Source organism: Prionailurus bengalensis, chromosome A1, assembly GCF_016509475.1.
Source record: "Prionailurus bengalensis isolate Pbe53 chromosome A1, Fcat_Pben_1.1_paternal_pri, whole genome shotgun sequence".
Lineage (NCBI taxonomy): Eukaryota > Metazoa > Chordata > Mammalia > Carnivora > Felidae > Prionailurus > Prionailurus bengalensis.
In genome coordinates this window covers 5006640-6093100 of record NC_057343.1, presented here as the reverse complement: position 1 = coordinate 6093100, position 1086461 = coordinate 5006640, and the positions used below count along the sequence as shown (strand labels likewise).

Sequence of the window (1086461 nt, the reverse complement as noted above, 5' to 3'; positions counted from 1 at the left end):
GTGTGATTTGGACCGTAAACTTAAGCAGAGAAATTTATGTGCGAGGGAGGCTAGTTTGCAATTGGAATCACAGTTTGCGCCGCTTTCGAACTCCAGATGTTAAAGGGCATTATCATTATCGAAAAAAGTCTATATATTTGTAAACAGCTCACAGACTTGGTGTATTCTTGTCGTTCACAATCTGATAAGGGCTGCACAACGATATCAACATATTGACCCACATTACAAACATCAATAAAAATGAATCAATGACCAGTGGCCACGCTACTCCTGAATAGTTTTACTATTGAGAAAGATGACTATCTAAATGCTTCCCATCCATTGAGAGGGGACATTATTTTGAGTGTGGCCTTCTGCACCTCTGTCTATAAGAACAGCACATTTGAGCCATGATTACAACAACGGATCTAGATCACTGAAACTAATTTGTTGATAATTTTAAGGTAGGAAAGGTGCCAGCTGAAGGGGTCCCAATATCTTGATAATAATCTCTCATTTTGTCTAATCCGCCTTATTTAGATGTGTATCTTTAATTTTTTATTAATTGTAGGTTTGTATTTATTTTACATTTTCCAGTTGCTACTATTTCCACTAAAGCTCCCCACTCCCCAAAGGACATATAATCTCTCCCACTTTCAAACCCCCATAACCCTTTTTTTTTCTTGCCTTTCTTGTGGTAGTCATCAAATTATGTCTTATTTTTCTTTTGCTAGATTATAAATGCCTATAGGAAATCATATTTGCATCTTCCATAATACCTAGTAATATGCTTTGAGTATGGTGCACAGTAAACATTTGTTGAATTAATGAGTAACCATATTTATGTTAAAAATATCCATGTACAAGGACACCTGGGTGTCTCAGTCAGTTGAGCATCTGGCTTCAGCTCAGGTCATGATCTCACGTCTGTGGATTTGAGCCCCGCATTGGGCTCTATGCTGACAACTCAGAGCATGAAGGCTCCTTTGGATTCTGTGTCTCCCTCTATATCTGCCCTTCCTCTGCTCACGCTCTGTCTCCCTCCGTCTCTCAATTAATTAATTAATTAATTAAAACATTTTTTTAAGTTTAAAAAAATCCATGTACAGATAGATGATGGCAATGATACCATTTGAAAAATCCTCAGAGGGGCTCTTCTCTTATATAAATTTCTTTGGATCAAATTGCGACTTCACCACTGGTTAAATTGAAGTTGTTTTTACCTAGCGCATTAAATATTATTTAATGTTCAAGTACACTGACTGGTTAGGTGAGCCTAGGTTTGAATCCTGCTCAGCTGTTTATTACTGGTGTGCCCTTGAACCATCAGTTTCTCTCTTTGTGAAATGGAGCTCTAAAAGGCCCTAACTTAGAGGATGTTACATATTCTATTCAGTGATATATAGTGGGTGATTCTCTAGCAGGACTGTTCTTTTGCAGAGTTAAAGAATTCAACGTTAAGAGACCGAATTTTTCTAAATAAATATTGTACAGTTTTAAGAGGTACAACAGGGTGTGTGTGTGTGTGTGTGTGTGTGTGTGTGTACATGACTAGTGAAATGATTACTATAGTAAGGTAACTGACAGTATTCTTACTATCAGTAATGCTGGGATAGGAAAGGAAGCCAGGTTTGGACCAGGGCAGAGAAAGGCCTGCTTCTCTCTGCAAAGCTAGGGTGAAAGTTGGGGGTCCAAACTCCAGGTTGGAAGAATGTGGTGGTTTGAGGTAAGCAGACCCCTGAACACAGCATCAGGATGGGGAGCTAAGGAAGAGATAGACATCAGTGCCTTTTGGAGAGAGCTTGGCTGATGTGTTAGGAGCAGTAATATCTAATATCCAATTTTAGGTTTTTCTTTTCTGTGTGGTATGTCCCTTCTGTCATCACCAGGCTATCAGCCTGGCCTTACTTGTGTCCATGCTTGGAGACAATGGAAAGGGCAGCAGCCTGAGACTCAATTAGGAAAGACAGGAAGGGGCCAAAGCAACGAGCTAGGAAGAACCTGGCACGTGTTAGGATTCCAAAAACTTGAAGAATACACTCTGTTTTTAGAATGGATTTCCTGTGGATCAAAGGATGAGGGTTCATATTTGTTATTTAAATGAATTGAACATATCAAGAGCATGGAGCTGTCGTTTCCATTTGATTTTCAATTTCAGGTTATACTGATGCCACACGACCCTAGACTGTCACTGGAGATCATGATGTAGCAGAGTCTATGACCTTCATTGGTCCATGTTTCCATGTTCCAAACAATGTGCAAATAATGCTCATGCTTTTCATAAATGTGGTTTTATTTACATCCTAAATTTAGCATCTCCAGTCTTAACATGCCTCCCAAACACCAGCCCCACATTTCAACTGCCTCCTGCTCAGCCTGAGGGGATATTCTGCTGCATCTCCAACTTAAAATTTCTGAAAATTATCATACCGTGCCCTGTACCTCCCAATTGCAGTGAATAGCAATGCCAGTAGACAGACATTCTGTTGTTTTACTGCCAATCCTAGGAGTTCAGGCCGTCATTAGCTGCACATTGTCCTTCATCCTTGTGCCAAATATGCCTTTGTCTCGCCTGTTCTCAAAGGCTGGATGCTTCCTCATACCATCCCTGACCTTTGCAGCCCTACCCATCCTCCAAGGTACAGCTTAAATGCCTAACTTAGTCATGAACCTTTTCCTGGTTCCTTACACCTGAAAATGACCTTCTTTTTTTTTTTAAACCATGAACTCCTCCTACCATTGGCATCATTATACCTTATGTGTAACTTGTGTAGAAACATCCCAGCTACTTTGTATTTTAGTCATTTATGTACTTAAAAAAAATCTGTCCTTTTGGGGCGCCTGGGTGGCTCAGTCGGTTAAGTGTCCAACTTCAGCTCAGGTCATGATCTCAGTCTGTGAGTTCGAGCCCCGCCTCGGGCTCTGTGCTGACAGCTCAGAGCCTGGAGCCCGCTTCAGATTCTATGTCTCCCTCTCTCTGCCCCTCCCCTGCTCATGATCTGTCTCTCTCTGTCTCAAAAATAAATAAAAACATTAAAAAAATAAAATAAAATAAAAGAGGTGAAGGGAAATTTAAAGAAAAAAATCTGTCCTTTAATGAACACCTTAATGACTGAGTCTCTGACTTATTCATCACTGTATCTCCTAAAGTGCCCAGAACATAATTTGCATAATGGTATTTAATTACAATGTGTTCTATTGGATTGATTTCTCTAAAGGTTCAAATGGACCTTAAGGTGTGTGGCGGGGGGGGGGGGGGCAGTCATTTGAAAACATTTAACATCTTGCCCCAGCCTTGCCTCTGAACATGTATTTTTTTTGTAGTGTGCAAAAGAATTTAGTGCTATATATGATATATCATGATGTATTGATGGAAACACCCAAGTGTGTCTTTTCAGAATTGATCCCTTCTTGTCTCTACAACTTTTCATTGTTTTCTCACTCAATATTAAAGTGTGCTTTAAACAGAAAATATCCAACCTTCCATTCTGCAGGTGGAATGTTCATCATCTGTATCATCAAAAGCACATCTTAAATATCTACATTTGAGTAGTGTTAGACACAAGAAAGAACAAGTTAGATCAATCAACACTCTAGCCTTTTAACTTTTTTCAAAGAAAATATTAATGCGAAATTTCTCAATTAACTCTAAACACATCCAAAATATAATTTAAACCTTGGAAACAACCAGAACCAAAAAGCACTTTCAAAAATAACGTTCTTTCTCCCCTTCATCATGTGAATGTCATTTGTTCTTATAGACTCATTTCCACACGACTGGAAACGTGACCACTGACAGTTGCTGAATTTTGTATCAGACACCTGTCATGAGAGAAGAATTGACTGTGTTTCTCAACTCCAGTTCTAAAAATCACAGGAAAGGCTCCGGTCCAGCTCAGCTGGGGGGCCCGTCCTAGACCAATGAAGTGTTACGCTTAGGGGCAGTGTCATATAAGAATATGAGAGCTCCTTCATTCAGAGTGATGAAGAAGAAGCGAGTGGGCAGCTCACAGAAGGGAGAAAGTTCTAAGTCCCAGGAAGGATATAAAACAAAGCAATGCGATGGAAAGTGAGCCCAGAGGAGAGTCCTTCGGATTGGGTGGATGGCCAAGGATTCTCTGAGATGATGCTTAAGGGAGACCTGAATGATGAGGAGAAAATCCTGCTAAGGTGAGAGATCAGGGTGGTCCAGGTGGATAGATGGTGTGCAGCAAGTGCAAAGGCTTTAAGCTGGGAAAGAAGTCGTGTGTGATAGAATTGTCAGGAGTAAAGGGAAGGGGGCGTTGTGTGAGATGAAGCAAAGAGGTAGGAAGGGACCAGATCATACAGGTCCTTGTAAGACCATAGAAAAGAGGCTTGGATTTTATTTTTAGGGCAAGAGAAAGCCATTGGAAAGTTGTAAGGAAGGGAGTGGCCAGATGTGATCTATACTTTAAAAGGAATATCCTGGCTAGTATGTTAACAATGGATTCCAGGAGACAAGATTGAAGAACGGACAGACAGGGAGGCAGGGGACTTGCTGCTCTGTTGGATGGGAGGTAAGGAAACGCAAGGAATCAAGACGACTCCTGAAGATGATGCCAGTTACTGAGATGAGAAAGACTTTGAGAGGAACAAGTTTAGGCTAAAGCTAGATACAAGACCGGCCCAGATTCGAAGAGTCCACAAGTAGACTCACTTCTCAGTAATGGGGAGAGCAAAATATTGTGGCCATGTCCTGCAGATATTTCATGGATACATGTGACTCTGTGGATTTGGTAGAAGTTGAAGCTGTTCCTTTTCAAATGGCTTTGGTTTTCTAGAGAAGGTACAAGAAAAGTTGGCCTCTGTGAGTGAGGGGACAGGCGTGGAAGGAGAAAGCAGTGGTATCTGTTCATGTCTGAAAAGGCTACGGGTTTAAAACAAGCTTTGGGCAGAATGAGAGAGAGAGCTGGCAGGGTATCATCGCGGGACTTCTAGCCCATGTCGCAGGTCCACTTGCAGGCACAGCCATGCATTTATATCGATATCCATCTGCCCTGTTGTGAGATTTTCATCACCAGCACTCAACAGCCCAGGTGGAGGCCTGGCAAAGACAGATGTTAGATTCATCCAGGGTTAGAGCCTCGCCAGCTGGGTTTAATGAAAAGATGAGGCGACAGAGGTTGGAATTATTGGCAATAGCGTAGTTAAAATGACAGACCATGACATTTAAGCTGGGGAAGGAGGAAAATTAGAACAGAATTTCCCCCTTTTATAGCATAGCACTAGCGTGAAAATCTTTAACTTAATTTTTTTGCAGGATAAGTTAAAAAGTAAACACCCTCATTCCTTGCTTCTTTAATATGCAGGTATAGTAGCTAAAACAGACAGCTGAAGAAATAATACGAATACCAGGTTAAAAATGATTTCTTCTTTTCTTGGCTAATAGATTCCTATCACGGTGACTGGTAAGGGCATCCCAAACTGAAAATCTCTCCCATTTGTTGATGATGAATTCTGCTCTTGTGTTCTATTAAGTATTAAGGAAAATTTACCTCTTTACATTGGCAAGCAGTATTATACCCTTGTCCTTTTTTCTTCTTTTGGACCCCTTTTCTCTTGGAATAAGCATATTACTTTCTGTTTTTTCAGTTCACCATACATTTTGCTACACAACAGTATAGCAAGTAATCTATAGGAGCACAGTTTCATTTTATGTTCAGTTTTTCAAGGCTTAAATTACTCTTCTGGCTTCTCCTCCCAATATGCTTCACCCTTTAGCTAGCTGGACTGTTACTCAGGCCCAATCACCAGAAGAGCCAAGTTTTTTCTGGCTGGTTCCTGTACAAACATGGATCTCCTGTGAACTGCATAGCTCCCTTTCTCACACACAAACGTGGTTAGGTCACCTCTGCCACCACTTGATACTTGACACCCAAGGCTATTTGTTTCCGTGCAACTTCACGCTCAGAACCTCTGGAACTTTTTCTCTCTGTTGGTAGCCCTTCCCCCCTACCAGCCAAGGTCAAGTTCCATCAGGTATTGTCCTGCTTGCCCCCAAACTCTACATCCTGTTTAAATTTTAAAATGTTGTTTTATTTACATCATTCTCGTGCTCAAAAATCTTCAAGGACCCTGTGTGACTTTTCATTGCCTACAGCATAAAGTTCAAACTCCTTCATCTAATATTCCAGACTCTGTATTTACTTTTGCCTCACTTGGGAAAATGCTGGAAGGCAGCTTGCAATAGAAATGTTAGAATGAGATTCAAATCATTGGCTCCAAATAGCTAAAATTTCTACAATCTGAGCTCTTCCGTATCTCTAGTGTAGTTTCTAGTCAGTTCCTCTGAAGCTGCTTCCTAGCCAATTTAAAACAGTGGTTCTTAGCTCTGGGTGGCCATTGGAAATACCTGAGGAATCACCCCAGCAATTCCGACGTAATTGATCTGGGCTACCGCTGGGCATTGGGACTTTTAAAGCTCCCTGGTGATTCTAATGAGCATTTAGGGTTGAGAACTACCACATTAGAACAGTTTATTGATTCTCCCTAAAACGTTCATCATTCCACTCTTTTCCCCAGCAACACCCCCCACCCCCCGCCTTCTTTTCTGTACTTGTCTAAACCGTACCCACTCTGTGAGATCCAACTCAGGTACTCCTGGCATCTTTCCTTCCTGTGAGCCAATACACTCATAGCAAGTACCTTGCCTACACTTACTTGGCATTTAGCATATATACATCTCTTACCTTTGTGAATTTATCCTGTGTCTTCAGAAGAATTCAAGGGCGTGAAAGGACAAGGACTGTTTTTTATCCCTAGAACATGACACAATGCCTTTTATACTGTATACCATTGCGTGTCTTATGGGAGGTGATGATGATGATGTTGTTGTAACAGATGCCAAGTGAAGCCGGTAACCATATCCTTTCAGAGCACTGACTCGGGGCTGCAGATGGGGCTACCTTTAGGCTACTGGAACCCACCTTGCTTTCACAGGCAAAGCTGAAGTACCCGGAAATAAGCCACCCCCATCTTCAGTTAATAACTATAGGTACAAGTATGAATACTCTAGCTCTCATAGCCTCTGACGGGGACAACTGGGGGGACCTGCTCTGTGTCCTGTGCCCTCTATGAATTTAGGTCAAAGTTGACCTTGCATCCCTTACTTAAGCTCCTTTCCTTCCCAGTTCCACTCCCCTATTCCCTTATTGGTTTTTCCAGGGAACACTTCCTAAATATTTTAAAATGAATCCTTGTCTAAGGCTTTGCCTTTCTGCCGGGGTAGGGGGAGGATAGCCAACCAGAAACAGACAATAACACAACAGAAATAGCTATTATTGGGGCCCATGGGTGGCTCAGTTGGGTTAAGCATCCAACTCTTGATTTTGGCTCAGGTCATGGTCTCACAGTTCTAGAGTTCCAGCCCTGCATCTGACTGGGCTCCACACTAACATTGTACCTGGAGCCTGCTTGGAATTCTCTCTTTCCTCTCTCTCTCTCTCTCTCTCTCTCTCTGCCCTTCCCCTCCACGTGTGCGTGCACGCGCATGCACACTCTCTCAAAAATAATTAAATAAACTTTAAAAAGTAAAAAAGGAAATAGCTATTATTTATTGAATATTTTCTATGTGCCAGGTATTAACTCACTTAATCCCCAGAATTAGGTAGGTCCTATGGTTGTCATTTTACAGATTAGGACACAGAGGCATATAGAGATTAAGTAATTTGCCCAAGTTCACACAGATAATAAGAGAAGGAACTGAAAAAAGAACAAACTCAAAGGGCAAGGACAGTAGGAGGATCAAATTAAATTTTTAAAAAAGTTAATTTCAACCAAGGTAAGCTTTGTGGGCTAGACAGAAACGAAGCCACCATGGATACTTTTTTTTTTTTTTTTTTTGATGAAATGAGTTTTAAGTTCTGATCAGCAATTTACAAATTTTCAAACATAATTTGTAGATTAGAAACTTCGTTTCTTTTTTAAAAAAATTTTTGTAATGTTTTATGTATTTCTGAGCGCGAGAGAGCGAGCGGGGGGAGGGACAGAGAGAGGGAGGAATAGAAAATCTGAAGTGGGCTCCTCACGGACAGTAGCGAGCCTGAAGTGGGGCTCGAACTCTCAAACTGTGAGATCATGACTTGAGCCAGTGTCAGAACGACTGAGCCCCCCCAGGCACCCCAGAAACTTCATTTCTAAGTGACTGTCAGAAAATCCTCGTCATCTCCCCGCTCCCATCCCTACAGTACTTTATAGTACGTGCAGCTGATCACAGGAAGTAAAACCCACACTTAAGGGCGCCTGGGTGGCTCATTTGGTTGAGCGTCTGACTTTGGCTTCAGGGCACGATCTCGCTGTCCGTGAGTTGGAGCCCTCATGGGGCTCTGTGCTGGCAGCTCGGAGCCTGGAGCCTGCTTCGGATTCTGTGTCTCCCTCTCTCTGTCCCTCCCCTGCTCATGCTCTCTCTGTGTCTCAAAAATAAATAAACATTAAACAAAATTTAAAACCCATATTTGGACAATTAATAATTTACATCCACTGCAGATTAAATGTGTATTTGGGGGCTAGGCTGGGAATTACCCTGCATGATTTCTCTGGAATATGCATTCTGAATCATAGACAGTGATTATTGAAATGAATTTCCAGCACTTCCAGATTTAAGTTCTCGTCTCCTGTTCTCGTTCCCAGCCCAGTTCATTGTCGTTCTTTCCAGATATGATGTCCTTCATATTTTAAAAAGACAGTTCTCAATGGGGCATATGTGGACTCTTTCTTACACGGAGTGATTTCCTCCTCTCACCCACCCTCTCTCTGCCCCATCAGCACTCAGTCCTCCGACAATATTTACTGAGCTCCTATGGTCCACTGTGCCCTTTTGGCTGCCATGAAAACAGCTGGTATAGTGTCTGGAACATGGTGGGTACTCATAAATGTTTATTTCCTTCCCCACTGACGTTGACCTTCTTATGAACTCATCCATTCCTGTTCCCTTGCCTCTTCCAGAAAAATAGATATGCTTTAATCTTCCACTCATTTGCCAAAACTGTCTTTTTTTGAGTCTGGGCAGAATGTGGTGACTTTTAACCTCTTCCGGGAATATCTGTGACCATCAGAACAGAAAGTTTGCTTTGGTCAACTTTTTTTTTTTTTTTTAAGGTTTATTTATTTTGAGAGACACACACACACACAGAGAGAGAGAGAGAGCACAAGCAGGGGAGGGGCAGACAGAGGGAAAGAAAGTATCAAGGCAGGCTCCACATGGTTAGGGCAGAGCCCTACACGAGGCTCAAACCCACCAACTGGGAGTCATGACCTGAACCGAAATCAAGAGTCAGATGCTTAACCAACTGAGCCACCCAGGCGCCCCAGGTCAAGCTTATTTACAAATGTGATTTAATATTGTTAAATGTCTGTGTATGTCGTAAACAGGGAAGAGAATGCATTTCTCTCTCTACTTTTTTTCATTCATTCATTCGATATTATTTAAATCTTTTTTTAAGTTTATTTATTTACTTTGAGAGAGAGAAAGAGAGCAAGAGCGAGCAGGCAGGGGCAGAGAGAGAGGGAGAGAGAATCTCAAGCAGGCTCCACATGGCCAGCTCAGGGCCTGACGCAGGGCTTGAGCTCACAAACTGTGAGGTTATAACCTGAGCTGAAATCAAGAGTCGGATGTTTAACTGACTGAGCCACCCAGGCGCCCCATCATTTATTCGATATCATTGGATGCCTTCCACAGATACCGAGGTAGACCCTGGAAATATCTAGAGGAATAGGACCATACACCTGCCCCATGCACCTCACAATCTAGTTCAGTGCTTCTCAATCCTAATTGTACATTAGAATAATCTGAGAGCTTTAAAAAAAAAATCACTGACACCCAGGTCTGTTATGCCCAGAATTCGTGATCCCCAAAGACCACCAGGGAGCCGAGTCCGATGCAAAAGCAAAAGAGCCTTTATTCAAGCTAGCTCGAGCTCAGTCCCCTACCTGCACCGACGCAGCGGTGAGATACCAGGGAGAGAGAGAGAGAGTGTCAAAAGCACCAAGGTTTTATAGGGGTCTAGGGGCAGCCGATTGGCTGGGGAAGGGGCGTGGCCTTGGCCGATTGGCTGGGGAAGGGTCAGAGTCCCGCCACGCAGGTCGCTGGGCGTGTTTTGATCAGGAAGCTTGAATGGGTGAGCGGGAGGTCACTCAAAGGGAGGAGGCGTGGTCTAGGTGAAGGACACAGAACAAGATGGAGCCGGCTGGCGTAGGCCCGCCCTTTCAAGGTCCAATCCTAGACCAAGTAAATCTGAATATTTTGGCAGGCAGGCCCACGTACCAAAATTTTTAATAGCTCCTTAGAGGATTCTAATTGTAGCCAGAATTGAGAACCGCTGGGCTAGTGGATATTAAGGGATTCAGGGTAGAGCTATAAATATATCCGAATTATCTGTATGTATAACAGGAGTTATGTAAACTATATACCTATACCTATCCTTACCTACCTCTCCCCTCACCCTAAGGCATATTAAGACCCTCAGAGAGAGGAGTAACATAGGTGTTTTGGAAAACACTTCTTTTTCTCTTCCTCAAATAGGAAAACAATTATATCATGTGGTAAGTGATAGACCCTGGTTACTAGGAGTTACTAGAAGATCACACAGAAAGAAGACCTAACCAAAGTCAAGGCCACTGAATCTTCTCCAGAAGTAGAGATGCCAGAGCTAATGAGTGCTAAAAGAGTTAGCCACGCAGAGGGAGATCAGATTGATTTTCTTTCCCAAATAAAAGAACCACGCTACGTTAGACGTTAGCCAACCTTTGCTCAGCTTTCCCCCCTCCTCTTCTTCCCTCACTACTGAAAGATTTTTGCTGAAGAATCCTCCGTCAGTAAATCACTGACTCAGGCTCTGTGTCTAGGGAGTCCGACCAAAAATAGTTGATCCCTGGAGGAATCCCAGGAAGCAAGGATGAACTTTTGGAGCTGGATCATTTGCTGGGCGACGGGCCACAAAGCCCTCAGCGGAGTCTTGACAGCCCTGGCATGGGAAGCGGTGTGGCTGCTAAGCCCTTCACCTGTGGAGAGTTGGTGTGTGCCACAGGCGGAAGAGAACGCACCGGCTGGTTGCCTGGCAGTTGAGAGATATGGAGGAAGTGGTTATTCTAAGGGCTGTGCTATTGGATGGCCACCGCTGGGCACCGCTGATGTACCAAGGAAAGAAGATGGCGGGCTCAAGTCACTTCGTCGTGACTTAAAAGTGAAGCGTGAGAGTCAGAGGGCCTTCCTGACGGCATTTCAAGAGCCCATCATCACCTGCAGCCGACAACAGACTGAGCTGAGCGGGGGCAGGTGGAGGTCTAACTTGCAGCAGCACTGCAGGGAAGGCTGAATGCTCGGTCAAGGCAGATCTGTTCTGCCCTAAGGCAGGGCGCTGAGAGGGAGGGAGTGGGACCCTGAAGCACACGGATCTCTTTGCCCGGTAGGTGCGGCACGTGAACCCCCACCCTCCCCTGAATTAATGGGCCTGCAGAAGTGGTCTTTGCCCCTTGCTAGAAGATAGCACCTTCCTTGCCTTGCCACTCAGGAATCTCAGATGAAGGCAAGGATTTTCCACTGCCTACTTTTGGATACCAGACCAAAAACTTGGGGGTCGCATTTCACCATAACTCAGTTAGGGACATGCTGGTCATGCTGTAAGTAGAGAGGGGTTATAAGCCAAAGAACAATTGGACCTAAATAACTTTTCACCAGCAAAAACAGGGAGAAAGTGTCAGAAAGGACCACAATTGTGCTGGAGCAAGGCGGGTAGACCAGAAAGCAAGAGAAAGGAGAATTTGCCAGTATAGGAGCATTTCCCCATGTAACCCCCTGGGTGGTTTAGTTGGTTAAGCATATGGCTCTTGATTTCTGCTCAAGCCACAATCTCATGGTTCGTGGGTTCGAGCCCCGCATCTGGCTCTGTGCCGACAGGACAGAGCCTGCTTCAGATTCTTTCTCCTCTCTCTGCCCCTCCCCCACTTGGGCATACACATGCTCTCTCTCTCACAAAATAAGCATTTAAAAAAAAAAACAGATATTTATTTCCCACAGTTTTGGAGGCTGGAAATCTGAAATCAGGGTGCCAGCATGGTTGGGATCTAGTGAGGACCTTCTTTTTTTTTTTTTCAGTTTATTTATTTTTAGAAAGAGATAAAGAGCAAGCAGGGGAGGGGCAGAGAGAGAGGGAGACAGAATCCCAAGCAGGCTCTGTGCTGTCAGTGCAGATCCCGTTGTGGGGCTCAAACTCACAACCCATGAGATCATGACCTGAGCTGAAATCAAGAGCCAGACGCTTAACCAACTGAGCCATCTAGGTGTCCTGTGGACCCTCTTATGGGTTGCAGAATTCAACTTCTTGTATCCTCACGTGGCAGAAAGACAGCAAACTAGCTCTCTAGCCTTCTCTTAAAAGGGAACTAATCCCGTTCATGAGGGTTCTACCCCCATCACCTAATCATCTTCCAAAGGCTCCACCTCCTAATACCCCACACTGTGGGTTTGATTTCAACATATGAATTGGCGGGTGGGGGGGGGGGACACAAACATTCAATCCATAATAGCATGATAGGATGGATCTATTACAGAAGATCAGAAAGCCCACCAGCTGATTATTTTTCTCAAGAGTTCCCGGAGAAAACGAAGGCAATAAGAAATTCACAGGGGAGGGGCGCCTGGGTGGCGCAGTCGGTTGAGCGTCCAACTTCAGCCAGGTCACGATCTTGCGGCCCGTGAGTTCGAGCCCCGCGTCAGGCTCTGGGCTGATGGCTCGGAGCCTGGAGCCTGTTTCCAATTCTGTGTCTCCCTCTCTCTCTGCCCCTCCCCCGTTCATGCTCTGTCTCTCTCTGTCCCAAAAATAAATAAACGTTGAAAAAAAAATTAAAAAAAAAAAAAGAAATTCACAGGTGAAAGGGGTACCAGCATCACTAAGAGACTGTTCTCTGTAGGCTGAAGCTGGTAATAAGAGACAGTATTCCTGGGCTTCCTGGTAGCAAAGGGGATTAAAGAATCCCAGAACAGCAGAGGTCAGGTGACGGCACTGAGCCATAGAAGCACTTAACCATTAGAACCATTTAATTACTATGATGGGTGGCCAAGTTGGACTTTCAGGGGCCTGACCTTCAGGGATCCACGGAGAGGATTCCACAGAGCGCTTGTAGGAGCAAGAGAGATGAGCAGTGAGAAAGAATAGTGCTAAATGTATGTAAATAGAACACAACCCTTACTTAATAATGGGCTAGCAGAAGGTTGAGGTCAGGCACCACAATAGAAAGTCATGGTCTCTTGTGCAATCTCCAGACTGGAGTCATTTCTTAGACTCAAAACCAACCAGTTAAAAGAGAAATTGCATTCGTACAAGGAAGAGCCAACAGGGAGTCAGGTAATAACCGGAGCTCTGACTCATGCCCATCTCAAACTGGGTCTGCTGAGTCCATGGCCTCAGTTATTTCTCTGCTTCCCAAATGTATCATCAGAATTGGAATGCTTAGCTGTTGGCAGAATCCTCACATTGGTTCCTTGAGCTACTATAGTAAGAAACTCCAAGGAGCAGTCCCTAAAACCACCTCTCTTTTACCAAGATAGTAAATTAAAAGGTTGTATTGCAGGCCAGGGGGGATGGGAGAGATTCATACCACCCACAAGGATTTTGAAAATGAAGGCATGGTGTTCCTTGTCATAGCTTTATTTAACTTGCCAGTCTGACCTTTGCAGAAACTTGATAGATGAGGACATACGACAGTGGAACACCACAAACTTAACCAATTGTTGGCCCCATTGCAGCTGATTTGCCAGATTTTGTATCTTTACTAGAGTATATTAATACGTCCTTGGTACATGTATGCAGTTATCAATCTGCAGGGGTGTTCTTTCCTCTTATTCACCGGGAAGAAGGATCAGAAGCAGTATGCATCCATACTGTGTTATTTGGAACTTAGAAGCAAGAAGCGGCAAGGACTCTGAGTGTCTTGGTAATATACATTTGCTCCAGAAGGTGGGAGATAAGGCCTACAAAGGGTCAGGGGCCTGCCCCATCAGTGAAGGTTTTGGGGGTCCAGTGATCTAGGCATGCTGGAGCATCTCTGAAGCACAGGGCAAGTTATTGGACTGTGCATCTCTACCGCGAAGAAAACAGCAGAATGCTCAGAGGCCTCGGTAGGTTTGCACATTCACTGCACTTGGGGATTATATTTATCAAGTGACTTGGAAGGTTGCTACCTTTTAGGAAGGCCCAGGTAGGTACATCCCACGGCACAAGCAGCCTTGCTACTGGGGCCATGTGAGCCGGCAGATCCCATGGTACTAGAGGTATCTGTTGTAGAGAAAAATGCCACTTAGTGCTTCTGGAAAGCCCCAATAGGCGAGTCATAGCACAGACCCCAGGGTTCTGGAGCAAGGCCATGCCATCTGCAGCCCAGAATTATTCAGCATTTGAAAAACAGCTCCTGTCATGCTACTAGGCCCTCGTAGAAACCAGGCATCTAAAATGAGACACCAAGTGATTGTAAGTTGGGTTTTGCCGGATTTACTGTGTCAGCAGATCAGGTGGTTGCAGTGGCAGTGGGCTGTAAGCCATTTCACGCATCTGGGATTAGGTAGTGAGCTGCATAACAGGTAGCTGAGATCCCCATGTCACCTACCACTGTTGAACCAATGCTTCTCCCTCCACACATAGTCATGGCCTCGAGGGGGCCCCTGTGACCATTTGACACAGAAGGAAAAACCCAAGCTTGGTTCGTGGATGGGTCACCTGGGTCCGGATACAAGCTGAAAATATCTGCTGCTGTGATTTAGCCCCACTCAGGGGCGGCTCTGAAAGAGAGTGGTAGAAGGAAATCTTCCCAGTTGGCAGAGTTTCAGGCAATGCATTCAGTCATCGACTTCGGAGACAGAGGTGGCCAGGGTAAGGGGGGTACTCTACAGTGACAGAGGTTAGCTTAGCTTATTGGTCAGGGGTTGGAAGAAAAAAGATTGGGGAAGGCTGGAGAGGAGACAGATGGCTGGATCTACGGGAGAGCACAGAGTGTGGAGATTTTTATGGCAAATAATGCCCATTAGACAGTGTCCACTGCAGAAGAGGTGCTAACTCAAGCAGGATGAGTAGGCCAGCAGATGTTGGTCAGCCTACATCAGGGGTCACCCGAGTTCTGACACAGCAGGCCGGTGGATGGAGAAGCCATGGTGGCCGAGATGGAGGGATGAATGGGTCAAACAACTTGGACTCTCTCTCCAAAGCCAACAGAGTTAGTCCACCACTAAATGTCTGACCTGTCAGCAGCAGAGACCAGTACTGAGCTTCTAAGAAGGCCACACAACCGCTGGGTGGCAAGTTGATTGCACTGAGCCCTCCTGACATGGAAACAGTGACATTTCATCCTGACTAGGTTTGACATGTGTCCTAAGGGTGGGTCTGCTTTTCGTGCCCACAGCACTTTATCCAGCACACTATCCAAGGACTCTGACGTGGAATCTGACACAATACTGCCTCAGATTGAGGTCTGATATTCTGACACAAGACGTCACAAAATGCTGCCGCTGACCAAGGGGGGCACTTTACAGCAAGATGGTGTGGTGGCGGGCACTTGACCAGAGGCTCCCCTGGTTGTAACACATACCACACACCACACCGCTGGAAGCTGTCGGCTTGATGGACTGGAGCAATGGCCTGTTGCAGGCATAGCTGAGGCTCCAGGTTGGAAACGACACCTCGTGAGGTTGGATCGGTATTCTTCAGGATGCAATACACTTCTTCAATCAATGGCCATAACATGGGTCAAGGGTCCCTGGTAGGTAGAATACATGGGTCCAGAAACCAAGGGATAAAACTAGGAGTGGCCTGCTCACCATGGCTCCCAGTGATCCATTTGGAGACTTTGTGTTTCCTGTCTCTGCGACTTGAGGCCCTGCTGGCCTAGAGAGCCTGATACTCAGACGTGGGATGTTTCCTTCAGAGGACACTGTGAGATCCCCACTTAACTTAGAGCAATGTTTCTTCTCTGGTCACTTTGGGTTCCTAATGCCATAAGACTGACAAATCAGCAGGACTTGGGGCTGCCGCTACATAATGGAGACAGAGAAGAGTGTGCTTGGCCTCAGGTGGTCCACTGGGGCGTTTCTTGGTATCCCCATGTCTGGTTGTAACTATAAACAGGTAAGTGCAGCAACCACAGCATAATAACCAGGGTATTAAACCTCCTAGGGTACAGTGCCTGGGTCAGTCTATCAGTCAAGCCACCTATACTAGCAGAAGTGATAGCTGGGGTGGAGGGGAATCTAGAAAGAGTGGTAGACGTGGAGATAAGGAGTATCAGTTATGGCCTTGAGACCAGCTGCAGCAGCGGAGACTAGTTTGTCCTATTACTCTCCTCTTATAACATTTCCCAGAAATTGTGACAAATAAGAAGTCTGGGAAAATCGTGCTTGGATGGAGTAACTTGACGTGAAAAGTTAGTGATCTAAGCATTGCAAAGGGCCGACTACAGTGAATTCTCTTTGGGCTCTGCCCAAATCCACTTCATAGGCTAGTGCATCTATATTTCAGCCGCTCTGTTGGATGACAATTCACGATGCCACCTTCCCCAGAGAATGGTTCTCCTGCCCCTGCAGACCTCATCCAATGGCATGGAGGTACACAAAGGCTGGCCTTCTTGGATAACACCTGCTGGTGAATTTTTGGGATCAGCTGAGGTTCATTCTTATTTCTTTATCCTCCTGGCCAATCCTGCTTCCTTCACTTCCCCTTCTCCAGAGAGTACTTCCCTAATACATCACCTGACCAGGAATTCTTGTCTCAGACTCTATTTCTAGGGGGCATGACCCAAGACAGTCTCCGGCCTAACTGGATAGGTTGAGACTAGTTTTGGATGCTTTGGATTTCCTTCCTCAATCTCCATTCTTTGCTTCTGCTAGTGTACCACCTTGCATAAAGGCTGGAACGCTAGAAGTGACATCACCCAGACTTTTCTGTGACTACAGTTCTAATGCAAATTACATTCTGCCAGTTAAAGTGTGTTCACCAAGATGTGGAAAACTGAGCCAAAGCCGAGGCCGTATTTCTACCCGCCTTGGGCTGTTTTCTCTTGATGGTGAAGGAGTTGTAGAGAGGGGAGGATCTTCTGCAGTAGTGATTCAGCACCCAGTTACTGGCTTTGCTGATGTTAAGAGATAACCGATGGTGGTGGTGACAGAGGCTTTCGGCTGTTGGCTTCCAGATCACTGTACTGTAGCAACTGCTGCAGTACCTTCTTGACTCAGGACTTCAAGCAACCTTGAAGGTGGCAGCTTTGCTCTATTGGTTGGTTCTGTAAGAGAGGCTCCTTCCATAAGTACTTCAAGTGTTGCATTTCATGCCTTCCTGAATCCTTAAGGAATAATTTTTAAAGTTAACCATAAAAATGATTATGACGAATCTGGATTTCTCGTGGCTGTTCCAACGCTGTCCACAAACTCAGCACGATTTCAGCTGAAACTTAGATGTCTAACTCAACTACTCAGTTTTGCATTTTAAATTTTAATTAAGGTTGCCATTGTAAGTACTCAAGACACCAAAAATACAGAGGATCTTTTTAATGTCATGGTTTAAATTCTCTTAATACCTTTTTATTCTTAATTGTAAAAAGTCCTGAACTTAAAAGATGCATACAGGGGCGCCTGGGCGGCGCAGTCGGTTAAGCGTCCGACTTCAGCCAGGTCACGATCTCGCCGTCTGTGAGTTCGAGCCCCGCGTCAGGCTCTGGGCTGATGGCTCAGAGCCTGGAGCCTGTTTCGGATTCTGTGTCTCCCTCTCTCTCTGCCCCTCCCCCGTTCACGCTCTGTCTCTCTCTGTCCCAAAAATAAATTAAAAAACGTTGAAAAAAATTAAAAAAAAAAGATGCATACACACTAAGAGGCTAGGTACCATTCCAGTAAACAGAGATTCATTAGACCAGAGATTTGGGCAGGGTATGAGGCTTGGAATGCAGGTGTCCAGAATGATTTCTCTCTCTGTCCCAATTACCATATTGCATCTCCCTTTAGAGTTACTTTGTCTTGGGCTACAAAAACTGAAGTGAGGTATTGGATTCAAGTTACATATACTACCCATTTGGTCACAGAAATCTGCAGCTTTCCACCAGCTAAATCACTTGATAGGATTTTACATTTTTTGACTCTTAGGTTATATATATATATACACATATATATACATATATATACATATATATACACACACACACACACACACACACAATGTGTATATATATACACACACACACACATGCACACACACGTATGTGTGTGTTTTCAGTTTAACATTTGAAGGTATTTGCACTTGATGGATTAGTACTCTTTAAAACTCATATAGATACTTAAAATGACTTCTGCTTAAATTGTGGATATCTTACATGTGGCTTTCTCCAACTTGAACTCACAATTTCTGAGGTCATTGTACTAACATGCATTAATCCTGTTTGCAGAAAGTTCGCATTTTTCTCTGCTCATCCATGCAGTAAGCGAAGGACAGCGTGTCAGGGGCTACACTAAATTCTGGGATATAAAAGTGAATAAAACCATTTGTTCAAATTTAAGGATTTTAGACTCTTAGATGGAGGAGACCTATAATTTAACAGAAAATCATCGTATTTGCTCAGTGGCTTTTTCACTGACAAGGAGGGCAAGGACCTTGTTTGTCTTATTCCCTGCTGTTATCACTAGCACCTAATACACAATGGCACCCAGTATTTGTTAAGTAAATGAATACAAGCTAAGGTAGAGTTATACAGAGGGAGCTACGGGAGCCCCCAAAGGGACATCTGTCTAGTTTTATGTGTGAATACTGGGCTGAATGCTGGAGTGAGGGTGTTACTTCAGAGGTCTCAGAAAAAGTACCTTGAGGATGAGATATGATCTGGGTCTTGGGAAAGGAAATTAGGTAAAAGTGGGTTTGGGTGTTGCTTAGGAGTTCCCAGATGATTGTTGAGGAACTTCAAGTAGTTCTGGGATGCCAAGAAGAGATCGGTCTATAGAGGTATGCAGCAGACATATCCCAAAGGGCCTGGTAGACGTCGCTGTTTATGTATTTCCATTTTAGTATCTGTAACAATATGATTTTTTTTTTGACTTGGCCCATTTACCCCTACTAAAGCAATAACTCACCCATGCTTAAGACTATACATCTTCTTCACAGGCACTAAGCCTAATGGTAGGGATAGGCTAGCTCCTCAAAAGTTAAGGCAAGGGGCACCTGGGTGGGTCAGTCTGTTGAGCATCTGACCCTTGATTTTGGCTCAGGTCATGATCTCACCATTCTCAAGATCGAGTCCGGAGGCAGGATCTGCGCTGACAGCGCAGAGCCTGCTTGGGATTCTCTCTCTCCCTCTCTGCCCCTCCCTTGTGCACGCGTGCGCTCTCTCAAAATAAATAAACTTTCGGGGTGCCTGGGTGCCTCAGTCGGTTAAGCGTCCGACTTCAGCTCAGGTCACCATCTTGCAGTCCGTGAGCTCGAGCCCCGCGTAGGCTCTGGGCTGCCGGCTCAGAGCCTGAAGCCTGCTTCTGATTCTGTGTCTCCCTCTCTCTCTGCCCCTCCCCGTTCATGCTCTGTCTCTCTCTGTCTCAAAAATAAACATTAAAAAAGATATTTTTTAAATAAACTTTCGAAAAAGTTAAGGCAGGAATGAATGAATTAGTTAATGAACAAACGAATGAAGAATAATAGCAGTGTGAGCACTGTGCAATGGTTAAGCCTTCTGGATGGTAGGGAGGTCAGGAAAGGAGCCTACACCAGGCTGGGCAGAGTCCCAGTCAAGGGCTTAATTAACGGTGAAGTGAGTTTGGGTGTCACATCTCAGCATTAAAGCTAGAGACATGAATGCAGGGAGTTTCCAAGTGCATTCCTGGCAGGAAAGTGAAGAAACACAGATAAAAGCACTTTAGAATGATCGGGGTTGGTAGTTTCCAGGTGCCAGTGAGCAATAAAGAGAAGAGCCTGGCTGATTAGTTACGTGCTACCGGGGCAGTGAAGGGACAAGAACAGACTGCTGGGTTGCAATCTGTAGCCAGGCTCCGTAAACGAGCCACAACAAGGCGCAGAGTAGGTGCTACTACTTCCCAAGGGTGGAAATCAGGATGTGTCCCTGGGACTATAAGGCTGCAGGAGCGCTGAGCGGCCCCGTACTTGGACTCTAGAAGGAGGCCCTGGGACAACCAGTCCCGGCCGCGAGCCCTGACCGGGCGGAACGCGCGGAACGCTAGCATCCCAGATCCCGCCGGACGCAATTTTCAGTCGCACCAGCGAGCGTCCAGCCGGCGGGGCAGCGTCTGCGCTTGTCCGAGAAGGGACCTGGCAGCGGGGAAAGAAGGGCCAGGGCCTGTGTCCCTCCTCTAGAGCCTCCCCGTCATCTGGACGACCCCAAGCTGCTGCACGGGCTTCCGACTTCTCCCTTCAGTAGACGATTAGAGGGCGCAGCGGCCTCCGGAGACAAGCCCCTCTCGCCCACGCCCGTCGGTCACAACCTTCCAGGACCCGAGAGGAGCGCCGCCCGCCGCGAACTTTCCTCAGGGCAGGAGGACTGCCCAGCTTCTGGCGAGGTGAGCTGGGGGAAAGGCTCCGGGTCGGCCACTACTTCCGGGAGACGCTCAGGAAAGCAAGCCCTCCTTGGCCCCCGTCTCTCCTCCGATTGGTTAACTGCTCTCTCAATGCCCTCCCCTAACTGGTGATTGGCTCAGATGCACCGTCTGTCACCTGCCTCCCTGTGGGAATCCAGGTCGCTAAGGGAAGCGTTCCTTGAGGCTCGGTAGCGAAGAGGTTGGTTGGGCCCCTGAGCCCAGTTTGTTTACTGTCCTGCGAACCGTACCCCGGCGCGAGCTTGCGTCGCAACGGCCAGGAAAGGAACCAGTAGCGGGACGGAGGGCGGGGGTGGCAAGAAAGTGAAGGCTCAGAAGTAAACTGAAGACACCTGACCCTGGTAACATCTGAATGGGAGCAGGGTGGGAAGGAAGGCCTTTGAGGGGGGAGTTGTGATCCCAGGAGCTGTGGCCGTGTAGGAGGGAAGGCCTAGTTTCTGTTGCGGGAGAGAAAAGGGCCTAGCGGGGGGTTTTAATGACCTAATTGTTTGGGGGATCTGATTTTCTAGGCGAGCGTCTAACAGGATCCACTGAAGGTTTTGCTTTGACTTTGCAGCAGAGCTTTGACTTTGTTAGCCATTCCCGTCCTTCAAAGAGACCATTTATTGAATGATTGAATTCTCTCTTATTGCTCCAGATGGGCAGCGCTCCAAAAAAGCACAAACAATGGAAGGATGGACACCACGGCGTGTATTGAAAGCATGTTGAAAGGAAAATAAGGTATTCACTTTGTTTAGTTGTGGTTAATCGTGCAAGAAAATTACCTGCGAGCAGAAGATCTTAAAGTTTTGAGTGATTATCAGGGTAGCTTGGTTTTTATGATGGGTTTCAAATTTTGTAAATGTTTAGTACAAAAATTTTATTACTGCGCTCCCTAGCACACGTGCTCTTTGCTAATGATGGCCTTGTCGTGATTATTCTGAAAATGGAAACAAACCTTGAGTTTCTAGTAACGTTAATTTGCTTTTGATTGGGTAGTGTCATTCGATCTTTCCTTTAAAAAAGGACATAATAGTCACTGTAATAAAATCCCCAAATTTGGAACTTAATGTTAGAATGTACATGAAACTGGATACTTACACATAGTTCAGACTTGTAGACTAATTTACTTTGTGTTTAAAGTAGTTTGCTTATTAAACACTGAGTCAGAGGCGCAGCCATTGCTTCTCTGGTCACCTAGTTATTTGATCCTCCAGCCTCCATTATGTCATGTGCTATAATCACGCACACCCTTTATTGACACCTAGAAATTGTCAAGGAATAGTTTATTTCCTTCCACAGCACACCCAAATTAGCTTTTAAAGGTAGACCTGGGCCCTACCTTGGAAAATTCTGATCTGGGATTCGAGATGAGATCTAGGGCATCTTTATTTTTAAGAATTTCCTCAAACGAGTTTGATGTGCCTTCCCAGGTGAGAGCCGTTGACTTGCTAAATAGATGCGTTTAAGAAATTCTAAGATATTTGTGAAACAAGTAATTTCCCTCACTGGTTTCTCTTCTGTGCAAAAGTAAGCCTCTAAGGAATGACACTTGAGTATAATAAAAAAAAAAAATAGGGTTTGCCTAGGCAAGGTCAGGAAGTTTCACGGGCACTCAGAAACCTCTGGGACTAACCAGGCCTGAGGATGAGGTTTGCTGTGGGGGGAGACAGGGTGCTCTGATAGACATTCACAGTCCTCAGAGCAAGCGTGTGGCGTTTCCTGTTAGGTTTAAGAGACCAGCCGCCAAGTCTGTTCAGTAGATACAGTAGGCCAAATTATTCTTACCTAACAAAGTGCAACGGAGGGTAATATTACATACTGTGAGTTTTATTTGGGGGAGAATACCTTTGCTGGAAATAAATGTAAACGATAGCCTCCCAATAGCTCTGTGCTTATTAAGTAAAAAGCAATTTAAAATCATGCATAAAGTGCATAATTCAGCTTATGTTCTGTATGCTCACATGAAGTACCCAGATATTCGAACTATCCGTGAGGGTTTTAGATCAACTTTATCAGAGAGTGAAGGAGGCAGAAAAATGAGAGAAGCACTTTGGTATTCAGCTATGAGAAATGCGTGGTAAAACCAAATCCAGTCTGCTTTAAGTAGCGGCTTTAAGCAAAGAAGTAGGTCCAGTTGTGTTCTGTCTCCTAGAAGCTGCTTTTCGTTTCATGTGTGAGTTCTTCACTGCAAGATTCGGCATATGAAATATATGAGTAGGGGACGAACTTTAAACTGAAAGCAAAGAGACTGTAAGTCAAAAACACGAAGCTCTGTGTAGTCCATGACTAAGAGCCTGGATCTTGTACATCTTGTTTGAACAGAAAAGCAGGAATCTCAGTATGAATCCGTCTAGATCGAGATCGGACGATGGTAGTGAAGAAGCCTCATCTCAAGACCATAATCATCGTGAAAGTGAGAGAAGATGGCAGCAAGAGCGTCTCCACAGAGAAGAAGCCTATTACCAGTTTATTAATGAACTCAATGATGAAGATTACAGGCTAATGAGAGACCACAATCTTTTAGGCACCCCTGGTAAGATATGGGTAAAAGCGGAGACACCTTTTTTTATTATAGTAAGGAGGAGTTTCAAAATAAGGAGGGTTTTTCCCCCCCTTCTTCCCTCTCCCAAAATATAAGGCACTATTTTTGTGAATTTAAGAACCTTGTAATATGACAAAACAGAAAATCACTGGCTTACTTCTCTTTTTGATAAGTATGAATCTTAGACATGGAGCTCATAAATGTACATAATAGTGTCAATTTTTTACATATATGGCCCTGTTTCTCTTTTAAGTAATAGTTGTAAATTAGATATTTTTAAAAACCCAGTTCTGGGGCGCCTGGGTGGCACCGTTGGTTGAGTGTCCAACTTTGGCTCAGGTAACAATCTCGTGGTCTGTGAGTTTAAGCCCCGTGTCGGGCTCTGTGCTGACAACTCAGAACCTGGAGCCTGCTTCAGATTCTGTGTCTACTCTCTTTCTGCCCCTCCCCCGCTTGGTCTCGGTCTCTCTCTCAAAAATAAATGAACATTAAAAAAAAAAAACAACTAATTTGAGGTGTTATAATTTATTTATTTACTTAGCTGAATTAATAATGCTTCAAAAGTCTAGTGTGTTCCATAAGTTTTTTACAAATTTATTTCAGAAATGAACTAATTGAAACTTGTATGTTTGTACAGGATATATTTGTATATTGCATATTTGCGCACTGTATATTGATGACTGATATAATGACCTGTTGAGGTAACATTCAAGCAGATAAAGATTCAGAGTTTTTCCTAGAAATACTTCCTTTTAAATTTCTTTTAACTCTAATAAAAATCTATGAATTAGGGTTTCTAGATTCCTAAGTGTATCAACTGAGAGGATTTTTAAAAGAGTATTCAAATTAAACCCTATTTTTATTTTAATAAAACACAACCAAAATGATGTATGCTTGCATCAATTAAATATTTTTAACTGTCTATCAATGTAACAGACCATGAAAATAATAGAATGTCTTCTGCAGATCGCTAAAGATTATTAGTCTTACCCTTCACGAGTTCTCATAAAACAATCATTTAAGGTATTTAGTTTCACTGAGCAATTTTTTATTGTTTTTAGGAGAAATAACATCAGAAGAACTACAGCAGCGATTAGATGGAGTCAAGGAACAAAGAGCATCTCAGCCTGACTTGAGAAGTGGGACAGATACCAGAGGTACTGTGGACTCCTTTCCATTAGGAACAGGTTTAATTAGAGCAGTGGCAGACATGAACTTGATCTTGGACAGTACTTTTGTTTTTAATGTTTTCCAGTTTTAATGTGGTACTCATTCAGATAGTATTTACCCATCATGCGCAAAGCAGCCTAGTTAGGCAATATAGGACAGGGGTTGAATACAAAGACCTTTTACGCACACAGATTGCCCTTGGGGAGCTCATGTATGTGAAATAGTAGACAATGAAGTTAATTACCAGCATAATTCTTTTTAATCTTAGAATGCACACACTACTTCTTTTAAAGTAATGTAACTAAACTTAGCTTCTAAAATTTTCTACAGAGCAATACAGAAAGATTGAGAAAACATGTCTTTATTGTTAGTTTTATTATTTTTGTGTTTGTCGTGTTACTGAACAAACACTAAGTCATAAAAAGTTCTTATAAAAAATAAAGTGAAAAAATTTTCAAACTAAACAGAAGTCTATAGAATTAAAAGTAAAGCCAACTCAGTGTACCTCTTACCAGTTCTACTTCCTTCCCCAGAGGTATTCATTATTGGTAGTTTCACTTTTTTTTTTTTAAGTCATTTCACATATTAAGATTATCGTATTAGAGCAAAGACGATTAAAAACTCAAAAATGCAACGGCTCAGTGAGATACAAGTTTCTTTTCCTGTTAACAGTCCAGGGCAGATAGGCAAGCTTTACTCCATGAACCCTCTTGGAACCCAGCCAGCAGAGTAGTTCTATCACTGTACCATCCAGTACAGGAGCTACTAGTCCTCTGTGACCATTTAAACTTAAGTAAAATTAAATAACATTTAAAATTCAGCTTTTCACTCCTGTTAGCCACATTGAAGTGCTCGGTAGTCACATATGGTTAGTGACTTCTGTATTGGGCAGGACAGACGTAGAAATTTCCACTGCTGCATATTTTCATATTTGCATATTAAAAGTTTCACTGGACGCTGCTGCTCCAGGATATTGTGTACGTGATCCAGCTAAGTCACAACCACATCTAGGTTATAGCTGGCAGGTCTAGGTTCCAGAAAGAGGTCCAGGCACCAGTCCGAAAGTGAGATCTATCACTTTCACTCCTATTCCACCGATGAGAGCTTAGTCACATGGCTGCACCCAACGGCCAGGCTGTTCACGTGACCATTACAGTGCATTTGTAAAAGGAGTAGGGCAGGACGGTTTTCATTAGGTTATTAGTGAACTCTTTTACGCACACCATCATCATACGTTCTAGTAACTGAAGATAGAAGTTGCCTTTAGCATGTTTTTTTATCTGCCTTTTACTCCTGTCTCTTTCCAAATTAAAATGGAAATTGGATTTCCTTTTTTTTTTTTTCTGTATATGTAGATATGGAAGTTATACCATATTGCTATAGCTGGTAATGCTGGTCTTTTTACTATGTTTTAATGGAAAATGTACTTACCGCATGTAAAATAGCTTGTATCTTTTAGATATGGCTAAAGGTGGTTTATTTTATTGACACCAGCAGTTGATTAATAGCTTTAACTTGAATATTTAAAAATGGTTTTTAGGGGCGCCTGGGTGGCGCAGTCGGTTAAGCGTCCGACTTCAGCCAGGTCACGATCTCGCGGTCCGAGAGTTCGAGCCCCGCGTCGGGCTCTGGGCTGATGGCTCAGAGCCTGGAGCCTGTTTCCGATTCTGTGTCTCCCTCTCTCTCTGCCCCTCCCCCGTTCATGCTCTGTCTCTCTCTGTCCCAAAAATAAATAAACGTTGAAAAAAAAAAAATTTTTAAAAAAAAAATGGTTTTTACAAGAAATTTTTATAAGAGATTGAAACGAAATCAAAGCCATCTCATTTAACGGCCATTTTTGTGTAGAATAAACTTAAAGGTTAAAGTCTGTATAGTTCATGTGCATTAGAATGATTTTCATTGACTTTTTCCCTTTATATAATCCACTGGTTAAAAATGGAAAACTTAAGCTTCCCGTAGTAGCAGTGTTATGGAAGTTTATCAGGGGCACATTTTTCCTAAATTGGTTCATTCAACATTAATTGAGAGAGTCTGATTTGTACCGGATACTGTTGTAGAGGTGGGGATTTAACGGTAAATAAGATAAGATAAAACTCTTCATCTTCCTGGAGCTTACATTCTAAATGAACAGAAAATATTCATAATGGCTAACATTTATTGAATGCTTCCTATATGCCAGGTATTGTACTAATCATTTTGTATCCAGTATCTTATTCTCATGATAATCCTATGACATTTATACTTTTATTATCTCCAAGTTACAAATAAGGGTACAGTCATAGAGAACTTAGGTAGCATGCCTAAAGTTTCCCAGCTTCACATAAAGACATAATGTAGTGCTAATATGTATTCAGAAAGGCACATTTCTTAAAGTGTACATTTTTGGCAGTTCCTGAGAAATAGGATAAAATTCCTGAGGTCATGAAAATACCTCTAGCTGTAAAATGTTGACTTCCCTTTACCAGAAGAATCCCATTCACAATGAATTATATATAAGTTTTGCCACTATATTTTACTGATTTTACCATATGGCTAAAGCAATTTAAATGTACTGTTTCAGTATTGGCTGTATTTCTCATCTGCTTTAGTTTTTTTAAATATTTATTTATCTTTGAGAGAGATTGAGTATGCAGGCGGGTGGAAGGGCCAAGAAAGAGGGAGACAGAGAATCCCAAGCAGGCTCCGTGCTGTCAGCACAGAGCCTGACACAGGGCTTGAACTCACGAATGGTGAGATCATGACCTAAGCTGAAATCAAGAGTCAAGCACTTAACTGACTGAGCCATCCAGGCAGGCCTCCTCATTTGCCTTAATATTTTGCCAGTAATAGGCATGGAGAAAGTAAGAATGAGGATTTCTTCAGAGCTTTGCATAAACAGTATTTATAGTTTTATAATACATCAGAATGTATTATAATATGCATATAGTATATACTTTTCTTTTAGAAATTCCAACCTTTTGCCATTTTCATTCACTAAAATGCATAGATGTTCTTAAATATTACTGAATTTAATAAAAAATTTATCTTGTAAGCTTTAATAAAAGTCTAAAGATAGATTTTAGGAATTGCTCTTAAGTTGATTTGCTTTGCTTTCCAGACTCAGAAGTCCCTAGAGAAAGTTCAAACGAAGATTCTCTGCTAGAATGGTTGAACACGTTTCGACGCACAGGAAATGCGACCCGAAGTGGACAAAATGGGAACCAAACTTGGAGAGCTGTGAGTCGAACAAACCCAAACAGTGGAGAGTTTCGGTTTAGTCTGGAAATCCATATAAATCATGAGAATAGAGAAATTGAAATTCATGGCGAAGATCAGACAGGCATTCCACTTTCAGATTTTGGCAGGGATCGTACTACAAATAGGCAACAGAGGTCAGCCAGTCCTGTGGCTAGGCGAACGCGAAGCCAAACCTCCATGAATCACAGTGGTAGTAGCTCCAACATCCCAAGGACTAGGCTCGGTTCAAGGGGGCAGAATTCAGCAGAAGGATCTTTCTCAACATTGGGAAGATTAAGAAATGGCATTGGGGGAGCAGTTGGCATTCCTAGAACGAGAGCTCCGCGTGCTGATTTCGGTAGTCATGCAAACCAGTTGGGTGGTAGTGAACTCAGGCAGAGGGAGGGGCAACGGTTTGGAGCAGCACATGTTTGGGAAAATGGGGCTAGAACTAATGTTACAGTGAGGAATACAAACCAAAGATTAGAGCCAATAAGATTACGGCCTGCTTTCAGTAGTCGAAGCCGCTCGCCAATTCAGAGACAAAGTGGCACTGTTTATCGTAACTCACAGAGAGAAAGTAGACCTTTACAGCAAAACGTCAGAAGGTCTGTTAGGAGGAGAGGTATAACGCGTGTCTTTTTAGAGCAGGATAGGGAACGTAGAGGTACTGCCTATGCTCCATTCTCTAACTCAAGACTTGTGTCAAGAATAACAGTAGAGGAAGGAGAAGAATCTAGCAGATCTTCAACTGCTACACGACGACATCCGACAATCACACTGGACCTCCAAGTGAGAAGGATTCGTCCTGGAGAAAACAGAGATCGGGATAGTATTGCAAGTCGAACTCGATCTAGGGTAGGGCTAGCGGAAAATACAGTCACTATCGAAAGCAACAGTGGGGGCTTTCGCCGAACCATTTCTCGTTTAGAGCGGTCAGGTGTTCAAACCTATGTTAGCACTATCACAGTTCCTCTTCGGAGGATTTCTGAGAACGAGCTTGTGGAACCGTCATCAGTGGCTCTTCGGTCCATTTTAAGGCAGATCATGACTGGATTTGGAGAATTGAGTTCTTTAATGGAGGCCGAATCTGAGTCAGAGGTTCCGAGACATGGTCAGCATTTACCAGAGAGGCACTCAGATCTGAGCACCGTAGGTGCAGTTAATGACATCAGCCAGCACAGTGAAGGTTCCTCTCAAAACAGGCGGGCCCGAGAAGACAGCTCTGAAATGCGTGGTGAAAACGAGACTCCCCAGCCTCCCGCCCGAAACAGTGATAGCAGAGGTGGCCGGCAGTCGCGAAATTCAAATAACTTAGTTGAAACTGGAACACTACCTATCCTTCGCCTTGCTCATTTCTTTTTACTAAACGAAGGTGATGACGAGGATCACATACGTGGTTTAACCAAAGAGCAGATTGACAATCTTTCCACCCGGAACTATGAGCATAGCAGTATCGATAGTGACCTAGGCAAAATCTGTAGTGTTTGCATCAGTGACTATGTGACTGGAAACAAGCTCAGGCAATTACCTTGCATGCACGAATTTCACATTCATTGTATTGACCGCTGGCTCTCAGAGAATTGCACTTGCCCCATCTGTCGGCAGCCTGTTCTAGGGTCCAGCATAGCAAACAATGGGTGAAGCGTTGGGTCTGTTCAAATAGTACATTTTAGTAGAGCTGAGTATTTAAGCACCCTTTTGTTGAATTCTTTGTGATGAGCTAACCAGGATGAAAAAGAACGGATTATTATAGTTTGCACTATTTTTTGTGTGCTTTTTTAACTTGTTAAAAAGAAAATTTATATAAAACTTAAAATGGCAAATGTTAAATTATCGACAAGTACAGAATAGTCAATATTGCTAGAACCAAATAATCTTTAAAATGTTCTTATTTTGGTAATTTCGTCATGCTAAGCACTTTTGTATCTGCACAATTCAGTAGGTTAACAATCAATCTTCCTTTTCTTAATAGCACAGCAGACTTTATGTGGACTTTCAACTTCCATAGGCTTAGTGCCATGTCCAGACAGTGGTGTCTAAATAAGCCTTTCGTTAACTTTTTATTGTAAGGACAATATCTTTTCATGAGAGAGTGTTTGGCTGAATGTTTGCTCTATATATTTAAGTTACTTGAAACGTTAAATTTGATATGCAGCATACCATATATGTATATATAGATATATAATTTTAAGGGGGAAAATATTCCGTCTAAAAACTACCAGTTTGGTTCTTATTTAAGCTTTTGGGCTATTACTGCATATGGCACAATGTGTAACATTTACAGGATCATCTCTGGGAGGAAGTAGATATTTAAAAATAGAGATAATTTACTGAAGCGTCTCTGACAATCTTACTAGACAGCAAGCAATATGTAATACTGAACAAGTATTTCTTTACTCAGAAATGGAACATGGACATTTTAGTACATATAGATTATTTAACTTGAGTTCGGCCTTTTTGTGACTTGTTTGAATGTGCAAACAATTCTTTGGATTATATTAAGTAAGGTATACAAATATGCATGGTTTCTCAAATTTACTTTTGAAATCTAAAAAAAAAAAAAAAATGTCTATGAAGAATCAAATGCATAGATAATGTGTTAAGTTTACTTGGAGGCCAAAAACTCCAAATAATACAAAACAAGAAACCCTTAAGAGAATGTGGAATTTATATGAACACGAAGTATGCATTGAAGATCTATTTCTACCAATAAATATTAAAACAAAGCTGTATGTGAACTTCTTTTCTCTTGGTCCCCTGTGATTTATTTTTCAAAACAAGCAAAATTTCACACCTGCAAGGTGTCAGACAGTGTTACAGGTGCTGAGGATTCAGCTGAGGACAGAGTCCCTATCTTCACAGGAAGAGAACATTTAATGAGTTACTGAATTAAATGAATATATGACACAGTTTTCCTGTGGTGATACTGCTTGGGGAAAACCACAAGAACAAATTCCTCAGGACCAGATTCGGGAAGATTTACGTGTATCTCAAGATTGTTTTTCCTTCTGATTAAGTAACTATATTCGTCAGGTAAGATGCATACACAGGAGTTTTCAGGGAGTGCATTTAACACCTGGAGGGAAAGCTCGTAGTAAGAGTCATGACTTTGTTTGGAGTAAATGGTTTATGTAGGTCAATCATGGGGCTGGGAGGTTTGAATGCTTTAAATGCCAGACTAAGGAATTTTACTTCACCTTACAAACTTTTGGTGTCTCTTGGTGAATTTAGTGGCGAGCGGTAAGCTCATTTTCCATGTTTCAGGAAAATTGGTGTGGTGTAGTGTTCATAACACAGTGGAGTAGAGAGAGAGGGGAAGCAAAAAAACCTTAATAAAGGAACCACCGTGGTCATTTTTGTCATCCGTTATCATCATCCTCAGTTACTAGCTAACCTAGCGCGATGGCAGTGAAACTGGAAAGAGAGAGAAGAGAATCAAAATGTTGGGAAAAAAGGACATTATTTGGTTTCTTGTTCAGTATGAAGTGGGAGAGTGATATATTCACAGATGGAAAATCACCCGAATAGAAGAGAGAGAGTATGCCACTGTAGACATTTATCTTAAATATGCACCTCTCCCTCGTTTCAGTGATACCGTTTGTTCCCAGTATGACCAGAGACTAAATCCAGCATTTTTTTGCTCATGTGGAATATTCTTCAGGAAGTTCTACCTTCCCTGGCTTGATCAGTTAGGAAAATCAAGAGGAGAACAAAGAAAGGGGGAAATGAAAAAAAGTAGGGATAAAGGAAAAATACAAGCACGTTGATTCTTTGACTTAGTCCTTTGCAAGACATGGTAGGACCAGCATTGAAGGGACCCCAAATCGGCATTTGAAATAGAACTACATTGTACAGTTTATGGAAAATTCCCGCTAAGCAGCAGGCTTCATGTATTTTGTAAATTGGTATCCTAGTCGGGAACAAAGGAGTGTTTTCTGTAATATTTTCATTCATTTCCCAGTAAACAAAGCTGATGACAAATACAAAGGCTCTTTATCTATTTATAGCCTCTATTTAGCAATGATTGCATGCCTTATGGTTCCAATATAGAAAGGAACAAATAGTTTGCAACGCTTCATTTGAATATTGTGCTCCATGTTGTGTCCTTAGAGCTTCTTCTTTATAGTGTGGCTGCCTTGCACACTTGTATTTCAAAACTGTCAGCCTCCCACCTGCTTTCCCTCTTGTATCCCAGATGTGTATAGTTTCAAGTAGCATTGACCTGTACTTGACTACCTTTTATTTGCCCTGTGGTTATTTTCCTTTCAGTTTTTAACGTGAATTTATAATTTAAGCCTCCCAAGATCTTGAAGTATTATTGCCACTTCACATAGTGAGTAGCAGAGTTCAGAGTCACACACGGGACCGTTTGCCTCCAAAGCTTGTGCTTTTCCCCCTCAACTGCATTCTGGAAAAGCAGAAATGCTTGGTCCGCAAACAACGGGAGGACTGCTCCTGAAAGTTATAAAGCGGGATCTGTATTGTGAGGATGGGTCCAGAAAAGAGATGGGACCTGAAGACCCTGTGTGAAGGATCGTAGTTAATAAGTTGAGTCTGAGGCATTTTCACAAATACTACTCCTGGACAAGAACTTCCAGTGAATTTCCAGTCTTCCTGCACCTCTCCATCTGAATAACGTCTGGCCAGAGGAGGAAGACGTGGTGTGGAAATAGTACTCCACATACGTGGGCAGTTCTTCTTCCCTTTGCAGTGGCAGCAAGCTCCTCTGGGGTCTCCTCCTCAATCCTGTGGGACGTTGGAGGTCAGAGAGCTGGAGTACCTGTTAATACAGAAGATGATTGCCCAGCAAGCCATCTGTCACCGAGAACGCCAAATGTTCCATGTTCCACAGGACATGACTGTAAGTGTCAGTGGTGACTGTTTTTCTCAATGTCTACAGGCAGGTTGTGAGTTCTTTTCAGTGACTATGGAGGTATTAGGTCCTGAACATATCTGCCCTGAGAATAATTAGGGATCTTCAATTACTTTCAGCAAGTTTTTTAAAATTTATTTTGAGCATTAAATCTCTGAAGAGTCTGAGTTGGCCTCTATACTTTTCTTTTTCTTAACCGCCCCCCCTTTTTTAGTAGCGTAATCACATATCTTCTCCAAAGTAAAGCTTTCACGTGTATTTTTCCTCTATTGTAGTAATGTCTTGTTAGAAAAGTGTAACCTCTTGATTGCCTAGTATATATGTACACTTCCTTCTCACACATTTAACCTCAAAAATGCCCCTATTTATAACCAGAATCCAACTGTCTTCTGTGCAGTTGCAAAACATTTTCACATTCTCCCCGATGGGAAACGATACAAATTCATTTACAGCTTCTGTACTGTGAGGTGACACAATTTAGCCACTCTTAGGAGTTCAGATTCATAATAGTGAACTGCATGGTGTCCACTCTTCCATTAGATTGGATTTTTTTTTTAATTCTTTTTTTTTTTTTTACATTTATTTATTTTTGAGACAGAGACAGAGCATGAATGGGGGAGGGTCAGAGAGAGAGGGAGACACAGAATCTGAAACAGGCTCCAGGCTCTGAGTGGTCAGCACAGAGCCCGACGCGGGGCTCGAACTCATGGACCATGAGATCATGACCTGAGCTGAAGTCGGAGGCTTAACCGACTGAGCCACCCAGGCGCCCCTCCATTAGATTGGATTTGATTCATTGCGACTTCTTACCATCCAGCTTATGGGATAAATGATAAATGTGGCTCCTATCTACCTTGATAGAGTGAAGTGGAATAAAGATCAAACAAAAAAGGGGGAAAGAAGCGTCACTGATTACACTGATTACTAGTATAGAATGTGCACACATCTTGCTGAGCAAGCTTAGAAGGATGAATGATAGAAATAATGAGACTTGTAAGCATCTCTTTGTTGACTCTCTTATCTGGATGTAGACTAAGTTGTCTGGTCAGCCAATTTGGCTGGCCTAATCCTGAATTAGGGCCACTTTCAGAAAGCTCTCCAGCGAGAATTTCCGTACTGGTGGTGGGGGTGAGTGGCAGGGGCTCGAGGGTTTGAGAGGATGCTAGTGAACAGTTTTGATCTTAGCACTTTGATGTGAATCCTTGGTTCAGGAACTGCCAAGATGTTGAACAGGTCTCTGTACAATAGGTTAGGGGCTTTTTGGACAAGTGCCTTAAAACTTTAATTAGCTCCTTAACAGTTTCATTTGGGGTCTCATCTCAAACACCACAAGTCTTGTATTCTTGATTTACTAGAGGGAATAGTCATGACCCTTACAACACCTTTAGGGCTTTTCTTTTTCTTTCTTTTTTTCTTTCTTTCTTTTATTTTCCTTCTTTCTTTCTTTCCTTTCTTTCCTTCCTTTTCTCTTTTTTTCTTTGTTTCCTTCCTTTTTTCTCTTTCTTTCTTTTCTCTTTTCTTTCCTTTTCTTTCTCTTTTTTCTTTTCTTTCTTTCTTTCTTTCTTTCTTTCTTTCTTTCTTTCTTTCTTTCTTTCTTTCTTTCAGTATGTTGTTAAAAGGACGCTTCTATTGCTTAGCTAAATAGATTTTACTTCTGGTGTGGTTTGGGGGCTTTCTTTAATCTTCCTTTGAATGTTGCCATTGTCCCTTTGCTGCCTTTCAGACAGTGTGTTTTACAATAGGAAGGAGGCTTCTTCATTTTTGTCCAAAGGGTGATGCAGAGTGACCATTCCACTCTGATCAGTTGCGGTCAGGTCACGTGGCCAGTCCAGCGCAAGCACGTAGATTGGGAGCGGTTTAATGATATTTTCAGTCCCATCATTGAAGCACCTAATGTTCCTGATAACTCTCTGTTTGAAGATCCCAAGACCACCTCCAGGTCAGTGGTTGGCTAGGACTCATGGGACTGAGTATATAGTTGTGCTCACAGCTAAGATTTATTATAAGGAAAGGAGACAAAGGGCAAAGGGACATGGGGCGAAGTCTGGATGAAACCAGTCAAGCTTCCAAGAGTCCTATCCCAGTGCAGTCCTACAAGACACACATTCCTCCAGCACCAAATGGGACATGGAAGAAGTGTTGTTGTTAAGGAAGCTCATTACAGACTCAGTGCCCGAGATTTTTATTGGGGGCCGGTCATGTAGGCACCTCTGCCTGGCATGTACCAAAACCCCAGACTCCCAGAAGGAAAGCAAGTGTTCAGCATGAACCACATTATTTGCGGTTTAGGCACGTTGAGACACTTCTTTCAGTAGGGGGATGGTGGAAACACTCCCCAAATCAAGTGCCTAGACGCCAGCTAAGGGTCCGTCTTTCACGAAGGCCTTTCTGAGGATAGCCTAAGGCCTACTATGTGAATTCCGCACACACACCTCTATCTCTAGCTCAGAACATTCTCCTGAATTCTAGGACCACGTTTTTTTTTAAGTTTGTTTATTTTTGAGAGAGACAGAGACAGTGTGAGCAGGGGAGGGGCAGAGGAGAGGGGGAGAGAGAGAATCCTAAGCAGGCTCTGCACGGTCAGCACAGAGCCTGATGCGGGGCTCGAACTCACAAACATCATGACCTGGGCCGAAACCAAGAGCCGGACGCTTAAACTGACTGAGCCACCCAGGCGCCCCGCTAGGATCATATTTGTGGCTGCTTCGGTTAATGTCTACCAGGCTGCCTCTTTGGAACCTCAGAGCCAACACGTCTAGAACTGAAGTAGTAATCCTTTTCCGTCAAACTGTTCCTCACCCTCTTTTCTGAGCTCAGTCAATGCCATTCCCTGGCCTGGGTTCTTGAGTTTGGCCAAGAAAGAACTCAGAGCCAAACTCTTAAGCAGCTGTTTAATAGCAGCCACACCAAGGGGCGCCTGGGTGGCTCAGTGGGTTAAGCGTCTGACTTTGGCTCGGGTCATGGTCTCGCGGCTCGTGAGTTCAAGCCCTCTGCTGACAGCCTGGAGCCTGCTTCCAATTCTGTGTCTCCCTCCCCCCCCTCAACTCTGTTTCTCAAAAATAAACATGAAAAAAAATTTTTTAAAATAGCAGCTAAAGCAAAAGTACACTCTCAAGATGGGAGAGCAGGCAGGTCCAGAGGTGGCTACCCATCAGGGTTTGGGGTTGTCTTTTTATGTTTGAATAGGTTATGGGTCATAGCTGGTGTGGCCTCTGAGGTCTCCTAAGGGACTCCTCCTACCAACAGGAGTGGGGGTTTTGGGCCCTGTATGGTGCTTGTCAGAACTGTCGTGGCAGCCATCCCCCCACAAGGGGGTAGGGGTCAGAACTGCAGTGTAAATGTATCATAAGGAAGCTATAGGTCACTGAAGGGTAGTGATCCTAGGGAAGAGAGCATTCCCCCTCCCCCCGGGGTTTGCCAGCTCTCTGAAACTTGGTTTCCTCCTCTCTAAACAGAAAACACATGCCTGTTCCCTGCTCACACCTAGCTAACTGACTGCCTACTCTACCACCTCTAACCATTCACCGGTTCATTTAAGGCAGAAAAGTCTGATCCCTTTTCCCTGTGTGGAGGTCAGGTGGGACTGGCTTGGCTAGGATGGGCCCGAGGGGTCAGAATGGGCAGCAGGGGTACCTTGTAGTCGTAGCTGTGGACGCAAAGAATCAGAGGTCAAGTACAAAATTGTGACCAATGCACCGATACCCCTTAGAGATGGAGAACTGGGTTTCAATAGGGTGTCAGAACAGGAGGGACTGGAGATAAATCAAAAGGCCAAGAGAAATTAGTTTAATCAGATGAACAGGAGAGTGATCAGGAAAAATGCCTGTTTCCCATAGCCAAGTTGGTTGCTTGGTTTTCTTTGGTGTGTGACTGATGGGTAGGTAGTCAGGCACTAATTAAAGGGCTGAGAAGGGAATAAATAAGAACCCAGACTTCTGCATCTTTACTTCTGTCCTATTGACCAACCCGTGCTCTTGGAATCCTCATCATTTTCGTTCCCATTTCTCGGGTCCTTGCCTTCATCTCTTAACGTGGTCTCCTAGCCTTACAATCACTCAGGTGCAGTCTTTGTACGAGACACGTCTAGACGTGACACTCCTCAGCTGTTCTCCATTACTTCCTGCCTGTTCTTGGTACAACATATAAGATTCTTCATATTTTATCCTCTGCCTACCTTTACCAACCTCATTTTCTACCTTGCGGGGGCCCTTAACCTTGCCCTTCACACTTTAGGGTTTCGTCCATGCTATTCTTCCTCCCTGTGATGGCCTTTCCCCGCTTGCCTTTCTGGTTAATTCCTGTGTATCCTTTAACTCTGACCTCAAATGTTACCTCTGCAAACCCTCACCTTGTCATCTCCGGGGCTGATGTCTCCGTTAAGCACAGCAGGCACAATGTCTACAACCCAGGATAATTTTAAAGGCCCACAAAAATGTTTTAATTTCTGGGATGTCTGGGTGGCTCAGGTGGTTAAGCGTCCAACTTCGGCTCGGGTCATGATCTCACGGTCCGTGATTTCTAGCCCCGTGTCGGTCTCTGTGCTGACAGCTCAGATCCTGGAGCCTGCTTTGGATTCCGTGTCTCCCTGTCTCTCTCTGCACCTCCCCCGCTTGCATTCTGTCTCTCTCTCTCTTTCTCTCTCTTTTTTTAATTTTTTTTAATGTTTATTTATTTTTGACAGAGAGACAGAGCACGAGTAGGGGAGGGGCAGGGAGAGAGGGAGACACAGAATGTGAAGCAGGCTCCAGGCTCTGAGCTCTCAGCACATAGCACATGCAGGGCTTGAACTCATGAACAGCGAGATCATGATCTGAACTGAAGTTGATGCTCAACCGACTGAGCCACCCAGGCGCCTCATCTCTCTCTCTTAAAAAATAAACATTAAAAAAATTTGTTTTAATGTTTTAATTTCTTTTAAAATCTACAAGAGAAAAAAGAGCAAGTAATCCAAACTGTATTATATTTCTCTTTGATAACAGTAGAACATAATTTTAATACTTTTTATGGACAAAGGGGCCCAGCAACACAAAGCTGCTAAGAGCCCGTGAAAGTAATGATATGGCCCTGCTTACTCCCCATTATGCACTTCACTTACACTACATCTTCTGTAAAGAACTGTGAGCTCCTTGAACTTGTCCACAGCACCTGGTATGATGCCTGGTACCTAGTAGGTCACTAAGTATATATTTAATAAGGAAATGAATATAAGTTTCATATATAGGTAGGCCTGGCTTACAAATACCTTATACATTAAAAGCTTGTTTGAGGGGCACGTGGGTGGCGCAGTCGGTTAAGCGTCCGACTTCAGCCAGGTCACGATCTCGCGGTCTGTGAGTTCGAGCCCCGCGTCGGGCTCTGGGCTGATGGCTCGGAGCCTGGAGCCTGTTTCCGATTCTGTGTCTCCCTCTCTCTCTGCCCCTCCCCCGTTCATGCTCTGTCTCTCTCTGTCCCAAAAATAAATAAAAACGTTGAAAAAAAAATTAAAAAAAAAAAAAAAAAGCTTGTTTGTGAGATTTTTTTTTAATGTTTATTTATTTTGGGAGAAAGAGAGAAGGTGAGAGGGAATCCCAAACAGGCTCTGCACTATCAGCACAGAGCCCAAAGTGGGGTTCAATTTCATGAACTGTGAGATCATAATCTGAGCCAAAATCAAGAATTGGACGCTTAACAGACTGAGCCACCCAGGTGACCCAGATTTTTTTTTTTTTAAACTTGGAACCCATTTACCATAGATACAATAGCTACCGTATTTTTGTGGTTTGAAGCAAGAGGGGAAATGCCCCCAGGGCAGCCCCCCCCAAATCTACACTACCCAGAATGTTTCTGAAATATGATTTGAGTACAGCCAAAAGCAGAAAAATCTAATAATATTCCTGCAAGTTAACAAAGAATGAAATCGAAAAAATATTTTAAAAAATTTATCGCGAATGGTGGTATGGTAGTGCTTGAGACTCTATAAAGCGTGCCATTCTCTTTTGTACTTCTTCTTTTTAATGTAAGCTCTACCCCCAATGTGGGGCTTGAACCCAGGACCCTGAGGTCACTACCTCTGGAGCCAACCAGAGGCCCCAAGGATGCCTTTCTCAAATTTCAAGTTGCCCTTTCCTCAATGGCCTGTCGCAGCTGCTCTGTTTACTTACCGCAGTGGCCCAACTGGGTCGAGTTTCTGCATCAGGCCACCCTGTTTGATAAATGGTGGCTTTGGTTGTGTGCGCTCTGCCTTTGTATCTCTCACTGCTTCCATTTTCTCTCTCCCCAACCACCAGGAGGGGGCAAAGGGCCTTCCAGCCAAAGAGCGGGCAGACAGGCTGGTCATTTTGATTGTGCTAGAGCCACGCAGCCAACTGGGAGAGGAACCTAGTGGTTGCCAGAGCCTTAGAGAAGAGGGTGGCCCTTTTACAGCTTAATTCTGAATGTGTCTCACCATTAACTGTACTCAGATTGTTGGGGTTTTTTTCTTGCAAAGAAAAAGGTTTCAGGTTTAATCTTAAAAGAGTGTTTATTCCGTCTGATAGTAGAATTGTTTGTATCTTGGGAGCTGATAATAGCAAACCCCTTCTTATTCAGTGTAACATTATCATGAAGCTCTTTAAATAGTTTGTCGAGGTGAGAACAGAGGTTTAGGTTTCTTGACTCTCAATATACAGAGAGGGAGAATTACCACATCCACCTAAGGGAAGTGTACTCTATCCCTATGAAAAGGCATTTTCTGAAATAGTCCAGTCCTCATGAGAAACAAAGAAAAACCATAACCCCTTAACAGGGGGTGAGAATTACAACTTCAATGAGTTTGTAATGTTGACCTGCCATATACACAGAATTTTGTGTGTGTGTGTGATCTGGATGGCTTAAACAATTTATTCAAGGTCACACACCACAGTTGGTTAGAAGGAAGACATTGTAGCCTTGTAACTTTTTTAAATGTCTTACTTTATTAATTACAAAGAATTTTTCAAAGCTTGACCACATATTCACTGCTGAAGTATGTCTAACTATTGGTCTTGTAAGGCTGATGCCTCAGTATAGGGAAAGGCCTCTTTTAACCTGTGCAGGGCAAATAAATGCTGCACCAGGGACTGTTGGACTCTTTAGGACTCTGGGGAAGTTTGAGCTGAGTCGTGCTGCTCGAGGGATTCGGGACAGCTCCAGGGCTGGTTTGTGAGGGCTCAAGCCTGAGATCTGCAGCCATCTGTTTCTAATGAGTATTGGTCGCTGTTCACTTTTGCAGTCATTTTAATAGCATCTGTTAGAGCAGTGCAGGTTTCAGATCACAGATGGTGACAGGTGCAATGAAGATGTCATTTCAGGCGTTTCTCATTATCGTTCAGATAATACCTTAAGGTCATAATTCTTACTTTCGTAATACAGCGAATTTTTTTAAAATAAAATAAGCTGAGAACATTCAGCCTGTTATATTTACACCCCAAATGCAGACTCTTAGAATCTCAGGCCTAGGAGAAGATTGGACCGTCTTCTAAGCACATCCTCTTTGGGTCCCAAGAGCCTGTACTTTTTCTTAGTCACTGATTGCGATGCCTGCTTTTAAAGACGAAGTTATCATTTCCCTTTCACTACACACTCAGTATTGTATCCGTTTGGGTCTCTGAGAAGTGAACACCAACGCAGGATTATATACGAGGGATCTACTGGGGAAACACCTGTTAAGACTAAAGGGGAGAGAGCAGGAGTAGGCGAGGAGAACCTCCAGGCTAGGCTCTAGGTAAGATCCCTAAGGAAGGAAGGGAGAAGAAGGAGGCTTGGGTGGGAGACGCTTCAGACCACTGGGTGGTTCTGAGACTCTCAGATGGAGAGTCAGGGCTGACAGAGTGGTCCCCCATTGGGCAAGAATGGCCCAGCTCTTCTACGTCCTCAGGCTCGGTCATCGGCTAGGGGCGGCCCGGGGGCAGCCTGCGCCTGAGTGCCAGAGCAGACCCAAAAGTGTGACGCCTGGGGGCTGTCAGTCACTTACACAGCCCACACCAGGTTGTCTTGAATGCTGCGTCTTCACGACTGCCACAGATGTTTAGCGTCCGTCGCTTCTAGAAACAATCACAATTTGATTCTGGTTTACTCTGACTCCTCTGCTCTCCCAAACCACCCACACTGGTTTGCCACCAGACAGGTTAACATTGCCATGGATCATATCTTAGGTTTCTCTTCTCCAAGTTAAGTCATCTTATTCCTTTCACTGCTATCCTTTGAATCCTCATAAGGTTTGCCGAGCCCCTTTGCCAAAGCCCAGAACTGCAACCTGTGTCTACATGAGCAGGGAGCTCTCTGGGGGTCAGTTTACAATATGGGGATTAGGAACAGGATTTTGGTGACAGATACCAGCTCAAGTCCCAGATTTGCCACATAATGGCTAGGAGGACTTGTGGACATACTTTAACTTACTGGCCATCATTCTCCTCGTTGGTGAAATTGAGTAACAGTCACACCTACCCTGTGGGATTAAGTGCAGGTATACACTTAAAAGTCCATGGCACATAGTAAGTGCTTCATAAAAATCAGCAGAAAATATTATTAACATTGTACTCAGGCCTGAGCTTCCCTAATAAAGGACTTGCGTTGCTGACTCATATCCAATTTGTGATCCATTTGGCTTAGCCTTGAGGTACTTTTGTTCATCATTTATTCTTAGTATCTGCCAGTGTGATAATGAGGTCTCTTTTTTTCCTTTCCAAATGTACCATACTATTTTTATTCTTGCTCACTGACCCCCTCCGTCTCCTCCAGCTTTTCTGCAAGCAAAGTCTGTGTTTCTGGGAATCAGTTAAAGGTTTGCATTTTTGGTTTTGGTTTTGTTTTAGGGATGCTGTGAGGAAAGAGATAAGAAGCTGCCTTGTATCACTGTAAAAATATCCCGTCTCTGAGTTTTAACAACTGATGCCTCTTCCAGATTCATAGCAGTTTCCTGGGTTCTCAGGAAGCTGCCAGAGCCCCCAAACTCTCTGATCCTTGTTTCATGGACAGCAATGTATTGAAAGGTCATTCTCCAAATCCAAATGCTGCTTATTTGATCTTCTCCCATTGCCAATAATCTGGAAGGGAAAGGGAGGGTGCCAGCACCTCTCCCTCGTGCTAATAACTAGCATGTAATCTTAATTTTCTATGAAATTGTATTTGCCAAGAGATTTCATGCTTATGAACTCATTTATATAACAAACCAACTTGACAGTGGGTTGAGGAGGTATAACTTATGCTTGTGTTGGAAGAAAATGAAGTACAGAGAAGTGAATCATTTGCCCCAGTCAACCAAAAGGCCAGTGGCGGTGCCCAAAACAGACCTTGGTTCTCCCACATTTGCAACTGGAGGCTCTTCAGTTTGGGCCAGACTGTTACAACAGCTACATCCACGGAATAAGGGCAGAATGGCACTCTTTCTTCCATCATCTTGGGGTCTACTAAGGCACACCTACATACCCAGTTTGTCTTTGTCCTCCCCGTAGTGAACAAGTGGTCAGTACTGGAAGCTTCTAGATAGGTCCCACAGCTGGGTCACTGGGTATCCGTCAACTGGCTTTCCTGGTTTGAAACCAAACTTCCGGGTAGGAACATAAAATCATAAAAGCACTTCAGGAGCCTTATATTTATCATCATCATCATCATCATCATCATCATCATCATATGTTTAATCCATGTTTATTTGCCTCAGGTGTAATTTACAAAGCAATTCTTTGCAGAAACAAGCCATTTTTCTAGATAACGCTGTAACGAAGGCTTGAATCAAAGAAGAAAAGCTTCACTGAGGTGGGCGGGAAACTTAAATTCTAGCCTCGCCGTCTGTAATAGAATATCCTCACTTCTCCTCCCACCCTCCTCCTCCCTTTATCCATTTTCTGCCTCCATTAATTTTGGCTTGCTCGGCATTCCTTTCTCCATTCTTCTGGGGGAATTACTCTTCCTCCATTCTATGTGGTTCTGGTAGGGCTCCCAATCATACGATCTCTTTCACTTTCTTCAGTAGGGTGCAAATGTGACCGAGTTAGCTCAATCGGCTTCCCTCCCCAGGTCACGCGGTAAATGCGTGGCTGCCTTTACAAGAAACCACAAAACTGTTTTCCAGAATGGTCATGCCGTTTACATTCCTCCCAGAAATGTATAAGCCAGAGCCAGCTGCATAATTTGCTGGACCCAGTACAAATTAAAAACGTGTGGTTCACTGTTCAAAAAGCAGGAAATACAAAGCTCTTTTCTTCTGCAATCTCTCTCTTGACTTGTCACGGTGGTTTTTATTTGCTATTCATGCTCTTAATTATTAACATAAAGTTTACTGCTATTTCAACCTTATGCAGTGCCAACGGGGTTAAGATATATATGGAAATTTCTCTTTGCATTGCAACGTTTGGACATTTCGAAAGCGTTTCTGGCTGGGAAGAGAATGCTCCCTCCTAGCTAGCCGATTTATACTCTTCCAGGATCCATCAACTGTAGACTGCCCCCTGGGCCAGGCAGCTGTCATGTGATTTGGGACCCATTTGAATCTAAACTTCCACAAAAACAAAAACAAAACGGAAAACCCTGTTAAGAGACCAGCTGCACACCGTTCTGGCAACTACAGCCCGTCTGGGTGCTTTCACTTGGTTACACTCCAGTAAACATTTGTTCCAACCAAATGTGGCAAATGCTGAGACCCACATCAACTCCAGTAAGTACCCACTTGAGAAGAACACCCCAGTCCCACATCCCTGGCCCAGGAGCTCACCGCTGGAGAACATGTCATCCCAAATGACATGGTATCTGCCCAAGACTCACCACTGGAGATGACTTCGCTCCCTGTGGGAGAGATCCTTCACCCTGGATGCTAAGATCTCCACCCAAACAATGCCCATAGACCGACTGGGCAGAGAATACCCTACTGGGCTAGGCAATTCTTAGAGATAGCAAGGAACACAGACTGAGCATGCCTCTGATATATACAAGCTGACCAATCCAGAGCTGTCTCCTCTATCTGGCCCATGCACATCCAGCAGGCAATATTCCTTTGACTTAATCGTGCCAGGTACCAGGCAACTAGGGATCACCCCTCAAGTCTAAAGCCCACAGAAATTATTCTGTAGTCTATCCTACATTGTTCTCTTGTCCTGTCTTGACTTCTCCAAGGAAACACCAATAAGGGTCATGGCCTAGGTACATGGCTCCTGGTCCCACCCCCACCAACATTACAAGCACACATGCCCCCTGCTCTCCCGCCCTTCGCTCCTGTTTTCTGCCTCTTGCCCACCCTGGTGTCCTTCCCATTTGACCTTGTGTGGCTCCCGTCTCTAGGACCTGTAAGCATAATTAACTCGGTTTTGTCCTGAGCCTCTCCTCTGGCTCCACTTACATCTGTACCTGACCGATTGTCTCATAAAAGAATACAAAACAGCAAGTTTTAGGTGCCAATACAAGAGCTTTTGGCTTGCATGTGGACTCCCTAAAATTACACAGTTTGGATTTCACAGCTCACATATTTATTTCGCTCTTCTGAAAACAGTTGAAACACTGCACAAAACTAACTCAGCTGTTTCTGTTTCTCTTCTCCACACGTGCACTTTGTGGTAACTCTACCTTGGGCTTCCTGATGAGTAAGGAAGAGCTGAGAGGAAGAGGAACTAGAGGTTGCCTGAGCTTTTTTGTTCCTTTTATGGCTTACGTCTTCATTCATAGCATAAATAGTTGGCTAACACAGTGGGTAACGCAAGCGAAAAAGGAAATGGTAGAGTTCTTTGGGGTTTCGTGTTTCTTGGATCGCCACCTTTCTTCATTCAAAGCAAGTTCTGGTTCAAATGCAAAGTGTGGCTGGCCCCTTGAGGAGGATTGCCGGAGGTAGCAAATAAAAATACGAGGGGCGCCTGGGTGGCGCAGTCGGTTGAGCGTCTGATTTCAGCCAGGTCACGATCTCGCAGTCCGTGAGTTCGAGCCCTGCGTCGGGCTCTGGGCTGATGGCTCGGAGCCTGTTTCCGATTCTGTGTCTCCCTCTCTCTCTGACCCTCCCCCGTTCATGCTCTGTCTCTCTCTGTCCCCCCCAAAAATAAATAAACGTTGAAAAAAAAATTAAAAAAAAATATGAGATGAACAATTAAATCTAGGTGTCAGACAAACAGCAAATCATTTCTTTAGTACAAGTACATCCCAAATATTGCACGGGACAGACTGCATTTTATCTGGCAACTCTATTATATTCTATGGCTGTCAGTGCTTGCCCGCCCCCCTTCCTCAGTCATAGATATAATTACTTTTTTAAAACCTGTGGTAAAATACATGTAATCATCAACCATTTTTAAGTGTACATTCAGTGGCACTAAGTGCACTTAAACCATTGTGCAACCATCACCCACAGGACTCTGTTCATCTTGCAAAACTGAAACTCTATCCTTATTAAACACGAACTCTCCATTTCCCCTCCCCCCCAGCCCCCTTGGCAACCTCCATTCTACTTTCTGTCTCTATGAATTTTTTTTTAACGTTCATTTATTTTTGAGAGAGAGGGAGACAGAGCATGAGCAGGGGAGGGACAGAGAGAGAGGGAGACACAGAATTGGAAGCAGGCTCCAGGCTCCAAGAGCCATCCACAAAGAGCCTGAGGTGGGGCTCGAACTCACAAACCGTGACCTGAGCTAAAGTCTGACACTTAACCAACTGAGCCACCCAGGCACCCCTCTGTCTCTGTGAATTTACCTGTATTATGTACTTCAAATGAGTGGGATCATACAGTATTTTTTTTTTACAGCATTTTAAAGTCCTTTTGCAACTGGCTATTTCACTTAGCATAATGTCTTCGACGTTCATCTATGTTGTACTGTCCAAATAATATTCCATTGTATATACATGCCACATTTTGTTTATCCCTTCATCCACTGATGCTTGAGTTTCTTCTACATTTTAGCTATCGCAAACACTGCTGCTATGAACATGGGGCTGCAAAGTCTCTGCTTTCATTTCATTCTGGGTATAAGCTCAAAAATGGGATTGTTGGATCATATGATAATCCTATTTTTAATTTTCTGAGGAACAACATGATTCTTTTTTATTTGCTTGGAGTCTTGCTGAACTCCCATGCATTGCGTCCATCAGAAGTCTGCTCATGGGACACTGCAAACACCAGGTGTGAAGGAAGCATCAAGGAACAAACAGGTGTATTACGAGTGTCTCCTCTGCTCACATGCATTTTTCCATTGTTTCATTGGACTTCACTTACAGAACACTCGCTCGAAGGTACAGTTATTATCAAGAACTTCAGGACAGTGACAGCGGAGTGGAGCTCTTCAGGTGTGGAGCTCTTCTGAGCTTGGTGCCCAGGAAGCCAGCCTCGTATAAGAGTTCCAGTTGCTCTACGTTCTCCCCACCCCACTGCTGTCAGGCTCTTTGATTTTAGCCAGTGGTGTGGATGTGAATTGGTACCTCAGGGTAGTTTGGATCTGAGTTTCCATGATGATTAATGATGTTGACGATCTTTTTCCGTACTTGTTGTCTCTTTATACATCTTCTTTAGTCCTATCTATCTATCTATCTATCTATCTATCTATCTATCTATCTATAATTACCTATGTAATTGTATATAATCTCCACTGCCCCCATTGGTTTATCTTGTTATTATTGAGTTGTAAGAGTTCTCCATGTATTATGAATATCAGTCATTTGTGATCCATATCTATCTACCTAAGTATATCTATGTAGTTATCTATACTATATATGTATAGATATACATACACACTATATATAGATATATACATATTATAGATGTTTTCCCCTCTAAGTGTTTAACTTGCCTTTTCATTTTCTTAATGGCAGTTTTTTTTGTTTTTGTTTTTTTGTTTTTTGTTTTTTGTTTTTTGTTTTTTGTTTTTTTTGAGCATCAGGCAAAAGTTTATTAGAGCATAAGATTAGAGAGGAAGAATAGTAAGAAAACTCTTTTTACAGAGAGCGGACATTCGAAAGTGAGTGCCCCCTTAATGGCATCTTTGAAGGAGAATGTTTTTAGTTTTGATGAAGTCCAAATTATCAGTGTTTGTCTTTTGTCATTCATGCTTTTTGTGTCTTCCCTAAGAGTCTTTGCCTAATGCAAGATCACAGATTTCTTTCCTCCTCCTCCTCCTGTAATTCATCTTCCTTCCCTCCTCCTCCTCCTGTAATTCATCTTCCTTCCCTCACCCCCTCCTCTTTCTTTGTCTTCTTTAGCTGTTATGTTTAAATCTGTGATCCATTTTTGGCTTGTTTTTTGGTGTGGTGGAAGGTAAGAATCCAGATTAATTTGTTTTTGTTTGGTTTTGAATATGAATACTCACTTGTTCCAGCAGCATGTGTTGAAAAGACTTATCCTCTCCACCGAGCTCTGTGGTGCGTGAACATCAGTTGAGTATGTGCATGTGGGGCTCTATTGCTAAGTTTCCTATTCTACTGCATTGTTCTATATAGCTATTCTTATGACATTCCACACTCTTTGACTATTTTAGCTCCTCTGTGTCTTCCTATAAATTTTATAATCTGCTTGTTAATTTCTAAGTAAAAGAATGCTGGGGAGTGATGTTCCTGGCTGGCTCAGTCAGAAGAGCATCTGACACTTGATCTCCGGGTTGTGAGTTCAAGCCTTACGCTGGGTGTAGAGATTACTTAAATAAAAATTTAAAAACAACCCCCCCCCCCCCGCAAAAAAAAAAAAAACCCTAAGAATGTTGGCATTTGGGTTGGGAATGCACCGAATCTATAGATCAATTTGGGGAGAAATGACATCTTAAATATTGAATCTTCCAAGCTATCAATATTGTACACATCTCCATTTGTTTAGGTTTTCTTTAACTTTGGCAATGATCTGTATTTTTTTTTAGTGTATTTTGTATATTTTGTTAAATTTATGCCTAAGTTTTTCAGGTTGTTTGAAGTTATTGTAAATGTTATTTTTGTACAATTTTTATTGCCAGCTCTTCATTACTAGCATATAGAAATATAGTTGATTCCAGGGAGCCTGGGTGGCTCAGTCGGTTAAGTGTCTGGCTTCAGCTCAGGTCACGATCTCGCCATTCCCAAGTTTGAGCCCGGTGTCGGACTCTGTTTTGACAGCTCAGAGCCTGGAGCCTGCTTCAGATTCTGGGTCTTCCTCTCTCTCCACCCTTCCCTCACTCATGCTGTCTCTCAAAAATAAACATTAAAAGAAAGAAATATAGTTGATTTTTGTATTTTGAACTTATATTCTCTGATTTTGCTAAACTCACTTATTCTAGTAGCTTTTTAAAAAGATTCTTGGGGCGCCTGGGTGGCTCAGTCGTTTGGGCTCTCACTTTGGCTCAGGTCACGATCTCGCGGTCCGTGAGTTCAAGCCCCGCCACGGGCTCTGTGCTGACAGCTCAGAGCCTGGAGCCTGTTTCCGATTCTGTGTCTCCCTCTCTCTCTGCCCCTCCCCCGTTCATGCTCTGTCTCTCTCTGTCCTAAAAATAAATAAACGTTAAAAAAAATAAAAAAATAAAAAAAAATCTTAATTGTATTCTGTGTACCAATGATGTCATACGTAAATAAAATTTTTCTTTTTGATATCTATGGCTTTTTTTTCTTGCCTTTTAACACTACCTAGGATCCCCACTACATTTAGTTGTCTGAAAATATTTTATTTCTCCTCTATTTCTGAAGTATGTTTTCTCTGTATATAACATTCTGGATTGATAACATTTCCCGTTCAGCACTTTAGAGATTCCCTACCTTTGACTTCTGGTCCTACGTTGTTTCTGATGAGAAAAAAAATGTATGTTTGTGATATCTTCTTTCTTTTGCTTCTTTCAACACATTCTCTCTATCTTTGATTGCCAGCAGTTTGACTACAATGTACCTAGGTAGTTTTGTTTGAATTTATTTTGTTTGGAGTTCAGTGAAATTCTTGGATCTATGAACTTTAATAAAATTTTGGAAAATTTTTATTATATCTTTAAATATTTTTTATGCCTCGTTCTAATTCTCTTCTTCTTCTGGGTCTCCCATTATATGTATGTCAGTCTGTTTGGTGTTTTCCCCCACAGGATTCTGGGTTTACCTTCTCTGGATGTGACCTAAAAGAATAAATCATGTAACATGTCCAAGGAAAATTAGGTTCAAATAAATAATAAAGTCATCTTTAAAGAAATTACAAAAGATGGTCCCGTATATGAATGTGTGTGTGTGTGTGTGTGTGTGTGTGAGGGGAGATGATGGGGGCTTGCCTGACACCACACGATAGTACGGTGGTTAGGACTATTAGCTCTGGAGACAGACATACGGTTTCAAATTCTGGTTTTGCAACTGATTAACTGTGTGACCTTGAGCAAGTTACTTAGCCTCTTGGTGCCTTAGTTTCTTCATCTATAAAATGGGGATGATATTAGTACAGGCATATCTCAGAGGGAGATATTGTGGGTTCAGTTCCAGACCACTACAATAAAGCTAATTTTGCAATCAGAATAATATTGCAATGAGTCAAATGATTTTTTTGTTTGTTTGTTTCACGGTGCATTATGTCTAAAAAATAATGTACATACCTTAATTAAAAATACCTTATTGCTAAAAAATGGTAACCATCATCTTTCAGTAAGTTGTAACCACTGATCACAGATTATTATAACAAATATAATTAATGAAAAAGTTTGAAATATTGCAAGAATTACCAAAATGTGACATAGAGACAAAACATGCAAATGCTGCTGGAAAAAATGATGCTGACATACTTACTTGATGCAGGATTGCCACAAACCTTCAATTTATAGATGTAATAGCTACAAAGTGCAATAAAAGGAGGTATGCCTGTACCTACTTTATAGAGTTGTAAGCAGGAAAAAATGGTATTTTTTGTTTGAATTAGCATTTTTTTTAAATTAGTGAGGCTAAGCATCTTTTAATGTATTTATAGGTCATATTTTCTCCCTGTGAATTGCCTGCTTGTATTGTTACGCATTTGCATATATTCACTGAGCTTGTATTTATTGGGTTATAATATTTTTCTCATTACTTTAGATATATTATGAAGTTAAAATATTAAAATGCAATACTACAAATATGTCCTACTGATATTACTTCTTTGTTGATTATATGTGTTACAAAATTCCTATTTCTGGATGAATTTTTTAAAACTTTGTGCATTTTTTCCCTAAAGAAATAAAATCTGACAGTATTTCTCTTTATAGCTGTTGGACTCGGGGCCTCCATTCCCAGCTGGCTATTGGCCAGAGGCCGCCCTCAGTCCCTTGCCACATGGCCTCCCCAACATGGCAACTTGTTTCATGAAAGCATGCAGGCTGAGAAGGTGAGAGAGTCGGCTAATAAGACAGAAGTCACATTATTATGTAACCTACTCATGAAGGCAACATCCCATCATCTTTGTCACCTTCTATGGGTTAGAAGCAGACACTGGGTCCAGCCCACACTCAACAGGAGGGGATTCCAAAAGGCCCCGGTTACCAGGAGGCAGTAGTGCCTGGGGCCATTTTTGAGTTTACCTGCCTTATCATCCTTGACTCCTCTTTTTCTTCTTCGGACTGCACATCCGACCCATCAGCAAATCCTTTTGGCTCTGCCTTCCGCCTTCCGTATATTCAGAAACAGCCCTTTCTCACTGCCTTCACTACTACCGTCCTGGTCCCAGCCATTGCTCTCTTTTCAGCTGGAGGACTTCAATAGCCTCCTAACAGGTCCCCCTGCCCCTGACTTTGCCTCCATTGACTCTGTTTTCAAAACAAAAAATAGATTCCATTAAAATTAAAATCAGACCATGCTACTTCCTATCTGACTTGAAAAGGCCAAGGTTCTTATAATGGCTATCAACTTTCTATCTCTGGCTACCGCTCTGGCCTCATTTCCCATTATTCTCTCCTGTGCTCAGTCACATCAGCCACTCCTTGCTATTTCTGAAACAAGTGTACTCCCATTTTAGGGCTTTCTATTAAATGCTACCTCTGCCTGGAACGTCCCCCTTCCATTACCGCATGGCAACTTTTTCACTTTACTTAAGTCTTTACCCAGATGTCATCTTTGTAGTGTTGCCGTCCCTAAGCATCCTATTTGAAATTGCAAACTCCCATTCTCTATTCCCATTGCTTGCTTTGTTTTTCTCCATAATACATATCCCTACTAAAGTGCTAACTTTCTGTCACTCTGCACTAGAATGTAGCCTCCATGAGAACTGAGATTCTTGTCCGACTTACTACCTCCTTGAACATGGTAATGTCTTAATGCATATGTATTTAGTGAATGGATGTATTTACATATTTAATCCATCTGGAATTAATTTTTATGAATGGTTGGAGATAAGAATATACCTTAACCATTTCCCCTGAACAGGGCCAATTATTTAACACACTGCATTTAATAATATACCCAATACACCACCTCCTCCCCCCTACTTGAAAGAGAGGTCTAAATAGAGCGTAATGTTCCACAGAACATTATATATTTCTCCACCAGCTTTTTAAATTTTTTTTTTTCAACGTTTATTTATTTTTGGGACAGAGAGAGACAGAGCATGAACGGGGGAGGGGCAGAGAGAGAGGGAGACACAGAATCGGAAACAGGCTCCAGGCTCCGAGCCATCAGCCCAGAGCCCGACGCGGGGCTCTCCACCAGCTTTTTAAAAAATTTTTATGTTTATTTATTTTTGAGAGTGAGAGAGACAGCACAAGTGGGGGAGGGACAGAGAGAGAGGGAGACACAGAATCCAAAGCAGGCTTCAGGCTTTGAGCTGTCAGCACAGAGCCCGATGCTGGGCTTGGACCCACAGACCCCGAGATCATGACCTGAGCCAAAGTCAGATGCTTCACCGACTGAGCCACCCAGGTGCCCCGCTACCAGCTTTTTAATACTGTAGCTTTATGGCATAGTTTAATGAAGCTTGGCCTCATGAACACTGGAGCTGGATAATGATTCTGTATTCTCAGAAAAGGAATTCGTAGATCTTCACTCTAGTTCTCTGACCTTTCATATGACCATATGAAAATCCTTTGGAGTTTTGGATTTTTCTGTTTCATACTAAATGAACAATGAATTAAAACGTTGGTGGTGATGATGATGATGATGATGATGAAGAAGAACCCATGAATCCACCAGCCGTGACATCTTTTGGGTAAGAGAAGTAGTGAACAATGACAGATCAGATAAAATTAACAGTAGTAAACCATTTTTTACAGCCCTCACTTTCACTAGCATGATCTCCAGCTCTTCTCAAAGAAGCTTTCTGCTTCTTTCTATGAAACTCCTTGGAGTATCTCACATATGCTTGCAAACAAGTTTTCTCAGCTCCCACCCACTGTGTAAAGCTACAATGTCAGTAAGGATCTGACATTGTAGAGGTCATATCTTAGACCTGTCAACTTTGGAGCTGCCTCCAAGAAACAACTTTCTCTATGAGAGTACCCTTTGACATTTGGAATATTTTCTGTGGTATTTGTAGACATTAAGTGAGCAGGGCTTGGTTCACTCGAATTGTCTCAATCATGTTACATCTTTAAACAGCCAAACCTCTGTACAAATAAGGAAAGAAACCGAGTCCTAGGTGGTTGCCCCAGCAAGATTACATTTTCCCCACAGGAATGGGAACCACTGGTCTTTGCTACTCATTGTGCCCAAGTTCCCTGGCGTGATAGATGTAATAACAGAAGGGAGTGATCAGAGTTTTCCAGAACTTTGCAGAGAACCAAGAAAGAATAAGACACCAATGTTATACTGCTATGACTGCTATGTCAGATGATAGCACTACACTACCTTTTTGTTCTCATTTTAGACCCTGCTCACTTATATTGGGATTTGGAATTTCAAGTGAGCATACCCCTTAGGGACCCAACAAAATTTAAAAACAGGAAACACTGAGAGCAAGATTATCATCACAGGATACAAAACAATGCCAGAAACACTTCCAGCAATCATTCAGAAGGTCTTCAGACCTATGACTGACGTTAATCTGTAGCCAAACAAAAGTCCGAATCCTTCTGAATCTTAAGGGCAAACATGCCTAAAATAAATATACAAACTTAAACAATCATTTGGCAACAAAGCATTTTAAGAAGAAAGCCAAACTGAAGGAGAGACCTCAAATGTTAATTACAAAATGCATCACTTTCCCAACAATGGAGAAGTTGTGTCATCAGATAACTCAGTCCAATGAACGTCTTTTTTTAAAGTTATTTATTTATTTATTTTGAGAGAGAGAGAGAGAGAGAGAGAGAGAGAGCGCTGGGGAATGAGATCCGGGGAGAGAGGCGCAGAGAGAGAGAATCCCAAGCAGGCTCTGCACTGTTGGTGTTGAGCCTGATGTGGGGCTTGAACTCATGAACCTTGAGATCATGACCTGAGCAGAGATCAAGAGTTGTGTGCTCAACCGACTGAGCCTCCCCAGTGTCCCACCTTCATGTTATTTCTGAAGAGACCATCTGTTGGCTCGAGTTAACCTTCCTTTTGGGCATTACAAAGTCAGAATTCCCCATTCCAATGTGCCACTGATTATGTGAGAAAATATCTTTGGACTGGGGAGTCCAACTTTCCAAGTGCCTTGCTTATCCTCTATGTCTGACTTCTGGTTCTTTCTTGCTTTACAGAATCTTTGCAGGTAGTATGAGGAGATGCCAGAGGTGTGCTATTCCACTGCCACTGAATTCCTAGTCTTCTCTGTGCCTTTAAGAAGACTTCTATTTAACCACTAGAATAAAACATCCAGATTACACCCTATCTTCAGCCATATGCCCAAACTAAAAGGCTTATCTGCCCCAATTCTCCCTCTCATCTGGCTCCATGGTGTCAGTAGGAATCTACAGAATGTCCCCTGCCTAGTCTTTGCTTATTGAAATCTTGGAAGGTCATCTTGGAAGGCTCTACTTTTTTCCAGGAAGCCATCTTTGATTACTCTAATTGAAACTGTTCTGCTTCACTTACAACTATTTCTCCCTCAGGGCTAGAGTGAGACCTTCAGAGGACTGTGGCTCTGTAAAGCTTTTGGTGTTCTTCCATTATTAAACATGTAAACAATTCTAAAATATAAAATACATGTATAAAGGCCTAACCAGTTTTACCTGCCCCACCATAATTGCTAGACAGTTTTTTTGTTTTTTGTTTTGGCTTAAAACAATAACCCTTTTATTTGCTTACAATTCCACATATAATGGTTTGGGCAGGGCTTGGCTGGGCAGTTTTTCCTGATCATCCATACAACATTGGCTGGGATCATTCATTCTACAGCATTCAGCTTGTGGCTGCACTGGGGTCGTATGTGCAACAAGGTTTCACGTCTGGCTCATCAGCTTTCATCCATGCAGCCTCTCTTTTCACATAGCTAGTTTGGGCTTCCTTATGGCACAATGGTCTCTGGGTTGTCTTATGAGACAACTGGCTTTGAAGAGGGTGTGTTCGAAGTGATAAAGCCAAAAGTTGCAGGTCTCTGAAGGCCCAGCCTTGGAAGACACATAGCATGACTTCCACCTCATTCCATTGGTCAGAACAAGCCATAAGACCAGTCTAAATCAAAATGACTGGGAAGAGACTCTAGCTCTTGATGGGGTGGTCACAGGTCACATTAGGAAAAGGGATGGGCGATATCATTGGGGCCATCTTTGGAAGCACGATTAATCACAGTTATGGCTTGATGGATCAGGTGGTGACAGCCGATCTTTCCACCATGAAGTTCCCATCACACTTTCATCTAATGGTTTCCTTCATTGATGACCTGTGCTTGAGTGAGATCATTCATTACATGTTGTAAAAAGCCGACATTCTAATTAATTTTAATATTTTCCACATTTTGTGTAAAACATTTTCTTTAATCAACTAGGGCTGCTGCATTTGTACACAAAAACTAGGATAAATGTTTGATTCTTTTTTTTTAGTTGCCTGCTTTCAGACAAAGGACTTGATATCTCAGTACCTGGAATGGTTACTAACGAATTGTTTTGTATGGCTGTGGACATTGTTTTTTGTTGTTGTTTTTAGCCGCTTACTGTTAGGATCACTGAGAGTTTACATTTTTCATATTTCATGTTACTTAGTTAGCCATATTAAAACATTTTTTTAATGAACACAATGTTATTTATTTAAAAAAAATTTTTATTTATTTATTTTTTAATTTACATCCAAGTTAGCATATAGTACAGTAATGATTTCAGGGGCAGATTCCAGTGATTCAGCCCCTATGTATAACACCCAGTGCTCATTTCAACAAGTGTCTTCCTTAATGCCCCTTACCCATTTAGCCCATCTCCCCACGCACAACCCCTCCAGCAATCCTCAGTTTATTCTCTGTATTTAAGAGTCTCTTGTGACAGGGCGCCTGGGTGGCGCAGTCGGTTAAGCGTCCGACTTCAGCCAGGTCACGATCTTGCGGTCCGTGAGTTCGAGCCCCGCGTCAGGCTCTGGGCTGATGGCTCGGAGCCTGGAGCCTGTTTCCGATTCTGTGTCTCCCTCTCTCTCTGCCCCTCCCCCGTTCATGCTCTGTCTCTCTCTGTCCCAAAAATAAAATAAAAACGTTGAAAAAAAAATTAAAAAAAAAAGAGTCTCTTGTGTTTTGCCCCTCTCCTTGTTTTTATATTCTTTTTGCTTCCCTTCCCTTATGTTCATCCGTTTTGCATCTTAGATTCTACATGAGTGACATCATACATTTGTCTTTCTCTAACAAATTTTGCTAATGGAAAATTACTCATTATTTTATATGATGACTAATTTTATATTAGAGGATGTTAATTAATATCCTCTAGTTCCATCCACATAGTTGCAAATGGTAAGATTTCATTCTTTTTGATTGCCAAGTAATACTTCATTATATATATGCCACATCTTCTTTATCCATTCATCTGTCGATGGACATTTGGGCTCTTTCCATATTTTGGCTGTTGTCGATAGTGCTGCTATCAACACTGGGGTGCATGTGACCCTATGAATCAGCGCACCTGTATCCCTTGGATAAATACCTAGTGGTGCAATGACTGGGTCATAGGGTAGTCCTATTTTTAACTTTCTGAAGGACCTCCATAATGTTTTCCAGAGTGGCTACACCAGTTTGCATTCCCACCAGCAGTGCAAAAGAGATCCTCTTTCTCCACATCCTTGCCAACATCTGTTGTTGCCGGAGTTTTTAATTTTAGCCATTCTGACTGGAATGAGGTGGTATCTCACTGTGGTTTTAATTTGTATTTCCCTGATGATGAGTAATGTTGAGCATTTCTTCATGTGTCTGTTAGCCATCTGGACGTCGTCTTTGGAAAAGTGTCTATTCATGTCTTTTGCCCATTTCTTCATTGGATTATTTGTTTTTGGGGTGTTGAGCTTGATAAATTCTTTATAGATTTTGGATACCAACCCTTTATCTGATATGTCATTTGCAAATATCTTCTCCCATTCTGTCGGTTGCTTTTTAGTTTTGCTGATTGTTTCTTTTGCTGTGCAGAAGCTTATTTTGATGATGTCCCAAAGTTCATTTTTGCTTTTGTTTCCTTTGCCTCCAGAGACGTGTTGAGTAAGAAGTTGCTGTGGCCAAGGTCAAAGAGGTTTTTGCCAGCTTTCTCCCCTAGGATTTTTATAACTTCCTGTCTTACATTTAGGTCTTTCATCCATTTTGAGTTTATTTTTGTGTATGGTGTTAAGAAAGTGGTCCAGGTTCATTTTTATGCCTGTCACTGTCCAGTTTTCCCAGCACCATTTGCTGAAGAGACTGTTTTTATTCCATTGGGTATTCTTTCCTACCCTTTGTCAAAGATTAGTTGACCATACATTCGTGGGTCTATTTCTGGGTTATCTATTCTGTTTCATTGATCTGCCTGTCCGTTTTTGTGCCAGTACCATACTGTCTTGATGATTACAGCTTTGTAATACAGCTTGAAGTCTGGGATTGTGATGCCTCCTGCTTTGGTTTTCTTTTTCAGGATTGCTTTCGCTATTTGGGGTCTTTTCTAGTTTTGTGCAAATTTTAGGATTGTTCTAGCTCTGTGAAGAATGCTGGTGCTATTTTGATAGGGATTGCATTGATACGTAGATTGCTTTGAGCAGTATTGGCATTTTAACAATATTTGTTCTTCCAACCCATCAGCATGGAATATTTTCCTTTTTGTGTGGTGTCTTCTTGAATTTCTTTCATAAGCTTTCTATAGTTTTCAGTGTATAGATTTTTCACCTCTTTGGTTAGGTTTATTCCTAGGTATTTTATGTTTTTTGGTGCAATTGTAAATGGGGTCAATTGCTTGATTCTCTGTTGCTTCATTGTTGGTGTATAGGAATGCAACCTATTTCTGTGCATTGATTTTATATCCTGTGACTTTGCTGAACTCATGGATCAGTTCTAGCAGTTTTTTGGTGGAATCTTTTGGGTTTTCCATATAGAGTATCAGGTTGGCTAAACAGAAGATGTTTTTTAATATGTATCAAATTCTTTCAAAAATTATTTTGATATCCTTGGGTGGTATTCAAGGTGATGCTGTCTATTGGATTATCCATCCAGAAGAAGAAATGCATTATGTGATTGGAGACTTTGGCTGGCTGATTAATCACTGTGGGTGCCTAGAATAGCACCCACATACAATAGGTATTCAATTTGTTCAACTAATGAATAAAAGGGAAAACTTCTGGCTGTCTTCTGTTATTTTAAGAACTTCATATGGTGGATTGTATAAGTGGGGATACTGGTTTAGGTTTTCTCCTGTGCTTCTTAAGACAACTATGCATGGGAACTACAAGGACTGAACATAAGAATATTCTGACATTTAGGGTTGGTCAACATTATTACCCTTTGCAGCCTGGTGAAGTAATAACCTACCCATCTGTGGAAGTATTCATATTAGAGGAGCATCCATCAGGGAATTCCTTCTTATAGAAAAGAATTAGAAGTGATGACTGTGGTAAGTAGAATAATGACCCCCAACAATGTCTATGTCCTAATTCATAGAACCTTTGAGTGTTATCTTACATGGCAGAAGGCATTTCATACATGTGAAGAAGGTAAGGACCTTAAAATGGGGAGATTATTCTGAATTATAGAGGGAACAATCTAATCACATGTCCTTAAAACCAGACAATGTTTCCTGGCTGACGTCACAAAGGATGATGTGAATAACAGGCAGAGAGGCACAACATTCCTGGCTTTGAAGAAAGAGGAAGGGGGCTATAAAGCAAGGAATACCTTCTAAAAGAAGAGGCAAGAAAAGAGCACCTTGCCTCCATACATAGCCTCCAAAAAGGAACGCATCCCTGCTATCACTTTGACTGTTATGACTTGTGTTGAGTTGTTTTTTTTTTTTTTTAATTTTTTTTTCAACATTTATTTATTTTTGGGAGAGAGACAGAGCATGAACGGGGGAGGGGCAGAGAGAGAGGGAGACACAGAATCTGAAACAGGCTCCAGGCTCTGAGCCATCAGCTCAGAGCCTGACGCGGGGCTCGAACTCACGGACCGCGAGATCGTGACCTGGCTGAAGTCGGACGTTTAACTGACCGCGCCACCCAGGTGCCCCTTGTGTTGAGTTTTTGACTTCTGTTGGAATTCTAATGTACAGAACTGGAAAATAATAAATTTGTGAGTTTTAATCCATTAAATTTGTTGGAAAACTAATACAACAACCTTTAAGGTTATTTTCTAGATCTAAGGTTCCGTAATGCTAAATTGTTGGAGGAGGGACTGGATTAGAACCAGGAAAACAATTCCAAAGATGAGGTTTATTAAACACGGAGGTGGTTTATGGAGTAGACTGTGAAATCCCTATCTTCAGTGAGTTTGAAAGATCAGAATGGGTCAACATGATCTGTCTAGAACTCAGCCTAAATTTCCATTACCCAAGAGTTCTGGGGGATAGGCTAGGTGAATTCCTATTCCCTGGAGCCTATAAAAGGGCCCAGAAGTGAAAAGAGGCAGGGTTTCTATAAGATTGGGGCAACTGCATTCATTCGTCCGTCCATCCATCCATCCATCCATCCATCCATTCAAATTGCCTTTAAATGGAATTTCCCTTCTGCATACTTTGGATTTTAGGTGAAAATGTCCAAACTGAAGCAATTTAAAATCTCTATTTCCTATTTGGAATGAAATGTAAAATTTCACATAAACATATACATAAATAACACAGCGATTGATTTTATGCCTAAATGAGCCTGCCATTTGAGTGACTGAGCAAAGCTGTTCATTTGCATCCAAGGGTCTGTTACAATAGGAACCATTTTGATTATATCTTAAATTTAAGAAAACTCCCTCTTACCTCAGGGGAGTGCAAGCCTTTGTCTGCAAATCAGTTTTCACACATCCAGAACCCTCTTCAGGAATCTGTTCTGACTTGCCAACTAAGGGCCCCACAGAGAGGGAGAGAATAGCTACAGATTTCACTTAAAACTTGCCCACGTCTACACTTTTCTGTGTCACTGGCCTCTAGCTTCAAGGAAGTCAGTGAATGTGCCTAAGCAGTGCCTGTAAGGTCCTGCTCTTTCTTCTTCTTCTTCTTCTTCTTCTTCTTCTTCTTCTTCTTCTTCTTCTTTTGGTTACATTTGTTTTGGAAAGTGAAATGTAAATTCAGCTGGACTGCTGCTAATTGCAGGAGGAGCTGGTACTCAATCATATATGATGTGAGGGTTCTCTCTGAAATGATCAGTAGCATTTTGACTAGACTCATTGTCTCAAGAGTCAACCTCTCTTCCCATGTGGCACAGTTACGTTGTCTATGTCTGTTTGAGGGGAGGTGGAGAGGGAGTGGAGGGAGTGGGTAGCTCCCTCCTTTGCCTCCTTTGCACCATTAGCATTTCTCACCTGTCCTTGTGTACCAGTTGAGTGGTATAGAATCTAGCTTTGCATCAATGAGGCCACTTCACCTTGGAGCTGCTGCACCTATGCTTGAAAATCTGTCGGCCAGGAGCCATCATTAGGATGAGCTGGAGGGTGGCCTTCAAACGAACAGTTACCCTCCCCAGAATTCCTGGACTTTGGACGTTAACCCCATTTCATCCAGAGGAAACTGAAGATCAGAGAACTATAGAGTCTTGTTTTAGGTCACCTTCTGACTTCTGGTCCAGTGTCCTTTATGCTTCAGAGCACTGTGATCCAACCTGGTTTCAAATAGGGCTGAGGCTAAACATCTCAGAAAGAGATCTAGTATCTTGGTTGAGAGTACAACCTCTGGAGTCCAGGAATACTGGGTGTGAATCCTGTCACCTACTGGCAATGTGTCTTTTGGTAGGCAACTAAACCATGAATTTCCCCACCAGGTCAGAACTTGGTCTAATCCCTGGTAACCCCAAGAAGGACTGGGGTAATTTTTATTTTGTAACCAGCCGATTAGGTGGGAGCAGGAAACGGTGACTGGCTGTGGTTCCGAGGAGTCAGAAATTAACTGAGATCCAGAATATTAAGAGGCTCGATATTTCTTGCTCACCAGAGTTCGCGGCCTGACATTCTTACCAGCTACACCGGACACCCCAAGAACTCTCATACTCCACTATCCCCAAGACTATTAGACCCGTATGACCACCAAACAACCACCTTTTCTGAGCCGGCTTAAGTTTCGAGATCTTTTTTCCGTCGTATTGTTTCTTGCCAGGTTTCCAGCCCGAAGGCTGGGATCCCCCGCGTTGCAGCCAGGGCCAGAGGTGCCCATGGTGCAGCACAAGCTGTCCTCAGGCCCGTGGCTCGGCGGGCTGCAGAGACAGCACGCACCCCGAACCTCAGACCGGGCGAAGCTCTGCAGAAGTCGGCGGCGCGAAGGTCCGGTCGGCGGTGGGCGGGTGAGAAAAAAAGGCGCAGGGGACAGAAACCTGACGCTTCCGCCCTCTTCTGCGGTCTGCAAGCAGTGATCCGAGGACGGAGCGTCAGCACACCCAGAGCGCGGCACACATGTGGGAGCATAGGGCTAAGACACGCGCGACCGTCGGCGTCGCCTGGCCGAGCGGACAACGGCGGCCCAGGAGGCCCAGGAGCTCCGGCAGTTCAGGGTCTAGCCCTTGACGGGTGTGCGCGTGCGCGCCTTTGCGTGAGCGTGTGCGCGTGCGCGCGCGCGCGCCCTCCTAGCCGAGGCTCAAAGGCCGCCGAGCCGCGGGTGCGTCGGTGGCGGGCGCGGCCCCGAGTCCGGCTGGAGCGCGCGCTGGGCGCAGTCCCCCGAGCCGGCCGTGTGGTGTGACGCCAGGTTGCGGAGCCGGCCGCCCGCGACATCCCTGTCCCGCACTTCGTCCGAAGTAGCGCACCGGGGCCCCCTGCGAGCCCTCTGCAGAGAAACGCGGGCGCGAGAGAGGTAGTGGCTGGGCGCTCTGGGGACACGGCAGCGCCGGCTGGGTCACTTCAAGTCCGGTGACTGGCTGACGACCTGGCCTCCTGGCACCCACTTCATCTGTGAGCGGGGCGAGTGCCAGCACTTCTCTCACGGGGTTGTTTGTGGCCGGGGCTGGGGGAAGAGCGAGAAGCAGAGAGGATGGCTTCCCGCATCACGGGCCACTGGGAAAAGCGAGCCCTGCGTTCGTTCCGTGGTAGCTTGTGTTGTCGGTGCTTGTGTTCCCGCTTTATCTCCCTATTTGGAGGGTCAGCTTCTGGAAGGCTGTACAGGGGACAGCTTTACTTTCCCAGAGGCCCTTTACGAGATTTGCTCTGTTTTTTTTTGTTTTTTTTTGTTTTTTTAAGCTACGCATTGCAAAAACATTTCTTCTTAAGGCTGTATATTCCCTATAATGTATTATTTCCACTAATTACCGTGCTAGAGGAAACGAAGGCAATCAATGGTGTATGTATGAGAAGACTCATCGGGCAAGTATTAAATGGTTGCACAGGGGCAACTCACCAGACACCCAGCACTCTTGCATAAAGAACCATAGGAGCAAATGTTCAACTCTTTTAGGGATCATGGTTGAGTCTTCAGGTATTTCCGGTTAAATCTTGGGAAAGAATGTATGTTTGCGATTAGGCGGGCCCATTTTACATCTTAGAGGCAAGACTGATGGATTCCTTAGATGCTGCGTTTTAGGAAGTACCAGCCCATTGTGGTAGGCTGAAAAATGCACCCCACTCCCTAAGATAGCCACATCCTAATGCCTGGAACGTGTGAATGTTAGTTATCTCATTTAGAAAAGAGTTGGCAGCTGTGATTAAAAAACAAAAAGGCTCTTGAGATGGGAGAGGTTATCCTGGATCAGATGCGTGGGCCCTAAATACAATCCTTTAAGAGGGAGGCAGAGGGAGATTGGACACAGGAAAAAGAGAAGAAGGCCATGTGAAGACAAAAGCAGAGATTGGAGTGGTGTGGCCACAAGCCAAGGAATGTTGGCAATCAGAAGCTGGAAGGGACAAGGACCAGAATCTTCCTTAGAGCCTCCAGAGGGAGCAAGGTGCCGTGTGGACACCTTGATTTTTGGTTCACTAAAACTAATTTTGGATTTCTGGCCTCGAGAGCTGTGGGAGAATACATTTCTGTTGTTTTAAGCTACCAGGTTTGTGGTAATTTGTTACTGCAGCCACAGGAAACGAATACTTAGCATTGATTCAGAGAACTGATAGATCTCTGAATGCATACAACCTGGAGTTCATTGATACTGGTTTTGTCCTATTTTCCCTCTGTGTAATTCTTGACTTTGTGTTTGATGATACAGAGAATGAGTTAGTGACCTTGAGTAGGGTGGCTCCAGCCTATCTATCCAGGTTTTGCCGGGAACCAAAATCAGTTTGGTGTTGTTTGTCAGGGATAGGAATATAAACCGATAATGTGCCTATCAAGGTCACAAGGTCAACATTAGCCTATCAGTGTCAGTGTTGGCTCCAGAATGTTGAAGTTAATTGCTCGCTCTGGCTCTCCATGCACTGTGAGAATTGGATAAGCTTCATAATCTGTGTGTGGTTATAAGGCGAGCCAAGTGAAAAGAAACAAAAGGAAAAACACTTGGCTGTATATGTTTAGCATTGTGAGCAAATTTGTATTGTACTGGGTTTAGAAATCATAACGTAATAAAAAACCCATGAAGTCAAGACTGATTCAGGAGCCTGGCTCCAATTCCAGCTCTCCCTCTTTAGGCAATTTACTTAACCTTTCTGGAGAGATGAAATGAGATGTAATAACAATAAATATTATGTAATCAATGTATATGTATCAGAAACTGGGCTGAATGCTATACATATTCAATCTTCCTTAATATTTGTAACAACCCATAGCAATAGCTTATCTTCAGCATATAGATGAGGAAATTGGGTTTCAGAAAAAAATTAAGAAAACTTGCCCAAAGCTGCAAAATCAGTGGCTGGGCTGGGATTTGGACTCAGGGATGTGTTATTTCCAAGTACATACTGTTAATCACTATTGAGTAGTTCTTACGTGTAGTCCGTGGAAAGGTGCATCATTATGCATCATAGAGTCTTTATTGATGTCATTATGATTTTAATTTCAGACCATCAAATGTCAACACAATCTCTAGATTCTTCTTCCTAGATTCGGTGTTGGAGGTCCTTACTCTGGCCCCAGTAAACCAGTGAGGAGGATTTCTGGGGGTAAGGGCTTTGATAATGTATTTATTTGGGGAAAACCAGCTCAGATCCTACTCTATCAATAAAGATTTCTCTACCCATACTTACAGTGGTGAACTGTCGAGACCTAAAGATTGCTGTAGCTGCAGCCCACAGGTTTGGATACCAAGGACGTTTCATTCGCTCATGATTATCCTAAACAGTTTATAATTTCTTATTTATTTTCTCATTTAACTCAAGTTACCCAGGAGTGCATTTTTAAAGTTTCCGAACATTTGAATTTAATTTTTTTAACATGTTTATTTATATTTGAGAGAGAGACAGACAGAGTGTGAGTGGCGGAGGGACAGAGAGAGATGGAGATGCAGAATCCGAAGCAGGCTCCAAGCTCTGAGCCATCAGCACAGAGCCCGACGCGGGGCTCAAACCCATGAGCTGTGAGATCATGACCTGAGCTGAAGTTGGACGCTCAACCGACTGAGCCACCCAGGCGCCCCTGAATTTATTTTAAGCTGCAAGTCTTAACAGAGCTCCAAATGTGGATTTTTTTTTTTCAAAGTATTGCAGATTCAACTGCTGAACCATTGGGTAACACCTTACAAAGCGTGAGTGAGGGGTGGGGATAAGGAGACAGTGATGGAGTGAGGAACAGCCACTGTAACGGTGTGTTTGTTCTCAGGGTCACTACTGTGGTCAGTGGGAACTCCATTCCACGGGAATGTTCCATATGTCTTCTTGAACTACTTGTTTGAAGGATAGAAGTCTGCTTTCGCTTTCTGCCAGTGGTAAAGGTTTGCCCTTAGCGGGGGCGTGGTGGCAGGGTCTGGGGAGCAGAGGAAACAGCATTTCTCCCATGTTTCTAGGTAGAGTTTGAACAGACCAGTGGCCTTCCACTTCAGCTTCTGAGAAGGCTCTGAGGCGGAACATGTACAAGTACGTTCCCATTTTTAACAAGTGTTGAACACCTGCCAGTTTTCAGGCACACTGCCTGGCATTGGAGATAGAATGTTGAATTAGACACGGTTCTTGTCCTTATGGGAATTACGGTCTGTGAGGTATCACATGCCACAGTTTATAGGCAAGGAGGTGAATTGAGTGTGTACGGACCCGAAAGTTGTTCAATGTTTAATCTAATTGGAACATGAAGGGTGAGAGGCAAGATTAGGTTAGTAACCAGGGGTCAGGTCATAGAACACTCTTGTTAAGGAGCTTGGACTCCATTTTGAGGGCAGTAGTGTTTTTGTTGTTGTTGTTTGTTTGTTTAACTTTTTTTAAACATTTATTTATTATTGAGAGACAGAGAGAGACAGAGCACGAGCAGGGGAGGGACAGAGAGAGAGGGAGACACAGAATCTGAAGCAGGCTCCAGGCTCCGGGCTGTCAGCACAGAACCCGACACGGGGCTCGAACCCACAAACCGCAAGATCATGACCTGGGCCAAAGTCGGATGCTCAACCGGCTGAGCCACCCAGGTGCCCCAAGGGCAGTAGTGGTTTTAAGCAGAGTGGCATCGTATTTGTATTTTGGAAAGAAAGAAGCATTGTGGTATAGAGCATAACTAGAGGTAGGAGGGTCTTGCAACAGTGCAGGAGAGGAACAAGTGGCTTACAGTAGCCTTTTGGCAATGGCTAATGGGAAGGTATTTAAGAGGAAATTGTTTATAAGTTAGATGTGTGGAGAGTAAGAGAGTAAGCTGAAGGATGTTCGGTTTCTGGCAGCAGGATAGATTGTAGAAACCATTTCTCGACTTAATAGAAAATGTAAGGTGGAATAGATTTAGGGTGATTTGAATTTGGGCTTCTCTCATGGTTATGATGATCACCTGGGTGTTGAAGAATGGATGGGCTCTAGCAGTAGGAGGGCTTCAAATGAGAAAGAAAGGGAGCCAGGACAGAGTTATGCTGACCATTGATATTTAGGAGATGGGCAGAGGAAGAGGATGCTGCCAAGAAGCGACATGGGTTCTAAGAAGGTTCTATCAGAGCTTCTGACAAGTAGGACATTGGTGATCTTTGCAAGCAGTTTCTGTGGAGTGGTGGCAGCCAAATTTCATTAAGTTGAATGGTTCATGGGAGTTGATGAAGTAAGGTTGGCCGGTATAGACATTGCTTCCAGGACGTTTGTCCTCATATCAGTTCCTTAGAGCTGTTGTGTCCTGAAGTTTTGTGTCAGTTTCTTGGAGCACAACAAACCAGATGGCTTCAAACAACAGAAATGTGTTCTCACAGTTCTGGAGGATGCAGGTCTGAGATCAAGGTGTCCATAGACCTGGGCTCCATCTGAGATTCTGAATAGAATCCTATCCTGCCTCTTCCTGGTTTCTGGCAGTGGCTGTCATTTCTTGGTGTTCCCTTGCTGGTAGATATGTCACTTCAATCTTCCTGTCCATCATCACATGGCATTCTCTTTGTGTTTCTGACTTTATATGGCATTTCCCCTCTTATAAGGATACCAGTTCTGTTGGGTTAGGATCCACCTAATGACATCATCTTAACTTGATTACATCTGCAAAGACCCTATGTCCACATAAGGCCATGCTCTCAGATACCAGCCATAGGCCACCAACATATCTTTTTGAAGGACATAGTTCAATCCATAGCAGTCTTTAAAGGGGAGGCTGGAAAGAGCATGCTTAAAGTAAAAGTACAGACTAGAGAATACTAGGAAGTGAACTGAAGGCAAATTTCCCTACATAACGATGGCCAGTCCTCACCAGAAAGGTAGAATTTCAGTTCAGAGTTTACCAGCCCATTCGTCTGTCTTCATTCTCCTTCATTATTCGCATCAGGTCTCACAACCCAGGTGACCCCCATTGCCCTTAAGTGGTTTCACCTTCTCTTGGTCAGATCTTTCTCCAAGTTTCACTTCTAAAGAGTTGACATGGACCACTTTGTGTCCTAAGACTGACAGTTAGGTTCGTCCAGTGCAAGTATACTGCTGGTTTTCCCTGTATGGCGAGCACGCTGTGTTCCTACCTTTTTGTGGTCAAACACATAGACACTAAACCTTGAGCCTCATGAGTTTTAAATAAGTGTGAGAGCATCCTAAGAAAGCTAGCATTTTTGTTGTTTTCCATGCACAGTTTCAGATTGGAAATTGCCTTGCGTCTTGCTGTGACTTGGAAGTGAACGCTTCTGTACAGGGAGGTCACTGCAAAAGTGAAGGGACGGTAGAGTGTTTTCTGGCCCACCCTCTCTGATTCCCTTGTGGCACCCTCTTCTGGTTCTCCCACCCTCCCCAGTTTTCTTCACTTTCATGGTTGGCAAAGAAAGTACATTTGTAAGTAATTTTTTGAGATGCCAGGAGCTGTGATGGTAACCAGGGCACCAAAGATGAGTAAGCCAAGCTTTGTCTTAGGGAGGACAATGTGATCAGTCCTTAGGATATCCTACAGTTACCCACCAGGTACCTTGGAGAAGAGATGGTGACAATGCCTGGGGACCCAGAGGCTGGAGGTGCAAGCTCCCTATTCTTTGTGTCAGGGGATTCTCTTAAAATGCCTCTGATTCAGAAAATGAGCACCTTGATTGGTACTAAGCTCCTTGGCTGCTAAAGCATCAGAGACACCTGACCCCTTGACATTGTTAGGGGTTGAATTATGTCCTTCCCCCCCCCCCATTTGTATAATGAAGTCCCAATCCCTAGTACCTCAGAATGTGTCTATAATTGGAAATAGGGCCTTTCAAGAGGTAATTAAGTTAAAATGAGGCCTTCAGAGTGGGCCTTACTCCACTGTGACTGGTATCCTTTGTCAGAAGAGATTAGAATCCACAGAGAGCCACCAGCATGTGTGTCCACAGAGGGAAGACCACGTGAGAACACAGCAAGAAGGTGGCCGTCTGCAAGGCAAGGAGAGAGGTCTCAGGAGAAACCACCTTGGACTCCTAGCCTCCAGGACTGTGAGAAAATAAGATTTATATCATGTAGTCATGTAGTCTGTGGCATTTTGTTGGGGCGGTCCTACCGAACTAATATGAGAATGGGCATTAAGTCTCCCGGTGGACAGTCTAGGAGGGCGGCCCTGCCTCGCAGTCAGTTTCTCTCCACTGTAACCCATCACGTGGTCGTGGCATCCTATTGAGAGCTGATAAGGGGCTCGAAGCTGGGTGTGGTGTGGAGGAGCATATGGGGTCGAGCCGCTTTATCTCTCCCTCAGTGTGTTCAAGAGGTTGCCTTCCGCCACCTGGGCTTACATTACACTTCGTCTGGTTACAGGATTTGCTATAAGTGATGTTCCACTTGAAAAATACAGACTTAGGGGATGGAAGCTAACTGTTTCAAAGTGCTGGTTTCCAAGTGCAATGAACTCATGAGATGTTCCCCTTCAGGTTCATCCAGGGAAGCAAACCTTCCACATTTGAGACGAGGATAGTGACTCAGAAGCAAGCTGTCATGGCACATGAAGGGCTGACATCACTTCATCAACCAATACTCTGATAACTTAAATGTAGTGGTAGGAAGAGATTAAAACCATATATTCACGTGTATGTAATTCCCCTGGGAATGATGAGGCACAGGAAGGGAAGGACGAAGAATAAACCACTTTGTGTGTGTGAAAGAGCCGCATATTTGTTCTGTCCATCAGTGGTAGACGGCCTCACAGAGGAATCCATCCTTTGTTTGCTCTCGCCTTCTCGTGAGCCATACAAGATACTTATCAATAAGATACTTATCAATAAGCCATACAAGATACTTATCAATACAATGTGCTTATTTGTTCATTAACTGAGCAAACTCATACTGCACTCCTTCTTGCTAGATCCAAACACAAAGCATGAGACAGTCTCAGCCCTGGGGGAAGTCAGTGTCTGGCCTGGTGATCAGACACGTGTACTGAGGAATCATAACCAGCTGGCAGTGCTGACATAGAGGTAGAGGCAGAGTGGAGAGGGCCACAGCGAACAGCGGGAAGATCAGGGAAGGCTGCAGAGAGGAGGGGACATCTGAGCGAGGGTTTGCCAAGGGAGGGCAGTATTAGGTGGTCTGTACCTGTGGAGGAGTCAGGTGTGAAGGGGCTCCATGTGCTGAGGACGGTTCAGTGTCTTGATCCTCACGTGAAGGGATGGAGGGACAGGACAGAAGACCAGATAAGGGGCCAGTTGGTGAAGGGTCGGATGTATTCTGTTAAAGACTCTGTTCTTGATCCCGTAGGCCATGGGGAGCCAGAGAATTTTGACTTGAGAGGCGGAATATGCAAACATGATGGCCAGACCTAATTTAACAGTAGAAACCTGACCACTATCTGCAGCAACTAGCCCAGGAAGCCAGCCCAATATCTACAAGTCATACTTGTAGGAAGGCAGACCAGTAACAGCCCTGGAAGCCAAACAGGAACTACTGTATCAGTTGGCCCCCGGATGACCAGGCTTTGATTCATAACTGAGAGCTGCAATTTTTGTGTCCGCTTCCACTTTAGGACCAACTGGGGAAAAGCCAAATGTGCACGCCTAACAATTGCATAGGATGCCTACTTTTTGGAAGCCCGCCTACACATCCCCATGTCAACAGCCTTGAGTTGGGGCACACCTAGAGCCATCCCTCTCCTCCACTGTGAAAATTTATCACTTTTCTGCCTGCTTTTCAGCCCTGCCAAAGTGCGAGTGATGGTGGGTGTCTGCCTTGCTAGATAGAGCAAGCTCAGAAGAAATGGACTTTGCCTGTTCTCATTTGGTTGGTCTTCATTTATTTCCACAGAATCCAGGAAAGACAACTGAGACAGTATATGGGGAATTGACTAGAAGTTGAAGAGACAGTTGGCTCCTGTAGTTACCTTGGCCATGGGCAGGTCACTTCTGCTGAACTAGTGACTGTCTCTTGCTTTTTTTTTTTTTCCCCCCATTTTGCTTTTCCTGGCTGGTCCAGAGAAGGGATCAGGGCCCATGACTTGAGGATCAAAGACAGGACCCAAGTACCCTCCTCTCCAGGAGATAAGTATTCTCATCAGTGATGCTATAGGTCAGGGCTAAGGAGAGAGACTTCCAGGCTAGCCTTATGTGAAGCTATGGCTTGGGGACCATTTGCTCATACACTTGAGCAATGATGTCTGATCTTGAATTCCAAGTTGCTCCCTGCTCTGTTCTAATTTAGTACTAAGACTTTAGCAAAGTCTATACTACAAGGTAACCTGCTATCACCTGTTTTTTGTGGAGTGGGGGGAGGTGCCTGTTCCACTTTAGGAGGTGATAACAGCTGTCCAGCATGAAGGAGAAGCCCCTCAGCACTTGGCCATCCCATAGCCCAGAGGACTCAGGATATACTTATGATTTGCTCATTCTCTTTCTTCTGTTATTTTAGTCATGTAATCTTATGAACAGCAGAAAACCTCAGTGTTCTTATAATCATTGATTTTGGCTATTACAGCAATCACTTTTTAAAAAAAAATTGAGGCAGGGGAGCAGAGAAGGGCAGAGGGAGAGAGAAAGAATCTCAAGTAGGCTCCATGCCCAATGTGGAACCCTGAAATGGGGCCTGATTCCATGACCCTGGGATCATGACCTGAGCCGAAATCAGGAGTCAGATGCTCAACCCACTGAGCCACCCAGGCGCCCCATATTTCAGTAATCACTTTTGTTTATATCAATTCACGTAAAGTGTGAGGTGTTGTTTTTTTTTTTTTTTGCATATTAGAAATTCTCATTATCTGAACAGCTTAATGAGTATGCCCATACATTTTTACCTATATGTTATATTTCCATAGTGAAATGTAAGTTGGATGCGTTAATGTGTTTATTTCAAGATTTTGGGTCTTTTTGTGGGTAGTGCCCTAGAAATATCACAGCTTGGAGGATCATGAGTTGAGCAGCCACGATTTCATGTTTGTATGTGTTACGTATGCTCATGAGCATTATCTAGTCATGTGACTGGAGGTGGGAGCTGGCTTGGAAAAGAACAAAAGGTTTGCGGAGTCCACGTTGTCTGCTGGTGAGTGGCATGGGGCTGCTGGAAGTGGCCTGGGAAAGCTTTCCTTGCGCCCGTCGTGGGGCTCTCCACTGAAGCTGTCCTGTAGATCACTCTATGATCGTGTCTAAAACAACGGATCACATATAAGAGGTGCTCAAAATACGTGGTGATTGAACGAGAGCGTATAGCTTCCCTGTGGTCTGCTCTGGTTTCTTCCTTAGGAAACCGGGTAATTTCAGAGCCTCCCAAACAGTATGTTATAAGATATGTAATATAGGATACATACCTATGGGAATATCATAATGGAAAAGCATAATACAGAGAAAAATCAAAAGAAGTTACGGAAGTGATGTGTTTTGTAAGCTTTCTGTGTGTACTTAAGCATCTTGCATCCTGTAAAAATGTCACAAAATATCAGTGTAGAATTTCAGATTCACACATATTTAATTAAAAAGTAGTTCACTTGCACTTACAACTTTGCCTGAAATGTAATTTAGAATTACTCTGCTGAATACCAGGACAGCCTAACTTAGAAAAACGTGATAGTATATTTGTTCAACAGAGAAATTTTATTTTTTTCAGCATTTCTTTGAACTGTCCTTTCATATTATATAGTGTTTAACCTTATTCAGGAGAATGGACTGTTTCTTTTAAGGTCAGCTCACTCACGAATTCCTGTGGGATACTTATTATATATGCCCTATGAATAGTTTTATGTATGTATGTATGTATGTATGTATGTATGTATGTTTTTGAGAGAGAGTGAAAGAGAGAGAATCTTAAGCAGGCTCCATGCTCACTACAGAGCCTGATTCAGGGCTTGATCTCATGACTGGGAGATCATGACCTGAACCGAAATCAAGAGTTGGATGCTTAGCCAACTGAGCCACCCAGGTGCCCCTGGTTTTCACATTTAAAGAAACATTCAATCTAACTGAAGTCTCAACAGTGTTTCTGCTCATGTAAAGTAAGTGCTTTGTTTTTTAAGGATCTCAGGTGCTCAGAATGGAGTCATTCATTGATCATATTCCTTATTAGTAATACAAAATCATTGGCCCAGAAAGGCTACATCTTTGTTCTTTCATTTTACCTTAGCGATTTTTCTCTGCCTGCCTGCCGGCATTTCCATACTCCTCACTCCCTCATGTATTTAATGCTTTCCCCGCCCTAGTCGTCCCTGTTTTGAATATATTTCCTTGAAAAGCATATAATACTTATTTTGTATAAGTTTTACAATTTTATGTAAAGGATATTGTGCTATAAATCTCATTTGGCTAACTGATAAACTATTAGGTTTTCAGGACCTATTCATGTTACTTTAAATATTTTTTTTTTCAACATTTATTTATTTTTGGGACAGAGAGAGACAGAGCACGAACAGGGGAGGGGCAGAGAGAGAGGGAGACACAGAATCGAAACAGGCTCCAGGCTCCGAGCCATCAGCCCAGATGCCCAATGCGGGGCTCGAACTCACGGACCGCGAGATCGTGACCTGGCTGAAGTCGGACGCTTAACCGACTGCGCCACCCAGGCACCCCATTCATGTTACTTTATATAACATGCTTCTGACTGGTGCATATTACTTTATTGCATTCACATGCCATAGCTTATTTTTTTCCTCTACTCACACTTAGGTTATTCCCAACTGTTCCTGCCTCTATGAACTTGTACGTCTTGTATGTGTCTTCTTATGAATTTGCCCTGTAGTGTGTGTGTGTATGTGTGTGTGTGTGTGTGTGTGTGTGTGTGTGTTTGGTATATTGATCCTAGAGTAGATGGCAGAGGTTTGGGCTTATGCATTTAGTTTCAGTAAGCAGTGCTGGATTGTTTTCAGGAATGTTTGTACCGGTGCAATTTCTAATATGGTAAATATCAGTAGATATATGCCACATAGATGAAAACTCCTTGGGTTCTTTGCTATTTTTTGAGTCTGAAGGGTTCCTGAGACTCTAAAGTTTGAGAGCCGATGACTTACTCTATGACGCTATTGGCAGAAATCATCAGTTATCAAATCGACATTAGGTTCACATTGTTTCCAGTGAGGTATGGTCTTATCTTCATGTGTTCACCTATTAGTAAGGCACATTACATACTTTTTTTTCACCATTCGGAGGAAAAGCGAATTAGCTCTGAAGCTTGGAAAGTCTCTCTTATCCTTCTTCTAGGCTGAGTTGAAGCCTGGGAGGTACTTCAGAGGGCAAGGAAAGCACACTTGGTGAGCGTGGAAGGACGGGGAATGTGGGCAGCCCCATCTCAGAAGCGCAGTGCGGAGGGCGGTGCTGAGCCCTCAACTGTCAGAACTCCCAGAGGCAAGCTGGGAAGGTTTCAGCTCACTCCAGGCCAAGCCCAGCGGCCACTGTCCCTGATTAGAGCTGTTTGGGCTGAGGGAAGACATTCAGGATATTCACCCTAAAAAGGTCAGTTTTCCAGTCAAAAGTGGAGTCCGTAGCCTGACTGGTGAGTAACTAGGAAGTCCTTTGTTTCAGTGTGTTGTCCGTTTAAGCAGCAGCTGGACAACTGTTCCAGTAACTGAACTTGGGTCCATTCTCAGATGTCCCAGGCTCACCCAGGGAGTCCGTCCTTCTCTTTCATCGCAGATTCTTGCCCTTGAAATCTTGTAGGACACGTGTGAGAGGCTGGGATCAGTGTCCTCGACCCTAAGTGGCCAGAGAAAGATAAAGTGAGATGACAGATTCCTATGGAATTTACCTACTGCTTAAAAATGTCCCAGTAATTTGGACCGTCACTGTTTGGTGGATGCCACTGCAGTCAGTCTGTGTGATGTGTGTCTGTGCACGTGTATAAAATTCAACAAACACACAGACTGTCACCACAACCTCTAACATTTTATTTTTTATGTTTTTAATTTTTTATTTAATTTCTTTTTTTTTTTAGAAATAAATAATTGAGGGGCGCCTGGGTGGCGCAGTCGGTTAAGCGTCCGACTTCAGCCAGGTCACGATCTCGCGGTCCGTGAGTTCGAGCCCCGCGTCAGGCTCTGGGCTGATGGCTCAGAGCCTGGAGCCTGTTTCTGATTCTGTGTCTCCCTCTCTCTCTGTCCCTCCCCTGTTCATGCTCTGTCTCTCTCTGTCCCAAAAATAAATAAACGTTGAAAAAAAAATTTTTTAAAAAGAAATAAATAATTGAACATAAAACAAAGCAAAAATCACCTTTAACCATTGCCTCTAGGCTCAGCCCTCCTGTTTTCCTCCCTTGGCCCCTACTGCAGGTAATTACTATTGTGAATATGTTATGTGTGGTTTTAGTCATTTAAAGGTACATTTACAGGGGCACCTGGATGGCTCATTTGGTTAAGCGTCCAACTCGATTTCAGCTCAGGTTATGAGCTCACAGGATTGAGCCCCATGTCAGACTGTGTGCACCAACAGTGCAGAGCCTGCTTGGGATTCTCTCTCTCTCTCTCTCTCTCTCTCTCTCTCTCTCAATAAATAAATAAACATTTTGAAAAATAAAAACACATTTACATACATGCATTTACAAATATATATTTACAAAGCATAGATCCATAAGCAAGACACAATATTGTAGTTATATTTCTTAAAAGTTTACATAAATGATTTAGTAGTGTATATATCATTTTCACATCACTCTTAGATTTTTGAGCTCTACCTAGTATATCAATCATCTATCATCTATTGGTAGCACTCTTTTAAATGTCTCCACAATATTTCATCATATGATTAAGATGGGTTTTACTTAACTCTTTATTCATAAGCATTGAGATGTTTCCGTATTTTTTTCACTGTTACAAATGGTGCTGAAATACACATCCTTGTTCACATCTTCTTGTATACACATATGAGTTATTTTTTAAAAGTTATATTTAGAAATGGGAATACATGAAAACATTTCCATGGTTTCAGTCATCCGTGGTCGACCACAGTCCAGAAGCAGAGGACCCTCCTCTGACGCACGGTCAGAAGGTCACTGGTAGCCTGACATTAGGTCATGATGCCCACATCATTCATCTTGCTTTGTCTCATCATGTGGGCATTTTAACATCTCACATCATCACAAGAAGAAGGTCAGTACAGTACTCTCAGATATTTTGAGAGAGAGAGAGAGAGGGAGACCACACCCACATAACTTGTGTTAAAGTATGTTGGTCTAATTGGTCTATTTTGTCATGATTGCTGTTAGCTCTTACCCTGCCTCACTTACAAATTAAACTTCTGTAGGTGTGTATGCATAGCAAATAGCATCGTGGTTATAAGACTTGGTACTCTCTGTGGTTTCAAGCATCCACTGGGGGTCTTGGAACCCATCGCCCATGGATGTGGGGCGACTACTGTACTGGATTGTGGGACACCTGCGGTCTTCACTTACTCTCTAAAATGCTTTTATTAATTTACACTCCCACCTGTCCCCTCCGGGTTTCTAATGCCCCATGCCCTTACCCACCGTTGTCATGCTCTTTGGTTTTTAGCTTTAGCCTGATTGAATTTGAGCTATCTTCATATATTTATTTTGCTTTTATCTTTCTCTAAATTAATTTCCAATTCATACATTTTCCTTATGTTTTTATTTTTTTATTGATTTGTGGGAATCATTTAAAACATCTGGGTAGAAAACCTGTGTCAGTTATATGCATTAAAATATACTCTAGTGGTATGTGGTTTGTTTTTAAAATTTTTTAATGTTTTATTTTTTCTTTTTTAAAATATATATATTTTTTATTATTTTTAAATGTTTATTTATTCTGAGCCCAAGGTGGGGCTTAATCCCATGAAACTGGAGATCTTGACCTGAGCTGAAATCAAAAGTCAGACGTTTAACCAACAAAGCCACCCAGGTGCCTGTTTTACTATTTTAATGCACAAAAGATTCTTTGTTTTCATGAAGTCAGATTAATTAGTATTTTCCTTTATGGTCTGTGCTTTTGAACGTTTTTGAAGTAATCTTTCCCATACCCTGATCTCCTACAGATTTCATTCTTTCTTTTAAATATTTGAAATTTTGCTTTTCATACTTAGACAATTTAGCCTATCTGAAATGTATTTTTGTAAGTGATGGAAATTAGAGACATAATTTCCTCCCATACTGTTAACCAATTAGTCCAGTATGACTTACAGAATGGCCTTTCTTTTCCTGAAGACTTAATAATGCCACTCATTATTCTCCAGTATAGATGATCACTTTTCCTGGCTTATTCTGTTCCTAGTCACTGTTTAATTATATTAGTTTTATAATATCTATCGCCTATTATTTTATTGTGGTTAAAGACACAGAAAAGCTACCATTCAAACCACTTTTTGTTTTGTGTTTTTTCTTTTCAAATTTTTACTTAAATTCTGGTTAGTTAACATACAGTCCAGTATTGGTTTCAGGAGTAGAATTCAGTGATTCATCACTTACATACAAAACCTAGTGCTCATTGTAACATGTGCCCTCCTTAATGCCCATCACCCATCTAGCCCATCCCATACCCACTTCCCTCTATCAACCCTTAGTTTATTTTCTATCTGTAAAAGTCTCTTACATCAAATAACTTTTAAGTTTACAATTCAGTAGCATTAAATACATTCACAAAATCATGCAACTATCACCACTGTGTATTTCAAGAACTTTTTCATCATCCCAGACAGAAGCCCCATACCCATTCAACAATAACTCTCCTTTTCCCTTTCCCCCAGTCCCCAGTAACCTCCAGTCTAGTTTTTGCTGTCTCAATGAATTTGACTACTCTAGGTACCTCATATAAGTGGAATCATAGTATTTGTCCTTTTGTGTTTGCCTTGTTTCACTTAGCATAATATTTACAAGTTTCATCCATGTAGGATGTATCAGAATTTCATTCTTTTTAAAGGCTGAGTAATATTCCATTATATGTGCGTACCACATTTGTTTATCAGGTCATTTGTTGACGGACATTTGGATTGTTTCCACCTTTGGGCCATTGTGAATAATACTGCTGTGAACACTGGTGTGCAAGTTTCTGTTTGAGTCCCTACTTAAAAAAATTTTTTTTTAAATCTTTATTCACTTTTGAGAGACAGAGACAGAGCATGAGCAGGCGAGGGGCAGAGAGAGATGGGGGAAACGGAATCTGAAGCAGGCTCCAGGCTCTTAACTGTCAGCACAGAGCCCAACGCGGGGCTTGAATCCACGAACCGTGAGATCATGACTTGAGCTGAAGTCGGGTGCTCAACTGACTGAGCCACCCAGGCACCTTTTGAGTCCCTACTTTTAATTCTTTTGGGTATATATCTAAAAGTGGAATTCCCAGATCCTATGGTAATTCTATGTTTAAGTGTTTTTTTTTTAAATTGAGATATAGGTGGCATATAACATTAGTTTCAGGTGTACAACATAATGATTCAATATTTGTATATATTGCGAAGTGATCACCCACAAATCTAGTTAGCATCTGTCTTCATGCATAGTTATAAATTTTTTTTTCTTGTCATGAGAAGTTTTTTTTTAACTTTTTTTTTTTTAACATTTATTTATTGTTGAGAGACAGAGACAGACCGAGCATGAGCCGAGGAGTGGCAGAGAGAGAGGGAGACACAGAATCCAAAGCAGGCTCCAGACTCTGAGCTGTCAGCATAGAGCCCGATGCAGGGCTCGAACCCATGAACCGTGAGATCATGACCTGAGCCGAGTCAGACGCTTAACCAACTGAGCGACCCAGACACCCAGTCTTGTCATGAGAACTTTCAAGATATGCTCTTAGCAGCTTTCAAATATGCAATACAGTATTATTAACTATAGTCACCATGTTGCTTGTTACATCCCCAGGATTTACTTATTTTGTAACCAGAAGTTTGTACCTTTTGACCTTCTTTAAAAATTTGCCCATCTCCCATCGCCACCTCCGGCCATCATCAATCTTCTTATTGAACAAGCTTGTTTGTTTGTTTTTGTTTTTGTTTTTGATTCCCACATGTAAGTGAGATCATACGGTATTTGTCTTTCTCTGTCTTAATTCAGTTAGCGTACTGCCCTCAAGTCCATCCATGTCATTGCCAATGGCAAGACTTTCCTCTTTGTTATGGCTGAATCATGTTTAATTGTGTATATATACACCACATTTTCTTTATTATTCATTCACCAATGGACTCTTAGGTTGTTTCCATATATTGCCTATTGTGAATAATGCTGCAGTGAACATGGGTGTGCAGACATCTTTTAAAGTTAGTGTCTTTATTTCCTGCTTGGTAGATAGACCCTCAGGTGGCAGTTTTTAATGTATACAAATATGTGTAGTCCTTCAGGACCATGAGTGTAAGCTCCCCTGGCCACCAGACTCAGGCAATCTAGAAGCGTCCCCTGGGTAGCAGCAGCAAAGATAGTGCCCCTGTCTGAGGTCTCTGGAGAGGATTCCAGTTAGCCCTGAGCATGTGCTTAATTAGAAGGCTGTCCCCCAGGCTGCAGCTATAAAGCTAACAGGCCTGTTTTGCAGACTGTTGCCACTCTGCCCTGCCCTGGGGATGGTAGTTGGTTAAGAACTCTTTCTCTGTTGGTTATAGCCTTATGGGACCCACAAGCATGAGTCCTGCTGGTCACCGGAGCCAGGCAACCTAGAGTGTCCCCTGGGAAGCAGTCACAAAAATTGAGGTGCCAGGCGAGGGTACCAGCTCCTTTCTGGCAGATACTGGCAACCCGGAGTGAGGCAGAGGGAGAGCACACAGACAGCATCCACCAGCTTCTGTATCTGCAGAGTACTTCATCAGACCCCTTGTGTGCCAAACCAGTAGCTTGCCCTCAGGCTGAAGCTCCAGGACCAGCAGATGGGCCTTTTCCACAGAACCACCGGGCATGTGTTTCCGTGTGCTGCCTGTGACACGCCCTGAGAGTGGTGCTGGCCAAGAACCGGCTCTCTGATCGTTACAGTCCCATCCCATGAGACCCAGGAATGCAACCCCCACTGGCCACCGGAGCCAGGAAGTCAAGCAGCATCCCCTGAGTGGCAGTCACAAAAACTGGGGCACCGATGTACAAACTGGGGTACCAGCTGTGTGTAAAAGCTCCCCTCTGGGAAATATTGGTGCTCTGAGGGTGGCAGAGTACAAACACAGAACCCACCCTCCAAGGTCTCTGGAGAGGATGACTGAGTCTTTAGATATGTGTTTGATTAGAACCCTGCCACTCAGATCACACCTGTGAAGATTAGTTGGCCTGCTTCACAGAGAGCCCGGGCTCCTCAGTCTGTTGTCTCTCTGTTGTGACATTGGGGGTGCAAACTGGGTGCGAACTCTTTCTCCACTGGTTACGGTCCAGTGGGACCCATGAGCATAGCCCTCCAGCTGTAAAAATGAAGTCACCAGGCGGGGGTACAGGCTCCACTCTAGGAGATAGCAGAGGGCTGGAGTGAGGCAAAGGGGGAGAGCAGAGATTGTGCCCACGGGCCTCCGTATTTGGAGAGAAGTTCAGCAGACCCCCAGATGTGCGTTAATGTAGATGTCAGCCCCGTAGGCCAGTGCGTTAACATGAGAAAATAAATCTCTTTAACAGAAAGCTTAGGCACTTTCTAGTTGGCCGCCTCTGTGCTCGGCCCTGGGGTGGGTGTTTGCACATGTGAGACCTTTTAAGAACAATTTTCTCAGTTCACCATAGCCTTGTGAATCTCAGGGATGCAAGCCCCACTAGATGTTTTGGGGGCTCCTTTCTAAGGTGCAGGTAAAGTCGAGGTGCCACATGTAGGGTTCAAACCCTTCATGCCTCAGGGAGAAGCTCAGGTTTTTCGAGTTCCCTCCCGATTGTGGGTTGCCATACCTAGAGTGGGGTTTATAGGAAGGTAGTGTCAGCCTTTCCCACCCACTCCGATGTGGGTTTTTTTTTCGTTCACTTTATATGTAGGAGTTTGCTAAACTAGTTTTTAGCCTCCCCCTCCCTACCGCTGGAAACTGTTCCGTATGCAGCTGTAGATTCACTGTGTATTTTGGTTTCTCTAGAGACTCCTTCTTAAACAGGTTCTTAGCCACTTCTTCCAGCTGTGATAATCCTTTGGTTTGGTTTTGTTCTTCACAAGTGCTTTTTAGGGTGTTTTTCTTTTAAGTAAGACAGGAAGACTAGAAAGAGCTAAAGTTAGGTATTTCCCTTCTCCCATGTTGATGAGGCTCTGGTAAAACACTTTTCCTTGAGGACAAGCCCTTGTTGAGGAGAACACAGTGTGCTGAGCATATTTTACAATGGTCCCTTTTCCCCTTCCCTTACTGGAAGCATGAGGGGACTTTTCTTTGATCGTCACCCTGAGAGTCTAGTGGTATTCCTTAAGGTCCCCTTCTAGGACTTTATGTCAAATCTGGGGCATGGTTAAGCCTTCTACAATTAATCAATGACCCTCTACATGTTTCTGCCAGTTGCTGGCTGCAGAGATAAATTCTGGTTCTCTGTATTCACCTATCTCTTTAGATTTGGGGCTGGCAATTTGCCCTGTGACCTCAATTCTCTGATGGATCTAAGAAGAGTCATTGGTTTTCAGTTTAGTCATATGTTTTTTATTTTTCTCTTTATGAAGATGGGAGTCTTAATTTCCAAGCCTTTTTTTTTTACATGTTTCACTAGAACAGTTTTGAAAATAGATACTTTGAGAGTATTTTTCGTAGGCCCTCATGTAGTTTGCCAATAGACTTCTATTTCTTTCTTTCCTTTCTCTTTGAATTTTACTTTTCTTGCCTTTTTGCACTGAATAAAGCCTCCAGTACAATGCTGTATGTGTGCGGTGAGGAAGGACAGTCTTGCATCAGTACCAGTCTTAGGAAGAAAGCATTTGGTTTTCCACAATTAAGTCTGATATTTGCTGCATGTTTTTCATAGACATCCTTCATTAGGTTGAAGAACTTCCCCGATTTTCTTGGCTTGCTGAGAGTTTTGATCATTTGATGTTGAACTTTGTCAAATGCCTTTTCTGTATCTGTTGAGATTACCATAGGGTTTGGTTTTTTTCTCTTTAGTCTTTCGAGATGATAAATTACACCATTTTATGTTCAAATGATGAATCAAACTTCCTTTCTTGGAATAAACCCCACTAGGTCATTATCAGTTTCCTAGGCTCGTCATAGGGAAAGTGCCACAAACTGGGTGACTTAGTTAGAACAACGGGAATCTATGGTCTCAGAATTCTCAAGTACAGAAGTGTAAGATCAAGGTCAGCAGGGCTACACTCCACTTGAAATACATAGGAGAAGGGTCATCCTTTGCCTCTTCCAGCTTCTCGTAGCTCCGGGTGTTCCCCGGTTTGCAGCAGCACGACTCCACTTGGTACCTCCATGTTCACGTGGCATTTTCCTGTCTCTTCACATTGTCTTCTCTTTATATGTGTGTCTGTCTCTGTGACCGAAGTTCCCCTTTTCATAAGGATACTAGTCATACTGGGTTAGGGTCCACCCTATGACATTATCTCAATTTGGGTAATGCTGCAAGGACCTTATGCTGTGGTCTGAATGTTTGTGGCCCCCTCCCCCCAATCCATGTGTTAAAATCCTAAGCACCAATGGTGAGGGTGTTAGCAGGTAGAGCCTTTGGGAGGTGCTTAAGCACGAAGGAGCCCTCACAAATGGGATCGATGCCTTATAAAAGAGGGCCCAGAGAGGTCCTTAGCCCCTGCCACTATGTGAGGACACAATGAGAATTCACGAACCAGGAAGGTGGCCCTCACCAAAACCACCATGCTGGCACCTTGAGCTCGGACTTCCCAGCCTTCAAAACCGTGAGAAATAGGGGCACCTGGGTGGCTCAGTCGGTTAAGCCTCCGACTTCAGCTAAGGTCACGATCTCATGGTCCATGAGTTCGAGCCCCGCATTGGGCTCTGGGCTGATGGCTCGGAGCCTGGAGCCTGCTTCCGGTTCTGTGTCTCCCTCTCTCTCTGCCCCTCCCCCGTTCATGCCCTGTCTCTCTCTGTCTCAAAAATAAATAAACGTTAAAAAAAATTAAAAAAAAAAAAAAAAAAGAAAAACCGTGAGAAATAAATTTGTTTATGAGCTACCTGGTCTGTGGTATTTTGTTAGAGCAGCCTGAGCAGACCAAGACAACTTATTTTGAAATAAAGTCACATTCTGAGGTACTGGGGGTTAGGACATCAACGGATCATTTTTTGGTGTGAAGATGCAATTCAATGCATAAAAGTCATGATGTGTAATCGTTTTGCGTATTGGTAGATTTGATTTTTGCTAAGGATTTTTATATTCATGCTTATAATGGATTTGAATTTGTACTATTTTTTTCTTGTAATGACTTTGGTTTTGGTGTCATAATGCGGTTTCATAAAATTTGGGGGAAACATTCCTTCCTCTTATTTTTCTCTGGCCGCTTTTAAGATTTCCTCTTTGTCTTTATTTTTCTGCATTTTCACTATAAATCCAAGTGTAATATTCTTGACTTACTTTATTTGAGATGTCTTGGTTTTCTTGCCTCTGTGAAAAAGTCATAGCCATCATCTGCCAACATACTGCTTTTGCCCTATTTCTCTCTCTCTCCCTCTCTTTGTATGTGTTTTGATCTGCTTTTACCTTGCAGCACTACTAATTCTGAACCATCTTAAACTGACAGTACTTGAGATTTCTTGGCCAACTCTGATGATGCCAATTTGGGTTATTCTGCTAGAAAGCTCCTTCCCTCCCCTCTCTCTCTGTCTCTCTCTTTCTCTCTCTCCTTTGTCAGAATTATACCAAGGCCCTGTGGGAGTGGTTGAATGGATAATGGGACAGCATTCTTTCAACTTCACCCTGACCTTGAGATGAGTTTCTGTGACTATGACGTTTTCTCAGAGTCTCTGTCTTGGGCATGACCCGAGCCTTGCCTTATATAACCCCTGTTTCCCCACTGTTAATTTTGGTGTTAATTAGCACATTTCTTCAGGAGGAAGGTGCTTTTTGAATTTTTTACTTAATTCTCTTGAATTTTGTTTTTGATGAAAATTTGGCTTGATAATAGCTACTCGCGTGAGTAGTGAATTTAAAAAGCCTTAAAAAAAAAAAGTCACCATTTTAAGCTGTGTCAACAGAAAGTTCGGACACAATAAGATGGCCTATGATTACCTAAAGCCTTGTTTTTGTATCCAGGTAAATCACTGCTTTCTACATCTTGTTTATCAGCTTTTCCTTCATTTCTTGATAGGACATCTGGTCTCCTGCCTCAGTGATGACTTCTACGTGGGGCCCCAGTAGTCCCTCTCTTTCCAGACTTCATAAACAAGTCGCTGGTCTAATAATGATTTTTTTTCATTATTCTTAAAGTCCAATAAACTTAACCAGGAAGTGTCTTGGAATTTGTGTTAGATTTTTCTTAGTTGTTTTGTTCTCATTAAAGAAAGATCTATTCTACTACGACTTTCAGTATTTTTGTTTCATGTTTTAAATTTCTTAAGGACAAGAAATATGCATACATTGGATCCTTTGTCCCACATCTATAATTTTTCTTCAGTTCTTTATCATCTGTGCTCTTTTTCATTTCATTTTGCTTAGTTTTCATAGTCTGTGCAGGACATGCCTCTTTTCAGCTCTCTGTTATCTTAGTTGCTTCTAAGGTGGCTTTCCTTTTTCTTAAGATATTTCTTTCATTTCTTTTCTGAGCTCTTTCAGGTCACATTAAAAATTCTTCTGCAGTTTCATTATCACTTCAAAAAATAATTTAGTATTTCTATTTTTGACCTCTTGTTTCATAATGGCCATATTTAATTTCTTTTACAGGAAATGTATTTTCTGTGTGTTTTGTAACTTAATTCTTTTGATGTGCAAACAAGAATTTCCTTTGTCTTTTGTTCCTTAGGCTTTGTCATTTTTATGGGCAAAGGGCTGCATTACGTTTTCATAGATTCTATGTTGGCTCACTTTTTACTATTATACAATTTAATGGGGCCACTCTAAGAGACCAGTTATTTGCTGAAGAGACATGGTGTGGTGAGAGGCACCTAGTGTGTGAGCCGGGACATTAAAGGCTCAGGCCTTTCAACTGGGGACACTTGGTCACCAGCACCCTTCTGTCAGGTAGCAGCAGGTCAACAGGCTCCTCCTTGAAGCCTGTTGATAGCCTTGAAGATCATACATGTCTAGTCAGGTGTTTAGAGCTTTATTTATTTTCATCAGCAGCCCCTTAGTAAACTGTAACTCACTTTTTGTTTCTTCACCCTCACACATGGATGCGTTGTTAGGGAAACGCTTGAAGAGAAATAGCTCCCTTACCAAACATACAGTGATGGTGAGAAAGTTCATGACTCAAGGACTTGAATATCCCTATTAATCCTGCACTACAGGACCTTGGGCAAGTCTGAGGAAAACTGGGTACATGGACTCAGACATAAAAATGCTTCTTACTGTTGAGGGCACACTAGCCTCTATTTCTTGTCAGAAACAAATGAGACTTTCCTTGGCCCCTTGGTCAAAAATCTCACTTATTTTGGGGGTAGGAGATATCAAAATATACATTACCTGGGTGAAGTTAATGGGGCCAGGAAGACTATTCAAGGCTATTTCAATAGGGGAGAGAGATTGAGCTCACCTTGGCTGAAACAAAGGTGGGGGAGTTTTAAAAAGCTGGGGTGGGGAAGGAGGAGGATTGTTGGCCACCTGTGTCTGCTAACTGGCTTTACCCAAAGAATAACTACATTTTCTCTTATCTTCATGACATGTGAGAATTTTACACTTCGAGCAAGGCACCCCCTGAAGTTAGGTTCCTACCCTACCATGGAATGGAGAACTTCTTTGATGATTACATTTCAGGGATCTCCCAGGTCCTTGAGAAAAGCTTTCCCATGGATCTTAAAGCTGGCAAGGGGCTTTTCAGGACATTTCTATACATTTCAAAGGGAGTAGAATAACAACATACAATCACCTTTTCCAAAGTAAATGCTTCACGTTAGTAAAAAGGAAAGGGAATTCAGGGACTAGAGACAAGAAGACATCAATTTCCAATTTAGTCAAGCTGAGGGGAATGTTAAGGCCATCTTGGTCAGGGGGCTGCCCTCTGGTCATGGAGCTACTGTTCTTCAGCCAAGACACTCTCCCCTCCGCTTCCCCCAGCCCTATTCACCTTCTCCCCTCGCCCATTCTTTTTCTGAGGCCAGCTGCTGGGCCCTATCTCACTGCATCTTCCCCAGTCTCCTGCCTGGGCTGAGTGTCAGTGCCTACCCAGAGCCTCCAGGGCTGGGGAGGGAATGGGGATGTGGTAGCCATGAGGGAACCAGAACCGCCTCGCCAATGCAGGGTGATGGGGAGGTCTTGGATGTCTGGTCCCTGGAGAAATGGATGGGACAGGTGAAGAACTGGAGGCTAGGAAAACAGTCTCCTCCCTGGGGACTCAACAGAGGTCCAACATGCAGTGCACTTGATGCGTTCCCTGGAGCCTGATTTCAGTTGCACTTCTGGGTAACATTCCTTTGCCTTCTTGTTGTAGGACCTGTCGATTTCTCTTTAATCTGTCAGCAGGTGGAGGAAAAGATGGGCTGCCAACAGTCTCTTCAAGGATCAGACGTGTCCAAAGTCCGCACCATTTACCTCAATGAGCCCATTAGGAACAACTTCTGCAAAAACTCCATCAGGTGAGAAGTGTGTGTAGCTGGGAGGAGAGGAAGGAGGAGGATGTCGTCCTCACCTGCAAAATACACTTGGTGTAGATACTTCAGGGTGTAACAGTTGTCTCAAACCCTGAAAAACTTTGAATTCTCAAGTTCACTACCAAGAATAGGCTGTGTCTTCATCTCACCCTCAAGGTTTCTGTTTCTGAATTGGCCTCTGCTCTCACTTGTTCCTCCTGTTCATCGAGAGTGCCCTTTAGCAATACCTAGGAGGTAAAAGTGCTTTCCTTTCTTCCCCCCAAGGTTTTATTTAAATTCATGTTGGTTAACATATAGTGTAGTATTGGTTTCAGGAGTTGAATTTAGCGATTCATCACTTACATATAACACCCAGTGTTCATCCCAACAAGTGCCCTCCTTAATGCCCATCACCCATTTAGCCCGTCCCCCCCTCCACCCAACACCTCTCCAGCAACCCTCAGTTTGTTCTCTACAGTTAAGAGTCTCTTGTGGTTTGCCTCCCTCTTGTTTTCATCTTATTTTCTTTTTCCTACACTTCCCCTATGTTCATCTGTTTCGTTTCTTAAATTCCACATGTGAGTGAAGTCATGTCTTTCTCTGACTGACTTATTTCGCTTAGCATGATACATTCTAGCTCCATCCACATCTTGCAAATGGCAAGATTTCATTCTTTTTGATGGCTGAGTAACATTCCATTAAATACACATGCGCGCACATGCACACACACACACACACACACACATCTTTATCCATTCATCAGTTGATGGACATTTGGGCTCTTTCCACAGTTTGGCTATTGTTGACAGCTATAACCATTGTGGTGCATGTGCCTCTTTCAATCACTACTCTTTGTATCCTTTGGATAAATACCTGGTAGTACAATTGCTGGGTCATAGGGTAGTTCTCTTTTTAACTTTTTGAGGAACCTCCATACTGTTCTCCAGAGTGGCTGCACCAGTTTGCATTCCCAAGGTAAATGCTTTGCAGTGGAACCTCACAGAGCTGCTGAGTTCTCCACCATTATCCTCCATTGGGGAATTTAGCATTAGGCTTTTTTTTTTTAATTGAAGCATACTTAACATACGGTGTTATATTAGTTTTCAGGTGTATAATATAGTGATTCAGCAATTGTATACATTACTCAGTGCTTATCAGGGTAAGTGTGCTCTCAATCCCCTTTATTTCACCCATCCCCCCACCCATCTCCCTTCTGGCAACCACAAGTTATTCTGTATTTAAGTTTCTGGTTTTTTGTTTGCCTCTTTTTTCTTTATTGGTTTCTTATATTCACATATGACTGAAATAATATAGTATTTGTCTTTCTCTGGCTGACTTATTTCACTTAGCATTATACCCTCTAGGTCCTTCCATTTTGATATATACCATACCTTCTTTACCCGTTCATCTGTGGACGGACACTTGGGTTCCTTCTATATCTTGCCTATTGTAAATAATGCTGCAATAAACATAAGGGTGCATATAGATCTGCGAATTTGTGTTTTTGTTTTCTTTGGGTAGATACCCAGTAATGAATTACTAGATCATATGGTAAATATATTTTTAATTTTTCATGAAATCTCCATACTGTTTTCCATAGTGGCTGTACCAATCTGCATTCTCACCAACAGTGCATGAGGGTTCCTTTGCCTCCACATCCTTGTTACTGTGATTTTTCATTTTAGTCATTCTGACAGGTGTAAAGTGATATTTTATTGTGGTTTTAATTTGCATTCCCATGATAATTAGTGATGTTGAGCATCTTTTCATCTGTCTGTTGGCCATCTATATGTCTTCCTTGGAAAAATGCCTATTCAGGTCCTCTGCCCATTTTTAATCACACTAATTTGGGGGGGGTTGAGGGGAATATGTTTATATTTGAATAAGTTTATATACATAGGATGTTAACCCCTTACTGGATATGTCATTTGCAAATATCTTCTCCCACTCAGTAGATTGCCTATTCATTTTGTTGATGGTTTCCTTCACTGTGCAAAAGCTTTTAATTTTGGTGTAGTCCCAATGGTTTAATTTCGCTTTTGTTTCCAGAAGACATATCTAGAAAAATATTTCTACGTCCAATGCCAAATGGACATTTCTTTTAGGAGTTTTATGGTTTCAAGTCTTACATTTAGGTATTTAGTCCATTTTGATTTTATTTTTGTGTATGATGTAAGAAATTGGTCCAGTTTCATTCTTTTGCATGTAGCTTTCCGGTTTCCCAGTACCATTTATTGAAGGGATTGTCTTTTACCCTTTTTATATTCTTGCCTCCTGTGTCATAGATTAAGTGACCAAATAGGTGTGTGTTTACCTCTGGGCTGCCTATTCTGTTCTATTGGCCTGAGTGTCTGTTTTTGTGCTAGTACCATAATATTTGGATTACTATAACTTTAGTACCATAATGTTTGGATTACTATAGCTTTGTAGTACATCCTGAAATCTGGGAGGGTGATATGTCTGGTTTTGTTCTTCCTTCTCAAGATTGCCTTAGCTATTTGGGGTCTTTTGTGATTTCATACAAATTTGAGGACTATTTGTTCTAGTTCTGTGAAAATGTTAGTGTTTTTATAGGAATTACACTAAATGCATAGATTGCTTTGTGTAGTATGGACATTTTAACAATATTGACTCTTCTAATCCATGATCATGAAATATCTTGCCATTTGTGTCATCTTCAGTTTCTTTCATCAATATTTTACAGTTTTCAAAGTACAAGTGCTCATCAATATTTTACAGTTTTCAAAGTACAAAGTACAAGTACACCTCCTTGGTTAAGTTTACTTTTAGATATTTTATTATTTTTGGTGCAATTGTAAATGAGATTTTTTTTTCTTGATTTCTCTTCCTGCAGCTTTGTTATTAGTGTATAGAAACACAACAGATTTCTGTATAGTAATTTTGTATCCTGCAACTTTACTAAATTATCATTACTCATAGTCATTTGGTGGAGTTTTAAGGGTTTTTTCAAATATAGTGTCATCTGCAAATAGTGACAGTTTTACTTCTTCCTTACCAATTTAGATGCTTTTTATTTCTTTTTCTTGTCTGATTGCTATGGCTAGGACTTCCAGTGATCTGTTGAATAAAACTAGTGAGAGTGGACATCCTTTTCTTGTTTCTGATCTTAGAAGAAAAGCTCTTAGTTTTTCACCATTGAGTATAATTTAGCTGTGGGTTTTTCATATAAGGCCTTTAGTATGTTGAGGTATGTTTCTTCTAAACCTGTTTTATTGAGAGTTTTTATCAAAAATGGATGTTACATTTTGTCAATTGCTTTTTCTGCATCTATTGAGATAATATGATTTTTATCCTTTCTCTTGTTGATGTGATGTATCACATTGATTGATTTGTACATATCGAACCACCCTTACATCCCTGGAATAAATTTTACTTGATTGTGGTAAATCGTTCTTCTAATGTATTGTTGGTTTTAGTTTGGTAATATTTTGTTGAGGATTTTTGAGTCTATTCATATCAGAGATATTGGCCTGTTGTTTTCTCTTTTTGGTAGTGTTTTTGTCTGGTTTTGGTATTAGGGTAATGCTGGCTTTATAGAATGAATTGGGAACTTTTCCTTCATCTTTTAGTTTTTGGAATAGTTTGAGAAGAATATGTATTAACTCTTTTTTAAAAGTTTGGCAGAATTCATCTGTAAAGCTATCTGGCCCTGGACCTCTGTTTGTTTGGAGTTTTTTGGTTACTAATTCAATTTCAATATTGGCAATCTGTGTGCTCAGATCTTCTATTTCTTCCTGATTCAGGTTTTGAAGATTGTATGTTTCTAGGAATTTCTTCTAGGTTGTCCAATTTTTGGCATATAATTTCTCATAATATTCTCTTATAATCCTTTGTATTTCTGTGGTGTTGGTTTTTCTCCTTTCTTTTTCCTTTTTTAATTTTTAATGTTTATCCATGTTTTGAGAGGGACAGAGTGCAAATGGTGGAGGGGCAGAGAGAGAGGGGGACACAGAATCTGAAGCAGGCTCTTGGCTGTGAGCTGTTAGCACAGAGCCTGATGTGGGTCTTGAACCCACGAACTGTGAGATCATGACCTGAGCCAAAGTTGGTCACTTAATGGACTGAGCCACCCAGGCACCCCTCTTCTCCTTCATTTCGGATTTTATTTGAGTCATTTTCTCTTTTTCTTGATGAGTCTGGTTATACTTTATCAACTTTATCTTTTTAAAGAACTAGCTCTTGATTTCATTTATATTTATTGTTTTAGTCTCATTTTATTCATTTCCACTCTAATCTTTATGTTTCCTTCTTTCTGCTAGCTCTGGACTTAGTTTGTTCTTCCTTTTCTAGCTCCTTTAGGTGTAAGGTTAGGTTGTTTGGAATTTTTTTCTTATTTCTTGAGGTGGGCCTGAATTACTATAAACGTACTGCTTAGAACAGACTTTGCTGTGTCCCAAAGATTTTGGAAAACTGTGTTTTCAATTCATTTGTCTCCATGTATTTTTTGAGTTTTTCATTAGCAGCAATAAACGGTGTTGATGATGGGGACCCTGACATGATGTGACAAGAAGTCCACTTTACCTCTGTGTTCCATCCCAACAAATCACCTCACTCTGAGCAGGAGAAAAATGCCAGACAAGCCAAACTGAGGTCATCCTCATTGATCCATTGGTTGTTTAGGGGCATACTGTTTAGCCTCTATGGGTTTGTGTTTTTTCCAGCTCTTTTTTTTTTTGTAATTGATTTCTAGTTTCATACCATTTTGGTCAGAAAAGATGCTTGAGATTATTTGAATGTTCCTAAATTTATTGAGACTTGTTTTGTGCCCTGGTATGTCATCTAGTCTAGAGAATGTTCTACATGTACTTGAAAATAGTGTGTATTCTGTTGTTTTGGATGGAATGTTTTGTTTATATCTGTTAGGTCCATCTAGTCTGATCTGGTTCACAGACACTGTTTCCTTGTTGATTTTCTGTCTGGACAATCTATTAATTGATGTAAGTGGAGTATTAAAGTCCCCTTCTATTACTGTATTACTGTCAGTTTCTTCCTTTATTACTGCTAATGTTTGCTTTTTGTGTTTAGGTGCTCCTATGTTGGGTGCATAGATATTTACAATTGTTATTTTCTCTTGGTGGATTAATCCCTTTATCATTATGTAGGGTCCTTATTTGTCTCTTGCAATAGTCTTTGTTTTAAAGTCTATTTAGTCTGATTTAAGTATTGCCACCCCAGCTTTTTTTTTTTTTTTTTTGGCTTCCATTTGCATAGTATATGTTTTTCCATCCTTTCATTTTCCGTGTGTATGTGCCTCTAGGTCTGAAGTGAGTTTCTTGTAGGGAAGCTTATAAATGAGTCTTGCTTGTTTTTGTTTATTCAGTTACCCTATGTATTGTGATTTGAGCATTTAGTACATTCACATTTAATTATTGATAGATATTTACTTACTGCCATATTGTTGTTTCTGGTTGGTGTTGTAGTTCCTTTTTTCTTGCTCTCTTTCCTTCTGGTTTGATGGCTTTCCTTAGTGTTATACTTGGATTTCCTTCTCTTTATTTGTTGTGTATCTGCTGTAGGTTTTTGATCTGTGGTCACCACCAGGATCAAATATATGACATCTTATGTATGTTGTAGTCTATGTTCATAGTTATTTAAGTTCAAACACATTCTAAAAGCACTAAATTTGGGGGTGCCTGGGTGGCTCAGTTGGTTAGGCATCTGACTTCAATTAAGGTCATGATCTCACAGCTTGTGGGTTTGAGCCCCACGTTGGGCTCTGTGCTGACAGCTCAGAGCCTGGATCCTGCTTTAGATTCTGTATCTCTCTCTCTCTCTCTCTCTCTCTCGGCCCCTCCCCTGCTTGAGCTTTGTCTCTGTCTTTGTCTCCCTCTCAAAAATAAACAAACATTAAAATTAAAAACAAAATAAAAGCAGTTTTTTGGTATTTTTATATTTGTACATTTTATATTTTTATATTTGTACATTTTTACACCCCTTTATGTTTTATGTATATAATGTCATATTTGACATCATTTTATTTTGTATATCTCTTAACCAATTTTCTGTAGATAACTGATTTTACTGCCTTTGTCTTTTGGCTGTCATACTCATCACGTATAAGTGAGTTATCTACCACCTTTACTATATGTTTGCTTTTATCTGTGAAAATTTTTCCTTTTATAATTTTCTTCTTATTATGACCTTTTCTTTCCATTTAAAGAATTTCCTTAAACATTTATTGTAAGGTTGGTTTAGTGGTGATGAACTCCTTCAACTTTTGTTTGTCTGGGAAATTCCTTATCTCTTTTTCTATTCTGAATGGTAAACTTGTTGGATAGAATATTCTTAGTTGTAGGTTTTTTTTTTTTTTCTTTTGGCACTTTGAATCTATCATGCTACCCTTTGGCCTGTAGTTTCTGCTGAAAAATCACATGATAGATTTATGGGGTTTTCTTCTTATGTAACTCTCTGCTTGTCTCTTGCTTTTTAAAAAATTCTCTTTATCATTACTTTTTTGCCATTTTAATTATTATATGTCTTGGTATGGACGTCCTTGGGTTCATCTGGTTAGGGACTCTCTCTGCATTCTGTATCTGGGTGTCTGTTTCCTTCCCTAGATTAGAGAAGTTTTCAGCTATTATTTCTTCAAGTAAGTTTTCTGCCCCCTTCTTTTTCTCTTCTTTTTCTGAAATCTCTATATTTGAATGTTATTGATGATGTCGCAGAGTTCCCTTAACCTATTTCCATTTTTTATTATTGGTTTTTCTTTTTGCTGTTCAGCTGGGTTGATTTCCATTACCCTATCTTCCTGATCACTAATCTGTTCTTCTGCATCCTCTAATCTGCTTGTGGTTTCCTCTACTGTGTTTTTAATTTCTGTTACTGAATTCTTCAGCTTTCACTGGTTTTTCACATTTTCTGTCTCTTTTTTTGAAGTTCTCACTGAGTTCATCCACTCTTCTCTCAAGTTCTCTGAGTATCTTTAGGACCATTACTTTGATTTTTTTATCAAGCATATTATTTTTGTTTCATTTTGGTCTTTTCCTATGATTTTGTCTTGTTCTTTCATTTGTGACATATTCTTCTGTCTCCTGATTTTGTGACTCTGTGTCTATTTCTATGTATTAGGCAGGTTGGCTACATCTCCTGGACTTGAATGTAGCGGTCTTTAATAGGAGTGGTGCCTATAGTGCAATCTCCGTTGGTCCCCAGAACAACATCCTCCAGGGGTGTATCCCGTGTGGGCTGTCTTGCACCCTCCACTTATAGCTGGGCCTCAGTTATTCTTAGTTCAGACAGCTGCAATGACCCATTTTTTCTTCTGTTGGTGCACTGGACGGGGTTTGCTCCCGCACTGTGGAGAGGCATGTCTATGGCTACTGTGGGCTTGTTGGTGGGCAGGGCCAGCAGTCAGCCAACCTGTCTGCAGTTAGCCTTTCTGCCATAGCTGCACATGCACCCTAGGGCAGGGCTTGCTTTCTGCAGAGCCAGCCAAGACGCCTGGCTGCAGAAACTGTGGGCATGTTGTTATATGGGGTTATGTCTCCCTCTCTTCAGGGCAGGAGTCCCTTTGGAGCGGTGCTGGTCCCTGTGGGAGCTGCTCGCAGGGTCTGTGGGCAGCAGCTGCTTTGCTGGGATGCCTGCTGAAGAATCAGGCAGGCCGGATGGGGAGGGTCCACAGGGGAATGCTGGGCTGGGGCACCTGATGCTAGAAAGGTGGATGACGAGTGTTGCTGGCTCCCACAAGCATCTGGCTATCTAGCCTGGGGGAAGGAAAGAGAAATGGCTTCTGCCAGCACTCTTGTTCCTGGAAAAATCTCATGCAGATTCCTGCCCCTCCAGGCACATGTTTTAAGATTAGTCAGTAAATCTTCATGTATACCCCATGTGCTTTTCAAATTGCTGCTTCTGTATTGGGCCTTGGGCTGGATTGTTTAGTATGCTGGCCTTTTAAGGGCAGGGACTCAGCTTTCCCTTGCTCTCTGGCTCTCCCACAGTTAAGCCTGATGAATTTTAAAGTTTTTGGATTGAAGCCCCACTGGCCTTCAAGCCAGATTTTATGGGGACTCATCATTGTGGGTCCCCGGGGCTGGGGGTGCCCTGTGTGGGGTCACATCCTTTTGCTTTTTGGAACTTGCGCTGTCTCTCCCATTTGCGGTTAGTTGTGCTGGGGATTTGGTTCCCAAATGCAGCTCTGCCTTTCCTGCCCTTTTTGGTGTGGCCTCTTCTGTGTGATGGAGCTGTTATCTCTGTGTGTTTGTGGGACAAGGTGAATTCAGGTTTCTCCTATTCTGCCATCTTCCCCAAACTCCTGGTCTTTCCGGTTATTTTTAAAAGTTTATTTATTTATTTTGAGAGAGAGAGAGAAAGCGGGAGGGGGGGAGAGAGAATGCAAGCAGAGGAGAGGCAGAGAGAGAGAGAGAGAGAGAGAGAGAGAGAGAGAGAGAGAGAGAGAGAGAGAGAAAGAGAGAATTTCAAGCAGGCTCCACACTGTCAGTGCAGAGCATTACACCGGGCTTGATCTCAGGAACTGTGAGATCATGACCTGAGCTGAAATCAAGAGTCAGAGGCTTAATTGACTGAGCTACCCAGGTGCCCCTTTCTGACGTTTAAATGTAGTAGATTAATTAGAAAAAAAGAAACACACCCGTGATGGTTTTCTTTGTCCATGACATGTCCTAGGCATTTGGGGGTAAATGGATTTAAGATAACTTTTAATGATAAAGCTCCTGGGAGGGAGAGAAGGGAGAAACATTGCTGGCTCTTGTTTTCCTTGAACTATAAGACGGATGCTGATTAGGAGTTCTGTTATAAGAATTACAGGCCATTAGAAAATGTGGAATACCTCCTGTTTGTCTATTGTATTCGTAGTTCTTAGTTCCTGAGATGGAGAAAATTCTTTCTTTGTCCTGACATTGTTTTCAGGTAACAATGAGTGTTCAACAACGACAAAAAAATCTTCAGAAAAGAGTCAGTGTTTTATAATAATATTGTATCCACTTCTGGGTTTTCCTTTGGTGTTTTTAGAGTTCAGAGTGTGAACTGACAGTGGTAATTTTCTTTTTGCCTACAGCACAGCCAAGTACAGCATATGGTCATTCCTCCCTCGATATCTGTATCTGCAGTTTAGCAAAGCTGCTAATGCTTTCTTCCTGTTCATTACTATATTGCAGGTAATATTCCTGAACACATTACTGGATTATGCTTTTTTTTAAAAAAGAAAAATGTAAAAAGCTCATTTAGCTGAAATAAAAATTGAACGTACAGAATAAATTGAAACACGGCAAGAAGAGCTTCTTACAATATTTAAGTTACTCAGTAAGACATCAAAATTCTCATTTGGGGGATGTTGATGCCCAGTAGATGAATTGGCCCACAGTTCTTCCTGATTTAGATCATTAATGAGATATTATTGGACTAACTTTTATAATGTATGCCACCTCCATGAGAGGATAATTTTATTGTATTAAAAGAAAGAGTTTAAAGAAAGTCCAAATGCTAGTTTGAAATAGCTAATTCTCTTTTCTCTTCTTTTTTTAATATTTCAGTAAGAACACTTAATGTGAGATCTATCCCCTTAACAATTTTAAGTGTATGATATACCAGTGTTAACCATAGACATCTGTTGTACAGCAGATTTCTAGGACTTCTTAATCTTGCATAACTTAGACTTTATGCTCATTGAATAACAACTCCTTATCTCTCCCTCTCTCTAGACCTTGACACCATTTTACTCTGACTCCATGAATCTGACTACATTAGATATCTCACATAAGTGGATTCGTGCAGTATTTGTCTTTCTATAGCTTACTTCATTATAATGCCTTCAAGATTCATCCATGTTGTTACATGTGGCAGAACTTCCTTCTTTTTATAATTTTTTTAAACATTTATTTATTTTTTGAGAGACAGAAAGACACAGAGCGTGAGCAGGGGAGGGGCAGAGAAAGAGGGAGACACAGAATCCGAAGCAGGCTCCAGGCTCCAGGCTCCGAGCTGTTAGCACAAAGCCCAATGCGGGGTTTGAACTCACAAACCGCGAGATCATGACCTGAGCCAAAGTTGGCTGCTTAACCAACTGAGCCACCCAGGTGTCCCAGAATTTCCTTCTTTTTAAAATCTGAATAATATTCCATCGTATAGATGCCACATTTTCTTTATCCACTCATCCATCGACAGACATTGATGGTGTTCCCATATCTTGGCTATTGTGAATAATTCTGAGCTGAATGTGGGAGTGCTGCTATCTCTCCAAGATCCTGGTTTCAACTTTTGGATAAATACCCAGAAGTGGGATGGCTGAAGCATATGGTAGTTCTATTTTAATTTCTTTGAAAAAGTTCCGTATTATTTTCTGTAACAGCAGCACCATTTTATATTCCCAGCAGAAGTATACAAGGATTCCAATTTTTTCACGTCCTCACCGACACTCGTTATTTTCTGTGTTTAATTAATAGCCATCCTAACATGTATGAGGTGATGCCTCATTGTGGTTGTGAATTTCATTTGCCTGGTGACTAGTGACATTGAGCACCTTTTCGTGTACCTCTTGGCCATTTGTATGTTGTCTTTGGAGAAATGTCTATTCAAGTCTTTTGCCCATTGTGATTGGATTATTATTATTTTTTTTTTCCTGTTGATTTGGAGTTCCTTCTATATCCTTACCAGATGGAGGGTTTTCAAATATTTTCTCCTATTTTGTCGTCTGCCTTTGCATTTTTTGATGGTTCCCCTTGTTGTGCAGAAGAATTTTAGTTTGATGTAGTCCCACTTGTCTGTTTTTGCTTTTGTTGCCTGTGCTTTTGGCGTCCTATCCAAGAAATCTTTGCCAAGACCAACGTCTGGAAGCTTTCCCTCTGTGTTTTCTTTTAGGAATGACATCTTTTCAAAACACTTAAATTCAAGGCCTTCCATAATCTGGTTTATTCCTGTTTCTTCAACCTTGTTTTTGTCATGAACCCTACAACCCGACACAATCTGAGAGGCAAGTCTCCTCACAATTCTTCAGTTTCCTTCCTCTCTTTAGACCTTGGTTCATTCTATTCTCTAACCCAGAAGGCACTCATCTGGCTATCCCCACCCATTCTCTTAAAGGCATAACTCAAAACCATCCTCCTCCAAACTCCACTAAATGCCATGTCCCATGCTGATTTCTCCCTCCCTTATCTTCTGTAGCAGTAATCTGTGCTATGCATTATAATTGGATAATTGGTTTTATTTCTCCTGGCAAACTGCAAATTCCTTGAGAATAGAAACAGTGCCTTCAAGGGGCACCTGGGTGGCTAGTAGGTTAGCTGTCCCACTTCAGCTCAGATCATGATCTCACAGTTGGTAAGTTTGAGCCCTGCATTTGGCTCTGTGCTGACAGCTCAGAGCCTGGAGCCTGCTTCAGATTCTGTCTTCCTCTCTCTCTGCCCCTCCCCCACTCACGCTTTGTCTCTGTCTCTCAAAAATAAATAAAAACGTGGAAAGAAAGAAAAAAGAAAAGAAAAGAAACAGTGCCTTCAAAACGGCCAAGCTTTGAGATAAGAATTTAATGAATCTGTTGAATTGACCTTAAACAGAAGATTGGCATTAGCAAAAATTTATAGAGATCACATAGTGTGTACCAAAACCTGGGCATGAAATTAGTAATTCAAGGATGAATTGTCAGACGTAGTTCTCCCTTCGGAGAGCGGGTAGTCTTAACATACAAGTGCTTTAAGAAATATTTATAAAGTGCTAGGGGAACACGGCCTACTCTGGGCTTGAGGGCGAGTGGTTCAGCAAAACGTACTGAAAAAGAAGACATTTGAGCCAAAGACTAGAGAATGAGGAGCTCAACAGTAAGTAGAGGCCAGTGGAAGAAGAGAAGACCTTTGGGGCACCGAAGACCGTGTGAGCAAAGGCATAGCAACCGGAAACACTGGTCGCCTTTTGTGAGAACCGGGGACCCAGTGGGGGAGGGAAAGAGGTAGACTTTTCTCCAAGAAGGTCTTATATGTTTTGCATTGTGAAAATTTAAAGTGTTAAAATTTTCTCTAGCATGTGAAATGTTCTGGAAATGGTAAAAATTTTGTCTGGAGTGTAGAGAAGAAGCTAAAGATGTTGGCCGAGGCCAGGTAATGAGAAGCTTTGTGAGCTACATTCAGAAGCTTGGACTGTAGTGAGAAGGCATTGACAGTCAGGAGCTACAGTGAAGTGACCAGCTCCGGCGAGGCTTTAACTGAGGAAAAGAGAGAGGGGGGCCTGGGAGCAACATGACGGGCTTGGGGTGCACTGCAGAGAGATGGAGAAGTCAGGCAGAGGCGAGTTATTTGGAAGGCAGGTTTCATTGATAGCCTCAGCGATCCTAGAACCTCTCCCTTTCTTCCTCTGTGTCTGACTGCTTTTAAAGTAGCCACAAGAATTATTGAGCGCTTCAGAATAGACACTCTTTGGCTGCACAAAGAAATAACAAGCAGGAAATAACGCAGCATAGAGAGTATCCACTCTCTAGACCCAAGTCTAGAAATACAGGCCTGAGAGCTGTTCTGAATCTGTTAAAGGATCTCCTTTACAACCTCATCTACCCTTGCGTCCATCAGAAAACTGCCAGTCTGCTTGTCACTTTATTTCTCCTATCTTTAAACAGTGGGGCATAGCCCCAGAGCCCTCTCCACAGGTAATTTGTACCCAAGCAACGTTATTCTCCCAGGCCTCCAAAAAATTTCTCTTCCGCCTCAAAAAGAAGCAAGATTCGGTTAAGATAACTGACCTTCTGGCTTTAACTGTTTGGAAAGGATGCTATCTTAGACAATTAAGTTTTGAAAGCTTCAAATACAGTCAGCTTCAGAATACAGTCCAAGCCTCTGAATTCAAAACATAATAACAGTATTCTCTTGGGAAGGTGACATATGACTGAAGCGTTAAGTAGGCGCACTGGTGGCTTTCCCATAATGTAATGTTTCACACCATGCTCAAGGGATGGTTTCAATGTGCTAAGAGTCTCTTTCCCCTTTTTATTTAACACCGTGTGTTGTTTTCATGTCCTGGGTATGCCACAAGTAGCCTGGCTTTTAGTGTTAAGCAAAATACAAGAAAAATGTATCATAGAATTCATAGTGTAACTCTGTTTTCGCAGCAAATTCCAGATGTGTCTCCAACGGGAAAATATACAACTCTCTTGCCTTTGATGATTATCCTTACCATTTCAGGCATCAAAGAGATTGTAGAAGATTATGTAAGTTTACTGTTAGTGAAATGTTCTCAAAACTCTTGCCTTGAGTACATGAGGTGTATTTCTTGCTCTTTTTCCTAGCTGCGTGTTTTGCAACTGCTATAATTCTTTAAACCTGTAGTTGATGTGAAATGTGCATTAAACTCTAAGGTTTCAAATTTTAAAGTGTGTGTGTGTATGTGTGTGTGTGTGTGTGTGTGTGTGTTTGAGAAACCAGCAGGACTTAAGAGTGGTCATAAGAACTATGATAGTATCTTTGGGGATATAATGCAACCAGAGGTGAAGATCCTAAGAGGTCATGAATTGTGCAGTGACTTCATTTCTCCTTTAACCTTGTCAGAGCTATAATTTCACGAGAGCTGGCAAGTTTTAGCTGTGAAGGAAAAGAAGAGAGACATTTAAGATTGCTTTCTGTTTGCTCTGACCCTACCTCATAAAGACAGCTGGGCCACTCCAGTAGAGGCCCCTTCCTCCTCACTCACAATCCTCATGCTCATTTTCCAAAATTGCTATTTGTTATTCGTATTCTTGTGCCGAATTCCTTCATATCTTATTAAGATAGGACATCAGGAAAATCTGTTTGGTTGCTGGTCTTTTGATTGGTTTATAATATGAAAGAATTTCTCAAACTTGATTTAAAGCCTTGGGCTAAATTGGAGCGAAATCCACGATTGCTACTTATGTGTTTAACTATAAATATAGTCCTTGAAAGCAACCTATAATGTGCTAACATTTTCAGTAGCATTCATTATGTAGGAGGCCCTGTAAAATGTGCGTGTGCGTGCGTGTGTGTGTGTGTGTGTGTGAGTCTTTGCATGTGTTCACTTAAATGGAGCCACGGACAGGTTAGTGACCTGCGAAGCCTGCATTAGTAAAAGGCAGAGCTGGGATGTTAACCAAGGCAAGCCGTCTCCCAGGCCACACTTAGCCCCTCCCTTAGATGACCTCTCATTTAGGAGAGTCAGATAAGGGCAAAACAAAGAAGAGACTGACAGGTTTGCTGCCTCTGTTCTTTCTTAAACCTACTGTGACTTGTATTATAATGTGAATTATTCACTCTGAACTTCCGATGTAATGGATTTTTTTCTGTAACAGAAACGACACATGGCAGACAGATTAGTCAACACAAAGAACACAATAGGTAAGATATTAGACTGAGATTTTATCTCTTCTCACTGTAAGAAAATACCCAAATTGACCAAATAGATACACATACTGTGTTTCATAACGTTCCATTATTTAAAGGAATAGAGACACAAAAAACCAACAACCAGAAGGAAACTGTTGCCATATGTAAGAATCATCAATTATGTTAATTAGGATAAAAGAAAAGAAAAGAGATGGGAAGTTGGAATATTTGGGATATGAGCAATTCTTATGTCAATAGAAAAGATCTGGAGGGGCACCTGGGTGGCTCAGTCAGTTAAATGTCTGACTTCCACTCAGGTCATGATCTCATGGTTCAGGAGTTTGAGCCCCGCGTTGGGCTGTGTGCTGACAGCTCAGAGCCTGGAGCCTGCTTCAGATTCTGTGTCTCCCTCTCTCTCTCCCTCTCAAAAATAAACATTAGAAGAAAAAAAAAGATCTGGGTGTTACATAGTGTCTCCCAGTCCTAGTTTTGATATGTGCTATCTTGATAATTGATTAGAAATATAGGTTATTTTTTGGGCTAGCAGCCAGTATTTTAGCATGTAGCAGCAAACTTTTTCAGGAGTGGAAGTAACTTAACGTAGCTTCTACCTGTCATCTGTCTATACTTATGTTACATTATATTATACATATTGCTCTATTTTGGTGCAGTGTGTGTGAACACAGTTTACATATTTTTCCACTTTATGTCAAGGTTAAATTAATAAAGACAGTTCCTTGTAAAGAAACACATTTAGATTTTTGGAAAAGTATCTTTTGTTATTTTGGACTTTACCTAATACAATCGTTACAGTTAATATATAGCTATATGTTTTTCAGTGTTGAGAGAGAATGAATGGAAAGTGATTATGTGGAAAGAGGTAAGAACGTATTTGAACTTTTAGTAAGAAGCGCCTACCATATATATTTATTTATTATTATTATTTTTTATGTTTTATTTATTTTTGAAGGAGAGAGAGACAGAGCATCAGTGAGGGAGGGGCAGAGAGAGAGGGAGACGCAGAATCCGAAGCAGGCTCCAGGCTCTGAGCTGTCAGCACAGAGCCCGACGTGGGGCTCGAACTCACGGACCGTGAGATCATGACCTGAGCCGAAGTTGGACGCTTAACGGACTGAGCCACACAAGCATTCCTGGCGCCTACCATATTTAAAGTTACAGATTTTTATCTATGAAACATGATGAAGGAAGTAGAGGATCAAAGAGAATTAAGTATATTTTGCTCAAGGTCACACAGCCCACAAGTGGTGAAACTAAGATTTGAATTGAAGTCTAAGTGGTTGCAAGTCTACATGCTTCCTAATGTGCCTCTGGGTTACTTCTGTGTCATTTCCTGGAATATCTAAAGATGATGCTTCACAGACTGTTGCTCAGGGTAGAAGGCAGCCTTTGTATGGAGACTACCTCAGGGGATGTTTCCGTGAATATATTTTCCTTGGGATATAAATAAAAGGCATACTTTTATTTATAGTCAGGCTAGATACCGACTCTGTCCTCATCAATAATTAATTGCTGAGGCGCCTGGGTGGCTCAGTTGGTTAAGCATCCGACTCTTGATTTCGCTCAGGTCATGATCTCATGGTTCGTGAGATCCAGCCCCAGGTCAGGCTCTGTGCTGACAGTGAGGTGCCTGCTTGAGATTCTGTCTCTCCCTCTCTCTCTCTCTCTCTGCCCCTCCCTGGCTTGCACCTGTGTGTGCTGTCTCTCTCTCTCTCCCAAAATAAATAAACTTAAAAATAATAGGAATTAATTGCTGACCAGTGTAAAATTCCTTTGAAGGCTAATTATAAGAATGTTTTGATTTCTAAGTATCAGTGTTTCTTTCCCTAAGAGAGATAAAACAGTCATGATTGCATTTTCCTCCTCTCATTGAGATGAAGAGAGCAAAGCCACTGACAGAGCCACCCCATTCCTGATGGCAGAATGTCAGGGGAGAATGACAAGAGGAGAGGAGTGAGGCTCCAGGGGGTGGGCGGGGTGCTTCTCTCAGAGCAGAGGCGACTGCATGATTGACTTTTAATTTACCCCCAGTGCCTTCCACTGGAAAAGCAAGTCAAATAGCTAGAGCCAAGGCCCAGGAATTGTTATCTCTCTGACTGCTTTTATACCTGTACAATCAAATAGAGCACTCTAAATATCAGGGGCTTACAAAAGGAAAAGGGAGTTGATTTGGAGGTGCTGTGGGCAAAACAGAAAGAGAGCTTGTAAGACATGCCCACCCTTAGGGGAATGACTGCCTGCTGTCAGTTCCATGAGTGCATAATTTTCGGGGTCACTGTTGTTTCGGTGGGGGGGGCGGAAATCTAATTACAAAGTTTCAACTTGCCTCAGTCTAGCCATTGTTAGATCTTATTGTAAATTAGTCGTTTATGTAAGTTACAAATTTATTGTTCACTGCATTGTGAATTTTTATGTAATATGTAAGTTGTGAATGTTTATTTGTCAATCTATTTTTCTCCCCTGCTGTTGCACGTGTTCTCTGCATTTGTAGACACATGCAACTTTTAAGGTTCTCTCTTCACTTTGATACGGAAGTATTTAATTAACCTTTGCCCAATTAATGAAGGTAGACATGATCTGTGTGATCATGCCATAAAAAGGAAAATAGAGTCTCCTTTTCTCTTCCTCTTCAGAAGAAATTACTATTATTTTTTCCAACATAGTTCTAGAAATTGGTTTATGAGAAAATTTTGCCCTCTGCCCCTCTGCATTTCTAGCTGCCCAGGAAGGGCCTGCCACTTTTAAGACTAATGTCCTCAATACTTAGCACCGTGGAAATAAATGCTCAAGGGGTTTGTCAAAGAAAAAGTACACAAGAAGAAAGCATCAAGAACTCATATTGTTTTCCCTCTGTATTGTTCCTAGTATTTACATCTCTCTCTTACTTACAAGTTGGAATTCATTTATACATTCAGCCAACAAATATTTATTTATTTGTTCATTCATTCATTCACTCATTCATTCCCTGTTCCACATAAAGTTCACAGACCAGCAGAGAAAAACACATCATTAGGCAAGCAGTTACAGCGTGATGGTGTATGAACAACGTATCATGGGAAAAATACTAGTACCAGTAGGTCTGTTTGGATTTCTCAGCCTTGGCAGAGCTTACATTTTGGGCCAGAAAATTATTTGTTGTAGGGGCTGTCCTGGGCATTGTCGAATGTTTAGCAGTATCCCCGGCCTCCGGGCACTTGATGCCAATAGCACGACCCCCTAAAACCCCAACATCGTGACAACCAAAAATGTCTCCAGACATCGCCAAAGGTTCCTGGTGGAGGGGGAGGGCAAAAGAGACTCTGGTTGAGAGCAACTACTTTAGAGGAATGAATCCCTGAAAAAATAAAATTGTTCTAATGTAGCCGAAGTTTCTTAGCATGGCTTCAGGATTTTCGTATCAGAATTTTTCTTAAGAATATTTGACATATTTTGCCTCTATCTGTGCTTTTAGAATTTATGCTTCGGTTGTTTCTTTCCCGGTTTAAAAGGTCAAGGTGGGTGACATTGTGAAGGCCTCAAATGGACAATTCCTTCCTGCAGACATGGTTCTGATTTCTTCCAGGTTAGTCACGTTGGTGTGCATTTAAGGAACTTTTATTCTGAATGAGAAATTTTAAGGAAGACAAAGGCCTACCCTACTCACCCCTTTCTCCATCCATCTCTTTATAGTATAGACTAGCACCTGCAAAGTTTTACTGTGAAAGGACTCATAGTAAATATTCTCAGCTTTGGGGGCCATGCAGTCTCTGTTGTGGCATCAGAAATAGCCATAGGCATCATGTAAACAAATAGGTGCGGCCGTGCTCCAATAAAACTTTATTTATAAAAAGAGGCAGGGCTTGGATTAGGCCTGTGGGCCATAGTTTGCTGACCGCTATTCTATACTTTTATTATCTTTTTCTTTAATTTCCCTGGGCATATTTTCTTCTTTCCTAATTGTTAGATTAATTCCATCCCTTCTATAATTTCTACAGACGTTCAGCAAAAATTCAAAAAATGTCTTATTTTAATCTTATGGCAATTCTGAGATGTTCCCTTTCTATAAACAAAGTGACTCGCACAGAGAGTAAGTGATTTTTTTGGTACCATTAAGTGGGTTCATGTGAGACCCAAATTTAAAAACACAGTCTCTGGTCTCTTTGTAGAACTACATTGCTTTATTCACTGGCTGTTTTAGAGGAAACTTACACAGAGACTCCCTGCAATGGGTATTTCCTTCCCATCAGGTGGCATCTGACCACCTCCCTCATGCTTCTGTGTTGTCCCTCCTGGGTTTCCTCCTTCTTGTTCTCTGTAAGGAGAACGTAGTCTAGGGCATCTGTGGGTAAGAGTGGCTATAGTCATGAACACAGCTGCACTTGACATGTTGGGCAAACTGGTTTCCTAGATAAGTCATAATCATCTCAAGGTAAAAAAAAAAAAAGTTCCTAGCCATCTAGACACATGTCACTCTGCAGCATAGAGAGATTTCTTGGGAAGAGAAGCAGATTTGTTCTAGAGCTATTGTCCAAGCTTCTTGAAAAGCAGTAATTCCAACCTTAGCTCTTTTTCCTACCAGATGCACTTTGTTCTTTTGTCATGGTTGCATTAACCCACTGGACAGAGGAACTTAACTGTTGCTGATGTGTTTCTCTTTTGGGTTTGGTTAGGGTTATGGGGTTGACATAGGAGCCAGAGATGTACCATAAAGTGTTTTGTTTTTATAACCTCTACATTATTTGTTTGTGTGACTTTCTTTACCTCTTCCTTTCTCTCAAAAAAGTACTACTTATATAGAAAACAGTATTTTTTTGGAGTAGGAGAGAAGTAAGGGGGGGGACAAAAATATTCTTGGACTTTTTTCTGGCAATTTTATAGATTATATTTTCTAAGTATTCACCCTACCCCTGCTAAACAATTCAGATACACACATATGTGCACGCACATGCACGCACCTGCGCATGCGCGTGCGCGCACACACACACACACACGCACACACACAGCCCCCAGTGCTTATTTGATTGGGCATAAAAGTAAGAAAACCAAATTGAAGCCAAGAATGAACTGAGAATCTTGGAAGAATCTTCCTAAGAATCTTGGAAGGTAATCGTGTGCCAATATAGGCTTTTCCCCCAAGGGTTTCTGCCAAACCACGAAGACCATAAGCTTCCATTTTGTTGAGCTTAGTGAGTACAAGAGACAGGGATAAAGCCCGGGGGACACGCCTATGTGGAGAACTGGGTAGGGGATTCTTGCATAAAGTTGAGAATTACAATCTTAGTTTAGGTAGAATGAAAAGTAAAACCCGCTATGCTGTAGGGGCAATAGAGAAATGTGCTTGCCTTGACTTTGGCACAGAGGGGAGGGGAGACGTTCCCTGTGAGAATTCAAGCTGACTCATGCAGATATGATCTCTGAATTCACCTGGCCTGTGGGGTGAAGAGATTTTAAGAAGAGAATTTAATGTCATCATGGAAAATAAAGAAAAAAACCTCTAATTAATTAGAAGGAGATAAAACAGAGAAAAGAAAAGGCAACGGTCCAAAAGATAATGGCTGACAGGTTTTCAGAATTGTTGGAAGTCCATCCCTTGGATTCACTGGGTTTCCTGGATCTGAAGCTAGAAGTAAATAATAGGAAACATCAGAGTCATTGAGAGTGTGATAATCGGAATTGTGTTTGTATTGTTCAGAATGAGGATGAAAATACCAATTGGCTAGAAACCTTAAATTCTGGATTATTTGTGTAAAAATTTACTTTAATATCTAAAAGATTAGACATAGAGGATATAACTTCCAGCCATATCAAGGTGAAAGATTATTTGAGCAGAAGGAAAAAGCCCTCAAAGGTAACTAAAAGAATAGAAAAAAGAGGCAAAAAGAGGGAGAAACAGAATGCACATAGTCAGGTAGTAGAATGAAGAAAAATATATCATCAATTATAATTAAAGCAAATGGATTTAAGAAGTTAAAAAGAGAAGGTTATGAAATTATCCAGCTATATGTTTATAAGAAATTCACAAAACACAAGTGCTCACAAAGATTAAAATCAAAGGATGAAAAAATAAACACAGAAAATAGTAAAAGAAGTCCAGAAGAGACGGTATCACTAGTAAATGAAATAGGTTTTGAGGCAAAAAGCGTTGAGGTAAAGTCTCATTGAAGAAAAAGAAAAGAGCCATTGCACAATAAAAGTTTTAATTCATGGAGAAAAGAGGAAACTTACACATCTACAAGAAACTTACAAACCCCACATTATACTGTGATGTTTTAATATTTGCTTTCAGGAACTGATCAAATGGAGAAGAAAGTCCATATGGAGGTAGAATACTTGAAAAGCACAATAACAACCTTGAAATAATGGCATGTATAGAACAGAACTTTTTGGTGTATTTTACCAAAAAGTGATGTATACATAAAATTCAAGCACAGTTAGGAATATATGTCAATATATTCTGTCATAAGACAGAATCAACAGATTTTAAGAGGCTGGTATCCCACAGGCCACCTGCTCTGACCACAATGCTATTAAGTCAGAATTCAATAATAAGATAACTAGGAACCTTATGTGTTAGAAATAAAACGTACCTGTAAATCATGGGTCAAGGAGGCAATCATAATGGAAATTGGAAAATACTTAGATTTTAGTACTTATGAGAATGCATCAAATCTCCTGTGTTATAACTAAATTTATAGACATTTTCATTACAAAAGAAATAAATGCAAAAAAAAAAAAGAGCTAAGAATCCAGTCTAAGAAAATAGCGACAGTACAAAAGAATAAACTCAAAGAAATCAAACATAAGGAAATAATAGAGATAAGAGTAGAAATTAATGGGGTGCCTGGGTGGCTCAGTTGATTGAGTGTCCAACTCTTGATTTTGACTCAGGTCATGATCCCAGGATCATGGGATCGAGCTCTGCATTGGGCTCCGCAGTGAACATAGAGCCTGCTTAAGAGTATCTTTCTCTCTCCCCCCCTGTCCCTCCCCACCTCTCTCAAATTAAAAAAAAAAAAAAAGAGTAGAAATTAATGAAAGAAAAACAGTGGAGAAGATCAAAATGGGCAAAGCTTGCTTCTTAGAAAGAGACTAATAAATGAAAGTTTGGTAAGATTAATCAAGGAAGAAAAGGAAAGGCACAAATATGTGTATTTGTTTAAAAATTGAAAATTTGATAGAAATGCACCAGAGATTAAAGAGAGGATCTTATGAAAGTTTTATGATCTTGTTTTAGCATTTAAGTGAAATGCATAAACCCATAGGAAAATACAATATATACCAAAACTTATTCTAGAAGAGATATAGAGCCTGAATGGCCCTATAATCATTAAGGATATTATATAAATAGTAAAAAAACAAAACAAAATGAAACCAAAAAAACACATAAACTTCCCACAAAGAGACTATCAAGACCAGACACTGTAACTGTCAAATTCTATCATACATTCAGTGTGGGGAAAATACCAATTTTCTAATAAACTCCTCAAAGAAATACCAAGAATATCCTCTAATTTTCTGAAACTGGCATAAACTTGACACAAAAAAATTACCAAATACAGAATGAGAAAGGAAACTGACAAGTCCATTTTGCTGTTAATTTTAATATAAAATCTTAAAACCTGACAGTATAAAAGATGGTAATATGTAATGATCAAATGGGGTTTATCACAGGAATGTATATATATTTTTTAATAATAAGGAGTCTGACTCCATTTTTGGATCTTTGCTGACAGCTTTTAAGCCTCCTTTCCTCTTCCCCTTCTGCCCCATGTCTAGACTGGCTGACAGAAAAGCCTGCGTGCTCCCTCCTTTGGCACCTGCAGGAGTTTCAAATCATGTAAGCCTCTGCTTGAGTGGGGGCTTCCTCCCTAACCACCAAAAAAGCCCCACCCCTAAGCCTGTCTCCTTTACCTGCTCTCTTAAGGCATTTCTGGATCAGCTTCAAAGGTCTGCCCTCTTCTCCCCAGAAAACCTCATCATGTGTGTAATAAATCTTCCCACCCTTTTGGTGTGTTTGTGGCATCATCAGTTTTGACACTCAAACCAAATTTTGGGTGAGTGGCTGGCTGGCTGATCCTGCTTCTAAAGGGTAACCACAACAGTTTTTTTTTTCTTATTAGGAAATCAGTTGACTTTTAAATAAGGAGGAAAAAGTTACAAGCAATAAATTTATATATATATATATATATATATATATATATACACACATATACATATATAAGTATATATCTATCTTTTATATTTACTTATATAAAATATATATGTCATATATATATATATACTGTGTATATATATATATTACATATATATATATATATATATATGCCATATATGTTTTTTATATTTACCTACATGGTACTTTTAATGGTACTCTTTTTTTCTCCATGTGGATTGAGATACTGCCTTTTGACCTTTCATTTTAGTCTGAAGAAACCCCTTCAGTATTTATTATAGGGTAAGCCTGCTGTCAACAATGTCTTTGTTTTTATTTATCTGGGAATGCATTAGTTCTTCATTTTTTGAAAGGTAGTTTTGTTGGATATGGCATTCTTGGTTGATAATTTTTTTCCAGTGCTTTGAATATGTCATCCTAGTACCTTCTATCCTCCAAGGTTTCTGCTGAGAATGATTTGATAGTCTTTTTTATCATCTCTTCAAAGTGGTGAGTAGCTTTTCTCTTGTTGCTCTCAAGATTTTCTCTTTGGCTTTAATTTTCAAGTTTGATTAGGATTTGTCTAGGTGTGGTTTCTTTGAGAATATTTTACTTGGAGGCTTATTTTGTTGAGCTTCTTGGATGTGTAGATTAATGCTTTTCATCAAATTTAGGAAGTTTGGGGTATCATTTCTTTAAATATTTTTTCTGCCCCTTTCTGAATTCTTTTGGGACTCCCATTATATGTATGTTGCTATGTTTGTTTGTGTCCCACAGGTCTCTGAGGCTCTGTTTTTTTTTTCTTCTTTTAAATTTTTATTTCTTAGCCTGAGTTATCTCAATTGACCTATCTTCCAGTTCGAGTCTGCTCAAATCTGAGTAGTGGATTTTTCGTTTCAGTTATCATACTTTTCAACCCCAGAATTTCTATTTGCTTTCTTTTTTCTAATTTCTATTCTTTATTGATATTCCCTATTTGAGGGGACATGTTCTAATATGTTATTTCTTTTGACATAGTTTCCTTCAGCTATTTGAACATATTTAGTATAGCTGATTTACACCTGTCTGGTAAGTTCAATGTCTGGATTTGTTCAGGAAGACTTCCTATTGATTTTTAATCTGTATATGGTTCATACTTATTTGCTGCTCATGGTTTTCATGTTTCATGTTTTTTTGTTGAAAATTGAACATTTTAAGTAATATAATGTGGCATCTCTGACCATCAAATTCTCTCTCCTCCCCAGGATTTTTTTTTGTTGCTTTTCATTAGAAGTTTTTCTTTTAGGGGGCACCTGGGCGTGAGTTTGAGCCTCACGTCGGGCTCTGTGCTGACAGCTCAGAGCCTGGAGGCTGCTTGGATTCTGTGTCTCCCTCTCTCTCTGTCCCTTCCATGCTCATGCTCTTTCTCCCTCCTTCTCTCTCTCTCTCTCTCAAAAATAAATAAAAATTTAAAAAGAAAGTTTTTCTTTTAGGCTTTTTGGTTAGTCTGTTGTTTTCCCTAACTTATACATCACCTCAGATAGCTGCAACATTAAAATACTTTCCTGTAAATGTTCTCAACAAATGTTTCTCCCACACCCACCACTATTTACCTAGATTTGAGCACTGGGTAAGCTCTGGGTTAAGTCAGATAAAAACAAGCCCTTCAGGTGGGAGCTTCCAGAGACCATCAGACAGGTGAAATAATAACTTTTTGGGAATAAGGCTTTGAAAGAGGTCATTATCTTTTATGCTCCCTCAGTACTAGAAATGTGGACTGTTATTTTTTAAAGCTGCTACTGAGCCCAAAGCAGGAGGAAGTTAAAATATTACAAAGCTCTCTTTAAAAACAACAAGATTTGGCTTTTTTTTTTCTTGAATAAAATCTCCCTGGATTGATTTAAATCTTTAGTTAATTTTCAGAGTTGTGAAAAACTTGATTCTGATAATTTTTGTCAGTTATCTCATTGTTTTATAGAGGAGAAAGTTTTTGGAAGTTCTTACTTTGTTATATCACTGACATCCTTAATGAAGATCTGTTTTTATTTTGGGGTATATGGTCTTGGCTGGCAAAATTCATAGATTGTTTTATTTTAAACTTGATACTGCTGTGAATGAGATACAGTCAAAAGAGATAAGACTGAAATCAAGACTTTAATGACAATTTTTGTTATTCTTTGTGGCACTCCCCGCCTCCCCAAATAATTAATTTTCATGAGTGAGTTGCATTTGACATGGAGTAAAATCTGGCAAGACAAATGTTTGTTAATTCAGTGTTAATTTCTTCACTGGTGAGGTCAGATAGAAATGGAGAAGCCCAAGTGTAGTGTTTGAGGACTTCAGCTCTGTCCAGAGTTATCCTAAAGATTTACCCTCATTATAAAGGCCATAGAGCCTGAGCTCTTGGGAACTACCACGGACACATTTTAGAAAAGAACAGAATTTTAAGTTTGACCTCGTTGTGATGCTGGTCTGTTCTGGCCTATATAACATACTCTGTTCACCGTCAGCCATGTCTCTTTCTGAGAGTAAAGAGTAATCACACAGCTTTTGAAGGGTAGAAAGTTCTCTACTACAGGGTGAATTTTAGGCTGGTGGTATCAGACTTAATATCTCCCGGAAAAGTAACTGTGGTCTTTTCGGTTTTGAAGAAACAGAGCTGTTGATGTAGGTCCCATTTCATTGTTCATATTATTGGGAAATTAGTTTTTTTGACAGATATTCATTCAAGTTATTTGCTTTATTTTCCTTAGTGAACCTGAGGCAACATGTTATGTTGCAACATCTAATCTGGATGGGGAGACAAACCTAAAAATACGGCAGGTAAAGACACCTTTTTAAATCCTGATTTTATGCTTAAGCTCACAATGTCAAGTTTTGTCAGGTGCCAATTATTTATTTTTCATGAAGAAAAGTATCTCACTACTCTGGTGTAGATGTAATGAGTCCTCAGGAGTTATTTACAGGGTACTTTAAAAAAAACAAGTAGGAACTAGGTAAGAAAAAAGTGTCCTATAAAATTCAGGTCATAAAGGATAACATACCTTTGAGCATGCTCTTTTGAGGATATTTTTGTTAGTGCTTTGGTAATATAACTATCTTCATGATAAATATCATAATTATTAATCTAAATGAGCTCTGAGTGATCTTATATAACACTGCTTTTTAAACTATCATTTGAATTTCAGAGTAACTTGTGATTATGAATGGAAGGAGATAGTTTTCCAATTAACTTCCTATTAATGGAAAAAAGACATTGATCTTTAAGATCATTGAGTCTTGGGTGCCTGAGTGGCTCAGTCAGTTGAGTGTCCAGCTCTTGGTTTTGGCCCAGGTCATGATCCCAGGGTTGTAGGATTGAGCCCCGTGTCGGGATCTGTGAGGAGTGTGGAGCCTGCTTAAGATTCTGTATCCCTCTCCCCTGTTCATGTGCTCTCTCTCTTCCTCTCAAAAAATAAAAAATAAAAATAAATAAAATAATTGAGTCTTTGCTTTATCACTTGGCTTCAGAAAGGAAGCCCCTGATTTTACATTTGAATATTTACATGTCTGCTAATCTTTTTTGCAAACTTTAGTGTGATTGAAAGTGAAAAATATGTATTTAGGATTTATTAAAGTAATACATCATCTTTGTAAAAATAATACAAACAGTACAGAAACCTAGGCAGTCTATTAAACCTTCTCTATCTTCTAAATCCCATCTTTATCCCCAGTACTAATTGTTGTGATAGTTTGGTGGTACCTTCTTGAATTTTAAAAATGCAATTATAGACTTCTGTTTCAGGAGAAATGAAGTAGACATGTTTTCTTCTATTTTCCTGCTAAGTACAACTAAAAAGTTTGGACATTATGTAGAAAACAATTATAAGGAGACATTGAAAGTGTCATTGAAAAACATTGAAAGAGTGACAGAAGAAGGTAGATTGTGGGACCTTAGAACCTATGGAACAACATGGTGGTGAGTTCCCTGGGTTTTCCTTTTGCCTTGTATATACCAGGTTTGGGACTGAAGAAACCAAAAACCCAGAAAAACCAATGGACACAGACCCAAAAAAAGGATGGTCCAACAAAAGCCTCCTTTCTCTAGTCAAAGGACTGGGAAAAGGGCAGAGAGTAAGACAAAAACTTTGACAATGGCCACTCTACCCCAGCCAGACACGGAGTGAAAATATGGTCCCATTCCCACCTCTGCCAGCAAAGGTTGAATGTAGAGCCTTGACTTCCACCGTTACCATGCTGAAATGAGGCACCCAACTCCGCCACAAAGATGATGTCAGAGAAACCAAGTAGGAAGCTAAGACTTTGATTTTGTAATAAGGGTGGCAGTAAGGCCCTCTCCTCTTTCCACAGTGTCAGTGGAGATGACATGGACATCAGTAATAAGGTGTTCCAATCTTTTCAATGATGGAGGCGACAGGGCAGCCAGAACTCCCACTCCTTTCCAGCTGTAACAAGGGGCCTCCCCATTTGGCTGTCAACAGAGGCCAAGTGTGCAACTTGTCCTTCTACCCCCATCTTGCAGTAATGAGGCAACACCTTCCTCTGTCAGAGTGGTGTCAAAGGAAGCCACCTAACACAGAAAGCTTAAATGATATCCAGATCTTATAATACCCCAAATGTCCAGATTCCAATAAAAAGTCACTTATTATGCCAAAAACCAGGAGGATCTCAAACTCCTTGAAAAGACGACAGCTAATGCCAACACCAAGATAACGAGATGTTAGAATTATCTGGAAGCGATTTTAAAGGATCTGTTGGAAAAAAAAAACTCCAATGAGCAACTACAAACATTCTTGAAACAAATAGGAACATATAAAAAGTCTCAGCAAAGAAACAAAATCTCAGCAAAGAAACAGATGACCCAATGGAAATTTTAGAACTGAAAAGTACAAAAAGTACTTAAGGCATTAAAAACTCTAAGTGATGAACTCAACAGCAGAATAGAAGGGACAGAGGAAAGAATCCATGAACTGAAAGATAAAGCAATAGAAATTGCCCAGCTTGAATAACAGAGATAATAGGCTGAGAAAAAAAATGAACAGAGCCTCAGCGACCTGTGGGAATATAACCGAAGAGCTAACATTCATGACATGAGCTACTGGAAGGGGAAAAGATGGTGGAGCTGAAAAACTATCAGAAGAAACAGTGGCTAAAACTTCACAAATTTGCCAAAAAAACGTAAACAAGCTATAAATTTAAGAAGCTGAGTGAACCAAAAAGGGTAAACCCAAAGAAATCCATACAAAGACACGTTATAATCAAACTTCTGAAAACAAAAAATATTTTAAAGTAGTTGAGAGAAAAAAGATACTCCCTATAGGGGAAAGACCATTTGTATAAAAGCGGATCTCTTACTAAGACCCAGGGAGGTCAGGGGAGCCTGGGTGGCTCAGTCGGTTAGGCATCCGACTTTGGCTCAGGTCATGATCTCACGGTCCGTGAGTTTGAGCCCCGCGTCGGGCTCTATGCTGACAGCTCAGAGCCTGGAGCCTGCTTCCAATTCTGTGTCTCCCTCTCTCTTTCTGCCCCTCCCCCACTCATGCTCTGTCTGTCTCTCTCTCTCTCTAAAATAAACATTAAAAAATTTTAAAAAAGACCCATGGAGGTCAGAAGGAAGTGGCATAACATTTAAAAAATGCTGATAGGGAAGAACTGTCAGTCCAGAATCATGTATGGAGCAAAAATATTTTTCAAGAATGAAGAGAGAATTAAAACATTCCCAATTGAAGGAAAAAAATAACAGTTTGTTGCCACAAGACGTACTGTAAAGAATGGCTGAAGGAAGGAAACCATAAAAAAGGAACATAAGAAACAAGGAATAAAGAACATGATAAGCAAAAATAAGGCCAAATACAATACGCCTCTTTTCTCTTCAGCTTTCTAAATTATGTTTGATGGTTGAAACAAAAATTATAAAGTTATCTGATGTGGTTGTAAATGTATGAAAGAAAATATATAAGGTATGTAACAGAGGAGGGTAAAGAGACATAAAAGGAAGCAAGGCTTCTATATTTTGTTTAAACTTGTAAGATGACACAAACTGTGAGCGGTTATACATAAATAATGTAATGCCTGGAATAACCACTACAATAGTTATACACTGAGGAATATACTAAAAAACAATCAAATCAAAATGAAATTCTAAAAAAATGTTCAAGTAACCCAAAGGAAAGCAGGAGAAAGAAAAAACAATAAAGCAAAATCAGAAAAAAACAAACAAAATCAATAATTATATTAAATGCCCTGAAATATTGGATTAGAATATTATCTAATGGATTAAAAACATGATCCAAGCATATGCTGGATGATATAAGTTTTCTATACAAAACTCACTTTAATTATAATGGTATAGGCAGGTTAAAAGTAAAAGATAGAAAAAGATATGTCATGTAAAGATAAGTCAGGAGTGGCTTTATTAATAGCATATCAAGTAGACATCGGAGCAAATGAAACTGCCAGAGATAGAAGGGAACATTTTTTTATTATGTAATGACAAGAGAGTCGATCCACCAATAAGATATAGCAGTGTTAATGTGTATGCATCAAAATACAGAGCTGCAAATATGTGAAGCTAAAATTGCTAGAACTTAAAGGATAAATATGCATATCCACATTTTTAGTAGGAGACTTCAGCGACCCTGTCTCATTAATTGACAGAACAACCAGACAGAGAATTCTCAAAGATACAGAACTAAATGCCATCAACCAACAGGATCTATTTGATATTTATACAGCATTCAACAATACCCAACAAAAGAAAGACCTACTCTTTTTGGTGCTCAAAGAACGTACACCAAGATACAGAATACCTGTGTCATCAAACAAGCCTCATAAAAATGAAAAAAATTGAAGCCACGGAGAACGTGTTCTCCACCCATAGGAGAATAAAGCTAGAAATTGTGGCAAACATAACAGAAAAACCTACAAACACTTAAAAAGATAAATTGAATAGCCTGATAACTTCTAAGGAAATTGAATTCATAATTTAAAAATGCCCCCAAAAGAAATCTCAAGGCCCTGGTGGTTTCAGTGGAATATCCTAACAAACATGCAATGAAAAATGAACATCAATTATATATAGTCTCCTCCAGAAAACAGAAAAGGAGGAAACCCTTCCCAAATCATTTTGTGAAGCTGTTATTATTACCCTGATACCCAAACCAGACAAAGACAGTGGGGAAAAAAAATGTTTCAATATCCCTCAAGGGTACTGACACCAACATTCTTTAAAAGTACTAGTAAATAGAATTCAGAACTATAGGAAAAGAAACATAAAGGTTTATTCCATATATTCAAGGTGCATTTAATAATTGGAAATCCATCCATGTAATCCACCATTTTAGGTTAAAGAAGAAAAATCACATGGTAATATCAATAAATGCAGGAAAAGCATCTGACAAAATTGAATGTCAATGAGAAAAATTAGGGAAATGTAGGAATAGAGGGGAACATTCTCAACTTGGTACAGAACATCTACAAAAACTTAGAGCTACTATTAAAATATATGTAATGAAATGTAAGTGGTAAAAGACTAAATGCATTCCCCCCACCCCCACCCCAGATGGGAACAAGGCAAGGATATCTGCTGACATTACTCTTACTCACATAGCACTGGAAGCAGTAGAAAGTGCAGTAAAGAGGCATACATATTGGAAGGGAAGTAATAAGACTGTATTTGATTTTGACATAGTTGTCTACATAAAAAAAGTTGTCTACCTAGATTTCCAAGGAATCTAAAATAAAATGAAATAATGTGTTTTTGGCAAGGATGCAGGATACCAGATAAACACAAAGCACTTTCATTTCTGTATAGTGGCAATAAACCTGTGGACCCTGAAATTTAAAAATACAATACCATTTATAAGTACTCAAAATGTGAATTAGGTATAAATCTAACAATATAGACAGGGTCTGTATGCTGAAAATTTCATTACAATGTTGATGAAAGAAATTAAAGAAGATCTAGATAAATGGAGAGATAAACAGTGTTCATGGATTGGACGGCTCAACACAGTAAGGGATACTAATTCTCCCCAAATTGACATACCAGTTTAATGGAACTCGTAGGAAAATCCCAGCAAGATCTTTTGTAGATATGGATGAGGTTATCCTGAAATATTTACAGAAAGGCAAATGAACTGTAATAACTAAAACAATTTCGAGAAAGCAGCACAAAATGGAAGGAATAAGATTTCAAGACATTCTACGACAGTAATCAAGAGTGTGTGGTTTTGGTAAAGGGATAGATACATAGCTCAGTGAAACAGAATAGAAAACCCAGAAATAGATCCATACAAATATGCCCAAACGATTTTGTCAAAGGTGCAAAAGCAATTCTTTGGAGAAAAGGTAACATTTTCAACAAATGGTTATGGAGCACTTGTACATTCACAGGCAAAACAAAACAAAACAATAACCTCAAATAAACCCTTGACCTAAATCACACTTTATACAAAAATTAATAATTTGTCATGACTTAAATGTAAAATGTAAAATGATACAACTTTCAGGGGAAAGAATTGGAAAAAAAAATCTTCAGGATCTGTAGTAGGCCAAGATTTCTCAGAATCAATGCAAAAAATGTGATCCATAAAAGGAAAAAATGATAAATTGGACCTCATCAAAATGAACAGCTTTTGCTTTTGAGGATGAAGAGACAAGCTGAAAACTAGGAGAAAATATTTGCAAACCACATGTCTGACAAAGGACTGATATCTGGAATATATAAAGAACTCTCAAAACTCTACATAAAAAAAACAAAATAAACACACAAAAACAAGCAAACAAAACCTCCAAACCAATTCACTTAGAAAATGGGCAAAAGAGACAGAGACATTTCATAGAACAGGATATAAAAATGGAAAATAAAGCACATGAAGACATTTTCTACATCATTAACCATTAGGGAAATGCAAATTAAAATCAGAGTCGAAGTATCACCACACACCTGTCAGAATGGTCAAAATTTAAAATAGTTCCAACACCAAACGCAGGTGAGGATGTGGAGAAACTGGATTATTCATACATTGCAGGCGGGAATATAAAATGGCATAGCCACTTGGGAAAACATTTTGGCAGTTTTGTATAAAATTGAACACACAACTATTATATGACCCAGTAATTGCACTATTCCAGAGAGGTAGAAACCTATGTTCACACAAAAACCTTTATAGAGTTGCCTGTAGAGGCTTTACTAGACAGTTGCCCTCTATGGGTAACGGCTCAATTATGATACATCTACAGTTATTTCTGTTTATTGATCTTAAATCCAAACACCTTACTAAGTATTCCTACACATTTCTACAATTTTTAGGTCAAGCAGACAGGATTTTGTGGGTGATAAATTCTTTCTTTAGAAATTAGGTTATTTTTGTTGTTTACTTTCCAATAATCATACCTAATTTCTTACCGTCCCACCCCCCATCTTATGGCAATACCCAGAAACTCTCCTAGAACCCAGTCTCTTCTCGTTCCTAACATGGAAATGCTTTAACATTTTATAGTTAAGTGTGGGTAGTTGCATTTCATTCTGGTAAATAACCACCAACCTTGCAAAGTTTTGCTAAGAATTTTATTTTTCTAGAATGCATATTAAACTTTTTACTAATTTTCTCAGCCTCAATTGATACAATTTTTTTCTTTTTAATGTCTTTTAATGTTTGTTTATTTTTGAGAGAAAGAGACCGAGCATGAGTGGGGGAAGGGCAGAGAGAGAGAGAGAGGGAGACACAGAATCCAAAGCAGGCTCCAGGCTCTGAGCTGTCAGCACAGAGCTGATGCGGGGCTTGAACCCATGAACTGTGAGATCATGACATGAGCCAAAGTCAGACACTTAACCGACTGAGCCATCCAGGTACCCCTACTTTTTCTTTTTAAATTCATTAATATATCATTCTTGAGCATCTGCTTTTGAGCTTATTGGTGATACATATATTTGTACTTTTTATTGGTTTATAGGACTTCTTTAAATATTTAAAAATTTTTAAATGTTTTATTTATTTTTGAGAGAGAGCATGAGCAGGGGAGGAGCAGAGAGAGGGAGAGAGAGGATCTGAAGCGGCCTCTGCACTGACAGCGAGTCCAACGTGGGGCTTGAACTCAGGAAATGTGAGATCATGACCTGAGCTGAAGTTGGATGCTCCACTGACTGAGCCACTTGGGTTCCCCCATATTTTTTTTTTCAACGTTTATTTATTTTTGGGACAGAGAGAGACAGAGCATGAACGGGGGAGGGGCAGAGAGAGAGGGAGACACAGAATCGGAAACAGGCTCCAGGCTCCGAGCCATCAGCCCAGAGCCCGACGCGGGGCTCGAACTCACGGACCGCGAGATCCTGACCTGGCTGAAGTCGGACGCTTAACTGACTGCGCCACCCAGGCGCCCCATCCCCCATATTTTTTATACCAATTCTTTGTCAGTTATACGTGTCATCAAAGCTTTCTCCCAGTTGGTAACTTGCTCTCATATTTTTGTTAAGGCATCTTTTTTTTTTTTTTTAACAGAAGTGCATTCCAAGCTGTTTTGATGTAGGTTTCTGAGCATCAAAACTTCTAAGACATTTGCGTGCCTGAGAATATTTGCGTTAAACTTTCACATTTGTTTGATATTTGGAAAGTTATAACATTCTGAATTTAAAGGTCTTTTATTTAGATAATTAAAAATAAAAATTCACTCTCTTCCTGTGTCTCGTATTGCTGTTAAAAAAAGACAGATGGCAATTTGATTCTTCTCCTGAAGATGATCTTTTCCTCTCTGTAAAGCTGAGGTCTGCTTATTGCAATGAGACATTCTCTAGATCGGTGTTTCTCTGGGCATGCTCTCTAGACCAGCATCATCAGCATCCTTTGGGAAATGCAAATCCTAGCTCTCCACCTCAGACCTACTGAATAAAAACAAACAAACAAAAAGACCCCCTGGGGGTGAATCTCAGCAATCTGTGTTTCAACAAGACTTGCAGGTGCATCTGATGTATGTAAAAGTTTGGAGCCATTATTCTAGATCCTTGCTACTCTAAGTGTGGTCCAGATATCAGCCTCATCAGCTACAGCTATAAATGTATCAAACATGCCATGATGTTTGGTTAAAGTCACTACACTTTTCAAAAATGTTATTTTCATGTAGAGATGATGAAAATTTGACTTTCCTACTACCTCTTTGAACCTTATTAAAAATATTTGCAAAATACTCATATGGCAAACTTTTCTAACAAACTTTATGTTAAAGTTTGAGGTACCTTATTTGTTGTCTGGTAAGTGCAATACATTTTGGACCCTCATTTTCATAATTTTATTAACTACTAGGACACTGAACTTTGCCATTAAAGTTTTATATTAATTTTACTTTGACTTTATTTTACAGGCTTTGTTAGAAACAGCTGAAATGCAAACAGAACAATTGTCAAGCCTCTCTGGAAAAATAGAATGTGAAGGACCTAATCGTCATTTCAATACCTTCATTGGAACCTTGTATCTAAATGGTAAAAGGTATCGTTTTTCTCTTATTGAACATTTTTTTTAAATGGAACATAAAATATGGCCATTTTTGTTCTCTCAGTTTAATAGTTTTTTCATTTTTTTACTTGATTTTGAAATACCAGAGGCATCAATATACTGTTAAAAAGGTTCTTAAATATGGGAGGAAAATGTATGGCGTTTAAAAAAATTTTTTTAACGTTTATTTATTTCTGACACAGAGACAGACAGAGCATGAGTGGGAGAGGGACAGAGAGAGAGACACACACAGAATCCAAAGCAGGCTCCAGGCTCTGAGCCATCAGCACAGAGCCTGACACAGGGCTCGAACTCACAAACCGTGAGATCATGACCTGAGCCGAAGTCAGTTGCTCAACCGACTGAGCCACCCAGGCACCCCTATATGGCATTTTTAAAATTGGTATACCTGTAGATGGGCTAGAGAAGTCAGGTCTAAGTTCCCTTTGCGTAGAAGTACTTGGCACATCCCTTGGGCTAAGTTAGCGGGAAGAACAAAGTCTCGAAAGTCATCCAAGAAGAGAAGCCACTAGGAATTCAGTTTGATAATGATGAAGGATTTTCCCTAATTTCTGCTCCACTTCTGCTTAGCTTCCACTTAAGACTTTTATGGAAGCATTGTTTTTCATGTTTATTTATTTTTGAGAGAGAGAGAGAGAGAGAGAGAGAGAGAACGAACAAACACAAGTTGGGGAGGGACAGAGAGAGGGAGACACAGAATCCGAAGCAGGCTCCAGGCTCTGAGCTGTCAGCACAGAATCCAACGCGGGGCTCAAACTCAGGAACCGTGAGATCATGTCCTGAGCCTAAGCCTGATGCTCAACTGACTGAGTCACCCAGGCGCCCTGGGAGCATTTTTTTATATAGTGAGTGAGTCAGCCCAGTGCCAGAGGGGAGGAGGACAGGAAAATATGGCAAACCAAGGTTGCTTTGTGTGCTCTGAATGACCCCATGTAATCTTTTCTATAGAAAATCAAATTGGTAATACACAAGTATTTATTCCTCTGCCCAGTCTTCCTTGACATTAAGTTTCATAGTCACCCTAGGTATGAGAGGTATTATTTCTCTAGAACTTTTAATCAACTTACCTTTAGGTTAGTGAGAAATGGATGATAAAACCATTTTTTCCCCATGCTCCTTGTATGAAGACACATTTGTTTTTGTTGCTGTTTCCCCCCAAAGTTGAACTCGACAAAAAAGAAATATGTATAAGATGAAAGCCTAGGCTTGCTTCACTTTGTGAAAAGAAAAGAAAAAACTTTTTGGTAATGTATACATGCTCTTTATTTTTAGCCCTGTTGCAGTAGGGCCTGATCAGGTCTTGCTAAGAGGTACACAACTTAAAAATACCCAGTGGATCCTTGGCATAGTTGTTTACACTGGATCTGAGACCAAATTCATGCAGGTAAAATAATTTGTGATGACTGTATTGCCTCTAGATTTTTCCCTTTTTTATGAGGTGAGGGGGGTTAGCATTATATATCTCTTGGATTTAGGAGGCTCATTTCTGTTTACTAACCTGAAGTTTGAAGGGAGGTCCATATTTCATTTTAGTCTACATGGCTCCCATTAGTGGTAAGATTATTTTGGCCAAAATGACATTGGAAGTTCTGTGTAAGTTATTACTCTTACATAACATTCTTCCCAATCACTGTCTTTTGAGAACCCTTCAGTTTGTCCCTTCAGGACATCCTTCAAAACACCTGTTTTGGGGGCGCCTGGGTGGCGCAGTCGGTTAAGCGTCCGACTTCAGCCAGGTCAGGATCTCGCGGTCCGTGAGTTCGAGCCCCGCATCAGGTTCTGGGCTGATGGCTCGGAGCCTGGAGCCTGTTTCCGATTCTGTGTCTCCCTCTCTCTCTGCCCCTCCCCCGTTCATGCTCTGTCTCTCTCTGTCCCAAAAATAAATAAAAAACATTGAAAAAAATTAAAAAAAAAACACCTGTTTTGGACTAGGAATGTTTTGCACATTTCTTATCCTTAATACTTTGACAGTAAGTCCACCCGTTATTCCATCTGCTAAAATATAACATTTGGCTTTGACTGTTGCTTGCACAAGTATCTCTTTGGCACCTGTGTAATGCCAGACACTGTGCTAAGACCGTGGGGTATAGTAGGGCACAAGGCCTGTTTCCTGCCCTCGACTTACCTGCGGTCTGTGAAGGAAGACAATCAAGGTAACGTAATAGCCAGAGGTCACTAAGGCAGATTAAGTGTAGGACGCTGTGTGTTTATATAGGAGCTCCATCCAACCTGACATTGAGGCTGTTGTGGGGAAGAACGATGTAAGTAAACCGAGACCTGAAAGCTGAGTAGAGCAGATGAAAGTTTCAAGGGTGTGGGGAGGTTCAGAATGAAGGCGCGGTAGGTGGGAGAGCGCTAGACCAAGACTTGCATGTGTCCAAGGGCCATTTGGGGAGCGCTGCTCAGTGTGACTGTAGGGTAATGGCAGAGAAAGAAGGCACGGAATGGTGACAGACTAGTCCGAGGAAAGTTGGGGCCCTTGTGACTGGGGCCCTAGGTACATTTTCTTGCAAAGCTATGACTGGTCAGTAACATTCCACTCTCTCTTTGCTTCCTGATTTCTTGTCTCACTTTTCTTTTTCCTCTCATTCTTCCTGCCCTGGGATTACACCCTGCACTAGTGCGTTAATGTGTAAGTTTTCCTTACACTCTGTATACTAAAAACCCTGGACGAAGATGGCGATATAGACAGGGTCTACCCACAAATAGAAGTTTGTATCTGGACAGTGAACCAAGGGCAACATAGACCCACATAATCGTGACCTGTGATTCAACTGTAAAACGCACAACTCTCAAACGCTACACCCTTCTGACTTCAGTTGTCTTCAAATGATCGTGCTGTTATCACTTAATTGTATAGCTGGTGATACAACATTCAATCTCAAATTTAAATGCCTACTGTTGATTTAAGGAGCCTGTCCCATCATCTCCCCTGTGTGGCTAGTCTGTGCAGCAGCTCATGAGAAGGTGCATCCTACTATTCCACATTATTTTGTGGGTGTAAATCATTGCTTATTATACATGCTGATTGGGTCATTTCAGAATAACAAAAATTTCAAAGTGGGCCTTTTCATAACTTCAGGAAAGAAAGAACTAGTAAGTGTAAATATTTCCTTACTGAAAGGTTTTAAGCACAACACGCTTAGCTGAAAACTATTCTATGTTGTATAGCATTTGAAGACATTACTTATACCAGTTAAAAAAAGAGAAGGAATGACATGATTGCCTTGGAGATATTATACATAAATGTATATATTATATAAATTATAGTACGTACACATATATGCACGGACGTTCTCTAATAATATGCTTAATGCAGTTAAAACTAGGATTTCAATTTTTATTCCTGTGCTTTGTAAAAAAGCTGAGTAATTTAGATTACTAACTCATATTTTCATAACTAATAGACTTTGAGGATTTATGCTTCCACACTTAAAAAAATGTAGGGGCACCAGTGTGGCTCAGTCATTTAAGAGTCTGACTAGTGATCTGAGCTCAGGTCTTGATCTCGGGGTTGTGAGATCAAGCCCTATGCTGGGCTCTGCACTGGGTGTGAAACCTACTTAAAAAAATATGTAGAAATGGTAAATTTAATCTGGCAAAGTATGGTTGCAAAGTTAAATACCTATATCTGTTTATATGCTTGCTAATTATACATGTTATATATATAAGAAAGTTAAATATACATTTATTTGTCAATATTTTAATAGACCTATGCAGACAATTATCAGAAATTTATGGGTAAATTTGAAATGCTAATAGAAAGTTATTACTTGAAGCTCTCCTGTATCCCTAACCCAGAGCTTTGGTGTCCCTAAAATAAGCATGTGTTAGAATAATTATTGTACTGTTAAAACCTTTAAACATTTTTTTTTTTTCCAACGTTTATTTATTTTTGGGACAGAGAGAGACAGAGCATGAACGGGGGAGGGGCAGAGAGAGAGGGAGACGCAGAATCGGAAACAGGCTCCAGGCTCTGAGCCATCAGCCCAGAGCCCGACGCGGGGCTCAAACTCACGGACCGTGAGATCGTGACCTGGCTGAAGTCGGACGCTTAACCGACTGCGCCACCCAGGCGCCCCTAAACATTTTTTTTTAATGTTTATTTTTGAGAGAGAGACAGAGCACGAGTGGGGAGGGACAGAGAAAGAGGGAAACACAGAATCTGAAGCCGCCTCCAGGCTCTGAGCTGTCAGCACAAACCCCGATGCGGGGCTCAAACCCGTGAAAACTGCAAGATCATGCATGACCTGAGCTGAAGTTGGACCCTTAACCGACTGAGCCACCCAGGTGTCCCTGTACTGGTAAAATCTTGAATATTTCCCCAACAGACTCAGATAAAAGGTATCTTTCCATGGTTTTCAAACCAGAAATAATTCAATAACTATAAATAGTAAAGCCAATAAATTAGTACAGTCTTTTTTTCTTTGATCTGTAAGAAGATCACCTAGACTGTGTGATTTCCCACATTTGCTTTTTTAAAAAACCCTAGAACTGTGTGGTGGTAGGTCCGCTGTGTGAATATGTTCTCTGTGAATAAGTAGAAGATGCTTCAAGGACTGAAGTGGGAAAGCCACATCATTCAACAACATGGTGCTTTCAGAGTTGGTACTTACTTGGCAAAAACCATATTCTCCTTTTCAACTGTTGGGATTTTTGACCTCCTCTTACCATAAAAATATTCATACATTATAATTCCTTTGATTGTTTTTCATTCTCTTTGGTGTGTATGCATTCGCTATGGTGCAGAATTCCATCAAATTGCCTCTCAAGAGATCGACTGTTGAGAAGGTGACCAACGTGCAGATCCTGGTATTGTTCCTGCTGCTTCTGGCCATGTCCTTGGTGAGCTGTGTGGGAGCCATACTCTGGAAGGAAGGGCATAGAGGAGACATTTGGTACATCGGGACGAAGGGTAAGTGTCCGAGGGTGTTGACAAGCTACCATTTGAAGAGTGGTAACGCTTTGAAGTGACTTTAAACACTTGTTTCCATGTTTTTATTTGAAAGGGAAGGCCCTTGTTCTAACTGGTAGAACAGTTAGAACAGTTTTTGTTGTTTGTTTTGGTTTTTTGAGACACTGAGGATTAGTGAGTTTTAGAAACAGAGTGTTTCCTTCTTAAGATTGTTCTGCCAGTGCCACATAATCTTGGCATTCCAGAATAAAGGAGAGAAGACGGGTCAAGGCAGAGGAATGAGACAGTGAGGCAGACACACAGGGCCTCTGTCCTTGGCTTTGTCACTTAGTCACCAGGAGAACTTGGACAAGGCTTTTTACTTCTCTGAGCAATGCTTCCCTCATTTGAAAATGGGGATAATACCTACCTTATGGGGTTAGTACAGTGTTCTGTATACAAGGAATGATGCCCCCCAAATGAAGACAAGGGTCCCTGAAGGGGACTAGAAGGTTGGTAAAAGATGTAAACTGATACTTGGCCATTAAAAGTTCAGTCTTTTTTTTTTTTTTTGCTTATGTCTTTCCATGTTTTCACAATTAACCATCACATATCTTTCTACTTTTCTCATCTATCAACTGAGGATTTTAAATTGTTCTAACTTCCCTTGAGCAGATCTGTCTGGGAACATCTTAAAAATAAAGAAGCTAAGATACAGACTTTGTAGATTGTATCAGAAAACTATGGATTCATTCCTATGCAATCTTGGTTTCTAAATGTTACTTGTATGGTTTTTAGCTCAAGCTTTTAGATTTTCAGTGATTTCAAAAAATTAATCTCAACTTAAATGTGCTTGTTTAATTTATCCTAGCCCAAGACTGTGAATATTATATTATTTTGACACAGACATAAATTCTTACAGAAGTCACTGACATTTTGGTGTTGATAAAATGTCAAATTTTTTTTTCAACGTTTATTTATTTTTGGGACAGAGAGAGACAGAGCATGAATGGGGCAGGGGCAGAGAGAGAGGGAGACACAGAATCGGAAACAGGCTCCAGGCTCTGAGCCATCAGCCCAGAGCCTGACGCGGGGCTCAAACTCCCGGACCGCGAGATCGTGACCTGGCTGAAGTCGGACGCTTAACTGACTGCGCCACCCAGGCGCCCCTAAAATGTCAAATTTTGCATACCCTACAAATGACCTTTTCTTGCCTTCTTCGTCAGACTTCTTGAAGGAGACACAACCCTCACTGTTTCTATTTTCTTACCTCTTGGTCCCTTCCCATCTGCTAGCCATTTCAACCAGTCTACTGGAATTGTGGCTCAAGGCAATTCCTAATTGCGAAACCCAATGGTTATTTAAGTGGAATTTAATTGGATTTCTGCCACCCTCTTCTGAATTTTTAAAAAAAAAATTTTTTTTTCAACGTTTATTTATTTTTGGGACAGAGAGAGACAGAGCATGAATGGGGGAGGGGCAGAGAGAGAGGGAGACACAGAATCGGAAACAGGCTCCAGGCTCTGAGCCATCAGCCCAGAGCCCGATGCGGGGCTCGAACTCCCGGACCGCGAGATTGTGACCTGGCTGAAGTCGGACGCTTAACTGACTGCGCCACCCAGGCGCCCCTGAATTTTATTTTATTTTTTATTAAAGTTTATTTATTTATTTTGAGAGACACAGAGAGCAAGTGGGGAAGGGACAGAGAGAGAGAGGGAGAGAGAAAATCTCAAGCAGGCTCTGCACTGTCAGCACAGAGCCCGATGCAGGACTTGAACTCATGAACCGTGAGATCATGACCTGAACCGAAACCAAGAGTCGGAGGATTAACAGACTGAGCCACCCAAGCGTCCTACTCTCTTCTGATTAAAAACAAACAAGCAAACAAATCATCTGTTCCTTACTTGATCCGTCTCTTACATGCTGGTGTTTTGCAGGATCCTGTGTTCACCAGGAATGCCTCAACTTGGGTCCATAAATCCTGAAAATTTTGTGAAACTTTTAGTCATATATTTATGTGTGCATGTTTTTTCCTGTAGGATGGCCTTCACCAGCTTCTTAGGGGTTGTTTTATCCAAGAAAATCCTAAGAGAGCTCACTTGCTTTAATAATTTCAGTTGTCATCCATTAGTTGATTTCTCTTCTACCTGCTTGCCTCCAGCCCAGATACCTCTATGAATTATTAACTCAATGATGCCTGGAGATTGCTTTCCAGATATCTTGTAGACTTCTTACATCATGTACAAAACTAAATTCAAGTATTTTTTTCCCCAAATGAGTGTCTTTTTTCAGTATTCTCCATGTAAATTGTAGGTATTGCTATCCAACCATCATCCAAGCTGGAAACATGAATGTCACTCTCACCCCTCCTCGCTTCCTCCTCTTTTCCCCACTTCTATCCCCATGGCCTTCATCCTCCAATCAGTTCCAAAGTCTTATTGATTCCACCTTTTCAATATTTTGTCTGTGCACACTCTCTTTTTCATCCCTGAACTACTGCCACAGTTCTCCAACTGTTTGCCCAGCCCTCAGTCAAGTTCCACTCAGGTTCATTCTTTATACAGTTTCCAGAAAGATGTATGTAAAAAGTAGTTATGAATGCATGCAGTAGCTTCACTGTATCCTGTTGTTTACAATGGCTTGGTGGACCACTGCCTGATGGCCCATTGTTAGTTTTTGTAAATAAAGTTTTATCAGAACACAGCCATATTTATTTGTTTATGTATTACATGTGATTGCTTTCTTTCTTTTTTTAAAAAAATTTTAATGCTTATTTATTTATTTTCTTTATTTTTTAACATTTATTTTTGAGAGACAGAGAGAAACACAGCATGAGCAGGGGAGGGGCAGAGAGAGAAGGAAACACAGATTCCAAAGCAGGCTCCAGGCTCTGAGCTGTCAGCACAGAGCCCGATGTGGGGCTCGAACCTACAAACCGTGAGATCATGACCTGAGCGAAAGTCGGAGGCTTACCTGACTAAGCCACCCAGGCGCCCGTAATGTATGTTTATTTTTGAGAGACAGGTCATGAGTCGGGGAAGGGCAGAGAGAGAGGGAGACACAGAATCCAAAGCAGGTTCCAGGCTGTGAGCTGTCAGCAGAGAGCCTGACGGGGGGCTCGAGCCCACGAACCGTGAGATCATGATCTGGGCCGAAGTCAGATGCTTCACTGACTGAGCCACCCAGATGCCCTTACGTGTGATTACTTTCAATGCTACAACAGCAGAGTTGAGTAGTTGGAACTGGGACCGTATGTCTTGCAAAACCGAAATTATTTATCCGCTGGCTATTAGCATGGCACATCAGGACTTTTATATCTGGTCCTATCTCCATCATCTGATCCTTAGTCTGTATTCACAGAAGACTGACTTTTGTTCTGTTTCGTGATCCTTCCGTCCACCAGTTGCTTCAGCATCCCTAGGCCTTTTGTCTACAGTTCCTTCTGCCTCAATGCACCTCTGGTCTCTTCGTGACTGGATACCTGTCTCTTCTCCTTTCAGTCCAAGAAGAGGCATTACCTTCTCCAGCAGCATTTCCTATATCTTATCTCCCTCTCTTAGTTAGGAGGCCTCTTTGGCTTCTATAATGATGTCCTTAATAGATATCATTCCATTTCCATGTTTTATAATCATTGTTTGCCCCATCCTTCCAGCTAGATTGTGAATTTTTGAGGACAGGAATCATTGTATCTTTAACTCCAAGAACAGTGCCTTTTCATAATAGGAACTCAGTAATTAATTTTTTAAGTAAAAGAAATAATTTTTATATTTAGAAGCAGAACTCTATTCTGCTTCTAATATACAAACCCAGCCCCTTGTTTTATGAAAAAAAGCACAGAGGAAGTTACTGGCTTATTTGGAATAAAAATCTGTTATTGGCTCTGGACTGTATCACTCTGCCCAAGATATTCTAGTCTAAAAGAAGAGAAAGGTATTGGGTAATTAAACTATCACTGCATTTTCAGTAATTAATACATTTAACAAAGCACTAGAGATCTTTTCTCAACTTCTCTGTCCAAAAAAACGGTCCTAATAATATCTGCCTCTAGTATTCCTAAAAGAATGATTTATGACCATAAGGTAGCATAGTAAGTATAAAAGTGTAATCATGGCAAATAAGGGAAAGTTAGTAAACTCAAGGTGATAAGAATTTGAATTGCTATGATACTGAATTAAACTTGACCTTTAGGTTGATGGAATTTAGAAATCTAGATTTAACTACGATCGTTCTGAGTTACAGGTGTGTTCCCTTTTAGGAAAAATGAATATAAAATTTTAACTTAAAATTATTTAATTTTGTCTCTCAGTATACCTATTTGTGCTTAATTAATCTGACAAATCAATTTGTTTAGTTATTTTCAGTTGTAACTCAACATATAAATTTAATACATAAGATTGAGATGTAAGTTTTCAGAAGGACCTATAGAAAGCAGTCTGTATATGTCTCCTGAATACCTTCTGTATATTTTTCAGTAAATTTCTGTGAAATTAGATTGAACTTTTATTGGAAAATTACTCTCTCAAATACATGTACCTCTTTAAAAATGAGTACATCACTAGGTTTTATAAAGTATGATATTTATTTTTTTCTTTTCCTTTTGGCTTTACTTTCCTTCATTTCTTAAGTTTAAAAAATCATTCATTATCTCTTTGTCTTCAAGCCACGTACTTCCACCTAAATAAAATATCCTCTTCATGCTCTTCCTTTCATCTCCATTTAACAAACTCCCTTCCTCAAAACTGGGCTCACCTTCTTTTGTGCACCCTCTTTCTGGGCCCTCCATTTTGTGTTGTTGCAACTCTTCGTGTTCGGCGCTATCATGGATTTCATTGTGTCGTAATTCCTGACACATCTTCCTTTCTCAAGCTGCATCCAAAGCTCCCTGGGAGCAGGGTCTGTCTCTTGCTAGATCTTGTATGTTGACGCTTGGCACAAGCCCTATTGCAGTGTTGGTGCTTAACTGAGACTTAACTCCAGATGGCAAACAGACACATGAAAAGATGCTGTGTCACCCATCATCAGGGAAATACAAATCAAAGCCACACTTTGAGATACCACCTCACACCGGTCAGAGTGGCTAAAATGAACAATTCAGGAAATCATAGATACTGGCGAGGATGTGGAGGAACAGGAACCCTTTTGTACTGTCGGTGGGAATGCAAACTGGTGCAGCCGCTCTGGAAAACAGTGTGGAGGTTCCTCAAAAAATTAAAAATAGAACTATCCTTCCTAGCAATAGCCCTGCTAGGAATTGACCCAAGGGATACAGGAGTGCTGATGCAGAGGGGCACGTGTACCCCAATGTTTATAGCAGCACTTTCAACAATAGCCAAATTATGGAAAGACCCTAAATGTCCATCAACTGACAAATGGATAAAGAAGATGTGGTTTATATATACAATGGAATACTGCTTGGCAATGAGAAAGAATGAAATCCGGCCATTTGCAACAACATGGATGGAACTAGAGGGTATTATGCTAAGTGAAATAAGTCAGTCAGAGAAAGACAGATACCATATGTTTCACTCATATGTGGATCTTGAGAAACTTAACAGAAGACCATGGGGGAGGAAAAGGGGGAAAAAAAGTTACAGAGAGAGAAAGGGGCAAACCATAAGAGACTCTTAAATACAGAGAACAATCTAAGGGTTGACCGGGGTGGGGGAGAGGGGAAAGTGAGTGATGGGCATTGAGGAGGGCATTTGTTGGGATGAGCACTGGGTGTTGTATGGAAGCCAATCTGACAATAAACTATATTAAAAAATAATAAAACTACTTTATGTGTCCATTTAATTTTACCCTTAATAATTTTCATGGAGAAATTTTCACAATTTTAAAGCGTAATAATGCAAAGAAGAATAGAGGTATTGCCTGAAGCTGTGACATGATTCCTCTGATCTTCTTCCACAGATTACAGCTCCCACAGCTTAGGATTTGACATATTGGTGTTCATCATCTTGTATCACAATCTCATCCCCATTAGCCTGCTGGTCACTCTGGAAATTGTGAAATATATTCAGGCCCTGTTTATAAACTGGGTGAGTATGAAAATCAGAAAGTTTAAAAACAAGTTCTCTCTTGACCTGTGGCTTTGGTTTTAAGAATCAGAGTGCCTGAGTTCCTACCGTGGTGCACGGGTGAGTTGCATTCCTGACAGGAGAGCCAAACATCAGGGTCGGCCTGACTCAGCAGTGCCTGGGCCTCTCTGTGTCACTCTTGAGGACACTGTTTCTTAATATGTTTTTTCCTAGCTGATAAGAAAGATTCAAGAGTAGTGACTTAGTAGCAACTGCAAAGAGATGGCCCATTAAAATTTAAGATATTCTAGAACAGTAGAGTCCAGTAGACTTACAATAGATTTACGTATCTTGGCAAGAGTGACAGAAACAGCCATTCCAGAATGACTTCAAACTAAGGAAAAGATTTCTTAGGTGAAAACCATGCATTCACTTAAATTGATACTTAGTATCATGTGACTGAGCAAATTTTCTACTTTGTGCATTTGCAACTTTTAGTTATATTTAAAAAGATTTTTTTGTGGAAATAAATTTTTTGCTAGATGTCCTACTAAAATGCTTCCCTGTATCAATGAATTACCATCACTTGAAGGGTAGTGTTATTTTTAACAACCACAAAATGAGACAGAGTGCTTTTAAGTGTATTCTCATTTAAAATTCACAGTGGCGCTGTGAGATCCGTGTTATCGCTCCCATTTTATAAATGTAGTAGCTGCAAAGCATGCTCAGGATCTCAGACACTCTGTGGGAGCGTCTGAGGCGGAGCCGGGATTTGGAAGCCAAGTCTTCCAATACCAAACCAACGACACACTGATATTTGTTTCTATGTAGCATTGCCTGTCCTGAATCAGCTCTGCCAAAGCGTGTGAGAAACTAGCACCCAAGACTCTCTTAGTATTCTAGACTCCATCTTGAATTCTTTCTCATGTCAGCCATGTCAAAAGACCAGTGGCAGCCCAGTTGACCTGCAGACGTTTTGAGCTTAGTTCTGACTGCGTGGCTTGGCTGTTTTGCTCATTTCTTGCAGGATGAAGATATGCATTATGAAGGAAATAACGTCTATGCCATGGCCAGAACGTCCAATCTTAACGAAGAGCTTGGGCAGGTGAGGGCCCCTTCAGGGCCTGGGTATGTGACAAGAACTTTGAAGAAGGTGGATCTAGGGAGAGCGTGTGCAAAGTTAAAGTGTGAATTCAGCCATAAGCTGTAGTTGACATGATACCCATGTGGAGCTTCAAAAGTATAATTAGCTAAAAATATTGATAATGCATCATGGGTTTCAAGTCGAACGGACCTAATACAGGTTATTAATGTGCTTATGAAAGAGTAGAAGAGCTGGAGAGGCAGGTAGTGAAAGCGTCAGCTCTCAAGTTTTCAGTTAGCTTTCAGGGAGTCACAGGAACCTGGGCATCTGCCACTGGTGGCCATGCTGCTGCTTCCCTATGGCAGAGGACCCACAGGGAAGCATCTGGAGCCTGCTGCAAAATTTCATACCCATCTAACCCATGCATCTGCCCACAGCTGCCAATAGGGCAACGATGCAGCTTGTAATTCTTTACTGCAAGTTCCTTTCGGTGGTAGAATCTAAACTGGAATCCTGGGAGATAGGGAGAAATGTACCCTCAGGTCATGAGCCCCTACAGTACAACAGAAAGGGGCAGGAATGATGCCAGGTTACCAATGGACAGTTGGTTGCCTTCTAAGTGACAGTGGCAGCTTTACAAGTATAAATTGTTTTTAAAAACTCCCACAATTATTTGTCAGTTATACCTCAGGACAGCTGGAAAAACTCAACTAACTCCCACAGTCGTATGGTACCTGGAAGGATGGGACTTCTGATTGGTACTTTTTTGTAATCATTTTTGCTATTAGTGTTTTTTTTAATAATATTATAAGTTCCCATCTTTCAATTAATTGGAAGCAATATGTAAATTATGATAAAAAGCAGAATTTCGGAGTTAAACTTCCTGGGAGTGAACCTTGGTCTCACTATTTACCAGCAGCGTCACCATGGGCTTCTTAGGTAACTTTACTGGCCTTGATTCCTCATCTGTAATTCGGGCATGTCGATAGCAACTACTTCAGAAGGTTGTTTGGAGGACTGAATAAGATAATGTATTTGTAATACACTCAGCACAGTACCCAGTGTGAAGAAGGGATTTAATTAACCAGTATTTAGTTTATATGATTTCTAATTTATGGTCACATTGTATAGTATCATTTGAATAGTGAGTTGTCAGTAAATATTTATTTTAGAATATTTCTGGCTCTTGGAAATGCCTGATCTGAGAACACCATTAATAGCCTTTTTACCTTGGAAAACTAAAAATGAAGGAGGATGGAATAATCAGCTTTCTAGCAACTTTTCTGCTCGTGAAAATCTGATCATTTGCTAATCCTTTAGAACATATGTTTTCTGTTGACAGTTGGAAAAAAAATCAGTTTATCCCTCTTGCCTTGTCAGTCGACTCTAGCTACTTTAGAGTAGTAATTAAGTATAATAAAACTGGCTTTGGAACTCAAGCTTTGAAAATTAATTACACTGGGACGCCTAGGTGGCTCAGTCTGTTAAGCATCTGACTTCGGCTCAGGTCATGATCTCACCGTTTGTGAGTTCAAGCCCTGCATCGGGCTCTGTGTTGACAGCTCAGAGCCTGGAGCCAGCTTCAGATTCTGTGTCTCCCTCTCTCCCTGCCCCTCCCCACCCCTCCCCCGCTCACACTCTGTCTCTCACAAGTAAATAAACATTAAAAAAATAAAAAAAAAATTAATTACATTGTTTATGTAGGTAATACATAAAGATAAGAACAGAAATAAAACAAGACAATAAGTTTAATATTCAGAATATATAAAAACTAGTACAACTCAATAGCAGAGGACTTCTTTTTTTTTTTTTTTTTTTTTTTTTTTGTTTTTTTGTTTTTTTTTTTTCTGAAATTTATTGACAAATTGGTTTCCATACAACACCCAGTGCTCATCCCAAAAGGTGCCCTCCTCAATACCCATCACCCACCCTCTCCTCCCTCCCACCCCCCATCAACCCTCAGTTTGTTCTCAGTTTTTAACAGTCTCTTATGCTTTGGCTCTCTCCCATTCTAACCTCTTTTTTTTTTTTCCTTCCCCTCCCCCATGGGTTCCTGTTAAGTTTCTCAGGATCCACATAAGAGTGAAACCATATGGTATCTGTCTTTCTCTGTATGGCTTATTTCACTTAGCATCACACTCTCCAGTTCCATCCACGTTGCTACAAAAGGCCATATTTCATTTTTTCTCATTGCCACGTAGTACTCCATTGTGTATATAAACCACAATTTCTTTATCCATTCATCAGTTGATGGACATTTAGGCTCTTTCCATAATTTGGAATAGCAGAGGACTTCAATAGACATTTTTCCAAAGAATGTATATAAACAAACAATAAGCACCTGAAATGATGCTCAACATCCCTGATCTTTTTTTTTTTTTTTTTTTTTTAATTTTTTTAATGTTTTTATTTTTGAGACAGAGAGAGACAGAGCATGAACGGGGAGGGTCAGAGAGAGGGAGCCACAGAATCTGAAACAGGCTCCAGGCTCTGAGCTGTCAGCACAGAGCCTGACGCGGGGCTCGAACTCACGGACCGCGAGATCATGACCTGAGCCGAAATCAGCCGCTTAACCGACTGAGCCACCCAGGCGCCCCTCAACATCCCTGATCTTTAAGGAACTGCAGATCCAAATCATAATGAAATAGCACTTGGCAGCCACCAGGACACCTACTGTAAAACTTTCACACCAGAGAACACATGTTCATGTGGAAATGTAAGATGGTGAAGTCACTGTGGAAAACACTATGGAGAAACCTCAAAAAACTAAACCTAGAATTACCATATGTTCCAGCAATTCCACATCTGGGGATTTTCACAAAAGAATTGAAAGTGGGGACTCAAACAGGTATTATATACACGCATGTTCTAAGCAGCACTATTCACAATAGGCAAATGGTGGAAACAACTCAAACGTCCAATAAATAATTAAACAAAATGTGGTCTGCACATACAGTGGAATATTATGCAGTCCTGAAAATGAATGAAATCTGGAAACAGGCTACAGCATGGATAAATCTTGAAGATTATGCTAAGTGAAATATGCCAGACACAAAAGGACACAAATAGAACATGACTCAGCTTATATGAAGTACTTGGAATAGTCAGATTTATAGAGACAGAAAGTAGCATAGTGGTCGCTAGGGGCTGCAGGGAGGACAGAATGGGGAGTCATTGTATTGCTGGATTGGTAGGAGGTTTCAGTTTGGGATGAGAAAGATGTTCTGGAGATGGATGGTGGTGACGGTTGCACCACTATGTCAATGTGTTCAATAATAACACTTAAAAATGGTCAAAACGGTAAGTTTTATCTAAAAGCACTTTATCGTGATAATAAAAAAATGGTTTAACATTGCCTCTTTTCCTTTTTTTATTGAGTATAATTGGCATCTATGATTATATTAGTTTCAGGTGTGCAACATAATGGTTTGGTATTTGTATATATTGCAAAACGATCATCATAATAAGTCTAGTTAACGTCTGTCACTATACATAGTTACAGAGTTCGGGTGATGAGAACTTTTAAGATCTATCTTCCTGGCAGCTTCTGAACATGCAGTATGGTAGTATTAACTACAATCAATGTGTTTTCCATGACATCCTGAGGATTCATTTATTTTCTAACTGGAAGTTTGTACCTTTTGACCCCCTTCACCCATTTTGTTCACTGCTCATTTTGCTCACTCCTTGCCTCTGACAACCACCAATCTGTTCTGTGTAGCGAGTTTAGTTATTTTCCTTGTTCAGATTGCACAAGTAAGTGAATCCTGTGGCATTTCTTTCTTTGTCTGACTTATTTCACACAACATAATGTCCTTAGAGTCCTTTCATGTGCAAACAGCCAGATTTCCTTCTTTTTATGGCTCAATTTTGTGTGTGTGTGTGTGTGTGTGTGTGTGTGTGTGTATAATTATTACTGTATTACATATACACTACATTTTCTTTGGCCCATTCATTCATTGACAGGTTGTTTTATCTTGGCTATTGTAGATAATGCTGCCATGAGCATAGGGGTATATCTATCTTTTTGACTTAGTGTTTTCATTTTCTTCAAATAAATACCCAGAAGCGAAATTGCTGGATCATATGGTAGTTCTGTTTTTAATTTTTTGATGAGCTTCCATGCTGTTTTCCATAGTGGTTGCCCCAATTTCCACTCCCACCTACAGTGCACAAGAGTCCCCTTTTCTCTACATCCTTGCCAACACTTATTGTCTTTTGGTAATAACTGTTCTAACGGGTGTGAAGTGATATCTCATTATGGTTTTGATTTGCATTTCCCTGATGACTAGTGGTGCTGAACATCTTTTTATGGGTCTGTTGGCCATTTGTATGTCTTCTTTGGAAAAACATCTATTGAGATCCTCTCCTCATTTTTAAAATTGGATTATTATTTTGCTGTTGAGTTGCATGAGTTCTTTATATATTTTAGACATTAACCCCCTTCATCAAATATATTATTTGCAAATATTTTCTCCTATTCATTGTGTTACCTTTTCATTTTGCTGATGATTTCTTTTGCTGTGCAGAAGCTTTTTAATTTAATGTAGTCCCACTTATTTATTTTTGCTTTTGCTGCCTTGGTTCTTAGTGTCAAATCCAAAAAATCATCACTAAGACTGATGTCAGAGAACTTACTACCTATGTTTTCTTCTAGGAGTTTTATGGTTTTAGGTCTTGTGTTCAAGTATTTAGTCCATTTTGAGTTAATTTTGTACATGGTATAAGAAAGTGGTCCAGCTTCATTCTGTTGCATGTGGTTGTCAAGTTTATTGGTGAGATTGTCATTTATTTATTGAACACCATTTATTGAAGAGACTGTCCTTTCTCTGTTGCACATTTTTGTCTCCTGTGTTGTAAATTAATTAACCATATGTTCATTGGTTATTTCTGAGCTCTTTTTTCCGTTCCATTGACCTACGTGTCTGTTTTTATGCAAATCCCATACTGTTTGGATTTCTATAACTTTGTAATATAGTTTGAAATCAGGAAGCATGATACCTCCTTTGTTCTTTCTCAAGATTGCCTTGGTTATTTGGGGTTGTGGTTGCATACACATTTTAGGATTATTGTTCTAAATCTGTGAAAAATGCCACTGGCATCTTGATAGGGATTACATTGAATCTGTAGTTGGTTTGGGTAGTACGGACATTTTAACAAGGTTAATTTGTGGAATATCTTTCTATTTGTGTTTTCTTCAGTTTCTTTGATCAGGGGTTTTTTGCCTCCTTGATTAGATTTATTCCTAGGTATTTTATTCTTTTTGATGCAATTGTAAATGGAATTGTTAATGTTTCTAACAGTCATTATTAATGTATAGAAATTCAACAGGTTTCTGTATGTTGAATTTGTAACCTGCAGCTTTACTGAATCCATTCATTCTAAGGAGTTTTTGGTGTGGTCTTCTGCAAATAGTGACAGTTTTACTTTTTCCTTTTTAATTTAGGTGCCTTTTATTTTACTTGCCTAATTGTTCTGGCCAGGATTTCCAATGCTATGTCGAATAAAGTGGTGAGAGTGGGCACCCTTTCTTGTTTCTGATCTCAGAGGAAAAGCTTCCAGCTTCTCACCGTTGACCATTGGTGTTAACTTCAGGCTTGTCATATTGACCTTTATTATGTTGAAGTTTGTTCCCTTTAACCCCTACTTCATTGAGAGTTTTTATCATAAATGGATGTTGAATTTTGTCAAATGCTTTTTCTGCATCTCCTGAGATGGTTGTATTACTTTTATCCTTTATTTTATTGATGTGGTATATCACATTGATTGATTTTTTTTTAACTATTCTTGTATCACTGGAATAAATTCCACTTGATGATGTTGTGTAATCTTTTCAATGTACTGTTGAATTTGATTTGCTAATATTTCATTGAGTATTTTTGCATCTATGTTCATCAGGGATATTGGCCTATAAATTTTTTCTATAATGTCTTTATCTGGTTTTGGGGTGTGTGTGTGTGTGTGTGTGTGTGTGTGTGTGTGTGTGTGTGTCTATATCTATCTATATATACACTTAATGTTTTCTAGAGACCTTTGATGAGATTTCTTGTGGCAAGAAAAAGAACTTGGAGTTTTGATTTTCTTAGGTTGGATGGCCTGAAATTTACTTTGCATATTAACATAAAATTTCACCTGCAGTATAAAACAAACAGAACCTCTGAAAGAAGTATAAATATTAAAGGCAGAATTCTTATAGGCTGAACTTCTTTTTATTAAAAGTTCAAGTATTTTGAGGATTTAAAGAAAAGAACTTAAATTTGTCTTTGCTCTTAATTTTTATATTTATGTTGTTTATCATGTTTGCTTTTTCTTTCTTTAGGTAAAATATTTATTTTCTGATAAAACAGGAACACTCACTTGCAATATTATGACATTGAAGAAGTGTACCATTGCAGGTATAATTTATGGGTAAGTGGCTTTTTTTTTTGCCATACTCTGTTGAAAATTCTCATTTTTAAACAAATTAATAAGTCTTTATTTACTTCAAAACTTAAATGAATTTCTAATAACATAGTTATATCTGAATGAGACTGAAACTTAAATGAAAACTGGCAGTTAGTTGTTAAAAAATATGGTTTATATCTGCTTTTTTTATGTTTTTTTTAGAATTCCTGAAGTTTTTTATATTTATAGCCTTATAACCTCCCTCGTTTTCCCTCAGAAATCTGTCAAACAGAAGTGATACCATTTTGGACAACCTAAGGTAACTAGAAAACATTCTTTTCTACTTTGCCCATGTTCCTTTTCCCCTGTAATGGGCTTTTTCTCAGTACTGGAGTTCTGATATATGGTAACACAGCTATCCCTTGTCCAGCTCTCCAAAGGCAGTTCCCAGAAATCTCCCCTGGATGGATCTTTCCCATGTGATATTCAAAGAACCCAGAATCCAGACTTTGATTTATTGATTTTATGGTTACTCTGTCTTAAACTCTGTATAATTACATGGTTTTCAACACAGATTTAGGCATTTTCTAATGCCATTTTGCAACTTGAGGGCTGAGAGGATGTATAATTTGACAGAACCTTAAATATTTACTATACAGCTCACCCTTGAACAACACAGGGGTTAGGGGTGCTGACCCTCTCCAGGCAGTTGAAAATTCGTGTATAGCTTTTAACTCCCCAATTAACTACTCAGAGACTATTGTTGGACCAGAAGCCTTACCGATAATGTAAACAATCGATTACCACATATTTTGTACATGTATTATAGATTGTACTCTTAAAGTAAAGCTAGAGAAAAGGAAGTGTTACTAAGAAAATTACAAGGAAGACAGGGGCACCTGGGTGGCGCAGTCGGTTAAGCGTCCGACTTCAGCCAGGTCACGATCTCACGGTCCGTGAGTTCGAGCCCCACGTCAGGCTCTGGGCTGATGGCTCAGAGCCGGGAGCCTGTTTCCGATTCTGTGTCTCCCTCTCTCACTGCCCCTCCCCCGTTCATGCTCTGTCTCTCTCTGTCCCAAAAATAAATAAACGTTGAAAAAAAAAATTTTAAAAAAAAAGAAAATTACAAGGAAGACAAAATACATTTACCATATTGTACAAGAAAAATCTGTGTGTCAGTGGACCTGCACAGTCCATGTTGTTCAAGCATCCCCTGTAATTCTGTAGACTTCATAGTGTAACTTCCTGAAATCAGAAGATGGGGCTGCGTGTTCACTTTAGGTCCATTTGATCCCTGACTGGCTCTGTCAGGAACTTTTAATTACAGTAAATCTTCTCTGTTCTTCCTCAGTGCATCACCGTCTGCCATCACAGAATCCGGTGGATTTAATGACCCAACATTGTTGCAGAACTTTGACAATGGCCACGTAAGTCTGCTGTTTTCACTCCCATGTCCACACGGTAATGCTACATAACTTTAAAACATATATATGGCTTATTAAAAGGTATAATTTTCTGAGCCAGGAGAGAGAGGGGGTCTTGAAATTTTTTTGATATTAATAGAGTGAACAGCGGATTCCATACTGATGCGATGAGGGGAGTGCCAAACTAACTGGTGTGAATGAACCCAAACATCACTCAAGAACATTTTACTGTGTAGCAATCTGTGTAAGAAAATCTCTGAATGCTTTTAAGCGCTTTGGTTCTATTGTATTTTACCAATAACTTCACTTACTGATTTCAAAATACTGATCTACTTGATTTGAAATCTTGGTCTTCTCAAAAATAAAAGTGGTCTTTTATTTTCATTTATTTTTATTTTTAAGTGTATTTATTTTTGAAAGAGGGAGAGACAGAGAGCACAAGCAGAGTCAGAGAGAGAGGGAAAGAGAGAATCACAAGCAGGCTCTGCACTGTCAGCATGGAGCCCCATGTGGGGCTTGAACTCACAAATCGTGAGATCATGACCTGAGCGGAAATCAAGAGTTGGACGCTTGACTGACTGAGCCACCCAGGCGCCCCGCCCATCAAAACTAAAAGTGATCTTTTAAAACATGAATCTTTACGTGTTCTTCCTTTGCTTCAAAACCTTCAGAGGACTGGCACGCCACTTAAGATAAAATCCTAGCTCATCACCGTGGCTTTCTCTCCCACCTGATTCTGTGTCATTATTCACCTTGCTCAAGACGCTGGAGTCACACAAACTTGAAGCTCGCAAACCTATGAATCTGTCTCCTGCCTCGGAGCCTCTGAAAGTGCTGTGCATCCCCTTTGTCTAGCCTGTGCCACGGTCACATGTCACAGTCACACGGCTAACTAACTTTTCCATTTAGGTCTTAGTTTAGATATTATGTCCTCCAATTTCTCCCCCCAGATCACCTACCTAAAATACGCCCCTCCTTGCTCTGTGACGACCCCTACTTATTTCCTCCGGCTTTGAGAAAACCTGTTTCCCCGGGGAGGAGAGAAGCTCCGAGAGGGTAGGGTCATCTTGTTCCCTGAGGTCTCCCCGGCCCTGCACTGTCTGCCTTGGTAGCCACTCTGCAAACACATTCCGAGTGCCTGATGCGGTTTGCAGTCAGCGCTTGGCTCTCTGTGTCCCTGAGGTGAAAACCGCAGTTGTTGCTACCTGCAGACTGTATCTAACTCTTGTGCCACCAGTGTTGGAAGAGACTCACTGGCTCTGTGCCTTTTTTGTAGCCCACGAGAGATTACATAAAGGAGTTTCTCACCCTGTTATGTGTGTGTCACACTGTTGTTCCTGAGAGAGACGGAGGTAATACAACCTACCAGGCTTCCTCCCCAGGTAGGTGTCTGTCGCGTGCTCCTGGAGCACCCGGTAGGTGATGAACCCCGAGAAGAGGTGGTGCCGTCACTGATCCCGACTGCCCCTGCGTCGCTCCTTCTCAGGCGTCCTTATGGATCAGGGCCATTGATGGTACTGTGCGGTTTTGAGCCACGCTGCAGCGCTGGGGATCCTGCTCCCCACACCCCCAAAGACTGCCCTAAGGACGTTGGTGGAGATGGCTCTTTGAGCTAGGGCTCGGTGGAACATTTAGTCATAACCAGTAACAAGGCAGGAGTAAGGTTAAGGCACTGCGGCATTTTGTGGCGATTCTATCAATGGCTTGTCGAACAAAAACTGTAATGAGTACGAAGAAAGGAATTTAGGCCGGTAAATAGATCTCAGCCTCACTGAAAGGGGTCTATTTAAGCAGATTTCCTCTTTCATGAACGCTATCTGGTAGTTAGATAAGTGCATTTGGAGCCAAAAAAAAAAAAAAAAAAAGCCAGGTTAAAAAAATGTCATGGTATTTTAGAGCTGGAGAATAGAAATCTGTATCAAATTAAATTCAGTGTTAATATCTTCATTCAGTCTCCATTAATACAGACTTTTTGTTGGTAGATGAAGCAGCTTTAGTGAAAGGAATGAAGAAACTTGGCTTTGTTTTTACTACAAGAACGCCATCCTCTGTCACCATAAATGCTGTGAGTAGCATCTTACATTCTCATGATTCACGTGCCCCTTCCAGAGAGACGCAGTAGAGTAGTTGAGTCTGGGAGCTCTGGGATCACATTGCCTGGGATGCCCACCTGGACCCACACCTTCCCAGCCATTTGTCTCAAGTGTGTTCCTTCTATGTCTACCCCAGTTTCCCTATCGTGCGTGTCACAGGGTTCTTGTGAGGACTAAATGAGTTAATGTATGAAAAGTAACCGGAATTAGTGAGAAAGCACAGAGAAAGTGAACTATTCCAAAGAGTCAGAATCATCAGATCTTCAAGAAATACACTACTTTTTTTCTATGAAAAATTGAAATGTTTCCAACTATTTTTTTTGTGAGTTGTTATTATGTTGATTTGTTCATTTTATTTTACTCATATATATAATATATATATTCTTTATAAATATATATATAATATATATATTTATGTACGATATATATATATTTTGTCTCGATGACCACTTACCACAAGCCTTTAATATCATGGGGAAGGACTGATGCAATGCAAACATGATGCTCAACTCACTAATTTTTTTTCTAGTAATAATGCAGTGGTTAGGGATATTTACTAGACATTCAGCCCTTGGCAGAATGGACTGAATGATTCATCCTTATACCCAGAGTACATGCCACATGGACCACTCTCTAATTATTTGAAATTCTGCACTGCCTTCTTGGTGAACTGATCATGGCTACAGGAAGTCAAGAAGCTGTAACTGGAAAAATTTAGAAAAGAATTCAAATTTTACTGATATAAAATTTTATAGCATGCCGTCTCTTTCCATGCTTATCTCTTCAAATTATCTAAGGATTAAGGATTTCATTTGAACTGCGTGACTTTATGACAGGACTTACTTGTTTTTCCATTTCTGTCTGTTGATGGTCTCCACGTCCCCTTGCAACATGAGAGTGTTTATAAACTGTTTCTCGTGGTGCTGACTTTATACTGAAAAGAGGTGTTTCAGCCTTAAATCTGCACTCTTTTTTTCTAACTATTCCCCAGTTTGCAAACAATGTTGTTGCCAGAAGAGGGCGCCATCATTTCATCAAGTTTGTAAGGAAATTTCTGTTTTGAAAAAGATGTGTAGTTGTCGGGTAAAACTTGTTTCCGACTGGGAGAGTGAGCGGTTTTGCAAGATGAGTACTTTTTTCCTCAGGTAAGAATATGTTGTCTTACCTTCCTATAGATGGGAGAAAACTTCACATTTGAAATTCTTAACATCCTGGAGTTTTCTAGGTAAGCTACCTTTTCATTTTGTTCATGTATTCTCCAGGGCTCTTTCCATGACTCCTCAGTTAGGATTTGGAAATGTAAATCAAAGCTTTAATGCAGAATCATGAAATTCTGGTCAGCTTCCATCGAGCCTTAAATCTGAGCCTGGTGCTCACTTCTTTAGGCCTCATTAGGCCAAATCCCCTTTTGTAGCTGAGAGGGGTTCCCACACCTCTCCTTCTCAGCTCTAGTCAGAGTCAGACTTGAGATTTCACATCTGGGTTATTACTTATTGACTGTGTCGCCAACTAGACTCGGGATCCCAGGAACGTATGAGTCACCGTCTGTGGAATGTATTCAGTAAGTGCTCAATAAATACTTGATGAATAGATGAATATTGGACATTATTTTTACAAATAAACCCAAAATGATTTCTTTAAACATAGACTGTGAAGTAACTCCTTTTTTTTACCCCCAAAGGAGACAATGTGCATCCACATTGTCTTCTCTTCTCTTGGATTTCAGAGGGCCTTCTGGTCCAGCCACTGTGGCCTGGTCCCCATAGCCTATTGTGAGGACATTGGTGATGATTTTATTTTCATTGCACTGTTTTAAAGATTCACAGAGTCTCAGTCTCTTAGACCATCTGAGCATTTCTAATGTGGAATCTGAAAAATTAGAAAGAGAAGTGCTAGAAAATTAGGAAAGGAATAATTCGTTCTTCCCAAAGCCAGGTGATTTTAAAAATCTTTTTAAAAATATAATTTATTGTCAAATTGGCTTCCATACAACACCCAGTGCTCATTCCAACAGGTGCCCTCCTCAATGCCCATCACCCACTCTCCCCTCCCTCCCACCCCCGTCAACCCTCAGTTTATTCTCAGTATCCAAGAGTCTCTTATGGTTTGCCTCCCTCCCTCTCTGTTTGTAACTATTTCTCCCCCTTCCTTTCCCCCATGGACTTCTGTTAAGTTTCACAAGATCCACATACGAGTAAGACTTATTGGCCAATGGCATGCTTTAAAAAAAGCTTTGAACCTCAGAAGAGTTGTTGTTACCAACTTGTCTCTTGAGGACAGCTGCTTCTAAAAACCGTATTACAAGAAAATGTATCTCAGTGTTGATTCTAGCTCTCCCTTTACTTCATATCTGACTGTCACTACTACTAGAGCACTCGTTTCCTGCCCTGAAAGTACAAGCTCCTAGCTGGGTGACACTGGAATGACTCAGTTGCCTTTAGTGGCATTCTGACAGCTAGGCAGTTAAAGCAATTGCTGGCCCCTGTCCCTGTTGAGATGCTTTCTAGCTCAAGTGTTCAGGTGTGGGGCTACTCACTGGGACCCTCCCCCCCTTGGACTGTGCAACACATAGCATTGTAGGATATGATGAATATCTGAGAAGGTGCTGATTTGCAGGTAGTTTGTTTGAGTCTCTTGAAAAGTTGTTGTAAGCCATGGAGAGCCATCCAAGGTTAAGGTTAGGGAATGACAAGATGAGGAAAAAGGAAAAAAAAAAAAAGATTTTGGCCAGTTTACTTTGGCAGGGTGTGGGATAAGGAGGAGAGGGGAGATCTTCAAGCCTATTTGGGCTGCTAACTCAGGAATGAAAGCAATGAGTTTAAGTTCTGTCTATAATCATAAAAAAACACAAAGGAAAAAAATCCAGAGGACTTTGAGACAGAACCATACAGAAAAATAACTGGCATCTCTCAAGCCAGCAGTTGAACATCTCTGTGCAGCAGAGTGGGGACAGGAGGGTCTACCTGACAGAGATGTTGTGAGGCCTGAAAAATACACAACCAGGGAAGCTTTCCTCTTTCCTCATCAGTTCGTAAGTGATTATATTATATATGCTATATGTATATATAATTTATGTCTTATATGTGTAATGCATGATAAGTGTATGTTACATTATATATGTATTACACAATACATAATAGTAATAATATAAAACACAACATATGTTATACATATTACACTATGTAATTAACATGTAAATATGTATATATATACATATATGTATATATATTTGTGCTAATAAATTTCCATGGAAGAAAAGGATCGTAACTGAGAAACAGTAGTAGTAGAAGGTGGAGATTCAGATTAGAATCTCAGTTTAAAGAAACAGGTAAAGAAAAAAGAAATGGAGGCTGGCAAGAAACATGTTGGCCTTTTCACTAATGGTCAGCGGAGGACTCTGAGAATTCTTTTAACTTGGATTTTGTGTGTGTGTGTGTGTGTGTGTGTGTGTGTGTGTGTGTGTGTTAGCACCATGTACTGAGGAACATGGAAACCAATAATGCATTTCATATTGTCTTAGTAATAGAAAAAGGATGTCTGTAATTGTCCGAACTCCTACAGGAAAGCTCCGGCTGTACTGCAAAGGGGCTGTAAGTATCATGATTCATCATTCGTATTAACGCCTTCCCTCTGTTTCAACAACTTGCAGGAAGCCTTTTACAACTTTGCAATTATTTTTCAATGTTACTTTGAATCTGCTGTTACCATTGGTCATTGCCAGCATCAGCCAAGGCTGAAAAGTCCTTTCTAGGTAGCCCCAAAGCTTCCCCAAGACTCAAGTCATTGAAATTTACGGTGATCCACACCAGAATGTTTATTAAGCTTTAATGTCAGTGAAAAATTTGTTGTCACTCAATTGGTCTGTTGAGAACTAATGAGTAGATTGTTGATGCTAAGAGTTTAGAGCAGGAATTTTGATCCCCATTTCAAGCCCAAAGTGCTTGGATTTGGTGAATCTCAGGAAATGGCTTTGCCTCTGTAAACCTTTTTTTTTTTAAGCACGTATATATTTGTTCACAGCCATATGTACTTAAAAGAAAAACAGCTTAGAGGGTGCCTGGGTGGCTCAGTTGGTTGAGCGTCTGACGTCAGCTCAGGTCATGATCTCACGGTCCGTGAGTTTGGGCCCTGCGTCGGGCTCTGTGCGGACAGCTCGGAGCCTGGAGCTGCTTCCGATTCTGTGTCTCCCTCTCTCTCTGCCCCTCCCCTGCTCATGCTCTGTCTCTCTCTCTGTCTCAAAAATAAATAAAACATTAAAAAATTAAAAAAAAAGAAAAAAAAACAGCTTTATTGAGGTAAAATAAACTGCCTATTATTTAAAGTGTATAATTTGATACGTTTTGATACCAGTCTGCTTTCTGTCAACTACAGATTCATTTGCATTTATTAAATTTTATATAAAGTCATATAGGATATATGTAAGTCATATAGGATGACTTATTGTGTAGCTTCTTTAACTCATAATTATTCCATTTTTACTTACTTATTTTCTTCCAAGATTTTGTTTAAATTCTAGTTAGTTAACATAGAATGTAGTATTGGTTTTAGGAGTAGAATTTCGTGACTCATCACTTACATACAACACCCAGTGCTCATCCCAACAGGTGCCCTCCTTAAGGCCCCTCCCCCATTTAGCCCATCCCCCACCCACCTCCCTCCATCAACCCTCACTTTGTTCTCTGTTGTTAAGAGTCTCTTGTGGTTTGTTTCCCGCTCTTCTCTTTTCCCCTTCCTTCCCATATGTTCATCTGTTTCATTTCTTAAATTCCACATATGAGTGAAATCATATGGTAGGCTAGCTAGTTATTGGTTTTATTGATATTCCTGAAGAAAGTGCTTCCAGATTTGATTTTTCTTCAATGTTTCTCTGTTTCCTATTTCATTAACTTCTCTTTATTATTCCTATTATTTTGCCTACTTGTGGCTTCATTTGCTCCTCTTTTTCTAGTTTCTTTATTTTTTATTTTAACGACAGAGAGAGAGTGTGAGCAAGGGAAAGATGCAGAGGGAGAGAGAGAGAGAGAGGAAAAGAGAGAGAGAGAGAGAGAGAGAGAGAGAGAGAGAGAGAGAGAGAGAGAAAATCTTAAGCAGGCTCCACGCTTAGTGCAGAGCCCAATGTGGGGCTCAATTCCACCACCCTGGGGTCATGACCTGAGCCAACATCAAGAGCTGGATGCTCAACTGACTGAGCCACCCAAACAACTCAGTCTTTTTATAGTTTCTTAAGGCAGAACTTGATGTGAGAACTTTATTTCTTTCTTTTTTAATACAAATGTTTAGTCCTATACATTTCCTAATTATTGCTTTAGCAGAATGTCACAAATTTTTATGTGCTGCATTTTCATTTTCATTCATTCAAAATATTCTAAGTTTTGTTATGATGTCTTCTTTGACTCATGGGTTCTTTTTAAGTATGTGTTTTTAAATATTTGGGCATTTGCTAGAGCTATTCTTTTAATTGATTTAGAACATAATTCCGTTTTAGTAGAGAACATACTCTATATAACTTGAATCCTTTATTTTATTGGAACTTGTTTTATGGTTCATATTATGACCTATCAAATGTTAAATGTTTTGTATGCACATAAAAAGTCTGAGTATTCTGTTGTTGTGGGATAAAGTAGTTTATAACTATTAGTTAAGTTGGTTGATACTGTCATCCAAATCTTTTATATCCTTGATGACTGTCTACTTGTTCTATCAGTGATTGAAAGGGGGATATTAAAATCCCCAAATATCATTGTGTCTGAATGGTGATTTTTCATCTTCAAGTTCTTTTAGCTTTTCCTTCATTGCATTTGCTTCTATTAGTTTAAGCTTCATTTTGAAGCTATGTCATTAGGTGTATAAACATTCAGGATTGCCAATTCCTCTTGATGAAATTGACCCTTTTGTCAGTGCAAAATGATTTTCCTTATCCCTGGCAATTTTCTTCACTCTGAATTCTCTATTGTCTGGTTATAACATAGCCATCACAGGCTTCTTTTGATTAGTGTTGCTATGGTATATTTTTTTCTTTTTAGCCCATTTGTGTCTTCGTACTTAAAGTACGATTCTTCTAGGAAGCATGTAGTTGGTTATTATTATTATTTTTTTATCTTTAATCCATCCTGGAATTCTCTGCCTTTTAACTGGATATTAAACCATTTACATGTGCTTACTGATACAGCTAGGTTTAAACACATCATTTTGCCATTTATTTTCTATTTGTTCCAGTTCTTTTTTCATTTATGACAAGAATTACTTCAGTATTTTTTTATTCCTATATCTCTCCTTTTTAAAATTTGATTAGTTGTTTTAGGTCTTAGAGTGGGCATCTTTAATTTATTACATTCTGTCTTGGGGTGATTATATACCTTACAATTCTGTACTTCCATCTGTTTCCACCCAATCTTTGTGCTCTTGTCAGACATTTTAATTTTATAAATGTTATAAACTTCACAGTGTGTTGTTATTAATTTTGCTCAAGCAATTATCATTGTTAAAATAAATAAGAAAAATACTGTGTGTGACACACACTCATGTCATTATCATTTTCAGTGCTCTTCAGACTCATGTTTCTATTTGCTATAATCTCCTCTCTGACAGATTCCTTTACCATATCTTATAGCATGCATCTGTTGGCAATAAGTTTTTTCAGCCTGTTTATGTCTGAAAATATTTTTATTTCATCTTTATTTTCTCTCACCTTCATTTTGAAATAAATTTTTGTGGAATATAGGATTCCAGGTTGACAATTTTTTTCTTTCAGTTCTTTAAAGATCGTGCTTTACTGGCTTATCACTTGCATTGTCTCAGTGAAAAGTCTGTTACCTCTGTTCCTCTGTATGTAATGTATCCTCTTTGGAATTGTGCCTTCCCTGGGACTGCTTGAGTTCCTCACATCTATTGTATATGACAATAAAATTGTAATGCAGTATTTAGAATTTGGACTGTCAGGCTTAGATAAGATGTTAGTCACAGGAACTTTTTTTTTTTTTTTAATAGGATACAGTGATTTATGAGAGACTTTCAGATGACTCTCTCTTTGTGAAGGAGACATTAACCCATCTGGAATATTTTGCCAAAGAAGGTAAGTGAAAATTGTTTAGAATGATGTTTCCTTTTGAAATGCTCTTCTTAAATATTGAAATTATAAACTGAATGTTTGTCATTGATGCTTGGCTGGCAAGGGGAGCTCATTCATATATGTGACTTTGTAATGCCTTCTGTTTGCTTAAAAGTAAATGGTTCTTCAAATAAACCCTGTTGAGACATTATTTTGCCTTCTTCCTCTCTCCATGTGTTTTATGCTTATGAGCAAACACTAAAAAGTATGTTTCTACTGTGAAGTTCTTCCTTTATTCCAAAAGCAGTGTCTACAAAGACATCTATTATCTGTTTCTATTTGTTGTACTAGGAACTTGGCCCATAGTAGAGAAAAAGTTACCTATTTTGTACATATAACTCAGAAAGCAGACACAGTCAATGTTTTCCTGCCATTCTCTTATTATCCTTCTGATTTTGACTTATCACCCATCTCTTAAGAAATAAAATTTCAGGGGGCGCCTGGGTGGCTCAGTTGGCTGAGTATCTGACTTTGGTTCAGGTCGCGATCTCACAGCTTGTGAGTTCGAGCTCCTCAGGCTCTGTGCTGACAGCTTCCAGCCCAGAGCCTGCTTCGAGTTCTGTGGCTCCCTCTCTCTCTGCCCCTCCCTGCTGCTCACGCTTTGTCTCTTTCTCGCTCTCTCAAAAATAAACAAACACTTAAAACCTTTTTTAATTAAAAAGAAAATTTCATGAGTGAGTTTTGAATAAGAACAACACTAACTAAAAAGTTTACAGAAGTTTTGAAAAAGCAAGGTATCGTATCATGTAAGAGTAAAGCTAATAATACCTGGAAGCTGTATCCCCCTTTATCCTTTTAGGTTATAAGCTTCTGCTTCCCACAGCCATGTGTTTTGCCTAGAAGTGTTGGTATTTTGCAAGGTTGCACTTTGGGCCTTTTACTGCCATCTTAAAATAGATGTGAGCTGTAGGCAGGTTACAACAGGTAGAAGCATATAGGAACTGTATTGTAATGGAGCTCAAAACAATATAACAACTTCTTTAGCTTATCTGTAATGAGTTCATTTCTAGGGGATCCCCAACTATTTGAATGCTTTTCAGGGGTTAGCCTAAAATATTAGAGTAAAATATGATTTCTAATTTTTCTCCCAGTAAGTCTTTACAAAATGGGATTTAAATTCATGTTCTGTTATTTTAACAATTGTTTGACTTACTTGGAAATTGAAAAACTAAAGCCTCGTTCATTTTTTCCTTCCTTCAATAAACAGATACTGAGTATTTATTAAGTGTCGTGTGCTGTTGTGAGCTCCCAGGACAGAAGTGAACAAAACATAGACAGCTCATGCCCTGAGGGAATTGGCCAATAATAGATAATGTCAGGGGGGTGATAAGTGCCATGGAGAAAATTTAAGCAGGATAGGGGAACAGAGCGTGATGGTTGCTCTCTCTGCAGGCTGAGTTAGGCAGAAACTGAAGAAAGGGAAGGAGAACCATGTGGCTTTCCAGGGGAAAAGATTCCAGGACGAGGGCAGAGGAAGTGCAAGTTTTGGGAGGTAAGAGGACCAGCAGGAAGAGGACCAGTAAGAAAGCAATGAAGAGGGGAGGAGATAAGATCAATCAGTAAGGTAGCCAGGGACAGATCAGGGAGGGCCATGTGAAGGACTTCACATTCCCGTGACCTCTAACACTTTTGGATTTGTTTTCAAATTCTCTACTTCTCCCTGATCACTGACTGACGGCTTGATCAGGTTGTATTCCATTCTTTCTTGCAGGACTGAGAACTCTCTGTATTGCCTATACAGATTTAACGGAGAAACAATATCAACAGTGGTTGATGGAGTATAAAAAAGCAAGTACAGTTATACAGGACAGAAGGCAGAGTTTGGAAGAATGTTACGATCGTATCGAAAAGGTAACATACCCCATGTGTATGCTACAGGCCAAGTTAAAGTTTTGAAAACATGCACTCATCGATGTTTTCATGTCTTGATGTAATTTTAAAAACTCAGTTAAATTGTGTGTTTGTTTCTTCAGAAGTATACATTTTGTACTGCAAATTCATAAGATATATCTTGTAAAATATTAAAAATATTTCTTTCTTTTCCAAATCATATCCTAATTACTCCAATCTTGTTATCCCTTTTTTTTTTTTAATAACCTTTCCCATTCCAAAAGAAATACATGTTTTTCACAGAAAAATAAGCTGGAATAGTAAATAACCATCATCTGTAATGTTGGGCTAATGACTAAGTTCTAGTGTATAATCTTCCAGTCTCTTTCTTCATATATGCATGGTGTTCCATTGTAGGTATTTAATACACATATACAAATTTTTTCCTATAAAAATTAAAAGTAAAAATCTACCCTCCCCCGCCCTGCCGCCAAAAAAAAATCTCCATCGAATTTTCCCCATGAAAATACTGCTTGAATCATGAAAATTTTCACTTTGCAATAAATTGGGGATATTTTTTCCATATTACTGAATATTCTTCTGTTATTTTCTTAGATCAGTCCATGGTATTTCATTACATGGATGAGTATAATTTTATTGTGCTCTTCTCTGGTGGTTACTGTTCCAGGGGATCTCTTGCACCCTCGACTGTTGAGTGTCACTCGAGGGTCATTGTGAATTTGCTTGTTGTGGCCTCAGGGATCTTGTGGCTCCTGGGTCCATTCTTATCTTAGTTTCTTGACTTGGGTTCTTTTGTCATTTGGTTCCATGAACTCTGCATTTTATTCCTGCAGGAGCACAGCCAAAGCAGATTTAGACTCGGGGGTTTTCTTGACATCATTGGGTCTATGTTTTTGTTTTTGTTTTTAAGTTGTGTCTTGAAAGATTAGGAACCTAACCTAGCTTCACACCAACTACGTGAATGTGCTGCAGTAACCCTCACGGGTGATTACTCTGCATCTGTTGACGCAGCACAGCAAGGAGACTGATTTATGTAACCCTCCTCTTCCTTATGTTCCCAGCAAGTCGTCTGTTGCTCCCACACACCGGGAAGAAATCTGGGCAGTTGCAATTGGCCTCTGGCACTTGAGAGACTGTACAAGTATTACTATGCAATTATTTTTCAATCAAACCGATGTATTTTATATTTTAGTTTTAGTTTTAGTCTGGAAGTCATAAGTGGGAAAAGAGTAAGGAATTCATAGGATAAGAAAAAGAACAGGTAAGTTTGCCTTTCCCAGGTTATGTGAGATGGGTGGCAAGGTCAGGGAGTGCGGTGGCCTCAAGCTGACCGGTTTCTTCATGTTATTAGGTGAATCATCAGCTGAATGCTGGTCTCCAGCATGTACACAGTGCCTGGCAAACAGACAGCGTTTATTTTTTAATTTTATTTATTTATTTTGATTATTTTTATTTTTTTATTTAAAAATTTTTTAATGTCTATTTATTATTGAGAGACCGAGAGACACAGAGCGTGAGCAGGGGAGGGGTAGAGAGAGGGGGAGACATAGAATCCGAGGCAGACTCCAGACTCCAAGCTGTCAGCACAGAGCCCGACGCGGGGCTTTAATTCACAGACTGTGAGATCATGACCTGAGCCGAAGTTGGTCACTCAACCAACTGAGCCACCAGGGCGCCCCCATTTTGATTATTTTTAATATAACTTCTTGTCAAATTGGTTTCCATACAACACCCAGTGCACATCCCAACAGGTACCCTCCTCAATGCCCATCACCCACTTTCCCCTCCCCCCCAACCCCCATCAACCCTCAGTTTGTTCTCAGTATATAAGAGTCTCTTATGGTTTGCCTCTTTCTCTCTTTTTCCCCCCTTCTCCTCCCCCATGGTCTTCTGTTAAGTTTCTCAAGATCCACATATGAGTGAAACATATGATATCTGTCTTTCTCTGCCTGACTCATTTCACTTAGCATCACACTCTCCAGTCCATCCATATTGCTACAAAAGGCCATATTTCATTCTTTCTCATTGCCAATTAGTATTCCATTGTGTACATAAACCACATCTTCTTTATCCATTTGTCAGTTGATAGACATTTAGGCTCTTTCCATAATGTGGCTATTGTTGAAAGTGCTGCTATAAACATTGGGGTACACGTGCCCCTATGCATCAGTACTCCTGTATCCCTTGGGTAAATTCCTAGCAGTGCTATTTATGGGGCTTAGGGTAGTTCTGTTTTTAATTTTTTGAGGAACCTCCACACTGTCTTCCAGAGTGGCTGCACCAGTTTGCATTCCCACCAACAGTGCAAGAGGGTTCCTGTTTCTCCACATCCTCTCCAGCATCTATAGTCTCTTGATTTGTTCATTTTAGCCACTCTGGCGTGAGGTGGTATCTCAGTGTGGTTTTGATTTGTATTTCCCTGATGAGGAATGACGTTGAGCATCTTTTCATGTGCCATCTGGATGTCTTCTTTGGAAAAGTGTCTATTCATGTTTTCTGCCCATTTCTTCATTGGATTATTTGTTTTTTGGGTGTGGAGTTTGGTGAGTTCTTTACAGATTTTGGATACTAGCCCTTTGTCTGATATGTCATTTGCAAATATCTTTTCCCATTCCATCGGTCGCCTTTTAGTTTTGTTGATTGTTCCCTTTGCAGTGCAGAAGCTTTTTTTATATTGATGAGGTCCCAGTAGTTCATTTTTGCTTTTATTTCCCTTGCCTTTGGAGATGTGTCGAGTAAGAAATTGCTGCAGCTGAGGTCAAAGAGGTTTTATCCTGCTTTCTCCCCTAGGGTATTGATGGTTTCCTGTCTGACATTCAGGTCCTTCATCCATTTTGAGTTTATTTTTGTGTATGGTGTAAGAAAGTGGTCTAGTTTCATTTTTCTGCATGTTGCTCTCCAGTTCTCCCAGCACCATTTGCTAAAGAGATTGTCTTTTTTCCATTGGATACTCTTTCCTGCTTTGTCAAAGATTAGTTGGCCATACATTTGTGGGTCCAATTCTGGGTTCTCTATTCCATTGGTCTATGTGTCTGTTTCTGTGCCACTACCATACTGTCTTGAGGATTACAGCTTTGTAGTAGAGGCTAAAGTCTGGGATTATGATGCCTCCCACTTTGGTTTTCTTCTTCGATACTACTTTGGCTATTCAGGGTCTTTTGTAGTTCCATTAAAGTTTTAGGATTGTTCTAGCTTTGAGAAGAGTGCCGGTGCAGTTTTAATTGGGATTGCATTGAATGTGAGATTGCTTTGACATTTTAACAATATTTATTCTTTCAATCCATGAGCATGGAGAGTTTTTCCATTCCTTTGTGTCTTCTTCAGTTTCCTTCATAAGTTTTCTATAGTTTTCAGCATACAGATCTTTTACATCTTTTTTTTTTTTTTTTTAGCTACAAGAGTGTCTAATATTCTGCCTGGTGACTTGTGTTAATTTCCACAGTTCCAGCTGATGTTATGTTAATTAGTTATATGGCTACTCTCTATGGACTTTTTGGTAACTACTGGAACATAACACCAAAGATGTGTCAGGGTCAACTAGTTCTGTGAAATTGGTTCTTATAGATAATTCCATGCACATTGCTATGACTCTACTTGTTTTCAGTTATAGGGAGGGATTTTCTGATATTCCTAGCTCTTGTGGCCAGTAGCACTTCTTTTCTTCTTGAATATTTTTCCTTAGGACATTCATAAAATTTAAATTTGTTTCCTGTTGGGTAAGAGTAAGAGAGACAATCTCCACATTTGTATCAATAGTCAGTAAGTACATCATAACTTAGTAACTGCTAATTAATTTTCGTGTTGCCAGTATCACTCAATTGGTAAAATATGAATCTGACATATTGGCTGATTGAATTAGACTTGATTCTGAGGTTCTCTGGCCTCAAATTCCTTTGAATAATTCCTTTTTTTTAATACAACATCTTTATTGAGCTATAATTCACATACCATACAATTCCTCCATTTAAAGCATACAATCTACAGTTTTTAGTATATTCAGCTGCATAATATCTACATTCAATAGAATTGTGCAACCATCACCATAATGAACACAATATTTTACACATCCTTCTCAATCCCCATATCTGTTAGTATTCACTCTCTGGTACCCTCCTACTCTCTTGCCCAGCCCCATGCAGGCATTAATTTCCTTTAGTCTGTATAGATTCACCTCTTCTGGATATTTCATATAAATGGAATCATAAATATTAGTGACTTGCTTCTCTCATTTAGCTTAATGTTTTTAGGATTTATCCATATTGTAGCACGTACCAGTATCTCATTCATTTTCAGTGCCAAATAGTATTCCATTGTGTAGGTATACAATTGTTTATCCATTCTTCTGTCCAAGGACATCTGGATTGTTTCCACTTGGCTGTTGTGAATAATGCTTCTGTATGCACTCATGGAAGTTTTCATGTGGGCATTCTTTATTTCCTGAATATACCTGAGAATGAAATTGCTGGGTCATATGGCAACTCCATGTAACCATTTGAGAAGCTGCCAGACTAGTTTTCCAAAGTGGCTGCACCATTCTCCATTCCTACCACCGTGTATGAGGGTTCCAATTTTTTCACATCCTTGCCAACACTTGTTACTATCTATAACTTGGTATGGCCACCCTACTGGGTACGAAGTGGTTATCTCACTGTGATTTTAGTTTACACTTCTTTAATGATGTTGAACATCTTTTCATGTGTTTTTTGATTATTTGTGTATCTTCTCTGGAGAAATGTCTATTCAAATCCTAATTTCCTAATTATAATACGTTAGATACTATTCTCACCTTCTAAATGTTAACTCTCACAATAATTCTCTGAGTCATTTTCCCCCTACTTTGCCAGTTATAGATGAAGAAATGAAGGCATGGAAATTTAAGTAATGTGCTTCTGATCATTTGTAGATCGTAACTTGTAGTAATTTGTAGAGTTAAGACATGGATCCATGAGTCTATGCTTTTAACTATCATGCTACACTGCCTCATACTGTAACAAACTAGGGACAAACAGACCAATGGAAGAGACAAGAAAAAAGTATGTGTATGTACAGGTATGGGACATAATAAGTAGAATGCGTATCTTTTGTCAAAATTTGCCCAATTTATCCCGTCTTAAAATTTTTTTTTATCTTAACTAATAATAAAAAATATCTCTTTGAAAAAAACGTCTAGGAATTTCTGCTGCTTGGTGCCACAGCCATTGAAGATCACCTTCAAGCACGTGTTCCAGAAACGATAACAACTTTACTGAACGCAAACATAAAAATATGGGTCCTGACAGGAGATAAACAAGAAACTGCAATTAACATAGGTAATAGATACAAAGGTTTTAAAAATCTGGTTGAACAGGTATTCTAAATATATCCTAGTATCAAGAATGAATGAGCTGCCTTCAAGTAATTGTTTTATATGTCTTTGGGGAAAATGGAGTGCAGTGGAACCTTGCCGTCGCATGGCAAAAAATTTAAACAAACCAAGCAAAGCCAACTGTTGTGTCTCCTTCACATTGTTGAAATAGACACTGCAGAATGCTGGCATGAGTAGTATGTAGTTTCTAGTTCCTTTCCTTGGAAACCTGAAGTTATGGCATATTTTCTCTATAATGTGTATACCTATCTTTGTATTATATATGTTTATTCATAAATATTTTGATTATTAGAATATTCAGCTGTTTTTTCCCCAAGCTCCAATGTCACTTTTTTTGGCCCTTTTCCCCCTTTTTACTGTATGATTGTGTCTTAGGGTTGAGGTGTGCAGAATAGGAGTTGAAAAATTAACTGTTAGCTGTGCATATTCAAATTTCAGTGGTGACAAGGAATTGAAATTATTATGTTTTTGGGGCGCCTGGGTGGCGCAGTCGGTTAAGCGTCCGACTTCAGCCAGGTCACGATCTCGCGGTCCGTGAGTTCGAGCCCCGCGTCGGGCTCTGGGCTGATGGCTCAGAGCCTGGAGCCTGTTTCCAATTCTGTGTCTCCCTCTCTCTCTGCCCCTCTCCCGTTCGTGCTCTGTCTCTCTCTGTCCCAAAAATAAATAAACGTTGAAAAAAAAAATTAAAAAAAAAAAAGAAATTATTATGTTTTTTTTCATAATCATCATGGCATCCAGCTCTGTTTAGATGAACATATATGATAAAATGAGTCTGTGTGCACCAGACACCCTTCACTTGTTGTCTCCACTCATTTGTTTACTCTGCATTCGTTCATTTAATGAATATTGGACACTTACTAGATATGAGGACACTCTAGGAGCTGGGAATGAAAACTTGAGTAATACTCTCTTTCTTCATGAAACTTATATACAAGTAGAGAAGATAAAATTAATAAGTAAATCACTGCATATTATATTACAATCAGTGCTAAGAATAAAAACAAAGAAAGGCATAGCAAGAGGTAGAGAAGGTAATTAAATAGAACGCCTGTTAAGGAGGTGACTTTCGAAGCAGAGACCCAGATGGAAAGAAGGAGCAAGCTTCGGGAAGGTCCCTGGGATGAGTGTTCCAGGCCAGGAGTATGGTGAGCGCCGTGGCCCTGGTACGGGCGTGTGTGTGCTCGAGGAACAGTCGAGAGGCTGGTGTGGTTGGAGGACAGGGAGCAAAGCAGAGAAGACAGGACATGAGAATCTGCTGTAAGAAATGTGTACCCTTTCAAGCAGGAGAGTAATATGGTCTCATTTGCATTTCAACAATATCTGTTGGCTGCCGTGTGGAGGCTGGGCCGAATCAAGTCAGGAGATCAGGTAGTGAGCCTTTGCGGACGTCTAGACAAGAGACGGTGGCGACTTGCACTAGGGTGTGATGGGAAGGGGAGGAGGGACCAAATTCGGGGTTCATCTGGTAGGCTGATCCGTCAGCCCTCACTGATGAGGGTGCAGTGGGCACAGAGGAGTCTTTCAAAGAGTTTTGCTGCGAAGGGGAGCAGAGAAATAGGGTGTAGCTGGAAGAGAACGCAGAGTCAGTGAAGGGTTGGTTATTTTTGAAGGATCGATTTTAACATCTCTAAACATCAGCTTCTTCTTGTCTGTAAAATGGGGATAATGATAATATTTTTAACCTCATCGGGCTCTTGTGAGGATGCCTTGAGGTCGTCTCTGTGAAGACCTTAGCTCGAGGTGCAGCATTCACCAGTCCTTCACGAATGCTAGATATTCATGTAATTATTAAGGACTCAGAGGACGATGTCGTCACTCATTTATCCACCTGGCAAATATCTGAGGACACACTATGCATATGCTCTCCTTTGGCCAGCTCTCCCGTATTTTGGCTTCAGTGTGACTTGCTATGTTTCTTGATAACCATGACCTCAGTGACCACAGTAACTCAGTGTGTATCCTGTGAAGGGGCTCAGCTGACCCAGCACCACAAAGGAGAATGACTGCTCTCTTCCTATCTTCCTAAAGTGCACCCTATCCTTCTTTACAAACCCGCAACCTGAGGACTGTTTGTTTCTCCTAAGCCTTCAACTGCCTCCTCAGCTCAGGACTGAAACCCTACCTAGATGAGACACAGCCATTGTTATTAGTAGCGGAATTTTTATCCTTACTGAATGAAACTTATTTTTGTTAGAAGTCTGTAATTCATTTGAAGGATTCTTTGCTCAGAATAATGGATTCTTAGAAAACCGCCATATTGAATTGCATCCATTCAAAAAAAAAATGTACAGTAACTCTGGTGGACTTGAAGGAAGAAAGGAAACAAACTCTCTAATTTCTTAAAGCAGGGCTTGCAAACATCTGGAAGAGTCAGGCAGGACAAGAGTGAGGGGCAGTACACACGTGTCGGAGGAGGAAGTCCACAGGGGGAACACTGGCCCCCCAGGGACAGTGTAGTCTTGCCTTTTGGAAATGAGAGTCCGCTGTTGGCACAGGTTTTTTGTTTTTAAAAGATGATTCAGAATTCTGTATTTTGATGCGGAATATCTTGATACGTAGATGTGGGCTCAAATGTATAAAATTCTGTAAGGGCAAAGCAAAACATGTCTGTTGCCTGAATGCAGCCTACAGTCCCCTGACACCTTTTGAGTACTGGGTCCCAGAGTGAATTTTATTGTCCTCCCTTAGAGGCTACGCCTGCAGAGACCAGCTAAAAATGGAGTCAGTGAGCTTTGATATAAACCGAAGAGCATGCTGATATAATTTGTTTTCTTAGAGGCTTTCTGGGCCATTTTCTTTTCCAAGAAATGCAACAGCCTTTGGTTAGAGAGCTCTCACCTTACTTTCATGAGTTTGAATGGCTGGGGATTAGATTCAAAAAGAAGACTGAGCTGTGTCTGAGAGCTGGCATCTTTGTATCTTTCAAAGATAATCTAGAGCATAGTGGTTTAAAATCACAGACTTCGGAGTTACAAGGACCACGTTTTGAGCCTGAATCTTCTGCCTTTGCATTTACAAGCTTGTGCTTTTGTGGGCTTTTCTAATCCTCAATTTCCTCATTAACAAAATGGAGATAACCATGATACCTCTGGTGATGAGATGCACATGTACGGTTCTTTCTGAAATACTGGGTACAGTGAGGGCTTTAAAAATGTTGGCCGCTGCCTTTGTGAATGTTGTGGCAGTTCTAATCACTGCCATCTCTCACAGAGCTCAAGTTGGCTAATGCTGTGCACTTAAAAGACTAAACAGTCTTGTTACTGGTTACAAACAAAATTGGATCAAGGACTTGGCAGGAGGTTTACTTACTGACATACGTTCAGGAATCAGTATGTCAGGATCGGGTTTGAGGACTCCTGTCACGTTTGTTGTCTGTTTTCTAAGACTACTAGTTCTATTAACTTCTGAAAGCTTGCTTCCTTCCTTCCTTCCTTCCTTTTTCTTTCTTTCTCTTTCTTTCTTTCTTTCTTTCTTTCTTTCTTTCTTTCTTTCTTTCTTTCTTTCTTTCTCTCTTTCTCTTTCTCTTTCTTTAATGTTTATTTATTTTTGAGAGAGAGACAGAGACAGAGTGTGAGCGGGGAAGGGGCGGGGAGACAGGCAGACACAGAATCCAAAGCAGGCTCCAGGTTCTGAGCTGTCAGCACAGAGCCCGACATGGGGCTCAAACCCATGAACTGTGAGATCGTGACCTGAGGCGAAGTCGGATGCTTAACCGACTGAGCCACCCAGGCGCCCCTGAAAGCTTTCTGATAACACAGTTCAACACAATCTGCTACTTCTCAACCTCAGCAGCATTTATACTATTATATTTGGCTTACCAGTATGTTGTTTTTCTTCCTCTTTTGTGTTAACTTTGATTCCTTAGGTTTTAAGAGGCTTATAATACATACCTGTTGTAAATCTTCCTTTGCACCCAATATGATGCTGGGTACGAGTAAGCCATCAGTGCCTGCGTACTGATTTAAATTTTCATGATATATGGAGACTTTTAATTTTATTTATTTTTTTATTTCAGACACTTTTTGCTTCAAGTTTTTATTTAAATTCTAGTTAGTTAAAATATAGTGTTGTATTGGTTTCAGGAGTAGAATTTAGTGGCTCATCACTTAATATATAACACCCAGTGCTCATTCCAAGTGTCCTCCTTAATACCCATCACCCGGTAAGCCCACCCCCTCCCACCTCCCCTCTGGCAACCTTCAGTTTGTTCTCTCTCATTAAGAGCCTCTTATGGTTTGCCTCCCTCTCTCTTTTTCCCTCCTTCCCCTACTTCATGTTTTGTTTCTTAAATTCCACTATGAGTGAGATCATATGGTAGTTGTCTCTGACTTGTTTTGTTTAGCATAATACACTCTAGCTCCATCCATGTCATTGTAAATGGCAAGATTTCACTCTTTTTGATGGCTGAGTAATATTTCATTATGTGTGTGTGTATACATACATATATGTGTGTGTGTGTGTGTCTCACCTCTTCTTTATCTGTTCATCCATCCATTTGATGGGCTTTTGGGCTTTTTCCATTTGGCTATTGTTGATAATGCTGCTGTAAACATTGGAGTGCATGTGTCTCTTTGAATTGGTATTTTTGTATCCTTTGTGTAAATATCTAGTAGTGTCATTGTTGGGTTGTAGGGTAGTTCTATTTTTAACTTTTTGAGGAACCTCTCTATATGGAGACTTTTTAGCCTTTGTTCATATAGAGCCGGCAGCAGCAACAGCTTCAGGACAGATGAAGTTTCTTCTTGGGGGCAGCACTGGAACCCACAGGTAGAGGCTGGCTTGTCTGTGTCTGGCACAAATATTAATTCTCCAACCCGCATGCTGGTACAGAAACTGACAGCATTAGGCAGTTAACTTTGTCAGTAACTTATTACAAAGTAAAAGTGGAAACATGAACATTGCAATAAAATTTATCAGGAAATCTTGGGGCGCCTGAAATCAGTCATTTAAGTGTCTGACTTCAGCTCAGGTCATGATCTCATGGTTCCTGGGATCAAGCCCCACATTGGGCTCTCTGCTGTCAGTGCAGAGCCTGCTTCGGATCATCGGTCCTCTCTCTCTGCCCCTTTCCTGCTCCCCCTATTTTTCTCTGAAATATAAGTGAACATTTAAAAAATGTATCAGGAATCTTTAGAATTCTTAGAAAAGTTTAGAAACTCTGGTTTTGAAAACTGCTGTAGCAATGCAAAGCGAATATCCACAGGCTTCAAAACAGAAATTAAAGATCATTGCATTCTTTAGGGAAAAAAAAAACACGATTTACACAGGAAGCATCAGATGAACCAATAACTGATGAGGAAGATCATTTAAGAATGATTATCTCCTGGGGGGCCTGGGTGGTTCAGTCAGTTAGGCATCTGATTCTTGATTTTGACTCAGGTCATGATCTCACGGTTCACGGGCCCGAGCCCCACGTCAGGCCCTGCACTGGCAGCATGGAACCTGCTTGGGATTCTCTCTCTCTCTCTGCCCCTCCCCCACTTATGCTCTCTTTCTCTCAAAAATAAACTTAAAAAAATTTTTTTAAAGTGGTATTGTATAAATTTATCTTTAAACGTTTTCAATGTTTATTTTTGAGACAGAGACAGAGAGAGAGAGAAAACATGGAGCAGTGGAGGGGCAGAGAGAAGGGAGACACAGAGTCCAAAGTAGACTCCAGGCTTTAAGCTGCCAGCACACAGCCCGATGCAGGGCTCGAACCACGAGAACTGTGAGATCATGACCTGGGCGGAATTCGGATGTTTAACCAACTGAGACACCCAGGTGCCCCCTGAGGTGTATACTTTGATCATCACGTTGAATGCTTTGAGCATTGGGTGGGTTTATTTCTTTTAACCACACCTAGGATTTTATTAGTACAGTAGGAACAATATGTTGACATAGTGGCTTGATACAACAGAACTTGGATTCTTCAGGCGTGGAATTGATACCCAGTATGAACTGAATCTCATGTCACAGAGAGATAATAAAAATCCACAGGCATTTAAAGGTACAGATTTAGCCATTAGTTATATGCTGTTTCCCAGCCATTTCTACTTAAATTGCTGATTAAGATAAAAATGAAGCGATGTTTCAATTTTTTCCCTCCACAATCCCTTGCTCAGTGTTTGTGATAAGCCTCTAGACTTTGAACTAGTCGTAAGACAGTATGGTGAATAGAGAACATAAGTAGATTTTTCATTAAAAACAGGAACTTGTGGAAGGCAATCTGTGACCTCTTTCTTTGTCACTTTGTAGCATATTCCTGTAAACTGTTATCAACTAAAATGCCTTGTATTCGATTGAATTCAAACTCACTCGAGGTAAGTGACTTTAAAAATTCTATTTAATACGAGTATACCCAATTTGTTACTTGAGTGTTCCCCAACACCTTAAAATCTACATAAGTTGTCTTGAACTCCCACTCAAGTCCACTGGAACATTACCTCTGGTTCTGACTTCTTTCTTTATTTTTTTCTTTTTTAAAGATTTTTCTTTACATTTTTTTTATTTTTGAGAGACGGGGAGAGAGCACAAAGGGAGGGGCAGAGAGCCACAGAATCCGAAGGAGGCTCCAAGCTCCAAGCTGTCAGCACAGAGCCCAACGCGGGGCTTAAACAAACCATGAGACCATGACCTGAGCCGAAGTCGGACGCTCAACCGACTGAGCCACACAGGCACCCCTCTGGTTCCCACTTCTTGCCTCATTCTTAGGCTAGTCCTTCATCACCCTGTTCCCAGCACCATACCAAACCCAGCACTCAGATACTTGATTTTAAAAATGAAAAAAAAAAAAAAAGAAAAATATGTGCATATAGCAGTCTATACCAGAATTTTGAGTAGATACCTGGCATTTACATTGCAAGAATGAAAGGATTTTGGAATCCAATACTGAACATCCTTGCCCTTAAAAATTAAATGGCTACAGCCATTTATTTTCTGTTAATTTGTTTTCACTGTATAATTTTCATACTCACTTTAAAGAATTTTAAATAGATTTCATCTATTACATTTCATTCTTTTTTTTAAATGTAGTTCTGAGTTTCTGACACATATCATTATTATTCTCCATGAAAAAACTTTAAAAATATTTCTACTGGGCAGATCAGCTGGTGATGAATTTCCTGGTTTTGTGTGAGAAAGTATTTCTCTTTCACATTTGAAGGACAATTACACTGGATATAGAATTCTAGGTTGGTATTTCTTGTTCTTTCAGTACTTCCTTCTCAACTGTTAGTTTCTGATGAGAAGCCTGCTATTTCTTACTTTATTCTTCCCTTCTGGCTTCTTTCAGCATTTCTTCTTTGCCTTTGATTTTGTGGTTTGAGTGTGATATGCCTAGGTATAGATTTTTTTTTTTTTTTTTATCATGCTTGGTGTTTTCTAAGCTTCCTGGGTCTATGGTTATGTGTTTGCCGTTAGTTTGGGAACATTTTTAGTCATTAGTACTTAAAATTCTCTTTGTTTTGTTCTCTTACTCTTCTCCTTCTGGAATTCCAGTTGACTGTATGTTGTGAGATCTTTTAAATTGTCCCACAGTTCTTGAATATTCCATTTGGGATTTTTTTTCTAATTCTTTTTACTGTTTGTATTTCAGTTTGGGAAATTTCTGTTGACATAATTCAAGCTCATTAATTTTTAGACTGTGTCCAGTCTATTGTTGGGCTCAATAAGGGCAATCTTCTGTTACAGTGTTTTTTATTTCTAGCATTTCATTTTTATTCTTTGTTTCCATCACTCTGCTTATCTTCCCCATATATTGTCTATTTTTCCATTACAGTCCCTAACATGTTAATCATAGTTTATTTTATTTTTAAAAGATGTTCATTTATTTAATTAGAAAGACTGTGAGTGAGGGTGGGGCAAAGAGGTCATGAGAGAGAGGATCCCAAGCAGGCCCTGTGCTATCACAAACGGTGAGATCATGACCTGAGCCAAAATCAAGAGTCAGACATTTAACCGATTGAACCACCCAGGAGCCTCAATCATAGTTTTTTTTAATTCACTGATACTTCCAAAATCTGTGTTATCTTTGAATCTGGTTCTGATGCTTGCTTTAGCTCTTCAGATATGGTGCTTTTTCTTGCTAATTTTAGCATGTCTTGTAATTTTTTGTTGAAAGCTGGACATGATGAATCTGGTAATAGAAGTTGAGCTAAAGGCCTTTAATGTAAAGTTTTATGCTAATCTGGCCATACTTAATGTTTGTTGCAGCTGCACACACAAGAAGTTCCAATTTTTTTTTTCCATAGACATAGCAAAAACAGCCTGTAATTCATAAGGATCACAAAACACCCCAAATAGCCAAAGCAATCCTAAGAATGAAGAACAAAGCCAGAAACCTCATACTTCCTGATTTCAAAATATATTACAAAGTTACAATTATGAAAACAGTATGGTACTGACATAAAGACAGAGACCAATGGGAAAGAATAGAGTCCAGAAATAACCCATGTATATGGATTACAGGGATGCCAAGAATGCACACTGGGGAGAGGATAGTCCCTTCAAAAAATGGTGTTGGAAAAGCTGGATATCCACATTCAAAAGAAAAAGATCAGATCCTGTCTTAGTCCATTCTGGCTGCTATAACAAAATACCACAGACTGGCTAGCCTATAAACAACAGAAATTTATTTCTCACAGTTTTGGAGACTGGGAAATCCACAACCAAGGCACCATCATGGTCATGTTCTGGTGATGGCTGTCTTCCTGGTTCATAGCTGGTGCCTTCTAAGCTGTGTCCACAGGTGGTGAAAGGGGCTAGGGATTTCTGGAGTCTCTTCCATAAGAGCATTAATCTTCATGACATAATTACTTCTCAAAGGCTCCACCTCCTAATATCACTGGGCATTAGGATTTGAACATATGAATTTTGGGGGACACAAACATTCAGACCATAGCAGACTCTTACATTACAGCATACACAAAAGTCAAGTCAAAATGGATTAAATACTTAAACAGAGACCCCAAACTGTAAAATCCTAGAAGAAATCATACGGGGGAACCTGCTTGACATTGAACTTGGCACTGATTTCTTGGATACGATAACAAGAGCACAGGCAATAAAAGCAAAAATAGACAAGTACCACTAAACTAAAAATCTTGACTATATTTTGTTAAATTTGTCACTAGGTACTCTATGTATGTGGCTATATTGGAACTGGAATTGTATGTACAGCTTAATTTTCCAATTATTTGCTCCTAAAATACCAAAAGTTTAATTTTTTAAAGTTTAATTTGAGAGAGAGAGAAAGGGAGAGAGAGGAAGAGAGAGCATGAGCAGGTGAGGAGCAGAGAGACAAAGAGAGAGAGAGAAAGAAAAAGAAAGGGGGAGAGAAAGAATCCCAAGCAAGCTCTGCACTGTCGGTGTAAAGCCTGATGCGGGGCTTGATCTTTTGAACTGTGAGATAGATCATAACCAAAATCAAGAGTCAGGTGCTTAACTGAGCCACCCAGGCGCTCCAATTCTGAATTCTTGATAGTGATAATTTATATTCTCTCTTTTTCTGGATCAGTATAGTAATGGGTTTACCCATTTTGTTGATCTTTTCAAAGAACCAGATTTTTGACTTTGTTATTTGCTCCATATTTTGTCTGTTTTCAATGTCATTGATTGTTACTCCTGTCTTTATTACTTATTTCCATCTACTGCTTTGTGTTTAATTTGTTCTTCAGTCTTTTTGAGGTGTATATATATTAACCCTGTCTTTCATGATCTTTATTCTGATGTTTTGCTATTGCTGGGGGCTTTGCTGGGGAGGTACTGGGAAGGTCCCTTCCCTCCAGGGTTAAGCAACTCCCAGAGCTAGTAAACAACTTGCCCAGTGAATGTGCATTTCTTATGCAAACCAACCAATCCAGAGCCCGTACCCCTACCACCTACTTTATCAGGCTCTCACATTCTGGGCCACTATCCACTTGCCCTAAGCCCCAGAGCCGACTGAAATTATTCAAACTCGCAAAATTCTAGATCTGCTTACCCTGTCTCACCTATTCCTTTTTGTGGAAAGCACAATAAAGGTTCTTGCCCACACTTTCCTTCTGTTCCCTTTGCCTTCTGACTGAACTCAGTGCTGTCCCATGTGTCCCCCCCCCCCATCTCCACTGTGTTATTTGCTTCCGTATCTTGGGATCTGTGACTATAACAAATTGTCTTTTGAACGGCAATTGTCTCCTGATCTGTTGGCCTTAACTGTATCTCAAATTTTCTGTTAATACACTATATTTTAGAACAGTGTGTTACTTTCCAATTGCTGCATAGCAAATGACCACCAATTTAGCAGCTTAAAGCAACATAAATTTTTTTCATCTTACGGATTTCACGGGTTAGGAATTTGACATGTTTTGGTTCAGCTCAGTGTCTTACTGGGCTGAAATCAGGATGTCAGCTGGCTGTGTTCCCGTCTGGAGTCTCAACTGGGGAAAAAGCCACTTTGAAGCTCCCTTAGTTGGTTGGCAGAATCTACTTCCTTGTGTCTGTATGAGGTCCTGTCTTCTTGCTAGCTGTCAGCCAGGGACTGCTCTGGGGAACTACAGGTCACTCATAGGTCCCTGCCTTGTGGCTCTCTCTGCAACATGGCAGTTTACTTCCAGGCCAACAAAAGAACATGTGCTGCAGCTTGGAATATCTCTGTCCTTTTGTCTCTGACCTTTAATACCTCTTTTGAAAGAGTCTACCAGATGAGGTCAATGGGAATGGATTGTATGGAGCATGCACATTGGTGGGTGGGAATCTTAAAATCCTGCCTACCACGAGGCGAAAATTCAGGTGATTATTTTTCAACATATTTTCTAACTTAAGCACTAAAACCATAATTTTTCTTCTATGCATTGCTTTAGCTGTATTCCATAAATATTAGTGTTATATTTTCAATAAGGTTATTTCAAAATATCCAATTTTCACTAATTTCTTCTTTGACCCATGGCTTATTTAGAAGTGTGTTAAATTTACATATATTTGGCATGTTTCTAGATGTCTTATTGTTACTCGTTTTTAATTCAATTTAATTCTGGACAAAGGACATATGTTTTAATTGGTCTTAATCATTTTGAATCCATTAAGACTTGTTTTACGTTCTAGTATATGGTTTCGGTAAAATGCTATGTGCAAATATCAGTTGAGTCACGGTGACTGAGTCACTGTTGTAATAAACTGTCCTCATTGTATTTCTAGCCATTCTATCAATTTCTGAAAGAATTATTAAAATTACACTGTAATTTTGAATTTTATATTTCTCCCTTTTATTCTACCCATTTTTGCTTCATATATTTTGAGGCTCTATTGTTAGGAAATATAATTGTTGTTTCTTCCTGAAAAATTAACTTTTTAATCATTATGAAATGTCTCTGTTTTTGGTAATATTTTCTCTTTAAGGCTATGTTATCTGATATATCACTTCAGCTTTCTCATTATGGTTAACTCTTCGTGGCACATAATAATGGTGGTATCTTTTCTAATATTTTCCTTTATTTCTCAATTTAGTTTGCATATACTTTGAGGGTTGTGTATAGCCTTTGTACTATTTTATTAAATTAAAAAAAATTTTTTTAATGTTTTATTTATTTTTGAGAGATAGAGCGTGAGCAGGGGAGGGGCAGAGAGAGAGGGAGACACAGAATCTGAAGCAGGCTCCAGGCTCAGATCAGTTAGCACAGAGCCTGATGCGGGGCTCGAACTCACGGACCGCAAGATGATGACCTGAGCCGAAGTCAGATGCTCAACTGACTGAGCCACCCAGGCACCCCTAGTCTTTAATAAGTCTCTTAAGAGTATAATAAATATAGAATAAAATGTTATGTTTTGTTAACTCTTCTACTGTTAAATATTAGATGAAGGCTGAGTTATACTTTTTATTTCTCCAAATTATACACAGCAAAGGCAGCTGAGACATGTGTTCAAATTTGTGTTTACAAAGTCTGTGACTTTGTGGGTCTTGGTTGCATAATTAGAATTTTCCAGAAGCTAGTCTTGTGAGTGAAAGCTCTGTTTCACTTCCATATTGTGATTTCCATGGTGATCTTGGTACTTTGTTTCTTTAAGATTTTCTCTTATGTTTAAAGTTGTAAACTTTAGAGTTATGTCATTTTCAAAACTCATTATTCCTGAATGGATAAAGAAGATGTGGTTTACACATACAATGGAATACTACTTGGCCATAAGAAAGAATGAAATCTGGGGCGCCTGGGTGGCGCAGTCGGTTAAGCGTCCGACTTCAGCCAGGTCACGATCTCACGGTCCGTGAGTTCGAGCCCCGCGTCAGGCTCTGGGCTGATGGCTCAGAGCCTGGAGCCTGTTTCCGATTCTGTGTCTCCCTCTCTCTCTGCCCCTCCCCCGTTCATGCTCTGTCTCTCTCTGTCCCAAAAATAAATAAAAAACGTTGAAAAAAAAAATTTTAAAAAAAAAAAAGAAAGAATGAAATCTGGCCATTTGCAGCAACGTGGATGGAACTGGAGGGTATTATGCCAAGTGAAATAAGTCAGTGAAATAAGTCAGTCAAAGAAAGACAGATACCATATGTTTTCACTCATATGTGGATCTTGAGAAACTTAACAAAAGACCATGGGGGAGGGGAAGGGGAAAAAAAAGTTACAAACAGAGAGGGAGGGAGGCCAACCACAAGAGACTCTTGAATACAGAGAACAAACTGAGGGTGGATGCGGGGGTGGGGGAGAGGGGAAAGTGGGTGATGGGCATTGAGGAGGGCACCTGTTGGGATGAGCACTGGGTGTTGTATGGAAACCAATTTGTAATAAATTACATTACAAAAAAAATTTACCATGTTAGTAGAGATTTAAAAGCAATCTCAATGCTTCATATTCACACATTTATTGAAAATAATGCTGCAAAAGAAAAATGGAGCCTCCGATTATAACAAAAATTGGGAAGGAGTGTCATTTTCCATTTAGCAAGCCAGCTCACCATTCATTTCAAGACATCAAAAAATAAAATGTTTAATATTATAAAAAAACAGAACTCATTATTCCTAAATAATCATTACTGATACACTTGCTTTACATAATGAAGCAGATAATGCCATTTTCCCGTATAATGTGCTGCAGGTTGTGCTGTGCAGAATTTTACATAATTAACGTTGGCTCAGGTAGTCATGTTCTAGAGTGAACCATGTTGGAGGAATTATCTTCACTCCTGTTAACATTGGCAGCAGGAGGACTGGTGAAGAAAAACAAATAATTTAGGAGTGGAAGAAAAAAAATAAGATGTTAAGACTGTTAAGCTTTAGCTCCAAGCATTTACGTGTTCCAAGTAACTGTAAAATTGAAAGCAGTATATTAATCAGAAAAGCACCAAGTTTTGCGCTCAGTGATGAAATGAAGTATGAGAAGAGTTATTAACGTAGAGGAAAACTTCAATTTTGCCGGATTATTTTGGGGTCAACAAGATAACTGCAGTCATTTGAGATCACGGATGGGATATGTAGTCCGCTCTGTGGAAAAGTAGAAGTGGAAACGTTGAATATGATACACGTACAGTACGTATTATAGCTCTTACACAGTATGAAATCAAATTTTACGTGTCTGAATTTCATGTGTTTTTAGACCCGCAGGTTTCTATAAAGGCCTTGGTAAGTCAAGGATTATTAAATTACCTTTTATTTCAGGAAACACAGTAATTTCATTTGAGTAATGAGTAATGAAGGCCTTCTGAGGAAAATAGGAAGGAGGATTGTTTCATTAAAGCTTTTGGAGCTTGATACCTGTTATGTTTTAAATTTTTCCCCAGGTGCCACATCTTGTTAAAAGTTCATTCATTAACATGTTTAAGAAAAGTACAGATCATTAAAAAAAACCTGATTTCTACAGATGACTGAATATAACTGAAAAGTGTAGTTAAGCAAAATAGTTAAAAAATAATCTTTTAAATATGATTTAGTATTTTATGGCACTCATTTCACATAGTCAAAGAAATAAAAGAGTTGGCAACAGTCAAGAAATGTTTTGGCACACTTATCAGTTCACTAATCTTGCAACAGAAAGTGGTAACTGATACTATTTTTATTTCACTTGTATTTGATGAAGGAAATTTCTTTAGCATTAATCTGCATGACTTACAGTTTTATTATGTATTTTCCTTAAAATACTCCACCATCTGAGTTTTCTACTCTGCTACTGGCATGGGGAGTCATTTCTCTAAAATTTTGAGCTTTCAACAGTTTATGTGAATTATGAAGGAAAGGAAGGATGATCTGAGGAAAATAAGCTAAGGGAGGTGACTCCCACATATCTTAAATTGAACGAGTCTCTAAAACTTCTGTACTTCCCCCTTAGAAACCGGAGACTCAGTTTTGTAGAGTTCACTCCCATTATTTTGTTCCCACCCTTGACATTTTTCTCAAAAATTCTCTGAACTTTCTGGTATGCTAGCACCCATTTGTATTTTCCAGCTGATATGAATTCACTCTTCTATACCTTTTAAAAAGCAGCTTTATTGAGATATGATCCACATCACACACAAAAATTGTTTAATGTGTACAATCCAGTCTGTTTTAATATTTCCACACATACATGCAACCGTCACCACAGTCAACTTTTAGAACACTTGGATCACCTCTAAAAGAATCTCCCTACTCTTTAGTTACCATTTCTCTCATCTTCCTTCCCCTACCCTAAACAACCACTGATCTACTTTGATAGACCAGGGTCCCTATATGCTTCAAACTCTATGGGTTTGCTTATTCTTGACTTTCGTGTGAATCGAGTCATAATAACATAGTCTTTTGTGACTGGCTTCTTTCAGTTACTGTATTTTTAAGGTTCGTCCGTGTTGTAGAATGCATTAATACCTCATAACTTTTTGATGGCTAAAGAATATTCCATTGTATGGATATTCATACAGTATTTTGTTTATCCATTCATCAGGTTGTTTTCACTTCTAGACAATTGTGAATGGTGCTGCTATAAACATTCACGTACAAGTTTTGTGTAGACACAGGTTTTCACTTGTCTTGGGTGTAGAAGCCTACGAGTGGTGTTGCTGGGTCATCTGGTGAACTCACGCTTACCCATCTGTAGGACTGTCAGACTATTTTCCAAAGTGGCTACATCATTTTACATTCCAGCCAGCAGTGTTTCAGAGTTTTGGGTTTCTCTAAATCCTGATCGACATTTACTGTCTGGCTTTTTGATTCTAGTTACGCTAATAGGTATAAAGTAGTATCTCACTGTGGTTTCTATTGGCATTTCACTGGTGATCTATGATGTCACTCTTCATGTTACTTACTTTTTCATTTCAGTGAGATATTTGAAGGGAAGAATGAGGTAAAAAGTATGCCTCTGTCTACCATATTGATTCAGAAAGTCTTTTATTTATATTTATATATTTATATATAAAATGAGAAAAATAAGTGGTCCCTCCCCCCCGCCCCACTCTGTTTTAGGCGACACAACAAGCAGTTAATCAGAACTGTCAAGATCTTGGAGTCCTGTTAGGTGAAGAAAATGACCTGGCCCTCATCATTGATGGTGAAACACTGAAGTATGCCTTCCATCCTGAAGTTAAGAGGAGCTTTGTCAACTTGGCCCTCTCATGTAGAGCAGTACTATGTTGTAGGTAAGGATATATCCACTGTTCTTTTCCCTTCCCTGCTATATTTAACATAAACATGTAAAGAAAATGTAGACATGGAAATAGGAGTTTTTGTAGAGGAAAAGTTCCTTATTGATAAAATATATGTTCAAATTGGAGAGAGATATCTGAGTGTAATTCTAATTGTCAAACTTAAGATGTACTAGAAAACAGATTATAATTTTTCAATGATAAATTATTGGTGTATTGACCAGATAAAAGGTGTCTTCAGTAAGAACAAAGGTCCTCTATTTAATAATAAAATTATTTCTATTAAAAAAATTTTAATGCTTATTTGAGAGAGAGAGAGAGAGCATGAGCAGGGGAAGGACAGAGAAGGAGACACAGAATCCGAAGCAGGCTCCAGGCTCTGAGCTGTCAGCACAGAGCCTGACATGGGGCTCAAACTCACAAACCGGGAGATCATGACATGAACCAAACAAAGGCAGATGCTTAATTGACTGAGCCACCCAGGCGCCCCTATTTTTTTTAATGTTTATTTATTTATTTTTGAGAGAGAGACAGAGTATGAGTGGGAGAGGCAGAGAGGGAGGGAGACACAGAATCCGAAGCAGGCTCCAGGCTCCCAGCTGTTGGCACAGAGCCCGACACGGGGCTTGAACTCACCAACCTTAAGATCATGACCTGAGCTGGTGTCGAACGTTTAACCTGTTAAGCCTCCCAGGTGCCCCAAAGGTCCTCTATTTATAGTGAGGGGCGTATCTGAAAAAATTCTGACACCTAGAGAGAAATGAAGTTATCGGTGTTACTGGAAGTCTAAACATCAATTTAAAAAGGGAAATCATGTACCACAAAGATGGATGGAGCTAAGAAAATAAACTAAGTACAGAGGAATTGTTCCTTTCTCCTGAATAAAAATATTAACTGGGCCAATTATGAAGACATTTTGATGCCTTGGACTTCTCAGTATTGATTTAGACCGTTTTCTCAGTCGTCAGGTTCCCTATATGCTTCAAATGCCTCCCCCCGGTTTCCTTCTTTGTTCACATTCATTCAGCATCAGCTACAAGAATTCGGCAGGTTCTGTTCTTTATTGCACTCACTTGTCACGACTGTAGTTTAGCCTTCAGGATTCTTTGTGACATAGCCCTCCATTAGTTAGAACCGAAACGACAGAAAGCGAAGTCAAATTCGCCTTTGGGCTAAAAGGGAATTTATTAGCTCACATAGTTGAAAATTCTGTTGGCAAAGCCAACTTCAAGGGAAGCAAGCAAATGTATCAGCAGTTCGCCAGAATTATTTTTCTTTTCACTATTTAGACTTTATGGGACCATTTTCATTTTGCATTCTAACAATATTTTAAGGAGTGTTCGCGGTCTCTCCACCTGAACCTCCTACTCATGCTGGAGGAAGCAATGAAAGGACATCATTGAAGGGGAGAGAAAACATGGGCTAATTTTGCCACAAAGGATGGACATTCCAGCAGTTGGCTTGCAGTGACCTAGTGGTGGTTGGTCCTAAATCTGGTCCTTACTTGTGGTCTCTTGTAGGGTTCCAATGTTGTCTCCCTTTTGATCCGTCTGGTGCAGGCTTTATCCCCAGGCTAGATCCCCTTTTGGCAGCAAGTTAGGGGTTGAGAGACCTCGCATCTTCATAGGACTGCATCCAGGGGAAGTTTCACATCTGCTTTCTCCCATAAATCTCAGCAAATGGGACATCGTGCTTGGCTCTGAAAGATGCTTGCTGCCGGCAGCCTGAGATGAAAACAAAGGGATCGTATACGTAATGGTAACAGTGGGAAGAGCTGTTCTACCCCTAGGTCCAAAGGGATTAGGGGAGGAGTCACTGTGCCTGGATGGAAAGAGTCCTTCAGAGCCAGTTGCCTCTAGAGGAGCAGTGAGCGGCAGGAGACAGACACAGCCACCTGGAGCGGATGTGGCAGGGAGGAGCAGGGGAACGTCCAACTTGACCTCACTCTCCTCCCTGTCCAGCTCCTGCAGGGGTCACTTGTCAGCCCACTGCGACACCAACTCTCAATTATCCAGGTTTAGTTTTTCCCCTTAGTCCCGTCATCCCTTTAAGGGTCCCCATTGGAGGAACAGTAAACATAAATGAACACAAAACTGAAGTCTGTTGACTGAGGTACATCCTGAATGATGGAAACAATTTGGTATGGACCTGGCTGAAACTGTACTTTGCAGAGGGGAGTGGTGGTGGAGAAGGAGAGGAGAGTCTGTCTCTCACTTTCTTCATGGCTTCAAACTTTTATGACTGAGTTTTTCTGTATATTCTACTAAAGTTTCATGAAGAATTTCTAGTCTGTACTCATGAAAGACATCTGTCTGTGGTTTTATCTCAAGTTTTTGAGTGGCTTTGTTATCAGATCATTCTAACCTGATAAACTGATTTGGGAGGTGTTTCTTTGTCCTGTTTTCTATACTTTCTGTAGCGTTTGGTATGATTTCTTCCTAAAATGTTTGACAGACTTCACTGTCGATGATGCCACCTGGACCTGGACTTTGTAGGAAGGCTCTGATGAGTAATTCAATTTAGGAAGCAAATGTTTTCTACTACTTCTTCAAGTTTGTGATTTGTGTCTTTCAAGGGACTTGTCCATTTGTTCTAGCTGTCAAACTTGTTGGCACGAAGTTTCTCACAATATTCCTTTATTTATTTGTTACTTTTGTGTGACGTGTGGTGGTGTTCCTTCCCTTCCTCATATGGATAATTTACTCTTTTTTTCCTTGATCAGTCTAGTTAGGGCTTTACCAGTTTTGCTGATATTTTCAAAAGGCCAACTCCATGGTCTGTCCAGTTTTTTATTTATATTCTGATATATATTTATAATGTATATGTAATGTTATGTATATATAACATTAATATGATGTAATATATGTGTATTATAATATATAATGATATCATATTCTGATAGACAGTATAATATATACTCATCTGGATTATTTTCTACTTTTACCTTACTTTGGATTGAACTCACTTTTTCTCATTCCCTTAAGGTAAAAACTTTTATCACTGATTTAAAATTTTTTTATTTTCTACTATAAGCATTTCAAAATATAAATCTTTAAGCACTGATGTAATTACATTTCACAAATTCTGATATGTTGTGTTTTCATTATTCAGTTCAAAGTACGGTATTTTCTAATTTCTCTTGATTTCCTTTTTGACTCATGGGCTATTTAAAAGTATCGAATTCTCACACATTTGGGTATATTCCCTGTTATTGATTTCTAACTTAAAGCTATTATCAAAGAAAATACTTGGTTGATTTTTTTTCTTTGGTACTTTGTCACTCTCTTGTCTTCTGGCTCCCTTGTTTCTGGTGAGAAATTCACGCTGTTGTTACCCTGAATGTGATGTGTCATTTTCCTACTTTCTAGATTTTCTCTTTGTTACTGGGTTTCATTCATTTAGCTATGTTGGCTCTAAATATGGTTCTTACTGTATTTATTCTACTTCGGATTCAATGGATCCCTAAATTAATGTTTTGTTTTGTTGTTACCAGATTGGAAAGTTTTCAACCATTGTTTTCTCAGGGTTTTTTTTTTGTTTTTTGTTTTTGTTTTTGCTACTTTTGTTTCCTTTGCTTCGGGACTCCAATCACATGTATGATTGAATGCTTGATGTTGATTACAGACAGACCCGTGGCACTGCCACTGCATTTTCAATTTCAACTCCTTTCTTTTTGGATTGCGTATTTTCTATTGATGTAACTTCAGATTCACTAATTTCTTCCACTCAGATCTGATCTTAAGTTATGAAGTGTATTGTTCACTTCATCCCAGAGTTTCTAATTTTTTTTTTAATAGCTTCCATTCTTCTGTTGGGATATCCTGTTTGTTGACTCATAATTATCATAATTTTCTTTCTTTGAACATATTTTAATTCTGTGAGCGTATTTATAATGCTGCTTTGAAGTCTTTACTAACTCTTATATCAGGTCTATTCTCAGGCTGCTTTGTTCACTGTGAATGAAAACAAATACCCTTAAGTTTCTTGGCACATCTAGTGATTTTGTTTTTTTTAGAGTAAAAGTGGCTATTGTGGAAAAATACAGTGTAGTTTATCTGGATTCTAATTTATTCTTCTGCATTTTGTTGGCCCAGTGTTTTAGTAATTTGCCTGGACTCAGACTGTCAAGTATGTTTCCCTATTCATTTGCAGTTACTGGTATCTTTCCTCAGCCTTTTTTTTTTTTTTTTTTTTTTCCTTAAGCCTGCCTTCCCAGGAGTTTCTCCTGTGCCTGCAGAGTTTAGTCATCACGCAATTATTTGGCCAAGTTTGTGCCTAGACAAGTCATAGTCTGACGCTCCTACCCTTGATGCTAGGGCCATATGCTGGTTGGAGGAATGCTTTCAGAGGCCCAACATGAAAGCCTCTCTGGGCTCTTTCCTGCATATCCTTACTTTAGTGGTCAGTTCGGAATACGGGCAAGTTGATGACCTCAGCCCTCCCGTGATTCTTTTGTTGCACAATCTCCCTGTTACATTTCTAGCTGGTTTCCTGCCCTCCCTGAACTGAGAGAGCCACCCCAATTGGTTAAGATGTGGGTGTTCATTATCTGCTCCAAACCACGTCCGCCGTGTCTTGGGTAGTAAATCTGCAGATTTTCCCTCACTCCCAGGTCAGGGGAACAGGAACACCTCTAAGTACAAGGGTCACGAACTTGCTGCACTTCTCTGATTTTCATGAATAAACATGTCTCGAGTTCTTTTCCATCTTTGGGCATTTTCTGATGGGCTGAAATGTTTGTTCTTAATCACGTTTTCCAGTTTTATACTTGTTTACTTTCTGAAGGAAACTAATATCCTTATATGCCATTAACAGGTATAGAAAGTTTTCTTAAAGTTTTGACCAATAATTTGCTTACTGAATGTCATTTAGAAATAAAAAAGCTTAGATACTTGGAGGGTGTCATATGGTATTTGTTACAATTGCTTAATCAGTGGCACTCAGGTAAACATAATTAGGAGAGAAAAATCTAATCTAGAAAATTCGGTTTATCGGGGCGCCTGCGTGGCTCAGTCAGTTGGGTGTCCAGCTCTTGATTTCAGTTCAGGTTATGGTCTCATGGTTCATGGGATCAAGCCTTGCATCGGGCTCTGCACTGACTGAAAAAGAAACTTAAAAGAAAGTTCTTATCACCATATGCCATAATTTATGTTCTACTTGGTTTATTGTCTGTCTCCTCTCCACTGGAACGTAAACTTCATGAAGGCAGGAATGCTTATGTATTGTATTCTCTGCACTATTTTCTGTATCAAGAACTGTGCCTGGCTCCTATGTAGGGACATCAGTATTTGCTGAATAAATAATAATTAATGCATATCAGATTACCTGTAAGTAGCTTACGCAGAGAATTCCAAGCACAAATATAGCAAGAAAACTTGTTTTTATATACAAGAAAGTATCTATGCCATATAATATGTTGAACCTATTTTACAAATTTTGAATGGAAACCATTTTATTTTTTATTTCTAACACTGATTGTATTGATAAAGAAGTCAGTAGTGTGTGCCATGGAAAAACCATGACATTATTCCAGTCAATTGGTTTAGTTATCTTTGTAATTCCATGAAAACAGATGATAAAAATACTACAATTTTTTTTTTCAACGTTTATTTATTTTTGGGACAGAGAGAGACAGAGCATGAACGGGCGAGGGGCAGAGAGAGAGGGAGACACAGAATCAGAAACAGGCTCCAGGCTCCGAGCCATCAGCCCAGAGCCCGACGCGGGGCTCGAACTCATGGACCGTGAGATCGTGACCTGGCTGAAGTCGGACGCTTAACCGACTGCGCCACCCAGGCGCCCCCAAAATACTACAATTTTTAAATCAAGTCAAATGTGACTAGAGTGTTTGTTTTATAGATTGGAATCTATTATGTGCTCTTTCTACATTGTTGAATTCATTCGGTTCCATGTTATAGATTAAAACTCACAATGAGCATTGACACGTGAAATACTATGTTTTGGAAGGTTTTTATACTTTCATCTTTCATTCAGATGAAAAGAACAGAAATCAGCTGTTTAATGTCTGTTTTGAATTTCTCAAACTGTGTTTTAGGGCTGTGTTTTCTTATTACTTTTGTGTCCTGAAACAGCATATTGATTTTTTTTCCTATCCTGAGTAGACTTTTCACCCTTCAGTTTTTGTGAATAGATGGCTGTGGGGTATCTATGTTTTTTCAGCCAATAAAATGACAAGATAAACTTTGCCAGACATGAATGTAAAGATCATCAATTGGGTATAACCCTAAAATTTCAAGATTAGGGTAATTTGGCTTAATACACCCAGAAACATGACCTAAAGTGTTTTATTAATTTAAACTCATTTAACAGATAGGTATTAAAAGACTATTATTATTTTAGGATTTATTTTCATGTATGGGAGGGAGATCCAAAATCAGAATAGTGATAATCCAGTTCTATTCTTTTCTCTCTTTTTTTTTTTTGTAGTTTTAATTTAAATTCTAGTTAGTTAACATATAGTCTAATACTGGTTTGGGGAGTAGAATTTAGTGATTCATCACTTACATATAACACCCAGTGCTCATCCCAACAGGTGCCCTCCTAATACCCATCCCCCATTTAGCCCATCCCCCACCCACCTCCCTTCTAGCAACCTTCAGTTTGTTCTCTATAGTTAAGAGTCTCTTATGGTTTGCTTCCCTCTGTTTTTTCTCCCTTTCCTTATGTTCATCTGTTTTGTTTCTTAAATTCCACATATGAGTGAAATAATATGTTGTCTTTCTCTGACTTATTTTGCTTAGTGTAATATACTCTAGCTGTGTCCACATTATTGCAAATGGTGAGATTTTATTCTTTTTGATGGCTGAGTAACATTCCATAGCACGTATGTGTGTGTATATATGTGTGTGTGTGTGTGTGTGTGTATATATATATATGTGTGTGTGTGTGTGTGTGTGTGTGTGTATATATATATATATATATATATATAATGTGCCACCTCTATGGACATTTGGGCTCTTTTCATAATTTGGCTGTTGTTGATAATGCTGCTATAAATCATGGTGCACGTGCCCCTTCAACTCAATATTTTTGTATCCTTTCGGTAAATACCTAATAGTGCAATTGCTAGGTTGTAGGGTAGTTCTATGTGTAACTTTCTAAGGAACCTCCATACTGTCTTCCAGAGTAGCTGTACCAGTTTGCATTCCCACCAACAGTGTATGAGTGTTCCCCTTTCTCTACATCTTGCCAACAACTGATCAGAATTGATGTGGAGCTTTGGCAAAAGGCCCTGAACCACCTCACAAAAGGACTGAAGGATTCAAGGATGTTTAGCAAGGGGAGGAGAAGGCTTAAGTTGGGCCCCTGTAGTTCTCTTTTCATATTTGGAGAGCTTCACTGGCTCAAACGATAGAATTAAGATTTGACAGTATGAAGAGTCAAATTTGGTATTAATATGAGGTACTTTTTCTTTTTTTTCTTCACAAATATCATAGTTTAAATATAAAAGTACTTGCCAGACAAAATGGTGAAGTTATTATCATTGTAGTTATTGCAGTAAAAAAAAAAACAAAACAAAACAGTGTCTCTAGATGGAAACTAAACTTACAAATGGTTTCCGGAACATCCTCTACTTCAGCAACTTTTCACACTGTGTCTACAGTGTATTAATGTTAACTCACATTTTCCTCATTATGAAACCAAAGGTTTTCCGTCTGTGCTTCTGTCTTAAAATTTGGAGTGTGTTCTAGTCAAGGGAACTTTATCTCCTCAGTTTTTAATAATCTCACCTGAAATTTGAAAGGTTGAGATTTAAATTAGTTTTTAGGAGCTGTTTTGTGGGAAGGGGATGAACACTCACTTACTAGAAAATAAAACCTTTGTGTGTCCCTGAACATTTTGGATAGAGGTATGTAGCTAATTTATTTAGTGAATGAATACATAAGTGATAAATAAGAGAGAAAAAAATTTGCTTCTCTTTCCTTGGAATGTCTGTTAAGTATTTTGTGTAGACAGGGTCTGCTAGTCTGAAATATTTGAGGAATACGAAATTTGCTTTCGTAGCTTGTCTGGGTTAAAAGAGGATCAACAGTATCGTCATCTGCACTGGACACATCCACGGGAAAGAAGCAAACATGTGTTATTTTCAGTCACTTACCTTTGGATTGTTATTGTCACCACAGACTCCTGACTGAGATCTTCATGTTTCTCTGTCTCCTTGTAAAGTTCACTTGAGGGTAGTTTGATTTTCCTAGGCTACTCCACATATTTATCCTTTGGGGGAAATGCCTTTATACAGGTTTAGAAACAGATCTTCACTTCTTGGTCTCATGTAGCGAGATGATGTAAATTAAGATAGCAGGCCAGTGTTAGAAACAGGGAGCCGTGGGGAGAATGGCAAATTGAAGAGTTTGTCTCCATGTAAACTAGACAACTGATACTGTGTATTTCTTTGGGGGATGTTAAAGAAGTTACTGTGTGCTTTCTTTGCTTTACTTCTTATTTTGGGTGGGCGGGGGAGGGAATTTTTGAGTGTAGCTGATACACAATGATACATTAGTTTCAGGTGTACAACACGACTGGAAATCTCTCTGTTAGGCTGTGCTCACCACAAGCGAGCTACCATCTGTCATCACACAACATTACTACAATATCACTGGCTCTGTTCCCTATGCTGTGCCTTTTATTCTCGTGACTTCTGTTCCATCCGAAAGTGTGTACCTTCCACCCCCTTTCACCCCACACCCTCCACCAGCCATCAGGTTGTTCTGTGTTTATAGGTCTGATTCTGCTTTTTGTTTGTTCATTCATTTATTTTAGATTGGTGGGTGGAACGTTTTTATATCTGTTAAAAGCTTGATCAATGTATTGGAAAATTTATCCGTAGCTGTCATTTAAAGGTGGTTAGGTGTAGATTACCGTTGACTCCATGTTAAAGGCTTTTACGACAAGGTGAAGTAAAACGAACCAACATAAAACACCAGAAAGTGGTGATTGCTGTCTTCTTTTTCAGGTTATCTCCCCTCCAGAAGGCAGAAATAGTCGACGTGGTTAAGAAGCACGTAGGGGCCATCACTCTTGCCATCGGGGATGGTGCCAATGACGTTGGGATGATCCAGATGGCCCACGTGGGTGTGGGAATCAGTGGGAACGAGGGTATGCAGGCCACCAACAACTCAGATTTTGCCATTGCACAGGTCAGTGGTGTGGGCACGTCGAGTGCATGAGGTCTACCCTACTCTTTAAGCTGCTCTTCATACGCAACTACCAGAACATTTGGGGTTAAGTTTTGTCCTTATACAGTTTGCAGCAAAAAGGTTTTTCTTGAGCAGTTATGGATTTGGTCCGACTGATACCACTGAGGGTCTGTAGCTCTGCTAATATAATCTCTAAATCCCCAGTCTCTTCAATCTGTAATGTGTGCTTTACTTTGTGGCATCTCTTGATGAATATTTCTTGAAGACTTATAATCTCCCAATTTCTGCTTTTTAAAAGTAGGCACCGCCCCTTGGCAGATCTGAAAAAAATAGACTGTATATTTTAGTGTAGCTTCACAGCAAAATTGAGCAGAAGATATAGAGTTCCCATATATCCCCTGCCCCTACCCCCACCAGCCTTCCCCCCGCCATCAACGTCCTCTGCCAGAATGGTACGTTTGTTATAACTCATGAACCTACATTGACACATCATCGTGCAAAGTCCACAGTTTACATTAGGGTTCACTCTTGGTGTCGTACATTCTGTAGGTTTGGAGAAATGGATAAGGACAAGTATCTATCATCACAGTACCATACAGAGTAATTTCACTTCCTTAAGAGTCCTCTGCACTCTGCCTATTCATCGTTCCCTCTACACTAACTTACTTTGGCAACCACTGATCTATTTACTGTCTCCATAGTTTTGCCTTTTCCAGAATGTCCTATTCATACAGCATGTAGCCTTCTCCAACTGGCTTCTTTCACTTAGTAATATGCATTTAAGTACCCTTCATGTCTTTTATGACTTGATAGCTCATTTCTATTTAGCGATGAATAATATTCTACTTTCTGGATGTACAATACTTTGTTTATCCATTCAGCTACTGAAAAACATCTTGGTTATTTCCAACTTTGGGCAGTTATTAATAAAGCTGCTACAAATATCCATGTGCAGGTTTCTGTATGTGGACATAAATTTTCAACTCCTTTGGATTTATACCAAGGAGTGCAACTGCTAGATCATATAGTAAAAGTATAAAAGTACGTTTAGTTTTGTACGAAACTGCCAAACTGCCTTCCACAGTAGCGGTACCATTTACTGGAATGCATTTAAGAAGAGTGATGTACAGCCTGTGATGTACAGCCCCTGCGTATCTGTAATATCCAAGCTGTTTAATAAGAACACTTCCTGCTTCTACATATTAATATTTTGACTTTTGAAGAATATTTTAATCAATGTAAGATCAGCTTTTAATGGATACAATATTTTCACCACAGTTGAGCAACTAACAAGAAGACTTTTCATTCACTCTTGGTGAATTCGGGAGCCACATGTAATTCTTGAACAGCTCCCTAGGAATAATCTCATACTTTGAGTAGAACATCCCTGCTGGGGCTATTCTTGTGGTGGCTGTCTTTGAGAGGCTAGATGATTTGGTACCCTGCCCACAGGTAAGCAGGTGCCCGAAACTGGGGTGGTAACAAAACGGATTCCTAGGATTCTACAGCATAGATGAAGAGTGTATTACCCCAGTGTTTGAATCAGATCCATTCTGATTAAGTGTTCTAGTTTTACAACAGGGAAAACTAAGGCTCCTGTGTGCTAGAGTATCTGGGTTACGAGAAGTGTCAGTCAACTATGATCAAAGCACCTGTGTCTGTAAACAGGGAAATGACCACACCAAACTCTCCTGATCCTGTCCTAAACTGTTCTAAATGCCGTCGGGATACATGCTTCTGATGATCTCAGCAGTTATGTGACATAAGCCTTGAACTGTTAAACACTGTGCACACGCTAGGCTGGCCAGTTTCAGCTATCCTGGGGATCCAGGGAAATATTTCTCCTTTTTTGGCTTGTTCTTTTTAGATTCCACATTGTAAGTGAAATCTTATGGTATTTATCTTTTTCTGTTGGGCTTATTTCACTTCACACAACACCCGCCAAGTCCATTCATATTGTCACAAATGGCAAGAGTTTATTCTTTCTTATGTCTGATATTCCCATTACACACACACACACACACACACCCCACATCTTCCTTATCCATTCATCTATTGATGGACACTGAGGTTGCTTCCCTATCTTGGCTATTGTCAGTAACGCTTCAGTAAACACAGAGGTGCATATATCTTCAAATTAGTGGTTTTCTTTTCTTTGGGTAAATACACAGTAGTGAAATTACTGGATTGTATGGTATTTCTATTTTTAATATTTTGAGGAGCCTCCATACCGTTTTCCACAGTGACTGCACCAGTTTGCATTCCCACCAGCAGTGCTAGAGGGTTCCCCATTCTCCACATTCTCGCCAACACTCGGGATTTCTTGTCTTTTTGATTCTAGCCATTCTGACAGGTGTAAGGTGATATCTCATTGCGGTTCAGACTTCCACTACTCTGATGATTAGTGATGTTGAGAATCTTTTCATGTGTTTGCCTGCCATCATATATCTTCTTTGCAAAAGTGGCTATTGTCCTCTCATGTTTTAAAAAAGTACTTAAAAACCAGTTAACATACAGTGTAATATTAGTTTCAGGTGTAAATATAGTGATCCAACACTTCCTTCCATTCAGTACCCAGTGTACATCATAACAGGTGCCCTCCTGAATCCCATCACCTATTTAACCCCTTCCCCCACCCACTTTTGCCCATTTTTAATTGGATGTTTTGCAGCTTTTTTGGTGTTAGGTTGAGTAACTTCATTATATATTTTGAATATTAACTTCTTTTCAAAGACACCATTTTCAAATGTCTTCTCCCACTCAGTAGGCCTTTTCATTTTGTTGATGGTTTCCTTTGGTGTGTAAAAGATTTTTGTTTTGATACAGTCCCAATGGTTTATTTTTGCTTTTGTTTTCCTTGCCTGGGGAGATATGTCTAGAAAAGTGTTGCTAAGGTCAATGTCCAGGAGATTACTGCCTTTCTTTTCTTTTTTTCCTTTTCTCAAGTTTTTAAATTTAAATTCCAGTTAGTTAACACACAGTGTAATATTAGTCAAGGTGTAGAATTTAGTGATTCATCAAATACAACACCCAGTGCTCATCATTAGTGCCCTGAGTTTCAGGCCTCACATTTAGGGCATTTTATTTTGAGTTTATTTTTCCACATCATGTAAGAAAGTGGTCCAGTTTCATTCTTTTGCATGTAGCTGTCCAGTTTTTCCAACACATTTTTTTGAAGAGACTTTTTTTTCCCCACTGCATATTCTTGCCTCCTTTGCTGTAGATTAATTCACCACGTAAGCATGGGGGTATTTCTCAGCTCTCTATTCAGCTCCACTGACCTGTGTCTATTTTTGTGCAGTACCATACTGTTTCCATTACCACAGCTTTGGAATATATCTTGAAAGATATATTGGTCTCCTTTCTCAAGACTGCTTCAACTACTTGGGATCTTCTGTGGTTCCATACTAACTTTAGGATTATTCTATTTCTGTAAAAAATATTTAGTATTTTGACAGGGATTGTATTGAATCTGTAGATTACTTTTGGTACTATGGACATTTTAACAATATTAATTTTTCTAAATTAACGGAATATTAGCATGGAATAGCTTTCCATTTCTTTGTGTCTTTTTTAGTTTACTTTATCAGTGTTCTATAGTTTTCAGAGCACAGGACTTTTGCCTTTTTGGTTAAGTTTATTCCTATGTATTTTATAATTTTTAAATTTAATTCTCAAACAATTTTTCTTAATTTCTCTTTCTGCCACTTTGCTAATAATATATAGAAACACAACAGATTTCTGTATATTAATTTGGTATCCTGCAACTTGCTAAATTAATTTATCAGTTCTAATAGTTTTTTGGTGGAGTCTTTAGAATTTTCTATGTAGAGTATCATGCCATCTGCAAATACTATCAGTTTTGCTTCTTCCTTATCAATTTGGATGCCTTTTATTTCTATTTCTTGTCTGACTGCTATGGCTGGGACTCGCAGTACTATGTTGAAGAAAAGTGGTGACAGTGGACATTGTTGTCTTGTTCCTGATCTTAGAAGGAAAAACTCTCAGCTTTACAGCATTCTGTATGATGATAGTTGTGGGTTTGTCATACATGGCCTGTACATACATGGCCTGTATTATGTTGGCATGTGTTCGCTCTAAACTTACTTTGTTGAGTGTTCTTATCATGAATGGATGTTGTATTATATTTAATGCTTTATCTTCATCTATTAAGATGATCATATGATTTTTTCCCTTCATTTAATTAATGTGGTGTGTGTTGATTTGTGAATACTAAACTATTTTTGCATCCTTGGAATAAATTCCACTTGATTATGGTGAATGATCCTACTATATTTAATGTATTGTTGAATGCAGTTTGCTCATATTTTGTTGAGGATTTCTGTGATCTTTGTTCATCAGAGATATTGACCTATAGTGGGGTTTTTTTGTGTGGTTTTTTTTTTTTTGTAGTGTCTTTGTCTGGTTTTCGTATCGGGGTAGTGCTGCCCTCAGAGAATGTATTTGGAAGCTTTCCTTCCTTTCAGTTTTTTGGAATAGTTTGAAGAGAATGGGTAGAGTTCACCTCTGAAGCCATCTGCTCTGGGACTTTTGTTAGGAGTTTTTGATTGCCAATTCAATTTTGTTACACAATCTTCCAAAAGAAGAAAGAATATTTTTAGGAATTTATTTCTCCTAGGTTGTCCAACTTCTTGCCTTATAATTTTTTATAATAGTCTCTTATAATCCTTTCTATTTCTGTGATATGTTATTTCTCCTCTTTAATTTCTGATTCTGTTCATTTGAGCCCTCTCTCTTTTTTCCTTGATGGAAAAAAGACTGGCCAAAGGTTGATCAGTTTATCTTTTTAAAGAACAAGGTTATGATTTCATTGATCTTTTCTATGTTTTTTCTTGTTTTTCACTTATTTCTGCTCTGGTATTTATTATTTCCTTCTGCTATGTTTGGATTTTGTTCGTTTTCCCTTTTAGTTGTAAAGTTAGGTTCTATTTCTTGAGGTAGGGCTATATTGCTACACATTTTCCTCTTATAACTGCTTTCACTGAGTTTCAAGGATTTGAGGCCATTGTGTTTTCATTTTCATTCCTCTCCATGTATTTTTATTTTCCTATTTGATTTCTTCATTGGTCTACTGGCTGTTTGGTACCATGTTGTTTAGGCTCCATGTGTTTGTGCTTTTTCTAGTTTTTTGTTTTTTGTTTTTCCCTTGTAATTCATGTCTAGCTTCTTCATATCAGTCGTAGTCAGAAAAATGCTTAGTATGATTTTAATCTTCTTAAATTTATTTAGACTTGTTTTGTGGCCTAACACATGATGTGTCCTGGAGAATGTTCCATGTGCACTTAAAATGAATGTGTATTGTTACTGTGTTGTTTTTGGATGGTATTTTCTGTATATATTTAAGTCCATCTTGTCTAATGTGTTGATTTTCTGCCTGGGTGATCTATTCACTGATGTGAGTGGGGAATTAGAGTCCCCTACTATTATTTTATTGCTGTCAAGGTTTCCCTTTGTGTCTATTAATATTTGCTTTATTTAGGTGCTCTTATGTTGGGTGCATAGATCATTACAACAATTATATCCTCTAGTTGTATTGATCCCTTTATTATTATATAGTGCCCACTCTGTCTCTTGCTCCAGTATTTGATTGCAAGTCTATTTTGTCTGATAGAAGTATTGTATCCCCTCCCCCAGACTCTTTATTTTTTTGACTTCCATTTGCATGGCATATTTTTTTTTCCATCTATTCACTTTCAGTCTGTATGTGTCTTTAGGTCTGAAGTGAGTCTCTTGTAGGCGGCATATAAATAGGTCTTATTTGTTTTATCCATTTTGTCACCTTATGTCTTTTTCGAAGTGTTTTTGACTGTTTACATTTAATGTAATTATGGGTAGGGGTGCCTGGGTGGCTCAGGCAGTTGAGCACCTGACGTCAACTTAGGTCATCGTCTCACGGTTTGTGGGTTTGAACCCCACGTTGGGCTTTGCCCCTATAGTGCCAAGCCTGCTTTGGATTGTCTGTCTCCCTCTCTCTCTCTGCCCCTCCCCTGCTCACATGCATGCTCTCTCTCTCTCAAAAATATATACTAATAAGTCACTAATGCAGGAGAGTGAACTGATTCATGCTCAGGCCCCCATTAACAGGCTATTTCACAGCAATGATAATACTTTTTTTCTTTTTTTTTTAATGAAATTTATTGACAAATTGGTTTCCATACAACACCCAGTGCTCATCCCAAAAGGTGCCCTCCTCAATACCCATCACCCACCCTCTCCTCCCTCCCACCCCCCATCAACCCTCAGTTTGTTCTCAGTTTTTAACAGTCTCTTATGCTTTGGCTCTCTCCCATTCTAACCTCTTTTTTTTTTTTTTTCCTTCCCCTCCCCCATGGGTTCCTGTTAAGTTTCTCAGGATCCACATAAGAGTGAAACCATATGGTATCTGTCTTTCTCTGTATGGCTTATTTCACTTAGCATCACACTCTCCAGTTCCATCCACGTTGCTACAAAAGGCCATATTTCATTTTTTCTCATTGCCACGTAATATTCCATTGTGTATATAAACCACAATTTCTTTATCCATTCATCAGTTGATGGACATTTAGGCTCTTTCCATAATTTGGCTATTGTTGAGAGTGCTGCTATGAACATTGGGGTACAAGTGGCCCTATGCATCAGTGCTCCTGTATCCCTTGGATAAATTCCTAGCAGTGCTATTGCTGGGTCATAGGGTAGGTCTATTTTTAATTTTCTGAGGAACCTCCACACTGCTTTCCAGAGCGGCTGCACCAATTTGCATTCCCACCAACAGTGCAAGAGGGTTCCCGTTTCTCCACATCCTCTCCAGCATCTATAGTCTCCTGAGTTGTTCATTTTGGCCACTCTGACTGGCGTGAGGTGATACCTGAGTGTGGTTTTGATTTGTATTTCCCTGATAAGGAGTGACGCTGAACATCTTTTCATGTGCCTGTTGGCCATCCGGATGTCTTCTTTAGAGAAGTGTCTATTCATGTTTTCTGCCCATTTCTTCACTGGGTTATTTGTTTTTTGGGTGTGGAGTTTGGTGAGCTCTTTATAGATTTTGGATACTAGCCCTTTGTCCGATATGTCATTTGCGAATATCTTTTCCCATTCCGTTGGTTGCCTTTTAGTTTTGCTGGTTGTTTCCTTTGCTGTGCAGAAGCTTTTTCTCTTCATAAGGTCCCAGTAATTCACTTTTGCTTTTAATTCCCTTGCCTTTGGGGATGTGTCGAGTAAGAGATTGCTACGGCTGAGGTCAGAGAGGTCTTTTCCTGCTTTCTCCTCTAGGGTTTTGATGGTTTCCTGTCTCACATTTAGGTCCTTTATCCATTTTGAGTTTATTTTTGTGAATGGTGTGAGAAAGTGGTCTAGTTTCAACCTTCTGCATGTTGCTGTCCAGTTCTCCCAGCACCCTTTGTTAAAGAGGCTGTCTTTTTTCCATTGGATGTTCTTTCCTGCTTTGTCAAAGATGAGTTGGCCATACGTTTGTGGGTCTAGTTCTGGGGTTTCTATTCTATTCCATTGGTCTATGTGTCTGTTTTGGTGCCAATACCATGCTGTCTTGATGATGACAGCTTTGTAGTAGAGGCTAAAGTCTGGGATTGTGATGCCTCCTGCTTTGGTCTTCTTCTTCAAAATTCCTTTGGCTCTTCGGGGCCTTTTGTGGTTCCATATGAATTTTAGGATTGCTTGTTCTAGTTTCGAGAAGAATGCTGGTGCAATTTTGATTGGGATTGCATTGAATGTGTAGATAGCTTTGGGTAGTATTGACATTTTGACAATATTTATTTTTCCAATCCATGAGCAGGGAATGTCTTTCCATTTCTTTAAGTCTTCTTCAATTTCCTTCATAAGCTTTCTATAGTTTTCAGCATACAGATCCTTTACATCTTTGGTTAGATTTATTCCTGGGTATTTTATACTTCTTGGTGCAATTGTGAATGGGATCAGTTTCTTTATTTGTCTTTCTGTTGCTTCATTGTTAGTGTATAAGAATGCAACTGATTTCTGTACATTGATTTTGTATCCTGCAACTTTGCTGAATTCATGTATCAGTTCTAGCAGACTTTTGGTGGAGTCTATCGGATTTTCCATGTATAATATCATGTCATCTGCAAAAAGCGAAAGCTTGACTTCCTCTTTGCCAATTTTGATGCCTTTGATTTCCTTTTGTTGTCTGATTGCTGATGCTAGAACTTCCAGCACTATGTTAAACAGCAGCGGTGAGAGTGGGCATCCTTGTCGTGTTCCTGATCTCAGGGAAAAAGCTCTCAGTTTTTCCCCGTTGAGGATGATGTTAGCTGTGGGCTTTTCATAAATGGCTTTTATGATCTTTAGCAATGATAATACTTTAAGCCACATTTTGTTTTCCTCCATCTTGCTTTGACCCAAGAGCAGCTTTGACTGTAGAGATGTTATGCCATGGTGTGTGCCATTTTATACTTTTCCAAGAATGAGTGTTAGCCCAAGAACTGTAAATGGACATTTTCCTATTTCTGCCCCATCTGTCTCCAGTCTTTTGTATGTATTCTACAACAGTGGGTCTAACAAATACTTTGCTGTTTCATTTGAACTTGCCCTGATTGTTGTTTCCTTCTTTTAGTTTAGCTACTTGGAGAAGCTTCTGTTGGTTCATGGAGCTTGGAATTATTTTCGAGTGACAAAATGCATATTATATTGTTTCTACAAAAATGTCGTGTTATATGTTATTGAGGTAAGAAAAGATATGCTTTCTTTCATGAAAAAGTTAGGTCTTTCTTTGACATCATGTATGGCAGTTTAGTGTTTTGTTTTTTTCCCCATATTTGTATCATTTAAATTACCATTACACAATTCTGCTTTAGGTTTTTGCTCAAAGTTATTTGGTAAATTTGAGTCTTCTAACCACCATCCTGACTTAAAAAAGCATTTGTATAAGCCTTAAATTTGGCTATGGAAAAATACTGTTTAGTATTTTACTTTGAAATAATTATGGATTCACAGGAAGTTCCAAAAATATTTTTTAGAAGATCCCATGAAATAGTCACCCAATTTTCCCCAAAGATAACACCTTGAATAACTCTAGGAATTATCAAAACCAGGATATAACTGACTGAGATTCATACTTCACAAGCTTTACCCACACTTGTGTGACTCTATGTACTTTTATCCATGTGTAGATTGATATAACCATCACAGAAATCGAGACACACCACCCCACCTCGGCCCCAATGATACAGACCTGTTCCATCACAAGGATCCCACTCATGCTACCCCTTTATATCCACATCAGCCGTAGCTTCTGACAATGACTAATCTGTTCCCTATCCCTATCCTTCTTGTTCTTTCAAGAATGTTCTAAAATTAAGGGTGCCTGGGTGGCTCAGTTGGTTAAGCATCAGACAAGATCTTGATTTTGGCTCAGGTCATGATCTCACAGTTTGCAAGATTAAGCCCAATGTTGGACCCTGCACTGACAGTGCAGAGCCTGCTTGAATTTCTTTCTCCCCCTCCACATGCTTTCTCTCTGTGTAGTATATAACCTTTTGAGATTGGATTTTTTTTTTAGTCAGTATAATTCCCTTCAGATTGATCCACGTTGTTCCCTGTATCAATCATTTGTTCCAGACCATAACATTTATCACCCACTTATTGAAGAGCATTTGTATAAAGATTTTGGGCAAATGTAAGTTTTCACTTATTTAGGACAAATGTCCAAGAGTACAATTGCTGGATCATATGGTAGGTGTATACTTAGTTTTTTTTTTGTTTTTTTTTTTTTTTTAAAGAAACTCCCAACTATTTTCCAGAGTGACTTTACCTTTTTCGATTCCTAGCAGCAAAGTATCTGTTATTTTGTTTCTCTGGATCTTTCCCAGCATTTGATATTATCACTATTTAGTATTTTAGCCATTCTGATAGATGGTTAGTGGTATCTCATTGTGGTTTCATTTAATTAAATTAATTAATTATTTTTATTTATGTTAGAGAAAGAATGTGAGTAGGGGAAGGGGCAGAGGGAGAGAGAGAAAGAATCTTAAGCAGGTTCAACTCTGGGACTTGATCCCATGACTCTGGGATCATGACCTGAGCTGATATCAAGAGTTGGACACTCAACCAACTGAACCACCCACGCAGCCCCCTCATTGTGGTTTTAAATTGCATTTCTGCAGTGGCTAATGATGTTGAATATCTTCTCATATACTTATTTGCTATCAATACATCTTCTGAAATGTGTCTTCCCATCTTTTGTCTAAATTGTCTAAAAACTAAATTAATTTTTTACTGTTAATTTTTGAGAGTTCTTCACATATTTTAAACATTAGTCCTTTGGCAGATATGTAGTTTGCAATATTTTCTTCCAGTCTGTATCATGATGTTTTGACATATTAATAGAGTCTTTCAGAGTATAAGAGTTTTTAATTTTGAAGTGGTCCAATTTACAATTTTTCCTTTTATGGATCATGCTTTGGTTCTGTGTCAAAAAACTCTTTGCCTAGATCTAGATTCCAAAGACATTCCTCTGTGTAGTTTTCTAAAAGTATTGTGTTTTACACTTAATGTCATGATCCATTTTCAGTGAATTTTTGTGCAGAGTGGAGGGTTTAGATTTTCTATTTGTTTTGCCCATGAAATTCAATTACTTCAGTGCTATTTGATGAAAAGGTTATCCTTCCATTAAATTGGTTTTCTACCTTTGTAAAAAATCAGTTGGGCAAGTAATAAAGAAATAGGAAATATCAACAGAGTGTAACTAGTAAGGAGATCAGATCAGTAATCAAATACCTCCCTGGCAAATTATACCAATCGTTCAAAGAAGAATTAAAATCTACCTCAAACTCTTCCAAAAAATTATAGAGAAAGAAACACTTACTCATTTTATGAGTCTGGCATTACTATAAAACCAAAGCTACATTACAAGACACTAGAAAACACTACAAGAAAGCTACTGACCTATATCCCTGATTAATACAGGTGCAAAAATCCTTGGCAAAATACTAGCAAACTTGAATTCAGCAGCACATTAAAAAAGGAATAGAAACCATATCCTGGAATGCAAAGATGGTTCAATATATGAAAATCAGTCAACAAAGGAAAAAAAAACACATCATCTCGATGCAGAAAATGCATTTGATGAAATTCAACACTCTTACATGATAAAAGCATTCAACAGGCTAGAAAGAAAAAAAAATTCCTCAACATAATAAAGGCCATATATGAAAATCCCATAGCTGGTATTGTGCTCAGTGGTGAAAGACTAAAAAGTCTTTCCTCTGAGATCAGGAAAAGGCAAGGATGCCTGCTCTCACCACTTCTATTCAACACAGTACTGGAAGTCCCAGTAAGAGCACTTGGGCAAAAGAAAAAACAAAAAAGAAGAAGAAAGGAAGGAAGAAAGAAAAACATCCAAATCAGAAAGGAATAGGTATCTCTGTTTACAGAGGACAAGATCTTATATGTGGAAAATCCTAAAAATGTCAGAAAATGATCAGTACTAATAAATTCAATAATGCAACAGGATACAAACCAACATACAAAACTGTTGTATTTATATACACTAATAACAAGCTATCAAAAAGGGAAATTAAGAAAACCAAGGTGGAAAAACACTTGTACAGCAAAAACTACAAAATATTGCTGAAATAATTTGAAGATACAAATAAATGGAAAGACATCCCATGGTTATGGATTGTAAAAGTTTATATTGTTAAGATGACAATATTACCCCAAATGATCTGCAGACTTGTATGCAATCCCTACAAAAATCCCATGTTTTGGAGAAATAGAAAAATGCATCCTAAAATTCATACAGAGTCTTAAAGCATCTTGAATAGCCAAAACAATCTTGAGAAATAACTGAGAAGTCTCATACTCCCTAATTTCAGAACATATACAAAGTTATAGTATTTAAAAGGTGTTTTACTGGCATAAAAACAGGTATATAGACCAATGGAATAAAATAAAGAACCCAGAAATAAATCCTAGTGTATATGGTCAAATGATCTTTGAAAACACCAAGGTTACATAATGGAGAAAGGATAGTCCCCCTTTAGCAAATGCTAGTGGGAAAGCTGGATATCCATATGCAAATTAAATAAATAATCAAACACCTTAAACCATTTACAAAAGTTAACTGAAAATTGATTAAGGACCTAAAAATAATACCTAAAACTATAAAGCTTTTACAAGAAAATAAAATGGAAAATCTTCATACATTGTGTTTGACAATAATTTTCTTGAACATGACATGAAAGCACATGCAACAGAAGCAAATACAGACAAGTGGTTATACATCAAATGTTAAAACCTCTGTGTTGATTGTGACAATCAACACAGTAAAATACCTACAGGATATGAGAAAAATGCTTGCAAATTACATATCTCATAAGCTAATGTCTAGAATAGTGAGCTCCTACAACTCAACAACAAAAAATCAATCTGATATAAAGTTGGGTAAAGAACCTGAACAGACATTTCTACAGAGATAGAATATAAATGGCCAACAATATGTGAGAAAATGTTCAACACCACTAATCATTGGAGAAATGTAAATCCAAACCATAATCACGTATTACATCAATTAGGATGGCTACTATTAAAAAATAAAACAAAACCCGCAGAGAATAACAAATGTCAGTGAGGATGTGGAGAAAGTGAACCCTTGTGAACTGCAGGTATGAATAAAAATTGGTGCAACCAGTATGGAAAATAGTATGGTGATTCCTCAAAACATTAAAAATAGAATTACATGATTCAGCCATTCCACTTCTGAGTATGTATCTAAAATACTGAAAGCAAGAATCTTTTTTTTTTTCATTTTTTTAACATTTATTTATTATTGAGAGAGAGAGAAGAGAGCAGGGGAGGGGCAGAGAGAGGAGGAGGCACAGAATCCGAAGCAGGCTCCAGGCTCTGAGCTGTCAGCACAGAACCCGATGCGGGGCTTGAACTCACAAACTGCGAGATCATGACCTGAGTCGAAGTCAGACACTTAACCGACTGAGCCACCCAGGTGCCCCTGAAAGCAAGAATCTTGAAGAGATATTTACACACCATGTTTAATGCACCATTATTTACAATACCCAAGCAGAAGCAATCCAAACGTCCAGTGACAGATGAAGAGATAACCAAAATGTGATATATAAATACGATGGAATATTAGCCTTAAAAGGAAAGTAAATTCTGACACATACTATAATATGGATGAACCTTGAGGACATTGGCTATGAGTCACACACAAAAAGCCAAACAATGTATGATTCCACTTACATGGGGTATCTAAAATAGTCAAATTCAAAGAGACAAAGGAGTGTTGGTGACCAGTGGCTGAGGGTTGAGGGATATGGGGAATTGTTCAGGGGTACAGAGTTTCAGTTTTTCAAGATGAAAAAGTTCTGGAGATTGGTTGCACAACAATGTGAATATACTTAACGTTACTGCACTGTACACTTAAAATTGGTTATGGTTCTTACCACAATTAAAATAAGTTGGACATACTCATGTAGATACATACTATGTGTTTCTGGGTTCTCTACTCTAACTCCTTGATTTCTGTGTCTGTTCCTCTGCCAACATCACACTGTCTCGAATTCTGTAGCAATACCATGAGCCTTAACATCAGGTAGAGTGAGTCTTTTCACTATATATTTTTAAAATTGTCTTAGTTATTCCCAGTCCTTTGCCTTAAATTTTTCTATTCGAGTATAAATAATATACATTGTTATATTAGTTTGAGATGTACAACATAGTGACTCAACAATTCCGTCCGTTACTCAGTGCTCATCACGACAAGTATAGTCTTAATCGCCTTTACCTATCCTCTCATTCACCTTCCCTCTGGCAAGTCCCAGTCTGTTTTCTATATTTGAGGGTCTGGGTTTTTTTGTTGGTTGGTTGGTTGCTTTTGTTTCTTAAATTCCACACAGGGGTGAAATCATATAGTATTTGTCTTTCTCTGACTTATTTCACTTAGCATTATACAATCCAGGTCCATCCATGTTATTGCAAATGGTGGGATCTCACACTATTTCATGGTTGGGTGATATTCCATTGTATATATACCACCTCTCCTTTATCCATTCATCTACTGGTGAATAGTTGGGCTGCTTCCACATTTTTGCCATTGTAAATAATGCTGCAGTAAACACAGAGGGGCAGAGATCTTTTCACTGAAACAATGCATTATTGGACAATCAGATCTAAGCATTTCATTGAAATTGTTATTGTTCTTTCTCTGTCAAAAAATAAAGAATGAAATAAAAATTCTAAAATAAATGAACTGCCTTTCTGTTAAGCTCAAACACTCAAGCTTGATTTTATTTACATTCTGGCAAAATTCCATTTGATGACATGGGAAAAAAAGAATGATAAAGCATAGTATTTTAAGTACTTCAGTGAATGGAAACATTTAGGTCAGTATTGATACAAAACTTCATGAACTTTCTTCTCTTTCAGCTTTGGTTCGCCTTTGTTAATGGATTTTCTGGGCAGATTATATTTGAACGCTGGTGCATCGGCTTGTACAATGTGGTAAGCATTCCCTGTCTCTATCTGATAGCATGCGAAACTTCAGTGACATTCCTTTACTGTTTACGTCTGGGAAGTATATCTAAGTCAATCATCTGTATACATAGCAGGCAGCACAAATACATCTTTAGAGCCTTTGTTGCTGCGACACATCCCGCAGAAGCCCAGGCTCTCCACACATGGTTTCAATCATAGCAGATCATTCTATAGCAACTGCATTAAATTTGTACCAATGTATTTTGATAATACATCCAAAATCTCCTTACTGAATGCTTGCACAATGTTTTCAGGCTTTTAAGGCAACTAATTATTATTGAACTCTACCTCAACCAATTCCATTTAATACATATAATTAATATTTATCTATCTTTGTATATGTGGGTGTGTGTTCATAGTGTAACTCCATGGCCTTTTAAACCTGGAAGAAAATTTGTCCTTTTGTAAATATATCATCCTGTGTTTGTATGAAATGATGAATTTGATATCGAGTCCTATGTTAAGAATAAATGTAATAAATAAATGGAATTTTCTACAACTAAGCAATCCCATACCATTACTTAACTCATTTTAAATTCAAACACTGGGAATAAACAATATGGTTAAGTTCATCTTAAAATTTTTGGTTTATTTTTCTTGTATTATTAATTCCACTTTAAAGATTAGCAGTTAGGGAAACCTAGCGTAAAAAATACGCTCCCGGTGAGCATATCATGACTTTTCTTTTGTACTGCACTGTCATAGTCATGTTACCATCTGGATGCTGTGTGCCTTAATCCCTAAAATTCTGTCTTCTAGGAGCTTAAACTCTGAAACAGCACAGACACAAGTCCCGGGCCAGAAGTCATTAAGTATCCAATAATACTAAGATGTCTAGTGCTAGGAACAGTTACAAGTCAACTCCAGGCGCTTCTGGCTAGTGCACTACACTGATGAACCTGAGGTCATGCACATAGTCACTCTACCAGGCTCTTGGTCACAGACGACAACACTCGATGTGTTGTTTCTTTATTGTTTTTGAAGTGTCGTTACATACTGCGGTAGGGAGTGGCACAGTCTCTCCTCTCCGTCAGAAAATTCACGATGGGGGTGTCTGGTGGGCTCAGTTGGTCAAGTGTCTGACTCCTGATTTTGTCTCAGGTCATAATCTCACAGTCATGAGATCAAGCCCCACATTGGGCTCTGTGCGGACAGCAAGGAGCCTGCTTGGGATTCTCGCTCTCCCTCTCTCAAAACAAACATTCAAACAAAAAAACCAAACATTTTTTAAAATTATTAAAAAAAAGAAGAACATTCATATGAATGCATGGCCACAGATATTAGTCAATAGAGTCTTATTTTTTTCTTTAATGAACGGAAAGCACAGAAACTTTTTTTTTTATAAACAGTAAAATGAGGGCTACGGTGGGAAACTTAAAATTACAGACATTTTAGGACAATATATGATGACTTATTAATAGCCATTGACTTACTAAATCTTATTATGAATATATTTTGCAGATGGGAAAAAAGAGGAGGCCTAGACATTTTACATAGTTACTGGCAGTAAGAGAGAGCTAAATTTAAATCAGTTGTCATACTATTTCTGGAGGTCATATATTATTTCTGCTTCTTCCGCGCATGACTAACTGCTATAGGAAACCTCCTGCCAGAAATAACCTATCAGACAAAATATATAAAATAATGATTTTCAAACATTAAACGACAGGCTGCTCATGACTGTGATCCTTGAGAGAAGGCCTCTTCCAGGCCACAATGCAGGAAGATGGACCCAAAAGAAAGCCCAGGTGTCTACGCGAGTTGAAGACACAGAGGTTGGAGTGCAGGACCAAGGCAGCTAGAATGTCAGAGGGAACTATACTGAGAGAGAGAGACTGCGTGACTCCGGAGATCCGTAGCTGGCCCCTGCGAACTATTGCTTCTGCTCTGTGTCTGCATGAGAAAAGTCTACCCGCAGCTAGGGAAAGAACCACTATAAAGTGGGAGGCTGTCGCCAAAAAAGAAAGTAATATTTGAAGTAACAATGATCGAAAATGTCAAATGTGATGAAAGCTCACAAATCTAAGAACCTCAACAAAGTCCAAGAAGAAGAAACCTAAAGAAAAACACACAAATGTTCTTTATAACCAAATTGCTGAAAATCAGTGGCCAAGAGAATAATCTTTAAATCAACCACCTAAACCAATACTGTGTACAGAACACAAACGTGCGAATAAAAGCGGATTTCTCGCTGAAAACCATGCAGGGCAGAAGACAATGGAATATCTTTAAAGATCTGAAAGAAAGAAGACAAATCCATTAACCCCGAATTCTATATGCGGTAAAAATGTCTTTTGAAAATGAACCAAGAAAATAGAAAACTCATCACCAGAAGACCTGTAATACCTGAAATGTGGAAGAAAGCTCTTCAAACAAAAGGAACAGTACATCAGGATGAAGTCTGGATCTGTCCAAAGAGGAACAGAAATGTTAATTATGTGGGAATTTATAAGACACTTTCCCCCTTCCCCTCATTTTCAATCATGATGCCAGATAACTGTTTAAAACAAAATTAATAATGTATTCTGGGAACTGTCATTAATTTAGAATTAAAACATATGATAAAGATAGCACAAAGAATGTGAGGAGGGATTTGGGAGTGTATTATTTGAATTTTGTGATACACTGCATATGTATACTGTAAATTTTAAAGAACTAAAACCCCCAAAAGTTATGGCTAATGAACCAATAATAGAGATATAATAAAATCTTAATATTCAATTACTTCAAAAGAAGTCAGGATATAAGGTAAAACGGAAGACTGCACCAAACAGAAGAAAACAGGACCATGGTAGATTTCAACTGAACCACATTTATAATTACACTGTAATTATCCCAATAATTAGAAATCCTAAGAATCCGAACTATGTAACAATCGAATAACACAGCTTATTAGAAACTAAGGAGAAATGAAGCAGATCTTGATATAATTAAATGGCAAGTTAAGTAAATGGACTCTTGCCTTCAGAGGCTCAAACTCTCCTGAATGAGCAGGGTCTGGTGCCCGAGCCAGCCGACCGCCTCCATGAGCCCTGGGACATCAGTCTACACCGGCACCAGTCACCCCACCAAGGTGACAGAGGCACCAAGCACCATGAGACACACGAGGCCCACACGACTTCACTTCCAGACGACTTCCCGGGCACCCCCCGCGCAGTGTCCGTAGGACCCTCTGGCCTGCATCCTGCCTCAGGCTCTGCCACGGTGTCCACTCTGCAGAGAGCCCTGGGATCCTCTTGCCCACGCCCACCTCAGCGCCAGCCACCCCACGGGGCACCCCTTCCGGTGAGCACTTTGAGACACCCAGATTGCACTCACCTCGCCTGCAGCTGTCCCGCCAGGGTTCCTTCTGTGTGGAGAGCCTTGGGCCCCAGGCCTGCACACACTTCAGCTTCAGTCATCCTGCCAGGGGCCCCTCCGCGTGAAGAGTCCTGGGACCACCCCAGCCCAAGCCCACGTCAGCTTTCGCTGTCTTGCCGTGGTACCCTCAGTGCAGAAAGCCTCAGGTCCTGCCTTGCACTCACCTCAGCTTCAGCCGTCCTGCCAGGACACCCTCTGTGCCAAGAGCCCAGGATCACTCCAGCCCAATCCCATTTCGGCTCCATCTATTTTATCAGGGCAGCCCCAGTGTGGAGTCATGTGGGACTCCATCCCACACCAGCCACGGCTCCTGCCAGCCAAAGTCACCAGGCACACACAATCTACATGGGGGACAGCCAGACACAAGACCATCCCTTCAGGTTTAGGAGAAATAGCTATTCTACCTAATTGACAAAGACAAACACAGAAAGTCAAGTAAAATACAGAAGCGGAGGAATACACTCCAAATGAAATAACAAGACAAAAACCTCAGAGAAAGAACTAAACGAAAGGGAGATAACCAATAAAGGATTCAAAGTAGAGGCACCTGGGTGGCTCAGTTGAGCGTCTGACTCTTGATTTCAGCTCAGGTCATGATCTCATGGTTTGGGAGTTCAAGCCCCACATTGAGCTCTGTGCTGACAGCGCAGAGTCTGCTTGGAACTCTCTCTCTCTCCCTGCCCCTTCCCACTCACAGTCAGTCTCTCTCTCTCTCTCTCTCTCTCTCTCTCTCTCTCTCAGAATTTAAAAAAAAAAGGTTCAAAGTTATGCTCAAATGCATGCCCACCAGATTGGAGAGAAGAGCGGTTGAACTCAGTGAGAACATCAACAAAGAGATAGAAAACATAAAAAAGAACCAATCAGGTTCTTCATAATACAGTAACTGAAAGAATACAATAACTGAAAAATACACCAGAGGGAATCAACAACACATTGGAGGGACAGAATAACAGACCAGTGACCTGGAAGGCAGGGTAATGGAAAGCACCCCGAACAGCAAAAAGACAAAAGAGTTTCTAAAAATGAGGATAGGTTCAGGGATCTCTTGGACAATATCAAGTGAAAAAGCATTCACATTGTAGGGGTCCCAGAAGGAGAAGAGAGAAAAGGGCAGAAAACTTATGGGAAGAAATAAGAGGCAAAAAATCCCCTGACTTGGGAAAGGAAATAGACATCTAGGTTCAGGAAGCAGAGAGAGTTCCAGTGAAACCAGGGAGGTCTACGACATGACACTAATAATTAAAATGTTGAAGATTAAAGACATAGAGTTTTTAAAAATTTTTTAATGTGTGTTTATTTTTGAGAGAGAGAGACAGAGTGCAAGCAGGGGAGAGGTGGAGAGGGAGACACAGAATCTGAGGCAGGCTCTAGGCTCTGAGCTGTCAGCACACAGCCGGACGTGGGGCTCAAACTCACAAACCGTGAGATCATGACCTGAGCCAAAGTCAGATACTTAACCGTCTGAACCACCCAGGTGCCCGAAGACACAGAGTTTTAAAGGCAGTAAGAGGAGAGCAACTAGTTTGTACAAGGGAAATTCCATAAGTCTAACAGCTGATTTTTCAGGAGAAATTGCATGTGACACAAAGTGACATGAGAAACTCAAAGTGCCGAAAGGAAAAAACCTACAATCGAGTGGAAAAGAAAACGCCATAATTAGAAGAAGATTGTAAAAGAAAATATTTCACGGGTAAAAGCAAACATTCAGTAAAGGTAGTAGAACAATCGCTTGTAAATCTTGTATTGAGGTTAAAGACCAAAGAAATAGAACTAATTATATCTAAAAAGAGGACTCACAAAAAGATGCAAAATATAACATACACATCAAATGTGGAGGGGGGAGAAAAAACGAAATTCCTTTACAATGGGTTCAAGTGTAAGTAACCATCATTTTAATACAGATTCCTATATACTTAGGGAAGTTATATACAAACCTCATGGTAACCACAAACCAAAAACCTATAATACAAACACACGAAATAAAGAGAAAAAAAATCAAATATAATGCTAAAGAAAGTCATCAATCACAAGAAAACAGAACAAGGGAAGTAGAAAGGAACAGAGAACTACAAAAAAAAAATCAGAAAACAATGAGCAAAATGGCAATATGTACATACCTATCAATAATTACTTTATTATTTTTTTTTAACGTTTATTTTTTTGAGACAGAGAGAGACAGAGCATGAGCAGGGGAGGGTCAGAGAGAGAGGGAGACACAGAATCTGAAATGGGCTCCAGGCTCTGAGCTGTCAGCACAGAGCCCGACGCGGGGCTCGAACTCACGGACCGTGAGATCATGACCTGAGCTGAAGTCGGCCGCTTAACCAACTGAGCCACCCAGGCGCCCCTCAATAATTACTTTAAATGTAAATGGTCTAAATGCTCCATAAGAAAAGATAAATACCATATGATTTCACTCCTATGTGGAATTTAAGGAACAAAAACAGACGAACATAGGGAAATGGAAGGAAAAATAAGATTAAAAACAGAGAGGGAGACAAACCATGAGACTCTTAAATACAGAGAACAAACTGAGGGCCGCTGGAGTGGTGTTGGGTGGGGAGATGGGCTAAATGAGTGAGGGGCATTAAGGAGAGCACTTGTTGGGATGAGCACTGGGTGTTATATGTAAGTGATGAATCACTAAATTCTACCCTGAAACCATTATAATAATGTTAACTAACTTGGACTTAAACAAAATTTATTTTTTTTTAACTTTTATTTATTTTTGAGAGAGAGAGACAGAGCATGAATAAGGGAGGAGCAAAAAGAGAGGGAGACACAGAATCCAAAGCAGGCTCCAGGCTCTGTGCTGTCAGCACAGAACCCAGTGTGGGGCTTGAACCCACGAATGTGAGATCATGACCTGAGCCAAAGTTGAACATTTAACCGACTGAGGCACCCAGGCACCCCTGGATTTAAGTAAAATCTAAAAACAGACATGGAGAGATTCAAGGGAAGTTGGTGGCATAGGAGGCCACTGGGCTCACCTCGTCCTGATTGCTTAGATTCCACCCACATCTGCCTAAATAACCCAGAAAACTGCCGGAAGACTAGCAGAACGGACTCTCTGGAGCCAAGCGTAGACCAGAGGCCCACGGAAGAGGGTAGGAAGGGCGGCAAGGCGGTGCGCACTCCACGGACTGGCGGGAGGGAGCCTGGGCGGTGGAGGGGTGGCCAGCCCACCCTGCAAGGCAGAGCCCCCGAGTCTGGCTTGCAAAAGTGGAGGGGCCAGACTCTGAGTTCTGACAGCCAGTGGGACTTAACATCTGGAATGTTATAAGTCGACAGCTCTGCTCTGGAGGGGAGCCGGAGGGCTAGAGGACACCGGGGGAGGAGAGGTGTTGAGCCCCGGATGACAGAGCTCAGCTCGGTGGGGAACAAAGGCGCTGGGAAGCGCCATCTCCCTCGCCCATCCCCCAGCCGGAATCCCAAAGGGAACCAGTTCCCGACACCGAACTTGCTTGCACTGCTGCAAACTCCCAATGCTGTGCTTCTGTGGATCCATCCCTCCCACGGGCCTGCCTCCCTCCCTCCCGATGCTGCAGGGCCCCTCCCACAGGGGACCACCCACGGCAAAGCGAGCTGAGCCTGCCCCTCCCGCCACTGTGCAACCTTGAGGATCCACCCTGGCTAATATGCCCTTGGCCAGATCCCATCGAAGCGGCACCACAAGCCTGGCAGCGTGCAAGCAGCCCAGGCAGGGGCCACACCACTCCACAGTGAGTCCTGCCCCTGGGAGAGGGGAAGAGAAGGCACACACCAGTCTGACTGTGGCCCCAGTGGTGGGCTAGGGGCAGACATCAGGTGTGACTGTGGCCCCGCCCACCAATACAAGTTACTCCAGACAGCACAAGGGAAGTGCCCTGCAGTTCCACACCACCCCAGGGACTATCCAAAATGACAAAACAGAAGAATTCTCCTCAAAAGAAACTCCAGGAAGTAGCGACAACTAACGAATTGATCAAAAACTATTTAAGCAATATAACATAATAAGAATTTAGAATAATAGTTGTAAAATTAATTGCTGGACTTGAAAAAAGCATAGAGGACACCAGAGAATCTATTGCTACAGAGATCAAAGGACTAAGAAATAGTCATGAGGAGCTAAAAAATGCTATAAATGAGGTGCAAAATAAAATGGAGGCGGCCATAGCACGGATTGAAGAGGCAGAGGAGAGAATAGGTGAATTAGAAGATAAAATTATGGAAAATGAGGAAGCTGAGAAAAAGAGAGATAAAAAAAATCCATGAGTATGAGGGGAGGATTAGAGACCTAAATGATGCAATCAAATGGAATAATATCTGTATAATAGGAATTCCACAAGAGTAAGAGAGAGAGAAAGGGGCTGAAGGTGTACTTGAACAAATCATAGGTGAGAACTTCCCTGATCTGGGGAAGGAAAAAGGCATTGAAATCCAAGAGGCACAGAGAACTCCCTTCAGACGTAACTTGAATCGATCTTCTGCACAACATATCATAGTGAAACTGGCAAAATACAAGGATAAGGAGAAAATTCTGAATGCAGCTAGGGATAAACATGCTCTAACATATAAAGAGAGACTGATAAGACTAGTGACAGACCTATCTACTGAAACTTGGCAGGCCAGAAAAGAATGGCAGGAAATCTTCAATGGCAGGAAATCAACAGAAAAAATATGCAGCTGAGAATCCTTTATCCAGCAAGTCTGTCATTCAGAATAGAAGGAGAGAGAAAGGTCTTCCCAAACAAAAACTGAAGGAATTCATCACCACTAAACCAGCCCTACAAGAGATCCTAAGCAGGACTCCGTGACTGAAATGTTGCAAGGACCACAAAGTACCAGAAACATCACTACAAGCATGAAACCTACAGACATCACAATGACTCTAAACCCATATCTTTCAATAACAACACTGAATGTAAACAGACTAAATGCTCCAACCAAAAGACATAGGATATCAGAATGGATAAAAAAACAAGACCCATCTATCTGCTGTCCACAAAAGACTCATTTTAGAACTGAGGACACCTTCAGATTGAAAGTGAGGGGATGGAGAACTATCTATCATGCTACTGGAAGTCAAAAGAAAGCTGGAGTAGCCATACTTGTATCAGACAAACTAGACTTTAAATTAAAGGCTGTAACAAGAGATGAAGAAGGGCATTATACAATAATTACAGAGTCTATCCATCGGGAAGAGCTAACAATTATAAATGTCTATGCACCGAATATGGCAGCCCCCAAATACATAAAACAATTAATCACAAACATAAGCAACCTTATTGATAAGAATATGGTAACTGCAGGGGACTTTAATACTCCACTTACAACAATGGATAGATCATCTAGACACAGGACCAATAAAGAAACAAGGGCCCTAAATGATACACTGGATCAGATGGACTTGACAGATATATTTAGAACTCTGCATCCCAAAGCAACAGAATACACTTTCTTCGAGTACACATAGAACATTCTCCAAGACAGATCACATACTGGGTCACAAAACAGCCCTTCATAAGTATACAAGAATTGAGATCATACCATGCATACTTTCAGACCACAATGCTATGAAACTTGAAATCAACCACAGGAAAAAGTCTTGGAAAACCTCCAAAAGCATAGAGGTTAAAGAATACCCTACTAAAGTATGAATGGGTCAACCACGCAATTAGAGAAGAAATTAAAAAATATATGGAAACAAATGAAAATGAAAATACAACAATCCAAATGCTTTGGGATGCAGTGAAAGCAGTCCAGAGAGGAAAATACATTGCAATCCAGGCCTATCTCAAGAAACAAGAGAAATCCCAAATACAAAATCTAACAGCACATCTAAAGGAAATAGAAGCAGAACAGCAAAGACACCCCAAACCCAGCAGAAGAAGAGAAATAATAAAGATCAGAGCAGAAATAAACAATATAGAATCTAAAAAAACTGTAGAGAAGATCAATGAAACCAAGAGTTGGTTTTTTGAAAAAATAAACAAAATTGATAAACCTCTAGCCAGGCTTCTCAAAAAGAAAAGGGAGATGACCCAAATAGATAAAATCATGAATGAAAATGGAATTATTACAACCAATCCCTCCGAAATACAAGCAATTATCAGGGAATACTATGAAAAATTATATGCCAACAAACTGGACAACCTGGAAGAAATGGACAAATTCCTAAACACCCACACACTTCCAAAACTCAAACAGGAGGAAATAGAAAACTTGAACAGACCCATAACCAGCAAAGAAATTCAATCAGTTGTCAAAAATCTCCCAACAAATAGGAGTCCAGGACCAGATGGCTTCCTTGGGGAATTCTACCAGACATTTAAAGCAGAGATAATACCTACCCTTCTCAAGCTATTCCAAAAAATAGAAAGGGAAGGAAAACTCCCAGACTCATTCTATGAAGCCAGCATTACTTTGATTCCCAAACCAGACACACACCCAGCGAAAAAAGAGAACTACAGGCCAATATCCCTGATGAATATGGATGCAAAAATTCTCAGTAAGATACTAGCAAATCGAATTCAACAGCATATAAAAAGAATTATCCACCATGATCAAGTGGGATTCATTCCCAGGCTGCAGGGCTGGTTCAACATTCGCAAATCAATCCATGTGATACATCACATTAATAAAAGAAACGAAAAGAACCATATGATCCTGTCTATTGATGCAGAAAAAGCATTTGACAAAATGCAGCATCCTTTCTTAATAAAAGCCCTCGAGAAAGTCGGGATAGAAGGAACATACTTAAACATCATAAAAGCCATTTATGAAAAGCCCACAGCTAATATCATCCTCAATGGGGAAAAACTGAGGGCTTTCCCCCTGAGATCAGGAACACGACAGGGATGTCCACTCTCACCGCTGTTGTTTAACATAGTGCTGGAAGTTCTAGCATCAGCAATCAGACAACAAAAGGAAATCAAAGGCATCAAAATTGGCAAAGAGGAAGTCAAGCTTTCACTTTTTGCAGATGACATGATATTATACATGGAAAATCCGATAGACTCCACCAAAAGTCTGCTAGAACTGATACATGAATTCAGCGAAGTTGCAGGATACACAATCAATGTACACAAATCAGTTGCATTCTTATACACTAATAATGAAGCAACAGAAAGACAAATAAAGAAACTGATCCCATTCACAATTGCACCAAGAATCATGAAATACCTAGGAATAAACCTAACCAAAGATTTAAAAGATCTGTATGCTAAAAACTATACAAAGCTTATGAGGGAAATTGAAGAAGATACAAAGAAATGGAAAAACATTACATGCTCATGGATTAGAAGAATAAATATTGTTAAAATGTCAATAATACCCAAAGCAATCTACACATTCAATGCAATCCCAATCAATATTGCACCAGCATTCTTCTCGAAGCTGAAACAAGCAATCCTAAAATTTGTATGGAACCACAAAAGACCCCGAATAGCCAAAGTAATATTGAAGAAGAAGACCAAAGCAGGAGGCATCACAATCCCAGACTTTAGCCTCTACTACAAAGCTGTAATCATCAAGACAGCATGGTATTGGCACAACAACAGACACATAGACCAATGGAATAGAGATTCCAGAACTGGACCCACAAAAGTATGGCCAACTAATCTTTGACAAAGCAGGAACAAATATCCAATGGAAAAAAGAGTCTAACAAATGGTGCTGGGAGAACTGGACAGTGACATGCAGAAGGATGAAACTAGACCACTTTCTTACACCATTTACAAAAATAAACTCAAAATGGATGAAGGACCTGAATGTGAGACAGGAAACCATCAAATCCCTAGAGGAGAAAGCAGGAAAAAAAACCTCTTTGACCTCAGCCGCAGCAATTTCTTACTCGACACATCTCCAAAGGCAAGGGAATTAAAAGCAAAAATGAACTACTGGGACCACACGAAGATAAAAAGCTTCTGCACTGCAAAGGGAACAATCAACAAAACTAAAAGGCAACAGATAGAATGGGAAAAGATATTTGCGAATGACATATCAGACAAAGGGCTAGTATCCAAAATCTGTAAAGAACTCACCAAACTCCTCACCTGAAAAACAAATAATCCAGTGAAGAAATGGGCAGAAGACATGAATGGACACTTCTTTAAAGAAGACATCCAGATGGCCAACAGGCACATGAAAAGATGCTCAACATCACTCCTCATCAGGGAAATACAAATCAAAACCACAGTGAGATATCACCTTACACCAGTCAGAGTGGCTAAAATGAACAAATCAGGAGACTATAGATGCTGGAGAGGATGTGGAGAAACAGGAACCCTCTTGCACGGTTGGTGGGAATGCAAACTGGTGCAGCCACTCTGGAAGACAGTGTGGAGGTTCCTCAAAAAATTAAAAATAGGTCTACCCTATGACCCAGAAATAGCACTGCTGGGAATTTACCCAAGGGTTACGGGAGTGCTGATGCATAGGGGCACTTGTACCCCAATGTTTATAGCAGCACTCTCAACAATAGCCAGATTATGGCAAGAGCCTAAATGTCCATCAACTGACGAATGGATAAAGAAATTGTGATTTAGATACACAATGGAATACTACGTGGCAATGAGAAAGAATGAAATATGGCCTTTTGTAGCAACGTGGATGGAACTGGAGATTGTTATGCTAAGTGAAATAAGTCATACAGAGAAAGATACCATATGTTTTCACTCTTATGTGGATCCTGAGAAACTTAACAGAAGACCATGGGGAAGGGGATGGGGGAAAAAAAAGAGAAGGAGGGAGCCAAAGCATAAGAGACTCTTAAAAACTGAGAATACACTGAGGGTTGATGGGGGGTAGGAGGGAGGGGAAAGTGGGTGATGGGCATTGAGGGGGGCACCTATTGGGATGAGTACTAGGTTTTATATGGAAACCAATTTGACAATAAATTTCATATTCAAAATAAATAAATAAACAGACAGACAAGGGATAATGGAATTGATAAAAACAAAACAAAAGACCCATCTGTATGCTGAAAACTATAGAAAGCTTATGAAGGAAATTGAAGAAGATTTAAAGAAATGGAAAGACATTCCCTGCTCATGGATTGGAAAAATAAATATTGTCAAAATGTCAATACTACCCAAAGCTATCTACACATTCAATGCAATCCCAATCAAAATTGCACCAGCATTCTTCTCGAAACTAGAACAAGCAATCCTAAAATTCATATGGAACCACAAAAGGCCCCGAATAGCCAAAGGAATTTTGAAGAAGAAGACCAAAGCAGGAGGCATCACAATCCCAGACTTTAGCCTCTACTACAAAGCTGTCATCATCAAGACAGCATGGTATTGGCACCAAAACAGACACATAGACCAATGGAATAGAATAGAAACCCCAGAACTAGACCCACAAACGTATGGCCAACTCATCTTTGACAAAGCAGGAAAGAACATCCAATGGAAAAAAGACAGCCTCTTTAACAAAGGGTGCTGGGAGAACTGGACAGCAACATGCAGAAGGTTGAAACTAGACCACTTTCTCACACCATTCACAAAAATAAACTCAAAATGGATAAAGGACCTGAATGTGAGACAGGAAACCATCAAAACCTTAGAGGAGAAAGCAGGAAAAGACCTCTCTGACCTCAGCCGTAGCAATCTCTTACTCGACACATCCCCAAAGGCAAGGGAATTAAAAGCAAAAGTGAATTACTGGGACCTTATGAAGAGAAAAAGCTTCTGCACAGCAAAGGAAACAACCAACAAAACTAAAAGGCAACCAACGGAATGGGAAAAGATATTCGCAAATGACATATCGGACAAAGGGCTAGTATCCAAAATCTATAAAGAGCTCACCAAACTCCACACCCAAAAAACAAATAACCCAGTGAAGAAATGGGCAGAAAACATGAATAGACACTTCTCTAAAGAAGACATCCGGATGGCCAACAGGCACATGAAAAGATGTTCAGCGTCGCTCCTTATCAGGGAAATACAAATCAAAACCACACTCAGGTATCACCTCACGCCAGTCAGAGTGGCCAAAATGAACAACTCAGGAGACTATAGATGCTGGAGAGGATGTGGAGAAACGGGACCCTCTTGCACTGTTGGTGGGAATGCAAATTGGTGCAGCCGCTCTGGAAAGCAGTGTGGAGGTTCCTCAGAAAATTAAAAATAGACCTACCCTATGACCCAGCAATAGCACTGCTAGGAATTTATCCAAGGGATACAGGAGCACTGATGCATAGGGCCACTTGTACCCCAATGTTCATAGCAGCACTCTCAACAATAGCCAAATTATGGAAAGAGCCTAAATGTCCATCAACTGATGAATGGATAAAGAAATTGTGGTTTATATACACAATGGAATATTACGTGGCAAAGAGAAAAAATGAAATATGGCCTTTTGTAGCAACGTGGATGGAACTGGAGAGTGTGATGCTAAGTGAAATAAGCCATACAGAGAAAGACAGATACCATATGGTTTCACTCTTATGTGGATCCTGAGAAACTTAACAGGAACCCATGGGGGAGGGGAAGGAAAAAAAAAAAAGAGGTTAGAATGGGAGAGAGCCAAAGCATAAGAGACTGTTAAAAACTGAGAACAAACTCAGGGTTGATGGGGGGTGGGAGGGAGGAGAGGGTGGGTGATGGGTATTGAGGAGGGCACCTTTTGGGATGAGCACTGGGTGTTGTATGGAAACCAATTTGTCAATAAATTTCAGAAAAAAAACAAACAAACAAACAAACAAAAAAACCAAAACAAAAGACCCATCTATATGCTGCCTGTAAGAAAGTTCAGACTTAAACACATACAGACTGAAAGTGAAGAGATGGAAAAACATACCATGCAAATGGTATGGGGGGAAAAAAAGCCATAATACTTATATTAAATAAATTTTAAAGTATTTTTTTTAATGTTTATTTATTTTTGAAAGAGAGAGAGTGACAGAGCATGAGCAGGGGAGGGGCAGAGAGAGAGGGAGTCACAGAATCCGAAGCAGGCTCCAGGCTCTGAGCTGTCAGCACAGAGCCTGACGTGGGGCCCGAACCCACGAACCATGAGATCATGACCTGAGCTGAAGTCAGATGCGTAACCGACTGAGCCACCCAGGTGCCCCAGATTAAATAAACTTTAAAATAAAGACTGTAACAATAGACAGAGAGGGGCATTGCATAATGATAAAGGAATCAATCCAAGAAGAAGATATAACAATTATAAATATCTGTGCACCCAACATTGGAGCACCTAAATACGTAAAGCAAATATTAACATACATAAAGTGAGAAACTAACAACAAAACAATAATAGTAGGTACTTTAACACCACATTTATCTATCAATAGATAGATAATGAGATCTATCTATCGATAGATAGATCATTCAGGCAGAAAATCAATAAGAAACAGGGTCTTTAATGACACATTTGACTAGATAGACTCAACAGATACATACAGAACATTCCATCCAAAAACAACAGAATACACATTCTTTTCAAGTGCACATGGAACATTTTCCTAGGTAGATCATATATTAAACCACAAAACAAGTCTCAATATTTTAGTAAGATTAAAATCATATCAAATATCTTTTCCAACCATAATGGTATGACACTAGAAATCAATTATAAGAAAAAAACTCTTTGGAAAAAGCACAAACCATAGATTTTAAACAACATGCTACTAAATAACCAATAGGTCAAGAAAGAAATCAAATGGAAAATTAAAAAATACATGGAGGCATGGGATGCCCGGGGTGGCTCAGTTCGTTAAGCATCCAACTTTGGCTCAGGTCATGATCTCGCAGTTTGTGATTTTGAGCCCCAACTGGGCTCTGTGCTGATAGCTCGGAGTCTGGAGTCTGCTTCATATTCTGTGTCTCCCTCTCTCTCTGCCCCTCCCCTGCTTGTGCTCTGTCTCTCTCAAAAGTGAATAAACATTAAAACATTTTTTAAAAATACACGGAGCAAATGAAAATGAAAACACAATAGTCCAAAATCTTTGGGATGCAGCAAAGAAGTTCTAAAGAGGGAAATTTCTAACCATACACACCTACCTCAAGAAATAAGAAAAATCTCTAATGAACAATCTAAGCTTACATGTCATGGACCCAGAAAAATAACAAAGTCCAAAGTCAGTAGAAGGAAAGAAATAATAAAGAACAGAAAAAAAAAAGTGAAACAGAGAATAAATATATATACATACATACATATACATAAAAAAGATCACGGAAACCAAGAGTTAGTTCTTTGAAAAAATAAACAAATTTGATAAACCTTTAGCCAGAATCATCAAGAAAAAAGAGGACTCCAATGAATAAAATCAGAAATTAGAAGTAATAAACACCACAGAAATATAAAGGATTATAAGAGACTACTATGAGAAATTATATGCCAACAAATTGGGCCACCTACAAGAAATGGATAAATTCCTAGAAATATATAACTTCTCAAAACTGAATTAAGAACAAATAGAAATTCTGAACACAGTACTAGTAACAAAAATGAATCAGTAATCAAAAATTCCTAACGAGTAAGTCTAGGACTAGATGGATTCACTCTACCAAACATTTAAAGACTCTACCAAACAATTTTCTCCTCCAACCATCCCAACAAGAGGAAGGAAAGCTCCCAAATGCATTCTATGAGCCAGCATTACCTGGATACCAAAAACAGACAAAGACACTGCATAAAAAGAACTCTACAAACCAATACACCTGATAAACATAGATGAAAATATTTAATAAAACATTAGCAAACCATGTTCAACAATACATTAAAACAGTTATTGACCATGACTGAGTGGGATTAATTCCAGGGATGCAAGGATGTTTCAATATTTTCAAATCAATCAATGTTATACATCATATTAACAAAACGAAGGATAAAATTATATGACCATCTCAATAGATACAGAAAAAAAATTTTAACAAAATTCAACATCATTCATGATAAAAATTCTCAGGTGTGTTTACAGGGAACATACATCAACATAACAAAGGCCACGTATGACACACCCACACCTGATATGTCATACTCAATGGTGAAAAACACCTTTTCCTCTAAGACGAGCAACATGACGATGATGTTCACTCTAACCACTTTTATTCAACATAGTACTGGAAGTCCTAGCCACATAATCATATAAGAAAAAGAAATAAAAGGCATAAGAAATTGAAAATGGAAAGAAAAGCTGTTACTATTTACAGATGACAACACTATACATAAAAACTCTAAAGATGCCACCAAAAAAAATTTCAGAATAAATGAATTCAATAGAGTTGTAGGATACAAAATTAATCTACAGAAATATGTTTTTATACACAAATAATAAAGTAGCAGAAAGAGAAATGAAGGAAATAATCCCATTTACACTGTACCAAAAGGAATAAAATATCTAAGAATAAAGTTAGCTAATGAGATGAGAGAACCATACTCTGAAACTCTGAACCATACTCTGAAAACTGTGAGTCACTGATGAAAGAAACTGAAGATGACACGAAGAAATGGAAAGATATACCATGCTCATAGATTGGAAAAATTCATATCATTAGAATGTCAGACTACCCAAAGCAATCTATGGATTCAAGGCAGTCCCCATCAATACCAATAGCATTTTTCACAGAACTAGAACAAACAATCCTAAAATTTGTAGGGACCTACAAGAGACCTTGAACAGCCAAAGCAATATTGAGAAAGAACAGCAAAGCTGGAGGCATAAAAATTCCAGATTTCAAGATATACTAAAAAGCTATAGTAATCAAGACAGTATGGCACCAGCACATACACAGATACGTAGGTCAATGGGACAGGATAGAAAGCCCAGAAATAAATCCACATTTAAACGGCCAATTAATCTATGACGAAGGAGGCAAGAATGAAGAAAGTCTTTTCAAGACAGCTACATGCAAAAGAATGAAACTAGACCACTTTCTTAACACCATACACAAAAACTCAAAAGTGGATTAAAGATCTAAAAGTGAGAACTGAAACCATAAAGTTCCTAAAAGAAAGCATAGGCAATAATTTCTTGGACATCATCCTTAGCAACATATTTAAGGATATACCTCTCCAGGCAAGGGAAACAAAAGAAAAATAAGCTATTGTGACTCTACCAAAATAAAATGTAGAGCAAAAGAAACCATTAATAAAACAAAAAGGTAACCTAGAAGATATATGCAAGACATTGCAATAAGGAATTAATATACAGAATATGTAAAGAATTTATACAACTCAACATAAAAAAAATCTGATTAAAAAATGGGCAGAGGACCTGAATAGACCTTTTTCCAAAGAAGACATGCAGATGGCCAACAGACAACATTAAAAGATGTTTAACATTAGTGATTATCAGGAAAACGCAGATCAAAACCACAATGAGATATCACCTCACACATATCAGAATGGCTAATAACAAAAAGACAGGAAATAACAAGTGTTGGCAAGGATGTGGAGAAAAGGGAACCAATAGGGAAATCCCCATTAGGAATTTAAATCGGTGCAAGCATTGTGGAAGAAAGTATAGAGTGTCCTCAAGAAATTAAAAATAAAATATCACAGGATCTAGTAATTTTACTACTAGTTATTTACCCAAAGAAAACACTAATTCTGAAAGATATGTGGACCCCTATGTTTGTTGTGGCATTATTTACAATACCCAGACGTGGAAGCAACCCAAGTGTCCACCCACAGATGAACGGATAAAGATGATGTATATACACACAAAAGGATATTACTCAGTCATAAAAAAAAAAAAAAAAAAGACTGTGATCTTGCCATTTGTAACAACACGGATGGACCTAGCCGGTATTATACTCAGTGAGATAAGTCAGAGAAAGACAAATACCACATGACTTCACTTACATGTGGAATCTAAAAACAGAACAAGTGAACAAACTAACAACAGCAACAAAGCCAAAAGAGATCCATGAATACAGAGCATAATCCGGTAGTTGTCAGAGGGCTGGGGGATGGGCAAAATGCATAAAGGTGGGTGGAAGATACAGGCTTCCAGTTACGAATGAATAAGTCATGGGATGAAAGGTACAGCAGAGTGAATACTCAATGATATCATAATAGTGTTGTGTGGTGATAAGGGGTGGTTACACTTGAAGTGAGCACAGCATAATGTACAGAGTTGTTGCCTGCTATGTTGTATAACTAATGTAGCATCAGGAGTCAAGTATACCTCAGTGAAAGAACTTTCCTTTGACATTTATAGAAAATTCTACTCAACAACAGCAAAATACACAATCTTCTCAAGTTGCATATAAAACATTCATCAATAGACTACATGCTGGGTGATAAGGCAAGTCTTAGTAAATTGAAAAGGATTAAAATCACATAGAAGTTCTTTTGATCTCAGTGGATTTAAACCACATAGCAGTAACAATAAACAATAAAGGAATAACAGTAATTCCTTAGGAAAATACCCACATATTTGATAATTAACGAACACACTTCTAAATACATCATGGTCACAGAAGAAATCACAGGAATATTTAGGAGATATTTTGAACAGAAAAAATAAAACAAAAATTTTCAAATTATGTGAGATGTAGCTAAAGCAGTGCTTAGAGAACACTTACATTTTTTAAATGCTTATACCAGTAATTTAGGGTCTAACATCAAGCTCCAACCTGAAAAAACTAGAAAAGGAAGATTCAAAGAAGTCCAGAATAACAAAGCAAAATAAACATAAAAGAAAACAGCATGATTAAAATAAGTGTAAAGCAAAACAAAACAAAACAAAACAAAACAAAACAAAACAAGGCAGTAAAAACTGGTTCTTGGGGCGCCTGGGTGGCGCAGTCGGTTAAGTGTCCGACTTCAGCCAGGTCACGATCTCGCGGTCCGGGAGTTCGAGCCCCGCGTCAGGCTCTGGGCTGATGGCTCAGAGCCTGGAGCCTGTTTCTGATTCTGTGTCTCCCTCTCTCTCTGCCCTTCCCCCGTTCATGCTCTGTCTCTCTCAGTCCCCCAAAAAATAAATAAACGTTGAAAAAAAACCCAAAACTGGTTCTTAAAACAAGACAAATGAGGTTGATAAATCTCTATTCAGACTGATCAAGCACACTATAAAAAGAAGATAGAAATTAACCAATATTAGGAATGAATGGTAGAGGGGTCTACAGGTCTTACAGATAACAAATGACTATCAGCAAATATGAAGAATATTTATGACCTATTTTACATTTTGAATAAAATTGACAAATTCCTTGAAAGACACAAACTACTAAATATCACCCAAGAAGATATAGATAACCATAACAGCCCCATACCTATTAAAAATTTTTAAATTCTTAGTTAAAAACCTTCCCATATATTAAAGAAAACCTTCAGAAGTATTAACAAAACAAATATAGACAAATTTTTCCAGAAAAGGGAGGAGGAAATACCCCAACTGATTTATGATGCAGTATTACCCAGATATCAAACCAGACAAAATAGAATAGAATATTCCAATCGCATATCCCTCAAGATTGCAGATGCAAAAAATTCTAGCAAATCAAATCCAGCAATATAAAAAACTTTTTGACAAATTAGGATTTATCTCAGAAATGCAGTTTAAATTTAATATTCAGCATAATACACCTTTTTATAAGATTTAAAAGGAAGGGGCACCTGTGTGGCTCAGTCAGTTGAGTGGCAGACTCTTGATTTCTGCTCAGGTTATGACCTCTGTGCTGAGCGCAGGGCCAGCTTAAGATTCTCTCTCTCCCCCACTATGCCCCTCACCTCTGCACATGCACTTGCTGTCTCTAAAACAAACAAACAAACAAAAAAGATATAAAAGGAAGAACCATATAATCATCTCAGCAAATGCAGTAAAGACACTTGAGAGAATTTATCACTCATTCTGAGAAGCACTAAGAAAAGTGCTTCTCTGAAAAACCTACAGCTAACATCATACCTAATGGCAAAACCTGTTCCCCTAAGATCAAGAAGAATGGACGTTCTTACCACTTCGATTCAACATCATATGTAGGTCCTAGCCAGTGCAATGAGTCAAAAACCAAACAAAACAAAAGAACTGAAAAAGAAGTAATGCTTTATTTAGTTGCTGTCAATATTTTGTACAAAATTCTAGAAAATCTACATGAGTCGCATGTTGTTAGATTGTTACAGTAAATGTCCCCCAGGTGGTGTATCCCCAACTTTGGTGTACCCACCCACACCGACTCTGGGTTTGGTCATGTGACTTGATTTGGCCAATGAGACAACAGCAAACATAAGAGGCCCAGAGGTGTGAAAAGCACTTGCTCAGTGAGCCTTGTCGCTCTTTGTGAAGAATCCCTGGTTAAACTGGCAAAGGCACTGAAACCAAATGGAGCAGAAATATGTAAATTCTGGTGAGCTTCAAGCGTCCTTTATCCAAGGAGTCTTTTTGAAAGCACTTCTCAGTTCTCAATGGACATAGTTCATGCACTTCCGTCTTCCTGCTATTCTCCTCTCCTTTTCTCCCCTTTCTCCTTCTTAAACTTTTCCCTTACTTCCCCATTTTTCTCATGTTATTGTATCTGCTGTTACAGCGTTCCCTCCCTGACAAGGTCCAGAACTTTTTAAAGGGTCATGTACTTTTCATTTAATATGGTTGCTGGCATAATGATTGTTAACAAAATATTTGAAGAGTGAGTGACTGGGAAACATCTCTTTGTTTCTGATTATTATCAAGATAAAGAATTCTTTTTATATATTTTTTGTTTAATCTAACATTCACAAAAGTATTTACTGAGTAATTACTATGTGCCAGTCCTGTCAAGTGAACTAGCTTAGAAAACAACTGGTTGTTGGGGCCCCTAGGTGGCTCAGTCAGTTAAGCGTCCGACTTCAGCTCAGGTCATGATCTCACAGTTGTGGATTCAAGCCCCGTGTCGGGCTCTGTGCTGATGGCTCGGAGCCTGGAGCCTGCTTCAGGTTCTGTGTCTCCCTCTCTCTCTGCCCCTCCCCTGCTCATGTTCACTCGCTCTCTCTCAAAAATAAACATTAAAAAAATTTTTAAACAACTGGTTCTTATGAGGGATACGGATGTCATTATTGGTAGATATATTGGGCAGTATTATGCCTATTATTAAAATATCTAGGTAGTCAATTTGTCTTATCCTCATTAAACAGAAGAAAAAATGTATTCATTTTATGCTCATAAAGCAACATTTACACAGTTATAACCGCCTGAACCAAAGGGTTGGATCAGAAAATTAAGTCGTGATTTGGTAATGTGTTTGAATCTATGTGACTTATTAATATCTTCTTTGTAAATAATTTTTATTTTTATTTATTTTTAAAATTGTTTATTATTTATTCACTTTTGAGAGCCATTGAAAGACAGAGTGCAAGTGGGGGAGGGGCAAAGAGAGCAGGAGACCGAATCCGTAGCAGGCTCCAGGCCCTGAGCGGTCAGCACCGAGTCCTGTGGGGGGCTTGAACCCAGGAACCACGAGATCATGACCTAAGCAGAAGTCAGACGCTCAACCGACTGAGCCACCCAGGCACCCCAGTCATTTTTATTTTTAAATAGTTTAAGACTTACCAGAAGATGCAAAAATAGTTCTGTGTATCCTTCAACCAGCTTCCCCCATAATGATATCTTAATAGTAGTAATACATTATCAAAGTCAGGAAAGTGACATTGTTACAATATTATTAATTTAGTTACAGACTAAAAGTTCTTTTTAATAAATCCTTGTTTTCCATGTAGATTTTCACTTCATTACCACCTCTTACTCTGGGAATCTTTGAACAGTGTTGCAGTGAGAAGAGCCTGCTTAGGTGCCCACAACTCTATCGGATTTCTCAGGCAGGGAAAATTTTCAACACAAAGGTAAACAGAAGATTTAATGCAGGTTTTCATCTCAACTCCAAAGGTACCTCTTTTCCTTTTCTGATGCTTAAAAAAAAATAATTTAAAAACCAAGGATTGCAGCCTTGTGCAATCATTTACCTTGTAGTTTAGTTTGTCTAGGGAACTGAGATTTAAATAATATGTGGCAGAGGGAAACTAAAGAAAAAGCAGCAAGGCACCATGTGTGGTCCCACAAACTGTGCACAGAGCAGCTTCAGGAGGCATGCTGTGCATTGGGGCAATCCTGGAAAATACAAATGAGGGACTCAGGCCTATTTTTAGAGGAGACAAGCGATTCTTCTGGAATGCTTTCTTCCTGGGATCACGGAGTTGAGATTTAGAGTAAACCTAACTGCATCCCAGTCATTAGTGAAGCTTTAAAAATATATAGACACCTGCAAGTATCTTTTCAAATTAGTATTTTTGCTTTCTTTGGGTAAGTACCATTTGGGTAAATACCACAGTGCCATTAGACCGCATGATAATTATATTTTTAGTATTTTGAGTAACTGTCATACTGTTTTCCACGATGGGTGTACCAATTTGCATTTATACAGTACATGAAGGTTCCTTTTCGTCTACATTCTTGCAACACTTGTTATTTCATGAGTTTTTTTCATTCAGCCATTTGACAGGTATAAATTGATATCTCATTGTGGTTTGACTTGCATTTCCATGATGACTGGTGATGTTGAACATCTTTTCATGTGTCAGCCATCTGTATGTCTTCTTTGGGAAAATGTCTATTCAGGCCCTCTGCCCATTTTTTTTTTTTAATTTACATCCAAATTAGTTAGCATGTAGTGCAAGAATGATTTCAGGAGATTACTTACCCATTTAGCCCATCCCCCCTCCCTCAACCCCTCCAGTAACCCTCTGTTTGTTCTCCTTATTTAAGAGTCTCTTATGTTTTGTCCCCCTCCCTGTTTTTATATTATTTTTGCTTCCCGTCCCTTATGTTCATCTGTTTTGTCTCTTAAAGTCCTCATATGAGTGAAGTCATATCATTTTTGTCTTTCTCTAATTTCACTTAGCATAATACCCTCCAGTTCCATCCATGTAGTTGCAAATGGCAAGCTTTCATTCTTTTTGATTGCCGAGTAATACTCCATTGTATACATATGCCACATCTTTATCCATTCATCCATCGATGGACATTTGGGCTCTTCCCATACTTTGGCTATTGTTTATAGTACTCTATAAAATGGGGGTGCATGTGTCCCTTCGAAACAGCACACCTGTATCCCAGCAATTGCTGGGTCGTAGGGTAGTTCTATTTTTAGTTTTTTGAGTTTTCCAGAGTGGCTGCACCAGCTTGCATGCCCATCCTCTGCCCATTTTTAAATCACATTATTTGTTTTCTTGGTATTGAGTTGAACTTACGCTCATAAAAAAACTTACTTGTTCTTTATATATTTTGCATATTAATCCCTATGTACCCATATATTTATTGCCGCATTATCTGCAATAGCCAAGATATGGAAGCAACCCAAGTGTCCATCAGTAGACAAATGGGTAAAGAAGATGTGGTATATATAAGCAATGGACTATTACTCAACTATAAAAAGAATGAAATCTTGCCATTTGCAACAACACGGATGGACCTACAGGATATAATGCTAAGTGAAATAAGTCAGTCAGAGAAAGACAAATCCCATATGATTTTATTCATATGTGGAATCTAAGAAACAAGTGAACAAAGGAAAAAAGAGTCAAAAAGTAGACTCTTAAATACAGAGAATGAACTGGTGGTTTCCAGATGAGAGGTGGGTAAGAGAATGGGTAAAATAGAGAATCAAGAGTACACTTATCATAATGAGCACTGAATAGTGTTTAGAATTATTAGTCATTATATTGTACACTTGAAACTAATATAACACTATGTTAATTGTGCTTCAATTAAAAAATATATAGATGCCTGGAAGAAACATGGGTCTTTTTTTTATATTAAATACAATTAAAAAAATTTTTTAACTTTTATTCAATTTTGGGAGACAGAGACAGAGCATGAGTGGGGAAGTCATACACTTAACCCACTGAGCCACCCATATATTAAATATAATTTATAATTATAATATATAATTTATAATATGTATTATATGTATTATAATTTTATAATATAATTATATAATTTATAATATTTATTGTCAAATTGGTTTCCATACAATACTCAGTGCTCATCCCAACAGGTGCCCTCCTCAGTTGGAGAGGAACTAAAATCTCCAACCCAAAGCATGGATTCATCTATATCCCTCTGAAGTTCTATCAGGTTTGCTTCATGTATTTTGCAGTTCTGTTATTAGGTGTATAAATGTTTAGGATTGTTATATTGTCTTGATTGATCCCTTTTTCATTATGAAATTACCTTTATTATTTTCTTCTTTGATCTTGTCTATTTTGTCTGATAGTAATATGACAACTCCAGCTTTTTTTAGTGTTTTTATGATATATCTTTTCCATCCTCTTATTTTTATTCATTCATTCATTCATTCATTCATTCATTCGAGTCTTCTAGTGGGCAGTTTGTAGTCTTTGTTATCCGGTCTGATATTACGTCTCTATACTGCGTGTTTAAAGTATTTACATTTTCATATGTTTATTGATGTGTTTTGGTTCAAATTTAACCATCTTTCTACACATTTTTGATTTTTCCTAATTATAATTTGTTTCCTTGTTTTCTCTTGTTCTGACTTCTTTTGGATTAATTTTTGTGAATTCCATTTCATCTCCTTGTTGGCTTCTTAGCTATAATTCTTTTCTTTAAAGAATTTGCTTTAGGGTTTACACCATGTATTGTTAAGTTAGTGTAGTATGACTTCAAGTGATACACTAATTCACATACAGTATAAAAACCTTAATAGTACACTTCCATTTCTCTCCTTCTGACCTTTGGACTAATGTTGTCATACATGTTACTTTTACATATGTTAACAACCCCACACCATATGAATACTTGTGCTTGAACAATTATTTTTCAAAGTGACTTAAATAGTAAGAGAAACACTTAGATCTTTACCCATACTTTTGTTATTTCCAGTAATCTTCTACCCTTTGTGTGGATTCACATTAATATGTGTTCTAATTTCCTTCTGCCTGCAGAGCTTCCTTTAACATTCCTTGTAGTGCAAATCTGCTGGCAGTGAACTCTTAGTTTTTATGGAACTCAAAAGGTCTTCATTTGACCTTCATTTTTGAAAGTTATTTTCGGTTGGCATAAAATTCTAGGTTTGACAGTTTATTTCTTTCAGTAATTTCCATTGTCTTCTTACTTGCATTGTTTTGATGTGGAATTACTGTCATCCTCACTTTATACCTTTCATGTGTCTTTTTTCATCTGGATGCTTTGAAGATTTTTTCCCCCCCAGATTTGAGCAATTGGATTGTGGTGACTTGTTTCTTCATGGTTCCTGTGCTTGGGGTGCACTGAGGATTTGGATCTGTAGGTTTATAGTAAGAAGATGAGGGGGCCCCTGGGGGCTCAGTCGGTTAGGTGTCTGACTCAGCTCAGGTCATGATCTCACGGTTCGTGAGTTCGAGCCCTGTGTCGGGCTTTGTGCTGCCAGCTCAGAGCCTGGAACCTGCTTCAGATTCTGTGTCTCCCTCTCTCTCTGTCCCTCCCCCGCTCATGCTTTCTGTCTCAACAATAAATAAATGTTAAAAAAAAAAAAGATCAGCAAACTATGGGCTATAGGCCAAATCTAGTCCATTGCCTGATTTCATAAAATTTTATTGGGAGGGGCGCCTGGGTGGCGCAGTCGGTTAAGCGTCCGACTTCAGCCAGGTCACGATCTCGCGGTCCGTGAGTTCGAGCCCCGCGTCGGGCTCTGGGCTGACGGCTCGGAGCCTGGAGCCTGTTTCCAATTCTGTGTCTCCCTCTCTCTCTGCCCCTCCCCCGTTCATGCTCTGTCTCTCTCTGTCCCAAAAATAAATAAACGTTGAAAAAAAATTATAAAAAAATAAAAAATAAAAAAAAATAAAATTTTATTGGGAAACAGCCATGACCATTCATTCACAAATTCATTATGATTATCGTAGAGGTACAACAGCAGAATTGAGTAGTTGTAATGGAGATCTTGTGACCCCCAAATAATAAAATACTTTTTTTCCATCTTGTCCTTTACAAAAAAAGTTTCTTGGTTTATAGTTTACATCAAATTTGGAAAGTTTTCAGCCATTGTATTTTCAAATATTTTTTCTGGCCTATCTTCTCTCCTTCTGTTGCTTCCAATTATACATATGTTAGATCACTTGAAGTTGTCCAAAACTTCATTGAACCTATACCTTTGTTTTATACATCCTCCTGTTAATTTTGTTTTGTTTGGGTGTTTTATCATGTTGTCTTCAATTACTTCTGCAATATCTATGCCATTAATTCTTCTGCAATGCTGAATCTGCATTACTGCCATCTAGTAAGTTTATTATCTCAAAATTTATAGTTTTTAATCTATTAAATTTCTATCTGGAAATTTTTTATATCTTCTATTTCCCTACTAAGCTTTTGAACATAAAGAATAAATACTGTTTCAAAAAAAGAATAGAGTTATACTCTTTCAACATTCTTATCTGCAAATTTTAGTATGTGTGTTGGTTGTAGGTTGGATTTAATTAATTTTTACGTCCTCATTTTGGGTAGTGTTTTTCTGCCTTTTTTTTTTTAATGCCTGATAATTCTGAATTGGATTTGTCCTACGTGATAGATATTTTTGTATAACCATGAATATATTTTTTCCCTTTACATTGATTGATTGATTAAAGTATAGTTGACACACAATGCTACATTAGTTTCAGGTGTAAAACAGTGATTCAAGAAGCCTATATATTATTCTACCTACATCTATTCTATACAGGTGTAGCTACCATCAGTCACCATACAACACTATTATAATACCATTAACTATATTCCCTGTGCTTTACCTTTTATCCCCATGACTTACTCATTCCACACTGGAAGCCTCACCCCCCTCACCCATTTTTCCCATGCCTCCACTCTCCCATTCCTCTGGCAACTTCCAGTGTATTCTCTGTATTGATTTCTTATGGTTTTTGTTTGTTCATTTATTTTTAGATTACACATATAAGTGAAATCATATGGTATTTGTCATCCTCTGCCTGATTTATTTCACCTATCATAGAACCCTCTAGGCCCATCCATATTGTTGCAAATGGTGGGATCTCCTACTTTTTTACGGCTGAACAGTATTCAATTGTATATACATATCACATCTTCTTTATCCCTTCATGTACGGATGGACACGGGTTGCTTCCATATCTTGGCTATTGCAAATAATGCTGCGGTAAATATAGTGGTGCATGTATCTGTATGAATTAGTGTTTTCGGTTTTCTTGGGTAAATACCCAGTAGTGGTATTACTAGATCATATGGCATTACTATATGTAATTTTTTGAGAAAACTCCATACTGTTTTCTACTGTGGCTGCACCAGTTTGCATTGCTACCAATAGTGCACGAGGGTTCTTTTTTCTCCATCTCTTCACCAACACTTGTTATCTCTTGTCTTTTTGATTCTACCCATTCTGATAGGTGTAAGGTGGTCTCTCATTGTGGTTTTGATTTGCCTTTTTCTGATGATTAGTGATGTTGACCATCTTTTCATGTGTCAGTTGGCCATTTGTAAGTCTTCTTTGGAAAAATGTCTATTTAAATTCTCTTCCCATTTTTAAATCAGATTGTGTGTGTGTGTGTGTGTGTGTGTGTGTGTGTGTGTGTGTGTGTTTGTGTGTGTGTTGTACAAGTTTTTTTACAAATATATTTTGGAAATTTACTCCTTATTGGATGAATCATTTGCAAATATCTTCTCCCATTTAATAAGATGCCTTTTTGTTTTCCTGATGGCTTCCTTTGCTGTGCACAAAAGTTTTTTATTTTGTATCACCATGACTTTTCTTGAGTTTTGTTCTGGAATACTGGCACGTTAACTGGAAACAATTTAGCCCTTTTGGATCTGCATTTTAATATTAGGAAGGACAGGAGTTGTGCTAAGTCCAAGGATAATTTTTCTCCACAGAGACAGAAACTTCTATGTATTCTGCCCAATGTTCCATGAATCTTGAGGTTTTCCAGTTTGGCACTAGTTGTGTTTTTAAACCAGTGTCTTACATTCTTTCCTAAAAACAGCTTTACTTCAGGAAATTTAGGTCACAGGACAGATATGTTTTTTTCCACATATTTTTCTCCTCTAGTCCTTTATCTGTAAGTCTTCCTGGCAAACATAAAAATAACCGATACATTTAGACCCAAAAGAACAAAGATTTGTTTTCGCTGTTGTTCTACCGTCTCCTAACCAATGTACTCTTGTTTGACCCTAGAGATTTTATATTATTAATATTTCCTTTAAGAAAATTGTATATGGTTTATTAAAATTTACTTTGACCAAAGTCTGGGTGTCGATGTAAAGGTGCAGACTGTATTACATGAAAGAAATTATATTTAAAACACTACAATTTAAGGACTGAAAAATACTTTTATTTCTTTTACAAATTACTACTTCTGGTTCTTTTTCATTGGATAATTTAGGTTTTTATACTTTTTATAACAAATATTCTATATTTGAATCCTACACATTTATATTTAATGAGTTTTCAAATAATATCCTTTAATTTCATAGTCATTTCTTTTAGGAGTAGAAGAAATGGAATTTTTCCATATCTAGGAAAACATTTTGGCTTTATAACCGTGTTTCAAACTGCAAGTATATTTCCTAATGTCACATATTTTTAGATTTACACCAACATACTATCATAACTTTCTTGCTTTGTTTTCTTTTAGGTATTTTGGTTTCAATGCATAAATGCTTTGGTCCATTCCTTCATTCTCTTCTGGATGCCCATGAAAATGCTGGAGCATGGTAATGGCTTCATTGTTTCATATATTCAACAAAGAGCATGTTTTTCTCACTGGGGCCAGTATTTCTGTGTGTGTGTGTGTGTGTGTGTGTGTGTGCGCACGCGCACACGTGTGTGTCTCCAAAGAAAGACCTGAAGGCAACAAAAAGGGAATTTTAAAATATGTATAAAATTAAAGTCCAGCTGACACTTAACAGTGGATCTTTAGAAAGCATTTTCTTTGTGTCTGACATATATAAATTGAGAATTAGTGCTTTTATTATTCATTTTTAATATTTGAGTTGGCAGGTCTGATAGAAAGCATAATCATTTTAATGAATCATAGGTGCCTTCCATTAGTAAGTTTGAAGTTTATGTCTATTTTCTTATTTCACTTCCCAAACTTCATGCTACAATTTGGACTATACCACAAGTTTAATACACTTTATTATTAGACCAAGTCTCCTTTTCCTGATATACGATTTTCCAAATAACATTATGTATGAAGTTTTTCTACAGACTAATGTGGGTCCAATACATCTAAATGTAGGAGATATATTTATGAAGTGTGCTATTGTTGTGTAATGGGTTCACAGCCATAAATTAAGGTGTGAAATATAATTATTTTTCTTTAACCAGATTTAATTTTCATTGGGTGTTACTAGAAATATATCCTTTATCTTGGACATATTTTTTAAACATTGAGTTTGAGTTGTATGTGTTATTTGTTGGTATTTAAAAGAAAGGATCTGCCATTAATATAGCTAAAGGCCTTCACTGTAAAAACAATGGACAAAAGTTTCAAATGGTAACAAATATAGCAAAATCACAAGTTTACAAAAAGTTCCTTTTAGGATGGAGTTGTGAGGAGCTCCTTGGACCTGCCTCCCACCCAGATAAGCAAAACTGGTCAAAATTATAAAAACATGACTCTGCACCTTCTCTGGATATTGTCCTAAAGACAAATGAAGACACATTTATTCAAGCAAACCTACTACTCAGTAAGAACATTGAGAGTCTATGGCATTGTAGCCATGACCTACTCCTTCCCTATCTTAATCACACCCTAGCTTGATGGAAGCTCCACTACAGCCAAGTGTGGCCAAGAGGGTAGGAATACTAGTATTCTCAATGATCACTCAATGTTACAATATCTCACAGGAGAGCCAGGCCACCGGCATTTCTTATCCCCTGCCCCTAACTTTGAGTTGAAGAGGCCAAATTCCTGATGAGTGTGGCCAAGAGGTTAGAGCTCTCCTTTTCCAATCAACCTATGTCCATAGGAGAAAGTCTCTACAACAGGCACGATAGGCTAAGAATACCAAATCCATGACCGCTCTCCCCACAGCTTGCTTGTAGGGAAGAGAATCTCCAAGAGATTGCTGGGAAGGCAAGCCAAGAAGACCAGTGACGACAACCTCACTACCACCAAAGGTAGTGGCAATAAGGTTTTACCTACGGTAACAGGTGGTACATAAGAAAAGACAGCCCCAAAACTCTTTCCAAAGTAAGTGACTGTTTGAAACATACTGGGGGAAGAGTTCAAGTCTAGGGATGTTCTCAAAGATAATAATTCTTCTTAAATGAGACCAACAAGCTAAACCATAGGCCTGGTTCAGAAAGAACCAGGGACAGAAACAGATAAAAATAGCCCTCCTGAGGTGAGAACAAACCTCAAAGACCTGTCTCAAAATTAACCCAGCCTGAATTTAATCAGATCAGACTGCTGTACAATTAATGCCCTAGAACACTGTCAAAAACAATAGAATATCCCGTGGGTAATTAGTGGAGCCTAACAACTGGTGTAATACCAAGTGAGTCAGGTAGCTTAATGGAAAAATGAGGGAAAAGGAGTGTCAATGCAGACCAGATAAAACCAAGGTGACTGTGTGCCTGCTCAGGGCTGCACCTTCCAAGGAGCAATACCAAGGTTTCATACTACAGGGGCAAGAGACTTCAACTAAAATAGCCAGCCAAATCACAGAACAAATAAACATCAAAACAAATGTAAGCCTTGAAGACAGGGGAGGGAAACTAGTATCCAGAGTAGCTACAGTGTATTATGTAAGATGTCTAGTTTTCAGCAACACCAAAAAGTACAAGACATGCAAAGAGACAGGGCAGCATGACCCATATACCCAGTAACAAGTAGGCAACAGAAACTTCCTGTTTCTGTGAGAGGGCCTACATGTCAGAGTTACAAAGAGTTCAAATTAGCCAATACAAACATGTTGAAAGAACCATAAGAAATCCTTAAAGGTATGAGGGTATGAAGGCACATCAAACAGATTATCAAAAAAGAGACAGAAATTATAAAAAAGAACCAAATGAAACTTCTGGAGCTGAAAAGTTTTAATAACCAAAATGAAAAATTCATTAGAGGGGCTCAACAGTAAATGTGAACTGGAAGAAGAAAGAATTATGAAACTTGATGCTACATTAATGGAAAGGATGCAATTTGAAAACCAGAGAGAAAAACAGAATGAAGGAAAATGAACACAGACTCAGAAATATGAGAAGCCTTTAAACACACCAATATAGGCAAATGGGGTATAAGAACCAGAGGAGAAAAGGAATGAAGTAGTAAAACTATTCAAGGAAATGATAGCTAAAGAGCTTCCAATTAGCTGAACAACATTAATTTGTACATCCAAGGGGGCTCAGTGAACTTTAAGTGAGATAAATGCAAAGAGATCCATACCCAGACACATGTAGCAAAAATGTTGGAAGCCAAAAACAACAGGAAAATATTGAAAGCAGAGAAATAAAAGTGGCTCATGGACAAGGGAGCTCCAGTTAAGACTTACAGATGACTTCTCATCACACACACACAAAAATGGAGGTCAGAAGGCAGTGCTGAAAGAAAAAAACCTGTCAACCAAGAATCTTATGCCCAACAAAATAATTTTTCAAAAATGAAGGCAAAACAGAGACATTCTCATATAAACAGAAAAATGACAGGATTTGTTACTGTAATACATGCTTTTCAAGAAATACTAAAGGAGGTTCTTCAGATTAAAAATAAGTAAACCCAGTTCACAAAGAGCATTGATAAAGGAAATGATGTAATCATATAAGACAGTGTAAATGCATTATTCCATCTTCTGTCTTTTCATAAATGATTTTAAAGTAAATTTCACAAAATAGTATAGATGTAAAATCTTTATCAAAATATCAACATACTAAATCTAGAAATATATATAAGGTTACACACAAAAGCACCAAATGGGATTTATCTCAGGAATGCAAGGTTGGTTTAACACACAAAAATAATGTCATTCATCATAAAAATAAAGGACAAAAATTACATGATTGTCTCAATAAATTCAGAAAAAGCATTTGACATAAGTCAATACATCTTCATGATAAAAACATTCACACTTTAAAGTAGGGATAGAATTGATCTTTCTGAATCTGATAAAAGACATCTACAAAACTCCCACAGTTAACATGTTTAATGGTGAAAGACTGAATGCTTTCCCCTAAAATCAAGAATGAGGGGCACCTGGGTGTCTTGGTGGGTTAAGCATCTGACTCTTGATTTCAGCTCAGGTCACGATCTCAGTTTGTGAGATTGAGCCCAGCATCAGGCTCCACGCTGAGAACACAGAGCATGCTTCATATTCTTTCTCTCCCACTCTCTCTGCCCCTCCCCCGCTCATTCTCCCTCTCCCTCTCGCACGCATGCTCTCTCTCTCTCTCTCTCTCTCTCTCTCTCTCTCTGAAAAATAAATAAATATGCTTAAAAAAAGAGACAAAAATATCATTTACAGTACTTCTATTCATCATTGTTCTGGTAATACTAGGCAGTATAGTTGGGCAAGAAAATGCAATAAAAATCATCCAGTGTAGAAAGGAAAGAGTAAAATGATCTCTATTTGTATATGACATGATTATATATATATATATATATATATATATATATATATATATATAATACATATAATATATATTGCTAAAACCCCATGTTATATATATATATATATATATATATATATATATATATATATATAATGCTAAAATTAAAATACTATTAAAGATAAACAAATTAAGGTTTAGGGTACAAGATTAACACACAAAGAATCAATTTTATTTCTATACAACAGAAATAAGAAAACAGAAAGTGACACTAAGAAAACAATTCTATTTACCATTGCATAAAAATGAAGAAAATACTTAGAAATAAATTTAACAAAAGTTCAAAATTTATACCTTGAAAATTATAAAACATTGTTGAAAGAAATTAAAGAAGACTTAAATGAACATAAAGTCATCCAACGTTTGTGGATTGAAAGATGTAATACTGTTTAGCTCGCAACACCTCCCAAATGAATAAATGAATTCAATAAAGTGGCAGGATACAAAATTAATATAAAGAAATCTGTTGCATTTCCTTTTACTTTTTCTTTTTTTTTGGGGGGGGGAGAGGAAGAAGAAGGGAAGAGGGAGAGGGAGAGAAAATCTTAAGCAGGCTCCATGCCCAGTGTGGAGCCCAATGCAGGGCTTGATCTCATGACCATGAGATCATGACCCGAGCCAAAGTCTAGAGTTGGTCACTTAACCAACTCAGCCACCTAGGTGCCCTGTGGAAGTCTATTGCATTTCTATATCCTGCTAATGAAATAGAAATTTAAGAAAAAACCCCATTTAAAATTACACAAAAAAGAATAAAATACCTAGAAATAAATTTAATCAAGATGTAAAAGACTTTATACTCCAAAAACTATAAGACACTGGTGAAAGAAACTGAATTGACACAAAAAAATGGAAAGATACATCATGCTTGTGGATTAGAAAAATTAATATTGTTAAAATGTCCATAATACCCAAAACAATTTAAAGATTCAGTGTGATCCCTATCAAAATACCAATAGCATTTTTCACACAACTAGAACAAATAGTCCTATAACTTGTATGGAACCACCAAAAATCCTGAAGAGCCACAGCAATTTTGAAAAAGAACAAATCTGGAGGTATGTATTACAATTCCAGATTCAAGATATACCACACAGCTACAGTAATCAAAACAATATGGCACTGGCATAAAAACTGACACATGAATCAACAGAATAGAGACTCCAGAAATAAACCCAAGCCTATACAGTCAATCTACAACAAAGGAGGCAAGAATATACAATGGGGAAAGACAGTCTCTTCAATAATTGGTGTTGGGAAAACTGGACAGCTACATTCAAAAGAATGAAACTAGACCTCTTTCTTACACCATACACAAAAATAAATTCAAAATGGATTAAAAATCTAAATGTGAGACCTGAAATTATAAAATTTAAAAGAATACATAACAGTAATCCTTGGACATTAGGCTTAGCAACACACTTATCCACATGTCTCATCAGGCAAGGGAAACAAAAGAAAAAATAAATTAGTGGGACTACACCAAAATTAAAAGATTTTGCACAGCAAAAGCAACCATCAACAAAACAAGAGGCAACTTAGTAAATGGGAGAAGATATTTGCAAATGATATATTTGATAAGGAGTTAATATCCAAAATACAAAAAGAACTCAACATAAAAAAAAAAGGCATCTGATTAAAAATGGGTAGAGGACCTGAATGTCTTCCCAAAGAAGACATACAGATGGCCAACTGACACATAAAAAGATGCTCAACATGACTGATCATCAGGGAAATGCAAATCAAAGCTACAGTGAGATATCACCTCACACCAATCAGAATAGCTAATACCAAAAAGATAAGAAATAAGTGTTGATGAGGATGTGGTGAAAAGGGAGCCCTCATGCACTGTCGATGGGAATGTAAACTGGGGCAGCCACTGTAGAAAACAGTATGGAGGTTCCTCAAAAATGAAACATATAAACACCATATGATCCAGCTATCCCACTAATGGATATTAACACAAAGAAAACAAAAACAGAATTTCAAAAAGATATACACACCCCTAGGATTACTGCAGCATTATTTACAATAGCCAAGATACAGAAGGAACCCAAGTGTCCATCTATAGATGAATGGATAAACAAGATGTGGTATGTGTGTACACACACACATACACACACATACATACACACACACATACACATGCATATACATACAATGGAATATTACTCAGCCATAAAAAAGAACAAGTTTTGTTTTGTTTTTTTGCCATTTGTGACATCATGGGCAGACCTAGAGGTTATTACGCTAAGTGAAGTTAAGTCAGAGAAAGACAAATACCATATGATTTCACTTACGTGTGGAATCTAAAAAACAAAACAAATGAACAGAACAAATTGAATAAAACAATTGAACAAAATGCTAGACAAATACAGAGAATAAACTGTTGGTGACCAGATGGCAGGTAGGTGGGGAATGGGTGAAATAGATAAATGGAGATGAAAAATACAGCACAGAGAATGGAGTCAATAATACTGTAATAACTTTTTATGGTGACAAATGGTGACTAACACTTATTGTGGTGAGCACTGAGTAATGAATAGAATTGTCTAATCAATATGTTGTACACCTGAAACTAATATAACATTGTATGTCAATTATACTTCAATAAAAAAGTATAAATACAACCCACAGAATAGAACAAAGCATTTACACATTATATTTATAACAAGGATTTCTATCTGGGCTGTATGAGGAACACTTACAACTCAACAGTAAAAAGACAAAAAGACCCAATTTTCAAAACATGCCAAAGATTTGAATAGACCTTTCCCCCCAGAGGATATTCAAATAACTAATACATGAAAAGATGGTCAACATCATTAATCATTAAACAAATGCAAATTAAAACCACAATGAGGTAATACTTCATGTCCATTAGGGTGGCTATAATCAAAATGACAGACAGCAATGACTGTTGGCAAAGATGTAGAGACTGGAACCCTCACACACCGCTGGCAGGAATGTAACATGGTGTAGCCCCTTTGGGAAACGGTCTGGCATTTCCTGTAATGGTTAAGCACTGAGTTACCGTATTATTCAGCAATTACACTGTTAGGTATATGCCCAAGAGAAATGAAAGTCTATGCCACAGAAAAATTTGTACACATAGCAGCTTTATTCGTAATAACCCAAATGTTCATTAATCAATGAATGGATATATGATGGGTATGTGCTATATACATACAATGGAATAGTGTTTATTAACAAAAAGGAATGAAGTATTGATCATGCTACAACAGTGATGAATCTTGAAAACATTATACTAAGTGAAAGAAGCTAGTCACAAGACCACCTATTATATGAGTCTATTTACATGAAATGTTCAGAACAGGCAAATTATATAAAGACTGAAAACAGATTAGTGTTTGCCTAAGGCTGGGGGATGGATGGGGCAGTAATAGCCAAGAGGTCTGGGGTTTCTTCTGTGAGGGAAGGAAAGTGTTCTCAAGCTGATGATGCTGATAGTTGCCTGGTTCTGTTAATATACTAAAAGCCATTGAGCTGCACACTTTAAATGTGTGGATGTATGGTATGTAAATTATATGTCAATAAATCTGGTAAAGACTTATTGTATACAATAAATAGAATATATTTGGGGGATCTTAGCTCATCCTCAAAATAGAGAAAGGAATTTGAACCACTGTGGTAATAATGAATGCAAATCCAGAACAAGAAATACTATGGTTTTATTAAATTTGTATCTTACGGAATTTCTGTTGTTAAATGTCAAGTATTAAATACAGTAATTCTTGGGGCGCCTGGGTGGCTCAGTCGGTTAAGCATCCGACTTCGGCTTGGGTCATTATCTCAGGGTTTGTGAGTTCGAGCCCCACACTGGGCTCTGGGCTGACAGCTCAGAGCCTGGAACCTGCTTCGGATTCTGTGTCTCTCACTCTCTCTGCTCCTCCCCTGCTCACACTCTGTCTCTCTCTCTCTCAAAAGTAAAATAAAATATTTTAAGTAAATAAATATTTTTTATTTTAAATATTTTATTTATTTAAATAATTTATTTAAAATATTTTAAGTAAATAAATATTTTAAGTAAATAAAAGTAAAATTTGCTTTTAAAACAATTTTTAAAAATACGGTAATTCTTTTTAAAACATTCATTTTTAAGCATTTTTCTCTAAGATTCACTAAAATTTTCAATCTCATAACATGTAAAATGTCCCCCAGCATGTGCACGCGCACACACACACACACACACACCACCCTTACATTCTCTACAAGAAATAAACAATTATGATTATTTGTGCTTACTGGGTGGGACAGAGGAGTAACTAAGATAAAATAATCTTTGCAAATTTCCTTACAAATTAATGGGACTGAATTACTTAACTGCCCACAACACCACACAAATAGGTGTAGTACATGTTCAAATTTAAAGGCGTTCTGTACATAACAGGCAAGCAAACCACGTAATCACAAACTCTCACTCAGCATTGGGGAGTTCCGTGAAACGACAACCAGTGTTTCCAGGTTCCTACTTTGTAAATTCAGCCTAAATGTGTCATACTAAATGTAACTGACCAAACTTACATTATCTACATAGTGTTATGTTTTAACTTGTATCACATGAAATCTATTAATGCAGGACTTTGAAAGTAAGTAGAGAGAGAGAGGATCATCATCCCTACCATTTTCTAGTATATGCAGCAGTTCCCAAACTTGTCTGTACCTAAGAATCAGTGAGAGATTTTTTTAAAAATTCCAAAAGCCCAAACGACCTGAATCACAATCTCTGTGGTTCGGCCACAGGCATCAGTGGTTTGTGAAGCTCACCAGAAGATTCCAAAGTACGGACAAGTTTGGGAATTACTGCTCTAGTACAAGTGTAAAGAAATAAAGAAATAGGCAAGGAATGATTTTATATATATGTAAAAATGTTGGCACTGTTTTTAATGCTTTAATATGCTTTGCATTCTATGGTATTAACTGTATTTCTGGTGATTTATAGCTAATGAAAATCTTATATTCCAAAAGGTCATTAAACATTATTTAGAATTTGGGATGCATTTTCCCCTTAATTTACTTACAATGGCGTCACTGACTTGCCCAGATACCACTATTTTCACCCTCTCAGAGTTCACAGAGGTCGAGGTGGTCAGGTGCAAGGTGCAGTTGGGTATCTCCAGCAGCTGTGGTTTATAGGCTCTTATGGCAGGAAGGCAGGCGTGGTGATGGGTGCAAGTATCAAGACCTGAGCGCGACAGCCTCACAGAAAAGTCTTGGAAAGGTCCTGTTACCATAGAAGCGAATCCTATAGGGAGGCCATTTGCAATTTGGATACATGTAAATCAGGGACTACATGGATGATGTACATACAGATTCTACATGTTTGACTGTTTCCTATCAAATAATCTTAAATTAGAAATCCAATGTGCATAAGTTCACCCCATTTTATCATGTCTCACTGTTCACAACATCACTAAAATATTACACACTAGCTCTTTGTGATGTTCTTTTGCATTTTTCTGATGACTAATGATACAGAGCATCTCCTCGTGTGATTCTTTGCCATTTGTATACCTCCTCTGAGGGAGTTTTTTTTTTCCAAGTACTTGACCCATTTTTTAATTGAATTGTTGTAGTTGTCCCACAGAGTTGCTAGTGTTCTTTCTGGGTAAGAGTTCTTTGTCATGTATACACTGGAATTTTATACCTTAATCTATGGCTTGATTAATTTTCTTAATATTGTTAAAGTCAGAAGTTTTAAATTTAGGTCCAATTTATCAAACATTTTTATGGTCTGTGTTTTTGTTTTTATCCTAAGAAACCTTTGCCCACCGCAAGATTACAAAGACTTAATACTGTTTTCTTTTAGAAGTTTGTTTTTCAGTTTTCTGATCTTAATTTTTGTCTATGGATTGAGGTAAGAGTTGAGATTTATCTTTTGCCTATTGATGGCCAGTTGTTCCAGCACCTTTTGTTGAAAAGATTGTGCTTTTCCCATGGAATTATGTTGGCATCTTTGAAGCTGTATGAATGGATCTGTATCTGGAATCTCTATGTTTCACTGACATAAATCTATTCTTAGACCATACTGTCTTGATAATTATACTTCATATTTAAATCCTGACCCAGGTAATATAACTTCTCTGAAGAAATTCTGGCTATTCTAAGTCCTTTGAATTTCAATAAAAATTGTTAAAAATCAGTTGAAATTCTAATTAAAAATACTGAGATTTGGATTGCAATTTAGTCTATAGATTACCTTCAGGAGAAATGACATCTTAACATTATCAAGTTTTCCAGTTCATGAACATAGTGTATCTCTCCAATGATTTAAGTTGTCTTTAATTTCTCCTAGGAATTTGTTGTAGTTTTTAATGTACAGTCTTTGCACATCTTTTGTTAAACTTATCCATCACTATGCAAGTTTTGGATGCTACTGTAAGTGGTATTTTTATGTCTTATTTTCCAACTTTTCATTGTTACCATATAGAAATACATTTTATTTCTTACAATAACTTGCACCCTGTGATCTTGCTAAATTCACTAATTTTCCTAGTAACTGCTTTTTGCCTTTTTAGTATTTTCTATACATACCACATTGTGAATAAAGAGAGGTTTATTTCTTCTTTTCCTTTCCTTTCTTCTTGCACTAATGCACAGTCTATGACCTTCAAAACAATTTTAAACAGAAGTGGTAGGTGTGGACATGTTTGTTTTTTTCCCTAATATTAAGAAGAAAAATTCCTTTTACCATTAATTAGGATATTAGCTTTTCCACAGATGTCCATTAGCATGTTGAGGAAGCTTCTTTTAATTTCTAGTTTGCTGAAGCTGTTTATTGTGAACAGATTTTGGATTTGATCAAATTATTTTTAAATGCATCTCTTAAGGTGATTATTTTCAGATTTGATTTGTTTATATTTGCTAAGGATTTTGTACTTAAGTTTATGAGAGATATTTGTCTGACTTAACCCATAGTATTCTTGGTCTGGATTTTGAATCAGCGTAGTACTTGCTTCTTGATTTGGGCAGTGTTTCCCTTGTCTCTATTTTCTGAAAAAGTTGAAGATTAGCATTATTTCTTCCATAAATATTTGAGAGAATTTACTGATGAAGGCCCGGGAAAGTTTTTAATTATGAAGTTAATCTTATTATTAAATATAAGGATGGTCAAGGTTTTTTTTTATTGAATCTATTTTGTTAATTTGTATCTTTCAAGGAATTTTAAATTTTCATCCAAGTTGTCACCTTTATTGACATACATTTGTTTATAGTATTCCCTTATTATGTGTGATACCCATACTGATAACTACTGATAATTCTCTCTTTCATTACTGACATTGGTAATTCTGAATTCTCTTTTTTTGTGGTGATCAGTGCACCTAGATAACTTTATAGATAGTTTCAAAAGACCAACTTTGGTCTCACTGATTTTATATACTGTTTGTCTTTTTCCTATTGTATTAATTTCTACTTTTATTATTCCTTTCCCTTCTATTTAACTGAGATTTAATTTGCTCCTTTCCAACTTGTTGAAGTTGGAAGATTAGGTCATTGATTTTGTAGCCTCCTTTTCTAACATAAGCATCTAAAGATAATTTAAATTCTTTTTAAATTTAAAGAAAATGGATATTCTTTCAAATTTTATTTCTCAGAATACTTTTGCCTTCAATTTTGAAAAAAATTTTCTGTGTACAGAATTCTAGATTGGAAGTTTATTTTCTTCAACACTTGAAAAATGTTTGCTGTCTTCTGATTTGCACTATTTCATTGGGAAGTCTGATATTTTTCCTATTTGTTTCTCTTCATGTATTATGTTTTCTATTTTTGTGTAGTCTATAGATTTTTCTCTTCATTGCTCATTTTCAGCAATTTGATACTGACATGCTTTGGTGTTGTTTTATTTGCATTTATCCTTCTTGAGATTGCTCTTGGGGTCTGTTGATTTATAGATTCCATCAAATAGGGAAAAATTTGATCATTTCTTTTTATACATATTTTTCTCTCACTCTTTCCTTTTTTTCTGGGACTTCAACCACACATCTATTGGAACTCCTGATATTTCCCACATCTCTGTTCATTTATACCATCTTTGTTCTCTCTTTGGTTCATTTTTAGTTTCTTTTGCCGTGCCCAAGTTCACTGGGTCTTTTATTTAGCCGCCTCTCTGAGGTTAATAATAATTCAGTGACATTTTCCTTTCATGTGTTAATACTCTTCATCTTTAGAAATATTAATTAGTTCTTCTTTACGTCTTTCTCTCATTGCTTTCTTTCAAATGATTGAGTGTAATTGTAATAGGTATCTTAAAGATTTTTCTGCTAATTCACTGCAGTATCTGTTTTTTTCTATTGATTCTATGGCCGATTTTCTCCTGGCTATGGTTCAAAGTTTTGCTTCTTCATAGACCACAATTTTATAATGGGTGCTGGACATTGTGAATTTTATGCTGTTGAATGTTTTCTGTTGCATACATTTAAATACTTGGACTTTGGTTTTACAGGAAGTTACATTCCCTATGAATAGTTTGATCGTTCTAAGATTTGTTTTTCTTATTCTTCAAGTGAGTCTAGAGTATCTTTTACTTAAGAAGTAATTTAGTTCCTATACAAGGGCTATCTCTTCTTGGGTGTCTACTGAATGCTTCATATATTGAATAAGGTCTCTTTACTTTGACCCATGGAAACAAGAGTAATTTCTAGCTCTATATTAGATCTGGCAAGTTTTGACTCGCAGTTCTGTGGTAACTTGGTTTCCCACAGTAACTGCTGGTTGGTGGCCTTGTGAAATTTCTCAGTACACATATACAGATTGGCATTCAGCCAAAGAATTTCTGGAGCTCATTCTCTGCAGAGTTCCCTCATTTCCAGTGTTCATTTCTACAAATTCCAGCCGCCTCTCTAAGGTCCAATCTCTGTCTCATTAACTTAGCCAAAGTGTTGACCCGTCTTTGGGCTCTTCCTCCCTGCACAGACCAGAAGTTGCCTCCAGGTATGAAGCAAGGGCAGGAGTGGGTCTCTTTACCCTTCTCTCAGGGATCACAGTCCGGTGCTGCTTTTTACCCAATGTCTGAAGAAATTATTTCATATGTTTCGTCCAATTCTCTTTCTTTCTTTCTTTGGAAAGAGAGCACATACATAATCAGGGGAGGGGGCAGAGGGAGAAAGAGAGACAGAGACACAGAGAAAGAGACAGAGAGAGACAGAGAGAGAATCCCAAGCAGGCTCTATGCTTACTGCAGAGCCCAAAGCAGGGCTCCATCTCACGACTATGAGACCATGACCTGAGCCGAAATCAAGAGTTGGGCGCTTGGGGCGCCTGGGTGGCGCAGTTGGTTAAGCGTCTGACTTCAGCCAGGTCACGATCTTGCGGTCCCTGAGTTCGAGCCCCACGTCGGGCTCTGGGCTGATGGCTCAGAGCTTGGAGCCTGTTTCCGATTCTGTGTCTCCCTCTCTCTCTGCCCCTCCCCCGTTCATGCTCTGTCTCTGTCTGTCCCAAAAATAAAGAAACGTTGAAAAAAAAAATTAAAAAAAAAAAAAAGAGTTGGACGCTTAACCGAATGAGCCACCCAGGTGCCCCCCATCCAATTATCTAATTGACTATAGCAAGAGGAAAAGTACTGTTACTTCTTTATGGGTGGCAGGTAGAGTCCTGGTCTTGCTAATTTTCTTGTCACTGGTCTGTCATGTACTGAGAAAGGTGAGTGAAAGTCTTCTCCTACTAAAATATTTGTTTCCCTTTTAATTTCTCATAGTTTATGGTTTAGAAATGTTATTTGTTCTTCCAGTACGCCAAGTTGTTTCACATTCATTGCAATTTGTACCATTTGGCATTATAAAGTGCTTGTTTAATTCTCTTCACCCTCAATTTCTCAATTAATATTAATACCATGTTTTATGCTTTTAATTTGTATTTTCCTTCCCTGTAATTTGCTTTTCAAACTTTATGAATTACTTTTATTTTAAGGCCTGTTGCTTGTATACAGTATAGAACTGTTTTGTTCTTGAGATATAATCAGAGAGTAGTTTTTTTTTTCAAAAAAATAGGTTTTCTTTGCAATATCTCATTAGACTTCACATTTCCTGTTTTAATATATTTTTTTCTAATCTTTAATTATGCGGTTGGATTTCTTTGTGAGTTCCTTGTGTATTGTCTTCTGGTATTCAGGAAGGTTTGGATTTTTGTTCTTATGCTTATTTTTATTGTAAGTTTAATAGACATTGCTCTCTTTCTTTGGACAAATCCATTTGTTTCCAAGTATGAAAAAATTTTGTTTCCCATCCTTCCATTTCCCTTCCCTTTCCTCTAGCATCCCATTATCTCCTTTACACTTTATATGAACTTATAATTCCATTACTTGATTGTTAGCTTTGAATGTTCTTATTTGACTCCTAATTATAGTTGAGACAATCTGCAAACTTACTCTACTTCCCATCTCATTCACATATGCCCTCAGATATTGTATGAATTAACATCATTTCCACATTGTCTGGGCGCTGAATAACTACAATCATATTGATTATTCTAACACTATGTTTGTTTTTGGTTTTGCTTTCTTCATTTTAATTCTACAATTAACATATCAAATGCTCACAACAAGCCTTTTTTGCTCTGGCTTCTCCAATCATTTTTTTGTTAGCTGGGTAAAATAGGTTTTTTTTTCCAAAATTCCTTGGTGAGTATACATCATCTAATAAGTTTTGCTGATCTTCCATTTATTTGCTTTCAAACCATTTTCAAACATATTTTATACATTACACAGATGTACAGTATAGTATAGTAGATAATAACCATATAAATCACGTAGAATAGAATATCCTGCCTTTTTCCCTACAGTCTCTTTTCATCGATGCTGTGCCTGCTACTTTTGTATTATACCTCAAGAAATCAGATTTTTCTTTCCCAGCTACTGGAAGAAGTTTCTTTTAAGGAGAGTACTTTTGCCGATATTTTCTGAGGTCTGCTGCCCTCAGCCAGCTTGGTATTTGCTTTACCCTGGAGCTTTTACTATCACTTACCAAGCACAGCTTCTGTGCTCACCTTAGCTGCTTTGAAACCCTAATTAGCTTTCTGAGATTGTGGATTTTTTTTTTTTTTTGTCTCCTAGTTACTCCGACAAAGATTCTGTGGAGGTTTTCTCTATTTGCATCATTGATTTTGTACAGTATCCAGAAGGAAAAGAATCTCTGTTTCACATCACCATGTGCATAGTGGAAGTTTCCCTGGTGACCCAACAAAGCTTCCCTTTCTCTTTTCCCTTTGTGAATGTGCAGTTGGACAACATAAGTCAATATGGCCTTTTTTTCCCTTTTTTTGCAGTTTTCTCCCTGTTTCTAGGCAGTTAAAAGATTGTTCTCATCTATACTGTCACCCCATTCCCAATAAAACTCACCAAGTTAGGTCTATACACAATCCAGACTCATTGTCACTTCCCTAGGTGACCCCACATATTTACCTATATGTTCTGTCAATGAGATGCCCTAATATTCCACTGCAGATAATTTTAAGAAAGGGTATGAGCCTTGTGTATTTTTAGTGAGTTCTTAATCAGGAGAAAATGGAATGAGTGAGCTTCTGAACTGGTATTAATATCAGGGATTTGCACCCCAATATTTCCATATCAACCAGGACCAGAAGCACCAGTATATATTCGAGAATTTTAAAAAGGGAAAATAAGGGGCACCTGAGTGACTCAGTCGGTTAAGCGTCCGACTTCGGCTCAGGTAATGATGATCTCACAGTTCGTGGGTTCGAGCCCTGTGGTGGGCTCTGTGCTGACAGCTCAGAGCCTGGAGCCTGCTTCTGATTCTGTGTCTCCCCCTCTCTGCCCCTCCTCCACTCATGCTCTGTCTCTGTCTCTCTCTCTCAAAAATAAACATTAAAAAAAATAAAAAGTGAAAATAAGTGAAAAAAAAATCATCCTAATCTTGAGATAGTTTTGACTCTTTATACAGAATGAAATTCATAAGTTATAGCAGACTTAGCAATAATTGAAGAGACTATGAAATTCCATTGTAAATTTAAGTTACCTGTTAGGTTTATTATTTTAGTAATCCTGGAAAAGAAATAGTGTCAAGGTGTTATTTCAAAATCCTTAAAATCCTAATCTTGTTTTCCAGCGTCACTCATTGGATTGGACTTTCGGTTTCCCAGATGGCTTATTTGCATGTGAAACTAGGTTTAATAATCACATTCATGTGCTCCTTGCAATTTATTGAATCATTTGTTGCTTAATATATCTTTGGAGTGAGAAATGGAAAAGTGTCACACCGACAGGTGAAGCGAGCATCGTTGTCACTTTAGAAATATGACCAATAATTGAGAAACATTTCTGGTGGCCAATATGGGTACCTTTGGTAAAAATAAATTCAAATCTATATTTAAAACTCTATAAAAATAAATAAATGACTTTTTCATTTTTCAGATATGGTCTTACAAGGGGGTTATACTACAGACTATTTGTTTCTTGGAAATTTCATTTATACGGTAAGATTACCCATATGATTCAATCGCTTTTTCTAGTTTTTAATTGAAAAGTTCAAGCATTATAAGAATTCCATAAGTTTTAAATCTCCCTCATGCTCCCATACTTTCTCCAAGGAGGAACAGTGGTTGCATATGCATGTGTGTTGTGTGTGTGTATATACACACACACATATGTAATTTGTAGGAATGTGAAATACATGTACCTAATGTATATTATCCTCTCTTCTTTTGTACAAGTAGGGAGATGGTCTTTTATATCTTGTTTTTTCACTACACAGCGTACCTGGGTGATGGTACTTAACTAGTCTCCTATTAGTGGAAAGATTGTTCTGGGTCCTTTGCCATTATCAACAGTGTCTATTCTTTATGCCCATGGGTAGGTAGATCTGTAGGATAAATTTCTAGAAGTGTAACTGGCTGGATCAGAGAGTACTGTGAACCTTGGAAATTATTACTAAATTATCCCCCAAATAGGTTGTACACAGTTAGTCATGAGAATATCAGTTTCCCCAAGCCCCCAGTGGCGGTAAGTCTTACCACACTTTTTGATCTAGTAGGTAAAATGGTATTCTATTGCAGTTTTTGCTTTGAGGATAGTGTATTTGCATGAAGTAAAAAAAAACCCTTTCGTTTCTTTTGTATGTGTGTGTATAAAAGTTTGTTGAATTACTTTACCAATTGTCCTATAGGGTTGTTGGTCTTTTTATTAGTAGTAGTAGATATTTATGTGTTAAGGATGTTAATTTTCTCCCCATATTTGTTACATAAATATATTTCCAGTTTTGCATATTATTTTTCATGCCATTTTTGTCATGCATATATTCTGCATGTTGGTTTTATGTAGTTAAATTTATTGATATTTTTCTTTATGGCTTCTGAGTTTTGTGTCTTATTCACAATGTTGTATGTTATTCTTTTGGTCCGCAAGTGGAAACATATTCCTCTGCATGTCTGTTTTTTTTTTTTCATTTAACAACACATGTTGGAACAACAAAACCACAAACCATGTTTTTCCTCATGTTTTCTTCTACGTAAGAAGCAATTTATTGGCATATTGCCTCTTTTCACTTTAGCTGGTTGTCGTTATTACTTCATGATAATGGGCGTGGCTTTTAACTCTGTGTTGTATCTTCCTAAACATCAAATGAGGTTAGGTAGTATTTTCTTATTTATGTGGACATACGCATATAGTAAATTTCCTTCTTTTCAGACCTCCTCACATATAGACATGCATGCATACAAACAAACATAAAAGATATTCCTTGTTAAGATGACCGAGTAAATTGATATAAAGGAATCTCAACCTCCTAAGACAAAAAAAGAATATATACGGTAAAACCAGCAACAACAAACTACGGCAAAATCAACTCAGCACAGCAACCAAAGAAGTAGAGGGGACTGCACCAATGCTAAAAACCTCAAAATGAGATGTCAGGGGAGAGAAATGGGAGAGTTGGCAGGGTCAGCACGGTGACATCACTGATCCAGCTTTCCTGACATGCTGTTCCCAGTGCCAGTGAGTTGGAGGAAGCACTAAGCCAAAACAGAGCAGCTGGAGGAATGGAGTAAACCTCCAGGGAAGTAGAGTCTGCCTTGATGCTCTCAGGGAATTGAAGAACGCCAGTGGGACTAAAGCACAGTGCAAACTGTGTGGCTGGCAAGGGAGCCTCAGGATAATGGCAAAGACGAACTTGGAGTGGTAGGTAGGGGCCAGTGCCTTGCCACCTTTAAGGTTTTGGAGAAGCTTAGATGGGACGATGCAGGCTAGCTGCAATGCTGAGTCTAGAGCGAGAAGAGTGGACATAAAGTCTGCTTCAAAAGCAGGACTTTAAACACCCAGTGTATCACACGTCTGTTGCTGCACAGGAACCCACACTGTGACAAAATCATACTTAATGGAACACTGAAAGCTTTTTTTTTTTTTTTTTGAGATTAAGAATAGATGAAAAGTAAGAAAGTTGCTTGGTTTTCCCACCTTTCTTCGCCATCGTGGAGGAGTAAGATAAGGGGAGGAGCACAAGACGTTGAAAGGGGAAAAGCTGGTTTTCAACCATAGATGACACAAGTGTGCACGCAGAAAACACAAAAAAATTCTACAGATAAAATATTACAGTTACTAAGAGAGGCTGGCAGCTTGCTGGATATTGGCCAATATTTAAAAAATAAGAAATTCTATTTCAATATACCAACAATAAATATTTGGAAAATAAAAAATTTATGTACTATTTTACCATTGTATCAAAAATAGGAAAAACATGAATAAATCTAACAAATGACATCCATGACTTCTGAGGAAAATTATAAGACTTGATTGGAAACATTAAGAACGTCTAAATGGAGAAATATACCATGCTCGTTAATTGGAATACTCAATACTATAAAGGAAGTCAGCTGTCCTCAAATGATTTATAGATTTACTGTAATCCCAATCAAAACCCCCAGATGCCTGATGAGCTATTTCTAAAGTATGTATATGTCCAAATGCAAAAGGCCAAGAATAAGCCAAAATGCTTTTTACGACGATTTCAATCTCCCTCGTTCAACTGTGCTTTTTATTGATGGCACTTGGATTTCTAATCAGAAAGAAATCTTCCATTCCACTTATAAAGAATGTAAATATAAGCTCATGATAGAAGCATGGCTTTTGTCATATGTTGAAGGGCTTCTAAATATGAAGCACTTATTGAGAGGCAATACATTCTCTCCTTAATTAAAAGCTAGTAAAGCAATTAGCAACTATGGCACCAGAGTTCACTGGACATGGAGAAGGGGGGTCGGGGGTAGGGGGAGTCAGGGAGGGAGTGGGGTGATGTGGACCCTAATGGAAATTTTAATACATTTTCCCAATCTATTTCCCCTTTCCATCTCTTTGCACAGTATGTGGTTGTTACTGTTTGTCTGAAAGCTGGTTTAGAGACACTATCTTGGAATAAAGTGAGTATTCTTCAGGGTAGTTCCTCAATCCAGTATAGTTGTTTGCATGTTGATTTACTTTTTAAACTTTAGAAAATAAGCATCTTGTTCTGTTCTTCATATTTTACCTTCTTTTGTTTTGCATATTGAAATGATGATTTAAGCTGATGACGGCATGTTAGCCATCTAATGTTTTTAAAAATTCATTTCCCTGCCTTATATCTTAAATAGATTCAATTTATCATGATATTAATTGAGATCCTTAATTATTATTATCCAAGTACAGAACTATAATAGAAAATTTAGCGAATACAGAAAAGGAAAGAAATAAAAATTGCTTATACGTTTCAATGTCAATGACATGGACATTTTGGTTTCTATTTTTTCAGTCTTTGTTTTATTTATTTATTTTTCATAAAAATAGAATTCTAATGTACCTAACAGTTTATGATTTGCTTTTTTTCACTAGACACTAGATCTTTAACATTTTTCCATATCTTTAACATTTAAACCTCATTTAATGACTGTATAATATTTTATCACTTGGAGACTTATTATTTATATTTTTAGAATAATTGTTTTTTAACTTCTGTTACTGTAAATGATACATAATCAGTACTGTTATGAACACAGATGTACTTATGTATTTACAGACACGAGTAATAACTTCCCTAGGATATTATTAAAAGTGGAACTTCTGATACGTAGAATGTTTTTATAAACTGATCAGTAATTTAAGTGAATCTATATGTAGGTACATATACACCTATAAATAAGTTGTTTTCCAAGCTGCACTCAAAAGTTTACGACAGAAAATGAATTTTAACCGGCCCGTCACTTTTGGAGAGCTCAGATTATGTAGCATATCATGAGTTTCTGCTCCAGTGTAATCAACACAGTTCTCACTGCTACTGTCCCCATCTGAACATCAACATAAAGGTGGGACTGAAGTGTGCCGAACAAAAATTATTTTATTAGCAATTCATAAGGCACACCACTTGTAAATGTGGTACTATACTGCATTAATGTAACATAAGCAATTATTTTCTATTCCTCCTTTTAATTGTTATTAAATTCCCTGCAGTATGAATGTTTCTTAGATCCACGATGACCTTACGCTATCCACATACGGTGGATCTCATTTACGAATACGGCATCATTTCAAGGCCAAAGCAGACTTAACAAAACACAGAGGTCTCTTCTGGCCTACAAGCTACCAGGCTCCTGCCCTCCAGCTCACATGTTGGCCAGGAAGGAGCCTGGGGATTAGGGCAGCAAAGAAAAGGGACCAGTTCTCCCGTTTGGTCAGAGGCTGCTCTGCCCTGTGTGGACAGTCCAAGAGGGAGCTTGTGCTTCTTCACTGGGGAAGAAGATTCTGCAAGCCACTATTTAGGTACAGAGAAGGAGCCAGGGCAGAGATAACAGAATGTATCTTAGAGCAGCAATGGTGGCTTACTGCTGTCCCCCAGGGGATGGCCCGACAGAAACCCACCTGGGATCCAAGCCACGCAGAATGCCTCCCATTGCAGCTCGTGTTTATGCCAACTCTAAGGGAATGGTTACATGGAAATGCACTCAAGCGTTAGAAGAGTCTAAAGCTCACACTCTTGAGCGGATTCTCTTCTCCATCATCTCCTACGTGACCACAAGAGAGAAATCCTTTGAGTAAGAGATGATTTCCAAACAGTGTAAAAAACTGCCTTTGGAAGTGACTCATAAACAAGTAACAATAAATGCTCTAATAAACAGCAGATTGGGGTTTTTCCCTCCATATTTTTGTTGTTCAGACAGGATTAAGCAATGAGCAGTACCTGCTAGGATGACAGCACTTGAACCCTTAAGAAATTATCTCATCTAACGAACTGAGGGTTGACGGGGGGTGGGAGGGAGGGGAGGGTGGGTGACGGGTATTGAAGAGGGCATCTTTTGGGATGAGCACTGGGTGTTGTATGGAAACCAATATGACAATAAGTTTCATATATTGAAAAAAAAAGAAATTATCTCATCTAGCGAATCACTGACTTATGCATAGATGATAACTCTGAGGTACCCAGGACGGCCAGGTTTAGAGCACAGGTCTCCTACTCACTGTCATTACAATTCCTCTGCTAACACAAATCATACAAGGCAACAGATCAGATCAACAGAAGGACCTGCCTTCTTACCATTTACCATTAAGAACTTGGCAGTTTCTAGCCCCAGGCACAGACAGTGATCCTTCACCCAAGATTACCTTGATCTGACTGACATAGGGACTTTATATGCACAGAAAACCCTCCAGTTTCAGTCAAAGAATCACAACTTCTGCCATTTTCCCAGAATTATTCATGCAGGACAGATATGATAAGGTTGAATTTTTACCCCTCTCAATGATTTCTGTTCAAACTTCATTCTGAGAAGGATGTTAGAAAGGAAAGCTCAGGTGTCAAGAAATCAAAAGACTGTCATTTTCTTCATGTGAGAACATATGGCCCGGACAGTTGATAGAGTTAAATAATTTCTTCCTTTTAAATGGAAAAGGCTGAAGGGTTTCTGTAATATTTTTCTTTCTGCAGTTTAATCATCTGGCAATTTGGGGAAGCATAATTATATGGCTGGTGTTTTTTGCAATTTACTCTTTCTTATGGCCCACCATTCCTGTTGCTCCTGAAATGACAGGACAGGTCAGTTCTATTAACTATCACTGGTGAGTATGCTTTACATTCCTCATGAAAACTTATGTTTGTTAATAATAACAGTCTGTGGGGTGCCTGGTGGCTCAGTTGGTTAAGCGTCCGACTTCGGCTCAGGTCATGATCTCACAGTCCGTGAGTTTGAGCCCCGCGTCGGGCTCTGTGCTGACAGCTTGGAGGCTGGATCCTGTTTCAGATTCTGTGTCTCCCTCTCTCTGTCCCTCCCCTGTTCATGCTCTGTCTCTGTCTCAAAAATAAACATTAAAACAATTTTTTTTTTTAAATAACAACAGTCTGCTACCTACTTTCAAAGTAATTTGGAAAGAAAAGATGAAATCAATACAATTAGAAATAGCTGGTGACCCAACTAAATTCTGGTTGAAGTTTTAGTTATAATATTGTTTTATCGAAATCGCATTACTTCAAACTTCAAAATTACTTAGCTATGGTTTCCAAAATTGTTATCTTTTGTAACTGACTGATAAAAGGTATAATCACAATCATCTAAAATAGCTAATACTGTAGTTATATTTTTCATGTTAATGTGCTATATGCTTAAATTATTAGGTACTTTTTATAAAGCATGTATGGCAACTAAGAAACCATTTTTATTTGAAATGTTTAATCAGAATGGACATTCCTTGGACCTCCAGAAGCTCCAGCTTCTAAATATTAGAAACTTTTATTTCACTTATGTTAAACCTCAGAGGTGATACAATTTTTAGACTTTTACAATTGTTTACATATTTATAAATTCTACTTTGTCTATACCTATTATGGGGAATAGGCCTATGATGCTTACAAAATGGATCACAGAGTTATGATTTTAGGAGTAGAGGTAGCCTTGGTCCAAAGTTATTCACCTGCCACATGGAGAAACACAGGCCCAGAGCTGTCCGGTTCAATGCCAGGGGTCTATCACACAGTCATCCTTCACACTCCCTGTCTTTCTCTGTGGAAATGGGAGATGACCCTTGTACCCCTGGATCATGGCAGCCCACTTCCCAGGAAATAAGAATTTTAAGAGACTTCTTGTTTTAGCCACGACCAAGTGGCCAGCATTGGATGAACCTGACAAAAACAACTCTGAAAACTAAACAAGATATAAGCATTGTTTGAAGACACTGGCTAGACATGAACAGAGATAATACTCGAGGGAATGGTTCTTGAAGAAAAGGGAAGCCTTTTCCATCTTTTCCTTCTTTACCCTGGCTCCTTCCCTATGAGCATTCCTCAGCTTGTAGTGCAAGAAAAAAAGCCCAAAGTTAATGCAGTGATCTTACTGGGAGTGATTCTACTGGGAGGTAGAATTCAGAGTCCTAGGCTGCTGAAATGCCTGGACTTGAGGGACCAAACCCTCAAGAAGAGGCAGCCATAGAGAAGTGAGAAGCACAGTATCAGGGAAAGACTTTGATAGGGTCAAGGGTTGTTTGAAGTTTTGTTTTCCCTTGAGGCCATGGTAGTTATTATTCCCATGGTGTAGGTAGTACTTTCTTCTAATCTGAGGCATTTACATCTAGGCCATGGCTTTTCTGGGATCTCAGGAAGACCCCGAATGTTTACCAAGGGCATTCCCATTTGGCAAGGCTTAAACTACAATCTCTGTCTCCCCAGCACTGGGTGGGTGCCACGTCTTTTCTTGGTTTTTCAACCTGCCATCTCTTTTCTGCTGGGTCTCTGAAAGTCTCACCCCGCACATTCGCTGTTTAAGAGTGAATCCAGGAATTAAGGACAACAGACACACTTCATTTATATGTCAAAGAGGAAACTGAGCATTATGAACTCTGAAAATGAAAACATGACATGTCAAAATTTATAGGATGTAGCTGATGCATTACTTAGAGGGAACTTTTTAGCACCATAATGTCTGTAAAAAAGAAGGTTCTCAAATATCAGCTCTAGCTTCCGTGTTAAGAAACTAGAAAAAGGACCAATGAAACCCAAACTGAGAAGAAAGGAAATAATAAAGATAAAATGACCAAATTATACAAATGGTCAAAATATTCAAATAGATACTTCACCAAAGAATACATATGAATAACAAAGGAAAAGAAAAGATGCTTAACATCATTAGTTATGAGATAAATACAGATTAAACTGAGACAGCAGCACACAACTATGAGAATGGCTGCAACTATAAAAATGTCAACACCAAGTGTCCCTGAGGATGCAAAGCAACTGCCACCCTCATATGCTGCGCATAAGAATGTAAAACGCTTTCTCCGGCTCTGTGCTGACAGCTCAGAACCTGGAGCCTGCTTCAGATTCCGTGTCTCCTTCTCTCTCTGCCCCTCCCCCGCTGGTGTTCTGTGTCTCTCTCTGCCTTTCAAAAATAAATAAATGTTTAAAAAAAAGTTTTTTAATAAAAAAATGTAAAATGCTTTGGAAAGCAGTTTGGCAGTTTCATAAAGGTCTTAACATACGTGTTATAGCGTGTATTTAACATGCTATAATGCCCAATGTTTTAGCAGCATTATCAACAATAGCCAAACTATGGAGAGACCCCAAACGTCCATCAACCAATTAATGGATAAAGAAGATGTGGTATATGTACACAATGGAATATTACTCAGCCATCAAAAAGAATGAAATCTTGCCATTTGCCATGATGTTGATGGAGCCAGAATGTATTATCCTAAGTGAATTAGGTCAATCAGAGAAAGACAAATACCATATGATTTCATATAGACGAGCATATGGGAAGAAGGGGATAAGAGAAGAGAGGGAAACAAACCACAAGAGACTCTTAACGATATAGAACAAATCATGGGTTGATGGAGGGAGGTGGAGGGGAGATGGGGCTAGATGGGTGATGAGTATTTTTTTTTTTTTCAACGTTTATTTATTTTTGGGACAGAGAGAGACAGAGCATGAACGGGGGTGGGGCAGAGAGAGAGAGGGAGACACAGAATCAGAAACAGGCTCCAGGCTCTGAGCCATCAGCCCAGAGCCCGACGCGGGGCTCGAACTCACGGACCGTGAGATCGTGACCTGGCTGAAGTCGGACGCTTAACCGACTGCGCCACCCAGGCGCCCCAATGGGTGATGAGTATTAAGGAGGGCACTTGTTGTGATGAGTGCTGGGTGTTGTATGTAAGTGACAAATCACTGAATTCTTCTCCTGGAACCAATATGGCACTGTATGTTAATTAACTAAACTTTAAGTTAAAAAAAAGGGGAAAAAAAAGTATAACATACATATACCATAAGAACCTGTCATTCCACTCCCTGATATTTACCCAAAAGAAATGAAAGCATACGTCCACAAAAAGACTTGAATATAAATATTCAAGGCTGCCTTGTTTGCAACAGCCCAAACTGGGAACAGCGCAAAAGTGCATTGACTGGTGAATAAAAAGACAAATCACCATACAACTGAATTATTACTCAGCAATAAAAAGGAATAAACTGTTGACATATACAACAACTTGGATGGCTCTCAAAATAATTACGTTGAGAGAAATAAACCAGGCCAAGAAGTTTACAAACTGTATGGATCTGTTTATAGAAATTTCCAACAAATTTATAGTGACAGAAAGCAGATCAATTGTAAACTGGACACAGGGGTGGCGGGTGGTAAATGGCACACGAGGGCAGGAAGGGTGCTTACACTGAAGGATAAAGAGACTTCTGGGGGTGCTAGTTATATTCTTGCTTGTGTTAATGAGCTCATGGATATAATGTATGCCAAACATATCAAATTGTTCACTTTAAATATGTTCAGTGTATTTTAAGTCAAACTATGCCTTGATAAAGCTGTTAAAATCATAAAATATTTAAATGAGACTTAATTCATGAATGTGGTGGAACAAGCAGTGTAGTAAGGGAATGGTGACAGGCTGTTTTCCCATTTTAAGAGAGAATATTTATATTGTCATAAATTCTGTATTAAAATTGAGAACTTTAAGGAAAACCTGAGAACTTTTACCCTAAGATCAGGAACAAGAAAAGGATATCTACTCTCACCACTTCTTTTCAACATAGGACTAGAAGTCCTAGCCACAGCAATCAGACAAGAAAAAGAGATAAAAGGCACCCAAATTGGTTAGGAAGAAGGAAAACTGTCACTATCTGCAGATGACATAATACTGTATGTAGAAAACACTGAAGACACCACCAAACAAACAAACAAACAAACAAACAAACTACTGGACCTTATAATGAATTCAGTAAGGTCGCAGGACACAAAATCAATATACAGAAATCCACTGCATTTCTATACGTTAATAATGAAGTAGGAGAAAGAGAAATTAAGAAAACAATCCATTTACAACTGCACCAAAACCAAGAAGATACCTAGGAATAAAGTTAACCAAGGAGGTGACAGATCTGTACTCTGAAAACTATAAAACATTGATGAAAGAAACTGAAGATGACAAACAAATGGGAAGGTATTCCATGCTCATCGATTGGGAGTATAAATATCGTTAAAATGTCTATACTACCCAAAGCAATCTACACGTTTAGTGCAATCCCTATCAAAATACCAACAGCATTTTCACAGAACTAGAACAAATAATCCTTAAATTTGAGTGGGACTACAAAAGATACCAAATAGCCAAAGCAATCTTGAGAAAAAAGAACGAAACTAGAGGTATCACAATCCCATATTTCAAGATATATTACAAATCTGTAGTAAACAAAACAGTGTGGTGCTGACACAAAAACAGACACATAGATCAAAGGAACAGAATAGAGAACCCAGAAATAAACCCATTATTATATGACCAATTAATCTTCAAGAACATGCAATAGGAAAAAGACATTCTCTTCAACAAATGATGTTGAGAAAACTGGGCAGCTAGATATAAAAGAATGCAACTGGACCACTTTCTTACATCATACACAAAAACAAACTAAAATTTATCATTTTAAGTCTTGTACTTTTCTGAATGTTTTAAGCATAAGTTGAGTGTTAAGGTGAAGGAATATGCAGTTTGTTGTTTAGATATTAAATGAAATATTTTTTTCGTACTTGTTTCTCAGTTACTTTAAAAATCATTTCCCCAATACACCTTTCATGCATACGTCTAGAAGAAAGCTGTTCTCCACTGAGAGAAAGAGCCAAACAATAAGCCAGTTACTCTGGGCTTGAGCTACCTGCTTCTGGGTCCAGGGTGTTAAGGATATGTATTGTTTCAGTTCTTAAAATATACTCAAATCTAGAGAGTGAGAACTCCTTGACGCTTGTAGCAAAGACGTATTTAATTTCTTCCTTTCCTTTGATTTTTATTTCTATTCATAAATCATCTCTTTACCCTTGGCAAAGCTGCCAAGACTGCTAGCAAAGGCAAAGTGTTTACATACAGATCTATTGATTTTCGTCACGCACACGTCACAGAAAAGGTTTTCCACTCTGAGTTTGGCACAGCATGCAGGAAATCTATTTACCAAACCAGTAAAAACAAACCTCCCTACCAAAAAACTATTGGGATCAGGCAGAATACTGGAACTGTGGAACAGAAGTCCTGCAAGTAACTCCATTTGTGCTGAAGTTACCTAGTTTGATTACTTCTGTTATACATACAAAAGTCAAGAGTCTCACATACAGTTGGCCAACAGACACATGAAAAGATACTCAACGTTACTAATCATCAGTGAAACACAAATCAAAACAAGGAGATACCGCCTCAAAACAGTCAGAATGGCTACTATCAAAAATACAGGAAATGACAAGTGTTGGTGAGGATGTGGCGAAAAGAGAACTGCTGAGCACTGTTGGTGGGAATGTAAACTGGTGCAGCCACTGTGGAAAACACTATGCCTCTTTGCACCTCTGTGATCAGGAGCAGCAGTACGTGATCAGAGCAAACACCTCCAATATTTGGAGAACAGGGTCCTTTTCCCTCGGCCAAATTCCCCTAACCTGTATGCGAGATGCTTCAGAAATATGTGCCACTTGGCTGGGAGTACATGATGGGGAGCTTCTTTGCCCACAAAGAACTGAAATTGACCGAAACTAAACACAGTTTAATTTTGCAAGTTACCCCCTGGAATATGCAAGCCTTCAACAGATTCCGGAGTTCAAAAACAATTATAACAGACACATCCTATGAGTGCAATTACTGTCGGGGGCGGGGGGCATTGCTTCCTATTCTGCCATTGTCCTAGAATCCTGTTTTATTTATTTCTGCTCTATTCTTTATTATTTCCTTCCTTTTGGCGAGCTGTGGGCTTGGTTGTTCTTGTTTCTCTAGCTCCCAAGTTGTTAAGTTAGCTCATTTGAGATCTTTTTTTCTTGACGTAAACATTTATTACCATAAACTTCCTTCTTAAAACTGCTTTTGCCACAGCCCATAAGTGTTGATATGTTGTGTTTTCATTTTTGTTTGTCCAGAGACACTTTCCAGTTTCCTCTTTTGTTGTTTCTGAACTTGTTTTGTTGTTGTACCTTCTTTTTAAAGTATAATTAACATAGTGTTATTTAATTTCAAGTGTACAAGATAGTGATTCAACAACTCTATATATTATGCTATCTCACTTCAAGTGTAACTGCCCTCCATCACCATACGATGCTATTACGATATCCTTGATTATATTCATTCACCACGCTTTACCTTTAATCCCAAGACTTATTCATTCAATAACTGGAAGCCTGTACCTTCCACTCCTCTTTACCCATTTCACCAATCCTCTCATCCCCAACCCTCTGACAACCACCAGATTGTTCTCTGTATTTATGGGTCTGTTTCTGTTTGTTTATTCATTTGTTTTTAGATTCCATATGCAAATCAAATCATAGGGTATTTGTCTTTGTCTGATGTGTTTCACTTAGCATAATACCCTCTAGGTCTACCTGTGATGTCATAAATACCAAGATATCATTTTTTACTACGAAAATAATACACACACACACACACACACACACCCCATTATCCATTCATCTACTGATAGACACTTAAGTTGCATCCATGTCCTGTCTACTGTACATAATGCTGCAATAAATAGAGGGGTGCACATATGTTTTTGAAGTAGTGTTTTCTTTTTCTTTGGGTAAATACCCAGTACTGGAATTACTGGATCATACATTATTGCTTTTTAAATTCGAGGGACCTCCATGCTGTTCTCCATAGTGGCTCCATCAATTTACATTCTCAACAATGCACAAGGGTTTCTTTTCCTCCACATCCTCACCAACATTTGTTATTTATTTCTGGCCATTCTGAGATACAAGGTGATGTCTCACTATGGTTTTGATTTGCATTTCTCTGATGATTACTGACGACTAGTGATGTGAGGTAGCCTTTCATGTGTCTATTGGTCTGTAGGAAGTAGAATAAAAAAATTTACAAAAAAATATAGTAAAAATTTTTTAAAAATTTATAAAAACGGAAAATAAAAATAAATTTTTTTCTTATTCTGTATTCAAGATTAAGAGAAGAAAAGGGAAAAAAAACCCAAATAGATGGACCAGTGAACAGAATGAAATCGAAATGAAATTATGTCCAGTTTGCCCTGGAAGCCACACTATAAAGCACTGTGTATCTGCACACTTAGGAGGTGGAGAGACTTGTGGTCCTCTAGGGCTTGGTTGGTGCAGTTGGATGGGGCTTGGTGTAAGGGCTCCATTCTCCACTAGGTGGCTCTGCTTAGCTTACGGGGATGGACCGATGCACGTGTGTGGGAGAGGGGAAAATGGCATTACCCAGCTTCCCAGTCTGGCGCAGGAACACCGCCCTCTCACTGACCAGCAGTCAAGCAACCCTCCTATGTCTCTGTTTTCTGTCCACTCCCTGCTTCTACACTGTCTGCATTCAAGCCATCCTGCCGCGCAGCACCTCCGTCCAGAATTTTATTTCAGACGGGGCTGTTTCCAACCCCCCCACCCCCCCCCACCCCCACTTCTGAGGGCCCTGTGGCTTGGACCTGCTCCAACCCTCTGGGGGAGGGTCTCACTGAGCAATGGCTGGGTGCCGGCTCGCCCCAGCAGAAGTTCGTGCAATTGCACAGAAGAGGTTAAGGGGTTATGGTAAATGACAACGCACAACGGCACCATGTTTGGCCTCATCCCGACATCTTTGTTTCAATGCCAGCAAACGTGGCTGTTCCCTGGGGTCCGCTGGGACTTTTGCCTGTGGGGAGGTCCTCTACCAAATGCCCTCCTAGCAGGGGAACTGCTTCTCCCCACGTAGCCCCCAGACCTCGGACCTCACTGCCTGCTCCCGGGGATTCGCCCTTCCCACCAGAGTACTGCCAGGTATTGAGCTGCGGAATTTCTGACTGCTCTCCCCTGTTTATAGAGCCCTAATGGTATTGAAACCCTCTCCTTTCTCCCTTTCTTGTCCAGTTACTTGTGGCTGTTTCCACTCTTTCCCTCCAGCTACTTTCAGCAGGAGTGCTCTTCCTATACTCTGCCCCCTTTCTCTGTCCTCTCTCTGCAAAAACAGCTCTCTACCCTCCATGGCCTCTCTCCCCCAGTTTACCTCTCCGCACTGTGTACCTGCCAAGTTCTGTGGCTCAAGTTATGCAGATTCTTGTGTTCATCCTCAGATCAATTTTCTAGGAGTGCAAAATGGTTTGGTGCTCATCTAGTTGGATTTCAGGGACGAGAGAAGCAGAGAACTTCCACGCTGCTCCAGCATCCTGGCCCCCCCCTCAGGAAACCTCTATTGACCATCTATAAATCTTCCTTGGAAAAATGTCTATTCAGGTCCAATTTAGTTTAGTTTTGTTGTTGCTGAGTTCTGTAAGTTCTTTGTATATTTTGGATGTTAGGTTCTGATTGGAGATATGATTTGCAAATATCTCCTGTTCAGTAGGATGTCTTTTGTTTTGTGGATGGTTTCCTTTGCTGTGCAAAAGCTTTTCATTTGGGTGTAGTCCAAATAGTTGACTTTTGCTTTTTTCCCCCCTTGTCTGAGGAAACATATCTAGAAAAATGTCCCTAGCGCTGATATCAAAAAGATTACACCTGTGTTTTCTTCCAGGAGCTTTATGGTTTCAGGTCTCACTTTAATCCACTTTATTTTTGTGTATGGTGTAAGAAAGTGGTTCAGTTTCATTCTTCTGTGTATAGCTGTCCAGGTTTCTCAACATCATTTATTGAAAACAGTGTCTTTCCCCCATTTTATGGTCTTGCTTCCTTTGTCATAGATTAATTGACCATATAAGCAGGGGTTTATTTCTGAACTCTCTATTCTTTTCCATTGATCTGCATGTCTATTTTGTGCCATACTGTTTTGGGTACTATAGCTTGTAGTGATCAAAATCTAGGATCGTGATACCTCTAGTTTTGTTCTTTTCTCAAGATTGCTTCGGCTATTTGGTGTCTTTTGTAGTTCCACTCAAATTTAGTATTACGTGTTCTAGTTCTGTAAAAAGTCCTATTGGTATTTCGATAGAGACTGAATGGAATCCATAGATTGCTTTGTGTAATATGGACATTTTAACAATATTAATTCTTCTAATCCATGAGGATGGAATATCTTTCCATTTGTGTCATTTAAAATTTCTTTCATCAATGTTTTACAGTTTTTAGAGTACAGATGTTTCATTTCTTTGGTTAAGTTTATTCCTAGGTATTTTATTCTTTTTGAATAAAATTTTAAGTGGGATGGTTTTCTTAATTTCTTTCTGCTACTTCATTCTTAGTGTATAGAAATACAACAGATCTCTGTGCATTGATTTTATATCCTGTGACCTTAGTGAACTCATTCATGAGTTCTAATAGTTGTTTGGCGGAGTCTAGAATTTTCTATATATACTATCATGCCATCTGCAAACAGTGACGGTTTTACTTCATCCTTACCAATTTGGATGCCTTTTATTTCTTTTTATTGTCTGACTGCTGCAGCTAGGGCTCCCAGTACTACACTGAATAAAAGTGGTAAAAATGAACATCCTTGTCATGTTACTGATCTTTGAGGAAAAGCTCTCAGTTTTTCACCACTGCATATCATGTTAGCTGTGGATTTTTCTTACATGGCCTTAATTATGTTGAGCTGTGTTCCCTCTAAACTCACTTGGTTGAGAGTTTTTATTGCAAATGGATGTTGGATTTTGTCAAGTGCTTTTCTGCATCTACTGAGATGACTGTCTAGTTTTTTATCCTTTGTCTTGTTAATCTGGTGTATCACACTGATCGACAGGCCCTGAGCAATGCAGAGACCAAACCCTGCCCAGAGTGTCCACAGCAGGCAAAGGAGGTCACTGTAGCTGATGGGGCTAAAGGCAAATGTGGCCCAGCCATAACAGTAGGGTGCAGGCAGCCCACACGGGAGATACTTCTGGAACACCTAGTTCTGGTGACCAGGGAACGCTGTGCTGCAGGGCCCCACAGGGCCTCTCTTCTACAAGATCACTACTTCCAAGACCAGGAGACACAGCTGACCTCCCTAATAATACATGGAAACAAACACAGGAAGTTAGACAAAATGAAGAGACCGAAGAATATGTACCAAATGAAAGAACAGGACAAAGTTACAGAAAAAGATCTAAATGAAACTGAAATAAGCAATATGCCCAATAAAAAATTCAAAGTAATGTTTGTAATAAAGACTAGAGCAAAAATAAAAGAAATAAAGACCAAAAATAGAAAAGATCAATGAAATCAGGAGTTTGTTTCTTTGAAAAGATGAACAAAATTGATAAACCTTTAGCCAGATTCATCTAGAAAATGAGAGAGAGAGGACTCAAGTCAATAAAATCAGAAATATAGAATGAGAAATAACAACTGACACCACAGGAATACAAAGGATTATAAGAGACTATAAAAATTATAGGCCAATGAATCAGACAACCTAGAAGAAACTGATAAATTCCTAGAAACATACAATCTTCCAAAACTGAGTAAGAAAGGAAAAGAAAATGTGAACAGATGAATTACTAAGTAATGAAACTGAACTGATAATCAAAACACTCCCAACAAACAAAAGTCCAGGAATAGATAGCTTCACAAGTGAATTCTACCAAACATTTAAATAGGAGTTAATATGTATTCTTCTCACACTTCTAAAAAAGGAAGGAAGACTTCCAAATTCATTCTATAAGGCCAGCATTACCCTGATGCCAAAATCAGATAGACACTACAAAAAAGATAACTACAGGCCAATATCTCTGATAAACATAGATGCAAAAATCTTCAACAAAATATTAGCAAACCAAATGCAACTATGCATTAAAAAAATCATTCATCACAATCAAGTAGGATTTATTCCAGAGATGCATGAGTGGTTTCCCTTTTGATTTCTTTGACCCGTTGGATTATTCAGTAGTGTGTTGTTTAATTTCCACATTATTTGTGATTTTATCCAGTTCTCCTCCTAGTACTGATTTCTAATTAAATATAATTATGATCAGGGAAAAAAATACTTGATATTATTTCAGTCTTCTTAAATTTGTTAAGGCTTGCTTTGTGGCCCAACATGTAATCTATCCTGGAGAATGTTCCATGTGCACTGGAAAAGAATGTGTATTCTGGTGCTGTTGGATGGAATGTTCTGAATATGTCTATAAGGTCCATTTTGTCTATTGTGTTATTGAGGACAGCTGTTGCCTTATCGATTTTCTGTCCAAATGATCTTTCCATTGTTGAAAGTGGGGAATTGAATTCCCTATTATTATATTGCTGTGAATTTCCCCCTTCAGTTTTGTTTATGGTTTAAATATTTAGGTGCTCCAATGTCAGGTGCAAACAAACTTATAATTCTCATATCCTCTTAATAAATTGACCTCCATAATACTATATAGTGACCTTCTTTGTCTCTTATGACTGATTTGGCCTGAACGTTTATTTTATCTAATATTAATATAGCCACTCCTGCTCTCTTTTGGTTACCATTTACTTGTAATATTTTTTTCAATCCCCTTACTTTTGCCTATGTGGCCTGAAAGCTGATGTGAGTCTCTTATCAGTGGCATATTGTTGGATCTTTTTTATTTATCCAGTCACTCTATGTCTGTTGATTGGAGAATTTAATCCATTTACATTTAAAGTAATTACTTACTGGTAAGGACTTACTATAGCCATTTTAATAACATGTATTATTCCCACAGGTCCTAAAGATAAATCACAGCATGCCACATGGGAAAGAGACCAGGGTGGTCAGGAGGAGGAACACAGGAGCTGAGGAGTGCTTAGGCCTTGCCTTTATTGGGGCTTCCATGCAGGGTGAACAGCCCAGGAATGGCTAGTTTAAATGATTTTTTGCAGGCTTTAGACTATAGGGGTGGTTTCTAGTTGCCTGTTACCTGGTTCTGGAATGATTATGGCAAAGGAATAATGCCTCCTGGGGTATATGGGCCAGATAGAGGAGAGAGGCTGTGGATTAGTTTGCAGATCAAAGGCATCCTCCCTGCTGAGATCCTACTATCTGGAAGAACTGACTAGCTCTGGGAGGGGCAGTCTCCACACAGAAAGGTTTTTTGTTAAGATGTTGAAACATCAGCATATACAGAAAATTAAAAATATATACAATACAGAGCCTTACCCAGTCTTAAATCAGTACAGTCCTGATTCTCTCTGATCAGGCAGAGAGAAGAGTGATTTTTCGCAGGGGACTAGAATGGCACAACTGTCTTACACACAATGTCTAGAAGTTAAGTAAAGTTGTATTGCTAGGTAACATAAGGTTGAACCACGCTTGCATTCCTGAGATAAAACTTATTTGATCAAAATATTTACTTGGTTGACTGTTTATAGAATATACTATTGAATTAAGTTAGCTGATACTATATTTAGGTTTTACGTACTTATACTGATTGAGTAGTTCTAGACTCCTATGACTGCATCCACACCTGCATCTCGAGGTTTTTGTGGAGGAGAAGGAAAACTGAAAGTTACACGTGGTACTCAATACTGACAAACTAAAAGATTCCTATGTAAATACTCTTTATTTCTATTTATTTGCAGGTCAGTGTGGTCCTGGTTTGTCCACACTTCTGGCTGGGTTTCTTCATAGTCCCTATTGTGTGCCTGATTCTAAATCTACTATGGACATCGTAAGTTGAAAATTAAGGTAGTAACCAAAAAAATATACTGTCATGGTTAATTCTCCTTTTCCAATTATGTGGTGTTCAAATTAAGTTGAATTTGAAAATTTGCCACTTCATGAATATTAATAGTCATGGGACTTTTAGAAGTAAATGTCTTCTGCCTTTCACCACCGTAGATTTCCCAGCAACCAATTTGGGGGGAAAAAAAGATGTTATCAAAATACATGAGAGGTAAATTTGGTAGTGAACTACCTAGTTCATGATCTTTCCTGAAAGGTCATCCACTTACTCTTTAGAAGTGGGACTTCTATCCATTTTAGAGGAACCAAAACCTGATACCAGAGGATCACAGATTAAAAACTAATAACAAAATAAGAAACAGGAGAAAGATGTTCAAATTAGAAAGACATTCTTCACTTTTTAAAAACATGGGAAATAAGAATCTATTAAATATAGTTCCCCCAGAATATTTAGGTATTAGATGACAGAAACTCCCCTCCCCCCTTTTTTTCTTACCAAATCCAACAGGAAAAAAAAGCTTTTAACTAAGGTGTTAGAAATCCCTGAAATCCCTAATGTTATAAAGAACCCATGAAATTACAAGCTTTAAAAATCGGAAATAACTTGTACACGATCATTGTACATAATGTGTAACATAAACAACAGGGCTTTACAACATCATAGGGGAGCCTGAGTGGCTCAGTCAGTTGAGCACCTGACTTCAGCTCAGGTCCTGATCTCACGGTCCAGTCCGTGGTGTTGAGACCCACATCGGGCTCTGTGCTGACAGCTCAGAGCCTGCAGCCTGCTTCGGATTCTGTGTCTCCCTCTCTGTCTGCCCCTCCCCTGCTCACAGTCTCTCTGTCTCTCTCAAAAATAAATATTAAAAAGTAAATAAACATCATAAATTTCAAACTAAGAAGTTAGAGAAAGAAATATTCTAGAAGGGATAATACTAATTTTGCTTTTTAATGTCCAATCCTTCCTTAATTCCTCTATACATCAGGGCAAATGTAATTATGTATAGACCCCAAAGCAGAGGAGTGAATCTTTCTCAAATCCCCTCCCCCCCCCAAACATATTAGGTTCTTTTTCTCTTTCCGTGTGTTGTGTGTGTGTGTGTGTGTGTGCGCGCGCGCGCGCGCGCGTCGCTTGCGCAAGTGTGGGGGAGGGGGTCTTTTCATTCATTCCACCTTCAGCGAGAACTGTCTTTTAAGAAACTGTTTGAAGAACCCTTTATATCACTATTAACTCATCAACCAAAGTTAGCGATGGGAGGTGGAGAGAAAGCACTTAATACGTTTGTAATATGCATGTTTATTCATTCGATCCTGAAAGCAGGAGGCTTCAGGGCAGAGACAGCCGGTAGTGCTTACTCACGGCAACAGCCACTCTGGTGCCCCCCTGCTGGGGTCATGCCAGGAGAGCTGGATGGACAGCATGAAAGGTGTGTCACAGGGGAGGAAGCCCCAGACTGTGAACCTGGGAGTCTGCAGGAGAACGGCAGCTTGCCTCTCTTGTCTCCTGAGAAAGGAGAGAGGCTTTGCTCCTCAATGGAAGCAAATTCTCCTGGGGAAGAGGAGAAGGATCATGGGTTCCCACTCTTTGGAATGTGAGTAAAGCTGTGCAGGGGTGAGATAAAACCAGTGTCTCCGGGCTCACAAACCCTAGAATGTCTCCATGGCTCCGATCTCATCACATTCTGAAACATAAACGTTCTGCCCTGGCACACAATGTCTTCTCCGCAGTCCCACAGGTACATCTTATCTTCCATTCAGTAGGTTTTGCCGGTTGGGGAGGAAACCATTCTGATGTAATTAATAGTTACATACCCACCTTTGTATTAACAGATCTCAGACTTTAAAAAATAATTATAACAAAAAAAAAAAACCCTGGAAACATACCATTTCCCATTTTGGGGGCGCCTCCAATCTGAGCGCTCCAGGATGTGCTGCCCCAAAGGCATTTATTTACTTAGTACCAAAGTGTTCCTACTAGCAGAGTCGTGGCCAGTAGGGAGACAGAAACCTCAACCGAACTGGATACGTTGAAGACTCCCAACCTAAAATAACCATTTCAGGGGCGCCTGAGTGGCTCAGTCAGTTAAGCACCCGACTCCTGATTTTGACTCAGGTCATGATCTCACAGTTGGTGAGATCGAGCCCCACATCTGCACTGTGCTACCAGTGCAGAGCCTGCTTAGGACACTCTCTCTCCCTCGCGGTCTCTCAAAATAAATAAATAAACATGAAAACATTCTTTAAAATGAGCATTTCACATCTATACCACAGCATCGACTTCCCCAGTGCAATATGTACTGGTCTTGTTTCATTCCATACTTTGTTTTGCTTACAGAATGCAATTTTCTTCACATTGCTTTATTCCATCTCTGAGTATAAATATTTCTTTTTTTTTCAATATATGAAGTTTATTGTCAAATTGGTTTCCATACAACACCCAGTGCTCATCCCAACAGGTGCCCTCCTCAGTGCCCATCACCCACTTTCCCCTCTCCCCACCCCCCATCAACCCTCAGTTTGTTCTCAGTGTTTAAGAGTCTCTTATGCTTTGGCTCTCTCCCACTCTAACCTCTTTTTTTGTTTTCCTTCCCCTCCCCCTGAGTATAAATATTTCTATTAAGTTGGATGAGATTCTTTCTGGAAAGAAAAAAAAAAAAACCTTTCTATAAAGTACTCGATCTAGGGAAATTTTAAACTACTACATTTTAACGTGCAGTATATTTCTCCTAATTATTCCTCACTACATCCTAATCCGCATCCCATCCACAAGTTTTTCAGTTTAACCTCGGAAATAATTACTGAGGAACAAAGTAACCGACTGGGCATTAACTGCTGTCACGTAGATGAAGAATGTGCCACAGGCTGACAGTGCACAAGCGTGTCTTCCGTGCTGGTGTCACTGCGGAACTTGGAGCTTGAGTTTTTGAATCTTTCTGAAAGTGTGTTAACCTTTTTTAAAGGTGTTAAATTCCAGCACGTGGCATTACAAATATCTCAGTATGAGCTCTTCAGCACATCAGCTGCGTTATTTCTGCTCTTTCTTAGCTCACCATTCTTTTCTCCGTTTCAGAACTCAAACTCTTACGGGTAAAAAAACGTCAGAATGAAGTAGTCATCTTTTGCCCTGTGGCATCTGAAAACTTCCTGGATGGTCCTCTCCTATTAGGCAATAAGGGGTAGATTTGGATCTTTAAACACTCCACTTTTATCCTCTTAACCACCAGCACTTTCCTGTTGTATCAAACTTTGCTTAAAACACCTCATTGGGCACATGTATAATATGGATAGTATGTATTTCTTAAAAAGCATAAATTTGGTTTTCTCAAGAATTAATTTCTCAATTAATTCTTCCAAATTGTTTATCTGAGATGGCATCTGTATTTTTTTTTAACGTTTATTTATTTGAGAGAGAGGGTGTGTACGTGCGCATGAGCAGGGGAGGGGAAGAGAGAGGGAATCCTAAGCAGGTTCCACACTCAGCGTGGAGCCCTAAGTGGGGCTCCACCCCACAAACCTGAGCTGAAATCAAGAGTCGGTTGCTCAACTGACTGAGCCACCCGGCACCCCTGAGATGGCATTTTTAAATGAACTGCTATATACTCACAGCACAGCGAAGTTCATCTGTCAAGGTTGCTGTAAAATGCTGCCACTAAAGCCACCGGACTTTTAGGAACAGTTCTTTTGGCTCTGTTTTGCTTTTAACCTCAACATATCTATCTCCTTTACTACTCTACTTATATTTCCTGCTTATAAAATATTCTATGATCCAGAATGATTTAAAAATCTTGGTACAAATGGGGCGCCTGGGTGGCTCACTTGGTTAAGCATCTGACTCTTGATTTCGGCTCCGATCAGGATCTCATGGTCGGTGAGATCGAGCCCTGCACTGGGTTCTGCACCGACAGTGTGGAGCCTGCTTGGGATTCTCTTGCTCCCTTTCTCTGCTGCCCCTCCCCTTGCTCGCTCTCTCTCTCAAAATAAATAAATAAACATTTAAAAAAATCTTTAAAAAATCTTGGTATAATCCTAGGGAGATACTTACATGAAAATTAAGTAAAAATGTGAAATAATTCAAATATACATGTGATTTGGATTTTAAAAGACTGTATACACTACTAAAATACTTTCTTTGAGTTACATAACACTTACACTAAAGTACAAATTTCACAGTCCCTTTGAATTGCAGATTTTCCCACCTCTATTTACCATATTACAGAACAAAACAAAAACAAAAAATGTGGTATGCTAACTTATCTTTACTCAAAGAAAAAAGGGGGGGGGGCCTCAAGTAACTAAAAAGACAACGAAAAATTCAGGATTACTCTTACTTGCCTTTAAAATGCAGCTGGGAACTTGCAGACCACCTTGGCCATACTCAGTTACAGACGAAGATGCTAACATACTGAGAGGATGATTCTAACAGGACCCCTCAGCATCCAGCGCACCCTTCTCTCTCTTTGGAAATCTAGGATCTATGGCTAGATGATGACATCACTGGGGAATCAAGTGACAGAAGCACAGGTTGTAAAAGATCCAAGTTAAGACCTACACTCGACGCCATGGATCACTTTCCAAATAATTTTCAGAGCTGTTAAGTATTCCATTTTAGCCATCCTACAGTTACACATTATCAAGGAAATATTTAGGATCCTTGACATAACTATGGAATTTACTAGACAAAGATTCCCAGGAAAAAGGAGTGACCCATGCGTCTTCATCGTGACTTTCACAAGAATCCACGTAAATGCACGTAGGTGGTCCCGATAGCCAGTTATGTTCCAAATACTCAACTGCACATCTATTTGCATCTAAAGGCACATTTTCTCAAAGAAATGTAAGTAGCAGTATTTTTTTTTTAGTTCAGGCCACGAGTGGCTATTTATTTGATAACATGGATGAAATGAAACTCATTTCCGTGGGGGGAGAAGGGAAACAGTGTCACTGGAAATGAGCTGTATTTCAGCTCCTGAGAAATACTTTGCAGGGTACACAAGTGCTTGAAACTGTTGTCTCCCGGCCTGAAATCTAGGAAGGTAAGGAATGAAGAGAAGTTGCTGGAGAGGGCGGTAAGAGGGGGAGGACCTGAGGAGGCAGGTACACGTGCAGAAACTGGGGGTGTGAGGAAACCAGGGAGCCAGAGGGGGTTGCTTCTGCTTCAGATAAGACTTCAGACCTTGCCCCTTTGGACCTACTACCAGAACCACCATCCCAAGGCTCTCCCTCAGGAGCTGTACAAAGGACCTCGTCGACAGGATCCCAGAGCTAACGTGGTGAACTGCATCCCTGCTGCCCCCGCCCCACCCCCACCCCACCGTGTGGCTTCCTGCTGTGCAGCGAGGAGAAAATGTGGTGGCTTGAAGGGTGCCCTGATTATGTGGGGAGGGCTTTTCTGGACGGCCAAACTGAGCGTTTCTCTATCTGCTTTAGAGCCAGCATGGTTTTGAGTTTGGAAAGGTCCAAATATACTGTAACGAAAACTGATGTGGTTTAGGTGTCATTTTTAATATCTATTTTATATAAAATGTGTGAGATTTCAAATTCAATCTAATGTCAACGTACCAATCTACATTTCAAATGACAGCACTTGATCTCACGGAATTACGATTAGAACAGCTAATACGTATAAAGTGTTTAGAAAATTACCTGCCACATGCCGGTATTTATGTACGGATCTTTTTATTTATCTCTCATGCGTACTTCCTTGATAATTTAGTTCTATTGTTTATTCTACAGAAAAATCATAAGTGACAAATACCATATTTTACTATTTATAATCCATTCCCAGGAGTTAGAAGATGTTTATACTCTACCTTGAACTTTCTTTCCATAAAACAAAAACTGTTCACTTTCGAGTAAACAGCAAATATAGCCTGTGCCTCTATTTCAACTGCCTTACAAAATGTTCTCCTCCATCACTCTTCACCTTTCCTTACATTGTGATGTCCAAAAATGTCGTTAGATAGACATACAGTAAGTAAAGCTTTTTTATGATGAATAATCACGGACTTCTGAACCTGTCAAATAAAGTATGGCTTTTCTTTTCCAACATTCAAACCGTATCTTGTTAGCTACATTTCCTTTGTTGTTCGTTTGTTGTTAAGTTACTTCCCATCAGCAACTTCCTGATACACCGGAGACAGATAAACCTTGTAGTCAACATACAAAGAACATGGTAAAGTGTTCGCTTGTTGCATGTTCATAATTTTACTTTAATCCAAAAGGATTTCAAGAGAGTCAATGCAGTGCCAACACAGTGACGTCACAGTCACAGGTTTTAAGTTAAAATATCAGTAGAACAGCTGCTGACTAGAGAGAAAGGCAGCTTCCTTTGTTTAGGGAACAGCTTAGAAAGTTCCTAAAATTGAAGCATACCAGTTAGACACATGTGTTTTTCTTCAAGTATACATTAGTGTTTAGGCTTGTTAATTCTTTATTTTATTATTTTTTTTTATGCTTATTTTTGAGAGAGACAGAGCATGAGCGGGGAAGGGGCAGAAGACAGAGAGACAAAATCCAAAGCAGGCTTCAGGTTCTGAGCCCGCAGCACAGACCTAGACCCAGGGCTGGAACTCAGGAACTTCGAGATCATGACCTGAGCTGAAGTCAGAGGCTTACCCAACTGAGCCACCCAGGCACCCCGGCTTCTTAATTCTTTTATAATACAATTTTGAAGTGTGTGGCATCACGTTCTTTGATGGTTTTTGTTCCAAAACTTGACCACTGACGTCTCTAATAATTTCTCCCAATCACCCAATCTTCCTTCTTCCCGTGATTTTCTGCCTCAGCCAGCCTAAAATTTATAAACCACCAAGTCTTACTACCAGCCTAAACTCTTGCACTTTTTAATTGTACTTGTCTGGGGATGTGAGCGGCTGTGACTACCCAGGAGTCCGTGAGCTGTCCTCTGTGTCACTTCTTAGCGCCTGCCAGACCCCTCCCAAGGCCAGAGATGGCCTGCTCCAGCCCCATCTCCCCTGCCTCTCTCAGGTCATGCTTCCTGTGCCCCTCCCACCACAGGGGTTTCCCAGAGTGGGTCTCCTCTGTCCAGAATGCTCTCCCACACCCTCCTTCACTAACCGGCTTCTCCTCCTTCACCCCAGCTCAAACTCCACTTCTCCAGAGAAGGCTTTGCTAACACCCTTGGAAGCTTCTACCTCTGCCTCACACTGGAATGGTGCCACGTGGGGCCCCTTCCATCATACCTGTTTCCCTCTGACATGGCTCATTCGTGTACTTGTCTGTTGACTCTCTCTCTCTATACGTTGGAAGCGTTGCAAAAGCAGAAACCGGGGCTCCTGAGTGGCTTACTCGGTGAAGCGTCCGACTTCGGCTCAGGTCATGATCTCACGGTTTGTGACTTCGAGCCCCGTGTCGGGCTCTGTGCTGACAGCTCAGAGCCTGGAGCCTGCTTCGGATTCTGTGTCTCCCTCTCTCTCTGCTGCCCCTCCCCCGCTCATGCTCTGTCTCTCTCTCTCAGAAACAAATGTTAAAAAAAATTTTTAAAAGAGAAACTAGAAACAATGTCTATTTTTGCTTTGGTATCTAATTGTGGCTCAAAGAAACTTAAAGAATACTGGAGTGGATGAATGATGAGTGCATGAATACAGATAGAGACCCTAATGAAAACTAGTTGCCACAGAAAGGGGAAGCAATGTCTTGTCGGTTTCAAGTCAGAAACCCACACCTGTGGTCAGGCACTGACAGGACACATCCACTCTGCCATTACGACTGCTGTGAATGGCACAGGTAGTCCTAGGTCTCTCTGATGGAAGTGAGGGTTGGAGGCAGCACACAGCTGAAAACTTGAGAATCAAGATTCCCAACTAGTGACCATGGTAGAAAAAGTCATACGGAATCGCGTCTCAGTCCTCTGAACCTTCAACTGTCTGGCTAAAATGCATGCAGATTGACTCGTCCAGAGTCACGGCCCCTGCAACTCAGACACACACCCAGATCTACAGACTTGCACGGAGAGTCGGCAGTGTTCGGGGCGGCTGCAGCACCCCCTCCGGTAACGCCTCGTAGCTGCCGGGAAAGCAAGACTCTGGTTTCGCTCGGAGGCTGGGCACAATGCATCGCATCTCATTGTACAGCCTGTAGGCAAGAGATGTCCAGCTACCCAAGAGGGAGAAATTGTGGCTTACACCGTGTAAAGCTCATGTGTTCTTTTTATCTTTCCCATACGATACAGGATTAGAAATACCTGCAATGGAACGTTCCTAGAAGAAGTTCGTAAGATGGAAAGAGGCAGAGTTCAAGAACTTCATCTTCCAACAGCGTTTGAAAAGAGGTGAGGCTCTTCCCTTCATCCTGACTTTTGTTAAAAACCTGATCTCCTTGTTCTTTTTCTACCTTTCCCCTCCCAGGCACTTCCATACTTGTCATGATTCCGCAGGTTTATTAAGTGCATGTCAACAGGCTTCTTGAACTTCACACCCCCAGCCACACCAGCTTCCCGTAAGACCCTCCTTCCAGCGGATGGCAACTTCATTCTTCCAGTTTCTCAGGCCAGAAATCTTGAAGTCATTCTCACGTCCTCTTTCTCCTATCCCACCCCCATCGTGTCAGAAAATCTTACTGTTCCTACTTCAAAACAAAAAAAACAACAACAAAAAAACCCTGAGAATTTGATCACTACTCACAACCCGCACCATCTTGACCAGGTCCAGCCTCCATCATCTTTCTCCTGGATCATTGCAGAAGCCTCTTACCAGGTATCTCTGCTTCTGGCCTTCCCCATAGCAGTCAGAGGGAGGAGGCTTTGGCAGGGTAAATCGGACCATATCACTCCCTGCTCTCTGCCTTCCTATGACCTCTCCTCTCACTCTCTCACTCAGAGAAAGACAAGACCCTTTTAGTGGCTTCCAGTGCCCTACACACAGTCCCATCTCACACACACACACACACACACACACACACACACACACACACCCAATCTGAGATACCTCCTTATGGCTTTCTCTTCTCATGTCTGGTCACCAAAAGGTTTTTTTTTTTTTTTTAATGCCTCGTTTTGGAAAATCACATTTCCATTTCACCCCACATATTTTGAAAGAAAGGTGTGTCCTTTTCACAACCTCCCTTGCTATTATTCTAACAGCTGGTGCATCAAGCTTATGCACGCTGACTTTATTTTAACTTCTAGTGGTTGGTGGACAGACACCCAGATACCTGTGTTGGGCCAAGGAATCTGCTAATCTCTGCCACTTTCCCCTGCAGATTCTTGCAGAAAGGTTTAGACGTGCAGGGGAAGCAGCTCCTCTCTCTGAGTCCTTCCCGCTAGACAAAGCTGGGGATACAGGAGGTCAGGGGAGGGCACCGCCAGAGAAGAAGACCAGGGCTGCTTCTAGAAATGCTCCCCTCCTCCCACCGCCTGGGAAGAAGACACCAAGTTACAGTGTTCGCTTCCACGGTTGCTGCTTCTTCCCACTGGTCCTGACCCGACGGCCTTGAGAGAAGAATAGACCAAATGCTAGGAATCAAAGTGTACCAATATTTTTTTATCTCTGTATCTAAACTATCTCCAGGGAGAGATCCGTTCCAATCGTCTGACATAACCTGGGTGTTCTTCTGAGTAAAAGTGCCATGCTCCTTTTCTTCTACTCAAGGCACTTCCATGAAGCCTGGTCTGTCCTGGAGTTTTAAGTGGGCTTTCTCTGCATGTGGAATATTTATACAGGAAGTATAAGGCAAAGAATAAGTCTTTAACTATACTGAATGGCTGCTATATTTGGAGTACTTTGTTAACCAAGATGGAAAGGGTCAAAAGCAACTGGTGATGTGACCTGAATAAAGAGGCCCAAACACATTTTTGATTTTATTTAGGGAGAAGCAAAATTGTAAGTGGGCAAATATAAAATAAGTGAATGGGGTGATTAATCAAGACCCACATATTTGGCACCTGGTGAGTACTCAGGAGTGACGGTCCCAAGCGTTGGCAAGGACAAAGAGCAAGTATAGATGTTGAAAAGACAGTCTGGACAGCTGGGCATTTCTCATCAGTTTAAAGAAAAGTTTATCCCATGTCCCAACAGTCCCGTTTCTAGGTATTTACCAAAGAGACTTTAAAGTGTATGTCTACACATCCAGGTGCATGATGCGGAAAGATCCCCATCAGGTATGACCCGAAGAAGATTTCACCAAGATACATTACAATGAAACTGTCAAAAATCAAAGAGAAAGAATCTTGAAAGCAACAAAAGGAAAGAAGCTTGTCACACACAAGGCAATGCTATCAACCGATTTTTCGACACAAAACTTAACTGTCCGAGAGAGGGTACCATGCTATATTCAAAGTGCTGAAGGGAAAACAGCCACCAACCGAGAATACTGTATCTGACAAAGCTGGAACTGAAGGAGAGATAAAGAGTTTTCGAAACAAACAAAAGGGAAAGGAGTTTATCACCACGGGCCTGGCCTTACAAGACATGTTAGAGGGACTTCTTTAGCTGAAAACAATAGGGCACTAATCAACAGAAAACCATGAAAAGTATAAATCTCATTGGTAATGTAAATATATAGTAAAATTCAAAATAATCTAATGTTGAAAAGGTGATAGGTAAATCAATATGAAGGTTAAAAGACAAAAGTAGTAAAAAATAACTATAATTACAATCATTTGTTAATAAATACACAAGAAAAAATTGACATACAAAACAAAGGGGGGGGGAGAGTAAAAATTCAGACTTTTACAATGCGTTTGAACTTCAACTGCTACCAAGTTAAAACAGACTGTTACAAATACAAATCATTTTAGGTAAGCCTCATGGTAACCATGACTGGGTATAGAAGAAACACCCCTCAACAGAATAAAAGCCATATATGACCAACCCACACATAACATCACACTCCATCGTAAAAGGTTGAAAACTTTTCCTCTAAAATCACAAAAAAAGGCAAAGGTGCCCACTCTCACCACTCCTATTCAATACTGCACTGAAAGTCCTAGACAGAGCAATTAGGCAAGAAAAAAAAAAAAAGCATGCAAATTGGAAAGGAAGAGGTAAAATTATCTCTTTTTGCTGATGATATGAGTTTGCAGATAGAAAATCCTTAAGAATCCACCAAAATACTATTAGAATAAACAAATTCAGGAAAGTTGCAGGATATAAAACCAACATGCAAAAATCAGCTGCATTTCTATGCACTAACAGTAAACTATCTGAAAATAAAGAAGATAATCCCATTTACAACTGCATCAAAAACAATAAAATACATAGGAAAAATTTAACCAAGGAAGTGAAAGACCTAAATAACAAAAGCTGTAACACACTGATGAAAGACATTAAAGAGGGCACAAATAAATGGAAAGATATCCTGCATTTATGGATCAGAAGAGTTAACATTAAAATGTGCATACTACCCAATGTCATCTATAGACTGAATGCACTCCCTATCAAAATTCTAATGATGTTGTAATAGAAAAAAATAAAAAATAAATAGAAAAAAATAAATAGAAAAAAATCCTAAACTTTGCATGAAACCCCACATAACCAAAGCAATCTTGGGAAAGAACAAAGCTGGAGGCATCACACTTTTTGATTTCAAACTATATTGCAAAGCTATTACACTATTACATTCTCTTCTAAAGCTAATATATATTGCTATAGCAATCAAAACAGTATAGTACTGATATAAAAAATAGATCTGGGAGATTGATACCTAGGTAAATACCTTTGTTAAAATTCATTACACTGTACTTTTAAGATCTGTGCATTTTACCACATGCAAAATCAATCTCAGTAAGAAACCAAAACGATAAACACGATATAAATGTGCAAAAAGAAAGCTCACATAACATAGGGCTAACCTCCCCAATAGATAAATTGTTTCTAGAAATCAGTAAGATCAACCACCCTCAAGCAATAGAAAAATAAGCAAAGTACAGTTCACAGAAAAGGAAATAAAAGGAAATACTAAAGATTCTTAATCTCATTAAAATATTCTCAACTTTACTCATAATAAGAAATGAAAATCCTAAGTACACAGGAAGGATATTTTTCATCCATCATCATTGGCCACCCTTGGTTAGTGAAAGTATGGGAAAGTAAAGAATTATGGCAGTTACTTTGGCAATATCTATCAGAAATATAATTGCATATGGCCTTTGACTCGGTAATTCCATTTCTGGGAACATACCATTCCCTCCCATCCTCAAAATACTCACATAGGTCCCAGTGGTAAGGACCACCACAGTATTTGGAACAGCAAACACTTAGGAACAACCATACCTGTGGCACATTGTCATGCTAACATACTCTCTAACTGTGAAAAGGAGTTAGGGAGCTCCCTGGGTACTGAGATGCAAACGATTCCAGGATGTATCAGCCGAAAAAGTCAAATGTCAGACGTCGCGTACAATACGCAACCTTTAGTGCAAAGGGCAGGGATAATAATATATGAGCACTTTTTCTTAGAAAGCACCTCTGCAAAATTAGCTAAGAAAGCAGTTCGAGCGATTACCAGTAAAGAACAGATTACCAGTGAGGAACCAGGAAGATGGGGAAAGGAAAACAATGTTTATTCTCTACTTTTCGTATTTTCTCTTTCAATTTTTAACCATGTAAATGTTTATCTGTGACAAATTTAGCGTAGACAGAGAGGGAAAGGAAAAGGGAGGGAAGGAGAGAGAGGAGAGAGACGGAGAGGAGGGAATGCAAATGAGTAAATGGATTCTGGAAAGCCCGGAGCCAAATGCTCTTCAGCTCCTAGATATATGAGCAAAAGTAAAATCCTATTTTTTTTTTAAGTTAAAAAAAAATAGGGTTCAGGACATTATCAGTGGATAACCTTCATTCTAGAGGGGAATTCAGAGGGGGAAGCCAGTAGCCAGCTATTCCAAAGGCCACCCCTGTCGTGCAATAACCTTTGAGCCGCACCGCCCCGGGAGCTGCTGCTTCAGGCATCCCTCGAAACCTTCCTCTGAGCCATGAAGGGGAAGCTGGCTCTAGGGAAGACCCTCTTCCCGCAGGAGGACACGGTATCAGAGTGCCCTTATGGCTGTCGAAAGCAGCTACAGTTTATCACCCAGGGTGTGAGCCCCTCAAGTCCCTGCCAATGTCAGGATACATGGTAAATCCCAAAACAGCAGAAGGCCCCAGTATGGCCTAGTGACATCTTAGGAGTGAGAAAGCAGATTAGGTTAGGCCGCCTGGGTATTTTTTTAACCCCATCTTTCAGCTTCTAGAGGAAAAAAAAAAAAAAAAAAGGAAAAAACCATGGACTTCTCTAATTATGCCGCTGTGCTTACCCACTCTGTGGAATTTAGAAAGTACTGAACTTGGGCTTCCGGTGTAGTGTCACAATAAGCCTTGGGAACTGGAGAAGGTAGCTCTTTTGCTAGAGTTGACCCTTCCCGACAGACATGGTTCAGAGTCTTGACCAGCGTAAGTTATGGCTTTGCCATTAGAACAGGAAGTTGAGACAAAGATTTTTAAAATATACATTATAAAATCTCTAAGGCGCTCTGGGAGGCCAGAAGACTGACCAGACATTGGTTGTTCAGTTCAACTACCGGTGAAGGACAGTTAGGAGAGCCGTATAATAAAGAAACGTTCACAAGCACAACCCTATTTTAGAAGAAGCACCTTGCTGAGTGTCTGGATAGTATCAATTTTCGACTTTAGTTGAACTATATGAACACCCTCTGAAACGTGAGGAAGGCTCTTTTCTTTTACCTCATCACTTGTTTCGTTTTGTCCTGTTTCACTTTCCAATGAACTAAAGCCAGGTTATGATTGGTTTACTCACAGCGTGAAGGCAGAACACCTCCAACTGCCTCTGTCCAGTCAGCTGCACAAGGTGGTCTTCCAGGATGAATCTGTTGATCGAAGCGCCCCACGTGAGTATCGGTGCCGTAAAGTAGGCCGCAAAGCTGAGACTCCACCTACGGACGAGGAGGAGGAGTAATTCAATGTTAGGTGCTTCTCGATGAGATTATGCCAAGTGAAAGGAGCCAGACCCAAAAAGACAAGTACCGTATGGCCCCACTGCTATGAGGTGCTTAGAGTCCTCAAACCCATAGACACAGAAAGGAGACTGGGGGTTCACAGGGGCCCGGGGATGGGAGAATGGGGACTCAGTGTTTAATGGGTATGGAGTTTCAGTTTGGGAAGGTGGAAAGAGGTCCATAGACAGATGCTGGTGATGGTTCCACAGCACTGTGAATGTACTTACTGCCCCTGGATTGTACACTTAAACCTCATTAAGACGGTAAGTATTACGTTACATGTATTTTACCACAATTTTTTTAAAAAAGGAAACTACCTGTAGTATTACATATTTTTTAAAAGGTAAGGTAGTTCTCATACAGAAGGAGGGATCCATTGGATTCATGAAATTTATGTTCTTGGCCTAAAGCAAGTGTGGTCTGAAAGAGTAATTCCCGGTCTCCCACGCAATGATAACATCCTTAAATCTAACATCCTCACGTTTTCAAGATCTTTTGACAGATTCCCAGCCTACTATTTTAAATGGAAAAGTAGTACTTGGCTCCAAATAATTTATACCCTTAGAAAACTTACATACCCTTATTGGGGGTGTGATGTTAACATAGCCCACATTGGGCACAAAAACCTTTAAAAGTTATTTCATTTTCCCTTCCTTCAAAAAGAAATGTGTCCAAGAAGTGCCTAGATGAAATGTTTGGGTCCCATGTGACTCATGTCTGGTAATGTGAGTGCTGAGTACGATCCTGAGAACAAGTCAAACAAAAAGGCGATACCAATAAAGGAACATGTGGTGTTTGTGGAGACTAACTGTCCCTCCTTTCCAACCAACGTATTTGTTGAAAGTTGTAGAATTTTAAAATTCTATTGTCTATTTTTTTAAGCTTGTTTATTTTGAGAGAGAGAGAGAGAGAGACAGAGAGAGAGAGAGAGACATAGAGAAAGAGAACATCAGCAGCGTAGGGGCAGAGAGAGAGGGAGAGAGAGAATCCCAAGCAGACTCTGCACTATCAGCATAGAGCCTGACGTGGGACTCGATCCCACGAACCGAGAGATCATGACCTGAGCCGAAACCGAGAGCTGGACGCTTATCAGACTGAGCCACCCATGTGCCCCTTATGGTCTGTTTTTTATATCACAGATTTGTGTGTCTCTGGATTGACTGCTATTTCTCTTTTGCACACACACGCATTACTTCCTCTTCCTGTCCTGTGCCCACCACTTTGCCTTCCCCTCACCCTAGAGACACTTAGGAAACAGCAGCTGAAAGGGAACCAAAGGTAAAAAAAAAGAAAAAGAAAAAAATGAACGAGGACAAGAAAACAAAGGATGGCAGATGTCTTAAAAATGTGGGTGACATCCCTCCCGTCCTCTTTCCCAACCGATGGCCTTGACTTCTCCATCCCTGAGAAAAACGCACCAGAAATGAACCTGCGGGGGTTCCCGCCACCACCTCACCTGCCACGTGCTCTGCCTTCCCGCTTGTTTGCACAGACTGGCTCTCCCTCCCGTGCGCCTGCCTCTGACCCCGTCTGCTCCTGCAGGCCCAAGCGCCTCGCTCCGGCTGCTCCTTCACTTACCTTCTACGTCACCACTTTCCCACGCTCCTCTGTCAGATCGTTCTCACCAGCCTCCAAAAGGTGGTCTCACAAAGCAGAACCTCCTCTGGACCCCACGTCACCCGTTAGAGTGCGCCTCATTCCGTCGCGCTCCTTTGCGGCAACGGCCCTGGATCAAATCGTTTGTCCCCGGGGTCTCCAAATCCCCTCCCAGTCTCTCTTGAACCGGCTCCAGTAAGCCTTCACTCCTACCACGCCACTGACACGCCTCCAGTCAAGGCCACCAGTGATGTCCAAAACCGCCCCTGGCTTCCTCTCCCTCCCAGCCGGCCCCATCTGCCGCCTTCGCTTGAAGACAACCGCATGCTTCCAACTGTTCGGGCCACGATCCTTTCAGTCGTCCTTAATTCCTCTAACGTAGCGGATGGCTCTGCCGTCACACTGTGCTCAGAGACCGACCGCTTGCCACGCACACCCCCGTTGGCACCCGGGTCTGGACCACCACCACCCACCGGCACTGCCTCAACAACCTCTTGACCCATCTCCTGCCTCCACCCGGGACTCTTACACGGTAGCCGAAGTGACGCATTTAAAATTCCGTCAGCACAAGCACATCAGTTTTCTTTTTTGTTTGTTTGTTTGTAAACACTTTTTATTTTTTTTAATTTATTTTTTTATATATATGAAATTTATTGACCAATTGGTTTCCATACAACACCCAGTGCTCATCCCAAAAGGTGCCCTCCTCAATACCCATCACCCACCCTCCCCTCCCTCCCACCCCCCATCAACCCTCAGTTTGTTCTCAGTTTTTAAGAGTCTCTTATGCTTTGGCTCTCTCCCACTCTAACCTCTTTTTTTTTTTTTTCCTTCCCCTCCCCCATGGGTTCCTGTTAAGTTTCTCAGGATCCACATAAGAGTGAAACCATATGGTATCTGTCTTTCTCTGTATGGCTTATTTCACTTAGCATCACACTCTCCAGTTCCATCCACGTTGCTACAAAAGGCCATATTTCGTTCTTTCTCATTGCCACGTAGTACTCCATTGTGTATATAAACCACAATTTCTTTATCCATTCATCAGTTGATGGACATTTAGGCTTTTTCCATAATTTGGCTATTGTTGAGAGTGCTGCTATGAACATTGGGGTACAAGTGCCCCTATGCATCAGTACTCCTGTATCCCTTGGATAAATTCCTAGCAGTGCTATTGCTGGGTCATAAGGTAGGTCTATTTTTAATTTTCTGAGGAACCTCCACACTGCTTTCCAGAGCGGCTACACCAATTTGCATTCCCACCAACGGTGCAAGAGGGTTCCCGTTTCTCCACATCCTCTCCAGCATCTATAGTCTCCTGATTTGTTCATTTTGGCCACTCTGGCGTGAGGTGATACCTGAGTGTGGTTTTGATTTGTATTTCCCTGATAAGGAGCGACGCTGAACATCTTTTCATGTGCCTGATGGCCATCCGGATGTCTTCTTTAGAGAAGTGTCTATTCATGTTTTCTGCCCATTTCTTCACTGGGTTATTTGTTTTTCGGGTGTGGAGTTTGGTGAGCTCTTTATAGATTTTGGATACTAGCCCTTTGTCCGATATGTCATTTGCGAATATCTTTTCCCATTCCGTTGGTTGCCTTTTAGTTTTGTTGGTTGTTTCCTTTGCTGTGCAGAAGCTTTTGATCTTCATAAGGTCCCAGTAATTCACTTTTGCTTTTAATTCCCTTGCCTTTGGGGATGTGTCGAGTAAGAGATTGCTACGGCTGAGGTCAGAGAGGTCTTTTCCTGCTTTCTCCTCTAAGGTTTTGATGGTTTCCTGTCTCACATTTGGGTCCTTTATCCATTTTGAGTTTATTTTTGTGAATGGTGTGAGAAAGTGGTCTAGTTTCATCCTTGTGCATGTTGCTGTCCAGGTCTCCCAGAACCATTTGTTAAAGAGACTGTCTTTTTTCCATTGGACGTTCTTTCCTGCTTTGTCAAAGATGAGTTGGCCATACGTTTGTGGGTCTAGTTCTGGAGTTTCTATTCTATTCCATTGGTCTGTGTGTCTGTTTTTGTGCCAAGCACATCAGTTTTCTGCTTGAAATCCCGCAATGGCTATCAGATTCAACGTCAAAAAAGACCCACTCGGTCTGGACCCCGTTACTTTCCTAGTGGCATCTAATCTTCTTCCTCCTTCATTCCACTCCATCCTCTGTGCTCTTCTCACAATGTATCAGGATTGCTCTCGCCTCAGGGCCTTTGAACCGGCCAACACTTATGCCTAGAAAGCAAATCCCTCATGTTATCTGTGTCACTCATTCTCTCACTTCCTTCAAGGTTTTGTCCAAGTACTTTTTCTGTTGTCCACAGCTCTTTAGTACATTCTTGGGTACCAGACGATTAACTTTATGTTATGTGCTTATTATGTACTTATTTATGTATCTCTATTGCTAGAAGGTAAGCTCCATAACAAGAAGGATTTTTGCTTTACTAATTCATTCCAAGAATGCATGTACATAGTAGACACACTATACAAATCTCATTGAATGAATGGACTAATTGACTAATGAAGAGTCTCCAAGCAGAATTAACAAATAGCCATTCCTTCTTCCATCTGTCCGACGTCAACTATAAATATGGCCAAAATGGAACCCATATTTATGGAGCACATAAAACTGTGATTTGGGCCACTGTTAAATACTCGGGCTTCACTGCACTGAATATTTGGAGCCACCATGTGGAGACAGTTATTAAATCCTTGTTGAATGGCAGGTTAACTGGATGAATCCTCACTTTGCAGAGAAGGAAATGGTTCGGCAAATTTGTCCCTTGCCTTAGATTCTATCTCTAGAAATGGGTAGAAGCCAGATTGGAGCCTCAGTCTGTCTCACTTCAAAGTGCCACATTGTCGAGCTCCAGAGAAGAGACACGGAAACCAGACAGATGGGCAGCTACATCCAAGTTCTGCCTCGTGACTTGCTGTGGAACTCTAGGCATATTAGTTACCGTCCCTGAGCTGCACTGTCTCTACCTTTTTGGCATTTCATTCTACTGGGGTCATGATAGGTAGTATGGAGTGTTAACAGACACGTGTATCTGGACTCAAATAGACGGGTAAGTGTTTTACGCAGTAATCACATTGTCCTAAAACCACTACAAAACCAATATGAATGTCCTGAAAATATCACTGACTGAATGTATATGAGAAACAGAAAAATATATTTCAGTTGCTTTTAAAAACATTGTATTTTCATGACCCACTTTTTAAAAATATTAAAACAGAGAATGTTATTGAAAGGTTAGAAATCTTACAGGATTATAAGAGCTTCTAAGGTGTTTTTTCAGCAACATTATCTATTATTGCTTGAAGTCCCTCAGGCAGTTTGTGGGTTTGGGGGTCCTGTATATTTTTCTGCTGTACACCAAAATATTATTAATATTAGCTTGAATTTGTAAAGTGCTCTGAGCTCCTCAAATAAGAAATAGAGGGGGAAGTTCTTTGTTAATTGCAATTAACAACTCTTTCTTGAGCCAGAAAATTCTGGCTTTAAGATTTGATCAGACTCCTCAATTTCTAATGAAGTGCATTAAACAAGACAATTATGCCAAAATAATGAGAAATGACACGGTCGACTCTGAAATCTGCTAAACGTTTTACCAGGTGAAGAAAAAAATGACTCATGCTTCACCTCTGCCCACCCTTCCTCTATCCCTCATCCCCTGGATTCTGGCTGCTTGAAAATTCCCTCATCCTTCACCTCTACATCCCTTCCTCTATGCTTGGACTCTGGCTGTGGCTGAGCATCTAGGAAGCAGGTGCACTGGGAAGCCAGCCAGGGGAAGCTCAGGAGTGGGGTCCATCCAGGGCTTTCCCCAGGGCCCCGTTGTTACTTCCCGTCTGTCAGGACGGACAAAAGTGGGAGACGCCAAGAGCTGGAGGCTTCCTCTGAGCTCCCCATTTGGACGCAGACGGAAGGTAAAGGTTCGTCAGACTGAGCTGCTGACCTGATGGCGCATCTCTGTCAAGCTGAGGGGTGCGGGCTGGGCAGGTGGAGGGTCACGGTCCCTGCTGTCCCTCCTCAGCCCTCACTCCCCCCTGGGAACACTGCTGAAAGGAAAACCAGGCCCCGTTTCCAAAAAGACACCATTTAACTCTGCTGTAGCAGCAGATCCTGCTTCTCTGAGGCCAGATCTTTATATAGTTTGGGGGACCTGTTTTAGGAAAATTAGGTTTAAATGTTTAGAATGAGTCCAAAAAATCACAACAGATCACTACGTACAAAAGAAAATTCTAAAATTTTCTCTGGTCCTCTCTGTACACGAGTCTTGTCAGAAGCAAGCAGAAATATACTTTCAGGCCAAATCTGAAGCATTCTTTTCAGATCCTCCTGCTCTCTGCAAGTCTCAGGTCAAGAATAAAAACAGGGGAAAACAGAAAAAAAAAAAAAAAGGGCAAACTTCCACCTTGAGGTTGTGATGGGGTTCGAGCGGGAAGGAAAGAGGAGGCAGGAAACCCCCAGGGGTTGGAAGCTACTGGTAACAGCGTCCACCCACAGCTTGGGGTTAAATGGGCCCAAACGGCGAGGCTCCATGCCCGGCACTTAGGCCCGCGGCAGGCGCTTCGGCTGGGCAGTTGTCAGAAGGATCAGTTCTCGAGCCCCGCGGCAGACTCGTGAAACCAGACGCTCTGGACGTGGGGCCGGTGGTCACCACGGGAATTCTGGTGCACACTTGAGAAGCACTGGTCCGGTGTCGGTGCCGGACCCTGGGATTTCACCAGCTCCCAGGCCACTGCACTGTGCAGGGAAGGCTGGGACCACCTGTCTTTCCTTCCACGCGGGAGCCATTTCAGTTAACCCGGTGCCACGTGGACACAAATCACTTTCCTTCTTTCAGTCGTGGCCCCAGGAGTGGGGATGTTAATACAGCCAAATTTGCAAGCCGCTCCATTGCCATCCCCCATCACCTCCCCACTTTTCCCGCCTCCGTCACGGGCCTGGCTGATGTGGCCGATGAGGCCCAGTCTGGTAGGAGTCTTGCTTTCTGTCAACAGAATGTTCCCTGTTAGTGCTCCTAACAGATTCCTCTGCGCTTTACTCTTTCAGGTGGGTACGCATTTTCTCAGCTAGAACAAGGTGTGATTACTCAGGAAGAACTCGTCCGTTCTTATGACGCTACTAAAATCAAAACCAGTAAGAGCTTATAGTCCGATGTCTTCTGAGTCCAGCTACGTACGAGTGAGGTTTGGACCACATCCTGTGTTCTCATGTCCTTCCCCGAGACCGTGGAACGTGCCGACGCCCCCAAATGCTCATTTCTTGTGGCTCTGGCCAATTTGTTATTTATGTATCGACGGAGTCACAATCCTTGGATATAAATAATGGGGGAAGCCTGTTTGCTTTTTTTAAAATTTGCGTTCAATGTTTCACCTAACTTGTTTACTTTTTTGTGGTTGTGAGATAATCAGTTCAGTCTGAAGTATAAAATTAAAAGCATTCTGTTTCACCAAAACTTAAGCTCTGGTATAAGTTGTTTTGGGAGAAAAGGTAAAGAATGTCATGATGAATAAGCCTCCCTTACTTAACTGCAAACGAGTCACCCACAAACTCTGTACTTTGAAAACTCACAGACTAAGGTGGAGCGTACAAAGGCAGAATATAAAATATTTTTCTAAGTAGGATGTCCTGTCACTTTGAATCATATTTTACTTGTACAGTATCTGAACGGTACTCTTGATTTCAATGAATTCAAACAGGTGGAAAATACCCTAATCTCAGGCTTCAAAATCAGTGTGCAGGAATCAACATATCCCATTTTCTATACACTGAATGTAATGTCCATTACATTAGGACTTAGTAGGAAATTCAACCACAATCATTCTTGGGACTGTGCCTCAGGCGTCTACCAACTTTCCAGGGTTTCATACAGTGCACAGCATCGGGACACCCCTCTGTTCTTCTGTCGTCTTCCCACACAGGTCACCACTAAAACAAATGGTTTATTTTGGTCACTTTATGAGGCTTTTGAGTCAGGTATGGGAAACTGAAACCCTTGAGGAGGCTGGAAATCCCACGCCTGTTAATGATACTGGGTCACTAATTCTGAGATGTGGGAGAGCTTTTTTCCCTATACATCCAAAGAATTCTCAGATACCAGCCAGGTGTCCTATAATTCAACTCAATTCTGACACTATCTACCTGGAAGATGCCATCAGATCCCACAAGTTAAGGACTCGGCCCCACAAGACTGCCCCTCCCTACACATACACACTTCAGATGCCAATCCCAAGTCCAGAATATCACCTGTGCTTCTAACCAACTGGTTATAAATCAAAGGTTCCCATGACACCCTTCTTGGGTTCAATTAATTAGCCAGAGCAGCTCACAGAACTCAGAATACCCATCTACTCATTAGATTACCAATTTATTACAAAGGATATTAAATAATATGAAAGAATATGATTCAACAGCCAGATGAAGAAATACACAGGGCAAGGTCCCAAACAAAGCAGTTTCTGTCCCAGTGGAGTTTGGGCCCAGCATGTTAACACATGGAAACGTCTGGTTCATCAGCCCAGAAGTTCTCCAGAACCTTTCATTTGGGTTTATACGGAGGCTTCATTACATGAAGGCATGATTGATTAAATTACTGGCCATTGGTAACTGATTCAACTCCACTCCTTCCCCCTCCTCAGAAGGGGTAGGTGAGACTCAAAGTTCTAACCCTCTATTTATTGTTGGTTCCCCTGGCAACCAGGCCCCGACCGTAGGTGCTTTCTAAAAGTAACTTCATTAACATAAACCCAATTTGATAGAAAGGGATTTATTAGGAATAAAAAGACAGCATTTCGCCTCTAAGGGTCTAACGCATTTTCAGGAACTGATGACAAGACACCGAATAATAAAACAAAAGACGTTCTCATTGCTCTTATCACTCAGGGAATCCCAAGGGTTTTGGTTGCTGTGGGCCAGGAACCATGGACAAAGACCAAATGAATATATATGAGAAATATATGTTGGTCATCCACATGACCATCTTGACCAAATACATACTTCTTATAAATCACAATATTGCACATGTGGTCTAACATCACCAGCTCCTGGAACACATTATCATTCCAGGGCACATTGAGGTAATGAACAGATAGCTTTCAAATTCCTTCTGTGGTCCAAAGTCCCCTTTCTCACACCCATTCTATTTAGTGAGTTTTTAAAAGCAAAAACCAGAATTTTTAAAGGTGGAACCTTTATTTTCTATCCTATCAAAGGACTCCTCTGAGGAAATAATCCAAAAAGCCTGATAACTGTTTGTTTAACCGACTGAGCCACCCAGGTGCCTGATAACTGTTTGAATGCAGACAACAAGAAAAACATGGGGAGAAAAATCTAATTAATATCTCAAAAAGTTATCCGTGAATGGATAAACAAAATGTGGTATGTCCGTACAATGGAATATTATCTGACCATAACAAGTAATGAAATACTAATATATGCATGACATGGATAAACTTTAAAAACATCATGCTAAGTAAAAAAACAAAAGCCAATCATAAAAGGCCACATATAATATTCCATTGGGAAGTTCATAAGCAAAACTATAGATATATAAAGGAGATTAGTAGTTGCTTAGTGCCAGTGGGAAGATGAAGGGGAAAGGGTTAATATCAAAAAGGTACAGGGTTTCTTTTTGAGGTGATAAGCATGTTCTAAAATTGACTGCAGTAATAGTTGCCCATGTTAAAATGAATATATTAAAAAACCATTGAATCCTATACTTTAAATGGATGAATTGGTGATTTAAATCTCAATAAAGCTATTTTTAAAAATAATACAGGGTAATTCTATTTCCAATCATAATGTACTAGACATGCCTTCCTACTTAAAACCATTATAAAACTGGAAAAATATATGAGAAAAGTATTTTCAGACATTGGACAAAGGGCAGCATAGGGATATAATCCCTAAGAGAAAGGAATTAAAAGCCATACTATTTCCCAGGCTTTCTTCCTAGAGGCATTTTCCAGACCAAGGTACAGGAAAGTAGTACCCAAACAAAGCACAGTACTCTCAGTGAACTGGGGAAACTAAGCTAAAAATTTGGGGAGGCTGAGGCAGCTGATATTTTCTGGTTATAGTACTATTGAGAAAGGAGCTATACACAGAGCTGTAGACATTTCTTTAGGGATGTCACAGAGTGAATAACTAGATGCTCACCTACATATATGTGGAGTGAAACTCAATGACGATGGCAAAGACAGCTACCAGAGACATTTAAGCTGAACAATTCCTACAACTTCCACAGGATTCAATATTCAACCAAATAGGGTAGAAAGGGCTTGATGAATACTTGAGATATTCCACAAAGACCCCAGAGCCATACCTTAATAGTAAGGCTAAGCCAGCACTTAGAGCAAGAACTACTATAGACCCATAATCTTACTTTAACAAAGCTTATCTTGGGAAAGCTTAAAAATAAGCATCCAAATCATTAGGGGGATCCATAGTTAATTTAGCTGCCTGGAAGGAAAAACAAACCCTCTAGCAGCAGAAAACAGATCCACTTTAGTGTAATAGTAACAATGTCCAACATCTTGTCAAAAATACTCAAATAGATATTCAAAGCAGGAAAACCTAATCTGTAACCAAAATAAAAGTCAGTGGAAGCAGTCCCAGAACTGACAGAGGTAATGGAATTGACAGACAAGAACTTTAAAATAACTATTACAAATATGTTTAAGGACTTCAAGATAACATGAACACAATGAGGAAAGAAATTAAAACCATAAATGAAGAAATAAATGAAACTTCTAGAGCTGAAAAGAATATACAATATGAAAATTTTATTGAATAAGTTTAGTAGATTAGACACTGCAGAATCAAATATATATATTACATATATGTATATGTATGTATACATATATATAATACATATATATACATATATATATATAAACTTGAACACAGCAGTAGAAACTATCCAAACTGAAACACAAAGAAAAAGGCTGAACAAAAACTGAAAAAGAGCAATTTCCTGTAAGACAATATCAAACCGTGTTACATGCAATTTTTAGAATTGCAGATAGAGAAAGTAACAGAAAAAAAATCACTGAAGAAATAAAAGCGGGAAATTTTCCAAGCATGATCTGAGAAGCATAGCCAACCCATGGCTATGCTAAACACACACAAACAAACCAAGCATAATAAATTTGCTGAAAATCGAGGATGAGGAGGAAAGTCTCAAAATTAGCCAGAAGGTTAAAAAAAACACATTATAAAGTTAAGAAAGGAAAAGCAAATAGATGACCATTGACTTCTCCGAGAAGCCCAAAAGGAAATTTGCTGAAAGAAGAAAAAATATTGTCAACCTGAATTCTATAGCTAATGAAAATATCCTCCAAGATGAAAGGGGAAGGTAAGGCATTTTCAGGCAAAAATTGAGAGTTCATCACTAACAATCCTGAACTAAAAGAAGAGGTTTAAAGGGAGTTGTTCAGGCAGAAAGAACATGGTAATAAGGGATGGAAAATCTGATCTACACAAAGGAATAAAAAACTTCAAAAAGGTGAATTCTTGGATAAACATAAGGAATTTTATTTTCTAATTAAAAAATTTGTTTCTATTTAGTGCACAATTAGTTAACAATGTATTGTAGGGTTTATAACATATGTAGAAGTAAAACATATGCCAACAATAGCACAAAGGAAGGGAGAGAGAAAAGGAAAGAATATTACCATACAGTTTCTACACTATATCTTACATGACATATTATTTAAACATAGCCTGTGGAAAATTAAAGAGGTACACTGTAAATTGTAGGACAACCACTAAAAGCTTAAATAAAATGGAATGTCTAATAAAACATTTTATTGGATAAAATGGAATACTAAAAATAATCAAAAAGAAGGCAGGGAAAGTGGGGGTGGATGGAAAATAAGAGGAATAAAAAATAAATAGAAAGCTGGTGGATTTAAACCCACCTACACTGATAATTACATTAAGTATATATGGTTTAAATACTCCAAATAAAACTCAGATATGGTCAGACTCAACAAGAAAGCAAGGTCCAACAATACGGCAGTGGCGAGAAATGCACTTTAAATATAAATACAGAAACCCAGCTGTGGTGAGGTCAGATCCTTTGAACACCCAGGAAATCAATCTGCACACTGGCAAAAGGATCTCCACGGTCGGAGGGAGACAGCATGGCAGGTGCAGGCCTCATCTTTTTTTTTTTTTTTTTTTTTTTCTGAAATTTATTGACAAATTGGTTTCCATACAACACCCAGTGCTCATCCCAAAAGGTGCCCTCCTCAATACCCATCACCCACCCTCTCCTCCCTCCCACCCCCCATCAACCCTCAGTTTGTTCTCAGTTTTTAACAGTCTCTTATGCTTTGGCTCTCTCCCATTCTAACCTCTTTTTTTTTTTTTTTTTCCTTCCCCTCCCCCATGGGTTCCTGTTAAGTTTCTCAGGATCCACATAAGAGTGAGACCATATGGTATCTGTCTTTCTCTGTATGGCTTATTTCACTTAGCATCACACTCTCCAGTTCCATCCACGTTGCTACAAAAGGCCATATTTCATTTTTTCTCATTGCCACATAATATTCCATTGTGTATATAAACCACAATTTCTTTATCCATTCATCAGTTGATGGACATTTAGGCTCTTTCCATAATTTGGCTATTGTTGAGAGTGCTGCTATGAACATTGGGGTACAAGTGGCCCTATGCATCAGTGCTCCTGTATCCCTTGGATAAATTCCTAGCAGTGCTATTGCTGGGTCATAGGGTAGGTCTATTTTTAATTTTCTGAGGAACCTCCACACTGCTTTCCAGAGCGGCTGCACCAATTTGCATTCCCACCAACAGTGCAAGAGGGTTCCCGTTTCTCCACATCCTCTCCAGCATCTATAGTCTCCTGATTTGTTCATTTTGGCCACTCTGACTGGCGTGAGGTGATACCTGAGTGTGGTTTTGATTTGTATTTCCCTGAGAAGGAGCGACGCTGAACATCTTTTCATGTGCCTGTTGGCCATCCGGATGTCTTCTTTAGAGAAGTGTCTATTCATGTTTTCTGCCCATTTCTTCACTGGGTTATTTGTTTTTCGGGTGTGGAGTTTGGTGAGCTCTTTATAGATTTTGGATACTAGCCCTTTGTCCGATATGTCATTTGCGAATATCTTTTCCCATTCCGTTGGTTGCCTTTTAGTTTTGTTGGTTGTTTCCTTTGCTGTGCAGAAGCTTTTTGATCTTCATAAGGTCCCAGTAATTCACTTTTGCTTTTAATTCCCTTGCCTTTGGGGATGTGTCGAGTAAGAGATTGCTACGGCTGAGGTCAGAGAGGTCTTTTCCTGCTTTCTCCTCTAAGGTTTTGATGGTTTCCTGTCTCACATTGAGGTCCTTTATCCATTTTGAGTTTATTTTTGTGAATGGTGTGAGAAAGTGGTCTAGTTTCAACCTTCTGCATGTTGCTGTCCAGTTCTCCCAGCACCATTTGTTAAAGAGGCTGTCTTTTTTCCATTGGATGTTCTTTCCTGCTTTGTCAAAGATGAGTTGGCCATACGTTTGTGGGTCTAGTTCTGGGGTTTCTATTCTATTCCATTGGTCTATGTGTCTGTTTTGGTGCCAATACCATGCTGTCTTGATGATGACAGCTTTGTAGTAGAGGCTAAAGTCTGGGATTGTGATGCCTCCTGCTTTGGTCTTCTTCTTCAAAATTCCTTTGGCTATTCGGGGCCTTTTGTGGTTCCATATGAATTTTAGGATTGCTTGTTCTAGTTTCGAGAAGAATGCTGGTGCAATTTTGATTGGGATTGCATTGAATGTGTAGATAGCTTTGGGTAGTATTGACATTTTGACAATATTTATTTTTCCAATCCATGAGCAGGGAATGTCTTTCCATTTCTTTAAATCTTCTTCAATTTCCTTCAGAAGCTTTCTATAGTTTTCAGCATACAGATCCTTTACATCTTTGGTTAGATTTATTCCTAGGTATTTTATGCTTCTTGGTGCAATTGTGAATGGGATCAGTTTCTTTATTTGTCTTTCTGTTGCTTCATTGTTAGTGTATAAGAATGCAACTGATTTCTGTACATTGATTTTGTATCCTGCAACTTTGCTGAATTCATGTATCAGTTCTAGCAGACTTTTGGTGGAGTCTATCGGATTTTCCATGTATAATATCGTGTCATCTGCAAAAAGCGAAAGCTTGACTTCATCTTTGCCAATTTTGATGCCTTTGATTTCCTTTTGTTGTCTGATTGCTGATGCTAGAACTTCCAGCACTATGTTAAACAGCAGCGGTGAGAGTGGGCATCCTTGTCGTGTTCCTGATCTCAGGGAAAAAGCTTTCAGTTTTTCCCCGTTGAGGATGATGTTAGCTGTGGGCTTTTCATAAATGGCTTTTATGATCTTTAAGTATGTTCCTTCTATCCCGACTTTCTCAAGGGTTTTTATTAAGAAAGGGTGCTGGATTTTGTCGAAGGCCTTTTCTGCATCGATTGACAGGATCATATGGTTCTTCTCTCTTTTTTTGTTAATGTGATGTATCACGTTGATTGATTTGCGAATGTTGAACCAGCCCTGCATCCCAGGAATGAATCCCACTTGATCATGGTGAATAATTCTTTTTATATGCCGTTGAATTCGATTTGCTAGTATCTTATTGAGAATTTTTGCATCCATATTCATCAGGGATATTGGCCTGTAGTTCTCTTTTTTTACTGGGTCTCTGTCTGGTTTAGGAATCAAAGTAATACTGGCTTCATAGAATGAGTCTGGAAGTTTTCCTTCCCTTTCTATTTCTTGGAATAGCTTGAGAAGGATAGGTATTATCTCTGCTTTAAACGTCTGGTAGAACTCCCCTGGGAAGCCATCTGGTCCTGGACTCTTATTTGTTGGGAGATTTTTGATAACCGATTCAATTTCTTCGCTGGTTATGGGTCTGTTCAAGCTTTCTATTTCCTCCTGATTGAGTTTTGGAAGCGTGTGGGTGTTCAGGAATTTGTCCATTTCTTCCAGGTTGTCCAATTTGTTGGCATATAAGTTTTCATAGTATTCCCTGATAATTGTTTGTATCTCTGAGGGATTGGTTGTAATAATTCCATTTTCATTCATGATTTTATCTATTTGGGTCATCTCCCTTTTCTTTTTGAGAAGCCTGGCTAGAGGTTTGTCAATTTTGTTTATTTTTTCAAAAAACCAACTCTTGGTTTCGTTGATCTGCTCTACAGTTTTTTTAGTTTCTATATTGTTTATTTCTGCTCTGATCTTTATTATTTCTCTTCTTCTGCTGGGCTTAGGCTGCCTTTGCTGTTCTGCTTCTAGTTCCTTTAGGTGTGCTGTTAGATTTTGTATTTGGGATTTTTCTTGTTTCTTGAGATAGGCCTGGATTGCAATGTATTTTCCTCTCAGGACTGCCTTTGCTGCGTCCCAAAGCGTTTGGATTGTTGTATTTTCATTTTCGTTTGTTTCCATATATTTTTTAATTTCTTCTCTAATTGCCTGGTTGACCCACTCATTCGTTAGTAGGGTGTTCTTTAACCTCCATGCTTTTGGAGGTTTTCCAGACTTTTTCCTGTGGTTGATTTCAAGCTTCATGGCATTGTGGTCTGAAAGTAAGCATGGTATAATTTCAATTCTTGTAAACTTATGAAGGGCTGTTTTGTGACCCAGTATATGATCTATCTTGTAGAATGTTCCATGTGCACTCGAGAAGAAAGTATATTCTGTTGCTTTGGGATGCAGAGTTCTAAATATATCTGTCAAGTCCATCTCATCCAATGTCTCATTCAGGGCCCTTGTTTCTTTATTGACCGTGTGTCTAGATGATCTATCCATTTCTGTAAGTGGTGTATTAAAGTCCCCTGCAATTACCACATTCTTATCAATAAGGTTGCTTATGTTTATGAGTAATTGTTTTATATATTTGGGGGCTCCGGTATTCGGTGCATAGACATTGATAATTGTTAGCTCTTCCTGATGGATAGACCCTGTAACTATTATATAATGTCCTTCTTCATCTCTTGTTACAGCCTTTAATTTAAAGTCTAGTTTGTCTGATATAAGTATGGCTACTCCAGCTTTCTTTTGGCTTCCAGTCGCATGATAAATAGTTCTCCATCCCCTCACTCTCAATCTAAAGGTGTCCTCAGGTCTAAAATGAGTCTCTTGTAGACAGCAAATAGATGGGTCTTGTTTTTTTATCCATTCTGATACCCTATGTCTTTTGGTTGGCGCATTTAATCCATTTACATTCAGTGTTATTATAGAAAGATACGGGTTTAGAGTCATTGTGATGTCTGTATGTTTTATGCTTATAGTGATGTCTCTGGGACTTTGTCTCACAGGGTCCCCCTTAGGATCTCTTGTAGGGCTGGTTTAGTGGTGACAAATTCCTTCAGTTTTTGTTTGTTTGGGAAGACCTTTATCTCTCCTTCTATTCTAAATGACAGACTTGCTGGATAAAGGATTCTTGGCTGCATATTTTTTCTGTCTAGCACCCTGAAAATCTCTTGCCAATTCTTTCTGGCCTGCCAAGTTTCAAAAGAGAGATCAGTCACGAGTCTTATAGGTCTCCCTTTATATGTGAGGGCACGTTTACCCCTTGCTGCTTTCAGAATTTTCTCTTTATCCTTGTATTTTGCCAGTTTCACTATGATATGTCGTGCAGAAGATCGATTCAAGTTACGTCTGAAGGGAGTTCTCTGTGCCTCTTGGATTTCAATGCCTTTTTCCTTCCCCAGTTCAGGGAAGTTCTCAGCTATGATTTCTTCAAGTACCCCTTCAGCACCTTTCCCTCTCTCTTCCTCCTCTGGGATACCAATTATGCGTATATTATTTCTTTTTAGTGTATCACTTAATTCTCTAATTTTCCCCTCATACTCCTGGATTTTTTTATCTCTCTTTTTCTCAGATTCCTCTTTTTCCATAACTTTATCTTCTAGTTCACCTATTCTCTCCTCTGCCTCTTCAAGCCGAGCTGTGGTGGTTTCCATTTTGTTATGCATTTCGTTTAAAGCGTTTTTCAGCTCCTCGTGACTGTTCCTTAGTCCCTTGATCTCTGTAGCAAGAGATTCTCTGCTGTCCTGTATACTGTTTTCAAGCCCAGCGATTAATTTTATGACTATTATTCTAAATTCACTTTCTGTTATATTATTTAAATCCTTTTTGATCAGCTCATTAGCTGTTGTTATTTCCTGGAGATTCTTCTGAGGGGAGTTCTTCCGCTTGGTCATTTTGGATAGTCCCTGGCATGGTGAGGACCTGCAGGGCACTTCCCCTGTGCTGTGGTGTATACCTGGAGTTGGTGGGCGGGGCCGCAGTCAGACCTGATGTCTGCCCCCAGCCCACCGCTGGGGCCACAGTCAGACTGGTGTGTGCCTTCTCTTCCCCTCTCCTAGGGGTGGGATTCACTGTGGGGTGGTGTGGCTCGTCTGGGCTACTTGCACCCTGCCAGGCTTGTGATGCTGGGGATCTGGCGTATTAGCTGGGGTGGGTAGGCAAGGTGCTCGGGGGCAGGAGGGGCAGGCTTAGATCGCTTCTCCTTAGGTGATCCACTTCAGGAGGGGCCCTGTGGCAGCGGGAGGGAGTCAGATCCGTTGCCGGAGGTTTGGCTCCACAGAAGCGCAGAGTTGGGTGTTTGCGCGGAGCGAGCAAGTTCCTTGGCAGGAACCGGTTCCCTTTGGGATTTCGGCTGGGGGATGGGCGGGGGAAATGGCGCTGGCGAGCGCCTTTGTTCCCCACCAAACTGAGCTCTGTTGTCAGGGGGCTCAGCAGCTCTCCCTCCCTTTGTCCTCCAGCCTTCCCGCTTTCCGAGCAGAGCTGTTAATTTCTGACCTCCCAGACGCTAAGTCGCGCTTGCTGTCGGAACACAGTCCGCCCGGCCCCTCCGCTTTTGCAAGCCCGACTCGGGGGCTCTGCTTGGCCGGCGAGCCGCCCCTCCGCCCCGGCTCCCTCCCGCCAGTCCGTGGAGCGCGCACCGCCTCGCCGCCCTTCCTACCCTCTTCCGTGGGCCTCTCATCTGCGTTTGGCTCCGGCGACTCTGTTCTGCTAATCCTCTGGCGGTTTTCTGGGTTATTTAGGCAGGTGTAGATGGAATCTAAGTGATCAGCAGGACGTGCGGTGAGCCCAGCGTCCTCCTAAGCCGCCATCTTGCCGCAACTCCCGGTGCAGGCCTCATCTTAACGAACAAACCAAAGCACACCTAGTGAAAGGCCCAAACACTCCCCACTGCAGGCAAGGAGGAGCTCGGCAGAGGACTGAGCGGTGGGAAAGAGCAGCCAAAATGCAACAGCAGACTGCACACGGCACACCCCAGAAACACATCCTGAAGTGCCAGGTCCCGGACCGTGTATGACCCCTTTTTAATATAGCAGTATTCTCAGGTGCAGCACACATGACTAGCTTTTAAAACACGCAAAAGACAGAAACAGCCAAAACGACAAGACAGAGGAATTCTCCCCAAAAGAAAGGCCAAGAAGAAATCACAGTCTCTACATGCTCAAAACAGATATAAACAATATATCTGAACAAGAATTTAGAACAACGGTCATAAGACTACTAGCGGGGCTTGAAAAAAAAAAAAAGCGTAAAAGCTACCAGAGACACCCTTGCTGCAGAGATCAAAGACCTAAAAACTAGTCAGGTTGAAATAAAAAATGTTGTAACTGAGATGCAAAACTGACTGGATACAGTCACAATGAAGATTGAAGAAGCAGAGAAGATTCAATAGTAATCCAACAGTAATAGTAATTCAATAAAATGAAACAATATCTGTATCATAGAAGTTCCAGAAGAAGAAGAGTGGGGAAAAAGAAGAAGGTTTATTTGAACAAATTATAGCTGAGAATTTTCCCTAATCCAGGGAAGGAAACAGGCATTCAAGTCCAAAAGGCACAGAAAACCCCTCAAAATCAACAAAAACAGGGCAACACCACAACATATCATAGTGAAACTTGCAAATACAAAGATAAAGAGACAATTCTGAAAGCAGCTACAGACAAGAGGTCCTTAACCTACAAGGGTAGACACTTAAGGTTAGCAACAGACCTGTCCACTGAAACTTGGCAGGCCAGAAGGGTGTGGCAGGAAATATTCAATGTGCTGAATGAGAAAAATATTCAGCCAAGAATTCTTTATCCAGCAAGGCTATCATTCAGAATAGAAGGAGAGATAAAGAGTTTCCCAGACAAACAAAAACTAAAGGAGTTCATAACCACTAAATCAGTCCTGCAAGAAATTTTAAGGGGGACTCTGAGAAAAAAAAAAAAAAGACCAAAGCAACCAAGACTACAAAGGACCAGAGAACATCACCAGAAACACCAACTCTACAGGTAACATGTGGCATTAAATTCATATCCTTTGATAATCACTCTGAATGTAAATGGACTAAATGCTCCAATCAGAAGACAAAGGGTATCAGAATGGATAAAAAACAAGATCCATCTATATGCTGCCTATAAGAGACTCATTTTAGACCTAAAGACACCTGCAGATTGAAAGTGAAGGGATGGAAAACCATCTACCATGCTAATGGATGTCAAAAGAAAGCCAGAGTAGTCATACTTATATCAGACAAACTAGATTTTAAAACAAATATTGTAACAAGAGATGAAGAGTGGCATTGTATCATAATTAAGGGATCTATCATCAAGAAGATCTACCAATTGTAAATATTTATGCCCTCAACTTGGGAGATACCCAAATACAGAAATCAATTAATAACATAAATTCATTAGTAATAAAACCATAGTAGGAGTCTTTAGTACCCTACTTACAACATCGAACAGATCACCTAAGTAGAAAATCAACAAGGAAACAATCTCTTTGAATGACACACTGGACCAGATGGACCTAACAATGGATATATTCAGAACATTTCATCCTAACGCAGAATACACATTCTTCTTGAGTGCACATGGAACATTCTCCAGAACAGATCACACAGTGGGTCACAAGTCAGTCTCAAAAGGTACAAAAAGATCAAGATCATACCATGCATATTTTCAGATCAAAACACTATAAAATTTGAAAGCAACCCAAGAAAAAATGTGGAAAGTCCTCAAATACATGGAGGTTAAAGAACATCCTACTGAAGAATGGATGGGCTAAACAGGTCATTAGAGAAGAAATAAAAAATACATGGAAGCAAATAAAAATGAAAACACAACAGCCCAAACCCTTTGAGATGCAGCAAAGGCAGTCCTAAGAGGAAAATACATTGCAGTTCAGGCCCATCTCAAGAAGCAAGAAAGGTCCCAAATACACAATCTAACCTTACACCTAAAGGAGCTAGAAAATGAGCAGTCAGTGAAGTCCAAAAAATAGCAGAAGAAGGGAAATAATAAAGATTAAAGTAGAAATAAATGATATAGAAACCAAAAAAAAAAAAAACAGAACAGATTAATGAAACTAAAAACTGGTTTTTTTGAAATAATAAGCAAAATTTATAAACCCCTAGCCAAACTTATCAAAAAGAAAAGAGAGAAGACCCAAATAGATAAAATCACAAACAAAAGAGATCACAATCAACACCAAAGAAATTCAATTATAACATAATACTATGAAAAATTATATGCCAACAAAGTGGGCAATCTGGAAGAAATGGACAAATTCTAGAAACTCAAACACTGCCAAAACTGAAACAAGAAGAAACAGAAAATTTTAATAGTCCCTAACCAGCAAAGAAATGGAATCAGTTATCAAAAAACTTCCGAAAAACAAGAGTCCTGGGCCAGATGGCTTCCCAGGGGAATTCTATCAGACATTTAAAGAAGAGTTAATACCTATTCTTAGCAAACTGTTCCAAAATATAGAAATGTAAGGAAAGCTTCCAAACTCATTCTATGAAGCCAGCATCACCTTGATTCCAAAACTAAAGACCCCACTAAAAAGGAGAATTACAGGCGAAAATCCCTGATGAACCTGGATGCAAAAATTCTCAACAAGATACTAGCAAATCTAATTCAACAGTACATTAAAAAAATTATCCACCATGATCAAGTGGCATTTATTCCTGGGCTGCAGGGCTAGTTCAGTATTTGCAAATCAATCAATGTGATATACCACATTAATAAAAGGAAGGGTAAGAACCATATGATCCTTTCAATAGATGCAGAAAAAGCATTTGACAAAATACAGCATTCTTTCTTGATAAAAACCCTCAAGAAAGTAGGGATAAAAAGAACATTACTCAACCTCATAATGGCCATATATAAAACACCCTCAGCTAATATTCTCAATGGGGAAAAACTGAAACCTTTCCCCCTAAGGTCAGGAACATGACAGGGATGTCCACTCTCACCACTGTTGTTCAACATAGTACTAAAAGTCCTAGCCCTATCAATCAGACAACAAAAATAAACAAAAGGCATACAAATTGGCAAAGACGTCGTCAAACTTTCACTTTCACAGATATTATACCCTACATGGAAAACGCAAAAGACTCCACCAAAAAACTTCTAGAGCTGATATGTGAATTCAGCAAAGTCACAGGATATAAAATCAGTGTACAGAAATCGGTTGCATTTCTATACACCAATAAGGAAAATCAAGGAATTGATCCCATTACAATTACACCAAAACCCATAAGATACCTAGGAATAAACCTAACCAAACAGGGAAAAGATCTATATGCTGAAAACTATAGAAAGCTTACGAAAGACACTGAGGAAGATACAAAGAAATGGAAAAACATTCCACGCTCATGGATTGAAAGAATATTGTTAAAATGTCGATACTACCCAACGCAATCTACGCATTCAATGCAACCCCTATCAAAATAACACCAGCATCTTCACAGAGCTAGAATAAACAATCCTAAAATTTGTATGGAATCACAAAAGACCCCGAATAGCCAAAGTAATGCTGGAAAAGAAAACCAAAGCAGTAGGCATCACAATTCTGAACTTTAAGCTGTATTACAAAGCTGTAATCAAGACAGTATGGTACTGGCACAAAAACAGACACATAGATCAATGGAACAAGACAGAGAACCCAGAAATGGACCCACAAATGTATGGCCAACTAATCTTCAACAAAGCAGGAAAGAATATCCAATGGAAAGAGGACAGTCTCTTCATCAAGTGGTGCTGGGAACACTGGACAGTGACATGCAGAAGAGTGAAACTGGACCACTTTCTTAGAACACACACAAAAATAAATTCAAAATGGATGAAAGACCTAAATGTGAGACAAAATCCTACAGGAGAACACAGGCGGCAACCTCTTTGACCTTGCCACAGCAAATTCTTACTAGACAAGTCTCAGGAAGCAAGGGAAACAAAAGCAAAAATGAACAATTGGGACTCCGTCGAGATAAAAAGCTTCTGCACAGCAAAGGAAATAACAAAACTAAAAGGCAACCAATGGAATGAGACAAGATATTTGCAAATGACATATTGGATAAAGGGTTAGTATCCAAAATCTATAAAGAACTTACTAAACTCAATATCCAAAAACCAAATAATCCAGTAAAGAAATGGGCAAAGACATGAATAGACACTTTTCCAAAGAAGACATCCAGATGGCCGACAGACACATGAAACGATGCTCAACATCACTCTTCATCAGGGAAATACAAATCAAAACCACAGTGAGATACTACCTCACACCTATCAGAATGGCTAAAATTAACAACTCAGGAAACAGCAGATGTTGGCGAGGGTGTGGAAAAAGGCGAACCCTTTTGCACTGTTGGTGGGCATGCAAACTGGCTCAGCCAGTCTGGAAAACAGTATGGAGGTTTCTCAAAAAATGAAAAATAGACCCTAAAACCTGGCAACTGCACTACTAGGCATTTATCCGAAGGATACCAAAACGCTGATTTGAAGGGGCACATGCACCCCAATGTTTATAGCATTGCTATCAACAAAAGCCAAATTATGGAAAGAGGCCAAATGTCCACTGATGAATGAATAAAGAAGAATCAACACACACACGCACACAAACACAATGGAACACAACTCTGTGTTAAAAAAAAGAATGAAATCTTGCCATTTTCAATGAGGTGGATGGAACTAGAGTAGATTATGCTACGTGAAATAAGTCAGGCAGAGAAAAACAAATACCATGTAATTTCACTCATATGTGGAATTTAAGAAACAAAGCAGATGAACATAAAGGAAAGGAAGGAAAAATAAGATAAGACCAGAGAGGGCCAACCATCAGAGACTCCAAATACAGAGAACAAATCGAGGGCTGCTGGAGGTGTGGTAGGTGTGGGGGGGGGGGAGGGCTAAATGGGCGATGTGCATTAAGGGGTGCACTTGTTGGGGTGAGTACTGGATGTTATTTGTAACGATCAATGACTGGGTTCTATTGCAGAAACCAAGACTACACTGTATGTTAACTTGAATTTAAATAAATTAAAAATTTTTTAAATAAATAAACCAGTTAGTTCAGAAAAAAAGTTGTATACATATAGAATAGCACACCACTCTGCCATCAAAATAGACGAAGTCTTGCCATTTGTAACAACATGGATAGAGCCAGAATGTATTGTGCTAAGCAAAATAAGTCCATCAGAGAAAGACAAATATATGATTTCACTCATATGTGGAGTTTAAAAAACAAAACAGGTGAATATATGGGAAGAGGGAGAAATAAATGGAAACAAACCACAAGAGACTCTTCATGATAGAGAACAAACTGAAGGTTGATGGAGGGAGGTAGTGGTTGGGGGGAGACGGGCTCGATGGGTGACGGATATTAAGGACACTTGTGATGAGCACTGGGTGTTTTATTTAAGTGATGTATCACTGAATTCTACTTCAGAAATCAATATTGCACTGTATATTAACTAAGATATTAATTTTTTAAATGTTTAAAAATTATATATAATTTCATTATAATCTTATTTTAAATACCCAGAAACCATTTAAAATCATGTTGTAAAAGAGTATTTACCCAAATGAGAAAATATTCACGGTTTATAAGGTGGGGGACAAAAATAAGCTTCAAAATAGCATGTTTACTATGATCCTGTTTATGTGTATGGGCGTATACACACATCTATAGATACATCAGACAAGAGTGGAATCATATGCCCCTTATGTTAACATTGAAATGTATGAGCGTTTCAATATTACTGACGGGCACCTGGGTGGCTCCGTTGGTTGAGCGTCCGACTTCACCTCAGGACATGATCTCACAGTCCATGAGTTCGAGCCCTGCATTGGGCTCTGTGCTGACAGCTCAGAGCCTGGAGCCTGCTTCGGATTCTGTGTCTCCCTCTCTCTCTGCCCTTCCCCTGCTCATGCTCTGTCTCTCTCTGTCTCAAAATAAATAAAAACATTAAAAAAAAATAAGTTCAAGTCCAAATTTTTGCTAGCCATCAAAAAGGTCTTATAATGTTGGACGTTTATATTTTCTGCTATCGAAGACTATTGTCAGAGGCATAACTAATGCTTCCTTTCTAGCACCTCAGGGTAAACGGTCACAGGTTTATGTAAAGAATACCAAGATATCAGGGACATAGTCTTACCCTGGCCCCTAAGACTAACCTTTACCCTAAACCTGATCCTAACCCTAACCCTAGATCTGAAGGGGAAAAAAAAAAAAAAAAGAAGTGGTATATGTATGCAATGGAATATTACTCAGCCATAAAAAAGAATGAAATCTTGCCATTTGCAATAATGTGGATGGAGCTAGAGATTATTACACTCATCGAGATAAGTCAGTCAGAGAAAGACAAATACCACATGATTTCATTCGTATGTGGGATTTAAGAAACAAAACCAACGAGCAAAGGGAAATAAAGAGAGAGGCAGACCAAGAAACAGACTCTTAGCTATAGAGAACAATCTGGTCGTTACCAGAAGGGAGGTAGTCGGGGGATGGATGAAATAGGTGATGGGGATTAAGGAGCGCACTTGCTGTGAGAGCACCAGGTATTTTTTGGAAGTGTTGAATCACTACATTGTACACCTGAAACTATTATTATACTGTACATTAACTAAAATTCCAATAAAAACTTAAAGAGGCACCTGGGTGGCTCAGTCGGTTAAGTGTCTGACTCTTGATTTTGGCTCAGGTCATGATCTCATGGTTCATGGGATCGAGCCCCGTGCTGGGCTCTGCACTGACAGCACAAAGCCTTCTTGGGATTCTCCCTCCCCTTCTCTCTCTGTCCCTCCCCTGCTTGTGCTCCATCTCTCAAAATAAATAAAACTTTAAAAAAATAAAAACTTAAAAAGAAGAATTGCCAAGAAAGAGTATAATGTGCCCAGATGGGTTATTTTTTTTAAATTTTTCATTACTATATATACAGACACACACACACACACACACATATATATTAGAACACAAGCAGGGGAGAGGGGTGGGGGGGGAGAGGGAGAGGGAGAGGGAGAGGGAGAGGGGGAGGGGGAGAGGGGGAGAGGGGGAGAGGGAGGGAGGGAGGGAGGGAGGGAGGGAGGGAGGGAGAGAGAGAGAGAGAGAGAGAGAGAGAGAGAGAGAGAGAGAATCCCAAGCAGGCTCTGTGCTTAGCATGGAGACTGGCATGGGGCTCAATGCCACAGCCCCGGGATTATGACCTGAGCTGAAATCAAGAGTCAAACACTCAACTGACTGAGCCGCCTAGGTACCCTATTTTTAATTGAAAAAGAAATCATGTTTTTCAGATTGGAGTAAATGCCCCCGCCCATCATAAATTGCATGACACCGTGTCAAATGATACTTTAGGCAGTGATCCTTCTTAGAAATGCAAAACTCCTTGTCTGCCATCTTGAATGGCATTATTTTTATATAAATGGCTGCTCTGTCAGTCCCTTTTATGTATCTACAACTCATTTTTGGAAAATAGATGATTTTAGTCAAAACTTACTGAATTTTCTAGGTGATACACAAAGAACAATCCCACTACATAAATAAGTCCTGGGAATACAATGTACAACACGATACAGTTAATGATACTGCATTGTATATTTGAAAGTTGCTGTAGTAGACCTAAGCGTTCTAACCACACCCACAAAAAATTGTAGCCATGTGTGGTGATGGATGTTAACTAGACCAGTAAGTCACAAAAATGGTGATCATTTCGCTGTATCTGCAAATATTGAGTCATCACCTTGTACACCTGATACTAATATAATGTTATGTCAACTACATCTCAACTTTAAAAAAAGGACCCAGGATTAAGAAATCTCCAGTTATTTAAATATCTACAATTTATTTTCCCATTTTGGGCAGCACAGTTTATTGGACTTCCAAGTTGAAAATAAGAGCAAACCTACTTCAACCAGTTTATGCCCCTAAAACAAGATAATAAACTTAGACCCAAGGACTTTGAGAAGCCAACTTAGTCACAATTTTGTGTGCCTTTAGGGGAAACAACACCAACACCTTCTTAGAAAAGTGAGTCCTTCCCCTTTTATATGTGTCATTTATATTTAGAAAGTTGCAATTTTCCTCGTTAAGGAGAACAAACGCAGTGGAACTCCACCACCACCCCCGCCCCCCGCGATGAGCCAGGCAGTGAAGCTGTCCAGATGCCTCTCCCCCTGACCTTGCCTTTCCCAACGTATCCTGGGCACGAGCAAGAGGGACCCCGCGAATCCCATGCAGCTGCCATGCTCCCGGAAGGGAATCCCCCCCTCCAAGAATATCAATCTTCTCTGCTGACCTGAGGTCCATACCCCTGTGGCCACGGCCATGGATGTCCCCTCCTCATGGGCCTCGGGTGACGGAAGGAGGGAGAGAGCACTGCTACATTTCCAATCGCGCCGCTCAAGGCTGCAGTTCTGGGTGCTCTCACCTCCTCCAGCTGCTCAAATCCTTCCCTCCTCTGGTGTTCAAATAAAACTAGATAGAAGCACAGTCAGACTACTAGGGAAAATACGGCATCCTTCTTCAATCCATCCAAGGATCCTCAGATCTTCTGTTTCTACTACTCATCTCCTCTCCAATTTCTCACCTCAAGTAGAATCCTTGATTTCTTTTTCATCCCCTTGAAGCTGCTGCCTTCTCTCTACCTTTCTTCAACTTAAACTTGGAGCACAGTCTTTTTTCTTTGATTTGCTTAAATGTCCCGAACACAAAACAACTAATGGAATTTTTTTTTAACTGAATATTTGAAATGTGGGGTGGGAGTGGGTAAGGAAGAAGGGGAAATATACTTGCACAAATGTTGGGATGACCAACTATGCCCATTTGCCTGGGACTGATGGTTCTCCTGGGATGTTGGACTTCCAGTGCTAAAATCAGGGCAGCCCTGGGTGAACAGGGATGGAGTGGTCATCCTAAGTTGGACTGCTCAAGAGATAGGACTCAACGTGACAAAGCTTTCTCATTTACAGTTTATTGCAGGAAAAGGATATACTTTAGCAATAGCACTGAAGTAAGGCAATACATCACAGTCAGAGGCGGCCCCAAAGCAACACCAGCTCCCAGAATCTCCCTCTTTGAGGGCCAGTGCAGACCCTTTCTCTGTCTCGGATAGGAAGGTGCACTGACTTGTGCACCGAAAATCTCAAAACCAGAGTCCAAAATATAACCTTAGCTGTTTCTTTTTGTTTTTTTTTTAACATTTATTTTTGAGACAGAGAGAGGCAGAGCATGAGCGGGGGAGGGTCAGAGAGAGAGAGGGAGACGCAGAATCTGAAACAGGCTCCAGGCTCTGAGCTGTCAGCGCAGAGCCGGACGCGGGGCTCGAACTCACGGACCTCGAGATCACGACCTGAGCCGAAGTCGGATGCTTAACTGACGGAGCCACCCAGGCGCCCCGAGCTGTTTCTTATGCCCTCTAGGCAATGCTCTTGATTGGATATAGAACCAATCCAAATAGCAAGGCGCCCTGGGGACAAGCGGGTCTCACCGAGACAAGGTGCAGATCATGATTCTTACCTTTATCGGTAAACAACGCTCACAAGCTGGTACAAACTCATCGGACCCACGGTTACAAAGAAACACTATCACTCCCTACAGCACATTCCGTAGCTTGACCAGGGGTTAGTGCCCTGTATGGTCCTCGGTACAACAGTTCAGGTCAGTTCCAGGTCTGCTGGGGTTAACCCTCCCAGCTCACATTGGACCAGCAAAACAAGAGACTTAGAATGGTATGTCCTTTGTCATTGTGAGTTTTCTGGCTGCTTCTGCCAGAGTCAGCTTCCAGTTAGCCCCTTCTTGGACTCCTGCTTCCTTACTGCGATTTCAGCCCAGTTTCTGTCCTCACTTCTCATCTCCCGCCCGGCCTTCCTGTTTTTCTAGCCTTTTAACTCTACTTCTCAGGATGCCACACAAACTAAAAAGTCTTCATATCTTACTTTGCAAAGCAATTTGATTCACTTTGCTGGACTCTAAGGTCTCACAAGCAGTGTCCCATGTCTTCATCCTCACCCTCATTATCATCATGATTATACTTATTACCACAGGAGTGGCAGGAGCAACGCTTAATATAGGTCCTACTCTGTCCCAGGCCCTGAGCACCCTACACATACGATCATCTTTCACCACCACAACAGTGCTACAAAGCAGGGGGTGTCAATATCCGCATTTTACAAATGAAGAAAGTGAAACAAGGCAGTTCAGTAATTTTCCCAAGGTCACTCAAGTTATAAATGATGACGTGAGAATTCCAAGCTAGGCACTCCGGCTGCAATGTCTTTGTTTCAAACACCTCACCATACTGCTCCAAAATGGCCCGTCACGGTATTTCACAGGCAATTCTCTTCAGAGACATCCTGCCACTTTTAATCAGTATTTTGGAAAATCAACAGCACAGAACAGAAAGGCAAAGTGTTTTCAAATCACTTCTAAAATTACACCAATAATTTGTAAACTACAACACGTTTTAACCAAAAAAAAAAATTGCAATTATACATTCAGACATTTTTGAGAATACATCCATAAAACAAAGAAAGAATGGTATGAAAAAGGACAAAGTAAAAAATGCGGAAGAGTTCCTGACAATTAAAAATAATATTGTAAGATAAAGTAAATACAGATGGGGGTCTGGAAGATAGAGTTTGGTCAATATCCTACGATATAGAGAAAAAAGGAGAGGTTATGAAAGAAGAGATAGGATGGGGCGCCTGGGTGGCGCAGTCGGTTAAGCGTCCGACTTCAGCCAGGTCACGATCTCGCGGTCTGTGAGTTCCAGCCCCGCGTCGGGCTCTGGGCTGATGGCTCAGAGCCTGGAGCCTGTTTCCGATTCTGTGTCTCCCTCTCTCTCTGCCCCTCCCCCGTTCATGCTCTGTCTCTCTCTGTCCCAAAAATAAATAAACGTTGAAAAAAAAAAAATTAAAAAAAAAAAGAAAGAAGAGATAGGAGATGTAGAGAATCAATCGAGAATGTTCAACACCGAACTAAGAGTGAGTACAGAAAGGAAGGGACAGGACAGGGAAGATGGGGAATCCGTGAAAAGCATCTGGAAGATTACTTACAAGGCTGAAGAAAGGCACAGTCTTTGCTGAAAAGAACCTGTTGATGGGGACCAAGACGAAAAAGAAGAGACAGCTGTATACACACCCTCATACACCAAAGAAATGCTGCTGGAAGCATCCAGAGAGGAAACAGAGGTCATTAAGGAATAACTGATGGCTAGAGTGGCACCACCACGTGACCCAGGCCAGTTACCTTCATCACTCTGTACTTCGGTCTCTTGGTCTGTAAAAGGGCGATAAAATAGTATGTATCTCAAAAAAGTGTTGTGAATCATAATAGGAATTTGGGGAACAGGGCAAAATAGGAGGGTCCCGAGCTCACCCCATCCCATGTACGTACCGAAGTAACAGCCACACCTCGGTGACTAACTCTGAAGACACCTGAAGACCGTCAGGACAGACCTTCCACTGCTAATCATGGACAAGAGGCCAAGACCCCATGGGCAGGAGGGGCAGAGACGCCACCGGGAAGCGAACCCCCCAGTGAGACTACCCACAAACGGGAGGGACATCACAAGCATGAAAAAATGAGAGGCTCGGACCCCACACAGGCCCACTAGGGGCTGGAGACCATAATGTCTGGCTTTGAAAACCAGGAAGACTTAACTCAGGGAACTTTTAAAATCGGCAGGGCTTAACTCTGGGTACTTTAATATCAGTGGGCTTAACTCTGGGAAAGCCAGAGGGCAATAGGAAATGGAGTCCCCATCCTGAAAGAGCCAAGATATTAAATAACTCAGCCCGAGACACAGCACAGAAGCACTAGTTTTAAAATGCATGGAGTACACACGAAAGAGATTTATTGAGTAATCTCAGAACACGTGCTGGAAGGGCAAAGATCTACAGGACATTTCTCCAGAAACACAAGCACCGGCGGGTGCCATTTCTCTTCCCCTCCGCCCAGCCTGGTAGCCGGACACGCGTGGGAGACAACACTACACTCCCCATCTGCCCTGCTAGCACTACGTGCCCGCCGGACGTTCCCCTGTGGACCCGCCCCATCCAGGCCACCCAACCCTGGAGGTGTCCCTCCAAAGCAGCTCCTGCCCTGCCACAGCCGGCAGAAGCCACAGCCAGAGGCAGCGCCACTCCCGGCGGCTCCTGCGGAGGGAGGGAGGGAGGGGTGGAAAGCAACACCACAAGCCAGCATGCCCGCGGTCCCCGCAGTGGCCTCTTGGCTGGCTGTGTCGGGGACAAGCCTTGCCCTTCGGCGGATCTGTAGCCGTGGCTGTGAGTTAACTCAAAGAACTGAACTTGGCTAAAGCCCACTCAAGAGCCAGCAGTGGCTGCACACAGGCCCCTCAACAGCACAGGAAGCAAACCCGGCCAGGTGCACCCAACCAGGAAAAGTGGGACACTGCAGTCGGCTGCGCTAAAGACAACTGCAGCCCAGACATGACAGGAGGGTGCATGCAGTCCGTCCAGGGGGCACCCTGGGGCACCTGGGTCTGGTGACAAGAGGATCGCATTATAGGGCAGCACATGACCTCTTCTATACAAGGCCGTTACTTTCAACACCGAGAGCTATAGGTGACCTACTTAATACATAGAAACGAACACAGAGTTAGACAAAATGAAAACACAGTAGAAGACGTCCTGAATGGAAACAAAACAAAACCAGAATCACAGTAAAAGAGCCAAAAAAAAAAAAAAAAAAAAAAGACAAGCAACATGCCTGACAAAGAATTTAAAGTAATGGCTGTAAAGATATTCACGAGACTTAAGAAGAGTGGATAAATTCAGTGAGAAATTCAACAGAAATTTTTAAGAAATATTAAAAAGAACCAGGCAGAGCTGAAGAATTCAATCTCTGAAAAAACAAACATATTAGAGAGGGAATCCATAGCAGACTAGAGGATACCAGCAGCAGAACGTATCAGTGACCTGGAAGACAGAGTAACGGAAAGCAACCCAGCTGAACATCAAGAAGAAAAAACAATAAAAAACAAGAATAGGTTAAGGGAAATCTGGGACATCATCAAGCATATTAAGATTCACAATTTAGGGATCCCAGAAGGAGAAAAGAGAGGAGGCTGAAAACTTATTTGAAGAAATAATAGCTGAAAAATTCCCTAATCCAGGAAAGGAAACAGACATTCAGGTCCAGGAAGCAGAGAGGGCCACTAACAAGATAAAACCAAGGAGATCCACATGGAGACATATAACAATAAAAATGGCAAAAAAATAATGATAAACAGAGAATTTTTAAAGCAGCAAGAGAAAACAGTTACATACAAGGGAAACCCCATAAGGCCATCAGCTGATTTGTCAGCGAAAATTTTGCAGGTCAAAGGGGAATGGCATGATATATTCAAAATGTTGAAAGGAAAAAACACCTACACCAAGACGACTCTACCTTGTAAGGTTATCATTCTGAATAGAAGGAGAGATAAGACATGTTAAAGGAAATTCTTTAAGTGGAAATAAAAGGCCATACTTAGAAGAAAGCTATGGAAGAGAAAAATTTCACAGGTAAAAGCAAACATATAGTAAAGGTACTAGATTAATCACTTATAAAGCCAGGATGGAGGTTAAAACACAAACGTAGTAAAATTAGTTGTATCTACAAAAATCAAGCAAGGGGTATATGACATAAAAAAATGTAAAATATGACATATACATAAAATATGGAGAAGGAAGTAAAAATTGAGTGCTTTAGAATGTATTCAAACTTCAGTGACCATCAACTTTAATACAGACTGTTATGCACATAAGATGTTATATATGAACCTCATGGTAACCACAGATCAAAAACCTGTAATAGATACACACAAAAAAGAGAAAGGAATCCAAACATAACACTAAAGAGAGCCATCAAACCACAAAGGATGAGAGTAAGAGAAGAAAGGAACAGAGAAGATGTATAAAAACAATCATAAAACAACAAAATGGCAATAAGTGTATACCTTTTTGTAACTACTTTAAATTTAATGGGGCGCCTGGGTGGCTCAGTCGGTTAAGCGTCCAACTTCAGCTCAGGTCACGATCTCACGGTCCGTGAGTTCGAGCCCCGCGTCGGGCTCTGACAGTTAAGAGCCTGGAGCCTGTTTCCGATTCTGTGTCTCCCTCTCTCTCCGCCCCTCCCCCGTTCATGCTCTGTCTCTCTCTGTCTCAAAAATAAAATAACGTTAAAAAAAATTTTTTTTAAATAAATTTAAATGGTCTAAGTGCTCCAATCGAAAAACATAGTATAACAGAATGGATTAAAAAAACAAGACTCATCTATATCCTAGTTACAAGAGACTCACTTCAGACTTAAAGACACATGCAGACTGAAAGCGAAAGGATGGAAAAACGTAACACGCAAATGGAAGCAAAAAATAAAGTGGGGCAGCAATATTGACAAAATAGACTTTAAAACAAAGACTGTAGCAAGAGACAAAGAAGGGCACCCCATGGTAATAAAGTGATTAATCCAAAAAGAGGATAGAACAATTGTGAATATCTACGCACCCTACACGGAAGCACCTAAACACATAAGCAAATATTATCAGACATAAAGGTAGAAGTTGACAGTAATACAATAATCATAGTAAGGGACTTCAACATCCCACTTACATCACTAGATAGATCATCCAGACAGAATGCTAACGACTGTTTAGTGGTTATGAATGACACATTAGATCAGATGGACCTAACCAATATATACCAAATATTTCGGCCAAAAGCAGAATATACATTCTTTTCCAGTGCACATGGAACATTCGCCAGGATACATCACACTTTAGACCGCAAAACAAGTCTCAATAAATTTAAGAGGACTGAAATCATATCAAACACCTTTTCTGACCACAATGGTATGAAACTAGAAATCAAACACAAGAACTGGAAGAAACACAAACACATGCAGGCTAAACAACAGGCCTGCTAAACAACCAGTTGGTCAGTGAAGAAATCAAAGAGGAAATCAGACTCTTAACTACAGAGAACAGACTGATGGTTACCGGGTCGGGGGGAGGATGGGTAAAATAGGTGATGGGGATTAAGGAGTGCACCTGTGATGAGCACCCGGTGTTGTATGGAGGTGTTGAATCACTATATTGGACACCTGAAACTAATATTACACTTTTGTTAACTACCAGGAATTTAAATAAAATTTAAAAAATTTTTTAAAAAGGAGAAAATTTAAAAATACATGGAGACAAATGAAAATGAAAACACAATGTTTCAGGGGCGCCTGGGTGCCTCCGTTGGTTAAGCATTCGACTCTTGGTTTTTGGTTTCAGCTCGAGTCATGATCTTGCAGGTCATGAGTTTGAGCCCCATATGGGGCTCTGCGCTGATAGTGCAGAGCCTGCTTGGGATTCTCCCTCCCTTCTCTCTCTGCCCTTACCTCCCCCCGCCCCCTCTCTCTGAATTAACTTAAAAACAAAACAAAACAAAACCCCACAATGGTTCAAAATCTTTGGGATGCACCAGAAGCAATTCTAAGAGGAAATTTTACAGTAATATGGGCCTACCTCAAGAAAAAAGAAAAATCTCGGGGTACCTAGGTGGCTGTCAGTTAAGCATCCGACTCTTGATTTTGGGTCAGGCCACGATCTCACAGTTCGTGAGTTCAAGCTCCAGGTCGGTCTCTGTGGTGATAACATGGAGCCTGCTTGGGATTCTCCCTCTCCCTCTCTCTCTGCCCCTCCCCTGCTCACGCTTAAGCTCGCACTCTCGCTCTCTCTCAAAAATAAATAAGTAAACATTAAAAAAACAAAGACATAGAAATAACAACCAATACCACAGAAATACAAAGGGTTATTGCTCTATTTATTTGAATCTTCATTTGAAAAATTATATGTCAGCAAATTGGCCAACCTAGATGAAACTGATAATTTCCTAGAAACATACAATTTTCCAAAATTGAATCGGGAAGAAATAGAAAATCTGACCAGATCAATTACAGTAATGAAATTAAATCAGTAATCAAAAACCTCCCAAGAAACAAAAGTCCAAGACCAGATATCTTTACAGGTGAATTCTACCAAACATTTAAAGAAGAGTTAATACCTATTCTCAAACTATTTCCAAACAATAGAAGAGGAAGAAAACTTTCAAATTCATTTTATGAGGACAGCATTACAGTGATATCAAAATGAGATAAAGACACTACAAAAAAGGAAAGATACAGGCCAATATCTCTGATGAACATGGAGGCAAAAATCCTCAACATTATATTAGCAAACTGAATTCAACAGTACATTACAAAAAATCATTCACCATGATCAAGTAAGATTTATTCCAGGGATGCAAAGGTGATTCATTATTTGCAAATCAATGTGATGCATCACATTAAAAAGAAGGATAAAAACTGATCATATCAATAGATGCAGATAAAGCACTGAAAAATTCAACATCCATTCATGATAAAAGCTCTCAACAAAGTGGGAACATATCTCAACATAAAGGCCATATAGGAAAAAGCCACAATTAACATCATACTCAATGGTGAAAAACTGAAAACTTTTCCTCTAAGACAAGGATGTCCACCCTCACCACTTTTATTCAACATAGTACTGGAAGTTGTAGCCACAGAAATCAGACAAGAAAAATAAATAAAAGGCTTCCAAAGCAGTAAGGAAAAGTAAAACTATCACTACATGCATATACAGGACATGACACTATATAGAGAAAACCTCAAAGACTGCACCAAAACATGACTAGAACTGATTAACGAATTCAGTCAAGTCGCAGAATACAAAATTAATATACAGAAATCTGTATCATTTCCATACCCTTAATAATGAAGTAGCAAAGATATTAAGAATTAAGAAATTAAGAAATAAATTAAGAATTAAGAAACAATCCCATTTATAATCACACCAAAAAGAATAAAATACCCAGGAATAAATTTAACCAAGGAAGTGAAAGACCTCTCCTCTGAAAACTATAAGACACTGATGAAAGAAACTGAATAAGACACAAATAAATGTAAAGACATTTCATGGACTGGAAGAACAAATATTGTCAAAATGTCCGTAATACCCAAAGCAAGCTACAGATTTAATGTAATCCCTATCAAAATGCCAACAACATTTTTCACAAAACTAGAATAATCCTAAAATTTGTATGGAACCACAAAAGGTGCCTGAATAGCCAAAACAATCGTAAGAAGAACAAAGCTTCAGGTATCATAGTCCCAGATTTCAAGATATTCTACAAAGCGACAGTAATCAAAACAGTATGGTGCTGACAGGAAGACAGACACATAGATCAATAGAACAGAATAGACCCCCAGAAATAGATCCAAGCTTATACAGTCAATTAATCTACAACCAAAGAGGTAAGAGTATACAACCGGGAAAGAACAGTCTCTGTAACAACTGGTGCTGGGAAAACTGGTCAGCTACATGCAAAAGAATGAAACTGGACCACTTTCTAATACCATACACAAAAATAACTCAAAGTGGATTAAACACCTAAGTGTGAGACTTGAATCCATAAAACTCTTACAAGAAAATATAAGCAGTAATTTCTTTGACATCAACCATAGCAACATTTTTCTAGCTATGCCTTCTAAGGCAAGGGAAACAGATGCAAAAATAAACTATCGGGACTACACCAAAATAAAAAGCTTGGAAATCATTAACAAGACAAAAAGGCAACCAAGTGAATGGCAGACAATATTTGCACGTAATATCTAATAAGGGGTTCATATCCAAAATATATAAAGAATTTATACAATTCTACATTCAAAAACAATAATAATCTGGGGCACCTGGGTGGCTCACTCGGTTAAGTGTTTGACCCTTGATTTCAGCTCAGGTCATGAGCTCACCGTTGCAGGACCAAGCCCCATGTCAGGCTCCATGCGGAGCCTGCTCTTGCTCTAAATAAAGAAAGAAACATTAAAAAACCAATAATCCTACTAAAAATGGCAGAGGACCTGAACAGACATTTCCAAAGACAACATACAGATGGTCAACAGACACATTAAAAGATGCTCGACATCACTAATCATCAGCAAAATGCAAATCAATACCACAATGAGTTATCACCTTGCATCTGTCAGAATGAGTAAAAGAAAAAAAATTAAAAAAACGAAAAATAACAAGTGTTGATGGGGACGTAGGGAGAAAGGAACCCTCGTGCACTGTTGGTGGGAATGCAAACTGGTGCAGCCACTGCAGAAAGAAGTATAGTGTTTCCTCAAAAAATTAAAAACAGAACTACCATATAATCCAGTAATTCCACTACTGTGTGTTTATCCAAAGAAAATTCAACAAGATATATGCATCACTATGTGTATTGCAGCATTATTTACAATAGCCAACATACAGAAGCATCTCAACTGTGGTATGTATATACAATTATAATTTTATTTTTTTTAACTAAAAGCAGCAGCAGCTTGGAAAAGATCATCTTTCTAAGGATGAAACAGTTTGGTGGACACACAGATTTGGCTTTCCCATACAGACTGGGGCAGGAGAATTATAATGTTTGTAAATAATTGACAGGACTTTATACAGTAGATACTACAATCGAGAAGTGGGATTACACTAAAGACATGAAAAAGGCATGTATTTCTTTCATTAAGAAGAAAAGAGGGGACCCTGGGTGGCTCAATTGGTTAAGAGTCCAACTTCGGCTCAGGTCGTGATCTCATGGTCCGTGAGTTCGAGCCCTGCATCGGGCTCTGTGCTGACAGTTAAGAGCCTGGAGCCTGCTTCGGATTCTGTGTCTCCCTCTCTCTCTGCCCCTCCCCCGTTCATGCTCTGTCTCTCTCTGTCTCAAAAATAAAGAAACATTAAAAATATTTTTTAAAAAAAGGGAGAAAGAAAAAAAGAAAGGCAATTAGAAGCCTCTGTAAAACCCAAAAAGTATTGAAAAAATTATGCTTCTGAATATAAAGGAAAATAAAAAGTTGCATGACATTGAACAGTTGATGGCATATAAAAAGAAAGAGATGGAGAGAAGAATAAAGAGCATATATTTGGGGGCGCCTGGATGGCTCAGTCGGTTGAGCGTCCGACTTCGGCTCAGGTCGTGATCTCGCGGTCCGTGAGTTCGAGCCCCGCGTCGGGCTCTGTGCTGACAGCTCGGAGCCTGGAGCCTGCTTCCGATTCTGCGTCTCCCTCTCTCTCTCTCTCTCTGCCCCTCCCCCTCTCATGCTCTGTCTCTCTCTCTCTCTGTCAAAAATAAACATTAGAAAAAAAATTGTTTTAAAGGCTAAATATTAAAAAAAAAAAGAGCATATATTTGTCCTCAGAGCCTGTCACAGTTTAGTTGACCTGAAGCCAGTAAAATTGAACACAAAGAGCTGTAGAGAAGGAAAGTTAATAAGAAAATACTACTCAGCTCCGCAAGGAATATACAGAATAAAAGGGATGTAAATACTTTTCATTGGCTTTCAATGCCTAGACTCAGCCCTCAATGAAGCACGCAATGCTTAGAATGCAAACATTAACAGCTCTGAAAATGTAAAGCAAAGGTGTAGTTGACAGAAGAGGAGATAAGACAGGTGTAAGTAAAGGTGCAGTTCCTACAAGGAGAAAAACTACAGAAGCATTCGTTTATATAATAGAGTTGCGATGGACCGAGTGGTTTCCCTAAAATTCAGATGTTGGAACCCTAGCCCCTGGTGTGACTGTATCTGGATAAGGTTTTCAGGGAGATCGTTGAAGTTCCCAAGGGTGGGGCCTTAACCTGACAGGGCTAGTGTCCTCCTACGAGTAAGAGACCCCAGAGACCTCTCCGTGCACAGAGAAGATGTCACGTGAGGACACTGAGGATACAGGCATCTAGAAGCCAGAAGGAAAAAAGCTTCAGTAGAAACTAAACCTGACGGAACCCAGATCACGGGCTTCCAGGCTCCAGAGCCGTGAGAAGATAAATTTCTGTTGTTTAAAACCCCCAGCCTGTGGTATTGTGGTGTGGCAGCTCGAGGAGACTAACACAGGCGTCAAGAAACTGATGCGGATGGAAGAACAGTGGAAGTTTACAAATATAAAGTTACGAAGGTGGGTGACCCAGAGAAAATGGTTAAGTAACGTAATTATTGTAAATTGAGGCCCAAAAAGGGGGGTGAGTCTGTGTGTGCTATGTGTGGTTCCACAATGAATGCTTATCTCAAGTAGGCAGGAGAAAATGCATTAGGAGGCAGGAGAATAAACGGTCCTTGCTCTTGGGCAACCTTCTCAGAGCTCTACAAGGAAATGGGGTCCACGCGTCCTCGCTCGAGACGCATAATCGTGATCAGCAGATTCTAACATGTCATGAAGTGGTTCCTGCTTCCAGGTATTCATGCACTTGTGTAAATTATCCACAGAATACGGTCAAAGGGATGTGGGAGGTCATGAGGTTCAATGACAGACTCCAGATTTCATCTGGCCATCTTTCTGGTTCTCTGTCTTGCTCGCTCTGCTGACTGCTAGCTGCCAGGTGGTGAGCTATTCTGCGGGAAAGATGATCCAGAAAGATGCTGAGGCCTGCAGCCGCCTGCCAGCAAGGACTCGCGGCCTTGAATCTGACAGCACGTGAGGAACTGAATCCAGACAACGAGGACGTGAGTGAGCCTGGAGACACATCCTCCTCCGATTGGGCCACCAGATGGGGCGCAGCCCTAGACGAGGCTCACCTTGACTGTAACCTCACGAGGCACCTTCATCTAGAGGGCCCAGCTAAAGCACATCTGCATTCCTGCCCCCACACGTTCTGTGAGATTATAAATGTTCGTTGTTTTTAAGTCTGTAACATTTGGAGTAAATTGTTATTTGGCAAGAAGTAACTAATAAAAATTTCTTTATCATTTGTGGACTTCAATTTTGATTTACTTTTCTCATCTGGAGTTGTGGCCAAGGTCACATCTGGGGCGGGACAGAGACTGCCACTGGTCTACCAACAATCATTCTCCTCATCTTCCCTATTAACTCAGTCCCATCACATTTACCACATTTCCTAGCTTCCTTGGAAGATGCCCATGTGACACACTTTAGGCTAAACAATCTAAAAGCAGACTGGGAGAGAGGGCATCCAGGAAAGGCCCTTAAAAGAGGACCATACCCAGTTGGCACATGTGTTTTACTGCTCTTCATTTCTTGCTTCATTCCTACGTGGGCCTCATGCTGGCATCGCAGCAGCCATGATGCACTGTGAGGCAACAAGTACCTCCTACGAGTGAAGGAGTGGAAAGACAGGAGTCCAATCTGTAATGGCACCCTGGAAGCATAAACCATCCCTAATCTGACCATCGTAAGGCCACTAATTTGGTTAAGCCGCTGTTTGTCAGGTTTGAGTTACCTGCAGCCAAACTTAGTTCCTAACTCAAACACAGGTTCTTGGCACGGCTGCTGCTGAGATGTAGGTGGTTCAGCCTAAGCTCACCATTTAAAAGCTTTCCCTGTGCCACACATTTGAATTCACAGTATCTACTGATATCCCCTATGAAAGAGTATTTATCACACAAGAAACTTATTTTCTCTTTTTCACAAATTTCTGTTTATAATAAAAAGAATGATGTTTCTAGAACATTTAGTACAGGGGAAAATAAAATATAACACCCATTATGGTCCTTAATCAGTCACTTAATAAAGAATTAAATTATATCAATACATATTGAATGCCTTAACATATATATATATGTTATCTCATATATATATGAGTGGGGCAGAGAGAGAGAGGGGGAGAGAGAATCCACACTGTCAGCACAGAGCCTGACTCAGGGCTCGATTCCAAGAACTGTGAGATCATGACCTGAGCCCATATCAAGCATCAGATGCTTAACCGCCTGAGCCACTCAGATGCTTCAGAACCAACTCCTCTTTCATGGTCACTTCCCACCTTCCACCACTAAGTTATTTACTAAAATATTATTTATCACTCTTTTTATGGGCACCAATGATTAAATTTTCATCCTGTTACATTTCCTAAGGTAACTCTGTTGGTAGATGTATCAGGTCATTCTTTTTTTTTTTTTTTTTTTAATGTTTACCTATTTTTGAGAGAGAAACACAGAGCACAAGCTGGGGAGGGGCAGAGAGAGGGAGACACAGAATCCAAAGCTCCAGGCTCCAAGCTGTCAGCACAGAGCCCGACACGGGGCTTGAACCCACAAACTGTGAGATCATGACCTGAGCCGAAGTCGGTCGCTTAACTGACTGAGCCACCCAGGCGCCCCCCTATCATGTCATTCTTCCTCAGAAATACTAGTGGTATTCAAAACTGACCAACCTTAATCTAAGTAGACTGTTAAACAGACCTTATTGTAAGCGGTATTAAGTGGTGATCTCTACATGCTTTTTCTAGTGGAAACTATAAGTATGTGGGTATGTTGGGGAACGTGATCACCAAGTGACCCATGAGCTGGATCAGGGCACTCTGAGGCTCCTCACTCCCTCCCCTTCCTTGGAATGTGGGTTCCATTTGTCTTTCCTGCTCCCAGAGGCAGCTCCAAGGACAGAGCCTTGAGATGTGGATATGATGTTGAAAACACCTGCATGGTATATGTGACTGAGCCCACTTAGGGCCTCATTAGGAGTTTTAAGATCTGGAGGTGGGTGCAGGTATCCATCTTGCCGCAGCCCAAGACAAATCTCGTATGTATGTTCCCTTTGCTATTATTAAAACTGTCACCTACCAACCTGGAGCGGCCTGCCTCTTTCTTTGGGTTCTCCCTGCCCTCTGCGGACAGGGGCAGGCTCCAGATTATACCAGAAAAGCTCCCAAGAGGGCTGTGACACCACCGATACAGAACCCTCATGGGCCCACCATGCCAATATGTCTTAGCACACAAATCATCTTCAGGTTAAGAAGGTATACCATTCAACATCAGTGGCCATGATGTTATTAGTAACTCTTCAGAGTTGTATTCACTATTCACATAGACAACAGCCCCTCTCTGCGTTCAAAGAATATTTTGGCAGGATTCCTGGAAAAGGCAGTAAAAAGATGTGTACGAGGTGAGCCAAGAGGGAACCAAGAAATGGCAGAACATACTGAAAAGGGAGTCACCTTTTGTCGCAACTTATTTAAGTCCCTCCACTGTTGCCATGGTTGCAACATCACACAGCGGCCAGAGCCTGCAAGGGTCTGGGCACATTCCGGAAATAATTTTACTATCTCAGGTTTTGCCAAAGATACACTAAGTACAAGGAGCCTTTTACAACAGCCAAATGGAGCGATCAGGGAAGCAGCTGGACACACAGAAGGAATGCTGAGGGAAGGGGCTTCGGATGCAGATCTACTGGCATTGATCTCTAGGTCAGGAGATGACCTCGCTTGGGGGACGGCTGAGGGAGAAGAGAAGGAAGCCGAGGCCTGCATCTTTAGGCGTCTTAACGTGCTATCTTAACCCCCCCAAATCTTGAGTAAATGTCCAAAACACATTACTACCTCACTAGTATTTGGGGGGTCAGATGAAAATGCCTGGGCTCTGTCTCGGGGTCAGCACACGCAGAATGGCTTTAAGTGAAAAGGGAACTTTTTCCAGAGGTAGCAAGAACACCCTGACATCTGAAATCTCTGAAAGGGGGCCGTGCTCCCATCAGGAGGTGGGGGTGGGAGGAGGGGAGAGGACTGAGTCAATGCGAACCAAATGGCAGCAAATAAAGAAGCTACCCCCCCCCCCCCGCTGCCGTGGGGGTTACACAGGTCGTTTTCCTATGGGTGACTATCTGGTGAGGGAAAAATTATTAAATACATGATTTACTTCGACAGAGTCTTGCCCGTTACCTAAAAGCGATGCTTTTCCCAGCCACTGAGGCTGCTCGGAAGATTTCCTGACACACAAACTAGCCCAGCTGCGGACCACCCTCTGGAAATCACCTGGGAAGATCTCCCGTCCCAAGGCTTCCTATTAGAAGCTCATCTCCACTCAGGAGGTCTTCCTTGGAGGCCTCCGTGGAACGCAGCTTATCAAACACATCTGCAGTCCGTTGCCAGCCTGCATCTCTCAAGGCTGATGGCTCGGACTTTTGTCTGTTGCCATCTGGTTTCGTGAGCACTAGGACCCGAGGTGGAACCTCTGTTCTGTCCACGTCCTCCCCAAACAGGCCAGCCACAGCCACCCGTGGCCTGGGGCGCTGCCGACTTCTGCACTTGGGCCCCTACTGGCCCCTACCCTACATACAATGGAATTCGTTACATAAAACTTAAAAAAAAAAACCCTAAAGAAAAACAAAACCGATTCAGATACCCTTGGACACGTCGCTTTTCAAGAACTTTGCTCCTGCAGAACAAGGAGGCCGCCCCTAGGCTCTCTCGCAGTTTTAACATCTAGGAATTTCCTTTTCTGGGCAGAGAGGCGGGGCCTGGCCCGGGACCCGTGAAGCTGGGGACGCGGCCACGAGGACGAGCCGGCGCAGCACCTACCAGGGTGTGTGCGTGAGCTGGGCCGAGGGAAGGGACGGGAAGCCGGCCAGAGGAGGAGGGTCGCCCCCTGCGCGTACGGAGTCCGGGCCCGCGTCCTCGGCGCGGGGCCCCCTTCGCGCCGCCGCGGGTTCCTCCGCTCGGACTGCTGGTCAACCCGCCAGAGAAGCCCGAGGGCAAGGAGCACGCCTCCCGCGCGCCTCGAGAGCTCGGGGCACGGGCCGCCCCCGCCAGCACACCCCGCCCCAGCTGCTGCCAGGCCACCACAGCGCGTGCTTCCCACTCTTCCTTTCAACGACTCCGGGCTCCTCTCGGGCCCTCGGCGAGAGTGCGCGTCCCAGCGCCGGCGGAGCGGGACCGGGGCGGGGCTCCCGGGGGCGGAGGGGCGGGGCAGCGCCGGGGGCGGGGCTCGGGCGGAGCCGCCGGGGCGCAGGTGGGCAGGGGAGGGCAGCGCGAGGCCCGGGCGGGGCAGAGCCGGGGGGGCAGGGCTTGGACGCGGCGCACGTGCGGGTGGGAGAGGGAGCGGGGCCCGGCGGGGTTGGGTGGGACGCGAGGCGGGAGGGAAGGGGAAGGGCGGAACGCAGGTGGGAAGGGGGAAGGGCAGGGTTGCCCGGAGCCGGGGAGGCGCCCTCGCTCTGCACCCTCCTTGCACCCCTGCAGAGAACATCCACAGTGGGGCGCCGGGGATCAGCCGGGGAGTTTGGCGCCCGCGTGTGCTTAGGCGTGTGAGCCACGCCTGCCCGTGCATTTTAATCCGCTACGGAGTGGAGAGTGCCTGAGAACCCCGTTAACAAACCGTTTGCTCCTGGAGGCCTGGGGATGGGTCAGCTCTGTGCAGAGGGTTGCCTCGGAGCGTCTCCGGGAATGTTCTGGACACATCCAGCCTTCTCCTTCCTTACCCACCCAACTAGCGCCTCAAAAGCTCCACACGCCCGCAGCAGCAGTTTTCAGTGCGGGCTCCGGTGTTACCAGGGAACTTGTCAGCAACCCAAATTCTTAGCCCCACCCCAGATCTCCTGCATCAGACGCTCAGTCACTGGTTGACTCTCCCCAGCCCGGATCTGTGTTTATTCAAGGTCTCCAGGTGATTTTTCTGCACGCTAGGAATGCACACCGGCGCCCATAGGGGCCCTCCTTTGGGTTTTATCGATATACGCAGAGAGCGCGCACGGAGACTTAAAACACAGACCCACAAACTGATCACACGTTCATGTGTTTCGCTTTTTGCCAGTTTAACCGGCTGTTTAGATAGAAGTCCAGATCTTGCTGACCTGTGAGTGTAGATAGCCATGCCATAGAAACCTGTTTCCCAGAGACTTCGATGCTGAAAAACTCGAAAAGGGCATTCTTACCTTTCGAATTTCCAGGAAAATTGAAAGCCAGGAGATTTGGCTTTCAAGGCAACAGTAAACCAGTAGAGTCACTGAGTCATGTATCCTATTTCCTCCTCGAGCCAAAAATCACCTACATGAAAAATGTGTTTCCAAAATCCGTCGTCTGGTCCTTAATTTGTTCATTTTCTTTAGATATTGTAAAATTCTAAACAAATTTCTGAAGCTTCTAGTACAAGCGGTAAGAGCAAATGTTTATAAACCACGTTCTTTACTGGTTTGATAACATTGTTTTGATTATTCCTCTGAAATGGGATTTCTTCTTCTTTTTTTGTCCCTTAATGGCCTCTTTTTGTTTTGATAGATGCTTGATTGCCTACCTGGGACCTAAACTAGATTGGAGCGACATTCAAAATTCCAACCCATTCCGGGTTTTCTTCCTCCCATGGTCTAGTCTGTATTTGTGCTTTCCACAAAATTCCTAACTCTGGTTCTCCTGTCCTCCTGATTTACCTCCTTAATTTGGTCCCTTGGCTCACCAAGCTCTACTGCTTTTTATAGGCACTTGGTCTTTGTCCCTGTCCCCTCCTGGTAATTAGTTCAGACATGTGTTCACTGACGGCAGCCATCTGGTCATGACCTCATGCTCTTAGCATTCTTGATTAGCCCCATTTTATGGTAAACTCACTGACAGTCATCAGCAAACACCAGGCTTTCCTGTCTCTCATATTTAGATAGATATTTCAATTATTTTTATAATTAATAAAGTCTCTCATAAATAAAAACAGGGAATTAGAATTTGTTCACTCTGATAGGAATTGTTGAAGAGCTTTGGAACGCTGCAAGTCCCACCAGAAGACACCAGGGGGCGTGAGAGACACTTTTGTTTCCCCCACTTTTGGCCCAGTCAAGTAATTTGTGAAGAAAACACTTAGCTCCCATGTTATGCTTTGTAACTTTTCCACCTAGGATACCTGTATTTGTTGGTTTTTTTTTTTTTTTTGCATAGTTTATATATTTTCCTATTATGAATCTTGGTTTTACCTCTGTCCCCTGCACTGTGTAAAAATCTAACTGGCTATGTATTAACTGAAAATAAAATATCTGGGCCCATAAATTGGTATTAGTCGGTTTCATGTAACTGACTCCCAGTGCAGTAGCTGAGGCCTGGACATGCATTCTCTCTTGTGTCAAGCAGCACTCTACTTCAGAATATTAGGATATGTTCAAAAGGTGCTTTAGGGGGGGAAATGTAGTAGGAAGTATTGCAGAGTTTAACTGGACCTTTAAAACTCATTCTTATGGATGGGGTGCCTGGGTGGCTCAGCCGGTTAAGCCTCCAATTCACGGTTTTGGCTCAGGTCATAATCTCATAGGTTGGTGGGTTCAAGCCTCATGTAGGGGGTCTGTGATGGTGGCATGGAGCCTGCTTGGGATTCTTTCTCTCTCTCTCTCTCTCTCTCTCCCTCTTTCTCTGCCCTTCCCCCATTGTATTCTCTCTCTCTCTCTCTCAAAATAAAATTAAATAAATAAAATTAAATTCAAAAAACCTCACTTTTATGGAGAGCAATGTATTTTAATTTCCAGATCTGAGTAATGAGTTGAACCTGTCATGATAAGACATGTTTGGTTTTCCCGTATTTCAGACAGTGTTCCTGGATACATGGAGACAGTTCACTCTGGCCAAGTGTTCCACAAGGAGCACGCCTTCCCAGGATGTGCACCGGCTGATTTTCATCTTCTAATTCCACAGCTCTCAAATACATACAAGCTAATTTTCTTGATACTGATTTCAGAAGTAGCTTTGTAACGATTAACTAAATGTTAAGCTATTCCAACAAAAACTCCAATACAGGAAGTAGAATTCTTTCCTCTCCTGGGTGTGTCATTGCTTACCTTCGAGAGGAAAAGATACTTTAAAACTTTTTTTCCTGTACCTAACACACGGTCTTGTCCTCCCTCATGAACTCCTTTCTTCTGCAGTTTCCAAATAGCAACTACAGCGGTCAGCAGAGACGCTTCCCCAGGGATTTTGTGGCCACTAATCAATTTCACAGCTGGAGGCAAAGCACTTTGCTGGGAAATATTTTTTGCATGACATACAAGGTGCTTTGACCTTGTCGGGGCAGCCAGAGGGTTAAGCTTAAGGAGTAAGGGAAGCTGGAACGGAGTGAGGGGGCCACAAGGACTGGGCTCCTCTGCCAGTTACCTTTCCCCTGCCCGCTTTCACTGTTCACAGACCTTGCAAGGAACAGGGAGACGACAACTCTTCCACCGGCCTCCTCCGGGAGCAGAGAGCTGGGAGGGTCAGAGCTGTCCCGTTCTCTCTCTCGACTGTGCACAAGACCCAAACTGAAAGCGTACAAGGAAGAAAAATGCTCCTTTTGAATGACCCTTGCCTGGTGGTTCTTCACGTTCAGTGGGCGTCAGAACCACCTAAAAGGTCTATGGAAGCTCTCCAGGGCTCTGATCCCGTGGGTCCGAGGTAAAACCTGAGCATCGGCACTTCTAACACATTCTCCGATGATGCTGAGGCTGCTGACCCTGGAAACACCTTGAGAACCGCTCCTCTTCTCTATCCAATCAGTGTACTGTCTTTCTCTCGAGTATTTACTCACAAGAGAGTTTGTTCCTTTGTGTCTTTCTCACACTGCTTCAATTCCCAACACCTTTCCTCAGATGTCAGCTTAGTCTAATCAGAGGAAGGTGGCGGACTAACAAAGCATATGGTCAAATAATTATTCTTGCCTAATTTTAGAGTGAATGCATCGGAAGAATAATAGAGAGGACTGTCACATAAAATGCTAATTTGAACAGATTTCCTTTCTTTAAGCCGCAAAGCATATTTCATTGATAAGTAACTTTCATGAACTCAGTACACTTTTACTGAGTACCTGTGCCGGTGTGTGGTGGGATTACCAACATTTCCTTCCCTCCAGAGTCTTTTCCCAGACAATCAAATTGGCTTTCATGCACAGATATCAGTTTCCAAATGGAATGGACCCTCTTCATTTCCTACCCAGAATAAATTGTCCATCAGGCCGTAGGATGACTTCCTGTAAGTGACCAACTCCGTTCTTGCCAGAGCTCATCCCAGAGACTGTATTAGAGAATGTAGCTCTGTAACTCCAGAACATGGTTCTGGAGGCAGATAGATCTGCTTTGGACCTGGGAAATCTTCCAAACCCTCAGTTGTGTGCGTGTGTGTTTTTTAAGTTCTAAACTGGAGATGATCATTCTTAACTCATGGAGAAGCACCGAATCCATGCTTTGGGTTGAATTTTTAATGGTCAGGTGGTAAAGTCACGGAAGCCAAAGCCAAATATCACCGTCTTAACATGGATTTCTGGAATAAAAGAATAAGCCTGAAATGTTCTTAAAAAAAAAAAAAAAGTAGCCATTAACTGTATCAGTTATTTATTGTCACAATAGGGCTGGGCGACCACAAACTTCCATGGCATATAGTAACTGCAAAACTTCATTGGCATCCGATAGTAAACCTTCATCTTCCAGCATTCCGTCTGGTCAGCTGGGTGGTTGTGCTGCTCTCTGCTCTGAGATGCCAGAGGATCTCAGCTAGGTTCCAGTCTGCTTACTCACCTGGCTGCAGTCACCTCGCAGGTCAGCGGGGGGCTGACTGGTTTAGGATGCCATCACAGTCTCTGCTCCGAATGGTCTCTCCTACTCCAGTAGAACTTTGAGCTCGTTCTCAGGGCACAGCAGGGTTCAAAGAGTGTGAGCAGAAGCGTGCAAACCAGTGAGGCCGCCAGAGATTAGGCTCAGAACCGGCACATCAGTCTTTTTGCTGCGTTCTGTTGGCTAAAGTAAACCACAAAGCTGCCCAGATTCGGAGTGGGAAAATAGATTCCACCTCTTCAAGGGAAGGTCTCCAAAGACACATTGCAAAGGCTACGAATAGATGTTGGGGTAGAGAATTAGAGTCTTTTTTTTTTTTTTTCAGTCAACATACTACATTAACAAGCTTTATTACTAAGATTTTATCAGTTACATGTTATAAATTCAACATTCTGGGCAAGAAACAATAATTTCTTCACCGTCAGCGGCTAGATTTCTGGTAGCTACCTACATTTTTACGATACTAGATAGAACCCATTTTCAACTTTGGTAGAGAAGCAAAGGATTTGAGCAGCTCATTTTTAAGTAAATATTCTATTCTTCTTCCTTTAGTCTTTATTATGTGTAGATCAGAGATGATTTATCCTGAATGTTGCTGTAGAGTGATTTGGGAGTTTGTCCTGTGAAATTTTTAGTGGCAAGGTTAACCACCTGATTCTAAAGCATGCATAAAAAGAAATTCAGAATAGTATTTTTCCTTAAAGGGATCATGGCTTACATAGAATTGAAGAAAAAATGAATACAGTTCTTACTTGTCACTTTATTTAATGTTAAGAATACTAATACACAAAAACAATTCTACAAAAGTCTACAGTTATGATATAATTGATAATCCTTATTCGTCTGCCTCATGTTATCATTGCAATTTGCATGAACATTTGTTGACTCAAAAAACAATGTGTCTTGAAGCGAACATGCCTTCTTAAAATTTTTTTTCAACGTTTTTTATTTATTTTTGGGACAGAGAGAGACAGAGCATGAACGGGGGAGGGTCAGAGAGAGAGGGAGACACAGAACCGGAAACAGGCTCCAGGCTCCGAGCCATCAGCCCAGAGCCCGACGCGGGGCTTGAACTCACGGACCACAAGATCGTGACCTGGCTGAAGTCGGACGCTTAACCGACTGCGCCACCCAGGCGCCCCAAACATGCCTTCTTTTAAATAATCTTTCTGCCTTCCACACTTGTCATAGTTTTGCTATAATAAACACAGATTCATACTTCAATTGACTGATAGAATTCCAAACTCTAAATGCCCCAAAAAGATTTTCAGTCCACACTTAACCTATATTTGAAAGTAAATGCTATATTTCAATAGTAAAAACGAATCCCAATGTCACACCACGTCTGTATTTCTACAAACATGTTATAAGGATTAGATACGATGGTAGCCTATGCGAGCAGTTGACCATTGTGACCACTGGTCACGCACAAGTTCAGGGATGTTGGAGATATTGTTGACACCGGCTTCCAAAGCTGCAGGCAAATGGCAGATTTCAGCTGGATGTGCAGGGTAACTTTGCTCCCAAATGGGTTTGGGAAGATTAAATGAGACAATGTATATAAACAATCTAAGGCACACAATAGATCTTCAATAAATAGCCACTATTTTCTACTATTTTTACCTTCCCTTTGGAAATTACACTATTGTTGCATTATAGTTTAACCCGGAGCGAAACTTACCAGCAAGTCTTCTTGAGTCTAAGCAGACAGGAAGGTAAGAATGGGGAATGTTTGTGCAAAAAAGATCTGGTCCCTTGGAGATTTCAGTGTAATGTTGCAGGAAAGGCTGTGTCCATGTTGCCTCAGATAACCAAAATCTCCATGTCTCACTCTGGTGTGACTGTTGGTACTCTGGCGCATGACAATTATTTTGCCTGTTTTAAGGATATGTTGCAAATATGATTAAACCTAGAACAGGCTTTCAAAGAGTATGGAATCTTTAAAGGGAATCTGCAGAGTGATTTATGATAACATTTCAAAGCCAAATGGATAACTTACTGATTTTTGATGTAAAGTATGTAGTTTTTATAACCCGTTCCAAGTCTAAAATGAGGATTCCAAGTAGATTGTTTCTGCAAAGAGTCTGGATTGAAATTGAAAATCTGACTAAATAGACACGTATGATTTGGGGCTACAGAAAACCTATTAGTTCCTAGATATTTTGCTGTTGTGTGCTGTAATCGTTCATTACTTTAATCTTTGTATTTCAGATTAAAACCTCAACAGCATGCCTCCATGTGTTAAACAGAAGCAAAGAAATTCGTTTCTTATTCTTCACTGATTCGATGAGAAAGTCTACAGTCTAGGGTGATGGAAAGGTAAAATGGACTCAGTCCTTGCCTTCAAAGGGATTTAGAAGCAGTGACTTGGAGAAAGTTTACCTAAAATTTAGAGTAAGATCATGACGACCAGCTGATGGCTCCCCATGCCTGGCCTCCCAAACTCTATTCCCAATCATTCTCCCCTACCTATCACCCACTGGGTCATAAAACCTGGGCATAGGCTTCTCAGATTGACATTCCAGGTAAGCAAGGGGTGTCATTTCAGCGGCAGTCATCTTCTGTCTGATCTTGTGTATTACCCTTTTTCCTGTGGACTTAGTACATTTTTGCTGGTATAATATTAATGCTTCTCTTTCATTTACATCTAGTGCCACAATTGCTTATAACGGTTGGTGTGTTCAACTCCACTATCTCACAGCCAGCTTTTAGCCAGAAGATGGAGTGCAAGAGCCAAAGACACGAAGTCTTGGGAAGTTTATGGGTTGCATATATTTTTCTCTGTTTTGAGAGGCTTGAAATTATATTCTTCAATGCTTAGCATTGTAATACATGTAAAGTTAGCCAAGCTGTTAGGAGAGGGCTACCCAAGTAATGCATTTTTACAAGCGTATGATTTGGATTTAATAATTTGTTGACAACCGGGGGTGGGGTGGGGTGGGGAGGGAGTATAAATCAATGACCACCAAAAGAAAATGGTTCTGGTGTTGTTCTAACAAGTAAGGTACAATTAGTACTATTGGTCCTTTCTCTCATATCTGTAGGTCAGAGAGTCCCAAATCAGAAGGAGGAGGATGACGCCATTTTTAGGAGGCATTGTTTGGACATAAAACACATTTCCCAAATGGTAACAATTGGTGACTGTGGTAAAGGGGTACCCAAGTGTTCTCTGTGTGATTCATACCCTCGCAACGCATTCTCCAAGTTTGAAATTACTTGCAAGTCAAAACTGAAAAGAAGGACCTCCCGGATTTCTTTAGTCAACTAGACATGGCATGATGTCATCATTCAGTTAAAAACAACAGCTCGTACGCCGCTTAACCTACATCCTAGGGACAAAACAGTCAAGTACCAGAGTTTGCGGAAACCTACAGCCACTTGTGAAACTTAACACAACGAACGTGAATTAAAGGAGTTCAAAGATATGGTGTGTCATCTATCAGAAGTCCAAGTTTCCGTTATCCTCGAATCTTGGACTCTCCAGTGAGCTGGAGACATGGCAAAGAGCGTCGAAACGCTGCCAGGGAGAGGCAGCGTTCACTTTCCGTGACACGTGGAAAGGGTGAGGAGACTGCTCTTGGACTTATCTGCTTGTGTTTTAAAAAAGAATCTTCGGTTTAGTGAGCTTGCCCTGCATTCATGACTCAGCCCCTGTAATACCAGCGTGGGGCAGAGCCCTCTGCTCCTCGGGCAGGAACTCGACAAGTGGGGGGCTGTGCTTCTTGTACTGGGGAGGCTAAATCGATTCCGATGCTCAGACTCGAAAGTAAACCAAGCCCTGATCTTCAGGGTCACTTCCAAGACTACCAAAACAGGACTCACCATAATGAAGAAAACAGCGGTGAGTGCTGTTTCTTGGAAACAGTTACCCATTTTTTTTATTACTTGGAGGCTGGCTTAATCCTTCTCTTCCTATCAGGCAACATATGGATTATATTTTCTCCAAAATTAGGTAGAGTTTGGCGGCCCCGTTTAGATTCTGGAAATGTATGAATGAGTTTCAAAGGAAGTGTGTCTTTGGTTTTCTTTTTCGTTTTTGCCTGTTTGTTTGGCTGTGTTTTTTGTGTTGTCTTGTCTCCTGTGTCTTTGGACTTATTATTCCTTCTCTACCAAGAGGATATTGAATATTCAAGCGCATCTGAAATAGTACTACAGAAGTTGAAAGTTCAGTTTACAGAGCTGAGTTCACCTCTCCTGTGGTTTTAGCACTCAATATCACGACCACTGCATTCAATCCAAATCCAGTTGGCAGGATTTCTCCAAGTGGAGTGAGAGATATGGCTTTTACTGCACTCTATAAATATGACCATTTATTGGCCCCAACATATTTATGTTCCCATTCATTCAGTGCTCACTTAAACTGTCGAATTTGCTTGACCCAGTCTATAAATGTAAATTACCTACATCTGAAACTCACCCCGGATGGCTTTTGAGTGTTGGAACCGTGTGACTTCTGCAGACCGGTCTAGGTCTCAAGGTAACCCCCAGGCAGCCCGTCACCTCCCACTCCCCCTTTCCTCCCGCTCCCAGATGCACTAAAATGCATATTATCCCAGAACCTTAAAATATTATCAGAAGGGGATACCAGATACATTAATAGAGGCAACATTCCTGTCTTGTTTTAAAATCTATTTCTTTAAGTTTATTTATATATTTTGAGAGAGAGAGAGAAGGAGAGAGAGAATCCCAAGCAGGCTCCACGCTATCAGCGCAGAGCCCAACCCAGGGCTCCTCCGGCTCATGAACGGTGAGATGGTGACCGGAGCCCAAATCAAGAGTCGGACACTTAATCGACCGAGCCACCCAAATGCCGCTTGTTTTAAAATATTTTACTTGCTTGAGGAAGTCAGGGAGTTTGATCGATGTCAAAAGAACAAATATGAACCTTGTTTGCTGTTTCCTTTATCGTAAGTCTAAGAATTTTACGCGGCATGGTCAGATTCAAGGAATACTAGCTCAAGACTTTGACTAGTCCTGGCTGTGTCCATTGGCACAGTTTTCCTGAGACACCCCTCCTCCTTCCAAGGCTACAGTTTATTGAACAGGTTCCTAAGGAAATAGGGGCAGTTTCTACTACCTCCTTCATCATCTGCATTGTAGCCTCTTCATCCACACTGGCTAGATAGAGAGTGCTCTTTAAAGATCACCTTCTCGGGGCGCCTGGGTGGCACAGTCGGTTAAGCGTCCGACTTCAGCCAGGTCACGATCTCGCGGTCGGGGAGTTCGAGCCCCGCGTAGGGCTCTGGGCTGATGGCTCAGAGCCTGGAGCCTGTTTCCGATTCTGTGTCTCCCTCTCTCTCTGCCCCTCCCCCGTTCATGCTCTGTCTCTCTCTGTCCCAAAAATAAATAAACGTTGAAAAAAAAATTAAAAAAAAAAAAAAAAAGATCACCTTCTCCCGTCCGTCTTCTCTGTACGGAAGGTTTAAGCGCCCTCCTGAAATAATCCTTCACACTGAAAGGATTTTGAAACTACCTCCTTCACCTTATTTTCTTTAGACAGAATATCCTCATCATCTTAGACCTTCCTGTGCTTTTCTACTTTCTCTTTTTCTAGTATTTTCTTCCGGGCTTCGTATCTCCAAAGTAAACTGACCTACTTCCAGAAATAAAATAACCGAAAATATGCGCACCTTATAAAAGCTAACCACCGTGCGCCAAAACGGAAATTGGTAACAAATTAAGAATGCCAGCGATTTGTGCATTTTTTCTAAGACATTTCGTCTCGTGTGTAACGTTAGAAACTGGTTCATTGAAAATAAAAGCTGGGAAAGGAATACTAACGATGCTTGTATTAAATTAATTGGATGACATTCTGCACAGGCTTTCTTTTTTTAACTCATTAGGACATTTTAAAAAAGTGGATGAATTTAAACCTTTTTTAGCTTATTAATAACACATTCATTAGAAGAGACACTATAATGATATTGAAGAATTTAGCACAATATTTGACACTCAATACCAGACGCTCAATAAATAGTAGTTATTAACTGATTGGGCTTTGGTCTTATAGCTATTCAAGTATATATATATATATATTTTTTTTTTCAAGTATATTTTCTAATATGAAAACATTAAAAGGGAAACAACACTTTCTTTCTAATTAAGAAATGAAAGCTAGTAAACTGGAGACTCTCCAGGCACCTGTTACATTACATAAGAACTTACAATATCCAGCAAGAAATGTTTGAGTTTTGTAAGGCTGTGAAATGGTCTGAAATACTTAACAAGTCTTAAGGTGTTATCAGGACCTTAACGTTTGTAGGATATGGAACTCATTACACATTTTTCTGCTCATTTGAATACTACACAATGCAGAACATTCTTTCTTGATTCTTCCAATGGAGACATTTTGAGGAAATGCAGATGTGAGCCACTACCCAAGGACTTTTAAACAAATAGGAAGTTTAATTCAATTGTTTCCTGAGAGATTGACTTCTTGCAAAAGCCAAAGAAAATCTCTTATGAATTCAAAAGGTACAAAAAGAAGGTCGAAGCCATAAAACGGGGGAGGGCTTGGTTTAGAAAAGTTAAAGTCTTTGGACAAGGATAATTACCGGGAGGCTGCGCTGTGAATTCCATCATTCCGTTTCTGCTAAAATAAGCAGCACAGTGGTCCTTTTATCTTTTTATGTTTTTACCAGGAGACCGGTGAAGCAGCTTTGATGAAGGAAATTCCTATTTACATCAAATCTAAACACCCAGGATAAATGGGCTTTTTTTTTCCTCCTATGACCCGGTCATAAAAACGATGATCTTAATAACGTGCAATCCCAAGGAACCTGTGATCCAAAGTGCCTCCTGAATTATTTTCATAAATAATAGGAAATTATATTCAAGGAATCTAGTTTCTTAGCCTGGACATGAAACGACAGAATTCCGGGCTACAGAACGAGATTAGACGTTTCTTCACCCTCTCTTGCTCTGCAGGGAGGAGCCGCACCGGACCCAGAGATTATTCTTAGTTGTGAGAATCCCCCCGCAGAGCGTCCCCTTCTCAAACTCGTTCTTCTGGTGACCCCGAGGCTGGCGCAGTTTCCTCCTGCCACCGCTGGCTCTCAGACGCAGAGGACAGAAGCGATGCCCCTCGCGTCTGCAGCAGGTGCTGGGGCCGTCACTGCCCCAACCAGACCTGGCACTGAGGCAACGTCAAGACCACCGACGGCGGCACAACGGAGCTACTCTTGCCACCCGTGAAGACTGCTGGCACCAACCCCGTGGGCGGCTTACGTGTCGATTTTCACGTGGTGACATCCAAGCACAGCTTGCCCCTTTCTTGCATCTTCTCTCCTTGCAAAATGTCTCTCACCTTAAGTCTCGAATAAAGGTCTGCGTAGGTGAGGCCACGCGAGTCTCTGGCTGGGAATTCTCTCCCTCTGAACTCACTGCGCCAGGATTTTCACCTGAGCACCACTTCTCTTTAGCCTAATCTTCCCAGATACTTCATATCCAAGTTTCTATACTCAGGACGCCTTTACTATTTAGGTAAGGTTTAAAATTCCTTACAATTAACGCTTCAGTTCAATATCGAGTATTTTTGTGCCTGGCACACACACGCTCAGTAAACGTTTGTTGACTGGGTAGACTGAGCCTACTCCACAGCCACCACGGTGGGAACTCAAAGGTGAGTACGATTTGACTTCTGCCTTCAAGGATTCACGGCCTAGAAAGGAAGACCAAAGGAACCATAATTCCAGTTACATCAGTAGGGACACAAATAAAGGGTTCTGGGGGTAAACTGAAACCGGATCTGTGTGATAATCCGCTTTGGCGAAGAGTCGGACTCTATCTTCCTACCATTTTGAATCAGCACGCATTTACTGTGTCTTATTCTAGAGGGACCTGCGGTTTTCTCACACTGTTTTTAGGGCGTATCCCTGTCACCTCAAGTCATTCCTCTCTGGTCCGTAGGTAGAGCTCGGACCCAAGCTGCCTTGCGTTTTCAGGAGGCCCTCGCGGTTGTCTTAGGGCATTCCTGGTGTTCTAGGCTGAAGGGACTGGGCAGAACACGGTACGCCAGTCTGCTCTCCTGCCTCAACAAAATAGCACAGACCGGGAGGCTGAAACGACAGAAAAGTATTTCTCACAGTTCTGGAGGCTGGAAGTTTGAGATCGAGCGCTGGCGAGATTGTTTTTGACCCAAGGCCTCTCTCCTCGGCTTGCAGATGGCCGCCTTCTTGCCGTGTCTTCACACAGTCATGCCTCTGTGCACACCCATCCCTGGGGTCTCTTCCTTTTTTCATAAGGACACCAGTACCAGTCCTATTGGATTAGGGCCCATTCTCCTGTGACCTTTTATCATCTCCCTAAAGGCCCTGTCTCTTATCATCAGGTCCTAGGCCCTATTATCAGGGCCTAAAGGCCCCGTCTCTAAAGACAGTCACACTGGGGATGAGGGCTTCAGCCTATGAACGTGGATGGGGATATAAGTTAGTCTCTAACAAAGGATCTGCAACATTAACCTAGGGGCTCAGAATTCTACTCAGAAGTACCCGGCTGTGTCACAGGACTCCTTAACTGATTATCTTTCAGCACTATTCATTTCTAAGAGAACAGAGACTTAAAACTGGTGAACCTGCTTCAGAGCCTTCATGTGACGTCATGGGCAGATAGCTAGTTTCGTGGGCACAGGCTTTTTCTTTCAGTTCTGGATTCTTACTGTGGTAAAATACACATAACGTAACTTTTACCATTAGTGACGTTGAGCGCACTCACGATGTTGCGCAACTATCGCTCACATCTAGTTCTGGAACATTTTCACCCTTACAGGAAACCCCATACCCATTAAGCCAGTCACTCTCCTTCTTCCCTCCCCCGTAGCCCCTGGCAACCACTCATCTTCTTTCTGTGTCTCTGGATTTGCCTCTTCTGGACATTTCCTATAAATGGAGTCATGCAATATGTACCTTTTCTGTCTGGCTTCTTTCACTTAGCATAATACTTTCAAGATTCATTCATGTTGTAGCACGGATCAGTTCTTTCTACCTTTTGTGACTTAATAATATTCCAATCACATGGATATACCACAAGCTGTTTACCTGTTCACCAGTTGATGGACGTTGGCTTGTTTCCACTTGTTGGCTATTACGAATATTGCTGCCATGAGCATTTATGTACAAATACATACAGGGACATATGCTTTCACTTCTTTTGGATATATATACATAGGAATGGAATTGCAGGGTCACATGGTAACTCTATGTCTAACTTTTTGAGTAACTGTCAAACTGCCTTGCACTGTGGTTGCACCATTTTATATTCCTACTAGTAGGATGCAAAGGTTCCCATTTCTCTACATTCTCTCTAATCCTTGTTATTTCCTGATTATTATTATTTTTATTATTGCCATCCTAGCGGGTACGACATGGTATCTCACTGTGATTTTGATGTGCATGTCCCTAATGACTAATGATATTGAGTATCTCTTCGTGCGTTTGTTGGTTGTGGGAGAAAACGTCTGTTCAAGCCCTTTGCCTGATTTTGAACTGGGCCACTTGGCTGTTGTTGATTTGAATATGTACACTCTGGATACTAGGCTCTTATCAGTTACATGATTTGCAGATATTTGCTGTAGGCTTTGGATGCCAGGTTGATTTTGTTTAGGCCACCCTTTCAGATATTCCAGCATTGTTGGAAGAAGTCCTGGATGGCTTGTAACTCTGTATTTCCAAAAAGAAAAGATATCAGTAGTAAATACCAAAATCAACGGAAAAATGGTTCATTAAAACCCTGGAGTTAGGGGTGAGGATGGGGGAAGGAGAGAAGCATGTCAAATGTTTAAAGTCAATGACAGATGAGGAAAAAAAAAAGAATTTAAAATATGGAAATTACTTTTCTGAGAGTCAGTATATCAATTACAAGGAAAAAGAGGAGGATGAAAGATGAGAAATTTAAAAGCAACAAGAGAGATGTTTGTTTTCAAAACCTTAAGACCATTTTTATTTTCAGATGAGGTTAGGTAACCACAAGGCAAAATTAAAAGCAACATAAATTAGCATATTTGTTTGGGTTTGAGGTCTCATTTGTTCACACAAACACTTTCAACTTAAAAGAACTTCTGGTCAACCAAATGTGAATTTTCAATACTACTCCTATTTATAAAAGAGGAGGGAAAAAAAAATGAATGAACCCAGTGAAAGCCATTCTTCCTAAACAGACTGCTGACTGGTGTACAGATGGCAAGAAAATTCTGCTCTTGCTGAAACTTGCAGAAAAACTCTGCAGATTTTGCAGCGTTTAGAACTGCTAGCCAAATGAAATATGATTACCTCCATACGATTTGTATCAACTCCAGTTAGCAGAGGTATAAGTAATCATTTCTTTAGTTATATGACTTTCTACTTGTACTTACTGACATACTGAAGATATGTCAGAAATCTGTATTTGAATCAACTGCATTTTATTCATATACACAGGCACAGACCGAAAGACAAAATTATCTGAAAATATACTTCCCCAGCAAGTGTCTATAGAATTAAGCTTTTTGAAAGAGAAGAGGGCACTCTTTCATATGTGTTTAAATATACTTTGGCAGACTGCCTGACATTTAGTTTTGATTATAATAAATTACTATTACTACTACCTATATGTTATGATTTCTAGCCATGGTTTCTCAGAAGAGAGTAGTAAAATTCGTGTAGGCTGTCTGTTAAGGACAGTGAGGGAATTTCTTTTTATTTCTCATGGAAGGGAACAAGGCCAACTTAACATCCCCCAGTAGCACCTCCCATAGAGAAGCTCAAAAAGTATTTGACAACTCATCTTATAAAATTTCAATACGACATACTAGAGACGCAAAGAAAAACTAGAAACAAGCCAGAGGAATGAACAGAACGTTTTAAGGATGTGAGCCTTGAAGTCAATCAACCACCACATAAAGTAACTATGAAATGGGCCTCTCCTTAATTTTCAAAGAATAAAGGAACACAACAATAGAAAAGACAACGCATTTGTTCAAAGCTCTGCATTTCTAGGTTTGCCGGTGACTAAATTGTGAACTGTTTGAGAAAAACGTATTGCGTTGAAACTGTGGCCCTACCCTGTCACCAAATCAATCGCAATGTGGAAATGGGCAACGTCGCTCTCGTCATAAATAAACTCTGACAAGTTCTCAGAATTTTTGGAGGATTAATGGATAGTGGAAGAAGGGTGTGGGATAGGGACTGTCTGGAGAAATGTACAGTTCTTTTGTATTCATTTTTTCCAAAGGGGGAATAAAAAGGTAAAGTATTAACCCTCTGAACACCCCCCAAATCAGTTTATGGTCCCATCGGAAAACAATGATACCTAAGCACCCGGTGATTGGTATAGAGCTCACAGTTAGTCCCGGAGCCCTCTGCAGGAGGCACTGTGGGGACGAGCAGTGTGCTGGGCAGGCTTTGTAGTTGGGCCAGAACTTGGGCTGGATTTTTTTGACCTTCCCTCCTTCCTGACCTTCAGGTTATGTGCTTAACCTGTACACCACCAGTCATAGCTTTTATCATATTATCTTTGCCTATTCAACTCTTTGTCTCTTTGTCCAATTTGTTTTACCCCAGAGACTTTGAGCTCTGTTTGAAGGAAACGTCCATGATGTCTGGCTTCCTGACGCATCCCCAGTACCCAACACAGAGGACCATACACTTACCGGAAGACTTTAGCGTGATTTTGTTGAATGAATAATTTCACGTTGAAATTTTGTTAACATATTAGGTTAAAAAGAGTTGGTGGCTGGTGCATTTAAAATACATAATTTTAGGGGTGCCTGGGTGGCTCGGTTGATGAAACGACAGGGTCTCGGTTTTGGCTCAGGTCATGATCTCACTGGGTTGGTGAGTTCGAGCCCCTTGTGGGGGGCTCTGCTGACAGCGAGGGGCCTGTTTGGGATTCTGTCTCAAAATAAATAAACTTAAAAAATACATAATTTTATGAAGCTAAAAATAACTCCCCCAAAACAATGGATTTTTAAGCGCAATGCTTGGAGAGAGGCTTAGTGAAAAGAATGAGGTGTTCTTTGGGATGGGGGGGGCGGGGGAGAAGAGGGTAGGTATTTTCCTTTCATTTGATTTTGTTGGGGAGAGTGGAAGGATGTCAACCATGTCTGAATCTGTGCCTTTAGCAGGCATTCACAAGTGCCCCATGATTGTTTGAACAGCAGTGTCTTTGCCGTGAATGAAATTGCCTTGTGTTCTACAGTCGCCTACTTGAAAGGGACCTTAGTGGTTATCGTATCCCATGGTCCACTTTAAAGACGAAGAAACTGAGGCCAAGAAAATGCAGTCATTCTTTACTGGTAGGGCTGGGCCTAGATACCAGGTCCGCCGACTTGCAGACCGTGTCGGAAGGGTCACTAGTTCTTTTAAAAATAATCACTGCTGCTTTAATAGCATCAGCACCTGTTGTTTTAGCTTCCGCAAGGGAGAAGCTATTAATTTCTCCTTCATCAAAGCCGCATTTCTGGTCTGTCTGAACCTTGTTTTCCTCTTCACTGCAGCTGTCTGCACCCGTAAGGCCAAATGTTGAACAGAGGCACCTTTCTGCTTAAATCCAGTAAATCGCCACGCCCAAATATGGAAAGAAAAAATTCGACACAGATCATCTAGACACTGGCCAAATTTATAATGCTTTCACCGAAGTCTCTTCATTCCACCTGGTGGAGGCCTGGAGCCCACCAGGCGCAGCCCCAGGCATGCGAACGCTTTCACACACACGTCCACGCTTGTGGCCCGTGACCAGCCGTGGCCAGGACGCGAGCTGCTGGAAGCTGAGACGGACACTTAATCTGAGCGGCAACTTCACCCTCTGTAAAATGGGAAGTGATTATAATCCTTCGCGAGGGAAGTCTTGAGAATCGGATGGAAGGACGAGGATCTTCAATAAGCAAGTGCAGTTTGCTTTTATTACGGTTACTGCTGTTCCTGCGTTAGCAAGGCCCAGTTTGTTTGAGCTGCGTTCCTTCCCGCGCGGCCCGCCGCCCCACCGGCGTCGGAAGGTGAAGGGCTCCGGGCGTCTCGGGGCGTACCCGGGAGGAGGGAAGCCCGCGCTAGCGCGCATGCGCGCCCGGGGAGCCGCCGGCCCCTAATAAGAACGCCGTGCAGCGCCGCGGCGAGCCCAGTCGGAGCTGGCTTGGTGCCGGGCGCCGGGAGCGTGCGGGCGGCTGCCGCCCTCGGCTTCTTCCGTAGCCCGGAGGACCGAAACTTCCGTGGGAGGCTCCCATCGGTGCGCGCCCCTCCCGAGGGAAGCGGCGCCCAGCGGGAGAGGGAGAGCTGGACGGAGGCTGCCGGGCGCCCGTGGGAGCGAGCTGCAGCGGGAGAGGCGGAGCGGGGGAGCCGGGGGCGAGCCGCCCGCCTGGACCCGCGCCCAGCAGCAGCCGCGGCCGCCGCCGCCAGCCAGGCAGGCTCCCGGGACCGCGGCGGGGGCGCGCCGGACCGTCGCCCACGTCCTGGACGCCGGCGTGCGCCGGGAGGATCGGCCGTCCGCCCCGCGGAGGGCAGCGCTGCCCGGGCGGCGCGGCCGGAGCCATGCGGACCGAGTTCGGGGCTGGGGAGCCTGAGCGCGGCCGGCCGCTGCACTTGCTGCCCGGAGCCCTGCGCGCGCTGCCACCTTTCTGGGCCCCTTCTCGCCGCCCGAGAGGGCAGTAAAGGAGCGGAGCCGCTTCCCGACTTGCGCGCGGGACCACGAGGCCGAACCTCCGCGGCAACGACCTGGCTTCAGGTCGGCGGCGGGAGTGAGCGTCCCCTCGGGGATGCGTGCGGAGGCTCCCGTCGCGGGTGAAGCCTCCGGGGGCTGCGGGCCGGCGGCTCCGGGGCCCCTCTGACTCTGCGCCCAGAGCGTTCCATCAGCGAGGGCTCGCTCTCAAGGCAGCGCGCCCGGGGACCGGCGAGCGGCCTCCCGCCCCGGCCGAGGGAGGGATGGCTTAGGACCCCTGCCCCAGCAGCCCGGCGTCGTCGGCGCCTGGACGTCGCGGCAGAGGACGAGAGGCCCGCTCGGGGAGCGCCGCGGCAGGCGTCCCAGTCCCGGCCGCCGCAGCACCGGGAGCCTGGTCGTCGGGGCCGCGACTTCCCGGAGACAGCTCTGCGCCGTCTGGAGCCTCGCCGCCCGCGCGCAGGGTGGTGCCATGTGGGGCGGACGCCGCTCGCCCGCCGCTTCCCCTCGGAACGCCGCTTCGCTCCTGCAGCTGCTGCTGGCCGCGCTCCTGGCGGCGGGGGCGCGGGCCAGCGGCGAGTACTGCCACGGCTGGCTGGACGCGCAGGGCGTCTGGCGCATCGGCTTCCAGTGCCCCGAGCGCTTCGACGGCGGCGACGCCACCATCTGCTGCGGCAGCTGTGCGCTGCGCTACTGCTGCTCCAGCGCCGAGGCGCGCCTGGACCAGGGCGGCTGCGACAACGACCGCCAGCAGGGCGCCGGCGAGCCTGGCCGGGCGGACAAAGACGGCCCAGACGGCTCGGCAGGTAGGGCGGGCGGGTCGGAGCGCGAGAGGGGAGGAAGGTTGGCTTTGCCCGCGCGGCACGGGCCCGGGAGCCCGGAGACCCGAGAGGAGTTAGGGGCGATGGAATTTCAGAAAAGGGCTTGGACCAGGAGGGGGCGGGGGGCGGGGGGGGGGGTCTGCATCCTGGAGCAGCTCTTAACTTGTGCTAAGCTTCACTGCCCTGAGCCTCAGTTTCCCTATCTGCCCCCTAAAGAACAGCTTGGCTTGGATTTTCAGAAGCAAACCACAAACATAAGGCAGCGTGGGGCGCAGACGGCCACGCATTCTTCCTGGCCGGGGACCTCTGAAACCCTCCCCCATGCCCCCTGTCTCCATAGGTCTAACTTCTAGTAAGAGTGAGTGTCTTGGTGGGACCCCGGGAAACGGTGAGGGCGCGACCGCAGCGAGAGGTTTGGCGAGGGCCCTTCGTCCGTAGAGGCTCCGCAGAAGGCAGGCAGCTCCTCAGGGCTTTCCTGTGGGTGATGCACTTTAACAGACCGGGGAATTCTAATCCTCTGGAACACTTGGCTGCACGGCCCGGGCCTCTCTGGTTTCTGGACAGTTCTCTTTACCACGTCAGACTTAGTAGCTGTGATATTAAAACCGTGCCCAAGCTTGCTCTTCGTGGCTTTGTTTTTTTCAAATGAATAGTTTTTTTTCAAGTTGCCGAAGAGAGAGCACACATCCACAAACGAATTTGATGAGTTCCACTTCCTCCATTCTTCAGAAACCTTCCAGACCACCTCCCTTGAGGGTCTCCGCCCACGAACCGGAGGGAGGATTTAGCACCAGGGTAGAGGTGGAGGTCAGATGGCAAACACAGAATGGACGTCTCCTCCCTTTTCTGCAGTTGGTTATGTTGAGGACTTTTTAGCAGCGCCCTGAGCCGGGGTTTAAGCTACCTGAGCTTTGTTTGGCACTGAGTGGCACCTGTGTTTCCAGAACCGTCTCCTGGGCCTGGTAAGAGGCAGCTCTCTTCAGTGCTGTTCCCTTTGCAGTCAAGCGTTTTATTAGCAAGCTACTCCTCTTGTCCCGCTGCCTTGAATCTGAAGAGCGGAGAACGGAGGGTAGTTCGAGAAAAGGTGCCATCTTAAAGCTCCAGCTCACTGTTGCAGGGCGTGTGACTGGGGAAGAAACCCTTGAGAAACGAGCCAAAGACGGAACTGCTGCCTTGATGTATCTGCTAAGTTGGGCTCATGAGTGATCTCTAAAAAGTTGGGTTGAGGGGCGCCCGGGGGGCTCAGTCGGTTAAGCATCCGACTTCGTCCCAGGTCATGATCTCACACTTTCTGGGTTCCAGCCCCGCATCGGGCTCTGTGCTGACAGCTCAGAGCCTGGAGCCTGCTTTGGATTCCGTGTCTCCCTCTGTCTCTGCCCCAGCTTGCGCTCTGTCTCTCTCTCTCTCAAAAATAAGCAAACATTAAAAAAAAAGTTTAGAAAAAAAAGTTGGGTTGACTTTGGACAGACCAGAAGGCGGCTAGCTTCTTGTGAGGTGGACGCCTCCTTCACTCTTTTAAATCCTTTTTCCTAAACATTCTGTTCCCCTGACTTCTCTTCTGCAGTCAAAACGGTCAACATGCCTAATCAGGCTATGCCCAGGGTTTATGGGAGCACTGCGTTCTTTACCTCTGTGTGGTTATTTACACCCCCATGAAAAATCCTGGAAGGAAAACAATTCTTTCTCCCCAAAACTCATTCTGTGGACTTACACTGAACTCAGCTAGTTTCTGCTGTGATGTCTGGAGTATTTTTTTTTTTTTCTGCTTTTATTTGTTTACATCCCAATAACCCATTTAGGGCTGGTACCCTAATTTAGAGAATGAGATAATTCTAACGTGCATACGGAAAAGCCCAGCGTCCACTGCTCTGGTCCTTCATAGCTGGGCTGAAGAGATCATGCTGTTAGAACAGCACCCTCATCTGAAAACCCTCTGCGCTGCAAACTCTGTAGCAAGTGTTTCTACCTGCTGCCGGGGCGCGACATTAATACAGTGTTCAGCACTGAAGGTTTAGGAAGTCTTCAGAGGTCAGCCTTTGGGACCTACCTATAGAGTATGTTTTACTTAACAAGGCATTATTCCTCCAGGACTCCGTGTGGCAGTGTCTTCTAATAACACTGACTTGAGGAGTCTCAGAGCTGGGCTTCTTCCCAAGTGCTGCCCTGCACCCCTGTGCTCTAGGCTTTGCCGAGACCAGCGAGCCCTAGTCCCTGTCCTTATGTAGTTTCCAATCGAAAAGCCAAGGCGACAGGCAGGAGCCCATCAGAAAACAGATTCTCGGTGACACGGGGTAGAATCCCAAAGTGGCTCTGAAGCACCGTGCAGCCTCCTGTCTCCCGATTCTCCGTGCCTGGCAGCCTGCGTCTAGCTTCTGAGAGTCCTGGAGTGCCATCCCCAGAGCTTCCAAAAGATTGTTCTCAGTACAACAGTGTAAAAATGGAACTCGCTGCCAACTTGAGGAAGGCTTTTTATTTTCCGCTTGTACGTTATTTTTCAGAAGAAACCTTCCTCGTTAAATACGACGCACGCTGCTCCACGGTCTGCAGGCTTTCCCTGGAGTTCTTCATACAGAACCCAGTGTTGTTAACTGCGGGTGTAACTGCCCTACTCCAGCCACCCTGGCCCTGCCTGGGTCCCTTCTTGATCATGGGGGCTGCCCTTCTCCCTGGAACAGATGTCCTGTTGCTCCCAACATTTGTTCTGTTCGGTACCTTGTTTCATGCTGACCTGCACGTGGCTGGAATAGCTTCCCTTTATTGCGAGTCACGTCACCTTTCCACCATCCACTGCCCACGGGGGGGGGGGGGGTGGCCACGGCCCAAGGACCAGCCCTCAGCGAGGCAAGTGTGTGTGGTGGTTTTTTGTATTTTGTTTTTCGTTCTTTTTTTACCCTTCTTTGATGACCCCTGTGCCTTGTGTTACAGATTTGGAAACGGCTGTGGCTAGACCCAAGTTTTTGATTTACTTGCCTGTGAAAAAAATAACAGCTCAAGAATGGCAAGAGAAGTCTGCAAAGAACATAGCTTCCGGGGTGTGTGTGGGGGGGGGGGAACCACTCAAATAATTTATTTCTTTTTTAAAAATATTAAAAAACTTTTTTTTTTAATGTTTATTTTTGAGAGAGAGAGAGACAGAGTGCGAGCAGGGGAGGGGCAGAGTGAGAGAGTGGGAGACCCTCCGAGCCATCAGCACAGAGCCCGACGCAGGGCTCGAACTCACAAACCCTACAGGATCATGACCTGAGCTGAAGTCAGACACTCAACTGACTGAGCCACCCCCAGAAATTTAATTCATTTCTATGCAGATCCGACAAGTATCTGTTAGGGCAGACTTGAGTTCAGGCAGTTCAGTTACTGTAGGAATTTTAGAAGTCTCAAAACATTCAATTCATATTTTTGCTAAATTGGACATTCGTCTCAGTGTTGCAGTTGGTGAGCCTCAGCTGTGAACGTTAACAGTTTTGCTTTGGGGGCCGGTCCGCCTACAGGGCCCTACCGCCCTCCCTGCGTACTTGATGAGGGGCCAGGCATCCTGTGGGCCGCTAGAAAGTAGAGACTGGCCCAGCCTGGGTCCTTCGGTTCCGGGTATGGGCGTGGCACACTTACTCCAAGCGCTGATCTTTTACTGCGTTCTTACAGTAAACGATGATCCGTTTTTTTATCCTTCAGTCCCCATCTACGTACCGTTCCTCATCGTTGGGTCCGTCTTCGTCGCCTTCATCATCTTGGGGTCACTGGTGGCAGCGTGTTGCTGCAGGTGTCTCCGGCCAAAGCAGGAGCCCCAGCAGAGCCGCGCCCCCGGAGGGAGCCGCCTGATGGAGACCATCCCCATGATCCCCAGTGCCAGCACCTCGCGAGGGTCGTCCTCCCGCCAGTCCAGCACGGCTGCCAGCTCCAGCTCCAGTGCCAACTCGGGGGCCCGGGCGCCCCCAACGAGGTCACAGACCAACTGTTGCTTGCCCGAGGGGACCATGAACAACGTGTATGTCAACATGCCCACAAATTTCTCCGTGCTGAACTGTCAGCAGGCCACCCAGATCGTGCCCCATCAAGGGCAGTTCCTGCACCCCCCCTATGTGGGGTACGCGGTGCAGCACGACTCGGGGCCTATGACTCCTGTGCCCCCCTTCCTGGACAGCCTGCAGACGGGCTACCGGAAGATCCAAGCCCCCTTCCCCCACACCAACAGCGAGCAGAAGATGTACCCAGCTGTGACCGTGTAGCTCGGGGTGCCCGCCGGGTTCCTGCACGGGTCAGGAGCCACAGGGAAGCCGGGGATGCGGGAAGAATTCTCTAAGTGGAAGTCCGCCCGTGTGGCTGGTGTGGACGGCTCGATTCTCTTGGATGGCTTCGTTTGCCCCCAGCCCTATGAAAACGTCTCTTTCCACGTTAGCCTTTCTGGATGTGGTTTCGTCCTGGTGCGTGATTGATTTATGACGGGGGGAAAAAAAGCATCATCTGGAGATGCCCGTGTTGTTGCCCGTGGTTGTGTGACAGACACTTGAGGCCGTAAAGGCCCTTGAGGTACGACTGCCGGAAGGATTTTGTGAACGGACAGCCTGAGGGTTTCTATTGTATCCTTGCGATTATTTCTTTTTTGTTTCTTACTGTCCAAGATCGGAATACCTGTTCCCTCCCTTTTACCTGGGTAAGAGTTTTATAAGCATCCAAGGTTCAGGGGAAGATGTAAAGACAGAATTATTATAAAAGGAGATCCAGTTCGAACTCCCTGAGCTGGGTCCTTGATCTCAGTGTTTCACAGGCACATCTTAATTTCATTGTAAAAAGATAGATATATTTTGTCTATTTTTGTGCTTTTTTTTTTTTTTTGGTCTATTTTGTGCTTTTTTACCTTGTGTAGAGATCTTATTACAAAGTGATTTTCTACATTAAAAAGAGACTGAAAGAAATTGTATAGTTACTTAACTAATGAGATTTCAGAACTCTGGGACTATTTCAATCTTTTAAGTAGCGGGTGGTGTAGTAATACAACCGTTCATCTCATTCCTGATCGTATCATCTAATTTTCTGACTTTATAGTGACATCTGAGAAGACGTAATTAGATGTGTTTACATTGAAATCATAAGTTACCACCTGCTACTTCTCCAAGTGAGTTGGAATTTTACTGTGTGGTATGGCTTGGCATTTTGTTCTATTCGGTTTTCGGATCCCCATGTCTATATGGTACCGGGTGCGGGTAATTACTGTTATAAATGAAGATCAGCATTTCTGCCTAGATCTGATAAAACATTTTCTTGTTTTCCTATAAAAATTCAAAGAAATGCTTTACAACGATACTTAGTATAACTTCTCAGCCATAATCTGAGACTTGGGATGAAATTTAAACCACAAATACAACATACTTTGCAAATCATGAGGCTTTTCATAACTCTTGTTATCAGAATGGCTTATTTTTCAGGCGGGGGTGGGGGGGGACTACTGAGTCAAGAGAAAAGCTTTTCAAAGAGATCTTGCCTTTCTTCCCTCACAGTTAGTTTTTGTTTTCCTCTCTCTTGTAGTCCTCAACAAGCACTGTATTCATTACTAATGTTCTGAGTTATGAAATTCAAGTGAATCTGTACTGTTTGCTTAAAAGAAGTAAGTTTAAGTAGGTGCAATTGTATTTCCATCTGCTGGCACAACCAAGATTTGCAATTAAACAAACCATTTGTAAGGTATGGTCTTTCACACATTTATATTTATATCGATAGTTTATATATCCAATTATCCATCCATTTTCTGTCTACCCTATTTTTTGCTCAGCTCTCTGTTCTCTCTCGCTCTCTCTCTCTCTCTCATGACTGAATGATATAAAACCATTGTTGGCAATCGGTATCCACGAAGATGCTCAAAATTTTTTAATAACAAAGGCAGGGGAATCCTTTCACTTACGAATAAATATTTTATGGTATGAATTCCAAGGGAGTTGGGTTTTTTTTTTTTCATTTTTGTTTTACTTGGTAACCCTTCGGATGGTCTTTTAAACTTGTTAATGTGATAAAACTGCTAAAAATTATAAAGAATTGCTTGCTAGAACCAAGAGCGTACCTTTAAAAGTAATGTCTTGGAAGTTTCTATGTACGTTCTGTGAGTATTGACACAAAAGAGAGTCTTTGGGATTACAATATTATCAGGTTCACGTATGTTCCACACACTGTCTTTGATGGAGGATTCTGGGTTATCTAAGAAGTAAACTTCCTAGAAGCTTGGAGGTGAAAAGGACCTCAGAGATCACTCAGCCTAGGGATTGGCAAACTTTTTTTTTTTTTCCGGGAAAGAGCCAGAGAGTAAATACTTTAGGCTTTGCACACCAGATGGTCTGTACCAACTATTCAACTCTATCTGCCACTATCACACAACAGCAGAGGGGTATGGCCGTGTTCCAAAAAACCTCACTGATGGACACCGACATTTGAATTTCATACAATTTTCACATGTCACAAAATACTTGATTTTTTTTTTTTTTCTCAATAACTTCAAAGTGTAAAAACCATTCTCAACTTTCGGGCCGTAAAAATGAGGCAGTGGGCTAGGTTTGGCCATTGGTCTTAGCTCACCAACCCCTAATCTGGTCCATCCCTACCTGATGCAGGAAGGAGTCCCTTCATGACATTTTTAACAGGCTTTTTTTTTTAAACATACAGTGCCAGCTTCTCTAAAATTGTGTAACTTTTCCTTCCTTTCTATGTAGTACTAAATATGATTAAAGCAAAAATGCGCTTTAATAAATGAAATGAGTTCTTAGTGCTGTGTGGTCTTCTCCCAAATATAAATATCACTGGACGCACCCTCAGATCTTTTCAATTTTGATAAAAACTAGAGACGTTTAGCTGTCAAAGTAAGAGGTTCAGATACCTGGGTTAAGGATACCTTCCTTACTGGCATGAAATCGGAATCTGTAAGGTATAATTTGCACCCAGTAGAACTATTTTAAAGTTGTGCTGGGGGAAAAAAAAAAAGAAAAAAGCAGCTACAGATAGGAAAATAGTTTGCTGCTGTACATTTTCTTCTGTATGTAAACCTTCAGCATTGCGTCATGATGGCTCTGGGGACTGTATCCCTGTATCCGTGTGGGAAGGTCAGACCCTCTGATTGTAAGGAGGAAGAAATGAACCAGCTCTTTGTGTCCATTGGAGGGCCAGGAAACTACTCATCTCCTAGCATTCCTGCTATAGCTGGAAAAGTTACAATTTAACAATAATGTCAACATCCAGAGTGGCTAGAAGACCGTTGAGACAAATGCAAGTGGGTTTGGCGTATTTCCTCGGCCGTGCTCCCCGCTTCAGGCTAGCGCTTCACTTCTGATTACGATCCTAGATGCTTGACTAATATTTCATAGGGTGAATTTACCTTGAGCTCTTTTTTTTGTCAGGCTTGCACAACTTCGTGAATTCTATGATCTTTTCTCCTTATTTTGATACAAATTAGAATTTAAGTTTCCATCAGAAGTATTTCCTGGGGAAACCTTGAAAATTGGAACAAAGCTGGGGAGGAAAAGTCAGGGCGGATGTCCCCAAAGGGACTGGACCCAGGGGAGAAAAATTAAAGTGGTGCTAACAGTTGGGGCAGGGAAGGGTTTGGCCCCTGCATCGTGACAGCACTCGCAAATACTCCTGGATTGTGGTAAAGGCTCTGTTTCCCGCAAATTCACATTATGTCTGCCACGCGCGTCTTCGCCGTGAGTCACTCAAGTCATTTAAATGAATACACAGAATGCTAGCTTTTAGTTGCTTAATTAAGCCTTTTAAGTGCTTAAAAGGAATGCGCTTGTTTCTGTTTAAGGGACTTCAGAATCAAGACTTCCCACTAACTTAGCCCGGGCCTCCTCCAGGCCCAATCGCAGCCTTAGGATGTACAATGTGTATTCGCCCGCACTGTCCACCGCAGGCCTCGACTCGAGGTCTGTGCTTGGCGAAGCTTGGCGCAGTTTGGGGAGAGGGGTTACGACGGGCGGGCCCAGACATCGGACGAACCCTGTCAGTCATCAGGACGGAAAACAAGCAGCCCAGGAACCGGGCCGGCCCTACTAGATCTTGCTGAGTTGTCGCTAAGTAAATAATGTAACGGCTGAGGGGACTTTCTAGGATTTTAAAACATGCGATCACTTCCCCGTTCTGCTGATTTCCCTTGCCTCTTGAGTAGGACACAAGGAAAGCGCGTGAGCAAGCCGTATGATCTCGAGTGGAGGAAGCTCAAGGCAGGGGGTGGTCACGGTGGCTGTGGCTTTGACAACCCAGGGAAGTGTGTGGGCTCCCCGGGGCCTGCCCAGGGAAGGGCCTGGGAGCCCAGGGAGTGGGTCTGAACTTTTAGACCCAACTTTTAGAGTTTTTATTTTTTTTATTTTTATTTTTCAATATATGAAATTTATCGTCAAATTGGTTTCCATACAACACCCAGTGCTCATCCCAACAGGTGCCCTCCTCAATACCCATCACCCACCCTCCCCTCCCTCCCACCCCCCATCAACCCTGTTTGTTCTCAGTTTTTTTTTTTTTTAATTTTTTTTTTCAACGTTTATTTATTTTTGGGACAGAGAGAGACAGAGCATGAACGGGGGAGGGGCAGAGAGAGAGGGAGACACAGAATCGGAAACAGGCTCCAGGCTCCGAGCCATCAGCCCAGAGCCCGACGCGGGGCACGAACTCCCGGACCGCGAGATCGTGACCTGGCTGAAGTCGGACGCTTAACCGACTGCGCCACCCAGGCGCCCCTATTCTCAGTTTTTAAGAGTGAGAGCCCCTTTCCTTTTTAAAAGGAGCAGCCTAAATATTGCCAGGAGGAATAAATCATGCATACAAATGAGAACACCATTTCTCATCACTCAACCTTAATCCAACTTTTCTTTTCCTTCTTATTTGGTAGAGCCCTGAGGATATTTCCACCCCGCTACCCCTCACCCTTTCTCTCTGCTTTGTTGTTGTTGTTGTTGTTGTTGTTTTTAAGAGCCGGAGATCAGCTATTTTCATTCAGCCCATTCATTCCAAGATACTTACACAGAAAATTTCTTTGCCCTCTGAAATGTTTTTCTTAATTGAAAACATGCATGTTACTGTGCTTCAAGTGCCTTGAAGAGGTTGAGTCCGTGAGAGATGACAAAGGGTTAGAAATTATTACCTCTTTTCCTGAAAATTGAAGATGGGCTAGGTAAACAGTTCTTACGTAGTGCATGATTTGCCCTGGATTTTCTTTGCCCTCTGTTCTTCTTGGATAGAATCCTTTATCAGTGAAAATGGAAGAATAAACCCCTAGGGACACGGTTACTCCTGTCCAAGATGTTCAGTATTTTTGACTATTCACTATAACCCCACAGCAACCAGGACAGAATAACTTTGAGATAAAATTACAGTTTTATGGAGGGAGGTGGCTGTGTGGGGTCATTGTGCCTTTCACAGCTAAAGCTTCAGAATGCCTCCGACATTTACACCCCCAATCGAAGGAACTGGACTGAAGTCAAGAATAGGAAGTTTAAGGGCACCTGGGTGGCTTAGTCAGTTAAGCAACCGACTCTTGATTTCGGCTCAGGCCATGATCTTACGGTTTGTGGATGGAACCCCAAGTCGGTCTCCACATGACAGCACGGAGCCTGCTTAGGACTCTCTCCCCCTCTCTCTGTCCCTCCCGCACTTTCTCTCTCTCTCTCTCAAAATAAATAAATTTAAAAAAATAAGAAAGCTTTTAAACGAGGGATGATAAAAGGGGTAAACAGTTTATGATGGCAGCCTTAAGATTGATTTCAGACATCAAACTTGCATCTTGGTTTCAACCATCCTGAAATGTAGGTCTTTTCATTTAGAAAAATCATAGGTTACACAAGACATTATTTACTGAGGAGACATAACAGCTGTAGAAGACTGATTGCCATCTGTAACATGTATATAAAATTACCACATGTGTGTATACATATGTGTACAGAATGATCACAGGAAAATCTGAAACAGAAATAACTTATTATGTGAGACTATCTCATCCAAGACTCTGTTCTCAATTCTTGACTGATTTTTTTTAAACTGGAGCTGGTTTGCAGCGCTCAGCTTTCCTTGTCTCAGCCAGAACTGGTTCTGTCCAACTTCCTCTGGAGTCGGACGGACCTACGTTAGAATCCACCTCTAACACCAATGGTGAGCGTTCACATCTCTGAGCTCAAGCATGCCTTCTGGAACAGGGGATCCACCACACCCACCTCCTAGGGTCGGTGCGGAGATAAAGAATATAACATAGTGGCATCTACGAGGTGTTCATAATACACATATAATTTCTTTTCAGATATTTTCAACTTGCCTGATACAAAGAAATACATAATGTATATTGACAAAATATGTCAACTACAGAGAGAGAGATAGATGGAACGTTAGAACTATGTTAGATTTTCCTTATTTTTGTTTCAATAACCAGTTTTACCGGGGTTAGTCTATATTTCTAATGTTTTTAGGTTGCCCAAGAGACATGCACAGAACTGGCTTTCTCTGAGCCTTGAATCAGTACTGTTCTCTGTAATGCCCTAAGCGGCCTGTCTTAGTTCTCTGTGCTGTTGCTTTGTAAATTCACAGGCTTTCTCTCCTCCCTATATGTCTGCTGTGTTTAGCTACACCTACAGAACATTTCTAGTCTGCCAGTTGGCATCTCTCTGTACCAACTGGGGTCCAGTCAGGAACACAGATTGAATCATTTTAATTTTCCACTGAATTATAACCGACACGCAGCAAAGGACACAAATCTTAAATGTACAACTCAATAAACTCTCATCAAGGTCGAGAGAGACAGAATCCTGCCGAGAGTTCCCCTCAAGGGGAAGGGCTCCTCTGATCTCTATCACCATACGTTAGCTTTGCCTGGTTTTGAACTTCGTAAAATGGAATCACACGCTTCCCTCCCTCACTGTTATGACTGATGTCCCAGTTCCTTTTCATCGCTGGGTAGTATTTCATCATATAGAAATACCATCCGTACACTGTATTTATCCACTCTACTGTTGACAGACATTTGGGTTACTCTCCATTTGGGGCGGTTAGGAACATTTTAAAGGTGTTTTGGTGAACATGAGCCCTCAGCCCTCTTGTGTGGAGTTTCAGAACAGGAAGTGCTGTGTCATAGGAGATATATGGATGTTTGCCTTAGTAGATATGACCAGTGTCATACCAGTTATTTTTAACAGAGAATTTGTGAAAGGAATTGGTTAAACAGGTGCTAGGGAACTGAAAGAGCAAAAGGGGAAACTGAGGCAATGCGGAGCTGATGATTGCCTGAGGCAGTTACTACCCCTAAGGCCAAAGGAGCAAAGGGAAGAAGTTGGGGGTATTAGAATCCAGGGCTTGAAGGAAGGGCCCTGTCCGCTCAGAGAGGCAGCACTTGCTGACCGGTACCCCCGGGGACACAATGCAGCCCATTCTGGGAATGCCAGTTAAAAAAATGTTTTTTTAATATTTATTTATGAGAGACAGAGAGAGATACATCACGAGCAAGAGAAGGACCGAGAGAGGGAGACACAGAATCCGAAGTAGGCTCCACGCTCCAAGCTGTCAGCACAGAGCCCAACATGGGGCTCGAACCCATGAACCATAAGATCATGACCTGACCTGAAGCTGGGTGCTTAACTGACTGAGCCACCCAGATGCCCCAGGAAATGCCAATTTTTTTTTTTTTTTAAGCTGGAAACTGGTGCTGTATCTGTGGTCACAGACAAGGCAGTGGACGGGCAGGTCTTTGCCCTTCTGCTCCCCCAACCTTTCAGGCTCCCTCTAGCACCCCCTGTTGGCAGAGCCTAGTATGACCAGCGGGCAAAGGGTAAGGGCTGCGGCTGCCCCCCGGAGCATCGCATGGCAGCATTGGAAGGGAGGGGGCAGAAGTCAGTAACCGGCATCTTTCAAGCTGACACTACGCCTTGTAGCTGAATGACTCTTAGGATTTTCCTCATCTTTCTGACATGGATGTTGCAAATGTATTCATCTACTTAGGACAGCTGTGTATCAAGTCGGTGACTGAACTCAGAGTACTTCATACGTCTCATTTCAAGGCAAAAATAGAAACTAAACGTTCCATGGGAGTTGGGTTTAACAGTGTTCCCTGGACAGCTGCATTTCTGGGGACTTTGCAGTCGTCTTTTTGCACGGTCCTTTGAAGTCAAGGATGGGCTTGGGAGGAGGTGGGAGTTGTTTTCGAATCCCTCTTCCATCCCTGACAAGTAGGTAACAAGTCAGGAAACCTCATGGAACCTCACTTGGCTAAAATGAGACTCATCGTGTCATCCACTCACAGGGCAGTTGTGCAGATTAAGTGACATAATGCGACAGGGCCGGCCACCTCAGCTTTCTCCCGAGGTGGTGTTGGTTCTGTAGGCTGCTTTCCAGAAGCTCTGGTTTTATGTAAGTAAGGTTTTTGGGTTAAATTTTAAACTATCTTTAAAACCTCATCTAGGGGCGCCTGGGTGGCTCAGTTGGTTAAGTGTCTGACTTCAGCTTAGGTCATGATTTCACAGTTCATGGGTTCGAGCCCTGTGTCAGACTCTGGGCTGACAGCTCGAAGCCTGGAGCCTGCTTCGGATTCTGTGTCTCCCTCTCTGCCCGCCCCCCCTCCCCACCACTCATGCTCTGTCTCTCTCAAAAAAAATGAATAAACATTAAAAAAAAATAAAAAAAAAACCCATCTCATCTAGCCACATTCTACTGGGATCCTTTGTCGTTCCTCTGTTTTTCATGTCATCCAATAACCCTGAGAGACTGGGCTGTAAGAACTGAGAGCAGTAGAGATTAGGGAGAGGACAGCGCTGCTCTCTGCTCCTTGCATACATGCTGGGTGTAATTCCTCTTTGTTCCCTGTTCCCACAGCACTTGCTGGTACCCTTGTGTCATGCTGCCCGGGGCCATGTTGAATTGTGTACATGTCCCCTTAGCGAGTTTCTCAAGGATAGAAACCAAGACGTCTACAGCTCTAAATGAGTCCTCAGCACCCAGCACAATGCCTACATACAATGCACATGCTGTTAACACTTGCGGAGGTAGAAAAAATATTTGGCCATAAAGATGTTAAGTATTTCAAAAGGAATTGAATGAGCTGAATCCTCCTTAGGCCAAGGCAATGCCCTACTTCTTGAAAAGGAGCATCCAATATAACTTGACTTTATTTGGAGCGGCACACAGATTCTTCTTTGCTTACAAAAAAATTTCAAATGGCCATTCAGTTAACAATACCGGAGACAGAATAGAATGTTGGTCCTGTTGGCTTTGTTCTTGGACCCATGGTGACCTCTGTGAGAATGATATTTGCAGCTTCTGTCTAGACTTTTGTCCCAGGTTGACTCGAAATATTGGGTCCAACATAACTACGTGAGGATGGCAAAAGTTTGAAATCACTGGAGTCATCTTAAAACCATTTCTCCTGACAATAAATTGGAAGGCGGAGAGTAATCTGGGGTGATCACTCTTCGTTTATTTTTTATTAGTTTTCATGTTCTTTTTTTTTTTTAAGTCAGTACAATACCTCTGTATTAATTTTAAGAAATCGTATGTCTAACGGAAGATGTACTGGGACACAAAGTTCCTTTGTTGACTATCTAAGGATCAGTATTTGTTCAGCAGTCTTTTACTGAGAAGTGTCAGAAACTCATTTAATTCACTGACTTCTCTTTTTCACAACGTGGTTATATAAACACTGTGCTCGACCAATGGTATTGAAGCCCACATCCATCTCTACGATTACTAGAAAATGAGTCAGAACTGTGTTAGAACGTCACGGCTGTAAGCCACTTTGGAGGGCACTGTAGGCGGTGGTGTTCGATGCGTGTCAGTGGCCTTTGGTTTGCTGTAGAGGGAGGAGCCCCACTTGGACATCGTCCACAGAGCACGTGACTTCTGAAAGGCACGCGTCTCTCCCCACACGTTAGGCTTGCCGAAGTCACTCCTAGATCTCCATCTTCCAGCCTCCAGAACTATGAGAAGTAAGTATCCGTCGCTTCTAAGCACCCCCCCCAGTCGATGGTAGTTTTGCTGTAGCAGCCCAACCTAAGACACCATCTATGCTGCAGAACCCGGTGTCGGATTATACGTTCTCTTGTTTACGGTCCGTCTCTCCCACTGGGACGTCAGCTCCGTGGGGCCGGGACTCGGTGCGGTTCTCCACTGCGTCTCGACACACCCTCCACCTGTGTTGGGAACCGGCTCGGATTCCGAAGGGCCGTGAGAAAGGGCGTCGGAGAGCCCTCCCAGCTGCAGCTGCCTGGGATGGGCAGAGTTCAAGATCATTAGCCGGCCTCGCTTGGTGTCAGCCAGGGCAGGAGTACACCTGAACTGGGCCGCCCAGGGCTCTCCCACCTCCGCCGGCCGCTGGAGGCCCTTCTTTGGGAGCAGGGAGCCTCGGCCTCTTGGCAGTAAAGTCCCCGGGTTCCCAAACGTCCGGCTGTCGGGTCAGGTGGGCCGGTAGAGCCCTGCCAACATCTCCCTTTAGCACACACGGTTGCCCGCTTTTCTCTCGTGTCCTCGCGTGAGAAGTGCGTCGAGCCCTCGTGCCCTTCCCGTGGCATCGTCTCCCCTGCTTTGCTACGTTCCCAAGTTTGAGAAGGGATTTTCTTCTTTAGCGTTCATGGCTGTCTGTGTCCGCTCCATCTTCTCCCGCAGAGCTGAGGGGCGCGCGTGATCGCGCATGCGTGAGCTTCGCGCACACAGGCCCAGGGGCCTCCTGCACGTGCGAGTGGGTCTCCCTCGGGCAGGGGGCGTGTGGGGCACCCTCAGCTCCCAGCTCCTGGGGACCCGCCGTCAGCAGCCAGCCCACGGGGGCCCTTCACCGCGTCGACCGGACGGTGAGATTCCGTTAAAACATTCTCCAGCCCGGGGCGCCTGGGTGGCGCAGTCGGTTAAGCGTCCGACTTCAGCCAGGTCACGATCTCGCGGTCCGTGAGTTCGAGCCCCGCGTCAGGCTCTGGGCTGATGGCTCAGAGCCTGGAGCCTGTTTCCGATTCTGTGTCTCCCTCTCTCTCTGCCCCTCCCCTGTTCATGCTCTGTCTCTCTCTGTTCCAAAAATAAATAAGCGTTGAAAAAAAATTAAAAAAAAAAAAAACATTCTCCAGCCCAAGTATTAAAGAAACTCACTTAGAGGTGGTTACTTTTACCGCTGCGTAAGGGTCTCCCCAAGCCCCACTATTCTCCCCTCCATGCAGTTTTTTTTTTTAAATTTTTTTCAACGTTTATTTATTTATTTTTGGGACAGAGAGAGACAGAGCATGAACGGGGGAGGGGCAGAGAGAGAGAGGGAGACACAGAATCGGAAAGAGGCTCCAGGCTCCGAGCCATCAGCCCAGAGCCTGATGCGGGGCTCGAACTCACGGACCGCGAGATCGTGACCTGGCTGAAGTCGGACGCTTAACCGACTGAGCCACCCAGGCGCCCCTCCATGCAGTTTTAAATGCAATAGTGAACCGAATCCAAGGGCTACTCCTGCAGCCATCTTTGGAGGTAATTTGCAGGCAGCTTGCTTAAGGACACCGGGAAGGGGGGAGAAATGACATTAACAGCTTTGCTCGTGACTAAAGGGCTGTTCTACTTCGGCTTACAGCAGCTACTCACCCCCCGCCCCCACTCAAGGCTATTTGGAAAGCAACGGTGACAACCACGGGGGCCCCCAGCCACGGGCAAGGTGTGTTAGGTCAGCACAAGAGTTTTAAGTCAGATGAGACTTAAGATGCGCACAACCGCTATTTTGAAAGTCGGGAGAAAAATCCGTAAGGTTCTTGGCAGTTAGACTATTTCAAATCAAAACACATTTTCTTTAGAGCTGCGAGAGAGCACAGGTAGCATTCAATGTCAACAAGGCTAATAGCAATTACATAGAAACCGCTGGGACAGACCCTGCCCATTCAGGGCTCAGCCAAAGTCGTGGCGCTGAGGGCCCCTGTGCACCTTGCTTTCGGCCTCCATCGCTCTGCAATCTAAAGTCAAGGACAGTGCGGTGCCAGAAGAGGCCAACAGTTGAAGGCGGAGTTTGGGGCCCACCCGCAAGAACCGTGAGTCGTTTTATTTTCGCGTATGGCCTACTTTCGATAAGTGAAAGCCTAATGATGGTGAACTGGACCGTGTTTGTTTGGTGCTTCTCGCCTTGGCACGTGCTCCTTCTGGGAAAAGATAAAGTCCCAGACCGCATCCACAGTCCCCGTTACGACAACGGCTTGTCTTTTCAACAGTTGCTGGCAAGTTCCCTTGAAAGACGCATGCGTGGAACAGAACGTAGGCAGAAAGAGAAAGATGAGAGGCTGGAGTGGGCTTCTGTCATGTGCCCTGCTGCTTTGATACACGTTTCAATCCCTCGCGTTCTATACGTCTCTTACACAAACATGTTGAAAATAAATAGAATCTGAATGATTTTTCAAAGTGGCCTGAGTCTTTTTCAGAGGGAAAACTATGCCAAAGAGTAGTGTGTAGGCAGAAATGTAGGGTCTGGAAACTGTCTTCAGCTGCTAATGGCCTCTTAATGATGCAAGTTTCTTCTGGTGAGCGCAAGTGAGGGATGGCATTTCAAAAAAAAAAAAAAAAAAAAAAAAAAATCGCCGTAGCAGCAAAGGCAGATTTTGTAGAACCAACCAAGCGCACACGGCAAAGGTTTGGAATGGAACACTTTGCTATTGATCGTATTAAACCATTTTCAGTTTTGCGTGATTTACGAAAAATAAGGCTGGGCCTGTGTAGAGCAGGCCATTCTGGCCAGAGCTCTGCCTGGAATGAGGCCCAGCCTCCTGTCCCTGCCCAAGCCTGGGAATGTGGCCACCAAGGTCGTGACTGGCCAAACTCAATTCTAACAAAACTATCTGGGAGGAATCGGAGGCAACTGTGGGGATCTGTAGTAAATCTGAAGTGGGCAGGTAGGAGATTTTGGAGTTCCAGACTTTAGCCTCTGCAGGCTTTGTGGCCTTTCTGTCCTCCGCCCCCAGAGTCTGTCCTCCACCCCCAGTCTGTCCTCACTGCATATGAGTCAAGTGCAGAGCTGCCCAAACAGAGCCAGGCAGGCAGGCGATGAACCAGAGCCTGAGGCTGGTTTCCAGGGAGGAAGGCCCCTGTCTCCATGCTTCCAAGGTCAATGTCTGGGCCCTCTAGCTCCCACTTTACCCCAGGTTCAGTGTGGCCTCTGCTGTGTGACTTGTGCATCGCAGGGAACCCCAAGGTCGTGGATGCTTACCTAAACGTGGCTTGGTGAGCCTACAGGGAACGGGCAGGTGTCTCCTTACTCTCCTTAAAATAATGTAAGGGAGAAAAAACTTCCTTCTACCCTCTTAGGTTCTGTGGCTGGCCTAAGAATTTAGCTGACACAAGACAGACTAACAGGAGAAAAGCATACCCATTTATTTAATATTTTTACGTGTATATGGGAATCTTCAGAAGAAAACTGAAGACCCCAAGAAGCCTTTAGGCCCAGACGCTTATATACCTTTTACACAAAGAAAGATAAATTGTGGGGATGTGACTGGACAAAGAGGCTTGCAGTGTAGGGGCAGTAGACAGGGAAACCAACATATGGGGGGAGCCAGTGGAAGGTCGGGGTTATTCTAGGAGGTTTGTTTGTACAGATGCATTCCGGCGTCGACCCCCAGTCCCCAGTGATAAGAACATTCTTCTCCTCCCAGTGCAGGGAGGCTACCTTTCTCATTGGCGATGCTGTGACCTGTCTTTGGGTAGATGGGGGAGATCACAGAGCCCTTCCTGCACCTGCTGTTTCTCGATGGCCTTCAGCTCAAATAGTCAAGGTGCCAAGGCGGCATGCTTTGGGACGGCGTGTTCAACGACGGGGTTGTAATTTCATGCTTGACAACAGACTTTGAACGTTTCACACCTCAGTTTGCAGGGAAACTGAGATAAACCAAGGAAAGTACAGGAATGGATGGGAGAAGTCCCTCTATGTACAATTCTCTCCATTGTGTGATCAGTCCAAACTCCGTGTGGCCTCTTGGACCCTCTTCTCGTAAAAGGGACCTGGACTCACAGAGCTCACGTTAATCTACAATTCAGATTCTTCTGTGCTCCTGCCATAGAACAGGGTTTCCTTGACCATCAGCTCTCGAGGCAGAACATATACATCGCCCGCACCTGCAGACAAAACCTCTGTGTTATTGTCCCAAGTCCCTATGGCAGTAACTGCTTATTAGTGGAAGAGAAAATTCCAAAATAAATCACGGCCCAATCATTTACTTTAACAAAAGATTTATTTGAAACAGGTTTGTGCAGACATATACCAGTCAACAGGATTGATCAAAGCCACAAATCACTACATTTTCCAAAACCTCTAAAAATACAAGTAAATGCCCTTCATTTGTATTCACTCCAGGAGGGAACCCGGCTCGGCTATAATGTGCTGCTGTAATTTAACAACCAGAGGACATTAATAGGACGTGAAAATGGTAACACTTCTAGAGGGAGGGAACAAAAAAACCCCATACTCCACAGACGCGCTCGCTACTCTGCTGGGAGCCAATTAAACGTGCCCCCACAGCCCCGCTTCCCTCTGTATAACCAGATTAAAACCTCCCTGTCGCAAACAATATTTAGGCAATCTGAGCACAGATGTGACAGCAGACAGGAGGGCACGTGGCTTTGCTTGCATGAAAAAGACACCACAAGGATGCTACATTCAAACAGCAATTCAGGGACCTGCAGGAACGATGATGCACGGGCAGGCTGTAGACCCGGCTGCTCCTGGCAGGCCCGGGGATGGGAGGGTTGGGGGGGAGGGCGCCACCCCTGCAGCTGGCTGGGTGGCAGCTGGTAGCAAGGCCCCTGCAGAGGGAGGCCTCTGGGGAAGCAGCGGGGGTGCTTCTGAACTCAGCGATCATTGGTAACATGGGAGAAGGAAGGTGGAGGAATGCACGTGCCAGCACACACGCTGATTTTATTAATGAAAAACCCGGAAAGTATCTACCGGTGCAGGGACCTTGTGGGAAGGAGAGAAACCCTATGACAGGGCAGATTTTCTTTTTCCATTTTGAAATCGGTGCTCGATGAGCCACCTGTAGTTGCTTGGCGACCTTTAGGGAGATGACTGAATCGAATCCCATTGGAGGTGGGTTCACATCCTCACCTTCAGGCTTTCCGCCTCCTTCTGGCCCCTTCTCTGCCACACAGAAGAGCTTGCCTATAAAAGGCTCTTGATCAGCTCTCTTGACCCCTCAGTTTCCTGGGCAGGGTTATTTGGATAGTGCTGTTACCTCAACTTTCTTCTTCCTTTTTCTGTCATAAATCAAAGCCACCTGACACGTAGTTCCTGACTTTTAAAAGGAACAGGTCTCCTTTCTTTCTTTAGCCAGGTCAGAAGAAATGCCGATGGGCTAATCTTGTGAGTGTGTTTTTCTTGGTCTGGAGCCTGAGAGAAAGAGCAGAGTGGATGTCTCTAAGGCAACTAGGGCAAGAGATTGTCATTGAAAATGAGCCAGCCAAGGTGTAAAAGAATCACTCTTTTGTCCCTCCTCAGTCAGGGGAGCAGAGGTGTTTGTCAGAGTTAACTGCTATGAATTTTGCTTGGGGCGGGACAGCAGGGTGAGCCGCCCCTCTTTTCTGCCCCCTTTTGTTTTGTAGCTTCCGAACACTGTGCTGGCCTCCGTGGCCTTTTATTCCTGTCGAAGACTGCATCCTGGTTTGCCGCAGTCATACCCAACAAGCTAAGGGAGAGCTTCAAACAGGGTGCTAGTTGAGGCCTGGCACTCAATCAAGCTCATGTAATATCGAAGCAAATGTGTACTGCTGGACAACAGCATTCTGTTGGGATGCTAAAAAAAATAAACAAATGAAGAATACCACCCATCGGGTAGAGTGTTCCAGGTCTATTCCTTTTGGAGATACTTCTTAACATATCATCATGGGGGAGATCTTGGACTCTCACCTCTACAACCCCATGGAAACTCTTGTAACCATCCTCCTCACCCTTAAGGATGGGAAAATGGCTAGGATGAGACTAAATAATCTCTCCCACGGCTACAGTTAGACCAACAACTGCCTAGAGCCAACGGAGAACCAGCGACAAAGCCAACTGAGGTACGCCTTCCCTTGTTAGCGGGGAGGGCTTTATTTTCACTATCTCTATCACTACTGTATTTGCTAATACAAGCATTTGCACGAAGAAAGTATTTAACGAATGTGATGGGGGACGCCATCCTTGAACCTGACCTGACAAACTCATTTCTTTGCCAGGTTATTATTTTGGGTTCTGCTTAACCAGATTTTCCCCCGTTCGCCATTTTTACGGATCCCAGGAGATGAAGTCTACATTTCAAATGCCGAGGCAAAATCACTCCTTGAATTACTTTGGGACAATGGCCCTCGGTAGTAATCCAGATGCCAGCTGAAACGTGTGCACTTCCTTCACATGGTCAGGGTGAAAGGCTACCTCATCCTACAGCAGAATTTTGCAAGCATTCTACCCAACTTGTGGTCTAAGACAGAAACTCCTAGGAACAGAAATATGATAGAAGATTCTCTTCAAAAAAGGGGATAAAGGGTCATTGTTGTAACAAATGGAGATTACAGACGACAGTTTTCTTTAAAAAAATTCAGTCTTAGCGCCTGTCATATGTACATCTATATGCATTTTCAGACATTTGTTGCTCATACTCACTTTTTTTTTTTCATTATTCACCGCCTCTTGACAAGTTATCACTGATTTCCACTGCCAGCTCCCTACAGCAAGACCTGAAGCCTTGTCAGGGAAAAGGAAACGTCAACAGAGTTCCCAGCCATGCTCTGCCAAAACTCAGGTTCACGTTTGAGGATGTTACTCCGCGAATGTTAAAGCAACAGCACCTCCTTTCTCTAAAGCACGGGTTTTGTATGCTCTACGATGCCCCCCCGAGATGATCACATTTTGGGGAGATGGGAGAATATAACGCTGGTCGAGAAGCCCTGAACAGTTTGCTCAGAGACAGGATGGACACGTCAGCCACATCCCCAAATGATGACAAAGCCCATTCTGATCAGCAACCAAGTGCCAATCCAGACAGCCAAGCAGAAATGGCTGGCTTATTCTGTTCTCCTATCCTGCCCGCTTAATGTGCACTTGCCACAGCCTCCCTTGCTGGCCCGTGCGAGTGTGCAGTGGAACTCAAAACTCAGTGCATAGAACGGCCAGTCTTTTCTTTCTGCGGAGTCAGCCGGAATGGAACGTGGACTCAAATTTAAGAGTCGGCAGTCTGTGTATAACCCCAGACGGAGGCTGGGCCTCAGTGGATGCTGCTACTTTAGCCCAATCAGGAACAGGCCCCGTAGTGCTGACCAAGTATGACCTGCCAGCCTGTATGTCACTTACCATGTGGCAGAGTGACAAGTCCCATGTGGCATCTCCACTGAGCTGACAGCCAGAGTATGCAACTTGCTCCAGTCCACCGTGCTCCCTGGGGAGGGGCTGTGCGTGACACTCTGACCTCGATTTTGAAGACGGGACAAATGACACAGCCCCCGAGTTGGCCGCGGCTAAATACTACACTGCACACAGTGACAGCTGTTCCTCCTCGAAGCCCAATTTAGTCATTTGGCTACCAGACGGCGTAACCGCATAAGAGAACAGAAAGGTATCCCATCTCACGGTTTCTTCTGTGTGCATGTCTCATACTTGCAAAGATTGCTTAGTCCCATTTTCAAAAGAATTGGAAAATATACTAAAATCTCAGAAAATCTGAACTGCATTTTACTGTAAAAAATAAAATAAAAAACCAAAAGCCCAAACAAAACACACACACACACACACACACACACACACACACACACCCCGTAATTCACAAATCTAATTTGGAAGGCTTCAAGTGAAAGAAAGAACTAAGTATTTGACAAAGAGTGAGTTTGAGTTCCCCTTTCCAGACAGGCCTAGTTCCAAATGAAACCAAACAGTCAGGATGCCTAACGCACATTCAATTCAAATTTTCATTCCTCCTATGTATTTAGGACATCATCTCTCTGGGTGTCCAATAAAGACATTTACCTTGGTCTGTTGTGTTAACTGCAGGCACATTTTGTGGGCTGGGGGGCGCAATTCCTGCATGACAGTCCTCCGGTGATTCATGTCACCGGGTGTTCTAGTATTTAAAAATGGTTTACCATCCTGGGGAAGAAGGAAGGGCCATTTTCTAAGCCTCACGGCATTCCGCTTCCCCGTAAGCCCTCTCTGAATCCTGGTCATGCCGTGCGTGAGTAAAGGATTAGTTTTCTTAGTCAAAGCAAATCATACTCTCAGTTATCACAATGCCCAATAAGATGTGGATGTTCCAAAAATAAAGGATAAGGAAGCAAAGTGCACTATTGTTTTATTTCCCCATTTAGCACAGCCATCCCCAGAAGCACTGTGCCATTTTAAGCAGTAACAGCTGCCCAGAAGTATTTATGTGAAGCCATCCAAAAATCTGGTTTGGCAACCAAAGCGGAGAGGAGAGGAACGTGCCTCCAGGCTGGCCATTTATTAAGGGCTCCAGGTGCTGACATTCATGCCTGAGGGCTCACAAGTTCCGTCCAAATTTAGAAGGTGGCATTGTGCAGTTTGCAAGGTCAGTGACTCAGCGCTTCTCTTCCTTGCCTTAGATTCAGGACACTTTACTTTCCGCGAGGTGCCCGTTTATCACACCGACTCGATAAGGAAGGAAACCTCATCCCTATAGAAAAGGGCGTTTTCCTTGAAACCTGTAGAATTCTTTTCAACGAAAACTGCCTGTCAAGGTCTTGTTTAGCCTCCTGTATGCATGAGGCAGATCATCACGACCGACCGCCTGGGCCTCCGGGCTTGATTCCGGTTTCCGCTGAGACTGGGCTAAAATGTCCCCCCGCGTCCTCGTCCCCGTGTCTCTGTGTCCTTGCCTCTTGCTTTCTCCTTTGATGGCTTTCTTCCTCCACCAGCCTCAGGGCCCCTTACTCTCCCACTGGATTCCCTCATTCTCTCCGATTTCAGAGTGGCAGAGTGACAGGGGCTTCTCTTCTCCGGGGAGACACGCTAGAAATTCAGTGGTTTCCCAGCAGCGAAAACGCAAAATGTGCTCCCACCTCCCAAGAGAACAGCGTGGGTCTGGCTTAAATGGGTGCCAAAGGTCCAGTGGCCTGGAGGTTGGGGAGCGAGCGCCGAGAGCCTCACCAGAGCAGGCTGGCGGAGGCGTTCTGCCACCCCCGACCCCGCAGGCTTCCCTGTCCTCGGAAGGAGGCAGACAGACGCTCAGGATACATGCGGGGTATGTTTTCTTTTCTTGAGTTCCGGGAGGGAAAGGGCGGTGTGGAAGAGGGGATTTCTCGCATCGGTAACCCGAATCTGTGCTAGAGCAAGAAACAGTGCAGATTTCGGTTGGTTGCCCACCAGCGGCCATGCACCGGGCACCGCGGCCAGCCATGCAGAAGGTCGGTGACAGGGAAGCCCGCCGGGCCACAGGGGGCACCTGCGAAGGGTGCAGGAGAATCCTGGAACGCCGACCCGGCCGCCCTGCCGGGCCCGTGGAGCGCATTACGATAAGCGTCCTCGGGCTTACCACCCTGATGGACGTTTTTTTGCGATTTCACCGCAGTGGAGAAGTTTACGCCGACGTCATACAAACCCAAGAGGAATCAAAGCCAGACGCCGGCCTGCCCCGAATGCAGTTTTCGCGCTGCCTGGTGGACCGAATTCCGTGAGTTAACGCGACGGGAAGCGAGCGCGCCCCCGCTCCCATTCCACGAGACGGGCATGGCACTCTCTCGCCTTTCTCCCAGGACCGCTAGCACTGATGGTTAAATGAAACGTAACGCTTTCAATTTCACGGCTCACAGAGCACAGCTGGATGCTTCGCAACAACGGGAACGGAAGGTAGGCCAAGCGCTTGCGGACACACGGGAAGGGGAAGAGACGGCCTCCCCCGCGGGATCTACTGCAGGTTGGCGAGGGACTGTGACTAACAAACCGGTTGGCTAAGGCCACGGAAATGTGTTTTATGGTGTTCTGGCTGCTGACACCAGTCTCTTCGGGCAGAGATGGGTTCACACCGGGCGCGACAAACCACGTCTCTTTCCTGGGACCCATCAGGACAACTCACGTCTTATTTCTTCCTGCATTTCTTCTTGGTGGTGTCGTAAGCACGGACGATTTCTTCCTGAGTGACAGCTCCGTGCTCCTCTTGAGAGAAGGCGTACCCATCTGCAGGAGGAACACACACGGGGACTGGTTGAGAGGAGAACTGGGGGAGGGGGGACCACCCAGGGTTTAGAAGAAAATGCTCTTTTGGGACACGGGAGCTCAGTTTCGCCACACTGGGCTCACCGGCCCTGGGTAGGTGGGAGCCTGGGACGGACAGACCCGTGGCCCGGGAGGGAAACGTGGGCAGAGTGTGGGGCGGGGTGGGACGAGGCCTGACCCAGCAGGGCCTGACTGGTTGTGGCCGCCACCGCCGCCGGGATGGGAAAGGCTCGGGGGCCCGCCTGGCCGCGGCGGAGCTCAGCCAGGGAAGCGTAAACGGCAGGTCACTGGTCCATGTCTGCACTGTCCCAGCGCCAGCCGGGAGGCAAGGCCACTTGCCCTGCTCCAGAAGTGTCCCAATCTGCCTGAAGCTGGCAGGCTGGCCGGGGAGCACCCAGCAACGGCGGGAGCGAAGACTGGCGATGTGCCTGTGACGCTCGCGGCATTCCTGCTTTTCAAGCGGACTGATGCGGACTCGTAATAAGAAATTAGTGTGTTCATTTTTGTGTACATAAAGAAAAAGATCACAAGATAAATTCCAGAGCCCCCAGGAAGACTGGGTCTTACAATCAGTTCCGATAATAATAACACCAGCTTCCAACAATTATTAAATGCTCTGTGCGCCAGGCCTGTTCTATGTATTATGCACGAATAGCTCATTTATTCCTCCCCCAAAGCCCTATGAGTTAGGTGATAGTATTCTTCCCATTTCACAGATGGGGAAACGGAGGAGCAGGGTGATTTCACAGACCTAGTGAGTGGCAGGGCTGGGAGCCAAACCCAGGCAGGACTTCTGCAGGACCCACACTCTCCTGCACCTCTGGTTCCAAGAGAGGTTTAGCCTTCGAAAGCCCAGAGTAGGTCCCTCCTTCCTAAAGGGTCCTTCCCACAGAAGGAGCATCTACAAGACTCTGTCTCTGTTGGCTAACTCCTCTGGGTCAGGGGTATGGCGAAGTCCCACAGCTGGATTGGACATTCTGACCAAAAGACAACACGGTAAAACGTCTGACACCGGTCACTCCCATCCACGTGTGCGGATGACTTATCAATGGACATGTTAGTTCATGGCCACGTTCTCCAAGGGAGAAAAAGAAATCAGAAGTTGTGGCCGTGTATCACCTCGCAGGGGTGACTATTTTACTAAGACACTTGGCTTACAAAGGAGAGTTTCTGAACCACAAGGACAGGTAAGAGCAACGCATAGCCGTCTTCGTGGGGATGGTGCGCAGGGTGACTTTGTGCTCTGTGTAAACCAGACTCTCATAAAGCAGACTTTCTGAGCCTGGGCTGGCTTCCTGGCTCTCCCGGCCACCACCTGAGTAAACCCCAGGGCTCAGAAAGGACACCCTGGGAGGCCAGGGCTCTTCTGTACAGGTGGCCCGGGAGGCAGCTAAGGACATGGGCTGGACAGCAGGGGCAGGTGGGAGTGCAGGGAGAACTAGGGAAGGATAAGAACCGAAAGGAATCTTCCACGGGGGGGGGGGGGGGGGGGGGGGGGGGGGGGGGGGGGGGGGGGCGCTTTCTTCCACTGGCTCACCTCCATCTCTAACAAAACCAAATCCGCAAACCAAAACATCACACCATGTGGCGGCTGGCGTGAGCCCCATCTTGCGGGGTCCAAGAGCAGGCGGGGTCCCTGGGCTGGAATGCAGGAGCGGGCCTGGGGAGGGAGGCCCTGGGGGTGCTGGGTGCAGGGCACTTGAACTTTCTCATGCTGGCTTTTCACACAAGGAGGCTTCAGCGGCTTCACGGGACCTGAAGAGGAAATGCCTCCTCTCTCCTCCATTCTTCTGATTTAGGTTTCCTCCGAGTGAGTTGCTTGACTGGTGAGAGCCAGGGGAGAGGAGACGTCCCTTGCCCAGCTTCCGAGGGGCGGCTCCCTCCCTCCCGGGTGCTGAGGCCCCTCCAGCACAAGGTGCTCTTTGTGCGGCTCTTTGACTGCAGTCTGAGACCAGACACCTTGCTGTGGGATGTTTCAAAGCAAAATCTAGCCAATAACACCGTCTCCTCCGGTCACAAGGCTGTGTGTTCTGTGGTCAACTTGGATACTTTTCACTCTCCGGTCTTTTAACAGGAACATTTCTAGTCAACATCCCATGTTTTCCCGAGGGGGCCACGCAGCCCTTGTCGGTGGCCTGCCGTGACACCCCAGGCGGATGCTCGTCAACCCGGCAGAAGTGGCTCTGATCCCAAGCAATGGGAGCGCCCTGTCAGTGCTCTTCCCCAGCCCGTCTGGTGGCAGGCAGGTGGCCAGTGAGCTCTCCACCCCGACGGTGGCTTTCTCACCTGCGCTGCTTCCATCTTGGATCCTGAGGCCCAGGGCCTGAGGCAGAGGATGGTTCTAGTCCTTTGTGTGGCAGTAACGTGGCCACAGGACCATGGGTTAAGCTCTCTGGGTCTTCTTAGTTGACTGTTCCGGAAAAAAAAGGGCCTGGACCAGATGAGGTCCATGTGTCCTCAGAGCTCTAACCCTCCACATGGGTGCCAGGCGTTTCCATGGCGAACTACAGCCAGGCCACAGAACGCTCGTCTTCGTTCAGGGCCGATTCACACTCAGCACCACTGGAGGAAGCCTCTACTTCCGTTCCAGAAAAGAACGGAGGCAGTCTCAACAATCCATCTGAGTAGAACAACTGCTCCCCGTCTTTTTTGATGTGCTTTTTGGAGGGGGGAGGTGCCTGGTGGAGAGGAAGAAACGAAGGGGACTTTTTCAGACACAGAAACGTTGTTTGGAAGCGTCCTTTTGGGAAAGTTATCTTAGCATGTGGAATTGTCTGCTCCTTGCTCAAGTGCTGTCTTACTTATTCTGTTTTTCATTCATATCCTGCCCATGCCTACTGGGACACAGACGTAGCTTGGAGCTGTAAGGCATCCTTGGCTTGTATTTGTCTCACTGGCACAAGGGCCTTCCGGCAGGATTCCCCCTCCACTCCAGACTGGGAAGGGCTTCCAGGTGCCCATCTGAGAGGACCTTCTGGTCCAGTAGCAAATCTCTTCTCCCAGGGTCAGCTGAGCGCCCAGAGGCCACTCCCCGAGGGCTTGTCCCGCAGTTCCCATGGGTTGCATCTACCATCATGTTTCCAGAACGTGACGCACTAAGACCTTCTTCACTAGACTTTCTTGGCCTCAGCAGAGACATGAAGCGAGCCGTGTAACTCAAGAAGGAATGGAGGGCGGCCTGGGAGGGCTACCCCGGGGCAGGGGTGTCCCCCTCCTACAGACAACAATATGGTCTTCTCAGAAACCAGGCCTGGCGGGAGCGAGGGCCGTGAGGGGAAAAGTGTTCAGTGGGGCCACAGGGACTATCACCACCCAACGAGCCTCTGCCCGCCCAGCCCGCACCCCCCAGCCCAACAAAGATGCCCCATCAGGTCACCAGCTTCTGTCCGATGAACAAGTAGCCGCCATTTGCATCCAAATGGGGAGCTCAGAGGAAGCCTCCAACCCTTAGCCTCTCCCGATCTGCTCCATCTGTCAGGAAGTCCCGAGAGCCAGAAAGTAACGATGGGGCCGTGGGGAAAGCCCTGGATGGACCCCACTCATAAACTTCCCCTGGCTGGCTTCCCCAGGCATCTGCTCCTTAAATGCTCAGCCACAGCCAGAGTCTGGGGGCAGAACGGGGTAGGTGAGAGGAGTTGGAAGGGTAGGGGAGCATCTTAGTTGTTTTGTGTTCTGATAGAACATTTGGTGAAACCCATAAAATCATGTCATTTTTTAAAAATTATTTTGGAATAAAACTCCCCTTAAGTAGCTCTGATAAAACAGCTTCATGAAAGTGGAAGTTCCCTGAAAGCGACAGAAATGGGGGTAGCCCGTTTGCGGATGCCACGGAAATGAGACTGCAGGGAAACGCTGATCTCAGTTATCAATACCGCGCGTCGGTGGCCTGTAAGGAACGACAAATCCCGCCAAGATGAGAGTTTTCCTTCCAGTTTCCCGGGAAGACAGGGCCAAGACAGCTGACGGACAGACCCAGGGCGGGCGAGCAGAGGCCAAGAGGAGAACGCAGACCTCCTCGCAGGCCAGGACCACTTCTCACAGCTCGATGGCCTTCTCTAGCTGTTACTGACAGAATGTTCTGTTACCGATCGGTTTCTTGCTATTAGTTGCTGGGTGTTTTTAAAACGTGCCGTGATTTTAGAGGTCTTTTTTTTTTTTATTCCTTGTACTTGTTCCTTAGAATTTTCTTTTGTCCTTCAAACCACCGAGAGTTAAGAAAAACGTTCAACAGTTGTAGGATATTTTATGACTCTTCCGCAAAAGTTCTTACTTGATCTTTGATCTCAATATATGCATCACATAGAGCCTTTCTCGGGTTATTCTGAAACATTAGAGAAGCAGTGGGGCCCAGACATCATCATGTACAGAATCCGTATCCATTTTCTCTGTGCCCTGCTACAGAGAGCTGCTTTACACACGTCTTCCTGAAGCCTCACGGAGGGTGTGTAAGACGTATATTATTATAATTCTTTTGTTCCCCCAGTGGAGGAAACAGAAGTTTAGAGAAATATGTAACTTGCCCAAAGTTACTCACCTAGTGGCAGAAAAAACCAGTAATACCTCACCTTTATTGGACTCCGTAGTGTCAGGCACTGTTCTAGGCACTTGGTATAAACCATCTCATTTAATTCTCCCCCCGAACCCAGTTCTTACATCATCTCCATTTTACAGATGTAGACACAGAGATGTAAGGTCACACAAAAAAGTGACATTGCTGGGACAGGACCCCCAGGCAGTCCAGCTCCAGAAGCGGGACCCTGCAGACCTCGCTGTCTGGACCACGCCATCAAGCCTCCTGACTCAACCTCTCTCCTGAATCAGAGAGACAATGGCTGTGACCCAGATCGCTGGGCCTTGCTCGCCAGTTACTGTAGCGACCTGAGCCTCTGCCGAGTGCTCTTGGGGCAGACACTGCCTGCTTCCTGGGGCAGGACGGGCGGCATGTGAGGCACCACAGGGAACTTGGTGTTCCATGTGGGAAAGTGAGGAGGGGAGTCCATCCCTGTCCTTCTCTCTGTTGGAAAGTCTGTGAAGATCTGTTGATGGGTGGAGCTCAGGGGAGCCTGAAACAGACCCTCAATACCTGTTACTATGGACACAACAATTCTCCACTTCTCCTAAACCATTCCTATTCCCTCCTGAACAACTCGGGGAGAGAAAGGAAGCAAGAGACGTGTCAGCTGAAGAGATGGTAAGTGATGTGCGAGAGAGGAAGTGCTGGGAGAAGAGGTGGGGTTCAGAGGGGCAGAAACAGGTGACAGACGACAGGTGCCAACAGGCTTCGCCTTGGGGAAGGCAGGTGACGTCCCCTCCGGCCCAAGGAAACCTGTGCTAATAACACCTCTCAGCGGCCAGCCAAGTGGCTGGATTGTTGAAATAGGCCTACAACCTCCGTGAGCTGTGCCACCTGTGTCTCTTTCGTGGCCTCCCACCCTTCCTCTGGGGTCTGGCGCACCCCCACTGACCCCTGCCTGGGTCAGGTGCCTCAGCAGAAATCAGGCCTGGCCTCTGGTGTTGAGTGGGGACACCAGCGCTAGAGGCAGAGGCAGCCTTCCTGGGAAGAGAACAGAGATTTTTTTTTCCCCCCCGGTGATCGTCATTGTTTTAATGAACATGCTAATATGAAATAAAAGAGTGCACATTGCTATCTTTGGGGGAAATGATTTAAAAATCGTATCACTTGAGCCTTAGAACAAAATCCTATTGGGAGGCTGACAGAAGGATCTCGAGCACATCAGGATTTTAAGTTTCAGGGTTCTGTCATTCAGGCATTTGATTGGGTCCCAGGGCACTACCTAGACTCCGGCTTACTCGCCCGGAGCCAAATGCACAAATTCCACGTCCAAATGGGGGGGCTCTGGCTTGGCAAGCGTCTCCGTCCCTCTTAGCACCAGCATGCTTTAATGAAGCCTCCGCCTTCCTTGCGTCACTGGGGTCTGGCTGACCGGAAGGGGGCGAGGGCTACTTACGGGGGACACACTGCTGGAGGGAGCCTCCTCGGAAGAGTGTGGGGGGCGTCTTCCTGCTGAGCCTCCTCAGTAGGCGGTCACGTTCATTCATCCTGCAGGTGGATCAAACTCGGTCAGTCCCGGTTCGTGTGGATGCCTCTCAAGATGCCTCCCCCAGTGACTTTAGGTTTCAAAATAAAAGAGACCGGGGGGAAAAGGCTTCCTCATGTCGAGAAAAACGTCCCGTTTGGCCAGCAGCTCTATTATTTACAGTAGATGCTATCTCGACACCCTGAGTGCACTGCTCCCTCTTCTGAAAGGCGCTCTGTTTCCAGTCTGTCCTGTACGTAACGCCTCTGAACGCGGCCTGCCTCTTAATTGAAGTGCACCGCAAGTGCCCTTTCATACCAGGCACACCCTTGGCTTTCCAGAACACTTCTGCAAGCAGTGATCTGTTTCTATGGTAAATGCCTTAAAAGCCTTAGTCCCACCTGCAGCCGCCTCTCCCTGAGCCAGTAAAATACACCAGGACGAGAGCCTCCCGGAGGTGCCTTGGGGCCCCCGCGAGAGACTGATTTCTTTCTGCACAACCCGATTGTTATTTTGAAAGTCAAGGTGAATTTTCTTGGAACACACGAGGATTAGGAGCTCTTCTCGCCTTTCCTGAAAGGGTTCCCTCCAAGGTTGCCACCGCTGTAAGGAAACACGGAGCGGTCCTCTGGGGTAGCTTTTGTTTATTCTGATAAAGCAGAAGGGGGTGCTTCAAAGTTGCCCAGGTAGGCCAAAGGGCTTTGATTTCTCACCATTACGAGGTCACTTTGCTTGCCCCAGGAGGTTCCTGGTGTGTGGGAGTTTGCCAATGCCCTCTGATATGGGCTGAACTGCGATCCCCCCAAATTCTTACGTTGCAATCCTAACCCCCAGTAATCTCGGAATGGGACTGTATTTGGAGACAGGGTCTGTAAAGAGGCGATTAAGTTAAATGAGGTCGCTAGGGTGGGCTTAATCCAACACGACTGGTGTCCTCTTAAGGAGAGGAGATTAGGACCCAGACACACAGAAGGAAGACCGTCTGAAGACAAGGAAGACAGCCATCCATCTACCAGCCAGCGGGAGAGACCTCAGAAGGAGCCAACACTGCCAACACCTTGATCTTGGACTTCCGGCCTCCAGAATCGAGAAAACAAATTTCTGCTAAGTCACCCAGTCTGTGGTACTTTGTGATGGCCACCCTAGCAAACAAATACGCCCCGATCTGCCGTTTGTGGGAATGTGAGGGCACAGAAGTCGTTTGAGGAGCTGCGGCCATGGGCCGTCCGAGTACATCCCCCCCATCCCACGTCTATGAGCCTCGAGCCTGAAGACCATGGTCTCCTGACAGGAGTCGACCTCACAGCAACTCAAGGGCCTTGAAGGGGGAGCGGGGCCCAAGGTATTCTCAGTAGTTCTCTGAGCTGAAGCTCCTCTTGCACTTGAGTTTCCAGAAGAGAACGTTTTCTGATTACGTCAGTTGAAAGGACAATGTTTGTTCATCACCAATTGGAGGTGAGCCTCGGCTAGCTAAGCTTGGCAAAATGCATGATGGCTGATGAGGAAAAACACCTTTTCTATCCCTTGGCACCGGCTTTCCATTCTCTCATGGCCTTTTCTTCCACGGGCCAAATTAATCTCACTGGGCTCTGCTGAGCAAAAGCCCGGACAAGGCAGAGAGGAGCAGATACACGAGGAGGAGCCTGTGAGTGTGCCCGGGGCTCCCTGTGCTGGCTGCTTTCCCAGTTTAAGGAAATGAAGGGCCGTCCTCCCTGTGTGACCCAGTACTGGCCAGGATTCCTCCGTGGAAGGTGCTGCCTAGTGATGGGGCGAAATGAGAACTTCACAGGACCATGCAAGTGGGAAGTCACATATCCTGGTCTCTCCCTGGGCAGGTGAGGAAACAGACTCAGCTGTAGCAAATACAAAGGTCACAGGATGCTCTGCTGGCAGTGTTCCTGCCCCTGCCTTTGGGCCCGACAGATGTCCCTCTTTCCCTTGTGAAATGGTACATTCTTCTCGCTCTCTTTATAACAAGACACTCCAAACACATAGGGACTACTAGTACAGTGAATATCCACCCACCCGCTCAGCTTTAGAAAATGGAGCTCCTCTGCTTGACCGCTTGACCCCTTGTTTTAGAGGGACCCACTCTGTCCTGCAGCCCTTCCTTCCACGTGGTAAAGGGTCCATAGGGCCAGCGGGACATGTCCACCCAGAGTCCACGCCTGTCCTCCACCCCAGGTATTTGGGACCCCAGAAGTTCCTGTTGAGGGACACCTCTCCAAGCTGGCACCCAAGGCCAAACTATCCTCCTAAAAGCAGACCTTAGAGCCAGCATTCACACTCCTAGGTCTGCGGGTGGCCAATGGGTGGGTTTTTGCATCGGATGTGTATGGATGGTGATGCCCAAACTCATGCGTGTAAGTAAACCCCCTTAAGTGCGGGACCCTTTAAGCTGGGGTTGGGAGGGTAGGGGGAGGGCACAGGGCAGCAAACTCTTTCCCATGCCACGACTTTCTGGCTCCAAAACTCCAGAGAATCTGGGAATCACAAAACACCACAGTCTTTATGAAGGTATATTAATCAAGGTATATGGCTATTTGTTAGCTTGACTTACAACTTTCACATACTCAGACGTGGTACCTCATTTGCACTCCTGCACCAAGTCCTGTCCTGGTTGTGAGAATGACTTCAAAAAAATTTTTTTAAGTTTGTTTATTTTTTTAGTAATCTCCACACCCAATGTGGGGCTCGAACTCACGCCCTGAGATCCAAGAGTCACATGCTCCTCCAACTGAGCCAGCCAGGCGCCCCTACTTCAAATTTGAACAAAAGAATAAAATTTCAAATACGAAGTCCGTTGCCCTCCTCCCAGACCCCATTATTCCCCCTCTCTTATAATAAATCAGAAATAGTCTTACATCTCTATTCCGTACTTTTGTTTTACGTATATATGCATCACAACTAACACGTCATCATGTTTTAAAATATATCTAAGGAGGGTCATTTATTTTTGGCTTCTCATGTATCACATTTTTCTTCACTCCCTTTCTCCTTTCTTACATTCTTTTTAATTATCTATTCATTTAGAGGACCAGTTGTTTGCAGATAGTCTTTTTCCTTCTAGATACTTTTATAATTACTCTGTCCTTGGTGTTCTGCAGTTTTGTTACGACACTTAGTACGACTAGATGTAGATTTGTGTTTTCCAAAATATTCTATTTTGAGAGAGCGCGAGAGAGCATGTGAGTGGGGTAGGAGCAGAGAGGGAGAGAGAGCGCATCCCAAGCGGGCTCCACACCAACAGCATAGAGCCCCATGCAGGGCTCGAACTCACGAACTGGGAGATCATGACCTGAGCCGGAATCAAGAGTCTGAAGCTTAACCGACTGAGCCGTCCGGGCGCCCAAATGTGTTTTTAAATCTGCTCAGCTGCTGAGACCTGGAAAGTCACTACAGCTCAGAAGTTTATCTTCATGTATGGAAAACACTTTGAATCCTGCCTGTCCCCAGTTCTCTGTTTTTCTCTTATCCAGGATCTTCTTATATATATAATCCTATCTTCCACATCTCTACGTCTTCTCTACGTTTTCCATTTCCTTTCTTTCTTTGGTTTTACCTGAACTATCATTAAACTGACTGGCATGCTTTAATTGAAATTAGAACCCTTCTCGTGTCTACAAGAGTTTATTTATCTTCTAGATCCACCTGTTCTCACATACTATTTTACTCTTTCCACATCTTCTTTCCCCAGTATTTTATAGGTTTGTTCAGACATTCCTTACATATCCAGTTCTTGGGGGTGTGGAGAGCCAATAAATGTCTGCAGTATTCCATGACCCACCGTCACTGTGGTTCATTTACTGTGTGTGCTCTAGTTATGAAGTCATGCTTCAGAATGATTTTCTTTTGCCTCTGCCAGGGTCCTGTGGGTTGCATCAATTTTTATATTATCTTAGCTTAGCTCCCATAGCATTGGGAAGAGTCTAAAATTGGACCTCATACATAAGCATGGGCTTCCAGTTTCTGGTGGGTAATTCTGTCTTCCCCATTGCTGCTTTGTCAATCTAGTGAGTAAAATGTTTCTCGTTTCTGTTTCATTAAAATAGCAGCCCTACAAAATCTGTAGCTTTATGCATTGAGTTCTATCTCACTGGGGACTGAGGTTTTATCTCCTTTCCCTATATTAATCTCGGAACCTTCAGTCCCTGAGCCTTTTATGCAGTCTGATACCCCCTCTTCAGCTTTATCTCCCTCTTGGCCTACTGGCTTTTGCGTCTCTCCATTTTGGCACCTAGGTTTCTGTGTTCCATTTGAAGTTGATTATGTATGAAAAGCCTTTCTTTGTTCATATTTCACTGGGCATTTCTATGCATCTGGAAAAGTCCTGAGTCAGCTCAGTCTACCATATTGACTTTATCTGGTTTCTGTGAATAATTTATATTCCCCTGACCCAATTACTGGAAAACATTATGGCTACAAAACATGATCACAGAACTGTTCTTTCTCAAGCTTCAGTATCCTCAGAAACAACCTTTTCTGGAGACCCTTAAAGTGGCAGATTCGACAAAGGTTTAGGTGATGAAAAGGGTCTGAGAGCTCATAAAACACTCGAGTGGAGATGTCTGACCACTGGCTTCTCTATGTGCTCCAAAGTTGAAATGTCAAGTAATAGTACTTTCCCCATTTCCCATTTTCTTCTTTGCAGAAGAAAAAAGCATTATTACTGACGATTACTCAAACTTCTCAGGAAAGGGCACCTGGGTGGCTCAGTTGGTTAAGCGTCCGACTCTTGGTTTTGGCTCAGGTCGTGATCTCACAGTTTTGTGGGTTGGAGCCCCACATCAGGCTCTGTGTTGGCAGCATGGAGCTTGCTTCTCTCTCCCTCTCTCTCTGCCCCTTCCCCACTCACACTCTGTCTCTCTCACATAAATAAATAAACTTAAAAAAATGCTGAACAATAATGCTGAAAAAACTCAAGATAGGAAGGGATGATAATAACATTTGCCCTTTATGGTATTCTATCATCTATGCATATTTTGGAAGCTATATACTCACAAAGACGTTGGAAAAAGGGTGAAGGAAACACAACCAAATATTTGGTTAATTTTGAATAATGGGAAGAAAAAAAAAAACGAAGTACAAATTAGTACAAGGAAAGACAATTTATATCTATGAGATCTTGGTTTAAAAAAAGGAGAGAGAATCTTCAAGAAAACTCTGGCAAACTAAATCCAGTAGTGTAATAAAAGGTTACACACCATGATCAAATGGGATTTATCCCAGGAATGCAAGGCTGGTTCAACATACAAAAATCAATCAATATACCATACATTAATACAATGAAGGAAAAATATCATGTGATCATCTCAATTGGTGCAGACAGAGCATGTGACAAAACCAACACCCTTTCATAATAAAATTACTCAGCAACTGAGAATAGAAGGGAAATTCCTCAACACAACACATAAAGTCCTTTTCATTTATGAAAAACCCACAGCTAACATCATATTCAACGGTGAAAGACTGAAACCTGTCTCTCTATGACCGGGAACAAAACAAAGGAAGCCTGCATTCACCACTTCTATCTGATGAATTTGTTGGAAATTCTAATCAAAACAGGCAAAATTCCAACAGTCTTTTTTGCAGAAATGGAAAAAATTGTCCTAAGATCCACAGGGACCCCAAATTGCCAAAATAATCTTGAAAAAAAAATTATGGGACTCACACTTCCTGATTTTAAAACTTAACATAAAGCTATGGTGGGGTGCCTGGGTGGCTCAGTTGGTTAAGCGTCCGACTTCAGCCTAGGTCATGAGCTCGTTTCCGAGTTCAAGCCCCGTGTTGTGCTCTGTGCTGACAGCTCAGAGCCTGGAGCCTGTTTCAGATTCTGTGTGCATGTCTCTCTCTCTGCCCCTCCCCCACTCATGCTCTGTCTCTGTCTCTCTCTCAAAAATAAATAAAACATAAAAAACATTTTAAAGCTATGGTAATAAAAACAGTGTGGCACTGGCATAAAGATAGACACATAAATCAGTGTGATGTAATTAAGAGCCTAGATTTTTGGCTAAGTTACCAAGACCATTTAATGAGGAAAGAATAGTCTGTTCAGCAAATGGTGTTAGAACAACTGAATTTCTACATCAAAAGGATGAAGTTGGGCTCTTACCTGCAATCATACACAAAAGTGAACTAAAAACGGATCAAAGACTTAAATATAAGAGTGAAAACTATATATATTCCTTAAAGAAAACAAAAGAGTAAATCTTTATGACCTGGTATTTGGCAATGGTTTCAAAGATATGAACCCAAAGCACAGGCAACAAAAGGAAAAATAAATTGGACTTCATCAAAATTAAAATCTTTTTGGTCATCAAAGGACATTATCAAGAAAGTCAAAAGGCAACCCCAAATGAGAGAAAGTATTTGCAAATCACATATCTGATGAGGGTGTAGTATCCAGAATATATCAATAATCCCCAAAACTCAACAACAAAAAAGACAAACAACCCAGTTACAAAATGGGCAAAGGACTTAAAAAGACATTTATCCAAAGACTAAATACAATGGCCAAAAGCATATGTATGAAAAGATACTCAACATCATTAGTCATTAGGGAAATACAAGTCAAAACCACAAAGGGATAACACTTAATATCTACGAGGATGGCTATAATTATAAAACAAGCAAGCAAGCAAACAAACAAACAGAAAGTACCATGTTTTGGAGAGGGTGTGGAGAAGTTGGAACCCTAGCACGTTACTGGTGAGATTATAAAATGGTGCAGCCACTGAAGTTCCACACAGAAGACTGCATCACACAGCCATTCCACTCCAACATATACTTTCAAAAAAAGGAAATGGAAATGGTCCTAAACAGATACCTGTACACCCATATCTACAGCAGCATTATTCACAACAGCCAAAAGATGGAAACAATCCAGATGTCTATCAACTGATGAATGGAAACAAAACGTTGTATATTCCATACAGCGGACTCTTACTCAGCCACGAAAGGCAATCGAGTGCTGAGGGACATACTGCCACAGGGATAAGGCTTGAAGACATTATGGTAATTGAAAGAAGTCAAGCCCACAAGGCCACGTATTGCATGCCTATATGAGATCCGGAATAGACCGGTATGTAAACAGAAAGTAGAGTAGTGGTTGCCGGAGAGGATCGGGTGGGTAGGCAGGGGAGCGAAATGGGGAATGACTGCTTAAACCACATAAGGTTTCCTTTGGGGAGGTGGAAGCATTCTAGAAGTAGATAGTGGTGATGGTTGCACAACACTGTAAATGTCCTAAATGCCACTGAATTGTACACTTTAAAATGGTAAATTTCACACTGTGTGAATTTCATCACAACTTAAAAAAAAAAAGAAATTCCAGTTAAAAAGGAGAGGGAATGGGTCCTGAATTGGAGTAAATTCCCTCCCACTGCCTGAGCTGTTGGTAATGATGCCGTCTTCACATTTTACTTCTCCCACAGTGGGGGATCCTCGAGTCCACGTGTGTTCTTTGACGGTGTCCTGTCCTCGCTGAAGCACGCACGCTGACCGAGACTTACCGTTAGGAAAGGTACACGTAAACATAAATTTACCAATGGAGCGTGAGTTCTTGGTGCCTCCCCAGTAATGATGGTGAAACCCAACCTCACACAACTCCATATAGGCGGGCTCTGTTTAGAAGCTGACCTATCCTAGAGGGGGAGGTGTGCTCCTGTCTCAAAAACTGAGCAGGTTAGGAAGGAGCAGGGAGCTGAGAAGCATTATGTTGGGGAATAACAAACTCTCATGTCCACATTTCTGTCAGGAGGCTATTCCTACAAAAATCACCCATGCATAACTGCCAAAGAGCAGGAACAAGGAGAATATAGCAAATACTTGCAAATCTGTTTTTAGATCTTGTCAGTAGTTACAGCTGCTAGGAATTGCAGCTGACGTACAAAGCCAAAAACAAATACGTATTTTTAGAAACTTATTTTTAAATTAGTGCTGGACCACATTCAAAACATAAATCTGACAGGTTCTTCAAGAAAACAGCTAGTCCAAAGTTCCTTTTCCTTCAGGTAAGGCTAAACATCTACCAATCTATCAGACTACTGAAACTCTAACCTATTTTTAAGGCGCCCTAGAGAATGAGATTTCATAGCCTCAATTGGTAACTTATTTTACGCCTTATAATCTGAACATCAGAAGCTAAGAACCTTTTAGGCTCAAGTGCATTCCAGACCTACTTAGGCCTTTGTAGGATCAAAAACTTTGCCTTAGTTAAACAGACCAGTGTAATGAGGGAAAATAACAAGAATAAAAACAAAATAGGTTTTCTAGCCTAAGATTCCAGTAAGATAGGAATTACGACCCTGGAGCAAGGAGACCTTTGTAAAGCCTGTTCCATTAAATGGTAGTAAATTATTCTCCTTTTTCCTTGCTGCCAAACCATACACTTTCCACTTTTCAAACTTGACTTCTTTTCATTCAACAATTATGCTGCACCTGTTGTGTGTGAGATCCAGTGTTAGAAACAAAGCCGCCTATGACACTGTCCCTGTCCTTATGAAGCTCACAGTCTCTGAGGTGATCTCTCTGGGTAGACACATATCATGGCAAAGGTGATGAGTACCAAATGGAGATTACATGGGCCTCAACAGCGTTAAAACTGAGGAAGATCACTTGGAGAAAGTTCAGGAAGGCTTCAAGAAGAATCAACATTGAAGCTACATCCTGAACAATGGCTAACTCCTTGTTGATCATCCAGTTGGAAATGCAGGAGAAGAATGGGTTTAGTAGGAAAGACAATGAGTCCAATTTTGGATGTCAGGCTTTGAGTTGCCTTTGAAGCATTTAGGGGGCCATGAGATATTGGGGTCTAGAGAGATTCAAGCCAGAGATGCCACTTCGGATTCCTCAGCCTGTAGAAACCCAGGGAGAACAGGCAGGGTGAGAAGGCGCCCTAAGGGGTGATTCCTACAAACACCAACACGTCCTCTGAGTGTTCAACCACAGGGTCTGTTCTCTCAGGGACCAAGTCTTATACTGTCTCTGCGTTTTTCACAGTACCTACCCAGGGCTGAGGACAGAGGACATGGTTACATACAAAAAATTGCATTTGTCCTCTGTATATACTGATTTGGTCTGTCTTATTCTCGCGGTCTTATTTGTCTCTGCATCTGTCCACAATGCCCAACACTGGGCTAGGATGCAGTGGGATTTCCAATAATAACTGAGATGAATTCCTCTGTATTGTTCTCTACAAATGATAGAATCCCAATTCTCCTCCAGAGGAGGAAAGCCCCCTCCAAATTCTAGATGACCCTGCCAGAAACAAAACCTAACAAAACAACTCCATGTCCTTTACAGAGACAGGACGTCGTATTTTGTTAAGAATTCAGATTACATGGAAGAGTTGAAAGACAGTCTGGCTGAGGACAGGATAGGACACAAGGTTAATTAACTTAATACAAATTCCATTAAAAAAATAAGAGGATAGATCTGTCCTGTCCTCTCTGGTCTCAAGTCTCCTCTGACCAGCACAACCGGGAACTGGAGGGAAGAAAGGCTTATACTAACAAGTTGCTTATTTTCTTCTGTCCAAAGTTTTGGAAAGTGGGGGTCAGGGGACTGTTTGGGGTATTGGACGAAATGTCATTCTTCTATGACGTGGATTGGGTGATTGTCTCTCAAAAAGAAAAGTGTGTCCTCCAAGGAGGTGTAGCACTAAATCAAGCAACAAGTTTGCAAGAGGCAACAGCAGATTTGCAGGCTCAAGATAGATGGAATCTGTCTGTCAACAACCACCTGGGTTAGAACACAGGTGATGCACGTAAGCCAACCATGCTGAAGGACAAAGCTGCCTGGGAAGCCTTTAACAAAAGGGGCAGGGGACACTGAAAAGATCTGAAAGCAAAACCAGATTACATGTGATCCTTTTCCACTGTGTCTGCTAACTGGAGTGATAAATAAATCAGTGAAGTGGGAAGGAAGGTTCAAGAAGAAAGAAACCAGGAGCTGGCAACCCCACTGTCCTTTCACCTGAAATAGCAACTTGGATGAAATTGGAAGGAAGACCAGCTAGGAACCTCGGGGCATGAGAAATCTCAGTTTCCTTCTGGCCTCACAGATCCCATATTTGGAGCTAAAAAGTCTGGCAACCCAGAAATGCCCATGGGTGCAACCAAAAAAAGCCCAGAAAAAAGCCTGTTTTCTCTAGTCAAAGGAGCAGGAAAGGGGCAGCCTAGCAAGACAAAAAAACTTTCAGACCATGATCATGCTACTCTAGCCCAACACCACAGAAAAAACCTGTGGCTTCACTCCCATCCATGCCAGCAAAGACCAAGTGGGGAGCCTAGACCTCCACTCCTATGAGGCTGCCACAGCATGTCCTATGAGGTGGTAACAGAGGAGATCAAGGAGGGAGCTGGGACTTTCATCCTTGTCAGCTGATAATGAGGTCTCTGGCCCCCTGTGGTATCTTCAGAGACAACATGAGAAGAATGAACTTCTGTGCCCCACCTAGCGAAAGGAGGCATTTTTTTCTCCTCCTCAGTGGGGTTGTGTCAGAAGAGGCCTCATAGAGAATCAGGACTTTCATCCCTGCCCAGGAGTAACAAAGGCATATCCCCTGTCTCCTCCCCACCCTTCACCTATCCCTTGCAATGTCAGTGGAGGTCATGCGGACAGCAGGAACTGCCATCCCCACCCAGCAGGCTTCAACAGAGGTCGAGTAGGGGGTCTAGAGTACTTCTACCTGGCAGGATCCAGCATCAGAACACTTAACACTTCAGATGTCTACGTTTCATTTGAAAGTGACGTGTCATTCCAAGACCCAGGAAGATGTCAAAATGAATGTAAAAAAAAAATCAACTGATGGCAACATCAAGACGACAGAGACGGTGGTATCATCTGACAAAGATATTAAAGAAGCCGTAATAAAAATGCTTCAACATGCAGTTAGGAATATGTTTAAAACAAATGAAAAATAAAAGAAGAAAGCCTCAAAAAAGAAGATATAAAGGAGAACCGGTTATAAACATTAGAACTTAAAAATGTAATAACAAATAAAAACTTAGTGGATGGGTTTAAGAGCGGGATGGAGGGGATGGAAGAAAGAGTTTGTAAACAGGGAGACAGAACAGTGGCAATGATGGAGTCTGAGTAACAGAGGCAAATAGACTGAGGAAAAAACTAACAGAGTCTTGGGGACTGTGAGAATAAAAGAAGAAGTAACATGTGTGTCTTCAGAGTCCTAGAAGGAGAGGAGAAAGAGAATGGGGTTGAAAAAGCACTGAAAGAAATAAAGGCTGAAAACTTCCCACATTTAGTGACAGACATAAACCTACAGATTCAAGAAGCTGCACAAATTCTAAATATGACAAGCCCCCCAAAATCCAGCCCAAGATAGATTATATTAAATTTCTTTCTTCAAATTTCTTCAAACTGCAGACAAAGGAAAGATCTCAAAAGCAGCCCGAGGTAAATGCTACTTTACCTGTAGGGGAAAACCAATTGGAATGACAGTGGACTTCTCACCAGAAACTACTGAGGCCAGAAGTGGCATATTTTTCAAGTGTTGAAAGGAACGAACTGTCCACTCAGTGAAGATATCTTTCAGGAATGAAGAAATCAAGACATTCTCAAATGGAAGCAACTAAGAGAATCTGTCACCATCAGAACTGCCCTACAAGAATAGCTAACGGAAATTTCAGAAATGAAAAGGAAATGATAAAAAAAAGAAATCTTGGGGCATCGGGGAAAAAGAAAGAACATGGTAAGCAAAAATATGGGTAAATACAATGGGCTTTTCCTTTCCTCTTGAATTCCCCGAATTATATTTGACTAAGTTAAAGCACAAATTATACATTGTCTGATATGGTTCTAAATGTATACAGAGAAAAATTTTTAAGAAAAGCATATTATAAATGGGGGTGGGTAAAGTAATGTAAAAGGAGGTAACGTTTCTGTACTTCACTCAGACTGGTAAAATGACACCACCAGTAAACTATGACTAGTTATGTGTGTGTGTGTGTGTGTGTGTGTGTGTGTGTATGTATAATATATATATAATACATATATGTATATATATAATACCCCGAACAACTAGTAAAAAAAATCTATACTGTGAGACACATTCAAAAATATGACAGATAAATCAACATAGAATTCTATTTATTTTATTTTTTAATGTTTCTTTATTTTGAGAGAGAGAGAGAGTGCACGTGTGCATGGGGGAGGGACAGAGACAGAGGGAGACACAGAATCTGAAGTAGGCTCCAGGCTCTGAGCTGTCAACACAGAGCCCGATGTGGGGCTTGAATCCACAAACCGTGAGATCATGACCTCAGCCAAAGCAACTGAGCCACCTGGGCACCCCCAAAATGGAATTCTAAAAAACATTCACATAACCCACAAGAAGGAAGGAAAAACAAAACAGAGAAATGAAAACCAGAACAGAAAACAAAAGATAAAATGGAGAATTCTGCTGCATTCTACTCTCACTGGAGAATTCTACCAAATATATTTAAAGAAAACTTAACATCAATTCTACAAAACCTTTGGGGCACCTGGGTGGCTCAATCAATTCAGTGGCCAACTCTTGATTTCGGCTCAGGTCATGACCTCACAGTTTGTGAATTCGAGCCCTGCATTAGGCTCTGTGCTGATAGCTTGGAGCCTGCTTGGGATTCTGTCTCCCTCTCTCTCTGCCTCTCTCCTGCTTTCTATCTCTCTCTCAAAATAAATAAAAATAAACTTTTAAAGAATTATTTAAAAAATTCTACACAATCTTTCCCTGAAAATCAAAGAGGAGGGGACTCTTTCTAATTCACTTACTATCCTGATATCAAAACCATTTAAAGATATAACAAAGAAAAAAGAAAACCACAATCCAGTATTTCGCATGAATATAGATGCAAAATTTCTAAATGTTAGTAAATTCAGTTCAGCAATATATGACAAGAATAACACAACATGAACAAGTGGGCATTATTCCAGGGATGCAAACTGGTTCAATATATAAAAATCAATGTAATCCACCATATTAATAGCTAAAGAGGAAAAAAGCCACACATGATATCAGTTGCTGCAGATAAAATATTTTACAAGATTCAACACCCATTCATGATTTAAAAAACAAAACAAAACCTCTTAGGAAATTAGGAATAAAGGGGATCTTCTCCAACTTGACAAAGAACATCTTTGAAAACTCCACAGCTAACACCATACTTTATGATGAAAGGCTGCTACTTTCCCCCCAAGATAGGAAGCAAGGTAAGGTTGTCCATTCTCACATTCTTATTCAAATAGTGCTGAAAGTTATAGCCAATGCAATATGGCAAGAAAAGGAAATAAAAGAATATGGATCAGAAAGGAAGTAATAAAAATGTTCCAATTTGCAGATGATGTGATGGTCTAGAAAATCCCAAGAAATATAAATATAGAAAAGAAAATATAAACACACACAGACGCATATCAAACTCTCAGAAGTAGTGAGTTCAGCAAGGTTGCGTGCTATGAGACCAACACACAGAAATCAATTGTATTTCTATGTACTATAAATAGACATGTGAATCCTGAAATTAAAAATATGATGCATATGTTTGTTCAAAAAAAAAAAAGAAATACTTAGGTGTAAATCTAGCAAAATATATACAGGACTTATATACTGAAAATTACACAATGTTGACAAAACAAAGATCTAAATAATTGGAGAGACATGTAATTTTCATGGATTGGAACACTCAACATAAATATTAATATATATAAAAATAAAAATGTTAATTCTTCCCAAATTGATATTTAGATTTAATATTAATGCTTACCAAGTTGATCTATAGGAACGCAGTTCCTATCAAAATCCCAACAAGATTTTTTTGTAGGTATAGACAAGATTACTCTAAAAAATGTGCAGAAAAGCAAAGGACCTAGAGTAGCTAAAACAATTTTGCATAAAATGCAAGGGATCAGTCTACTTGATTTCAAGACCTAGGATATGGTAATCAAGACAGTGTGGCATTGGTTGAGGGATAGCTACACAGATTAGTAGAACAGACTAGAATAGAGAACCCAGGAAAAAGACCACAAAAATATACCTGATTTTTGATAAAGGTGTAAAAGCAATTCGGTGAAAGATACTCTTTTCAACAAATGATACGGGAGCAACCATGCATACATAAAGAAAAACAAACCCTCTATAGAAGTCTCCTTATGCAAAAATTAACTCAACATGAATCACACACATAAGAGTAAAATATAAAACTATACAACTATAAAACTATACAAAACTATAAAACTCTACAAAAAATACAACCGTATATTTGGGATCGAGGACTAGGCAAAGAGTTCTTGCACCTAACACCAAAAGCAAAATCCATAAAGAAAAATTAATTTGGGCTTTATTAAAATTAAAACCCCTTTTTTTTTCTCCCTGAGAAAGATTGTCTTCCCGAGGCCGAAAGGACAAGCTACAGAGTGGGAGAAAACGTTTGTCGACCGCCTATCTGATAAAGGATGAATGTCTAGAATATATAAAGAACTACTGAAACTCAACAGAAGAAAACCCCAAGGAATCCAATTAGAAAATGGGCAAAGGGGGGGCGCCTGGGTGGCTCAGTCGGTTAAACGTCCGACTTCAGCTCAGGTCACGATCTCGCGGTCCGTGAGTTCGAGCCCCGCGTTGGGCTCTGTGCTGATGGCTCAGAGCCTGGAGCCTGCTTCCGATTCTGTGTCTCCCTTTCTCTCTGCCCCTCCCCCATTCATGCTGTGTCTCTCTCTGTCTCAAAAATAAATAAACATTAAAAAAAAATTAAAAAAAAGAAAAAAGAAAACGGGCGAAGGGTATGAAGAGACATTTCGTCAGAAAGGACATACAGGTGGCAAATGAGCACGTGAAAAGAGGCTCAGCACCATTGGCAATTAGGGAAATGCAAATGAAAGCCACAGTGAGCTATTACCACACACTTACCACAACGGCCAACATAAAAAAATAGTGACAGCACGTGCTGGCACGGATGTGGAAAGACTGGATCGCTCAGACACTGCTCGTGGAAATGTAAATGCCGTGGCCACTCTCAAAGAACAGTTTGGCATTTCTTTAAAAAACCAAACACATCACAACTTTGTGAAAATACTACAAACCACTAAATTATATAATTTAAAAAGGTAAAGTTTATGCATTTGATGTAAAAAAAAAAATCAGATAAACCTGAGCTAATGTGCAGCCCAAACTGCCTACCCACAGAATGGAAGCCAAGAAATGGTTTTCGTTTTTAAAAAGAAAAAAAATAAAATAACCCACCTAAATATGCAACTGCTAAAAAACCCAGCTGTTGCACTCCTGGACATTTATCCCAGAGAAATGAGGACTTACGGTCACATAAAAGCCTGTAAACAAATGTTTTCCAGAGCTTTATTCATAATGGCCCCAAGCTGGAAACCCAGATATCCTTCAGCAGGTGAATGTTTGAACAAAGCGTGGTACGGCCATAGCCATGAGATACTACTCGCCGAGAAAGAGGAAGAAACCATTGCTAATATGCAAGAACCCGGACGAGTCCCCAGAGAATTATGCTAAGTGAAAAAAGGGAGCTGTTTTTGTCCCAAGAGTTACACATGATATGACTCATTCATATAACATTCTTGAAATGGCAAAATTATGGAAATAGAGGACGGATTGATGGCTGCCAGGAGCTAAGGAGAGGGTAGAAGGTAGATATAACTATAAAAAGACAACATGAGGATCCTGGTGCTGATGAAAATGTTTCCTATTTTGACTGCATCAATGTCAGTTTCCTGGCCGTGACACCGTTGCATAGTTTTGCAAGATGTCACCTTTGGGGGAAAGTGAGCAAAGGCTACCGGGGGGAGGGGCAGGGGGGAGGGGGGCTCTCTCTGTATTATTTCTTACAACCACATGTGAAACTGCAATTATCTCCAAATAAAACGTTTAAACAAACAAAACAATGCATGCACGGCCTTTTATTTTGTGTTTTCTTTGCAGCGGGAAGAAATGTGGCCTCCCTGAGCTCCTTGAAAGGGGGTGGGAGACTGTCATCCGTCTCCTGGAGCCGCGCTCCCCCCCGGGAGAGGCTGTCCACCACAGGCAGAGCCGTCTGACCTCATTAGCAGAGCAGGCGAAGTCAGATTTGAATGACAGCCCCAGCACATATGGAAACCATTACCTCATTCCACGACTTGCAATGAGGTAGTGAGGTTTCCCGTATACAAGGCTGAGCGCCGTGGTCCAGTCGGAGAGCCTATGAAAAGGTCAGGTCAGAGTCACGGGGCTGCTAGGAACAGATAAATTAGCAGGGCACCTGGCTGACCCAGAGAGGCCTCAGTGAAAGGCTGGGCGGTGGGTTGAGAAGCCCCGGGTGTAATGGAGTGAGGAATAGTCTAGGCTCTGTGTATTTCCTGATCGGGGCATTTGGGAAAGGACAAGGCAAAACAACTCCGTGGTGAAGCACCAAGCTGGTCGGGAAGATGCTGCTTTCCAGGAGTCAGGTTCTGTTAAAGTTCTACTTCCACCCACTGGACCATGCCATCTCCCTGCTCAAAATCAAACGCTCAACGCAAAACCCTGGCTTCCTCTCAAACCCAATCCCCTACTAGGCTCCCCCTCCCCCCCTCCGCTCCAGCCACATGGCCTTTCTCCCGATTCCGGGAACACTAACTAGTTTCCTACGTCAGGGTCTTTGCACTTGGCTGGCTGTCTGGGATGTTCTTCCCACGGTGGGTGGCTCTCTCCATAGAGCGGCTTGCTGTATAACCTCCCCGCCTCCTCTCTCTCCAAATCTGTACCTTGGTTTAGTTTGCTTTATCTCACTTTTCACCACAGAGTTTGTGTTTTCCTTTCTGTTCCCCACCAGAAGATACGTTTTAGGAGGGTCAGTTCGATGTTTTTCATTCACGGTTATATGCCCAGCACCAAAAACAGTGCCGAGTACAAGGAAGATACTCAAGGGCTATACGTGGAAGGATTGAAGAAATGAAGGGATGGCAAGCCCACGGGGCCCTTCGTCTTCCTCCTTCCAAAGGCCGAGCAAGCACATCCTCGTCCTGGAGGAAGGGAGGAGCTGGTGTGACCTCCCAGGGTCTCATCACACGGAGCTTCTTTGTGAAGAAGAGAGTTTCCAGGGCCACAGGACTACCAAGCCTACCTTCTAACTTTGCCAAAGAAGGGCCGACCCTTCTCAGGCAGGCGTACAGATTGGCTAAGGGTTGCTTTCTTGTGCAATGGAAACCGTGCACTTCAGCGCGGGTCCAAAGTTCACCCTCCCATGAAGCTTGAAAACAATGGCCTTCATTTAAGGGTGTTAAATTAATTAAACAAGGAAGCCCTCAGACCGATGCGGTTTTAATGCCACGGTGGCGCACATAGGCGAACCAAAATCCAAGCTTGTAAATACCTCATGGTTATGAAACTGACGCCTAAGGACAACCAATCACAAACCTGACCAGGCTTTAGGCGATAGCCAATCAATAATCTCCTTCATTTGCTGTTGCTTTTTCTCTATGAAATCTCTCCCTGAGCTCCTTCCTCCTAGCAGAGAGCTCCCAGCCACTTCTGGTCTGTTGCTTCTGATTCTATTTGATTGTTGCTCATGGAGACTCTTGCAATTCTTAACTTGCCTCAGTTTAACTTGCAACAAGGGGCAAGTATGTGAGTGCGGCAAAGGAAGGAAGAAAAGAACGTGGGAGGGTGAAAAGAGTGTTTATAAAAAGGCAACGATTATTTTTAAAGTGCTCGATGCTTATGGATAATAACTGCAGAGAAACAGCACAGGGTGCTCGAGAGAAGCAGAGGAAAATTTAAACCAGGATTAAGGACAGTTTGTGAACAATGAAGCCTATTGGGCTGAAATACAATTTCCTGAGAGTCAAGTTAGCTCTACCATGAAAATATTGAAAATATGATTTGACAGAGCATCAACTACAGGAAGGGGAGACATGGGCGTAATGACTTAATAGTATTTTAATCAATTAAATTCCTCGAATGTGAGCTTGCCTTTATATGTAAAATGAAGCAAATTTGCCTATTTGAGCTTAAGAAGAAGATTTGGGTCAAGTCTGAAACCACTGAGAATGCTCATGAATGTTATTTTCTTTTCAAATAGCAAACTTTCTAGTAGGTCTATTAAGCTGCAAATTAATTACAATAAAAATAACTGTTCCTGTACCCTTGTTTCTCTTCCAGCACCTCTCCAAGGCACGGGTCTGGGCAATAAACATCTGACTTTACAAATTCAAATAAGAACCCAAACAAACAATTCGAATTTGGCCATAGTGCCCCCTTGACTCAATTGTTGAAGTAACAAAAGATAAGCTTCACTCCCGATTAACCTCCTAAACACTAATTAAAGATAATGAGGGATCAAGGTGCCTGGCATAGCCTGACCTCTGTGTTCCCCCCCAGAGTTCACAGGAGTCTGATGGCCCATACAGGTGCCTGCATTGTACTGTCTCCCTGGGAAAATGCACGGCCCGATTGGTGGGGAATACAATAAACTCTCTTTATGAGAATTACATAGAGGAAAATTTGCAGATCTCAGCCTAGGGGATTTGTTTATAGGACTTCAGACCAGGGGTGAGTCACTCAAAGTTCGGCCCAGCCCATGGAGAGAGTTACAGGCCTTCAACAAATTACCTTTTACACGGTAACACTCGATTCATGTTTTTGAGCTGCTTAAAGTCCATTCTGGAACAAGGTCGGGGTATGCGCAAGGAAGATGTTATGAAGGGGTGAATGAACCCACGATCGCCAGTACTCTGGAATCCAGCCAGGCCACAACCAACATTTGGAAGTATTTTCCTGTTTCTTCCATCTCCTCCCACGGAGAACATAGTATTATCAGTTAAGTCCTAGGTAGACTCAAAGCCCCCCAAAAAAGTCATTTGAGCTCCCTTTCCTTTCCCAACGGACGTGTCAGAACTAGGAGGTGGCATGGGGTCTAACGCTTCCTCCCCGTGTGTGGAGAGGAAGCGTTACCATTCTCACCATTTGTGAGTCAAGGCCTTTTCCCAGCTCTGTGTGCAGAAGTGCTGGGGCCCAGTGTCTTCTCTCTCAGGGCAGAGACGGCATCTAAGTCACAGGGCACCGCAGGACAGGCGGTCAACATTGCCCTCTGAGGCTGAGGCCCACACTGAGCCAGGGCTGGACGTGCAGGGGGTTCCGCTGGGCCCTCCTGGGTCACTGACCTGTGTCAGGTCTCCATCCACTAGCTGAGTTGCTTTGGATTTGGAACTGGAATTCCATTTTCCATAATCCTGTATGGACACTAACAACTTTGTTTCCTGTGGCCCAAGTAGTCAGGCTAAGTATCTTAAAGTAGGTCTTGAAAAAAATGTCTGCTTCATCAAAAAAAAAAAAAAAAAAAAGGGGGCACCTGGGTGGCGTAGTCGGTTAAGCGTCCGACTTCGGCCGGGTCACGATCTCGTGGTCCGGGAGTTCGAGCCCTGCGTCAGGCTCTGGGCTGATGGCTCGGAGCCTGGAGCCTGTTTCCGATTCTGTGTCTCCCTCTCTCTCTGCCCCTCCCCCGTTCATGCTCTGTCTCTCTCTGTCCCCAAAATAAATAAACGTTGAAAAAAAAATTAAAAAAAAAATTAACCCATACTCTTCAGCAGGAAGTGAGTGCAAACAGTGGGTTTTCAAATCAGCCATTTGAGAACAAGTGTGCAAAAATTGTTCAAGTTGAGGCCACACCTGCAGAACAATTCTGTGTGGAACAAGCAGGAACCATACCACAGCTGCCTTTTAAGAAACCTTGGAGCTGATCGTTAAGGTCAACAGAAAAGGAAAATGAACATTTAGTTATCTGGTGCCATTTGACGGCTGTCCAGATTGAGAGCCAGACCTACAGCCTGGGTTGCAGAGAGCTCGGAAATATGACCCCCCAACTCCACCTGGCCGGTGGCCACGGATGGGCTTGGCAATCCGTCAAATCCTCTCTGGTCTCTTCTTTAGAGAAGGGTCTTCAAGGCGAACACGGGGAGTGAGGCAACACCATGCAAACTTTGCCAGGGTCTTCTTTTATTACTTTTAAAGCAGGGTTTACCGATAAGCACACGGACAGACAATGCACAAGGGGCTCTCCAGAGGTCAGGTCCTCGGCTTCTTCCAGGCAGAAGAGCTGCGAAACCTGCCTGGTGTTCCTGGCAAACCCTTTCTTTTGAAATTTCAAAGTAAGATGGCTGTCCACAGCACGGCTTGCTCATGTTTTCCAGTTTGGAGAAGAGTTCTCACTGAAAAGGCTCACCCGGATCCCACAGCGTGAGGCTGTTCTGACAGGTCTGGCCGATTACCTTATTCTTGGTTCCTACCAGTCTGTGGAAAGATTCATTGCAGCTGATGTTGGGATAGCATCAGGAAAGATGTGGTAGAAAATAAAACAGGTGGGGCACAGGGCGGGGGAACACATTTTCCTTTTCTTTCCCAATGGAAAGAAACCTTGGATGATGGATTTAAAGAATGAATTGGATGTTTGCAATTAATCGCTCACATCTTATTACTTGACCTGTCTCCGGGTCATCCGTAAAAATTATGAAACAGCAAATAAAAACCACAACTGACCTCCAGTGTTAGATGGTGCGCTTCCAGAATGGATACAGAGTACAGGAGAACGTGAAAATCTAAGATGCATCTCTGCTCTGGAAGAGATGTAATTTTTCTGAGATAAAGAATGACAGTCTTTAGGAGGTGAGTGAATCCCCTAAAAATCTAATGCAAAATTGACATGTAGAGAGACAAGACATGCTTTCATCAGATTCTCAGAGGCCTGTAATGTATGTATGTATGTATGTATGATAAGTTGCATGTAACGTCCCCACCAACATCCTTTTCTTTCCCCCCTTGTTGAGGAGCACTCCTACATGGAGTTCCTACATTCCTACATGGATGGATGCTGGTAATCCAGACCTCAAGCATCCACCATGGCATTTCCCTGACTGTAGGGATTGGTGCAGGATGGCCCCTTCCAGAAAAACAGAAACTCGTGAACGATTTGTCAGGGGCAAACTCTCCTTTCAATGGTTGTGAACAAGGTTCATGTGGGATGATCTCCCTGTGATCATGTCAGGGGCTGCAGCAGACTTAGTATGAAGTATTGGAGCAACGTGGAAAGACTCTGGGCCCCGGTGACATTCCTGGCCAGGGATCCATCAGCCATGACTGCCCTCCAGCGGGATGTTCAAATTGTACCAGCCGGGACTTCTCAAGACCTGGAAGGTGGTTTGAACGGGGGCCTCTGTTATTTGCAACTGGAGGCAGTCTCTACTGATACAAGGTTTCTTGTTCCAAAACAATGACAAGCCACTGGCCCAAGGACAGACTTTGAGGAACCAAGAATGTATGCCTGGGAGAGCGACAGGGAGAGTAAGTTGAAAAAGTATGAAGAGGAGGAGATGGGACTTGGCTGTTTATTCTTGGCCTCGTGACCCTGAGGTACACCTAGCGGTTATTTTTGCATAGAGTTATTGTTTTGGGATATAGGTATAGCTTTTGGATATAATTCATAACAGTAATCTAGGTTTTACCATTTTGTCTATTCTTGTAATCAGCATAAATTATTTATAACTGTTACGTCATATGAACGTAGAATGTGTATGTCATATGAACATGGGACATAATGTCATATGAACGTATAACACGTATGTTATATGACCACGTAATATATATGTTCTATGAACGTGTAACATATGTGTTACATGAATAGCTACCCATTAGGCTTTATGTGAGAAACTGCATTCTCCACATTAGGAGAGTCATGAAGTCCCCCGGGCTGGAGGTCAGCCCAAGGGGGCATTACCCTACGTTTGCATATTTGGTTGCTTACTGCTTATGTGTCAAGCAGGTAGTAACCTACAATTTTTCTCTCTCCTCAAAAAGGGTGTGAAACCACTGTAAGAAAACCTTCCTATGACGTAAATCGTTTTAGAGCAGGGGATTAAATAGGCATGTCCTGGTACAACCTTGCATGGCAGAGACATTCTGGAGACATCTACACTTGCTTTTGTATGGGCAAACTGTAGAGATCTTGGTGAAGAAAGGCCAAGTGATTCTGTTTAATATTCGCCACTCATGAGATCTCAGCCTATAGCTATATCTAAATTTTTTTGGATCTTTGTTTATTTTTGAGAGAGAGAGAGAGAGAGCACAAGCAGGGGAGGAGCAGGGAGAGAGGGAGACACAGAATCTGAAACAGGCTCCAGGCTCCGAGCTGTCAGCACAGAGCCCGACTCGGGGCTGGAACCCACGAACCGTGAGATCATGACCTGAGCCGAAGTCGGACGCTTAACCGACTGAGCCACCCAGGCGCCCCTCGTTCTACAGCTATTTCTAATTAGTGAGGCTTTTAATGGCTCCCTGTGGCTTATAGAATAAAACCCCAGCCTCATCATAGGCCATGTAATTTGGTCCCTACCTACTTATCCAACCTAAACTTTCACCACCACGTGGACTCCTGGCCCATCACACTAACCTTTTCATTGTGCCCGGAGAACTCTGCAGAGTTTTTCTCTACAGCCAAAATCCTCTTCCCCTGCTTTGCCCCCTGCTAACAAATTCTAACTTGCACTGGGCTCTCTCAGTCTCTCCAATACCCTCTTAAAACACTTTTCACACTGTATTCCCATTCTCTACCTGCCCATCTGACATCATCACTTTATTCTTTTCCTATTTCTTCATCACCTAGCATGATCTCTGGCAAAACGCAAGGCTCAATACGTGCTCTTGCCTGGATTAGCATCACCACAAAGGATGACAATATTGGCATCTCTGAGTGAGCGAACGTGTACGAGAAACCGGGTGTGGAAAGTTACCAGAAGCTCCACTTTTATCCAGGCTGACCCCTGAAGACTAGAAGGAGGTTCTATCAGAGAAGGCTCTGAGAAGACAAGGTTCCGTCAGAGAAATCTGCTCTTATAACGTGACCTTCGACAACAGGATATACCCACTCACAGACATTACAAAAAGCCATGAAACTACTTGTCGGCATTTTTGTGCAAAATGTTTGGAAGAGATTGGATATGAATGGGTAATGGCTTATAGAAGGAAAAAATGAGAGGTGCCATCATGTCCTGTCCTGCTCACAGATGGGTGGACACAGTCCGGGGAGAACAAATGACAAAAATCGACTATAAATTCAATGATCAGGTTTTTCTTTTGTTGTAACTTCATTTTTGTTGTTGTCGTTCTTGTAAATGGTGGATGTTCTTTTGTTGTTGCAAATGGTAGCAGATGAGACGTGCTGCGTGCGCACACACACGCGCACACACGTGAATGGCAGCACAGAAAATCAAGGCGATAAACAGAAGGTCCATCTCAGAGCCTACGCAGCATTTCTAATGATGTCATACGTTGGACATGTTCCAACAGAGCTATAAAAGAACTAAAGTCAGAAAACAGGAGATCTATGCACGGTTTAAGTATAAGCTGGCGTGTTCGAGAAAGAAATTAATGCAAGGAATCCAGCAGTGACAGAACAATGAAGTAAACTTGATGGAATGGTGTGGTTATGCCCTCTGAGAATACTACATAAAAGGAAGAAGAAAAAGTCACCTAAGGAACAATAAGAACCGAGCATCTGAAGTACATAAATGAGGATGTCTGCTGGGCTTAATGGAAAAAAAGTCCCTGAAGATCCTCAGGAAAATTCTTTATCCAGAATGAGACACAGTGCACTCTTCCCCTAGACATTCCTCAACAAAAGAGAACACATACACATCAATGGTTGTCGAGGCTATGCATGTATTTTCATTTCCACGTACCGAAGAAACTAAAGTGGAAAGCTTTGAGGAACAGTAGCAACGTGGTCTTCAGCCGGTTGACCCAGGCCCGTGTGGTCCGTGGACACAAAGCAGCAGTGGCCGAAATGGAGCAGAAACTTGTGGCTGCAGCATTTCTCTGGGTTATCGAACAAAAAGCTCACTTGGGTTTTACTTCGGGAAGCCAACATGTCTCCAACGCTCCCGCATAGAGAAGATCTGTAGACGTCCGGTCAAAGAATACAACCAATTTGTCCAGTAACATGGTAGGGAGCAGCTCGCTCACAATCCCGTCCGACGCCCCTGTGCTCTGAGCGCTCTAGTGTCTTTGATCTTCTGCACCTGGTGAGAGACACTGTGTCACCTGGGAAGCAGGCAAAGGGCTCTGTCTCCAGCCTGTGGCAACTTGGCTATGTCTTCAGTTTTCAACAGATGTGTGAGCGTGGACAATGGTCCCAAAGTCGCGTGTGACAAAAGCGCCTTCAGCAAGTTGCTGCCCTCAGGTCTTTTCAGAAAAGCAAATGCTTTCTGAACAGGTAGGATAGCGCCAGGATGACAAAAGGTCTGGGTGACATTCCAATGCTTTAATGAACAAAACAACCATGGGGGCCGTCTGGGTGGCTCAGTCGGTTGAGCGTCCAACTCGATTTCGGCTCCGGTCCCAGCTCAGGGTTCGTGAGACAGAGCTCCCAGTCGGGCTCTGCACTATCAGTGTGGAGCCTGCTTGGGATCTTTTTTTTTCTTTCAAAATGAATAAATAACTTAAAAAAAAAAATAAACAACTATCAATCTAGAAATACCTAGAATAGCTAACATTTTTTCCATCTGGAACCTTAACTATTTGTGACAAACTGGAAAAAAGAAGTGTGCAGCAGAATTGAAAATTTTTTATTTCAGTGGTGATGAAAGGTTATATTTATCAATGAATTAAATGAGTGCATGTAAAACTCTTGCTTAAGTTATATTTTTTAATTTAAATACCAAAAAAATTTAAGCCATTCATTTTATATGCCTCAACTAGATATGTAAGTGATATTAAAATAGTTATGTGTGTTTTATTTTCTCTAAAGTGTATATTCTTAAAATTTTTTTTTTTACATTGACTTATTTTTGAGAAACGGAGTGAGACAAAGTGTGAGCGGGGGAGGGGCAGAGAGAGAAGGAAACACAGAATCTGAAGCAGGCTTCAGGCTCTGAGCTGTCAGCACAGAGCCCAATACGGGGCTTGAACCCACAAACTGTGAGATCATGACCTGAGCTGAAGTCGGACGCTCAACCAACTGAGCCACCCAGGTGCCCCTCTAAAGTGTATATTCTTACCAAAGCCTTCAAATTTTTTGAACGTATGCTTCTGGACATTGTGACTCAATTGAAATACAGGGATAAGTACTTTTAAGGTTATAGTACTGTTCACTACCCTTCAACCACTAGCTTTTAAGTTGCATTCTCTATACATTGAATATTTGTAAAAACATTTAAAATGAGAACGTGGGGTGCCTGGGTGGCTCAGTCAGTTGAGTGTCTGATGCTTGGTTTCGGCTCAGGTCATGATCTCACGGTTCATGAATTCAAGCCCTGCATCAGGCTCTGCGCTGACAATGCGGGAGCCTGCTTGGGTTTCTCTCTCTCTCTCTCTCTCTCTCTCTCTCTCTCTGTGTGTGTTTTCCCCTCCCCTGCTTGTGCTCTCTCTCTCTCAAAAAGAAACGTAAAAAAAAATTAAGAATATAAAATAAGAACCTATAAATATTTCATGTAAGACACACCAGACCTTAATATTAAAAGCTGCAAATGTTTTCAAATTAACTTGCTTCTATAAAGATCTCAGATTAAAGTTTCTTACATTCAGTCTTATAAACAGGCCACGTATTAGAAAGGTTGTAGTTGTATATTGGTATTTTTAAAAAAGCATTATGTGTCCATTATAGCTAAAACAATACTGGCAATTAGCCTATTCTGTTCCAAGTGCATCGCTTGACCATATTCTTGTCTGCATAAGTCAGTCGCGTAACAAGAGAACAATCACTTTATCAGATGAGGCTAGTTTAGAGGACTGTAGTGCTTATGTAAACCATCGGTAGCCTCTTTATATGATATACGTATATAAGAAATGTAGGCAAACATATTATTGATATAAATTATTTCTATATTATTTATGCTTATATTTAATAATTCTAAAAATAATCAATTATTTAATAATATATTTATATATTACTTATATTACTTTGCATATTAAGCAAATATATCATTACATTAAATATAATCAAGAACAACAAAAAAAGAAAACATGGTCTGAGGTTCCCATGGTTAACTGTGAATGGCAACTACTCTTTGTACATCAGGGCTTTTCTCAATAGAACCCAAAAGAAAGTAGAAAAAAAAATAAGATAAGACATCTGTCCTCCATAAAACTTATTTTAAATTTCTGTCATTTTAAAAATCTTCTCACTGTTACTACTAATTGGCCTTAAAACAAATGTGTTAGTTTTAACTGTTACAATAAATTCATACCAAAGTGCTTTCTTATTTTTTTACTTTCACTTTTACATATATATATATTATATATATTATTTATCTGTATTTTATGTACTATTTTATATTTATATATCTTATATATGTATATATATATATATTTGTTCTACTGTGGCTTTAAAATGGCATGGCAATCATGTATTTTACAATATCCAGTCATGCATTTCTCTTGCTTGAGCCATTTCCATGGCTCCTGGTGGCTGAAATCCTGATCCGTTATCGTTCCCTGCAAATCTCTCTGCTGCCTCTTAGGTGACTTTGCCCTGAATTTTACAGGCCCCAGCCAGACCACCAACACTTTCCACCGTCTGGGATGCCGCTTCCCCAGATCTTTGTTGGGTTGGCTATGTGTTTTATTTAGGTCTCTAAGTGACATCTTGAGAGACTTTCCTGACACGTAAACCCATTCATTCCCCGTGACAAACCTCTGTTCCATGTTCCTCACACCAGTCACCACTGAATCTCGAGTTTATTCGCTGTTTGTTCGCTGCGTGTGACCCTCACTGGGATGTAAGCTCTAACACGGTGGGGACCTGTCTGTTTCATCCTATGCCACACCCTGGCCCGGCACGTCCTCGGTTTTCAATAAATGTCTGCTGCATGATGAGTAAGTGACTTGTCCCGTATTAAGCCAATCAGTGATTCTATTTGCTATGAAGCCAACATGTTTACTCATTAGCAAGTGTGAATTCCCAATTACCACCCCCTAAGGTGCCTTGAGCCAATCCTAATTGCTAGGGCAAGAGAATAAACACTGAATAACCGTATTATCACTGCCTTGTTAGAAAGGGAAGACATAATTGCAACTAACTGAATGGCTAAACCACCAAGGCTCTTAAATAAGCAGTCACTCCCGCGTCCTGGCCTCCAGAAGGATTCACTCTTCTGCTCACTAGCAGAGACACATCCATTCCCCCCCCCCACCCCGTTTTTATTACTAGAGAAATCTCTCCAAAAGTTCAACACACCTATTGCTAAATGCAGCAATTCTCACGACGATGATCATCTCTGAGCAATAACTTTTACAAATTCTGAGTCGTCTACTACAGGGTCAATGATGTCACAGTCACCTAATGACCTGGTGACCCAATGGCCCTTAAGTGGCTTTCCAGGTTCCAGGCATAGAGATGCCACACTACTGTGCTGTACAACAAGGACCACACCTGGGACTTGGGGGTGCATGTTCAGAGTAGCGTCGGGGGCAAAAACAGACAAGAAGGAAGGAAGGAAGGAAGGAAGGAAAGAACGAAAGAAAGAAAGAAAAAGAAAAATTAAAAAAAAAAAAAGTCCAGCACTGCCCCTTGAATTCTTTTTTCCTCCAGAAGTCTGATACATCCAGGGGATTCAACAATTCTCTTAAATGTACTACAAAAGCAACTTTGCATCTGTACTTTCGGGGCCAGAAGGTCTCTTCTTCTTTCCTCAGTCTCCCAAAGGGGTCAGGACGGGCCCATTGAGAACGGAGCAGAGGAGTCTGGCTGTTCCTGGATTATGTTTAAATTGTAACTCGATTTCAGAATGGGTGTTTGCGGTCATCTGTTTTCTGCTGGCTGGAATGCTTTACCATCACAGTTGGAGGTAGGGAGGAGGAGGGAGTCAAACTAAAAAGCAGACACTCACTGATAATGAAGTAGAGGAGTGATTAGCCAAGATCTTCTAAAAACCTCCTGAAGAACGAATCTCTGCTTGGAATGTGAAATATCACTATTCAAATGATAAGACCTACACCACGAAAAAAATTTTTTTTTTCCTTAAATTTACCTCCTGTTTGTATTGTTGTTCAAATGGGTTAAATAAAACTGACTTGCAAAAAAAAAAAAAAAAGGATTAGAATATTTTGTCCTGCTTTACAGGGGATGTGATGAACCACCAGCACGAGTTACTGAACATTAACTTCTCGAGTAAAAATGATTTTTGAAAAGAGGACATTAAACTAACTTAAGTCACGGTCGGAAAAATAAATTTTCTTAAGTCATCCTGGAACTAGATTCTGGGGACGTGTTCCTAGCAAACCACGGACTGACACTAACCTGCCTCCGTATCCATCAACTCACTCCCTGCAACACAGGGAGACAAGGGTTTCCTCGCCCTCTTGCACAAATCGCATCAAGATTCTGCAACACTTTGACTACAGCGGCTCAGCTGCTGCGCCCATTTCTAGCACAGCTAACGTGCCACTTAAAGGGCACAAGAAGTCCTTTTCTTGCTTCATAACAAATGACAAAAGGTATTTATGAAAGTTTTCTTAAATTATTGAACACCTGTCCACAACAACCACAACAACAGCAGCAGCAACAACAACAACAACAAAGGCACTTGGGAGTTACCGTCCGTAAGATAACAGAGAACCAATTATTTTTAGTTGACACAGGCAGCTTAGGCATTAGGTAAATGCTAATTAGGTGTTTTACTTCCTTACGGGTTGAGTTTCCTCATCCTCTCTTTCCTGTGCCCAGGATGCAGTCACCAGAAATCCCCATTTGGGTAATCCAGTGAGCCTTTCTGTAATTTCCTGGACCTTTTACTCCCTTTGTTCTAGAATGCATTTCCTCACCTGTGCTATTTGTCAGCAAGGCTGCAGATTTCACCGGCCTTGCCTGGGGGTGCAGTGGACTCTCCGATTGCTCTGAGCAGCTCTCCCTGTTGTCTCCACTGACACGTTTGCTGCTTCAGGCCTTGCCCAGGGTTCTTCCCTACACGGGATTAAATCCACCCAACGGATTTCTTTTATAGACCATCCTCGTCTCCGTTAAGGTGATTCTGGCTGGAAATCACCTTCCTCAACAAGGCTTCTCTTTTCTGAATCGGATCACAACGGCTGACAGCTTTTGTGAACTCCTCTGTTTTTATTTGCTCTGATGTGGACAGACTGGCTTCCGTATTCCTTTAGAGGAGGGCGGTCCCCATGTCTGTTCCATGTTCCTTCTGCATTTAGGGACGGAAAAGGCGCCAGCATTCGACTATTATTTTCTAGCTTCCTCGGAGCACAGACTTTGACCATCCCCCCCCCCCAAAACCCTCCCCAAGGCCTCTGGCCTCCGGTCGATCGGATGCCTGCTCCCAGGCGGCCACCCCTCCTGATCTCTGGGGGCTCCACTGCTTTCCAGGCACTCCAAATGAGATGTAATTAGAAATGGATGCACTTGGGTGGCTCGCAAAACCTTGGCTTTGTGGAAGGAGGCCTGGAGTCGAAGATGAGGGTCTGGTCTCTGACTCTGCTTGGGTGACACTGGTGTGTGGCAGGAAGGCGACCCCACCTCCTTGAGGCTGGGCCACCTCTTCGGATAGGAGCAAACTCATTTACAGCATGTGGTGACAACCGTCATGGGAAAAAGAAAACGGGGCAGACGTTCTGTTAAGCCCATGGCGTGAAAAACAAGGAAGGGCAGGGGGCTTCTGGAGAGAAAAAGAAACTTGAAAACACAGCAACCCAAGGTTACCTGGGTCCCTTGCCTCGACCCTCATACAAACCTAACAAATCCCCCAAAAGGGAGGCCTGGCAGGATCCAGAACATCTGTTTGTGGACGGGGTATCAACCGATACCAACGGATTAGCGTTAATTTTTTAGATGTGATAATAGGCGTTGGAGTTACAGTGTTTATAGGTAACAACGTAAGCAAGCATAAACGTATTAATAATACACGCGAAAATGTATGGTGTGAGATTTAGAGCTGCATCGTGAAGTAAGTAAGGGTGAGATGTGATATCTAGGACTTGCTTTGTACGCATCAGCAAAACAAAAATGGGGCCCAAAAGGAGCTAGATGAAGCGGTGTCGGCAAAATCTGGGTAAGCGCTCAATCTGGGCAGCGAGAACTGGGTGGGGGGGTTCTTTGCACTAATTGCCGTATATGTTGAATATCTGAATAACTGAAAACACTTTCAAAACGAATGCGTTAGAGGTGGCCCAAGCTGACATTATCGTAGTGGCGAGAAATCAGAGACAACTCAGTGATGTCAGGGTATGTCTGGAGGTGGAAACGTTTGTCCTCAGGGCTGCGGGTCCCTCCAGGACAAGGGTCTGCCTCATTTGTCCCTGAGTGCCCAGAGCTCCACCCAGTGTGGACACCCTTGCCTAAAACCAGCCAACAGAGAAGGCCCATGGGGCCTACGATCTAACAATTGCACCACTAGGAACTTATCTAAAGGATACGGGAGTGCTGAATCAAAGGGGCGCACACACCCCAATGTTTATGGCAGCGCTTTCAACAATAGCCAAATTATGGAAAGAGCCTAAACGTCCATCAACTGATGAATAAAGAAGATGTGGTCTAGATACGCGATGGAATACTACTCGGCGATGAAAAAGAATGGCATCTTGCCGTTTGCAAGAACATGGATGGAACTGGAGGGTATTATGCTAAGCAAAATAAGTCAGAGGAAGACATATCACGTGATTTCACTCATGTGGAATCTGAGAAACTGAACAGATGGACCTACGGGAAGGGAAGGGGAAATCAGATACAAACAGAGAGGGAGGCAAACCACAAGAGACTCTCAAACACAGAGAACAAACTGAGGGTTGATGCAGAGCGGGAGGGGAACGTGGCTGATGGGCACTGGGGAGGGCACCTGTTGGGATGAGCACTGGGTGGCGCATGTAAGCGATGAATCGCGGGACTCTACTCCTGAAGCCAAGGCTACACTGATGTTAACGAACCTGAGAATAAAGAACAGAAGAGAGAAGAAAAGAAAAGAATGCAGCATGGGCTGCAGAGCAGCGTGACCAAACCTGGGGAGGGGAAGCTCGGGAAGGCAAGGGGAGGCAGGAGGCTAAGACCCACGCCGGTAAAAAGAGGGAGAGGAGGCGGAAATCAGTGTGTGTCCCTGGCCTGCACTCAGTTGGACACCTAATAGGGAAGGTTCTAGACCAGGGAGCGGCAGGAAACAGTCTTGGCTCTGTGGAGGCTGGAGTGAGCCGGGCAGGCACCACAGCAGGGGGACCGGTCAGGGGGACAGGGCACCAAAGGAGCCACTGGCCTCGGAAACAGGGGATTGGCCCAGGTGGTGGAGTGGTGGTCTGTTTACAAGCCCCGGAGCCCGGCCGCGCGTGACAGCAAAGAGGGGACGGGATGATGCAGAGAGGGTATCTGAGGTATTGCGGCAACTCGTCCTCGATGGGGGCAGGAAACTCTGAGGGATGGGCTGGTTCTCAGGGGAGATGGCCGGTTCAGGCGCAGACGTGCTTCGTACAGACAGTCTGGGTTTGGGACACAGCCTGGCTGGGAGCACCCCTCTTCTTTGCAAAGTGGAGTCAGTAAAAGCAGAAATGCAAGCCTGACTCGGGAAACCGGCAGGGTTGTGAACTCTCTCCCCCTCCCGGTGTCCTTGACCCAAAACTCATGGTGGCTTGCTCACACAGCTCTGATGTGCCTGGGGCTCAGCTGGAGCCCTGCCCTCTGCCCCAGCCTGCGGGGGGGGGGGGGGGGGGGGGGGAGGGTGTTGGGAGGAAGGGCGGCATACCCCGAAGACGCAAGCCAGAGAATCTGCTGGACTCACACTCTAAGAGCTCTGAAAAAAACCCACATGTGTTAAAATGGCCAGTGAAACTTTGTTATTCAGCTTCTACGTTAGGAGACAACACGGGTATTAACACTTTTTGAACGTCTCCATATGCTATAGATTTAATCTGTATTATTTCATGTAAACCTCAAAGTAACTTTATGATGAGAAAGCTAAAGTTCAGAGAAGTTATTAACCCAGCCAAGGTCACACAGCTAAGTGAGGGGGGTGGGGGGCTCAGAGCCCAACTCAGGTCTGTCTATCTCTGTGCTCTACTCTTTCCTCTGCTTCATGACACAGTGATGGAAAAAATGCAGCTGGAAGTGAAGGAAATCTTAACCAGGTGTCGGAAGCAGACATTTGCCACCTGGCCTGGCGAGGCTTGCTAAAATGATGCCATAATTTCCTATCCTTTTAGCTAATAAAAAACGAATAGACACTTTAGGGAGAGGACAAGTGTGGGAAAGGGAAACAAAGGGTAAGACAGAGTCAGGTGCTGCCAGCAGCCAATACTAGGAGGAAAAAACGTTTTTCCTAAAATGACATAAAGTCTATATTGGGGAAATAACACACAACCAAGCTGGTGTATCTCACATTTTGAGGCTCGCTCACACTCACTTTTGACTCAGCAGTTGTACAATTTTGACTGGGAGGTGTATTAACACCAAAGAGCTTTTAAATATTATTTTACACATCAAAGGATTTCTGTCTAGAGCTCAAAGTGGATATTTATTTTTTTTTATTATTTTTTTTTTAACGTTTATTATTTTGAGAGAGAGAGGATGCAAGCGGGAGAGGGGCAGAGAGAGAGGGGGACAGAGGATCCGAAGCCGTGAGATCTGATAGAGAGCGGTGCGCCCAGTGCGGGACTTGAACTCGCGAACACGAGATCGTGACCTGAGCTGAAGGAAGACACTCAACCAACTGAGCTACCCAGGCGCCCCATGTAGTAGACATTTTTTGAATTGAGTACTCACCTCAAAACGTATTGGGGAGTTTTTGTTTTTTAATATGGTTGGTTTTTAAAAGAGCACCCAGTGAATGATGGCTGGAGGAATAAACTTTGGTGTGTTTGAAAATCTTGCTGATGTGTTTCAGGCTCCGGCCTCTATTTTTCCACTGATAACATTCCATTAGGATTCCCAGATGGCTGGCTTGGCCCAGCGCCCCGCCTATCTGCCTAGAGGTAGCCCTTGATGAAACGGAAGCTGTGTGAGCACAGGCTGTGGCACCCACACACGGGAGTGAATCACGTTTCCCTCCTGAATTCCCAAGAGGCAGACAGGCTGTCTAGATTACCCTGGGTGTGCTGGCTCAGCCCCGGGGTCACAGCGCCCATGTATCAGCATTCACGAGGACATAAAACCAAATAAGAGACTCAGTGATCGCTCACCATGAGGCAAAGACCAGTCACCGGCTACCTCTACCAGGGCACAGAGTGAAGTATATTTCAGGGAAGCACTTAAGTGAAAGAGAATCCCACCGACTTGCTGGGGGAAGCCAAGGGCAGCAACCAGAACTCCTTGACCTTGAAACTGGAGAAAGTCAGCACAGGGCCTTATCCTACCCCCTCCCACCAACTGTGATGCAGAGAAAGAAGTTCTACAACAAAAGGGTCTCCTTGTTGTTTATTCAGATTAAATAACTGGAAAACTGGATGTTTTCACCAAATATATTCCCCTTTCTTCTCGACTGCCCTCATACTGAAAACATCAGAACACCCCCTACCTTGTACCAAGAAAGAAAAACAAGGTAAGGGGGAAAAAGGTTTGTCGCCCTTCCGTGACATCTTAGGCATTTTTAACAATTCTATTTGTAATGGTAAGTGGCCATTGGAAGATTTTCTTCCACCAGAGAAAAACAAAAACTGCGTGAGTTCCACTTCAGGAATAAAGAGAGCGAAAATACTACCAAAACACTGAAAGAAGGAATTCCAACCTTTAGCTCATTTATTTTCCTTTTTATTCCCTTTAGCAAAGTCCTGAAATGCATAACAGACTCTATCTTGGTTATATCTTGGTGAAGATTTCTGGGGAAGACGGTTTGGGGAAAGGTATTCTTAACAATGCACATATTAACAAGCGTCTGGTATTTGGGAGGTATGCAAACAATACGTCAAGAAAAATGTTTCATCGGGGAAGGACAAAACAAAATCGAGACACTTCTGCTCACCACTGTAGGCATTTTCTTACTGCCCTGCACTTTCTGGATGTCTCATTCTCAGATGTCATCTTTTTATCAGCCTGTTTTCTCTAAGTCACGAGGACAGGTTTAATTATGCATCAACGACACAGGTTCATTTCAGAAGTCAAGATTTGCTAATGCAGGAGTGTGGAGGCATGCTAATGACATTTTCATGTTTACCAAGAGTGTGAAGTTTGGGGCTTCGACGAGATCAGTCAAACGGTAAGTTAAAAGTATTTTATTGAATGGCTAAAGACCACAGAGGGACACAGAATCCCTAGCTACCATTTCAAAATTATACTTGCAGATTTGGCACAAGAGGGCTTCTCAAGATTAATGCATAAACATTTTTGCTCCATTTCTTGTGAGTTACATTCCTGAGAAAAACTGCTACGGTATTTGCCAGCGACTCGGACCTGGCTTTGATGACTCGGCAGGATGTCCTGGAGAGGCCCTAGGGAAGGCGTTCCGAGCTCTCCCGTGGTTAGGGGTGTTGAGGACACCTGGCGAGCAGGATGGGCTGGGGGCTGTCATCCGCGCATGCATAGGCTAATGTCCTACGTGCCTCTCCTGTCTGTGACTCTGTTAGCTCCATTCTTAAGCCATGAGATAAAAGCCCCCCTCACTAAGGGCCGAGTGGCCACCTATGTCTCTCTCAGCATCTCTCTGGGGCCACGTTCCACATGAGCCCACACAACAGGGACTGGGAGGTCCGCACGGATAGTGCAGGCTCACGCTCCCTGCCCAACCATCAACTCGCAGGGCTTTCACATTTCCAGGCGGTCAACAAATATTTACAGAGCTTCTACGATGCGCCCGACTAACAGCCAAAGACAGATGCGCGAGTAAAGTGAAATATTAGATGGGGGGTGGGTAATGAGAAACGGGGATGTGAGAAGAGCACTCAGGATCTCTCAACGACGGCGTCTCTAAGTCTTTACAAGGAAGGGCTGAGCTGAAGAAACCTCCCCCACCCCTTCCCGGGCTGACCCGCCCCCACGCCTCCCTGCACCAGAGGTGCACAGGAATCCAGGCAGGTGTGAAAGGAGCAAACAAAGGCGATGAACGAAAAGTTGTGAGACCAGGCAGGACAACATCAGAACAGCCCGTAGCCACTATCTAGTTTGCAAATGGACCACCCAGAAAATCTGGGAGCAATTAAGAGGGAGGAAAAACAAATGGTGGTGGGTCAGGGGCGGGGGTGGGGGGTGGTCTGAGGATGATGGGAGGCGGGGCATCCCCGAATGATCTTCTGCTAGGAACACAAAAGTGAGGCAACACACCGCGACGAGAGCCCAAGGGAACCGGAGCCACGGAGTGGGGGTGCACACTCACGTTCTTGCGCAATCACTCCAGCCACACAATCGTCACGTTTACAGAGTGATCAGAAAACAGGTTTGAAGGTGCAGAAGGTAGGAAGCCCCATTTAAACTCTCATTACTTTCGGACACTCATGTGAACCTTGAGAAGTGCATTTTGAACAGGACACGTGAATTTTAACAATGACATTCTTTTTATGAACTGTAAGGAGGGATGGGCTCACAGCCCGCATCCGCCTTCAACATCACAGCTCTCCAGCCAAACTAAAGACCAGCAGCGGGGACACTGCTCCTGCCACGGGTCAGGCGACCTGCCCAGTGTGGTCCGTATTGTTTCGTCAAGTCCCAACCCGCCTTCTCCCAAATATTGGTCTTCGGTTACAGATGAAGAGACCATCTCACTATGTAAAATATCTTGTCCAAGGTCACGCGGCTAAGCAGCAAACAGCTAAGCCAGAATTCACACGCAGGCTCCAGATCTCCGGGGGATGCACACGGGCACACAATCCTACCAGTGCCTCTGCACGGGCTGCTCCCTCTGCTGGAAACACACACTCAGTATTTCCATCTGCCCGCCTCCTCCAAGCCCTGTTTCCCATGCCATCTCCAACGTGAAGCCCTTCATCTCCCACGCCAGATGACCTCCCGGGTTGTCGCCTCCTCTGAACGCCCTTCACGCTACCGACCCCATGTCCAGGCCTGTTTTAACCTCCCGGACCAGAATGAGACCCCGGCCCCACGTTGGATCAAACACGGCGAAGCGCATTCTTATGCCACGCCGGGCGCAAGGTTTTCCTGTCAAATGCTGCAGAAGAGTTTTTAGAATTTTGCTTTGAAATTCTCATTTTACTTAGGAATTACCTATGATCTCTCAGCAGTCACTGGGTATATGCGAGCATGCTTGGGATCTAGGAGGCCCTGTGAGTTGTTTTCAAAGATGCTAAAACTCAGCATGCGTATTACATCTAACAGTTACTAAGACTGATCTGCCTTTTGTAGAGTTTTAAACCCTTATTAATTTCAATTTGCCGAGGCTGCTCCCTATTTTTAGAGCCTAGGAACTTTTTTTTTTTTTCAGGTCTCAAAGAATTTTGTAGGCCCTTGAAAATCTAGTAGGTGTTAAGCACTGGGCCTAAAGTATCTAACGGACAGAGCAGGCCTTAGCCATGTGCTGCCGTGTGTAACCCTTCTATATAGATCTGCTTCAAGCAGGCCCCACCCAGTCATGGCTTTCAGCTTATTGAAGACAGTGATTTTTGTCTTGTTGACAGATTATTTTTTACAGCGACTGGCACAGCTGCCATCTAATGAATGCTAATGGCCTCACTTGTTAAAAAAAAATGTCATGAACAAACACAAAAACCACAACTTGAACTACACGCTCTACAACTCCTTCCCTGAAGTATCTGAAGTTATTTGAAGTTATATTCCTAATAGTTCTCAAACTCTGGGTTAAAAAAGAAAATGCTTTTGTCTTCATTGCTTTGGAAGATGGTAGGATCCAACAGAATTGAAACATTAAGACACACAGTAGGAATCTCTAGACGTCTTCAGCTAGCAGATTTCTGTTTTCCTGCCAGTGAGCTACAGATTTCCTTAAACCCACATATAGGAGAGTGGCACTCCGAGTTTTCCAGACATTCCATGTGTCTAAGACGGCAATACTAAGTTGTTCTTGGGTCCAGGTCAGCTTCCTTTGGTAGTATGCGGGCTTTAACTAAATGCAATCTAATAACACTGTGACGTACAGGATTAATCAAAAGCTGTTCACACGCCCAACTTTTAGGTATGGGAAAGAGGAGGCCGATGTCCCACGGGAAATAAGGAGAGGGAACGATAGCATTTGTTCCTGTGAACTCGCCCAACCGTCACATGATACTTTCTCAACACCAGTAGAAAATCACAATTCAGTAAAAGCACAACGAAAGGCCCCAGGTACACTTGCCATGAACTGTAACAAGATTTACATGAAAAACACACATTATTCGGCATGCAAACCTTCATGGTAGATACTCATCATTGAGTATAATTGGGCCTAACATCAAAAGGCCTAGCTTTGGTAACAAGACTGAAACAGACCTTTTCCACCTCAGGATAGTATCGCTGCTATTTCTGTTTTCTGCGCGCGGGCTGTTTTGGCCATGCCCAGACCCCGTGAAAACCCCCAGCTTTACCCGGGGACAGGCCGCATCTCACGTGGCCACTGAGACAATGCGATTTAAATCTGCCTGTGACTATATTCTTCGAGAATCCCCAAAACGGCTAAAACTGAGCATGCCATGCTCGCATGGAAAACTGAGGAGAGGAAAAGCAAGGTGGGATGGAAAAGTAGGCAGCAGGGCTGGGAGAACTGGAGCCCCCCACGCTCTTGGCCGGCGCTGGCCCACCTCTTCCCATTACTGTCCCGAAGCATCGCTTTGCCCATCACTCTGGCCTTCGTTTCCAGCTCCTGCACCTCCTCCAGCAACGTTTTCTTGCAGGTATGCTTGGCCCTGTGTCGGAAGGAAAAGACAAAAAGCACATCACATAGGAACTTTATACAGCGTTAAAGCCTGGCTGCTCCCTTTTGGGGCCACATCTGGATGCCCTTGGACGCCGAGGCTGCAGCTGCGGGCATCATGGAACAGTCACAGTCCCGGTGCGTGGCCGGGGCTCCACTTTCATACACTGGGAAGCATCCCAAGTCCCCCAGAACACACTTGGACCGTGAGCCTCAGAAGTTAGCCCACATCCGCCAAGGAACGCTGCCTGCTGCTGAAAGCCTGAGAATCTGGCTGAGGACCCAGCCTTTCAGACCAAGGACCAGGGTCCATGGATATTCATGGGTCCATCTCCAAAGTGTTTCATGCAGAACCTAAGAACCCAGAAGATGCTTTAAATCCTTACCCTAGTGGATGTACGTGGATCCCTTAGCCATGGCCCCTACTGGGATCACAGACCCTGGGTGAGTAGTTTGTTCTCTTTTTAGCGTCAAAAGAGCCACTGTCACAGCAGGAATGGGATTTATGTACGTATGTATATATGTTTATTTAATTTTGAGAGATAGAGTGTGAGCGGCAGGTGTCAGGGGGTAGAGGGTGTGGGGGGGGGGGGCAGAGAGAGGCACACACAGAATCCAAAAGAGGCTCCAGACTCTGAGCTGTCAGCACAGAGCCCGACGTGGGGTTCAAACTCATGGACCGTGAGATCATGACTGTGAGCTGAAGTCAGATGCTGAACCGACTGAGCCACCCAGGCGCCCCGGGAATGGGGTTTCTAATGCTGGAGTTCATGCTCTTCAAGCCAAGCCCTGGACCTGAAATTTAGGGTCAGTACAAATATCCAGGTACAGCTTTTCCACTGTTCTCTTGCAGAGACTTACCCTCAGGGCCCATCTATGTGGGTCTCCATGGCGTAAAGCAACTGATGTAGCAACGGAAACGAGCTGGCCTCTGCACCACAGTTTAAACCTCAGCCTGCCACGTCACCCTCCTCGAACTGCAGGAAGAACCGCCTGCCCTCTTTTTCTGATTAAACTAAGAATACCTTACAACATTCAAACAAGCAGCTGATCTCAGGATCTTCCTGAAATTGAGACTAAACACAGAGCTACTGGTTGGAAACGATACCGCTGACGGAAAAGGCCATTTGACTAGACACAGGTATGAAACGGGGCGGGAGGGGGGCAACTAAAAAGAAAAAGGGCTCATTGCTTAGCAATATAGGGCAGGTTTCTGTATTACAAAAAGCTTTTCATTAGTTTCAGTGTAAACAGATGTGGAGACCCTGCTAAGTGCCAGGACTCAAGGACAGAGCAAGAACAAAAACGGAGCATCTCTGCAAGGAAGCGAAAACAGCGTAACGGGAACATTCTGAAGACGCAAGCTGTTGCAGTGAAATCTCATTCTTCCTCCCACCCTCCACCTTCAAGGGAAGAAGTCTGTTAAGATAACGCCCAGTCATCCCCTAACACTCCAAGTTAATCTATAATGGAGTATTAGTCCTAAGACACTGTGTATGTGCCTGTCATTCCTTTTCCCCAAAGTAAACAAGAGAACTTAGCCACACAGGTTTTAACACATAATACCTTAATTACATCAAGCCGAGTCCCGGGACTCAGGAGTGATAACATACTGCAGTTCAAAGCAGAGACTGTGGAATTTTAATTTAAACAAGAAATGAGAAAACGTTTAGCGTTTTGCTGGAGACAGTAAAAAAAGAATGTTGAAATTTGCACTGTTCATTATTATTGAATATGCTGGGCCCCCAACTTGAACTTTTATCTCATGGGCCCACGGGGCTAGGATGATAGGGAGACAACTGAGGGGCAGGCCCCACTCCGCTAGGATTCACCCCAGCTATACAGGTCCCCAAATACACAGAGAACACATCTGCGGGTCCTGGGGGATGAACATGTGCTCTGTTTCAGGATGGTCCTCAATCCACCCCTCCCCTCCTTCCTCCCTCTTTCTCCCAACACAGAGCAATCAGGGCTCATCAACCTCTGTAACAGCCCCCGGAGTTACCTTCTGGGCTGGGGGACAAGGGTGCCACCAAGAAGTAGGCTAGGAACAGGGAGCCTGGGCCAGCGGGCTGGAAATCTACACCTTAGGCCAAGGGAAAACGAATCTGACCCACTACATTGAAACTGCCAGTTTTGGCTCATTCACAAAATCATTTCAGGGCGAAATGATCTGAGTATCCTAATGCCCCCAGACACTGTGCATGTTTTTAATGGATGAAACTCACTGGTGTCCAAGAATTACTCAGCAAGTTTTCAGTATTTCCACGAGCCTAGCTCATGGGACTTGACCACTATTTGAGAACACCGTATGGCAACGCTTGGGGATGATTCCGTGAGTCTTTCTGCGTGTGGCACTGGGGTAGAAGTGACGTTAGCAACGCAAAACTGCTTTTTCAAGGGCCTTTACCTCATTAATAAATTCTTCGTTAGATGAATGGCTCTCCTCCCCCTGTCAAAGTTCACATGTGAAAAGCCGGCCTTTAAGCATCAGCCACTGGCCTGCAAGTTCGGTCTCATCAGGCACCGGGGTGTGGCTTGTTCTGAGTCACAGCTGTGACACAGTGAGCCCCACTGTCCCCCAACGGCTGGCCCGCTGTGGTCTGGGGCTGCTCCATTCAACCCCGCACCAAAAGACCAGATGATCCCACGAGGGGTAGCGTGGGTTGCTTAGCCACTGTCAGAGTGTGAGAGTCGGCTGGGAGCCTCCAGATACAGCTATGGGTATCTCCACGTATTCGGGGTTTTTAACACAAATAGATCGACGTAGCATCTTAACCTTTGCATCTTTCTGTTTCTGAAACTTTGTTCCTTGACTCCCTCCTCTGCATGGAAAAGCAGCAAGTCAAGGAGATGTTCGATTCCACTAAATGTGGACGAAAATGTAAATACAATTTGGTTCACAAAAACTTAGTTTAGTTGGGTTTTTTTTTTTAAATCAAGACTCATTTGTATACAGAAATTTCTTATTACTTTTTATTTCCATTTAACTGCCTATCTGGGATTATAATAAGGAAATGAAGTCATTCTGGAATTGCTGAACGTATTGTGTGCTGACTGGTAAAGTATAAGAGATACAGTTAGATAAAAGGAGACGGGTTCCTGTGCCCAGTGGCCTTGAGCTTTATATTATTTCTACAAAGCAACTAATGAATTTCTCCTAAATGAGAATGAGTACATGGCAGCTTACCTAAGAATGTGGTCATGGGTAAACATTTTGGAAGTGTGTAAGCTAAAGTGTATTAAAATAGTTCTGGGCAATTTAAACTTCATGCTTCTAATAAAAATACTCATTAGCCAGGTATCACATATAATCAGTCAATTATTTTAGTAAAAGATGTGTTAGTTCGGTCCCTTATGAAAATTATGGTTAATAGGATAACAGAGTAGGTACTTTATGGCATCCAAATCTGACTTAAGATAGTCTAACGGATCTTCGACCAGAAAGCTGACAGACTTCATGGAAAAAATGACTGAATTACCTCATGCTGGTTTTCTTTCTTTCTTTTTTTTTTTCCTGACTCTGAAACAGTCTAGGTCCTGAAATGGGAGAGGGGGACTGGGCAGGCTAAGGGGGGAAAATGGAGAAAGAACAGCTCACTTCCCTAAACACTCGTAGAAATACATGCAAAAAGGTGGGCCTGCCTCCTGCTGGGATTTAAAAGCTCTTTCAAAAGAGAGGCAACCTCCAACACTCAAGACAAAACAAAAAGGCCAGTAAGATTGGGCCAAGGCAAGATGAGAGAGTCATCCCGTGAGAGACTCTGACAGGCCCACAGGCTCTTCCGGTGCTCGGTAATTCCGATTCACTTCACTCAAAACTCTCCTTGGAAGCCCAAGGACAGCCACAGCCCGACGTGTCTCAATAAACAGTTGACACCCGGAACCCAGGGAAGGGAGGTTGTGGACAAGCAGGGTTCGTGTGTTTGCTCAGTGTGCAGGAAGGAAAACCGGAACACGTCCCGGGAGTTAAAGCTCAGAAAGAGAAATCACAGTGCGACTCATAGTCGGCTTTCTCTTCCCAGAGAAGCCTCTGAATTTACGGGACCCGACAACATCAACGTCAGGCCGGGAGTATCAACATGGGCCCCGTGATCACAGGGAGGATTCCCAAGTAAACTTGTGAAATTCTCGTTTTTTGAGGACAGAGGTGACTGTACTTGAGACGTGAAATGTGTACTACAAATTGAGCATGTTCTTTGGGCAAATGCTGCAGGTGAGAGCCAAGGTACGCACCCTCGCTGGTTTCTCCAAACAGAAAGGGACAAAAGTACATTTCTGTAAGTGTCCCTGCACTTTGGTAGCGGCCCTTCCGGCTGAGCCCAAAGCTGAGGCGCCGTCTGCTCCTGGGAAGGGCTGTTTTCTGGGCCCCTACCGGGCAGGAGGTAGCAGGTGGGGCAATGCCTGGGGTCTGTCTGCCTCTGTTGGCCCCCCACCAGCATCCTCACCACAGAGCGTGGTCCCTGCTCCTACCCGGCTGGCAAGCTTCTTGGAAATGAAGTGACTTTTGTTCTTTCCATCCAGTGGAGCTGGAGGCAGTGTCCTTTGATTTATTCTTGCTAAAATGTAAATGGCACTAATTTTACAGTGCCAGGGGAAACCAAAAACAAGTCCTGCTTGAAGGAATAATTTGCTTCCCTGGTGACCGGTAACTTTTACTCGGAATGGATTGGAAAAGGCGAGGAGGTAGAGAACACTGTCATCGGCCAACACTCTTTGAAATGGTAGAAAGATACTTTTGCTAAAGTCTCACTTGGCAAATACAGTGTCAATAACATTTTTTTTCATGGCATTAATCTAGATAGTTGAATTAAAATAGGCTGAGATTAATTTATAACTGCATCACTATTCTCAATCAGTATAAATTGTGAAGTGATCTAATGTAACCAACGTCATGTTGTATTTACCTAAAACTAACCCAACTGTCATGTGAAATTGAAGAAATTCAGCAAGGTAAAATGGTATGCCACAATTGGGCTTTGTGCTAGAAGAACAAATAATAGAACATTTTCTCTCCGTGCATTTATTAGATTAAGAAAACATCTTTCCTGGCTATAATTTCATTTCCAAAGATTCTAGTTCAGTTATTTACAAAACACGGGTTTAGTAGATAAAAGAAAGTAGTGGTAAATCAAGCCATTTAATAAATTAGAATTATTTAGTTTTTTCCAACAGTTGCAAAACTTAGTGACGAGGAAAAAAAAACCCACCCAAAATATGTGCTATACAATTCTCTCTCTTCCTCTCTCTCTCTCTCTCTCTCTCTCTCTCTCTCTCTCCACGTTAGGCATCATCAGGTGTCAAGATAATGCCAAAATGAAGACTTTTTCAAAAGACATCCTTAACTGTCAGGCAAGAACAATTCTCATTGAGTGTGGGAGGAAGGGGGAGATAAAAATGAAATCTGATGTCTTTTCCTGGAAGGTTTGGATTAAAGTCTCAATTCTCTACCTCAGGGCCCCAAAATAATTATGCTTTGCCTAAAGTAAAACCAATCCAGGAGGCTCAATTTTCAGGGAAGTCGGCAACTGTTTGTAGGAGGAATCAGGCCTGCCCCAAACAAAACTCAGTGTTCCCTCATTTGGAGTATTCCGTCTCTTTCTCATGGATAAAATTAAAATTTACATTCTCTTGGAACGTAGTTGCTTCATTTACCTTGTACACAAGACATTTCAGAAACAATATTATTTTGAAACGTAAGCAAAAGTTGAGCATGAATTGTTTCCTGTCTGACCCACATTATAATTTCATCTTTGTGATTAATGTTCACATAGATCTGTACACGGACACTCTAAATAAATTATATTTGAAGGATTCCTACTGTGAGTTACCGGGAAAATGAAGACTCCTTCCTTCCAAGTATTTTCTAATTTGAAATGACCTCCACATACGGTTTTTGGCCATGCAGGAGACCTGATTCTTGAGAAGTCCCACAGCATGCAGGACCCTACCGCAGGGTTCACGAAAGGTGACTGCAAGGGCAGCTGAGCAAGACTTAGGGCGGCCACTTCACTTTTCACTTACGCTCTCCACGCCACATCTTCGATCAAACACGCCGTGGGAACCAGAAATAATCCCAACCAGAAGTGTGCAGAGCTCAGGACCATGGTTGCCTGCAAGACACAGAAGTGACACGTGCGTTACGTTTGTTCTTTCAAAAAACCTACATGATTTAATCAATGGAAAACATCCCATCACACACACACACACACACACACACACACACACACACACAGCAGACATTCAATCACAGCGAAAATGTGCACCTCGGCAGAATGTCAAGGAGACCTGACGCGTTAAGTGCCTCTCTGTTGATCTCCATCAGCTCTGGTCTCCTTTCATTTTAACAAGCGTTGTTGTCTCTCTCTTTAAAAAGTGCTTTTTTAAGCCTCTTTCTGATCAGAACACTGTCCCCAAATCCCTCCTATATGGAAAGGTTGGAGCCAGCTTCCTATCAAATCAACTTTTCTCTAGGAGGCTCATTACATCCACTTCCCTTATACATCAGCCCATGTTCCTTTGCTGCTCATTCGTTCGTAGAACCAGTACCTTGGTGATTCTGAACACCCAGAAGAGGAAAATGAATGGTTATAGTCCTTGCCTCCAAGGACATTAAGTACACACACACACACACACACACACACACACACACACACACACACGTGGTATAATCTATAGATTTTTCCCTGATTTTCAACAGGGTCATATGCTGATAAACCCATCATAAGTTGAAAATATCATAAGTCAAAAATGCAGTTAATACACCTAACTTACTGAACACCATAGCCAGTTGGGCAAAATCATCAAAACCCTATTTTATTTTTTTAAGTTTATTCTTGTTTTGAGAGATATATAGAAGCACGCTGGGGAGGGGCAGAGAGGGAGAGGGAGACAGAATTCTAGGCAGGCTCCATGCTGTCTGTGCAGAGCCCGATGTGGGGCTAGAACTCACAAATCGTAAGATCATGATCTGAGCCTAAATCAAGACTTGGGAGCCCAACCAACTGAGCCACCCAGGTGCCCCAAGCCTATTTTATAATAAAGCATTAATGTGGAAAACTGTATGGAGGTTCCTCAAAAAATTACAAATAGAGGGGCGCCTGGGTGGCTCAGTCGGTTAAACGTCCGACTTCGGCTCAGGTCATGATCTCGCGGTTCGTGAGTTCGAGCCCCGCGTCGGGCTCTGGGCTGACGGCTCAGAGCCTGGAGCCTGCTTCTGGTTCTGTGTCTCCCTCTCTCTCTGCCCCTCCCCCGTTCATGCTCTGTCTCTCTCTGTCTCAAAAATGAATAAATGTTAAAAAAAAAACATTAAAAAAAAATTACAAATAGAAATAACCATAGGATCCCAAAATTCCACTACTGGGTATTTAGCCAAAGAAAACAAAAACACTAATTCGAAAGATATATGTGCCCTTATGTTTACTGTAGCATTATTTACAATCCATAGTCAAGATATGGAAGCAACGTAAATGTCCATCCACAGATGAATGGATCCAGAAGATGTGGGGGGGTGTGTACGGACACACAATGGAATATTACTCACACACACGGAATATTACTCGACCATGAACACGAACGAGATCTTGCTATGTGGGACCACATGGATGGATGTACCAGAGGGTATAATGCTGAGTGGAAGAAGCCAGAGAAAGACAAAAGCCATATTTTCCCTTCTACGTGGAATCTAAAAAACAAACTTATTAACAAACAAAAACGCAGAAAAAGACCCATAAGTACAGAGAACAAATTGGTGGTTGCCGGAGGGGAGGGGGAATGCAGGGAGGGAGGGCAAAACAGACGAAGGGTTAAGTTCCATCACGGGGATGGAAGGCACAGCCTAGGGAAGACGGTCAGTGGGACGGGAAGTGTTGTCTGGTGACACGCGGCAGTCACACTACAAACAGATTTGTTGCATCACTACGCTGCGCACCGGAAGCTAACATAACATGGTGTGCCAACTATGCTTTGATAAAAAAAAGAAACAAAAAACGAGACTAAAAATACAATCAAGTGCTGGCTATCTCCTGCGATGTACTGAATACCGTGCTAAAAGTGACAGGTAGTTGTCTGGGTGGCGAATGGTTGTGAGCGTGTCGGCTATTCACCCTCGGGGCTGTGCCGGCTGCCTGGGGAGTGGCCACTGCCCGGCGTCACGAGAGACAATCGTACCACATGCCGCTGGCCCAGGAAAAGATCCAGATTCAAAACTCCAAGTACGGCTTCTACTGAATGCGTCTCGCTCTCACGCCATCATCAAGTTGGAAAATCCTAAATGGAACCATCCTAAGTCAGGGACCGTCCGTACACGACACAGTGGAATATGACATGTATTGTGATCACATTCTAGGGGGTTTCAGAAGGCTAGAAGGCTGGTCGGGCTCCTTGAAGAGCACAGAACGTGAGATGTGTCTAGAAAGATAAGCAGGGTTTCGGCAGCTAGGGAAGGGCAGAGGGAGAGCAGTTCCAAGGGGAACGATGAGTGACAGGGACAGGCAGCGAGGACAGCAGCCTTTGATGAGCGTCACAGACAGCTTGGGGCAGAGGGTTTTAAGGAATAGAGCTGTGGGGCCAAGTTAAATGTCAGGGGAGGAGGTGAAAAGAGAATGTAGGGCAAAAGCCGGGGAGGGGGGTGCGGACAAGTTTGCTCTAAGCAAATGTGGGGGCTGGGGAGTCGGGAGTCCTTAGATTGGGGTTTCCCGTGAGCCGGGCTGGGAGCTTGGAGCTGGCTGGCAACCGGCAAGTTGGCCTGGAAGGGTGGGCCACCTCGAAAAGGGACAAAGGTGACAGAACCTTTCACGTTCATTCCTTTGCTTTTCTGGAGTCCTCACCATTTGGTTCCACGGGAAGGGAGAGGTTTTGCCACAACTCATTACCAAGTGGCCGGAGGCTTTCCGAGGGCAGGCGGGCAGTGGGGTCGAGGCACACGTAAGCTGGGGGACACTTGCAGGGACGCGGCAGGGCTGAGAATCAGGGGGTGCTCAGGGCAGCTCTCTTCAAGTGCAGAGGGCGGGGTTTGGCCCCCACGTGGCATGCTAGTTTCAACGCACTCTCTGGTTGCCGTCCTCTGTTCCGGTGGGCCCGCCACACCCACCGCGGCCCTTGTCCCGAGCAGCCACGGCAAAGCCCACGCCTAACCGCTCGGGTCTTGCCTCCGAACTCTGTCGCGTGGCTGTCCGTGGGACTCGGAGCTTCTGACGATGAGTCTGAGACGCAGTGAGGTCTGGGGTAAAGCTGAACTCCACCCAGGGCCTGGAGGACTTGCTTTGATTTTTCTAAAAAAAAGTGCCTGTTTTCTGACTTAAAACTATGGGAGCGCGTTGTGCCCCATCAAGCACGTCTCTTCCACTTCATCCTCAGGAAATAAGTAATAAAGTGTCCGAAGAAGTAAGTGCAAGAATATTCACACCGTGCTGTGCTACCAAAGACAGGAAGAAAGAAACGTCCAAGAACAGGACTTAATTACATTGTGGTACCTACAGACAATGGGCTCGTGGGTGGCAATTAAGAGGGACAGAGAATTAGATTTGTTGGCACAGAGGAATGTTACAAGGCTAATGCAAACTCCGGTTCTGACACCTCTTCCAACGGACCCACCATGGCAATGGGAGTGTGGGAAAAGCAGCACAACTGGGCCAAATCTCGAAATTGAACTTGAGATGCCATGTCCTGATGCAGTCTGCTACAAGTTCTTTGAATGTGTCTTTGAATGTGAAGCCTTCAGCATGTGTCTATATACGTCAATATACACTCCGATTGTTGTAGGTCCTGTCTTAGGATTTGCTCGCCTTTCACGAATGCATTTTGGGACTTCAAAAGGGGTGGAGTGGTCCCGGCCTTGCTGGGCTCGAGACTACCACCCCCTTTCATACGTGCTGCTGACGTGTTCGTGAATAATGCATCTGGGATACAGGAGGATGGTGACTGTTGTTTGCGTATCTCTCTGGCTATCTCTACTTCCTGTTTTTTTCTACCGAAAATATGTATTACTCACATGAAAGAAAAGATGTAACCCGACCCCTCCCTCCACCTCCTAAGCGAACCACGGGAAGGAGCCCATCAACAACCCTCTTGCCTCTATGGCTGGCTGAGTCCCCAGCTGCAGGGCTGAGTTGGCACCTTGGGTATTGCTCTCTGCTGTACCCGTCTGGGGTGGTACTTGCCCATGGAAGGTGGGACTGGTTTGAGCTATACTTACTGGGGGTAGGTCCTGGATCATCTGCTAGGTGTATTTACCAAAGGGTACGGTCATTTAAAAATAATACTTGACAGCAATGATTTAAACTAGATTACGAAACTCAGTAAGAATTTTACTTGCTGAGCGAAGTAAGGACCGTGAACTTTGAGCTGCCCTACTGGAAATATGAAGCCCCCACCCAAATTAACAAAAGTTATATAGAGATTTGCAAATATTGTTGTTGCTGTTGCTGGTGTTTAAAACTTGGAGCCGGGAAGATTTCGTGTATATAACGTAAAAGTGTGGTTCCAGAAAGGTTTCTACAGATTTTCACGGAATGACTGAGGTCCAACGTCCTGAAAGCTTCCCTAAGGCCACAGCTTTAGTTATTTAAACTTAATTACATTTTCTTGTTCTCTTAAGCATGACAAAAAAAAAAATGTTTATTGAGCTGGGCTGGGTGACAAATGGCACTTAATTACTCTTTCCCCTCCCCTCTCCTAAGTACTATTGAGTGAGGTTTTAAAAATATCCTTTTGATGTGCTAACAGTCTGTTGGGAAGAATGGACCCCCTGTTCCCAGTTAGCACATCTTTACTAGCACAGACATGAGCCACTCAGGTGCCAAATGCACAGGAACCCACTGCAGTAAACTGAGGCTCAGGTGGGTAGAATGAATTGATACATTAGGGCGCAAAAAGGTGAGAGCCCAGACAGGACTGGAGGTTTGTCTGACTGTAATGAGCCACCCAGCACAGCACTGAGTTAGATTAGAAGTATGAACCAGGGGCACCCACAATAGGAGTGACCAGGGATTAGTGCGTTTGTTTGCTACAGTGCTACTAATCTCACACACACAGCCGCAAACTCAGGTCCAGCCATCCAGGAACGTGGTGATAGACCAGGAGTTTTTTTTTTTTTTTCTTTTAAGTTTTATTTATTTGAGAGAGCGCACATGCGTGCGCAAACATGAGCAGGGGGCGGATAGAGAGGGAGAGAGAGAATCCCAAGCAGGCTCCATGCTGTCATTGCAGAGCCTGATGCAGGGATTGATTTCACCACCATCAGATCATGACCCTAGATGATATCCAGAGTTGAACGCTCAACCGACAGAGGCACCCAAGAGACCAATAGACGAGAAGTTTCAAAAGGGAAGCAGAAGTAACCAGAGCCAGGTAAGGTACTTCGTGCTCCCAGTGCGGGGTGCACGGGAACCAAGGTGCTGACAGCGGAAGCCAACTGCTCACCGGCCTAGAGAAGGAACTAGGACTTCTTTGTGCATCTCTATGTGCAGGACTTCCCATGTGACCCCTCACAGTTCCCGTTGCACAGAAGGAAATTTAATTCTGCAACTTCCCCCCAGGATCTGCTGCCACATCCAAAGCCATTGGTTGTCCCCAAGCCCCACTGCCTCCCCTAAACGTGAGCAATGAGGGGCTTCCTCCTCCTGCACCCGCCTGTCCCGGGGCAGGAGAGAACGAACATCCCCCAGCACAGACTTGGCAATAACGCTCAAGCCCCAAGTCTGACTCCCATTTAACACCCGAAACACAGGGCACCAAATTCAAACTGTAAGTCAAAGAAAATCTGGAGGACTTGCAGTGTCACAAAAACCAAAGAACCGCGCCCCCCAATCCCTGCGCTCCCCACCCCCCCCCCCCCCCGCCAGCCACAGAAACAAAATTAAGCCAAATGTCTAAGGACCATCAGCCTGGTAGGGACACTTGTATTTGTGATTTCTACTCCTTAAGTCTTGTTTACCCCTCACCTTTCCTAAATTTGTGTTTCCATTCAAAGGCCCTAGTTTTGTCGGTGAGCTCTGGCTTTCCAAAAACCGTGTTTGCCACGGATGCGCACGAGGGACGTTAAATCCACTTTTCTCTCTGCGAGAGTCGTTTTGGGAAGGGTGGCGATGTACGTTCTCGCACTATTTGCTCTGGGTGACTGTGCGACGGTCGACGCGTTTGTTTAGGAGCTGTGCAACCCCCACACGCCGAGGCTGAGAGACAGGTGCGCGGCACAAATCCATCCTCCCCAGGGAACTCTGGGGCAGGCGGAACGACAGACAGGTGCAGGAAAGACTATCCCGTGTGTGGCTGGATAAAGGACTGAGCTGAGACCACATCCACTTGCTGCGGGAAGGAGGGCACAATTTCAGGCTGAAATCGAGTTCCCTTCCCATAGTCACGTGTGCCCACAGCTCTCCTCCACAGAATACCTACGGCATTAACATTGGGGCCAATGTTACGCTTAGATTTACTGAAAAGTAACATCTCAGTTGTCTCCAAAAGAACGTCCTCAGACGACTCTCCTCCCACGCACTCGGAATGCAAACGAAGTTTTGGAAAAACAACCAAGCGATGCCAGAAGCGCCTACGTACCTGTGCTAACTCAGAAACCACCCCACATGCCTCATCTGGACACTTAAGTGCCGGCCCAGTGGCACGTCCAGATCTACCTGCACAAAAGGGGACTTGAAGCCATAACCCCGGCACAAGAAGTTGCTACCTCAGCCTCGCTGTGATCCCTGAAGATGGGCGAGAAGAAGCAACCACCTAAAAATATCATTCCTACAAACGTGGGGTCATTAAGAACCAAGCATGTAACAAACACTCTCTTTTTGACAGTGGGCTTTATTAATTTTTTTTTTGTCACTAAAGCATAAGGTAGCTCTATCAATGACACTATTATTTTGAAACCCTCAAAAGTTAGTGGTGGATGATTAACGTGGGGCATCTGGGTGGCTCAGTCGGTCGAGCATTCGACTTCGGCTCAGGTATGATCTCACTGTTCGTGAATTCAGGCCCCGCATCGGGCTCTGTGCTGACGGCTCAGAGCCTGGAGCCTGCTTCAGATTCTGTGTCTCCCCCTCTCTCTGACCCTCTCCCGTTCACACTGAGTCTCTCTCTCTCAAAAATAAATATTAAAAAAAAAAACTATATTCCCCCTCCAGGAGGATAAAGGAATGCTTTCCGGGGAAGGGGGGGGGGGTATTAGAATTTAAATGCAGTCAAATGCACAAATCTTAAGTTTTTAGTTCAAAGAGTTCTGACAATTGTGTACATCTGTATAACTACACCTGCCTGATCCCTCCCCTGCCCTGATTTGTCACTAACAGCTAAGTTTTGCCTGTTTTAGGACTTCACGCAAGTGGGAAGACATTCTTTCGCCCAACATGATGCCTTTGAGATTCACGCGCGTTCCTGCGGGTATCTATAACCTATTCTTTTTAAAATGTTTGAGCGGTATTCTGGTTGTGTGAATATATCACAATTTGCTTAACCAGTCTCCTGTGAATGGACCTTGGGGTTCTTTCTAGTTTGGGCCTCTTATCAATAATAAGGCTGCTGTACGCATGTGTACAGAGTCGTTTTTGTGTACATATGTTTCTGTTTCTTTGGGGTCAACGCCTGAGAGTGGGGTTGCTCTGTCATGCGCAGGTATACCGCAGAGATGTTGGGGGTTCAGTTCCAGACCGCGACAATAGAGCAACTATTGCAATGAAACAAGTCAAATGAGTTTTTTTGTTTCCCACTGCATATAAAAGTTATGTCTATGCTATATTATAGTCTGTTAATTGGGCAATGGAATTAGGTCTTAAGAAACAATGCACATACCTTAATTTAAAAATACTGTACTGCTGAGAAAAGCTAACCATCATCTGAGCTTTCAGCAAATCGTAATCCTTTTGCTGGGGGAGGGTCCTGCCTCGATGTCGATGGCTGCTGACCGATCAGGGTGGCGGGTGCTGACGGCTGGCGTGGGTGTGGCAATTTCTGAGAAGAAACACTCAAGTTTGCTGCAGCAAGGGGCTCTTCCTTTCATGAATGGTTTCCCTGTCACATGAGATGCTGTTTGATAGCATTTCACTCACAGTGGAACTTCTTTCAAAACTGGAGTCAGTCCTTTCAAATCCTGCTGCCGCTTTAAGTACCAAGTGTATGTAACATTCTAAATCCTTTGTTGTCATTTCAACAAGCTTCACGGCATCTTCAGCAGGAGCAGAGTCCCATCTGGGGAAACCACGTTCTCTGCTCAGCGGCGAGAAGCAGTCCTCACCCCATCGCGTCCTGTCACGAGATCGCGGCAACGCCATCCACCCTCGGGCCCCACTTCTAGTTCTGGTTCTCTCGGTGTTTCCGCCACATCTGCCGTGATTGCCTCCACCGACGCCCCGAGCCCCCAGAGTCATCCCCAAGGGTGGGAATCCACTTCTGCCAAACGCCTGCAAATGTGGATATTTTGACCTCTTCCCACGAATCACGCATGTTCTTGATGACATCTAGAATGCCGAATCCTTTCCAGGAGGTTTTCAATTTGCTTTGCCCAGATCCATCAGAGGAATCACTTTTTATGACATCGATAGCCTTTCAAAACGCATTTCTTCAATAGTAAGACTTGAAAGTGGAAATGACTCGTCGATCCGTGAGCTGCAGAATCCACGCCGTGGCAGCAGGCGTGGAAACGTTAGTCTCCTTGGGCGTCTCCATCAGAGCTCTTGGGTGAGCACGTGCACTGGCAACGAGCAGCAATATTTCCAAAGGAATCTTTCTTCCTGAGCAGCAGGTCTCAACCGCGGGCTTAAAATATTCAGTAAACCATGTTGTAAACATGACGTGCTGTAAACAGACATACTGTCATCCAGGCGTCGATGATCCGCTTGTAAAGCACAGTGGGCTGGGCATAATTCTAACGGGACCTAGGATTTTCAGAACGGTCCGTGAGCACTTCGTGGACTTCAACTTCAGCGAAGTTGGCTTCCAGTTCAAGTCACCAGCTGCATTAGCTTCTAACGAGAGAGTCAGCCTGTTCTTTGGAGCTTAGAAGCCAGGCAGTGGCCTCTCTCTAGCTGTGAAAGTCCTCAGTGGCATCTTCTTCCAACAGAAGTCTGTTTTGTCTGCGTTGAAAATCTGCTGTTTGGTGCAGCCACCTTCATTAACTACCTTGGCCAGACCTTCTGGAAATTTGCTGCCGCTTCTCATCAGCACCTGCTGCTTCACCCTGCATCATTTACGTTCTGGAGGCTTCCTTCTGTAAGCTTCACGAACCCACCTCTCCTAGCTTCAAACTCTGCTCCTGGTAGCCTCCTCACCTCTCTCGGCCTTCATAAAACTGAAGAGAATTAGGGGCTTGCTCCGGATTAGGCTTTGCTTGGAGGCAATGTTGTGGCTGATGTAACCTTCTGTCCAGGCCACTCCAGGTGACTCTGGATCTGCAATAAGGCTGTTTCCCTTGCTCACCATTTGTGTGTTCACCGGAGAAGCCCTTTCAACTTCCTTCCAGAACGTTTTCTCGGCATTCACGGCTTGGCTGTCTGGTGGAAAAGGGCTACCTTTGGGTCTGGCTCAGCTTTGGGCAAACCTTCCTCACTAAGCTTGATCATTTCTAGGTTTTGATTCGAAGCGAGAGACGTGAGACTCTTCCTTACACTTGAACACATAGAGGCCACTATAGGGTTATTCACTGGCCTAATTTCAATATTGTTGTGTCTCACGGAACAGGGAGCCTCAAGGAGAGGAGGAGAGACCGGGAATGTCTGGCTGGTGGTGGAGCAGTAGAACATACACATTTGTGGATTGAGTTCATTGTCTTACATGCGTGTGGTTTGCAGCGCCCCCAAACTCTTGTTACAAGAGTAACGTCAAAGATCACTGATCCCAGGTCCCCATAACAAATATAATAATGACAAAGTTTGAGGGGCCTCTGGGTGGCTCAGTTGGTTAGGCATCCGACTTCAGCTCAGGTCTGATCTCACTGTTGGTGAGTTCAAGCCCCGCATATAGGCTCTGTGCTGACAGCTTCAGATTCTGTCTCCCTCTCTCTCTGTCCCCCACTCACACTCTCTCTCTCAAAAATAAATATTGTTTATTTAAACAATAATTATTATTAATTATTAATATATTAGATATTTATATATTTGTATTATATTTATATAATATAATTTAATTTATTATATGTTATAAATAATTATTATAATTATAAATTATATTATAAATTATTATAAATTATTAACATTTTAATAAATTAAAAAATAACAATGATGACAAAGTTTGAAATCTTGTGAGAATTACGAAAACGTGACACAGAGACACAAAGTGAACAAATGCTGGAAAAATGGCACCAACGGACTTGCTCAAGGCGGGGCTGCCACCAACCTTCGATGTGTAAAGAATGCAGTATCCATGAAGCACAATAAAATGAGGTGTGCTTGTGTATGATGAACTTTGTAAGAGACGTCCCAAGAGTTCACCAAAGCAGTTGCACGAGTACAGTGAATGTCTGAGCACCTCTGCTGCCCCACGTCCTCACCACGCTTGGTCTTGTCCGTATCTTTCATGGTAGCCGTTCCAGTGGCTCACTGTGGTCCTGACACCTTGCGTGTGGGGTCTGCTCTCACAAACACCGTCATCACCACGTGAGCTACTTATGACAGAAGCCACAGGAGTGGGGAGCCTTTCCCCACTAACTGGCAGGGCAGCGCTGACAAAGCCAAAAGCTCCAGAAAGAAAACTCTGAAGGAAACACAGACTCCCCTCGCCCCGCCCCACCCCTACCCAAGGGAGGGAACTCTTATTTCAGGGCGCGTGGAACGGGACGATTCTTTACAAATCCGTGGCGACGTTTCAACTCTCATTTATTCCCCGGCCAGTGACGAGACGGCAGTTCCCGATTTTTCCCGAACAGGCTGTGAAGAGGTGGAGTGTTGATGCTATGATTTGCTTACTTGGATTATTAATTTATCCTTTTTCGGGTAGTGGTCCTTTTCATTTCCCATTTTGCTCTTTAGCACCCCATTTTAGAGACCACGAATTTCCTGAAACGATTTTTCCGGAGGAGAAAACAATTCTTACCATTCTGCACAGGGCCTGGTGCAGGAAATTAAGGCAAGGAAATCAGCTATCACTGCTATGAAATGTGGGACTCACGTTCAAGGTGAGAACAGGGACAGGTTTAAAACTGGTGCTGTACAATTTTTTTTTAATATTTATTTGTTTATTTTGAGAGAGCGAGCGAGAGAGAGCAAGACGGCATGCACACGTGAGTGGGGGAGGGGCAGAGAGAGCCGGAGAGAGAGAATCCAAGCGCTAACAGTGCAGAGCCGGACATGGGGCTCGATCCTGCAGGGGCTGATGGGGAGGGCTTCAGGGACGCCACGGTACCAGTTCTGACTCTCCTCCCCTAGTGGTGAGCCTGCAGGCTTCCAGAAATTATTCTGTGGGTGTCTGTGGTACGGTGTTTCTTCTGGGTGTTTATAGACAATTTCAACACTCGCTATTTCTAGATTGTGATTCTCGCGTGATTTCACAGAAAGCCAGAAGAGTCAACTGTGCTGTCACAGAAAGTTATCCATTTCCCTGAGGAGAAAAATTAGACGTCTCACAGTGGCAACAACCACGGTAATTTAGAATATTAGGCTCGATATTAGAGCACAGTATTTATGACAGATATCAATAAAGATGGCCCACCTCTTCGATTTGCCGCCTGAGTGACGAGCCCCCCCGAAGAGAGATGAGTGCCCCTCACCATGACTACTATTAGCTGGCCCTCAAATCTGGAAGATCCAGAGACACAGAGATGGTCCCCGCAGAGCCCAGGGCTCTGGAACAGACAGGTGCTGCTTTCACTTCATGCATATTCACTGGCCGCTGTGGTGCCAGAATATACACCCTTGTGACCTAGCCTGTGGGTCGCCTGCACTTCCTAAGGTGGAATAGGAGCTGGTTCCCTCCTCCTCCCAGAGAGGCGGACGAAATCGAGGTCTTGAACCAAGAGGCACTGCCGAGGAAGGACAGACATCTGAAGGACCAACGAGAACGATCGGCAGGTGTTTCTTGAAAAGCTGAGGGGCTGTGAGGGCTTCTGTGGGAGGTGGGATTGACGGAGCACTGGCAGCCCGAGCTGCCATAACAGCATGCCAGGGACTGTGGGCGTAGACCACAGACATTCATCCTCATAGTTCTGGAGGCTGGACATCTGGGAGCAGGGCGCCCGCCAGCCTGCTTTCTTGTGAAAGCTCTCTTGTGGCTCGCAGAAGGCTGATTTCTCACTGTGCTCACATGACCTGCGTGTGTGTGTGTGTGTGTGTGTGTGTGTGTGTGTGTGCAAAGAGGGAGGGAGGGAAAGAGAAGGAGCAAGTTCTCTGATGTCTCCTCTTACAAGGGCACTAATCCCACCACGAGGCCCCCGCCCCTGCCACGTGACCTCATCTGGACCTAATCACCTCTCAAAGGTCCCATCTCTAAATTACCATTACATTAGGGGTTAAGGCTTCCATATAAAAATTTGAGGGGGACACGGACATCCAGTCCCTAACAGGCACAGACAGCCTACCTGGACCTCAATCCCACTCTGCTGCCTACTCTTATTTAATCACCAGGCCTTGGCTTCTTCCTCTGTAAAATGCGAAATACATATTACTTAACTCACTAGGGATACCATGAGGCCTAAATGAACAAATGGAAAGTACTGGAAACAGTGTGTGGCCCATGGTAAGCGCTATACACGTTACCTATCATGAGCTGATTTTTTTACCCTATTGGTAGAAGCCCCAATCTTACTTGGATATCCTAGCAGTGAACAATAGCGATAGAGAGTGGCTCTTGAGTGAGTTTTGAGGGGGGCTGGGTCCAGAAGATGACGATCTGCCCCAGCTGTCAGGAGGTTCACACGTCACTGCTCTCAGGTGGCTGGACAGGTTGAGCCGTATGATGCGGGATTCCCAAGTTATGTTGCAAACAGGTTGTTGGTGGGTGATGGGCAGCAGGTGTTAATAGTGAAAAAAGCTAAATAGTGAAATAGCTAAAATCTATTCTTTAGGTTCAAGTATGAGCACCACTCACTGGAGCTGACTGCTGACAGGGTGCCTTCTATTTTTAATTGATCAAGGTGAGCTTCCTATCATCATACCAGGCCAAGCACGGCTCTCGCCTCTACAGAACACCACTCAGAGCACAGACTCAGCTGTTGCTCTACGATGCTGAAAGATGTCCGCTGATAACTTACTTTGTACCCAAGTAGAAAAGAAAAAAGAGTAGGGGCTAATTGCTCATGAAGAATGTTCTCTATGTGGGAACACGTCAAAAGGCTAAATATGGTGCCTACCTGAGTCCCCGTCCAGGAAGCTGGGGAAAATGATCAACCCAGACTGTCACAGAGCCTAAGCTGCTTCCACAGGGCTGAGGAGTGAGTGAGAGCTCCCCAGTAATGCAGAATTAAACTGCAGAATAAGCAGCCCACAACCATCCTGATCCTTAGCATAGATTTAAAGGAATTCAGAGATGGGAGATCCGGTCGGCTTCAGGTTTTCCCGTAGGTTCCTCGGTGGCAGGAACCACAAACTAAAAGACATTGAATCGTTGTTTCAAGTGACGATAAAAACTTCTACCCAGGACATGGCCTTACGGGTACATAAGGCCAGCAGCCACTCATGTAGCCCGACAGGACTGACCCTAGGAAGGATTGTCTCCCCAACTTTTACTGAAATTAATGCAGAGGTAGGCAATGGGAACTGCATAACTAATAGAATATATACACTCACACACATATCCTAAATATGAGATATTTTATCTCCCTGAAAAGTCCCCACTGATCACTACTTTGTGCATTTAGAATACTTTTTAAAATGCTAACATGACCTGGAAGATTTGCATAGTCCCAATTAGAGTAAAATCCATGGGATTAACAAGACACATCTTTCTCGATCTTCAACCTTACCCAAAGATTTGAAAAATAGATGATTTCATATTAAAGCCAAGAAAAGAGGATAAGGGGAAGACGGCAGCAGAGCAGGAGGACTCTAGGCTCATCTCATCCTGTAGAAACACAACTAGGTAACTATGAAACCATCCTAAATACCCCAGAAATCCATCTGAAGAGTGGCATAACAAACAACTAAAGATAGAGAAGATGCCACATCGAAGAAGGCAGGAAGTATAGAGACATGGCTTGGGAGAGAAAGAGACTGTGGTCACTGTGGTCGAGGAGGGAGCCACAGTTGCAGAGAAGGGCAAGAGACAGACTAGGACACAGGGGAACAAGCATACTAGGAAAACAAATCCCCATGATAATTGGCGTGGAAAGTGAGAGGGCCCAAACTGTGTGAGTTCTTGCAACCAGTGAGGCTTAAAGCCTGGATTTTAAAAGTCAGTGGGCCTGGCTCTGGGACAGCTCGGAGGGCCTTGTGCTGCTCTTGCAGAGAAGGCAGGGCAAACAGCTCATGGACATACACCATGGAAAATGGAAATAGGGATATGAAGAGCCACTACGGCACACGGTAGGGAGCTTATTCGCTCATCTCAGAGCACAACCCAGAGAGACGGCATTCACAGAGGGGCAGCTCAGAGAACAAAGGAACTGGCTGCTGCCGTTTTCCTCCTGTGCCCCTCAGCAGAAGCCCAGGGCCACCCAGAACCTGCAAAGTGCTGACACTTGCTACCTAACTTGCTTCCACCAAGCCCGGCCCCTGACGTTCTGGTGGAACTGCTCCTTCCAGTCATGCTTGCCTCAGTCCCAGCATGGTGGGGGGGGGGTCCCCCAAAACACTGGCCCAAATCCCTGCTAACATGAATCTCCTAACAAGGGAGTTTTGCAAGGCCTCGGTTCCAGTGGCAGTGACAACAGGTCTCATTTCACAAGCAGACCAGGGCACACCTAGTTAAAATGCACCACATTCAGGCCAGGGATCAAATACTGCTCACAACAGGCAAAGAGAGCTTCTGGAGCTGACTGACTTGAAGGATAAAGTGGCCAGGACACAAGAACAGAGAGTACACAGCACACAGTGGAGACACTCCTGGAAATGCGAGGCCCTTGGGAATAAGGGAAACTACACAGCAGGGCACTACAGGGCCTCTTCTTCATCAAGTCATTACCTTCAAAACCAGGGGACGTAGCTGACTTTCCTAACACACAGAAATAGGCACAGAGACTTAGACAAAATGAGAAGACGGAGGAATCCGTCTCTAATTAACGCACAGAACAAGGCCATGGGTGAATACCTAAGTGAAACAGATATCAGTAACATGTCTGCTTGAGAATTTAAAGCACTGGACTTGAGAAAAGAGTGGAGGACATCAGTGAGACCATTAACACAGATATAAGGAATAACACAGCAGAGATAAGGGCTCAATAAATGAAATGAGAAACAAACCTGATGGAATGAAGAGTAGGCTGGAAGAAGTGGAAGAACAATTAATGACCTAGAAGACAGAGTAGTGGAAAGTAAGCAAGCTGAGCAAAAGTGGGAAAAAAAAAGAAAGAAAGAAGAAAGAAGAAAAGAATTATGTAAATGAGAATAGATTCCGGGAATTCAGTGACTCCACAAAAGGTATTAACATTCATATGATGGGCATCCCAGAAGAAGAGAGAGAGAAGGGACCAGAAAATTTATCTGAAGAAATAATAACTGAAAACTTTCCTAATCTGGGGAAGGAAACAGATATCCAGATCCGGGAGGCAAAGAGAACCCCCAACAGGATCAATAAAAGCAGACCCATACCAAGATTTATTGTAATCAGAATGGCAAAATATAGGGATAAAGAAAAAACATTAAAAGCAGGAAGACCAAAGAAGACAGTTACATACAAAAGAAACCCCGTAAGGCTATCAGCGGAGTCTTCAACAGAAACTTTGCAAGCCAGAAGGGAGTGGTATGATGTATTCAAAGTGTTGAATGGGGAAAATCTGCAGCCAGGAATACTCTATCCCGCAAGGCTATCATTCAGGATAGAAGGAGAGATAAAGAGTTTCCCAGACAAACAGAAACTAAAGGAGTATTGGACCACTAAACCAGCCCTGCATGAAATATTAAAGGAGACTCTTTGAGTGGAAAGGAAAGACCCAAAATGTCGGTATGAAGGTAGGAAACACAAAAGTGGTAAAAATGAATATTTCTGTAAGAAGTCGGTTAAGGAATCACAAAATAAAAGGACGTGAGATATGACACCATATACCTAAAATGTGGGGAAGAGAGGAGTAAAGAATGGGTTCCAACCCAAATGACCATTGACTTAATATAGATTGCTATATGCAGAACATGTTATATACAAACCTAATGGTAACCACAAATCAAAAACCACTAACAAATATGCCAAGAATAAAAATAAAGAAATCCAAACATATCACTAAAGAAAACCAGCAAACCATGAAAGAGAGAAAGACAAGAAAGGATCAGAGAAAGTCTTCAGAAACAACCACAAAACAAGTAATAAAATGGCAATAAATATATATTAATAATTGCTTTGAATGTAAATGGACTAAATGCTCCAATCAAAAGATGTATGGTGACAGAATGGATAAAAAACAAAAACAAAACAGAAAAACAAGACCCATGTATATGCTGCCTATAAGAGACTCATTTCAGACCTAAAGATACCGGCAGATTGAAAGTGAGGGGATAGAGAAACATTTGTCACATAAGTGAACATCAGAAGTGATCACAGTAGCAATACTTATATCGGACAAATAGACTTTAAAACAAAGACTATAACAAGACATAAAGAAGGACAGTACATAATAATAAAGGGGATGATCCAACAAGATCTAACAATTGTAAATATTTATGTCCCCAACACAGAACCCCCAAATACATACAAGAGTTAATAACAAACATAAAGGAACGAATCAATAGTCACACAATAATAGTCGGGGGCTTTGCCACTCCACTTAGATCGATGGACAAATCATCTAAACAGAAAATCAACCTGGAAATGATGGCTTTGAATGACAGACTGGACCAGATGGATTTAACAGGTATCTTCAGAACATTCCAGCCTAAAACAGCAGAATACACATTCTTTTCAAGTGCACATGGAACATTCTCTAGAAGAGACCACACATTAGCCCACAGAAACAGCCTCAACAAAGTTTGGAAGATCGAAGTCATATCACGCACCTTTGCTGACCACAACGTTATAAAACTAGAAGTCAACCACAAGAAAAAATCTGGAAAGACCATAAATACATGGAGGATAAATAACATACTACGAAACAATGAAAGGGTCAACCAGGACATAAAAGGAGAAATGATAAAGTACATTGGAAACAGAAGAAAATGAAACCACAATGGCCCAAAGCCTTTGGGACACAGCAAAGGTGGTTCTAAGAAGGAAGTTTAAAGCAATATAGGCCTCCCTTAAGAAACAACAACAAAAAAACCCCTCAAATAAATAACCTAACTTTATGCCTAAAGGAGCTAGAAAAAGAACAAATGAAGCCTGAAACCAGCAGAAGAATAAAGATTACAGCGGAAATAAATGATATAGAAGATAAAACCAAGAACATTTTTGTAATAGATTTGCATGGTTTCTCTTTTCCTAAAACCAGAGTCTTCAAATCAATATCATTTCTGAGATGCAATGCCACAGCGTATGTCCCCAGGCATCCCTGGGGAATGTTAATCTTCACTTTCCTCCACTGTCAGGGGTGTTCCATGAACAAGTTTAAGGAAAATGGAATGAACAGTTACAAAAACATACCTGGATTTGAAAATAACTTGTACACTAGATAGCTGATCAGCAGGCACAGGACATTCCCAGGTAGAGTTGTAAGCAGGAGCTTACTGGGCCTGGGAGCAGAGGTGGGGGCAGACATGGAAAGCCCTTGAATCAGCAAACTTTAAAACCCACTTTTGCTTAGATCCAGGCTTCGACGGACTCTTGATCACTGCTATGGATCCAAGCTTCTCTGTTTTCCACCCTGTTGGAGTAGTCCTTGGGGTGCTTCTCAATCTATTTCCCAGAATGGAGATCCACAACCACAAGGGCTCTCAGGAGGAGAGGGACATCTCTTCGGGGATACAGACGCTGGGCTCCATTGCCTCACAAAGTCACCATGAACATTCACTGAGGGAGCAGAGTTCTAGAACCCAATGTGGCAGCCTTGGGCTAACTCCTTACTGCTCCTGTAGGGATTTTCTCGGCAGCTAAATACGGTAGTGAAGAATGAGGACTTTGGATTCAGATAAACCTGGGATAGAATTCTGCCTCTATGCTTCAGACCATGACACTTCAACGAGTTAATTAACCTCACCATGCCTCAGTTTCCTGGTAGCACCGAGAGCAGGGGCACCTCCCTCCCAAGGCTGTTGAGCCCAGGGTCCAGTTAGCTGTATTCAAACACATTTTACTTCACCAAATCCCCAAGAAGGTCTGGGCTCACCCTTCAGCACTAAGCATGTACTTCTTCCCTCCTCAAACTCTGCCTTGCTTTCCCAGCCCCCAAACATCTGCACGGAGCCTTGTGCTGATCTTGAAGCAGCTCTGACTGTAAAGTGACCGAGGTGGAGCAAATGAGCTCAGTGGCTGGTGCATGGCACCCGGTCGTCTGAGCCCCTGCCAGCTGGCCTTGGTCCACCCCTCAGCTGGCCTTACTCACAGCAGAACAATCCGGGGACCCCGCGATGAGACACTTTCTCCAATGTTTTCTTTAACTCTGACAACTGCAGCTGAAATTTAGCAGCAGCCTGTGGCTCCCTGGGGACGTCTTCTGCCTACTTCTCTCTCTCTCTCTCTCTCTCTTTCAGTCACTCTTGCTGTTACTTTTTACTGCTCCCCCACACCAAAGTTCAGATTTCCTTTTTTAAATAGAAACAATATTCTCGCGGGGGAAGAGACTAGCTTTAGTCAAGTTTTCGCGATAACCAAGCGAGCACTGCAAAACACCAAGTACCAAATTAAGAAATTAATGCCTTCTACTCATCGAGTTGGTTTCTTTCTTTCACAAAACTCAACGCTTCACGGCAACAACCAGCAGTGTTTGAGCACCCATTCCACGTCAACCTCTCGGTTACTCACAAGAGATACAAAGACGAAGGGGGAGCGCGCTCCTCCAAGGCTCCACCCACAGACATCTACACACACGGACAGAATGCGGGGTATTTGGTTAAACGACTCGCTTGTCTCTATGCACAACGCTGCCGGATGCATGTAAGGATTCACAAGCACACGCTGTAGGAGCTCCAAACTCCCAGCAAGGGTATCCCAAACAATATAAATGTATAGTATTACTCTAAAACCAACCCTCACTTCTTCCCAACCCTTCCCTGGCATTTTCTGTTTTCCTTAAAGACGCCACTGGCCTCTGGCCCAAGTGGGAGGTAGGTCTTTATTTGAGCTTCTACTCTCTTCTATGGAACCTCTCCTCCTAGGTACTCCCAGGTATATTATTTCTTTTTCTTTTTTTTAAATTTATTTGAGAGAGAGAGCGCACACACACGAGCAGGGGAGAGGGGGCAGACAGAGAGAGAGAGAGAGAGAGAGAGAGAGCACATGAGCAGGGGAGAGGGGGCAGAGGAAGAGAGAGGGAGAGAATCTTAAGTAGGTCCACACTCAAAGTAGAGCCTGATGTGGGTTCAATCTCATGATCGTGATATGACCTGAGCTGAAATCAGGAGTCAGACGCTCAACCAACTGAGACACGCAGGTGCCCCTCCCACGTCTGTTATTTCTAAGCCCCACAGAAACACCTGCAAGAAAGAAACTCACTGTTCTCATTTTACAGATGATACAACTTAAGGCTAAGGCTAAGTGACCAATTTCAGGTCACACGGCAAGGATCTGAGGCGGGATTTGAACCCACTTCTCTCTGGACTCTAGAGCCAGGGCCTGCCTGTCCCATGGTATGAGAGTCATGCTCTTAACAGACAATGGCTGTGCTGTCTACTCATAAGTGGCTAGTATTTTATTATGATTTACTAGCATTTCAATAACATTCGTTTTAATACATCGCAAGCCTTTAAGTTTGTAAAATCCTGCTTCCATTTTTAGCTTAGAAATCCTAGTCTGACTTTGCCATACATAAATTCTTTTGTCACATTTCTGACCCTTGTCTTTTTCTATTCTGCTTGAAATGTAGCATCTTAAAATGACAAATTTAGATGATTTAAACAATTCAACTATTCCATGGGAATGTTATCTCCCCAGTGTAGTGCAGTCGTGCTGAGAAAGCAGTCCTGTATCCTCACTCAATGAAGCAAAGTCTGCCATGTCTTGGTGATCGGTAACAGACAACACAGAACATGTCTGTTAACGGACGGCTCACAGTCTGCGGGGGCCTGGGGCTCTGTCGGTGGAGCGTGCGACTCTTGATCTTGGGGTCATGAGTTCAAGTCCCACATTGTGTGTGTGTGTGAGTGTGTGTGTGTGTGTGTGTGTATGTGTGTGTGTATACACCGCAGGATCTGTTGAGATTTTATGGTTCCTCATTATTCTTCAGTTGGGCAAGTCTTATTAAAGTTGATACCTATGAAACAAAAATAATATCTTGGCCTTCGAAGCATCCCAGAGGGCATCTAAAAGTTAGAAAAGAATCATTTTTATAAAACGGAAATAATTTGAGTGAGGAGAGGATGCCTGTAATTTATGGCCCAGCGGTTCTCCAGAGATGTCCAGCTTATAGACGCTTAGACGTCACCATACTGGGGTCTTGCTACTCTGAGCCTCTCTAGAGAGACAAAGTCTCCGGTGCAGGGTTCGTGGTGCATCTCAGATGCTCTCTAGGGTCAAACCCATTTGTCTGGAGGCAAATGCTCATGTTCCTCTAGCAGGGTGTCACCAGCCCCACTCTGCTCGGACCCTGCCCCTCCGATGCAACACCAGAGAGTCTGGACATGAAGAATCCCATATGACGGTACTAGAAATCTAGCAGCCAAGTATCCTGTGCAACAGTGGGGGAGGAGGGCTCGCCGGGACGTGGTCCCGTTTATATCCAAGTACACCTGCTTTACACCCCATGCACATGTCACTTCCAAGGTGAAAAGCAAAACTTTTAAACTTGTAGAACAAAGTGTGGAGGAAGACCTTTATAACCTTGATTAGTTTTTAGAAAATTTGATACGAGGGGCGCCTGGGTGGCTCAGTCGGTTAAGCATCCAACTTCGGCTCAGGTCATAATCTCGCAGTTTGTGGGTTCGAACCCTGCGTTAGGCTCCGTGCTGAGAGCTTGGAGCCTGGAGTCTGCTTCGGATTCTGTGTGTGTGTCTCTCTCTCTCTGTTCTTCCCCCACTCAGGCTCTGTCTCTGTCTCTCAAAAATAAATAAACGTTGAAAAAAGAATACAAAATAAAAAATAAATTAAAAAAAAAAAGAAAATTTGATATGAAACAGCAGAAACCATGAAGGAAAGAGATGAGTTTGAATGCATGAAAATGAAAAAGTTTTGCACGAAAAGATCTGCATTAAAAGCATTGAGAAATTTCCAATGCTCACTCATTCCATTCCTGGAATACTCTAGGGAAACTCGTAACATGTCTGCAGATATAGACAAGAAAGTTTGCTATAGTATTTTCAGTAATGGCCAAAAAAAAAAAAGTAACTTAAATGTTTATCAACAGGAGAATAAATAAGTTCTGGCATATTTATACAACCGCAAACAGCATGAAAATGAACGAAGTACAATTCTATAACTATGGGTAAACATCAAAAATAGCTTTGAAAAAAAAAGAAAACCCCAAACACCCAGTGTTGAAGAGAAGGGTATATACGATACAATCTTTATAAAGCTTCAAAACCCTGCAAAAATCAACACTATAGATTGTTTATATGTTCTATAGGTTTTTATGTACATAATACATGCATAAAAATAGTAAACATTAAAGGCACAAGAGTGTTTCTATCTCAGAGTGAACGAGATTCGGAGGGCAACCAGGGGCACTCAACAGTATGGTTGACATTCTGTTTCTTTTCAAGAAGAGATAAAGCACATGGCTTGTTAATATTTGAGTAGGCTGTGTATTTGATTCCATGTCCTTTGTCCCTACGTGTGAAAGATGTCACAACGTTGATAAATTCCGTTTTTAGGCCACAACAGCACCAGCGTATGGCACGGCCGTGTGAGGCCTGGTACGAGGTGCTGGAGGGGGGGTGTTCAGGTCCGAACTCACAGAGTTCAATTCAGTGTGTGTGTGATGCTGGGGCCACATGGGGAGCCGGAGGGCCAGGCCTGTCTTCTAGCAGCTTCTGGTTGGTAGAGAAAGAAGATAGGTGTGTGGAAGGCAAAGTGGTCTTTAAGAGGGGTGCTCATGTGGGGCTCACTCAGATTCCATATAGTTACAAGTGACGAGAAAAGCTCCAGCCAGAAGAAGAGCTGGAACAAAGACCCAAGGTGGGAGTGACGGGAATATTCTCTGCAAGAAAAAAACGTGCTTGGGTTTGGGCCGTGTGTAGGGAGGCAGCCCTGAATGTGGGCCTCAGGGGTTTAGATTTAATTCAGGAGACGATAACAAGCCACAGGAGGCATCTGGAACAGAGAATATTAAGGCACGAGCCTATAGGAGCCATCGAAGGGAGGGTGGAGCCTGTTGGGCCGAGAGAGGGGCCTCTAAGTAGCCCAGGAGACAAAGGAGAGCCTCGCTGGGTGGGAGCCACAGAAGAGGCGGAAGCTTGGAGCGGGGTAGCTGCAGAGGCCGGCAGTGAAGGGGAAGGTGGGACCAAAGGCTGGAGGCCAACTGGCTCCAACTGGTTTTGGAGGGAGGCTGAGGGGCTCACAATAAGATTAACACATGGACACTGGCAAAAAGGGCCACGACAAGAGATGAGCCACATTTACCGTGTCCGCCGAGTGCCCGGCAATGTTCTCAGCCCTCTCTACGAGGCGGTGCGTTTCATCCTCTCAGCAGCCCTGCCTGTTGGGCCCTGCTGTTGGAGGCGCTGTTGTCAGCCCCGTCTTAGGGGTGGGGTGCCTCGGGCAAGAAAGGTCACGGGACTCGGCCAGGGCCACCCAGCCGGCAGGTGACAGAGCCAGGGCGTACAGCCAGCCGTCTGCCCCCAGAGCCCGCGTCTGTCACAAGAGAGATGGGCAAGCCCTATGTATCTGGGTGTCACCTGTACCGCAGTGATGGGTGAACCCCGGGGTTTCTGGGTGGCGAGACGACTGGAGAAACCCATACGAAACGACCTTAATCTCTGTAAGTAGACGGTGGGGCCATGAGTCTACTCTGGTGGGGCCAAAGCGGTCTGGGGCTACAGGGGAAGAAGAAGCCTTAGAAAATGCTGCCTGGAGAATGGGAATTCAGATAAACAGATCTTACAATACCAATGAGAGCCAACTGCTAGCATGAACAGATGACCCTGATGAGGATACAGACCATGTGACTTTCTCCGTAAGCGTGGGACACCCAGAGAGCACACAGCTACGCAAGCAGACGGTGGGGAGGGACAGGTGAAGCTATCAGAACAGAAGAGGGCATGGGAATTAAGGACAAGAGGGAACAAAGCACTTATATCGCTGATTTTGGAGCCCAGCTGTGAAAAAGGAAGGTGAAGGCTGGAAGAATTGGTGAGAGAACATTCAGAAAGTATTTATTGGACACCCAACTACAAGGTTGACAGACTGATAACGACAGTGACGTCCACGGCCATATCCCCCGGAACGTGCCCGATCTCATCTGATAATGACAGTGAAGGTGGACAGCAGGGCCAGTGGGAATGAGGGCCCACAGGCAGTAGAAGAACAAGGGCTTGCTGTGAGCCCAGGGGAATCGGACAGTGGGATCTCGCAGAAGACACAGATTTCAATGACCAGGTCGTGGAGGTGTGGCCTGGCCAAGGAAGGGGAAGGTGGCCGCAGAGACCCTCACAGGCATTGAGGAGGCCAAAGGATTACAAAGACCAGATAAATAGAAGAATTATCTACCTAGGTGGACAACTTCCCAATGATGGAGCCAGTAAAGAGGGAAAAATCGGTGTGTGGTTATGACAAGGGTAGCAGATGCTATAAGAAGACGCATGAACTAGAAGAGAAATGGCCTGGATGATGCTTCAGGAAGAGGTCTGTGGACTCCTCCGTCCTGGTCCTATGTTGGAAGGAAGGAATGTATTGGAATATACAGCATATAAGTTGACTGGACTATTTTTTAAAAAATTTTTAATGCTTATTTACTTTTGAGACAGAGACACAATGCAAATGGGATGGGGCAGAGAGAGAGGGAGACACAGAATCCGAAGCAGGCTCCAGGCTCTGAGCTGTCAGCAGAGAGCCTGATGTGAGGCTCAAACTCACCAGCTGTGAGATCATGACCCGAGCCGAAGTCGGATGCTCAACCGACTGAGCCACCCAGGCGCCCCTGACTGGACTATTTTTAAAAAAGCAAACGACCGGGGCGCCTGGGTGGCGCAGTCGGTTAAGCGTCCGACTTCAGCCAGGTCACGATCTCGCGGTCCAGGAGTTCGAGCCCCGCGTCAGGCTCTGGGCTGATGGCTCGGAGCCTGGAGCCTGTTTCCGATTCTGTATCTCCCTCTCTCTCTGCCCCTCCCCCGTTCATGCTCTGTCTCTCTCTGTCCCAAAAATAAAAATAAAACGTTGAAAAAAAAAAAAAAAGCAAACGACCAAAAGAAAAAACAAAAAGCAAACAACAACCAGATTGGTAGGTTGGATGCTTTAAAAGAAAAACATTGTATCCTATCTCCTGTACTGAGCTCAGTAAGACACCAGGTATAGAGAGAGAAAAGCTGGATGGTCATTGGGCAAAAAAAATAGGAGTGAAGGGAGCATATGAGAGAGATATTGGGTAGTTTGCATTGAGGCAAGGAAAAGGAAAGGAGAAATTAGACTGGAGACACATTTAAATCCTATGTGTTATCTTGGGAATGTACTATGGACTTCCTTCCACGTACCCAGGACGCTCATGACCTCTTTACAACTGTTAAGAAATGTGTCTATCTTCCCAGTGCCTTTGGCAAACAATTGGACTTTGAATCAGTGCCGGACTCTTCCTCTGCTCTATTCCAAGGCGCATGACCAGCCTGGGCTCCAGGGCTCCTGGGTGACTTGTGAAAGGAGCAGGCAATCCATTACGTGTCCTGTTTGCACCTTTGTTCCCATTACAACCGTAATTCAGACGAAACACACACACACGCCTGCATGTTTAGGCGTGAAAGTTAACACCATATACAGTAATATGAAATACTACATATGTGCACTGGGGTTAATTTACAGTTACTGCGGGATCCATAACTTTGTAATTTCCTGGCTTTGGTGTGTATAGTTTTTCAGACTCGACATTTTATTAACTTTTCCTTTAAACCAGCTATCTGTCTTTTGGCTGGTATTCCCCAGCGTATTAGAGCTTGCATATTTCCAAGCTGAATATCATGTTGTAAAAGTCTATCTATTTCCCCTCATCTCTCTCAGTCCATCTGTATTTTTTTACATCTAACCTCCTGGGTCTTTGCCTTTTTTGGCTCTGTAAATTTAATTAATGTACTTTTGACTTTCTTTACCAGGTCACTGTTGAAAATTTACATAAAACAGATCCATTTTTTTTTCATCATGCCCTAATGGAAGCACTTCAGCGATGTTTTCCTTTCCCATATATCTCAATTTATCTTTTCAATACAGCTTCCCTTGTTTAAAAATTCGTAGAGGCAACCAAACATAAACACTTTGGACTGTTCTTTCCACAGAGAGCCTGGTACATTTGTGGCATTCTCCCATGTTCAAATTGGGTTAATATGTGAATAATATGTAATAATGCTCTTCCTAAAATCATCCAGACCTTCTTTTTGTCTTTGTTCCCCTTAATGTTATTGAAGCATCTGAGGGATTTCTTTGCTTTGATAGAACTGTCTTCTTATATTTGTGTAGATTTGGGAGAAAGGAAGATGTTTTCAGAAGAAAAACAAAATATAGTAATTAGCCTTCTTCCCCATTTTTTTTTTCCAAAAAGAAAACCAAGAAAGTTACTCTGAGTTGCTATTAAAAAAAACAAACAAAAAAGCCCTCCTAATTCTAATGCATTTGAGATTCTGAATCTTAGAATGTTTATTGCAAGGATCCATTATGTTTTTCCTCATATTTTTATTTGCTTATTTACTACGGTATTTAATGCCAATGATATACAAATTTATGTCTTTTGTCTCTTTTTTAACACGTTTTTAACATTCACTAGTAAGCTATTGTCAATTTCTTTGTTCTCCATATTAACAATGTGCTTTCTCACCAGCAGAAACATTTTAATGTTTACATGCAGAGAAAGCAACATATCTGCTACATTCTTGGGGGAAAAAAATAAGACACTGAAATCAACTCTAAGGCAGTAACAGCTAAGGTTACGTTTTGCCTGTAATTCTGATCACCGAAATCCTTAACGGGCTATAAGTAAGTGGGCAATGAACAAGTAAAAGAGAAAACCCGAACTCTACTCTTCTTAGAAACTCTGTTTACATACTTCGCTTGATTTCTAAATTTTTCTTTGGTGACCCTTACTGGCTGAAACAGTTCTAATTGTATCATCCCTTTCTTTCTGGCTCTTTAAATCATCTGATTTTTTTTAACCAACAGCACACTTCCTGAAATGTACCAACGAATATAATTGGATTGTGATGAGAAGGATGGAACTGAAGTTCATTAACCCTACAGAATGCTACCTGGAAACCCTTAAGAAAAAATGAAGTTACCTCCTGGTTAGTTTTCCACAGAGCACTGCCACAGTAAGAGCTGAGGATCCCAGTGCCCCGCCGAGCAGACACAAAAACTGTCACAACCTACAGCTTTCTACAGTCTGGACCTCTAACTCCGAGCGTCTTGGGATTGTGAGCTGAGCGGTGGACAGTACCACTGGTGGGCCAGCGAGACAAAGAACCTGCAGGACAGCCAGAAACGGCCAGGAAGAAAGAGCTTTGTGGTGTATGGGGTAAACTGAGCCCAGCCTTCCAGGATTTTTCCCAGAAAGCGGGGTGGGATGGGAGTGGACGGGACAGCCCCCCTGCAAACGGTCTTCCAATGCTGCACCAAGGGGATCCATTAGAGGATTCTACACTAAGTAACTCAGAGATTAGAACTTAAATGAACTTTGTGGGATTAGGTTCCCTCCCTTCTCCGTTTAAAGATGATTTATAATTTTTCTTTTAATTAAAGGACACAGGAAGACATTTGTTTCGAGTCCTGATGCACGGGCCCACCGAGGCTTATGTCGTAGAGCTTCTCACTGAAGGTTCAGCAGGGCCTGTCTGCGTCGCCACAATGAATTACTTCCGCGGACACGCAGGCCCACAGCCTCCCCGCATCCTTCCCCGTAATCCCCAACATCTGTTCTACGTCCAGCGCTGACCAACGTGGGAATCAGCAAGTACCGGCTGTCAGCATGGACGCAGATGAGCAGACACGCTCACGGAGCGTCAGCTGGCCCTGTGATTTCAGCTGAACGAGCCGGACGTAAGCTAGGCTCTAGTTTAAACCATTTGTGACATAGAGGAAACACCTGTTTAGAAGTCATCCAAAACAAACGGCGTTGAGCAATTTGAGGGCGTGGGGTTGATCGCCGCCATTCGGACTGCAGAGCTCTGGGTGCCTCACGTACCCCAAATCCCTAGAGGTGATGCTAACGTGTACTTCCAATATTTTGAGGGAGGATGGCCCGTCTAAAGTTGGGTTGACTCGTATTCCCTTGTGGGTGGCACACCACATTTCACGAAATCCAGAGCTTCAACTTCAACCAAATGCCCCGCATTACCTTAGTTTGGACTCAAGCCTAATACCGATCATAAAAAAAAAAAATAAAATATAGTGTGCTATTTTTAATAGACTGCTTGATGTATTGGGGGAGAACAATATGACCCAAAGTAAAAATGAATCTTTGGATCCTGGTGATTTACACTAGTGAGCCAATTCCCTGTTTCTTTCTTTCTTTTTTTTTTTTTTCAACGTTTATTTATTTTTGGAACAGAGAGAGACAGAGCATGAACGGGGGAGGGGCAGAGAGAGAGGGAGACACAGAATCGGAAACAGGCTCCAGGCTCTGAGCCATCAGCCCAGAGCCTGACGCGGGGCTCGAACTCAAGGACCGTGAGATCGTGACCTGGCTGAAGTCGGACGCTTAACCGACTGCGCCACCCAGGCGCCCCAACCAATTCCCTGTTTCTACCTCATCAACTGCCCAGCTGGGGAAAGTGGCCAGACTCACTCAGTTGGACTATCAGTAGAGGCGTTCTACGTATTTGTGGTACTGCTTGGTTCCAACCGTATCCGAGGTGGAATAACAAAGAATAGGACACAAAAGTAAAAATAAGGCAACAAAAGTTGACATGAAATACCCCACGAGACAACACGCCCGTTAGATAAGCTGTCTGCCTGACTCACCACAAGCTAACACGGTTAAGTTCAAAGTAACAATCTCCTTGAATCCCAAGTTGGCCCATCTACAACATGGGGCTATCTTATCCTTGTTAAGGTGGCTGTTGGGCAGGCAGGAACATATATAAATAGCCTCGTGTAGTACTTGGCACTGGAATTTTTAGTACACTGCAAACTTGGGCAAAAATCTAACTTCTCTGGCATGGAATGTGAGGCTATTCATGGTCCGGCCCTATCTGTCATCAAGACCGTGCTCTTGGCCTTTCATGACCAGAACCCTGCACTCCAGCCCTGCTGAACTGTCTGCGTCTCTCGGAACGTTCTTCTTGTTTTGGCCTCTGCCCATCTTTTTCTTTGCGCAGCTGGCAACGCTCCATTCTGTCACTTTGAGAATTCTGCCGCCCTCAAGATTCGGTTCAAATACCACCCCTTCAGCTTCTCCCCTGTGTCCCTCCCCTGTGTCCTTCATGTAACACTCCTCCTAGTACCATTTTTTGCATAGCTACCATTTGTCAGGTACTGTGCTCGTAGCTTGCCCTCCCCTCATTTAATACACAAGGGTGGCCCTCAAACACCACACCGTCCTCCATCTTGGAGACTTGGAAAGTTCAGAGAGGCCACACCATCTTCCTAAGGGGGTGCTGCTGGCCGGGGCTAAGAGCCACTGTTCGCCCCAAGTTCATAGACCTCACGGTGCCTGCTCTTTTCACTGCGCCCCTTGATTCTGCATTACGTTCAACGTTAGGCTTACTTGTTTACGTGTCTTCATTAGACTGACAACCTCCTAACGGTACGGACGTGTTCTGTCCACCCCTTTATCTGAGCAGCTGGTTAGTCACAGGCAGCCACTTATTAATAGAGGTGCTAGAAACCAGAAAGGGGAAACTCCGTCCTGCACAGGCTATCCATCTATACAAACATTTTATACTACCTGCCTTGTTGGGGTACAAGCATCTGGAAAGGAAGTGAAAGCCTAGCACAGCAGTACCATCCAGAAACACCTGTTTGTAAATCTTTCGCAACTGACACTAAATATTTTTGTCTGGGTTCTTAAGGATTCTCCCATCGACACCAGGTAAACCTTTCCTGTCGGGTGGCTTTCCAACGGTCGGATATCAGGATAGGCTCTCAGCACACGGGTCTATTTTAAGCTGATTAGCTGGAAGCATACACTCTCTGGAGTGTGCAGTGTGCTCACAACCAGGCCAGGCCACCACGGGCCTGGGAGATATGGCTGCCTGCCTCTGTGGCCACAGCCGTCATGTCCTGGCAATCAATGCTCCTGGAGACCTGACTCTGAATGGTGTCTTCAGAGGGAGAGTCCCATAATGTAATGACAAAGGGGCTCCACAGTTGATCTTACCGTGGGAGTCCTTGTCACATCAATGCCCGCTGGGAAAACTGGTCACACGATAGACATTCCGCTGACCTTCGCTGTGTGTGTGTGTGTGTGTGTGTGTGTGTGTGTGTGGTCTCTCACGTGACCTTCGAGGCCTTAGACTGGGCTTGTTTGTAGCATAGAAGCCGGGTCTATCTACCCTATGCCTCTGGAGGGCCTACACATTCACAGCCCTTCCCGTCTTCCCTCATCCACTGGCTGCAGCTAAGGGAGATATGTCTACCGATGTCCTGAGAGAACCATGATAATTATTGCCATTTACTGAACACTCATCCTGAGCCAGGCACGGTGCTAAGTATACGTTGGCACGAATGATTTGATTGAATTAACACGGTAAACGCTGTGACGTTGGCACATGTTTCCACCACCCCGATCTCCCTTTTGTAGATGATATAAAAACACAGGAAGAGATTAGGGGACTTGTCTAAGACCAAACAGACAAGAAGGGGTCTAGCTGGGGATCCTGTGCTGTGAGCTGCCGTGCCACGCTGTCTCTTTGGCAGCCCTGCGTCTTATTAAAGCAAAGACCATCAGCGGAAAAGCCGGAAAGGGATCCAACAACAAGACGGCCAAACCAGGCCGGAAAATTGGGCCGGCCCTGCCGTGTAATCCGGTATCAGGGGAAGAAGCTGAGTAAACAGAAGTCAGAGGAAAAGTTCATGTGCAGCTCACAATAACGCACTGGTAATGGGAAACCTAAATAAAGAAGATAAGAAGTGAAGTTTGGGGGGCATTAAATATGGTTCTTTTCAGGTCTAAACCCCATGACTGCCTTCCCCAGCAGGCTTTGAGCAATCAAAACACCCAAGACAAATCCCATAAGCATACCTAATTGAATAATCCAGATTCTGTTTGCTTGGGTTTTTGAAGCATCAAAACAGTTCCTTTATATGCTTACTTTGGCTCCCCTACAGTTTTAATTAAGCCTCCCAAGGCTCACAAGCATATTAAAATGAGGCAGAAAGAAAACCTGCGGCCTTTGATGCCAATGACCACAAGGTGCAGGCATTCTGGTTTGATCTTTGCTAGAGCAGCTACAGCTGATGCTCAAAGCTGACCCAAAGGGAGAATTTTCTGTTTATTTTCCTTCGTGGGGAGGGGGCAGGGATTACTCAAGTGATGAAAAGGTTTCTTTCTTGTGGGGGGCGGCCACAAAACAGGCACCAGGCAATCCCCAGGCAGACTGGCGTTTCTTCTGTGACCGATCCCAAGAGACTGGGGATGGGCGCTCTCTTCTTTCAACGACCACACTGGGGCTTCTCCCTTTTCGTTGCTCTCTGAGATCCACAGTCAGCACAATATCCGCTCAGCCAGCTGAGCCAACATACTGTAGGGCTTGTCCCCTCCTTTAGGGGAATGAAGGGAGGTCATGCCACACCATACGGATAAATTTACTGTAAAAACCTAAGCTCTCTGTCTCTGCTCTACCTTGAACGCCACTCAGGACATCTTATCAAGTATCTTCTCCTCCGGGGTTGGCCAAGAACTTCGAGATGCTTCCCCAAGTTTACCTCAGTTTGGCTGGGGAGTTTCAAACAGAGGGCTCAGCTCGCTCTGCCCGCCTCGATCATAGGCGGATCACCGAGGCCCACAGCCCACCCGTGATCCAGCACGCCAACCAACCAGGCCCTGAGCCCAGCAGTGTGGTAGGTGCCGAGACCAACAGGACACATTCCTCTCTAGCATCTTACACGCTAGCTCAAGAGGGAAAAACATACACCTTTTCTGTAGAGCAGAAAAGATACGAGCAGAAAGGAACACACAGCAAGGTACTTGGGACAGCAAGGGAGGCAGAGATCACCCCTGGTCGGGGACAGGTCCAAAAACGCATCATAAAGGGACGCAGGCTGGACTGGTAATGGATGGGTAGGGCTACGATATAAAACATGGCCGTAGAGGGAAGCCCAGGGGAGAACCAGGAACAAGAAAGGGCACATGTGTCAGGGGAAAGTTCCATCTGCTCAGTCACACATCACAGGCACGGGTGTTGTGAGGGAAGAGCTGGGAAAGGTTGGCAGAAGGCAGACTCTAGACTCCCTTGAGCAAAGAGGCCAAGGGGCTGAGTTTCTATTTGACAGGCGGCGGTGAGACCACACTGAGCCTTTGCCATTCACGCAAGAAGTACTTCTGAGCCCACGTTATGGGTAAGGCACCGAGCTGGTTTCGCTGGGCACACCACGAAGAAAAAAACACCCAAGCGTCCTCATCTCAAAGTGCTGACATTCCAAGGGTGGGGAAATTAGAACACTAAACAACTAACACGACTGACATTCTTTTCGTTCACGGCAGCGAAGGAAGACATTCTGATGCGATGACAAAGAACAATGAGGGGGCCCACAGCTTCTTTAAAGAAGTACCATTTGAGCTGAACCCAAAGGAAGTGGTAGAAATTTGCAAGACAGTTTGGGCAAGGGGTTGGGAGTACTGTGCACGGAAAGAACAGCACATGCCAAGGCCCTGAGTGCGAGAGACCTGAGTCGATGTGAGGAAACTAAGAGGCGAGCAGGATGGCCGGACAGTGTTCTACAATGCAGCTGACAAGACTCACGGGGCCAGATCAGCCCGGGCCTCCTCTGCCACGTTCAAGATTCTCAATTCTGATTCACTAAAGGGCTTGAAAAAGGGGAGGAGCATAATTTGATCCACACTGGTTAAAGAACCTTCCAGATGCCGTGCAGAACATCGAGAGGAACGAGACTGAAAGCCAAGAGCCATGCTGGGGCGCCTGGGTGGCTCAGTCGGTTAAGCGTCCGACTTCGGCTCAGGTCACGATCTCGCCGTATGTGGGTTCGAGCCCCGCGTCGGGCTCTGGGCTGACGGCTCGGAGCCTGGAGCCCGTTTCCGATTCTGTGTCTCCCTCTCTCTCTGCCCCTCGCCCGTTCATGCTCTGTCTCTGTCTCAAAAATAAATAAACGTTAAAAAAAAAAATTAAAAAAAAAAAAGCCAAGAGCCGTGTCAAAGACGGTGGCCTGTGCTAGGGTGGTAGCATGGAAGGGAGGGTAAATGGACAGATGGGGAAGATATTTGGGCGGAAGAATGGACAGGACTCAGTGAGGGGTTAAGTGTGAGTTAGAGTGAGGGAGGTGCCACGATGGTGGTCTGTACAAGGGTAGACTCACATAAGAAAAGCAATTAGGATATTCCTACACTACAGGCCATCGTTGGCGGGGGGGGGTGGGTGGGGGGCAGCATTATACATGTAAATTGCAGGAAAGGTGTGAGAAATTTTTGCTGAGGGAACAATCGGTGAGATCTGATACCTGAATACAAGGCGGCAGGAAAAGGACGAGGAAGATTCTAGCGTGACTTGAAGCAACGATCTACAACCCGCAGCTGGCAACAGAGACTACTTTTAACTCTGGGCCAAAGGGGGGCCGATTTGAGACACCGTCACAGAAATGATATTTGAAGCTGGGGTTAGGATAGATGAGACTGGCAGGGGAGAAAGCAGAGAGAGAAGTGTGACACAACTTTGAGGGGCCCTTACATTTCAGGGAACAAAGAAAGAAAAAAAAAAAAACCCGGAAGACTGGAGGGTGAGAGGAGAGCTTCAAGATGGCAGGAGAAGCCAGCCGTGTTAAGTGCTGCAGAAAGGCTGGGGAAGATCGAGACTCAGACCCACAGCTCGAGACCGGAAGGACACCTACGATCTGTGAGAGGAAAGGTGAAGTGGTGAGGGCTTAAGTCCAATGCCGGGACTAAAGGGACATGAGGGGCTCAGGAGGGCAAGTATAGCCGATTCTTGCACCAAGCTTGGGAGTGACGTAGAGCACCGAGTATTTGAAGTGATGGCGGGGAGGGGCAAGGACAAGGAAGGTGTTTGGGGAGCTCGCGTCAGGGAAATAGCCAGCGAAGACAGAGAAATTAAAAATGTACAAGAAGTCCCAGCATGGGGCAAGGTTTTGATATCTGCTTTGTTTGGGGGAGAGGGGAGTAGCTGCTAGGTTGTACTTGCCCGTGTGAAACTAAAAATGCAACCAGCCACGCTCAAACAACAAATGGTTGCCGGCTGCTCCCCCCAAATAATTCTGGAAGTAGGTGCTTGCTCCTCCGTGCTGTGAAGTCCCCAGGCTTTTTTCGTCCTGTAGCACTACCACCCTCAGCGTTGACTTTCTGTCCTCTTACTTGAGGCCTCATGGTCCCAAAATGGGTGCTGTGCAAGGCATTCTATCTGCCTTCAAGGAAGGGAGAGAAGGTAGGCCGCCCCGCCCCCCCACCGCTTATTGTCATGAAGGAACCCCCAGCTCAAGTTTCCCTAGTGCTTGCTGGCCATTTCTGGCCCATGCGGCCGGGTATCACTCACTGCGAAGGAGGCTGGGACCCAAATGTTTGTCCTCTCAGCACCCTTCGTGGGAGGTGGCAGTTTGTTAATGGCGTCTGAGTCAGCCATAGAGACACAGAACATGATGTGGGGAAGAGGTAGCTAGCCTTGAGCACCTAGAGAAATTATAGTTCCTGAGAAGGAAAGAGAAGACAGGTTACAGAGATGTTTTGAGAAAGGGAACCATGAAACTACAGGTGGGTCATCAGTGTGGGACGCGGGACCATGCTCTCAGCGAGCGTGAGGGAAGACTCTAGAGCTACCCCTCGGGGAGAGAACCGAAGGCCTTGAGAATCTCACCCGGGGCAACACGACAGAGAGTCAACAGGATGGGATGCGTAACCCCGCTGGGGCTGGCCCGCTCCAGCACATGGAACCTAGAACAACGTTCTCACACTGAAATGCCACTTTTGATGATCACTTTTAACTATTGAGGACAACCATTCCATTTTTCTTAAAAGGTTGGCCTTTGCATTTGTGGGAAGGTCTTGCCCTATATTCCTTAAGATATTTAAGGGACTGGTTGAGCATACTCCTGGAGAAGGAAATACCAGTACAGGCCTGATGGAAAGTAAGAGACAAAATGGAATGAAATGGTCAAACTTGAACACAGAAAAGCAGACCGAATAGAGAATTCTTCTACGTTCTTCAGTGACAAAAATGGTGTCATTTTGAGTCAGTCGAAAGGGTTCTGATACCTCTTATTCTAAAGGGAATCTTTAAATGTGCATGTCTGCTGACTCTCCGACTCGTCTTTAAAGCAGGCCCCCGGCCATCTGCTCTGGGAAGCCCCCAAGTGTCAGGTTATTCCTTCGGCCAGGCTGGAGCTACTTTCTAACTGACAGAGAGAAAATGTGGGCTGGTAGAAAACTTACCAATTGTTTTCTCTGGGGTTTGAAACCATAATATTTCCATTCGGAGGAAATGGTCTAGGATGTTTATTTTTTCAGACCTCATGAATATTAAAAGCACCGTAATTGAAGCCAAAACAGAAGAAAAATGAATGTAGTGATACCAAACGTGGGTGTTCTGCCTTCAAAGCAGGCTTCGTCCGTGTAAAACGTTTGAAGCAGAGGAAGATAAATGGTATACATATAAAGCTAAGTCAAATAGGCTTCTGGAGACGAAGCGATCACAATTTTATATGAGCGAGGAAAGTGTTGTTATAATGAGTGCAGCGCAGAGAAGAGCGAACAGACCCCGCCTGAAAATGCAGTGTGTGGTTTCTTTCTCCAAGGTTCAGCTTTAGTCAGCCCACATATACCACGAACCTCTGAGGATTTACATATCTTTAATTTAATGTGAAGCACTAATAACCGGTGAGTGGCTTAGATAAGAGACCTTATGAATATTCAAGCCTTTGAAATCTTCCTGTGCCAAGACATACACTTCTCAACATGAACCCGTGTACTACAGCACGCATCGTATTCTTTCTTTCCCAATTCTGCTGGCGCAGGAGCAGCCCCACGGTTGGAGAAACACTAACTGGCTTTATGACAAAAGCAGTGCAGAATGCTGACTTAGACAGCTACCAGCCTATTTTGGGATTGAAAATGATTCAGGTTCCACAAAGAGCCAAGTTTTTTTGTTTTTTAAAGAGGAAAACCAAACGCTAACTTGCTTCTGAAATGAAGGGGCCATTAAAATTCATTCAATAAAGGTGATAAAATGCAAAATTCTAACCTTTTTTTTTTTTTTTAAATTAAACGCTTTTCCCAGTGTGTTGAGGAGGACAGGAGGTGTAAATACGATGGCTGTCGGGTTCCCTAGCACAAAGACTGGCCATATAGTTCGGGTTGGGGGCGGGTGATGCTGAACTAGCATTTAGGCACTTGCATTAGAACCAACGGTGTAGGTGACACACGGGAAAGCGAAGAGGATGAAAGAGTGGAGAGTGGGCGGGAGGAAAAGAAAATACAACATAAACACACAGAGGAGAAAGGGGAGAAGACGAGGAAGTCTGGGAGAATCTAGGGAACACACCACACACATCCTGCTGTTCCCGTGGTCCTCTGTGGCTTTCCAGCCTCAAGGTCAGTTCTGACCACGTCATTCTTCAGTCCCTTGGTTCGTTCTTTCAAACATTCCCGAGAGTTAACTAAATATGAACTACATTAGTTTGGCAAGAATTTAAAATGTAACTCTTCTGTGTGTGACCGGTAATAAGTACTTTATTTTTATTTTCTAACTTCATGCTTATTTTTGAGACACGACCCGTCAGTTATGTGTTTCTCATTCATTCATTTAGCAAAACATCCACTGAACACCTGCTATATGCCAGACACAATACAGCATGCCAGAGATATGGTGAACTGTACGGGAGACACCGTTTATGCCCTCCAGAGCTTGCCATCTATTGGAAAAGAAATATGTCCAGTGAATAAGTGCCATGCAAGTAACAAAGCAGACAATAGCGTGCTCTGGGAGGTGATGGCAGCTGGGGCAGGAGTAGGGAGCCATCAGGAACCACCCCCCTGAGTGTGCCACTTTTCAGCAGAAGCTTCGAGGAGGAGGAGGAGGAGGAGGAGGAGGAGGAGGAGGAGGGAATGGATTGGGTAACAGGGGAAGGCATGCCACTGGAAGGAAAAGAAGGCCCCGTTCCAGGCCTGGGCAGAGGCCCAGAACATTCCAGGAGCTAATATGGCAGAGCAGAGAGGGCAAGGGAGAGCTGACACAAAGAGAAATTAGATTGTGGAGGGTCTCTAAATCTTGTTAAGAATCCTGGACTACATCAAAATGTCAAGATGAAGCTATTACAGGGTTTTAGGCTGCAAAATGAGACACTCCAATTTATATTTAAGAAAGATGATTTAACCATGGAAATTTCCTGTAACAATCGGGCACTTTAGCTTCAAATCTTTGACTCTAAACTTTCCTGAAAACATGAAATGTACCTGCAGTCACACCCGTATCAATTACTTTCATTTTAATCATCGACACAAGGTATTTCCCTTCTTGTCCAAAGCCATCGCCTTGCCCTGAACACTTGATTCCACGTTTTTCTCCCAAGTCCGTTCACTGCTCTTGCCGTGAACCACTCCCTCCCCTTCCTTATTGCCCATCTCTCTGGTCCTGGAACAGGTCTTTCCCACCGAAATGCTTTCCCGCTTCTTAAATCTTGGGGGTAGAGGGGATGGGAAATCTCTATTTTCCTTCAGGAGCCTGTCGAGGGGAGTCGTGGCAATCCCTAAGGAATCCCCGCAGATTTTTTACTCCACCTCCAAATTGACCATGTCCTTTTGTAGTTTGATACGCATTACACAGAACATATTGTGCTATACTTTCGTTTTCTTCACTGACTCTGTGAGGGCAATGACCACACATGTTTATATTCTCAGCACCAAGCTCAAAGCCTGACAGAAAGGAGACCTCCTATTTATTTTACCTGAATTTAGCAAAAACAGCAAGCATGTGAAAGTCCTTGTGACACCCCAGACCTAAATGAGAGAGGATTCTTCTGTGAAACAGAGAGACTATGCAGCTTACGAAATAAGCACAATCCAGTCTTTACTTGCTTAGTTCTTAGGGAGAAGTATAGGTGGTAAGAACCCAAAATACTTCAAGGAAACATCAATGTATGATAGTGTTATAGGTTGAATTACCTCCCTCTCAAATTCTTTTTCTTTTTGTTTTAAGATTTTTTTTATTTTTTAATTTTTTTTAAATGTTTATTTATTTTTGAGACAGAGAGAGACAGAGCATGAACAGGGGAGGGGCAGAGAGAGAGGGAGACACAGAATCTGAAACAGGCTCCAGGCTCTGAGCTGTCAGCACAGAGCCCGACGCGGGGCTCAAACTCACAGACCGTGAGATCATGACCTGAGCGGAAGTCGGACGCTCAACCGACTCAGCCACCCAGGCGCCCCTAAGATTTTTTTTTTTAAGTAGTCTCCATACCCAGCATGGGTGGGACTTGAACTCCCAACCTCACCAAATCAAGAGTCACATGCCCCACCCCTTTTCCTCCCAATTTCTTAAATTGAAGTCCTAAAACTTAGTACCTCAGAATGTGACTTTATTTGGAAACAGGGTCACTGGAGATATATAATTAGTAAAGATGAGGTCATTAGGGTGGGCCCTTAAACCAATATGACCGGTGTTAGAAAAAGGAGAAATTTGGGGGCCCCTGGGGGGCTCAGTGGGTTGAGGATCCAACTTTGGCTCAGGTCATGATCTCACAGTTCGTGGGTTTAAGCCCCGCATTGGGCTCTGTGCTGACAGCTCAGCACCTGGAGCCTGCTTTGGATTCTGTGTCTCCCTCTCTCTCTGCTCCTCCCCTGCGCTTGTGTTCTCTTTCTCTCTCTCTCTCTCAAAAATAAACTTTTTAAAAAATTTTTATTTATTTTTTTTAATGTCTATTTATTTTTGAGACAGAGAGAGACACAGCACGAGCAGGGAAGGGGCAGAGAGAGAGGGAGACACAGAATGTGAAGCAGGCTCCAGGCTCTGAGCTGTCAGCACAGAGCCCGACGCGGGGCTCGAACTCCCGAACTGTGAGATCATGACCTGAGCCGAAGTCGGACGCTTAACCGACTGAGCCACCCAGGTGCCCCGACTTTTTTTTGTTTTTTAAAGAGAAATCTGAACACAGACATGAACACAGGGACAGCACAAAGGCAGGGATCAGGATGATGTGTGGGCGAGCCAAGGAACGTCAAAGATGGCCAGATACCTCTAGGAGACCAGAGCCATGGGACAGGTTCTCCTTCACAGCTCTCAGAAGGAACCAACCTGGCTAACACCTTGATCTCAGACTCTCGGCCTCCAGCCCTGACAGACCAACTCTGCTAACAAGCCTTGGAAATGAATAAGATGTTAAGAGGTGGTCACCTGTTCACAGCTTAATGGCTCTTATCAAGCCTTCAATTACTGTGCTCTGAATGAGAGAGGCACAGGAGACAACAGGGAAGGGAGGGTAGAAATTGTGTTACGGGATGTGCCCCGTGGGCCATTATCAATCCATTATCAACATTATCACTTGAGTCTCGCAAAGACAAGGGAAAGCAAGTTGAGAGGCGCCTTCCTGGCCAGTGTTTACCTCCCCTGTCCATGTCAGCTACTTGGAAAAGAGTCACTCTTCGACAGTGACACAAATCCACCCATTAAAAAGCTAGACACCCAAACTTCTACTAACGTTTTCTGTAGTGTTTTATGCTGCCAGAGAGGAACTTCACAGTAAATGCTAAAATTACATAATCGTCTCGGGATGATATTTTTAGAAAAAATAAAAGCCAGACGGGATTTAAATTGTTCAACCCTCTGCAGGCAGAAAGCGGATGATCAAACTTACCACGAAATACCCTAGCCTGGGTGTGGGCAGCGCTGTCCCTGAGAAGTCTGCACAGGACCTCCCTCTCCATTACTTTGGTAACATCTAGGAGCGAGGGGACTTAACAGCTTTACAGGAGGGAAGTTCAGGCTAGAGGCGGTGTTATCCCAGACGACCACGTCAGTAGGCGGGAGGATGGCATCTGGACCTGATCGCGGGGACCGCAGCCTCCGTCGCTTTCCTAAAATACATGTCATCCGGATGGACCTCGACAGTGAGAGTAATTTTTCCGAACTTAACAACGGCAACCGTAAAGAGCAGAGAACGATTTCACGCACTGTGCACTTCGCGCCCTTTACTGCTTGGCTCGGCCCCCGGCGGCCGCAGACCGTGGCTCACCCCTGCTGGCCGCAGCGCCCGTCAAAGCGCTGGCTTGCAGGAGGCAAACAGAAGAAATGAATGTTCACTGAAAGCGAAATAAAAGACTTTAATAAAACGCCACTTGAGAAGACTCCAGGAACTGGCAGGAACGCGGCTGCGGCTCTTGGCAGGGCTCCGCTGGTGGATCTGGTGATGGGAAAACTTGACTGCGCCCGTTCAGCCAAAAATGATCACTGCCCAAGCTTTTCTGGTGGGAGGAGGGGCACTACAGTTTTACGGTGTCTTCCTACCAAGACATGTGTTCCTACGTCGCTCCCTGGCTTTCTACGGTAAACAGGGTAGCCGGGTCTGGATCTGGTTAGCCCCACCTGTCCTTGCCCTTCAAGTTGATAATAAAAAGAAGACGCTGCACTTCAGATCTGGACCCGCTCGGCACAGGGTCCAAGCCTGGTTCCCTATAAAAGGAGGCATTCCCTGGGCCCCTGGCAGGCGAGGCTCTGTGTACAATTGTGGGAACGAGGTTACAAGGATTACAATTAGCGCGTGTCACAGTCGCAAAGTGCGGCTGGCTGGCACTGGCCCAAGATGAGAGCAGATGAGCAGATGCGCGCAGCGGCCCCGACCTCCCCCTTTGCGGGAAACCGCACCCCGGCGAGGGGTATTTGGACACATGCAGGCATATGAGATGTGGCACACTAATTCTAATCGCAGGCCAAAAACACAACACGAGGGATGCTAACCCTTCTGCCGGATGCTTTCCACAGGGGCTCCGACAATTGCTCATTTATAACCCCGGAGCACTCGGTGGCCTTCCACGGAGGGAGCCGACAGCTGGCCACAGGGAACCCCACGGCCCTGCCCACCGACCAGAAGCACGCGGTCCTTTCTGTCCTCTTGGGGAATAGCTACAATTCCGGACTGTGACAGCGGTCCGCTTATCTCCTTCCAAGGTGGTTCGCTGAGACTCCAGGACCTGAAGGTCTCATCATTCCGTCACCAGCCACCGTTAATGCTGAAAACAATCTTGCAATACTCAGACCGATCCGACTTGTTCTCGGAACATCATCCCTTTAATCTGAACTCCTCCAAATTCACACGGGGCTCTGCTCAGGCTCCCTAGAGATGCCCAGATTGTGAAGGCTACAATAAAATTCTGATTGTCTAGAATGAAAACTCTTCACACAATAAGCTGACCACGGAGATTTTATTAAATTGCGTGTCACTGGGGCGCTCAGTCGGCTGGGGGGCTCAGCCGGGGGGCTGGGGGGCTCAGTCAGCTGAACGTCCAACTTTGGCTCAGGTCATGATGTCGCAGTCTGTGAGTTCGAACCCCGCGTCGGGCTCTGTGCTGACAGCTCGGCACCTGGAGCTGCTTCGGATCCTGTGTCTCCCTCTCTCTCTGCACCCACCCCCAGCCCCCGTCAACTCACACTCTGTCTCTCTCTCTCTTTCTCTCTCAAAATAATAAATAAACATTTAAAAAGTTTTAAAATTTTTAATAACTGCATGTTACTGATTAGGATGATGGACCTATTAGAATTTTAAAGTTGAACTCTTTTTTTTTTAAGTATTTTAGTTGTGTGTTTTTATTTTAAGTTTGTTTATTTATTTTGAGAGAGAGAGCGAGGGGAGGGGCAGAGAGAGAGGGAGACAGAGAATCCCAAGCAGGCTCTGTGCTAACAGCGCAGAGCCTGATGCAGGGCTGGAACTCATGAACCTCGAGATCATGACCTGAGCTGAAACCAAGAGGCGGACACTTAACTGACTGAGTCACCCAGGCGCCCCTGGAGTTGACCTCTTATTGATACAGGCAATCGCTGAGGTAGGATTTTCCTATTCTATGCTACAACTTGGAAAATGCGGCTAATTCATACTCTCCAAAACTAAAGGCAGTTAATTCTTACCGTCCAAACTTGACAAGAGTGTCACTCTTCTTAAGTTTCAACAGTCTTAAGAAATTAAATTGTAGAAGTAAAGACATTCTCTACCTCAATAATTATTTAGCTTATTTCTAGCTTAGAAACATTGAGATATATTTTTCCCTGTTACACGCACTCAATCAGACACCAAAAACTATACTTCAAACCATAAATACTATATTGTTTTATGACATGTAATCAATCAAAATAGCATATCTCAGCTTAAATCTTAAGCTTTTAGGCTCAAATCTTTCATGCCAGCACAAGATTTTATAGGTAAATACATTAAATAGAACACATAAATATGAATTCACCTTCAGTTCAGTTTTTCCAATATCTGATCATCTTACACGTTTTAAAGGGACAAGGGCTCACCATACGTTTTCCTTGAGACTCACTCATACTAGTTTATTGTGTTGGAAGAGAAGTCTTTGAGCCTTGCTGTTGAATTTTGTTAGACCTTATTCATTAGACATTGCTTTAATGGGATTATGGGAAAGGGAAAACAGGACAGAGTTACTTCTTGGGATACAAGGGAGATAGAGTTTCTGTCCTCTGGATCCTTACAGATTTATTCTACAAATAAGTAAAAGGAGAATAAAATGTTGGGGATATTCAGGAAAAGGAGTCTGCTACAAGCAAGAGGAAAGGCATGGGAGCTCAAGAGGGCTGGGGCCAATGGCCAAGCCGTAGGGCGGGGACTCCCGTGGCCACGCTGGCCAGGGACGGTGAGATTCCAACGAGGCCATGCAGAGTAGAAGGCAGGGAGACCTGGCAAAGTTTCAAAGGTAGAACCTACCAGGCTTGGTGACTGCTGAGCCTGGCAAGAGGGAAGACTGTGGCTCCTGGCTATGTGAGCTAGTAGAGGGTAGAGCCACTTACAGGGGCAGAAAAGTAGACAGGTGAGGGCATGTGCGGGGGAATGTGATGTCTCACACATGCTGAGCTCAGGGTGTGTGTGTGTGTGTGTGTGTGTGTGTGTGTGTGTGTGATCCAAGTTGGGAAGTCTGAAAGGCTCTGGGTCACTGAGTCTGGCACCTAGAAGAGTGATTTTGCCTTTCAGAGATTTAGACTCGGAGGTCATAAGTCCAGAGGTATTAGTAGAAGACAGATGAGTGGACAAGACCAGCCAAGAAGAATGAGCCAGTGGCTGAGGGTAGAACTTTGGGGAACTTCAGCATGTAAGTTACCAAGGAGGAAAGGGAGTCTAGCATGGAGAAGCAAAGGGTTGGCCGGAGTATAGAAAGAGTCCCAGAGAAGATGGCTTTAAAGGAAAAGAAGAAAGAAGAAAAAAGTGAGTTTTAAAAAGAAAACGCAACACACTACAGAGAGGTCTGTAAGAAAGAGACAGAAAATATTCTGTAGAATTGTAATTAAGAACTGGTGATGGTGAGAATTGTTAGGCAGGAACGATGAGGGTTCTGACAGGTTAAAGGCTAAATTGAAAGTGAGAAAATGGGTTGAATAAGGATGAATTTCCTCTAAAAGCGGGGATTCTCTTAGGACTATAGTGGGGGGTAGGGGGTGTAGAAAACCCAGAGGGCAACCCCACTTCACTGCACTTCCTAATTTAGAGCTTAGAGAATGCACCTCTCCAGGGGACCGTTTTCCTCAGCACGTAAACATAACAATTCTTTTATGTCCAAGACAGAAAGAAAACCCAAACACCCCAAGCCTCCTGGGGATAGTGATTGGAATACAGTTAAAAAGGAGGTGGTACACCTCAGCTAAGAATCACACCAACCCTAAACGTTAAAAGTTGCTATTCCTGGCCAATGGCTTCGGTGTAATTTTTATAACCAGCACACTTAGCTTTCGGAAAGAAAAATATTTTCAAACTGAAATTCAAAATACAGTGAAAAGTTTGCAATCAAGATAACAGTCATAATAATAACCACATAAAGTGTTGTATTTCAAATTAATCACTGATCAATTAAACTGTACACACATAGCACAGAGGCTTGCAAAACAGCAGATATTCAATAAGTGTTTATTAAAGTGCATTCTAGGACACCACCGTAATCGTGGGCAAAGCTCTGAGTCCTTGAACTATTTCTGGTATCCTACCAACAGCCTAGGAAAGCAAGACTTCCTTGGGAGTACCGGAACCCAATCTCATGGGGATGACTACCTGTTATGAATACCTGTAAAGGCTTTATACTCCCAGGAAATGACTAGCTCTAGCTTTCCTGCACCTTAATAAAGTGTGTGTGTGTGTGTGTGTGTGTGTGTGCGCGCCTAATAATATATGTGTATGTGTGTGTGTACAGGATTCATCAAATATTACTTTTAGAATATCTAGCAAGAGTTAGATGTCGTGGTGAGCCTATAGTCTCAAATCCTATAGTTTACTCTTGAATTTTTTTTTAACGTTTATTTATTTTTGAGAGAGACAGAGAGACAGAGCATGAACGGGGGAGGGTCAGAGAGAGGGAGACACAGAATCTGAAACAGGCTCCAGGCTCTGAGCTGTCAGCACAGAGCCCGACACAGGGCTCGAACCCACGGACTGTGAAATCATGACCTGAGCCGAAGTCGACCACTTAACCGACTGAGCCACCCAGGTGCCCCTATAGTTTACTCTTGAAAAGTAGTCACAGGCTCTTTTTTCCCACCCCTTAGCTCAAATGCAAGGAATCAAAAAAAAAAAAAAAAAGAAATGAAGATGGCGGATAAGTCATTTGCCATAATGCCAAATACCTTCGCCAAGACCTTTCGTGTGTTTTTTCCCAGATAGAGGCCTGTAGTTTTCCCTACATCGAAGTCTTAACAATGAGCTCACCTGCACGTTTCCAGTAAAAAGGACAATGTATAATTTGGGAAGAGAATACATGAAGACACCAATGATTTCATATCTGGAAAAATACACATTCCTTTAAAGGTGAATTGCATTCACTTTCCAGGCAGCATTATTTCCGGCTCTGTCCTCCAATTCAGTGACTGTACGAGGTCTAGAGAAACACAGGTGTCCATAGCGACTCTCAGGACTCCCACGGATTACTACCCCTGCCTAAGAGGAATAGTATTTGAAACCACTTTTTCCTACTGCTGAACACTCCATTCCAGTACCAAACCCTAGATAGCAATGTGCTTTCTTAAATAACTTTTTCACGAAGAATACAAGGGTAGTTGACTTAAAATCATCACAGTAACAAATATAGTACCCCCTAACATCAGATTACGAGTGGGGGACAAAGTGGGGGACAAATGTCCAGAGACAGGCTGCTGGGAGGAATGGAAGACAAGTCCCGATGGTGACATTGGAATTCATGCTGTCCTTGCCTCCACTGGGCCCTACTCTTCCGTGTACTGATTCGTTAACCTGGGGGGGGGGGGGGGAGGCGGTCCTCAAACTTTCACAAATCAGAACAAATCTTAAAAGAAGCCATTGTAAAAATAAAACAAATAAAATAAAGCACTGTCGTATCATGTAGACTTCGGCTCATCCCCTTCTGACTGGAGAGTGGGCTCTCTTTTCTACGTTTCCCTTTAGTGCCCACAGGCAACAGACATAGTTTTCACACTGTCGAATGCTCTACACCACGTTGGTTGGTCTTTTCCTCCCGTTTAACCAGGGATCTGGCGCTTTCCGCAACCATGTAGTCACCAGCAAAAAGTAACTTTGTGATTGGGAACCCCACGTGGTTGGAGGCCTGCAGAGCCCAATCCACAAATACAACATTTTGGCTTCCTCACTTCCCGTTACAAATTTCCCTTCCTCTATCTTAGTAACTGATGCCCTTCCCGAGAAAACCTCCTATCTATCCCTCATGCACCTCTAGCGTCTCGAAGCATTTTGCTTTTATCAGAATGTTTTGGGAAACCTATCCTTCAGGCTGTAGCAGTGCCTTTTCGTGTCTAAAATGCTCCTTATCTGGCAGTCAGTTTAAGTCCATTTATGTGGTTTGGCCAGGATTTCCACTTCATAAAAGATGAATTCACTGGATCTAAAAACATATGTCCTTCTACAGATAATTATTCTCTTTAAACATCTGCCTTCTCTTATTTTCTCTCATCTTCTTTCTTCACGGTCAACAATTGGGTGGGGGGAGGGCTAATACTCAAGGATTGAAGATGTATTCAGTAATACTGAAGAAATCTTAGAATTAAATAAGGTCTCTTATTCTATTATAGTTCATTGCTATGAGCTATCAACTCACATTTTCAAATAATACACGCCATTAGGAAGAAATTATTTTTATATTTACAAGGAGGGAAAAGATACACGCTTCCTTAAATAGTTACCAGCATAGAAGCCAGGTTATTTTTTTTTTTTTTAATTTTTTTTTTAATGTTTATTTTTGAGACAGAGAGAGACAGAGCATGAATGGGGGAGGGGCAGAGAGAGAGAGAGACACAGAATCGGAAGCAGGCTCCAGGCTCTGAGCCATCAGCCCAGAGCCTGACGTGGGGCTCGAACTCACGGACCGTGAGATCGTGACCTGAGCTGAAGTCGGACGCTCAACCGACTGAGCCACCCAGGCGCCCCGAAGCCAGGTTATTTTTAAGCTTTACCAAGATAGAATTTTCTAGCAAATAATTTATGTCAATATTAATTAGTGATTGTTCCTGAAATTATAGTTACTTATATGAATTCTGGTTGACATAGCCACCTGCGTCATAATATCATACAGTGAGCAGGTCTGAAATCAGTCACACCTAGGACTGAACCACAGCTGTGTAGCTAATATCTCTGTGATGCTGGGTAAGTTAATCAATCAGTCAATCAATCTCTCTCTCAATTTCTTCATAAAGTAATGGACACTAAAACCAGCACTTTAGGGTTACTGTGAAGGACAGATCTGATCAATTAAAACAACTAGTATTTGGCTTGAATTAGACATCTACTGATCTAACCTGCAGAATTAAAGATAAAACTGGTCCTCTGCAGGTTTACAGAGTCTTTAAATGGGGAGAAAGGAAAGGAAGGGAAGGGAAGAAATGGGGAGGGAGAAAATGAGAATATTGTAACGTCATCATGCTGAACATCTGGGGTCAGCTTTGACGAACTGCGTCCATACTGCTCTGGGACAGAGGAGACCACAGCTCTGGCCAGGAGCTGAACTGGATGATGATCTCAAAGACACGGAAATTCTACCTACGTGTAGAGGTTGCTATCAGGTATGTGTGCTTAGCTGCAACCCTTTTCTTTAAAAAAAAAAAATTTTTTTAATGTTTATTTATTATTGAGAGAGACAGACAGAGTGCAAGCTGGGGAGGGGCAGGGAGAGAGGGAGACACATAATCCGAAGCGGGCTCCAGGCTCTGAGCTGTCGGCATGGAGCCCGACATGGGGCTCGAACCCACGAACCGTGAGATCACGACCTGAGCCGAAGTTGGACGCTTACCCGAGCCACCTGGGTGCCCCCAGCTGCAACCCTTTTGAGCTGAGTACAATCTGTTCATGCAGTGAAACGTCAGAGCGAGTGTGAGAGTTGAGGCACTGGGGGTGAGAGCAAGTGGACTGAAGAGAAAGAAGGACATGGGTGCTGGGGTAAAAAAGAAAAACAAGACAAAACAGGAAACATGGGCCCGGGACATTGTCTGGAGATCTCGGAGTCCAAACCCAAAAGAAGCCAATAAAGGAGGCATACAGAAAGAAAAAAAAAAAAAAAAAACCGCCTACAATTCGATTCGAAATAAGAGGAGACACGTAGAAAGGACAAGCAAATTGATTAATGACACTGACAACACTGTGACATAATGTTCAAGGTGAGGGTTTCAAACAACTTCTGGGGCGTGTGCGGCGAAAGAGGGACCTTTCCCTGAGCTTCCATTTCCTCACCAGGAAACAAAGGGCTCGGGATGTTCCTTAAGATTTCTTCTGGCTCTGCCCGGCCACTATCTCAAACATTAGACCCCGTGACCCGCGTGTGAGGCTGTAACCCGGGATCTAGCCCATCCGGTCTAGACCTGCCGCAGGCAGGTGCCATCAGAAGAGGAAGGCCGGAAGTGGCTTCCTAAGCGAGAGGTGACTCGATCTCGGAAGGTGCGTGCATCCGAACGCCAGGCCCCCGGGTGCTGCCGTGGTGACGCCTTTCTTCTTTGGAACGGCTCCAAAGGGAGGGCAAGACAACTTAAAAAGGCAGGCAGGGACCGGCTACCGAGCCTTCCGCCTGAGACCTGCTGTGCGTCGCCCACGGGCAGCCCGCCACGCTCCTCAACGTCTCTTCTGGGGGGCGCGGGGGAGCCTGGCCACAGACCAGCGTGGGAGTCTGTTCAAAGGCCCATTTAGGACGAGTTATGTGAAAACTGCCCGCAACAACGCTTTCTGTTCCCCCTTTTCCCCCTCACATTGTTAGCATTTCTCAAATCAATGTCTCCACTTCCCTTCCTGTATTTTAATCTGACTCCCAGTTGGTGGAAAAGGTTTCAAAACCGACCCCGAGCTGATAAATAGCACCGGCTCGAGGGTAATAAGGGAACAGGGTCGAAGACTGAACTGAAGCCGGGGTTTAAGTAAATAACTACGCACAAATCGGCGATGTGATAAAGAAAAATTTCATGGAGATGTTTCATGTTTTTGTTTCAAGGTTATGATAAATGGAGGCAATGCACGGGGAGTGAAAGCATGATTTTAGGCTTGGAAGGAAACTTTAGAGCTCGTTTCGATTCACTAAATATTTATGAAAGCTTCTTGGTGCTGGGCAGTACGGTTACAAATGCACATCAGATGAAGTCCCTGTTTTTAAGCCACTCTAAATATGTTCCGGAGACGGACGTAACCCGTGCCAGTGCTGGGTCTCTGCTGCGCTCAAATCCCTGCTCTGCTCTGTCTCACCGGCCTGACCCCTGCAGGCTGCGTGCTCCGGGGGGGGCCCCAACTGGGCTCTGCCAGGAGAGCTTCTGGCAAGAGATTAGAGGGTGAGAAGGCAGAAGCCAGGATCTCTCCCCTCTGCCTGCAGGTCTCCAGAAGTGGCCCCGCTTCCCCTGGGGATCTTGCTCCCTGCCGGGACAGACCACTCCCGCAGGGTGACCCAGCTACTAGGCCCATACTACCGTGTATTCCCTTTGGCCTTGCAGCCTAGGGCGGGGGGCACTTTCTGTGGGGGTTCACCTCCACGTTCTCTCTCAGACCTTGTATTGCCTCTGCAACCAATTCTTTGAATTAAAACACGCGATTTTAAATAATTAGCCTGGCTTCTGGATTCCTGGTTAGACTCGGATATACAATCCCTTGATGCTAACAAAGCAGAACAGATGTTCTTCCAGCAAAAATGACCATGAGCTGTGGGCAGGGATGAAGAAAGAAATGAATTTTGCTGGAAGTCTGGAGAAAACTTCACGTAGGTAGAAATCCCTATCATGACGGAACACTGACAAATGATAAGGGTTTGGTCCTTGAAACGTGAGCGAAATCTTAACAGTTGAGGGAGGAGGAAGGAGGGCATTCCATAGGGGGAACAGCATAACCAGAAGCTTGGAAATATGCTGCATGTTTCTGCACAGGGTGTAGTGAAAAAAAGAGGTAGCAAACAGGGTACAGAAAGGCTCCATTGTGAGGCTCCTGAAAGCCCTTCCAAGGAGTTTGAGATCACTCGGTAGGGAAGCGGGGCCCTTAACAAGTTTCTAAGCAGCCACAAGTTTGCACTCCGGCATAAAGCCTGGAGTGAAGGAGGTTATGACATGGAGATCATCCACAGTAGCTTCTAGAGTCGAACAGAAGGTGATGACATCACAACCATCGTGACGGCAGTTGAGAACACGGAGAGAAGCGGATTTGCCAGACGAAAGAGAAGACGAAGAGAAAGACAGGATTAGGAAAAGATGGATTTGTAGGTCAGGGAGTAGCGAGAGTGTAAGAAAAATCCCATGTTCCGTGTCGAAGCACAGAAATGAACAATGATGCGTTAAGCCCATAGGTTATAGGCAATGAGTCTGGATTTTGAGTATGTTGAGTGTTGGGGTGGGGAGTGTGAAGAGGGTCTTAGAAATGTGAGTCTGGTACTCAGGAAGAGGTGAGGGTTAGGGATTTACATCTGCAGCGTAAATATTTCTATTTGGTCAGGGCATGGCGATGGACGAGGTGGCCACAGGAAGTGATAACAAGTTAGTGAAGGACTCAACTGAACTCTGAGGGACACCACACGTGATGGCCAGAAAGGAAAAGAAGAACCAGCAAGGAGGTGGAAAGACACGGATAGGAACTTAGGCAAGGGACATAATTTGGGTGTTAAGAGAGAAGTTTTAGGAAGTAGAAGGTGGCCGTGAACATATAAGAGCACAGATATCAAGCGAGATCATGACTGCGACGTCTCTCGGTCGGTGTTGGGATGGTTATTTTACAGGTTGACTTGTTGCGTTGTAGGAGGTCATCTTCTATTCTTTTACAGTTAAACTGCCCAAGGACTCAGAACTAGGGAACAGTAAAGCTGGACCAGAACTTTGGCTTTTGCTGACCAATAAGAATGTTTCCCACCCAAGAGTCCACTCTCCATGATAAAAACCGAAGCTTCTCAAGGAGAAGTTCCGAAAGACTTGGCAGTCTACATCAGAGCCCTAACTCACGTCACTGCAAGAAATGCAGATGCTGTTGTTGTTGGTGGTGGTGTTTTGTTTAGTCATTTTTTATATTTATCCACGGAACCTAAGAGAACTTACTTCTTAAAAATTGAACCTACTCACCAGATCAAACATCCAAACAAATACAAAAATCAACCTCTAATTGAGGCATTTGAACTTACACGATCTTTTCTGTCAAGTTCAGGTGTCAGCACGTGCCCGTACAATCTCTTTGGACATTGTACCTTTTCTTCGTGGGGAAAGACACAGCTATCTTGAGAACCAGCAGTAAATACTCGAATGTTTTCCTCTCCCCGATTGAAACTTGCTAGAGGTAAATGAATGTCTAGTGTTATGTACGGAAAATAATTTCCTGGCCAAGATCACAATGTATTTGTGAAACTTTCCGTTATATTTGACATTGTTTTCTCATCTACTGTTTTTAAAGATGAAAGCAAGCACTGCTGTTTTATTTTTCACCATTTTTGAAGCATGTTCATATTTTCTCTTAAACTCTAGGGATGGATCGGTGATAGGGCATCCTGGAAAGGCACAAGCTTCAGGAGTCAAAAAACAGTCAGTACAGATTGTACCTCCATCGTTTCCTGGCTATGCAGTCTTGGGGGCAATAATTATAATAGGCAACACAGCGGGTGCTCCTCTTTACCTGGTGCTATATTGACTAAAACGATGGATGAAACTTAAGTTTGGGCATTTTAGCATCTTATTTAAAGGTCACATTGGTTGACTGCAGCTCGGTTAAGATTAGGACTCAGTTCTGACTGACCTCAACGGTGACAGTGCCCAGCTATGACATTTCAGCAGCCTCACAAACACTACTACTTAGACTGAGTGGTTACGATCACTCAGTAAAAGCTCCATGCGAAACGCCCAACACAAGGTAACGTCGGTGGATAGGTGGACATTATAATGGGGACCGGGGGATGGTAGTTTAAAATCTAACCTTGGGGCTCCTGGGTGGCTCAGTCCCGACTCTAGATTTCTGCTCAGGTCATGATCCCGGGGTCATGGGATTGAGCCCTGAGTCGGGTTCCTCGCTGAGCGTGGAGCCTGCTTAAGATATTCTCTTTCTCTCTCTCTCTCTCTCTGTTCCCCTTCCCCTGTGTGTGTGCACTCGAGAGCCCTCAAAAAAATTAAAAATCTAACCCTGCTTAGAATTAGGACATCAACCGCAAAGTAAGGATTCTACCAGGTAGTGTATACTATGCTGTTCGATCCCATCCGGACATAGTCAATTTTTTAAAAACGCATTCTCTGCGAACCTCAATACGGCACAAAATTACTTGTGAGATATCTAATGATTTGTGATAATGATTTGTAAGGTATCTAACGATTTGTGATAATAGAGAATGAGATGACACCAAGCTTGGGGATTCATTTGACCCCACATTTGAAATCAAAATGTCCCTTTTTAAAAAGGGAGGGCGGAACTGTGGTGTGGGCTGGAAAGGAACCTTCCTGGGTAGAGGAAGTTTGGAACACCTCCACCTGCGCTGGGGCCTCTCACTGACCACATGAGTCCTAAACTGCCAAGCTACCGAGTAACTTCTTTCACACTCCTAACTCATTCCTTTACGCACCCCTTTAGGATGCGGAGGATAAAATCCTAATGGCTCTCAGCATATTTCCTCCTGGGTAAGCCCAAACGAGTCCCCTCTCTGGGGCTCCCACTGGGCTGCCTTGGAACTTCCCAGAGCGCTGGCTGAGAAAATCTCTCTTCAGTCCCTCCAAATCACCCTCATACCTGCTACTCTGAGGAGGCGGTGCCATTATTTAGTGCGCGGCAGCGCTGGCTGTTGAGGGTCAATTATTCCATTGACCAGGCATTACAATAATTCCTGGTAATTAAAAGAGGTACTTAATGTGAATCTGGGTGCATATTGAAAGCAACATTAGTCCTTTTGTCGTCTTGGCAAGTCCATTGTTCTGAGCCAGGCCCAACCAATTAACATCTTTGCCAATCCCTGTCGGCTGGAGCTTAAAAAGGGAGGGAAGGGTTGGGGGGAGGCAGTCAGATGCTAATTTAGATACAATTGTGTCAGGGCTGTTTGGGAGGGGGGGGTGCTGGCTCTAAGGAAGCCACCAGGGTTTAATGAAGCAAACAGCTTGGGTCCCAGTGACCCTGCAGGGGTAATTTTAAAAAGACCCCTCTGTGTTCCTGTGCGAAATAGCACAGGGCCATCACAAGAAGCCCTTCCTTTAAAAAAAAAAAAAAAAAAAAAATGAAGAGAGGGATAATCATCCCTCATGTTTAATCTGCTCATTAAACAAATCTCTCAGGCGGACTTAACATGAATTAGCACTTCTCTAAAAAGGTAAAATGTGACATACAGCAGACAGTTCAGATCATTTGAAAGGTCACCGTTCTTTATTATAAGCTCAGTTGTTGTTAATGTATTAATATTCCACGATGCTGAGCAAAGACCACCACCTTCATTCAACCTTGCGAGCAAAACAGTTTGTTTTCCTAAGTAACTGGAAGGACAACAACAGAAACACATGCATCAGGCCCCACTACAGACCTATGCACAAGCTAAATACAGAAGACACATTTTGCTCCTGTTTTTCAAACACAGGAATTAAGAGGGGGAAAAAAAAATCTGAGTCTGGTTAACACCATCTACTGCTTTCCGCCTAACTCGGGCTAGGCTCACACGGGTGGCTAGGAATGTGATAAGATATTTGGGCTTTAACTGGTTCTGCATAAATCTCAGAAGCCCAGGGCATGCTGTCCCGGGGGACCACCTGGCCTGGAGCACCACAGCCTGGACACGGTGATTCAAGGGGCTACGGCCCCAGGAAGATTCATGACTGACCGAGTCTGGGAGGCAAACTTCCTGGAAAACAGGGAAATCTTTTGTCCACAAGCAAGACACCGCACTGACATAAACACCTCTCTGCACAAATCTCCCAGCCTTATCTAAGGGGGATAATTAGTCTTCTTTTCATATTTACTTAATCATTCCAGGGTTCTGTGAATGGCCCTGTGGTTATCTTAAGATGGTGTTTACAATGAGACACGAAGACACAATTCTCTAGTCAGCCTAAACCTCCCAACAGGAAGCTTATACCCACCGAATGATTGTTTCATTTGGGAAGAACAAAACAAGCCAGGCCTGGACCACTTTTGGAAGAAATATTTAGTGTTTCCTATCACAAGGGAAAGAGGAAGGCACATTGCAAGAGAGATCGACGCTAAAACAGAAACCTGCGCACCAATGTCCACAGCAGTATTGTTCCCAATGGCCAAAAAGTGGAAACAACAACACAAATGTCCATCCACGGATGAATTAAGAAACGCAATGTAGTATACCGTGGCGGGGTTTAAGACGTGCTGCCTGGAGATATGGCACCCAGGCACATTAATTTTAAGCTGAAGGCGTTTGAGAAAATGGCAGAAGAGAGGTTCTTTCTGACCTGTTCTCCCCCTTCTCCCCTGAAGCAGTTCCTAAGACTCTCCGGTAAGGGGGCTCCTCCCTCCACTCGTGCACCCACTGCAAAGAATCCAGACAACAGACCTCGCTAAATGCCCCCCAGTTTCTTACACTTAGCTCAGACCCTGCGCCCTATCATAACTTTCCATGACTTTCCACTCTTCACCAAACCTGGTGTAGAACCATTCGGGTTTAACCATTTCTTTGGGCCTTTATGTCCTTACGACGGTTCCCGTGTGACATAAAAGTTACGTAAATACATTTGTATGCTTCTCTCCTGTTAATCTGTCAGCTTAATTAGCGGACTCGGGCAGGGGACCCCAGGAGGGTCAAGCAAGAGTTCTTCTTCTACGAAACATTCAGTGGAGTCATGTTATTCGACCTTAAAAAGGAAGGAAATCCTGACGTGTGCCACAACACGGACGAGCCTTGGATACATCATGCTAAGTGTAGACACGCTAGACACAAAGGGCCGATATTGTAGGATTCCACCTTACATATGAGGTGCCTCGTCTAGGCAAATTCTTAGGGAAAGTATCATAGGAGCTGGGGACAAGAGAGAATAAGCAATTATTTCAGAGGTTTTGACTGGGATGATAAAAAAAAAAATTCTGGAAGTGGGGAGTGGTGATAGTTGTACAACATTATCAATATACTGTATTGTACACTTAAAAATGGTTAAAATGGGGGCGCCTGGGTGGCTCAGTCGATTAAGCATCTGACTTCGGCTCAGGTCATGATCTCGCGGTCTGTGAGTTCGAGCCCCGCGTCGGGCTCTGTGCCGACAGCACCGAGCCCGGAGCCTGTTTCAGATCCTGTGTCTCCCTCTCTCTCTCTGACCCACCCCTGTTCATGCTCTGTCTCTGTCTCAAAAATAAATAAACATTAAAAAAATTAAAAAAAAATGGTTAAAATGATTAGAATATAAAGTATGACGTGGTTAGTCATAATTATATTTTTTATTAGCTGCATTATTCTGGGAACGCATGTCATTAAGCTTGTGAAACTATTACCTGGAATAATTTAATTATAACTATAATAACACTGATGTTTACTCAGAATTTTCTTTTTAATAAACTAAACAAATTATAAGAAATAAGTCAACAATTTCAAAGTATATCTGCAAAGTTTTCATACTCAGCTAAAATGTGTCAGATTTATTTTTTTAATGTTTAGTTATCTATTTTTGAGAGAGAGAGAGAGAGAGAGAGAGAGAGAAAGCATCCCAAGTAGTCTCCAGCTGACAACACAGAGCCTGATGCAGGGCTCAAACTCACAAACCGTGAGATCACGACCTGAGCTGAAATCAAGAGTTGGACGTTTAACTGACTGAGCCACCCAGGCGCCCCAAATGAATCAGATTTAAATACAGCTATTACTGTATTAAATACAGATAAACAAATTACTGTATTAAATACAGATAAACAAATATCCTCAAAGTTCAAGGCAAGCCACGAACGAGATAGTCTTTAAAATAATCCTTAACACTGTTTGCTCCTCTTATCATCCAAATAGTATTTTCTACTTTACGGACTTGTTATTTAAAAGTACCACACGCAAAAAATCAAAACTGTTGGGTCAAGCGTCCCCAGTAAGAAAGGGCCGGGAAACTAAAACGCCGTCCAAGCAAATGGAACCAGGATCACGACTGCCTGAAAGAGAGCCGTTCCTCTAAAGTCCTCTTCTTTGGAAGAAAGCAGCGGTTAGTTGGCATCTGAAATGTTTTCTCTCTTTGGAAACTGTTGCCTGAACAGTAAGTCATGTCAGCTTTGACTCTGTCCCCTTGAGGCCTGAACCAAGTGAACCCTGAAGTCACCATTGAGCAACTGCCGCAGCCGTGGGGCGTCTGGAATTTGTTGAGGGCACTGAGCCTTAAAACAGAACAGCTGTTGTGGAATGCTGTTACAAGACACCTAGGGGGACTGGAGGCCTCAGGGACACCCTCGTCCGTTCTGAACAGGGAGGCCAGTCACCGCTTCGTTACTTCCTCGGGAGACAGGTTGCAAAGATGAAAAAGTGTCCAAGTGCGGGCCTGGACACGACAACCCGATGAGCGAAACTATGCGCAACGTAGTGAAACTAAGTCACTGTTACCACAGCCCAGCGTGCACAGAATCCAGTTGCACAGGCTGCAAGCACGTCGTAATTGGTGACTTCCAGACATTACTGAAACCGTTCCGCTAAAAGATCTGCCGGAACGGACATGGGAGCAAATACGGTGTTATCTCGGGAGGAAACCATCAGGCATTAAAGCGTTATCTCTAAATGAGATTTCTAAGCTTGATCTCAAGTCACAGTATTTATACAAGTTATTTTAATTACAAGAGTTTGACAGGCGAGGTACTAGACCACAGAGTTGATGTGTTATCACAGAACCTTCATCTGAATAAATCTGCCAAGGATATAGAATAGGTCTTAGAATAAAAGGTCTTAGAATAAAAAAATTAAAAAAAAGCAATGCAGTAGGACTGTTTCACTCCCGGGAAGAACCTGGGAGACCTCAGCTTCTAGATGAAGAGCCGGCTCTAGCATTTCATGCTTTGGTCCATCCCAGAACTCAGACAGAATCTCTACGGACTCCATATTCTACTGTGCTTGTTTAAGAGTGTAGTATGATGGGGCTGCCTGGGTGGCTCAGTTGGTTCAGTGTCCAACTCTTGATTTCGGCTCAGGGCGCGATCCCAGGGTTTGGGGATCGAACCCCACATTGGGCTCCATGCTGAGCGTGGAGACTGCTTAGGATTCTCCCTCTCTCTCTCTCTCTCTCTCCCCCCCCCCACCCCATACTCACGTGTCTGCTCCCTTTCTCATATGAAATAATAAAAAAAAAAAGAGCATAGTATGACGTACGGTAGCTGAAAGCATGGGGGCCTAGACTTAGATTAGAAGTTAGGACCATACAAAGGGGGTGGGAGTATAAAGAAAGACTGTATTGGCAAAAAGAAAATTGGAAAAAAAAATCCCTGAGAGGCCTGCTAATCGATAAGGTCTCTGTCTTCAGAAAATGTCATTTGCTATTGCGCAGCTGCAAGACACCCGCACGTCCCCATCGTGGGTATCCTGAAGTGACTGTGGAACGCTTGAGTCAATAGGCCCTTCTACTGCACAGACAAGAAAAGCAAGAGAGAGAAATCTAAGGCCTCCATCATGGAGAAACCCACCGAGGTGGCCAAGGTTCCAAGCGATCGCAAATGGTCGTCGAACTGGGAGTTTGATTTTAGTTTACTTCCTCTTCAAAGTTATCATTTGTTGGAATGCAGCTGTATACCGGTTCTCTGAGTGTTCTCTACCCTGTTTTGCCGGCTCGTCAACAAAACGTGTTTATTAAGGGCACTGTGGGAGGAACAGACCAAGTTCTGAGGCCCTAGTCAGGGAAGCGCACAGGACTGTCCGCTCACGGCAGAGAACCTGTCCTAAGGCTCTCGTTTTGTCATCTCAGTAATGAAGGAGAAGAAGCAAAAACCTGGGGAGGGAGTACTCCCAAAGGAGCAAGAATGTGAAGAAAGGGCAGCTCTGGGGAGGCGAGGAGAATCATCAGGGAAGAAGAGAAGCATTCACGAGAGTGCAGAAAGGACCCCAGTGGGGTGCCGGGGAATCCGCAAAGTGGGACAGGCTGCGGAGAGCCTAGATCTGGGTGGCGTTACCAGAATCCCTGCGGCTGAGTGACAGCGGGACCTTGGGCACGGTTGTCCGTTGGGTGCACCCTCCTAGGAGAGACTGAAGGCGGGAAGACCCGAAGCAATAAAGGATACGGAGGTGACAAGGTGACGGTGGGGGGAGGGGAGGAGAGGCAAGGAGGTGTGGAGACTGATCAACTGTGAAGGGCAGATAGAGGAGGGGGCCCGTGAGATGATCAGAGGCTCGGGACACGGGCCGGAAGAAGAAAGACAGGAGCAGAGAAATCAGGGAAAATCTATTTGAAAGGGGGTGAGGGAGAGAGAAGATAAGGTTTAGACTCGCAAGGGTGAAGGTCAGGACACAGCACGTCAGGCGGGCAGCTGGAAGGGACAGAGAGCGGAGGTGACCGGCCCCTTTTCAGAGACAGGTTTTCCTGAGGGGTGGCAGCGAAGACCAGAGACAAAAGGACCCAGACTTGGGAACCAGACACGGGAGCGTTGAATGAGGTTTTACTCGGCCCCAGACTTTCTCGCCACTTTTGTCATTCACGGTGCAGCAGCCGGGCAGGGCTATGCAGGCGGGCGGGGAGAGGGGTTGGGATGGAAGGGGCAGAAAGGGGACCCAGGGCAGCACCGTCTCACAGGAGCCTCTCAAGTGCCCTTCAGGGAAGCAGACGGCCAGAGGCTGACGCTTCGCGCCAGCAGGCAGAGGAGGACCAGGGGGGGCACGGGCACAGGGTCTGGGGTCCCGCGGCAGCTGGTGACCTCCCCCCCACCCCCCAATTCGCCAGCAGAGGAGAGCGAAGTGACAGAAGGGAGACGCAGCAGGCGGAGGTCAGCAGAGGGACGGCCGGACTTTTCACTCCGCTGTTCTCACTTTTCAAATGATAGGAGAGACCAAAATATTAAAAGACGGGAGGCGAGAGAGACAGAGACACGGGAGCGACAGAGATGAGGGCGAGAGTGTGAACGGATGAAAGCAGAATCAAGGTCCACCAAGCAGTGATGGAAGACAGAATCAGAAAACAGGAAGAGAGGCTGAATCTGGAGAGGAAGAGAAAATCTTGTCCGTTTAGAAACGAGCGCACAAGGGGTCACACGAGGAAGTCTTCCTTTAAAACCGTTTCTTTAAGGGCCTGAGGAGGTGGCCTGCCGAGAGACACGGTAGCTAGAGATCAAAACCGGGAGCACGAGAGGGCGGACGATCGGCAATAGCGGAAGGGGACCGAGGGCCCGGGGCTGGCCTCACGCACGTCTGCTTAGCCGTGCCCGTGTGTCCATATCCGTGCAGATGTCTAGTGCTCAATACTCGAGAAAACCCCGGGAAGGTATCTCACGTCATTAAGATAACTTCTGTTCGGGTGCACGGGAAGAACTGTGTCTAACAGTTTGCTAGATGTTGAGGACCCAGCAAAGGAAGTCGCTGTCATCTTGGAGTAACTTAGAGCCTCATGGGGAGTCGTCCAATTCTTTTTTCTAAAGTTTTATTCGTTTAAGTCATCTCCACACCCAACACGGGGCTCGAACCCAGAACTCCCAAGACCGAGCGTATCATGTTCTTCTGACTGAGCCAGTCAGGTGCCCCGAGGAGGCCAATCCCGAAAGAGTAGGTCATGGATACGACAGACAATGCGCCATAAAAGTGACCCGCAGTCGCTGGGATGGTTGTGGAGAAGTGAGGGTAGAGAGGGAAATTATGCTTAACCGCTGACATTTGAACCAAAACCGTAACCACGAGCAATTTGGCAAACTGAGAGGAGCAGGACACTTTAGCAGAGAAAGGGCACGAGAGGCGAGCGAAGCAGGCTGAAAAGTTCCCCAGGGGTCGGACTGGCCCAGGGCCTTGACTGTCACCTCACGGAGTTTGGGCACGACTCCGCGGGAAAATGGAAAGCGGAAGAGGGTTTGAAGCTGGGGACACCTGCGGCTTCCGAAAGCTCTCCGGCCGCAGTGGCTCCCAACCTGGGGACCTTGGAAAAAGAGCAACTTCTGAACCGCACGCCCCGAGGTGCTGACTCATTGGGTCTGAGGTGGAGTTTGCACAACCGTGTTTTTAAGTTTTTTTTTTTTCAACGTTTATTTATTTATTTTTTTGAGACAGAGAGAGACAGAGCATGAACGGGGGAGGGGCAGAGAGAGAGGGAGACACAGAATCGGAAACAGGCTCCAGGCTCCGAACCGTCAGCCCAGAGCCCGACGCGGGGCTCGAACTCACGGACCGCGAGATCGTGACCTGGCTGAAATCGGACGCTTAACCGACTGCGCCACCCAATCGCCCCTGCACAACCGTGTTTTTAAATGCTCCCCAGACGACTCCCATTCATTTATTTTGAAACTATCTGTTTCCTTCCTATTATTTTAAGCCGAGGATCCGACAGGGACTAAACCAAAACTGCAGACTCACAAAGCTTCTTAGTGTGGGAAGACACATCGAAGACACACGCACCTTATGTGGTACACCGGACGGGGGGCAGAGCTATGAGGAAGAATTGAGCACGGAAAGAACGGCGAGGCAGGACACTAATTTCTGAGCAAGAGGGCTGTCGGCAAAGGGCCCGGCAAGTCCTCCGGCCCGAGGCCTGGGTGGTCGGACAAGACCGCTGTGGTTGACGAGAGCGTGTGAGGAGGGCCGTAACAGAGAACGGTCAGGAGTGGCCTTACGGACCACGACAAGGACTCAGTCTGAATGAGGCGGGAGGCCCCGGGAGGCTTCTGCGTAGACGCTGACGCGAGCCATTCAGGTTCTGAAAGGATCACTCAGGTGGCTGGGATGAGAACAGATTCTGAGGGCCCAGGATGGACGCAGGCACGCCGGGCGGGTAGGGGTGGGCTTGGCGGGAAGCGATGGAGACCGGAGGCACCTTGCAGGGAGGGCTGAGATGAAGGGAAGGAAGGGGGAAGCAGCAGCCAGACCGGTGGTGAGGTCGGTGCTCCGGCTGAGGAGGAAAGTGGCGGGGCTGGCAGGAAGGGAAGAGGAGTCAGGAGGCGACGTCAGGGGTGACACCGCCTTGCTGGAGAACCACTCGCGCCGAGGGTGACAGGGCAGGAGGGAGACGCTGAGTTCCTGGTGTGAGTTACCTGAAACCAAGCCGGGATTTACAGCAGGAAAAACAAGCTTCATTTCTGCTGTGGCCCCCCCCCCCACCTCCGGTGCATGCACGCACGTGCCAATGTGCGTGCGTGTGTGTGTGCATGTGTGTGCAAGGTGCATAAAGTTAGTCGATAATGTGACAGGTTGATTTCGAGAGGCCTAGAGACCAGGAGACATTTAGGAGGAAAGGGCCAGTCGAAACGGCTGCGAATTCAATCCATAAGTGTGGGCCTGGGGCTTGGGAGGAGGTCCTCACTGCTCAAGGAGTGGGGGTCACTGTCCAAGAGCAGTGGTTGAAAGAGCAGCATGGGAACAAAAAGACGTGACGGAAGAAACTGAACAGCAGCGCCTGGGGCACCAACATTCCAGGGCAAAGGCAGGATGAGGAGACTTTTTTTTTAATTTTGAGAGAGAGCGAGAGCAAACGCGTGCACGTACACACCCGTGTGCCCGCAGGGGAGGAGCAGACAAAGAGGGGGAGAGAGGCTCCCAGGCAGGCTCCATGCTGTCAGCACAGAGCCTGATGTGGGGCTTGAACACGTCGACTGCGCGATCCTGACCTGAGCCGAAGTCGAGAGCTGGACGCTTAGCCGACGGAGCCCAGGTGCTCCAAGAGGACCTTTTTTAATTTTTTTAAAAAATTTTATTTACTTTTGAGAGAGAGACAAAGTGTGAGCAGGGGAGGAGCAGAGAGAGAGAGGGGGACACAGAATCTGAAACAGGCTCCAGGCTCTGAGCTGTCAGCACGGAGCCCGACACGGGGCTCGAACTCACGAACCGTGAGATCGTGACCTGAGCCGGAGTCAGACGCTCAACCGACTGAGCCACCCAGGCGCCCCTAAGAGGAGCTTTTTTTAAAGCATGATGCAAAATGCTTACAGAGGAACATGAACAGACATTTTGGAAAATCTTTTTTTTTTTTTTTTTATGGATACCACCTAGCTATGATGTAACAAAGTACTTCAAATAAATGGTTATGAATGATTACTTCAAATACTCATGATCCAAAATAGAAGTATCCAGAGGCATGGGATTTATTCTTTGCCCGCCAGATATGGGGATTCCTGTGGACAGAAGCTGGACTCCCTATTTCAAAAACGCTGGTCATTCGAACAAATAACTCAATCTGCTTGTACCGAGTAATGTCCAATGTTCTCCAAAGCTTTGGGGAGGGGAGTAAAGATACTACTGAGACTTCACTGCCAGTAGGAAAAAAAAAAAAAAAGGCAGACTATTAGCATCTCACTCCACGTTCAGATGATGTCTTCTAGCTGTAATTGCATCCGCCTTTTGTTTATTTTTGGGACAGAGAGAGACAGAGCATGAACGGGGGAGGGGCAGAGAGAGAGGGAGACACAGCATCGGAAACAGGCCCCGGGCTCTGAGCCATCAGCCCAGAGCCTGACGCGGGGCTCGAACTCACGGACCGCGAGATCGGGACCTGGCTGAAGTCGGAGGCTTAACCGACTGCGCCACCCAGGCGCCCCTGCATCCGCCTTTTGAAATGCAGAGAGGATAGTGGGAAAAATGGTTCCCTACAGATCTCTTGAGCAATCTCCCCTTCCTGTTCGGTGAACTCCTTCACTGTCCTTCTTTTGAATCCCATGCTCTCGTTTCGTTTGATTGCCAAGAATTTGTTGTTATCCTTTTCCATAAATACTAGTTACTTAAAACATGCCTAATCTACAGTCTGTTATATCTAAATTATTGTGAATTATCTTTACTTAGGAATCTTCCAACCTGGTAGATCAGCTGATATTTACGTGCTTGTACCTATGATATTCTCATTCACGTTGTCTTTATATGCGTGTTTAAAAGGAGCTGTTCCCCTGAGTACCCAGTGATGAGCTATTATCGGCAGTTCAGTGATCATTTACAAATAATCACCATATCCTGTTTGGAGATAGTTTCCCAGCTAATAGGCTACGGAGTGACTGTAGCTCAGCTAATAAGCTGTAGAGTGAAATCTAATCTCATTCTGAAACCTCAGCCCTCCATGCCAGTTCCTTTGCGATCAACGGCAATTTAAAGCATTCCTCCTTACTCCTCCCAGAAACTGACTTCTGAAACAAACTCTGTTCCTGTTTCTAAGATCTGTGTAAGAAAGTAATGGAAAAAAATAACTAAAAATTTAAATTTGTCCTTTTTAGTTGATTTAGTTTCTTCTAAGAACCACATTTTAAATTAGGTGTGTATAATATACCTATGAACTTGTATTCATGGCTATGATGAATTTTTACATAAAATCTGCATCTACTGAGTATAAAATTTAACTCCTTTAAAGGCATACACATGCGTGTAACACTCCTCAGCTCCAAGTACGATGGGATTTCTTTTCTTTTCTTTTGCATGTGCACAGAAGCTATTGGAGCTCCTTAGGAAAAATTCTCCAATCCCGCAAAACTCCCAAGGCCCTTTCAGTTTGGTCCCTTTTCCCTTTTCCTCCCCTTCAAGCTAACTCTCAGCTTCCCTTACCCCAACTCTTACAAAATCGCCTGGCCCCACGCCCTTCTTCGGCCACTTCTGGCACCACCCAGGCTCGCAGGATCGTGCAAAAGGGTGTCTTCTCCCGGGTTCGGTGTTTTCAGGAAAGCTCATCAGCCTCAGTGAGTTGCCCACTTCAGACAGTTCCTGTGCAACCCCAGAACTGTCTCCCTTACTCTGTCTCCCTTCACCCCTCTGCCTCTCCTTCTTCACTACACCAACGGGACCCACTCACTGGGCCCACCTCCAAACACGAGGCTAACTGTACTACCCATCTGACTCCAAACTCAGTCATGCCTTAGACACCGTCCTGTACCGAACAGGGAGTTAGCCACTTTTCTCCTCCAGATCCCAACTCCATGAAGCCTCACTGGTTCTCTTGCTTCTTCTCCGTCAACTCCCTCCCCTTAGCACCAGGGAGCAGCGAGCTGACCTTTTAAAAATGTACATCGGATCATGTAATTTTCCTGCTCAAAACTTTTCAGAGGCTTTCCATCCCATCTAGAGTAAGATCCAAGTTTCTCATTGTGTGCTTGATAAAGGCCCCCTATGATCTGGCCACTGCTCACCCCGTGCTCTCATTTCCCGCCACTCTCCCCGGTTCCCACTACAACCAAACTGACCTCTGCTCTCTACACAGAACACAACAGTCTCTGCACCTTCTGCTTGACTCCTTCTCTCCCACTTTGGGCACCAGGGGCTCCTGCTTCTCAGTCCAACCCTAGCCAAGATGGCGGCTCCCTTGAGACGCCCCTCTTAGCACCCTATCTGAAGGAAGCACACGGTCACTTGTAATTCTCTGCATATGTGTGATAACGAGTTTTCATCCTCTTCCTATGTTATTCGTTGGTTTCTGCCTGACATCACCAGAATGGGAGTTCCACGGGGACAGGGGCCCTTAGTCCTCATCCTGGTTGTATCTCCAGGTCCTACAAAGTATCCGGTATATCACAGGCAAAAATGAATTTTTGCTGAAAGGCTACATGGGGAGTTTTTGACCCCAAAATGCTCCCAAACCATTTCTGACAGGTCGGTACTATGAATTGAGAAGAGTCCTATAATAAGTGCCATTTACCAAGCAAATACCAGAGGGACGCCACCACTTTTATGTGTGAGCGCGCAAAATCCTCAATAAACTGGGTTCTAAACCCTCCATCTGTGGGACACGCTCGGGAGGGTGGGTAAGCCGTGGCATGTCCCACAGCAAGGGGCAGCTTCCCAGGTGGGGCTGAGACGGTGGCCCCTCTTATCCAGGCTCGTGGCGGCACGGCGGTGGGCCACCCCAAGGTGCCCTGGCTCTCCGGAGCGTCAGCATCTGGATGAAGAGCTGAGGGAAAGATGCATCACGCTCTCCAGTGATATCCTGTCCCAGACCCACGCGAAGGCAATATCTGATTAAGATGGCCACCCTCTTTGATGGCAACGGTCCCAAACCCGGGCCTATCTAACATTAACTCAATACTCAACACTCAATACTCGGTGCTGGCATTTAATGCTTTCCTCCCTGGGGAGCGGTGGAAGAATACTTTCCACTAGGGGTCATTTAATGATCTGGCCCTCATGTTTATGCAAGAAACGGACGGCCTTGGGGGCCCTGGGTGGCTCAGTCGGTTGGGCGTCCAACTTCAGCTCAGGTCACGATCTCGCGGTCCGGGAGTTCGAGCCCCACGTCGGGCTCTGGGCTGATGGCTCAGAGCCTGGAGCCTGTTTCCGATTCTGTGTCTCCCTCTCTCTCTGCCCCTCCCCCGTTCATGCTCTGTCTCTCTCTGTCTCAAAAATAAATAAACGTTAAAAAAAATATATTAAAAAAAAGAAACGGACGGCCAGCACACAAAACAACACCTCTGTGCTTCGCACCAAGGCGACCCGGCCTGCGACCCTGTGCGAATCACCTGCAGCACTGAACGCATCACTGCAGAGGAGAGGGGACACAGCTCGTGTTTTCAGGTTCGCTCCTTGGCTTTGCTCAGTCGACGGAGGGAGAGGAGCGGGTACTTCTCAAGCACGGGGAGTCCATTTCCGGCCCCCAGCCCGTCCCACGGCACAAACTCTCTTCATCGTCGCGGACTCTCCACCGTGGAGCTCTGCCGAGTTGTCAAAACGTGTTCCAGGTTGGAAGTTGGCGAACGTGACTTAACCTGAGAGAAATGCCTTCAAACAAATTCTCATCACATCTGCCATGTCATTTTTTTTTAAGCAATCCCTTCTGTTTCCACAGAACTGAAACACAGCTTTGTTTTTAAAGGCTAAATTTCATAGGACTTTCTTCAGCTCTATGGGATATTCACTTCTGGCAATAAAAGACTCCCACTGCGGGGGTGGGGAGGGAAACGGGGCTCCCAAGTGTTTTAACATTTCTGCTCCACGGCTTATATTCAAAATCAGTCGGTCCCACAAGAGTCAGGGGAAAAAAAAAATATATTCTGCCAAGTGTCGATCCCCAAGCTGTGCCTTCTACAAGAAGTTTGATAGGTAGAGCTAGAAATACACCATTTGTGAGGGTGGCCTACTGATCGTCATGACAGAAGTATAAATATGTATCGGGGAGAGGAAATATCTATATTCGTTCTTCCGGTACGTCCTCGGGGGTTATTTCGTTAGAGTGAAAATCACAGAACTGAATGCAGAAATTAAGAAGTTTCACTGTTGTGAGCATGTTTTTCATCTATCTAATATGTACTAGGTACCAGGTAGTCTGTTAGGTATTTAAAGAAATACAGAAGAGGAAAAAGATAGGTTTCCATTTTCCAAGTCAGTCGAGTTGTCGGCAACTATACAGCGTTGGGCTAAAGATATACTCTTGGAAGTTGATTGTTTTTAGCTGGAATTGAAGCTTTTGGCATATAGGATATGACAGAGGGAGAAAGTTGATTTAAAAAAAAAAAGGTGAGTCAAGAATCCTTCAGACCAATTACATTTAAAGGGATGGACTGTGGAGTAGGACAGACCAATGAAATACAGTAAAGTCACAGTCAGGAGAGACGGGAAAGGATTATGTATCAGAAGACAGAACTTCTAGAAGCAACGAGTGCTGAGTGTTGCCAGGAGATCAACCACTTTGGGGTGAAGAAGAGGTTATTGTGTTAGGGAGGAAGGATGCGAAAGTGGTATTGATAATATCCAACAGGAAAAGAGCTAAGGTTTGCATAAAAACCCATGCTGAGCCTAAAATAATAGTCCTCCTTAAAGAATATTTTATTAATCTGCTATTGAGCCTTGAGCAAGTGTGAAGAGAGTTATGATCAGACCGCATCTCGAAGACTTTTTTTTTTTTTTTAAAGAGCAGTGAAGTTGTTTCTTAAAGAGTCCTGAAGCCAAGACAGAGGAGGTGGGGGAAGGTGATTTTAACAAAAGTTGTCCGTACAATGCTCTGCCCAGGGGGTTTTCAACTTCCTGAAGTCTTAAGACCTTTTAATATTTTTAAAAATTCATTTAAATTATATACACGACAGATGACGATAATACACATTTAACAGCAATGCACAGACACTGGTGTTTGCTGGGAAATGGGGAAGAAGATCAGAATTTACTTGTTTACTACGCGTAACACAACGACAGCGAAACAGGAAAACAAATTATTGTCGGAAGATGGAAAACAAGTAGTACTTAATTATTTGTCCAAAGGAAGTCTCCCTTAGTTGGTGGAATTTAAATTGTGTTCTCGTGATAGTCTGAGAGGTCACAGAAAAAAATGTCACATTGAAGTGAGGAAAAAGAAAGCTTCAGAGGTAGTATTTTCACGTAAGATTAAACATAGGCAAAGAAATGCACCTATTCCAATAAAACATCCACCGACAAGAAAGCCCCCAGGAGCCTGCACACTTTATACCCACCCCCCACCGGTTCAACAGCCCAGCCCCCACCAACACTCAGATGCCCTGCGTGGGCCAAGCACAGCGACCCTCCCGACTGGGTTCTGCACACAATGCCCATGTGTTTTTAGCCCTTTTGTTTTTTTAGCATTTTCTAAGCTTGATAAAGAAAAAAAAGTTTCCTTGTCAATTAAAAAAAAAAAAGACATTTTGGGGCGCCTGGGTGGCTCAGTCGGTTAAGCGTCCGACTTCGGCTCGGGTCATGATCTCGCGGTTTGTCAGTTTGAGCCCCGCGTCGGGCTCTGTGCCGACAGCTCAGAGCCTGGAGCCTGCTTGGGATTCTGTGTCTTCCTCTCTCTCTCTCTGCTCCTGCCCCGCTTGCACTCTCTCTGTGTCTCAAAAATGAATAAGCGTTAAAAAAAAAAATTTTTTTTTTAAAGACATTTTCTTTGTCAGTTTCAGAAAGTTTAGACAACATATCTATGGGCACATTTGAAAAGTTCTTTAGCAAGGAAAACGGTGGTACTAAAATTCTTAGTCTGGGTACTGTTTTGGTCCTGATGTAAAATTTCAGACCAGGAATTTTAGAGCAGCTCAAAGCGATTTCACTTTTTAAAGAGAAAACAAGACTGAATTATTCAGGCAGCCTTTACAGAGTGATCAGTGTGCTCGGTCTCGTTAACGTGTGCTACTTTTGGTGAGCAGAAGGCTGTTTACCAACGCTGGAGACGCCAGTTTCCCCCCGGGGGCTCGGGGCTCTGTTCTACTTTTTTTTTTAAATCTCTTTGCCCACTTACCCTGGCAGTATCATCTACTCCCACGCCTCTAACTACCGTCCAAATAGTGGTAATTTCCAAGTCAGTATATTAAAATAAATGTTTTAGATTTTTTGTTAGAGTACGCGATGCATAAGCAGCCGTGGAAACATTTATTCAAAAGCATTCTACTGGGATTCAAACACATATTGATGTACTTACTATTATTCTGTTAAAAAAATATCAAACTAACAAAGCAAACTAGGAACCCTCAATAGACAAAGGAAAACTGAAGCGGGAGAGTTATTAAAAGCGAAGGCTCCCCCACCACCCGCAGCACCCAGCTGGCTCGGTGGGTGGAGCATGAGACTCTTGATCTCAGGGTTGTAGGTTCAAGCCCCACCCGGTTGGGTGTAGAGATGACTTAAAAATAGAATCTTAAAAACAAAACGAAACAAGTGAAGCCTTCCCAGGGCAGATGGGAAGCGAGTTCCTATCTCAGGGTCCTGCACATGGAAACACCTGCTTTGATTTGCTGCCGCCTTCTCTCTCCCCTCTCGATTCGGTTTATTATTAGCGAAAGTTGGGTTGAGGAAAGACGTTTTTCCTTACACACTTGTCCTATCTTTATTTTTAATTTTTTTTAACGTTTATTTATTTTTGAGACAGAGAGACACAGAGCATGAAGGGGGGAGGGGCAGAGAGAGAAGGAGACACAGAATCGGAAGCAGGCTCCAGGCTCCGAGCCATCAGCCCAGAGCCTGACGTGGGGCTCGAACTCACGGACCGCGAGATCGTGACCTGGCTGAAGTCGGACGCTTACCCGACTGCGCCACCCAGGAGCCCCAACACTTGTCCTATCTTTAAATGGAAACCTTTTATCAGAGTAAAAGATATACCCAACGACAAAGTGCACACATCGGAGGTGTGCATCTCAAATGATTTTGGGGGGCGCCTGGGTTAGAAGGGGCTAGAATCTGAAAGCTTCATCCCATTTTTCTCATTCCACTCTCGCGGCAGTAAAACTCTGACGCTCCCTCTGGAGAAGGCCCTGGGTCTCAGGACATTTTTCCTATATGCGACTCAACAGCTACCAGATGGCACGAGGCTGTGGGCTGCCGCTTGGCAGGGATTTCCCTGCAGTGGCCCGAGGAGGCACTCTGCCCCGTGGGGCCGAGTCCTCAGGCCCTTCCCTCTCTCGCTGTCGGCATTCAGCACATGTGGAGCGTGTAAGGCGTCAGCTGTATTTCATGCCTCTAGTCTGGGATTAGTGACCTGTTTACAAAAGGCAGATGGCACTTGCAGATGTGACAAAAAATAGGGAAGCCAGAAGGGTGGACAGCATATGACAGGCACTGTATACACAACAGGGGCACAGAATCCCCTTCCAATCATACAAACACACAAAACACGTGCATTCAAATCCAACCAGAGCCAAATGCCACCATTTCCACACTGAGAATCTTCCGGAAAAAAGAGCTAATTTAGATTTATGAACTAATCCCAGCGACAAATGCTTCATTCCACCATCACGGCCCCGACGTCCCAACTTCTGTTGTGGGGGTGGGGGCCATATTAGGTAATTTGGAAATCTCAAGTGCCATTGATCTTTTTAAAATGTTTATTCATTTTTGAGAGACAGAGAGAGACAGAGTGCAAGCAGGGGAGGGGGCAGAGAGAGAGGGAGACACAGAATCCGAAGCAGGCTCCTGGCTCTGAGCGGTCAGCACAGAGCCCGACGTGGGGCTCGAACCATGAACCCGTGAGATCGTGACCTGCGCTGAAGCCGGACGCTTGACTGACTGAGCCACCCAGGTGCCCAAGTGTCATTACTGTTCAGTTACAGCTACCAAGGAACATACCTCTTATCTAAGAGACGACAGAACATTGCCAGCCAATTTTAGAACTACCTACTTTAATATGCTCAGAGGAAGAAACTTCCTTCAAACCAAAGGCAGCTTTCGAACAATGGCGTATGAGCAGAGATAGCTAGCGATGTGCTACTCTGGAAGGCTGCCCTCTTGAGCCTGTCATTTTCCCACATCCTCTTCCGTAGGGTTCTATTCAGTTTCTCTCAGGAATTTTGAACCTGCAATTCCCTTTGCTTCTCTTTGAAACACCCCCTTCCTGCAATAGGCATCCTGGTTATTACAAGTTAACATCGGATTATTATAGGGCAAGGGAGAATTATGCGGGTCTAGGTAAATAAACATATCATTAAGGAGTAATGCATGGAAACCATCCCCATGGCTCAGTAAAAGGCCAACTTTAAAAGAGAAAAAAAATACCTACAAATACCCTGCTCTGCTTGAACTCCCCCCCTATCAGGTTGTGGCTGCTTTAGTGCAAGACAGACAGAACTAACGGCAAGGAAACAGCATCGCGAGCAGCAGGGGGACACTGAGAGTCCTCTGGGTCGGGGCCGATCGATCGAGGCCGTCGGTGGCTCTACCACTGGCCACCCTCCGTTCTGTTAATGAGCTGGAAAGGGCAAGCGACATTCCTCGGACAATTAGCGGACCCAGGATTTAGCCTTTACGTTCCCCGCTTCGAGGACCATGCCTCTCACGCCAGAGTCCGGGATAGAGACACGGGAGAACAGAGGCAAACGAAAGGAGGCTGTGCTCTAGGCTGGGGCGAGGAAGGGAACCTTGGGCAAAGCAGGAAGCGGAAGCAAGGGCGGGAGAGTGTGGCCTGCTCCGATGTCCTTGCTGCCGAGACTAGGGCCCGGGAGGGACAGAAAGGCCAAGGCCACGGGGCCCAGCCCCCTTCATCTCCACAGAAAGGTCTCTTGGTCTCAGGGAGTACACAGTCAGCAGAGCCTGGAGAGGGATGTGAGCAGACAGGAGAGGCGACGAAGAAGCGAGGAGGCACGTGAGAAGGCTCAAGGGCAGAGGTCAACAGTGAGAGAGAAGCAGAGGCAGCAGGGAAACCGAGTTCTGTCCACCCGGCTGCTCTGACTTGGGCCCCACTCCTCCAACGTCGGACTTCTCGAAGCATGCTCAGGACCTTCTCAGGCCGAGGGAAGGAGCACGAACTTGGAAGTTGAAAGTAGCCACATCACCTGGGGAAACCCCAGCAGAGAAAGGGCTCACCCAGCTGAAGATCCCCCTCCCTTCCCGAGGAGGCAGACTTGGAGCATAAGCCAAGACTGACACTGATTTTAGAATTATCTTCTTGCTTCCTTCCCCAGCCTGCTTTCTGAGAGCCTGCTAATGAGCAGAAAAGTCGGGAAGAGACAGGCAGGAGAAGAGAGTGGGAGCAGAAGCGGGGAGTGGCGCTTCTCCACAAATACATCAGTCCCCGAATACTGGCGAGTTGGGAGTGTGGGTGATGAGTGACAGAGAGCGAAATCCTGAGATGACTCCCCCCCCCACCCCCCGCAACACTGTTCAACTGCCACCCCCAAGGACGGGTGGGATTTGTGGAGTCCCTTTGCGACGCTGCTGTGATGGCCGAGGGAGCAGAGGCCAAGCCGACTTGAGCTCGTGCTGTTTGCTGAAGGCCGCGGACCCTCCCCGAGGTGGGCACTCACAGCAGGCAGGAGCGGGACGCCCAAGGTCCTTTTATTAACCAGGCTTGGCCCGATGGTGTGGACGTTAGAATGCCGAGGGTGGCCTAGAGGGACGGGCCCCAGGAGCTCGATTTCTCATCTTTCTTGCCTCTGCCCCTTCTGCGCCCCCGAGGGACAGGCCAGTGTATACACAAGCGAGGAAATAACTAGGAGTGAAAACTCGCTTTGCTTCCTGTCCCTCTCTGCCGGAGTTTAAATCGAGCCCTGAGCGGCCAACAAGACTGTCAATCAAGGCCTCAACGATCTGCAGGATTTTTCCGTGTCCCCTTGACGCACGCGGGCTGCGTCCGCGTTAATGGGAGTCCCACGTGGGTACCAAGAAGTGGTCTCCGGGTTTACCTGCAGTGGCGTATAGGAGAGGACTTTTCTAGCCTTCTGAAGAGGAAGGGATACAGCCGAGAGGCCAGGGTTCTCCGTGCTTCCCCAGAAGGCCACTCGGTGTTGGGAAAGGCGGTCACCTGTAAGTTCTCCTGTAGAACCCGGGAGAGGCTCAGGACTGAAGTCACTGGCCTGTCAGCATTCAGGAGGAACGAATTACTGTTCACCGAGGGCCTCGTCTGTGCCAGTCTCTTCTCTAGGATTTCTTTTCTTTCTTTAAAAGTACTCGTGATGTTTGTTTGTTTTTTGAGAGATGCGTCACTGACCGAGCCAGCCAGGTGCCCCCCTTCTCTCAAATTTCTAACAATCCAGTGGGTGGAAGACTTGGGTACACACCAGTGCGCGATAATAAAGAGAAAAATGTTTTTTTCACGACAAAATGATGCGGAGGGCTCCGAAGAGACAGAGAAGGCGCACAGCACTCAGGGCACAGTTGAAAGAGATGGGGCTGCTGTGTATGGAGGGGTGAACGGCTGCGGTTAGGGGCCCCCCCGAGGCAGCCTGACGTCAAATGCCGGGCCCCCTCCCGACCACGTGGCCATGGGTAGGTTCCTTAACTTTACCAGGACTCGGTTTCATGTCCATCAGATAGGAACGGCACTGAAGATTAAACACTAACGCACTCAGTAAAGCGCCCGGCACTTGGTGAGCTATTCTTATCATCATTAGCATCGGCCTAAGCACAGAGGCATTCAGGAAAGCATCTCTAGATAAAATTAAAGGACAGGACTCTCCTCTAGATCATCCCATCCGTGAGGAGGGACGAGGGACTTGTGGCTAATTTTTAAGCTGGAAAGCAGATGTCTCTTTGGCATAAATAACATTCAATGAGCTCCTGAAAATGACAGCGTGCAGGCCATCTTTTAATGGTTAGGCAGGCATCTTTGCCCAGCGTGCCCCATGGGGTTTAATAAATATTAACCAGAGATGATTGCTCAGCCCCCGCCCCCCAAACCGTTCCTGAACACGAAGTGCCAAAAATCAAGCCCATAAACATCTTACAGGTTTATGGTAGGCAGGAGCTGCTCTTAACCTGGAGAACTCCATTTTCTCTTCCCTGTTTTCCACGGACTCAGTTTTGCAGGGAAAATGCGCACGTGAAACGCTGACAGGCTGCGTAGGACTGTGGCGCTGTCCTTTTCACTTAGCCCCTTTGGAAATCTGACCTGCACTGATTTCAAAAAGGAGGACGGAACAGCCAAGCGAGCTTAATCTTTTCAAATAATTAAGATTTTATCTATGCTAGTAGCACAGCCTCTCCTGTTCCACTTGGTTTGGCACTAAACCCTGCATTTAAAACCTCCCTAACACGATAAAGCTAATGCCCTCTTTACTGTCATTGTCTCGTGGCTGCAGGGCTGACTGATCTCCACTCAGGTTTTCACGGCCACTGGCCCCTGCATTCCTGCCTAAGCCCTGCAGGAAACAGAACTTCTGCAGCGGCCCGCGTTTATTTACACACATTCCTGCCACAAATTGAATTAATGAGCATAATTTAACTCAGGCGATATCCTCCCGGGCTCTCCTTCCTCTGCCCCGCTGGCCAGCCTGTTTTCTCCCTCACACCCTCCCACGGAGATCTTACTGGAACGGACTCAGGCACTCGACTAGCATGGACAGGACTCGGGACTTCTCCACCTTTAATGTCCTATGAACCGTGTGGGGCTCTGGTTAAAATGCAGAGTCCAGTCTAACAGCTCTGCGTTGGGGCCTGAGATTCAGCATTTGAACAAGCCCTCCCTCTGGTGATCCTGAGGCCACCTGGCCGGGGGCCACCCTTGGAGTAGCAGGGTTACTGAAGGACTCACCGGCACTGAATATAATAAGCCACGTCCTCAATGAGTCATCGAAAAGCAAATGCGAACTTCTGATGTTTTTGATCAGTCTGATGGAATGGAAGGTTTACCGAAAGCATCCCCACAGGGGATCTGTTTACCTTGTCTACCCTTCCCGTGTGCACAAAGAAAACACTAGAGTAAGACCAACCACAAGTCCCATTAACTCCTAAACACAGTCCTTACACAAACTCCAAACCGAGGAGCTAAAGAAAGTGTGGAATTGGAATCCTGGGACCCTTAACTTTTACACAAAAAGCAAAAGTAACCCCACCTAAGAAACTTTCAGCGTGGATGTGGTTAGATGCAGGAGGGCTGTTTATTGCATCGGGCAGACCAACGAGGAATTTCCTGCATGCTATGCCAAAGTCAGAGTGTAAGGAACTTTCTCTGAAGTCTGTGCAATGAAACCAGCAGATCTCCTGTGTATTCGCACATTGTATACCTTTGCTAGTTATCCCTGGCAGAAATCCTCCCAAATTCTACCAAGTGTGTGGAAAAGGATTAAAAGGAGAAGGAGAAAAACATTCCCCCTAAAACAAAAGAAAGTAAATGAATGCATTTGAAAACCACTGTCGATGAACTAGATTTTGTTCTTCCTGGATACGAACACATAATACCTCCGGCAATAAATATCCTTAACCTTGGACCCAAAACTGTTTGCCCGGGTCCACACAACTCCACATTCGGCTGCTTCAATAGAGAAAGGCTTTCATGTTGAATTTTGCACAGAAAAGTAGATTTGGGGATTTTTTTTTTGAGGAAAGATTGAATTTATCATGAAACATTTTTCACCAAGAAACCAGTAAAATGAACCACCTTTTTACCCAAACCACAAAGACTGCAAATTCCTTTGCTAGAAAAGTTGGCTGCTTCTATTGAAAAGATTAACTTCTGCTGAATAGCTTTTAGGGGCATGCAGGGATAGATGAGGTTGTGTTTTCCATCTAGGGGTAAATAACTTGTAACGACAAATAGTATCTCCCGGGAGAGGAAAAAGGGTAGCTTCTCAATACTCTTTCCTTGCTGTAAAGGTTCTTCCAGCAGATTTACGTGAATTCATCTGAGTGTATCCCAGAAAGAGCCTCACAATGCCGAAATTCTGCTGCAAAACCAAAGTTCATCTGAAACTTTCCATTACCACTTAGAGCCTCACCGTCGGGATTACAAATGGGATAGCAACTTCCCCTGGTTTCGGTAACTAATTCGCTCAAGCCGAATTACGACAAAATAATGCTAATCACGTTTTTTTCTCTCCTCTTTCTTGGTTGCCCCTGCCTTGACGGTATCCTGAGAAAACAATGAAATTACACATTTTTCAGCTGATGGGACGTTTAGCTATTTCACACGAAGCCGGTGTGCCAAGAGGCAACCCTCCAGGGATCAGCTCCTGGGTCTTTTTGACACACAAGGAAGAGGAAAACTGTTACTTGAATTGCTATAGATGATGGCAAGTTACAGGTGATTATCTGTACATCATTAATTTCTGGTTTTAGGGTTATCTGAGATCTGATTACCCATCACAGTCCCTCTGCCCAAAACAGTTCATGCCATGGACGGTTCCTCACCCCACTGCTTCTGTGAGGGAGACCACCTCCGTCCCCACCGACGCATCTAAGCCTACTCAGCTGAAGCCTGCTTTTCCCCAAGCTGTTCTTTAAGTTTTCTTACAGGGAAGACTCTTGCTTTGTCTCTGCTCATTACTGAGTATCATATGGTGTGACTGGACTTCCCGAACGTACTCCAATTGTCTGGTAAGTTAGGCAAATTTGTCGTCTCCTCGAGAGAAGCTGTTCCAGAAAAGGTCTAGGATCCTCACTCCTTCCCCAAATGGAAGCCTCGTGAAAAAGAGGCTTTCCCTTCCTGTTGTTTGTAGGAGACCGTGGGCACTGCCAGGACCGTTACAAAACACGTTTGGGTCAGCTGATAATAAACCTGCTAGAAAAACCATCACGGAAAGGAAAAGGCTGGTGCAAGGCAGGAAGCCGTCAGATGCTCCTGCCCGCGCTTCGGGTACCTCAAGGAGTATCTGCAGAGGGAGAGTTCAAAGTCCGTCACCAGCAGAGGCACACAGCTAACGGTCACAGTGTAGGGTCGCATCCTGACCACATGGCCCAGGGTGGCCTCCACGAGTTCTACCAGCTTTCTGAGCCTGGTTCTTAAGCCTTTCCCTGCATTCTGTGGCTGTATCATTTCCTTCCACGTATTCCTTTTCTGTTTCTTAAGTCAAAGCTAGTTTTCTTTTCTTCTGTTCACTGCACCCAAGGACCCTGACCGGTATAATTTAAAACAACAACAACAAAACAAGTTGGGCATGTTGGGGTATATAGCCCCAAATGGGCAAGGTCAAGGCTAATGGCTGATAGAAAAACCTGCTCTCCGTCAGACTTCATTTACTGCCACCACTAGAGATATTTTCCTGGGTGTTCACTGAATAATTTCTAAGAAAGAGACACTAGCAGGGACCAAGAGTTGAAGTTTTAAGATTCTTTTTCTCATGGAAATAAGCCACAACCAAAGACAATATCCAGAGTCCTGATTCTTTGAGTTTATTTAAAATCTTGTCGTCAAGGCCAAAGGGTCTCTCCCCTCTCCTGCCACTCCAACATTCCCTGTAGACCAAATATGTGTGCAGACCGTGTGGGCCCTCTTGGGGCAAATAACATAGACTACCTTCCGTGAGGCCGGGGGTACAGTGCTCTAAAGGCCGTAACACAAGCCCAGCGGCACAGGTGAAAATTAATGGTGGGGGGGCAGCTCTGGTGATGGGGGGGCAGGGGGAAGTAGGCTAAAGGTTTAAGCCTGTGTGACTGCAGAGGGTGAAGACACCCCTGGACGGGGCGCATGAGGGAACACACGAGAGCCAGAGAAAGACAGAGAAGGTTCTAGAGGCCAAGCATGTGGATGACACAGAACTGGTCAAAATTATTTAGATTCACCATAGGGTTCGTACCATCTTATAACATTATTCTTTAATGTTGATGCAAATTGAACAACAACTAACAAGTAACCCAGCACATCTGAGGGAGCCTGATTAGTGATGACGGCGGGGGGGGGGGGGGGGGGGGGGGGGGGGGGGGGGGGGGGGGGGGGGGGGGGGGGGGGGGGGGGGGGGGGGGGGGGGGGGGGGGGGGGGGGGGGGGGGGGGGGGGAGGCAACTCATTTGGGTTATATTCTAGCCCTTCCCTCCTACCTCAGTCATCTGTTCCTTCCGCACTTACTGAAGTGTCTTCTACCTGCCAAGAAGTGGGCTGTCCTCAAGAAGCTTTTTGGGGCCCCTGGGTGGCTCAGTCAGTTGAGCAACCGACTTCGGCTCAGGTCATGATCTCATGGCTCGTGAGTTCGAGCCCCGCGTCGGGCTCTGTGCTGACAGCTCAGAGCCTGCAACCTACTTCAGATCCTGTGTCTCCCTCTCTCTCTGCTCCTCCCCCACTCACGCTCTGTCTCTCTCTCTCTCTCAAAATTAAACAAACATTAAAAAAGAAAAAGAAGCTTTCCATCACAAGGGAAGAACTACAAAACTGTTTTTCTCCAATGTGGCGTACAAGTGAGTGGTTCAGCTATCAGCCTTTTGCTTACAGTCTATTCACCGAATATTTTCTTAGGCGATCTTCTAAGACTGACATGTATTTCAGGCCTTGAGGGTTGTCTTTTTGGGTATAGGGCAGGCTCTGTTAGGAAGCCACTGGGAAAGGAGCATGCTTCCCTTTGTTAGCAATTGCATGTAATGAGTAATGTCCTCATGAGCCCTTAATGAATAAAACGATTTCCCAAGCCATGTCTGAAGGGACGAGGGGCTTGTAAAATGGCTTCAGAATTCACAGAGATAGTAGTTTCGGTAGTGAAGAGTGTGGGAGGGCCCTCTTGGCAAGCTGTGATCAACAAACTACAATGTAAACCCATGCCATTATAGCAGTGGACAAAACTTTGCAAAGAGAGTTGCTCTAGGAACAGGAGAAAAGGTAACTACCTACTGACAGAGGACTCGGGTTAGGAGAAAGGGAAGAGCAGGGGGTGGAAATGACAGAACATCAGAAGGAGACAAACAGTCAAGAACTCGCTTTAAGGAAGGCAAAATATATACAGAACTAATGGAGACATCTCTATGAATCTGAAAGCAAAATGATATGGAGTGTTCAGAAATACAGATTCAAACACGTCACTCTATTAGATGTTCAATGTCTGGAGTTTTGAGCTGTGGACGCTCCCTTCACCGTCCCAGGAGATCAGAGGGTGAAGAGGCGGGCCCTGGAGACCACCAGGACCCAAACTCCAATTTTCTAGAATGACAACTACCCAGTACTGCAGGTACATAAATGATACTGAGGAATGAAAGACTAATTCCATTTCTTTGAAAGAAAAAGGTTGTTTTTGAGATAAAATGGCCCTAAAATAGCATCTCTCACTAAGACCTGTGTCAGAAGAACTTCAAAAAGGCTTGAACAGAATTCACTTTCATGCTGTGTATGAGAATACTATCTTCACTAAGTCAGTCCACTACATGTGAGCCATCACAAACACAGGATTATTTTTTCTTTTAACAAAAGGAACAAATCCCCAAGGAGACAATTTTGCTAGTTATCTATAAATGGCTTGATTTTATATTTCCTGTAAACTATTTTGACATCATAAGCCGTTTTCTAAAATCACAGTCATCTCAGATTTTAAAAGTCTCATATAGATCAACAAGTTATTATAGCAAACTACTATAATACCCTAATGCAATTCTCTTTGAATGGTAAGAAAATTCTGTGTGTGTGTGTGTGTGTGTGTGTGTGTGTGTGTGTGTGTGTTATAACATTGACCAGGGCTTTTTTTTTTTTGGTTCATTTTAAATGAGCTAGCAGTCAGATAGGTTAACACAAAATAACACTCGTATGTCCTCTATTTCCTTTTGTTTCTAAGAATTACTTTTCCCACATTAATCACAAAGAGGTAAAACTCTGACCTACTGCGTTACAGGACCTTTATTCACGGTCAATTTGTTTCTTTCTTAACGCCACATCTAGGAAAATTTCTCCCCAGCCCTGCAATTTCCTTTGGTGAAATGATAAAACCCTCTCCTCCCGGGTTCCCTTACCCACCTGGCCTTCCCCGTCACATGAAGACTTCTGATGCTCCCCGTTATCAATCACTTTTCCTCCCCTCGTTCTCTTTTTGCCCCCAGCCGCTTCTGGTTTTACCGGATGTAGAATCACTTTCCTTACTGCTTTTCTTTCCCTTAATTACGATGCTGTGTGGAAGACAGACGAGTTTCAAATCGTAAACCTTTTCTTTTCTTGTGGTTATCGCTTTACTTGACACAAAAATCCTGTGCCCTAATTCGGCTCTTGCTGCCAGATGTACCCACGCTTTAAATCTCTCTTCTAAGGCAATCCATAAACCTGGAATGCCCCACCATCTGACGGAGGACCAGTGCCCCCCAGAGAAGGTCGCTTTCTTCCATGAAATCATCCCAGATTTATCAGAGGCCAGCTGCTACCTAAACTCTACCTAACCTTGACTTTTCAAAAAAAAATCAAAACCTCTTCTTCCAACTGTGTGCTGGCATTTATTACTCCAAATATATCAGTCCTTTCAATGGAATGAGAATGCCATCCGAGGATGTAGTGGGTTAGAGAACTTGCATTTCTGCTAGATGCACTCACTGTCTTCATCAGTTTCATCTCCCATAATAAGACCACTGGATATTGATTAGCTTAGCACTTCCTCAAATTACATACTCAAGAATTCATTTTTATTCCATTTTTGCCTTTCCTTTACTATCAGTTCCAAAAGAGACACTTCTGAGTTTCTTCCTTTTTTAGAGACGGAGAGAGACAAGGAGTGTGTGCGTGGGTGAGAGGGGCAGAGGGAGAGAGAGAGAGAACCTTAAGCAGGCTCCAGGCTTAGCGTGGAACCTGATGCAGGGCTCGATGCCACAACCCTGGGATCATGACCTGAGCCGAAATCAAGAGTCAGATGCTCAGTCGGTGAGCCACCCCAGCGCCCCTTCCCATGAAGTAATTTAACCTTATAAATACCAAATATTTGCAAATACCAGGGTCAACAAATATCATATCCCAGATAGCACCCATGTAGCCAAAATGGCCCGAGTATGATTTTAACTGGAAATGTTCTAAAAATCTTTCAACTGGAAATCATTCTTTGGGTGGGAAAAATGCACGGCTTGTGTTACTGGCTCTTAGCACACTTGAGAACATTGCTGAATTCGTTAAGCTATCAACCACTTATCGTGTGCAGAGCTAGACTATTTCCAAATGTTCAAGTATTTGGTATCCACTTGGGTCATCCATTCAGCAAACAGAGACTAAGAACCTATCACACAAAGCCAAATCCATCCCTCAACTCTACGGGAGAGGTATTTAATTTCATTGTACTAATTCACGCATTTAAATATTTACTGAATGCTAGAAAAGAGGGTAGAGAAGTCCAAGGACATACTGAAGAGAATTCACTTTCCTCACACAGTTTACAGTTTTGAGGAAGAAATGGACATAAACTATGAAATCACATAAATGTACTTCAAAAGCATTTTTTTAAATTGTGGTAAAAAACACGTCACAAAACTTAGCAGCCTAGCCATTTTTGGGGATGTAGCTAGTTGAGGAGTGTTACTCACCCCTCATTCCCCTGTCCCCCAGGCCCTGGCCACCACCATTCTACCTTGTGTCTCTATAAATTCAACTTCTCTAGGTACTTCATATAAATGGAATCAGTGTATTAGTCCTTTTGGGTCTGGCTTATTTCACTCAGCATAATGTCAAGGCTCATCTATATCTATATCTATTTTTCTATCTATCTATCTATCTATCTATCTATCTATCTACCTATATTACAGCACGTGACAGGATTTCTTTCTTTTTAAAGGCTGAATAATATTCCTTAGTATGTACAGATCATCTTTTGGTTATCCATTCACCTGCCTGCAGACATTTGGATGGTTTCTCTTTCTTGGCTCTTGTGAATACTACTGCTATGAACAAGGCTGTGTAAATATCTCTTCAAGATCCTGCTTTTGGGATGCCTGGGCGGCTCAGTCGCTTGAGCATCTGACTCTTGATTTCAGCTCAGGTCATGATCCCAGGGTTGTGGGATCGAGCCCTGCATCAGGCTCTATGCGGAGTATGGATGGAACCTGCTTAAGATTTTCCCTCTCTCTCTCTCTCTCTCTCTCTCCTTCTGCCTCTCTCATGCTTGTGCACTCTTTGTCTCTCTCAAATTAAAAAAAAAAAAAAAAGATCCTGCTTTCAATTCTTTTGGGTATATGCCCAAAAGTGGAATTGCTGGATCGTATGGTAATTCTGTGTGTAAATTTTTGAGGAACCTCCATACCACTTTCTACAGTGATACGCCATTTTACATTCCCACCAACAGTGCACAGGGATTTCATTTTTCTATAGTTTCATAATACTGGTTATTTTTTTTAAGTAGCGGTCATCCTAACGGGTTTAAGGTATTATCTCGTATACAAACGTAAATTTTTAATCGTGGTAAGTACAACAAAGGAGAGTCATGTTAAGGGCACCTGTATTAGGAGGATGTAACCTGGTCAGGGGTGCAAGAGAAGGCACCCTCAGGAAGTCATGGCTCACGTGAGGTCTGAAAACTAGGTAAGCATTAGCTAGGCGGAAGGCGGAGACCAGGCCATTCAGGAAGTGAGGGCAGTAGGTGCAAATGCACTGTGAGAGTACAAAGCAGGGCACTCCAGAAAGCAAGAGAAGACCAGTGTGTGTGGGGGGGTGAGAAGTGAGGGACGAGATCACAGGAGTGGGGTCAGGGCTTCATGGTGCCCAAGGGACCAGGTAAATGACCTGGAACTTTATCCTGAGGGCAATGGGAAGCCAGGGGGACAACTACATCAGATTTGTTTTGAAAGACTATTTTGACTACAGTAGAGCAATGGATCCAGGCAGACTGGATGCTCATTAGCTAATCAGGAGGCTACTGCAACAGCCCAGGCAAAAAATGCTACACCATCAACTAACGGGACAGGACCAGAGCTGGATGGAGGAAGATACATATTTATAAAAGACATTTAGGAGGTAAAAATGATAGAAGGCTTGGATTAAGCATCATGATGGAGAAAGGCGCCTGGGACTCTAGAGGGAAAAAAAGGACAAAAGGGTTCCCATAATCTCAGAAATGACATAATAATCCTACTCAGAAATTGCCACTTATTGAACAAATTAACCATTTGTTAGGAACAGATCTAATTTTTTTTTGGTGGCATGGGTGACTATTACTCAGCTGGTTGCAGCAGGACATAAATGTGACCCAAGTCCTGGATCCTGACCTCTTCCCTCCCACATTCAGGAGGAAATGTCTGGGGTATTAGCCAACTACTTAAAATCAGACCCACACTTTATAAACCGTGCTTCAAAAACTCTGCTTAAGGCAATTAATAAACATAGATTAACAGCTCAGTTGGTCCAGATTTTATTTTTTAGGGAAAGCCTTGTGGAAGAGTCAAGATCTTTTTAAGTACAAGGGACTGAAATTAAAGTCAGGTCGTCCGTCCACACCCTGGATGCAGGGGAGGGACCTGGAGAGGACCAAGCTTATCTGGGGCTAGGTTTCCTCATCTCTTAATCTTGCTTGAACTATATTTAGCCTTGGAGAATGAATCTGGGTTTCCGAATCTCTGTTGGTCAAGAGCTGTGCTGTCTAGCACAGTGACCACTGGCCAGAGGCGGCTACTGAACACTTAATTGGTCTGGTCTGATTTAAGATGTACTGTAAGTTTAACACACACACTGGATTTCAAAGGTTTAGTACAAACAGAACGTAAGTTATCTCATTAATAATTTTTTAAATGTTGATCACAAGTTAGGCTAAGTATATTAATAAAACTAATTTAACTGTTTGTTTTTACCTTTTTAATGGGGCCACTAGAAGACTGAACGCTATACACGTGTCTCCCATATTTCTATTGGACAGATCTGCTCAGGACCATTAGACTCTAAGACATTTTGAATCATTGGCTTCCAAGAGGCCTCTCTCAGAAAATGTTCCATGTCCTTCCATCTCTGTTGCAAATGATCAGTTCCACCCAAGCCTGTCTTCTTGTTCTGGGTGGGGAAGGAGGGGAGGGCGGCTACAAAAAGTAGGCAGTGTCCCATGGCACTCAATTCGGAGACACAGTGGGAAAAGTTGGCCAGCTGCTTTTCTACAACATAACAATGCCTGTCAATTTTCCAGAAGGAGAGGAGAGTCCTATCTTAACTTGTCTCAGTCACTTTTCCCTTTTGTGTCTGCAACTTAGCAATTTCTTCATTAATTAGGACTCTTCTCAGAAGTAACAGAAATCCAACTCGAATTGTCTGAAGCAAAAATGGGAATATACTGGTTTATGTGTATCCGAAAGTTTGGAGATGGCCCTAGCTTCAGGAAGAGCTGGATCCAGGAGTGCACTCAAAGCGGTCCTCTCCTGGTTCAGCTTCTCCTCTGTGCTCGGTTCATCCCCGGCCAGGCACTCTCTCCACAGTGGCCACTGGCAGCTCCAGGCTGACATCATCCCCGTATGACAAACCAGCAGCAAGAGTGCCTTCTCCTTCCCCTGTTAGTTTCTATTAAAAACAAATCCTTGAACTGCCTCTAAGTGGCCTGGTGCAGGTCCCCATGCCCATTCCTGAATCAGTCACCATGGTCCGCGATATGGACATCCTGGCTGACTAGCTCTGGATGCCAAGTTCAGAACCAGATGTGGAGCAGAGGCAGAACCAGCACTGTCTAAATACATGTTCTGGAAGAGGGGAAGGGATTTAGGGGCTGTGACCACAAGGATGTAGGGCTGATGACAAGATGGCCCTCCACCCAGGAGGCAACAGGCTTGTTTGCTGAGGCTGAGAAGGGTGGGCGGGGCTTGCCTTCACTGGCACTCAGAAATCTCCACATTTAAACATGTCCTTCTTTCAGGTTCTAGCCTTTATAACAATCAGGTTGTAGCAATTAAAAAACTAAAACAAAACCAGGGGCACCTGGGGGGCTCCGTCGCTTGAGCATCTGACTTCGGTTCAGGTCATGATCTCACAGTCTGTGGGTTGGAGCCCCTCATCGGGCTCTGTGCTGATGGCTTGGAGCCTGCTTTGGATTCTGTGTCTCCCTCTCTCTCTGCCCCTCCCCTTCTCACGCTCTGTCTTTCTCTCTCAAAAATAAACATTAAAAAAAAATTTTTTTTTAAAACGAAAACAAAACCCATGAATGAATGAGCACGATAGGCACAGATACAAGTAACCCTAGATTTCTCTTTTCCTGTCTTTAGCCAAAGGAATGCCAAACACTCTAACAGCTGGTTAATCTTGGTTTCAGAAGCATACAATTTCCTCGATGGGTGCTAATATTTTACGATGCACAAGAGTGACTGAAGATCTCACCTCCTTTAAATCCTTTCACTATTTTGGTCTTCTTGGATTCTGTCAACAGCAGCTTTGTATCGTTGTTTACACCAAATACGACAGCCGTGGCAGAGGCCTAATCGCAGGCTGTGATTCTCTTTAGTCTGACCCAACTTTTCTTGCGAGGTTTGTCTTTCCTTGCACAAACCCTTTCGCTGCTGGCCTCTCCCAGGCAGCTCTCCACCTCTTAAACAGAACAAGCCTAAAGAACACGGATGTCCCTGGGCGGGAGGGCCACAAGTTGCACACCGTGGTCACCAGACAAGGCCGTTTTTCTCTGCAGATGTCAGAGAAGGAAACTCCTGCGTAGAGTCTCAACTCCAGCGCCCTGCATACGCATTTCCACATGTTTGGAGAAAGGAAAAGTTCAAAACCACATCAAACATACCCAGTGACCGCGGAGTATAAATATTACAAACAAACAAAATCAGCATGTAATGTGTACTTTAATTTGCTGACAGATATTTAAAAAAATTAACATCCGAATGAATGGCAAATGCCAACACCACAACAAAACCCTTCACTGAGGAGAAAAATAACTCACAATCAAAGCCGCCTGGCCTCTAATTAGCACACAGCATCCTTGAAACGAGAGGCCAAAATAAAATAAACTGCCAAAAGAAAGAGAAGAGGGGTGTTGGGGGTGGGGGAGTAGGAACTAAAAAAAAAAAGGGCTTTCCACGACATACCTAAAAAAAAAAAAAAAAAAAAAAAAAAAAAAGACATGGTCTGAAACCTACTTTCCCCGGGGTTCAAGGGCAGAAGCATGCAGCTCGCATACAAGGTACGTGTACTGCTTCTGACTCTACAGTTACCTTTTAAAAATTTGACTACACTGCAGGGTAAGCGTCTTCCGATGCAAGTTAATCAAAGCACAATTTCAAGGAGATTCGCCTGACACTTGGGTGACATCTGGCTTGTACCCAGTATCAACCACCCCGGGTGCTCTCCATAGCCACCGAGTCTCAGCTACTGCCCTCCCCAGACTGACGAGGTGCTGCTGCTTTGTTTCCAAGCCTCTGTGCCCTCCTACGGCTCGAAGATCATCAGGTGAGCTAATGCTTGACTCCCATGTAACTGCTTGTGTGCACCATACACTTGTATGAATGCACATCTGTCTGAGACTTAGTAGGTTCTCAATAACGTTACCTACTTTTTTGTGTGTGCCAAGCGTACAAACATTTATTAGCCTGCTGGTACAGTTGTACGACCTGTTCACCCAACCTATTTTGCAGCGCTCTGACAAAGACCTTGCGAGGAAGGTTTGCTGAGAGGTTCAGGGCGGGACTTCTGGTAGGTCTGCAGAGAACCAGAGGAACTCAGGCCCAGTTGGGATGCCTTTGGGCATTAAGTTGCTGGATTTGCCCACTTAAAAAAAAAATTTTTTTTTAACATTTATTTTTGAGAGACAGAGGCAGAGAATGAGCAGGGGGGTGGGGTGGGGTGGGGTGGAGAGACACAGAATCCGAAGCAGGCTCCAGGCTCCGAGCTGTTTGTTAGCACAGAGCCCAACGCGGGGCTCGAACTCATGAACTGCAAGACCGTGACCTGAACTGAAGTCGGACGCTCAACCGACTGAGCCATCCAGGCGCCCCTGGATTTGCCCACTTTTTAACCCTCACTTATGCAATAGTCCTGGAGGCCGTGCCATATTTCTAACCAGTGATGCACTTTCTTTTCTTTCCTTTTTTTATTGGCAAGTTAGCTAACATACAGTGTAGTCTTGGCTTCACAAGTAGATTCCCTTGATGTGTCACTTACATAACAACAGCCAGTGCTCATCCCAACAAGTGTCCTCCTTAATGCCCATCACCCATTTTCCCCACCCCCGTAACATTACCTACTATTATTTACATGCCTTCTCTTCCTCAACCTACTAGCTCCAGAGATAGATATCATCTACTCCCCATACCCGATGAAACTGAGACTCAGAATTAACAGTCACAGATGTTATGAACAGTAGACTTCACTTTATGTATTTCTTAGGCATTAGGTTAACTGAGTTCAAATCCCACTTTCAACATTAGGATGTGCACTGAATAGGAGAGAGGTTTGATCCTGGTCACTTTAACCCAGACTGTTTCTGTGGATCCCACCAGGCCCTGCACAGAAGCAACCAGGCCAAGTGGCATTGGCCCCATTACTGCCCGTAGAAAGAATCTGAAATTGCTTTAAGGAGCTACCACATTTTGAAAAATATACTCTCCCCCTTGTTTGATCATCAGGGAACGACAAACAAAAACAACTTGGCATGACATGTCCGTGTTCTGACAGAACTGTTATCCGATGCCTGAATTTTCTCATCTCAGAGCCCAGATATTCATAGGCCTGGGAGAACTCATCTTGGTATCCCTAATCAAGCAACTGTGTCTGTTTTTCCCTTCATTATCAATGAAGAATCTTTGGTTATAGTTCGGTTCATGTTTTTCAGTTCTAGTGATTGTCTCCAACAGGGATTAGTGTGGGGAGCCTGTAAGCAGGACAAACTCATCCTGGACGTGGATGACGAGAGTTACAGACACTGGAGAGACCTGGGAGTCCTTCTTAGTTTTGTTCACATTGTTATGTATTCAGAGAATGTCATCCAGAAACAGAGCAAGTCAATCTTATTATCACCCAAAGTGTACAAGCTTATTTTTATTTTTTTAAACTATATATTTTTTAAAAAGTTTATTTACTTATTTGGAGAGAGAGAGAGAGAGAGAGAGAGAGAGAGAGAAGAGGGCAGGGGCAGAGAGAGAGGGAGGGAGAGAGAGAATCCCAAGCAGGCCCCGCCCTGTCAGCATAGACAGAGGCTAACGGGGGGTTCCATCTCATGAACTGGGAGATCATGACCTGAGCCAAAATCAAGAGCTGGACGCTTAACCGACTCAGCCACCCAGGCGCCCCCAAAATGTACAAGTTTAAAAGCCAAAATATAAATCGGACTTCCACAAATAATTTGGCCAATCTCAATAAACAAGAAAACTGCACAAAGGAGATACCAGAAGGTTATTTCAAGCCAAGAGACAAGTCTCTACTGATGGAACTTTCTACCTCCTGAGGCTGGCCCCTTCTCATATAAGCCGGGGCCACAGGCTTTTAAAATAAACATTATTTGAGGAAAATAGAACCTACTCTATTCAATATTGCTATATTAAAGAGAATTCCAATAAGCTTTACAGTATTCATGTTAGGTGTTTCTGGGATGTAATTACCTAAAACACTAACGATTGTGATATTAAAGTAATTTTTTACCAAATCTTTAAATAAATCTACAAGCGCCCAAGTTCGATTATGGCGTAATATGCAATGTTAAGCCTTAAGCCTGTCTTTTTTTTTATTTTTTATTTAAAAAAAATTTTTTTTCAACGTTTATTTATTTTTGGGACAGAGAGAGACAGAGCATGAACGGGGGAGGGGCAGAGAGAGAGGGAGACACAGAATCGGAAACAGGCTCCAGGCTCTGAGCCATCAGCCCAGAGCCCAACGTGGGGCTCGAACTCACGGACCGTGAGATCGTGACCTGAGCCAAAGTCGGACGCTTAACCGACTGCGCCACCCAGGCGCCCCTGTTTTTTTTTTTTTTTAAAGCACATACTTCCTTGATTGACTGCATACTGGTGACTATAAAAGAAATGTCCCAACACCGACATGAGGGTCAAGTGCCTTTTCTATGCACCTGCTACTGACAGAGTATGGGTGGCACATGCATGAGGTGCTCCTTGGAGAGTGGACATGGGTGCAGGGTGGGGGCACTACAAGACTGGCTTCATTTGGTGGCTCAACACTCACGCAAGAGACTCTGGTGGTCTTCTGTCTTTATATCACATCTTTCATGGTGGCAGCAGGATTCTGGAGGGGCTTCCCTCCTGATGGTTGAACAGCTCTGGCCGGCACGGCAGCAACCACATCACGCACAGGAGAAAGCCATCTCTTTGATGGATTTCTCCTGGGAGCAAACATGCTTCTCTCGCAGAAGCCCCCAGCGAATGTCTCCTGTGTCCCCTGTAGGGTTTCTGAATCACTTACGATAGCAGGGGCTGGGATCAAGCTCTCCCCAGGAGTCAGGGGGGGAAAATGAGTCCCCGAAGGTGCTGGACCTCTTGCACAAGGCCTTGTATGTGCCTATGAACCAGGCCCCTCAGGAAAGCGTGGAGGAGGATGGGTGCTGGGGGGTGAACAACATTGTCCCACGTCAGGAAACTTAACCCGGGCACAAGTTCCCTCCTGGCCTTTGGGTGGGCCTTTGTCCTGCAGAGATGTTCTAGAACCCCAGCTGAGCAAAGGTGGTGGCCGATGGGGCTGTTACCCTTCTCCCTCGCTTGCCTCCCTGAGGCAATTGGAAACAAAAACCCCTCTTTTAACATTCTGTGTGGAAAATACCTGGGCCTGAGATCTTACTAGGTTGCCAAGTCCAGGAGAAAGCAGTCAGTTAGGGAAGATGAGTAGTGGATCTCTTTGACCAACGATGGTCAGCAATGATACCTCCATTCTGTAGACTGTTAGTCCGTTGGTATTTGCACTGTGTATACACGAGTGTGTGTATAAAACTCAAACGTAAACCCATTCCTGTATTTAGGATTAAAAAAAAAAAAGCCTGTCATAGGCCAGAAACTGGCTGAAGCCTGGAGCTTGGCACTACAGAGTTAGCGGTTTGTAAGCTTTGAAGTGAAAGGTTTTTTTCTCTTCTTTTACTAGCAATGAAAAGAACATTAAAGGAAAAGCACCAAAGTTGATGAGGAATATTTTTCCATGGTGAACGATGTAATGTCCTCTGGTATAATTCTCTATTTGGAAAGCTAGCTGCCTTAAAGCAGTCACTGGCGATGCCCGCCATGTCTTACATAAGCACTTCCCATGAGACATAAATCATTTGTGAATATTTTAAACATACCATCTTCTCCCTGTAACACCCTGCATGACTCGAACACTGATGGAGTAATATTTTAGGTGTCTTAGAGCAGTGGTTCTCAAACATTAAAGGGAGGAATAGCTTGAAGGTTTATTAAAATTCAGAGGTTGGGGGGCGCCTGGGTGGCTCAGTCGGTTAAGTGTCCGACTTCAGCCAGGTCACGATCTCGCGGTCCGTGAGTTCGAGCCCCGCGTCGGGCTCTGGGCTGATGGCTCGGAGCCTGGAGCCTGTTTCCGATTCTGTGTCTCCCTCTCTCTCTGCCCCTCCCCCGTTCATGCTCTGTCTCTCTCTGTCCCAAAAATAAATAAACGTTGAAAAAAAAAATTAAAAAAAAAAAAATTCAGAGGTTGGGGCTACACACCCAGGGACTGTGAAATTGTGTGTGTGTGTGTGTGTGTGTGTGTGTGTGTGTGTGTGCGTGTGTGCCTTGGAAGAACGTATTTTCTGGGTGGGGAGGAGGTTGTTTTCTAACAGGCAACCCAGATGATTCAGATGCAGGTAGTCACCTGAACTTACGGATAAATACCACACCTAGAACCTATAAAACGTTAAAATCCTCTGGACAAAAGAATTGGGAGCCAAGTGTACAATATCTCTGTTTACAAAAGTTCAAAAATAATTGGTCACTCCAGGAGAAAGAGCAGGCATGTCTTCTAACTCCCTCAGGTTTTCTTGTTATATCTGTAGCATGTGCCTCTGAGGTAATTAGTGCAATATTACACTGACTTTGCCGATAAGGAAATTAACGCGGACTAAGGGACTTACCAAAGGTTATAAAGCTAGTTAGGGCAGCTCTCTTGACTTTTACACAGAGGTCAAATGAGATGATATCCCCTCAGATACTCCCCAAGTTAAAAGCCTTGAGAAACATGTGAAGAAAATGTAAATATGTTTCCCGATCCAGTTTTAGATAAAGTCTTCCTCTCTCTAACTGAAAGCTCTCCCTTCAGCAGGCAACTCTGGGCTAAGCCACCTTCAAGCACTGGCTTTGGGGACCCATTATGGAGATGCCTGTAACCCATGGTTATGCTACTGGGAGAAAGAAAAACATACGGTCCTCTATGGGAAAACATCAGCACATATTTTCCCTGGTAGGGGACTTTGGCAGTAACCAGGATAGACGCAACTTGAGTTTTTAATTCGCTTTCGATCTAGCATGGGCCTAGAAAAATAGAACAACAGGGTGTCCCTTAAAAATCCCACAAATGTTGCATATTTTCAGATGACTTCTCTGAGTTCAGAAACTGCCACTGAGACTTCCTGGCTCACTGTCTGGCTGGGTTTCGAGTACCATATCATGAGGTACTGGAGGGAAGATAAAGACCCTTTGACGGTGGAAAATCACTCTCATCTAGAGCCTTCTCCTCCTTTGCCCTCGAGGGAAAACCTGCCTTCTCCCCGCCATGAGAAAAGCTCCAAACATAATGGATGAGACAAAGAAAGAAATATTGAACTAAATCTGTTAGGAAACCCCAGCAGAAACAATGCATCTTTTCAACAGTTTAGGATGTTATGAATAGACAGAATGTTTTGTGCGGGGTATCTGTCTTGGGCTCCTCAGTGAGAAATGCCGTTTGCCATTACACTAGTTGAATTCCAAAGCTCAAAAGAACCATCTTCATTTGCCAAAATCCTACCGCTTTGGGAACTACAAAAAAAGGTTTCTACAAGTCACTAAAAACATGTAACAGCAACAACAACAACAGTCTTCTCCCAGAGTACCCCTCACTCCTAAGCACTCACCAATGGTTTTAGCTCAGGCTACTATAAGGAAATACCATAGATGGGGGTGGCTTATCAGCCCCAGACATTTATTTCTCATGGTTCTGGAGGCTGGACGTCTGAGATCAGGGTGCCGGCCTGGTCTTTCCGGTGCAGACATCTAACTTTTCATCACAGCTTCAACGTGGCAGAAACCAAGTAAGCTAGCTCTCTGGCCCCTTCTTCTATGGGCACTAATCCCCTCGATGACCTAATAACTTCCCAAAGGCCCTACCTCCAAATACCATCACACTGGGGGTTAGGGCTTTACCACGTGAATCAGAGGTTAGGGACACAAACACTGAGCCCATAATGCCAACCTAGAACCAAAGGGATGACCACGGCTTGGGCACATTTTCGACAGTAACCCTAAGGAGCCCTGTTTCTGCCTGTACCTGAGCCCGGCTCCCATCTTTCTTTACGATAGCCTGAAATCCCTTCGGAGTCAGCAGGAGGTCTTTGGGAGACCTCAGGCTAGTGTTGGCCACTCTCCGTGCAAGGGCTTCTTCAAAAGTGTTCAAAGGATGAACAAACCACTGGGCAGCAGACAGCAGGTGAAAGAGTGTTGACATTGTTCTCTGACACCTGTCCCCACTAAGAGGTCTCCCCCAGACGAAGACTAGAGATAATAAACAGCTCTTTAAACACAGACAGCAGAATACTGACTTAGAAATCCCTTGACATGAAAACTACGTTAATCATCTCATTCAACGTCTAGCGAGAACCTCAGTCCCGGCCAGCCATGTTGGATTTCAAGACTTCCTCTGCCTCACGCAAACCAACCAACAAAAAAGTTAGAACGACGGGGAATACGTGAAAAATAAAACCATGTGTATGCCAAAGTGAAATGTGGTTTGATATTATCGTTTCTTTGCTTTGGGGTGGTAGGACTACCTGGTTAAATGTGGTTGAAAGGTCCTCAACGACAGAAATTTCAGTCGAGGCTTCACACAGGAAGCAACTTGGATAGTGAAAATGTGGCCTCTTAGGGTCTGCCCGGCAAACGTGGCCTCTCTGAACGTGGAAAGTAACCTCTTGATCGGAGTGAGAGCTGGAAACCAGACTAGTTCGTGCACATTTGGACTGGAGTTGCGGCTACAAATGCGTACAGAGGGGGTTCACGCGAGCTTCTCTTTGTTGAAGATGCCGGGAGGGGTTTCCAAACTAGCAGTTTTTGCTGGCCGGCCACGCGTGGACGGATTCCATTCTGCCAGCCATCGCTTTCTAAGAAAGTCTCTTCAGCAATCAGCTGTTCTCCGCACCGTAAAAACTCCCCGAGAGAAACAGTCGTGAGACCACACCTGCCCTCGCCCAGAAGGAAGAGAACGTGAAGTGGATATTCTAGGCACTTGGTTTGTTTTGGGGATGGAGCCCAATGCTTTAAAGTAGAACTGATTTCTTTAAATGTACAAAGTATCTTTGCCGGGAGATGCTTGTCTTGCTACACACCATCTTCTGGAATTTCCTCTGTCACTCGGATTTGGAAGAGGTAGGTTTGGCCTCGTTGCTTACGGAGGGCAAAGATGCATCAGGAGACATACAAGCCTACTCCTGAAGAACACATTCTGCCCTGCTCAGCACCCACACTCAGGGGAGGTCCCGGACACCCTGGGACGCCGACTACTGATTCGCCAAGCAAAAAAGACAAGCAATGCCACCCCCGGATGATCTCACACGACACGGCCGCTGCACATGTATCTCGCGTTGGGTAGACCCAGGAGTGTCGGCTTATTTCGGCAGAGTAAGTGAGGCTAAGACAGCAGTCGGCTGTGCCACAGACAGGCCTGTCCCTAAAATATGTATTCCTGGTGCAGGGACACGAGTGGAAACTCCTGACCCCCAGGCCTTCTCTTCTCATCCCATGCCTCATGCACATGGGGGTGGGTCTAAAGATGCAAACACCCAGCTGGCCCAGAGCACGCACCTGGCACCTAGCTGCCCCTTGGGGCAAGGGGTGTTCACACAGGCCTGGATCTGGGAAGAGGGCCAGGCGGGCCTGGGAAGCTGGCTTTTGTGGCTGTTCGGGAAGGAAACTCAGGGTCCTAGGAACCCAGGGAAGGGACTAGACACAGGGGTTCTGGCTCTGTGTACCATGGGCTCCTCACCCTGCGAAGAGGAACATACCCAGCCAGGGACAGCCATCACGGAGGCCTCCAAAGCACAGGGCCCGGGGCAGCCACTTGCCGGGGGTCTCTGGGCAGCTCTGGCTATGGGCAGACTCCGAAATGGGGTCAGCCTGGAGTGTCAGGGCCTGCATGGCTTCATTTGTAACCTGGGGTGGTTTGGAACCTAGGATTGTCAAACTCCTCTCAAGAACCAATACTGTGGGACTCTAAGATCCATCACCGTTGATGGCTCAAACACCGGACAAATACAGAAGAAAAGAAAATATTAAAACAATTCAAACAAGTGTATAGGTCTTCAACCTCAGCCTCTCTAGTTCAAGAGATGAACAAGAAGATATTCTGGTGAATTAATGATCTGGTTCATAGAGGTGTTAGATTTATCTTGCACAGGAGACTATCAGTCAGAGAATAACAATACACTTAACCTCACAACTACCATCAGCATAATCATTGGATTGTGAATGACTCAAAACAACTCCAGTTTTCCAAGGGCCAAAAACTACCTGTACACATCAGAACTGTGTGTAATCAACACACGTTCCATTATGGAAATGAGGACACGCCAGGTAGGTCAGCGGATTTAAGCTGACTACTTACAGTAGTTAAAATTTCAGATGCCGTTGGTGTGGACAAGACCACCTCTTCCAGGTGCTCTGATCTGGTTTATTTCCCTCCCTCTGAATTTTGATGGAAGCAGGCAATACCAGCCTCTCCTGAAGTTCATCAGTGTCACGAGACCGGAGAAGCCCACACACGGAAAGCATCATCACCATCGGACATTGGACACGGAAAGCCCATTCGCATTTAGCAGCACTGACCTGTCCTTTCATATCTGGAGCAATGGGAATGGTGGGCCAGATGGTTGAGTAGACGCCAAAAAACACCAGCCAGATCAGCATGCTTCCCCAGACAGCCAGATGACTGAACTGCAAAAGGAAACACACGCTCAGGCAAGGCTTGTCCGCTGGCCCAGGAGAGCCACCTGAACCCCACCTGCAGCAGAATCCCTGTGTCCAAGCCACCCTTCCTTATGGGAAACATTTTGACCCATCACTAGTCATTGGAAAGTTCCATCTTCTAATGGCCTTGTCTCAGAATATTTAAAGATGATTTCAAGTAACCGGTGGCCCCAAACTAAGATCAAGGTGCTTTTGCTGCTGCAGCTGACCTTCTCCTAGACCCATCCCGTACTTTTAGTAGGCCCCCCGCTGGTCCTCACCAGCGTCTGCTCCAACTTGGAGCTACATAAAGCCAGGCCTCGTTAATCCAGTAAGAAAGCACTGAATGGACAAAAAGAACAAAATGTTCTTACTTATTGAGATTTCGGCCGTTCTCTTCATTTTCCAAAGAACTTTTTACAAATCTGGGATGGATATTACGCCTTAACAATCCTTTAAGTGCCTACTGAGCTGTTAGCTTTTTCTCCTCTGTCCTCTTAATATGACGATGCTCGATGTCATCCTTTCTTCCGCACCCCATGATATAATCCATCATCAAGGGCTGCTAGCTTTTTTAAAAAATACATCTGGAATCTGGCCATTTCTCACAACCTCCTCCTGTAGCACCCCGGGTCAAGCCACCATCACCTCTCATTTGGATTAACTGCCATTGTCTATTAATAGATTCCCTCCTTCCACATCCAGCTCCAACCTCCTCCCTCACTTTCCCAGAAGCAGAAGCCTATGAAAACAGCAGTGACAGACAAACATGAAACACGGGTTATCATCCTGAAACGTGGCAAGTCACCAAAACGTCTGAAGTTGGGGAATGATTAAATGTTGGATATCGATAAAACTTAATACTCTTTAATCATGAAGAAAGGTTTTGTGCAAGTATACTTTTAGGTATGGAAAATGTTCATGATATATTTTTAACTGAAAAAAAGATCACCAAACTATCTATATGCTCTGTAATGCGTTCTCCTATTAAAAATACACATGGAACAAAGTCCGTAATGTTATCCAGAAAAGTGTTAATACCAACTGTCTCTTGGTGGTAAAGTGAAGGAGGTTAAAAATTCTCCTTTTTGCCCTTCTGTATCTTCTGTATTTGTTTTGTTTTAAAAACATGCATATATATTTGACATGAGAAAACTGTTAAGAGTTTAGAGCTGTTACTAAGTGCCAAGCAAATGAGTCATCAGAAAACTTTGGGTTGCAAATTTGCCCTGATAAAGATAAAAAGACGATTTTTACGTGCAAAATTTAAATGAGCAAACCAAATATTGATTGTTTTCCCAAGGCTTAAAAAGATCGCATGCCATCAAAATACCTATAAGGATAGAGAAACAATTCCAGAGAAAACTTACTTTAGTCCAAGCTGTGGTCTCCAAACCAGCTTTCAGACACACAGTGACAACAACATACTGTGAAAACAAAGGAATTGGGGAAAACGTATTATCCTCGGTGACTTATTTTTACTTTCCAGGAGAATCACAAACCTCCCCTCCAGAGGCAGCTGGAGTTACTTTTGTGCTTTTCTTAGCTTGGAAAGATTTAGGGAAAATAACCTTTCTCAGCGTTGCCTTTTTCACAGGTAGATGTGAAAGTGCCATTTGAAGAATGGGGTGATCTGTTAGTCACCTGTCCAGAAATCGACTCTGTCAAATCTCCACTAAAAAAGTGAGGTAAGCATTTCACAACCATTTTGAACTCTAAGGAATCTATACTATGTGGTTTAACGATCTGAAACAAATAACATGAAGGAAGGTCTCATATAAAGGGTTTTCAGAGGCCAAGCCCACACATATGCCACTTAAGACCGGTTCCGTAAACAGAGATAAACTTACCGTGTAAACGATATTTCCAACAAATAAATAGTCTGTGGCCTGGCCACTGGCCAACGGAGTATCTGAAAAACAAAGAAGTTATTACTAACTTCTGGGGAAGAGCACTGCAATCTGTCTTGTTCAGAACACAAAAACAGAACTTTGGAAACATTTATTAAATTGTAAGGGAATTTCAAAAATTGCATCATCTGTGATTCTAATGCCTCCTACTTCTAACGGTGAGTTTTTTCATCTGATATTTTCTCCAAATGAAGCAAACAAAATCAGGTTTCCAACATACTGAACCAAACACTTGAACTGCACTGACATTTACATTTTTATAAAGATTAAAATGTCCCTTTGTTGGGTTAAACACAGGGAAGAGTAAGGACATAATAGTCTATCTTTTTGAACGCCAGCATCAGACTTTTTATGAGTGTTCTCTTACTCTGCATTTTTAATTTCTGCTAAGTTGGAATTACAGGCCAATAAAGGAAGATAATTACATGAATACAAATCAATTCATGATTACTGAACTCAGAATTCACTACTCATGTTCTCATATGCAACCGCGTGAAGTCTATCAATTGGAGGAATGTGAACAATCCAAGGAGAGACATCTAGAAAATACAGTGAGGGTTTTGAAGCTTCAATTTTTTAAAAATCTTTTCCACTTTTTTTCTTTTCGGGGATGACTATCACAATGGATAAAACAATCAGTGAGGCTGAACTCTAATAGAACTGTCTAACTTGCCTGCTGTGAAAAGTCTGGTTATTATCCTGAGGGGTTGAAGACTGTTTCAACATCAGGAATAGTTTCTTTGGATGCCACTGCCAATCTCCTCTTATGTCCTTCTATACTCAAATTTAGATCTGTGGCCTACAGGCCAAGTATATAGGGATTTTTGTGTTCAAATTTCCAGCCCAGTGGCTGCCATACATATTTGGGCTTGCTGATTTACACATCTGCTTTGAGGAATCTGACTCTCGTGAAAGATTCAAGATCTGTTCAGTTTCCTAAAACACCAAAATGGTTGAGTAGCATCATAGGCAGAATCTGGGGCTCGTGGGGCCCTACACCAAGCTCCAGGGCATGGCCTTTCTCCTGATTCTAGATAGGTAAATTTGTGGATATAAGGGAAGATGAACTGTAAAGTGACATTATGGGCTGCATTATAGACACCTCAACTAAGGGACGGCTGTTGGGGAACATAGGAGTTATCCACAGAGGGATGGCTACAGACTTACACAGGAATGATCTCGAAGCGTAGGGGAGAGACTTGAAACTTAGGCAGAATTTCATTAAAAGGAAGGAAAAATGTCAAAACACCAACTATTCCATTATTGGGCAATAAATAGGAATAAACTACTGAAATATGCTATAACGTGGGTGAACCTTGAAAATCTCGTGCTAAGTGAAAGAAGCCAGTCACAAAAGGCCATCTATTGTAGGATTGTACTTCCTGAGCTGTTTAGAATGGGCTGGTCTATAGGGACAGAAAGTAGATTAGTGACTGACAGGAGGTGGGTTTTTTAGGGGGGGTAAATGAAAAGTAACTGCTCACAGGTATGGGGTTTCTTTTGGGGGAGGTTAAAATGCTCAAACATTGCTTAAGGTGACAGTTGCACAACTATTTGAATATATTAAACACCATAGCATTTGGGTGAATTGTAGGTAAATTATGTATTGAAAAGCTGTTATTGAAAACAACTCAGTTCTTCAGATACACTTAGCTACATTTCAAATGCTCAATGGTCGCAGGTGGCTAGTGATTGCTATGTCGGACAGAAGGGAATACAGAGCGTCACTACTGTCCAGAGAGTTCTATTGGACATTGCAGGCCAGAGTGGTTATGTTGGAGGTGGAAAGAAGCGATAGGAACTGGCACATATTTTGAAGGTATAAATGACAGGATTTAGGACTTGGTGGGGTGGAAAAAAACATGAGGAATCAAGGGTGATTTCAGGTTTTTGCCTGAGTACCTAGGCCAACGGTGATATCATTTACTTGAGATGGAGAACACTGGTTCTGGTCATATTAATGTAGGATTACTGATAAAAAGAGTGACACATTAAAATTTGGTACCAAGTGATCAGTATTTTCCCCCTTCCTTCCCTTCTTCCTTCCTTCCTTTGTTTTTAAATGTTTATTTATTTTGAGAGAGAGAGAATGCAAGCAGCGGAGGGGTAGAGAGAGAGAGAGAGAGAGAGAGAGAGAGAGAGAATCCCAAGCAGGCTCCGTGCTGTCAGCACAGAGACGGACTCACGGCTCAATCCCACGAACTGCTAGATCATGACCTGAGCCAAAATCAAGAAGTGGATGCTCAACCGAATGAGCCACCCAGACACGCACCCCACCCCCTCCAAGTGGTCAACATCTTAAAGTCACAATAGGAAGAACAGATAGCAAAGACACATAATGCTACTGAGGGAGAAACAAAAGCATGTTGAGAAAAATGAGGTGGTGAGAAGGGAGTCAAGGTTAGTGGGAAAAAAAATCCCAGCAATGAGCATTAGAAGACCATATAGCCCCGCTCTCTTGTTCCAGCTCTGCTGTTATTTATGTTCTTTAAAAGGTTAGCTTCTAAGTCTCAGTTTCCCCATCTATAAACCGGGGATTTTATGCCAGATACCGATGATGATGATTGAATTGTCACCTAGATTCCTCTAAGATAGAAATTCAAAGACTATAAGGTCTGCATTCTTAGGTGCTACATCAGCCCCAGGTAGGTAATGGTGGAAACTGGAGAGTTTCAGAGCTTCTTCCTGTTCAATTTAGGTCAAGGTGGATTTCCTTGTCGCAGTCTACGGGTAAATGAATGGACAACAAAGACCCGAGTTCCCTGAAGTTCAACCTACACTAAGCCCTAACGGAGTTCAGAGTCCATGCCGACCAGATGGAAAAGTTAGAAGAGGTGTGAGACCAAGCTGACAATCAAAGTTCACAATTATGGTTCGACAACTCTTTGAATTTCCTTTCAGTACTAGTGTTTCAAATGTTGGCTGATTCACGTACTAAAAGAAATTAAACATTCAAAGCATTGGTCTAACATGAAGGGCTTAGAACGTGTTTCATATTTTATAGACATAAAGAGAACATTGTAAAGCATGGTAAGAAATTCTGCAATGAAAGGAGAGAACATGTTACCCACTATATGACCGACACGGTTTTGAGCACTTTACATATATTCGTGTGCTTGCCAATATACGTAATAGTAATGCGTAATTATTAGTGTTACTAATATGTAATACTGACATACGTGATATTCCTTCGATATTCTAACAACTGTAGGAAATAATATCATTACCTTCATGTTTCAGACGAGAAAACTAGGGCAGCAAAGAGAAGTCGAGTGACATGAAAAAGATCACCCACTTTGCAACAAACTGCAAATAAGTTTGTTTTCCTTACTGAGCTAGAAAAATGGATCCCAGAGAATAAAAGGAAACAATATTAAGAGGGAAAAACATTACAAAGGACTCCTTTGAAGTACCAGCACCTAACGGGAAGAACTTTCACGAGAGAATTGAGGAGGACAGAAAATTAGATTCCTAGGACGGGAATTCTGGGCCACATATGGAAGTAAACGCATGTGCAAACCTGGGGAGCAGCAGTAAACCCCTGAAACCTGAGTTAGGGTGCGCACTGCATCAGTCCCAAGTTTCTCAACCTTGGCCCTCACTACTGACATTTTTCCAGGTAATTCTTTGTTGCGCGGGACTGTCCTGTGCATCGCAGGATGTTTGGCGGCTTGCCTGGATGCCAGGAGCACCCAGTCACTAGCTGACAACGGAAACTTTCTCCAGCCGTTGCCAAATGTCCCCCGGGGACAAAATCGCCCAGACTGAGAACCACAGCGTTGGAAGTCGGGCAAAAGAGGAACTGGAAATACCCAGAAGTATACAGAGTAGACTCTGAAGCAGTGTCTCACCTGGGAGAACCCTCTTCTCTCCAGTCAGACTGTGGAAAGAAGGCAGTGACCCCCAACTGTTCCCCCGACCGATGGGCACAAACAGTGGGAGACTGCCACACAAAGCATGCAACACCCGATCCCTGATGGCCTTTAAACGGGGGCGGACTGTGATTACCTATAGGACTGAGAGCTCACGTATGAAGACGGCGCCTCCATGGAGCCCCTTAGGACTACTCAACGCTCTGCTGGCAACGCGGCACGGAGAGAAAAAGAGGGAAAACTAAAAGACATTTTCCAACTGTAGCTTCCAGAGTCTGGTGATGCATTAATTTCCACCGTCAAGAAAGTGAAATGCTCCCTGGCATTAAATGTTTACACTTGAGGTGATCTGAATACACTGAAAGTGACTTTTAGACGAGACAGGATAAACCTTCTATTTCTGTTCATTAGTTTGGAAGGATAAGTCAGCGTGCATCTTCGTTTTCCGAGGAAACCGTATCTCCCGCCTCGGTCAAAATGGATTACCCTCTGGGAATAATTTATTCCTTGAAGGAGAGACTCCTAAGCCAACTGGAGAATTCTGGGACACGCCAGAAGCCTCAAAGAAGATAGCATCCTTTAGATAAGTCACAAGACACTGCTCTGCACACCCTGCTGAGGAAATTCCCATGGAATGGATCGTTCTCGTCCGGGTTTTATTTCAACCGCGTTAGAGGCAAATACCTGTGGGCATTGTTCTTTGTTAAATCTTGCCAATAACGTACTGAAGAAGGGACGAGAAGTCCTAAGAAATCATTTGCGAACGAACGCATCAATAAGCTATGGCTTGCTGATAATTCGAGGGTGGAAAAGCCCATTTCGACTGTCCGGTTTATTCCTAAAGCACGCTGCTGACAAACTATTTCTTCCCACGTTGCTGAAACCGAAGAGCACTGTTAGGACTCCAACAACCCACTCAGGAAAATATCTTTCCTGTCGTTTGGCTGTTTTTATTTCAGTCAGATATTTAACATCTGCAGTGATTTTTTTAAAGGGAAAAAGTAACCCCCAAACCCAGGTGAGTGGTTGAGGTCCCCAAGCCAGCCTTCAGAACATCATTTGGCCACCGTCTGTGGAAATGACGGTGAGAACACCACTTCATGCAGGGCAGCATGGGGTGGGGTGGATGGCTGTTTGGGAGGAAGGGGGCGGCGAGAGGGGAAAGGGCAAAAGGGAATGAGCCTGCAGAGGGGCACGGAGGCAGACCCCCGCCCAGGGGGGTGAGGGGTGAGCCGTGCAGGGTGGGCGTGGGGCCATGATGGCGTGCGCCGGAATGATGAGGTGGGCAGGGCCCGAACCACGCAAGGCTCTCAAAAGGTCCCTAACACGAGAGGTCCGTCAAGAGTGCACGCGAAGTGATGTAATCTCGCCAAAACTTTGTTTCCCTATCTTCACCAGCAGGACGGCGGTGCACTCCCCACCAGAAAGCCATCATTATCGGCACACAAAGGCTTAGCCAAGCAGGGGGGGCGGCAAGAAGGATTCAGCTCCCTACGGCACCAGAACAGCTGGCATGTAACTAAACTGGGACCAGTCAGCCTTTTGCAAACCGGGGATCAAATTCACCCGGGTGAGAGATGAAATGAGAGAGGCGAGGCTCGCCTCTCCCCAAAACCCATCAGGAGATTTCCATAGAGTGGAGAACCTAAAAGAAGAGGAAAGATTTAGAATGATTTTACTGTGGCTACATGTGACATAAAGCCTACTAGAACGACGGGGTTTACTATATGCATCAAAAGGGTTAAACATTAAGTGACAGAGTTGGAGACACTGTCCCGGGTAGAGTTAGCCCATTCTCTTAAAGGCCGATATCACCCTGGGGCTTCAGGATCCATTGGCCCACAGCAGTGGGTGACACTGTTCTTCCAGACTGACACTATTTGCAATATCTGGTCGGATCCAGGGGCCAACGTAGTATAAGATCAATCAGCCAAGTGTGGTTTAGAAATAGTCACTAAAACAGATTATTGTGGACCGTTGAGACAAAACCACACAGACTCTCCACATCAGTAGCGACAGCCCAGAAATGCTGCATGCAAGAACCTCTTTGAAAATATTTGTGGGAAAACCCGTGATTTATAAGGAAAGTATGTCTCATTTTCTAAGCAGACAGGATGATCAAGGAACTTGCTTCAGAGTATTCCAAAGGGCTAGGTTGGTGACATTTTATAAAGATGCCATTTCAATTAAAAGCTTGTTAAAAGCATTACATCATTAAACCACAAGAACGTATCCAGAAATGGCTCTGACAAAAAGCAAAATCTGAAGACAAAGTTATAGCACGGTCCCGTACAGTCAGGGAAGACAGGATTTAATAATCAAGAAAACAGATGGTGAATTTATATGTGCATTTTTAATGTCGTAAGAATCTGTGGAACACCTGAATTAGAAATCCCAGGCACCTCACGCACATTAGGACTCAGTAGGGAGAACGGAGGCGGGGGGCACCATTCCCTTGACGACAAGGCACCTGCCAAGAATTTTGCTGAAGATCGGATGCCAAGTTTCTCTTGCTTTCCCTCTCCCCGCCCTTTGGCTCCAGAACTTCCAGGAGCCCTTATTCCAGAATATTAACAGGGTATCATTACCCCATCTTGCTCTCTGGGCCTCTCAAGACTCTAGACGTTTCGAGGAGGTACTCCCCAACCAGGTACTACTAGACTAGTACAGTATTGAAAGTGAAGATGTATCTCAAACGTCAACTCACTAATTTACAAACTTTCAGAACTCACCCTGCTCAAATACCTTGACTGCCGGCTCTGTGACTGAAACTATTCTTTTCTGCTTCCAATGCTATGTATTCGTGAAGAGAAAATTTATTTTTTCCTTTCTCGGTAAAGAGTGGTATAAAATATTGGAAAGAGTTTACAGAAGGTAGAGTTTATACAAGTGTTAGTGATTATAATTACATTCATAACCAGTGCTGGGTTGAGTTCCTGGTTATATAAGCCTTTTGCTGGATTTTCTCCTCTCTACTGCCGTTACTGACGGAGAAAGTTAAGGACGGAACTCAAATTTTAATGTGTTTTTTCACTGTTGTTTACTAAAAATGGATTTCAAAAAGGTGGTTAAGAAAAAAAAAGGTGGTAAAAACGATGGAAAGCAAACTTGAATGTCAAAGTCAAAGGCCACAAACTTGTGCCTTATTCTCGGGTGCACAGCTAAATAGCACTCCCTAGCCCCTCATACCTAGGGAGGGCCCTGTGACTAGTCTGTGCCAATCACACATGAGCAGGAGATGCCAGAGATGCTCAGGAGAAACCACTCCCTCTCCTGGCTCTCTGCCCTGCCGATGTTAAGGCTGAGGGTGAACTCAGGGGTCATGATGTGGAGTCCCCTTGCCCCCTTGCATTGAAACTCACCCAGAATTTGTTTTAATGAGGTATGGTAAGCTATGCAGACATGGAAACGATGTCGTGAAGGAAGTTCATGCTTACAGATCCCTAGAAACGGGAGCCATGGATGCCACGCAGGGCCACACGGGGAAGCACCAGGGTCAGTCAGGAGGAAGGCGACGAAAGGGGAGAGCATGGTCCAGAGCCTTTACTGGGGTTTTTGGGGGATGGAATGGGCAAGGCAGAGCAGGTATGCTGTGTAAGCTAAGGACTGGATGGTGTGAATAATTTCAGCAGACTCTGGGTTATAGGGGTGATCCCTAGTTGTCTGGTATCTGGCCCCGGGGTGATTCAGGGCAGGGAGAATATTGCTTGGTATGTGAAAGTTAATAGATTAGATGGTTGGGGGTGTGGGCTCTGGACTACTTGATCTGAGTATCAGAGACATTGTTGCAAGGGAGTCCTTTGCTCTCTCTAGGAACTAGGTAGCCCTGGGAAGGATGGTCTCTTCAGGATCAAGGCCCCAGTCATCAGAGCATCAAAAACATGGAAAATGAGAAAATATGCTCAGCGTGCCTGGGTGGCTCAGTTGGTTAAGCGCCTGACTTCGGCTCAGGTCATGACCTCATGGTTCCGGAGTCTGAGCCCTGCATCAGGCTCTCTGCTGTCAGCACAGAGCCCACTTCAGATCCTCTCTCTCTCCCTCTCTCTCTCTCTGTCCCTCCCCCATTTGTGCATGCACACTTTCTGTGTCCCTCAAAAATAAACAAAAAAATCAAAGAAAAGAAAATATGCCCAATGCCCTCCTCCATTTGATGGTGACACGACTAAGAAATAAGCTTTTAATGGGTTACGCCTCTAAGATCTGGGGGTTGTTACATTCTATTCCCACCCTTGCTAACGCACTTCAATTCAACTTCCTGATAAAGTTGTAAGGGTTTGTGAAATCTGGGACTCTGGCTCACGCTTCTTACAAGCATTACACCAAACCCAACTGTTTCAAATACATGTAACACAGAGTTTATTAGAAGGGACACTGAGGGGTGCCTGAGTGGCCTAGTTGGTTAATCGTCCAACTCTTGATTTCAGCTCAGGTCACGACCTAGCAGTTTGTGGGTTCGAGCTCTGCGTGGGGCTCTATGCCGTCAGTGTGGAGCCTGCTTGGGATTCTCCCTCTCTCCACTCTCTCTGCCCCTCCCCCACTTGTGCTGTCTCTCGCTCTCGCTCTCAAAATAAATAAAACTTTAAAAATATGTTTTAAAAAGAGACAGCAAATATTTAAGAACATAAGAAATATTTAACTGAATGACAACAATGAGCCTCCAGCCCAATTCTGTGTTTCCAAACATTGGTGTGACAGATAAAAGGACAAAGTCTGAGCTTTCCCTCAATGTTTGTTGAAAACAAACCCAAACAGGAAAAAAAAAATGTTCTGAATTTGAATTTGGAGACTTGGTTTTATTTTCAGTATATTATGATTGGGTTAGTGATGAGTTATTTAGATTTACAAGTGGTAGTTTCATTTGTATAAACAGCTAAAAAGCTCCCAACACATTCCATTTTTCTAGATTTTAGTGAGCAAGGTCCATTCACTTCGCGTACATGCTTCAGGGTCTTATGAACATCCTCCACTACCCTGGCCACTCAGAAGTTTCCAGGTGGCAGAGGACATATGGAGGGTTACCAGTCCTCTTTCCGTCCCACTCAGTATCTGACGTTCATTCCTGGATCTTTCTCTTCAAAGACTCTTCAAGGGGAACGTGACTCTTCAAGGGGAACGAAACATCGGCTTCTGGTTTCACATCCCTTAATTGAAAATACAGCGTTTTGGGGGTGCCCGGATGGCTCAGTCGGCTGAGCGTCCGAGACTCTTGGTTCTGGCTCAGGCATGTGAGTTTGAGCCCCGCACTGGGCTCCATGCTGGCCGTGTGGAGCCTGCTTGGGATTCTCTCTCTCCCTCTCTCTCTGACCCTCCTCCACTCCTCCCCTCTCTCCCTCTCTCATAAACAAATAAACTTTAAAAGAATTTTTAAAGAAGCAAATACAGCATTCTGTGGATAAACTTTGTGGATAAACTGCAGTAGCAACACCCTCCTGACTGGTCCAGGATGTAGTGCCATCAGGTAGGATAGGGGAACATTACAGCAATATTGGCTCCCTACGGGGCGCCCAGAAACCAGTGCTGGCCTGGCACAGAGAACAGACTCATTTAGCGCCTTCTTTTCAATGAACGAATAATTGAGTTTAAGAAGTTGCGAGCCCAGAGAACAAGGGCAGCCTTGCCCACACTCAGCTTAAGGGGAAGCAAGGCAAGTCATTAGGATTTACGTGACAGAGCCAACTTTGCAGTACTGGGCGTAGATCGTAAATAGTTCAAGCGAAAACGGCCCGATGATGCCACAGGCAGAGAAGTATGTCACGTTTCACGGTATACGTGTGCACAGTTTGTAAAACTGATCTTCCAGCAGCACGTTGATTAAAAAGTAGAAAATAGCCTTTTCCAGAAATCTTAAAAGACCTTGCTGCTTAATGATGCCAGTGGAATAAGTATCCCTGTGGTACTTTTCCTTCTGAAAAGGGGTGGGAGTGATTTCCAGGGTGTAGACTGTGAAGAATTGAGAAATGTTTCAGGAATTTTTCTCGGCTGGTAAGTATATTCTCTTTCTCGTCACACCCTCCCCCCTCTTAAATTTCATCAAGAAAAGTCTGAAAATTTCCTTTTGGTAAGTCAAACCTGATTTTGCTTTCTTTCGCCAATAGCCACATTCCGCTTCAAGGAGGATTGCTCAAATATGCAGACTGGATCCACCAATGGAAAACCTGAGTGTGGCCTGGCACCAAGGGTCTTGGTGAATTTCAGCCCCTGCAAAGGTGACATCTCTGGTTTTAACCTAGAATCGCTTTTCACATCAAAGCGTGGGAGCTGCAGATGGGCCACGGGACTGAGCGTAAGGCTGTGATGGTCGGAAGAAATCTGATTTGCTGAATTGCCGGAGTGGAAAGTTCTATTTTGAAACTTGAAATGAGTCCTCACAAACTCCATCAGCAAAGGAGCGCTTTGAAAGGTCTATCCAAAACCACGCAAACATAAGCAAAGCAAAATTCCTGGAACCTTTCTAAGGAATGAATGGCGTGCTCACACCTTCTCAAAAATACTCCTTCCCAACAACTACGTGCCCAGAGTGAACAACGCTGGTATGTACCTGTGCCTCTCTTCACGGATGGTGGACAGAGAACTCCCTAGTAAAATCCACTGTCTTCGTGACATAATCCGCGAAGCGTGCGTCGATGACAGGAATGAAATACTCTAGGGACCTTAGCCTGTCAGGCAAAACTCCTTTAAGGCCCTGGGTGGGGGGAGGAGTCCAAGGAACAGCTTCAGGCAGGACCCGGGGGGTGAAGGAGGGACTCCTCTGTCAGATCGGGACCCGCACTGCCTTGGAAGTGCCTTAATTTGTCTCAGATCAGGTGTCTTTGGGGGTTGGGTGATAACGTTGCTCTAAGCGGAAATTCAAAGTGTCACGAGAGCTCATTTCTACTTGAGACTGCCAATCGGCACACACGAACCAGTAATCCCGGCAAGAGTCCCTATCTTCTCAAACTTGCAACCTTTCTGGATCTCCACCACTGACTCTCCTCTCCCTGCCCGCACCCGCGCCCAAAGAAAGCCCTCATCTGCCTGCCAACCCTCATGTGTTTGTCTACACAGCAGCTTTCTCACCTCCAACCCCTCCCCGAGCAAAGTGCCCACCCGGGTTTTCCTGACGCGACCCTCACCTAACCTCTCTGCCCTCCGTTCCAGCCACTCCCGCCGCCTCTGTGCTGTAGCTGCCTCGACCGTGGGTGCTGTTGCTGACCCCGGAGGGAACACTGGAAATACGTGAAGACGTGCTTCGGTCTATTACCGTTGCATTAGGATTGGGAGACAAGGAGGGGGGTGGTTACTGACATTCACTGTCCAGCATCCTGAAATGCTCATCGGAGGCTGAACAGTCTGCAGTCCAGGTCCCCGCCCCCTCCCCGGCTCCCACACCGGTAAATACCGTCCACGGCCTGTGCGGGTGCTCGCGCGCTTGCCTGGTTGGGCCAGGGATGCTCTTTCTCCCCACCTTCCCCCACACCTCCCCTGCCCCGCTTGGCCACCCCCTCCTCAACTTTCAAAAACATAGATGTCGTTTCTTTGGAGAAGCCTTTTCCTCGACCCACTAGACTAGGCCGTGTCCCCGTAGCACTCAGCACTCTGGCCATTCGGCAGTTCCGTACGTGCTTGCTGGTCATCGGCTCCCACCTTCTGCAAGCCGCCAGAGGGTGAGAGAGGCGGAATTCATATCTGCGCACTCTCAGGGTCAGGGCACATCAGAGAGACGCCATGGTTCTGCCGAATACAGAAGTTCTCAACACATGCTCCCTCCTCCTTAAACACATTCCCATTTCCTGGGTTTAACTCTGCTGAAACGCTCCCTGCAATGCCTGGAGACACAAGTGGTTTTCTTTCTACCACTCACCTTATCTGACATCACATGTTCGTCCCCCCCCCCCCGCCACGATCGCTCTGATCATAACACTCTCCTTGATCTAAATTCTATGTGACTCTTCACTTAACATCTTTAGTCCCAACTTCTTCACCTCGCATGCAAAGCCCTGTGCCGTCCGGCTTTCACCCACCTTCTCAAACCTTTTCCGGTCTTCTACCCTTGAAGGGATCAGCTCCTCGAAGCTTTCCACATCAGCCCTGAAATTCCCCACTGTATCCGGCTCTTCCTTCCATGCCTACATGTCTCGATCCTGCTTGGACTTTCAGGCTAAACCTAAATGTCCTCTCTAACAGGTCACTAGCAATTCCAAATGAAAGGCATTTCTCTCTCAGCCCTCCAAAATCCCATAGCACGCCAGGTGTATTTTACCTGAGGCAATAATATTCTACTTTGTACTAGAAGCTTCCACGTGTGAATCCAGTCTCCCTTATCAGACTACAAACTCTTTGATGGTAAGACCCACGTTGATTTATTTACCTATCACCCTCATCATCTACCACAGTGCCTTGGACGTCAGCATCACGGGAATGAGGTTAAAGAGCAACAGTACGACCATTTTTGTTACCCATTAATCGTGAGAATTAAGAAATTCATTCTAAAATATTCATTTGTTAGAGGAAGTCAACTGATGAACAAGAACTCCAATGGCCTCCTACAATTCTCTGCCAAACATACTTAATATTTGCAATTTATTTTGTCTTACACAGGTTCACTCAATAGGTTAATGTTTACAACACAATGAAAAGAAAACCCCATGCTGCGGGCTTACTGAACACAATGAAATAATGGCATTGGTGATGATAACACAAACTGGAAAAACTCATGTTATTGGCTGGCTGTTAGGGCAAATTGCCAAATTTGAGGGAAGCAGACAGGGTGGCAGAAACGAACCTGAAATTCATTTGGTGTTATCTCTCAGGTAAAGTAACTTTTCGGGAGTCTGTCTGCCTTTCAACACAGGCTGCGTGAGGTGAACGAATAGATCTACATAATGGACTATAGCTTGACTGTAACAATTCTGCCACAAACCACAAGCCACAAGCTCAAAGCACATAATCATAACTCTAGGATTGGAAAACCCCTGCCCCTACCACAGAATGGGCCACATTAGTTCTTTTGGAAGCAGACAAGCAAATGACCATCTTACAACTCTTCTGAGAGTCCCGAGGCAAGCACTTTGGAGTTAGGACCAGAGTGCAACGTCTCGATAAGAAGGGGAAGGGGCCTGGAGATAGCCATTGTGCTCAGTCCACACCATTCCCTGTGTCTCCCTGCGTGTGGGCCAAGGGGACAACTGCCAAAATTGTTTGCTTGTTTGTTTTTACTATTTATTTATTTTGAGAGAGAGAGAGAGAGAGGAGGGGCAGAGGGAGGGAGGGAGAAAGGGAATCCCAAGTAGGCCCCATGCTGTCCGTTCGGAGCCTGACGTGGGGCTCGATCTCACAAACCGCAAGGTCATGACCTGAGCCCAAATCAAGGGTCGGATGCTTGACCAACTGAGCCACCCAGGCGCCCCCCCCACCCCCCCAAATTGTTCCCATTGCCAGTCCGTCCTGACACAGTGATGGCTGCTTCTATCACCAAATTGGCAGGGCTTCTACAACAAACCACATTCAGCACTCTTTGGAACCCCTGCTCATTCAAAATATGTGAAGATCTACTCTGAGTAAAAATGAATCACAGGAAAGCTTTAGAGTTAAAAGGACACGATTCTGCTAGAATGTCCCTTGTGGGGGTGGGTCTGGAAACAGGACATTTTATTTTCTGATCTGGAGACTTAGGGACCCTTCCAGGACAAGGAGGTCTGATGAGACTCAGAGAACAGGTCATAGGGTATAATAAATTGGCTGTGCATGCATTTTCTCCAACTGTCAGTATTTAATAGGCTAAAGACTATCAGCGAGGATGAATCATTTCTGTTTGAAGCACAAAACACATTGACACAGAAACAAAGAGGCTTGTAGGCTTTATATTCTTTGGTTCTCTGAACAATAAAAGGCCTTGTCTAGTCAACATTTGGAGTAATTTTTCCCCGGGGGATTATTACTATTCGAGAGGGATGAAAGAGAAGCATTCTCATGATACATTTTCCTTTTCTGGGACTAAAAGATGTGTCTCTCCTTAGGAGGAAGCATTTTGGATATATTGAGTCAGCTGCATTTCTCACATGCCCTCTTCCAGCTGGAGGGAGGACTAAACCCGGTCGAGAGAATCAGTCCTCAAACCTTAACAGTTTGCTTGAAACGTGTATGTCAAGGAAAGGCAACTCTTTCAGGAAATGGGGTGTGAGGTTAGGCTCTCACGAGATTTGAGTTACTCTGCATACAGGTCCGTGAGGGTGGAAAACGAAAGCCCGAGTAATTAACCGAAAATGTCAAACTCGTGGACGGGAGGCATCGATGTTTCATTACAGTGCCGTGCTTTGCTTCGAGATCCTCGCCTCAAACGGTTATTAAAAATAAAGTTTAGAATTCCTAGCATTTAAACTCTCCAGGCAACTGGAAAGAAAACGGGCTCTCGGAGCCAGAATGGATGAAACCTACAAGCTATAAACCTGAGCCCTCGCTCTCATTAGATTTTAGGTATGTTTTTCTTCTAAAATGTGTTCTTGTGATCTCTAGGTCTGCAGACCCGAGGGGGAAAAATCGTGAACAACTGGCACCAGGGGGACCGCAGAGCTACTTGCTGACAGTTGAGGTCATGAAGCTGTTACCATGCTCCAGCGCCTTCATGGGAAACCAGAAGAGGATGAGGGAGTGGACCAAGGCGTTGATGCAGTGACCCCAGAAAACCTAAGGGAAAACAAACCAAGGGAGTCAGGAGCTGCCCACAACTCTTGACCTCTGCGCAACTCAACAGACGGCTCATTGTGAAGGATACTGGCAGGGTGCTGCGTCACTGCAGAAGCACCGTATTATTCTTGAAGTTAAAAAAAAAAATACCTATTTCCTCGTTTTTACGTACAAATGACTGGATGATCTCCAGATAATATCACCTTACTACAAAGACCTGAATGTATATGGCCATATACATAGAGCAATATACAATCTGTCCACATCCAAAAAAATGACTTACAATCCTTTTTTTAAATAATCATAAAAAAGACAACACAATTTTACAATCATCTAGAAAGAGAAGGGTATTAGGTCAAAATTGTTAACAAGAGACAGAAATGTTTTGAAAACACTGAAAATGCCTTAAATGTGGATTCCTACACCGCGCTCTCACTGTTTTGTTTTGCTTTTTGAAATCCCTCCCGTGCAACTTGCTCACTTCTAGGAGTTTGGTTAGTATCATGCACGTTTAAAACTCTTTAACACTTGAAAGGTCAAACAAGAGAACGCAAAGTTTAGTTTCTTCCAAACCAGAGTTTCATAAATGCATTTCGAGGATCTCTTTAACTACTGAGATGACCGAACTACCATACTGACACAAGCTTGAGTTTATTCAAACATCTACAGATTGTTCCGGGGACCGTCCTATAGTTTGATCCTAAGTAGTGGTGAGGAGACAGACAATAATGAAAAAAAAATGATAAGACAATGGGATTTTCCCATTTGAAAAGTTCATTTTTTTCCTGCCTTTTCCCTGACCTCCTCACCTCACCTATCCCCTCAAAAGAAAAAAAAAAAAAATCTTCAAGGTGTCTGCAAATAAGTCTCACCCTGTCACCCTTACCAAGGCCCCGGTGGCTACCCAAGCAAATCATGCTCACAACCAGCGCCCTGTATTTTAACTGACCGCTGTTAAAATGTTAAAATGAACCTCTGTTTCAACCCCCTAATCCCCTCCTGCACAAAAATCTAAGACAGAAACATGGCAAAGGAGGCATCCTGCACCAAACCAGGCACAGGTCTTCCCTTCTGGCCAGTGAGACTCAACCACCCGGCCGCTTAGCTGTGACTGGCAGACCCTGGGAGGTCCCCTTAGCCAGGCTTGACGGCAGAATCCCGGCAACACCTAGCCTAACCCAGCTTCCGCTCGGCCCTCTGCAGGACTGCTTAGGTCTAGATGCCTTTTAGGCATCTTTTAGGTCTAGGTGCCTTCTCTCTTCTGGTTGATTCTCCAGGCTGAAAAAGAAATACCCACCACTGCCTTGATTCCCGTGTTGACATCTGGCCAATTCTACTCACTGACTAAAGGAACCTTTTCTTTTAACTGAAAAACCAAGCCACAGGTGGCGAGAAGGCTCCGTTAGGGAAGCTCCCCACCGGCCTCATCGCGGGGCTTTATGAAGGGAAGGGGAGTCTCTGACGGCTGATCCCACAGGACCCAGGGCCATGGGCGCCGCTGGCCAGACCAATGTCAAAGGCACACGGGGACAAGAGCAAAGGAGTCGGCAAACAGGAACTGAACGTGCAACACGGAAGCTTCCTTTCCGACTCGGCATCTGGAATTCACCGGCTGGCTATACTTTGGAGAGGGCTGGGGCCTCGACTCTTCTCCAATGTTCTCTCTGATCTCTCAGGCAGGTAACTAGAGCCGGAAGACGAAGCGCGCCCCTTACGCGCTTCTGAGGCGACGAGTGTGGGCGAGCGTCATTTACCTTTGTGTTGAAGCCTTCCGCGTTCTGGGTGATCTTGTAGAGCTGTGGGAACCTGAGCATGCTCTCCTGGGTGCAAGACCTCTCGAAGATTCCCAGGGTGAAGGGTGGCAACGCTGTGAAAATCTGTGTGGAGAACAACGAGCCATTAAAAGAGGCCTTCCCGAGTGTTTCGCTTCCACGGAACGATGACTTAGTTTTCAGTCAAGTCCAGACCTGAGCCTCAGTGATTCACAGCTCCCCAGGCACCCTCCAAACAAAGAGAATACACGAGAGACCGTTTTTACTTGTTACTCCATCAGCATAAAACGAATGCACTGGACGCGAAACACAACACCATAAATATCTGATTAGCTAAGAAACCACGTTCAATTAACAACTACCTTCCTTTGTCAAGCGAGCGGTGGTTTCGGTGGCTTTGTGGGGTGCTGCGCCTTCCTGTTAGCGTCGCCGAGGCGCGATTTTACAACTTCCCATCCTGATTTTATACTCAAATTTCAGGAAGCACGAGGTACTTCACCCATTTATTCATCTGACAGACATTTCTTGGGAATGAATTATGGGCCAGACGCCGTGATAAGCACCAGGAAGAATATGTACAGAAGGAGGAGGAAAGGCAGCAGGTCCCTGACCCGCAGGAGCTCTGTCTACTGCAGGGCTGGAGAGGGGCGGCAGGCAGCCGGCGTATAAATAAACACCTACGAGTCGGTGCTCTGCGAAACGACTCATGGGGGAGATGATGGGGAAGGAGAAGGGAAAGTCAGGAAAGTCAGGGTTCCGGGACCAAAGAGTGCCTGACCTGTAAGGTACTGGACCTACAGGATTTGGCGGGATGAAGAGGGAGGCCGGGGAGAGGGGCGCAGAAGGGAACACTCCCGTGAATCGAGCACCCCTCGCAAAGCTTCAGGTAGGAACACAGGTGGCACGTTCGGGGGTGGGGTGAGGACTCCTGAGACTTCCGGCACGGTGGCTGGCTGAGGACGGGGCACAAGACGAGGCTGGGAAGGAGACAGAGCAACCTGCCACGACAACGGGTCTCCTGGTGCCTGCTGAGACCACAACCCTTACCTGTAATCTACAGGGGACTGGCACGCCCCTGACTGCGTCTGGGAAAGAGAAAGCCAGATCCTAAAGAAGAAATTGGGACTCAGCGTGCCATTTCAGCCCGGAAAGGAAGGCCATTCTCTTACGTGGTTCTGGGAAGAGGTCACAGGCCGGGTCACTCACTGCTCAGCATCAGCACCGAGCAAATCCCTGCCCACAAACTCAGCAAACTCTCAAGCCCGTGGGAACTGGATGCGTGTCTCTGAGAGCTCTGTGTCACCAGCTACCCGGAGCCCGAGTTCAGATAAATAAGCCTTTTCCAAATCTATTAGGATAAAACAATCAGAGATGTGGTGGAATAAGGCCCACAAAACTCCCACGATCCTCGTTCACCCTGGAGCAGAAAGGAAACCGGCCCTGGGGATCTCAACCTCCTCCAGATTTCAAGGATAAGAGGATCGAGAGGGCTGGCACTCGGCCCTCTCACCATAACACAAGTTATCTGTTTAAGGGAGGTGCTCCCAGCCAACATCTCAGAACCCGTGCACAGCTGTACGTCCACCCACCCGCGTTGTTCCGCTTATACGTGCTTTCACGCGTGCTTCATGTTCCTGTCCTTATTGCTTCTTTTCCTTTTTTACGGGACTTCCTACCCACTTCACATCGTCCCTCCTTCACCAGTGGCCAACCCCCCAGTAGGACCTATCATATTCTCACCCTGCTTTAACACACCACACACATAGATCATTCTTTGTTGTCGTTTTTTAAATTCTTTTTAACGTTTACTTATTTTTGAGAGAGAGAGAGAGAGTGAGAGAGCGCATGAGCAGGGGAGGGGCAGAGAGAGAGGGAGACACAGAATCCGAAGCAGGCTCCAGGCTCCGAGCTGTCAGAACAGGGCTTGATGCAAGGCTCCAACTCACAAACTGTGAGATCATGACCTGAGACGAAGTCGGACGCTTAACCGAGGGAGCCACCCAGGCGCCCCCATTCTCTGTTTTATAGAAACAAATTTTTCTTCGTGTTTTTCTCGCAAAACAATACATCATGGGATGCTTCACATGTCCCCTGGGTTTGACACTAAAGCAGTATTTGTCCCCCCCACACACAGTGATTCATAATACGGAGGCTCCGTATTTTTTCAGCCATTCGCCTACAGATAGGTATTCCTTTGTTTCCGCACACATTACGTAATAAACGTCCATAATGTATCATAACAAAGATACCTTTATCTTTTATTTCTGTGGGAAGGATTCCCAGAAATAGGGTTGCAGGGTAAAAAGATACATGTTAAATTTTACAAGATGTTTGCTCAGTGGTTTCCAAAAAAGTTTCCAATCATTTACCCTTCCCTTCATGAAGGACAACAGTAATCTTGTCCCTGCTTCCCCAGCAGCACTGGGTGTTACATTTAACATCCTCCAGGCTAAAAAATTAAAGATATTAATTCTTACCTAAAAGGAAACTTACATTTCCCTGACTACCAACATGTGTCAGCGTGTTTTTATATATTTGTTGGACATTTGGGTTTGCAATTCTGTGAACGGTCTAGTCAGGTCCTTTGTCCATTTTCTACTTGTGGTTTATCCACTTTTTAAGAGTACTTGGAGTATAACAGATACCAACTCTGTCTTTAATCCAGATGCACTGTCTCCTGGCTTTCTTTATGGTTTCTCTTGTCATATAAAAGCGCTTAAGTTTTCTATGGTCAAGAATAGCTCTGAGTGCCCAATTATTGTTATCAAAGTTTTTAGGAATTTCTTGCAGGAATCTTACAGTTTCACTTTCCACACGTAAGTCTTAACGAATCTGGAATTTATTTATCTATGTGGCATAAGATACGCATCCAGTTTTATTTTATTTTTTCCAAATAAAGAGCCAGTTGTCAGAACACAATTAATCCAAACTCTTCCTAAAATAGCACCTTTGACGTTTATTTAATTCTCACATATTGTAGATCTGGAATCCCAAACTGGAATTTACTTCTGGATTCTCTAACTTATTGGTGCAGTTTCATGTAAGGATCATATTGATTTGGTTACAACAGGTATAGTATGGTCTAAGTTAAAAAAAAATTTTTTTTTAATGTTTATTTATTCTTTGAGAGAGGCAGAGACAGAGAGACAGAGAGTGAGAGGGGGAGGGGCAGAGAGAGAGGGAGACACAGAATCCGAAGCAGGCTCCAGGCTCTGAGCTGTCAGCACAGAGCCTGATGCGGGGCTTGAACTCATGAGCCATGAGATCACGACCTGAGCCAAAGTCGGTCGCTCAACCAACTGAGTCGCCCAGGCACCCCAATATTGCCTGATGTTTAGTGACAAGAAGTTGACCCTTGTGATTCCTTTTTTGTACTCTGCGTATTTGTTCTCAAGTACTTGTTAATTTCACTTATACTTCGATATCATTTTGAGCAACTTCCCCCCCCCCCCCAATCACTGGGATTCTATTTGGAATTACACATTTTTATGTATCAATTTAGAGGAGTTTTTTTTTTTTTTTTATGACACTGTCTTCTCATACAAGAGAACAATATCCCTTGCTAGCTGTTCTCTATTTTGTATACTTCAGTAAGGTTTTGGATTTCTTTTTCTATTTGGTCTATAAAAATTACTCCTACACAATGTATATGAAAGGAATTACTACTCCTTTGCATTTCTAAGTCTCCTTGCTAGAGTTAAAAAAGCTATCGATTGTTAGGATAGAAAGAAGTTATTGGTTATGGATCTAGTCACCTTATGAATTCTCCTATAATTCTAGTATTTATTGATATGTTTGGGGTTTTATAGATATACAGCCATATGTGAACACATTTAAAAGGCCACTTTTTGTGTGCATATTTGTAGAAGCACAGAAGTCATTTTTTTTTTTTCGAGTAATAGTTTTTAAATTTTCTTGGCAATTGCTGAAAATTCCAAAACCAGTGCTGAATTATATAGTGATTTCAGGCATCCCTGACTAATTTCTTATTTAAAATGAAATCGTTTAAGAATTTTACCATTTATGGTAATATGCTACTGTTTTTTTTTTTTTAAATAAATAGTCTGGATTATAGTTGATTGGCTTCTTTCTTTCCCATTTTACTTAAGAGTCCTTATTTGGGGAGTGGCAGCTGACTTGCCTCAAATACTTTCTCAGCATCCACTGATGGGATCATGTTTTTCTTTTTTCTTTTGTTGATATTCAGAAAGATTTAAAAATTTTGAACCTCCTGTATTCCTGAAATAAATCCTACTTGGTCAAATATTTTACTCTTTTGATACACTCTTGAACTCTATTTGCTGATAATTTATTGAGAATGTTTATATTTCTGTTTACAAATGAGGCTGGCCCATAGTTTTTTCCTTCAAATGATGCTGGCTTGATAAGATTAAATAAGATAATTTGTCAAACAGTTTAAAGCACATTAAGAGTTACCTCCATAAAATAAGAGATGAAATCTAGCTGAAATCCATCTGATCATGGTGGTTCTTGTCACTATAAAATAAAATGATGTAGAAATTTGACTATAGATATGATGGGAATCCAATGGATGGCATTCATTCATTATTTGGAGAGATTTAAGAGTTTCAGGTCAGTTTTTATGCTATTTAATCTGCTATGATAAACCATGACTCGCTACTTTAGCTGGCCTGGGGAATCAAATCTAAAGAGCATATACAGAAGAAGAAAAAGTAAGACAGAAATGCTGTTTGGAGGAAATGGAAAGAGGAAATCCAGCCCAACACAGGGGTCACTAGTGAACGTCTCAGACGTCCCAAACTGTCCCAAACTCAGAGACCCTTGTACTGGGTCTCTGTGCACTGAGGCAGGAGTGGGGAAAAAAAAAAAAAAAACCTGCTAACTAGGACATTATTGGAACAACAATGGCCAAACTGGAATATGAACTAATAAGGATCAGAGAATAGTACCATATCCATTCTAAATTTTAGATTTTGATCATTATACTGTGGTTATATAAGAGAATGGTCTTAGCAACTGCGTTCCAAAGCATTAAGCAGTAAGAAGCCTGATGTCTTATTTTCAACTGGTTCAAAAATAATTGTGTTGGTGTGTGTGTATGCATGAGGGCCTGTGGGGGTGCGTGCGTGCACATGCGTGCTTGTGGGTGTGTGCATGCGTGCCCTTGGCGGGCGTTTGCACATATGCACGCGTAAGGAGAGAGAAATGCACATGAGGGCAAAATGGTAATAATCGATGAATGTGAATACAGGAGTTCTTTGTACTCTTTTTGCAATATTTCTCTTAGTTTCAATTTATTTCAAACAAAAATTACCAGAACAGGGGGGCCTGGGTAGCTCAGTTGGTTGGGCGTCCGACTTTGGCTCAGGTCATGGTCTCATGGTCTGTGAGTTCGAGCCCCGTGTCAGGCTCTGTGCTGACAGCTCAGAGCCTGGAGCCTGCTTTGGATTCTGTGTGTCTCTCTCTCTCTGCCCCTCCCCCACTAGTGCTCTGTCTCTCTCTCTCAAAAATAAACATTAAAAAAAATTTTTTTTTTTAAAAAGTTACCAGAACAATTTCTATGGAGACAAACTTCCATGTTCTCAAAAGGTTTGGCCCTTCCAGCATGACTGACTTCTGGAGGCCAGAACCCCTCTGACTTCACAGATCCTTGACTGTCCCAGCTCTGCATGGTGGCTCCTTCCAACACCTGTGCTGTGGTCTTAGTGACAGACGTGCAGGGCCATTTTACCTTGAAATTTACTTCTCTAGTGCAATATCCTCTTTTCTATAGTCTGGGGGACACAAAGAGCACACAACACATCCCCAGCCCTAGGGATCAAAGGTCACCGTGGGTCGTAACCTTTCATATGCACAACCATCGTTAAAAAACTGTGTTCAAACTTTTGTGTTCTCACTATCTCTGAGAAGCTCTGATGGGGCTCAGGCGTCCGCATCTTCATACAAATCCTGGTTAAGCGGTGTGAGGACCACATTCTGACCAACACTGTCCAAGCCTATCAGCATCTTATGCATAGCAGGCCCTCAACGCAAGTTTGTTGGATTGATGTGAATTGTCCACGGCTGCACACAGCTAAGTGAAGAATCCAGCTCTCAGGCCTGAACACAAAAGGGGGGCTGACCTCCACGCATCATCCAACCAGGCGACACTACACCAGTCCTTAGCTCTCAAGCAGAGTCTCACGGGTTTCAGCTTCCTATTTATAAATCCGTATGCGGGCATGGATGTGGCCCCTTCCAGCACTAAATCATTATGGAGCAGAGACTAATTTTCATCTGCCCCAAACAGTTTTAGGTCCTGCAAAGTTAGCAATCTGTCCGAGAGGAGGTCCTTGAGCCGCTATCCATGTGGTAGGTGAGTTAGAACAGCTGTTCCAGCACAGGTGAGAAACGGGCATTGATTCGGCCCCATTCTCACCACCTGTCACCTTTGCCTTTTGAGCCTACGTATTAGCGATAAATGCGCCAGCATACTTAGCAGCTAGCAGCACACCGACTAACTCACCAAGACTGTTTAAACCCAAGATAAGATCTGAACTCAGGCCCAGTGGCAGCTTAGTCTACCCATTTGACCCTCTTAACCCGTCAAGCTACACAGGGCTGGGGCAACCTATCAAATGCAGCATTTTATACCTGGAACCTTGCATGGTAGCTACTGAAAGAGAAGAAAAAAAAAAAAAGATTGTGTGAGCCGATGACTAGAACATCCAGCCAAAAATGTATATACAAGGTATAAATATTTATAGCCCCACAATGTACACTGTATGTCTGGTAAGTTCCATCTATAGCTTCCTATGATGGCTGTTTCTGACTACAAACTCCCACAGGGCAGGCGATGCCAGAGTTAGCGTCCACAAGAAGTGGGAAAGCGTAACTCGCGATGTTGCGTACCGGGGTCTCTAGAGCACCAGGCTACAGCACCCTGGTTCTTCCTGCCAGAAAAACAAACAGCTAAGCAGCTATACTTCGCCATTTGGGCTTATGGTTTCTATTTCTTTCTAGCTTTTGAATCCACTGTAGTGAAGTAATGAAAAAAGAACTCTAAAATCATGAAAAATACCAAACAAGCTGATTATCATTCACCATGGGAGCTGGAAGTCAGCGTTCATTATTGTACCACTAGCTGTGGAAGACAACATTCTCCCACAAGGACAGATACTCTTCTAAGAAGGACAAAATGGACACCGGGTTACATACTCTACATGCATTATCTATGTTTAAGAATTCAGAAATAAAATGACGAAGCGGAATAGGCTTAGATGTAGCTCAGAAATTTTTACTTGAGCTAAAAACATGGAAATGTTGTGCAGGCATTTAGTCAGGAGGTAACAAGGGTCTATTATCAAGATATATGGGTTAATAATTTCATGGGGTTATTCAAGAATGATCTGCTATGATTGAAACCATGTGTGGAGAGCCTGGGCTTCTGCGGGATGTGTCGCAGCAACAAAGGCTCTAAAGATGTATTTGTGCTGCCCGCTATGTATACAGATGATTGACTTAGATACACTTCCCAGACGTAAACAGTAAAGGAATGTCACTGAAGTTTCGCATGCTATCAGATAGAGATAGGGAATGCTTACCACATTGTACAAGCCGATGCACCAGCGTTCAAATAAAATCTGCCCAGAAAATCCATTAACAAAGGCGAACCAAAGCTGAAAGAGAAGAAAGTTCAAGAAGTTTTATATCAATATTGACCTAAATGTTTCCATTCACTGAAGAAGGAGTGGGGGGAATGTGGACCACCAGCTGGACACAGCTGCTGAGGGATAAAGAGCCACAGGACGTGGTGGTCGTTCTTCCATAAAAAACAAGTTCCCGATATTACGGGTACTGGTATTTTAAGGACAATTTATATTTAACGCATACATCAATTTTAAGAGGTAATATGTACATCTTTACAGAAAAGCAACTTATATTTCATTTACATCGAATATGTTTCGTGGCAACGCTTTCTCATTGACTGGAAGAGTCTCAGAATTTCCCCATGGAGTTGATTTGATCAAGGTGATTTATCTTTGTAGGACTTTCAAACAGATAAAAACCATAAATAAAAAAACAACAAAAACTCCTCTGTTGGTCACTTATGTTCTTAGCTCATAAAATAGTGACCCTCCTCAATCAAACGTCCACCACCTCAGCAAAGGTCAAAACACAGTAATACAAAAGGAACATGCTCAAATCATCTTCTTGAGTAACATGGGTGTATAAATAAATAAAATGTCGACGATTATTTATGTCTTCAAGTAGACTATAATTCTAATTGATCAAGCAAGACTGACATAAAAACAACTGCAGAGCAAAATACCAGGGGATAAAAATATGTTAGAGAAGGAGCCGTCAGACGGGCATAACCAGGAGAAGATGTGCAGCAATGACAGTGCAACAGCAAAGGGGTGGGCCATCGCGAGGATGGACAAAACCCTGATTTAGAAGGGAGCGAATATGGAAGCACGGAATACAACATGCTGCTGTTTCAAAAGTCATCTAAATTTACGGGATACAACAGGATTCCAGTGATCTGGGGCTAGACTTTAAAGCATCGCACGGGAATCACAGAATTCACCTTACTGGTATAAAAATCATGACAGACTGAATCCATTACTATGGGAGAAATAGACGGGCAACACAGAACAGCTACCCCATGATAATAAGAGTTGAGACCAACTCTGCTACGAAAATTTTGCCGAGTCTGATTTTTCAAAATCAGCTTCTAGAGAAAGGAACCGTTGCCTATGTTGCACAACCGTACGGAATGCGATAGCTAGGACAAAGGATTCACCGAGTCCCAACAGGGTCGAATGAAATACACCTCAATTCAATTGCCAGGTGAAGTGTTCTTAAGCATAGCTTTGATTAGCTCATCCCCTAGTTCAAAAAACTACTAGGGATCCCTCCTAAATCTAAGATAAGCTTGCTGACCTTGCGGACCCTCAAAAGTCCTCCCACACGCTTATTCACTCTTAAATCCAACTGTCTCCCGAGAGGCCCCCATGAGGCCTGGCTGTTCTCTGTCAAGAAACACTGACAGGGAACTAAGAATCAGAAGTTTATGCTGTGTTCTGCACTCAGAATATTTTTACAACACCTGTTCGAATATCAGCTGTCCCTAAAACAACAATTCCAACCACTCGAGGCCTTGGTAATCAATAGTTCGGCCAAACTTTTACGCGCGAGGAGAGCCTGGGTCCACATCGGACTCCAGCATATTTGTAAACTGTTTCAAGAGTTTTCACTTTATTTTCCCAAGATTGTGTTATACTTTTACATTCTCCTATTCAAATCAGTGAGCGAACACTGATAAATATCTAATGAACACCTAATTATTATATTGCTTAATTCTGTTGATTTATATTCTTTTGTTGAAGGTAGTGATATTTCTACCGCTCTCCCCTCTCCTAATATCAACTGAAAACAGCAAAAGTAATTGAAAATAGCAAATGGCTCTTTTCTTTTTTTTTAATGTTTACTTATTTATTTTGGGGAGGGAAGGGAAGAGGGAGAGGGAGAGAGAGAATGAATCCCAAGCAGGCTCTGTGCTATCAGCACAGAGCCTGATGCGGGCCTTGATCTCAAGAACTGTGAGATCATGACCTGAGCTGAAATCAAGAGTCAGACGCTTAACTGACTGAGCCACCCAGGCACCCCAGAGTCAGCTATTTTCAATGAAACTATAGGATAGCCTTTATTAAAACTACACATGACACAGCATAGAAATAATACAAGATAGGCTCAAACAAGGGGGACTGCCAACAGCAGAGTAAAATACCTACAGAGTAAAAAATTTTCCAGGAAACAGGGCAACAATCCAAGAAATCGCTGACCAACTCTCATTTAAAGGGAGAAATCTAGGGGCACCTGGGTGGCTCCGTCGGTTAAGCATCTGACTTCGGCTCAGGTCATGATCTCACAGTTCATGGGTTCAAGCCCCACGTCAGGCTCTATGCTGACAGCTCAGAGCCTGGAGCGTGCTTCGGATTCTGCGTCTCCCTCGCTCTCTGCCCCTCCCCCACTCACACCCTGTCTCTCTTGCTCTCAAAAATAAATAAAACGTTAAAAGAAAACGTTCAAGGGAGAAATCTAGAGGCAGGGACAAGTCACGGCTGAGGTCCCTTGTCCCATTCACCACAGCAAGCAAACTGAGGTTGAAGGACAATGTACACACATATGCCGTTTCTCCCCAAGAAGCAAGCGAGGAGGATGGAAGGGTAAAGTTGGGAGCAGAAATGGCTGACAACTTGCCAGACACTGATGGAGGGAACCTGAAAAGAAAGAAATGCAAATTCGTCCAACAGAAAACCCGTAACATGCAGACACTCACTGTGAGACACATCGCCCTCCAACTCGCCCAAGAAGAAGAGACGGGGGCGGGGGGGGGACAGAGGGGCTTACTGATGCAAAATGACAGCTGACCAGTGTAGATGAGGCAGAACCTTTGACGAGCAAGCGCTCTGAGACAATGTTGCAGCCCCTGCCCCCTAGATATGCTCACAAAATAATAAGGAAAACATGCGTTTATGAAAGAATATGTATACGTTATGTATGACATTGCATATTACATATAATTATGTATAACTATATACATATAAAATATATAATGTCATACATTATACACGACATGAATATGAAATAATCTTTACTGAAAAAACCAGGTCACAGGGCAGAAGAATACCTTGAATGTTCTTGACAGGCATAAAATAGCTAAAGAAAATGTGGCTTTTCGTTGAAACAAGAGCTAAAGTAAGATGTATAAGCTATCAAAGGAGGAAGCAAGCAAGACAAAGTCAATGTTGCAGGTTAAAGGCACTTTATAAAGGGGGAGGCGCCCAGAACTGAAAGTGCCCACAGCACACCTACGGATGGCGGTGGGGAGGGCTGGGGAGAACAAATGTCAAAGCATAAAAGGTTAACGTTCATTGTTAAGAGCTGACAATCTCTCAAAGATAACTGGAAAATTCCAAAAGGGTGTACCTTAAAAAAAACATAAAGGAACAAGTAGGATAGAGAACAAAATGTTCGAAGATATAATAAAAGAAAAATTCTGAAATATTCCAATACCTTGCTCAGCCAACAGAGTGAGCACCATTTGTCTCCAGAAAACAAAACCTCAAGAGAGATCCATAGCTACCCACATTCTGATATGTCAATTAACGGGTTAAAATTTTGAAAGATCGATTCTTATTATATTTTGGCGGAAAAAGCAGTTAACCTACAAGGGGAAAGATCATTCCTCTCCAGCAGTAGACAATACCAGAGGCCAGTGGGAATGCTGACACGTCCTTAGCAAAACAAAGCATGACAAGAATCTTAGGCAAAGACAGAAACAAAGGAACATTAAGAGCCCAAAACACGATGAAAACGCGATGACGGAAGTAATACTACTAAGTGTGTCTGTTGTATTAATAATACAAAAAAATTTTAATGCCTGGTGGATTAAAAAAAATTAAAATATGTGCTGTGTACAGAGTAACACGTGAAAGAGATACTATTTGAATAATCACCAATTCACAACCCTGACTTCCAAAGCCCTACAGACCAGGAAGGTCTTTGCCTGCTATCCTGACAGCATGGCTTCTCCTTGGTTCTTTGCAAGCACCAAGTATGAATCTAGTTTTAGTGTTTTGCACCCAAATATGAAGGAATTTTGTTCACAGCATGATACACTATTTAGAAAAAAATTATGTGGTATTTTGCTTTCACTCTGTATACTCAAGTTAATTACGGATGGCCTATTTCAACACAAAAAACCAAATTCAAAGAATTAAGAGAAAACAGGGGGAAAAGTGCTTTCGTATGTGAAACTCTCTGGAGACCTTAAACTCAGAAATTGTACAAAAGGAGGGCTAAATTTGAAACAATTTCTATAGAAAAAATATTAATAAACTTGAAAGAAAAGGAGTAACTCGTTCAAACATTTTTGTAACATCTATGAAGACAAAGGACTAATTTCCTTAATACATAAAGAGTTCCTACAAATGGGAAAGAAAATGCCCAATAAGCTGTTAGGAAAATAGGCAAAGAACAGATACAATGTGATCACAGTGGACAAAAAACAACTTATAAATACAGGAAATCTCATTTTTTATGATATAAACACAGGGATATCACGCGCAAAGATTTAAAAGTTTGATAATGTGGGGGAAATAGCTACCCTCATAGCCAGATGCTAACGTAGAGAGCACTGTCCACAAATACATTTAATGTACTTTTCCTCTGACCTAGGGGTTCCATTTTTAGGGATATACTCTGGATTGTATCTTATATCTGTAATCACATAGTATTCAACATGAAAATACAAGCAGGTTTACTGTGGTATTCGGAAGGATAAAAAAATTAGAACCTACATTGTGCACTGACAGCTAAATGAATTATGGTTCATCTGTAACAATGCGACACTGTGCAGACGTTAGAAAGAGTAATGTGAGGGGTGCCTGGGTGGCTCAGTCCGTTGGGCATCCAACTTCAGCTCAGGTCATGATCTCACAGTTCGTGAGTTCAAGCCCCACACTGGGTTCACTGCTGTCAGCGTAGAGCCCGCTTTGGATCCTCCAACCTGGTCTCTCTCTGCCCTCCCCTCCCCCCCCCCCCCCCCCCGTAACTTGTGTGCATTCTGTCTCTCTCAAAAATAAAAAATAAGACATTAAAAAAGAGTAATATAAAACTGTAAGTGCTTTAATACCAAAGTCTCACGGATGTATTAAAATGAAAAATATCAAGGTATATGCTGAAAGGTCACGACAGTACAGAATAGACGGTACCGCACAGATTTTACATGGTAACTTTCTGGAGGTCACATAAGAAACTTAATATCCATTATCTTCTGGTAGTAGCAGTGTTCTTCAACAGGAGGTGTGGCGTCTCCTCTTGTACCAGTCCCAACTTTTAAAAAACGTGTTCATGTTTTATTTACATAACTATTTCAAGCGGTAATTCTCAGCTAGGGTTGATTTTTGTCTCTAAGGACACTGACAATGTCTGCAGACCTCTGTAAGGGTTCTATTGGCATCTCGCGGGTAGAGGCGAAAGATTCGGCTAAATATCCTACCGTGCCCAGGACGGCTCCCTACAACGAAGAATTACCTGGTCCAAAATGTCAACAGTGCCACTACTGGATGAAAAATACATTTATTAGGTCAAACTGATACAACTGAGAAATCTCGATGTAAACAGATGTTTATTAGAAGCAAAACAATGATACGTGACAGACTACGCCAAGCCATGCTTGTATTTGTGCTGACGGGGTGTGGATGAAAAAAGCTTCACTTCTTTTTGGGGAACTCTCCCCTGGCCTTGAACCACAGGCGCTGTTCCCGAGAGGCCACCGCAGCACCGGATATGAATCCAGAACTTCACAAAGGTAGATCCTTATGTCAGAAACCTAACTTTATAAATCACTAATGAGGAATCACCCTAAAGACTGAGAGTGAATTTCGTGTAACTAAGACACTCACGTTGCAGAAAATATACAATAAGGGGGAAAAGTCCTGAGAAATCGACCTTCTCTTTCCTGGCATTAACCTTTGTTCCAAGCGATCCTGAACCACGTGAAAAATTGTAATCTTTACTTCAGACTAACGTCCTTGGTTAGTTGAATGTGGGGATATTCCCTTTAAACAGGGCTCCGATTCTGTCCAGGTTGGCACTGGCTTGGCCACACGTCTCCTTAAGGATTTTCGCTATGTTTGTGCTAATTTTTATCAGTCGCAGGCGGTGATGCAGTTTTGTAAAGTATAAACAAGCTCATTCTCAACATTTCCAATTCAATTTCAACCTTCATTCAAATGATCCATCATTACACCATTGGACCTGTTTGTTTCATTGGAAGTAGTTGGCGGAGAAAATAAAAAAAAGTGAAACCAAAATAAACGAAACAAACAAAAATCCATCCCCTAATTTCAAAACCCACGAGCTGGTGTTCCCTTACGTGGTAAAGGCTCAAACCTGATTCCGTTTTGGCAAGAGTTCCCTAGGTGAAACGGAAAAATTATGAGAACGCACAGCGTTTTCAAATAATTTATACGAGCATACTTAGTTTCTGTTTCATTCGTTCATGAGACTGGTACACCGTGGTTCCCTGACACAGCACAAAATCAGACTTTCACTCCGGGCACCCGTACACAAATGGTAAATTCATGTGCAAAAAAGCAAGCACTGCCCAGTTCCTAAACATCAATGCCATTTTTGGTGGGACCACAAGCTCCAAGCTACATGCACTCAACACACAGCCCTCAGTGCAAACAGATGGCCCGATGTCCCCCCTCCGACGTACAGCTCCCTGGACCACGGCTTGCTTAGAGCCACTACATTTCACTTTTCTGGATTAATGGGGAGCAAGATTCCTCCGCCTTTACGTTCTTGTTAACTAGGAATGTTACTAAATGAATACAGGCAAAGCACAGGGAGCCAGGTTCTGCCTGGCTGGCCTCAGACTTGGTGAGTTGGTGGGAACACCAGCCAAGCACTGTGACTTGCCAAGCTCCTGGGGTTTTTGGTCCTCAAATGCAGCGCTGTTACGAGCAAACTGACTCAAACTTATTAAATGGCTTTTCCTTCTTGGAAAAAGATCCTTCTTTGCTTTAACTCCTGCTTCACTGCCAAAAACACAGTAACCGTCTTGGCTAATTGCACAGACTCCCGTCTAGAGGTCCTGGCCGCGTTGCGCGATCTCAGCGGGCCGGACCTGCTGCACTCAGGTTCTCAGCTAACAGCCGACATACTTAGAGGATTGCCTCACTTGGGAAAGGGGGGACCTGTTCCTCGGTTTACCCTGTTCTTCTAAGACCCATGGTAGAGGACTGACACGGGAAAAGTACCCGAGAGGGAATAATTAAATGAATCAGCCATATGGTTTGTTGCTGAAGTGGCAATGACATCATCATCTACCGGTTTGCACATCAGGTCTGAGCTGATTAACTGGCATTAAAGATACCCTGCTTAAAAGTCAGAGTGTCACAATCTTTCTGGAATTTCATCTGGCAATGTGTATTAAGATAAAAAACAAGCATGTACTTCGTCTAAAACTTCTATTTATTCTCATAAATAAAAGCACCTGTCTGTAAAAACACTGCCTGTTTTTCAGTGTTGTTAATGGTGGAAAGCAAAAAGAAAACAAAGCAAAAGGCATAGGGAAGAAAAGCCCCTGAAGGTCTTTATTAGGCTGTGAATGTAGCAAGTCTAAAAAAGCACTTATCTTTTGAAACGTTACATCTATGGGTATGTAAATGAAGGAATGTATGGCAAAGAAATAGACTGACAAAAGAAAAGGCAAAATAAATAGATGGGTCAGTAGACAGGTAGGTAGGTGGACAGGAAATCAAGGGGAAAAAATCAGGGATGCTATTGTAGAGCTAGAGTTATCAGAAATAATGGCAATAATAATAATAATAATAATGATAATAACAACCACAACAACAGTAGTAACAGGGGACGCCTAGGTGGCTCAAACGGTGAAGAGTCCTTAACCGACTTAACTCATTAGGTTAAGCGACTCTTGATTTCGGCTCAGGCCATGATCTCACAGTTCATGCGTTCGAGCCCCACGTCAGGCTCCACACGCTGACAGTGCAGAGCAGCTTGGGATTCTCTCTTTCTTCCTCTCTCTCTCTGCCCCTCCCTTGCTTGTGCTCTCTCTCTCAAAATAAAGAAAACTTTAAAAAAAAAAAAACACTAGCAACAGCAAGATACTCCAAAAACTTTCCCGGCAAGTGTCTTCAGTCCAGTGAATTATGGGATCGAGTGGTCAGCATTAAATAGCAGCTACTGTAATGAATGGGCAAGGCTTCCGCTCTAAAATCTTTGGAGAATGTTCTCTGGGTAGGTCCTGGACAGGTACAATGTTAGCGGCAAACACCACACGCTTCTACAACTTCAAAGGGCTTTTGAGGGCAAATAAACGAAAAGAAAGTTATGAAGTAATGTGTATAGGATCCAGTTTTAAAAATTATTTTTTTTTTAAGTAGTCTCCACACCCAACGTAGGGCTTGGAATCACAGCAGTGAGATCAAGAGTCACATGCTCTACTGACTAAGCCTGTGTATAAAATCCATTTTTTGGTAAAACCCCGAGAAAAACGCCATACAATTACGCATGTTTGCATGAGTGCCAAGGAAAGATAGCCTAGCTAAACTGCTCCTATTGAACGCCTGGGCAGCAACGGAGGCAGAGGAGGGGAAATTATTTTTCTTTGGACATCTCTATTATTAGTCCAACAAATCAGTGTTGCATTAAAGAATTACGTAGCAGGAAAGACCTTGTCCTTCTCTATCACTGTCCCACGCTCATTTCTCCGTTGGCTTGTTATGTCCTATAGCTTCTGTTGCGTTCTTGCCCGTCTACTACCCCATCGGTAAGACGTATGAAGCCAGAGAACTGCAAAGATCCCACTGGTTATTACATACTCAGACTCTAGCACGGTGCAGGTACTCGATAAATGAATACGTGCAGAATATTAACATTTAACATGAAAGGGGACAGGTCGCTGAGAGGGAGTACAGGACAGATCATGGACCTGACCGAACAGATTTCATCCTCATTGGGGCACTTAATTGCTACGGGTGCACAGGCAACTTTCTGAATCCCCTAGCTTCATTTTCTTTTAATAAACAAATGGAAAGAAAACCACACACTGCAGGATGGTCACTTTGGTATTTTGGATGATGATAGAAGCTAACATACGTTCTGTGCCAAGAATTTTCACAACATTCCAAACGGCTATCTCGTTTAAACCTCATAGCAAGCTTAACAAGCAGGCAGTGCGCCTGTTTCACAAATGAGGAAATCAGGGCACAGGGAAGATTAGAGATGTTATGGCTGATACCAAATAGGTAGCTGTTAACACTAGGGCCTATATAACAAGGTTGTTTGTTTGTTTTAATAGAGAGGGAGTGAGAGAGCGTAAACTGGGGAGACAGAGAGAGATGAACAATCGTAAGAAGGCTCTCTGCTCAGCGTGGAGCCCAACGTGGGGCTCGATCCCACGATCCTGGGATCATGACCTGAGCTTAAATCAAGAGTCAGACGTTCAACCCACTGAGTCACCCAGGTGCCCCACAAGTGATTTCTTTTTGACATCGAAGTTAAGGCAATTCAGAATTGAATCAGTGTTTATGGCTGCAAATTTACAACGCTGACGTTTGAAGATTGTAACATGAACAAACTGCTTCACATCCGCAAGCACATAAGCAGAGCAAAAACTTAAGGAAATGACCCAAATCTTAAGCCTCTAATGCTATGTAAGGAAACTAAAGGATCCTGTTTACATTAGGGTGCAAAGTGTTTTTGAAAAACAGGCGGCAAAAAACTTCCCCATTTTGTACAACAAAATGCAGTTGCTCCAGTTTGAAACATTTTCCTGCAATATTGTGAGCTAAACTGTGGCAATCTTTTACTAATATACTTCAAACCAAGCTAGTAGACAATCAAAGGCAAACTTCTCACCATTCATCATCCAAATTCTTTGAATAAAAAGACAACACAAATACTGATGTGACAATCTAAGTTATGTTTAAGGGAACTCGAGTTTCAAAAATATATGATAAAAATTATTCATGCAAATAAGTGTAGCATATGATGTGCACATAAACATTTCCTACTTTAACATTTTCTTTTCCATTAAAATCCTAAAATATTAAATCTTATAGCTCAAACATCACAAAAGTGAAGTCTAGTAAACACCCTTAAAGTTTCTTTAATTACTAATTTTCCAGGGCCACAGCATTCTCCCTTTTTACAAAATTACATGCTTATCCAACAGAACATCAGGTAAATACAAAATCATGGTTCCTTCCCATAAAAGACCATAATACCGACCAGATGGTATACGCACAATTAAATTGATTTTTAATAAGGAATTCTTGGCACAATAGAATTTAATCACTCCAAATTATGTCAAGGACTACTTACATTTTTTTTTTATAGTTCAAGGCTTAAACTCTTCAGTCTAAATTCTGTACTACAGTGTTAGGGGACAAAACAGCTCTGGAGACCAGTAATGAAGTAATGAGCCTTTCATCTGGAGGTCATTGGTTAGGATCTGGTATCGTTCATTAATGACACAGTTGTTTCCAAACTGTGGCGTTGGAACAGCGGCAGGGGGCTTATTATGGAAGGGGTAGCAGAAATATGTAGAAGATCATTTCGTTTATGGACAAAACCTATGGCGAATATTCAAAAACATGGGTTTTATAGCCAATAAAGTAATGTTCTTAACATATTGACGATAAGATTTAGTGCCTGGCTCCACAGACCCGGTCGTAAGAAGGCAGATTTGTGATGTTTTCCTCCATCCCTGTCAGCCACCTGACGCCTGTAGCTCGAGCGAGGTGTGGCATTTGCTGATTTTCTTGTTCTGGGAAGTGGGGAAAAGGTCTGCCTTCTCTGTCAGAGGAGAATTATAAGGAAAGAATCACGTATGTTTTTAGAAGTTCAGTTACCGGACTGTTTACTAAGATCCTGCTCCAAATTATGTTCTGTGCTATGCGTGGGAGTCACAAAGCCAAAGCATGCAACATCCTGGCCCTTAAAGAATTCGGTCTGGTTGAGGAGAGGTTTGGGACGGATCAAAGGTATGGAGAAGTTCTTTGGGAACACAATAGACGCAGAGATGGGTTCTCTCTATGGGAAGAACCTTTTTTGGAAGGTGGTGGGTACTTGGGAGTATCAGATTCCATTAATCAAATCGGTGGGGGGAGAAAGGGCCTTACAGGTACCTAATTGTAGCAGATGTGAATTTCCAGGTGGCTACAAAGAAAATGAAGTGAGAGGAGAGGGCTGGGTTCAGACTGTGAAGGACACTAGACAGGTGTTATTCAAGCATGTGAACAGTTATGCATATATTGCCTAAGTGTAGCTGCAAATCTGAAAAACTCTCTCAATATGTATTTATTTATTGTGGTAAAATATACATAACTTCATATTTACCACTTTAACCACTTTTAAGTGTAAAATTCAGTGGTATTAAGTACATTCACACTGTTGTAAAACCATCACCACCTTCTATCTCTAGAATTTCCCATCAACAGTAACAGCTCATTTTCCCTCCCTCTTGCCTCTGGTAACTGCTCTTCCACATCCAGTTTCTATAAATGTAACCATTCACGTTACTTCATGTAAGTGGAATCGTGCAGTATTTGTCCTTTTGTGTCTGCCTTGTATCTGTCAACATAATTTTTTCAAGACACACGTTGTAGCGATGATCAGAACTGCATTCCTTTTTAAGGCCACATAATATTTCATTGCACATATATGCAGAATTTGGCTTAGCTTTTCATCCATTGATGGATACTTGGGTTGCTTCCACCTTTTGGCTACCGTAAATAACGTACCTATGAACCCCAGTATTCAAACATTTGTTTGAGTACTTGTTTTCAATTCTTTGGGGTATGTTTCCAGAGGTAGACTTGCTGGATTACAAGGCAGTCCTATGTTTAGTTTTTGAGGTTCCTCCATACTGTCTCCCACAGTGGCTGGACCCTTTTATTTTCCCACCTGCGAGGCACAAATGTTCAATTTCTCTATGTCTTCACCAGCACTTGCTATCTCCTGTTTCTGTTTCTTTCTTTCTTTCTTTTTTTTTTTTTAAATAGTAGACATCCTAATGGATGTGAATTGGCATCTCATTGTGATTCTGAGTTGCATTTCCTCATGTTGAGCATCTTTTCATGTGCTTCTCGGCCATTTATATACCTTCTCTGGAAAAATGTCTGTTCAAGTCCTTTAATAATTTTTGGATTAGGTTTTCTTCTCGTTTCTTCTTTCTTTCTTCTTGAGTTGTAGGAGTTCTTTATATATACTAGATATTGCTCCTTTGTCAGATACATGACTTACAAATATTTTCTCCCATTCTGTGGGTTGCCTTTTCACTCTATTAACAGTATCTTTTGATGCACAAAAATTTTGATTTTGAGGAAGCCCAATTTATCTGTGTTTTCTTTACTTGTCTGTGCTTTTGGTGCCACATCTAAGAAATCATTGCCAAACCCAATGTCATGTTTTCCTTCTATGTTTTCTTCCATGAGTTCCATAGTTTTAGTTCTCATATTTAGCTCTTTGATCCACTTTGAGTTACACCTATATGGTGTAAGGTAAGGATCCAATTTTCTTTTGCGTGTGGTCTTCCTTGCGCCATTTGTTGAACCGATGGTCCTTCCCTTGTTGGAAGGTTTTGGCATCCTTGTCAAAAATCATTTGGCCATATATGTAAGGGTTTATTTCTGGGCTCTCTATTCCATTGCTCTATGTATCTGTCTTTATGCTGCTACCACACTATTGTAATTATTGTAGCTTTGCGGCAAGGTATGAAATTAGGAAGTATGATTCCCCCAACTTTGTCCTCCCTTTTCAGGATTGCTGTGGCTATGTGAGGTCCCTTTAGATTCCACAAGAATTTTAGGATGAGTTTTCCTACTTCTGCAAAAAAAATGTCATTGGGATTTTGATAGAGATTTCATTGACTCTGTAGATTGCTTTGGTCTCAATACATTTTTCAGGTCGTGTAAATTTTCTAATGACAAGGACAAATAGTTGCAAAGGATATAATTGCTGGCATATGTAAAGATTGGCATTTTACAATAAATGTAATCTTTTTTAACCTACTCAATGGATTCTAAGTACCACAAGTGGACGTCCATTACAATCCACTTTAAGAAATCTACAAATACTTTTTTAATACTCACAAAGTTCACATCACTCTTGTTGTCTTGAACTTGTTTTCCATTCCACTTGACTCAGATACAATTTAACCCAAATTTAATGTATTTTTGTTTTAAAGTCTTGTATTGATCACCCTATCACACTGCACAAGAATAGAAATTACAATGAATTTTCTCTTAATTTTCTGCGGCTATATAGCTCTAAGCGCTAAAGAGTTCTGGATTTAGTTTTCATCACGATTGCTAGCGGTATAGAATTGATAAAAAATTACACATTTTGATAATCATTAAATAATAAATAAAATTTTGCTGGAAATGCGTCTTTTAATGAGAGAGATGGAGCTGGGTCCCCTCTCAGCCCGTTAGTTTATGTAACTGTGGAAGAATGTTCCCATTGCGTCATGTCTATTCTACAGATTTAAGTCCCGAGAAATAGAACTCACATAGTAAATGAGAATGCAAAGTTTTGTTAGAGCAATATCCATCAATACTTTGGATCTCTGAGCCACTTGCCAAAGAAGAAAACAGTGCTCTAATACGAATGTTATTGGAAAGAATCTATCTGCTGACATCTTGATTAGGTCCTTTTTGAAGTTTTCCGAAGGCAAAGAAACAAAAAACATTGACTTGTAGAGGATTTTGTTACCTATTCACCAGAGTAATTCTTTCGTAACTTCTAGGAAGTATGCCTCAAGGCTATACCAAGAATTTTCAGGTAACTTCTAGTTATCCCTGCTATGGTTTCATTTAGATATACCTTTTTCACCCGACACAATAAAACTTTGGGGAAAAATAAGAACCTTTTTCGTTTTTTTTTTTTTTATTTATTTTTGGGAGAGAGACAGAGCATGAACGGGGGAGGGGCAGAGAGAGAGGGAGACACAGAATCGGAAACAGGCTCCAGGCTCCGAGCCATCAGCCCAGAGCCTGACGCGGGGCTCGAACTCCCGGACCGCGAGATCGTGACCTGGCTGAAGTCGGACGCTTAACCGACTGCGCCACCCAGGCGCCCAAACCTTTTTCATTTTTAATACACTATTGCTATTACATGATTGTTTGACAAAACAGTTTCCTCCGACCACACAGGGCCACCTTATATTGCTTTCTCCGTGCACGAGGTTCTCTGAGTGTAGGACAGAGTCACTGAGACCTGACTGCCAACACCTACCTTCACTTTTCAACTAACTGGTTACATCAGAAAAAAATTCTGGCTTCAATTTGCACTTGAAATAGACATGTTCATATCCATATCCACGATGACCACGCCACTTCCGAGCTTCCAGGCACTGGTACAGATCAATGGGAGGAACAGAGCATTGTCATGAATATGGCATCTACATGAAATATGGGACAGTCGCCTTCTCTGCTTCTTACTGAGATGCTCTCTGGATAATTCTTCAGGAGCCGTGTGTTGTTGACCACTGTGTGGGGTAGAAGAGGTGGGGTTTTATTTTTTCAATAAATGCAGTCTCCTGGGTTTGTGGCTGACATCTTTTCGTACCATGGAGCATGCCCCACAGTGAGCTTCTGAAGAGGCGAGATGTATGCTTTTCATGTTGGCTATGGAGAGGGGGGCAGGGCAGGAGCGTGCCCTGGAAGTGAGCTCTGGCAATGGGTTCCTGGTGTGTGTGTGTGGGGGGGTCTTCCTATGTTCCCAGGAGGACTTTCCGCTCTAGCACGTGCTTGTTCAGGCCAACCAGGAGCCCAGGACAACTGCATTCCTGCAGGAATGTGACACAGGCCACTTGCCTTTCTGGAAGTTTACCTAAGAGAAAAGTGTAGGAGGCAGACTCGAGAGGCATGAAGGGAAGGAATCACAGCTGGGAACACTCTTAGAGAAAGATACTGAGCAGTCCTGTTTGAGGGGATTAATATGGAGTGGCAGCCGCAGGTGATTCAGAGAGTCTTCTGAAGGGAGACTGGAGTCACAGCGATGATCGTGATTAGATGTGAGGCTTGGTGATGGGAGGGCAGTAGATGAGCTCACGTTGGGGGCATGTGAAGTATGTAGTACCTGTGGGCTCTCCAGGAAGAAATCCAAAGTACAAGGCTGAAGCTCGGGGAGAGTTTTAGATAAGAAAAACATCTGCTATATTAATAAACAGACACCCATCACATCAACAGGAATGAACAGAAGTGATCCAGTGAGGGACCCTGTGCAAGGAGGACACAAGAAATCCGGGGATGGGCTTTGGCATGAGAGCAACGTCTACAGCTCAGGGGCAATAGACAGAAGCAAAGAAAAGGCACTTTGTATTAAATTTCATAACCGGTACTTAAGGTTTATACTTCATTTACTTCAACCCTGAGTAAATATTTATTCACGGGCCAGGCACTTCTGGAAGTCCCACCCAGAGACTTCCACTTACACACGACAGACCAGAACAAGATCACACGGCCACCTCCAGAACCACCATGGAGAGTGGCCACGGGGAAGGAGGTTACAGACGAGGTCACGCCAGCCCAACAACCCTGTCTGTCCCAGCAGAGCCAAACTGCATAATGCGCTAAAAGGTAAAATCACGCCATACTTTGTAAAAGCACCCACCCACTCTGCCCTCTGTCCCAGCTGTGACATGCAGTGTTCCCAGCCGTGAACTTCTGGCCAAAGGCCCCAGATTGAGAGCCGCTTCAGTAGGCTTAGCTATGAATGAATTAGAATGGGAGACAACGTTAGGAGCATCACTTCTCTCTGTGGATAACACCCATCGGTCCCAGGCCTCACGAAGTTGCTAAGATAAGGCAGAATGATGTTGGTCAATTAAACGTGGAGGTTCATGTGGAAAACCACCCTTGAGCATTTTTTCCTTTCTCTTCCCTCTTTTCTTTGTTTGTGGCTATTATTTTGAAAAGGAACAAGTAATATTTTCTTAATAAATTCATAGCAGTCAAGCTACTACGGTGGGCATTCTATTGCCTTTGCCCAGTTTTGGCAGTATTAATACTTAGAATAGAATATTACTTACTCAGTATAATTTTAAGGTATTGGTACAGCTAACTTGTCTATTTTAAGTGTGTATATTTTTGATTTCAGAGTAACAGTTTAACTAGTAGCGGAAACATTTTTCAATCTTGCCAAAACACCCAGAATACGAAATAGAGCACCAACACTTGCTGAAGGCGCTAATTACTGCATGATACGTGTTTTATGAGTAGTTAAATTCTCAAAATACCCTGTCTTGCTACAGATACTTGTCAATCTTAGACTTCCACTAAATAAGATAATACATAATTTAACCTGAACATTATACACAACACAATTAATTATTAACATCTGGGAACAATTCCAGAATTCATTCTAGAGAAGGTCCTCTTGGTTATTATCCAAGTGTGTATGAACATATATAGTATTAATGATGTGCTCTTTATACTTGGATGGTGTAAATCTCTTTTTCACAATAGAATCTGAAGAAGCAGACATCGTAATTATCATCATCTAGATGTGCTAAGAAGTTTGCTATTACTGTCATGATTTTTTTTTGGAAATTCTTCCAGGAGAGGAAAAGTAAATATGATCAACAATGGGAAAAGTTGTCACCTTTTATCAGGCAGCGAAATTACTTTAAGCACACATTAATTTTATTCAAATCTGAAATGTATTAAAGGATATTTTGACTATTACGTGTTAACTAGTCAGTATTTCAAGGTTAAAATATGTAAATAAGAAATAAAAAATCTAATTAAGGAAAGACTAAAACCACATATTGGAGCATCTAAGAAGAACTTTCTTTTTTTTTAATTTTTTTTTTTCTTCAACGTTTATTTATTTTTGGGACAGAGAGAGACAGAGCATGAACGGGGGAGGGGCAGAGAGAGAGGGAGACGCAGAATCGGAAACAGGCTCCAGGCTCCGAGCCATCAGCCCAGAGCCTGACGCGGGGCTCGAACTCACGGACCGTGAGATCGTGACCTGGCTGAAGTCGGACGCTTAACCGACTGCGCCACCCAGGCGCCCCTAAGAAGAACTTTCAAAAAAAAAGAAACTCAGATAAAACAGAAACTAATATGGGGTAAAAAATAAAACTTTATATGGATTTTATTTTACATCCTCAAGGAGGTATAATAAGATATTACACCTATAAACTAAGATCAGAGTGTTACTATAAAAGCGGGGAGAACAAAGTAAAGGACTTGCAAATTAAAAGGAAAGAAAAACATTTAAAAAAAACCCAAATCACAATAGCGGGGGTCTAGAAGTAAGTCAAGGAATCTCAAAGAGACCAAGAGAGTAAGAGTTAAATTATAGAGAACATAAGTAGATTGGGAGAAAATCCAGAAGGTTCTTTACACGACTTAGCTATAGAAAGATATAATGCAGAAAATAAAAAGGAGGATGTTACAAAAATCTATATAAAAGAAAATTTCCCACACTAAAGAAAGCCAGTCTCTAGGTTGAAAAGGCACATAAAGGAAAGGAGATCCACACTAACACACACATACACACATCTTTGCAAATTTCAGAACACTGAACAAAGAGAAGACAAATACTCTGATGTGTAAATACAAAGTATTGAGAATCAGAATTGCATCGAGCTTCTCTTTGGCCAGCTAGGAGGAGGCTAAAGGAGAGAGAATATTCTGAAAGAAAAAAGAATTTCAGCCTAGGATTTTATACCCAGACCATCTACCAATCACATGTAATCACATAAAAAGATATCCAACGTCTCAGAAATATACTACCCATGTAACACTTTTGAAGGAACTACTGATATATGTGCTTCAGGAACATGAGTGAAGAAGTCATGAATAATGACAACAAGGAATCCAGGAAACAAATTTTTTAGCAGGAATAAGGCCTAAAGAATAAGCAGTCCAGAGGTGAGGGGTCTTCAGAAGGGAGGGAGACGGGGTGCCTTGGTGGCTCAACCTGTCAAGTGTCCGACTTTGGGTCAGGTCATGATCTCATGGTTCATGAGTTCGAGCCCCGTGTCGGGCTCTGCACTGACAGCTCAGAACCTGGAGCCCACTTTGGATTCTGTGTCTCTTTCTCTGCCCTTGCCTTGCTTCCTCTCTCTCTCTGTCCCTCACAAAAATAAACAAACATTAAAAAAAAAAAGGAGGGAGAGGTAGATAGGAGATTCAAGGAAATACATAATATAATGGAACTTCTGGAGAGTATTAATAGTATGTGGAATTCAGTTAGAGCAAGAGACAAAGAAGAAGGCTTTCTGATGGGGCGCCTGGGTGGCTCAGTTGGTTAAATGTCTGACTCTTGTTTAGGGGCAGGTCATGATCTCACGATTTGGTTCATGCGTTTAAGCCCTGCATCAGGTTCAGAACTGTGAGTGTGGAGCCTGCTAGGGATTCTTCCTCTCTGCCCTTCCCCTGTTGTGCACACATGCCCACCCCCTCTAAACAAACAAACAAACACACACACACACTTGAATAAAAAAAGAAAGGCTTTCTGAAACTATGGGAAAAACTGAAACATGGGCAAGAAAGGAAAAAGAATCATATTTTTTGGCTCTACAGTGAACATTATTTACATACTATTAAAGAGGCTCACACAGATCCCCAAATTAATTAAAATGATAGCTGTAACTATATTGGAAGGGAGGAAGAGGGGAGGTCAGACAGTAACATATGGGAGGGAAATCCTCACCCGCCAGAACAGGATGTCAAAAGGCAACGTCTGAAATCGAGAAATCAACACATAGCACAAGCATGTTACTTGGAGACAAGCTGATAGCTTCCAGAAGAAACATCTAAAAAAGGTGTTCTTTAGGGATGATGACTAGAAGTGTAAGTAAACGTAAGGATTACCATTTTTAAAGGTATGTAGATACACACACACACACACACACACACACACACACACACACACACACACTTCCAGGTCCTATGACTTCTAAGTAAACTACATGTTTTATTTTGGTTTAAAAATTAATGTAATTGACCGCATTTCCCAAAACATTTTATCAAATCGTTGACTACCTGGTCCTGGCTTTATTTCTATGCTGGCATTTGGATTATATTTATATTTTTCTACTGCCAACGTTATGCCACTGATACTGCTCTGTACTTTACTGCCAAGTGCCTTCTACACATGAATTATCAATTTAAAATCATGTTATTACATCCCACTCAGCACAGCTTATATAATTAAGACAGGAAAAAAACAGGAAAAGAGCTGCCTCTTAATTAAGATGACAGAGTCTTTTACTATAGTTACAGATATTTTTCTTTTAGGGGAGACAAGTGGCAAAAATTTTGTATAACTCTCTATTTAATTCATCCCTTAAGATCCTTAATTATAACATCATGCACAAAATTTATAGGACAAGCTGAAAACAAAACGATGAAGTAAAATGTAAGCCTGATCATAATTTGATCCTTTAATATTTACTTTCCAAAGACTTGGCAAAATTCATCAATGATTTAGTGGTATTAATATACCACAATCACCTTAAAAATTGTTTTCAAAAAAATCAAATGGTCCACCCAGGAAACAAATGACCTCTGCCTGCAAGTCTGTAAGTGAACGTCACACCTGGCTTCTCCCGCAAGCGTGAAACACCTGTTCCTCTCACTGAGCCATTCATGTCTCTGTATTTGAGCTTCCTGGAAATGTATTTAATATCACAAAGTCACATATTACTGCTGCTGGAAAATGGATTCATGAATCAGAGAGATCAGCATTTTAAAGCTGGAAAGGATTAATTGATTCAACTTATTTTATTGAGTGCTGCCTAGAAATAGAGCTGTTTTAAGAGAGACGGACATGTTCTCTGGCCCCATGGAGTTCTCTAGACCGGGGGGGCTGGGCCCAACAGACAGAACCTTCACTTTGTCGTCTGGAATGTGACAAACACCGTCAAAGACAGTAAAGGCTGCTAAGGATGTGAAGCAAGGCTCCCTTGAGGAAAGACCACTGGAGCTGAGGTTTGAGAAGCGGGCGCTCTCCATTCACACTGCAATTTTTATTTATTTTTTTTTCAACGTTTTTATTTTTATTTTTGGGACAGAGAGAGACAGAGCATGAACGGGGGAGGGGCAGAGAGAGAGGGAGACACAGAATCGGAAACAGGCTCCAGGCTCTGAGCCATCAGCCCAGAGCCCGACACGGGGCTCGAACTCCCGGACCGCGAGATCGTGACCTGGCTGAAGTCGGACGCTTAACCGGCTGCGCCACCCAGGTGCCCCAATTTTTAATGTGCTATATAAAGAAACAGAATCTTGTGCAACTTCATGAGCAAGAAAATGAAAAACAGGGGTAAATTCAGAAGCAACAGGACGCCTCATTCAGAGAAAGTGCTTTTCCCACAACAGCCCACACTGAACGAAGGCTTCAGACGGTAAGAGCTGAACAAAAGCTGTTACAATTACTTTTCTAGGGTCCAAAGCCCAGTGAAAGACACAACCAAAGAAAACAAAACCAACTTTTTCCTCTCCTGCATTCAAATGGCTAGAGATGTCATTAAGTGGACTCCCTCCAGGAAATGAGTTTAGCCGGCCCGCTCTCTGCAATATACTAATTAGATGGCTCTACCACACACACACCCCCTCTCAGATTCTCGGGAGTTTTGACTCTGGTTGTAACCCACTACTGTTTGATCATTTATTGGACACATATTTATGGGGCACCAACTGTGTACTCGGCTCTACTCCAGGTGCTGGAGATTTAGGGGGAAAGAGAGAAAGATCTTTGCCACTGAGGCCGTTGTGGACCGGTGGGGGACACGGGTAACGCGGAAGTAAACCAACAAATCCGACCATCAGGGCTGTGAAGAAAAGAAGCAGGGCACTGTGAGCCGGAGGTGAGAACAACCAGCCTTTCAAGAGGAGATGGGAACAGCTCCGAGAGAAAGGAGAGTTTATTCACATAACGGTAAAGACAGCACTTGGACGGAAGCTTTACAAGCGACCGGGAGAGTGGCGCAAACAGTTTGAAACATTTGCGAGGACGCGTCACACGGGAAGGGGAGAAGAGGGACAAGAATAGGTTCTGAGAAGAAAGAAGCGACAGCGGCCTTGTGGACATGGTAGGTTCGAGAGGGCAAAACTGTGGATTTTAAAGAGGCGATGGGGATGAAGGAGGACGCTTGTGATGGGCACCAGGCATTACACGGCAGTGCTGGGTCACTATATTGTCCACCTGAAACTAATATCCCATTGTAGGTTAACAAACTGGAAGTTAAATAAAAACTTAAAAAAGACAAAAAAAAAAAAAGATTTTAAACAGGAAACTGCATTTTAAAAGGCAGTATGTCAGTGTCGAATAATTTTTCAACATTTTAATTCCAGTATAGTTGGCATCCACGTTGTATTAGTTTCAGGTGTAAAACACAGTGATCCAACAATTCTGTGCGTCACTCAGCGCTCATCATGGTAAGTGTTCTTAGTCCCCTTCACCTATTTCTGTTGGTTCTCTACAGAGTCTGGCTTTCTGTATCTTTCACTGTCTAACAACTTTAAGCTAATATTATTTCATATGCAAGCCAAGTCATTGTCAAGATCTGGTAATTTACAATGTAGCATGTGAATATTCACTGGAACCATAAATTTTTGAAATATTACATGTTTTTCGGGTGTAGCTCTTACCTAGGACACAATCCTTCCTTCTGAGATTTGAATTCCTTAGATCTCTTTCAACTTTCTGGAAAAATCTCTAGGCTCTCTGAAAATATGGTTTCCCAGTTCGGTTCTCAAGAGATCTCTTTGTTTATAAGGTCACAGAGGTTTCTAAAAGTTAAATCATGGGAGTTAAAGTAGAGATATCTGAAGGATTTTTTAAAAAAAATTCAAGTAGAAATATGCTTTCGATTGATATTTCAGGTACAAAAAGTCTTTGGGGAGCAAAGAAACCAGTCTGAACTTGGGTTCAGTAAAGGTTTACGTTTTGTTCAGAATGTTCTTTGCTTGCCCTTAAATTAAGGTAACTCGTGATTCAAGTTCTCATGAAAGTATTTATAAAAGTCCACTCGTGCACAGCTGGTATCGAGCCTCAGGACTGCACTCAGTAAATCAGTGGCTTACAGCAGAAACAGGGACAGCAAAATACAAAATATTAAAAAGAAATATAACCTTTACCCCTTCCTGTGTGTGTGTGTGTGTGTGTGTGTGTGTGTAAAGTGATTTTAGGAGTCCTGCTGCTTTGTCCATTCCCTCTGTCTTCTGCAGTGCATAGGAAAAGAAATGAGCGGTGTGAGCAGAGTTTTTTTTAAAGGTAAGAATAACAACTGTAGAGGAATTAAATGGTCTAAGTCTCGCTCAAGGGAAATATGGCAAAACACAGTGAGAAGTTATAGATACTTTTCTACTCTCTGTTTTCTACATGGATTGAATAATGTGACTAAGTGTCTCACTGTTTGTTTTTAAAGAATTTTTAGGGGCGCCTGGGTGGCGCAGTCGGTTAAGCGTCCGACTTCAGCCAGGTCACGATCTCGCGGTCCGTGAGTTCGAGCCCCGCGTCAGGCTCTGGGCTGATGGCTCGGAGCCTGGAGCCTGTTTCCGATTCTGTGTCTCCCTCTCTCTCTGCCCCTCCCCCGTTCATGCTCTGTCTCTCTCTGTCCCAAAAATAAATAAAAACGTTGAAAAAAAAATTAAAAAAAAAAAAATAAATAAAAAAATAAAAAAAAAAAGAATTTTTAGTTTACACATACAGATCAATAGAATAGAGAGTCCAGAAATAAGCCATTTCATTTATGTTCAATTGATTCTCAACAAGGGGACTAAGATAATTCAATGACGGAGAGAATCTTTTCAATAAATAATGCTGATACAATTGGATATCTACATGCAAGAGAATGAAGCTGGACACCTACTCTACACCACATTGTCCATCTCAAAACGGACAATAGTCCTAAATGAAATTTTTTTTAATGTTTATTTTTGAGAGAGAGGGAGAGAGAAAGAGAGAGAGTGCATGAGTGGAAGAGGGGCAGAGAGAGAGCGAGACACAGAATCCGAAGCAGGCTCCGAGCTGTTGGCACAGAGCCCGATGCGGGGCTCGAACCCACGAACCGCAAGATCATGACCTGAGCCAAAGTCGGATGCTTAACCGATTAAGCCACCCAGGTTCCCCCAGTAGTCCCAAATTTAAAAGCTAAACCTACTGAACATCTAGAAGAAAACATAGGAGTACATTTTTGTGACCTTGGGTTAGGTAACGGTTTTTAGACAGGATACCAAAAACATAGAAGACTAAAGAAGAAAAAGTTGGACTCCAGGAAGATTAGAAAGTTCTTTGCTTCAAAGGATACCCTTGAGATGAAAAGACAACTCACAGAATGGAAAAAAAAAAATATTAAAAAAAAATCACACGGCTGAAAAGGGACTTGTATTCAGAATGCAAAGAGAGCCCTTACAACTCAAGAATAATAATAAGAAGAAAACAAGCGACCCAACTGGCAAAGGAAAAACAGGCAAAGGGTCTAAGGAGACATGGCTCCAAAGAAGGCTTACAGACGAGCAATAAGCAAGCACACGCGCAAATGATTAGTCATCAGGAAAACGCAAACCCAAAACACAACGAGACACCACTTCACACCCACCGGGATGGCGATAATCCAGAAGAAGTAAGTGTTGGTGAGGGTATGGAGAATTGGAACCCTTGTATACTGCTGGTAGGAGTGTAAAACAGTGCTGCGAATTTGGAAAACAACTTGGCACTTCCCGGAGAAGCGAAACATAGAGTTACTTTATATACGATTCAGCAATTCCATTCCTGGGTATATACCAAGAGAACTGAAAACTTAGCTCTATTCAAAAACTTGCATACAAATGTTCACAGCAGTATTATTCATAATGTATGAAACGTGGAACCATCCCAAATGTCTGTCAACTGACAAATGGATTAAAAAGTGTGGGAGATCCATACAATGGAGTATTATTTTGCCACAAAAAGAAACGAAGCATTGATACGTGCTACAACACGGGATGAACCCTTGCAAACCTTAGGCTATGTGAAAGCAGCCAGACACAAAGGCAAGACACTACATGATTCCCACGTATACGATGTGTCTGGAACAAAGAAATCCATAGAGACAGAAAGTGGACTGGAGGTTGCCAGAGGCTTTTGGTGGTGGTGGTGGCCGGAGAGGGGGTTAGGGGGTGATTAGGGACTGTTAAGAGCTACGGGGTTTCTTTTTGGAGTGATAGAAGTGCTCTGGAATCATACAGTGGGGATAGTTGCACAAGTCTACGAATATACTAAAACCCCTCGAATGTACTCTTTTAAGGGGGAAATTTTATGATATGTGATTATATTTCAATCTACAGCTGTCTACCAGACATCTCATTGGAGCAGCTCAAATTCTGCACAGCTGCAGTGATGTGGAGGAGAAAATACAAGATTTGCCCGAGAGAAGACTCCCGTAATAGTCCTGATTCTGCCCCTCAACAGCCATGGGACTTCAGGCCATCTACGGCACCGTTCTTTCAACACCACTGTCCTTTGAAACAAGAACGGGTTGGGCCTGGTAACGTCTATGGGATCTTTTGAATTAAAAACGATGTCTCTATGCAGTACCTTCAGATCACTTTACTGTGGGGGACTTCAAATGTAAATGCCTCGAAACTTTATCTTGGCCATGCCCCGGTCGACCCCGATATCTCAGACACCAAATAATTGTCAGGTAGGTTGAACTCTTACTTTATTAAAGATGTAGAGATGATATAACTTTAATCTGCCCATCTAGTTTCTTTGTAACCCCGAATCTCTCCGGACAGGCACACTTAAACCACCTTATATATTTTTCTGTTTCATCCCGAATTTTCCAATTCCTTCTAGGTTCTGGACTTCTTCTCCTTCTCCTTCTTCATGTTTATTTATTAAGAGACAGAGACAAAGTGCGAGCAGGGGAGGGGCAGAGAGAGAGGGAGACACCGAATCCGAAGCAGGCTCCAGGCTCTGAGCTGTCAGCACAGAGCCCGACGTGGGGCTCGAACCCACGAACCACGAGATCATGACCTGAGCTGAAGTTGGACGCTCAACCGGCTGAGCCACCCGGGTGCCCCTCTGGACTATTTCTTGATAATCAAGGTCTTGGGTCCATCTTTGTCTACCATGTCTAATGTCCAGCTTCTACCAGAATTTTGGCTATTTAGCCACCACCTATAAACACAATTTCTTCCAGAGATTTTTAATTTATTTGGTTTTCAATAACACTTATCAGCTCTGTGCTGACAGCTCAGAGCCTGGAACCTGCTTCGGATTCTGTGTCTCCCTCTCTGCTCCTCCACTGCTCTCTCTCTCTCTCTTTCTCTCTCTCTCTCAAAAATAAATAAACATAAAAAAATTTAAAAAAGAACTTAATGTTGTAACAGCTGTAGCCTTCATCAAGATAACAACATTTCCACAGTTGCAAAATTAAGGGCCACTTTATAAACATACGTTGTACTTAATTTCTGAGATGCCAGCATGGTTTTCAGTAGGGAAGACCTGTGAAGACGGTATCTACATGCATAGCTTGAGATTCCAAGATTCCAAGATTCCAAGCATGTGGAAATTTCAAAAGCAACCTTGATTTTGAATAAGTTATATATATTACAGTTTTTTATGAGCAAATAAAAGATATTAATTACCTCATTACCCTTAAATAAGGGTAAATAAGAAAAAAATAAGCTAACTCTATCATCCACCTTTAAAGCAGTCAGAATTTTCTGAAAAATGAGTTCAAACAAGAAGAGATATTTTCACAAAATCCTTAGCCAAGCACCTAAAACACATGAACTGAAAAGTAACAATCAAAAAAAAGAAAAAAAAAAAAACCAGAAGCTGGCAACTGAATGTTTAATGTCCACGGGTTGGATAACTGTTGCATTCTGGACCGAAGGCCCAAACGATTCAGAACTATTAATCAATGCGAAAAATCTGATGGCAGTGTCTAACTGTTTAACACCTCATTTTTCTCCTTATATAGACATCTTAAGCCTCAGCTAGCTTCTGCTTTTCTTTATGTTATGAGTTCTCTTGGGTAAGGGCTATAGTTTTAAGGTTGCGGAATCCATTTTTCTATACACGGAGTAAGGAGGTGATTTAACAGGGCCACCCAATCCACACTGTGGCAGAGTGGTGGTAAGGCCACGTTCCGTTCAGAGCATTTCTCCCTGAGGATTCCCTAAATTTATAGGAAAGAAAGCTGCCAGCCAACCGGAATTTTGCCTCAAAGGGAAAAAGTCCATTTTTAAAGATACTTTCAGATTTAGAATGTGTTTACAGAAAGCTCTTGACAGTTTTTGGGACCCAGTAATAACGGAGAAGCAAGCCACATATACTAGTCCTACAAATACAGACCCAAGCACTTGTATTTCACCATTAGATCAATACAACTAACAAAGCTACAAAACTCACCACACGAGATTGGTTAATATCACAGAAAATTAAACTCCGAAACCCGTGGAGCTTACAGTTCAGAGTTAAAATTAGCTTCCTGATCCCTGGAGAGAGCAGGTAGCTTCCAGGTTCGTAGCTTTCCAAGCAGGTAGCACTTACCTCTAACACCACACTTTTATTATAAATTGTAAAATAGTAACATTTCTTCCCAACCAGGAGTCTTCTCTATGTTGCTATCGCTAGTGACCATTCCTCACCCACCCCTGAAAATGGTTACAAGACAAGCACCTTTAAATATCCTAACAAAACCTGAAAGGCTCTCTAAGCTTAAACAAATGTTTCGCCAAAGCATATAGAGCCCTATTACGTACAGGCAGTCACTTCTCCGAGAGAATGTCAGCACAATGCGTCTTTTCCCCTCAAAAAATGTGTGTTTGTGCTTGCTGTGGGGAAGGATCTGTTCTCTCTCCTGATACACAAATGCAAGTTCTTGCTGCCCTGCAGTGTTTCGGTGCGCGTGCTCTTACGTAAGTCAGGCGAAAGTGCCGATGACCGTGTTCAGAGCTACCCGGAGACGCGGAGGTGTGTACAAACATACACACGGTGCAAGTGCATCAGAGCTAACAGGATTCCCCCAGTCCCAGTACTGGGAGCATCTCTAAGCAAGCCAGCAGGGAGTACTGCAACGTGCTGTCAACAAACACATTTCAGGAGTCTCCCGCAGCTTTACACGGAGAATCTGGGGAAGACTTTTGAGGCAAAGTATCACATTGGACCTGGTTTCTGAAAGACGGTAGAATTTCAACAGTAAGATATAAGAGGCGACCGGCATTCCGCGTTGAGATGCTCATATAGACAAAAGCGTGAGAGCAACGCGGCATACATCAGCTGTGTCATAATTATTCATTAGAGGACTGCAGCTAAAGAAAACTTCTATCTGGGCCAAGACTTCACAAACAGACCATTTATAGGATACACGTACACATTCGTATAGTACAGGATGTCCTTTAAAATGACAGCATGAACCTCTATTAAATCACTGTGCCGTAGACTTACTTGTACCCCAGATACTACAGTATAATTTCGATGTTCCGTTTCAATTATATTAAAAAGCTCATTTCAGCAATCTGTTACAATCCCATCTTCTAGTCAGTTGAGACCTGCGGGAAGTCAGTTAATTAAAAAAGTAGTCAAGAGGCTCGTGGGTGGCTCTGTCATTTAAGCATCTGACTCTTGATTTTGGCTCAGGTAATACGATCTCACAGTTCGTGAGTTCGAGCCCTGTGTCGGGCTCCACGCTACAATGGAAAGTCTGCTTGGGATTCTCTCTCTAAGAAACCTGGTAAATAAATATTTCACTTTGAATACAGAAATGTAAATGCCTTCACCAAAACTTGATTTCACAGGCTCTCCTGCTTCAAGTTCCGTTTTGTCCATCACATGGAGATACTACAACCTATCAATAGCATTCAATTACAAGATGCCCACTTTCAGAGCTTCTTAAGTAAAGGGAAAACTTGAGAGGCAACTGGAGTGTAAATCTTCTGTGATTTAAAATTTTTTTTTTCAACGTTTATTTATTTTTGGGACAGCGAGAGACAGAGCATGAACGGGGGAGGGGCAGAGAGAGAGGGAGACACAGAATTGTTAACAGGCTCCAGGCTCTGAGCCATCAGCCCGGAGCCCGACGCGGGGCTCGAACTCATGGACCGCGAGATCGTGACCTGGCTGAAGTCGGACGCTCAACCGACTGCGCCACCCAGGCGCCCCTCTGTGATTTTAAAAAAACAAAACTCACCAATTTTTTCAGTTGTCTTAGTAATTAGCAAAAAAAAACCCCAAAAAACCCGCAAAAAGACAAAAACAAAAATCCTCACCTGTGAGTCTTTCCAAAACATACAAATTAATTTTCATGAAAGCAACACAGCTCCCTGAGTTTCTACACATGTATTTCATCATGTCGTATAATAGTTCATACTACATGGTTATAACAGCCCGCACAATTGGTAAGGAAGTAACCACTGAAAGCACACACGGAACGAAAGGGAAACACAACTTCACTTTTCTTCCTCACGCCGGGGGGAGACAAAATTTCCCTGTGGAAGATTAGACGTTCACTTTTATGACGAAATTAAAAACAAGCCGAGTTTCAGATTTACTGATTGCTCAATTAGTGTCTAGCCTCCAGGCGTTCTATTTGACAAATAAAATCACAACCGGCCCGCGCTGGGTCACAGAATTCCAGGGGTAACATTTTCTATTGCTTCCCAGTCTGCTGTTTTCTTTCATGTTGTTTTCTTTTCCCTTCTTTTTAGGTTCAAGTGAGTTAACATGCAGGCTAGTCTTGGCTTCAGGAGTAGAACCCGGGGATTCATGGCTTACATGTAACACCCAGGGCTCATCCCAGCCAAGTGCCCTCCTTAATGCCCATCCCCCATTTAGCCCATCCCCCCACCCACCTCCCTCCAGCAACCCTCAGTTTGTTCTCTGTAGTTAAGAGTCTCTTAGGGTTTGTCTCCCTCTCTGTTTGTGCCTTCTTTTTCCTTCCCCATCTGCTGTTTTCAATCTGACTTGAGAAAAAGTTCTCAAGCACAGTCAGTCACCCTGTCTCCCGTCACCTTTGCCTACTCCCGGAGGAACAGGATAGAGGTCACAGCTTCTGGGCTACGAGGTCTCCAGGAAGTTGCCACTATCGAGACTGTGCCGCAGGTACTGAATGTTGGTCACTGGTTTCGTTTCACTGCAATTATCCATTGCGTACATTTGTGAAGACAAGTTCTCAAATGATGTATGCTTATTTTTAATAATGGGCAGTGTCTCTCATGCAAGGCAGAAGTTTCGCAAGTTCTGTTATCCCAAGAATGAACGTGTAATTAATGCAGGTCACCACGTGGATAGTGCCGTGAATATTTAAATGGCCAAAGCTTGACATTTGTTCATGTCCGGCCACTTAATTGAGTTTCAAAGCGTTTTCTAAAAAATCTCCCGATGGCCGATCCAAGTACTCTGGCAAGGCGAAGGAAGAATATCCAGAAGCAACTCGTCTCTGATCATTCTGGAACTGTTTGCTATCTTTGCCAGAGTCCCACCCACAGACAGGGACGTGGGAGGTAGATTTTAAGAGCAGCACTGGGTAAAGTTTACTCGTGTGAGCTTCCAAGAGAGTTAGGTGTTTAGCCGTTAAGGGAGAATGATGGAGCAGTACTGAAGCATTAAAGAATTTGGCCTGAAACTGAGAAACAAGAGGATTTTTATTGGGCTCAGAACACTAACCCGTTCTAGGTGAGCGTGTCTGGACAGCCTACCAGACATGGAAGACGTCTGTGAGAGAGATGCCCTGGGCTCCACAGCCAACCCAGAAGAGGCAGCACAGATTCCACATGAACCTAGAAAAGTAGCCCACTGCCCAGGGATGCAACCAGAGAGGCGAAATCTCCACCCAACAAATTATAATTCTCTTCCCTGCCTGGTGGTATCTTATGTATATATGTATCTTATGGAGACAACAGCCCAATGTGCTGGCATAGACAGACATCAGAAAACCAAGCAAGATTAGGGCTCAGCTTTAGGTTCCACAGCTGAATGGAAGAACAGTTTTGTCCAGGGTCAAGATCTCAGCAATTCTTGGCCCTTAGAGATGCTTTCTGCTGCTTGTGCCCGGGATCAACACGGATTCGGGCAACTTACAGTTTTTATGGAAAACTCTTAGCATCATGAGCCCCTGTGGCTGCAGAAACCACAACCATAACATTCTATGGTTATTCTTGCTGTTGCTTTCTGACAATTTCATGAAGGTGAAATTTTTCCAGCATAGATGGAGACGGGGAGGCAGGCACAGCACGGCTTAGAGATGGAAAAGCACAAACAATTGTGACCGCTGGGGCACTATTTCGTAGCACTAAGATACATTCTTTGTGAGACGCCCAGCTCCTCAGCTCAGCAATCTCTTCCCTGGGGATCAGTTTTTAGGGGAAAAAATCCACAGAGTGCCTCCAGGTGTTCAGAAACCTTCTGTACAACCCCTCTAAAGTCAAAATGAGGAGCTGTACCTTAAGCCATATTGAAAATAACTGGACAGAAGATATTAGACACCAAGACCTGATTCAAGTGACTGTGTGATAATGTCCAGTGCATCTCTTGTTTGACTTCTTAGGACTGGCCTGTGATTCAATTTGAGACCTTGTTATCAGGTACCTGGGTTGATCTACTGTGTTTATTACCCTTCTCTTTAGTCAACAACCTACCCGAGCTTCGTCCTGACCAGGTCAGGGCGGATACCCGGTCCTCATTCCCAGTGCATCCAGAAATATTTGGTATAGATATGAGTTAGTGCTCCAGAATCAGAATGGCCGGTTTAAAACGTTGGCTCGGCCGCTGTTTGACCACGAACAAGTTACTTAACCTGTGCGACCCTCGGTTTCCCCGTGCAAAATGGACACAGTAGTAGGAAACGTCTAATAGGGGTTGGTGGGTGTTAAATAATATGTGCAAAGCACTTGCAGCAGTGGATGGCACATGAAATGGCTCAGTGAGTGCCAGCTACTATTGGGACTGTAATTACTAGAGAATATATCGAGTCATCAGACAACACTACACCTCTTTAACTTCCTTTACGAAACGTATTACATTTTCCTAAGGTTCCGGATGCTCTGTTGGAAATGTCCAAACGACTTATTCGGGAAGAAGAGTCACTGTTTCGCCTTCCTAGATCAAAGGACAAGGGCGGTGATAGACCACTGAAGAGCTCCCTTGTGTGCCCGAAAACGGCTTCCTCTGCCACCAGCAAGAGCAGTTGGAATTCTCGAACTGGAGAGCTGGCGTCGAAACGAGTCCTTACAAATCCATGCTGAGAAAAAGTCCCGCGTCCTTCTGAATATACTTGCGGCCGGGAGCAACACACACGGATTCCTCCGTGCTGGCTCCCGTTTCCCCGTACCTACCCTTCGATGAGGCAGGCTCGTTTAAAACTGTTTTCCGGCGATGAACTTCTGTTATACCCCCAAATAATTAGCCTCCAAAATGACCGGTTAGGAGGGGAGTGCATTTAGGCAGTTAGGCTCTGGATGGAGCTCCTCTGCTATTACCACTGAACTGCCACGACTATCCTGAGAGGTTGGTTAAGTTCCATTTTATAACAGGACACTGAAGGGAAGAGAGGGTACACAACTGGAATCTGGGTCGGAAGCCATGCCTCCTAGCCTCCTCCTTCTCAAGACCAGCCTTTAAAATACCCCTTCCAAGTCCCGAGGTACTGCACAGAAATGCGATATTATTTTCTAAGTATTTAAAACTGCTTGAAATACTCTTTCCCTACTAAGGACTGGACACTCAGTTATCAACAACAACAACAACAACAACAACAACAACCGCGTCTATAAAAAGAAACCTTTACCTTCCGTGAGCCAGGTGGACAAAAGTTACACGGAAGCCTGTGACTGCTTGATGTGTGTGCACAGAATCGCCAAGTGTAGATACCTCCCGCTGTGTTCTTCACCTCGCCCCAAAACATACACAGAAAGCTGGGGAAGTTCTTAGAGAATGAGGTGACATTTTCCACAAATAATAGATGTTTCCCTGAGGGAGTTTCAGAGTTACGTGAATCGCTCATCATTTTGTGATAAGGATCTTCACAGTAGAATCACTACTATTTCTTGTGGGTCAAATGAAACAAACACGGTTTGAGAGCAGTCTGGGAGCTCATTATGTGACACATGGCGGACATTAGTCACTGTACATCAACTGGAATGCCTAAGGGTGAAAGCACCTCGTGCTGAGGGTGTCCTGGTCTGGGCAAAATTAGACTGGGAAAATAGCACAGGTTTTAAAGAATTCTTGAAATAAAATGAACCGTGGAACACCAAAAGGGATCTGTTTTTACCGGATACAGATCCAATCTACGTAAACCATCTACGCACCTCCGACTCATTTGTCTCTACACGGGACCGATTTACCAAGGCACCATGCCCATCGATAACCACTCATACTTCAACGGGGTCAGTCTACGAATGCGACACTGTTTTCCCCTTTTGAATGTAATTAAGTGTCAAGACCTTTAATTTTTTACGAATTCAGCACGGAATGTTTAACAAAACTAACACTTCAAGACCGTGCCATTGTGAGTAGCATCGCAACAGCCAAGAGCCCTTGCAAACTCCACCCATTAAGTCATGCCGTCAAATAAAACTAGCTCGGCCCCTCCAAAACTTAAAGATATATAAAACAGAACCTAAATTGAATAAAACCTATAGTCATAAGACAACCTCTACATCAAATTCCTAAAAAAAAAAAAAAAAAAAAAATGCATATGCACCTGACACGATAGTCTGTATAGTTGCTGAGGAAATCGTTTCCTTCATGTTAGTTAAGGCAAAGCTTTCTTTGGACTAAAACTTCTCTTAGACACTCCAATTACTATGATCAATTATTGTTCAAGTATAACTTGTTACGCACACATTTTTAAACCAAAAAGGAACAAATTAACATAGAAGAACTCAATATAATACAGCCCTTCTGACTGCAGTGGGAACGAAGCTGTTCTGGGGTACAATGTCCATTTCTGATGAGCACAGTACCTCAAACTCAAAAAAGTAAAAGATGAAATCTGTGATTGAAACAGATTTTAATTTTACCACAGAGCTGTTTTGTTTATCCTGCATCACAGAAGTTTGGATAATTATTTGGGTGTGTTCAGAACTCAGCTCATGCAGAGGTATGAACTACCTAATGTCCACTAAGACACTTCAAGAGATGGGGGGCGCCTGGGTGGCTCAGTCGGTTAAGCGTCCGACTTCGGCTCAGGTCATGATCTCGCGGTTTGTGAGTTCGAGCCCCGTGTCGGGCTCTGTGCTGACAGCTCAGAGCCTGGAGCCTGCTTCGGATTCAGTGTCTCCTCCTCTCTTTGCCTCCCCCCTGCTCATGCTCTATCTCTTTCTCTCAATAGTAAATGTTAAAAAAAATTTTTTTTTTAAATAAGATGCTTCAAGAGAGAGTTCATGAAACCCTGCCAAGCTGAGTGCCACTTTGGAAAGCTTCCTAACGGTATTTATCTTTCAGGGAGAACTGTTTGCAAGGAACACGTACTACTGGCAGCAAAAGGTATCATAAGAATGTAAGATTCCCTAAGTAATGCTTTGCCCATATCCTGATTTTTGTTGCAATGGCCTAACTTTTGTTTCTGGGGTTTTTGGGGTGATTTTATTTATTTATTTATTTATTCATTTATTTATTTATTTTCGAGGGAGGGAGAGAGCACGAGTGCGCACACGGGGGCAGGGCAGAGAGAGAGGGAGACAGAATCCCAAGCAGTCTCCACGCTGTCAGCGCACAGCCTGACGCGCGGTCTGAACCCACGAAACCGCGAGATCATGACCTGAGCTGAAATCAAGAGTCGGATGCTTACCTGACTGATCCACCTAGGTGCCCCTGATTTGGTTTTTTAATACACATGTCAACTGTAACCTCTAGTTGTCTTTTTCCTAAACCCCATCGTTACAGCATCTATTCACACATGTACACACTGACATTTTCTGCATATAAAATCAACATACCATTTGTTTAAAAATATCTATAAAACACACAGAAAAAAATCATTCATACATTTACTGACTCAAATATAAGTATGATATGAATATATTGGGTTTTTCCTTCTAGTCTGTTTTATATGCTCATATATTTGCATCGCTGAGTTTATGGTACATAACACTGTCCCTGTCTCAACAAAGCTTTCTCTTGGTTATTAAACATGTTTGGTAATCGTACTTTTAAATACAGACTTACAGCGGCCCAGTAACTGCAAACAAGTTTCAAAATGCTTCCTGCCCGCACCACTCTTCACCCTACAAAGCATGTGACACCAGCGAAGACCAAGCGCCCCACATGGCCAAGGGGCACAGTTTTACGGTGAGAAGCGAAGCTGTGAATGACACTTGTATTTGCGAGTATGTTTTAGTAGTTTTATTTTTGTGTTCTTTTTGGATTTATTATTATCACCACATTTATATTACCACTCGAGGCCTCTTTTATCCCTGTGGCTGGTTGTGGTAATAATGCCCTGGGGCCTCCTTCCATTAGGGAGTGGGAAAAGGCTTCCTGTTTTGACAGGCACCAAGGATCACGATGGGGTGGGGCAGGTACAGGGAGAAGTGAAACCTCAGGGGTGCACATCAGCCACCCCAGGGCTAGAGTTCTATAGAACCAGATTTACCTTTCCCATAGGCTATCTGTGGATTCGCCTGAAAAATCTCCACTAATGATCACACCAAGGAAACCGAGCTGTATGTAGGCAGTTGAAGGACTGATGGTCCCTTGGCAGCTGTTAATTATTTTCCAGAGAAAAATTAAGACTGCTTTCTTTTGTAATAAGATTTACTTTCTTCAGCAACGTGCGGTGTTCTCTCCTCCCTGGTTCCGTGTCCTTAAAGATTTCTCCTTGAAAATCTTCCCAGAGTAAAAGGAATCAAGCTATGGCAGGTCATGTTGTTGCGCGATACAACGGCCATTCAAAGTGAGTATGAAGAAACACATCCCTTTGGGCCAATGCTGAAGATTCAAGAGAGAGGCAGTCCCTTAGGAAGCCAGGCCTATTCTCCCAGTCTGAGAACAGCTCTTCCCCATTAGGTCCTCGCCTAATTTTGTCCTCTGGGAACCCACGTGGGCATTCCTTACATGAAAAGTGATTTAACATGTATCCCGCTCGCCTATCTCAACTCCCCAGGGCTCATACACAGGAAAGGGATGGTCCCAAATGTTCAGAGGCAGAAAGCAACACACGGCCTTCTGATTGAACAATCTGCAGTATCTCCAGGTAGTAACTAGGTCATAACCACACAATTTAGCCTCTGATTCCAGGAAAGTATTCATAAGAAATCAGGATCTCATTCAGAGATCATAGTTCTTATACTCCGAATCTTAGTTCAATTTCACAAGTAACTGTAAAGAAATGCCCTTTCCACGTGGCAAGTTTTGATCGGTCCCTTTTCCCAAATGTTATCTAAGTAGCGAAATATAATAAAGAACGAGAAACAATTCTAAACTATTTTAAAATTATTTTTTCTCTAAAGATAACTTTCTTTCCTATTTACTCATGTGTCTATTCTAGTAAATGTGAGAATGGTTTTTAGCAAGCTACGATTTTCCTCTTTATTTTGTAAAATACTTGTTAATAACTACTCTTTAGGTTGACCGTTATAACCGGCAAGAAAAAAAAATTCTATAGGCTTGACACATGGAATAACAATTCTCCTCCCTATTATTATATTTCTGAGAAAAGCTCACTTAAAAATCATTCGTTCCCACTAAAAATATACATCTAACACAATCTATGTCAATGTGCTGACAATCTGTCATCCTAAAGAAATTCCTTCAGCTGTCATTGAGTGGATATGGAAAAGAAATTGACTAAATATACTAAATGTGGGCACAGAAGGTGTTTGCATTTTTGAATTGTGGTTTATGATTCACTGTAATATTCATATTTGAAGGCTAAGGAAATGTACAGAAACACAAGCATTTTAACTATATTCTTACAACTCAAAAATAATGAGGGATAGGAGGCTCTGACAGCCCAATGATACCTAAATAAACTCCTGCCCCAACACCTTTGAGCCATCTAGCCTCGCAGGAATGAGAAAACAGAGTGGGAGAAAACTTCCTATGCATACAGAAAGTGCATGCATGATGTCTCCAGGCTTTGGCTGTCTCAGCGGAGAACTAAGTTTAGTTTTGTCCAATGTTCCCAAGCCTCTACCGTACAGAACCAATACTTTGATCACAGCCCTATTTGTTGAATTAAAACTTGGGCATGGATGCATGAATCACCCTTAGCAGGCCTACCCCAAAACTAAACTCTAAGAAAGTGTGGGATTATGAGAGAGAGGATGTAATGGGGGGAGGGGTGGTGGAATGGAGAAGGAAAGGGAGAAGTTCGATATAAACAAAAGACCTTTCTGGCAGATGTGGCACTAGGCCCGATTCAAACATCTAGGAGCAATTACTAGAATATCTGCTTATTAAGATATACTTTATGATATGTATTAAAGATATAACTTGTGTGCAGTAAAATTCACCCTTTTCAGCGTACAGCTCTATGAATTTTGACCACTGCATACACTTGTATGGCAAGAGGAAAATCTGATACTTTTCTGTCATCAGCAAACTAGTAGTTGCTGTCATCAGCAAACTAGTGTCATCAGCAAACTAGTAGTTTAGTCCAGGAGAAAAGAATACTGGGAGAGGGAGAATAGATCGCGCGAATGGCATTGAACAGTGTGCTCGGTGCCTAATTATTAAACTTCATGGTGACAAGTCCTTTGAAACAACGTTTCTTTTCAGTAATATTTACATTCTACACAAAACACTCTTCTGCATCTCCAAAAGTGACTGGCTCAAAGGAACATGACCCAAAAGATAAACCCGTTGGCCCGATGGGACATTAGTTAATTTGCTTGAAACCAAAATCAGCCTAAATATTTCTAGGGATTATGGTTACTTAACAAGTTACTCCCTCCATCCCAAACTTAGTGCTTCAAAACAATGACACCATTGATTTTGCTCACACATCTAGAACTGGGCAGGGCTCAGCAGGCATCACACATCTCTGCTTCACTGGTGTCAGCCAGAAGACTGGGGTCTGGAGTTCTTTGAAGTCTCTGTGCTCACACGGCTGGCAGCTGAGATCTCAGAAAGGCTGTTGGCCAGAAAGCTTCATGTGCCTTCTGCACCTGGCTTGGTCTTCCCACAACAGGTCAGCTGGGTTCCGGTGGAACCAACCCTTGGAAGTCACTTGGTGCCTATTGCTTGAAGCTGTTACAAAGTCCATCCAGACTCAAGGGAAGGGAACACAACACCACCGCTCAGTAGAAAAATGTCAGAAGCACTTTGCATGAAGAGCACGGGACTTAAAAGACATACTGAGGTAGCCATCTTTGGAAACTATCCTCTGCTGCTCTGTTATGAGCCACCAAGATGAATAGTACAAGAATGATCTTTCAGAAATGCCACTATCATCACATCCCTACTACTGTGTTTAAGATGCCAAGACTCATATATATCCAGGGCTTAACTGATGTCACCCCAGTTTTCTCTCCCACTGCATTTCTAGACACTTCTTAGACCCAACCTTCAACTATTCAGAACTACTTGCAATTCTGCAGACTCACGGGTATACCCTTTTCCAAGGAATACTTCCTTCTTTGCTTTTCTTTGCTGACTCTCGTTCATTTCTTTAGAAATCACTTCTCCTGAGCCACGGCCTTCTTTAGGATGCTCTCCTTGGAAGAAGCAGCCTGCAATTTTGCTATAGCAAGAGCAGGAAAATGCATTCTCACCCTGGCTTTGGCCCCCGGCCAGTCGTCTGACATAGGGTCTCATTCATTTACCTGACCCATAGCTTCTTCATGATTCCATTCCCTCCCATTGACAGATGTTGACCTCAAGGGCACAAAACCCCTCATGCTAAACTCCATCTGAGTCTCCTTCCCAGGGAACCCAGTCCGCAATGAACCGTTTGGGATGATCCCGGTCTTTTACTATAATGAAAAGTAAAATGCTTGCAACTCATGCCCCTGACAATGAGCTTAATCTCCCCCCGATAATATATAAAGAACTCCTAGAAATGTAAAAGAAAGAGGGGAAATGGCAATACTTATCAAAATTATTAATGCATTTACCCTTTGACATGGAAGTCCCACTTCTGGGAATTTATCCAACACTGGAGCATAATTTGTTGAAGGAAAATGTTGAGGTTGGAAATAACCCAAGTGTCCATCAAGAGGGGACTAGTTAAGTAAACTATTTATCTAACTGAATAATCTGCAACTTCAAGAAGAATGAGGAGGCCCTCTAGCACTGACGTGGAAAGACCCCGGGATATGCTGTTATGGCACAAAAGAAAGGGCAGAACAGGTCTCTAGAATGCAACCTTTTGCGTACGAAAGAAACGCACAAGGCAAATAATCACACAGGCTGGTGTCTGGATAAACAAATGCTGAAAGGAGGTATCAGGGAAACCTCTACAGGGAAGGGGACAATGACGTGGACAGAGCCAGACATAGCCCATTTTAGGATGCTTAATTTTCACTGGGGTTTTCAGGTTTAGAAACCATGGGAATGCATTACCTTTTCACCGCATGAACCTCAAATCCATTTGTAATTAATTTTGGTGTTGAGAGTAAAGAATTGTGAATCCAATGTAATATTTTCTCCAAGTGGCCTCTGTTGCTCTTCACCATTGATGTAAAATATCTTTTACCCACTCAATTCAAATGCTAGTTTAATCATAAACAAAAGATCCAGCTGTATTTGGATTGGTTGTTGTGTTTTCCACGTGGTTCTATTGATCTGTCCATGCACAGCCCCAAACTGCTCTTACTGTTACACCTTTGTACTATGTGTAACATCCAGCTTGACAAATCCTCTTAATATTTTTATTTTCAAGATGTCCAGGCTATTTTTTCATGTAGTTTCTTATGATCTTTAGCATTTCCTTGTTTGTTTTGATGCTTTTATGTGTAAAAATGTATGTGTACGTCTCCGTGTGCACATATTTCTTCCTAGTCCAAGGGTGGGGTAGGTCTATTTATTCACATTGACTTTTAGAGTGAGACTTGTCTTATTATTCCTCCGATATACTTAACTTCATTTTTAAGTAATATGTATTTTAATTAATACTTAGATTAAATCTTTTCTGACTCATTGTAGACAGAAAAACTTGATGTTATTATTTCAATGTTATTCTTTTTTTTTTTAATTTTTTTTTAACGTTTATTTACTTTTGAGACAGAGAGAGACAGAGCATGAACGGGGGAGGGTCAGAGACAGAGAGGGAGACACAGAATCGGAAACAGGCTCCAGGCTCGTAGCTGTCAGCACAGAGCCTGACGCGGGGCTCGAACTCATGGACCGCGAGATCGTGACCTGAGCCGAAGTCGGACGCTTAACCGAATGAGCCACCCAGGCGCCCCTCAATGTTTTTCTTTAGAATTCACTCTACTAACTTAATTAGCAACATTAAAGCCTTAGTTGGTTTGAGTAGAATTTAGGGTTGGTTTTTTTTCCCATTTATGCTTATTGTTCAGAAACCGTTGATTAGCATTTCTTGACGTAGGCAGATATGACTTAATGTTGTGAGATTAATGTTGTGACAGATGCTATAGAAGCAGGAGAAAAAGGGGCCCCTGGGCGGCTCAGTCGGTTGAGCGTCCAGCTTCAGCTCAGGTCATGATCTCTTGGTTCATGGGTTCAGGCCCCACGTCCAGCTCTGTGCTGACAGCTCAGAGCCTGGAGCCTGCTTTGGATTCTGTGTCTCCCTCCCTCTCTTCCTCTCAAAAATAAGTAAACATTGAAAAAAATTTAACAAGCAGGAAGCAAAGGAGAAGCAGAGGATCAATCGTGACTCCTATCTGCACGGGCTCCAGCTGGAGTCAGGTGAACCATGGCACCGGCCATAGCTCCAGGGGGAGAGTGAGGCAGGCAGAGGTATCGCGTGAGAACGCCTCTGGGAGGCACCCCGGGGACTTCCATCGCGTTCGTGGTTGCATCTTCCGTCGGACGCGTGGTTCCCGTAAGTACACGGCAGCGCTCATTCTGGGAAGCACTGCTACAAAGACGGGCCCCCAAGACCAGTGTGAAAACAACGGCCATCTGCTTGGTGTCATTTAGGTGGGAAGAAAAATCCACGGGGGCGATTTAACTTCCCTATAGTGAGTATTCCATCAGTATTTTCAGATCCTTTTGGGGTTAATGCAACAACATATTAGGACTATTTAATGTGAGCTTTTAAAATTTCCAGCAAGAATTATCAAGCCAAGTGCGTATGTCCCATCAGCTAATGATATTCTGCACAGATCAAGAACAAGAGAGATACCAGTGGCCTTTATCGTGACCTATCAAATAGCAAGGAAATTTTTCACAGCATTGCCTTTTTGGGTAAGTTTCTCTGGCAAGTCTCTCCACACTTGATCTTAGCCAAAAGGCCGAGAAGCGATCTGGCAAGCCTCTCCAACAACAACAACAAAAAAGGCAGCATACACAAAATGCACCCAGCTTTTAGAGACTCAAAATATACTCGGGAACGGAAACAGCAAGAGGAGTCCAGGAACGTTTATTTTCCATTTTCATACCAACGCATAGTAGTCGCCAGGATATAGTTCATTGTTGTTTGTTCCTTTTTTTTAATTTTTTTTTTTTTAATGTTTGTTCTTGAGAGGGAGAGAGAGACAGCGCGCGAACAGGGCAGGGGCAGAGAAAAAGGGAGGCACAGAATCCGAAGCAGGCTCCAGCCTATGAGCTGTCAGCACAGAGCCCAAGGTGGGGCTCAAACCCACGAACCGTGAGATCATGCCCCGAGCTGAAGTTGGATGTTTAACCGACTGAGCCACCCAGGCGCCCCACTGTTGTTTGTTCTTATCGGTTCCAAAGCAGATGAGTTTCAGGGCACCCTGAAGGCGGGTGTAATTGATAGAACCCTTGCATACTTTAAGGCTACCATTGGCCCAGGTGAAAAATACCCGCGACGGGCATTAGCGCTTTGCCCCGTGCAAGTACTGACACTGTCTTTGTGGACGGCACACTTCCGACTTGGTTCACCTAGAGGAAAGGCTCTTTTTTGAACTCTAATGCAGGCGTACATCTCGGTCCAGGGCAGCCTGGGAGGACTGTTTTCAGCCAACAGGAGACGGCTTGGCCTTGAGAGAAACTAGCGAGACTCATGCTCTGGGAGCAAAGGAAACTCGCATGGGTTCCTTCAAGCAACCCCCCAGAGAGTGGACTGTTTAAGGGGCTGGAGTTTTAAGGGACAAGTACATCAGTTTCAGTGTTTCATTTATTTTTTTTTTTAATGGCTACAATTTTATTTTGTTATGAACATAATTTATGGTCAAATTGGCTTCCATGCAACAGCCACTGCTCATCCCAACAGGTGCCCTCCTCCATGCCCGTCACCCACTTTCCCCTCTCCCCCACCCCCCATCCACCCTGTTTGTTCTGTGTATTTAAGAGCCTCTCGTGGTTTGCCTCGCTCCCTCTCTGTTTGTAAGTATTCTTCCCCCTTCCCTTCCCCCATGGACTTAAGTTCCTCAAGATCCACATATGAATGACAGCATACGATATCCGTCCTTCCCTGACTGACTGATTTCATTCAGCATAACACCTTGCAGTTCTATCCACGTTGCTGCAAATGGCCGGATTTCATCCTTTCTCATGGCCAAGTAGTATTCCATCGTATATATAGACCACATCTTCTTTATCCACGTGGTTTGTATATACAGTGTTTCATCTAAATGCTCTCAGGCAACGTGTGACAGCATCGAGGGTTCTCGGCCAATTAACGACATCCGTAAATGCCCCCCTGGGTGCGGGGAGAACACGAGGCCACAGATTGTGCCGGAGGAATTATTTCTCAGTCATAAACATAGGACCACATTACTGGACTGCAGTTACTTATTAGCACCTGAATTGGTAGCAATGCACGGGCAGGAGGCAAGCGAACTCCAAGTTGATCGAACAGGGTTACTCAAGGCTGTTTTGCTCTGCAGCGATTATATCCAACTGCAGCATATAACAGGAGCTGCGTTTAAGGTAGCACTACCTACAGAGGTAGTAAGGAAGACTTACCTCCTCCTAGAAGGTTCCCAGCAGAGGGTGGGTTAGAGTTGGCCATCGCAGGGCAGATTCCTATTCTGGGAAGAAGGATGAACTAGAAACGCCTCAGGCCCTACAACACTGTAGTCGAAAGACTGGTCAAATATGAAATACCTTCCAATGATGCTCAGTGGCTACCTTGAGGGCTCTCTGCGGTCGGCCCCATGCTAAAGGCTTTCCTGTATGGTTTTACTTAATCCTCGTAAACTCTTTGACGCATGCACTTTATTACCCTTATTTTACAGAGAAGGAGACTGAGGCTGGGAGTAGCCAGGAGGCATGCCCAGATTTGCAGGGCTTGAGCTGGGAGCAAAGCCCCCAGGCGGTCTGACTACAGAGCCCCACCCCAACCTAACATTGCTGCCGTCTGCTAACCGCCGTCCCCAGCGAGACAGCAGATGGAGGAGGGGTTGGAAGAAGACAAGTCTGGGTTCTTGGCCCTTCTCCTCCCCAGAAGGATTAGCAGAAAGTGTTCCCCAGGCCAACTCACCCCTCCGTCATCATCATCGCCATTATGATCAGGGCTATTCCGGTCGCATTTCATTTAAGTTCCTCCTGCAACCACAGTATTACTTGCAGTCAGGTGCCTTCCTGGTCCCTGGCTCACAACCCCGTGGAACTGGGCTTCCAGAACTCTCCAACCATGGGAAATCCTATTTCTATAATGGAATACTACTCAGCACTAAAAAAGAATAAACCACAGACACTCACCACCATATGGATGAACCTCGAATGGGTTATGCCAAAGATCATAGAGCGGTATAATTCCACCCACATGACCTTCTAAGAAAGGCAAAACTACAGGGTCAGAAAACAGACCAGTCATGGCTAGGGACTGGGTGTAAGGGTAGGTTCCGGACTACAGAAGGGGCGTTGGGGGGCGGCAGTGCTCTCTATCTGAGGGTCATGGCAATGACACTATCATATGCATTTGTTGAGACTCACAGATTGAACCCTAGAAAGGGTTTATTTTATTTTTTTCTTTTAATTTCTTTTAATGTTTGTTTATTTTTGAGAGAAAGGAAGAGACAGAGCGTCAACAGGGGAGGGGCAGAGAGAGAGGGAGACGCAGAATCCGAAGCAGACTCCAGGCTCCGAGCTGTCAGCACAGAGCCCGACGTGGGGCTCGAACTCAAGCACCACGAGATCATGACCTGAGCCGAAGTCGGAAGGAAAGAGTTTATTTTGTTGCATGTAAATTATACCTCACAAAAAAAATAAAGTGGTATACCAGTGCACCGTACTAATAAAAACCTTCAAAAGAAAAAAGAAAACCAATAAAGCAAGGCTAACGAGGAGGTAAAAGCTCCTAGTTAGTAGAAGAAGCAACTTTCAGATGGACAAGTGATTGACAGAACGACCATCCAAACAACATGCAGCTTAGTTAAAGGAACAATAATAAACCTCATCCTCTGATCCTTGGATGAAAGAGGCCAACATTTTAATCAATATTCTTTCACCGGCCTGTTCAGGAGGTACAAGCAGAATTTAATAACACTAATATACTTTGCCTCCCCTCACTTTGAAAGACCAGGCAAAAAAGCACATACATCACTTCTTGAGCCTTCTTTAAATAGCCCACTTGATCTGTCAGGGCACTGGAACTAAGCAATGAAGGGCATGCTAAACTCCCAGAACACCTGTTGGAAAACCAATATAGTGGCTCAAATGAAAACCAATATATTGGCTCCAGTGAGTTGTCAGTAGGCAGTGAAGATTATTTACCACCTAAAAGCATAGGCATTTACCAGAGGAGAGATGAGCTTCCTGATGTGATGCTTTTTTAACCGAAGCTATTTCCACTAAAGGGCAAATCCAAAAAAACCCTAAGTTGAAGAAAGAGAAAGATGAATTGCATTCTTATAATCATACTTCGCTTGCTTGTAAAAAAAAAAAAAAGTATTCAAAACTATGGGCCAAAATCTATTTCTCTTTCCTAAGTCAGGCCAACAAGTTTAGAGAAAAGGAGAAGAGAGGGTCCCTGCTCCTGATCCTCTCAAAGCAAATGGAGGTCAAAAAAACAAAAACAAAAACAGGCGATCATTTTCCATAACTGGAATGATACACTATGAACCCCCTTGGCCTCTTCCCACCACCTTCTCCTTCGTCTGCTACAGGAGGTGCTCTTTTCTGTTGTCCCCTTATCTTTTCCACAACCTGTGACTTTTAACCGCTTGCAATCAAGTGTCATGGAAATGTACTTGCTCAGAACAGTGCTACGTTGGGGCACAGAGATGAAAATGGATAGACGGGCACGATCAGGGCATTTGTGCTGAGACACGTTTACACAGTTGATACCGAGAATTAAAGGAAATCTGATTTCAAAAGTCTTAGGACAGCTGGTCTCTACTAGTGGAAGAAAGGACAAGAAGAAATCTAGGAGAGCAAGCAATGCAGAGTAAAATGGCAAGAAAACGCAATTGGTAAAAATCACTTTCGCCAGAGTGAAAATCTAAGAGTTTCAGCTAAAATAAAAGGTAGTGTAAGGTAGGAATGTGTTTAAAGAATGCAATCAAAATTATCCTTTATTCTCTCTCAAAAGATGAGGTTAAACAAAGTCTAAACCTGAATTAATCTTCTAATACATACTTAGAGGGTCTATTCTCTGTATGAAAATTCCACAAGGAAAGATTTAAGTTAGACCAGAAAGATATTTCCTAAACAGAAATCAGAAATATAATATGCTGGGGCGCCTGGGTGGCTCAGTCGGTTAAGCACCCGATTCGGCTCAGGTCATGATCTCACGGTTCGTGGGTTCAAGCCCCGCATCGGGCTCTGTGCTGACAGCTGGGAGCCTGGAGCCTGCTTCGGATGCTGTGTCTCCCTCTCTCTCTGCCCCTCCCCCGCTCATGCTCTGTATCTCTCTCTCAAAAATGAATAAATGTTAAAAAAAATGTTTAAAAATATATGCTACTTAAATAATCCTTTGTATTCTAAACACATTCATCACCACTCCACCCAGACACACAGAGCCCAAGAGATTCCGACATGTCAGCCTCTACTGAAATGTGTTTAATTGATTATCTGTTTATTGAGCAGTGTATATTTAGTCCGGTCTAGGGGCAAAGTCAGAAAGAAAGGGTCCTTGCCCTTAGGGAAGTCACAAGCCATTTGGTAAAAAGAAGTAACATTCCCCCTGATGAGAACCCAGCACTAAATTATGCAGGTGTTACGTCTGAGTGCAATAGGACCTAAAGGAGAGGAAGCAAGTTGGCATAAGGGAGCTTTAAGGCACAAGGCCATGAGGTGGCCCCCCTTGCTGGGGTGACTTTGTCTCTGCCACAGCACCAGGAGGGCAGGAAAGAATGGGCGCTCCAGAATAAGGCACGGTTTTGCACACAGCAGACCTCTCAGAGTTCACATCACCCCGTGAGTCCTTTGCTTGATTTTGTTTTTGGACTCGCACTTTTTTTCCCCCCTCGGGGACGTTTTATGGAGTTAAAGACTCAATCTTTAAAACATCAGGGCCTAAATACATCTTTTTTTTTTTTTTTTTTTTTTAGAACGTTGGATCTTTACAATGAGCCTTTCAGGTAACACAGCTGCAAAAACATCATTAAAAAAGCATATACTGTCACATGGAAAAGGCAGCAAGAGTCTATTTGTGTAAAGTTCAAAGTGATGGTGTATCTTGTAGGGGAATCCCTCCAGACTGCTAATATTTCTGTGGCTTTATAAAGACGCCTTTCCGTCACCCCTCCCCACCCCTCTACCTTTTGCTGATAAACTCCCAGCTCCGTAAATGGGCAGCAACCAAGTAGGCTTGGAGAGAACATTCCTGCGCCCGTGTGCCGTCACTTCTGCGGCCATCTTCCTACTGAAACATAAAACGCAGCAAACCACACTTCTTCCCTGTCGTTTACTAGGGGCCTGGTGACTTCTGGCACTTATCACGGAGCTGGAATACACCGGGAGGGTTACGTGGGGCAGACAGGTGCGGGCCTCTCTCTGGCAGGCCAACGGAACTCTCTCCTCCAGCCCCCCTCGCTTGATCAGCCTGTACTCATCCCGCCAGGTCCCAGCTCAGTTCCTCCTGGCAAGCCGAGGCCCCCACGGCCGTCTGTACGGCACCACTTGTGAGAGCTCTCCCCGCACACCGCGCGCGGTCTTCCTGTAAGCCGGCACCCGGCACCATAACTGCGCCAGTCTTCCCTGCATCCCCTACTTTCTTCCAAGAGCAGGGGCTCAGTCGGGTTCATCTGGATCCCAGGACCCCAGAGCGCTTGGAGAATGAGGGTGTGCAAGGCGGGGAGAGTACTGTTCAGAATATTCCTACTTCTGGTGAATTCCCATCCTGTAATTGCCCACTGGGAAGCCACTCTTGAGACAGTTTTCCTTCCAACATATTAAAATTGTAAAGATTGCTCAGTAACTATCAGCTCCAGACAGGAAACGGCCAGGCGGTCACGGAGTCCACAAGCTGGGACGTTCCTGGAATGGCTCTGGCCCCAGACATCTGCCACGGGGGCCCTTCTCTCGCTGTGCCACCAGCCCCGTCAAGGGGGAACTCTGCAGAGTTTGGGCCCCTGGTCCCAGCATTCCACCTGCTATCGAGGAGGCCGTCAACACCTAATGCTTAAAGCTTTTACCAGAAAACGGATGGTTTCATAGGTGATGAAGTCACAGCCTGTACAGATAGGTCTCGATTCACCTTCCCCTATTAACATGCTAATGTTAAGCTCGTCACTGCAATCTAGCCCCTCAAATCAGGGCTCTTTATCAAGAAACCTAAAGCTACCTCTCACAAGGCAGACGGACAGGACAGAAGAGGGAAGCTTAGCTATCAGGAATTGGGTCTTTCACCATAAAGAGATCTCTTACGTGTCAAGAATGAAATACGTTCTTTTTTTTTTTTTGAGGCGGGTTTAAGTCGTGCATTGTAACTAAAAGGAGAAAACGCTATTGGATAATATTTTAAAGTTTTAAAATGTCTATTCTTTGTTGATTCTAAGATTTAAAGCAATATCTACCCAAAGTCCATTTACAAGGCAGCCCGGGTTATTCTTGGGAAACAGATACCAGTTTGGAACAGGGCTTACCAAATCGACAGCATCTCTCACACATGAAGGCTCCACAATGAGAAGCTAGTCCGATGATATTTTTTAAGGCTCCACAAATGAGAAGGAGCTTCACAAATGAGAAGGCTCCACAAATGAGAAGCTAGTCAGATGATAAATGAAAGAAGGGGCCGCCTACAAGTCATTGAGATATAATTATTCTCAAACAATAATGATCTAAAAAATGGAGGAAAAAAAAAAAACCCAAAACCTCTGAGGTCCGACAGCAAAAAACTGTATCACAACAAAAAAGATTATGTATATGTTTTCAGAAAAAAAAAAACAAATTCGAAGTACTTCTCTGAGAATATTTTGGGTGAAAATGGCAGTTTATACATGAACCACAATTCATTTTACTGTTTTAGTTTTAAGGTACGGAAAACGAAATGCTGGTAAACATTTTGGAACGTTCTAGAGCACAGGCTTTTTGTTGTTTGTGTTAGGCCTGTCAGATACTGACAAGTCTTAATTAGCTTTCAACAAAATTCTGTTGGTTAGTTGCATCTGATCTCAAATTGCAGTGGTTTAAATCTGTCTTATTCAGTGATATTTCCAGACCTCCATGCCAAATATGCATCCCAGTTCCTGGCCAGTATCTCATGCCAGTCTAATGACCCCAAGAAAGCATTAAAATTCCTTATACGTGTGGCCAAAAATAAGCAGACACTCTAAGTAGTATAAAATTCCCATTTTTCACATCAATACCTAAGTTATTGTTATTCTCTATACTAGGAGCCACCAACTCATCACCATCGTAATTATAATAATAATCATAATTTCAAAGTCTCATCTATTTCAAAGATGATTTGGGGTCTTATCTTTATGTCACACATCAAAGTTTATAAGGGATCTGTATCATAATTTTTTAAAATGCAGGTTAAATTCAAGTAACTTCCCTATTATTTTCCTATTTGAATTTTATTATTGTTAAAACTTTTCTCCATTCCGAATATTACCTTTCCCTAGGGGTTCAGAAAGTCTGAGGACAAACCAGTGCACCTAGTAAACGCTTAACATGCGGAAGCTGTTAGGCTTTGAAACTTTCTTAGGCTTTGTACCCTATTCAGGAAATTCTGAGTAGCGAACCCCTACTTTGTTAAATAGCGTAGGAACTTTAAAGGATTTAATCGACCCTTCTCTCTCTGGGAATTATCACCAAGCAGTCGCATGAGGACTTCAAAAATGTATACGGATTTTTCCCCCATCTTTACATTTACGGTAAATGCCTACCATTGTGGAAATCAAAGAGTTTTTTTTTTTTTTTTTTTAATCAGTTGTTCCTTTCTGCTTATAAATTATGCTGGGAAATAGTTACATAATGGTCATGATTTATGCTCCAGGTTAAAACTACAAAATTACATTAAAGGTCTCTGCTTGCCATCTGCCCTACATATTGACATAGGAGTTTTCTAAAATCGCTTTTACTATGTCACTCGCTTATTCCAGAATGAAAAAGGAACCCCAGCTTCTAATAGCAACAAAACTCCTGTCTAGTTATTTAGATCCCCTTCTCTGGCCACTCATATATCCCACCCAACCCTACCTCCTTGCCTTCGCTAATTTTATCCCTACCTCTGACACACAAGGAACGCACCCCCTCTAGCTGGCTGACAAGAGCCCCGTTTGCCCCACAAGGCTAAGATGTTCTGCGTGGTCTAGCCCCCAGCGGAAATTTACCTTCTGAGAAATATGGTCATCTGGTCACAGCCACAAACTTAGCATTTAATCACTGATACAAAACAAAACTACACGTAAACAAAACTACGTAACTACACTACATTGAAGGTTTGAGAAAACCTTCAATGAGCTCTCCAAAGCATAGGGTCCTGGCTACACATTTTTGTTTCCCTCCATGTGACTCAACCAACGAAGTGCTGGTGATGTTCTTTTTAAAATTTTTTGGCATGTTTTTTTATTATGGTAAAATACACATAGCATAAAGCTTACCATACTAATCTTTTTAAAATGTTTATTCATGGGGCGCCTGGGTGGCTCAGTCGGTTAAGTGTCCAACTTTGGCTCAGGTCACGATCTCGCGGTTCGTGAGTTCGAGCCCCGCGTTGGGCTCTGGGCTGATGGCTCAGAGCCTGGAGCCTGTTTCCGATTCTGTGTCTCCCTCTCTCTCTGCCCCTCCCCCGTTCATGCTCTGTCTCTCCCTGTCTCAAAAATAAATAAAACGTTAAAAAAAAAATGGTCAAGTGTCATGAAAATTAAATAAAATAAAGTGCATAGAGCACTCATTAAAAAAAAATGTTTATTCATTCTTGGGAGGGGGGGCAGGGAGGGAGGGGCAGAGAGAGAGAGAGACGGAGACACAGAATGTGAAGGAGGCTCCAGGCTCCTAGCTGTCAGCACAGAGCCGACACGGAGCTCGAACTCACAGATCTGAGCCCAAGTCGGGCACTCAACCGACGGAGCCACCCTGACGTCCCTATCCTAATCACGTTTTATCCATTCACACCATTGGGCAGCCACCATCACCCATCTCCAGACACTCTTTGTGATATTCTGGGCATCATCTACGAGAGGCAGACAGAAAACTGCCAGTTGGTTTCTAATGATAAAAATCCAATGTGGGGTGTACGGGTGGCTCAATTGGTTAAGCGTCCCACTTTGGCTCAAGTCATGATCTCACAGTTTGTGGGTTTGAGCCCCGCGTCGGGCTCTGTGCTGTTGGTGCAGAGCCTGCTTGGAATTCCTCCCCCCTCCCTCTGTCCCTTCCCAACTTGCATTCTCTCTCTCAAAAACACATGAACTTAAAAAAAAAAAATCCAGTTTTAATGCATAGAACCATAAGCATAGTAAAGGTGTATCTTACTGTGCATTAGCAGCACTAATAACAGATGAGGAGGGATGGAGTGAAATATAAGGCCGGTGACAATCGGGATCCAGACCACGAGGGGCAGGGGCAGGAAGGCAGACCTGGGGATTCCATCAGGAGCCATAAGAACCTTGAAGAGTTCAAGGATGGGGCACTGGGGTGGCTCGGTCGGTTAAGCATCTGACTCTTGATTTTGGCTCTGGTCATGACCTTGTGTCCTGAGATCGAGCCCTATGTCTGGCTCTGCACTGGGCACAGAGCCTGCTTAAGATTCTCTCTCTCCCTCTGCCCCTCCTTTGCTTGTCTGAGTCTGAGGGGGGCAGTGACATTTGTTTACTCACTGCCACCATTTCTGAGTGTCGACGTCCCAGAAACTGTGCCAGTCACTGGAATGAGTCAAATGTATGTTAGAAGCTCATCCGGGCTGCATACAGTTGGTTGATGGAGCAAAGCTAGGGGTCTTTGCTATCATGCAGGCAAGAAGTACTAAATACAGGCAGCAGTGGAGGGAACAGAGAGCCAAGGTTTATGCATCTTTTGTTTTGCCTATTAATAATAGGGTGACCATGAAATCACTGATCCCATCATTTTGTTCCTATTTTATCATCACTCTAACCAATGGTTACTTCGGCCTGAAGAAATTTTACATGACACGTCAAATAGCACTAAGGTTTGTCAGCAAGAAGGAGCCCGTGGTACGGACTTATCAACTGATCGTGCGTGACGGTCAAGGCACTGTGGTGGCAACGCTCGAATTAGATCACTATCATTTTGGTCGAGTATTCATGGCCTACTTAGAGGGAAAGCTGTTATTCCGCAAGGCTTTTTGTGGGTGGGAGGGAGAGGACTTGATCATCAATCTGGGAAAGGTGAAACAGATCAAGAAGCTATTCTGTGAAACAGCACGCGATGAACCTGTGTGTAGTGACGGGAATGGTCCCAAAAGTACGGTGTGAGGTCTAACATGGGCTGCAGACCGTATTACAGAGCATGAGGACCTGTGTGTAAAAACACTGATTTGCTTGTATATGTGAACATGTCCGTAAACACAGCAAAGGGTCCCGAAAGAATATGCCTAAGCGAGCAGGGGACGAGAGCGGCGGGGACTTTCAGTTTGCATTCCGTCTTGAGGTGAGGAGAGAGCCGTGGGTCCCGCAGGAAAATCAAGTTTCATAGGTCAGTGGACCAAGTGAGCATCACAGGCTCATAGGTCTACCATACGATCTTCACTGGTAATTCAAATCACCATAATCCTCACGGCAATGCCTAAGACTCTAAATGTGTGTGTGCGTGTGTGCGTGCACATGCCTACCTGTGCGTCTTTTGTCACTCCGCCAAATTGCCTCTAGACTCTATTTTTAAATGACTGATAGTATATATATCAGAGGTCGTTTGAGACGAGAACTTACTGGTTGTCGCCAAGGGTTTCTCCTTGAGCTACAAGAAAACCATTTGAGAGTAATATGCGATAGAATTCCTTCTCAATTAGCTACAAGGTAACCCTCAGAATGCAAAACTATTCATCGCAAAGGAGCAAATCAAAGTACGATAAGCTTTGATCTTTCGTTTCAAAACACACTAATATTTCCCATTTTTAAAATTACACTTAAAGTGCATATTGGTGGCACAGAGGCTATATACACACCGAGTCAATGCTCCGGGCGCAGGCGAGGATTTTGTTCTCTTGGTTTTCGAATTAAATCTCCTAGGAATACTAAATAGAAAATGGAGACCAGAGCGGTGGAGACTTTATTTCATTTTTAAATGTTACCAAGAATGTTTTTAAAGGCTGTTTACAAAAGACCGTTTACCGCTGTGGCTCAGCTACAATCGAAAAATTAATGTAAGGAACTCACACGGCCTTTTCAGGGTTTCATTCCAGATAGAATTTTCCAGACAGACAAAAATTATACTCTTCTCATCCTTAGCCCTCTTGAAATTAAAAAAAAAAGGTGGGGCGGGGGGCAAGATAGGAGGTGTAAATGACTAAGCACTTCCTGGGAAGAAGTTCTGGGAAGCCAGAGGGTTGGGGGCTTCATGTAAAATGTCCTGATAAGAAGTCTAGACTATCTGTAATTTGCTGATTTTGAGGAAAAACAGATTGTTAAGAAATCTTGTGAGGCCAAGAGCTACAGGAGCTGAAAGTGTGTGCAAAACTTCGGATGGCACGTGGGAGCAGGGATTCCTACACTCCTGCAGACCACAGCACCGATTATCTATGACCCCAAGTGACATTCAGGAGTGACTCCTATCACGGAGGGGAAAAAATGTCACAGAAACAGAAGGACAAACATATTTAAGTGCCCCCCTCCAAAAAAAAAACCCTGTAATAATGCAGACAAAAGGAAGACACAAACTGTGAAACCCGCCATATCTAGAAGTTCTTACTTGGCATGGACTGAACTGTGTTATTACAGCACAAGACGAGCAGACGCGGTGAGTAGACTGCCTTTGTGCAAATTAGCAAAACGCATCTCTTCTTCCTGGTTTTCCTACATCTCTGCCCCATTTACCCCTTCGGCTGGGCAGCCTTGTACAGTGAACAACCTGCACAACTCAGGAAAATTACCCACTAATAGTTTAGTTACAGAGTGAGTGATGTGAACCTATGTGTTTGACCCGAGTATTTGAGAGGAAAGGGTAGACAATTTGGTAAAGAAATGGCTAGTCAAACCACTCGTTAAATTTCCTGAGCTGAGTACATTAAAGATCCGCATCAGAAAACGTTGATCTGCGCCTTGGTTATTATTTCTGCCAAGCATTGAGAAATCAGACACAAAATAACTCGTAACGGAATGCCGTATTGACACCATCCACAATTAACATTGCCTTTCTATCTCTCTGGAGCGACCAGCTGCTTCCTCCTTTCTAAACACACTTGGAAACCTATTAGTCAAGATGGCCTCAAAAGCCACCCCCCTGCAGCACAGCTGTCTTGCTGGTACCCCCCCTGCGCCCACACAGAAAGGGCCCGTTCCACTTTTCCCTGGGCCCACCCTTCTCCTGCTCTAGTCCCCCTAATAAGTAAAATAAGTCCACCTGCAATTGAATCAACATCTTGAAAACCGGCTTCACAACCCAGTGAGTTCAAGAGGTATTTTTAATTACCTTAGTTGCTTACTCCCCAGCCTTCCCCATTGAAATAGTATGGTCCAAATATCCCACAAGTGACAAATCCGTGCTTGGGTAACGTGCAGGTCCCAAGAGAAATACAGCAAGAAGTCAGACCCTTTCATTCTAGGGAAGATAAGGATGACTGGGTTGCCTAGAAACGTCCCAGGGGCCACCAAGACAGGGGCAAGCATCTGCCGCCCAGGTGCTGACCACCCTGGGGGGCGCCGGGTGTGAGTGACAGCAAAGTTCCACTCGGGCCAGATGCAGAGTCTCCGTGCACCGGTGGCGCGGCATGAGGACCTCCACCTGCAAGGTGCCCCCTGCTTCCGAGAGGCCACGTGCGTCACAGCTTTCCCGAATGTCGCCCCCACCCCCCAACCTTTTCTTCGGCTCTACGTGGACAACATCCTCTCTTGAAGCTAGCTTAAATACGTGAAGGCCTTCCGCCTCGACGAAGAGGTTAACCTCGCTCACCTCGATAATGTAGAGGACCACGTTCTTGTAGAAGCAATACAGTATGCACTTGGTCACACGGTTGTAGCTCCAGGCGCCGTGAACCAACAGGAGCTTCTCCAAGTAGGAAAACTGAGAAAGAAAAAGAACGAAGTTCAGGACCGCCCATCATTTAGGAACGGAAGCTGCAAAATGGCCTTGGGAGACGGGTAAGGGAGCAGAGGAAAGCGGAGTGTGCGGATAACCCGAGAAAAACGCTCCCTCCCGAAAACAAAAGGCAAAGCTTTCAGGTCCAGTGAGGACGACTAAAATCTCCTCTCAGATCCACCTAATTGTTATTTTCCCCCAAACACAACAGTGGACCTCCAACTGTTATTCTCCTGACGTTCTGTTTACACAAATACTTTTTTTTTTTGCCGGGGCGGGAGGGTCCTCAACTCTTAGAGGAGAAGGTGACCACTTGAATTGGAAGAAAAGCAAAGCAACCAGATGCTTCTCTTCGACTAGATTTTACGGTGACTTCGGGAGCAAGGGACAGGAACGCTCAGGCACCAGGACCCTTTTTACCAAAGGGATGCACATATGTGTACACGACCTATTTCCACCATCAGCCTGCAGGTTAAAAGCAACTGCACGTGCACAGAGGGGCACCCGCACTCGGGCACACACACACAGCCTTCACGTCTACACTCATTGTGCCCTCCTTTTTTGCTCCCAACCAGGGAACCGTACTTCTTGCTGGAGCGCTATGCAGTCAAGAAAAACAAAAACCCAGCAGGCAGCGGGTACGAGGTCGACGATGATGTAATGGCTCTCGCTGCTTGAAATACTGAGCGATATCCAATATCAAATGAGATATTTGAATCTTCTTTGGGGTAGGAGGGTCTTCGGGCGCCACTTGAATCCTATCCGCTTCCTCTTAGCCTGGCTTGGCTTTCTGTGTCCTACCTCACAAAGGTCCCCAAAAGCGAATACTGAGCTAGAGGGAGGGAAATAAGGTTTGTTCTTTGTTGCTGTTGTTGGTTTTTGTGGACCGTGTCGTGCTCCGGTACAAAGGCACCATTAGGGGCAATCCTGTTTAAATTCACAATGTCTCCGCATTAATTAGTCTTGTGTCACACGGGTGTCTCGTCGGTTGCCTTGAACTACACCCTCAATGCCCCACTCCAAGTCACAGGGTCGTCGTCGTCCTCAGGCTCACTCTCCTAAGAGAGATCATCAGGCTATATTGAGAATATCCACAAACATTAGAAACTCAAGAAACGACAGATGCTGGCAAGGATGTGGGGAAAGGGGAACCCTCCTGCCCTGCTGGTGGGAATGCAAACTGGTGCGGCCGCTCTGGAAAACAGTGTGGAGGTCCCTCAAAAAGTTAAGAATAGAACTACCCTATGACCCAGCAATTTGCATTACTAGGTATTTATCCCAAGGGTACAAAAGTGCTGATTCAAAGGGGGCATAAGCACCCCAATGTTTATAGCAGCTCTATCAACAATAGCCAAATTATGGAAAGAGCACAAATGTCCATCAACTGAATGGATAAGGAAGATGTGGTGTATATATTACCAATGGAGTATTACTCGGACATAGAAAAGAATGCAATCTTGCCATTTGCAACAACATGGATGGAACTAGAGTGTATTATGCTAAGCAAGATAAATCAGAGAAAGACAAATACCATATGATTTCACTCATGTGGAATTTAAGAGACAAAACAGATGAACATAGAGGAAGGGAAGGAAAAATAAGATAAAAACAGAGAGGGAGACAAACCATAAGAGACTCTTCTATCTAGGTAACAAACTGAGGGCTGCGGAGGGGTAGTGGGTGGGGGGATGGGCTAAATGGGTGAGGGGCATTAAAGAGGGCACCTGTTGGGATGAGCACTGGGTGTTCCATGTAAGTGATGAATCACTAAATTCTACTCCTGAAACCAATACTACACTATATGTTAACTAACTCGAATTTAAATTTAAAAAAGTAGAGTGGCACCTGGGTGGCTCAGTCAGATAAGCATATGACTCTTGATTTCAGCTCATGATCTCATGGTTTGTGAGACTGAGCCCCACATGGGGTTCTGTGCTGACAGCGTGGAGCCTGCTTGAGATTCTCTCTCTCCCTTTCACTCTGCCCGTCCCCTGTTTGTGTGCACTCTCTCTTTCTCGAAATAAACATTTTTTAAGTAGAAAAAAAGTGATGCATGCAAAAAAAATTCTTTCGATATGGCAAACTGCCTATTTCTGATTACTTTTGACATTAAATTTAACTGTAGAAAAGAAAATTTCTGACTAGAAATGCAGTATTTAAAAACAAAACCATTCTGTTTCAAGAGGAAACCACACAATAGGTTCCATTAGCCCTCAAGATCTGACACGACATCACATTTCATGAGTTGTTCCAGGAGATGGGGGTAGGGCGGTCACTCAACTACGTACTCCAAAAGCTAAATGGCCACTTCAAAATGGCAGGAGTAGGTTCATATGGAAAAATAACACTCCCCATAAAAGCTCATTAAGGATTCCAAAGGGGATTGGGGAATCATAAAATAACTGGCTAAACAAATAAAAAGGAAGTTTGCATTTGACCTGGACCCCCTGATGCTAAACTTCGGTGGGCACAGAGAACATCTGCTAGAGTCATCCGGAATGACTCAAGTGTAGCGCTACAATGATCTGTTTTCAGGAAATACACACACACACACACACACACACACACACACACACACACACACCCTAAATCAAAATGCTATTTTCATGAGGTCGCTCAAAAGACGCTAAGAAGGTTGGGGGCAGGAAGGATCCTCTCCTGAGGAGAACGGGCAGCCGAGGGCTACCGTCGCCAGCACAGAGTGCCCACGGGCAAGGCAGCAGCACAGGGGGGGGGGCCGTGAGTCCCAGCAGCTGCCTCTGAGGATAAAAGCACAGGCGGACAGAAAAGAGATAGAACCAGAGCTTGGCCTCTTTCATCGTTTTTCCCAAGGACAAGCCTTCAAGCTACATTTTCTTCCTTCGGTATACAACCTTCTGGGGGCACTTCCTCAAAGATCCGATCAAAAGCGTATTCATCCACGTGAAATGCAAAGACAAAGCACACGATGTTAACTTCTGCCAGAGACGTTTATCATTTCACTAGGGGCAACGGGACTCACAAAATTGTGGCATCTCTAACTTCTGACTGAAGCGGCCGAGGCACAGTGTCGGGTGGGGAAGGTGTAAGGCCAGGAGGAAGGCTACCCTGAAGCAGCAGGACCCTTCCCCAGGCACAGGCAGGACCACGGACAGGAGAAACAAAGACCCACAGACACATGGGGCCGTGCATCAGTTCCTGTGGCAGCGGCTATGACACTGGAAGGGGAAGGAGACCCCTAACTCACTCACTCACTCACTCACTCTCTCTCTCTCTCTCTCTCTCTCTCCTCCATACCCTGCTTTTGTGCTGTCAACTTGAAGAGAGCAATCACTGCTCCAGATCCCACAGCCTATTAGTATGCAGTTTCAATAAAGCAGGTCATGGAATCTCCCTTCCCCAGACATTTTAAAGAAAAGACAGGCAAATATTTGCCTGGAACTCCTAGGAAACCTCTAAAGATCCCTTCCAGCCACATGATGCCATAACTCAAGTATTTAATAATGCTGGGGTGTATAACATCTACAGTTGCTGACAGACTACAGGAAGTGGGAGTCTCACAGGCCTCGGAGTGGTGGACTCGGGAAAGTGAACGGGCAGGTGTGCGGGACTGGTCCCCAAGGTCACGTGCAGGTCTGGTGTTCTCTGACCCCCGGTGCTCGGACCCGAGGCAGGTCACCTAATGGGAAGGAGCCCCAGTGTTCCCACCTAGAAAATCAGAATTCCTTCCCCTACCAACTTTAGCAATTACCTTGAGGATTTATTTGAAATCAACAGAGAAACAAGACTGATTTCGTGGGCTTTCCAGAGCCAGGAGGATTTTGTAAATTCCTCCCTGTGTCTGCAGAACCACGAGCCTGGAGGGAGTCTGAGAGGTCATCTAATGCTCTAGAACCCCGCTCTGGGGAGGGAGAGCCCCCAAGCTGCGCAGGACCAGCCTGCAGCCCTGGGGGCGTTGGAAGCTCTTTCACATTGTATACGCAGCCCCCAGTTTCAGCTTGAAGGGAGAAAACGCCACTATTACTTGTGTTCACGTGATTAAGGTTAACACATACTTGAAATGACAAAACACTGGCTAACCACCAAACGCGCAGGCGTTTTATCACAAGTTACTGTAACCTGTAGACAGGAGGCCACGATCGGTGTCCATTGTGAGGTCTAGATTTTCTGGATGATCAAGGGGGGCAAATGATCTAGATCTGTCATACCTAGGGTGAGGCGGTTGGCTATTTTCCTTCAGGTTTTGGCTCTCTCTGAGGAGCAGACATTTCTCTCATTGTCAGGTCATCTGTTCAGTAACTACAAAGTACATTGGGCCCCTCTGCGGGCAACATGTGATCCAGAGAGGAACGGGCTGCACTTGGTCTGGCAGCGAGAGGCTGTTTGCTGTTGACCGTGGGTTCATCTCAGAGCAGCGGGTCTGGGCAGCACCCCGGTTATGGCCGTAGAGAAGGGTGGCTGGTGGTTGTAAATCACTGCTTTCCCCTGACTTTCAATGCCTGATGAGAGAGTGTTCTAGTGCCTTCTGAAAAGAGGAGAGATTCTGGGATGGGGACGGTAGAGAATTAATGCTATGAGCATGGCCATCCTTTAGCAAGGGATGCCATAAGGAACAGGACCAGGACAGGCAGCCGATGTGGGAGTTGAGGGTGAGAGGCTCTCATCAGCAGGACCCGAGACCTATCCGTCAGGGACGATGCCTCGTCCGGAGGACAGAGAGCTCGGCCAACCTCACCGCTGACAAATACAACCGCGACAACCACAACAACCCGCAGCACAGGGCCCTCAAACCACACAAGAGCAACACCACAGGGAAATGCAAATACTCCGGCGATTTTGTCTAGACACAACCGCAAAAGAGGGGGCGGGGTTCTTAGGGCTGGACCGAGGTCAAGCACCAACCAGGCCTTCATGCCCGGCTGATACCTCTGCCAACGGGACGGGACAGCTGGTCAACACGCCTCTGACCTGCGCGATGGCATAATCCGAGTTGTTGGTCGCCTGCATGCCTTCATTCCCGCTGATCCCTACACCCACGTGAGCGGTCTGGATCATCCCAACGTCGTTGGCACCGTCCCCGATGGCCAGGGTAATGGCCTTTACCCGCTTCTTAACCACATCCACTATCTCAGACTTCTGCAGAGGAGACACTCTGTAAGAGAAGAAAGAAATGATGACTGGATGCGTCTTTCCAGAGGAAACAGCTGTAATCTACATTGAGCTGCATTAAAAGGGCAGTTAGTGGACAATTTCCAAATCCAATACATACGTTTTATGCTCATGTGCAAAGAAGCTTTCAGAAAACAGTAGCTTGTGGCTTTCAAGTAGTTGCCAACTTCACAGATGAAATACACAAGTCAAAACTAACTGAAAACACAGCCTGTTTGTAATCGCTCTGCGCGGTGGTAACCATACGTGCAAACTCCTCAGGGGCACATGTGTCCCCCCGCCGGACGATGAAGGCAGGGAAGCTGGATACAGAGGTCTTAGGAAATGTCTTCCAAATAAATCAGAAAACTAGCACAGACCCCATTTTTGCTTTGCTGTACATCATACACAACCCAGGGCTGGCAAGGGAACTGTCTGTAAAATCGGCTTTCACAGAAGGGAAAGAAAATTGGCATGGCTTGAGAAGTGCAGAAAGAGGATGAGGGTAAGGGAGAAGAAAGCCTTTCCCTTCTCCACCTCAGAAATGGAGGCAGTGTCTGAAGGGCAGCCAAGGCACAAGGATTTAAGAAGGCGGGGGGGGGGGGGGGTGGTCACCAGGACAGGACTACCAAAGCTGAACTGTGCAGGAGCACAGCCCAAAGCCCAAAGACAAGACAGCCTTTGCAGGAAGATGGGCTGTTCCCGCAAGGAATCGAAGGATGGGGGCTATTTCTTATAAGCCCTCAAATCATCTGGGAAGAGGACCCAATGTAAATCTACGGGCTCTAAAGCACAGCAAAGTTCATTATAACGAAGTATTTGTTCGGAGTGTAAGACCAGATAATACAACGACATGGTAAAAACTATTAGTACCTCGGGACTGATTTATTTTAAATTTGAACTGGTAAGCTGAGAGTCACTTTGGGTGAAAAAAAAATTCACGGGTAAACTCCCGAATGGCGTGTGTGTGTGTGCGCGCGCGCGCGCACACACACACACACACACACACACACACACACACACACAGAGTAAAAGGCCTGTCTGGGTCTCCCAGAGGTATACTGGCTGCACCCACATATGCACGGTACTTGTAAGCTAGAATAGACACGCAAGGACTTTCTCAGTACAACTATGACTTCTCACACGGCCTCTGACCTCCAGAATACCTGTTTCCAACGGAAAACTTAAAATTTACCTTACATTTAATTCTACCAACCCAGAGACCATTCTGTGCCTGGTGAGACAGCAAACTGAACTTAAAGCACAGGTACTCTGGGAGCCTTAGCTCAAAGGAATGGAAATTAGCAAATGAGAAAAACAGAATCTGGGGGTTGAAAGGCTTTTAGGAGCCATGTTGTACAATCTACTATCTCTTTAATCATTCTCACAGTGACTTTCTTTTTTTTTTTTTTTTCAACGTTTATTTATTTTTGGGAGAGAGAGAGACAGAGCATGAATGGGGGAGGGGCAGAGAGAGAGGGAGACACAGAATCGGAAACAGGCTCCAGGCTCTGAGCCATCAGCCCAGAGCCTGACGCAGGGCTCGAACTCACGGACCGTGAGATCGTGACCTGGCTGAAGTCGGACGCTTAACCGACTGCGCCACCCAGGCGCCCCTAATACTTTTTTTTTTTTAATTTTTTTTTTCAACGTTTATTTATTTTTGGGACAGAGAGAGACAGAGCATGAACGGGGGAGGGGCAGAGAGAGAGGGAGACACAGAATCGGAAACAGGCTCCAGGCTCTGAGCCATCAGCCCAGAGCCCGACGCGGGGCTTGAACTCCCGGACCGCGAGATCGTGACCTGGCTGAAGTCGGACGCTTAACCGACTGCGCCACCCAGGCGCCCCTCACAGTGACTTTCGATAACGGGAGTTTATTGCCTCCTAGGGCAACTGCAACCACCAAAAATCATTACTGCTACTTTTTTGTGGTTGATAACCTAAAAGCACTAATTCTGTCCTTTGGGTTAGGCTAGAACAAGTAGAACTCATCTTTCAAATGTCAGGAAGGCTGAACTAGAGAGCCATCCATCACATCCTTCCTCCCACAGTTCAGTGGCTACGAGCTCAACAGTCCCAGGTCCCTCACCCACTGTTTAACAGACACGCTTCAGAGCTTAAAAATAGCTTCCAAGTATGATCTTCCAGACAGCTACGAGCAGAACGGAACAGAATCCCCATCTCCCTGGTAGCAGATGCTAGACTTACTTTAACGTAGCCTAATGGGAAATTACTGGAAGCAATGTTAACGGACAGAGGTGTAAACTGTAGCTCTTCCTTCCACATTTGTGCAAGGGCTGCTTCGAGCCAAGGGCTGACCTTGACGTACCTCTCTCATTAAGCTCCTGATCAGCAGACACAGCCCCACAATTCTCATCTGCTACACGACTCTGATTTCCCATTTCTCCTCTAAGCTCAACAGAAGCAGAGGTCATATATGGTATGGAGACACCAATGTGGGATGCCCACACCAGAGCATCGGTGAGTGGTTATGGTTAGTAAGGGTGAGATAAAGTATTATTTCTTTCCAGCTATGTCCGTGATTGTTTCGGACGTCTACTAAGTTCTTAGAACATAATGACTTCTTTCATTGTTTGACCTTACCTTCCTCGTAGTTAGAAACTGCTCAATGTATTCAATGTTCTTTCTTGGCCTAGGGGCTTTGCAAAGCAATCACTGAGACACTACAGTTCTGCGAACGCAGGGAGTCTGGGAGCCTCTGCATTGCTCACTCCTCTCCATGATTACATCACTGGCTCTTCAAATACATTTATTCACTCACTGAAGTGAAACTCCACTATCGTTTAATCTCGAACTCGTCTTCTGTACAGGAGCACATGGGACAGACACACAGCCCTGGGGAGTCTGGGGCTACGACGACTTGAGAATCTTCCTTGCCACCCAAGTCATCGAGTAAGTTGGTCTCCAGCTGACCTGGAGTGATTCAGAGCAAAAGGGGGTATACGGGGCAAAAGGCGACTCTGTAGGGCAGAAAGCTCAACCACAAGAACATGTGTGGTGGGAGGCTGGACGGGTTGTGGTGGCCAAATAGGGAAGCCACTAAACAAGTCCGTGGTTTTCTCTGAAGTTAAAGGTGTTTTTTTTTTTCTTGGGGCGCCTGGGTAGCTCAGTCGGTTAAGTGTCCAACTTTGGCTCAGGTCATGATCTCACAGTTCGTGGGTTCGAGCCCTGCATCGGGCTCTGTGCTGACAGCTCAGAGCCTGGAGCCTGCTTGGGATTTTGTGTCTCCCTCCCTCTCTGCCCCTCCCCTGCTTACGTGTACACAGTCTCTCTCTCTCTCAAAAATAAATAAACATTAAAAAATATTTTTAAGGTGTTTTCTCATTATTGGGTTTAGCAGTAAGCCAACCAACAAGAGCCAAGTAGCAAGTCAAATCCACTCACTACATTTGCCACTGTGGGATTTGAATCTCAGACGAGTTGAGTCATGATTCTGATGGCTTCGAGCAAAATCTATGCAAGTCCAAAGCTGCGTTTTCCCAAAAAAGCAAGAATAAAGAGAAAACCTGACTGGGATATATAAACTGAGTCATATCCCAGCATTTTAGAAGCATGAAATTCTCATCAAGGATTTATTATGCCCTCGGCTGCGATGCCTTGAGAAAATATAATTCTAGCACACACGAGGGGTTCAAAACAGATGTCAAACAGCTAATTTCTACAAAACGGAATAGGCACCATTACGCCTCGGTCATACGTAGTGTTTTAGTACGCCAAGTTGCCACGAAGCACAAACCACCTCCTTTTTTAATCTTAATTTGTAACCTGGAATCACATGCCACACTTCCCAGCATATAGTACATTCAACCCATAAAATAAGAATTCCAGGCCACATCTGAGCTAAGCGAGGCACTTGGGACAGTTCTATAACTACTTTAGTGCCTTATGAATAAAAACATAAAATCAAAGATCTTTAATCAACTGGAGAGATATTCTACCTACTTTTTTGGCCAACACAATAGATTCTAAAATAAAAAATAAGTTTTCCTTTGGAGACTTGAAAAAATTCAGTATCCTGGAGTATCTAATTTCATGGGATATGTGTTCCTGGAACTTTAAAATGTACTTTCTAAAGTTATTTCAACTATGATGCTTAAGTAGTACCTTTGGTAACTGCTTTTCTAGAATTAATGATCATGCATTAATTTATCTGATCTACAAAAGCCCTGGTCTCAAAACAAGTTTCTCAATTCTGCTTTGCAATATCATCTGAGCAAGTTTAAACAAATCCCTTCCTTCTTAGAGCCCAGAGATCTCATTTGTAAAGTGGGGTGAATCTCTATTACTGATTTGCAAACTGAGCTCAGCTCAGCCAGGCGAGTTGCAAGAAACTCCATCCACCCAGGGGCACCCAAGAGAACTTCAACACTTACTCATTAACCACATTCACTAAGCACATTTACTAATTGGACTCTTAAATTTAGTTATTCTGTATAGTCCCTATGATGGAAAACGAAGTTTGAAGCCACTGGCCTAGGTCAATGAGTCTCAAATTTTAAGTGAGCATCAGAATCACTTGGAGAGCTTGTAAAAATACAGGTTCTGATGCACAAGTGTGCATTTAACAAGCTCCCAGGTGATGGTGATGTTGCTTGCCTATGGACAACACCAAAGTAGGCAACACTGACCTGGACAAGATCACAAGATCTCTCTTGTTCAAATGTTTTAATTAGCTGGGCTTACGTTTCCAAAGCAGAAGATACATGTAAAGGTTTCAGAAGGTGACATTTAACAATTAGCAGGAACACTGAATCTCATCCCCTTCTTTCAAGCTTTGTATGTTCTTCTTTGCTTTTTTTTTAAAATTTATTTATTTAGAGAGAGACAGCATGCCAGGAAGGGGCAGAGAGAGGGAGAGAGAGGATCCCAAGCACTGTCAGCACAGAGCCAGATGTGGGGCTCAAACTCACAAAGCATGAGATCGTGACTTGAGCCCAAACCAAAAGTCAGACACTTAACCACTGAGCCATCCAGGTGCCCTCTTCTTTGCTTTTAACCCTCAACTAGTAAGTACAAACTAGGGTTGGAATGTCGTTTTAAAATAGTCTTCAAATCTGAGTGTCTCACATAAGAGGGTGAGAGGGAGGAAATACTAACCAAAATTTGGTCTATAGGACTTTGTAAGTTGTTTTTAATATCACAGAGACCAACATCTGTGATTTAATTTGTGAAAATGTCCATTTTCCCTATTAATTTAAAGATAACATCCTTAGGAAACTCTTTCATTAAAAAACATTAAAATATTGCACCTTATTTCTTATAGCAGTCAGTAATCTTAACAGTTTCAAAAATTGCGACATCTTAAAAAAACAAATCTGTTTGTAGATACACGAACACCTAACATAGAAGCCTAAAATCTAGGGGTGCCTGGGTGGCTCAGTTGGTTGAGCGTCTGCCTCTTGATTTTGGTTTGGGTCGTGGTCCCAGGGTCCTGGGGTTGAGCCCTGCGTTGGGCTCCATGCTGAGCATGAAGCCTGCTTGAGCTTTTCTCTCTCTCTCTCCCTCTGCCCTTCAACCCCACTCCGACATTTTCTCTCTTTGAAATTAAAAAAAAAAAAAGTGTCTAGAATCTCAAAACAATTGAACTATCCTATGTGTCTGTTTAATAAGTGCCTCCCTGGCTGACCAATATGCGTCCTGACCTCTGTGTTTGTTCCTTAGATGCATTTAGTGCACTTGATACAGGACCAGTTGTCCAGGCCTCCTGGAAAGCTTTCCCCTTCTGGAACATTCTATCTCTGTGCTCTGACCCAAAATGTGTGACTCTCAAATTTAATCTCACGTCTCAGTTCTTAGTGCATCTGATTGTAGCCCCTAGCTCCAAAAGCAAATAACGTTGGCAGCTTGGGACAGTCCCTAGAGCAGAGGGACAGATGTGAGAGGCTGCAGGGGAAGGGCGGGGCAAGAGGGTGTGTCTGGGCAGACCCAGTAGGTACCTGAGGTCAGTTTACGTATAGGCACAAAGAAGTGACATTTAAACTCACTCAGGGGCTCTCAATTAGACTCAAGTGCTCCCTTATTATAAAAATGTACACACAGAGGGGCACCCGGGTCGCTCAGTCGGTTAAGCATCCACATCCGACTTCGGCTTAGGTCATGATCTCACAGCCCTGTGAGTTCGAGCCTCGCTGACAGCTTGGAGCCTGGCACCTGGTTCGGATTCTTATGTCTCCCTCTCTCTCTGCCCCTCCCCTGCTCACACTCTGTCTGTCTGTCTCTCTCTCTCTCTCTCTCTCTCTCTCTCTCTCTCTCTCTCTCCTTCAAAAAGAAATAAACATTAAAAAAATTTTTTTTGAACGTACACATAGAAAAGAGCTATCTTCTACAGGAGGAAGCCATGAGAGATGGCACCTCACAAAGACATACCTGAAAACGCAGTTCAGGTTTTATTGCAAAAATTCATTGCCTGACCAAGGGGCAGCCTCATAGGGTTGGGACTAGAGCGGAGCACGTTCTCAAAAGCAGAAGGGGTGCGTATAGAGAAAAAATACCATCTGTGAGATAATGGGCTGCATAGGGTAGCACCATAGACCTAGTTCTAAATGAGCAACATTCACAGACTTTCAGGGGTGAGCGGGTCCGGTTTCGGCGGCTTTGGCGGTGAAGGGTTCCACCCACCCTAGCATTTCCCCCCACATCTGAGGTGCTATGGAGGCCCTCCTGTGGAAGGATTTCTCTCCATCCTTAAAAATTTCGGACCACACCGTGGCAATATCAAAGATGCGGTTTCCGGGGCGCCTGGGTGGCGCAGTCGGTTAAGCGTCCGACTTCAGCCAGGTCACGATCTCGCGGTCCGTGAGTTCGAGCCCCGCGTCGGGCTCTGGGCTGATGGCTCAGAGCCTGGAGCCTGTTTCTGATTCTGTGTCTCCCTCTCTCTCTGCCCCTCCCCCGTTCATGCTCTGTCTCTCTCTGTCCCAAAAATAAATAAACGTTGAAAAAAAAAAAAAAATTTTAAAAATAAAAAAAAAAAAAAAAAAAAAAAGATGCGGTTTCCTACAAAATGCCGTATGACTGAAGTTACTGTCCTTTCCCCAACCTTATAAAAGAGCAGAGAGGATGACAGACCACAGGCAGGAACATCACGGACACCAACGTTTCAAGAATCGATCCCAGGCGGCATTGGGGTGGCTCGGTTAGGCGTCCGACTTTGGCTGAAGTCAGGATCTCACGGTTTGAGTTCAAGCCCTACATCAGGCTCCATACTGATGGTACAGAGCCTGCTTGGGATTCATTCTCATTCTCTCTCTCTCTCTCTGCCCCTTCTGTGATCTCTCTCTCTCAAAAACAAACATATTAATTTAAAAAAAGTTAAAAAAAAAAAAAAAGAATTGATCCCAGAACTATTTAGTGGGTATCTCTCTTAAAGTAAACTCAGTGTATCCAGTGTAATGATTTTACCATTATGGGGGAATGTATTTGTCTCCCTCAATTTCACTTCTTCCTTCTTTTCCATCCTTCCCTCTCCGTCCCCTACCCCAGCGGACATTCAGTAAATGGTGACTAACTACCAAAATCATGGTTCTAGGACTAATTATCTCTCTAACCGTAATTATGAATAATAGGAAAAATACAGTTCTACTTAAAAGTACATCAACTTCCATGTAAGTGGGAACACGCTACCAGTGTATAATCCTGAAAGAGTACTCCTACTCACAGACGGAGAGACTGGAAGAAGTACAAAGCAAAGGCAACTGTGCACCTCTGCGAGATCTAATTCCATCGCCGGTGGAGAGGAAGGAGTTCAAAACACCGCACTTCTCCTGACCACTCTGCCAGTGGGCACTTCTTGCAAACTTCCTGGCCAAACATGCCAGTGCTCTCGATTCTGTTTGCTACTAACGGCCTTAAAAACATTATGGGCTCACTAGAGGCTTTTTGCGACGGCTCTTAATGACATGTAGCAGGGCAGCCATCCTTGGCTTCACACAGGGCTCCCCTGGGAAGGGCTAACCCAGAAGCCTGCTCTTTCGATCCGAATGCTCTGACTATGAGAAGCCAACAGTAAGCCCCTGAGTATCATCCTGCGTCAGCACTTTGAGGGCTTAGCACAAACTGGCTTACTGGGTCTTTTCGAGCGGTCTCGGGGATGTCGGGCGATGCAAACCATCCCAACTAAGTCTGTGTTTAAGCACCTCGCCACGTATCTGCTCCTTGCATGGTGATTTCGGTCTGAAATCATACTCTCTCGTGAGCCCCAATCCCTCCAGACCTTTGCCCTATTAACAACTTTTGAACACAGTACCCAGTAAACATTTAACTTGCCGGTTGAATAAAATGATCGACCTAGATCTCATGATTGGTGATACAAATCTGCATGAAATAACTATGAGCCCTCATCTGATCCAGCCACCCTTGAGAAATACAGGCCAATATGGTCACAGGATCTGCCGAGCCGCTAATCGGAGAGCTCAGGAGGCATCGCTTATTTGGAGATGTTTTGATAACGGTCCCTGTATGGAGGTTGTCCCCCTCCAGGTACACGGAAGGTTGAATGCAGGCTACTGGCACAATGTGACAAGTCTGACTGTGCCAGGTGAGGCCAAAAATAGGTAGCTGTGCTATCATCTTGCTGTATATCTTGGTGGTGCAAGATATACAGTCATTTTAGGAATGGAAATTTTTTTTGTTTATCTGAGAGAGACAGAGACAGAGAGAGTGAGTGGGGAAGGGCACAGAGGGAAGGAGGGAGAGAGAATCCCAAGCAGGCTCCGCACCATCAGTGCAGAGCCCGACACAGGGCTCGAACTCATGAACTGTGAGATCGTGACCTCAGCCGAAATCAAGAGTCCGAAGCTCAACCGACTGAGCCACCCAGATGCCCCAGTCAGTTTAGGAATTTACCACACATGTTTGGGCATATATTAAATTTAAACTGCAGAAAGCTTAAAATCTCCAAAGCATCCTAAAAGTACAAAGACTCTTTTCGACATGGTGTAAGTATTCGTTTTTTCCAAAATACTAAGGCTAAATGTTTCCACCTCCAGAATAGACTTCAACTTCCAGAAACAGGAGATGAGCCCTCCTTCACACTCTCTCCTTGCCCCTCTCCTCAGGAGGGGCAGCCAGGCAGGCCTGGAATCGAGAGAGAAGGTGAGAGCTTTTTAAAAATGCTATTTAGGGGCGCCTGGGTGGCGCAGTCGGTTAAGCGTCCGACTTCAACCAGGTCACGATCTCGCGGTCCGTGAGTTCGAGCCCCGCGTCAGGCTCTGGGCTGATGGCTCAGAGCCTGGAGCCTGTTTCCGATTCTGTGTCTCCCTCTCTCTCTGTCCCTCCCCCGTTCATGCTCTGTCTCTCTCTGTCCCAAAAATAAATAAACGTTGAAAAAAAAATTTTTTAATGCTATTTATATAAATTTGCCACTATAACAATATATTAACAATTACTACTAGTAGTTTCCTTGCTTAAAAAGTTCATTTAACTCCTCCAGTGTTTAATTCTAAAGCTTAAAGGGGTTGCTGATTATCTCAGCGTTCGGTGCGTGTGCGCGCGCACACACACACACACACACACACCACACACATACAAACACAGTGTACAAAATGTGGCCTTGATTCTCCTTTTAGTATCAAACTCTGAAAAACACTCTTGCCAGTATCTTAATCAAAGTATTCTGCACTTTCACGTTGGATGCATGACCCAGAGTTTCAACATGAATAATGTTATGACTAAATAGTCTAGTCACCTGAAGTCACCCTTCTATGGCCCCCAATCTTGATTCCAAAATCTAAAAAAACTTCTCGACAAACAAGAATTTTAAAGGCGGAAAAAACCCTAATGAGTGATCTGGGGACAGGGCGATATATTTACCACTGATCTTAATTACTACTTGACTGCGGACTGCCTTCACTGTCCTGGGAGCATTCTCTTCCTCCCAGCCTAGGAGGTAGAGACCAGCAATCCTACAGTTGTGAGTCGTGAGGGAACCTGATATTCTTTATTCACCGAACAAAAACCTTATAACCTGATCCTGTGCTTTGGCCGTAAATGCTGCCTGTGCAGCTGAGGCTTTCAGAGTGGCTCTGGAGAAAGGGAGGACACCCTGTCTGCCCAAGATCAGTTTACTCCACGACCAGAAAGGGCTTTCTTTGAAATAAGTATCCCCTGCTTGGGGGTTCAGGATTTATGCATCTGTACTTGCGTCCATGACAATTTTATTGCGTGTCCAGGAAACAGAGCAATTAAAGTGGCGCTCAGACAGGAGTCTAGCTTCTGAAAACCTAACATCTCCACTAAACAATACAGAATATGTTAAGATCCGGGCAGCCACATTTGATATAAAATTTTAATAGGTCGTACGTTGTGAATTACACACAGGTTTATATTCACTGAAGTCAACTGGCTATAGCCTGTTTCTTCCTGTGCTAGGCTGAAAAGAAGGGCCCAGACTAGGAAGGCTGGGATTTAAATAAGAGATATTAGATCCTTCTGTTCCCAGGCTGAAGCAGGGATTAGAATAACACATTTAAATACCTTAATGTTTTTAGCACAAAAAGCATTAATTCGATACTCTGCTTCCTTGAAATGCTTTATTAAAGCCCCCCAAACCCTCTCAGGAGTGTCTGCCTTCCTTGGGGTTAACATACATTTATTGTTCTCCACTGCAAATTTCACTAGTATTTCAAAACAGCGTGCCTGGCCTTTGCTGTGGGGATAGTGGGAATAGGAAATAGAACCGAGAGGAAAGCTGAGAAGGCTTTGAGTTTTGACATTTCAGCGCAAGCTTATAGCTCCTTCAGGGCCAACACATCATGAGCTCATGCACCACTAAAAATAAATGACGACCGAGATGCTTAATAGACTGATTTTAATTAGACCTGCCCTTCACCTGTCACCTGTCGCAAAGGTCACCAGATTACCAACCCGAGAAATAAGCCAAACTGTAACTATCTGTACCCTGGAAAAAGCGGGGCAGCCTGTGTGCCTCTTGACCTTGACCCCAGGCCTCATGCAAGCAACCGAGAGCCTTAAGAGCCACAGGGATGGCAGTGACCAGCACCACGTGCACCCACTCTCTCCAATCTGAAAATCTGGGAGTGGAATTTGTTGGGTAGAAATGCGGAGAAGTCAGACAAAACTCTTTTCTCCAAGAACCACACACCCCTTCTCAAACCTGAAGCCTGTTTTTAATAAGCCACTAATTCTTGATCTCAATAGCGAGAAATGATCACGCTTTTCTGGGGGTACATTTGTCCAAATCCACAGAATTTACACCAAGAGTGAATTCTAATGTGCACAATGGACTCTGGTTAATAAGGACAGGTCAATGTAGTTCATCAATTGTAACAAATGTACCATTGTCGGGACCAGAGGGGGAGGGCGTGGCGGGGAGGCGCTGCATGTGTTGTAAATATCTCTGTACAATACACTCCATTTTGCTGTGAACCTAAAATTGTTCCAGAAAATAAAGTCTATCGGGGGGGAGGGAGGAAGGCAGCAGCATTCTACCGCTGCTAAAGCAGAACATGAAGATGAACGTGCTGGTTCTATAAATCCGCTGAAGTCCTGGAAAGTGGTCGAGAAAGATCGACGGACACCAGGCAGATGGGGCAGGAGCGCCTGGTGTGGGGCAGGAGCGACCATGGGCCTCGTGACCAACCACGTGCGGGTCTGCATAAAGAGAGAATGTGAGCCCAGGATGCCGTGCACCCACGGGAGAAATCAACTGTAGCAGCCAAGCCTAAGAGTAATAAACCTGACCTACTGCAAGTTTAATTTGTGACTTGCTCTCCTAACTGAACACTAGCAGAACAACACTTCTTTGGACAAAGTCTGGTCTGGAATACAGTTTGCTGTGTGGTACTTCGTCTCCATAATTAGGCTATGAGTTACCTGGTCTTAGGGATTTCTTCTACTCATCTTTAAAACCCGTGGCACCAAATACAATAGGTAACAAATGCCTGTTGAATTACCCATTTTTAAATGATTGTTTTTGGACTTCAAACACAGCCCTCCTTGTGCTTATTCTTCATTTTAATTGTTTCCAATTCATGTTCAAGAACACACTTATCATACTAAATAATGATCATCTTTCAGTTTTGATCAAAGAAAAAGAAAGATGAAAGTGACTTGTTCGTTACAACACCTGTTCAGAGAAGCCCAAATCTCAACCTTCAAGTCCACCTGGTCGCTATACTTTTCAGAGTCGATTAATACACCAACAACCACATTCATCAGGTTACCACCTCCTCGAAGCAACAGCCACCACCTGAAAGTCCAGTGTGCCATTTATGTGGTTTGCTAGGCGGGGTCAGCGCTACCAACATCTGCCCCACCCACCTTGGCTGGCAGCTGCGGTGGACAAGTGAGAAAGATCAGTGCTGCTGTCAGGGCGGAGGGCCTGATGCTGAGCTTGGCGAGGAGATCAAGACCAGAGCTTGCCCATACATGCCCACTCCGACCAGGGCTATGGCCAGGGGGGAGTTTAGGATGAAGAAGATTCCAGCCAGGAGACCTGAGGAGTGGAGGAAAGGTACCAGGAGCGCATTCAGCAAGGGCTCTCGTCCCATAAAAAGAAATGCTTAAATCTTGCAATCATATCCACCTTCCAGCTAAAATGGGAGTCATCAACCAAACGCAGCCTCAGGTAAGGGAGTTTGATATAAGAGGTTGAGAAAGAGGGAGAGAGACAGAGAGAGAAAGCAAGTGGGGAGGGGGCAGAGGGAGAGAGAGAATCTTAAGCAGGCTCCAGGCTCAGCACAGAGCTTGACGTGTAGGTTGGGGCTCCAACCTACAACCTTGGGATCAGGACCTGAGTCAAAACCAAGGGTCGGACGCTCAACTGACTGAGCCACCCAGGTGCCTTTTTAAAAATCATATGGCCCACACTCAGAGCGGCATAAGGCCCAGAACCAGATTCCGTGACCCGAGGTCCGAGGTGATAATAACTTACATGTGGGGAAAATTCCATCCTTCTTCCAACAGCTCCCACCCTCCCCATCCCTTGGAGAGTCTGTTCACGCCCAGGGTTTCAGAGTGCTCGTTGTTCACACTGTGGGAGGGGAGGACGCGGGTGATGGCCCCGCGTGACCACACGAACCAGGAGGAATAAGGGGGAAGGCTTCGAGTGGGAGGGCCCCCCAGAGAGGGGCATAAATGGGATTCTTGCCTCTTCTCATCCAGGCAGGCAGCCTCTCCAGTTTTTCTCTCTCCTCTGTGACCAACAATGAGGATTTCTACTATTTCTTAGGCTCTAAGACTTATGCTGCTTTGTTTTGTTTTTGTTTTTTTAATGGAATGCGTCACAAATTTGTGTGTTATCCCCAGAAGGGATCATGCGAAGCTTCTCTTTTTTTTTTTTTTCCAATTTTAGTATATATGCTGCCAAAGCAAGCACTAAAACCTATACTTTCAAGTTGGAAGCAAAAATATTATTATTTTATTTATAGTGATAATAATAAAAGACCAGCCACAAGTGCTGATTGAACACACGGTACTTAGCCATCCGTGACCGAGCTAGTTTAATCCTCGCTGCGACTCTGAGAAATCGGCAGGGCCATCCTGACCAACTCAAGGGTGAGAAAACTAGGCCAGGGAGGCTGGCACACTGTGCCCAAGGTCACAAAGCCTGACCCAAGACAGGACGTGACCACAGCCGTCGCACTCCAGGGTCTGCCTGCTTAGCCACTCAGCTACCCGCCCGGCTACTGTGCACACACCCACTCGGGAAGTGTCGCACACTTCCGCTGAGCAATCCGGCCAGGCCGGGCTGGGGGACGGGCACGGATCATCTACCCCCAGCACGGTGAGAGCCCCACGAGGTTACCTGATCCCGATTCTCGGTTCTCTGCTTTCAATCTGAGGGAGTCACCCCTGCCATGTGTCTCACAGAAGAGTCACAAAGACCAAAGGAACGCTATCGGTGGGTAAGCATTTTGAAAGACGGGGAAAACCCCTCTCTTAGCTTCTTCCTGACTCTTGGATTAAGTGCCAGCCACCCCTCATCACCTCCCCACTGAGGACGCCAGCCAGGCTCCATGCTAGTCCTGGCTGGGAAGGTCCTCCCCTAAGTTCCTGACTTCAGGGCCTCCCGGCGTTTCAGGGTGGATGGAGGTGGATGAGAAACAGCAGGGAAGAAAATTTTGGCTGATGTGTCCTTATTTGAATTTACCACCCCCCACCTTAATGTCCTGTATCTGATTGCTTTCATGTATAATTTTACCTAATTTCTTTGTATGCCGACCCGTTAAATTGCATAATAATTCACTCCACATATCCAGACATACTGACCGTGAACGTATGTAAACACAAATAAGATTGTGCGTTCTTGCAGGATAAAGATTACGTCTTCCGTTTTTAACTGTCCATACGCCCAAAGTGTTTGGCACACAGGGTCCTCTGCCAAGTTTACCTCCACGGGTCACATTGCAGAAATAACAGAAGCAGTTCTGCTAGATGCTGCGGAGGGAAATGGAGCCCATGGAGGTTGGGGGCAGGGAACGCATGGGAACAAAGAACAAACGAGGGTCAGCACACCAACCTCCATAGCTCTGTCCCTCGGTGCAGTCGTGAGTCAAAGTGGGGAAAGCCTGCCTCAAGAGATGGCACTGTAATCATATCAGAGTTTTCTTGAATGATTAGGACTGTGTGATCAGCTTAGCCTGTCCTCTTGCCTTAAAATCATGTCAGCTGCTCACTAGAACACGTTATAAACTCAAAAGACGTGTAGCCGTCACAAGGATGCTCTCCCCCTCGAGCAGGATCAAACGTGGGAGTATGATTCTTTCTCATTCATGTACTAGAAATAGTTTTTCCGCTTACTCTGGTTTCCCAAAATGAAACAAAACAGCAAATAGCCCAATAGGAATGTAATTAATAAAACGGGAGTCTAGAATCCATTTTACTCTTCCCAAAGAAAAAGGACAAAAAACGGTAGAAGACAAATTTCAAAGAAGCCTCATTATGTCAAATAATACCAGTGAACAAGTCAAAAACAGAAATGCCCCCTCCGACACATGACCATTTTCAGTTAACCTAAAAATCCCAATGAAATCCGTAATTACGTATTCTCTTACGTCACAGATGATCTGTTGTTATGGTAAAAAATAAAATCTCAAAAGCACTTTATCTCTGAAATGATGATAAAATAATACAAAAATTCAATTAAAACAAATTTGTTAATATTTGATCTGAACAAATTAAAAAACATTTTTTTAATGTTTTTATTTATTTTTGAGACAGAGAGAGACAGAGCACGAGCAGGGGAGGGGCAGAGAGGGAGGGAGACACGGAATCTGAAGCAGTCTCCAGGCTCTGAGCTGTCAGCCCAGAGCCCGATGCGGGGCTCGAACTCACGGACTGTGAGATGATGACCTGAGCTGAAGTTGAACGCTTAACCGACTAAGCCACCCAGGTGCCCCAGATCCCAACAAATTTTAAAGCTAGGACCTCTTTGCCTACTTTTTGACATCAGACAATTCTCCAGGACGCTTACTTAACCCAGGACTTTATTGAGCTCCAAACTTGCAAGTGAAATTATCTTAAAATTGAAGAGACTAATTTTTACTCAAAGAAAAATATTTTTCAACATTATTGAAAAGACAGTTTTGACTGATTTTAAGAAGCTGGCTACAGCCCATTAAATCATATTAGTAAAAGCTTTAAAAAAAAATCACATAGGGTTTTTCCATTTGAAATGTTTAAAGTTGAAATTTTCCTAAGGAGCAAATAGAGAAGGCCACAGCTTCCTGGAAAGATAACGGCCTTGTGGGCCTGGGCACTGACCATGGCAGTGAGCACACTCTGTGGGACTTGCTCTCTGATAATCTCATCAGTAACAAAGCAGAGGCCAGGGCCAGTTAGTTTAGTAAGCCACCAATACTCTTGGCCAGGTTTCTTTCTACATTCTGGAACTCCCTATCAGCTAGCTGGTAATGAAGTTCAGGTCATCAACAGAATAAAGAAAACTATATTAAGCAATCCAGCCACACAGAGTGCGGCAAACTAGCCAACCGATAAAAATGCACGGGGCAAATTAAGTCAGATTTGTAATGACAGCCTCACGCTTTTGGGGTGCTACGGTGATCAGGTGGGGCTATCAATGCTGACGGAGTCAAACGGTACTGCTCTTGGAATAAGTGGTACACACGTGATGCTAAGCGCAAGGGGAACGATTTCTTTTCAAGTCCCCGAGTGAATGAAGGAGAGAAAACTATGCAGGACACTTGGCTTAACACACTTGAATGGCAGTTAGGAAATAGCCCCTCTCTATTTCTTCCAGATGCTATGTTCACTCAGGAAGCAGACTTTTCCTTAACTCTGGGAGCTAAATTTTGACACAGGTGGTGTTTCTTTTTGTGCACACCCACCCACCAAGCACTGTGGCAGAGGAGACCCTTCCCACAGGCAGGGAGATGCTTCGCTGCAGGACGTTCCCAGCCTCTCGTGGGGTTGCCAGCACTTCTGACAACACGTGTCCCAAACGGAAGCTAGGAAACCTCCTTACGGACGTGGCAGGACCATCCCTCTACGCCGAGGATGACGTTTCCTCTGCGATCCCACCCCCGCCACGGAGGCCAGCACCACCCTCGCTGCTTTGCAACCTACCCCAACGCGTGCCAGTTTTCTTTCTACGTTCTGGAACTCTTTGTCGGCTGGTAGTGAAGGCTCGTGGCTGGCACTCACACAATCGCTGTGGACGCTCTTACCCCACCTGGAACGAGTCTCCAAATTCACAGCTACGTAAACTTGCTACGTAAATTGCTCTAAAAGGCCGAGCGTCGCATTCATTGAAGGGAACGGGAAGCGAATAGCCACACGACCAGGGTGTCTGGCCAACATTCATACGAATCAGCACCGAGCTGGGTGCTGAATAAGCGAAAAAGGGGTTTCGAAATGTGTCTGGGTTGAGCCAAAGGCAGCTGTGGGGCCACGCCCCTCGAGTGTTGTCACTCGGTTTGCAAGTCCCAAAGTGCATCATACAGGTCTGTTTGTGACGCCACTGGCCAGGCTTCCGGGCTTCGCGGCCCAGACCGCGTTCTTCTACCTGCCTCGGCCAGTCCTGTAAGCTCCAGCAGGAAACCTAAGACCTATTCATGCACCACTCCAGCCAGGGGCACTTGAGCTGAGGGCTGCTGGAGCCTAACAGAGCAGCCGAAGACACAGTGGAGGGTGGTGAGCCAGTAAAAAACAAACAAACAAACAAACAAACAAACAAAAAAAAACCCCCACAGAGGTCTTTCTCTTAGTTCTGAGAGAACCGGAGGAGATGGTGGGCAGAGCCGACAAAAGAGCAGTTCAGGAGAACGGAAGGGAACAGTGTGAACAGAGTTTGTCAAAAACTGAACGCACTACGGATATACAAGTTGATGCGGAGGTAAATAAGCACCCTGATATACTACCAACGTGCATATATATAACTCCGTTTGACTTCTGAACGGGCAACTCCACTGCAAGAATTTATGCTAAGAAAGGAACGGATCAGGAGACAAGGTGATAGCCCTCAGACAGCCCGAGAGCATCGTCTGTAAGCCCCACGCCATTAGGAACGCAGACCTCTCGGGCTCTGGGCTGGGAGCTCAGAGCCCGGAGTCTGCTTTGGATTCTGTGGCTCCCTCGCTCTCTCTGCCCCTCCCCCACTCGTACTCTGTCTCTGTCTCTCAAAAATGAATAAACGTGAAGAAAAAATTTTAAAAAAGAGAATGCTGAAGATCTAAAATGTGTCCACATGGAACACGGGCATACACCCACTGTGTACTATTGAATGAAGACAGCAAGCTGGGCGATTGCAGGTGCAGTGGCATCCAGTTTGGGGCGTGCACTATTAAACGGACATACACGTGTACACGCAGAGATACAATTGCAGGAGGAAGCAAGTTAGAAAGTGGTTATCGCTGTCAAGAATGGATTTAGGTGAATTATTCCTGCATTTTTGTTCTCTCCGGTTCACGTCAGAAACGTGTACTACTCTTACGATGAAAAAGCACATAAGTTCTTAAAAACAAAAGCTGATTGGGGCGCCTGGGTGGCGCAGTCGGTTAAGCGTCTGACTTCAGCCAGGTCACGATCTCGCGGTCCGTGAGTTCGAGCCCCGCGTCTGGCTCCGGGCTGATGGCTCGGAGCCTGGAGCCTGTTTCCGATTCTGTGTCTCCCTCTCTCTCTGCCCCCTCCCCCCCCCCCCCCCCCCCCGTTCATGCTCTGTCTCTCTCTGTCCCAAAAATAAATAAACGTTGAAAAAAAAAAAACAAAAAAGCTGATTAAATGCCCCCGGAGACCTTCCTCAATTGAACTCCTCCCTGAACGCTTTTGTGACCACCTTTGCCTTTGACTGTAGCCATCTGAGTGATATTACACTGCAAGATATTTATAGACTCACAGAGCTACCTCTCAACGTTCTAAACACCAAAGCGTACAGAAAAAGAAAGAAGCTGCTGACGTTTCTTCGCACCGTGCCTCTGGCCCTCTCATTAAAGGCACCATCCAGCCTCACTAAACATCTGTTGATGAGGCTGAATTCAAAATAAGCCAAGGGCGTGGGATTACCTTAGTTCCCTTCAAATAAATCCAGAGAAGGTTGTAGGAGAAAGAGGCCCCCTCCCGCACCCCCCCCCCTGCCAAATAAATCACATTTACACGGTGAGGTATATTTCACCAGAAAAATGGGCAGTTTGTACCCTGAGGACAGCAGTGCTGGCTGGGAGCTCACCGGCACCCCTATAGACAGTGTGCCCAAGCCCCGTTTCAGTTTTCCAGGATGCTGTGGTATAGTCCAAAAACGCACTTCAACTTTAGACCCTGGACAAACAGAACAAATTCTCAGTTTTCAAAAACAGATCTGTTGCAGCTACGTTACTTTACCGAACTACCAACGTAATCCCAAAAGGACTTCTATGTTTTTCCAGAGCAACTCGTTCAAAACAGAAATTTTCTATACACAGGTAGGAGCTCTTTACATGCAAATAATTATTTTTAAAGCAAACTTAGACGTCACCGATCAGAAATGAAGGAGACAATGTACCGTTATGTCAAGTAATTCTTCTTCTCAATAATGACCAGAACTTCCCCCTTTAACTTCCTTTTCATTTTTAAAGAAAATCTGAAGAAACACCATGGGTTTGTTGCCCCCCCCCCACCCCAACTCCTGTCTACACCACAGCCTTGCTGTGTTCATAAGGCCAATCTTTTTACTGCTCTTTCTTGAATTCCTCAGGGTTCCCCTCCAGGAACAAGCCTAAGTTTAGTAGATCACCATTCCAGATCACATTTTAGGAGGTGATGAGTACACGTCCATTAACTTTGACTGTGGTGATGGTTTCACGGGTATTTGTGTTTGTCCAAACTCACCAAATTGTACACACCAAGCACCTGCCGTTTTTGCATATCTATTATACCTCCACAAAACTGCTAAAACCATGTAATAGTAATGGACCCTGAGGGGAGCATTATGTCTACATCTAGAATTGTCTGCTTTCCTCTGTATGCCTGGTTTTTATTTTTATTTTCTAGTTTTTTGAGTCTCTTCCATATTTGGGCTGCAAAGTTAATGTTTCAAACACATAATTTCCCCTTTATTTCTCTGAACTCAGACCACTATATTAAATTACAATAAATTTCTTTTTTTTTTTTTAAATTTTTTTTTTCAACGTTTATTTATTTTTGGGACAGAGAGAGACAGAGCATGAACGGGGGAGGGGCAAAGAGAGAGGGAGACACAGAATCGGAAGCAGGCTCCAGGCTCCGAGCCATCAGCCCAGAGCCTGACGCGGGGCTCGAACCCATGGACCGCGAGATCGTGACCTGGCTGAAGTCGGACGCTTAACCGACTGCGCCACCCAGGCGCCCCACAAATTTCTTAAAAAAAAAAAAAGAAGGTTCCTGAGCACCGCGTGCCTCACGGAGCTCCTTTCCAGACACTGCCTCCCTGACAACACCCATGCCCCACCCTACCCCCCCCCACCTATGGTCTTACTGCCCTGCTTTTCCTGACAAATCTCCAACTCCCTGTCTCCCCCCACCCCCCCTCCACTACCTTCCACTCATTTTGAAGACCAGCTTCAACGTCATCTCCTTGGGAGAGGACCCACCCTCTCGACCTAACCTCGAGCCCCCTGGTCAATCCCTCAATCGGCACACACACCTCATCACCCTGAAATGATTCATATATGTGTCTTTCTCAAGGGACTAATTCCTGGAAAGCAAAGACTATTTTCTTTTGGATCTTGGCACCTAGTACAATGCTTGGCACAAAGAGTGCCAATGATAATAAGAGTATCGACTTCTGTCTAATGGGAAAAAAAAAAAAAAACCCCAACTACAATTTTAATAAGAACCGCTCTTATTTTTTTATTTTTGAGAGAGAGTGCGCCCATGGGAGAGGGGCAGGTGGGGGGTTGGGGAGGGAGGGAGAGAGGGAGGGAATCCTAAGCAGGCTCCACACTGAGCGTGGGATCCCAATCTGGGGATCATGATATGAGCCAAAATCAACAGTCAGATGCTCAACCGCCTGAGCCACCCACATGCCCCAAAGAACTGCTCTGTATTACAGATGATGACTTCTGTCTCAGTTGGTAGTGTAATTTCATTGTCCTCTAACGACAAACGCTGGTTATGACACATATGTTAGATTTCAAACTTCATAGGAATGTTGGCATGGGACCAGACTGGGTTTCCTTATTTTGATCTCCACGTATCGAGATCGAAATGCCTCTGGTATGAATGTGCGGTGATGATGGTAGGAATGGCTCTTCGCAAATACTAAGGACGTTAAAATAAAAGGAGGAGAAAAAACATTTTGGAAATGCTGCAACCCAAACCAGAATAGCCGCTAATACAAACGGGCCTCTTCCCAAACGTAAGCGGGTCACAAGTCATGGCTCACCTCAAAGCGGCCGCAACGATACTGTTTACTCTCCATTTGCGGCTTAAAAGCATTTGTGTTGATGAACAGGCCCTGAAGCAGAAACATCTAAACCCATGCTAATGCCCAGCAGAGCAGTAACTCCTTTTGATTAATTTACCAGCACTGAAAGCACAAGAAAGAGATCAAACCGCGTTCTGTACTAAACAATTACACAAGCCGCCGGGGCCTCCAGGATGGTGCATGTCAGGATGAAAGCTGGATGGGGTCGAATGAAAAAGCAACAAATATCTTACGTTGATTAATGCTTATAGGATTTTTTCCCCTTAAATGTCAAAACATTTCATTCAATGGTCAAACCGAAGAGTGTGTGTAACATTTAAAACGGAAAAAAGTTCCAAAAGCTTAAGGGAATTCAGACGTGTAGTGAGGAGAAAAATCAGGTTGGTTCTTAGGAACCTTCAAAAGAATTGGGCAGAACTCTGACCGGTCTGCTGAAAAATCTTCCACGTGAAATAACATGGGGAAAAATCCTATCACCTCCTTTCACTGAAAAATAATTTCTCTACTATGAGTGGATTTACTTGATTGAGATTATTTAGCCTATTCACAATGTTCAATACTACCATCTCTCTAGACTGTCATGAAAACGGAGCCAACATCTAGTACAAGTGTATCTCTACTTAATTTTTTTTAATGTTTATTTATTTTGAGAGGTGGAGAGCAGCAAGGGGAGAGGCAGAGAGAGAAGGAGAGAGAGAATCCCAAGCATCAGAGGGGCTCGAACTCGAGAACCAGGAGATCATGACCTGAGCCGAAAAACCGAGAGTCGGACGCTTAATAGCTTAACCAAGTGAGCCACCCAGGCGCCCCTCTCCTTAATTATTTTAAGTTGGAATTTAAGCCAAACGGACTCTCAAATCAGAATGAACTACAAACATGTTAGTAGCTAACTCTCAGGTTTTCTGAACTATTAGCTCAATCCATTTTTAAAAACCCAATGAATCTCTTTAGAATAAACAAAACTAATTTATCTGTAGGAAAATACCTAAACCAAGCCAGCTAAAAATGTCAGCTTGCTGAAAAGTCACAATTTTATAACTTTATAAAATTAAAACGGCATCACTTCATGTTTTTAAACTCTTATGTGGAAGCACCACAAACGTTCAGAAATACAAACCCGAGAACTGACTCTTCTCTGACCTTCCCATAGTTCATGAAGATCTACGGGCCCAAAGAGCACGGCCATTGAAGCACAAACATAGAGCACAAACATTCTGGCTCTAATGGGCTCTGATCCCTCATTACTCCTCATGGATAGAATAAACGGGTTGTAGATGAGGCAAAGGTAAGTTTCTACCGATTCCCATTTCTGATCTCTTATATGTGTAGAGAAAAACAAAAACTGCCATCTTAAGTCTTCTCAAAGATGGTAACATCCTCCCTTGTTAAAAAAAGAAAAAAAAAAAGACTGAAAAAACTCCTGGGTGAGATCAGGAAACACAAGGAAGAAGGTTCTCATTTTACAAGGGAAGCAGAGGACCTTAGCACAGAATGAACAGGACCCTCAGTGGGCGCCGGGACGCCCCCCGCTGGAACTAAACGCACCCGAGCTAAGGAACTTGGGTCACAGGGGTATCTAGAAAGCACAAGCAGAAAAGCTGGGGGTGACACCACGATGTTGAAGTACAGAATTAAGAAATACATATGAATTATTCCAGTCATTTTGACTCTGGTTGTAAAAAAAAAAAAAAAAAAAATCCTTTCACTCTGACCTGTTTATACAGCTTAGTCTTAAATGCACTTCTTTCTAAATTTTTTTTTAACGTTTATTTATTTTTGAGACAGAGAGAGAGCATGAACGGGGGGAGGGTCAGAGAGAGGGAGACACAGAATCTGAAACAGCCCCCGGGCTCTGAGCAGTCAGCACAGAGCCCGACGCAGGGCTCGAACTCACGGACCGGGAGATCATGACCTGAGCCGAAGTCGGACGCTCAACCGACTGAGCCACCCAGGCGCCCCTAAATGCACTTCTTTCTAAATAAATATCCTTCAACTGGAAGGGGTCAGAATTTTAGCTATTGAGGAAATGTTTTGCTGCTATTGTTATTGAGGCATATGTAACATCTGTCCAAGAGTAAGGATGTGCTGGTAAAGTTTCCTTTCAGTACCTGATCATCAGCCCTCCAGTGAACGAGCAAGGAACATTCTAGACTCAACCTGGGTTAACTGTTTTTCTAACTAACGAAAATAGTTTCATAAATATTTCAGCACCTATAGTGCACAAAGTGACCTTAAACATTTCCCTTTAAAAAAAGATATTGTTATGTGTACAAAAAGGGACATAAAAAGTCTGAGCTGAAACTCAAGTTTTTTTGTTTTTTTTTTTTAATTTTTTTTTTCAACGTTTATTTATTTTTGGGACAGAGAGAGACAGAGCATGAACCGGCGAGGGGCAGAGAGAGAGGGAGACACAGAATCGGAAACAGGCTCCAGGCTCTGAGCCATGAGCCCAGAGCCCGACGCGGGGCTCGAACTCACGGACAGCGAGATCGTGACCTGGCTGAAGTCGGACGCTTAACCGACTGCGCCACCCAGGCGCCCCTTGAAACTCAAGTTTAAAAAAAAAAATTTTTTTTTAATGTTTATTTATTTTTGAGAGAGAGAGAGAGAGGGAGAGAGGGAGAGAGAGAAAGGGAGAGAGAGAGAGAGAGAGAGAGAGAGAGAAAGGGAGAGAGAGAGAGAGAGAGAGAGAGAAAGGGAGAGAAAGGGAGAGGGATAACACAAATAGGGGAGGGGTGGAGAGAAGGAGACACAGAATCTGAGGCAGGCTCCAGGCTCTGAGCTGTCAGCACAGAACCCGCCTCGGGGTTCGAACTCACAGACCGCGAGATGATGACCTGAGCCGAAGTTGGATGCCTGACCAATGGAGCCACCCAGGCGCCCCTGAAATTCAAATTCTTTTAACAGCTTCGTTACTTTATCTTCCCTTCTCATTTCCCAAGTCAAATAACCAAGGGAGACGCCCACGACCTGCCATCCATTCTGCATTAAGTTTATGTCAGTATGCAGATCCCCGAACGCGTTAAACAAGCCTTCCGTGTTGTCACTGGAGCTTCTGTTTTTAGGTTTTTAGTCTTGAGTGGGCTTTACCCTTAGCTCATGGAGAATGACACAGAGAATGTCGCTGAGCATGGCACCTGCAGCTAGAAAAATGAGGAGTACGGATTACACTACCTGGGTTTTAAAGTCTCTTCTGGAGAGTACATGCAGTGGGGACCCTCCCGGGTACTGAATGGCATTCTGATAAAGGGTCACAGCAGGAGAAGGAGAGGTCACACCCACAGTGTGGTGAAAACAACACAGGGCACAAACTTTATAGGATTTAGTCAGCCCTATGCTTAGCATTCTGTCAAAACCAGAGAAATTTATTCTTACACTATTTCTCTTTTACTAAAATATCCTTTCTGGTGCACACGTACACACACACAGGCACACACACACACATACACATAAAATAACCTTACGGAACTGAACTAGAGGATGAAACTCAGGCTTGTGTTTGTTTGCTTAAAAACAATCATATTTAAAAAGCATAAGCAATAAAGTTCTACTAGAACTGGATCCTGGCACTTATTCGTGCAGCATTTGCTTCACTCCTTAAAGATCACCCCATTACCATACCTTTGTATTAACTACATCTTGGCTGAATTCATATTTACCTTTACATGCAAACACCCCAGTGTGTCCCCAGTCACTAGGGAAATTCCACACTCAGTCACAGAGCAGATATATAGCTCAGGACATAGATGGATTTAGACCAAGCAAATGAGATTTCCCAAGTCCTCATAAGATAGTCCTGAGAATTATGCCAAATCAAACGTAAGCATCTTATGTCTGGTTTTTAGAACCAAAACAGGATATACATAAAGACAAGTTAATGGTACGATTCACTTTACATTCTGGGCTGGCTTCCCTCTCGCCAAGCATGACACCTCGCATTGACACAAATCAGCTTGCAGCCTAATGGACATGGTTTGTCATTAGCCTCGGGACAAGTGGGGAGGTGAATCATGTGCCATCAACACTCCCGCCTAATCCGTGTGATTCCAAAGTCAAATCAGTACAGGTGGGTCCCTGCTCTAGTGCTCTCCTGCATGTGTGTGTGTGTGTGTGTGTGTGTGTGTGTGTGTGTGTGTTCCTCTCAGTCACATAACACAGCCATAAAATCACTGTAGTTTTCTCCAAAGGTGTTAATTTCCCTTTCCCCCAGCTTTACTGAGATGTAATTGACATGTAACATTGTATAAGTTTAAGGCAAACAACATGTTGATTTGGTACACTGATACACTGCAAAATGATTACCACCATCGTCTTAGGGAACACCTGCATCATATCACATAATTGCCATTTCTTTTTTGTGGCGAGATCATTTAAGATCTAGTCTCTGAGCAACTTGCAAGCATATAACACAGCATTGTTAACTTTAATGGCCATGCTGTACATGAGATCCCCAGAACTTATTCCTCTTACAGCTGCAAGTTTATACTCTCTGACCAACACCTCCCCTTTTCCCTACTCCCGGGCCGCTGATAATCACCATGCTAGTCTCTGTTTCTAGGAGTTCGGCATTCTTAAAGTCCACATATAAGTGCTATCATACGCTGTCTTTCTCTGACTTAACGACTGCCCTTAGTATTGTCTGCAGGGAAATGGCACCACAGTCTTAAAAATGTATCTAACATCTTTTCCTCTGAAAATGCAACCCGTGTCCAATTAGCAAAGATAAGAAAACTCAGGTATCTCCCTCTGGATGAACATACTTTTAACTTCCCTCTATGCCTTGTAATGAGCTTGTTCTTACAAACACAGTCTGATGCACATTACTCTCACCACAGTGGCTTTTGAGATTTCTAACCAAGGTCACATAATAAGGACACAGCTGGGTTGGGATCAATGAGGCCATCTTAATTCTCACTCTAAGTATCAGCCTGCTATTGTCTTTTAGTTGTTAACATCACCAATGAAACCGAAATGATCTCATCATCTCTAAATATGGAACCAAGTGTATAAAAATGAAATTTGTCCTTCCTCCATCTCTGTCCTTTCAAAAGGGCTAAGGAAAGCACATTCTAAATGAAATGTCTGAAAACACATTTGTATGTGCAGCGTGCATTTCCCGCTGGCATTCTTGACCCCACCAACCTGCATATTTGGCTGACATACACGTGGGGGGGGGGCAGGAAAGAGCGAGCAGGGCGGGTGAGTGCCACATATCTCCGTTTATTTTACTAGGGACAAAAACAGAGGAGAAGGAAGAAAAATATTCTAACTACAGCTTCAGGGCTAAATAAAATCTACTGCCTTCGGAGTGGTTTTTAAGCTGAGGAACCGGAAAGAATCGGGCAACTGCTCCAGAAAATTCATACTTGGGGTGAATGGACCGCGGTCTCTTCCCTCTTATAAGGTCAAGGCACATATCGGGGCATGTTGCTTGATAAAAATTATGAAACCAGAGCCACAACAGAAAACAATAAATGACTTTAAAAGTTTCTACTATGTGAAAAGGCAGTATATGCTTTTTCTTTGAATAGATGTGGTCACAGGATTAGCTTACATCCTACGACGTTTCAAAACCTTTCCTCATAACCCGCAATATGCTTTCCAAGGACATTCCATCAACGAATAAATCAACTGTTAACTGATGGGATACATGTTCCTCGGGGGACCTTCACCTCATTCATCAATATAGGTTTTCACAACTAATTAGCATTCTTGCTAAGGTTCAGAAAAACTCAGCAACAGGTGAAGTGGAGGAAATTGATCAACTTGCTGAAAGCTTCAGAACAAATCACTGCAGAATGGTCCGCGGTGCTGTTCGACACCTCAAGACGCATTTGCCTGATGTTTCTTTAAGCTTTTCCAGTCCCGCGTCTGCCAGAACCTGACGCAACCCCCAGCACCACACGTGAAAAATGTGACCGGTAAATTCCACGTGTCAAAGCGAAGCTATGTCCTCACATACGGTGGCCACCCACAGTGGGAGCAAATCTTGTTATCTCGTCCACATCCTCAAGCTTGCTCTCTGAGCTTCCTTTCCTGTGACCCGAACCTCCACCACTGTTAGAATCCTACAAGAATTTCTCCTTCGGGACACCGTCTCCTTTCGTATTCGTCTCCTCCGGCTGCCACCACAAAATGGCGTAAGCTGGACGGCTTAGACGAGAGAAATTGCTGGTCTCACAGTTCTGGAGGCTGGAAGCCTGAGGCCAAGGAGTCGGCAGGCTCCTTCTGAGGGCTGTGCGGGAGAACCTGCTCCATGCCTGCCTCTCTCAGCTCCTGGTGGTTTAGCAGCAGTCTTCCTCGGCTTGCAGAAACGTCATGCCGACTTGTGCCTTCGTCTTCACATGGTGTTCTTCCCGTGTGCCTGTGTTCAAAATTCCCCTTTATGGAAGGGGAGGCCTACTGGACGGGACACACACACAATTCAGCCCATAACGCCCCCTACCATCTTCCACGTCCTCAAAAATCCCCCACCTCCCAAACTAGAGCCTGACTCCCCCAGGAAAGCCTGTGCCACAAAGCCACGCCCGCTCCTGTGTGCACGACACGTGGCCCCCATGTCGTGTCCTGGAGACGAGGAGGGCAGCAGTGGCCTTCTCTTAAACTTCCAAGGGCCTTTTCCAAACCACTGTTTCTTCCATCTTCTCTAAAAAAAAAAAAAAATCCCTGGTTACGAGGTCCCAGTGCATATTCCTCAGAATAAATGACCCAAAAGATTCACCACCAGTAAGAAAAGTAGGGGGCATTCAAGCAAGTCAAAGCCTTGGTTTCTAAGGAGCCCCTGCCTTGCCACGTAACTGTCTTGTGGCGAAGCACATGTGTGTCCCTATTTGTTATCTGCTTGAGTCACACGGTCGTTGCTGACATTAACAAGGTGTTTTAAATACGTACCTTATCTTATACACCTCAGAGTCACGTTGAGGAATTTGACTTTCAGAAATATCCCTAAGAAAGGCTGCTGGGATTTCCATCAGTAATCACTTAGACCTCCTACCACAAAGAACGAGAAGAAGGCAGGATCCTGCCCTCAGGTACGGTGGACTTGGAGTCAGGCGTCTCCAGAGCCTTGTCAAAACTCAGTGAGGGGGGCAGATCCCGCCTCAGAACACAATTCTCCTGATCCCTGGGTCCAGTGCCTTCCCGCACGTGTCATGGCCTTGAGCCCTCAGTTCGTGAAGGCTGCATTTTACTTGAATCAGTAACTAAACTTCCCTAAGCTTTTAAATTCAGGAAAATGTTGCTTGCGTGTATGTTTCATTTGTCTCAGGGACACTTCTATTTTGGATACTCTGCTCATTAACTGCTAATTATGACCAAGGGAGATTATCAATCCCAGTATTTTGAGAAACTAAGCAACAATCTGATTTCAGGTTCGCACACCATCAGCATTCTTAGAATGTGAAATTTACATCCTGGACTCATCCACATTTCCATCATCTTCTAGAAGTAGTTGATTTTTAAACTTTCTCTTCAGACAAAGGTCTTGCCTGTAAAACTAAAATATGAGAACTCATTTTATTTTTTAAAAAAATGTTTAATGTTTAGTCTTATTTTTGAGAGAGAGCAGGGAGGGGCAGAGAGAGGGAGGGAGACAGAGAATCCGAAGCAGGCTCTGGGCTGTCAGTGCACGTGAGATCACGACCTGAGCCGAAGTCGGATGCTCAACCGACTGAGCCACCCGGGGGTCCAAGAACTCATTTTATCCTTAAAAATAGCTCTTTTCTTACATAGTTCTGAAAAGTCATGTGTGTTCGTAAGTGTCTGATTTTTAAAACAGATCTACTATAGCTATATTTAAGAAAAGTGAATAAGTGTTGTCTTATGGAAAGAAAGGAATACTTAAAGACTGGCTTTCTTGTTTTGGCCAGATGTCTGAGCTGCTCACATTTTTCGGCCTTCTGGGATAAAATGTAGGGGTCTACCTGATAGAAGTACTTGACATTCTGTATCTATCACTGACACATCAAATTAGCTTACAACTCATCCAGCTGGACTAAACATCCATTTGCATACTAGAAAGTCCTACAGCTCAAGAGCCTTTTAGCTTCCGCCAATCAACATACGTGAGACTATCTTTCCCGGACCTGCTTGTTTAACCCTCTTGTGGGTATCACGGTGACACCCGCTCCACCAGGCTCCCGCCGGGAAGCCATCTGCAACTTCTCTTGCCTCCTCCTTGGATCTTCAGCCTGATTTCGCCTCCTAGGTTTCCTTGAGGTCCATCTATTGTTGACCAACCCCAGTATCACAGTCTGCATTCAGCCCTTCCTCACCTCTGCTGTTACACTCCCATCCTCCCTGGTGTTATGTCGGTTTCTACCAGTGACCGCCTTCTGGTCTCCTTAGCTCCTCAACAGGGAAATTATGGAAACCGAAATAAACACCGCTGACTGTCCTTTCTGCAGGCCAAACCGTCTCTTTATTGCGGATGAGCAGTGTAGGTGGCCCCCAATGGTCCGTCCACGGTAGTATACTTCGGGGTCCGGTGGATACTGGCACGTACTGTTATTCTTCGGCATTTTGTTACACATTTCTTCTGGTCATTCGGCTTCTGCATTTCACATTATTTTTCCCCAGTTGCATGAGTGTGCATTTTACAAGCTGTATCTCATTTTGTTATTTCCTGCCTATATTTTTAATCTCCTAAAGGCATAATTATAATATTTCTGCCCTTCCACGTTTTTGAAATCTCCTCTGATTTGGGATCATCTGCCAACTTCATTAATGTGAAGCTTATTTCTCCTTAAATAAAACGGGAGACAGCATACAAATCCCAATAACATCAAGCTCCAAGTGGTAAACTTGCCATTTATGTTACATTTTATTTACTGTCTTTCTACGATTTTCCACCTGTGTGGCTCTTCTCCAAACCAAGCTGAACTTATTTTGCGGTGGAACAGGGTCAAAAAGTGCTATAAAAAAAAAAATAAGAGAAAGAAAGCCTCCTTCTATGCTATACGAAGGCTGTTCTCATCTCTCAGTTTACCCGGTTATAGAGTAAGAAAGAAACAGCCACAGGTTTCACACGCTTTAAGCCTTTCTGTCCCTGTTTCCATATGATTTGACCGAGGGAGAACAGATTTCCCTTGCAAGTAAGAGCACGAGGTCAAGAAGCTCCAGGCAGGACAGAGAAGCAGTCAGGCGGGATGCGGGGAACGCCTCTGACGAACGGCTGTCCCCATCGCCCCCGACACACCGCCAAGATGCCCAGCGACCTGTTAGCAAGCGCCACGGAGGGCGGCATCCAGGATCTGACAGGAAGGGCTTGTTCAGACATCGGAGAGAAACGCCGGGCCGTTTCCTTCCCCTCCTTTAACGCGTGACGTGACTCTCCTGCTCCAGAGTTCAAGAGCAAAGAGCTTTCACCCGCCAACGTCACGTGCCAACCCACCTTCCACACCAGCACTCCCCCACCAGGTGAGAGCAGCTGACGTGCAACGAGCCCAATTACCAGCGTGCTAATTCACACCACGTTTAGACCTTGAAAGTTTTACGTTTGCGTGTTTCTTTTTAAAAAGACGACCAATGTGCACGTACCCTGTGCTGAGCAGCCGTAACAGATGCAGCCTTATCTTGCCACCTCATTAGGAGAAACAAACAACTATAAATCTTGTATTACATCCAGAAAGTTGTCAGCTTGAAATCAAAGCTGGCGGGGAGCCAAGTGGCATGAGCCCTCGATTCCAGTCTTTTTGCCTGTAGTTCTTACATATGTAAATTGAGAAACTGTTAGCAGAAGCAAGCCAGCTAAAAACAGATGTGTTTAGGGGACACAGACACGTTCGAGGGGCCCTCCAGGCCCGGCCCCCTCCCTACCCGGCTCACAAGTCCCTTTTCCTTCCTCTTCTGTGTCTCCCCCACACCCACACGCTTTGCCTCCCCACCTTCCTCCCATCGCAACACGTTTTTATCATTTACTACCGGCTAAGTTCTCGTGCCCAGCCATGGCGGTAGACCTCAGAATGAAAATACAGGATATAACAAAATTCCACGGCCCTGCAACCTTCCTAACGATTAAACCACAGCGACTGCCAGAAAAAGACATGGGGCTGGAGGAGGCAGAGACCGTAGGATCGGACAAGACAGCGGGGATTCCATGCCTGTGCTCCAGATTGGCAGCCCCTGTCCCTCTACCTGTGAGAAATCTCAGCGACATGGGAGTTTAAATCCCAGCCCGCCACTTCCTGGGGGAAGGGGGGTGGCCTCTTGGTTTTCCTCACGGATTAGAGAGAAATGATACTTCTGAAATCAGAGGGCTGGTACACAGATTAAATGAGGAGCTAGCACACGTGATGCTCTCGGTCCAGGGCAGGATGTGATGCTCTCGGTCCAGGGCAGGAGACGGTCTTCAGACTCAGCGAGGAGTATCGTGTTTACAAAGAGTGTTGCCTGGTCTCCGCAAGTATACGGGATGGTTTACAGGAGCGGGGTCGGCTGTAGGTAACTTCTAGAAGGGCGGCTCCATCTGCATACTGATAGACCAACAGGTACCTCATTCTTCTTGGTCCAACCAGAAGGGATCCTCTTAAGTGGGGATTTTACAAAATGACCGAGAGAATTAGCTGGGGCCTGGTGGCGGCGGGGGTATGGTTTTTTTTTTTTTTTAATTTTTTTTTCCCCAACGTTTATTATTTTTGGGACAGAGAGAGACAGAGCATGAATGGGGGAGGGGCAGAGAGAGAGGGAGACACAGAATCGGAAACAGGCTCCAGGCTCTGAGCCATCAGCCCAGAGCCTGACGCGGGGCTCGAACTCACGGACCGCGAGATCGTGACCTGGCTGAAGTCGGATGCCCAACCGACTGCGCCACCCAGGCGCCCTGGGGGTATGGTTTTTAAAAGCCGCACACAACTGCAAGATGCAAATACGTGAGTTCGTGTTCTGGCGCAGGCTTGCGTAATCTACCTTTGCAAGGGTCTGTTTTCTCATATTTACATTTGGGGTTAAAAAAAACAAACAACAACAAAAACAAACCCATGCCCTTACTTGCTCGCCCTGTATTTACCTTTCAGAGTACTTCTGTCCTTATCAGGCCACAAAAACTTCCCTCCTACCGAATGTCATTATCCTAGCACTTAGGTTATGTCAGCTGACTGTGACGCACACCCCCTCACACTGAAAACCTCTCCTTACTCTGGCTTGACAGTGATGTCAGTTTCATTTGCCGGTTTGTCCTCCTCTACGATTGCTGGTCTGCATTCCCCAGGGCTCTGTGTCAGGCACATCCAGAGAGCATGTACTCTGGTCCACGCCTACAGTCAACTACAGTCGTCAACATACAGGCTCCACCGTCTAGATCAGGAGTCAGAAGACGACAACCCATGGTCAAATCCAACCCACTGCCCATTCTTGTGAATAAGTTGTATTGAAACACAGCCACCTCCATTTGGTTATGTGTTATCCATGGCTGCTTCTGTGTAAACATAGAATAGAGATGTGGGGAGACAACGAAGCCTAGGATATTTACAATCTGGTTCATCACAGATAACATTCACCGGCCCTAAATGCAGTTTGTATCCTCGGTCACACTTGTTTTTTGTCATTCCAGCTAATTATGTGGACCGTGTCTCAAGACCACTCTCCAAGTGTCTCCAAGTGACCACCTATTAGCATCTTGCCATCACGATGCACTCGGAGGTAATGGAAACATGACCCATGTGGGGTTTATCTCCAAAGAGGCCTTCTATAACCACATCCATTAGGCCATCCTTACTCCTGCTCTCAAAATCCCTACCATGGCCCCATCCCCACGGTTGTCTAGCCTTCTCCCGGGCTGTCACCCATTCCCCCTTGGAAGGCTACCGACGCTTCCTATTTTCCTTGCTCTCCTGATTCACCTTCCTCTCAGTTCTCCTCCTCCTCCTATCGGTTACTTGTCTAACTTAAAAAAGATTTCTCACTCAGTGTCCTCTGAGACATAGCCCCTAACTCTTCACATACACGTAACATTGCTCCTCCCTTTACATCTAACGACCCGGCTACAGCAACCAGCAACTTAGGACTTCCAAGATGGAAGGTCCAATACCCACCTCCTAGTGGAGGAATGGGACCACATCACTCAGTAAGTGAATCACATTTTAGGTGTTGTGCTAGAACCCAGGTCAGCCATCTTTTCTTGAGTCGCCCTTGACTGTCAGATAGGACCGATCACTTGTTCCTTTCTGCCACCGCTGCACCTTGATCTTACCTGTTAGAAGGCTTATCTCGATGGCTCATGATGGTTTGTTACATTCTGTCCCCTCTACTGAACTGTGAACTCTGAGGGTAAGAGCTGCTTTAAAAAACCCTGGAGGTCCAGTATCTCACCCAGTGGTAGGGTGCAGTAGGCACTCGATAAATGCTTGCAAAGACCCTACATGCTTTGTGAACCGTAAGGTACCACATGAGTGTCAGTCGGAAAAGAGAGAAATCTACGTTACCTAACATCTTCTGTTCGGTTTACTACCCACTTCCGATGCTATGGGCACAGACTAGAGACGGAGAACAGCCCTTGGCTAAGGACTTCATCCAGTACTTATAGATAGCCTTTCCGAGTGCTATCTTAGCCATGGGCCCGGTTCCTACTCCTGGCTAGACACAGAGGCCTTTCCAAGTAGTACTAACCAGGAACAGAAATTGAGACTGGGATGGGGAGAAGGGAATTAGGATGGAAGGCGATGCTTCATGTACACAACAACTCACAACCAATCCCAAAGTTTATCCACATCTTCGTGTTTGAACGTACACCACATGTTGGGCGCTACGCCTGTGGTCTTCGTGGCAAGCTTGTCATGGTAAAAGAGGACGAAAAGAAGAAATTCAACGTGAAGAGAAAGTTAGAGGGTAACTGGATCTCATTTGTTCACTGGGAAAAGGCAATGTTACAAAAGAGGTAGCCAGGTGCCCCTATCTCCGATGGAGAAAAATCAAAAGGGAAGGGGGTTAAGCTGCACCATAAGGTACTGAAATTAGGCGGAAGGAATAGTTGGCTGACATCAAAGGGTGTTAAACACTATTCGTGGTTTACAATTTTATTGTCAGGAGGTCCTTAAAACAGAGAGCATCTGGGCAGTTCTGGCTGAAGAAAAGAGATGGAACCGATAAACTCTCAAGCTACCTCTCTGGACCACAATTGATTTTTTTTTTTAATGGCTGATTTTTTTCTTTTTAAGTGGGCCCACATATCAAATAGATTAAGTGACTCAATACCCCCAACACCAAACCCTTTGGAAAAGAAAACTACTGAAATCCAGGAAGCGAGACGGTGGACAAAGTATGACGAAAAGAACAAATAACTACTAAATTAGCAGGAATTAAAAGCTAAAGATTCCTAATGGAAAGAATATAAATTTGGTTTTCTAATCTCTGCTTGCCGTTTACAACCTATTTAACTTGATGAAAAATGCATGCTCCAGAGTACGTCAGGAAAAATAAAACACGCGCACGCACATATGGGCACGTGCAAACAAGTACAAGAAACGGTAGTTGTCTGAGGATGGGGACACCGTCAGTGATTTCTATTTCCTTCGTGGTTTTTCAAGTTCAACAATATGTATTAGTTTCACAGGGGCATGGAAGGAGAAGTTACTCCCCTCCCCCCACCCCAAAATCTGTCTTGGTTTCTTTGGGCAATATAATCCTTCATGCCGTTCTTTATTACGCTATAAACTACCTTCTCTGTTAATCAAAACACCTGCTGTTAGTCAGATTATTTCCTTATTAGGCATTGAAGACTTCTATGACATACACCTCCCATTGTCTATATTTCACCATAAAGGCATGTACTATTATTCTTAGATCCAACCCATTCAATTTTCTCACATGTGGGGAAATGACACCTCTGAGGTTTAAGAAAAACCTTAGCCAACTACAATAACTCTGTATTTTGGATGGGAACAAAGGAAGGGTGGAAGTTTCGTACTACATTTTCAATAAATTTTCAATAACTTCCAAATGTTTATGCTTTCCAGGTTTATTCACACCTGTGGGACAAATCAGCATCATGCCATAATACAGGGTATGATATGTTTTCTCAGGCAGAAGTTAGTTCTTTTACCGGGATAAATTGCGTATTTTCTTCGTAATTTTTATCCCTTCGAGACCTGACTGATTGACTCATAAAACACAACATCCATTCTGTTATCACTTAGTTTGTTAGACCAACTCAGCTCATAGACATGCTGAAATCCATTGAAAGGACACGACGAAAAATAAAACATTTCAAGTCAAATACAGTCCCACAGAAAATAAAAGAGCACTTCTTTAAACGATTCCTTTACAGCAGTGAATATTCTTGGCCATGAACTACATTTTAAAAATAAATTCAGGAGACATGTCATTTATTTATCTTAGGTCTTAAAATTTAAATAATATCTAGACTTTTGGAACAACAACAAATAATTCCTTGGAGATCATGTAGTCTATCCCCTGATTTCACAAACAGGAAACGGAGGCCTGAAGTGTGAACAGCTTGCTCAAGGCATCGTAGGTGGCTAGTGATGGAATTGCTATGTGGCCACAACCACATCTTGAGTCCTGGGAGTCCCGGTACAGATGATTTCCAATCATGCAACGCTGCTCGCCTCTGCTGTGACATTGGAAGGAACAGCCTGCAAGGGACCATCGGGACTCCTTACTTCTAAACACTATTTTTGTGGGGGGGAGGTTGCTTCTTTCCTTTAATACCAATGACTGGGAGTAGGGATTTCTTTCCTCTTGGGAAAAGCCCAGCTCTTTGGGCTGGGAAGAGAAAAGCTCAGTTTTATCCCCGACGTGAGGGAGATAGAACAGTATGTCTGAGGTATGTGAGCAGAGGAGCGACGGGAAGGAGGCTGGGAGGGGAAAAGCCAGTAGCACAGATAAGTGGCACATGATGCTGGGGACCTCTCCAGGACACCGGAGTTGAGAGGACACGCAGCCCACCTGGGAAAAAGTCTAGTTGTCCGGTTTTACGTGGTCACCTACAAATCGATCGTGTTCATTTTCAGAGCCTAAAGGTTTCACAACCCTCAGGATAACGGAAATCAAGTTTTGAACGTAGACGTTCACAGTTTTGCGGCATATCTTCGAGTAGAAAGAACAAGTTGGTTGCTCTGCACATAACAGTGTGTTTTCCCAGTTTTAAGTGACACCTTCAGCGAGTCACCGAATGAGCCCCATTTTTCGTGGGTATGTGTGTTGTGTGTTAGATTCTGCTGTACATCCTTCCATTTGAAAAAAAAAAAAACCTGAAAGGAGCATCATAGGCTTTTTGTGAATTTGATTACACCGGGGGGATTTTCCACTAACCCTCTGGGTGTTGCTAAGTATCTTCCATCGGCTCTTGAGGACTCAGTGCCTTTACTCAGAAAAATGAAAGTACAAGACTGGAAGGGGGTCACTCCAAATTAAAAGCATTCTATGGCCACAACGGTCTGGGAAGAGGATGGGGAAAACCACAGGCACGAGAATCCAACTGGCAAATATTTTAACAATTACGGCTTTCACAGTTATCTGTATTCCCTCCTTTAACCAATTAAACCACAAAAATCCAACAACTCCTCAACCCCCACCTTCCATAGTAAGCTCTTCCAGGATAAGGAAATCGAGCAGGGAATCTACATTTGGCCTTCTTTATGGCATTCACGTTAGGTCTGTGACACACGAAAAACTGCAAAGTAAGAATACAGAGCACAGGACAAAATGTCAACCCGTAAGGAGAACTCAGCACCGGGTACTCTTTGCGAGGGTGCGAGCTAGCCTATCACCGGAGGCTGCAACTTCTGAGAAGGGCAGAAGCTACCACAGGAGCCCTGTTGCACGCGTTTACTACATTTTAAACGCCCGCCGTAAAAGCAGAGAATGCCACGATTACAGCAGGTAGTCCTGACACACAGCGGACATTTGCACGCCCAGCTAACAGTCGCGGACCACTAGTCCCTTTTGTTCTGTAGAATCAATTTGATGGAGTTGAAGACAAATCCGCCTTAATCTGAGTTTTGCTTTCCAACGAATTAAGTCAGATGTGGACAGACGAGAGTAAGTTTCAGAAGCGCGTATGCTACATTCCCTTCGGACATGACCCACACGAGCACGTTAAAGACTCGGGGGGAAAAGCCACCAAATTCAACCATCGTGCTTGTTTTTGTTTTTTTGTGTGTGTGCAGGGAAGCGCTTTCTTTCACATTGCCGTTAGCATCCTCAACAATTTCCCTTTAGTCGTAATTTATGAAGTGTGAAGTCGGAGGGCCACCTAAGTCTCTTAGAGATCTTTTATCACCAATTCTGGATTTTTCAGTTTAACAAAGTCATCTGAGAGCAAAGGCGAAAAAACAGATCCAGCAAGGCAAGCCAAACAAGCGTAGGACCAGGACCCACTTCATCCAAGCCTTGCTAGGGCAATAACAATAACACCACACCAAGAAAAAGATCCAGATGTCACAACAGACTCCAAGTAACTGATACAGTGGGTTGGACTCAGACCTGAGTTCTGATCATAAACTACTTACGTGCACTTCCCCCAGTTCAGTGGGCATATCAAGGCCGGCCCTGAGGGGTACGAATCAGGGTGAAATGAGGACACACGAAAGCACGTCCACGGCGCCTGGTCCGGCCACACGGCGGCAGGTCCCCCCTCCCCAGTTCTCTGTAGGACACAGGCACCAAGAGGACGGGGAGTGTGAGAGAACAGAGCAGAAGTCAAAGCAAGGTCCCCTTGATTCCGTCTTACAAGGTAGTAGGTGAAGGTGCCCAGTTTATGTCCACAAACGGAAGAAACGAGGAGGAGCACAGGGGAACCGACAGAAGCAACTCAAGGGCATAGCCTTGGAAGAATAACTCAACAAACCGGCTGAAATCTAGGACTTCTCTGAAAGGCAGCGCTGAGGATATATGAATGAAAGAGGAAGAGAACATCCACCTGGCAGGGCCTGAAATGAAGTGGCATTGGAACTCTGAAAGACAGTTTTCAGAGGTGCTATTAAGAGCAGTCACGTCCCAGGGCACCGGGGGGGCTCAGTCAGTTGAGCGTCCGACTTCGGCTCACGTCCTGATCTCGCGTTGATGAGTTCGAGCTCTGTGTCAGGCTCTGTGCTGACAGCCCAGAGCCTGGAGCCTGCTTTGGATTCTGTGTCTCCCTCCCTCTGTCTCTCAAAGATAAATAAACGTTAAAAAAAAAAAAAAAGTTAAAAAAAAAAAAAGAGAGCAGCCGCGTCCCAGGGAGAGTGCCATCACAACTAACTGAACAGGTTTCAGGCACACGTTTCTATGCTCGCGTGTATGTGCTAATTACAAACTTCCCCAACGCTCACTGATGTGGCGGCAGTGGGGAGGTCTACCTGAGAGCCCACAGTTGTGGGGACAGCACAAGACAGGAGGCAGGACCGAAGCGGCTCTGGTCACACAAAGCCACGGCACCCAGGACACGGCAGACCCGTTTCGGAGGCTCAGAGGCCGCACCCGCCATTTTCAGACGACCACCTCTAACGTCTGCTGGTGACAGTGCGATGCAAACCTTATCACATACCGAGTCTACCTTCTCCCTCAGGCAGGGACGGCTCATCTGCCCGTCTCGTGGATCAAGTACTAAGTTGTCCTGAAAAGTAACACGACCTCTAAGTATCGGTCGCTTCTACCCGAGAGGCGAGGCCCCGTGTAGACAAAATAGCAGCACTGATGCTACGTCGACCTCCGTTATTAAACAGGCGATGTTATCAGCCACGTAGGGCACTGAAGCACCTGACAGTTGCCGGGAGATGTCCTTGAGGTAGATGTCCCCACCCCCCACGGGAGAAAACACGAGATTCTAGCCAATTCCCTGATGAAGTTCCCACAGCTCATAAGCGGTAGAGGCCAGGTTCAAAGCCAGGTGTGCTGCCCTTCAAACTCTGTTCGTCTCATCCCTTTAGTTTCGAACTTTGTTCACGCTGGGAATTTGGAGATTGTGAAATCTTCAGTGATAAGACATTGCCAATAATTATTGTTTATTAACAAATAGACTGAATAAACAAATAATAAACATTAGTCCAAGCTTTAACGTTTCATAAAGACTATAAAAACAGGTCCGGGGGTTAACTAAATCCGGCATGTGGTTCTGGGATAGCTGAGCCGTGTGTGAGCTAAGAGCAGGAAGGAGTCTTGTGGATGACCTAGCCCTCACCCCGCCCTGGGGACAGCACCGTGAGGCCGGGAAGCCACGCTTGGTGAGCCACCCGCGAGGGTGGGCCTCGATGCTGGGACCAGAGCACAGAGGCCTCAACTCCAGATTCAGGGTCTGGCCAATTTAAGATTTCCGTCTGGGCAGTTTCCCATGTGCAGACTTTGCAGAGTTAATGTTCTGTCCATAACTGGGGCAAATCAGTAGGAAATTACAAAGGGGAGTGTATTCCCAGTGCTTTGTCATACTTGAGGAAATGAAAGGATTTAAGCATCTCTGGCTTGAACAAATATTTTCTCTATAAAAGTTAATCTACAATTACATTTAATGTGAAATATTATATAGAAAAACATCCCACGTGTTTTTGTTGCTGGAGGACACTTTATAGTTTGTGTTTTATTAGCGGTCCCCTGCGTGAGTCTGAAAAATTCCCTCCGGGGAAGTTTATTCCAGATAATGGCCGGCTTTCGCCATGAGCGTTTCCAATCATCCAGGGCACAGGCTCTCATGTTGTCCAGTGGCCTCGCTATTTGCTTTTCTTTTTTAAAAAAAATTTTTTTTAAATGTTTATTATTTTTGAGAGAGACAGACAGAGACAGAGAGCAAGCAGGGAAGCGGCAGAGATTGAGGGGAGACACAGAATCAGAAGCAGGCCCCAGGCTCTGAGCTGTCAGCACAGAGCCCGATGCGGGGCTCGAACTCACAGACCGCGAGATCATGACCTGAGCTGTAGTCCAACCGACTGAGCCACCCAGGCGCCCCTGCTTTTCAATATTGCAAACACAGCTCTTGCCACGTGGTGGATGCTTTGGCTTTGACAAGAGAGAATACAAATAATAACGATGACAAAATCACTTCCCGGGTTGTCCACAGCATCGTGTGGTAACTAATGTTTCTGTGAAAACAAACACAACCAAAAACAAAAAACAAAAAACAAAAAAACTCCTCTAAACTTCTTCTTTTAATGTTCCAATAAACAACGTTTCTCAGACTATCAAAGTTTGTCACGTAAGGATTCAGCTCGGATATCTTCCAACAGTTTACCTTGAAAATTCAGGAGACCCGAGTTCTCCGTCATGCCACAGTCAGGCTAATCTACAGGACAAGGCTCTTTTCTGAGATCTGAGGGAAAATGTGCCCCCCACCCCCACTTTGTGGCTGTGCTTACCCCCTCTGTACACACCTGTGCCCCGGCTGGAGGCGGATGGGGGTTACAGATTAAAGATACCAGATTACTACGCTGAAAATCAACACAAAGGAAAGGAAAATCAAGAGACACACATAAATGCACCCCACCCCCACCCCTCAGGGCCCTTCTTCACTGCCCTTCCCTGTAGAGCCTGCCAGCACTCCTGCCTTGTTGCTGGGATCTCCTCCAGACCCCTGGGGCTCGCGCCTTCTCATTCTCATGAAAAGAACTCCTTGCAAGGGATCAATTCCTATGTGCTCTCAGGCTCAAGAGCAGCCTCTCAAAATGTCCACATCCGAACCCCTCGAACCTGTACATGCTACCTTATCTGGCCAAAAAGGCATTTTTGCGGCTATAACTACGGACCTCGAGACGGAGAGATCATCTGGGGTTATCTGGGTGGCTCTAAACGTCATCACAAAGTGTCCGCAGAGGATGGTTTTGCTTCCGAAGAGGAGGAGACGATGTGATGACAGAAGCAGAGAGTGGAGTGATATATTCTGAAGATGGAAGAAGGGGCCACAAGTCAGGGAATTTATTATTTAAAGAACTCCTTTAGAATTCAATAGCTCCCGGAGCCTGCACTCCCCTGGAGCCTCCAGGACTGTAAGAGAATAGATTTGGGTTGTTTTCGGCTACTTAGTGCGTGGCAGTAGGCAACTACTCCCCCACCCCCAACTTCCCAGGCCCCGCCCTGCCTGTCCCCCAGCCCCGCCCCTGTCATACTCTTAGTTACAGAGACACCCTCTGCTGCCTTCATCTACCTTCTCCAACACAAGGGGGCTTCTGCTCGGGTACACGAAACATTATAATCTATTCTACGCAAATCAGAAAATGATTCTCTTTGGAAAATAATTCTCATACCGCTGATGACTTTGAAATAAATAAGGCTACAGTATTTCACCTTCGCTTTCCATTCAATGGATTTCTATCAGCATTTGCTTGTCAAGTTATTCTTCCTGAGCTTCAGGTTGTTTGTTTGTTTGTTTGAAATCAGAAAATTGGTGTTGCCCTGCAAACGTAATAAACACCATATATAAAACTCCTAGTTTAGGGGTGCCTGGGTGGCTCAGTCAGTTAAGCGTCCGACTTCAGCTCAGGTCACGATATCGTAGTTCATGAGTTCGAGCCCCATGTCGGGCTCTGTGCTGACAGCTCAGAGCCTGGAGCCTGTTTTGGATGCTGTGTCTCCCTCTCTCTGTCTGCCCCTACCTGCCCCCCCCCCAAAGAAATAAACTTAAAAAAAAATTTTTTTAATAATTAAAAAAAATTAAAAAATAACCTTCTAGTTTAATGTCAGGTACATGATAAGCACTCAGTATGAGCTGGAATCAGTGTCATTGCCACAGCATGTGACATTTAGCCATGAGGTCTTAAGACTGATCTTCTGGGGTCCTTATGAAGATAAGACTTAAGCCAGAAAAAAAAATCAGGCTGATTTCTTTTTAGCCTTAACCACACATGGACTCATGCTGTTTTCCCCCTTGGGCTGGTTACTTCTCTGTGCCACGAGAAACAAAATGGTCATTTACAGTGCAGGAACTCCAACAGGAATGATGAGCTGCGGACAATGTGAACATCGGGAACAGAGCCAGGGTAGAGAAAGCAACAGCGTGAGATAAAGGAAAAGCCAGGCTGGAAGCCGTTTCCGGAAGTTAACTGAGCAGAAGCACATCATTCTAGCAATAAACCCAGGAAAGCATCGGGCAGGGCAGGGTCAGAGCGTCCACGGCTAGGGCAGGCGAGAGCACCACGCCGTTGGGACAGTTCTGGTCAAACACAGGGTCACCAGGCCGGTCTGGCTGGATCTGTCTGGCAGTCACACTCAGGAGCCTGGCCACCTCCAACCGACCCTCAATTTCCGACCCACAGCACCAAGTGACCACAGGTGTTGAGAACCCCGGGCTCGCTCCCTCGCTCCTCCCTCTCTCCTGGCCTCCACACCAGAGAAAGTTCCCTGGTATCCTTGCCACTGGTCTTTGGTCTGGGAATGGCCACCTCAGAGGGTCAGAGTCAGCAAAATTGAACCCTGGGCCTGAAAAGGACCTTATATCCCACGCTGGTCAACCTCCACTCGTTTCTAACCCCGGTCTGCAAGCTCGGCACGGGGCTCCTCACTCAGAGTTTGCCCCAAACGTCTGGGTCCATCCTCACAGGCAAGGGAGGAGCTCTGCGGTACGATTGACTGGACGGGGCCGCGGGGGACAAGAAGCAGAGCCCAGAACAGTTCAGAGAAATCGGAGGACTTAAGGGAACGGTATTTTACTGCCAGGCCAGTGTCTTCCTGTGTTTTCTCCTGTTGGCGGAGGGGGGTGTGTGTGTGCCAGGTGAGCAACGGCCCCCAAAGAAGCAACACAAGAGAGAAGCCAGCATATTGAACCGCTTTTTTGCAAGGTGCTGGTGTGCATGCCGCCCTGCCTGATAGACGGTGAGCTCGGAGAGGGCAGGGGAAATGCCTGCGTTGGGTAACATTTAACCTCCGGGCGCTAGGGCGAGGGCTGCTGACTCGTAAGCACTTCAATCACGTGTTCGTTCAGGGAACGAATGTTATTTAAGGCACCTGGAAACCGGGGCAGTCCGTCGTTTCCTGGGCTGATGCCGGAGGAAGTTAGTCTGAACTTTGCATCAGTGGCCCTTATGTTGATGACCTGACCGTCCAGACCCTCGGTATACCCAAGCTCCAGTCATTATGACACCAAGAGACGCGGGTCTGGTTTTCTTCCTTTTTTCCATTCTTAACGTATTTCTGCCAAAAGGGAGCTCAATAACAGGCATTTGCTTCTCTTCCCTACTCCCACTAAATGACCGGAGGAGAAGGCAGCCGTCTGTTCATGCTGTGGGACCGTAAGAGATCCATGTGGATGGTTTAAATGGAGACACAGCCGCAGACGGGGCCTTTGTGTATTTCCGAAACAGTCAGTAGGTAACGTGTGCTCAGCTCTCAACCCAGTTGTAACTTACCAAGGAGATAAAACTTACACAGTTTTTGCAACTCTCGCTGCTCTGAGCTCTGACTCCTCACCCGTCAGACCCTCATTCACAATTCAACAGCGGGTGATGTGAGTATTGCCCAAGGTGCTCCGTGTAGCGGCTCGTTTTCTGACTGATCTCATTTACACGTTACGTTTCTGTAACAACAGTTGTAAATCTGTCCCCAGGCGAGATCTTTCTCTCAAATACAGGTGTTTATTTCCAACTACCTTCTGGAAAGGCCTGAACGCTGTCCCAAAGCTCTCTCAGATGGCACACGACTGTATTAGTTTTCTACTGCTGCATGACAAAGCCATACAAACTTAGCTGCCTCAAAGAGCACCAATTTGTTAGCTCACAGTTTCGTAGGTCAGAAGTCCAGGTCCCGGATGACTGGATTCCCTGACCGTGGTCTCCTAGGGCTAATCCGCATTTCCTCGCTGGTTGCATCTCGGGCCACCTCCAGCTCCTGGAGGTCACCATGCTGTACAGACCCCCTCCATCTTCAAACCAGCAACCACCCATCAAAGCCTACTCACATTTTAAATTTCTTTGGCTTCCCCATCTCTGACCTTTAGAACAAGACTTAAAACGTTCATGTGGTAGGTCAGACCCGCTCACATAATCTCCCTTTCTTAAAGTCCACTCTCCCATAAAACATAACCTAATCCTGGAAGTAAAAGCATTATATTCCCAGTCTTGGGGATTATGCAGGGGGTGGTCCACCAGATGGGAGAGAACCCTAGGGCCAACTCGGAATGCTGCCCAGAACAATGGCCACGTGCAAATTCACTTCTCCCATTATTCACAGACCCCAAACGACAATCACCCCAAACACTGTGGAAATGGACAAAATTCTCCGCTACACAGGCCCTCCAACTGGAGTTAGAAACAAAAAATGAACAAAAGCCAGCTAGATGATGTTTAAAAAGAATACAGAGAAGCCAAAAGTAAGAGGACAGAAAAAAGATGTGCTAGGCCAAGGCTAACTAGAAGAAACTTCTCATAGCTAAGTTAGTATCAGACGTGAGACAAGGCAAGAAAACTAAAGTCCTCTCATTAGCAAGTGAGAAAATAGAAAATTGGAAAAAGGAGATAAGCCGTTTCACACTTGCAAGGCTGGTAAGATTAAAACACCTTAAAAATACAGGTCTTGGCAAAGATGTAGATGAGGAAACACTTGTATAAACTGTTGGCAGGGGCGCCTGGGTGGCGCAGTCGGTTAAGCATCCGACTTCAGCCAGGTCACCATCTCGCGGTCCGGGAGTTCGAGCCCCGCGTCGGGCTCTGGGCTGACGGCTCGGAGCCTGGAGCCTGTTTCGGATTCTGTGTCTCCCTCTCTCTCTGCCCCTCCCCCGTTCATGCTCTGTCTCTCTCTGTCCCCAAAATAAATAAACGTTGAAAAAAAAAAATTAAACTGTTGGCAATTCACTTAAGAATACAGTGCTGCATTATTTAGTGACGTTGACAATGCACATTCCCCACTACCAAGCAATTCCACTCCCAAGTTTCATACCCTAGAAAAGTATTTGCACATGTGCACGAGTAGACGTTTGCTATTTTCTCAGCCATGTTGTGTTGTAATAGTAAAAATCTGGCAACAAGCCAAACGCCCATTGACAGGAGAATAATAAAAGAAGTTGTGGTAATATTCATTCAGTGGAACTTCAGGTGGCAGGGAGAATGAATACACTTAAGGCCACATGAATTAACATGGATTAAATTCAAACAGCCTTGAACAAACTAAGTGACACAGCAGTGCAATTCCATTTGCTCTCAGTTCAAACACATGTACAGGGAAATGATATCAATCACAGAGAGACGGACACCATGAAAGCAAGCAAGTGGATGACCAAACAGAATTGACGAGAGGAGTCACCTCTGTGGGAACAGAAGTGGGGGGAGGTGTGATCTTAGGTACAGAGGGGTCCTCAACAGCACTGGGAAGGCTCAGTTTTGTAACCAGGGAGTGACGAAGTGGCATTTATTGTGGCTGTTAGATGCATTTTTGGTATATACAGACGAAAGCCTAAATAAGAAACGCAAAGCAATAAATTAGTGCCGTGTGTGTGTGTGTGTGTGTGTGTGTGTGTGTGTGTGTGTGTGTGTGTCGGTAATAGTAAGTGCTGAAGGAATGTGGAAGAAATCCATAACGTCTGGCAGAAAGGGTCTCGGGGAAGAGAAGAAGAGTTGTAAGAATTGCAGGAACAAAGGCTCACAAGTGTGAACATACTTAGCACAGATTATAATAAATACACCAGTCTCGTTAGAGTCTCCACTCTGTCCAGAAGAAGAGAGGAATGCAAGGCCACAGCAGCGCTCGTAACCCCAAAGAAATGCAGACAGCACCCTGCAGGAAAGGGGGGAACCCCCTGAGCACCCTGGTCAGGTAAGCTGTAGGACCAAACAGTACTTGAGCAAGGCTCTGGGAGGGCAACATCGATGGGGGGCTGGAAGCAGAAGGGACTCCCACTGCCATCAAGAAGGAAAGGAAGGCGCATGTGAGTGGAGGGGAGTGCTGCGGGGTCCACAGCCCACAGCCCCCACAGCGCCAAACCACTCACACCCACTGGGACGGCTGTGTTGACAGAGTCACACAAGAACAGGTGGGCGAGGAAGGGGAGAAGGCGGGACCCTTGCACACCGCTGGCGGGGATGTCAAATGGAACGGCCTCTGGGGAAAACAGCCTGAGAGCCGCTCAAAGAGGTGAGCATCCAGTTACCAGCGGTTCCACAAGTGGCCTCCTAGAGAAGTGACGACAGATGTCCACGTAAGAGCTTGTACGTGGATGTTTACGGTGGCATCAGTCGTCATAGCCAAAAGGTGGAAACAGCCCAAACATTCATCAACCGACGAACGGACAAACAAAATGGGGTATACCCATTCCATTCAGTAAAATGGAGTTTTACTGAAACATACAAAGGAAATAGTGATATGTGCTAGGACGTCGATAAGCCTGGAAAACATTCTACGTGAAAGAAGCTAGCCCTGCAAGACCACGTGTTATGATTTTATTTACGCGCAAGGTCTAGATCAGGCAAACCTAGAGGGGCAGATGTGGATTAGTGGCTGCTCAGGCTGGGGGCTGGGGTTTTAAGTGTCCAGGATTTCTTGTTTGGGGACACGAAAGTGTTTGAAAATTGACCGTGATGATGGTTGTGCGTATCTGTGAATACAGAAAGCCACGGGATGGTCCCCCTAAAAGGCTGAGTTGTTTGGTATAGAAGCCCAACCTGGGCTTCTGTTCTCAGCTCCGGGACAAGCTGTTCCACCTGCCTCCGCAGGGTTATGATGAGGGTTTCATAAGAGAAGGGATGTAAGGTTCTGAGTGGAGGCTGGAGCACAGTTTGCTGAAGGCCGAATGAAGAGATGAAAAAAGTGAGATTTAAATGAAAAAAAAAAAACCAGTAAGAATCAAGAACTGCGAATGGGGAATTCTTACGAGGGGTAAGAGGAGGGAGGAAGGCAAAACGCCAAGGATTCACACGGAGTAGCTGGGAAAATGAGGCTGTCACCAGCCACGTTTTGAAATCACAGTGGCTGAAGTCAGAGAGGTAGTAAATGTTCGTGGAATGCCTTCCTGGGAATTATTTATCTGTCGCTCTACCTATGTAACCTATATTTCCAATTTAAAAGGCAATGTTTGGGGCTCCTGGGTGGCTCCGTCGGTTGGGCGGCCGACTTCGGCTCAGGTCATGATCTCACGGTCCGTGAGTTCGAGCCCCGCGTCGGGCTCTGGGCTGACGGCTCGGAGCCTGGAGCCTGTTTCAGATTCCGTGTCTCCCTCTCTCTCTGCCCCTCCCCTGCTCATGCCCTGTGTCTCTCTGTCTCTCTGTCTCTCAATAATGAATAAATGTTATAAAAAAAAAAAACAACTTTAAAAGGCAATGCTCACCTCACCCCCAGAGCTGTTAGGATGGTTCCTCTCATTGACTGTCCGCATACACCCAGGCAGGCTGTGGCCCCCTAGAAAAACCCACTCCCTGGGTTGGAGAAAGTCAATCAGGCCCAGACAACAGTTAATCTGACTTTCCTTCTCCTTCGTGAATGGACCACTTACAGTGTTTCTGGCAATCTCTGCAGAGGCACAAGCAGCTGCCCAACCAGAACAGGGGTGTGATGCTACGGAAGTGCTTTATTTTGGAAGAAATGAAATGGGAAGGCATTCATAAGGAAAGCCTAGAGCCAAATCATAAAGCCTTTCTCTGGCACTGAATTGGATTCACGAAACCTAAGAGCTTAGCTGAGGTAGTCCAGGCTGAAAAGCATTCACAGAAACTGACCTACGAGCTGGATACACGAGTTCAAATTCAAAAAGGCAGAACAGGGCAAAAATCTCTTAAAACGCTGCAAGACACGGAAAATGTCCCTGGGTACCCACGTGCACACAGGTATGTTTTACATGAACGATGGCCCATTCCCTTTCAGGTCCTCTGCCATTTTGCACCAGCGTTGGCCATGTGTCCATTCATTCATTCATTCTGCTATTTCTAACCAATGCCAAAAGCCAGTGACAACAGAAGAAACAATCCAGTGCACCCGGGGGGGCTGAGTCCGTTAAGCACTGGACTCTTGATTTCAGCTCAGGTCACGGTCTCACGGTCATGAGATCAAGCCACCCCATCAGGTTCCACATTGTGGTGAAGATTCTCTCTCCCTCTGCCTCTGCCCCTCCCCAGCTCACACATGTGCCTCCCCCCACCCCCTGCTCATAAAAAAAAAAAGAGAGAGAGAGAGAAGAAACAATCCCAAATTTCATTTTTCACTAAATAAAATGGTACGTGCTTCTAAGCCTTTACTTCTAACCAACTTAAAAAAAACTCAAAACAATTTTAATCTTGTGTGTTTTAATCTTTCATTTGTTATTCTTGGCTTAAAACACACACACACACACACACACACACACACACACACACACACACACAAAACCTGGTTTTCTTTTCCTGATTCACATTCTGTCTCAGGAGGCTGGGCCTATGTATCAGCGTTCTTGGCAGATGTTTCCTAGATGGCTGCTGGATCTTTAGCAATCTCTCTCGTTTTGTTTTTAGTACATACTGATTTTTGTAGCTCAAAGAGCAAACAGTCCATATTCCCCAAGACACAGCATATTGGATCAAAATAACAACTTTGTGTGCCAGGTGGCATCCATAACCACAAAAGTGATAAACAGAGAAGAGCCACAAGATTCGGAATAATAGGTCCACAAAAAGGAAACAAAGGTTAAAAAAAAAACAGTAAATGAAAGACTCTTATTCACTTACATTTTTTCTGACCCCCGTCTCAGAGATATTAAAATGTTCCCTAATACGTTTTATAATTTGAGGCTTGCTCCAACTCAAGGAATGACACAAATGCTCAGTTTTGAAATTGTTGCTGTATTCCATTACTATGATGAAAAAATCACCTCGACCCAACTTTCCTAATGTCATTATCCTGCTCTAAAAAAGAGCACCACACCACACAAATTAAAATCCAATGATCTAACCAGTTCCAACAGCGAGGAAGTAAAGTGCCGGGGCACACGTGACATAATTTAGGAATAGGCAATACGTACCACACTCCAGAGTCCCCTGTCATCTACTCTCACCTAGCCCCAGGTGTTACAGACGATATTTTCTCCTCTATCTCGTTAGCCTGGACTTTGAAGAGCTATAACTAAAAACATACATCACGTAGTAAGAGAAAGAAGTTAAAATGCCAAAGATAAGCAAGGTTAAGCTCAATTCTTTTTAAAAAAAATTTTTTTTAATGTTTACTCTTGAGAAAGAGAGAGACAGAGTACGAGCAGTGGAGGGGCAGACAGAGAGGGAGACACAGAATCGGAAGCAGGCTCCAGGCTCGAGCTGTCGGCACGGAGCTCGATGCGGGGCTCGAACCCACAAACCCCGAGAACATGACCTGAGTCGAAGTCGGATGCTTGCCCACTCTTGCTCCAGCGATATCCGCTCAATCTCCCCAAGCCTTGGTTTTGTCCTATGGTGGTACTGGTGGTGCCCACCTTGGGAGGAGTTTTTGAGCAGCACGGACACATGCCTGGAAAATGCTAACAGAGAGCCCGTCCTCAGCATTTGGTCGCTGTCATTACCACGAAACACAGAATCCCTGATCCCATTCTTGACCATTCCCCCTTCTCACTCTTACCTTTCCTACTTGATTACAAAGTCTTCTCCACTTTACATCTACGCCTCCCTCAAATCTGTGTTCCTCTTCTCTTTGCCTCCCTGATCCAAGCTGCCCTGATCTAATAGAGACGAATGAATGAATGAATGAATGAATGAATGGAGTGGTCATTCTTTCAGTCTGTCAGCCTGGAAATGCTGCCAGCAGGTGAACAGGCACACGAAGTCAAACTCTGAGGGGGGGGGAAGTAGCATGCAGGGCACAATGACACTAACGACGTCTTTCTTTCCACGGGAGGCTATTCACCCAAGTCCACTCTGCCCCACTTGCGTGAGGTGGCATACTCAACCCAAGGGTGGAGATGCCTCTGAAATTAAAGGGAAAAAAACAAACAAGAAATTCACATTTTATGTACTCGATAAGCTACATGATTTGTGTGTACAACATCCCTGTTTCTTTTTTCACAATTCGTAATCATTTCCTTTGCTTTCTTTCTTTTTCCTACAGATTTGCATCCTAATCCGCAGGATCAGCACGAGGCTGGGCTACACGCGACCCTATTGTCGATCACTGCAGTCCCAGTGCCTAGAAGTAATACTGAACACAGAATAACGGCTAAACAGTATTTGTCCAGTTGATCTCCCTTCCTCTACTCTTACCCCTCCTTTAAGCCATACCGTCACCAGTTTGAGTGCACTTCTCAAAAGAGAAACCTGGCTGCGACCATTCGATGGGGCACAGTCTCTTCAACAGGTGGTGCTGGAATGACTGGACAGCCACATGCGGAAGAGCGACACGGGACCTTACCTCACACCATATACAAAAATTCACTCAAATGGATCTAAGACTTAACTGTAAGAGCTAAACTTTAACTCTTTTTTTTTTAACGTTTATTTATTTTTGAGACAGAGAGAGACAGAGCATGAACGGGGGAGGGGCAGAGAGAGAGGGAGACACAGAATCGGAAGCAGGCTCCAGGCTCGGAGCCATCAGCCCAGAGCCCGACGCGGGGCTTGAACTCACGGACCGCGAGATCGTGACCTGAGCTGAAGTCGGACGCTTACCCGACTGAGCCACCCAGGCGCCCCTGAACTTTAACTCCTATTAGACAACATAGGTGTAAATATTCATGACCTTGGAGCAGGCCATAGCTTCTCAGACATGACCAGAAACATATGCAACAAAAGATCAAGTGGGAAAGCAGGCTTCATCGGATTTAGAAACTTTTGTTTGTGCTGCAAACAATGCCGTCAAGAAAGAGAAAAGACAGGGGCGCCTGGGTGGCTCAGTCGGTTGAGCATCTGACTTCGGCTCAGGTCATGATCTCATAGTTTGTGTGTTCTCAGAGCCCCACGTTGGGCTCTATGCTGACAGCTCAGAGCCTGGAGCCTGCTTCTGATTCTGTGTCTCCCTCTCTCTCTGCTGCCCCTCCCCCGCTCATGCTCTATCTCTCTCTCTCTCTCTCTCTCTCTCTCTCTCTCAAAAATAAACATTTAAAAAAGAAAGAAACAGAAAGAAAGGGAAAAGGCAACGTACAGAGCAGGAGAAAATATCTGAAAATTATATATCTGATAAAATACTTGTATCCAGACCATATAAAGAACACTTACAACTCAATAATAAAAAGTCAGCCTAATTTAAAAATGGGCAACGGACTTACATAGACCTCTCTCAAGGAAGATATACAAACGGCCAGTAAGCACATGAGAAGACATTCAACGTCACTACTCATTAGGGAAATGCAAAGCAAAACCACAATGAGATTGCCCTTCACAGTGACTAGGGTGGCTATAATTAAAAAAAAAATAACAAGTTTTGGCAAAAACCGTGAACTTGAAGCCCTCATACATTGTTAATGGGAATGTAAAATTGATCCAGTCCTTTTAGAGAAACAGTCTGGCGGTTCCTCTATGTTTAGAAAACAGAGTTACCACACGACCCAGCAACTCCACTCTTAGGTACACACTCAACTGGAAACGTACATCCATACAAAAACTGATACATCAATGTCCGCAGAAGCATTATTCATAGCAGTCAAAAAGTATAGATAACCCAGATGTCCGTCCATGAGTGAATGGAAAAAAAACCATGTGATGTATCCATCCTAAGAAGTAAAATGCCACACCGTGGATGGCCCTTGAAAACATTGTGCTTAGGGAAAGAAACCCGTCACAAAAGACCACATATCGTTCTATTTTTGTGGAGTTTTCAGAATAGGCGAATCTAGAGACATGAAGGAGACTAGCCTAAGGCTGGGGATAGAGGGGAATCCCGAGTGTTTAACAGGTGCGGAAATTTGGGGGGTGACGAATATGTTCTAAAACGGACTCCCGTGATAAGTGCACAACTCTGAATGTTCCAAAAAGGATGAAAATGTACACTTCAAATGTGTGAATTGTACAGCATGTGAATTACATCTCAGTAAAGCAGTCATTAAAAAATATATATCTGATCACATCATTCCTTGGTTAGAAAATGTCAGGGCTGCATGCTGTACTGAGGACGAAGTACAAATCCCTACGTGATGACAGACCTGCCTGCCTGAGCCCCAGCTTGCTTCTCTAGCCTCATCGCAGGCAACATAGTAGCTGCTCAATAAACTTTAGCTTCATAAACTGACTTTACAGTAGCATTCAGTGGTACTAGCTGTCAATAAAGCCAACTTCGCCTTTATGAAGGGATAGGAGCACGAGAAAGGGAAAAGTAAGTTATGTTACTTTCAAAGGAAGCATTTGTTCACATGTCCAGTCTATGCTTTTTCTTTTCTCTGTTTCTAGAGTCCATGTGGAGATCCTGTGAGCACCCTAAACTCAGCATCACATGCTAACTCTGATGCAAAAGGCTCTTTGTTTTCTCCAAGGACTTTTATATTCTCTCACATTGGAGGCCATTTTTTACACATAGGTGGGTAGACCACCTAAGCGGGTGCTCCCAAATAGGAAGAATAGTGGAAAGAGAAAACATCTGACTCTGCCAGTATCTTCTCTTCATTGTTGTACCATCAGTGCTCTTGGCATAACTTCAGCAACTGTCCCGAGAAGGGGGCTGGCTGTCTCCCAGGAAACTAAAGGTTTAGGGAGGGTATCACACCATTCATTCATTTGCAAATACTTACTGAGCACTCACTATGTGCTGGGCATCGTTTTAGGCACCGTGGACGGAGCAGAGGACCAAAGAGACAAAAATCACTGCCTTAATGGAACTTGCATTCTATTGGGTGGAGACGGATTACCAATAATTAAACACAAGTGCAGTGTGTGAGGTAGGGATAAGCGCTCTCACGCAAACTAAAGCTGAGGAAAGAGGAAGGGGCGCTAATTTAGCCAGGTATTCAAGGACACCCTCGCTGACAAGTTGGTATTTGAGGGGAGACCTGAATCAAGGGACCGTGTTTGCCGTGTGGCGTCGGGTTAGGGCTTTACAGGCAAAGAGAACAGGTCTCATGGCGGTCCTGAGCCAGCAGCCCGCTCAGATTGCAGAGTGACAGAAAGGAGTCCAACGTGGCTGGGGCATGGTAAGCAATGGGGAAGCACTCTCCCATTAAGTCCTTTTAGTTTGATTCTCAGAGCCATGAGAAGCCTCCAGAAGGGTTTTCAGCAGAGACATATAGCTTCTCTTTTAGCCAAACTTTGGGCCAACCAAAGCTGAACATTAAGAGTAGCACAGCATCAGAGAAGCTTGCATATCTAAGAAGTCGATCTACCTAAGATCGAGGACTCTGTACACAGAAATACAAGAGAGTAAAGGATTCAATTCAAATTGTACAAGCCACGGTTTTCACCATCCAGGTCTTCCTCCAGACCACGAGCACCACAGAGACAGGGGCGGTGCTGATCTTGCCACCCGCAGTATAATCTCATCCCCGGGACAAAGCAGGAGCCCCACAGAAGTATCTGACGGGAAATCTTTTTGTAACGCGCACCTTTAATTCATTCAGCATATATGCAGATTTCGTTTTGATTTTCATCTGAAGAAACACAACGTGACCTACATTTAAAATAATCCTTCAGAGACGTTTCAGTTTGCTGGAATAGCAGCAAAGCCCTGAGGTCTAACCAGGAGAACTCACAGATCCCTCACAGCTACTAGGTTGAGGTTGGGCTCTTCTAGAATCGTGACTGAGGATCCCCAGGCAGGGCAATGGGGATCTTTGAATTTTTCTGCAGAATATCTGCATGAGAGCTGTAGCACTCAAAGTAATCCTGGTTAACTTCAGGATTTTGAGAATCGGGCTAATATAAATTTGTTCTAAATCACTCTCCTTTCATACATAAAGACATGCTTGAACGGTACAGTGCATGAAAACTGGTAAGAATTTCTAGGCCAGCAAAGTGTGCCTCTTTGTCCTATCAGAAACAACAGACCCAGTCAGAATGATGGCATTTGTTACACACGATTGTCAAAATGCCTTTCAAGTTGGAAACGGAAGAAGCAATTTCTGTTTTTTAAACCTCACATCAAAACTGAAATATGGAATGAACAAAGCTAGGAACTTAATGAAGGAGAAACAGACATCATTTTGGGAAAAGAGGGAATTCCATACACTGGTCAGCAGCTATAATTTTAGGGATTGCGTTGCTAAATTTACCTTAAAATCAGACAAATCAAGCTAATGCTAGGATAGTTTTTTTTTTTTCAACGTTTATTTATTTTGGGGACAGAGAGAGACAGAGCACGAACGGGGGAGGGGCAGAGAGAGAGGGAGACACAGAATCGGAAACAGGCTCCAGGCTCCGAGCCATCAGCCCAGAGCCCGACGCGGGGCTCGAACTCACGGACTGCGAGATGGTGACCTGGCTGAAGTCGGACGCTTAACCGACTGCGCCACCCAGGCGCCCCAATGCTAGGATAGTTTTAAGGGAAGACTGGTGCAGCAAGCTAAATACAATACTAAATGTTTGGTTCCACGATGATATTCCTTACTTTCGCTCTTATCACATAAAATGACTTCTCCTTTGTTGGAATGGCGTACTTGGAAATACAAAGCATTCCCAGGTTTACTTTTCAAGGCTATCACCTCCTACTCACGCAATTCTTCTCACCGATCCCTCGCCTCACTCATGACCCCCTTTCCAATCCTGTTACATTCGCAAACCCAGAACTGATTAAGGCAACTCCAGCTGATTAAAAACAACTACAGTAAGGATTTTATTAATTGGCTTGGGCAATGCAGAAACCTGAACTTAGCGTGTTAGTCAGCCCAGGCAGGCGTACCAAAGTTCCACGGACTGGGGGGCTTAGACACCAGAAATTTATTTTCTCACAGCTCTGGAGGCTGGCGGCCCAAGATCAAGATGCTGGCCAATTTGGTTTCTGGTTTCTCCTTGGCTTGCAGATGGCCCTTCTTACCATATGCTCACATGACAGGGTGTCTCTTATTATAAGGACACTGATCCTATAGGATCGGGATCCCACCATCCTAAAAGACCTCATTTTACCTTTATTACGTCCTAAAGGCTCTACTTCCGAATACAGTGACATGAGGGGTTAGGAATTCATATAAATTTGGGGAGGACATAATTAAGTCCTTAGCACTTGTATCAGATTTACTTTCACTCCATCTGTTGACGTGGCCTAACACTAGGGGAGTCACTTAGATCCTTTTCACATATCATCTCTCGTCCCTTTGGGCCCTCAGAGCTTTAGCGAACCAACAGGACTGGCCTTGCTATGGGTAGCATATGGATCCTACCCTAAGGGGCCTTATTACTCAAGCAAGTCTGACCTCACCCAAAGCCCTGCCTCTCACTCATCTTGACAAAGGGACTGCGTTATGGAGAAACCTTTACCTTCCTCAACACTTTTTCCTGTTCTGAGTGTGTACCTAGAAAGAGGAGTGTCCTCCAAGACCAGTCTTCTGGGGTCTGGGGTCCTAGAGGCCATGGCACTAACCGGCGAGGATCATTTCGACACCTTGAAGGCGCAGACCCGCAGGGTCTGTGCAAACTAAGAGGAGTTCGAGAACCTTTCTCCAGTGGGGGAACTGCTCAAACAACCCTGCCTCAGAAACCTAAAGTCCAACAGCAGACCAGTAAATACACGCTATTGAAGCAACAATAAGTTGACAGAGGAGAGCATGCATTTTGAGGGGCTGTTTAAGGCACTACTTTATACATCGGGAAAATTAACATGGGAAAGGAAGTACCTCCTCAAAGTCAACTATGAGACATTCGCATTTCCTTCTGCAGTAAAAATAAATAAATAAATAAATAAATGGTGACAAACAAAAGGTGACAAATGTGTTCTATGAATGAAGATGGCCACTGTGACTCGTGTCCCAAAAGGACATGGCATCTAGTCTTCTAGATTGCTCCAGTTGTGATATTCATATTCCTTCCGAAGTCTCACCCGTCTCAAATCCAGCCTGGTTCATCTAAGAGGCAAGTGTTTGCCCCCTCCCCCGCCCGCCATGTTTGAAAACTTCCATCACTATCTTCAAGATACAAAGGGAGCTCACCTTAGAAACGTTGCCCTGAGGAGACAAATGCCAGTAACAAGTCCTGGAACTTCCAGCTTTATGGTACTTAATGTTCGGTCCGTTCTTGTCTTCCGCACGCGTGGCTCTGTGTGTTTTTCTAAAGTCACACTCCGTTTAGTCATAGTACTTTCTCCCACCAGAGACGTATGTGAAGGGAGACCATAAGCAAAGTCTCTCTTACTCATTTTCCTACCGGAGCAGCATAAACTAGAGTGACCGATCCAGAACGCGTGTTGCATAGATGCTAGCTAGAAGGCAAACGGCCAAGAAGCCATCGTCTGTAGCTTCAGACAGATCACACCGTCACTGGGGGAATCTGGACTCGAGAGCACCCACCTGCACCAGACTTGAACGCTCGGCAGCTGCTGGAGATGATGCAGCTCCTAGAAATGCTGGAAATTAATCCCTCCACCAGCATCCCCTCTGACATGGCCCGTGTTACAGCAGGGCTTAACGGCTCCCCCATCCTACCAATCTTCCTACATTCACTCCATTGCTAAAAGTTACTGATTCGAACTCCTTAATGACCGTGTATTTGGATCATAACCCATTGCAGGAAGTCTAGAAATCCAGCCCAACAGTTTGTTGAGTACCTACTATGTGTCAGAGACTCAGGCTACCACCACCCTACTTGAGGTCCCCACTGTCGCCAAGTTGAAGAATCGAAAGGGCCTCGCACCTCACAGACACACTCTGTTTTTGGCCTTCATATTGAATCTTCCCTAAACACATGCAAGCTCCGTTCATCTGCTCTGAACCCTTCAGCTCCTCACCGTTATCTTGAGAGCAGTCTTCCAGCATCAACTCTGGAGCTGGGCTGCCGGGGTTCAAACCTTGGACCTACTTGTTACAGCTACAGGACTCAGGGTAACATCCTCAGTCCTCTGTGCCTCTGCTCTCCAAACTCTAAAGTAAGGACCCTAAGATTCTTCTCTGCAGGACCGCTTGAAGGATTTTCCGAGGTAAGAGATGTTAAATGCTCACAGGCGGTCTGGACACAGTGACAACTTGAGTGTTAGCACCACAGTATCATCATCAGTATTTCCCCACCAGACACACACCCCTGGAGCTAACGATGCCCCCTCGCTTCCCAGATTTGACTTTTACGGCACCTATGCTGTCATCCGCGCCGCCATTTGCCCTTTATGGGCTGGCCCTCCCGCCACAGTCCTCTTTGCAGGCAGAGGCCGTGCCATCTGGGCTTACGCATCAACCTTCATCAGGAGACGCTTCCCCAGCTGGGCCACCGTGTGGAGCCTGGGCGGGCCAGCCAGCCGACCGGGGGCAACGCAGTTACCGGGTCCATCACGCGGAAACCAGCTTGTTCCAAAAACACAACAGGATAAGATACATCGAAATCACCTTAAAATAGGTCTAGAAGATGTGGGAAAAGTCCTCTTTCTTCCCTACAATTTATCTGAACGCCCGTAATACTTAATCTAAAGAAATCTTTGACTTGAGACAGTCTTAAGTATAATGTAGAAATGCAAGACACCCAACAATGGAATCATACCAAAGACTCTTTGCAGCTGTTTTCAAACAAAGGAAACACAAAACTGCAACAAACCCCTACCTTGTTTCTTTAGCTTCTATCATTATAACTATTTTTAACCTTCATGAGGTGTTGGTATGAAAGCATCCATCAGATACTATTCTTTAAGTAGTTATGTTTATACAGACGCATGTTAATACACAACTACAACCACAGAGCGATATAAATTCAAATCCCAAGTGTTGTTCAAATAAATGAACATCACTCAGCTCTTATTCTTTCCTCCGTTTCTAAAAAAGGCTTCGCTACCTTCTATGTTAATCTTATATTTGTTCCCAGATTTGATCATTCAAAATTCATATCCTGATGTGAAGCACGGAGCTTGAAAAACCATTGAACATACCCCTATGCCCGTGTATTCAATTATCTACAAATAAGCATCAATCCCTGTCATTATTTTCTATTGCAGGAAAAAGAAATACCCAATATATATTTGTCATGACTCTATAAAGAGAAAACACGAACTTAACGGTTTAGTTATCTGTGAACTGGCAAAATACCGTGATAACAGAGGACTGCTAATTTCTCAAGCTCCAATATTTCCAAACAACACCTATCCACTAAGACAAATAAAAGTAAGAGGAAAATGCACAAACGATTGACAGATGGTTTCAACTTGGCACTTGTATATTTGAGAAAGGATTATCTTCACGCTGGTGTATTTACTCTGGTCTTTAATGACCGGTATGTCCAAGTGGTGAAAGGGCACCGCCATGAATCCTTGCTTAGTGGGAGAAAAATGCTCACTCTGTTTTTCTCAGATGACCCAGGTGTCAAGACTTTGATGGAGTAGCGGGAGACAGAGGAGCTGTCTGTCTGTCCATCCGTCTGTCCATCTGCCTGCGTCTCTCCCATTTGCTGGCCTATCAGGCCACTGAGGACCGCTCGGCCCCCGAACTCCAACAGAGCTCAGTTAGCGGATTAACAAGAAACAACAGAAACCAAATCTTTCAGCAGAAGCTCTTAGTCTCTGCTGACCCAGCAAAGCGGTGCAGATGGCAATGATAATAAAGCTCAGAAATGGCCAACCATAAAATTTAAACCAAGCCCAACTTCCACAATTTGGCAACTTAAGTTAGCTCCATCAACCTGACGTATCTCACGTTGCCAATTTACCTGTGGCCCTAAATGGGGCTAAACAGAATAGGAAGAATTCTGAGACACAACGAACGGAAACATTCCTTTCTTGCCAGGTACTTCCTCTCTAAAGTTAAACAAGTAAGAAGCTGAATCAGAGGCACTTCAAGCGGAGAAGCCTTCCTGCCATGGTGACAGCACGGATGGACCTGGAAGACATTGTGCTAAGTGAAGTCAGTCAGTCACGGAAGGACAAGTACCACTACACGATTCCATTTATGGGAGGCACATAAAATAATCAAAGGTATAGAAGTCCACGAATGGTGGTCACCAAGGGCTGGGGGGAGGGGAACTGGGAGCCATCGCTCGATGGGTAGAAAGGTACAGTTACTCGAGAGCAGGTTCCAGAGACCTGCCATACCACACAGTGCCTACGGCTGACACCAAAGTGTTGTGCATTTAATAAGTTATTAGGAGGTAGAGCTCCTGCTGAGTGCTCTTACTGCACCCAAGAACAAAACACACAACAATCCAAAAAAAAAAAAAAACAAACAAACACAAAAACACTACCCAAACCAAAGGGACACAAGGGAACTTTTGGAGGGGATGGACATGTCCATTACCTGGCTTGTGATGACGGTAACAAGAGTGTATATATACGTTCAAACTCAAATTGTACATGTTAATTAGGTGCAATTTCCTGTATACCAATTACACCTCAATAAAGCTGGAAAAACAACCAACCGACCAATCAACAACCAAACCAGAGAAGGCTGCGGTCTGGGAATAGTTGCTCACGGTCATCTTGGTACCTCCTGTTCACACTGGAGGACAGTTAAGCTTCCAGGATGGGGTATTCCTTATGGTTTTCAAAGTCATAGGAGGAATACTGGCTGTCAAAATCAGGAAAGGGAAAAAGCATCGATAATTGAGCAGGTACTAAGTGAGACAAAGTGTCAGATGGATGGGCAGGAAACTGGAAAACATAATTTTCTTTGGGACCAATTAACGTAAGAGCTACTTTGCATATGCTCCATCAGAAAGGTGTCAATGTTGTCAGAAGAAGTGGAATTTTTTCCTACTGAAAGTTAACATGACACTTGTATTAATGAAACACATTCTGAACTATTTCACAGGAAAAAGAAAAAAAAAAACCCACCTTAAACACAAATACTATCACAAGGCAAGACTTGGGGATATAAATATTCATGACACATTCCACATGTTTAGTTAGGCTCTATTCTTGACTTTTTTTTTTTCTCCTGGTTTGTTTTTCTAGTAGGAAAGATGCCAAATATTATGAGCTTCTACTTCAGAATTTTGGACCACGGTTTGACCTAACATCACCTTGTTTCATTTGGCAAAGCACCGTTGTCAAAAATGACACGCGCTGATGAATTAATCATTCATGAAAAGAGGAAGAGGAAGAAACACAGGAAAAAACTTGAAAAGTGATGTGTCTACAAGCTCTCCTGGCGCCTCATCTGGGTCCCAATGTGTTGAAAGCGGCAGAGCGGAGAGATGGGAGATCACACAGGCCCGATTACCATAATTCTTAGACTAGTGCCTGACGAGAAGGAAGGGCCTCGTTACTTCCATTGTCCATTTTGTATCTGTGTCGACGACACAGTGTGAAGATCAGAAACCAAGGGGAACTTTTACCACAAAAACCACGTCTCAGAACCGTTCAGGAGGACAGCTCTGCGAGAGAAGAAAAGTGGTATGGTAACACCCATTTTATAACCAAAAAAAAAAAAAAAAAATTCCTAAGAAATGTGCTCACAACCCTCAACAACAGCCAAATTATGGAAAGAGCCTAAATGTCCATCAGCTGATGAATGGATAAAGAAATTGTGGTTTCTATACACAATGGAGTACTACGTGGCAATGAGAAAGAACGAAATATGGCCCTTCGTAGCAACGTGGATCGAACTGGAGACTGTGATGCTAAGTGAAATAAGCCATACAGAGAAAGACGGATACCATATGGTTTCAGTCTTATGTGGATCCTGAGAAACTTAACAGAAACCCATGGGGGTGGGGAAGGAAAAAAAAAAAAGAGGTTAGAGTGGGAGAGAGCCAAAGCATAAGAGACTCTTTAAAACAGAGAACAAACTGAGGGTTGATGGGGGGTGGGAGGGAGGGGAGGGTGGGTGATGGGTATTGAGGAGGGCACCTTTGGGGATGAGCGCTGGGTGTTGTATGCAAACCAGTTTGACAATAAATGTCATATACTGAATGAATGAATGAATGAATGAATAAATAGAAAGAAAGAAAGAAAGAAAGAAAGAAAGAAAGAAAGAAAGAAAGAAAGAAAGAAAGAAAGAAAGAAATGTGCTCGCAATTATACAGCACACTATTAAAAGATCTAACCATATTACTAAATGCCCCCTGCTAGAGATTTCTGTCATGGCAACATGTCACAGGTGCTAACTTTTAATTTGGATCATCTAACAGATTTTCCTACAGAAGAACTTTCTGTATTTTGAATCTTATACTAAAATATTTGCTTGTATTTTGCCACAAGTACTGTATCTTCCCACCAAAGCAGTTTGCTAGTTCAGGACACAAGTAACCAAGCTGACGGGTTAATTTATCTTTCGACTTTTCACCTCTAGGAGCTACAGATAAATGTTGATAATATGTCACTTTTAGCCGGAGGAAAAAAACCCCAGAAATCCTTCATAGTCAAGAGTTGATACTATAGAGTGACTGGTCCCGCAATAGTTATTTAAGACGAAAACAGTCCTCCATTTCTAAACGTGTCATCAAAATTGGCTTTGATTCCAAAATGTTTAATAAAATGGCTTTTTTTTTCTAAGCTAGAATTACTCAGAAAGGGATTCCTTGTTCTATTAAGATTGCCAAGTTCCCACATATGCCCGTCTATACAATGATTAAATAAGCTATTTCTCTATGGTACAGAATCTACATCAATCTAATTTTCATTCTGAGTAAATAATGGTAAAACCTGTGGACGGAAAACATTTTTTAAACGGCGGACTTTTTGGACGTTGTTTTTATTCAACATGTTGCTGAGGAATCATAACACATCTGAGCACACTCACTTTGAGCACAGCAACAAAAAGGCCAGTTAGGACCAAATAAAATTGCCACAATCACTCAAATAATAGCATTCATTTTAGAGCTCAGTGAAAAAAAAAATGCCAAAACAAAACAAAACCCTGTCGAAGAATGAATTCTACCTTAATTGCATTTAATCAACAAACGGGCATACATGCTAAGCTGTAATACAAACAACCCAAGGATAGGCTTACACCCTCGACAAGTTAATAATGTTCTCTGGAACGAAATGTCAAAGGTGGAAGCTGACTTCTAACTAAACATGTATGATGCTGAGAAATCGTATCATGAAAGAAACTAAAGAAAAGTTTTATTTTTGCAAGTGTATGATTGGCCCCCTACCAATGTGGACGCCAACCAAAACACAATTGGTGGTACAATTCTAATTAGTGTGTCTGAACTCTGTTTGGATAGAATTCTTGTGTGTGGTTCACAGGCTGAAAGATACCACACGCAAAATGCATCATGTTCTAAGATTTCTTATTCTCCATCATGCCTCATTAATGTAAAAAGCTAAGCTGGAGTGGAGACCAAGTGGAAAGAGCCAGTTCTTTCCTACCCTAAGTGGTCTGAAGGTAGGGCCAGTGTACAGGTTCGGGGATGCAGGCTAAGTGAGTCACAGGCTTACGAGAGTCCAGAAAACAAGTATAAGGTCGAACCAGCCGCGGAGATGATACACTGTCCGTGACTAAAAATGCTGTGATTTCCTTTTCAACCCCACATGCATCCTGCCGCAAAGTAATCTCTCGACTGCTCCCCGTTCTTGGTGGGGAAAATAAACCCCACACCAAGCTGGCCGAACGAGGGGAACACATTGGTCCCAGCAGGGAGCAAGCTCCTGACCACATCTCTCTCACTCCCAATCAAATCACTTCCCTTTCTTAGGTGAAGGGTACAAACACTTCTGCCAATTTCTACGTGGCTTACTCTTGAATTGCTATTTTATGGAAATCATCAAGTGTCTTTGCAAAGATTTAGCTATAAAAATCTTATGGTAGTGATATTCCTAACAGTAAAAACATAACGTGTTAACCCAAATACCCAACAATAGGAATAGATTAATCATGGGGTTTTCATAACAGATTAGCAAGCTTTTAGAAAACATTTTATACCATGATTTCACATAGAAACTAAACCTTTCTAACCATCTTTAAGGTTTATAACCTTTTTCGCTTCACATGTTGTAAATAATCTAAACCACTTCTGATAAAAATTATTTTAACTGAGAGAGATCTAGATTTCAATATCAACTGCTAACCGTGATGAACTCTAGCTGGGGGGACTGTGAATTCTGATTTCTTTCTTTTCGCTTCTCTGAATTTTCTATTTTTTTCCTACGAGAAATATAAATCACTCTTCAAGTTAGAAAAATAAACCCAAAAAGCTTCTTAGAAACGTTTGCTGTGCCCGATCTGCTTTTTTCTCTTCGCCGTATTTCTATGGTATCGTGGTAGGTTCACACATGTTTATCTTTGAATCTACCCTGAAAGACAGAAGTCGAAACACACCCGAGAAAATAAATGATGTCTTCTGAAACCCTTCACTTGCACATTCACCCTGCTGTGGTGTTTGCCTCCCGCTCCACCTCCTGCCCAGAGATACACAGTCATAAATCACATCTGCTAATATGGTGGCACTGGGGACAATGAGCATCACCTGCACTTGCAGGGGACCGTGGCGGGGCCACAACTTCCTCACAAGGGGAGCCCTGACGATTCTTTCGTGACTTTTTTCCTGACGACCCATGTTAACATTTTCAATTTCTGAATGTTCTCAAGAGGCCAAAGACCCGCCCCATCCCAAGTCTGTGCCCAGAAAATTTACCTCCGCTTTGACCAAACTCAAGAACGTCGGAGAAAAAGGAAAAATGAGAGAACGTGAAAGACGGTAGTTCCAAGGACACAGGGAAGAAAGAACAGAGAACAGAGAGCTCCTTCTTGAACATATAAAAAATGGTTTACACATTTCCTACGTGACTTCTTGGAGAAAGACAAATCCTACCAGACTTTATGCTAAATAGGTTCACACAAATTCTTCAGGTGGAACATGTTCAAAGCCAAAACTTCATATAAAACTCGAGTCCTGACAGTAATAAACACATGACTATAAATTAGCCGCCACAGCCGACTACATGATTTAAGAGCACGGGCCCTGGTACTGTTCGTATCCAGGATAAACTGACAATGCCTCCCTTGCTTTTTTAGGTGAAGTCATGGAGGAGACACTCTAATTTTACTGAGGCCTTTATTTCTTCTTTGTAAAAACAAAGACAATATTTACCAAGGATCGACAAATTAAGAGAGTGCAATTTTTGATTCAATACAATAATTTACTTATATGGTTCAGGTTTGTTTTTTTTCTTTCTTTTTTGAAAGAGAGGGAGGGAGAGAGAGAAAATCCCAAGCAGCCACCCTGTTGTTAGCACGGAGCCCAATGCGGGGTTCAAACTCACGAACCGTGAGACCAGAACCTGAGCCGAAACCCAAGAGTCAGACGCTCAACCGACTGAGCCACCCAGGTGCCCCTCTATGGTTTTATTTCTTACAGGTCCCTCAAATACAGAACAGTGCCTGTTATGTTACGAAAAGGCTCTGGTAGCTGTGAGGTGTGTGGTACCATCACCTGGGACAGAAAACTCCGAAAACTAGTGGGAAAGCCCAGAAGAAATGAGGAGACGCATAGACCAGGGATTGTGACTAATTCAGCCTACACATTTTGAATTTAAGGTATGCCAAGGTCAGTGTGAAAAAGTCTCAGACACGGGGGGGCTGAAGAAAGGGGTTATGCTGGACATGCTGACAGACTGGGGAAGTCCTCTCCTCTCAACCCCAAATACTCACTAGAATCAAAGTTGGGGAAGAGTAGCTTGTATAATCCCTAGAGTTCTGATTTCATTGTTCTGGGTAGAGCCTGGGAAGCAGTCTTGTCTTTTTTTTTTTTTTCTTCTTCTTCTTTTCCACAAAGATTTAATTCAAACAAAGGGCACTTTCATTCAAACTTTTGTTTTGTTCATTCAACATACACTTCATTTAAATGGATGAATTCTTTTATTCATTTTTTTAATGTTTTATTTATCTTAGAGAGAGAGAGAGAGAGAGAGAGAGAGAGAGAGAGAGATTACTAGCAGGGGAGGGGCAGAGAGAGAGAGGGAGACACAGAATCCGAAGCAGGCTCTAGGATCTGGGCTATCAGCACAGAGCCCAATGTAGGGCTCGAACTCGTGAACCACAAGGTCATGACCTGAGCCAAAGTCAGCCGATTAACCGACTGAGCCACCCAGGTTCCCCTTCATTTGTTATTGTTTTTTTAAGAGAAAGTTCACATAACATAAAATTAGCCATTTTAAAATGTAACAGTTCAGGGGCGCCTGAGTGGCTCAGTCGGTTAAGTGTCTGACTTGCGCTCAGGGCATGATCTCACAGTTCATGAGTTCGAGCCCCGCATTGGGCTCTGTGCTGACAGCTCGGAGCCTGGAGTCTGCTTCGGATTCTGTGTCTCCCTCTCTCTCTGCCCCTCCCCTGCTTGCACTCTGTCTCTCTCTCTAAAATCAATAAACGTTAAAAATAAAATAAAACTAAAAAATGTTAACAGTTCAGTGGCATTTAGTATATTCACAACCTTGTGCAACCATCTAGTTCCAAAACGTTTTCATCACCCCAGAAGGAAATCATGTACCCATTCAACAATCACTTTATGTTCCTTCTCCCGTAGTCCCTGGAAGCGACTAATCTGCCTTCGTCTGTATGAATTTACCTATTCTGAATATTTCATATGAATGGAAACATATGATATGTGATCTCTTGTAACAGCTTCTTTCACTAGGTATGTGTTTGAGGCTCATCCACGTTGTAGCATGTATATCCACGCTTTTCCCTTTTTATGTCCAAATTAATATTCCACTGTATGGATACACCACCCTTTGTTGATCCAGTCATCCATCAGGGGACATTTGGGTTGTTTCTACCTTTTGGCTTTGTGAATAGCGCTGCTATGAACATCAACATACAAGTATCTGCTTGATGACCCGTTCTTGATTCTTTGGGTTATACGCCTAGCAGTGGAATTGCTGGGTCAGAGGATAATCCTGTATTTAAATTGTTGAGGACAAAAATTGTTTAAGTTCTCTAGATGGTTCAGGATAAAGCTGGTGTTGTGACTCACGAACGGAGAGGATGAACGGGGCCCTGGAAAAAAATGGAACGCACCAGGGAGAAGACGTGGCGGGGGGGTGGTGTGACGAGGCCAAGGCAAAACCTTGGAAAGAGGACACTTGAAAGGCTGCTGAAAAGATCCCATAAGGAAGACACGTAGGAAAAAGAGGAGTCACAGAAACACATGAGAATCCAGCGGGGGGAGCCACTGACTTCAGCTGCTGAGGAGGAATCAAGAAAGAAATTGAGAATCTTTGCATATGGCAAGATACAGGTCACTGGAGTCGGGGACCTGCTAGTTTCTCTGAGGCCCTGCTTACAAGGAGTCGGAGCCCACGTAAGATGTAAAGTAGAAGATACGTGAGTCCTGTCATATACTCTCATTTACTCTTTGCTCTTAACAGGCACAGACCATGTCACTATTCTCCCGGACACACAATGCACGTATCAAGCCTCCGACAGAAATGTGATTAGACCAACCAGTTTTTACCTCGATAGATAATGCGGCAGGGTCCCTGGAAGATACAACAGTAAACCTCAGGAGATTTCTGACCTGTACCTGTTTTGCTGACCATGTAATGACCCTTCTAGGATTTTAACTACATGGAAAATATTTTGGGTATAATAAGGTATAACTAGCTAAATGTGTGTGAGTCTAGTGTCCGCAAAGTAGGTAACAAATTCTTACATTATTTCCTCTGTTTTCTGCCTAAATTTTGTTTTCGCTTAAAGGTGTTATCAGTTTTTATACAACATCCGCCAGTCTCAGAATCAACGTTGACAGGACACGGGGCTTCACGAGCTCACTGAGGTTATTTTCCGAAAGCAATTATTTTCTTCTATTATTAGAGAAAGGGGTAACTTTTACAGTGATTACATTTTAAAGATGAAAAGTGAGAATTAAGGTCAACCTTATGTTTGAAGTCACATTAAATTTAATTTACGGTTAAATTCTCAATGAATAGTAAGCAACATCTGAAGTACACGAGTGCGTTTTTCTTTTTTAAAGTAGGTGTTGATGTTCTTAAAATCTTGAGTGTGAAACCAGCCAAGAAACGTTTCCTAGAGTAGTAACAGTGGTACGCTCTCCTAGATTCCTTTTTTCAATTAGTGTTTCTATTTTGTAGACAGTAACAGTATTTAATTTGAAATTTCCTCTTTCTGTGCCAATTCCAGTTTGAAGTCCTTCCTGTGAAGTCTTTGAGTGCACAGCTTTATGCGATACACAAAGCCCTCTGAAAGCAGCCAAAGAAAGAAGGGGGAGAAGATGTTTTTCTTTGGTATCAAGCACCTGGCAAGGAAGCGGCGTGTTCCTGTAAAGCCTTGAAGGCATTCCTGCTCTCCCCGGAGAATCCAAACGGACTCGTTTTGATTTCCCTTTGAAAAACCATGAAGTGAGAGCACGCTGGCTTTGATTTAGTTTACCAGACTTTCCCATGTTGTTTCTTGTTGCTTGATTCTGCTCACCGACAAGTCAGGGTGATGGCCCCGTGACCCACTCGCGGTTGGCAAGGGAGAGGGACGTCCTCACCATGACTTCTGGCTCCGGGTGGAACTGGAGTAACAACCCCTAGTGCTGTGGACCTCGCAGAAACCAGGTACCTAACTCGGCAGCTTTACGGCACAGACACAAAGGGGAAATTATGAGAAAAGAGCGTTTCACCACTACTCCTTCTCCACTTCTGGCCATGTGCACGTCCCTGAGCTAACGTGCCCAAATGGAACCCAGGGAAGAAAGCACAGTATCAGCTGCTTCAAAAAGACAGGATAGAGGGGGCTCCTGGGTGGCCCAGTCCGTTGGGCGTCAGACTCTGGCTCAGGTCATGATCTCGCGGTTTGTGAGCTCAAGCCCCACGTCGGGTTAGCTGCTGTCAGCAAAAAGCCCGCTTCCGATCCTCTGTTCCCCCTCTCTCTACCCTCCCCGCCCCCCACTGCTTGTTCTCTCTCAAAAACCAATTAAAAAAAAAAAAAAGACAGGATAGAGGCACCTGGGTCGCTCAGTGAGTTAAGCCTCTGACTCTTGCTTTCAGCTCCGGTCACGATCTCACAGTTGTAAGATCAAGCCTGCACCCGGTGCTCCACTGGCTGTGGAGCCGGCTTGGGAGTCTCTCTTGCCCTTGTCCTCTGCCCCTCCCCCGCTTGCTCACACCCATGCACCTACAGGTGTGCTCTCTCTCAAAAAAAGATTAAATAAGTAAAACAGGACACCAAAACACAGGATGAAAGAATAAACAGATAAGGTGGACCTCATCAAAATTGAAATCTTTTGTGCTGGCCACAACACCTTCAAGAAAATGAAAAGACAACCAACAGAACAGGAGAAAATATTTGTAAATCCTATTTCTGATAAGACAGTCGTATACGGTGTACATAAAGAACTCTTGCAACTCAACAAGAAGACAAATAATCCAACTTAAAAATGGACTCGAACAGACATCGGCATGGCCGATACGCACATGCCGGGATGCTCAACGTTATTCATTTTTAATATTTCAATTAATTTAGTATTTCAATTTTTCTATTTTATCTACATTTTATAATTCATTACTATTAGCCATCAGGGAAATGCAAATCAAAACTATGAGATACCACTCTACCCCCACTGGGCTAAACAGTGAAAAAGACACATAACAAGTAGATGGATATGGCCAAGCTGGCACAGCCACAGATTGCTGGTGAGAATGTAAAAGGGTGTAGCCACTTTGGAAACCGGCCTGATGGTTCTTCCAGAGATCAGACATAGACATACGAGCTGACACAGCATTTCCGTTCCTTGAGAAACGAAAACAGATGTCCAGACGAAACGTATACATGAATCCCCACTGCAGCATTACTCATAGTGGTCAAAAAGTATAAACAATCCAAGTGCTAATCAAGATCGATGACTAACAGTGGTATATCTATGCAACGGAATGTTACTCAGCTACGAAAAGGAACGACGTACTGATATATTCTGCAACACGGAGGAACCTTGAAAACATTACGTTAAGCGCAAGAAATCAGAAGAAGACCCCATCTCATATCCTCGTATTCATACGAAATGTCCCAGACAGGCAAATCTGTATAGACAAGACAGCAGATTCGTGGTTGTTTAGCACTGAGCGAGGCTCGGGGGGAGGGTGGAGGAGGATGGGGACTGACTAACAGGAGAAAAGAGGGTTTCTTTCGGGGGTGGCTAAAAATAGTCTGAAATTGGTTGTGGTCATGGTTACAACACGTCGTGAGCAGCCTCAAAGACACTGAACTATATACTTTAAAGGTGAATTGTATCTCAAGAAAATTGTTTAGGGGCGCCTGGGTGGCTCAGTCGGTTGAGCGTCCGACTTCAGCTCAGGTCACGATCTCGCGGTCCGTGAGTTCGAGCCCCGCGTCAGGCTCTGGGCTGATGACTCAGAGCCTGGAGCCTGCTTCCGATTCTGTGTCTCCCCCTCTCTCTGCCCCTCCCCCATTCATGCTCTATCTCTCTCTGTCTCAAAAATAAATAAATGTTAAAAAAAAAAAAAAGAAAAAAAAAAGAAAATTGTTTAAAAGAGAGAGAGAGAGAAAGGGAGACCGTTATACAAGTCGGAAGCCTGGCCTTTCACGTCCAGATGCTTAGTCACTCCTCACTATTCTGGGTCCCTCTTACCGTGCCAAGCTTCCGGACGTAGAGGTAACACGCAGCTCCTATTCACTGTTGTAAACACATTTGAATCTGTTCCTCACCCTGGGGTCCTTGAACATCCTACAACCACAGCACAACAGCTACATTCCTCTCCACCACGGAGGCCCCACCGGCCGCCACCCCGGCTCTCCTTGGCCTTTGATGACATGTTCCAAATTACGAATAGGGTTCAAGAGAGAAGGATAAAATGATAGAGAACTATCAGCATCCGAAGACGGTTCAGGGTTCTGAGTATGTGTACTCACGGGAAAATGGCAACAGATTTTTTGGTCTCCAAGAAGAATCCCAAGAATCACTAGAGTGGGGAGCAAGGTTGGAGAGGCAAGGGAGAGACTTTCCTGTAGCTGTCCCCCAGAGTTGCCGGCCATCCCAAACAGGCAGTGTTACGAGAGGCCTGGGTAGAGAGGTGTGGCAGATGATGTCACTAGGGCCTTTTAGTCAGGCAGAAACAGCACTGTCACTGCGACAGCCATTATTCTGAACGGACGACGCTTGAACCCACAAGAGGCGTTCTTGAAGCATCAATGCAGTGAGGAATTTAAAAGCATCCTGATAACTGATTTCTGAGAAAATACCCAAGGAAACAATGTACAAAAAATGTGTAACCCTAAAATATAAGAGCAAGCACAGATCAGATTATTAATCCAAGGATTTGGACGGTGCACTGAACCATGTACTGTCCTTGGCACTGCCCAAGGACAGTAGTTTCGGAGATGGAAAGCTCTCCTCTCAGCTCTCAAGTCGTCTGCTGCACAACCAAGGTGGTGCCGCTCATCTTTCTAGTATTTTCTTTATAATCCTGACCCTCAAATCTCTATCAGAATTGGACCTCGCATGGCCAGTAGCCCGCGGAAGGTAGCAACGCCCACCCTCAAAAACCTTCCCAGATTTCCTGAAAAAACAACCAAGTCCCTCACCTGAATGCTAATACAGCACTGTGTGTCAACTAACTGGAATTCACATGAAAGCTTAAAAGACAACAACAAAGTCATCTGGCTGGGTCCAAACACAAAAGCTCGTATAGCGTGGCCCCCACCAAACCTCCTTACTGAATAGAAATACCTACTGTATGTCAGAAAAGAGGCATCCACATTCCTCGAGTCTTGGAGATTGAGCCCAGACATCCAGAACCAAAGAACCAAGTAGCTAGGGCCTTGCCACACCTGCTCAGGGCAGACTTATTCCAGTTACTCTCCCAGGGCGAGTAAGACTGGAGGCCCCAGCTCTTCTATTGTGTTTTCAGGAGACAACAAACAGAACTGTAAAAACCACTAATTGCCTTACCTAAAATCTGTGAATGGATGGTTAAATGAGTATTTTTATTTTGCTTGGTTTTTTTAATCTGTGTAAAGTTTTTATTTATTTTGAGAGAGAGAGAGAACGAGTACAAGCAGGGGAGGGGCAGAGAGAGAGAGAGAGAGAGAGAGAGAGAGAATGCATCCCAAGTAGGCTCCACACCATCAACACAGAGCCCAACTCGGGCCCTAACTCACAAACTGTGAGGTCATGACCTGAGTAGAAATCCAGAGTTGGACGCTTAACGGACTGAGCCACCCAGGCACGTCTATTTCACTTGTGTTTCTTTTTAAATGAAACTTTACCCCTAGAATTTCCATGCATTGTTTTGTTTTTTCATAAAAGCACAGGTTACAGCCACATTGGAACGTGAACCCCGCACAGTCCGCAACTGCTTACCTGCAGCATATGACCGCCTTACACGAAAGCGCCAAATCCAGGAAGCTTCTCCTGACTTCAAAGGACAGTGCGTACTTCAGGGTGTGGCCATCGATGATGAGGGCCACATCGTTCTCCTTGCCCAACAGATTCCCAAGGTCGGTGCAATGCTGCGTAATGGCTGCCCTTGTTGCCTGAAACGAGGAGGGGGGGGAGGGCATATGTTTAGTATTTCAAATTTTAGGTGTTTAATATATCAAGAACAGAGTGCCATATCCATTCTAATGTAACGCATACAGAGTCCGATGTGGCGTGTGTCTGGAATTCGCTGGAATGCCTGCTAGGTCTGTTGTATGGATGAACGTACCCCCTTTAATGATATTTACATTTGACATTTAAAATAACCTACTCTAGTTACAGTCCAGGCTGAACTACGGCATCCAAATTCTTCTCCGTTGGAATTTTAATGGCTAAGGTTCTGAGGACAGTTTTTCTCCCCACTCCTTTATACTCCATATGGAGTTTCCTCAGTGCCTCTAGAGCAGGAGACTCCATACAAACAAATGGGTGGTGGTGGTTTTTTTTTTTTTATTATTTCCGAAAGATAAAGGTGCTAAAACTTAAATGGCAAACATTTCTCGGTTTGCGCAAGATAATCTTTAAAGCCTCTAAAAAGTATTAGGGGATATAAAACTAATACAAAAGATTAATTTCTTTTCTCTGCTGAGATCTTCAGATTAAACCATTTCTCCCCATGGGTCGTCACAAGAAGAAACAAACTGATCATGTTTTTCATGTTCCAGAAAACACTTAATCAAATTAAACACTTTAAAATAATCCGTTTTAAGATATTAGTACCAGCCTAAATAAGCATCTTGGTGTGATGTCTCTTATCAGATAGAATTAAAGCATAGAATCATTCTTTGGATTAAAAAAAAAAAGTTGGGGCGCCTGGGTGGCTCAGTCGGTTAAGCGGCCGACTTCGGCTCAGGTCATGATCTCACGGTCCGCGAGTTCAAGCCCCGCGTCGGGCTCTGTGCTGACAGCTCAGAGCCTGGAGCCTGTTTCAGATTCTGTGTCTCCCTCTCTCTAAACCTCCCCTGTTCATGCTCTGTCTCTCCCTGTCTCAAAAATAAATAAAAACGTTAAAAAAAATTTTAAAAAATAAAAAATAAAAAAAAAGTATATCTGACTTCCCAGTGAATTTATGACTACGAGTAGGATATCTGCTTCAAACAGGAGAATAAAATCTCTGGCTCACAAAAATATATGGTTTAAATGAATCGGGGAAACACAAAAGTCTGCTGAAATTATCGTCTGGACGACTGTCCTTTGGCTATTAAGCTACATTTACATATAATTTATCCACATGATAACATAAATTACCGTCTTCAAGAAACATGTCAAATGGGCAGGAATCTTTCCACCGCTAGTTAAACTGAGCATCAGCTACTACCACAAAGTGGAAAACAGGTTCTCCTGTCTTACTGCTCAGTTTTCATTCTCAGTAAGAGACTTCCAACAACACTTATCAGAAAGATGTATTTGAGGCATAATTGTGGCCTAGAGTCCCGTTCTGGAGTCAGATGGCCCAGGGACTGGTCCCAGCTCTCCACTTATTACCTCTGTGACCCTGGGCGGGTTACTTAACCTCTTTAAACAACAATTCTCAAGTGTAAAAATGGGGCTAAGAATACTTACCTCACAGCACTTTTGTTACAAACAAATGAGCTGATCAGGGCAACCTGCTTAACACTGAGCTTGGCAGATAATAAGCACCCAATGAAGCCCATTCTTCCTCTGGTTACTACCCTACATCTAGGAAGATACACAGTTGGGCTACTTTGGGCAGTGAATAAATGCCATTGCTGCTGACAACGCCTTCTTTGTCAGCGTAGCGACATAAGCATAACTGATAGAACAGTGCCCTAAGGATAAAAGTTGACTTTCAGTAAAAATAAAGGAAACTTTACACATTTTTTTTAACTCTTGATTAGTTGCATAATTCTGAATCTCAGACAAAACGTCTACGTTTACCTTATCTGTGCCAACAGCCCGCCCTTTAGAATCTGGTGGAAAGAAGAAATCCCACCCACTCAGGGAAATCCCGGTGTGGCGGCCTGGGTGTGTTCACCAGGAAACTCAGACAAGTCTGGGCAATTCTGGAGAGGGTGCTGGCCAGAGGTCGATGCGGGGGGCACAGAAAAACCTCCTGGAAAATATCTTACTGAAAGGGACGAGGCAAGATGTGTGGAACTGGTCCTCGGACAACGTGCCAATACTGTCGTGGAGGCACCGTCTAGCCCAGCGAAACTTACCCTCGCTGCCACCCCACCTCCTGGACTTATGGAGGAAAAGGTTGAGGAATTCAAATCCCTGAGATGAGGAGACCCCTGCCTGTGGCTGTGTTTCAAGGGGGCACAGTACAAATGGAGATACGCGACAGCGGTAAGATCACGGAGGGTACTTTCTCCACTTAGGGTTATTTCTGTCCTGCTCATAAAGACAGACTGGAGCCTTCTTCCTCAGCCTAAGGGTTGGCAGCTGACCGCCCGCGAGCGTGAGAGGCTCTGGGGCATGAGCAGGGAGGGTGCCAAGCACTGGGAATGGGAATGGCAGAAATACGGTTAATGAGGAAACCATGCTCCTCAGACACAGACAGTCCTCCCCTTGCCCCCACAATCAGTCAAGCAGTTATAGGGAAGGACCCGAAAGGGAGCTGGAGTTTCAACAGTGGCAGGCAGGGACACAGAGTCGCACACATGGCCCCTCTTCCTGAGAGCCTCGTCTGCCACAGCCCACGGTGGCCTGGGAAACATGGATGACACTGAGTTGACAGGTTTCCAAGTCGAACCGGGAAAAGTGCTGTGGACTCAATGTGTGTATCTCCCCAAAACTCATTTGTTGAAACTCTAATCCCCAATGTGATGGTTATTTGGAGGTGGGGCCTTTGGGAGGTAACTAGGTCACGAGGGGGAGGCACTCCCAATGAGATCAGTGTCCTTACTAGAAGGGACGAGGGAGTCTCTTCCTTCTCTCCCTTTCTCTCTCTCTCTCTACCCCGCCCACTCTCCCCCCTCCAGCCACGGGAGGACACAGCTGAAGACAGCTGCTCCACAAACCCAGACGAAAGCCCTTGGATCCAATGTCCTTAGAGCCCATGGATCTGCCGGCACCTTGATCTTAGACTTCCCAGCCTTCAGAACCATGAGGAATAGATTTCTGTTGGTTAAGCCACCCAGTTTTGGGGCCAGCAGACCAAGCTAAGACAAAAGACGACCCCTTGAGCCCACCGGTGATGCAGCACTTCTCTTGGCATAATGGATTTGGATACGAAAAGACGTGGCCTGTGACCAAGGCAACACACAGACGGAGCACACGACAACTGCCATCACGTTTCCTGCCTGGAATGACCCTCCTAACATAGCAGCCGTAGGACAGATCCGCGCTTAGTACCGAACGTGGAAGAAAAGGCTGCTAATACGGGGGCGCAGGGAGAGGGGAGGCAGGACAAGGCCTCTTGGAGCAGGAGATGCCCGTGGAAGTGAATGATGACCCCTTGGCCGAGTTGAACTGCAAACCGTAGAAACGTAGCAGTCACGTTTTCCCTTTGCAGAGACTGAACCAAACGTGGCTGTTACTATGTGGGCCATTTGGCCTTCCTGGTACATTTTCCTTTCCCTTTTTTCCAAGTTTTTTTTTTTCAACGTTTATTTATTTTTGGGACAGAGAGAGACAGAGCATGAACGGGGGAGGGGCAGAGAGAGAGGGAGACACAGAATCGGAAACAGGCTCCAGGCTCCGAGCCATCAGCCCAGAGCCCGGCGCGGGGCTCCAACTCACGGACCGCGAGATCGTGACCTGGCTGAAGTCGGACGCTTACCCGACTGCGCCACCCAGGCGCCCCTTTTTCCAAGTTTTTATTTAAATTCCAGTTAGTCAACGTACAGTATAATATTAGTTTCAGGTGTAGAACCCAATGATTCATCATTTACATACAACACCCAGGGCTCATCACAACTGCCCTCCTTAATACCCATCGCCAATTTAGCCCATCCCCCTGCCCCTCCCCTCCAGTAACCCTCAGCTTGTTCTCTATAATTAAGAGGCTGTCTTCTGGTTGATCTTTCTTATTCCTTTTGCCTGCCACACTCTCTACTCCTAACCGCCGCTCCTGTCCAAACCGTCCTGTTCTCTCACTTCATCTACGTGGAATCGCACCTTTGCCTTTGAGATTGAAAACCTTCCCTCCCACTAAAACCTCTCCTAACTCCCCGTCCTCCCAACTCCGCCCTTGACTTGTCTCCAGCCTCCACTTCAGTTCCTTCCAATGCCCACTCAGCAATAACCTTTGATCAAACCCAGACTGGTTGGGTTCATTGCACACGTGTGGCAGAATATAGGTCCCTTCTGTGCAGTTCTCAAGCAAGCCAATCGAAGGTATTACTATCACAAACAGTTCCTTATTCTCAAATGGACTATGATTCAAAAGTCTATTTGTAAGTCGGTTATTGGGCACTTAGAATCTATTTTCCCAAAGGAACGATGTTACAAATTGTGGTTGGATCCCAGGGCCTGTTAATGCCTATTTAGCCTAGTCGCTAAACTTTATACTGCAGTCTCTTATTTTAATAAAAAACCAATTACTGAAAGTTACAATGGACTTAGCTGTTATGAGGGGCACGGGGAGTTGGGACTAGAAGTTTCATTCCCAGAAAGATACAGAACATTCCAAAACCCTTCGCTAGAATTTGCCTTTTAGGCATTAATATTAAACAATCTATTTCCAGGTTTTCCATACATGTTCTACAATTTTATTTTCCTTTGCAATTAAAAACACACAGTTTATAGCCAAAAGCAAGCAAGTACAACTACAGACCATTCCTGTAGGTGCACCAAACACTCACCGCTCCCTTGGTTGAGCTGTACTGGGAGCCCTGCATTTCTTATCAGTAAGCTCTACGCTGGCCTTTCCATTTTCAGGTTTTTTTTTTTTAATTATATAAACACCATAGACAGTGCTACCCTTGATTTCAGGAAATGGTTGTCTGCTCACAGATCACAGGTTCATCTGAAGTACAGCTGAAGTTCAACCTGAATTTATGCGCAGGTGGGATCTGAAAGGTGGCTCTCCGGTTAATCAACCCAGAAAGATGAAGATTTCTAGAATCTGGATGCATTTCTACCGATTTGCAGATAGCAGGAATCTTTCCTCAAAATGAAACCGTTCCAGCAACACTGCAAAATGTCGAGGTAGGTAACCCTCTCCCTCCGTGAGCTTGGCAAGTGTCGAGAGGAATTTCGTAGACGCTGAGGTAGCAGCAGCTGCCTCAGACCCCACTTTGATGTTCTGCAAATTCCAACGGGCTCAGAGCTGACCATGCTGAAAGCCAGGATGGTTCAAGTTTCACGAGCAGCAATTCAGCCAAAGCATACTACGCCTTCGAGAACAAACTCCCTTCTCCTGGATTAACCTCGGGCTGATGAGTATCTAATGGTGATGCTCATCCTCTAGACCATGGGTTCAAAAGGGTTTTGTTGTTTTTCCATTCCAGCCGCCTATTTTTCTTGTCTCTTGCCCACTGTCATACGTGACTTCTCTCGCCGCTGCATTCTACCATTGTTTCACCCATTCCCACTGTCCGGACTGTCAGACCAGCCACAGCAGCATTCTTCTTATTCTTCTTATTCTTGCCCCTTCCTTTATTTTACTATCATTTTCGCTTCCAATATAATCACACTTGTTTCCTGACAGCATTAACACGCACAATACTTTGGCATTTATAAATCCTAATGGATATGAAAGTTTGTTAACACTTAAAAGACAAAGCACAAACCCAGCAAACCCACGACAGGCAAATAAAGAAAGTCAAGGCTGGGAAGACAAGATAGTGACTCATGGCCCCTACTGGCAGCTGTTGATGCCTGGAGAGCTGATACCTTTCTGCTCCGGATGTTGCTTTGTTCTAATCTATGAATACCTCTAAACGAGGTTCATTAAAAAGTAAGAGGAATCTCTGTTAAGTGTGTAATGTTTCAAGGATTTCCTAGAATGCTAATAATTTCAAGGCGGATAGGATGCTATTTCACAGGCACTGGGCAAACCTTCTTAAGAGATAATTTGGCCTCTTGCCTCCATGTACCCAAGTACCTGTCTGGTACCCTCAAGTCACCTCTAATTCTCACCCCCATCAAGCATTTCTCTACACTGGCCATCTCCACCTCCCACAAAATGTTCTATTGCTGACAAAAAAAATTTTTTTTATCTTCTGAGAGTAAACCAACTCAATTTACTGAGTATAATTAATATAAGGTTGAGCCATTTTATTTTATTTTATTTTTATTTTTGGGACAGAGAGAGACAGAGCATGAACGGGGGAGGGGCAGAGAGAGAGGGAGACACAGAATCGGAAACAGGCTCCAGGCTCTGAGCCATCAGCCCAGAGCCCGACGCGGGGCTCGAACTCACGGACCGCGAGATCGTGACCTGGCTGAAGTCGGACGCTTAACCGACTGCGCCACCCAGGCGCCCCAAGGTTGAGCCATTTTAAATGCACAATTCAAGGAGTTTCGGCAAAGGTACGCAGTCATGTGACTCTGTCCATAACCAACACATGGAACATTTCCATTACCCTAAAAACGTTCCGTCCTGCCATTCTGCAGGCAATCTCACCCCCACCCCACCCCCAACCCATTCCCTAGCAATCCTCAATCCACTCTGTCACTATAGTTTTGCCTTTTTGCGGATGCCATATAAATAGAATCAGAGTTCACAGTGTCTTCTGTCTGGCCTATTCATCTAGCCTAAGGCTTTGCGATCTGTCCAGTGTTTCTGCACTCATCAATTCCTTTCTGTTTCTGAGTCGTATTCTGCTGTATGAATATGCCCCATTTTGTTTAATTCACTCACCCATTATTACACATCTGGGTTGCTTCCAGTTTTAGGAGATCATGAATAATGCTAGTGTAAGTATTTTAGTCTTTGTGTGGACACATACTCCTACTTCTCCTGGGTAGACACTTAAGATTGGAACCACTCTGTCATACCACCTACACAGACACACAGGGCAAGTGTTCATCTAACTTTAATTTTTTTTTTTTTTTAACATTTACTCATTTTTGAGAGACAGAGACAGAGCATGAGCAGAAAAGGGGCAGAGAGAGAGACACACAGAATCTGAAGCAGGCTCCAGGCTCTGAGCCATCAGCACAGAGCCCGATGCGGGGCTTGAACTCACGAACTGCGAGATATGACTTGAGCCGAAGTCGGACACTCAACCGACTGAGCCACCCAGGCGCCCCAAGTGTTCATCTAACTTTAAAGAGACCGGGAGGGGCTGTTTCCGACTTAAAAAGACACGGCTGAGGCACTTCGCCTTCTTCCCAGGCCCACGTGCACGCCCTGGCTGCTCCCCGCAATCCTCGTCCACACGGGCACCATCCGTCTTTTCGATTTCAGCCCTTCTCGTGGGCGTGCAGTGTCAGATTTAGTGGTTTTCATTTGCATTTCCCTAATGACTAATGGTGTTGACTATTTCCTAATGCTTAATGAATTAAACGAATTCTGTCTGGGGGGATTTTAAGACACACAAGTAAGCAAAGTGGAATAATTCAGGGAGTACACAGGGGCCGTTCTTGTGCAGGCTGATAAGCCCCAAGAACCCCTCTTCAGGAGAGCTGGGATATCCTGCTTTTCAATTTCTTCTTTTTACATCTCTCGTCTCTAGAAGACCCACGTTTTCGTGGAAAGGCATCCCAGACAGTGTGAGAAGGGGGACTCAGGAGGTGGGGAATATGGCAGAAAACTGGCAGCAGCTGCAAATGAACAAGTATCATTTATTTAAAGCGGGGGGGAGGGGGGGACCATTTACCATTTATTGTCCACTTATTTTTAGCCTTCAGGGCCTAGAAAAATGTCTGAAGACTGCAATCACTGCTATTTATTGGAAGACCATTTGACTAACAGTTGTGACTGAGCTCAAATCATTCAGGTTAAAGAATTCCCTGAAAACATGTACTTTCACTATCACAAAGGATATTAAATAGCAAACCTAATAGGCTTACTTTATTCAAAAAGCTGTATTTTGATTTTAGTAGCAGGAATCGCCTTACATGCTAAACAAATATATTCTTGAATGGCCATATATAATGAGATCTCAAAAATAATTTCTATGCTCTAAAAAGCATTGCTATTTGAATATGGACTGCGAATCTTTTTTTTTCAATTTGTTAAAATGTGGAATTCTTCTTAAAGTAGATAACCCTTTTCCTCTAAGAAAATGATTTCAAAGTGTGACCCTCCTGCAAGAAGAATGCAAAATCAGCATTTGTCAGTGATCATTCAGCTGTGTATAAAATGACCCTCCATAATTCCATGAACGATTGCTTGTCACACGTTTGTCCAGACTGGATCTCTGGGAGTCACCGGAGACTTCAGAGACACAATGAATCACTGCCACGGTTAATATCACACTAACCAGGAGTAATTTTACTATGAACACAAACACTTTAACTTAATTAATTTTCTGACCTTTGGGGATTTAAATTTTTAACCTTCGGCGTATTCATAGCTATCACCTATTTAGCTATCTCTAAAATCTGCTCGACACTTGGAGTTATTTTAAAGTGCCCGGACCAAACACAATGGTGATCACGTTTATACATTTAAAAAGAAACTACTGCAGAAAGTCATCTCCAGACAATTAAAATTTGCAAAGTAGTTGAAATGAACCGCGTGATTAATTATGTCACATAAACTTTAGCAAAGGAAGACAGAGTGCCATCTTACATGGAAAGGCAAGGTACCAACAGCAACCCAAAGATCCACATTTGGCTCAAGTGACGAATGCTGGTATCTGCTAAGTCATCACAGAAAGCATAGCATAAGTAGCCAAAGTCATTTCAATTTCTGAACTACTCCCTTGCTTTACAATAAAACCAATTTTTTATATAACTTATCGCCAAACTGGTTTCCATACGACACCCAGTGCTCCTGCCGACAAGCGCCCCCCTCACTGCCCATCACCCACTTTCCCCTCTCCCCCAACCCCCATCAACCCTCAGTTTGTTCTCGGTCCCCAAGAGTCTCTTACGGTTTGCCCAATTCCTTAAAACCATATGCTCACTTTTTGAATAACCCTTACAGGTGCCGTGTAGGAAAATGAACATAATAATCTTAACTAGTTAATTTCCTGCCCTTAAGGACTCAAAGTTTTAACTTTAGTATTTCAATAGTACAGCCACTACACTTACTACTCCTAAAACCTTCTTAACTCTCAGAGGAATTACAATGTGCCCAGGCTGTGTGTGACTCATGCAAACAACACATGTCAGTATAAAAAAAAAAAAAATCCAAATTCCACGAGGCAGCTGTGGTCTGTGTGAGGTAGCGAACAGGGAATCATGAAGGCTCTGGCCACGCGAAGACACTGTGATCTTTGGCTCACCACTAGGACCTACTAGAGCAAAAAGACGACACACAAATTGCTGAGACTGGCCCACCACCCACAGCGCCCCGGCTGTGGCTGAGCCACCTCAGACAAGTTCTGGAAAGCACCTACCAGTGGGACCTCTTCGATTTTCCTTGAATCAGCAGGAGTCGGGGGGAGAGAGAGAGTTATGTGAGAGGAAAGAACAGCTGTATACAAATCCCCTGCTATGTTAGGAAAATATGTCGTGTTTATGTGGAACAATGGTAGCACATTTAAAACTGGGAATACTTTCTAGAGGATACTCGCCAGTTGGTGAAATCAGTGGTGTATTTTATTACATATGGATTTTTAAAATAAAACCAAATAAGCAAAAGTGTGTAGAATAAGTCCTATTTCCACTGGAGATCACCACACTGATGACTGGGCAAGGAGGAACTCTCAGCACATACGCCTGGCCAGAAGGCTTCCCCAGTTGTGCAGAATCCATTAACAACCTGGGGGGGTGGGGGAGGGGGCAGGCCGGGAGTCAGGCTGGAACACCCCTCACCATTCTCTTGTCTACACAGACTGACAAGGATTCAAGGTCACGGAGACAGAAGTTTACATTGAAATACAGAACAAAAAAAGAAAAACCTTTAATCAATCTTTAGCCATTAAGAGCTTATTATGTGCACAGGTTTGTAGGGGTGGAGAGGCCCAAAGCAAAGGAAGGAGAAACATCGACAATGGCACACGACAGCCAAAGACCACTGTGGGCAGCGGGTACCGACACAGGCCTGTAAGGCTGGGGAACCACAGGCACAGCTGGGAAGGTGCCGGGGGGGTGGCGAGGCTGGGAGGACAGAAGGAACCATTTGTACACCCAAATGCAAAGCAACGGCTTCTACATATAAAAATACCACACTCAGATGTTCACCCACCTACAGCAGAGATGACGGAGTGGGACGGGAAACGGACCAGCAAGGAGCCTTCAGATGATGAGAGTCTAACCTCTGACTGGGGTCACAGAGACAAAACCAGGAAACGCATTTCACGAGAAGGATGCGTGGTGTCTGGGGAATGGTCAGAGGGCAAGAGAGGAGATGGGGAGGGTAGCCAGCGTCTGTCTGGCCTGCCAAAAGAGGCCAGTGGCTGGGAAACGGATGTGGGAGGACGCGGGGAGGGGTCTGTGACTGGGGGACAGCAGATACTTCATTTTGACTTTGCGTACAGACAGGTGGCTCTTTGGCTCAAGAGCAACCTACCGTTCCCTTTAAGTACTGGTCTGAACGCCTGGGGGGGGACAGGGGGTAGGGGGTGGAGTAGGGAGCCTCTCTGGCCCTGGACTACCCCGCACGGCTCTCTGGGGACACCGCTACTCAGAAGTCCCTCCGAAGTCTGCGGAGCTCAGAGCGAACTTCCGGCAGCCACCGCTTGTCCTTTGTGGATCATGTAACCCCTCAATCAATGCCGGTTGAAGACTGGAAAAAGAAACCGTTTGGGCAGTTTCCTTACCACTCCCTCTGGGTGAAGAAAGCAAACAAACAAATCACTCAGCATACAGCAGGTGCTGCGAAAACGCTTGCCACCCCTTCTGGGGGGAATATTTGCTGCTTCCTGAACTCCTGACCCTGGCCAGAACAATCGCTCACTGTCTGGTGTGAATCATCACTTCTCTGCTCCTGCCGTCCCTTCTGCACATCACTGCACTCGTCTGGTGACAAGGGCCTTCTATTCATAGTTCGTTAAAGCACTTGAGACATGGGCTTGGCAGGCCACTCACACAGTAAGTGGCCGTGGGACGCCAAATGTGAGGGCGCAGCTACGCACAGAACCGCAAAAGCTCTCTCCAAGGCGCTTACGCGTTCGTGAGGAAACAGGTGTGAAGCAAATAGATACCTCACACCTGCCGTGAGTTTTATGTGCCACGGAACGAAGTCCGGCGGGGCTCAAGAAGCAGGAGTCCATCGGAAGCCGGACGAGGGCGTCAGCCAAGGAGACCGAGACTGGCTTACGGGCAGAAGCACAGCAGTTTATGCCCAGCTGGAGAAAAGGTCCTGACAGTTGATTTGAGTGGCCAGGAAACATAACCAACACGGTGAGTTTAGGTTAAGTACTCATCCCACATTTGACAAAAAAATTTTTTTATCCAAAATTTAAAAGCCACGAGCGCTTTGACGGCCGGTGTCTCTTGAAAAATTACAGTCTCTGGGAGGCCTAGGCTGTGGTTCCTGAGAAGCAACATCCAACCATCCCCGACAAATGCACGCCGGCCACGGTGCCACCCAGTCCCTACTGTCGCCCCAACACTGGGAGGTCAAGTATCACTGGTCAGTGGGCATGTGCTGTGGTTGCTCTGACCCACTTCTCCATTGAAAGTGGGAACGAAAATCACTAGGGCGGGCCAGAGCTTGCTGGTGACGGGGTGGGGGGGGCGGGTGGAGACAGAGAGCTACGTTAGCACTCCCACCATGCCCCTGGCCCTGCCGGCCGGGGCCCCACGCTCCCAGCTCGATGAGCACCGTGTTCTTTGGTTTCTAACTGGACACAAGTCGAGGTCCCACCGGGGCTCTGCCTACATTCTCGTTACAGCTGTCGTGGGCCGTTGCCAATCCAGGCACGGTTCCAGATTCTTTATTCTACCTAGTTGATGAAGGTTCAGCCCCTAAAATTAAACTAGTAAAACTGAGAGAACATGCAAATTCCCAGATTGAAAACCCAAAAGCTGTCCAGAGGAGTGAGGATTTCCTGAAGCTCCTGAAATTGCTTTCAGTAGAGATTTCACCTTTAACACGTACACACACACACACACACACACACACACACACACACACAATTTTCCAGATGGCTAGAATTTCTATAGGGAAAAATGAAGTGTCAGCTGTAGTACTGAAATTTTTGCTTAAGATGGCATATTGGATGGAAGGAAAAACTGTGAATGTGTCTATAAGAACTTCTTTCTTCGTGTACACATTTTTGGGCTCCTAAGCCTTAGTACTAAATGCTTGAGACAAGAGATGAAAAGTTATTCTGAGAAGAAAATAAATAATACACACACACACACACATGCATACACGATATACATGATATCCTAGAAAAAACATAAAATATAGAAAATATTTATTATAAAATACCAAATACCAGGTGTATATATGGGTATGTGTAGACGTATAATACATACATATATGCGTGTGTGTATAATATAAAACAGAAACCACTTTTGTGAACCTTAAGAAATTAAACTCAATTCAACAAACGCTATGCTGTTACATGCAGGTGATATTCAAAGTCGTGGGGATAAAAAGAGAACTCCCTTGCCTTCCACCAGGTGCACATGAATGAGAACACAGGCTAAGGGCTATTATAGGGGACTGTGAAGAAAAGAATAACAACATCCATGACAGAGACGTAGATTCTAACAGGGGAGGGGCAAGGAGCAGGAGAAAACTACCAAAAGGCAAATTTAACACTGGAACGCTTAGCAGAGATTAGGAACGGACAGAAGGGCACTCCTTTGAAAACAACTCTGCAGAAGGACTGCGGCCTGACAACTGTCCTCACCTGTCCGTGTATGTAAGAGGAACACCTAGAAATGCCCCTGAAACCTGGGCTTGGGACAAAGGGGATATCCCGCATTAAGAAAGCTGAATTTCTGAATCCTATAAGAAAAATGATTCAAGGCTCAGTCCAAGGACATTTCCTACCTGTATCTTTGGAGATCTCAGCTGGTCTTACGTCCTTAAATATGTCAGACTCACAAGTTTGTATCTCCAGGTAGAACTTCTCCGCCAAATTCCAGACCCGAATATCCAACAACGTCACTTGGCATCTCCACTTGGTTGTCTTATAAGGAACTGCGAACATCATGTCCACACTGGGCTCCTTACTCCCTCCCTCCCAAGCCAGCTGTTCCCTGCATTAAATCTTCTGAGAACACCAACAGTGGGAACACAGCAGGGGGACGTCAACCTTCCAGGTACTCAAGCCAAAAACATTGGGCTTATTCTTACTCCTTTATTGAACACCCTAAATAATCAATCCATCAGTCAACAATGTGACCTGTGTCTTTGAGATACATATAGAATCTGACCACCTCTCACCAAGGCCCTGCTAAAGCCACCTTCCCTCTCCTACACCCTCATAGCAAACTCCTAAATTGCCTCCCGGCTTTGGCCCTTCCCCCACCCCCACCCTGTTCTCTTTTCTCACCATAACAGAGTCCTGATAACAAGAAAGGCAGATCCTGTCATTCGGTTCAGTCTTCAGAAGCTTCTCAAGAGCCAGGGCCTTACGCTGTCCATGGGACCCAAACCCCCCAAAATGTGGCTCTGACCACGGCACCCACTGACATCTTGGTGTTCCTCAAATACGCCCTCCAGCTCTCTCCCAGATTTCCAATGGCTCGTCCCCTCTCCCTGATGAGATCCTTCTCGGTGACTCTACTTAAAAACACACTCCCCTGTGCACACCCATTTCCCTCTCCCGATGTATGTCCCTCAGGGCACTGATTTATCCGAATCTTTCTTGAGTTAAAGGCCATGGGGAGCTGAGGGACAAGTTCGGACACCATGCCAACACCCACACCTACAGCAAGCCCTGGACTGAGGAAGTGAAAGATTTTTCAGAGGTAAAATGTGCAGGGTTTGGTAACAATGTGAGGGCAGTGAGGTAATATGGGCAACAGCCTGACAACCTTCATGGAGATGGAAAAGGACAGAGGGATGAGGGAAGGGGGAGAGAGAGGAAGGGCACATAGGAGTTCAATTTCTGAGCATGTTAATTAAATGTGTCACATTAATACATGCATTCATATATCTTTCTTAGATACAGTTCAAAGCCTAATCAACTCCTCCAAGGCAATTGTTCAAGGTTTAAGTTACTCCTAAATTACATAAGCTCAAAGACTCACAAGGGCTCAAATTCACTGGGTACAGAGGCTCCAGGTAACACTCTATCCTCCAGAAAAAAAAAAAAAAAAAAACCCAAGTACAAACACCAGAAAAATGTGGGAAATGATGGCTTGCAGAAGACCAGAGTGTCCCTAGTGCTTGAAACTATGTAAAGAATAGAAAAGAAGTGGCTCTGTTCTCCAGACTTACATTTAATAGGTTCTAAATCCAGCACAGATTTGACCTTTGCTTTAAATAGATTTTCTTGGAGAGAAGGGAAGAAAACATTGATTCATCTGAGACTCCTGAACGACCTACTGTTCACATTACTTGAAATAAAGTCTGCTTTAAATCAGAATTCTTGGGACACAGAAATAAATATACCAAGAGGTTTCTAATTCTATGCTTTCGCCAGCTGATTATTTTCATTCACAACAGTGGACGAACTCGATATGGTCTTTCCAGAAGAAGGCCCATGGCCACAGAGAGAGCACACAGAGGAATCAATCAGATCAATGCCATCCGGGCTCAGACTTGAGCTTGTCTTGCGATCAACACTTCCAATAGAACAAATATGAGAAGTATGTGAAATGGAGAGGACTTTTGGGGGGTGTTCAAAGCCCGTGCTAATTTAGCAACGTTTGAGGAGTAAGGGAAACCTAGAAGCAAAAATGTTTCCAGGGAGATCGAAAAAGGTTAAGCCAGAATCATTCAATACCAGGATTGTTCACTCAGGAAACAGGAAACATACAAGCTTTCCCACTCTGCTAAACTCAGTCATTAAGATCAGTGCCACAGATTTAAGGGCTAATTAGGTAGTTAATATATAATCCTTGCCCTAAACCTTCTTAATCTATTCTTTAGCAATTTTGAGTGTTTCACTGCTCTTATTAAACCATTGTCAGAAGACATCTGGAGAGACAAAATACAAATATACATTGAACAGACGTACGCCTTACTATCTGTTTGCTTCTGTTTAAGAAAGAATTTGAAAATATGCGTTGGGTGCCATGTAGATAAATGATCTCAGGGCACCAGACAGGTAATAAAGGTACAGCTCCGACATGAAGGCGGGGCGGGGTCCGTGGCCAACTGGGATATGTCCTGTACCACTTGCCATTATTCACAATGCCATCCAACCAGAACACTACTGCAATCCGCGTTCGGCTCACTGACCATCGGTTTGACACAAAAATCAAGCATGATCAGGGACTCACAATTAAAAAAAAAAAAAAGGAAATGATGATTCATCCAGCATTTTCCCAAAACGGCGAATACCTTTTTTCCTACACAAGCTAGTTTCTTTTTTTTTTTTTATTGTTAAGTTTTTATTTTAATTCCCGTAGAGTTAACACAAAGTATTATGTCAGTTTCAGGTATGTGATAGAGGGATTCAACAATTCTGTATATACCACTCGGTGCTCACGAGCGTACTCTCTTTTTCTGAGCAACCGACACAAAATGCTTTCGCCGACACCACCGTCTGTAATCGCACATTACCCTCTTCCTGGTAATCGGAAAGCAACGGCTTCTGGGCAATTCAACGGAGACAAGGACTCATCCCTACCGTCATTTCCGAGCTCTGATGACAAAAATAAAATACAAACCTGCAGCTCGAACACACACACATATACTGACACACGCCCACAAAAGTACACACTAAATCCAGTAGAAGCGTATTACTCTCCTACCGAGTCAAGCATTTTGAGGATCTTATGTGTACAGAAGACTTAACCAGCAACGGGGCCAACTGCAGCCCGTAGACACAGGCCTGGTGTAGAGACAGAGTGCAAATTGCTCACCTCCACTCTCAACCAAGAGCCTCACCTTGGACGCTGCAGCGGCCACAAGCTTCGTGCCTAAGGGCAATATGTTCAGAGAGGGCCTCCCTCCTAATCTTTCCCTTGTCTACTTCCTCCTCCGCACGTTACTAAAATAACCTCAGATTGCGCTATTAGCCGGTCATTTTTCTGCTTGTGGTCTTTCGCTCTCAATTTACGTCCTATCAAATGCAATATTTGGAGATCGACTTAATGTTTACTCTTCTTGTTTTTTATAATTTAAAGTATTAGAGCTTCCGACCTTTTACAGGAAACGACCCAGAATCTGTCCTTGAGTTAAGAATTTTTCCTTTGGGGGGGGAGGGGCGCCTGGGGGGCTCAGTCGGTTGAGCGTCCAACTTCAGCTCAGGTCATGATCTCGCGATTTGTGAGTTCGAACCCCGCATCGGGCTCTGTGCTGACAGCTCGCATTCTGTGTCTCCCTCTCTCTCTGTCCCTCCCCTGCTCATGCTCTGTCTCTCTCAATAATAAAGAAACGTTAAAAAAAAAATTTTTTTTTAAAGAATTTCTCCTTTAAATCCAAGGCAAGACTATTAGGTATAAAAGAAAGTCATAAATACATGTGAAACCAGCCAGAAGGACCTGGCCTGCCCTCAGCTCCGGGCCCCGGGAGAGGGCTATGTCACGTTCCTTACGTAACTTACCCATCCACTGTGGGGAGAAGGCTTTCATGTTGCTGTAAACCAATACACAAATGTGAATCCGCAAAGCAGGCCCCGCACTGTAAGAACTTTCGGGAAAGACATCCTGCAGCTGAGAACCAGGTTCAACATTCCTCAGGGTGTAACTCAATCGGTCAGCCTGCACAAACTCACCAAACGACTGCTTCCCGAAGAAAGCCAGCGGAGGAGGGCACCGGAGGGCGCGGGCCGAATCCCCAGCAGCGTGCCCCGTGGAGAGAAAATAACCCGCAATAAAGAAGGTGGGGAAAATTACTCTCGTATGAGTTTTAAGAGTTTTCATGACAGATGAAGGGAACTGAGGCCAATTAAAGCAGCAACACAACTAAGAAAAACAACCTCCAGGCCGCTCCAGTCGCTCAGTCTGGAAGGTGATAGGGTCCCGGAGCCAGACTCTGGGAAAGGATTTTGTTCCTGATTTCCACCTCCCAAAACCATAAGGTGTTTGGAGAGGAGTGTGGAAGAAGGATCCAGTTGACAACAGGAACCCACCAGAAAGGTCGGGAAGACAGACTTTGGAAGTGGAGTCAGGCTGACACCGACTCTTGTCTAAGTCTTCTAGGATCGTCAGCAAAGCTCCACGGCACTTCTTACCAACACAGTCTAAATTAGAAGGAATGGCCGTCATATTTTTTTTTTTTACCTTCTGCTTTCCTTCGGCTATAGTTACACACGTAGAGTTACACACGGAAACTGATATACGGTACTTCTGCTTCATTTTGACATGTTTTTCTTCTATGCGTTTGCCAAAGACCAGAGTGTTCTTTTGGGCCTGGGTTCTAGCCAAACACAGTCACTTGGTAAAGACTCATTCTTCTATCAGAAGGTGAACCAGATCACACCCCAAGCACTCAGTCCAAAGTCGTCTTCTCGTCCCATCTGTTTTAAAAGGTACACAAGGATGGAACCACTGAGGTTTCTTTTTTCCCGACCTCTTAGATCACTGTTTTCACGCATCTTCAGCAAATAAATCGTTCTGAGGTGTTCTCAAAGACTAGTTTGCTTTGTTTTGATAAGGGGGAGGAGGGAAAGAAAAAGCAAAAAACTGAACACTTGTATCTAAGCAGGAGAAGGAAACAAACCTGTCCTTCCCACTAGGAGCCAAGTGCCATTCCTGTAACAACACTGGAAATTGCACGAAGGGCTCCCTGCAGGCTGACTTCCCTAGAAGTGGACTGAATGACAGGGACCACTGCCCCGAACCCCACAGCGGTCAGGACTGGAAGAATACACACGCTGTATTGGGTCACGCTGTTACCCCAAATTATGTACCTGTCAATCTTTGCGAAAATCAGGAGTGTGGAAATACCAAGGTCAACACCAAGTGAGGGGTGCACAAACATTTCATTTTGCAACCAATAGGAGAAAAATCTAAAACATTAGCGCTCATCCCAAGTTCATTTCCAATGCGGGAGCTCTAGGGGAACACACTAAACACCTTCATTTCTCCCCATACCCAAAGTGGCTGCAGGCTTGGGAGACAAAGCAAGGAACCCACAGGGTCTTAAGCCACTCCTCTGCCCTCAATATTGGTAAGCTGGGCACAGCCTTTTTTTTTTTTAATTTTTCCCCCAGCTTCCCAATCTTCAAAGACTCTTTTTCTCCGGAAAGCGGTCTAGACTTCCTAGTTTTCATGGATGCCCTTGCAAAAGGAACCGGTCACTTTAATACCAACTGCTTCCCTCTCTTCAGAAATATGTACCAGGGCATACCACTCGTGTTTTCTGCAATGAGAATTTAGGCAGGGAGTGTTTGGCACACTGAACTCATTCAACCTGAAGACATCGGTCCTATTTAAGATGCACAGAGCCCCTATTATAATACCTGCAAAAGAAACCAAACATCCATACCAACTGCAACCTAAACCCAAATGGCCAGGAACTAACAGACCTAGTTGGAGATATATAAAACCGGGAATGTAGAAGGCACCTTCCTGATAATGGTGAAGCCCCTTGCTTTACTTTCAAAGGAACTGAGGTATGGAGAGCTCGTGATTATGTGGCCACTTAGCTACGGGTATGGAGGCTACAGGACACTCCCCTTATCTGAGACTTTTAGTGCTCCATCCACACTGTTTTCTTCCCCCCATCCCTCTCCACTGTTCTCCAAACCTTGAGCACGGCAACCATATCTCATACCACCTTGGTCTCCATGACCTTCATTTTCACTTCCTCTTAGCCACTGCCAGTCTCTCAGGGCTGCCCTAACTGACCAAGAATGAGGTGGCTGAAAACAACAACAACATTATCTCCCACTTCTCAGGGCTAGAAGTCTGAAAGCAAAGGTGTCGTCAGGGCCATGTTCTCCCTGAAACCTGTAGGGGAGAATACTTCCCAGGCCCTAGTGCCTTCCTACCTTCTGGTGAGTTGCCAGCAATTTGGGGCTTGCAGCTTCAGGGACTTCTGTCTCTGCCACTGCTCCCCATCTTATGTACATGCGTGTCACTTCTTCTCATAAGGACACAAGTCAGGGCACAGGGCCTCCTCGACTCCAGCATGACCTCATCTTAACTAATCATATCTGCAGTGTACCTGTATACAAACAAGGTCACGTTCTAAGGCCCTGGGGATTAAGACTTCAACATGTCTTTCGGAGTGGACACAATTCAACCCATTAAAAACCACACAATTAGCACAGTCATACCCAAGAACCTACAGCATGAAATTTCCCTTTCCTTCCCTCTCAATTTCTTCCACCCCCATCAACACTGCCTGCTTTGTTTTCAAAATGTCTTTTGTTCCATAAACCACTGAGGACTCACCCTCAGGTCTTTCTTGGCTTGACCTACCACTCCAACTACCCTGGATTTCAGGGATACTGATGCTGTCCTAATCCCCTTGACCTTCTGCTATTTCTACGTTTTCCTAATCCATAACCAACAATCTGCATTCTCAACTCACATTCTCAATCTGCAGAGCATTAGGGAAGAAAGACACTAGCAATATCAACTGGTCTCATTTAATATCACTTGACCTGGAACAGGTCCAGGATTGTACCATCGAGCCAGGGCTCTCTTGATCTTTCATCACAATGACCTTAGTTTCAGAACATGCATTCATTCAAAAGAATATCTGCCAATGCTTACTGTGTGCTTCTAGGCATTTCAACCTGTGTGCAGGATTGATAGCACACAAGACGAATGCAATCCCTCCCTCCCTATGTCAGGAATTTGAGCAAGTGAACACGTGGTGCTAAGTGCCATGATTCAGGAAGTTGAGGAAGCTACACACGCACTGAGGAAACCCTAACACCAAAGGAAGTTAAGTTGCATTATCCCCAAGAGTGTGACTTTGGTCTTCTTCTGACACTTCTGCCTTGGTGTCAGCATTCGAGTCCAAAGTCACCAACGCTGCTCCTAGCGGTCAGCACCCAACCCCAGCCTCCATTATCCCTCTGGGTTTCCAACCAGATTTCTCCCGGCCGTTTCTGGCAGGATGTTCAAGCGGTGCCCGGAATCCCATAAGCCCGACACAAAGGCCATCCCTCCACCGCCAGCCTTTCCCTGCATGACAGGTCTCGCTACCACTATGCTCTCCGTCGTTCAAACTCGGAATCCTGGTGTCCTCCTCCTCCTTTCACCCCACTGCCTCCCCCTAGTGCGTAATTGGCTTCCCGGTCCAAGTTTTACATTCTTAGTAGAAAGCTTTGCATCTGTTCTCTCCCTCCCCCCCCCCCCATTGTCATAGCCTGGATTCATGTTCTCATTAATTCCCTGTGATTATTGTAAAGATACCTTCACCGGGTTTCCTTTGCTCAGATCTCTACCCTCCGCAATCCAATTTACAAGTAACTTGAATTTTTATGGCACGTTACAACTCATAAAATGCTTTCACAAAAATTGCTTTTTGTCCCGTCAGCCTACGACAGATTGGTCGAGTAAGAATTCTTCTTCTCAGAAACGACCTGAGAGGTGCAGTGACTTACGGCAGAGCAACCACTCATTCAGTAATGGGTTTGATTTTAAAGGAGAGCTCACCAGCCACCCTGTTGCCAAAGTCATCCTCCCATAGAGTTTTTCTGAGTCCGGATCCCTCCGTCACACATGCGCTCGAAAGCCAGCCACCTCCCGGTCTCGGCTTCCCGGGATGACTACGGCGGCTGCCACCTCTCCGTGGTTCTAGCAGTCCTGGCCTCCTGCCTCAAGAGAACCCCGTCCACTGGAGCCGCTCTCAGGCCAGAGCCAGGGCTGGGAGGCAGATACCAGTAGCCAAATCAGCAATGGCACCTTGGGTCTAGGTAATTCAATAAACTCAGCAACTCCCCGGTGGGGCTTTTTCATTCCATGAACTCAGCAATGCTCCCGGCCACACACTCCACCTGCCGCCAGCCCAATCGCTAAGGACCTCCACCTTTCCCCCCCTCACGTGGAAATCTGTTTGGTACCAGGCTCCACGGCTGTTCAGTTTGGGGAGGCCAACCTTCCCACACAGGCCACAAGTGTTTCGCAGCAATCCAGTAACCATCAAGTGCTTCGCAGGTGCTAGGGACATAAAGTTGAGGGCCAATTTCTTGCCACCATGGACTACCCGCACCTCCACTTCTCTAGCCACTGCACCCCGTGGAACCTGGGCTGTCGTGACTCATCTTCCCTCCACCCTAAGCTTCTCAAACTCCTGCGCTGTGGTCGAGATTCAAAGGACTTGCTCTCAAGGTAGCGCTAGCCTCATACCCCTAAATTATGTTTCTGTCTCTCCTGCTCTCTCTCCCTCTCTCCTTTGCACCAGATCCACACCGTGATCCCCCCAGATCTCGGGACCTCGAAACTCCCACCACCTCTCCTCTCTTTCAAGTACACGTTTATCCACTAACAGCCTCGTCTTCGTCTTCTCTGCAATTACTGAGTCAACTTTTTCATGTTCTCTTTTTGAAGGCAGAGGAGATTAAAGATGGTTGGGTGCTGAAGACCATGAGAAGACACGTGCCTGTATAAATCCCTAACAGAGGATATAGGCCACCGGTCTCTCACCTGTTTCCCTTTCCTCACCTTATACCTCACCTGACAGAGGTCTTCTACACCCCAAATGATATTCACATTCACGTACTTCCCCCAAACCTTCTTCTGCTACCTCCTGCCTGTTGGGGCACCATTCATTCTTCAAAAAGGAGTAAGATGGGGGCTCAGTCGGTTGAGCGTCCGACTTTGGCTCAGGTCACGATCTCACAGTCCGTGAGTTCGAGCCCCGCATCGGGCTCTGTGCTGACAGCCTGGAGCCTGCTTTGGATTCTGTGTCTCCCTCTCTCTCTCTGCCCCTCCCCTGCTCATGCTCTGTCTCTGTCTCAAAAGCAAATAAAAACATTTAAAAAAATTTTTTTTAAAAAGGAGTAAGATGCCTCTCCTTTTCCACCAAGTCTTCCCTGAGCACAACGATTTCTCTGATAACCTTCTAATAAATTATATTCAATCTGTACACATAAACAAGATTTGGGAAAGTTTGGAAGCCAGGCGAAGGGCTTACATTACAGTCTTTAAAAAAAAAAAAAAAAAAAGGGAACTCTTCAGGGTGTTAGACCGGCACTGTCCGATAGAACTTTCTGTGATGATGAAAATGATCTTCTGTACCATCCACGTGTGACTCTTGAGCATTTGAGATGCGGCTAGTGCAACTAAGAAACAAAAATTTTAAGTTGACTTAATCTAAATGGCCACATGTACCTAGTGGCAGCCAGAGTAGCAGATTTCTAGACTTAGTTGGTGTCGTGATAGAAGAATTTTGTTAAAGGTGAGTCCTGATGGAGTGGAGCAAAAGTCGGTGTGCCAAGAGGGGACAGCAAGGCAAGCCAGCTGGCTACAAGTCCAGCTGGAAGAGATCTGGATGGGAGGCTTTTCCCTTTCTCTAGAAAGGAGAAGAACTATAGGACTCTGCCCTATCACCAAAGCACTAGGAAAAGAAGAGCACGCACGCACACACACACACACACACACACACACACACACACACACACACACAAAGGAGTGAGAGGCTTTCTAACACATTCAGTCACATTTAAAAAATAAAAAACAAAACTTCTTACAGAAGACACTTTTTTGTGTGCAAGTCTTAACTTGTCAAATTGAGTTTCCTGTTGAATTTCTACCAATGAGAGGTTTTCATCCCTTACTAGTAAGTTCACAGTCTCACCGGGCCAAATACATAGTTATTTTCTAGAGAAAAATGCGTAAGACGTAAAAGAGTCACTTAATACGCTATCTACTTTTTCCTTTTCACTTGGGCAAAATTCAAGCTTTTTGTTGTGGCACACATAAAACAAAACAAGAGATGTCTGATGAAGCACGGTGAGGTTGGGGAGAGACAGCAGGGTGTTCTGATACGCTCACATACAATAAACCGAGTTGCCAGGGAAATGATTCGAATGTCCTAAGGTAGAATTCACGTGTGGTCTCTGAACCAGATTAGATCTCACGCTTCGGAACAGAGCCCTGAAATGACTCGTTTCCTTTCCATCCCCCACCTCGCACAGCGGTCCGTACGTCTCCAGCACAACCCAACTCAGAGGGAGAGCTACTGAGTAGAGCCAAGTTAGAAATATCTAAGCCAGATGAGGAAAAGAATAGAACAAAACAAAAACAATCTAGCTCATCCTTCCTCGGATACCTGTGAAATTTGAGGGCATTTTAAGATACGTTTAAGCTCTCAAGCCAGAAACATATTTCTTAACCTGACATTTTAATCCTCTGATGTGTACCGCCAATCAGATCGTCTTATAGCCTTTATCTACTTGTCAGAATACTTACCCTCCAAGGCACTACTGATTTTTTAAACAAACAGGTAAGTTAATTATATCAATTCGATTTTTTTTAATATAAATCAAAGAGGAAAAGCACTAATTGGGGGATTTCCACTTAAAATGTTCTTTTTGATGAAAAGCACAGCACAGGGAATATAGTCAACGGTATTAAAATAATACGGTATGGTGACAGACAGAAGCTACACTCTGAGTGATGTGTAGACTTGTCCCATCGCCATGTTGTACCCCTGAAACCAATGTAACACTGTGTGTCAGCTACACTTCGATAAAAATAAAATAGGGGCACCTGGGGGGCTCCGTCGGTTAAGCGGTCGACTTCAGCTCAGGTCATGATCTCGCTGTTCGCGAGTTGGAGCCCCACATCACGTCGGGCTCTGTGCTGACAGCTCGGAGCCTGGAGCCTGCTTCGGATTCTATGTCTCCCCCTCTCTCTGTCCCTCCCCAGCTCACACTCTATCTCTGTCTCTCTCAAAAATAAGTAAACATTAAAAAAGATTTTCTTTTAATAAAATAAAATAAAATAAAATGACCAAATAGGGGCGCCTGGGTAGCTCAGTTGGTTAAGCCTCCGACTTCAGCTCAGGTCATGATCTCACGGTCTGTGAGTTCGAGCCCCGCGTCGGGCTCTGGGCTGATGGCTCAGAGCCTGGAGCCTGCTTCTGATTCTGTGTCTCCCTCTCTCTCTGCCCTTCCCCCATTCATGCTCTGTCTCTGTCTCAAAAATAAATAAACGTTAAAAAAAAAATTTTAAAAAAAATGACCAAATAAAATAAAATGTTCTCTCTTGAGGCCTCGGTATCCATCCACTGGAAGCATTCTGTGGCCTGCCTGCCTCCTGAAGGTGAGCTGATCCAACTCATGAACTCCAGCAGAGCCTGGGGAACTACTTTCAGTGCTCTTCGAACACTGTTGCTCTCTCAAATATACTCAGCAGAACAAAATGATCACCCACACCTTCCAAAATTTGTGTGTATAATATTCTTCTTTCATAGTCCTTCCCTAGTTATAGTGGAATGATTGCACAGTCTATCAAAAACACGCAAGATGTTAACCAGAAAAGGTCGTGTCAGCACATTTCCCCAAATCCTAACATGAGAAAGCTACTTCATAAGGCACGTAGCTTCCACATAGGTGCCAGCGTCTGAAAATAATTGGAGGTATTTCCCCAAGGTGTTGCTCTGCACCTGGCCTGATTTGGTTCCGTCCGTCCTGTTCTACAACCCGTCTATCGACCGGCCCGGATTTCAACAGCATCAACGTGTAAACACAGGAAGCCCTCTGGAAAGCAAGAATGTTAGACATTTCTAAGCAGTTGAGGGTGACAACCGTAGCACAGCGGCCCTGGAGAAATGTAACCTGGCTCCTGCTCAGCCACCTGGCTCTACGGGTCACGCGATGCAATCCTAGGGACAAAGCCAACATGACAGACGGGCACATTGCTGCCATTCCCGAAATTCTGTCCCTCTCCATCGCCTCGAGAGAACCACATCTATTTCATACGCTCCCCTTTGTCATAAAACCTGAATGCTAACAAGGTGGCAAGCACAGTCAGGGGAGCGATCGGAATTTAGGGACACAGGAATGAGGAAAAAAGCAGGATCGCCCCATTTGGTTACAGAATACTCCCCTGAAAACGGAGAAGAGAAAAGAGAAAGAATAAAGCATCCCTTTATGGCTGCCTTATACTCACTTGGTGACCACCGTTTGCTTTTAAATTACTCTGAGAAATTACGAGTGAATCTTGTATGTTCGAAAGCTCCCCAGGAAGATCACCTTCTGGAGGCCAGGGGGAAACGACATACACACGGTTTCGGCCCACAAGCAACTCTTTGCTTCATCACTGCTTCCGGCTCTATTCCATTTGCTACCATGGTCACACTGCAATTTTGAAAAATTATTCCAGTTTCACTTTCTTGACAGCCACGATGTTGGAAGAAATGCAGTGGTGAGGACATGGGGGTGGGGAGAACAGGTCAATCAACACTCTTTCTCGTGAAGGTTTCACTCTCGGTTTGCTCTCCGAGTCCGAAGGGAGTTTTATACTCATTAGAGAAAGAATAAGAAACTCCAGCCTGTTGCAGGGATTGAAAAGCAACAAATACACTACCTACCCAGAGAGAACGAAATGAGAGGGCAGCTGTGGTAGGGAACCCATTCTGACCTTCACCTACTGAAAAGTGTGGGCCAACAGGCATCGGGGAGATTTCAAAACCAATTTGTTTCAAACAATTCAAAAGGCCTAAAACTGACTAGAATGGAAACAACACACTATTGGAGGTGGCATAATTTATTTAAAAAAAAAAAAACTAATTTGCATGCTTTATCCTATGCATGGCTGAAGACAGAAGAAAGTCCTCATCGAACAGATGGTTCCACGGGGGCACGCATCTGGACCCTCAGTGGGAACCCTGGAAAGATGCCAAAGCAGGATGAATTTGTTCACACTAACCTAAAAAGACATGGAGGTCTGGTGGCTTCTCCGAATGCAGAAATCTTACTTTAGGCAGAAAATGGGGGTCCTTTAATGGCTGGGTTTTAACTTAAGACATCAACGTCCCGAAAATGTCTTTTTTTAAATATTTTTTAATGTTTATTTACGTTTAAGAGAGAGAGAAACAGAGCGCAAGCAGGGAAGGGACAGAGAGAGAGGCAGACACAGAATCCAAAGCAGGTTCCAGGCTCTGAGCGGTCAGCACAGAGCCCAACCCGGGGCTCGAACCCACAGACCGCAAGATTGTGACCTGAGCCCAAGTTGGACGCTTAACCGACTGAGCCACCCAGGCGCCCCTACATCACAAAAATTTCTAATTCATTCCTAACATCCATTCTTATGGGGGTTATAGCCACGGTGGAACCAAAACCGAATGGGATTCCATATTGCAGTCAAGCCCTTGACTATCATCTGCTGAGCCACAAAAAAATCGATTTGTTTCAAAAACACACACTTAATGATGACACAGCAACATGTGGACTGTATCATTTTCAACGGAACGTTCTGCACCATGTTCCCCATCATTTTCATCTTTTTCCCCAGTCCCTATGTGAAACTAAACATAACTAGGACCACACAAGCAAATAAACACACTTTTTGGATTATGGGCTTCTTTTTATAAGTTAGCTCTGTCACCATTTTTCTTTTTATAAACTCCATTGTTGTGAGTCATCCTTCATCCGTCTAAACCACTCTCCTTACTCACGGATGGCTGTTTTGATGGGGTAGACGGAGAGTCACGATGAAATTAGCGTCCAGGGTAAGAAAGCGAACCTACTAGAAGAACATGCAGGGTACACAGGGATCAATAAATGCTATCTACAAATGACAGCAATTGTAAACGATCATGAAATTAGGCTCAATTAGTCAGTAAGGCTGCAGGACTTTCAGTATTACATTTTTGGGCATTTTTTTAAACTTCTGGCCCTATAATTACATCGGTATTAAGGCAGGACAGGATTAGAGTAATGAGACTCGATTTCCTGAGCGGAATACAGAAACCAGAGTCACTGCTTTGCAGCTACAGCAATTGGTCTCGTTTGCCACATCATGGTTAATCTTGTGACCCGTCCAGAGTCTGTGTGCAGTTAAACAGCAATTATCACGTAGAATCCCATACAAATGTACAGAAGGCCATCAGGGGGCACTGAGAAGTCCTACAGAGCTCTGGTGACGGTGACGTCTGGAAGCCACAGGGCAACCAGAGGGAGACAAGAACGAGGTCTGCCCCTTCTCGCTCTCCTTGCCTCCTCTGGCCTGGGGGGAAAGCAGCAGCGTTTGAATGGAAAGGCAGTGCTAGTGCAGGAATTCTGAGCTTTTTCAATCGAAAACACTCTTCCTATTTTCATTGTGAAGCAGGAACCTGCAGAAATTATTTTTCAGGGAATACTGATCATAAAAACTACCAGATGAACAAACATTTCTGTCTCTGCCCTGCTCCTTTCATCTTTCCCAGCAATGCCTTATATTATCTGCATCTCCCGGAGTCTCCCAAACCACTCAAGTCTGTCCACTCCTACTCTGTAATTGCCTCCTTCTTCCTCTGTGACCTGGGCTTTTCCGGTCTTAAATAAGCATGTTCACAGTCTTGAAATGTTTTAATAGCTATCATATGCAAGGGAAATTAGATTGAATGTATTAGCTCAAAAAGGCAGAACTGAGACCTACTGGTACGGATTTTGACCCTATCCTAGAGTCAACTTTGTCTTTACTCAAAGAGGAATAAAGCCAGTTCCTGGCCACGGGCATAGGTGGCTTAGAAAATGAAGAAAATAAATGGGAGCCAGAATTAAAAGTTTGGAAGTGAGGAAAACAAAAAGTGCCTTAAAAAAAAAAAAAAAGGCGTACATTAAAAAAAAAAAAAATGGATCCCTTACGGTTGTGGTTTAACTTCCCTTGCTAACTGTGTTTGTAAAGACGATCTTCCTACCCTCAATTCCAGCCTCACAGAGAAATGCAAAGACCCTGCTAGCACAGCAACACATTAAGGTGATGCCATGAGAGGAGTCCAACACTGAGAAAAAGGTTTGTGATGGAAAAAAACAGAAGACCTAAGAGACTGTTTCTAGGGTATCTTGCAAGGACAGCTGAAATGGAATCAGTGTCCCTGGATATCTTGTATTACCCCTCTAGGAACAAGCTAGAATCCTCAAACAAGACGAAAGCATGCAAAGAAGGAAAGAAAGAGAGGAGAGTCGGCCAGGCAGATACTAACTCCAAGGAGACGCCCATGCAAGGCAGAGGCCAAGACCTACAAGGTCCCCCATTGGACACCCTGCCCCTTGCTTTCTTTCCAGAGGCTGAGGGTATGACTAAGGCATGACATCTGATAGAAATGTGAATAAGAAATGAAGTTTAAAAAACTTTCAGTAATGACACAGACAAGGCAACAGCATCGTGATTTCACATAGGGTCCAAGCCTTCGGTGTTAGGGACCCCATGCAAGTTGGAAAACCATCAAGTTGTGATTCCAGGTAAAGAGTCTAGATAAAATAATGCATCTAAGCACATAAGTAGCCTGCAAGGAAATCTAGAAGTTTCCAATTAAAGTATCAGTAGGAACATCCTTGAAGACACTGAGAGGTGGTGCTACCAGTTTTTACCTCAGGAAGTCAAAGGAAACCAAACTAAGAGCTCTCCCGGTCAGGCTCAGCAAGTTTATTTCCATTTAAAATCACACTATCGGATATATTGGTTTGATAGCTACAAGATGATAAAACATTCTTACAAAAATAGTTTCTTTCTATGTAGCTAAGCTCAAATATGCCTTTATTTGGCAAATAATAAACATTTAAAACAGTAGGGCACTATGCCAAGAAATTCAGGGAATGTCAAATGAACCAATACATGCTACCTTCATATATCTTTTTTTTTTTTAAGTTTATTTATTTGAGAGAGAGCATGCATGTGCATGTGTAAGTGGGGAAGGGGCAGAGATGGAGAGGGAGAGAGAAAATCCCAAGCAGGCTCCATGCTGTCAGCACAGAGCCCAATGTGGGGCTCGATCTCACAAACAGTGAGATCATGACCTGAGCCGAAATCAAGAGTCAGACACTTAACTGACTGAGCCACCCAAGTACCCTAGCCATCTTCATACATCTGAAAGTCTAAGAGAAGGGACAGAATACATAGATTGAATTATAGTCTATATCCACTAAGTGTAGTGTTTGAACTTCCTCAGGAATGATGTCTTTCAATTTGTTTTTTCCCCATGAATGGAGCATTCTCTCTTGTTTCTTTGTGTGCCTTGTAATTTGTTGTTGAAAACTGGGTTATTAAAAAAAATTTTTTTAATGTTTATTTATTTTTGAGAGACAGAGAGACAGAGACAGAGTGTGAGCAAGGGAGGGGCAGAGAGACGAGGCAGACACAGAAGCCGAAGCAGACTCCAGGCTCCAAGCTGTCAGCGCAGAGCTGGACGTGGGGCTTGAACCCATGAATGGTGCGATCATGACCTGAGCCGAAGTCAGATGTTCAACCGACTGAGCCACCAGGCACCCCAAAACCTGGTTATTTTAAATGTTTTAACGTGATAAACCTGGAAATCAGATTCCAAAAATAACTATACTACAAGGGACCGGAGTATTAAGAACCAAATAGTAGTAAGGTTAAGTAATAAGGATTTTTTTAAGTAGATATTAACTTTAACAAAGCCTTCACATCGGGGCTAGGTTTTTGAAAGAGAGGCAGACTGTGGGCACGTGAAGAAGAGAAAGGTGTGGAAGGGGGAAACTGAAGTAAAAGAAACCACAGAAGGGGCACCCTCAGTTTCTACACCAGAAATGGTGACACTCACTCTTTATTTAGCGGGAATACACAGAAATACAATGGGAATTGGTGGGCAAATAAGACCAGGCTGGATTTTTGAAGCATCTTGAAGGTGAGTCCCAGAAGTTGAAGCTTCCTTCTGAAGTTATTAAAATGTATTTTAAAAGTCACCAGATCAAAGTAGTGCTTAAAAAATATTAGATGGGTCAAAACACTGAACAGCGGAGCGAAGAAGGCAGGAGCAAGGGGCATGAAGCTACGACACGGGGAGAAGGTTGAGGGAGAATCAGCTGAGAAACCAGCGGCGAGAGAGAAAGCAAAGAGCACACTTCACCTCCGACTCAATCCACACAGCTGCATGGCCTTGACAGTGGGGCAAGCGGCCGCTGTACAGAACAGCCTACTTAATAACTCCCAGGCAGGAAACGCTTCCCAGGCTCTGAAAGGCTGCTTTAATAACAGCATGTTTAGATAAAAATATTACCACTCTGATTTGTATGAAGTGGGACTATCATCCTTCAAAAAGTAATTACCCACACTTCGTAGAATGGCCAAAATCTGGAATGCTGACAACATCAACTGCTGGTGAGGATTTAGAGCAACAGGAACTCTCATTTATTGCTGGTAGGAACACAAAACGGTTCAGCCAATTTGGAAGACAGTTTGGCAGTTTCTTACAAAACTAAACACACTTTTACATAAAACCCAGCAATTGCAGTCCCTGGTATTTACCCAATGGAGTTGAAAACTTACGTCCACACAGAAACCTGCACCTGGATGTTTATAGCAGCTTCACTCGTAACTGCTAAAACTTGGAAGCAACCAAGACGTCCTTCTGTAAGTAAATGGATAAACTGGGATACATCCAGACAAAGGAATATTATTCAGTGATAAAAAGAAATTACTTATCAGCCATGGAAAGACATGGAGTAATCTTAAATGTGTATTACCTAAGTGAAAGAAGCCAACCTGAGAATCTGTGGGATTCCAACTATAGGACACCTAGAAACAACAAAAACTATGGAGACAGTTAAAAAAAAAAAATCACCATTTACCAGGGGTTGGGGGAGGCGAGAAGAACGTATGAAACACAAAGGATCTTCAGGGCAGTGAAACGACTCTGTTCGATACCTGGCATTACACATTGGTCCAAAGCCATAGAATGTGCACCAAGAGCGAACCTTGACGTAACTACAGCCTTTGGGGACGAGGATGAGTCAATGTGGGTCTGTCGACTGTAACAAATATACCACTCTGGTGGGGGGAGGTGTGGTGATGGCAGGAGAGGCTCTGCATGTGTGGGGGTGGGGGACACACAGGAAATCTGTACCTTTCCCCCAATTCACCTGTGAACCACAAAATGCTCTTAAAAAAATGATCAGTTTTAAAAAATGACCGAAAAAGCAAGTAAGTCCCAAGCTACGTCCCAGAAAATCATGGACTAGGGTGCTCTGAGAAACAGTTCCTCCACGGAAGCAAGGATTAAGATGAAAATACCGACACGATCACATTCTGGAACTCTGGGATTTAATCTAAAAACCTGCAACAACTAGGGGGAGTGTTTAGTGAAGACAAACGTGGCTGAAGTCCATGAATAGACCACCGTGGCCTTTTTGCTTACCTGCCTGCCCACCCCCATCCCCCAGCACCACACCGTGGCCAGGAGGATGGTGGCCGACATTCCTAGTGCAGCTTGCTGATGCCAAGGGGCTCATATGGATCTTATTCTCAAAATACTACAGTGGTGCATTTTGACTTATCCTTTGGTTCCTTGAGGGACTGGTGCAGAGGCGGACCTTTGTTTCGCCCCGCCCTGCTCTCCTGGGCAGTGGCTTTTTCCAGGTGATGGTGGCACTTTATGGAAGACTTAAAGATATGCTCTCCACGCTCACCCAGGACACGGGACAGCAGAGGGGGCAAGCAGTGGACGGACCCAAAAGCCTGGGAAGCAAAAGGCTGAGGAGGAAGTTTCTGGAATGAGTAAGAGCTTGGAAGGGTCACCACATACACGGTGAAAGTTATAGTGTAGTGCATGTGCCCAGGACTGACGCACACTCAGAAAAGACCTGACGACGCCCAGACTTATACTTCTAGTGGTTCTGTCAGTGCTGCACAACAGGAGGCAAGAGCAAAGCTGTGGATGACCCACCTTCCACACTGAAGGGGTGCTCCAGCTCAAAGACAGGGCAACAATTTATTTCCCTTTTGACTCCAAACATTTAAGGAAATCTCATTTAAGGTAACTGGATGACCAGTGAGAAAACAGAGAAGAGACTTCAGTCACCGCACATCAACAGAACAGAGACTTCAGTGATAACACGTGACCAAGAACACACAGTCTTCGCAAAAATGGATTGGGAAACTCACTAAACAAACGGCAGCACTTGACGGTCAACCACGAACCCTTGTCACGCGGAGAATCCGATTTCCACGTTTATCACATTATAACATTTAAAATAACCAGTTCCAACAACAAGAAAGTATAAGGCACACAAAGAAACAAGAGAAAATGCCCCATTCGTGGGGGGAAAATAGAATCGAAAGGAGTCATCCCTGAGGAAGCTCAAACGCTGAATTTACTAGACAAAGATTTCAATCAATTGTCTTAAATATGCTCAAAATGCTAAAGGAAACAAAGAAGCAGAGGAAATCAGGAAAATGTATGACAAAGTGGAGAGTGTTAGTAAAGAGACAGGAGTAATAATAAGAAACCAAATGGAAACTCTGGAGCTGAAAAGTATAGTAGCTAAAATTAACAATTCACTAGAAGGGTTTAAGGAGAGATTTGAACAAGCAGGAAAAAGATTCAGCGATACTGAAAATATACTGAAATTATACAGACTAAGGAGCAGAAAGAAAAAAGAATGAATGACTAAAAATAAACAGAGCCAGAAGGACATGTAGGACACCATCAAGCATAGCAGTATTTGCATATGACGGTCTTAGGAGGAGAAAACAAGAACAGAGGAGAAGAAAAAAATATTTGAAGAAAAAATGGCTGAAAAAATCCCAGGGTCCATAGAGCTCAACAAACTCCAAGCAGGACAGACTTAAAGAGATCTATAATCAAACTATAAATCTATAAATGCAAATCTATAAATCTATAATCCGACCTACAAATGCAAACAAGCATTACAATCAAACTGTCAAAGACAAAAATAAAGAGAATCTCAAAAACCACACAAGAGAAGCTACTCGTCATGTGTAAGGCATCTTTAATAAAAATTAACTGCCAATTGTTCATTGGAAACTATGGATGCCAAAAGGCAGTAAAATGACTATATTTAAAAGTTCTGGAAGAAAAAAAAAAACCTGACCAAGAATCCTGTATTTGGCAAAACTACCATTTAAAAAAATTAGGAAAGGGGGACCTGGCTGGCTCAGTCAGTAGAGAGTATGACTCGATCTCAGGGTTGTTGAGTTCAAGCCCCATAGTGGGTGTAGAGATAACTAAAAAAAAAAAAAAAGGCGGGGGGAATGAAGACATGCCCAGATCAACAAAATGTGAATTCATTCCTAGACCTGCCCCACAAAAAATACTGAAAAGCAGTGCTTTAGGCTGAAATGAAAGAACACCAAACAGTAAAGAGCTTCACTAAAGGTAACTGCACACATAAAACATAGAATCCAATATTAGCGTATTTTTGATTTGCAGCCCTTTTTTGTTCCCTGCGTCATTTAAAAGATAAATGCACAAAGCAATTATAGGTCTATGTTAATGGGTATACATACAGTGTCCAGAGATGAAATTTGCTACAACAGCAATATAAAGGAGATGTGGAGCTGTATGGGAGCAATTTTTCTAGGCTACTGAATTTAAATTGCCACCAATTCAAATTGGACTGTAGGAAATTTATGTTGATTGTAATCCCCACAGTAGTCACTAAGTAAATAAAAAAATATATACGGAAAAGGAAATGAGATGTGTTTTAGTCTGTTCAGGCTGCTAAAACAAAATATCACTGACAGAGTAGCTCATAAAAAACAGAAATGTATTACAATTCTGGAGGCTGGAAGTCCAAGATCAGGGTGCCCACACATTGTTGGGTGAGGATTTCTGGGTCCAATGATGAAGGCTCCATCCTTATGACCAAATCACCTCCCAAAGGCCCACTTCATTATACCATGACCTCGCGAATTAGCATGTCAATACATGAAAGCAGGGGGTAGGGGTGAGGGGGGAGCAGGGGAAGGGGATAAGAACATTCAGACCAAGCAAGGATGGGATCAAAAAGGTACACTAGGAAAACACTGAACACAAAGGAAGGCAGCACTGGTTACGAAGTGAATGAGAGACAGAAGACAGACTGCTGTTTGCCAGGGGTGGGGAATTGTGGGGGAGTAAATACTTAGCACAGGGTTTTATTTTTGGGTGATAAAAATAATTTGAACCTAGACAGAGGTGATGGTTGCACAACATTGTGAATGTATGAAACACTACTGAATTATTCACTTTAAAATGGTTAATTTCACCCCAATGAAAAAAAAGTCAGCTGGAAAAAGAAAAATACCTCTAATTTTGTTTTCATTCTTCCAATAGTAAAAAGCAACCAACCAAAGCTTCATCCTCGTATGAATGGACTGAACAGAACGGTCTTTCTACAGAAAGAGACACCAGAAGTAGTTTTAGAATCATCTCAGCCTTGCCTCTACCCAGAAAGCCTTAATCGAGTTGCAAAGCCATTTGGAAGTTTTACCCCCCTGTCCTCATCTCCCTAAAACCAAAGTAAAATTCATGTTCATTTGGCATATTGAAGCTTGGTGTCATCAAAAGGCTGAGAGTTTCACCTACACATGAGAAGAGGGAAAATACTCACTTTAAAGCCCAAATTCCAAATAATTACTATAATAAACCCCAATATGTCAGATAGCAAAGTTTAACCTGGAATAATTAATTTACAAACCAACATTTTTAAGATTTGACAACTAAAATGTGCCAAGAAAAGCCTCTTCCCACTAAGGTTAAGACTTGTGTCCTACCATGTCAATATTTGGAAACATAAAGGCAAAAACCAGACTTGGCCGGGATAAATACTTTATAAGTTTGGCTTGTAATCCCCTGATGCCATTCACATTGGCCAATACAAAGAAAAGAACAGAAACACCATTAATAATCTCAAAAATCTATGTCACACATTTTATGAACATATGAGGCTTAAAAACCCAGCCCTGGATTAAAGAACCTAGCCAAGGTGGTTATTGTACACAACTCTAAAATCCGCGATTTCTGGAATTCAAGACCGAATGATAGGAGGTATGAACGAATTCGGATCAGCACCACCGTGCAAACACATTAGTGTTCCTCCCCATGAGCCCCAGAACCCTGTCCACATTTCACACGTGCTGCTAAGGCCAGAATGAAAGTCATACACTAGGGAATCAAAGTTTGCACACAGCATCTCTATGACTGATAAAAATCGTTAAGTTGCCCCAATTCTGACCTATGTTTCCTAAAATACTCAAAAGATTTGAGCGAGCTGTCACAGTTTCTAGGTATAATGACACAATCCTGAAGAGTTGGATATTAACTTGCACGGTCAATGCTTACCAGAAACCAGTTGCCCTGGCCTGAGACGGAAAGTGCTATGTCTCCTGAGAGATGCACCTCGCTGAGCACAGAGACTTCCAGGGTGCAGCCTTCGTGGTGGACTATTGCCTTAGACACGTGAGCTCTGGAGGAACTCACGCCCCGGCTACTTCCCGTCTCTCAGCCTTAGCTTGTCTCTAATGCCTTGGGAAATTATTTTCTTAATTCTCTAACATTCTAGACCAAAGTGCGGATCTTCTGGAGCGCACGGAGCAGACGTCTTTTTAGACATCATTCTCCTCACAGGAAAGGCTCTCTACCATCCAAGAAGCGGACGCCCTCAAAGGAAAGGGTGCACAGTCACTATATGCAGGAGAAAACGAACACCAAGCCTCAGGAAGCCAGAAACTTGCGGCAGCAACAGGAAATGTGGACAAACATCTCACAGCTCTTTGATGGTGCTTCTGGTTCTCTCTGGAGGCCTTTCTAGAGCTACTGGATCCCGCCTTTCGCCTTCACTTGACTCATCGTAGTCAAACTGATCCCAACTATTTGGCTCTCCAACTCCACCTGGCAACTGCACTCTCGGTCGTGAGCAGTTTCTCAAGGCATTCTTTTTTAAAATTCTCTCCCAACTTTACTGAGGAATAGTTGACAAATATAACTGTGTATGTTTCAAGTGTACAACATGATTTGATAGAGATACACGCTGTGAAGCGATTGGCCAAGATCAAGATAGCTAACACATCCATCACACCTCACACAGTTAACTTTTTAATTTATTTTTGGGTGCTCAGAACGTTTAAGGTCTCAGCAACCTTCGAGAATACAACACCATCTGAACTACGGTCGCGTGCTGCACATTAGATCCTCAGAAGTCACTCTTGCAACTGAAAGTTTGTATCTTCAGGCATTCTTGTTGGCATTGTCTGACTTTGACTTGGTCTAGGTCAGAACACATGCAGGCAGGACTATAGACACCTCCTGACGATGGCATTCATGGTCCAACCCACCTCGAGGGCAGAGTCATGTGACCCATTGCCACACTGCTGGAGGTGGGGGTGAGGAAGGCGACAATAAAATCTCAAATCCTACCACCATTCTATCTAATTTCATACTCTCTCCCACCACCTAATCAGCATTTCAGGCCTTTCATTCAACATGCAAGAAAGTAAATTACTATTTTAATCATTCATCTTGTAACTTCTGTAATTTCTAATTAAACTTCAGAATCCAAACCCCCTCCCTTACCCTCATTCTGCTATGATAATTCCTAAAAGCTACAGGTTTGACAAAGGTTTTAAATCATCTGTAGTTGGCGAAGATTCCCATTTAAGGAGACCTCCAAACGTTTTTTTGACCTTGAGCAGAGGGCTAGAAAACAGGTAAAATTCCTATTAGTTCTGCACATTGTGGGTTGCAATAAAGTCCTTTTGCCAGATAACGAGGGAAAAGATGTTTTATCTCTTTATATTACTAAATAATGGGTCTAGATTAAAGAAGCTTCTAATCCTGGAAAAAAAAAAAAACTTGTCTGCAATCTTGAAATAGGGAATTTAGGACGCAACTCTGGAGATTAAGGGATAAAAGTCAGTAGCCCAATCTGTCTTCAGTGAAAATAAAAGAAAGTGGATTACAAGGCTATTTGAATATTACAGCAGGTAATGAGGTTAAATGGAGACATTCGTACTCTAGTGACTCCATTTCAAGTGACCTGAAGAACACCTCTCCCCACCTACAAACTCAGAAATGAGACTTGCTCAGTAATAGAATAAAAAGTTCAATCCAAATTTTATGAATATAAGGAACCTGAAATGATGCGGGAGAAAAAAACTGAATTAATATTGATGCAAAAGTCCCATCTGCACCAAATTAACTTTTGGAGGCATTAGTCGAATGTTACTAAGCCTTGACATATTCAGGAGCTTCATCAACCTTGCAGCTGATTTTGAATCCTGGCTCTGCCATTTCTGTGCTTGTGATCTTGGCCAAGATTCTCACATCCTCTGAGCCTCGATGTCTTCAGCAAGCCAAACGGAGCCACCACATCCTATTTTGGATGCGTGTGCGCATTCACTGGGATGACTGTCTAACAGCACCCAGCACCCAGCACAAGCCGACGGAAGCAGGTCAATGTCCACCTCGCTCTCTGCCTGCTGTTTAAGTTCTCAGATGACCTCTTTTCCTTTGTATTTGGTCTGCTGCCCTCTGTTCACCGACAGGGTGCTTGGAAAAAAGCTAGTATCTATGCATAAGGATTTTCTTCTGTAGTATAAAAGGATGTTACGTGCAAATATTACACTGCACCAGAATACAACCTCAGCACAGACCCAGGTTTCTCTAAGATTTTTAAGGGCATCTTGTCAGATCCACTGATAGTTTTAAGGGGCATTTGCAGCCTAAAGACAACTACATGTTAAGTACCTTGATCTGTAAGGTTTATTTGTTGTCAAGGGCTCAATTTTTTTTTTCCAGATTAGATTAATCACTAATTCACTCTATATTGTGAACTCATGCTTCCCAGAATAATCGTTTGAGTCGCAGTGGCTCTGCAGTGGTTAATTTCCAGTCAGGTTTTCGTCAGTTACACAGACCATCTCAAGAATGTTCTATTTTTATACCTAAGAACCTAAACATTAGCAAGACCTCTCTCCTGTGCAGTAAAATTAAGGAAAAAAAAAAGTTCAAGAGGTATAGCTGGAAAACAATGAAGTTAATCAGGGTATCAAGATCCCATAGAGAGTCAGTCAGCACTGAGGCTTAAATCAATCACATGCTAGGCCTATAAATTCTTTCTAAAAAACGAGGCACCATCTTGGGGCACCTACTAAACTTTGCCAAGGATGTAACCCCCAAATAACTTCACCTCTGATGCTGTGAACCTCCTCTGTATCCTAGTAAACCTTTGTCCATTAACCATAGCAAGTAACAGTAAGCAACATAGTCTGTACAATATGCTATGCATTCTTCTAAGGAATGTGCATATCTGAACTCATTTAATCCTCACAATAATCCTATGGGGTGGGTGTTATTAACAACACCATTTTACAGGAAAGCCTAGGCACGGAGTTTAAATGATTGGCCCCAGGTCACAGAGGGAGGGAGCAACAGAACCAGGGTTCAAATGCAAGCAGTCTGACCTCGGAATTCCTGTGTTAACCACTACCCTCTGGCCTCAAGTGTCCTGGAAACAAGTGCTCAAAGTACACAATCCTCACTGTTTGCACTCGCTCTCCCCACCCATCAAATACACGATGCCATGCATGTAAACCACAGCTTCACACAATCATTCCAATTAGCATTTAATCCTTTCTTTTCACTTTAACATCTGCTGCCCTATTTTTTAAATTATCTTTAAACAAACAACTAAGTGACTCATCACCCCTACAGAATGCAACAGAACGCACTAAATCAAATTTCAATGCCCATCCGGGTGTTAGAAATAAAGCACTGGAGGTAGCCCCCCCCCCCATGCGTGTTTCAGATACTAGGTCTCACATCTTTCAAATTTTGCTTTACACAAGTGATACAAGGAAAGATGGTCTCTCCAGAGCTATGCAAAGGGATTTAATCCTGCTCACGTTCCTAATCATTTTCCCCACTCTTTTCTTAAAGCAAACTTCACTTTATTTCGCGTGTAATTGATAGATCACAAGCAAATGAGCAAGAGAAAAATTTTAGGTTCCACTCAGTGATCTGTGAGTCATTATAGTCAAAACCAAAAATTGTGTATCTGTCCTAACCAGGACCAAAAGACCAATAAATGAAAACAAAAACAAAAAACCCACAGAGGGAGGCAAATCAAGAAACAGACTCTTAACTATAGAGAATAAACTGATAGTTCCAGAGGGGAGGTGGGTGGGGTGAAGGGTTAAACAGGTGATGGGGATTAAGGGGTATACTTGTGGTGATGAGCACCAGGTACTATAGGCAAGTATTGAATCACTATATTGTACGCCTGAAACTAACATTACACTGACTGTTAACTGATTGGAATTTAAATAAAAACTTTAATATAGTATATTATATACTATATTTATTTAATATAGTATATATTTAAGTATTTATATATTTAATATAGTATAAGTATAGCATATATATAATGTAATAAAAACTACATATAATATATATACACTATATGTTATATGTATACATTATATATTATATATAATATACATTATATATTATATAATATATACTATATTACATATATAACGAACACTACATTATATATTATATGTAATACACACACACACACACACACACACACACACACACACACATCTATCTATCTATCTATAGTACCTAAACTAGGTAGGGGTAGCCCCCAGACAGATTTTTTCAGAAAGAGGATAGAAACACATGGTTCCTAGAGTCAATATCTGATAGGTGGGCCAGGTTATACTCCTATGTCAGAGAACCTGTGTTTCATAATATTCTTAAGCCCCCAGGCATTTACATTCCAGTAAAAGAACGTAAATAACCATACATACATACAAAGGTAACTCTCCCTGTATCTCCCAGGCCCATATATGCACACGAATTAGCTACCATTACAGATTTCTTGTTAACACATATTAAAAAATGCAATACATCTCAAACATTTGCTATGAGGAAAGATAATTCTTTTAGGAGTGCCCAGCATGTTGTAAGCACTCAACAAATCATGTCTATTATTATAATAGGGTCGTTAGCATCAACCTGAGAAATACATACAGTAATATACTTATCGCTGGGGTCAAAGACTTTCTATCGGCTAACAAATAGGTATATGGGGCACCTGGGGGGCTCAGACAGTTAAGCGTCTGACTTCAGCTCAGGGCATGATCTCACAGTTCAAGAGTTCGAGCCCCGTGTCAGGCTCTGTACTGATGGCACGGAGTCTGCTTCAGATGCTCTCTCCTCCTCTCACTCTGCCCCACCCCCACTGTCTCTCTCAAAATAAATAAACTTAAAAGTAAATAAATAAAATAAAATAAAATAAAATAAAATAAAATAAAATAAAAAGCAGGTTTAGTCATGTAAGTTTACTGTTTGCCCCAATTTGCTGAAAATACAGTAAAGGGATTTTTCTTTTTTTTTTTAAATTTTTTTTTTCTACGTTTATTTATTTTTGGGACAGAGAGAGACAGAGCATGGACGGGGGAGGGGCAGAGAGAGAGGGAGACACAGAATCGGAAACAGGCTCCAGGCTCCGAGCCGTCAGCCCAGAGCCTGACGCGGGGCTCGAACTCACGGACCGCGAGATCGTGACCTGGCTGAAGTCGGACGCTTAACCGACTGCGCCACCCAGGTGCCCCTGTCAGATTCTCTTTGTTTTTTAAAAATTTTTTTTTAACGTTTATTTATTTTTGAGACAGAGAGAGACAGAGCATGAACGGGGGAGGGGCAGAGAGAGAGGCAGACACAGAATCGGAAACAGACTCCAGGCTCCGAGCCATCAGCCCAGAGCCCGACGCGGGGCTCAAACTCACGGACCGCGAGATCGTGACCTGGCTGAAGTCGGACGCTTAACCGACGGCGCCACCCAGGCGCCCCGGGATTTTTCTTTAAAAGCACCCATAATGTCATCGCCCCAGCACATTAAAAAAAAAAAAAAAATTGTACATTTGCTGACACATCCACACAGGCCAGTTCATACGCTGCCGTTTTCGTTTACAGCATTCATTAAGCTACCTTAGCAAACGTGGGCTTTTACGAAGTAGGTGTGTTAGGTGCCAGAATCGGACTTACCCGACAGGCTCTGCTCTCAAAAGGCCATGGGACAATAAGGGAGTATTTCTGGATCTGTGATTTGGTTGATGGCTTCATGCCTGAGCAAAGTATCTTTTTATTCTTTCACTATGTCTCCTACAGTCTGAGAATCTGTCACCTTCAGTGAATCGGGAGTACCCTTTTATTTGGTTTAGGTTTCTAAATTCTGGCTGCAAATTGCCATTTATCTATGCCGACATCATTCAGGAGCAATTCTTAGGGCTTACTCAGGAGTATTATTTGAAAATAAAAGAGACCAAATTTGCTAGCTAGTGATTCTCAACCGCCCTCTGGGTTTCTACAATTTTACGTCAGCCCAGCACTGTACCGCCTCGAGGACTAATGTTTTAGGTTCTAGTATCTGATGGGCCAAACCTCTTCCCCAGATCTGTTGTTACAGCATACACTACTAGACGTCCTGGTCCGTTTATTTTCTGCGTGAAGTTCAGAATCACATAACTTCAAGGAAGATTGTAGGTTTCACTCTAGGGAAGAAAACTCAAGCACGAGGAAGCACCCATATGTAAAAGTAACGTACCAAGTCTTCCCATTCTACGTTGAGAAAAAAAAAAAAGAACTTGATGCCTTGTAGGAGACTTAAAATCCCAACGTTTAGAGAAGGAAAGCTTGCCTAAAATAAAGGGCCTGATAGTAAAAGATGCAGAGTTCCTTTCTTACTGCATGCTGTTAGAAACGACTGGCTTCGACTTGTTCTAGTTCATTAAAAATAAAAGGGAAAAAATGGCTAATAGCAAATTCAAGAGGGTAGCTTGGCTCTCGGTAATTTAATTCTAAATGTAATAACATGCTTATTAAAAATGGAAGGTCACTCTTCCAAAAATTTCCCTAAAGGCACAGCTGCCAAATTGACTTCTGATCTAGTCTTTACAACATTATTAATTCAATGACATAATAAAGCTGGCAAGGGAAAGCTTCCTGTTTGCCTCACAAAGGGAGATAACAGTGCCTGAGAGAGAACTCTGCATGTTTCCTCGAAAAGTGACCTGAAAAACTAAAAGTCAGCCTATTTTTCTTTTTAAACTGCCCCGAGAAAGGACCAGAAATCCTTTTTCTCGGTTTTAGGAAAAGCCTACCAAACTGGAACCCCCTTCTATTGCCTCGTGTGCTCTGTGTTGCCTTCGTGCGTTAGCAGCAAAGCATTCTATACCCAGAGGCAGAGAGACAGCTTATCCCTGGGCAAGCCCCTGGGATTTGGCCTGATAGGGAGCTGGCCCGGAGAAAAAGCAAAGCCTCCTTGTGGGTTCTCCGCGGCTCAGACTGAAGACGGTCAAAAGGCACCTGGCTCGGAGGCTGGGCTCCAAACCATGACTTGGCAGCAAACTCCAATTAAATGAAACTTGACCTCAGAATGTTTGTTGATCTTAATTTGCCTACAGTTCCAGACTCGGACAGCAGGTTGAAGCCTGCTGAGGATCATAATCAGCGCAATCTACAGCTTTTAGAAAGAGCTGCTTCTAACTAGGTCTCAGAAGGTCATGCCCCCCTCCTACCTGCAACAGCCATAGCGAATCACGTGACCTCTGCCCGTAGACACCGACCGGCTTTCCCACACGCCTTAGCAGAGCCACATACCCAACCTTGAAAGGGAGACAGTCTGTAAAACAGCTTTTATGCAAATGGATCATTCAGCCTGTAACATTAACTTTCCTTTACAAACTTTCCTACGTCTTCTGCCTTTGATTTTCACAAGTACCAAAAAGTAAATACCTGCATGATACTATCATGAGATCTTACGTAGGTTTCAATGCCCACTGGGACAGACCGGCAGAACCACACTGGGGTTTACTGGCTTGCTGCAATCAGAGAACCAGGCTGTGGAGGGCTGTGGGGTGCCCCGTTCCAGATTTGGGTTCTGTTACGTGATTTTAGAAAGGTTCACGGAAGCAGGATCTGCTCTGGACTGGGAACTGTCCGGAAGCGGTGAAACCTGTGACTGGGTGTCTTGGGAATCTTATCCAGAAAATGGGAAGACCAAACTACAGCTAAATCGTTAATGGCTAAAGCAGTAGCCGTCACACACGTCAGCTGGGAAAGGCGAATGTCTGGTCGTTTTGTTTGGACACAGGTAATTCTGGATGTGTATCTGCCTATGTGGTAAACTCGCAAATCCTTAGAACTTCTCCAAGTAACACGACGTAGGGCATCTGCTACAAACACCACAAAGCCGTCGGCTGAGACAGCCACTCACAGTTGCACCGGCTCGCACCCACGCGGAAGATACCAGGCACATCCTACCGGGGGGCTGGGTGCCAGCGGTCCAACACACTCTGCTGTCTCTGGTTCCCGAAGCTTCCCGCACTCCAGACTCCGAGCCCTAACACGCACGTTCTTTAGGAGATGACACTGTCACTTACACGTGAAAGAACAGAAGAACCAGAGGCAATGTTTCCTTTATCAAATTCATAGAACCCAGGGGCACCTGGGTGGCTCAGTCAGTGGAGCACCCGACTTCAGCTCAGGTCATGATCTCGCGGTTCACGAGTTTGAGCCCCGCGCCGGGCTCATTGCTGTCAGCACGTTGCTCGGCGGCGCCTCTCTCCCTCCCTCTCTGCCCCTCCCCCGCCCCTGCCCACCGGCATGCGCTCTCTCATTGTCTCTCTCATTCTCTCTCTCAAAAATAAATAAACGTTAAAAAAAAAAAAAACTACTGGGGCACCTGGGTGGCGCAGTCGGTTAAGCGTCCGACTTCAGCCAGGTCACGATCTCGCGGTCCGCGAGTTCGAGCCCCGCGTCGGGCTCTGGGCTGATGGCTCGGAGCCTGGAGCCTGTTTCCGATTCTGTGTCTCCCTCTCTCTCTGCCCCTCCCCCGTTCATGCTCTGTCTCTCTCTGTCCCAAAAATAAATAAACGTTGAAAAAAAAAAAAAAAAACTAATAGGACCTAAGCGGCAAAAGTTAATATTTTACGGGACGGCAGTCTGCAGCTTCTGGGCCAAGTTTTACATGCAGCAACTGCACACTCTAAGGAGAACACATTACCTGAATTAAGTACCGACTCACACGATACGTATGTCCCAAATAACCGAAACCAGGCATCGTGTAACAATCTCAGCTAGTCCACCAGATATCATTTTACTCAAAGATTCTAGTAAAATGACCTGTTATCTTCAATAAACTGGTGTGCCACACGTAAAACCAACAATTTGTTCTCATTTCAGAGATGGAAAACTCGTGGCCTTAAGCCTGGGTCTGAGCTAAAGACAGGACTTATTTGGGCCGCACCAAACCCTTAAAACATTACTTTTCAACATGTCAAGATCTGAGCTCTTATGTAAAAATCTGGATTTCTGTCTTCTCCTGTCCTGGCCCACGGCAGTCACGGACTTTGCCCATCTCACCGTGGCGGCCCTCCGAGCATGGAAACTCCCACTTTACAGAAGGGGACGTTGGGGCACGAAGGCAGTTTCTAGGATGGGAGGGACAGGATTCTCTGGTGTCTTGCTGTGTCCTCATTAAATCGTGATGCTTCTAAGACTCACCGGTTCTCAGCACCCCACGCGTCTCCAGTCCAAGCAACTGGAAGAGAAGCATTTATTTCCTCCCTCTTGGGTTCAGACCCTGCTTTCCTGACCCGAATGCCAAAGATCAGCCCTCGGTTCACTTTACATGGCTCTCTGGGGTTAAAAAGCAAGTTTAGCTCCTCTAAGCTTTCCTCCGACCTCTTTGGACACCTGATAGCCTCAATTAACATAACAGAATGTAACAGATTATGGATTTTAGTGATATGAATCCACTAGGACTTTCAATGAAAAAAAATAATCAAAATTTAAATCGCACAACTCACTAAGAATCATTTAAGTTAGCATTCTGGTCACTAAGTGAGAGCTACATTTTAGAAATGACTTCCTAATAACATAAGCTAACATTTCAGTGTTTACGCTTTACCAGATACGATTCTTCAGGCTTTTCCGTGCGTGAACCTATTTAGTCCTCATAACCTTCCTGCAGTCCACTATTAGCCCCGTTTTACAAAAAAAAGGAAACTGAGGCACTGACCACTTAAGTAATGGGCCCCCAGCCTACACTGGATGGAGTCAGGATTTCAACCCAGGCACTGACTCTGCCTATGATTTCCTGCTATTTCCTAATCCATTCGTTGGTAGCCTCTTAGAAATAGCAAGTGGTGTTGCATTTGGAAAGAAGGGCCTGTTTCTAACATCCCCTGACATCGAGTGACCTAAACAGTGACATCCGACGAGCTGGCAAAATGGCTGGCACTCCCAATTCATCTTGCCCGTCCGTACACAAGTATTTCTAGAACAAAAACAAATTACACAGGGTGCATACCACCTCCGCCACAATAAAGCTTAGCAAGGATTCATGCAAACTACAAACAAAATGGATAGTCAGATAATTATGCTGCAAGATCTAATGGTTGATTATTTCCTTTAGTGATGTGTTTGGGGCCATGAACTTGGGAAGCAATATGATGCTGCTGCAAGGAATCTAAGCGATCTCTTCCCAGTTAGGAAGATTTGACAGCTGCTCGGCCACTCCCCAGATGTGTCTCTCCCTCTGCACCATGAAGGACCTCTCAGTCGGGGGTGAGGGGGGCATTTCAACAACTGCAAAATGTCACTATCTCCCATCTCTGGCCCTGATGATTTCAACTGCAACAGTAATATTCTAATGATTTGAGAACTCTATTGGGGAAGCCAGGAAATTAGATGCGTCACTGGTGACAGCACCCTTCACCGATGCAGAATGTAAGGCTTTTCCAAGTCGTCCCCCACCTCAGACACCAGCAGTAAAACACTTAGGTTCGCCGAGAGGTCAGTCCTGGCCTTCTTCCACCCATTTACGTTACTCTCCGTCAACCAGGCGATTAACGTAGTGCTGAACCTGGTGCCAATGTTGGAGGCTTCTCTTGAACACAGCAGGGTGCAAAAAGGTACCCTAAATAGAGCAGCTACCTGTTGAAAACTTCTCAGGGTCATAGCATCGCCGAAACCACATCACTGATGAGGATTTCAGTGAGCCACCTGCACAATGTCACTTGAAGAGAGACCTACAAGTGGACCCCAGTGAGAAAGACAAGGAAGAGAGAGGCAGCCTCCTATGCCTACGAGCCATGGGCACAGACGAGGAGCAGATACGGGCTCCCTCCTTCAAAGATCTGTCCATGCAAAAGGAAACCACACATTAGCTGGGGTCTGGAGATGGAATTTCCACATTTTCCACCTCGTAAGGACAAAAGACAGCCTAATGATGCAGTGCGGCGGCTGAACATCATAAGAACCATTTTCAAAATATGTCACGGTCTTTACAAGCAATTCACTAGAGAGCACAAATAAGGAAAATAGAAACGCTCTCCATTTGTAGCCCAAAACCATTTTGTGAGGTTTTAAGGGAAACAATCATTTCCAAAGTGTGGCCCTTCGTGCCTTATCTTCAGGGGCTATAGGGAGAAAGCACGTATCACCACCTCCCCCCAGCTTTCTTCCCAAGGCCAGCTTCTCCGCAGGTGCCTCAGTCCACCCAGCTTCCTCTCCTATACCTGCATCTAACTGGCACCGAAATAATGTCAATCACACCTCTTCGCTTGGAAATCTAATCCTTATTCTCCATCCCTGGTAAGTCCACCTAAAGTTCCTACTCTCCTCTGCCTGGAAAACTGCAACGGACCTTTCTGGGCCTCTTGACATTCTCCTCTTCCACCACAGTCTCCACACTGCCCAACGGATGCTGCTAAAACATAGACTCATGCATTAATTTAACCAATGTTTCGAGTGCCCACTGTGTGCCATGCACTACATATTGGGAGACAGCAGCAAAACGACCAGAATGTCCCTGGCCCCCAAGGAGTTTACAGGCAGGCAGGGATAAGCGACACCAGGTAAGCAGTCACACTGAAAGAAGCCATCGGGATGGAAAACGGGCTGTCGTTACGAAGTCTACGGCAGAGCACAGAACCTAGTGAGAGGCTCCAAGACGACATCTTGGTGGAATGACAGTGCAGCTGAAATCGGGAGCGTGGGGAATAGTCAGGAGTGAGAGTGGGCGAGGCAGTGGAGAGGACCACGTAGAAAAGGAACAGCAGCCCAATTAAAGGACAAGTGGCTCAGTTCAGGAACTGGAAGAAGTCTAATGGAGCCCAAATGCACCACTCTACCGAAAACGAGAATAGACAGCTTTCCTAGGCACCGGTGACAGCCAGGGAAAAAATCAAGAAAGTGCCATTCTTTTCACAAACTCGAAGAGAAAAACGAAAGAAAATTCCCTGACAACGAAAATGCACACACAGAAGAAGTCATCTGAACAAGAAAGGGATGGAAAGGACGCGAAAAAGGTGAAAATGTGTAACAGACCCCGTTTTGAATGGCGTGTTGAAATGGGAACGCATACGACACACTCTGAGAGATGAGAAATGTTTTTTTAAAAATAAGAGTAGGGAAGAGCAGCCTCACCTGACAGGCGAACATATTCTATAGCTACCCTCCCTTAGTCTGTGATGTTAATAAGGTCACACTGCAGAGCCCGGAGACAGTCCGCGGATACCCTGGAGTTGAACACACGGCAGGGAGGAATCTCCACCGGCAGTAAAAGAAAAGGTTGCTGCGTGATTGTTGCTGGAACAACAAAATACACCTTTAACTGGAAAAATACAGTTAAGTGAGTTGTCCCCAAATCTGGTCGCACATCAAGAACTACCTGTGATATTTTTAAGAGACAAACGTTTTGGGATCTCACCACCCAACCCCGTCCCCAAATTTAGGATTCAGCACGTCTAAAAGAGGACTGGGTGAAGTTCTCTATAGGAAGAGCTTCAGCAGATTTGATCAGGAAGCTGGAATTTTGAGTCATTGTTTGCAGTCTTATTTTACATCATAGGTCAGATTAAAATTCAGAAGAGTTTTATTAGATGTACGATTAAGTTAAAGGAAATTTTTAAATCTTTAACTATCTAGACAGAAGACGATTTTCTAAGTTTAAAAACAATGAAAGGAATTACAAACAAAAGACTGACTGAAATAAAAATTAAAGGTAACCAGAGAAAATCACTTACAGCCAAGTTGTCAGCTACATGATGAATATCTTCTATACGTGAAGACAGAACTTGTTAGAAATGATAAGAACCATACTTGTATCGTAATTGACAACAGAGAAAAACATGTACAACTTAACTCAAAAATGGCTACCAAAGAAAGCCAAAAGTTTGTTCTTTGAAAAATCTAGCAAACTCCTTTCTTTAGTAATACTGCTCTCTAATAAACAAGATCTAAAATAAATGGGCAATAAATTGAATGGAAATGAGAAGTGCTACCTTCATAAAGCTGAGGATCATAGCTTTGAGCAATTTCAAGCCAATGAACTTGAAAAATTAATGATATAAATAAATCCGGAGGGGGTGGAGAAAGTATCGCCTGATTATCTGACTTCCAAAGGGAAAGAAACCTGATAAATCTTCTAACGATTAAGGAAATTGACTCAATAGTTTAAATCTTTCCACAAAGAAATTTCCAGGTGAGTTCTAGTAAGAAATCATCCCAGCTTTATCCAAACTAAGTCAGAGCAGAGAGAAACAGAGAACACATTCCCTTGTGAGTGACAGCACTCTGGTATCACAACTCAATAAGGAAAACCTAGGAAGACAAAAATTGTAGACAAGTTATACTCAAATATAGGCATACAATTCTAAATATTGACAAACAAAAGTCAATAATGAATACAAAAAAGTAATTCACCATCACCAAGTTGAGTATTTCTGAAAATGCCAGATTGGTTCAATATTGGAAAATCAGCAAAAGGTAATTCAAATATCAAACGATTAAATAAGAAAAATCATAACATCTCAATGAATACAGAAAAACTATCTGATACAATTCAGTATCCATTCGTGTTACCATGATGGAGGGAATCCATAGAAAATCTACAATAAGCATCATCCTTAAAAGTGAGACATGAGAATTCAGATCAGAAAAAGCCTAAAGTAGCCCCCGACTGCTTCTATCCAGCAACGTGCTAGAAAGCCCTTGTCCACAAGGTAAGTCAAGAAAGGGAAATAAACCACCAGGACTGGAAAGATGTACCCAAATATCATTCAAAGATTGTATTATTATTTACTTTTAAAATTCCAAAGGAAGGGGCGCCTGGGTGGCTCAGTCGGTTAAGCGGCCAACTTCGGCTCAGGTCATGATCTCGCGGTCCGTGAGTTCGAGCCCCGCGTCGGGCTCTGGGCTGACAGCTCAGAGCCTGGAGCCTGTTTCAGATTCTGCGTATCCCTCTCTCTGACCCTCCCCTGTTCATGCTCTGTCTCTCCCTGTCTCAAAAATAAATTTTAAAAAGTTAAAAAAAATTTTTAATAAAAAAATAAAATAAAATAAAATTCCAAAGGAATCTACATATTAAAATTAATATTAGAGTCTAGTAGGGTTCCTAAATTACAAACTAGAATGCTAAAATAAATTCCATTTAGAAATACCAGCAATACATATATATATGCATATACATACACATATGTATATATGTGTATCATATATATATATATATATAAAATTCTTGAAAAGCTATTATAGCACAGAAACACATAGTATCCAGAAATAAATCTAAAACTATATGGGAGACCTTTAAGGAGAAATTTTAAAAATTTCACTTGAAAGACATTAAGGAAATAGTAAATAGATGATGTCATGGATTATTTGGTAGAACATATGACTCGAGACATCAGAGTCATGAGTTGAAGTGCCACATTGGATGTGAAACCCGCTTTTAAAAAAATGTAAAAAAAAATATGTCATTTCTTCAGAAAATGACCCATAGATTAAGTGCAATTATATGCAAAACCCCAACAGAGCACTTATATAGAAGAGGCAAGTGTCAACGAAGAGAACAAAAATGTCAGAAACATATGTACCCATATGGGCATGTGACTGCAAAGAGCTGGTGTTTACGATTATCAGGGAAAGACTGGATAACCGTTCAATTACTGGTACGTGTGCAATTGTACAAAAGGTACAAGCAATCGCTCGTGCCCACAGAGTAAAATCAGACTGTGTCTTCACATCCTGCACAAAAATCAATTTAATGCTTAGGTGTGAAAACCACCAAAAATAAGGTATAAAACTATACAGGAAACTACCTTTATGATCTCAAGGAAAGAGTTTCTTAGGACAGAGAAAGAACAAGCATCAGAGGGAAAACCATCGACTGATCTGACTGCATAAAATTATAAACTTTCCCCCACCGAAAGAAACCACAGAGAGAGGGCAAGACAAGCCACAAGGTGGGAGAAGATATTTGCCGCACACACCAATTAATAAAATTTTAACATTCGAAATATATAAGAGAACGTCTACATATACCAGGAACAAAATTAGAAACAACCCGGTAGAAAAACCAGCAAAAGACATTAACAAGCACTGCACACGGGAAGAAGCCAAAGACAGACCGGCGAAAATGAAGTCCTCTTACAAATCCCGAGGGCTGGAGAGGAGAAGCAACAGAAACTCTAACGCAGGAAAGCATGTAAGTTGCCACAGCCACTCTGGAGAGCAGTTGGCATCGTCTCGTAAAGTGGAATGTGCTCAAACACGATTGCCCAGAATTCCACTCGGGGGTCAACACAGAGAAACCTGTACACAGCTAGGGCCACATACAAGGATGTTTGGGAAAACGCCGTTCGAAACAGCAGAAGATCGCGAGCACCCCAAATGTCCATCCCAGGAGAAAGGATGAAAACATTATCCCACAGCGCAGTCTTCATTTTCAGCAGGGAAAAGGAACTACACGTTTTTCAGCAGAACGTTGAGTGATCACGAGCAAAATCCAGTAGAGCACATACGGCCTGTTTCGCAACGCTCACAAACGAGCAAAGCTAAACGGGATGTTGTTGAAGAAGACATATGTAACGTGGCTAAAGCTGTTATTCTCCGGCTTTTAAAAACACAAACTTCAGGACTGGGGTAGGAACACAGGAGGACACGGTGCCGTCTTCAGCAGGAGCCCCGTCTTGGGTGCTGGGGTTCACGGCTGCTTACATCTCACAGCTTGCTGTTGTCTACTTTGTGTCCCCTGGTGTTATAATTAAAAACTAATAAGATGGCATCTTCAGGAAAACCAAGAACATGCGATAAATTCGAGGTAGCAAATAACCTAAAGGCAACAATTAACAAACCTTAAATGTGGCAGCATAAGTCACCATGGGACTTCGTGAGGTTTGCACAAGCATGGCAAAACAAAGACATTACTCGTGCACTGCAGGCGGTCATTAAAACTAAGGGCTTTGTACATTATAAAACATAATTTAATCAGTCGACTCGTATTTCTCGACATCTACTCTGTGCCAGGCAAGCCTCTAGGGGGAGACACAGCAGGGAATTTTTTAAAAGGCCCTGATCTGAGCGAGAGAATTTGATACTACGTTGCTCGAGACGAATAGCTTTCCGAATTCCAAGATATTCCTTCTCTATCCTCCAAATCCACTCCCCAGATCTTCCTGCGTCTTCCCCGCCAATCCTTGAGGTCTCAGCACTGGATCTCCATCATTCTGTAATCCCGGCACCATCATTTCCCCTGCCCTCATCCAGCCTCTGGGCATGCCAATCTGGACAGGAAGCTTCGCTGAATCCCCACAGGACACTAGGGAGAGTTCTCCTTGCTTCAAGAATCGTGCAAAAGTTCCATGTACAGCAGTGGCCCCAGTATCGAGATAGCTTATGCTGCTGACTCAGGGGCCAGCCGCTTGCTTTTATGTCTCTCCAAAGCAGAGAGCCTCAGAGTAATTATAGCAATTCTGCCTCTGATAGGGGATGTGAAGACACTACAACGTTTTTACACAAAGGAAACATTCAAAATTGGAGCGTGGCCTAGAATCCTCCCTAGCGTCTCGCCTGGGCCAAGTTTTGCAGCCCCTCGTCCACCACCGGCAGGCAACACTTCCTGAGCCTCTGATCAGAAATCGTTCTGTGCAACAGCACAAGGATCCCATGCGCAACTACATTTAGGAAACACTGGATTAAATCAACGTAAGCTGGCTTCTTGGCGGGGGGGACATCTCAGAGACTTTAAAAAACAGTGATGTGCTCTGAGTGTCTCCAAAAGGGGAATCTGAGCTGCTTCGCCCTCAGGCTCACTTAGCCACAACTGCCCTTTCACACGGAACACATATTTACAGCCTGCAGTAGAAATATCTAGCGAAACATCCCCCAAACTACTCAATATCCTTTACGGAATGGTTTCTCATTCCTCATTTTCCCCCGCGTGCTTCCTCTCCAACTCATTTTGTCAGGCTTAACAGTCCCCTATTTTAGCATGTTCCTGTCCTGCCTTCCCCTTTATTTCCACGGCACTCTCACGATCTGTTTATGAGTTTTCACTTTTAAAATGGTACGTGGGTCCCGGGGGGCCTGGTGGCTTAGTTGGTTAGGTGTCCGACTCTTGATTTCAGCTCAGGTCATGATCTCACGATTCATGAATTCAAATCACACATCTGGGTGGGTTCCTCTCTCTCCCTCTCTCTGCCCCTGCACCACTGGTGTGCCCGCGTTTATTTAGTAACATTAAAAATTTAAAAATAAAATGATATGTGGGTCCTCCTCCCTTAGACTGAACTCCGTCCATGAGCAGGTTCTGATTTTGTGCCCCAGCACAGAGCAAAGTTCCTGGCACACAGCACAAGTTGCCCATGCTGCAAGGAAAAAATTAACTTTTTTCCTTGTTTTGCTCCTGTATTTCTTTTAAATTAGAAGGGACATTCCTCAGAGCAATTTCAGGAGATACCTTTAAGCCTTTCAAAAAAAAAAAAAAAGTGCTTGCTAATGATCTGATAATGGCTTTTATGGCTTGTAAACCAATTGCTAACCACTATGGTAAGTGTCAAGGAGGTTAGCCTTCATGGTCCTAAGCCTCCAGGAGGCCGATTTGTGGTCAGAGACCAGAGAGTTAAAATGGCAATGCTGGGAAAAGACATTTGCAAATGACATATCGGACAAAGGGCTAGTATCCAAAATCTATAAAGAACTCACCAAACTCCACACCCAAAAAACAAATAATCCAGTGAAGAAATGGGCAGAGGACATGAATAGACACTTCTCTAAAGAAGACATCCGGATGGCCAACAGGCACATGAAAAGATGCTCAACGTTACTCCTCATCAGGGAAATACGAATCAAAACCACACTGAGATATCACCTCAGGCCACTCAGAGTGGCTAAGATGAACAAATCAGGAGACTACAGATGCTGGCGAGGATGCAGAGAAACGGGAACCCTCTTGCACGGTTGGTGGGAATGCGAACTGGTGCAGCCACTCTGGAAAACAGTGTGGAGGTTCCTCAAAAAATTAAAAATAGACCTACCCTATGACCCAGCAATAGCACTGCTAGGAATTTACCCAAGTGACACAGGAGTGCTGATGCATCGGGGCACTTGTACCCCAATGTTTATAGCAGCACTCTCAACAATAGCCAAATTATGGACAGAGCCTAAATGTCCATCAACTGACGAATGGATAAAGAAATCGTGGTTTATACGCACAATGGAATACTACTTGGCAATGAGAAAGAATGAAATACGGCCTTTTGTAGCAACGTGGATGGAACTGGAGAGTGTTATGCTAAGTGAAGTAAGTCAGCCAGGGAAAGACAGATACCATATGTTTTCACTCTTATGTGGATCCCGAGAAACTTAACAGAAACCCATGGGGGAGGCGAAGGGGGGGAAAAAAAAGAGGTTAAAAAAGAGGTTAGAGTGGGAGAGAGCCAAAGCATAAGAGACTCTTAAAAACTGAGAACAAACTGAGGGTTGATGGGGGGTGGGAGGGAGGGATGGGTGGGTGATGGGTATTGAGGAGGGCACCTTTTGGGATGAGCACCGGGTGTTGTACGGAAGCCAATCTGACAATAAATTTCATGTTAAAAAATACATATCCTATGGGGGAAAATGGCACTTCTGAATAAACTTGAACCGCTTTGGAGAAGGCCAGCGCAAGAAGTGCTTGGTACAGGTCTTCTCGCAGAGATCTGTCACTGGCAACGAACCACCCACCACCCCCACCTCCACAGGAGGGAGGGCAGGACAAAGACACATAGACTTACTTTCGAGTGCCACCATGTGGCACAGGGGCATTTAAAAGAAAACTGCATCAGTTCAAACTTCCTAGGGGCATCGCGAGAGATCATTTCGGGCATCATTTAAAAGCCTTAAGACTAACTAGGACTCAAGGCATTGTGAATTTCTGTGTAGCTTAGTTTTAGGATGGGAGCAGAACTTGTTAGAAGCTTAGTTGCGAACGGTCGCTTTCTGGGCCCGAGGAACACGCTCACTCTAACGGCACTTCGCACAGATAGAGCATAATGGCCCCATTCTGAAGGGCTAGTGATGTAGTTACTAGGTATGACTTTTAAGAAATCATTAATATTCATGGGTCCCATTTATTTGAGGCCTACTCCATCAGGAGCACAGTTCCTGATTGTAGTAACAGTCCCTGGAGAGACGCTGACAGCTCTTCTGACAACTCATTTTGAGATGCTGTCTCCTGAAACAACCAACGGAAAGTAGAGACGGCTCACGTGTGTGTCAAGCTTGACTGAGTTAATCTGCTTTAGATTCTTACATTTTCCTGGTGAAGTTTCCAGTAGATTTGTAGAGACAGCATTAAAGTTCATTTTTCCCCCTGCCCACTTTCAATAGTCGGGTGGCTTTTCCGTCAACAACACAAAAAATATTTGCGAGGTGTTTGCACCACAGACATGCCTGCCTGTGGGGGGTACGACATCATCATCGTTGCCCTCACCATGCTTATTTTATTGCTGTGGTTGAAAGGGCATAGGAAGAAATTAAGTTTGATGCCCCCATGTAAGCCTTCTAAGACGACAAAGAGTTGATACTATGCATGCTCCCTGGTGCATTCTCTTTCTCTTTTGGGCGGGGTTGGGGGGGGGCGGGGTGGGAAGCAAGGCTGGAATTCAAATGAGATATTCTGAGGCTGATGATGTATATTCTCCACCCCTAGATTCTTAGAAATCATTCTGGAAGATGAATCCCCTTAAAAACATACTCATGAACAGAGAATATGGATATAAAATGAGTCCTACAGGAAGGAAGGAATTTCTTTACGTGCCATTCTGAAAGAGCAGTAATTACTTACTTGCTGTGTATACTTAAGAAGCAAAACCTTGCCTTTGTAAAAGACGGCACACCTGGCTAGATGTAGATCATTCTCTGAAAGTTACCAGAGAGGCTATCACCAGGCTCAAGAGAAATCTAACCTCATTTTGCTTTGCTCATGGGAATAGGTAGAGACCTGAACAAATCTTCAGGATCTTCTTCTTCAGGACTTCTGGAGTCAGTGAAACATTCGTAGACACTATATTCCCATGACTCTGTGCTTTCCCTTAAAAGGCTGAATTACAGGGGCTCCTGGGTGGCTCAGTCGGTTGAGCGTCCAACTTCAGCTCAGGTCATGATTTCCGGTTTGTGGGTTCAAGCCCCGCGTCGGGCTCTGTGCTGACAGCTCAGAGCCTGGAGCCTGCTTGGGATTCTGTGTCTCCCCTTCTCTCTGCCCCTCCCATGCTCATGCTCTCTCTCTCTCGATAATAAATAAACGTGAAAAACAAATTTTTTTAAACGCCGTTGAATTATAAACAGCTTATCGCTCAGGCCTGGCAGCGTAACAAAAACACCAGTAGTAAGCAAGTCGTATGGCTCTGAGGGCGCCTTCTAGAGCCTCCTCACCAGGGAAGTAACAAAACACGTGGAGGGCTGAGCAGAACACAACGTCTTCCACAGAGAAGAGCAGCCTCCCAGCTGAGGTGGAGAACTCATGAAGTCCCTCGGTCACAGAAGACACGGGTTCTCACCCTTCCTCTGAATCTCTGCTAAAGGAAAGATACTTCCCCACCAGGACACCCCCACAAAGCAGCTCAGGATTCCACCTTTCCTGTAACGCCCGCCCTCCCCAAGGAGCTGCTCTTACGCTATGATCTCACTCGTGGCCTGCTGCACAAGCCAACCAGGTAAACCCCTAGTTCTTCAGTTGCACTACCCAGACGTGACCAGGGGTTGTCCTCTTACACGGCACAAAGGAACAACTCCATCGTCACAGAATGTCCTGCTGGACGGCACTGTCCTAAGTTCCAAAGACCGCTCTTCCCCATGCGAAAAGCACAGGTATGGTTGTGTCTTATGTAACCATCATTCCCTTGCTTGGTCAGAAACTAAAAAGCAGATCTCTCTCAAAGTCTCAGACAACCCACCTTCAATAATTCAAGATGCAAATAATGTAATTAAGCTCTGACAAGAGAGGCACCCTGGCATTTCACAGGTGACGCCTATAGCCCCTGGCACAGCCAACGGTCTTTAAATCAGACATAATCCCCAGAAACTACTCCAAGTCGGTCCCAGAAGCAATCCCTGCTCTTGTAAATTAAAATGAAGGCTGAAAAATAGGACTCCAAGGGCCTTTTCTTCAACAGATGATGCAGTTTCCTTTGGTATGTCCAGAGTATTAATAGAGAATAAACATCCTGTTCATTAGCCAATCACATTGCTCAAGTTATCAGCCAACACTCCATTTATCTGATTATCACGAACATGTATTATTAAGAAGCATATTTTACATGTATCAACATAAGAGCTGTCTCAAGATTTCCTGTAGAACCGTTCCCTCCAGGAAATATTTGGAAGCTCTTTCTATTCAGAAGCGAACATAAGCAGCCCAGAGCTGCCTTTAGCAAACCACAGCTCCGTCACTTAAAACTGTTAGCCTCAAGCCAAGCTTCATCCATGAGGGTATGAACACGGATGCACGGGAAGCGAGGATTAGGGCTGAGCATATAGGCGGGGAAACCTGGCACTGCGAAGTAAGCGTCACACCCGACGAATGTTGTCACGCGAACAAGGGAGAGGGCTTAGTCTCCACCGATTAGTCATCTCTGTGGAGATCTCCCACTTCTCTTGAATACATCACAGTACCTGGAGCGGGCTCTTTCGCCAGTGGGTCTGTGTGAGTTATAAATTGTTCTGTGAACACATTATATTCCACTAATTGCGGGCAAAACTAGAAACATTTCAAGGCCACAAAATTAAATCTCTGAACCACCTAGCTTTGGGTTTATAGGACCATATGGTCTCAATTCACTTAGAAATAAAACACTGGAAGCAAGCACAAAAGAATCCTACGCCTGGTTTTCCCTCCCCGTCCCCTGCTCAGGGAAGGTTAAAGAAAAAACAAAACAAAACAAAACAAAGTGTCTTTAACAGCCTGAGGGTGGTGTGCACGTCTACGATAGTATAATGAGAATCGCTTTCTTTGAAAGGAATTGCCAACACAAAGCTTTCAGTGTTATAAATACAGCACCATTTCTAAAGTCATTGATTTTGCCATAAAATTAAACTGCGGCTGCCATAGGAACCGCAATATTATATTACCCCGTTCTCCCCACATCTGAAGTTCTCTCTCAATGATCAAAATACAAGTATTAGTTTAAAGTTGTCATAGAAAACAGGGCCATTTACGCCGTGTGTTAAACCAGCATTTATTCCCTGGAGGTCAGGGGTTTTATGCAGGAAAATTGAAGCCACGCTGGCCTGAGCAGAGAGAGAAAGCAGAGGGAAAGTGGGTGGGTGGGAGAGGGGGTGGGTGACCGTTGAGGAAAGGTGAGCACGTAGGAGGACACTCGGATGGGCCCTCTTACTGGTTTGTGCCATCTCATTCACACCAGAACAGTCTCTCCACAACCCACATGGTTTTCAACATATTATATGGATCGTGTAGCCTAACGCAAAATATTTGGCAACTCTTCAGATATCAGATAAAAGAAGATATTTTGAGCTAGTGTTTCAAAATGAAAGAATACTCCGAAAGAAGGCTGGAAGAAAGGCATTTATGAAGACCATCTACAAGAGCAAATGACTGATTAAAGAAAATAATTTAGCAAGAGAAAGTAAAAAGATCCAAATCAAAAAGAGAAGTAAAAGGGTCACTATCGGCAGAGGACATGATACTATATAGACAGAACCCTAAAGACTCCACCAAAAAACAAAAAAAAAAAAACAAAAAAAAAACCAAAAAAAAAAAACCTTCAGAAAACTTCCAGCATGCAAAAATCAATATACAAAAACCTATGGTGTTTCTATACACTAATAAATTATCAGAAAGAGAAACTAAGACGATAATCGCATTTTACAATTACATCAAAAAGAATAAAATACTTAGGAAAAATATTTAACTAAGGAGGGGAAATACTGGTACCTTGAAAACTGCAAGACAGTAATCAGCTGAAGAGGAGACAAATAAAGGGAAAGATACTCCATTGCTCATGGGTTGGAAGAATATTGTTGAAGTGTCCCTACTCCCCAAAGCAGTGTCCGCATTCAACGCCATCACCGCGAAAATTCCAAAGGCGTGTCAAGTTTCACAGAAATAGAACAACCCTAAAATTCGTATGGAATGACGGGAGACCCCAAAAGGCCAAAGCAGTATTGATAACCAACAACAAAGCTCCCCGACTTCAAACTATACTAAAAAGCTAGTTATCAAAACAGTATGGTATGGCCCCAAAACAGCCACCTAGAGCAATGCAACAGAGAGCCCAGAGATAAACCCACGCCCGTATGGCCAATTAGTAGATGACAAAGGAGCTAAGAATATACAATGGGGACAGAGTCTCTTCAATAAATGGTGTTGAGAAGACTGGGCAGCCACAGGCAAAAGAATGAGGCTGGACCACTTTCTTACAACATACACAAAAACGAACTCAAAATGGTTTAAAGACCTGAAACCATGAAACTCCTAGAGGAAAACATAAGTGGTAAGCTCTTCCACGTCAATGTTGGTGATGATTTTTTTCCGGATCTGACACCAAAAGCAAAAACAACAAATGCAAAAATAAGCAAGTGGGACTGCGTGAAGCCAAAAAGCTGCTGCAGGGAAAACCATCAACAAGGTGAAAAGGCAACCTACTGAACGGGAGAAAATATTTTCAAATCACATATGATAAGGAACTAATATCCAAAAGATATAAAGAACGCGTAAAACTCAATAGCAAAAACAAGACAAAAACAAAAACACTAACAAAACAAACAAGCGGAAACAATCCAATTAAAAAAATAGGCAGAGGAGCTGAAGAGACATTTTTCCAAACAGAACATCCGGACAGACAACAGGTACATGCAAAGATGCTCAACATCACCAATCATCAGGGAAATGCAGATCAAAACCAAAATGAGGCGGCACCTGGGCACCTACCACCTGTCAGAATGGCTGTTATCAAAAAATAAAACAAGTATCAGTGAGCATGTGGAGAAAAAGGAACACTTGTGCACAGTTGGCGGGAATTGAAATTGGTGCACCCACCATGGAAAACAGTATTAATATTCCTCAACAAGTTAAAAACAGAACTGTCACGTGACTCAGCAGTCCAGTGGTGGGATGGACGGATAGATAGATAAGATAGATAGATAGATAGATGGATAGATAGATTAGATAGATAGATAGAAAGAAAGAAAAAAAAAGAAAGAAAGAAAGAAAGAAATCTGAAGAAAACGAAATCACCATCTTGAAAAGGTATCTGCATCCTCAAGTTCACTGCCGTGTGCAAAATGCACACACGCATATACCATGAAATATTATTTAGCCATAACAAAGGAGATCTTGCCATTTGCAACACCATGCATGGACCTCGAGGCTTTGAGGGCATTTTGCTAAGTGAAATAAGTCACATAGAGAAAGACATACTAGGCAATCTCACGTGTGGAATGTAAAAACAAACTAAAAAAAAATATCAGATCACAGATACCGAGAACAGACTGGTGCTTTCTAGAGGTATGGAATCAGGGGTGGGTTAAATGGGTCAAATGGTAAAAACTTCCAGTTACAAAATTAATAAGTCATAGAGGTGTAACGTACAGGATAGTTACTGTAATTAATACTGCAGTGTTTATTTGAAAGTTGCTAAGAAAGTAGTTCTAATCACAAGTATTTTTGTAACTATGTATGGTGACGGATGTTAAACTGAACCTACCACAGCCTTAATTTCACAAGAAAAAAAGTTATTTTTCATCTTTTATACTTGACATCACCTAAGCTTGCATTCTATCGTTTTAACTGGTCTTAATTTCTAAAAAAATTTTAAAACCTCTATTCTCTTCAATTATATGACTAGCTCTTCCAAAAAATAAGTTTGTTGAGTCAAACTATGCCTGGACTGGAGACCACGGCAGTGTTTAGCCAACACGTATGCTCGATGATACCATACAGTTACCCTGTGAGCATTCTCTAAGTGTCCGGGGAGAGGACTGATCCGAGCTGATCCCGGACCCTGTCCTCAAGACGACGATGCCCTAGTGAGAGTGACAGACAAATCAGAGGATAAATATGATGGAAGAGTTACAGGGATACGACTAATAAGCCACAGCAAGATCGTACTGTCCTGTAGGAGAGGTAACCATCCCCAAGGATCAAACAAGAGACCAAGAATGTTTGCCACTTAACATCTGCGCTGAGAAACCGGAGAAGAGACAGCGAATCGTGTCCCACAGTAAAATCTCTGTTGGAGCCCTAACCCCGAATACTTCACAATCTGACCTTATTTGGATGTAGAGTCTTTGCAGAAGTCATCACAAGGGGGCCCTAATCCAAAACGACTGCTGTCCTTAGGAAAATGGGAAATCTGGACACAGACACATACAGTGGGGAAACAGTGTGAAGAGATGACACAATGAGAAGATGGCCATCTCCAAGCCAAGGAGTGCCTCAGGCCAACTTAGAAGCTAAGAGGAAAGCTGAGAACAAATTCTCCTTCAGAGCCTCCAGAAGGAACCCATCCCGCGGACATCTTCATCTTGGACCTCCAGGCTCCAGAACTGGGAGACAATAAATTTCTGTAGTTTAAGACCCCCAGCCCATGGTACTTTGTTACAGCAGCTGGAACAGACTAGTGCAGCCAGTGTGGCTCAAAATGAGTTAGGAGAGGAGGGAAGGGTATTCACAAACGGATCAGGATGAACAAAGGCGGGAAGAAATGAAATCAAGGTGGTGTATTTGCAAGTGTGGACAGCAGAAACAGAGCCCTAGAGTGGCGTTTCAGAGGTTGGAGATTCTAGAACTTGAAAACGCAGTACGATCAACATCAAGCAAGGATCGAAGCAAAGTTGTATGACACTACATTAAAGACAATGAATGGCTCCCGGGCCACTGGGCCTCGACAATAATTTGGCTGAAGGAATTAACCTCAAGGGAAAAAAAAACAAAACAAAAACCTGTGGGTCAGAAAAAGGTTGGTCTAAAGTGAAGGGCTATAAAGATTATTTGAGGCCGATAGCATGGGCGCCTAATTCAACAAGGGTGGGAGCCATAGGAGAGTCCAGCCAGCCTTTGCAGGAGTCTATCACACAGACCTAGCCACACCCTACAATGCCTTTAAGTATGTAAATTATAGAACTCTTCTATCCGGAGTCCAAGTTTACCCAGCAACTTTCTGATAGATATGGCATCTCCGATACTTTGGTCAGCACAAGACGTAGCTCGCGTAGCAAAGAGAATAGTTTAAGTTTTTATTTTAATTCCAGTTAGTTAACACACAGTGTTATAATAGTTTCAGATGTACAATATAGTGATTGAACAATTTCATACCTCACTCGGTGCTCATCGTAAGTGCACTCCTTAATCCCCATCACCTGTTTAACCCCCCCCCCCACACACACACCTCCCATCTGGTAACCATCAGTTTGTTCTCTATAATTAAGAGCCTGTTTCTTGATTTGTCTTTTCCCCCTTGCTTGTATCTTAAATTCCACATATGAGTGAAATCATATTTGTCTTTCTCTGATTTATTTCGCTCAGCATTACACTCTCTAGCTCCATCCATGTCCTTGCAAATCAAAGATACCGTTCTTTTTTATGGCCAAATAATATTCCATTATACATGCACACCCCACATCTTCTTTGTCCATTTATCTAATGATGGACACTTGAACTGCATCCATACCTTGGCTGTTGTAAATGCTGCTGCTAACCCTTCAAATCAGTATTTTTGTATTCTTTGGGTAAATACCCCACAATGTGATTGTTGGATCATAGGGTAGTTCCATTTTAACTTTCTGAGGGGTCTTCATAGTTTTCCAGAGCGGCTGCACCAGTTTGAATTCCCACCGACAGTGCAAGAGGGTTCCCCTTTCTCCACATCCTTGCCAATATGTGTCGTTTCTTGTGTTGTTGATTTTAGCCACTCTAACAGGTATGAGGTGATATCTCATGGTAGTTTTGATTTGCATTTCCCTGCTAAGTGACGATGAGCACTTTTTAATGTGTTTGTTGGCCATCTGTATGTCTTTAGAGAAATGTCTGTTCCTATCTTCTGCCCATTTTTTAATGGGATTATTCATTTTTTGGGTGTTTTTATAAGTTCTTTATATATTTTGGATACTAACCCTTTATTGGTTATGTCATTTGCAAATATCTTCTTGCATTCTGTAGGTTGTCTTTTAGTTTTGTTATTTCCTTCACTGTGCAGAAGCTTTTTATTTTGATGTAGTCCCAATAACTTTTCATTTTGTTACCCTTGCCTCAGGAGACGTATCTAGTAAGAAGTTGCTACAGTCGATGTCAGAGAAATTACTGCCTGGGTTCTCTTCTAGGATTTCTATGGGTTCGGGTTTCACAGGTAGGTCTTTCATCCATTTTGAATTTATTTTTGTGTATGGTGTAAGAAAGTGGTCCAGTTTCTTTCCTTTGCGTATTGCCGTCCAGTTTTCCCATCACCATTTGTTGAAGAGACTGTCCTTTTCCCATTCTTTCCTACTTTGTCGAAGATTACTTGACCATATGGTTATGAGTTCATTTCTGGGTTTTCTATTCTGTTCTATCGATTTATGTGTCTATTTTTGTGTCAGTACCATACTGTTTTGATCACTATAGTTTTGTAATATAGTTTGAAGTCTGGAATTTTGATGCCTCCAGCCTTGCTTTCCTTTTTCAAAGTTGCTTTGGCTATTCGAGGTCTTTTGTGGTTCCATGTGAATTTTACAATTGTTTGTTCTAGTTCTGTGAAAAATGTTGTCGGTATTTTGATAGAGATTTCATTAAATGCGTAGAATGCTTTGGGTACTGTAGACATTTTAACATTTGTCCTTCCAATCCGTGAGCATGGAATCTTTCCATTTGTGTCATCTTCAATTTCTTTCATCGCTGTTTTATAGTTTTCAGAGTACAGATCTTTCACCTCTTTGGTTAGGTTTATTTCTAGGTGTCTTATGCGTTTTGGTGCAATCATAAATGGCATTGCTTTTTCTTCTGATTCATTATTAGTGGACAGAAATGCAACAGATTTCTGTACATTGCTTCTTCATCCTGCAACTTTACTGAACTTATTTATCAGTTCTAGCAGTTCTCAGGTGGAGTTTTTTGGGGTTTTCTACCTACAGTATCATGTTATCTGCAAACAGTGAAAGTTTTACTTCTCCCTGATTTGGATGCCCTCCATTTCCTTTTGTTGTCTGACTACAGTAGCTAGGACTTCCAGTATCATGTTGAATTAAAGTGGTGGGAGTGGACATCCTTGTCTTGTTTCTGAACTTGGTGGAAAAGCTCGCAGTTTATCTCCATTGAGGATGGCATTAGCTGTGAGTTTTTCATATATGGGTCTTATGTTGAGGTACGTTCCCTCTAAACCTGCTTTGTTGAGAGTTTTTATCAAGAATGGATGTTGTATTTTGTCAGATGCTTTTTCTGTGTCTATTGCAATGATAATATGGCTCTTATCCTTTCTCTTATTGACATAATGTATCATGTTGTTTGATTTGTAAATATGGAACCACCCTTGCGACCCAGGAATAAGTCCCACTTGATCGTGGTGAATGATTTTTTAATGTACTGTTGAATTTCGTTTGCTAGAATTTTATTGAAGATTTTTACATCTACGTTCATCAGGGATATTGGCCTGTAGTTCTCTTTCTTAGTGTCTTTAGTGCCTTTTTCTGGCTTTCATATCAGGATAACACTAGCCTCACAGAATAACTTGGAAGTTATCCTCCCCTTTGTATTTTTCAGAATAAAGAATAGGTATTAACTCAACGTTTGGTAGAATTCACCTGTGAAACATCTGGTCCTGGACTTTTGTTTGGTGGGAGATTTTTGATTACTGATTCAATTTCTATGCTGGTTATTGATCTGTTCAAACTTTCCATATCTTCCTGTTTCAGTTTTGCTGGTTTAGATGTTTTCTAGGAACTTGCCCGTTTCTTCTAGGTTGTCCGATTTGTTGGCATATAGTTTTTTTCATAATATTCTCTTATAATTGTATTTCTGTGGTGTTATTTCTCTTCTCATGTTTGTAATTTGAGTCCTTTCTCTTTTTTGTGATAAGTGTAGATAGATGTTTATCAATTTTACTTTTTTCAAAGAACCAGCTCCTGGTTTCATTGCTGTTTTACTGGGGTGTTTTTTTTTTTTAGGTTCTATATCATTTATTTCTGTTCAAATCTTTATTATTTCCTTCCTTCTGCTGGTTTTAGGTTTTTCTTGTTGTTCTTTTTTGTAGCTCCTTTAGATGTAAGGTTAGGATATTTGAGATTTTTTTCTTTCTTCTTGAGGTAGGACTGTATGCTATAAGTTTCTCTCTTAGGATAGCTTTGCTACATCCAATACACATCTTTGTTGTAGTATTCATTTTCATTTGTTTCCGTGTAGTTTTTAATTCCTCCTTTTATTTCCTGGTTGACCCATCAACTATTTAGTAGTATATTATTTAACCCCATGTGTTCATTGTCTTCTGTGGTTGACTTCTAGTTTCATAGCATTGTGGTCAGAAAAGGTGCATGGAATGACTTCGATCTTCTCACGTTGGTTGAGGCTGCTCTGTAGGCTAATTTGTGATCTATTCTGGAGAATGTTCTGTGTGCACTTGAAAAGAATGTGTACTTTGCTGTTTTAGGATACAATGTTCTGAATACATCTGTTAAATCCATCTGGTCCAGTGTCATCCAAAGCCACCATTTCCTTGTTGGTTTTCTGTTTAGATGATCTGTCCATTGATGTGAGTGGAGTGTTAAAGTCCCCTACACTTATTGTATTATCATTTATGTTCCTTTATGTTTGTTATCAACTGTTTTATACATTTGGGTGCTTCCATATTGGATGCATAAATATTTACACTTGTTATATCTTGTTGGATTGTCCCCCTTATTAGTGTCCTTCTTTGCCTCTTGTTACAGTCTTTGTTTTAAAGTCTATTTTGTACCATATAAGTATTGCTACCCCAGATTTCTTTTGACATCCATTTCCATGATAAGTGTTTCTCCGTCCCCTCACTGTGAGTCTGTAGATGTCTTTAGGTCTAAAGTGGGTCTCTCTTGGCAGTATATACATGGGTCTTTTTTTTTTTTTTAGTGTTTGTTTATTTTTGAGACAGAGGGGGCAGAGCATGAGTGGGGTAAGGGGCAGAGAGAGAGAGAGAGAGAGAGAGAGACAGAATCTGAAGCAGACTCCAGGCTCTGACTGGAGACTCCATGACCTGAACTGAAGTCAGACGCTTAACCAACTGAGCCGCCCAGGCATCCCAGGTCTTGTTTGTTGTTGTTGTTGTTGTTGTTTTTTAATCTATTCTGTCACCCTATGTCTTTTATTGGAGAATTTAGTCCATTTACATTCAAAGTAATTATTAATAGGTATGTTTTTTTTGTCATTTTATTATGTTTTGTGGTTGTTTCTAAAGACTTTCTCTGGTCCTTTGTCTCTCCTTCATGTTTTGCTGATTTTCTTCAGTGATATATTTGAATTTCTTCCTCTTTATTAGACAAAGAGAATTTTCATGGTCAGATAATCCATCCACTTACACATCCTGACTCAGAGAACTTGTGAGTCATAAGTCAAGTCTGAACCCAACAGAACTGAGTATACATCAGTACACTGAGGTCTAGACATTCAATCAGAGTGACCAAAGGAGGGAACGCCTTGCCCACCCACGTGCAGAAACTTCCCCATCTCGGGAAATGACAGTACCATCGATTAGAGGCCACACTGCATTTAGAATAGTCCTGCCTCCTTCCACGTCCTATAGGACCCCGTATAGCGTGCTCTTCCCTTGCTTGCTTCTTGACCACCTCCAGGACTAGGAAGCCTCGCTCGCTAGGCTCGGCCTCATCACAGCCTCTGTGTTCCTCCAGTATACTACCTGGGGCAGAGAGGGCTGCACTGGCCGTTTCCTCTGGCCTGCATGCTCCTGTCCTGGCCCTACCTTGTCACCACTGGTTCTCAGGCCAAAGGTCACCTCCTTACAGAGAGTCCTTGATCACTGGAGCAGAAGGCGCTCTCCTTTACCCCCCAAACCACTCCTTAATATACCAGCCTGTTACTTGTCCTTCAAGGCATTTATGTTATCTTGTCGATTCACTTATTTTTATCTGTCCATGTCCCTCCAGTGAAACTGGGAGCTCCACGTAAGGGACCATCTAGGTCATTTTTAACCACTTACTCCCAGTGCCTCTAGGTGTACTTCGTACCCAGCAGGTGCTCAATACGTTCACTGAACCAAAGAATAAAACCTCTTACTTAACCCTTCAAGTTGGAACGGCAACTCAAAATTGCTTTAGAGGCAATTTTGACTCTAAAACATCTGAAAATTCACAACAGCTCAGACACAGTGGAAAACAAACAAACATTTGGAGCCAGCAGAGGCAGTCCCATCATAGGCCGTTGTGGGGGTTCAATGAAAATAACCAAGTTATGGACCAATGCATGTCTGCGGCTCATGAGCGATTTCATTTAATTTCTATTCTTCAGAGATCAACACAAAATCTAGCTGTCAAGGGACACAAGAGATCTCTGCTTTTTTAAACGTCCTCTGGAATAAAGTGCTGACAAAATCTCGGTTCTTGGGAAGGAGCAGCAACCCTTAAGAGCTCTGCAGTAGCAAAACTGTAATGAGACACCCATCACCCCCGCTTCCCCAAAGACCTTCGCTACCCACTGCTCCAACACATTAATGGGGGTTCCCACAAGAAGGTGTCATTTAATAATCTTTGAATTGCTGAGGCCTGTGTATTTTTAAACCTGAAAGGCTCAATGAGCAGCTGGAGTTCAATCACTGTCGTAGTGCTTGTAATTTTAGACAATTACTTCACGCGGTGCAGAAAACCGCGCATGTAAAGAGTATATATTTTAAGTCACTTTGGTCCCACTGCACTTCTGTACCCTTTTCCAAACACTTGGTGATTTCACAGACTGCATCTGCCCTTCCTCAGAAAGGGATCTGATAAAGTAAAAGTCTTCTCGTATTATTTAACACTTCTCATGTCTCTTGATTACTGGACTCCAGCTGGTGGTCTGCTGACAAAGAGTCTCCAATTCTGTTTGCTGAAGGAAACACCATTTTTGGATCTATAACCAATCTTTTTCCTTCCAACACTAGGTGTACATTTTCTCATTGCCCACCCTTGCCTACCTAAAGTCCACGTCCCCCAAAATGTGATACGTAGAACAGATTGCACACAATCCACTGTTGCTGTGAAGTTGCCTTACGCCATGAAAGAAAGGCACAACCTTTTCATATTTTTCGAGACAGTTCAAATGCAAAAAACCTCATGGACCTCGGCTGATTCAAGGAGGCCATAAGCAATGCACTCCTGCAGATGGAAGGGATTTCTTTTAAAATGATATAATTATAAAAGTTACAGGAGCTGAAAAAAGTAAAAAAAAAAAAACAAAAAAAACAAAAAAAAAAAAACCTCAGAGGTGGTCATCAGGAAAATTGCACTAATGACTTTATTTGGGTAAATTGACTATTTCAGGAAAGCAGCTCACATAGGCAAGACCACCCCTAGGCAGGCATAATTCACACAACTTGCACTTACCCAGCTAATAGCCAATCACCAATGTGATAAACACATAATTGCATACAAACTTCAGTTGCCTTCAGTACATATAATTTGGGGGAAATATTGTGATTTGTGCTGGGAAAGTAGATCATTCAACCTTCACACAAAACTGCACAATAGAGGTGCCATTGAAAACACGTATAAAGACTAACATTAAGTATCTTGTGAAGGTTAACTTGGTCTCCTAACAACAAAGCAAAATACAAATTGAGATGAAATTGAAAAAGGTAAAGTGCTTCCTCATCTACAGTTAAAAAATCAGACAGTTAACGGTTCCAACTCAATCCGCTCGTCCCTCTAACTCAAACAGCTCAGATACAGTGAGAAACAAACACACAAACATTCAGAGCCGGGAGAGACAGTCCCAGCAATTCTATTTACTTGTGCCAACTCTGCGAAGTCCTTTCTGAGCCCAGCAGTTCTATGTGTGCAATGGAGACACAGCCAGTCCCATCACAGGCATAATCAAATTTCCTCCAAATTTCTCTCCTTTTCCTCTACTGTATCCATAAACCATGAGCAATAAAGGAACTATAGCCCGTTGGCCTAACCCGTAATCTCTCCAAAGCCATAAGTGCCATGCATCAGGGGCTCACACAGACCATGAGGAAAGAAACACGGTTATGCTACTCAAGTAGAAAAAAGGTTTCCACTGGACAAGATGCTTCTTAGAGATTTCAACTCAGGGAGTGTCCTAAACACCATTTACATGCAAACTATTTTAAAGCTCTCTCATACCAAGAAATGATGCCTTTTAAATTTATTGATCTGAGAGAGACAGAGACAGAGAGAGTGCAAGCAGGGGAAGGGCAGAGGCAGAGAAAGAATCTCAAGCAGGCCTGACACCCAGCACAGAGCCTGACATGGGACTCCGTCTCATGACCGTGTGATCATGACCTGAGCCGAGATCAAGAGTCAGACGTTCAACCGACTGAGCCACCCAGGGCCCCTCAACATTCCCACTTTCTTCTGATACCTCTTCTCCTTACTTCTTCTCATCATCTCTCTCGGCCTGGGTGCTTATCTCATCCTGACTATTCCTATTTCTTTCTTTGTTTTGTCTTAAGAAACTAAATTTGCCAGTTGCCAAAAATCTGCTTAACTTTACAGACACATCTCCCACTTGGCACATGAATTCCCTGAAGGTCTTAACGTATAAAAATAACGCACAACAGGGGCGCCTGGGTGGCTCAGTCGGTTAGGCGGCCGACTTCGGCTCAGGTCATGATCTCGCGGTCCATGAGTTCAAGCCCCGCGTCGGGCTCTGTGCTGACCGCTCAGAGCCTGGTGCCTGTTTCAGATTCTGTGTCTCCCTCTCTCTCTGACCCTCCCCCGTTCATGCTCTGTCTCTCTCTGTCTCAAAAAAATAAATAAACGTTAAAAAAAAAAATAATAATGCACAACGTGTGGTTGAATCACAGCCACAGGACAAAATTCAGGGCCCACTATATATTTTAAAGACATCAAACTTCGGGGTAAATTTACTCAAGATTCAGCACAAATTTGCTTTCTACTATTTCTGTTTCTCACTGCAACCTTTTGATACTTAAAAAAACGGAGCTCCACATTCCCAGAGAGGGATCCGTTGTCACATAAGCAATCCCACCTTCCTCCTACCCCTCACTGCCAATGTTCTTGGTGATATCAAGACTGGATTTGCTAAACATCCAGCTAGGATGAAGCCAGAATGAAGAAAACTGGGCTCAGTCTAAAACGGTAGGATGGCTGGGAGGATATACATAAGATATTTTGGATCATTTGCTCATGGTCATTACGACAAACTCAGAACTATCAATGACCTAATGAGGTTCCTAGAGAAAAGAGCCTACAGCAAATATATTTTGCCCCATGAGCTGAACTCATAGATAGTGAGTTATTTGCCACATGCATGCAATTGAAAACAAAATCTACAAGATTAGAGAAAGAATTTCCTTTTTGTCTTTTTTTTTTTGCGGGGGGGGGGGGGGGACTTTTAAACATAAAACTCCAAATGCACATGTCTTATAATACAAGAATAAGAATGCATTATGATAAATTTGTATTTGTATGTGAATTATGTTTCAATAAAAATAAGAATACATTAAATAAAACCCAAGAAAACTGCACTTAAGAGAAAGGAGCTGATCTCTCACCTCTGTAAAGTATCTCATGAACGTCCAAGATCAACATTTACAGACATTATCAGCCTCAGATAATATTTTAAAATAAGTACACTTAACTCTAACAAACCCAAGAAAATAAGAAAGCACTACATAGCAGAAAAGGTTGAAGAAAACAAAAAATAGAGAAATGGGCAGACTCCATCAAAAATAGGCCAAATCTCATGGTTAATCTGTCCTCCAGTGTCTCTACCAACACTTAGCCCTGTGAATAAAAAATCTGACATCTGACACGCTTATGCAGATTTCATGCTTATTAATACGTAAAAGTTATACAAAGAATGTCTTTCCTAATTATGAAGGAAACATCTCCTGACACTTCTCAAGGTACCTTCTTGTGTCCTGGAGAAGAGCACAGATCAAAGACGACCAGGATAAGAGGAATTCTCTGGATGCAGGGTCTATTGGAGAAGATGCTGGGACCAAGAATTCCAACAGCAAGGGAGCTACTAAAACAGACGCCAGACAGCGACCTCAATAACCCTTCTCCTATCTGCAAGCGCACTGCTCAATTCTCAACTCAACCTCCCTCAAAGTTACTTATCATTGTAACGGTATGTTGAAGGTTTTGCTATTAATTCAGGTTTCTTTTCCCTCTCGAGTTTCACACAACTTTACTGAAAATAGTAAAAAGTTACAGTTGGTTGACGGATTTCCCTTTTCTCCCCTTTATGACAGGAATCAAGCAATATGCTTCACAGGGCCCATTTCTAACAGTTTGTTCTATTATCCTATTAAAAACTGAGTCAATAGTTTATCGTCTTAAGATTCCTGCCAAGTGTAAAGCTGTTTGTGCTTGAAAACTATTTCTAAATGGGAGGATTTTAAACACGTACTTCCTTCTCTTCTCCACTTGTAGGCTATTGTAGTATTATATTCCAAATCAACTTCACTGCCTCCTACAGATAGTGTTGGATACATTCAATAGTAATCTAGGTCTTATCACGTATTTAACATATACTTTGCTTTTTTGTTTCTTTGCACAACTCAGATGTTCCACCCAGGATCGTTTTCTTTCTGGGTAAAATGCAACCTTTAAATTTTCCGTTAATAAGGGTCAGCTGGTGATGCTTTCTCACCTATGTTTCTGTGTCTGAATTTTAAATCATTCTTGAAAGATTCGTCTGACTTTACAACTCTCAGTTGGCAGTTATCTCCTTCCAGCATTGCATTGAAAATCCCATTCCACTATCTTCTAGCTCCAGTGTTGCTGGTGGGAAGTCACCTGTCTCTCCTACAGAAGTAATCTAAACCCTTCCCTTATGTCGCCTCCCGCTTTCAAAATCTTGTCTTTGTGCTTGGGGTCTGGAAATACCAAATGATGTTTGAAGTTTCACAATGATGTTTCTTGGTGATCATGTTTCCACTGATCTTGTTTAGGATTTACTGCACATTTCAAATCTATGGAAAAGTGTCTTTATCACTTGTGGAAAATTCCTAGCTCTTATTTCCTCAGATACTTCTCTGGCCTATTCTTCTCCTCTCTCCTTCTAGGATGGATTAAGTACATGGCCAACTTTCTCTTTCTGTCCTCTATACCTCAGCCTCTTCCGTATTTTCTCCTCTTCTTCCTCATTACGCTGTGTTCTATATTGGAGCCAGGGAAGAAGTGTCCACGGGCCAAAGCCATCCCATGGCCTGTTCCTAACATGACTTGTAACCTAAGAATTTATTTTTACATTTTTGAAGACCTAAATAAAATAAAGAAGGATATACAACAGAGACCATACATGGCCCACAAAATCTAAAATGTTTACTACCTGGCCCTTCACAGAAAAAAAATGTAGACTTCTGTCCTAGAGCCTTCTTACCTACCTTTCACTTCACTAACTCATTCTTGAGTGTTATCTAATATGCTGTTAAATCCTTAGAATTTTTCTTTTTCTCATTTCCAGAAATTTTATGGTTATTCTATTTCTCCAGATATATTTAATTTTCCAGTTACTGTATTTTTCATTTCCAGAAATTCTATTCAATCATTTCCCACATTTGCTATGCTATGCTATCTTCCATAGTTTACTGCTCCCTACAGATATCTTTAGGTTTATTTTCAATTTTCTTTTTATAACCTAGTATGGTTGTTTCACATTCTATATCTGATTATTCTGTTATCTTTAATCTTTGTAGTTTGTTTCTAGTGTGTGCTAATTGCTTGAGGGATCTTTTCCCCTGTGCTTTATTATTTTTGACAGTGAACTCATTTTTTTTTTTGCATTTAGAGTTAAAATCACCTCCTATAAAAACATCTGACTTTACTACTAGAGATGAATGGCTTCAGGGTCCCTGGACCATACACGTGCAGAGAACTCAGGCATCAAACCCACAGGAAACGAGTCTTACTTGTGGCTCAGTCTCACTCTGGGACTGTGGCCTGCCAAGGCCCCCAGCAGCTTCATCATCCCAGGCATCCCATCTGCCTCTCTGGATTCCCACCATCCCTCCAGTTTTTCCTGAGAATCCCTTACTGTCTTGTCTTCTCTTCAATGCTTTTAAAAATATTATATTCAACAGTTTTACTTATTTTCAGTATGAAAGCTGGTTAGGGTAACCTCACCTGCCATTACTGGAAAACAAACCCAAGTTCAAGTCTTTAATTACATTGCTGCCATTTAGAGAATTGGGAGTTCTTTCCATTTCAAGGCTGGGAGGCTGGTTAAGCAAGCTCGTTCCCATCATCCAAGAACCTAATAAAAATTCTGGATGTAGTCCAGAAGAATGCTATTCTGCATGTTCCAGCAAAGTCTTAAGGCACCTACTGACTACCACTAGGCATCACCTTTTTACCAGCAGCGTGAAATCTCCCTGCCTCACCTAGGGAATCCTGCCGAAAAAGGAAATTTTAATTTTTTTTTTTTAACAAAACCTGAAATCCTACAATTTCTAAAGAAGGGCGTGATCTCCCTATTTATTCAACCAAAGTTTACTGACGTTAATGTAACTCTTTGCTGCTCGAGAGCTTAAAAGAAACAAGTTTCCTAATGAGATGGTTTTCAAGTATCCTAAACAAGTACACTCACAAGGTAAACCTAAGGTCGCCAACATCCTGTCAATTGCATGCCACCTCCCTGTCCTGATACCCATTCCGGCACACTCCCTCCCCGAAGACAACAGATCTTTCCTGATAACATCAAGGTGCTCTTGGAGGAGTAACAACACCTTACGTGAACGGACTATTCCAGTGTCTGTTCCACTTCCCTCCCAACGCTGTCCTCCCAGATTCCTCAGCTCACCATTCAGGCGGCAGCCCACAGGATCACACTCACACAGGTAAGCACACGCTCCTAACCAACCTCGGGCCAGTTACCAAAGTCACTCTCGACCTGCCTGTTCTATTTTAACATTTAAAATTACTCAGGTGGCTCTTGATTTGGGCTCAGGTGATGATCTCACAGTTCGTGAGATCAAGCCCCATGTCAGGCTCTGCACTGACAGCAAGGAATCTGCTTTGGATATTCTCTCTCTACCCTGCCCCCCCCCCCATTCATGCTCTCTCTAAATAAACTTAAAAAGAAAAGAAACTTACTGAAGTCCTGAGTGTAGAGTAGTGTCAGTGATGCCCACGTACTGAGAGACAAAACCAGAAATCTAAGTGAAATTAATTACGGGGACTTACGCCATCAAGATCTTAAGTATGTTGAGAAATCTCCTTTCAAAATCTGTATGTGCTCATGTGGTCTATCAGCTCCTAAAGCTGCTTTTATAGGATTGGCATCTAGCCACAAATTCTAACACTGCTCTCATGAATATAACATGCTTATTTGCCGAGGACTTGCACATAACTTACAAGCCAATAATCAATTTCTATATGATTTAAGTCAATAATATAAATATGGCAGCCCACAAATTAGCTAATATAAACAATGTGTCATAAGGAGATTAAATAGATTAAAAAAAAGGTTTAGCATATTAAATCCTAAACACACATCACATCACCAATTGCTATCTTGCAAAAATGTAGGAAGCCTTCTCCTCCCTTTCCCTTTATGAGCCTTTATCTACTATGTGTATTTTAAGTAAAGATATTGAGACAGAGGAGGGCAAGCCCAGAAAGAATAAAAAAAAAAAAAAAAAGGAAGGGTATTTCTTAAAACATTCCCCTCAGGGCTGCTCTATTTTTCCAATTCTGCAGGAATGAAAGGAAACTGTGGAAAAATATAATTAGGTAAATTTCATAATGGAATTCTAACAAAAATAAATTCAAGGAATGTGTAAGAAAACCACCATCAACAACAAAGGCAAGGTCACGCCAAGTCAGAATGGAGTCTGCAGGGTCAATACCGAAGTCCTCCTCTCTGTCCCTAAAAGCAGATTTTAGTTTTATTCTGCCAAACTTTTCAAATCATTTCCTACACACAAAACTATCCTGTCGATTCTCCGTGGAGAGAACTGCAATAACAAAAGCTATAAGTCACGGATTCAATGGGACAGAAAATCCCCCAATTTAAAGAGAGATATAGAAATCATCAGCCCCTAACACTGAAATCTAGTATCCAACTTTGTAAATGCCACATGAATAGCAAGTAAAAGGCCTTCAAATGCTATTAGACAATGATAAAGAAGCTGTATACAGCCATGAAATAAAAACTCGCCATACAACTATAATGAAAAAGTTTAACTTGAAGGAAATGACATTGTTTTTATATTCGGTTTGGCATTATAGCTCTTCCACCTCCACGCTGCAGGATTTTTAGCCCTAGCTGAATCTCTTGGTGGAGACCTCGCCGTTCCGTCTCGTCTACTGCGAAAAGTGTAATTCAACCGAACAGGAAGCGATTTGTATGTCTGCAGTGATTTCCTTTTCGAGATACACCAGACTTCAGTTTTATTCTGCAAAATCATTTCCAATTACACATTTAATCTCTATGTCATTCCTTAAACTACACGTGCACCGCCCTCCCGCTCAGATCCTGGCTGCGGACTCTGGCAGCTGCCGCCACACGTGTCGAAGGGTCGGGGATTACGTTCAACAGGACCCACATGTGCCAGTCGGCCACAGCAATTTGTACCCTATGAGCTAATTCAATCTATCAGATTTTGCTCATGTTTGTGTTTTGGGTTTTTTCCCAAGGATCCAAGAGGGATTCCCGGTACTCATGATTCAGAGACAAAAATCAATGTTCCAGAAGTGAGGCATCCAGGAAGCAGCACTTTCTTTTGAGATCCCCAAACAGGTAACTACGGAGGGGCTTGGAGAATCGGACAAGCTGTACCTTCTATTACCAAATATTACTGCTCTTAAAACCTAGACTTCATGAAGTCGCCACTGACAAAGAGAAACCAGAACAAATGGTTATCGGAGGGGAAACAGGTGATGCGCTTGGGATGAGCACGGTGTTGAATCATCTGCTGACGACGAAGTGTTGAACCAGTGAATCGTACGCCTGAAACTAATATTCCACTGCATGTTAACTCACTGTAATTTGAATAAAAACTAAAAAAAAAAAAAAAGGAATAGAAAACAAGGGAAGGATTCATGTTCACCCATTTGGGGAGCAAAGGGATTGGTCTAGAACAATTTCACCCACAAAAAAAGGAGGGTGAGGAACTGCATCGATGGGGATACGAAGCAATAAAAACAATAACAATCTGCACACACTCCTGGAGAGAGGGAAATTGGTAGAACCATCCTGGTGAGGAATTAGAGAATACTGAGTAGCTCAATTTCTGTTTCGAGGCACATACCTGAGAGATTCCTACACATGTACCTAAGAGACAAGCACCTACGATGTTTTCAACAACACTTCCGAGAATATGAAAAATGCAAAATAATCCAAAATGTCTACCACCAAGCTTGAAATTCTGTACAGCAAGTAACTAGAACTAAATTTATGAACTTCAATGCCAAAAAATATGAGTGGGAAAAAGCAGATAGCACAAAGATACAAACAACAGGATTTCATTCGGAAAAATCCAAAATAAGTTTTTATATAGCTTTTGGATACATACGCAGGTACAGCAAAAGTATAAAAAATTCCAGAGGGCGGTTTTTCTCTCGGGCAATGGGATAAAGGAAGACAGGTAATGGCCCTTCAATTCTCTGTAATGTCTTTTTTCCCTTTTACAAACCATTTTAACAGTCTACCTTAACTCCTAATTATGGTTCATCTGATTTTCTTGGATCTTCTAGATAGACACTCATTATCATATTCGTGAAAGCGGTCTTTTATTTTTTTAAAGTTTATTTTGAGAGAGAGAGAGAGAGAGAGAGAGAGAAAGTGTGAGCAGGGGAGGGGCAGAGAGAGAGGGAGAGACAATCCTAAGCAGGTTCCACGCTATCAGCATAGAGCCCGATACAGGGCTCAAACCCATGAACCATGAGATCATGACCTGAGCCAAGATCAAGAGTGGGACGCTCAACTGAGCCCCCCAGGTGCCTGGAAAATTGTTTATTTTAATCCTTATACCTTTCTTGTTTATCTTGTCACACTGAAGCTAACACCTTTAGTAAAATGTCAAAAGGGGCTGCTGGCGGGGAACATGTGTATCTCATGAGTATTTTAAAAGAAATGTTCTATCACTTCACCATGAAGTAGGATGTCTCACAGAGGTTGTGGTAGATGCACCTTATCAGGTTAAGAAAGATTACTCCTATTCCAGGACGACAAGTTTTTTTTGCTATTGTTGCTTACTGATAAATTGCTCCTTCAATTTTTTTTCTTTTCTGCATCTAATTGGATAAATTGTATGGTTTCCCCCCCCCTTTTATCTGTTAATGAGATGAAGTATATTATCAGGATTTGTTTTTAAAGGAAACACATGTTTACATTCCTGGAATTAAACACAACTAGATCACAATGTATGATTTTTTTTTCCATTAATGAGAATGGCAAACCAAATCCAGTAAAGAATTTTACCCCTCAGTGTACAGCTAAGATTGGCCTGTAATGTTTACCATTTTGCCCCTAATGGTTTTGAGGGGAAAGTTACATGAGCGTCAAACTACACCGAAAAGGACTTTTATTTTCTGGAAGGCTATGTATAAAATTGCAACTGTTCCTTTAAATGCTTGACAAAACCGGACTATGTACATTGCAAGACCATCTAGTGTTCTCTTTGTAGGAAAAATTCTACGTAGTGATACCACTTCTTTAATAGTTGTAGGGGGATTCAGGTTTCCTATTTCCTTGAGTACGATTCTGACGGTTTTAGATTTTTCCTAATTAATCATTTCATCTAAGCTTCAAGTTTATTTACATCAAGTTGTTCAAAGTATTCTATCATTGTAAGCACTGCTCTCTATCGTAGCTTTTTCTCGTTCCAAAAAATTGTGGTTTTTGAAAATTTTTGTGTTTATGTGTTTGTGTTTATCTCATTAGAGTCTTTCTGAAGACCCTACTTACGGTGATCTTCTCTTAATCTTTTACTAACATCTTAAATTGCATATACAGCTCATTACCTTTAAGCCTTTCTCTTTTTATAGTATAATAGGGAGGCTACAAACTTACCTGAGATATTCCTAGGAGTTTTGATGCAAGGCATTTTTTTAATCGTTCAGTTCTGATTTACACCGTGATTCCCTCTTTGACTCCTGAATTATTTCTAAGTGCAGTTTTTAAATTTCCAAGAATGCAACCTTGTTATAATCTTTTTTAAATCACTGATTTGCTGGTTCAGTACACTGTATTCACAGAACGGGAAATGCCTGATAACCAGTTCTCTAAAATTCTGTTGACACTTTATGACTTATATAGTCATTTCTACTGAATACTTAATGTGAGCACAAAGACGTATGTATGTATTTACATAGGGTACATTGATGCACACGTATAAGGACGTATGACGTGAGTGGCGTATCAGCTATGGCTTTCTTATAACAATGACAAAACTGAACAGTTGTGACCTAGAGCACATAGCATGCAAAGTCTGAAATATTTACTATCTAGTCCTTTACGGAAAGTTTGCTCTTTCCCTAGCTATATGTACTTAGTACTTCACACTTTGCCTTTGTGGCAAAGTCAAGATGTAACGGTTATTTACACTAAAATAGAAACTTGAGTATAGTAGAGAATATGTTGTCATTTACGACTGTCTACAATAATAGCAATCTGGCCAATTAAAAGCACTCAAATATTTACTGATTTAATATAAATTAAAAATTAAACACGCGTTTCTCTATTTTCTGAGCATTCTCTTTCATACAGTTTTTATTCTTACATCAACCAAGAGGAAAACTCCATACTTCTAAAGGCACCATTTCTAAATCTGTGTTCCCCATCCCAAGAGTTACTCATCAAAAAAGAAATTCAGGAGTCAAGCTTGGTTAACAAAATATTCTCTAATTCTTTAAGATTTATAGTACAATAAATGTATTAAAGATTGCATAAACTTATAGAAAAACCTACTTATTTATAACTCTGTATCTCCCCCAAATTAGCCATAGACCCCATTTTTCTCCCATAATGCTTAACATTCCAAAGCATGTTTTAGAAAATGCAACAAACAACTGTGGAAGTAGAATTGGGCCAATTTCTCTTTCACTGGGCAGGATAGGAGCCAACAATCTTTCTGTGTAGGACCAGATAGTCAACAGTCTAGGATAGTAAGAATTGGTGAGCCATGTATTCTGTGTTGCAACCACTCAACCCTGCCACTGTAGCACTAAAGCGGCCACTGACAAAACATACATCAATGAGCCTGGCTGTATTCCAATCAAACTTTATTTACAAGAACAGGTGGTGAGCTGAATTTGGCCTCGTGGAGTTTTGCCGACCCCTCCACAAGGGGACTGAAAACAATCTACACTATTCTGTCTCATATGGTAGCCTCTAGTTACAAGATGGGTTACTTAAAGTCAGTGTTTCCTCAAGCCAGTTATGTTTCAAGTGATTAATAACCACTTGTGGCTAGCAACTATCATAATGGACAGCACAGAAAAACATGTTCACTTCCAACCTCTTATGGAAGATGGTTTTTTAAATCTATCATTTTATTTTACACTGTTCTTAAATTTAAGTTCCAGGTAACAAAGAGCAAAACATCTGAACCAAGTAATGTTAAGGCCAAATAAATATGCTCAGTTGGACCAAAATATTTTCCAGTAGGCTTATAATTCAAATTCAAGTACAAGAACTAGACCATTATGCTGAATGGAGACTGTGGTAACTTAATAAATCAAGAACTTCTCTACTGAAAGCAGACCGTTCATCTCTAAAAGATAATCATGTTCCTACTTACATAATAATCTATCTGCCAATGAATTATTCTTCAACATGTTCTTAAATCATGCATTTAAGACCGCTCTCATCATGAAAGATTTAAAAGAAAATAGTCATTCAAACAGAATCGGTGATAGCTATTACATTTCACGGGTCACCTAGCACCACACACCCAATAGGAAAAGCCAAGAAGAGCCACACAAGTTAAAAATTCATCACTGCTTCGGGGCGCCTGGGTGGCTTAGTCAGTTGAGCGTCCAACTTAGGCTCAGATCATGATCTCACAGTTTGGGAGTTTGAGCCCCGAGTCGGGCTCTGGGCTGACAGCTCAGAGCCTGGAGCCTGCTTCGGATTCTGTGTCTCCCTCTCTCTCTGCCCCTCCCCCACTCACACTCTGTCTCTCTCTCCTTCAAAAATAATAAAAAAAAAATTTTTTTTAATTTTAAAAATTCATCACTGTTTCAAGCTATAAGCTATGCGACCATCTATTAAGAATTTATTTTGCTTTAATAGCTTCAAATTTAACTCATATTAAATATAATCTCAATTCAGAGTATTTTAACTCCACAAGCAACACTGAGAAGATACTTAAATTTCCAAGATTTTTATTATTTGTGCACAGTGTGGTAAACTTTTTAAATTCACTAACAAATTGAAGATAAGTTGGCAGAAGAGGACAAAGAAGAATGTATGAATACATGCACCTGTATGTATGTGTGTGCCCATGTGCATGGATAATCTCCTTCCAGAGAGGTCTATTTCCCTTGACCTAGGATCCTTACTTCTAGGCATTTACTCTAAGAAAATAAATAATAGAAAACCAATTATGTTCCCAAACATGAAAGGTGAGAACCTCAATGTCCAATAATCAGTGAAGAGTTAAATAAACCATGGAAATATACACAATGGAATCTATGTCATTCTCTAAAAGGGGGCTGCAGCTACAAATTGATTGGTCTAGAAACAGCATTCCAGTTAAGAGAGAAAAAAAAACAGGTTAACAAGAATGTTGTGTATAATTTCATTTTTTAAATGGCTATATACATACTACACACATGTTGCATTGTTCGTGAAAAGAGCCAAAAAATGAATATCATGTATAAATATGTAGATACACAAATATATAATATGTATAGTTAAGTATATAAACAAATATTTAGATACAAATACATAGATATAAGTATCTACGCAAAGAAATTTATAAATACTGTGTGTGCATATGTATACACAGATATAAATATATACTTCTTCTTGCCTCAGAAAAGAAGTTCTTAGACCATTAGCCAAGTTTTTAATTGTAGTTCTTTGGGTAGCGGGATTCTAAGTAATTTTATTCTTTTGCCCTTTATACCTATTTTCTACATTAGATGGATTAATTCTGAAAAGGGAGTCAATTAGGATGAAAACTAGTAGACTGCCATAAAATCTAAATTATCCTCAGAACAAAGGGTGATCATTACACTCCCATTAATCAAGTGAACTATATCAAAGGTTCTGTCTTAGATACAACTTGGAAGTCATTCCAAACAAAACATGCCCAGGTCTACCTAAGTTGCCTCATACAGGAACAACAGCGCTGAGAAATCTGACACAGAATAAACTTCATTGATGAAGGAATCTGACGGATTTAAGCCTCCAATGTAACTTTTCCTCCTATGATACCCTGGCTGCGTTGTCAAGAAAAGAAGGTTGTTATCTCTGGCTAAGAACTGCCATCATTAAGCATCTTTCATGATCTGTCTTTATGATATACCACGCAATTACCAATTATCTTCATCTAGACAGCCAGCAGTGGTAAGAGCCATCAGGCTCCCTGACAGGTTATGCCTTCCTATTCTCTGTGCTTTCGATGCTTCCAGGGATACCATTAGCACTCGAGGTGGACAAAGCCTTCAAAGTCACCCCCAACCAAGGCTGGATTCCATCGACATGGATGACCATAAACAAACCCATTTTGGATGGGAATGATTTTTGACATAGCTACAGTCGAGCAGAAGAGTACTGCCAGCTGTATTTTGTGAAAAACATAAATAAAAGCATGACTGTTACATGATAAAGAGTTTGGTACGTTAAATTTAAAGGTCTGATCGATTCAGTTATTCCAAGACCATTTGAAACAAATGTCTACCACTTTCACTTAAACAGAAAATGTTAATATTCCTTTTATTGACCAAGTTTGTTTGTAAAAATCACAATTTGGGGCGCCTGGGTGGCTCAGTCGGTTGAGCGGCCGACTTCGGCTCAGGTCACGATCTCGCGGTCCGGGAGTTCGAGCCCCGCGTCGGGCTCTGGGCTGACAGCTCAGAGCCTGGAGCCTGTTTCAGATTCTGTGTCTCCCTCTCTCTGCCCCTCCCCCATTCATGCTCTGTCTCTCTCTCTGTCTCAAAAATAAATAAATGTTAAAAAAAAATTTTTTTTAAAAATCACAATTTGTGATACGTTAATAGAAGAATAAGTGACCCATTAATTTGCTTAACAGAATAAGGAAATAGGTCACCGTACTAACCAAAGATCTGTCGAAAGTTTCAGTAAAACTCACAGAAATCTCTACACGGTTTTTCTCCCATTCTTCTCCTCCACCCAATCCTTTGAATCCACTCCAATCGGGCATTCATCTTTACAACACCCCCCCCCCCAAACAACTCTTGAAAGGTCACTGTTGACGTCCACATTGCTGATTCCAATAACAAATTCTCAGACCCCGTCTTACTGGATCCATAAAGCAGCAACCAATACAGTTGTTCCTCCTTCTTGAACCTTACTTCTATATGAGGTTTCCAGGATACCAAACTTTTGTTTCTCTTCCTATTTTAATGGCCACACCCACTTGGTCTCCTCTGCTGGCTCTCGTCTCCTAAGCTATTACACAATGAAACTCCTCTAGAGCTTAGTTCTTAACTCTTTGCCGTCTCTGTAGTTTAAAATATACAGTCCCATCAAGTCTCATGGTTTAAAATAGTACACTTACTACTCCCAAGGATCTCTCTCCATCCTAGACGTGTCCCCTGAATCTCAGACTTACAGGTTCATCTGCCTAACAATCTCTCATCACCACCTCAACCTAACACACCCCAAAACGACTTCTAATTCCCCCAACCATACTTGCTCCTCTTACAGTCTTCATCTCTGAAATGGCAACTCAATCATCCCAGTTGCTCAGATCCAAACCCTTGGAGTCCTATCCTTCTTATATTCCACGTTCAATATACCAGCAAATCCTGTTAGCTTTACTGTGAAAAGACTCTACACCCAGAATCTCACCACCTTCCATCACCAACACGGCCAACATTTGGATCCAACTGGCCCAATCACCTTGTACCTGGATTAGTACAATAGCCTGCCACGTGGGCCCGCTGCTTCTGTTCTCACCTCCGTTACATCTCCATCTACCACATTGTATCCCTGCTGCTCAGATTCCACCAGCGACCACCCATCTCACTCAGAATAAAAGACAAGTCATGACAACCACCTACAAAACTACAAGGTGAAGTCCCTGCTCTTTCTTGGACTCCCTCTCCCTCTCCACTGCAGCCACTTGCAGCTCAATAGAGTAGGAAGCATCGGCCTTGGGACTTTGCACTCGGTAAACCACCTTCCTGGGACACTAGGCCCCCAGATATAGAATGATGAGGGTATGCCAGGACAACAGTATAAACTGAGACTGTTCCAGGCAAAGTGAGAAGTGCAGTCCCCTGTCCAGACAGCCCCAGGGCTCTCATCATCCACATCTGCTCAAGTATCATCCTGTCAGAGAGAATTTCCCTAGCTAACCTACATAACATAGTCACCTCTGCCCTTTCTGCCTGACATGCCCCCCTCACCTTGCTTTATGTTCCTCGATAACACTGGATAGTCTCTCTGTCCTTTATATGTTCAATACCTTTAAAGGATTAAAATAGTTATTAATTGAACATGTCTAAAATCAGCAAAAAACTTGCTCAACCAAAATTTCTAGTACACCACGAAAAGATGTTGAAGAACAAATACAGCTATAAGGGATCCTACCAAGTAGGTAAATACTATCAGGATGGCAGGGGGAAAAAATGGGGAGGAATTTTTTTAAAATACCTGAACACCAACCTTAAAAGAGGAGAGCTTCATTACCTTTAAGAATTTCTAGGAAGTTTAAGAGCGAGAACTCACACTAAGTGTCAGGCGCTCATGAAGAAGCACTCAACACACATGAGCTTTTGTTTCTGGAGGCTGCTTAGTCCATGGCTTAAGATATGCAACCCACATTTTCTGCAGGAAGTCCCATAACAATACAAGCGTTTCTAAACATATCTTTTCAAGTGTTTTCTCCATCCCAAAAAGAGCCATTATCCTCTCGCCTTCATCTTCTTTTTTATTTATTATTGAGGTATAATTAACATAAAATGCTGTGTTAGTTTCAGGTATACAACACTGATTCAACAATCCTATATATTACTTAGTGCTCACTGTCATAAGTGTAGTCACTGGGTGTCACCAAATATTACAACGTTAACAACCATATCCTCTACGCTAAACTCTTCATCTCTGTGACTTACTTACAGATGGCCAACAGACACGTGAGAAGGTGCTCGACATCGCTGATCATCAGCGAAATGCAAATCAATATCACAATGAGATACCACCTCATGCCAGTCAGAATGGCTAGTATCAAAAAGACAAGAAGTGTTGGTAAGGATGTGGACAAAGGGGAACCCTTGGGCACTGTTGGTGTAAACTGGCAGGATCACTGCAGAAAACAATATGGAGATTCCTCAGAAAAGTGAAAACAGAATGACCATATGAGCCAATAATTCCACTACTGGATATTTACCCAAAGGAAAGAAAAACGCTAATTCAAAAAGATATGCGCACCCCATATTTACTGAAATATATAGCAAAGATATGGAAGCAACCCAGATCCATCAACAGGTAAATGAATCAAGAAAATATGGTACGCCCATGCACGCAGAAGCAGGTGCCCGCGCGTGCATGCGCGCGCGCACACACACACACACAGAGGAATATTAATCAGCCATAAAGAAAAGAATGCAATCTCATCTTCGACTTGAAGCAACAAATAATGACAGTATGCCTGTGGGTATGAATATGTGAATGTGCTTACATATATTAAATGTATTTTAAATAACTTACCGTGGAGACACCTGTCATTAGAGAAAAGATGAAATTGGGAAAGTGGACTCTTGTAAAAGAAAAACAGAAAATAGTAACTGACTTACTAGGAGAATTCACTGTGGGTCAAAGACTTTTCTAAGCACGGATAACAGGATTTGAACCCAGCCAAGCATTCCAAAGCCTGCTTCCTTAGCCACTATTCTATTCTTCATCACCTTTAAGTCTGACAACTGTTAAGTTCTTTGCCATGAGAACAACAACAGAAACAAAATAGACTTCTCAGTGGTCCACAAAATGTTCACGGTGACTTCGCATGTCATTACAAAGTAAAAAAAATCTACTGTATGTTAAAGGCTTTTTATAAAACTGGCCACATCCGTGAGATCCTATAGCATTCTGTGTGCTGATTCCCGCTTCTTGCCTATGAACTAGCCAGTACTAGATAGTTTACTGATGGATTCTCACCGTCTATTCCCATTCTCTTCCATGTTCTTCTCTATACTGCAAGGACTGTAAAGCTAAAAACAGTATTTCCCAGACTCCCTTATTAGCAGGATTCAGGATAGATTCCATCCACAAGACACATTTGCTTAAGATTTAGAAGACAGAATGAAGACAGCTATTCCTTTATCTGCAGAGGAAGTATCCTACATTCCACCACCTAGTGCCAGCTTCACAGGGGTAGGGAAGCCGGAAGATCAGCAGTGATTTTCTCAAGTCTTCTGGGATAGCAACAACAGTGCCCTGACCTTGAGAATAAACGTGCGGATGCATGAACCGGAAACCTACCTACCTACCTGGGACATGCAGACTTCTGCTCATTCAGCTTTCCCAGTAATTTACCGTTTTAACGTTCTTTATACTTGAAATTAGTTTCTGTGCCAGTTGTCGAGTTAACAACCCTTAGCCTCAAAACTACCTTTCCGCATGTAGTCTGTGATCCTGGAACAGGAACTCTATGCACCACACTCCTGATTCGCCAGAGGGCTCTGCGCTAGGCTCTGCCAGTAGGTGGCGCAAGAGACGGACGAGAGAAGCTGCCATTGGAAAAGGAACTTGCTCCTTCCCATTGGTCTCCTGTGGGTTTCCGGTCCCCTTGCAATTGCCTTGCGAGTTGCTTCTTGCCCCCGGGCAGCTCAGTTCCTTCCAAAAGCAGAAGATGAATCCAGTTTTCAGATTTCTGCAACACTTGCAAAAACTATCTTCACTGTCTTCTACCCAAAATGCAGACACTCTGGACCAGCCGGCCATCTCCCACTCTTCAGAGATCCGAGTATCAGCTTTGAGAATCCCCTCTTTGAAGTTTAAAAGTATTAATGAGTCCAATCTTTTTCCTTTTGTTCCCTCAGCCCATGAGCGGTACCTGCTTCCCTCAGTTGCCACTACAAGGTACCTTAGAGCAGGCAAACTGTTCTAAAAAGGACAAGATAGTAAATACTCTAGGATTTGTGTGCCAAAAGTCACTAACTGAATTTCTAACCAACCCTACCACCGTAGTATGAAAGCACACATGCGCAATGTGTAAATAAATGGGAATGTTCAATAAAACTTTATTTCCAACAACAGCATGGGCTCAGATTTTTCCTGAGGGTTGTTATTTGCCCCCGAGTTCTCTTCTTAGACTTTCAGTTGTCTGATTAACAACTCCAAAGTTAATTCACAATTTTTTTTTCATTAAAATCACTCTGTTCAAATAATGTGTGGGGTATTTATCTCCTGATCAGATCTGACTGTGTTTCCTGCACTGAAGCCTGCCAAGTCCTGTATTTGGTACCAGAAGTGGTTCTAACAAACAGTCCAGAGATGGGAAACAGAGATTCACTATTTCACCTGCTTGGGTTTCAAGGAAGTGCTGTTGATCTCATCACTAGTGGGGAAAAAGATGCTAGTTGTCCATGACAAAGAGTACCAAAACAGTCATTTAAATTGACATCAATGATGGTCTTCCTCTACTTTTCCAGCCATCCTCCTGCTTCTTCCCTGGAACCAGGAGGTCCTATCAACCCTCTGCTTTTCTCCTGAGCCAGCTATTTTCATAGAGTTCCCCAAATCAGAGACAACTGGCCAACCTCTAGGGGCAACAAACTGTTACAAAAGAAAAATCCAAGTGGTACCGGCCTTTAAACTTGAAATCAGTATGTATCAAAAATGATCTGACAGAGGCAGAAGTGGGATTTGTCAAACTCTGCTTCGAGGCATCATAAAGTAACGAAGACACCAGACCTGTAAACAACTAGATAACTGGAAACAAAGATATGAAACATCTGTTTTTAGACACAGCACAATAGGCAGCTAAGGACTATGATCCTTGAAAGAAATCAAGTGAATGAGATGAACCAGAAAGCTGAGGCTTTCTGATTGGAGGTACAGCTGGAGAATTCTAGGTCACTGGAATTTGCAAAGTAGCATTATGAAGAGAAACTACACACAGAAAGAATTTGAGAAATCTAGAAGGGTTCCCTTGTGTCTCTGACCAAACACTAAGTTATGCATGTGTACAGAGAGAGACCATATTGGGAAAAAACCTATACATAAAAAAATAATATAATTTTTAAAATGATGTAAATAATCAGATGATGGATGGATAGATAGATGGACGGATGGATAGACGGATGGATAGACGGATGGATAGACGGATGGATAGACGGATGGATAGACGATGGACAGACAGACAGACAAAAGAACTATCAGGCCCGTAAGGTGAAAAATTCCCAGCACTCATACAATACTGGGAGATACTTAAGTTCGAACCATCCACCGCAGAGAAACTAAAGTGAATATTTACAGTCTTAGGTGGCAGTCTTAATGTCTCATCTTAGTAGTAAAGCTAAAGTAGTTCTAGAGTAAAGGCTACTATAGGTGAACAAGTAACTGCCTGCCAAAACTCAATACTCTTTAAAGAAAAATTACAGACTCCAGATACTAAGTATAATATTAACAATAAACAGCATACAATAAATGACAGGAAAAGTGACCTATAACCAAGAGAAATTGGACCCGGAAATGACAAAGAAATGAAATTACCAGAAATTTTACAAATCATAAATAAAGGATCTAAAAGAAAACATCAATGCCTAAGAGAACAGCCAAATCATTCTTAAATTACAGCTAGAAAACAAAACCACAACATTTGATGTATGCAAGCCCTATATATTAAAACCTACAAAATACTGCTGAGAGAAATTAAAGTAGACTTAAGTAAATAAGAGATATATCATGTTGTGGATTAGAAATCTCAACACCATTAAAATGTCAAATTTCCCCAATTTTTCTATATATTTAACGCAACCTCCATAAAAATCCTGCAAAGCTTTTGGGGGAGTCGACAACCTGATTCTCAAATGTGTACAGAAATGCCAAAGGTCCTAGAATAAACAGTCTTGAAAAAGGATTCGAGGATCCAAGACTTGTTACAAAGGTACTATAAATAAGACAATGAGGAATTGGGCATAGAGAAAGATGTATACATAAATGGAATAGATGGTCTAAAAATCGAGTCACAGATAAGATCAAGTCAAGGTAATTCTATGTGGAAATAATAGTATTGTTCACAAATGGCACTGGCAAAACTAGATAGCCCTATGGGATATAAACTGCACTTCAATCTTTACCTCACACCCATGCACCAAAAAAAAAAAAAAAAAAAAAAAAAAAAGGCATCATAGACTTAAGTTTACAAGCTAAAAACTATAAAACTCCTAAAATAAAACACAACAGCAAGTCTTCCCAATCTCGGAGTACGTGCATATTTCTTGGAGCATCAAAGCTCTAAAAAAATAAATTAAAAAGGACTTCAACAAAATTTAAAACTGCTCTTAAAAAGATATTGTAAAAAGATACTTTCTCTTGTTATGCAACACAACCACAAATTTAGCAACTTACGACAACACACATTTATGCATCAGGAGTCTGTGAAGAGTTTGGCAGAATTTGCTACTCAGGATCTCACAAGGCTGTAATCATACTGTTGGTCAAGGCAAGGTCTCACCTGAAGGCCTGACTGGAGGAGGACTAGATTGGATTCCAACCATCCTCAAGGTGTTGGCAGAATTCATCTCCTTGCAGTTATAGGACTGGGCTCCCAATTTTCTTGCTGACTGTAGGCTGGGGCCACTCGCAGCTTCTAGAGGCTGCCTGAAGCTCCTTGCCACATAGTTCTCTTTCACAGACCTTCTCACACTAGGGCAACTTACTTCTTAAAGCCATCAAGGGGGAAGAGTCTCTCACTCAAGACTGCTAAGATGAAGTCTTATATAACGTACCATAATCAGTGGAGTGACATTCCATAGCTCTTGCCACATTCTATGAGTGTGAGTTCCACACACATTCAAAGGGAAGGAATTAGACAAAGGTGTAGACACCCAAAGAGAGGAATTGTGGGGGTCACCCTAGGCCTATCCTCCCTAGCACTGTTAAGATCACCGCGGTGCCTGGGTGGCTCAGCTGGCTAAGCGTCTAACTCTTAGTTTCAGCTCAGGTCATGATCTCATGGCTCATGAGTTCGAGCCCTACGTTGGGCTCTGCACTAACCATGCAAGCGTGCTTGGAACTCTCTCTCTCTCTCTCTCTCTTTCTCTCTCTCTCCCCCTTGCTGCCCCTGCCCCACTTGCTCCTGCTCTCTAAAATAAATAAATAAACTTAAAAAAAGAACGTCACCAATACACCTAACACTGGGCTTGTCTCCAGGATATATAAAAAACTCATTTCACTAAAATGCAATTTAAAACTGGGCATATGATTTGACAGAGACTTCACAAAGATTTTTACAATGATCATTGAGTATAATAAAGGGCGCCCAATATCAACAATCAGCAAAATGCAAATTAAAGCAATAATTAGAATGACTGAAAACACAAAGTGCTGGTGAAAATGGGGAGCAATGAAAACTCTCAGTACTAGTAGTAAAATAAAATGGAAACTGACAGTTTCTTACAGAGCTAAGTATACATTTCTTTATGACCCCACAATTCCACTCCTAGGGACTTATCCGATAGAAATGAAAACATGCGTCCACACAAAACCCGTACAAAAAGTGCTCACGGAAGCTTTATTCATAATAGCCTTAAGCTGGAAATCACTGAAATGTCCATCAACAGAAGAATGGATAAATTGTGGTGCATCCATACAATGAAATACTGCTCATCAATAAAAAGGAATCAGCTGATACAACCATCGACGTTAACGAACATCAAAATTACCGTGTTGAATAAAGGCCAGACAATAACAGAACCTATTGTTTGGTTCCATTCATATGAAATTCTATCCTAACCGAAAGTAGGTCTGCGGTTGCCTAGGGATGAGGAGGGCTGCCTGCCAAAGGACAACGAGGAAACTTTTGGGGATGATAAAAACGCTCACGTTGTAGAATTCTATGCAGGCTGTAGTTACAGACTCACTAGGTCCCTTCCCGTGGAAATCAGGGCAATGACTGGGAAAACATGGGACCTTAAGACAGGTGTCTCCATCTGAAAGACTCCAATGGGGACGAGTGTATCAAACTGAAGGGCTCCAAGTCCCTTGACCTCCAAATCCCATCCCCTCCTCTTTGCCAACCAAAGCAAACCCTCCTGAGGACAGCCCTATATCTATGCTTGAGGAGCCTGTACGGATGTTACTTTAAGTACCAGGTTCTGTTTCATTCGTAGGGTGAGGCTAACCAAAGATCTCCCTGCCATGCAAGATTTCAAACGATGTAACTTTCACTTTCTCTCTCTCTCTCTCTCTCTCTCTCTCTCTCTCTCTCTCTCTCTCTCTCTCACACACACACACACACACACACACACACACACACTTCAACACACTCTTCAGATTCTCTGCTCTTCAAAGTCATCCAGGGACCTGAAGCAGTGAGACAACTCTGCCTTCCTCAATATGGAGCTTCCTCAACACAGTCACTTCCAAAGAGACTCTAGCGGTTGCCATTTGCAGTCAACAAAATGGAAAGAACCAAGAAACCAGGGCCAGGGATTTCCTTTTCACTGGGTAATGCAGAAATTTCCCATCTCACTTCTGCTCACATGCTACCAGTGAGAATGAAATCTCAGAGTCCCATCCAGCCAGAAGGATGCTGGCAAACGCAGTCTCTGCCACCGAGGTCACTAGTGAATTTTACAGGATTCCACTTTCATTCCTAAGAGGCCATCCCATCAGTGATGATACATACTCATTTCATAAAACTTGTGTTAAAGAAATAATATTTTGCTCAGAATATATCCTTACCAATACATCTTTCCTTTGATGGCTCATCAAAACTAGAATTTGTGTGTGTGTGTGTGTGTGTGTGTGTGTGTGTGTGTATGTAAGTTAACCCATTTTTTTTTAATGTTTATTTATTTTTGAGACAGAGATAGAATGCGAGTGGTTGGGGCAGAGAGAGAGAGAGAGAGAGAGAGAGGGGCACAGAATCCGAAACAGGCTCCAGGCTCCGAGCTATCAGCACAGCGCCTGACACGGGGCTCGAACTCACGAGCTGTGAGATCATGACCTGAGCTGAAGTCGGACCCTCAACCGACTGAGCCACCCAGGCACCCCGTAAGTTAACCCATTTTAGAAACAGCTACACTTTCACCCAAATACGGAACAAATCTCCTACATTTCACACTTTGCTCAATTACTTGTTCCTCAGAAAACCCCAGCAAGATTTTCTGTAGGTCTTCCGTGCATCTTTGTTTTAACTGTGGCTGTGTTATTTTATCTGTGTTACTGGAGGGTACACAAATGCTCCCCAAAAGGTGTGGCGCTTCTTGTCAAGTATCGAGGGATGTCTTCAGTCGATAGCTAGCCGGTTTTGTGAAATTTGGAGAGTAACTTGAATATTAGATGTTTTTATCCCCTGCTAATAAAACTGTACAATTTTATTCTCATACTCCTCATTCTCAGTTTTAAAAGCCTCATGAATCCTGAGAGGGTTTTTTTAGTCACCACAGCTAACATTTCAAGACACCATATACGTTTTTGAAAAGATTCAAGACTAATGATAATGGCCTCCTGAGTAATCCTGAAATTTGTTTAACTTGGGAGATCTGATAACTGACTTAACTCATCCAGTAGCTGAAGAAAAGCCTGAACTAGCACGCCATATCGGTGTGGCTTCTGCAGACACTAGTGTTACCCCCAATCCTTTGTTTTTTTTAAACAGGGATCCACGTAAGCTGGTGCCTTGGGAGAGTCAGTTTTCCCAAAACTAAACGTGGCCCACAAATCCACTTAACCAGCACACGCAAAGGGCAATACTTCGCAAACCAAAGAGTGATTGCCCAAGCGTCCACACTTCTTCCTTGCACTCCATGCCTCCCTCCTCCTACCCACTCCTCCCAGGCCCATTTCCTTTTTTTTTTTTTTAACATTTGTTTACTATTGAAAGACAGAGTCAGAGCGTGAGCAGGGGAGGGGCAGAGGAAGAGGGAGACACAGAATCTGAAACGGGCTCCAGGCTCCGAGCTGTCAGCACAGACCCCGACGTGGGGCTCGAACTCACAAACCGTTGAGATCATGACCTGAGCCGAAGCCGGATACTCAACCGACTGAGCCCCCCAGGCGCCCCCCTCCCAGGCCCATTTCTAATCAGGGCACCTGAAATAGGATTGGGTGTGCCAGTGCCAACCTACACGTGATCATCAATGAAGCTGATTTCACGGCACTTTTTTTTTTAAACGTAAAAAAAGAAAAAGCACATTTTCTTCTGGCATCCTAACGCATCATCATCTAGTGCTCCCCTGGGGTACATATGATCCACCACCCCCCCCCCCAGCCCGGTTTCAAAGACCCCCGATCTCATCTGTATTACAGAGCTTAGATGTTGTTTTGGCAACAGGTGACTAACTCAAAGCAGAGAGATAAAGCCTGATCATTTACAAGCATTTGGAGTTCTACCCCGGACATATTTGTCGGTCAAGTGAAAGTGATGGATGCCAGATCTGGCTCTTGGAGGTAATCCCTGTTCTTCCCTCCCACTTATATGTGAGGCGAAGTAAGCATTGGGACCTAGGCCCAATGCTTCTAACTCTTGGGCCCCTTCCTTTGTCCCTGTCTGGTCTGCTTCATCCTCAGAGCCCCGCAGCCTAAAAAGCTCAGCTTGGGAGCTCCACGGCGATCTGGTACACACCTGATTTATTTCCCCAGGACTCCTATTCCACACCTACCAATGAAATATTTTGAGAACAGGAATGCCTTCAACCCAACTAAAGAAGGAGGGAGAAGGGAACAAGGCGAAAGAGAAGAAGCACTCTAGTCAAAAATAGGGAACATCCCCTGGGCTTGGAGTATGGAACAAAAAAAAAACAACATAAAAATTGTACCTCTGTTCAGCAGATACTGAGTACGTGGAAGTCATTACACTAAAACCAGACGTGCAACACTGGTTAGGAAGAAGAATTCTTAACAGGCTTCCAAGGGCAGCCAGTCACATCCCCCAAAACCTGTCTGGCCTCACAAATCACTCCATGATCTAGGTCAACCAAAAGTCCCGATGTGGGGGCGCCTGGCTGGCTCAGTTGGCGGAGCGTCCGACTTTGGCCCAGGTCATGATCTCACACTGCGTGACTTGGAGGCCCGCATCAGGCTCTCTACTGTCAGTGCGGAACCTGCTTTGGATCCTCTGTCCCCCTCCCTTTCTGCGCCTTCCCCCCTCTCAAAAAAGAAGTAAACATTTAAAAAAAAAAATCCCAGTTTGTACTTAGAGCCTCATAGTGCTGTGTAGAGTCAAAGCCCATCTCTCGGGTTCCTGAGTACACTTGGCATAAAAGGAAAATACAGGCTCACTTCTGAGTTACCATCACATAACAGGCTTAGTTTAAGATCGTGGATGCCTCGGAACCCGAAGATCATCGGCAAACAAGTAAGCTCCTGGCATAGACATCTGGGTGTTCTCACAGGCTAGTTGGCTCCCCCACGGTTCTAGTCCCCCTCTCTGCACCAGCTCTCCACTCTCCTCTCTACCACCAAGCTGTTCTCCTCAGTTTTGATTCCCTCCTAAAGACACCTTGTATGCAGCCCATCCACAGACAGATAGGTGTACCTATATGGTAGATAGCCACTGCCTCCTCAGCGTGACCTTTTAAACGGAAGTTCTAGCCGGTAACTGGAAAATGATCTAAAGTTGGTCCAATCATTCAAACATTTACAGAGTACCTGTGAAAAGCATTGTCTTTGACATGACCCGTTTTTTTTAAAAAATCAGATTTTTAGCTCTATGAACCATATATTTTCACATTTTAAGGGACTAGAGCGAGACAGACCAAATATAAAGTGTTTCACAAAAATGAAAAAGCAAAAAATCCAATTTTTTCAACAGGCAAAGGACTGACTAGACATTTCTCCAAAGAATATCTACAAATGGCCACTAAGCCCATGACCAGATGTTCGACATCACTAACCATTTAGGGAAATCAAACCAAAATCACAGTGGGATACCACTTCATGCCCACCAAGATGGCTACTACAAAAAAAAACCCCACAAAATGACACATGTTGGTGAGGATGTGGAGACACCGGAACCCTCGTTCACCGCTGGTGGGAACGTGCAACGGAGCATCTGCTATCGAAACGGCAAGATAGTTCCTTAAAAGGTCAACATAAAGCTACCATATGACCCAGCAATTCCACCTCTGAGCATAGGCTCAAAATAACTGAAGGGTCCTTAAGAGATAGTTGAACGCTCACGATCGTAGAAGCAGCATTCACAACAGCCAAAAGGCAGAAACCACCCGAGTTTCCATTGACAAATAAATGGATAAGCCATACATGAGCTACACATGTAACAGAATATTATCCAGTCATAAAGGATGGACAATCTGACACAGGCTATAAAATAGATGAATTGAGGACATTATGCTAAGTGGAATAAGCCAGTCACAAAAAGACAAATATAGTATGACTCCACTTCTCGGACATACCAGGGTAGTCAAATTCAGAGACAGAGAGCAGAATGGTGGTTGAGCCAGGGGCTCACTGGGGAGGAAGTGAGGAGTTGCTGTTTTAGGGGGACCGAGTTCCAATTTTGTGAGATGAAAAGAGTTCTGGAGACAGATGGTGATGATGCAACAATATAAACATATCGAATGCCACCGAACTGTGCACTTAATGCCTAAGATGGCGAATTCTACATGTGTTTCATCACAGTTTATATACTTTTATTATATTTTTTTTTATTTTTTTTTATTTTATTTTTTTTTTTTTTTAACATTTATTTATTTTTGGGACAGAGAGAGACAGAGCATGAACGGGGGAGGGGCAGAGAGAGAGGGAGACACAGAATCGGAAACAGGCTCCAGGCTCTGAGCCATCAGCCCAGAGCCCGACGCGGGGCTCGAACTCACGGACCGCGAGATCGTGACCTGAGCTGAAGTCGGATGCTTAACCGACTGAGCCACCCAGGCGCCCCTGTTTATTAATAATAATATATATTATTTCTAGTGATCAGAAGTTCTATAGACAAGAATAAAGGCAAGTGGGATGGGGGTGCTTGGGAGAAGCCAACACTGGGTAGAAGGGAGGTTCTTCACTACCCCAGAGCTGGAGAATTAGGGTCCAGGAGAGGAGGGATGACCCGGGAGGTTTGGGTTTCTGGCAGGCAGCGACACAAACAAGGGTAAGAGGCACACTGAGATCGATCCTGAAGCTCCCAAGCCATCGAACAGCATCACGGGCACACAGACTCGCCACCTGAAGAGGCGCTCTGTGTGTCGGCCTTCACGGTAGGATTCATGGCCTCCCCGGTCTCCAACTATAAACATCTCTGTACTATAGCTCATCCTTTTCACTAACCCTGTCATCTGCTCCTAAAAGAGGCTTTAAATACACTGCCTGAAGGGTGGCCCTGGGTTCCAGGCAGTAAGAAGCCCTTGTTACGAGTCCTGACAAATGGGATTTCGTTGTTCAGCTGATGTCTTCATATCGAACTACTTCCCAGGTCACTGTTTAACCCCAAATCGGTTCCCCTGGTCTCATCAGAAGCTTTAGGCCACGCCCAGGCGGGTACAGGTCTATGACATGCTCAGAGAACCATGCTGTTCAATTCTGCATGAGCTAGTGGCACTGGAATGTTGGGGGAATGCAGCCTATTCCTATATAAATTCAAACAACTCTGGACACTTGAATATTATCTCTATGTTAAAGTTTGTGCTAGAAAGAAAATCCTGCAAGTCTCCTTGGTAACTCTGGAGTCGACCATCCCCACTTAACGTAAATCGTAACAGGTCCCGTCAACATCGTAAATGCACAATTCCAGATGCACAAAGGAGAAGTACCTTTAAGCGGTGCTCCAAATTTACTATTCTGGTGTTTAAAGATAAGAGATTACGACATCTGTTCATAAATAACAATATACAGAGTAGTTTTATAATTTTTAGTAAAAAAAAAAAAAAAACCACCCTCATCAGTTATAGTAGTAATAAATACATGAAGAGTTTAATACGGTAAAAGACACATACAACGTTTGAAAAACGACTTACATCCAGGGAATCCTCCTTCAATAGGATAAGGGCCATATTCTGTGACACCAACCGGCAGGAATATCCTAGAGTAAGAGGAAGAAGCAACATTAGGGAGTTTATCATTCCTTCCAAGAACTCATCACTTTCCAATAGCTGTGTAAACTCATCCTCCCTTCTTGGGTCTTCCTTATCACCATTTTAAGCCTGTCGAGGAACACAGAAGAATTGGACAAGCGTGAGGAGCAGGAAAAGGGAGTTCTTTGAGCAGATTTTGATTCTTGCAGACCACTGAGATAGAACTGGTTGGGAAGGTTTCCGTGACCAAAGGCTAAAATACACATTTGTCAATTTTCCGTGGAGCTTTCCTCATCTTTGGAGAACAGCAGCACCGTTAGGGAGACACTTGGACGTTAACGGTGCTTGCGAATCAGCATAAACGAGCCTACCCTGCTATCAAGAGCCCTCGTGTGTTTGTTTAACAAAGCAGGTAATTCTCACATCAGGTTTCAAAGGACTACGATCACACAACCGGGGAATCTCTCTTCCTCCCCCAAGTTCAAAGCAAGGTGCATTTCAAGAATCAAATGGAGTTTAAAAAAGAAAATTCCCCTGAAACAAAAAAGTATGTATTCCCACACTGATCCCTATCGATCATTTCCATCCTATTTTTAAAGAGTTCTCTCTAGGGGCGCCTGGGTGGCGCAGTCGGTTAAGCGTCCGACTTCAGCCAGGTCACGATCTCGCGGTCCGGGAGTTCGAGCCCCGCGTCGGGCTCTGGGCTGATGGCTCAGAGCCTGGAGCCTGTTTCCGATTCTGTGTCTCCCTCTCTCTCTGCCCCTCCCCCGTTCATGCTCTGTCTCTCTCTGTCCCAAAAATAAATAAACGTTGAAATAACCCTTTAAAAAAAAAAAAAAAAAAGAGTTCTCTCTATGGGTTAAGCAAGTGGCTCTTCAACTTCTCCTCCCAGGAGGTGAACATATTTTCTCTGAACCACTTCCCTTCTCAGGCTTTGCAGTCTACTGCCAAACATCTGCAGGTGCTCGGTGACCCCACAGACCAGGAGGAGAGCCAGGCCCCCTGAAATCCAGGCACTGTGGGAAGGAGGCAGCTCCAGCAGGTCCTAAGACCCAGACGTCTGTCAGGAGTCTACTCTCTTCCAAGCTATACCGTACCCCCCTCTTCAGTGCCCCTTGAGAGAACTGGCGCTTTTCACCAACCTTCGTCGCAATCTAGCTCATTGAGAAAAGGCAAGAGAAGAATCCTCCCACCTAGAAAATTGGCCCTCACAGCAAGTTTCTCCCCCCACCCTCAGCACCTAAAGATAAAGGATTGATGATTACAGAGACAGGAAACCAATCATCAGCAACGAGAATTACAATCTTCGAATTACAATCGAGTACCTGGGTGACAATCTCAAGGAAGGGGCTTAACCAGAGCTATTCCTGAAGCGAGGAGGAGCCTGGATTGTTCTCCACAGAACAGCTAAAATATCCGTTCCTACAGATGCTATATTTAACTGGAAAAGGAGACAAGCATTTAACTAATGGGCCAGTCCCAGAACTACTGCATTTATGTGACAATTCTACTCAGCGGGGCTTTTTTTTTTGATGTGGAGAAAACCCTATTAAAAGGCACCAAACAGGGGCTCCTGGGTGGCGCAGTCGGTTAAGCGTCTGACTTCAGCCAGGTCACGATCTCGCGGTCCGGGAGTTCGAGCCCCGCATCAGGCTCTGGGCTGATGGCTCAGAGCCTGGAGCCTGTTTCCGATTCTGTGTCTCCCTCTCTCTCTGTCCCTCCCCCGTTCATGCTCTGTCTCTCTCTGTCCCAAAAATAAATAAACGTTGAAAAAAAATAAATAAATAAAAAAAAAAAGGCACCAAACAGACTTTAAGACACCCGGAAAAATTAAGACCAGGAAAAGCCTTTTGGTTTTTATTTTTTTCTTTTTAGGAAAGAGACAATAAATATGTTTATTTTGGAACGTACAAAGTATATCCTTCACTAACGTTTGTCATTTCAGAAGAATATTTGATATTTCAGAAGAATATTTTTTAAAAGCAATACCATAAAGATATAGTCCAGACCGTTAACAATGGTTACCTCAAGGGAACGAGATTATTTCACTTGTTAAAACCACTTCTCATCATTTTAAAAACTAAAACAAACTGAAGAATCTAAAATCGTAAGACCACATGGGCAAGTACCTGCTTAACCTAGAAGACAAAAAAAAGGGGGGGGGGGGCAGGCAGAAACATTTAACAATTTTCTACACATTTTCAAACTTGTTCAAGTCTGTATTTAACAGCAGTGATGAGTAAAAATCAGACTTTCCCAGAATGCCTTTCAAAGTCCTGCCTCATAGGATTGACATAAGTGAAGTCTTCGTTGACCGTTAAAATTTTACAAATGTATTCTTCTTTCCTATAAGTTCTTAGATTAGGCTCAGAAGGGAGGTCTACACTTTATTTTCATTTACAAAAGGCGATGTTGCAACTTTATTTCCCACTATGGTAGGCTCACTCCTTCTGTATACCCCAGAGACTTCCAATAACTTCACGCAACATAGACTGTTACAAATTTAGTATAACTAACGCAAAAGGGTTTGCTGGTAGATTTTGATTTGAACAACAGCTGTAGAAGCGAGCTATAATTTTTAAGCCCTAACTTGCTGATTTTATATTTTTCAGTCGACGCAAAATGCTGCTTGACAACTGAAGCTGCACAAAGATATTATGGAAAAACTCTTAAATGTTTTTCTAGCCGTTTCAGGGAACAGGGCAATAAATAAAGCCACCGACACTTCTGCGAATTTAAATATACAGAACTAAAGGTTTCTGGAAACGTGTTTTTTTCAATTTAGAAAACGAAGTGAGATTCTGCTTAGAGAATTATCACACAAAACACCTGCACTATACAGAACACGGAAGTCTAACACAGTTAATTGTGACTTAGCTAATGTGGCAAATTAAATTATGTCAACCCCAGTTTGGCGCGCTTGATTTCTAATGTTTGTGGATAAAATGAGATCAACTCCTGGAGAAGGGCCAGGTATGAAATGTCAATCCGCACTTGTAAATTGAGGTCTAGCTCTTTCATCTTGCAATCTAACAAAACGGCCATAAAATCACTAGGAAGAGAACCTCTGGGATTTTACTTTTTACTACAGCTGAAATTAACAGCACGCTACAAAAGTGTTTAGTCTTTCTGCTACCTGAGTATAATCAACATCCAAAGAAATCAAAATATTTCAGACTCTATGGTACTTAGAGCAGGACTGCATTTTAAGAAAATAATCATCCACGCTAGGAAGTATCACCAAACCAAATCTCTCAGATTCTGAAATCGGTCTCTTTTTTTTTGAGATAAACTCACATCGTCAAAGACACCTAAATCCAGATTTCTCTGGAGACATTTCTGGGAGGGTTAGGTACACTTTATCCTTACTAACCATGGATCTTAGGCTCAGATTCATCAACCTACCCATCACTGAAATTCAGGCTGGTTCCAAACCCTTAGTAAGTGTGTTGTTGGTCCTAACTATTTTCAGAGAGAATCTGATCAATATTTGAGTATAAATAAATGCATGAAACACACTGCCAGACATCAGGAATGGATGATGAAAGAAGATATTCCTAATCTATGCCAGAGGGGGCCAACGAAGCTCAGAGTCCTTCATCATCCAGAGAACCAGGGCTCATCCCCCAAAACCACACACCTGGGCACCTTTCCCTCCAGATCCTTCTCAGGAAAAGGCTACTCCACTTAAGGGCACAGGACCTCAGCCTCGCCTCACAAACTGGGCCATCCTGACCCATTCTACGCTCAGACTTTTTTTCTTTTTTTTTTGAACCCTTGAAGGCTCAAGTTGGAAACCACGAAGGCTTCCTTTGTCTTTTTTGGCTCAGGCATTTTTCCTTCTGGGAAGTAAATATCAAGTATCACAGGTCCATGCTCAGATTTTCAGCATCTTCCCACCTCTGTGATGTAGGCTAAGTTGCTTGGTATTTCTGTGCCTCAGTTCTATCTTTAAAAGGGGGAAATGATGGCTGTCTCAGGGGAATCAAATATAAAACAGACACAAATGACTCAGCACAGTATTTGGCACAGTATAGCCACCGTTCACTCGGTAACTATTATTAACACCAGTCATGCTTAATGTCTGTGCTGTGCAGTTAGTACTTTCTCATCATCTATTTCACTCTGTTTTGGCTCAGGATTAACTCGTGCCCCAGTTAGGGAATACGGGTCCCCCAAGCCTGTACTAGAACGTCTGGCAACAACACCAGCTGCAGGTGATCAAGATATAACGTATCTGACTTTTTGGTGAAAAACAACACTCAGACTGAGATCACCGCCAAGCATCCCAGCTTCACTGAAAACAGACACCTGTCTTTCTTGCAACGGGCAATAATAGGATACGCAGGCACCATATTCACTTTCTAAAAATTAAACTTCTAAGACTGTAAGACATGGCTCAGAAGTGTTAAATGATGAGTAAAAAATGAGGGGTGGGGGACTAGGGTGCGGAATTACAACTTAGGAATAGTTTACAATGAAAGCTCTTTCCCGCCTAATGGCTTTAAAAATGGAATCACACTAGGATTTTTTTTCTCACTCATCCTATATCCATTAGAAAAAAAATCCTAGATTCTGAGGACTTCACATCTATTTAATAGATGTTCTATCCAGTGGTAATAAGGAAATGACACAATTCATAAAGGCTACATCTGAAATTTCACTTTAGACTAACGCATGCCAAGTTCTTAAGCTAAAGAAGAAAATTGCCAACTCCTTGAAACACAGCTAGTTAGCACAAATTCAAGCCTGGTGCAGCAGGATTCTGGCACCGTGCCAGTTCCCAACTACCTAAAACCCACAGGCAAGATGACTGTCTATACAGTACTCACTGGCTCCTCAGAGACATAAATATCCTGGAATTTAGTTTGACTAAATATTTCCAAGGTATGAACTATAAGTTACATCTTAGAAATATGTATTAAAGTATGACAGATAAATGCTGAAGAAAACAAACAACCCCAAACACCTAGCATCATCTCTAAAGGTGAACACTTACTCTACGTACCGCTAAGAAAATGTTACTAAACCGTAAGAGTCGACGATCCTGAGACATCCCAATTTCAGGACACTGCCGTATAATAACAACGTGCCGCCTGGAACCGATGATATATTGTACCATTCTCCCCAGTCTTCAAATTTCAGACAACGGATTTACGAAAGCTATGTGAATCCGTGCAAAATGATCCCTGCACCAGAACTGAGGGGCCCTGAGACCTCATACTAGCGTGGTCATTAAATACAACGTAACTTTCATAAACACTGAGCTTCCCCTTTGAGCCAGAAGACCGGTAAGATGTAAAGACGGAAGACCGTGTTCAGAAGGCACTCCTAGCAGAGCGCTGGCACTGGGCAGATATTCCATTAATTTGCTCTCTTGTCCTATACTACAAAGCTGTAATCATCAAGACAGTGTGGTATTGGCACAAAAGCAGACACTCAGATCAGTGGAACAAAATAGAGAACCCAGAAATGGACCCACAAACGTACGGCCAACTCATCTTTGACAAAGCAGGAAAGAATATCCAATGGAATAAAGACAGTCTCTTCAGCAAGTGGTGCTGGGAAAACTGGACAGCGACATGCAGAAGAATGAACCTGGACCACTTTCTTACACCATACACAAAAATAAACTCAAAATGGATAAAAGACCTAAATGTAAGAGAGGAAGCCATCAACATCCTCGAGGAGAAAGCAGGCAAAAACCTCTTTGATCTTGGCCGCAGCAACTTCTTACTCGACACGTCTCTGGAGGCAAGGGCAACAAAAGGAAAAATGAACTACTGGGACCTCATCAAAATAAAAAGCTTCTGCACAGCAAAGGAAACACTCAGCAAAACTAAAAGGCAACCAACAGAATGGGAGAAGAGATTTGCAAATGACTATCAGATAAAGGCTTAGTATCCAAAATCTATAAAGAACTTATCAAACTCAACACCCAAAAAACAAATAATCCAGTGAAGAAATAGGCAAAAGACATGAATAGACACTTCTCCAAGGAAGACATCCAGGTGGCCAACCGACACATGAAAAAATGCTCAGCTTCACTCATCATCAGGGAAATACAAATCAAAACCACAATGAGATACCACCTGACACCTGTCAGAATGGCTAACATTAACAACTCAGGCAACAGCAGATGTTGACGAGGATGCGGAGAAAGAGGATCTCTTTTGCAATGTTGGTGGCAATGCAAGCTGGTGCAGCCACTCTGGAAAACAGGATGGAGGTTCCTCAAAAAACTAAAAATAGAACTAACCTAGGACCCAGCAATTGTACTACTAGGCATTTATCCAAGGGATATAGGTGTGCTGTTTCGAAGGGACACGTGCACCCCCATGTTTATAGCAGCACTATTGACAATAGCCAAAGTATGGAAAGAGCCCGAATGTCCATCGATGGATGAATGAATAAAGAAGATGTGGTATACATATACAATGGAGTATTACTCGGCAATCAAAAAGAATGACATCTTGCCATCTGCAACTAAGTGGATGGAACCGGAGGGTATTGTGCTAAGTGAAGTTAGAGAAAGACAAAAATCATATGACTTCACTCATATGAGGACTTTAAGAGACAAAACAGATGAACATAAGGGAAGGGAAACAAAAATAATATAAAAACAGAGAGGGGGACAAAATAGAAGAGACTCAAATATGGAGAACAAACTGAGGGTTATGGGAGGGGTTGTGGGAGGGGGGAATGGGCTAAATGGGTAAAGTGCACTAAGGAATCTATTCCTGAAATCATTGTTGCACTACATGCTAAACTAATTTGGATGCAAATTTTAAAAAATTAAAAACAAAATTAAAAACATAGAAAAAAAAAATTGCTCTCTTCTCCTTCCTTCATAAAGAAGTATAACTCTAGACACTGGACCTTCTTCCCAAATATCCCCTGAATCCCTGAAAATGCAGACCGAATGCACTAAAATGTACAGGACATCAAGTATTAGGGATCAGTAACAGCTCATATTTTGGGGGCCACGAGGAACATGCGAGGAGTACAGAGGCATAAATCCACACTGTATCTGGAGCACGACCTCATGCTGCTTGTAGCTGTCACCTGTGGCCTGGCGTGGACAAGTCTAATACAACGTCTGGATATCTACACTTTGTGAGCCTTCTGCATCATTTGGGGGCTCAACAGAAATCCTAAGTCAGAAAGCGACATTTACTCCCTCAACACCACCCCACACAACCCAGGATTCCCAGTGAGTTCTGAATGCAAAGTGAAAAAGTAACTCAGACAGAGTTCTTTCAAAGAACATCAGTTCCCCGGCTGTTGGATGCATACTTAGTAACACCAAAGATCTGTTTGAATTCTGACACACTAGAAAAATATGTGAGTAGAAAAAAAACCTCCAGAATACAAGACTTTGGTAAAGTCATCAGCTTATCTATGAACAGGATGCATCATCTCCATGTGGTCCTGTAGAGGATTTGCTAAGAAAAGATCAATTTTAAAATATCTAATGGCTGTGAATACTCCTGGTCCCCAAGCTACAACTGTTGCTACACTCTCTTTGATAAAAACGCACAAAATACTATCACGGTGATTTTTACAAACTCTTCAGATAGGTTTTCAATGATCTCATAAGCCTCAGACAAGCCTCACAGCCTTCAAGTCAAACTTTCCTTTAGGAATTACAATCCATTTTTTTTTTTTCTGGGTTGACTTTTAAGCCTTTGCTTTCATTTGCGTGTATTCTAAACTCCTCCAGACCCTGATATGCTCAGGTATGACATAAAGGGACAAGCAGGAAAAGGGACGTGGGTGCTGCCTAAGGACAGGGTGATTTTGCAGAGAGGCCATGAGAGGGACAGTGGCCTTTTTCCAGCCAGCACACTCACACTCTCTTCTTACAGCAAACACAAGAAAGCACTTAAGGAAGTCGTCTGGGGCTAGGGGCATAAAAAGGTCATTAGTCCAGCAGGAACACTCAACCTCTGTTTTCCAGATCTTATCACCGTAGTACAATTTTACCTACCTTTTGATATTGCTCTAAGAGAGCAGAAAGCACACCCCTAAATTTTCAGTATTTGGGGGCAGCAGTCAACTTTATGTGCCCTATATGAACAAAAGGAGCCACATATCAGCAGGTATTTTAACCCAAATTTTATGGGAAATCATACCTGAAGGGACAACACATACATATATAGAGAGAGGGGCATTATCCCAAAAGCACACGTTTACCTTCTTTTTAAAAAAATGTTGACATCACCAAAGGGCTACAAGCTACAGAATTTTATTTTCTAGTAATAGTGAGGGATCTGCACAGAAATAGCATCCTGCTTTTGTCCAGAAACACGCATTTGACAGACAACTAACACAAATCAATAGGTAATGTCTATACCTGAAGCTTCAGAGATGGTTATGAATCACCTGTCACTCGCCTGGGACTTTAATTTCAGTGGTGTGGGGGCCCAAACTGCATTTGATTAGTCACAACCTTGATAAGAAATGATTAAATGACTCTTGTCTATAAAAAAAAAAATTCACTTCAAAGGGTAAGTATTGACTACAACTGTGGTTATCTGGGAGAGCTGATTCAAAACAGAAGGTTTAAGGAAAGGGCCACCATTGGATTCAGGTGATAACATTCCAAGGCGACTGCTCCAAACAGGATACCAGTAACCCAAACCTGGATGGTCCAGTATGTTCCTTTCTGAAGTCAGCTGTAACCCAGAGTCTGTTTCCATAAAGACGTTATAAGTCATGTGGTCTCATGTACTCATTTGATCACATGCGCACCTGGGCTGGTGCTACATAATGACGCTGGAAGTGGCAGAGAACGTCAAGGGAACTTAAGCAATCGAAAGGAGACCTCCTAAAATGAGTCCTTTCAACTCCTTCCAAACTCAAAATGCGCCTCCTTAACATGAATGAAGTTATGTGGGCTTAAAATTCCCTTTCTTCAATTTTCCTTTCAGTGATGTTTAGCAAGCAAAGAGGTTACCGACCCAGGCAGGGAAGGGAAAGAAAGACACAGCGCTCTTAGAAAATCCATCGGTTGGTAAAATCATCCCAGTGGTCATAATTATCCAAAATTTTAATGCGTATTAAACTCAGTGAGGGATTGGGTGGCTCCGTCGGTTGGGCATCCAACTTCGGCTCAGGTCGTGATCCCATGGTTCGTGAGTTCGAGCCCCGCGTCGGGCTCTGTGCTGACAGCTCGGAGCCTGGAGCCGGCTTCCGATTCTGTGTCTCCCTCTCTCTCTGCCCCTCCCCCACTCTCACTCTGTCTCTCAAAAAATAATAATAAATAAACTCAGTGAAAACATCTTAGCCTCAGACTAAAACTTTGTGAAGAAAGTGATAAGAAAAAAAGTTTTCAAAACTTGAATTCTATATTCTACATTTCAGGGAGATGGAGTTTCAGTGTTTATTACAGGCAGATAATGCTCGCAAGAGCATCTTCATTTGATTTAGGTAAACTTTCCTGGGCCTTAAAACATCATCTGTCAATGCCTTTGAGGAAGCCCTAGGCACTTCTACAAGACACTTTACAAACAATACAAAACCAGCATCAGGAAATTTTAAAATGCATTACCTATATTAATTGCAGTTTCTTGTTTGTCTCCTGTCAACACCCATATTTTAATTTCTGCCTTCAATAGAGTCGCTATGGTTTCTGGAACACCTGCCTGAAGGCGATCTTCGATGGCTGTGGCTCCAAGTAACAGTAAATTCTAGATTGAAAAATGACATCAATTAAAGATCGGTACACGCTTAAGAGCGGCATTAACCACAAAACTGACCCCAAAAGGCAGTCAAAATGTTGACGGTTCTCTTATTTCCTGTACATTAAGCCTTTGTTTGCAAATAATTAATGATGCCTCATGTACTGAGTTTCAAAACTGTTTGCAGTGTTAGAACCACTCAAGACACAGAGGCAACCCAGTATTCATCATTTATTTCCTGGTCCATGGGCATGTTAAAATAGAAATCACCCAGCGGTAAAGCATACAAGCAAGTTATCCTGAGGATAGTCACAGTACGTGAGCCCTCCCCTCTCCACTGATGAGCTAAGGACATACCATATAATAGTTAACACGGAAGCAAAACTCATTGTAGATGATAACGCACATTCCCCAGCCCCTGCCCAGAGAGCCTGTTAACTGCTTACCTACCTCCCCTGAGTCTCTCCATGACAGAGTACCTTCGCTTGATTACCTGATTGTGGGAAAAGCATCCACTATGTGCTTGGTGCAAAGGGTGCCCCATGGGCACATCACCTACTTAACCGTCTTCTTCCCTTTCTTTTTTTTTTTTTTTAAAGTAGGCTTCATGCCCAGAATGGAGCCCAGTGCAGGGCCTGAACTCACAACTCTGAGATCAAAAATGGAACTAAGATCAAGAGTCAGATGCTTGGGATGCCTGGGTCACTCAGTCGGTTGAGAATCTGACTTCGACTCAGGTCATTATCACGCGGTTTATGGGTTCGAGCCCCGCGTCGGGCTCTGTGCTGACAGCTCGGAGCCTGGAGCCTGCTTCGGATTCTGTGTCTCCCTCTCTTTGCCCCTCCCCTGCTTGCATTCTGTCTCTCAAAAATAAATAAACGTTAAAAAAAAAAAAGTCAGATGCTTAACTGACTGAGCCACCCAGGTGCCCCAATTTAATCATTTTCTGATTCTAAAGTAATTTTGGTTATTTCCAGTAAAGCAGAAACAATGTACACTTGAATTTGGTTCCACTCCTACCAAATTCCATTAAAGTGACACGTAAGTAAATATAAAACTCAAGTAAAAACAGGGTATAAAAAAATTCAAGAGTCATTTTAAAAAACACAAAGAATGATAAAAGCTAATGACTCCAAAGTTCTAGAAATTGGAAATTGGATGGGCCAATGGTTGCTGACATCAAACAGGAAAAGGTGAAATCCAGCTCCCAGATGGGAGGGAATCTAATACCTAGAAAGCTACCTGACGCCTTGGGTTAAACTGAAAAGAACAGAAACAACATCAAAAATCGAAGTAGGCAATACAAAGCACCAATGGCAAAAGCAGCTGTTACTAGAATAAGTGTGAAAATTCTCAGAATGAACAATGTCCAACCAGCCTGTGGGGTCTGATTCATGTAACTCATGTAAGTCAACAGGGTGCCTAATCTTAGGCAAACCCAGAAAGTCACTGACATTGTTTTTGACCTGATACTACTTAAGATACCATTAACACTTAGCGGAAGCTGGTTCAATCTTTCAGGTAGCCCATAAAAACTAAGTGTTTCTTGGGGCACCTGGGTGGCTCAGTCAATTGAGCATCTGACTTTGACTCAGGTCATGATCTTGTGGTTTGTGGGTTAGATCCCCAATCAGGGTCCATGCTGACAGCACAGAGCCTGCTTGGGATTCTGTCTCCCCGTCTCTCTGCGCCCCTCCCCTGTTTGTACGCGCTCTGTCTCTTTCTCTCTCAAAATAAATAAATAAACTTTAATAAAAGAAAAAAAACCCAAGTGCTTCTTAAAGCAAAGAAAGACATCATTAAAAGCTAATGGTTAAGGGGCACCTGCGTGGCTCAGTTGGTTAAACGTCTGACTCTTGATTTTGACTCAGGTCATGATGTCAGGGTTATGAGGCCAGGCTCAGCGCTGGACAGACAGCACTGGGCATGAAGCCTGCTTACGATTCATTCATTATCTCTCTCTCTCTCTCTCTCTGTCCCTTCTTCTGCCCCTCCCCTATGCACACACGCTCTCTGCTATACAGAAAAAGGATTCCTGTCCAAAGACTTTGTTGAATATGTGGTGGAGCCCCTCACTGGGCAGGTAACAAGTGTATCACGTGCCATTACCTTCTCTATGATCTCATAGCACTCTTCCAACCGCTGAGCTCTGTCTTTCAAGATGGTGCTGGCTTCTCGATAGACTTTAAGCCACTCCTCATACTCCTGCTCAGAGAGGTCAGCGTAAGCCACACAGAGAGTCCTCAAGCCTGCAAAACAGCCATAGTGTATCCAGAGATGGGAAGAAGCAGGACGCCTTCCCTCCTAGGTGACATCATGCGGCTCCATTTTATACCCGCATACTCAAAAAAAATTCAAGAAACTATCTGCTTTTTAGGTCACTCTAATTCAACTTTCACTCATCGAAAAAGGGAAGGTAGAAGCAAGTCTACTGCATTTTGCTATAAACCACCTCGAGGATACATTTGAGAGTCCATGAGAAGCGAGAAGCCGTGATCGTGAACTCCCTGCGGCAGACACGTACAGGAGCTGGGCACGATCTATACGTACGTGTGCCGTGGGCAGGTATCAGAAGTAGAGGAGGCAGGAGAGCAATAAAAGCCCAACATGCTACCACGTGGAAGACCCAGGCTTTCCAGCAGTCACATGTGCACGTGCACACACATGCAGGCGCACACACACGCTCGTAGCCACAGGAACACACGAAGCCAAGAAAGCAGCAGCCAGCACTTAGGCAAGGCTCCAACGTTCATCATGTTCCCTTGCTGGAATCTCTGACATCCTTTCAGAGAACTCCTTTCCCAGTCTCTGTGGGCTCAGTGAATTACTGCTTCCTCAAGTCATGGATAAGCCAGCGTCACAAGGATCACGAGAGGGGGACAGGGAAGTGAGGACATGGGTTTTCTGAGAACGGGAATAATGACTACAGAATGATTCTACACATCGTGAGCTGGCCTGCCTGCTCCCTTCATCCTTCAGGGGAAGAGCGAACAGAGTCATGCAGGTAACTCTGCGTGAACTCTGGTGCACATGGCGTCATGGCCATGGGCACAGAATGTGGAGGGTGGGCGCAGGGGTTGGCCCTAGGAAAGTATACTCCTAGGAAGCAAGCCAAGTACGGCACAAAACGGACATGTCCACTCAGACCATGACCGCTCACCCCCGAGCATCAGCCGCAAACACTTGAAAGTAAAACTTCAATGGTTAAAAATAACATTTCCAAATTTCACTGACCTTCCGTGGCAAAATATTCCAGATGGCACAGGGTTTCTTCCATGTATTTTGAGTCTTTTGAAAGCCTCTCAAAAATTACATTATCCTACAAAATAGAGAAACATTGTAACTGGCAAACCTTTAAGTAAACCCTGCGGTCAGCATTCTAAACCTAGCTTTGTTTTAATGATGCTTATCCAATGTGAATACTTGAGAGTACTTGAGCGGGCAAGTAGAAATACAGTTCTCAGACAGATTCACTCATGAGCTTTGGAAAACAAACTGGGTATGGATGTGTCCAGACAAAAACTTTGGGGAGAACCATAAGTGTCAAGCGAACTGTCAGAGATATAATGGTACCTACATTTACCCAAATTTGCAAAATACGTACCGATGTGTAGAACACCTTTATGCAGAAGCGGAAAGGGTACCATGCACATCCTAAACTGCACAAATACACTCTTGCCCCTGCAGGAGCTCCCAGCCATGGCGTGCACCAGCCACTAGGCCCTGAACCCACTTCAGCTAAGAAACACTGAGCAACACAGCCCAGAAAAGCTCTCTGTGATGAAAACACAAAACACAACAACTACGAATAGCTGTTTGAGAACACACACACACACACACACACACACACACACACACACACCCAAATACTTAAAAGATCATCACAGGTCGTTATGAACCATTCCATCTTCCTGAAGTCACAACATAACGGTGATAAAACGAGAATCACAAGTCACACCCTAAGGATCTCGCATCACACGGCAAAGTGCTATTTCTGAAACCACCTATTGGCTAAAAGGAAGCTTTTCAGGGGCCACGGTTGCCACGCTGGCCTGAACCGCCACTGTCTTCAGTAGGCCTTTACTACCAAGTCAATTTCATGGCCCATCTGAAAGAGCCTTTCAGCCTTGGGCAAACTTCCAGGGCACGGTGACGACAGCGGTCAGGAGAAGCAGGTTCACAAAGGAGCCACCAAGGGCACCTGCTACACGACACGCTCGGCCAGTACTTACAGCCCCCTTACAGTAGAGTCGAAGTTGGCCTGAAGGAGTTCGAACAATTACAGACATTCTTTTTCTGTCACTGTAAGAGTAGGAAAAAAAAAAAAGTTATCACTGGTCTGTATTGTAGGACCCATGCCCTATGATTAAGCACCAAACACATCAAAAGATGGCCTGGTAGCCCTAAAAATGGAGAAACTCTGTTTCCCTTATCTTCTCCTTCAAAGGTGGGCTTTAATTGTATACCTCCCCCTCTTTTTATTATACACAACGGATATAAACCTATTTTTTTTTTCCCTGCCATGGAAACTCACTAATATAATTATGTATAGCAAGAGAGCAGAAACAGAAAACTTGACCGTCCGCTACGCACATCTAATTTACTCCTGACGATACTCCGTAAAAGTGTTTTTGTTCTACGGCTCAAAATATTAGTAATCTGCCCAGTAAGCAACAGAGTGGAAGCTTCTCTAGACATCCGCTGAACTCAAAAGCCCCTTGTTGGGTCTTCTTTTAACTGGAGTAAAAAGCAATTACAAAGTCGTAGAACATTCCTCATGTGGCACTGAGGTGAGCCTCACTGCCGCCCTCCCCACTCCGACACGGACCCTCCTACACTGGTCTTTCATCATGACTCATGCTCACTCATGGAGCCTTCAATGGCTCCCCACTGCCTACAGGTTCCAATTCTTGCTGACCTCCACTCACCTCTGCGGCCTGGTCTCATCCCGCACGAACCCGCCCTTTCACCAGCAGGCGTCCAGCACACCGGAAGACACGGCACCCCCCCCCCCCCCAAAGCTCCTGCCCCATGCCTCTCGCAGACAACATTCCATCCTCCTGAAACGCGTCCTAACCACAGCGGGCCCCACACCACCCACCCCAGCAAGGGGATTTCCAATGGACTATGAGCTCCTCAGACTAAGGGACATTCTCTCTCCAGCTCTGTTTTAGTTCCCACACCCTAACCCTAAGCACTCTGCCTGGCCTGGATTTGAATTCTCCCTCGGCCACCTAGTAGCCGGGGACTCGTGGCAAAGTTGTTTGCCCAGCACTTCGGTTTCTGAATGCGCAAAGCAGGACTGCCACCAGGTACCGCAAAGGAGTGTGGTCACGATTAAGTGGCACTGGGAAGAAGAGGAGTCCACTAAAAAGAAATAGAACCACAGCTATAAGTGATCTTTTATTCCCGCATGTTCTCCCGTAAGTTTTTAAAACATCCTCACGTCCATATTCACCTGCTTTAATTTAATTCCCTTTCCTCCTCCTTGTCCCTCCAATAACTGCTGGTCCCAGTTAACACAGCCGCATAACAGCACAGTTTCCAGGACACCAGTAAGAGACGGGGCACAAAAAGTCCGGAGCAATGTTTAGTATGTTCCTCACCTCCACCCACAGGGACACTGTCTCCTACTCCCCCTATGAACCACTGCTGTTATCAACCATCGTTCTTCCCCTCTGAATACGCAGCCACAAGGGCTCTTGACCCACCAAAGTTCAAGTTTTCAGTCCTAAAATTAAAGACTAGGGCTAGAAAGCATTTCCTACAAGAGGGTTACAAAACTGATCTTTTTCAGGGGTGCCTGGGTGGCTCAGTCTGTTAAGGGTCTGACTTCAGCTCAGGTCACAATCTCCATGGTCCGTGAGTTTGAGCCCTGTGTCGGGCTCTGTGCCGACAGCTCAGAGCCTGGAACCTGCTTCAGATCCTGCGTGTCCTCTCTCTACCCCTCCCCTGTTCGCACTCTGTCTCTCTCTCTCTCAAAAATAAACATAAAAAAAAATTTTTTTTAAACTGATCTTTTTCAAACAGCTTATAAAGCAGACAGAATAAACAATGTGTGAAATCATTTAACAAAGGTTATTTAAAAAAACCCAAAGTTTAATAATTGGAAAATAGGCTCTCGAGGTAGCAAAAGAACTTTGCTCTCAGTGTTGAGAGGCAAGACAGTACTGACAGTCAGTGTTGAGAAGGCAAGAAACAAAACATTAGGATTTTTCAAAAGGACAAACCAGGAATGATCTAGGGAAGCAAATAATCAACAAATATTCCTGGGTCTGAAAATTAGATAAACCACCCTGGGGAAGAATGAGCTGGCATACAGACAGAACAACTGCCCAACTCAGACAAAGCCTCCGACGGGGATGGACTGATCTTACCTGTCTTGGCTTGTCAGTGCCCCAGGTCTGGCATGAGAGCGCTTAGATAAAGCACGAGGCACCACCTCACGGGACTTGGGAAAAACCAACAGAAATAAGGCCCTCCCCACCACACACTCCCAACTGTGCAGACGTGTCCGCGGCTGCTGATGCCGGAACAGCGGGTCTGGAAATCTACAGAAACAGGAGGCTATGGGAGCACAGTGCTTCACTCGGGGAAAACACACGCGCGCGCGCGCACAGGAAAATGACCTGCTTCACTCTCTTTACAGAAAGTCCCAAATTCCAGACAGGAGAGGGACTGTGGAGATCTACTCACTAACTTTAATACCTACGTGCTGTATTTAATCAGATCATACAATCTTGCAAACACTCTGATGAAGCCGTTAAATATATACGGAAGTATTTTATTCCGGCGCATGAAGGAGAAGCATACCTAGAAAATTCCAGGACGTTAAGGATTCCAAATGTCTGTTCCTGTCCCATCTAAAGGAAGAAAAACAGGCTCTTACCTGAGGTGCCAAGTATTAAAATCTCAAAACAACAGTCTCCCCAGTAGTAAACCTCTCTATACACACATCTCCCCGTTCCTCCTCCTCCTCCCAGCGCTCTCTCTCTCTCTCTCTCTGTATATAATCCACACACACATATCCCTCTCACCCTCCCTCTCTGTAATACATACACATCGATTACCTCTCCCGCTCTCCCTCCTCCCCACCTCATTCTCTCTCCATCTCTATCCCCCTGCCAAGGCCTTTTCGACAGGTACAGGTTTCTCACAAGCCAGTCAGGTGGGGTCATAGCTCCCCCTTCTGGTAGAAGCTTCTCATTCTTCTCTAGGACATCACAACAGCTGGCTGACCCTCCCTTCCAAGAACACCTGAAACCTTGGGGCCAGTCATGCTTCTGAATTCAGAATTTTATACATTTCATTAAAAATGCACACATACACCATGTGGCATGATTTCCCCAGAGGCTTACGCGGCCACAACGCCCTAAAATCCAACACATCAATTTTCCGCAGCAAAACGTAGGACACGGAGATTCCTAAGACCATAAACGGCCTCATGTCAGTTCTGGCTAAGTTTTGCTGCCAGATGCCTATTCCCCAAATACAGGAGAAAACTTTTTTGGAATCCAAAGCTTCCTGGATTCGCGATTTAGAAATAAGGATTATGGATCTGCATAAGATTTTAGAGCAATTCATCAAATGTTATTTTTCTTCAAGTTCTTCAAAGCTGGAACCTCAATGTTCTCGATTTTTCCCGGAAGGTTCCAGGCTGTGTGGACCGTTGCCAAACTCCTTAATCAAACCTGCTCTCTATTTCCCCAATACATCGCGGTGAAAAGCACGTGGGCCTTGAAGTTCCATAGGTAGGAGTCAGAATCTTATTTCTGCCACTGAGCGTGTGGCCTCCTCACAAACGTGTCCCTCAGGCTTGAGAGAAGTAATGAATGAAGCCAATTATCCAGGGAAACCTGAGGCATCATTACTCTCCTGTGCACAACTCCCCTCACACCCAGAGATACAACCAGTGACCCTCCTCATCTGGTTCTTTCTCCTCAGGCTGTCCCAACTTCCTCAGAGGCCCGCTCAGAAGCGTGCCCACCATTACCCCGCAAATCGGCCCAAGCGCTGTGACCGCCAGGTGCTAACCCCTCTCTGCTCTCAGATCAACCACTGGGCAACCACGTGCATCCCACGGACTCGACCATTAAGATGATCAGTAGCGGCCACTTCATGGCAACAGCTGGTAACCAACTTGAGAAGGTGGGGTTTGAGGACACTCTGGCTGAACGGGATCTCGAAGGTATTATTTATGGCCCTGAACTAGTCAGAGAGTCTCATGTACTCCCAGACACGTGGCCTTAATGGGCTAATAAAATGACAGAGGGGTGCCCATCCACCCTTCACCGACATCTACCACCGTGATGACAAGGTCAGTGGGCTCCCTGGCTTCCCTGTATTTAGCCGCTCTTGTGAGCAAAGCAGAAGCAGCCTTGTCTCCTTGTCTCTCCCACTCGTGCCCAGTCAGTCCGTCCCGCCTCCAGTCCCCATCGCCGCAATGCACAGAAACCAGCAGCACCCGTGTGACAGCAGATCATACAGCGGAGGTTCTGCGTCTCCCCAAACTGAGGGGGGCGAAGGCTTGAAAACCTTCCACAAAGGAAATTCTGTATTCAGTCTGTTGCTTGGCTCCACCTCTAATGACTGCACCTTTCCCTAAGCGAGACTTGCTGGTGATTAAAATGAACTAAAAATGATTATGATCTCTGTCCTCCAGAAGACAGGAACCCAAAAACGCCAAGAAATGGGCACTCTGTTGAGGTCTGGTATTTTCTAGGTTTCACATTTCTAAGTACAAGAAAAAAATGGAACACTGCCAAGTTAGGAACGATAACAGCTATGTAAGTTAGTAGTGAATTTCAAGTGCATCAGCAAGGTCTAGAGACACAAGATACACATAAAGGCAAAAACCGCTATAATCCGTCAGTCCTCCCCAAATTGAGGGGTGCAGGAAGGCAGAGGAGAGAAGGCAGTGACTGCTTCCAGTCCCCTCATCAACACAGACTGTAGCGAAATGCAGCCCCTCTAACGGTCAGCATCAAAAATGCCAGGGCATTGCCAGTCCCAACCATCGATTTCCCCCGTTACCTGCCTCAAGGGTCCCTACTGGATGTTATACTTGATTTCCATTTTTTCCTGTCACCAAATTTCTCCCTCAGGCTTCCTGAGCAGCCAAACTCAAAAAAACCAAACAAACAGAAAACAAAACAATCATAAAATAAACAAATCCCTTGACTGTAGGGAAAAGAAAAACTCGTGTAAATAATAACAAAGATCTTAAGTGCCAACTTGCCTCTGCCCGCCCCCCCCCCCGCCAGGGAGACCAAAGCTAATGCGCCAAGGGCTGTGCTGGGCAAGAACTCTATGTGCCAAGGTTACAGGGACAGAGTCACAGATCCTGTCCTCAGGACAAGTGGGCCACGTGCTTATTTCCCTATGACAAAACCAAGAGCGGGCTTGCTAGGTTCTTTACTACAAATCACACCAGCACATGCAAGACTTGTGGACAAGCGTCTCTGAGAGAAAAATGCCCGCAACACAACATGAATAAACTGACAGAATCCCGTCACGCCCGCAGTTTCGCAACGGGGCCTAATCCTCACGGGAGGGGGAAAAAAAAAAAAAAAAAGAAGAAGAAATGTAACTATCGTGTTTACATCAGACACGCTATTTCAAACACAGTCTTCAAAAAAGGAGGCGACATACAATGTCAAGAGGTACCCGGGCTCGTCACTTACGGCTTCTATGATGACCGAGTATGGCGTTCTGGCGGTGAAGACAAAACCCAGCTTCCTAGCTCCCTTCACCAAAGCGGCTTCATCTGTCAATAGAGTTGACGAGGCATTGACTAATCGCGGGTAATGGCGGAATTCCGTGGAGCAGGCATTTTACACATTAGGCAGATCGGCGGCCGCTAGAGAGGCCCGGCCTAAGCCCACAAGGGTAAGGACTCAGGATTCAGGAGGTGCTCGCTCAGTCCGCCACCAGGATCCTGAAGGCAGCACTTTCGTTAGGCAGGAAAGACAGGACCTGAAGCTGATCGTCGGGACAAGAGTGCTGGTATACCTACTGTCCTCCACTGGGGTCAAGTTCTCCTTAAGGAACTTAAGCTACATTCCCATGGCTTCCTGACTAACCCATCTCGTCCGAGTGAGGCAGCGTTTCACTTCTAGTATGGTAGGATTCAGAGCTCCAGGAAGCGGGTCGAGAGTCAGCACCCAGCTTCAGCAGCAGCTGGAGAATCTACGACGGGCACAGGGTGAACAGGGAAGCCAGGCCACCCTCCCCTGAGAGTTTTGTCCAGTGCAGGGACTTTTTTTTTTTGCTTTATGATGATTTTTCCTTTACTCAAAATTATTGGAGAATAGTAGCATTCAGGTTAAATGTTCTGGTAAACTGAAAATCACTGACACATACATGGCACAACATTCACAATACACTTCAACAAATTTTCAGAGGACTCAAAGACAGGTATGCTTCAAGCTGAAATTATGATTTGATCTCTCTCTTCCACTGCATGTAGCCTCTTATGAGCAATAGTGATTGCTATGTTATTTTTGCAAGGGACTTCTGCTAGGAGCTGCAAGATGGCCTGGGGCCTCCCATCGTGGTCACAGTGTTACAGAGTCAGGAGGGCCCAGCGCCACCTTTCTGTGGCTTTATCGCTTGTGACCATAACCTGTACACTGCGTGAGGCCAGAGGTAAACAGTGGGGTCTTCGTGAAGCCGACCTCCCTACCGCACCCTCCACAAGTAAATGCAGACAGCCAAGCCTCCAGAAAAGGGGATAGCACGGCACACCCGGCCCAGAGCCCTCACCTGGGGAGGAAGCCTGGTAGATGATGTTATCTCCATCCTTCTCAGGGACGACGGTGTGGCACACGGCCAGAAGGGTGAGGAACTCCTGTATGCACGGAGCTGTGGGCTACAGACATAAGGCAAGGCGATCATCTGTTAAAACACCGCTGGCATAGAGCAGGGTTAGATTCAGCCATCCCCTGCTTAGAGCCCGCTACTGGCTTTCGGCCCCCTTTCGAACACAGGTCGAGGCCCTAGCGTGGACCCCACGTCCCCCACGATGCCACCCCCTGGGTGGCAGCTGCTCTCCACCCAGCTCCACCTCCACCTCCTCCCGCCTCTCCCCTCCTGGGTGCTCCACCAGCCGGTCTGGTCCGTAGGTCTTCCGACAGGCCTCCGCCCGTCCCACTGCCCCTTGCCCCCTCCACCTGCTCACAGCCAGTTCTTACTCATCCTCTCTGCTTCCATTCGACAGTCACTTCACCTGAGAAGCCCCCTACCACCCGTCTCGGAACATCGTTCTTAATGTACTAACCCTGGGGTCAGAGGAGAGCGAGGAGGCAGCACGCGCCCCTGCTAGAGTTCCCCCAGCCCCCGCCTCGCTTGTTCCAAACGCCTCGAACAATCCTGCCGCCCACGTGCGGCTTCCCCACGTCTGGGAGACCCCAGCGTGCCAGAAGGTCATCTGTCTTCCTCAAGAACGTAACCCCAGGCCCAGCAGACAGAAGGCGTTCAAGTCTATGTTGGATCAGTATACTGAGAGCGGACTCGCCAGGCGGGTGAGTCCCTGCTCTTTCTCTTCCATCGTCCTAGCATTTCCTCTACACCTTGTCTGTTCTTTAACCTAATAATTGCTTAAAAGCTATAAGGCAGTGCATCCTTATTACTAAAAAAAAAAAAAAAAAAAAAAAAAAAAAAAAAAAAAGCCGTCCTGGATATGTATTTAATATATTTCTCCGATCCTACACACACACTCCTCATGATTTTCATTGGGATTAGGTTATAGAAATAACAGAGAAATGCCATCTTAATACTGTTTACCCATCTAAGAATACAGAAAGCTTTCCTATTGATTAAAGGCTTCTAGGGGCGCCTGGGTGGTGCAGTCGGTTGAGCGTCCGACTTCAGCCAGGTCACGATCTCGCGGTCCGTGAGTTCGAGCCCCGCGTCGGGCTCTGGGCTGATGGCTCAGAGCCTGGAGCCTGTTTCCGATTCTGTGTCTCCCTCTCTCTCTCTGCCCCTCCCCCGTTCATGCTCTGTCTCTCTCTGTCCCAAAAATAAATAAACGTTGAAAAAAAAATTAAAAAAAAAAAAGGCTTCTAATACTTCTAGCTATAGGCCCTGGCATATTTTATTAATCTTGTTAATTTTTTATTCATTCAAAAAATACCTACATGCCTACTGTATGTGAGAACGATACTAGACACCTTATCTATTGCTTTTTATGTTATGAATAGGATTTCTATTATATTTCACAAGAGTCTGTTCAGATATAAGGACCAACACTGAGTTTTGTAAGTGCGTTTAATGTCGCTTGTAATGAACCCCTTACCAGCTCTCCGAGTTTCAGTTGACTCTCCTGGGTTTTAAGGCAGACAGTTATTACATCATCCACAGATGACGGCATTTTCCTTTTCTTTTCTAACATATACACTTGAGTTCTTACTGGCCCACTCAGGCTAGCACTCTAGGGACGATGTTCAAAGCCAGGGGTGATACCGGGCCTCCTTGTCCTCACGTTATTTTAACGCCAAGGAAGGTCTTTTATATTTCACTTTTTGATTGGCAGCTGGCTATAAATTTGAGACAGATTTGTCTTTTCACTGATCAGGAAGCAACTCTATGTTTTCTGATTTCTGCAGAGTTTTTGTTTTTAGTTTCTCAGTCACAAATGGACAGTGATCGGTATCTGAAAACATTTTGAGTTTCCCCCAACCCGTCAATGAGACTGAAGAGCAGCCATGTGGCAGCGAATCATAACCACTCACACGGCTACTTCTTATCCACCTTCAGGAAAAGAAAATGCACGTTCAACTACGGTTCAGTGAAATCGAGTAAGTTAGAGGATTTACAAATTCCCCAAGGTCTACACGGCAAAGGGTGCTGGGGAATCACCTCCAGTGACTCCGACATCATAGCAGGGAATCATTTGCTGAAATTAAAGGTGACCATCTCCAGGAATATCAGTGTTTGCAGATACATTCATACTGTTAGTTTCTTGAGAAGGTAGGATTAGTAAACACTTTAAATTTTTTTTTTTTTCAACATTTATTTTTGGGACAGAGAGAGACAGAGCATGAACGGGGGAGGGGCAGAGAGAGAGGGAGACACAGAATCGGAAACAGGCTCCAGGCTCTGAGCCATCAGCCCAGAGCCTGACGCGGGGCTCGAACTCCCGGACCGCGAGATCATGACCTGGCTGAAGTCAGACGCCCAACCGACTGCACCACCCAGGCGCCCCAGGATTAGTAAAAACTTTACATGCAGCACGATCTCGGCATCTGCAGTGAATTTGTGTGTGTGTTCACATGTGCACACAAAGATAACAGAAAGGAACAGACGGAAATGTTAACGGTACTTGGCAGCAAAGGTCAGAAGCGATTTAGGGGGTTAAAAAAATACTCTGTATCCTCTAAGTGTTTCCGCAGTGAAAATAAATTGCTTTTTATATAAAGGCCACCACTCCTTCCGAGTTTCTAAGAGTCGTCACAGCGGCTCAGAGAACTGGCTCTCCAAGAGAGAGCAGCAGAAGAGTCCCACACTCCAACACGCTCTCTCTTGTGCAGCTTTCGATCATGTCCCCCTCTCAGGCACGCTCTCCCAGTTCTCACTGGTAGCAATTACCAGGCCCTGCAGCCCCTCTGGTGAACAACCCCTCTTCCAAACTAGCGGGCCATCATCACCCCCGTCTGCTGTGCTGAAATGTGGCCCCAGGCTTGATCTAGTGGCTCCGGTGGGAGGTGGGGGCAGACCCGGAGGAAGATCAGCATTTTGCAGCAAGACCATCTGCTTTAGCTGAGACCTGGTCAAGGAGCAGGGGGAAGGAAGCTAGCATCTTCTACGTTGGATCAGTACACCGAGAGCGGACTCGCCAGATGGGTGAGTCCCTGCTCTTTCTCTTCCATCATCCATCCTAGCATTTCCTCTACACCTTGTCTGTTCTTTAACCTAAGGGCAGGTGGCCACGTCCGCAGGCCCAGAAGTTACACAGGAACAGGTGCATCTACCCAGAAGAGCCCAACCCTAGTCCCAGGGTCTCGATCCTACCAGACTTTGATGCGGATGACTTTGTGAGGCTTCCAATTCAGCTTTCTAAGAAGTTCCGCCACTTGGACCATTAGGTCTTGGGCCTGGTCTTTGGCAATATTGGCCTAGGCGGCAGGAACTGAAGGAAGTATTTACAGGCTCCCAAGGACGACTCTGGCTTTCATACTGTGCCTTACGCTGGTAATTAACTGACCCAAGCTTATTGTTTTCGCTCTTTGATATAAATGGTACTCGGCAACAACCGGTTCCACAGACAATTCAACGATTTCATGAGCTAGAAACACACGATACATAAAAACGTAGCATGCGGGGGGGACAAGAAAAGACCGCTTTCTCCTGCCTCTGAGAACGATCGTAGCTGGCACAACATCTCATCCCACAGTGTAGCAGGAAAGAGGGTCTTTGATTCACGGCAAATAGTAAAATCTTTCTGACAGCTAATAAGAACAGTCGCGCACACACTCAAGTTAAGTTTCCGCTTTGAGTGGTAGGCCAGACAACATTCTTAAAGATCCAAAAAGGAAAAATCCCTAAAACAAAACTGTTCTAACTTTGGTTCTCCAGTTAACCTGGCATTCTGTAATAAATGAGGTAAAGGAGACAAACCATGCGCAGCCTATGGATGAGAGGTTTGCAATATATTTGAAACGAGTGTTCCATGTTTGCAAATAAACTTTTTCCTTTCTGTAACTTCCAAGAAAAGGCTTTTATAACTTCAAAGAAATGATTGTTGGACAAGGCACGCATGCACGTATATGTATCTTTTTAGAAGTTAAAGCTTTTGCATGTGGAGAAACAGATACTATTTATCATTTTAACCATCTGTAAGGGCATGATTCAGGGACATTAAAGACACACTGCTGTGTACCCACGACTGTATCTACACCCAAAACTCCCATCTTCCCAAACTCTGTACCCGTCAAATAGTAACTCCCCATTCTCACCTTCCCCGACCCCTAATAACCTCTATTCTGCTCTGCCTCTATGAATTTGCCTATTTAAGGTACCTCCTAATCATAAAAAACCTGTCCTCCATTTAATAGATTTTAATCTGCACAAAATGCTTTCTATATATAGAAGTATTTGATGACTGTAAAACATAGAAAAGTAGGCATGTCTAAAATTGGCATGCCAAATCACAGCTATAAAGTACTTAAATACATATACAAATAATTTCTTCTTCAAGACTCAAGCTCAAAAGTCTTAGGCATAATGACTCAAAAAAAAAAAAAAGAAAGAAAAACCCATATGTGTTCTTCCTTGGTAAATCTTTGGGAAATTATCCCACAAATAGGAAGTCATTGGTTAGCAATGTAAACAAAGGACCACATGAACTTGTTCCTTGAAATTTTCCGTAGGTGGATTCTTTAATAGGCAAATTCCACCTTGGCTATCAGCCTACACAAAGCTTAAAACATAGTCCTAAAGGACCCAGAAAATCAGAAATGATGACCCAGGAAAAACAAAAAATCTGTAGCATATGGAGGTATTCCCTTGGGAGGAAAGCAAAGGTTTTCTTGGCCCAAATGCTTTAATTTTAGTCAACGGTCCCAAGACAATTTAGATAGGAATGTGGGATATCCATAGGCTAAAATCCTGAAATGCTTCTTCCCTCTCCTCAATCCTATTTTGGCAAAATAACCAAGTGATCTAAGAGGCTCTGTACTTACAATGTTTTAAAAATCCATGAAGTACATTAAACCTAATCCCGATTTTCTGAAAGAAAATTAGTGTAGCCTACGGTCCTCGTTATTTATAGTCGAGCTACATGTTAAATGTCAGTGGGGTAATTAACACAGTAGCCAAGATGTAGAATACCCTAGAAGGCTTCAAGCACACCTTTAAAAAGCGGTGAACATAGGCAAGTAGGCTTTTGCTAAAATAATAGAAAATAAATTCTCCAGTCCATGGCCATATCACACCCTCAGTGAACTCTGAGTGTCCAGATTATTAAAATATCCTTTAAAGTCTCCATGTGTTCGGGGCGCCTGGGTGGCTCAGTCGGTTGAGCGTCCGACTTCGGCTCAGGTCACGATCTCGCGGTCCGTGAGTTCGAGCCCCGCGTCGGGCTCTGGGCCGATGGCTTGGAGCCTGGAGCCTGCTTCCGAATCTGTCTCCCTCTCTCTCTGCCCCTCCCCCGTTCATGCTCTGTCTCTCTCTGTCTCAAAAATAAATAAACGTTTAAAAAAAAATTTTAAAGTCTCCATTTGTTCATCGATGCTTATGATAACCTCACTGAGCCAGGGATTCCCTTATGAAAATAGTGCTGGCCCTGCCCCACTACTCTCGACGGCCTTCCCACTGGAATGAAAGGAAATCTGGCTCAGGACGGCAGATGGTGAGGTGGCAATGGATGAAAAAAAGCAGCACTAACTTCTCCAGAGAGTAGGGTTCCTTCCAGAAATGCATGCCATCGGCCCCGCGGCAGGAAATGCTCCTGTTAGAGGATCCTGCTACATCTCAGGTCTCTACTCGAATGCCAAAAGAGGACCGAGCATGCGACCGATGGTCAGAAACAGCACCCATGCACGGGTTCAGCTTTGAAGAGAACATCTGTACGTATACACAAATTAACTGAGCTCGGGATTTCGAGATTTCAAGATTGGGGATCCCAGCAGCAAATGTAGAGTGTCTCCCCACGATCCCTTCTCCAAATGAGGATTTGCCCCCTGTGCACTCATTTTCGTCACCAGCCCACACTCTAGGTGAATGCGAGTCACCATTCACTGCGGGTGCCCACGATGCCCACATTTCAACGATTCTGTTAGCCCCAACACCCACCAAAGCGATCAGACTCCTCCATCTACACAAAATGAAATCGCTTTCTTGGGGAGAGGTATCGTACCCCCCCTCCCCCCACGCCACAAAGGTAAACAATGACTCCTAATGATTTTACATCTCTTTCCCCAACTAATAAAAATCCCCTGAATGTTTTCTTACTCATCTCTTCCCCCAATACCTAGCAAGGTGACTGATATCAACCAGGCCCTTAAGCTGTTTGCTAAATGAATGAGTAGATGAATGAGTCTCTTATTTAAATTCAGATCCACTCACGTGCCGTTTCTGAGCCTTCCCTGGGATTCTGAGGGACCCCGAGCAAGAGGCTCACCTCACTTGCTCTGCTGTTTCCTCACCCACGGATCTGGGCCAGGAAAACAAACTTGAAAGGAGACTAAGTGCAGTTCCCCAAGCCTCTAGGTCACCCTTCCACCTTCGTCCTTTCCCATTCTCCACCCCAACTTGAACAGACACATTTAGTCACCTAAATACCCTCTAAACACTATTCGGGAATGCTGGAGTCCTCTTTCAGAAAGCAAGCCCTCACTGTGCCCATGAAGCCTTGGATATCCGTGATTAAGCTGCCACCCCCCACAGAAGCTTCTTCTCAGATGCCACTCTTCAGCTTGGAGAACCTCTAGGCTAGCAGCTGGACCTATGGCCACTATCTAAATTCAAAAAAAAAAAAGGGGGGGCGCCTGGGTGGCTCAGTCGGTTAAGCGTCCGACTTCGGCTCAGGTCATGATCTCGCGGTCCATACGTTCGAGCCCCGCACTGGGCTCTGTGCTGACAGCTCAGAGCCTGGAGCCTGCTTCGGATTCTGTGTCTCCCTCTCTCTCTGCCCCTTCCCTATTCACGCTCTGTCTCTCTCTCAAAAATAAATAAACGTTAAAAAAATTTTTTTTTTTAATTCAAAAAAAAGAGAACACATCGATGCCTGTGACTATGATACAGGGCACGGACTTCAGCAGCATCCATTGTGTGGTCTGGGACCACTTCATCAGCACCACCGGGCACTGAGGCAGAAAGTCCGCATCCCAGCCGGTGGGCGTGGGTGCCTTACGTGCACGCATTTGAGAATCGTGCCTAGGAAGATTTCAGCGTTAACAAATGGGCAAGTGCAGCAGAGAACAGCAAATTTCCTCACTGAGAATTTAGAGAAAGTTTGAAATAGATCTGCATCTTAACAAAATGTTGGAATGGTGAACTTTTAATTTTGCTCAAGTTTACCTAACTTTAGATTTTTTTTCAGAAAAAAAAATCAGATGGAATTCACACTGATTAAATGGGTTGCAAAATGCCTTCATCCCTAAAGACTTTTCTAAGTTGGTATTTTTCAAAGTAGCTTTTCAAATGAATTTAGGCGACCCTGTAGTTAATCCCGGTTTGTTAGAATAGTAGAGATAATGTGATGTCAGACTTAAGAATCAACCAGACTTAGGTTCTGAGTCTCATATCTACTTTTGTTTGCTGGTAACTCTTGGCCAAGTCGATATTTTCACGCAGCTTCCTATCACTTCTCCGGGGTGACTCCAGCGCTAAAGGAAATACGCGTCAAATGTCTGGCACACGGTAGGATGCTATAAATGCAACATGCTCTTCTGCCCTCCTTTTCTTCCCTACATTCTCCTGGTCCAAGCATAAAGCAAGTGTCCTTCAAAATCCATGACCTCTTAGATGCACAACCGTGAAGAAATGGTACTGCAGAAATCTTAAAGAGCAGGAGAAATCCGAAATGTTGGCGAATTCCATATTGAGACTCGTCTTCATCTTGACGTGAGACTTTGGAGCTCCACCACATATTTAATTCAGCTTTGCGTTACCAGGCAGAGTGTTAACCAGAGCATTTATTTCCGATCACTTCCCTGAATACTAACTCCAGAAAAGTAAAACCACATCTCCTCCCCAAGGTCCAAAATTATAAATTTCAAGGCAGCACACATACACGTAAATAAAAGTACACCATAAGCTATGGAACATTCTAGAAGCAAAACAGTGGCCTTACATGATGATCTTCAATGTTCTTCAAGAGCCTAGGATCATCAAAGTCACATGAGTCACTAGGGGGAGGAGGTATCCGGCTGTGAGAGAGAACAGAAAATACTTATTCAGTTCAAAAATTTCTTTAAAATCTACCCACACCTAGTAAGAATTTGTCTTGAAGAAGAATCACACCTAAAAAGCCTATAGATTTACATTAAGCTTTTGAAGATTTGGAATAATGCATATTATTTCAGACCTCGAGGTAGAAAATCTTTAGCCTTACTATAAGCAGAGTATTTTATATGTTCATTATAAACAACGACATAGTTACAAGAAAAAAACAGAGGCAGGGGTCAACACTTTGTCATTTTAGCTGTTCTCTGACGTCTACCAGGGAAAATTTCTGAGTATTTACCTCAAAGCGGGTAAAATAGGAACAATTATTGTATTGTATCTAGGCATTCATTTATGGTCAGAACTCATACGCAGAAGAGAGAAGGAGGCAAACATTGTGAGAAAGGAACCGATAAAACTTGATACAATGGTGGTGTGCTGCTATCACACTGAAGAAAATGTGAAGGGTTAAATATATTCCTGTATCCCCACTTCCTCCTGAAACCCCTTCTTGGAAACAAAGACGACGGAAGAAGTGACCACAGCCAAGGTCAGCCTGAACTCTGGATGTGGGAGTTTAGCAGAGCAGAAACCAACAGCTTGTGCAGTGAAGAGACTAGAATACCAACTGATGCCCCTAGCAGAATCTTGCGGAAGCTGAGCAAATGGCAGCCTGAGGTGCCTGTCCCATAAAGGGAAAGTGGGAAGCAGGAGGGGTTCCAGATCCATCTGAGGAAGAGTCTGCCTCCAGGAACCTTCCCCCTCATCCCAAGCAGCCAGATAACTGAACTTTTTGGAACTCAGAAAGCCATGGAAGGTTTATAGTTTGGAGAAGTCAAATCAGAGTAGCCTTGGACCCAGCAACACGGGGCACACAAGCGGGTAGGGTAGGGAATTCTCCCAGGACAGGAGTCTTAAGTGCATCCTTCATGACCACCAACTCTCTGCCTCTACTCAGCTCCTTTAACAGCCACAGCCAGATTTACATCCTGGAGAGTTCTCCTCATGAGAAGACGACTGATCACATAGAAGACCAAGGCTGACATCCAAAGATCCTCTACTAAAACTGCAGGTCCCGGCCGATCATCCCACAGGGAAACCAGTCAGTCATCAACTGCGTGGTCTCCCCTGCCCATGTAGCCCTACCAATCAGCTTTGTTAGTATATAAATCTTAAAACATGAGCACACACCATCACTAGTCCTAAGGGAAATGCCAATCGAAACCACAATGAGATACCATTTCACACCCATTGAGATGGCTATTGTGTACCTGAAAACAAAAACAGAAATTAACACGTGTTACGAGGATGTGGGGAAAATGTGTGTTGCTGCCAGAAATATAAATGGTGGAGCTGCTGTGGAAAACAGTTTGGTGGCTCCTCAAAAAATCAAACATAAAACTACCACACGACCCGCCAATCCCGCTTTCAGGTATATACCCATAATAATTAAAAGCAGAGACCAGATACTTCTGTACCAATGTGCACGGCAGCATTAAACACACCAGGCAAGAGTAGGAAAAAACCAAATGCCCATCAACAGATGAAGGGTTATACAAAATGTGGTATATACAGACAATGGAATATGACTCAGCCTTCCATGTCAATAGAATTCTGATACAGGCTACAATATGTATGACACAACTTTGAAGACATTATGCTGGGAAGCAGGAAGTATGGAAGGTATCAAGGGAAGGACTGGCTATTTCTTGTTAAATCCTTGTAGTTCCGGGGCGCCTGGGTGGCTCAGTCGGTTAAGCGTCCGACTTCAACTCAGGTCACGATCTTGCGGTCCGTGAGTTCGAGCCCCGCATCGGGCTCTGGGCTGATGGCTCAGAGCCTGGAGCCTGCTTCCAATTCTGTGTCTCCCTCTCTCTCTGCCCCTCCCCCGTTCATGCTCTGTCTCTGTCTCAAAAATAAATAAATGTTAAAAAAAAAAATTTAAAAAAAATCCTTGTAGTTCCGCTATTACTTTTAAAAGCATATTCATGTTTAATTTTAGTTTGGTTCTCTCTTGCAAAAAGAAATATGAAACTTTTATTAACAAAATATTTAAGCGAAAATGACAATATAGAATTGTTCCAAAACCCTTCCCACTAAGACATCAAGAAGTGCTAGAATCCACTTACCAAAAATCATCTGAGGATGGTTCTCTTGTCAATTCTGGAAAATGACTGCCAGAGAAAGGGAAACAGAGTGTTCATAAAACTGATCAAGAGAGGCACTCACACAAAACATTCTCCGGGATAGATCATATATTAGGCACGAGACGAATCTTCACAAATTCAAGGAAACTTACATCACATCAGGCATCATTTTCAACCATAATGGTAGGACCAGAACTCAATTACCAGAATGAAACTGAAAATTCAAAAATATGCGGAGATTACACAACACACTACTGAACAACGAATGGGTCAAAGAAGAAATCAAAAGAGAAATAAAAAAAAAAAAAAAACACGAGTAGACAAAAGAAAATGGAAATGCAACATAGTAAAGCTTATGGGATGTAGCAGAAGCAATTCTAAGGAGGAAGTTCACAGGGATAAATGCCTGCACGAAAAATCAAGAAAAATCCCAAATTACCTAGTTTTATACCTCAAAAAACTAGAAAAAGAACAAATGACACAACGTCCTTAGTATACTAACTTCCTTAGCATAAGGAAGAAAGTAGCAAAGATTAGAGCAGAAATTAACGAAATAGAGGAAAAAAAAAAAAGATCAATGAAACTATGAGCTGGTTCTTAAAAAGATAAACAAAATTGACAAACCTTTAGCTAGACTCAGCAGAAAAAAGCAGGACTCAAAATCAGTAATGAAAGAAGTGATACAATATAAATATGAAGGCTCATAAGAGATACTATCAATAATTATATGCCAAGAAATTGGACAACATGTAAGAAATAGATAAATGGATAAATACCTAGAAACCTACAACATACCAAGACTGAATTATGATGAAATATAAAATCTTAGATTGACTACTAGTAAGGAGATCAAGTCAGTAATCAATAGCCTAACAATCAAAAGTCACATCCAGACAACTTCACTAGTGAATTCTCCCAAACATTCAAAGAAGAATACCAATACTTATCAAACTCTTCCTAAAAACAGAAAAGGAGAGAACCTCCCAAACTGTTTTTACAAGGTCAGCATTACCCTGATACCAAAACCAGTTAAGGGCACCACAAGAAAATTAGAGGCCAGTACCCCTGGTGAACACAGATGCAAATATCCTCAACAAAGTATTATCAAACTGAATATAATAATACGTTAAAAAAAATCATGCACCATGATCAGTTGGGATTTATTCCAGTATACAAGGATGGTTCAACATCTATATTCCATCAATGTGACACACAACATTAACAAAATGAAGGATAAATATCATATGATCATCTCACTACATGTAGAAAAAGTATTAGACAAAATTCAACATCCATTTATGACAAACATTCTCAACAAAATGGCTATAGAGGGAACATACCTCAACATAATAAAGGTCGCATGTGACAAGCCCACAGCTAACATCCTAATAGTGAAAAGCCGAAAGCTTTTCCTCTAAAATCAGGAACCAAACAAAGATGGCCACTCTTGCCACTTTTATTCAACACAGCACTGGATATCCCAGCCACAGCAATCAGGCAAGAAAAATAAAAGGTACCCAATTCAGAGAGAAGTAAAATTGTCACTAATTGCGGATGACACGATACTATATATAGAAAACTGTAAGAGTCCACCAATAATTATTAAAACAAATGAATTTAGCAAAGGTTGGTTGTATTTCTACAGACTAACACTAAATCATAAGAGAAATTTAAAAATCTCAACCAAGGAGATGCAAAACCTGACACACTGAAAGCCGTAAGACATGAAAGAATACAAAGACTCAAATAAATATTAAGATATTCCATGTCCATGGATGAGAAGAATTTACTGTCAACATGTCCGTACAAACCAAAGCAATCTACAGAGTCAATGTAATTCCCATTTAAATTCCAATAGCATTTTTCACAGAAACAACAAATTATAATTTGTATGGAACTACAAAAGACTTAAATTGCCAAAGCAATCTCAAAAAACAATAACAAAGCCAGGGACGTGACACAGCCTGGTTTCAGACTATATTACAAAGCTACAGTACTCAAAACAGGATAGCACTGGCATAAAAACAGACACATATATCAATGGAACAGAAAGGAGAGCCCAGAAATGAACCCATGCAATATGGTCACTTAATTTCTGGTAAAAGTGCCAAGAATACATAACAGAGAAAGGACAATCTCTTCAATAAATGGATAAATCTCTTCAACAAACTGGACAGCTATCTTACACCATACACAAAAGTCACTCAGAATGGACTACATACTTGAATGTTAGACTTGAAACCATAAAACTCCTGCAAGTAAATACAGGTATAAGCTCCTAGACATTGATCTTGGTGATGATTTTTTTGGATCTGACACCAAAAGCGAAGGCAGCAAAAAGCAAAAATAAACAAGTGGGACTACACCAAACTACAAAGCTTCTGCACAGCAAAGGAAGCCATCAACAAAATGAAAAAGGCCACCTACTGAATCGAAGAAAATATTTGAACATCATATACGTGGTAAGGACTTAATATCTAAAATATATAAAGAACTCATGCAAGTCAATGGAAAAAAAAAATAATCTGATTAAAAGTGAGCAGAAGGAGGGAGGCTGGGTGGCTCCATCGGCTGAGTGTCCAACTTCGGCTCAGGTCACGATCTCAACAGTTTGTGAGTTTGAGCCCCGCGTCGGGCTCTGTGCTGATAGCTTGGAGCCTGGAGCCTGCTTCGGATTCTGTGTCTCCCTCTCTCTGCCCCTCACCCGCTCACACACTGTCTCTCTCTGTCTCTCAAAAGTAAATAAACATTAAATTTTTTTTTTAAATGAGCAGAAGGAGGGATGTCTGGGTGGCTCAATGGGTTAAGCATCTGACTTCGGTTCAGATCATGATCTCGAGCCCCATATCGGGCTCTCTGCTGTGCATGCAGAGACCACCTTGGGTCCTCTATCTCCCTCTCTCTCTTCCCCTCCTCCACTCATGCTCACTTGCTCTCTCAAAAATAAACATGTTTTTACAATGGGCAGAAGATCTGAATTGACATTTTTCTAAAGAATACCAACAGATGGCCAACGGGTACATGAAGATGTGTTAACCATCATGTAAATGAAAATCAAAACCACAATGAGCTATCATCTCCTACCTGTTAGAATGGTTACAAGAAATAAGACGTGTTGGCAAAGAGGTGGAGGAAAGGAAACTCTTGTGTGCTTCTGGTGGGACTGTAAATTGGTGTAACTGCTATGGAGAACCATATGGAAGTTCCTCAAAAACTTAAAAATAAAACCACCGTATGACCCAGCAATTCCAATTCTGGGTATTTATGAAAGATTCTGGGTATTAAGAAGATAAAAACACAAACTCAAAAGGATATCTGCACCCCATGTTCACTGCAGCATTATTTACATAGTCAAGATATAGTCAAGACATCCTCACCGTCTATAAATGGATGAAAGGATAAATAAAATATGGTACATATGTACAAGACAATATTACTCAGCCATAAAAAAGGAAATCTTGCTATTTGTGACAACATGGATGGACCCTGAAGGTATTAAGTGAAACCAGCCAGCCAGAGAAAGACAAATCCCACATGATCTTAGTGAAATCAAAACAAACAAACAAACAAAGCAAGCAAGCTCACAGATACAGAGAACAGGTTAGTGGTTGTCAGAAACAAGGGGTGGGGAGTGGTCAAAATGGGTGAAAGGTGCAAAAGATAAACATCCGCTTATAAAATAAGTCATGGGGATTTAACCTACAACATTGTGACTGTAGTTAATAATAAATACTATACTGCATATTTGAAAGTTGCTAAAAGAATAGACCTTCAAAGCTGCAGTGCAAGAAAAAATCAATTTTGTAACTATGTGTGGTGACAGATGTTAACTAAACTTACTGTGGGGACCATTTTGCAATATATACCAGCACTGAATCACTATGTAATACATCTGAAACTAACAAAGTTACATGCCAGCTATACATCAATAAAAAAAAAAAACAAAAAAAAAGGCATTCAGGTAAAAATAGGAGTAAGACATTTCTAATTATTAGGTTATAAATTTAAAGAAGTTAAATTTATAGAATTAAAGTTTTAAAATTAAATTTATAACATTAAATCCAGGGATTTCTTACCAGGTAAATTATTTGCAGAAATAAACCATGTTAACGGTTCAAAGTTGGGACCCATTACATTTTAAACCCATTCAGTAGTTACTACATATCTAAATCTCTTACAAATATCCTTTCCAAATACCAAAAAGGTATTTGACTAAGCAACTAAAAATAAAGTTGTTTTGCTGGAAGAATGCAAATCAAATTTTAAGCGATAAACAAACTTACCCATAGGTTACCCCAGCAATGCTGCACTTCTTGAAGTTCATGATATTGCATGTAAGAGTTCCAGTTTTATCAGAAAATAGGTATTTCACCTAAATCAAAGAACGGAAGAAATGTACATCAAAACTGTAGTAAGATATCAACACAAATAAATACAGTCTTTCCTTCTCTATTTTTCAAAATCTCCATTAATTTTAAAAGGTAAATTCCCTCAGAGCAAGTAAAACACGTTGTATAATTATATATATTATAATGTTACAACATATTTTATAATTACATATTAAATATATAAATACGTTTAATGCATAGACCACTGGGGCACCTGGGTGGCTCAATAGGTTAAGTGTCCGACTTCGGCTCAGGTCATGATCTCGCTGTCTGTGAGTTCAAGCCCCACGTCGGACTCTGTGCTGACGGCTCAGAGCCTGGAGCCTGCTTCAGATTCTGTGTCTCCCTCTCTCTCTGCCCTTCCCCTGCTCTCTACCTCCCCCCAAAATAAATAAATATTTTTTTAATTAAAAACAAACAAAACAAGAAAACCTTGTCCACTAACCAAGCCTAGAATGCAGTTGTGTGGAAACGTGCAAAGGAGGGGCCTCAATAACAGTCCTGCTGCCACATCCATCTAAGCACAAGCACTAGGTCCTTCCACAAGGACACATCACTCTCCAGGACAGTCCCACGATCTCATACGGCACCCTGGTCTAAGCGTTCAATATATCAAGACAACAAGCTCAGACTTGGGCAACCCTCAAGACATTTTTTCTCACTCCACTCCTAATTGGATTAAGAAAGCATATCCTGAAACAACACAGAACAAACATGAAGGTCCTCCATCATAGTAACAGTTAAGATTACACAGAGGCAGCATAGACGTGCTATAGATTATAGAACCTTCTGAGATACAAAGTTTTACAGATTTAACACACAAAGCTCCCAATATACAAAGGTGAAAAGAGAAATTTCTAGAGGTCACGATTAGCTGAAAAGAGATGAACTCCAAATGCACATGTGCTGTGCGAGTTACGTTCTCTCCAGTGGATCATGTGATGGGGAAGACGGAAAAGAGCTCAAGAGCATTGGAGGATGGCTGCCCAGTTCAGGCTCTGGACACAAACTAGTTAATGTGGACTCTGGGAAAGTCACCTCCTCCTTCTGGGCCCCGCTTTCCACATCTATGAAACAAAGAGTTTGGCCAGAAGATACAGAACATCTGGGAAATGAGGTCATGGATTGGTGAAGGGAGAATAATTAACAGAACTGTCTCCTGTAAAAATTCCAGTTTCTCAGTGGTTTTCTAAAGAGGGGCCATGATTGCTACTGGATGTACTCCAGGGATCACAAGGCGGAAGCCATGCTTTACTGTTTTATGGAAGAGGGATTAATGTGTGAATATTTATTCTGTACTTTCTCTTAATGAAACGATAGAAGCAAATGCACTATGAATTATTTTTACAGCAATCAAAGGGTCTTCAAGTAAAGGAAAATTAGTAATGTTCCTAAAGAAGTCAACTATTACATAGAAATAAAAATCAGTGAAGTATGGGTAATTAATGCTTCAACCATAAGTGTTTTTTTTTTAAGTTTACTTATTTATTTTGAGAGAGACAGAAACAGTGTGAGTGGGGGAGGGGCAGAGAGAGCCGGAGAGAATCCCAAGCAGGCTCTGTGCTACCAGCCCAGAGCCCAATGAGGGGCTTGAACTCACGAACCTGAGCCAAAACCAAGATTGGGATGCTCAACCGACTGAGCCACCCAGGTGTCCCTGTAAGTAAATTTTTACATGCAGTAGGTCGAGGGGTATAAAAAATTCAGTAGAATCAGCCTTCCAATAAGCAGAGTTTCCTTCTGCCCCTCTTTTTTAAAAATTAAAATATTGTATCACAACGTTAAAAATGAAAGTTTTCTAAGAAGGAATTATCAAGATTTGGTCTCATTCTGCCTGTTGAATTTTAACTTATCCTTAAGTTCCAAGTCAAAACTAGGTAGCTTGACCCCAAGCAAACTTTTCCCATATTCCCAATCAGGATGAATTATTATCCTGGGTACAACGTGAGCACTTGTAATCCATCAATTACTCGGATCCAACTTAACGGGTCCTGAGAACAATGGTCAACTGAGCACCGTGTTAGACTACGACCAAGGCAACCAAAGACTTCACATTGGGCACATCCACACCCTCGAATAGACTCGAAAGGTTCAGGACAGAAATAGACACCACGTCACTATCGTGTCTCTTATTTTACTGTTTTTACATTTGGAGGGACTGTCATGGAGACATGGAAGAGAGATTCACTTTACCTGAAAAACTAAAAAAGCATTCAAAGAGGAGGCAAATTTAGTCTGACATATATATATAGCACCCACCTTACAGGGCTGTTGGGAGGTTTAAATAAGATGTACAAAAGGAAATTACAACCTTTAATTCCACTGTGTTCAAAAGAGGGCGTTCCTTACAGTAATTTCAACACAGGATGAAGATAAAACGCAAACGCAACTCATTAAAGGCAACAGGGGTTTCAAAGGTGAGAGCAGAAAAGAAACTCGTTCCCCGGAATGTTCCAGAAACAAAATCTAAAACATGTGAGAAATGTAATAGATTTACGTCCCTTCAAATTAGTTCCCTCATGTTTTGTAAGGTTACCCAATACCTGCATGTCTGAATCACGGTTTTCCCCATCATTTCCTCCTGATAAACAATGTTAATATCCAAACTAATGTTGCATTTTAGTTTTTGTGTTAATTTTTTTGCAGGTGCCTTCTAGGTAATAAAATACACTGATGCCTCAAAAAAGCAGGTGAAAACCAACTAGCATTTCTATTTAGTAATATTGTACTTTCAATATTATATATATATATATATATATATAGAGAGAGAGAGAGAGAGATGTATGTAGATATAGATATAAATATGTATCTTCAGACATCAAAACCACATTCCCAGAGAACTATTTTTCCAAAATGTCTGATGGTTCTAGCACTGGCCTCCCCAGATGCTCATGTCACCACTACCAAAGTTCCCAGAGAAGCTCTCACCTGCCCCAGCTCTTCATTAAGGTTTGAGGTCCTGGCCATCGCAGGGGTGTCATTTCCTAGATAATACATATCTGTGTCCTGAGAGAGAGAGAGGGGGGTGGGGAGGACGCTTCAGACAATAAATACCATTAGTCCTTCACTCAGATCAATGCAGAAAAGCGGCTACAACTGATAGTAGAAATGGTCATTTGGGTGGGGAAGTACAATGGCCATTAGTATAGAGAACACTGTGATAGAAGACAATATGCAATTTATACACAGAAGATTTGGTTGCAAGACGATCACTGCATGACCTAGTCCAACCCATGCTTGTGATCAGCCAATACCTCATTCACAGGGTTGCCGGCAAGATCAAATAACAATGCACAGGAAGGCGCCCAGTCTACAAGCACTGGCTGAACTTCACTGCTTAATGGCCACGGTAGCTCCCGAAAAATTCCACCTCCACTCTCGCAACAGAATCCAAGTGTATATGGTCACGGTGAATTTGATATACGGTGCACACTAAAACAGACACACCTACGAGACCTTTCCTGCGGCACTAATTAGACTGTAAATGCAGGAACGCATTTGCAGCCACTTCGTCCCCACTCACCCGAAGACATTCGCCCGCTGAGCACTCTGCCTCCATTATCTCACTTAATCCTCACAAGGACCCCCTGAATGGGCACCCACGTCCTCCCCTTTCACAGACCGGGAGGCGGAGGTCCCAGGCAACTAGTCCTTGCCACCACCGGCTCAGCGACAGCCTTGCCAGAGACCCCCTGCCAGTCGTCTGGCCAGTTTAAGTCCCAGACCCAATCCTAAATTAACCACGTTCTTCCTTTCCTGGGAGCTCGCCTGAGAGGCTCTGAGCCAACGGGAGAAAACACTGGTTGACCTTGCTCCAGTCACCCAACTTTGAAGCTCTGCTGTGATACTCACCCAGTTTATAAAAAGGGCTTGAGTGTATTTCACAACCTCAAGAGTCACCAACAGACTGATGGGAATCAGATTGTTGTACAAGATGATGAACGTCAACAGGTTATAGCCGAAATTATCCGAGGTCGTGTCTGTGGAAGAAAAGCAGAGCATCTGTGAGCTTTAGTTCGTCTCCACTCAGTTTCCCTTTCCTTTAATCTTGTGGAACTTTTCTAAAAGACGTTCGTGGTTTATGTATAAATTGAGAGCTCCGAGTTACAACACTGTGAGCACCTACTACGTGGCATACAGTGCATACCAAGACTGTTAATAGAATCCCTTCCACCAGAGAGCTGGCTTCTAACAGGAGGTTGTGGGGGAGGAGAGGAAGCAGGAGCCAGCACGCCCCTCACCGTCCATGCAGCAGGCTACATCTACTGAAGGAGGAGTTCGTAGGGCATTGCTGAAACCCGGACAGGAGGTTTTTCAGTGGGAAGGCATAGTCGCTGAAGGCCATCCGGAGGAGGCTTTAGTCCAATTTTGGCAGAAAGAGACAAGCCAGCTAACCAAAAAGGACGTAGAAAAGAAAGCAGGCATTTCAAATGGCTGTAAGGAATATCTACGACCTCGCTAATAAGGTCAGAGTCTATTTGGAATCCTCCAAAGAGCGTGTAAGGTACAAAAAAGCAAGTGTCACTGGTGGCGGGCAAAGAGAGAGAGGTAGGAAGACCGGAGCCTATTTACTGAAGGTAAGAGAAGGAAATCTTAACAGAGGAGGACCCCTAAGGATGGAACAAGACCCCTAGAGGACAGAATCCAAGGCAGAAGTAGAGTCAGGGTGGCCAGGAACAGGGACCAGGAGAGGGAAAAGAGGTCCGTACCAAAAGAGAAAAGTTCTGTTCCTAATGAGCATGACACTCCGGTTGAAGGAAAAAGTGGTATGATCTTAACTCGGCAAGGGGGGAGGGAGGATCGCAGCCGGCTGAAGGTCTGGATTTAAAAATGCCTCTTGAGGGGAATGGGTGTCTCAAGAAAGCGAAGGCTAGGATTGGAGATTAGGAGTTTGTAGGGACTTGAAGCCCCAGTTGAGTTTTTCCTCCCCAGGACATTAGTCCAATGGCGGTGGTTTGACTCAGCTGTAGAGTTCTAGAGGGTAGTTGTGATGGCAAGATAAAGGGCTGGTGAAGGATGACAGGGGGGGGGCACAAGCTGGTCAGTGGCTGTTGTGACCTTCGCCCCAACCCTTCACTTCTTCTCACCCACTAAGGCTTCTATTTTCCCTGCCAAATGCTTCTTTTCTTTCTAACAGGTCACTTCGCTATCTTGTTCTTTTGAATTATATAGTTGCTCAACAGCATCTCTAAGTACCAAGAGTCGACAAATGTCCCCGAGGTTTAATTTGCTCAGGAAGAGCTGCCGACGAGAATCGCGTATTAAGAAATTTCAAATGTCAGGTTTCAATACAGGCCAAAAATTGCTTCGGATCATCACAGACAGTGTCAGTAAGTAGAGTACATTCAGGAGAGACCCTATGCATAAAAGTTCATCCAGCCAAACAAAAGCAATCAAGTGGAGGTGAGCGAGGACAGAAGCTGATAGAAGACGAAGTCACAGCTCCAAGACCGACAATGCGAATGTGAAGTCCGACGGCTCTTGCCAGAGCTACGCCAACTTTTCCATAGGAAAACAAAGCAGAGAGCATTATGGGTGGGACAGAGAGACCATTCTTCCACCATAAATCATCCAGCTAGTACTGGAATTTGACATTAGGCTACTTATTTATTTTAATGTTTGTTTATTTTGGGGAGTGGGGGAAGGGCAGAAAGAGAGGGAGACACAGGCTCCAACCAGTCAGCCCACAGCCCGATGGGAGGCTTGAACTCATGAACCACGAGATCATGACCTGAGTCAAAGTTGGACGCTTAACTGACTGAGCCACCCAGGCACCCCATTAGGCAATTTAAGTGCCAGTTCCCACAAATCCTGTATACCAAGATAGTGGCCAATGCTGTTTATTTATCCAGATCATGATATTTTGAAACTATGTATGTACAGAAAGTATCAGTCTTCATATTTGAAGCTAGACATATAATACAGTCCAAATCCAAAATTTTTTTTTAAATTTTTTTTTCAACGTTTATTTATTTTTGGGACAGAGAGAGACAGAGCATGAACGGGGGAGGGGCAGAGAGAGAGGGAGACACAGAATCGGAAACAGGCTCAGGCTCTGAGCCATCAGCCCAGAGCCCGACACGGGGCTCGAACTCACGGACCGCGAGATCGTGACCTGGCTGAAGTCGGACGCTTAACCGACTGCGCCATCCAGGCGCCCCCCAAATCCAAATTTTAAGAACAAAACCAAGGGTGTTGATCCAACCTACAACTTGAGTCCTGGTCATACTTGTGAAAGTTGCAACAATAGTTCTCCTGAGCAGTTAAAAGTGTTTGATTTTTCTGCATGAGATAATTAGAAAAGGAAAAAAATGTTTTGACAGTTTAACCAAAATACATTTAAAGATAGGAATAACAAAAACTTCAAGAAAAGATTCAAAAGTTTTAAAATTCAAATTTAGTTCTCAATATTTTTTCATTAAATTGATTTGTCTTCTGGAATTGCTCTATAAGAAGCTTAGCAAATCTCTCAAAACAGGAAGCAATAGAACTGGACAAAATTATCAAAAACAAGTAGTTAAAGTGGTTGGAAATTAATCACAGTGCCTACAAAAAAAAATTCAAAAGCATGCATTTAAAAATATCTACTTAATCTAAGTGGAAACTTCTGGCATTTAAGTCAGAGGCTATTTCCCTCTTCTTTCCCTTTGAGCCATGATGCTCAAATTCTGTTCGGGGTGGGTAGACGGGACTTGCGTCTCTCATGCCCCCGACCCCAGCTCCATGAGAAATTCTATCCCAGGGTGAGGCAGGCCGCGACTCCAGAGGAAGGCAGGTTGTCAGGACAGGACTAGCCTGAGGAAGATGTCATTATTTGGAACACAGCACGAAAACAGCCATGCCGAGGGCACGCCAAAAAGAATAGGGATCCGAGGGGCTAACAATCAGGGAAGACATACATCTCACGGTACTAGTAGGAACAAACAAAACAGAAGGCCAGCTAGAAATCAAAAAGGGATATCTGTGGAAATAAATGACCGAAGAAACCTTGGAAAGATCACACTCCACCCTGGTGGTCCAGAAAATCATGTCCACGCACAAGGCTGCACTTGCTTAGGAGAGAGACTTACGAACTACCAGTCCCCGGCTGAATCTGGTCAGACTTTAAATTCCCCAAACACTGAAGGTATTCCACAGCCACACACAGATCAAACAACAAAGGAGTTTTAGCACGACCTTACTATCTCAAGGCGTTTAAGCACAACCTCTGACCAATCACTGCATGACCCCTAAGCTATGCTGACCCTAGGAATCCAGGCTTAAAGATAAAACCAAGAAGAGTGAGTGCTAATGAGGATAGGGTTTCTTTCTACAGTGATGAAAACATTCAAGCTAGGTAAGGGCTAAAGGTAGCACAAATAGGAATATACTAAAAACCTTGATATAGCTTAAACTATACATCTCAACAGTTTTAAAAACATGGGACTAAAACTGAGCAGTAAGAGGCAGGAGAAAACACTTTACAGAATTTTTCCAGGCAAGTCACTAAACAGGTAAACAAAAAACAGCAACAAACCCCAGGAGGAAGAGGAAACCGTCCTGAATTGCTGCAACATATTATCTAAAGCACCCAGGTTTCAACAACCAACAGCAAAAATATGAAACGTACAAGGAAACAAGACAAAAAGAAATGCCTCTGAGGGGGACCCAAATGATGGACCAAAGACTTCAAAGCTATTATAAAGAACTAAAAGAAACTGTTTAAAGAATTAAAAGAAAGCACGATGACAACGACTGATCAGAGAACACTGATAAAAAGATAGAAGAACCAAATGGAAATTCTGAAACAGAAAAGTATGATCATTGAAATTAAAGAAATCCCCGTGAAGCTGACCAGACGTGAGGCAGCAGAGGAGAGTAACAGACAAACTCGAATGCAGATCAATAGAGATTACCCAATTTGAAGAACAGAAAGAAAACAGAATAAGAAAAACTAACAGAGCCTAATAAAGTCCCATCATGTGGACCAATATGTGCATAATGGAACTGCCAGAAAGAGAAGGAAGTGAAGATGTGGCAGAAACAATATTTGAATAAATCGTAGCTAAAAAACTTCCCACGCTTGATGAAAAATATTAATGGACACATCCAAAAAGCTCACCAAACTCCAAATGAAAGAAACTCAAAATTACTGAAAACCCAGGACAATTGTGAAAGCAGCAACAGGAAAATCACTCACATACAAGGGAAAGCTTAGTAGGATTAACAGCTGACTTCTCATCAGTACAACAGAGGCCAGAAGGCAGTGAGATGGCACGTGCAAGGTACTGGTAGGAAAAGAACACCAAGCAAGAATTCTGCAAGAATCCTGTATCAGCAAAACTCTGCTTCAAACACAAAGGAGAAACGAATACATTCCAAGATGAAAACAATTTGTTGCTATCCAGTCTGCCTTACAAGAAATACCAATGGAAATTCCCCGGGATGAAAGGAAGGGACACCAGACAGGAATTAAATCCATATGAACAAAGGATATCAGTACAAGTAATTACACAGGTACTTCTCTTTATCCTTTCTTTTGGATTTAAAAAAACACGGCAAATTGCACCGTTGGACTTATATACAGATGTAATATAGGACAGCACAAAGGAATCAGAGGACCAAGCTATTATGAAGCAAAGAAATAACACAAGCTGGTAACTCAGATCTACAGGAAGAAATAAAGAGTACCATGAATAGTAAATAAGTAGGTTAATGTAAAACAACTCTACATTTTTTTTCTTTTTGCTTAATAGACACTAGATTATATAAAGCAACAACCATAACAATGTATTACTAGGTTGATAACATAGACCTAATTTATATGACAATAGCGCAAAGCAGGCAAAGAAATGAATCCATACTGGAGTAAAATTTCTGTATTTTACTGGAATTAAGTTAGTATTAGAGGCAGATGCTCATAAACTGAGACATTAATCCCTAAGAGCAACCACTAAGAAAGTAACTCAAAAAAATCATTAAAAATATAATCATTTGAATATAAAACAATCCCCAAATATGTCAATCTTCATTTCATCACATGACTCCTAATCTTCCAAAAAGGCTGGCCTTATAGAGAGTAGCCAAAAGAATGAAGGATGGGCATGGCCACCCACATAAACCGTACTTGAAAGGATTCTCCAAAACTGGTTTAATCTTACTTCAACAAGCACTCCATCCAGACACTTACCCATCTTCTTGATGTACCAGTTCTTTCCACCTTGAGACCCATTCCAGTACAGGGCCCCCACCGAGCTCACCAAGGCCATGACCAAGAGGATGCCAAACAACACCAGGATCTGCACATTGGTCACTTTCTCAACATTCGATCTTTTCAGAGGTGCTTTTGTGGAATTCTGTACAACAGCAGTGAAAATCAGTAAGTGTCACAGAACAGGTTTGAGGTTAAGGAGTGGGGAGAAAAGGAGGCAAGTTAACCAAATTCAACACATAAAAAGTAAAATACTGTATTTTTTCCCAATAACTAATGGAATTAAAAAGTGCACCACACTCCTGAATCAACGTTTGAAATAAAGAACACATTTCAACTCTTCACGCTTCAATCTGTACTTAATGTTACATTTTAGTACAAAATTGGCTACTTTTGCAATCTGAGAAAACAAGTTCTAAATCATTTAAAGTCAGTTTAAAACAGGATGTTTTTAATGCAAGAGAAACTTAAAGATTCTGTACCATAAGAATCTAGAGTGAATGTCCAAAGTAACATAGCTCTACAATTAAAATACAAAGAACTATTTTTCAAGTATGTATTTTCCCCTCAAAATGGAGGGAAAACAAGACCTACACAGACACACAGACACCGAAAATACAAAATAGGTGTTGACATGATTAGGTGTCAAAATGAATGGACAAAGGGCTCATTTGGAAAAGTCAACAAGGAACAAGCAGGTACATGAGGAAAACTCTAGTGGTCGTGAGAAATCTGAGTGCAGTCTTGAATTATAAACAAAATGTAGAGAGGAAAGTAAGACAAAAGTGGAAGACAGCCTAACCATCAACAAACATGTACGGTCTAATTCCTGACTGCCAGTGGGGAAACCATCCCAGCTCAAACAGAGGCCAGTGTCGGCAAGTCAGTTTAGAAAGATTCGTTAAAGCCGGATTCAAGGACCGCTGCTTCTTGGGTAGAAAATTTGGGACTACATCCTCTTAGCACTGGAAAAGTCAGTAGAACTGTTCACACTGGACAGTTATGCACCTGAAGTCATTTTACTAAAAATTCTGATTCTAATTGCGCCAGGGAAAACAATGAATGGTTCCCCAATGGTGCCCATGCCCTAATACCTTGACCCTGTAAATACGTTGTTTTATGTGATAAAAGGGGCTCTGCATATAATTAAATTAAGGACATGATTTGGGGAGATTATTTTAGATTAGCCAAGTGGGTCCAATTTAATCACATGGCCCTTAAAAACAGAAAATGAAGAGATCCTTTCCTGGCTACCGTCAGAGGGAGACACAAGACTAGTCCAAGACGTACAATATGCCGTCTTTGACAATGGAAAAGAGGGGTCACGAACCAAGAAGTTCAGGACGCCTCTAGAAGGCTGGAAAGAGCAAGGAAAAGATTCTCCTCTAGAACCTCCTGGAGTGTTCTAGAAAGGAATGTTGTCCTGCAGGGGTCGTGACAGGGGTGAGACCCATATCAGACTTCTGACCTAAAGAACTAGATAACATGACGACTTCATGTTGTGTTAAGCTACTGAGTCCCTATAATTTGTTACAGCAGAGCAGTGATAGGGAATTGACATAGTAACCCCGAAGATGGTAATAGTCCATTCCTGGAGGTGAGCCGCCCCTGGATTAAATCAGGAGCCAGGAACTGGATAGGGGCAGAAGGACACAGGCTGCGGTCTGCAAGTCTCCCTCCAGGAGTCATGAGCCTGGTCTCTCAGGTGCCAACACTGGTTTGTGAAAATCGGGTGATTTGAAAGCTTGAAGGGCACTCGCTGGCCTTAAAAATGGTGCCTTGTTCAAAACTTAACTCATGACTCTTCACTATTTTTCATTCATCTGATCATTAAAAAAACCCAGGATGAGAAGGTCTCCAAAAATAAAAACATGGATCAAGTCACAACATAACAAAATCAAGATGAAAACAGGGAGCAAGCCATCCCTATGTTCCCTCGAGAATACTGTTCCACAACATCGCTGAAACTGTCACCAAACCCACAAATGCCACCCTCGTGATCTGGTTTCCTGTAGGGGTGGGGAGGTGGGGAATCATTTCACTGGCAATTTTGAAGTGCTTAAGTATTTAAACAGCCCAGCAGCATTTTCCTTTATATCCTCTCTTCTCCCTTTCACTTCAGTTCTCTGAATTATTTGTCCTTTACAGACTTTTTTTTTAATGTTTATTTTATGGGGCAACTGGGTGGCTCAGTCAGTTAAGCTTCCGACTCCAGCTCAGGTCACAATCTCACGCTTCATGGGTTCGAGCCCCGCGTCGGGCTCTGTGCTGACAGCTCTGAGCCTGGAGCCTGCTTCGGATTCTGTGTCTCCCTCTCTCCCTGCCCCTCCCCTACTCATGCACGTTCTCGTTCTCTCTCTCAAAAAATAAGTAGTAAAAAGAAAAAAAAGAATTTAAAATGTTTATTTTGAGAGAGAGAGAATGAATGGGGGAGGGACAGAGAGAGAAGGAGAGAGAGAATCCCAAGCAGGCTCCATGCTCCATGCAGGGCTGGATCCTATGACGGTGAGATCGTGACTTGAGCTGAAATCAAGTCGAAGACTTGACCAACTGAGCCACCCAGGCACCCCTGTCCTTTACAGACTTTAAAATTTCCTTTAGAATCTAAATGGAAGTCTATTAGTGAAGGTTGACCCATCAAAAATCAAATCCCATCTACAGGTTGATGGGGACAACATATCACCTCTGGTCTTATGGAAAGAGCAAGAGACCCATTCCAAGACTCCCTATCCCAATCTTTTAAAACTCATGATCTTATCTTTTCGTGTTTATTTTTGAGAGACAGAGAGAGAGTCAGAGTGTGAGCGGGGGAGGGGCAGAAAGACAGGGGGACACAGAATGCAAAGCAGGCTCCAGGCTCCGAGCTGTCAGCACAGAGCCCGATGTGGGGCTCAAACTCACAAGCAATGAAACCATGACCTGAACCAAAGTCGGACGCTTAACCGACTGAGCCACCCAGGAGCCCCAAGATCGTATCATTTTTAACAAACGTTCACTGGAGGCACAGAGAGAAAAAAAAAATTACAATACACATCATTTCTGTGACTTCATTAGTTTCTTGGCTTCTGATCTTTTCCAACTATTGAGTCCTGGCCAGTGAACAGGGTTACGAAAAGCTATCTTATGTCCAATATTAGAGCCCAAAGCTTCAATCACACGTAGTTCGTGGAGAGCCGAGCTCTGCCTACTCACTCCCATTCCCTGAACATCTCAACTTGCAGAGATGAGCGTGTAATGTTAATTCTGACTAGCATTGTAAATCCTTCTACAAAATTCTTAGGAAACGCTGCTACTTGTGAGTAATGGAGTTCTGTAACAGAAACCAGTGAAAATGTCAGAGTCTGAAAAAGCTTCCAACTGACCTAAATTTCACGCATTTTCTTCTCTCCTAACAGAGTCGTCAACAGAGCAACTAGTGAGAACATGCCCTCCGGAGCCATACTGCCTAGGTTTGAATCCCAACTCTCCCTCTTACCGGGTGGGTATGTCATTTCAGTAACTTACTTAGACACTCGGTCTCAGCGCCCTCATCTAGAAAGTGGGCACAACAACAGTATCTTCCTCATATGGGCCATTGTGAGGAATAAACGATTTAGTACATGCAAATTGCTTAGAACGATGAATGAAGGCACTAAGTATTTGCTGTAATTAATGTGATAATACCCCTTTCCCATTAAATCAACCAACAGAAACTGTAATATTGAAAATATTTCCACGTGTAACTACACCCAACTTGAAACAAGGGAACTCTGAAGAGTGGAAGACACTGCGGGAAGAGCTTAAAGAACGAACACAAAAGTAGCAGACCCCTAAAGCAACTGTGCTTCCTCTCTGTGGTCAAGCAGCACACGTACAGACAAAAAACGTTAGTTCACAAGCAGAACGGTTTCCAGCTACAGGTGTTATATTATATTCCACTTAAAAGCTCCTTATTTTTAGTTGTTGTTCCAGTCCTAAAGGCACGGTGCATCTAGCACAGATGTTTCTGGGGCTTTCCATCATTCTGCACTCAGTCAACACGTAACAAGCCTCGCATGGGTTTATCACGTGTAGGTGTGATGAGAAGCACCCATCTCCCGAGACGCAAACTTCATGAGGTAACTGCGCACACCTTGCTCAATAACAAGATGATGAGATCATTTTTAGGCATAACTTAATTATCTCTTACACCTTAGCTACAAAGCTACCCTACCAATGTCACCCTGAAAAAAACAACCAGCATACAAGGAGTCTCAGAGAGGGGTGAAATTTGTAACATGCACAATCTAAACACCGGTCTTGGGGCCCCAAACTTGAGCTCTTTGTCACCTATGTCACATCACCATCGAAACACAAGTGATCTGGGGCGCCTGGGTGGCTCAGTCGGTTAAGCGGCCAACTTCGGCTCAGGTCACGACCTCACGGTTTGTGAGTTCGAGCCCCGCGTCGGGCTCTGTGCCGACGGCTCGGAGCCTGGAACCCACTTCCGATTCGGTGTCTCCCTCTCTCTCTCTGCCCCTCCCCCACTCTCTCTCTCTCTCTCAAAAATAGACATTAAAAATTTTTTAAAAACCAAAACAAAACAGAAGTGAGCTGGTTAGTGGAGTGTTCTAATCAGCTCTGAACTGGTGAGGACCCAGTCGGGAGGACAGACCAGACGCCTCTCGGATTCACCGAAGGATCGTGAGCCATCCAAGAAGGGCCTCAGCATTCACTAACTATTTATTCTTCGGGCTGCCACGGACCCCCACCCTCTCATACACACCCCCCCTCCCCCGCAGCCATTCCAACACGCCATGCCATCCCATCCCAGGCCCGGAACTTCTCCGCGACCTCCTCCTCCACCGCTGGGAGCTTTCCTTACCCAGGTGAGGGCACTCCTTCCCTGAAGCCCCTCAAGCAGAGGGTGCTTACATGCCTCGGCCTCGGAAGCTGGTGGCACTTCTGACGCTTTATGCCTCTGATGCCACATTAAAACGCTCCCCCGTGACATTCACGTCATTCGGCTACGCCGCCTTCTGCCTCTTCCCTCAGCGAGTCCGCCGACCTCTCGGCCATGGCCCCCACGCTCCCAGGAGGTGAGCATTTGGCTTAAGGCATCCATCTTGGCCCCAGGGCTGCCATCACCCCGTCTTCACGACCACAGCTCCGACCGCCAGATGCGTGGTCTCTCAGCCCCGTATTTCCCAGCCTCCCACAGTCCTACCGTCGGCCTCCCCCTCCCCCGGCTCACTCTCAGGTCTCTCCGCCCAAGAAACCCCAGGACGAGCAGTCCACACGGCCTGTCACGCAGCAGCTGCAGCAGCCTTCGAGCCTCACGAGCCTCTGAAGCCTCCTCACCCTCCACCTCCCGCCACCCTGACTCCGTTGGATTTCCCAGCTGGGGCGGACGTGGGCTCCAACGCGTCATCTGTTCTAGTCAACAGTTAACTCTCTCCTCTTCCGTCATCTGATTAAAAGAGCGGACCAACTCAAGAGCACCCCTCTCTCTAACCCTCCATCTAAAATGTGCTTTTAGCACGGAGTCCGCTAACGGCCCCAATCCTGGGGGGCCCGGCCCTTCTGTAGTCACCCACAGGACTTGACTGCGCTACCTGGCAATTCCCCATTACTCCTTAGTCCATGTGGCTCCCAGAGGGTGAGTTGGGCCTTTCACTATTGCATCCATATAGGCCAGCTCAAGACTTGGGGCACGGTGGTCACTAAATGTTTTTGAACGAAGAAGTACAGTCAGATATATGCTTCGGAAGCGAAACTAAAGAGCAGACAAGCCGAAAGCCGATTCTCATGAACAGCAACCGTTAGCAAAGTAAGATGCCAAACGAAACCAAAGAAATGTGAGAAATGACACGTCAGGACACTGATTTATACAGAATTTCAAAACCTGTCTGGCGAAACACATCATAATACAAAGGAGGGCTGCTTCAAACCCACAAATAATAATTTAAAAATCACGATCAGGGAGAAAGAGCAAAATCATTTCAACTTAATTTTTTTTTTTTTTTTGGTGTATGAAGAATAAACATTAACTCAAAAATAACTGATTTTACATTGCCAAGGGTTCAATTAAAAGGACAATTTACTGTAAAATCCTAATTCACAGGGTGAGGAAGAGAAGCAGAGAAATAAGGAAGTTAGAATGAATCCCCGCTTAAGTGCAGAAGATAAAATAAGTTAGAACTGTTTGTCCCCCTCAGTCTGGAAAACAAAGACCATCGATATTTCAGGCAAGAGATAATACACATGCGATACGATCATAGAAATCCAGGAAAAACTACCCAAGGAATCAGGTACGTCCTTTCCAAATTTAGGTCACAAATTTGAGCTTCCCAAATGCAACACCTGCATTTACACTCTCTACTCTAGAAAAACGGAAAGAAAAAATCAATTCTAAAACCAGCATTGTTTTTCAGCATAGAAATGTTTTACCTGCATGAGTTTGGTGTCGTGTCCAGTATAAACAACTATGCCAAAGACCCACTGAGTGTTTCTAAGCTGTGTACCTCTTAATAAGATCTGGTCGGGCCCAAGGGGAACAGGGCTAAAAATAAGAAACAACATTTATATTTAATGATAGTGTGACACATGAGCATGAGCTTTTCCCTTAAACATAAACCCACAATTAGTCTATTAGTTTGATTGTTCCTTTTAGTCAAATTTGAATTATTGCACTGAGACACAGGGGCAATAAAGGTTACCAATGCCTTAATCTAAAAAAAAAAAAAAAAAAAAAAGTGTCATCCTATCCATTTATCACCACGAGGAAAAAAAATATAGATTGTTTTTCCTACAAAAATGTTAGAGGGAATCGTGTTCTCTTACAACCCAGTTATGAAACTCCACACCCAATAAGGAAATTGCTAAAATAACCAGAAGCTTATTCATTTGGAAAACCCAGTTTACTTTAGAGACTATTACAACAAAAAAGAAGCAAAAGAGCTATAATATCAAATTTGTCAAGGATGACTTAATGGTTAAATAAGGGACTGGGTGATAATTTAGAAATTCAAAATGAAGATATGGAACACGGAATGGTTCTGCATGCTAAATGAAAACCAAGAAAGCAGTCACAGCTGTCATAGTTATTTTGGGTTGATTCCCATGATCAGATCCTTCCCTTTGGGTCTGTTCAAAATGCAAAGGTGGGAAGCATGGATAAGGAGCACACAGATTAAAGATGGGCAGAAGGGAGACACTGCGCATCAACGTAAGGACAAAAATGACTCTCTAACAATCAAACAAATGTCAAGAGGACAAAGACAAAAGAATACAGACAACAGAGCGTGAATATTCAAAAAAAAAAAAAGGGTGGGGGTAATTGCGTTTCCTTCCACTCAACTCCATAAACACAAATGCTACTTAGAAGAATGCTTGCCAAAAAAACCCAAAAGGACGTTTCTCTAATAAACAGATTGGCTCTTATACCCCTCAATGCTTCTCTTCTGCTTTTCTGGACAATTTTATGCAGCCCAAACCATCTCTCCTCCCTGGTAGGTAATACACACAGAAAAAACAGTCCATGCTGTTAACCTCATTTCAGATCCTCAGGCTGTTTTTCTTGACAAAAAACAGTTCTTTCCTTAAATTTAAGGGAAGGTTTATATGGACTGAAATTGTGTTTTGGGAAAAGCTCAGTCTCTCATATCTAAGCGAAACCTACAAAATCTCATGATTTTAAGACATCATGAAATCAAAAAACAAACTGATAGTTTCCAAAGCTCCATTTCAAACAAACAACAACAACACAGAAAAAAAAAAAAACTAAGTGCAAAGTGAAAAGTGATACCTTTTCCCATCTACGTGCAAGTTTCCAGTGAAGTCATAGAGGTGGCGATTGGGTCCCTCACATTCTATGGTTCCAGATAACTTCATCAATACTTCCCTTGTTTGCATGTCAGCAGTGTGACTCAAACCCTAAAATGTTAAACCAAAAGAGGAACGTGAACACAATCTTCCAGGTTTAGGGACGGCATTCAGCAACCCCACTGTTAATCCAAAAGAAATAATGTATCAGCAAAAATGGAATAACTGGGGAGGCTGACAAATCAAACCACCGGACCCTCAAGACAGACTCTACAGGCAGCCTTCGCTATAGCAACCTAATGCAAAAGTTTCCAAAGATTTCAGTGAAGTACAAAGTTCAGATTCTACGACTGTGCTGGGAACATCCATGTTCAAGTAACCACGTACTCAAACACCTTATGGAGTGAACACTCTATCAGTTCTATTTTAACACAAGTCATAAAAACAGAATAAAGCAGCCTTTTAATAGAGTATTATATGAGTATCATATTTAGCACTTAGCAACTCTTCTTTAAACAGAAAAAAAAAAAAAAACTACCTACATCAAGTACCTGAGGTAGGAAAGAAAAATACATGGACAGAACTATCAAATTCAACTTTATGCAGAAAATGTACATGTCAAATGCTTACAGTTTGTACTATATTAAAGACCACTTTTCATTCTAGAATGAAAACATATGGTAAGAGCAGTTTTAAGGCACAGAAATTTCATACCTAAAATATAACTCTCTAGAATTAAAGTCTCAGTTAAAACAATAGTGTAAAGTGAGGTACCCACACCTTGTCTACTCCATATCCCCATATAGATGCTGCCCTTTCCACCACGTGACTCAACCTAGCTGACAGGATGTCTTTCCATCTGCACTAACAGGCAGAAATCTAGGACATAAATTAAGGCAAGATACCCTTCGTGACTCATACTTGGATGAAGCTCACTATTTTAATTTTGCTGTCACTCTGAAGAGGTTCCCTTCAGAATAAAAGCCACATTCTTCCCAGGGATTCCTTTTTTATCTCTAGGAAAAGCACTGACTGGTACAGTGGACCAAATTGGCAACTGGGGGGTCTCCGTAGCAGCACAAGTCTAAAAAGGTAACTTTACCTGACGAATTTTAAGGTTCGTCTCCCCATCCAGATTAGCTGTTTCAACGTAACACATCGCCTGAGGTTCACTATGAAAAGAGAAATTTCAAAAGCCAAAGGTCAGTAAGATCCCTTCCCCAAATTCCCAGCTCATAAAGTCCCTACTAGAAAGTGTGTCTGCTGACTGGCCCTTCAACCACTTCAGTAGTAACTGACCAGAAAGACCCTCCTCTTTGGGGCTCAACACCAATACCAAGTGGTCCGCCCAATTATCCACCATTATGGGCCCCACATAATGGCTGCTTGACCTTAAGCAACAGAAATAACTGAAGAAGAATGAGAAGGGGATTGGTGGGTTGAGGGAAACACAAGATGTTCCAGCTAAGACCCAACTACTGTGTCCGGATGACCCTTAGAGTCTGAGACTCAGTCTGCTCCCAACCAAAAGAGCTACCCTAGGCATAGCCAGAACAAACACATCTCTTGAAGAACGCTAACAGCCACCGTTCAGGAATCAAGACACAGGCTTGGCAAGCCTTCCCTGCACCTTTTACTGTGTCAACAGGTAACTTTTTAATCCAAACGCCTACTTTTAAGGACAGCACATATGAAGAAGAAGCATGGAAGATACTGTATTCCTACTTCTAATCATAGTGGTTAAGAGAACGGAACCTGCAAGCCACTGGCTGAGTCCAAATCTCCTCTTGCTACATTGGTGGCACGTGTGGACTTGGAAGTTGTTCAATCTTTCTGTTTCCTCATGTAAATAGCAGGGACAGCAAGGGTTTGGGGGATATTAAGTGTGATGACGGACTCAGCGGACAGCTTAGCACAATGTACAGACTCAAACACTAGTGAGCAGCCTAGGAACACATGGTCAGCTGGGACAATCTCACATTAAAACCAGGTTTTCTGAGGGTTACGGTGAAAATTCACAGCCCAAACTGTCAAATGATCCACATTTCACTATTTCTGCCATTACTAATCAAGAGGGACAAACGTGAATCCTGCCTTATGTGGTATTTTTCCTCCTCTATAGGCCTAGGACTCTATTGTCACACCTTTTAGCTCGAGCAAGACAATTCATGCTAAGGCTTAAAATCCAACATGCAATCAGATCCAATAAAAGCAGCACTGTCTGTAGTCAGAGAAAATGCAAACGGTGTGAGTATCTAGGACTCCCCACAGTACATAAATACAGGGAGTTTTAGTCTCATCATATAATTTAATCTTGAACTCATGAACAGAAGTTTACTCATATCCTAATTTTAGCATCCTTTCTTTGATAGTCACTTTTATGTATTAAGCCAAGGAGAAGTCAAGGACTACACGGTCCATGATTCAGGTCACGTAGGGATTGGTGATACCTTGCCAGCACGAAACTACATGGAGAATGTGGCAATGGCATTTGGGCGGAAAGGGGGACAAAACGTGGAGAAACAGAGGGGCAACAGATCTATCTGCAGATCGTGTCTATGCTGCAAAAACGGCCCAGATCTCTGAGCAGCTAGTAAAGGAGACCCTAGGTTCCACGGGAAGACTCCCGGCTGGACCCACCAGGAGACTGGTTCTCAGGTCTCAGAGATGCTGCAAGCTGGGTACCATGAAGGAATCACTCCCCTGCTCTGGAATGTTTCCGGTGAATGACAAATAGCCCACAACAGCTAGGAGACTAAAATGAACCAATAAACATAGAAGAGTTTTGCAGAAGTACACGGGAATGAATAGGAGAAACAAAACAGGATCAAGGCAGGAAAAACAAAAAAAAAAAAAAGAGGCAAATGACGAGTCACAGAAGAACAGGCCAGAGAGAGAGAGAGAGAGAGAGAGAGAGAGAGGGGGGGGGGGGGGGGGCTGGTGCCTCGGAGGGTGGAAGCAAAAAGGTGCCTTGTGATTCCCGCAGTCACCATTTGATGCTTTATTGTTCGTAACGTTTATTTCAAAAAACGTGCCCATTAGCACAGCTGACCTGGAGGATAGCAGGACCATGTCTGCTGGAAGATACTGCCCATTGACGACCTTCACAATGTCTCCCACCGCCACCTAGAAAACCAGGGACAGGGTCAGAGGAGCATGAAAGGCAAGCACAAACAGTGACTAAGGTGGTTAAATATTTGAGGAAAACATTACTATATAATTATGCCCTGAAATTCAAGACACAAGCCCAAATTATGTTCCTTGACAAGAACGGAAGCAAAGTCTTTCACTACAAATGGTAATAGGGCCTCTCTGCAGTGGATGCTGAATGAAAAAGAAAAACAAAACAAAAACAGAAAGGGAGAGTAAGGAAACACATGAGTCAGAACAACTATCAAGGTCTCCTTTTCTCATGATGATTCCGTCCAGTTGCAAATTCCACCCCTGAACTCTACAACAATCCCATAGCTATACACAGTAGGGGGGGTGGGGGGGGGGGACTGAGTACAGCTCCAGAGCCAGCCTGAAGGCCGGGCTCAAATCCCCCGCTGGACTCCTCACTGTCCCTATATGACTCCGAGCAAGCGATGTAAACTCCGTGTGCATCTGTGTGTATCATGGGGTTCACAGCACATATTTCATGGGGTTATTTTAAGGAGCAATTGAGTTAACACAGATTTTCTCCATTTAACAAACAGGGAAACTGAGGCTCAAAGAGGAATCACACGATCAACATCACACAGCAGCCAATGAGCATTAGACCCCAGATTCAAAACCGTGCAACTGGCCCGTGGTCTGACTGCAAAGGCAATACTAAATTCACCCACGAACAGGGCACCTGAAAGGTCCCCTGGAAACATACCACATACAATGGGGAAGATTTGTATAGCCTCACTTGCCAAAAACAAACAAACAAACAAAAACAAAGTCATAGTCAAAGTCAGAGACCATTTTAGGAAACAGACTCCCCTGGACAGAAGACCCCAAGGTAAGGAAAAGAGGCCCTAATCTGCCAACCGTGAACACCATGGCCAAGGGTTTGGAAATCCTTTAAATAACGTCACAGAAGCAGCCAGGTAGGTAGAGTCTGGGCTTTCAAGTCAGGCCGACCTAGGTTCAAATCTGAGACTCACAGACACTAGACAATCTTGGCAAGCCCTTCACCTCTCCGAGCCCCAGCGTCTTCACTTACAAAATGGGGAAAGACCTCGGGGCGCCTGAGCGGCTCAGTCGGTTAAGCGTCCGACCACAGCTCAGGTCATGGTCTTGCGGTCTGTGAGTTCGAGCCCGGCGTCAGGCTCTGGGCTGATAGCTCAGAGTCTCGACCCTGCTTCGGATTCTGTGTCTCCCTCTCTCTGCCCCTCCCCTGCTCACTCTCTCGCTCTCTCTCAAAAATAAATATTTTTTTTTTTTTTTTTTACTGGGGAAAGACCAACACTTAACCTGGGAGGGCTGATGCAATGACTAAGGATGTACATACAAGCATTCGGCATGGAACAGGCATGTGCTGAGCGCTAGTCTCTACCAGCAGGAGTGACACCAAAAGAACACTGGGAGTGTCAGAGTCAGAGATGCCACGATTCTCTGACAGCACGGGAACAAAGGCCGCTCTCGGCACACATTAACAAATTCAAAACTCAAAATGGGCACTAGGTCCTTGCTTCGTGTTCTAACACACATTTCTGTTCTCTCGGAAATCAGGAACTTCAAACGGAGTAGTTATGAAAGTGATGCTTATGAAAGAGTGCTGGATCTTTCAGGCTGGGAGAATGCCCCTGGCAGGTGCCTGTATCTAACTTTCTAGTAGGAGAAGGAAGGTCTGCTAAACAGGTGTCCTGCCAGTGCTCTGTATCACTCACCAAAGCATGTGAAGTAAGGAACCGTGCTCAATATAGGGAATGGTGGTAAAAGTTAAATTCCAGAACCACTGTATATCAACCTATCGGCAAAGGGCAGGCACAGAAGTATACCCCGTATTCCATAATAAAGAATATCAGGGGCGCCTGGGTGGCTCAGTCGGTTGAGCGTCCGACTTTGGCTCAGGTCATGATCTCATGGTTCACGGGTTTGAGCTCCACATTGGGCCCTGTGCTGACAGCTCAGAGCCTGGAGCCTGCTTTGGATTCTGTGTCTCCTTCTCTCTCTGCCCCTCCCCGGCTCACGCTTTGTCTCACTCTGTTTCTCAAAAATAAATGTAAAAAAAAAAAATTAAAAAAAAAAAAAAGAATATCAAAGAACAGAGCCTATAGGGCTATCGCGACAACCATCGGTTCAAAGGCAAGGAATGCTTATGAAGATTGAAAATGGTTTAAAACGTAAACGCATGTTATGTGAAGAGTTTAACTGCATAGAAAAAAAAATCAGAAGAAGCACTTAGTTAAAAATGAGAAAGGAAACCTGGTCATGTTTTCATAAGAAAAAGGCAGTGGCATTTTTGGGAACCCGGTGGGAGGACAGGGGAATTAGGGCTCCCCCCCCCATCTTAGTTATTTCCATACAGAGGCATTTGTAGCCCACTGACAAAGTACTAAGAAGTCTGATGTGCATGAAAAACGACTTCGCTGGAAATGTGCTTGAAAATGGTTTTCTATCTGGTGTTCCATTGCCTGGTTGGCTCCTGCGCGTGTGACGCTACCCAGAATGAGAATTCTTAAGGCGAGACAGAGCCCCCCCTCTGAACCCCTGAATCCACTCTAGCCTCAGGGGGTTTCTCAAGTCTCTGATTTTTGAAGGACAAGCTCAAAGGTCTCCTCAAGTCAACCAAAGCTCTCGAGAGGCACAGAAGAGCTTTCACTATTCAGCTACAGCCCGAGGACTTGCCGACTCCGGCTTTACCGTTCCAGGTGGGAGTTTTATGGCTCTGGGAAGCTTAAAGATAGCTTCCCCTGTCTTCTCCCCTATTCTCCACCTTGCTCTGAGCCACCGTGTAGATGTGCCCGCCTTTCCCGCCCACCCACCTCCGTCTGTCCTGAAGAGCATTTCCCTCTCCAAACAGTTACCTCCCGTTCATCCTTCGCAAGAACACCAGCGCATCCCGTGAGAGAAGCCTCTGCTCCTCTGAACTGCTGGACTAGTAGTCCCTCCCGTATGTTCCACAAGCCCGCCCCTACACAGAGCTCAGTACGTGCACTGCATTCTATTCAGCTGCCTGCCGCTCCCACTACCCGTGGGGGTGCTGGGGCAGGAGTCTGGACCCGCCGCAGCGGCCTCACCTGAGAACTTATTACAAATGCAAATTCGAGGGCCCTGTGGAAATTCAGAATCAGACATTTTCTTAAGACTACATCCCGGGCAGCAGTCAGCGTTAGGGCAGCTGGGATGCCCCACACCAAGGCTGAGAACCACTGTAGGCAGTTTCTCAAGGGCAGGGGCCATGCTGTACTGTTTTTTGCATTCCCCAGAGCCTAACACTGTCTCTAGTACATGCTAAGAGCTCCATTTAAACAAGCACAAGTGTTTTAAACGAAATTTAAAAATGTATGTGGCAAAGCATAGAAGAGTTATTTGGTTTGGGTTTTTTTTCTAACTTCAAATGTGTGTGTGGGAAACAGTAGCAAGCTTTAGGGGTCAGTGGGGCTATCCCCTCCTGGACCCGGAATTCAGAGATCATCACTCCATTTTCTACTGTTTCGAGTAAACATCCCAAATCCAGATCACTGTCCATGGCTATCTGGGGCGGAGGAAGAGGCGGGGGCGGGCAATAGGAATCTTAGAGAAACAGAGGCCATTCCTAAGTCAGTGGAAATCCTTGAACCTCCCCCCCCCCCCCCCGCCACAGCACTGGGGGCATTTCTAACCTGTGAAGTCAAGAATTTCAAACCACTTACTTCCAAGTAAGAGGGAGGTCGATTAGTATTCGTAATACAGGATTTCTAGATTGCTACCAAGGTTAAAGTGTTATCACAAAACACTATAAAGGGACTTAATAGGTCTCGGAACAAAATAAAAAAAAAAAACTAAACTGAAGGCTGTAGGCACTATATCACAGACATTTTGCAAAGTAAAAAATTCTACAGGCATTTTTTTTAAAAAAAGAGTTTTTTAAATGTTTATTCAGTTTTGAGAGAGAGAGAGCACGAGTTGAGGAGGGGCAGAGAGAGAGAGAGAGGGAGACACAGAATCCGAAGCAGGCTCCAGGCTCCGAGCCATCAGCACAGAGCCCGACGCGGGGCTCGAACCCATAAACCGTGAGGTCATGACCTGAGCCAAGTCTGCTGCTTAACGGACTGAGCCCACCAGGCGCCCCTAGAGGCATTTTTAACCACTGCTTATTAAATGTGTAACAGGAGAAACTATCGTTAAGTTAGCCCTCTAAAACGCAGTTTCCTTTTGAAATCATGTTAATCAGCTTCAAATTCTGAAGTCATGAGAGTCACCCCCAAAAGAATCTTATGACCACTAAGATGGTCCAGGTAAAACAGAGGCTCACTTCAAAAGCTAATTTTATCAGGTGCAAGATACCCAGATGGGACAGCGTATTTCTTCTAGGTTTTCTGTTCATCACCATGAACTGCCAAGAAACGCTCACCAGCCCCAAACCCTCCCAACCTCAGGTTTCCAGGGACACGGAGGCAAACCTTGTCAGTATCGTCAAGTTAAGACTTGGGTCGTGCCACCCAACTTCAGGACTGAAACAAGACTGGTCTCCAACCCCCACTCCATCTATTTATGTTCTACAGTCAATCTTACACCCAAAACTCTTCCCACCAAAGATGTTAGAAGCGAGACTCTCCGAAGTTAGAAAATCTTCAAAAAACTGGTTTTAGGTTAGGAGAACAGAGACCAGGGAGAAGGTCTCTTGGATTGGAGTTAGAAGCTAGAGACTGCTTTGATATTCTAGAAATATCCATCGGGAGCAACGAATTTCACAACTGAACTGACACCGTGGGTACTTTCCAGAAGACGGCGGGGAACAGAGCCAACAAGGAGCAGTTCTAAGTAAACCTCATGGGAAACTCCACAATGTAAAACTTACATTGGAAAGGACTGATGTCTTAACCTGAACTTTATCTACTGCAATCAATACTAGCAATTAATTCTAAGTCCCCAAGCCAGTACTTTCCGGCATATCTTTAAAATTCGTTTTTACCTCTTTCCACATAACGGTATGCCACATACCATTCCTTAACACTGAAAAAGAAAAAAAAAAAATGTTTCAATCAACATCGGTGATAATCAAAACAAAACCCGCTTTCCAAAATCTAAAAGGCTCCTTTTACAATTCCATTTGTTACTTCCAACATGATCATATCGTTAGACGTAAAGGTATACCACACCACTCCCCAAAATGGAGCCCAAATCTGTGTCCCATATGTAGGTTAATGCGTACACATAAGTATAGATATGTGCATAGAAGTTAAATCTTGTCCTGTTTATCCCAGGAGAAAAATATCACCCTGTTGTTACGAGATTTAAACACACACACACACACACACACACACACACACACACAACCCCACAGATCTAATGTTCTAGAAATCAATAGAGTAAAAGAGAGAGGTAGGACACAATTACAAATCAAGGATGTGAATTCTTGGACATAAAATATGTCTAGCTCCTGAAAATTACCACCTTTTTGAAAATACACCAATTCTGTTCAAATCTTAAGAGCCAGGACTCACTTTTGTTGGACTGGTTTGCAATTTTGCTCTTGAAAATGTTTGATAGATCACTTCCCTCGACTTATCTCGGTACCATTAGCTACTAATTTAAAATGCCTTAAATGCAGGTCTTAGGTTTTCCAGTGGAAAAAGTGACTCAGCCTGGGGTCTTACCTATCGTTTTCTTTTTGTTAACTGCATTGTCTGCCTTATGCCGCTTCTGTTACAAGAAAGAAAGAACGTTCTTAGATTCAAAAGTTCCAAATGAATAATTGAAACAACAAACAATAGATCAGGAAAGAAACAGGACACAAGGAAACCGACTGGCAGCAACATTAATGCTATAAAATTCAGCTCGGTGGTTTGTGACCCAGCGTCGCTTGAATTCAGTAGATCAATGTAGCAAATTTGGATGCAGGTGTAAACCATGACCTTTTGGCTCCAACAAGGAGCGAGCACTCTGAAGTATGAAACTTCTCACTCCTTGTTTGTTTTAGGCTCGACTAAAAAATTACTCAGGATGATAAACCCAACAACAACCGAATTCATTTTATTGGTAAAGTACTTCAGGCACAAAGTACGTTTCCTTTGATTTGTATTCCATTCATTTGTTTCCCAATTCCCAGAAAAATGTACACGTGTGTGTGAGTGTATGTGTGTGTGAGAAGGGGAGAGCCACAGACACTGCGGGGGGTGGGGGTGGGAGGAAGGGAGAGAGAGTGAGAGAGAGAGAGAGAAATGGGTTGAGGGAGTGAGGAGTGGAGAGGAAGAGAAAGACTATGCAGACAAGACCACAGGTGGAGAGAGAAAAGGGGAGAAAGCATGAATACGGCTGTAGCCAATGAACTTGGAAATACACGGAGATTAATATGAGGGAAAGACTCATAAAAGTCCTCAGCCACAGCCAGCCCAATGTTGCAATAGAAGGCAGCAATATAATCCTTTCACTACCCAAATTAACAAGCTCTAAAGCAGGACACAAGGAACATTAGTGATGAAAATCAAAGAGGGACCTCAGAGCTAACATTAGAAAATAGAGTTTCGAACTACTTCTGTGCCGTTGGATTTAAGACACTGTGTGTCCACGTTCCCTCCCCAAAAACAACATCGTGGGCCTTGACAGGCTAGTTAAGCTGTCGACCAGTTTCCTGTCTTCAACAAAAAACCCAAAGCAACAGATAAGTTATAAGCTATATAACTTATACAACATTTTTATTGTATGAAAGCAAAAACTTACAAAATCTTCTACAATCTCTTTGATGCCTGCGATTGTTAAAATAATGATCAATGGCACCAGGGTGGTGTATCTTCCTGTTGGAGATACATCTGGAATTTGCTGTAAGACAAGAGACCAAAAGAGGGAAGCTGACAAAATTAAGATTTTTAAATGAAAATCCTCTCCATGTAAAAGAAAATAGGACACTCACCACTCTTTGAAGTTCTGTTCCACTTGTTAAACCAAAAGGATTACATTTTAAAAACTAAGTACATGTTTTACATATTTTAAGAATTTTATCCAACATTGTTATGTGTTTAGAACAGAAAGGGGGTTAAAAGTATCACCCGAGGGCCATTTTTCAAGGTGTCTTTTTAGTAACTGGCACTGTCCTCCCAGCAATATCTAGATAAGTCTCCCTTTGTGCAAAGATCATGTTTCTTCATGGAAACAATGATTGGATAAGGGGACAAATTACATCCAAGCATCATGACACTTTTTCAGTTACGTGACCTTTGAGCCAAGTCTCATTTTGCATGTAGTTAGCATTATGAATTTTAGGTAACTTTTTTTAAAAACATTACCTGTAATAAGGCAATGAAGAGGAAGAAGGCGTTAGCAGCTCTTCTAATCTGCTCATACAAGAATCGAGGTAGAAACGTCAACACGCTGTACTTGGCCGTACTGAAAGGACAAAGAAAAATGATAGCGTCGGTTACAAACCTAAGTTCTAAAAAGCAAGAAGACGAAGTTTCAAGAATTTTACAAGTGGTTTTAAAAATAAAGTATTTCAAACTTCAGGACAAGAAAATTGCCATGCTGGCCCTTTACGAAATCTTGTAAAAGGACACGCCTGACAAGAAAATCTTCCAATGGGATCTTTGTTTTCAAATTTAGACATATTTACTATTCACACGGTGTGAGCAGGGACATTTGTCCACCTTCTGGGAGCTATAGTAAGCACATCAAGAATATTAGTTAAAGGAAGACATGTCTCAAGGATCGCAAAACAGAAAGAGGTACACATTCCAAATACCGAAGATACGAACCCTGAAGTAGATAGAAATACCTTGGGAAATTCACACAACGGGGTAGAATTATTATGCCATGATTTGTGATGCATGATAGTTCTTAACAGAAAGCCATCGATTCAATGCAGCAAGTTAATTCCATAAAGTATGCCCTGGGTACCAGGAAGGTATCCCTCTGGATACCTACCACAGGTGGGGGCTTTATTTTTGGTCAACCACACCTGAAAAATCTCCATTCCTATCACATCCTTTACTCACGCTTGCTTGGAACTGTTTTCCAGTTTTACTAAGAAATAATTGATATGCATCACTGTGTAACTTAAGGTGCACAGCATGATGCTCTGATTTACATCTATCGTGAAGCGGTTATCACAACAGGTTCAGCCAACACCCGTCTTCTCATATGGGCACAAGCGAACTTTAACTTTCAGATCTATCATACAGCAGTGGTAGCTATCGTCATCATGTTGTACGTTACATTCCTTGTACTTGTTTATCTCCTAACTGGAAGTTTGTAACTTTTGGCCACCTTATCCAATTTCCTTCCTCCCACCCTCCACTTCTGGTAATTACATGTTTCATCTTTTTCTAGGAGTTTGGGTTTGGATTCTTTAGATTCTACGTGTGAGATCATGCAGTTATGTCCTCTTTTTCTGATTTACTTCACTTACTTCACGTGCCTTCGGGGTCTATCCACATCTCAAATGGTAGGGCTCCCTCATTTTCTGTGGCTGAGTAATATTCCACTTTATGTATATACCACAACTTCTTCATCCATTCACCCATCAACAGACAGGCTGTTTCCATGTCTTGACTAGTGTAAACAGTGCTGCTATGAACATATCTCCACCTCTATCTTTTTAGGTTTAGTGTTTTCATTTCCTTTGGATATATTCCCCAAAGTTGAACTGATGGGTCCTAGGGTAGTTATATTTAATTTTGTGAGGAAATGCCATACTGTTTCCCCCAGTGGCTGCACCAGTTTATATCTCCACATCCATGCCAGCATTTGTTATCTTTTTTTGAGGCTGGCTATCCAAATACGTGTAACGTGACAGGTGCTTATGGTTTTAATTTGTATTTCTCTAATGACTAGCGATGCTGAGCATCTTTTCATGTGCCTATTGGCTTTTCGTCTATCTTCTTTGGAGAAGTGTCTACTCAGGTCCTTTGCCCATTTTTTAACTGACATTTCTTTCCATCGAGTTGTAGGAGTCTTTTATATATATTATATACTAGCCCCTTATCAGATACTTGGTTTGCGAATGCATTTTCCCCATTCCACAGATTCTCTTTTCACTTTACTGATGGTTTCTTTGGCTGGGCAGAAGCTTTTGACTTGGAGGTAGTCCCACTTGTTTTTTATTTTGTTGCTTGGGTTTCAGGGGTCACATCCAAAAAATCATCACCAAAACCCACGCCAACGAGCTTGTTTCTATGTTCTCCTGCAAGAGTTTCATGGCTTGCGGTCTTACGCTTAAGTCTTTACTTGAAGTTAATTTTTGTAAGTGGTGTAAGATGGGGGTCTAGTTTCATTCTTTGACATGCGAGTATCCAATTATCCCAGCACCTTATTGAAAAGATGGTCTCTTCTCCCTTGAGAATTCTTGGCTCCCTCTCCAAGTATCAGTGGACCATATATACTCGGGTTTATTTGTGGGCTCTTGATTCAGTTCTGTTGATCCATTTGTCTGTTTTTATACCAAGACCATACTGTCGTGATGACTATGGCTTTAGAGTATAGCGTTAACTTAGGAAGTGTAATGCCTCTCACTGTATTCTTCCTTCTCAGAATTTCCTTGGCTATTTAGGGTCTTTTGTGGTTCCATATCATTTTAGCAGTGTTTTTTCCACTTCTGTAAAAAATGCCACTAGATCTCAATAAATATTGTGTTGAATCTGTAGATGTTCCCATTTTTGTTTCCACCTGGGACATCCTCTCTCACCCAAATGGTCTCTCCATAACTAAACTGCCCTTCCCATCTTATGCCCTCAAACTTACATATGCCATTAAATTTGGTCAAATCACAGACTCTTTTTCCTCCAAGCCCACAGGATGGTGTTTGTCCCTACATTATATGGTCTCTGCTTTGCTTTGTATTATATTTATCCATCCCCAAAATAGATTCTGGGAACATTAAGATGCTTACTTCAACTTCATATGTTCCCACTACATAGCAGATAATCAATGAACAATGAAATAATCCAAAGGCATAAAGTGAGAAGCTGAAGGGGCCAAGTGAACCAGATTTCCTTTGGCTGCTCAAAGGCTTACCAATAAGAAGTACCCGCTTGACTCCTACTTTGCCTTCTGAAGACCTAATTCTGAGCCAACTCTTTTTGTTTATTGTCTTTTTTAAATATTTAATTTAGGGGCGCCTGGGTGGCGCAGTCGGTTAAGCGTCCGACTTCAGCCAGGTCACGATCTCGCGCTCCGTGAGTTCGAGCCCCGCGTCGGGCTCTGGGCTGATGGCTCAGAGCCTGGAGCCTGTTTCCGATTCTGTGTCTCCCTCTCTGTCTGCCCCTCCCCCGTTCATGCTCTGCCTCTCTCTGTCGCAAAAATAAATAAACGTTGAAAAAAAAAATTTAAAAAAAAATATTTAATTTAAACTTTAAGTTAGGGGATATACAGTGCAATGTTGGTTTCAGAAGTAGAAAACTCAGTGATTCATCACTTATATAACAGCCAGTGCTCATCACAACAAGTGCCCTCCATAATACCCATCACCAATCTAGCCCATCTCCTACCCACCTCCCTCCATCAACCCTGTCTGTTCTCCATCATGAAGAATCTTTTGTGGTTTGTTTCCCTTTCTTCTCTTTATACCCCCCCCCCCTTATATGTTCATCTGTTTCTTAAATTCCACCTAGGAGCAAAATCATATTTGTCTTTCTCTGACTTATTTTACTTCGCATTAATACATTCTAGCTCTATCCACGTCATCACAAATGGCAAGATTTCGTTCTTTTTGATGGCTGAGTTATATTCCATGGTGTGTGTGTGTGTGTGTGTGTGTGTGTGTGTGTGTGTATACATATATACCCCATCTGCTTTATCTATTCATCAGTCGATGGACATTTAGGCTCTCTCCATAGTTTGGCTATTGTTGATAATGCTGCTATGAACATCGGGGTGCATATACCCCTTTGAATCTGTATTTTTGTATCCTTTGAGTAATACCTAACAGTGCAACTGCTGGATCGTGGGGTAGTTCTATCTGAGCCAACTCTTAACTGAAATATATGATAGCAAGATTATCCAGCAGAACAACCCAACACACAAATACACAACAAATCAGAAACACCAAAATAGAAGAGCAAATGCCTCAGGAGACAGAACACTAGGGGCATATATACTGCTATAAGTCCCAACAACAAAATAATAAAACCAGGCAACTCAAAAAAATATAGCATCTTAAGGTCACTTGAGGAAACAGGAAACTGTCCCATGTACCATTTACTGCTACTGTCTCAGAAAAGATCATCCCCATGGTACATCAGCCTTGTGTTTCATAATACACACTGGAGTCATCCTCAGAGAATTATTTTTAGCCTTCGTCTGCTTACAGTATTAAATATACATATAGACAATTACATGAAAACCACTTCTAAGACCGTTCAAACTTAAAGATTCTGACACTTGAAGGGATATCACTGAACTAGCTAGAAAATACGTTTGCATGGAGCCCCCATTCATTTATGTAGCCCTTTGGGGTATAAGACGTCACTAAAATTTTGCCAGACAGAACAAACTAGCTGCAATCAAGCTCATTAAAGAGTAGGGAAAATATATCAAGTTCACGTACATGACGGTACATGTCGTATAAAGTTCTGGTATAAAGTTCTCTTAACTACAGTTTAGAGGACAAATTCAAATGGAACATCACGTATTCCTTTATGGTGTACTGACCACTGAAACAAAGCAAACAACGTTTATCATAAAGAAAACAGGAAAATTCATATACTTGAAGACGAAAAAGCATCTTATAAAGTAGTGTGACTATAAACCCCAGATTCCATCTGTATGGAACAGACACACTCACACTGACGGTACACGACCCTGTCTACGCGTGAACGTTTCCCAGTTCAGTAAGATACTAAGTGTGCGTAAGAGGACCCGCCTGTCTCTGAAATGCCGTAAAGATTTGGAGTAGACAGAGATCCCATTTATGTGAGAAAACCAAAGGTAAGATGTGGGAGGAAAACATACTAACTTTTATTCTAGCCAGACTAGAAAAGTGAGTCTAAGATATTTTCATACTGAAACAGAATGAGTGTAATCAGTAATTCAGAGAAACCGACATGGGTGTAAGAGATGGCTACTGCGTAGCCTGAAAACAATCGTCTTGACAGACAACCCTGATGTGTCCTGGCACAGATTTAGAGACACACAACTACAACCCGCTAAAGGCAAGCACCTCAAAATCCTTCCACCGGAAGAGTTTAGGGTAGTGCCTCCCCAACTTAAAGATGCATATAAATTGCTGGGGGACCTTGTTAAAATGGATTCGTTGGGGTTCTCCAGAGAAACAGAAGCAACAGAAGTGTATACACAGAGACAGGGAAAGAGAGATGTTAAGGAACTCGCCCAATTGTGGAGGCTTGACAAGTCCAAAGTCTGCAGGGTGGACCAGCCGACCGGAGACCCAGGGGAAGATCTAACGTGCTCTTTCACGTCTGATGGCTGTCTGATGGTGGAATTCCTTCTCGTCCAGGAAAGGCGGACTTCATTCTGTTCAGGCTTTCCACTAACTGCATAAGGCCACCCAAAGTAGAGGATCATCTGTATTCACAGTCTACCAATTTAAATGCTAATCTCATTCAAAAACACCTTCACAGAAACATCTACAATAATGTTTGACCAAACACCTGGGCACCACGGCCGGGTCAAGTTGCACGTAAAACTAACCAATACATGCACGTTCTGACTCGGTAGGTCTAGAGTGGGCCTGTGATTCTGCATTGCCAACAAGTTCCCAGTGAGGTCAACGGTGCTGGTCCAAGGACCATACCCTGACCGGCAACCACCCTTGAACAGGTAGCTTTGCTCAAGTCTCCTTTTTGAAGTCAGTCCAGGTGAACACTACAACACCTAACAAGGAGGAGAGACATCTACCATCCGGTCCCCATACCAGGGTTAAGAACCATACACAGGGTGAAACGGGCCAATTAAGGAGGTTCCCAACAGAAGCGTCCGTTCATCCAGGTGAACGAGTCGGCCCCAAAAGATGCCCACTCAAACCACACATCAGCACGCCTGTGGACATGGCTGTTCACGGCAAGGACGCACACTAGCTCCAAGCACCCTAGGTAGTTAGCACATCGTAGAGCCTGGGGAATGGGGAGAAGTGACCAGGAGAAAACGGGCATTTCCTGTGGTTCACTCAGATTCCCTCTAAACATGTTAGAGCAGCGTCTTCCAAAACTGGGCGACGTGAGCAATGACCAGGGGCTCGTCAAACATCCATCCGACCTTCGTTCCACGGATATTCACTGAGCCCCATCCGGGTACTAGCACTGTGTCAGGCACCACAGGGAACCGACCGGTCAAAACTGCATACCCTCATGGGAATTACATTCTAGAGGAAAAAGGAGCTTGAAAACAAAACAGGACAGACTAGATGTGATAAACACCGTGGAGGAAAATCAATCGGGGAAGAGGGACACAGAGGTACACGAGCGGGGCCTGGGGAAAGGGGCTTGATCCTCAACGGCAAGATCAGCACATGTTTCACCAAGAAGGTGAAGGCTGTGCTAAGCCCTGAGGGAGGCGAAGCAGCAGAAACATCCACGTGGGCACACCAGGGAAGAGCGCCACAGAAGCAGGGAACAGCAAGGGCAAGCGGGGAGTGTGAGCACTCCCGTGGGAGAGGCAGGGAAGGGCCAACGTGGGCGGAACCACGCGCAGAAGTACGGAGAGACCACTTGAGTCAGACACCGGCCTTTTCATCTCGAGAACCTGAGGTCTCTGGATTCCAAGAAGACAAGAGCTGACAACTGCAGCAACCTGCAAACCCCCTCCCCTGGGGAAACCTGGCTCAGCAGGGGTCACGTGTCTGGGGGGGGGGGGGGCACGCTCCCCTTGGGCACTCTTAGCACCAGGAGAGTATGGGAAATGACCCCTGCAGGAAACAGGGCCTGGCAAACACGTGGGTCTGGGGCTACGCCGGCCACACATCACAAAGCATTCCAGAAGTCTCATCGCCTGAACTCAGCACAAAAAACCCAGACATGGGGCGCCTGGGTGGCTCAGTCGGTTAAGCGGCCAACTTCAGCTCAGGTCATGATCTCGCAGTCTGTGAGTTGGAGCCCCCACGTCGGGCTCTGTGCTGACATCTCAGAGCCTGGAGCCTGTTTCAGATTCTGTGTCTCCCTCTCTGTCTGACCCTCCCCCGTTCATGCTCTCTGTCTCAAAAATAAATAAACGTTAAGAAAAAAAAAAAAAAAAAAACCCAGACATGACGCTTGAGTTAGGATTTTCTGGCTGTGAGAAACACCGCAATTGACAACTGGTCTCTAAAGGCAAATCTAAAACGCAGTAACTAATCCAAGTGTAACTTCCCCCTAAAACGAGCCTCCAGAAACCCAGAAATTAAACTAGCTTAACACTCAACTTTGAAATGGGAGCAGTAAATCCCCCTTAGGTATACACACAGCCAAAAGGATGGACCAATAGACAGCAAAGCCTATGGCCTTCCCCATCTAGCATGGACTCCTGATGCTTTGCCAACCAACACCCCCCCCCCCCAAATTATGTTCAGGATATCCTCTCCAGTATAGAAATCCCTGCCGATAAACAGGGCTAGGACCACTTCACTAAAAACGTTCACGTCATCTTCCTGAACTATTACAATTCCACCAGTTGCAAAGCTCATATGAGAACACTATTTTCAACACTTTTGAAAATCTCTATTTTCAACACTCTTCCTGTTTCTTCTTCCATAGCTGGGGAAAAAGTGCAAGATACTGCCTTATCTCATAGCCTGTCCCCAGAATGTAGTAATTGGACCTGGGCCAGTGGTATAAGTAACACACTTCTTCATAGCAATTTATGACGGCTGACATAGACCTTCTTAGCATGTTCTTTTCTGTAACACATAATGCATCATTCAATAAATGCCTCTGGGCACAAAGCGTTTATTTCAATACTTCGATGAAAATGTGGCCAGGGGAGAAGAGAACGGAGACACAACAACATTTTGAGCACAAAGCACGCTGCCAGGCAAATCTTCGCCCATGGACAACTCTGAGATACGCAGTTCCAAATGCAAGACACCAGTTGCTTATAGCTACTATCTCCAGATGTAGCATCACTGAGAAGTAGGTTTGGTTCAATTGCTTTACCTGAAAACCTGCGAACTTTGAGATCAAATCAAAGGAAGGGAAGCTGGGAGACTCTCATTCAAAGCAAAGCGAAAAGGACCGTCTTCAAGGAGATTCTATCTTGAATAAAAAGAAACACCAAATATCACGAAAATACCTGACCTCGACACCAACAGGTACAGGAGTCACAAACGAAGCCCAATCCTACTGCCGCCCCAGGACCAGCAAAACAGGTCGAAGTCTGTTGCATGTAATTCTACCTTTGGCCCTGCACTCAGAATTCACGATGTTCTTTCCAAACCCAGGGAAATAAACCCAATCAAAAGGGATATTTAAGGCTGCTCTGGGGGCTGACATACTACAAGTCAAACAAGGTGTGACAGGACTCTGAAACAGAGTCATCAAAGTAGAAGCACCTAAAGCCTGCACAGGCTCCTTGGAAGCAGGGGTATCGCTCGTTTCAGGAGGAGGTTAAAACTAGTCAAAAAAGGTCACTTCCCAAGTAGGCAGAGCCTAGGAACTCCAAAGATGAGCCGGGTCTATGTGGGATCCTAGCCACGGATAAACAGGAAAATCAGCAGGAGGTGTGGTGAGGAGTACGCAGGGTTCACTAGTGTGGAATGCACAGAAAGTTCACCAAGGTCTGGATAATAAAGCAAAATCTGTCAGTCCTGTGTGCTTGTAGAGTCCAAGAAGTTTACGGATATCAAAACCCAAGGCGAGCAGTATCGTTTTTGTGACTCACATGTAACTGCAAACCTTCATTCAAATGTTTAAGTTTAACACAAGCTTTTCTGCTAGGTCTTCTGCACTTTCTGGTATGCACGAGGAACCATGTATACAGCTCAACTTTTCAGAAAGTGCACACACCCGTGTAGTTGCCTACCTGAAGCTTCACAGAGACATGAGGAACATAGCATTTTATTAAAGCCCCACACATAAAGGCTCAATCCAAAAAGGACCTGGTTTCGGGGCACCTGGGTGGCTCAGTTGGTGGAGCGTCCGACTTCGGCTCAGGTCATGATCTCACGGTTGGTGGGTTCGAGCCCTGCGTCGGGCTCTGTGCTGACAGCTCGGAGCCTGGAGCCTGCTTCGGATTCTGTGTCTCCTTCTCTCTCTGCCCCTCCCCAACTCGTGCTCTATGTCTCTCAAAAATAAACATTAAAAAAAATGTTAAGGACCTGGTTTCTGACTCACAACTGTTAAATGGACACACACATTTATCATCCTCATCCACCCAGGCACCATAAATTAGAAAGGAATGTAAAAATATACAACTGTGTTTTTCAAAATGAGAAATGGAATCATCAGCAGGGGAGATTTTTTTTTCCTTCCTAAAATAGACTCCTGTCTGCTTTTGGCGAGAAAGCTGGGCACGTGCCTCTAGGAGCCGCAGCAAGGGAACACCTCCAGAGAGCAACACTGCTTGGGGAAAGGCCCTGGGCTGAGACAGAAGAACAGGTTCTACTTTGAGAACTATTTTCTGAGAAGGTAAGTCAGTCCATTTTTGAGAGAGTAATAATTCAGTTCTAGCAAGAGGGTCACTGCATTAGTCAGGATTCTCCAGAGAAACAGAACCAACAGGAGGTATATGTAGAGAGAGAGAGAGAGAGAGAGAGAGAGAGATTATAAACTGTTCACATGATTATAGATTCTGACAAGTCCCAAGACCCACGGTCAGCAAGCTGGACATCCAGTAGTGGAACTCCAGTCTGAAGGCAGGAAAAAAAAAAAAAGACGCTGTCCCAGTTCAAAGGCTGTCAGGCAGGAGGGGCTCCCGCTTACTCAGCCTTATGGCTCGATTTAGACCTTCAACTGATTGGATGAAGCCCACCCACACTGGGGAGGGTAATCTGCTTTACTGTATGATCCAAATGTTAATATAATCCAAAATCACCCTCACAGAAACACGCAGAACCTGCACTCCATGCAGGCACTGGGCACTCCATGGCATATACATCTGGGCACTCCATGGCATATACATAAAATGAACCATCACCATTACTTATCAGGCAGGACAGAGACAGGCACACCCCAGTGTGTCAGAGGGGCCTGTGGACAGGGAGAGAGGGGTGTTAGCCTACAAAACACTAGAGGTTCAGGAGGTGGAGACACCAACAATGGAAAAAGAACGGAGGCAAGGGGGAAAAGCAAGGGGAAACAGTTAAAGTCTCTACTCCGAGGAGCCAAGCCAGGAGATCAGGGTTAAGAATCTGGAGAAACTTCAGGAGATAAAACTATAAAGGGCTAAAAGCAAAGGCTTAAGAAAAGCAGCACTGTTCCTTTCTTGGAAGGCCCCTGCTTCTGGTGGCACAGAAACGTCACACAGCCAGACCCCTATACCCATGGCTGGAGAGCTAAAGATCATGCCCTAGGCAAACACTGAAACCTCACAGGAAGAGAAAAAAAATCCTCCATATACTCAATGTTTCAAAGTCCTTCCTAAAGCAGAGCTTGCTATCTGACCCATGCTCATAAAGCACCACTCAGTTGTCTATGCTTTTTGGAAGATTACCAAGTATGTGTAGAAAGTTGCAATTATGAAAAAGACATTCAAAGATGAAAAGAGAAAAAGATCTGAGGAAACACAATGCGGCAAACTTTAAGAAGAATACTTTTTTTTTGGTTTATTTATTTTTTGAGAGAGAGAGAGAGAGAGAGCAAGCAGGGGAGGAGCAAAGAGAGAAAGAGAATCCCATGCACACTCTGCACTGTCAGCACAGAACCCCACGCGGGGCTCGCACTCATGAACCATGAGATCATGACCTGAGCTGAAATAGAGTCAGACGCTTACCTGACTGAGCCACCCAGGCACCCGAAGAGTACTTTTTAAAATGCTAACATCCTCAGAGTTGTAAGAAGAGAGCACATTCATCTAAAACCAGGGTAAGATGCTACTTTTTAAATTTTTTTTTTCAACGTTTATTTATTTTTGGGACAGAGAGAGACAGAGCATGAACGGGGGAGGGGCAGAGAGAGAGGGAGACACAGAATCGGAAACAGGCTCCAGGCTCTGAGCCATCAGCCCAGAGCCTGACGCGGGGCTCGAACTCACGGACCACGAGATCGTGACCTGGCTGAAGTCGGACGCTTAACCGACTGCGCCACCCAGGTGCCCCAAGACGCTACTTTTTAAATGTAACAGAATGAAAGAGTTATTAGGAATTACAAGTATGACAGCCTAAGATAATCCAATCATAGAAGTGAAATATAAAAGTGAATATATACCAAAAAATAGAAAAAAAGATGAAAATTAGAGACCTAAGAGCACTGATGTGAGACTCAATATCCAACCATTATAACCTCTACAAAAGTAAGACAAAGAGAACATTTTTTAAGAAAAATATACAAGAAAATTTCTCAGAATTCTAAGATATAAAGTTTTGGATTGAAAGGCTTCACTAAGTACCCAAAACAAGAGACCTATTCAAAAATCTGAAATTATAGAATACCAAACAAATATCCTTTTATTAAAAACACAAGACTGTAAAAATAACTTATTTATAAAGGAGAAAAGATATCACATTGAATTTAACATAAATTCAGCTAGAGCAACACTTTAGATTTCTATACCTAGCCAAACTATCAGACACTCAAATTTACCTTTCATGTAAGCTTTCTTAGGAAACTGTTTACTGCAAAATGGGCTTAACAATATTAGGGATTAATCAATAAATAAAACAACACACTAACACACTATCAAAAAAAATAGGGAATTCAACTCAACAAAACATCAAGAAAGTTCTAAGATGATCATTTTACAATACATCCACACAACAGCCAGTTTACCTGAGAAAGATGTCTCTGGGGGGAAAAACAAATAGAACTGAGACACTATTTTGAGAGCTCTTTTTTCCAATATATAGAGAGGTTGTATAATAGTGATCTGAAGGGAAAAACAAGTATATGTAAAAAAAAAAAAAATGTAGTAGAAAAATGAGGAAGAAAAGGCAAGTTACACTAGGAAAAAAATAAACATGATATACTACGTCAGTACTTGGCACCAAAGTCAGAAGTTAAATATTTATCTATAAGAGAATTCATAAAGATTATTTCTAAACCTATTTAGAACTATTGTGGAAACAGAGGTGTCCTACTCTTGGCTTAAAGCTCAGGTTGTGATCCTTGGGTCATGAGATTGAGCCTTGCGTCAGGCTCCAGGCTGAGCGTGGAGCCTGCTTGGGATTCTTGCTCTCTTCCTTTGCCCCTCTCCCACTCACATGCTCTCTCTCTCAAAAAAATAAAAAAAGAAAAGAAATATAGAGGCACCTGGGTGATTCAGTCAGTTAAGCGGCTGACTTCGGCTCAGGTCATGATCTCACAGTTTGTGAGTTCGAGCCCCACGTCGAGCCCTGTGCTGACAGCTCAGAGCCTGGAGCCTGCTTTGGATTCTGTGTCTCCCTCTCTCTCTGCCCCATCCCTGCTTGTGCTCTGTCTCTCAAAAATGAACGTTAAAAAAATTTTTGATAAACATAAAAAATAAATATGGTGGAAACCACAAAAGAATTAAAAGCAGAAGGAGTTCAAAGTGGTTGCCTTTGGTGGAACAGAACCAGAATGGGAGAGATGGGGAGGGAGACTATTGATTTTCATGGTAAGCTTCCACACCTATTTCAACTTTTAACAACTCATGTGTTACTACTTTAATAATAACTTAATATTTTAAATAAAGGTTAGTAGTATCCAGACTTAATTGTCAAGGGACCATCAGTTCTTTTATTTTTGGCTAATTTTAGAAATGGCATACATAAGAAGCTGTTTATCAGAACATGAAATTAGGTTAAAGACCTAATTCATTCTTACACTGCTTCCCACCACAAAATGTTGTAGGAACCACTCATATCTGATACTATTCCCTACGGCCCCTTCCTTCCGCCAGCAGCAACCCGGCCCGAGGCTATGGACAGAAGGAAATTCTAATCTACCCTACTTGAGTCTAACAAGAAACAAACATCAGTGCAACACTCAGAGCATAAAACTTTTATATCGTCATTCCTTTGGGAAGAGCAGTCTGGCTTTCAGCACAGGAGTCTTTATCCTGTAACTCAGCCCACAGGAAAAATGAGAGTAAAGTTCCTCCCCCTTAAACAGAAATCACTTTATGGCGAAGAGTATTAGTTTAAGTTCTCTCGCTTCTTTTAATCCCCTGCCAAATTCCTAGAACATCTTTCTTTCTTCTTTTCATCAAACCACATCCTTCTCCGCTTCTGAGCCAACAGCCCAAGGGGTCATCTTCTCTAGCAAGCTCTTCCCTATTCATGTCTACCCAATGCACAATCTGTAATATATGCATTTCATCACTCAGTGTGCATGCATGCGAGAGAGAAAGCGTGGGGTGGGGGGTGGGAGGCAGGAAGAGAAAGTAATTTCTTTTCCTCTAACACACCCGGAGCTCTGGAAAGCCCTATCAATATTTATTCTCTTCACCACCTTTACGGGCTTTGCAGGCAGAGCTCACTGCATACCTAGACTGACAGCACAGTGCCCCCTGCTGGCCAGCAATGTTCTCTGCAATGAAAACAGGAGCCACACGTCAGAGCCAGAGGAAAACCAAGACCCTCAGGAATTTTTAAGGCAAACTGTCAGAAAAACAATGTTTAGAGAAGAACTTTAAAGCTGCTTTTTCAGTTTAATAATTGGTCCTTGTATATTCACTCATGGAGATTTAATATAAAAACATGATGTATTGTAGTTCATTCCTAGGTAATTTTAATGTTTAAAACATTTTAATGTTTTCTCATCCTTTCATTTAGTGTACTCATTATATACCCACAGCTAGGTCCAGACTTGTGGGGTCTGGATATAATTTGTATACAATATACATACAACTTGGGGAATCCCGCTTTAATACAAAATAAAAAAAAACAATACTTATCTAGAATGATGGGGGAGAATCACAACATAATTCATAAAACCTGAAATATACTGCATTGCAACTTTCAGTATTTTTATTAACTGTCTAGTATTCTACAATACTTCTTCCCTAGTATTCTTTTATTTCATTTGCTGAGATCACTTCTTACCGGACAATTCTGTAACAGTTTTCATAAAAGACAATTCACTCTTTCCTGTAATAATGGTTAAGAAGTTACTGTTCACTGAAATTTTGATATTTCTTTCACTTCACAATTCATGAACAGCAGTAATCTCGTGAAATGTTTGATTGTCAAATTCAGAGAAACTTCTGTCAAATTTCTTTTATGAATGAAACTTAAAATCTGAAAGAAATTCCTACAGACTAGCTTCCGGCCCCATGCCTTTCAAACACCGTCCCTCCAATGTGACCCACACACTTCTAACACTACACTGTCCTCCCACAACCCCAAGCAAGGTGCTGGCAACAAAAGCATCTCTGATCCTTACTCCTATACTGGGACATAGTTAATAATTTAGTCACCAAAGTGACTGCACGCCACGTAAATAGATCTCTAAACCCACACAAGATGTTATTTCCTATTTTTCCTTATCCAGATCCCTACAATGCCACTCCAGTGCCATCTAACAAAAGAGGAAGCGTAATAAGGGGTGAAGTCCAACTGAAAAGAGACCCTCGTCTTACCCAATCCGGGTTCAATCTACTTCTTATACAAAAATCAGTGGCCATGTAAATAAACGTATGGGCGGCTCCCTCCCAGGGCCTGAGAATGAGCAAATACCCTGAACCTTAAGCTCCATTAGTGCCAAGTCAATCTGCCTCTGTGGATATACACATAACCCAATACATATACATAAACCATCTCAATATGGTTATTTTAATAACCTGTAAACCCTTCCATAATTTTAAAGTGTATAAAATCATACACAGACATGGACACGTGTTCATACATATAGAGTTGCATGTTCCACAAAAATGGGACAATATGCCATTTTCGGAATGTTGCTTTTCTCAACACTGCAAAATCCTTGCAAGTCAAGGGCACAGCTCTAATTCATTTTTAACGACGATATAATATCCTTCCATTGACTTATTCATCCCATGGTGAGAATTTACTTTATTTCCAGACTTGTACACCCTAAAACAGGTCATGGTAAATAGCGATGTGTGCAGATCCATGATTGCCGGTGAGTTTACTTCTAGGAGATAGATTCTTAATTCCACTTAAGGTAATCTAAGGATCACGTAGCTTTTAAAATTATTAACTAAAGCCCATACTTTAGATTTCCTCAGCTGCTACCTAATGTCCTTTTTCTGTTCCAAAAGGATCATAATTTTTTTATTTTAATAGACGGCAAATTATTTCCCAAAAGAATTGCAGAAGTTCCCATTTCTACCAGCTATATACAGGAGTATTCTTCATCTTCATATCCCCGCCAATAACAGGTATTGTCATTCTATAGTACTCCGTCTTCTGCCAAATAATACATATTGCCAAATTAATTTGCAGTTCCTCAATTACAACAAAGTTGGGCATATTTTCATACATTTGCATGCCACGTGGCTTTGGTCCATTATCACTTCCTCATACACTTTGCCTATTTGCCTATTAGTTTGGTGATCTGTTCAGTGTCTGTCTGTAATAATTCTTGGTTGTAGCTAATTATTAACTCTATAAAATGCATTTCTAGACCACTCGTTTGTATAGTGAATTTTTTAATGGACTGACTTACAAAAGGGTTTTGGACAATGCATATGTCCCCCCAAAACTTACAGCACCTTGGTTTGGTATTAAATTTTTCTCCATCCTTCCATTATAGAAATGTAGTCTCCAAGATTCTCTTTATATATTTTTTAAGTTTATTTATTTTGAGAGGGGGAGACAGAGAGACAGAGAGACAGAATGAGAGAGAGAATCCCAAGTAGGCTCCACATTCTCAGTGTGCAACCCAACGTGGGGCTCAGTGAACTGTGAGATCATGACCTGAGCCAAAGAGTAAGACACTTAAAACCAACTGAGCCATCCAAGTGCCCCTCTTTATACAGATCTTCAATATCAGTCTTTAATTTTTGCAATCAGAATTTATTCTTACTGATATGGGAAGGAGCTCAATTTTGTCTTTACCCTGACAGACAGGCATATTATTTCATAAATGATACCAGCATAATTATCTATCCCACCTAATAGAAATACCACTTTGTAACACATTGGCACGTTTTTTAGCGCCACGATAGCTTCATCAATTCCCATACCGTTTTGATTGACAGTAGGTTTGTATATGTCCTGACATTTGGTAAGGTAACTAACTCCTACCTTGATATTCTTTTCCCAAATTGTCTTGTTCTCCCTGGGAAATTCACACCACAAATAGAAATGCTACAAAACCTAAGTTTCCCTGTTTTTAAAAAAATGGTTATTGCAGATTTGAACATGATTACTGGATGAAATAATACAGAACAAGTGGTTCCCTTTAAGGGCCTCTCATGATTTTTCTTCGAGCCATATACATATATGCCTTATGCTGTGGTACAAATTCTCAGATGAGTGTCTGGTGTTTTGATCTGTGTAAGTCATCATTTTAGGGAAATACACCTGCACTTTCCTACAGTTTTTGGCATGATTAGTAATCCCAATTAGTAGCCCCAGTCATGTTTTGATAAATAAGGTCTAGTTTGAGGAATGGACATTATTATGGGCTAGTGGCAAAGTGGTCACGTGACTGCGGTCATAACACAAAAAGTCGATCTAAGACCCATCCACAGTATCTATTCAATATGGTGGCCAATTTCTCAATCTTGCAAATTTTCAAGTGAAAAGCACATTAGACGCCATTCCCGAGAAAATCCTTTTTACTGAAAGCCAAGGAGAATGGAAGGACTACTGCCAAAAACCGAGTTTTTGAAAGGCAAACGTGAATGCATGCGAGCTCTTAGAAAAGAGGCAGATGCTCTGGTTGAAACAAAAAATATTCGTAATTAGGAACTGAATTCTGCTCCCTGTAAACAGAAATTCACCTAGTCACCGCAGCCGCCGGGGGCGCGAGGGGACTTTCCTCTCAGAACGCAAGTCCCAGAGGCAGGCAGTCCGGCACTAACACAGCGGCTCCACAAATGTCCATATCCTGGGTGTCCTCACATTCTGCCACACTATTGTCCCAAAACAGCGGCTCCCCCTTCAGATGCCCGGCTGCGTTCCAGGAGGAGAAAGGCCGTGTGCCTCTATCACGAAGTGATCTATCTGTCCCTGGATGCCCTCCGTGCACGTCTAACTGGCCAGACCCACAGCTCACGACCATTCCTGCTCCCAAGTACTTGGGACAAAAGTGGTGGGTGGCACCCGTCTTAATGCCATTCTCTGAGATAAGCAAATGACTGAGACATGTCATGGCCTCCTGGTGTGATCCATGGTAGGTTGGGCAGGTGGCACATAGCCCCAGCGAGTCAGCACGGACTGAGGTTGGGATTGAACACAGACAGTTCCACATATCGATCAAATTCGAAAAGGGTGGAAATATCAGTGGTTTGTGTTCGGGGCATGACAAAAATCACATCTGTTAAATCATCCGTACGATGAAATCAGGGGTGAAAAGATGTCAGAGCCCCACAAAAGGGCACTGAACTGGAGCACAAGCAACATTCAGCGATGAAATCAGGAAAGACTCTGGACAGCAGAATTAGGTATTATCCACGATAAACACAAAATCAGAATTTAAGCAAAGCTAAAAGCAATGGTCCTTTATATTGAAAAGTAATCAAGTATTTGTTAGATCTACTTTCCTCTGAATAATAAAAGAGAAAAAGGCACAGGCAGGGAACGTGGAAAGCTGGTTTCGAATCCCAGCTCCAGCTTGTAGAAGCCACTTAACCCTTCTACTTAAGGGAAGTCTTAAGGGAAGACTTTTTTCCTTTCTAGGTCACAGGTCTTAGGTATGGCTAAACGGGGCGCCTGGGTGGCTCAGCCGGTTGAGCATCCGACTTTGGCTCACGTCATGATCTCACAACTTGTGAGTTCGAGCCCCGAGTCGGGCTCTGTGCCGACAGCTCAGAGCCTGGAGCCTGCTTCGGATTCTGCATCTCCCTCTCTCTGCCCCTCCCCCCGCTCGCGCAGTCTCTCTGTCTCCCAAAAAATTAAACGTTGGAAAAAAAAAAAACAAAAACAGAAAGGTATGGCTAATTTATGATTCTACGGCAAGAAGGAATACCTGTACGGAAGAAAGATAAGAGAATGTCTGATATGAATAATATCTTATTGTTATATAATATATAATGTTACATAATGGCAACAGTTCTGCAAGGGAAATAAATGGACAGGCTCTCATCATCAACAAGGTTCAGCACAACTAAGGAGCTAAGAGCCAGGAAAGCATATATTATAAAGTATCTCTAGGTTGGATTTACTGAAAGCCAAGAAAAATGAAGAGTTGAGAGCGAACTAAAATAAAAAGGATAAGTAGTCCTAGTGGGTTGCATTTTAAGAAGTCTCTGAGGTTAATGCACGATTCCACATGTGAAAGTGTCTCTGACCCGCGTTACCAGCTGTACGATGCAAAAGGGTTTTACAATTCAGACTTTGTAACTGACTAAACTCCAGACTCTAAGCTTAAGGGATGGAAACCAAGGGGGAAAACAATGGTCTTATAAAGAAAAATGAATCAAGGGGGTGTTTGTGGTTTTGATAAAAGAAACTGAAAGAAAGAGGAAAACATGTATGCCAGTAGTTCTCTTAAAATATAGAGATAAAGATCCAGGCCAGCCATGTCCACTGATAAGAAAATAGCTGTGACAAAAAAAAAAAAAAAAAAAAAAGAGAGAGAGAGAGAAGGAGGGAGGGAGGGAGGGAAGGAGAGAGAGAGAGAGACCTTGCTAACAAACCTAAAGAAAATAAGTCTTATTATCTGCAAGCCTGAGACTCGGGGCCAAAGCAGATAGTCTCAGACACACTCAATCCCATCACCTTAAAACTGAGACACAGTTTTAAGTTTAAATTTAAGACAACTATTCTTGGTGAAGGGACTGCCATGGGGATAGTACCCTACATAGGGGAAGATATAGCAGAAGTTCCCTTAGTAACTGTCAATCCTCATCAACAGCGTGATCCTGAGAACATGGGCCAAAGTTAGCAGCTTCAGATGGCCTCGCACCGGCCGACCCAAGCAAAGATTTTAAAAGGAATGAGAAGGGGAGTATTGATTGTAAGTGGCCTTTCCCATCACATTACACAGTGACAGTCTGAATGGCACATATTCTTTCTAAAAGGGAAAGGAAAATAAAAGTTGCTCTTCGTGAATAATCCCTCGTAACTACAACTCCAAAAAAAAACAAAAACAGAAAAACCCTATGGAATAGATGGCAGATGAAGAAGAATTTTAAACTAGGGTACCAATTCAGTCGTGCCCTTTCAAAATCCTATACCGACTTTTGAAAAATTCTACGAATGTTGACTCCTCATACCTTTCATATACACAACATTGAATACCGACAATATTCAGTCCAAAACCTGACTATGCGGGAGGTGGTGGGACACACAAAAAAACACCACTGAAAAATATTCCGTTGGCATGAAGTACAGGAAAGTGACTGCAAATCCCCAATCGGATGTTTCTAACATGCTTTCCAGCACATAACATACCTGGGTGCTCTATGGAGTCTCTTAGAGCATGATGAATTCACGATCTCGATATCCTATCTGAGAAGATTTCTTAAAAGATCTACACGCCATGTCGGGCCCTGAGCTGTTCTGTTGGGCCCAGGATGCACAGACCCGCTCATCTTCATGCCAGTATTTACCGAATGCCAACGACAAGCTCATAGCTACATGGCACCCTAAACTAGTTAAGTATTCAGACTCCATCCATGTGGGTTTTTTTTTTTTTTTAACCCGAGGTGTTCAATGTTCTTCAAAATTCACTGGGTGACCATCCATTTCGGCATTGTAGGGTAGATGGCAAGCATTCAAATTCTAAAAGACCCACAAGAGAAGGAATCCAGAGCGTCTAAGTATTTTTCTCACATCTTACTGCTTCCAAGAGGAAGTGATTTCTTTCTGTGGAGCACATGAGGTCTTGTTCTGGCCCCCTGTGAAAATAGATGATTGGTTCTTCTGGATTTGGGTCCAATGGTCCCAAGAGAGAATCGATGCTCAGTATTTCGCCCAAAGAACAAACGTCCACTTCAGGACAACTCTTAAAACTGGAAAGCTCTTTGCGAATACTATTTCACAGCTCATTTGTTATCCCCATGCTGACCTCCCTCTCCATCCTTACACCTGGGAAGATTGTTTCCCTCTGTATTCAGCCCCCCTGGGGGCTATCCCACTTGGATATATCACCAGTTTGACCTCAACCAGTACCCAGTTCTGGAGATGCTACCCAGAGCAACCAGGAGATGTCTGGCTGAACTGTCCCTAAGTTGTCACACCAGTCTGGGGAAGGGTCTTAGTTACACAAATCTCTGTTTCAACTGTACAATGAAAGGTGGGGGGGGGGGGGTGAAGCTAGATGGCATCTTATACCTCTCTAGCCCCGGTATCAGAACACAGACCCACACTTGTCACCCGACGTCACAGCCCTGCTTGGACATCTGAGACAGTATGTTCACCTGCCAAGGCAGCCCAGAGCCCTCACCTCTGAAAGCGTGGTCAGATGTTCCCTGAGTGCTCTCTTCTCCAAACTAATAAACTAAAACTTCCCCACTCAGGTTCCTCAACAATGCCTCCTTTTTTTTTTTTTTTAATGTTTATTTATTTTTGAGAGAGAGAGGAAACAAGCATGTGCACGAGCAGGACAGGGGCAGAGAGGGGGACAGAGGATCCAAAGCGGGCTCTGTGCTGACAGCAGACGGCCCCACGCGGGGCTCAAACTCACAAACCGCGGGATCGTGACCTGAGCAGAGGTCGGACACTTAGCCCACTGAGCCACCCAGGTGCCCCAACAATGCCTCTTTAAATGGAATGGCAAAACAATATCCACGAAACACTGTATCTACACCGTCATACTTAACACGAGGCTGGTCTAGAGACAGGTAGTCTACACTGTGGCAGACAGGCAATTACACGGTGCAGTGATAGGTACCACAGCCCCAACAAGCACATAACACAACACAGACATGGAGAAAGCGACACCTGAGCCCAGAGGGCACGCGGAAATGGGTTAGTCAGTGTTTCAGGCAGAGGAAGTCGCGCCTCTGGAGTTTGACCATTCTCTTCTGAACCTAACAGTTACTGCTGGCAGCTTAATTCATCCTTTATCACCACCACCACCACCCCCCTCCAAAAATGGCAGAGGGAGGAGTCAAACCCAGATCTGCTAAGCCCCAGACTCTAAATTCCTTTTGATGGGTTCCAATCCCATTTGAGACTAGCCAGTAACAGAGCCCCTCACCAGAAAATGAGCATATGCCCATCTGCAGCATTCCAGGCTTCGATAGTTCATAGGACTTCCGTTTTGCCAGTAACATTACAATGACATTACAATGAAGCTCCCAGCCTGAAGTCTCTTCTGGATAAATTAATATAGCCAAATGCCCCCCCTTGTTTCCTTTTTTTTTTTTTCCACTCCCAAGGCCATCATAGCCTATTGGAAACCCTCATCAGCTCACGCCTGCTAATTAGCGCCCCGGAATTTATCCCATACAGGGGCACCTGACTCCTTTCTGACATACTGGCTACTTTCACATTCAAAAACCCCCACGATCCAAATAACCACTAGTATTTGGAAACGAGTAAAGTGCTTTGCTTTTGAACAGTAGTGTCAGGAGGCCAAGGGAGGGGCATGGGGTCTGGCCTCACACTGCTGATAAACTCCTTCTTCGTTTAGTCCCTGCGGCCGTTTCCAACTTTCCACTTTCTCTCCAGCTGCTTCTGGAAGGGGTGCTTTTCCCGTATTCTGCCCCCCCCACCCGCCCCCCAGTCTCCGTCCTCTCTCCACCTGCAAAAGCGGCTCCCTGCCCTCCGTGGCTTCTCTCTCCCCCGGTTCACTTCTCCCCGCCACGTACCTGCTGAATTCTGTGGTTCAGGTTGTGCAGATTGTTGTGTTAGTCCTCCGATCAGTTTTCTAGGTGTGCAGGATGGTTCGGTGTGGGTCTGGCTGTATTTCATGGACGCCAGACACACAAAGCTTCCATCTGTTCCGCCATCTTGGCTCCTCCTCCGCACTGCTGATAAACTAATGCTCCCCAGCCTCGAACTAAAAACGGTCCAACACCCTGCATCCAGGCACGCCTTCCCACCACTGCTCACCATGCGCATTTCTCTTCCCTTCTCCTGTAATCACACTTGCCTCTGAAACCCTTGGCTCTCCCAACCATCCTTCAGGACCTCTCCTCAGAGCCCAGGGGGGAAAAGCAACCCCTTCCCTCAAGTCTGAGGAAGTTCAGCTCACCCCTTCAGCCCTGGGCCTTGTGTTTTGCTCCAGTACAAGCTATTCAATGTCTGTGGATTCAGTCTCACTTTGATTACAGATAACTAAAGGCTTCCCGTCATATTCTAACTGTATTTTCTTATTTTCTGTATTCCTGATGTCCTGGCATCTAAAGCATCACTGATCACAGGAGACTTCCCCTCTCAGAGGTAGCTGTGTTAGCTCCCTACCATAGCTATCACATCCCTCCTTCTCTCCAGAGGTAGCAAGCAGCTTTCCCAGGACCACGTCCTCCATATGCAAACCAACCAACCGGAAGCCCCTACCCGCCAACCGCTTGCTTCACTGAGCTCTCACACATCACGCCTGCCCTGGTGTCGTCCCAGAGTCAGACACCGGGCAACCAGGGGCAGTCCCATGTCGCAGAGCTGCTGAGATCGTTCAAACTATCCCAGCCGAAATCTGCGTATCATGCCTCGTCTCACCTTACCACAGTAACAGCTGTTGCCCATGCCTTCCCCTCACCCCCTCGGCCACAAGAATGACACGGTGTTTCCCTAGGTGGCCCTGCATGGCATGTCCTGCCTCCTGCTTCTAGGGAAGTGTGAGTACAAGCTTCTTCCTTCTGACATCATTTCTGCGTCTGCCTTATCCTACCTGATTAAAGCAAATCCTGGGTATGTGTTAAAACACATCAACTGTGTCGCCTTTTTTAAATTTACTTATTTTGAGAGAGAACGTGCTCACGCAAGCAGGGGAGGGGCAGAGAAAGAAGAAGAGAGAGTCCCAAGCAGGCTCCACGCTATGAACACACAGCCTGACACAGGGCTTGAACCCACAAACCACAAGACATGACCTGAGCCAAAACCAAGAGTCGGACGCTAAGCCAATTGAGCCACCCAGGTGTCCTACATTATGTTGCTTTTCAGGACTCCCCCTTCCTACCCAAACACACAACTAAAAGTGTCAGGGTAGGAGTCAAATAGGTCAAAGGAATACAAACACGGATAGAGGCAAATAAACTTGAAGGTTTAAGTTTCAGATGTGAATACCTAAAGCATACAAGTCAAAAACTGCATGTAGAATTTATCTATGCCTCAAAAGAATCAAAATATAAACATTTCAATCCAATACTCTCTATTGGGCCTCAAGTATCACGTATCACTCTCACAGTCTATTTCCACTTGAATTCTAGTTTAGCTCGCTTCTCCAGAGTTGCACGAACCCTCCACAGAAACAGCCTCACGGACTTGATCCGAGCACACAGTGTAACACCAAGGACTTTGAGCTTGAGTAAGTCATTTAAATCTCTTTGACAAGCTTAAAAGTGTTTTTTAAATGAGACAAAGCTTCTATGCATGTCCTCTCCTATGACACCTCAGTATTTCAATTAAACCTTCAGAAGAGCTCTATCATATGGAGTTCACTTCACTTCCCCAGGGGAACAAGGGCCGTGGACACTCTCTTTGGTAATTTTTAGTAACTTGTGTGGCAGCTCATTCACTACCCTGAGCCTTCTTTCCAAGTTCAGGGAAAGGGGAATTTTTACCATACAGAAGGGGACAGTATTTTTGGAAGTATTTAAAAGGAAGGCTTTGCGAGGAAATAATTTACTCTTCCCCACTAGGATGCATATCCTTGGGGCACTGTGGGACGGTCACATTAGGGAGTCTGGGCTCTCCTGCCCTCGGACCATGGGGGTGAGAACACATCGCTGTGAACAGCTGGGGCAACTCTGAAGGTGATGGTGGCTCCCCAGCTCTCGCCAGCTGCTCTCACTAGGCTCGGCCACTCCATTTTCTGCTCCTATTCTCTGCCCAGGATCCTCCCCACCTCTCTTCTCTAAGTGGCCGGCTCCTTCCCTTCCCCATATCTTGACCCATGTATCACCTCCAGAGAGATATCTGGCTGGTCTTCCCCCACACCGCCCTGACTGTTCCCTACATTCCCTTATTCTCTCGCTTGCCCCTGATACCATCTGAAGTTTACAATTTACTGTATCTTCCTAACTAAATCAAGACACTCAATTATTCAACAAATATTAAATCGAAAGAATACACTGGAGAGAAGAATGGGTGTTTTGGCAGAGTGAGAAAAGAGCTACCTAGTTCCTCAATGATGGAAGACCGTGCCCATAGGAGGAATTATTGACATCCAATTGAGTCATTAACATCTGCCAAGCAGTTAACTTCTGGCACAAATCTGTTCACTGGGCCCTGACTTATAGAAGTGGAAACACTCTCTAAGAAGGTACTGCACTTACCTGGGATCACGTAGCTAGTCAATAGCTAAGCCAAGACTCAAATCAAGTATGTTTAGTTGCAAATCTCATATTCCAAAACATTACACGGATGTAATTAAGAACTGAGAACTACATCTGTAGTAGGGTCAAAAACCTACAACTTCATAACCCATTTCTAAAGTCCATGTTCTTTTGGGTTCCCCCCCCCCATATTGTAATACACTAGGCTACCAAGACTTCCCCAAATGTTATAGACACTATTCGGTGTCACGATACCACCTTGTTTCATTCAGGCTGCTCTAACAACAACAACAACAACAACAAAATCACAAACCGGGTGGCTTATCAACAGAAATTTATTTCTCAGTTTTGAAAGCTCACAGATTCGTTGTCTGATGAGAGCTAGATTCCTAGTTCATAGACCGCTGTCTTCCAGCTTTGTCCTCACAGGGTAAAAGGAATTGGGAGCTCTCTGGGGTCACTTTTATCAAAGGGCACTAATCCCTAAAGCCCTCATGACCTCATCACCTCCCAAAGTCCCCACCTCCAAATACCGCCACATTGGGAATTAGGTCTCAACATATAAATGTTGAGGGAAACAAACATTCAGTCTATGCCAGTCACTATAAGAGGATCTGTATGTTTCTATCTAGTTGGCCTGAATAATATCACCTCCTTGGGCTCAATAGGGGGTGATAATTAGCATGGGGATGAACCACGGGGAATGGATCTTGAGGGACACTTATCCCCTCCCACGTAGCACTATTTCATCGTCAAAAGTAGAAGATCTCAGTTTGATTTTCCTTAGGCAAAGTGTCAACGTCCTCATGTTCTGATTTGAACAAAATATCAGTATGACCCGCATGTGAATTACCTCTGGATGTAGGACTCCGTATCATTCCAGTAATGGATGTAGCATCGTGGCTAAAAGCATGAGCTCTGCAGCCAGACTGTTAGGTTTGCTACGAGCCCAAAAGATGCCATTTGGGCATACAGATTATTTTGAGCTGAAAGCAATCAAGACCTAGCACTCAAGAACCGCCTCCCTCTCTCCCTTAACTACCTAAAACAATTTAAATAGGGAGCCTGGCTCAGACAGCGAGTTATTACCAGAGATAACTTTTATCTGAATGACCTATGTGCATGGCGGGGCAAACGTATAATGACCAAACATCTGCTCCTATTGTCTTGTGGATCACCCTCCTCCCCTTTGAGTCCCCTACCCTCTATCCCATTCCTTAGCTTACGACGGCATATAAAGCTTCAGCTGCCTGACTTACACTGGAGTCCCATATTTTTATGGGTCTCCCTTAAGCACAAAACTAATTGTTTTCCTGTTAACCTAATTATGTCCACTTAATTAGACCAAAGAATCTAGAAGGTAGAAGGAAAAATGTTCCTCCCCAACACTCTAAGAATCCTGGGCCAGTTATTTTAACACTCTGTGCCTAAGTTTCAGCCACCGGAAAACAGAGTTCAATACTGGGTCAACAGAAATCGTGTTCGGCATGCAGGAAGTTCTCAACAAATGTTGGCTCTTACAAACAGTAGTTCTTATCTATTCTCCAAAACCTCTCCCTTCAAATTTGTACTTCAACACACCTGCAGGGGAAGCAAAAAACCTTTTGAAACTAGCTGCATCCTACTTGCGAGCTTGGCTAAAGTATAGTGTTAACAAAGGCAGCGTTATCCACACGGCCAATCCAACAACCAAAAAGGAAAGTTTTTATAGAGAAGTCTAACTGTCCGACACACCATCAGTGCAAGAAAAAAAGCAGAGCCCATGCCTGAGAGACTGAATCTGCAGCATTATTTGAGAATGTGACTACCAGAAACAGCTCTGCCTGTGCAGAAAAAGAACAGTTTGGGAGAAGGATGCTTGTGGAAGGAACAGAGTCCTTTTACAAACTACAAAGCTTCCCGATTTCTCTCTGTTAGGAGAAATTTTAAAGATAAAAGGTCAAATTCTGTTAATGAAGGTCTGCCATCTAAAATTCCCATCGGGCACACAAATGCTAATGCTACATTTTCTGACCTCCTAGACTCTTCTCACACACACCCATCATCTGTTTCTCTCTCCTACCATGCAAGTTCCAACCTATTGACCTTTGGATCCCCAACGCAGAGCACATGTCTGGCCACAGTGGGCACCCAAAATGGTCAACTTGTTTTCAGTGTGTGCCTCCATGCATGTGGGTATATAGCTTATAAGTCAGGTAAGATGGGCAACAATTATGATGAACAAATACCAGAGAATGAAATTTTATTTTTACACCCCTATCTTCAATAGGGAAAGCAAGCCACGAAAAAACAATGGTCTAAATTATAGATATTAGCTTTCATCGGCTGAACCAACCCACCAATTCTCTCGTTAAAGGAAAAATATCATAAAATCAAAAATATTCCTAAGATTTTATCCGGAAAAAAAAAAAAAAAAAAAACTTTATCCTCCCCTTAAATCCAAAAAGAACTTAATTCAATTTTCATTCAGCTGTTCAAACTTATTCCCCCTAGTCAGAAGTTCAGTAGGCAATGATTAGTCTTAAAACTAAGCATTATTTTGAATAACTAAACCAAACCTGAAAAATAGTAACTTTAGTTACTCTATGTAACTCAGTCTAGATGGGCATTACACTGATATGTGAAACCTATAATCTTCACAAGAAATAAAAGCTCGTTCAGTGTCTTTAATATCACACAATGTTCCCTCCATCTTTTTCTGATATTAAGGGCCTGCCTGGGACTTAAAAGAATTTCTCAAAGCAGGCAATTAATCTGTGTTGATTTATCTCTAAAATCTAACAAGAGCTGACCCTTCAGCTTCAGACTTGCCTATGGTTTTCCATGGCTTGCTTGTCCTGAATCGCAATTCCCTTATTCCCAAATAAACTCATTTGCTAACAACTATTTTGTTCTTAAGATAGAAACATTTCTCAAAACTGGAGTTCAAAGGGCTGTTAGCATTCCTAGCACATGGTAATTGCAAGCCTCATCACCACCCATTTTAGCGATAACAAGGCCAATATTGACTGAAAATCCCAAGTGTCCCAGGCACTGTTCCCTGTGCATATCTGTGTGTGTGCTTTTTTTGCCTCATGTATTTAGTCTTCCAAAGTCCCAGGAAACAATCAGCAAAACTAAAAGACAACCGACAGAATGGGAGAAGATATTCACAAACGACATATCAGATAAAGGGTTAGTATCCAAAATCTATAAAGAACTTCTCAAACTCAACACCCAAAAAATAATCCAGTGAAGAAATGGGCAGAAGACAGGAATAGACACTTCTCCCAAGAAGACCTCCAGATGGCCAACTGACACATGAAAAAATGCTCAACATCATTCATCATCAGGGAAATACGAATCAAAACCACAATGAGATACCACCTCACACCTGTCAGAATGGCTCACATTAACAACTCAGGCAACAACAGATGTTGTCGAGGATGCAGGGAAAGAGGATCTCTTTTGCACTGCTGGTGGGAATGCAAACTGGCGCAGCCACTCTGGAAAACAGTATGGAGGGTCCTCAAAAAATTAAAAATAGAGCTACCCTATGACCCAGTAATTGGACTACTAGGTATTTATCCAAGGGATACAGGGATGCCATTTCGAAGGGGCAAATGACCCCAATGTTTACAGCAGCACTATCAACAATAGCCAAAGTATGGGGGCGCCTGGGTGGCTCAGTTGGTTAAGTGTCCGACTTCGACTCAGGTCATGATCACGCAGTTCGTGGGTTCCAGCCCCGCATCAGGGTCCGTGCTGAACACTTGCTCAGAGCCTGGAGCCTGCTGTGAATTTTGTGTCTCCTTCTCTCTCTGCCCCTCCTTTGCTCATGCTCTGTCTCACTGTCTCTCAAAAATAAATAAATGTAAAAAAAAATTTTTTTAATAAAAAAAAAATAGCCAAAGTATGGAAAGAGCCCCAATGCCCATCGATGGATGAATGGATAAAGAAGATGTGGTGTATATATACACAATGGAGTATTACTCGGCAATCAAAAAGAATGAAATCCTGCCATTTGCAACTACGTGGATGGAACTAGAGGGTCTTATGTTAAGTGAAATTAGTCAGAAAGACAAAAATCACACGACTTCACTCAGATGAGGACCTTAAGACACAGAACAGATGAACACAAGGGAAGGGAAGCAAAATAATATAAAAACAGGGAGGGGGACAAAACAGACTCATAAATATGGAGAACAAACTGAGGGTTACAGGAGGGGTTGTGAGAGGGGGGCTGGGCTAAATGGGGAAGGGGCACTAAGGAATCTACTCCTGAAATCATTGTTGCACTAGATGCTAACTTGGGTGTAAATAATAAATAAATAAGTAAATAAATAAATAAATAAATAAATAAATAAAATCCCTTCACAGGTGGGATCAGCTTCATTTTCTCTAGTGAGTAAGCTGAGGTCCATTTAGATCAAGTTGCTTTTTTTTTTTCCCCCAAATTTAACTAAAAACTGTTCCTGTCGGGAGCTAACATTTGAACAAGGAGCTAACCAATATAATGAACAAAATATTTTCTTCATTTTCATGCAGGTTTCATGCAGGGCTTTGAAAGGAGTCAGAATCAATAGAAAACCTCTTCATTTGTCTAACAAGCAAGTGGGAGGTGGCAGAGGACCAGTGGGTCCAGGGAGACGGAGGTCAACTGGGCTGCATAACTTACTCAACCATTTCCATTTTCGAAGATGCTCGCAATCTTTTTTCCGCCTCACGTGGTCTCCTCTTCAACTATTCATTCGGAGGGCACGGGCAATTGCATCAAGTCTTGAATTGTGCAATTAGCCTACTACATAAAACTTAAAACCGTCTAATAAAAAAAAAAAAGGCTGACACTATCACCGTAGCGTTACTTACAACGGCCAAGATATGGACCAGCCCAAGTGTCCGGTGATCAAAGAACGGATAAGCAAGAGGTGGCAGGTGTAGATTAACACAGTGGAATATTACTCAGCCACGAAAAAAAGAAAATCCCGCCGTTTGTAATGACAAGGATGAACCTAGAGGAGACTATGCTAAACGAAAGAAGTCAGAAAGACAAATACTATATGGTTTCGCTTCTATTTGGAATAAAAAAAAAAAAAAAAAACCAGGCTCAGAGAGAGCAGATTGGTGGTTGCCAGAGGGGGGAGGAATGAAGCAGATGGGAAAAATAAGTGAAAGGGATGGAGAGGTACAAACTTTCAGGCATAAAATAAGTCAGTCATGGGGGTGTCAGGTACAGCATGGAAGATACAGACAATAAAACTCCATTAACACATAGGCCCATCTGGGTGTTGAGTGTGGTATAGATAGTTCGCTAAAGGGAAATGTGAGGAAACCCCTAACTCGCTTTGTGAATGGGAACAGTAAGTGGATAAGAGAGGCGAAGCACTGAAAAGAAAGAAGACGGATCCCAAGGGTGCTAGTCAGCAAAGACCCACTAGGGCACCGGAAGGACATGGTGGAGCTTATAGGCTCACCCGCTAGGCCCGCGTGAATTTGTTAACATCACTGTGCTGAAATCATCAGTGTCAACCTTACTCACTGCTGGGAGGATTCGGACAGAAGAGGTCCGAGAAAATGAACAGGAAAGTAAAGTTAGCCGTGTTCAAGAACAATTATAAAACCATCAGAAGCTTCAGATCCATTTTTAGCCTTAGGTTTTCAGTTTTTGAAACACAGATCAAGGTCCGGTGAATATGAGAACAGCAAACCTCTTCTAAAAACCGGCAGATACCAAGAATCCTTGCCCCTCAAAAACAGAACAGAAAAATGCAAAAACAAACCAAAAAAAACAAAAAACAAAAAAAACACAATAGGCTGTGTTCCCTATATTCTCCCCTGTTACCATAAATCCTTCCAACATTCATCTCTGCCAAACAAGCTTTTATACCCTTTGCAGCATGGTTTTGCTCCCAGCAAACCTACTCAAATATTTATAAATGACCCAACATTGGCAGCAAGAATCTTCTGCAGTGGCAGAAAGGTCAAAGCTTTCACTCACACACACACACACACACACACACACACACACACACACACACACAATATACACAAAGCCCCCACTTGGAAATACCTACAATACACAAAAAGCAACAGACTCAGACTGATTTTTTATTTGGTGTTTTCCCCCCACCAAAAGATTGAAAAACTAAAAGTATGTTATTCAAGCAAGGCAAAACTAAGTGGGTGTCTTCACATAAAGTACCTATGTCACTTTCCCAACATCACCTAAGTTCTCTGTGCCCTTTCCCAAGCGCCACCGGCTGTTCCAACCCTTCCATGTTTTCAAACTCTCCACCCTACCCCTACCCCCTCACTTCGAGGCTGTGCACCCCCACATCATGGGGTACACGGAAGCTTTGAAAGGGACCATTCCACCTTTGCACCTGCGCTCGGGATCTGATGCCCCAGGCCCAATGCCCTTAACCTATCCTACCTCCCTTCTCCACCACTGTCGGCAAGACAGGTGTTTTTGAAAGACAGAGTGTGTGCACATGTAAAGGGGGCCTGGGGAGAGGGGGAGAGGGAGAGAGGGAGGGAGAGTCTTAGACTCCACAGCCAGCATGGAGCCTGACATAGGACTCAATCTCACAACTGTGAGATCATGACCTGAGCCAAAATCAAGAGTCAGAATTCAAATGACTGAGACACCCAGGTGCCCCCAGCAAGACAGTTTTTTTTTTTTAATGTTTTGAGAGAGAGAGAGAGAGAGAGAGAGAGAGAGAGAGAGAGAGAGAGAGAGAGATAGAACAGAGGAGGGGCAGCGAGAGAGAGACACACACACAGAATCTGAAGCAGGCTCCAGGCTCTGAGCTGTCAGCACAGGGCTTGATACAAGGCTCCAACTCACGAACCATGAGATCATGACCTGAGCCAAAGTCAGAGGCTTAACGGACTGAGCCACGCAGGAGCCCCAAGACAGTTCTTAAAATAAAATCCTTTCCTTTCTCTCCTTTCAGCCTTTCCTCATCTCCCTTCACTGCCAACTCCATTCAAGAAGACAATTCCACCCTGCCGTCCTCCCCACCTCCCATTTAAGCCTTTAACCTACCACTCCCTGGCCTCTGATGCTCTCATTAACAGAAACTACTCAGTGACCTATCACAGCAAAGGGATTCTTGTCCACACCTAACACCATTACTTTTCTCCTTGAAGGGCCACCCCGGGCTTCTGCAGCCCCCTTTTTCTGGTCACCACCCTCCACCTCGGATGGCTCCTTTTCTTTCACAGACGGATCCTTGAACAGGGATCTTCCCTAAGGTTCTGCCCTTGGCCTTATTCAACATCCAAACCATTTCCACCTCCAAGGTTCAAATTACCACCGGTGTGCCCATGGTCACCAAATCCACCTCCAACCCCTACCACATGCCCTCCTCTCTTTGGACGTACCTGCCTGCCCATCCCTCAGACCCTACATGGTCAATGTGGCCAAAATGGATGGCTCTACCCCTAGTTCCTTCCATTTGTTTAGTAATCCCAAAATGAATTTCACTGGCCAAGGCCAAGAGTCAAGGAAAAGGTAAGCAAACATCAATAACCAACAAAATGATCGAAAAGTTATAAAAATAGGTCAAGAGCACCTACTGAATAGAAGAAGGATCTCTGGAGGGATTTTGTTATTCAACACAGAAAAATTTATGAGCAAAATCATACAATACAAACATGAACAAAAAACAAGCAAAGGCTGTAGTAGTAACATGCAGTCAAGTTTGAGAGCAAAGTAACAAACATAGGCCAAAATACTAATTATAGCTATGTTACCACCAATGGGACAAATTCCATGTATTAAATGACATAGCATGAAAACATGTAAAACTAAAGTCCTAAGCAAACTGACCAAAAACTTTGTAACGGGAGAATAATTCTATTACCAGGCTAATTGGATAGACTAAGACTATAGACTTGAAAAATGTAATTAAGAAGTCTCAACAAATGAACTTTGGATTCTATAGAGAATACATCTTCCTTCCAAGTGCAGAGGGAAATCTAGAATAGCTCCCGCACTCCTAGTCTCAGGGACTGAAGCAGCAGGGAAGAGACGACCACATCCGTGGACTACCTTGAACTTTTTTACCAATGGGCCAGAGAAACGGACTCCCACCGCCTCAGGCACTGGGGACCAGCAGGAGTAAGGATGACAGCAATGACTGGCCAATAGGTCAACCCCAACACTGCTCTGTCCGTGCCAGGTTCCAGCTCAGGACCCACTCAAAACACAGGATTTCACAACTAGAAGAGACCTTGAAAAGGCCTGGAAGAAACCGTGCTACATCTAAATCCATCCGCACAGGGGCGGGAGGAGCTGCAGGTTCACGGTCAGGGACACAGTGACAGTCCAGAGCCAGGTCAAGGCTGGCTCGCCATGACGCCAGCTGCCAGCAGTGATCCACTTACCCAGTGTGTCTGACACCCAGGAGAGTGGTTTTGTTGTTGTTGTTTTTAAAACAGCCCCCTCCTTAACTTACAAAATTACTTTCAGTAACAATCAAGAACAAAAACCTGACCGGGAATAAAAGGCCCGACAGCAAACATTATCTTCATTAAAATGTACGTAATCACGTCAGTAAATTTTTATTGTGGCAGAGAGAAGCACAACTATTCTTATTCAATCATTTTTATACCATAACAGTTTGAACTTTAATCCTTTGGTTATAGGCTGCTATGATATTTATGTCAATAATGGTCAAGAAACTAGTAAAACAAAAGGGTGCCTGAGTGGCTTAGTCGGCTGAGCATCCGACTCTTGGTTTCAGCTCAGGTTCATGGGTTCGAGCCTCGCGTCGGGCTCTGTGCTGACAGCTCAGAGCCTGGAGCCTGCTTCAGATTCTGTGTCTCCCTCTCTCTTTGCCCCGCCCCTGCTCGTGCTCGCTCATTCTCTCTCCAAAATAAATAAACATTTAAAAAATAAAATAAAAAGAAACTAGCATGTGAAATTTAACAAAACCAAAATGTCTGCAAAAGAAGTCATTTAGACAACTAGTATATAATACCACTAATGTTACATTTTCTTTTCCTTATTTGCTTTTTGATTTTAAAACCATGAATAATTATGAAAAATCAATTGTAAGATAATTATGAAACCTAGTCTTTGTATCCTGGGGGCCAGAGGGTTACCTGTATGTGCCGACTTCCATGGAGAGTACAATACTTATTTAAAATAAAAATGTGCTCGGGGCACCTGGATGGTTCGGTTGGTTGAGCATCTGACTCTTGATTTCTGCTCAGGTCACCATCCCAGGGTCATAGGAGCGAGCCCTACATGGGGTGCGGAGCTCGCTTAGGATTCTCTCTCTCTCTCTCCCTCTGTCCCCTCCTGCACGCACGCACTCACTCTCTCTTAAATGAATGAGTGAATAAATAACGTTTATTTGAAGCCTATAGATGTGTAATTTTACATATACAGAAAACCCTTCAAATTTAATCATCACAGCCATTGTCTAGAACTCAGCTCGACGGAAGACTTGTTCAGGGAGAGCATCTTTCCTGCCATTGCCGCTTCCAGCTGCTGGTGCACAGTGATAACGGAAGGCGGGCAGACCTCCAGGCGGTTGCACTGTTTATACCTCAGGCAGGTGCACTGTTCCCACCTCCGGCCTCGGGGGAACACACCTGAGGGCCGCTCTCACTCTCCCGAAGGAGCTCCTCTTTTAAGAGGCCGAGGACCCGCGCCCAAAAGCACAGGGGCAACGAACTTATCCCACAGCAGCGGCTACACGTGTGTTCTCTAAGTCCCCTTTCTCAAAGGTACCGAAAAGCTAAAGAGAACTATGGGGAAAGGGGAGAAAAATGAAACAAGAAGATCAGACTCACAAATGCGGCAGCCTCACTTTCCCACCACCGCATCCCCAACCCCAAGCGCAGGGACTCGTGTGTACTAGGTACTAAAAATAAATTTGATGAATGAAGAAACTTCCAACTTCAACTAATATAAAGGAGTAAGGATGCCAGCAATCACATTAAGTCCCAAAGGCACCTGCATTTGAGGGCAGATATCAGTCTATTAAATCTGAAGAATTGACATTAAAAGCATTTAACTCAGCAGCCCCCTTTGCAAGAGTATTTTATATATAAAAGCACATCAAAACCACACAATACATCAATTTTTGAGGCTTAAGTAACTGCTTTGGGGGTTCTACTTTGTTCAATAAGCAATTAAGTGTGAAGGGAAATCTTAGAACAACACATCAAGCCAAGTCTAATTTTCCGTGCAATTCTGACCTTCACCTGTAGAGCAAAGTCACGCAGCCAAGATTTTCCATTTCCCATTGGCCAGAACTGTGCCTGGTGCTGGGAGAACACAAGATGAAACAGACAGACTTTGCCATCAAGGATGAGACAGCAGAGCTGGAGAGTCAGAGTCACAAAAATAGATTCGATGCACCAGGCTAAGCTCCACAACAGAAAAGTCCACGCGAAGCTGTGGCACAAGCAGGGGTCGCTCAACCTCCGAAGGGTGGGGATGCACGACAAGGATGAAAATGCTTAAGAGATAGGAGAACCGAGCCTTAAAAGACAGAGCTCACTACGTGGACCAGCGTTAGTAGGAAAAGAGAGCACTCCGGGGAAAGCACCGTGAGTGGAGGCCCAGGGAGTTCTCCCTGCAGCCAGAATGCAGGGTGAGAAGGGGTGTGGGGAAAAGAGACAGTCAACCTGGGATACAATGAGAACAGCCAGCCTCATGTGTCTTACTGAAGACAAAACAGATGTAGTATAGCGCCTTAACTGCCTCTGGACCCATGACCTCCAACAACCTAGATGGGAACGAAATGGGCACTGAGGCAGGCGGTCATGGTAGAAGTGAAGAAATCAGGGCCTGAGAGTGCCGTAGAAACCCCCTACTTGACAAAGCAGATCTGACTTAAAAAACCCATGCCGGGGCGCCTGGGTGGCGCAGTCGGTTAAGCGTCCGACTTCAGCCAGGTCACGATCTCGCGGTCCGTGAGTTCGAGCCCCGCGTCAGGCTCTGGGCTGATGGCTCGGAGCCTGGAGCCTGTTTCCAATTCTGTGTCTCCCTCTCTCTCTGCCCCTCCCCCGTTCATGCTCTGTCTCTCTCTGTCCCTAAAATAAAAACGTTGAAAAAAAAAATTAAAAAAAAAAAAAAAACAACAACAACAAAAAACCCATGCCAATCCCACCACATTCCCTCCTCAGCCCTCTTTCTCCATCCTGGTCCCAGAATCCCCCAACGTTCCCAGGATCACTGGGGAAGGAGGATGGGCACAATAAAGGCAACCACACTCAGAAGCAGGAAGGAAAAGAAATCGTGTGAGTTTCCTCTAAACCTTTGTATCTATTTTAATGGCGTTTACCGTGGTGCACATCAAGGCAGGAGATCAATCATAGAAGGATTCAAGAGTAGAAACTGATCACTTGATAGAGAACGGGAACTCCCCACAGTGGAGGAGAACCCCACGAGGAACCCGGAGAATAGGTTCACAGAGACAGAAAGGAGAATGGTGGTCGCCAGGAGCCAGGGTGAGGGGGGGAAACGGGGAGTTGTCCCGTGGACATTAAGTCTCCCCTTGGGAAGATGGAAAGAGTGACAACGATGCGAACGTGCCTCACACTACTGAGTTGTTTACTCCTACACGGTTCAAATGGCAACTGTCGGGTTACCTGTATTTACCACCATGAGAAAGAGGAGTAAGCCGATCTGATAGGTTATGGAAGATGGGATGTACCCATATCCATGGCGCATCACGTTCTAGACGTTTTCACATTTGTAACCTTGTTTAGCTTCATGACACGCCTGCAAGGCAGGTATGCTTCCCGCCAGACAAGTGAGGAAACACAGGCTCAGAGAAATTATGGGTGACAAGTCATTCAGGTAGTCACTGGTGGGCACAAGACTCGTATACCCATTTTCCTTTGCTGGTTTACTTGACCTAAGTACCTCCCCCCTCTGGCAATTCAAAATTTAAAATTAAAAAACATAGCTTACACTGCTCATTTTTTCCATTACCATTTTTCCAGTAAACACTTAATAATTTAAAATTATCCGTGAGAACCTCAGGCAAACACTAAAGTTGATCTTAATCAGGTTGCTGCACAAAGAGAATGTCTGTGTTTGTTCCCTTAAGATACACTCACTCATCCTATTCAGTTTGCACATTATCTTTTAATCCTTTTAAATGCAATTCAAAACCTGGTTGTTTTCATCTCAGGCGCTATGTAACAAGTTTGGTAGGAGAGTTTTTGCCAAATACATAATCTAAAACGCAAACAACAGGAACACCGAAATCTGTAAAGCACTCAGCCAGGCGCCGTTTAAAGTGCTTTATATATATTAACTCATTTAATTAGCCTTCACAATAATCCTATGGAATATGCACTGGAGGATGGGGAGGACTGTAAATGAGGACCCCCTTCAACAAAGTCCCCTGGAGTGTTAGTTTCAAACAGAAATCAGCCTTGCCCCAGACCAAATAAACCTAGATTTTTCTTATACAATGTAAAGTTTGGGGGAAAAAAATGATCCATAGACTGTGGTCTCACCAATCAAGTTACCGTTATATGCATGCCACAGGAGAGAAGCACAGCATGGCAGGTAGCATGCAAACACCACGAGAATGACAAACGGAGGGCAAAATATACATAAGCGCAGATGGCATTCTACGAGGATTCACAAAAATGCACTGGATGGTTTTTAGGTCCATAAACCTTGGCAAAGAGATTCCAGAGACCATTCACTTTTTAGTCTTGCCCAGCAGAGACTGCATCTTGGAAGTTACTAAATAGCTACAGCACTTCTGCCGAACTCAACCTCAGCTCTCTTATCTGATAAACATTATTCCATGGATGTATGTGGACCCATTTTTATGCTGTTCTTTTAAAAAATTTTTTTAATGTTTATTTTTGAGAGAGACAAAGAGAGACAGACAGACAGACTGTGAGCAGGCGAGAGGCAGAGAGAGAGGGAGACACAGGATCCAAAGCAGGCTCCAGGCTCCGAACCCCAGCACAGAGCCCGACACGGGGCTGGAACCCACAAACCGCGAGATCATGACCCGAGCCGAAGTCGGACGCCCAACCCAGGTGCCCCTGTTTTTATGCTGTTGAGACTAAGCCACCCAGGTGCCCCTGTTTTTATGCTGTTCTAATAATTTTAAATATTCAGTGAGTTTCCAGAAAGTAAACAGCATAGGAGTTTCTTTTAAAAGCTAGACATAACTCTATCTTTTCTTTAAAGATTTTATTTTCAAGTTATCTCTACCCCCAGCATGGGGCTCAAACTCACAACCCTGAGATCAAGAGTTGCACGGTCCACCAAATGAGCCAGCCAGGCACCCCAGTTATATTTTTTCTAATGGTCGTATCTCAAAATATCAAAATTCATCAGGTCCCTTAGCACAGTAGTTCAAAAACCATCGATTTATCTTCAACAGCTATGTGAGAAAACATTTGATTGGGAAGGATGTTAAATCGGTATTTTCAAACTACTTATATAAGTATTAGGATTTAAAATCAAAGTCTGCTAAGTTTCTTATAAAGCTATTCTATTCCAAAATTCTTAAATATCATGAGTTTATTTCTAGAAGACACTTATTTTAGTCTCTAGCAAATGCCACCATTGTATTGAAAATAACTTGTCCTGGGGCGCCTGGGTGGCTCAGTCGGTTGAGCGTCTGACTCGGCTCAGGTCATGATCTCGCGGTCTGTGGGTTCGAGCCCCGCGTCGGGCTCTGTGCGGACAGCTCAGAGCCTGGAACCTGTTTCAGATTCTGTGTCTCCCTCTGTCTCTGACCCTCCCCTGCTCATGCTCTGTCTCTGTCAAAAAAAAATAAACATTAAAAAAAAAATTTTTTTAAATAGCTTGTGCAAGTAAGTGTAGGACATATGATAAATTATTTTTTTTAAACAGTGTGGTGTGCCCATGTACCATCCAAAGATACTACCAAATGGACCCCAAAACTAGAAATAGCTTGATCCTGACAAATTGCAAGAGAAATACATGAAAGTATTGTTGGTTACTGACTGACCACCCCTCGCCGTGTCAACATTTTCTCAAAACTCATACCGTACCAAAAACCGTATCTCTACAGACGTCTATGATTATTATACTAAACATTAAGGGCGCCATTAAATGCATGACAGCTCATTAATATTAATTCAGATGTGGTATTAGAATATTTTGTTATAGTGACTACAACTACTTACGGCTGCTTATGGGCCAAGTTCTGCTTTTCATAGGGGAGAATCACAAGAAGTCTCAACGTAAAGGAAGGACTCCCCCGTCAGCTAAACATGGACTAGACTGGTTTACCAGAGGAGTTAATGAGTTCCCAACAGAGATACATGTTCATGTGTAGGACAAATGAATTACAAGCATTAAGAATTTCAGGGTGCACACATATGTGAATACATTTACACAAAGTGGTGGAAGAAAACTGGCAAAGGCATCAGTAGGGATCTCCCATCAGGTTATTTTTTTCCTTTGGAGTTCCACAACTTGGTAATATCTACAATGCTTGGCCTACAAAGATGGTTAACCCACATCAAGACCTCCATATAGAGAATACCTGTGGTATGGTACGCACACTCATTCCCTCCTGTATTTATTTAAAATTATTTCTCGAGGCACCTGGGTGGCTCAGTCGGTTGAGCACCTGACTTTGGCTCATATGGTTGGTGGGTTCAAGCCCCGCGTCGGGCTCTGTGCTGACAGCTCAGAGCCTGGATCCTGCTTCAGATTCTGTGTCCCCCTCTCTCTCTGCCCCTCCCCTGCTCATGCTCTCTCAAAAATGGACAAACGTTCAAAAAATAGGATTTTTAAAATAATGAAATTATTTCTCTCGTGATGTCTAAGCCTATGTAGTGAACAAACTTTCTAAAAATACAAGTGGCAATAAAACCAGAAAGAGGTAGCAGGCAAAACAGGAAGACTGAGAGAAGTGACTGTTTCCGTCTGCCCTTGGCACAGTCATTCTATAAAATAATTCAATTTACTGATACGTCAACACTGGGATGATTGAGGAACTCTCATTTGTAAAGGGAACATTAAAAATTAATATGAGGCAGTTTTAACAAAGATGGAATACTAGGGAAGTAATTATGATACTACTCAGCAAATAACCTTACGGTCTGAAAATAAAGAGCTCTATTTTTAAATCGTCAGGGTTTTGTAACACATTTCATATGCTAGACAGTAATGCTTTTAAGACCTCCACACCTTTTACCGGAATAGAAACAAAGGAGTCGTATTTTTGATAGGATAAGAACACTCCTTTATATAATTCAATCTACAATTAAGTATTCAAATTAAACATCATGCACAGTGTTCCTTAGGGATGGTCAAAGCAGAGTCTAAATGGCTGAAAAGCTGACTGTGCAGAACAAGGAAGGGAAAAAGGAAGGAAGGAGGGACAAAAGAGGGAAGGAGAGAGAGCTACAGATTCTACATTCGTAACTCAGAACATTTCTACTTCTCCATTTGGACCAGGTTTAAGGTTTTCACCGTCCCGTAGTCAAGAACCTTCACTGGTATTTGGTTGCAGGAGGTCACAGTGACTTTAACGTAAACTTACACGGGACCCTGTTCTCTCAACACCGCCAAACGCAGGCACCAATTTCTTGAAGCTACAATGATACACACACGCACACTTGAACACCTCTCAGCCCGGTCTTACGCTCTTGGGACAGCACGCTTGCCTGTAGAAGTTGCAGGAAAATATAGGAAAAATATACAAAAGCCCCTAACATGCAAAATCTACCTTGCTGTTCTTTTTTTTTTTTTTTTTAATGTTTATTTTCGAGAGGGAGAGCGCATGAGTGGGAGAGGAGCAGAGAGCGAAGCGGACAGAGGATCCTAAGCGGGCTCTGCACTGGCAGCAGGGAGCCTGATGCGGGGCTCAAACTCACAGAACACGAGATCATGACCTGAGCCAAAGTGTGAGATTAAGACTGGAGCTGAAGGTGGATGCTCAACTGACTGAGCCACCCAGGTGCCCCTACCTTGCTATTCTTTAACCTGCATATTTACTGTCCAGGTACTCTCTGTCCTTTGCCCAGGGTAGTACTCAAATACACTTTCCTTTCCTCACCCCTCACCCATAGCTCATCAACTGAATGTTCTAGGCCTCAAATAATCGGAGAGTAACCAATACACCTGGCAGAAGAGAACGTGAATAATAACCAGCCTGGACTTCCAGCCACTCTTTGGACACTATACCAAATACCATACCTTGGGTTACATACGTACTGCCATCAAATTCCTACCAACATACAAGGCACATTATTATAGTTCCCACTTACTGAGCCAAATATCTTGGAACGGAACGTATCTCAAGGTAGAGGAAGAGCTGACAACAGCTGGAGCAACTTCCTAGTAGAGTTGCTGGAAGAGGGGGACAAAGAGCTCCACGCCTTCACGACTCAGCCAACAGAGGTGCCCCTACACCTCTGAGCCCCTGGGGGGTAGGGTAGTACTGAGGTAGAAGGAAGTTTGTGCTATTTTGAGGTCAAGAACCTTGCTCTAACCCAGCATTCAATAGAGTTTTAAAAGAATCCTCAGGAAAAGAAATAGTGTCACTACCTTCTCTGTCCCCAAAATTGGACCCTAACTAAGGACCATGCTTATCTATTCCTCCACCCACTCGCGACCTCCCCTCTGATCACCCCTGGTGACTTGTGCTTCCATGATGCTGTAGCCCCACACCTCACCTCAGGAAATTACAACAGCTAAACTCCACTCTAAACATCAGAGCGTGCTGGAAGGTTCTCCAACAACATAACGCTGTTACTTGCGTCTTTGAAAGCTTCTCCTGGTTACACCCAACGCACAGATCATCCATCATCCCCGATTTCTTCCACATCCTTGCTGGAAAGACACACGCTCAGCTTTCCTGCTCCTCTGCACCTTCACCTGTGCCGTTCCCCATGCCAAGGATGCCTCCCCACGCAAACCACACCTGATCTTTCGGGCTGAGCTCTAACTCCTCTTCCAACCCAGTTCACTGATCTTTCCCCCATTCGGCTGCCTGCCTCGCTCTGAAGTGCAGCCAACCACCCGGCCCCAATTCACCACACTTCATAAAAGGGGACTGAAGTGCATTGCTAGTATAAATCAAATGCAGGGTTAGAAATGGCGCTAAGTCCCACTGATGTGATCGGTCTCAGGGTTGCTGAGGTCTGAAGTCAAAACCGGAATGGGTCAGACCAGATAGGTTTCTCCAAAGAAGAGAAGACAGCCCAAAGCTGGTGGCTCCAAAGCAGAGGGTGGGAAGAGGTCACCAGCTTCTATGTAGATGCACTCCCAACCATTTGATTTAATAACGTTTGTTGAGTGGATTGGCACCGGTGTCCCCACCTGGTCCTATGTAACGAGGTTTGAGGGAAAGCTCCCTAAGGGGGAGATAGAGGGTAGGGGGTGCAACAGACTGAGTCCCGTGAAAATTGATATGTTGAAGCCCTAACCCCCAGTATGAGGATACTCGGAGACAGGGGTCTCTGTGAGGTGATAAAGCCGAGATGAGGTCATGAGAGTGGGGTTCGTGACAGCTTGGTACCCTTATAAGAAGGGACACCAGAGAGTTGGGTCTCTTGCTTCACCACGTGAGGACAAAACAAGGCAGCGCTGTCTGCAAGTCAGGAAGAGGGTCTGCACCAGAACCTGACCATGCTGCCATTAATGGTCTTGGACTTACAGCCTCTTAATATGCAGGAAAAAATAACACTTAGGGTGAGAGAATGCTAAGCCACCTCGGCTATGTATATTCATGGCAGCCTGAGAGGACTGACGAGGGAGTGACAGTGGCACCCCTTCCCTTCTGTTCACTCTGCTTATCACTACATATTTCAGTTTCTGTGTCCGGTTAGGGGCATTCATGGAGTAATGTATCTAATTCCAACTCAACTAAACCTCCCAAGAAGAATTAAGTGGCTTAAGAATCCCGTAATGTGGGGCGCCTGGGTGGCGCAGTCGGTTAAGCGTCCGACTTCAGCCAGGTCACGATCTCACGGTCCGTGAGTTCGAGCCCCACGTCAGGCTCTGGGCTGATGGCTCAGAGCCTGGAGCCTGTTTCCGATTCTGTGTCTCCCTCTCTCTCTGCCCCTCCCCCGTTCATGCTCTGTCTCTCTCTGTCCCAAAAATAAATAAACGAAGAAAAAAAAAATTTTTTTTTAAATAAAAAAAAGAATCCCGTAATGAAACAAACCACAGACTGAAAGCAAGAAAGTAAGCGGGGCACCTGGGTGGGTCACTTGGTGGAGCATCTGACTTCAGCTCAGGTCATGATCTCCTCGTTTGTGAGTTCGAGCCCCGTGTCAGGTTCTGTGTAGACACCTCAGAACCTGGAGCCTGCTTTGGATTCTGTGTCTCCCTCTCTCTCTGCCCCTCCCCTGCTTGTGCTTTCTTTCTCAAAAGTAAATAAACATTAAAAAAAATTTTTTAAAGAAAGTAAGCAAATGACAAGGAAAAAAACTGAATTGACACTTCTCTTCCTTATAAAAGCCCTTCAATACATCTTACTAAGTTCAACATTAGGATGATTTAATCAAATTGGATTAAGTCACCCAAAAATATTCAAAATAATCATTTTAACATGGATTTACATCCATAATTTTTTTTTAATTTTTTTTTTTAACGTTTATTTATTTTTGAGACAGAGAGAGACAGAGCATGAAGGGGGGAGGGGCAGAGAGAGAAGGAGACACAGAATGGGAAGCAGGCTCCAGGCTCTGAGCCATCAGCCCAGAGCCCGACGCGGGGCTCGAACTCACGGACCACAAGATCGTGACCTGAGCTGAAGTCGGACGCTCAACCGACTGCGCCACCCAGGCGCCCCTACATCCATAATTCTTAACTGAAAACCTTGGTAAGTACATGTTGCGTCTTGAGATAATAACTAACGACAGTAACATATACACAGATACTTAAATGTACATATCAAACGTTCATGGTAGCTTTTTACCAATGGGACATGTGATCAAAACAGGAGACCACGGGCCTAAATCTGAGACTTCTATGAGAGCACAAAGCCCGCTCTCAAGTGGATTATCTGGTCTCAGGCTGTTCTGAAACAGAAACCAGCCAACACTCTTTGGGAGTAGCCTTCCGAGTGACCGTTTATGTAACAAATACCGAAGACATATACAATAATCCTCAGACTGACCAACAACATCCCAACCTAACCCCAAATCCTTTCCTAACTGTGTGTAATATAAAACAGTAAGGGTAGCTAAAAACCGGTGATTCGAGTTTTGAAGAGCCAGCTTTAAGAGAAAAGGGTAGATCAGCATTTAAATGATCAAACTCAACGTCATGGATTTCAGGAAATTTCTTTGTAAAACATCACTGCGTGTCTGACCCCAACAATGGTCAGACCTCTCCTTTTGTTCTCTGTAAGCATTGTCCCTCTTCAAAGGGATGCTGATTAGCATTTCTGAGTGAGCTTTTGCTGTCCATTGAGTGACTCAGCCGTAAGTGGAATAAACACTTAGAGGCTACTTTCTAGAGAACTACACAAAATCTCACATGACTAAACTCTGACCACAGAGTTTTCTGCATTCACTTTGCTACCGACTTTTCAAGTTCTGTACAAGTGGGTCAGCTGTTATGCCAACAGACTCTCCGTGTTGCCGTCTAAGGAAATGTTTGACACCCAGGAAGTGAGTGTTCTCCCATCCGATTAGCACAACAAACAGGTCAAGAGATGGGTCCGGTCTCTCTCTTCTGACCATCATCCATTCAAAACCATGTCTGTCTCCAATAAAGGAACTCAACATTTCCCAAAGCACCAACACAAAGACAGGGGTATAGTTTTCAGTTCCTACTCTCCCAGACACTTCTGCTAGTTTTTTCCAATATTTTTGTTTAAACGTTTATTTATTTTTGAGAGAGACAGAGCTTGAACAGGGGAGGGGCAGAGAGAGAGGGAGACACAGAATCCGAAACAGGCTCCAGGCTCTGAGCTGTCAGCACAGAGCCCGACGCGGGGCTCGCACTCCCGGACCGTGAGATCGTGACCTGAGCCGAAGTCGGACGCTTAACCGACCGAGCCACCCTGGCGCCCCATAGTTTTTTCCAATACTTTGAGAGAAGTTTGTCTTTACAGAAGGGTTGCAAAATTAGCACAAAGAGTTACCATATACCCTTCACCCAATTTCCCCACGATGTTGATACGACCATGGCGCAAGAATCAAAACTAATAATATTGGATGACAACTAGCTCAAAGAAATTACTACAGTAAATATGAAAATAACATTGGCACAGTACTAGTCTGGCCACATCGTTAATTCAAAGTTCGGTTTTCCCACCAATGCGCTTTTTCTGTTCCAAGATCTGATTCAGAACTCATATCACATTTAGTTGTCCTAGGTCCTCAGTCTCCTCTAATTCTGGTTCAGTTTTAACTTGTTTTTCCACACATCTTGATGCTCAATTCTTTTTATCAGCTAGAATCAGAAACACCTACAAGCTCAAAGAAGACAGGAAGGTTTAATAAAACTGGGAAATAGGGAAGGAGGGAAATAGGTTACTGACTGAAACTCTCAGACTAAATGCCTTTACCCATTTTCATCAATGACAATAGCACAGATGGGACTTTGATGGAATTCAAGATATACTCCTCACCCACCCATACAAGGGTCCACCTGATAGATCACCGTGAGCCTGTTCTCCTAGACATTTGCTGTTTCCTTAGAAACATCAAAACATCACAAAACTAGCCCGAGGCTGACATGCTTTTGTTTCTAAAAATACATTTCAAGAAAGCTAATGCTTTCAATAGCTACCTGAAAGACAGCGCTAAGAGAGTCCCCCAGTTCGAATATTTTCATCCGCGCCATGCCTTAAAAGCCTCGTCCAAGGGTGGAAAACCTGATAACGTCCTAATTACAAGAACCTTCTACGGCATTCGTGGCTGCTGGTATGTACAAATTAAGGACTCTCAACACGCTGTGAAATTCACGTGCAGAAACTGCAGTGCTGGTTTGGAGATTAACCAAGTATATCCACCCCTAAGCCAAAAAGAAACGATTGAGTGAGGAGAGGATATTAACTTGACTAATCACTTCACTATGTATATGTACGTCAAATCATGTTGCACATCTTCAATATATACAAAGTAAAAATATACAAATAGCTCAATAGCAGCAGCATACATAGAACATCTTGAGGCCATTTCAAGGCAGGTAACACACGTGCTTTTACCAAATTTTCTCGATGAGGATTTTTATACATTTTACCTTGGCCAAACTTGACAAAAGCGCTCCCAAATCAGATTTGTCAACTTTGGTTTTGCAAACAATCTTCTTTACATGAGTAAAAGGCAGTTATGATTCTTACCAGGAACGTCGTATTGTTTGTTACGTTGGCTGGTTTTTTTGTGTTTTTTTTTACATTTATTTTCAATAGACAGAGGGAGACAGAGCACAAGTGGGGGAGGGGCAGAGAGCGAAGGAGACACAGAATCCGAAGCAGGTTCCAGGCTCCGAGCTGTCGGCACAGAGTCCAACGCGGGGCTTGAAGTCACAAGCCGCGGGATCATGACCTGAGCCGAAGTCGGATGCTCAACCGACTGAGCCACCCAGGTGCCCCTGTTTCTGTTACCTTTTAAGCAGCTTAAGGGCGTCCCTTTTTCTAGCAAGGCAAAATTCTAGTTTAAACTTCTCTTGGCAAAAGCAATATTAAGCCGTTTTCCTTTAAGACAAACCAAGAAGAAATGCGATAGCTTGACCGAGCTAAGTTATTGCTTTAATGAAGATTTTTGTTAGCTGGAACTCCCACCTGAAATGACTCATTCAAAACACAATATCTGTAAACATTCCTAACTTGCTTTGAAGACCTCATTTCAAACTCCCTCGTAGCCTTGAACCTAGTACAAATGGCGTGCTGATAATCCCACGAAAAGATGGCATACACCTGAACTTGATTGCATCCATTTGCTCAGCAAAGAGATCCAAATGATCAGCAAATTTCAGGGCATTTTCTGGAAAAAAATGTTTAACTTTCAACACTTTTGAGAGTTTAGATTTACAAAATTAAAGCTTCACCACCAGGTTGTTCTAAGTAGCAAACTTTCTGTAAGCATTTAATATTTCAGTTAAAACACCTAAGAGGCAATGATATCATTCATATGAAATGTCCAGAAGAAAATCTACAGAGATGGGAAATGAGTGGTTGTTCAGGCCCAGGGGGAGGAAACCGTAATGGATGTGGTGATGGTGGTACGACTCTAAATATACTAAAAACCACTGAATTATATACTTTAGGTAGACAAATTATATGGGATGTAAAATATATCCCAATAAAGCTATTAAAATATTCAAAATGAGGCGGGTGCCTGGGTGGCTCAGTCAGTTAAGCATCTGACTCTTGATTTCAGCTCAAGTCATGATCCCAGTTGTTGTGGGATCAAGCCCTAAGTGGGGCTACACGCTGAGCGTGAAGCCTGCTTGGGATTCATTCTCTCTCCCCCCACCCTCCACCCCTGCTCACATTCTCTCTAACATAAAAAAAATTAAAATATTTAAAAGGAGATTGGACACCAGAAAAAAAGGGATCTTGTAGGTGGATATATATATATATATATATATATATATACAATCCTACATATGTATGTGTGTGTGAACCTTGCAATATTCCATTAACTACTACTTATTTCTAGAAGGTGAAGCGGTACTGTCTTCATAACTAAGGCCCTAGGAAAAGCAATGCTTAGGAGAAAAAGACCATGTCCTATTTCCTCATAATTCTAAGAATCCAAATTCACTGGCCTCAACAATGGAAACTTCAAGCTACCATAGCTTTAAATCAATCACTGGCATTATTTTCAGTATGGAGAATAATAAGGTTTAGAGAGCCATCTACCGATACGGTGCAGATCCTCCCAGAACTTCAAGGAACTGTTTGAAATTTGGAGTTACCGTGTCTGGCATATCCCCCAGGGGTGCCAGGGCCACAGTCAACTCCAGCAGTGACCTTACCTGTGTGTTCAGCAGGCCCAGTCTCTTTCTTGGATATACTAGTTGAAACATTAACTCTAGACTTTCAAGGTCTGTCCTGAATTGTACCATGCAGCCCCTCACCAGCCTTCCCCAATGCCCAACAGCCACATCCCTCTTTAGCAAACTCGGAACTCTTTTCTGAAATCAAAATGCCAGGTGGCCATAAAGACAGTCACAGAGCCACTGCCGTGATCAGTTCACTCTATGATCAGTTCTCCACTCTGAGTCATAAAGGGCGTGTGGTGGAGAAGGTCAGTGGGAACACCAGCCTCCTGAGGTCTATGTAACAGCCACAAAAATCAGTACCATGGACTCACGGGCTAGCATGAGTCTCACCTGTCCTACCTGGGCTCTTTTACAAACACTGATTTGGAAGCAAGTAATCAGTAATGAATACTCCACACCCCTGCCTCCTCACCCCCCAAAAAAGTTAAAACCCTTTCTCAAGAAAGATTAAGAAAAAAATCCTTTTTCAACCCCCTTTTATGAAAATACTCCTTTGAACAGTTTTATCGACTTTTAGCAAACTTTCATGGCCAAGATAAAAAGCCTTATTTAAAGAATTAAGGACTTTTATAAGACGACTCCAGCAACATTAAAGTGCTAAAATAATGTGGCTCAACATTTTGTAAAATCCTTAAGCTTTAATGGCAAAAAGTTTTATAGACAGTCCCTCAATGAACTAGAAGTCACATTACCAATTCCCCTAAATATAGACTTGAGGCGAAACAAATACTCAAAAGCCATTTTACAGAACAGCAAGGGCCATATTTTAATTTCTTAGACCCTATGTAGTGTTTTCTGAAATCTGCGTTCCCTATAGACGCCATGAACTCAAACTGTATGATTTTTAATATTCGATGGGATTTATTTCAACTAATGCAATGATATTCTTATACAAGACTTTAAATAGAAGAGTTGGTACCTATTTTATTCCTAACCAACCCCAGTGTATATTCCCATACATACAGCTCCTTCTACCCCCAAAAGTACAAATGAAACTGTACAACGGTAGCCGCTTGAAAAATCTGGTAAGATCAGCCTCAAAAGATAGCTTTGCATCTTGATTACGGAACAAGTAGTGAATCCACATTACCAAAGCTCTTAAAGATCTTCATCTTCCAGGGGCGCTTGGGCGGCTCAGTCGGTTAAGCGTCCGACTTCGGCTCAGGTCATGATCTCATGGCTTGTGAGTTTGAGCCCTGCATCAGGCTCTGTGCGGACAGCTCGAAGCCTGGAGGCTGCTTTGGATTCTGTGTCTCCTCCTCTCTCTGCCCCTCCCCCACTAGTGCCGTCTCTCAAAAATAAATAAATGTAAAAAAAAAATTTTTTTAAATCCTCTTCCATATAATAGGAAGTTTAAACAAATATCAAGACCCTTAGTTTCCCAACTTTAAGCATGCTTAAATGGATACCAGAGCCCACGAAATCAAGAAAAACTAAGCAAAAATACTACTTGAAAACATCCTAAGGTTTAAGAAGACAATTCTTCAATTAGACATCCTTATATAGTATATATTTTTGGGCCGAACACATTCACTGCTTAAAGTGTGTAGCATAGTGAAATATAGATCTCTTGAGCCTCAAAATCAAGCAAAGAAGAAAAAAAAAATAGAACATATTTAAATAATCTTTCCATCTTTTTAAAAGTAATCGAATGGAAACATATATAAGGTATGAAGAAATGCCAATATATGGCAATGCAGGATTCCAAACGGTTTCAAGTATATTCTCAGAGTTGTGTAATCACCCCCAAACGAAACCCCATGTACATTAGCAGTCACTCCCGTTTCTCAACCTCTTCCCTCGTCCTAGGGGTCACTAATCCAGGGCTCAATAGATTTGCCCCTCTAGACATCTCCTGTAAGTGGAATGAGGACTTCTGGGACAGGCTTCTTTCATTTAACATCATATTTAGGTCTCACCCCATATCGTAGCAAGTTATGTAGTTCATTCCTTTCCCCCGCCAATAGTATTCCATTATATGGATACTTGTTTATTCATTCACCAGTTGACCGACATTTGGGTTGTTGCACTTTGGAGCTGTTAGGATCACGCTGCTATGATCATTTGTGCACATGTTTTTGTGTGCACAGTTTTTCATTGCCCTTGGGTAGACATACCTAGGAGGATTGGTGGGTCACATGGTAATTTTGCATTAACCTTTTGAGGAATTGCCAAACTGCTTTCCCAAGCAGCTGTACCACCGTTCATGCCCATCATCAATGTAGGGAGAGCTCCAATTTCGCCACGTCCTTACCAACACCCAACGCTTGTCGTCTTTTTGATTAGAGCGTGTGAGTTTGGGACGCAGAAACTCACTGTGGTGGACGCTCTGCATTTTAAACCGAGCCCGCTCATTCTTATCGGGACCTCAGCTATTCCTCTAGGCTACGTTTTTAAGTGAAGAGTATGTCCCAATGGTCATTTTTTGTTCCAATTTTTTAAAATTTTTATTTAAATCCAAGTTAGTTAACATATAGTGTAATAATGATTTCAGGAGTAGAATTTAGTGATTCACCACTGACACTTAATACCCAGTGCTCACCCCAATAAAGTGCCCTCCTTAATGCCCATCACCCATTTAGCCCATCCCCCCCCAGCCAACACACCCCCCAGCAACCCTCAACGTGTCCTCTGTATTTAAGAGTCTCTTATGGTTGGCTCCTCTTTAATTTTTTTTTAAGGTCTACTTATTTTTGAGAGGGACAGAGTGCGAGCAGGGGAGGGGCAGAGAGAGAGGGAGACACAGAATCCGAAGCAGACTCCAGGCTCCGAGCTGTCAGCACAGGGCCCAATGCGGAGCTCAAAGCCGTGAACCATGAGATCATGACCTGAGCCAAAGTCGGACGCTCAACCGACTGAGCCACCCAGGTGCCCCTGTCTCCGTCTTTTTATCTTATTTTTCCTTCCCTTCCCCTATGTTCATCTGTTTTGTAAACCCAAAATAAAGCCTAACACTAATAAGCTAACGCTAATAATCTAGCCCCAAACAACCTAACAGTCCCTTAATCAATGGAGGGGTCACCTCCATATAACATGCGCCATTATTCTACCACAAACTATCAAGCTACAGTCATGCCCAACGGCCAAACCTTTTTCAATAGGGATGTCCGGCTAAGCAGCCTGCGTAAGGGCTGGGGCTGCTGCCGAGTATTTAAGCACGCAACGAAGTTTCACCAGAGCTTTCGAGAAACACTGGGTTGCAATTCAAGCTCGTCAATAATCTATGTGTAACCTGATCAGTTAACTTCTCTATACCTGTGCATGGTGTTCTGAGCCATTCACAGAACCACATCTTCTGAAGTCACTGGTATAAAGTTGTCTACGTCTGAAAGTTTAATGAAATGTAAAACACCTGCTAACACCCATGCCTAACGATCTAGCTTCGCACAGCTGAAAGAACTTCAGCTTTCATTGAGAAGGTGGGTGCTATTTGCAGCTGTGCTAGTTAGACGCCATATGAGCACAGGGACATTACTTAACATCTCCATTTCTTAGTCTGAAGGTAACGTTCTTTAAGAGGTTCTGATGATTCCTTAACCAAGTCCAGCTAAAGCATCCGAGACGGTAGCCAGCAAAAAGCAGACACTTAAATGTTAGCAGAAAGAGGGATGAAAGCTAACTCCGCACAAAGTTTCCCAGCATATAAGTACCTCATAACCAATGTTGGGGACCACTTAGGGCTGAGTGCGAGTCCTTGTGTCCTGTGGGAGTCCTTTAGAAAGCACTTCCCTACATTATGGTCTGCAAATCGGTAAGGAGAGCTCTCATTTAGCTCGAAACAGGACTAGGAGGAATTCTTGGAAGGGAACCCAGGGATGAAAAGATAAGAGACCTCATTTTTGTCAGGGCCACAATAATAAAAACTTCCTCGGGGCTCACAGAGAGCCTGAGCACAGAACAGAGCCCAGGAAGAGAAAGGTAAAGGCTGTATTCACATGACCCCATTGGAAGCAGGTAGAGACTGTCAGGCTCCAGGGGGACGGGGGAGGGGAGTGGAAGGGGCTGGAGGAAGAGATGGGGGCGGAGGGTGGGGACCGCTGGCTAGGTGTGTGCAAAAGCCGCCAAGAGCAAGATGAACCCCATCCCAGCCGTGAATCGACTGTCCTTGTGTCTCTCGGCCGCCTCCCCCTACCTGATCTGGTTGTCACGGAATTTGTTGAGATGCGGCTGGTTGAGGTAAATGGTGCGGGCTGGTGCATCCAGCTGATCTCCAACAGACGTGGCCCGGGACATCTCATCCTCCGCCTTCTTGTAGCCCGAAGAAGGACGAACAGGTCCTGCAGAGACGGGGTGCGGGCAGAAAACAAAACACAAAGAAGTCACGCCAGGCAAGAGGCGGCGAGCACGGGCTGCGGGCTGGCGGGCGGGGACCGGCTGGGAAGGATGCTCTCTCTCTCTCTCTGGGCGCTGCCGGGCCCGCCTATGTACCTTGGCTCCCCCTGGAGACCTGCCGCCGCAGCTGCTCCCGGCTCCGCCCCGCCCCCTCCTGCGCCCCGCCCCCTCCCGCGCCCCGCCCCCTCCCGCGCCCCGCCCCCTCCCGGGCCCCCGGGCGCCGAGGAGGGAGCCTCTCCTGCGGCCGACTCCGCCCCGCCCCCTCCCGCCCCGCTGCGGCCGGAGGCCTGGCTGGCAGGGGCACCGCTGCCCGTTGCAGGGGCGGGGAGGGGCCTCGGGGACAGCGGGGCCAGGGCCTCCCCCCCCACCCCACCGGTGAGCTCCCCCTGCGGGCCCAGGGACCGCTGTCCGGAACTCGGTTTTCTCGGCTGCTCTGATTGACTTTAGGACAAAGATGCCAGCAAAGGGGCTGTGCTCTGCCTTGGTCGCCGCGGAAAGGGACGGCGAAAGCACATCTCCGTGCCCTACAAAGGAAATTCCCAACCCTCGGGGGTGATGGGCTCGGCTCCGCCGTGATCCTGAACGCACCGGCTGCCCTTCCCCCTAGGTGTGCCTGGCAACCTGAGGGAGGTAGCTTTACCCATCCCGGTTCACGGAGGGCTGCGTGATCTTGCATTTCACGGCGCCCGTTGGGTTCCTGTGGTCAAGGCACACGCAAGTGTATCCCCTTAAGAGTTGACTTCAGTCCTACAGTCAAGCCCCTCTGTGGGCCAACCGACCCCCCCCCCGCCCCCACGCCATAACCTCCACGTACGCAGGTGTCAGCATGGAGAATAATGACACGCCCATTACTGGACCGGCTACACCTGAACACACCCCCGTCGCCAACCGCCAAGCGTATCCCATATCACCAGGGGCAACCCACCTCAAGAACCGACCCTCAGGGAGGGATGCCTGAAGTAAAGGAATCCAGAAAAATAAATGCCCTGCAGAGCAGGCCTCCTCTCCTTTTCCATACCTGCATCTTCGAGCTACTATCTGCCACGCTTTCCACCTATCAAAGAAATGAATGATGTATACTGTTTAAGAAACTGACATCTCATTGCAGCAAACACCTACTTCACAGCTGCAACGAACATTCATTGACAGAGAGAAATCTTGAGCGAGAAAGTGTTGACATCTGTGGAAAGTGATTATAATCCTATTCATCGTGATCACATGAGGGGAACAACCAAAACAAAATCGGTTGAGAGCGGGCGTATTATCCCGAGGAGTATTCACAGCTGGGTCCCCGGTCACAGCGCGTTAGCTGCTCTCCATTTGGGGACCCCCGTCTCCTCAGATGCTCGCTCCCTGCCTCCAGCCTCCACTCTCCGGGGTTCCTCTGGCCTCACAGGGGACTGCTCTGCCCTCCGCTTATTGACAAGGGGCAGCAGAGAGCAAAAGTTCCCACTTCAAGACTGACTGGCCTGAGAGCCCGGCCGGGGCTCCCACACTTCAGTCAGAGAACGCTGGGTTTTAAAGCACTTGCTGAATTAAGGCAGATAGGCTAGTTTCAAAAACATTCCCTTCATAAAAATACCGCTTTTTTTCTCTGCCCATTTACCCTGCTCTAGTCACCTCCAGCCTCGATCATCATTGCCTGATATTTCTTTATGGTCCATCTTCCCACAGCCAAGAGCAGAAGCTCCAGGACAACAGGGACACGTTTTGTTCAGTACAGTGATCTCTGCACCTAGAACAGTACCTGGCATATAACGGGCACTCATGTTTGCTAGTCGAATAAGTCATTTTCACTCAAGTCTTCTAAAGGGTCGCTTTGATTTCTCCAGGCAGAGATGCAATGATTCGCACAGAGGGCTCAAACGCCATATGCTTGTATGGGTCAGAACAGTCCATTGCTTAGACTGTATTCACTCAGTGGCTCTTGACCCTGGTGCACATTATCATCACCAAGGGAGCTCCCACAATTATATAGGCCCTGGGCCCACCCCCACAGATTCCAACGTCTTTTACTCTGTTCTCGAGTGCCTTGAGGGATACCAGTGGGCGGCCACAGTTGAGAATCACTTGTTGGATGCTGCTGGGAACACACAAACAAAGGCCTAGCACCTACTGTCAAAATGTTAACCAGCTTAAGGTACTAAGGTATAACCATGGTTACCAGTACACTGCGGTTCGGGACAAGCGACTAAGAGTGGGCTTGAAGGTGCTAAGGAGGGTCAGGGGTCAGCAGCCTCTTTGGGCGTGAGGGGAGCTGGTGAAAAAAAGAGTTGGAGGACAGATATACAAGCATCAAAGTATGGGTAAGGTTTCTGTTAGGAAAGAGGACAAGGACAGTTGGGGGCAGGAACTAGAAAGAAGTTAGGCAAAGGCCCAAGTAGACAAGATGTATAAGCCAATGAAACCAAACAAACAAAAACGAGCACTGAGGGGTCCAAAGTGGGAAACAGAAAGGAAGCTGGGGGGGGGGGGAGTTAAATGCCAGGCCAGGCCAAGAAATTTAAACTTCATCCTGAAGGTCATCTGAAGCCACAGACGGTTTCGAAGCAGGGGAGAAGTGCAGCTGGCAGTGAGGTACAAGTAGAAGCAGAAAGGATCTGTAGGTAAGGAGATCAGGCAGGAAATTAATTCTACAATCTAGAAGCAAGAGGTTAAAAAGCAAAACTTCAATGGAGAATGGGAAAAAAAAAAACAAAAAAACAAAAAAAACAAAAAAAAAAACAAAAAAACGCACAGACAGGAGAACGATCTCAAAAGGAAACCGTGTAAGACTTTTTTGGGATTGAATGTGTGGGCCAGAAAAAAAAAAGAAAAAAGAACATTGGGTAATTCCAATTTGAAGAAGAGAAGATTGGGACAAAAAAAGCACTAGTGATAGAAATGAGAATGGAAACCATTTTGCCCAAACAAGAAGTTAAGTGTGGGATAACGCATGTTGGGGTGCAAACAAATTACACAATTAGAGACAGAATTACATGAAATAATGTCTCCCAAGCATCTACCATGCATGAGGCCAACTCACCTTTCTACGCTACGTCAGGGCCGGCCTGGAATTTTATTCTGGATAGCAATCATTATAGTGCCCCCCCCCCACCTTCCCCAGGACGCCAATAACTTTCTTCTACCTCAGTGGCCTCGTCCCAACCAAGTCCCGCTTTGGAGAAAAACATTAATCTTTTCCAAATACCACACATCTGTCGAAAATATATCGCCTAAAGAGAACACTACACCATATATAGCGAAGCACAGCATGACTAAGGTTTCAAATTCAGACTCCCAAGATGAATCCTGAGTTAATGCATTTTGAAAATACCACCGTGCAAAATTAGAGTATATGCTTACAACTCCCCCATATAAACAAGCACAGTGTCAGCAGACAGTGGGAGTTCAATAAATATCTGTTGAGAAAGAAACCAAGGTAAGAAGAATAAAGAGAAACGAGAGTGGGAAAACGGACAAGCACTAAGCTTGCCTACTACACAACAAGAGACGTCAACAAGACAGCTGACGGCCAAGGGCATGAGGACAGGGGCTTTGTCTTGCTCGTGGTTCTAGCCCTGTCATCCTGAATAATGCCTAGCACACAGTAGCCAGTCTGTAAATATAGATAAAGGGCTAATGTAGCAGGTCCCTTTTGAGGATGCCTACCCAGCTGCTGAACCACAGACTCCCTTGTGTGGTCACTGAACCTTTCCCTTCCCATATGCAGGCCAGGGAGCCCTGGACAGGTCTATGAAAGGGTCGATGCATGCATCACAGCTTTTGTTTTTAATGTTTGTTTGTTTGTTTGTTTGTTTGTTTGTTTGTTTGTTTATTGAGAGAGGGGGAGAGAGAACAAGCTGGGAAGGGGCAGAGAGAGAGGCAGAGAGAAAATTCCCAAGCAGGCTCTGTGCCATCAGCCCCAATGACATGGGGCTCGAACTCATGAACTGTGAGGTCATGACCTGGGCTGAAACCATGAGTCGGACGCTTAACCAACTGAGCCACCCAGGCATCCCCACGCATCACAACTTTTCGCACCAGGGATAGTTACTACATCCAAGTTTGACCATTAGAGGAGTCTTCTGGAAACTGTGACAGGTTTCTGCATGTGGCTGCTCTATTAACATACACACTCTGGGTCTCTGGATGGCCATCTTCTACCCATGGAGTAGGCAGCGAAATAGAGGGTTTCTTTTGAAATAAAGACGAAACCATTTCAGGGAGAGCAACAGAAACTGTGCCAACAGCTTTCTGGATTCTGGGTAATTTCCTTCCCAGATCTTAGCTATACTGGGGTCTCTGGGTTCCTTGACCCACTCCTGAATAACCAGAAGTGCTATTCAGTACTGTAAGGGAGCACAGAGAACCTATTTGTTTCCTTTAAGACAGATATGCAAGTAAGGTTAAAGAGGAGGGAGAAATACCTATTCACGTACAGATCACCCTGGGGCGGGGGCAAGGTTTTAGATGCCCCTGGCACAAGTGCCATCAGATGCCACAACCCACACCCAGAGAAGTCGGATTTGACAGAGGAATGTTTTTGTGGCAACACTTGGGTTGGTTGGTTTGGATAAAGCCCAGAAATAGCTGGAAGGTGATTGGCTAAATAAAGAAGCCCCTCCTTCCTTCAGAGTTTCTGCCAGGATAGGAGAAAGAATTTTAAGAGGATAGGCACAGAGGATGGGTGAAGAATAGGGAAGGGGCAGAGGAAAGCAGCCTGGTTCTGCCACACATGTCACGGATCCCTACAACTCTCCCACGGACCCCAGCCACCCCGTGGCTCCAGCTCGCCTGGTAATCTCTTCCCACTCACTTTCTTCGTGTCCTTATAGTATTTTCATGTTGCCGAATGGCCCAAATGTCTCATTTAACTCACACGATATATCTGTGGCAACAAGGATGTGAAGTCACTAGCTAGGGAGCACGGACAACGCTGGACCTCCCACTGGCAGGTGAGCAGATAGAAGTGAGGACAATGCCTCATGTCTCCCCATTACGTAAATTAATTCCATGGAGATCATTCTGGAAAGAGAAGGAAAAATCTTAACAGGTTTCTGAAACCTGTTCCTATCTAATTAATCATACATTATTTTATGACTGTTGATTATCTAATATACATTTTAGTGTGAACTAAATAGGTCCAGGGAGTTAAGAACCTCAAAGAGTTGAACATTAAAGGGGAGTTAATAGAAGGCAAATTTTTACTAAGCATTTTATTGCCTTAAGCAACATAGAAATAAAATCCTTCACTCTGAACTGCAGTATTTTTCTCTAACTCAGAACTCCAGAAGATGCTGGTGACTTATCTAGTCCACTTCCCTCGCAAAGAAGTTTCACTACCTCACAGTAGAAATTCTTGGGAAAGAAATACTCTAGTCTTCCTAAGTCAGAAACCTATTAAAGGGGCAAGCCTCTTCCTAGAACCTCTGTTACTAGTTCTGTGGGAAACCAGACTCTGGCCATTGTTGTGGAATAAAGAATTTGGCTGGTCTCTGTCTGGGCTTCCTGGGGGAGCTTCTAACCCCTTGGAACTACCCCAGTGGCAGGAGTGTCTTTGCTATTCACGGTAGGGCCCCCGGACCATAACCCAATTTTATGCTAATGAGGTGACCCTGGTGGGCCCCTAGGCCATTGTAGAATGGGGGTTGACCAGAAAAACCAACCATGTGATTAGAAGGTTGGGGTCTGACCTCCCAACTCCAGGGAAGAAGGGGAACTGGAGACTGAATTCAGTCATGTGGCCAATGGTCCAATTAATTATGCCTATGTAACAAAAGCCCAATAAACACTACAGACACCAAAGCTCCGATGACATGTCCTAAGAAGCTTCATAGGTGGGACCCTCCCAGACCTCACCCTAGTGTCTCTCTCCATTTGGCTGGTCCTGATTTGCATCCTTTATGATAAAAACTGTAATCCTAAATATAGTGCTTTTCTGAGTTCTCAGTTATTCTAGCATATATTGAAACTGAAGGGGTAAAGGAAATCCTTGAATTTGTAGCCATTTGGTCAGAAGTACAAGTGGGCTAGGCATCCCTGAGCTCGCTCCTGTCTGAAGCGAGGGCAGTCTTCTAGAAAACTTGTGCCCTGAACCTGTGAAGTCTGAGCTCACTGTGGGTACTTGGTATTACAACCGAACTGCAGACATTACTTGGTGAACTCTACAATGACAGGACCAAAAGGGAGACGTTACGAACAATCACAGAAGCGTATCAGGTCAAACGCAAGATAGGATTAGAGAAGCCAGATCTGCAGAAACTTGAATCCAATGCCCCTTCCATTAGAACAGGCTGCCTTTACGGGCCTCAGCAAGTCGGGACACCAGCTAGCTTTGGTCTCTTCAACTGCAAAACAGGAATCGATGCTAGAAATCAAACGTTGGCAAACTTTCTGTGAAGGGTCAGACAGTAAACATTATAGACTTTGGGCTACATACGCCTCTCTTTTTTAAACACAAAACTCTTAAAAATGTAAAAACCGTTCCTCACTCACAGGTCAGATTTGGCCCACCGGACACAGTCTGCTGACCCTTCATACACACGAAGTTCTTTCCAGTTACCAACCTGATTACATCACATCTCCCACCTCAAGGAAACATTAAATATCTTCCACGGCAACAAAACAGGACATATAAAGAGCAAACAGGATCTTCAGCCTTTTGTTCCTGGAATTAAGTGGATTGGGTCTTTTCTCCTCATTTTGTATGCACTTAAAAGGTATGTAAAAGATGGTTCTCTTTGCCTCCAGAAAAGTTTCCAGGAAAACAGTACTATCATCAGAGAGCTTTGTAAACAGAGGCACGTGTGTGTGTGTGCGTGCGTACGTGTGGGTGCGTGCACACACACACCCCTCCCCTGCCCCAAAGGTTTCAAGTTCAACTCTGGCCATTACACTCCATATTTACAAAGACGTTTCATAATCCTTCAGAACACAATGACACAAAGCAGTCCAGCAGCCGGGGAAGCCCTCGAGCCATTACTGCTCCTAATCAAACACACATAATGAAAATGCGGTACAAATGCGAAATGCAGTGATCCTAGCCACGGCGGACACGTTTTGGAGGCCTCTTCTAGACCCCACTTTGCGCAAACCACAGCTCTCCGAGTACAGCAGCTGTGATCCATTTCTGTCCAGGAATTTAAAAGAAACACAAAGAGAAAGGGACACTTTTTACTGCCAATACTTATTGGCTTCTCTTTTCTCTTTGTCAGGGACAGAGAAGGGAAGACACCGGCCCCGGCCTCTTGAGGATTTAAAATACTGTTGAATGTTGAATTTATCCAAGCGGGAATTGGGCCCTTCCTAGATCTAAGGCATTTTGCTAGGCATAGGAGTGCACAGTTGAAGGCCCAGGCTCACGCTTCAGCAGAAGCAACAGAAACGGAGACCACAATACAGGGGAATCCGGAAGACAAAGATGACCGCCAGTCTTGCCAAGGCCAAAGACCAGGGTGACTTTGTTGAGGAAGCATCGGAACCAGGCTTACGAAAATGAGTAGGATAGTATGATTTGGCTGTGTGGAAAAAGCAGAATGTTCCAGGAATAATGGCGTGCGAGCAAAGGCACGTGCCAGCGATACGTTATATACAACCTACTTGGCTCCGGCACCCGGGGGTGGAAATGGAGCCACAGTAATTTGAGGCTTTGTTTCCACCGAGGACAACATTGCAAAGCAGGCTTCTGGTTCCTCGAAACGCATTTCACACTTAGATCATTTAGTAATTCACAAATGATGAATGTTAAGGTAAGTGAAGGCAGATGTGCTTTTAAGGAAATCTCTTTAATATACAAAAGCGAAAACGACCAAAAAGAAAGGCTAGGTTTCGCAGCAGTCAATTCAGAGGATTTTTCTATATGACGGGCCGGATTGGCCGAGGCTTAAAATTACAAGCCCAGGGACTTGTGTTGCAACTCCCTGTTGCTAGGGGATGGATACTCATCACTCCTGGGGCCAGGAAACCGGGTGCAAATTAAGGGCACCAACCTTAAAAAGCTCACTACTGTTTCACTACATGCATGAAGGCAGGCTTTGAACAGTTAATCCTAGGAGAGGTGCCGTTTTCTTTGAAGTTGTTCGTTGCCTGTCCTAAGCATTCGGAAGACACAAAACACCTTGGCCAAAGGTGTTCGGATTCACGGAGTGTCGTCTCAGAACCAGCCCACCTGTCCCGCATCATCAGTCCTCTCTCTGCAGCCCCGGAAGGGCCCAGCAGCTTCTCAACCTGCTCCCAGACCACATGAAAAGTACCGGTGGGCGATTCCGGAAAAGGAAACTTTTTCTTACCTCTCAGTTATATGTCACACATCTCCCCTCTTTGACTGGGGAAACTTTCCCCAGAGAGAGAAAAATTAAGGTGTTTCTTTTCAGATGGATTTCTTCTCTTCCCAACCCCCCCCCCACCATCACCACTACCCCCCTTCCACCTCCTAAAGATCAAAAGGACAGGCAAGCTTTTCAGTGTACGTCCCTGACCTCATTCTTTCTGGATTCCAAACAACCCTTTGCAAACCCAAGTCTTCTTCAACGTAGAAAATGCTGACAGCCAAGCCCTCCCGGGTCTGTTGTAAACCCTTTAACGGAGAGGAAAATTAATCCGCAAAATCTCATTAACAAGAGGCTGGCTTGTCCGTCCCTGCTATTTTTGAAAAGCATAAGGGGAAGACACCTTGATATTTCTCGTGGTGGATCTTCTAAACCTTCCCCAGGGAGGCAGAGGCACTGAGTGCATAGAAGTCACATCTCAAGTACAAGAGAAAGGCACATTCATTTGCTCCAACTATCATGCTGTTTCACATGTAAGTCCGCCCACCCTGTGTGCTTCTCACCTCGGGTCATATGAAACTAACGCTCTTTACTTCTATCAACAATCTTAATGTAACCTTCAATATTACAGGCAGTCAGATTTGAAAGGGTCCACCAGGAGGCCAATTTTACTCCCGACTCCACGGATACAACACATTCTTTCCCAGTTGGGATGGCTTCCCCTGATTTTCTTGTTGATGTGACATTCTGTGTATCCCATTTCTTCTCAGACACAGAAGTGAGAAAGTTCCAAATATGGGAAAATCTTTATAAAGGATGAGCGATGCCAAAGAGACGCGGACGGGATCCGTGAAATCCCGGCATCCTCCACCGACTCGTGTCGCCAACTCAATTAGCTGTCTTTGCCGGGTCACTGACAGGTCATGCACAGTTACGGTAAGAAGCACAATCTTTTGTTGAGCCTGGTCTACGCGCTCTGTATGGGTTAACCCATAGAATTCTCAAACCACTCATGACAAGCATGTTCATTTTGGAGATAAAGAAAACAGGGGGTGATTCACCAACTAGCTTTGTATCTGTAAGTTGAATTTTATTCGTTATGAGTCATTCATATGACCTATGTTATAAGTAATTTGAGGGTGGGGCTTCAAGGAGTTTCCAAAAATAGACAAATATTTGTTGATGGTCTTGTATCCTTATTAGGTTTGGGTTGATTTCTTTTTCTTTAACTGAAAGTATAGCCCCAGAGTCTATACATTAAAAACACAACTCCCGCCAAATGCCAGGCTCACAGGCAACATGGTGGTGGTGGTGGTGATTACAGGACTGGGTGCTTAACCCAGGAAAACAAAGTCCCTAGAGAGTCAAGTGCCCTGAAGGCAGGAACATATAGAAGAAATCAGTAAGTCAAGCAGCCAAGCAAAACGATGGAGGCAGATGGAAGTCATTCATTAATCCGAAGTTCAGAACATTCGATGTGCACAACGTCAAAATCAAAAACGCTCTCCCTGCCTTCAGAGAACTTGCAATGTGGTGAGGAAACCAATCTGTGCAGAGTACTACAGCACAGGATGTGACAGGTCTTCTTCCACCTGCATTTTCTTCCTCTTAGCGTGTTTGCCTCCCAACAACTCTCTTCTGAGAAGCCTTCGCTCACCACACATCCCCAGGTCGGGTTGGAGGGCCCCCCTCTACTTACAGGACCCTCGGACATGGCCAGGCAGGGAATTCTTCCAGGGAATGTTTTTCTCAGTCTTACACAACCTCCAATAACCATACCCAACTGTCCCGTCTGTGCATTTTCCAGGTCATAATTACTCTGTGTGTCTTTCTGGTTGAAAAGGTCTCTAACTGGAAAAGTATAGACTATGCCTTATCGGTCTTACTCTTCCTCAGCATCTGTGGGAGCAGGAAAAGAGACCTTGAACGCTATGGGTGTGGAGTGTCTAAGAGAAACTAGTATTTCCAGCTGTAGTAGTAAAAGGGGGCGGTACTGGAGAGATTTCAGAGGTCTCTCACTACAAAGCCAGCAACTGAGTCCTACGTAAAGAGCTCCAAAGGGTAAATATGGAGAAGGACATCCAGAGTAAGACAAAGCCATGGGCAAACATGCGCTGTGAGCCACTTGATTCATGCAGCTTTCTAGGATGCCCTCTTAGGACTGTATTCTACTCCCCTCCGCACCCAGACACACAAGAACGACAAAAGCTCCTCACTTTTGCTTCCCTACGCAACACTGCCTCTGAAAACCAGAGCAAAGAGTAGGGAATGGAAGGACCATTTTGACAGACAAGGTGTGAGAAGCTAGATGACCGAGAAGTGAAAACATGTACGTAGTTACACAGACGTAGAGTCAGAAATGGTGTGATGGAGCTACAGATCAGGGAAGGTGTTCACACAGGGAAGGGTCTCTAGTTTTAAGAGAGCCTTGGGCACCAGAAGGACAGCGGCTAATTTTAGAAGCAGATCAAAGGAATTAATGAACAAAGCGCCTGGCAGTTGACTGGATGACAGGGAGGGGAAAGACCAGAGGCCGGTCATTTTCTGATGATCTTCCTTTACCTATGGATTTCCGATCACTTAAGCAATTAGTTTCCCCTTGAACGAAAGGACTTTCACAGTGGACCATGAAACTGTAAAGCGAGCACAATGAAATACCCTGTCTAGGTAGTAGGATATCCTTATGACCAATAATTCTTTGAAGATGAGGGAACTGAGAGGCCCAAATGATAGAAGCGTTGCCTACCACTCTTAGACAAGAGTTCAGTCCACTGAAGACACTACTTAAATGGACTGAATGTTACAAAAGCCTGCCAGAATTGTCCCAAGTTCTCAGTGACGTCTGACATACAATCCTGGACCATAACTAAGTTTCTGTAGCACTCTCTACTCTTCAAATGCTTTGTCAACGCACTAGCAGCAAGGGTGGTCACAACCAGAGAGTCCTGTATCCTTTCCAGACCTTCCTTTTACTCTGCTGACAATCTGACTCAGTTCTACACACCTATAGCTGAAGATGTGGGGGTTGGAGGAAGACAGCACTAAGCAACGGACTACCCTCTACAGAACTTAGGGACGCCCTCTGAAATGGACCTCCATGCAAGGAGATAAAATGGACTTATAACATGGGGGAGGGGGGAAACAGGCACTCCACAAGCTCAGTAAATGCAACGTTACTAAGACCAGAGTATCTCCTAAAATTCTGCAGTTAGGTCCAAGCCATTGTTAATGAAGATGGTGACAGGCCCGCAGGCTGTAACTTGCCAAGCCCGGTTCTGGAGGTTTCCAATGGACCGGCGTCACAGCCCAAGGCTCTTCCAGCCCAGCTCTGCTGCCTTCTCTCTTTGCCATCACAGGCTGCAGATGAACACTGCTACAAGAAGGCTTTCCTCGCTCAATCCCACCCCGTCCCACCCCCACCTTCATCTTTCAGAGGCATTGCCCCAAAGGAGCCTCTCCCACTCCTAACCCCATCTCAGCGCCCGTGGTCCCTGGATCTAATGTACCCTGGCTGCAGCTCGCGTTTTCCCCTTTACAGAAACGTGCATAGTTTCTGGTTTCATCTGAATAACCACGGCGATGGCTGAACTGCTCTACAGGGAGTTGACAAAAGTACCAACCACAGAGTGAAACGCACACGACACTTGCAAAGAGACTGCCAAGCAACCAAGGATCGAGCACAAGAAATAAGACCACACCATACCCCAGAGAGACGCAAAGCAGGGGATCCGGAGGGCAAAGATAAGCCAACAGTAAAGGCCTTAATGAGTACTTCACGAGACCAGTATCAGAAGTACACAGTCAATAAGGAAATAATTCAGTTTTGACCATCAGCTCTGACACACGGACATCACTCATGTTAGCGTCACACACCAACGCAGGTTGGCAGAGAGGGATGAGGTCATGTGGACTTACTCTGTGAAGACAATTTCTTAAGAGGGGCGCCCGGGGGGCTCAGTCGGGTAAGCATCTGACTCTCGATTTCAGCTCAGGTCATGATCCCACGGTCTTGAGATCAAGCCCTGAGTTGGGGTCCATGCTGATCACACAGTGTTGGCTTGGGATTCTGTCTCTCCCTCTCTCTCTGCCTCTCCCATGCTCGTTCTCTCTCTCTCTCTCTCAAAAAATAAATTTTTTAAAAAGACATTTGTTAAGAAAAATGCAAATAAAGTACAAATGCTTTTCAGGGCATGGTTTGATATGTATTGCCTCAAATCTTCGTTAGGTAGAGAGGCTTCACCTAAAAATCATTACCCAGAATATATCAGGCCTTCTTGGTTCAGCCTCTATCTCTTACTGCTCTGGCCATCACTTGAACTTGAGACTTCTTGGACCGCTTGCAGCTCCTGAACAAGCTCAGGTCTTTTTTCTCACGGCGTGACACCTGTAGCTCCTACTTCTTCCTTCACTCGGGAGGCAAAAGCCAGGAGACGGCAGACACAGAAGGGCCCGCGCTGGGACCCTGCCTCCCCAGCTCATGCCCCTGCGAGCGTGCCTTCCGGTGCGTACCTTTCCCAGCTGGCTTCTCTTCCTCGCTGGCAACATGCATCTCCCAACAGACTCCATCCCATTTCTGAGAAGGTCTGGAGTTCCCGTCAACGAACACGAAACGCCCCTACATTTCTCACACCAAAAAGACTGAGTCAACAAACTCTGGGGTCATTTGGTTGCAACAGAGCTCCTCATCAAGGTTTGCTAGGTCAACCTTAGTCTGTGCTTTCAAAAGACAGATCTGGACCCGGGGACTTCTAGGCACTGAGACACAGCACACAGAAGAGGCCAGAGGGCCTAGAGGGTGACCTAGAGGGTGACTGACCACAGCGTGTATACTGAAATTCTATTATGCCTGCTAATGCCTTTCTCCCCATGAAAACCTATCTTCGGGCAACCATGACCTACAGAGTTCAGCCTACAGTGGAAGCAGTATAGCAGCCGACTCAACACATGAGCAGCCAGAAACCAAAACAGTGAGTACTTGTGCATTGAATAAAAAACAGACACTGGATTATTTTATTCTGATTAGATTTTATCACTTTCTGCTGAGACAACACAGTTCGAAGTCTAAGGAGGAAGGCTTGGTTTAACACGGTGAACTTCAGGGGTGTAGAAAATCTTTTTCAACTTTTAACTTCGTGCAGTAGAAATTATTTATGTGAATTTCCATTTGCATATTTCATGGGCCATGCACCTCTAAGTTTCATCACTGCCGATTTGTAGACAGAATGAAAATACGTTCATGAATGTAAAAAAAGATTATTGTAAGCCACACATTCCAAATAGGTAATGACAAAGATGACCACAGGTAACTTCATTCGTCACTCCAGGGACAAGAGGAGAAGACATTCATAAAAGCCAAAAGCACCCACCATCCCGCCTATTCCTCTCCATTCTCAAACTGCATCTCCCCCTGGAAACTTGCTCTGCCAGAACTTCCTCCTCTGTTGGCTTTAAACTCCCTCCTTCTCTTAGAGAGTAACTTCAATGTTCACAAAGTCCTGCTTTGGGGTCCTTGGAGTCAAGGACAATCTCATCTCCCTAGAATCTCTAGCATTTACCATGGGCTCAAACTGAATAGATGGCTTGTCTTTCTACTGTGGAGGGCAGGGAATCCCTCCAGGGATGACTGACCTGAATCAGAAGTAGTTCTGCATCCTTCCTTGCAATTACTTCCCAAATACTGTGACTTGTCTTTTAATCCCACATCCAGTTGGTCGGGAGATCCCATCAGTTCTACCCCTGCTCCTAACCTGAACAGATCCTGAGTCAGACTGCTTCTCGCTCTTTCAGCTGCTACCTCCCCAGATCATCAACCCCTCCTCGCCCAGACACTGCAGTAACTTCCCAACCCATCCTCCTCCCACCTTTCACACAGGAGCCAGACTCCTATTTTTATTTTTATTTTTTTTTTTTCAACGTTTATTTATTTTTGGGACAGAGAGAGACAGACCATGAACGGGGGAGGGGCAGAGAGAGAGGGAGACACAGAATCGGAAACAGGCTCCAGGCTCCGAGCCATCAGCCCAGAGCCCGACGCGGGGCTTGAACTCACGGACCGCGAGATCGTGACCTGAGCTGAAGTCGGACGCTTAACCGACTGCGCCACCCAGGCGCCCCCAGACTCCTATTTTTAAATGTAACCCGAGATCTGGTGGAACGGTTTTCCACCACACTTTGAGTAGAGAGCAAACTCCCCACCATAGACTAACAAGGCTCTATTCCAGACACACTGGTCTTTTCTTCTGTCCCTCACAGATGTCCAGCTTATCCCCACCTCAGCTCCTTAGCTCCTACTATTTCTCCCGCCTAGGGGTTACCCTAAGCCAGAACTGCCTTCTTCGACAATTTCACATCTCTGGTTTCTTATGTCTTGGGTCTCTGCTCAAATGTCCCATCTTCAAAGAGTTCTTCTGGAACTGTGTCATCTACAGTAATTCTTTCCTTTGGTCATTTGCTATCCAGGCTTCTTTCCTTTAGAGCGGTGATAACTCTTGTAAATACTATTTACCCATGGGTCATCGGCCCACCCCTCTAGAATGTAAGCTCCATGAGCTAAGATTTTCAGGTTCCCTGCTCTCCCTATGGTGCCTGGTACACGTGTTTGGTACTTGCCGTTTGAATGATTCAATGAATTCAACCTGCTTTAACAAGTCTTAGTAAATATTCAACTCTGTTGCTAAGGTTCGTTCATCACCTGGCAATGTCAACATTATACATATCATTGCTTACAAAAGTAAACATTTTGTCCTTCAGTAAGCCAGGCTTTGAACATCATTTTACTGATTTCACAAATGCTTTACCTACAATTTAAAGTTTACTCTACGAGACTTGACTTCTTCATCTGAGCAAGGAAGATAACAGCTACTTTACCTAATACTTTTATAATGCTAAAACTGAGACCTTGGGTTTGAAAAAGGTGAGTAAACTACAAAGTTCTATAATAAAATAAGGAGGATACTATAAAATCGAAGACACTAGTAACTGTATGCTAATAATTAAGCTTCCATTTCCTAAGACCTCCCCCAACCCCAGCTGCCAGATGCTTTCCACACAGACTCACATTTAATTCACAACCACCCTGGGAGGGTCATCAACACCCTTTGACAGATGAGACAATTGAGAAACTTCAAACTACCTGATGGAGTTCACTTAGCTCAAAGGGAATAATATCCAAAGTGCAGAGCTAGGTCTGTCTGCTTCCATGATCAGGCTTTGAATTTAGACAATATTGTCTGGCAAAGATGTTCTGTAATAGTAAAAAGTCATCCAAGAACTTATAGAACATCATTGGCCTGAGCGAACATGTACATTTAATGTAAACACAATGACGCCGTGAAAGTGTGTTCGAGTCACACAAGGCGGCCAGGGAAGGTCTGGTCCTCTGAGTGGTGCCTTGGCACGCATCTGCATTTCTGGAACATGCAGAAGACCATGCATTACCCATCAGAGTCACGAGGACCATAAAACAAATACCTGTGTCTAAATGTGGCCCAAACCTAAGAATATAGGAAAACACAAAGTTCTGGCAACATGAAACAATATGCTGAATGAGAAAATAGGGTTTGAAAACGCAGCCACATTGAGACAAAGCTGCACATGTTTCAAGTTACTTGGCCAGCCAGGTTGAACAACTTAACCTAAGAGATTTTAAAAATATAATTTCTGAAAATAAATGTGCTAGAACAGTGCCCATCAGCATCTTAGTTGGGCCTAAGTAACTTTCAAAATGAGACCTGTTTACTTTCCGTTTTCACTTTTATGCTCACCTTGAGAACAACTTAAAATCAGACATTTGAAAAAACATTGAGCAAACATTCACAAGGCAAAGCTAATGATCTAATAAGCAACTGAGGTGGCTCAGTCAGTTAAGCGTCCAACTTCGGCTCAGGTCATGATCTCACAGTCGGTGAGTTCGAGCCCCGTGTCAGGCTCTGTGCCGACAGCTCGGAGCCTGGAGCCTGCTTCCGATCCTGTGTCTCCCTCTCTCTGCCCTTCCCCCACTTGTGCTCTGTCTCTCTCTCTCAAAAATAAAAATAAACATTAAAAAAAATTTTTTAATAATAATAAGAAGCAACTGAGTCTGCTTTATAGGAAGATAAAACTTACTAACAGCAATTCCCCCAAAAAAGAATTCCTTGAAGGGGATATACAGTGTAACTACATGAAACATACAAGGACTTATCGTCACGAGAGCCTCACTCCATATAATCCGTGTGCCCGAATCAGTGTGGTCACCATCCCCGCTGCTGTGCGAACACACATCTGCCAAGTGGCTGCTCCCATAGGTAAGAAACTCAGCCTTAGGATCAACACAAAGCTACCGACTCTAGGGAAAGTCCGCACACCCAACACTGACATTGTTAATGCAACAGTCACCGTCTCAGCAGCCACGCCAGGTGTTAACTCAAGTCTAATCCAAAATCCTAAATCCACCTCCAACTTGACGAAATCCAAGAACAAATCTCTCCATCTTCCCGACCCCAAACACTGATACGCTCTCCTTAGAGGTGCTGGATATAGGTACCAAAGATAACTTTGTTCTTATAAAGTGTTTAATTTAAAGATTCTATTAAGTGATGTGGCTGTAGTCAAACAAAAACATCACAATCCTATGAGAGCACTTGCTAAATATCTACACATCAGCTCCTGTAACTCCCTTTTTGTCAAGAGTTATCATTCCCAAGGACTTCTCTGTATTTTCTTATTCTATATTCCAACCAGGAATTCTTCTAAGCTGGTCCACTTAGAATGTCGATTTTGCGTCTTGGATCGCAAGGACCTTCCACATGTCCGCCATTCCCTTCTAACCACATTACTCCCATACCTTAGAATTCTGGTTAAATCCCCCATTTTCCTCGACCAAAAAAAGAAAAAAAATCACTTGCACATTAACTAACCTGATAAACTCTTCTCTACCTACTGTGCTGTTCACAGTTCATGTTGAAAATGTTTACTACATTTAATGTCGCCCTCAAGTTTTTATTGAGAGGCACCGCATCACAAAGATCTCGTTAATTCCCGCAACAGGTATAAACACCCCGACTAGAGGACTGATAATTATGAATAACCAAAAAACCAAAGATTACTTCATTATAGCTATCCAAAGTGCATTAAAATGGCATTTCTGAACACTTTCCTCATATCCCAATTTGTGTGTGCACATATAAATTCTGAATCATAAGAACGTTGATCAGAGAACAACCAGAGACTAACGCTGTGCTGTCCAATATGGTAGCCACTAGCCACATGTGACCAATGAGTGCTTGACATATGGCTAGTCAGAATCAAAATATGCTATAAGTGGAAAATACACAGCAGACTTTTATTATTTTGTATTTAAAAAAGGAAGTAAATGGTGTCAATTTTGTATATTGACTACATGCTGAAATAACGTTTGGGATATTCGGGATTAAATGAAATACACTGTTAAAGTACAAATATGCTCAGTTAAATTTCTATCTTACAGCACTGGCTTAGCAGTTGTTATTTCATTATTTTCTTACCTGTCAACATATCCCACAGCCCTCCCCACCCCTCAGACTCAACCTGTATCTCAAAGAGGGAAAGTAATTTCAATATCAGCTTAAGGAATATTTAACAGGGACGACAGATCTGTACCCAAAATCACTGCATCCGAAAGCTGAGCACTAGCCGTTTCCTAGCCATATAACTTAGCCTGTTGGCAAACACCCCTCCAGCTGTGATGTAGGGACCAAAATGCCTTATAGAGAAACCCAAAGAGTTTTTCACCAAAATCAAAACAGTTTTCTTATAAAAGAACCTTAGTCCTGCCTTAAAGGTCAGCACACATTTTGGTTATCCTTGTTTCTAGTAAGATTAACAAACTAGACATTCCCTTATCTCAGATTAGAGACAATCAGAGGAAAAAAAATCATTACAGTCAGTCACACTGGTCAGTCTGAAGTGAAAATTCACAGCAAGGAAGGGCACAGAACTAGACAGGCCCCACACATGTACCAAGCACAGCAACCCTGAGGCCATAGGTTAGAAGGTGAGCATAGCCCGAAAACCCCAGCCACAAAGACAAGGAAGACTAAATAAATACCAAATAATCACTAATGTTCACAATCACTATTTTGACTCATTAAGAAAAGTCTGTATAACACTTTCCTAGGGGTCCTGATGTTTTGCCCAGATTTATTCAATCCCAAAATTTCCTGTTATGTTTCGGTAAATGTTTCTCAAAACTGTTAACTTCTCAAAACTGCATTTTTAAGCAACTTTAAACACTTCATTTAATATCTCCTGATAAAACTAAAGAAAAGTTTGCCATTTTAAATATTTGGTATCTTCCTAAAAATATAAAATGTTTAAAACAAAATACAGTAGTAGATCTTAAAGACATCTGTGCCTATACATGCATTTATAGCCCGTGAATTATTATTACATACTTAAAACAAAGAGCATATCAATCTTTAAGAGCCTCCTTTTCAAGCATATTATATTGATAGTTGATTTATACAAAAATGTCACAGCCAAGTGGACATAAAAACCAGTCATAAGATTATAAGGAAAGAAAAGCACCTGAATAGAATTCAGTGGGGAAAAAAAAATCAAGACGATGCCCCGTGGCACACAAAGAACAGAAAGTAACATCCTCTTACTGCCCCCAACAGGGAAGGTGCCAGCGGTAAGTGTCCATACCTCGTGTCACAATAGTCACTTGTGTGACTACCGCTTATGCTAGGCTGACAGCTTCCGCTAAGTTCTCCAAGGCAAACTCACGGACCTCTTACATTCATGAGGATGTATTTGTTTAAAAGGGTAACGGCTATCCTCTGTCTTGTATAAACGCTACATTGAGATTTTGAACACTGAACACAGCATGAGGTCTATGTTTTTGGTATGATGTGACTTCCCACTGCCGTAAGAACAACTCAAGCTAGAGGGCGTCCAAGCATTCGGCTCCCTCAAACTGTACCATGGTAAGCCCACAAGTCTGAGCTAATTTGGACGACAAAAAGGACACATCAATTCCCAAATACAAATTGAGATTATCGTATCTCACAAATTGAAAGTTTAAAATAGACCAATTGGGATTTCGATTTTTGACCACGGGGGGTATAAGGAGGTCCAGACTAGCACCCTCCCACTAAACGATCAGAAAACTGGAGAAAATATAGGAAAAAAAAATTATTTTCTGGTATCAAGTGACAGGCTGTGTAAGTAATCCTGGAGAGAAGAGAAACAAGGTGAACCCTATGATATCTTTCTACCTGAAAACAAATTCTGGACCAAAGTGCAGTGAGCAGAGAACCCAAACGAAAACCTCAGAACCTCACTAAATTGAGGAGACAAAGATCGCAGTGTGAGGAGGCCAAAATGCTGAGAATTTACAGGGCAGAGAAGGAAATGTATAGGGCAGTAGAAGCGGAGAGCTATGCAAAACAGAAGCTCCAGAAATTTGCAAAAGGGTCACCTTGAACCTTTGGCTAATTTCCAATCTGCACATACATATGGCAAAACTCATCAAGGCCAGGGAAAGAATAATTGCCAAGGAACTGTCAGAGGGGAGATTTCCAGAGTTCACACAAAGCCAGGAAATTGTCAGAGGTGCCATGAACCAAAGTAGAGAGGCCTCACTGACTACACTGGGAATCGTGTCTTAGCTGTGAGACTAGAAGAGACCTATAAGAAAAGCTACTCTAGACCCCCTGCATAATAGCTTCAAAACTACCCAAGTAGGATCAAATTAATCTACAAGTAACTAAGCAGAACAAAGTCCAAAACTCCTGACGGGAATTAAAATCTAGCTCTCAGTTCACAATGTATCGTATTCGGTCAAAAATCACCAGACATGAAAGAAACAGAAAACCTGTATGGAACAAAGGCTCCATACTCAGAAAATAACTCAGTAATGGAAACAGACCCATAAGTGAGAACAATGTAGAATTACTACACAACGGTGTTAAAAAATAACTGCTAGGGGCGCCTGGGTGGCGCAGTCGGTTGAGCGTCCGACTTCAGCCAGGTCACGATCTCGCGGTCCGTGAGTTCGAGCCCTGCATCGGGCTCTGGGCTGATGGCTCGGAGCCTGGAGCCTGTTTCCGATTCTGTGTCTCCCTCTCTCTCTGCCCCTCCCCCGTTCGTGCTCTGTCTCTCTCTGTCCCAAAAAATAAATTAAAAAAAATAATAATAATAATAATAACTGCTATAAGTAGATGCAATACGTTCAAGGATTTAAGCGGGGGGGGGGGGGGGGGGGGGGGGAGACAATAAGAAATGAGATATAACAAATAGAACTTCCAGAGATGAATACCGGAATATCTGAAATGAAAATGATGCTGGGTGAAGTTAAAATCCGATCAGGCACTGCAGTGCAAAGAATTCATGAATCCGAGGATCTATCCCAACCAAAGCACCGAGAAACATACATCAACAGAGCTTCAGTGACCTGTGAGGCAATATCAGGGATCTACAGTATATATAGCTGGAGTTCCAGACACAAAAATGGGGGGGGTGCAAGAAGGGAAAGGAAAAATATTTCAGATTAATGAAAACTATAAACCCAGAATGTCCAGAAGCTCAATGAAGCCCAAGCGGGTCGAACGAAAACATATCAAGGCATAACATAGGCAAATGACAAAACCAGGACTAACAAAAAATATGTCAGCCTGGGAAAGACGTAGTGCATATTGAAGAAGATAAGAACTTTCTCAGACTCTTCATTAGAAATGATGAAAGTCCAAAGAACACAGAACACCTCTGAGGGGTTTTTTTAAATGTTAATTTTGGATTCCCTATCAATAAAATCTTTCTTTTTTTTTTTTAATTTTTTTTTAACGTTTATTTATTTTTGAGACAGAGAGAGACAGAGCATGAACGGGGGAGGGGCAGAGAGAGAGGGAGACACAGAATCGGAAGCAGGCTCCAGGCTCTGAGCCGTCGGCCCAGAGCCGGACGCGGGGCTCGAACTCACGGACCGTGAGATCGTGACCTGAGCCGAAGTCGGCCGCCCAACCGACTGAGCCACCCAGGCGCCCCTCAATAAAATCTTTCAAGAGTGAAGGTGAAAAAGGTTTTTTTCATAGAGGCCAAAGCTGGCAGAATTTATGTACTGCAAGTTCAAGGAAGTTCTGTAGGCTAAAGTAGAAGACTATTAGAAAACAATCCCACGCAAAAACAAGGAAGGCCTAAAGCTGGAAATATACAGGCAAGCGAGATACTTCCTTTATAATCTTTTAAAAATTATTTGGTAGCATACAAGTGTATTGTGGGAATTATACTTAGAGCGAAATGGACAGTGCAACAGACAGGAGTGAATGAAAACATACTGTGTAATAAGGTTCTTGAACTAGACGTAAAACACTACATTGTTATTTTATAGAAAGCAAGGAGTGAAAAGATGCGCATAGGAAATCCTGAAACAACCCCTAAAAATATCAAACAAAGAACGACAGCTAATAAACCCAGAGTGGAGATAAAACAGAATACATAAAATGCACAGTTAACACTTTTTTAAAAAGCAATAGGAGAGGAAAGTAAAGAGCAAAGAAGAGGCTAGAGAAGTAGAAAGCAAGATGACCGACCTAAATGTAACCACAGTGATAACTACGTTCATTGTAAGTGGGCCACATACTTCAATTTATTCAATTGTCAGATGGCCTCTAGTTGGATCTTTTTTATTCAATCTGCAAGAAATCCACTTTAAATAGAAAACACAGATAGGTTCAATGGGAAATGGAAAATGATACGAAGCAGACCACCAAAAGAAACCTAGAGTAAGTGTCACAGTATCAGTCAAAATAGATTTTTACAACTAGAGTATTATCAGGGTAAAAGGTACCTTTCAGGGCACCTGGGTGGCTCAGTCGGTTAAGCGTCTGACTTCATGATCTCATTCTTCATGGGTTTGAGCCTGGCATCGGGCTCTGTGTTGACTGCTCTGAGCCTGGAGCCTGCTTGGGATTCTGTGTCTCCGTCTCCCTTTGTCCCTCCCTCACTCACACTCTGTCTCCCTCTCTCAAAAATAAATACACATTTTTAAAAAGGCACCTGTTGGGGTGCCCGGGTGGCCCATTCGGTTAAGCACCCAACTTTGGCTCACGTCATGATCTCACGGTTCGTGAGTTCAAGTCCTGCATCGGGCTCTGTGCTGACAGCTCGGAGCCTGGAGCCTGCTTCGGATTCTGTGTCTTCCTCTCTCTCTGCCCCTCCCTGGCACTCGCTCTCTCTCTCTCTCATAAATAAATAAACATTAAAAAAATAAAAATTAAAAATTAAAAAAGGCACCTTTCATAATCCTAAAAACATCAAGTGACCAAGAGGACTTAGTCCTAAACATTTATGCATCTAATAACAGATCTATGAAGCAAAACCCTTAGACCTGCAAGCAGAAATAGACAATGCCACAACTATATTGGAGGCTATAATACTTCTCAGTAGCTGATACAACAAAGAAAGGAAATCAATAGTGAAATACAGGATACGAACAACACTATAAAGCAATCTGACAACACTTAGAGAACGTTCTACCCAGCAAAGGAGAAATACGCACAGGCCATTCGACAAGGTGAACTGCCATCTATACAAGTCTCAACACATTTAAAAGGGCTGAAATGATACAAATACGTCCTGACCATGAGCAGAAACAGTGGAAAGCTCTTTGAAAAACACCTAAACGTTTGAAAATTAAACACACTTCTAAACCATAGGTAAAAGAAGAGACTGGAAGAGAACGCAGGAAATATTTGGAACTGAACAAAAAGAAAGCTCTAGTTTGGGGCCAGGAGGCAGGGCAGTGGTCTGAGACGCCCAAAAATAGTCACAACAACTGCTTCCCTCATTTTTCTTGGGATTATGTCGGTGAAAGGTAAGGGAGGTATACAAAAATATATCGCCTTGGGTTGTGAGCACCGTGAGTGATGAAGGAGGCCTTTAGAAACTGCCAAGCTCGTCTCTCTGTGAGTGGCCAGGAGGAGGGGAGGTGTGGACACGCGGACGAGGGCGGAAAAAGAAAGAGGAGGCAGCCCGGCCAGAACAGAGGAGAAACCAAAGTATGAGTAATACCAACACCGACATCTGGAGCACGTGTTGTTCATCGATAGCAACTCCAGGAGGTAGGCGTGAAATTCATTTTACACACAGGAATCTTACAAGTTGGTTAACTTGTTCAAGGTCACCATAGCTGCTGGAGCTGGGGAGGAAATCAGAACCCAAGCTCCTCGTCCCTGCCGACTTGAAAGCCCACAGACGGTTCTCCAGGGAGCGTACCTCTCCAGACCATCCCACAGTCTTGGCCCATCACATCTACTTGGGCGGGCTTCCACTAAATCCACCAGCCACGCTCGTGCTCCCCCCCTCCCCACCCCCACCCATTTTTTACGTGAGCCTTCCTCGCCGAGCACAGTCCTCCTCTATATAACCTTTGCGTGGCCCATTTTAGAATTTAAATTGTCTTTCTCTTATACGGTCTTATTTAAGGAGCAGAGTGAGAGTTCCATCAATACATGAAGATGTATATTTCAGGCGGCAGAAAATTTTTAAATCCTTGACTGAAGTCAGCAAACCTCGGTCCCACCAACGTCACTAGTGACCGCTTGTGCTCAGAGCAATGCGGGCACTTAGGACAAAGATAAAGGAGACGGACACCGCCCTTCCTGGATCCCCCAGCTCAGGGTCAAAGGAGACCTGTACACAGTGATGTCCAAAGACAACATCAAGTGTACAAGGGGCTCAGGTGCCACGGTCCGCGGAAGCATGTCAGGTGGCCTCCTAACCAAGGCAAAGGAGGGCAATACGAGAGGTCTCAGAGGGGTAAACAGGCCCATGTTTAAAGACGACAAACAGGGGCGCCTGGGTGGCGCAGTCGGTTAAGCGTCCGACTTCAGCCGGGTCACGATCTCGCGGTCCGGGAGTTCGAGCCCCGCGTCGGGCTCTGGGCTGATGGCTCAGAGCCTGGAGCCTGTTTCCGATTCTGTGTCTCCCTCTCTCTCTGCCCCTCCCCCGTTCATGCTCTGTCTCTCTCTGTCCCAAAAATAAATAAACGTTGAAAAAAAAATTTAAAGACGACGAACAGAGAGGCTGCAATAAGACATTCTGGGTAAGGGCAACAACATACGTAATCTCTCCAAGGCAGTAACCAATATGCAACATTCTGTTCTGGAGGCTTCAACATGATCCACGCGGCCAGGACGCAGGTACGTGCCACGTGTGGAAGGAAGAGGAAGTAGAAACCCAAATCTGAAGGGCCTCGAAATCCATGTGACGTAAGCTGGACTCCATAAGCCCTCTGAGAGGTGAGGAAATAACCGAAGACGAGGAGTGAAAGGTGTGACCAAGTTTGCCGGTGTTGAGCGAGGCCACCCCGCTCGGGTCGGAGACGGAGAAGATTGAATCCTGGGGAGCACGGGGAAGGTAAGGGACAGGTTAAATCGCCGTGGAGACCCACCATGCAAGAGACGGTGGCCTGAAGGAGGCAGCGGCAGAACTGAAATCAGCAGAGAATCCTGGAACACCACTAAGTCACTGGACACATTGGAAGGAACATCTGAAAGAGGAAAAGTGGGGCCAGGAAGGGCCGGGTTGAGGCAGGAGCGGTCAAAGGGACACCATCAGCCACTGTGGAAAGAATGAGTCTGCGTGTCTGCGTGGGTGAAAAGGATGCAAAGGGAGAAAAGCATGAAGGCGAAAGAAGAGGAAATTTGTTGTTGGGCTTTTGCTGTGTAGACGGGTCAATTTGTAGTTGCCGTAAAGCCTTCAGGGGGAAATCTTTGGTATACATTCAGGCATTCGTACACAGAGGTTGAAGTCCAATCCAGACCAGAGATTAAGGAATCCTGAGCACGGAAGGAGGGTCTGAAGCCGGCCGGTGGCAGTGATGGTGAAAGGAGAGACTGTTAAATGAGAAAAACGAGACAGATGTTGGATACATAGAGTGCCATAGCATAGAAGCAATGGAAGGAAGCCTTAAATGGTTACGTTGAAAAGGAAGAGAAGTCTCGAATGAATGAGCTACACTTTGGTCCTCAGAAACTGGAAACAGCAAATTAAAGACAAAGTAGAGAAATAGAGAAGGGAACAAAAAAACAGTGGAACGGCAAATCAACCACAACAAAATTTGTAACACCCATATCGGACGGTGTGAACGTAGGGAAAAAGCCTACAAAGCAAAAGCAAAAAGAAAGCGTTCACAAACGGGCACTTGTTTCTGAGAATGGTTATCTGTGCAGAAACCTGAGCGTAAAAAGGTTAAAGTAAATATTACCTAGGAAAACAGAAAGCTTTCCCCAGCCACTCCTTCAAAAAGACGTATCAGGTAACTCACTTGAAAAGACACTCCAAGCAGAAATACGGGCTCCAGAAAGGGCACTGGCAGAACCGCAAGGTGGAGTCCCTTCGCGACCCTATTTTAAGGAAGAATCCTAGCAGCAGGGAAAGTTTGGGAACAATTTCAACAGAACCCCCATGTACAGCAGCCTCAGGTTTTACCAGCCATTAATTTTGTACAGCAGATGCTACGTTCCAACGTCTTGTTGGGCTCTCCTATTGGGTTAGCACATTAGAAAACAACAGGGGGCAAAAAAAACACATTAGAAAAACAGTAGAATAAAAGTTTATAACAGAGTCCATGAAGGAAAGGTGAGGGGCAAACAGAAAGCGTTAGGCCCACAATTTGTGAAGGAGAGAGAAGACAAAGGTTCCGAGTCCAAGTTAAACAATCTCCTCGCTCCCAAGTCACCGTCCCCCTACTGTGGCCATCAGACCAGATTCTCTTAATGTTGACAAAACAAAGTTCAATTTTTAAAAAGTGTATGCAAAACGTCACCTAAAAAGAGGCCTCGTATCTTGGTCTTATCCTTAAAGAGGTTTGGATCCTGAACTTGCTTAAACTTAATTCTCTGTCCCTTTCAAATGAGTGTCTAATATGAGTTCATTTTATTGTGCTAACTGCATTAAGGGTTTTAAAATTATTCCAAGACAGGCAACATTTTTTTTTTTTAAAACAGAACGTAATCTTTGAAGTAACCTTGATCAATTTGATTTTACCAAACTTAAGGACTTCGATTCATTACGGGATTTTAGGAAAGACACGGGCCGGAAAAGGATATTTGCAACGTGTGTATCTGACACTAGACTTGTGCCCAAAATACAGGCTGCACACAGAACAAGATGTAGAGACAAGATGAATGAACAAAAGGCTTGAACAGGTATTTTGCAGAGAGTATTCCAGTGGCCAATAAGCACGTGAGTAGACGCTCAACCTTACTCGTTAGAGGAATGCAAATGAAAATCACAGAGGATGCACTAGACAGACATCCACAAGCATGGCTTCTAAAGGGAAGCACTCTGGGGCGCCTGGGTGGCGCAGTCGGTTGGGCGTCCGACTTCAGCCAGGTCACGATCTCGCGGTCCGGGAGTTCGAGCCCCGCGTCGGGCTCTGGGCTGATGCCTCGGAGCCTGGAGCCTGTTTCCGATTCTGTGTCTCCCTCTCTCTCTGCCCCTCCCCCGTTCATGCTCTGTCTCTCTCTGTCCCAAAAACAAATAAACGTTGAAAAAAAAAAAATTTAAAGAGAAGCACTCGTCGTGTTCACCAGAATGGGGCCCAAGTGCTGTGAGAACGTAAAGCATTTCTACCACCCGGGAAAACCATCGGGCGGTTTCTAAAGGATAGGTCTATCCTAGGAGTTAATTCTACCCCTATGTATTTCACCCAAGTTATGTCCACCGAAAATATATACGGGAATCTTTTTCGTAACAGAAAAAAACTCAGATGTTGATCAGCAAGGGGCAGATGAACCAACAGCGATCTGCCACCCAGGAAAACACTCAACGTGGCTGAACCTCCCAGACATCACGTTGGCTGAAAGAAGGCAGACAAAAGAGTATATCCGTAAAATGCCATTTAATTGAAGTGTGAAGGCAAATAAATGCAGGGGTGATAGAAACTAAAACAGTGACTACATCCAGCAAGAAGGGCACTGCCTGGAGAGGGGCATAAGGGATCTTCTAAGGTGGGAATAGTCTGTGTTTTCCTTTGGGCATTGACCACAGGCATACAGACGCATAAGTATTTATTGAGTGATCTACTCGAGAGTTGTATGCTTTATGTTAAATCTCAAAAAGACATTAAGATAAAATATCCCAAATGCAACTGTCATTCAAGTGACTTGACTTTACAATATTCTATCACTCCACAGATATCTGCTGATACCCACTATGTGCCAACGCACCCTTTCTGGCACCAGAGCTATAGAACAAAACAGAAGTCTGTGCCCTCATGGAGCTTACACTCTAGAGGGAAAAGAGACAACGAAGAAAACAAGCTATATGGTATTTTAAAAATTTTTTAAATGTTTATTTTTTTGAGGGGAGGGGGAGAGAGAGAGAGAGAGAGGGAGAGAGACTGCGAGCGGGGAGGGGCAGAGAGAGGGAGACACAGAACTGAAGCCAGAGGGCCTGATGCAGGGCTCGAACTCACAAACTGCGAGATCATGACCTGAGCTGAAGTTGGACGCTTAACCGGCTGAATCACCCAGGCACCCCCAAGTTACACAGTATTTATAAGAAGATAGCAAAAAAATTATATAAGGGGATGAGGATAGGGAATGGGGGAGCAGATTACAATCTAGGCACTGACCTCATTAGACTACTATTTAAATCAAATCATGGGGCACCTGGGTGGCTCAGTTAACCATCTGACTTCAGCTCAGGTCATGATCTCACAGTTCGTGGGTTCGAGCCCCGCGGTCGGGCTCCGTGCTGACAGCTCAGAGCCTGGAGCCTGCTTCAGATTCTGTGTCTCCCTCCCTCTCTCTCTCTCTCTGCCCCTCCCCCATTCTCTCTCTCTCTCTCTCTCTCTCTCTCTCTCTCTCTCAAAAATAAATAAACATTTAAGAAAATAGTAATAAACTTTAAATCAAATCACGACAGGCACATACAATAAATTACATGTACAGTTTTCCAATTGTGGTAAAGCATCTAAACCCCTCCTAACATGAGCACATTCCCATTGTTGCACACCAATCTCCAGAACTCTTCCTCTTGCACAGCTGGCCAATATGTCTCATTCCCCTCTCTTCCTGACCCTGGCAGCCACCATCCGACTTTCTGCCTCCAGGAACTTGACTCCTCCAGGTGCCTCGTATAAAGAGAAGCCTACAGTATTTGCCTCTTGCGACCGCCTAGTTCACTTTGTACAACGCCCTCCAGGCCCATCCAGGCTGCAGCAGGTCCGAATTTCCTCCCTTGCTGAGGCCGAATAACATCCCATGGGATGAAACAACCCCACGTTCGTTGTGGCGGTCAACGGACACCTCGGTTGCTTCCACCTTTCGGCTATCTGCGACTGGGTGTGCAAGGGTCTCTTCACGACCCTACTTTTAATTCTTTGGGGTCTACACCCGGAAGCAGAGCAGCTGGCTCACGTGGGGACTTCACACTTGGCACTCTGAGCGAGCCTCCGGCTGCTTCTCCACAGCAGCAGCACCGTCTTACACGGACAGCGCCCAAGGGCTCCAAGGGCTCCAGACCCTTGCCAACATGTGTTATTTTCTGGGGTTTTTTTAGTATGTCACAAGAGCCGTCTTAAAGGGGGTGAGGCGGTTCCGTTTATTTAACTGCATTTCCGGGTCATCACTGCGAAGTACGCACTCACTCACTCCTGCCTCTCTTCCCAAATCACCTGATCTGAAATTTACAGCCCTCTAAGAGTTTCTGTGGTCCACAAAGGCCTCAGGTGGGGAAAAATCCAATACGGTTCATATCTTCCCTTCAACAAATCTCCAGGAAATGAACAGTATTCCTGCTTAAGAGACTTTAATTTTTTTTTTTTTTATTTTCTTTTTGAGAGGGAGCGAGCACTCACACAAGCGGGGGAGGGGCAGAGAGAGAGAGAATCCCAAGCAAGCAGGCCCCGCACCATCTGTACAGAGCCTGATGGGAGATCACGAGCTGAGCCGAAACCAAGAGTCGGACGCTTAACTGATTGTGCCCCCCAGGCGCCCCGAGAGACTTACAATGTTAAAAAATTTTTCCACCTGCCTTTAAGATTAACCGTGGTCTTTACAGCTTGAAATTCTTCATTTGCATTCAGTAGGTTTCATTTGTTACACATAATAGTACAAGAAAAATACCTACCTTGGGGTTCTCAGGGCAAAATAAAACAGAAAAATCCAGTCTAATGGTTGAAAGAAGTTATATATAAGGACATTTTCGTGTTGAGTATTAATTTGTTGACTCTGGTAATTTTCCCAATACTACGTATACAAAGTATACAGGAGAGGATAATTTGTATTTGAATTGCAAGAATCTGAGTCCTACCTTGTCCAGGTTGAAAACGTGAATGAGGACACAGGTCACAGACAAGGTGGGGCAACTGGGTGGGTGGCTCAGCCGGTCAAGCATCCGACTCTGGATCTCAGCTCAGGTCATGATCTCGCAGTTTGTGGGATCGGGCCCCACGTCAGGCTCCGCACTGACGGTGCTGAGCCTGTTTGGGATTCTCTCTCTGCCCCTCCCCTGCGAGTGTGTGCCCGTACTCTCTCTCTCTCCCCCCTCCCCCCAAAATAAATAAATAAACTTAAAAAATAAGAAAAGAAAAGAAAACCAAAAAGTTCAGCAGGAAAGCTCCGGTAACACTTCACAGCATAGTGCCAACCCCCCCACCCCCGCCTTGGCATCAGCTGAGGTCAGTTCTGTAGTCAAGGCCCTCCCACTGTTCCAACTGTAAGGTGGGGACAAAACCATTCAATTACCAAAAGCAACAGATCTTGACAAAGGATGCTTTCGATTCTTCTCCCCACAACAGTTTTCAGCAGTTATGACTTTTACCAATTAAAAAGCAGTGGTCTAGAAAGTTCGACTCCAATTCACATTCCCTAGATTTGGGTATTTTAGTAGCCATTGCATCACTGTTCTAAAAACCGCAAAAGCAAACTCAATACCTGACCGTTCAGCACGATATTCAAACTCCTCGTCCAAGAAACAAATTAAGAAAAAGCAATTTTAAAATAGCGTGAGTATTGTGACCCCCCAATCAGCAGCTTCTAGTTTTGAGCCCATGGTTTTCCTTTTTTGGTGCTCACTGAGATAAACAATCTATTCTAAGACAGAATATTATCGGTCCACATTCACGTGTAACTTCTGGGTTTCTGGCCTCCGGCATACCATCTAATTTCATTTTCAGGTTTCACCTAAATATTTTCATTGCCAAAAAAAAAAAAAAAACTAGTTCAGGGCTCTGAACGTATTCAAAATATATTTGGCTGACCTTTACGAAAAGAAAGAAAAATTCTTTGAACCGCCTAAGCTGATCTTGCTACATTTCAAGCTACAGGACGAAGAATCCCTTAGATCCACAAGACAGAGGATTCTATCTACTCAAAGTAGTGCTGCTCTTCTCCTAGTCCTCTGTCACCTGTGCCTTGTGTAGGCTGCACCAACATTAGGACAGCGTTGTAGATGGAGTCTATTACCTATGGAACAGCATCTCCTACAGCCGTAGATCAGGGGCATGGTGCTCGGTCCTTTACACGGGCTGCGTGAACACAAAAGCAGCCGTAAGCGCTCATAGGTGTCTAGGCATTAAGAGCTCAAAGCGGATCCCCAAGATAATCTGAGAGAATTACATTATGCCCTGAAACGGTCCTGTTCCAATTTACGTGGCATAATAGCAGAAAGAGGAGTGGGAGCCACTCTTTATGAAAGAAAAAAAAAATTTTTTTTAAACTTTTTATCTACCAAATTAGCAAAGGAAACAGTGGAAGGATAGTCATGGGTATATCTTGCTAGATGACAGTAAAATTTCTAGGTGAATAGAAGCCTTCTTGGCTTGCTTTAATTCCAAGTCTCATCTGAGGATTCATCCTTGAGCCTGGGAGCGAGTTACAGGGAGAAGTTATGGGGAGAGCCTACAACCAAGACCCTGGCTCCCCCAGCACCCAGCAGAGCTCGGTCCCACTAAGTGCACCTCCGCACGGAATTCAGCCACATCGAGGCAGGCACCACCATCCCGTCATTTAAGAAGGGGCAGACAAGCACCCCGCAGAGCTGCTCCCTGGTTAACCTCGGCTCGTAAAATGGCTCTTGGATTTTTTTTTTTTTTTAATTTATTTTTGGGACAGAGAGAGACAGAGCATGAACGGGGGAGGGGCAGAGAGAGAGGGAGACACAGAATCGGAAACAGGCTCCAGGCTCTGAGCCATCAGCCCAGAGCCCGACGCGGGGCTCGAACTCACGGACCGCGAGATCGTGACCTGGCTGAAGTCGGACGCTTAACCGACTGCGCCACCCAGGCGCCCCTGGCTCTTGGATTTTAATCCCGAAAACTCCAGGCTGCAAAGATTTCTCAACGCGATGGCTTTGGGTGGATATTTATAGCAAAGAAAACGTAAGACCCAAAACTCATTTAACAAAACCCTAAACCCAAAACAAGTGAGGAGAAAAAGAAAAAAAAAAAGAATCCTCTCAAAAGCCTGCCAAGTCACAAAGGAGGTGCAGGGGCAATGGCAAGGTGACCTTCGAGGGGATGGCAAATTAAGACTTTCTTCTTCTGTCAAACAGCCTGATGGATTCTACAGCCCCATACGGGCAACATTTGTGGAAATCAGTAAGAGGGCGAGTCAAGTTCCATTTTGTGATTTTTTTTTTTTCCATCCCCTGGCACCTCCCACCTCCTCGGAAGATTGGACGCTGTCTCCCCGTTAGGGAGGCCCTGCAGCACCCAGGCCCGCTAACACTGCCTGAGCCAGATCGTTTGCCAGAATTGCCCCCAGAATCGCCCCTGCCCTGTTCCGGCACACACCAGGCGCTGGGGGAGCCCGTGACGGACCGGTACGTTCCCAGGCCAACACATCATTCACTACATTTTCTTTAGGGATGTTGTAAACCCTCTGGTCCCTTATCACAGCACCTTTTGGGATTCCCAAGAGAAATTCAAATCCGGACTCCGTATCCCAAATAGCTCAGTGTCTCTGGAACCGAATTTCTCTTCTAACGGACACTAATTCTCCTGACTGATCATGCCTCCTGTTTGCTTCGGCTGCTTAAAGGATTGGAGCCAACTGTATTTTGACTACTGATTTTGTCTTTTTCTTTCTCCTATTTCCTCGTCTCCCCAATTTTCTCACGTATCGCCAGTTGTGACAAACCCTGCCATGTTGGTAAATAATCGTTCCATAAAACGACTAATGAAATAATTAGCAACCTAGAAATAAAAAATCCAGCATGAAAAAACAAAACAGCATGAACTAGGCCAAATTTGCTAACAAACTTGGTTCAAAGCTGGGGAACTCTATTTTCTAATTCAGCTCTATGATCTTTGACTATTTATAAAAAATAAAAACCCTCCATAGAAGTCATCCAAAAAAGTTGATAACACCCTTAAGAGTTCTTTGGAAAATACGTTTTGAAGACATGATTCGGTCTTAAATATTTACTGAATTTCCCTAGGTTGCAAATCTCCTACCAGAACTTCCTTTTTCTCAAAGTTTACCTGTTCCCCTCCGCCCCCCCTCCCCACTCCTGGTTAAAAATCCACTCAGGATCACAGAATCCTTTAGACACATTCATTCATCTAAGATTTTTAAATGGTGACTCTGAAAAATAACAAATATAACAAACTGGGGAAAAGCCTTAAGACCCTTCATATTCCTTAAGAATTCCTTCATATTCCAAAATGTTAACAGTACTTCTCTTCTTTAGACTTTATGGATATAAACGGCTTATTTCTTCTTTATTCCTGTTCTTAATTTCATTTTCTAAAAGAACATTTTAGGATCAGAAAAAGATTAAAATAGGAAGGTTGTTTTCCTTTCTATTTTCTTATTTTTTAAAAACTGCCTTCTTAACACTGGATTCATAAATTAAGGCTGCCTTATCTCATCAACATATGTGTCCTGTATCTAAACTGGAGATTGCCCAATGGTGAAGAATCCTTTTGGGAATTACGAAGATCCCAGAGTGTCTACTTGTTTAAAGTTTGTCTCGGGGCGCCTGGGTGGCTCAGTCAGTTAAGCGTCCGACTTCAGCTCAGGTCACGATCTCACAGTCCGTGAGTTCGAGCCCCGCGTCGGGCTCTGGGCTGACAGCTCAGAGCCTGGAGCCTGTTTCAGATTCTGTGTCTCCCTCTCTTTCTGCCCCTCCCCCGTTCATGCTCTGTCTCTCTCTGTCTCAAAAATAAATAAACGTTTAGGGGCGCCTGGGTGGCGCAGTCGGTTAAGCGTCCGACTTCAGCCAGGTCACGATCTTGCGGTCCGTGAGTTCGAGCCCCGCGTCGGGCTCTGGGCTGATGGCTCAGAGCCTGGAGCCTGTTTCCGATTCTGTGTCTCCCTCTCTTTCTGCCCTTCCCCCGTTCATGCTCTGTCTCTCTCTGTCCCAAAAATAAATAAACGTTGAAAAAAAACTTTTTTTTTAAATAAAAATAAATAAATAAATAAATAAACGTTTTAAAAAATAAAAATAAATAAAAAAATAAAGTTTGTCTCACTTTCTCTCTAAAGCAGATTATACACTCCTTCAACCTCTCTTCCCCTACCCATTCTTTCAGGCTTCAGATAAAGTAGAAGTTTCCCTTAATGGATTTTCTTTAAAATCCACTTGTAATCCTGACTTTAAAAAATACATGAGTCTCTAATCCTGTTTAATGGTGAGGTTTTTACCATCAAGAAACTTTTAGAAATGCTAAATACAAATCCCTAGCGATAGCAGGAAAAGCTTTATTTTAAAAAGAGTCGATTGATTGTATTTACACTATTTCCTGAAATATTGCAGCTTCAAAGGCTTTGAAGACTAATTTTATAGGCCTTTGATCTGTGGAAAAGCCATCTGATTTCTTAGCTTAAACATAGCCCTGGGAGGAAAAAAAGCAAAATATGTAAACATCTGAGTTTTTAAATTACAGTTAAAGCAGTTATTAACAATGTCTACATGGTCGAAATATTGCTCCGAATCCAAATGACTAATTCTGACCCTAATTGGAAGGTTATGGATACATCTTCAGAGTCAAATTATTGCACCATAACTGAAGGTAAATTTGAAATCTCCAGTGCTAAATTTTATGGTCGTGAACCGATAAAAAAAAAGACAGCGAACAGCTTAAATTTAGTCAGAAAAGGCACGCACATGCACAGAGCGGTTCTTTCTATTTAACTGTGCAAAACTTTTCATGAGATCAGTTTATCCCGTGATCTAAAAGTAGGGGAAAAATAAGTAACATTCTGGCCAAATGGTAGTTCCAAAATTAATAGATTTTTTAAAACTTTTTTAAGGTTTTTTTATTTATTTGAGAGACAGAGACAGAGCGTGAGCGGGAGAGGGGGAGAGAGAGAGAGAGGGAGACACAGAATCCAAAGCAGGCTCCAGGCTCCGAGCTGTCAGCACGGAGCCGGACATGGGGCTAGAACTCACAGACCACAAGATCATGACCTGAGCCGAAGTCCTATGCTGAACCAACTGAGCCCCCCAGGCGCCCCTATATTTCCCACTTCTAATGCCTGAGAGTTCTGTATGCAATTAAGAACTGCAGTCAAAACCTCAAGAATCAAGCATGTGCGTTTTACTCTCATATATGCAAGGAACACTTCAAAAACAGGCGAGAAACAATATGAACTGCAGGACACAACTGAGATCTTCACATCAAGTCGCCACCACTCCTTCCTCCTCCCCCCATCCACACACACCCAAGTCAAGGAATAAACACATTACAAAATGCCTTTTCCATATAGTCATAGAAAGACATGGGGCCAAAGCTCAGGAACTCAGACCTTGCAACAACTCTCATGGTTTAAAAACAAAAGGAAAAGGGGTACCTGGGTGGCTCAGTCGGTTAAGCATCTGACTTGGGCTCAGGTCATGATCTCGCGGTTCGTGAGTTTGAGCCTCACGGCGGGCTCTGTGTCTCCCTCTCTCTCTGCCCCTTCCCTGCTCATGCTCTGTCTTTGTCTCTCAAAAATAAAGAATAAAAAAAAATTTTTTTTAAACAAAAGGAAAAAAGCAGGTCGCCTGGGTGGTTCAGTCAGTTGAGCGTCCAGCTTCGGCTCAGGTCGTGATCTCACGGTTCGTGAGTTCGAGCCCTGCGGCGGGCTCTGTGCTGACAGCTCAGAGCCTGGAGCCTGCTTCTGATTGTCTCCCTATCTCTCTGCTCCTCCCCTGTTCTCTCTCTCTCTCTCTCCCTCCCTCTCTCTCTCTCTCTCAAAAATAAACATTAAAAAAATAAAATAAAAAATAAAAACAAAAGGAAAAAAACAATTAGAAGTCATTCCTGGACTTGTTTAGATTTCCCCTGAACTGACAAAGTATACAAGCAATCTCCCTAAAGCTGACGACCCCCCTTTCCAGGTGGAGCCAAGAAAACCCAATGTCTGGGTGCACCTCGTTAGCTTAGCATGAGTGCTGGGGAACTTCGGTCACAAACCGTCTGCGTCATTTACTGAGACGTCAATTATGTATACTTAGGGGAAAAATATAAAAGCAAAGGTGTTAGGCTCTATGAAAGAACATTTACCCACCTAAGAACACGTAAATCCCTACAAGCCCACTTAGTTACGAATCCTAAAGGGGTTTTTCTGGGAGTGCTTCCTTTTGAGAGATGTAAACAGGGTCACATCGCCCACAGAAAAAGTGGACAGAAAGAAAATGAGCAGGCTAGTCCACTTGAACAAACCTCAGGGACATGACCTTGATCGGCAGGAGCCCGGCTCTCGGCCCCCGGGCGTCCCTGCCCAGGAGACTCCACCAGGCCTCGGAGACACCCTGCTCAGCTCACATACACATATGACCAGATGTCAGCCCCAAGTATTTGCTAGGAACCATCAAAGCTCCCAAACTAGTCAATATCCACACCGGGGGGGGGGGGGGGGGGGGGGGGAGTTCATTCCACATTTATGCAAGTCTGCAGATCCCCAGCGACGAAAGTCAACGGACACTTTGCATGGGGTCTCTGCTCCATCCTAGGGTCCCTAGAAACACCCTTGCCTGGGATTCAGTGCAGATAAAACCCAAAGCTGTCCCGTGGCTGTGGGCACACGAGCATGCAGACACACAAGGCCTCCGAGGTCAATCAGCATAGGAACCTCAAGTGCCCAGTGATGTGGGCGAAGCTGATGGCACAGCCTCTGTGCGGGCCCCTATGTGCTTCGGCACGCACAAACCAGGCCCCGAAGCTTTAAAAATGAGAACGTTAAAAGTCACTCACAGGCGTGGATAAACAAAATGTGGTATGTCTGTACAACGGAATATTATCTGACCACAAGTAAATCACATTCAAATTCATCCTGTAACACAGGTGACCCTTGAAAACATCATGCTAAGGAGCCCCACACAAAACACCACATAGTGGATGATTCCACTTATGGGAAAGGTCCATAACGGACAAATCCATAGAGGCAGAAAATAGGTTAGTGATTGCTAGGGGCTCCAGGGAAGGTAGGGGAGTATGGGATTGCCTTTGGGGGCAAGGGTGGGGGGCGGGGAATAAAAATGTGCTGGAATTAGATAGTGGCGATAGCTGCTTTCAGAAGGTACTAAAAGCCACTGAAGTCTACATTTTAAAGAAGTGAATTTGATGTACGAATGACAGCTCATTAAAAAACAGTCATGCACTTTTCGGTGCGTAGGTTATATCTCAATGAAGAATTAAACTTTTAAAAAATGCTACGAGTTCACATTTTACTAAGAGGCTCCTCATATGAAAGCAAGACCATTGCCTAATTAGAAGCAATCAACTAAGTACTAAAACTGGATCTCAGATAACCTCGGGTTGTTTCCTAGAGCGGGGGAGGGGGAGGAGGAATCGATTCCCTTTCCACTGTGACTACGTGGGATTTCCCCCAACCAAAGTAAAGGTCCCCATTAGAATGTGTCAATTAAAATCTGTTTAGAGAAAGCATATAAAATTAAGTGTTGAGGTTTTCCGGTCCGTTCAAAGGCTTTTTTTAATCAAAATAGTCAAGAGACAGGTTTACATCTATGTGTATATCATTTGAGTAATTTACATGTTATAGACGCATATGTATTGCACATGTATTACACATACAATGAGTGCCTACTTTGTCAAATACGTTTGAGGTAAGAATACACCCGCAAGGGGCGCCTGGGTGGCGCAGTCGGTTAAGCGTCCGACTTCAGCCAGGTCACGATCTCGCGGTCCGTGAGTTCGAGCCCCGCGTCGGGCTCTGGGCTGATGGCTCAGAGCCTGGTGCCTGTTTCCGATTCTGTGTCTCCCTCTCTCTCTGCCCCTCCCCCGTTCATGCTCTGTCTCTCTCTGTCCCAAAAATAAATAAACGTTGAAAAAAAAAATTTAAAAAAAAAATAAAAAAAAAAAAGAATACACCCGCAAGTAGAGACCGCACCAACTATTCCATTCCTGTTAAGTACGCTCAATTCTGTACCATAACCTTCCACCTTTTCATCTCTCAGAACATCCCCAACAACCCTCATGTCTAACCACTGTTCCTCAACCCACTACAGTGCTTCCTTGTTACCATCTTCTGGAATCACTCTTCCTAAGATCAAGGGCAACCCCCTACCTACCAAATCCAGCTGTCCACATGTTCATTCCTACAAACCCCTCCGTAGCATTCAGCCTTATAAAGTAACATCTCCTCCATGTTACCACAGTCCTTGTTTGGGTTTCTAGGAATCTGTTGTTGTTTTCTCTTTCCACCCGAATGTCCCCCTCTGACCATCCCCCACATGTGAGGCTCCACCGTTCTGTTTTCAGCTCCCACCCAGGCTGCACATTCACCCAAGATTACGCCGTCCTTTTCTGAGCTGGTCTGGGTCCCAGACCTCACTCATGGACATGAGCCCAGGCTTCCAGCTGCTTAGCAGACATCTCCACCCAGAGGTCCCACATACTTCTCCAATGCTCTAAATCCAAACTGAGCTTTCCTCATCGAATCTGGTGTTTATATTAAGCTCTCAAACCACAAACATCAGAGCCACCACTGATTCTCTGTCTTGGAGGCACCGCACAGGTTTCATCTCTAGAAGCCCAGCCCCTCCTCCCCAGCCATCCCTCTCCAGGGTCTCATCCTCACCGGCTGGATCATCACACACCTGCTGACTCCTGCCCAGACTGCCTCCCTCATCACCAACACCTGACCCATCACTCCAGGCTTGTGACAGCACCTCCCACCTACCAGGGCCCTCCTGGCCTACGTGATAAACCCGAACACCCGTGGAAATCACACAAGGCGGAGTGATTCCTCCGGCCTCATCTACTGTTGCACCCCGGCACAGGAGCAATGAGTGAATCCTGAATGTGCCAAGTTCCTGCACGACCCCCAAGTTCCCACACGGTACTTGACAGTCTATTACATTTACCAGTTTCTTGAATAATTAATACACTTAAAATGGAACGCTCAAGGGGCACAAATGGCTCTAGCATTAAGAACACCCATCCATTCAGCTGCCTGGTTTTCCTCCTTGCAGACCACAACCAGATTTGGAGGAATCTTTCCAAAGAATCAACATGCTTGATGTCTTCTTTAGACTCTAACTGCCTACTTCCCCTGGAATCTAAAAAAAATATATATTAAAAATAGAAATACTATACGATCCAGTAATTCCACTTCTGGATATTTACCCAAAGAAAATGAAGACACTAAATTGAAAAGATCGATGCACCCCCACGTTTATTGCAGTGTTATTTACGAGAGCCAAGACACGGCAACAGCATAGACAGTTAGATGCTTGGATAAAGAAGATGTGAGACACACGCATGAAAAACAATGAAATCTTGCCATTCGTGACAACATGGATGGACCTAGAAGGTCATTCTACTAAGTAAAAACAAGTCACAGAACAAGAAATACCATATGATTTCGCTTATGTGTGTAATGTAAAAAAAAAAAAAAAAAAAAAAAACTAGACTCAAATACAGAGAACAAACAGGAGGTTGCCAGGACAAACTCAAATGTCCCACACTTTATCAAAGATTTGCCTTCCAAGGAGACCTGAGGAGTAAAATTCTAATGCTTCCAATAAGAGGGACCCTTGGGGTTATGGGAAACAAGAAACAAAAAGGAATTATACCCAAATACCTAATTTTTTAGAGAGTCAAGTTTTATCCTCCCCTGCACCCTCCAAATTTAAAACGTTAAGATTTAACGGGAAAGGCCTTAAAATAACGAGAGATTTCTTTATTCAGGTTCAACAATAAAGCTCAACTAGGGTGGGGGTGGGGATACAATCAGAAAACAGTATCAACTTGGACTCTGGTCCCAGGAATCTGTCCAGCTTCTCACCCTCCATTAAACCACATCTCGATAGATTCCACTGAGAAAGCACTGTGTGTCCTCCATACTTTTTTTGGGGGGGGGGGGGGGCAAGTTTCTAGCTTTTAAACGGAAGGATTGATCTTGGACAAGAGTGGGAGGAAAGCCCAATGGGAAAGATGTATATTGGAAACACAGCGGTAACGGAGCACATACACAGACACGCTGACGGGAACGGAAGGAAAAGAGAGGCCCGTCCGCAGAGACTTTCACAGAGCACGCAGTTCAGGCCCGTGCTTCTGACGGCCGCTTACATTCAGGAGGCAGGCTGCGTTTGGAACCATCAAGAACCCTTAATAGTTAAAACACAAGCTCAAGTGCCACAATCATCACTGGAACGCCCGGGGGTCTAGGAGGGAAAAACTGACCACACGTCTTTACCGAAACCATTCAATAAAATGACTTGGATTAAGCGAACTTGTTTCTGAAAAAGAACTTTAACCGACTTCTTTACGATTCAGTCTCAAGGAAATCCTATAGGGGCTTCAATCTGTTCTGCCATACACTTTACGTTAAGAGTAATAGCAGTTAAGGGGCGCCTGGGTGGCTCAGTCGGTTGAGCGTCCGACTTCAGCTCAGGTCATGATCTCGCGGTCTGTGAGTTCGAGCCCCGCGTCGGGCTCTGTGCTGACAGCTCAGAGCCTGGAGCCTGTTTCGGATTCTGTGTCTCCCTCTCTCTGACCCTCCCCCGTTCATGCTCTGTCTCTCTCTGTCCCAGAAATGAGCAAACGTTAAAAAAAAAAAAAAAAAAAGAGTAACAGCAGTTAAACCTAACTGTGTGCAGAGACCTGGAACATTCTGCCCAGAAGTGCAGAGGGGGAGAGAGAAGAAAGTAATCACCAATCAAGTCACTCCTAAATTGGAAGGTCGCTGCCATCCAGAAGCACCCTGCTTGACAATGTGGTTACAGAGGCCATAAGGTTAAAAGTGCTTTTAGACCCATCAGCTATAAGAGAAACGCCACAGGGCAGGAAGAGGGACTCAAGTCAGAATCACATAATCAGTGGCATTACACACATTACAGACTGAAGAGCACTTTCAGCAGGACAGGATTTGGTGAGCCTGTGCTGGGCCTCGAGGAAAGGCCTCCTCTCTCTCCCCGGCCTGTGACAGCTGACCCCCGTTCCCGCTGCACGCCCCAGCCCTCCCCACTCAGGAGCCTCCCCAAGTCCCACAGGACAACGCGCTCCCCTCTCCCAGAACCAGAATGCGGAAGCCCGGGCATATTAGTCCTTGTGGTGGCGGCAGAGGGTGAAGGAAGAAGGGTGAAGGCCAGGTTTGCAGTTTGACTGAAGATAGAGGACCGTTAACGGGACCTGCTTGTGACCTTTATTTAAATACCTTTGGGTAACTTTTTTTAACTTGCGACACAGGGAAGGTAGGGACACTTACTGACAAGCCCACAATGACAGGACGACTTTGAGTCACAGGCCTTATGGAGACAAACCTCTAGGTAGAGGGTGTGGCGGACCAAGCATGCGCACTCTCAAACCTCGGCGGCACCCTTACGTGAGGCATGGAAAACAAGCCCACGCTTTTAAAAGAAGCATCTCAGTCTACAGACAAATGCTTCTGTCAAAATCCACAGGTAAATAATACATACTTTCAGAGAGCCTCTGAAGGTGTTTATTAAGTCCTTAAGGGATTCTCTACATTCCCCTTGATTCGGAAGTGTTTTGTCTACTTAACTAGCACTACAGTTAAGGAATGAGCCAGAAAAAGACAGTTCTGTGGCTTCGTCCTTCCCGAGGACCAGAAAGCAAAGTTTGAGCCCTATACCTGCAGGCCTGTTTTAATCACCTCCCAATAATTGCTCATCATCACCGCTTTATAATTGGCGGGAATGACGGGGGGGATTTAACAAGGGGCTCAGTTCGAGGTACTCCACGATACGGAAAAAGATGGTGAATCCTAAAGGAGCAAAAAAGACTCAAATATCCTCACAGGGAACCTCAGTCAGAGGTTTAATATGCCAGGCTCCATATTTAGCAGCAAACGCGTCCTATACAATCGCTTCATCTCCAGAGATTTTCACAACGCCCAGTAGAGCCCGCCGTACAAAGTCATAGATCAGCCTCCTTCTTTTGGGGGGTCTGCTGTGTACTTCTAGTGCTGTGCAGGTACAAAGTAATAGTTACTCGTGTAATTCTCAAGTTGCCATATGGCTTACTTCTCCTTTAAAAGGAAGAGAGGAGCGCCTGGGTGGCTCAGTTGATTAAGCATCTGACTTTGGCTCAGGTCACGATCTCACGGTTCATGAGTTCGAGCCCCGCGTCGGGCTCCGTGCTGACGGCTCAGAGCCTGGAGCCTGCTTCGGATTCTGTGTCTCCCTCTCTCTCTGCCCCTCCCCCACTCATGCTCTGTCTCTCTCAAAAAATGAATAAACATCTAAAAAAATTTTTTTAAAAAATGAAAGGAAAAGAGAGACCATAAGCTATGGAGAAACAGGTAGACAAATGTAAAAAGTATAGTTGCTATGCGTTACACACAGTGAAGAACAAGGCTCTGAAGACAAAATGCGTTCCTAATGTGAAAGGTGAAAGAAAATGGAGTCCCTTACATCAAGGGGTTCTGAAAGGGAGTCAGGAGGCCATTAAGGAGATGGGCCTTGGGACGCCTGGGTGGCTCTGTTGGTTAAGCGTCAGACTCCTGATCTCAGCTCAGGTCACGATCTCTCATGGTGTGTGAGATTGAGCCCCGCCTCAGACCCTGAGCTGACAACACAGAGCCTGCTTGGGATTCTCTCTCTCTCTCTTTCTCTCTCTCTCTGCCCCTCCCCTGCTAGCTCACACACGTGCCCACTCTCACACAGTCTCTCTCTCTCAAAATACATGAAAAAATACATATATGAAAAAAAAAATATTTAAAAACTCCTGACTTTGGCTCCCTAGTGGGATGCAATGTGGGTTGTTACCCAAATCTGTGCCTCCAAATCGCAATTCTCAGACCCCAAATAACTGCTTTTATTTTATTTCAGTTCTGCCTCTTTTTCTCGGTTGACACTAAGTAGTTATCTGGTCATCCACTAAAGTACCAGAACCACTAAGGGACTATTCTATGCGAAATCAAGTTAGAACTGTGCATTTTTTAATGTTTATTTCTTTATTTGGGGGGCAGGGAGGAGAGAGAGAGAGGGAGAGCATGAGCAGGGGAGGGGCAGAGAGAAAGGGGGAGACAGAAGGTCCAAGCAGGCAGAGCCCAACTCTCAGGGCTCAATCTCACAAACCATGAGATCATGATCTAAGACAAAACCAAGGGTCAGACACTTAACCAACTGAGCCACCCAGGCGCCCCTGACCTGTGCATTCTTTACCAAGATGTTTAGTAGTGACATATTTTTAAAGAATGATGGGAGGGGCGCCTGGGTGGCGCAGTCGGTTAAGCGTCCGACTTCAGCCAGGTCACGATCTCGCGCTCTGTGAGTTCGAGCCCCGCGTCAGGCTCTGGGCTGATGGCTCAGAGCCTGGAGCCTGTTTCCGATTCTGTGTCTCCCTCTGTCTCTGCCCCTCCCCCGTTCATGCTCTGTCTCTCTCTATCCCAAAAATAAATAAACGTTGAAAAAAAAAAAATTAAAAAAAAAAAAAAAAAAAGAATGATGGGGTGCCTGGGTGGCTCAGTCAGTTAAGCGTCCGACTTCAGCTCAGGTCGTGATCTCACAGTTCATGGGTTTGAGCCCCGTGTCCAGCTCTGTGCTGGCAGCTCAGAGCCTGCAGCCTGCTCCAGATTCTGTGTCTCCCTCTCTCTGCTCCTCCCCTGCTCGCTCACGCTGTCTCTCTCTCTCAAAAATAAACATTAAAAAATATTTTTTTAAAGAATGAGATTTCCGTCCATCCAGAGTTGTAATGCACTTTACACAATAGAAAAAATCCTAGGTATTCATATTCAGTCCTGGAACTTGAATCAAAGTTTTGGAAATAAAGGGAAGGCAGTTTAAATCAAATAACTTCAGCGAGATATCCCAAGGAAGCAATTTAAAAATAAATGCAGTTTGGGGGCGCCTGGGTGGCTCAGTCGGTTAAGTGTCTGACTTCTGCTCAGGTCATGATCTCACAGCTCAGGAGTTCGAGCCCCACGTCGGGCTCTGTGCCGACAGCTCGGAGCCTGGACCCTGCTTCAGATTCTGTTTCCCTCTCTCTCTGCCCCTCCCCCACCGCACTGTCTCTCTCTCTCTCTCTCTCTCTCTCCTTCTCTGTCTCGAAAATAAAGATTTAAAAAATTAAAAAAAAAAAAAAAGCAGTTTGTACCGAGCTGTTTATAGCTACACCAGCTAAATCTTAAAACTTAAGTTCATCATTTAAAGCTTGAATTTCACTAAAAGAACAAGACTTGAAAGGGGCCCGTATGTTCAAGTCCCCAGTTTGGATCTCCATTCCAACCATCAACATTCCGGATATTCCCTGAAAACTATCCGTGGCCATGTTAATTAAAGCATGAAACTTTACAAATTAAATACTAAGCCCATCTCTGTTATCACCAAAAATTTTATCTAGTGCTCACACATTGCATCTAAAAGCATATCTAGTATTCAATGGAATAATTCTTGGCATAGCACATTGCTGTTAAAAAGGAAGGAGAGGAGAGGGGAGGAGAGGGGATGGGAGGGGAGGGGAGGGGAGGGGAGGGGAGGGAAGGAAAGGAAAGGAAAGGAAAGGAAAGGAAAGGAAAGGAAAGGAAAGGAAAGGAAAGAAAAGAAAAGAAAAAAACAGGTTTAAAATGCAGACAAAAGGGGCCCCTCAGTGGCTCAGTCGGTTAAGAGTCAGACTCTTGATTTCAGCTCAGGTCATGATCTCCTGGCTGGTGAGATCAAGCCTTAAGCTGGGACTTTGCGTGGACAGTGTGGAGCCTGCTTGGGATTCTCTCTCTCTGCTCCTCCCCTGCTCGTGCTCACTCTCTCTCTCTCCCTCCCAAAATAAATAAATAAACTTTAAAAATAAAATAAAATGCAGACAAAGACCTACCTTCCTCCGAAGCCCCGTCTCTGCTCTGACTGAAACCTCGCCCCCCTCCCCTGACCCACCCGTCCCCTTCCATCCTTGTATTTCATCGCCCCTCGGCCCGCTGGTGACCCTGCCGGTATCGACCCTCCTCCAGCTGATTAATTCTAAAGCAGTTCTTTTCAAATGATTCTAAAAACAAACAAAAATAAGTAAATTACACAAAGACAGGCACAGGTCTGAAAGGAAAAAGAGGAATCCCGTTCGGGCCTCTCCCCACCCTGAAAATGATGTCACGTGTTCCTAAAGCTTTGGTTTAAAGGCTTTGCTTCTAAAAAAATGAAAGAAAGAAAGAAAGAAAGAAAGAAAGAAAGAAAGAAAGAAAGAAAGAAAGAAAGAAAGAAAGAAAGAAAAAGAAAGAAAGAAAGGCTTTGCTTCTGTGACTGGTCTGTCCACAGAGACCCTTCAATATAAAAGCTTAGAACTCTGAGAAGAGGATTTAATTCACTCAGCCACGCACATAGGCGCACACAGTCGTGCTTTGCCATGAGTAATCTATGAGAGTCCTTTCTAGAACTCTTCACACACCTGCCTCAGTTCTTTGCTCCCATCAATTGGTGGCAGAATCCTAGCCAAGATGGCCCATTATTTGGATTGTTAAGAAGGATGCACAGGGAACCAGACCCTTCCCTGACCACCTACTGCATTTATCATTTATTTACTGCTCTACTGCTCTACTCCCTTCGTATTTCCTACGTGCCAAGCTTATATTTCCAATCAAATGTAATAAATATAAGTTCCCTAACGTCTTAGTAGTTCTTTAGAAGTCTACCCAGGGTCAATGCTTGTACTAAATACGCTGTAGCTGGTGGGAAAAAATCAAACTTGCTGACAGTTCCCATTACTATTCCCTATTCGAATCACAGCACTTCCTCTATGACTGCAAACTCGGAGAGCCTAGCGAGAGTGCCCGGGGTGGTGGTTCAACTTCCTGATTAGTTTTATGATTTGGACAATGTAGGGGTACGTGCCCCATCTTGAGCCCCCCCCCCCACTCCTCAGTGACTGAGGGTCAAGTCAGTAGGCCCAGGACGATGGGCAGCAGGATGGCAGCAAAGTCACCTTGGGAGAGCACCTGCTGAGTGCCAGGTACTTTACAAGCCATTTCACTTCAACTCTGCAAGAGCCTCGGAGGTAAGTGCAGTTACCTCTGTTTGAAAGATGAGAGACCTCCAGGGCTCAGAGAAGTGCAGCGGCCTGTCCAGTCCACACACTACAGGGAAGGACAGCTAGAAGGATCTGACTCGAGACCTTTGTGCTGTCTGCTCTCCGGAGTGAAAGACCATAACCAGCAGCGAGGACAGGGGACACAAAGTAACGGGAAGACGTATGCTGCGTTTCATCGCATGCAAACGACTTCAGTGCGCGCTCTCTGAGCTGATCCTCTAACAAACGTGTACGACAGGCACCTCTGTATTTCCCCACACCTTAGATGAAGGGATCTAAAGTCAAGCGATGGGACCAAAGCCCCCCAGGGGTGCCAGTGGTTCATCAGGACTAGAATTCCAGCCTCTAGGGACAAGCCGCGAGTCATTGCTTCGCCTGACGAGGATGGGGTCCTGAAGTGTTAAGAGCAGCCCTGCGTCTCAACAAGGAGGCAGAGAGCTTTTCCGAAATCCTCACATGCGTGTGCACACACGCGTGCGTGCGCACACGGCCTTACGGGTGATTCTGATCCGGCCCTCCCCCACCTGCATTCTCCTTCTTCCCCTCCTGCCATCAAGTCCACTACCTTAAGGACCCCTCCCCTCCGTTCATTAGACTCTGTGCTCCTGTTTCAACACAAGGGCTTGGGTGAGAAATCTCAGAGCAGCCCAATTTAGGATAAATTGCCTCCTGCAAATGGACTGTGCAACGTAAGTGCATAAAGCCAAAGTGGGCAAAATTTGTGCTGCGGTAGAAAACCATGAAATGTCCAGCTCCCGTCTTTCCAGGTTATTTGATTCTCGCTTCTCATTGTCTTTGAGTTCTGTGAATTGCAGACAACTGAAGGCAATTCAAAGTAATTCTTGCCTGTAGACAAGGAAATGCTGCCAGAGGGCAGGCAGTTCAGTTTACGCCCCCCTCCCCATTCTGCAGAAAAATGCTAATTTTGCCTCTATACACATAAACACTTCAGTATTCCTGATCTAGAAATGCGTCTTCTTTAGATTATGCTTTGAATGGACTGTAACATCTTACCGGCTCCCTCCTGAACGCTATCTGTAGGAGAGTCATGATTTAACTTAAAAAAAGTCCTCTAACAGGGCGAACAGGGGAAGAGGCAGGGGGAGCGGCCTTGTCCAAGGAGATCAGAGCTCCCAAGTGGAGGGAGGGCTGGGAGCGGCGAGGCTGAAACCCTATTCGTGAACTTCTACAGAGTTGCCCTTTCCGCAGAGCCTTTTAAAGACTGCGGGAAGATCTCAGCTGACCCCTCTCTAAGACAGAGCTTCCCTGGGGTCTGTGCAAACATTAGATGTATTATTCCAGAGGGGTTGGGATCTTCTAATTCAGGTCCCCGTTCCTCCGCAGTGGAGGGTCTGTACACAAGAGCGCCAGGCAGGGCGATGCTGACGGCTTCCTACACCAGGCCCTGGAAGGAAAGAGAGGGTTGGAAGAGGCTGTTGGTTAACAGGGGAAATGACAGTGGATTAGCAGTGTGGGTGGTATGAGAGGTGAGCAAGGTCAAATCTGAAGGCCTGGGGTGCTAGGAGGGGGGCCTAAGAGCACAGCACGCTGAGCACCAGTTAATTCACTTTCAGACACTGCAAGTGTCTGGGTCCACAGCAAAGCCGACTTTCCCATTCCATCAGTGTTACGGGTGTCACCTATCTACACTTGAACGTTTTCATTCTATTTCTGTTGGTTCTTTCTCACAGCTTCGTTGCCCACAGAGTGAGCCAGTAAACGTGTGATGGCCATCTGTGCTGTGCGGGCGCTGTGTTCGCCCAGAAGGCAGCGTTTCTCAAAGCGCAGTCAGCAGACCCCCGACCAGAACTGCCACCATTGCTTCTTAGAAATGAAGATTCTTGGGGTCCACCCCCCACAGTGAATCAGAAATCTCCACTTCGAACGAGCTTCTTAGAGTCATTATACTAATAGTTTGAGCTGAACGGTTGGGACCGCGGAATCGTAGATTTGAAGCATCTGGGGCTGCCCAGAGGCCATCTGAAACTGCCACCCACACCTGCCCTGCTGTCCACAGATGGCAAGGAGAGGCAGAGGAGAGAGGCGGACCCCACAGCCTGGCAGGCGGCAGCTTCCATAAGCAAGGGCTCACCTACAGGGTGGGTGGCCACAAGGCCAGTACCTCCGCGCCTGCCCATCAGATCTTCAGTTTAGGGGTGCCGGGGCGGCTCGATCGGTTAAGCATCGGACTCTTGATTTCAGCTCAGGTCATGATCTCACAATTTGTGACACAGAGCCCCGCGTCGGGCTCTGTGCTGGTAGTGCGGAGCCTGCTTGAGATGCTCTCTCTCCCTCTCTCTCTCTGCCCTTCCTCTCTCTCTCTCTCAAAACAAATAAGCATTTTTTTTTAAATCTTCAGTTTATAAAGAGGCCTTAATGGGGCTCAGTCAGCATATAGTGCAGAGGTTCCCAACGCCGAATCACTATCTCAAGGCTAGGTGCTTGGGGCACCTCCTGGGAGCAGGGAGGGTACGTGGAAGCCATATTCCAAGGACGTGAGGAGCCTCAAAGGGTCAGGCCCAGATCACAGGTCAACCAGTGGTCACGTCCTCCTGATGACCCTTCCCCGACAATCATCAAATATGGCTTGTTGGAAAGACCTTTTATCCCATCTGTACCATGAAGCAGCACCACCGGCCTCTCAGGACTATTATTATAATCAAATGGATGATATATGCGAAGGTGCTTTGTACGCTGTGAAAGCAAATATTATTACCCATCTTCCTTCAGTTCTTTCTGAAACAAGTGAGAATATCAATGAATAAATGAACCAATCAATGCAAAGTTATCCAGCACCTGAGAAAATGGTAGAAGATAAATATTTGTTGATGAATGAATCCACTTACAGACTGTCTAATACTATCTCATAGATGAAGAAACTGAGTGCCAAAATCTCAAAGCAACCTGGCCAAGATCACAGAGTCAGACCATGGCCCCAAAGGCAGGACACAAGGGCCATGCCTCTGGAGAAACGGGAGAAAACAAAGTAAAATAAAAGTAAAGGTCCCTGTGTGATTAGAATACACCTTTATGTACAAGGCAGAGACTCAGTTATACCAACAGGCTAAAGATGGAAGGGAATGTCTGGTTCAGCCTAAACTGGGAAAAAGCGACTCACGCCCGCCTTTAGAAATAGCCACAAATTTATGGAAAACTGGGGGCAAAAGAAGATCCCAGGGGACAAAGACATACTTTCAGGCAAGCGGAAATCAACTAAATATCCTAACACTTCATAATTAAAGTCCCGATAAATGGCGTCACTTAATCTGGAGCCCAGTTTCCTAAACTGCCCGCGACGGTGGCCCAAGTTCTAAACCACATGGCAATCTCAAGCAGCAAAGTTGCTCAAGAGCTCGGATCACATTTTTCTGGGACACGGTTTATGAGGACACAATATGGGTGTAGCTACTATTTCATTCAACTGCCTTTAATTCACGTATGTCTCAATATTTTCAACCTGAAAAGAAGTTGCTTTTACTTTCTTTTTGGTTTATTTATTTATTTATTTTGAGAGAGAGAAAGCGAGCATGCACGCTTGTGTGCATGTGAGTGGGGGAGGGGCAGAGAAAGAAGGAAAGAGAGAATCCTAAGGAGAGAGAGAATGCCAAGCAGGCTCCACACGGTCAGCCGAGAGCCCGACGCGGGGCTCAAATTCATGAAACTGTGAGATCGTGACCTGGGCCGAAATCCAGAGTCCTATGCGTAATTGATTGAGCCACACATGTACCCCAAGGAGTTGCTTTTAGTACCTCCCATGAATAAAAGAAAGCAGAAAAGCTAAAAGAAGCCTTTCAGACATGAATCTTAAACATGAATAAAAGTAGTCATTCTGGAAGAACTATTGACAAGTTATGCTTCTCCTGGGCAGTTTATAAGTCTTGTGATACAACAAACTAACCAAATAATGATGGTGATGGCCTCCTGCTAATACTTCCTGAGGGGTTTAAAACCTGTTCATCTTGAGAGGAGTCGGGGAGAGTAATACAAACTCTAAAATTTCTGTAAAGGAGGTGAACACGTACACATCAAGCCTGTCGCGAATCATTGCACACTGTCTAGGCCTGCTGTCAACGGATGTTAGAACACGACAGGAAAACACACATCCGGGGCTTTCACCATCTAACTCTGGTGCTGGGACATCCAAGAGACTTTCATATAAATTTTTTTTTACGTTTATTTATTTTCGAGAGACAAAGTGAGACAGAGCGTGAGCGAGGGAGGGGCAGAGAGAGGAGACACAGAATCTGAAGCAGCCTCCAGGCTCTGAGCAAGCGGTTAACACAGAGCCTGATGTGGGCTCGAACCCACGAACCATGAGATCATGACCTCAGCTGAAGTTGGACGCTCAACCGACTGAGCCACCCAGGCGCCCCCAGACTTTCATATAAAATCTAGAGACAAACTTTTTTTTAAATTTTTTTTAACGTTTATTTATTTTTGAGACAGAGAGAGACAGAGCATGAGTGGGAGAGGGGCAGAGAGACAGGGAGACACAGTATCTGAAACAGGCTCCAGGCTCTGAGCTGTCAGCACAGAGCCCGACGTGGGGCTGGAACTCACAGACCGTGAGATCATGACCTGAGCCGAAGTCGGATGCTCAACCGACTGAGCCACCCAGGTGCCCCAACTAGAGATAAACTTTTATAAAATAAATGGAGGTAGGAGTGGGGTCAACAGCAGCACAAACGAACCCACTGACAATGAGAAAAAACCCTAGTATTTTACCATTTCCATGTCGCCAGTGCCCTCGCAGCCCCAATACGCAACAGAGCTTTTGGCTTTAAGAGGAATTTAACCACTGCAATATGGTTCTCAGATAACCCCAATTGTTCATTTAACAAATAGTCGTTTTCTGTAGAAGAAACAGTGAACAAAACCCAAAGCCCATCTCCTGAAGACTGCAAGTTCTTCAGGGGGGCAAATAACAAACAAATACATATATAACATATGCAATAGAGCAAAATTAAAGGTAAGCACATGGACAATGACCAAGGAGTTCAATTTCAGATGTAGGAAATGAGGAGCCCAGTGAGAAAAGCACACCCACGATTCAGAGCTAGTGCCGAGTCCCTAGACAAGGACTGTTTCGTGTATTTGAAAAACAGCAGGGAAGGCAGTGTGCCTGGAGTGCAGGTCAAGGGGAGGAGACTGGTAGGAGCAGGCCTGGTCAGGAGGACCTCTCCCGTGGTGCATTTTAGACTCTACTCCAAGTGGGAGTAGAAAGCCGCCTTAGTATTCGCACAGGAACATAGTATGGTCTGACTCAATCATAAAAGGACCAATCAGGCTCCTTGTATGGTTGCGAAAAATACGTGGTTTTTCGTGGTTGCGAAAGGGAGCTGTGAGGAGACCCGTGCAGACTTAACTCGAATGATGGTCGCCTGGACGGGAGCCTTAATCGTGGGGGTGCTGTGAAGCGGTCCTATCCGGGGCAATATTTCTAAAGAAGCACCCGCAGGCCTTGCGGACGGGTTCTACGTGGGGTGTGAGAGAGAGCAGTCAAGGGTTCCTCCGAGAACTCGTGCTCCATAACGGGATAAATGGCGGTACCATTTGTCAAGAAGGAGAGCACGTGCGGAAGTGAGATGGGTGCAATTTAAAAAAAAAAAAATTTTTTTTAACGTTTATTTATTTTTGAGACAGAGAGAGACAGAGCATGAACGGGGGAAGGTCAGAGAAAGAGGGAGACACAGAATCTGAAACAGGCTCCAGGTTCCAAGATGTCAGCACAGAGCCTGACGCGGGGCTCGAACTCACAGACCGCGAGATCATGACCTGAGCCGAAGTCGGATGCCTAACCGACTGAGCCACCCAGGCGCCCCGAGATGGGTGCAATTTTTTTTTTAATTTTTTTTTCAATGTTTTTATTTATTTTTGGGACAGAGAGAGACAGAGCATGAACGGGGGAGTGGCAGAGAGAGAGGGAGACACAGAATCGGAAACAGGCTCCAGGCTCTGAGCCATCAGCCCAGAGCCTGACGCGGGGCTCGAACTCACGGAGCGCGAGATCGTGACCTGGCTAAAGTCGGACGCCTAACTGACTGCGCCACCCAGGCGCCCCGAGATGGGTGCAATTTAATGCACACATGAGACTTACGATGAGTTCATCATGTTCAGAGGCAAGCATGTGAACGTGAACAACATTCTGTGCTACGGGATCTACGGTGGTAGAAATGTGAATCTAACGAAAAAGCTTATCAACTCTCATGGCTGTCATAGTCTCTTTGCTCAGGGCATCAGTTTTCCCAGAAACCACCCGTCTTTAGCACCTCCTCGATCTGTGAAGGCACCATGCTCCTCTGCTTCTTCCCCGGCAAATTTCAAGTATGTATGCCCTCCTGGTTAATTATTTGCTCCACACCTGCTTGACACAACCCTGTGCCACCAGGAACTGATAAAAGAACAAATGAAGAGATGACATGACAGCTGGGTGGTGGGGGGGGCACAAAAGCGGGGAAGAGACCAAAAAGGAACCGAGGGCAACGCTCAGAACGAAATGTACATTTAGGTAATTAACCACAAATCAGGCAATGAAATTCAGCGCCACGTGTGGTTCCGAGGCATGGAATCGATATTGTAACTAGGGTTATTAATATGCAGGAAGCCTCAATTAGATAGATGGAAGCACTCAATTCATGGAAAAGAGGCATATACGTAAGCTGATTCCAGGGACTGGTAAGGACATTGCACATTACATCCTGGGTCGAAGACCAGACCGCTTAATCTCCTAAAACTGATTATATTTATCTCTGTGGTTTAATACAATTGATACTTCTGTCTAGAAATATAGTCCTTGTGACAACACAGTCACAGAATCAAGAGTCTCTGGTGCCAGGGCACCTGGGTGGGTCGGTCACTTAAGTGTCTGACTCTTGATTTCGGCTCAGGTCATAAACTCATGGGTGTGGGATCAAGCCCCGAGTCAAACTCCAAGCTGGTCACGGAGCCTGCTTAAGATTCTCTCTTTCCCTCACTCTCCCCCCACCTCTGCCCCTCCCCAACTTATGCACACGCACGTGCTCTTTCACCCACACACATCTCAGGTTCTAGTCACAGCTCTGATTTTTGACAGGCTATTTGGCCTCTATGGGTCTCAGTTTCCCACTTTGAAAGTGAAAGGCTCAGTGACCACCAAGGCTCCTTTGGCTGTAACTGTCAGTGGTGCTGCTGTCTATGGTGACCACCCCACACGGCCGACCCTGACCTGCCCTCCTGCTCACATCACTGCATTCAATAACAAGAACGAGCCACCAATTTTTACAAGATTTTCAGTCAACCTGCGGGAGAATGATAAACCTCAGCAGTAACCTAAGAAATAAAGTAAATAAAGTAATAAAGTAAACAAAGTAAAACAGAGTTATCGAGGAATAAAAATAGAGCAGGCTTCAAGGAAATGAAGAGCCTTTATTCTGAAATGGTGACCAGTTCTTCGGTTTGTGAAGGAGGAGAAAGTTCTTGACTCCAGTCCTGCTCAGCCTCTAAACCACTGCGGACTTTGGACCAGTCACAGAACACTTCTGGCCTCCATTTCCTCAATTAAAAATGAAAAAGAGTGGTGGGGGGGGGGGGAGACGGACGCAGGGGTAGGGGGGAGTGCCTGGGTGGCTCAGTCGGTGAAGCTTCTGACTTTGGCTCAGGTCATGATCTTACAGTTCATGAGTTTGAGCCCCGCATGGTGCTCTGTGCTCGGAGCCCGGAGCCTGCTTCGGATTCTGTGTCTCCCTCTCTCTCTGACCCTCTCCCCCACCTGTCAAAAATAAATAAACATTAAAAAAAAAAAGAAGAAGAAGAGAAGAAAAAAGGAAAGTGGGTTGAACTCCATGCCACATTTGAGCTTAAATCAGAATCAGAAATAGTAACTAGACTCACTTAGTTTTTAAGTTAGATGATCACATTACCAATCAGGTTGCAAATCTTCTGAAAAATAAGTCTGACGGCAGGTATAAAAGATACTCTCACTACAACTACTTAGTAGAATGCTTCACATAAAATCAAGCATAAAGTTAACTTTTGTTTTGGTATACTGAATTAACAAACAGATCCGTTTGGCATTATGGGGTGCACCCGTGCGTGTCCTGCCCGAACCCTGTGGGGTCCAAGAGAGGGCAGGCCAGTGGGTGACCAGTTGGCTGTACTGGTCCCCTGTGGGTCTATGATGCTTCATTCCCCAAGGCCCCTGCCTCCTTGCTGATATAACTTGATACACGGCACCTGAAATGGCCCACCTCTGTTTCTTGCTGAGGTCCAAAGGCCTCAAGGAGCCCTCCAGTAGCCACCTGGCCAGGAGCGGATATGGACAGTAAGAGGTTCGGAGCTTTGCTTCCCTTAACTGGATTACTTTGGCACCTAATACATTTTGAGCACAGCCCTATGGCTGTGGAAGGCAGATGGTCTCTGAACAATCAAATCATGTGTCAGTGGGAAGTAAGGGCATTGCTCAATAGATCCTTCTAGCCACCAGTCCCCGAATATTGTGGCTCATGCTGTAGCTTTTGTATAGTAAACAACATCTTTGTTTTCAGGAGGGCTTTGGGCACACCAACTGTCTTGCGGGAATCGTCAGGTAGACGGCCGCCATCATTAAACAGCTCTGCAGTGCTCCCCACAGAACCCCGCACAGTGCTCCCTCCTCCTGTTCCGAGCAGTTGCATGCAACCGGCACCTGTGCCTGCCCCACGGGCCGGCCGTCTGCCTGTGGGAGGCGTACCCCCCACACCCCTTGAGCCTGCTGAGGTGCGTTTTCAGTTTCCAAAGTAGCCTGTATCTTACGTAAAATATAGCCTACATTTTAGTTGTCTTGTGAACCAAATCGCTTCAGCGGGAGCCGTGCACAAGACTCCCCCTCACGTTTCATTTATTTTGGAGAAGCACTATGCTAACGGGCTCAGCCTCTTTGGCCATTTGGAGTCAGAAAATACCCTAACCTCTGCAACTTGCTGAAAAAATAACCAGGTGTCAGCGCAACACGAAAATTCTATTACTTCTGCTGTCAATGGTCCCTCCTGATGGTAAGGCAGTCCATCCTGTTTCATGGCTGTATGTTAACATTTTTTTTCAACTTTTTTCTATCTTTTTCCCCAGTTATCATCGCTGATTCAAAGGCGGGACCGTTTTTGACCCAAGCTTCGTGGTGCCTGGCTTAGTGTTTTCTGTCTTTTTGAAGGTCAGGAATAATCCTTACAAGAACCTGAAACAAAACACGATCGTTCTCTTGAATCGCTTTTTCCATTTACTCTTCCAGGTTATCGATTTTACCATCTCCTTCCTATTTCAGCTTAGCTATTTGCCCTGGTCTTTAGATTTTTTTAATCTTAGATTTTGAGCCCTGGATGCCCAAGATCTTATCATTTTGTTTTACGTTTGTCATGCTTCATAAAGATCAAAAGCGGGGAGTGATATACAAATGTCTGTGACCATCTCCTTCCTCCCCAAAAGGAAATGAAGCCGTGGCAAATTCCTTTTCTGTAAATAGACACAATAGACATTATTACTAAGCCTGCAGACTTTAAGTCAATATTTCAGTAGACAGAGCGTGTCATGGCAGAGACGGGATGAAAGCCAGCCTGCTGGTCTAGCCGGTGGTGATGTTTCCAGAAACCGTTTTCAGAAAAGAGAGCTTTACAGGAAGATCAAAATAGAAAAGGGCATAAATACCAGCACAGGCAGGGGACAGAAAAGTAAAGAAGAAAGGGTTTTGAATAACAATTCCACGAGACGGTTATGTGACTTTGCAAACTATAATTGAAGGTACTAAAATCAGGCGACACAACAACGCTTTCTTCCTCCAAGTGTTATAATTCCTTGCGTGTGTGCAAAAAGCCCATTATTTCTATATTTGAGCCGTTCCTTTTGCAACACTCCAGGAGAATCACAGTATCGTTCTGCATCTATAATCAGAAATTAAAATTCTTAGATGTGCAATTAGTTTCCTTCAACTATCAAATCAAGGCACCATGAGGGCTGTCCCAAAGCGTTAAGAGACAGGAGGATTTCCCCATTAGACAGTCTTTGAAAATAAGGCCAAGATTATTTTGGGAGAGACAAGAGTTTAAGGCAATGGCTTAGTATATACCTAACCCATAAACAGAACTCATTAATAAGACCCTACTAGTATACTTTGAGAGTTTTTACTCTGCTCTCCTACAAACCTAGTCACCAGTAAATATCCACTGGGTGCACGCTGAGGGGAAAAAATGTCTTTCAACAAGATTAACACACAAGAAACAGGATCTTCACAGCAGGCATCTCCATGGCCCCCTATCCTGTCGCACCGGAACCCCAGAGGGCAGGGCCAACTTATTCTGGGAACCCGATCAAACGTTTCGACTCCAGAGGAAAAGAGGGCCCTCTCTCATTCCAGCGGGAGTGTTGTCTTTGGCCACAAGAGATACCAGCTCCACCTCAATAAATTAGGCGAAACAGATCCCAACAACTGTGTGACAACAAAGGCGGTCTGCATCCAGGCCAGCCCCCTTCATCTGATGGGACAGCTCATGTCCCGGAACCGAGGCCACTGTGCGGTGCCCGACAGCAGCAGCCTGCCGGCCACAGGCAGACCTTAGCAGCCAACACAGAAAGCAGGGCCGGGCAGGGAGGGGTCTGCGGGGTGGGGGGGAGGCAAGAGTGGGAATGAGTTCCAGTCATCCTGCTCCTGGGTGCTCAGAGCCTGAAACTAGCGAACTGCCCCCGATTGCTACAGAGGTAGGATGATACGGTCCTACCGTTAACGAGGAATTCATCTCCGCATCCAAAGAGGATTCAAAAAATTCATAAATTTCATAAAGGCATGGATCTTCCAAGGGATTTTTCTTTTCTCCAGGAGCGACTCTCAAATTCAGGGTCCAGAAGACACTGACCCTCTAGACATCCCTATCTCCTCTACTGCAATCTCTGTGCCTGGGAGGCGGCCTGAGGGGAGCTCAGAGGGGCCTGAGAAAGAGGCTGGGATACTCTTCAGCACTAAGAAGAAATGGGCTATCAAGCCCCGAAAAGACAGGGAGGAACCTTACGTGCATACCACTAAGTGAAAGAACCCAATCAGAAAAGGCTGCATACCGTACACGGCTCCAAGCATACAGCATTCTGGAAAAGGTGAAACTGGAGAGAATAAAAAGATCGGTGGGTGCCAGGGGTTAGGGAGAGGGAGCGATGAGTAAGCAGCACACGGAGGAATATTAGAGCCGTAACACTATCCCATGTGATACCATAATGGTAGACCCGTCACTATACATTTGTCAAAACCCACAGAATGCACATCGACAAGACAGAACCCTCGTGTAACCCATGGACTTTGGCCAGTACTGATGTGTCACTGCTGGGTACCACTCTGGTGCAAGAGGTTGATGGTTGGGGGGGGAGAGTGAGGGGGCGGGATTAAGGAACTCTATACTCCAACCAATTTTGTTGTGAACTTGAAAAACAAAGGAGAGAGAGAGAGAGAGAGAGAGAGAGAAGGGCGATCGGGGCCAGATCCAAAGCCCAGAGAACACTGGGAAAGGTTATGGAGACACCTGGAGGAACGGAGACTAATTAACAGAAGCCAGGCCAGTTACAAACCTCGGAGCCGAAGTATTCCTTGCCATACTGGTTTTTGAAAAGTGCTATACGAGTACTTCCTTCTCTCCAGTGAATGGTATTGAGAGATGACCCAGTCTATGCCCCTCAACTCAAGCCATTCCACACCACGCCCCTTTGTGCTTCCCCCAGGCCAGAGACCCTGTCTTACACGCCTAGGTGGCCGCACAGCCCCGGTGTGATGCCTTCTACCCGATATATTCAAATTGTTCACAGAAGGAGAGACGATGGGCTTACTTGAAAAGCCCAATCCAACCTCACAATGTAGCACAGGCAGGAAGCTCTCCCTAATGGCAAACATTCTCTTCGATTTTAATCCACTTTCTTGTGGGCCTTTTGGTTGTTTCCCTACTGTGACATTTCAAGAGCTGATCCTTTTCCTCTTAATGCCCTTGTATCCTCCTCCTTTGGATCAAACAGTCCCCAATTTTTTTTTTAATGTTTATTTTTGAGAGACAGAGAGAGACAGAACATGAGCAGGGGAGGGGCAGAGAGAGAGGGAGACACAGAATCGGAAACGGGCTCCAGGTTCTGAGCCGTCAGCACAGAGCCCGACGCGGGGCTCGAACTCGGTCAACTGCGAGATGGTGACCTGAGCCGAAGCCGGACGCTCAACCGACTGAGCCACCCGGGCGCCCCAAACCATCTCCATTTTCTAATCCCACCCCCATTTCCCTAGACCTCGATATGAGGCAAAGGTGACAGTGAAGACACCTCTTTTCTTACTCCTCCTACCTCCACTAGATATTTGGAACACAAGCTTCCGATTCAGATGACATCTCGGTATTACCGTCACGAATTCTAACGCATTTTCCAAAATACACATAATTACGAAGAGTTTGGCTTTACAAATTTGCTTCCGTGTTCAGTGGATTTTTAACGCTCAATGAGTAAGGGTCTTCGCAGGGTGCATACAAGTCAACTCACCTCCTCCCTCAAGCGTCCGGGCGCAGGGGGGGAAAGAAGCAAAGCCATGGGGCTCACTTGTCTCTCTGGCCTGCCCCAGAGGGCACGGCTTCCCTCCTTCCTTGCAGCCCACGTATCATCAGCACCTCCCTCTCGCACGGCCCTCTCAAGTCGATCAGCTCTGCCAAATGGGGACTGAGTCTTTCCCGGGTGTTGACATTTCATAGGGGACCTTGGATCCGAAAGAATGAGGAGATGAACCACAGCATCTCCTCTACCCACACCTTCCACCGGATCGTATCAGCCTTGTCCGGACCTCAGGGCTCCCCAGAGCTCCTGGGGAAGGAGAATGATGCCTCCTTGCATAGGGACCCGGTCCTGAACCACCAGGGTGCAACCAGGCAAATAAGACCTACAAGAAAGAGCCAGAACTGCGTCTGTGCGTGGAGAGTAAAGACACCTTGGATTGCTCACCAGAGGGTGTCCCGCAATTACTTGAGGATGTATGATTTCCAGAGAGTTCCGGGTGGCGAGCATAACTAAGCCTCCCCATAAAGACAGATTTTGCCAAGTCCTAAGATGGGAATAATTAGCTTTGAAGAAGAGAGGAAACCAGCAGCAGCTGCTGTTCATTGATTGCACTTCTGTAGGTCCTAACTGGAGAGGGCGTTCCCGGCCTTAATTCAAAAGCAGAAAACCGCTGTGGTTATAGTAACCGTCAGCCTTCAGGGCAGCCTGACCCCTGCAATCAAAGGAAACCCCCTTCACTTGTTCTCTCATTACTTGACAAATGTTTATCATCAGCCGTGCTGTATGCTGGAACCTTCAAAGGCTCACGTACACCCCATCCTTTGCAAAACTTGGTTTCCCATCCCACCGAGACTAATTTGTCTGCAGTACAGTCTGGAAACAAAACTTTATATCAGAATTCAAAGACATTCTTCCTCTTTATCTGAAGAAGGCCTCTCGGAAAGAATGCCCAGGTTTTGTTTTCTCTGTAAATTATTCTTTAAATTATGTCACCAAAAAAAACCCAAAAAACAAAAACAAAACCAACCGTATCATACTGTCAGGATTACGGGGCATCAATTACCTGCTGGGGCTATCAATTTCCCCAGTGTAATTCGCTTTAAAGATAGAAGACCTGCTCTCGCGAAATTTGGCGTTGATACTGAGAATATCAGCATGACCCTTGAGATATTTTTCTATGCTTGTGAATTCGACCCAGTCACGGTGCTCTTAAGGTCCCTCACAGATCCCCGCTGCCTGCCGAGTGTCCCTTCTCAACATGGCCATCGCTTTGCCGACAATCTGGCAGCGGTGGTAACGGGCTGCAACCAATCAAGCAGGTGGCATGACCTTGTGAGAGGCACAACAATATAGCAGCCGGGAACACACACCCTGTGACAGCCACTGCTCGGGGGGACGCATTAGCCATACAGTGGCTGTTAAAATTGAAATATGTTACCTGGAAGAAAGACATAAGACGTTTCCGAGGAAGGGTGATGATCCTGGCTCCTCAACCCTTAAGATTCCTTAACCCAGAATCTGACCCTCCAAGGATGGGGTGGGTGCAGAGCAGAGAGACGGGTTCGGGAGAGGCACAAAGGGATTCCAAGTATAGGCTCAGCTTGAGCCGCCTGGTAAAATCCAACTCTCGTCTCCAAGCTAGACTCAAATGCCGCCTCCTCCGGGAGGCCGGCCCTGCCCTTGGTATATTCCCTTGCCTTCTGTGCAGTTCCCACTGCAGGGTGTGTGCCTGGTCGTGTGGGAGCGTTTGTCACATCGCCCTCACAGGGCAAAAAATCCCATTTTGTTCACCTTTGACTCCTTAGTGCCAATCACAGCCAGGCACACAGATCCTCAACATATTTCTGTGGACGGAGAGAATGAATGAATGAATGAATGAATGAATGAATGAATGAATGAATGAGTCGTGATCCAACAGGCCAGGAGCCAGGATGAGAGAAGCCGGGGGCAGGGGAATCAAAGCACAGCTAAAGGGAAGGAGGGAAGGCTGTGTACCTGTGGGTAACACACCTTTTCTATGGTTTCCCCAGAACATTCCCCACCCAGAATGCACACTTGGAAGTACCAGTAACTGACTGCCCAGCCTAAAAACCACAATGAAACACTGCACGGAACACCACATCTCGAGTCTGTTTGTAATATGTGATGTTTAGGATTCTGTGCATTTATTCAAAACTCACGATCCAGAAGGTGTGGGCCTGAACCAGCCTTATCTGTTGGCGTGCAGGGTGACGAGCCCGGGCAGCGCCTGGGTGCTAAGGGTCCCACTCAGATCCTGAGGGGCCTGGGGGAGCCGCCCAGAAGCCCAGCGCGCGCAGGGACGGGAAGCAGAGAGTGCAGGCTGCTGGAGGCCTGAGCTGAGGGCACCATCTGGAAGAAGGCAGGGCTGGGCGGAAGGAGAGCTGACTGAGGCAGGTGGGTCTTCCCAACAATGTCTGTGAATTCGAGCTTTAATTCAGCCCCCAAGGGCAGGGTCGGTCCCGATGTGACAGGGAGTGTTCCTCTTCCAGTCTCCATTTTCTGTACTTTCATTTTTCAACAGCTTCTTCTCATCCCTCCCTTGAAGACGAGCTTTTTTTTTTTTTAAAGTTTGTTTTTTTGAAGGAGAGAGAGAGAGAGAGAGAGCATGAACGGGGGAGGAGCAGAGAGAGAGGGAGACACAGAATCCGAAGCAGGCTCTGGGCTCCGAGCCGTCCGCACAGAGCCCGCCGACGCGGGGCTCGAACTCCCGGACCGCGAGATCGTGACCCGCGCCGAAGTCGGACGCTCAACCGACTGAGCCACCCGGGCGCCCCGAAGATGAGCTTTTTGAAAGCACCGTCTACACTTGCCCGTGGGCTTCTCCCCTATCCCTGTCCTCTCGGACGCTGCTCTCGGGCTTCTGTCCCCGGCCCTCCACCCAGCTGCTCGCCTCAGGGCCTCCACACGTCCTGCTGCTGAATCCAACCTTTGCAGCCTTCGCCTTCCTGGGGCCCTGGCACGCTCAGCCCTGCTGGCCACTCTCCGTCTGGAGCACGCCCCTCCCGCCTCCGGTGTCCTCCAACTTCCCTGGCTGCTTCTTCACAGCACTTCTAGCCTTCTCCTCCCCTGCCCGTCCCTTCCATGGGGACGTTCAGGAAAGTTCTGCTCGGGACACATTTCTGTCACCTTCCTTTGCCTCCTCATCTTTCGCTGAAGCATCGGGTCCCAGGAGCACCAGTCAATGCCTCGAATCTCTCATGTCCACGGGCCACACCCGCAGATCCAACCACCCAGGAGACACGTGCTCTGCATCGTCCTGCAGCCACTTCGAACCAACACGGCCGAGGAATAAGAGCACTTCTCTGTCTCTCTTCTTCCATATTCCTCAGCCACCCAGCCGCCCCGGCAGGGAGCTTGCCCTTCCTTCTCCCTCGGCCCGCCTTCCAGCAAGTTTCTCGCATGCCATCTGCCTCCTTCCACCCGCACGGCCACTCTCCCGGGTTCGCCCCCATGGCCCTCCGGTTGCTGCTTCCTTAGCCGCTCCCACCTCCGAGCCGCTCTCCACAGTGAGACCAGGGGCAGAATTCTCTAGTGCAGATCTCACCGCGGCCCTACAGCATCCCGCCGAGGGCTCTCCGTCGCCTTGTCGATGAAGAGTCAAAATGTGTAACGCGGCCAGGCCTTCCAGCCGATTCGGTCTTCCCTCTCGAGTACCAGCCAGCCTGGAGCACCCCTCCTCGCAGGCTTTAGTCCTCTCTCAGCTCCTGCTCACACTGTCCCCTGGGCCCTGAGCACTCCCGGCAGCCCCAGCCGCCTCCCAGGCATGACTCGGTCCTCATTCGGTCTCAGACACTGCGTCCTCCTGGAACCCTTCTCTGGCCGCCAGGTCTGGGTGGGTGATTTTCACATGTGCTCCCTCTACCTACCCTGCTCTGGCACTCACCCACTGCTCCGCAAGAGCCTGTCCACCTGTCTGTCTTCCACGGGGCCAGAAGTTTACATCCTCCATTGGATATCCCCGGCACCTAATTCAGTGCCTGGCACATTGCAAGTAACCAGTAAACATCCAAATAGAGGGATGAACAAATGAATGAATGGATTCCTTGCAGCAGCCCCCCTCCCGCCCTTACGCTTTTAGGAGGTGTCTTACCCGTGATAAATACAGCCAACTGGAAACTTTCATTAGGTTAGAGCAACCCTGCCATCGGATCTCCTTGGACATTCTCAGCGTCAAGCTCTCCACTCTTGCGAACCCCCAAACTTCCATGCAACTGGCTACCAAAGGAACCAAATTAGTAGACAAGTTTCGATTAAAAAGGAACAGGTCAGAAAAAAATATTTCCAGACCGCGTGTTCCCTCAGGCTGGGGGGAAATGTGGTTGCCACACAGACAGAGGTGGCTCCCAATCTCCCCGGGGCAGAAGCCTGGTCCGAGTGAAAAGTCTGGACGCAGAGGAGGTGGAAACCTTTTCAAGGTCACGCAGTGAGTTCCCGGCAAAGGTAGATATAAAATTTACAAGGCCGTCTGAATTGTGTTTAGAGATACTTTTTCCCCCATATATTCTCCAGCACAATCGATGCTCTACTCTCACAGCTGGGTTCAACCAGTGTCTTCTAACCCAGTATTACCAGCCAAGGTGGACCACTCCACAGAAAAAGAACCATCTCACTAAGGAAGCCCCTCTACAGTCCTTTTAATTGGTGCCCAGCCTGACTCAGCTACTCCCTCCTGAAAGGCAACGAAAGAGGTTAGACCAGTAAGTCATATTCCTGCTGGGCGGCCGACCCAGGGCCTAGCACCATGGCCAACCAGGGGAGCAGAGGAGCTATTTTGAAAGGGCACCCTTAAATCAGTCCTGTCCTTTCGCCCACGCAGAAGGACACCCTGATCCTCAAACACAGTGGCCTGGTGGCCACGAAGCCAGTTTGCGGCTGATATGCCTTTGCCCTCACCCCATCCCCAGCCAGAAAGCATTCATGTCTGTCCATCACAATCCAGCCTAAACTGTATTCATCGCTAAATAAAGAACAGCTTGAAGCAAGAGAACTCTGGTGCTTGCTTCGGCTTGAGAGCCACAGCTCCCATCAGTGGTCGCCATTCTCCGTGGTATGTCAGATACGCTGGGGAGCTGGTTCAAAGTGTAGATCAGGCACCCAGGTTCCGTGTCCCGGGACTGTGCCTCAGCCAGTCCACAAACTGGCATTTGGGGATCACCGCTGTGAATTGCAGCAAACTTTTCAAGCAGAGGTAAAGGCCGAAAACAGTAATAACCTGATCACACATAGTTATACAAACGCACAAAGCCTGGTTTATGACGTCTGTCCCCGGCCTTATTTCATCTCACATTCATCACTTCAGTTACAGAAGGACACTTTATAAGAGCATCACTTCCTCTTGTGAAGTTTTCTTGATCTCTCCCACCCCAGGGGGCACGGACACTCTTCTCTTCCCTGTCACCTCTCAACATCACACATATCTTTTAATAAAATCTATCACATGGTATGGAAAATATTCTATAAAGATCTCCGTCCTCTCGCGAGTTCCTCAAGAACAGGAACCAAGTCGCATTCAAATTTGTATTTTTTCAGCCCCCGGCATTCATTCAACAATGTTTATCGAGTATCTACTATATACCAAGCACCAGGGACACAACAGTGAGTCAGAGGGGACACGGGCTGTCCTCACGGACCCATGGCCTGCGGTGGTGACAATCAGAAAATCATACACATGGAAGTATAATGACCAATTATAAAGGAAAATTGCAGGAGATTATATGAAAGATCCCCATTGTTATGGACAGAGTTTGTGCCCCCCAATGTTCCTGTCTTTAGGCCCTACCCTCCATTATGATGGTATTTGGAGGTGGGACTTATGGGAGGTGATTAGGTTTAAGGATGTCCAGAGGATGGCTGCCTCCATGATGGGATTAGTATCCTTATAAGAAGAGGAAGGGAGGGGCACCTGGCTGGCTCAGACAGTAGAGCGTGTGGCTCTTGATCTCAGGGTTGTGAGTTCGAGCACCATGTTGGGCATAGAGATTACTTAAGCAAATAAACTCAAAAAAACAAAAAAAAGAGGAAAAGATACTAGAGCTCTCTCTCTCTCTCTCTCTCCAAAATGTAAAGGCCCAGCAAGAAGACGGATGGCTGGGGGCGCCTGGGTGGCTCAGTCGGTTGAGCATCCGACTTCAGCTCAGGTCACAATCTCGCGGTCCGTGAGTTCGAGCCCCGCATCAGGCTCTGGGCTGATGGCTCAGAGCCTGGAGCCTGCTTCCGATTCTGTGTCTCCCTCTCTCTCTGCCCCTCCCCAGTTCATGCTCTGTCTCTCTCTGTCCCAAAAATAAATAAACGTTTAAAAAAAAAAATTTAATAAAAAAAAAAAAAAGAAGACAGATAGCTGTAAGTCAGGAAGCAGGCCCTCAGTGGAGGACCAAACTGGTCAACACCTTGATCTTGGGCTCCTCAGCTTCCAGAACTGAGACAAATGCGTGCATGTCTGCTGTTTAATCCTCCCAATGTATGAAATTTTGTTATAGCAGCCCAAGCTGATGAATGAACACCAATGAAGACACCGTGAATACCAATGAAGAGAGAAACTGATTCCCAGAAGTGGGATAGTCCAAGTCGCGAGTCCTAAAGTGTGAAAGGAGCTGACTCAAGGTGGGCGAGAAGCAATGAGGTCCACCCCTCCCCCCCCGCCCAACCAAGCCCAGTGGGGCAATTGCAATTATCATTCGATGGCAGCAAAGCGAGCGGGCTCAAAGGTCCCTGTGCATCTCTGGATCTCTGCCACCCACAGAGGACTTGAGAAAAAAGTATCCAGGTATTGGTGGTGTTGGAGTCCTCTAGTGGCTTCAATAAGGTCCTGTAAGAAACACACAAGCTATTCTCTCAGTTGCCTGGTCTGAAACTGGAAAGGAAAGGACATGAAGACTCATAGTGTCAGGCTTTGCAACTACACGGTCAGTGTTAAAAACACCAAGATAAAGTTAGTACAAACACGAAGCCATTAATGCATCTACGAACACCCTCGTGGTCACAGGCCATCTGGGGTCATTACTAGATGTCCAAGCCAAGATGGAAGCCACAGAGCCACGGTGAAGACGACAAGTGGGACCCATGGCCCTCTTCTAAGAGAGAGATCCCCTCAGGCTGGAGACAAGATGTCTGGCTTGGGTAACTGGCCACTGGGAGCGTGGAGGGACTCCACTGGGAGTAGATACAGAGTGTGGAGGGACCAGTGGTCTACTGAGAGGTGGCCCAAGGACATGTCAAGCCTGTGAAGCCTGGATCTTTCCTGTGTCATCAACCTGGCCAGTAACTGGTCTCTGCAACCTCCTGTTTTCTGCTTATCTGCCTCTTCTCACAGGGTCTCCCCCTCAGGCTCGGGAGGGTTCAGGGGATTAGACTTGAAGTCTCCCTTTGTGTTAGTTTTTGGTTTTCTTCCGTTTTCTTTTCTTTCTTCCTTTCTTTTTTTTGGGGGGGGGGGGGTGGGGGAGGCAAGGGCTTTGTTTTCTGTGGTAACATAAAACACAAATCCCCAAAACCACACAAAGCAAACCGTTGGCTAGAAAGCTTATCTGAAAGCAACACCCTTGTTGATGTCCGACATCCGATGTCCGCCTGAGGCCAACCTCCCCACACCACCACTGATTTCTAAGGAGCTCCCAGCTCCCCTCCCCCTAGACTGGCCCCATCTCTCAGCCTAACCACACTGCAGAGGTCAAGCCCACCCCTCTGCAGCCTAGAAAGGAGACCCAGAAAACCAAAACCGTCCACTAGAATCTTTCTCATCTATTATTAAGATGTACTTACAAGGTCGTGACAACTACACCATTCACTCAACTATTCACTCACTCAACTGACAATAACCAAAACAATAAAAGCAGTTAATTATGGAGTAACTATTGAACGCTAGGTGCTGTGCATCTAGTTGCTCTCAATGATTGTGAGATCGTAATCACGTTTTATAAGTCGAGGCACCAAGTCCGAAAGGTTTCATAGACTTCCCAAGATCTCGTGACCGGAGTGTGGGACCTCAACCTCAAGTCTGCCGGCCGTGGAAGCCCAGACTCTTCCCTCGTCAGTGAAAGGCAGCAGAGTATACGACCCCAGAGCGTGCCTCTTGGAAATAAGCATTATTTTGACTTGATTATTTTGAGAAACTGCAGACACGGGAAAGGCTCTGAAAACAGAACAGCGGCGACGCCTTTGGAAGGGAAACTTCTATTAGAAATGGGGCCCGTACCCGGAAGAGAGCTTTGGCCAGAAGTAACTTCATCACCTGAGGGGGAGCCTTTGCCAAATATTCCCTCTCCTCTCGCCTCCCCGTGAGTCGCCTCCCCTCTTGGAAGCCCCAGCCCTTTCCTTAGCTCGGGCACTGGTCCCCTGGCTGCCCTCCCAGGCTCCCATCTTTGTGGGGCTCCTGTGAGGGCACACACACAAAACTGTTCACTCCTGTTAATTTGCTCTTTTGTTACAAGGAGAGGGGTCTCAGCCAAGAACCTATAAGGGTGGAGGGAAAATATTTTCTTTTACATGAGATTTTCAATAAGCATCCATTACAGTTAAGGCCCATACAAGATGAAATGGATCCCAGATGAACCCCCTCCAGATGACAAAGTCAAATAGCAGGTTCACAAAGTATCAGACAGGGGGCCTGGCTGGCTCAGTCGGTTACAGCACATGACTCTTGATCTCAGGGTTATGAGTTCAAGCCCCACATTGGGCATCGCACCTACCTAAAATAAAACTGAAAAATGTTTTTTAAAGTTCAGGGGCACCTAGGTGGCTCCGTTGTTAAGCATCTGACTTCGGCTCAGGTCATGATCTCACGGTTCGCGAGTTTGAGTCCCACATGAGGTAAATTCGAGCCCTGCTTTGGGTGAGCTTGAGTCCCGCTTCAGGTAAAAACATGAGCCCCGCCTCCGGTGAGCCCTGCTTCTCCCTCTCTCCCTCTCTCTCTCTCTCTGTCTCTCTGTCTCTCTCTCTGCCCCTGGCTCACTTGCTCCCTCTCTCTCTTTCAAAAAAAAAAGCGGGGGCGCCTGGGTGGCTCAGTTGGTTAGGCGTCCAACTTTGGCTCAGGTCATGATCTCGCGGTTCATGGATTCGAGCCCCACGTCCAGCTCTGTGCTGACAGCTCGGAGCCTGGAGCCTGGAGCCTGCTTCGGATTCTGTGTCTCCCTTGCTCTCTGCCCCTCCCCCACTCACACTCTGTCTCTCTCTTCCTCAAGAATAAATAAACACGAAAAATAAAATTCAAATTCAAAGTTCAAACTAAAGTCCCGAGGAGGCACCACTGCTCGCTCACCTACTACGGTTGGTAAAATCAACAATACCAAATGCAAAGAAGCAACAGGGACCCTCACTGCTGGGGGAAATACGAACGCGAAATGTTAATACTAGTCACTTTGGAAGACAGTTCGGCAGATACTAATCACAGGGGAAAACGCCAAATTGAAGACAAACCCGAACTGAGGCACATTGTGTAAAACAACTGATTAGTACTCTTCAAATAAGGAAAGACAGAAAGTGTCACAGATCAGAGAAGACAAAAGAGCCATGACCACCAAAAACAGTGTGAGATCCTGAGCAGGATCTAGGAACAACAACAACAAAAAAAAAACATTAGGGCAAAAACTGGCGAAATCCGAATAAAATGCGTCGCTTAGTTAATTAGTATTTCAACAATGTTAGTTTCTTAGTTTTGACCAATGCCTCACGGTTAACCAAGACGTTAAAATCAGGAAAGCTGGGTGACGAACGTATCTCTACACTCAAACTGCAGTAGGGGGCTGATGTCAGCCTGATGACTGTCTCAAGTGACCTCAAAGAGAAACCAAAAACAAGAAGAACCAGAAAAGCAGTTAAGTGGCGGCTTGCAGGCAATATTTTTGAACAATCAGATATGGTAGAAACATAATGTGTGAAAACGAACCAAGGGTCTTTCATGCATCTACCAGGGAATCCGTAATCCTTAGTTTTTGCAACAAATTTATAACAAATCCTTAATTTTTACAAAACAACAAGTTTTACTACTTGTGACATGCAATCATACCTTGGAGAGCTGCTTCCAAGCACCCACACCCCTCCCCTTTTTGCGTAGAATCCCCTATAAACTGGCAAGATTCGAGAAAGTTCTTGGAGAGTGATCTGATACACTGTCTCCCAGGCTAGAGTCCTCGTAAAACAGCAGATGAAGCATTTGTCAACCTATTTTGAGGCTGGCTTTTTTTTTTTTTTAGAGGACATACCAAAAACCTGTATTATCTTTGCAGCCCTTCTATAATTCTGAAATTAATCCAAAGAAAATAAGACAAAGAAACCCGCAATGAGAAATACAGCCATGAAAGTGTCTACTACAGTAAACAGCATGTAAATAATTCTGAGAAGTTTGAAAGAAGTAGACACGGGTTAACAAGTGGGACACATAAAATGCCAGGGTGGCTCAGGCAAATGAACGAAACGCCCGTTCATCTTGATCAACCAAGAAGGGCCCCATGGAGGAGGAGTCCCTCCGTTGGGGTCTGCAGGGACATGTGCACAGGCGCAAAGGAAAGGCACAGTAAGTGTAAAAGCAACAGAATTTCCTTTCAACCAGAGTGCCACAGTTGCTGGAGCGGGGCTCCCCGTCAATCACTAGCACCACACCACGAACTTCCACCATGGCAGGGGTCTACGGCTGACTACAGCTCACAGCACCCGGGCTCAGCACTAAACGAGTGAATCCAGGGATACCCTGGCTGCCTTTGTCCATCCACCTCCACGCGGTAGGTTTTAATGGTTTTATTTTTTATTTTATTTTTTTTTTTTATTTGACGTTTATTTATTTTTGAGACATAGACAGAGCATGAACGGGGGAGGGGCAGCGAGAGAGGGAGACACAGAATCGGAAACAGGCTCCAGGCTCCCCATCTTGGCCAAAGTTTCTCCCCAATGGCGTCCAAGAAGGGCAAAAAATAAACATATATACAACTGGGTTTCTTTTCTTTCCCAAAGACCAAAACTGGGGCGCCTGGGTGGCTCAGTCGGTTAAGCATCCGACTTCGGCTCAGGTCATGATCTTGCGGTCCGTGAGTTCGAGCCCCGCGTCAGGCTCTGTGCTGACAGCTCAGAGCCTGGAGCCTGTTTCAGATTCTGTGTCTCCCTCTCTCTGACCCTCCCCCGTTCATGCTCTGCCTCTCTGTCTCAAAAATAAATAAACGTTAAAAAAAAAATTTAAAAAAAAAAAGACCAAAACTAACCTAAATGGCTTCAACTTAAATTATCTTTTATACGTGTTGATCTCAGGATATTCAAGGCACCAACACGGAGGGTGCCTTCTTCCTGCCCTACAGAACCCACGTCGAAAGTTAAATAATTCAAATCATTACGTGATGAGGGGTTTTATTAACTGTTGGCTTTCCTGTTATGTCCCCCACTAGACTAAGAACTTCTGGGTAGCAGGGATTTTGATTTCTAATTTGTTTCGCCTGATTCTAACTCAGTGCCCGGCACTTTGAAGGCTGAGTGATGAATGAACAGAACAAGTGAATAAATGATGGGAGAATGGAGGGATGAAGGGGCAAACAGATGGGCAGAGAGTGAAGGGGCAAACAGATGGGCAGAGCAGAATGACAGGGTCCAGGGCAGGGAGAAATTACTGCCGGCTGGTTATGAAGGGGGAGGAAAGGCTGAAGCTGGGTTGATCAATAATAAAAATGCAGATAAAGCTGCCTATTCAGGAGGCTTCCTCTCTGGTTTACTGCTGCTCAGGACATATCTCGGAAACTTGCTCTATTTCAAATCATGCCACCCTACCTCTGAGTTACCTTGTCCCCTCCCCGCCACCACCACCTCCATCTAGATCCGCCCATCCTTTGAAACCTAACTCAAGAAACCGGGAAAACGGATGAACATACTGCGGTACGTCCATACCACAACGTGCCGGTCAGCCGTACAAAGGAACGAAAGAAACGACAGACACGGGTAAAGCTCAAAAGCAGAAAGCAAAAGAAGCCAAACACAAAAAAAGACTGCAATATACACGGGATTCCATTTGTCTGGAAAGGGCAAAACAACAGGAACAAATCGGAACAGTGCTTGTCCGGAGCTGGGAGAGAGGAGGGGCAGGGAACTGCCTACGAAAGGACAAGGGAGGACTCTGGGGGAAATGAAAACTGGTCGGGGTCTAGATTGTACGCAGGTGTGTGCATTTGTCAACATCACGGAGGCACACGACACACCTAAAAGGGTGAATTCCATGGTATGTGAATTACACCTTAATTGCCCGGACTTTTCAAAAAGCCAAAACATAACCACCTCACTCAAATCCTGCTCTGAAAAGCACAGTATCACCAGGCTCTGCTTCGAGCGTTCATTTACCGTCCTCGTGACTCATGCCGCAATTCATCACGCCCTGTGGGTGCCCTGCTGTTGTCTCCAAATATTCTTTATTTTTATTACCTCCTCCTCACATGTCTGGGTCTTATCTCCCCCAACCAGATGGTCAATTCCCGGGAAACAGGAACTGTGTAGTATCGTGTCTCCTTTATCCACAAAGTAGCCAGGTCACGCATTATACACGGGAAGGTTTCAATCGATATTTGTTGATTTCAGTGAAAACCGGCTCCGCGATGTTATTTCAAGTACTCCTCCAATCCAAAGCTGAGTGTGACAAAGAGGCTCACCGATGTCCTTCTCTGTCAAACACCAAACGCGGGCTCCCCCAGGCAGCCTCTGCGCCTGTCGACATCATTCTTGTATGTCGCCCCCAGTAGCCCTCTAGCTGATTCGCCACTGACCTAAGGTACGGGACTGAAGATCTGCACGTGAACCTAGACCCAGTTGAGGACACTTCCCAGAAAGTGCGTAGACCACACGCGGGTACCTCCTCTCCCACCGTTGCTGACCTCACTTAAGCCCGGAGCTCATCACACACAGCACGATCACATTCCTCTTTTAACATTACAAACTCCACCAGTTTCTACTTCATTCTCCTTACATCTAAAATGCTGAGATTTCCCATTTCCAAAGGAGCCTGTTTTCAGTTCCTGAAAACAAACCAACGGTTACTTCTCTCCCTATAGTCCCTCAAACCTCATGAAGAGCCACTGTCTTCCTTAAACTGTGTATCTTCTCGCATCCTTTTAAACGGAAATTTCATCCTCCATAGTCTGTGACTGGGGGCAGGAAGTCTGTCCTGTGCTCCTCTAATCCCACGTTAGCAGCAGAAGGCTGTCCTATCACCTGGCAGAGCTTGGCCCTCGCTCTTCATCGGTTTCCCTCGGATATCTCCAGGCCACCTTGGTGAACCTACTTTCCATCGAACGGGGAGAGCAACATTCCCTTCAAGCACACTCTCCATGCACACCTGCCCTCACGCAATTCCACATTCCCTTCCACCCACTGCTCCTGCGTTCAGGCCGCTCCTCCCCCTCTCCTGACCACCGGGCACCACCGTGTCCTTGACCTGCCCTCCAGCAAGTTTTCCACCTTTTCTCTAGGGCAAGACCCTTCCTGCCTGCCTGACAACCTCCATTCCTTCCTTCCCTTCTTAGATTCTCACACTGAGAAAGACAACACAAAAAGTCTCTTCCGGAACAACCGGGACCCACAAACGTATTTTAAAATATTAGTGAAGAGAAAAAAAAAATCTTAATATATAGAAACATTTACATTGCATTTAACATAGAAAATATTTTCAGGTTACAGAAAAGAAACACCTATCTTCAGTTCTTCTCATGGACAAACACTCTTATGGTTGCTAAATTATCATAGACTTTTTGGAAGCTATAGCTCTAAGTAATGTTTCAAGCACTTCAACAGTAACTTAGCGAAAGGGGTTTTATTTATACCCATTTTAGAGAGTAGTGAAGCACTAAGGCCGTGAACATGTACATAAATACCCAATGCCCACCAACCAGAAGCTTATTAGACAGTACGAGGCGAACACAGGGCTTCACCTCCTACAGCGGAAAAGTGCTAAAGCGAACGTACAACGTGCATATGACCCTCAGCCCTACATAAGCAGAGGCAAGTGTTTAAAAATGAGCACGTAGAGGGGCACCTGGGTGGCTCAGTCGGTTAAGCGTCCAACTTCAGCTCAGGTCATGATCTCGTGGTTCGTGAGTTCGAGCCCCAGGCCGGGCTCTGTGCTGACAGCTCAGAACCTGGAGCCAGAGCCTGGAGACTGCTTCGGATTCTGTCTCCCTCTCTCTCTGCCCCTCCCCTGCTCACGCTCTCTCTCTCTCTCTTGAAAATAAACATTAAAATTTTTTTTTTTTTTAAAAAAGAAATGAATATGTAGAGGGGCACCTGGGTGGCTCAGTTGGTTGAATGTCCAACTCTTGATCTGGGCTCAGGTCATGATCCCAAGGTAGTGGGACCCAGCCCAGCATCAGGCTCCACGCTGAGCACAGAGCCTGCCTGAGATTCTCTCTCTTTGTCCCTCTGCCCCTCTCCCACACTCTCTCTCAAATTTAAAAAAAAAAAAAAAGATTCTCTCCCTCTGACTCTCTCCCCCCATGCACGCTCTCTCTCCGAAAAACAATTTTTTACATTTAAAAAAAACACATGAATACATGTAAACGGAAAACGGAAAAGTTTAAGATGTGGAAACCTGTTCATTTAGACCCTGTGCCACGCAAAACCGTCCGCACGATTTTAATTCCTGCTAGAACACACAGCGGGAGGTTCACAGCTGCTCACACTGTCCTGAGAAATTCTCAGTGGTTCTCTAGCCTCCAAGCACCTCAGGTTACTTAGTGCCTTAGCTCCAAGCACAGAATGGACCTGTTGTTTTTATTTCCAGTGCAAAAGGAGTGGGAACATTTTCCCCTGAGGGTCCGGAGACACTACGATGTAATCATGTATTTCCAAGATCAGCTGAGAGGCCAGAAGGTCCCTGAAAGATGTGCTCTGTGGCAGAAATCAAGGTTGCAAAAGAAAAAAAAAAGAGAGAGACACCCTTGAACTGTTGCAGAGTCTGGAGTGTAAGGGGTGGTCACACCTTCCATGTACAGTGATGAGAGAAAATGACAATTTGGATTCCAAGAGGAAAAACATCCATTCCTACTAATGTTCACACTGCTACTCAGCTTAGTATAATTTTGGTTTAAAAGTGCGAGTCTGCAATGGGGCCAACTGGGCACGCCCCATATCCCTTCCAGCAACCAGGGTGGGCGCAGGGAGGCATGTGATCCCTGTATTCCTCTAAGTTTTCCAAAGCACCATAATAAGGTGGAAAACTGGTTTGTTTCACAAGAGCAAATTCTCCCATGCATTTGGTGATGTGAGCAGAATACTGCAATGCTCTTTAAAAATTAAGCCTAGGGCGCCTGGGTGGCGCAGTCGGTTAAGCGTCCGACTTCAGCCAGGTCACGATCTCGCGTTCCGGGAGTTCGGGCCCCGAGTCGGGCTCTGGGCTGATGGCTCGGAGCCTGGAGCCTGTTTCCGATTCTGTGTCTCCCTCTCTCTCTGCCCCTCCCCCGTTCATGCTCTGTCTCTCTCTGTCCCAAAAATAAATAAACGTTGAAAAAAATATATATTAAAAAAAAATAAAAATTAAGCCTACTATGGGGTGCCTGGGTGGCTCAGTCAGTTAAGCGACCAGCTTCGGCTCAGGTCATGATCTCACAGTCCGTGGGTTCGACCCCTGCATCTGTCTCTGTGCTGACAGCTCAGAACCTGGAGCCTGCTTCGGATTCTGTGTCTCCCTCTCTCTCTGCCCCTCCCCCGTTCATGCTCTGTCTCTCTCTGTCTCAAAAAAAAAAAAAAAAAGTTAAAAAAAATTTTTTTAAATAAAAAGTCGGTAGATATTAAAAACCAAGGAGGGGGCGCCTGGGTGGCGCAGTCGGTTAAGCGTCCGACTTCAGCCAGGTCACGATCTCGCGGTCCGTGAGTTCGAGCCCCGCGTCGGGCTCTGGGCTGATGGCTCGGAGCCTGGAGCCTGTTTCCAATTCTGTGTCTCCCTCTCTCTCTGCCCCTCCCCCGTTCATGCTCTGTCTCTCTCTGTCCCAAAAATGAAAATAAACATTAAAAAAAAAAAATTAAAAAAAAAAATTTTTTTAAATAAAAAAAAAAAAAAGGAGAAAAAAAATGAAAAGAAAGGAAAACCAAAGCTAAAGAGTGCATCAGTGAACGCCAGGTAACGCCCAAATGGGGCATTAGGAGATAAGGAATATAAATACAATTAAGAAACCCCCGGGGGGGGGGGGGGGGGACACAGAAGTGCCAACATTGATGTAAAGGAAGCTGCAAGCAGGAGGGGGGGAGGACAGGAGAGGCAGTGATTGACAAGGCAAGATGAAAACGTCCCCCCAAAAGAAAGATAGCATTCTTAGATTGAAAGGGCCCTCCAGCACCGAACAATTAACTAATGGGCAAAAGAAAATCCATTAGATTGAAACTTGAGAACACCAAGGACACGTATATCATTAAAAACTAATCAAAAAGGAAAATAGCTTAGCTGCAAAGGAACAAGAGTCTGATGGACGTAGATTCTCATCAGCAAATCTGGGTACAGGAAGATAATGAAGCGATCTCCTTAAAGCACTGAAGGAAAAGAGTTTGGAGGCTAGACCTCTGTATTCAGCAAAACTGTCGCTTAATTGGGAGGATGACATAAGAGCATTTTCAGGGACACGGAGAAACCCTTTACACTCCCAGCTGGTCACTGGGAGATCCTGGGGGATCTACTCCAACAAGAAGAGTGGTACACAAGGAAGCCTGGTGAGCAAAGAAAACAGTGAACACGCTCAGAAGCCAACTCAGGTGATTTCAGCAGAGAAGGCAGTAGGGGAGGGAGTCAGACAGCCAAGCTCCAGTCTTCCTTTTGTCTGCGGGGCCAAGAGTGGGGAGGAAAAGGATTCATGTGCTGATTAGTTCTCGCCTGTGTTAGGAGGAAAAAACAGTATGCGTTACTCACAATTTAAAAGTACCCTCCAGGGACGCCTGGGTGGCGCAGTGTCATGATCTCATGGCTCATGAGTTCGAGCCCCGTGCCGGGCTCTGCGCTGACAGCTCGGAGCCTGGAGCCTGGAGCTGCTTCGGATTCTGTGTCTCCCTCTCTCTCTGCCCCTCCCCTGCTCGTGCTCTGTCTCTGTCTCTCAAAAATAATAAATAAACGTTAAAAAAAAAATTTTAAGTATCCTCTACAAGAATAACTTTACACATGTAAGTTTCAAAAAGCTAAGAAAAAATATTATCAAAGAAAACTTGAAACAACAAGAGCATAATTTGTGAAGGTAAATATTGATAAGTTGGATTTTGTTAAAATGGAAAACATACGCTCTGCAAAAGACACTTAGAGAATGAAAGACAAGCCACAGACTGGGAGAAGATATCTGCAAAACATATCTTTCATGGTGAACCACCGGTTCAAATCTTTTGCCCATTTGTAAATCAAGTTACATGTTTTCTTATTGCTGAGTTTGAAGAGTTCTTTGTAGGAGTGCCTGGGTGGCTCAGGCCGTGAAGCATCCGACTCCGGCTCAGGTCTGATCTCACCATTCATGAGTTCGAGCCTCACATCAGGCTCTGTGCTGACAGCTCAGAGCCTGGAGCCTGCTTCGGATTCTGTGTGTATGTGTGTGTGTCTCTCTCTGACTCTCTCTCTCTGTCTCTCTCTCTCTCTCTCTCTCTGAAACAAACATTGAAGAGTTCTTTGTATTTAGATACAAAAAGATATACAGATGTCAGAGAAGCATATGAAAAGATGCTCCACATCACGCGTCATTAGGGAATTGCAAAGGACAGCAAGTATTAGAATGGCTAAAATCCAAAACACCGATGGCACCAAATGCCGGTGAGGATGTGCAACGGCAGGAATCCTTACTCACTGCTGGTAAGAATGTACAATGCCACAGCCTCTCTAGAAGACAGTTCGGCAGCTTCTTATAAAATTAAGTATGCTCTCATTATATGATCAGATTACCCAAAGGAGTTGCAAATGTATGTCCACACACAAACCTGCACACAGACCTTCACAGCAGGTTTATTCCTAAGTGCCAAAACTTGGAAGCAACCAAGATATCCTTCAGTAGCTTAATGGATAAATAAACTGTGGTCCATCCAGGCAACAGACCATTATTCAGGGATTTTAAAAAACAGCTTGATATCAAGCTGTGAAAAGGCATGGATGAGTCTTAAATGCGAATCACTAAGCGAAGAAGCCAGTCTGAAAACGTCCTGTAGGATTCCAACCAAATGATATTCTGGAAAAGGCAAAACGATGGAGACACTAAAAAGATCAGTGGTAGCCAGGGGCCGGGGACAGAGGAGGATAAACAGGTAAAGCCCAGGGGACCTACAGAGCAGTGACAATACTCTGTGATTCTATAATGGTGGATACATGTCATTAGACATTTGTCACGGTGCAACACTACAGTGCTGACCTCACGGCGTGATGCCGCAGCACTGAGTTCACACTCAGTGCTATCGCCACATCCAAGGTCTCATCTGCCCTGTGTGGTATTTCTGGCACGGCGTTGATACATCCTGTCCACATTCTGCCTGAAAGAGCCTTACGGTGGACGTAGAACCACAGGATACGTCTCCTACCCAGGGTATCTTCAGTCATATCCTACAGCCATGCTCCTAAGGCCAAGACCTCTGCTGAAACAGACCACAGACTACAGACAACATAGCTCTCTATCACACAGACACAGCTTGAGAGTCAGATCTTCCCCTTAAAGCAAAACAACCACATGCCAATGGAACAAGGTATCAGACTGCTAACGACAGCACAAGTATCATCTCGGTTACCCACACTGTATTTGGTATCACAGCCCACGATTTCATCAATGTTAAAAGAAATTCCCAAAAACTCAAAGTTCAGGGATGATCTAAAAAGCCTAGCTTTATCCCCTGGTAACAAAACCTACCTTGCCTTCCCAACAAGACTCAGTGCCATGGACAGCCTAATGGTGTTTGAACATGGCCCTTGGGTTACTTTTTCTTCTGTATTTACTTTCTCCATTTCTGGGGGACAGCCATTTGAGGACTACATTATGAAGAAAATATACACTCAGAGGAAAACATTTTTAAGATATGTGTCTTTAAAAAACTCGACTCTAATTACTGACCGGTGTCTGGGAAGAGGAAATTGCTACCAAAATGCCCACTGGTCATGAGGGAGGTTGTCATAGGGGTGGGTAAGATTTGCCAGCTTCTCTCTCTAGACCGTGCAGCACGGGGCCAAAGGTTCATTTAATATAAATTGCAGGTGCATAATATTTGAAGATCCTCTCTGCAAATATTGACTGATGATCTCAGACGACAAAGACTCAAGCAAGTAGGTTTTGTTAGATATTAGGTTCAAAGAAATATAACAGAATCTCAAGTACAGTAGCCCCCCTTATGCACAAAGACACGTTCCAACACCCCCAGCGGATGCCTGAAACCGTGGATAGTACTGAGCCCTATATATATATATACATATATATATGTGTATATATATATATATACACATATATACACACATATATATGTATATACATATATATATATACATATACATATATATAGCCCTATATATATACACTATGTTTTTCCTGTATGTAATACATATCTGTGATAAAGTTAAATTTATAAATTAGACACAGTAAGAGACTAATAGCTACTAATAAACAGATCAATTGTAACAACAATATACCACAATAAAATTAATGTGAATGTGGCCTCTCCCTCAAAATAACTTTTTACACTGCAATCACCCTTCCTCTTGTGATGATGGGACACGATAAAATGCCCACGTGATGAGATGAAGTGAGGTCAGTGACACCGGCATTGTGACGCAGCGTTAGGCTACTGTGGACCCTCTACCAATTGCTCAAAACGAGAATCATCTGTTTCCAGATGATGTTCTGCCTTGTGATTGAAACTGTGGAAAGCAAAACCAAACATATTGGTCATATTGCACTATGACCCAGTTAATTTTCAAAATAAACTCAAGGTGGATCGCTTACATTGTGCCCAATAGAGATTTACTCAGTGCCAGAGAAAGACAAAATAAGCCTGAAAAGAATACTGGAAGAGTAGAAAGACATGGACCCCAGGCGGTCGCCGCCCCTGGAACACCAGGCAGGTTCCAGAATGTAACCTGTCAGAGCCTTGGTTTCCTCCCCCAGAGGGGAGGATGTTGGGCTCCCAGATAATTTTATTGCTGAAAGTCTACAATTCCATGAATAGTCAACCACAAGTGCTTGGACAAGACGATCTATGACAGTGTTGTCCAATGGAAATACAACGCAAGCTACATACACAATCTGAACTTTTCTCATAGGCACGCTTAAAAAAAATACAAAGAATGGGGCGCCTGGGTGGCGCAGTCGGTTAAGTGTCCGACTTCAACCAGGTCACGATCTCGCGGTCCGTGAGTTCGAGCCCCGCGTCAGGCTCTGGGCTGATGGCTCGGAGCCTGGAGCCTGTTTCCGATTCTGTGTCTCCCTCTCTCTCTGCCCCTCCCCCGTTCATGCTCTGTCTCTCTCTGTCCCAAAAATAAAATAAAACGTTGAAAAAAAAATTAAAAAAAAAAAATACAAAGAAATGGAAAATAATGGGAATAATATATTTTATTTAACTTGACCAATCCCAAGTATGATTTCAATATGTAAGAAACACCATATATTACTCATGCGATGTCTCAGATTCTTTTTTCCTACTAAGCCTTCAGAATGCAGTGTGCACACTACACTGGGTTCTGACTCTCAAGTGCCCAGTAACCCCCTGCGGCTGGTGGCCGCCATCTTGGATGGCACAGAGTCACCTGTGACTCTGATAATGTCTGACTCTCTGAAGTATCGCCCACTTCTGCGAAGTGCCTGGGCTCTCAAAGGACAAATAATGGACAGGCAAGATGGATAGACGTTTCTACTTGTCTGGTTCCATCTCTACACCACGTCCATTCCAACTCAGCTGTGCTCCCCAGTCATTCTCTCTTTGCATCTCTGATGCTTCCCTGGATCAGGCCCTCATTATTCCTCACCTGGAATACCGTAACAGCCCCTACCTGTGCACTTTATTTTACCTGAGGCCCCCTCAGTCACTTGCCCACAGTGGTGTCTTCCCTTCCAGAATATCTGCCCACACCCTGACATCTGAAAATCAGAGAGTGGAAGAGCTAAATAGAGTGGAACAGACATATTTCCAAGCATCAGGAAGGTCACCATGAGCATGAACGTAGGGCAGACCCCGAGAGCGTATTTCTAAAACTCTCAGCAGCACAAGTGAACAGCACAGGTAATCTGGGGAAGGGACCGTGGGGGCGGGGGACACCACAGAAACCCCTCACACTATCCTACACTCTTAGCAATTCGGTTAAACTCAGCTGTGGAGCGAGGCTCCTGAGATTCAAGAACAAAAGGTCACTTAGTTTGTTTGCTAGACAAACAGTAACTACTTCTTTGGGGGTCCAAAGACAAAAATTCTGCAGTTTTAAAACCCAAGTTCTGTTTCCTCGGTGCAAATTAAAAAAAGCAAAAAGAAAATGGAAAAGAGTCTTAAATAAGGATAATCATTACGTGGCTAAAAATAGCTCATAAGAGGCCTGATCCTGTGGGGCACGAAGCTGAACAGCTTGCCAGTCTGCAGTGTCTCCCTCTGAATGTGAATGAGCTTGTCCATGATATGAAGGCATCACTGAAGGCCGGTGAAAAAAAAAAGCAACCCTCCCTGAACTTAGGATCTGGAATGAGCTTCCAAATGTCAGAGCAGAGAGGTCCTTACTCCGTGTAGTATTTGCTTACTCTAGTTTCCTGTACGACCAGTCTCGGTAATGCGCTTAAAATATTTACAGTAATCCAGGGCTCCTCAGTGCTGATCGCGGCCCACACAGCACCCCTCGGGACAGAGGAGGGAGAAGCAGCCCCCAAACGCTTCACCGAAATGTGTGAAATGTCACATTTGCTTATTATTCAGCATGAGATTACAAGTCTAGAAAGTCTACTTGCAAATGTAAAACCTCTAGTTCAAAGTTAACTGAGATTAGGTCACTTTTTCGGGTGACAGGTGATGTTATATCAGATTCTGATTCTTACAAGCAATGAGCAGAGTAAGAGATGAACTGTCCGAGGAAGAGACACGCACACGCGGGCGCGCGCACACACACACGTTCGTGCTGACACAGGGAGCCCTCCACAATCACTACTGATGAATGAACATTACTACTCGTGCACCCTGATGAACACATCTTTGCAGGAAAGACCCAGGTGTCCACGTGTGACCGTGTCCCTACAGGTCGTCAGGGTATTTCGCGTGGGCAACCAACCATCCTGGCTTCCTTGGTGCTCTGTCCTGGTGAGGGCTCTCTCCCAGGTCTTATTCCGGAGTTTGCCCTTAACGACGGGGAAGAACTCCCAGGGCATGAACATGACATCACTTTTATTTTTAGACTTTCTTAACAGTTGTTAGCATCGGCCCTGAGCACTTTCCCCGGCCTAAATGGATGTAAATAAGATCTTGTGTCTAGTGCGGCATTGACCGCAGGTTATATTTAGTAAATGTAAAGATCCAAGAAGGAAAGGCAGAGGCTCACCTTTAAGGGTGTTCTATGCACATCCTCCCCTCAATGTCTGCAGAGTGTTTTAGAGAATAACTTGAATTGAAACGTCAGTCTCGCTGGCACCTCGGTCAGATAAGGGTTGAAGGTAAAACATCCGCTGTAAAAGTTAAGTCAATTATTAAGCAACTGAAGCCGTCAACTAGGGTGTTTACTGGCCACCTGTAGGGGAAAAAAGGGGCCTTGACGGTAGGACAAATGAACAGCAGGGGAAAGTCTCCAGAGACACTGGAGGATGAATTCTCTACGTGTATCAGAGTGCTTGGCGGGTGATCACATACACCCGGATAAGGACACGCGAAGAATGCTTTAATGCTCGAGTGGTGACTTCATACACTCATGTCCTCCGCAGGCCTCCATCGTGAGATTTAACCCGGCGAAATGGTGAGAGGTGACCAATTCCGCGGTCATGCAGGGTACGAGTTTACCTTGTATATTGTCAATACAAGCGTGATTGCATCACAAAGTTCTCTTAATGTAGCAAATAATTAAGGCATGCACTTCTTTTTTTTTTTTTAAGTGTATTTATTTTTGACAGAGAGAGAGGCAGAGCATGAGCAGGGGAGAGGCAGAGAGAGATGGAGACACAGACTTGGAAGCAGGCTCCAGGCTCTGAATTGTCAGCACAGAGCCTGACGCGGGGCTCGAACTCACAAACTGCGAGATCATGACCTGAGCTGAAGTCAGATGCTCAACCAACTGAGCCACCCAGGCGCCCCAAGGCATGCACTTTTATACACATTACTAATCACAACCACCCCATGGGGTACAAAATGTAATTTTCATTCACATCTATAATAGAAATAAAGGAAGCTTTCCAACGTCATACAGAACTGAATCCAATTCTCTCGGATCCTGAAGCTAGGTATTTGAACCCCGATGCATACTGCCATCAAGAAAGTTCCAAACACAGGGCGCCTGGGTGGCTCAGTCGGTTAAGCGTCTGACTTCGGCTCAGGTCATGACCTCGCGGTCCGTGAGTTCGAGCTCCGTGTCGGGCTCTGTGCTGACAGCTCGGAGCCTGGAGCCTGTTTCAGATTCTGTGTCTCCCTCTCTCTCTGACCCTCCCCCGTTCATGCTCTGTCTCTCTCTGTCTCAAAAATAAATAAACGTTAAAAAAAAAAATTTTTTAAGAAAGTTCCAAACACAATCTAGACCATTAGACCAAGTCCGAAATTGATCCATGACAGAGCTCAGTCAAAGCTCTGAGTACCCACAGGATAGACAGTAGAGAAAACAGAAGCAGGAGCAATTAGGCCTAACTCTTTATGTCTTTCCATTTGAGGAACAGAAAACAAAAACAGAACCTGTTCTGTTCAGCTTGGGTGTGATACTGAACCACGTGCACCGGAGGTGGCCAAAAGCACACTGGACTTGGGGGATTAGCTGGTCCTGTCAGAAATTAACCAAGAGGCAAGGAGTGTCTCTGAACTGTCTTTGTCCTCGGTGAAACGGGAGGATCTGGCCATTTCTGAGACGCCGTCCCGCCCTTCGTGATGAAAGACAACGTCTGTGTTTCTGAGTTGCCGCCTGGGTATTTTACGGCATGGCTCCCCTACTCACACCCAGGGTCTGGACATTCACGTATGGACTTGAGCTTGGGAGGGCCCCGAAAGTTGCCACTGTGCCTTCCCCGAGGCATCTTTTAAAATAACCCCTTCGGGGCGCCTGGGTGGCTCAGTCGGTTAAGCATCCGACTTCAGCCCGGGTCACGATCTCGCGGTCCATGAGTTCGAGCCCCGCGTCGGGCTCTGGGCTGATGGCTCAGAGCCTGGAGCCTGCTTCCGATTCTGTGTCTCCCTCTCTCTCTGCCCCTCCCCCGTTCATGCTCTGTCTCTCTCTGTCTCAAAAATAAATAAAAACGTTAAAAACAATTAAAAAAATAAAATAAAATAAAATAAAATAAAATAAAATAAAATAAAATAACCCCTTCGAGTTAAGGTCGTCAGAAGTTACTGCCCTCCACCCTGACCACCTTATAGGAAACAGGTGCTTGCTACCCTGTTCTCTGCCTCCGGCTCGCTCATGCCCCCCCGGATGGAGGACCGCCCTCCCCCCCAGCTCACTGCACCCCCAGCCCCATTTCTGGGCTTTGCGGGTAATAACTCTGGTGACTCCTCCCTTTGTGTAAGCGTACCAAAACCGCACCTTTGGTCAAAACGACCCGGAGGGCTTTCACTTTCCCAAAGCGGGCGCTTGGGGGCTGAGGGAGCCCCCTGCCAGCCTCAGGCAAGTGGCCTTCGCCTCCTCACTCCGCAGGCCATGATCTGCACAGTCTTAATTCAACACGCCAGCCAGCCAGGCCTCCCGGCACACGTTCTAACAGAAGAGCTCTCTCCACTTTCCGCTGCCCTCACTTTCCCACTTGGCCCCTTGAAACGTGGGGCAGGTGGTTATGGGAAAACTGAGTCCACACGGGAACTCCTTATAAACAAAACAAAACAAAACAAAACCCACCTTTGAGGACCAGGAGAGGACAGAGGACATGGATGGGTCCAGGGTGGGGCTGGGAGGAGGACACTGGGGACAGTTTCTGGAAGATCTGCCGTCCCCCTCCGGTTTCCGTCTCTGGTCCGTGCGCTGGCTGCCCACCCGCTCTCCATTGCTAATCTTCTGTCATTTAAGCCAAATCCCTAAATTTAATAAAACAGGGAGGAAGCTTCTTTCCTAGATACCTCTGACGTCACAGTCTGTAAAATACAGCTCTCTCTTCCGTTCTGTCCTCACAGCTCACCTCACCCTGCACACCCATACACACACTCACAGATTCATCACTCATCCGTGTGCGCTGCCCGCGAGTGTTACCTTCCACGAGCTGTCACAGGCCATGCGTGCCACGGTGAGGCAGAGGAAGAGGGTTGTGCACGCCGACCCCATGTGTTGTATCCAACCACTAGGGCCACAAGCTCCACGAGAGAGCACCTGCTCCGCTCACCGCTGCGTTTCTAGCACCAGGAGCGGTGTCTGGCACGCGGTGGGCACTCAGTACGTATTTGTTAAAATCACCAGCTCCAGTTCCGCTCTGTCCCCCTTCCTGGACTGAAAGGCTCCTCCCTGGGCCAACGGTACGCTCCAGGTAGGCCGGGGGGCCACCCCTGGTCAGTCTCTGTATTCCCATCACCTGGTAAAATATCTGAGCCACACGGACACCGAACATATATTTGGAGAAAGGGAGAATTGGCAAAAGTACCTTTGAATATCCAGATGAAGACAGGAGTCAAAGATATCTCATGAGCAAAAAATAATCATCCCAGAATTATTTTACTAAATAGTACGCAGCTGAGCACATCATCTTGAAGCAGACGGTGGCCTTTGATCCCTTCACTACGAGTTTATAAAAAATGAGAATAATTTCAACGGAGTACCCCTGGCCCAGACCCCGCCAAGATGACATCAAGCAGGAGGTAATGCGTCAAGCACAGAGCTTATCAAACACAGAGGCTCTGCCGTGTTACAGAAACAGGTGATGTACAATGCAATTTCCCCGAGGAAACATCCTATCAATGAAACTATAATAATTTCAGTCCACTGTCTTAAACTGAGAGTTTATTACAGGATCTGAAACTTGACAACTATTTTCTTTTGACGAAAAATCACTACAGTTTACCTTGGTTTTTTTTTTTTTTCATGAAACGTTTTGAGATCGTTTTAGATCCACATGCAGTTGTAGGAAACACAGATCCTGTGTACCCTTTACCCAGCTTTCCCCCGTGGAAACACCTTTCAAAATTATAGCACAATATCACAACCAGGGCACTGCCATTGGATAAGTCAGGACACAGAACATTCTTACCACCCCAAGGATCTCTCACGTTGCCGTTTGATCCTTCCTGCCCGTATGCCCTCCTTCATTTCCGGCAACCACCAACCTATTCCCCATTCCTATAATTTTGCCATTTCATGAATGTCATATGAACAGGATAAGGTGACACATAGTCTTCGTAATTGGACTTTTTTTTTTTAATTTTTTTTTAACGTTTATTTATTTTTGAGACAGAGAGAGACAGAGCATGAACGGGGGAGGGGCAGAGAGAGAGGGAGACACAGAATCGGAAACAGGCTCCAGGCTCCGAGCGGTCAGCACAGAGCCCGACGCGGGGCTCGAACTCACGGACTGCGAGATCATGACCTGAGCCGAAGTCAGCCACTTAACCGACTGAGCCACCCAGGCGCCCCCGTAATTGGACTTTTTGTACTCAGCACAACTCCCTGGAGACCCACTCCAGTTGTGGTGTTTCCAGTATTTGGTTCCTGCGTATTGCCGTGTAGTATTACATGGTATGGATATACCACAGCTTGTTTATCCTTTCGGCCATCGAAAGACATGCAAATTTTGGCTATGATGAATAGAGCTGCTATGGATATTCACGCATAAGTTTTTGTGTAAAGACAGGTTTCCATTTCTCTGAAATGAATGCCCAAGAGGACAACTGCCATGTCAAATGACAGTTGTGTGTTCAGCTTTATAAGAAACTACCATAGCCAAATTATATAAAGAGTTTATACAACTCAATACCCCAAAAAAATCCAATTAAAAATGGTCAGAAGACTTGATTAGGCATTTTTCTTTCTTTTTTTTATTAATAATTTATTTATGTATTTAATTTACGTTGAATAGACATTTTTCCAAAGACATCCAGATGGCCAACAGGCACATGAAACGATGCTCAACATCACTCCTCATTGGGGAAATACAAATCAAAACCACACTGAGATATCCCCTCACACAGGTCAGAGTGGCTAAAATGAACAAATCAGGAGACTATAGATGCTGGCGAGGATGTGGAGAAACGGGAACCCTCTTGCACGGTTGGTGGGAACGCAAACTGGTGCAACCGCTCTGGAAAACAGTGCGGACGTACCTCAAAAAATTAAAAATAGGTCTACCCTATGACCCGGCAATAGCACTGCTAGGAATTTACCCAGAGGATATAGGAGTGCTGATGCATAGGAGCACTTGTACCCCAATGTTAACAGCAGCGCTTTCAACAATAGCCAAATTATGGAAAGAGCCTAAATGTCCATCAACGGATGAATGGATAAAGAAATTGTGGTTTATATACACAATGGAATAGCACATGGCAACGAGAAAAAATGAAATATGGCCTTTTGTAGCAACGTGGATGGAACTGGAGAGTGTTATGCTAAGTGAAATAAGTCATAAGAGAAAGACAGACACCATATGTTTTCACTCTTACGTGGATCCTGAGAAACTTAACAGAAGACCATGGGGGAGGGGAAGGAAAAAAAAGAGAGGGAGGGAGCCAAACCATAAGAGACTCTTAAACACGGAGAACAAACTGAGGGTTGATGGGGGGTGGGGAGAGGGGAAAGTGGGTGGTGGGCATTGAGGAGGGCACCGGTTGGGATGAGCACTGGGTGTTGTATGGAAACCAATTTGACAATAAATGTCATAATAAAAAATAATAAAATAATAAAATAAAATAGTTTATACAACTCAATACCCCCCAAAAATCCAATTAAAAATGGTCAGAAGACCTGAACAGACATGTCTTTCTTTATTAATAATTTATTTATTTTTTAATTTACATTGAATAGACATTTTTCCAAAGAAGACATCCAGGTGGCCAACAGACACATAAAAAGGTGCTCAACATCACTCATCATCAGGGAAATGCAAACCAAAACCACATGAGATGTCACTCTACGCCTGTCAGAATGGCAGGTATGGGAAAGACAAGAAATAACAAGTGTAGGTGAGGGTGTGGGGAAAAGAGAAACCTTGTACACCGTTGGCAGGAATGTGGATTGGTGCAGCATGGTGAAAACAAAAAAACACAGAGTTTCCTCAAGAAATTAGAAACAGAAATACTATATACCCCGGTAATTCCACTACTGGGTGTTTAGCCAAAGAAAACAAAAACATTAATTCAAAAAAGACAGAAGAACTCCTATGTTCACTGCAGCATTATTTACAATGGCCAAGAAATGGAAGCAACCTGATTGTCCACTGACAACTGTGTACTGATCATTGAGACGGATAAATATATATACATACGTATACACACATACAATGGAATATACCCCGCCGTAAAATGAATGAAATCTTGCCATTTGCTAACATGGATCAGCCTAGGGGGTATTATGCTAAGTGAAAGCAGTCACAGACAATACCATATTCCACTTATCTGTGGAATCTAAAAAACAAAAGCAGCAGAAACAGACCCATAAATACAGAGAACAAACGGATGGCTGCCAGAGCAGAGGCGAGTGGGAGACGGACAAAACGGACGGAGAAGGGCGGGAGGGAGAGGCTTCCACAAGTCTGGATGAGTAAGTCAGGGGGGTGAAAGGTACAGCATAGAGAACAGAGTCAACACGCTGAGTGGTGACAGTCGGGGGCCAGACTCGTGGTGAGCACAGCATAACACACAGAGATGTCACATCATATCGCTGTGTCGTGCACCTGAAACCGATGTGACGTTGTGTGTCAACCATGCTTCGATCAAAAAAGGGAAAGAAAGAAAAGAAACTGCTAAACATTCTTCCTGAGTGGCTGTGCCGTCTTACATCCCCAGCAACAATGTCGGAATGATCCGCTTCCTCTGCATCCTTGCCAGGATTTGCTGAGGTCACTATTTTTTATTATGGCCATTCTGATACGGGGGCCAGGACGCACTCTTCCTGAACACAAAGACCCAGGGAGGAAAGAGGAAAGGGAAAGACTTCACAACCACCCAGGTAGCTTTAAGCATTCTGCTGGTCCCTGACCAGTGTCTTAAAATGCACAATAAACCCGCCTCTGCCCTAAAGTACTGAGTAGGAAGTACAGAGTGCTTCCTTAGAGTCCTACAGAACAGCTGCGGACTCCAGCACCATTCCTCAACAGAGAGTTCTGGAAGCATTAATGTTCTAAGAGCAGAGCAAGAATGGCCCTTCTGGTCAAACTTTAATTGGCAGTACTAATGAATGTAATCAAATAAGAAAAACATATGAGTTATAACAATTATGAAGGAAGAAATGAAATTAATATTTGCAGATAACGTCTACACACACAAAATTAAAGCAACCCTAAGCTTCGAAAATTTATGACAGTTCACTAGGTTGTTGATACAACAGTCAACATTAAAATTCGTTTCCTAGACGTCAGCAACAACCAATTAAAAACGTAATTTTTGAATAAGCTCATTTATTCTCGGAACAGAATTATCTTGCAATAAACCTTTTAAAATGCATAGAAATTTATGGAGAAAATTACGACACTTTAACAAAAGACCCAGGGGCGCCTGGGTGGCTCAGTCGGTTAAGCCTCCGACTCAGGGCATGATCTCACAGCTGGTGAGTTCAAGCCCCGCATTGGGCTCTGTACTGACAGCTCGGAGCCTAGAGCCCGCTTCACATTCTGTGTCTCCCTCTCTCTGCCTCTCCCCCACCTACGCTCTTTCTCAAAAATAAATAAACATTAAAAAAAATTTTTTAAGACATAAAAGACATATATAAATGATGAGAATACCATGTTTATGGTTAAAGGGACATTTTTTAAATGTCTACTCGCTCCAGATTAATCTATAAACTTAATGCAAATTTAACCCAAATTGTTGTTGGTTTGTTTCATTTCATTTTAGAAAAGGTTCTTCGAGGGGCGCCCGGGTGGCTCAGCCGGTTGAGCATCCGACTTCAGCTCAGGTCAGGAGCTTGTGGTTTGTGGGTTCCAGCCCCACGTTGGGCTCTGTGCTGACAGCTCGGAGCCTGGAGCCTCCTTCGGATTCTGTTTCTCTCTGTCTCTCCCCCTCCCCTGCTCACACCCTCACTCTCAAAATAAATAAACGCTAAAAAAAAAAAAAAAAAAGACTTGTTTGAAATGAAAAGCAAAGAGAAAAGAAAAGAAGAAAAGGTTCTTTGAAAAACCTCTTCCACATGAAGGAGTAAAGTACCAAAAAGAGTCTCTGCAGAATGGGTGGTGATAGTGCCAGTTCTGCTGGTGGCAATGTCCCACTCATGGTGTCGCACCTCCATCAACTGGAAAGCAGTTTCAAAGCTCAGGACACTCCTGGGCTAACCCTCCAGCATGGACCGGCTTTCCCCTTGCAGCACCCCCAGCCCCAGCACTTCCCTCCGTCCTGGTCCATCATCCAAACTCAGCCTATCGTTGCTCAGTCTCCCCCTTTGCTACAAAATTCAGCCAAGAGTTTTCTGTACTTGCTGTCTCCAATATCTGTCCCCTTAAGTCTCTCTGAAGGTGTTCTGTAGACGTTCTTGCCCACGCGTCCACAAAACAGTTCCGTGCAAGGTCACCCCTGCCCTCCATGACGGGCTGTCGGCAGGTGGTGCCTCTCCTGGGCTCCCAGCAGCACTGGGCACAGCTGAGCACTCCTGCCCTCCGCACGGCTGGCTCACTGAGCTTCAGAGGACCTCGCCGGGCTTCCCCTCGACCATCCTCTCAGCCCCTTGGCGGTTGCCCTAACCTTGAAATGTCACCACACCTAGGGCTCCGTCCAAGGACCTTTCCCTTCTGGGCCACATCTATACACCCTGGCTACGTAACTTGCAGGGCCCGCTGCAAAATCTAACTGCAGGCCCCTCATTCAAAACCCATTAAGGCCTCCAAGACAGCGACAACACAGCATTAAAGCCAACGCAGGACTCGCGCAAGAGGGGGGCTCTGTGCGACCCGACCGTCACACAGTGGCGCCTTCTTCCACTCTCTTTCTCCTCCCAGCCACCTTTGATGCTCTGTTTACTGAAGCCTCAATCCGTATCAGGAACAACGCTATTGCCTCTGCCTTCAAACATATGGCGGCGGCCCTGCCCGCTCTCCCCGCCCCTCCGCCCCGTTCCGCTCCACCTAAGCACTGTCACAGGTACCATCCGGCCCCCGGACGGCCGCTGTCCCCTCCCAGCGGGGCTCCCTGCCTCAGCCCGCACTCGGCACTGCCTAGTCTCGGCCAGCGATCCTCTCGCACTGGGATCCTCTCCTCCAAGCAGTCTGAAGGCGCCCGGACGATAACGTGGAAACACTGGTCTGCCGTTTCCATCTCACATGACTCAACCAGAGAAATGGGAAAGTCACTTATTTTTAGAAGCCTACTTTCTCAAAACAAGCGACAAAAACTGCGCAGAAATTCCAAACGCCCCCAGCCCCAAAGCGCAGACCCTGTCCCTTCCTCCAATCAAAGATCTACCTACAAACGTGCAGGGCGCCCTGAAATGGTAAGAGATTTCTCATTAGGGCGGGGGGGGCGGGGTGTCTAGGTAACCCATCGTGCATCATAATCACGTAACATCCAGCTTAACGCGACTTTGCTTTCTAAATATAGTCTATAAGAAACAAAATGCGAGCGTCCGGACGGGAGGGGCCGGGGGTGCCGGGGTGGAAGCACCGGGGTGTCGGGCTTTAGAGGATTAGGCGCCCCAAAGCCCGGGCGCCCGAGCGCAGCGGGGCGTGTGCGGTGGCCGTGCGGGTGGTCGAGAGCCGGTGCGTCGCCGCCGGGTGCGCGCGCGAGTCCCCAGGGCCCAGGTGGCGACAAACGTTCGTGGGGGCCCTTCGGCTCCCCGGGGCCCTACGGCAAACACCGCGCGGGGCGAGGCCGGCCCCGCCGACGCCCGACGGTCTCCGCGCCCACCCGGCGGGGGACGGGGAACCCCCAGCGTAGGGGCGGCCGGGCACGCGCGCGGCGGCGCACACGCACACACCCCGAGCGCGCGCACACGCAGCCCGGCCCCGCGGGCGGAGTGGGGTCCCCGACGCCCTCGCCCCTCGCCCCTCGCCCGGCGTGCGGCCCTCCCGGCGGCGCGGGCGCGCCCCACCCCCACCCCCAGGTGCGAGCACCGGCGGCGGGAGGCGGGAGGAGGGCGCCCTCCGCGCCCCGCCTCCCTCCCCCCCCCCCCCCCGCGCCCCGCCGACCCTCCCCGCCGCGCGCCCCTCCCCTCTCACCAACGGACGAGCCGATCCGCGACCTTCGGGGCAGGGACATCCTGAGCGCTCTGTCCAGGCGGGAGGCGTTCGGCATCGCGCCCCGCTCGGGGGCTAGGCGGCCCCGGGCGAGCGGCGGAGGCTGCGCGCTGGGCTTGGGCGCAGGAACGGCGGCCCGAGGGCCATGGGTTGGCGCGCTCCCGGGCCGGACTGCGGGGCCGCCGGCGGAGGAGGAGGAGGCTGCGCCGTCCGTGCCGCAGCCGCTGGCCAATGCGGCAGCGCCCGCGGACGCCACCGCTGCGGGCCTCGCTGGCCCGGCGGCGGCGGCGGCGGCGGCGGCGGCGGCGGCGGCGGCGGCGGCGGCGGGGGAGGGGTCCGGCCCTCCGGCGGGGAGCCCGGCGGGAGGCGGAGCGGGCCTCGGCCGCGGCCGGGAAGAGTCTGGAACGTTCCGCAGCACTGGGGGCTCTTAGGTGGCGGAGAGGGGACGGGTGGGGGGACGGGGCGGTGCGCTAGGGGGCTCCTCTGGGGCGCGAGCGCACCTCAGGGTGCCCTTTTCGGCCCCTGCCCGCTGCCTCTTTTACCTGTCGCTTGTTAGGTGGTGCGCTTGTCCCGTGGGAATCGTTCGGGACTCCTGACTCTGCCGGCTTCTCTCGGTTTCTGTTCTGTGTACATTGTGGTGGGATCGGCTGCAAAGAACAGGTACTTCTAAGGTGTAGGGTCTGGAAAACAGAAAACCTGGGTGTCCAGACTCCGGGCCCCCAGCCCGCCTAGAATTCTAGTTAGTGGCACGTTAAAACTGTGAGAAGCCCCTACGAATACTTAGCTCGCTTAGCTCACACGCACACACTCGCACACACACACACCGACACACCTTCCATAGGAAACAAAATCAGTGGCAGGTGAGGTGATTTGTCCAAGGTCACTTGATCCATTTCTTACTGTTTTTACTCAGTGTTCAAACCGCACTTGTCCTTCTGGGCACAGTTCCATAAAGAGAGGGGGGAAAGGCTGAATGTTTAATAGCTGATGAAATTCCGACCTCAGAGTGAGAAGAGAAACATGATTGTAAGAGAGGCTGACCTTGCGTTTATTTATCGATGTGATCATTACACTAAATTTAGCGTAAATACCGGGGACGGACCAGGAGAGGAACAGAGTTCAGCAGAAAGAATCGGTGCCCCACGAGAAAAGGCCAGGCATCCCTCCAGCTCCTCCTGGCTAGCCTCGGCCCCGCATTATCCCAGAAAAACGTGCAGAAGGGATGGACAGACTGGCAACCTTAGCTTCAGGTGGGATTCCCTGCCTGCCCATTCTGGGCCCTCAGGGGGGAAAAAAAGGTGTTTCTGATAAGAAGTGTGAATCTTCAGCATGGTATTGAGGAAGAAGAGAACTTTCTCGGTTCTGGAGTTGAGAGCTTCAGGGCGGAAGATGTTTTCTCAGTGGGTCTTAGCTGCTGAGGGTGATCGTGAAGCAACTTTGTCCCAGCAGAGTCTGTCAAAAACTTTGTCACTGATGACTCAATTTCCTACACAGAACAACCCCCTTGAGAGCTTAAGCAGAGCTGGAGAGGACTCGGGTGAAAAATAGGGCTTTTTTCAACCCCGAATTTTAAGATGAAAAATTTTTTGCCCATAATCAGGTGGGAAAAGAAAGAGTAGATAGAAGTTATTTTTAATTTTTAAGAAGCTGAGTATGTTGAATAGAGGCCACTGCCTTGACCACCACAGACTGGCTCAGTGCCTTCCCCTGATTTCCTGCATCCCTATCATGAAGTCGGGGGAGTGCTTCTGTTTCTTCTTGTGTGTATCTTCCGATAACCAAATCTGTCCTGACGACTTTGTAGAGAGCTGAGACAGTCCAGTTGGCCCACTGTGCAGATGACGTCGTAGGTACGAGGGCCAATAGATGGGCGCCTCACTTGAACTTGTGTTATCTCATTGACTGCCGTGGTTAACTTCCCTGATCTGACTGGCGGGTATCTCTCTGGGGAAGTTAGTTAAGGATGGCGTTTGACTACAGGATCCAGGCCTAAATCTTACCTTTGAAGTCTTCTAAAGATACACCTGCACAAAGGACAGAAGCTAGCCGATGACCAGTATTTATTTGTTACTAGTCTCAGAACGCAAATGCCAGTATGGATCATTCAATAATCTGTGCTTGACCTCTCAGAGAAATGCTTTTACGCTTGTCAGGGGCAGCCTAGGCTAGAACCAAAGGAGACCAAAACGCTTGTAAAAAAGAGGAGCCAATGCAAAACAGACAGCGACAGGGAAACATTGTACGTATACAATAGTCAGAGAAAGGCATTTTGTGTCTACCCCATAGAAGCAAAGACTTGTCAAGAATGAGCCTGTGCCTCTCTCTAGAGTCACCACCCCAGGCATTCACAAGTCACGTGGCAGCAGCAGCATGCAGAAGGGAAAAAAACCCTCAAGAGCTAGACCAAGAAGGACACACCGAGCTCCTCGCACTGTGGGTCGATAAATACCACTGAGCTAAGAGCAGTCCTTTCTGTCCTCAGGGATGACATAAAGGAAAAGGGGATCCGAGTTTTCCGTCCCTGAGAGCCAGCTGTCTCCACCCTCTCTGTTCTCTGTGCCCTCTCCCTAAGCAGTGAGGTCAGCCAACGACAGACCCGGTCTCCCAGAGACAGTATGGTATGGTATGGGCAGAAAGGCCGACCCTGTTTTCCAAGGAACGAAATCTGCACAACTTCTCTGGGCAGCACGCTCCCAACACTCAAGAACTAGGGTGGCCAAGCAATCCTTCCCCTCATATAACCACCTAAAATTCTGTTCTCACTCAAGCCCATTCTTCATCTTCGTGGTTCTAGAAAACAACCGGCTTGTGTCCTTCTGAAGTTCTTTCATACAAATGAAGACCTGACTCCATTTCTTAAGCCCCTTTCCTCGAACGAAAACCCCATTTCCTTTTAAAATGTTTACACATGAAAAACTGGTCATACGTGTATACATATATACGTATATCATATGTATATAGACCTATGTCTATACATAGGGAAACATTTTTGAAAAGGAAATGGCATATGTACACCATATAAAAAGATATCAGTAGGGGCGCCTGGGTGACTGTTAAGCATTCGACTTTGGCTCAGGTCACGATCTCACAGTTTGTGAGATCACGCCCCGCGTCGGGCTCTGTGCTGACAGCTCGGAGCCTGGAGCCTGCTTCGATTCCGTGTCTCCCTCTCTCTCAGTCCCTCCCCCACTCACGCTCTGCCTCTCTCCCCTTCAAAATAAACATTTAAAAAATAAAAATTAATAAAAAGATGTAGATACACATACAGTGTTCATCGGTGTACCTCCTCGCCGGCTTAAGGGACAATATAGTCGGAGTGGAAGCCACCACTAATCCCTCACCACTTTCCTTTCCCTCTGTCCCCAGACCAATTTCCTCTTAGGCTTTCTTCATAAGGCCTCGTTTCTCTCTCCCTGTTGTGATTTACACACAGGCTAAAAAGCAACCCTGAGAGTATTGGGCGAAAGATCCAGGGAAGAAGATGATTTAATAGAAAACCTTATTCTTCTAACGCAGTCGTATTCAGCATTCTGTAAATGCATTCTGATGACTCCAAATTCCTCTAATTTTTACATCGTTTTTAGAGAGCACTTTCCCAAATTGGACATAGAACAAGAAATATTCAATGGAACGGTCACTATCTTCCTGATGACCAGAGGGGCGGGTGTCGCAGGCCCCCTCCCCTCCCCGTTACTCGTTAGCACCTGTGTCTGGCATGCGACGCTGGCTGAAGCTGGGCTTTTAGCTGGGACTGTCCTCTGCTGTACTTCAACATGTCCTCTCCAGGCAGCTGACGCTTCTTCACAGCATGGTGGCTGGCTTCCAACAGTCCCAGGAGACCGAGTCGGGCTATGTCACCTTTTCTAACCTAGCTTCGGAACGCCTGCGGTCTCCCTCCCACCAAACCTGTTACGGAGTCGCAAAGGCCCAGTCAGTTCGAGAGGACAGGAAATAGACTCCAGCTGTTGATGGAAAAGAGGCAAGATTCTGGTGGAACGTAAGGATTGGAAACACCGTTGCAGCCATTTTGGGAAATCCAACCTATCAAAACCAGCAGCAAATAAATATAATTTTCATAAAACATGAGGGCGCCAAAATCATAAAATACATGGGGAAAAATTCATGAAAGATGTGCAAGACCTCCACATTGAAAACAAGGGACCCAAAGAAGAAAATCAAAGACATTACCTGATCTCAAGTCTTATTGTCGTGCTAATGCTGATCAAGACAGCGTAGTGTAGACAGGTGCACAGACACGTCACTGAAACAGAATCTATTCTGTTCTCTCTAGAGTCCAGAAATACCACTAAATAACTCTGACAGAGGCACCCAAACAATTCAATAGGGAAAATAAAGTCTTTTCGATAAATGGTGCTAAAACTTGATGTTCAAGTGGGAAAAAAATTAATAAGCCTCGATCCCTTAACCATAACACAATAATTAACTCAAAATGGATCATAAACGTGAGTGTAAAAAAACTAGCCATATACAGCTTCTAGAAGAAACCATTTCTTAGACAATACCTGGAAAGTACCATAAAAGAAAAAACTTTTATCAGACATCACCAAAAATAAAACTTCCGTTCATCAAAAAACAACACCAAGAAAATAAACAGGCAGGCACAGTCCAGGAGAAAACATTCACAATGCACACACGTCTGACAAAGGACCTGTTCCTAGAATATATGAGTAACTCCTACAACTCAATACTCCCAAGACAAATCTAATTCGTTAATGATCAGGAAAATGCAGATTCAAACATGATGACATATCAGTACACAGCAGGATGCTTAGAAATAAAGATTAACAACTCCAAATACTGTAGGAGTGGTGATACTTGGCTGGTGGGAGTGTCCAATGCTATAACCACTTTGAAAAACTCGTAGCTTCCTGCACAGTCACATATCCACCTTCCCTATGACCCAGAAATTCCACTTCTATGTATTTGCCCAAGAGAAATTTACACATATTTACAAAAAGACTTACAAATGAGTATTAATAACAGTGGGGCACCTGGGTAGCTCAGGTGGTTATGTGTCCAACTCGATTTTGGTTCGGGTCGTGGTCTCACGGTTCGTGGGTTCAAGCCCTGCGTGGGGCTCTGTGCTGACAGTGTGGAGCCTGCTTGGGATTCTCGCTTTCACCCTTTCTCTGTTCCTCCCTCACTTGTGCGCGCTCTCTCTCTCAAAACAGGTAAATAAGCTTTTTAAAAAACTTAAAAAAAATGTTAATAGCAGCTTTATTCATGATAGCCTCAAACTGGAAACAACCCAAATATCCATCAACAGGTAAACGTATAAACAAATTGTGATATATTCATATTATGGGCTATGACTGAGGAATAAAAAGGAATAAATCACCAATATATACAGTAACACAGATGAATCTAAAAAACATAATGCTGAGTGGAAGCAAGATACAAAAGAATAAATAAAGTATAATTCCATTAAAGTAACCGGGTTAGGTCCAACTTCAAGTTCCTCGTGGTTTAAGCCCCATGTAAGCAAACCAGAATTTAAGTTTCGATGCTCTGTGCTTGGCTCCCCCAGAAAAGAAAGGCCTGGGTCAACTAATCAGCACTGGTCTGCCCGGCACAGATCACCTAACCCAGCTCCAAGAAGTGGCCTTTGCTCCTTGTAAGGAAAGTAACCCTGCTTTAACTTATTAGCAAATGTCCCGTCCAAACTTCCTCAATCCTGCTCACTTTGGTCTATGAAAATTCCTTGCAAGGTGTTCAACATCACTAATGATCAGGGAAATGCAAATCAAAACCACGAGATAGCGCCTCCCACCTTTCAGAACTGCTATCATCCAAAAGACAAGAAACAAGTGTCGGTGAGGATCTGTTGAAAAAGGAACGCCTGGGCACTGTTGGTGGGAATGTAAACTGGTGCAGCCACTGTGGAAACCAGTAGGGACGTTCCTCGAAAAGTTAAATACAGAACTACCATGTGGGATGATCCAGCCATTCCACTTCTGGGTATTTATGTGAAAGAAACAGGGGCGCCTGGGTGGCGCAGTCGGTTAAGCATCCGACTTCAGCCAGGTCACAATCTCGCGGTCCGGGAGTTCCAGCCCCGCGTCAGGTTCTGGGCTGATGGCTCAGAGCCTGGAGCCTGTTTCCGATTCTGTGTCTCCCTCTCTCTCTGCCCCTCCCCCGTTCATGCTCTGTCTCTCTCTGTCCCAAAAATAAATAAACGTTAAAAAAAAAAAAATTTTTTTTTAAAAAAAAGAAACAAAGACACTAACTCAAAAAGATAGCTGTACCTCCAAGTTTATTGCAGCATTATTCATAATAGCCAAGACATGGAAACAACTTTATAGGTAGATAGGTACATGGATACATAGATAGATAAAGACAGAGATATAGAGATGTAGAGATTTATATATTATATTATATTTATTATATTATACTACGTATATGTTTATTATATATCATATATTCTAAATACATAATATATATTACATATTCTAACTATATATGTAATATATTATATAGAATGCACTATTACTCAGCCATAAAAAAAGAAGGAAACCTTGCCATTGCTGACATGCATAAGCCTTGATGGCATTATGCTAAGTGAACTAAGTCACAGAAATCTCACTCATACAGGCACACATCAGAGATATTGCGGATTTGGTTCCAGACCGCTGCAATAAAGCAAATATCACAATAAAGCGAGTCAAATGAAATTTTAGGTCCCCCAGTGCACAGAAATGTTATGTTCACACTATACTGTAGTCTGTTACGTGCGCAATGTCTAAAAAACGTTCATACCTTAATTCAAAAATACTTTATTGCCCCAAATGCCAACCATCATCTGAGCTTTTAGCAAACAGTAATCGCTGACACAGATCACCAAACAAACGTAGTAATAATGAAGAAGTCTGAAGTGTTGCAAGAATTACCAAAACGCAACACAGAGACACGAAGGGAGCGGGTGGTGCTGGGAGAGTGGTGCCCATGGACGAGTTCCACACCGGGCTGCCACAGACTTGCCATTCGTAAAAACCTCCATTAGCTGGGAAGCACAGTAAAGGACAATACGGGGCGCCTGGGTGGCTCAGTCGGTTGAGCGTCCGACTTCGGCTCAGGTCATGAGCTCGCAGTTTGGGAGCTGAGCCCGGCACAGGGCTTGCGGCTGTCAGGACGGAGCCTGCTTCTGATCCTCTGTCCCCCTCTCCCTCCCTCTGCCCCTCCCCTGTTCATACTCTGTCTCTGTCCCTGTCTCTCTCAAAAATAAATAAAACATGAAAGCAAAGGACAATAAAACAAGGCATGCTTGTATGGGGGGGGGGTAGTGGAATGTGTGAAGGGGGTCAAAAGGTACAAACTTCCAGTATTAAATAAATAAATAAATAGATAAATAAATAAATAAATAAATAAGGATGTAATGTACCACATGGGGACTATAGTTAAAAGTATTATATTGCATATTTGAAAGTTGCTAAAAGAACGAATCTTAAAGAAAAAATATTTGTAACTGTGTGGTGACGGATGTTAGCTAGCCCCCTTGTGATCATTTCATAATGTATGCAAATATTGAATCATCATGTTGTACATATGAAACTAATATAAAGTTTTATGCCAATGATACCTCGGTAAAAAGAAAACAATCTCTTGCCTTTTTAAAGCTGTTTGTTTTCTATCTGCTGGAGTGAATGCTCCCCGATTCATGAATTGCAGAATAAAAACCTACCTGATCTAGTAAGCGGATCTGTAAATCATCTGTAGGAAATTTTCTTTTATCAATTCTCTTTAAATGAAGTTTGAGAGAAGGTGAAAACCCCCTCTAAGGGTCAGGTTGTAAAGACTTACTGAAAAGAGACTCAAGGGAACTTCCTGGGATGACAGGTTTAATTTTTTTTTTATATAAAGGAATGGATATTGGGTGTGTGCATTTTTCAAAACACATCAAACTGTACAGTTAAGATCTACATGTTTCACTGTAAACTTACCTCAACTTTTAAAATGTTTTTTTTTTAATGTTTATTTATTTTTGAGACACAGAGAGAGCATGAACGGGGGAGGAGCAGAGAGAGAGAGGGAGACACAGAATCCGAAGCAGGCTCCAGGCTCCGAGCTGTCAGCACGGAGCCCAGCGCGGGGCTCGAACCCACGGACCGCGAGATCATGACCTGAGCCGAAGTCGGATGCTTAACCGACTGAGCCACCCAGGCGCCCCTTAAAATGTTTTTAAATGCTTGCACTAGGATACTCATAATAGCAAAAACCTGGAAAACAAGCCCAATGACCAAAGCATGAGCAAGTAAGTTAAAATTCTTTTTGAAGAATGTGTAATGGCTTGAGAAATTATTTATAACAGTGTTAAATGAACAAAAGGGAAACATAAAACTGTATATATGTTGTGATCTATTTTTTAAATTTTTTTAATGTTTATTTTTGAGAGACAGAGAGAGAGAGACAGAGCCTGAGTAGGGGTGGGCGGAGAGTGGGGACACAGAATCTGAAGCAGGCTTCAAGCTCTGAGCTGTCAGCCCAGAGCCCGACATGGGGCTCAAACTCTGAGTCGAAGTCAGACACTGAACCGACTGAGCCACCCAGGTGCCCCCTATTTTTTAATATACATATATATGAACTGTGTGTGTGTGTGTGTGTGTGTGTGTGTGTGTGTATCCATATCTAAGGAGAGAGGTATTACAATGTTAACTGTAATTCATTATTCCTGGATGGTGATTTCTATTCCCATCTCATGCTCTTTCAAATTTTTTACAATTTTACAATAAGAAAGTGTTCCTTAAATGAAGCGTAGGGATATAGTGAGTCTATCAGCCTAACGTCGTTGCTATGCTACAATTTCAGTTGCAAGGGATGAACAGCAGAGTGATCAAAGCAAGCGTTGGTTGCCAAGCTGAACTGGGGACCAGAAGGGATGTCACAATAACAGAGCAAAGCACCTCGCCAGGAAACGCAACACAGCTGCTGAGTATTGGGGAGTTCAACAGCTAACCCGGCAGCTTGATGACAACTGAACAAGTGTGAAAGCAGATGAGCTAGTTTTATAATAGTGATAAAAATAGCTGGCATTTTTTAAGTGCTTACTCTGCACCAGGCAATGAGCTCAATGCTTGACTTGCATTTCCTCACTTCGTTTTCAAAACAATACAAATAGACAAGGACGTGATTCTCCTTAATTTGTGGATGAGAAAACTTGGGGTTAGGAAGGTTCAAGAGTTCACCCAAGATCACACAGGTAGGTAGTAAGTGGGGCCGGAATGCGAGCTTTTGTCAATTCCGTGTCTAGTGGCCCCATCCATGATTATCATACCCTCCAAATTTGTCTTTTCAACAGAGGAGAAGTCACAAAAAAAAAAAAAAAAGTGTTTCTAGACAGTCCTAGTAACACAAACCCAAAGCATAGTTTTATATAAACAGAATGGAAGACTTTAATCAAGTATCTACATCGTCTTCCGCAGCTGCGGACCAAAGACTACCAAAAGTAATTACAGCTTTGAACACATGCCCTCTCCTACACAATATGAGTTAAAACTCAGAGTTGACTGAATTCTGGAGTTCATCAGATGAACATCTGTTGCTTTGTCATCTTTTATGACCCGACTTCTCTCCACTGCAAGGGTTTGGAGGGAGAGGGCTAACGATATCATAGGCTGCACCTGCTACCACTGGAGTGGCCTGAGGAACCATGCTGACCAATGAGACGAAGTCTCCCTGAAAACCATGCTTGATCTCCCTTAGCAGTTTCCTAACAAGTTAAACACGGGGATCCTGAGTGGCTCGGTCCGTTAATGTCTGCCTCTTGATTTCGGCTCCAGGCACGACCTCACGGTTCACGGGATCCAGCCCGGAGTTGGGCTGCCCACTGACAGCACAGAGCCTGCTTGCGATTCTTCCTCTTCCTCTCTCTCCCCGCCCCTCCCCTGCTCACACTGGTACTCTTACTCTCTCTCTCCCAAAATAAATAAACTTAAAAAATAAAAGTAAAACTCACCCTATAAACCCGGCAATTTTGCTCCTAGAAATCCACTAAGAAAAATGAAAGCATCCATCCACACAAAAACTTGTACACAAGTGTGATTCATAATAGCCCCGTATTGAAAATAACCCAAACGTCCATCCACCGCTGAATGGATACAGAAAATGTGGTATATCCTTCCCTGGAATACTATCCAGCAATGAAAAAGTATTAATACAGGTTACAATATGGAGGGACCTCACTGACATAATCAAAGCCCCCCAAAATACCCTTTTGGCAAACTGATTCCTGAATATTGGACAATCACTTGCATGAACATAACTTGAAGACAACATTTTGAGAAGTTAACATATAATATTTGGCTGGCTATCTGATTTATCATTTCTGTGGGCTACAGATCCTTTAGAAAGATTAATGTTCACATCACATTAAACATTTTTTTTTCCCCTGCCCTTTTCTACTTACTTGATCTGAGTTTCACAGGGGCAGCAAAGACAGATGAACGTTTTCTGAATCATTTAACAATCAGAATGCTTTAGGCTGCATTTTGGCAGAGTAACAAGAGTGCGCTCAGGCCACCCCAAGCCACTGTCCCCGTGGGGAAGGACAGGAATCAGCTCTCTGCAGGCCTGCCCCCAGACAGGAGCCAGGTGGGAAAGCTAGGACGGAGAGAAGATGGAGTCCGGAGGGCCCTGGAAGGTGGGGAGTGGCAGGTGGCCTCGGCTGGAAGTGTCCGAGGTGTCCCCACCGCGCTGCGCCCCGCTTTTGTGATGATGGAGGCGCGCTGCGCGCACAGATGAAGCATCACCAGTGCGCATCCGAGCACAACGGCAACATACAGCATTTCAGTTATGACTTCACTTTGGAAAACCAGTCTGTCCAATATGCCTAGTAAACATCCCCTCCCGTTCTGGAGAGCGGGGCGCGCGTTTCACGGGCGGAACGCGGAATCCGGCCCCTAAGCGTAGGTAACCATTGCGCGTGCCCGCGTGCCGGCACCCCTCATCCACAGGACGTGGTCGCGTCCCCGGGCGGCTCTCCCGGCAACAGCCCGCCGTGTTCAAGGGGCGACCAGGCCTGGGGTCCTCCTGCGCGTGTCCTGAGCCGTGAGAGGAAACGAGCACAGGCAGGGTACGTGCAGAAGAGCAGGGGGAGGCAGGAGAGAAAAGGCAGGAGTTAGGGCAAAGAGACCGAGCCCCTTCCCTTCCTCCCACCCACCCCGCCCCCGCGCCCTGGACGCCGCCTGCAGCCCGGAGCCGTGCCTCTCCCTGGAGCTCCGCCGCCGCGCTCGCGGGCTCCCCACTCCCACGCCTGCACGCTCGGACACCTCGGCAGGCCGCGCGCGTCCTCACCACCCACCCCCCTGCGTGCGCACGTACGCGGGTGCAGGGACCGACGCACGCCCCCGCCGGCCCAGGCCAGCCCTTCCACGCGCCAGCCCTGTGCCTCCCCCCACCACGCGCGTTGCCCTGGGGCTCCTGTTCCTCCTTCCCTCTCCGCGTCTGCCCCCAGCCGCCGCCGCTGCCACCTGGCAGTCGCACGCTCCGTCGCACTCCCCTGCCACCCCTTCCTTACCCGCGGCCCCCAGGCAGTGCCGGCAATTTTACAGAGGTGCACGGTGGGCTCCGGTAAAGCTCCAGATACGGAGCCACGCCGGCAGCACCAGGGGGAGGATGCGGCTCTGAGACGCGGACCGGTCCGTGTGCGGTGGGGGGCTGAGACGGGTGGGGGGAGGGGAGGCAGGAGGAGGGGTCTGGGGGGGGGAGCCAGGGGGAGGGGTCTGGGGGCGGAACCAGGGAGAGGGGTCTGAGGGTGGGCCAGGGGGAGGGGTGGGGGGAGCCAGGGGGAGGGGTCTGGGGGGGAACCAGGGGGAGGAAGGGGGGGAGAGGTCTGGGGCGGGGGGTCGCGGCTGGCTGAGAGCCCCGAGCAGAAGCGCAGGGATCCTCAGGCCAACCTGGCCCCACGGCGTTCCCAACTCAGGCCAGCTCTCCTCGGTGCAGCGGGTGCAGCTTGGACGCAAGGGGCAAGCCTGCCGCCAGCCGGTCAATAGACAAGGCACTGGGAAACAGAACCAAACGTCCAGAAGGTAAGGAAATCGAGATTTGCAGTTCAGAAAAGATTACCCTGAGGGGCACCTGGCTGGCTCAGGTGATAGAGCATCGGCTCTTGATCTCAGGGTCGTGAGTTCAAGCCCCACGCTGGGTGTGGAGCCTACTTAAAAGAAAGAAACTTGAAAGAAAAATCAACTGTGCCTTGGAAAATACAGCCTGTGGCTTACTCTGCCACCAGGAAAGCCTAATAGATGTTTTAAATACTTGATTTTTTTTTTTAAAGTCTGCATACCTTTGCTCATTAGAAAGACTAACCATTGTCTCATGTATTTATTGGTAGTGTTTTCATTTTGTGAATTGGCCCTTAATGTTCTTTATTTATTTATCCTTACTGTAAATATTTTCCCACTTTGTTACTTTTGTTTCAACTGGTTTAGAATGCTTTATGGGAGGAGTGGGGAGGAGCAAGGCAGGGATGCTCCCCCAACCCCCACCCCATCCAGCTCTCCATTTACCAGAGTTCTCTGAGAGTAAGCCATAAACATTGGCTCTGGCTAACTTAAACAGAAATACAATGTTTTTAATGTTTATTTATTTATTTTGAAAGAGAGAAAGAGAGAGTGGGGGGAGGGGCAGAGAGAGAGGAGAGAAAGAATCCCAAGCAGGCTGTGCACTGCCAGTGTGGAGCCCGACTCGGGGCTAGAACCTGTGAACCGTGAGGTCATCACCTGAGGTGAGATCAAGAGTCGGTCGCTTAATGGACTGAACAACCCAGGCGCCCCAAATAGATACAGAATTCATGAAAGGACATGGGCCCTCACATAACCGCAGGCAACTGGGAACATCAGAGCCTTGGGAAGGGCTCCGCTTTTGACCCCGTGGACCCCGGCTCCAGATTCACACTTCTCAGACAGAGTCTGAGTGGCCAAGGCGTGGTCAGCAGCCCAGCCTGCAGGGACTCTCAGGGAAAGGAGTGTGGATTGAAGTGGCTAGCCCATGCAGGACAGTCGCAGGACCACTAGCATTCAAAGAGGGAAAGAATCATGGGGAGCGAGGTCAGCCAGCCCCGAGAAACGTTAATGTCCAGGAAGGCAGCTTGCTTATCAGTTTTGCCCTTCAGCTTTCTGGATTTCGTGACATTTTTCAAAGGCATTCTTTATCTCCAGGTTACACTTTTTTTTTAATGATCCATTTATTCTGGTATTTTTTGTGTGTTCCCTTTTTCATATTTGACTCTTCGTCCCATCTGGAGTTTATGTTGTTTTCTGGAACAAGGCAGCGGGTCCCGCTTTGTTGTCTTCTAAATGGCGAACAGGAATGCCCACACCATTTCTTGAATTAGTCATTTTTTTCACACTCATTGGAAATGCCACCTATGGTGTGGATCTTTATTCTATCTAGATTCCCGTAGAGAACTTACGTCTGTTTCTGAACATTATCTTTTACACCCTGGACAAGGCTCTGCAGGCTGGAAGAAGCGACAGCCTCCAGGTGAGCATAGAATGGGACAGAGTCAAAGACAGAGCCTGTCTCCCCCCCCAGTACCCAGGAAAGGTTCAGATCTCAGAGCCATGAGCATGAGGGAGGGCAGGTCGAAAGAACGCCTGCAAACAAACTCAGTGACGCCCCAAATAGTCTACACAAACATGCACACGCACAAAAATGTCTGCACACACACTCCCATGCGTGGGACACGTCCATACAAGGACACGTGCATACATGTACGTACACTCACAAGCACAGATACAAACTGTGACACAGACCCGAACACACACACAGACACATCTGCATATTTGGTGCACACAACACCCGGCAGCCAGGCATTTAGAGAAATAAGAGAGAAAGGATAGCTAATTAGAAAACTAATCTGATTAATAGAGGTTCCAGAAAAAGAACGCTGAGAAAATGAATAGATGGAAAATAGTTTTTAAATATTTTTAAAGAAATATTTCTAGAGCTACGTTCAAGTGTTTTCTCGTGTAAAAGACCGGTAAAGGGCTTCTGAGAAAGATGTCAGAGTAGGAGGACCCTAAGCTCACCTTGTCCCATGGCTACAACTAGATAATACCCCCATCGGTGTAAATAATCCAGAATATAAAAAAAATAAATAAATAAAAATAATCCAGAATATGACCCGAAGACTGGTAGAACAGACCCTCTACAGCTAAATTTAGAGAAGAGGCCACATGGAAGAGGGTCGAAAGGGAAGAGACATGGTCCAGAGCTAAATGGACCCATGTGACCATCCCTGAGAGCAAGTGATGCCGGAGGCCTGGAGGGAGGAAAGGAACAGACCTTCAAACTAGGCACCCCAGGTGCGAGGAACCTGCATGGGGAAGACAAATGCTGAAAACCAGAGACATAATTTTTTGAGTTCTTAAAACCAGCGGGGCTTAATATGTGGAATGTTAAAAATCAGTGGGCTTGGCTCTGGGGTTGCCGGGAGGACGAGGGGAAACTGAGTCCCCACCCTTAAAGAGACAACACAACAGGGGCGCCTGGGTGGCTCAGTCGGTTGAGCGTCCGACTTCAGCTCAGGTCATGATCTCGCGGTCTGTGGGTTCGAGCCCCGCGTCGGGCTCTGTGCCCACAGCTCGGAGCCCGGAGCCTGCTTCGGATTCTGTGTCTCCCTCTCTCTCTGCCCCTGCCCTGCTCGTGCTCTGTCTCTCTCTCTCCTTCAAAAAAAATAATAAACATTAAAAAAAAAAGAGAGAGAGACAACACAACAAACAACCTCATGGAGATATAACACAGAAGCAGGATTTTGAAAACCACCCGGGGGATATGGAAGGAACATTCGTTTACTAATCTCAGGGTGCGTACTGGGGGCACGGGGATCATTGGCCCGCTTCTCCAAGAACAAAATTGCTGGCAGCTGCCATTTCCCTTCACTGCCCCTCAGCCTAGGCACAGGGACACCTTCAGAAACTAGGGCAGCACCCACACCCACCGCTTAACTTGCTGACGGTGTGCTCCACCCCCATGACCTTCAGACACACCCCCCCCCCCCCCAGCCAGGCCTTGCCTCGAGGTCCTCTGCCACAGCAGACCTATCCAAACCTCGCTAGCGCCATTTTCTCTGCCCTTGCGTTCTCCTGTGGACTCACTACCTCCAGTCCTGCAGCTAGAGCTCTAGGAAGTCTTCCCCAAGCTCCGCATCCTCTCCCACAGCAGACCTGCACAAACTTTGCTACACCACTACCCGCCCGCACCTTCTGCAGACCTGCCCCCTCCAGAGAGCCCTCGGCAAGAGCCCGTCCAAAGCAATGCCGTAAGCCTGGCAGTGTGCAGGCAGCCCCCGCAGTCACCAACACAACCTCGAAGTGACTCCTACCCGGGGAGAGGAGAGGATAACCACACGTGTCAGTCTGACAGCAGCCCCAGCAGGGGTAGGGGCCATTCATCTGGTCTGAATGCAGGTCCAGCCCACCGACAAAAGCTTCCCAACACAGGGAAAGGGCTCTGCAGTTCAGTGCTGCCTTATCTCTAGCAAACGCCTGCTCTGACTCAACTCAAGCCCAGGATGGCCCCAGACGAGCCAACTCACAACACAGGGGCCAAACCCTGCCCGTACCAGACAAAGAGATACGTCGCACATGACTGGACTGAAGGCGAATGCAACTCGGTCACGACAGTAGGAGGAATGCAACACTTAAGAGAGGACACCCTCGAAACGTGAGGTTCTGGTGAACAGGGAACATTGCACTGCAGGGCACTACAGGACCTTTTCATAAGGCCACTACTTTTAAGAACAAGAGACATAGCTGACTTTCCTAACACGTAGAAAGAGATACAGAGAGTTAGACAAAATGGGAGGCAAAGGAATACGTCCCAAATGAAAAAAACAGGACAAAATCACACAAGAGAGCTAACTAACAGAGCGAAATAATATTCCTGATAGACACTTTAAGGCAATAGTCATAAAAATACAGGGGAAGACCTCAGTGAGACCCTTAACAAAGAGAAAACATAAGAAAGAACCAATCAGGGATGAAGAGCTCAATAAAAAAACATTTAAAATACACTAGATGGAATGAATAGTAGATTTGAGGAAGCAGAGGAATGGATCAGCACCTTGGAAAACAGAGTACTAGAAAGCAATCAGGCTGAACAGCAGCGAGAAGAAAAGATTAAAAATGAAAATAGACTTAGGAAACACAGTAACACCAAAAAATGTACTAACATTAGCGTTATAGGGATCGCAGAAGGAGAAGAGAGACAAAAGAGGGCAGAAAATTTATTTGAAGAAATAATCAATAAGAACTTCCTGAATTTGGGGAAGGAAACAGAAAACCACACCCAGGAAGCACAGAGTGCCCGGAACCAAATCAACCCAAGGAGATCCAGACCGGCTGCCCTGATCGTGCCCCTAGAGAGGAGGGGAGCCAGCCCCAGGCTCCATGGCTAGGTTAGGGGTGCAGTCCACAGTAGGAGAAAGTGATACCCTCCCTGGAGTGCTGTAAGAAGAGGGGTTCTATCTGCTCAAAAGACAAAGACTGCCTGCCAGCCAGAGACCATATATCGGGTGGCGTGGGGGCAGCACTCCCCCAGTACCAGGGCTCATGGAGCAGGAGTTTGAATCCCAGCCAAGCACCAGGGCATGGGAGTCGGGAGAGCAGGACAAATCACCTCACTTGTGCCCATGGCACAGTGAGGACGGCTCGAACAGAGTGATTTGGAACACCTGGTCCATAAAGGACAGACTGGGGGGTCGCCATTTTTCTGATCCCTCAATTACGGCAGCGCTTTCAACAATAGCCAAATTATGGAAAGAGCCTAAATGTCCATCGACTGACAAATGGATAAAGAAGATGGGGTTTATATATACAGTGGAATACTACTTGGCAATAAGAAAGAATGAAATCATGCCATTTGCAGCAACGTGGATCAGAGAAGGACAGATACCGTATGTTTTCACTCAAATGTGGATCTTGAGACCATGGAGGAAGGGAAGGGGGAGAAATACAAACAGAGATGGAGGGAGGCAAACCACAAGAGACTCTTAAATATAGAGAACAAACTAAGGATGGGGGGGGGGCTGGGGGAGAGGGAAAATGAGTGATGGGCATTGAGGAGCGCACTTGTTGGGATGAGCACTGGGTGTTGTGTGGAAGCCAATGTGACAATAAATTGCATTTTAAAAAAGAAGAGGATGTGGTACTTATATACAGTGGAATAATATTCAACCATAAAAAAAGAATGAAATCTTGTGATTTGCAACAACATGGCTGGATCTACAGAGTATAATGATAAGCGAAATAAGTCAGAGAAAGACAAATACTATATGATTTCACTCATATGTGGAGTTTAAAAAACAAAAAAGACAAGCAAAGGAAAAAAAAACACAGGAGGAGAAAGTGGCAAATCAAGAAACAAGACTCTTGACTATAGAGTTCAGAGAGTTACCAGAGGGGAGGTCGGTGGGGGCATGGGAGAAACGGGATGGGAATTAAACGTACACTTATCAAGATTAAAAAAAAAAAAGTAACATAAACTTATCATGGTAAAAAAAAATTAAGTAAAATAAAATTTAAAAAGAAAAGCAAATGGATATGTCGCTAAAAAGATATTTGTGTTATTTTTGGCTAGGCTACAAATGAAGCTGAAGGTTTAATTATGATTTTCCAATGAAACTGGGTGAGGTGACACTTTCCAAGTCCTGATGGGATTGATATATGAATTTTTTTGCCTCTGAAAATTTTACTGAATTTTTTTGCCTCTGAAAGTTTTATGGAGAGATTTGATGAAACTTAACCAAATGTAGCATACCCAGTAAGTTAAAATCAGATAGGGGGCTTGAGTGTGTGTGTCTGTGTGTTTCTTCCCCTTCAAAGAGTCCTGGCAGAACAAACATATTTTAAGAGGTCCTTCCAGTGAAAATTTAACAACTCTCAGTTTCGTGAAAGGGGAATTTTTTCATTACAAAATTCCTACAGAATAAAGATATTGAAAAGCACTAAGTATCTGAATCTATAAGATACACATATACCAATAAAAATGAAAATGAAAATTAATGATTAAGCTAACTGCTATTTATAAGAGACATGCCAAAAATATGAGGACACCAAAGGTTTGAAAGCAAAAGATGGAAAGGTTACATCATGCTGATATAGACAGAAGGCAGGAGTGACCATGTTAATAAGACAAAACATAATAGTAATATTACTGGAGGTAAGAGGGTTCTGCCTAATGATAAAAGATTCGATTCACCTAACATAATAGCCCTAATGTGTATAATGAAAACTTGATAGAACTTCAGTGTGAAAATGACAGATACATCAGTAATATGGGATTTGAATACCAGAGTTATTGACACATAGTATGATATAGCAGTTAAGAGCATGCATTGTGCAACCAGAGTGTCAGGTATGATTCCTTATTCTGGTACTCATTAGCTGTGCGATCTTGGACAAATTACTTATTTACTTTCAATTTCCTCATAGGTAAAATGAAGGTAATGATAGTATTCACCTTAAAGGATGATTAAAATAATTCCCTAGGGGCGCCTGGGTGGCTCAGTCGGTTAAGCGTCCGACTTCAGCTCAGGTCACGATCTTGCGGTTCATGAGTTTGAGCCCCGCCTCGGGCTCTGGGCTGATGGCTCAGAGCCTGGAGGCTGCTGCCCATTCTGTGTCTCCCTCTCTCTCTGCCCCGCCCCCGTTCATGCTCTCTCTCTCTCTGTCTCAAAAATAAATAAACGTTAAAAAATAATAATAATAAAATAAAATAAAATAATTCCCTAATAACTAAAGCCAAGAGCCCGAAACATCACCCAGTATTTAGCAAGTGCTGTGTAACTGCTCATCATTTCATTGTCGATAGGTCAAGTGTACCGAAAGCAAACAAATAAATGTACAAAAACATAGAAGATATAAACGACGTAAATAAAACTTTTATTTTTAAATTTAAAAATTTAATTTTAATTTTAAAGAATAAATAACATTAATAATAATAAATTAAATTAAATTAAATAAATAAATAATAAAATAAATAAAAATAAAATTTTCAAATTTTAGTTTTAAAGGATATGGTCGGAAATGTAGAGACAAAGAATGCATGCTGGACAAGAAATACTTAGGACTGAACATTAATAAAAATTATCAGGGGCGCCTGGGTGGCGCAGTCGGTTAAGCGTCCGACTTCAGCCAGGTCACGATCTCGCGGTCCGTGAGTTCGAGCCCCGCGTCAGGCTCTGGGCTGATGGCTCAGAGCCTGGAGCCTGTTTCTGATTCTGTGTCTCCCTCTCTCTCTGCCCCTCTCCCCGTTCATGCTCTGTCTCTCTCTGTCCCAAAAATAAATAAACGTTGGAAAAAAAAAATTATCAAAACTTGTGGGATAATCCCAAATTGACACAGGAAGAAAATTTAGAGACCTCATGTTTATGTTAAAAAAACAAGAAATGAAAAATAACCAAAAATGTAATTAGCTAAATGTCCATTTTTAGAAATTAGGAAAAGAGCAACAGAGTAAGCTCAAAGAAAAGAGAAGAGCCCAGAGATAAGAACAGAAATTAACGAAATAGGGAAAAAAAGGATGCAAAGTATCAACAAAGTCAACAGTTTATGCCTTCAAAAGACGAATAAAATAGTGGGATGGGGAGAGTGGAGAGAAAGATACAGAGACAGATACACACATGTGCATGCACACACACGGAGGTACTTTATAAAAAAAGGTAATACACATTATGACCAAGTTTGGTTTATCTGTGAACGCAAAGGTAGTTTAATAGAAAATAAATACATGAAATTTAGTGCATTAACAGATTAAAGGAGAAAATCTTTCTCATCTCAATGGATGCAGAAAAAGGAAGAAATTCAATACCTATTGATTTTTTTTTTAATGTACACAAGGGAATTTGCCTACCTAGATAAAGAGAATCTTTAAAAAAAAAATCTTTGAATAATATCTTAAATAAAGATAAAGAGAATCTTTAAAAAAAATAAAACTTTAACGGTGAAATACTGATCAGGAAAAAGACAAGAACACTATTATTCCCCCTCCTATTTAACATTATCCAGTGCACCCAGCCAAGAGAGTAAGAGAATAAAACCAGGTGAAAGATCAAAGGACTGCAAAGGAAGAAACAAAATGGATTATTTGCACAGGATATGACTGTCAAGGTAGAAATGTGTAACACATATACAATTAAATTATTAGAATAAGGGTTTAGCAAGTTTGCTGAATATAAATTCATTATACAAATAGAGAGAGTGCAAATCCTATTATGGGAAAAAGTTATAAACCTTTACTAAAAGACATTAAAAAGGCCCCCAAAAATGGAACCTCATACCATGCTCATTGATGGAAAAATTCAGTGTTATATGATATAATTATGCATAAATTAATCCATAGAGTCAATGGAATTTAAAACAAGTTTCCAACAGGAATTTCTATGAAATTTGAAAAGCAGATGTTCATCTTCCTAGAAAAGGGCCAAGAATAAACAACATAGTCCAAAAGAAAGAACAAAATAGGAGAATTAACCTACTAGACATATTATAAAGTTATAACAATTAAGTTTGTGATTTAGTTTCTATAACAAGTCAATACAGAATTGATACTGGGAGAGATAAATAAACCAGTGGAACAGAATAGTGAGAAAGAGGCACGCACGTATGTGAAACTTAACCTGTGCCGGGTTCCACTCTGGAAGCCTCTGGGAAAATAATAGATTATTCCATAAATGGTGCTGAATTTCCATATAAAAAATATGAAATTGTTTCCCACACCACTCATGAGTCAGCTTCAGGTGGAAAGAGCAAGTATTGTTATGACTTCTAAGTAGGGAAATTTTTTTTAAACACCCAAAGATCCATAAAATCATAAAAGAAAATAATGAATACTTTTAACTACATTAAGAGTAAGAACTTCCACTCATCAAAAGACACTCTAGATGAAAAAGACAAGCCACGAACCGTGATTAAACATTTGTTACTTATTTAACCAACAAAGAATGAACAGTTAACAATTTATGAACTAATAAGAAAAAGGTAAACAACCCAATAGGAAAACAAATGGGCAAAAGATGTCACATTTTTAACTGGAAAGAAAAATATGAACGGCCCATAAACATATGAAAATATTCTCAACCTTATTAGTCATTTAGTAAAGATTGAAACCATCACAGATACCGTTTAATACCAATTAGACCAGCAAAAATTAAGGAATCTCTCATTATCGTTTCTAGTGTGGATGCAGAAAAACAGAACCTCACAAACACTGACAGTAGGAAGGTAAATTTGGGAGCGCCTGGGTGGCTCCGTGGGTGAAGCGGTGAAGCGTCTGACTCTTGGTTTCGGCTCAGGTCACCATCTCAAGGATATTGGGATCCTGCCCCACATCGGGCTCTGCGCTGACAGCGTGGAGCCTACTTGGGATTCTCTCTCTCTCCCTCTCTTTCTGCCACTCCCCTGCTCACACGCTCTCACCAGGCTAACACACACACTCTCTCTTTCCAGTTCGTGGGCCTCCTTTACCTGAATCCTCTGGCCAGAAAGACTGGGACGTTTCTACTGGAGTTTTAGTCTCCTGAAATGCACTGAGAAGCTAGTAGAGCCTGCCCTGGGGACAAAGCATTGAGAAAAAAGATGAAAATTAAAAGAAAAGAAAAAGGAAACTGGCCCCTGTTCGACAACTGCCTTCGGTTGCGTATTTTTCAACATCCACAAGTAGTGTTTTTGTGTTCTGTCCAGAGTTTATATTTGTACTAAGCAGGGAGGACGTGCTATCAGGGAAAGGCTGGGAATCTCCCCCCTCCTTGTGACCCCACACCAGGCAGATCTTCCTCCCCGACGTTGCACCCAACCATGCTGCCAAAGGTGACTAGAGATTTCCTCTGACTTCAATGTCACCTTCTTTCTCCTTCTAATTTACTGGACAGTTTTCCTAAGTCTCCTTGGCTGTCTCCTGCTCATCACTCTGACTTTTTTTTTTGTTGGAAAGCCCCACGGCTTCTCCCTTTTCTAACTCCCTCTTTTGTTAATCACCTGGCCTAGTAAAACTCCAAAATTTAAATCACCCCCTCAAGAATCTCTTTTCAGATGCCTACTGAATGCCTACTGAATCTCTTTTCAGATGCCTCTTTTCATCTGCCTACTACCAGATGCCCACTGGTATGTCCGGAGGCGTCTCAAACTTACAGTAGCTGACTGCACCTGTGATTCTGCCGCTCCTTCTCCCCCACCGCTCCCTCAACCTTGCCCTTCCAAGGAACGTCAACTCCGTTTTTCCCCAAATCCTTAAGTCACCTTTCATTCTTCTCTTAGTCTTCCCCTCATATTCCATCGGTCCACAAGTCCTGTCAACTCCAGCTTCAAAATATACACGGAATCATCAAGCTTCCTCATCACCCACAGTGCCCCAGCCTGATGCAAGTATCCCTCATTTCTTAGTCGGAGAGCAGGAATGGTGTCTCAGTTCACCTCCCGTGTCTTTGCACCAGTGTTTTCTAGCACAGCTTCTACTGACATATTGTATATTGCAAAATGTTGAGCATCCCTGGTCCCCAGTTGTTGTGACAACTAATATCCCCTCACCCACGTGCATGCACACATAGGCATCTCTGAACATCTTGGCAAGAAGGAAGTCATAGAAAGATATAGCATGCTCATGAATTGGAAGAATTAATATTGTTAAAACGTCCGTATTTCCCAAAGCAATCTACAGATTCAGTGCAACCTCTATCAAAATCCCAATGGCATTTTTCACAGAAATAGGAAAAAACAATTCTAAAATTTTTATGGAACCACAGAGGACCCCAAATAGCCAAAGCTACCTTGAGAAACAAGAACAAAGTTGGAGGCATCATAATTCCTGATTTCAAACTGTATTACAAAGCCATAGTAATCAAAACAGTATAGCATTAGCATAGAACAGACACATAGTCCAATGGAACAGAAAAGAGAGCCCAGAAATAAACCTAGGCATACATGGTCAATTAATTTACGACAAAAAGAAAAAGCCAAAAATATATGATGGGGAAAGGGAAGTCTCTTCAATAAACGGTGTTGGGAAAACTGGACAACCATACACACAAAAAATGGAACTGGACCACTATCTTATATCCTACACAAAAAATTAAATCAAAGTGGATTACAGATCTGAATGTAAGACCTGAAACAATAAAACACCTAGAAGAAAACATAGGCAGTAGGCTCTTTGACATTGGTCTTGGTGATGAATTTTTTTGAATTTGACATTAAAAGCAAAGGCAACAAAAAGCAAAACAATAAACAGGTGAGACTACCTCAAACCAAAAAGCTTCTGCACAGCAAAGGAAACCATCAACAAAATGAAAAGGCAACCTATTGAACGAGAGAAAATATTTGCAAATCATATATCTGATAAGGAATTCCTATCTAAAACATATTTTAAAAAGCTCATACTACGGGGCACCTGTGTGGCTCAGTTGGTTAAGCGTCTGACTTTGGCTGAGTTATGATCTCACCATTCAGGTTCGTGAGTTCGAGCCCTGCTCTGCGTTGACAGCACCTGCTTGGGATCCTCTGTCTCCTTCTTTCTTTATCCCTCCCCCACTCACATATGTGAAAGCACCCGAACAGGCGTGCATGCTCTCTCTCTCAAAAACAAACATTAAAAAAAAAAAAAAAAAAGCAACAGGGGCGCCTGGGTGGCGCAGTCGGTTAAGCGTCCGACTTCAGCCAGGTCACGATCTCGCGGTCCGTGAGTTCGAGCCCCGCGTCGGGCTCTGGGCTGATGGCTCAGAGCCTGGAGCCTGTTTCCGATTCTGTGTCTCCCTCTGCCCCTCCCCCGTTCATGCTCTGTCTCTCTCTGTCCCAAAAAATAAATAAAAAACGTTGAAAAAAAAAAAGCAACAAAAACCTCATTATTCAATAGCAAACAAAAAATCAATTAGAAAATGGGCAGAGAATCTGAACAGACATTTTCAGTGAAGACATACACATGACCAAGAAGTACAAGAAAATGTGCTCAATGTCACTTAACATCGGGGAAATGAAAATCAAAACCACAAGGAGATATTGCCCTTATACCTGTTGGAATGGTGTAACGAGAAAACAAAAACAAGAAACAACAAGTGTTGGTGAGGAGGTAGAGAAAAAGGAACTATTGTGCACTGTTGGTGGGAATGTGAATTAATGCAGCCACTGTGGAAAGCAGTATGCAGGTTCCTCAAAAAATTAAAAATAGAACTACCAGATGCCCCAGAAATTCTACTTCTGAGTATTTGCCCAAAGGAAACAAAACACTAATTTGAAAGGATATGTGGCAACCCCATGTTCATTGCAGCGTTATTTACAATAGCCAAGACATGAAAGAAACTTGTGTCCATCAGTGGATAAAAGAAAACTTGTGTCCATCAGTGGATAAAGAAAACGTGATATATATATATATATATATATATATATATATATATATATATATACATATATATATATATATACACACACACATATACATATTCCAAGCCTGGAATGTATATGTGCAGCATGGTGATTACATTTCATTTGCAATTTGCTAAGAGTAGCTCTTACAAGGTCTCATCACAAGAAAAAAGAATCGTAACTATGTGTCATGATGGATGCTAACCGGACTTACTGTGATCAATTCACAACATATACCGATAGTGAATCATTATGTTGCACACCTGAAACTGACATGTCAATTATATCCCAATAAAAAACTATTGCTCCTTTAACTTACTAAAATTTTCTCATAAGTAAGGTCATAGCTCTCAGATCTATTTTCTTCCTGGAATTTGCTAAATGTTTTACATATTTCATGCTCTGTGATATGCAGCTATATCTCACGGCCAAACGTGATGCATTCCAAGCTTTTATGTTCTTCATAAATATTTTAATTCAAATAAAATAAATTTCAGAGTGTCATATTTTCCCAAGGCCCAAAGTATAACTATGAGTCATTTGGTTTTATTAGTGTTCTCTAAATATTATAAAATTAATATTTAAAAAAAAGGAGAGAGGTCATATCGTGTTACTCCTCCATACAAATCCTCCAAAGACTTACTATCTCACCCAGACTGAAAGGCAAAGCCCACGTAATGGCCTCCAAGGCCCTACACAATCCGATGGCATTTTTACCTCTGATCTTCCCATAGGTTCTTACTCTCCTCCCTCTCTTCATTCCTGCCATACATCTGATGCTCTTTGGGCCAATGAGTCCTCCTGCCTTGACACGTTTGCACTGTTTCCACGGCCTGCTTTTGCCCATGACTCTGCTTGGCTCCCTGCATCATCACCTCTTACCTTTACTCAAATACCGTCTTCTAGGGGAGGCGTCCTGTAGCTACTCCTTGTAGCACTGTAAGCCTCACCCCAGCAGTCTCTGTTCCTCTTTTCCACCTTGTTTCTTCCATACACTTATCGCCACCTAAAATTCTACGTATTGAACAGATTACTTTTTATATAGCCCATGTCTTCCAATTAGAATATATGTGCCACGAGGGCTGGAATTTCTGTTTGATGTATTCACTTACCTATTCCAACACTTAGAAAGGTGTCTGGCCCATAATAGTTGCTCAACAAGCATTTGTGAATAGAATGAACACAGGAACGGTATATGCTTCATAAGAATCAAGTGCGCAATATCCAGATAGCCAGTAAGCATAGAAAAAGACGGCCAACGTTATCTGTCATTAGGGAAATTCAAACCACAATGAAATACTACTTCACGCCCACTAAGAGGGCTATAATTTTTTAAAAAGACAATAGCAAGATACGAAGAAAATTGGAACCCTCACATATTGCTGGTAAGACTATAAAACAGTACAGCTACTCTGGAAAAACTCGACAGTTCCTCGAAATGTTAAATAGAGAGTCACCATGTGACCCAATAATTCCTTCCCTAGGTACACACCCATGAGAAGTGAAAACACGTGTCCACACGAAAACCTGTACATAAATGTTCATAGCAGCCTTATGCATAATAACCAAAAAGCAGAAACACCCGAAATGTCCGTTGATGAGTGAATAAGCAAAACATGTTATATGCATGCAATAGAATATTATTCAGCAATAAAAAGGAGTGAAGTGCTGATATGTCCTGCACTATGGATGATCCTTGATAACATTATGCTAAAATGTTAAAGCTGCCAGTGACCCTTACATGAAAAAACAGAAAGGAGATGAAAGTTTACCTAGGACTTGTGGTGGAAGTGCCGGTGAAGGGGATTGCTAATGTGTATGGAGTTTCCTTTCAAGGGGGAAAAATGTTCTCAAATTAGACTCTGAGGGGGTGGGGGGCGCCTGGGTGGCTCAGTCGGTTGAGCACCCACTTCAGCTCAGGTCGTGACCTCGCGGTCCGTGAGCTCGAGCCCCGCGTCGGGCTCTGTGCTGACTGCTCGGAGCCTGGAGCCTGCTTCGGATTCTGTGTCTATTCTCTCTCTCTCTCTCTTAAAAAATAAACATTAAAAAAAATAAAAAAAAATAAAGTTAGACTGTAGTATTGCCTCACTTTGTGAATACACTAAAAACCAGTGAATGTCTACTTCAAATAGGTGAATTGTGGGACATATAAAGTATATCTCAGGAAAGCTGCTTTTTAAAAATGAATGAGCTGCATAATTACATCAACAAAGATTTAATTCACTGTACTTGGTCAATTCCATTTTGTATCAGCATTTCCTACCCATCTGGAAATCTTCCACAATTCCTTATAGACACTGAATTAGTGGCCTACTTCCCAGTGGTGTTTTTAAACCCTCTCCGTAACTGGTTTATGATCCATTAGATCATCCTTAAACATCAAGGGCAGGTTTTCTTTCCTGAATTCAAAACACCTTGGCCAAACTCATTAAGCCTTATAGTTCTATTCTTAAATCGTGACGTTGGTAAAATGCTAATCAGAAGTTCCTTCAAAGTCGGTATTTGTTGACTCAGTGACTGCTCAGAACTGGATTTTTCTTCCTATTTCATTGGTTTCTGTAACACTGGGTTTTCGAAATCCAGTTAAAACCTGTGATTTGTTGCCTGAGAGAAAAAGAAAAATAGTTTAGACCGTATGGTGACAATTCTAATATTTGTTGCATGTTTAGCTTGCCTGGACACCTGCTGAAGCACCTCATATGCGTGAACTCATTTTCATCTTCACAGTCAACCTGTAGCATAAGTATTATCTCTATTCCACTAACGCGGCACTTAAATAACTTGGCCAAGTGGTGGAGGGCATGGTTCCAACCCCTCTGCAGAGTAAGGTCCACAGTGGGTCCCTGAATTAACCCCTTTCCCACTGTAGTAATCACTCAGTTCGTAAATATTTATGGAGTCCAATCAAATGCTAAGTATTGAAGATACAAAAAACAAACCAAAATAATAACAAGACAGGGCTCTTGTTCTGGGATCACAGAATCGAATGTGGGAGACAAATACCTCCTCGAGTGACAAAAGTATATGTGGTAAGCCTGTGTCATAAGGTCCAAAGTTCTCCTGGAGTGCAGAGGTGTATGCTCACTTTGCCAGAGGAGATGGGGAGGACGAGGACAGAGGGCACTGAGAAGCTAACCTCTATTCCAGGCAAAGGAAGCAGAGGATGCAAATGCAGAGTGGCAGGAAAGAACTTAGTACCCTGGAATGGCCTCGGTGTGTGAGAGCAGCAGAAGAGCAGAAGAGGGCTTGGGAAAGTAGACGCCAGGCTTTGAGGGGCCTTGCAGATTGTGCTAAAGCGTCTGGAATAAAAAGCACCAGAGAGTATGGGCTCTACATAACCCTGTCTGCATTTCAAGGAGGTAACGAAGAATTCGGATGACTCACAGGGGTTGACACAATGAAAGGGATGCCAGGCTGTTGTAAGATTTGACACAGAGATTTTTTTAAAGAGAAACAAATTAAAAATTTGCGGTTTCTCTTTTAGAGAGAAATGGCCCCAGGAGCGTGGTTAGTACTGTCTAAAGCAGCACCGTCCAACAAATATAATGCAAGGCTCATATGTAATTTAAAATGTAAATTAGATTAATTGAAATTAAAATTTAGAAGCCCCATTAAAACAAGACAAACCCATGAAATTAAGATTTTGTTTAACCTGATACATTATCATCTCAACATGAAATCAAAATAAAAATATTAATTAAATATTTTATTCTTTTTTCATGACAAGTCTTCAAACTCCAGTGTGGATTTTATACCTAAAAGCTTCTCAAATGCTAAATTTGCTTTGGAACTACTTGACCTGCATGTAGAGTTCATAAAATTTACAATCAAAAAGTAGAATCGCATATCTAGGTTGTTCCAAACACCCTCAAGTGTTGCCCAATATGTAGTTGAACGTCCATTTTCGAATTTAAATTGATTCAAATGAAGATTTTAAATTCAGTTTCTCAATCACACTAGCCATATGTCAAGTGCTCGGTAGCCACGTATGGCAAATGGCTACCATTTTGGGCAGTGCAGATTGAAATACTAATTCTGAACCAAGGCATGACTTACCACACTCTCCTGCTTGGCTTACCATAGGTGTTCACTAAATACGTTTGCTATTATCAGAGAGCATAGACTTGAAAAATAGAGAATCACTAATTCTATTTTTTTTTTTTAATTTTTTTTTTTCAACGTTTATTTATTTTTGGGACAGAGAGAGACAGAGCATGAACGGGGGAGGGGCAGCGAGAGAGGGAGACACAGAATCGGAAACAGGCTCCAGGCTCTGAGCCATCAGCCCAGAGCCCGACGCGGGGCTCGAACTCCCGGACCGCGAGATTGTGACCTGGCTGAAGTCGGACGCTTAACCGACTGCGCCACCCAGGCGCCCCGAGAATCACTAATTCTAAACCAACTGCAAATAAAAGTGTATCACATGGGAGGAGTTCTTTTTGAAACCAAAAGGAATAAATGCTCAGCGCATTATTGTTTCGGGCTAAGTTATTTAAAAGACCGTTTTTCTTTAGACCAATCCCTTGTTCAGCTACTGTAGAAAATGCACACTATGATTGGAAAGAATTATTATTTGTTATTAACACACCTACCAAATAGTAAAACACAAACAAATGAGTCCCATTATAGAACTTTAAGCCATGAAACAACAGGTCAGGAAACAGACACTGTGCAAGAAACTGACTAGCCCTCTGGCAGGAGGGAACTCATCTCCCCTGCCCCCTGCTGTCAGCTTCCCGGTACTGCAGAGCTCCCCTTGTGGAGTCATTGCTTTCAAAGCGATGGTGGAAGGTCAGAAGCTTTCCGCAGCACTGAGAAACTTGCCAGATGATGAAGATGTTTTCCTTCCTAGTGATCATTTGAGTGGACTAGCCATCGTCACTCTCACATCTCTGTGAATGAGGAAGGCTGGGAGCCTGGCTCTCTGTGCGTTGGTTTCCCCATCACGGCCCTAGCGGAGGAGAGTGTAGAGAAGACCTGTATGATAGTTAAAGGAGAGAAAGGTAAGGGATCAAGCCTGTGGGCCACAGAGCAAATGATGAAACTGGTGCAGCAGGTAATTCGACAAGCCAGGTAAATGTAAGAGAAGGCAGGGAGCAGTGGGGACGGGGGTTAATTGGAGGGTCAATGACACTTCTGAAAGGGGAAGTTCCCTGGGGAGGGGGGGGGGGGTGGCAATCGCTGCTGCAAGATCTGTCTGCTTGTGTTTGTTCACAAGTAAGAGATTGGGGATTTCGTGTAAAATCTGATTTTTAAAAATCAGCACACATTCTGTGGACCAAACACATCAAGTGACAGCTCCCTAGTTAGTGTGCCACCTCTGAACCTAAAGTTACACGAAGGTCAAAATCAAGAGCAGCATCCAAAAGAGAGTTCAAGTGAAAGCTAGTGAAGGGCAGTTATTTTGAAGAAAGGGTAATGCAAACTACATCATAGACCAAAGAGAATACAAGTCACTGCTGGGATAAATCCAACCTAGGTCAGTTTATATCCGTATCAGGAATAAGACAGATTCAATACAATATGTACTCAAAACAATTAAGGTAAGGCCCTCTCTTTGGAACTGAACAGCCACATCAACCCTGGACTGCTATTGGGCCATCACAGGAAAGAGAAATAAACCATCTTGTTCAAGCCACTGTATTTTCAGGTCTCTTACTAAAGCAGCTTTGCCTGTATCTGAAGTAATATGAGCCATGCAAACTAAGGAGATGTCCCTGCAAACAGAAACCCCCTGTGTTAATAGCAAAGAAATGTTAGGAGCTGGAATGGAAGAGTAACTGACTAGCAGATCAAGAGAGCTGACTTTCACCATGGTGGGGAAAGCTGAGAAGGAAGCTACTGATTACTGCAGGAAGAGGTGAAAGTGGGACTGAAAACAGAATTGGCCAAAAGCTTTAAGGGGTGAAAAAGGTCACTTCCAAACAGAGAGAAGGGAAACTGCTTTTTTAACAAGGCTTATGGAAACATGACTCTTTTAACTGTGTCGTGTGATTTTGATAAAAAATAAGAATTAAACATGAAAATAATAAATTCTGCTATATTCTCTTTTTTAGTATTTATTTTTAAATGTTTTATTATTTATTTTTGAGAGTGAGAGAAAGCAGAGCACGAGTAGGGGAGGGGTAGAGAGAGAGGGAGACAGGATCTGAAGCAGGCTGCGAGCCGTCAGCACAGAGCCCGATGTGGGGCTCAGACCTGAAGTTGGATGCTCAATCCACAAGCCCCCCAGGTGCCCCTAATGTTTATTTACTTTTAAGAAAGAGCATGAGAACGAGCAGGGGGGGGGGAGGGGGGAAGGGAAACAGAAGGTCCAAAGCAGGCTCTGTGCTGAGCAGAGCTCAAATTCACGAACTGTGCGATCATCATCTGTTGGACGCTCAACCAGCTGAGCCACCCAGGCGCCCCTCTGCTATTTTCAACAGTAAGAAATTCACTAAACTAATAACTAAGTCAGGTAGAAGGGGATAATGATACACCAAAATATATAAAAATATATCTTTAAATGTTTACATATCATCAAAAATAGGAATGACTTTCAATGATACATTTTCAATTTTCTTTATATACAAATAATTTGAATTATATCTGTGTATATATACAGACACACACAGATACACACACTTCACGCACAATTACAGTTTTAGGGGGAAAAAATACAAATAAGACCACGTAGGATCAACACTGTGTAAGGAATCTAAAGTGGTAGTTTTTAGAAACTTCTTAATAGATTACTTAAAAAATAAGATAAAATGATTACATCAAACAAGGGCGCAATCTAGAAGATACAGTTAAAAGATAGTTTTAGTTTTCATAGTGGCACCTATACAGTTCACCAAGATAAGAATAAGAACTTGTCACTCATGTTGTTTATCTAAGAGTTGGTGTCCTTGAATCAAGTTCTCCCGTCTATCTAGGAGAAAAATTTTTAAAAAGAAAAAAAAAATGCATTGGCCACAGAGATTTAACTTTTCTTCTGCCTTCTGAATATATGACAATACAAAATGCATTAAATTTGGAAATGACAGTGAGCTGAACGTGCCATCATTTGAAAATCAAGTTCTAAAAGACTTCACTTGAATGACACCAGGGATATCAGAGTTTGAGTCTTAGCATCCTCACTTAGGACTTGCAGGACTCTGGGCAAATTAGCTGCTTCTCTCATCTCTAAAAGAGAAATGATCTTATCACCTATCTTAATGTCACTGCCATATTTAAAATGTCATGACTGTCAAAGCACACTAAAAAGTAGTAGGCGTGAAGTCTCTCTTCAAGTTCTGCCATTCTCCAATTACAGGCTGGCACCAGCCACCTAGCTGAATCTTCTAAAGACAACTTCATACAATTATGAAGTTTTAATGGTAAACAAATACGAAAGGCTACAAATTCTAAAACTTTAAATGTATTAGGGGCACCTGGATGGCTTAGTTGGTTGAGGGTCCAAATCTTGACTTTGGCTCACATCATGATCCCAGGGTCATGAGATCAAGCCTCGCGTCAGGCTCCATGTTGAACAGAGACCCTACTTAAGATTCTCTCTCTCCCCTCTCCCCAGCTCACATTCTCTTAAAAAACAAACAAAACAAAACAAAACTTAAACTGTCTTAATTCTTTTTTCCCTCTCATTGACTTCTCACTCTTTCCCAGAAGTCATTAAAAAAAAGACCAATAAACTTGGGCAATTTTAAAACTTAAAATAAACCGTAAATAGGTGAAATGATTAACTGCAAAACATCTGCAATACATAAGAAATTATTTTAAATGCCATAATTTTCATTAAAAAGTTACATGGCTCCAAGAGTAAAGGTTTAAAATTGTTAATTTTTCCAAACATCTCTACAGATAGGAAGGGATTTCATCCAAAGAGCTCTTACAAATAATTTTTTTTTCAACGTTTATTTATTTTGGGGACAGAGAGAGACAGAGCATGAACGGGGGAGGGGCAGAGAGAGAGGGAGACACAGAATCGGAAACAGGCTCCAGGCTCTGAGCCATCAGCCCAGAGCCTGACGCGGGGCTCGAACTCACGGACCGCGAGATCGTGACCTGGCTGAAGTCGGACGCTTAACCGACTGCGCCACCCAGGCGCCCCTTACAAATAATTTTTAAAAGCTGGTTACTACCTACACAAAAATGTTGAAACTCATAAAGAAAATAAATCAATAAAACTGGATACCATTTTCACTGATCCTACCAAAATTATTTCTAATAGCAAAAAATATATAAACAGTCGAAATATTCACCAAAAGAAACTGGTTATTAAACAGGGTGTGGACATACATGCTATGCAGTTATGAAGAAAAACAGTAACAGAAGAGAAATTTAACAGAAACTTCCCCTGGAAAGTGAGGTATTTGTTGCTTTTTATTTTCTCCCTTTATCTTGTTGAAATGTAAAATTATCTTTAATTAAATAAATCTGTGGTTCTTCAAATTTAAATTGTTAATACTTCATTAAAAACAGGGGCTCCTGGGACTTGGGTGGCTCAGTTGGTTAAGCATCCGACTTCGGTTCGGTTCGGGTCATGATCTCAACTGTTCGTGAGTTCCAGCTCTGCCTCAGGCTCTGTGCTGAGAGCTCAGAGCCTGGAGCCTGCTCCAGATTCTGGGTCTCTTTCTCTCACCCTGCTCCTCCCCCAATTGTGCTCTGTCTCTCCGAAAATAAATAAACGTTAAAAAAACAAAAACAAAAACAAAAAAACCTAAAACAAAAAACCCCAGGGGAGCCAGGGGGCGTGGCTCAGTAGGTTAAGCCTCTTTGGCTCAGGTCGTGATCTCACCGTTAGTGGATGGGAGCCCTACCTCAGGCTCTGTGCTCACAGCTCAGAGCCTGGAGCCTGCTTGTCTCCCTTCCTTTCTGCCCCTCCACCGTTCGTGCTCTCTCTGAAAAATACACACTTTAAAAAAAAAAAAAAAATCCTATTCATTCATTGCTCAAAGCCACCTATTACAAGTTTCTTGGGAGTTTCCCCAGGCCAAGTTAGTTTCTCCTGTGTGCACTCAGTAATTTTCTTTGTATCTTTATCCTATCACTTAATAAAAAGCTCACATTAGAGTATACTTACTTATAACCCTCAGCTCTAGAAAAACAGCCTGGTCTTGAATTCTGGCCCATTCACTTACTAGTGACTTGTGCCTGATTTCTCATTTGTAAAAAAGAAATGATAGTACCTACCTCATAGGACTAAGGAGTAAATGAGTTCACGTATGGAAAGCTCGTAAGAGCAGGCCCTTGCCTCCGCTTAGCACTGATGTTAGCTAACATTACTGAGCACAGAAAATACCCCATTGCTATTTATATTCCTCTAAATTCCCAGCACTGACTTGCACACAGCAAATATTAATAAATGTTTTACTGAATTTAACTGACTTGCCACCAGGGGATTCAAAGGGTTGAGGACGACAAAAACAAGGTCTCTGCAAATTTACAGCCCGGTCTTCAGGACTGCGACCTTTGTGAGCCTAGTAGGTTTTTTGTTGTTCTTAATTGACAGATTAGATAGAAGAGAAAGAGTGCATTAGACTGAGTAAAGTAGGAAGAGGCAAAAAAAAAAAAACAAAACAAAAACAAAAACCACCACATTTGGCCCAGGACCAACTTGTCCAGTAACCCCTACTCTTTCCTCAATCTGCTGCTGTCCCTCAGCACCCGAACTTCTTGCCCATTTCCACGGTCTCCTTGTGCCAGGTAAGGTTCATCTCTGTAAGGCAAGAAAAGGACCGAGTCTCACCCGTTCTGAGCATGTGGTGCTCTTGGGTTACAGGAGTCAGGCAAGCCTTCCTGGAAAAGCTTTCTTGCCAAACTGCTTACCTTCCGAAGATTCAGATAGTCCAAACTGCTCCCCCTTACCCTAAGGTGGGCAGACCACCCCTCACGCTTCTCTATGAGCTTCTTCATAGGGACGCAGTGGGAAAGGTGGCTCCAGAAGTCCCGCACCTGCTACCTCCTCACACAACACCCTCCCTAGGATGCCTCCCTCAAGTGCCAGGGCCCCTTGTACTTACCTTGCTGTGATCTATAGTTTACTGTACACCTGGGGTTTTCCATATAAATCATGTAATGACATTACCTCGGGAGACTTTGAGGGCTTAGGCATGAAAATCAGCGCGCCATTCCTGTCATCGCAGAAAACCGCAGCTCCGTGACTTGACAGACATGTGACCTCCAGTAAATTGCATAAAATAAGCCTCAGTTTCTTCATCTAGTAATTGGGAGTTTTCTGCTTTATAGGGTAATATTGAGATTAAACAGAGTAGAGTATATAAAGTTGCGAGTGTGGAGCCCAGAACAGACATGTTACACACTCAATAAATGGGAGACACCTATAGGTAAAGGTGACTTTGTGAAGATTGAAATTAGGCCCTCCAGCTGAGATTTTCCAGGACATTGACCCCCTGTTACCAAGTCCCAGGGTTGTATCCCCTAACGAATTTCGTGGTGTGTGTTCCAAAAAGTACAGTGCAGCCAGGATTATGCATGGCGAGACCAGGGCAAGGCACGGAGGAAGGGGATGTCAAAGCAAATGTGATAAATCATTTAAACCTAAGTATTTCACACATAAAAATCCCATTACAGTATTTCTAAAAGCACTATTCAAATTCCCACAATATTTGAGATTAGTAAGACATTAACTTGGGTTTACTGTATCATCACAAAAGAACAGTTAATCTGCTTCTGTAATAACGTGAATGACCTTGTACCAAGTGCAGGATAAAAATCCACGCTCAGAAACAAATCCAAGATGCAGTTAGTAAAAGCTTAAAGAGGTATCTGATAAACACTGTAAAACCTTGCAGAAAGAATAAGAGTCCTAATATATGCACATATCATGCTATACATATTAAGATGTCAACTCTCCCCAGATCACAATGTATTTCATTTGTATAAACCCAATCAAAATCCCAGTAAGATCTCTGAAAGAAAAATATAGGTACTCAAGCTTATCTTAAAGAATAAGTGTCCGAAAATAGCCACCCCACACAAAAACAAAAACAAAAACAAAAACAAAAACAAGATGGGGCAGCTCCCCCATCAGGCACCAAAACAAAGCATCCAAGGACACTGATTACAGCAGTGGGGTACTGGTGCAAGAACAGTGAAACTTGCGAAGTATCAGGGGTTCATGCCATCCAAGTGCTTTATAAAAGATTCTATTATTAATACAACTACCCATCTTTATTATCCCCACTTTTCAGATGATAAAGCTTAAGCTCTAGAAAAGTGAATTAACTTCCCCAAGATCACACAGGTTCAAGGCAAGCGTCTGAACCCAGCTGACTCCAAGAGTCCAAACTACCTCATAAGAGAAACATTAACGTACATTATCTACAGAGAGCATTAAAAAAAACCAAAAAAACCCTACTAAATAAAAATGGACAAAGGATACCAACATGCAATTACATTAACATGCAAATGGCTAACATATATATTAAAAAGTTCAACTCACAAGTAGTTATTATGAGGATTGATAATATCTAGGGTTGCAAAGAATACTAGGAAATGGGTACTCATGCATGCTGTAGAAGTGTATTATTTATACAGCAGTTTGGGGAGGCAATCTGGCACTAAAAAATACAATTTATATGCATTTTCAGCAATTCCTCTTCAAGGATCAATCCCAAAGAAACATTAAACCTAAGAGCCACATACAGCTTTTTCTGTAAAACAGAAATACTGGAAAGAACCTAATTGCCCAACCACAGAAAATACTTTAAACAATTCATTGTACATCCATGTCACGAGACGGTACATAAAAAGTAAATTACATGCACTGACAATGGAAAAATGTTGATGATCTATGGTTAAAGGAGAAAGAAGACAAATCAGAAAGTACACAGATTTCTTTTAACCCATTTGTTACAAAAAGAAGGGCCTAAGAGAATGATAAATGTGAGATAACTAGAGAGAGGAAATATTTATATGCATATGTTGAAAAAGGCCATTTTTTAAAGGGTTCGAAAGAATACACATCGAAATATGAAGAAAAGATACTCAGGGGAAGAAAGTGGGATCGGGCCCTGGAAGCTGAAGGGGCCTTTCACATTTTACCCAATATCCTTCTATCTTGTGTTCACTCTACAATTTTTCTAAAAAGCAAGATATATAAATTGGTAAAAACAAAACCCTAAAAACCAATCACAGAGAATAAAAGAGCAATAATAAGAAAATTACATATTTCGAACAACTACTGACACCTATAAAGATTCAAAGCAACTGACACAATAAATTTTATTGTTTACATAATGATACGCTCAGGACAGAGTGAAGACATTGGAGACAATGACAACACATTAAACTCCTATCACAAATTGATCTGTTACAAATTTCCAGTGGCTCAACATATTAAAATGTATAAGATATAAAGAACAAAATTAAGAAATATAAATATTCAGATTTTTGCAGCACAATGCAATGTCCTTTAAAAAAAAAAAAAAAGCTTGCTATATTTGGGTATTTAATTCTGACAGTAATTCAAAACACAAAAATCCCACATTTTCCTACCCTTCCCCAAAATCTGGATCTGGGGATTGCAGTTTTAGAGAAGAATGCAAAAATAAAAACTTCAGTGTTCCAAAACAAAGCATTTTCCTTATTTTAATGCATCAAGGCGCAAAAGTTTCAATTCCAAAAAGCCAATCACTGCTATATGCGGATAAATAAAACAGATTTAACAACACTTTAGTAATCAAACCCAACTAACATTATACTAAAAATATATGTGTGTGTGTGTGTGTGTGTGTGTGTGTGTGTGTGTGTATGTAATACCTATTTTAGAAAAAAAGGTGCCTTGGTGAAAATGATTCTGAAAATATTCACTTGATGCACATTATGTACAAAACCTTCTATATAAAAAATTATACTATTTTCAATGAAATTCCATGTTCACATCCCATTTGAAAACTGTACTTGAAAGATAAAGTAGGTCTACTTAATGGTTTCTGTGTGAAATCATAGCTAAGGCAGTTCTCTTTCCAAGGGCCTTCTTTTTCACCCACTCGATGTCACTAATACTAATATAGACAAATATTACACAGATGCAATCTGACATGCCTTATGTGTTTTTACCTGGAGCTCTGTTCACTGTTAAAATGGGGTAGTTTATAGTTGCTACAAAGAATACTTTCTTCTTAAAATATATTGTTTCTCTATTCCAAATTAAGCACTTACTTAAGACATTAAGAGGCTGATAAACCACTCCATTTGGTGTCAAGATCAATAGCCCTATAAGAAAGAATTCTGTACTGGAATCGCTACAAAAGTTTCCACTAAAGTAATAGTGCATCCTTCACCTGCATAGAATCAATTTGGCTTAATAGCTCTTTGCCCCCAGACATCAGTCTGGAGTTCAAATATGCTCTTGAAGGTTCATCTCAGATATGAGAAAACATCTCATACAGGCAAATGTGAGGGTGTACGGGATAATAACAGTTGTTAAAATCTGTTGGATGATTCTTACAGCACTCCTCATTCAGAGCAGCTGCTGTGGAAAAGACTGGGGGGTCAAATATTTACACCAGGAACCATTTCATTAAGTCTGTAAGTAAATTAAATAACTGCAATGACCTGGTACCTCTAGCTCATCACTCTACAAGCACGGAGGCTTTGAAGCTTAAAAGGTGAAAAACAGAATACCCTTAGAAAAGGGGAACAAGTCTGAGGCAAAAGTTGTAGGTCTGTAAATATATATTTTATGTGAACACACAACTGTGTGTATTATTCTGTATATATTTACATACATATTCACAAGATGCCCTGCAGTGTAGTTCAAAAGGCCTTTATCAAGGAACAAACTGATTCTAGTATAGGACTTAAGAGTTCATACCATCTGGATAAGAAACAAATGTGCATATATTCACATCATGTAAACCTTATCAACAAAAACATTGCTAGGACACTAGGTTAAATAGGCTTTACTTATCAGTGATGTCATCAGAACATTGCTTACACTGACCATCAAAAAATAACGAAAAATACACAACTGGGTTTCAAATTCACAAGAAAAAAAGATGTTTACCATGGCAAACAAGAACACAGTTCAGATTCCAGAGTAGGGAAAAATATCAAAACTTTATAAATCTCCTGGGATGCAATTTAATTACTGCATCAATTTTAGAAAAATAGACTCATAGAATGAACGATGCTGCTATGAATTCTCTCAACCACATCAACCCATATGTTTATCTTTTTCCTCTTTTGTTTCCAGCTGGAGGTTTCTTCAACTGAAGGAGTTGTCCTCCTGTTCCAAAACCTGCAGAGGCAGGATTGGACACCCCAAATGTCAAACCAGCTGATGCCGTGATGCCAGGATTGCTGAAGTTAAACCCAGATGTACTTGAGCTGCCAAAGCCTTATGTTTAGGGAAGAAAATATTCACATCAGAAGTTAAAACACAAAAACAAATATAAAGAATGGGGACAAGAGGTGAATTTCTAGCTAAAAGAATATATATTTATGAAAATAGCCAATATATTAGAACACTAAATTTGTAACATGGAATTTTATAGGAAAATAATTTAGCTAACAACTAAGAGGCACCTTTAGAGACCTAAGTTTAGTGACCCAAGCCAAGAGAAACCTTAGCACAAATAACTGAACTCTAGAAAACTTCAAGCTGCCGGATACTTTCCTGTTAATTAGACATGCCATGCTGCCTTCCTTCTCAGCCGCTCCAGAAACATATTGTCAACACGTAGAAGATGGACCCACTCCTGTAATCCTAAGTCCTCCAAGAAGGCCTCAACCCATGCTTTTCAGGACAATGAACACCCCAAAGAGTAGTACCCACTGTTCTGATTTTATAGGAACCCTTGCATAACTAAGATCAAATGCTATCACTGCCTACTTTATTAATAGTACCGTATTTAGATTATAATCCCCGTATCACTGAATTCTATTATCTTACTCTTTGGGAACTGTTGATTTTAAATACCACTTAATATTAAATGAAGTTGCCTTAAAATTCCCTCAATTTAAACACAGTATTGTGTCATTATTTCAGACATGCTACTTATCCCTAAACATTATAAATGAAGCCATTATTTACAAATATAGAGAAAATGGAGAAGAAATTTGGGATTTTCTACTAGAGAAGTCAAAAGATTATATACCTATTTCAAAAATGAACAAAGAACCCAATTAATCATCCATTATAAGAGTGGGACTTTTAAAACCAAAGGGACTTGCAACTAAAGAACATCTCTTTGGGAGAGAAATCATTCTCCTAAACAAACAAACACTGGGCCAAAGCTTTCACAACAATGGGACCATTTTTGTAATAATGAAGAGACTTGTTTAACCATAAAACTAGTCTTTGGGTTCAAAAGAATCTCTACTTAGTTAAAAGAGGATATAATTACTTATTATCTCAAACTAATAAGTCTTGTTAGAGATATTTCACAAACCTGACTTTTAGTTTCCAAGAGAGATAAAACTGTGTGATTAGTTAGGCTTACATGCTTCATTGTGGGGGGTAGAAACTGAATCAGGGATTGCTTCTGGCTACTGGAAATAACAATCATTATACTTTTAAATTACATAATTTGCATCTTTAAATTTGCCTGAAATTCAGGCCAAAAACACACAAACCTGCACTAAGACTTCCTGAGGGTTTATTTGTTGTTCCAAATCCAAATGTGGAGGCCCCTGTGGTGCTGCATCCAAAACCAGAGCTAGCTCCAAATCCTAGTGAAAGGGTAATAGAGAAATATACAATGGTACGTAAAACAGAGATTAAAGGTTACTGACAAGTAAAACCTAAAATTATCAGAGGTCTAATAAACACAGTGCTATTACACAAACCTGCTATTTACTCTTGTGCATCAGACTTCTGAAGAATCAGATTAATTCTGAAATGAACATTTTGATCTATTGAGACTAAGTTTAAGACCCATCAGTAATTTTTATACAGAACAAGCTATAAAGAACAAGATCGTATTAGTATTTTCTCTCCCAGATTGACTAGAAATTTTAGTGACCACTGAAATATGGTGTTAGGTCAAACAGATATAAACACATCTACTTAGGGATATTTCATTTCGGGAAAAAAAAAAAAAACTAAATTCATAAGCGTGACATGCACAAGAATTTAAACACCAAGTACCATAAGACAACTTTTACTCTGCTTTTTACCAAAACCTTTTCACTTAAGAACCTTCACCATTGAAAAACTGCATAATTACAAAACAGTTAATCACATTAAATCTACTCAGCAACACAGGCTCCTGCCACATACCAGCCGATTTGACAATTGAGAAATTTCGAGTGGGAGATCATTTTTCTTTCTTAATAGTACTAGTCATGATTTAAATAAAAAAATATTTTTCGTCATATGAAGTTCAAGAAGAGATTCTGCTAAGTACTTAAAGACTTGTTTCCATTCTCCTCAAAGTCAAGTGATCTAAAAATAAAATTCAAATTCTTCTTAGGCTACTCTGCAATAGTCCATCTAAAATAAGGAGTCTGAGACAGTATTATATAGCCTATGACGCTAAGAAATATGATGGCAAACTGAATTATAGACTATAGGAAATATGCTGTCTACTATAATTCTAGTAATTCCAGTAGAGTTTACTATATTAAGTAACCTTGATTGCTCACAGACTTCCACTCTTACGATGATATATTTTAGTGGAAATAATATATTCATTATATGACAATATGCTTGTCAAAATACATTCTACTGTCAAATACCCATACCACAGAACTGTGAATACGTTTATATGTAGCATGATGATTGGCAGAAGACTTACCTTACTAGAGTTAACTTATAAAACTATTGTTATGTATACAAGTATGCATAAAGGCAGCTATGCCAAAAATGCTTAGCAAAGGACAGAAGCTGAGCTGTCCAATTTATAATAAAATTATTTTCTCATCTAAAGTGTTCATTTACAGAAAAAGAAGATAATGATTAGATGTCCAGAAGCAGTTTGGACTCTAAAATGATGTGATTAAGACCACTGGTTTTTTAAGTTAAATTTATTAAAACTAAGTAACTTGCAAGTTCATATTTTAGCATATTGCTTTGAAAATATGAACATCCCTACCAATTAATTTTACTGTTCTTTTTTTATTTACTATTCACTGAAGATGAAATGATTTAAGTTCTAATTCTAATACTAAAAAGCACTGATTATGTTTGGAGAGCTGTTTTTGTCAGATGGAACCTTAACTACCAAAATAGCAGACCCTCTTAGAAATTTTTTACAGACTAGTATCAATTCAAATGTATAATAGTCCAAGGCAATATTAGAAAAGTTAAAGTGTACCTCCAAGGTTTGAAGAACCTAAGCCACTTGACTGCAAGCCAGTGCCAATACCTGAGCCGAATGGTCCAAAACTAACTCCCAGAGATGGCTGTGGCCCTAGTATAAAAAAAAACAAAAAAAAAACGGGGGGGAAAAAAAACAAATTTGCCTTACTCTTTCAAGATTAAAATTTCTTTATGAAATTATTTCTAAAATAAACAGTGATTAATTTTAACAAATTCTATTTGCTAAAAGCCAGTTTTCAGGTATCTCCCCAGCCTGATTTACCTAACCAAAAAAAAAGTTTTTAAGTAACTTGTTCACACTAGACAATTAAAAGAGGCTTAGCACATCGAAAGATGTTATTTTAACCTCCTAAATAATTTGAAATCTTTAATGTATTGTAAATTGTAGTTCTTTTGGTTTTCTTTCTAAAATGATTTTAGATCTCCCCACTTGTTTTCTGATAAAATTAGTTGGTGTAATCAGTAAAAGGTTTTTACTTTTTTTTTTTTTAAAACAAGCTCCTCATCGTTAGAGTCAAGTCTCAACTGATCAGAGACTGACGCTAACGTGGCAAAACTATCATGTTACTTCATAAGAGTAAGTACCCAAAAAACTAGGCATTTTTTATATGAAATATAAATGATATATACAATAAGTAGATAAAAAACAAGACAATGTTTTATTTCATTAAATTTATTGTTCATTTTAAAGCAAATCAATTACACAGTAACATGACAATTCCAACTTGTTCACAAAAAGTGATAATTGAGTCTATTATTAAGCTCTGCTACATTACACCACTTATCACCTGATTAAATAAGATAATGAACATTTACAAAGGCACCGCTGTGTACCTTGACAGATTCAATACATTCAAGATTTCAATTCAGAAGTTTCTTTCCAACATTTTGGAAAATGTACTCAGATGCAGAACAATTATTAGTCATCCTTTTCCCATTCATTAAAGATTTTGTCTGAGTCTGTTTGGCAAGAATAGCATCAAACTTACTAGCCTCTCTTTTTTTAACTACTTTTTCTTTAACTAAGCAGAATACAAAAATCTAAAAATCTCTCATTTGATAAATAATTTATGAAAATTATTCAATAAATCTCATAGTACAATCTTCAGTCTTGTCTTTTTCAAGCACAGTGATCAGTGCATCTCAAAGTTGAGGGAACTGCCAAAGTAATATACAGATTGAAATTTAAACTCTTCAAAAAAAATCAAAGCCTTCAAGTTGTTCAATGAAGAATGAGGTTTGTATATTCAAAAGGTAGTGTACAATTACAAAGCATTAAAAAAAAAGAAAAAGAAAAAGAAAAAGAAAACCGAGGAACTATATTTTGCTACCCTAGGACAGAAACTGGACTTTTCAAATAGCTTCTACCCAGAAAATAAAAAGTAAGAACTAATAGCAGCCAGAGTTCTTATACTACTATTAAAAAATAAATTAAAAAAGGATTTAAATTTTTACATCCAGTTTGAGATCAATTTGAGAATAAAATACCTGCCTAGCAGCTCTTTTGTAAAATGTTACTATAGGAAAAAGAAACTAAGCATATTACTTTCTTATTTCTAACAAAAATAATACGTAGAAAACACACGTCCAGTTTCTTTAACACTGAGAGACTTAAGTGTCACATGTTTATAGGAGGCACTGCTGGTGGAAGGCCCTAAAGAACAACGCACACCACAGCCCTCAACCCTACAAGTCGTTAAGAGTTACTCAAATAACATGCTTTTTGTTGTGTGTGGGTCTGTTTTTAAGAGTAACCCTAATCATCAATATTCAGAATATAGGTAATCAAGAACTCTGACAATGACAAGACTTTCCATTGCACAACAGGTACATGATACTTTGAGTTTTGTACCTTCACACAAATTCTGAAGGCAACATCATTTATAAAACTAGTAGGCAAATGTATAACATTTTTTAATATTAAAAACATGATAAATATCTCCCACGCCAAAGTATTAGCATATATTACACTCTGGCCACCATATAAATTAGTTTCACTATTAGAAAGCAGAATCTAAATCCTTCAGGCAAAAGTCACGTAAACAATTCAAGAAATCTGTTTCAAAATCTGAAGTCATTCAATGAGAGGCTTAGTTCCATAAATAAAACCAAGTTAGTAGTAATATATCCCAATAATTGCCCAAAGTGAAATCTTCACGTAGAGTAACATTTTACAAAAGTTACCGGATAACATATTCACACACAACAAAATCAAGTTCAGCACTGTAATTCATATTTTCCAGAATAAATTCTACTTTCTTAAAAGTAAAACTGCATTCACAGGAAAAGGACTAAAGTGCTAAAATTTTTTAATAATTTTCAATAATTACTCAAAATATCTAATGTAATTAGTATGATTATTCCTAGGTCATATTTTAAAAATAATTTTTCTGAAAAACAAAAAAAATGCCTTTTCCCCCAATTTGAAAAATTTTACTTACTGATTTAACGGGGAATGTTCCTTTGGTTGTTAAACACAACAAAACCAGAAAACTACAAGAAACTAAAATGAAATACTTAACGTTTCCTATTTAACACTACATCTTAAATGTCCAAACCTACACTAAAAGCTAGAAATTAGGAACTCTAACAAAATGTCTCAGCTCTCCTTAAAAATAGCAGCTAAGTCACATGAGAATAGTCTTCTTATGTAAACATCAAGAACTTTTTTAAAAGTGTCAAAACACAACAGCAAAACTTAATCCCAGTACGTTAGCTTAGAACAATCTATGCTAGGTTAAAATTATATTGGTAATCCTAATGTAAAATATCTTAAGCTTTTTAAGAGGCTTCAAAAGCACTGATGGACAAGTGTACTCAAGATCTACTTATGTGTAATTTATCCATGTACTGATGCTTATTTCACACATAATTAGCCCGCTGGTTTTCGTCAGTTTTCTTCAGCCTTGAGAAACAATAACCATAAATCACGCAGGCCTAAGACCTATTCTATTTTTTTCACTTAAAAACACCAAAGTTAAGAAGTCACTTAAACCCATACCTCCACCTCCAAGAGAAACCACCTTCAGAAGGTGGCAGCCTAAGAAAGCTGTCTGCATTTTTTATATTAATGAAGAATCCATATGCAACTAAAAGCAAAACCCCTGACAATTCAAATCTTGCACACATCAACAGTGATATATAAAAACAGCACACAAGCCTTACCTAACTGAATCTAGACGGTCTTTAAAATTATTTGCACTTAAAAAGCAAAAGATATCCTCAAAGTCACAGGACATAAAGATTAAGTCACCGAGTGAATACAAAGCACAGAATTTCTCAACAGGCTGTAACTCATCAAATCGGTCTGTATCTAGGAGACCTCATCCATCTCACTGCAGTGGTGACAGGACTGAAATAACGAACATTCTGACTACAAGACGCATAAAGGAACGCACTATATGGAGCTGGGAAGGCCTTCAAGAAACAGAAGACATAAAGCAAAATTTTTATTACTACTGTTTTAAACTTCTCAGTTCTAAAAATCACACAACTCAAAATGTAAACGGGGAAGCCCTCATACAGGCTTCACAACTGCAGGGGGCCGCAGCTGCCCTGAAGCCTGGCAAAGGTCACAGAGGAAATTAAATGAGCAAAGGCTCCGCAAGATGATTACTCTAAATTAAGCCAACACTCTCCATCACCACGGAGAGCAAACACCATACTCAGCTCATTGTTTACCTTTGTACCCTCGGAGCCCAGCACATAGCAGGCACTCATATTTGTAGAATGAACATACATCTTCATATGTCCATGAACATAAAATGTATGAGTGAAAACCTACAAACCTCTCAAGACTGTCTATATAAAGGAATTAAAAAACAAAAACCAAAACCAAAAAAAACCCAAAACACAAAATGTAACAACCCTGATAAGTGGTTTTGCTTCAAATTTAGCTGTATACCACAGAATATAAAATTCACTTATCCCATGACATTTTAAACAACTGACTTTTTTATTTTATTTATTAAAATGGAAATCCCTTATGTTTTAAAGGACACTTAACCAAAACCCATGCTTATCTGATCTTTTTTAGGATTAATATTGGCTCTGAAAGGTAAGTTGGTACTATGTTGGCTTGATTAGCTGGTTAAATAATCATGAGACTGATAATCATAATTATGGGACTGATTCCTATACTGAATCAGTATGACTATCAAGTCAGTATAGGAATCAGTTCCATAATGACTTTTTTCCTCCATAACTCGAGAATGGAATCCTACACTCCAGCCAGCTAGAGAACTAGTAGATAGCGCCACTAGGAGCCACTATTCACATGGGTCCAGCCACGGAATGTGGAGGATTTGGCATAAACCAATCACCAGCCATTCACTGATGGTAAGTCGATTCTGTCATCTCCAAATGTGAAGAACAATTTTTAAACCGCCAATAGTGAAAACCAGAGAATGTTTCCCTAGTAGAGGCAGCCTGAATGCAATCTAGATATGTCTTTTTTCTTTCTTTTTTTTTTTTTTTTTTTTTTACTTTTTGAAATTTACTCTTTGACTATATGGAACTCTCAGAAAGACACATGCTATAGGATAATAATAAGCATTACTCAAAAATTTCTGAATGAATAAAAAAAATCAATATCCATTAAGACGGTATTTTCTCTGTCATACTTCAAGCCTGACAAAAAGGAGACTGTAGGAGTAAAGATAACAATCTCCCAGAGACACAGGACCAAACTCCACACTGCAGAACTAGACCACAAAAAATGTTTCTTTTGTCAGAAGTGGAATTAAACTAAGGACTCAAATTATCTGCTTTCTAGTATCTCACCAATTATTTTCATCATCTGCCCAGCTTTCCCAGTTCATACTTCTTAATGTGCAATCCAGAGCATCTCAAAACATCTTTTTCCTGCTCCTGCTACTGTTCTGTTCATTCTGAAAAGGTACAAATAATTCTAGCATGTACTTTTGTCCAAATTTGGTTAAAAGAACCTGTACTGTTTGTAGTCATTATACATAAAAACAACCAACTGATCTTCAACACACCTTCAGTCATAAAAATGTACTTCATCCTAAATGTGGGTACTCTGTAATCACTATGTATGAGGAAACAAGAATGCACCATCTATCCGTATCATATATGAGAAATGCTATAATGGCTGAATTAGCTTTGACTTTAAAACAATAAATGATACAATCACGATTTTAGAACGTGTTATTCTTAAATGTAATTCGGTAGTGAAACACCATGTTCTAAAGGGTATTTATAGCAATACAGCAAATAACATTAAGTAATTCACAATATTCAGTATCTAACTGATGAATAATTATTGCTAAGACTACCCTGCATTTTTTATCAGGTATATGTTTATAATTGTGTCCATCATAATTTTTAGATTATACTGGAATAGCTACTCATAGAAATTTTTCAGTGCTAACACAAAAGGAAGACTTATAAAAATGCACATAAATGTTCTGCATTTTAACAGTAAGAAGCTATAACTTGAATGCATTCAGACCTGTAGCAGGCTGTTGCTGCTGTGTAAGAGTTGCAGCCATGGCAACGGCTGCCGCGTTTGGCATGTTGCTGAAAGGGGTGGGTCCAGTAGTAACTCTGGGTGCGTTCTGCCACTTCTTGGCTTCTGCTCGCCTGGCTTCGAACACATCTACAGCATCTCCCAAGAACATTTTCCTGTAGCCAAGGTACTGTTCTTTTAGCACCTAAGGGAAAGAAAAAAGAAAAGGTTAATCAATCAAGTTCTGTGTTGAATCTGGTAATACGGGAACAATCTAAGTAGGAAATAAGAAGATCAAAGACATTGCCAATGCTATACATTCCCCCTAAAGCACAAATCAAAGTGCTATTAATGCATGGAATGTGAAGTGATGCATGCAAGCTCTAACGCTCTCTTGAGTATTTTCTTCCCTAATTTTGTCATGTCTTTACAATAAACTGCCTAAAACATTCTGGCTCCATGAGGCCTCTTTAAAACGAGTTAGCTAGTAACATCTAAAATTCCATTTTCAATATTCTAGTTTTTCACGATTGCTGCCCCCTCCAACATCCAACCTCTTGATAACTTTTAGATGCAAAAAGCTGAAAACATGTACTACATATGTATGTGCTAAATGCCTTCTTTAAAAGGCCTGGGTGACATGTGTTAAAATAAGTGACTTCAGCAGAGACAGCTTGGAGGGTTTAAAAAGGGTTTTCACTTTATCAATATTGTTTGACTATTTTACCATGAGAATGACTCATGTTGAGCTTGCATAACCAAACGAGGAGGGGGAGTGAGTTTACAATTTCAGAGTAAGAAAGAAAAATTACCACGTTCATCAAGTGGGCTCGTTCACCCAATGCAGCATCTGCCTTGATTAAGGCCATTAACTCACATCAGAATTATTAGATACTTTCATTAAGGGTTTAATCAAATTTTGATCAGTTTTAAACAACTTTTTAAAAAGATATAGGATTTTCAGATTTCCTACCATTCTCAGCAGTAATGTCTTTTTGGTCTTAACAGGTAGAACACTTAGCAATCTTACTGCTATTTATAGTATTTAAAAGTTATCATCCCCTTTTGTGTGGATGTCAGTATTTGATGTTCTGGTTCCAGACTTTCCTACCTCTTTAATGTACTGAAGCAGGCCTGCCAAGCACTGAAAACTGGGGAAAATGCAGTCAGAAGTAGAGTATGTGATGTCAGAAGAATGAGTTTTATTAGAAGTGATCTCCCCCTAATCCATCCTCTTCTCTCTGTGTAATTATATGAATATAGCCATACAATGTTTGGCATTAGTAGTCCATCAATTTGTTCTGCTTCAGATACTGGAAAATAATCACCTGCCTTAGAGACTTGAAAGACAATTGGTTTAAGGAGAGAAAAGAAAAAAAGAACAGCTATCAGCCTTGATTTGTATAGTTAATTGATAAAATGTCCAGTTTTGTTAATGTCCTTGGGGCCTGGCTGGCTCAGGTAGTTTAAACCTGCTTCAGCAGATTATCTCATGAAAAACAATACAAAAGGAACAAAAATTAAAAAACGACCTCCTGTGAGATTTCTGTAAGTAAATGAAGCTAGAAATTATACTTTGGTCACTAAATGCAACTGAAAATAAATGGCAAATCTGATCATGGAACATTCTTTGGTTCCTGGAAATGTATATTACAATGTACATTACTAAAAAACAAAAGAAAAGAAAGAAAAAAAAAAGAGAGAGAGAGAGAGAGAGAGAGAGAGAGAGAGAGAGAGAAAGAAAGAAAGAAAGAAAGAAAGAAGAAAAGAAAGAAAGAAAAAGAAATAAGAATACCAGACAGGAGAAACTGCCATTGAAAAAGCATGTATACTTACAAATGACATGTCTGGAAGTTGCTTTAAAATGTTCCAGGGGGAAAAAGCATCCCTGGGTGGGAAACTGACAAAGCAAGGCAGGATCCTGATAATGGGTGAAGCGGAGAGTGGGTACCTGGCATTCATTACAACAGTGCCCTTCTTTTTGTGTGTCTATTTGAAAACTTTCATAATAAAAATTAAGGAAAAAAAAAACTGCACAACACAGACTTCAAAGTACCAACAGAGAATCATCTTTAGTACTTTAATAAACTAATTTCAAGAAAATTCGATAAAAATTCCTCCTTTAAAACTATTTTAAAAATCTGGTTTAGAATTTTAAGTATATTAAAGCAAAAGCTCCAAAGCATGCTCATTTCAAAACCGGTATAATTTATGGGGCGCCTGGGTAGCTCAGTTGGTTAAGCATCCAACTTTGGCTCAGGTCATGATCTTGCAGTTCGTGGGTTTGAGCCCCACATTGGGCTCTGTGCTGACAGCTCGGAGCCTGGAGCCTGTTTCAGATTCTTTGTCTCCCTCTTTCTCAGCCCTTCCCCCTGCTAACACTGTCTCTGTTTCTCTCTCTCTCTCTCAAATAAACATTAAAAATAAAATTAAAAAAAAAAACAAGACCTATGTAAAATTAAAGCAGCACAAAATACTTTTGCTACTAAGAATGTTTCTTTTCTGCAGTGCTGCTCCTAGTTTAAAGACATGGAAACAACCTAACTGTCCAACAAATAGGATGCGTTAAGGAAACTACGCATATGTATGTGTATATATATATATATACACACACACACACTGAAATCCTATGTAACTACTAAAAATGATATTGAAGAAATATGTATATCAATGCAGAAAATTGTTTACAATATACTACTGAAAAAAGTTAAGATAGCTGATTGCATAGAACACTTGGATCTTTTTGAAAAAACAACAGATATTATCTGTGATTGTATCTGAGCATGATTGTGGATTGTTTTAGTTTTAGTCTTCTTCACTTATATGTAATTTTAGCTATTCCTGTAATTAGCATGAATGCTTCTGCTCCGCAAATGAATACTTCACTTGGGTCTAGATATACAGATACATGAACTGGTAATGAAAACTTACCTTTACATTTTCATGAATAGACTGAAGTTGTGCAGCTAAAGCTACAAATGTTTGATAAATTTTCTGCATAGCCATTGACAAATCTATAAAAGAAAGTTATATTATCACACAAATATACATGTAACATAATCAGTATTATTTTTCTATGACTTGAGTGCAGTTTTTGGTACTAAAAGTGTAGGAGGCACAAGACCACATCAATATTTCCATGACTGAGAGAAGAGAGCACAGCGAATTGACTGAGAGCAGGGTGTCTGAATCAGTCATCAGGGGGAGGGGAGAAGGCCCTGAAACTTCTGCCTTGGTCAGCATAATAACAGTTCATAATAAAGCATTTTCTATTTATGGAGAATAAATATCTAATAGCAAGGAAATTGTATAGCAGCTCAAGACAACTACTAGCAGTTATGTAGAATATTATGTGACAACACCTTAACCTCTCTCTCTTACTAAAAAACAGTGCTATCAAAAAAAAAAAAAAATCACCACAGAAAGCATGTTACCTTGAGGAGTTATATGTGAGTTATTTGCTTGTGTGGCAAGATGGTTTTCTAGCTCTTCAATCTGCTGTCTGTACTGCTGAAGCTGTACCTCAAACTGCTGAACCAAGATTCTGAAGTAGCTATACAAAAACATTTACAAAGTCAGATCAAAGTTTTAAAAATGCTATTTTCTTTACATTAAAATAACCAGTAAATAAATATATGCCCCCATTTAAGTAGGGCCTTTGACTTAGTCTGAGGACATAAGGATATGGCATAGATATTACTGAAACCAGAACCAAAACTTGTGAGTTATCAAGGTATCAAAAATAGATCATGAAATTACTCCAATCATGATTGGAGTAATAGATTACTCCATCATAGATTACTCCAATCATGAAATATCCCAATTAAGAGACAATCTACAAAATAACTTTCTATGCTTTAAAAGTATCAACGTTATGAAAGACAAAGACTGAATAACTGTTACAGACTGGGAGAGATGAAGGAGAAATGAATGAGTGAGAAGTGAATGGGAACCTGGAATAGAAAAAGTACATTAGTGGAAAACAGGATACTGGAAGAAAAAAATGCACATTAGTGGAAAAGTCAGTAAAATTCAAATAAGTTCTGTTGCTTGATTAGTAACACCCCACCTATGTTAATTTCCTGTTCTCGATAATTATACTGTGGTTACACAGTATTTTAACATTAAGGGAAGAAAGGTAAGGGATATAAGGAAATTCTCTGTACTATCATTTTTGGAAATTTTCTGTAAGTCTAAATAAGTTCAAAAAAGTTTTTTAAAAAGTGCAACTGTCAACCAGATTTTACAAGTACTTACAGTTCTCATATTTATAATCTGAAAACACTATAGTGTCTACCGAAAGCATGTAATTACTGCTACTATGCTGCTAAATTTAACCAGAGAATGCCAGATAAATAAAAGGGACCTTGAATAGTATACAAAGCGTGCTGTATGTAATTCTGTAAGAAATGGCCAACTACGAAAGCTTTTTGCAATGGAAAATGATACAATTCACCCATTTCAAAACCAGCTCTGATGGCAGCATGAAGAATAAAAAGGATAAACTACTAGAAGTCCAGTGAGGAGCACAGCCCATGCTAATCTGAATAAGATAATCAGAGTATCACTGTCCTTGTTAACACGTCCTGATTTTGATCACTGAACTGTGGTTATGTAACAGAATGTTCTTACGTTTAAGCAATACACACTGAAGTACTTTAGCATAATGGGCATCTGTCTGCAAAGAACTCAAACTGTTCAGGGGGAAAATATGTATATATATTAGAGAGAGCAGGGAACAAAACAAACATAGTAAAAATATTAACATATAAGGAATCTCGATAAAAGATACATGGGAATTCTTTGTTTCCTTCTTGAACTCTTCTCTAAGTCTGAAATTATGTCACCATCAAAAGTTAAAAGAAAAAAGGGGTGAGAAACTAGGAGTCAGACCTCCACCACTCCTCATGCCTCGGGCCCCTCATCTCGAAGACTGGGATAGTGACAGCTGTAGAGGTTTTGTGGAAAATGAGATAAAGTATGTCAAGTGCTAAGTGCACTGCTTGGCCTATGGTAAGCATCTGATAAATATTAGCTATCATTAGCTCTAGCAACATGAAAGAACATAAAGAGACAAGATAGATATCACTCGGCAACTAGACAGACACACCTCCTGGGTGAGAAGGTTGCAAGTGGATGTTTTTTATTTTAACTTATCTACATTTTCTAACTGCTCTTTCTGATGATTTATTATCTGTGTGAATAAAGCTATGCAAACAAGTGAAAGGGTTAAACTACTTCTAGAATGCCCTGTTTAAGGAAGGGATTATCATAAAATTATTTTTAAATTAAAAAGTCCTTGTTGGTAAAAATATCTACTACCTGCAATATTTAATACAGTGGAAAAGGCCATAACATGCAAATAAAGTATAACTGCATAACACTGGTTAAAAGCTCAGATCTTAGCCATCACTTACCCTTCAATAAAATGAAGATAATGGACTGCCTTCTTAGGGTTATTGTGAGAATTAAAAGGAGAAATCCATGTCAAGTGCTTATTAACCCAGGCTTGCTACATAGTAAACTACAAATTCTTGGCCCATATATTGTACTGTTTTGCTTTCCTAAAGTGAGAAAATCCAGTAACTTACTCGGCGGGAGCTGTGTTTTCATGTTGGAGTCCAGGTGGTGTTTTCTGGGTTCTTAAAGCTATTTCAGCATTCTTTAACTCCTAACAGATCAGAGGGAGGGAAAGAAAGACAGAAAGACAGAAAGACAGAAAGAAAGATTAACCAGTTAAAAGCCAGGTTAAAAATACCAATGATCTCTGGACTGAAACTTCAAACAATGCCACTCTCATGCTCCGAGAACACGTCACATTTAACCTGTTTTACAAGTTACCAAAACCTCTTTCCAAAGTATACTTTTAATGAAGGTTATGATAAATTTAAAATGAGCTTCTATGTATTTTAAGAACTATGGACTTCTATACAATCTGTGAAGTTAATTCATCCACAGCAAAAGACTCTGCTATTATTTAAAAATCTTTAAGGGGCACCTAGGTGGCTCAGTCTGTTAAACATCCAACTCTTGATTTTGGCTCAGGTCATGATCTCATGAACCATGAGATCAAGCCTCACATCCAGCTCTGGGCTGACCGTGCAGAACCTGCTTGGGATTCTCTCTTTCTGCCCCTCCCCTCCTCGTGCAAACATGCACACTCTTTCTCTCAAAATAAATAAACATTTTTTAAAAAGTGCCTTCTTGAGGCCTCTGTGCCTCAGTCATACCTTGTACCTAGAACATAGTACCGAACTGACTTAATTCACTCTCGCTAGTATATCATATGTATTTTGATCCCAACACTTCTGCTGAAGTGGTAAAACAGCAGATGTTAAAAATGTTCACTGACTCCACGGACTCAATGATATAACCGCAACAAAGCATTTGGCACCTACCCTACCCAAAAAGAAGTTTAACTACACTACTTGTTTAAACTCTTTGAGTTATGTACCCCCCAAAATGAAGTATTTAAAAGACTTTGCTTCCACAAGGTTCTGGTGTTTCCAACCACAACGCTGCTCCTCACCTCAGAATTGCTTTTATTTCCCCAAAAGGCTTTCTTTGAAGAAAAGGGTTTGGGGTTAAAGATTGAGAACTACTTCACTAAGGGAATCAGAATATTTTTTCAATAGATAATTCACTGAAGTGTGGGTAGAGCACTAACTGCCGTAAATTAGAAATAAAATAAGTTTAGATCAAATTTCTTTGATATCACCTACAAAATTTTCTAAACCCAACTTAGAGGACTTTAGCCCTAAGGAAGCTTTCTTTGATTCGTCCTCTTCTTCATTTGCCACCTTTATATTCTACCCAAACTTTCATTATTTCATTTGCTCTTTTAGTCTTTTAGTGCCTTTCGGGTTGTGTTTTTATCTCTGAAAGACTATTAGCAAGTCTAGTACATAAAAAGTATTCCAAATATTTATGAATAGAATCATCTGGTACTAAAGTCACAACGGATCCCATTATAGCATTCACCTCTTTCTGAGTTGCCTCCTCTATTACTGTGTTAATGAAATTTTCCATAGAATTTATACAATTTCATACATTTCACATATGAAATTTGTGACTTCATGTAATGTTTAATCAGAGTCTAATCATTCTGCACCAGAAGCATAACATTTTCTTTCTCCTAGATATGACATATACATACATATATATGTGTATACACACACACACACACACACACACACACACGAGGAATAAGAGAAAAAGAAACATGGGAGAATATTTTATTTGTATTTAACCAATGTGTGTAGGCAACCAGGAAATCTGAAAGCAGACAACAAAGGCTTTGAATTCCTTTTAAACATCATAGTTTAGAATAGCTACTTTAGTAACACATTTTCATTAAAAATATCACGAAAGTATTCTCCAATAGTTGACTTAAAGACTTAAAGGTAAGCACACACAAATTTCTAATTTTAAAATAAATAAGACCGGGGAATGTAATGTACAGCATGGTGACTACAGTTAATAATAATGTATTCTATATCTGCAAGTTGCTAAGAGAGTGGATCTTAAAAATTCTCATCTCAAGGGGGAAAGGTTTTTAGCTAAGCATGGTGGTAGATGTTAACTAGATTTGTTGTGGCCATTTTGCAATAAAAATAAATACTGAATCATTATGTTGCACAGCTGAAACTAATGTAGTGTTATAGGTCGATCATATTTCAAACAAAAAAGACATATAAGCAACTTTAATATTTTTACTTAAAATATAAATCATCTACCATCATTCTTCCCCACCAAAATAGATAAGAATATATATATATATATATATATATATATATATATACACACACACAAAGTATGTATTTTTGTATATATTTAATATTTACAAAGCATGATATAGTTTTTATTTAATCACTGACAGACTTTTAAAAAACATTTTTCTGTCTAGCTTGTATAATGCAGCAACTTAGCCAGTGGTCACTCTTAGAAAGCAAACTAGTCAGGAGCATCAACTCTAGAGTTGGATTACCGGGGTCAGAAACCAAGCTCTTCCATTTACTAACAAAGCTCTCTGCCCACTGTCTTATTTATATAAGGAAGATAAGAGTGCCTACCTCACAGAGCTGTCATGAAAACTAAACCGGACTAATAAATTGCTTAAAAAACCGCCTCATATGGGGCACCTGGGTGGCTCCGTTGGTTAAGCATCTGACTTTGGCTCAGATCATGATCTCATGGTTCATGGGTTCAAGCCCCGCATCGGGCTCCACACTGTGTAGAGCCTGCTAGGGATTCTCTCGCTCCCTCTCTCTCTGCCGCTCCCCTCCTCGTGCTCGCTCGCTCTCTCTCTCTCTCTCTCTCTCTCTCTCTCTCTCTCAATAATAAAAACTAAGACAAAAAAAACACTGCCTCACACACAGTAAGCACTCAATACAAACTAGCAACTATTATTATTACAGCAATTTAAAACTGTACAAGCTATATGTAGTAAATCCTGATTTTACAAAAGACAGATTTCATTCGAAAAAAATGTGGCAAAACAAAACCCTCCGGTAAAACGACTGTAAGTTCATTTACCTGAGCAGTTTCTATTTTCAACTTGTCAATATTGAGAGTGTTTCTCTGTACTCCACTGGCAGCTAGTGACAGAAGCTGCTTCAGAGCTTTAATGTCTTCTTGTACTTTAAGCATTGCTTTTGAAGACATTCTACTGATTTCTTCTTGTACCTGTTTCTGTTCCTTCACAAATTTCCTAAAAAGATACATAAAACTAAATTGAAAAAAAAATACACCTTTGGTTTCTTATAGAAAAAAAGTACCCTTACAACAGGCTGGCCAGAGTCCTAGTGTTTTAAGAAGGAAATATTGGGGCGCCTGGGTGGCTTGGTCGGTTAAGCGTCCGACTTCAGCCAGGTCACGATCTCGCGGTCCGTGAGTTCGAGCCCCGCGTCGGGCTCTGGGCTGATGGCTCAGAGCCTGGAGCCTGTTTCCGATTCTGTGTCTCCCTCTCTCTCTGCCCCTCCCCCGCTCATGCTCTGTCTCTCTCTGTCCCAAAAATAAAATAATAAACATTGAAAAAAAAAATTAAAAAAAAAAAAAAAAAAGAAGGAAATATTAAAAATTCAACTACAGTTCACATTCTTTTTTGAGAATGACAGTTAACAAAAATGTAAGTCCTGTTCTGCTTTCTCTGTAGTTTCTAAAAACATTAAAATTTTTACCCAAGTTAAAACGTTTAAGAGAAAGAGACGTTCCCCCTAAAATATATGCTAGCATTCTTCAAAATGACTTATCGAATTATGTTTGACACACTTACTGGAGATTTTCAACATCCTGGCAGATGACAGGAGGTAGATTTTCATCCTTCAGTGCTTTACTATCCCTAAGAAAAATGCCACAGATGTATTAAAGCCATTGAGGTAACAAAAAGCTGACGGCTGAGTTCCACTAGAGTATGTTAAGAGAGAAGCAAATCAAGCAAATATTCCCCATTTATACATTTCATGAATGATTTCAAAGCTCTTTATAAACAACTATAAATTTCTTGACCTTTAAAATAACTTTAACAATTCACCTGACATAGAGAGATCTTTTCTAAAAAGACTGGCACCTATTATAAGTAAACATAAATGCATTTGACTAAATGTTTAAGAAAAAAATTTAGAAAATACAACAGATTAAATATTGAACTAAGTTCCCCCGGCTCAAAAATTCTACGACTGTCATTTCATTCAGTTAAAAAATATTAAAAAATTCTTTAAAGAGTCTACAAAACTTCTCATAACGAGACGCTCCAAATATTTTACTTTATTTTATAATTTCAATTTGTTTTTCAATAAAATAAGACCTAGGAATAGCTTAAGGAAATCATACATGTGTAATGAGGATAGGAATAAGTGAAATTTGGCATGCCATAATGTAATTACCAGTTAAATTTCAGTCACAGATTTGCTACTAACTCCTTGCTATAACCTCTAGGCAAATCTCAGTCTTTCAGCTTCCTATTTATGTAATAGGGCTAAAATATACACAAGATGTTTCAGAGGCATGAACTTGATCATTTATTTACAAGTGTTTTATTTAATGTAAAAAGGAGGTGAGAAAATACAAGTGGTAGTAAAAATAATGATCTTCGAACATATGATGTATATGGAGGCTCTTCTCCCTCTTCATCATCATAAAATAAATGGTACTGGTGTAGTAACTTACATATAAAAGGTATGTTTAGATATAAAATTGGACACAAAGTGTTCTAGAAAGAATTGGTTATAAGTTTTTCAAATGATTAAAACCTGAAGATTTGACCATCCCATAATCTTTCCAGAGCATAGGTTTATTATTTATTTTTGACAAAAACTGATTCAAAGAATTTTTCTTCTAAATGCCTATATGGTTTCATTTACTTCCAACCATACCATTTGCCTACTATTTAATAAATAAAACTCAATTAAAAGATTTTAAAAGTTAGACTGTAAACTTACTCTGGTCTTGTTCCTGTTTTATCACCTAGAAAATTCAAGAAGCTTCATGTAAACACAGGTCATTCAACAATGTCTTCCAAATAGAAGTTTCAATTCAATGCAAGCTAAGGTATATACAGAAACTGTTCAGCATTTCTTAGACTGCCTCTTAAACAGCATGTGAGGCCATGACGTGTCACCAACTTGAAACAGAGCACGTTATGGAGACATGTTTGTGTACATATAAACAGACAGTTATATAGCTGATTTGTATCTCTCTCATTCAAGGGCCGAATCTTCCTCTTTCAACTGTCTTCCATGAAAAATATTCCGGCCTAGCAGTTTAACTCCTGAAAGTTTTACTTGACACTTTTTTAGATGAGAATATTAAAATATATCAGATGACCTGATCATCTCTAAATATTTTACAAAAGCAGCAAATTTTTTAAAACATGAAGTCTTTAATGTGTGCAGATATAGCAACAACTTTCTCACTAATTACACCTACTTAGTAGTTATCATTAATAGCATATATCTATATAAGCAGAAAAGTAAAGCTCCTTCAGCAAAATGCAGTGACTTACTTTCTGCTCTTCCAGAATTTGTCACTATAAAGACCCACTTATTAAAATTTTTTTTAACGTTTATTTATTATTGAGAGACAGAGACAGAGGGTGAGCAGGGGAGAGGCAGAGAGAGAGGGAGACACAGAATCTGAAGCAGGCTCCAGGCTCCAAGCTATCAGCACAGGGCCCGACACAGGGTTTGAACTCACAAACCACGAGATCATGACCTCAGCCGAAGATGGACGCCCAATCGACTGAGCCACCCAGGCGCCCCAAGACCCGCTTATTTAAAAAAATATATGGGAACACACAAAACTGAATCCCACCAAAGAACCTCAGTGGTCCGTCTTCCAGGCTTTTTCTGTACTTACACATTTTTAAAAGCAGCCAGGATGACTAGAAGTAATATTTCAACACATTTTTTCAGCATGTTGTAAGTTTTCCATGTCACTTAACGTGACTTTAAATGACCATAGGATATGATGACGTAGCTGTATCAGAACCTTTATGCCCAACCCTCTTCTTAACATATGAGCATTCACTACATAAACAATGCTGCTACAGTCGATAGTTATCCATAAATACTTGCTCACTACTTGATTTGTATTCCAAAAAAGAAGAATTTATAGGTCAAAGATTATTTCAGGGAAGGCCTCTGACATATTATCAAACTGATCCTTTAACACAGTTGTTCCAATTTATCCTCCCAACTACTATGAATAAGAGTAGCTTTTCCAAGGTGCCTGGGTGACTCAGTCAGTTAAGAGTCTGACTCCTGATTTTGGCTCAGGTCATGATCTCATGGATTGTGAAATCGAGCCCCACGTCGGGCTCCGCGCTGACAGAGCACAGCCTGCTTGGGATTCTCTCTCTCTCTCCCTCTGCCCCTACCATGCTCGTGCTCTCTCTCTCAAAATAAATAAAAAATAAACATTAAAAAAAAAAAAAGTACTTTTCCCATCACACTCTCAACAATGAACTTATGTTTTAAAAAAATCACTGCTAGTATTTAAGTGGAAAATGCCACTTCATTATAATCCAAATTCCTATTTCTGACAGTACTAAGTAAAACATTTCAAATGTTAAACAAGTATATTTCTCCTTTTGTGAACAGTCTGTTCAGGTTATTTGGGTATCTCTGAGGTATTTTTCTTATTGCTTCTAGGAGCTATTTCAACATTAAGTATATAATTCTTTGTCTCATGTATTTCATGTGTCTATTTCTAAAATTAGATCCTACTTTTAAGATATATCTCAGTTTCAGATGTTAAAATGTGAAAATATAAGCATCTAGAAATGAAGCATTTTAGTCCCAATTTGTCATTTACCTTCTTCCTTTGTCCATGGGGTTTCTTTTGTTTACCTCTTTAATCCAACTTAGTTTATTTTTCCATATGTTGTATTGCACAGATGTTAAGATTTCTCTCCTTCACAGTTTAACATTTCTGAACCTGGTACCCACGTTCTCCAGATGGGTGTCTCCAATTTGATGAGACACAGCAATATAAAGTAGGGATTTAATTTTTTTCTAGATAGTTCAACTTCTTTATTGACTCAAGTACTGTTTTGCTCTCTGACATTCCATTTTTATTATATTTACAAAAGTTTACACACAGACAAACCTGTGTATATAAAACTTAGGCCTGCTTTTAGCTCACTCTGGGCGCGCTGACTAGTGCGTGTAGCTTTGCCTCTCTTAACACCGCGGGCTGCTTTAAGAGCGTCCTACTAGAGCTCCGCGTCTGCTCTTGCCTTCCTGCACACCATCTCCCACGTGGCTCTCCTAACCGTCTTCTTCAAACACGTATCTCAGGTCACATCACCCACATCACAGCCCCGCGAGGTCTCAGCCATCCTCAGTGTAATCCAAAGCTCCTTAACGTGGCACACAAGGCCCCTGGTGACCTCTGGAATCTCATCGTCCTGTTCTGTAGCTGGTCTTCCAGCAGTTCCTCAGAAAAGGGCTAAGATCATCCTCATCCCCAGGCCCAGCTCCATACCGCGCCTCCTCACACAACTTTGCTTCCTACCACTCTTGATCTGATTAAATCCAGTAACGCAGGTCCAGGCTAACTGACAGAGCCACTAGAAAGACACAAAGCCTCAGGTTAAAAAAGAACCCCTTGACACGTAGTAGCAAGTGACAGGGAACCGGAGGTGGCACATGAAGTCACGCGCGCTTATTCCACGTATTCCTTTGGTTCAACTCTCACCAAGGTTGTGAGCGGAAGACAATGGAGGGAGGGCCCAGGAAAAAGAGGGGAGATTAACTCCTTACATTTCTCTTCCTCCTTTGCCTCACTCAGCCCTTTCACATGGAGCCTAAAAGCAATTACAAGAGAGAAGCAGTTTCATGAATGAAAATAGTTGGAGGGTACCAAGCTGCTCTAGCTGAGTAAAAAAATAAGCTGCTAAAATATCTAAGGTTTTTTCTAAGTATGGAGTCGCTACACAGAAAACTAAAAACGAGAGATACACCCCCATGTTTACAAATTAGTCAACTTTCGGGGCACCCGGGGGGCTCAGTCAGTTGAGTGTCCAACTTTGGCTCAGGTCATGATCTCACGGTTTGTGAGTTCGAGCCCCCCGTCGGGCTCTGTGCAGACAGCTCGGAGCCTGAGCCTGCTTCGGATTCTGTGTCACCCTCCCTCTCTCTGCCCCATCCCCACTCATGCTCTGTCTCTGTCTTAAAAATAAATAAAACATTAAAACAAACAAACAAAAAAGAAATTAGTCAATTTTCATTCAAAGAAAAACAATCCTAAATATTCTAAGTTTAAAAGGATTTTGCCAGGGGTGCCTGGGTGGCTCAATTGGTTAAGCATTCAGCTCTTGATTTCGGCTCAGGTCATGATTTCACAGTTTGTGAGATCAAGCGCAAGCCTGCTAGGGATCCTCTCCCTCTGCCCTGCCTCAGCTCGTGCACATGCATGCTCTCTCACTCTCAAAATAAAAATAAACTTTAAAAAAAAAAAAAGGATTTTGCCAACTTTTAGGATAGTACTTCACCCTAGCGTAGTATCTCTTCACAATAAAAACCATGTCCAAAACAAAAAGTTCTCACATATGGACACAGCACATTTTACACCTTCATCTACTGCCTCATTTTTAATTCTTCATGGGGTTTTAATGCAATGTGCATGCATATGTCCTAGCGAACATGTTTTCATCAGAGGCAGAAGAGACATTGCAAAACAAAACAAAACAATCACACACATGGAACCAGCAACACTAAAAAACTTTTGAAAATGAATCTGGATTGACAATTTTTAAAAAGAATACCCAGCATGGCAGGAGCATAGCGAGAAGGGCATTTTCATACTGGCTGGTGGGAAATAAATTGGTAAAACCTTTCTGGAAAGTAATTTCACAATATACACTAAGAGTGTCCAAAATTGTTTCTCTTTCCAAACCAATGATTCAGTTTCTAGGTTATCTGTCTTAAAAAATTAACTGAAAATATGAATGAAAAGTTATACTAAAAGCAAACACCTAGACAGCATTTACTGTTTGCCTGGCTCTGCTGAAGTTTTATGAATAGTAATCCTCAGACCAACACCATGAAGTAGGTACTGTTATGTTGGGCCCACTTTACAGATAAAGAAACTAAAGCCCAGAGGCATAAACAACTTGAGTAAGGTCACAGAGCTTGTAAACAGTTGAGCAGATCTGAACCCAGGCAATTTCAGCCCGAGTGTACATCTTTAAAGTACAATACTATGATGCCTTTCCCTATAAAGATGCCCGATACAGTGATACTTCCCAGAAGACCTAAAAACAAATATTAATAATAGAATGATGGCTAATGATACATCCATTCATAAAACTGATATTAAGCTACATTAAAATATTTCTAAAGAATTACTGAGTTGGCAAATACTTCTGATAGAACACATGAGAAAGAACAGGTTATAAATAAAGGAATATAGTTGACCTTTGAACAACACGGGTTAAGGGGTGCCAACCTCACAGGCAGTTGAAAATCCACATATAACTTTTGACTCCCCAAAACTTAACTACTAATAACCTACTTCTGACCCAAAGCTTTACCAATAACATAAACAATCAATGAACACACACTACGTATGTCATGTATATTATACACTGTATTCTTACAATCAGATAAGCTAGTGAAAAGAAAACACTGTTAAGAAAACTATAAGGAAGAGAAAACACACTTCCGGTGCTGTTACTTATTGGAAAAATCCAGAGGTGGATTTGCACAGTTCAAAGTGTGTTGTTCAAGTGTCAACTATGGTATGTGCTCATGATCCCAACTTAAGAATATATATTAATACACACGTGAAGATAACTACGTAAGGCATATGCACATACAAATCTCAGTTTTCTACAAAAAGAAAATCTTAAACACACACCACATGCGTCATTTGGGAAATACAATCAAATTTAAAAGTCAAAACTTTACTACTTAATATGTAACGAACATCTTCCAGACACAGGAGTTTGTTACTATAAGAACATAAAATTATAGTAACGTTACTTACTCTTTTTATCTGATGAGCTACTAAAATCTATACCACCAAGGCCTTCACTGCCAGCAGTTGAAGTAGCTGCCGTGGTTCCCAAAGTCAAGCCTAAAGCATTCTGCCCAAGTCCTACAAATAAACCAAATATTACTTATAAGCCCAGAGGGATAAACATCCACTGCCTCATTTTTCACTGAAAGTCTTCATAATTTCACCTTAATGACCAAAGCATTCAAATTGCTTTTAAGTTGGATCCTGGATTTTCTTCATACTTGATTTAAGCAAATAACAAGAACAAGTCTAGAGTATGCTTTGGACAAAGACTGATAGCCTTGCTGGGATTCGATGGTATAAGGAGTTTGGATGATGTAACTTTGATTTCTTTACTTTTTAGGTAATCTTTTTAGGTGTAGCTGACACACAACGTCACATTAGTGTCAGGTGTACAATGGTGACCTGACAAGTCGACACATCACGCTGTGTTCACGAGTGTAGCTACCCCATGTGTCACCACACAACCTTATTACAATACCACGGACCATATTCCCTGGGCTGTACCGCTCATCCCCGAGATTTGTTCAGTCCGCAACTGGAAGCCTGCACCACCTACTCACCTTCGCCCATTTTTCCCATCCTCCTACCCCACCCACTCTGACAACCATCACTTTGTTCTCTGTATTTACGGATCCGTATCAATTTTTCTTTACCAGAAGGATCAGAGAGTGTAGGTTAATTCAATACATGTGAACAATCCATTTTATTTGTTGCTTTTTAAACCCTCTCTACAAAAGCAGTTTTAGCTTGTACACTTTCAGGTGAATGCTTCACGTCTTCCAATCAGGCTTTGGAATTGTATACTTTTAAAATTACCTAGTACTGGATGTGTGAATTAACTTGATAGAATCCCTTTACAATGTATATGTATGTATCAAATCATCATGCTCTACACTTTAAATATCTTACAATTTTCTCAATTATACCTCAGTAAAGGTGGGGATGGACAGATAAATAAAACAGTAATGATTTGTAAGGTTTCAGTATTAATATAAAGCAAATAGTTTTACTATTAATGAAATTTAAAGAGCTGACAGTTGGAAGCCTTACAGTTCAAACATCATCAAAACTGCATACTCCCAAGTTCTTTTCATAAACCTTAAAAAAGAAAGAAAAGAAAATTCATTTATTTAAATCCCACCTGACTGACAAAAGGAATTGAAGGGGCTAGACTGTTAATCTTAAATTATTAATGTATGCTTGTGAATCAAGTAGCAAAATTTTAGAGACCTTGCATTGGTAAATCACAGAAGTCCGTGCATTCCCAAGCTGACAATACGGACAGTATGCTATTTAGAGAAACAGTAGGATGTACTGGATCTGAGCACAGGATGACTGAAAGCTGGATTCAAACACTGGCAATGTGTGAAAAAAACAATGCTAAACATACGTTAATTTTTTAAAGTCAATGGCATCTTTAGGTTAGCATAACCATAAATTAAGCACTGATGTGTGTCTACAGCCTAAGAAAAATTAGAACGGACCTAAAAACTCATCAGCAGATGCAAAAACAATCTTCAACCTCCCCTATTATTTTTGTGTTTTGCTCTCACAGGAACCTTTAGGAAAGATGTTTAAATATTTATCCTGCAAGGAAATGTACGTTATAGTCATCCACTGATTTGTTTATTTGAAGACATTCTGAGTACCTAAAAGGTTAGACAATAGTGACAAAGATAAGTGTTTGAAAGATCAAAGCAAACTTGAACACCACAAATTTCTACAGGTTATCCTGACGAACTCAAACTCCTTTTTCCCTTTTCCACTGACCCAGAGTTTCTTCATTGAATTTAGTATCTCAATAGAGGACACAAAAGAACCATAACTAATAGAAAACATCAGGTCATACTCCATCTCTCCCACATACCAATTATTAGACACATATTAGGTGTTCAGCAAAACTTCTGAAAATCAAATAGCCATTATAAATGAACATATGTATTGGAAATTCTGTGATTTCAACACGTTATCAACTTTTTTTTTTTATTAAAAAAATTTTTTTTTTCTTTTAGTGTTTATTTACTTTTGAGACAGGGAGAAACAGAGCACAAGCAGGGGAGGGGCAGAGACAGAGTGGGAGACACGGAATCCAAGGCAGGCTTCAGGCTCTGAGCTGTCAGCACAGAGCCTGACGTGGGGTTCGAACCCACGAACCCGTGAGATCAAGACCTGAGCTGAAGTCGGATGCTTAACCGACTGAGCCACCCAGGCGCCCCAACACGTTATCAACTTTTCCTAACTCATAAATTAGGTTAGGAAACAGAAACTCTTTTTTTGAGAGAGAGAGAGAGAGAGAGAATACAAGCAGGGGAGGGCAGAGAGAGAGAGAGAGAGAGAGGGAGAAAGAATCCCAAAGAAGCTCCATGCTCGGCACAGAGCCGGAGACGGGGCTCAATCCCACAGCCCTGAGATCAAGACCTAAGCCAATATCAAGTCAGATGCTTAACCCACCGAGCCACCCAGGCACCCCAAACAGAAATTCTTGATTCTATATTGCTATGTGAGATAATTATACAATGTCTTCAAATCAGAGGAAAGCTTTTCTCACTTCCACATAGCCCCAATGGCTGTCCTGCATTATATTACTGTGTTACATTATATACAGTATCATGTTTCCTCTATATTATACATTCCTAATATTCAAAACATGTTAAGGTAGAATCCTTAACATGAGGCCAATTTCAAAATAAGCATGAAATGAAAACTCAATCTAAGATAGAACACATTAAGTATTCTCTGCCAAGTGAATGATACTTTAGTATTTTGTCTGACTATAATAAATTTAATACTTGTGTTTTAAAACTTTGCTTTCAAAACATGCTAATACCCTTTCCTGATGTCTTTAATGGAAAGCCATTCTTACAACCAGAGCTTAAAAGGTCAAGTTGTCTTACAATGAATTTAGATACTAAATGGTTCAAGTTAAGCAACTGTCTTTTATTAAAAAGACAAGTTTCTCTAGAATAGTTTACTCCTGAGGCGCCTGGGTGGCTCAGTCAGTTAAGCAACCAGCTTCAGCTCAGGTCATGATCTCACAGTTCGTGAGTTTGAGCCCCACGTCAGAGCTGGTGACAGCTCACTCAGAGCCTGGAGCCTGCTTCGGATTCTGTGTCTCCCTCTCTCTCTGCTGCTCCCCCGCTCACACTCTGTCTTGCTTTCCTTCAAAAATAAATAAACATTAAAAAAAAAAATTTAGAATAGTTTACTCCTCCTTAAACAGGCCCCTCTTTGCTTCCTTATCTAGTCAGTCAATACTGAGGGGCCCCTGGGTGGCTCAAACGGTTAAGTGCCCAACTCTTGATATCAGTTTAGGTCATTCTTGCAGTCATGAGATTAAGCTCCACGTCAGGCTCTGCGCTGAGCACGGAGTGAGATTCTCTCTCCCTCTCTGCCCCTCCCCTGCTCATGTGCTCTAAATAAATAAATAAAAATATTGAGCAGAAAAATTTATTTCTACATAGCTAAGGTGTCTAATTACGTACGAAAAGCATTATTTTTTAATTCAGTGCTCATACTGAACAAAAAAATCTATAGGTTAAAGAGATAAAATGATCTGTTCAAAAGGCTGAAATAGAGATAAAGTAAATTTAAAAATAAATAGTTACTATTTCTGGAATGTAAATACCATCAATTACCTGATGTTGCTGTGTTCGAACTCTGGAAAAGCGAACCTCCCAAACCAGCTAAGGCTCCCCCTAGAGAGAGGCTTGTTGATGCAGTAGTAGTCGTGGCTGTTGTTCCACCCAAGTTATTTAGAGTAAATCCTGTAGATGCTGTAAAAAATGAAATTGTAAGGCTTCATAAGGAAACATCATTTCTAAGAACACCAGAGAAAATAAAAACACTTCCCAAGAAATGCAAAAAGCAAAAAAACAAAAACACAACAAACAACCCTTCATGTCCATGATAAAATTCACTTAGGAAAACCTACTCATTAAAGATGAAATTATATATATACCTAAGAATAAAGAGAAATCGTACCTTCAGAGCAAAACCTAGTGACAGAAATAAGAGTTCTGGGTAATACTACAATGGTATCAGGTAACTGATTCCATTACTTCCAGTAATAAGGAGTTTTTCCACCCAGGACACCAACTTCGCCTTCGAAATGGAATGAATCCTAAGCCAGGCAATATTTATGCAAACTCTTTACCCTTCCCTGTCACCAAAATGCTCCCTGAAAACAAAGTGGATATTAATAATTTTACATTTTGCCTCTCACTCTGTCCCTGCTTTGCTCTGTAAATAGAGACTGACCTCCAAGATGGTCCCTCCTGCTTTAAGGACCAGTGATGGCCTTCTTCACAAATCAGTAGTTTACTAGGTCAAAACTGCCTCATGGTTGAAATAAACTTTCCAAAACCAAAGTTCCCTTTAATAATAAAGGTGGATACCTACGTTCACCGACGGCAAACCTAGTAAATTCAACCGTAAGAGGTGGCTTCTCCCATTGTGCCTCACCTGCGGGAGTTGACGTCAGAGCAGACGAAAGAGTAAGACCACTAGCTGAGGTAGAAGTAATGGGCAGAGCAAATGGTGTGGCAGACGCAGCAGGTTTAGCGAATCCTAAACTGAAACCCGTCGTAGATGCGGCTGTTGTGGCTGGCGTTCCTGCGCAAACAGACAAACAGATCCTATTTTACCGTAAGTGTGTATCATACCAGTTTCAATCAGGATCCCTAAAAGATAGAGTCCGTCTACTTTTGCAGCTAGAACAAGGATCCATGTACTTGTATGTGCACGCAAAAGTGACATATAAAAGGTGGGACCAAATCAGGGTGCATACTTAAAAAAGATGGCCCTGTGATTTAAGAGCAGCAAAAAAAGTCCAGTCACTGTGGTAATGTTGAAACCCATTTTCAGCTCTACCCCTGAATGTACCTAAAAGAGCATTTACCCTTCCTTTATACTCAGCAGAAAAGTCTCCCTCCCCTCCGAGGCTCTTTAAACCAGCATTCTCTACTGCCTAGTGTTCTGGGTTTCTGTCAGCTCCCACTACTCCCTTTCAGTCTCCTTCCGTCCATCTCCTTCCTCTGTTCACTTCTTAGATGAGGCTGCCTATGGTACCAGGCCTGCTTCCTTACTTCCCAACCGCAGAATTTCAACCACAGAAACATGGTCTTGATTTACGCCCCCTGGAGTCTCCCCTGGCTAGCTCTGCCTGGATGTCCCTCTGCACCTCTGCATCCCCCTAGACAAAAGCACTCCTAAATCCCCTGCCGTGGTCCTCTCAGCTGCTCGTGTCAGAAGCCACGACCCTCCCTGATGCCCCTTCTCTCTCCTACATCCTACTAGCCACAAACCCTGTCAATGCTCCTGCAGAAATATCCCTGGATTACAAGCATCTTCAAAAACCTTAGGCCATCTCCCTCTCAAGAACTATTATCACAACCTCTTGATTTGTTTCTGTGCTGTCAGTCCTTCTAACCTCTAATCTATTCTTTGAATCAGTTAGTTACTTTAAAAACAAGCGAGAATACCAACAAAAAATAATACCCTGCTGATTCTCCCGGACTGAAGGCTCCCGTTAGCTCTCTACTATCTCTACGCTACAGCCTAAAGGGCTGGCACACAACCACCTTTCCTATCTTGTCCCAACTTGCTCCTCAAATCCCCTGTCCGTACCATTCCCACCTCTGAATCCAAAACTCTAAGAACCGAGTATTTTTCCTACTTCCCCGGTCCTTTTATAACTGGGCCTTTGCACTTTCCATTCCTGCATCAGGAATAATGTCTCCTGCCCCCCAAATAAACTTCTACCCTTTTCCTTCTCTTCCTTCCTTGGTGCCTTTCATACATCTGTTACGGCCTTTATCAGATCACACAAGAACATATTACTACACCTGCCTGTCCCCTTCACCTCGGAACACACCGAATGCCCTGCTCACACACTCTGTAGTTCTTGACGTCATCCGCACCGCCCTCACCACCAGTACCATCGCCACACCAACAGCTAATACTGAATGTTCAAACCGTCATGCACACCTAAGGCCACACGGTTAGGAAGCAGCAGCTGCTCAAAACTACTAAATGAAGACATGTATAACAACCTGCATTTTGGCTTCTCCCGAGAGCATGAAGAAGCCAGAAACTAAGCTTCTGGATTGTCCTTACCACAACCAGAAGTTCCTGCCAGAGTACAGTGCTTTGAAATCCTGCACGGGTTCGACAATCTCAGAAAATGAAAGAATCCAACTGCTTGTCCTTGAAGCCAGTCCTGTCCAAACCGCTGGTAGTAAACAGATGTGCTATGCTTTCTCCTGATACCAGGTGAGTAGCATCCAAATGAAAAAAGTCCACCAATCTTGAATTTATTTCAACTTTTGGTTTAACTTTAATTAATAAATTTAATTTTAATTGAGGCCCCTCACTGTCCTCTCATTCATTCCTTTCCTTTGACATTATTAATCGCCATTCTAGTTACTCACATTCCATTTGGCATCTCACTGCAGAGAACGAGGGTATTTTTGAGCCAGAAGGAAGTCAAAAACTTTTTAGTCTAATACTTTCACTTTATAGATAACTAAAAGCTGCCAGATATTACATGACTACCTAAGACCTCACGACAACTTGGAGGTATAAGCAGGGTTTAATTCCAAGACTTCTGAGCTATGTAGTGTGGTGCTTTTTTCACTACGAGGACTCAAATAACTGCAAACTGTAATGTGAAATTTCCACAGAAAAACCACTTCTGTATTTAAGGCTTTTTTTCTGAATTAAAAAGTCACTGACTTTTTAAAACACGCCAGTACTAAAAGATTCTGTGATGAGTGTCTGTGATCTCTGTTAGGTTCCTTACATGCTTCCTTCTATATCCCAGCTCTGTGAGATATTACGAGAAGAGTAGAAAACCACAGATCTGGGAATCTTTTCTCAAAAATTCTTACAGAGAGTTAATCCTGTAGTTATAGTTGTTGCTATTCCTGGGGACAAAAAGAGACATAAAATTTAAGTCATCAGTGGAAGATGGCATTTTGGGGGTTTATCACAAGGGGAGACTTGGAATCATCTTCAGGGTGTGATAACACTACCCAGACGACCAGTATCTTCCACCATAACCGCTAACACAAACGTTCTTCCTATAGCACTGGTTTTCATATTGCAAGCTGTATATAATTTTGATTAATTAAGAAATAAAATTTATAAAATGCAAACAACTACTGCTTATAACAAAATTAGGAAGGAGAAAAAAAAGCTACTCTAAGCAAAACACTGGCACGCAGAGCTATTTCAAGAAGCTCCCTGGTTGGTGTCACATCTACTCCTGCAGTTCTTACATTTTCTATGTGTGGCTGTGAAATGTTGCAATCAAAGCTGGAAGGTCAATGCAAAAGGTGGTAACAGAGACCAAGAGGCCCTGAGGGTAGAGAATAAAAAGTCAATAAGGAAGTAAGCTGTTTAAATGGTAGTACCAGTGAATCATGTTTTTAACTTAATAATAAAATACCCATAAGTATTAAAAAACAAACAACTTTTTATTATTGAAATGTCTACCTTTTCCCAGTGAGACAGTTGTTTTAATAATACAAAATCTTAAAACATCTCTTAGGAAGGCAAATTACAATTTTACAGTAAAATAGATGCTAACTGTCCCACATATGCTCAATTAAGTCCAAATTGGTAAACTCATCTTGACTAAGGTAAAACGCTGCATTATATAATTTAATATAAAAATTGTTACTTTATTCATCGTATTTAAGGAGGTATACCATCTTTGTGTCAAGTCACAAAAAATTTTTTTTTCTTATGAGAGATCTTATTTAATTCTTTAAATGTGTGTGTTTTCCTTCTTTACACAAAAATAGATTATAACTGGGGCGCCTGGGTGGCTCAGTCAGTTAAGCATCCAACTTCGGCTCAGGTCATGATCTCGCAGTTCGTGAGTTTGAGCCCCACATCGGGCTCTGGGCTGACAGCTCAGGGCCTGAAGACTACTTCAGATTCTGTGTGTCCCTCTCTCTGCCCCTCCCGCACTCATGCTCTGTCTGTCTATCTCTCTCTCTCTCAGAAATAAACATTAAAAAAACATTCTTTTAAATAGATTATAACCAACATGGGCCTATCACTGGTCCTTAATTCCACATCCCAATACATTTTTTCGTCTTAGTATTTACCCTTTTCTCGGCCTGTCACCAATGACAATCCTTGTAAAGAGAAGGGCTAGAGAACAGAACTAAAGAGAAGGGATAGAGAACAGAACTTGAAGAATAGCCCACACCTACTCCCTGCAAATGTGACAATCCTCCTTACCTGTATTTGTTCCTCCCAGAGTGAACCCAGTGGTAGATTTCGGTCCAAAGAGGCCAGTTCCAAAACCACCTGAGGAAGCGGATGTAGTTGCAGGAGTTGCAGTGCTTCCAAGAGTTCCAAAATTGAGCCCCACCGAAGGGTTGCTTGTTACAAAAAAAAAAAAAAAAAAAACAAGGAGTCTATTAGAGCCAGGATTTCTTGAAGAAAAATAACAGTTCAAGGTTAATTACCTTCTTTCATTTAACATATTCAATATGCCTCCAGAGAATACAAAAGGAACTAACATTTTTAACCAACCAAACTCAAATATTTTCCTGTTCTCTTTAAAAATAAGTCACATATAAAAGTAGCCTTAAAAAATACAATGGGGGGGGGGGCTGGGTGGCTCAGTCAGTTAAGCATCCAACTTTGGCTCAGATCATGATCTCGCGGTCTATGAGTTTGAGCCCGCATCAGGCTCTGTGCTGTCAGCTCAGAGTCTGGAGCCTGCTTGGAGTTCTGTCTCCCTCTCTCTCTGCCCCACCCTTGCTCATGCTGTTTCTCTCCCTCTCAAAAAAAAAAAAAAAAAAAGAAGCTAGCATACTTTTAAATGGCCATAGGGAAATGCTATGAATGTGGATCATTTTCTTCTGGAATGACTCATGTACAGTCCACATTTCCAAAAGCATTTGTTCTTCCCCAACTAATAATAACATAAAGAAAAATAACATACCCAGAAATAGAAAAGTTATTCTAAGTGGTCGTCACTACCTCTCTATTGCTATATTACCACATTCATAGAGTTGGGGGGGGGGGGAGGACACAGGTATCTTGCCACCAAAACAGCAGTAAGAACTGGGGGCGGGGGTGAGAAGATGAGAAGGACTCAAGGTAACCTGGCAAGAGTAAAATGCAAAGAAAAATTACCCTCGATCCAGAGTTTTTGAAAGCTTAAAAAGAACTGCTGATAATAACAAGTGATATGAACAGAGTTCACAACTTTCAACTGTTCTTATCAAAACTCGGGGGCTCAAATTTGCTATCTATGGGTGGGAGAGCAAATTATGAAAATAAACAAGAAATCCTGACAATTTGCCACTTCAAAAATTGTGTAGGAGAGTTAGGAGAGAATATATCAACATGTAACATAATGGGAGATCCCATTCATCCTGTATACGTACCTTTATTACTTCTCCCTCACCTTCCATACAGACATAATCACCATAAGAGAAGCCAAGGTCAGTTTTAAAAAGTTTAAAAGTCTGGGATGTTTCAATTTAAGAAGGCAGTGGGGTTATGGCTGGGTTCCAGTACCAGCACCCCAGTGTCCTGGTACCTGTGTGACATTACTTAGTGTTTATGATTCTCTATTTCCTCATCTGCAAAATGGGAGTAACAGTGCCCACTTAACAGATTTTTTGAAAGATTAAGAGATTAAATGTTACTACTGTCATCATAAGGAACACTTATCAATTCAATTAAACACATTATGTACAAGGTATTATGCCAGCTAATCACTGTAAGGGGAATAGAGAGGAGCTTACTAAGAAGGTAGAACTTGAAATCAGTCATCAACACTGAGTAGGGAAGAAAAAAAAAAAGACTACACCCTCTGTCTTAGTTTATCACTGATTTTAAAATGATTTCTATGAGCACAGGTGTATGTGTGTCCCGGGTGTGAAGTACAGAGGGCTGGCAGAACAGGGTTGCAAAGTTTCACCAACAAAGCACAAATCCTAAACACTTAATCAACTGCATTAAAATGGTATTCTAGGGGGGCACCTGGGTGGCTCAGTCGGTTAAGTGTCCGACTCTTAATTTCGGCTCAGGTCGTGATGTTGTGATTTGGGAGTTCGAGCCAGGTGTCAGGCTTCCTGATAGCACGGAGCCTGCTTGGGATTCTCCCTCCCTGCCCCTCCTCACCCCAGTGCATGCACCTGCTCTCTTTCAAAAATAAACATTAAAAAAAAAAAAAAAAAGATATTTAAATAAACACAATTGGCAAATTTTGCAAACATCAAATTAAAAAAATGGTTATTATGCTCCGCTGTCTCCCAAATAAATCAGTGATCCCATTTGGTTTTACTGCCATTCCATAAAGACACAAAAGAAGTACAGCCAAGATAGGTCTAAAAAGACAATTAAAATATTTAAAATGTCTTGATAACTGAAGACACAATGAAGTGTTTCATACCTGAATTTGAAAACATTACCAAAGAAATATATCAAAGTGGTATCTTCTTACTCAGAAAAGCAAGAGAAATTTCTCTGTGGCAGAGAAATTTACTTAATGAAAACCAAAAGCCACCCCAGACATGACCGATTTTTGCCTCAACCTGGTATTATCTGCTAGTGACTCTTTAAGACTTGCTACAGAAAAGCCAAGTTGACTCCAGCAGATCAGGAATATTCTTTTACCTTCTCCAGCATGCCCTAATGTGGACTCAGGAGGTAACACTTACTGAGCACCTACCAAGTGCCAGGTGTGATGCTAAATACTTTCCATGCTTTATCCAACACTCTGTGAGGTAAATAGATGATACCCCTTTTCCAGACGTGGAAACTGTTGGACAATAACATTGCTGAAATGATTTACCTAAAGAGACCAAATCGCTAGATGGCTCTAGGGGTAGTTAGGCCTTCAAACCAGTACTCCACGGGACAGACGTCAGATGGTCTCTCCTTTCATTCATTTATCTAAGCCCTTCTGAAGACTGTGTACATGTTTCCAGCTCATGACTCAGAATTCCTTTACTCAGTCATTCAACAAGGATCTATGAAAGCCCTTGTCATGTGCCAGGAACTGTCACAGGGACTGAGGACAGAGTGGTAAGACTCAGATCCTGACTTCAGGAAGTTTCCAGTCAGCGGAGAGAATGAATCAATCACTCATTCACTCAAAAAATATGCACTGAGCTTCACTGTGACTACCCACAAAAATGACATGAAACGGTCTTTGCCCTCATGGAGCTTTCGTTCCATTGCTGGGATCAGAATATAAACAAGTCAACAAAAAATACAATGAATTGGGGCGCCTGGGTGGCTCAGTCGGTTGAGCGTCCGACTTCGGCTCAGGTCATGATCTCGTGGTCCGTGAGTTCGAGCCCCACGTCGGGCTCTGTGCTGACAGCTAGGAGCCTGGAGCCTGTTTCAGATTCTGTGTCTCCCTCTCTCTGACCCTCCCGCGTTCATGCTCTGTCTCAAAAATAAACATTAAAAAAAAAAATTTAATAAAAAAAATATATATATAATGAATTGACTACAACCGTGGTAAGTGCTATGTTACAGGGTGCTATGAGGATGGAAACCTCGTCTACACTGGCAGAGCTGCAAAGACCTCTCTGGATAGGTAAGCATTGGAGTCCCAACAGTAGACACTAGCCTGGCACTCAAGGAGGTGGCGGGGGGGGGGGGGGGGGGGGGGGGGGGGGGGGGGGGGGGGGGGGGGGGGGGGGGGGGGGGGGGGGGGGGGGGGGGGGGGGGGGGGGGGGGGGGGGGGGGTCCAATCAGCGGGAACTGACCCAAGGGGGGGGGTTTCCAATCAGCGGGAACTGACCCAAGGGGGAGGGGGGGGGTTCCAATCAGCGGGAACTGACCCAAGGGGAAGGGGTTGGGCCAAGCCCACCTGAGGAACTAAGAAAATGCCCAAGTTGCTACAGCAGTGTTTTTCAACCTAAGATTAGGACCCATCAGAACTATAACATCAGGGGCGCCTGGGTGGCTCAGTCGGTTAAGCGTCCGACTTCAGCCAGGTCACGATCTCGCGGTCCGGGAGTTCGAGCCCCGCGTCGGGCTCTGGGCTGATGGCTCAGAGCCTGGAGCCTCTTTCCGATTCTGTGTCTCCCTCTCTCTCTGCCCCTCCCCCGTTCATGCTCTGTCTCTCTCTGTCTCAAAAATAAATAAACGTTAAAAAAAATTAAAAAAAAAAAAAAAAAAGAAGTATAACATCAATTTAGCAGATCACAATCAGCATTTTAAAACAACAAAATGGAGGGGCACCTGGGTGGCTCAGTCGGTTGAGCGTCCGACTTCGGCTCAGGTCGTGATCTCACGGTCCGTGGGGTTCAAGCTCCCCGTTGGGCTCTGTGCTCACAGCCCGAGAGAGCCTGGAGCCTGCTTGGGATTCTGCGTCTCCCTCTCTCTCTGCCCCTCCCCAGCTCGTGCTCGGTCTCTCTCTGTCTCTCAAAATAAATAGATAGATATTTTAGAAAAATTTTAAATTAGCAGGCCTTGCTGATTATGTGTGCAGAGTGAAAGAAAAGGAGGTATTAAAGGAGAAAGACTCCTAGATTTTATATTTGACTATGTAGTCTGTGCCCAACCCCCCCCCCTTTTTTTTAACACAAGGAAGATTCTTTTTTTTGCCCTTTTAATCTACAACCACATTCCTCAAACTTCACAAGATGCCGTGTAACGCGTTCTACCCGCTCTTCTGGATCTAAGGAACTCCTCCACTTTTACCTTAAAAAGACTAAATTCTAAAGATTCCATGTCTCATCATGACAATGATCTTTAACGATTTTAATGGTCTCTGGACCTCTGCTAGCTTTACTTCGCCATTTGAGCTGGTGGTTCAGCAGGCTGCCCAAAAACGAGAAATATGCTACATTTTTCAGTGTAAGTCATTACAACACACCACTCGCTCATGTACACTCATCTGCACATCATGTTCAAAATCCTCACCAGTAAATGCTGTAACAAGTGTTTAAAACAAGAAACAACAAAGGAGAGGGTCCCATGAGGTACAAAGACCTGAGCTCCTTTAAAATCCCACAACATCATTAAGCCCTGGAAAGTCCCACACCGTGTCTCCTGCAATGAAACCTGAATTCTCGGGGAGAAACTCTGACTTGTGCTCCTTAAAATCTTCTATTACACTGTCTTTTTCTAAAACCCCGAGTAAGCCCCAGTGCCGTTCATTCGTTCACCATTCGGGCTGCCGCACCGCTGGGGCTCGGCGTGACATGCCAGGCCCTTCCACGCAGCCAGACCCCCTCCGTGGGGACAATGTGGGAGTATGAACCATCGTAAATTCTGGGGGACCTCACAGCCCCGAGACCATCCGCCCTCCTGGCGACCAGGCCGCTGGGGGGGGGGGGGGGAGCGGCAGGGCGCTGAAATAAGGCAGGGCTTCAGAAGCTGGCCCTGGGCAAGTATTTTTCTACCAGGCCCACCGGGAAGGAAACCCGGGGGGCGGGCCCATCCACCGGAGGCTCGAGGGGAGGACCCGGGCCGGGGAAAGCGAGGAGGTGCGGTTACCTAGACGCCCCAGTCCCGAAGGAGAAACCGCCGCCTGCGCCGGTCCCGCCGGCGGCTACGGTGGTGGAGCCCAGCGTGCTGGTCCCGAAGGAAAACCCCGTGGACATGGCTGCCGGGGCTCGGAGGCGTCAGCAAGCTGCAAGGGGCCGGGGACGCTCCTCTCTCCTCAGAGTCAAGGCGGGCCGCGCAGCATCGCTCTCACCCAGCCGCGACCTGGCGGGAACTTCAAGTCCCAGCGGCTGAGAAGGCCGAGGTGGGTGGGGCCACCACGCGAGAGCACGTTCCGGCGCCCGCCGCGCGCACGTAGCCCACCGGGAGCGAGGCCGCCGCGCAAGGCGCCCTGGGAAGGGGGGGGGGGGTCGGCGCGCCGCGCAAGGCACCCTGGGAGGGGCCGGGTGGGCGTGCCGCCGGCTCTCTTACGGAGCTGGTGTCCGGCGTTAAAGGCAAGGCGGACCGTTTCGTTTTAGTTCTGTTTTGGGATACGTGTTGACGTAATCTGTACTTTATGGTTGTTGAATCTCAATTATTGCTTATGTCCTTCCCTACTGGTAAAAGGGATGCGCGGAGTCCCAGAGTGAGGAAGACCCTATGGAGCATTCTAAGCGCCTTTATAGTAAAGGAGGCGACCTCAGTTTTTGGTTGGCTACCGCCCCTTCCCGGGGAAGTACCGGGAGCGTGTCTGCTCCCTGATGTTTCGGTAATCGATCGATGATAATTCATCCGCTCCGCGGCGTTTCAGAGAGAGTCCGCTGCGGGGGGGGGGGGGGGGGGGGGCGCTGTGGCTGACCCTGTTGGTGCTGCGCAAACTCCCTGGCGATCAAAGGCTGTGGTCAAGTCCAAGTGTTGCGGCGTGTCCTGCTGGGTAGCAGTTTGTGCAGAGGAGCAGATGGTATGGATCCTTTCGATCCTGTGTGTGGTGCCTAACGGGCTTTCTACTCCGTTTCTGCTGCTGCTACCAACAAGACAACTGTTCCCAGAATTCCTTGTGCCCGTTCAAACGCATAGTACCTTCAAGTAGTGGTATGGAGGATCCCCAACAAAATGCTTACCTCTTCGTTCTGCATGAGGCTCGTCAAATGTCAAACGCTCCTACAAAGATTGTTTCTAAGTAACATTTTATTGAAAGGATGGTCAAAGATCATCAGATACTAGCGAACAGGTCTGACGCGAAAGTCAGAAACCAAAACAAAACTAGAAGGAATGGAGAGAATTTGGGAAGCAAAAATAAACAAGTAACTTTATTTTTATCTTATCTTATACCTAGAGAAACGAGATCCACAAAATCAGAACAGAGTGCTACAAAAAATTTTTAGAAAAAGGAAAAAGGGAAATGTAGGTGACCAAATGAACTCTTAGCCTGGGAGGAACAGCATTCCAGTAGCGGTCGGCACAGCTAGTGCCCAGATCTTGGATTCTAGTATCATTCTCCAATTAAAGGGACTGGACCTCCTTGAGAAATTATTAATTCTAGGAGTTGGGGTGGAAAAGATGCAAGATGAGCCTGGAGCATATTGTAGTGCCAGAAAGTAAGGAAGTGCTCAAAAAACCAGAAACCAAAAAAGCCCTGCCTATATTGATGAGGTATGTCAAAGGACATATAGGAGCCAAGTGAAAAATTTACTGATGGCCAAAGCTGGAACAAGAAACTGAGGAACTATCAGATTATAACCAAAAGTTTAAAATGAACATCGGTAAATCCACACTGATGTAAGCGAATGAATAAATAATAAATGGGGAAGAATAGAAAAATATCTTGTGCAGAAGCATTCCAAATCATTAATATAGAAACACTGCCCCACAAGAGGGGGAGAACAACTCCTACTCCATAAGGGTGGTATTATAAGGTCGTAAGAATTTCCCGGAAAATATATTAGGAAGACAAAGGGGGCGACTGGGTGGCTCAGTCAAGTGTCTGACTGTTGGTTTCCGCTCAGGTTGTCATCTCACAGTTCTTGAGATCGAGCCCTGCATCAGGCTCTGCACTGACAGAGCAGACAGGCTCTTTTTTCTCCCTCTCTGCCCCCCTTGCTCACTCGCGCTCTCTCTTTCTCTCTCAAAATAAAAATAAACATTAAAAAAAAGACAAAGGCCTAGAGAATGGGAATAAAAGAATAATAAATTAGAGTCAGACCAGGACTTTTCACACCTGATAGAAAAAAGAAAGGAGAGAGGCGCTTGGGTGGCTCAGTCAGTTGAGTGTCTGACTTCAGCTCAGGTCGAGCCCCGCGTCAGGCTCTGGGCTGATGGCTCAGAGCCTGGAGCCTGCTTCTGATTCTGTGTCTCCCTCTCTCTCTACCCCTCCCCTGGCTCATACTCTGTCTCTCTCTCCCTCTCAAAAATAAGTAAACATTTAAAAAAATGTTTTTTGAAAAAGAAAGGAGAAAGGGAGGGAAATGGGAAGAACAATAACAGAAGGGAGAAAAAAAGAAAAAAATAATAAAAAGAAAGAAACTAATTATCTCAGAAATAATATAAGAAAATTTCCCGTAATTAAAGAAAATGTGTTTTTAGATTGAAAGAGTTCAGCATGGGGGCACCTGGGTCCAACTTCAGCTCAGGTCATGATACCACGGCTGGTGAGTTCAAGCCCCACCTCAGGCTCTGTGCTGACAGCTCACAGCCTAGAGCCTGCTTCAGATTTTGTGTCTCCCTCTCTTTCTGCCCTCTTCTGCTCATGCTCTAATTCTCTCTCAAGAATAAAAAACATTAAAAAAAATGTTCAAAGAGTTCATCATGTTCTCAAAACACTGGATGGAAATAGAGGAGAAAACCAAGTTTCTTGTTTTAAAATTTCAGATCATGGGGGTGAAGAGATCCAAAAAGCTTCCTGAGAAAATAAAGTGGGGACCTCCAAAGGGAAACCAGGAAGTCATCAGGTTTCTGAACAGGTACCGTGGAAGTTAGGATGTGTTTCTGGGAGCTCTCAAAATCCTAAGAGAAAAAATTTTTCCCAGCACAGGATTCTAGACCCAGCCACACTATCCATCAAAGATTTGTCTTTTGCCTTATTTCAGGAAGTCATTAAAGAATATACTCCACCAGGGGCGCCTGGGTGGCTCAGTCGGTTAAGCGCCCGACCTCAACTCAGGTCATGATTTCACGGTCTGTGAGTTCGAGCCCCACATCAGGCTCTGTGCCAACAGCTCAGAGCCTGGAGCCTGTTTCAGATTCTGTGTCTCCCTCTCTCTCTGACCCTCCCCTGTTCATGCTGTGTCGCTCTCTGTCTCAAAAATAAATAAACGTTAAAAAAAAAATTAAAAAAAAAAAAGAATATACTCCACCAAAACAGAACAGAACAAAGTAAGCACATCAAGAAGAATACAACATAAGATCTAGGAATTCAACACAAAAGACTAATCAAGACATTTCCCTGGCTTCACCATATACTGGTGAAGGGGAGTCCCAAGATAATTCAGTAGGCCTAGAGAACAACTGGAACAACCTGGAATAAGAAGGGAAGAGACTCTTAGATATCTAGGGACCTCTGGACAGATGTCTCAAGGAAAAACAATGAAACTGAGAGATTATCTGTCGGACTTAACCATGAAGGAATACTGGATCTAGTATGAGAATACTTAACATGAGAGAGAAAGAAAACTAGGCAAATTACTCAAAGAGGCAATTGAAAAAAAAATTCAATTATATAAGAAAGGAAATGTAAGTGGAGTACTTAATTTGGAATCACAGTGAAGAGTCTATAAGAATAATAATGAAAACATGAGTGTGAATTCAACTTTTTTAAGGTGTTAAAACTCTAATAGCACAAGAGGAAGGGGAAATGCAAATCTGAGAGCAGGGGATTTTCTACAAGAGCTAAATTCTGACCTTAAGTGAAGGAAGAAACTGAAAAAAATTACCTAAAACTGAAAAAAAAAGTCAAGAAAGAGTCCTAAAACTATGTTACTTAGACATACGAAAGTAAAAGCAAGAAAAAGACAAAAATCAGAATGAGTGCTTTGGGGAAGTAGGAATAGTGATGAAGCAGGGGATAACCAAATTTTGTTATAAGCTTTATGCTACTCTTGAATATTTGTTTGTTTATTTTTTTGTTTGTTTATTTTAAAGTAGGATCCATGCCCAGTGTTAGAGCCCAATGTGAGGCTTGAACTCACAACCCTGAGATCTAGATCTGAGCTGAGATAAAAAATCAGACGCTTGGCCAACTGAGCCACCCAGATGCCCCTACCCTTGGACTTTAAAAAAAAAAAAAAACAACAGTATATATTACTTTGAAAAGAAGTTAAAATGTCCTACTTCATAGACTTTTCCCAGTTACGAAAATATCATACTTGCAGAAGAATGCAGAAAGTATACAAGTTGTGTTTATAAACTAAACATCCACATCATGAAACACCCATATTGTGACCACCACCCACATCAAGAAACTGGATGCTGCAAGCAACTTAGAAGTTCTTTTTATGCCCTTTTTCAATCACACTCCAATTTTCCTTATAGTTTCAGCACCTCTGTGTTCACCCCTAAACATAGCTGAGTTTTGTCTATTTTTGAACTATAACATAAATGGAATCATAGCATATGGTTGTTTTGTGTCTTGCATTTTTTGTTCAACCTTATGATTTTCATCTTTGCTGTTATATATAACTGAATATTCATTAACATTGCTGCATATTATTCTATTTTATGACTGTATCACCATTTATCTATCCACCTATTTTACTCCTGCTGTTGTTTATAGTTTTGGGCTATTAGAGATGGGGTACTAAAAACATATACATAATATTCTATAATATACTATTGCATATACATAACATACTATTGCATATGCTTAAGATTCTCTGGAGTCCACATTTAGGAGTGAGTTGGTGGTTCATAGGCTATGAACATGTTCAACTAGATAAGGTGATGATAAACCTTTGAGAGGCTTTGTAACAAATTATACTCCCACAGCAACTATGGTCTGAGAGTCCATGCTGTTACGTATCCTTGCCAAAACACTTTCCTGATTAATAATAGAGTTAAATACTTTTACATATAGTGATGGAACGTTTGGATATCCTATTCTGTGAAGTCCTGTTCGAATGTTTTACCCATTTTTCTGTGGAGCCTCTGCCTTTTTAAAATTTATTTATAGGAACTCTATATTTTCTGAATATGAATCCTTTGTAGACTATATATGTTAAAAATGTCTTTTGGGGCGCCTGGGTGGCGCAGTCGGTTAAGCGTCCGACTTCAGCCAGGTCACGATCTCGCGGTCCGTGAGTTCGAGCCCCGCGTCGGGCTCTGGGCTGATGGCTCGGAGCCTGGAACCTGTTTCCGATTCTGTGTCTCCCTCTCTCTCTGCCCCTCCCCCATTCATGCTCTGTCTCTCTCTGTCCCAAAAATAAATAAACGTTGAAAAAAAAAATTAAAAAAAAAATGTCTCTTATACTCACTGGATTGCTTTGTACTGCCTTATTGTCTTTTTTTCTTAGGAATAGAAATATACAATTTAAATGTAGTTCAATTTACTATGTAAATTTTTTATGGTCTTATTTAAATATTTTTCTCCATAATAAAGTCATGAGACTATTCTCACCTAACCTCCATAAGTCTGTTATGCTGCTTTTTTGCATCTGAGTCTTTAATCAACATGGGAATGCATAGTGTGGGGTAAGGATCAAATTTCATCTTTTTACCCATATAGATACCTATATAGAAACCAAAGTTTCTCAGCCCTATTTACTGAAAAGAGGGTTTCCCCACACTGATCCCCAGTATCACATTTTTAATAAATCAAAGATCTATATATGTGGGTTTATTTCTGGACTTTCATTCTGTTCCACAAGCCTATCCGCCCTATTCTTGCAACACACTACCTAAGTTACTGTAAATGTATAATGTCTCCAAAATCCCTTTGGGAAAATCTTGCTTTATTGTTCTTCCTCAAACTTATTTTTAGCCCTCTACATTCCCATATATATTGTAAAATCAGCTTATCACACATATGTACTGACAACTCCCCACCACACCCAAAATACAGACGCACACCAAGACTGTTAGGATAGTGATTGGGCATACGCTGAATTTGTAGATAGAGTAGTTTGGGAAGAATTGATATATTTTAAAAATGAGTTTTCTATTCCATGAATGTAGTGTACCCTCCCATTTATTTAGGCGTGTGTGTGTGTGTGTGTGTGTGTGTGTGTGTATGTGTGTGTGTGTGTGTGTGTGTGTGGAGAGAGAGGGAGAAGATTGAGATTGCATATCTGTATACCTATTATCCATCCATTTATGGAGTTTTGTGACATGCTTTATAAATATCTTACACATATTTTGTTAAATTTGTTGACACCTAATATTCTTTTTATGCTGTGGCAAATATATCTTTTTAAAATTCCATTTTCACCTACATTGGAACTTACATGCTGTTTCTATTATGTTAGCAGTTACTCTAGCAAATAAAACATATAAACACAACTTTTTAAGGCTAAAGTTAACCAGCACTCCCACTCTTTTCCAAGGTAATGCAAGGATACTAGGATACTTTATGTCACTCCTAACTCATGTATTTGAATTATTGTTCAACTTAGCAAAACTTTATTATTGCTTTAAGCAGTTCGTGTTTATTTACATTTACTCATTTCTGTGTTTGAAAATTTTTTTAACATTTATTTTTGAGAGACAGAGACAAAGCATGAGTTTGTGGGGGAGGCAGGCAGAAAGATGGGGAGAGAGACACAGAATCTGAAGCAGGCTCCAGCCTCTGAACTGTCAGCACAGGGCCGGATGCGGGGCTCCACTCACGAAACTATGAGATCATGATCTGAGCCAAACACAGAAGCTTAACTGGCTGAGCCATCCAGGCGCCTCTCATTTCTTTATGTTAAAAAGAATTTTCGGGGCGCCTGGTGGCTCAGTCGGTTAAGACTTCGGCTTAGGTCATGATCTCACGGTCATGGGTTCGAGCCCTGCGTCAGGCTCTGTGCTGACAGCTCAGAGCCTGGAGCCTGTTTCAGATTCTGTGTCTCCCTCTTTCTCTGACCCTCCCCTGTTCATGCTCTCTCTCTGTCTCAAAAATAAATAAATGTAAAAAAAAAAAAAAGAATCTTCATTTCTTTTGTATCTTAGATCTCCCATCTGTGATCATTTTCCCTATTCTGAAATACAATTTAGAATTTGCTGTAATATGGATCATGGCAAACTCAGTCTTTCTGTTTTTGTCTTTTGGAAGATGTCTGAGTTTTTTCCCCCTACTTTCATTTTTTGAAAGATATTTTTTCCTGGAAAAAGTATTTTATTTTTTAAGTGATTTATTTCCCATTAAAAAAATTTTTTAAGGGGCGCCTGGGTGGCGCAGTCGGTGAAGCATCCGACCTCAGCCAGGTCACGATCTCGCCGTCCGTGAGTTCGAGCCCCGCGTCAGGCTCTGGGCTGATGGCTCAGAGCCTGGAGCCTGTTTCCGATTCTGTGTCTCCCTCTCTCTCTGCCCCTCCCCCGTTCATGCTCTGTCTCTCTCTGTCCCAAAAATAAAGAAACGTTGGGAAAAAAAATTTAAAAAAAATTTTTTTTAAGTTTATTTATTTATTTTGAGAGAGAGAGAGTGGGAGAGGGACGGGGGGCGGGGAGAGAATCCCAAGTAGGCTCTGCACTGTCAGCATGGAACCCCAGGTGGGGCAGGAACTCATGAACCATGAGATCATGACCTGAGCCGAAATCAAGACTTGGACGCTTAACTGACTGAGCCACCCAGGCTTCCCTATTTTATTTGATTTTTTAAAGATTTTATTATTAAGTAATCTCTACACTGAACATGGGGCTCAAACTTACAACCCTGAGATCACGAGTCACATTACCAATTGAGCCAGCCAGGCACCCCTGCAAAAAGTATTTTAGATTATTGGTTGTTTCTTCCAGTAAATGGCAGATACCATTGCAATGTTACATGCCTTCTACTATTGCTGATAAGAAGTCAACTGTAAATGTAATTACGGATCTACTGGAGGTAATTTGTACTTTTCCTCTGGATGCTTTTAAGATCTCCATTTTTGTCTTTGGTGTTGCCATAACAAAGTCACCATAGGGAATCTGTAGTTCGCTATCATGTATCTAGACATGGATGTCTTTTTATCAAACTTGGAATTTGTAGGCTTCTTTATTCTGTGGATCGGTGTCTTCCATGCATTCTAAAAAAAAAAAAAAAAAAAAAAAAAAAATCAGGCATTATCTCATCAAATGTTATTTTTGCCCAGTCTCTCTTCTTCTCTCTCTTATTCTTGTGAAACTGTGATTAGGTTTATGTTAGATCTTTGCACTCTTTCCTTCATTTTTCCTGAATCTTTTGTCATATTTATAATCTTTTTGTCTCTCTGTACTCCTTTCCTTTGTGGATAATTTTTTAGTAACTTCTGGTTTTCTAATTATTTCTTCTAATTTGTTTAATCTGTTAAACCCATCCAATGAGCTTTCCATTCCAATTTTTGTATTTAATTTATAGAAGTTATATTTGGTTCTTCATATTTGCTATATCATTCAGAAATTATTTTCCCCCGGGGCGCTTGGGTGGCTCAGACAGTTAAGCAACCGACTTCGGCCCAGGTCATGATCTCACAGTTCCTGGGCTCAAGCCTCGCGTTGGGCTCTGTGCTGACAGCTCAGAGCCTGGAGCCTGCTTCGGATTCAGTGTCTCCCTCTCTCTCTACCCTTCCCCTGCTCTTGCTCTGTCTCTGTCTCTGTCTCTCTCAAAACTAAGTAAACAAAAAAAAATTTTCTTTTAATTATTTCCCCCTATACTGCAGATATTTTAAATGTCTCATTTCTTTAAACAAAATGAGCATAGTTGTTTTAGAAACAAAGCCTGATAATTATAAAATCTTTTATTGCTATTGCATTAACTGCCAATTATCTCCTGAGAATTGTTTCCTTGTGTACTACGTACGTATTTTTTACTCTGACGAATCACCACAGCTTTCCTTTGAAAACTAATTGTGAGAATTATTTGAAACCCACAGAAGTAGAATTCACTATAAAAGGATTTGTGTTTATTGTAAAAAGCTTCCTAGGCATTACTGATTCCAGGTACTTTCAACTGCATTCACAGCTTGACATTTGGGGTAAGTTTTTTTAGGTGGTATGAATCTAGGTTGTACATCCATCTAATAACCTTTTTGTGGCTGTAATATTTTCAAGATGGGCAATTATTGCACCCCCTTCTTTTCTCCGTGTTAATGCAAATTTCCTGCTATATTCTAGGGTTTGGGTTGGTTGAGTTTCCATACGGCCCTGGCTTTACGTAGGGAGAGAGCGCCTCATTAAACTCCCCACCTGGGTGGGCCTGAGATTTTGACTTCTGAATTTTGCATCCTTTAAGGGCACCTGGTTTGGAAATGGCCTTTTTGCCACATTTCCAGTTTCCTGCTTACCTCTCTGGGTATATACTTTCCCTTATAGTTTGCACGGTAAGGCCTCACTATCTTGTCTGTTACCTGGTGCTTTACAGAACTTGATTTCTACTTTGCCTGTTATTTTAAGTCTTTTTTTTTTTAAGGCATGGTCATTTCCTAGCCTATCATATTATCATAAATGGAACATCTATATGGATTGTGGAAAATCAATATAGAATAATTATTAATAATACAGACTCTAGAGTCAGACTGTCTGGCTTCACATCATGGATCTAGGCTTTCTCTGTTGCATGATACTGGGCAAGTTACTTCATTGTATTTTACTTTCCTCATCTTTAAACTGAGGAAAGTATTTTCCTCAGAATACAGGCAAAGCATCCGGTACACTTTCTGACTCCTGATTATCAGGTAGTAAGTGTTATCATTGTTATTCCCTCTCTATTAGAATCGGTAAGAGAGAAAAAGTGAGAAATGACAAGAGAAAAGGAGGTGGAGGATAGATAACCTGATATGTGAGGGTAAACTGGGAACAGGAAGTGGGGAAAATGACAAAAACATGGGAAAAATAATAAAAAGAGGTTTTATTAAGGAAGTCGTGATGTGTGTCACTCAATATAATTTGCCCTATTCTCATCTCCCAAAAGGTCTTCAGTAAGGACCTACATTAATTTTCAATGTGTTTTCTTTTTCTTTCTTTCTTTCTTTCTTTCTTTCTTTCTTTCTTTCTTTCTTTCCTTCTTTTTCTTTCTTTCTTTCTTTCTTTCTTTCTTTCTTTCTTTCTTTCTTTCTTTCTTTCTTATTTCTTTCTTTCTTTCTTGTTGGAAGCAGGATTTGTGTTTCTTTTGTATGTGCTACTGTACCAAGACTGGTTTCTAGGTTGCTCAATCTTATTTCATACTTACCTTACAGGAGTAAGTAATTTCACCACAAAGACTGCTGTGCTTAACGAACATCTCACTTGCTTTGGTAATCTGTCTGAAACACAGCAGGCACTCAAAAAAAACAAACCAAAATAAGACAAAGCAACACCAAGACAAGTTGAATTAAATAAGTGAATGAAATGCTGGCAAATTCTTAACCAGAAAAGCAAATGTAGGGGCACCTGGGTAGCTCAGTCAGTTAAGCATCCAACTTCAGCTCAGGTCATGATCTCAGGGCTCATGAGTTTGGGCCCCACATAGGGCTCTGTGCTGATAGCTCAGAGCCTGGAGCCTGCTTCAGATTCTGTCTCTCTCTCCCTCTGCCCCTTCCCACACCCCCTACCCCCCCAAATATAAATAAACATTAAAAAAGAGAAAGAAGAAAAAACCTAGAACATCAAACATGGTAAGAAAGATGATGTAAAAATTATAATGATGTTTTACAAGCAGCATTTTCTAGTTACAACAAGTGAAACTGACAAGGGAAACAAGGGCGAGAGAAATGTAGCTTAAATTTCCTTACAGCTTGCAGCCCACTGATAAGTGAAACATGCAGAGTGTGCCTTAGTGTTTACGTTTTATTAAAAGACTAGGGGCGCCTGGGTGGCTTGGTCGGTTAAGCGTCTGACTTCGGCTCAGGTCATGATCTCGCAGTCCGTGAGTTCGAGCCCCGCGTCGGGCTCTGTGCTGACCGCTCAGAGCCTGGAGCCTGTTTCAGATTCTGTGTCTCCCTCTCTCTGACCCTCCCCCGTTCAGGCTCTATCTCTCTCTGTCTCAAAAATAAATAAACGTTAAAAAAAATTTAAAAAAAAGACTAAAGGTAACCTTATCCTAACAGCAGCTAGCCCCTCAAGGTCCTGAAAGCCTTGCTTCCACATTCTTTAGAGCATTACACTATCATTAACCCCCACTAATTAAAAAGTATATAGTCAGTAACTCCTCACAACCCCAGTACAGCTCTTTTTGCCCATAGGTCCTGTGCCTGTGCTATAATAAAATCACCTTTTTGCACCAGAAACATCTCAAGAATTCTTTCTTAGCATTCACTCTTAAACCCGAAACTCAAATTGCATCAAAACTGTTTAGTATAGGGGTGCCTGGGTGGCCCAGTCAGTTAGGCGTTTGACTTCGGCTCAGGTCATGATCTCGCAGTCCGTGGGTTCGAGTCCCACGTCGGGCTCTGTGCTGACAGCTCAGAGCCTGGAGCCTGCTTCAGATTCTGTGTCTCCCTCTCTCTCTGCCCTTCCCCTGCTCGCACTCTGTGTCTGTATCTCTCAAAAATAAATAAACGTTAAAAAAAAAAATTTAAAAACCTGCTTAGTATAGAACATCGGGAAACTGTAAAGCAGGGTTTCTCCATCTCTTCGCTATTGACATGTTTCTGGATAATTCTTTGCTAGGTGTGTGTCTGTAGGTATGCATTGTAGGATGTTCAGCAGCAAACCTAGCCTCTACCCACTAGATGTCAGTAGCGTCTCCACCCATGCACCCAGTTGTGACAACCAAAAATATCTCCGGGTATGGCCAGATATCTCCTGAGGGGCAAAATCACTGGAGGCTGAGAAACACTGAAATAGAGGAATTACAAAAACCACCTGCAATCCTCCCATCTAGAAATGTAACCTTTTTGTTTGTATACATAAAAATTACGGAACAGTCACATTGATCTTATCATTCCATAACCAGCTTATTTTCCACTCAGTAATACAGCATCAACATTTTTGTTATGTAATATTCCTCTACAGCATAAATTTTTTTGGTAGTGCAAGTACTTTATAACAAAATAATCCTAATTCCTCCTTCCTCCCTCCCATCCCTGTCATTGCTGTCCTTCATTTCACTTATACATTAAGCATGTGTGCGTGCGTGCGCGCACACACACACACACACACACACACACACACACACACTCAAATACATTGTTGCTATTATTTTGAACAAAATGTTTATTATTAGATCAATAAAGAATAAGGAGGGGCGCCTGGGTGGCGCAGTCAGTTAAGCGTCCGACTTCAGCCAGGTCACGATCTCGCGGTCCGTGAGTTCGAGCCCCGCGTCGGGCTCTGGGCTGATGGCTCAGAGCCTGGAGCCTGTTTCCGATTCTGTGTCTCCCTCTCTCTCTGCCCCTCCCCCGTTCATGCTCTGTCTCTCTCTGTCCCAAAAATAAATAAAAACGTTGAAAAAAAAATTAAAAAAAAAAAAGAATAAGGAAATGTTTTTATTTCACTTTCACTTATTCCTTCTCTAATGTTCTTCCTTTCTTTATGTAGATCCAAATTTCTGACCTGTATCATTTTCCTTCTCTCTGAAGAACTTCTTTTAACAATTTTTTCCAAGGCAGCTCGATCGGCAACAAATCTGCTCAATTTTTATTTACCTAAGAAAGTCTTTATTTCACTTTGCTCTCTTCTTGCTTGTGCGGTCTCTTCACATCTGAAGAGAAGTCAAATGTGATACTTACCTTTGCTTCTCCATAGGTAAACTATTCTTTTCCTCTGGCTTCTTCAGGACTTTTTGTCTCTATCTTTGATTTTCTATAGTTTGAGAATGATGTGTAGTTTCTCTGACATCTATCCTGCTTGGTGTTCTCTGAGCTTACTGGGTCTGAGGTTTGACATATAACATTAAACCGGGGGAAATTTTCAGACATTATTGTTCCAAATACTTGCTTCTGTTCCTTTCTTTCCTCTTCAGATGTTCTTTACATGTATACTACACCTTTTGTAGATGTCCTGCAGTTCTTGGATATTCTGTTCTGGTTTTTTTTTTTTCAGTCTTTGTTTTCTTTGTGTTTTAGTTTTGGAAGTTTTAGTTTTTGAAATATTCTCAAGCTCTCCGAGGAAAGAGATGTCTTTCCTCAGCCATGTCCAGACCACTAACAACGCCATCAAAGGCATTCTTCATTTTTGTTGCAGTGTTCTTTATCTCTACTATCTCTTTTTGGTTTTTACTTAGGACTCTCGTCTCCCTGTTTCCATTGCCCATCCGTTCTTGCGTGTTGTCTCCTTTGTCCAGATAAATACGACCCTTTCCCATATTAACCCAATTGTTTTAAATTTGCAGTCTGATAATTCCAACATCCCTGTCATATCCAAGTCTGGTTTTGATGCTTGCTGTGTCTCTTCACACTGTTTTCTGCCCTTTAGTATGTCTTGTAAGTTTTTCTGGATATTTAGACATGATTTACTAGGTAAAAGAAACTGCCTGGCATTGGTGCCCAGGAAGGTTGATGCTTGTGGGTTTGTTTCCTTTAGTTGTGATCGTCTGTATTTGCCTGCCTGTCTCTAATTCTGGGGCAGTGGTATTCCCGGTGACCTCAGTTCTCTTGCAGGTCTAGGGAAAGTTGATGATTTTCAAGTTTGTTCAGCTTTTACTTGTTAGGATCTACCGCATAATTTTTAAATGGATTCTGGTGTTTATGGACATACTACACTTTTATATAACTAATTCTGTAGTATGGGGAATTTTGATTGTTTCAAATAAGGCTACGCTAAATATATTTGATGATTTCCTTGGAACAGATTCTAGTACAACCGCACCTAAAGAGAAAGTATTGAAATTTGGTGCTGTCCACTGGCAGGGTAATGGACTTCAGTGACGTCTTGTCTCGCCCTCACCCACTAAATTCTCTTCGCACAAGGACGTCCACACAGTCCATTCCTGAGCAAAGAAAAGTCTATGAACCACCGAGCTCGCCTCCATTATTGTCCTTGGCCAACTGCCCGATAGAGGGACGCCTTCTGCTAGGGGTTGGCGAGCCTCCACAAGCAGGGGGCGCTGTAGGATCTACGGCGGCTCAGAAGAAGGAGACGCCGCTCTCCCCCAGAGGACGCTCTGCCCCACCGGTCCCCGCCCCCTTCGCGGCCGCCGGTTTGGGGAAGTGTTTCTTGGAGACGGCGCACGCCGGCTGCGCCTGCGCGGTTGACGCTGCCAGGGGGCGGGCTGAGGGGGCGGGCTGACGGGCCGCGGCGCTGGCCGGCTGATAGTTCCTGCCGGACCTGGGTGGTTGTGTCCGCCCGGGGTTCTGTCGCTCCATGGTACGCCCGTGAGGCTGGCTGCCGGCGGCCGTCTCCTCGAAATGGAGCACATCCGTACGACCAAGGTAGTCGGACGCAGAGAGCTGTTCGCCACTGGCCATGGTCTGAGCCGGCAGAGGGACGAGGCGATGGGAGCTCGGCTGGCCCGACCGGGGCTAAGGACCGGCCGCGCGGGGGCCCGGCCCCAGGCCCGAGGGCCCTGCCCGGGCCTAGTCTGGGAGGGTAGGGGCAGTTTGGGCCGAGGTGGGTGCGGAGGCCTCCTGTACCTACGGGAGTGGCAGTCTCGCTTCAGCCCTGGGTGTCGGGGTCTGGATGATTTGGGCTGCTGGGGGTTAAGTCCCATGAAATGGGTCGCCGCCCTCTAGCGCTACACTCTTTGGGGGGCAGAACTGGGGCTGTTTTAGCTCCAGCTGCTTTCAGCCATTCGCCGCCCATAGACCGGAAAACGGGTGGGTCCTCCAACCAGCATTCCGGTACTGTGTAAGCTTTTCCTTGTTCACGCTGAATTGTCCCATGTCACAGATTCTTGATGGAAGTTTTGGAGACGCTGCGATCAGCGCTCTGCTCCATCTCACTTGCTTGTCTCGGTCTCCAGTCGTTTACATTTGGCATTCCGTCTCTGTGCTTCAAAACTTCATTGTCTTTAGTGTGAATAGTTTGACAGAGGAGTTACGGAGAAGAAAAAAATGGCATCCCATATTTTAAAGTGTCCGGTGAAACTCTTTTTTAGTTGAGCTTATTAAATCCTATGCTTAACATTTGGGTGCGAAAGGCATTTACTTTTAAGAACACACAATATTCTTATAATTCCATTACAAATGTTAAAACTGAAGGGAATAGCATCAGAATGTTACCGAATTACGTTACCAGCAATTAAGTTCAGCTTCAGCCTTGGGAGGGAGAAAGCAAACCGAGACAAGACTTGAATAACATGATTTGAAGACCTCTGGGCGCCTAACAACACAGGGAAGAGGGACCCACTGTGAATCTTGACTTCGTGTTTTCCTGAAACCATTGTTCAGTTGCCTCACATCCTAAAGTTACCATTCATTTAGAAAAATAGCAGACGTGCGTTATCTTCATTTGTTCCATGCAGAGTTTGAGGTCTGTGCCATTAAAATGTTTCACAAACCTTTGTTAGATGTCACGGATTTTTGTTGGAGCTTGTTTTTGACTGCGCATACTATAGTAAAATTGAAGACGCTAAAAACTAATGCCTTTCAAAAAAATCTTTTTTTTTAAGTTTTTTTAACGTTTATTTATTTTTGAGACAGAGAGAGAGCATGAACAGGGGAGGGTCAGAGAGAGAGGGAGACACAGAATCTGAAACAGGCTCCAGGCTCTGAGCTGTCAGCACAGAGCCCGACGAGGGGCTCGAACTCAGGGACTGTGAGATCATGACCTGAGCCGAAGTCGGACGCCTAACCGACCGAGCCACCCAGGCGTCCCATAAAAAAAATCTTTTTTTTAAAGAGAAGAATAGTAAAGCAACTCTGTAATTCTTCAAGTTGCTGGTACTTAAAGTTTGAAAACAGAAGGCTAATTAAGTAAATAACCAAACTAGTAGAAAATGCAGAGGTGGAAAAGAGGGCTGAGGTATGCATCAGATCAGGTTCTTGTCCTGGTTCCAAAGTTCTGAATGTATATTATATAGTAGCTTTTCACAGTGGGCCTATGCTGATGGTTTAGCCAGGTCCTCTTACGACTTTTTAAGAAGCAACATTTAATTTTCCGTTAAAATTACTTCTCAAGTTGTGCTCTTTTATTACTTTGAATTATTTTTCTAGCATCGGACCACCAGTACTCTGGAATAATCTTAAGTGGCTATAGACAGACTGTAATGAAACAAATGTTTACCAGGTCCCAGTTACGTGCCAGGCATCGTACAGACACCGGTTATGTAGCATTAAGCACGATAGATTTGGAGCTCGTTCTACATTCTGATCACTGCGTTTACTGTAATATTTTCTTAAGTCATGGCTTAGTCTTAAAAGATTGATATGAACATAGCCTATTGCATTATTATACTAGTATGCGTAGCCTTCACTTGGGCATGGCAAATTTACTGCAAAAATGATTGTATTTCAAAACTAAAAATGAATTGCTTTGAGTTTACTTAGCTGTTTTGAATTTAGCAGTTTAGTCGCTGTGATCAAGAACTGATTGTAGTCGCATGTAACGATTGTCTTGTTCTGTGTTGAGACCGCTGTATTTGGGAAGTAATAATGACCATTTCTTGAGCAACTCTATGTCTCTAGAGCCAACTGTGCAGTATTTCTTTACCGTACTTACAATTTCACAAATACATTTTTTATACAAAATTGTCACTAATTCCTTGAATAACCTTGCCAATTGGGTACATTATCAACCTTTACAGATGAGGGAATAGACTGGGAGAGTTGAAGTAATCTGCCCAATTATCTAATGAGAGGTAGAGCCAAGATCGAAGCCAAGGTTTGTCTAATTCCAAAGATTACGTAATTTTTTTTCTTCTCTAGTTTTAATCTAATTGTTAAAATGTATTAATATTAAATCAGAAATGAATCTCATAGTAATTCTAAGAGCTTTTTCTTCCCCCAAATCTCTTTTTGACATAAGTAAATAATATGTGGCATTTTTTTTTTTGGTATAGTTTATGGTCATTGTGAGGTTTTTTATTATTATTGCTTACTAACCAGAGGCTGAGTACTGATTAAATGGCTTTATAGCTATAAAATTCAGGAATGTCATCCTATTTTGGTCACATTTGGTTTACGAACTGTACCACTAAAGATGTCGGGTGTGAATTTGAATTTCGGGAAGACCATTTCCAAGCTTATGCCTATCACTTGGAGCTCTAATTTTGCCATAATGAGATAGTCTTGCCAAGAAACAATGGGAAAGAAGCAGAGACACTTCTTTATACAGTCTTTCTCCTTTCCCTGCCAGGCTCCAGTGCTTTGGCTGACATCATCTGTTGATGTCGAATGATATCATGCTGTTTGTGAATGGAACTTTACAGAATGTAATGGAAGAATGTTTTTCCTAAGTTCTATACGGAAGACTGCTTTCTAGAGTTTACTAAAGATTGGAGTGTCCTATGAAAATCTGACCTCACTAGGATTCAAGTGAATTATTCCGAAAGTAACGCCTAGTTTGTTCTTAGCTTGCTACCCATTTTGTCATTAGAAAATAAGGTCGTACACGTATGTATACAAACACATGTTATCAGTTACACAGAGGGAAAGATATGCAAAACTGGGAATGACTAAAAATAAGAACCAATAGTTTGTGGGGAGCACCTGAATGCTTTTCCCCATGTAAAATGCCATTTTGACTCACTAATATTATCCCATTAGACAGGTGGGAAAACCCCAGCCTGCAGAGGATTAAATATCTTGTCCTGACTCAAACAGCTAGCTCTACTAGGTAAGAGGTGGAAACGTGAATCCAGATCTTTCTTTCTTTTTTTTAAATTTTTAAATATTTATTTATTTTTGAAGGAGAGAGAGAGAGAGAGAGAGACAATGTGAGTGGGGGAGGGGCAGAGAGAGAGGGAGACACAGAATCCGAATCAGGCTCCAGACCCTGAGCTGTCAGCACAGAGCCTGACGCAGGGCTTGAACTCGCAAACCGCGAGATCATGACCTGAGCAGAAGTCGGACGCTCAACCGACTGGGCCACCCAGGCGCCCCGAATCTAGATCTTTCTGATGCCAGTCCTGTTCTCTTAACCATAACACTCCTCTTCTCCCCAGAGTAATGGTCTAATCAAGAGATTTGAATAGTGAGGTAGGTCAGCATGAGTAGAAATGGAAGGAAAGTAGGGGATGGAGGAGAGGAACTTAGGTGGTCGGGTTGTGTCTAGCAGGTGGCCGATTATGAGGGTCTAGGGTCAGGGAAGAAGTGTGGTCCCGAAGAAGATTTGGGAGTTGTCAGCGCTTAGGTAATCATTGCTTTTTTCTTTTATGGATGAGTTTCTGCAAGGAGTACACATAGAGGCTCCGTGGAGAAGAGTGTGAAGGTTAGAGCCCCGAGAATACTTGCAAAGGGGGGGCAAGCAGGAGAAGAGGAGTCAGAGAAAGAGTATTAGGGATAAAACGGGAAGAGGCAAGTCACAGGAAGGGAACAGTTTTCCCTATTCTAATTTCCTTCTTTGCTTCCTCTTCCTCTGCTCTCTCCTTGTCTTTAGGCTTATATATTTTAGGCACTGGGGAAACGATGGTCAGTAAATCAGACAAAAGTCCCTGCCGTTATAAAACTCATCTGCTCGTTGGGGAAGACGTAACAGTAAACAAGGTTAATAAGTCAAATTATGTAACATGGTAGATGATAATAACTGCTGTGGAGAGTGCCAGAGTGGGGTTGGGGGAGGATGGTTGTAAGGAGGGTAGTTAGGGAAGTCTTTACAGAGATAGTGACACTTGAGTAGAGACCTGAAAGTGGTGAGGGAGCAAGCCGTCTTCACAGGGACAGGGGTTGGGAAGGGGTGGCTGGGAGAGTCCCAGAAGAGGGAACAACAAGGGCAGAAACCCCGTGCTGGGCATGCCTGCTTAGTACGAACTAGCAAGAAGACCCGTGTGGCTAGAGTAGAGTGAGTGAAGGAGAGAGCACTTTAGTAGATTAAAAGTGGGGCAAAGGGGCAGGCCTTGAAGGCTGATGTGAAATCTTCGCTTCTACTGAGTGAGACAGGAAGCCATTCACGAAAAGTCAGCTGTGTCCGATGCTGCAGAGAAGCAAAGTAAGACAGGATTGAAAAGTGTCCTTGGATTTATAATCGGTCTCATTGGTGATTTATTGAGCTAGACGCTATTGTAGGAACTGGGGGTACACGAGCAAAGAAAGATGGCAGTCACTGCCCCTTTGAGGTTCATCTTCCACCTCACAAAGGCAGCTTGACGCTCTTTCTTTTTGAAAGACGTCAGTGCTGCGGAGTGTGGATACTAAGAGTCCCAGTGGGTGCCTGGCTCTAGGGGTGGCTCACGACAAGTCAGAGAAACCCTGACAGTGCATTTTCTGCTTCAGTAACCTTTGTCAGGGAGTTGTAAAGTACACCTGTTTGGTGCAGAACTTGGAGGGTAGCCATTGGTCCTTTCTTGTCCCAGAGGCCACTTGGTGTCTGGATTTTCGAGACGTGATTCTGAGTATGTGTGATTCCCTGCGTTTTTCCTTTCCAGCTTTGTAATCAGCTGAAATTTGAACTTCCTGTTTAGACCATTAGGGGACCTTTCAGTGCAGGCCCAAAGTTGGCAACAATTCAGCTTACGTGCCCTCAAAGTAATGTGTTGGCGGTTCCCATCCTCACCGTAATGACCATACCTTCCAGTTCCGTTCTCCCGGCACCATTTTTTCTTTGTTTATTCTGTTCCCAAAACCTTTTCCTTCTTCCCCACTGTCTTCTTGCCCGCGGTAATACCTATAATTAAAGGATCCTAACACTATTTCTGTAGGGCCTCAGTGCTAGTCAATTGAAAGAGTTGTGGTTCCCTAAATACCTGACTTAAAACGTTTCCAGGAAAACACTGGGAAAGATCTGTCGCAACATCTGTGAAGTACTTTTAGTTCCTTGGTGAAAAAGGGAAATATGAGGCAGCAGTTGGTGTTTAGAAATTGGCTGAGTCTCTGGTTTGAAATTTGTATGCTGATAATTTTAGCGAAGAAAAAGATCTGATTTCCTTCTTTTTTTTTTTTTTTTTTTTTACCGTTACCTTAGGATTTGCAGCAAAGAACAGACTAATTAGTAAATTTTCTCAGAACCTAAAGGTTCTCCGGAACCTAAAGTACTAAATAAACATTTTGGACTAGTGTTCAGGTTCATTTTATTATCTGTCACATCCATATAGCGATTGCCATATTGAGGCAGTCATGTAATGATTTTTCTATTATATTTTCTGATGTGAATATAATTTTTCATTTACTAAGGTAAATAATCCTCAATTGAGTCATATATAATCTCTCTTCCCTCAGATTTATATTTCTTTTTATACCTTATCTTAGTGAATGGCACCCGGTCTGACGAGATTAACATCTTCCAGAAGCCTCTATTTCTCTACTTCTCCTTCCTCCTCACCTCAGTTTCGTTATCTCACGATGGGCTTCTTCTTTATCCTGTCTATTGTGGCTTAATCCAGGCCTTACTACGTCTCTCCCAGGCACCCTTAGATCACGTCATTAGCCTCTTACCTGGTTTCCTTCCTCCCATCTCTTCTCTACTCAACATTTTCTCCACGTTGCCGTTGGAAAGATCTTAAAAACCGTATCCGATCATGGGCTACGGTGCTTAAAATCCTCCCTTTGTATCCTTTTATCTACAGCATCACAGATGCTCTACTTTAACGGGAGTTTCTTTTTCATCAAATAAATGTTATGCCCCCCCCTTTTGTGTTCTGTCTCTTCTATTGAGAATTCTGTATTTTCTGTGTATTAAGAAAATTTTGTTGAGCTTTGCTTTTAATATTATATTAGGAAAACATAGTTTTTTCCAGCTGTAGCACACATTAGAATATTGGGTCTGTGTGCCTCTTCCTCCTTTTCTCCATTTGACTTGACATCGTTTTAATATAGAGGACTGTCAGGGCTCAACTTACCTTATCAGCTTACTAACTTAATAACAGTAGTAATTTTTGCAAACATTTGAGCACTTTATTGCTTACTGTTTTTCAAGCAACCTTGGGGTAAAGTACCTACATTTACTATCCAACCTTACTGCAGCCCTCAGGGGAGAGATTATTGTACTTATTTTGCAGATAAAGAAAACGAGGCCCAGACAAATTGACCTTTAGTTGATAGCTGGTAAAATTTTGTTGAATGAGTTAGTAAACTCTTTTTCTTTTTTTTTTAGTAAACTCTCTTTCTTTATAATGTATATTTATGTTCATGTTCGTCCTATGCTCTTCATAATTTTTCTAATGTTTATTCATTTTGTGAAAGAGAGAGAGTGGGGGAGGTGCAGAGAGAGAGGGAGACACAGAATCTGAAGAAGGCTCCAGGCTCTGATCTGTCAGCACAGAGCCTGACGTGGGGCTCAAACTCATGAACCGAGAGATCATTACCTGAGCTACCGAGGTACCCCTTTTTCTATGTTCTTTAAAGATGTGTGTGTATGCGTGGGGAGGGGGGAAGGGCAGGGGAGTGTATGTACATGCCCATAATGCGGTTACATATTTTAAGGGGCCACAGTTGTAAGAAGCTCTTTTAAAAAGTGGGGGGACTGGGGCGCCTGGGTGGCGCAGTCGGTTAAGCGTCCGACTTCAGCCAGGTCACGATCTCGCGGTCCCTGAGTTCGAGCCCCGCGTCGGGCTCTGGGCTGATGGCTCAGAGCCTGGAGCCTGTTTCCGATTCTGTGTCTCCCTCTCTCTCTGTCCCTCCCAGGTTCATGCTCTGTCTCTCTCTGTCCCAAAAATAAACGTTGAAAAAAAAATTAAAAAAAAAACAAAACTGGGGGGACTACATGAGATGGGGCCTTAAATATTTGGGAAAAGAGCATAAAGATAGGGAAGGAACCTAGCCTAATGTGAGTTAAGAGCAAGAGGCATTAATTTGGAGTTAAAGTTAGAAGGAATACCTGTTGCGTAAAAATGACCCGGTAAGCTTCATAAAAATACAGATTCTTTAAATACATATATGTGTTTAAAGAATATATGTATGTATTTATACATATGTATTTATATTTATGTATATGTATTTATATTTATATTGGTCTCCATCTTCTGAGATGACTGAATGTAGTTCAGTGGGGCTTGGGATTTATATTTATGTAGAGTTTTGGAGATGATTCAGAGGAACAGGTAGGCTTTGGGACTTGTGTGTAGGTAGCCAGAATTAGAGATCTAATAAATGGAGTTTCAGATAATTTTGGATATAGAAATTAGGGGGAATCAAGAAATAAGCTTGGAGTGTTAGGAAGAGTTTTGTTTGTTTGTTTTTAAGTAGGATCCACGTTCAACACGGAGCCCAACACTGGGCCTGAACTCATGACCCTGAGATCAAGATCTAAGCTGAGATCAAGAGTGGGACACTCAACCGACTGACCCACACAGGTGCCCCAGGAAGAGTATTTGTGACCTGAATTTCTAATCTTGATAGACAGCAAGCCTGAAAGAGCCGTGTAGTGTTACGCAGCTCTAGAAGAAGAGTGGCTTTGTCCTAATTGGGTGATGAGGTGGGAATAGCAGACTGAGAGTCCACACATGTATTTAAAAACAAAAAAAGCTGAACCCTATTAGTAATTTTTCCACTGATTTTAAGTTTGTTCATTTAGTTGTAAACCCCTGAATGTCTACTGTTCACCTACTGTGTAGGGAAAAGGTGGCAGAGAGGCCTTAGGGACAGTATAATGTTACAAAGAAGAATTTTATGTAATGAATCTCTTGGATGATTTCAGCAAAAGAGACCACTCGTAAATTGTGGGCACCTTTTCTTTCCCCCCCGTGAGAAATTTCTCTGTGGCTGTTCACTTTCGTTTAACAAACATTTATTGTGTCAAATGTTATACTAGTTGTTAGGTAGTCAGACAAAAATAAGAGACAGTTCTTGGAGTGCCTGGGTGGCTCATACAGTTAAGCGTCCGACTTTGGCTCAAGTTGTAATCTCCTAGTCCATGGGTTCAAGCCCCGCATCGGGCTCTCTGCTGTCAGCGCAGAACCTGCTTCGGATCTTCTGTCCCTCTTTCTCTGCCCCTCCTCCGCTTGTGCTTGATCCCTCTCTCAAAATAAACATTAAAAAAAAAAAAACTTTATTAAAAAAATAAGAGTTCTTGCCCTGGGGTATGTTATAGCTTGAGTGGGAGAGATGGGCACGTGAACAGATGATTTCATTATATTGTAGGAACTACCCTAATAGTAGTGGAAGGTGCAGATTTTTAGAATATGTAGGCCATAAAATTGGTAGGAATTGGTGATTAATTGAACGTTGGGGATCATAGGATGAGTCCCAGATTTCTAATGTGGGTGACTGGATGAGGACGGGTTAATATTCACTCAGTTCAGAAATACAGGATTGGGAACCTATTTGTGAGGGGCGAGGGAAAATCAGTTTCATCTTCACATGCTTAACATAACTCTTTAGACACTCAAGTAGAGCAGTTTAGCATGGTGGGAAGGTGTCCTACTTCGGGAATCAGACTATTCCTGTTCAGTGCTGTTCCGCTTACTAGCCGTTACTTGCTGTGTGGTGTTGGGACATTTAACTTCTCTAAGTCTCATTTTTTGTACAGACACCAATAGTACTTACCACATAGGAATTGTGAAAAGAAATGAAATGATGTATGTGAAGCACTTATCATAGTACTGGCCACATAATAAGACCTCAGTACTATGTCAGGAATTATTGTTATTATATGTATAACAGACGGTGTAAAGTCAGGAGAGCTCAGAGTTGGCATTTAGTTTGGGGAATCATTAACGTGTAGGCTAACCCAATGACAGTGGACAAGAGCCCCAGGTAGGGGATGGAGGGAAGAGGGTTAACATTCAAATGAAAAGTGGTGTGATTGTTTTGCATGTGGATAATTGTGTGTAGAGAATTTGTGCCTTGTCAAGAAATTATTACAGCTTATGATTGGAGCGAAACAAGAAATACTTATGACCTTTTAAAAATCCACAGATTAAAACTCTTCACGTGGACTTAAAAAAGAACTTAGTGTTCATTTAAATAAACGGTAATAACATCAGCCCCTACTCTCTTTAAACTACTTGCCAATATCCTTTTTTTTTTTTTTTTAAATCTTTTCTGAGTAGTGTGTGAAGTGGCACAAATTGTTTGCGTGAGTAGTGTTCACACTTTACAGCCACCTTTATTTCCAAGTATATTCATCAGTTCTCTTTTCTTCAGTGCCATTGGCACTTCGCTTTCATTGCTTCAGAGATGCGGCAGGTGAGATTTTATACCGGGGTCATTGCTGTTGGTTGGCCGCAGTGCCCTTACAGCCACGTCCAGCACGGTGGAAGAGGGGTAAACAGTAATTGACCCATTGTTTTAAAAGTGTTTAAATTTAAGTGTGGATTCAAAGTGTGTTGCATAACGAAGTTAGAATTTTATCTAAGGAAGGAGTGGTCCTAAACAAGTCTGATCTCCAAGAGAAATCTTCATACGGGTTTATAAGAAGGAGGTTTTCCTATTGTCTTTTATGAAGGACAAGGAGTATGATGATCTGGCAGTTTTTGCCTGTCAAATCAACTGTGAGAACTGGGCCATTATTAGATCATAGCTCTATAAGTTTCCAGAAGAAAGACTTCAAACTCAATTCATTGCCTTAATCTTGCAAATAAAATTTTCTGTCAAAAACAGGTGCTTTATTTTTACATTTAAATTTTGACTGATTTGGACAGCAACTGTTATGAGTGCAAAACCCTGGAAGGAAGTTTCTTTGGGGGAAGCTAATTAGTGTTTTACATGGTAGTTATTACACTGAAGATCATAATTTCATAATGGGGGGCATTTGTTTCTTCAGTTTTAGTAAGGAACAAAATATGTATGGGAAAAGTATAGAATTAATGAGATAACTGTTAGTAATCCGGTTTTGAAGACACACAAGTTAAAGAATTATCCACAGCCTACTCTTATAGCTGCCGATCAAAATTTTAAGTTGGTTATGGTTGTTTTACTTTTTTCCCCGTCCCCATGAGCAGGCACAGCCATAAATACTGTGTTTTCAAAACACTAGCATCCTGCACATTCCCGCCAACTCTAACCCCATTCCCCAATGGCGACCCTGCGTGTGCGCGTGCACACAGGGGTTTGCTAGTAATAAAGAACTACTGTGTACCTCACTGCCTCATCCACTAGACAGCACGGAAGCAGCGTGTGACATAATCCGTGACGGGGCATTCAGAGCCGGGAGGAACTACAAAGCTGGGACATTAATCAATTACTTTTCTGAGAAGGATTCCGGTTAAGAGACTGGGCATCAGTGAGCCTTGAAGAGTGCTAGGCACTTAGCTAAGCAGACGAGACTGTCTTAGAAAGGGAGAACGGTGTGAGGAAAAGCACAGGGGTGGCTACAAAACATGGTCTTGGGTGGAGTGGTGAAGAGAATAGAGAAATTCAGTTGGAGTTTGCAACCATTTAACTGTTTCCTGATTTCATTTTTCTGGTAGTTTACCTCCATGACCCTAGGTAAATGACCTTTGTATTTATTACCTAATTTGCCAACCTCAAATTTATGGACTCTTGGATATGAAAACTGTTTCTGTTTATACCACATGCTTCCTTTCTGTTCCACTTAGTATCTGTGTTAATATTTTTTTACGGAGTTCACGTATCGGTTACAATTTTAACTCTAAAAAGTACCCAGGTTACTGATGATGTACATATTCCCTGAGATACGTGAAATTTAGTGTTCAACATTAAATAAACTCGTGTGTTTGAACAGAAGGAGGAAAAAAAAATTGGAGCTGATCATTTAAATCCTGGGATAACAAAGAATTTGTGTTACTTGTGAAATGAGAGATAACATCTTTTCTTTTTTTTTTTTTTTTTTTTTTTTTAGGTTGAGCAAGTGAAATTACTTGACCGATTCAGTACCAGCAACAAGTCACTAACAGGAACACTCTATCTTACAGCCACACATCTATTATTTATAGACTCTCATCAGAAAGAAACCTGGGTAAGAAGGACATCTGCTGTGGTGCTTACCATACTTATAATAATGGACTTGCCCTATAGCTGTGTTTTATTTTGGTCATATACAAATAATTTAATCCTTGGTTACCTATTTTCAACAAAATTCAACAACCTATTCTCTACCCTCCCTCCTAATAAAACAAAGATACCATGTGGAATGTGGAAATTTTTTATAGAATATAGCAAGACTCTTTTTATCTGCATAAATAATTATAAAATACCTACTTGTTCCTTTTAATTTTTAAAAATGTAATAATACATGCCCATGTTTAATAGATCAAATGGCCTATTCCGTGGTATTTTTATACCAAATTGCAATTACAGTGTTTTTTAAGTTGATTGATTATAGATCAAACAGTACAGTAATGGATACTTTATATATATTTCTTCCTGTATACGTGCCAGAGTGTCTCGGAGGTATCTGTCTGAGAGTAAAATTACTGGGTCTAAGATAAGTGCATATTTTCCTTCGCTAAGTGTGGCACCTCTCCAAAATAGTTGTTTCAGAATATTCTCAGTAGAGTGTGACTCATGGTCCGCCCTCATCAGCAACATTGACATTGTCAGCTTTACAATGTTTGCCTCTCTGGTGGATGTGCAATTGTGATTTTAATTTACTGATTATGAGAAAGTTGTCCTTTCAGATATTTTGGCCTTTAGGTTTCCTTTTCTTTTTCTGTTGGGCTGTTTATCCTTTTACTGGCTTTATAAGAATTTTGGTTTTTAATGTTTTGTCAGGTGTATGTGTCGTGGATAACTTCTCCCAGTGTGTGGCTTGTCTTGTATGTGTATACGTCTTGCAACTAAAGTTTGAAATTTTAATGTATTAGATTTTCATTGTTTCTTTTATGGTTTATGCTGTCTTGTGACTTAAGGGATTCTATTTTTTTTTTTTCTAAAAACTTACATTTTGTGTTTCAAGTATAAGTTGTTAATATATCTGGGAAATATTTTGGTGGGCGATATGACTTAGGGATTCATTTTTATGTTCTTTTCATATGGATACTGGCGCCATTTACTGACGGTTTCGTTGCATTAATGTGTACTATCAACTGTGATAGATAAAGGGAGGGCCTGCTTTTAGGCTCCCTGTCCTGTTCTTTTGATATATTGCTTCCACTGTACCAGTAGCACATTCCTTGATTGACTCTAGCTTTTTAATACAATCTTTGATTGTACTCTTGATTTTCCCAGGAAGGCCATCCAGTTGATAACTGATTGCAGTAAGTAAGTCAAGATACTTCCCTGAGATGTTGATCTCGGAGAAGTTGTGTTCCCAAGAGGCACTGGACCGCCTCCCCAGGCAGTGTTGGCCCCGGAGCTGCCAGGAGGGCCTTGTAAAATCCTTAGTCATGCTACCACCCACTCTATCTACGCCTCCTTTGTCCGTCTGTCCTAATACCTTCTCAGTATGTTACCCATCTCCTCACGATACATGTGCACGTTTCCCCTAGACCTCTTCTTGCGGATGTTGAGAACATAGTTTTGGGGCAGTGAAAAAATATCGGTGTTGTCCTCTCCTATTATTGTCTTTAAAATGCCTTCTTATCAGTATATTCCCATATGCCTCTCCTGAATGAAATCTGTTTCATATAGTAGATCCACAGAAATGAACATTTTAGATCTAGAGACTTACCAACTTTTTATCTTTTTTCTCATTTTACAGATGATTTTTCTTTCAAGGTCATGTCACTAGTTAGTGGCAGAGCCGGTCTCTGCAGCATTTTCTTGCAAATAATTTTGGGTCGTAATTAGAATCGCGATAGTGACATACTATTACAGTAGCTGTTGTCTCTTGTTCTCTATTTAGGTGTTAGTATTAGACCATTTTGAGTAACTTGGCACAGGCCTGCTAATATCAGTGTTAACAGTGCTAAATGTTAGCCACAAGTGTGAGCCTTACATGTGTAGTGTGTGTTAAATATTTGTGTGATGTATACTTTTAATGTCTGTAGAGAAAATTCTTTCCTCATTAGTCTTTTTTAAGCTTGTCTTGATTATATTATAGATTTAATCTTCCATGTGAACTTTAGAAAAAATATATAATTAGTGATTAATAATACCAGCATTTAATTTTATAATTCTATAATACATATATATGATATAAAAATAACCAGCCATCTCTTACCCTACCACAGAAAAAGGCAAAAAGCCATTTGGAATTATTTATTGGAACTTACATTAAAGTTTTAGATTAATTTGGGATGAATTTATTACTTGTCATGATTGAGTTCTATCATTCAGGAATCTGCTATAACTCTTGAGATCTTTTATTTTCCAGAAAACTTTTCTATAAATATTTTAAATTAGGGGTGCCTGGGTGGCTAAGTCGGTTAACTGTCGGTCTCTTGATTTTGACTTAGGTCATCATCTCACGGTTCATGAGTTTGAGCCCTGTGTTGGGCTTTTCACTGAGTGCAGAGCCTGCTTGGGATTCTCTGTCTCTTCTCTCTCTGCCCCTACCCTGCTTGCTCTCTTAAGTAAACATTTTAAAAAATGCTTTAAATTAATAGGAATGGTATTGAGAAAAAGAAAACTTTTTTTAGTAGCAAACAGAGTATTAGAACTCATATGAATGATAACTATATCTTTAAAATGCCATCAAGTATTGAGTTTATAGTAGAACTTTCTATTCATTCAGTCAGGAAACATTGTAAGGGAGGTATAAGCAGTGACACCTGTATTGCTGGTTTGGTCAGATTTTAAGTTTGCATGTATAAGATATAACAGTTGAAACTTTCTTTTTCTATTTGAGCAGAGTCACTCCAATGCTCCAGATACTGTGTTAGGTGCTAGAGATAGAACGTTGCTCAACTTAGCTGTGGTATTGCTCTGTATGAAGTTCCCAACATCTAGCTGGAGAAATAGACATTCACTGTATACAAGGAATTACTCGTGTTCTGAGTGCCGTGATGGAAAAGTATAGGCTGATAAGGGATAAGAAAATGGAGAGGACCTAACTTTTCCCATGGGAAAGGCCATGGGGGTTGTCAGGCTGTTTTTCTTGGTGGTGAGGTTTAAGCAAAGGCCAGAAATAATACTAGAAGTTCCTAGGTGAAGAGGCAGACCTACAGTTTGCCAGTTAGTAAGAACAACTGAGTGTGTGTGAAGGAGGTTGATGCAGAAAGGGCCCTTGTCACTCGAGGTCGATGTGGGGAGGGGCTGGAAATGAGTCTAGAACCCAGAGTCTGGGAAATGACATGACTAGATTGCTGTTTTTTAAATCGTTTTTTAATAGTCATCACCTGCCCTGTAGAAAATGGATTAGAGGAAGGTAAGAGTAGGTAAGAGAAGGTAGGGAGAGAGCATGTAGGCGGTGACTTACAGTTACTCAGGTGAGAAACAATGGGAGCACTGCAGCTAGAGGAGTGACAGTGGACACCGAGAGAAGTAGGTTCCAGAGAGATGTAGGAGACGCGGTTGTTGGGGTCTGATGATGTATTGAATGTGCGGAGCGATGGAGAAGTATCAGAGCATAGTTCTGGCTCAGGCATTCAGTCACAAAGCCTGAGGACTTTGGTTGAAGAGGGCATTTCTAACACATATGCGCTCTGGAAGAGAATACGATGTTTAGTGCTTTTTTACGATGCTGATTAAATGTTTTTTTCATGCTGTAGATATTGCATCACCATATTGCCTTAGTGGAGAAACTAGCTTTGACTACTTCTGGATGCCCACTTGTGATTCAGTGCAAGAACTTCAGGATTGTGCATTTCATTGTTCCCAGAGAAAGAGATTGCCATGATATTTACAATTCCCTGCTACAACTGTCAAAACAAGGTACTGTTATGAGAGACCAAAGCTTACTTAATTTTGTGATGGATTAAATCTCATTGTTACTTTATCCTTTAAGTTACTCTTGTGTGTGTGTGTTTTAATTTAAATTCTGTTAACATACAGTGAAATATTGGTTTCAGGAGTAGAATTCTTTGACACATCACTTACATACTACTGGTGCTCATCACAACAAGTGCCCTCCTTAGTGCCCATCACCCAGCTAGCTCATCTCCCATCCACCTCCCTCCATCAACCCTCAGTTTGTTCTCTGTCATTAAGAATCTCTTGTATGGGGCGCCTGGGTGGCTCAGTCGGTTGAGCGTCCGACTTCAGCTCAGGTCATGATCTCACACTCCGTGAGTTCGAGCCCCGCGTCAGGCTCTGTGCTGACAGCTCAGAGCCTGGAGCCCACTTCAGATTCTGTGTTTCCCCCTCTCTCTGCCCCTCCCCTGCTCATGCTCTGTCTCTCTCTGTCTCAAAAATAAATAAAAACATTAAAAAAAAAAAAAAAGAATATCTTGTAGTTTGTTTCTCTCTCTTCTCTCCCCCCCTTCCCATATGTTCATCAGCTTTGTTTCTTAAATTCCACATATAGGTGAAATTATATGATATTTGTCTTTCTCTGAATGACTTATTTTGCTTAGTGTAATACATTCTAGCTCCATCCACCTTGTGGCGAATGGTAAGATTTCATTCTTTTTGATGGTTGAGTAATATTACATCGTGTGTGTGTGTATATATATATGTGTGTGTGTGTGTGTGTGTGTGTATATATATATACACCCCACATTTTTTTTATCCATTCGTCAGTCGATGGACGTTTGGGCTCTCTCCATAGTTTGGCTATTGTTGATAATGCTGCTGTAAACATTGGGGTGCATGTACCCCTTCAAATCTGTATTTTTGTATCCTTTGGGTAGATACTTTAACTCTTAAGTCAAGTTCTTGTGCATTCTATTCCAAAAAATTTGGCTTAGAAATAATTAGCTGCTTCTGATCTGACTTGTAAGAATGGTTTCCAAAGAAGGGGTAAGAGTAAAGAAAAAAATGAAGCATTTAGAGTACAGATTTTAAAAAGCATAGATTCACGTTAACGTTTTTAAAGTTTGTTGGTAGCCAACAGAACAGCTTTCTTTTTTTTTTTTTTCATCTGGGTATCCCACAAATAAGGTGTTCCAGTGACTTGGAAATTGGTTGCTAAATGAGAAGTTAAGGAAGGTTGGGCTCCTTTGGTAGCAGCGGGACTAATATATTTAATCGCCCAGAGTGGAACATAGGGGAGATCACCAAAGGAGAAAGGGAGGGTGAATCCAACTTTAGTAGAGGTAGGAGTGAGAGGCATGTAGGCCCCAAAGAAGAATCCTATTACTACTTACGCCTTCAGGATCTGGAGGCTTCCTTCCCTCAACATTGACTTGAATTACATAGACCTTTCCAGGGAGACAAAGCACACTGGTTACTAAATGTACTTTTTTGTTGAACACCCGGACTGTAGTGACCTAGGAGCAGGTGTATGTACGCCCTTCTCTCCTAACACGTAAAGCCTGTAGCATTTATCCCAGTGTCCCAGGTTACGCCAAATCTTATAGTAAAGATGGTTCTGTCACTTTAGGGGCTCAACACTGTTCAGGAACAAGTGCTGTCCAGAGCTCCGTACAACCATTGCCACTTTTGGGCGACACTGTCCTATAGGAATGTACGTGGAATGTAGCCTGGAATAGGAATGTATAGGAATGTAGCATTAGTATTTTCATTTCACATCTCGTTTGGGAAGAGTGGTGGGTGAGAAGTGTGTACGTCATTAGAAGTTTACTTTTAAAAAGAAGTATTACACTAGGGTATTATAATATAAAAATATTTATTAGCTTTTGCTGATGATATAAATTGAATCTCAGATTGATATCCCTTTAGATATAATCATGTGAATTAACAAACTGAGAAAATATTAAGTTCAAATATGTTCAGGTATTAGTTATCTCTTTGAAAATTTTAAAGGAAAAATGAAGGAATAAAACTGAAAAACTGTTGGGGTGCCTGGGTGGCTCAGTTGGTTAAGCGTCCGACTTCGGCTCAGGTCGTGATCTCACAGTTCGTGGGTTCCAGCCCCGTGTCGGGCTCTGTGCCGACAGCTCAGAGCCTGGAGCCTGCTTCGGATTCTGTGTCTTCCTCTCTCTCTGCCCCTCCCCGGCTCACACTCTGTCTTTCTCTCTCTCAAAAATAAATAAACATTAAAAAAACAACAACTGAAAAACTGTTATTTGTAGAATTTTAACTATAAATCCTATAATAGTAGCAGCTTAACATTTATGTGTTTTGTATACTACAGCAAAATATGAAGATCTCTATGCATTCTCTTACAATCCCAAACAAAACGATTCGGAGCGACTCCGAGGCTGGCAGCTCATTGACCTTGCCGAGGAATATAAGAGGATGGGAGTGCCAAATTCAAACTGGCAGCTGTCTGATGCCAACCGAGAATACAAGGTAACTTAGCGGCCTTTTTTTTTTTTAAGTTTTTATTTAAATTCCAGGTATTTAACATACAGTGCAATATTAGTTTCAGGTGTACAACACAGTGACTCAACACTTCTTTACAACACCGGGGGCTCCTCACAAGTGCCGTCCTTAACCCCCATCACCTGTGTAACCCGTCCTCCCCCTTCCCCTCCAGTAACCATCAGTTTGTTCTCCGTAAAGAGTCTGTTTCCTGGCTTGTCTCTCACTCTCTTTTTTTCCCCTTTCCTCATTTGTTTCATTGCTTAAATTCGATGTACGAGTGAAATCATGCGGTATTTGTCTTTCTCTGATTTACTTCGACGTAGCAACCTTTTGGGAGAAATTCAGAAAATGTTAGTCCCAGAGCCCGAGAGTGTCCCAGCGGCAAGTTGTCTGTCCGTATGTGTACCGCACTTGCATTTAATAAGTTTGAAAGTTTTTTGAAGGTGGTTTTTAACCTCATGGTCTTTGAATGGTGAGAAGAATGGTTATGTTTTACTTGATTTTTTACAGATTTGTGAAACTTACCCCAGAGAACTTTATGTTCCCCGAATAGCAAGTAAACCAATAATTGTTGGTAGTTCCAAGTTCCGGAGCAAGGGAAGATTCCCAGTTCTTTCCTACTATCATGAACATAAAGAGGTAAGAAAAGGTTTTCTTTTTTCTTTTGTTAATTTACAAATGACGTGTAACCCCTCTTCAGGTTTAAGCACCCTAAAGAGCACTCGCTTTTACATCAAGAGATCATTATTATAAAGTTGCTGATAGGGAACTCTGGGTTACGTTTTTGAAAGACAAAAGTAGCCTGAAATACAGAAACTTTCATACTTGTCATGTTTCTTTCTCTCCCGCCCTCCTTCAGTCTTTCTTTCCTTCTCATAGGGACCTGAAAGTATAGGATTAAGGCACAGATAGGTTCTTCTTCTTCCCTGTGGTTCTCTTTTCATCCCGTGTATTGGGGGAAACCAGACAGTCTTGAGAAGCCAACTAAGAAAAAGAAGAAAACCAAGGGTATTTCAGGCTCTCAGTTTTTGTAGAAAGCTCTTCAAACAGAAGGATTCTGCAAGATGAAGAGGGGGAGGAGGCATCTTTGTACTGAGATGCTGTAATAGGGATTGCCCATTACCGCAGAGTTTTCTTTGTAGCTTGTATAGTAGGCCCCGAGGTTCTATGTGCTAGATGCTTCATATGCATGAAATCCCCATGACAATCTGATAAGGTAGCCTCTACTAACTACCTGTAACTTTCAGATGGGGAGACTATCAGAGTAAACCACTTTTCCTAGATCTAACAGCTAGTAAGTTGGGGAGTCCCATGCCACTTCTGACTCCCAGTCCTTTGTGACCTGATTGTTTCTCCTCAGGAAGCTTTTAGAATCTACTTTTCCCCCTGGTGTTCTGAAATTTCACAGTGAGGTGCTTTGGCGTGTTTTTAAAAATTCTCTTTGGGAGCTCGCTTTGGGGAAATTACTTCTCCATTTCTTTGGTAACTTCCTGTCTTCTTTTACTTTCCTTTGTACGTGTGTGTGTGTGTGTGTGTGTGTGTGTGTGTGTGTGTGTGTGTTGGCAAATGGGCTAATGGGCTTCTGTAAGCTTCCGTTTTTCTTCATTTTTCTCTCCTATTTTCCATCTCTATTTTTTACATTTCCTCAACTTCGTTTCTAGTCTACTTCTTTATTTTTGCTATACTATATTTAAATCTAAGAACTCTTTTGTATTTTCTGAACTTTTTAGACACTTTTCTTGGCCGTGATGACTGGGTTCCCTGAAGATATTAAAGATTTTTTAAAAAGAATTATTTTGCTTCCCACATTAGTTGTCTGTTGCTCAGAGTTCCTTTTTTCTGTTTATTTTTTTGTTTGTTTTTCATGCCTTTCAAAATACCTGATTCTTAGCTGCCCTCTCATATTTAAAAGTGGGGTACTACAAAGCTGTTCAGAAGTTTGTGTGCACGTGTGATCTCTATCTTTGGATTCTTTCTGGGTTTTTTTTGTAATTATTTTTTAATGTTTGCTTATTTTTGAGAGAGAGAGACAGAGTGTGAGCAGGGGAGGGGCAGAGAGAGAGGGAGACACAGAATCCTAAGCTGGCTCCAGGCTCTAAGCCGTCTGCACAGAGCCTGACGTGGGGCTTGAACTCACGAGCTATGAGATCAGGTCCTGAGCTGAAGTCGGATGCTCAACCGACTGAGCCACCCAGGTGCCCCCCCCCCCCAACCGCCCCATCCTCCTGTTTTTTGAGGGTTACACCCACAGCTGTGCCTATTGTCCAGAGTCTTCGGGTTAATCCTTTTCATAGGATAAACTTTGTCTTCAGGGCGAGGGAAGATGTGGGAGCCTTAACTAGTCCCCATACAGATATTCAGCCAGTTCTATTTTCAGTTATACTCTGGGTCAGGCTTTCAGAGGTAAATCAGAGGTAAATTGTGCTGCTCAGAATACTTGGTTCTTGTGGACTTATAACAACTTGGCAGCTTTCTTTGTTCCAGTAAATTGGTTATTACTTATCAATTTGCTTTTATTTACTGAAATTTTGTTAATATTTCTACTATACTTTTCTCTTTTCCATTCTCTTTGATTTTTTGATTTTATACATTTTAGATGTCTTTATTAGAATTTTAGTTCAATTTTAGAAGGGAGCCAGAGGTAAAGGGTAAAACTTTAAACAGAAATTCTCAATCTACTCTTCATAACAAAGTCATAGGGAGTTATGACTGCGTATGGCCTCTATTTGACACACCCACATTTGTATACAGTATTTATTGGAAAGCTTGGCTGAAAATAGATATTCAGTGCCCAATTTAACAAATCAGAAAGTATGTCTGAAAAGAATGTTGTAAAGCAGTCCTCATTTTCCTCTATTTTATTAGATTCTTGTGGTTTTATTTTGTGTATGAATTTAAAATATGTGAATGTGTGAATTTATGTTTACTCTTTTTGCTTAATGTTAAACACTGTGGTTGGAATGTTGGGTCGGGTTAAGTTGGAGTTGGTATGGATGAGATTGGAGAAAAAGTATATAGGTCTAAATCTTTCAGTCTTTCTTTAAGACTTTAAAATGTCTAATCCAACATTCACTACTTCTTACAGATATGTTTGCCCTCCTAGATTGACTATGTTTTTTTTTTTTTTTTTTTTCAACGTTTATTTATTTTTGGGACAGAGAGAGACAGAGCATGAACGGGGGAGGGGCAGGGAGAGAGGGAGACACAGAATTGGAAACAGGCTCCAGGCTCTGAGCCATCAGCCCAGAGCCCGACGCGGGGCTCGAACTCACGGACCGCAAGATCGTGACCTGGCTGAAGTCGGACGCTTAACCAACTGCGCCACCCAGGCGCCCCAGATTGACTATGTTTTAACTCAAATTTAAACTGAAACTCATTTTTCATACTTTATGTCTCATTTTTTTTTAAGAATTTTTTTTTTTTTAATTTTTTTCAACGTTTATTTATTTTTGGGACAGAGAGAGACAGAGCATGAACGGGGGAGGGGCAGAGAGAGAGGGAGACACGGAATCGGAAACAGGCTCCAGGCTCTGAGCCATCAGCCCAGAGCCCGACGCGGGGCTCGAACTCACGGACCGCGAGATCGTGACCTGGCTGAAGTCGGACGCTTAACCGACTGCGCCACCCAGGCGCCCCACTTTATGTCTCATTTTATATTAAGATCTGATTTGTCAGTAGAGATCTAAAAGCTTTGGGAAAGTAAAAGCTCAAATGTTGCTATTTTTAAAAATTTTGTTCTACCTTTATTGACTAATCTCCTACTTGAACTTGAGTTCAAAGTATTTTATAATCTAGAGCATAGAATGCAAGTATCTTAGTAGGTTACATGATAGAGAATTGACCAAGTGTTGCTTCTTAGAATTTAGGAACTTTTCATCAAACTAGGCAAGGAAGCATTTCAGTTTCTTACTAGAAGGAAATATTGGGAAAATTTACATAACACCAAGATATTAAAAAAAGCGTTTAATTCTAATAGTATTTTAGAGTTAACATCTTCTAATTGTCTTGCCATCTTTTAAAAAGATTACATATGGGGCGCCTGGGTGGCGCAGTCAGTTAAGCGTCCGACTTCAGCCAGGTCACGATCTCGCGGTCCGTGAGTTTGAGCCCCGCGTCAGGCTCTGGGCTGATGGCTCAGAGCCTGGAGCCTGTTTCCGATTCTGTGTCTCCCTCTCTCTCTGCCCCTCCCCCGTTCATGCTCTGTCTCTCTCTGTCGCAAAAATAAATAAACGTTGAAAAAAAAATTTTTTTTAAAAGATTACATGTTTGATTTTAACTTTTGTTTTTCTTTTAAGCATTTTTTAGACATGTTTTAGACATCTCTGAATAATCTGTTTTCTGTCCTTTTAAAATTAGGCTGCCATTTGTCGATGTAGTCAACCACTATCAGGATTCAGTGCCAGGTGCCTGGAGGATGAACATTTGCTTCAAGCCATTAGTAAAGCCAACCCAGTCAATCGCTATATGTATGTAATGGATACCAGGCCCAAAGTACGTGTCTTGAATACAGTACAGTCTGTTTCATTATCTTTGTTACTTTAATTAGTGAGATTTGATCTAATTGCCCATAATCGACCTATCTGAATCCTAGTTTTAAAGTAACTGAGGCTAATGATACTGAGGAAAGCAGCCTTTAAAAGGATGCCAGGTTAGGAGACTTGTTTCCCAGATGTGTGATTTCTTATGTCTTCTGATTTATACATAAATTTAGAAAAGCTGAACTTTATATTGAGAGCTCTTGATGATGTGTAAGTCTTATGTTATTGTGAAGAAATATTAAATAGTATGTGTGTTGTGAAAAATTAGAAAATCTTACTAAATTTTTTTGGTAGCATTTTTAATTGTCAAAATACTTTTTGTTAAAATAATGGGCCTTAATTGAAATATTCAAGAAAATAAGGAAAATAGTGAGTTCAACTTAAGAAACATTGAACTAGAGAATTATAGATAGTAAACAGGAAACAGTTGTTCTGTTAGGCATCTGTAATGTTAGGTTAAATTTTTATCATTGGGCCAAATGTCAGAATCCCTTTTTCTTTTTATAAACACAGTTAAACAACTAATGCATATTGGATCCTGAAACTAAAGTAATTAAAATCCTCAATGGTAATAGCTAACATCACTTTTAATTTTTATTATAGCATCGCATGCAGAGCTGGTGGGCTACACAAAAGGACATTGGCAGAATTATAGTGAGGATTTCTTCAAAAATCTGGAATGATGAGAAAATAAGAGAAAGCGATGAGAAAAAGCGAGTGAGCGATATAGAACACGATTTTAGGCAGTTTTGTTGAAAGGAACGGTAGTTGTTCTAGAAGTTATTCTCATCATTGTGCATTCTCACAAAAGATAATGGAAGAAACAGAAGATTAATTTGAAGATTAATTTGAGTAAATAAAGAAATGTTAAAAATTAGAAATTGATAATTTGATAATCTTTTATCTTGTTAACAAGAAAAGACGTTCTTAGAAGTCTAGAATGTTGGTGATATCGTAAGACAAATTTTATTTTACTTCCTTGTTTCATCTAGGTGCGTTCATAGGTTAGAACTACTTTTAGATGATATTAGATATAAACGATTGTTGTAACACAAGACTTTCTGAATATGAGGCCTGAGGGCAATCTGTTTCTCAGGACCTTACACCTCTCATTTGTATAATTGACTTCTACACAGAAAACAGGCCTCTCTCTTTGTTTTGTTATACTAGTTAAACTTGAGTAGTAATGTGGAAGCATTTTAATCTCTGACTCTCATCTGATGAACTCAAATTTAAGTAGTAATAATGTGGAAGCGTTTTACTATCTAACTTTCACCTTAGGTGCGGAATAGCCAGTGAGCCAGCAGCTAGAATTGAACTGTTCTTGTTACCAAACTGGGCCCCCATCCACTGAATGAAAAGCTACTTTTTCTTTCAATTTAGGTTTTGTTTCATCCAAGTTGATAAGAATACTTAGTAAACAGTAATAGTGTGTAGTATGAAATCCTAGTCTGGAAGAATTAAAACATGCCAAATCTTAAATGGCCTTCTACATTTGATCTAGTGACCAAAGACATGGGGCCTACTGGCAGTCTGTTTTCTTCTTATTTTGGCCCAATTCTTGGAGATATATCAGGCTAGTGGATTACATGCCATGGTATGTACCATGTGGGCCTCCAGTAATCTCTAATGTGGAGGACCTCAGATAACCTGACGTGTATTTCAGATCTGATTCTTCAGGGTCCCTGTGGCTCTCCGATGGTCAAGGGCTCCACAGGCTTGCTCTGAAGTGGGTCTCATTCATTCTGCAACAGAAAAACTTCCCAGCTCTGCTCATCTCTGAATCATTTAGGATTCAGATAAGAGATATTTCTTTCTTCTTCTAAATTTTGAAATACTGCAAACATATGGAAAACTGACTACAAACATAAGTGAATTAGTTTCATAAATTATTTGTGGGGAACTTCTTGTCTGAACTTTCCATTATATAGCAATCGTGTTGTTAGTGGCCCTCTTTACTGTTAAAACATGTGACACTTTTATTCATTAAAAAATGGTAGCATATTCAGTTTTAAAATGTTCTTTAAACTCTCTGGTAAAATACGGTTCATTTAGTGCTTTCGTGATGTTTTGGTGAACTAAATTAAAAGATAAAAGCAATTTATCTCTAAATTTCTAAAATTTTAAATTTTAGCTGAATGCAATGGCCAACAGAGCAGCTGGAAAAGGTTATGAAAATGAAGACAACTATTCTAATATTAGATTTCAGTTTGTTGGAATTGAAAATATTCATGTCATGCGGTCCAGCCTTCAGAAGTTATTGGAAGGTATGAATTATTGCTTGCCTTGGAGGCAACTTTGTCTAATAGAAATATAATGCTAGTCCAATTATAAAATTTAAAATTAAGGTAATTTAAAAATTTCCTATACATTCCAAAAAGTAAAAAAAAAAAAGTTGAAATTAATTTTAACAACGTACTTATTTAACCTAATATATTAAAAAACATTGTGTTAACGTGTAATCAGTATAAAAATTAGTAATGACACATTTTAGGTGGTTTTTATTTTTTTTAAAGTCTTAGAAATTGACTAGTGTGTATTTTACACTCTTACAGTGTATCTCAGTTTGGACTAAACATATGTCAATAGCCATATTCAGGTAGATAGTGGCTCCTGTGTTGGACAGCAAAGTTCTAATGGTGTTACAGAAATTGCTATTGTTAGATTGATTAATTGATGATAGTAATGCTCTATTTAAGTACTAAGGTGTCTTTCCAGTCACGGTGTGGAATTTTAAAAATTAAAATATCTGGGGCGTCTGGGTGGCGCAGTCGGTTAAGCGTCCGACGTCAGCCAGGTCACGATCTCGCGGTCCGTGAGTTCGAGCCCCGCGTCAGGCTCTGGGCTGATGGCTCGGAGCCTGGAGCCTGTTTCCGATTCTGTGTCTCCCTCTCTCTCTGCCCCTCCCCCGTTCATGCTCTGTCTCTCTCTGTCCCAAAAATAAATAAACGTTGGAAAACAAATTTTTTTAATAAAAAAAAAAAATTAAAATATCAGGGGCGCTCGGATGGCTCAGTTGGTAAAATGTCCAACTCTGGATTTCGACTCCAGGTCATAATCTCATGGTTCGTGAGTTCAAGCCCTGCACTGGTCTGCACTGGCAGTGCGTAGATAGCCTGTTTGGGATCCTCTCTCTCCCTCTTTCCCTGCCCCTCCCTGACTCGTGCTCGCTCGCTCGCTCTCAAAAATAAACTTAAAATTCTTTAATGAAAAAAAATCAGACTTTTTAATTAAACACTACATACTTAAGTTTTTTTTTTAAAAGAGATTGGAGCTTTACTTAAGCATGAAGAATGACAGAAAAACATACCCCCAAAATCCATTATTGAGCTTCTCCTAGCATCTTTTCATTTATAGAGTCCTTTTTATTTTGTCCTCTTCTTTTTTTCATTTAACTCAGAGAGAGCTTGAGGAGGAAAAGTGGAGACTGTAGCCTCATTCTAATTGAAAATTTTTCCCTTCTTTTCTAGTTAATGGTACCAAAGGGCTTTCTGTCAGTGATTTCTACTCTGGTTTGGAGAGCTCAGGATGGCTTCGCCATATCAAAGCTGTTATGGATGCAGCAATCTTCTTAGCCAAAGTAACTCTTCTTTTCTCATATTTGGTTTGGGGTTTATACTGGTTGGGAAGGAATACATTTATTCTGTTGGGACCTGGTATCTTTTCCAGTCAGATAAGTTTTATTACGTGTTACCTCCTTAATGAGGCTTCCTTTCATTTGAGCTTTAAAAGATCACGTGGCACTTCATGTAGAGACTTAAAAAGAAATCCCCAAATACTTTGAAACAGCGGTTTTGGTTTTGGTTTTGGTTGGTATGCTTTGTGTTTTTATTGTGTTTTGCCTTTTTTTTTTTTCTTTTTGGAAATTATGCCGTGACATTACCATTGCCATCCTTGCTTTTCTGTGAAATGCAATACTTGCTAGTGTCGTTTTTAAATAGAACTTAATTGATGTAACTAAAATGTATTCTGCTGTAATCTAAGTATGTGATCTTTCTTTCCAGGCAATAACGGTTGAAAGTGCAAGTGTGTTGGTACATTGTTCTGATGGTTGGGATAGGACGTCCCAGGTCTGTTCCCTTGGCTCTCTCTTACTGGATTCCTACTACAGGACAATCAAAGGATTCATGGTAAGGAGTGATTTGGCTGGACCAGTGATTCTCAAATAGGAGCGATTTTGTCCTCCCAGGAGACATTTGGCCATGTTAGGAGACAGCTTTGATTGTTACAAAGGAAAGGATTTAACTAACATTTAGCTGGTAGAGGCCCGGATGCTGCTCATACTCTAGACCACATAGGACAGCACCTGCAGCAAAGAATTTTCTGGCTTAAAATATATATAGTGCTGAGTTTCAAAAACCTTGAATCAAACTGATTTCAATTTGTGCCACCTCTTTGAAAACGAGTTTCAAATTAATTAATTAATTAATTTTAATTTGGAGAGAGGGAGCAAGCTTGAGAAGGGGGGGAACAAAGGATTTGATGCAGGCTCTGTGCTGATAGGCTGACAGCAGCAAGCCCAATGCAGAGCTTGAACTCAGGAACCACAAGATCATGACCTGAGCTGAAGTCAGACACTCAACCGACTGAGCCACCCGATGACCCAACAACTTTTAAATTTAATAGTTGTTTCCTAAAATGTTATAGTAGAAATATTCAGTATTTTCTCCCTCATTTCTGTCTAACTGAGTGATATAGTAAAACAAGGCACAAATAAAAGTACTTAAAAATTATTTTTTAGGTGTGCCTGGGTGGCTCAGTCGGTTGAGCATCCGACTTCGGCTCAGGTCAAGATCTTGCAGTTCGTGGGTTTGAGCCCCACGTTGGGCTCTATCGTGACAGCTCAGAGCCTGAAGCCTGCCTCAGATTCTGTGTCTCCCTTTTTCTCTGCCCCTCCCCTGCTTGCACTCTCTCTTCCTCTGTCTCTGTCTCAAAAATAAATAATGAAAACATTAAAAAAAATTATATTCTAGAGGAAACTTTCTGTTTAAAACTCCTTTATTTGTTAATTGTAATTACACATTAGGAAGCATGTTTTATATCTGAAGATTAAATTTCTAGTTGAATAGATTTTCTTTGTTATTTTTTTTATTTTTATTTTTTCACGTTTACTTATTTTTGAGAGAGTGGGAGAGACAGAGCACAAGCAGGGGAGAGGCAGAGAGAGGGAGACACAGAATCCAAAGCAGCCTCCAGGCTCTGCACTGTCAGCACAGAGCCTGATGCGGGGCTCGAACCCACAAACCACGAGCTCATGACCTGAGCTGAAGTTGGATGCTTAACCGACTGAGCCCCCCAGCTGCCCCTAGATTTTCTGCTCTGTGAAGCTAAAGCCCTGGCTCCTGTTTTTTGTCTTTTAACGTGATTAGATTTTCAAAATTTGAATCTTAACTCATGGCAAGTAAAGTAAATGAAGCGAAGGTAGAAAGTTGTCATTAGTTAGAATTATTAAATGTAGTGCCATCTTTAAGACAGAGGGAAGTTCACCATCACCACATCCCTTTCAGCACCATTATTTGGTGGCACTAACATGCCGAATCTGGGATAGGCCGAATGGAAGTGCTCCTGATAAAATTATGTGCAGCTTACCTTGAGAGTGTAAGGTGAGGAATATTTTGTGTGCCACGTTTGGCTTTAATTGTTTGCTAGACATTCAAATGAAGTCATGTGATAAATGCCCTGGGACAGAGTGAGAGCTTCCCAGGCAAAAGGAGCAATGAGAACCAAAGCATAGATCCGTTAGCTGACTGCAGGTATGCGTGATGACTGGGGCTCAGGGTGTCAGAGTGGGCTACTTGGGTGCAGAAGAATATAGTGAGATGAAAGCCTGAGGAAGAGAAGACTGAAATTTGACCTTCACCTTCTTTGGGTAGTGAGAGCCATTAACGGGCTTTAAATAGAGGGAACAGTAACTTGCTTAGATCTTCTTTGTAAAAAGATGGCTTGGTGTCTTCCAGGTGGAGGGGAGTGGATGATGGAGGGCAGGAGACCAGTGGAGAAACTGGCAAGATAACTCAGAAGAGAAAAGACAGCCAGGAGTAGGGCAGTCCCGCACAGATACAAGAGGGTAGGGTTCAACATCCAGGAATATTGAGAAAGTAGTGTCATAAGAATTGTTCCTGGGTTAAATGTGCAGTAGAAGAGAGGAGGCCCCTTCCAGGATGATTTTCCAGATGTGGACTCAGTTGCCAGGATGGATGGTGCTGCTCTCTTGCTCTCTCTACTGAGAGAAACAGATGACTAAGTTTCGTGAGAAAGACACTGAGTGAGGTTTTAGATGTGGGTGTGGACAGGAAAGGCAGAGGGCCTGCAGTAAAATTTGGGGCTCCAGCCTGAAGACCGTTTGCCTGAGGTCACACAAGTGTGGAGGTGGCAAAGCTAGGATTTGAACCCATGCAGCGTGGCTCCAGAAACTGCATCTTTCCCCATCACATTACATGGCCTTCTGGAGAGATTTAAAACAAAATCAGAGCAGCTAAATGTGGCAGTTTTAATACTGAAAATGTACTTGGTGATTATATAATGAAATTACGTGGTATACGAAGAAGATACGTTACATAAATTAGACTGAAAAAAATCAGAAGCCTGTCTCTTCAGTAGAGTTGTGACAGAGAAAACAGATAAAGACAGTTCATTCAAGAGGTTGATATCAACATTTGAATTTGAATATAAACTTTTCATTGATCTGTCTCTCCCCATCTCCCTCTGTGTGTGTGTGTGTGTGTGTGTGTGTGTGTGTGTGTGTGTATGTGTGTGTATATATATATATATATATATTTTTTTTTTTGGTGAGCACCATATAAGTAATGTACAAGTAAACCAAAATGTTTAAAACTTATATCCCAGTCTACTACTCACAGTTAACCACTGTTACCATTTTGATTTATATTTTCTTAGTTTTTTTACTATGCAGATATTACATATAAAAATGTAAATGTACTAGTGCTTTATAGCATGTACTTTTCATTTAAAATGTAATAAATACAACTGGAATGATTAAGTCACAGGACTACCATTTCTTTTATGCATCATTTTTGCTCTTTGTTAAACCAACCCCTAATCCAGGTTCTTTCTATATTTTGCCTATAACTGAACAAAAATTTGGAGGCGCCTGGGTGGCTCAGTTGGTTGAACGTCTCACTTCGGCTCAGGTCATGATCTTGCGGTTCATGGATTCAAGCCCCGCGTCGGGTTCTGTGCTGAGAGCTCAGAGCCTGGAGCCTGTTTCAGATTCTGTGTCTCCCTCTTTCTCTGCCCCTTCCCTGCTCACGCTCTGTCTCTCTGTCTCCAGAATAAATAAACATTAAAAAACTTAAAAAAAAATTGTTTTGTTCTGTTTGCAACCATAAGTTGAAAGGGTAAATGCTGCTATTAAAATAATAGGTTTTTTTTTTTTTAATTTTTTTTTTTTCAACGTGTATTTATTTTTGGGACAGAGAGAGACAGAGCATGAACGGGGGAGGGGCAGAGAGAGAGGGAGACACAGAATCGGAAACAGGCTCCAGGCTCTGAGCCATCAGCCCAGAGCCCGACGCGGGGCTCGAACTCCCGGACCGCGAGACCGTGACCTGGCTGACGTCGGACGCTTAACCGACTGCGCCACCCAGGCGCCCCTAAAATAATAGTTTTTAATCCGTTGTAAACAAAAGAAATTGAAAGTAGTTGTAAATTGCATTTTACTTTTTCTTATTAAGGTTTTAATAGAAAAGGATTGGATCTCTTTTGGACATAAGTTTTCAGAGAGGTGAGTCATGCTTTTACACTTACATATTTTGTAAAATTAATAAAGCTATTTTAGAGTGCCAGAATATTTCTGTTCTTCATGAGCTCACATGTCCAGAGGCAGGTGAGAGTGCTGTTTTTTTGTATGAAAACTGATTTAATTTTTTTCTGTTACTTCTTTCAATTCTCATACCTTTGTTAATTTTTATGGCAATTCGTTACCTTCCTTCTGTCTGGATTGTGGTACTTAGAAGATAACATACCCTTTAAAGTTGTGGTTGAAAAACTCAGGTGTAAATTGCTTTAATAAAAAAAAAATTATACTTTTTTAATGCCAATATCACAAAGTTTTTGGTTCGTGCGTTTGTGTGTGTGTTTAAACTTAATAATACCTGAACACTTGTCTTCTCTCAGAGGCATTTTCAAAAGCTTGTACTTTCTGGGGGGTTAGGTGTGGCCATTTGGATGGTGACCCAAAGGAAGTCTCACCGGTGTTTACTCAGTTCTTGGAATGTGTGTGGCATTTGACCGAACAGTTTCCACAAGCCTTTGAATTCAATGAAGCGTTTCTCCTTCAGATCCATGAACATATTCATTCATGCCAATTTGGAAACTTCCTTGGAAATTGTCAGAAGGAAAGAGAAGAACTCAAGTAAGATGGTTTGCTTCAAATGGACTGGTTTTTTTTCCTACTTAGCTGAGGTCTAACATAGATCATGGTTGAACATAATAAAATACCTTGACAGTTTGTAATAGAACTGAATTTTATTGTCTGTATTTCTGAAGCTAAGTACTTTCTGAAGATCCTTCACATCCTCAGGTTAATAGTAAAAACACATTTAAAAAATTTGTTTTGAAATGTGGCATACACATGGGAAAGTACATATAGCTTAAGTGCGAAGCTCAGCACATCTAAAACTCATCCATCCATGTAACCAGCACCTAGAACAAGAAGTATTGCCGACACCCTGGAAACCCCCTTCATGTTCCTTTCTAGTCTGAATATATATTTAGAACAGAAAAGCCTTACACTATTTCATTTCCTACAAAGTATTGATCACTAACTTTTAAGGTTTGGTAAAGAATTTTACAATTGTTGGTTTTAAAGTAATTTGAGGCTTTATATTTCTTGCATTTCTTTAATAATTTTATTTGGGGGCGGGGGCGGCGCACCTGGATGGCTCAGTTGGTTAAGCATCTGACTTCAGCTCAGGTCATGATCTCATGGTTTGTGAGTTCGAGCCCCACATCGGGCTCTGTGCTGACAGCTCCGAGCCTGGAGCCTGCTTCGGATTCTGTGTCTCCCTTTCTCTGCCCCTCTCTTGCTCACACTCTGTCTTTCTCAAAAATAAACATTAAAAAAAAATAATTTTTTAAAAATTCTTTTGAAAGTTTATTTATTTAGAGAGAGAAAAAGAGCATGCAATTGCTCACAGGGGAGGGGCAGAGAGAGAGAGAGATAAAGAGAGAGAGAGAATCCCAAGCAGGCTCCCTGCTGTCATCACAGAGCCCAACATGGACTCTGTCCCACGAACCGTGAGATCATGACCTGAGCCAAAATTAAGAGTTGGACGCTCAGCTGATGAGCCACCCGGTGCCACAGTTCTCACATTTCTAAGCAGACAATTGTTTGGGGAAAATATGTTATCTATAGTGTGTCTGTCCCTGAATTGGGTCTCCTATCTGTTCTTTCCTAACCAGTCTTTGGGAGTAGGGGTTTCTGGCTAGATTTTGATACAAAGGAGATGTGGGATAAGGCCGTGAGAAGTTCTTACATTTTTTTTAGGTTGAGTTTCTGCACTTAGGTTTCTTACAAGCCAATAAAGAGCAGTTATAGATTCTTGCGTATCCAAGAACTAGAGAAGCTACGTCTGATAGTAATTTGAAGACAGCCACACACTCTCACTCTCAACCAACTCAGAAGCAGAACTGAGAGCACGTGGAAGATTCTAAAGATGTGTGAAAGGAATTGCAACTGAAATCAAGTATGACAGAGATGAACAAATCAAAGACCATTAAGACTTTAGCTCCATGCTATGGTAATTCACAGTTTATCATAATTTGGAGCAGATGATGCTGAGTACAGAGCTATTTTAGGAAACGCTGTCCTCAGTTAGTGCCAAACATCCTGTCAAAAAGGAAGATGGTCGTAAAAGCATGTATTTCCTATTAGTCTTTCTCTAAGAACTTACCCATCTTAGGGATCCTAGAAAAATGAGCAAACTCTCCCCTTTTCCCTCTACTCCTATCTATTTTATGTTCATTTCGTAAATGTACTATCTAAACCATTCTCTTTATGCACTTACTTCACCTAACGTATTCTTAAAATTGCAATATAATTGGTGTGTTTTTGCTGTTGAATAGCGACTTGATTTTTCCCAATTCCCTTTGATTGTACTCATTCCCACTTAAATTTGTCCCTGCTCTGCAATTACTTGTACTACGGCCCCTATGGAGGGTTAAGAGAATGAGGCAAAGAGTGATACAAGTGTCTTACTCTGTATACATGTGTATGGTGGTTTGAGATAGGTGTCACAGAGACCACGTGTACGAAGTTGTGGGAGTTGAAAGGAATCTCTTAACGTGTATGGTTGTGAGAGAAATGGTAGACCTGTGTCATGTTCAAAGAGACATGGTTTTATTTCATGATTATGAGTGAAAAGGGAGAATACAGAATGCAGAGACAAGGTGAGGTTAGACTGTGAGTACAAGGAAAAATTAAAACTGAAATCTACTTGGGAAGGAATTGCCTGCTCTATAAAAAATGATTATTAGCGTCTGTGAGAAAGCTCTTTGTTTTTCTCATTACACCAAGGTTAAAGGAGAAGACTTACTCCCTGTGGCCTTTTCTCCTGGATGACCAGAAGAAGTACTTAAATCCTCTCTACACTTCCAAATCTCCAAAATTTACAGTTTTGGAGCCAAATACAGTATCTTTCCATTTTAAGTAAGTTGGCATCATTGAGGTATTTATACTTGTTTTTTTTCAAACACAGTGTATTGAGCTGTTGTTTTTTGGTTTTGTCCTAAAGGTTTTGGAGAAACATGTACCACCAATTTGACCGAACATTGCATCCTAGACAGTCTGTGTTTAATATAATTACGAATATGAATGAGCAAAATAAGCAGTTAGAGAAAGATATTAAAGACTTAGAATCTGTAAGTATTCTGAAGTGTCTTAATATAATACATTTGGAATATTAAGTTAGTTTATTTCCTTATGTTGGAAGTGTAAATTGGTATGTAGAAACCTCTTAAGTTTGAATTGCTTTCCCTGAATTTTAATGTTGAAATACTAATACTGTACAGCTGATGTACGATATCCGATGACCCTTGAACAACATGGGTTTGAAATACACAGGTCCAGTTCTAAGTGGATTTTTTTTGTTACAAATACAGCACAGTACTGTAAATATACTTTCTCTTCCTTATGCCTTTCTAAATAACATTTTCTTTTCTCTAGCTTACTTTATTGTGAAAATATAGTATATAATACATTGTAACATACAAAATATGTATCAGTTGACTGTTTATGCTATTGATAAGGATTCCAGTCAATGGTAGGCTATTAGTAGTTATGTTTTGGGGGAGTCAGAAGTTACATGTGGGTTTTTGATTGCAGGGAGGTTTGGTTCCTTCAACCCCTGTGTTGTTCAGGGGTCATCAGAAAAGTAGAGATATGAACGTAATATATATTGGGGTATCTTTCACGCTTTTTGAGATTTTAATATTTATCATACCTCAGCACTTTCTTTTTTTTTTTTTTAAGAAATGAAATAGGATATATTTGAAGATCCTGTATACTTCTGCTCAGCCCATCCCCACATAATTTGGGCGGAATTTAGCGTTAATTATTCCTGTGCATATTTTTATACTTCTGTCTGTCTTTTTATCCAGAATTTATAAGACTGTTTTATATGATTTAAAATATTATTTTTAATATTTATTAAAAAATACAAAAGAATATATTTTCTAATAAGGTATAAAAGCAACAGGCAACATGATTGCACATGTACCCTTCACCCGGCTTGAGGAGCTGCACGTTTTAAAAGTATATAAAGGTTGTTATATCGTCATGCTTCATTTTACTCGACATTGTTTTGAAATTTATCCATGTTGATACATGTAGCTTTAATTCGTTTTATTATTAACTACTGTATAATATTCTCTTATATGCATATATCAGTCTCTCCATTCAGCTACTGCAGAACACTTCATTTGTTTTCAGTTTTGGATCTCCATGATCACAAATGAAGTTGAATGACTTTTCATACATATGCCGGCCATTTGGTTTTCCCTTTTCTGTGAATGGCCTGTTCCAACCTCCACTCATTCTTCTGTTGGCATATTTGCCTTTTCCTTATTGATCCGTAAGGGTTCTTTATATACCAGACGCTAATTCTTTGTTTCATATCTATCTATCTATCTATCTATCTATCTAGATGCTATCACAAGTGGCATCATTTAGTCCATTTTTGTCTTTTCCATTTTATTTATGATATGTTTTGTGTACAGATTGATGAGTCTTTATGTTTTATGCCTTCTTTTGTATCTTGTTTAAGAAATCCCTCTCCACTCTAAGACTTTCGTATCATCTTTCTGTCAGTCATCATATAGAAGCAAAAAGGATCAGCGAGTACCTACTTTAAAAATCGTAGACAGTTGTAACTCAGACTGTCGTGTCTGCCAATCAGGCAGGACTGCTCCTTAGTCATCTGTCAGAATAGGAGGTAACTAATAACCACTTGAGGAAGCAGTAGGAGGATGTGTAAAAAGTGAGGCAAGCCCAAGACGTAGGTGACACAAGCAGATTGGCTGGAGAGCGGTCCAGGGATTTGGAGAGCGTGATACTTTGCCAAAGAATACTTCTAAAATCTTGTGTTCTGTTTCTTTTTTGGTTTTTTTTTTTTTTGTTTTTTTGTTTTTTTGTTTTTTTTTTTTTTTTAATCTTGTGTTCTAAAGCTAACAATTGTTAGCTAATGGTTACCTAACAAACGATTATAGGGAAACCATGTAAGAAAGTTCTTTAGGCAATAAAACCTTTATGTAAGTAAGTGTGTGTTTATTATACAGTTGTGATTCAGGGTGAAGGTCTCATACACATGTGTTTCATTATGAAATGTTTACTTTTTTTTTTATGCTTTCTAGGTAACGTATATCCTTTTCAAATATGAAGGCTTAGGATCTTTTGCAGTCAAGTGTAATAACCATTTTTCACTATAAAAGTTGTATAAACAGTCAGGATTCTCAATGATGTCTTACTCTTCTGCAGTAGATTTTATTAATTTTTGAGGTTTAACTTTGTATTGTTCATAAAGAGAACATTTGCAAAAGCTTGGTTTCTTCTTTCATCTAACCTATACTGAACGTGTAGTATGTGCAATTAGTAATTTTTTTCAAATTTGGATTTGTTCTAGAAAATTAAACAATGTAAAAATAAGCCAACAGATGGAATTCTCACCAAGGAATTGATACATTCAGTTCATCCTGAATCACCTACCCTCAAAACTTCCTTGTGTTTCAAGGAGCAAACTCTGTTACCTGTGAATCATGCTCTTCGAACTATAGAGGGCAGCAACCCAGCAGATAATCGTTACAGTGAATACGCTGAGGAGTTTTCCAAATCGGAACCCGGTGTGGTCAGCTTAGAGTATGGTGTGGCAAGAATGACTTGTTAGATGCATAGAGTATTTTCTGGACTGACTGTAGTGCAAGAATGGATTGTGAGAATGGTCTTTGCGCATGACCAAAAGGAATTTGTCTGATAATGATTTTGGGGTCGAGTAGTTGAAGAAAGGGTAATAACTGCTGTTGTGAGAGAAGTAAGTCCATTTAATTGCATTTCCGGCAAGGAATGACTTTCACTTCTTTAAGAAACGAGTGGAATGGGCGGATCTACTCAGAACACAACTTGTACTGTATACTAGTGAATTGACACTTCTGTATGATTTGTATGTTAATCACAGCCAAACATGAATAACTTTCCGTAACTCTAATTTAATTGACCAAGTTCTCCCTTACTTAATAATTGACATGGCATGGACTTACAATTACGTAACCATGAGTATTTACATATTTTGCCTATTAGTGGTGTTTAATGTTGAAGTGCCATGAAAAATCCTTCTGAGAAAGCCTTAAAAATCTCAACTTATTCTTTACTCTTAGGTTTTATAGCCGAGAGCAAGGTTTTTTTGTTTTTTTCTTTTGGTCAGCCTTGTTTTCTCTGTAAAGAATTGCACTCTCATTACTGCAGGGGTTGCATGCTACAATACTCCTGTATAAACAGATGTACAAGTCCACTGTTAAGTTCATGGTTGGCTGGTCCCACTTCCATATTCAAGATTAATGAAACTGAAGGTTTAATTCTGATTCCAGTTTGTGCAGTGCTACACTTGATGACATTACTTACAACTTAGATTACTGATTTCTTGAATATGTGTAAACATATTTGACTGTCTTTTATGTACGGATTACTGCATTCTTTTGATGCTCTGTGGTTGGCTTTATTCCTTTTTTAACTGTGTAACTTTAACAAGCTAAGGCTCTAAAACTGTTCTTAGAGACAGTGAAGAGTATATAGATATATACGGTTTTATCTTTCAATGAGTTGCTCTTCCTAAAACAAACTTTCAGTTTCCTTAAAATTTTGGGATTAAAAAAGGGAAGTTAGTACAGGTAGTTTAGATTTTGCTTGGTTGCATGAATTTTAAAGCAGCCATTTCTATGTGGAACATTTTTATCTTATCCGTTAACATAGGGGAAGAAAAGGAAAATTAAGGATAGCCTAGTACAAAGTTAGCAAAACAACTTAAATGCTAGGAGGTTTCTGTTTGCCTTGTTATGTTAACTGTTTCTGTGTGCTAGTAACATATCTTTAAATGAAAAAAAAAATCACATGCATTTGACGGTCTTCACTCAGCTGGCTTTAAAGTTGAAGGTTTAAGTATACACGGCTGGCAAGGGATGTGATTCAGGGAGAGTAGGAAACCTGCGTAAGATCCCTAATGCTTCTCTTTACTATGCTTATATCTATTTTATTAGTTTTGAGCATAAACAAGTATCTTTTTCACATGGGAAAAAAAGCTTTATTGTATGGGAACTTACCTAATCCTGTTTATTTTTCCAATGCTTTTGTGTAATGCGTTATGTAAGAAGAAAAATACTCCTTTTTAAACAGTGACAGAAATGCACTATAAAATATAGTTTGTGATTTAGCCAAGCCTATTTCCATACTTAATTAAGCACTGGGACAGGAACCTTAATCTTTGTGACCACAAAGGGAAGCTTTTGTGCCTTGTTGCTTGGTTCCAGTTAACTGATTGTGGTTTTAGAATCTTCCATGGCAGACTTCTCATATTCACGTGTTTTTGGTTTATCTTCAACTCCAGGCATATATATGTGTATTTATGTGCTCACACATGGACTGAGAAATCAGTTAACATCTGAAGTGACCTACAGCGTATGTGTTGGCAAAAAGCAGATTGTGTATGTGTCTTATAAAATTGAATTTATGTTCAGTGTGTTTGGGAATGTATAGCATGTAAATTATTACATACGTTATTTAAAGGTAATTAAATGTTCATATTTTACTTTGAATGTTTTTCTTCTGTAAAAAAACCCACAAAAAACAAATGGCATCAAGTTGTGGTGGTTCTTTCTTTCCTCAGTTCATTTTCCCAAAGGTTGATGTTGATAAATAATAACTTACATAAAGATAATTACCAAAATATTTAAAACAGGCACAGTGGGCTAAAAGGCTCAGCAGATGTCGTTGAGTCACTTAATTTTGGTGGAAGGCAGTGTCAAGTAAGAGTGTACATTTGGTAAAATGTCTTGCCAAAGGCAGATCTGGAGGTAAATGTGAGGAGGAAAGTGACTTGCAGGAAGGAGTTTATATGGGGGTGTTTTGAACAGGTTAGCTAAGCCAGAGTAGCTCAGGGAATCCTGACTAAAAAAGATGGAAGGAAGTCTTTTTTTTTTTTTTTTTTTTTGTATTCTCTTTATTTAGTGGAGTAGCAGGGCAGTGTGGGTAGTATCAGGAACCCCCCCGCCTCCTTTTTGAAAGACTATTTTTTAAAGAGAAGTTTAGGTTCACAGCAAAATTGAGAGGAAAGTCCGGAAATTTCTCACATACCCCACCAGAGTGGTACATTTGTTACAACTGATAAACCTAAACTGATACGTCATTATCACTCAAAGTCCACGGTTACCTTAGGGTTTATTTAGTCTTGGTGTCCTACATTCCGTGGGCTTTGAGCAAATGTATGATGACCTTTATAGTATCATACAGAGTATCTTCACTGCCCCCCAAATCCTCCATGCTCTGCCTATTCATCTCTCCCTACCCACCCCCCCCTGGCAACCACTGATCTTTTTCCCGTCTCTATAGCTTTACCATTTCCATAGCGTCGCATAGTAGGTATCATACGGTATGCAGCCTTCAGATTGGCTTCTTCCACTTAATAAATGCACTTCAGGTTCCTCTCGGTTTTTTCATGTCTTGATCGCTCACTCACCGAATAATATTCCGTGTCTGGATATAGCACGATTGATTCATTCACCTATTGTAGGGCACCTGGGTGGCTTCCAAGTTACGGCAGTTTTTAATAAAGTTCCCTATAAACATCTGTTGTGCGGGTTTTTGTGTGGACAGAAGTTTTCAACGCCTTTGGCTAAATGCCAAGGAGTAGAATTACTGGGTTGTGTGGGACGAGCCTGTTTAATTTTGTAAGAAAGTGCCAAAACGTCTCCCAAAGTGGGGGAGCCGGTGGCATTCCTACCAGCGGTGGATGAGACTTCCTGTTGTCCCGCACCCTCACCAGTGTTCACCGTTGTCGGTGTTCTGCGTTTCGGCGTTCTGCGTTTCGGCCGTTTGAATAGCCTTCTTTGACCTCTTTTTTTTTTTTCTAGGTCCGCTTTAGAGTACTGAAAATTCATTCAGTTGGCATTCTAAGTTGGATGAAATTCTGATCGTTTACAAAACTATATAAGGAGAAGTTGCAGGCTTTTATTGGTGATGTCGATCCATTTTCATTGGCCGTGTTTTGGCTATTCTGTTGGCTTTTCCGTGCAGTAGTACAACTCGCATTAACATGTTTTGGTGGGTTAAAACGTAGAACCTGTTTTTACAAGTACAGAACTATACGCTTTAGAAGGCTGTATCTAGAAAAAGCCTGTAAACTAAGATGACTATCTCAAGAAAAGGATATATACTATTGTACTTATCAGAAAATAAAACACTAATTTCTGCCACTTTTCTAAATGGTATTAGTGCTAATCTAATTATTTCCAAGCAAGTAAAATACCCCTTTGCACAGCAACTCTTGTCAAAGAGTGGAATGTGTAACCAAAAGCAACCTTCAGAAGCATTTGCACTTAACAATATTTGTGGAGCTTCTGTTGCAGAATGGTAGGAGAATCACATTCTGAATCGCCTACCCCGACCAGTAAGCGTCTCTCCTGTTCTTAAAAGAAACGCAGAATTACTTTCCCATGAAGAGCAGTAATTTGGGATGCATCGTACTTAAGAAACATTGCTGCACAAGATGGGTGAGAAAGAAACCTTTATTTTAGGCCACCGAGAGTTTGGGCTCTGTTACTGTAGCATAACCTAGTTCATCCTGAATGAGGAAACCATTAGCACACCTAAGAAGTTAATAAGCCTCTGATTTCATCTAGATTCCAGCCCCTCATGGTCTCCTCAGGGCCTTTTACTTATGTTTGCACTCCTATCTACAGTTAAGGTTCATGCATTGCATTTGCTTGTACCTCTTTAGGCTCTGACGTTGAACAGTCCCCTCACCCTTTGCACTGACATCTTGAACCAGACCAACTGTAGGGTATCTTACGACTTCCTGAACCTCCTTACTCAGGAGGATATAATAATCAGCCTGTTCCACTGTTTTGATGATAAATTCGATCACTTGGTTGATCTCTCCTTCTAAAGGTACATTTGCCCCCCCGCCCCACCCCGGCTTCGCACTTAGCCAATTCTCTGCCAGGTGATTTTTGTTTAAATGTTTATTCATTTTTGAGAGACTGAACATGAGTGGG

The 1086461-nt window shown here is 43.0% G+C and overlaps 7 protein-coding genes across 21 annotated transcripts; 5 read left to right on the top strand and 2 right to left on the bottom strand.

The window, feature by feature from the left end:
* Positions 1 to 20217: 20217 nt before the first annotated feature.
* Positions 20218 to 30196, top strand: RNF6 (ring finger protein 6). 5 transcript variants are annotated; one of them, XM_043575538.1, is made up of 5 exons: positions 20218 to 20521; positions 21195 to 21277; positions 22862 to 23072; positions 24143 to 24238; positions 27349 to 30196. In XM_043575538.1, the coding sequence occupies exons 3-5, from the start codon at positions 22880 to 22882 to the stop codon at positions 29109 to 29111; spliced, it is 2052 nt and encodes a 683-aa protein (XP_043431473.1). In that variant the 5' UTR covers positions 20218 to 20521; positions 21195 to 21277; positions 22862 to 22879; the 3' UTR covers positions 29112 to 30196. The 5 variants fall into 5 exon arrangements, with proteins under 5 accessions (XP_043431473.1, XP_043431491.1, XP_043431482.1 ...); XM_043575556.1 differs by lacking the exon at positions 20218 to 20521 and adding an exon at positions 20656 to 20727; XM_043575547.1 differs by lacking the exon at positions 20218 to 20521 and adding an exon at positions 20657 to 20738.
* Positions 30197 to 83951: 53755 nt separating this feature from the next.
* Positions 83952 to 93344, top strand: LOC122480738 (phospholipid-transporting ATPase IB-like). Its single transcript, XM_043575509.1, has 2 exons — positions 83952 to 84120; positions 93149 to 93344. The coding sequence occupies exons 1-2, from the start codon at positions 84020 to 84022 to the stop codon at positions 93288 to 93290; spliced, it is 243 nt and encodes an 80-aa protein (XP_043431444.1). The 5' UTR covers positions 83952 to 84019; the 3' UTR covers positions 93291 to 93344.
* Positions 93345 to 95525: 2181 nt separating this feature from the next.
* LOC122480745 (phospholipid-transporting ATPase IB-like) lies at positions 95526 to 278367 on the top strand. Its single transcript, XM_043575520.1, has 34 exons — positions 95526 to 97276; positions 98369 to 98414; positions 99242 to 99282; positions 101909 to 101982; positions 109284 to 109353; positions 117889 to 118013; positions 119313 to 119424; positions 122790 to 122955; positions 128845 to 128972; positions 129979 to 130056; positions 136355 to 136443; positions 136697 to 136738; positions 137771 to 137846; positions 139120 to 139225; positions 139826 to 139908; positions 141112 to 141161; positions 143457 to 143526; positions 146924 to 147008; positions 148756 to 148895; positions 154066 to 154204; positions 160498 to 160562; positions 169637 to 169809; positions 178790 to 178973; positions 187558 to 187668; positions 193389 to 193463; positions 215487 to 215609; positions 222417 to 222495; positions 238773 to 238834; positions 241712 to 241768; positions 244303 to 244410; positions 257270 to 257358; positions 265564 to 265662; positions 271124 to 271212; positions 277962 to 278367. Exons 1-34 carry the CDS (start codon positions 97139 to 97141, stop codon positions 278060 to 278062), a joined length of 3273 nt encoding a protein of 1090 aa, XP_043431455.1. The 5' UTR covers positions 95526 to 97138; the 3' UTR covers positions 278063 to 278367.
* Positions 278368 to 332475: 54108 nt separating this feature from the next.
* SHISA2 (shisa family member 2) lies at positions 332476 to 338855 on the top strand. The gene is made up of 2 exons (XM_043575493.1): positions 332476 to 332924; positions 336609 to 338855. Exons 1-2 carry the CDS (start codon positions 332591 to 332593, stop codon positions 337160 to 337162), a joined length of 888 nt encoding a protein of 295 aa, XP_043431428.1. The 5' UTR covers positions 332476 to 332590; the 3' UTR covers positions 337163 to 338855.
* Positions 338856 to 350234: 11379 nt separating this feature from the next.
* Positions 350235 to 956987, bottom strand: LOC122480709 (phospholipid-transporting ATPase IB). 5 transcript variants are annotated; one of them, XM_043575463.1, is made up of 38 exons: positions 955834 to 956060; positions 865086 to 865230; positions 813762 to 813861; positions 813199 to 813297; positions 812136 to 812181; positions 811451 to 811491; positions 806414 to 806487; positions 804464 to 804533; positions 803345 to 803472; positions 801988 to 802099; positions 795559 to 795724; positions 790242 to 790369; positions 789318 to 789395; positions 786285 to 786373; positions 781984 to 782028; positions 779763 to 779838; positions 771734 to 771839; positions 770653 to 770735; positions 767783 to 767832; positions 765202 to 765271; positions 764204 to 764288; positions 763079 to 763218; positions 760840 to 760978; positions 751230 to 751294; positions 655445 to 655617; positions 584292 to 584475; positions 579219 to 579329; positions 525773 to 525847; positions 518190 to 518312; positions 516357 to 516435; positions 501842 to 501903; positions 501362 to 501418; positions 499872 to 499979; positions 406869 to 406957; positions 400732 to 400836; positions 363045 to 363136; positions 356936 to 357036; positions 350235 to 350999 (listed from the first exon to the last, which is right to left on the bottom strand). In XM_043575463.1, the coding sequence occupies exons 1-37, from the start codon at positions 955907 to 955909 to the stop codon at positions 356939 to 356941; spliced, it is 3567 nt and encodes a 1188-aa protein (XP_043431398.1). In that variant the 5' UTR covers positions 955910 to 956060; the 3' UTR covers positions 350235 to 350999; positions 356936 to 356938. The 5 variants fall into 5 exon arrangements, with proteins under 5 accessions (XP_043431398.1, XP_043431417.1, XP_043431390.1 ...); XM_043575482.1 differs by lacking the exons at positions 350235 to 350999; positions 955834 to 956060 and adding an exon at positions 956394 to 956987 and having other exon boundaries at positions 351097 to 357036; XM_043575455.1 differs by lacking the exon at positions 350235 to 350999 and having other exon boundaries at positions 351097 to 357036; positions 955834 to 956059.
* Positions 956988 to 982418: 25431 nt separating this feature from the next.
* NUP58 (nucleoporin 58) lies at positions 982419 to 1032315 on the bottom strand. Of its 3 annotated transcripts, none has more exons than XM_043575438.1 (15): positions 1031975 to 1032254; positions 1026737 to 1026879; positions 1022948 to 1023097; positions 1022122 to 1022259; positions 1018451 to 1018561; positions 1013401 to 1013425; positions 1012236 to 1012301; positions 1011497 to 1011671; positions 1008553 to 1008632; positions 1006396 to 1006514; positions 1005893 to 1005975; positions 1002965 to 1003166; positions 997487 to 997582; positions 995805 to 995900; positions 982419 to 982823 (listed from the first exon to the last, which is right to left on the bottom strand). In XM_043575438.1, exons 1-15 carry the CDS (start codon positions 1032079 to 1032081, stop codon positions 982741 to 982743), a joined length of 1674 nt encoding a protein of 557 aa, XP_043431373.1. In that variant the 5' UTR covers positions 1032082 to 1032254; the 3' UTR covers positions 982419 to 982740. The 3 variants fall into 3 exon arrangements, with proteins under 3 accessions (XP_043431373.1, XP_043431363.1, XP_043431378.1); XM_043575428.1 differs by lacking the exon at positions 982419 to 982823 and adding an exon at positions 992419 to 994566 and having other exon boundaries at positions 1031975 to 1032315; XM_043575443.1 differs by lacking the exons at positions 982419 to 982823; positions 997487 to 997582 and adding an exon at positions 992419 to 994566.
* Positions 1032316 to 1034760: 2445 nt separating this feature from the next.
* MTMR6 (myotubularin related protein 6) lies at positions 1034761 to 1085660 on the top strand. Of its 5 annotated transcripts, none has more exons than XM_043575398.1 (15): positions 1046175 to 1046337; positions 1057739 to 1057855; positions 1061490 to 1061652; positions 1063976 to 1064133; positions 1064659 to 1064787; positions 1068505 to 1068639; positions 1069290 to 1069403; positions 1070821 to 1070953; positions 1072157 to 1072266; positions 1072691 to 1072816; positions 1076381 to 1076430; positions 1076860 to 1077060; positions 1079224 to 1079355; positions 1079441 to 1079567; positions 1085319 to 1085660. In XM_043575398.1, the coding sequence occupies exons 1-15, from the start codon at positions 1046314 to 1046316 to the stop codon at positions 1085376 to 1085378; spliced, it is 1779 nt and encodes a 592-aa protein (XP_043431333.1). In that variant the 5' UTR covers positions 1046175 to 1046313; the 3' UTR covers positions 1085379 to 1085660. The 5 variants fall into 5 exon arrangements, with proteins under 5 accessions (XP_043431355.1, XP_043431322.1, XP_043431333.1 ...); XM_043575376.1 differs by lacking the exon at positions 1085319 to 1085660 and adding an exon at positions 1081826 to 1083997 and having other exon boundaries at positions 1046176 to 1046337; XM_043575420.1 differs by lacking the exons at positions 1046175 to 1046337; positions 1069290 to 1069403; positions 1085319 to 1085660 and adding exons at positions 1034761 to 1034862; positions 1081826 to 1083997.
* The last annotated feature ends 801 nt before the right edge of the window (positions 1085661 to 1086461 follow it).

Bases quoted from the DNA above. Each gene is read 5' to 3' on its own strand.
- LOC122480709 (XM_043575463.1), bottom strand. From the start codon at position 955,909: ATGCCGAACGCCTCCCGCCTGGACAGAGCGCTCAGGATGTCCCTGCCC. The intron at 865,231-955,833 runs GTGAGAGGGGAG...CCGTCTCTGCAG, and splicing joins GCGGATCGGCTCGTCCGTTG to GACCTGTTCGTCCTTCTTCG. The intron at 811,492-812,135 runs GTAAGACCCCAG...TTTCTTTTTCAG, and splicing joins TAACAAAAAGAAAACGATAG to TGTTAAGGAATGGTATGTGG.
- NUP58 (XM_043575428.1), bottom strand. From the start codon at position 1,032,081: ATGTCCACGGGGTTTTCCTTCGGGACCAGCACGCTGGGCTCCACCACC. The intron at 1,022,260-1,022,947 runs GTGAGGCACAAT...CATTTTTTACAG, and splicing joins TCTGACGTCAACTCCCGCAG to CATCTACAGGATTTACTCTA. The intron at 997,583-1,002,964 runs GTCTGAATGCAT...TTTTTATACTAG, and splicing joins GCAGCAACAGCCTGCTACAG to GGCCACAGCCATCTCTGGGA.
- SHISA2 (XM_043575493.1), top strand. From the start codon at position 332,591: ATGTGGGGCGGACGCCGCTCGCCCGCCGCTTCCCCTCGGAACGCCGCT. The intron at 332,925-336,608 runs GTAGGGCGGGCG...TTTATCCTTCAG, and splicing joins CGGCCCAGACGGCTCGGCAG to TCCCCATCTACGTACCGTTC.
- RNF6 (XM_043575538.1), top strand. From the start codon at position 22,880: ATGAATCCGTCTAGATCGAGATCGGACGATGGTAGTGAAGAAGCCTCA. The intron at 23,073-24,142 runs GTAAGATATGGG...TATTGTTTTTAG, and splicing joins CAATCTTTTAGGCACCCCTG to GAGAAATAACATCAGAAGAA. The intron at 24,239-27,348 runs GTACTGTGGACT...TTTGCTTTCCAG, and splicing joins AAGTGGGACAGATACCAGAG to ACTCAGAAGTCCCTAGAGAA.
- LOC122480738 (XM_043575509.1), top strand. From the start codon at position 84,020: ATGGGCTGCCAACAGTCTCTTCAAGGATCAGACGTGTCCAAAGTCCGC. The intron at 84,121-93,148 runs GTGAGAAGTGTG...TTTTGCCTACAG, and splicing joins TTCTGCAAAAACTCCATCAG to CACAGCCAAGTACAGCATAT.
- MTMR6 (XM_043575376.1), top strand. From the start codon at position 1,046,314: ATGGAGCACATCCGTACGACCAAG. The intron at 1,057,856-1,061,489 runs GTAAGAAGGACA...TTCATGCTGTAG, and splicing joins CTCATCAGAAAGAAACCTGG to ATATTGCATCACCATATTGC. The intron at 1,072,817-1,076,380 runs GTAAGGAGTGAT...TTTCTTATTAAG, and splicing joins GGACAATCAAAGGATTCATG to GTTTTAATAGAAAAGGATTG.
- LOC122480745 (XM_043575520.1), top strand. From the start codon at position 97,139: ATGTATCATAGAATTCATAGTGTAACTCTGTTTTCGCAGCAAATTCCA. The intron at 128,973-129,978 runs GTGAGTATGAAA...CATTTCTTGCAG, and splicing joins AGGCCCTGTTTATAAACTGG to GATGAAGATATGCATTATGA. The intron at 143,527-146,923 runs GTAAGTATCATG...TTTTTTTAATAG, and splicing joins GGCTGTACTGCAAAGGGGCT to GATACAGTGATTTATGAGAG.